Source organism: Nomascus leucogenys, chromosome 22a, assembly GCF_006542625.1.
Source record: "Nomascus leucogenys isolate Asia chromosome 22a, Asia_NLE_v1, whole genome shotgun sequence".
In the NCBI taxonomy this organism is placed as follows: Eukaryota; Metazoa; Chordata; class Mammalia; order Primates; family Hylobatidae; genus Nomascus; species Nomascus leucogenys.
The window spans coordinates 58,074,775-59,074,349 of record NC_044402.1 but is presented as its reverse complement, the minus strand read 5'-3'; the positions used below and the strand labels follow the sequence as shown (position 1 = coordinate 59,074,349).

The 999,575-nt window shown below is 38.4% G+C and overlaps 7 protein-coding genes and 5 pseudogenes across 42 annotated transcripts; 7 read left to right on the top strand and 5 right to left on the bottom strand.

Moving 5' to 3' along the window:
• Positions 1–191,640: 191,640 nt before the first annotated feature.
• On the bottom strand, positions 191,641–210,715 carry LOC100582190 (annotated as a pseudogene).
• Positions 210,716–218,100: 7,385 nt separating this feature from the next.
• DST (dystonin) lies at positions 218,101–710,247 on the bottom strand. Of its 25 annotated transcripts, none has more exons than XM_030802603.1 (104): positions 709,824–710,039; positions 709,198–709,232; positions 655,674–655,874; positions 602,558–602,765; positions 494,007–494,068; positions 458,713–458,802; positions 458,073–458,171; positions 456,316–456,393; positions 453,759–453,851; positions 424,644–424,810; positions 405,275–405,387; positions 405,069–405,175; positions 402,724–402,843; positions 400,196–400,291; positions 399,975–400,102; positions 396,521–396,614; positions 396,059–396,213; positions 394,266–394,728; positions 394,052–394,180; positions 393,819–393,896; positions 393,571–393,732; positions 393,380–393,484; positions 390,688–390,783; positions 389,747–389,872; positions 388,967–389,119; positions 388,630–388,784; positions 388,300–388,426; positions 387,025–387,208; positions 386,065–386,222; positions 385,397–385,575; positions 384,425–384,563; positions 383,430–383,623; positions 382,172–382,334; positions 381,055–381,138; positions 379,005–379,112; positions 378,396–378,494; positions 368,098–368,226; positions 365,227–365,315; positions 364,141–364,276; positions 357,554–363,055; positions 357,281–357,430; positions 356,922–357,137; positions 356,599–356,748; positions 355,165–355,398; positions 353,795–353,947; positions 352,989–353,222; positions 352,244–352,510; positions 348,184–348,714; positions 346,703–346,879; positions 338,875–338,998; positions 333,767–333,975; positions 332,838–333,155; positions 332,131–332,297; positions 329,921–330,077; positions 328,528–328,654; positions 322,180–322,242; positions 321,355–321,596; positions 320,344–320,473; positions 317,364–317,563; positions 315,388–315,883; positions 312,152–313,623; positions 296,772–296,933; positions 295,093–295,263; positions 292,322–292,488; positions 289,704–289,863; positions 289,179–289,505; positions 288,559–288,643; positions 287,211–287,452; positions 286,089–286,295; positions 277,276–277,395; positions 276,973–277,080; positions 275,260–275,478; positions 271,031–271,234; positions 269,472–269,703; positions 268,350–268,576; positions 266,209–266,331; positions 265,985–266,086; positions 263,549–263,650; positions 261,101–261,274; positions 260,660–260,815; positions 257,437–257,634; positions 256,964–257,092; positions 254,059–254,229; positions 252,964–253,119; positions 252,256–252,462; positions 249,525–249,644; positions 247,155–247,324; positions 245,687–245,846; positions 243,075–243,269; positions 242,444–242,572; positions 237,727–237,870; positions 236,518–236,706; positions 234,247–234,376; positions 232,441–232,604; positions 231,476–231,638; positions 230,505–230,659; positions 230,260–230,334; positions 229,371–229,388; positions 226,478–226,595; positions 225,073–225,144; positions 223,953–224,152; positions 223,435–223,545; positions 220,233–220,356; positions 218,101–219,371 (listed from the first exon to the last, which is right to left on the bottom strand). In XM_030802603.1, exons 1-104 carry the CDS (start codon positions 710,002–710,004, stop codon positions 219,109–219,111), a joined length of 23,451 nt encoding a protein of 7,816 aa, XP_030658463.1. In that variant the 5' UTR covers positions 710,005–710,039; the 3' UTR covers positions 218,101–219,108. The 25 variants fall into 25 exon arrangements, with proteins under 25 accessions (XP_030658463.1, XP_030658462.1, XP_030658467.1 ...); XM_030802602.1 differs by having other exon boundaries at positions 709,171–709,232; positions 709,824–710,023; XM_030802607.1 differs by lacking the exon at positions 458,073–458,171.
• On the bottom strand, positions 445,757–447,511 carry LOC105738465. Its single transcript, XM_012500676.2, has one exon. It carries the CDS (start codon positions 447,214–447,216, stop codon positions 446,419–446,421), a length of 798 nt encoding a protein of 265 aa, XP_012356130.1. The 5' UTR covers positions 447,217–447,511; the 3' UTR covers positions 445,757–446,418.
• On the top strand, positions 622,324–622,878 carry LOC105739046 (annotated as a pseudogene).
• On the top strand, positions 701,175–701,287 carry LOC115832539 (annotated as a pseudogene).
• A 144-nt stretch (positions 710,248–710,391) lies between the features above and the next one.
• Positions 710,392–788,862, top strand: BEND6 (BEN domain containing 6). 6 transcript variants are annotated; one of them, XR_004027786.1, is made up of 8 exons: positions 710,397–710,877; positions 737,007–737,226; positions 747,671–747,848; positions 776,419–776,639; positions 778,489–778,681; positions 779,697–779,833; positions 786,617–786,891; positions 787,285–788,862. XR_004027786.1 is itself a non-coding variant. In XM_003254117.4 (7 exons), the coding sequence occupies exons 2-6, from the start codon at positions 737,107–737,109 to the stop codon at positions 779,822–779,824; spliced, it is 840 nt and encodes a 279-aa protein (XP_003254165.1). In that variant the 5' UTR covers positions 710,397–710,877; positions 737,007–737,106; the 3' UTR covers positions 779,825–779,833; positions 787,285–788,862. The 6 variants fall into 6 exon arrangements, 4 of the variants coding, with proteins under 4 accessions (XP_030658487.1, XP_030658488.1, XP_030658486.1 ...); XM_003254117.4 differs by lacking the exon at positions 786,617–786,891; XR_004027787.1 differs by lacking the exons at positions 779,697–779,833; positions 786,617–786,891; positions 787,285–788,862 and adding an exon at positions 775,845–775,908 and having other exon boundaries at positions 710,631–710,877; positions 778,489–778,661.
• On the bottom strand, positions 730,772–731,760 carry LOC105739895 (annotated as a pseudogene).
• LOC101178851 lies at positions 782,255–791,797 on the top strand (annotated as a pseudogene).
• A 15,085-nt stretch (positions 791,798–806,882) lies between these two features.
• KIAA1586 (KIAA1586 ortholog) lies at positions 806,883–815,621 on the top strand. 2 transcript variants are annotated; one of them, XM_003254115.4, is made up of 4 exons: positions 806,883–807,153; positions 807,674–807,757; positions 811,160–811,240; positions 813,072–815,621. In XM_003254115.4, the coding sequence occupies exons 1-4, from the start codon at positions 807,133–807,135 to the stop codon at positions 815,247–815,249; spliced, it is 2,364 nt and encodes a 787-aa protein (XP_003254163.1). In that variant the 5' UTR covers positions 806,883–807,132; the 3' UTR covers positions 815,250–815,621. The 2 variants fall into 2 exon arrangements, with proteins under 2 accessions (XP_003254163.1, XP_003254164.1); XM_003254116.4 differs by lacking the exon at positions 811,160–811,240.
• A 36,150-nt stretch (positions 815,622–851,771) lies between these two features.
• On the top strand, positions 851,772–932,285 carry ZNF451 (zinc finger protein 451). 4 transcript variants are annotated; one of them, XM_030803642.1, is made up of 16 exons: positions 851,772–851,828; positions 851,892–851,967; positions 852,488–852,571; positions 860,741–860,821; positions 886,763–886,888; positions 891,064–891,175; positions 895,388–895,538; positions 897,082–897,208; positions 903,579–903,732; positions 904,349–904,496; positions 909,500–911,103; positions 913,133–913,276; positions 914,633–914,763; positions 916,268–916,454; positions 923,435–923,503; positions 930,421–932,196. In XM_030803642.1, the coding sequence occupies exons 2-16, from the start codon at positions 851,947–851,949 to the stop codon at positions 930,465–930,467; spliced, it is 3,186 nt and encodes a 1,061-aa protein (XP_030659502.1). In that variant the 5' UTR covers positions 851,772–851,828; positions 851,892–851,946; the 3' UTR covers positions 930,468–932,196. The 4 variants fall into 4 exon arrangements, with proteins under 4 accessions (XP_030659502.1, XP_012355878.1, XP_030659503.1 ...); XM_012500424.2 differs by lacking the exon at positions 851,772–851,828 and having other exon boundaries at positions 851,857–851,967; positions 930,421–932,285; XM_030803643.1 differs by lacking the exons at positions 851,772–851,828; positions 852,488–852,571 and having other exon boundaries at positions 851,857–851,967.
• A 2,022-nt stretch (positions 932,286–934,307) lies between these two features.
• On the top strand, positions 934,308–945,919 carry BAG2 (BCL2 associated athanogene 2). The gene is made up of 3 exons (XM_003254110.4): positions 934,308–934,766; positions 942,762–942,871; positions 944,486–945,919. Exons 1-3 carry the CDS (start codon positions 934,654–934,656, stop codon positions 944,896–944,898), a joined length of 636 nt encoding a protein of 211 aa, XP_003254158.1. The 5' UTR covers positions 934,308–934,653; the 3' UTR covers positions 944,899–945,919.
• Positions 945,920–947,707: 1,788 nt separating this feature from the next.
• On the bottom strand, positions 947,708–982,805 carry RAB23 (RAB23, member RAS oncogene family). 3 transcript variants are annotated; one of them, XM_012500479.2, is made up of 7 exons: positions 982,514–982,805; positions 970,732–970,951; positions 968,125–968,210; positions 957,082–957,238; positions 955,409–955,491; positions 954,498–954,590; positions 947,708–951,259 (listed from the first exon to the last, which is right to left on the bottom strand). In XM_012500479.2, the coding sequence occupies exons 2-7, from the start codon at positions 970,884–970,886 to the stop codon at positions 951,120–951,122; spliced, it is 714 nt and encodes a 237-aa protein (XP_012355933.1). In that variant the 5' UTR covers positions 970,887–970,951; positions 982,514–982,805; the 3' UTR covers positions 947,708–951,119. The 3 variants fall into 3 exon arrangements, with proteins under 3 accessions (XP_012355933.1, XP_030659500.1, XP_030659499.1); XM_030803640.1 differs by having other exon boundaries at positions 957,082–957,202; positions 982,514–982,800; XM_030803639.1 differs by lacking the exon at positions 982,514–982,805 and adding an exon at positions 971,258–971,564.
• Between the last annotated feature and the right edge of the window lie 16,770 nt (positions 982,806–999,575).

Sequence of the window (999,575 nt, the reverse complement as noted above, 5' to 3'; positions counted from 1 at the left end):
ATGAAAATATGATAGGAGAACATTGCTTTGGATTTGGTAACATCTTCTTAGATATGACACCAAAAGCACAAGCAATTCCAGAACAAATAAGTTAGACTCCATCAAAATTTAAAATGTTGTGCTTCAAACCACACTATCTAGAAAGTAAACAGCCCACAGACTAAGAAAATATTTGCATACCATCTATACAATTAGATTCTTGTGTCCAGATATATAAAAATCTTACAACTCAAGAGTAAAAAGACAGTTTAAAAATGCACAAAGTATTTAGACGTTTCTCCAAAGAAGATCTACTAATGGCCAATGAGAACATGAATGAATGCTAAACATAATTAGCCATTGGGGAAATGAAAATTAAAACCACAAGCAGATACACTTTATACCACTAGGATGGCTAAAATAAGAAAGACAAACAATAAGTGTTAGGGAGGATATGGAGAAATTGGAACACTCATATATTCCTAGTGGGCTTGTAAAAATGATTAAGCCACTTTGGAAAACAGTTTGCCATTCTCTAAAATGTTCAATGTAGAGTTAACATATGACCTGACAAATTCATTCTTCAGTAGATAGCCAAGAAAATCAAAAACGTATATCCACATCAACACTTCTATATGAATACTCATAGGAATGTTACTCATAAAGCCAAAGGCGGTAACAAGCCAAATGTCTATCAGTGGATGAATGGATAAGAAAAGTGTTATATCCCTACAATGGAATATTATTCTGACATAAAAAGGAATGAAACGCTACATGCTAAAGCATGGTTGAACCTGAGCATGTTAGCTAAAAGAAGCCAGTCACACACACACAAAAACACTTATTGTATGATTCTGTCAATATAAAATGTTCAGAATAAGCATATCCATAGCTACTTGAAGTATGTAGTAAATCCATACCTATAATACATGAAGTGCTGGTAGAAGGAAGAAATGGGACTGAGTGTTAATGGGAATGGGGTTTGCTTTGGGGTGATAAAAATGCTCTGGAATTCGTGCTGATAGTGACAATTTTGAATATACTAAAAACTACTGAATTGTTGACTTTAGAATGGTCAATTTTACCGTATGTGAATTATATATCAGTTTTAAAACACTGATTTGTACTCTTTTAGTGGGTAAATTTTATGATGCATGAATTGTAGGTCAATAAAGATGTTATTAAAAATAAGAAATAAAATGCACTGGTTTTAACTGAACTGTAAAATATTCCTCTAAATTTTGTCATGGCTCTCTGGAGAACTATTCTTGTCCTAAGTGAATTCACAATTTTTTAAAACATGTCTGCACAATCATTGCTTGATTTCATCATCCCCATTCCCAAAATATGCCATGTGGCACATATATACTTAGGGAAATATTCATAGGGTTCCTTTAAGACAACTGCTTTAAATGAAAAGAAGGAGAAGAAGAAAAAACTAGCCTAAACTAGGAAACTGTTGTGACCGCATTTTGCAGATATAACCAAGGTTTTAAATGAATTAACATTAAGACAGAGAAACTGTATGGATGGGTTTGATCTGATCACCTGAACCCTTTAAAGCAGAGAGGTTTCCTCACAGAAGAGGAAGTTAGAGAGGCATGCTTTGGCTGGCCTCAGAGAAAGCTATCATCCATGTAATGAACTGCCTGCGGAGGTCACATGGTAAGGAACAGTGAGCAGCCTCTAGGATCTGAGAACCATCCCAGGCTGACAGCTTGAAGAATAACAGAGACTTCAGTTGTACAGCCACAAGGAAATGAATTTTGTCAGCAACCAGTGAGCCTAGAAGATGACCCTGAGCCTAGATGAGAGCCTCAGCCCTAGCCAACACTTTGATTTCAGCCCACTGAGACTCTCAGCAGACAATCCAGCATCACCATACTCAGACTTCTAACCCATCGAAACTGTGATATGAACTATTTGTGATGTTTTAAGCTGCTAAATTTGTGGTAATTTGTTATGCAACAACAGAAAACAAATGCAATTACCATAAACCCGTATATTCTAGCAAGGTCTAAATTTCTTGAGCTATTCATTTTAGTAAGGAGAGTATCTTTTTATATCTGATTAATATTATTTAATTACTAAATACTTGTATGGCTTTAAATGTTTAAATTCACAAACTAGGAAAAAGAATATACTTGCCAAGTTAAACTTCCCAATGTTTGTTTTAGAACATTATTGTGCCCAAATTCACAATATTGCTTCTTCCTCCTCAGTAATAGATATTTGAGTCATAGACCCCCAAAACTAGAACACAAGGGATCAAAAGAGCCCTTCACTTCCCTTACAGTCCTCTGTCGCACCTCTGCCTCATCCAAATGCAGGCTATCAAGACAGAAGATGCTGTTACATAAAGATTGGCTGTAATTGATACATTGCTCTCTTAGAAATACCTCTATCCTGATTCTTCAGGGCTCCTCAATTCTCTGCTAAGGTAATACTTCTTCCTCTTCGTCAAAAGAATAAGCCTAAATGACTACTATATTATGGCATCGTAAGTCTCAAATTCTCAACTAAATTATATTTAATCAATCTCCCACAGTGAACCTAAGCCACACAGCACCACTAAGAGCAGGTGTCATATCTACATCATTTCTCATTATATTCCCATGGGAACAGTAAACAACTATTTATCGAATGAATACCTAATATGACAAGTCCAAGGGAGAAAAACGTCAATGTATGAAATATTGAATAAATTGATGTTATTTATTCCAGGCACCAGGCTAGACTTTTGGGATGTAGCTATGAGCAAAAGCTCATTGTTCATAAAGCTCTTTTGATTGGATGTGTGTGAGTGTGTATGTGAAAAAATGGGAAATAGTTGAGAATATTAAAGTTATTTGGCATAGTTTTTCTGAAACCTATAAACAGGACTAGCCCCTGTCCTCCCTCATGAAATGTCTAGTCTAGTGACATTTCATGTGTCTAGTCTAGTGACATAGACATCTTTCTAGTGTCTAGTCTAGTGACATAGTGACATTTCATGTTTCTAGTCTAGTGACATAGACATCTTTCTAGTGTCTAGTCTAGTGACACAGGCCAGGACATTAATAGCTAACTCTAAAATAGTAGCCATTCACAAAGACAAGCAGTTCTCAAATGCTCTCTCTAGGTTTGCAGGAAGGGTTATCCCAAGAAAATCTAATCATGTCCTCACTTTTTCCTCTAGCAATCCTCTGTAAATGCAAAACTTAAACCAAGGATATATGTGCAGGGAGTGAGAAGTAACAGAGGACTGTGCCGTCTTATTTCCTTCTGTAGTTTCCACTGTGCTACTTTTGATCACACTAACTTCCTCAGGAGACAGAGAATTTGGCTTTTCTAACTATCCAAGTCTCCATAGTATCAGTCTTTAAGACATCTTGTTTTGCAGGTTGCAGAATATCTCTAGAAAGGCCTTATTTCTTCTTTCTCTCCTTTCAGAATGAGCTTCAGCTTAAATGTATCAATTTCTTCTAGGATCCTACTGAAGATTACAAGATGTAGCCAAGAAACTTCAATGTCTTCACATTTTCCTTTTGCATCTCTGAAAGATTCAAGTGGTCTGAGTTCCCAATTACTACAAGCTACAGCTTAACAAGCTTTTCCCTTATTGCATAACAATAATGGCCAACTTTCCAGGCTTGGATGGAGGAGTCTTTTCTGCCTTCTATCTTCCTTTGACTAGGTAATTTCGCATGTTAAGCTCCGTAACTTGCAGTACCCTGCTTCTAGCCCTAACTTCTACATTGGTTAGTGCTCTCCGGTTGCAAGCACAGAAGCTGTTTATGTGTAATTTATTTTTAAAAAAATGAATCCTTCGGAAATATATGAGTAGCTCCCAGAAGGGCTGGAAAATTAAGTTTTGAAAAAGAGGCATCAGACAAAGCTGCAGAGACCAGGTATCAGGAACTACTTAGCATCTTTAAAGGATACCAACAAAGGTATAAATATGCTACATTTTTCTTTTCATATATTAATCTACTAGATGTATAAAGACAGCGAGTTCCATTGGTTTAGCTTGGGTCACCTATCGACCCCTTAGATTAGGAGAGAGTAGGGCATGTAATTCTACTGCCCTACTAAAATTGCCCACAATGGGGAAGAAAATATCCTCAAAGAAAATCAGGATGCTGTTACCATAAAAAGGAGGAATGAATGCTGGGTGGACAAAATGAAACAAAACAGCCACTGCATGGAGAGAAAAGATATACCATTTCCCTGGGGCTTTTTAGAACCAATGACAGGGGCCACCTCTATCTCCTTTCAACAACGATATCCTTGGATTATAAACACCTTCAGTTTGATGGATAAATCAAAGAGCCTAATACACAATAGCTGTATTCTATCTAAGAAGATATGACCTATGTATTCTATCTAAGAAAATAGAACAATCCCAGTTTCCAGACTTCTCTTAAAACTGATATGTTCATTACAACAATCATTCTCTTAGCAACCTCTGATATTTCTTTAAGTGCTGCACAGGTCATGAATTCATAGCCCTACCCTGAAAATAATTGGGAAATATTTCAGAGGCTCACTGCTGAACTATAGACCTTGGGCTGCTGTTTCCAGAAACACCACAGCCCAGAGGCCCATGATTTTACGGGAGTGATTGTAGTAGACCTTGGTTTGGGTTCATATGATAACATCACTGGGACATTCAACCTGCCAGTGTCCACATGGATTGGTTTACAAATGAACATTTGACCCAAATGGAGCCAGTTAGAGGTCTCTCCAGGACTTTGGAAGAAAAGAGAGTTAGCTGTTTTCTTAGACTGTGAACTCCAAGTACCATGTAAGCCTAGCTCTTCCTAGGAGAGACACTGACTTAGAAGGAAGCCAACACAGAGAAAAGCAGAACTCCAGAAAGACAGAAAACAAGCTACTGACATCGTTAGAGTAGCTACATCCAGCCGTTACTGAAACTAGGCCTACTTCTGTATTTTTCCCTATGTGAGCCTTTTTTGTTTAAGCTCATTTGAATTGAGTCTCTGTTGCTCTCAACCAGAAGAGCTCTAAATTGAACATCCGAAAGCAATTCAGATACTGAAAGACTCTTAAGAAAACAGAATGTCCATATAAAATCCTTTTGTATCTTAAATTCTGCTCAAATATTTTGCTTTAAATGCTAAATATAAATGCTTAAAAGAGCTTGGCAACAATAATAACTATTTTAATAAGTTCTCTTAAAAGTCCAAAACCCCAAGGAAATTTGACTGATTCTAATTTGGTTAGGTAACCTGCAAGTCTTACTTCGGAAAGCATGTTCTTAGATCCAGATGTAACACCCCAAATTGACAGGTAAAGATGAAAAAAATCACAAATACACACTGAAGTGTAGTCAGAGACTACTTGGAGATAATTATTCTATTTTATCATCCTCAATTTCAGAGTCCCAAATTCTTCTGGCCAAGAGAACATTGAGTGAAATCATATTTCCTAGGGCTTAGCTCACATTTCTCATATTTTTATCTTAGGGCTGAAAGTCCAATTCAACTTTCCTCACATTAAACCACAGGTAAAAATAAGAAACTACCTTATTTCTAACTAGCTAAGAGATGATTTCCTGTTAGGCTTCTTCTTACAGAAACTCTTCAAGAGATGCTTCTTTGTGGTAACCCAGTTAAGAGGGAGGACAAGAGGTGGTTGGCCTCTGTGTTGAAATCATTTATATACAGGCATCCTCAAAGCAGAGGGAAGATACATTATTTGTTAGTTAATTTATTTTGATTGAAATGTATCTAAAGTGAAAGCACATAGTAAGTACTGGTTTCCCCTTGAACTGTGGTTAAAACTTGAAAATAGAGGTTTATCAACAAGGATTCTATAAGTACTTGAATTCTTTACAGATGTGGTTAGTAACAGGCTGGGATCAATAACAGAATTAAATTTCTATTAATTTTGAAGTTAACTTTTCAATACATAACAAAGTAATTGTTTATAAAGCTCCCTTGGTTGGATGTGTATGAGCGTGTGTGAAAAAATGGGAAATATTTGAGAATATTGAAGTTATTTGGTGTGTTTTTCTAAAAGCTATAAAAATCCCAGCTCCTTCACTTTTCTTAAAGGTCATATTTTTATGACTCCAGCCATTCTCTTAGCAAAGTCCTCGATTTCTTCAAGTGCTGCAAAGGTCTCCGGGTAATTTTGCATGAAGACTACTTGGAGAAGACATCCCACAGTATGCTGCTTGCTTTAAAAAAGAAAAAGAATCCTGTACTATTTAGTTTCATAAATTCTCATTAATTATCCCTAGATTTTTTTTTCTGTCATGATAAGCCATTTATGATCCAACTCGCATTATTTTCCTCAGGTAAATGACTCAGCACTCATTCCCTTACATTTCAATTCTGTTTAATTTCAAATACTCTACAGGTCACTTTGATTAAATTTAAGAGAGATTTCATTATATGTCATATGAAAAATTAGGATGATGGATGAAATGATGTCTGTGGCTCTTTCCAGCTCTAACTGCTGTGGGTCGGTCAAGTCATTATCATAATCATACATTACAACCTGCATTTTCTTATTTCTCATGTTCTATAAACCATAGGTAATTGAATAAATGGTCTTCTAAATTCATAACTTTCTTTTTCAATTCTGGGTATAAAATCTTTTTTTCCTAACCTTCTAGAGCGATCACTGTTGTTAAGAGGGTGTGTGTGTGTGTGTGTATGTGTCTATGTGTGTGTTTAGTGTTTGTATGGATTTCGCCCCAGTCTAATTGCATAGAGCGCTGTGAAGCGAGTCTTTTCTTAATGATATGCATGCCTTTTTTATCAGATGCTATCTCTAGAACTTGTCTTCAGAAATTAGGCCAGCTGCCTGCATTACATATTGTTGTAAGGAACAGGGAGGGAAATATCTCCTTCCTGCTCTGCCAACGTTCTTCTCTGGCTACAAGCATACTTAGGAAGCCTTATGTAGCAGCAATGGGTGGGCATGAATGCCTTGGCTCTCTGTGTGTCGTACTTACAAGGATGACAAGTTATTAAAACAGAGCAGTCCCTCTGCTGTGGCAGAGTCGTCTTCTGGAACCTGTGTATCTGAAAGATGTGGCTTCACCCTCAATGCTTCTAAAAGCTCATGTCTGATGAGCCTTTGGGGGCTGAATTCAAGAAAGCTGCGATGTACCTGGTAAGGTATGAAAGGGACCCAGCCCTGCTTCTCACCGCAGCCACTGTCTGAGAGGAGGGGACGGCACAGGATGGGCTCCATAGGGTTCTTCTGAACCTGAACCGCAACAATTCTAGGAGGTCTGCTTGGCTTAGCTGGAAGAAAGGCCCTCACCCAAGGTTCTCGGTGATTGCTGAAGTCTAAGGATATAAGAGGATACTTCTAGAGTCTCCCTATGAATTATTCTGATGTTTTCCTAGAGAAAAGTTAAGAAGCTTTTGAATACTTTTAGTTGAGATGTTAGCCCATTAAACAGTTGCTGAACAAAGAAATAAGGTTCTCTAGATGACAACGAGGTTAAAGACCAGGCTAAAATTACTAATTACTAAATTCGATGGTCTCATAACACTTCTCAGCTCCAGCTACTCTCACTGTGTTCTTTACAAATCTGGAAAACTTAATCTGAAGATGATCTTATAGGGCTTCTGACGCAACACTTTTATTTCTGGTGGATACAGGTGGTGAACACAGATGAAAAATACTCATCTCATAAGCAACACTGTATTTTCCTTTCAAATCCTAACAGAATGTATCTTAATTCCAGCATTTTCATTCTAGGTGAAAATTTGTTTTGTGATAGTTTCTTAATTTTTAAAAAAAGTTCCCCATGGATGGAAAAAAAAATTAATTCGCATCAAATTAGATCGTTGAAAACTTGATAAGCAAATGCTCAAAATCAGCATAACTTATGTGCAGTATCGAAAGTAAAGCTCCCAATAAGAAGAGATTCAAAGCTGTACTCTATACGATATAGTTCACATTAAAGAGGGTAAAATATAGACTTAACATTTTGAAGCCTAATTATCTGTTCTCTCCCTTCTCTGGCCAAATAATATTTTTTTAAAAAGGGTTATGAGGCCCCTTTCATGGCCACTGCTATACTCTTCGCAGTCCCACATGTGAGTGAAACTAACATGTTCAATGTTAGTTGAACAATGCTTCATTGTTCGAGAGGCCAATAAATTTATCAGTTAAAGGAGAAATGAGCATGGGCAGGTTCAGTTAGAATTTATCCATAATCGATCATTCAAAATACAAGTAAATTCATGTCATTGCACAGAGGAGCTCTAAATTTAAATTTATACAAAATCAGATACAGACTCTGATGAATCTTATATTTCCCATAATATAAAGAAAGATTTCTCCATTAAACACTGATTTACAATGTCTGGGGAGTAAGCAAGTTCTGTGAGGTCTCACAACAGGATGTGTCAAAAGCAGAAGCTGAATAAATGTAGCACTGTGTTAAAAAAAAAAAATCATAAAGCATGTGAATCTTATTCCCCCAGAAAATTCCCATTACTAGCAAGTTTGGACATGATTAACACTTTGTTTTACTATTGAACTTAAAATAGTTTAAGGCAGGGTACTATAGAGCTTATTTTGCCAAAGGAAAAATATCTGTAGCTCTCATGTGGTTCTGGTGAGAGTATAACTTAGTTTGAGCTTTTTGGAAAATAATTTGGCATTATGCAGCAGGAGCCTTAAAATATTCATACCCTTTAACAAAATAATTCTGTTTTTGGGAAAATACCCAATAGAATAATCACAAAAGTAGGCAAATATTTATATGCAAGATATAAATGTATTAACACATAAATATAATATTAACACATTCTTTATAATGGGCAAGAAAAAATGAAGAAAAAACCCCCAAAAGCCCCCAAATTCTGGATTGGTTAAATCAGGGGTTAGCAAACATTTTCTGTAAAGACCCAAATAGTAAATATTGTGGGCTATGCTGTCAATTTTACAACCACTACTCTGTCATTGTCCTGTGAAAGCAGCCACAGAAAATCATAAATAAGTGGGTATCACCATATTCCAATAAAACTTTATTAATGAACAGTGAAATTTAAATTCATGTAATTTTCAAATATCATAAAATATTCTTTTAATTTTTTTCAACAATTTAAAAATGTAAAAACCATTTTTAGCTTATGGGCTTTACAAAAACAGGTGGCCGGTCAGATCTGTCAACCCCTGCATTAAATTATAGTATTTTCATTAAATTTTATGTTCATTATTTAATCTGTCAGAATTATACAGTGAGACAAAGGGAAAGTAGAAGATAATATACAGGCATTTATGGATTGAGATTATGGATAATATGGGTAATTTTTCTTTTATTCTTTATGTTTTATATTCTTGAAGTTTTTTACAATAAGTACATCTTATTTTATGATAAAAATGATATTCTCCAGGGGTGCCTTTTTGACTAAAAACATTCATTTCTTTCTCATTCTTTAAACATTACTCAGAAACTTTGGAGTTTCTGAAATTCTTGACAACATTCACAATGTATTTTTAGCAATAACTTTTAAACAACACCATTTTTTTAAGCAGGAGCTAATAATTTATTTATTTTTAGGAGTACATACTTCTTAAAATTAAATACTTAGACTTTAGCCCCAAAGTCAGAGTCTGCCCTGTGCTCTTTTTTTAGGTACCCTTCAGCCTCTGCCCAGCTACTTAGCAAACGCATGCTGCCAAGCTCCCCTGAACTTGCACTATAACACCTCCAACTACTCCACTCCACTGCATCCAGTGGAGGACCTCAAATGCATCCTTCTAACCTTAGGTGCTCACCAGACAAAACCCACACACACGCACTCTATTACAAGGGAAGCCTCGGAATAAGGTGACAGCCTTATGACAAAGATACTGTCTGCTCTGCCCCTCTAACCTTAAGTGCTCACCAGTCAAAGCCCACACACATGCACTCTATTTGCGCATCTCTACACCTGTTATTGGCTCACAGGGAACAAGCTACCTGTCACTTGTTGAGTCACTGCTGGCAAGTTTTTAACTGATAAGGGCTCACTTTGTAGGACCTCCAGAAATATGTTTATATTTATTTTAAAGAAGCTTTGGAATCTTCATATCTTAACTCAGTTGAATAATTAGCTGATAGGCAATTTTCAGGTGTCCAAGCCAGCATTCCTCAAATGTGTTTCACAAACATATATCCTATGAGATATTTCAAGAAAAAAAAAACATCTGTATTCGGATTATTTTGAGAGCTGCTGCATACAATATCCCATCTCCTAAGGTTCACAATTCATTATTAACATATTAAGGGCTCTGCAAAATCCAAAACTAAAAATACCCATTTAACTTTTATTCCTTGTATCCCAAACTTATTTGCACTCTCCCTTTGTTTTAATAGGAGTGTATAGACATTCAGCAGAAGCAGTGTCCTCAAGGAACACTCTTGGAGATACCCTGACTTGGCCAGTAGAAGAGCAGATTTGGGAAGGGGAGAATAGAGTAATGAGTTCTAGCATCCCTCAAAGCATTCTGCATTGGATTGTGATGGTCTCAGACACTGAGACAGAACCATCCTGGCCTGGAGTTTACTGCATTCCCCCACTGCTTCTTCAATGCTGCCATTTGCATTTCTACTTAGACTACTGAGTGCCTTCCACTCCCTCCATCTCCATTTGTTGCTTTTCCTTCCATCCATCTCTCTGACTCCACACCACCGGTGCTATCATTCTAGTACATTCCCATCATTGCTGAGCGCTCACTCACTAATTATGTATTTAAATTTGAATTAAAATCACCATAGCTTCCCTTGGCTGCTTCCAAATATTAGGATATGTTTTCAGTATTTATGAGACATACACAGCTGACATTTTTAGAAAATTACATTCTGTCTGCAAAAACATATGTATCCAACTGTGATGAGATTAGATGTTCTGGCATTTATTTTTCTAAGAATTGGGCACATCCAATATAGTCTTCTCTGAATGCATCTCATTGTTTCTCTTTTGGCAGTATCTTTCAAATGTCCTATCACTTGGGAGAGTTATGCATTATACTTTAATTGAATTAATAGCTTCTTAGAAAAACATGCAGTTTTCCCAAAAGCAAAATGCTACAGTCAGTCTGCAAAGGACATACAATATTGCTGCTACTTAGGATATTTTTTATAAAACCAATTATTACAGACTCAAATATGTGCTCTTTATAACTAGAGCTTAAAGAAACACATGGCACACAGCCAGTTCAGCCTTTGCTTTCTATGCTGTAATATGATATCCTGGAGTCATTCTGGGCATTTTCAGATGTCTCCTTATTGAGGAAAGAAAGCATGGCATACTTTCTCACATTAACCTTTAGATTCTAACCCAGAGTGTAGGTGTGACCCACTACCTCCCCACCACACATAGCATGTTTTAAACTCAATAAAATGAGAGAGTTGGAACCAATGAGTCCAATTTAACAGGAGAATATTACTTGAGATTGTAGATTTAAGCTATATTATTTTTTATCCTCCCTCAAGACACAACTCTAAATGACTCTGTAACCATGGACTTAACTTACAAGAAAGGCTTGGATAAAAATAATTAAACAAAAGATGTGAGGTACTATTATATTATTACAGAAAACATGGAATCTGGCCAGGTGCAGTGGCTCACGCCTGTAATCCCAACACTTTGGGAGGCCAAGGCAGGTAGATCACCTGAGGTCAGGAGTTTGGGACCAGCCTGCTGAAACCCTGTCTCTACAAAAAATACAAAAATTAGCCAGGCTTGGTGGCATGCACCTGTAATCCCAGCTACTTGGGAGGCTGAGGCAGGAGAATTGCTTGAACCCAGGAGGTGGAGGTTGCAGTGAGCCAAGACTAAGCATCTGCACTCCAGCCTGGGTGACAGAACAAGACTCTATCCAAAAAAAAAAAGAAGAAGAAAAAAGAAAGAGAGAGAGAGGGAGGAAGGAAGGAAGGAAGGAAGGAAGGAAGGAAGGAAGGAAGGAATCAATCTCGGGGGAAGATTTTTTAGAAAGTAAAGTGGAAGACAATTTTGTATTCAAAGAAGCCACATTTTGGAGCACAGTTTGCTTTAATTCACCGTGTGTGTGTGTGTGTGTGTGTGTGTGTGTGTGTGTGTGTGTGTGTGTGTGTGTCTGTGTACCTTTTATAGCTATAGCTATACATTTAAAAAACCCTTAAAAGTAAATCACAAACTTCTTGATTCTTTTCTTACATATTCAAGTCTAATGAATATATTTATTTGAAAGACAAGTTTCAATGTCTTAATGAATCCCTCTGGTTCTTAGTTTTCTTGACACTTCTTTGCCTTCACTTTTTATAGAAAATAAGGAGTTGACTATAATTCTACTACAAATCCAAAGATCTTTCAACGGTCTGTGAAGCCGTGACCTCTCAGATCTCATGCCCCACCCTCTCCCTCTCCCTCACTCTGCTTTGGTCATCCTGGCACTCACTAGCACAGCCCTGAGAAGGAGCGCCTCCCTCAATTTTGCACCCTAGGCACCTCTCTTGCCTGCCTCCCCCCAATCATGCTCCTGGTCCAGAAGCTAGCATTATAGTCAGATTACAAGATTAATCATTGTATTAGTTAGGATAAGTCAGTGCTGAATGTTTGTATCCCTCCCAAATTCACATGTTAAAATCTTAACCTCTATGGTTATGGTATTAGGAGATAGGGTCTTTGGGGGGATATTAGGTCGTAAGGGCAGAGCCCTCATGAATGGGATTAGTGCCCACCTAAAAGAGACCCAAGAGACCTGTTCTTCTTTGTGAGGATACAGCAAGAAGGCATCGTCTGTGGATCGGAGAGCAAGCCCTCACCAGACACTGCATCTACAGGCACCTTGGTCATCGATTTCCCAGCCTCTGGAACTGTAAAAAGATACTGTTTATTGTATTTAAGGTGCCCAGTCTAAGGGTTTTTTTTGTGATAGTATCCTGAATGGACAAATACAGTCAGGTAATATTGCAATAACAAATCAGTCCCAAAATTATGGTGGGCTTAAATCAACAAGGGATTATTTCTTGTTCTCACTACAGGTAGTTCAGCCGGAACCTCTGCCCTACCTGGGGAATTGGGTGGTGGGAGCTTTACCATGTTGTCTGCCATTCATGTGGAAGATGTGGTCTCTGATCACTGCAGCAGAGGAAGAATATGGACTGTACCTGCCTCAGCTCTGAAGTGACACCTGTCACTTTCTCCACATTTTATTATCCAAAACTGCAAGAGGATTAGGAAATATGGAAAAGAAAATGGAATCTTTGATAAGCTTACTGTCTCTGCAAAACTCATATATAAATAAGAATTGAATAGAAGAGATAGAAATTTTAGTTATTAATGCATTCGATTTCTCAAAGCTAGGGTCTTTCTTATCCCTAGGCTTTCAAATATGTTTCCTTTGCCTGACATAGTCACCATAAATGTGTCCCACCCTAAATCCCACACCTGCAAAATCCTACCCAACCTTAAGGTTTTTGGCTTAAATAGCATTTCTTTGAAATTCTTAAATAATCTTTCTTCTCTCAACTTAAACCATCCTCTGTACTCTCATTTACTATTCCCACAATAACAGTAGCTAGCTAGTAAATACTGTAAGTATCTACTCCATGGCAGGCACTGTTCTGAGCACTTTATATTTCTATTTAATCCTCACAATAAGCCAATGACATGGTATCTTAGTCTGAGCTCCCTAGAAAACAGAGCCTAAGCCAAAAGCATAATGCTACCCCTGTAGAAAGTGGACAATCCCCAGGAAGCAGGAGGGCAAGAAGACAGCAATGTGTCAGGAAAGAAGGGGAACGTATTTTAATTAGATTTGAGTCTGTTTTTCCTCTGTAGATCTAAAATTGCATTTTATTCATCAAAGTTATACTAAAATATAAAATATCCTAGTATATTTTGTACTAGAATAGGGACTGGGATACAGAGCTGGCTGCAGCTTTGTGACAAGCTACAAATTTACAGGAAATCAAGAGATTTGGGGAGGTAGAAAAGCACTACAATTAGTCTAAAAATCCAACCTCTCTCTAATTATACCAGAAGCAGCCACTATGCAGCTCCCAGGACTGTAGTAGTGGCAGCAGCCTGGTTCTATTCCCAATGGAAGATGTTATAAGGACTACTCCAGCTAGAAAGCAAGGTGAGGCCACAGATCTGGTGTGCTACAGCAACCAAATTCAGAATAATTTGGTTCAGGTTCTTGTAATTTATTTCCAGTTTTCAGATGAAGAAACTAATGCATAAAAATATATAATCTTGAACAAAGTTACACAGCTAGAAGGTGACATGGGATGCAAACCCAAAAATACTAGCCCTAAACCATACAATCCTAACCACTCCACTCCTGCAAGAATGCAGACTCCACAAAAGCAATAACTGCTTTATTCCTAGCACCTATCACAAATACAGAGTCTAACACATAGTATGCTTAATAGATACTTGTTTAATGAATTAAATAATAAGTGAATGAAGGAATAAGTTTTTAAATCAGTGGTATTTCATAAAGGGCCAAAGAAATTAATATGAAGGCGAGGTTACATTTTGTTAGGATACTCTGGAAGGGTCTACATCAGAAGTAACATATGAGCTAGAACTTCCAAAGATTTAGAGAAAGGTCTGACCCAATGACACAAAGGCCATATTTGGAGATTGTGGTTTTACTACGGGGAGTATTGAAATACTCTACGGAGTAGTGAATGGAGAATGGAAATAAGGGTGTGGTGGGAAATAAGACTTAAAACGCACACTTGGTATCAAGCGTTGGAAGCTTGCCATCTTCAAGGTGAACAAGATGCTTAAGCTGAAGAGAACTCAAAAACTGTTCATTACAAAAGAAAGTCCCACTCAAAACAATGCCCACAGTCAGGGAAGCTAAGCACATGTCCCCAGAATATTCCCAAATCATAGCTCACTTAAGCTGTGTTTTATTCTGTATTCTAGGAACCCACAATTCTGTTTGAGGCAAAAGTTCTATTTTGTTGTTACCCAAGACTCTATGGCTTAATGTGAAGCTATGTTCTTGTTTTCTATCAAGAGAAGTGGAAAACAGCTGTTTAACATTCTTGCTATAATAAGCTTCATACAATTCATGTGGTTATTTAACCATTTTCCTGATATTTGATCATTAATCCTGCATACAACATAAAAAGACACCACAAGAAAATCATAAAAGAAAGAACAAATGATATTAGCTTCAGAAAGAGAACCACTCTCATACACAAACACACACACACACACAAACACACAAAGATGAAAATATCTATAAACAATGAAATTATGTTCCTTTATAGGACAATTCCTCTGTTTATAATGTTTTCCTTATGATACGTAGCACATAAGACATATTTATCATATGTCTTTATGATGAATGAAGTCTCCTTGGAACTATTTATATCACACATGGGAAGCAAATTGCTGGAATAAGTGTTTATTTAGCAACATACACATTTCAAATAAATCCACAAGAAAAAGGTTTCATAACACGTCCATTGCCATTTGCATTTTGATTTGGTTAATGTCTTCATACATCAGTAGGAGCAACATAAATAGAATAACCACAAATCACCCTCCAGAAACCTACTGTCATCCCACCACTTCTCTCAGACTTAAGCATCTTGTCCACCTTGGATACTATCCCCTGGCTTTCCTTCTACTTCTGTGGTGGCTCATTCTCATTCCTTTTGGGATCTTTATTCCTATTTACCCAACAATTAAATGTCAGAATCCTAGACACTCAAAAATCAATCCTAAACAATCTCCTCCTTTCATCCTATACTGTCTCACTAGAAGATTTTATTTACATGACTCACAAATTTATGTCTACTTGAGGACCTGGCCTCTAAAGTTGGGACCCATTTAACTAACTGCCAGTGTGATATTTCCAATAAAATGCCTACAAGCCACCTATAATTCAACGTATCAAAAACTGAATTTATTATGCACGTACCTAAATCCGTTACTAGTCTGATGTTCTTCTGTTTCATACCATTCTCCTGTACACCCTAAATTTAATCCATATCATCTAAACTCCAAGTTCTGTAAATGTTATCTTCTAAATATTTCTACTCTATACACTTCTATCCTTCACCATCACCATCAACTAAGTCCAACATACTGAAGTGGTGTGTTGAGTGAGACTTTCCTGTTGTTCAGGAGTCATCATAGTTCTTGATGAAGGGCATTTTCTTTCTTCTACCAATAGCAAAGAGAAGGTGCCTCTCCCAAACAATTGTGAAAAAGACTATAAGAAAGTAGAGGTTCCTACAAGGAGATACCAAGATCTCATTTCACAGTAGATGCCTGCTTACACGGAGATCTTTTGGATTTTCTCACTGTGCTTATTTGAGCAGGAGGAGAGGACAGTTGAAAGGAGATGGCAAGGCTAAGACAGGGGCCGGAAGTGGAAGTCTTCAAGCTACTTGGAAAATTAAGACTGTGTGAGTTTGCCATGGGTCAAGTGGCTGTCCCACAAATCTTGATGAGGATCCTAGGCACAAGAAGCTCTGGGGTGGATTGTCCAGAACAGATGCTAAGTGGGGAGTGGAACAGGCAATGGAATACATACAAGTTCATCATGAGGAGCCAGAATTTGCAGGCCTTTTACACTTGAATCACTAGGGTCTGGTCAGTGTTAGTCCAAAAACCATGGGAAACAATAGCCCAGGGGCTACAACAGAGCCAACTAAGGAGACAACTGTCCCCTTCCCATCCTTCCTCCTATTCCACTTACCAGAAGGGCCTGATTCAAGGGCAGACAAAGAAAGATACTCCCCATCCCCACTGCAAAGTGAGTCTAAAGTCTATTTCAAAAACACAGTGCATAAGCAAATGCTGCAGGTGTCATCATTCAAAATCCCTTTACCTAAAGAACACTCCATATCCCATGGTTCCCACTGGTGACAGATCACACCATCTTAATTCAGTGGACAATAGACCTCCCTCCACCTACATCTTTTAGTTAGATCTTTTTATTTGCTTCTTCCATGTTCAAAAGGTTTTTTTGTTTGTTTGGGAGGATTTAACACTACTTGTTGACAGAAACATTTTAGGAAAAAATATCTTCCTAGATAGTTTGAAAACATTAAATAATGAATAAAATGACTGATGCTACCTGGAGTCTTTTAGAGCAAAAGCTTTAGAAGTAAGAAAATTACATTCCATCTATCTATGAGAAGAAAAATTAAGTAAATACACATTCACAACTAAAGTTTATTAAATATTAAGTTTAACTTAAAAAGGCCCATGAACCTTGCCTCAGCAGTTGTTAAAGCCTCTGTCCCAGTGCTTTTAATGAGGCAATTTTACTCTGGGTAACCAGTAGCCTTTATAGGCCTGCAATCTAACAAATCATGCTAACACAATTATGATTTACAGCTTAATTAATGCTGATGACAAAAGACAGTGAATTAGTGTTATCTTAGGCCATGTTCATTCTTCCCACCATAAATCAAAGCAAAAGTAAAATTCGAAACTCTGGAGATAAATCAGCTTCATGAATGTCATAAACATCTAATATAAAATTAGAAAATATAAAAGTACTGAACATTCTAGACAAGGAGCTGGCAAACTACAGCCTTTGGACCAAATCTGGGCTGGTACCTGTGTTTATAAATAAAGTTTCATTGGAACACAGCCATGATTTTTTTGTTTGTTTGTTTTTTGAGGTTTGTCTGCATATTGTCTACAGTTGCTTTCACACTGTAGTAGCATAGTTGGGTAGTTGTGACAGACACTGTATGGAAACCGAGACTGTATGAGCGACAAAGCTTAAAATATTTACTACTTGGTATTTTACAGAAAATGTTTACTGACTCCTGCTAGATGCAATGCAAAATCTCCAGCTCTGCTAGAATGACTACTTTTCTTTGAAAGAAAAGTACATAAGTACATACCTTTTCTGGTAAGATTCGTTTAGATGGATTGATAGAACAAATAGATCTGTAGATAGACAGATAAACTCTCCACTTCAGTGATATTTTCATTCTCAGTGTCTGAAGGAGATGAATAAAGGATATTAAAGGTGCTCTTCTAATCTTATTTTAAGAATCACTTTGTTCTTTAAAGAATGTATTGAATGAAGATTACTGACCTCAAATTATGTTCAAGAAAAGAAATAATTTTACTATTCATTTCCTTTGTGCAGTTAACTATTAATAGCTCATATTGACTCAGTCACATCTATATATTATTCCCAGCAAACAGCTCAGGGCAGAATGTACATATTGATTTTTAAAATCCTGGTAACTTAAGCTTGACTTTAGCCTAATGAAGAGACAATGAGCATCCTCTTCAACTCCTCTTCCACAGAGAAATCTAGATGATTAATCTTAATTCTCTATATGGCAGACATTCACCAAAATATGTTATATGCTTCACATTTCTTAAAATACATAAGGTGTCATGACAGTTGTAAGTTGATATTCAATATGATAATAATAATAGTCAACATACATTGAGAGCCAACAAAGTACCAGGCACTGTTCTAAGAGAGTACAGCACAGTCTGTCCTGCTCTTCATCAAACCTGCTTCCTCTTCCTAGGAACATTGCCTGAATTCTGGCCAATGGAATGTTCCTGATGCATAAAAACTTTTTCTGCATAATCCTCCATGCTTTCTCCTTTTCACTGATTTGACAGAGATGAGCCCAGCAACTTGAGAAATCACTGTTGAAGATAAGTACGCCCCAAGATGGAAAAAACCTGGGTCCCCAAACACAGTTTAGAAGAGAGCCTCCTGGCCAGGCACGGTGACTCACGCCTGTAATCCCAGCACTTTGGAAGGCAGAGGTGGGCGGATCATATGAGGTCAGAAAGTTCGAGACCAGCCTGGCCAACATGGTGAAACCCCATCTCTACTAAAAATACAAAACAGCCAGGCGTGGTGGCAGGCGCCTGTAATCCCAGCTACTCAGGAGGCTGAGGCAGGGAGAATCGTTTGAACCCAGGAGGCAGAGGTTGCAGTGAGCCAACATCATGCCATTGCACTCCAGCCTGGGCAACAGAGCGAGACTCTGCCAAAAAAGAAAAAAAAAAAGAAGACGAAGAAGAAGAGAGCCTCCTATCTGAGATTTCTTATTTGCGAGGAGGGGATAAGATGACCAACTAGATGCAGCCAGAAAGCACCATTTCCACTGAAAGAGACCAAAATATACAGTAAGAAAACATACTTTGAGCAGACCTGAGAGCACAGCCTCCACTGCCCAGCCTTTGTGCTTTGCTCCACCTGAGTACTTTCCCAGTGGCCTGAAAGCACTTTGGATCCCCCAGCACAACTGGAGCTAGATCCCAAGGGTCTGGAAGATGGAACCAGAGGCCGTTCCCAGTATCTCAAAGCTACAGTGCTGAGCTGCAAGTACCAAGCAGAGATGTGTGGTAAGAACTAAAGCAGGGGAGGAGCCCCCACTCTCAGAGCACTAAGAAGGGTGAAATGCATGGGTTCATGGGCCGACATGGGAGCAGGGCATGCTTCCATTCATAGGTCCAGTCCAGAAAGAATGTAAGCTATCACCCTGCCATGGCCTCTACTCAAAGTAGCCCCACAGCCCAGAACATCTAATAAAGGAAACATGGGTGCGGTTCCAGGGATCAGAATGAGCTTTCCCAAGACCCAGGAACAGACCTAATGAGGGAATCATGTCTCTCTAACCCCCACTACAGAGCATGGTTGTGAACACGAGGAAATACAAAAGAGCCATGTGGCTAAGTAAGAGCCAATCTTCCCACCACTACTCTTAATCACCACCTAATGAATCGCAACTCAAACCACAACACCAAAAATATTCTGTCAATATACATCCCTGTGAAACCAAGGGCAAGAATCCAGACACAAATAAAGATCCTGTACTGAGCCTTGGCCCTCTGAAAGTACTCAGAAATGAAGCCAATTGACTATACTCCACTTACACCACAGATAAAGGAACATCAGCCCTCTCAGATGAGAAAGAATTAGCATAAGAACTCTGGCAATTCAAAAAGGCAAAGTGTTCCCTTACCTCCAAACAAGCCCAGTAGCCACCCAGCAGTGGTTCTTAATCAGAATGATATGATAGACATAGAATTCAGAATCTGGATGGCAAGGAAGCTCACTGAGATGCAGGAGAAAGTTGAAACTCAATACAAGGAATCCAGTAAGATGATCCAAGAGCTGAAAGATGAAACAGCCATTTTAAGAAAGAATAAAACTGAATTTCTGAACTGAAAAATTTACTACAAGAATTTCATAATACAACTGGAACTATTAACAGCAGAATAGACCAAGCTGAGGAAAGAATCTGAGCTCAAAGACCAGTTCTCCAAATCAACTCAGATAAAAATAAATCAAAAACTTCTAAAATGAACAAAACATCTGAGAAATATGAGATTATGTAAGGAGAACAAACCTACAACTATTGACACTCATGAGAGAGAAGGAGAGAGAATAAGCAACTTGGAAAATATATTTGAGAACATAGTCCACAAGAATATCTGCTAAATACTATACAAGATAACTGTCCCCAAGACACTTAGTCATCAGATTCACCAGAGTCAACATGAAAGAAAAAAATCTTACAGGCAGATAGAAAGAAGTGACAGGTCACTAACAAAGGGAACCCCATCAGGCTAGCAGTGGACCTCTCAGCAGAAACCATAAAAGCCAGAAGAGGTTGCAGGTCTATTTTCAGCATCCTTAAAGGAAAGAAATTCCAACCAAGAATCTCAAATCCTATCAAACCAAGTTTCATAAGCAAAGGAGAAATAAAATCCTTCTCAGACAAGCAAACACTGATGGAATTCATTACAACCAAATCAGACTTACAAGAGGTTCTTAAGAGAGTGCTAACAAAAGAATGACACCTGCTACCACAAAAGCACACTTAAATGCATAGCCCAGAAACACTATAAAGCAACTACACAATCAAGTCTACAAAACAACTAGCTAGCAATAAAATGACAAAATAAAATTTCACATATCAATACTACCCCTTAAGGTCCCTGTCCCACTTAAAAGACATAGAGTGGCAAGCTAAATAAAAAGACAAGATCCAAACATCCTCTGGCTTCAAGATACTCATCTCACATGTAATGATACCCACAGGCTCAATGTAAATAGAGAAAGATCCACCCTGCAAATGGAAAACAAAAACGGAGCAGAGATTGCTATTCTTATATCAGCTAAAATAGACTTTAAACTGACAACAATTAATAAGGATGAGGAAGAGCATTACATGATATAAAAGATCCAATTCAACAGGAAGACTTAACTGTTGTAAATATACATGCACCTGACATCGGAGCACCCAGATTCATAAAACAAGTTCTTCTTGACTGGTGAAAAGGCTTAGACAGCCATACAATAATAATGGGAGACTTCTACATCCCACTGACAGTATTAGACAGACCAATGAGGCAGAAAACTAACAAAGGAATTCTGGAATTAAATTCAACACTCAACTAATTAGACCAAGTAGACATCGAGAGAACACTCCACCCACCAGTCACAGAATATACAAGAAACATTCTGATATGTTTCTCTCACCCTAATCTCATCTCAAATTGTAATCCCCACGTGTCCTGAAAGACATCTGGTAAGAGGTGACTGAACCATTGGGGTGGTTTCCCCAGTGCTGTTCTCATGATAGTGAAGGAGTTCTCATGAAATCTGATGGTTTAAGACTGTGGCACTTCCTCCCTCATGCTATCTCTCCTGTCACCTCATGAAGAAGGTGCCTGCTTCCCCTTCATCTTCTGCCACAATTGTAAGTTTCCTGAGGCCTCCACATCCAGGCAGAACTGTGAGTCAATTAAACCTCTTTTGTTTATAAATTACCCAGTCTCAGGTGATATTCTTCATAGCAGTATGAAAACAGACTAATACAGGAAATTTGTACCAGGAGTGGGGCACTGCTATAAAGATAACCTGAAAATGTGGAAGCAACTTTAGAACTGGGTAACAGGCAGAGGTTGGAACAGTTTGGATGGCGCAGAAGAAGACAGAAAGATGAGGGAAAGTTTGGAACTTCCTAGAGACTGTTGAATGGTTTTGATCAAAATGCTGATAGTGACATAGACAATGAAGTCCAGGCTGAGATGGTCTCAGATGGAGATGAGGAACTTATTGGGAACTGTAGAGCAAAGGTCACTCTTGTTATGCGTTAGCAAACAGACTGACAGAATTTTGCCCCTGCCCTAGAGATCTGTGGAATTTTGAACTTGAGAGAGGGTATCTGGCAGAAGAAATTTCTAAACAGCAAACCAGACTTAGGGTATCTGGCAAAGAAATTTCTAAGCAGCAAAGTGTTCAAGAGGTGACCTAGCTTATTATGAAAGCATTCAGTTATATGCATTCACAAAGAGATGACTTAAAATTGGAACTTATGTTTAAAAGTGAAGCAGAGCATAAAGATTTGGAAAATTTGCAGCCTGACCATGTGGTAGAAAATAAAAACCCATTTTATAGGGAGGAATTCAAGCCAGCTGCAGAAATGTGCATAAGTAACTAGGTGCTGAATATTAAGAGTCAAGAAAATGGGTAAAATGTCTCCAGAGCATGTCAGAGACCTTCACAGCAGCCCTTCCAAACACAAGTCCAAAGGTCTAGGAGGAAAAAATTGCTCTGTGGGCTTGGCCCAGGGCACCACTCCTCTGTGCAGCTTCAGGACTTGGTGTCCTGTGTCCCAGCCACTCCAGCTCCAGCCATGCCTCAAAGGAGCCAAGGTACAGCTTAGGCCATTGCTTCAGAGGGTGCAAGCCCCACGCCTTGGTGGCTTCCATGTGGTGTTGGGACTGTGGGTGTATAAGATACAAGAGTTGAGCTTTGGGAGCCTCCACTTTCATATTGGAGGATGTATGGAAATGACTGGATGTCCAGGCAGAAGTCTGCTGCAGAGGCAGAGCCCTCAAGGAGAACCTCTACTAGGGCAGTGCAGAAGGGAAATGTGGGGTTGGAACCCCCATGCAGAGTCCCCACTAGGGAACTGCCTAGTGGAGCTGTGAGAAGAGGGCCACCATCTTCCAGATCAGAGAAAGGCAGATCCACTGACAGCTTGAACCAAGTATCTGGAAAGGCTGCAGGCACTCAACACCAGCCCAAGAAAGCAGTCGCAGAAGCAGAGCTGACCATGGTCTTGGGAGCTCATCCCTTGCATCAGCATTCCCTGGATGTGAGACCTGGAGTGATAGGAGATTATTTTGGAGCTTTAAGATTTAATGAGTGCCCTGTCAGGTTTTGGACTTGAATGGAGCCTGTGGCCCTTTTGTTTCGGAGTGGAAACATTTACCCAATGCCTGCACCCCCATTGTATCTTGGGAGTAACTAACTCGATTTTCATTTTACAGGCTCATAGGCAGAAGGGACTAGCTTTGTCTCAAATGAGACTTTGGACTTTCAGGTTAATGCTGGAATGAGTTTAGACTTTGTAGGACTGTTACAAAGGCATAATTGGTTTTGAAATGTGAAAAGGACATGAGATTTGGGAGGGGTCAGGGGTGTAATGATGTGGATTGGCTCTGTGTCCCCACCCAAATCTCATCTCCAATTGTAATCCCCATGTGTTGAGGGAGGGGCCTGATGGGAAGTGATTGTATCATGGGGGTGGTTTCCCATGCTGTCCTCATGATAATGAGGGAGTTCTCATGAGATCTGATGGTTTAAAAATGGCAGTTTCCCCTGAACTCTCTCTCTCTCCTACTGCCTTGTGATGAAGGTACTTGCTTCTCCTTCACCTTCTGCCACAATTTTAAGTTTCCTGAGGCTCCCCAAGCCATGTGGAACTGTGTGTCAATTAAACCTTTTTTCTTCAAAAATTACCCAGTCTCAGGCAGTATCTTTATAGCAGTGTGAAAATGGACTAACACACATTCTAAGATCAAACACATGCTTGGTCATAAAGCAAATCTCAACAGATTTAAAAAAATCAAAATCATACCAACCACTTCCTTGGACCACAGCACAACAAAAATATAATTCAATATCAAGAAGATCTTTCAAAACTACACAAATACATTGCAAATAAACAACTTGCTCCTGAATAATTTCTGGGTGAACATCAAAATTAAGGCAGAAATTAAAAAGTTATTGGAAATTAATTAAAATAGGGACACAACTTACCAAAATCTCTGGGATTCAGCCAAAGCAGTGTTAAGAGGAAACTTCATAGTGCTAAACACCTTCATCAAGAAGTTAGAAACATCTCAAATTAACAACCTAACTTTGCACTTAGAAGAACTAGAAAAAAAGAACAAACTAACCCTAAAGATAGCAGAAGAAATAACTAAAATTAGAGAAGAAATGAATGAAATTGAGATGCATGCATTCACATAAAAGATCAATGAAACCAAAAGTTAGTACTTCAAAAGAATAAACAAAATTGATAGACTGCTAGCTACATCAACAAAGAAAACAGAGAAGATCCAAATAAGCACAACAGGAATGACAGAAATGACATTACAACAGATTAAACATAAATACAAAGGACCCTCAGAGACTATTAGAGACAACTCCATGCACACAAATTAGGAAACCTAAAGGATATGGATAAATTCCCAGAAACATACAACCTCCTAAGATTGAATCAGGGAGAAAGTTAAAACTTGAACAAACAAATAACAAGTTCCAAAATTGAATTAGTAATAATAAACCAAAAACAATCCTGGCCCAGATAGATTCCTGGCCAAATTCTACCAGGCATGCAAAGAAGAACTGGTACCAATCATACTGAAACTATTCCAAAAATGGAATTCTATTCAAGGAGGAGGGTCTCCTCCCTAACTCATTCTATGATGCCAGAATCAGCATGATAACAAAAATTTGACAGAGACACAATGAAAAAAGAAAAACTTCACACCAATAACCTTGATGAACACACATGCAAAAATCCTCAAAAAAATACTATCAAACCCAACCCCAGTAGCACATCAAAAACATAATATACCACAAACAAGTAGGCTTTATTCTTGGGATGCAAGGCTGATTGATAAATGTGATTCACCACATAAATATAATTAAAAACAAAAACCTTATGACCATCTTATTAGACACAGAAACAGCTTTCAATAAAATCCAACATCCCTTCATGATAAAAGTCCTTAACAGAGTAGGCATTGAAGGAACTTGTGTCAAAGTAATAGGAGCCATCTATGACAAACCCACAGGCAACATCATACAGAATGGGCCAAAGCTGGAAGCATTCCCCTTGAGAAGTGGAACAAGACAAGAATGCTTACTCTCATCACTCCTATTCAACATAGTACTGGAAGTCCTAACTAAAGCAATAAGACAATAGAAAGAAATAAAAGGCATCAAAATAGGAAAAGAAGAAATGAAACTATCTCTCCTTGCTGATGACATGATTCTATACATAGAAAACTCTAAAGACTTTGTCAAAAGGCCTAGAACTGACAAATGACTTCAGAAAAGTTTCAAGATACAAAATCAATGTACAAATTTCAGTAGCATTTCTATACACCAATTACATTTAAGCTAAGAGTAAAACCAAGAGAACAACATCATTTACAATAGCTACACACACAAAAGAAAAATGAAATATCTAGGAATACAGCTAACAATAGGGGTGACAGATCTCTACAAGGAGAACTACAAAATACTGCTGAAGGAAATCAGAGATGAAACAAAAAAATGGAAAAATATTCCATTCCTATGGATTAAAAAAATCAGTATTATTAAAATGGCCATACTATCCAAAGCAAATCATAAATTTAATGCTATTCCTATCTATGTCATTTTTCACAGATTTAGAAAAAACTATTCTAAAATTCATATGGAACCAAAAAAAAAAAGCCCAAAGAGCCAAAGCAATGCTAAGCAAAGAGAATAAATCTAGAGGCATCACAGCACTTGACTTAAAACAATACTATAAAGCTACAGTAACCAAAACAGTATGGTACTGGCACAAAAACAGTCACTTAGACAAATGGAACAGAATAGAGAACCCAGAAATAAAGTCTCACACTGCAACCATCTGATCTTTGTCTAAGCTGACAAAAACAAGCAATTAGGAAAGGACTCCCTATTCAGTAAATGGTGCTCAGATAACTAACTAGCCATATGCAGAAGACTGAAACTGGACCCCTGCCTTTCATCATATATGAAAATTAACCCAAGATAGATTAAAGATTTAAATATAAGACCTCAAACTATAAAAATCCTAGAAGAAAACAGGAGATACCCTTCTCTACATTGCCCTTGACAAAGAATTTTTGGCTAAGTCCCAAAAGCAATTGTAACACAAACAAAAATTGACAAGTGGGACCTAATTAAATTAAAGAGCTTCTGCATGGCAAAATAAATAATCAATAGAATAAACAACCTACAAACTGGGAGAAAATATTCACAAACTGTGCATCTGACAAAGGTCTAATATCCAGAATTTATAAGGATCTAAAACAAATCAACAAGAAAAAAACAAATAATCCCATTAAAAATGGATAAGACATGAACAGATACTTCTCCAAGGATGAAATTGTATAAGCAGCCAAGAACCGTATGAAAAAAAATGCTCAACATCACTAATCATCAGAGAAATGCAAATCAAAACGACAGTGAGATAGATACCATCTCACACCAGTCAGAATGGCTATTATTAAAAAGTAAAAAAATGACAGATTCTGGCAATGCTACGGGAAAACGGTATGCTTATACATTGTTGGTGGGAATACAAATTACTTCAGCAACTGTAGAAAGGAGTTTGGAGATTTGTCAAAGAATTTAAAACAGAGCTACCATTTGACCCAGCAATCTCATTATTGGGTACATGAAGAAAGAAAAATAAATCATTCTACCAAAAATACACATGTATGTGTATGTTCATCCCTGCACTATTCACAATAGCAAAGACATGGAATCAATCTAGTGCCCATTAACAGTGAATTGGATAAATCAAATGTGGTACATACACACCATAGAATCCTATGCAGCCATAAAAAACAGTGAAATGTCCTTTCCAGCAACATGGAGGCAGCTAGAGACCATAATCAGAGGCAAATTAACACAGTAACAGAAAGCTAAATACCACATGTTCTCACTTATAAGTGGGAGCCAAACATTGTGTACACATGGTAAAGATGGGGACAATAGACACTGTGGATTACCAGAGGGGAGAAGGAGGAACAGGAGTACGGGTTGAAAAACTGTTTATTGGGTACTATACTCAGTACTTGGGTGACAGGTTCAATCATACCGCAAACCTCAGCATCATGCAATAGAGCTTCAATATACCCCTGCAACAAACCTGGACATGTACCCCTGCATCTCAAATAAAAGTTGAAATAATTTTTTAAAAGGTTTCCTGTTTTGATCTTTTTTTTTAAAGTCAACAAAAGTCTTTCTTTCTAATGTAAAAATACACACTTTTTTCAGAGGGAGGGGGGACAACTTAAAATAAACCAGAAAACACCTTCATATTAATCATTCTTCTCATATACTTCAAATTTGTACTTTATGCCTTTCTCCTCCTGGACATCAGAGAGAACACCTGGGTATTCTGGCAGAAGTTTATATTTCTCCAAATCAATTTCTGGAAAATACGTGTCACTTTCAAAGTCCTGCATGATCCTTGTCACAAATAGTTTAAGATGGCCTGGGTGATTCATGGCTTCCTTATAAACAGAACTGCCACCAACTATCCAAATCATCTCTACTTTATTTGCTAATTCTGGTTGTTCAGTAAGTTTTTTTGTTTTTTTTTTGTTTTTTTGTTTTTTTGTTTTTTTGAGACGGAGTCTCGCTCTGTCACCCAGGCTGGAGTGCAGCGACATGGTCTGGCTCACTGCAAGCTCCGCCTCCTGGGTTCACGCCATTCTCCTGCCTCAGCCTCCCGAGTAGCTGGGACTACAGGTGCATGCCGCCACGCCTGGCTAATTTATTTTTATTTTTATTTTTAGTGGAGATGGGTTTTCATAGTGTTAGCCAGGATGGTCTCCATCTCCTGACCTTGTGATCCGCCTGCCTCGGCCTCCCAAAGTGCTGGGATTACAGGTGTGAGCCACCACGCCCGGCCGGTTCTTCAGTAAGTTTTGTTTTTTTGTTTTGTTTTGTTTCGTTTTATAGTTTAAGTTCTGGGGTACATGTGCACAACGTGCAGCTTTGTTACATATGTGTCCATGTGCCATGTTGGTGTGCTGCACCCATTAACTCATCATTTACATTAGGTATATCTCCTAATGCTATCCCTCCCCACTCCCCCCACAACAGGCCACGGTGTGTGATGTTTCCCTTCCTGTGTCCAAGTGTTCTCATTGTTCAATTCCCACTTATGGGTGAGAATATGTGGTGCTTTGATCTTTATGTGAGAAATTAAATTATTTAATACTTGAACCATTATACATTTGGAGACTCGTTTGTTACTGCAGCTAGCATACATCACTCTAGCAGGCATTGTCATTTAATCAAGAGGTATTTTCATCAGCACTACTATGTATGCATAATAACTACCAAATACACTAAATAGTCATTCCTGTTAAGAATGGCACCATAATTTATAAAAATATACCAACTCATGTAGATATTTTACAACCGTGCAGCAGATTTTTTAAATGTCCTTAACTCCTTGATCTTAGAAATCCACATATTTTTATCACATTTTGGGTAAGTCATTCAGATATTAAAAATTCTCAGTGAAATTTACAAATACTAAATAAATTACAGATAAGCACATGAACTATAAACATGTTAGTAATAGTTGGTGAATTCACGTGAGACAGAAAAGTGGTTATTAAGATACAGACTTACATGTATATTTCTGACAAAGGAACAATATTTGTGCTAATTACACAAATGCATGGGAATCCTACTTAAATCATAATTTGTTAATTCTCATATGTTTTTATATAATTTTGGTCAACATTAAAGACTCCTGGAACATCTTTCATTTGTTGAAGCATAAAATAATAATATTGTTCAAAGTGGCAAGTTTTTTCCTGCAAATCTAGTCTTTATTTCAAAACAACTTTGGATATTTTGTGCCACTTAGATTGGAATTGTTTCTGTATATTTTCTCTCTGGCAAACACAGAAGTAAACAAGTGCCAGAAACGCTCATCTTTCCTTTCCCATAAGAATTCTTACCACCATTATCCAGACCCTTGAGCATTAGACCCGCTTTATTCAGTTTATGTGAATAGGCTAAAATAAATGGTGGGATGTTTAAACAACTGTGAGATAACTGCCTGGGGGTTACACTTAATGATCTCCAAAAGCATTCCAGCTAACACATCCCTGTGTACAAGCCAGAAGGGAGCAAAAGGTTTGACAGTAGGGGGTTGAAGAGGAGAGAAAAAACAGCTCTTTTGTATAAGTGCTTCATTCTTTGTCCTCTCATTCTCTCATTCTGTGTTGCCTGTGGAGGGGCCTATAAACACTGCATACCCCACCATTCCCCAAATGAGCTAAACTGCTCATATGGCCCAAGAGGCTTCTTTCTCCCCATTCCCCTTCTTCCTTTCCTTCAGATATGCACTTTATAAAATAAGCATATTTGTGCATTCATGCAGCATGGTATATTTTACAAAGCTCTTTCACATCTGTTTTCACTGATCTCTTGAACAATTCTTTGGCTGAACAGATCATGGTCACAATCAGATGAAGAAAATGAGGCTCATGGCAGCAATATCCCCATGTCACACCCACTGGTGGTGAATGATTGAATCTGTGTTGGAAACTCCACATACCTCATTGAACACCCCACTAAATATGCAAATATCTTCACCTCTCTAAACACCTTCCTTCTTGAAAGAGTAATGAGATATTCTAATTTCCTTGTCCTTAGATAAATTATGCTCATGCATGAGAATGAAGTTGCTTAGGCTGAGCTAGGGATTAGTGAGGGTAGAATGAGGCTGAGATAGATTCAATGGCTTGTGATATGGTTTGGATCTGTGTCCCCACCCAAAGCTCATGTTGAATTGTGACCCCCAATGTTGGAGGTGGGGCCTGGTGGGAGGTGACTGGATCACAGAGATGTTTCTCATGAATGGGTTAGCACCATCCTCTTGGTGCTGATCTCCTTATAGTGAGTGAGTTCTCACAAGATCTGGGTGTTTAAAAGTGTGTAGCACCACCCACCTCACTCTTGTTCTTGCCACACCTGCCATATTTGACATCTTGCTCCCCCTTTGTCTTCTGCAATGATTGTAAGTTTTCTGAGGCCTCCCCAGAAGTCAATCAGATGCCAGCATAATTTTTCCTGTACAGCCTGTGGAACTGTGAGCCAATTAAATATTTTATTTATAAATTACCCAGTCTCAGGTATTTATTTACAGCAATGTGAGAACTGACTAATACAGTTTGTGGTGAAGTTGGCTGCTAGGCATCTTTGCCTGGGACTCCTGTAGTTCCTGGAATTGCTGATAGCAACAGCAGGGGCCAGAATGTCTTTCTCTTGGCAATCAAGCAGCAGCCTCTCCTTTCCAGTGCAGCTCTCATGAGGCCCATTCCATTCCAATTGTCAGATTTGATAACTCAAGGATTGTGCAGGAAAAATTCTGGAAATACTTAAGGGTGACTCAGAAACCTCAGGTGCAAAATAAAAGCTGCATTCATTTAATCACTTAAAACATCAAGTGAGGTGCTTAAATGAGTCTTTGTGTATGTTGATTAACAACATTGTCTGTCAGCAGGTGAACCAGAAAGATACACTAGTGAGAACATCGAGATGCCATCTCCTCTTCTGACTACCAGTGTCAGATAGCTTTGCATCTCGACTACGTGAGTCAGACGATAACTTTCTCTTTATCTGTAAGACTACCAACCTCCTTCAGTAATCTAGGTTAATGTTTAATAGCAATGCAACGAAGTTACGCCTGATAAGTCACCTAGTACCTCAGTGACTCATCTGAATGCACTTCCTCCCCTCCTCTACCCTCCTCTTCCTCACTGTCATAAATACACACATACAGACACACAGAACACAAAAAGCTACCATCTTTCACTATATACGTTACCTTCCAAATAATGTTTTACTTACCTACAATCCACAAGTTGTACATCTCCTATTTATTTAATCATTTTTTTCATTGATTCAATGAATATTTATTGTATTCAGTTCATACCAAGGACTCATCTAGGACACCTAATTTCAGTTCCACAAGCTTTTCCTGTGGGATTCCTTTACAAATATTCTTGCTAATATCATTCCTTCAACAAGTATTGACTAAGTCCTGAACGATAAAGAAATAAGTTTGGATAGATGGCACAGGACCAGGCTTTTATTGCTCGATTCTGCTTCCTTCCAAGTTTTTCAACGCTTCTCCAAATTCCTGACATTATGATGGATTCTTTGCACAACTGAATACAGCTCAGTGTAACTGTCACTCATGGAGCCTCCACTCTCAGCCAAGCACTGACCTGGCCCACTGGAGATGAAAAGTGAACAAGACACTATTCCTGCCCTCGAGGGGCTCACCTGTCTTTACAGTGAGTAAAGTGCTACCAGAAAAGCCCAATCATGGACTCTGAGCATATAAGAAAGGAAGAAAGATGGAAACACTGGTGGCTTGCATACTGCTTGACCAGGCCAGGAATGCAGCACACTATCTTTTGTATGAAAGAGATTTATTCTCATCACTTTACAGATGAGGAAACTGAGCCTTACAGGGTCGAAACAATTTACCCTGGCTGGGCACAGTGGCTCACGACTATAATCCTCCCACTTTGGGAGGTCAGTGTGGGTGGATTACTTGAGCCAGGAGTTCAAGACCACCCTGGGCAACATGGTGAAACCTCGTCTCTACAAAAAATAAACACACGCACGCAAAATAGCTGGGTTTGGCGGCACATACTAGAGGGGCTGAGGTAGGAGGATCACTGGAGCCCAAGAGGTTAAGGCTGCAGTGGGCCATGATTGTGCCACTGCACCCCAGCCTGGGCGAAAAAGAGAGACCCAGTCTCAAAAAATAAAGATTAAAACAAGTAATTTACCCAAATCTGCCTGACTATAAAGCCACTGTCCATCCTACTACACCACACTTTCCTATGATCCTCACAGCTCAGCATCTCAAACCCCTGTCTTCCCTCCAGCTTTCATATCCCAAGTATTTCTATTCCTAATTCCTAATGGGAAAGACATCAGAAACAGGACCACAGCCTAGCATGTTTGGGCTGACAGAATAAAAGAAAATTAGAGCTTTCATATGTCTTTGAAGATCATTGCCTTTCAATGAACAATGATAATATCAAATAACAGTTATAAAGTTAGAGTTTACAATGCCATTTCACATTTAAGTCATGAATAGTAAAAACTGTGAGAGGGTACTAAGAACATGTTTTGTCCTTTTTACATATAGTTAGCATGGTAGTGAGGAAAAGCAAAGAGATAACAGTCAGTGGGCATCACCCCAACCACCACTATTATCATTATCATCAACCTCAACAAGCAGAAAATGTTCCATGAGATTTAGATGCCAAGAATACTTCCAGAATTTTATAATTTTACCTACAAAATAAAATATCAAATTCTGCTGATATTCTTCCTCCTTGCATAGTGGATGAATGTTTTATCATTACGGTATGGATTTGTCTATCTCTTTCTTTATCCCCATTAGCTTTGTGCTGCTAATCTGAAGCAGCACTTCCATGGCCTGTGAGTTGAGTGGTTGCCTCTAGATTTCAGTTTGAGAAATTAAGAAATAATAGAAATACCTGATCCTCGTATTAATTGAGGATGGACTAGGTAGAAGACTGAGTACAGACATATATTAGATGGCATCTGGTCACAAGAGATAAAGCCTATAATTAAATAACTCATCACCACAAGAAAAAGTTGTGTCATAAGAAAGATATAGAAAAATACATTCCAAAAAGCTTGAAAAGGAGAAACAGTAAATTCCAGAAAAACTTAGGAAATTTTTGTCAATACCAAATAACTTTGCTGTGAGACAATGTGTCAAGAGTGGGTTTTTTAGAATTGCTATTTTCTACATGGTAAGTTTTCATTCTAAACATGGTTGGAGGAATATTAAAAGCACTGGTGCCTTCAAATTTCAGGTATGTCAAATAAGCAACTGTTGGTTGGGGTCATATATAAAAGTCTGTATTTCTAGACTAGAAAAGCACCTCAGGAAGCCTTTCTATTAATTACCATCAAAATTTTGTTACAATTGTAGGTATCATGAGGATTTCAATAGAATTCTAAAGAATTTTAAAAATGGGAAAATTCAAGCTGGAGAGGGTAAACAAGAAATTTGTTCCTGTTGAGGAATGGTAGTAAATTTCTTCCTGTACGTAAGATTTTTTTTCTCATGTGCATGGTTTTTCATAATAACAAAAAATAATTTTATAGCAAATATTCCCAGAAAAAAACTAAAATTACAAAGGTACAAAGACTAGAGCCACACATACTATTGTTCTATTATTATGAAATAAGTTCAGTCAGATGAAGAGGCCTGGATGCCAGATACACCATATAAATAATCCAAAGTTTGTCTATCATATGTTTACCATGGGAAAGCTCCTCTGTGGTCAGAATAGCATGCAGAACATTGCACAGCCTGAAAACTTCTGCCAGATGCATTGTTTGAGGGTTTTATTAAATAAATCAAATCCAGACACCTCTGTCTTACACAATTTTCAATATGGAAAGGCTTCCCAAGAAATGTATAAGTCAATTGTAATCATCTTGCAAAGACACATATTATCTACACACATGTTACCTGGATGATAGATTGTCCCCCAACAAGAGCTATCATTTCTTATCCAGTATGTAAGATTCCCCACTACTGAAAATCACATTCAAACCTATTGTATGGCCACTTGACTTAATGAACTCCTGTTTGTAAAAAATTGTGTCAATAGTCTACTGAATTACTATTAAGTTTCAATGGCCTTCTCATCACAGATGTACTTATTTGAAGTAATCCTTCACATTTAAAGAAACGTTGAAGGAACTTCTATTACAATAATGAGATGTTATAGAAATAAGTATGCAAAATACAGTCTAACACAATAAATATGTTCAAAAAAATTTTAAGTAACTTAGCAATCTGTATAAAAAGACTTTCTAAAGTAAGGACACTTTAACCCAGTAATTCCACTTTTAACTGTCTATCTTAAGGGAATCAAGACTTGCATAAAGATTTATGTGCAAGGTTCTCAGTGTAGCATTCTTTGTAAAAGCAAAAAAAAATGTCCAACAAGGAAGTGTGGCCAAAAAATTATTATAAATAAATGTATTAGAATAATATATAGTCATTAAAATGGTTTTTTGACAAATATTTAACCATGTAGAAAAAAATCTCATAATAAAGGTTAAGAGAAAAAAAGGAAAAGAATAAATATTCAGCACAAAGCCATCTCCAAACTTAACAAATAAATTTAGGCATGGAACAAAAGCATACTTAAAATATAGCAAGTTAACAGCACAAGAGAGTACTATTATGAATAATTCTTATTCTCTTCTTCAACTTTCCTACATTCTTAAAATAATTACAATGAATATGTACTATTTTTTAAAGGAAGACATATACCAAAAGCAAATCATTTCTGTAACCGGTGCTCAGTGACAAAAAATATAGCAATGATGGCTGGTGATAAATGAAAGAACCACAAACAAGAAAATGAGACCATTTTCCAAGAGATGAATGAATGAAAACCATGTGCAAACTTCATGAAGCTATGAGTAGCCATTTGGAGGAGGAACCAAATTTTTAAATAAACCTTGTGAAAGAGTATGTCGTAACTCAAAAATTCCAATACAAAAGGGATGCAGTCTCAGAGGGAATGGCAGAGATGAGGGGTAGCATCGTATCTGTAGACACACACTCTCTCTCTCTCTCTCTCTCTCTCTCTCTCTCTCTTTTTCTCTCTCCAGCAGTAGAGCAATCAAACAGTAAACATAACAGGGGTGGCCAACCTGGGGCAAGCCAACCAATTATTTGGGGTGAGGTGATTTCCTCAATTAATAGATACTAAAACTGTAATTATGAGGATGTGGATGTTTGTAGTTTTGTTTTGTTTTGTTGTTTTTTGAGACAGGGTCTGGCTCTGTCACCCAGGCTGGAATGCAGTGACACCATCTCAGTTCATTGCAACCTCCACCTCCTGGGTTCAAGCGATCCTCCCACTTCAGCCTTCCAAGTAGCTGGGACTACAGATACACGCCACCACACCCAGCTAATTTTTGTATTTTCTACTTTTGGTAGAGTTGGGATTCGCCATGTTGCCCAGGCTGGTCTCTAACGTCTGAGCTCAAGTGATCCGCCTACCTCAGCCTCCCAAAGTGCTGGTTTTACAGGTGTGAGCCACAGCACCTGGCCTGTAGTTTTTAAATTAATGTTAAAAAGTGATCTTCACACTTGAAAGCACAATCTGGAAAACTTACTGTTATCTTGGTATCCTGTTGTTGTTGTTTCTTCTGTCATCAACCTACCACATTTGATTAGCAAGACTGTGTGAGTCTATCCCAGCAGTGGCTACTGACTATGGCTTTTCCTCTCCATCCCCAATGTGGTTATTCACCTGGACTAGTGCAATAGCCTCCTAACAGCAGTGTCTTCCCCTTCCCATCCATGCCCTCCACCCATGCCAGAATTACCATTCTAAGACACAGATTTTATCATACCCTTCCTTACCATTCTTTCTTAGCTCCCACATGGCTACAGAATAAAATCAATCTCATTATGCTGGCAATGAGATGAACTTCATTGACCTACCCATTTCCTGTCTAGAAGGTTCATCTTCCAGCTATGATTAGTTCACCCTACACTTCACCCACTCCAAATAACTTACCCTTCTCCAAAACGTGCTTTGCTTTTCTCACTTCCTGGGTCCATGGGCATGCTTTTCTCTCCTCTGTTTTCTTTGCCTTTGAACCAACTAAATTAGATTCAATTTAGGATGGCATTTGGGCATTAGTACTTTTTAAGCCCCCAGGTGATTCAAATGTGCAGCTAAATGTTAAGAGCCACTTATCTAGTCTCTATTCAAGCATTTCCCTCCCTATACTCAATTGATTTTGGTGTCTATGTCCCCAGTACTTCTTCCTACCCCTCCCAGAAAACTGAATCAATCAATAGCAGGGACTTGACCATTCATACATTCCTTCATCCAACGGATGCTATGTGCCAGGCATTATTCATCTTTATATCTGAGCTCCTTCTTCTTTCCTTCCACCTAGCTACCATATAACTGGGCACGGAATAAGACTCAGTGACAAAGTGTTATATTTCAATGAAACCATCACTAGGCTTTTCAAGCATTTCATCAATATCTTAAATAGCTTTTTCTTAAAGAGCAATCAGTTAGTAAAGGTGATAGGTTCTTCTTTTTTATTACATTAACTTCATATAATTTAGGGCTGGAAAGGGTCTTAGAATTGTCCTTAGAATAAAACACTAGGAGTAGAATTTGTCCTGAGCAATTTACCTTAAACAACGAAAAATGGTTTTCTTCTTGGTAAATGTAGGTAAAACAATTCCCTCACAGAAGAATAAATATATTTTAAAGGGGTTCATTTCTCATTTCTCCTCTCATTTCTTTTTTGTTAGGACAAGAAGAAGAAAATATGCCCAAAAGATGACATTTATTATATTAAATTGGTATAGTCTTCTCAAGTACTCATGTAATGTAATACTTCACTGAAAATTTTCTCAGCCACTACCCTCCTAAGGCTCCCTCATCTCTATGGAGCAAATCAAAGTCCTCTTCCCACTCATTAAAACCTTCCTCCAGGACGCGGCTAACCCCTCCCCCACCCTCCCTTGTTAGCCCACTGTCTCACTATCCTGAAGGCAGAGTCTTTGCAATAAATTTTGCTAATCTCCCAAACACGGCTTGCTTACTCTTTTCTTCCTGCCACAAATGATTCCCTTTTTGACTCTCACATGGAAAGGGAACAGTAATGCTGATTTTATTTACTTTTTTTTTTTTTTGCCTCTCCCTAAGCTTTTTATACTGGCAGTTAATTAAATTTGGATTTCATTAGCTCAATCTGTTTCAGGAAACAGAAAAATCAAAACAGGCAAAATATTTAAAGCCTCCCTTGATAAGTCTTAAAAACTGGCCAATCGGATACCATCTTAGTGTTTGGGCTACAAACTAGGCCATGATATAGTTTATGCAAGGTTTAAACAGGGCATATTCAAAACAAGTCTGTTAGAGAAGAGACCATCCATAAAATGAATTGAGGAAAGGTCAGTTTGATACTAAGCTGCATGCACTGAGCACTGTGCTATCACTGACATTCAGTTACAAATACACATGCACACACACTAATTTGTACACATACAAACACATGTGAACACACTCACACATGCAGCCATGCATACATGCACACATACCAATACCCATGTATACACAAATACACTCATATACAGATACACGTACACATACAAATACCCATGCATACACACGTACACTCATATATGCACACATGTATACATGCACACTTAAGCACATTTGCATTTTATTTCCCAAATAAAATTCTAAGTTCCATGAGGCTGATACCATGTAAGCTACTTTTTTTATATTGCCATAGCATTTAGCACGGGGCTGAGCACGTAGTAAGTACTGAACAAATACAAGTTAACTCAAAATGTTTACACAGTTTTGTGAATTGGTATGCCTCAATTTCTAATTATTTTGTCTTACTTACATTAAATTAACATCTTGTTTTTTCCAACTGAAAACTGTGGATAATAACCTCTACTTACCTCACAGGGTTATAGTGATACTCAAAGCAGATAATCCTCGACCATATACACTATAAAGTGATATACAAGTATGAGAAGGTGCCATAATCTCCTAACATTCTATAGAAATAAGGCTGGAGATGAAAAGAATGTTCCTAGAGAGAGATGAAACTATCTCAAGGCAGAATTTCCATTTTCTCTTCTGAAAAGAGTAGCTTTATTTTGATACCATCTTGGCTTTTATTTGAAGATAACACTCATTTGACTTTAATCTTTCACTTATCATTTAATTGTTCGTAGGAAAACAATAAATAAAAGGTGGAAGAATCATGGCTGACTTTCAGATCTATGAGTAGGTTTCCATATTAATAGAAATCAAAAATGATCAATCCTCATATGAGGCTAAAAGATACGAAAGACATGATGTTGAACTTGATCTGCCACTAAATGGAAGTGCTTCAAGACTACTTGACATATTTGAAGCAGGATATTTTATCACAAGATTGTATTTTTCAAACTCTTTTACATTGTGGCCCTGCGGTGGAAAAAATAACGGCTCCCCAAAAATGTCCATGTCCTAATCTTCAGAACCTGTGAATATGTTAGGTTACACAGCAAACAGGATGATATGTTTGGCTCTGTGTCCCCAACCAAATCTCATGTTGAATTGTAATCCTTAGTGTTGGAGGAGGGGCCCAATAGGAGGTGACTGGATCATGGGAGAAGACTTTCCCCTTGCTGTTCTCATGATATTGAGTGAGTTCTCATGAGATCTGGTTATTTACAAGTGTGTAGCACCTCCCCCTTCTCTCTTTCTCTCCTGATTTGCCAGGTGAAGAAGACGTGCTTCCTTCGTCTTCACCTTTACCATGATTGTAAGTTTCCTGAGGCCTCCTCAGCCATGCTTCCTGTACAGCCTGCAGAACTGTGAGCCAATTAAACCTCTTTTCTTCATAAATTACCCAGTCTCAGGTAGTTCTTTATAGCAATGTGAGAATGGACTAATACAGAGGAAATAAGATTTCTAATAAACTGACTTTGAGACATGGAGACTATACTGGATTATCCAAATGGGCCGTAAGTAATCACAAGGGTTCTTACAAGTAGAAGAGGGAGAGAGCAGAGGAGGTCAGAGTGATGTGACGTGAGAAGGATTCAGCCTATCATTGCTGCCTTTGAAGATGGAGGAGAGGTCACAAGCCAAGGAATGCAGGTAGCCTCTAGAAACTAAACAAGGCAAGGACAAGGATTCTTCCCTAGGGCCACCAGAAGGAGTACAGCCCAGTTAACATCTTGATTTTAGCCCAGTGGGACCCGTGAGTGAGTTCTAATCTATGCAGCCAAAAAACACATGAAAAAATGCTCATCATCACTGGCCATCAGAGAAATGCAAATCAAAACCACAATGAGATACCATCTCACACCAGTTAGAATGGCCATCATTAAAAAGTCAGGAAACAACAGGTGCTGGAGAGGATGTGGAGAAATAGGAACACTTTTATACTGTTGGTGGGACTGTAAACTAGTTCAACCACTGTGGAAGTCAGTGTGGCGATTCTTTAGGGATCTAGAACTAGAAATACCATTTGACCCAGCCATCCCATTACTGGGCATATACCCAAAGGACTATAAATCATGCTGCTATAAAGACACATGCACACGTATATTTATTGTGGCACTATTCACAATAGCAAAGACTTGGAACCAACCCAAAAGTCCAACAATGATAGACTGGATTAAGAAAATGTGGCACATATACACCATGGAATACTATGCAGCCATAAAAAATGATGAGTTCATGTCCTTTGTAGGGACATGGATGAAACTGGAAACCATCATTCTCAGTAAACTATCGCAAAGACAAAAAACCAAACACCGCATGTTCTCACTCATAGGTGGGAATTGAACAATGAGAACACATGGACACAGGAAAGGCAACATCACACTCCGGGGACTGTTGTGGGGTTGGGGAAGGGGGGAGGGACAGCATTAGGAGATATACCTAATGCTAAATGATGAGTTAATGGGTGTAGCACACCAACATGGCACATGGATACATATGTAACAAACCTGCACATTGTGCACATGTACCCTAAAACTTAAAGTATAATAATAATAATAATAAAAATAAAAAAATTAAGGTAACATATTTGTTTGTTTTAAACCACTAAATGTTTGGCAAGTTGTTCCAGCAGCAATAGGAAGCTAATACAGGTCCCTGTACAAACATTCATGCAGCAAAAGTTACATGAAATAACACTTATCTTTCTGCATGGAATGCTGATAGTTTCTATTCTACTCCGGCTTATTACATTTAAGAAAAAAAAAAGGAAACGCTGGCTATTTGACTGCATGACCCACTAAAGGGTTTCACAGCACTCTGGTATGGAAAACACTCCCCTAGGGAATATAGGTTAGGATTGCTGTGGTACACTTTAAATATGAATAAAGAAGAAAATTAGTTACAATTATAGTGAAATCATAAAAATGATTCCTGCAATTATGCTCAAGAGATGAATAAATTTTAAAATGACTCAGTGTTTGCTGACTTTGAAGTCACACTCCCTGTTTTCACACTACACTTACCTCCTAAGAGCCAGCCAAGACACAAGAGCCAGTGAAAGAGCAGAAAGAGTAGCTAAAAAGGCAGGTGCTTATGACAGTCACTTAGTGTCTGTTTGGGGGTTCAGAGTATACAAGCCAAAATCAAGGAAGCCTGAGGGCCAGCTATCTGAGAACCAGTTAGCACTTTAATGATCAGCTGCCACTCACAGTTCCTGAAACCTGGGGATGCACAGGAATAGAGAATACTGTGCAGTGATGAAAGAGGATTATCAATACTCATTAGCAATGATTTTAAAGTTCTGACCTGTATATCACAGCGTCTGTGCCCCTGTAAATTACACAAATTCCCTATTGGGATGAAAAGTTTTAGTATTCTTAAAGGGATATCACTTTCTAAAATGATACAAACTCTGAGTCCTAAGCTATGTAAAACTGCCATATTACTCAAACTCTCCAAGTCTTGGTCACATTAACTTTAAAATGGAGACAAATTTTCCCCTTTAGAGACTAAAAGCAACATAGATAAAGTGTCCCTAACAAAGCTCCTGACACGGTGTAGGCCCACTTGGTTGCAATTATTCATTACTGTGTTCACTCATTCATTCTTACTCGTATTAACCAATTTCTCAATTCTTAAGGATATGCATTGAGCACCATGCTAGCAGCTAAAAGAAAGTTTCGATAAACATGTCAGCTTTCTCTCCACTTTGGGACTGTCCTTCTTGTGACACCAGAGTTCCTTCGAGCAATATACAATGAGACAAAGTACATAACATCTAAGGGTTCTGAGAGAATCCTTGCAGCTTGTACCTATGTTGGCAAGCACTGAACCACAGTTAATTTCCAGCACCTATAATAAGTAGCAAACAAACAGAGCATGCATCTTCACCTAAAATGCACATTATGGGACTATTTCCTCTCTGCTAAGGTTTTATGATAATACCTGGCTCTAGAACTTTATGTAGTCTCCAGCATCTAGAAAAGCCCGTAGTAAATGCTCAGTAGATATATGTGTGTAGGGTAAGCGCCCTTGATAGTAGTAACTTCACCATACTCTTAGAATGACCCTGTATAGCCAGATGCACCTGAATATGTGTTCTGAGCTAGGGAATCCAGGAATCCCAACCTGGAGAGTCATTGATTATCTGACAGGAACATCTTAGCCCCTGGCCCCTTTCTTGGAACACAGGCTGTACAGGGGATTGAGGTCTTGAGTTTTGGTTAAATGAAGCTTGCCAGATGGAGGTTGTTAAGGGGAGGATATTATGTGAAAACGCTATATAAACTGCATGATGTTTGCAACCAGTTGTGGTTTTGGTTTTCTGGCCAGCCTACAGCCACTGGGCTGGGCAGTTATCTTGTGTAGCCCACCACCATTGGACTGTAGGAAGGCTGATACCTTGTCCAGCACACTGCCACTGAATGTAAGGCAGTTCCTAATCCAGCCCTCTGCCTCTGGACTCTCTTCCTTGTAAGTAACCCCCTATTAAAACCCCATGTCGGTGGAGCCAAGATGGCCGAATAGGAACAGCTCTGGTCTCCAGCTCCCAGCCCGAGCGACACAGAAGACGGGTGATTTCTGCATTTCTGCTTGAGGTACCGGTTTCATCTCACTAGGGAGTGCCAAACAGTGGGTGCAGGACAGTCGGTGAAGCGCACTGTGCGCGAGCCGAAGCAGGGCGAGGCATTGCCTCACTCGGGAAGCGCAAGGGGTCAGGGAGTTCCCTTTCCTAGTCAAAGAAAGGGGTAACAGACGGCACCTGGAATATCGGGTCAGTCCCATCCTAATACTGCACTTTTCCAACAGGCCTGGAAAACGGCACACTAGGAGATTGTGTCCCGCACCTGGCTCGGAGGGTCCTATGCCCACGGAGTCTCGCTAATTGCTAGCACAGCAGTCTGAGACAAGCTGCAAGGCAGCAGCGAGGCTGGGGGAGGGGCGCCCGCCATTGCCCAGGCTTGCTTAGGTAAACAAAGCAGCCAGGAAGCTCGAACTGGGTGGAACCCACCACAGCTCAAGGAGGCCTGCCCACCTCTGTAGGCTCCACCTCTGGGGGCAGGGCACAGACAAACAAAAACTCAGCAGGAACCTCCACAGTCTTAAATGTCCCTGTCTGACTGATAGCTTTGAAGAGAGTAGTGGTTCTCCCAGCACACAGCTGGAGATCTGAGAAGGGACAGACTGCCTCCTAAAGTGGGTCCCTCACCCCTGAGCAGCCTAACTGGGAGGCACCCCCCCAGTAGGGACAGACTGACACCTCATTTGGCCAGGTACTCCTCTGAGACAAAACTTGCAGAGGAACTATCAGACAGCTGAATTTGTGGTCTCACAAAAATCCGCTGTTCTGCAGCCACCGCTGCTGACACCCAGCCAAACAGGGTCTGGAGTGGACCTCTAGTAAACTCCAACAGACCTGCAGCTGAGGGTCCTGTCTGGTAGAAGGAAAACTAACAAACAGAAAGGACATCCACACCAAAAACCCATCTGTACATCGCCATCATCAAAGACAAAAAGTAGATAAAACCACAAAGATGGGGAAAAAACACAGCAGAAAAACTGGAAACTCTAAAAAGCAGAGCACCTCTCCTCCTCCAAAGGAACGCAGTTCCTCACCAGCAACGGAACAAAGCTGGATGGAGGATGACTTTGACGAGTTGAGAGAAGAAGGCTTCAGACGATCAAACTCTGAGCTATGAGAGGAAATTCAAAACAATAGAAAGAAGTTAAAAACTTTGAAAAAAAATTAGAAGAATGGATAACTAGAATAACCAATGGAGAGAAGGGCTTAAAGGAGCTGATGGAGCTGAAAGCCAAGTTTCGAGAACTACGCGAAGATTGCAGAAGCCTCAGTAGCAGATGCGATCAACTGGAAGAAAGGGTATCACTGATGGAAGATGAAATGAATGAAATGAAGAGAGAAGGGAAGTTTAGAGAAAAAAGAATGAAAAGAAATGAACAAAGCCTCCAAGAAATTTGGGACTATGTGAAAAGACCAAACCTACGTCTGATTGGTGTACCTGAAAATGACGGGGAGAATGGAACCAAGTTGGAAAACACTCTGCAAGATATTAGCCAGGAGAACTTCCCCAATCGAGCAAGGCAGGCCAACATTCAGATTCAGGAAATACAGAGAACGCCACAAAGATACTCCTCGAGAAGAGCAACTCCAAGACACATAATTGTCAGATTCACCAAAGTTGAAATGAAGGAAAAAATGTTAAGGGCAGCCAGAGAGAAAGGTCAGGTTACCCACAAAGGGAAGCCCATCAGACTAACAGCTGATCTCTCGGCAGAAACTCTACAAGCCAGAAGAGAGTGGGGGCTGATATTCAACATTCTTAAAGAAAAGAATTTTCAACCCAGAATTTCACATCCAGCCAAACTAAGCTTCATAAGTGAAGGAGAAATAAAATACTTTACAGACAAGCAAATGCTGAGTGATTTTGTCACCACCAGGCCTGCCCTAAAAGAGCTCCTGAAGGAAGCACTAAACATGGAAAGGAACAACCGGTACCAGCCACTGCAAAAACACGCCAAATTGTAAAGACCATCGAGGCTAGGAAGAAACTGCAGCAACTAATGAGCAAAATAAGCAACTAACATCGTAATGACAGGATCAGATTCACACATAACAATATTAATGTTAAATGTAAATGGGCTAAATGCTCCAATTAAAAGACACAGACTGGCAAACTGGATAAGGAGTCAGGACCCATCAGTGTGCTGTATTCAGGAAACCCATCTCACGTGCAGAGACACACATAGACTCAAAATAAAGGGATGGAGGAAGATTTATCAAGCAACTGGAAAACAAAAAAAGGCAGGGGTTGCAATCCTAGTCTCTGATAAAATAGACTTTAAACCAACAAAGATCAAAAGAGACAAAGAAGGCCATTACATAATGGTAAAGGGATCAATTCAACAAGAAGAGCTAACTATCCTAAATATATATGCACCCAACACAGGAGCACCCAGATTCATAAAGCAAGTCCTGAGTGACCTACAAAGGGACTTAAACTCCCACACAATAATAATGGGAGATTTTAACACCCCACTGTCAACATTAGACAGATCAACAAGACAGAAAGTTAACAAGGATATCCAGGAATTGAACTCAGCTCTACATAAAGTGGACCTAATAGACATCTACAGAACTCTCCACCCCAAATCAACAGAATATACATTTTTTTCAGCACCACACCACACCTATTCCAAAATTGACCACATAGTTGGAAGTAAAGCTCTCCTCAGCAAATGTAAAAGAACAGAAATTATAACAAACTGTCTCTCAGACCACAGTGCAATCAAACTAGAACTCAGGATTAAGAAACTCACTCAAAACCGCTCACTACATGGAAACTAAACAACCTGCTCCTGAATGACTATTGGGTACATAATGAAATGAAGGCAGAAATAAAGATGTTCTTTGAAACCAACGAGAACAAAGACACAGCATACCAGTGTCTCTGGGACACGTTCAAAGCAGTGTGTAGAGGGAAATTTATAGCACTAAATGCCCACAAAAGAAAGCAGGAAAGATCCAAAATCGACGCCCTAACATCACAATGAAAAGAACTAGAAAAGCAAGAGCAAACACATTCAAAAGCTAGCAGAAGGCTAGAAATAACTAAAATCAGAGCAGAACTGAAGGAAATAGAGACACAAAAAACCCTTAAAAAATTAATGAATCCAGGAGCTGGTTTTTTGAAAAGATCAACAAAATTGATAGACTGCTAGCAAGACTAATAAAGAAGAAAAGAGAGAAGAATCAAATAGATGCAATAAAAAATGAAAAAGGGGATATCACCACTGATCCCACAGAAATACAATCTACCATCAGAGAATACTACAAACACCTCTATGCAAATAAACTAGAAAATCTAGAAGAAATGGATAAATTCCTCAACAAATACACCCTCCCAAGACTAAATCAGGAAGAAGTTGAATCTCTGAATAGATCAACAGGTTCTGAAATTGTGGCAATAATCAATAGCTTACCAACCAAAAAGAGTCCAGGACCTGATGGATTCACAGCTGAATTCTACCAGAGGTACAAGGAGGAACTGGTACCATTCCTTCTGAAACTATTCCGATCGATAGAAAAAGAGGGGATCCTCCCTAACACATTTTATGAAGCCAGCATCGTCCTGATACCAAAGCCTGGCAGAGACATAACCAAAAAAGAGAATTTCAGACCAATATCCTTGATGAACATTGATGCAAAAATCCTCAATAAAATACTGGCAAACCGAATCCAGCAGCACATCAAAAAGCTTATCCACCATAATCAAGTGGGCTTCATCCCTGGGATGCAAGGCTGGTTCAACATACGCAAATCAATAAATGTAATCCAGCATATAAACAGAACCAAAGACAAAAACCACATGATTATCTCAATAGATGCAGAAAAGGCCTTTGACAAAATTCAACAACCCTTCATGCTAAAAGCTCTCAATAAATTAGGTATTGATGGGACGTATCTCAAAATAATAAGAGCTATCTACGACAAACCCACAGCCAATATCATACTGAATGGGCAAAAACTGGAAGCATTCCCTCTGAAAACTGGCACAAGACAGGGATGCCCTCTCTCACTGCTCCTATTCAACATAGTGCAGGAAGTTCTGGCCAGAGCAATCAGGCAGGAGAAGGAAATAAATGGTATTCAATTAGGAAAAGAGGAAGTCAAATTGTCCCTGTTTGCAGATGACATTATTGTATATCTAGAAAACCCCATTGTCTCAGCCCAAAATCTCCTTAAGCTGATAGGCAACTTCAGCAAAGTCTCAGGATACAAAATCAATGTACAAAAATCACAAGCATTCTTGTACACCAATCACAGACAAACAGAGAGCCAAATCATGAGTGAACTCCCATTCACAATTGCTTCAAAGAGAATAAAATACCCAGGAATCCAACTTACAAGGGATGTGAAGGACCTCTTCAAGGAGAACTACAAACCACTGCTCAATGAAATAAAAGAGGATACAAACAAATGGAAGAACATTCCATGCTCATGGGTTGGAAGAATCAATATCGTGAAAATGGCCATACTGCCCAAGGTAATTTATAGATTCAATGCCATCCCCATCAAGCTACCAATGACTTTCTTCACAGAATTGGAAAAAACTACTTTAAGGTTCATATGGAACCAAAAACGAGCCCGCATCGCCAAGTCAATCCTAAGCCAAAAGAACAAAGCTGGAGGCATCACGCTACCTGACTTCAAACTATACTACAAGGCTACAGTAACCAAAACAGCATGGTACTGGTACCACAACAGAGACATAGATCAATGGAACAGAACAGAGCCCTCAGAAATGATGCCCATATCTACAACTATCTGATCTTTGACAAACCTGACAAAAACAAGAAATGGGGAAAGGATTCCCTGTTTAATAAATGGTGCTGGGAAAACTGGCTAGCCATATGTAGAAAGCTGAAACTGGATCCCTTCCTTACACCTTATACAAAAATTAATTCAAGATGGATTAAAGACTTAAATGTTAGACCTAAAACCATTAAAATCCTACAAGAAAACCTAGGCAATACCATTCAGGACATAGGCGTGGGCAAGGACTTCATGTCTAAAACACCAAAAGCAATGGCAACAAAAGGCAAAATTGACAAATGGGATCTAATTAAACTAAAGAGCTTCTGCACAGCAAAAGAAACTACCATCAGAGTGAACAGGCAACCTACAGAATGGGAGAAAATTTTTGCAACCTACTCATCTGACAAAGGGCTAATATCCAGAATCTACAATGAACTCAAACAAATTTACAAGAAAAAAACAAACAACCCCATCAAAAAGTGGGCAAAGGACATGAACAGACACTTCTCAAAAGAAGACATTTATGCAGCCAAAAAACACATGAAGAAATGCTCATCATCACTGGCCATCAGCGAAATGCAAATCAAAACCACAGTGAGATACCATCTCACACCAGTTAGAATGGCCATCATTAAAAAAGCAGGAAACAACAGGTGCTGGAGAGAATGTGGAGAAATAGGAACACTTTTACACTGTTGGTGGGACTGTAAACTAGTTCAACCATTGTGGAAGTCAGTGTGGCGATTCCTCAGGGATCTAGAACTAGAAATACCATTTGACCCAGCCATCCCATTACTGGGTATATACCCAAAGGACTATAAATCATGCTGCTATAAAGACACATGCACACGTATGCTTATTGCGGCACTATTCACAATAGCAAAGAGTTGGAACCAACCCAAATGTCCAACAACAATAGACTGGATTAAGAAAATGTGGCACATATACACCATGGAATACTATGCAGCCATAAAAAATGATGAGTTCATGTCCTTTGTAGGGACATGGATGAAACTAGAAAACATCATTATCAGTAAACTATCGCAAGGACAAAAAACCAAACACCGCATGTTCTCACTCATAGGTGGGAATTGAACAATGAGAACTCATGGACACAGGAAGGGGAACATCACACTCTGGGGACTGTTGTGGGGTGGGGGGAGGGGGGAGGGACAGCATTAGGAGATATACCTAATGCTAAATGATGAGTTAATGGGTGCAGGAAATCAACATGGCACATGGATACATATGTAACAAACCTGCACATTGTGCACATGTATCCTAAAACCTAAAGTATAATAAAAATAAAAAATAAAATAAAATAAAATACAAAAAAAAAAAAAACCCCATGTCTCACTTGCCAGCTCTAGGTCCCTTCTTCAGCCTCTTGAATGTGGTGCCTTCCCTATTGAGATTAACAGAGGTTTGGCACAACAGAATGAATAAATAAATGAATTAGCAAACAGATAAAGAGATGAGCTGGGTTGACCCTGCCACATATTCTAGATCAGGGTTTCTCAGCCTTAGCACTACTGATATTTTGGTTAGAATCATCCTTTGTCGTGGAGGACTGTCCTGTGTATTACAGGATGCATAGCAGCACCCCTGGCCCCTTCCCACTTGATATTAGTAGCATCCCCCAGCTAATTCTGACAACCAAAAACGTCTCCAGACATTGCCAAGTGTCCCCTCAGGAGGACAAATTTGCCCCCAGATTGACAGCCATTGCTCTAGAACAAAGATTCTCAATTCTAGATGCATATTAGAATCACTTAGGAGATTTTTTTTTTTTTTGAGACAAAGTCTCTCTCTGTTGCCCAGGTTAGAGTGCAGTGGCGTGATCTCGGCTCACTGCAACCTCCGCTTCCCAGGTTCAAGTGATTCTCCTGCCTCAGCCTCCTGAGTAGCTGGGACTACAAGCACATGCCACCATGCCCAGTTAACTTTTTTGTATTTTTAGTAGAGACAGGGTTTCACCATGTTGGCCAGGATGGTCTCGATCTCTTGACCTCGTGATCCGCCTGCCTCAGCCTCCAAAAGTGCTGGGATTACAGGCCTGAGCCACCACGCCCGGCTAGGAAGATTTTAACAACCCACTGACAACCCAATGCTTAGGCAACACCTCAAACCAACTAAATCAAGCTCACTTGAGGTGACATATGGCCATTCCTATTTGCCTAAAGCGCCCAGGTGATTCAAATGTGCAGCCAAATATCGAGAACCACTTCTCCACACCTTTGAGTAGCACTTCTGCTTTGCCACTAAAAATGTGATCCATGGACCAGCAACTGGGCATTACCTGGGAGCTTGTCAGAAACGCAGAATCTTGGGCCCCACCTCAGACCTACTGCATCACTCAGGGTCAAGGGAAGGGAAAGAAACCACAGCAGTTATCTGAACAGTGAGAATTTTATATAAAGAACTGTTAACTAGGGATAAAGTTAACTAGGTAATTGAAAGAGTAAAAGTAAAACTCTAACAATATATTATGGCAGTAACAATTGCAGAAAGCAGTTCCAACTCTAGAGTTAGGGGAACAAAAAGAAAGAGATTGGATCCCTGAGAAAGGGATAGTTTCTTGGCCAGTGCTGGGGTGTTTGAAGGGGCAAGGTGAAGTTCATTCTGAGAGCGTTGGAAAAAAAATTGCAAACTGGAAGCTGCTACCACAGAAAGGAACTGCTGCTGCCAGACTGAAGTGGCATTGCTGGGATGATACAGAAGCTGCAAACAGGCAGGTGCCTTCTCCCACTTCTGGCCTTGCAGTCTCACCCTGGCACCCACTACTGCAAAAGCTGAGCACAAAGTACTGGGTGCTAGAGGGAGACTAAAAGCCAAAATGCGGGTCGCAGAGTCTAGCTCCAACACCACAAAGCAGAGCTTAGGAGGGTGGGTTTGGAGTTGAGAGGCAATAGCTGTAACTGGCACAGCTACTGAATCAGACTCTGCATTGTAGCAAGAACCCCAAGGGATTCTTACATGCACTATACTGTGAAAAGACCTGTGTTAGAGGATGTCACTCTATCTTGACTTCTAAAATAAGTTACCTCCCATTAGTCAGTAGCTTGGCAGCAACCCCCATTTTAAAATAATCACAATTCGTTCCCTAATGCTGAAGATACAAACCACTACTTCACTATGGTTTATCATCTTACATGTACAGAGTATTTTCAGGCCAGGTGTGATGCCTGTAATCCCAGCACTTTGGGAGGCCAAGGTGGGCAGATCACCTGAGGTTTAGGAGTTCGAGACCAGCCTGGCCAACGTAGTGAAACCCTGTCTCTGCTAAAAACACAAAAATTATCCGGGTGTGGTGGCACATGCCTGTAATCTGAGCTACTTGGGAGGCTGAGGCAAGAGAATAGCTTGAACCCGGGAGGTGGAGGTTGCAGTGAGCTGAGGTCACACTACTGCACTCCAGCCTGGGCTGCAGAGTGAGACTCTGTCTCAAAAAAATAAAAATTAAAAATAAAGAGTATTTTCAATGGGATGAAGAAATGAGTTCAGTCAAGGCGTTATCTCTAAAGTTAGATATTTTCTTGCCTGTTACTCTGCTTTTGTTTAAAATTATTACAAACATCTTTTTCTTAGTCCTTCCTTAATCGCCTGAGTAAAATTCAAAAACTTCACTTTGAATTTATACATAGTGTAATTAATATCAACAAAACAGGGACCCCTCCTCAAAGAGAGTCTGGGTTCTTGAACTCACCAGGGAAATAGTAAGTCCAGGCATTAAGTTTTTGTTTTTTGTTTTGTTTTGCTTTCTGTTTTTCCCCCATGCAGGTGCCTCAGCCTCTCACAGAGAAAGCCCTGTTAGCCAGAGCTTGGAGTATCTCCCTCTACCAGGCATCTGGCAAATGTGTCTGGTTCACCACAAGGGATACCAGGTGGGAGAACATAGTAGCTCAGTGCCAACACATGGACACAGCTGAGGAAATAACCGGTCAGTGCATGACCTTCTTAGGGGCATCAGCATATTCTCCTAGGTAACATCCACACACTGACAACACATTCCCTGAGCCAGGGTCTATTTGTGACTATTCCTGGTACGCTTCTGCCACCCAGTGGAGGATCTTTAACTCAAGCTTAGATTGTAATTGTAAAGTCTAGTATTTTGAATTTAAAGCTTAAGCATAATTATTCCTGAAAATTGTCAATCCTTTTAACAATTGTATTAAAACGTCATTTAAAGTAGGATGCATTCATGTATGTGTTAATATAAAGTATATATACATATGTATTCAATTTTATGCTTCAAAATTTATAGTATGCTTTTATCATTAGACTAGCTTATATCAAAGTGCAAATAAAAAGAGATATTTTTCAAATCTAGGAAGATTCTGCATAATTTTAAAATACACTAAGAAGATTGGGCTTGCACTGAATCTGCAGTCAAAGCAGAAGTTTCCATATATTTGTGCATGTTCAGTTTTTAGTTTTAAACATATTATTAATTCTCTTTCAACTTTTACATGAAATAAAATTAAGTAATGTAAAAAGTGTCAATAATTTTGATTCAAAAGTTCTCGTCTGTGTTCCAGATTGGCCAAAACAATGTAATTTTATACGATCGTTGTCTTGTATATAGGATTCTTTTTCTCACATGTTTTATGAGTCATGTATTCTGAAATTTTCAGGTTTTTTAAAGTTTCCATGACATATGACATTAAGGATTCTTTTAGTGTAGATGAATAAGCTGATGAATAAATGTGAAGATAAAGATATTATGACAGCCTTCAGACAACAACAAAAAAGGTGTAACTCACCATACTCATATTTACTATGTAGAAACTAGAAGACCTAGTGTCCAATATTAAAAGAAAAACACAATGTTAAATTGTCTTATAAATGTATTAATTTTAATCATTAATGAAATAAAACATGAGATTATAGATAAAAATCTCTTCCAACTTTCACATTTCCTTAGGCAGCTTTGACTTGGTTGCCAAAAATATCTTATGGAAATCCTGATTTTAAATGAAAATTATCAAATAAATCTAAGAATTACTATGAAAAATTTATGATGAAGACACATGAAAGCTGATAATGATTTGGATTTTGAAATTTAACTAAAATAAATGAAAAAGTCACATGAAAATTTCCAAACAGTTGGCTAATTATACAAAATGCATTCAGCCATGAGAAACTTTTATGAAAGGAAGAAAGGTTTCTATTGTATTAAGTTGCAACTGAACTTGAACTATAACAGCTGAGATGCGCTAGCGCCTTTGGGAATTTATCCTGGTTTATTGCAAAGTGCATATGGTGAAAACTGCATGTGGCGAGTCAAATGTAATTAAAATAAAACCACAAAATTGATTTGAAATGGCAATTTAGTTGAACCAGAACTGAACTCAAATTGTTACGTTACTCTACCAATCATAATCACACTAAACTCCTATCTTTACTATATTAAATGGAACTGTCACTTACAATTATATTTTGATTCTGAATCAAACAAAAAGGCAAGATTGAATTAAGTAGCAAATCTCTACTCCCTCTGTGAATTTATTGCATTGTGTGAGGGCTTAACTTTGCCATTTTCAATGAAAACTGAAAATCAATCAATACATTCCATAGATTAAAAACTTTCAAAGGGTCAAGAAATAATGCATAATGCTCTATGCTGCATATAAAATACATTGCATATTTCTACAATGTATGTTCAAGTGAAAAGCAATTTCACATTTTTTTTGTTTATAATGTTAGGCTTTAGGTTTATAGAAAACTGATCAGAGAATATTGAGAATTCCTGTCTATTCCCTTTGCCCATATACACACATACATTTTCACCTGTTTTTAACATCTTGCTTTAGTGTGGTATATCTGTTACAACTGATGCACTACTGATACGGCAATACTAACGATAGCCCATAGTCTACATTAGGGGTCACTCTTTGTGTTACACGTTCTATGGGCTTTGACAAGTGTATAATGTGTATAGTGGTATCTCACTGTTTTAATGCACAGTTCTCTAAATGACAAATGATGCTGAATATCTTCTGTATGTTTATTTTTTGGTGAGGCGTCTGTTCAGATCTTTTGTTCATATTTTAGTTGGGTCATTTGCTTTTGTATTTTTGAGTTTTGAAAGGAGTTCTTTGTATATTTTGGATACTAGCCCTTTATCAGATATGGTGGCAGAAATTTTTTTCCCAGTCAGTGACTGTTTCTTCCTTCTCTTAAAAGTGTCTTTCACAAAGCAGAAGTTTTTAATTTTAATAAAGTCCAACTTCTCAATTTTCTTCCATGAATAGTGTTTTTGGTATTGTATATTAAAAAGTCAAAGTCACTTAGAGTTTCTCCTATGTTCTCTTCTAGCAGTTCTATAGTTTTGCATTTTGCATGTATGTCTATGATCCATTTTGAGTTAATTTTTGTGAAGGGTGCAAGGTCTGTGTTTGGAATCTTTTTTATTTTTTTTACTCGTGGGTATTCAATTATTCCAGTCGCATTTGTTGAAAAGATTGGGTTTTTTTTCCATTGAATTGCCTTTGTCCTTCGTCAAAGATCAGTTGACTATATTCATGTGAGTCTATTTCTGGGCTCCCTATTCCATTCCATTGGTCTGTTTGCCTGTTCTTTCACCAGTACCACACTGTTTTGAATACTGTAGCTTCATAGTAAGTTTTGAAGTCCAGTTATGTCGACCTGCTGACTTTGCTTTTCTCCTTCAATATGTTTTTATTCTGGGTCTTTTGACTTTTCAAATAAACTTTAGAATCAGTTTGTCAACATCCACAAAGTAAGTTGTTGAGATTTTAACTAGGATTCCATTGAATCCATAGATGAAGTTAGGAGGAAATGACAACTTAATACTGAGTCTTCCTTTCCTTGTATATGGAGTATCTTTTCATTTATTGAGATTTTCTTTGATTTCTTTCATCAGAGTTTTGTACTTTTCCTCATATAGATTTTGGACATATTCTGTAAAATTTATACCTATTTATTTCTTTTTGGAGCTAATCTGAATGGTATTATATTTTTAATTTTAAATTTCAATTGTTCATTGCTGGTATATAGTGAAAAATTGACTTTTTATTAACCTTATATCCTGCAACTTTGCTATGAGTAAGGTTGCTTATTAGTATTAAGATTTTTTTGTTGATTCCTTGGGATTTTCCACATAGAAAATCATGTCATATGAAAACAATTTTATTTCTTCCCTTCCAATTGGTATACCTTTGATTTACTTTTCATGTCTTTTTACATTATCTAGGACTTACAGTATGATATTGAATAGGGGTAGTGAGAGGAGACATCCTTGCCTTATCCCTGATCTTAGTGAGAAAGCATCTAGTTTCTCATCATTAAGTACGATGTTAGCTATAAGTTTTTTACAGATGTTCTTTATCAAGTTGAGGAAGTTCCCTCCATTCTTAGTTTGTTGAGACATTGGTTTATTTTCATGTAAATATTAGTATATTTCAGCATTAAAATAATCAAAATCTGTCTTAAAACATGGTAGGTAATCTTTTCTTGTCTAACATAAAATTTTTAAGTAACAACATATCCAATATATATCATATATTTAAATGAAGATAAGAAATGGACAATCCAAATAACTTGCAATGGGTATAGTTAAACAGCAAGGGCATTTTCCAGTCTTCAGTGAAAACTATATTTAAGCAAAATGATTCTCCAATCTTCCTGGTCACAATCACTTCTTTAAACTATTGTATCTACTAATGACTTTAAAATTTGGTCCATGATACTTAGCTGTATCTCCAATTACCTCATATCTATAATGATACCTTTAAAGTATTACGTTCCCTCTCATTTTCTCTTGATACACAGATAGGTACCACCTATAAGTAACATCCAAAGGCAATTTTGTAATTTGTTTCATTCACTCTGGGTTGTTAACATATACACTGTATGTTATCCCAGGCTTCTTCCTATGACAATATTTAGGCTGTGTCTTGAATTATAGTGAACCAACATTTCAGAAGGAATATACAAATTCAGGGATGGTGAGATTGAAGGGGTTCATGTAAAATTCCCATAATACTAACCACCAACAAGAGTTTTCAGGAACAAAAGACTATTTTACATTTTGTTTCGAGAAAAGTACCCACAAGTGTCCATAAAACACTTGAGAAATCATGTACTCTAGGCACTAAATATATGGAATGGATTACAGGAATGGAAATATGCCACATTTTATCAAAGATGGGTTTCCAATATGATTTTCTAACCTCATATTCTTCATCATTGACACGACTAGCAAACTGAATAAGGCTCAACCTAGGCTATTGCCATCCATGAGCTATCTGAAGGCCCTTCAACTCTTTACCCACTTATTTAAATTTTAGTCAGCAGAACTTTTGTTGTAGCTTTATAATAATAGTCTTCTGCTATATTAAATTGCCAATCTCCCATAGAGATCCAATACAGACCCCAAACTTTTTTTCATTTTTAAAGAAGGGGAATTAAATGCAGGCCAAAATGACAACATACTTCAATAGAAGAAAGACTCAACACAGATTAAGTTGCCATGCGCATGAGTTACTCAGCATGAATAAAAGCCTGGACAAGTGAAAACTGGTTTCTATATTCCCTGTCCTTTGAAGTCATCTCAGTAAATTCCTCCCCAAAAAAACCTGCAAATCTCAGAATTCCCTTTAAATTACTTCATTGTTTGTTTATTCTCTTCAGCTTAAATCAGGTGAAACTTGAGGTTACTTGTCACTACCTTAAAATTTAATCAGTAGTCCTCTGGACTTACAAACACAGACAGGTCCCTTTATGTGGGCCAGCATACTCATTTTTACTTTGCTTAATGTTCTGGCATATTGTGAAACAATTCCAAGTGTGTAAAGGGTACTTAAAAATAGTTAAGAATATTTACTATACTTTTTTACTGACTGTAACTTATTTGACTTCATGAGCAACTGGCTGTTCTAACTCTGATCAAAGAATCGCTTGGTTTTTTATTGATGGCAATGTGAAAACTAAAATCCCTAAAAAACAAGCATGTTTTACGATGATAATAAAATGAGATATTGGAAAGTAGAAACAAGTTATACACAATGAAGTTATGGTTCTCAAAAGGTCACAACACTCTGGACTGATGGCATCTAAATGCCATTATTATGACTCAGAATTTTGCCTTCAAGCCACTGAACATTATGTTACAGTTAGGGTTTAAAAGCTGGTAGCCGTCTATCATTTTTATCCTTTGGTTGGGGCCTCAATTCTGCACTGTTCATTCTTTTGGGGTGCACACTTCTCTAGACCTTAGAAGGGGCATCTGGAAGATGACAAAATCCTGGAACCAGAATATCTGGCTCTAACACTTAAGAGTTGTGTTAGTGTGAGCAAGCTTTTCGGTTTTCCTGGAGTTCAATTTCTTTTATGAAAGTAATATAGTAATACAGATGCTAAATTAAAAAAAAAAATTGCACACATGGTTGTCACCAAGCAAGTGAACAGATTGGAAGGGGCCAAGTCCAATGGTGAAGGGAATACTTCGGAAGATGTGGCCACAGTTCTTGAGAGGTGATGTTGACTAGAATTAATGTGAGCCAATAAGTTTGCAGAACAAAAAACAATTTTAGATATATTTAACTATTAAAATCAATAGAATTTGACTTAAATGGAATGCGGTTAAGTCAGGGTGGTGTCGAGTATCATTCTCAGATGTCTGTCTCAGACAGTTGCAAAGTTGGGGTGCCTTTCGCTGAAACAGTAAGAGCGGGGAGTAGACTTGACAGCGGGATGGTTGAGGATGGGAATCAGAAACAGTTGAGTTTGTTGTCTCTGTAACCTATAATGTGCAATTGGGAGCCAGACATATGGTCTGAGGATGAAGGAGAAATGATCTAAAAATAGTAATGAGGAGTGAAAAGGACACCACCCCACTCTCAGCCCCAAGGTCTACAGAGTTGGTGGTAAGGGATGGTATATTCAGTATAGAGCCAGTTCTAATTAAGGTGAGGAGTTGGAAGGAGTCTTCAGAGAAACAGGTGACTTATGGGAAGATTGCTGCAAGTATTCTTGCTCAGCACAGCTATAAACATACTGCCAGCCCCATCAACAGCAACAGCAACAGAGACCAGATCCAGAGTTCCAATTTCCTTTCCCTCTATTTAATCTTTTTGAAGTTTCTTATTCAATTTAAGAAATGCAAGTTAGTGCCTAATATTACAAATACATCATCATCCTCTTAGAGCTTAAGGGAACCTTAAAAGTCATATAACTCCTTGAAACAACTTATATTCAGTCATAGTATCAAAGTACAAATTTCTACACAATCACAGTAAACAGAATCAAATAATTTTCTTCATGTGTCACTTGTAACAAAAACCTCATCTTTTGTAATGAGAGACAGCAGGGACACAAACCTGGAAGGCAGGAAAGTCAGCTTCTTGTCTCCAAACTGTTGCTTTTTAGATGCGTGGCCTTTAGCAATACATTTAATCCAGAGACGTCAGGGTTCAAACATGGAGCTGAATTAGATCACTTCATATATTCTATCCAGCTAAAAATTCTTATGAGTCTGTGAATGGAATGGCTACATAGAACCTTTCTGCTTTGGGGAAAAGTGGCATAACAGAGAGCTTCAGCTTAATGAATTTTCAAATGCCAAATTGGATTTGAAAAATTGATTTTACTTGTTCCCTCAAAACTTTCAAGTCATATCTTTAAGAACAAAGCATTGTGATTCAGGTCCATTGCATGGACAAATTAGCTGTGGTTCTTGGTAGTTAAAAGTGGCAGAAAGACAGAAACAACTATTTGATAACATTACGTAATTTTACAATAAGGTAATTCTCCAGCCCAACCACCTTAATAATATGCACTTTTGTTAATATATTTTATATATTGAGAAAAGTCATTTACAATCACTGTATACAGACTCATATGAAAAAAAGACATTTTCATGCCCATAAGAAATATTTTATATGAAATCACATTTTATGGCCTCATATTTTCTGATCAGACTTCCATCTTCATCAATATCTTATTTCTCAGTTAAAATTCTGGTTTCCCCTAATTACTATTCTGAGAAATTCTCCCTCAGAACATTCCCTAATCCCAGAAGGTCTCTATGTTCCTTCTACAACTGAATGATATGTCTTACCTCAACATTATTTAATATGTTCCTAAAATAAAAGGGAGTAGAACTTGGATATTTTTACTCATATTTCCCCTGTGGTTAAGAGCTCCCCTTTCTCACAATAAATAAAAATGTAAATATTGTTTTAACTCTACTTGCAATCTCATATAGTTCCACTTTGTAAGCTGTTTTCTAAAATATGAATTGAAGTCATAGGAAAATTAAACAAGGCTAGCCAGCTTGGTGTTTTCTATATTTAGTTGTTGTGTCTTTCCTTCAGTACAAAATTCCACATAAGGTAAAGAAAAGACAATAAATACCAGAAAGGTTATGGAGTAGCCAAAATGTGCCGGAAGCCAACATGAATATGAGGAAATTCATTAACAGATCCTTATAAATGTGTGTATAATGATTAAATGTACAGATAAAATGATCTTTTTTATGGGATTTACTTTGAAATAATCAGAGTAGAGGCTGGAAGTGGGGATAAGGAGTGGAGAGTGGAATTAGATTAAAACAAGACAGTCATGGGGTGATAGTTGCTTGTTCAAGCTGAGTAACAGGTACCTGAGTTTGTTATATAATCCTCTTTGCTTTTCTATATGTTTAAATTTTGAAAAATAAGCTTTTATTAAGTGCTAAATTTATTTTAAAAATTTAAATTAGACATTTTTTGTCCCGGAAAGTCTTCTAAAAAACTGGGTAAATTGCACATTCATTGGATATAAATGTTTAATATATTTTTTCATATATTAACTTCTTTCATCAAATAATGTTTTAATCCTAAAATGTCATAGTGGCCTTGTGAAATGTTTTCTTGAGACATAATCCATTAACTGTCATTCTACCATTATTTGTTCTTGACTTAATTTCCAAAGAACCACACAAACAGGCTTTGGCTTCCATTGCTTTCATTAGCCCAAGACACATAATTAGCCAAAATAAATAGAACAGGGTACAATTATTCAGTCTCTATTCAATTGGTGATTGATAAATACTGCTCTAAAATCTATTTTATTGATTGCTTGGTTGATTGGTGAAGATTTCTATCCATGAAAATGATCAAAATCAATTTCCTACACCAGGACCCACCTTAAGGGGCTTTATTTACCCAATCTAAATCTATCAAGTAGTCTTTTTATTTATCTTATTTCATTCCGACAAACATATTTTGAGCATCTGTGGTATGAAGGCCACAGTTTTAACCTAGGAATTGAAAATCGTTCAGACCCAATTGTTACTCTCAAGGAGGTGGATAGAAAAGCACACGGGAAACTGTAAGGCAAGGCAGAAGAGCTACAACGGTTTGGGAAGCACAATAATGCTTTCCCAAAGATGCCCACACCCTAATCTCTGGAACCTGCGAATATGTTGCCTTACATGGCAAAAGAGACTCTAAAGATGTGTCTAAATTAAGGATCTTGAGATGAGATTACCCTGGATTATCCAAGTGGGCCCAGTGGAATCAAAAAGATCATTGTAAGGAGGCACAATGTCTGAGTTAGAAAGAAATTTGAAGGTGCTATGCTGCTGGCATTGAAGATGGAAGAAGGCGCCACAAGCCAAGGAATGCAGGCATTCTCTAGAAGCTGAAAAGGCAAGGAAATGGATTCCTCTGGAGCCTCCAGACGTGAACACATTTCTACCAATACCTTGGTCTTAGCCCATATGACCTATTTCAGACTCTGACATACAGAAGATAATAAATTTCTGTTCTTTTGAGCCACTAAGTTTGTGATAGTTTTTTAGAGCAGGAACAAGAAACATAAAGATAGGAACAAGATTACTTCTAACTAGAGACATCAGAAATAGTTTCCTCAAAGGGAAGAACTGGAAATATGACAGAGATTACCACTTCATCCTTTAGATATGTACTGTCCAACACAATAGCCACTAACCACATGTGGCTATTTTAATTTTAATTTTTTTCTTTTTTTTTCATTATACTTTAAGTTTTAGGGTACATGTGCACAATGTGCAGGTTAGTTACATATGTACACATGTGCCATGTTGGTGTGCTGCACCCAATAACTCATCATTTAACATTAGGTATATCTCCAAATGCTATCCTTCCCCCCTCCCCCAACCCCACAACAGGCCTCGGTGTGTGATGTTCCCCTTCCTGTGTCCATGGGTTCTCATTGTTCAATTCCCACCTATGAGTGAGAACATACAGTGTTTGCTTTTTTGTCCTTGCGATAGTTTGCTGAGAATGATGGTTTCCAGCTTCATCCATGTCTCTACAAAGGACATGAACTCATCATTTTTTATGGCTGCATAGTATTCCATGGTGTATATGTGCCACATTTTCTTAATCCAGTCTATCATTGTTGGACTTTTGGCTTGGTTCCAAGTCTTTGCTATTGTGAATAGTGCCACAATAAACATACGTGTGCATGTGTCTTTATAGCAGCATGATTTATAATCCTTTGGGTATGTACCCAGTAATGGGATGGCTGGGTCAAATGGTATTTCTAGTTCTAGATCCCTGAGGAATCGCCACACTGACTTCCACAATGGTTGAACTAGTTTACAGTCCCACCAACAGTGTAAAAGTGTTCCTATTTCTCCACATCCTCTCCAGCACCTGTTGTTTCCTGACTTTTTAATGATGGCCATTCTAACTGGTGTGAGATGGTATCTCATTGTGGTTTTGATTTGCATTTCTCTGATGGCCAGTGATGATGAGCATTTTTTCATGTGTCTGTTGGCTGCAAAAATGTCTTCTTTTGAGAAGTGTCTGTTCATATCCTTCGCCTACTTTTTGATGGGGTTGTTTGTTTTTTTCTGGTAAATTTGTTTGAGTTCATTGTAGATTCTGGATATTAGCCCTTTGTCAGATGAGTAGATTGTGAAAATTTTCTCCCATTCTCTAGGTTGCCTGTTCACTCTGATGGTAGTTTCTTTTGCTGTGCAGAAGCTCTTTAGTTTAATTAGATCCCATTTGTCAATTTTGGCTTTTGTTGCCATTGCTTTTGGTGTTTTAGACATGAAGTCCTTGCCCATGCCTATGTCCTGAATGGTATTGCCTAGGTTTTCTTCTAGGGTTTTTATGGTTTTAGGTCTAACATTTAAGTCGTTAATTCATCTTGAATTAATTTTTGTATAAGGTGTAAGGAAGGGATCCAATTTCAGCTTTCTATGTATGGCTAGCCAGTTTTCCCAGCACCATTTATTAAATAAGGAATCATTTCCCCATTTCTTGTTTTTGTCAGGTTTGTCAAAGATCAGATAGTTGTAGATATGCGGCATTATTTCTGAGGGCTCTGTTCTGTTCCAATGGTCTATATCTCTGTTTTGGTACCAGTACCATGCTGTTTTGGTTACTGTAGCCTTGTAGTCTAGTTTGAAGTCAGGTAGCGTGATGCCTCCAGCTTTGTTCTTTTGGCTTAGGATTGACTTGGTAATGTGGGCTCTTTTTTGGGTCCTTATGAACTTTAAAGTAGTATTTTCCAATTCTGTGAAGAAAGTCATTGGTAGCTTGATGGGGATGGCATTGAATCTATAAATTACCTTGGGCAGTATGGCCATTTTCAAGATACTGATTCTTCCTACCCATGAGCATGGAACGTTCTTCCATTTGTTTGTATCCTCTTTTATTTCATTGAGCAGTGGTTTGTAGTTCTCCTTGAAGAGGTCCTTCACATCCCTTGTAAGTTGGATTCCTAGGTATTTTATTCTCTTTGAAGCAATTGTGAATGAGAGTTCACTCATGATTTGGCTCTCTGTTTGTCTGTGATTGGTGTATAAGAATGCTTGTGATTTTTGCACATTGATTTTGTATCCTGAGACTTTGCTGAAGTTGCCTATCAGTTTAAGGAGATTTGGGGCTGAGACGATGGGGTTTTCTAGATATACAACCATGTCATCTGCAAACAGGAACAATCTGACTTCCTCTTTTCCTAATTGAATACCCTTTATTTCCTTCTCCTGCCTGATTGCCCTGGCCAGAACTTCCAACACTATGTTGAATAGGAGTGGTGAGAGAGGGCATCCCTGTCTTGTGCCAGTTTTCAAAGGGAATGCTTCCAGTTTTTGCCCATTCAGTATCATAATGGCTGTGGGTTTGTCATAGATAGCTCTTATTATTTTGAGATATGTCCCATCAATACCTAATTTATTGAGAGTTTTTAGCATGAAGCGTTGTTGAATTTTTTCAAAGGCCTTTTCTGCATCTATTGAGATAATCATGTGGCTTTTGTCATTGGTTCTGTTTATATGCTGGATTACATTTATTGATTTGCATATGTTGAACCAGCCTTGCATCCCAGGGATGAGGCCCACTTCATCATGGTGGATAAGCTTTTTGATGTGCTGCTGGATTCCATTTGCCAGTATTTTATTGAGGATTTTTGCATCAATGTCCATCAAGGATATTGGTCTAAAATTCTCTTTTTTGGTTGTGTCTCTGCCAGGCTTTGGTATCAGGACGATGCTGGCCTCATAAAATGAGTTAGGGAGGATTCCCCCTTTCTGTATTGATTGGAATAGTTTCAGAAGGAATGGTACCAGCTCCTCTTTCTACCTCTGGTAGAATTCGGCTGTGAATCCATCAGGTCCTGGGCTTTTTTTGGTTGGTAAGCTATTAATTATTGCCTCAATTTCAGAGCCTGTTATTGGTCTATTCAGAGATTCATCTTCTTCCTGGTTTAGTCTTGGGAGGGTGTATGTTTGTTAATCACGCTCAGTCCTCAATTATCTTTTTTGTTTTTCCCCCAAGACAGCCTTGCTCTGTCGCCTGGCTGGAGTACAGTGGTGTGATCTCAGCTCACTGCAACCTCTGCCTCCTGGGTTAAGCGATTCCCCTGCCTCAGCCTCCTGAGTAGCTGGGACTACAGACACGTGCCACCACACCCAGCAATTTTTTGTATTTTAGTAGAGACGGGGTTTCACCATATTGGCTAGGATGGTCTTGATCTCCTGACCTCGTGATCTGCCCGCCTCGGCCTCCCAAAGTGCTGGGATTACAAGCATGAGCCACCACGCCCAGCCAATAATACTGGGCTTCGTCAGATCACCCTTATTGCAGGCTGAGTTCTTCAGAAGCAGACTCTGAGATGGCACTTCTCGTGTAGAATGTTCATGAGAGAGTTTAGGGAGAGTGTCTTTGAACAGTATGGGTCCAACATTTTTCAGACAACCCCAGAGGTAGCTCTGGAATAAAATAGCCATCACATGTCTTATGTTGAGCTCTAATAGCAGGATTTTTATATTTCTGCCTCTATTGTTGGATGTAAGGTACTCCCAGGGGGGCAGTGACTATGAGCCAGGTAGCTCTCATAGCTTAGGCAATGTCTGTAAAGGGCTGATAGTGGAAAGATGTCTACTGACGGTACTCCCAACCGTTGAGTCAAAAAGTCTCCTCTGAAGGAACCTGGGCAGTTCATCACCTTATCCTATCATAATGGTCTTTAGAACATATAAGCCTACAAATGCATGGACTTTTGTCTACTTTGTTCATTCGACATCCCTAGCACCTAGAACATTGCTAACATATATTATAGTAAGCACTCAATTATTACTTCTTCAATGAATGGACAGATCAATGCAGGGATGTATGGATGCACTGATTAATTATAACAATAGATAAGGGTAAAACAAGGTCATTAATAGGGAGACTGTAGTCATAATTCAGTGGTGAATTTTTCCAAGACAAAAGGCTGTATTTTATTCTTCTTTGTACTCAGGCTCTAAAAGTCCAAGATTGATAAATGAGTGAAAGGGTAAAGTCAAGTATCAAAATCCAGGATCAGTTAGGTGGAGGATAAACTAGGCACAGCAAGAGTTAGGGAAGAAGACACCAAACATCTGTAATCAGAAAGGCAAAAAGAAATGGAAGACATAAGACAGAAAATTGAGCTAATGAGACTTGATTCCTGTAGATACAGCCTGGCTACTTTGGACTACTTTGGAAGACCTGGGTGCCTCTCTTTTTGCTGCCACTGGAAGAAGTTTCAAAGCTGAGGGTCTCAATACCAGCCGCACATTGTAATCTACTACGGAGTTTTTAAAAACACTAATGCCAAACTCCTCAGCCAAATCAGTTGAGTTAGAATCTCTAGGAGAAGAGTTTGAGTATCAGTGTTTTTAACACTCCCCAGATGACGCTAATATCCAAGATTGAGAACCACTGTCTTAAAGGCATACTGATGCCTGAAAAGTGGGGAGGTCTACAAAGTAAAAATAAATTCACCACTCCTGATATTGTATACCATAGTATTTAATAGGACTATTACTGACCCATAATTTCATTTAAATGAGATATTCTGATATTAAATCTTTTTATTTTTATAAAAATTACTTAGAGGCCACTTACAAATACGTGATTGCAGCCCAAATAACCTGTCTGACTAGTGAAGTAAGTCTTACCCAAAAGCTTTACCATCCAATGCTAAGGAATATATACAGACCAAATGAAGAAATACATATTAATATATGTACGTATATCCATAATATTGTTATATAATATTTAGAACATATTATATAAACATATATTACATTAATAGATACATTGATAGATTTTTTTTCCTTCTACCAGAAATCTATTTGACTACTTGACCCATAAGCATACTTGAGGAGTAGACATGTAAACCACGGATTTTAGTCCCTGGCACAGATGTAGCAAATTAACAGATACTTAGCTCACAAAAGCCAGGAATAATATACAGCTATTCGTTTTTAAAAGATATGACAAGTATTTAGCAGTGCGATACCAATGTATTTTAAATGCACCATTTTCATAAAGAGAAAACTTTCAAAACTCTTAATATTAGCCCATCAAATGCTAGTTCTACAGAATACAATGACCCTTTTCCTGGCCAAAATGAATACACAAAGATGGTGAGTAAATAGCATAAACCAGAGATTACAATTCTTGGATTAGTGTGTAGAAACTAGTTCCAGGATATGAGTTGCTACATCACAGCATTTGTTTGAAAACATGTGTTCCTAGTATAATGAGGGAGTGGTCCAGATCAGAGCCCCTTGGCAGAGAGTCACTCGGGCTCAGGCAGTACCGCCCTAATTATTGTAATGTGTGCTCCAGTTCCTTTTCAGATAAGCAGTGAAAAGGAGGAAGAACATTGAGAAGAAAGCTAGTGGAACGCTTTATAATTATATTTTTATGAGGGGGTTGCACCGTGACAAAGTAACTTTTCTTTAAACAGACCTGTAGTACCACTCCAGATTTTTATAACAGGCAAACGGGGTTTTACTTTTGAAGAGAACAGCTACTTAAGGTGGTTATAGTTGTGCGTGTAAATATATGTGTGTGTACATATATTTCTGTAAAAATAAATAGTTACCCACAAGATGTTGAAGCTGAAGGCTTCCATTAGGCCCTGGGCTTAGCCGTGACATGGTCACTCCCTTTGAGGAATGACTGAGGAAGGCAGACACACATGAAACTACAGAATGATCCTTGCAATGGCAGAGGGATGTTCAAGATTCTATGTTAGCACAAAGAGGAAACACTTATCCTAATGCAATATTGGGAAGGCTTTCTGGAGGAGGGGATGCCTCAACTGAGTCTTGAGAAAATCACAGCGAGGATGAGGACTGAAGGTTTGCGGTAGTAAGTCATAAACAGAGGAAAAGAGCATAATGAACTGAAAACAGAATTGTGTGAGCAGGGAACTATAAAACTATTCAGCAAATCTGGAATGTGACATGCTGAAAAGGTGACGGGTGATGAGGCTGGAAGGAAAGGGAGTGACTAGAGTATAAGGACCATATGCGCCTTGTTTTGGAGACAGCTCTGTCATTTGCAACCAGTCACATCTGATCTTAAGATTGTTTGATCTAGCTGTAGTATAAAAGATTTAAGTGGGTCAACAATGGAAGCCGATTGTTGACTTAGAAGGTTAATGCAAGCAAGCAAGGAAGAAAGTGTGAACTAGAGAAACAGCAGCAGAGAAGGAGAGGAGGGATGGGGTTTGTGATTACTTAGGTGATAACAGAATTTGATGATTGATTGGCTATGGGAGAAGGTGTGAAAGAATTGAGACTGACTCCCAGCTTTCAGGCACATGTGACTGGGAACGTTGGTGTTTCTGAGTTAGGGAATGACGAGGTTTGAGTAGGAACATTCAGTAAATGAAAACTGTAAGTTCAGATACTGAAGTTGTTTGGTTTGAGATATCTCTCAGACAGTCAGATAAAAATATCCAGCAGGTACTTAGATACTTAGCTCACAAAAGCCAGGAATAATATACAGCTATTAGTTTGGATACATGAATTGAAGGCTAGAAGAGATTTTAGGACAGGAATGAAAGAAAAAAGCTATTTTGGAAGGCCGAAAAATATGAATGGTAGTGAAAAAGAAAAACATTATAAGACACAAGGTTGCCAAAAGAGAAAGCATTTAGAATGAGAACAACAGACTGACATTGTCTGGGGCACCTCAGTACCACTGAGACCACTGAGGTGCATACAGAGTAAACGGTGCCCTTGAGGGGAAAAGGAGGGAAGGGTTGGAAAGGAAGCAAGAGAGCCAGTAGAAATTGATGTCTTTTACAAGGTGGGTATAGTCCACAGTAGCAAAAGTTTCAGAGATGTCAGTAAGGAAGTTGAATCCATAGCCTTCCACACTAGGAAGACTGGCCGCATAGCACATATCTTTAATTGTTGTGACTACTTATCCATGCTTGGCAAATCCCCCTGGTTTCTAGGGATCATTCAAGGTGGGGCAGGGGAGAAGGATGCAGTTTAGAGATAGCTAGTAAGGAATTCAAATGGCCAAAGTACAGGGCAAGTGGAATGATCTAGGGTATCTGGAGATTCTAGTAGGGGAGCACAATTCCTCATACATACACTGCACAAAACAGTCCTCCCTTATTTGTGAGCGTTACCCAGAAAAAGATAGGGATGGAGCAGTCAGAGAACAGACTAGTTGTTTTCCAGTGGGAACAGCTCACTATTCTCTAGACTAGTGAACACATTACCTAGCTGTAACCTATCTCAGCTTGGGCTGTCATAACAATATACCATAGGATGCATGCCAAAACAGTAGAAATTTATTTTCTCATGGTTCTGGAAGCTGGAAGTGCAAGATCAGGGTGCCAGCATGGTTGGGTTCTGGTAAGAGCTCTTCCTCTGGATCAGACAGTTCTTTCTCACTGCCTTCACAAATCAGAGAGAGATCTATTGTCTCCCTTTCCCTTCTTATAAGGCCACAGTGTTATCAGATTAGGACTCCACCCTTATGACCTCCCTTAACCTTATTAGCTTTTTATAGGCCCTGTCTCCAAATATGGTTACACTGGAGGTTTGAGTTCAAGATACAACCATTAGGAAAACACAATTCAGTCCATAGCATAGCCATTTGGATCCTTGATAGAAAGGGAACAGATGCCCCAGCCAAATCAGCCTAGTGACCTATTATTTAACTAAGGGAGAGCACATGAGGTCAGAAACATGGAAGATTCCTGTAGTTCCTCTTCACTTGCATCTGCTCCATTCAGTCTGTTTTCTGCTCTCTTCTGCTTTGCCAAGAAATAATACTCTGGAATCAATAAAGAAGGTATATATATATATAGAGAGAGAGAGAGAGAGACATAGTCTCACTCTGTCACCAGGCTGCGATGAAGTGGGGTGATCTCAGCTCACTGCAACCTCCACCTCCTGGGTTCAAGTGATTCCCTTGCCTCAGCCTCCCAAGTAGCTGGGACTACAGGCACGCACCACCACGCGCCTGGCTCATTTTTTGTATTTTAGTAGAGACAGGGTTTCACCATGTTGGTCAGGATGATCTCCACCTCCTGACTTCGTGATCTGCCCACCTTGGCCTCCCAAAGTGCGGGGATTACAGGCGTGAGCCACCATGCCTGGCTAGAAGTTATCCTTTTAAATTGTATTATTTTCCCAACAAAGAAAGGGTATATATCTTCTCCTTCCTTCAAACAAAAGAGAGATTCATTTTCCTGTTGGAGATGTCACACTTTTTTTCTCGATAGCAGCCTGGACCTTGAGCCCTCTTCCCATTGAGTAAGTCTAATTGTAAGATGTGGATTGTATAAAAGAAAGATTCCTAGAATGAGGAAATCCAGATTCTAGGCTCAGTTCTAATGTAAATTGTCTGCAACACCTCGGCCAAGATATTTAAATCTTGGAGCGTGATTGGGTTGAATTCAGTGATCTTAAACTTTATTCCATTCCTAACATTATATAATTTTAACAACACGAAAAGCTTCTAAAGTTCAAAACACTCAGTTTCCATAGTCTCCAACTTTGGATTTTCTATCAGAGTTTTATGTACCATTTGTGATTTTCCCACGAGAAGAAACAGAAACATATTGTGATATTATGGTTCTTAGTGCATTCTCCAAATGGAACAATAACACAGTTTCCCTTGTAATTTTGAATTAGCGTAGAAAGTTGCAGTGCAGTAACTGTAAACCCAAGCAAAAACCACTAGAGGGCAGGACAGCAACACAGATTCTTTGGTTCCTTGTCATTTGAGCACCTGTAGACAAGAATCGCTGGAACCTCTGAGCACAAGCAGTATTATGGGGTGTTACCGCAAACGCAGACTACATAACTTTACAAAAATCAATGCAACCGATAATTATTTAAAGCCAGTGTAATAAATGCTATAAACATTTTGACAGTCTAGAAACAAGGTAAATATATGAATGTAAACTCAAATAACTAATTGACTTTTTCTTTTCGTCCAGATGTCTGATTGCAAAACACAGGACAGCTATATTCTGTTTCCTTTGAAGGAATATCTCCTCATGGAGGGGCCCTGAGTGGGGTGACTGTATTCTCCACCCGTGAGAGCCTCCGTGCCCCTCAGGCCTACACGCCTGCCTTTTGATTGATCCCACAGGGCAGATGAACACATAGGCTGACCTGTAAGGCAGCTTGAAGAGTTCTCTACAAACATGGCCAAGGACCACAGCTACACCGATAAGATCATCTCATTATGAAAATTAAATTTAGAAATATGGAGAGAATTAGTCATTTAATTGCAGGAAGAAATATGTAAAAAGAACAGAAAGAGTGATGATCTCTTATTCCTTCTGAAGGACCAACAGAAAGGCCCATCTTTAGATCTGGGTTGAATCTTGAATCTCCCATTTCCAAACTACAGTTTCTATTCTTCCCTAGAAGCTGTTCTTAGCTTCCTTTGAGACTTTTCTCTCCTTCTCTCCTGCCATCCCTCCCTCTTCTTCCCTCTTCCTTCCTCCTCTCCCTCTTCCTCCTCCCTCTACCCCTCCTCCCTCTACCCCTCCTCTATCTGTTTTTGCACATAGATCTTTGCAATGCCTGAGTTAGGTCAATCAAGTTCTTCTGTATTCCCCATGAAAAGGAACTTAAAAGCATACCATCGTTAATAATAATGTATCATATAATCAAAATTTGCTGAGAGGGATCTCAAGTAATTTCACCACAAAAAAAAGATAAGTATGTGAGGTGATAGATATGTAAAATTAGCTTGACTGTAGTAATCATTTCACAAAGTATGTGTCTATTGAAACATCACAGTGAATACCTTAAATATATACAATTTTTATTTGTCAGACATACCTCAATGGATCTGGGAGAAGAAAACACACCTATGCTAATTGCTATGCCATTGCTAACCAAGTTTCTCTTTTTAATTTATTTTTAATCAACAAGTAAGAATTGTATATATTTATGGTATACAATATGATGTTTTGATATATGTATACACTGTGAAATGGCTAAATCAAACTACTTAACATATGTGTTGCCTCCCATTCTTAACATTTTTTTGTGATGAAAATAATTAAAATCTACTCTCTTGGCAATTTTCAAGTATGCAATATGTTGTTTTTACTGTAATCATTATGATGTACAATAGATCTCTTGCTTGAACTTAATGCTAACCAGTATTTTTGCACATGGTACTTAATGCGTTGTTTTTACTGTAATCATTATGATGTACAATAGATCTCTTGCTTGAACTTAATGCTAACCAGTATTTTTGCACATGGTACTTAATGCATTATTATATTGCAATTGTGCGAACATATCCTTGCACTGCCATGGAGTCAAATTGTAATTTTATTACATGCCTGCTAAGAAAAACTACAATTAAAAGCACACCTTTTAAAATTCTAAATAGACTTTTTTTTTTTTTTTTGAGACAGAGTCTGTCTGTCACCCAGGCTGGAGTGCAGTTGCGTCATCTCGGCTCACTGCAACCTCTGTCTCTCAGGTTCAAGCGATTCTTGTGCCTCCGCCTCCCAAGTAGCCGGGACGACAGGCATGTGCCACCACACCTGGCTAATTTGTGTATTTTTAGTAGAGATGAGGTTTTGTCATGTTGCCCAGGCTGGTCTTGAACTCCTGGCCTCAAGTGATCCACCCACTTCAGCCTCTCAAAGTGCCCTCAGTTCACAGGAATGAGTTACTGCACAAGGCCAATTATTCTTATTTTTTAAAAAAAGGAAATATAGTTTTATAAAAATACTTCAAGAGATGAAGTGGTTTGACATTTAAAATTCTGAACAGCAGGCTGGGTTAGGGTGTACAAAATTTCAAGCCCAGTCTAGTCACTGGGGCATATTTCTTCTGCTTCAGAAGTGTCATTTAGTATACAAAGCCTGCAGCCCCAAGGAGTTTCTCACTTTTAGATTACTTCACATTCAAATTCAAGCAATGAATCAAAATTATCGTGTAAATGTTCCTACCAGTTTATGGCTCCAGCACCTTCTGTTCCAGGTAAGCAGATCTCAGCTGTGACTGCCTGCACTCACCTCTCTCTCCAGATGTCAGGGTGGCAGTCTCTCCCTCAACCTTGGTTTGCTTATGGACCAAGAACAGTCACTGGTTTTCAATTTGTTCAGCTTTTTCTTGTAGTAAAGGTAAGAGTGATGAGTTCTGAGCTCTTTACTGCTGAAACTAAAACTAGAATCTCAAAAATGATATACTGAGCACTTACTACATGCCTGGCACCATGCAAAATGTTTTACAAGCTTCTATGCCTTTATTTTCTCAGTAACACTGTGGCTCTCTGCTGCAATCCCCCATACTGTCACAATGCCTCTTATATTGCAGTCATCTTCAGACCCCTAGGTGATTCCTCCTCAGTATGTGAAGATTTTAGTTCCTTATTCACTTGTGACTCCTCTCATAACTTTTAAAAATCTCAAAATCATGTAGATGACTCTTCCAATACCCCAGCCTCTTAATTCATTGACCACCTTCCTCTCTTCAGTAAATCCTGTCCTTCATCCTGGCTCAACCCCCAACTCTATGGTCATACCAATGGCATTGGTCACTACAAATAAATGAATCCCTTCATAATCTCAATTTTAAACATATCGCCTTCTGACTACCACCTCATATATCTCCCGCTCAATTTCTCTAGTACTGCTATCCCACAGGTTTTCAGTGACAGTAGATATGTGACCGTTCATTCTACTTTTCACCATCACTTGCCACTCTCATGATCCACCTTCCTTCACCTACTTCATCTCTTGGAGTATTTTTACAAAACTATATTTCCTTTTCTTAAAAAATAAGAATAGTCTATTTACAATTTTTAAGCATGTTTTTGATTGTAGTTTTTCCTAGCAGGCATGTAGCAAAGTTATAATTTGAGTCCATGGCAGTTCAAGGATATGCTCACATAATTACACTATAGTAACACATTAGGTACCACGTGCAAAAAGAAAATCGGTTAGCAATAAGTTCAAGAGATCTATTGTACCTTATAATGACTACAGTAAAAACAATATATTACAGATTTGAAAATTGCCAAGACAGATTTTAATTATTTTCATCACAAAAAAAAGTTAATGACCATGGTCCATCATTATTTTTCCCTTGCATACAACCTCAAACCCCTTTCTTCTTCTTTATATTCTCTTAGTATGACTCCCACTCTGGCAAAATCTAACTCTACTTACTCCTATCCCTGTACCTGTGAAAGTGAACATGGCTGAAAAATATTCAACCATCCTGACTGGTCTTAAGTTAAATATGTGTCCAGTAACCCTTAGTGCTACCTAGAAGTCCAATTGGACTTCCTAGTGCACTCACTCTCCCATTCCCCTAAATCCCTTTTCAGATTTTTTCTCTCCTCATTCCTTCAACATCTTCACCACCCTTCTAACTCTCAGCTGATGGCCACATTTCCTTTTTCTATTGCAGGGGGAAATAAAATAAGCCATCAGGAGAAAACTTCCAGGCCCTCCCCTGAGTACCTCTACCCACTTATCCTCCATCTCTGTCCATCTTCTCTGCCTTCATTCCTGCTATACTTCATGAGTGGTTCTTTTATGTAACTAAGTTCAATCTTACCTCTTGTGCACTGGATCCTCTTCCTCTTACCTTCTCAATCACACCTCTCCTGACTTCATTAATAGATTTTTCCTTCTCTAATAGATTATTCCCATCCAAAATATGCTATAAATTTTCCCATCTTAAAGAAGTATATGTCTAGTATTGAGCTCACTAGCTACTAATCTATTTCTTTGAATCCGTTTTTTCAGTAAAACTTCTTGAAACTGTACCTATTGTCCAAAATTCCTTCCTACCCCACACCTCCCCCCAAACACACACACACACACACACTCACACACACACACACTCTTAAACCCACTTCATTGAAGCTTTTGCCTCATCTCCAAAACTGCTCTTGCCATGGTAACCAACCACAATGTTTGATCAAATAGTCAATTCTCAGTCTTCACCTCCCTTGACTTTCCAGCAGCACTTGACACAGTTGATCCCACCCTCCCTCTCAACACTTTCTTCGGTTTCTGGGACATCGCCCTCCTTTACTTTTCCTAACCTGTTTTGGTGGTTCTTTTTATCTCTCCATCATCAAGAAGTAACTCAGAGACATTTAGATAGTTGTTTGGCACTGTGTTTAGTTATTTTACATGCAGAAGTTTTCACACGTGTCTGGTAGGCAGAGTCAAGAGGGAAAGGAAAGGTGGAAAAAAACTGCAGGTGGCCTGGAACAGAGATCTTTTGTACTGTTTGTTTATTTGTTTGTGATGGAGTCTCACTCTGTCTCCCAGGCTGGAGTGCAGTGGTGTACTCTCTGCTCATTGCAACCTCCACCTCCCGGATTCAAGAAATTCTCTTGCCTCAGCCTCCTGAGTAGCTGGGACTACAGGCACTTTCCACCAAGCCTGGCTAATTTTTGCATTTTTAGTAGAGACAAGGTTTCACCATGTTGTCCAGGCTGGTCTCAAACTCCTGACCTCAGGTGATCTGCCTACCCTGGCCCCCCCAAAATGCTGGCATTATAGGCATGAGTCACCAGCCCGGCCTTTTTGTACATTTTTGAGTAAATTGATTAGTTGGCAGACAAAGAGATCAGCCTGAGCATTATGTTCTTGAATAAGCTGATTAGACTAGCAAATTTAAACATCTCTGTTTTTTATGGATTCTCCAAGAAAGCTTAGTTTAGCCATGGAATATACCTGACAGGCTGTCTTAGGTCATGTCTGGCAGGATCCTCAACACCTCTACCTTAATTAGACCAGGTCTGTACTAGTTCCTCCATTTGAATTTTTCCCTAAACTTAAACTTTGTGGCCTCACAGAGATCAATAGTTAGACATGTTATCTTTTTTATCTGGTTACCTGTGGCTTCCTCCAGCTCACCTCTTTAAATACCATCTAGATATTGACAACTCCAGACTCCTGGGTGTCTAACTACCTACTTGACACCTCTACTTGGATACTTAATAAGCCTCTCAAAGCAACACATATCTTAAACTGGTATCTTACCTTCTGCCAACCCCCAAATTATGTCTCACATAATCTTACATGTTACAATAAATAGCAACTCCATCCTTCGAAGGTCCAAAACCCTAAAGTCATCCTTGACTCCTTTCTTCCCCTAATACCCTACATCTAATCGTGCAGCAAATCTTGTTGGTTCTGCCTTCAAAATATATCTAAAACTTGGTATCTTTACTTGTTCCAAATAGCCATCAGCTCGCTTACATCAGTGTGAAGCCTCCTCAGAGCCCTCTCTGCTTCTTTCCTTGTGCTTCTCCACCAGGTTATCTTCAACTCAAGATTGTATTTTAAAGTCAAACCAGGCCACTTCCAAACTCAAAGCCCTACAATATCTTCCTATCTTATCCAGGGTCAATTTCAAAGTCCCTATGATAACCCCCAAGGTCCTACACAATCTGAACACACACACACACACACCCCTCCCACTGTCATTTTCTTCTTCTCTCTCCTACAGCCTCCACTCCAGCTATACAGCCTTCTTGCTAATTCTCCAACTCACCAATCAGGGTCTGCCTCATAATTTCACATTTTCTGCTTCCCCTGCCTAGAAATCTCTTTCCATTGATATTCATGTGGCTTGTACCTTCACATCTTTCAGATTTCTGTTCAATGTTCACCTTATCAAAAACCCTAATACCTTTCTAAAATAAAACACACTCTACTCAGGACTATCTTCCTTTCTTTTCTGCTTTACTTTTTCCAAAGCAATTATATCTTCAACTCACTATATACTTTTGATTTTTTTATGACCAATATGTACTCATTAAAATATAAACTCCATAAGAGTGACTTTTGTCTGCTTTACTTACTACTTTATTTTAAATGCCTAGAACTGTGCCTGGACACAGTGGGGATTCAATATATATTAATTGAAAAAATACTAGATTTCACTGACAAAAAAACAAATTTTAGACATGGAAAATAATAAGTAGCTCATCCACTAGGAGTGCAGAAGTGCTAGAAATTGCAGAGCTTCTAATTAAACACAGATCTTCCTCACAATATGTTTGCGAATCAGTTCCCCATGGGTCTCTCATGTTTCTGCACATCTTATGAGTCAAGGCATTGATTGCCATTTGTTTTAGACTATGTTTTCAAGAATTTTTGTATACTGATCAGTCCTAGAAATTAAGAGATAGTATCTGCCTCCCAGACAAAGGTGTGCTTGTTGCCCATTGTAAAAAAATTGGGTTCCCTAGGTTCAGAGTTCCTCTCCTAAAATGAAGCCTATTACACATTAGTTTGGTGCAAAAGTCATTGAGATTTTTGCATTGGCATTTGCCATTTGATATTGGAATACATTCTTAAACAAATGTGGTTATGTTATACATCACTTTAGTGGGCATTTCTCACTTTATGTTTTTTTGCTGATGATTTCTTACTTGCTGTTTATATTATGTTTATTTTAGACCATGTAAATGATGTTAGACAGAAAGTAAATTTGAGCAATTGTCTTATTCGAGTTCAAACTGGGTCGTAAAGCAATGGAGACAACTCACCACATCAACAACACATTTGGCCCAGGAACTGCTAACGAAGGTACAGTGCAGTGGTGGTTCAAGAAGTTTTGCAACGGAGAGGAGAGTTTTGAAGTTGAGGAGCATAGTGGCCAGCCATCAGAAGTTGACAATGATCAACCGAGAGAATCATCGAAGTTGAATCCTCTTACATCTACACGAGAAGTTGCCAAAGATCTCAACATCACCTATTCTATGGTCGTTCAGCATTTGAAGCAAATTGGAAAGGTGAAAAAGCTCAATAAGTGGGTGTCTCATGAGCTGAGCGAAACATTTTTAAAATCGTTTTGAAGCGTCATCTTCTCTTATTCTATGCAACAACAACCAACCATTTCTAAATCAGCATGCAGTGAAAAGTGGATTTTATACGACAACCGGCAACAACCAGCTAAGTGGTTGGACTGAGAAAAAGCTCCAAAGCATTTCCCAAAGCCAAACTTGCACCAAAAAAAGGTCATGGTCACTGGTGGTCTGCTGCCAGTCTGATCCTCTAAGGCTTTCTGAATCCAGGTGAAACCACTGCATCTGAGAGGTATGCTCAGCAAATCAATGAGATGCACTGAAAACTGCAATGCCTGCAGCCAGCATTGGTCAAGAGAAAGGGCCCAATTCTTCTCCACAACAATGCCCAACTACATGTCTCGCAACCAACTCTTCAAAAGTTGAAGAAATTGGGCTACGAAGTTTTGCCTAATCCACCATATTCACCTGAACTCTCATCAACCAACTACCACTTCTTCAAGCATCTCAACAACTTTTTGCAGGGAAAACACTTCCACAACCAGGGGAATGCAGAAAATGCTTTCCAGGAGATTGTCAAATCCCGAAGCACGGATTTTTATGCTACAGGAATAAGCAAACTTATTTCTCATTGGCAAAAATGTATTGATTGTAATGACTCCTATTTTTATTAATAAAGATGTGTTTGAAAGTAAGTAAAATCTCACAGCATTCATAGTTCTTGACAAACACTACACTACTATTCCCAGGTGTACTAAGTGAATACTAGCCATTTCTATCCCTGATTCTTATAAACCTTAAACTTATTAAAGATATTCCATTTGGTTGACCCTCATTTTATTCTCTGTATAACTTATACAGTTGACTGTTGAGGACAGGTTTAATCCTTTATTTATGTTAATATTTAATCCAAAATGCCAGGTAAATCCTTTGAAATCAAAGTTTTCAATAATCTGATAACCAGAGGTCGATGGATCAAAACCATCCTCTGCTACCAAAAAAAAAAAAAAAGTCAAGTCATCAAAGAATATGTTTTGATTGATGAAAAAAAATTTTTCAAGTTTTTTTTTTATTAATAAGAGCTAAGTAACATGTACACACAGACATAGAGAGTGGAATAATAGACATTGGAGGCTCAGAAAGGTGGGAGGATAGGAGGTGGGGGTGAAGGATGATATATTACCTATTGGGTACAGTGGACACTATTTGCGTGATAGTTACACTAAAAATGAGACTTTACCACTACACAATATATCCATGCAACATGTATCCTTTGAATTTACAAAAATAAAAACTAAAAATAAATTCTAAAAAATTCTCAAGTATTTTTAAAGCTTATACTCATTAGTGTATGATTAAGAAACATTTAAGCAGAGAATTACAGATATGGCATGAACATCAAAGTTTTTCATATTGTTTTCTTGAAAAATCACTTGTTAATAGCTAATTGGAAACAAACTCAAAGATAATTCACATTGTTTTTCCTTAGGTATGCTTCAAATGATGTTTCGTTTGTTTATTTGTTTGTTTTGAGAACGAGTCTCGCTCTGTTACCCAGGCTGGAGTGCAATGGCACGATCTCGGCTCTCTGCAACCTCTGCTTCCTGGGTTCAAGCCGTTCTCCTGCCTCAGCCTCCCCAGTAGCTGGGATTACAGGTGCACACCACTACACCCAGATAATTTTTGTATTTTTAGTAGAGACAGTGTTTCACCATGTTGGCCAGGCTGGTCTCGAACTCCTGAACTCGTGATCCACCCACCTCGGCCTCCCAAAGTGCTGGGATTACAGTGATGTCATAATTTTAAGATAAATGTTGCCTCTTTGAAGGAATAGCCCTTTTTTAAGTGTTCAATCTAAAATAGCAGAAAATACTCAGCTTACTGGTCAATAGTACATTGTTAGTACACTATAGTTAATAAGTATTTACTTAAGCATTCGGTGACTTTAATAATTATTACTATGATGTAGCCTGAAGCAAAAATGTTAGAAAACACTTTCTAAAACTATATAAGGAGCTACACAGATGGGGAGAGGGTTCAGAGCAGCCTGACTAAAGCTTGGTCAAGCAAAGAATCTTGGTCAGTGTGTTCTGGTATTTTATTAAATACATCATTTTATGGGATATTATAAAGGCTGGTAGTATTGTCTTATAAAAATAATGGTTTGTGCTCTTGGGTTGGAGATAATCCTCACAGAAACACAGATGTAGGAAGTAAAAGTGCGGCACAGAGATCAACATTAATTTAATGTAGTAAGACAGTAATCCAAAGCATTTCTTTATGGTCTTCCCCACCCCTGAGTCCATGATCCTTCAAACTGAGGATTTTCTCCTTTAACTCAAACAGCCTTCAATGCCCACTTCTTGAGTTCTAAGCATAACATGGCACAGGGACTCAGATAGAAACTTGCAGAGCAAGCCTTTCCTTCCCTTAGACTAAATAAAAGACACCACAACCATCTAGAAAGGAGCAGAGTAAGGACAAGAGTTCTCCAGCCACCACAGGCACAAGCACCAAATCAGTGTCCATTTGCCCTTCTTTCTATGGTCCAGTGAGCAGCCTGTGTGTTGCCTTGAATTGTCAGCAGGAATGACAGTCATCTCTGCCTCAATACGTTGCCTAACATCCCCCTCTGACCCTCTCATGGAGGCAATCTCTCCATTTACCAACCTGAATATGAGGTGGAACGGGGTCCTGGATACCTGGCTGGGAATAGTACCCACCCTGCACACATCTGATCATGGTGAAACTAGACAGAACCAGACGTCCTACCTCATCTGAACAGCCATGGACCCCCACGTATATTACATTAATATAATAACTTGGACACTCTATACGAATATCTAACTGATGGGGTTCAAAACATACTACCCAAATCATTGAAACTTGGCACATTGATAACCTGAAGGTATTTGAAAAACAGCATGTGCAGGAAGGTCTCTCTGACCTTCTCCTCACCATCTATCTTAAAGCAGGTCAGTACACCTAGGAAGGATGTTCTTATCTTGCCCCAAAGCAGATCAAGAGACCCTCATGTGAAAGATGCCTTCTTATATACAGAGTACTTTTATCTCTGAAGATGAAGGATCACAAAGAATATGAACAAACAGACCTTGCCATGTTTCTCCTAGTTTATTACCATTAGATCATATCCTTTTTGCCCTATCCTGTTTCTCCATGACTCTTCATTCTTCATCAAGCCTAGCATATAATACTCAGGTTTACCTGTTTCTCAGGGTCTTTATTCTATATGAAGCCTCCTATGTTGCATAAAACTTATCAAATAAATTTGCATGCTTTTCTCTTGTTAGTCTGTCTTTTGTTATAGGAGCCTTGGCCATGAACATAAGATGAGAAAAAGATATTTTTTTCTCCCTTAGATAATATTATGTATATTAATACATAACATTAATTATGATAACTGATTAAGAATTTTAACACAAAACTGGGAAACACATGGTTCTAATTTAATATCATATTTGATTAGATATGTTGTCTTTAATTATCAAAGTTCTTTATACATTTTAATTAAGTGCACATATACAAAATTTAAAAGATAATTAAGTTTTAAAAACCTTTTGAACATACTGAAAGTAATCAATGGAGGTTATTTTGAATAACTGAATTATTCAGTTGGCTAAAATTTACTATATTAAAAATGCAATCTGTAATTCACATATATTAATTTAAATAACCTGGAAAATTATAAAAATGTATTGAGTTAGAAGCAAAAGATAATAATGATCCCCCACTTCAGAAAGTAGCTGCAGCATGGGCTACAGCATACCCATTGTTTCTCTCTTACCTAAAATTATCTTCTTTCCAATTTTGTTAGACTCTCAAATCTTGCCAGAGGGACAAAAACGAATCTACTTGTAATTTAGTGATATTGTATCACACTAACGTGAGATAGCGTGACAAATCAAAATAACAGCCATGTTTTTCTCTCTGATTGACAGTTTTACAATCTTACCTGGTGATTAGTTGAAACAATTTTTGGAATTCTTCAAAACATTTATTTTTAGCAAAGTGACCATTTTGATTAGGTTAGGAAGGAAACTGTGGAAACCTTTAATAAAATAACTTAGTTCAATAAACAACTCATCTGTTCAGTTAAAAACACATATTCATTTCTATCTTGACTAGATTAGGAACAATGGTGGGCAACACAGGAATGATTTAGTTTTAAATAAGACTAGACATTCACACCTAAGTCTGGCTTTAAAAATTACTTCCACTGGATAGCTGGACTCAATGAAAGGGAAATCTTAACAGAAAAGGGGGAATTCTTACATATCAATTATATATTTAGGAAATGACTTGTAGAGACACATACATCTTCAGAATGGACTTTTTTCCTTTTTATGTAAACCAGTATGATCAAGTTAACATTCTAATTTGTAGTAGATGATGTAAAACTTTACTACTTTGATTTGGTCCTTTTATTACTTTGATTTAGCCCTTTTTTGCAACTATTAATATTATATACTGTCAAATGCTGTAAAACTGTAATTATTTTTTAAATTCAACAACTTGGTTTTAGATGAGCTTTAGATTTCAGAAATTTGTTTTTATGTGTGAGTAAAAATAAATATTATCTCATTAAATAAAATATTTAAAATGTTAAAAAAATAAAAATGTTAAAAAATACTTCATGAAATAAAGATAAATTACTAAATAATCAAAATATCAAAATTAGAAATAAAATATTATTCACTTAAACAAAAGTAAATAAAAATGTAAACCTCGTACCACATGGTCTATAGTGAATTTTGACAGCAGAATAAAAGTGTTTGGCCTGGGGAATGGAAGACACTAAGGTGATGGATTCAGAAACAAACAGGTGGCATTTTTCCCGATGCCTACATGTGGTGTAGGGGAACATGAAGCAAAAGGAGAAATATCAGGTATCAGGTTAGAGGCCAGAAGCCCCAGGTAGAGGAATCCAAGGCAAGACAGTAGTCTGGAGCCAAGGAGGCACTTAGAAAACTGCATAGAACCATACCCACTTTGGAATCATGGTCGAGATTTGAACTCAACAAATCAAGCAGGCCTGAGCTCAAATCCTGGCTCCATCAGTTAGATACTCCTAGGCAACTCATTGTCCTGTCTAAGCTTAGGTTTCTTCAAAATGTAGATGGAAATTATCACAGTACCTACCGGCTAGGGTTGCTATGAGGAATAATGAGACAATCATCCACAGAATGCCTGGCTAGGAAACCATCTCACAATGGGACTAACTCAGCACCTGCAGCTGAGAAAAGTCACTCTGAGAAATGGTTAAGTTTGGAATCAGGCTAACATAATAGCCTGATTAGAAGTAGCTTTTTTGTGGATATAAGACAGATTACAAACGCATAAATATGGGGTCAGGCTGCCCATCATACATTTGGGAGTTGGGTCATTTTAAATGTTTGTTTTAAGGGGCTCACAATTTACCCCTAAAAATTCTTGAACTATTTCTCAGATCCTTAATTATGTGAGTCAAAATAAATTAATAGTTATATAAACCAAGTATGTAAACTTGTCTTTTCACAGTGACAGCTTCAAATACTTTTAAGGTCAACTATTTTTAAAATATGAGTTCTTTCCCATTAAAAACTCTTAAATATATTTTAATAGTCTGTCCTATCTCAAATTTGATAATACAATATGCATACTGAAATTCAGGTACAACACAGAACAGCTTTCGCACTACCAAAGCTAGAGTATAATTGTCTCTTCAATTGCCATTGGTTATAAGACATACTTCCCCATCACACTAGTGGTATGGCATAAAACAGTACTTCACCTATACTAAATAACTGAAAGGTGTTACAATTCATCAACTATTCACTGATTATATATCTGTCTTCTATTATACACAGAAAAAAATAAAGCAGAGACCCTGCCTGTCACATTTTCCACAAAATCCTCAAAGTCCAGGAAAGACCTGAATAAAAAACAAGTTATAATGAAGCATTAATATGAGTCACAGAAACAAAACTTCTAATTTGATGAAAGCTATACATTCACAAACATATCCAAAACAAAAAGGAGTTACTTTGTAAATATTGAACTTTACTATTATAGTATGTCTTCCCACCTACTATCTTAGAATATATAACAGAAAAACATGCCTCCAAATAGCAGACAGGGAGAAAAATACTAACGGGCAAACTCTGCTAATTGGGCTCACAGACGGTCATTTTGGGGGTGCAGCTCCTAACACCATGACCACTTAACCAGCTGAATCTAAATACTCCAGTAGCAGCAAGGCTCCTGTATCATCTGGACAATTCCAAAGGAAGAGTTGTGTAGTTCAGAGCCTTCAGAGCCCAGGTTTAGGGTCAGAACAAGCCTGGATTCAAATCCCAACTTGGCACACGGGTTGTGTGACCAGAGGGCAAGCAATGTATGGCTTTCTCGTTTCAGTTTTGTCATCTTTAAAATGAAAAAAGCAGTATCTATTTATAAATTGCTTTAAACAGTGTAAGGCATATAGTACAGGCTCAAAAATTATAGCTAGTATCACTATCATTATTACATGACGTGTCTACTGCCACGTCAAACTTGTTTCTTTAACTTTGACTACCTTATTTTGTGTGTACATATAATCATACACAGATGCACACACGTTTAATAATTATGAGGACTATCCTTTTATCACTGGTTCCCTGGTTCTTTGAGCTTTGCCCCGGTTGCAGGGCTGTGGGGGAGGAAAGAGATGGATGGAGAAAGTCAGGGGTGGAGGAAGTCAGGGAAATGTATTTCACATTCGAAAGCCAAATCTGTATAACCACATTGGACCATTTCCTATCTTGATTTTTATGTTGCTGCCTGGATAATGTAGGGCAGCTGCGTTTTCTCCCCTCTTTACAACAGTTTAGTTCAGAGGTGAGAGGAAATGAAAAGGATTGTTTGTCAGGAAATGTTACTGTTTTTCAGCTGAGAACATGCACGGAACAACAGCTGTTTGTGTAGCAATATGCCGAGATGGTTCCACAAACTCCGGTCATAGGTTTAAATAAGGCTGCCACGAACTTGGAAGGCACCAAACTGTCAGAGAAGGTTCAAAAAAGTCCCCTAGGACTTACCACAGGTGTAGCATGTAGTCTCCAATTTCTGAACTAAGTTTAATAAAGGCTTCACATATCAGCATGTGATTCTTAGCATAGTCTAGACCACTGTAATTTCAGCATGGAAAAGATATGACATAGACACATAGAGAATGCAGTCATAACCACAAGGTTAATTTTCTCCAAGGATAGAACTTTTGAAGACTCTTACTAATTAAGTTTTCTGTAGCTGATTTGACCATGAAGTATCACACCACAAACTAATTTCATAAAAACTAAAATTATCTGCTCTTCTAAAAGTTTTCTATTCAATATAACCTCTATTAGATCTTAAAATCAGTGGAAGTCTACAAGCACATTTGGTTTGCTATATTGTGAAACACACATTGATTTTCTTTGAATATAAATGTACATTAATCTCCAAATATACTGGGCATGTTTAAGAAAATATAATTCATTTATTTAAATATTAAATTTTTGAATTATTTGGAAATAATTTGAAAATTTGGAAATTATTAAGATGAATTTTTGGTATAAACCAAATTAACTGCTATATCAGGAGGGTAAAGCAAAAATAAAATAGTTGTAAATAAACACAGAGAGAATACATTTTTAAACACTAAAAACACATTGGTTAATATTAACTATGTTCTTTAATTATGTAAATCATCAATAAAAATATTCGGATAGCAATTACTCCTTTATTTTTATTTTTCTGCTAGGAAAACTGGACTATCAGGTAGAGAAACATTCCTTTAGTCCTCTGATATAAAGCCAAATACAAATGTTTTAGTTATATTTTTATGGATTTAGGGGTGCAAGGGCAGTGTTACATGAACATATTGCACAGTGGTGATGTCTGGGCTTTTAATGTACCCATCACATGGATAATAAACATTGTACCCAATAAGTAATTATTTCATCCCTCGCCTCCCTCCCACAATCACGGTTTGGAGTCTCCTGTATTATCCAATCATCCATTGATGGACACTTAGCTTGATTCCATGGTTTTGCTATTGTGAATAGAGCTGTGATGAACACGTGAGTGCAGGTGACTTTTTGATGTCAAGTTTTATTTTTCTTTGGGTAGATACCCAGTAATGGGATTGCTGAATCAAAGAGTAGTTATATTTTTAGATCTTCGAGAAATCTCCGTACTGTTTTCCATAGAGGCTGTACTAATTCACATTCCCACAAACAGTTTATAAGCATTCCCTTTTCTCCATGCCAACATCTGTTGTCTTCTGACTTTTTAATAATAGCCATTCTGAATTGTGTAGGATGGTATCTCATTGTAATTTTAATTTGCATTTATCTGATGATTAGTCATCTGGAGCATTTTTTCATATGCTTGTTGACCATTTGTGTGGGTTCTTTTGAAAAATGTCTGTTCCTGTCCTTTGCCCACTTTTTAACAGAGTTATTTGTTTTTTTCTTGTTGGATTGTTTGAGTTATTTATAGATTCTGAATATTAGTCCATTGTTGGATGCATAGTTTGTCAATATTTTCGTCCATTCTGCAGGTTGTCTTTTTTTTCTGCATAGAAGCTTTTTAGTTTAAGTTCCATTTGTCAATTTTTGTTTTTGTTGCATTTCTTTTTTAGGTCTTTGTCATAAATTCTTTCTTAGGCCAATGTCCAGAAGAGTTGTTCCTAGGTTTTCTTCCAGCAATTTAATAGTACAGGTCTTATATTTAAGTCTTTAATCCATCTTGAGTTAATCTTTTATATGGTGAAAGATAGGGGACCAGTTTCACGCTTCTGTATATGACAGTGCAGTTTTCCCAGCATCATTTATTGAAAAGGGTGTCCTTTCCCCAGTGTATATTTTTGTCAACTTTGTCAAAGATCAGTTGGTTGTATGTATGTGGCTTTATTTCTGCATTCTCTATTCTGTCCCATTTATCTATGTGTCTATTTTTATACCAGTACCCATGCTGTTTTGGTTACTAAAGCCTGTTACTATAATTTGAAATCAGGTAAGGTGATGCTTCCAGCTTTATTCTTTTTGTTTAGCACTGCTTTGGCTAATTGAACTCTTTTTTGGTTCCCAAAATGTGAACATAAATATGAACTATCTGTATCCATCTGCAGGTCTAACTCAGAACTAAGGTACATAAAATCGAAAGCAAAACTGAATGTTTTAAGAATAAAAATAAAAGCTAGGACTGAACACTGCAATAAATCAGAAGTACAGCCTCATGTACATACTTAACTATTATTTACAGATAAAAACAGGCATTACCGGCCGGGCGCGGTGGCTCACGCTTGTAATCCCAGCACTTTGGCAGGCCGAGGCGGGCGGATCACGAGGTCAGGAGAGCGAGACCACGGTGAAACCCCGTCTCTACTAAAAATGCAAAAAATTAGCCGGGCGTGGTGGCGGGCGCCTGTAGTCCCAGCTACTCGGAGAGGCTGAGGCAGGAGAATGGCGTGAACCCGGGAGGCGGAGCTCGCAGTGAGCCGAGATTGCGCCACTGCACTCCAGCCTGGGTGACAGAGCGAGACTCCGTCTCAAAAAAAAAAAAAAAAAAAAAAAAAACAGGCATTACCACAACACTAACTATACTCATTTATATATAAAAAACACAAGTTTCATACATCACAAAAAACCTTCCATTATAACACAGAACTGATATTACCAGACAAGCATCAGTGAAGTATACTGCCTTTTCTAGTTGTTATTGTACAATGCTGTAGGTATTAATTTAGAATTAATTAATTCTATTAATTTTAGAATTCTTTTTTCTAATTCTGTGAAGAATAACTTTGGTCATTTGATGAGAGTTGTGTTGAATATGTAGATTGCCTTGTGCAGTATAGTTATTTTGATGATACCGATTATCCCAATCCATGGGCATGGGCTGTCTTTCCATTTTTGTTTCAACTATGATTTCTTTAATCAGTGTTTTGTAGTTCTCCTTTAGTTTTAGAACGCAAATTCTTAGCTGGTAAGGACTATATTAGAGGATCACTAATGTGATATAGCCAGAAGAATATTCAGAAGTGTGGTCAAAAAATCATTTAGCTGTGGTTGAATCTAGCTGCAAATTGGGTAAAACATTTTTTTGCTACATTAGTAATATTTTCTTTGAATAGATTACTATGGTATGGAATTTATGTCTCAAAGGATTGGGGTTTTTAATACATGTCACCAAATGCCCCCCCCCAAAAAAAGGGTTACATGTTTGCCCTTCCATTAGCAGAGTAAGGTAGGAGACTGTTCATTCCCTTGTCACCATTTTCAACACTAGGTTACATGGTTTTTTTTTTTTTTTTTATTTTTATTTATTTATTTTCTTAAAGCAACTTTATTGAGAAATAATTTACAAAATGATTACATTCACCTATTTTGAGTGTACAATGGTTTTTAGTGTATTTAGAGTTGTGCTGCAGCCATCACCACTGTCTAATTTTAGACCCTTGGAGAGGTTTTGACTTCACTCTTCTTTTCTTCTTTTTTTTTTTTAATTTTTTTTTATCATACTTTAGGTTTTAGGGTACAAAAGAGTTGGAACCAACCCAAATGTCCAACAACGATAGACTGGATTAAGAAAATGTGGCACATATACACCATGGAATACTATGCAGCCATAAAAAAAATGATGAGTTCATGTCCTTTGTAGGGACATGGATGAAACTGGAAAACATCATTCTCAGTAAACTATCACAAGGGCAAAAAACCAAACACCGCATGTTCTCACTCATAGGTGGGAACTGAACAATGAGAATTCATGGACACAGGAAGGGGAACATCACACTCTAGGGACAGTTGTGGGGTGGGGGGAGGGAGGAGGGACAGCATTAGGAGACATACCTAATGCTAAATGACGAGTTAATGGGTGCAGCAAAACAACATGGCACATGGATACATATGTAATATTTTTTTTTAATCCGTGTCAATTAACTAGATAAAGAGTGCCATCTTTCTACTCAGTTATAATTTGCTTTTGTGTGATTTGTTTAAAAAATAAAAACTTCTAAATGTTTCTTAACCATTTGTATTTCTCCTTTTACAAGCCGCCTCTTAAATGTTCCCTGCCCATTATTCAGTGGGTATGTTCTCATACCAACTACTTTGTAAAAACTCTTTAGGTGTTAAAATTATAAGCAGATATGTCTGGACATATTACTCAATATTTTACCAACTTGTCATTTTTCATTTAGTTTTCCGTGTTGTTTAATTTTAAATTTTCATTTCGTTAAATCTATTAACCTTTTCTCTTTTTATCCTGCACTTATGCTTCAGAAGCTCTTTCCACTCTGAGATCAGAAAGTGCCATATTTTCTAATTTTTTGAAACAGTTCTATTGAGGTATAATTGACATACAATAAACTACACATGTTTAAAGAATGCAATTTGATAAGTTTTGACAAATATACATACTTGTGAAACAATCACCACATCAACATAATAAATGTGTCTATCACCTGCAAAAGTTTCCTGTGTTCCTTTCAATCCTTCATTTCCAATTCTCTCTGTTCCCTCCTGCCCTTCCCTTCCTAGGCATCTGCTAATATACTTCCTGTCATCATAGATTACTTTGCAGTGTTTGAGAAATTTATACAGATAAACTCATACAGTATGTACCCTTATCTGGATTCCTCTGATAAACATAATTATTTTGAGATTTATCCATATTGTAATGTATATCAATAGTTTATTAATTGCTTATTTCTTAGTGGTTCATAGTATAAATATATCACAATCATTTTATTCATTCACTTGATGTACATTGGGGTTGTTCTAGTTTTGGGCTATTACAAATAAAGCTGCTATGAACATTCACATGTTAAGTCTTTATATGGATGTATGCTTTCTCTTCTCTTGGGAAGTATCTAGTAATTGAATGGCTGGATCATGTATGTTAAGTTTCTTAAGAAACTATCAACCTATATTCCAAAGTATCATTTTACTTTCCAAACAGTAGCATATGAGAGTTTCAGTTCCTCCATACCCTTGCCATCACTTGGTGTGGTGAATCTTTCATGCAGCCCTTGTAATAGATGAGTGGTGGTATCTACTGCTGCTTTAATTTACATTTCCTTAATAGTTAATGGTGTTGAGGATCTCTTCATGGGATTATTTTCCTGTTGTACGTCTTCTTTGATCCAAACTGTGTTTAAATCTTTTGCCCATTTCTGATTCTGTTGTTTTGAGGGTTCTATATATGTTCTGGTTACAAGTCCTTTATCAGATAGAGACAGTATATGCTTTGCATATGATAGTATGGAGTTTCAGTAATGATAGTATGGAGTTTCAGTAATTACAGTATGGAGTTTCAGTAAAGAGTCATCAGATAGCTAAGAGCCATAGAAAGAGGGAGTAGATAAAAAGTCTCTTATTCAGAGAAGCCTTCCATGACTACTCAATAGAATTTGGGCCCTTTCTGTTATTTGTAAAATTCATCACAATTTCTAATCATGTATATACTTGTCCATCTGCCCTCCAGAAACATGGTGTCAAAGTAGGACCCCCAAGATTAGTAGCACCAGCATGAACTGGGAACATAGAAACCCAAGTTCTTAGGCTGTCCAATCCCAGACCTGCTGAATTTGAAACTCATTAGTACAATAATGATACTACCCACCTTAGAGCACTTCTGTGGAGATTAAGTGACATACGTAAAGCACTTTTGCACACTTTAGCTTAGTATACAAGGAAAACACAACAATTTTGATTTATAATTGGCATTATTACTTCTGGCCCTGGTTTGGTGGCATAAAGAAGCTGTACAAATAAATATAATCATAAGTTAATTGTAAACTACAATGAGATTAGTTTGTTTCCCATAGAAAGATGGCTGCATGGCCAGCAAGAGGCTTGTCACAAAGCGTTAGCTTATAATTCAGTAAATTATAGGATCTGTTCCTTGGTTTTGGTTGGCTCAGAGTCTTGACTTGTGCTGTGGTTTGAATATTCCCTCCAAAATTCATGTTGAAATGTAATTGCCAGTATAACACTATTGGAAGGTGGGGCCTTTAACGAGTGATTAGGTCATGAGGGCTCTGCCATCATGAATGGATAAAGCATTATTGTGAAAATGGGTTAGTTATCACAGGAGAGGGCTCCTGATAAAAGAATGAGTTCAAACCAATTTCCCCTTTTTGTCTTGAGTGCATGTTTGCCCTTCTACCATCAAATATAGCAGCACAAAAGTCCCCATCAAATGCTGGCACCATGTTCTTGAACTTCCAGGCCTTCAGAACTGTGAGAAATAAATTTATCTTCTTTGTATATTACCCAGTCTCTGGTATTGTTATAGCAGCAGAAAACAAAGACAACTTGCCAGTGTGCCAAGAATGGACTGTTTTCTTTGGATAGACTAATACTAACCGGGCTAACGATAGATGATGCAAAAATGAGTCAATCTGTGAGCTGTCATAAGGGCTATAAGTACCACATGAGTTGGACCACTGGTTGGTGCAGTCAGAACTTCCTGTCTCTATAGATGATCTCTGCACTGTGAAAGACTAAATATACAAATGGACAATGGCCAGGCTAGATATAAAAATTAAACTGTCACGGCCGGGTGTGGTGGCTTACACCTGTAATCACAGCATTTTGGGAGGCCGAGGCGGGTGGATCACAAGGTCAGGAGATCGAGACCATCCTGGCTAACACAGTGAAACCCCGTCTCTACTAAAAATACAAAAATTAGCCGGGTGTGGTGGCGGGTGCCTGTAGTCCCAGCTACTTGGGAGGCTGAGGCAGGAGAATGGCGTGAACCTGGGAGGCAGAGCTTGCAGTGAGCCGAGATCGCACCACTGCAAGACCAGCCTGGGCGACAGAGTGAGACTCCGTCTCAAAAAAAAAAAAAAATTAAACTGTCACTCACAACATGTAGCACGCTTCCCAGGAACCAACCCCCTTACCTATAATGAATAGCCCAGATCAGCCTGCTACAAGTCAAACTTGCAGGAAATCAGATTGCTATCTCTAGTGACAATCCCAGAAACTAAGCCACAGCTCCTGTAACAATCAGCCCGAAATAGCCAGGATTTAATTTATAACTGACAGCTTCTCTAATCTTTGTCCCCTCTTTCAACTTAGGACCAACCAGAGAAAACCAAATTTGCATCTCTAACCAAGCACATAGGATGCCCCACTTCTAATTAGCTTTCTTACAGCCCAACTATGGGAACAGTCTCCAACTGGGGCATACCTAAACTCTTCGTTTTTTCCACTTTAAAGTTTTCCCACTCCTCTGCCTGCCTTTGTGTCCTTGCCAAAACACAAGTGACAATGGCCAATTCCCTTGCTATAGCAACTTCAGAATAAATGGCTCTGCTTTTCTCATTTGTTTGGGCTTTATTTATTCCCACAACTGTATGGGGAAGCCAGGCTGAGCTGCCTACAGGGAGGCCTGCCCATGGATACCTAGTTGAATTCCTTCCATGGTAATTGCCAAGGAATGCTGATACAGTCTCCACTTTGTGTTACTGCATTATTTTAACCGTGAGAGTTTGGGGACTCTCTGCTATTGACTCATTGCATTATCATCTATTCCATGATGTTGATGATGATGACTAAGAGAATTGCAACAATAATGAGGACAACAGACAAGGCTAATAACAGCTAACATTTACAAAACACTTGCTGTGTGCTAAGTTCTTTGAGAAGCACTTTAGTCACATACATTAACTCACTGAAGACCCCCAGATTTCTCAAAGTACATCAGCCTCAGCTGGGGACTTGTTAGATATGCAGATTCTCTAACCACTTCCCCACTGACCAAATCAAGACCTCTGGGGCTGGGGCACAGTTATCTGTTTTAAGTGGTCCTTCAGGTGATTCTGATTCAGCTTAAGTTTGAGAACCACTGGAATACCCTGTGAATTCTAATTCCTATATAATTTAGGTTTAGAACATTGAAGCATACCTAGGGCAGTTAAGTAACTTAACTGAAGATATGGAGTATCCTGTTTTATTTTTAATCTAATTAGTCTATGTGGATACTATTCACTTTAGGAGATTTTAACTAATTAATATGATAGAACAAAAACAGATTATAAGAAAATATTCTGATATTAAAAATGTTTTACCCAGATCCCTGAAAATGGGGGAGTATAAGCCAGCCTTAGAGATTGTATGAGTTCCTTCAAAACCACCAAGATTAACTATTTTTCCCTGCAGCCATGTTTTCCTCAAGGATATGTAACAGTGAATTACTGAAAAACACAAACTGAAATCAGCTTCAACCAAATGAGATCATTTATGTGAAAACAGTTTTTTTTAAGGAGTTATACAAATTCAAGTTACTGTCATTATCGTTAGGACCAATAGCAGCATCTGTAAAATTATCCTCCTGGTATTCTCACTGCTCTGTGATTTAGGTTGTGTCTGCTCAACCAAAATTTTGGTCAGTGCAGTGGGAAAAAGAAATACGTCAAACCAGTTATTTGGTACCGTCTAGCCCAAAACAATGGGTGGATCATTTTTCATCCAGTTATTTTGGCAAAACCAATATGGGCACTGTTGCTTTGTTTTGACTAAGTAAATACTCTCCATGCCTTTTTTCACATTTAAATGTCCACAAATCTTCCCCTGCCACCCTTAATTGTTTCATGGAACTGCTCTTAGCTCAGACCTTAGCTCACTCTTCCAAGAGATTTGTCTCATATCTATTTCTTTTACAAATGTGCTCTACGAACTCACTTTTCCTGAATGCTCTTCTCGATCCAGCAAAATAACAACTATGAGTGGACATGACAATGTTGGACACCCCTATTTCTAAACATTTTCTGGACAATGAACCTTTTTAATTTAGAATGGGTATCTGAAGGGTTCCACCACATAATAATAAAAATTGCTATATCAATAGCAACTTCTACCATTTACTGAAGGCCTGCAATGTTCTAAAATCTTCCAGCCACATTCCTACTCTGCAAGGCTGGAGAATGAAAGGATATATTCCTCTGAGAATAAATTATTTCTTCAAGGGGTCTGCCTATAAATAGCCATTAGGCCTATATGAAAGTGTTACACCACACTAAAAACTATCAGGATCAAAATGCTTTACCTTTGTGGTTCTTAATTCTTATTCTCAACCACCAATCCAGGTTTCTGGTTTAGGGCTTCAGCTGTGGAGTCAGACATCCCTCTCCCTGGCCATCTTGAGGCCCATCTTGGGCCTCCCTCAGTGCCTCAGTCTTAACATCTGTGGAGATAACAGAATTCTAGTGAAGGTAAAATGGGATAATCTATGTGTAACTGTGTCTAAACTCAGTGGAATACAAACATGAAAAGCTTTCTTTTCTCCTCATAGGCTGTCTTCCTTGTGTGCTATATCAAACTTTTCTTTTACTGTATTTTGGAGCGATCCCATTGATTTGGGATCATTTGCAGATATTCAAATTTAAAAGCCTTACCTAGACCAGATCGATTTTAAAAACACAGTTTTACATTCACTGTAATGCTCATCTCTTCCCTTAGCTTATGGCACTCAAAGTGAGGAGATGGAGTCTCATTCTGTCACCCAGGCTGGAGTGCAGTGGAGCAATCTCGGCTCACTGCAACCTCTGCCTCCCAGGTTCAAGGGATTCTCCTGCCTCATCCTCCCAAGTAGCTGGGACTACAGGTGTGTGCCACCATGCCTGACTAATTTTTGTACTTTTTTAGTAGAGATGGGGGTTTCACCATATTGGTCAGGCTGGTCTTGAACTCCTGTCCTCATGATCTGCCCGCCTCAGCCTCCCAAAGCACTGGGATTACAGGCGTGAGGGATTTTTTCTTTTATGCCACCCCACTTTATTTCTTTTCCAGTGCTTTGGAGAAGAGGCACTTTTCTCTAACCCAGCTGGTAGTGCTCCATACCTATTGGCTGTCATACTCTCTAGAAGGCAGCATACTTCCCAGAGCACTGGAGCTTCCTGATTGCACAGTTCTCTGATAATGGAGATAGGCTCCACCCTGACCCTTTCTGAGCCCTGCCCCCTCTCACCCTGGCCATCTACCCCTCAGCATCTTGCTTTTGGGGTGGGGTCCCTGCAAGGTGGCCTAAGCCCAGGTACCTTCAACAGTGTCCAATGGACCAAGTGAAAACTCATTCACCTTTGCCAGCCAAGCCATCTCGCTCTCTATCTCTTCTCCCTTTGATCAAAGATTTAGGCGGAAGACCAGCCAGCCTGCTACATAAGCAGTTGTATAACAGGCCATGGCTCCATCTTAGTGGCTTCTCTAATAACTTTAAGAGATTCTCGGCTGGGCGCGGTGGCTCACGCCTGTAATCCCAGCACTTTGGGAGGCCGAGGCGGGCGGATCACGAGGTCAGGAGATCGAGACCATCCTGGCTAACACAGTGAAACCCCGTCTCTACTAAAAATACAAAAAATTAGCCGAGCGTGGTGGCGGCCGCCTGTAGTCCCAGCTACTCGGGAGGCTGAGGCAGGAGAATGGCGTGAACCCCAGGGGGCGGAGCCTGCAGTGAGCCGAGATCGTGCCACTGCACTCCAGCCCAGGTGACAGCGAGACTCTGTCTCAAAAAAAAAAAAAAAAGAGATTCTCTTGGAGCCTCCACTTGTCTGTGGGAGAAGACACATTCACAGTAAGGGAGAAAGTAATGGCTCACTATAAATACTGGATTCTCAACTCCTCTCTTGAATGAGTCCCTGGATCTTCTTGTCTCCTGCTTATATAGACTTCTGGGGAGAAAGGTGGTCCCATGATGGTTGGGGTGGCAGAGCCAGCTCACATGCTTCTTTATGATCCCTAAAAAGGTTGCTTAGCAGCTCTCTTTTTGTAATTATCTTTACAAAAGGGAGTATTTCTTGTCTCTAGCAGCCATTTCCCAAGCCAATAGGAACTACTCTGTAGCATGTACGAAGCACAGCATATTACATATTAGCCATCATTATCATCCTCTCAGATGGAAACTGGACTTAGAGAAGCTGCATCACTTCCCCCCAGGAACCACAGTTATCAAGTGGCAGAGGTGTGGATGGAACCCAGGCCTGGCTCCAAAGCCCTCTTCCTTCATCAGGTTGCTTTCCCTGCAGGCTATGGGAACCTGTTTGGTGGTCAGAGGGCCTTGTTTTTATTTCAAAGGCTGGTTTCCTAAAATTAGTAAAGGTTTATTAGATGGTAATGTCTATGTTTTATTATCCAACATAAATTTTATTACTGCATTTAATAAAAACCTCCTACAGTGTCTGAAAAGTAGTACTACCCTTATTATTTTGCTAGTGGTCTTTCAGAATTATTTTGTAGTTGTGGTTCTTGTTGGTAGAATGAGGATTCATATTGTTTTCCACCCCTGAAATAGTCTTAAAAACAAAAGAGTTCCGAATTACTGAGCTAGAATATGAATTTATGTTGTTGATAGTCAATATTACCAAATCTTTGGTTTTCTCTCTGTTAATGAAGGAAAAACTCTAGGTAGCACACACTTCATTAAAGCGACTCAGTTCACTTTTGAAAGCCACATTCTTTTGAACTTTATAGTAGATTTCCAGACATTTATATTCACCAGTGTTTAGTTAAAGTGAGAACTAAAGCTTGTGCAGACACCATGAGTGGAATCTAAACCAGCTTTGGCTACTTCCAGAATCATAAGAAAAATATTTCCCTTTAACTCAACTGAAAGAATACTTTCCAAATCTAGTTTTGTCATCATTCTTTAATGTTTTCTGTATGATGGATATTTTTATAGGCAGAATACCAGAAAAAATATATAAATGCAAGCAGCTAGTCACAAATGAAAAACCTCCAAAAGATAATATGATGCAGTCAGTATCACACTTTTGGAAAAAATGGGATTACTTATGCTAGTAGTTTGGACATATAAGTCAGGATTGGAGAGGCTCAATTTCCTAGCATTGGATAATACCCCAGAGAGGAAAAAACGTCAGCTCAGAACTATACATGCCAAACGCATCTTAATTAAAAATATTTTTCTTTAGAGATACATTGTTTTTCCTCTTTATTTGATCTAGATTTATTTTTCCTGAGCCCCACCTCACCCCTCTCGCTTCAGTGGCCTGTTCATCAGTCACCTGGGAGCAATTCTGGGTTTCCTCCATTCCATTCTCAGCACAAGGCTGTGGTCTTTCCCCTTGAGGACTACAGAGATCATGGGGCTGAAATGAGCTATCAAGCCATGAAAAGACATGGAGGAAACTTGAAGGAGAGGTTGCGGTGGGGCAGGGACTTGGGGCAAGGCACACAGGGAGGAGGAGACAAAAGAGATACAGAGGTTGGAGAGGGAGACTTTGTGCCCTGCCACAAAGTCATATAGCTGGGGAAGGACAGCAGCTTTTCAAGGCCAAGTTTAATGCTTTCACCACTTCTCCTGGTTGATGCGGAGAGGAGGACCAGCTAGGTCTAAGGACTAGTGGAATATTTCATATATAATTATTTGAAGACACTTATTTGATCAATTTCCCACTAGACCTTTAAATTCATAGATTCTCTGTTGGCTGTGTTTATTTTCAAGTAGCAATTTGGCTTTCCCTAGTGTTAATACCTTATTGAACACCTTTCTAACAATGAACGAAGTTTTCCAATACTTTTCTCACACTGGAGTCATTTGAAAATCATGATAAATTAGTTAATATCCACAAGTGATTTTAGATTGGGTTGGATTCCAGTCTAAAATTACCTGCATATTTTTCCATGAGGAGTTGTTAACTCATGGAGCAAGTAATCTACGTTCTCTGGCAGCCCAAGGTGTCGGCAAGTGGAAAGAAATCAGACCCCTTTGTTGACTGAACACACAAAATCAGCACTCATGTCTCCTTATGCCTACAGTACTAGGGACTCTAGGCACTTTCATGGGTGTGTGAAACATACTTCCAGGACATGATAGAGTCATAACGTTTGTGGTATGTACAATGGTCACCACTTCAAAACTCATCTCCAAGGAGCTACATTGCTCTCTTTACAGACAGGAAGCTGGATCCCAATATTAGACTTCCATGCTCCAGAAGAGAAGAGAGGAGACATTTGGAAATAAGAAATTTAAAACTGAATGAAAGAAAAGAATATCAGTATATAAGAAAAATCATGATAATACATTTGTGGGAAACAGAAAATCCAAGAAATTTTTCTCAGCACATTTGAAAATTTTGATAAGGTATGATGGAATTTATTTTCACATAATGTCAATAAACTCCATTATTCAAGGATGGAATAATAATTACATTTGTTGTGGTAAATCCATACAATGGAACATCATGCATTGATAAAAAGAAATGAACTGCCAAGCCAGGAAAAGACATAGAGGAAATATAAATGGAAGTAAAGAAGCCAGTCAGAAGACCAGAAGACCACACGCTCTATGATTCCTACCATATGATATTGTGGAAAAGGCACAACTATGGAGACAGTAAAAAGATCAGTGGTTGTCAGGGCTTAGGAGAAAGGAAGGGATGAATAGGTGGGGCACAGAGGATTTAATGGCAGTGAAACTACCTTGTATGCTATTACAATGATGGATACGTGTCATTATACATTTGTCTAAACCCATAGAATGTGCAACACCAAGAGTGAACCCCACGGACTTTGGAGGATAATGATGTGTCAGTGTAGGTTCATGGCTTGTAACAAATGGACGACTCTGGTGCAAGCAGTTGATAGTGAGGGAGCCTGTGCATACATGGTGGCAGGGCATATATGAGAGGCCGCTGGCACGTTCCTCTCAATTTTGCTATGAATGTTAAACTGCTCTCAAAGATAAAGTCTATATTTTTAAATCTAAAAATCACAAAAAAAATGATAAAAATATTTTTGAAATTTAAAAAATTACACTTGTAAAAAATGATACTGAAATGTCATTAATAGTCACTGGATTTAAAAATGATCATTTTCCCTCCCCTGTTCCAAATAGCATGTGACTGGGTTCCAGTGTTTGTATTTCATGCTAAACAAAGTTTGTATGTGGTGCTGGTTTGGAAGTTCTGCTTATACATTCTAATTTGTGGTTCTAGCTTTTGCAAATAAAAACTGCAGAAAAGGAATAACGTGGTTTCTGCTGTACCTTGGGGAAAGGGCGGGTAAGTCAGAAGCAGCCAAACTTCTGGAAAACAGAAGTTTGATTCTGGACATGTATATACATGGTTTCTATTACAAAAACTCCTCTAAACATTCTGGATTATTATGACTGCACCACTGGGTTCCAAACAGACCATCTAAGTGATTGTTGTTTTAATGCGGTTCATCCTGACTGCCATATTATTTCTTCTTGCAAAAATCCCACTGACCTAAGGATGAAACTTAGCCATTAATGCTCTTCAGGAGTGGGCAAAGGGATTGCAGAGGAGGACAACTGAATTGTGTGCTGGCCTCACTGATGCTACACTAAGAAGACAAAATCAATGCCTTGCTTTATGCTTTATATAACATGTTCACATATATCAGAATTCTACCATCGACTATATATGCCATTTCTACTTCCATTTTTCAGATGAGAAACACTCACATGTGATTTGCACAAAATGGCTTGGCTAGTAAACACTGTGGCTGGAAAAAGAAATTCAAAATTAATCTTGTTATCTCCTTTTAATGGAAAAGGAAATGAAGGCATGGATGCTTTGTAAAGCCCAACTCTGCAAATTAAAGAGACTGAGAGAACCACGATCTAAATCTTCTTTCCTCCATGCTCATACTTTTGCCAGCACACCACTCTGAAAGGTCTGTGCACTTGTGGGGCAGGAATCCAGCAGAATATGTTCAGCTAGAACTTTCCTGGGAACCCAGTCACTTTCTCAGTAGGTAAGAGACTCTCCTGTGACTTGGTACTGTGGGACCACTGCAGACAACTCATAGCTGATCAATTCAAATAAAATTTCATGCTAGAAATTGCCTTTATGTGAGCAGAATCCTTGCCTTTATCAAGTAGAACCTCAGATTATGTCTCAAGACAGTCCCAGGAAAATGATGTTTGCATTCCTGGGGACCCATCTGTAAAATACCCCAAGGTTTAGAGGAAAGATTTCCTTTAAAAGTAATCACCATAGGGACCACCCAGAGAGACATGTGGGCCTTTTAGCAAGCAACTAAATGTCTGTATCTGGTCTTTGAAAAGATCCACGAAAGAGCTTACAATTCTTTGAGTTACATTTTACCTTCTGCTTTAAGGAGTAGCAGTTTACCTGAGCAAGGTAAGGCTTTTCAGTCTAGCTTCATTGCCTGAGAAGCCTTCCTAGTCTGTCCTTGTAAAAACTTCCAGAACCTGCAATAATAATTATTACCAAGCTTTTAAAAATTGCATGCTTCTCACATATGGAAGCAATAACTGTCAACTTCCATCATAATTTAAATGCTGAAACTTTATTTTGACCACATGTGGCTCTTTCTTGCTGGGTGAATGACTATCTGTTTTTGTTTGTGGCTCTTTACTCATTTGCTGGGATAGAGCTAGAAGTTACTTCAGCTTGTCTCAGATGCCTCTTTCTGATTTAGAAGCAAAGTCAACTTCACAATAATAATTGATTGTAGGCCAGGCACAGTGGCTTATGTCTGTAATCCCAGTACTTTGGGAAGCCCAGGCAGGAGGATCACTTGAGGCCAGGAGTTGCAGACCAAACCGGGCCACATAGCAAGATCCTGTTTGTACAAAAAAAATTTAAAAATTAGCCAGGCGTGGTGGCATGCACCTGTAGTCCCAGCTACTCAATGGTGGGGGAGCTGAGGTGAGAGGATTGAGCCCAGGAGGCCAAGGCTGTAGTGAGCCATAATTGTACGACTGCACTCCAGCCTGGATGACAAAGAAAGGCGCTGTCTCACACACAAAAAAATGTAAACCAATGGGAAGTTGAGACAGTGACAGATAATAATATTTGACTATTTCGGCCAGTTTTCACTGTGAAGAGTGACTCCAATTTCAAAATTCAAATTTGCCTTCAAAATTTTTCTACATTTTATTTTTGTGGCTAATGTTACTCAAATGAAATGCATTCCTAGATAGCATAGGGAATCAAAGAAAGGATTATTTTTCCTATAATCACTAACATAAAGCAACTGAATTTTTGTTATATTTCACCAAGGACATTTACCCACAGTATGCCTGCCATCATATAATACTAACGATCTCTTAAAACTTACTCTTATAATCAAAATACCAAAAACTCTACTTCCAGAATTAATGTTTCCGAAAGAATTGCAGTTGTCCTATTTTCTTTCATGACAATGCTATACAAATAAGAAAAAGAGATGTTTTACAAATAAATATCATATAAAAAATTCCATGAAACTAAATTTTTCAGATATTCAAGTAAAAATTAAAGTAACATTTGTCTAACTACAAAACAACTTTTTTCTGTACATTAATGATAAACAATGTATTATCATGTGTATATTTACATAACAGATTTAAGATTCATGTCATTTGTTTATAATAAGTTGGATGAGAGTTCAGTTAATAATAGCAGATTTCACATTCATTCATTATTTCATTTACCCCATATTTGTGTCCCAGCTCAAATCTTACGTCAAATTATTAGCACCAATGTTGGAGGACAGGCCTGGCGGGGAGGTAACTGGGTCATGGGGGCAGATTTCCCCCTTGCTGTTCTCGTGATAGTGGGTGAGTTCTCACAAGATCTGGTTGTTTAAAAGTGTGTAGCACCTCCCCCTTCTCTTTCTTTTCCTCCTGCTCCAGCTATGTAGGACGTGCCTGCTTCCCCTTTGCCTTCCATCGTGATTATAAGTTTCCTGAGGCCTCCCTAACCATATTTCCTGTACAGCCCGTGGAACCATGAGCCAATTAAATCTCTTTTCTTTATAAATTACCCAGTCTCAGGTAGTTCTTTATAGCAATGCAAGAATGGACGCATAAAAGTATCCTTCAAATTACACAAACATTAGGTGCTTACCTACATGAAACACTGCTGAACCTCTGTGGGATGCACAGGTGAACAAGGAATTTACCCTGTAAGACCTTACCAGGTAACAAGGGTGACAAAAGGCAGAATCTGGTTTATCCTGATGCTGGTTATAATCCATATCTTACCAAAGAGCAACATGGATTACTTCTGGGTGGGAACAATAGGAAACATTTGAGTTAGGAGTAGAAAGACACTCCCAAAAGAATGCAACTGTGAAATAAGGTGCATGACTGCTGGGGGGAGATATTTGACTAGGTGGATTTGTGCAGTCCTTTAAGAACAATAACAATAAATACCCATTTGTTGAGGGTCTATCATATGCCAAGTGCCCATATATGATCTAATTTTATATTCATAGTACTATCCGTACAAGAATTATCTCCTTTTTATAGATGAAGAAACAAAGGTTCTGAAAAATCAAGTGGCTTCTCTAAGATCACCCAGATAGGAAATGGAGAAGTCAGTGGCTGAACTCAGATGTTTTTGATGTTGAAACCAATGCTCTTCCCACTACATGACAATGAAACAAAGCAGCTTTCCCAAGGACTCAGAACATACACACGCCTGATCCCTACATCTTCCTGGGCCCCTTATGTCACCATTCTTTCTTCCTCCAAAATGCCATTAGGATGTGTTGACAGCTAAGTTTTTATTTTAAAGGAGCCAGTGTGTCTTTCAACAAATCAATTCCAGGAGGAGAGTTTTGGAAATATGCTGTGGTAATATAATGGGATCTAAAAATTTCCAAGAGAGAGAATGAAGTTGTCAGAGGAGGCCCAGGGGCCTTCTGGTAAAACACATTTTCCTCATTGATCATGTCTAAACTTTCTATCCTCTCTCTCTGCTACTCGGGGGCCAGACTGAGTCAACCCTCGGTGGTTTTAAGCATCACGTATATTTCTATCTGTCACCATTCGCTTTTCAACACTTGGCTTTATACTCTGACAATTTAGCCCAAGTCTTTGGGTGAAAAATGAGTAGAACTGTTTTCTTCATTTACCTCCTACCTTTTTTAGTATTTTTGAATTATAATTTATATACAGTAAAATATACAATTTCAAATAGGACAACTCAATGACATTTCACATATGTACACATCTACATGGCCACTGCGCAGGTCAAAATATAGAACTTACTCATCACCCTAGAAAGTTTCCTCAAGGACCATTCACTCAATAACAACACCCCCACCAGCAGCAATTGCTGATACTCTGACTTCTAATCCTGTACATTGGTTTGTCTATTGACCATAGATTGGTTTGCCTATTCCTCAAATGTATTTGGTGGATTGATACAACATGTACTCTTTTGGGTCTAGCTGCTTTTGTTCATTGTTTGTGCATTCCACTCATATTGTTGCAGGTATAACAATAAGCAGTCTCTTTTTTACTACTGAATATCATTCTGTTGTACTAAAAGCTACTTTATGTGAAATAGTACTGAGAAATTATTTGGCTCTACCTTGTCAATATTTAAACTCATCTCTTATATTCTTTGTAGCATATCACAAATTCACATACCACAATCCAAACACACAAGAAGCATAGCTTTCTTTACTGTAAGAAGCCCTCTTATTCCTACTTTCAATGATAGCAGAAGAAAAACACATTAAAAAAATAAAAAGCAGTTCAGTATGGTGTAAAACAGTGTGTACTGGCCTAAGTTGATTTGGAATGAATATTAATTCCACTCAAAATTCCACCTCCCAGTGAGAGCTGTACCGCTCCTCTCAGGTTCATGCCTGAATGCAGAGGGAGGCATTCCTATTCTCAGGGTAGCAGCAGATGGAGTTTCAGGCAAAAAACAACATTCAGGTTTTTTTCTGGTCTCCAGTGGGTGAGCCTCTGTCCTCTGTGAGGGTCTGGGCCCTCCTGGTCTCTTGGGTGTCACGATGCCACTCGCTGTAGCACTCAGCAGTCCCTGCCACAGCCTCTTGCAGGAGGCCCCTGCACTCAGCAGTCTCCCCATCTCAACTCCAGGTCTATCCAGTTAACAGTCTACCACAACTTCTGTATCGCCTTTGGGTCCCAGGAACATTCGGCTGCCTTTACTGCATCAAATTGAAGAATGATGCGCTCTGTTGGGCTGCCTTCTGGTCCACCTACTTAGTCACATTCCTGAGACATTCCCGGCAGCCCTATGCTCAGCACCATGTTGAATTCATGGCTTTCGTATGTGGCTTAGGAGTCTCCTGTGAAAAACCTGAGAAGCCATGCCCAAGACCCACACCCCACACCAGGAATCCCCCAACCTTTCTGGGTGTTCCTACTGGCCCTTTCCCACGCCCTCACCAGGATTCAACTCTCACAAGGGAATCAAATCATTCCTGTCTGATCTCCTTGCCCTGGTCTTCTATTATCCTTCTTGCATGCAATGGGTCTTACCAAAAGTCATTTCATCCAGCCTCCAAACAATACAGTTTACAGAAGTGTCCTCCTGTTGGGCTGCACATTAGAATAACCAAGGAAAGATTTGAAAAAAAAAAAAAAAAGCAGTATTACCTGAACTCCATCTCAGACCAGATAATTGAATCAGAGTCTCTAGAAGTAAGACCTAAGCATTAGTATTTTTTAAGTCTCCCCAGGTAATTCTGATACACAACCAGGGTCAGAACCCACTCATTGCAATTAAACTCTGATTTGAATCAGGCTGACTCTTGATGAGTAAAGGGAAACTTCTGGAATTTAGAAAATCTCTTTCTGATGATAAGACATTGTATTACTAAAGACTCAAGAATGTCAGCTCTGAGAACCAAAACCAAAAAATAACCTCTTCTCTGGAGCAGGAGTATCTATTATTTTTCAGAAATAACAAAACCCATTGATTCTATGTACAGGTAGCTGAGAGGTATTATAAGTTAAAGAAATATAAAAACATATCAACTTAATATTTTTAAAATATTATCATTTCATATTCTATTTTGTGCATTCATTTATGCACTCACTATGGTTCACATTTCTACATACGGGAGTAGGCAGGACCAGCATATACAGAGGAGGAATACGCAGTCACATGATTGTTGTGATTGGAGCAGCAAGAGAGGGCCCTCTTCATTCATTCATTTATTGAACAAATATGTCGTTTCTGAGTGCTTACATGGGGTCATGTGCTTTAGCATGTAGGAAGGGCACAATGGAGAAACCTGCTTTCTTTCCATAAGAAGCTAAGAGTCCAGAGCGGGAGGTGATCATATTGAAGTAGAGACATAAGGGCATATAGCTGTGGCTCGGTGAGTTGAGAAAGGATTTTCAGTGAAGTGAGAACTCCAGGATATGTGGGGACCAACTCAGGGCACACCTCTGACTTGCCCTTTCCTCTTTCTCATTTCGCTTTCTCCAATATCCCAACTTTTGTCCCCTGGGAACACTTTCCACATAAGCTACTGCACAGGAGTCTTAGGGGAAACACAGGCCAAGCTCCACCCGGCTATCATCTGAAATTTTTCCAACAGAAGTAAGATTTCTGGTAGAATGAGAACAAGGAGGGAGAGGTTCTTTTGTAGCATGGGAAGGTGGCTGGGAAGAATTCTAGGACAACGAAAGAGGCCAAGGGGAGAGAACAACTCGCTGGGAGACCAGAAAGAGCCAATAACAGAAGTCAGCAAAGAATCCTAGTCCAAAAGATGAGGGGAAGAAGGGGAAGCAAATTTGTCTCCTTTTCTGTTCAAGCTGGGGCCAGCCTCTCTCAAAACACTGGGATTAGATAACAGGGCAATTGTCCTCCTTTGTGAAGACAGCAAGTGGGATCTTTCCCAATTCTATATAAGTGGACTTTCTTGTTTTAGCCAGAATGTATCATAAGAATCCTCACATCATTTTTCTTTGAAATCAAAAAAGCAAAAGGGATAGGCATATCCACTTAATTTGCAGCAGATGGACCAAGATGGGGTAAAAATTCAATGTGAAAGTTTAGACAGGTTAAACTGAGTGATGAAGATGCTAAACATGTCTCTGTCACTTAGGACAGAACACTGACCTTCCTTTTAGAGAGTGCTCCTAAAGGGGAAAAATGTCCTTAAAATGGAGAAAAGAGCAAAGAATAGCTTCTGAAGAAGAGAAATTTAAAATACCCTCTTTCTAGCCTTGGCTAGGGCACTAGGAAAGTGAACCTTGAAAATAATCCACTACACTGATAAAATAAATTTAGTGAGATAGGAAATTTATGGTTGGACAACTTAACACTGAACAACCCAAATGAAGTAAAACGGATTGAGGTAAGAAATGAAACCACATTTCTTTTAATTGTATGTTTTTAAAAAAGAAAGCTTGGCTAATCCATAAAGACTCGCCCCCCTGAAAAAAAAAAAAAGTCAACCACATAGACTGAGATGTTGAGTCATCATAAATCAAAATAACTCTTAAAAAGCAAACTCAGAGTGCAAAGCCATAATTATCTGAAGTTGCATTCTTGCCAGAAAGTGGTTTTTGACCAAAAAAATGAAAGATGTTAAGAGCTATCACAAAGTAGCAATAGGTATATTTCTACATGTTTAAATTCATTAAAATCACCAATCAGAAATAAAATAATTTAAAATTGCAGGACACTGATTTTTAATTTTTATTCTTAGAAATATAAGAAGAGGCACAGCAATGAGTTAGAAGTGGTATAAAACGAACATGCCTGTCTTTTGAACTAACCCATCAAAATTATTTCTATTTCTTCTTTTGCATTATTGCTTATACTTGTATTTAGGTTGCATTACCTTCTGTTTTGTCATTTTAATGAAAGACCATTTTGTTGTTAAAAGAAAGCAAACAACCTAGAAATCTCCTCAAGTTGCCACTACTGGGAGTTTTATCATAAAGAATCCAAGAGCAGGAGGACAGCAGCCTGATGGGGGCCTCGGACATCATTAGGAACCAAGCAGGATTCTCTCTCCATCTCTCTTGGGGGCTGATGTGAACTCTGTTGGGATCCTCTCTGCATTCTGTTTTCCTTGTCTTTCTGTAGCAGACAGAGCAGTGCACTTCCCTTACTAATTAGCCACCACCTCCCAAAAGTCTGCTCAAAATGGCAGCTTCTGTGTCTGAATGCACATCAGCATGTTAGCCTAGCCAGTTCAGAACATGGCCCCCAGTCAAAATTATCAGAAGGAATCTAATTGACCAGCTAGGATTCAGTATACACTTGTGGTCCACTCCAAACTGGGGAGCAGGGGCAGGTGTCCTCAAGGTCACATGGCCTGCCACTAACTTAGCAGGGGCAAGACTGCACAAGATGATGGCATGGGCAGGTGAGAAGGGTGACGTGAAGGAGCAACAGAGAGGATGATAGAGGATTGGTGACCTCTCAGGCACTTGTACTACATGGGAGGTTACAGGTTTTGGCCTCCAGAAGAATGTTAGCTGGGGGAGAAGCAGTGAGGACAGGGCAGTGATTATATCTTTTTCAATAGGTCCTTTTTTTTCATGCCTCCAAAGGGTATTAAATATTGCTGCTCACAAAACAGACTTTAAGCAGTGTTTACTAAATGAATAAACAAAAGGTAAACTAAAATACATTTCAGGGAAAATATACTCAACAAGAACACTGCTAACTTTTCAGTTAAGTTTGTTTTCTAGACCTTCCACAAGGGGCCTTGAGTGTTAGTAGCTCTCTCCTGGATGACTTGGGGATCTATTAATAGAAGAAGAAGATATAAGCATTGCCCGATGTGTACCAGAATTGGTTCTGAGACTCACCACCAGTTGGGTCTACTTTCTATAAGTTAGTAACCTAGGGCCTTGGACTAGAGAGGAACAGCACAGAGCCAAGTAACGGCGTTAGTGCAAAATGCCCACACCCTAGGACTCAGCCCATTTCTGCAGCAACCCAGCTACCGGAGGTCCCCGTTTCTGTCATGACAAATAGAGACATTTGCATAATGTAATATTAGCTTATTACTGAATACTTAAAACTTGGAAATATAATTTGCTGTAGTCAAGCTTTAAATGGCTATGGTGATGGAGTCTGTCTCTCTAACATTTAGCAAATATTTGCTTCGTGCCTACTCTGTGCCCAGCCTTCTGCCATGCATTAGAGACACAGCCATGACAACACAGGCATGAAGCTCACAGCCTAGCAAGGACTCTAGGCTCTAAACAAATAATAAGCTGCCCACATTGATGCAAAGAACCCATGCTTTGTATGACTTTAGCAGCACTGCTAAACTCTCTTTGGGTTCTTGGTTGTATTCCTTGAAGGCCACTGCCAAAGAAAGTGATACACTTAACAAATATTTTTGTAGTGCAATGAACAATGCTGAGAGGGATACAGAAAAGGGGGTCCCCATTGTGAAAAGAGTATGGGGAGGGGGAATTTCTGCTGTTTCCTTTCTCTTATCTCTCCCAACTTCTCCTAAGGGCAGGCCCTGTCACATGTAACTGCACACCAGCACATGAAGCTAAAACTGTAAGAAAATTCATCTTTCTGGACAGAGAACCAGTAAATGGGGGACCTGGAAGCTAGAGAGTCTTGCTGAAATCTCAGAGAGGAGAGACTTCGGAGAGGGAAATCCTAAATCTGCATGTGAACCAACCCAAGTCCTGGGATCAGCCCAAGCTGCGCATGTGTATAACGCACCCAAAGAAGCAGAGCAAAGGCCTCAAGAACTGAACCGTACAACATATTCCATGCTCACATCCCAAACTAATCCTGGGTGGCCAGAGGCAGGCCTCTTTGAAGCCTGTACTGACACTGGAACCACTGCTGGAAGAAGGTGAAATAGATCTTGCAGCCTAATGGGGCTGATTGCTCGATAAAACAAAAATAAAACAGACGAACAAAAATCAACATTCTCCAGATGATTTTAACAAGACATAGAGTCTTACAGCATGATATGTTAAATGTCAGGGCTGGGACTAGGGTGAGGTGAATGAAGCACTCACTTTGGACACAAAATTTAAAAGATAAGGGGACCATAAAACTTAGTAATCAATATAAAAGATATTTTAATGGCCAGGTGCAGTTGTGCACACCTGTAGTCCCAGCTACTCAGGAGGCTGAGGCAGAAAGATCATTGGAGCTCAGGAGTTCAAGACAGCCTGGGAAACATGGTGAGACCTTATCTCAAAAAAGAAAAGATATTTTACTGCATTATTTTTTTAAAATCAAAATTGATGCAAAAAAATCCATGATGAGCAAAATATCACAATTTTAAATAAGGGCAGGATCACTATGAATTATTTTTCCTTTTTCCTCAGGCTCCATTATGGCTCAGCACAGCACTGTTACTAATCCTGAAAGCCAGAACATAAGGGAGGCCCATGGTGTAGTCCACATAGTCGGTCTTCCAAGGCCCAGAACAAGGGGGAGAAGAATGGAGAGTAAATTTAGAGTGGCAAAGGAAGTTTCCCAGAACACCCAGAAAGACTCATGGTTCGCAGGCACCAAGTATCAAAAAGTCAAACAGGTGTATGTCTGAAAATGGAGATCGGTTGGAACAGTTAAACACCCTGGCTCCACGCAGCAAAAGACCAGAGCTCCCAGGGAATCTGAATTCAAAGAATGCAACTAAGGAAAAAAAAAAAAATGCAGTTGAAGAAGGGAAGATTAAATGAAAATTTGTATAGTAAATCATGAGACACTGTCCTAAGCAAACTGTAATCTCCTTCCTTCCTCCATTAAGTATACTAGCAGACAACTATTCAACTCTGACCTGCCTCCTATCCTCACTAGTATAATGGAGAATTTATTTTAGGAAGAACTCAAGAGTCTTAAAGAAAAGATCTTCAGGCCAGGTGCAGTGGTTCACACCTGTAATCCCAGCACTTTGGGAGGCCAAGGCGGGCAAATCGGCTAAGGTCAGGAGTTTGAGATCAACCTGGGCCAACGTGGCAAAACCCTATCTCTACTAAAAATACAAAAATTAGCTGGGCGTGGTGACACAAGTCTGTAGTCCCTGCTACTCGGGAGGCTGAGGCAGGAGAATCACTTGAATTGGGGAAGTGGAGGTTGCAGTGAGCCAAAATCGACCACTGCACTCCATCCTGGGCCACAGAGCGAGACTCTGTTTCAAAGAAAACAATAGAAGAAGAAAAGATCTTCAGATCATGACTCTAGTGGTTTTATAGCATGCCTACAAATTATTTGGAATTTATCCCATCATGAAGTGGAGTCCAATTTTGCTCCCTATGAACATGGGCTGGCTTTAGTAGCTCACTTCTAACTGACTACAGTGCTATATAGAAAGTGATGCTGCATGATTTCTGAAGCTAGATAAGAAGAGGCCATTCCTACAGCTTCTGTCTATCTCAAGACACATGCTTTTGGAACCCTGAGCTACCATGTAAAAAGTCTACCCATTCCACAGCTGCCAGACTGGAGAGGCCACAGAGAGACAGAGATATGCCTGAAGAACCCCACCTCTTCCAGCGTCCAGCTATTTGAGTCTTCCTGGCCCAGGAGCCAGAAGCTTCCAGAAGCTTCTGTTAGAGCAGAAGCTTCCAGATGACCCAGTCCCAGACATTCCTACAGCAACCACATGAGAGACCCTGAATGGGAACCACCTTAGCTTAGTTCATTCAACCATTGGCATCATGCGAGATAATAACAACTAGTGTTGTCTTATAACACTAAGCCTGGAGTGGTTTATTATGAACCAATTAGGTAAAACTTGGTTCTTCATCCAGTCATCCAATAGTTGCTTCCAGATGGCTGTTTAGCCCTAATATCGAAATGTGAATAACCAGTTAGAAATTACCTAAGAATTCCAATAGAATAAAAGACAAAGACCAAAACCATCAGGAAAAAAAACAAAAAGGAAAAACAAAGCAAACACCCTACAGGGAACAGAAGAATACTTAAACATAAAGCTGAGAAAGTCATCAAAAGGTAGAACGAAAAAAATTAAAACATGAGAAATACAAGAGAACATAATTTTTAAATTTAAATATCACACTCTACCCCATAGATATGTATAATTATTATATGTCAATTTAAAACAAAATATAAAACATAACCTAAATGCTTTTAAAAGATGTTTGAAAGTAGGGAATCTGTCCAAGAGGTGTGACATCTGATAACAGAGAATGAACTATTGCTACACACAAGAACATGGATGAATTTCACAAACATAAAGTTGAGTAAAAGAAAACAGACATTAAAAAGAACAAACTGTGTGATCTTATTTACATAAAGTCAAAAACAGGCAAAATGAATCTATGGAGCTAAAAGTCAGGTAGTGGTTATTTTTGAAGGGGTAATGACAAGAAAGGGCAAACAGTGTGTTGATAATAAAACCTGTCTCTTGATACAGTTGTTATACAGGTGTGGTTGTCCCATGCATATTCAAGGTATACTTTCATAAATTGTGCTTTTTTGAATATATGCTGTATTTCAATTAAAAACGTATCTTAAAAATTAAAGGAGAAAATTAACCCACGCATTTATATTGCTAGGTAAAACTAAATGACAAAAAGAGTATCCATTTTAGAAATAAAATCATAAAGCTGCTGAAATTAGAAAAGCAAACAAAAAAAAAAGGCGCAGGAGCTGACATGACTAGATTCCCATTGGCCACAGACAGGATAATTTAACTTGAGCATTAATGATAATAAAAATAATAAATACAATGGCTGGGCATGGCGGCTCATGCCTGTAATCCCAGCACTTTGGAAGGCCAAAGTGGGAGGACTGCTTGAGTCCAGGAGTTTGAGACCAGCCTGGGCAACATAGCAAGATCCTGACTCAAAAAATGGTGTGGTATGGTGGTGCATGCCTGCAGCCCCATCTACTGTGAGGAGGATCTCTTGATCCTGGGAGGTCAAGTCTGCAGTGAACTGTGATCGCACCACTGCACTCAACCTGGGTGATGGAGTGAGACTTGCACAAATAAATAAATAAGATGATAAATACAATGGAATAAAACATATCCAACAAGTTCAAGTCTATGAAGAAAAGTAATCCTTATTGGTCACCACTGGACAGTGATAAAAAGTTCAACTTACTATTTTAAGAAAACAATTGGGCCTTTATTCTGCCATTCCTATACAAATTAAACCTCAGAGGGACTTAAGAGTTGACACAGGGGGTTCTCGTTGTGGATTATACCGGCTAATTAACTAAGAAGGAATGATAGGATTAGAATATCACCACTTTGCAATCTCTAATGAAGTATAGGTAAATGGTTACTAATATCACAAAAAGAGACAGTCATTACAAAGCTTAAGATAGAAGTACTGACACCCGCTATGGAATAGTGCTGCCAAGGGGATTGAATCTGAATCTGATCAAACTTCTAAATGTAACTGCCAATTTCTAGAAACACAGTGGACAGAGAAGCTCATTAATCAACACCGCACCAAGGGGGTGCAATCAACAAGATTCAGACTGCGGGAAACACTAGAGCACAAATAACCAGTTTTTCAGTGAGGAAATTACAAGGAAAAAAAAAGGGAGAGATGGGATGTGGTGTAAGCCTGTAGATTAAAAAGAGACGTAAGAGATCTATCGACCAATGGTAACACATAAATCTTATTTGAATCCTGCCTCCAAAAAACCTGTAAATTATAAATGGATGAATGGATGAATTTTAAAAATCATAGAAACGTAAACATTGCTGGATATTTCATGTTATTAAGGAAATATTGCTCGTTTTTAAGGTATGATAATGGTATTGTGATTTTTAAGAGTCCTGTCTTTCAGAAACAAGTTTTTATAGATAAAAGTTTCTCCAGGGGCTTGGGAAGGATGGAGGAAGCAGGTGGCGATATGAATAATGCAGGATTAACCATGAGTTGAGGGTTGTTGGAGCCAGCTGATGGATCCAAAGATGTTCTTACACTATTCGCTATTCTTGTTGGCAATTCCCTATAACAATACAAAGAATTTTTCTCATCTTGTATGTTGTAATTATAAAAGAAATTACAACAAATAAAAGAAATTACTGTCCTAAACACATATGCCCTAAACTGAGGCTCTGCCATCAAACTGAAGCTCCTAAAAAAGTGGAAGACTAGGATGCAGAAGCTGAGGAGGAAATGGATTCTGGCCTTGCTGAAGGTGGGTTTTTCAATATTTTCTGAGATGCCTTATTTTGCCTAAGCTAGTTCTAATTAAATGTCTGTCATTCATTTGTAACCAATGTAATGCATTCAAGCACAATGCCAGTTTCTAAGGACATAATAGAGACCAAGAACAGAATAAAGAGTTCTGTGAAGGCAGTGAGCATAGGATGCCAGGCAGCTCATGGAAGAGGCACCCAAAAGGCTTTCCAGAAGAGATGCTATTTTGTAGGAGCTGAAGTACTGTAAGGGGTTAGACTGAGATGTCTCAATCTCAGCACTATTGACATTTTGGGCCTGACCATTCCTTATTGGGAGCGGGGACAGAGGGGCAGTGATTGTCTTGTGAACTGTGACATACTTAGCAACATCCTTGGCCTCTACCCACTATATGCCAGGGGTACCCACTCCCCTCTGCCCCCCAAAGAGACAAAAAGATATTACTTCTACCCAATGTCTTTGCATTAACAACAGAGGGTTGAGTTGCATGAAACGTGGCCAACATAAAATGACTGCCTCATGGAATAACAACATGATTTTCTCGTGAAAGGTATCCTTTGTGGCCAGATGGTGACAACTTGCAGGCGGCTTAAATTCCTTAGGCAGTTCCTTGGCACACGCCTGGGAAAATTTGTTGACACATTCTTGTTTCGATAGGATGAATCTCTTAGCCACCATTTCCTGCTGTGAAGCACTTCTGTCTGAAGAAGCTTTTGGATCTTTGCTGAAAATAATTAAAATTTCTCCATGGAGGAGCCCTGCTGCCCAATTACAAAAATAACAACAAAAGTTCAGTCTCCACAATCCTGAAGCAATCATGGCAGCTTCGAAGATTTTGGTACAGGAGACAATGAAAAAATGTTATGAAATGCATCTCTGTTTGTTTTTCAGAAATCAAAACTAGAGGTCGGTTACATTTTATCAGTACTTTTACACATTCTGCAGTATTCTGTGCATTTTTTTTCTGGGCCCTCTAAAGACAATATATATGATAAATTGACTTCTTTGTAAATAAGATACGTACCTGATACCAGGTCCCATGAACTGAAACAATCACTCCTCGTTTCTTCTAATTGCTTAGAAAGGGCTAACTCTACGCAACCATTCCTCTTGCAAAGTCTGTTCTCTGTATTCTTAAATCTTCCTTTAGTGCTATAGTTTCACTGAATAATCCGTAAGTTAGAGAAAACAGTATCTACCTCCCAAGGTTATAATAGAAATTAAAGAGTAACACATCATACTTCACTGATTCTAAAAATTGTGTCTCCCCATGTCTGAGCATCTCCAAAATGGAAGTGTATCTTACAATCTACAGCATCTTACAATTGCCATCGGTAAGAGCGTAGCCACATGTAGCTATCATCGCCTGTCCATGCACAAACTCGCTCACGCTGGCAGCATGACTGGAACTCAACTTCCAGTGGAGGTGAAAGAAATACACAAGACACTGCACAATGTGCAAAAGTACTCATAAAATGTAAGTGGGCTCTGATTGTGATTTCCGAAAAACAAATAAAGATGAATTCCATAACATTTTTCACCACATCCTGTACCAAAATCATCAAAGCTGCCGTGATTGCTTCCGGATTGTGGAGATTGATCTGTTGATGTTATTTTTGTAATTGGGCAGCAGGGCTCTGCCACGGAGAAATTTTAATTATCTTCAGCACGACAGAAAACAATAACAAAGTTCTCAGAACCATTTGAGGAAGGAGTTTGGATCCTGGTTATTCTCTGGAAACCTTCTGCTGACACCTCAACAATGCATCACGGCATGCCAAGCCTTGCAGAAGAGGTATCAGTGGCATGGGAGATAATCGGCATCTTCTAAAAAATTCTGTGCTACCCACAGAAGACAATATTGGTAGTGAAACAAGAACCTCAACAATTCTGAGTCAGAGTGATTCAGTGAAGATAGACTGAATGCAAAAAACATTTAGAAATACCTCCATTTCTTCGTACTTACCTTTTTATACACGCACAAAAGTGATATATGATGAAAGAATCAATGTCTAGCTAAGCCTAATACAGCTCTTTCAATATATATACAATGACATTCTATGTGATATTAAAGCATTTAGCAATATTTCGGTTGCACTTTTTTTCTAAGGGATATATAAAATGATGATGTGTGTCACTTTTGATATGGTTTTAGGTTTCAGAGAATGCAATATAGAGAAGGCCAAGTGCAGTGGCTCACACCTAGCCCATTCTCAACAAGATGTAGATGTTCTTGCTGTTGTTGTTACGACTTTTTAGTTGCCAAATCTGATTGAATCAAATCAAGCAACATTTGAAGATAATCTGAAATTTTAATAAGTAAAAAAAAAACCCCAAACCAAGTTTGAGACAGATGATGCTATATTACAATTTAAACATAAATATCTTCTCTAAACTATTGATTTCATGTCTGAATTTGAATCTTCAAATGATGATTGCAAAGTGTAATTTGATTTATATCTTCCCTTCTCCTCTTTCCCTAGATCTCTTGTCTACGTGATAAAATTCAACAGCCTAAGGAGGCAGAAAGAGAAAGAAAAATAGAAATTAAAACAACTCCAACCCACTGGTATACACATCCATAATTCAATTCTGTATGTTTTTAAGCTTCTAGTAGTTTTGATTAAATCTTGCTGGAATTTAAATTGTATCAGAAGAAAAGTTTAGCATTAAAATATGGAATTCTACCAAACATGTTCCCAAGTCAGGAGAGATACTCAAAGAATATAAATTAAATAAGAAAGAAAAAAGCCTAAAATCTCCAAATATTCTGGAAAAGTCACATTTATTAATATTTTTGCATGAAATTATTAATATAATTGCATGAAAATGCACATTATGGTCAAATGGATAGAGCTATAAGAATATGTGTAGAAGTTTTGTCTTATACAACAGTATAATGTGGTGTATTTTCCCTTCCCAATGGTTAAAAAAAAAATCCATTCAACAGATGTTTGGTTAAAGCATGGCAATTTTTCTATTTTATCAATGTTACATTTTCTATCTATAATATAGTGAATAATTTTTCTCAAAACTTTCATAGAATTTAGTAAGAATTTAAACTGACTACAATTCACTTCTAAAATATAATTTCATTGTCTTAAAGTTACCATAAAATACGTCAGATCATTCCACACCAAAATTACTCTGTGGAAGAATTTTTCTGATAATATTTTCTGAAAACAATTTCAAATATACGATAATTATATACTTATCCAGTAACCTTAACAAGAATGCTTCAAGTTAGACTGACACAGGATTACGATTTCCTGGAACTCTGCGCCAGTCACTGGGCCCCATGGGCTCTGTTTTCTCTCCTATAGTTTGGGGATCGGAACAGATTTCCAAGGCCCCTTCAAAACGAACCATGACTAAAACACGTCTGTGTTGTTCAGATGATTACCCGCCAGAGGGCACCAAAGCACCTCACAATACCTTTCTTCAGCTCGGTTCCCCGAATCAGATCATGGAAGTAGGTGGGGGTTGGTTGGTTTGGGTTTTTTTCTGTTTATGTCTTGTAATTCGTTATTACATTAATAAAGTCACATTTTAAACCTGAAAATATGAGGCAATCGGACATCTGTTATTGATTATTCTAAAGGAGACATTTCTGAGCACATCCACAAATTTATCTTTATGAGTAATGTACCCATTTTTCAGTCATGCTTAAGATTGATATATTAATGGAGGATGGAAGATAAAGACTTCCAGTCTTAACCAAGTAGTCCATTAAATTAAACTCAGTGGTTTTGGCAGAGAGATCCTTTGCAAGATTGATGTTCTATTATGTAAGTCTGAAAAGCAAGACAAAGGAGAATTGCTGGAGTCTCTGAAGTCCTATCCGTGTCCTAGATCAAAGGAAATGAAACATATTCCTTAATCTAATTTGTGATCTTCCTTCTGCAAAGAGTCATTGCAAACTGTGGAATAATAAACTAGCAAGATACGATGTGCTCAAAACATCACTGAATAATTTTATTTGCACTGCAAATAAGCACATAAATGAACATTTCTATTGACCTAAAAAGAATGACAGAGAGAGGTTTTGAAGCGCTGATTCTTTTTCACAGGATTTTAAATCATTCTCCTGGAATTGGAAGTCCTTGAAGATACAATGGCGATGAGAAAGCAGAAGGCTTAGACTACTAAAAGTGACGAGGAGTGGAGGGAGGGTTGTGTCACATCTACCACATAATAGGTTGAGCACATAAAGAGATTACAGCCAGTTGCATTGTGCCATGGCATCTGTTCCACTTCACACTGATGTGATGTGGACCACTTTGAAGGTTACAAGTTACAATAGCGGAATTCAAAATTGCAAAGTCAGGGAGAACAGATGCTAGACTCAGGGATGTGCATGATACTGAGATTATTGCAAACCCGATGAAAGATATGAACAGGCCCTTTTATTAAATATGAAAAGAGTCTAAGCCATAATAAACACTGTGAACCTGAGGACTCAGAGTGATGATGTGGAGGCAGGAGTTCACAGAAATAGAAACCAAAATGGAAGGGGACGGAATAACGCAACAGCAACAGGTAAAAACGTTTTTGCGAAAAGTTGCCAGCATGAATTTAAAAAGGCATTGAAAAGATTTAAAACCAAAATCTTGTAGATTGACAACGCCAAATACACACGGTATCTTTCCAGGGCACCATCCCTAAAATAAGTGGAAATATATCTGAATAACAGAAATAAGATTCTATAAGTCTCAGAAAGGATGCTGGAATTATTATCAGCAACAACCCCCACCTTTTTTCTTATTTATATTTTTAGATCTAAGAATATTGGATTTAAATATTAACCATATAGGCTGGGCACGGTAGCTCACGCCTGTAATCACAGCACTTTGGGAGGCCAAGGTGGGCAGATCACCTGAGGTCAGGAGTTCGAGACCAGCCTGGCCAACATGGGGAAACTCCATCTCTACTAAAAATACAAAAATAAGCCAGGCGTGGTGACACATGCCTGTAATCCCAGCTACTTGGGAGGCTGACGCAGGAGAATCACTCAAACCTGGGAGGTGGAGGTTGCAGTGAGCCGAGATTGTGCCACTGCACTCCAGCCTGAGTGACAGAGCAAGACTCCATCTCAATCAATCAATCAATCAATATTAACCAAATAAAGGGCATAAGACAGCAAGTCAGAGACTTTCGGGTTTTATGATTTGCTTGTTCTGTGGTTGGGAGAGGTAGTTCAGGTTTGTTGACTCCCAGTTCCCTTCAGTGTAAAACAAGAGGATGAGACTAAACTACATCCTCAAAAGCAGAGCCAGTGGCATGTCCGTCTCCTGAGTTTCTTCCATGTCATGCTCTGCCTCATAAAAGAATAACCAGGGTATTCACTGATCATGATTTTGTTTGCAGGTTGCACAATTATTTGCTTAATTTTATTTTTAATATTATAAACATTATTGGAAAACAAGCCTAAAGTTGGAAATAACCTAAATGCTCAGTGACAAAGGATTATTTTTCATCCTTATAATCCATTCAATGGACTATCAGGTACCTGTTTGAAATGATGTAGAAGATTATCCAGTGGCTTAAGGAAAACACTTGGTTACTATAGGAAGAAAAAGAAGCTGCAAATCAGAATAACTACAATTTTGTTTTTAAAAATAATAACACCAAAATGGTAATAATGGGAATCTCTGGTTGGTAGAATTATTTTAAATTAAGAATGAAAGATCCAAGCATTAAAAAAATCAAAAAGTCAAAGCAGTTATCTCTGTGGGGTTATGAGTGATGGGTACATGTGTGCGTGTGTGTGTGGTGTGCGTGTGTGTTCTTTTCTACAACATAAACAACACAAAGGCAACCAATATCTCTTTAAGTCGCATTTCTACTGAAGCCTGTGTAAGGAAGCACAGCTCGAAGTGTCCATGGTTCATCCACAAGGATATCAAGCATTGTTTTCAAACAGACGTAACCTTTTCCTTTGGCTCACTGGCTGTTTGGCCTTCCATCAGGAACAGTCACCTTCCTGGTCACTAAGAGGATATGAATCAGGTCTCCAGGTTAACTGAACACAATGAGCACTTGCCCCTGGAAACCCTTGCCCAATCCACCCCCGACCCGTCCACCACCTCCTACTACCACAGGGGCACCCTGAAATTGCCAGACGACAAACCACTGACAAGTAGCAAGTTCAGCCAAGCTAGAGAGATACTAGCAGTATAGCAAGTGAAAAAAGTTATATAAAGTATGATCTCATTTATTTTATTTTAAATGTATAATAGTGTCTGAAGAAAACTCACCAAAATGTTAACCATTGTTATCTCTGTGTGGTGGGACTATGAGTGCCTTAAGTTTTCTTATTTTTGCTTAGCTCTATTTTCTAAATTTTCTACAATAAGTATGTATTATTTTCTAATTTTAAATAAAATAAGTAATTTTGCCAATTTGATCAAGCCAATAATTTGGGATCCCTGATTTATAAATAGACCAGTAGGTAAAGTACTCAATGGTTTAAAATATTGAGACTTTTACTAAATTTGTTCAAATACATTTTACTAAATTTCCTCAAAGTAGCAGTGGCCCCATGTTTAAGAAACGCTGATTTTGGCTCTCCCTCTGACATCTCCTTCTGGGCCTTTCCTTGAAAGATATGCTCCTCCCCCAGTCCACTCACCAGGAAGACATCTCTCTCTATTTCCACATGGGCACAACCCCTCTCATTCCTGAATTCCTGCCAGCATTTATACACAGTCTGCCTGGATCAGCCCTCCCCACTTCCACCACCTCCACCACCTGGGCCCCTCTGTTAAGAACCTCAGCAGCCTTCTCTTGCTGCTGTGCAAGTCCCTAGCTGTTTGTGTTTGATCCCAGGTCTCGGGACAGTGCATATTTGAAAACTTTATTAATTCTTCCACTTGGCAGCAAACCCTACCCCCCACACCCACATTGCCCCTTACATTTCCAGTGCTTATCACAACGATGCCTTTCTCCCACCTTCTTTGCAACATCTCTGCCCTGAATCTCCATCAAGGCCAGGCACTACCAAAAGCCAGAAGAGACAATCAGTGGCTCAGTAACTTCTTTGGGGCATTCTTCCTAGAAACATGGATGTCTGACATGTGCTATGCACAGCCTTCAAAACGAGTGTCCTACATATGTTCCCAAGAAACAGAGAGACAAATTGTTCTCTCTCAACTCATAAATGAATGCGTGATTTTGGAGAGCAAAGCTCACTTCCTTAGCCTTCTGGGAACCAGGCTCAGGCCTCGTTCTCCTAAGTGTCCCAGACAGCAGAAGCAGCAGGTCATATACACGTAATAGGTATTATGTGTATGGAGCTTTTTATTTGCAAAGTGATTGCACACTTACCGGCTATTTTAATCTGCACAGCCCTGTGAGGTATGTTTTCAGACCTTCATTTTTCTGATCTGGAAACTGAGGCTTACAGAGGTTAAGTCACTCAGCAGAGGCCACACCATTAGGAAATGAGAGAATGAGACTTGGATCCAGGTCTGTGGGCTCAATTAGGTGGTCCCGTTGTGCCACAGATCACTGTGGGAGCCGTTTTGAGATCAGTCACCCTGTGGCGTTACCAGTTGATTGTGTGTTTCAGAAGATTTGCTTCATGCAGAGATAAGTGAATTTCCTAGGAGGGGCCATCAGGACTGAGAGGGAGGTATTGGTTAATATTTGTCCATTTAAACTCATCTTGGACATTTGGGGTGAGGAGATCTTATACTGAACAGGTTTGTCCTGTGTATTTCAGGAAGCTTAGCATCACTGCTCTCTGCCTGATAAAATCTGACTGGACAACCCAAAATACCCCCCACACATTCCCAAACAACCCCCAAGGGGCCTGTGCCTTCCTTGGAAGAGAACTACTTCAGAAATCTAAGAACCTCTGATTTAAAAGCAAGAATGCCTATATTGCTAATAGGTGACAAGTCAGAACAACAAATAGATCAACGGGCAGGTAATTACTGGGACAGACGGACCTGGACAAACTCAGAGTTTGCACTGGACAGCAAATTTGATGGCTGACATAATCAGCAAGTGTTCAATAGGTTGGAAAGCTGCCAAGATAGGTGCATTATGAGCATAATGAGTGTTGTGTGATTTCATTAGAATAGAAAAAACAAACATCTACATCTTTGACGGAGTGTCTGCCTCTCCCAGTTGTCCCTTGAGTTGCTGATGATGAGCTCTTTAGTGCCCCAGCCCCTCATTAATGTTAAATTCTCTGTAATTGGCAGAGGGAACCATCGAGACAGTACTAATGGATCCTGGCAGAAGTAGCAGTGTCAGGTGCTGTAAATGAGAAAACCTAGGCAGCGACCTTTCAGAAAGGAGGCAGGCAAGAATTAAAACCCTCAATGATTCCTCTACCTCCATGGAAACAAATAGTTTCTTTGACTAGCACACAATGCTTTTTCACAGATATCATCTTCAAGGGCCATTTTCTCCTGGATGCTGTTAACAGATGAATAAGGTTTCCCGTTTGTCTAGAAGAGAGGATTGTGTGCTAGACCCTTTGGGGAGACCCTCTCCCATAAATCCAACTTATCTCCATCCATAGCAAACCATCTAAATGGCACAGGCAGCTGGTGAAAGGGGCTTTGTGCTGTGCTGCTTTTCCCATCACAAGCCTTGCCTGCTTCTCAGACAGCTGAGCTTCGTGCCCTTCATTTTATCTTGCTGGCTTTAGGGCAACAATTTACTTCTCCCTCAGTAAAGACTACAAAGAGCAGCTATGATTTTTTTCTACCCAATTTGCTAGATGTTATCTCTCTGTAAAGAGCCCAGAAAAAAAAAAAAAAGATTCAGAATTTTAAGCAGTCTATTTTCTCACGCAGAGGACACAGTCTCTTTTACCATAGCTATTATTGGGCACCATTTAAGGCTTATACAAGAGGGATTATATGAGTTTCAAGAAAGTATTTTGATTCCCTTTTTGTTTCTGAGTCACTGGTGAGTTGAATACTCTGTAAACCCTGTGAGCATGTGTAAAATCCTTTCCCCAAGAGACGATTCTGGGATGCGCATGTTATCTCCCCAGAACTTTGCTTCATACATAACATGTCCAGGAAACATACTTCTTGGGGTTCCTAAAATGAATTAAGGTAACCCCTTTAATCTCAGGAATCCTAAACCACCAGGAATCAAATTTATCAGAAAAAAAAACAATTACAGCTCACCACAAACCTCTCCCCCACATTTTGAAATCTCTATTAATCTTAAATAGCTATCTACACTTGACCAAAATGACTCACAGGAATAAATCATCTTATCCTCTGTATTGTTGAATATTCCCCCACATAAAAACTTGCATAATGGATTATTTCCTAAATTGAGGACTAGAATTCTTCTACTCTCTTAATGGCTAGACAAGGAAGAAAAGCAGACCTGTGTACCTTTCAACTCCTTGATTCTAAGTTCAGCACTAACTTATATGCTGCAAAGAATAGTTTAATATAATTTTCTGGTATAATCCTACCCTTACCATTTAACTTCTTTGTTCTTGAATCTTTTTTTTTTTTGTGGTTTTGCTATTTTATTGCTTAGGATGTCTTAATGTAAGCTGCCTCCCCTCCCCTTTAGCTATAGGTAGGACATAAATTGTTTATAATTTTCTAAAATATTCCTATCTCAATTCTATTCCCAATAGTCTAATGCACTAAAGTTACCAGGCCTCCCAAAGTTATAAAACTGTGGGTTCCAATGTGGTAACAAAATGCTCCCACCATTCTTATATGTGAATGCCTCACAGATTGGGAGGGTGGCGAGTGGGTATGACATTGAGCAGTTTCATTGATCTGATGGGTTTAACTCTGAATCTTTACACCATCTATAACAACCACTTCTTTCCAAGCCTGTTTTCCTTTCACTATAGCCCCTTATAGATTAAGAAGCCGCCTCAGTATATGGAAGGAATTTTTTAGGACTGCAAGAAGAATTCTAATCCCTGAAAAAGAATAAAAAGACAACCTTTCTTCCTGGCTTTTATGGAAAACTCAAATGTCACAATTAGAAATGCAGCCTTTGACTTAGAGATTTGTCTTACTTGAAAATTCAAGGAAAAGGTTAATGCAAATGTGTCTCTCACCTTATAGCATTTACCCTTGTATGTTATGGAGTTTACTGGATTCCTTTTCTGCAATTAGATTTGATAGAGGGAAAGAGATAAAAAGGATGTAGACACTGAAGCCACAGCAGCAGGGAACGTGCAAAAAAGAACTAAAAGGTGAGAGAGTCTCGCTCAACATACAAAACCCTGATTACAACACAGCCTCGCCAAGCCTGAGCCTGAGCAGTGCTCTCCTTCCTCCCATAACAACCCTCTCTGCAAGTCAGAAATCACTGGGCTTATACTAGGACTGACTTTTAGCTTTGACAGCCAAGTACCGCAGCAGGAAAATCTGACGAGTGTCTGGTTGGGATCATGTCAATTCTCAGAAGCTGAGAATCAGGAGTGAGAATGGGCTACTCCCATTTGAAAATAAATATGTTTTTAGAATGCAGAAAAATCCCAATGTACAACTAAGTCGTGCCAAAAAAGCAACTAGCTGGGAGGAGGATGTCATGTAAAGTCATATTTCTCTCTTCTCTTGCAAGCAATATATCTTGTGGAGCTCTGCCCCCTCTGTCAGGTTACAAAGGGAGCATTCTCTACTCTTGAGGCCTTGTGGAAGGAGCAATTAGGTTGATGGGATTTGGTCTGAACTGCAGGCCAACACCTCTCAAAAGGATAAATTCAAGTTTCTTCCAGATGAGTGTTTCCACAGTTCCGCGAGTGGAAAACTGTTTCGCGGCAAGAAAAAGAGCACAACACTTTTAGCAACCATTGCAGCAATAGCATGTAAAATGGTTTCATTCCCACTGGGCCAGTTTGCGTGCTTAGCAGAACTGTTCAACCATGTAAGTATAACTGTACTTCTAAGATTTTAGGGTGTCCTTTGTACTATTAAAAACACATCCATCTAAACCTTACCTCAATTTACTTAACAAAAAATAGAATCTTTTCAGAGTTAGACCTTTACTAGAATGGAAGTATTTTAAGACTATGTAAGGTCTCTGTGATCTTACAAATAAATACAAGTTTTAATGGCTCATCAGAAACATGTTAATTTAGTAGCTTTTCCATTTTAGTTAAAATCAACTTTAAAATATTTAGAACTGATTTAAAATGCCATTATTCACTGATTACTGTTCATATATAATATATGGGAAATCACTTTCAAATGCTGGTTGTTGTTTACACAATAGGCTCTCTCCTCCTCCTGGCTGGTAGAATCTCAATACTGTTTGCTTTCTTGTTCACGCCTTCCCTATGTGATCCAAGTCTAAATTGATTGGTCCAAACCAACTACAGTCAGTTTATTTCCTTTGCCAGTGATTAGTTTGGGAGTGAGCAATTGGTTTAGATCTGGCCAATGAGCTGTGAAGGACAGTCTTCTGAGGACTACTAGAAAAAATTTCCTCCCTCTCAAGAGAAACAAGAGAAAACACCCCCACTCTTCTACAGTATAATTCTGTGTCTACAAAGGACACTTTGAGACAATAAGGGGAGATAACCAATCCTTCTCAGACCCTGAGAATGGCAGAGCAGCAGAAAGTAGGAACCTAAATGACCAAGCCAATGAATTCATCTTCTCTGGAACATTAACCTCTGAATTCCTTGTTATGTAAGCTAGTAAATATCCTCATTGTTTAAGCTAATTCATCTAGAGTTTTCTATTACTTGGAACTGAGACAATTTTTTGTGGGTTTTTTTTGTCTTTCTTTGTCACCCAGGCTGGAGTACAGCGGAGGAATCACAGCTCACTGCAGCCTCGAACCCCTGAGCACAAGAGATCCTCCCACCTCAGCCTCACGAGTAGCTGGGACTACAGGCATACGCCTCTGTGCCTAGCTATTTTTTAATTTTTTGTAGAGATGGAATTTCCTTATGTTGCCCAGGTTGGTCTTGAATTCCTGGACTAAAGCAATCTGCCCACCTTGGCCTCCCAAAGTGCTGGGGTAACAGGAATGAGCCACTGCGTCTGGAAGAAACAATTCTTAAAGGTATATCATAAACACCCAAAAACATTTGCGCACAATTGTTTCAATTACACTACTGTGAAAAAAAAATTTAACCTTTTCTAATTTGTGCTAATCTCAGCACTCTAACCAGAAATTATTCGACAAGCTGTCCTTTGGCCCAACTAAGCAGGGGGGTATTTGCAGAATATTTGTAATTTTTTATTTCATAAATAATTCTAAACATTAAAATAAGTTATTCTAGGACAACCTAACCATTTTAAATTATTCTCTCATTTGTTGAGCTATAATTTTTATATACTAGACAAATATAAAATTTTAAATCTCTGCACCTATACACATCAAAAGTGTGTTCTTCATAGATGTGGACAAATCAAAAAGAATTGAAATGACACTTCTTTCATAAGATAATTTTAGGTGGATGATTACACAGCTTCATGCATTGCAGAGGAAAAACTCAATGTGAAACGGCTTGATTTGTCTACAGTTAGAAGAAAACCTCGGTTAAGAGCACAACAGTGGCTCTCCAGGGCAGTGACCACTTTGTTATCTGATTAAAATTCCAGTTGGTCATGGTTGGAACCAGGTTCTTACTCCACAATCTCTTCTCCTCACCCCCCTTAAAATTCACTTACATTCCTTTTGTTTCAGAGTTATCTGCCATTGGCTGCCAGGGAAAGTTTGTTTATATTTCTTGGAAACGAAGCTTCAAGGTCACTTCCTATCATTAATTCTCTGTGAGCAAGTGTCGCTTGGGACATTTCCTGTTCCTATTCTCAGTGGTGCTGAGGAAGAGAAATTTTCAATGGTTTCTAATTTTTAATCTTCCACAGCAGTCTTCAAATATATGCTGGATGATGGTATACCATTCATTTTATTTAACTGTGACTATTTCAGTAGAAAAATGTCCACATAATTTCTCCATTAAAAATGTAATATGCTCACTGCTGAGACTCTATCTGTAGGATGGGAAGCACGGTATTTTCTGCCATCTTTGGAAACAAGCTAGGTGGAGTACAGATTGCTTAGAAATCAATGCAAATAAATACTAAGTATGAATCCAGAGTATCTACTATGAGCTGAATATCGAGAACTAATTGTTTTGATCATCTTTCCTAACTATAGCCAAAAGACAAAATTCAATTCAAAACACTTAAGTAAAAGTGTTATTTTAATCATTGGTGGAGTTTTAAAGAAGGAAGTAAAAGTAAAAAGAGGGAGGACTTACCCTAGAAGATAATGAAGGCATACTATAAAGTTATAATAGTTCAAGCAGTCTGATAACAGGGTAAGAATAGCCATAAGTCAATTCAAAACAAAATGAATACTAGATAAATGCAGGACCCATCAAAAACCATCCTACATACCACACAGCAAAAGAAATCCAAGATGTGAGACGGTGTTATGTAAAATTGTGTCCATGAAAGAATGAAAATATTGATAAAAAGTGTCTCATGTTGAGACCCAGAGGCTTTTCTGGACATAAAGGTAGAAAAAAAAGTAAAGAAAAAAAACTGATGTATGTGACTGCACAGGAATGTAAATCTTCCTATCTTAAAAGAATCCTGAACAAGATAAGAAAGGAAACAATTGTGAAAACTTTTTTTATAAGATATGATAAAAGGAGTTAATGTGTTCAACAGAGAGAGATCTTTTAAATCAATTAGAATTAATTCAATGTCTCCATCATAGAAATATGGGCAAAGGATGTAAATAGGCAATTCACCAAAGAAGAATCACATAAATGGCCATAAATATGAAAAAATTGCTCAACCTCAATGATAGTCAAACAGAAACTAATTAGAACAGCCACAGTAAATATTTATACAAAACCAATTGATATTCAGAGTGAATGTACAGCTATTAAAGGTAATCGCACTCAGCTACTAAAACTTCTTTCCTTTGAATTAAAAGCACGGGAAATGCTCATGATATATTTTAATTGGAAAAGTATCATACAAAACAATTTATGTTGAATGGTTGTAATTATTCAAAAATATATGCTTATGTGTAAACATAAGCTAGAAAACAACTTGAAGCCATATAGGCGTTATCTCTAGGTGGTGAGATATTAGGCTACTTTAAATTTCTTGTTATGCTTTTCTGTATTTGTCTTTTTCTTTATTAATCAAAAAACAGAAAAGGTCAATGGCCCACGTGGAGTCTGATCTCCAGGTCCTCGCCTACATTCACGTTCCCAGCCGTGGCCGCTTGAGGACACCAGGCTCCTGGTTTGCCTGATTCAGATCCCGATCTGGAAAAACCCGTCTCCGTTCCCAGCCTTCCTCACAGAGTTCAACTTCCACCGGCTTCACGTCCCTCTCTGAGCACACACCGTGAGAATTAATCAGAGCCTCTCTGTAAAATGTGAGATTTGTCAAATATATGAAAAACTAAGCAGTAAAATTTGACACACCAACTAAATATAGGTAGAGTTAACATGCAGTTTAAAATAACTGCGGTCCCTCTGATGAGGGCACTGCGCATGATTAACACAGAACTCTACCCTATAGCTGGTGTTATTCCTGCATTTTTCAAATGCTTTTACTTGGACCTTTTCAAAATAAACCGTACAATTGGGCTTTATGTGCTTATATGGCAAAGCTGCTCCCTATGATACCATCACAAGGCAAAAGCATAAAATCTAGTTAAGAGTTCTTGCCAAAACATGAATCAGTTGTAGCATAATATTCTGAACTCTGGTCTTCTTTTTTTCCATTCTCTAATATTTCTTCACATCACAGCCCAAACAATTGCTCATAATTAAACTGAGTGCAGGAACAGGCCCTGGCAGGAAATGTACTTGGCAAAGATCCAATAGCTCTTCATTGTCCTCCACACAGAACAATTACATCAGTTCCTTCCATTCCCAGAGAAAGAATGGATTTTGCAGAGCAACAGATGAAAATAAAAGGAAGGATGCAGCTTATTTACATATTTCTAATCAGATTAATATATAATCTTTTTATGGAAAAAGGAAATGCCTTGAAGAATTGAATGATCATCTTAAAAACCTGCTTTCACTTCCTCTAGGATCTGCACCACATGCTGACCACAACTTCTGCTCACCAGTTACTCATGTCTGCTGAAAACCCTCCAGGTTCAAAGGGAAATTCAGCCAATAAGTGTGATATATTCCAGAGTCTGGAAGCTTCAAGAGAAGTTAAATGCCATCAAGTTGCTGTTTGAAAACTTAAAAATGTATCATCACTCAGTTCTTCAGCATCTGCTATTTATTCAGTAGATTCACTGAAAATCCTAATGCAGAAAGAGGATTTAGGGTCTAAATTTGTACACTGAGATAGGGTAAGATAAGAGACATCTTATGAGTTGTTTGGCTTCAGCTCATCTAAATGACAAGGAATCACAGCCCAATCTGCTGCATTCTGATGACCAATGCTTTATCAGCTTAGGGGCATGCCAGGAGAGTCAGGTGCCCATCCCCACCTCAGGGGCACCCAAGGTGAAGAGATAATCAGCCTTCAACCCAAGTTCCCCCCATTCACCTGGACCATCCCAGGCCTTTCCTCTTCTGCCTGCTCACCAGCTCCTAGGTAGCCTGGAACTTCTCAGGGTTCCCCAGGAAAGGGCAGTTTGAGTAGAGGGGCCCATCCTCATAAACCCAAGAAGTGCCAGAGACATGCAGAATCTGCAGTTCAGCCTCTCAGTGACATCAGATGAAAGAACACTGTATCCACAGGAGTGTCTGAGCCATTCAGGAGAAATTGGTACCATTTTGGGTGCCAAGAAGACCTTAGACTTTCCATTCATATGTATTTGAATTCCTTGACCTCTCCTCTATTTCTCCTGGGCTAAACCCCTAAAGGCCTCAGCTTCCTGGGCCATCAGAGAAGTGAAGATGATCAGACAAGCAGAAAGGAGTTTCCAGAATCCATACCCAAGTCCCTGCTCCACGGAGCTGGGGTGAGTCCCCTTGTGACTGGGTTGGACCCAAGAAACAGGGAGGCCAGAGGTGCTTAGGAAAGTGAAGGGGGACAAGGCAACACATATTTTGCCCCAGAAAATGAGGGGACAGCTCCAAGATGTTTATTCCCCCAGAGAATAAATCCTTGAGGTGTGTCCTACACCAGAACACTAATTCAACGGGGCCAGAGCTATGCCAACTCCTGGAAAGGAAGGAGCCAGCCTCTAATCAAATGTTTACAAATGGATTCCTATACAAATCCACAAACCTTAGAGACCGTCAAAGCAGACACTTTGACCCTGCAACTGGACATAGAGCATGGATTTCATGCTCTGTTTAGCTGAGAACAGTATTCCTTGAAATACAGGAGACAGGAGCAAAATTAGAGAAAATCTGGATAATTTGATCTGAGAAAGCATTTACACAGGACAAGGAGAGACTGGCCAAGCTACCAGGCTGGCTGACAGGCATGGTGGTTCTCTCCCTCCTCACTCAGGCTTGTCCACGTGTCAACGCATCAAGAGTATTCAGAAAGTATTGGCAGGGAGAACTCTGTAAAAATGCCCCAATAAAGAAGCAAGAATATGATTTCTACACTAATAATGAATGCAGCACCATATAAGGCAGGAATTTCTTGTTTACAAGTGACAGATGCTCAACTCATAAGGGAGTATGTAACTAAAGCCAAAAAGGGAATTTATCAGCTTATGTAAGGCTGGAGTGGGGGGAAAAAAGCTTCAGGCACATCTAGATTCAGAGGCTTCAATAATGTCATCTGGGCTTTGTCTGTCTCTCCATCTCTTGGCTTTTCTCCCTCCTTTATGTTGGCTTAATTCTGCAGACCAGTTCTCCCGTGATAGGGAAGGTGGCTGTTGTAATGGTATTGGTCATTCTTTTGTTCTGTAGCATCTGGAACTCCTCTCTCTGTTTAGGGAATTTCCTGCCTCATAACTCTTGGTGGGGCATGTGCCCTCACAGTATAAAAACTGAAAATGTCAGATGTTTGATTTCCCATACGCCTTTGCAGCTGGGGATCTGGCATATAACCCAGACTACCCCTAAATTTGGAGCTAGAAAGCAAATTAAAAAAAAGAAACTTTGAGGCCCTCTCCCTGTTGAACTCACATTTTGGGGGTAACAGCAGCAGCTGCTGCACTAATGTGATGTCTAGCATCCCAGGCTCAGTGTCAGGTCTGTGGGCTGGACAGCTTAGGGCTCAGCCATGATGGCAATGGTGTCCTCACTGGACCAGGCCTGAGGCATAATTTAGAGCCATATTCCAGTTCGTGAACATAGTACCTGATTCTCTGGCCATCGCAGGGATTCCTTCTGCTACTTAGTAATAAGCTATTTTAAAAATTAATTTTTTTATTTAAAAATGTTTAGGCCAGGTACGGTGGCTCATGCCTGTAATCCCAACACTTTGGGAGGCCAAGACGGGCAGATAACTTGAGGTCAGGAGTTCAAGACCAGCCTGGCCAATATGGTGAAAGCCCATCTCTACTAAAAATACAAAAATTAGCCAGGTGTGGTGGCACATGCCTGTAGTCCCAGCTACTCGGGAGGCTGAGGCAGAAGAATCACTTGAACCCAGGAGGCAGAGGTTTCAGTGAGCTGAGATCAGGCCACTGCACTCCATCCTGGGTGACAGAGCGAGACTCTGTCTCAAAAAACAAAAAAAGAAGTTTAATTGACATATAAAATTATACCTATTTATCTTGTATAACATGTTTTGAAATACGTATACATAGTGGAATGACTAAATCAAGACAATTAACATATGCATTACCTCACATACTTTTTTTTGTAATGAAAACACTCCAAATCTACTGTCTTAGCAATTTTCAAGAATATAATACATTGTTATTAACCAGTGAGGGTATTTTAAAATAGGTTTCTTGAACTTACTGTTTCTATGTAACTGAAATTGTGTATCCTTTGACCAACATCTCCTCAACAGGCTTTTAATAAATTTATTTTCTGCTTAAATCATCCAGAGTGGATTTCTACAGCTTCCAAATAAGAACCTGACTACAAATAGCTGCCCCAGATTCACACCTTCCCAACTTAGCCACCCTACTTTAAAAGGAGCGTGTCTCTTCCAGTGTGTACATCAATCCAGGAAAAGATTTTTATTGATCTCTTAAGGGTCACATGCTCACTTCTACCCCAAACATGTTGCTAGAGGAAGGATACTTTCTTTTTGGCGCGACTTGTATGAAATATCCATTTCTATGGCTAAGGACGATGGAGCTCACGGAAGACCACCTTACAAAGGCCTTATGGAATGGATGAAGTGACATTTCCCCAAGAAAATTGGCATCCATGATAAGCATTTTCCTCTTACATAAAATTGTTTTTCTATTTACCAGCCTTTTGACAGCCACAAATGCCAAGCTGCAAATAATTGAAGATGTCTTGTTTGCTAATTATACCTCCCCAGTAGAACAAAATAGGATATTTTAAAGTGAAAGAACCAAGAAATATGATAAGTAAAAGGGATCTTGTGTGTAGGATTTCTCAAACTAAGATATATTACATTGGGAGGCCCAGGCCAGCAGATCACAAGGTCAAGAGATTGAGACCATTCTGGCCAACATGGTGAAACCCCATCTCTACTAAAACTACAAAATTAGCTGGGCATGGTGGCGCATACCTGTAGTCCCAGCTACTCGGGAAGCTGAGGCAGGAGAATCGCTTGAACCCAGGAAGCGGAGTTTGCAGTAAGCCAAGATCGCATCACTGCAATCCAGCCTGGTGACAGAGTGAGACTCCATCTCAAAAAAATAAAAAAAAAGATATTATATTTTCATGTCTCCAAACCTTGGAATGTTTGTAAAAAAGACATTCAGTAACATCTAGGCATTATTAGGAAATCACTGCTTCTAAACAAAATCCCTCCCTCCCTCCCATCTAACTACCCATTTCTGGTCACCTAGAACTTGGTGAGATTCTTTAGACTCTCATGAACAGATGATTCTCCAGGTGGAAGTCTGCCAGGAAACTTTGCTGAGGGAAATAAACAGTTTCAACCCTCATCTAGTGTCGCTGTCCCAGAGAACAGGAATCCCACCACATGCCTGAGTAGAGCCTTACATGATGCCAGAACTCTTGGGACATATGGACTCAGCCAGAGGCAGAAAGCCAGTTTGAAAGAAAAGTGGGAGAACTCCAGAGCCAAACGGGAAAAAGAGAAAGAATGTTAGAGACTGAGAAAGGAAACGTATGAAATTGCATCAAGGTCAGCAAAACCCTAGTATAAATAGTAACAGCTGTCTGCTGGTTCCCCGCAGGAGTCTGTCCTGGATATTTTCCACTTGGCCCTCCAGATCCACTCTCCTCACTTCTCCACCCAGTTCTCTAACTGAGGAGGCTGGGCCGTATGGAGTGACTCCATCAGCTCCTTGTCCACTCGTTTCCAGTTGAGTTCAGCCAGTGGTAGGCACCCGTGGAAGAAGGATAGGAGGAAAGTGAGTCTGAGATTATTTTCCCTGCCTCCTTCCTGGCCAGATGACAGCTCTCACCAGGCAGTCTTCTCTGGAGAGGCACAGCCTCCAGGTTCTGGTCACCTCCCCTTCCTCTTGCCCTGTCAGGATGAGGGTGGTGGGCACTCTCTGCTGTTCTAGTCCAGTGCATGGTGCCATTCTTTTATGGTTTCCCTAAACCCTGCCCACACTTTGTAACAAGTCCCTTTACACAGTGGTTTTCACATTCCTTAGTCACATCATTTGTTCATGCCATCAGATTCCTGCCAGGACCATGACTGATGCAAAATCAAATCAAAATATTTCCTGAAAGACTTCATTATTGAGCACATGTGGCTTGGGGTGGGTGTGGGGGAGAGCACATGGGGAAATTAAAGGCAGGAAGAAAGCAAGTTGAATGAGAATGAGGGTAGCAGACATGTTGCATTCAGTTTAGACATGTTCCTATGCGGCCTCCAGGTGGAGTTGTCAAATATGTTCATAGCTGGAGGGTTCACTTTTAGAGATGGAAGTTTAGTGATTCACATGTTGGAAGTAAATAAAACTAGTGGATTTGGTTGTTTAGGAAACAATGATAGGGTAAGAAGAGCTGCGGGTAGCTGACATATTCTCCAGAACGTAGATGTTTAATGGGTAAAAGGAAGACTCGCTTCTGACAAGGAGCGCTCAAGAAGTGGGATACAACAAGTAGAGTGATGTCACCCAAGCCACAGGAGTAGAGGGTTTTAAGAGGAAAAACTAGCTAGCTAACACTGTATATCCAATAAGAGGTCTCTTAAGATAAGGATTAAAACCTCTCCACTGGCTGCAACATTTGAGAAGACAAGTATAACCTTTGGCATAACAGTGTCCAAGGAGTGGGACTGTGGACACCAGCTTACTGTGAAACCCACAGTGAAGAGAAAACGGAGGAAGAGGAGGCAGGATGAGAAGACATGTTTTTCAGAAGCTTGGCTGAGAAAAGAAGCATGAGTAAGAAATACCAGTAACCAGAGTCGTAACAAGGTAAAGAAAGTATTTATTTTTTAATGGAATGTGAGAATCTTTATACTCAGAGGAGAATAAATCAGTAGAGAGGGAGAGTTTCAACCTGCCAGAGAACAAAGAGAGGCAGCCTCTAGCAAGTTGAACTTGGATTCAAGAAACTTCATCCTTCATCTAGAAGGGGGAAAAGTAAGGCTAAGTAGATATCTAGACAAATCTTTTAGAGATAGGGGAGAAGTCAAGACATTTTTATACTTTATGGCTTCAGTTTTCTCTATAAGTTAAGAGCTATGAAAATTCGATGTGAAGGGTTGAAATAGGATAGGGGTCTTGAGATTTTGAATAGTTACAGAAAATAAAAAGGAGGAGACAGAGCAAAATGGTAGAATAGAAGGCTCCACCAATCGACACCCCCCCCCCCCACAAACAAGGACACCAATTTAACAACTGTCTATAGAAACAAAGCACCTTCATAAGAACCAAAAATCAGGTGGGCACCCACAGTACTTGGTTTTAACTTCATATTACTAAAAGAGTCACACGAGAGGTAGAAAAAAGTCTTTTTATTTTTTTTTTTTTTGAGACAGAGTCTCGCGCTGTCTCTCAGGCTGGAGTGCAATGGTGCAATCTCAGCTCACTGCAACCTCCACCTACCAGGTTCAAACAATTCTCCTGCCTCAGCCTCCCGAGTAGCTGGGACTACAGGCATGTGCCACCATGCCTCAGCCTCCCAAGTAGCTGAGACTCAGCCTCCCGAGTAGCTGGGACTACAGGCATGTGCCACCATGATCAGCTAACTTATTTATTTATTTTTTTGTATTTTTAGTAGAGACGAGGTTTCACCATGCTGGCCAGGCTGGTCTCAAACTCCTGAGCTTGTGATCCACCCACCTCGGCCTCCCAAAGTGCTGGGATTACAGGCGTGAGCCACCGTGCCCGGCCCGGAAGAACAGTCTTAAATCACAGATGTCATCCCTCCCCAATCCCTCATTCCCCACTCCCCCCTCCCCCATTTGCCCCCTTCCTCCAGCAGTGATGGTGTGAGTGGAGAGAAGGGCGTTTCAGTGCTCTCAGAGAGGGAAAGTGCAGCAATCGTGACCCATTGAAGTCAGTGCTGTCCTATTACAGCAGAAAGGAAAACCAGACCAAACTCAGCTGACACTCACCTATAGAGAGAGCATTTAAACTAGCCCTAGCCAGAGGGGAATCAGCATTTCCAGTGGTGGGAACTTGAGTTCTTGCAAGCCTCGCCACAGCAGGCTAAAGCACTCTGGGGGTCTAAATAAACTTGAAAGGCAGTCCAGGCTGCAACTCCTAGACAAGTCCTAGGGCTGCACTGGGCCCAGAGACAGTGGATTGAGGAGGCACACAACCTACTAAGACACCAGCCGCAGCAACTAAGAGAGTACTGGAATCACCCTTCTCCTAATTCCAGGCTGCACAGTTCGCAGCTCCAAAAGAGATATGTTCCTTCCACTGAAGGAAAGGAGAGGGAAGAGTGGGGAGGACTTTGTCTTGCATCCTGGATAGCAGCTCAGCCACAGCAGGATAGGGCACTGGTCAGAGTCATGAGGTCCCCGTTCCAGGCCCTGGCTCCTGGACAACATTCCTAGATACACACTGGGCCAGAAGGGAACCTGCTTCCTTAAAGGGAAGGACCCAGTCCTAGCAGCATTCATCACCTGCTAACTAAAGAGCCTTTGGGCCCCAAATAACCAGCAGCGATACCCAGGTACTATGTGGAGGGCCATAGGTGAGACTCTGAGACTTACTGGCTTCAGGTGAGACTCAGCACAGGCCCAGCTGTGGCAGCTATAAGGCAAGACTCCTTCCGCTTGAGGAAAGCAGAGGGAAAAGAAAAGCGGACTTTGACATGCACCTTAGGTACTAGCTTGGCCACAGTGGGGCCCCAAGAACCAAGCAGGCTCTTGGGTCCCCGATTCCAGGACTCAGCTCTTGGATGACATTTCTGGACCTGCCCTGAGATAGAGCAGAGCCCATTCCCCTGAAGATGAGTCCCAGGCCAGAGAGCATCCACCACAAGCTGATAGAAGGAGCCCTTGCTTGGGCTTTAAGGGTACTTTGGAGGTAGTCTGGCAGTACTCCCTGTGGGCCTGCAGAGGTAGTGGCCACAGGTGAAGCTGTCTGCCTTTTGAAAGAGGAAGGAAGAGTGGGAAGGGCTATGTCTTGTGATTTCAGTGCCAGCTCAACTGCAGTACAATAGAACACCAGGTAGACTTCCAAGGTTTCGACTCTAGTCTCTGGCTCCTGGATAGCACCTCTGGACACACCTGGGGCCTGTGGGAACTTTCTGCCCTTAGGGGAAGGACATGGGCCTAGCTGGCGTTGCTACTTGCTGATTATAGAGCCCCAGGGCCTTGAGCGAACATACACAATAGCCAGGGAGTGGTTACAGGAGGCCTTGGGCAAGACCCAGTGCTGTGCTGGCTTCAGGTCTGACCCAGCACAGTCATAGTGGTGGTGGCCACAGGGGTGCTTGTGTCACTCCACCCCCAGCTTCAGGTGGCTCAGAACACAGAAAGAGACTCTGTTTGTCTGGGAGAAAGTAAGAAAATAGAACAAGAGTCTCTGGGTAATCCAGAGAATTCTCTTGGATCTTGTCCAAGACCATCAAGGCAGTACCTCTACAAGTCTGCAAGAACCACACAGCGTTACTGGGCTTGGGAGGCCACCTAAAGCAGATACAACTTAGATCACAATGCCTAAGTCTTTTCAGAAATCTAGACAGCCTTCCCAAGAAGGGCGGGTACAAACAAGCCCAGACGGCGAAGACTACAATAAATACCTCACTCTTCAATGCCCAGACACAGATGAACATCTACAAGTATCAAGACCATCCAGGAAAACATGACCTCACCAAATGCAATAAGGCACCAGGGACCAATCCTGGAGAAACAGAGATATGTGACCTTTCAGACAGAGAATCCAAAAAAGCTGTTTTCAGGAAGCTCAAAGAAATTAAAGATAACACAGAGAAGGAATTCAGAATTCTATCAGATAAATTTAACAGCAGAAAAAAAGGAGAGGCATCTGAAAATAGCCTGAGGCTGATCTGAAATGGGGAGAATGCAAGACCTAGATTTTTATCATTAAAGACCCAGGGCAGGAATGCTTGGTGTCCACTAGTAGGAAGATATAATTAAATATAAATAAGATATAGATGAATATAGAGAAGTAGGATAAAGAAATACTACATACTCTCTTCTACCTTCTCCTCATCCTACGTTCCTGCCTAGAAACATATGTACATAAAAATCAAAAACTGTAATTTTAAAGGGGTCAGGGGTAGGCAAAAGAGTACTCTGGTATCCCCAAGTACCAGACGTGGTCATGGGAAAGGGCATAGGATGTAGTATTTAATATTGTATCATTTTATACACACATAGGCAAAGTATGAGAGTGCCTATTTCCTCACTATCTCTTCAACACAATAGTTTATTAAAATTCTTTATCTTTGATAATCTGATAGGTTTAAAAATGGCATCTCAATATAATTTTAACTTAATGTGATAATTTTTCTTATTATGAGGGAGGTTGAGCATCTGTTCATATATTTAGGAGTCATTTGTCTTTCCTATTTTGAGATCTGTCTATTCATTACTGATATAGTTTGAGTGTTTGTCCCCTCCAAATCTCCTGTTGAAATGCAATCCCCAGTGTTGGAGGCAGGGCCTAGTAGAAGACGTTTGGATCATAGGGTAGATCCCTCATGAATGGCTTGATGCCATCCACTTGGTGATGAATTGGTGCAATCCCCTCTAGTTTACACGAGAGCTGGTTGTTTACAAGACCCTAGCACCTCTTCCCCTCTCTCTTGCTCCCTCTCTTGCCATGTGACACAGCAGCTCCCCTTTCTTTCCACATGACTATAAGCTTCCTTAGGCCTCACTAGAAACTGAGCAGATGCTGGCACCATGCTTCCTATACAACCTGCAGAACTGTGAGCCAAACAAACCTCTTTTCTTTGTAAATTACTCAGTCTCAGGTATTCTTTTATAGCAATGCAAAATGGACTACTATGATTTTCTTTGCCCATTTTTCTAATGGGCAGGTGGTCTTTTTCATATTGCTTTTTGTAAACCCTTTAAATATAAAATTGATCCTCATTCATGAATCCCTTTTTTGCAAATCTACTCAAAATTATCTGTAATCTTCAAATCAATACTCACAGGGCCTTCCTGGTCACTCACAGACAGGCACAGAGCAGCGAAACATTTGTTAGCTGGGGTCAAACAAGGTGACTCTCTGCCTTCCTGTTCCGGCTCTCATACTGTAAACAAGTGTCTTTTTCATGGTCTATTTAGTGCCATATTTTCCACATTTTCCACATTTTTTGTGCTTTTTACTGGTGATTTTGCTGTTGAAAATGGCCCCCACATGTAGGGCTGCAGAGCTGTCTAGTGTTCCTAAGGGTGAGAAGGCTGTGGTGTGACTACGGAGAAAATCCAGGTGTTAGATAAGCTTCTTTAAGGCATGAGTTATAGCACTGTTGGCCATGAGTTCAATGTTAATGAACATTATATACTAAAAAATATATAACAATAATATGTATTCAATAAGGTGTCTTTAAACAGAAATACATACAGAACAAGGTTACATATTGATTGGTTGAGGAAAATCTTGTGACCAAAGGCTCTCACAGGGAACTAAACCTTTATTTCCCATAGGAGCAATACTTCAGTAGTCGCTAATTCAGCTTTCTCAGTGACTTTATAGAACATAACTATGTTATGTTCTATAAATGATGCCAATCTACTATATTTAGGAAATTAACTGTTTGTTTATACCATGAAATTATCTTGTCCAGCTTGTCATTTGTCATTTAATTTTGCTTATTTGGGGGGCAAGAATTTTTTTAATTTTTATGTGGTCGAGTTTACAAATTTCTATTTACTATATGCCTCTGGTTGTTGTGATTTAGTTAGAAAGGGAAAAAAATGAATGAGTGGAATAGACACCTAAATTCAGATATTACCTGCCATCTGGTTTGTGGACCTCTGCCCAGCAGAAACAAGCTATCTCTCCATCCGCTCAAATAAAACCCACCTGGTAGAGAGGCAAAGAGAGATTATATGACTGTTACTTCAAAGGAGCACAATTAGACTCTCTGGGGTACTATTTCACTTTATCCTTGAAATATTTATTTGATGATGGCATAAGCCCATGGCCTCAGTTACAAAGAAATGCCTGAAAGCTTTCATGATTCCTTTTACAAAACATGCAGCAAGGGTATTATTATATTTTGGGTGTCACATTAAACTTCACCGAACATAAGCTGCAAAAGTTGCTTTTAACAATTATATAAAACCTTCCCTTTAATCAAGTTTGACTGGGAGCATCCCTAAAAGAATGAGAACCAACCTTCTAGCAAAATAAGGAATGTTTTGTCAATTATCAGCTAAGATTGTCCACAGTTGTATTTTAATGAAGCTGAAAGTGACAAACTGACTCCAAATTGGAAGTCACACTTCCAGCACCTCAACTTGTCAAATCCCAGGTGAAGGCTGATTTTCAGACTCTGATAGCAACACTCTTGCACAATGCCACCATGCAAAAGCCTCTCCTTACCCACAATCTTCCTCACCAGTAATTTGACTTCAGCAACAGATATGAATCTGTGACCTAGATGCAAATTATTCCTGATGACATGGATACTAAACTGTAAAAAGGAACTAACAAAAGCATCCTGTTTGACAAGGGTTCGATTTTACCACCACTAGGGCAGTAAACAGGTCACACCTGTCAGGACTGGTGAGCTTTATTATGTGTAATCTACACAATAGTACCATTGAATTTTCAGTGTCTGGTGATTAATCCCACGTTTGTGAGTTCTGGTGCCCTAGAAATGTGTTGGAATGCTCAAGGCCTCCCTTCTAGTTCACCATTGGTTATTACAAAACATTTGTCTTTTGTGTAAAACAAAAGCACTGTACTCTCTATATTCTCATAATTCTATTAGAAAAATGAAGTGGATTGGTTGTTCTTTAAAGAGGAAAGCATTATGAAGAAACAAATATCACTGGAGGTGAAGTTAGGAGATAGGTTCTCTGTTCCTCCCACCTCCTTCTTTCTCTGTCTGCTATGAACTAAATTGTGTCCCCCTTAGCCCACTCCACAAATTCATAGGTTGAAGCCCTAGCCTTCAAAGGGACTGTGTTTGGAGATAGGGCTTTTAGGAGGTAATTGTGGCTAAATGAAGTCCTAGGGGAGAGGCAGTAATCTGATAGGAATGGTGGTTTTATAAGAAGAGGAAGAGAGGAAGATCCTTTCCTCTACCTCACCCTCTAGGCTCAGGAACCAAGAAAGGGCTTGTGAGGTCACTGCAAAAAACAGCGGGAAGCCAGGAAGAGGGCCCTCACCAGAAACAAACCATGCTGGTGCCCTGATGTCAAATGTCCAGCCTTCATAATTCTAAGAAAATTAATTTCTATTGCTTAAGCCACCCATCCTATGGTATTTTGTTATGGCAGCCCAAACCAAGGCACTGCCTCTCCTTAGCCCAGAGGCTCTGGTGCTTCTGCCATATTGGTTGTGAACAGTCTACTGTGCAGCCACACATTTCCTCACATAGTCCCCCGACCCATACCTCGACAGTACTGACAGTCCTAACCTTTGCTAATAACTTCCTCCTCTTCCCAAGTAATCAGAATTTCTCCTTTCTAACCACTGTTCCCTTGAAACATTGTCAATACAGGATGCTAGAACAGATTGCCATAGACTAGGTGACTTAAACAATAAGAATTTACTTTCTCACAGTTCTGGAGGCTGGAAGTCTGAGATTAGGGTGCCAGCATGGTTGGGTTCTGATAGGGGCCCTCTTCTAGATTCCAGACAGCTGCCTTCTCCTTGGATCCTCACGTGGCAGATAGAACACTAGCTAGCTTTCTGGCCCCTTCTTATAAGGGCATTAATCACATTTATGAGGGCTCCACCCTCATGACCTAATTACCTCCCCCAAGCCCCACTGCTAAGCACTATCATATTGAGATTAAGGTTTCAACATATGAATTTGGGGAGACACAAATATTCATTCCATCGCAAGAATTGTTTTCTTAGGTGACTGGATGATCTGATAAACTTTTCCACACTACAGTGTTGATGTCTGGTAATGATTTTATGTGTCACATTCATTTCTTCTCCTTCTCCTAATCCAGGTAGGTACCTGAAGACAGAGTAGGTCTCCTGAAACTTTCCCAGGTTATTCTCACAGATTTTGATAAGGAAAGAAAAGGCCTGAAAACACAGCTTACTCTGGAGATGGACAGAGGAAGTGGGCAGAAGCACCACCCGGAGGGCTAACATCAAAGGCAAACTACTTCCCTCACAGTCTGGTTCAATGCATTAGGAATTGACCCAGGTCTTTGGCTTTCTATTCAATAGTCCTTGCAACATATACTCTTGCCTCCTTCAGTGACTTTATTAAAATAAGGTTTTAAAAAAAACCAAAATGTGATAATTTCAGGCAATAAAGCAGGTCTCGAGAAATTTGAGGGTGAGGGGTTCATTTTGATCCCCCTTTCCTCTATAGCTTGATGCTTTCATCCATTTATCAATATTTAAGTGTGTATTAATCTTAGTTCACAAATTCAAAGATGTGAGAAATATAGATTAATTTTTTTCCTTAGATTAAACTAGGTACAATTCTTAGCCCCCTTCGCACTAATTTGTGGGGCATCCATCCCTCCAAAGTCCCTTCTCAGCATACAGTCACACCAGAGTCCAAGAGGCTAGGCAGTGCATGGAAATTGGGGGAAAGACACTTAATGATTGGTGTCTCCCTAGTGCCCCGTCATCCTCATTAGCCAAACCCAGAGTGCTTCCTTGAACAGGCATTTCTTTGCTTCTGCACCATGAGTGGGGTACAGTACCTACGATATAAATACCACTCTCACACCCTCCCTGTCAGGTCTTTCCAATTGCATGGCCTTGACCATGCAATAGGGCATGGGTTTTCCTTCTCCCCTTTCATCTACTTCAAATACTTACATGTCTTTGACCTTTTATTTTGATCTGTGGGAAAAAAAATCTATCCCCTTCTAATTGTCCTTAAAATGCTTTGCATGAACTTGTCAAAGCTGAGGCTTTAGGAAAAGAAAAGCCAGGAAGAGAAATTCTTACTGACAACTTCTGCTTCTGGTCCATAACAAAAACTTTTTCTAAGCCAAAAGAACACCAAAGGGTTTGGTTACATTCGGGGAACTGGGAAGGGAAAAGTATAAGCAGAAAGGGTAATATTTTCTTAAGTATTCTGGCCCACAAACAACAGATCCTGCGTAGAAATATCTGATAACATTACAGGGCAAATTTTTTTTTTTTCTGAATATTTTTAGGCAGCTGGTAAGAGCACTAGCCTGGGGAGAAGACTCAACCCCACTTCTGCTAATAACACTTATAAGCCACTTTTCCTCTGTGGACTATATTCTGTACACTTGTTCATTCAACAAACTTTTATAAGCACTATTCTCTGCAGGAATTGAGGGAGGGCGTGGTGTAGGTCCTGAGGCTTCAAGGATATATGTTGACCTCCAGGAGCACATAATCAGCACATAAGCCAAAGGTCACAACTGCAAGGAGAGAGACACTTCCAAGATGCTATGGAGCACTGAGGAAGGAAACTTAACACAGCCTGGAGAGGAGCAGTCTCAACTGAGTCCTGCAGGAGCAGATGAAAATCAGGCCAAGGGTGATGGAAAGGAAGCACTAGAAAGGGTAGCACTGCCAATAGGAGTGACGTGTGAGACTTGTGCAGAGGTTAGTAAGGATCAAATCTGAGTGTGGCTTTCATGGTGCATTGTCTTTTAGCAGCAATGAAGTATCTTGGAAAAGTTTTGGTGGGAGGTGATGTCATATGCTAAGAATTACAGGTCTTTTGCTTTGCTTCGTTTTGTTTGGGCAGCTGAAACGACATCAACTTATCTCACATTTCTGTAAGTCAGAAGTCTGAAACAGGTCTCACTAGCTTAAAATCAAAGTGTTGGCAGAGCTGCATTCCTTTCTGGAAGCTTGAGGGGATAATCCATTTTCTTGCCTTTTCCAGCTTCCAGAGCATGGCCGCAGTCCTTAGCTCATGCCCCCTTCCACCTTCAAAGTTATTAGCAAAGGCAATTCGAGTCCTTCTCACATTGTATCACTTTGACCCTTTTTTTTTTATGTCTTCCTCCTCCACTTTTTCTGACATTTTTAAAAACTTGAGATAAAATCCACATAACATAAAATTAACTGCTTAAAGTGTATAATTCAGTGTCATATCCACAGTGTTGTGCAGCCACCATCTATATCAAGTTCCAAAACATTTTTAACACCCCAAAAGAAAGCCTGTACCCATTAAGTAGCCACTCCCCCTCCCCTCCTCCAAGCTCCTGACAACCCTCAATCTGCTTTCTATCTCTGTGAATTTACCTATTCTGAATATTTCTTATAAAAGGAACTACACTATATGTGACCTTTTGTGTTTGGCTTCTTCCACTTAGCATAATGCTTTTGAGGTTCTTCCATGTTGCAGCATGTGTCAGTACTTCATTCTTTTTTGTTTGAGATGGAATTTCGCTCTTGCCACCTAGGCTGGAGTGCAGTGGTGCAATCTCAGCTCACTGCAACCTCCGCCTCCCGGGTTCAAGCAATACTCCTGCCTCAGCTTCCCTGTTATGTAAAACAGGAAGCTGTTTTACATAACATTCCATAAGTCAATCCCATGGCTGGGATTACAGGCGCCTGCCACCATGCCCAGCTAATTTATGTATTTTTAGTAGAGACGGAGTTTCACCATGTTAGCCTGGCTGGTCTCAAACTCCTGACCTCAGGGGATCTGCCTGCCTCGGCCTCTCAAATTGCTGGGATTACAGGCGTGAGCCACTGCACCTGGCCTCATTCCTTTTTATGGCTGAATAATACCCCATTGTAGGGCTATGAAACATTATGTTTATCCATTCATTCGTTGATGCACATTTGGGTTGTTTCCACCTTTTGGCTAATGTGAATAGTGCCGCTATACATAGTGTTTGGGTGCCTCCTTTCAGTTTCTTTTATGTACAAGTGTTTGATGTCTGTTTTCAGATTCTTTTACTATACCTAGGAGTGGAATTGCTGGGTCATGTAGTAGTTCTTTTTAAGAAACCACCAAACTGTTTCCCACAGCAGCTTCACCATTTTACATTCCTACCAACAAGGTATGAGGGTTCCAATTTCTTCGCATTCTTGATAAAACTTGTTGTTGTTGTTGTTTTTTAAGTTATATTGTAGCTAGCCTAAGGGGTGTGAAGTGATCTCTTGTTATGGCTTTGATTTGCACTTCCCTAGTGATTAATGATTCTGAGCATCTTTTTATGATTTTCTTTTTAAATAACTGAATTTGAAGGTTGTATGTAAGACGGATTTTAAAGGAAGTAAAAAGAAAGTAGAAAAGCCAGTTTTCCAGATTAAATCTGATGACCTCATTGAACAAACAGTAGGGAAAGGGAAAAAAAGATGAATTGGAGAAATATTTAGAAAGTAAAACTGTAAGAATTTGGAGCCAGCTGAATGTGGTGGTTTGAAAGAAAGGGAGAAGTGAAAGCCCTTCCATTTCCCTCATTCCTAAAATGAAAGGGTTGGGCCAGATGGCTTAGAATGCTTCCCAGCTCAAACATTCCCTGTTAAAAGTGAACTCACCTTGCAAATGTCAAAAGGGTTTATCAAGTGAAATTTACTCAAGGCTCCTTAAACTGATGTTGCATGCATTAACTGCTTCTAAGGATATGCTCCTCTGATTTCAGGGACAGCTGAGACAGGACAAAATTTAAATGAAAACAATTCAATCTCATTATTTACAAATTAATTGTTAATAACTTAATTAATTTAAACCATGTTAGCCTCTAAATATTCATCACTGTTTTACATAACATTCCATAAGTCAAGCACCAGGGATTTATCATGCTGTTTGGGAATATGGATTCCAATGAGAATTATTTTTTAAAGTCTGTGCAAGAGGAGGACAGAACAAGATGGCCAAATAGAACCCTTCAGCAATTGTCCCCCTGAAAGAACATCTAATTGAACAACTATCCATGCAAGAAAGCACCTTCTAAACACCAAAAAAAATCAGGTGAGCAATCATAGTACCTGGTTTTAACATAAAATATTAAGGATAGAGGCATTGAATAGTGTTGGAAAGACAGTCTTGCATTGCCTACACCACCCCTCTCCCAGCCCTCCTCAGTGCTAGACATGTGGAAGGAGGATCTGTGTGCTTGGGAGAAAGAGACCTAAGTGAGTGTGTGGGACTTTGCACTGGAACTCCCTGTAGCCCTGTCACAGTGTTGTGAAACACAATCCAAAACAGATTTCTGCTGGTACCCATGGAGGGAGCATTTAGATAAGCCCTGGACCAGAGGGAAATTATCCCCAGCAGAAGTCCTGGCTGGCTCCACCTTTAGCTGACTCATGGACCTGTGGCCCAGAATAAATTTGAATGGCAGTCAGGCCACAAAAACTACAGTCCTTGGGCAAGCCTTAGTGCTGAGCTGTTCTCATAAGCAGTGGACCTGGGGTACAAATGACCCAGTGCAATACCAGCTGTGGAGGCCAAGGGAGTGCCTACATCATCCCTCCCCCAGCTCCAGGCAGTTCAGCTCCAAGAGAGACTACCTCCACTTGGGGAAAGGAGAGGGAAGAGTACAGAGGACTTTGTCTTGCAACTTGGGTACCAGCTCAGCCAAGGTAAAATAAAGCACCAAGCAGATTCCCGAAGCCCCTGATTGCAAGCCTTAATTCCTGGATTGTATTTCTAAACCCACCTTGGGCCAGAAGGAAATATACTGCCCTGAAGGAAAGGATCTAGTCCTAGCAGGATTTACCACCTGCTGACTAAAGAGCCCTTGAGTCTTGAATAAACATCAGTGGTAGTCAGGCAGTAGTTGCTATGGGCCTTGGGCGAGGCCTAGTACTGCACTGGCTTCAGGTGTGACCCAGCACAGTGCCAGCTGTGGTGGACATGGGAGTGCTTACATCCCCTCTGCCAATTCCAGGCAGCCCAGCGTGGTCAGAGACTCCTGCTGATTGGAGGAATGAGAAAGAAAAAAGCAAGAGACTTTTCAGAGTAACCTAGGAATTCTCCCTTATTTTACCTAAGTCAACCAATGCTGTCCAATGCTATGCCTCTAGGAATTGGCAAGAGTGACAGTGCTTCTGGATTTGGGGAACTCCCTGTCCTCTACTGCCCCCAGTGCTGATACAGCTGCGGCTGCAGTGACTACAGGCTTAAATCACAACACTCAATCTTCTTTGAATACATCCTTCTCACCAAGGGTGAGTACAAACAAGCCCAGACTGCAAAGATAGAAATAAATAAATCTTCAGTGCCCAGATATTGACAAATGTCCACAAGCATGAAGAACATTCAGGAAAATTTGACATCAGAAAACAAACTAAATAAGGCACTAGTGACCAATCTCAGAGCAATAGACTATGTGACCTTTCAGACAGAATTCAAAACAGTTGTCTTGAGGAAGCTCAGCGAATTTCAAGATAACACAGAGAAGGAATTCAGAATTCTATCAGAAAAAAATTTACCAAGAGAAATACAAACAACAAGAAATCCTGGAGCTGAAAAATTCAATTGACAAACTGAAAAATGTGTCAGAGTCTCCCAAGAGCAGAATTGATCAAGCAGAAAAAGTAAGTAATGAGCCTGAAGACAGGCTACATCAAAATATGCAAAGCAGGCTGGGCGTGGTGGCTCATGCCTATAATCCCAGCACTTTGGGAGGCTGAGGCAGTGGATCACCTGAGGTCAGGAATTTGAGACCAGCCTGACCAATATGGTGAAGCCCCGTCTCTACTAAAAATACAAAAATTAGCTGGGTGTGGTGGTGTGCACCTGTAGTCCCAGCTACTTGGGAGGCTGAAACAGAATTACTTGAACGCGGGAGGTGGAGGTTGCAGTGGGCCAAGATCACGCCACTGCACTCCAGCCTGGGCAACAGAGCAAGACTCCATTTCAAAAAACAAAACAAAACAAACAAAACAAAAAATATACAAAGGAGAAAAAATTTAAAAAAAAAAACAAAGCATGCCTACAACATCAAGAAAATAGACTTAAAATGACAGATCTAAGAGTTACTGGCCTTAAAGAGGATGTAGAGAGAGATACTGGGGTAGGAAGTTTATTCAAAAAAATAACACATAACCCTCTAGACTTAGAGAAAGATGTGAACTTCTAGGTACAAAAAGGTTATATAATACCAAGTGGATTCAACCCAAATAAGACTGCCTCAAGGCATATAATAATCAAACTCTCGAAGGTCAAGGATAAAAGATCCTAAAAGCAACAACAGAATATAAGTAAATAACATATAAAGGAGCTTTGATACATCTCACAGCAGACTTTTCAATGGAACCTTACAGGGCAACAGAGAATGGGATGACATATTCAACATCTGAAGGAAAAATCTTCCAACCTATAATATTATATCAGCAAAATTATCCTTCAAACATGAAGGAGAAATAGACTTCCCCAGACAAACAAAAGTTGAGGGATTTCATCAACATCAGACCTGTCTTATAAGAAATGCTAAAGGGAGTTCCTCAATCTTAAAGAAAAGGACATTGATAAACAACAATAAATCATCTGTAGGTATAAAACTCACTGGTAATAGTAAATACACAGACAAATACAGAATACTCTAACACTACAATTAGTGTGTAAACCACTCATATATTTAGTAGAAAGACTAGAAGACAAAACCATCAAACAATAACCACAACAACTTTTTCAGAGATAGACAATACAAAAAGATAAATAGAGACAACAAAAAGTCAACAGGTAGGAGACAAAGTTAAAGTGTAGAGTTTTTTTAGTTTTCTCTGCTATGTGTTTGTTTGTTTATTTGTTTTGCAATCATCAACATTGTCATCAGTTTAAAATATTGGTTATAAGATGTTATTTGCAAGCCTCATGAAACCACAGAATGAAAACATATAACAGAGACACACACACAAAAATGCAAGAAATTAAAACATACTACCAGAGAAAATCACTTTTACACAAATTACAAAATGGCAGTAGTAAGTCCTTACCTATCGATAATAACATTGACTGTAACTGGACTAAATTCCTTAATCAAATACATAGAGTGGCTGAATGGACACACACACACACACACACACATACACACACACACACACGACCCTACTATATGCTGCCTACGAGAAATTCAATCTATAAAGATACAAACAGCCTGATAATAAAGGAAAGGAAAAAATATCCAATGCAAATGGAAACTAAAAACAAGCAGGAGTACCTACACTTGTACTATCAGATAAAATAGATTTCATGACAAAAACTGTGAAAAAAAGAAAAAAGAAGACAAACAAGGTCATTATATAATGATAAAGGGGTCAATTCAGCAAGAAGATATTACACTTGTAAATATATATGCACCCAATACTGAAGCATACAGATATGTAAAGCAAATATTAGAGGTATATAGAGCGATATACCCCAATACAATAATTGTTGGGAACTTCAACAACCTACTTTTAGCATTGGACAAATCATTCAGACAAAAAAGCAACAAAGAAACATCAGACAATCTGCACTATGGACCAAATGGATCTAATAGACATTTACAGAGCATTTGATCCAGTACCTGCCAAATACACATTCTTCTCCTCTGCTTATGGAACATTCTCAAGGATAGACCATATGGTAGGTCACAAAACAAGTCCCAAAAATTCAGAAAAACTGAAATCATATCAAGTAACTTTTCCAACCACCATGGAATAAAATTAGAAATCAGTAACAAAGAAACTTTGGAAACTATACAAACACATGGAAATTAAACATTATACTCCTGAATGGCCATTGGGTCAATGAAGAAATTAAAAAGGAAATTTTAAAATTTTGTGAAACATACCAAAACTTACGAGATACAGCAAAAGCAGTGCCAAGAGGGAATTGTATAACAATAGACATTTCCATCAAAAAAGAAGAAAAACTCCAAACAAATAACAATGCATCGTAAAGTACTAGAAAAGCAAGAGCAAATCAAATTCAAAATTAAAAGAAGAAATAATAAAGGTCAGAGTAGACATAAATGTAATCGAGACTAAGAAAACACAAAGTATCAATAAAATGAAAAGTTTTTTAAAAAGCTTTTTAAATGAACAAAATTGACAAACCTTTAGCCAGACTAAGAAAAAAGAGAGAAGACCCAAATAGATAAAATCAGAGATTAAAAAAGGAGATATTACAACTGATACTATAGAAATTCAAAGGATTATTAGAGACCATTATGAGCAATCATATGCCAATAAGTTGGAAAACCTAGAACAAATGGATACATTTATAGATGTATAAATGTATTGGATAAATTGGATACATTTATAGATGTTATAGAACAACTGGATACATTATACAATTTTATACATACAACCTACTAACATGGAACCATGAAGAAATACAAAACCTCAATAGACCAACAACATGTAACAAGACAGAAACTGTAATTAAAAAGTCTCCCACCAAAGAAAAGCCCAGGACCTGATGGTTTTACTGCTGAATTCTACCAGACACTTAAAGAAGAACTAATACTAATCCTAGTCAAACTATTCCCCAAAATCAGGAAGGGAATACTTCTAAATTTGTTCTGTGAGGCCAATATTACCCTCATATCAAAACCAGACAAAGACACAACAAAAGAAGAAAACTACAGGCCAATAACTGATGAACATAGACACAACAAAATATTGGCAAACAAAATTCAACAACACATTAAAAGGATCGTGCATCATGATCAAGTGGGATTCATCCCATGGATGCCAGGATAATTCAACATACACAAATCAATCAATGTGATATATCATACCAACAGAACAAAGGACAAAACCCATATGATCATTTCAATTGATGACAAAAAAGCATTTGATAAAATTTAACATCCCCTCATGACAAAAACCCTCAGAAATGGGTATAGAAGGAACATATCTCAACAATATAAAAGCCATATATGACAAACTCATAGCTAGTATCATATTGAAGGGGGAAAAAACTGAAAGCCTTTTCTCTAAGATCTGGAACAAGACACGGATGCCCATTTTCACTACTGTTTTTTCAACATGTTCTAGAAGTCCTAGCAAGAGCAATCAGACAAGAGAACAAAATAAAGAGCATCCAAATTGGAAAGAAGGAAGTCAACCTATCCATATTTGCAGATGATATGATTTTATATTTGAAAAACCCTAAAGATGACACCAAAACACTATTAGAACTCATTCAGTAAACAAATTCAGTAAATTTGCAGGATACAAAATAAACACACAAAACTCAGTAGCACTTCTAGTGAATAATCTGAAAAAGAAACCAAGAAAGTAATCTCATTTATAATAGCTACAAATAAAATTAAATGCCTAGAAATAATCTTACTCAATGAAGTAAGAGATCTCTGCAATGAAAACTATAAAACATTGATAAAAGAAATTGAAGAGGACACACAAAAAATGGAAATATATTCCCATGTTCATAGACAGGAAGAATCAATATTGTTAAAAATGTTCATACTACCCAAAAAAATCTACAGATTCAATGCAAACTCTGTCAAAATACAAATAACATTCTTCACAGAAAAAGAAAGAAGTCCTAATATTTATATGACACCACAAAAGACCCAGGATAACTAAAGCAATCCTTAGCAAAAAGAAAACTGAAGGAATCACATTATCTGACTTCACATTATACCACAGAGCTATAGTAACCAAAACAACATGGTATTGGCAAAAACAGACAAACAGACCAATGGAACAGAAGAGAGAACACAGAATAAATGCACAGATTTATAGTCAATTCATTTTCAACAAAAATGCCAAGAATATAATTGGGGAAAGGACAGTCTCTTCAATAAATGGTACTGGAAAAACTGGATATCCATGTGCAGAAGAATGAAACTTGACCCCATCTCGATGTACAAAAATCAACTCAAAATAGATTAAAGACTTAAATCTAAGACCTTGAACTATGAAACAACACAAAGAAAAAATTGGGGAAACTCTCCAGAATGTTGGTCTGGGCAAAGATTTTTGGAGTAAGACCTCAAAAGCACAGGCAACCAAAGCAAAAATGGATAAATGGAGTCACATCAAGCTCAAAATCTTTTGCACAGCAAAGGAAACAATCAACAAAGTGGAAGACGGTGAATTGGTGGAATTGTTAGCATGCGTCTCCCACTTGGAAAGACAAAATAGTGTATACAGATTCATGCTGCGAACATTTTACCAAGGAGCAACACAAACTTAACAGGAAAACTGAAAGAAACCACAGGCCCTTTGAAATAAGCGGCAGGCTGCAGCCTACACCATGAGGCAGGTAGAAAACTGCTAGTCCCCGGAGTGTGCTAGTCCCCAGAAGGATAAACTGCCTCCAGGACTCACGCTCCTACCAGCGGACCTGGCCATACAGGCCACAGGAGAAGGCCTGAACCCTACCCAGTGATGGAACTGACTTAGAGCGCGGTGGGAAATACAAAAGCAGAAAGGGCGAGAAGAGCCTCACATGCATGCCCAATCTCCAACCCATATGAACCGAAGCCATTCTTGATCCTACCTCACTGGGAACCTCACAGAGGTCGGCCAGCTAACTCATGTGGTGGCTGCAGGTTGAGAGAAGCTCCCATCTGAAATTCATAATATAATCTTTGAGTGGGTATGAACGACCTTGGCCAGAACCAGGGGTGTGAGTGGGAAGTGTGCTGCAGCCACAATGCAGGAGCTGGGTGCCCTCGCCTCATAGGTGGAGTGGGAGGGGCGTGGCCTGAAAGCTATGGTTACTATCTCCACCGGGAAAGCTTATGGCCTGTGGCAGTTTTGAGTCCTGCGCACAGACTGCCTGGAACTTAGCTAGCTGCTGCTAGTGGAACCCTGCGGATGTGAGGCCTGCCTTGCCAAGTGTGTGGGAGCTGAGTGTGGCTAACTTCTACCTGCTACTCCCCACTACGGGTGTAAACTTCTGTGCAACAGAGACAGCTGTGCTACTTCCTGGAATATAACCCCAGAGGCCAGAGAGCTGGCCACAGACCTCCACTGGGGTTTCTGCTTGTCTTACACATGCAGAGCTAGTAAGCCCGACCCAGCACCTACCTGGCTTTACCCCTCTACCTGCTTTTGCAGCTCAACACAAAGGACAGAAATTTGGGGAGCTCTATGGGGTAGCCCATTGCCTGAAACACCAAAGTACCTCTCCTGGGTAACGTAAGGCAAGCACAGATCCCACCACTACCACCTCAGCTGGTGTTCTCTTGCAAGCATCACCTCCCGTTTGTAGGCCAACTGACACAATCCATTGCAGCATCTCCAGGTAGCATAATGAAGTGCCCAGAAAGGAGAAAACTTGTACATGACCTCAGCTATCGCCATTGCCTGTAACACTCGGGCTGATTAGGAAGTTCTGAGTGTCCATTTGACCAGTTCATCATGACTACAACTGGCATTTGAGAAAGCCAACATACTAACGTTATTTATAACCAAGGAATCGCACAGAGTCTATGTCACCCCCTGCCACCTCCACCAGTGCTGCTGGTGGTACCTGCTACTGAGAGACTTGAGGATAGGTCACATCATTAGACCCCTTGCAGACATTCCCCAGTACTAGCCTTGAGTGTGGCAACTCCACTGGGTGGCTAGACCCAGAGGAGCAGCAGCATTCACAGTAGTCTGGTTCTCAGGGACTCCTACTCCTAGGGGAAGGGGGAGTGCACCACATTAAGGGAACACCCCATGGGACAAAAGAATCCAGGTGGCAGGCCTTGAGTCCCAAAACTTTTCTGCTTGTGGAAAATCTCTTTCAGCAGAGGCACAGGTGGAGTGCTGGGCTAAGGAGGTTGAGAAGAAGCCTGTGACTCTACAACGGTCAGGCAGCCCTGGTGCTCATGAAGTGTCTTGAAGAAGGGGAATTATTTTCCCCCTTATCCACCACTACAGACACAGCTGGGGCTTCTCCCACAGGAGGTTGGCATGGGTGTACCTATAGACAGCCTTTCTGGAAAACTTCAGGATAACGGCATCCCCACAGGTGAAGTGCCCCCCAGGTTCAGGTTTGCACAGGGGTAGAGCCACAGTCCCTGTCTACTTGGAACACCAACATACCTGCAGATGAAAACAGATGCCTGTCTGATTGGAATAGCTGGAACACTGGATTAGGAGTGAGTCTCAGAGCTGGATCACTTCCCTGCTGGTCCAGTAGGGGAGTTGAAGTAGCTCCCACCCTTCCCCTTGATGAGACCTCAGTATGTTTTACTGAGCCCCCAGCCACCTCTGACAAGGCTGGGACCTCTGCCCACCACTGAGCATTGCATTTATCTATCTGCTTTAGCCACAACAAGTTTCTACCCAGGGGCACCTTATGTACTGGCCTGAAACCTGAATTATTCAACTCAGTAAATAAAATACTGGGGAAAAATTAAATAGATAAATCTCATGGGGAATGAGATAAACTTCAGGAAACCTCTACCATTCCAACTCCATAGGAGACAGTGCACTTGCGCACACACTGAGCACGTTGCTACTAAAATCAACATCTGAGAAAGCCATAATACAAAGATTCATACAAAAAACCAAGGAACTCATACAAATTCTTCACCTCTGAAAGCACCAAAAGCCAAATTAGGTTACAAAGAACTATAAACATTAAAGTAATATCCTAAAGGGAAAAGGGAAATTTTAAAAATAAACACAGTTAAATCACATATAAACCAAGAACAATTAGAAGAAGTAGTCTACCCAAATGAAAAGGAACCAGAAAAATAATTCTGACAATATGACAAAACAAGGTTCTATAACACACCCAAAAGATCACATTATTCCCCAGCACTGGATCCAAACCAAGATGAAATCTTTGAAATAACAGATCATAAATTCAAAAGACTGATGATGAAGCTACTCAAGGAGATACAAGTGAAAGGTGAAAACCAACATAAACCAACATAAAAAAGTGTTCAAGAAATATGGGATTATGTAAAATGAACAAACCTAAGAATAATTGGTGTTCCTGAGGGAGAAAAGAAAGCAAAAAGTTTGGAAAACTAGAAAACTGCCTTGGCCTTGCTAGAGAATTAGCTATCCAAATAGAAGAAGCTCAAAGAACATCTGGGAGCTTCACTGCAAAAAGGACATCACCAAGGTATATAGCCATCAGGCTATCTAAAGTTAATGTAGAAAAGAATTCCAAGAGCAGTGAGACTAAAGCATCCACTAACCTATAAGATTAACAGCAGACTTCTCAGCAGAAACTTTACAAGCCAAAAGGGATTGAGGTCATATTTGCAACCTCCTTAAACAGAACAACTGTCCGCTAAGAATTTTTTATTTCACAAAACTAAGTTTCATAAATCAAGGGGAAATAAAGTCTTTTCCAGACAAACAAATGCTGAGACAATTGTCACTACCAGACAAGCCCTACAAGAAATGCTAAAAAGAGTTATTAATCCTGAAATAAAAGGTCCATATGTGCCAGAATAGAACCTCTTGAAGCCATAAAACACACAGGGCCTATATAACAAAAACACAATGAAGAAAAGAAAGTATCTAGGTAACAATCCACATGATGACTGGAGCAGTACCTCACATCTCAATATTAATATTGAACATAAATGGCCTACTTAAAAGATACAGATTGGCAGAATGGATAAAAATCATAAACCAAATATCTATTGTTTTTAAGAGACTTGCCTAACATGTAAGGATTCATAGAAACTCAAGGTAAAGTGATGGAAAAAGATATCCCATGCAAATAGAAGCCAAAAGCAAGCAGTAGTAGCTATTCTTATATCAGATAAAACAGACTTTAAAAAAACAACAGTAAAAAAATAGACAAAGTCATTGTATATAATAGAAGGATCAATCCAAAAAGAAGATATTACAACCTTAAATATATTCACACCTAACTCTAAAGCTGCCAGATTCATAAAACAATTACTACTAAACTTAAGAAATGAGATAAAAAGCAATACAATAATACTAGGGGACTTCAACACTCCACTGACAACTCTAGACAGATCATCAAGTCAAAAGGCCAACAAAGAAATAATAGACTTAAACTATACCCTAGAACAAATGAACCTAACAGATATTTACAATTCTACCCAAGACCTGCAGAATATACATTTTTCTCATCAGCATGTGTAACATTTCTCAAGACAGACCATATGATAGGCCACAAAACAAGTTTAATAATTTTTTAAAACTCAAAATCACATCAGGTATCTTCTCAGGCCACAGTGAATAAAATTATAAATCATCTTTAAAAGGAACCTTAAAAACTATACAAATACATGGAAATCAAACAATCTGCTCCCAAATGATTTGGGGCTTAACAATAAAATGAAGATGAAAATTTAAAAATTATTTGAAGTAAGTGATAATAGCAACATAAATTATCAATAACCCTGGGATACAGCAAAAGCAGTGCTAACAGGAAAGTTTATAGTGCTAAATGCCAACATCAAAAAGCCTGAAAAATCACAAATTGACAACCTAACATCACACCTTAAGGAACCAGAGAAACAAGAACAAACAAAACCCAAAGCTAGTGGAAGAAAAGAAACAACAAAGATCAGAGAAGAACTGAATGAAATTAAAACAAAAAAATTCAAAAGATCAATGAAACAAAAAATTGATTCTTTGAAAAGATAAACAAAATTGATAGAACATTAGCTAGATTAACCAAGAAAAGAAGAGAGAAGATTTAAATAGGCTCAATTAGAAATAAAAATGGAGACATAACCAAAACCATAGAAATACAAGAGACCATTCATGACTAGTATGAACACCTCTATAAACACAAACTAGAAAATCTAGAGGAAATGGATAAATTCCTGAAAACATAAAACTCTTCTAGATTAAATCAGGAAGAAACAGAAATCTTGAACAGAATAATAACAATCAGTGAGATTGAATCAATAAAAAAAATTGCCAACAAAAATAAAGCCCAGGGCCACATGGATTCACAGTAGAAATCACGCCTCTGCACTCCAACCTGGGTGACAGGGTAAGACCCCATCTCACAAAAAAAAAAAAAAAAGGAATGAATCTAATTCACCAAATGAAAGTAAATGATATGATCCCAATAAGCACCTACTTTTTAAAATTAAAAGTGATAATTTTATTATGTGTGTTGGTCCTGATTAAATGCAATTTGATAGTGCTGTGGTGACGTATGATTATAAAACTACTTTGTTTTTTGAAAGACTGATGAATCCTTTGGTTTTATTAACATTGTCATTAAAATAGCAAAATAATTGAAACATTTTGCCTTTCATAGCTAAAACACCTTTCATTTTCTTGAGTGCTTTTTTCCCCTTCATTCATAATTGTTCATCATTTCTTTTTCTTAGCTTCATCTTCGAGGCACACATTCCATTCAACCATTAAATGGAATTACCATCCTACCAAATCATTTCTGTGCTCTCAATCTTGTTCTTAACAAGATATAAATGTACATTTTTCTAGAACGCAAACTGATCATGAGATCATTTCTACTGAGGGCTCACAGGAAGGTCGTAGTAAAGGCCAATTAAAGGTTGATCTATGAGGTTTGTGGGGAAAGGGATTCCAAGTTACGTCTTCTTCCACCTGACTTTGTTTCTCCTGGCTCATATTCCTACGACATTTTTTATTCTAATGGGCCTCGTCCTGTTGATGTCTTCCCCAGTTCCTAAACCAATCATAAAGGAGCAAGCAAACATTGTAGGTTCAGATTCTCCCCTTCTTTCCACTCACCAATTCCTCCTTCCAGGATATTAGGGAATTGTAAAATGTTCCTCTCTGTCTCTAGCAACATTTTTTGCTTAAAGTCTATTTCATTTCATCTTTGTATAGATACTTGACATCTCTTATGATACTTCAGCTTTTATGTTTGCACGGTGTGTGTGTGTGTGTATTTATCTGTAGTATAATAAAAATAAATACTTGGTCTTTGATCCTCTATTCTTGGCACAAATCTCCTAAAACCTTTGGAATTTGCTGGCTTTGCATCTGGATAAGATGACTCATGGTAGTGGGCAGCAGTGGGCTGCATAGATACTTCAGGATAGGGGCCGGTCACCAGATAAACCAATCATGTAATTAGAGGGTTGCAACTTGCAGCCCCACCCCCTGACCTCTAGTGTTGGGATTCATTCAGGATGCTGGCAGAAATATTAAAGGGAAATACTAGGGAAAGTTATAGGGAATATTCACAAACCTTTTTGGAAGGCTGAAAGGTTACATAGCTTGTAATAACTGAACAGGCTGAAGGCAGCCAGTTCTTACCTTAGAGCATTACGTCATAAGGTAAATACTAGAGATAATAGAGGCTTCCCCAGTTAATTCTGTATACCCTACCTCCATTAACTAACCTTTGAGCCAGATAGCCCTCTCAGGGTGGCGGGGGAGGTCGACTGGGGATATTGCCCCCAGTGGTATTTACTTTAGACTGCGGTACCTGAACTTTAATCATTCATAAAACTACTCTCTTAACCATGTTAATTATCCACAAGTGTGTTGACTCAGAGCTTCTGTTGTTAATTCTATACTAAATAAATGCCTGGAGTGCAAGCTGCTCAGGGCCAGCCGCAGTGACAAACCTCTCTTGGTGTGCAGGCAGTCGGACACTCAGCAGGACTGGCAAAGCAGAATATCTGTGTGTCAGTGTACATTTTATTTATCCGTCGTTGGGTCAGGGTCTGAGGGCAGACCCCCGCAGCTAATGCCCTCTTTTGAGGAGCGATACCTCACTCCAGGGAAGGCAGAGGGACTAGAGACTGAATTCAATCACCGATGGCCAATGATTTCATCAATCATGACTATGAATGAAAGCTCCAAAAAAGAAAAAAAAACTTAGACGATGAAGTTCAGAGAGCTTCCAAGTTTCAATACATCTGCATGCTAGAAGGGTGATGCACCCTGACTCCATGAGGGCAGTGGCTCCTGTGCAGGGATATTGTCCTGAAGTACCTAGGCAGCCCACTCCTGCCCACTACCATGAGTCATCTTATTGGGACACAAAGCCAGTGATAGTAACTAGAGTGGTTTTCTGAGTCCTGAGGGCTGTTCTAGCAAGTAATTGAATCTGAGATACGGTGGGAAGCCCCAAACTTGTTGTCAACTGGGCAAGAGTTTGAGTGACCTGAGAACCCCACTCGCAGCTGGCATCTAAACCGAAAGTGATCTTGTGCGACTAAGTCCTTTAACTTGTGGGATCTGACACTAACTCCAGGTAGATAGCATCAGAATAGGATCGAATTTTGGGGCACCCAGTTGGCGTCAGAGAGTTGGAGAATTGATGTGGGGAAATGATACATATGCAGTGCTGGGGAAAAAAAAAACTATACACCATCCTTTTATTTTCAACCTATTTTTAGATTGGAATCTAAAGTGTTTCTTAGAGACAGCAAATAGTTGGATCTTGTTTTTTTGTCATTATGACAATCTCTCCCTTTGATTGGATTGTTTCATTCCTTCCCATTTAATATTATTATTGATATAGTTGGATTTGAATCCCATTTTGCTTTTTAGTTTGTCTCATGTCTTTTTTGTTTCTCTATTTTTTATTTACTGTGTTCTTTTTGTATTAAGTGGGTAATTTTTCTGGTGTATTATTTTAATTTCTTTAATGACTTTTAGATGATATTTTTGAGTTATTTTATTAGCATTCACTAGAGGAATTACAATATATACCTTAATTTATTAGCTTCTACTTTAGATTATTACCGTCCTCTTCTTTTCCTTCTCTGGATTTGAGTTACCATACTGCCATTTTCTTACTCCAGTATAGTTTCTTTCTCTCCTTGTGTCAAATATATTGTCAAATATATTATGCTTCTATATGTCATAGGCCCAACAATATAATGTCATACATCTTATGAAATTATATTGCAACTTTTAAATCAGAGAAAAAAAGAATATGTAATTATCCTTTTTTATAGCTACCTATATAATTACATCTACCAGTCCTCCCTGAGTTTTTCACCTGAATTCAAATTACTTTCCAGTTTAATCTTCTTTCAGCCTCAAAAACTTCCTTGTAGGTCTTGGAAGTATTTCTGCTATAAATAAATTTTCTCTGTTTCTATTAATCTGGGGATTTTTTTCATTTTTAAAAGATAGTTTTGGTTTTTTTTCTTCAGCAGATTGAATATGTTGCCCTGTTCTCTTCTGAAATTCACTGTTTCTGACAAAAGTCAGCTGTTAATCTTATCACTTGTACATGATAAGTCATTTTTCTTTTTTTTATTATTATACTTTAAGTTTTAGGGTACATGTGCACAACGTGCAGGTTTGTTACATATGTACACATGTGCCATGTTGGTGTGCTGCACCCATTAACTCATCATTTAGCATTAGGTATATCTCCTAATGCTATCCCTCCCCTCTCTCCCCACCCCACAACAGTCCCCAGAGTGTGATGTTCCCCTTCCTGTGTCCATGTGTTCTCATTGTTCAATTCCCACCTATGAGTGAGAACATGCAGTGTTTGGTTTTTTGTCCTTGCGATAGTTTGCTGAGAATGATGGTTTCCAGTTTCATCCATGTCCCTACAAAGGACATGAACTCATCCTTTTTTATGGCTGCATAGTATTCCATGGTGTATATGTGCCACATTTTCTTAATCCAGTCTATCATTGTTGGATATTTAGGTTGGTTCCAAGTCTTTGCTATTGTGAATAGTGCTGCAATAAACATACGTGTGCATGTGTCTTTATAGCAGCATGATTTATAGTCCTTTGGGTATATACCCAGTAATGGGATGGCTGGGTCAAATGGTATTTCGAGTTCTAGATCCCTGAGGAACCACCACACTGACTTCCACAATGGTTGAACTAGTTTACAGTCCCACCAACAGTGTAAAAGTTTTCCTATTTCTCCACATCTTCTCCAGCACCTGTTGTTTCCTGACTTTTTAATGATGGCCATTCTAACTGGTGTGAGATGGTATCTCATTGTGGTTTTGATTTGCATTTCTCTGATGGCCAGTGATGATGAGCATTTTTTCATGTGTCTGTTGCCTGCATAAATGTCTTCTTTTGAGAAGTGTCTGTTCATATCCTTTGCCCACTTTTTGATGGGGTTGTTTTTTTCTTGTAAATTTGTTTGAGTTCATTGTAGATTCTGGATATTAGCCCTTTGTCAGATGAATAGGTTGCAAAAATTTTCTCCCATTCTGTAGGTTGCCTGTTCACTCTGATGGTAGTTTCTTTTGCTGTGCAGAAGCTCTTTAGTTTAATTAGATCCCATTTGTCAATTTTGGCTTTTGTTGCCATTGCTTTTGGTGTTTTAGACATGAAGTCCTTGCCCATGCCTATGTCCTGAATGGTATTGCCTAGGTGTTCTTCTAGGGTTTTTATGGTTTTAGGTCTAACATGTAAGTCTTTAATCCATCTTGAATTAATTTTTGTATAAGGTATAAGGAAGGGATCCAGTTTCAGCTTTCTACATATGGCTAACCAGTTTTCCCAGCACCATTTATTAAATAAGGAATCCTTTCCCCATTGCTTGTTTTTGTCAGGTTTGTCAAAGATCAGATAGTTGTAGATATGCGGCATTATTTCTGAGGGCTCTGTTCTCTTCCATTGGTCTATATCTCTGTTTTGGTACCAGTACCATGCTGTTTTGGTTACTGTAGCCTTGTAGTATAGTTTGAAGTCAGGTAGCGTGATGCCTCCAGCTTTGTTCTTTTGGCTTAGGATTGACTTGGTGATGTGGGCTGTTTTTTGGTTCTGTATGAACTTTAAAGTAGTATTTTCCAATTCTGTGAAGAAAGTCATTAGTAGCTTGATGGGGATGGCATTGAATCTATAAATTACCTTGGGCAGTATGGCCATTTTCACGATATTGATTCTTCCTACCCATGAGCATGGAATGTTCTTCCATTTGTTTGTATCCTCTTTTATTTCATTGAGCAGTGGTTTGTAGTTCTCCTTGAAGAGGTCCTTCACATCCCTTGTAAGTTGGATTCCTAGGTATTTTATTCTCTTTAAAGCAATTGTGAATGGGAGTTCACTCATGATTTGGCTCTCTGTTTGTCTGTTATTGACGTATAAGAATGCTTGTGATTTTTATACATTGATTTTGTATCCTGAGACTTTGCTGAAGTTGCTTATCAGCTTGAGGAGATTTGGGGCTGAGACAATGGGGTTTTCTAGATATACAATCATGTCATCTGCAAACAGGGACAATTTGACTTCCTCTTTTCCTAATTGAATACCCTTTATTTCTTTCTCCTGCCTGATTGCCCTGGCCAGAACTTCCAGCACTATGTTGAATAGGAGTGGTGAGAGAGGGCATCCCTGTCTTGTGCCCATGTTCAAAGGGAATGCTTCCAGTTTTTGCCCATTCAGTATGATATTGGCAGTGGCTTTGTCACAGATAGCTCTTATTATTTTGAGATATGTCCCATCAATACCTAATTTATTGAGAGGTTTTAGCATGAAGTGTTGTTGAATTTTGTCAAAGGCCTTTTCTGCATCTATTGAGATAATCATGTGGTTGTTGTCTTTGGTGCTGTTTATATGTTGGATTACATTTATTGATTTGCACATGTTGAACCAGCCTTGCATCCCAGGGATGAAGCCCACTTGATCATGGTGGATAAGCTTTTTGATGTGCTACTGGATTCAGTTTGCCAGTATTTTATTGAGGATTTTTGCATCGATGTTCATCCAGGATATTGGTCTAAAATTCTCTTTTTTGGTTGTGTCTCTGCCAGGCTTTGGTATCAGGATGATGCTGGCCTCATAAAATGAGTTAGGGAGGATTCCCTCTTTTTCTATTGATTGGAATAGTTTCAGAAGGAATGGCAACAGCTCCTCTTTCTACCTCTGGTAGAATTCGGCTGTGAATCTATCTGGTCCTGGACTTTTTTTGGTTGGTAAGCTATTGTTTCAGAGCCTGTTATTGGTCTATTCAGAGATTTAAATTCTTCCCGGTTTAGTCTTGGGAGGATGTATGTGTCGAGGAATTTATCCATTTCTTCTAGATTTTCTAGTTTATTTGCATAGAGGTGTTTATACTATTTTCTGATGGTAGTTTGTATTTCTGTGGGATCGGTGGTGATATCCCCTTTATCATTTTTTATTGCATCTATTTGATTCTTCTCTCTTTTCATCTTTATTAGTCTTGCTAGCAGTCTATCAATTTTGTTGATCTTTTCAAAAAAACAGCTCCTGGATTCGTTGATTTTTTTGAAGGGTTTTTTGTGTCTCTATTTCCTTCAGTTCTGCTCTTAGTTATTTCTTGCCTTCTGCTAGCTTTTGAATGTGTTTGCTCTGCTTTTCTAGTTCTTTTAATTGTGATGTTAGGGTGTCAATTCTAGATCTTTCCTGCTTTCTCTTGTGGGCATTTAGTGCTATAAATTTCCCTCTACACACTGCTTTGAATGTGTCCCAGAGATTCTGGTATGTTGTGTCTTTGTTCTCGTTGGTTTCTTAGAACATCTTTATCTCTGCCTTCATTTCATTATTTACCCAGTAGTCATTCAGGAGCAGGTTGTTCAGTTTCCATGTAGTTGAGTGGTTTTGAGTGAGTTTCTTAATCCTGAGTTCTAGTTTGATTGCACTGTGGTCTGAGAGACAGTTTGTTATAATTTCTGTTCTTTTACATCTGCTGAGGAGAGCTTTACTTCCAACTATGTGGTCAGTTTTGGAGTAGGCGTGGTGTGGTGCTGAAAAGAATGTATATTCTGTAGATTTGGGGTGGAGAGTTCTGTAGATGTCTATTAGGTCCGCTTGGTGCAGAGCTGAGTTCAATTCCTGGGTATCCTTGTTAACTTTCTGTCTCGTTGATCTGTCTAATGTTGACAGTGGGGTGTTAAAGTCTCCCATTATTATTGTATGGGAGTCTAAGTCTCTTTGTAGGTCACTAAGGACTTGCTTTATGAATCTGGGTGCTCCTGTATTGGATGCATATATATTTAGGATAGTTAGCTCTTCTTGTTGAATTGATCCCTTTACCATTATGTAATGGCCTTCTTTGTCTCTTTTGATCTTTGTTGGTTTAAAGTCTGTTTTATCAGAGACTAAGATTGCAACCCCTCCCTTTTTTTGTTTTCCATTTGCTTGGTAGATCTTCCTCCATCCCTTTATTTTGAGCCTATCTGTGTCTCTGCACGTGAGATGGGTTTCCTGAATGCAGCACACTGATGGGTCTTGACTCTTTATCCAATTTGCCAGTCTGTGTCTCTTAATTGGAGCATTTACCCCATTTACATTTAAAGTTAATATTGCTATGTGTGAATCTGATCCTGCCATTATGATGTTAGCTGGTTATTTTGATCATTAGTTGATGCGGTTTCTTCCTAGCCTTGACAGTGTTTACAATTTGGCATGTTTTTGCAGTGGCTGGTACCGGTTGTTCCTTTCCATGTTTAGTGCTTCCTTCAGGAGCTCTTTTAGGGCAGGCCTGGTGGTGACAAAATCTCTCAGCATTTGCTTGTCTGTAAAGTATTTTATTTCTCCTTCACTTATGAAGCTTAGTTTGGCTGGATATGAGATTCTGGGTTGAAAATTATTTTCTTTAAGAATGTTGAATATTGGCCCCCACTTTCTTCTAGCCTGTAGAGTTTCTGCGGAGAGATCAGCTGTTAGTCTGATGGGCTTCCCTTTGTGGGTAACCCGACCTTTCTCTCTGGCTGCCCTTAACATTTTTTCCTTCATTTCAACTTTGGCGAATCCGACAATTATGTGTCTTGGAGTTGCTCTTCTTGAGGAGTATCTTTGTGGCGTTCTCTGTATTTCCTGAATCTGAATGTTGGCCTGCCTTGCTAGATTGGGGAAATTCTCCTGGATAATATCCTGCAGAGTGTTTTCCAAGTTGGTTCCATTCTCCCCGTCACTTTCAGGTACACCAATCGGATGTAGATTTGGTCTTTTCACATAGTCTCATATTTCTTGGAGGCTTTGTTCGTTTCTTTTTATTCTTTTTTCTCTAAACTTCTCTTCTCACTTCATTTCATTCATTTCATCTTCCATCACTGATATCCTTTCTTCCAGTTGATTGCATCAGCTACTGAGGCTTCTGCATTCGTCACGTAGCTCTTGTGCCTTGGTTTTCAGCTCCATCAGGTCCTTTAGGGACTTCTCTGCATTGGTTATTCTAGTTATCCATTCATCTAATTTTTTTTGAAAGCTTTTAACTTCTTTGCCATTGGTTCGAATTTCCTCCTGTAGCTCAGAGTAGTTTGATCGTCTGAAGCCTTCTTCTCTCAACTCGTCAAAGTCATTCTCCATCCAGCTTTGTTCTGTTGCTGGTGAGGAGCTGCGTTCCTTTGGAGGAGGAGAGGTGCACTGATTTTTAGAGTTTCCAGTTTTTCTTCTGTTTTTTTCCCATCTTTGTGGTTTTATCTACCTTTGGTCTTTGATGATGGTGACGTACAGATGGGTTTTTGGTGTGGATGTCCTTTCTGTTTGTCAGTTTTCCTTCTAACAGACAGGACCCTCAGCTGCAGGTCTGTTGGAGTTTGCTGGAGGTCCACTCCAGACCCTGTTTGCCTGGGTATCAGCAGCGGTGGCTGGAGAACAGCAGATATTGGTGAACCCCAGATGCTGCTGCCTGATCATTCCTCTGGAAGTTTTGTCTCAGAGGAGTACCCGGCAGTGTGAGGTGTCAGTCCACCCCTACAGGGGGGTGCCTCCCAGTTAGGCTGCTTGGGGGTCAGGGACCCACTTGAGGAGGCAGTCTGTCCATTCTCAGATCTCCAGCTACATGCTGGGAGAACCACTACTCTCTTCAAAGCTGTCAGAGAGGGACATTTAAGTCTGCAGAGGTTACTGCTGTCTTTTTGTTTGTCTGTGCCCTGTCCCCAGAGTTGGAGCCTACAGAGGCAGGCAGGCCTCCTTGAGCTGTGGTGGGCTCCACCCAGTTTGAGCTTCCCAGCCGCTTTGTTTACCTAATCAAACAACTAACTTGGCAATGGCAGGCACCCCTCCCCCAGCCTCCCTGCTGCCTTGCAGTTTGATCTCGGACTGTTGTGCTAGCAATGAGTGAGACTCTGTGGGCATAGGACCCTCCGAGCCAGGTGCGGGATATAATCTCCTAGTGTGTCGGTTTTTAAGCCCAGTTGAAAAGCGCAGTATTAGGGTGGGAGTGACCCAATTTTCCAGGTGCCATCTGTCACCACTTTCTTTGACTAGAAAAGGGAATTCCCTGACTCCTTGTGCTTCCCGGGTGAGGCAATGCCTCGCCCTGCTTTGGCTCGCACATGGTGTGCTGCACCCACTGGCCTGCACCTACTGTCTGGCACTCCCCAGTGAGATGAACCCGGTACCTCAGTTGGAAATGCAGAAATCACCCGTCTTCTGTGTCGCTCACGCTGGGAGCTGTAGACCCGAGCTATTCCTATTTGGCCATCTTGGCTCCTCCCCCTCGATAAGTCATTTTTCTTTTGCTACTTTTAAGGTTATCTCTTTCTCTTTGTTTCACTATGATGTGTCAGAATGTGAATCTCTTTGTGTTTATCCTTCTTGGGGTTCATTGAGCTTCTTAAAGGATAGTTTAATGTTTTTTCATTAGATTTGGAAAGTTTCCAGCCATTACTTCTTTGAGTACAGATGCTCCTAAACTTACAATTGGGTTTCATCCTGAAAAACCCATTGTAAGTTGAAAATCTAGGTTGAAAATGCACTTAATACACCTAACCTACTGAACATCATAGCTTAGCGTCATCTACCTTAAACATGCTTGGAACATTTACATTAGCCTACAGTTGGGCAAAATCATCTAACACAAAGCTTATACTATAATGAAGTCATTATAAAGAATTTTAAAACTCAAAGTACAATTTCTACTGAATGTGTATTGCTTTCTCTACATTGTAAAGTCCAAAAGTTGTTAAGTTAAACCATCGTATACTGGGGACTGCCTGCATTTTTTTTTTTTTTTTTTTTTTTTTGCCTCCTCTCTCTTCTCCTTCTGGCACTCCCATTACACACATTTTGGTGCACTTAAGGCTGCTCCACATTTCTCTGAGGCCCTTCATTTTTCTTCATTATTTTCTATTCTTCAAATTGTGTGATCTCTATTGAGCTATCTTTAAGTCTGCTGATCCTTTCTTCTGCCAGAAAAAGTACCCATTTGAATCCTTCTAGTGGATTCCCATAGAAGTACCTCTTGGCATTTCTTCTGGGTAATTCCTTTTTCTAAACCCACTAATTCCATTCTGCCTTGCAGAGATGATGCAAGCCTTACCCCCAATTACTCCCTCTTGGGGGATTTCTAGACCTTGTCTCTGCCAACTTGCATGGCAGATTGGTCAGTATTATCAGATATCAGATTCTTGCTACAGTCCTCTATTCTCTGCAAGGCAACTATCATCACTCCTGTTTTAAATAAACGAGTGTTGGTGTTTGGTGTCCCTGTAAGAGGAGCGCTGCTGCAAATGAGAAATTTTTTTTTTTTTTTTAAAGAGACGGAGTCTTTCTCTGTCGCCCAGGCTGGAGTGCAGTGGCACGATCTCGGCTCACTGCAACCCCCGCCTCCCGGGTTCAATCAATTCTCCTGCTTCAGCCTCCCAAGTAGCTGGGACTACAGGCGCATGCCACCACACCCAGCTAAGTTTTTGTATTTTAGCAGAGACAGAGTTTCACCGTGTGAAAATGTAAACCCAGAATTGAGTAGTAATTTGTCCAGAAATTGAAGGACTAGAACGCGGATCTCTGAAATTTTAACCAGAGTAGTTATTGCATATAAGAATCACCTGAGATTTATTTAAAAGATGTGATGATTATCCAAACCTATAGTGAACATGCAACAAAGAGTTATTTAACTTATTAATGAGGAAATCAGCTGGATAGCAATGGCAATTCAAGGGAGTACGGGAGAGACCGACACCCACAATAAATGAAAGAAAGTGCTGGAAGAAGAATGCCAAATTATTTGCAAAGGTGCCAAATATCCTGTAGAGTAATAAAACTTAACATGTGTAATTACCTTTTCTATAACAATTATTTGGATGTCTATCATCCAAAAATTATTTTAAATACATTAATCTCCTACAAGTTACCATCTAATGTCATAGAATCTGGGTCTGAATCAATAGTAAATAGAAAGTCAAACAAAGACACAGTCACAGAAAATTAGATAAACCTTGGATGGACCTGCTAGACAATGCTTCATCATAAAAAGACATGCAGTCATCATTTCGTGTTATTTCCAAGTTTGGGATTTTTAAAAAATACACATAAAGTGTTTGGCCCAGATCCTGCCACATAATAAATACTTGACATATTATAGCATCTTTGTTATTTCTATCTTTGTAATCCTGGCTCAGTCACAACTAGTTGGGTGATGTTGGTCAGTGTACTCTCTTTGTTTTCCTTTTCTCATCTGTATAATGGTGATAATGATGGCTTCTATCTTACTATTATGAAGACTAAGGATTTAATATACACAAAGCACTTAGCATCTGGTACAGAATGATCATGAATTAAGTAAAAGTGAATGTTGTCATTCCTCACAGCATTTGGTGTCTCACTACAGTTGACATTTTTACAATATAAGGAAATGAAGCGGTGGGAGGCAACCATTGCTGCCATGGCAAGAGGGTGTGTACAGCTAGTCAACGGATGCCTGAAGAACTTTTGCAGCTTGTACTCAAACTGAAGAGCAAGCTATTTATAGCTGGGCTGGGAAACTAGCTCAGTGTTGCCTCAAATATTATTAAAATGGACATATTCCAGGGTTCTGAAAGCAAAGATAAATTTTATACTCTTGTCTGCTTTTTGCCTTCATCCTGACACAGTAATAACATGCAACACACTTTCACAGATTACTACAAGAACTGCCTGAGGTTTTTCAACCAAATCCAGGCCTATCATGTCCGTCACATATTTCCCTGGGGATGAAAATGTTAACTATTTTCTACTAAGAACAGCTTCCTTAACATGTTTGACTGCCTTATTTGATGTGGAAATAGAAGGCAAACGTCATTACCAACCAACCTCTCCATATAATCGCAGCACAAATAGCCTACAAGATATTGCTATTTTCATAATCCCATTTTCTCCTACATACAAGGAACATCTGAAATGTGTATAGAGAAAACTAATAACTATCTTTCCAGCAATGTTCTCTTGGCATTGGTATATTGGGAAACACATTTTAGATCAATGGTCAGCTTATGCTGGCATTAATAAGACATTCTTTTGAGCTTTGTAGAAATCTCTTTTCAATGACTCATTATATGAAGGACATGGAAGATAATTATAAAGACTCAAAACTCAGAGACAGCCCAGTAATTTTTTTTCAAAACACAATTAGTATTGGTGAAAATAGGTTTGATGACAATTCCGGTAGAGATGAGTTACTGGGCAGCCATCTGGGGTCGTGACTCTTTCTTCTCAGGTTGTGTCTCCTAAGTTGAGAATGCAGCTTCTATGAAACCAGAGAACTTAGCACACTGTCACAGAAGGTGCATTTGCTGTAATAGATATATTTCAAGAATGAGATGGGCTATAATGTGTCACCTGTATAAACAGGTGATCAGTGTTGAAAGGCTTTCATGACCTTTCTCAGAAGTGATTCATCCTTCCCTATTTATTCAGCTCTTCATTTATTTATTTCTCCTTTAATGATAGAAGTAATAAATGTATTACCAATTGCAGATAATGCATATGTCATTTAAAAAAGCACAAAGGAATAGACAAAAATTCTCCATAATTTGTAGGTAGCAGTAATCCTATCTACACATTTTGTTTTGTGTACTTCTAGTGTCTTTTCATGATTTACAGATAGAGGGAGCAGGGGGAGAGAGAGATCATACATATGGTTTGTAACTTGCCTGGCAGATAAGGGCTTGTTTGAGTTACTTAAGTGTGCATAAGAAAGTACCTCAAAATTTAGTGGCCTTAAAAACAACAACATTGATTTCACTCAATAATCTGCAATCTGAGCAGGGCTTGATGGGGAAGCTTATGTTTGTTGCACTTCATGTCCGGTGAGGTGGCTCAAGAACTGGGGCTGGCGTTATCTGAGGGCTCTCTCACTTGCCTGCCTGATGCCTAGGCTGGGAGACCCAAACAGCTGGGGCTGGAACAACTGTGCTTCCTCGGGCATCCTTTGCTCTCTGTGTAGCCTCTTCTCGTGGTGTATCCAGTGTGGAAGCTTCAGAAGATTCAGACTTCTTATATGTGAACTTAAGGTTCCCAAGGCTTGTGACTGGCAAAGAGCAGGGATGGGGAGGGAGAGAGGAAACTGTATCACCTTTCATGGCAGCCTTAGAAGTACACGGAGTCACTAGCCAGTCCATTTTTACAGGGGGTAGCGGAGGACCTTGTTGGAGGGGGTATCAAAGAGGTTCTGAACATTTTTTTAAAACTACCAGGGGACCTAACAAACTAAACAGCAACTGAATAGTTGAATAAATAAATAGGGAAGGGCAAATCTCTCTGAGAAAGGTCATAAAAATCTATTAATACTAATCACTTGTCTCCACAGTGTCACATTATAGACCTATCTCATTCTTGAAATATGCCTAGTAAAGAAAATGCATACCTTCTGTGTGTTCCATAAATGTTTATTGGCTGAATGAGTTTAGCAAGTCATGAATATTTTCCTATATCCATGAATATTCTACAGCATATATTTAAAGGATTGCATTGGGCATATATAATTATTTATTTAACCAATCTCTAGTTACTCATTATTAGATATTTAGATTATTAATTTTGCTGTGTAGATAATTCTAAGATTAACATCCTAGAACAGAAGTCTCTATTTTCTGTCAATCAATTTGGACATAAAATTTCTGGATGAAAGGGCTATATATTTTTAAGGTTTTTGGATAGCTACTGCAGAAATGCCCTAGATTTTTTATGTCCTTGTTGCCTGCTGCAAAAACATCTGCCAATTAGCCTGGTAAGCCGAGCTATAAATACAGGGTGGAATATCAATATAAGTCTGGAAGCAAATACATAATAAATTGTTATTGATGTTATATTACATGATAGAATAATATTACTGATTTTTCAGATTTTATAGGCATCCTGTTCATTTAGAGGAAAAAAATGGAAGCAGAAATAGAACTCATTCAAGAAAAGAAAGCCATGAAATCCTATTTTCTTATTAGTGTTGGGCTACCAAGTTGACTCAATATTTCCAGGCAGGGTGACAACTAAAAGAGAAAATAACAAGTAATAACAGAATTGAAATGTATTTAAGGTAAAAGCAAACTGGTTGCTCACCAGAAGCATGGTTATTTTTGCTCCTAATTCTAGTGAGAAACTTCTTTGAGAAAGGGCACTGTAAAAGTAATGCAGGGAATCCTCACTGGCTCTTACTTAGCCACTCGTGTCTTATCTGTAAAACTGGGGTGATAGCAAGACTGTGATAAAAACTACATGCATTAGTACATGTAAGGTGATTGGAACAATTCGGGGCACATAAATTATCTCTATATGCTAGCTGTTGCATCAAGAACTGACAGTAGAGCAGCAGTTAAGAAACCAGGTCTGTAGTTAGACCACCTGGGTTCAAATCCTAGATCCACCACGTACTAGCTGGTCATTGGTGTTCATGAAATATTAGCTATGGCGATTATTAAAAGTCCTATAGTAAACCTGTTAGCAGGTTACCCCAGGGCCACCTTGTAACAGATTCCTGATGTAAACAGACACCACACCAAGTTTCAATTCAGTAAAATCAATTACGCAGAAGATACAACTGTGTGGCTCAGTTACAGAGCTCTCTGTAACTTTAAGAATAAAGGGGTTAAAAGTTGTAAGAATTGCCCACACATTATTTTTTCAATCAAGCATTAAACTGAAACCCATACCTAATTTGCTTATGACCACAATACTATTATTTTTAGCTGCTAAAAGTACAAATTTAACCACTGAAGGACTTCTATCATAGAATCCAAAACAAGGCTACTGTGTTTCAAAAGAGAGATTCTGGTTCTGCTTCTCAACATGCTGTTGGGTGAGACTTAAATTTTTAATTATTGTTTTCTGAAACACCAGTTCACAGTAGTGAATTCACCATGTCACTTTTTCTCAAGTAATGTTAATTTTAATAGCTTCAGCATACTTCTTAATATAAAAAAGAAAGAGAAAAAAGGCACTGTGAACCTTGTATATATCTGAAAATATTAAACATATAATATATATAAATATAATATAAATAATATGTAGAATTCTGCAGCATTTTGAATAGACATAATTAAATATCTAGAATATATTAAAAGATAGACTCTACAACAATGAAGTCCCTGCCTTCATATGTCCAATAGGAGCAATTCAGTCTACACAGTTTCAGCTCTTCATCTAGGAAGTCAAAAACATGTTCATATTCACTTGTTTTCTTGAATAATGATTCAAAGCTGATATCCAATGCAAAGGCTACTGAAAATGTGGCTAAAAAATAACATAGAAGCACAGAACCATATAAAACAAAATGATATTTGTTTGGATAGTGTTTCATATCAGTTGTGCATCTCGATCTAGCATTATTTAATTCCTTTCCCTAGTAACTGCTTTGCTATGGCCATTTTTTAAAATTTGCATAATAATTTCTCTTAAACTAGAATGATTAACAAATATATAGGATTTTATTGTCTCTTAATCTATTTCTATTCTTTGAAATGAATTCCTTTCTATTGATCTATTTCTGAATTTCTTTAAAATTATGGCCTATGCTTCATAGGCTGTGTAAATATTTTTCTTGTTGGAACTGGAAATTGTGCTACCCAATCCCAGCTTTCCTCTAGCTCTGCTTTTAATTAAAGTTCAATTCTACCCTGTTGTCAGCCATATTATGAGAGGCATTATATAAAATCCAATTTGCATATACTGAAACATTAGAAGCATACCAGAGGCACTTTTTAGTTATTTAAATTCTAAAATTATTCCCTTATCCCACATCTGGTGAAATCATGTAATGTTCACTTTTCCCATCCTTTGAAACTCCCCTGTGAGCTGTTAGCATTAGATGAAATCATCCTCAAAGGCTCTGAAAAGAACTTAACTAAATATTTGTACCTCTCACATCATGCGTTCTTGTTTTATTCACATATAAAAACTACAAATTCACCTTAACAATTTAGTTTTACTTATTTCTAAAAGCACAATGGCATTATATTCATACTTAGGAAAATAAGCAAAATTGATTATTTCTTTGGAATTCTTTCTCCCACACACACCTCTACACACACATTCTAGACCTTGTATATACTCATAACCTTGGTTATGACCCCTGTGGTTTTATATAGCAGAAACCCAACACAACTAATTTAAACAAGAAAAAACTATTTAAAAATTCATATTACCCAAAAGTGCAAGTGTACATTTTTCAGACTTTGATATACCCAGGGGCTTTAGCAGCAAGCAACATCATCAGGCCTTAATCTCAATCTCGCTCTCTCTCTCTTCCCCCTCCCCCTCCTACCCCCCCCCACCCCCGCTTTTCTTTATTCTTACATAGACATTTACCTACATGCCTATAGAGCATTTACCAGTAGCTTTGGCTTACAGCCTGCCATCTCAGTGACCACAGTGAAAAATATCATTTCTTCTTGCAGAGTTCCAACAACAGTCTCAGACTGTGCTGCCTTGAATTGAACTGATTTGTATCAGGTGCTCATGCCTGAACCAAGCACTGTGGCCAGAGGGTGAAACCTACTCATTGAACAGGCCAGGTCCTGTGTATCCCCTAAATCCAGGAGTAGAGTCAGGCCCACCCAAAACACTTGCACAGAGAGTGGACATAGAGAGTGGTTCCCAGTAAAAGAAATAAAACCTATTGCCAGAAAATGGTGGACTATTCTGGGAAGGTACATAAAGTAAGTGTCCAATACCCTTCCTGGATAGTTTGAGAAATCCAGTATCCCTCCAACCTGGATCTGACACTTGGCCTTCTCACTCAACTACTGTGCTTAAACAAACCAAACAGTCTGTAAATCAGGTCACTGAAAAACATCTGAAAACACGTAATGTGTTGAAATACAGACTTCAAGTATTTCTCTTCTCAAACAGTTGTGTTATCCCCCTATACACATAGCCCCTGATAACCAATGCAGTAGCTTGTTATAGTCAACAGAAACTCACCACCTGTAAAAAATAAGAAACTCACCACCAGTAAAAAAGAGGGGTAAATAATTCAAGTTAAAATAACATTTATATCACCTATACTCCAAAAACTCATTCAAATTATAGTAAAAATAATTCTTTACATAATCCCATGGCACAAAGTATCGTAGAAGAGATGACAGTAAAAATATTTTGGAAGCTGAAAATAGATGGAAAAGAACTGTGAAAGCTGAAAACTAAGCCAGTATGGAATCTGAGTCCCAGAAACAAGCCAGATGAAAGAAGAAGGGCCTAAGAGTTAGGGCATCAAGTAGAATTCAGGTGAGTCTGAAAACAGGAGAATTAGAAGGAGAGTAGATAGATATCCAGACCTGCTTCCTGATCCAGAGAAGCCTGGGACTGGCATCACAGCACTCAGGTATAGTCTCTGGGGAGGTTGGATGAGGGAGACTGTGTATGGCACACCATGCATGCTTGAGTGTAAAGACACAATTCTGAAAACACAATTCTGAAAAGTGGTGTTAGAGCATATACCTGAAAAGCGAGTCCCAAGCCCTCTTTCTCTCTCAGGAGTCTGAGAATTCTAAATTTCAGTATGGCTTTCCAAGTGATTATAAAGGTGTAGTCCTCTTGGTAGAAGGATAGAACATATGTAAAAGTTGTGACTTATCATTTTTGTGTCTTTATCATTCTTGGCCCTCTGCAAGAACACCAACTTTGTAAGAGATTCCACGTGCTGTCATTGGCATCACCTTCCACAGTCTCCAGAAAGTAGGACTGAAGAGGGTCCCATGGAGCCGTGTGCTCATGGCAGGACCTCTCAGCCTTGCACCTTAGTGGCTAGAGAAGATCAAGACCAGAATCTCAGCCTGATGGTTCAATATACCCTTAAACGGCCCAGTCATATTCTGTTCCCTAGCCCTAAATCACCACTGTGACCTCTGGAATATAGGGTCAGACACAAACTCAAGCACTGACAAAACCCCTACATCCTCATCTTCTTTTCCAGAAATTCCCTTCACTTATGGTCCTCAAAGAGACATGGCTTCTCCTGAAGCTACAGTTTTCTGTGTTCCCTATTCAAGTAGTGTCTGTGTATCTCCCAATCCCACACACCAGAGGGCCTGGAAGAAAGGAAGGCCAACCCTCTGCTCCTCATTGCCATTGCCATCTATCCCTCCCCCCTCACCCCGCTCAGTTCTTCTGAAGCTCAGGTATTCACAGTCTATTATCCACCTCTGTTTATTAGATTCTTCTCCACCTCTGGGTCACTTCTCATACCATGAAGATTTTAGCTCCCAGCTTATGGTCACTTTCTCCAACTCTACCCCAGTCATAACACTTCGTTATTTCAATTTGTACCTGATCTATCCCATCCTCTGGCTGCTCAGCTCCTTGAGCTCTTCCCGTCCAGTGATCCTTTCTTCAGCTCACCTACCCTCAGAATCCTTCTTTATTCCCTTGCATCCATGCTCAGCTCTCTCACTTTGTTATACTCTCTTAGCCAAACACCAACTCTGCCTGCTCCCCACTCACCCCTCCACACACCTATGCAGCTGAATGTGGCTGGAAAAACATCAGGCCACCGTGCTGACTGGCCTTACTCTAAGTTTGTGCTCAATAACTCCACCTTGGCCTTTAGGACTGATCTCTAGCATCATAACACTTCCTTGTTTTGTTTTCAGCCCCATTTTTCTAGATTAACATTTCATATCTTCTCCTTGCTCCTCAACCTCCAACATTTCCATGCCCATTCCCATCCTTCTCCTCAAATGATACCCTTCCTTCTTATTTCATCAAGTCAACAGACACAGTCAGAAGAGAGGCTCTACGCACTACTACCACCAAATTTCCTAACCTACCTGCATCTGTATCCTCATACTCTGCCTTTATTATCATTAAAAATGGATGAGTGGGCCAAGCATGGTGGCTCACGCCTGTAATCCCAGCACTTTGGGAGGCCGAGGTGGGTTGATCACTTGAGGTCAGGAGTTTGAGACCGCCTGGCCAACATGGCGAAAACCCCATCTCTACTAAAAATACAAAAATTAGCCAGGCATGGTGATGTACATCTGTAATCCTAGCTACTTGGGAGGCTGAGGCAGGAGAATCACCTGAACCTGGAAGGCAGAGGCTGCAGTGAGATTGGATTGTGCCACTGCACTCCAGCCTGGGCGACAGAGCCTGACTCTGCCTCAAAAAGAAAAAAAAAAAGGGTCCCAGCTCCAATCTAAGGCCAACTCCTTCAACACTTACTGGATTCCACACATCCTCCACCCAAACCTACTCAAGAACAAGGGGTCCAGCAGTTGTCTTGTCCCTGTACTGAATTATCCATTTTCTCCTCTCAACTAGATTATCACTGTTGGCACTCCCATTAAAAAAGGAGGAGAAGGGCCAGGTGCTGTGGCTCACGCCCATAATCCCAGCACTTTGGGAGGCCAAGGCGGGCAGTTCCCTTAAGACCAGAAGTTTGAGACCAGCCTAGCCAACATGGTGAAACCCTGTCTCTACTAAAAATACAAAAATTAGCCAGGTGTGGCAGTGCATGCCTGTAGTCCCAGCTACTCGGGAGGCTGAGGCACAAGAATCACTTGAACTCCAGAGGCAGAGGTTGCAGTGAGCCAAGATTGCACCACTGCACTCCCACATGGGCAACAGAGCGAGACTGTCTCAAAACCAAGAAAGGCGGTGAGAGGGGAGAAGGAGGAAGAAACAGGGAGGAAGAGAAGGAAAAAGAGACACCGTTAAATTCATATTCATCCAGCTCTCACTGCATCATTCTGCCACCCTTTCAGCAAAAGCCTCAAAAGATTATCCAACTGTTTGTATCAAATTTTTTGCCTTTATTCCTTCTTTAATCCACAGCAGTTAGACTTCGGCCCTTGTCAATCAGAACAGATTTTTCTCTTGTCAGTAAAATGATTAATCCTCAGTCCTCATTTTATTCAATCTGGCAGCCATATTTGATAGTTATTCAGTCTCTTTCTCCTAAAACACTCCCTTCTCTTGGTTTCTAAGATACCACTCTCTGTTTTCCTTCCACCTTGCTGAGCATTCCTCAACTGCCTTCCTGGCTGGTTTCTCCTCACCTTCCCAGTCTCTGACTTGGGACTGACATTAGGACATTCCTTAGCATGCAGTCCTTCTGCAAGTCTTCTGCTTCCTTGTTTTTGCTGTGTATGTTAAATATAACCCTTGAAAAAGATTTGTGGATACCACTCAATACTGAAAATTATGCATTTATCTGCTTACCAAATAAAATAGTGGAAAACAGTATGAGGTATATGGTCATACTTAAAAGGCTTTAATAAAATGAGAGACTGGTAAGAGGTCATTTTAAGAAGTCCTCCGGATTCTGATACTAGGTAATTTTAAAACCATAATTACAACAAACTCATTAAATCCATTTTTATTTAATAATCTTTTTCTAAAATGTTTATTTCTAGAAAGTTAATATTGGTTACACTGTGCTACAGAGAAAACTCAAAATAGCCTGTTTGATCCAATTTTTGGATTTCAAATAAAACTTTTACCCACAAAATGAGAGTCAGTAAGACTATATTTTATTAATTAAATTTGAAAATAATGTTCTCTCTTTTTAAAGACAATTTTAAAAGCCTTAATAGACTGTTCAAAAACCATTTTAAGGATCAGCCTCAGTAATACACGTCAGGTTCATTTGGGGATGGGGTCTTTGAGATGCCAGACCTGGGTTCCCCTGCGGCTTTACCCGAATGGGAGCCCTAGAACCTCCCTGAACTTTCTGACTCTAACCATCTCTTTATTGGATAGTTTTCTGATGGAATGTCATTAGTAATCACAGCTGTGTTGTGTTTAGATTTTATCCACTGTCATCCATTGTGATTACCTTCATTTTGAGTAATACAAACTTTTCAACAATTTGTACAAGAATAAAATGTATTTTAAATCAATGCCAGATGAAACTAATGATAAATCTGTGCCAAAGGTCAAAGCTATTCTTTGTCACCCGTTGTGTGCAAAATTTGGCCTTTATACTCACTTTTGCTTTTTCAATGTCTCTTACTTTAATACATTAATATGAAATTGATGTTCCAACTGTTTGCTTTTATGGACACTTTGAAGTTTAGACTCCAAATATTAATCTATTAAAGAGAACTGATGGGAGTAAAGACAGCAGAAAGTGTTGGAGTATTTGTATTTTGATTTTCCTCAGTGGAAGGTATAGAAGTTGAAAAGAAGATTAAGGAGGAGGTGGGGTTTCTATTTGGCCAAAACCAAAAAATAATAAAATAACAAATTAAAAATATTACTTATAAAGATGTAATACTTCAAAAAATACTTAAGCTTCTCACTAATACTGCACCTTACCATAGAATAACTACTAATGGTTACATGTTATATGGTTTGCTTTTAAAGTACTTTTTAAATTATTTACCTTTAATAACTCTATTAATGTGTTACAGTTGAGTTATTATGCACATTTTTATCAAGAGAAAGTGTTCTATATTTCAGTGCATTATATAGAAGTTCTGTTATTTTAATTACTTGGGCACTTGTGAATTATACTAGAGAAAACTGTTTTTAAAAATCTATCTGTGGCCAGGCACGGTGGCTCATGCCTATAATCCCAGCACTTTGGGAGGTTGAGGTGGACAGATTACGAGGTCAAGAGATCAAGACCATGCTGGCCAACATGGTTAAACCCCGTCTCTACTAAAAATACAAAAATTAGCTGGGCATGGTGGCACGCACCTGTAGTCCCAGCTACTTGGGAGGCTGAGGCAGGAGAATCACTTGAACCCGGGAGGCAGAGGTTGAAGTGAGCCAAGACCACGCCACTGCACTCCAGCCTGGCGACAGAGCAAGACTCCGTCTAAGAAAATAAAAATAAATAAAAATAAAAATCTACTTGTAAATTACCACTACAAACTAATCCCTGTGGTGTTTGAGTAAAATTATCACTTGGCAGAAGTTAACATTTAATAATATTTATGTGATATGCTTTTTATGTCACTTTTTGTTTTGCTGCCCAGATTTGACAGTATGCTTTTGCTAATAATATTTTATTTTGCCAAGAGATAATTAATCTCTACTTTTAAAAATGTATTTTGAAAACACTTATTTTACACAACAATTTTATAAGCACAAAACTTTTTATCAATAAAATGCTATTGTTTGGATATTTTCAAAACTTCTGAGAGAAAATAATTTTCAATCCACAATTCTATAAGAAGCCAAACTCTCAAACAATTGTGAGGGTAGGAGTAAGACATTTTCAAACATGCAGACTTTCAAAATGTCTGTTACCCATGCAGCCTTCCTTTGGACGTTTTCAGAGAATATATTCTGATAAAATGAATGTGCAAACCAAGACAGAGGAAGGCATAAATCCATCAAGCAGGGGATCCAATCACAGGGGTGATGATAAAAGCAAATCCAGGGACAACAGGCACAGGCAACAGCCACAGGGACAGAAGTCTCCAGAAGCTATTCTCCAAGAAATAATGCTGGTGATGGACAGCCTGGTAGAGCAGAACATTATATATATATATATATACACACATATACGGAGGAGAGTTGGGGGGATAAATTTAAAAAAAACACCAAAAATTATTTCGGGTTGTCATTTTAGGACACCAAAAAAAATATTAGATTATTGGATCCTAAAGAAACAAAGTTATATAAAATAAATCTATTCATAGTACACTATGTGATCTAACTACAAATAAAATTTACACAGGAATAATAATGTAAACAGTGAAGGTTGAGCTAGCCAAATATTATTTAAATATGTTAGAAAAATGGAGGAAGGAAAATTGTGTGAGTGTGTGTACATGCTTGCATAAATATCTGCAATATCTTAGGCCTTTATGGGAGGAAATGAAGAGAGCTGTACTCTCACTTTCCTTAAATGGTACATCAGTGGATAAAAGCTAACACTGCAAAAGCCAACAGTAGCAAAATAATCATGTTATTTAGAAATAATGGCAGTAAAGTCCAAAAGAAATAGTTATAAAAGTTGAAACTGGTCACTTACGTGAAGCAGAAATGAGATGTGGGAGTGCTATACTTTTACAGTAAACAAAAAGAAACTGTTTAACTATGAAAATATGTACAACTTTAATTTAAAAAATAAAACTTTCTTAAAGGAGAGAAATATCAGAAAAAATACATTCAGAACTCACTTACTCCTCCTCACTATTTAGTATTCAGCTCTACACAGGAGAGAGAAATCTTACAAAAGGAGTTCAAAATATCTTGAATATATAAGTCTTTAGGAAGTGGTAATGAAGTTTTGTGGATGATCATCAATGACTCTTCAGAATCAGATGCAGATTGAGGTGTCTTTCCAAGAAAAATGGATTCAGAATTCCACAGTGTTCCACAGACTTCCCAAAACCCATTCACAGATGCTTTGGACATCCACATATCATAATTTAAAAACCCTTGTTTTGGAGAAGATAATAAATATGCAGACAAAATGTGAAAGCCTTGACGTGGCCCACCTGAAAAGGGTTTCTTGACTCACCTGAGTGAGGTTCATAAAGCTGACTCTGATCATGTAGCAAAAGGATGAGCCATGACATCTTTTCCTACAAGTCTACTGTTCCCAGTAGATCTCAAATAAAGCCAGATATCTGAATTCTGAAATTATTTCCTGCTCTCAGTGGTATTAAGACCAGAGGACAGTGTTTCCCTCAAGTATTAAATAGATCTCCGTGCCAAGAGTTAAAGAAGGCAAACATTGGAAATTTGATGGTACAGGGTCTCCACACATTTTCTCTCCATTGGCAATACTTTGTTTAGTTAGAAAATGTAGGTCCACAGTTTCATCTGCTGGACCCAATTTGGCCATAAAAGATTAAAGAAACCAAAACCAGATTCTTTTCACATTAAAAATGATGAAGGCCCCATGGAATTTGGTGTACAAATGTTTGCAGTTAACATAGAAAGTCTTCAAAACACTACTGAGGCAAACCAGAATTGGCCAGGAAAACATACTTTCCAGATTTTGAGTCATTTGTGGGGGTCCATTTTGAGGTTTTTGAGACATATTATAAAAGACATGCAAAGAAAAGAACTATATTAAGAAGCATTAGGTAAAGTGCTGGTTTGGAGTGGCTTTGAACCAGTGAGCTTTCACAGTTGTACAATGACTATCTGTTGAGTAAGACTTTATACCAATCACTCCCTTCAGTAATCTGTAATTCATATACAGCCTGCTGCCAGATTAAAGCATGCCAAATAACATTAGTTACAAAAAGCAGAAGAAAATTTATCTATCTTTTTGTTATACTGGCAGCCCTCCCTATCTAAAAGAAAAAAAAAATTAAGATTTTGCCAGACACATAAAAGGAAAGAAACTTCATTTATTTTTCAGCCTTTTAAGAACTGGTCAATTACAAAGCTATCCTTCCTCCAAATGACTTTTGTAAATATAAAAAGCTACAAAAGTACCAATTTTCCATATTTGGGCCTGTATTCAATTGAATTTCACTATAACCCCCCTTAGTTCCTTGGCTGTTTCCAAAAAAGGCCCTTGTGAACAGGAATATTTAATGAAATGATTTTTCACTACCAGTTTAGAGGCTTCCCACACTAAACAAAACAAAAAAAGAATCCCAAAGGAATTTAATAAGAAGAATTAAGAATAAACTCTGACAAATTATATATTGATTAATCGCATGTAATGAAATAGTAGGGATATAATAAAAAAAAAAAAAGCCAAATTTCTTACCACTTAAAGAGGTACCTCCTCTAATAGCAGTGCAGCGGAGAGGGCTTTCAACCAGTCTCCACAACTGTACTCTCTATGCCCTTCAGAATTATGGGATAGTACCCAGTCATTCCATCTCTCTGGCCCACCTCTCCAGCCCACTTCCCTGTAATCAGAGGCCAAACTGCTTTGGATATCCATTTTAAATTCTATCAGCTACCTTTTAACTAATCTACCTCAGTACCCATAATAGGAAAATTTGAAAGTGGGTGTTTAACAGTACTTTTAAATAGTGGGGAATGGTGACAGGAACAATAAATGAACTCTTTGTAACTCAGAAGCTCTGTTTTCACTGAGGTCATTAGTGCCCCCTAACCACCAAAGCTTTTCCCCTGCTTTCTTATTTACTGCTTGCTAACTGTAAGGTGGATAAGGGCTGTCAAACCTTTTAGAGTTAGAACTCTCTCCAGCATGGCATGATCAAGAATACAAATTTATTTTAGCTCTGTAACCCCAATGCTTTAGTGTCTTGCCTAATTCCTCTTTACTTCAAGTATTTGAAAGATTGCTTTGTGCTTCTGGACCCATCCACAGACACTTGGAACAAGTCAAAAACCCAGTCTACATTTCTTGTTTTTCCAAAATCTCCCCTCGATCATCCTCCAAGAGTACAGCTGAAGCTCTTGGTTGCCTACACTAAAGCCATTGCTCTTGCTGTCCCTGATTTCATCTAGATAACCTGCTCCCTCAAAAAGCAGCAAATGTCACCAACGTATCACACCAATCCAATCCAGCTGGCTATTGACTGGTTTGGGAATAGTCCTGGCTGCAAATTTGCCACTCACTCATCAAGAAAGGTCTGGTAGGAGTTACAGAGGAAAGACATGCCCTTAAAAACAAAGGATTGGAAAGCCACCTACTGGGTATTATGTTCACTATTTGTGTGACAGTTTCACTAGAAGCCCAAATCTCATCATGTAAAACATCCATGTAATGAACTTGGACATGTACCCCCTGAATCTAAAATTTTTAACAAAGACACACACTTTCTCTGGGGACACTGTCATGTCTGGGGATGATGCCTGGGATTGTTGCAGCCTCTCATTACCAGCCCAAGGATAAAGCCAATACTCAGAGGATTACTGGGCCAAGGAATCACACAGAAGGACAAACAGAGTCTGACACATTGTGCCTAGAACCTGCTCTGCTTCAAGATGTCTGACAATGTGAAATAATGAATCCCCTTATTGTCCAAGATAGTTTGGGCTGAGTTTTCTAAGCCTTTTTGCAGACAGAGGGTAAATCGCTAGGACCTTCTCTTTGGTCTCTGCTCTCTTCCTTGTTAGCATTCTCACAATCCCCATCCCAGAGTGCCAATAGCAGTGAAATAAACCAAAGGGGAAAGACCCATAGGCCAGAACATTCATAACATTTCCCATAATGTCATCTGAAAGAGGCCAGATTTCTTGAAACATCTCAAGATACATCTTCAGAAAATTCTTGGAAACTAAGTCATAGTAATAACTAATGAAACAGAGTAGCACCTCTATAGAGTGAGTATAGAGTGAACTTGTGGGCAATAACCAGTCGATCAATTATCGTCATTTGTGTTGGAGGGTTTAAAGAAAAAAAGTGACAATTTATAAAACAAACAAAAAGAACTCTTCCTAAATCATAGAGATAAGCATAAAGTAGGGGGCTATAAATTGAAAAAGAAAAGAAAAGGAATTATAACACAAAGATAATTCTCCCCAGTCAAGGGACCTTAATGTAGTTTTCTTGAGAGATTTCACTTCTAAGTCAATCATATATTAAAATCACCAATATATAAGGGTAATAAATAGCTTTCTTACCAGCAGTATATTCTCAGCATTAAAGCCTACAATTCATATGCCTGTAAAAGGGGACTACTGCACATTGTAGGGGTGTCTACAGAGGGCTAGGTTTCCTCAACTTACATTAAAACAAGGTTTCTAACATGAACTAAATACACAGTAGGGGCCCAGCAGTCAGAGGCAGTGTTGGGTTGCTGTGGGCTTTAGCTCTTTGCTAGAATAATCCTCAACACAAGTTAGGAGTAGAGGACAGTGATCCCACCAGCTCCCTACACTTTGCCTGGAGCATCTGAGGGGATGTTATTCTGCTTCCTCCTTTCTTTCCAACAGACAAAATTGACTCTTCAGATGGAATTGATAGAAAGTGAACCACTGAGTCTAATGTGGTAAGGAGCTGTAGAAAGATTAGTAATGGCTTTTGGTGGAAAAACAATTATGCTGAATTACAAACACATCTGCCACACACTCAGCAAACTATCAGAGAAGCCAGATTTTCCTCACATTTTACTTCTGGGACCATTTTCAATTTTCAAATAGAAGATAGTGCTCTAGTTATTGCTAACATGCATTTTCTTTAAATAAATTCAGAATAAAAGTTAGAAAGCCTGATACTATTTCCTATAGAACTTGTTTTTTTTCCCCTCCACTTACCTAACAGGAAATAAAAATAACATACTCTATTTCTATAGTACTTAACAATTTCAAAATTCTTTTATGGGCATTCATTTGATAAAGAACATTCAGTAATCCATTTGCATTAATTCATCTGATAAAGAACCATAAACTTACGCTCTTTGTAGCTCTGCTTAGAGTAATTCCATAAAGATATAAGAGTGTGCACTCATGCCTGCTGCCTCATTCATTCAATAAATACTTACGGCCTAATCTGAGGCAGGCACAGTTCTAAACTCTGAGAATACAGCAGTGGGAAAAAGAAACAGACAAAATCCTGTCCTCATGGTGCTTACGTCCTCAGGAACACAATAGAATTGTCTGACATATATCAATTTAGTCATGGGTCCATCAATACCAAATAGCTTACTTTTTCTGTACTGTGTTAAGTAGGGAAGGAGGTTTAAATAATTATTATAAGCAGGAAGACCCAAAAATGAATAAACTGAGGTAGGTTACTGCTTAATAGTATGGGGAAAGTTTATTAATTCACCATAAGAAAAAACACACTCCTTTGAAGTATTTCTCAAGTAAGAAAATGGATCTTTCCATTTACCATAAATCCAGCACAGAATAATGAACAGCATGGTACTTCTCACATCCATTCATCACTCACAGATTCATTATCAGTGGAGCATATTACATTTGTTTTCACTTGAATGCTTGCATCAACTCTCAGGAGATAGCAAAATTATCCAAATTTTCCAGATTAAAACACACACACACACACACACACACACACACACACAACTCAGAGAGGTAAGGTAATGAGCCCAGAGTCACAAATTTTTGGCCTCTATAGTCTCAGACCCAGATTTTTCCACTTGATCTTTCTATTTCTGAGGACCCATGACTCATATGAACTTAAACTTCTCATTTTGAAGAGATTCCAGGACGAATGCCTTTTCCATTAAACTTCCAAAACATGTTTTCTGTGTACCTCTTGCGACATTTATCATCCCAATTGTCTATTAGGTTTATTGCATTCTTGTCCTACACCTTCCTTTGGACTAGAAGGACTTTATGGTCATGCAGTCTGGTTGGCTAAATGAATATGTGACTGTGTTTGCTTGTTTGTTTATTAAATAGAACAGTGGATTCTACTATGCAGCTCCTCTCATCAAAGGGGAGCTGAAATTGCCCAAGCAATAGATTATCAGAGCAGAACCTTCAGTGGGGCAGGTCTTTCAGGAAGACAGGTCAACAATATTATTATTGAGTACCCACTGCACATCAGGCATAGTTTTGGGTGTTTTTCATGTATTACATGGCAGAAGGTCAGCATTGAGGATTGGTATGTGTAGCAGTCAAGCACATGAGTTCCGGAACTAGATCACCTTTGTTTGATGACCAGCTCTGCCACCTGCTAGCTGAGTGGCTTTTGGCAAGTATGTAACCTTTCTGTGCCTCAGTTACCTTTTCTCATTAAGTGTATTGTGAGGCTTCAGTAAATTAATTAATATGACATGCTTAAAACAGTGCCTGGTTTCATTCTTCTACCTGTGGCTTGCACATGGTGCTGGTGGTTTCCCAGCACCATTTATTGAAAAGGGCATCCTTTTCCCAATTTATGTTTTTATATGTTTTGTCAAAACTCAATTGGCTGTAAGTATTTGGCTTTATTTTTGGATTCTCTATTCTGTTCCATTAGTCTACATGCCTATTTTTATACCAGTCCCATGCTGTTCTGGTAACTGCAGACTTGTAGTATAATTTGAAGTTGGGTAATGTGATGCCTCCAGATTTGTTCTTTTTGCTTAGGGCTTTGGTTCTGTGCTTATTGCTTATGGCTTGGTGCTTATTGCTTTGGTTATGTGGGCTCTTTTTTGGTACAATATGAATTTTAGGATTTTTTTTCTAGTTCTGTGAAGAATGATGATGATAGTTTGATGGGAATTGCATTGAATCTGCAGATTGCTTTGAATAGCACGGTCATTTTCGCAATATTGATTCTTCCCATTCATGAGCATGGGCTGTGTCTCCAGTTGTTTGTGTCATCTATGATTTCTTTAGGCAGTGTTTCATAGTTTTCCTTTTAGCAGTCTTTCACCTCCTTGGTTATCTCTCACTATACAAAAATCAACTCAAGATATAGCAAAGACTTAAATCTAAAACCTAAAACCACACAAATACTAGAAGGTAACATCAGAAAAAGTCTTCTGGACATTGGTTTTGGCAAAGAATTCATGATTAAGACCCCAAAAGCAAATGCAACAAAAACAAAAATAAATAAATAAATGGGTCCTAACTAAACTAAAAAGCTTCTGCACAGCAAAAGCAATAATCAACAAAGTAAACAGACAACCCATAGAGTGGGAGAAAATATTTGCAAACTATGCACCTGATAAAGGACTAATATCCAGAATCTACAAGGAACTCAAACTAATCAGCAAGAAAACAAAAAATCCCATTAAAAAGTGGGCAAAGGACATGAATAGATATTTCCCAAAAGAAGATATACAAATAGCCAACAAACATATGAAAAAATGCTCAACATAAGTAATCATCAGAAAAATACAAATTAAAGCCACAGTGAGGTACCACCTTACTCCTGTAAAAATTGCCATTATTAAAAAGTCAAAAAACAATAGGTGTTTGCATGGATGTAGTGAAAAAGGAACACTTTTACACTGCTGGTGGGAATGTAAATTAGTACAACCACTATGGAAAACAGTGTAGAGATTCCTTAAAGAACTAAAACTAGATCTACCATTCAATTCAGTAATCCCACTACTGGGTACCTACTCACAGGAAAAGAAGTCATTATATGAAAAACACATGCACACACACTTATAGCAGCACAATTCACAATTGCAAAGATATGGAACCAACCTAAGTGCCCACCAACCAACCAGTGGATAAAAAAAATGGAACACTACTCAGCCATGGAACACTACTCAGCCATAAAAAGGAATGAGATAATATCCTTTGCAGCAACTTGGATGGACCAGGAGTCCATTATTCTAAGTGAAGTAAATTCAGGAATGGAAAACAAAAAAACCATATGTTTTCACTTATAACTGGGAGCAAAGCTATGGAAACGCAAAGGTATAGAGAGTGGTATAATGGACTTTGGGGACTCGGGGGTGGGAAACATTGGGAGGGAGTTGAGGGATAAAAGACTACATATTGGGTACGGTGTACACTGCTCAGGTGACAGATGCACTAAAATCTCAGAAATCATCACTATAGATCTCAACCATGTAACCAAAAACCACCTGTACCCCAAAACCTATTGAAATTAAAAAATTTTAAAAAAAGTCTAGAAAATAAGCATTCAATAAATGCTATGTGTTACTATTATTTCACCAAATTTGAAGATGAGAAAACAGAAGCTGGTAGAGGTAACTTGTGCAAGATTACCAAGCTAGTGAGTAACTATCCTCAGAGGGACCGAAGAGAGACCTGGGCCTGATCTTCCCCCTCTAGAACTCTGTCATATCCAGCCTATCCTGCATATGATGGAATTAGCCACTGCTAGAGTACTGTCTACATAACACGTTAAAGTACACTTAACTTGGGTGACAAAAATGAGTAGGTGGCCGAGCACCCACTAGTTATAAGCCTATCTACTTGCTACTTTAGAAATGGGTAAAAAGGGTTTTAAAAATATTAGACACTGAATGTTTCCCTTATGAGGAAGGGACAAGGTATCAGTGACAGACAGGCCTGGGTAGGGTGAAATTCCACCCACGCCCCATCAGGACAAGGCTTAGGGCACCAGGGGTTAGGAAACACCAAAGATAAATATGCCAATTTTGTCATTTTCCTGGGTTTTTGCTCTTCATCACTTACCAGACATACTTCTGGGGCAACAGAGACAAGGACAAGGACAGGGAAAACCTTGGAGCTGCATAACTCCTGATGGTTCTGTCCCCTTCCTTGGGCACAGTTCATTGAAACTTACTTGTGGGGAGGTCTATGGTGATGGGGCACAGTTGAGGCAGAGAGAGTAAAGAAGCGAAATAAGAGTCCTCCCTTCGAGAGGAAAAATTGTCCCTATCCAAGTCAGTTCAAATTAGCAATCTTAAAAAAAAAGAAAACTAATTGAGTTTAACACTCTCATCGCTTCTCATATGCCTCTACAGGGCAAAACTGTCTTGTCAAAATTTTTGTGTGGTTTTCATTCTCTGAGGTTTGCTTTAATTATTAAAACATTTGCCCAATTAAATAGCATCCTGAGTAGCTGGCATTAAGGTCTTTATTTCTTTAGACTGGACCTGTTAAATAACATAAGGAAGCTTTCTTGGATGATTTGAGTCTAAAGGCATCTGTATCAAGACTCAGTGCTAGGGTTTTCCTGGGATACTCTGGAGCAGAGCATGTTCACCTTTGCAGAAGCCCTCTGTGCTACCCCATCCCTCCAAAAGTCCTGGCAGAAGAGTGCTCTCCTGTTCTGTTTGTAGCTGGCTGGGGTTACAGATGGAAATGAGCAGAACTGAGCAGTGACTTGCTACCTCCTGGGAGGCTGTCAGAATCCCTTCACGCTAGAGGGGCTGTTGGAGCCATCCTCCTCAGAACACTAAAGGCTCAGGCCCTTTCCTACTTTTGGGGCCTGTAGACTGTTTTCCATTTCCCCATGAAAGCTGGAATGCTAGATAAGTGCTGGCTTTAGTTACAAAACCCAAGGGATCCTAGAAAGCTAAGTACGTGTTCCAAGCAGCTCTGACCTGCAGTATCCATCAAGGACCTTGTTGCAACTGCAGTTCATACAGTTTTAGAAGGGAGTCCCGCTCAGAGGCCAGAAAGAATCATTTGGTGTCACACAGGATCAATTTATTGGTTTTAAAAAAAGGCCAATGGTAACCGAAGAATTGTGAAATTTTCTTAGTTGTTATTTAAAAAATGCAAGTATTTGGCATCCTTCAACTGATAAAAGCATGTAGCAAAGTTTAAAAGACTATTGTCCTTTGTAAGCCTATCCTCAAGGCCAAGAAGGCCTTTGAACTCTTGAGAGGACTGTGCTTGGCTGATAATTCTTTGGAGATATGAGGTGATGGATGTGCTGAAACCTCCTCAAGAACCATTTCCCTCCACCAGCCAGGAGTCAGGGAATAGTAGAGCTGAGCAAGGCAACCTTGGCAAAGATTGGAAAGTCACCCTGGATGCTCAGTTCAAGAGGAGGTCAAGAGCTGTGCAGCAAACACCACTCCATTATAATCTATTTGTGGAAAGCATAATGTGTATTTTTGTTAAAGGACAATCACACACTGAGGAGAATTAAGTTGGCAGTCTGGTGTTTAAAGGATCAGTATGACAGACAAATAAAGTAAGTGTAAGAGGAAATTTTCAACAACAACAAAAAAAACGACTTGAGAGAAGATGTGCTGAGATGACAGCTACTATATGAACCATTTACTTAGGTCAAAGTGCCCGAGATGACAGAAAAGTCACTTAGCTTTCTTAAACAGACAAGTCCTGAAAAACGGGACCCTGCTCAAGCAGTTCATTTACTACCCAGTCAACCACAGATTTACCCAGGAGGGCATGAAATTGTGTCAGGAGCAAACTGTGGCTAAGCCCATGAAGACAAATCATTACTTTCTGGAGTGGCTTTTAAAAATTAAAAATAGGAAAGATATTCCATGAAAAACTAGATCCTTTATTGGATAAGTCTAACTGGACTAAGAAAATAGCACGTTTAACTCTCTATTTAAAGGGCAAGAATCAAAATGAGGATAATTTTAAAGGACCTCTGAAAATAAATGAGTTAAGACTATCTTTTACCTTATGTTTTCAGATTGTGGCAGCAAGGGGTTAGCTTGGTAAGTGGGTGAAGCATTGTGAGGTTATGTTTCTGTGCTTCCTAAAGAAGAATTATTAATATCACCAATCATAGAATTACCTCTGCTTCCTCACAGCATCTAATCCAGAATAAAATCCTACTTCCTTGAACTCTTACCAAAATCACCCAAATCCTATAATAAGTCCTTTCTAAGACCCCCTTTTCAAGACACCCCACAATTTCCCATGGAGTGAGATTACCTTCATTGCAACAAATGGATAAACCCAAACTTTCTTACATTTACAGGCAGATTCATGATTGTCTTTGACCAGAGAGCACTGACAATGTAATAATAGACAGAAGTGTTGGTAAAATTCTGCAGTTCAAACTGAGACAGCTCCCTTAGGCTGTGTCCACATGCATTAAAAAAGCTTGTCATTCAGTGAATTCAGTCAGACTCTTGCAAGAACCACTTCTATTCATTCATGAAAACAGGGTCCAAAATCATTAGTCAATGTGTATTTGTAGCCTCTTTCCCTGTTTCTGCGTTTAATAAGACTCCTAGGTCGTTCTTCCTCACTCCCTACCCCATATTCTCAAGGAGGAAAGATCCTGACGGGCTTAGTCAACCCTGGGCCATTGATTGTACAAAATCTAGGGACTGAGAGAACCAGTAGTAACTGAGAGACAGGAAAGGTGAACTCAATCCATGTAATAAAGAATTGAGCTAGGGTGAGTGGGGAGAAAAAAGAAAGTCTGCAGCATCGGGTTTAGAGGAGCCAAATTGGAGATGAGGTGGGAATCTGGAAAGAGAGACACTAAAGCACCTGCAGGAGTTGAGAGAGTGGATGTGAAATACAATGAGGAAAAAGAATTTTAAAGAAGTTTTCCTGTGCTTTATGAAAGTGCCATATACCCCCAAGCCCTCTCTCATGTTCACAGCCTTCTTTACATAAAAGCAAAAACAAAATAACTTGGTATTTTGGAGATTGATTTAAGGCTTAAATGCAAAACCTGAAACCTTAAAAATTCTTGAAGAAAACCTAGGAAAAACTTTTCTGAACATTGGCCTAGGAAAAGAATTCATGATTCAGACTTCAAAAGTAAATGCAACAAAAACAAAAATAGGCAAATGGGAATTAATTAAACTAAAAAGCTTCTGCACAGCAAAAGGAATAATCAATGGGATGAAAGACAATCTACAGAATGGGAGAAAATATTGGCAAACTCTGCATCCAACAAAGGACTAATATCTAGAATCCACAGGGAACTCAAACAATTCAACAAGAGAAAAACCAAATAACTCCATTACACAGTAGGCAAAAGACATGAACAGACATTGTTCAAAAGAAGACATACAAATGGCCAATAAGTATAAGAAAAAAATGTTCAATGCCACTGATCATCAGAGAAGTGCAAATTAAAACCACAATGAGATACTATATTATACCAGTCAGAATGGCTATTATTAAAAAGTCAAAAAATAACAGACGTTGGTGAGGATGCAGAGAAAAGAGAATGCTTATACACTGTTGGTGGAAATGTAAATTTGTACAATCTTTATGGAAAACAGTGTGGAGCTTTCTCAAAGCACTACAAATAGAACCACCCTTTAATCCAGAAATCCCACTACTGGGTATCTACCCAAAGGAAAAAATTATTATATCAAAAAGATACCTGCACTCATATGTTTAGCACAACACTGTTTACCATAGCAAATCATGAAATTAACCTGTGTCCATAAATGAATAATTAAAGCAAATGTGATATATATATGTACATATATATATATATGCATACATATATACACACACACACACACATACGTACACCATGGAATACTACTTAGTCATGAAAAATAATGAAATCATGTGGTTTTTTGCAGCAACATGGATGGAACTGGATGCCATGATCTTAAGTGAAATAACTCAGAAAGTCAAATACTCCATGTTCTCACTTATAAGTATGGACTAGATCCTACTTGTTTTATCCTCTGTATGCAACACAGTGCCTGGCATGGGGCAGTTACTTGGCATACTTTGTTTTATCAAATAAGTGTTATCTGGCTTCTTGTTATAGTCATCACCACCATGTTTTGTCACTGGCAAAGCATTGTAAGGTACCTGTCTCTGTTCAACCAGCATAGACAAATATCCAAGTACTTCTGCTTTTTCCCTCCTTTTCTTTCCCAATTCAGGCTGTCTTTCAGGATAATAATAATGATAAATCCTGTGTATGGGCATTGTACTAAACTCTTCCTTTTCATTATTTCTACTAATCCTCACAACAATTCTGGAGGTAAACATTGCCCATTTTAAGGTTAGAAATCTGAGGCTTGGAGAGGTTTCATAACATGTCTAGGACATAGCTACTAAGTAAGGAAACAGCATTCCACAGCCCAGGCCCACCAAGTTTCAGACTTTACAAAACCTTTCAGTCAATCCCTAACTTGTGTCATCAGACCTATTTCTCATCATCTCCCTAAATTCCAGCTCAATAGGACCACCAGAAATTCTCTTCATGTATCCTCACAACTTTGCTTCTGTTATTGCCTCCTCCAGATGCCCCCCTCACATGCCCTGTGCAAAGCCCAACTCAAACATCTCCTCTGTCATGAGGCTGTCTCTGCTTTCTCTATCCCTCCATTGGCTACGACCTTGCTTCTTTGTCATATTTAGCTTGAACTTCCCTTACAACAGGTATTATATTCTGCCCCGAATTAGAGCTATTCTGATGCACATCTTTTACTTTATCCTTCTTTACCTTCTCAACTAGGTCTAATAATAGCAAACACATATACTGCTTACTAGGTGTCAGAGAACAGTCTAAGCACTTAACATATATTAAGTTACTGAATTCTTATAACTCTCTAAGGTATGTACAATGCATATGCATCCTCTCTGTTTTGCCAATGAGGAAACTAAGGCACAGAAAGGTCAGTAAACTTGCCTGGGGTCATAAAACCGATGAGTAGCAATAACAGAGCTTGCACCCAGGTAATACGGCACCAGCACCCATGCCATGAACCATTAGGCCAGGTTGCTCACATGTAGCAAGATCTGCTGAGCCAAAGAATAAATGAATATATGAATGAATGAATGTAAGCCAGCAAATTCAGTGTAAAATTAAACAAGCCAGGCACATTATTTGGTTTATTTGACATCCAGTTACCCTAAATTTGTGGCATTAGAAAGAATTTTTATGTTATCATTCACTTTAAAAAATTCCTTCAATAAATATTTTCTGAAGACATTATGCCTGGCCCAGGGCTAGAAGCTGGTTAAGTTTGTGCTGTCAAGATCTCACAATCATCTAGGGTGGAGCTTGCAGGTGTCTGCCATTTGCACTGGAGTTGGTGGTGTAGAAATTTAATAACTGGGACTTTATGACTGTACTTAATTTTCTTCCTATTATGAACCATGAACTAAAGCAGTGGTTCTTCCCTCCTCATTTGACATTGTCTGAAGACATTTTTGGTGTCACAACTGAAGGTGCAGGTGTTACTGGTATCAGGTGGTTAAAATCCAAGAATGCCACCAAGCATTCCAAAATGCACAGGACAGCCACCATGACAAAGATATATATGGCCCAAAATGTCAATAGTGCCCAGGCTGAGAAACTCTACAGCAAAAATATAAAGAAAAATTCCTATGCCAAAAACCAAAGATGAATAAGCTCTCATTGAGAGGGAACCTCTCAGACTCCTTGGAGGAAAGGCCAGTGTAAAATTGAGAAAAAATAATTAAACCATGGCAGTAATAAAGAAATAAACAAAGCATACACAGCAAAATAAAATCAAGTCTAAAATACTCCTTGAATCTGCAGTGGCATTTAGCAAATTAATCTAATTACTGGGATTTTTGCAAATGCTGCCAGTGGTACTGATGTTCTGGAAAGAGGAAGATTCAATTGCCAGCCTCCCCAGAAATTCACTTAGGAAAATTTATTAGTTAGCTATCCTTGTATGCTACAGGGTTGAGGTTCTAGAATGAGCAATTGCTTCATCTAAGACAAAACATCTAAACTCAGTGTATGCAGATGCCTGGCTCAGGAATACCCCCTCTACTTTAGAGGTTAAATATGCACCCAGAGACCACATCCTGCAGATCAGCCCTCAGAGCGGAGGGTAAGATGGCTACTCCTTTACTGACTACATAGGAAAATTTGGGCTTCCTTGAAGCTCCAAACAGGAGTCCCTAAGGGATCCTGAGGGGAAAATCTCCCCATTCTCCTTTTCCCAAATTACTTTTTTTTTTTTTGGTAGACAATGATGTCGTTTATTTAAAATGTTTACTCCAAGAAATATATATGTATTTATGTATGTATATGACAATGACAGCATTAAACCAGGCACCTTCGACCAAATCACAACCTCCTCTTTGATTCCCCTTCACTCTAAGCCTCTTTCAAATTCTTTTTCCTGAGCTGGGAGACCAGTCAGTTGCCTGCGGAGTCAGCGCCAAACACGTTCACAGCAGGGCAACTGTGTACCTCTCTCTAGGAGTGCACGACGCCCTTCTTCCCAGCTCCTTGTTTTAAAGGATTTAACCCATTAGGAAGTTCGTTTTTCAGTCTAAGCCAAAAGGAGGTGTGGGACAAGGCAGTCTTCACTTCGAAGGCCCCTTTCCTGCTCCAGACCCTGGCTAGGGTTCTAGAATGGGCTGGCCACCGGAAGATCTAAGTCCAGCTCCGCCCAGGGCGGCTTCTGCAAAGGCTGGGACCTCGACTGCTGCTTCCTCAACCCTCTCGGTGACCACGACTCAAAGGGAGACCTCAAGGGTGCCAGAAGCACAGGTGCCTGGGCTGCGTTCCAGGAAAGAACTGTCCAGGGAACGGATCAGGTTATCGCATAAAAGCCTGAGGCAGAGATGGTGGTTTTGGGGTGACTTGGACAAATTAGGTTAGTTTAGCAAAGCTCTGAAGTGGCAGAAGCTTCTCCCCTGGACTACTGATTGAACACAGAACAAGAGATGCGAGGGGCCTCAGACTAACTCTTAGAGAGATGAAGGCCAGTCTCCTCCCACAGGACCTTGAGACTGGTGCAACAGACACTGCTATGTGGCCTCCAAGGGCAGGAGTCACGGTAAGGAGAGACTGGGGTGGAGCAACAACAACTAGATCATTTTTGGCATTTTAACATGGAGACAGTGACAAGTGGTAACAATAGCAAAGCAAAAAAAAAAAAACACTTGAAGGGACCAATATTTAACTTTCCCATCCACCCAAGTCTCACACTCGCTTGAGTTCTATTCTCATCTCCCCCATAAGCACCACTGAACTAAATATCTAATTTAAAGCGCCCAAACCAGTCCAGACCCTCTGGAAACCAAGAGCCCCAGCCAGAGCTGTCGCCTCTTTTGGGTCCAGGCGAGAGAAGCGTTCGGGGAAAGGCACCTCATAACTCACTCAGCACAGCGCACATGGCAGCAAGCTCGGGCACTTGACGGGGACACGGGTGGCAGCCACAGCATCTGTGCAGACATGCGAGGAAGGGAACTCTTCAGTAATCCCAACTATTTGGTACCAGAGCCAACCAAACATGACTGAAGGGAGCTGAGTCAGCAGAACGGTACCCCGAGCCTCAGCAACAGGATGGCCAGCGCGAGGCAGGATGCAGGCGGGGTGGAAAAGGAGACCAAAGCACAAGGTGATCAAGGTTGGTATGGAAAGGGCTGATCCTTCTTGCAAGTACCGGAGAATCCACTTGACTGCTGGCTGATCAATCTCTAATTGGCGAGTGCGTGTTAAAAAGGCTCAGCCAGGGCTCCACGGGAAGCCACGACACCAACTCAGCTGATACAAATGTTCCCACCTCTGCCCCACCCCCAAGTCCCCATGGTTCCACCACCACCTGATTTTCATTTGGACTTCTTTAACAGCTGAGGTAGATATAAATGGCTAAACACAGACCCCCTATCCCCCATCAGGGGGGCCAGGGCAGATTCTCTAATGTTGCAGCCAGAAGGCTGTGGGCGTACAGGCCGCCAAGGGGAGAACCAGAACCGACGCCGGCCTAGGCGGATCTGCAAGAAAAAGCAGGAAAGTAGTGTCCCCTATGCTTCCGAAGCAGGCGAGCGTGATTTTGGATGGAGGCGGGCCGGCAGGGACTGACTCTGCCTAGCTGCTGCGGGTTCCTGTAAAGGACTATTTTTTTCTGAGTAAATGGCGATTCCTCTTCCATGCAGCATCTGCTTGGATCACGGATGCTAATTATAACTGGAAAGGGGGTGTTTTAGGGAGTGTATTCAGGAGAGGAAAAAAGAAAAAACTTAAAAAATCCTAGATTGTTCAGTTTCTGCCTCTTTTGTAGGAATGGTAAGTCAACTATGAGCAAGTATTTTAATTCGACATTAAGGGGGAAAACGTACTTTGGAAAGCATGCAGAAAAAAAAGGTGGTTAACGTTGGATCACTTGTAAAACGGAACCTCAAGGAGTCTAAACAAAAATGCACCTTCGATCAACTTTCGCTTTTTTAAATTCCTCATTTGACTTCTCGAAGTCCCAGTGCACATGGAAATGACAGCTGCCGCCAGAGGTATGGATGGAGTCGGAGGAGTCTCCGGAAGCATGGGAGGGTTCGGGGTTGTATTCTGGCAGTTTCTTGATCTCTTTCTCGGTCTCACTTTCGTCTCTTGCTATCACCAAAGAGTCTGAGTAGCCCATGGCGACCTTCTCTGAGAAAATGAAGACTGTGGATGCAGAGTCTTCACCTCCTGGGCTGCAGTGGAAGACTTGGGCTTGTGGTCCCCCTAGCCCAGTTCCCCGATTGGTAATGGGCCCCAGCTGATGGTCCTCTCGTCGGCGGCCACAATGATACTGCTCTTCCCACAAGCCAGGCTCTGGATTCTCCAGCCACAGAGGTCCTGCACTGCTTTCGGGTACATGGCAGATTCACGGGAGGTGTTGGTGGCCCCCCAGAAAAACAGACCACCCACTTCACCGACGGCCAAGGAGCAGGTGTAACCAGCATAGATCTGGGACGCCCCGCGCCCAGGGAAGTCAAACAGCTTCACCAGGCGGCGGACCATCTCGTCCTTCTGCTCCGCGTGGCCGAGCCGGCCATAGCCACCGAAGCCCCAGGAGAAGACTCGCTTCTGGGAGTCCAGGACTACGTGTGGTTAGCACCACACCACAGGCCACGTCTCCCACAACCACGTTTGGTACAGGCAGAATCTGTCCGTCTTTCATCTTCTCAATGAATATGGCCAGTCGCGGGGGGACCAGTTCGCAGTCGTACTCTATCCGCTGTGCGCCGAAGATGAACTTCCCACCCGAGTTGTGTCCCAGCTGACCATACTCAGGGCACCCAAAGGAATAGAGGTTTCCTTTTCAGTCATTATCATACTGAATTCAGCCCCACAGGCCATTTTGGTAATTGGCTGGCCGTTATACATTATCTGCGTGGGGCTGCACAGCGTCTGTCTGGTTGGCAAGGCCCAGCTGCCCCATCTTCTTCTCCCCAAACGCAAACACAGAGCCGGTTTCCATCAAGGCCAAGGTGTGGTTCCACCCACATGCTGCAGACATGATCACTTCATGGCAGAGACCCTCGATGAGTCTGGGGGCCTCTACTCTCTTGGTGTCGCCATGTCCCAGCTGCCCCTTCTCGTTTTGACCCCAACCCCACAGCTTCCCTTCCATGGTGATGAGGAGGCTGTGTGCAGCACAGGAACCCGAGACCACAGTCCGTATCCGGACCCCCGCCAGACAGCCATACCTGTGGGGACCCCACAAATTCTGACCGAGATTGAGGTAAGCAGCTTGCTGTTTAGGCACTTCTTTTCGACCAATCATGTCCCAGTTGGTTGCCCCCAAAATCAAAACTACCCATTGCACTTTGACCCTTCAAGTTTGACGCGCTCCTTGGCGCCCAGCGCGCTCCCCGCAGGGGTCCCTGTTGAGCTCCACGCGGTCCTAGTCACTACTGCAGCCGCAGCCGCGGCGGCTACTGCAGCGCTCGGGCCGCTGGCCCTTCCTGCCGGCCGGGCCGCCGCGCTTCCTGGGCCCGGCGCGGGCAGTTCCATTGCCCGAGCTCAGCTCCTCGCAGGCTGCCGCCGCCTTCTTCCTGGGCTAGTTGGAGTGATGAGAAATCGGAGAGAAAAAAACGAAGAGAAGCAATTAAAAGACAGATCGGAGGGCTTTTTTTTTTTTTTTTTTTGCGGCCCAGAGAGGGCTCCAGCCCACTCACCAGATACACTTCCCAAAGTACTTCTATCCAACCCTAAATCCTAGTAAGAAAAGAAGTGCACGCTCTCAAAGAGGGCTAAAGGAAATAAGAACATGGGATAGCGCCAGAACCCTGGGTTCAAATCCCAGCTCCAGCACTTATTAGCTGGGTTGACCTTTGATAAAGTGATAGGCTTCTCAGTGCCTTGGTTTTGTCGTCTGTAAAATGGGAGATAATAACTCACCTTACTGGGTTCTTGGGGGAATTAATACAAATAAAGCATTTGAAATAGTTCCTCACACACAAAAAGTGCTGTGTAAACCCTGGTTATCATTATTATTAAAGTATGAGTTCATTGAAGGAAAAGGCTGCATCTCATTTTTATGGATTTCCCTAGGCTTAACATAGTGCCTATGTTACTCCCAGAATATATTATCATAATTCAATTTTCAGGTGACTATATTTTGGTTTAATATCAATACTTTAGTCAAAGTGCCCTCTCATCATCTAAGGCTGATATAATTTTGGAGTTTTGCCAGGTCTGATTAAAAAAGAATATATGCTGCTGTTTTGGGATACTGCCTTTTTGTCTTCTTATTTTATCAGTTACAGAGAGAGGTATTTTTAAATCTACATGTATGATTTTGAAGTTTTCTGGTTTAAACAATTTTTGTTTTATATATTTTAAAGACATATTATTAGATGCATATACATTTAGAATTGTGTTTTCCTGCTGAATTGACCCTTTTTATCATGAAATGTCACTCTTTATATGTCTAGTATTATTTTTTGTCTTTTTTTTTTTTTTTTTTTTGAGACGGAGTCTCTCTCTGTCGCCCAGGCTGGAGTGCAGTGGCGCAATCTCGGCTCACTGCAAGCTCCGCCTCCCGGGTTCACGCCATTCTCCTGCCTCAGCCTCTCCGAGTAGCTGGGACTACAGGTGCCCGCCACCACGCCTGGCTAATTTTTTTTGTATTTTTAGTAGAGATGGGGTTTCACCATGGTCTCGATCTCCTGACCTCATGATCTGGCCACCTCGGCCTCCCAAAGTGCTGGGATTATATTTTTTGTCTTGAAGTATACTTTGTCTGTTTGTAACATAGCTGTGCCAGCTTTCCTTTGGTTAGTGTTTGCATGATACATTTACCATCCTTTGACTTTCACCCTATCTGCGTCCTTGTATTTAATGTGTATCTTACAAACAGGAATTATCTGGGATAATTAAAAATTATTCTTTCAACCCAGAGAACTTACTTCAGTAATTCTTATATTGCAGGTCTGCTAATGACAGCTTTGCTCAACTTTTAATTGACTGAAAATGTCTGGTTTACTATAATTTTTGAAAATTATTTTAGAATATAGAATTCTAAACTAGCAGTTTTTTTTTCTGTTAGCACTTAAAAATATCATTCCATTGACTTCTGCTTTCATAATTTTTGTTGAAAAGTTTGCTATTTATCTTAGGGTTGCTCTTTGAAGAAGATTAGTCTGAAGCACATGTTTCTTATATGTCTATATTTTACAACTCCCTCCATCATGTAATGTAAGCTACTTAGTGGCAGGGATCATGTATAACTTGTTCATCAGCAGCATCTGGAATTGTGCCTGGCACATCTATATTCAAGGCATTTTTTTAAAGCATTTATAAATAAATGAATGAATTGTACATCATGAGCACAAGGCAATGAGCACAAAGTAGCCACTCACCAAAGAGTGAATAAATTAAGTCATTGTTACTGGACAAGATCTCTACTGTTATTTCTAAATTCACAATACCATTCAGACTGTTGCATAGACCTCTAGCTTAAATTAAATTTGAGCACTGCATAAACATTTTCTTGACCACTTATAGTAGTTTTGAAAAATTCTACTTATATATTACATATTTTGATAACATCTGAAAATATGACATTAGTGATTCTTTTTAGGTTATCTATTACATTGAAGATGAGCCAAGCCAAAATGTGTTCTTTTGGAATTAGCTTTCAAATAAATTTACTTCATAATGTAATCTCCAAAGAATGAAACTCTTTTAGACACAGATATTAAAAGAAGTTTCAGGTGATTTTAATGAAATAAATATGGTGGTCATCCCCACATCAATTTTAACAACCGTAAGAGCCAGATTTACAGAGAGATGACATTTCCTCTCCTTGTCAAAGGGAAGGAAGACCCTGTATTTTAAAACAGATCAGTCTTGCAGTTTACTCTCAGCTACTTTTTGCAGCCTCAGGACATTTCATCATCTTATTGGTTTATAAATGGTACAGAATAATCTTAAGTTGCACCTAAGTGGTTACTTTACAATGCAAGAAGCAAGCCATTGAAATTCAAATGTTTATCCAACCTCTAGTTATTTGATGACATTATAAAAAAGAGATAGGCTATGCATTCGTTGGAGAGGACTACTGATGTGCCATATCTGATAAAGGGTGTAGAAAATTACGGAGAAATGAAAAACCTGACCACTTCTTTCTGAGTCATAATTTAAAATGTAGCTTCATCTTTTGAATTCCTAAAACAGCAACCATTTTCAAACATAAGCATGAAGGGTGCTATAGAGTTCACCACATAGTCTTTAGATAATCCACATCCTGGAACTTATCTAACACTGAAAAGACCTGAGACTTGGCTATCTTAGTATTCTGAAGCATTCATCTGAAACCAAGTTGTCTTAAAAGCAGAAACAGCAATGAATACTTTATTTGCTTATTCAGCAAATATTTGTTGGTCACCTGTTATGTGCTTAGGTACTTGGGATGGAGTGGTGAATAAAATGGTCAAAATCAAAATGGTCAAGCAACTCACATTCACTGGGAGAGCCTGAGAAGAGGGACAGAGCGTAGGCAGTGTGCCATGGTCAGGAAAGTGCCCTGAACAGGAAAGGGCAAGTTACAAAGCTGGCAAGAATGGAATGTACAGGAGTCAGCCAGATGATGGTAGGGCAGAGACTGTGGGGTAGAGATGGAGAAGGTGGGGTGGAGATGAGGAACATTCACAATGAGGCAAGTGATTTTCTAGGAACTAGGAGCATGGGGATAGCAAAACTTTCTCACTATGGACACATTCCCTACTGTAATGGATGCCATCTGAGGCAGACAAGAACCTATAAAGAGAATGGTTCTAGCTCTGCGGAAATTCCTGTCTGTGGAAATTCCCATGGACCTGTTGTTACTGATACTTATTTCTTAAAAGTATCTATTGATACGGTAATACCAGCAACTATTTGTTGCATGCTTGCTGTATCAAGACATTACCCTGAGGGTTGTGGAGGTCAACTCATCTCATCCTCTACTAACCTAATGAGGTGAGCACTTTTTTTCCATATAATAGATATGGCCAAAAAGCCTTAGGAAGGGTAATTTGCTCAAGTTCACAGAACTAATAAATTGTGGAGCCAAGGTATTAACCTGGGTCTGCCAGATAGCAGAACTATTGTATTTGGTAGAGGTCAAAATATGTGACTAAGTATACAGAATTATTCAACAATTATTTATCCAGTATCTACCATGGCCAGGAACTACACTAAAATCATAGATCCAAGGAAATCTTAATTTCTGGTCCAATCCTCTCATTTTAGGTGTGAGAAAACTGAGGCTCACAGAAGCTGGACTTAATAATATGCCATACTATCTGTGTCAACTATGAATGGGAGAGAAAATATAAAAAGAACAGAGGAAATAATGGAACTGTGGATTTTAATTTTAAAACATTTAAGAGATTGAGGGTGTAAATATTCCCTCAATGTTGCCCCTCTTTTCTTCAGTTAGTCACCCAGAATGAAAATGCATTAGAGGAAAGTTTAAATCAAAATCAGTTAAATGACATCAACTTTTTTCTCCAAAAATGCTTTTAAGGTGAAGATCGTAGCTTGTATGTCTTTGTGTGTTTGCATTTTTACAATATGCTCTTAGGTACCCTTCCTGGAGTAATCCTTCGATGTGTTTGTAATGACTTCTATAGACTGGCTGGAGATTGGTCTACTTAAAAGTGGCAACCAAAAGAAGTAAGACCTTCCCAACAAATGACTCTTGGCTTTTAACTGGAGTCAGGAAGACTTTAAACATTCCCCACACTGGTCCACCAAACACTGGAATTTGCCATTGCCATGGCATCACATGAGATGCATTCGCTAAATTAACATCTGGGTATGGTTATCAGTTTCTTTTCATCTGGAGTATTCATTTTTAAAGTTTGGCCCATACTTCCCATTTATTTTCCAGAAGGTAAATAAGATTCCAAATGTTTTAAGCAATCCATGGCACAGGCACCAACCTGGCTCCATTCTTGGAAACCACGCACAAGAGAAAAACCTCTATAAGCTAAGTCACACCCGAGTAATTTGGGCAAATTGCAGTGGGGAAGGAGATCAGGGCATATTAATTACTTGGCAAGGGTGTTCTTTATATAAACCACAAAGGTAAACCTTAATCCAGTTCCAGGAATGTCTGACTAATAGACCATGATTTATGGGAAGTTCCTGGCCATGATCATTCTTGTCTTTGGCCAGTAAGAAATCAATGATCCAGAGCAACCATTTTCAAAGTATGTTCCCTAGAGAGTTGATAGAAAATTAATGTGGGAAAAAAAATAACCTTAAACAAATGTGTTGCAAGCAAATAGGTTTGGTTAAATCTAAGGCCAAGGAGTTTTTCTACTGACAATAGTTTAGAATGGTCAAACTATGGTTTGGTGTATTGAACCTCTCCAAACTTATTTAAAGACAGCCTTTCTTTTGTAGGGTAATCTCACCTTTATCTTTTCCTTGCTGTGTGTCCTCACGTCCTAGGCCCAGTGCCTAACCACTCTAACATTTACCTCTCTCCTTTGAAAAATAGAATAACACTTCATATCATGGGGTTAATATGAGGATTAAGTGTAATTTATATACATCTATAGTTGCCCTGTAAATGATAAAGTATTAGACAAATGTCTGTGTTTTTAGGCAGGGCCATAACCCTGGTGTTGAATTAAAATACATGACTCTTCACACTTTTTAGCTCTATTTAGACATATATACAGTCCTTTATGGCTTAAAACTTTGTCTTTCTTGAGCAACTTCATCCCTGCTTAAGCTACTTTGGCCTCTGTTTCTTAAAATTCTGCCCATGGCCTCACTGTTGCATTTGCCCTGCCTGTTGCAGTACACACATGTACACAGCATTTTCCAAGGTGTAAAATTTTGAGGAAAAATGGGATTAAACAATATTCAACAAATGTCACATGTTTTGGTTCAGCTGGACGTCTCAGAGTGTTCATTACACATAGCATTATGAGACTCTAACAGGGAAACATAACTTGCAGCATATACTTGCATCACTTGCAGGGAAATATAACTTGTAGCATCTTTTCCAAATTTATTTTACAATGGAATTCCTTTTGTCCTGGAATATCTATGAGTACCAGTGGTTTGCAGAACACACCTTTGGAAAAGCTGCTGTATGGGCTTGGTAGAAATCAAATGGCTTCACTGACAAGGAACATCTCAGAGACTGTATCTCCAATAATCTCACATTATTCCTTGATATTGATCTATAGTTTAAGTATGACACTTAAACCTAAGTATGAAATTATGGAATTAAAATGTACAAATTGCAACCAGTTTAATTACATATCATAAAAAGGTTTTGACAATGTCATAGCTAAACAACTTCACAGATAACAGCTTGGGTAACTTAAGTTTGCAGAGTATAAAGTAACTGAATAAGTTGAGTTTTCTGATTAATTTAGATAAAATATTGGGCTAGACATGTCTGTAAAATTCTATAAGTACACTTTTTAGGATTTGTCAACTCAGTAAATAAACATATTTGAAGCATATTTTGATGATTCAGGATCTTTATCTGTGCAGGATGTTCATTTTATTCAGTGACTATTAGGTAGTCCTACAGAAGTAGAGGGTTCTGGGGGTTTGCCTAGAATATGTACTGATCCACAACATATGTTAGAAGCTTTTAAAAAAAAATTAACAAAAGCTTATTTTCTATGTATTGTATAATATAACATCTCATGGGTTTAGGCAAGCCAGTAATGATTATCCCTTCTATATCCTACTATCAGTGAACCTATGACACTGATAGTCTTTGGCTGGTACAGCTCTCTGCACCACGTGACTTGCCTCCTCCCTACTCAACCCCAAAACCCCAGTTATTTTCAGTTATAGATGATTAGACCAGGCTAGATACTTGACCTGAGCTTGGCCAATCAGATTCCTTCTCATCAGAATTTGGAAATGAAAACTAAATGTTTGGGTCAGTTGGACAATGATGACTGTTTGTGATATTGATTTGGAGCCAAGAGAGGACAAAGCTACACAAGCCCCTGAGAGTAAATGATTCATCTGTTAGGACACAGATTCAACCACTGTATTAAAGACAAAATAAAATGCCTCAAAAAAGGTAGGAGATATTGCTTTTCTCAAACCCAGACTTGAGATAGCAATTTCCCATTGCTGGGAACCTAGGCTTCTGGCCTACTCATTGTTAGGGTGGCACAGTCCAAAATAGCTTACTACTAATGTTGCAGTCAAACGGACGCAGAAACAAGGCTGCCCTTTCCTATGATGACAAAGTTACATACACCACGTGTACATGAATCCGGAACTTGATTGAGTGGTCACACCTAGCTGCAAGGGAGTCCAGAAAATGTAATGTTTACCAAGCAGGCCATGTGTCCAACTAAACAAAAGGGCTCTATTGTTAAAGGAAGAAAAAAAGAATGGATATTGGAGAACAACTAGCAGTCTACCACAGGATGTGAATAAGCTGAGAAAAAAGGTACTCAGAGAATCAGTAGAGAGAAGTCAACAGGCAGCAAGAAGCAGAAATGACAGACAGACAGAGTCAGAATCAGCGAGTCAGGGAGTGGTTGTCTGTGACTTCCCATTTCCTGGACATCCATCTGTCCTTACTACATAGAAACTGGCTTCTGTGAAATTTCTCTGTAGCCTTTCAGCAAGCCCCACTGTTTCTTGAACTAAACCGAGTTGGTTTATGTTTCTTGCAACTGAAATAATGCAGATAATATGTATTGTATTTATTGAGCACTTACAATATGTTAGGCATTGCGCTAAATGCTTTCCATGGACTGTTTCATTTAAACCTCACAGCAATTCCGTGAGGTAATTACTGTTCATTCTCAATTTTTGTGCCTGAGGAAAATGAGGCTTGGAAAAGCCTCACTGTTAGCAGGTAGCAGAGCATAATTTGAACCTGAACTCTAAAGTCTTGCTCCACACTGATGATCTTTACCACCACTGAAGTCAGGCATGAGCTTGTAGACCTATGGTAGGATGAGGCCAGGCAAGGCTGGGGCCTGAGACCAGGCTGACTCGTTAAAATGATGTAGGTACTGAGGAACAACACACAGTGATATGTTCTGGGAAGAAGCCCAGTTGGAGGCAGGAACTCAATGTCTGGGGCCATACAGGTAAGCTCTTGGGTGTATCTAACCTGCAGAGTTGGGGTTGTCCATTAGGCATAGTGATGATCAATTCATGAGTAGACAGGAAGGCTGGCAGGTGGACATCAGTGGATAAACTTATCAACGGGATTCTTGGAAAACTACTCAATATGTTGTTGAAAGTCATCCAATTATTCTACTATGAAGAGTTAAACAGTAAACTGATAAGGTTAGGTAACTAACAGGTTAGGGCACTAAGAAAAGCCTCACAAAGGCATGGCAGGGTCTGTGAACTAGGCAGGTTATGATAGTCCTTTGCTCCTTCCAGGAAGTTGAAGGGCTCCTGTTATAGCAGGTTAATTGCACTTGAATAATTGCAGTTTATAGCAAATCGTGTTGACTTCTGACTCCTTGGTAAGGTCTAGCCCTATGACTTCTTGCTTAGAGGTTTGTCTGTTACCACACCTCCTGTCTTTGTATGATCCAAACAACATGAAGCAGTCCCACTGTTGGAACTTAAGACAATTTTCACCAAGCAGCTCATAGGACTACAGATTGAAGTCACTGGAGAAAATATATTTCTCCTAAGCAGATCTACACAAACCCTAACTGGTATCAAGGGAAAATGTTTACTATATTTACGTCTTCATAGTAGAATAATTGGCTGACTTTCAATAGCACCTTGAGTTTAAGGAATGAGAATTCCACCAGTCACAGATTCTAGAAGTGGTACATAATGAGAGTGATTCCATAAGTTGTCCTAAGAGCAAAGGGTTCTGAAGTTTCCAAGGAGAGATAAATTGACGTAGTTTCTACGCATTTTAAATTGCTAATCTTCTCCACTATTGTTTCTACTCATTTTGCTGCTAGTCTCCTAATTATCTTGCCTCTCCAGCTGCATATGTATCTTTAACAAAGCATTCACCGGCTGGCATATCTTCAGATAATTTTTAGTAGAATTCGAGAATTACAGAAATCAGCCTCCAAAGGTTTTCCAACAAGGATTGAACCAAATATTTGCCAATATGTCCTGCTTGTAGAAGGCGTTTGAGGGTGAAGTAGGAAAGATATTTTCTTCTACCCTGTTCCTGACAGGCTAGAGAAATATTAAGGGTAAAAAGAGAGACACACTGCTTTCACAGCTGTAATAAGGAAAGGGGATTTGTGATTGGATCAGAGAGCCTGAAGTGCAAACAATAATTAACAGAGGATAAAACCTTAGCGAACTAACTGTGGTGATTACCCCAGAGATAGCTCAATCTAGGATACTGTTGAGACAAGCCTTTTAAGTTATAATAGAGAGTGAACAAGATTTATTAATAACATTCATTAATAAGATTAATTTTTCCAAAAATTTAGGTCAGTAGTTCTCAACACTGGCTGCACATTAGAATCCCCATGCTCTGGCTACAATTAAATCAATTAAGTAAAAGCCTCTGGGGGTGAGGCCTAGACATCAGTCTTTTAAAAAATCTACCCAGCCAATGCCAACCTACAGCCAAAGTTGAGAACCACTGATTTAGGGATATTGGGAAAGGAAGATAGAAAAGATTAGCACAAATTATCTGGAGCCTGATTAGGTAGTTTCAGAATGCAAGAGTTGGCAAAAGTGGAAGTATTTATCATCTACAAGGGAATATCCAATAAACCTCCAGTGGAAGATGCAGGTGAAGGCTGGCAGAGGAGAAGCAGAAAGATAACAAAAGATATAGGCCTGATTAGCGAAGCTTTCATTGACAGGGTTTGTTTAAACAATGGATGTCTTCAGGAGACCCAGAACGTACTGACTTGTCTTTCCCTCTCTAGGGTGCCCACATAATGCAGAATCTGGAGGAGTGTGTCAGACAGAAAGTAAAGAGAGTTAAGGTAGTAAAGACACCATGATTCAGCAGTGTCTTTACAGCTTGTAGAAATGGCAAGAACTAACCTCAGAAGCAGATGAAGATTTTACACATTTAGCAGAAAGAAGCAGGAAATGAAATATTACTGGTATATTCCCCTACTACAAATAGACATGTGGCCTAAAGAAGGGGGCCCAAATGTTTCTGTTACTGCTGAAGCTGGCAAGTTATTCAAGGTCTGTAATAGGCAAAGGCTAAGGACAAAATGGTGAACAAGCACATGAAAAGATTCTTAATATCAGCCATCTCTAGAGAAACGCAAATCAAACCCACAATGAAACCTCACACCCATAGGATGGCTACTATCAAAAATGAAACAAACCAAACAAAAAATCCAGAAAATAACTACTGCTATTTTTTAAAACTTGTGCACCATTGGCAGGAATATAAAATGATACAGCCACCACTATGGAAAACAGTGTGGAGGTTCTTCAAAACATTTAAAAAAGATTTATCGTATATGCCAACAATTCTACTTCTGAGTAGATATCCAAAAGAACTCAAAGAAATGTTTCAGAAATATTTGTGTACCCATGTTTATATCAGCATTATTCATAATAGCCAAGAGGTGGAAGCAATCCAAATATCTACTGATAGATGAATGGATAAAGAAAGTGTGGCCTTATACATACAACAGAATATTCAACCTTAAAGAGGAAGAAAATTCTGACAGATGCTGTAACATAGATGAGTCTCAAATACTTTATGCTAAGCCAATCACAAAAAGACAAATACTGTATGATCCTACTTATCTATGTACTTACAGGAGTCAAATTGATAGAGATAGAAAGTAAATGGTGGTTCTCCAATGTTCTCACATGTGGAGTTGTTGTTTAATGGGTACAGAGTTTCAGTTTTGCCAGATGGAAGAGTTACAAAGACAAATGGTGATGATGGTTGCACAACCACGTGGATGGATGTAATACCACCGAGCTGTACCTTTAAAAATGATTAATTTGGTAAATTTTATGTTCTGTGTATTTACCACAATTAAAATTTTAAAAATATATATGACCAGATATTTTTAAGTGCAAAAAACCGAGGTGGAGTATAGTTTATATCATATTCAAACATTCTGGGGGTAAGAAAGGGGGATAAAATTTAGCATAATCTGTGTTATGACTTACTTTTATTTGTATGTATACACACATTCATATCAAGAACCATTAGAACAGAAAATGAATAAAATGAGAGAGGTGGAACTAAGACTTCTCAGGTACACATTACTTACAGTATTGACTTTTGAATCATGTAAATGAATTGCTCATTAACAATAATATTAAGGCATTTTTAAAAAGTTGAGAAGAGGCAACGTTCGAGGAGAAGTTGGTGAAGCAAGAGCCTCCCTGGACCTCTTGGGGGCCTTAGGATTTAATGGACGTATAAACAGTGGCTTCATTCCAGGTGTTTGCAGCTCCCATTTGTATCCAGCTGAGACGAATGTGAACTAAAAAGGAAAACACTCCTGGGCAAGAGGGTGCCAGGGCCTAAGAATTCTCGAGCGGGAGGGAGTGGAGCAGCTATCTTGGTATAGGACTAACAGGGCCCAGCATCTTGCTGAGGATGGAAGCGTACAGAGGACTGGAGGGGTGGGAGTGTGCTTGGAGAACTGCCTGCCATATATGAAGGAAGCCATGGTCCCAAGAGGGAGTGAAGGCCACATCATCCAGGAGGAGCAGGGAACATGGGGCTCAAAGGGGAAAGAGTAAAACATAAAGGAAGAATCCTAGAGTGTCACAAACACCACTGTTTCCAAGAGGATTCAGTGTGATAGGGATCCCCTCCCTCTATATGGAAATACGGTGTCCCCTGTAATCCCAGCACTTTGGGAGGCCAAGGTGGGCGGATCACGAGGTCAGGAGATCGAGACCATCCTGGCTAACATGGTGAAACCCTGTCTCTACTAAAAATACAAAAAATTAGCTGGGCATGGTGGCGGACACCTGTAGTCCCAGCTACCTGGGAGGCTGAGGCAGGAGAATGGCGTGAACCCAGGAGGCAGAGCTTGCAGTGAGCTGAGATTATGCCACTGCATTCCAGCCTGGGCAACAGAGTGAGACTCCGTCTCAAAAAAAAAAAGAAAAGAAAAAGAAAAAGGAAATACAGTGTCCCAAGTAACTTCTAGACCAGCTCTCTGTATGGAATTAAGTTCACAAACTGCATATTTGCTCTAGACTCCAGCTCAGCTTGACCAGCGACCTCGCTGGCTTGAAACCAAGGACATCGTCCTTGTGCTCTGCATTTCCCTCTATTTCTTCCCCAAGGCAATGCTATTTTACCACTTGGGGCTTTGGTTGTCAAAGCAACGTGGGTCGGATGAAGGGAATATATTTTTCCAGGAAAATTGTTCTAGGTTAGCATACATTCTTGTTGGGTACATTTCCAGAAGCAGTATTGCCAGGTCAAAAGATATGTGCACTTAAAGCTCTGATAAACATTGTCAAATTGTCTCCTAAAAAGGCCACTTCAACTTGCACTCCTGGCAACAGCATAGGAGGCCTGCACCCGCTTGTTCTCACCAATATGATGTGTACAGCCAAACTTTTCTACATTTGCCAAACTACTAGGGGAGAAATGTGGTCTTGTAACTCTTAAATTTCAGTAGCGAGAGCCATTTATACTACTTAAAGTAAATTGTATTTTTGTGTCAATTAGGAAAATTTTTCTCTTTGCTATTATAATGCAACTATTTCCCCCAGTTTGTCTTTTGACTTTGTGGCATTTTTGGTGGGCAGACATTTATCCATCTTTCCTTCATGGTTCCTGGATTTTGCATCTTGCTTAGAAAAGCTTTCCCTGCTGGCCAGATGGGGTGGCTCAGGCCTGTAATCCCAACACTTTGGGAGGCTGAGGCAGGTGGATTGCCTGAGCTCAGGAGTTCAAACCAGCATGGGCAACATGGCAAAACCATGTCTCTACTAAAAATACAAAAAATTAGCCGAGCATGGTGGTGCATGCCTGTAGTTCCAGCTACTTGGGAGGCTGAGGCACGAGAATCACTTGAGCCCGGGAGGCAGAGGTTGCAGTGAGCTGAGATTGTACCACTGCACTCCAGCCTGGGTGACAGGGTAAGACCCTGTCTCAAAAAAACAAAAGAAAAGCTTTCTCCACTGTAAGACTGTATTTTTAAAAATTCTCTCTTGTATTGTCAGACTCTTTCAGTTACAGTCTTATTTTGAGGGAAGGCAGGTTTCCACCAGTTAAAATAACGAAAGCATTTCATAAAATCGGGTATTCTACTTACATATTGGTTTTGCAAAAATACCATAGTTTTGGTCTCCGCTTCTACTGGAACGTTTTCAAGCATTTCTCACAATTGTAACCTAGAAATATGTCTACAGACACATAATTACATGGAACACATGTGGGACTGATTCTTCAGGCCTTGGGCAGCCTGTGTTCTGTTCCGGCACCCAGACAGGAATTGTATTTACAGTCTTCACAACAGTCTCCAGTGAACAGATCACACTGTGTGGAAGAACCACATTTGAAAGGGGCCTCAGTTGAATTTTCATTATTTGTCAATTTTCAGCATGAAGCCACTTCTTATGAATTTCATGGGACAGGTCGTTAATACCATATGCTATAAGATATCCACTAAAGAAGAATTTTCCTAAAGTGTTTTATTCAGAAACTTTAAGAAATGTTTCCAGAGCGATGGTTTTATCAACTTCAAAATAGGGCCAACTTTTAACTTGTCTTGTGTGAGTTGGAGGATCTTGCAGAAGCTGTCATAAATCCCATCTCTAAGAAAAATACTCCCAATGCCTTATTTTTTTGGGACAAAACGCAAAATATATTTAACATGCTGCATCTTGGGTGTTAAAAATTCTAGAATTCTTGACAGAAACACAATCCTTTATAGAGATGTGTTTCCAAGGATCCCCACCAACAAAGTTCAAGAAACCTTCATAAGGAGCAATTTGTTGTTCTCTTTTGTACCCTCCACTGTCCCATGTACCTACCAGAAGCTGGTGAGCAGTGAGGTGGTCCTGCCAAAGGATTAAAAAACAAGGAATGGAAAGAAGACTTTAAAGAGCTGCTGTTCCTTAAAGCGAAGAACTGTAGAGTCATTCATTTTCCCCCCGACACCTAGACCAGCTCTGGACTCAAAGGAGACAGCCATGAAGATGATGAAATCACAACCCCTCTCAGATCCTCAATACCACGTCTCCATGGGAGCACTGATGTTTTCAATTACCAGCACCTGGAAATACAATCTTTCTCAAGTAGGATTGATTGACAGATTTAGCAAATAAAAATACAAATTGACTGGGTATGGTGGTTCCCGCCTGTAATCCCAGCACTTTGGGAGGCCGAGGCAGGTGGATCATTTGAGGTCAAGGGTTTGATGCCATTCTGGCCAACATGGTGAAACCTCCATCTCTACTAAAAATACAAAAATTAGCTGGACGTGAGGGCATGTGCCTGTAATCCCAGCTACTCGAGAAGCTGAGGCAGGAGAATTGTTTGAATCCGGGAGGTGGAGGTTGCAGTGAGCTGAGATCGGCCACTGCACTCCAGTCTGGGTGGAAGGGCAAGACACTGTCTCCAAAAAAAAAAAAAAAAAAAAAAGCAGAATGTCTAAACTTAAATTTCACATAAGCAATGAATAATGTATAGCATAAGAATTCCCTATGCAGTATGTGGGACACATACTTTAAAAGTTTTTTTAATGTTTATCTGAAATTCAAATTTACCTGGGTGTCCTGTACATTATCTGGCAAGGCAGATACTTTCAAGGCAGCCATCTTAAGGACAGATGTAATGAATAAAAAATTCTTCCTTATGATGAAATAAAAACTTGTCTTCTACCCATTGGTGGTCCTTCAAATATCCAGAAAGCTACAGAGTCATTAAAGTCAGAGAGACTTGGGTTTGGTTCTGTTGCTATGTGACCTTGGGCAGTTTATTTAACCTCTCTTTTTTCTGGTCTCTAAAATGGGCTATAATACCTGCATTACAGGAAAACCATGATTACTATAAGCTCCAAATGATCTTATTCAGCCCAGGTAAAATAATTGTAATCAGTCACAATTGTGAATGTTAATCGAAATCGAGAAAAGACTGCTCTCTTAAGGGTGAACCACTGAGCCGACCATTATCCCTTTCTTGGGGAATGGGGAGAAATATGAGAGAAATAGAGAATGGCTACCCTCTGATTACCATGGAATTTAAGTTAACTCTGTACATATTCTGTATCTGGTTATTGTCAGGTTCCTAAATCTGTTGCCTAAAAAGTACAAAGAGTGTTCCTACAATACATGGAGGTTTTAGTATTTTCCAAGTATACTAACAATACTTTTGAGACTATGTTTGTTTGTTATAAAAAATGAATATTAGTTGTAAAGTAATTCTTGTTGACTCACTTAAAGGTTAAATAAATTTATTCACCGAAGTTGTGATAATTAACGCATTAACTGGATTTCCCTGATCTGTTATAATTAAAGTGTGCAGTATATAAACTTTGTAGATTCCTTTGCAAAACAGATTTCCTTGCAATAAATTGCAGTTGTTTATATTAAAAATTACATAAAATCTTATTTTTCCACTTTATGTCCATTTCCAATATGGTTTTGAGTTGCTTCCTGGTCCCTTGCCTGTAGAAGCTGGCCAGTTGCCCATATCTTCTAGTGAGGTACCACTGTGGAACAGAACTTCCTTCCCCACACCCCTGCTGAGCACTGTATTTCCATTAACGCAGCTCAAAATCATTTGATAGCCACATCACCAACTCACTTCACTTAGCTCTCAACTCCTTTTTTTTTCTTACCTATGCTGTGGATAAATTTGTCTTATATCCTGCATTTCACTTTCCTATTCCCAAATGTATAAGACTTAGTAATTTTACTTTTAATTTGTGGGTTAACAATCTAGCATGTCCAGATCATTTTTGCATGTTTCTAAATCTTCATCTGTCATCTGATTGTTTTAAAAACACTTCTTAATATAGAAACTCAAGCTTTGAGACAGGATGACTGAGGAATCTTAGGTTTAAAAACTAAAAGACAGCACTGTGTAGAGTTGCATTGGGATAAAGTGGTTTTTCTTACCAGCAACTGTTTGGTAACCATCATTTGGGTCCATTAACAAACAACAGGAGTGACCAGGTGTGTAGTCAATCGCTGTAGTGCATCTGCTTCCCAGGGAGGCCATAGAGGGAAGACAATTGACAAAGATGATAGGAGGTTTCTGCAGTATTGTGAGCCCAGCAGAAAAATAGATAAGATTTATTTACATTGTCAAACATATGTTCAAGAATGTGAACTATAATCAGATAATCATTCTTCCCTACTATTTTTCCACCAGCCTGTTGGTAAGTGAACATCATATACTGTTAAAGCTCTGACATTTATAGTCATCAATATGGTTTTGGAACAGCTTTCTAACTGGCAGCCGGGAAGAAAAAGGCATTTTCCTCCAAAGGCCATCCTTGGTCTTAAGAGACTCAAGTACCACATATCAGAGAGATAAGAGGCAACTATCAGCCAACATCATCAAGTCCTGGCACCGAGGATGGACACTCCTCCATCCTGTTGAAAACATAATTCAGCCTAATCCTAAACAGTGTTTTCATATTATCCTCTAAAGCCAAACATTTTCCTGCAAAGCCGAGCATAAATCAATTGTGCGTTTTGAATTTACATCATGTCAAAGACCCACATTTCTTGTTGCTTCCCGGTGGCTATTTTAAATCCTTCTAGCTTTCTCTTTTTCTTTTCAAAAGAATTTTTTCTGCTTTTCTCTTTCTAATCTTTCCCCACATTTAGCTGTCAGGGAGGTACTCTTTGCATAAACTAGGTGAATTCCATGTTTAAAAAATATGTGCTGGGCCAGGTGCGGTGGCTCATGCCTGTAATCCCAGCACTTTGGGAGGCCGAGGCAGGCGGATCACGAGGTAAGGAGTTCGAGACCAGCCTGACCAATATGGTGAAACCCCGTCTCTAATAAAAATACCAAAAATTAGCCGGGCGTGGTGGCGGGCACCTGTAGGCCCAGCTACTCGGTAGGCTGAGGCAGGAGAATGGCGGGAACCCGGGAGGCGGAGCTTGCAGTGAGCCGAGATTGAGCCACTGCACTCCAGCCTGGGTGGCAGTGCCAGACTCTGTCTCAAAAAAAATAAAAAATAAAAAACATGTGCTTTGTTGCTTTCCTTTTGTTGTTGTTGTTGTTGTTGGTGTTGGGGAAGCAGGATAAGGAAGAATATATTTTTAGTGTCTGTTAAATTGCTAAAGCACTCACATTAGGAACAAGTAAGGCAAGAAACTAATCAATAAGATACGGGCCAGGACAGAAAACAAATCTAAAAAATAACCACTCGGAAAGTAGCATGGTACAGTAGAAAGACTGGGGGCTTTCCGTTCAGCCAGAAACATGGAGTCCTCTACTTCTTGTGTAGCCTTCGGCGTGTAATTCTCAAAGCCTTTTTCCTTACCAGCAATTTGGGGTAACTCTTAAAAGTGTCGATTGAGAATTAAGAAAACATAGGTCCTACCACAGAAAGACCTGCAAAATCCTAATTCCTTTCAGTACCTACCAATAGTATGTGTAGGTGAGGGGAAGCAGGGAAGGTAGGGAGGAAGGAGTCGATCTGTCCAAAATGGCTTCGGAAGGATTCTTTTGGCTTTTCTCCAGAAGCAGTAACAACTGGAAATTAGCTCTGTCCCCTAAAAGCTGGTGTATGTATATGGTATGAAAATCACTATCTCCATTGTTCATAGATTAACAATAATTCATAGGCAAGTTGGCTGATGACTCCTGCAAAATCTCTAAGCAGTGTGGCTTCATTATACATAAAATCTCGTGGATAAACTTCATTTTGAGGGTCCTGCTCATGAGGTGTTTTGTGCAGTTCAGTTTTTTTAAGAGAACATTGTGAAGCAGTCCCTTTGAATATAAAAGGAATCTCACTGGCACAAACCAAATGTCCAACCATGATGAAACATGCAGACAGGAGGGAGAGGCCACAGGGGCGTGTTTTATCTGCTGCCATACTTATTTCCTTTGCTTCACGAAGGAGTATGGATCTTTTAAGATGCATGTGCGGCAAATGTGGGATTCCTTGGAGGAAAATTTGAATTAGATATTAACCCTGACCAGCTAGTTAATTCCTGGGAGCTCCTAGGCCAGCAGAGAAGTACTTAGGTGCCAATGACAGTAAGCATATATTCCCGACTGTGGGCATTACATATTCCCCGTGGAGAGAATCTACTATCTCCAAGTGACAGCAACCTAGAGCCTCCAGGGTAATAAAAGAAGGGTGTTAAGAGAAGGGGAATGAGGTAAAACAACATTTCACCAAGGATGAGGTGGCATCCACTGAGTTCCAACCTAAACAGTATTTATCCCATCAATCCTCACAACCATATTTGAAGAATGTTCAGTAACTTCCCAGTGCCTCTCTCCCCACTGACCCTGTTAGGGAGTTACTGATGCCCGTTTGGACTCTAACCTTGTTTGTTGTTCTCAATGACAGACAAACTCCTGTGGCTTGGGACAGATAATCTTTGCTTGGATGTTTGTGCTGCTCATTTCCAAACATTTTAAGTAAACTTCTTTGGTAAAGTGAAGTTTTTAAGAAACACTCCTCTTCTAATCTAGATTGTGTTAAACCAGAAATGGAATTTTGATGTGTCATGCTTTAAACCATATAATGATGGAAAGAACTATAGAAATTTTTCAAAAGCGATTTTTAAACCAGTCTCTTCATTACATAAAGAATTCAAGGGATTAGAGTCCAGCTTTTCTGGTTTAGCACTGTGGCAGACAGTTCTCAAAGACAGCCCTCAATGATCCCTACCTCCTGGTAATCAGGCCCTTCGGTAATCCCCTGCCCTTGAATGTGGACAGACCTAGTAATTTGCTTCTAATAGAACATGGCAAAAGTGATAAGAGGCCACTTCTATACTTAGGTTATGAAAAACTTCATCCTGCCTTCGTGGTTTGCACACTTTGATGAAACAAGCTTCCCTGTTGAAGGGCCCCATATGGCAAAGAACTGAGGATGGCCTCCAGCCAGCAGCCAGCAGGAACTGGGCCCTTACTCCAACAGCCTATGAGAAACAAAATCTTGGCACCAACCAACCAACGAGCTCAAAAATGGATCTGGCTCCAGATAAGCCTTGGGACGACTGCAGCCTCATAAGAGACCCTGAAGCAGAGGACCCAGTTAAGTGCTGCTCAGATACCACACCACAGAAAACTGTGAGATAACTGGTTCAAAGTCAGTTTTATGATAATTTGTTGTCCAGCAACAGATCACAAGTATCACCTTATTTCCAACTCTAAATAGTAATTACCAATAACTTATAGTGTCTTTGGTCTATTTTAGTTTAAAAACATAATTGGGAATACCAAAATGGAAGTACAGTATGACATAAAATACTTAAAATAACAATCACCCCACAAATTTATCTGTGATTAATTCTGAGTATTGGGGTGATCCATGTTTTTATTGTCTTCTTAGTACTTTTATGTATTTTCTAAATTGTCTACAATTAACAGGCATACTTTTAGAATCAAAAACTGACAGTAAATGTATCACTGAATGTATAAGACATCCCACTCTCAAAATGCAGTCAATAAATATCAAATATATGCACTAAATACAAATTCTTCACAGAATTAACTACCTTTCAAACATGGTTTCACAAAAGCTAATGATCCTTCTAATACTGATATATTAAACTGATACTTAAAAGATACACTTCTAGAGGTGAGAGTGAGCAAAAGAACACACACATGAAAGTACTAACATAATCTGAAATATATTTGAGTGACAGAATCAGGATAAATGGCCAGGACTACCTTATCTTAAAGCACTGTAAAGCTGACTACAAATGAAGTAAGAAAAAATCTGAGTGTACATCACTCTTTATATCTTTTGATTAGAATCTTTTTTTGTTAGGTTACATTGTATATATCTCCACACTTCAAATATATTTTTGGAGAATAACTTGATTTAAAAATGACACACCAAGCTGGGCGCAGCAGCTCACGCCTGTAATCCCAGCACTTTGGGAGGCCAAGGTGGGCGGATCACAAGGTCAGGAGTTCGAGACCAGCCTGGCCAACATGGTGAAACCCTGTCTCCACTAAAAATACAAAAATTAGCCAGGTGTCATGGTGGGTGCCTGTAGTCCCAGCTACTCAGGAGGCTGAGGCAGGAGAATCATTTGAACCGGGGAGGCGGAGGTTGCAGTGAGCCGAAATCGCGCCACTGCACTCCAGCCTGGGCGACAGAGCGAGACTCTGTCTCAAAAAAGAAGAAAAAAAAAAGACACACCAAAATATAGTCAAAATATAGTCAATGAAGAGTTCCAACACTTATTTATATACATTGTCAATGAACTTAAGCAGAAGGTAGAATATTCAAAAGTCTGACTCAAGTAGGTCATTTGGGATGCCTATTTGGCAAAGGGAGGAATCGGGACTCTGGTCACTAAATGATGAAACAACTTTGCAGGGGAACTCATCATGCATTTTGTTATTGTTGAAGTAGAAAAGGATATTAGATATTTAGCTACCTCAAATCAGACCTGAGTTAGCAAATCAGTTTTACTGACTTGTTTGGAACCAGATCAGGTTGAGACATGAAACAATGGAAAATCTGTCTAGTTATGGAACATAAGACATTTCCAATGCTCCAAAGAAGAGCTTACAACTATCTTAATATGAACTTTGCTACTCTAGAAAATCCAGATGTGGTATAGCTTCCTGAAAGAGACCATGATCATGTCTTCCTTACGAAGTTACCATCTTTTTAGAAAAGAATACATAAGCCCTGGTATAATGGTGAGGGGCAGTGGAATGATCATTGGTCTCAGCCTGAAAAGATCTATCTACTCAGTCATTTTCTAGCTGTGTGATCCTGGACAAATAAAAACCTCTCTAGCTTCATTTAAATTATTTATACAATTCAAGTGATATTTATTTACTATTTCAATGGCTGGCTGAAAACCTTATATGAGATATTAGAGCTTTATAAACCAAAATTGACACATAAACGTAGGACTTCAAAAAATCACTATGAGCATAATGAAGTAGCTAAGACATAAAAGGTTCCCCAAGAGAAACAATTCAAAATTAATCCATGATCAGATATGGCACTGTAAAGTTTAAGAAAACATTGCTCCAAACCTATTACATTCCTCTGAATTCACTGGTCCATTCTCAAGCAAGTATGCTGTGATGAGACTACTGACCAGGACATATGTCCATTGGCTGGTTATTTTTGAAACAAACTTTCCTACACTGGATAATTAAAAACACGGCTATGTACATTTCTCTTCCTGGTTGGCCCTCCTTTCAGAAATGCAGTCTTTATGTTAATTCATTTTTAACTCATGCCCAGAGACATTTCTGAAAGTGCATACCAAAACACTATACTTCTGCCTCCTTGAAAAGCCAGAGCTACACACACACATACCGCTAAGCCTACTTGGGGCTTTGAAGCACAGCCAACTGCAGCTGAAAGGCAGGCTCTTCTACTCTCTCCCTCACTCTAGGGACTATTATTGCTTTCTCCATAGAGATTCTGCTATAAGCACAATAAAAATCAATGAAGACTTGGAACAGCTAAGACTAATATTTAAAAAAACGCTGAGGCTCCCGAAGTTCACATTCTTGCAAATTTCAGATAATGCCCCAAATATAAGTCACTCTTGGTCATATACACACTGTTGTGTGTGCATGCATAGTGTTCTAGCTTTCTACCACTCTGACCCAGATATTCACGCACGGTGTGCCTTTCTCCCAAGTCCTTTCCTCTGGGTACCCTAAAACCTGCTTCTGAGGTAGAAGCCCATCCTAGAGCCCCTGCTTCCTTCCATTGCTCTACCTGTTGAGCCTGACTGAAGAAACCAACTGTACATTAATGAACTTTCTGTCACCTCTCTCCCTAAACTATGCTGTACACTGGAGATCAGGGTAACTATCAGTCCAGGGCCTTGGCTACCTCTAACCTTCTCTGGTCAAGTCAAAAACCTGCCTTCCAATTTACTGAGATAAAGAAAGAGTGCAGGGTAACTCCCTCAATGTCTCTTATCCCATTTCAATGTCCATTTCTTCCAGTCCTTCATATCAAAAGGCATGTCCTTCCCCATAAGACCAGTTCCTCCAACCTGATGTCTAGAGGAGAAGACATTGAAAATGAGGAAATCAATAGATGGTCGCTGTAGTAATACAAGGGAGAGGTAACAAGGGCTGGAACTAGAACTGAGGCTTCAAGAATGTTAGTAAGTCCCCTCAGCCTCCCTCAACTGGAATTTTCAGAGAACCGGCTATCAGGGATATAACCGCTAGCACAGGGGTGCATGCCCTTGCAAAACTAGTATCAGAAGAGAAAGGAAGAAACTTTACAGCATACTTCCATTCTCTGGAAGAAGATGGTTGAGAAGAGGTAGAAAGAAGAAACTAGTATAGAACAATGATCCCTAAAATTAGATTATGTAAAGTAACTTCATAGAATGTCGGAAGAAAATGTCTATTTATATTTACATTTCATCTTAAAAGAGGAGGAAATTACCTTTACTAACATTTACTACAGACTGACACTGCTACCATCTCTCCAGTGACATCCACATCGTTTGCATCTTCTCAGGACCTGTAGCTTAGGTGACCGAAGGGCAGAGTGGAAGTCCCAACAGTTCCCACACTCTTTGGTTTGCTTTTAGCATGCAGCAAACTGAAGTTTATTTATGTCAAGTTGGGTGAATGTACAGATTTTTATTAACTCTTCTGAATTAAATAATCTTCACAAAAAAAAAAAAGGCTTAAACAGATCCCTGCAACAGAACCGTGGATTTAAGATGCTTATAATGCAAGAAACAAACAAGCAATAAGAAAAATGGCAGAGACAATGCTTCTCCTAGAACAAAGGAGTTAAATATCAGGTGTTAAACCAGAGAGAATTTCATTTGATTTGGCAAAACTCAGCCATACCAGGAGTTAAACCAGAAAGAGTCTCATCTGATTTGGCAAAAACTTGGCAAAAATAATTATCAAGACTATTTGAACTAAGGATGTATACCAATGTTGTTAGGATAAATTTTAAGATTAGAGTGAGCCCTGAGAAATTAGCTAATGATAAAATATGTGCAAATAATATCTTGGAATACATTAATATACATATATTGGAGGTGTTTGCACAAAAAAACTTTTAACCGATAAGAAGATGCCAACCAAGAAGTCTAGAGGCCATTGGCATAGAAATTGGAGTCTAAGGCTGTGGGAACTATATTTCCCAGTCTTTGTGCTGGGGCAAAAATAACTGTACTTTAAGATTAGTAACATTCTAAAAGAATGTTTTATTTTTATTTGGGGGAAACTGTTGAAAACTTCTTAACCTCTATTTTATTTTCTTCTCTGTTGAAGTCTTTTAATTTGCAATAATGAAGTATGATAAAAATGTGGGTAAACTATTATTCCCTTAACACACTTTGCTTTACATATATTCTTAACTTAGCACATGAGAAGTAGTAGCAAGAAAAAAAGAAACCTATTTTTGTTATGCTTCACCCTAGCTAGACACTCAACATCTACATAGACGTTGTTACATAAAATCAACCAAAGTTGCAGAGTTTGGTAGGTTAAGTCAGATATTTCAAATGGTCATACAAACTATTTCCTGCCCAAACACCTTGTCCCTGACTCTACTGACTTCCAAGCAGATTTTGGTAACTGACAAGTCAATCCCCAACATGACTGAAAGGACCTTAGTTACTGAAGTATTATACTAAAAGACAAAGCTCAAGTGTCTTTGCCTTCTTCATGGGACCCCAGTGGCAGTGGCATCAGACATACACAGAGAAGCAGGCATGACAAATGTACTGTTGGGTGGTATCAGATCACCATTTAACAATAAAAACACACATTTCAAAGCACCTTGTCAAAAAGTAATAGATAACTGTATCTCATTACAATTTCCCTTACTACAAATACGGAAAGTAAGTTTTAAAATGATCCAAAAAACGAAACAAGATCCTCTCTTCTCCTCCCCCTCCTTTTCATTCTACAGGTCAATCCTGGACAGCCATGGGGGCACTTCCCAAACTCTCCCACCTACATCCGAGACTTGGCCAGGCCCATCTACTTCTGCACGGATGTCAAAGAGGACAGTCCACTATTTCCAAAGAAGGTAGCAGTGCATGAGAATTAGGAGCTTTGATTTTATTTTTATTTTTAAAACAAAAAAAGTCCACGATTCAACTTCCCTAATGCTTAAGATCCAATTTTTCCAATTAAGATTTTTAGAGTTGAGATTCACTCTAGTGTTCTGTTTTTTAAAGAAAAAAAAAAAAACGAAAAAAAGAGAAAGAGAAAAAGAAAAGAGAAGGAATGTGTGTAGGGTGGGGAAGAGGTTTCTGTTACATTAACTGAAACTTACGGGACAATAGAGAAGTCAGCCTGAGGCTCTAGGACTATTAGCACAAGAGGAAAGAAATGAGCAGGCATCATGTCAAAGTTTGAAAAGCTCACCTGGGGCAAATACTGACAACTGGGAGCAGTTCCTTAAGACTTCTCTTATTTTAAACCACTTATCTTTTTCAAAAAGCTTATTTTACTACTTAAAAAGAAAAATCCCTAGCTCTTTCAGAGGGGTAGCATAGAAACAGACTGAGATAAAAATCATTGCCTTAAATTTGTCTTTGAAGTGGAAATGTGATCATATGCAAAGCACTAAAGGAATAAAAATTTCAATTGCCTTCTAAGATGACATGTCAATAATCAAATGCATGAACTAAATAGCATGTGATCTCATAGGTTAGAATTACCCTTTCCATCAAGGCCTCCCACATGAGACCCAAGCCTGGACAAAGAAGGGATTACTATTGCTTAAAAATGGCATCTAATTCATGCCAATAGAAACTCCAGGCTCTTCAGTGTTGGCCTCCACTAAAAAGGCCAAGAAGGAAAAACGTAATACTGTTCCCTTGAATCCGAACACCATCAATGACACTTGCTAAAGCAAATTCATAAAGTTATGCAGAACGTTGGGACCCTTATGCCTAAAGTAACAATCTGCCATCCTTCTGAGGATATCTGATACTATTTTCATATTGAGGAAAATTTTACAATTTGACTTTTAAATGTACACAGGCCAGAAGAATACTACTATATTACCTTAATTAAATCTGTAATCCTGCCACACATCCCTTGCATTTTAGTGATTTATTAACTGATTCCCTCTCTAAGAGGGGAGGACAGGAACCTTATAGTCTCATGTCACTTACAATGGCTGGTGCATGGCTAATACTTATTAGAAATATTTGTTGAATGAGTGGTTAACATTATTAAAACTCCCTGTTTTTGATGTCCCCCAAATTTACCCTATTTGTTTCTTAGTAAACATATATCATACATATAACCTTTATTTAAAACAAATAATAGAAGAAGTTCACTTTAAATAATCAGGTATTCCATATATTCAAGTGAATATGTTTTATTAAATGCATACTAATATCCTTCTATAGTATGTGAGTATACATAATAAATTAAAATGTATATATTTATTAAATATAGATAGATATAATACCAGAACATGATTATTTCAGATGAGAAATCAAAATAAACCCATTTTTAAGTATCTTTTGGTCACTCCAAATTGATATTGCTCATAAAAAAATACACTAATTTTCCCTGGGGAAAAAAAATTAATTCCATAGCAATGCAGTTAAGGGACGTGTTTTATTTCATAGCTTTCTGCAAGCAAAATTGCTCTGATACAAAATGAGTTCAATGATACAGGTGCTACTGTCCACTCAAGCAAAAGAAAACCTCACATGTATATGAATGCACTTTATACTTATATTCTTACAGTATAATAGGTCTAATATCCAGGACGCCTCTGGCCTCACTGAAAGCAATGGCACAGAAATGCTGCAAGGTACTTGAATATCATAGTACTGGCAAGTGCTTGAAGTAACTTCCTGTGAGTTCTCTGTCAGATACTGCAAAGACTGTGTGTGGGTGTGTTTGTCTTTCTGTCTTCCATCTTTTGGTTTACATTTAAATCATCTCAAAAAATATCCCCTGCACGTATCATTCAGCTTCTCAGAGTTTCCATAAAAACAGGAAAATGTCATGAGGTATCCCTGACGTCAGGGATTGATGTAGTGCCGTGGCTGTCAGAGAGGATGTAGACTTACCTGTAGGTACAGTAACTGAGTTTAGTGTGTGCCCTGCACGTTACAGTGCAGAAATGTTAGTTCATGTTAAACTTTTCCTCCTCACATATGATGTGACTTTAACCCCAGAATATCTGACAAAAAAATTATACAGATAAAATAAAAAGACAAATACACAAATAAGGCCATCTGCAGAATTTTAAACTCGCCTCTTGCAATATTTCACAAGAATTTCTACACCATATTTTACATCGTTCAAACTTAAATAATAAATGCTCAAGGAAGGGCCTTGGTAGAACCAATTGCACTATCTCTTTGAGGACTTGTCCAATTTGCTGGCAGGTGATTTCCTCTGGGGCGTGGGGATTTTTGAAGGCTTCGCTGTGGATGGCCGAGAACCTGCTCGGGGTGTAGGTCTGTGTGTCTGGGGGACAGTTTCCACATCTGAGCACACAGACTGGATTTCTGAAATGTCAAAGTCTGATGCATCACTGCCTCGGCGGCTGCTGGCCCTGCTGCCAGCTTTGCTTCCGGCTCGACTTCCTGGTCGGCTGGGAGTCTTCTTGGAATCTGAGGAAAGAAGGTAGAGACAGCTCACCCTTATTATTGGGTCCATCTGCAACCAATTTTTGAAACCTGATGCCACCTTTAATCTTAACTTCTTTTCCTGGTGTGTAGTAGGCACTCAGAAAACACTTGTGGATTCACAGCCTTTCCCTATTACACAAGGGTATGCAGGCTTACTCTAAGTAGATATAATATAGAAAAGGCTAGATTTCTATCTAAAAGGTAAGTTTCGGCTTCCCCTACTTACAACAGGATTCCATTTATTGCAAACAGACATAAGGCATATATCTATCCTGTAAGATTCTGCTTTCTAAAGTTTAAATTATGCATCCAGGGATGCGTGTGATGCAAACATAGAACAAACAAGGCAGGTTTAAGTCTTGCCCAAGAATAGGTAACTCCAAGCACGTAGGAATTCAACAGATGAGAATGGAAACTTTAAAGAGGCTTCTTGCTTGCTGAGCTCAGAACCCAGAGATTAGTAGGTTCACTGTTTTGCAAAGCAATGTGAGCTGTACCGGCGTGAGGCTCAGTGTGGCTGGGTTTTTCCAACCACCCCAAAGCAGGGCCCTGTGCAATCTCTGAGCTGGTAGAAGAGCCAAAATCTTTCAGCTTGAAGGGGTAGAATACCACTGTATTTTCTTCCGTTGTACGGTAATTCTTTCATCTTTCTTGGACACTTTTAGACACGTGCACCCATGACTCACTTTATCCCCAACTTTTGGAGGACTGGGGCTACATATCATTTTAAGACTACCTCAGGGTCAATTTGTAATTTCTTCCCCAATGAGGAGGAAAAGGGACTTTAATCCTCAGATGACCATGCTGCAAAAGCCATTGAAAAAAGAAAGGCACCACACTCACCAGCAAACTGTGTTCGGACTCTGGCAGCTGCAGTTGTTATCAAGCCACTGTCCTCCCCAGAGTGGAAGCCTTTCCCTGATAAATATCCTGGAAGTCGAAGCTTGCTTCCTTGTATTGGCGTTCCCTGTATTCAACCAGCAATAAGACATTTCAAAATATTGCTCCTGTACCACGATATTCCACTGACACCACTTCTTTACATATGGGTGGAAACTCTCTACTATTCCTCTTTAGGAGGTGGAGGGGAGAAACTCTTCAATTAAATAAGGCATGGGGTTCTCCCTTGATTTTCTCTTCTAATTTCTCATTCTCTCTCAGAATTCAAAGAAACTTTCTACACAATACGAATTCATGGTTGAAGAGAAAACAAAATGGAGACCCCCAACTGAGCACAAAAGTGATGGCAAGGAGAAATAAATGGTGAGTATGTTAGTATCTTTCAGACTGTCAGTGAATACTACAGAGTTAATGGTGTATTGCTAAAAAGATGGTGACTGCATGCGTACAGGGGGCATGGAGCAGAGAAAAGCTGTGCCTGGATATTCTGCTGCCTCCATTGCTTTTAGGGAGCTAGGCAGAGACAGAGACAGAATGATAAGTAAATAAATAATGGATACAGACATCATTTAAATAAACAACTGCAAAAAGAAAAAAAGTGGTTTTTAAATAACTTGCTACCACATCACTTCACTTCCTGGCTCTATCACTTCTACAGTCTTTACAGACAAAATACATAGGCAACATTTGGAGAAATTTTTTTTTACAACATTTATATGAGTTTGTAGAGAATGTCTAAAACAATCAGAACTATGAGATTTTATTATACAATCATTGCACCTTTTCCAGATCGCAACATTTAAAAAATTCTCCCAAAGTTAAAAAAAATAAACAAGTATCTTGAGGAACATAAGGAATGTAATATAATATTCCTCAATGAAAACACAGCCAGAGAACTATTTGGAGGAAATGCATTGAAACAAATTACATGTATTTTTTAAACAACTGATTTTCCCTTTATTAGCTTAAAATGTTATAACCAGCTGATACATGAGTTACTTTTATTAATATTAATAGTCATTTATCTACATATGTGTATACTATACATACACTTAAGTGTAGTATCTATATGTGATTTGTATACATAGAATGTTCAAGTTTTCAAAATACTTTTACACACATAACCACAATTAATCCTCACACTCACCTAATCATAACCTTGAAAATGTGAAAAATCAGAGCCTGAGGAGGGACTTGATTTGCCCAAGATCTGACAATGCTGATCTAGCTAAATTCCTAACTTAAACAGAATCTCAACAACACGAGGGAGTGAGAACCCACAAATTATGAAACATATCACTCAAGGTGGCAGAATTCATAACTGCAGAAGACCAAAATCATTCTTCTCAGAATGCCTTGATTGTTTTGATTTTATTTCACAGTCCCTCCCATAGAAACATGTTGTTTTTTGTTTCATCAGGTTATTTGAAATGAAACACAGTTTTGCACTAGTCAAAATAACTACTTAGACTTTGAGAGAGTTTCCATTTAAAAAAATTTTTGAACACAGCATCATAGCCTTCAATATTTAAAGCAAATGTTAATATGTCCCCTTGAGGTTGTTTGAATCTTTCTCAGTTTTTGCTGCAATAGATCCATAATAATTGACAAGACATCTCTAGAGGTAATATATAATACTAACATCACCCACTTGGTGGGAAGGGGTGGAAATGAGGGGCTTGGGAAAATGAAGAGGAAGAAATGAGGAAACGCTAAAGAATGTGTTGTTTCTGTTCCAATTCTCCCACTTCTCAGCAATGCGGTTTCCGTGGAGTCATGAAGGTAACACATTTTTTCTCTGCCTGTCACTTATTATTAATGTGAGCATTAAGTAACAGACAAGAAAGTGTTTTGAAAAGCATAAGAGGGCTTTTAAAAGTTATCATATCACTTTTTTTTTTTTTTTGAGACGGAGTCTCACTGTCGCCCAAGCTGGAGTGCAGTGGCGCGATCTCGGCTCACTGCAGTCTCCGCCCCCGGGGTTCACGCCATTCTCCTGCCTCAGCCTCCTAAGTAGCTGGGACTACAGGCGCCCGCCACCTCGCCCGGCTAATTTTTTGTATTTTTAGTAGAGACGGGGTTTCACTGTGTTAGCCAGGATGGTCTCGATCTCCTGACCTCGTGATCCACCTGCCTCGGCCTCCCAAATTGTTGGGATTACAGGCGTGAGCGCCCGGCAAAAGTTATTATATTACTTTTATTTGAGGATCCTGGCCTTTAAGTTACGTCTTTTATCATTAAGGTGAAATACTTTCTTCAATTTCAAGAAAAGGTATTTAGGGATTTTTCCCCACTAATTACTGGGATTCCAATAAAATATCTGATTATTTTGTATCTATGTCTGTTGTTTCACAGTGAAATTTCTTAAAAAGATATACAGTTGATTTTCAATTGAAAGTAAATGACCTGCTACATGAGTTAATCTTGGCAAATTTTGTATCACCGAAATATCTTCTCCCCATATATCATGCCATATTAAAAAGTTAGAGCATGCTTAAATTAGTTATTAAAATCTTAAAAAAACCCATACATTTATTACCTGTTGAAAATCACAGATAACTTTCTGCATACCTAAGCCTACCCACTCTGACCCCCTGCACTGATACTGAGAGCTTACGTCACACCTGCCCGAAGTTTTGGGGCAGGTATAAATGGAACAGACATTCAGAAGGACCATGCCCACAGTGAACATTCAGTAAACATTCTTTTCAGTGATTCTCTTGCAAATGATACTGCCTTTTACTCCCATTTGAAGGGAATGTGTTGCACTTCTTGCCCATATTATATCTAGTATATTTAGTAGCTTTAAAAGAAATTTTACTGAAGTCTGGATATAATCTATATATGTTACTCTCCCAAGAGATAACAGTGGAACTAAGTGTGAATGAGAACAAAAAGGAGGTAGTCTGCAGGAGCGACTGGGTCAAACCGACCCTGTTTAAAGAGCTGCAGACTATCTTTTCTGTTAACCCCTTACTCTCACATCTTCCAAGAACTGCTGGGTTGATACTTATTTTATGGAAGTGTATAAAAAGACATAGGGTTAGCAAAGTACATATATTGAGGGAGTGGTGCAACAATGTTAGTGGGTGATAGTTTCAGTTAAAGGAGAATGTTAAGACTGGACTCTGGGGCCTTACAATACCTCTGCAGATGGCACGGGAAAGTCTGAGCACTCTGCTGCTTTACAAGGAGTTGACATTTTGCTGTTTGTCAACCATGGTTTACCATAATTGCGTGTTAAAGGATGGAGAATCTGTATGGAACAATGGCAAATCAAATGAAAAGGATAGCAGATAAAAAAACAAAACCACAGAAAGAGATATTCATAGCAAAGAGTCACATTTCACAGTAAGAATAATAATTTAAAATAAGTGGAAAGATCCAATGGCAAATCATACACACCAAAAAAATGAATGAAGCTTTAAAAAGAAAAATCAATCTGGAAGATCACAAAGGCTCCCTAAATAGACCATCTCTATGTGGGCCACTAGGCAAAAGCATATATTAAAAAAAAAAAACCTGTATTTCCCATAGTGTGAGAAGGCGCACAAATGGAGATAGCTGGTCCTACAAATTCTAGGGCCCTAAATAGAACATTCAAAAGTCTAGTTGGGACACTGATTGCAAAGGCGGAGGAAAAGTCTTCATCCTGAGTCTTACCTTGGGTGTGGTGGTGGCAGGGACCTGTGGGGAGGCCGCCTGCGCAGCCTGACTGGACACAGAGGTGGACCTGTTGGGTGAAGCGCCTCGTGATGATGGCCGGGATCTTCGGCCTCGGGGTCGGAAAGCAGCCATACCCTGGCTGGCACCGTCTGCTAAAATGAACTTCTCACGCAGTTCCATGTTTGTTCTTCCTTTGGCTGGGTTACACACACACAACAATGCACACAAAGAAAAGAAGGAGAAGAAGAGGCGCTCAATCGTTTATGGGAAGAATGGCCACCTGGCACCAGAGATCACGTTGAGAATTTCAAGAACATCTTTTTGCCATGCCAACTCCAACTCAGCATAACAAAAAGTTAAATGCATTCCTTTACAATGCATTCCTTTTGGATACAGGTGAGTTTGGGGAGGAAAAAATAAAGTGTGCTTATTCTAACACTAGACACCAGCAAGAATAACCACTATTAAAGAAAGTGTCAGCATGAAAATGGAAAGCTCATGCTAAAATATCATTAATCCACCAGCTACAGACGCCCACATGGTTTCATTACCCTCTCATCACACTGAGAAGACAGACCAGTAAGGCAGGGACTGTGTCTTTTGCATGTACCATTGAGGTAAAGAGAATGCCAGTATTTCAACATTGGGATAAATTAAACAATATAATTACACAGAATGAGTGATGGCTTGTTAGTCATGATGACAACATATAAACTTCTGGATTTTTCACTTAAATGAGGCAGCTAGTATTTTTATTTTATGCCTTGAAAAACTGTTTTACCAACATGCAATAACAAACACCAGACCCAAGGATCTGTGAGGTAGTCAGTGATATAGCACTCATACAAACACATATGCACACGGAGAACACTCCACAAGAACCCGGTGAGCAACGTGTTAGCATGTGTTTGATCACTTATAACACCTGCATTTGTAACACAACCAAAGTCATCAAATTTTCAGAATTTAAATTTGGAAGCACCAGCTCAGCTGGATATGAGTTAAGCCATACGCGATGGATGAAGCATGTTATTTTAAAACAAATGACTGAAGCAAGAATGGAAAAGTAGGAAAGAGAAAAGGAAAGAGGGGAGAGGCAAAGAGAGAGGTTGCCAACCTATAGTAGGCTGAGTAGTAGTAATTGAAGAGTTTGATTCCGAACGTAACATTTTACTCCCATGATGATGAACTAGAAAAAATGACACAGGATACCAATCACATTAAAGAATACTGTTAGCAGAAGAAGAAAACAAAGTACAGTAGTTGAATATGCAAAGGGTGCTCAGATCTGGCCTTTAGCACACATTTTAGAAGAAAAGTTGCATCAGGAAAAGAAGCACTCAAAGGATTGGCTCAATAAGAAAAATGTATTTGGAAGACTGTGCCACAGCCATGCTAACCTTCCTAAGCAGCCCAACAGAACACTATGTATTCTGATTTCTTCATAAACGGAGTTGCATTTCACCTTAGGCTACATTATTTTCAAAATATAAAACAAACAGGAGCTTTTGTTCTTGTTTTACTTCTCTCACAGGTGTGTCTTTGGCCAGGAGAGAGCAGGGCTACTGCACATGATTGTATAACAATCCATGGTGGCCTTGGCAGAGAAGCCTGATGACTGATATGTCTATGTGTACCAGATGGTGACACCATCACCAAAACCAAGAGGCCCTACAGGAAGAAACCTGGGATCCCACTTGGTAGCTGAAGGAGACAGCACTGATGTGAACATTTGTTGTTTGCTAAAAAGGATTACAGTGAGCTCACAGGTAAAAGAAAATTATAACGATTTTATTGTTTTTTTCTTGGGGGGGAAGAAAAATGGGCCTACTGAGTAATTGGTACCTAATTAGAAATGGCAATCAAATGACCACGTGTAACACAAATTGGTTAAGAACTTAAAAATTGACAGAAGGACCTGAAAACAGAAAAATTAAAAGCTAACTTAGGACTTGGGCTGGAAGATATGTAGGGAGCTATAGTATTATATGTTTATATTTTTAATGTTCTAATCTGCAACTTCAAAGAGTCAAGTTAGCATTGGATTATTATTTAAAAATTTTTTAATTATGGCTTTCCTCACCTGCCCTTCATTTCATAAAAACTTTGACCTTTAAACTTTTATTGTCCAGTATTTTCAGTCTTTACCACCTCAATTTTCTTTTCTCTTACTTTGCTATGTCATAACAGACAAAATCCTTTCCTTGGTTGGTATAATTGTTTGGAAAATCATAGATGTAAAAGTTTTCTAAAGAAAATGGATTCTAGTATTTCCCGCCCACCATATTTATCCAGAAGAAGTAAAAAAAAAAAAAAAAAAGAAAAAAAGAAAAAGAAAAAAATGAGAAGAACATGGTTTACATGACTGCCACGGGTTCTTTGGGAACTTTAGGCTGACAGACCAATGTGAAACATTCACTATTGGAAAAAATGACCAAAATTATGCCCAGTATGTTTTGGTGCTGGATATAATATAAAATCGAAACACTTTCATGATGTTATCATGATAAGCATCTCCTTACCCCTGCAAGGATCATTTTTCACTAAGAACTCATCAAGTGCCATCCATCCACCTCCAACACGAACCATCACAGTACTCCGCAAGATCCGGACCAGTCGCAGTTGCTGGGAGTCTCCAAACTGTTCAGTGAAGAAAGAAAGAACCTCTAGTTGTCAATAATAATTCTAAACTACAGGATGATGTGCAATTTGCAGTAGCTAAAGCAACCAACTTTAATTTCTTGCTTAGTTCATAGCGATTAGTAAAATTCAGAAAAGGGGGTTTGTAATGATTTGCGTTAGACGGCTGCATGCTGATCTAGCCCAAAGGAAACAGTTTGAAAAAAAAAAAGATTACAAAGGTTATTAAGTATACTATCAAAGCTTTGGTCTAAAAATTATTTTTCTTTCTTATGACAGAAACAATATTAGTAAGGCAGTAATTTTAACATGTTTCTAGGAATTAGACATAGCCATGAAAGTAAGCACTGGCCCACTTGCCCAGGGCTTATCCAAAATAAAATGATTCTAAGAAAAATTTAATAAGCTTTGATTCTTCTTCATTAAACTCTCTCTTACAGTAAAACTGTTTTCCACTGAACTCTGTGAGAAATCTTGATAAACTCATTTTGTTTTCTCTAAGAGCAGTTTTGACTTAAGAAGAATAAAGTAAATGAGTATGACTCATACAAATTTCACAGTCAACTAAAATTTCTGCATCCCTAATGATCTGGTAAACCAATTTGTTAAAGGCTGGATTAATATGCCATTTTAGATTACTGTAATATTAGAACAGCCAAATGACACATTATTAATGATACAGCTGCCAAATCTAAAAGGTTTCTCTCATAGTTGTCTGTACCATAACTGTTGATACAAACAGGCAATCATCTTTTTCTTGCCCTTTCAAGAGATCTCCAATAATGTAGATATGCTACAAATTCTGCAAGTCCTGATAAATTTCTAGATTCCCGGTTTCTGATCCTAGGTTTATGTTTTGAAAGCCTGTGAGAAATGATTTTATACTTTAAATCATTTCTAATAGGTTCATGTCCAACTCATAAAAACTACCAGACTGAATTTCACAGTTGTCATCCCAGCAGACAAGAAAGCAAAATGAACAGTCAATTAAACATAAATGGCTTCTTTGTAAAGCAGGTAACATACAATTGTGACCTTATTTGGGCTCATTATGGATAAACAGAAAACTCTAAGTAGAAAAAAATCTGCTACTTTTCAGTGTTTTAATACTGAGTTTCAAGAAGAAAACCCAAAAACAATACCAACCAAATCCCTCAGGATCCTAAAACTCAGAAGGATCTAGAAAGCATGTAAAATGCACCAGCAGGAACTCGTGTGTTTTTCCATCGAACTTTTAAAAACCACTATTTCTAAATCTTTTTTCCTTAAACATTGAGACTTAAACTTTCCTATAATTCTTCCTGAAATGTTAATTAAAATTTTAAAACGAAAGTGTAAATTTATTTTGTTAGAAAAAAATTGGTGCCGCTAATAAGCAAAGGGAAAGGAGGGGATTTAAAGAAAATTACCCTTAAGGAACCAGATAATGGGACTAGATGATTTTGGTTCAAGATTATACTCAAAACAAAAGTTATAAGGAAATAACTAAAAGTCCCTTATAGAGATGATATTTCAAGTGGAATGAATACAGATAATTTTCTGTTTTAATTAGGCATTCTCCAGACAACTAACATTGTCTTCAGAATTTCTCTAAATTTTCCCAATAACCAAATTACAAGACAAGAGAAAATAGACTAATGTTGCTGACTGTGCTCTCAGTGAGTAAAACCTTTTGAGGTATTCTCTCATCCTCTCTGCAAATAAAAGATTCTCTCCCATTTGCTGACTCCAAAAATAGCAAGAATGGAAAAGTAACATTTTAGTATTATAGTAAAACTAACAGAAGTTTTAAAAATCTATCCAAAGTAACTATTTCTATTTTAAATAAATTATTTGCTTGCAATAAATGAAGGTAATAGATAATTTGAAGCTTGAGATGTAATATGGCTTTAAAATGGAGTGGCAGAGTCATATCTAATGTAATATGGTCAGATACTATAGATAGCATGGTTCTTTCCAAAGTAAAAAAAAAAAAAAAAAAGCTTCATGAACATGTTTAAATCAAAACAGAGTATCTCTTTAGTTTCAAAATTCTGATCATGATGTAGTGCCACTACACAGTTTATACTGACTTAAATGTCAACATAAACATTTTATATTGACTTAAGTGCCAATATAAACATTCGATCAAGATGGCATAAAATGTGACTTTAAGATTCTGCATATATTACAGCGATAACTTTCCTCAAAAGGAATGATATTACTTAAAGCCTACTGAGTTAACATTTCTACACAGAGATGCCAAGCCCCAAAATCAGTGATTTTGAACAAATGGCAAATGGCTTCTTTGGAGAGAACTTGTTACTTGTGGCTGAGTGCCAAGGAGACCTCTTGGCTCTCTGTCTTCCTGTGTCACTGCCTGAGGCTGATCCTTCTCGGCTACTGTAGACTGTATGTCCTAAATAGTTAAACATCAATGAGCCTAACACAGATGTGTGGAGAATCAAATTTGTGTTCCAATGAGTACTAGCATAAAATATATGCTCATATTATAAAAAATGGGAATTAAAAATTGCATTTGTAACACTGTAGCAAGCCAAGCTACAATTCATTATCTGGTTTGCTTAAAAGTAATCTCCTCATCTGAGACACAAGGCAAAAAGGAATCCTAGATCAAGGACCCTTATAGCGCTTACAGAAACACCACGCCAACCAACAATGTAGTAGCTAGGGAGACAGCATGGGAAAGATTGGCCATGGCAAGCTTTAATGACTATGAATTAAAGTTAAAAAAAAATCATCAGGAACTTGAGAATACATTCCACTGGTTTATACCTGATTTCCCAGGAAGAACTGATAAAAATGAAAAATGGAAGAAAGACACAATTAGTTCAACAGGAAACTTTCTGTATGACTCTAGAACATACACACATACTCACACTCTGTGCTTCTGGATGTAGTATCTAGTTTAGAGATGTGCAGGCACCCAGTTGTCCCAATTTCAAACCAAATAATCAGACTATTTTCTGTACACATATTTTTGAAAATCTTAGGATTTCAAATTTAAGTTAAAATTTTGAATACATTGATGATTATTTTTTTAAGTATAAAAATAATGTTTCATTTATAAGTAACACACTGTATTGGGGAAACTCAGCACATTTCCTATCTAGCTACTACATATAAGAGATGTTCCGAAAAAAAAAAAAAAATTGAGAAAGAGTAATGAAGTCACACTGTTCTTCTGTTTTGAAGAGAGTGAACCAAGTTAATTGAGATTTTGAATAAAAGCAAAAATTACTGCACAAGTAGACATTATCCTCTTTTTCCATATTTATTAAAATGAGTCCATATTTTTAACTTTGTGGTTCTGGATTAGAGTAGCTTTCTTGTTTGAAATCTGAAAACTTACCTCGAATCATAGTAAAATATAAAATAATATGAAGCAACCTAAATATATGAGATTTGAGTATTTTCTTGTGAATAACTTTTCTTTAAAGGCAATGTGCATGATGTAGATGTCAAAGATACCTCCTAATATGCAAAATGCAGGCTACAATTATACGAATTAAAATGTTAAACGTAAGAGTTTCATATACCATTAAATTTTGATATGAGGTAAAAAAAAATAAATAAGACTCCTGGAAAACAATGGAGATCAAATTGTATACAGATTTCAATTTATGTCCTTTAAAGGAACTACAACATTACTTTGAAAACTTACCCTGTATTTATTATCACCAATCTGCTCAACTTGAAATCGCTTTGCACATTTACACTTAGCTACCTGCCTTGTCACCTGCCAAAAACAATGATGAAATATTTACTTTAATGTCAATATTACATAGTACAATCCTTAAAACTTTGACACAACAATTAAAGTGAAAATAAAATGGTTGTATGAATTGTGCATGATATTGTGGCAGAACATACTATCAGTGTTGCACACAATGGAAAGATAATGAGTACCTCATCTTCGATTTTGTCGGCATCTGTGATAGGTTTATATGCATCTTTATTTGGGTGAAGGGCTGCTACAAATTCATAGTAGTCAATATATCCATCACCATCCCTGTCAAAGATGTCTGCAACTGCGCTCATCTCCAAGCGACTGGTTGGAAACTCTAAAATTTGGAAAACAATGGTAAGTAGTGACTTGTTAGTTCTTTCTCAAGACATTCTCAATTGCACATTTTAATCTCAATGTGGCTGGTTAAGTCATCAGTGATCAAATATGTTAAAATCCTTTTTTAAAAAACTGATTTACCTCATAGCAAATGAAGAGCTATATATAATCTTAATTTATCTTTAATTACTATTTAGGTGAATCATATAAAATGCTGTTTTTTCAGGTTGAAAATGTTTAACACTGGCAATTTTATATGGTTCAATTGCTAGTCAAAGAATAATTTATATGAAATTTACCTTAAGAATGACATCTAGTAACATCTGTCAGGGAAATCACATACAAATGATTGGGCCATCAAACAAGACGATAAGTATCTTAAGAAGTTTTATAGAGTTCTAATTTCCTACTAATGACAAAGTTAGATCAGAATGTGAATTAGAATGAAAAAGAGACTTGAATTTATTGACTTCCTATTACACATACGCCAGGCAACACACACACACACACACACACACACACACACACACACAAACACCTTAAGAATCATATATTATTAACTTTATTATTCTAACAAGTTCTCAGCCTCAATGGAGTGAGGGAACAACATATCTGTGATCACACAGTTAGTGAGTGTTCCTGACTCCAGAGCCACAAATTTTACCAAAAAACATTTTTTTAAGGGTCGTGACTTCCTAGGCAACTTACAAGGCAATGCTTTACTGTAACACAAGTTTACTGGACCCACAATTTTAAAATGTGCTTATTTCCTTTAAAAATTGTATCAGTTACAGTCATCTGTCTTGGAACTTACTTGAGGAAAGAATTCCATCAATAAATTCCTGCCGTGTTATTTTCCCATCCTGATCTTTATCAATTCTCCTGAAGAAGTCCATCACTCGAGATTTCTTGTGATTCATCCATCGCATGTATTTTTTGCGCCAGATATCAAAATCAAAGTTAGCAAATTCCCTCAGCTAAAAAGGACAAAAGGTATTTTGGTTGAGTTAATGCTGTACTAAAATTGTAGACTATACTATATGAATAACTTTTTAAATGATTCTCTAGGTAGTACACATATTCTTCCCATTTCAAAAAGAGGTATGATCTTGCAAAGGGGACTTAGAAACATTTTGCCTTTAAAATGTATTCCATTGCTGTCACTGATTTTTCTTTACAAATAAAATTCCTAAAAACTTAAGCTGTAAATTTCTGATTAATGCCAAAGTCATAAAGGTGGTCTGGCTCTAAGTACCAGCACTAGTCATGCTTACTGGGATAGCAGGTCCAGCTCAATAGCACTTACCTAACCCTTCGCTCTCTCTCCCTCTGCACTATCAGCCACTCTCTTAACTCCCCAGGGCTTCTAAAAATTTCCCAATTGCAGAATCTAAAACTTGAAATCTCAGGTAATCAAATACACACAATCAAAAGATCTGAAATATAAATGATTATATTTTCCAGGCAGCATCACTAGCAAACATTATGTCAAGTTAGATTTTATTCTTAAGGAATCAGCTTCTGATTGTTAGAACATAATCTTTTTTTTTTTACTTTATTGATCCCTAAATCCAAATCCCATATATCAATGTTTCACAAAATCACACATACTCGTGGTATTTATTTTGGAAATTTAAAAATGTACTCAAATAGCAAGAGTTTGCTTATTATCAGAAAAGTTAAAAAATACCAAGATTTTGGCAACGGCCATGTGTTGTGTTACAAGGAATGACAATATGACAAATGACAATATGGTGTTGAGAGTATGAATTTCCAAACCTCCTCTAGTCTGTCCAAGGCATCATTGAGTTTCCTCCTTCTTTCCAACGCCAGGAGCCAGACTTGCTGCCATTTGCTCACCAGTAAGTTTACCCTAGGATTTTTGGTTTCAATTTGTGTCTGTGACCCAGAGGGATACAAGCTTGATGCTGGAAAGCGTTTTCCTGTGAAGATATAACTTTAGTTAGGATGGCAGTTTCCAGGGTGCTGAAATGTGTTAAGGCTTGACCTTTTTTGCTTCTAGCTAAGACTGCATCAACTTAATTATGTGTTTGTGCAAGTAAAAGTATCCTAATTTAGATGATGTATAATGTCAAGGTCCAAATCTGTTTTCCTTATTAAGGATCACACACTGTTCATGCAATTTAAAGAAATATCTCTGGACAGGGGCATTTAAATACCGGAAACCTCTCTCAATAAATTATGCTTAAAACATCTTCCAGCTTAAAATTCATGCCATTTTAATGGCAACGAAGCATGCTGTGATCCTCTTTGTTAAAGGAAATCTCCCAGGCCAGTGAGACTATCTTACAATGAGTTACATCAAACCCAGCTGCCTTTCCTAGAGAATAAGGCAGAAAGGGAGAGCAGATGAGGGCAGCAGACACTGGGCAGTCACAAGAGTCAAAGCAAGACACTTTACAAACGCCAATAAAATATGGCAGCATGTGTATGGGACCCCAGCCTTCGCCCACGTCCATTTTCCACTGAGATTGCATGTTTCCTGTGCATAGTCTCAAACCCAAGTTTACTGCCTTACTAAAGTTTCCTCCTGCTTTCTGGCTGTTTTCCGCAAGTCTCAACAACTTCACAAAACAATGACCTTAACAAATTTTTCTCATCTTACTAAATGGCTAAATACGGCCTGGAAAAATTACTAGCCTAGGGTCATATAGAATGTTAAGTGTCCCAGGTAGGATTTATAGTACAACAAATACTTGAGCATTTAACTATATGCCTGGAAGTATGTTAAGCATTTTGTATGTACTAGCTCATTTAATTCTCACTGCAGTCCAATGAAGTTATAATTATCCCCTTTTACAGATGAGGAAACTGAGGTTCAGAATGAGTTTAAGTAACTTGTCCAGGGTTATGTTTCTCAGTTTGGTAAGTGTTGGAGACAGCCAAGGAGTCTGGCTATAGGGCTCTTAATAGTTTACCTTGTCTCCTTGTGTAGTAAGTAATTACAACAGCTCCGACATCATTTCTTTTTAATTAAAAAATTAAGTAATATGCAAAATGCATTTCCATTCAGAAATGCATAAAACATATAACACAAATTGTGTTTCTTTTAAATCTTCTCCAAGCTAACTATGATTGTTTTTAATGTCATGTTATGTTGTTAAAGTAGCTCAAGAAGTAAATAGAGCCTGAAGTCACATGAACATGGGCAAAAGCTATCAGATTGCTGGTCACCAATGAACAACTAAGTCATGAAGATTATCCACGTCATGGTCATTTTTGTTATGTTCAGTTTTAATGTTATATATATAATGGAAGAAAAATGAGACAATGCAAAGGGGGTGATGGTTTCCATTCTTATTGTAAATTTTTTCAATTTTCTTCTAGCTAATATGAAAGATACACTTCATGACAATAAAGTTACATATAGAAACCTGGGTATATATTTTTTTTAATTTTTAAATAAGTTTCTACAATACTTGAGCACATGTATTCCTTCTAGAAAGTATTTCATGATATCAAGTGCTCATGTAAAATCACCTATTGCCCCCAAATTTCAAATAACTCAAAAGAAAATTAGCTCCCTTATTTATTGACATTTTAAAGAAATTGATCACTGCTTACTTCCTGCTCGTCCCTTATCCAAGACTGGAATATGGGATTGTAATGAAGAAGGATCAGCAGCTCTCCTCTTATAGGTCTTCGTTACTTTATCAACATCAGGCTGTTTTCTAGTCATTTCCTCCATGAAGGTCTGAAATGAAAGAAATGATGTCAATCAAATAAAGAGTTACTACAGAAAATCATCTTTAGAAATGAACTAAAAACAGGAGGATAAAAGAACCATTTTATTAATTCTGAAGAAGCATAAATCATCATGCTTTATTTTCAGGGTAAAAAAAATCTAAACCATCATACTGCAGGCATTTACTAATTTCTAAAGAATATAAAATGTGGCCGGGTGCAGTGGCTCATGCCTGTAATCCCAGCACTTTGGGAGGCCAAGGCAGGTGGATCACCTGAGGTCAGGAGTTTGAGACCAGCCTGACCAATATGGTGAAACCCCATTTCTACTAAAATTACAAAAATTGGCAAGGGATGGTGGTGCGCGCCTGTAGTCCCAGCTACTTGGGAGGCTAAGGCAGGAGAATCGCTTGAACCTGGGAGGCAGAGGTTGCAGTGAGCCGAGATTGTGCCACTGCACTCCAGCCTACGCAACAGAGTGAGACTCTGCTCTGTCTCAAAAATAAATAAATAAATTAAATAAATAAATAAATAAATGTTATTGCTTGTAAAGAGAGTAAATTGAAAATAAAAATAATTTGTTTTAGTTGAATAACATGCATGGACACGTGGAGAAGTCATGTGAATAAAATAACCTGTCTGTGCATCAACCAAACTCAAGCTTCCAAGCTCCTCAGAAGAATCTTTAGTGAGCATCTGTCTACAAACAAACTAGTTAGCTGGGATGTTTCCAAGAACTTTTCTGTGGCACATTTCACCTACATATTTGAAATACTTAAGATGGCTTTGATTAGGCAACACAGTGAAACCCTGTCTCTACAAAAAATTCAAAAATTAGGCCAGGTGGCATGTGCCTGTAGTCCCAGCTACATAGGAGGCTCAGGTGGGAGGATCATTTGAGCCCAGGAGGTTGAGGCTGCAGTGAGCCGTGACTATGCCATTGCATTCCAGCCTGGGCAACAGAGTGAGACCCCGCCTCTCAAAACAAACAAACAAACAAAAAGATGGCTCTTTGATATATTATGACATAATGCATCCACATTTAATGTGGACACATCAAAATATTCATAAATAGGCTATTCCAAGGATGGTAAAAACTATTCGGGTTAAAGTAGTTAAAGTATACTACCATTGTATTTAAAAGGTTTAACTATCTTGCCACTGCTTATCTCATCTCCTTGGGCTTATTATTATTATTTACTAGGTATCCCTCTATTTGGAATATGCAACAAAGTCTGAGGAAAGGCAGAGACTGTGAAAAGTGATGGGGAAAAGGAGACCCAGACAAAAGGGAAAACTGAAGTAACACCTTTCTGGAATATTTGTCACAATGAAGAACTCTAATACCTCTGATTACAGGGAACATGACCGGGTACACTTAGGGCCATTATAGATGTTAATGTCTTAGGCTTTTAAAACACACACACACACACACACACAATAATGGCAACATTAATTGCTTAACCAACTGAGCTGACACTTAATATTTCTCTTTGTAAATGCATATTAAACAAACTGCGAGCAATCAAGTAAATCAAAGTGAGTGTGACACCCATCATTTGAGTTTATAACAAGGAGGATATATAGGAAGACTGCTTTTTCTAAGAAAGACAACACGTTCCCTTTTTCATACGACGTATTTCAAGTGATGACAGTCATCTTCGCAGACATAAAAATGCAGAGCAATCAAACCTTGTTTGATTAACTCAATGTGAACATAATGCATCCACATTTAATGTGGATACCTTAATGTGGGTACCTTGTACCCACTGAAGCCAGGGAGGTGGAGGCGGGTGAGATCACCAAAAGAGGGAACAGAGTGAGAGAAATAGAGAGCTGAGGATAACACATAAGGAGTAAGGAGAGCTGACATTTAGAAGGCAAAAGGGAGGGCAGGAGTGAACGTGAGACAATACCATGAGTGTAACCCCACAGAGGACAAAGAAGGAAAGTTCTGCAAAGGTCACAGAGGGTTCCTGTAAAGAGAGGTTTTAGGGCAGTTGCAGAATTGGAAACACAGTTGTAAGGAGCTGAGGAGTCTGAAGAGGTGAAAATAACAAGAGCAAAGCAATGTTTTGAGAAGTACAGCAGTGAAAGAAAGAAAATATCTGAGATAATGGTTAACAGGAGTTAGGATTATATTTATTTTACCTGGTGTTCTGCAATGAGTGCTTTCACCTCTTCGATCTCCTGGGGGATGACTTCTTTATCCTTATCAGTAAGTGTAGTTTCAGCCCATTGCAACCAAGCCAGCAAAGCTTCCAACAATTCCTGTTTGGCAATAAGCCCAGCCAGAGCACTTGCTAATCTCTGCTGATGTTGCTTTGCCCAGGCCAGCACCTGTCAGAGAAACAGAAATTTCTCTGAATTTCCTCCAACTTAGTAAAATAATTGCAGTGATGTAAAATAAATAAATTTTAAATGAAAATTAGGATCATCCTGAGCTAGACCCATAATGCTTCTGGTCTTTTTAGATTCCATTAGTGGCATCAAGATCTGGCTTGAGGAGGACATGAGAGCCCACGATGATGTTCATCATCTTCAGAATTTAAAGATGCATGTCAATCACTCAGGCTTCCTTTTGCTTTCTAATTTGAGTTCAAATATGCATTCTCTGAAGGATCAGGTAAGCTTACTCCATGTGGCACAGAGTAGACATGTAAAAAGCTAAGATATTGGCAGGGCGCGGTGGCTCACGCCTGTAATCCCAGCACCTTGGGAGGCTGAGGTGGGCGGATCACGAGGTCAGGACTTCAAGACCAGCCTGACCAACCTGGTGAAACCATCTCTACTAAAAATACAAAAAAATTAGCTGGGCATGGTGACACGTGCCTATAATCCCAGCTACTCGGGAGGCTGAGGCAGAGGAACTGCTTGAACCTGGGAGGCAGAGGTTGCAGTGAGCCGAGATCACGCTACTGCACTCCAGCCTGGGCAATACATCGAGACTCCGTCAAAAAAAAAAAAAAAAAAAAAAAAAAAAAGCTACGATATTAAATACAGAATTAATTCACTTTATGTATATCAATTCACTCCACCAGTATATACTGCTCTGAAACACCATCCAACTGCTGGATTATTCAACAGAAACAATGTGGAAGGAGGCCAAAATGTTATACAGTGTACTAAATATTTGCCTTCTAATTTTCCAGGGACATAGCTGCAAAATTTCTTTGAGCTTTTAAAGAAAAGCAAATTTCAGAGATTGTAATGCATACAAGAAGCATATTTAAAAGAACATTTTCTATGTAGAGGTCTCATTTTCCCATGGCCATAAGTGCATCTTAATTCCTGAAATTTCCCACACCCCTCAACTCTCAAAGCTATTGCTACTCTGAAGATTATCTGAGACACACTGACCTCCTCAAACCTCGCCCGGATGATTGTTATCCAGTGCTTAATGGTAGTGATGGAGTCGGGGTGGCAGATAGCCAAAACGGTGTCGCCCATAGTGGTGGCTTTATTTAGTTCAGCTCTCTTTTCTTCCAGTTTCTTCATGAATTCCTACAGCAGAAACAAAGACTTCAATTAACTGTTGGCATTGGCTGAAAACAAAACTCTGGTGACATTTGTTTGACTGCCAGAATTAAACAAATAAACAAAAACTTCAATTGGTTTATTCACAGTGAAAATCATCTACTAATTGGGGAGGAAAAGGGGACAAAACAGAAAACAAAGTACTTTCTAATATGTACTTCAAAATACAAGTACAGTCATCTCTTGGAATCCAAGGGGAGTTGGTTCCAGGATACCGTGCATAATAAAATCCAATGACGCTCAAGTCCCTGATATAAAATGATGTAGTATTTGCATATGACCTAAGTACATCCTCCCCATATGCTTCATATCATCTCTAGATTACTACTAATACCTAATACAATGGAAATCATTGTAAAAAGTTGTTATACTGTATTGTTTAGGGAATAATGACAAGGAAAAAAGTGTGTATATCTTCAGTACAGATGCAACCATCCATTTTATTTTTGAATATTTTTAACCATTTTATTTTTGAATATATGGATACAGAGGGCCAACTTTATAGGATATTTCATGCTTTAAAAACTGTATTATACAAAAAATAACTCTCCCAAATTTAGATATAATTATATTATTAATGGAGAATAGCATTGGGAGAGACAGTATTACTAGAGATAGAAACAATATTGATTGACCAAAAATAAGTTCTAATAAATAAGATAAGGAGGTTAATATTTAAAATAGCATTAACTATGCCAGGAAATATAGGAGCATGAATAAAAAAGTACAAAGTAGACAGAAGCCTGGGTAAGGAAAGATAAATGTTTGGGAGTATGGGAGAGAGGGCCCAAAGTGTCTATGCAGTAAAAAGTGAAGGGGAGGTTGGAGAGAGTGAGCCTGACAGCACGTCAGCCCATGTGAGAACTGTCCCTTTAAAATGCCAGTAAGAGCCACTCTCCTCTGTTCTGGCAGTTCTAGCCAGTCTCTGTGAGCAAGCAGAATGAACAAAGCCTTGACATCCTCAAGGATGATCTTTCAAATAAATGTTTTACAAATGTCGCACATACTGAATTGTACTTTCTACCATCGGAACTATATCCATAGATACACAGACCACAGAACTCTGAAAATGTGATTACAAAATGAGAATCTTTGCCCTTAAAAATGTGACACGCTTCCAAAATCTCATATAGAATGTTAGAGATCTGCAAACACCCCAGTCTCTCTGGACACCTGCACCAAGAGCGATTACTTGATTATACAGTGAGTGCCAGAGGCCACAGACATCGATGATGCCCATGCTACTCACACTATGTGAACGGGGGTGTTCACTTTGAAATATAGGTGTTTTACTATAAAAGTACTACAAGAAAACCTAGAAAAAACTCTTCTGGACATCGGCCTAGGCAAAGAGTTTATGACAAAGATACCAAAAGCAAATGTGACAAAAACAAATATAGACAAATGGGACTTAATTAAATAAAAAAGCTTCTGCACAGCAAAAGATGGAATCAACAGAGTAAACAGTTAACCTACAGAATGGGAGAAAATATTTGCAAATCATGCCTCTGAAAAAAGACTAATATCCAAAATCTGCAAGGAACTCAAACAACTCACAAGAAAACAACAAACAACTCCATTGAAAACTGGGAAAAAGACATGAACAGACATTTCTCAAAAGAAGAAATACAAGCATACAAGCAGCCAACAAACACATGAAAAGTGTTCAACATCACTAATTATCAGAGATTCACAAATTAAAGCCACCCTGAGATATCATATTACACAAGTCAGAATGACTATTATTAAAAAGTGAAAAAACAACAAATGATGTGGATGCTGAGAAAAGGGAGTGCTTATACACTGTTGGTGGGAATATAAATTAGTTCAACGTCTATGAAAAACAGTATGAAAATATTTCAAAAAACTAAAATTAGAACTACCATTTGACCCAGCAATTCCACTACTCGGTATCTACCCAAAGGAAAAGAAATCATTATATCAAAAAGACAACAGCACTCATATGTTCATTCCAGCACTATTCACAACACCAAAGTCACAGAACCAACCTAAGTGTCCATCAACAGCTGATTGGATTAAAAAAATGTGGTACATATATACCATGGAATACTATGCAGCCATAAAAAAGAATGAAATCATGTACTTTGCAGCAACATGCATGGAGTGGGAAGGCATTATCCTAAGTGAAGTAACTCAAACAGAAAATCAAATATCACATGTTCTCATGTATAAATGGGAGCCAAACAACGGGCGCACATGGACATAAAGATGGAAATAATAGACACTGAGGACTCCAAAAAGCACAGAGGGTACAAGGGGCCTGAGAGTTGAAACATTACCTATTGGGTACAGTGTTTAACATTTGGATGACTGGTACAAAACAAGTCCAGTCCCTACTATTACTCAATATACTCATGTAGCAAACATGTACATGTACTCTCTGAATTTAAATTTATATGATATGTTTGTATGTTTTACTCTAATATAAGTGGCCTTTTGTTTTAACCTCTGTGAAGCAGCTCTGTGTCATACCTCCTACTCTGGCATTTTGCTATATTAAGACTGTTCGGTCCACAAGATTAAAAGACTGTGTTTTATTCATTTTTGTGTTTCTGGTAATTGGTTCAAAAGAGTTGTGATTTACTGAATAAATGCTTTTTAGACCTTTTATTTACAAGTTTACTATAATGGAGTCAACGTTCAATTGACAGCACACTCTGATAACACCTACTTTTTAAATATCATAACTTAAAAAAATTTTCATTTTCCCAATACAGGATCCTCCTAAATGAAAAAAATTAAAAACTCCAACATTGTAAGGAAGATAAAAAAAATAGGTTAATCTAACATCTGTGTTTCCCCCAGAGAACAGTTGATACAAATAATGCACTTTCAATCACTTCTACACCTAGAGGAGCCAAGGTTATACCTAGAATTTGGTGGACTGGACTGTCAACATTCCACTGAATTCTATGCCCTTCCAACTTAGTCTGAACCTTACCTTACCGGTTTGTTCTCATGTGGGAAAGCTTGACATTTTTAGAAACTGGATATACTAAGAATAAGAAGTCTCTAGTCCTGGTGTTAAGAAATTAAATATTCTGTTTTTCTTTGATTGGTGAATGGTGAATGTATGAAGGGAAGCAGAGGAGATGGAAAAGAATGAATAGTGTTACTGCAAAATATTATTAAGAAATGTTTTATAAAATTACAGGTAATTTTATGCTATTTAAAAATAATTTGTTGTAAAAGCCACTACCCCTGCTCTGGATACTTGCCTTCTGGAGGTTTCCTGGTCCTGCTATGAGAGTGGTGATACCACAAATAGGCTCCTTTCTGTAGGGTGTTAGATATGCACAATGGGCTTTAAAGTGGTGTCCAGCAAACATTTATTGCTACTCTGAGACCCAAACCTAAGTATGTTAATGGAACTCAATGCTGGCTGATGGTAAGCCCACAGTAATATAATATAAACTACATTTTCAAAATACTGAACTGACTCAAAAATTTATAATAAATTTGATGTAATTGTCTTCTTCTTATATTCTAGCTTCAAATTTAAACGGTGTATATAATATATAGCATTTCATTCTTCCAGAAAATGCTATGCAAGCTTGTACCACTTTTTAAATGACATGGCAGTATTTCACTCCTATAGATTCAGCAACCCATCTTTGATAGAGGGTATTAACATAACAAGTCTCTACACATGATGTAATCCATGCTACACTAGAATTAATGATGTATTTCCAGCCTGACCTCAAAAGACAAAGTTATTTACTGGTGTTTAAAATATCCTTTAAAGTTAATAGGAAATACTGACGTCAACACTACATTGAGCGTTACCATTTCAAATTCTTGACTTTTTGAGGCAAAGGTTAAAAAACATCTGTTAAGAGATATTTGGATCACTCTCTGAAGGGTTTTGGCAAGTTTCATGCATTGCCGCAGGAAAGATCTTGATCTGAAAACTCAATAGCCAGATTTAGACTTGGTTAGTTATTCAATAGAATATTGGCTTATGGAATTCATTTTTAAAATTTTTAATGTATACTATAGGTTACTTCTAAAAAGGATTTAAAAGGCTCTTGATTAAAAACAGAAGCAGCAGAGGCTTAAAAATAGATTTAAAGATGAGTTATTAAATTACCTGTGTGTCTTGTTTACAAAGGGCAAAATTACTAATTTACCATCCTACGGGTATAATTTTATAAATGCCAAACTGCTCATTAAAGAAGTTTTATTTTTGAAACCCACATAATAACTGCAACAATCTTGACCAATTTTGGTCAAAAGCCAAAAAGCCTAGATAAGTCAATATGCTTCCTTGAGATAGGAAACAGAGTAACTACCTTCCCTAAAAAGGAAACATAAAAAGACAGGTACACATACGTGTGTGGGTGCACAGGGACATACACATGTAAGCAATGTGGACAGAAGTACACTCTCAAATGTACCAGGTGTTTAAGTATTTCTCAGGAAGGAAAATATTCATGCAGTTGATATTTGTAATCACGAGTCTATTTTCCCTGCTTTAATTTTCTAATTTAGCTTTACTTAGCATTTATATATTACTCACTTTATGCTGATCAATGAGAGTCCGGAGAGCATCCTCATCATCTGGGAGGACACCATGGAAACGCAGGGTTTGCTCCGCCTCAGCCAGCCACTCCAAGAGGGCATGTACCACCGAGTGGAATTCCTCTGCCTAAGAGTTCACACACACACACACACACACCCCAAACAAAATTCCCAAATATGCCTGTTAGCACAATTTACAAAACTGTATAGTGGATTCATCCCTTCAATGAAAAAAAAAAGTTTTAAATTTAAATTGCTTCATTACTCCCATTAAGAAGAGATATACATATTTTATAAGAAAACACTTAATACATAAAAAAGCCTATATGAAGAAAACTTTACCACTTTAACAACTTGATTTTAGATGAATGGCAGTCCATCATACTTCCAAGCTGAGACATTAATCAAGCAGCACTTCTGTGTGAAGATTAGAATGCCTCCCTCTAGCAGTAATTTAACTTCATGGGGGAGGGTGGGAGAAGGATCAAGGCAATGATGCTACTAGAACTTCCTTCTTCAGACTGTCCTGACTGAGACACGAGGGCCTCACAATTTTTTACTAGAATAGTTCTTGTTGAGGTTTCAATACTTTTCCCATTACACCCAGCTCTCATTTACATGGTTTTTACCTGACGCAGGGCTGCTTCTAACCGTGTTTGCTTTGATATGGAAAGTGCACACACGGTCTCCCAGCGTGTGCTTAATTCCTGCATCTGGACCTTGACCCAGGAAGAGTCATCCCGACTGCCTTCTATGAGTTCTCGGGCTGAGCGCTTCAGGGCCTGCACACTGCTGGTCCTCTTCCCCAACTCTTTTTGGAAGGCCTAAGAAGACCATATTTTGAAAAATTAATTTTATTTACAAAACCAAAACAGCAACACATACTGTTTGAGATATATATGTGCACATAACATCATGTACAGATATCTAAGACCTACAGTTTAATAACCATATTTCTGGCAGCATCTTCATAAGATAAATGACACACTGCTCCTATTTGAGCACCATCAAGAACAGTCTTGTATAAATTTGTTCAGTCCTGTCACATTCTCATGAGAAAACAAGGTAAGATTACCTTATTTTAAAATGACATATTGGATTTAAATAATGGCAGCCAGCCTTCTTTATTTCAATTTCATAAAACAACACATCAAATTCCTTTTTTTAATGATTCTTTAATATGGTGTCCCAATTCCTCTCAGATCACCAGTGTGAATGTCAAGTGGATGCTGGCTTTGGCACTACTCTAAGAGATGTATCTAAGAAGCCAACAGAGGACTAAGCAATCTTGATGTGTGTACCACGGATGTCTTAGAGATAATGGCAGGGAATTCCACAGGAGTTGGCAGATGGTCTTTTATTCCTATAACACTCCTTGGTCTTTCATAATAACTTAGGTACTAACTCATAATGTCAAATTTTAGAGGCTTAAATCCTTGTCTTTCACCTTAGAGGAAAAGCTTCTGGGTTTTTTTTTGTTTTTTTTTTTTCCTGCCTAATTTTGACAAACTTTGATGTGCCAGGAATTAAATTCATTTATTTTGGCCACAGACTGATCTAAGAAGTGAGCCCAGTGCTCTTTATTTTTGATCCAAGAGTCTGTGTATGCAACTAGATGTTTCAAACATTAATAACCAACATTCTGTCACAATAAAATTAATGTGTTTTAAAAAAAATCATCATAAATGAATATTACCATTTGGCCATATCTACAGGTTTCTATTCTGATACTCAGATCATTCACAAAAGTGAGCCTATCACAAAAGTGGTTATTTGACTGATTCAACTCTAACAGTTATAAATGAGATGTGCCTGCAGAAAGATACAAACACACACGTATACACCAATACACACATTCACACACACGTAAACACACATGCAAATGGTATAGTATCTAAATATCCCATTTATGATAGGACTAGTCCAATAGTTTTCAGAAGACTTTCCAAAGCATTTTGCATACTTGAACTTCTTGAGCCTTCCAGTTGTATTACTAATGCCAAATGATTAATTCATTCTTGATGACCTTTAATATATAAAAGATCTGGCAATTACCTAGAGTAGTAAATATTTAGACAGTGAGCTTACAGAAATGGCATTTATGTAAAAAGTAACATTACGCTATTCATTACTCATTGAATAAATGCAGAAAATAGAGAAGTCTGTATTAACCATACACAAAACATTTATTTCAATATAAGCAAAGCCATCTGATTTTTAAATTTTTAACTTTTGTAGACCTGACCAATGTTCTTTATTTATTCTTTTATTTTAATTTAGTTTGTTTCACTTTTCAGGTGTAACAAACTCTCTTATGGGTATAATGATAGAATAGAAAGAAAAAGGGGAAAATAAATATGCAATAAGACTTTTAAAAAGAATGGTAAGATCAAAATAGCATAACCAATATAAAGAGAACATTATAAATGGAATAAGTTTTCTGAACTCAAATACTAGAGAGAAGAAATACAAGATGAATTCAAGTAGAGTGAGGTAAGATATTTTTGTATAAAGTCAACTCTGATACAACTATTCTACATTAGTACTATGCTTCATATTGTTTCCAAGGCTAAGTTGCTTTATATCATTTGATCATAATTTCGGACCTTACACTTAGTTGGACACCTTGAATATTACCTTTGATTTACATGACATGACAGTTTTACATATATATCAGGAGATTTCAAGGAAGCCAGTTTTCTTGAAGTAAATAATAATCAAATCCCTTATAGCACAAGCTGCTGACTCATAAATTGCTATAATTCAAGGGGCAAGGTTAAAACAGTTTTGGTTTGGTATTTTTAAAAGCAGTTGGTCATGACCACCATGGATCATGTCACAAATCTACACACTTATGCAATGACTTAGTGTCAGGTCACTGAATGAATGATTTTAAATTTTATTACATAATTGTTTAAGTGCATAACTAAAGATAGTAAAACATTCTTGAAATCTGTTTTAAAGCACCAGAGAATGAAATCACTTTCCAAATTCTAAAAAGGTTTTAGATCTGGTAATTAAAAACAAAAGTATTTCACTGACACTAAATAATATTTCCCCATCACTTTTAAAGTTTGCTTCCAGGTTCTGCTCAAACGGATACATATTTCAACAATAAAGACTATTATGTAGTATGACCTATAGTCTTCAGATTTTAAAAGGCTAATTTAAATGGTTTACATTTCCTTGTACACTCAGAATAATCAAACAAGATAAAATAAAATGTCCCAGATAACAATACCTTGTGATTATCGATCAGATTCATCACTAAATCAATGTCTCCATGAACAGGCTGGTCTTCTGCCAGCTGGGGTTCAACTCTATATAACCAATCAATGAGAGCCTGTAGGGCATCTGTGAATTGTCCAGAAAATAACAGGGCTTCCTCCAATTTGTTTTGTCTAGGGAAAAAGGTAGAAAAATTGATCCTTGCAACAAAAAACGTCACTCATATATCTGAACATCTAAAATTAATTGATGAAGGTTGAGTGGTACTCAAGAGGAAGAGCAGTATATTGGTATTCACTGTTGTTTCTTTGCTCTTCTTAGGAAAAAGACAAAACTTTTCTAAACTTTCTTTCTTATTCCTTAAATACATGGCATCTGTTCCAGGAAAATTCCCACCTTTGGAAACCATGGACCCTTCATGTTTCTTCATAAAAATAAGCCTTTTAAACTGTTCAAATATTTTTAAAATTTTGTTTTAGATTATCAGGCAGTAAACTTGACATTTTTTGGTATACACTTCTATACATTTTAACACATGTATAGATTCACGGAACCATCACCACAATCAAGATCCAGAATAGTTCAACCATCCCAAAAATCTTCCTTGTGCTGTCTCTTTATAGACACGCCCTTCCCCCATCTTCAAACCCCTAGCATTCATTGATCCGTTTGTCAGGACTTTATTTTTTTGTCTTTTCAAAAAATCTTGTAAATAAAACCATGCAAATAACACTGGAAAAGGTATGTAACATTTTGTGGCTGAGGAATTTAAGATTTTTTCAAAACTAATGTGACAAAAACTTACTGTGAGTTCCCTAGAACTGAATATAATCTATTTAATCTTGATACTGACAAAAATCATTAAGATTAAGGATCAACGGGAAAATTTGGAAACATGTACAATATATTTGAACTCTACTACTATTGTACCCAATTAAATACTTAAAATTTTTGAAATATGTCTTGGGTTTTCGTGGAAATGTAATGAGAAAGAGGGAGATCAGAAAGGGGTAGATGGAGTTGGAAAGAAATGCTGGGGCCAGATCAGTGGTACCTTGCATGTCACATTAAGAAGCCTGTGTTTCAATGCATGCCCAGTAGCAAGTCACCAAATATGGAGGAGGGGAATGACAAGATTCCATTTACATTTTTAAAAGACTATCCAGTAGTTATGTAGAAATTAAGTCAAAGAAGTGATAAAAGTGGACATGGGAAGACGAGTCAGAAGCAGTGGGTGTAGTCAAGTCTGAGATGGCAGAAGCTTGGACAATGATATCACTTCTTATTGTAATGAGTAGTTAAAAATAATGAATAGCAAAGCCTTCTCAATGCAAGTGCTATGTGTGTGGGATACTTCGGACAAGCAGAAGTTCCTCAGGCAAAGGAAACATTTAAGGTTCCTGAAATGTCCCCGCAAAGCACCATTACTGTATTTGAAAGAGGTCTACAGAGTAACCAAACTATCTTAAAGAACATTTTACCTTTCCACAGATTTTCCACATATGGTATCCCATTTGTCTCTGAGTTCACTCAGCATGTCATCCAGTTTCAGGTTGTCATCAGCCAGGGAGGTTTTCTCCTTGAGAGAACGTCCAGTCCTGTTGGTGGTGTCATAGACAGCATGCTTGGCTCCCAGTGATTTTTGAAACTCCTGAATATTTAACAAGAAAAGAATGTGAATTTCTTCTTGGGACTAATAAATAGGTAAGAGGCATTAACAGAGGCATCCCTAACAAATGGAGATGAATTATAGATGCTTCCTGACTTATAATGACTTGACTTGGGATTTTTTGACTTTACCATGGTACGAAAGCCATAGGGATTCAGTAGAAACCATACTTCAGTCACCTATTCAATAAAGTACCTAAGATATTCAATACTTTATTATAGAAACAGGTTTTGTGTTAGATGATCTTGTCCTATTGTAAGCTAATGTTAGGTGTATTAAATGCATTTTTTAATTTACCATATTTTCAACTTACAGAGGGTTATGGGATAAAAACCCATCGTAAGTTGAGGAGCATCTGTATGGTCTTTCTACATAACTCAATCGTAAGCTTTTATAGAGCAGGGACGTTGTCTTTGTAGGCCTCTCATTATCATCTTACACCTAGTAGATGTTTATAAATATTCAATAGGAAGAGTAGAAAGAATAACTGCTACTGAATATACAATAGCAGGAATGAGAACAAAGAAAGGTCAACTTAATGGGAAGCCTACAAACTCACAAAATATAATGGAAACATTAATACAGTGATTCTCAATCCTTGTAGCAAATCTAAAATTACCCTAGATAGTAAAATACTATGCAAATGTACACTTTTCTAAAACAATCTCAAGGTTATAATTACCTAAGAAGTTTTTACTGCCTTTAAAAGCTACATACTTTAAAATGTTTTAATATGACTAAATTATTTAATTTGTCATGGGTAATAGGCAACTACATCTGGAAATTTCTAAGTAATAGACAACACAATTACAATCACATTATTTCTACAGTTATCCATAAACTTTGTTTTCATATTATTCTAAACAGAATGCCAGTGTTATAGAATCATGGTATTGACAGAGATTTTCTTCACAAAGCAGATATACAAAAAATATTATGGTTGAATACAGGTCACTGTTGCCAAATAGAGACTCTAAAAAGGTAGATATTTATAGGACTCTCTAACTTTAATATGTAATATACTTTCATAAGACTACACGATACAACATCCACGTTCAAGTTCAAATAAAGCATTCCGTTTTGAGAAGGAAGCTCTCATTTCGCCATCAGAGGGGAAGGAAGGAAGGTGCTGTTCACTGTCACTGTGCTCCCAATATTGAATGTGGCAGCTCACAGGCAAAGGGTGCCAGCAGAGCAAGCCATTCATTAGCCCTCATCTGGCCAGGGAACAGATGCTCAATATGTTTCCTCCCATCCTTCTAATCATGACCTCCTAAGGTTAGACCCACTGATGGAAGCAGCCAACCTGTGTGAAGATGATGGCCAGGATTTCCTCCTGATGATGACAAATTTTATATCACCCCAATTTTTCCAGCCTTTTAAAATTATGTTTCAAGAGATAATTTATATGTACATGCCTAAAATTGTAAAACCCTTTGCGAGAATCACTCTCCTTTTACTCACATCCTCATCCTGATGGCTGGTGGGGTCACTTTATAAATAGAATTACATAAAAATCCAAATTCAAAAGAGCTGGGAAGGGTGGGAGGGAATGCTCTTTGAATGTCATGTGGAAGATATAAAATATGATAGGCATAGAAAAGGTAGAAAATATTTAAAAAACAATGTTTCTACATGCTTTTCTAATCTATATAAACATGTCTTTGGGTACCTTTGAGGTTGGGTGGAATTTTATATATGCACAAACACAATAAAATATTAATTTACAATTTAGGTACAGGCAACCAATTTCTTTCATTCTATTGTTTAAAAGAATCTGTATCGCAAAATATCTATTAATTTTTACTACAGAATTACCGTCAAGGTGCTATTTTGTCTGTCAAAGAAAGTACAGGAAAAGACAGCTATCAGGAAAAACTGAAATGCCAAAAACCACTACAAATCCTTTATATGTTTTAGATTGTAGAGGACTTCCATTTTTATTTTGTATGTTTTTCTTTTTAACAATTAACCTGGGAATCATTAGTGAAATGGTCACTGAAGAGTAAAGATATTGCAACATGACCAACAGGAAGAGCAATCGCTTTTAAATTTAATATAGGTTCACATTGGACCTATTATTTTTTCTTTAGTGATGAATAAACACGTGATGAAGTAAGGATTTTAAAGTGATCTTGAACTATATAATGAGACAATATGCTCATCCTAATTACAGACCCACCTTATGTTGTGCAAGTTGTGTTTTTATTTTGTCTGGATCATTTGCGATTTCCAGTTCAGAATCCAAAGACTTTTCTGACTCTTCTAGCCACTCCATAAGTTTACTCCAAGCTTCATGGAACTGGAAAGAAATTCACACCTTTGTCTGAAAACTTTTCAAGCATATTATACTTGAGATCTAGTACAGTTTTAAGACAGAGATTAATAGTAATGAAAATGCTGAAAATTATTATTTCAAAATTTCCACTGAAGAAGAAAAAAGTAATGCTTTCATCAGCAAATTACAAAAAAAGTCTTGATAATGCTTAGCATTTGTGGCTGTGCTCCACTGTCACTTTGTTTTAATTTATTCAACATATCAGCTCTAAAAGAGCCTAGAAAAAAGTTACGAAGCTCCAGAAAGAACTTCTTCCTAATACTTTCTTCTTGTTCAATAATTAACATAAACTCTCAGAAAATGTTTTGTATTTTTGTTGTTGCTGTTGTTTACTGCTGTCTGTTGACAGATCTGGGTTTACTTCTAGGGAATTTAATCCCTATGTTAAGAAAAAGGAACAAAAATGGGGAGGGGTAAGTATAAAGCTTGTAAATTGATTTTTTAAAGTAGCAAAAACAAGAGGCCATTGCATTCCTATTTAATGCAAAGATAGGTCAACATCATTATTGTTGCTATCAAAATCCTCAAACCAATGCCTATGCCTCACATATGGGTTTTATATGACTGAGCAGCCACAATATTTGGGTTCTAACAAAATGTTATATTCTCTTTGGCATCCATAACCTTGCAAACATTCTGGTACTATATCTATTTGATTTTGAGCACAGTTTCTTTTCTGTTTGTCATAAAGAACGAGCAGGTACTATTTTCTGATACAATTGTGAAACTGGTTATAAATTATTTGTCACAATAAGCTTAAGTGAACAGATACCTAACAAAAAATTTAGTAATCAAAATTAAATCTATTGTATACCAAAGCACATGAATAATGAAATAACAACAAGATATTTAACAATAAGAGCAGATTAAGGACACAGACTCACAAAACTGTAAGGGCTCTCTGGAGATCATCTCATTACAAACCTTCATATCCCTCTCACAACTTTAATCAATTTAAACATGGAAAAATGGAAACTAGAATAGATACATGAATTGTGAAAGTCAGAGAGGTATGATCAATATCTGAGCCAAAAACTGAGATACTAGAATAAGAAGAAATAAACAGTAGAAACAGCTAGTCAAGGTGTCAGGTAGTTTGACTCCAAATAATACCAGCTATAACAGTTGGATGGTAAGGTCAATGATACAAATGCACAAGTTCTGAGGCTGGTTCTGCTTTCAAAACTATTTTTAAGCCATATAAATAGAGGAAATGCTACACATTTGCACTAAAAACAGCAGCAAATATTTATAAAGTTAATTAGATAAAATGAGAAAATAAAATTGATTAAATCGAGAAAGGAGGAAAAAGATGAGCAACTGGCTACTGATATCCAAGAAACATTTATAAACTGATGTTCATAACTCAAGAAATGCCGGCGCTACACATGCTATTGCACCACATAATGTGGAGAGAAAACTGTCAGGCTGAGAATTAATACTGTCTTAAAGAAACATTAGAGACTGAGTCTATCCCAGTGACTCATTTGTAACACTGAACATTTCACGCCTCCCATTCAAAATGGGGTCTATGGTGTGTAATGCTATAACAATGCAATTTGTCATTTCTAAAGCCTTTAAACATTTGTACTGTTAGCATTAAACATTGAAACACTTGACTGCCATGACATCTTTTTGCATCACCCAACTGAGCCTAACTCCCCAAACAATGGGGTACAACACTAAGGCTAGAAAATTGTAGCTGACTGAAGCAAAAAGTAACTGTAAAATCCTCCTACAGTATTACACTAAATTTCTAGTAAAAATCAAAGATTTAAAAATATATACATTTGTCAAGCAAGATAGGTACATCTCTCTCTTCCATGGAGTACAAAGACACACAGAGACGCATAACTTTACCTGTTTGTGTTTAGTCTAGAATGGAATGTTAATAACAGGTAAAGGGAGTAAGGAGAGTTCTCCGTGAAATTTGTGAAATTCTCTAGATTAAAATTTTAAAGTGGCCCCAAAAGATTCAAAAAAATTAATTTCAAAGTGAGATGGAGCTCTATTATCTGCTCAAAATATTAGAGAAGAAATGAAGGTCTGTCAACAAGCGTTCAAAGAGGTGGGGAGTGTCGACCAACTCAGACAGAGAATCTGCCCCTTCAGAAAGCTGTTGGGAGGGCTCCATGTCTGGCTCTCAGCACTGATAGCTTGTGAAGAAAGTCTGGCTTAGGAACTAAACAAAAGGTAGCAATACAATGAAGTATGATGTCTCACTCTGATTATGAGAATGGAGGTCAAAAGGACAAAAGAAAAAGAAAACAAACCCAATAAAAAAAAAATTCTGAGCTTCTTTCTGGGCCTCGATGATAACAGCCTGTCTATGAAGGCAAGCTATAATCAGTCTTCTTAAGATTAGTCCCCAGGGGCTGAAATTGCTGCCAGGTCAAAAAGTGATGTCAGCATCCAAACTGAGGCCACAGCCCTTTTAGGAAAGAACCACCATGGCACCATGCCATGATTGTTAGGCCTAATACAGCCTGTGATAAAAGTACATCCATACCATATATTTCAACAGCTAGAAGTGATTCATTGACAAGTTCAGAGACTTTTTCTAAAGGGTTATTACCTGCTTGGCTCTCTTCCTCGCATCATCCAAAGATCTTCCTCTCTCTACCAGCCGCTGAACCACTTTTTCCCATCGACTTTGTACACTGATAAGTAGATTCTTGATTAGAACAACATCTTGTTTCTGACTAAAATATTTTAGGTGGGTTCCAGTTTTGTCCAGCTCTATTATCTGCTCGCGATGAGAATTTACTTCATTGGCAAAAACCTTTCCCAGAAAAAAAGGACATAAGTAGAAACAAATGAAAATCAGATCAATCTTAAAAATGCTTCTGGTGTCATAAACCTGAAATTGTTTTAAAGGACAAACGAAAGCTTTCAAAATACCAAATGCATGCTTTTGACTTTAAAAAGGCCTGCTGTCAGCCGGGTGCAGTGGCTCACGCCTCTGATCAGCACTTTTGGAGGCTGAGGCGGGCGGATCACTTGAGGTCAGGAGTTCAAGACTAGCCTGGCAAACATGGTGAAACTCCATCTCTACTAAAAATACAAAAATTAGCCAGGCATGCTGGTGGGCGCCTATAATCCCAGCTACCTGTGGGGAGGCTGAGGCACAAGAATCGCTTGAACCGGGAGGCAGAGGTTGTAGTGAGCCAAGATCACACCACTACAGTCCTGGACGACAGAGGAGTGAGACTCAGTCTCAAAAAAAAAAAAAAAAAGCCTGGTGTCTGAAAGGAGAATCCTATCTATTTGACTCACTACATACCTTGTGTTCATCAATTTGAAATAAGACTGTGTCCAAGATAAGACTTGGCCGAGAAGCTACATTCAGGGTCTGTTCAGCCTGAGTAAGCCAGTTGATGAAGTCTTGGAGAGAATTGTGGAACTCCATTGCCAAGTTGAGAGCCTCTTCCAGTTTAGTCTGCAAGGACAGATTGTTTAGTATGTGATGTTTAAGGGCCTTGGTTATTTTGTTTGTTTCAGTTTAAACATTCTCTGGCAGATTCCTTTCCTATCCCCACTTTATTTATGCATATCTATTAATATATTAACTAAATATCTTATAAATGTAATGGGCCTTACTAAAATACTGGCAAACCAAAACCCTTTAAGCCTAGTAAGCAGCATCTCACTGTAACTAAAAAAAAAAAAAAATTAATATATACTAAAGCATGTTTTTTGGAAATTAACCAAAGAACACAATTACTAAATTTAATCTGTGAAAAGAAAAGTTGACATTCATACAATTAATTTGGGGACTCAAAATATTATGAAATACATACTTTATGCTCCATCAGTGATGGCATATAATCTTGTATTTCTAGCCTATTGTTTTTTTCATGCATTAAATAGCAATATTGAGATTTCTTAGATTGTCATTTTTGTGGTTTTAAAAAAGTAACAAAAACATATTCATAATTTAATATACGTTTTAATCCATTCTCATGAATTTTTAAATGTAAGTACTTAAAAGAATATACACAATCATCTCACTCTCTTGCTTTTCCCTCTCTCCCTCCCCCATATATATACAGTCTTTTGTTTAATTAGATTAAAATAGAATTAATTATTTAATGACCCAGAATTTGAGTAGTTCTTAACATTTAAAAATATAACTAAGTAACATTCAATCTATATATTTCTCTATTTTTGAATATATCCCACCCCTTTAAATCTGTTCTCATGTTAAAATAGAATATTATTTTCAACTACCCCATGAAATCTCCAAATATATACAAAAAATGTTTAAACATAAATCATTGAAAGTTCTACTCCTGATAGCTCTACTCAGAAATAAGGCAAAGTCCAAGACATGAAACAACTAAAACACTGATTCTATTATATTAATCAAAGCACATACTTTCCTTTCATTGAGTTTGGTTTCCACCGATTCCCATTTTTCTTTCAAGTTATTTATGTCTTGGTCAATATTTGTCTCTGCAGATTTTGGGCATCTTGCAAGCATCTGCTGGCCTTTCTGCATCAGACTCTTATATGTTTCTTCTTTAGCTTCAAAGGCAGCACAGACTTCCTAAATTGAGATACCCTCAAGTTATATCACTTTAAGAAAGTAAAATTTAAGAGTTCTATTTTTCTAGGTCATCAGTCCCAAGCTCCTCATCATATATTCATCTGTGTTTGCTCTCTCAGAGCAACCCTGACACATTTATACTTTTCCCTACATTGAAACAACAACTAAACCTACAGTCATAACCTGTCTACTGGGAAATCTAAAAAATGGTGTTATCATTATCAGCCCATTCTGGCATGCTAAGATTTGAAGCAATAGTTTAAATGCTGTCAAGAAAGCTTTCACTGTACAGTAACTAATTAGTTCTGTGAGTTTGGGCAAGTAATTTCACCTCTCTGAGCCTCAATTCCTGCCTCTGTAAAATGAGAGGCTCTCGTAGAGCCCTCCTTGTACTATGATACAATGAATGTAGTATTTCATTGGTACGATTTAATTCTGCACTCAGAAAACATGCAATGGATAGAAAGTAAATAACCAGCACAGTAATATATTCAAGTTGATTATTCAGACTCTGGAATTATAAGAATCAAACTTGTGGTACTATGAATATTATTCTCATTTAGAATATTTCTAAAGCTTGTAACTAGAATGTTGTATGTATCTTCTATACAGGACATAAAATATTGCTTAAACAAATTCAAACTTTAAGACCAACAACAGTTACTTCTTATTTAAAAAACTAAGACCAGTTCTATTTTATTTATTCAACTATAATGTGGGTTAAATCATAGCTCTCACTGAAAGATTATATATTTTATGTCTCACATTTTCAACTTTATACATTTTAAAACTTGTGATACAACTCATATAATACAAAATTCACTATTATAAGTATACAATTCAGTGTTTTTAAAATTATATTCACAAGGTTTTGTAATCACCACTAACTCCAGAACATTTTCATCACCTCAAAAATTTATTTCTTAAGCTTTAAAAAAAGCCCTATCTAAATATATTTACAATCTCATCTACTAAAACCTTTAAATCCTAAAGCAAAACTTTTAGATATAGCTAAAAACTCAGGAAACTAATATTGTAAGTTTTGTACTTTTCTTCATTTCTAGCACAACAAAATCAAAAGAACTTTATTGAAATGATATTACAAATATCAACAACTCTTTAGAATGCTTTAAATCACAAATTTAAACTTATTTAAACAGATTTCTATAATTTATTATATAGGGTTACAAAAGATGCATTTTAAATACTCCGCCCAAACTCAGTTCACTGAAATGGAATATTTTTCTAAAAGTAAACTATTCTAAAGGTAAGTTCTTCACTTTCAAGTTCTTATATTCTTCTAAATTAACATTTTAAAAATATTTATATTATTAGAAACTAATCCCAAGCATCTATCTGTTCATGAGTTCATTAAACTTACAATTAATGGACACTGTCAAAGCTGTGCAAGTACCTTCCAGGAAAGTAGGGAGCTATCTGGAAGTCTCTCAGGTTTTTTTTAAAAAAGGAAGATAGGCACTTACAAATTTAGTCTATTACTTTTCCAGTGAAACAAATAGGTCTCCTGTGGCACTAAAAACCAGTAACGACAACAACAAAACCACACACATAACTTTCTAAAACAGTAAGTACACCATAAAGATTTCTAGAAAATTCTACACCGGATTAGTAGGACTTACTTAAACTACTGATGGTGATTGTGAAATAAATATGATGCTACCTACTGTCATAATCTGTTTTATTTCTTTACAACATCTACATGATGGTTACGTCCTCTTCAAATCACCAAATTCGAAATTATTTCCAAATAAGAGCAGTTTTATTAAGATCTTACATTATACCTCTATTAAAGAGTGTAGATATTGATGTACACTGATCTATTTCTTTTGCCAAATTTCTAAGTACTTCTACTTTTATCTCCCAAGATAATAATCATCAGTATTTGAATATTTTTTAAAATTTCTGATGTAAATTCACAAATGTAAAAAATTAGGGGACTCTTTCAAAATATGAAACACTGTTTCCTCTCAGAACTTCTAGTGCTGAATTATAATGGAATATGAATTTAAAATGTCAATAAATCCAAAGTAGCCTAAATTTAATTTGTCAGTCCCCATTTCTATGAAAGAAAGCCCACATTTGAAGTCTCATCATTTTTTTCCTCATCTTTCTTAGGAGCCAACTGTGTCACATGATCTAGGTAGGAACAGCTCACAGGTACAACACTCCAGACTGGACAGTTAAACAGAAGCCTCCTCTTTGTGTCTGTACTTGGTGTAATATGAAGTTGAAGATAAAGCTCTATCACCATTAAAACAAACAAGGAAGTTTTTTTTTTTTTTTTTAACAGAACAAGAGTATATTTGCCAAACTTCTATGAAACCATATGAGACAATCATGCTTATAACAATAATTTTAAGTCATTCTGATTATTTTGGAGGTTTTTCTTTACACTTCAAGCCACAATAATTTAATAATTTACACTATGTTATATTACTACCCATACAAGCTTATTTTGTGGGGGAAGATTTGTGTCTAAAAAGTGTCTAGAATTCTAAAACATACTGACACACTAACCTTTGAAATAAAGAATGGGTTCCAACTTTAAAATTTTAATCAATAAATGGTGTGTTTCTAGCATGTATACACAGTGATTTCTGCCATAAACTATATCCTTTAAAGCCTTCTCCCATGATTTATGTATTGCCAGGGCCCATATAAAATGGTCGGTTTGTTATTCTGAGGCTAAAGCTGTAGGAAATACTTTGCTTACCATATGGACATTAAGCTGCTCCTTGGCTGTTTCCGGTAAACCTCCTAGCGGTTTAGATGCCAACAGATGACGCTCTGTGTCATTCAGCCACTGCTGCAAATCCTCAATTTCACCATGGAACCCTTTGGCCTGAAGTAATAGGGAGTTTTAAGTTGGGGCCATAAACACTGTCAGTTTCAAGCAGGAAATAAGCTTCAAACAATCCCTGCCTGCTAAGCCTCTCTATGCATTCTTAAGAACAGCCAGGTACCATTAGATTTGCCTTTCTTCATCAGGAGAGCTCTAGTAGATAAGAGTATTACGCTAAGAACTAGAAAGCTGTGTTCTCTTCTGCTGTTCTGTTATTTCACTTATTTTTACTCCTCTCCTTAAGGTATAAAAATTAAACAAGAGTCTGTGAACTAATAAAAGAATTCCATGCTATTTTGGTCTTGAATGCTATAGAAACTTTCAGAATTTATTCTCTTACTCACCTGGCGCAAGGCACCATCCAGCTGCTGCTTCCTTTGTTCTGTTTTTTCCAAAACATTTTGCCAGCGTTGATTTAAAACCTCTAGCTTGTTCTGAAGGTTGCTTGCTTCTTCTCCTGCACTTGATTCAATTAGATCATTTCCTGCCTTATTAACGGCTTCCACTGTGGACTGGTGGGCTAATACATCATTTTGGAGCACCTGAAAATATTAAGATAACACCACATTAATATCATCTTTAATGCAATTGTTTTCCTTTCTGGTTATGAAACATACTGAAACAAAAACATTATATGTGTAGAATTTTAATTTTTTTTAAAAGAGATGGGGTCTTACTCTGTCGCCCAGGCTGCAGTACAGTGGTTCTATTAGAGCTCACTGCAACCCCAACACCTGGGCTCAAGCAATCATCCCATCTCAGCCTCTCAAGTAGCTGGGACTACAGGCACACACTGCCATGGTTGGCTGATTTTGTTTTATTTTTTTATACAGATGTGGGCTCACTCTGTTGCCCAGGCTGGCTAATATTAAGTTTTTAAATGATGAACTTCCTTTCCCCTAAATTTGCAACCTTCCTGGATATACCTTTATTCTATCAATGTCCCCTGAAATGACTGTGTGAGAACACTTTGCTAGTTATTCCCACTGGAATGACCTTGCAATTGATGACACTAAATATCTAGAGATTATAATTAAAAGGTTCTAAAATTTCTCACTTGGTTCAAGCTAATTTTAGTTTAATTCTCATGTCAAGCAACCAAAATATATATTTTACTCCTATATATTCATTTTCAAATATAAAATTATCACGTCTAAGGTATACAGTACCATATTTTACAATCAGCATTCTGAAAGAGAAAAAAAAATTCCAGAATATTCCTTTATCTTCTCTCATACGAGGGGTCCTGGAATTGACTGCTAAGTTGAAATATTGGAAGGCCCTAAAACTAACACTCTGTATCAGAGATACTTAAACCCAGAATTCCAAAATTCAGTTGTTCTTCAAGTAGAAAACATATATAATGAAATGCTTACTACAGAACCCAGCAAACAATGCCTTCCTTTTATACAGTGGAAATATATGAATAGGTTAATAATGCTTAAATTCACTAAAATGGGGTAAGTGCAGAAAGCAACCCTAAGGTTTAAAAAAATCAATTTCTTTCACTGAATGAGTACAGCCTTAGTAATATTAATAGTTTCCTTTCAAGGAAGCTATGCTTACATTTTTGGAAAGCAGAAGAAACCTCCCTCTAATGTTGGTAAAAGCTGATCCTACTCTGTACTCATTGACTCAGGGCTGGCAACAGTAAAGAAAAAGAACATCATCTCCCATCCTATGTAACACACCACACATCTGGAAGGAAATTCAGACCAGGGAGGATTTTCAGTGCAGATCAGTAACCCTCTGATATCACTGTTTCTCTGACTGTTTTCACTCATCTTCTGAGGCATCTGGTTAGGGAGTGTTTTTCAAAGGCAACAAAAGCAACTGAGTAAGAAGTTATCTTTATAGAAAGCATTCACTTTGGTATGTTAAGAGTAGGATCACTCTCAAAATCAAAAGGTTAAATGTTTTCATGGCCAAAATATAAAAGAGAATTCTATAAAATTCATTCTTCTGAATGGTCCGAGTCCTGCTACAAATTCAGAGCTTAGGAGTAGGAGAAGAAAGCAGGAAAGGAATGGAAACATTTGTCCTTTCCTCCCGCAATTCTGCTGGGAATTTTATGTCCTCTAATTTTGATCTTTGAGGAATGGAAAGAAAAGAGAAAAGAGAAAAGGAGCCATTTCAAAGTACTTAAAATTAGACAAACAGAAGTAAGAGGTCTTTACCTATCCCCCACCAAAATAACTGGATCAGGGTGCCTCATTTTTCCACCTCTACCATATCATACAAAGTTCCTATCCTGATGTATGTTACCTTTAAGACAATCGATAGGTTTATAAAAATGTAAATGCAGCTATAAACTCACACCATGAGAATAAACATATTTTGTTGCTAGGCAGTTGGTCTCACCAGTCGTTAGGGCTCTAAGCAAATGTATAATGTAGACATTAAATAATGAAACAAGCTTCTATTTCAACATTAAGTATGCAAAATAAATCCAAATTGTTTAATCAAATGTGGCTGGGCAATGACTATCAATGTAGATAGACAAGGTAAGAGAAAAATAAAATTTTAAACTAGGAAACAATTACTGTGGGGAAGTATGAAAGAAGGAGAACAAAAGCAAGAATAGTCAAAAACTGTACAGCATAAAGTGCTAAAAACCTACCTTTTTAAAAAATGTGAATCAATATGTAAAATAACCAAACATTTCCTATTTGATAATTAAGGAAAATTTATTTTAGTTTAGGATTTAGGACTCCGAAGATACCACTATTAACGTGAATGTCAAAGTCTATGAAAGATTGTTGAATGCCAGGATAAACTCTACTGTGCATAATCTTTTATCCATTAAGTCTAGTGACTGAAGGGATAGGAAATGATCTATTAAGAAGTGTCACAAAGGTGACAACAATATAAGATTGCTTTGCATATATCTCTTAAGACAAAATTTTTTCAACTTACTAGCTTTAAATCAAGTACTAGCTTTAAATCAAGTACAACAACTTTTTAAAATGTAATAAATATTGTTAAAAATTCAGAAAGAAAAGGAGTAAGATACAAAAATCCAGTCAAAGACAAGAGTGACACGGAGACAAAGGGATAAGCCCCAACATAAGAAGAGATGTACAGACAGATAAAAATATGTCAGAAATGACAAACAAGCTGCAAATGAAAGAGACATGGAAATATGGATGACCAGAGTGAAAACATACATAAAGCCTGCAGTAGGACATTTTCAGCCTATGATTTTTTAGGCTATCCCTAAAAACTATAAAAAATAGGTGACATTATCACAATGACAGGTATAATTAAGGATTTAAATCTTTAGTGTTTGCCATGCAGCTCTAATAAAACTTTAGTACAAATTGCTCATCCTTGTTTTGTTTGATAATAATTGCCTTGAATGAGAAAAATATTTTGACCATAATCTTTAAATAAAAATATTTTGACTATAATGTTTTAAGTAGTTAACCTCTAGTTATAAATGTCAAATATGAACTTGTGTCAAAATCATAAACTTGAAACACACATAAAGAAGAAACACATCTGAGAAATCTGATGACACTAGAAATGGACAGAGAAGAAACATAACATGCATTAACAGCTACATACATGATGCTTGGCAAGTTCAATTTCAATGGCTTTAGGGTCTCCTCCAACAGGTTTCTGCTCACTTAGCAAGCCCTCAGTGTGTGTCAGCCATGTCAGGAGCTCATCCAGGGCATGTTGGAACTGACCCAACGCTAATAGAGCACCCTCCAGTTTATGCTACAGAAAAAGTGGAAAGAAAATCCATTTATAAATTTGATATAATGAATGACATGTCTATAAAACAAGGGCAAAAAATAATTGTTTCATGCTGTGTTAAGTCCATAAACATATCCAATAAAGCCTAATCATCATATCCTTCTATGTTTTAAGTTTGATGCTCCTCGTGGTTAAAAAAGAATATATGAGAAGCAGAAATAATTCTAATTTATCTTTAATAATTATTTCACATTAATATCTGAAATTGAAAATTTATAATTTCTTAAGAAAAGTCTTGGTATTTACCTGTCTGTTGATGATTCTCTCCTCCAGGCTATCCCATATCAATTTCAGTTCCATTAATGGGTCTTGAACAGTGTGTTTGTCACTCTCTTCTGTTACTTTCTTTAGCAAAAGCTCTGCTTGATGGTTCAGTCTTTCCATTTCTATCTGCTGTTGATAGGCCTCAGACTTAAATTGCTATTTTAAAAGAGATATACAAAGAAAATACTGTTAAAAATCACTACCTCCAAACAAAGAAATCCATTGGTTATATCATTATTCTAATTCACACTACTTACTGAGGGGAGGTGACGCAAAGTAAAAATCTCACATGAGGCTTACCAATGGAAGAATTATAGGCAAAAAAATAAGGAAAATATTTTCTCTTTATTCAATATTTTTGGATGGATAGATGTTTCTATTTATAATTTTGACATTTCATTTTATTCTCTACAATAAAAAATAAATTTCAAGGCTGAACTTATTCCAATATATGCATTTGAAAAATGAGTTTTAAAATTATAGAAAAGAAAATGAAATGTATGTTGACACATATGAAAGCCAAAAAAGTCTTAAGAAACTCAAATTAGTATTTCCTGCTCTGAAACATACACACATCTTGTATCCCCTGATACTTTTATGTTTTCTGTAGCTGTGCTGTGTTCATTAATATTCCTATGCCTCACCCACTGCTCACACAGAATGTTATTCTCTCTCCTTCTACTTTCTAAGTCACTGACATAGTTAATCATCTTGGCTTTGCCAACCAACAGGTTAGCAAACAGTTGCTTGTAATAGGTAACTGTCCTTTCATAAAATATTTATTTTAATATGTAATAGTACAAAATTCATGGCTAGCAGTCCCTTAACTTTGTTCAAAAAATACATGAATAATAATTTGAAAATAATAACAAAGGTATATTAAGCCCTTGGTATGTTCAAGTTACTTTCAACCAACTTATTGGTGAAATAATTTTATGCTTAATGTAAGCTAAAGACATAGGAGTAAAACCAGTTAGTAAGACCAGTAAGACCACTGAGGCCATATGCCCTAAGTGGATGAACTTGGACCTAAACTCAGATAACCTGATTTCAGAGTGAGCACTTCTAACCAGGCTGCTATATAAAAACCACTGAGCTATATGCAAGTATCCAAAATAAATTATTCACACCCATAATTGTATATAAAGTATATCATATGTTTGCCACATGAGCAAATTAAAGTTAAAAAAAATCTCAATTTAGTGATAAGGATAAAATTCTCAAAAAGAAAATTTGTTTCTAAATGAAATATTCTATGTCACACTTAGATATGAAAATGCTACAATTTTAAAGCCAGGTAATATTTTCACATAAAATCTAGCAAAGTTCATTGCAAATGGTGTGATGTCTCTGCATATGGAGAGTTAAAATTGGGAAGGAAATAGCTGATCCCATTTTGATAAATCATTATTGGTATAGAGGAATTCAAAGAGGAAACAGTTCAGTCATTTTCACATCTGCAGACCAAGAATTACAAAAGCAAAAATTACAGAGAACAGCTATGGAAAACAACACACATTTACAAAACAAACATTTTGGGAAACATTCTTATATCACTGATGTGTTTTTAACCTGTTAGACTAAATGAATTACTCAGAACATTCTAAAGAAAATAAAAACGCTGGGTTAATGGGTATAAAAAAATAGAAAGAATGAATAAGACCTTGTATTTGCTAGCACACCAAGGTCACTATAGTCAAAAATAATTTTTGTACAATTAAAAATAACTAAAAGAGTATAATTGGATTATTTGCAACACAAAGGATAAATGCTTGAGGTGAGGGGTACCTCCATTTTCCCTGATGTAGTTATTATATATTACATGCCTGTATCAAAATATGTCATGTAACCCATAGATATATACCCCTACTATGTACCCACGAAAATTAAAAATTAAAATTAAAAATATGTCTCAGGAACAGAAAAATGATGGTGTAGTGTATTGACAACATACTAGTGTAGTGACAACAATATAATACTGAATAAACAAGTTAAACAAGTTATAAAAATCCTTACAGTATTATCTAAATACATCTTTCTCTCTCTACCTACACACACACCCCATGTTCCTAACATGAAGATATCAGAAAGGCTATAAATCAAATCTAAGAAAGGTAATCTCTAGGTACATAACATTTTGGGTGACTTCAAATAATTTGTTTTTCTCCTTTTTATTTGTATTTTCTGATTTTTCTATATGGACAGTTATTAATTTACTATAAAAAGAAAACTATTAATAGCATTTTCTTTCCTTTATTTAAAGAACACTTATATATTGCTTAGTATGTGAAAGCACTATGTACATTAAACTAGCTTTATAATTAAGCTGTCATACTTACATTAGGTAAAATAAATTTATGTAAAAAATTACATGAATCATGAACTCAAAATTGCAAGGGAGTCTTCGATAAATTAGCCCCCCACACATACCTTTAGCTCTTCAATCTGCTGCTTGACAGTTTCGAGATCTGTTCCGATTGGAGACATTGAAGCTAATTTACCACCTGCAATATCTACCCAGTCAAATACCGCCTGAAAGACACATTAGTCCATGTGTTGTTACAACAGTACATTTGAAATTGCTACAGTATTTCGAGTACTACAGAAAAATACAATCATAAATCTAAAAGATATTATGGAATTAGACTGTTTTATAAAAAATTAACATGGTTCACCTAAATTAGTAAAAGCAGTAATATACCAAAATAGTTGTCCCAAATATGAAATAGATACATACAAGTTTGCAAAAGAAATTGTTTATTCAATAGATTCTTGAAATATTATGAACTTCTAAAAAAATCATTTGAAAACATTTATAGAATCTAATCACATGAAATTCTTCATTACATGTGCTTCAAAGGCAGCTTGTATAAATATACTGAAAGAAAAAGATTCAAATCTATTTGTTCATTCAAATAAGCAAGAAATTGCTGTTTAGAACTTAAGCAAAATATTTGACTCAAACCCTTAAATATTATTTAGATTAGCATTAAGATCCTGGACATATAAATTATTAGCATTAAGATCATTATTCTGAATTATAACAGGTTTCAGACTCTCCTGTTTTTCTTATTTATTTAGGTAATAAAAATAGTCTGAAAAGGCTCAAGTCACATTTTTTTTTAGGTACTGAATACAAAATAAAATCATTTTGCCATTACTCTGTCACCCAAGCTGGAGTGCAGTGGCACAATCAAATAGCTCACTGTAACCTCAAACTCCTGGGCTCAAGCAATCCTCCTACCTCAGCCTTCCAAGTAGCTCAGACTATAGGCACATGCCACCACGGCTGGCTAATAAAAAAACAAAAAAAATTGTAGATGGGGTACTTCAGCTCTTGTTTTAACAGGATCTTGCTATGTTTCCCAGGCTGGTCTTGCACTCCTGGCCTCAAGTGATCCTCCCACCTCAGCCTCCCAAAGCACTGGGATATTTTGCACTTTAATGAAGTTTACAAACCATATAGTAGGGCGATAAATCTTGGATTTTTAAGTTATCATTAGCCAACCCTGACTAAGTACTTAAGCAGCAACCTGGGAAATAAAACATATTTTACTTTACAATCAAATCTTGAAAATTAGCATCCAGAGCTTTGACATCTAGCTACAGCTAGCTGTGCTGTAGCTACTTAATAAATCAGTCGGCCCTTTGCTAGCACAGGTGATGCTACTAATACATGATCAACAGGACTTATGACGGGCCTTACTTTTCTGGTAGTGATAAAGAGACTATACAAGCCATGGTGGCTTGCGTGTGACCTCCTAAATGGTTGCATGTGGTGGCATTGCCACCTCTAGCCATGGAAGAGATCACAACTCAATGATTTAACAATGACCTAGCCTCACAGGCTGGAGCCCGAATTAGTTACTTGTCATTGATACCTAATGGAGTAAATTATCACTTAGGTTACAAAAGAAAAAAAAAAAGAAGAGGGAGGGAGAATTATAATAAAGTGTTATTTGTAGTAAAATTTTTCATATATTTCCAAAGTTCAAAAAACTTCTCAGCTGGCATAAAGCCTAGCTGTGACATTTATTTTTACAAATATAGAAATGGAATGGCATAATGAAAAAGGAAAAGATGTTCTCATCTGGGCTTTAAAAATAATATTCACTTAATGTTATGGAAATACTTAAGCTTTTTCCATATGGTAAGAAGGATGAAAGATTAAACTCCTGCCAGCCTGTTAGGAAATGGAGCAAGGTTAAGGGAGGTAGGGAGAGAAACATACCCAAGTTGGCCTCAACTGACAAGATAATTTTTAATATAAAAAACTTATAAATGGTTAATGAACTGAATGAAAACCCTTAAGTGAAAAACAACTAAAGAAATTATATACATGGAAAAGAAGATAACACTTTTTACACACCAGATTATGACCTAATAGAAATCTATTTTTGTACATACAGAACACTGGCTTCAAATCAAATTTCTTTACTTCTGACTTTAGTTAAACTTGGTGATATTTTTAGATAGTGTTTACTCCTTTCATCTTATTCCACTCAGAACAGAATTCAGATTTAGTTCCATTTCACTGTCTGGTGCTGAGCCATTTATAAAAAATACTGTGTGGGAACATTTGCTTTCACTTAAAAAAAATCAAAATATTTCTTTTCAAAGTAAATTTCACTGAATGTGTATACAGAAATGTGTTTAGATGTGTATATAAATCTACATATATCTGAAAGGTCAGAAATATCTTCTAAAGGACAAAACATGAACTGAGATACATAGGCAACTGCAGGAATAATTTGCCCACAATTGCATATGCACTGGCAGATCTTGAGGTGGTGCCAATATGTAGGCACCAGTTAGTATGATTCCTCTTTCCAGCTAAGACCAGCACATACACTGTAATCCCCTTACCTGCAGTCCATCCTGGTACTGAACGGCAGCCTGCATTGCCTCCTCAAGTTTGTCAATCCGGTCTCTCCAAGCTTTATTTAGAGAATCCCATGCTGAATTTAACTACAAGATGTATGTTAGAATTCTTTCAGTGCCATATTTTAAATTTTCAACTACTGTTAACAAAATATATTAGTTAACTAAAAACTTTTTAAAAGCCATTCTGATAAGTAAGCCAGTTGTACCTCATCTATACTCTTCTTGACAATGGGTTTATCAGGCTCCCCACATGCCGCAATGAGTTCAGAACCCAGGTTAATAACTATATCCAGCTCCTCCTGTAGTCCATCTATTTCTTCCCTTATGGCCTAGAATAAGAAAATGACAGCCTTAGAATTTTAAGCAAAACCACATCAAAACTTTAAAAAGTATCCAAACACCGCATGTTCTCACTCATAGGTGGGAATTGAACAATGAGAACTCATGGACACAGGAAGGGGAACATCACACTCCGGGGACTGTTGTGGGGTTGGGGGAGGGGGGAGGGACAGCATTAGGAGATATACCTAATGCTAAATGACGAGTTAATGGGTGCAGGAAATCAACATGGCACATGGATACATATGTAACAAACCTGCACATTGTGCACATGTACCCTAAAACCTAAAGTATAATAATAATAATAAACTTTAAAAAGTACACAACAATATCAATGGTAGTTATTTCTAGAAGGTGGCATTCTGATCATTTTTATTTCTTTCTGTTTTCTAAGTTTCTGCAATAAATTTTTTCAACAAGAAATATTTTAAAAGAAAAACAGCACCCTTTTAGTAACAAATGCCAAATGTTTATTATAAAGATAATATTTAAGAAATGATAAATAAGAAATACCTTAACAAATATCAAAACAAATTATTTTTTAAAATATCAACAATACTGTAAGGCTTAGAAAGACATTTTGGTTTCCAAACCAATATACATTTAACATAGACAAGTAAAATATGAATCCAAAAACTATACAAATTAATGTATTTGTTAGTAGATTTAGAATAATCTAGCTTTGGATTTACATTTTATGTCATTACCCTAGGCAGGACCAGGTAGGACCTGTAAGGTACAAAAATACCACAACAGAAAGGCAGTATCCTACTTTTGCTTTCATCTTCTTGGTGAAATATATTCATTCATTCAACAAACACTGAATAACCATAAACGAAGCCCTAAACCAGGCACTGGGGATACAAAGAAAAATAGATATGGCTATTCCCCTCAAGGGGCCCACACTACAGCAGGAAAGACAGAGGCATAAGTAACAGTAAATCATACTATGTGCAGAGCCCTTTGCATGAATAAAGTATTACGGGAACAAAGATGCACTAACTCTGCTAAGTATACAAGAAAAGGTTTTACATGGGGGTAATGATCCAACTGAACCCTGAGTGGACTTTGCCAGTAGAGTGGCAGGAAGGACATTCTAGAGTGAGGAAATAAGATGCGCAAAGGCACTGACACTAGAAAGAGCAAAACAGTTTGTTTTGGGAAATGCCCTTTCTAATCAGTAGCAGGGAGGGAGCTTGGTAAAGGAGCAAAAGAAAAACATACTTTGGAAACATAGGCATGAGCTAGGCTGGAATGCAAAAAGCTGCATGCCCTGCTCTAGGGAGTTTGGGCTTTACCCAGATGGCAGGGGATGCCTCTGAGGGGGTTTAGGCAGCAACACAGTAAGAGCAGATCTAGAGAGAAGACTGGCAGCAAGGTCAGAGGCCTAGCAAGGAAAAAACAGTCTTCACTTTGGATTACTTTGGAAGCCAAAAAGAAAGAGAGATAATGAGGCCCTGAAATAAGGCAAAAACAGTGAGGATGAAGAGAAATTTTTTGTTGTTGCTGTTTTGTGTTTTTATTTGTCTTCTGAGACAGAGTCTCACTCTGTTGCCCAGGTTAGAGTATAGTGGCACGATCTTGGCTCACTGCAACCTCCACCTCCCAGGTTCAAGTGATTCTCATGCTTCACCCTCAAAGTAGCTGGTACTACAGGTGTGTACCATCACACTTGACTAATTTTTGTACTTTTAGTAGAGACAGGGTTTCGTCATGTTGGCCAAGCTGGTCTCAAACTCCTGGCCTCAAGTGATCCGCCCACCTAGGCCTCCCAAAGTTCTGGGAATACAGGCATGAGCCAGCATGCAGGCCTGAGAAATTGTTTTGAACATACAATCTCAAAGTGAAATTTGTGGGTATACTCTATCTCCTACTGTATCACTGCACATTCCATTTTCAGAACCAAATATAAATGTTAACAGAGTAACTCCTAATATTTACCCAAGGAATCTGGATTTCATTATGCCACAACTTATTTTTCTAACTTTAAATGAGATTTTCTGCTTACCTCTGCTGCTTCTTGCTGTTGTTTTACTACTGAAGGATCAATTCCAGGATCTTCCAGGTCCCGGATGAAATCTTGAGTATCTTTAATGGTAACTACCAATGACATGTGATCACACCAGAACTTTTCTGCTAGCTCCATCACATCCAGTAGTTTGGCTTCCCTCTCTTCCACCAGTGTGTGTATGTTCTCCCAAATGAAAACCATTTGGTCAAGCTTATCCTGAACAGCTATGAAGCAAAACAGTATCCACAATGCGATTGGTTAGCCCCACATAACCAACAAAGCAGAATGTTATATAGTTCACGCAGGAAGTAGTGATCCAATTTGCTAAGTATCTAAAACTGGACCAAGTTTTGAATGACCCCAGTCCAGTGGATATCAGTGGGTCCAAGAATCTATGCCAAATAACACAATATCTCTGGGTCTCCTATTCTTGCCAAACCAAGGTTCTTCCTAACAAAAGTGAGCTCAGAGTAGAACCAAGTTTATCAAGTTTCAAGTTCATTAAGGCTATCCTTAATCCCAAAGGGAGTGAAATAATCACCTAGGTACACTTTTATGCTCCCCAAATCAAGAGTAAAATTGTCTGTTCAGTCCCAGGAACGTTAACAATGTATGGTATGTATTTTGGGCTTGCTTCTAGAGTACTCTCATTGTGAATTTCCACTACACACATGTTCTCCCTTTTGACCCTCAGCTCATATCTCAAAGATGGCTGGCTGTCGTAGTGGTTCCCATTTTTGTGGCTATGTGATGCAGGATGCATGCTACGTAAGGTAGCAGAGTCAGTAATGAGGAAAAAAACCCAGATATGGCCTTATTAGCAATATGCCTCAACCTACTGATTTAAAAGGCCTGAATACACATGGTCTTTGAACATATGGTCTTTATACATGGTCTATGTATAATGGCACGCTTTGTATTCAACTGATTGATTTCACAAACACAGGAAGACATTAACAAGGGATTTGCATACACAGCCCTTCAACCCTAAACACATCACATTTGTAATACCTGTTTTAAGATGCAGCATTTTGTTATCCAATTGGACGGTGAGTAAAAAGCATAAACATTTAGAATGCTTTAAAAATAAAGTTTGTTTCCCTATTCCAAAAGTATTACCTTTGGCAGATATGTCTTTATCAGTCCCCCCAGATCTAGCGATCATTTCCTCTCCCCTCTGTTTAAGAGTTTCATACAACGGCTGTAGCTTTTCCATGTCTACTGACACATTCTTATTTTCACTGATCTGTTCCTTGATCTTCTCGACCTCTGCAGAGATAGAGGGTGGCTGCCTCAGACGTTCCACGATGCGCTCCAGGCTCTCAAGGATCTGATCTATCTTGTCATGGAACTAGGGGCAAAACAAAGAGATCTTTTATGGAAAAAAGATCTGTAATACCAAGTGTGAAATTTAAATGAAAAAAACATTTTTTACAATTTAATGTCAGAATTAAGAATAAATCTTAGCCTCTTTATCAACAGACCCATTCAAAAGTTACATCCACCTGGTGTGTGAAGACATGCCTAAACTCATGATGTATATGCACCTCTGTGTCACACTACCTATGTACAATAGATTTAGTTTCTTATGAATATTTGAGTGTATCCATTAAGAAATGGTATATGTTAACATGTAATTGGACCAGGACGACATGGCAGCAGCAATTCTTTACCTGCTGCTTCATCCTGTTATCATAATTCAAATTAATTTTAAAAATCAAGTTCAATAACCTGAGTATTTGTCTATTACAATGGATTGTTTACTTCATTTTTAATGAACTATTTTGGCATCCTGAAAAGTTATATTATTTAATGTGAAATTCATGGAAAGTTTTGATTAGATTCCAGGGAATCCTTAACTTATGCATTTCCTGAACTGAAAAATGTTAAAAAAAAATTTAAACAAAAAAACCTCCCCAATGTTGTAACTTCTGATATAACAGAAGTTACAAGTTTCAGAAGTTTTTATTTACTTCATGGTTAAACACATAATCAGACACATGACAGAATTTAAAATTTTTATTTGCAAAGGTTCCATAGACAATTAAGCAAAGCTATAAAAACTTGTTCATTCACATCTATGAATGAACTTTGTTCTATACTATCTCAAAGTTAAAGGAACAATCACACAGGATTGTGACATTGGCCCACTCTAATGTGCCATATCTAATAATAAAAACCAAATCTTGAAACTGGAAAATCTTTGGGTATTTCAAAATTCAACTTCTTGAAAAAAGATATTTTCAGAAAAGAAAAAACCATCAATATCCAACTTTATATTCTTTTTCTTTTCATTTAGCCTATCATTCTTTCTTCTCATTGCCTTCTTGAGAGTATTTTATTAATAATTATAACACTTTCCTTTATCTCTCCCAATGGCAAATATTGCATTCTACTCAGGATGGACACTGAATTAAATATTTGGACAATGATGACAACTGCATGTTTCTTAAGACATTGAAAATTATTTGTATTATATCTATAAGCAGGCAGAGAAAGATAAGGAGATAAAGGCTGGATGCAAGCAAACATCACCTCTGAGGGACACAGACATCAATACTCAGAGTTAATGTAGTGAAATAATTTTAGTTAAAATTTAATCAGGAAATCCAGGAAAATGTCTTTCTGTGCTCTGTTGTCTGCAAGAACCCAATTATATTTCTAGTGTAAACAATTACCTGAGTTGATTGAGAAATGGCTTCATCCAGTGCCACAGCTCGCTTTTTGACATCTTCCTTAATTTGACTGTAAAGGGTGTCGGCCGCCACATACTTCTCTTGGATAGAAAAGCCTTCCCCAGGGCTCAATTCCAGTAACTGTGGCCCAGTTTTGTTCATCTTATCTATATGAGGCTTGTGTTCAGCTATCAACTCACGCAGTTGCTATAACAAACCAAACAGCTTTTCAGTATCTCAGGGTCACACCTCCATATTACAGCTGTCTACACCTGCAATGCATCCAGCTGGCAAGAAACTCCAAACAAACCCCTCCCCATCACAAGGCATTTAACACATGATGGCTCATACAGCTCTTTGCCAGGAAGAGAAGGCCCTGACACAAAGATTAAACAACAGTCCGGTCACACCGAAGCCCCTTTAGGGTACAAAGATGCTGGTTCAGTGAAATAATGAATCCCAGTTTATTATGCATCTCATACCAAGAGCAGCACATTTTGACAAGAGCATTAGCCAAGGGTCATATTATATAAAAGTATTCTGAACTCACTATGTCCTCAACCTACAGACATCAAGTCATATCTCATGGTGTTCCTTTCTGCACACTCATGATATATACAAAAATAGAAGAAAGAAAAAGAGAGAGAGAGACAAGATGGGGGGAAGGAGGGAGAAGGGAAGGAAGAAAAAAGAATAGAAAGAAGCTCAATAGAAGTTAGATGCAATGCTGAGACAAAACCTCAAGATAAGGAATGTTAGGGTGATGTAAGCCCACAAGGCATTGCATTTATATATGCGGACTGATATAAAATGAATGAACATGTATTACATTTTATATTTATGTATGAATCTATTCTATATATATATATATGATATAAAGACATACATATGAATGAATCTATATTCATTATTTTAAAATATTAAAGGCTGCAAGGGCAGTCTATCAATATACAGCTATATACTGAGCATTGTTTGTAAGGTATATTTAAGGAAAAACATGTCATATGAATGTGCATAATTTTGTTAGCTAATCAAGAAATACAATGATATTTATACTAGCGCGTGGGTGTAGAATTCAAGTGGATCCCCATTCCCTTTAATAGAGAAGATGTGCTGGAAGCCTGAATAAAGCTAGAATACATACACTTCATGGATCCCATGGATTTCAATGAGCAGTTTTTCATGGGTCAAAACCAAAGCCACCCCCAGGGGGAAGATCTGCTTTTGCTTGCAGGTTTTTTTGAGGATGGCCTCTGTGCAGCATTGAGGGGGTCTTTCATTTGTACCACATTATTGATTAGGTTCCCTCATCAGCAGCTCTTTGTCCTCACCAGAATGTGTACCTCCAAACTCCAGCCCCTCACAAAAGCTTCTCTGGGGAATCTTACTTTCAGGAAAGATAGTCTAGAGACAAACTACCAATCTTTTCCTGCAAACTCTAATTTCTATCAGTCACCAGGATGGCCACATACCTAGATTTTTATTGAAAGTGTCTACTAAAATCAATTATGAGCATTATTTTGAGAACTTGTTGAGGAATTACATCATTAACTATCACCAATGTAATAAACTGTTTTTGAAGGTTTTCAAAAGACTGACTCAAAATAGTTTTAGAAAGGGCTAAATAAAGATGAATTCGATTTTAAAAGAAGGAAGAGTCTAATGTAGCATGCTGCACATAAGAATGTGGGAGGGCCATGTTTGCAATCTAGCTCCTGGGGGTCCCAAGCCAAGGTTTTCTTATTTTTATTTTGCATAATTAGATATCTTCATCCTGCTTTACTGAATGGAGGTGGTGATGGTATATCAGCTATAGATAGTCTCATGGAAAAGGAAAACTGAAGATGTTACATACGTTCTCCCGTCAATGTTCTTTCAGGAATGCTTGGAAAACAAGCTTTCACTCAAGAGTTATCAAGAGACTCTCAAATAAAATGCTACATCTCTGCTGATATTTTTTGAGTTCCTTTGAGTCTTGGTAGATCTCACCTGTATAGCACCACTATAAGGCAACTTGGCTTGGCAAGTAGTGAGGGGACCCTTTTTTTTTTTAAGACAGAGTTTTGCTCTTGTTGCCAAGGCTGGAGTGCCGTGGCGCGATCTTGGCTCACCACAACCTCCGCCTCCCAGGTTCAAGCAATTCTCCTGCCTTAGCATCCCAAGTAGCTGGGATTATAGGCATCCACCACCATGCCCAGCTAATTTTGTATTTTTAGTAGAGATGGGGTTTCTCCATGTTGGTCAGGCTGGTCTCGAATTCCTGACCTCAGGTGATCCGCCTGCCTTGGCCTCCCAAAGTGCCAGGATTACAGGCGTGAGCCACCACATCTGACTAATTTTGTATTTTTAGTAGAGGCAGGGTTTCTCCATGTTGGTCAGGCTGGTCTCGAACTCCCAACCTCAGGTGATCCACCTGCCTCGGCCTTCCAAAGTGCTGGGATTACAGGCATGAGCCACTGCGCCTGGCCGAGGAGCCTTTTTTTAAACCGTTCTTAAACCGTTCCATGACAGGCAAGAGAACACCTACCAGCCATTTACTCAGGTATGTGTGTGTATCAGAAAAGGGCCCAAAAGGAGATGCCTTTTGCCTTATATGTGACAAAATGATTCTTGGCAACATGCTGTCATAGGAGTCCAGTCAGGCTGGAGCTATCCGGTGTGACTTTAAGATATCTATCATGTGGTAACATGGCCCTTGGAGCCACTTTTCATTCCTGGCGAGAATGAACTAGATTTTCCCCCAAAATACATGGAGAGGATGCTGTAGAGCTGGAGAAGAAATGCCATCCTAGGAGGCTACAAATATTCTGCAACAGCAAAGCTTTTAGTTTAAACAATTTGAAGATGTCGCTACAAAGTTTTCTACCTCCCTTTATATAGACAATCACAAATTTGTTTTGAGAGCTTAAAGATTATGCAAAATGGCAAAAAACTCAATTTTTAAAATTTCAGCTCAATAATGAGCCTTTCCATACTATCTGATGCTATGCTAAAAATGTGGCTATTCAAATCACCTCAGCATAGAAATGCATGAAACATGTTTTATTTAAAATAATTCAGTGAGTAGATATCAGATTTCTGCCACAAATAAGTCTTTATACAAAAATTCAATTCTACATACTTGTCTTTCTCCTGCTGAATCATTTAGATAGAACTCTACTATATTAAATAAAGTTAAAATGTGGTCGCTAAAACTCTCTTTTAAATAAATACTTCAGTATAGTCTTCAATGCCAATTCATTAAAAAGGTAAACAAACAAGATTAACAAGATGTCACATATTCCAAACAATGATGTAATAAACCCTGAATTGAACTTTTCCCTCCCTTTCTCTCTCTCCCCCTCCTTCTCTCTTGGGCACAGGCATACACACACACACACACACATACCCTCATGCACATACACACACACACATGCACACCATGATTAGTCTCAGAGTACATTCTGTACAGATCTGGAAGAGCAACTAGGTTCACGACACGAGTCCATAAATAGCAAGAAATCTAGTTTTTTTCTGACAGTCTGGAATGCTCTCTCACATAAACCCTTACAAAATTTTAAGCCATATTAACAATTAAGTGACTGCTGAAAAGAGGGCTTTATGTGCCATTTCATACATGTTTAAAATGTGACATAACTGTAGTTGTAAATGTGCTCCTCCTACTTTACCCATTTACACTTACAGGAACAAGAACTTCAAAGGAGTTCCATGTACAGGAGGTGAACAAAATAATCTGTCTTTATACTTCATCATTTTCCCTTTTCATAGCTTTCATAATATTGCTATTTTGACACATTCATTATATTACACATTTTCTCCCAGCTCAATGGCCTTGTCTGTATAATGGTTCTCCCATATATTTCCACTCTGCATTTACATTCTAAATGTATAAATTTAAAACAATTCAACGTGTGTAAATTGAAAGCACTTCAAAAGCTTATTTCTATAACATTTTTAAATGGGAATTTTTTTCTATCTAGATGATTTATACTGCATATTTTATAAAAGTTGTGATGTAATTAATGACATATACAGTAAGTATATCCACATGAGTCTTCTCGCTATAACCCTGTATAAGAAGCAATTATGAGGTAAGCAAATTACACAGCCCAGAACACAATATTATAAAATGCCTTAATCATGTAAGTGGTTTAACTGTACTAAAAACCACCATAAAAATCATGATTCTCTTTTAATGGGGAATACAATATTCTCTTTCACACCAGGCTTACCCGATGTTCTTCTTGCTGCTGCCTTAGAGTTTCATATTCAAGGGCTGGGGCGGGAAGCTGAGAGATGATTGATTGTGTTTCTGTCAGCCATGGCCAAAGTTCTTCATATGTTTCCCAGAATTGGTTAACCAGGGACTGCGCCCGCTCCAGCTGCAGATACCTTTCTGAATTAATCTGGCAGATGGTATCATAGTTCTTCAGTACCTTGTCCAGTTTTTTCTAGAAAATAAAAGGATGAAATGTTTAACTGGTCAGGCCAACGAGCACACACACTCCAGAGTGCTCTGTCCAGCACAGTACACCCGGACAGAGTGGGCATTTGACAAATATGTGTTAAATGAATACATCAGTAAAAGCTATTCAGATTTTAATGGTTTATACGTACAAAAGTTCACTTTAAATTAAAGTGCCTCAAGTTTTTATGAATAAGACACTGAGATCTCCAAAAACAATATGCACAGTTCTCCAGTCATTTTTACAATGGCTTCAAGATTAGAAAACAAGTCGCATGTGATTCTGGCAACATATATTTTGCAGAAAAAAAATAAAGACTACTTTTTGCAAATGAAATTGTCAAAATTTTTAGTTAACAAAATTAATGATATATATATACACACATATATATGTGTATAAGTGTATATATACGTGTGTGTGTGTATATATATATAGAGAGAGAGAGGTGGCGAGGGGAGAGAGAAAGAGAAAGAGAAAGAGGAAGAGAAGGAGAGGAATCAAAGCAGAACATTTGCCATTGTGCTATACCCGGATTTAACGGGGCAGTCACAGTGATCTAGATTATGGTATAAACTCATAGCAAAAACTAATAGCAGAAGATAAACCACAATCATAACCCAATAAACCACAGAATAACAAAGAAATTATTTCATGACAATCTGTATTTTTCACATCAGAGTCTTTACGAAAATAATGAAGATTCAATTATAAACAAGCAAATTGCCATTGTAGAGTATACATAAATAAAAGAGTGCATATCATTACATTGTGCATTCTATTATTTTATCTGTGGTCTACCTTAAAAGCAATGCATACTCTTTAAAATATGATTTTAGGCATAGAGATTCCTATTTTTTTTGCCACGCATGGGATATCTTTCCTACCAGAAGCATGAATATACATCAATTTCTTCAGGCTGCTTAGATGTCTGAATATGAATTGAACATTTTTATTTGTGGCTGGTTTTCTGCCAAATTAAAGGATAATTAAAACTACACAGACTGAATGCTTCCTTAATTACCCAGACCATATTTTCCCTATATAGCTTACTGTAACTTTATACAAAATGGATTGCAGCATTAGAGAGAGCCACATATTTTGGTTTTTATTAAGAGGCCCAAATGTCTCTGAAGCACATAAACAATAGTTGATACATACAAAAAACAATAATTTCTACTGATAATAATGGTAATAATACAGCTAACATTAACTGAATGCTTAATGCGTGCCAGTTAACCAAAGTCTCAAACCTTAATAGCCTTTGTGCCTATTCAAAAAGATTGTCCTCATAGTGATTCTCTTAAGAGATATTCCTTTCACTGTTATTCTATAAACTTGAAATATGCCTTATTTAAACTAATTATTTTTGCTGCTCAAATGGCAGCTGTGGATAACGGAGAAGTGTTTTTCTAGGACTGAAAGCTCAACACCTGCTGTTTTTTCAAGAGCCCCACTACCAGTCCACAGACAAGATTATACCTTCATTGATTGCTTTTCCTCTTCACTGCATGTGGTCATGATTTTATGCCCGGATTTAACAAGTTCATCAATAATATCCTTGTGTCTCAAAATCTCCATGGTGAATGTCTGTGATTTACCAAAATAAAGACAAAAAATAAAACAAGAAATTGTATGACTAAAATGAAAACAATTAGGCTAAGTAGTTAAAAATACCAGGTTACACTAGAGGAGTCTTAAAAAGTAAATCATACAGGCACATTTTATAGAGTAGGAGCAGACCAACAGATAATTTATATGGCAATTGGAAATGTATTTCTTCACCTTTTGAACTTGAAGCTGAGCAGAAGTCTGGTCTTGCTCAAGCCTGATGTCACCCAGAGACATCAATTTTTTTTCTGTTTCAGTAATCCAGGATAACTCAGCATCAGCTGCTTGGTCAAACTAAACAAAAGATAAATAATTAGGTCAGCACGTTCCTGTTCCTGGTGCCAGAAAATACCTATCTACAGTTCTTTGAAATATCCTTATCACACAAGTGGAAAATCCGAGCTTGTCTCCTCATGGCATCCTAAAATAATTTGTGATAATGACTAAATTTTAAAGAAAGGAGAACTTTCCACAGAGTAATTAAACACAAGCTCTTAAAACATGTTGGATTTATAGCACTGCATTAACGATTTTAGGACAGCTAGCACTATTGCCTTCTTTTCAGGCAGTCTTAATAATTTGCACCTTAGGAGTACTGTCCAAATGTAACAGTTATGAAAGCCAATAGCCAGGAACCATCTTTTAATCATTTCACCCATCACTCAACTGCTATGATATGCAACTAACATTCTGCTATCAAAGTACATAGTTCCTAGCTAAAAGAATAGAATATCCCCATTTATTATACTATTATGTTTATAAATGCATGTGTCAATATACATCTCTATATATGCAGAGTATACCCCTAAATGATTCATGTATAATTTTTAAGCATCCCATTTAATAATGGCAGAAAACATTTTTAAGAGCATTCTCAAATATTTTAAGAAATGTTATTTTCCTGATCATAACAGTAATTAAAACAGTAATTTATAAGCACAGTACAAATTCATAAAGCAGAGAAAAACATATAGAAGAAAATTAAAACCTAGAGTTAACACTGCTGGTATTGTAGTGAATTTTCTTCCACAAATCAAGAGAGAAAGATTTGTATAAAAATGTCTGGGATGACACTGTATAAACAGCTTTATATCCTGCTTTTTCATTTACTATGAACATTTCCCATGTCATACTCCTTTAAATGTGATTTTCAAACAATACCATTATATTCTAGCATACCTGGATTTTCATTTCAGCTTTCTGCATTTTTGCTATTATACAAACAACTCTACAATGAATATATTTGCATATAAATTTCTGTTGGCATCTCTAATTAGTTCCTTAGTGTAGATTCCTAGAAGTGGCTATCAAGTCAAAGAGCACGAACATTTTCAATGTCTTCCATCGGATAAACCCCAGTGGCTCCCATGAATAAAATGGGCCTGTGACACCACAGTACCAACCATAAATGATCACTGAAATGACCTCAGTTGGAAGAATTAATGAGGAATGAACATTTTGGCTATTCAAGTCCAGCACTGCCAGATCTTCTAACTTTTCAAAGGATTCTGGAAATCCAGATGGGGTGGGAAAACAGGTAGGTGGGGAGAAAGATGGGTGGAGATAAGAAACTAGATTTTTAAAAATTCGTACTTTAAAAACTCTGCAACACTATGTCAACTCATGGGAAGATGGAGTACATTAGCTTTTCTCTGTTCCTCATGATAAGCATACTTACAAATCCCAGGCATTATATATAAAACATATAAAGAAGATTCCACAAAGGGGAGAGAAGAGGACAGAACTACCACGGACCTTGGGCCACAAGGAAGAACACAGTGGTGAATTCTCTGGGATTTTCTTTTTGCCTCATGTATCTAAGACTAGATACTGGAGAAACTGGCAACCACACAACACTAATGGGTACAAAGTCCCAAAACAAGCCTGCTCTCTCTAGCCAAAGGACCAGGAAAGGAGTAGTCTAGCAAAACAGACAACTTTTAAACAATAACCACTCTATTCCAACCAAACACTACAGAACACTACAGAAAAAATGGTTGCTCCACTCACACTCATGCCAAGAAAGGACAAATGGGGGGCCTACACTTCTATCCTTGCAATGCCATGACAAGGTCCCCAACACTCTTGCTGGGAGATGTTAGAGAATGCCAAGTAGGGAGCCAGAATTTTCATCCCCAGATCATCGTGCCAGTTGAGACCATGTGGGGAGGCTGGGCTTCCACCCCCACTAAGCAGTAACGAACTGCTCCTCCCTCCACTCCTCTGGGGTGATATCAGAGAAGGCCTAGTGGAGAGTCAGGATCTTCATCATCACTCAGTGTGTCACCATCACAGCAACCTGCACTGTGGTACTAGTAGAGACCACATAGGGAGCTGGAACTCCCACTCCCACCCAGCAGAAATGACGAGCCATCTCCTAGGTGTCAACAGAGGTTGAATTGGGAACCTGGACTTCTACCTTCACCTGGTAGCAGCCCCACCTTCTGCCAGAGTGGTTACAGAGGAAGGCAGTTAAAACAGAAAGCTTAAGCTCTAACACTCATAACATCATATAAGAGCCAGGAAAATCTCAAACTGAATTAAAGAAGATAATCAAATAGATGCCAATACCCAGATGGCAGACATGTTAGAATTATCTGACAATGATTTTAAAGCAGCCATGATAAAAATGCTTCAGTGAGTACTTCTGAATGTTCATAGCTGAAACAAATTAGAAATTAGAAGGCTTTATCAACAACATAGAACATCTCAGCAAAGAAAAGGAATATACAGTATAAAGAAGAACCAAATGAAAATGTAGAACTGAAAAATGTAACTGAAATAAAAATCTCAGTGGATGAGCTCAATGAAGGGGACAGAAGAAAGAATCAGTGAAGGAAAAGAAATTACCACTTAGAAATAGAAATGGAAAGTACCCAAACTGAATAATAGAAAATAACTTAAAAAATAATCAGAACTGCAGGTACCTGTGGAACTACAACAAAAGTCCTAATATTCATGTTATCAGAGTCCCAGAAGGAGAAGAGAAAGAGATTGGGACTGAAAAAATACTTGAACATTCTTGAAATAACATTATAGAAATGGAGAACAGCTTTGTGGTTGACAGAAGTTAGGGAGAGTAGGGTGGGATGGAATGGGTATGGCTCACAGAGCAGCATGAAGGATTCTTGCAGTGAGGGGAATATTCTGTATCTTGACTGTATCAATGTCAATATGCTGCTTGTGATATTTTACTATAAAGATGTTACCACTGGGGAAAACTGAGTAGAGGATACAATGGGATCTCTCTGTATTGTTTCTACAGCTGCAGGTGAACTTACAATTATCTTAAAACAAGTTTAATTTTAATAAGACACTGTATGCCTGTATCAAAATAACTTATGTACCTCATAAATATACACATCTACTATGTCCATAAAAATTAAAAATTAAAAGAAAATAAATTAAAAAAATTTTAAAAGAAAGAAAAACAACTCTGTGGGTAACGTCTCACCTATAAGTTCCTATTTGTGTTTTCTCCCTTCGATATAATACTGCCCAATTGCCCTTCAGGTAGAATGTGCTAACGTACACTCCCACAAGCAGTGTTTTGCTATAACCTCATCAACGTGGGGTATAATTTATTTTTTGATATTGAAAATTTAATATCATCAAGCTTATAGGTAGACTTTCTGTAATTATAAGGAGACCAAGAAATCACTTAAAATAATCTATCTTAAGCTGGTTCAATAATTTCTGTGATATTATTTAATTTCAAATGAAGTTATTCATGAGCAATTATTGATCAATATGAAAACAAAAGAAAAACATTTCATCAACTAATTCAGCAGCTTCAGGTGTGGAGAAAGAATCCCCATGAAAAAGAAGTGAAAGAGTCTTCTATGTGGATTCTTACTTTTCAAGGCATATATAATAAAGCTATAGGTAAAAACTGATTATGTGATTCACTTAAAGGATATAAGACTGAGAAAAACAGTTCATCAGGCCTTTCTACCTGAATGTAAATACTGCAAGATATCTGAATAAAATTTAACAGTTATAAATTCTTTTTTTCTACTGGTTCCTGAAAAAAAAAAATAAAGTGACACCCTACCCCTCTTGTTTGTGTTCAGCCTGACAGTATTTAAATGAGTGTCCTCATAAAGACAGTCAGGCTGTGAAATATTAATATTAGTTTAACACTATGTCTCCCCTATTTAAAAAAAAAAAAAACTTTCCAGCAATAAACAGTATGGTGATGCCATCTAAGGTGCCAAAAAAGGAAAGCTGAAATCCAAACAATGTTTCTTTGATCAAGTCAAACATTTGCTCTGCTAAGGAAAAAAAAACAAAAAAAGACTTCAAACAGGTATCTCCCTCCTGTCATTTGAGAAACTTTTAAAAATTATCAAATATTGTTAAGCAACAAAGGGAGTAGCTACAAGATCTACATTAAGTAATTTATAGTAAGGCGAGGCATTTTAGGTCTATGACTCACTCAAATGACTGGTTAACATGTATATTTCTAATGGACCATAAAAATGGCTCACTTTACATGTAAGCAACATGGAGAGAAATACACTAGGCCAAATTTTAGTAAATTTGTTTACTATTCATACAAGTAGTAAAATTTGACTTAACATAAAATGTTGAGAATCTTGGCATCCATAATTGTATTTGGGGAAATACTTTAATAGCATCAGAGGAGCTGAACCACCAACTCTAGCTACTATAACTTCTGTTTATGGTTGAATTAGCATTTCAGGAATTTTCTAAAAGTTAGTGCAAGACATTTTAAGTAGCTACATCTAAATATGCCTGAAAAACACTCTCTAAAACAGTAACAGCCAGCACCCTACTGAGCACACTGTTCTAAGTGCTTAACATGCAATCCTCCTTTAATCCTGACAGCTGTATCATGTATTACCATTAACTCCATTTCCAGCTTAGCAAAATGAGGTAAAGGGAAGTTAACTAACTTACCAAAGACTACTCAGGTAGTAAATGCTGAGCCTGAGATTCTAACAAAGGTGGTCTGACTTCTGGACTGCCAGATACCACAACGGTCAATATGTAATAGGTTTTCATAGAGGTTTAAGGCAAAGTGATAAGCAAACCTTAACCTCAAGGACATCCTTTTTACTCCCTTCCCCTGACTGGGGATCTTATCACTTTCTTTTGATTAGCATTTCCTTCCACTTTGCTTCTCATTATTTATAACACAGCCCATATTTTCCCATCCACAACACCTGGAGGGTCTAAACAAATCTCATTTCCGTAGGAGATGTTTCCTTCTGGTCCTTTAAAAGAAATAAACAGGTGATATTTTTCTCCAGGTTGATTCCTAATGACCCAATGAGTTGTTTGCATTAACTGCACCCAAACCACCAATCCAAGGGCCTTTCTAACAGGGTTATTATGGGGCCCGCTTACATAAGCCAAGCAATTAGAACTGCTGAAGAAAGCTCGGGATTCCCAGACCCGCTAAGATATACATATTTTAGCAACTACTGACAGTTGTACATTATAAGAAGCAAAGGATGATGAATTGCTCTGAGGCTTAAAGAATCAAGGTAGTCTGAATTCAGAACCCAAGTTTGTACATTTTTCAAGCAAAAGTGCCTTTCTCCATTTCCACAAAGCTTGTAGAAAGAAAGCAACAAAGATATGCTACTCTGTGTAGGTTTAAAATGCAAAAGTACGTACAGTTTATAACTCAGATAATGGCATGTATTGTAAAAGGGAGGCAGTTCAGCTCAACATCATTATTTACTAAGCTGCCTTGTCCCATTCAATTTCTTCCTAAAAGTAATGAATGGGCCCAACTACTTTAAGAAATAATATCCTTTTTAGAATATCAATGCCCGCAAATCTAGAGTCAGATTTGGGGGACTGGTGGGTGGTATCAGTGAATGTACAAGTTCTTACTCATTCACCTATTACTGAGGTTTTTCAATTATTTCTCAGATAATAACAAATAGGGCCTTCACACCTATGTTATGAAAGTTCAATTGCGTATCTTTTCAAAACTGTTATTGTGATATAGGGTTAACAAGAAAATCTAACCCTGTCAAATCAAAACTTTTTAAAAACCTAAATTTATACAAAGTGGTTACAAAGTATGTGCGAATGAGAAGGTGTCTGTATGTTCCCTTCTGTTCTCCCTTCAAACTTTTAAGTCTTTTCCATGTTTTTCTTGACATCTTCCATGCTGATGTTTAGAAGTCAATACATTCTGTGATTGTGGCTTGACAGTTCACAAGGTGCTTATGCTTTTGTTAAATTTCAAAAAGCAGGTTGACATTATAAAGGAGGTATATCTGGTATATATGCAACCTTAAAACTGGGAAAAATATGAAGTATCTTAAGAGATATTTCTGCTCAGAAAACAGAACACCTAGTCATTGAAAATCTAATTTAACTCCCCCTGATTTAACTGGGACAAATCATTACATCTATAAATTTTAAAATCGTGAAGTATCATTCAAGACATGTCCTTACCCCATCACATGTGGCTGTTGGTAGGCTGGGGGCAGGGGTCTGGGGGAAGAGTCACTGTTAATAAAACAAATTGCATATGACTAAAGGTGTCTCTAAAAAGATGAGCTCAGGTCATATCATGTCCCTATTTCATATGGAGAAGGGACTCAAAATGGTAATTTGTTTAAACAATGTAAAACAGATAGTCCAAAATATGTGGCTAATGTCCAGGTCTAAAGATATGCTTTTTTTCATCACTCCTTTTTATATTTCATGGATGTAGTTATTGGGTAAAACAGAAAACAAACATTTTTATCAAACTATACTCTGGTCCTAATTCCAAACATCTATAAGTAGGCAACGTTATAAAATATTTCGGGGATATATTAGCTTCTTTATAAACTTGAAAATTATGAGTTTAGAAACTTGTCTTTTAAGTGCAAAATCTCTGCCACACCAGGAAGACAGGTACCTACTACTCTATTCTTACGTTTCCCTACACGGTAATGTTTTATGATCCTTTTAGTGTTGTATTCTCATCCTCCACAGTCTTTATAGCTGGAAATATTCTCATTATACACCTCCACTTTGTTGTAATAATGGAACCTTCAGATTATTGAAGAAGTTTAGAAAAAAGTGGTTTCCCACCCTCGAGGGTTTTTTTCTATATATAATTTATGAGGAGGCCCAGCAGTGAGGGAGAATGAGATATGGATTAAATTTTAGTTGCTACTCTGCCACTTACTGCTTGTGAGATCACATGCAAGTCACTTTGCCCCATGCATGCTGGGCTTGTTCCTCCCAGCTCTAAACATCTGTGTGTCTATGTAGCCTTATTGGAGGTATTTTCATTGGACAGACTTGCAGGCAAAGGAATGAAGATAAAAACACACACATGAAGAACCAGAAGATATCAGTGGCATTATGTGTAATCTATTGGTAGTAAGACTTTTACTATATACATTATCTTTCTCTTTCAAGAGGATTTTACTATATAAATTCTCCTTCTCTTTCAAGAGGAAGACTGGAAGGATACAGACCGAATTGCTTACATATGCTTTCTTTCATGAATTTTTCTATATTCTTTGAGAAAATCTTGAAATTTTAAATAAGGACTGATTCTATCAGAAAAAAAAAAAAAAATCATTATTTTCCTAAAGGATTCCGGAAGACTCACGCTGACTTCCTTTCCAAACCCATGCCTTTGGAAAACATATGCAAAACCTTGAAGAACCTGGCCACAATTAATGACCTTGGCACATATCAGAGATTACTAACCAATGAAAACTCAATCTGTGACTGTGCCCTTATTACTGTCTCGCTTTACTGAACCAGCCAACCATAGTCAACTTCTCAAGAAAATCTTACTCCCAAGAGTACAGAATAATTTTCTTGCTGTTTAGAGAAGCCTTCAGTGCCAGTTCGGAAACGTTCAAATTCATTTCAGTGAAAAAAATATATTTTTCAATAGTTGAATAAACTTCACAAATAAACACCCTCATTTTCCTATAATAATGAGGCATACAAACTCCTCTGTTTAGAAAGAGTCACACAAATACATTCCTCAAGCATGAATGCCCTCCTTCACTAAAATTTCTTAGGCAGGGCTTTTGCTACCACTGCATTTCATCAGCTGTTGTGATCCCAGAGCACAGCACTAAAATGAGGAGCGGAACATTATGCTTTAGAACTAACTATAAATTCCATTTCTACGGCAACATTAGAAAATTAATTTTGGATGCTCCCACAGAATCAGCTTGATTTATGCCTCTTGCTTTTGGCTCATACTAGTAAAAGCTTAGTCGTACACCATCACAAGCTCTGCTCTCAAGTACAGTGCAATATCATACTACCCCCACACATAAACTTTGTAGTAACTCTGATGACTTAATATAAATATTCACAGAAATTTCAACTGAAGTTAATCAACACATGTATTACAAACTTCTATTTCCAGGACCCCACTCATTGCCCACAGTCTTCCCAGGGAGCTGTGGCTAAGGGCCGAATGCCTATAAAACTCTTGGAGTATACATTCTGCAGGAGTTACAGACAAATTGGAACCTATCATCTTTTCCCCCGTCTGTCATCTTCAGAAAAAAACTTCACATTACCAACAAAGCTGCTTCATTTTTAAAAAGAAAACATTCTCTTTGCCCCAGCTTTCTGTAAATGAACAGTTATACTGACTTACAAAACAATTCACATTATTTACTCACATACAGATTAGACTTAGTCAATACATAAAAATTAATATCAGCAATATGCATATGTGTAGACAAAAGCATTTTGTTTGGAAAGCTGGGCTGATCTTCGCAGTGTCTGACTTGGTAAGGATAAATCTGTGAAACAATGAGGCAGATGGCTGTGAACAATGTACAGATTAGCCTTGCCCTGGTGCTCAGACATCGAAGAAGCCCAGTCAACTTCTTTTCAAATCCACCCTTTCATTTTGGAAGCACAGCGAATGAATGGAAACAGTATTAACAGGCATCTTTGTTCAGGTAAAGGCTCTGGGAACAGCTGGAGAAAATTTATTGCCTAAACAACAAACCATTTCCCCCTACCTGCTGTGATCGCAGAATGGCAGCATCGATCTCCTCCACCTTCTGAGTGATGGTGTCGCTCACTAATCGGTAGCGCTCATTGTCCTCGGCTACCATTTTCTCAAGTCCTTCTCTTGCCCTCCATGGTACCAGTTCCAGCAAAGCACTGCTCACTTCATTAAGGGAGTCCAGTAAGGCTTTGTTGTTCTTAGCTTCCTTCTTCAGTTCCTGAAAACATACACATAAGTAACACTTAAGAGCTTCAACAGACTTTTCCTTTAACTGTTCTTGGAGCTCAAGTCCTTTGCAGGCGAATAATGTGATGCTTTGCCCCACTCCCCCCCTCCCTTAGTTTCAGTTGAGTTAAATAAACCTTTTTAATCTAAAGCTATTTTGCAAAAAGAAAAATGTTTCCTGAGAAGTTCAAAGAACAATTCATTTGTCGACGTGGCAAGATTTTATCTTTGAAATTTAATATAAATAAAATTTCAGAAGCAAAAACAAGCAAGCTAACATGTGTTATTCTTTGCTTTCTGGGAACCTCTAAGTAATCAGGTAACAGAAAAGTAAAATGAAGAGGATATTCCAAGCCAGAATTAAGTGACCCTCAAAATGATGACAAACTGGCTTTAAATCATGACAAGAGAATCATTACAGGCTCAGTGAGCCTGACCTCACCAACTCCCTTTCACCCACATGTGATCATACTTCAAGGAAGATAAAGACAGAGGCTGATGTCTTGGAAAAGAGGAAGGATTATAATGCAGTATACTACTTTTGTGATATAATTAGAAAACCCACCCCATGTTATCTTATAGAAATATTGGTATTCCAACCAAATTATGTGTGTCTCTGAAACAATGATCATTTTCCCTTTTTTTTTTCTGTTTTCATCATTCTGTCCCTTGGGTAATAAACTATACTCCCAAATATACTCTTGCAACAATTATTATATACTGTTTTCATCTCTGGGCTCCTAAAACTTTAAACAGTTGATCTGCTGCCAATTTCTATTGGGTCTCCACCCACCAAGGCATCCTTCAGCATATGTAATGACATAAGACAAATATAATTTTATTTTTGTGTGAATAAGACTGCCTAAAAGATAAAAGACTAATCCAAAATGCAGAAATCAGAGCTTACCTTTTGTCTCATTTGTGCTTGACTTGCTTCTTCTCCTTTCAGAACCTGAGTTTCATATGAAAGTAATTCCACCTCCACTTTGTCCAGCCAGGTACACAGCTCTTCGTGTGTGGAGTGCAGCTGCCTTGCAAGCTGCAGCGCCTGTTCCAGAGTCTTGGCCACATCAGTGCTCAATTTAGTAATGTCTTTGTACCTTGCTTTAATGGCTTCCAATTTATCTTGAATTATTAAAACTTCATCACCTAAAATTTCAAAGTCACGTTATTTCTTATGAAAGAAAAAAAGGCAGGGGGAGGGTTTCTTCAGATATTATGGAACACTGATGAAATTTCTACAGAACAAAGGGAGACATTTTTCTAAAGATAATCTTACTCAAGAGAAGCCCTTTTCTAAATTTTAATCTTTCCCAAGATTTCCGGCAAATCTAAATCACTCTGAAAATACAAATGTAGAAACTGGAAAAGGCTAAGTGTCTTTAGCTATGTGGAAAGCAGTACTTTTGTATCTATCTGTATGAGACTTTGTTTTCAAAGAAGAGGGGTTAAAAACTGCTTGAGTTCAAATACTGACTTCATGCATGGCTTAAAAGCTGGGTTACTTTGGGCAAGATACTTAGCCTCTCTGCTCTTAGTTACTCAGCATCACTCATCTGCACTATTCCAACAGATCTTTACTTGCCTCTAACTCATTTTTTGACACACAGAAAAAATTGTGTCCTGGGCTTCAGACTTCCAGCTCAAGGCTCTTGATTCTACATTTAATTTCTTCAATACATAATGAACGATACTTGCCCCCAAAATACACATATTGCTGAACTGGATATAGGTATAGTGAAATTCCTATGGCCAAAGGAATCACTAAAACTAGTTTCCCTGAGTTGTCCTAAAAATCTCATCTAGATACTAAACTGTGTATCAGTTTTCTTAGTGATTCAGACATGAAGAAATGAAGCCCGTGTATAGCTATGCACATAGCCATACTGTGTGTCACTGCAATGCAATCTATCTTAAAAAGAAATTGTCTACAACCTATGTGTTCATTTGCCTTCCACAAGTGGAAAAGTAATGTGACTCTGTCCTGGGCTTCTCTGATGAGCTCCCGTGCCAAAGTGCTTTATGTTATGAGTAATACACACAACCTCCATCAAGAACTCAAGTGAGATCATGAGAAAAAAGTGAGATCATATCCTAACCACCCCCTTGATTGGTCTTCAAAGCATTCTCCAGAATAAAAGTCTTGGAATGGACCAAAAATCATAAAGTGTTTTGGTTTTCTCCCATCTCTAAAATATTTTGAAAACAATATAAAATGCTGACCACATGATGATTTGATTTGAAAGATATCTCACCTGTGGTTTGTTTAAGTAGTTCTAAACCATTTAGTAAAGCCTGATCTACATTTTGTTTCCTGAGTAAGATGTCCTCTTGCAGAACCTGAAAACACAGGTACCATTTTTATGTGGGGGGAAAAACATTTAAGTTAGCATTAACATTAGTTAATCTCAGAGAACTGTAATTAGATTTCACAGAGACATATTTGAGTAAATATCTCACATTTTCAAATGTTCTTATTGTTCCCATGTTTAGACCTCTTCTTTTCACCACTGTGCCCCATGTCCATCTACCATAATTCACAGCATATTCCTTTTCAGAAAATACTTAGGGCCCTGTGAAAATGGGTTTTGTGGATGTACTGAAGTACTGGTTAATATAGGTCTTTGTATACAACAATAAAATAACAAAATGAAAAGTGAAATATCCAGCTAATTGGATAGAGTCACTCTTTGCTTTAAAATGACTTCAGTCACTCTTTGCTTTAAAATGACTTCATTAAAAGTAATCTGTATAACAGTCTTTTTTTGAGTACAGCAATTCATCGAAATCATCATAAACATAAAATTGCACAGAAATAAGGACTAATGACAATTGAAATGAAAAAATAAGATAAAAATAAAATAAATCAAAATACCCGAAGTTCAGACTGCTGCTTCCATAGCCCCTCAGTGCTGTAATCCTGGACTGAGAGCTTGCTCAGTTTGTCATGCACTTCATTCAGCCAGTTCATCAGTTCAACTTCATCTTCCCCAAAAATCTTAGCATTACATAAGGCCTGCTGGAGGAGCTCAGACCTGCTGTGACTTTTCTCTTGAATCTCAATGTACCATACTTGAGAGAAGTCTAATTTACTCTGCACCATATCTTTATCCTCCCTGGAGCTCAAAACCTTTAAGGACTGGCCAATGCTAACAGCCTGGTGTAAATGTTTATTGTGATTGATGATGTCATCTTCTAAGGCCTAAGCAAAGTTTAAAAAAATAAAGAAGAAAACAAAAAGAATGGACAAATAAAAATGAAAACATAAATAAAACTAAAGCATGACATGTGAAATGGATTTAGTTTGCAATTAAACAAAACAATAGTACATAACTCAAATTTATGTCACAAAACCACACAATAAAAACTGAACCTCGCTAATGTGTGATTTATATCTTACTTTGTGCTGTGCAATTTGTTCCTCAAGTTTAGATGCTTGGGTTCCTATGGGTTCACAATTCACCAGCCTCTTTTCTATGGTTGTAAGCCACTCGTTCAGTGGTTCTAAGGTTTCATGAAATTGCTGTGCTACCACCGAGATACCTTCCAACTGACGATTCCTACAAATGTGCCAAAAGGTCATTTAGGGATGAAGAATGTGTGAAATATTCAACAAAAATCTTCAGTCATGCTCCTGCAATCTATTCTAAACATTTTCTGTAGAAACTATCTAAGGTTAAAATTTAAATCTCTTAACATTTAAAGAACATATTAAAACAATTCTTCTGTTAAAAAAATTAAAGTTGAACAACAGGTCATCCTCAAGTTCCTGAATCTCATGAAAGTCTGAAGTAATCTTCTGTAACAATACTTCCCATAATTACAGTTCTAATAATGACAGCAATGTTATAATAATAACAGCAGTAATAGTAACGACAACAGGTAAAATTCATTGAACACATATTCTGTGCCATGCCCCATTTTAAGTGCTTTATATATTAATTTCAATTGGAGCAACAGTTACTGAGATTGCTCTTAATCAAATGGTCAAAACTGGTTTGAAGAGCACACATAGCTTCTTCCTCCTGTGCATAGTGGAATTAATAGTGATTCCTATTTTATAAAAGCGCAGGGTTAGGTTTACTTCCCAAAAGCAATATTAATATTTTATGGATTAAAATATCATGAACAGGGGAGAAGTATTCATTGGACTTTTACTGGTACTTTAAAATACCTTTGGAAATACGTATCCTCAGTTGCAGAGGACTAAAGCTAAAACCTGTTTCCGGCCGGGCGCGGTGGCTCACGCTTGTAATCCCAGCACTTTGGGAGGCCGAGACGGGCGGATCATGAGGTCAGGAGATCGAGACCATGGTGAAATCCCGTCTCTACTAAAAATACAAAAAATTAGCCGGGCATGGTGGCGGGTGCCTGTAGTCCCAGCTACTCGGAGAGGCTGAAGCAGGAGAATGGCGTGAACCCGGGAGGCGGAGCTTGCAGTGAGCAGAGAGCAGAGATCGCGCCACTGCACTCCAGCCTGGGTGACAGAGCGAGACTCCGTCTCAAAAAAAAAAAAAAAAAAAACAAAACAAAACAAAACAAAAAAACCTGTTTCCGCTGTCCTCAGTATTTATCTAGAGCAAACTATTGTTCTGGTTTGTATACAGAGTACCTGATTCAGTATCAAATCCTGTATACATAATTTCTGCTGGGATCAAGAGATATTACTGCCTTAACTTCTTATCATGTTTAATTTTCAGGGAATTACATGTTTTGAAAAATTAGCTATGAGGAAGAAGGGAATTACAGAAAATTGGCACAAGCTATTAAAAATAATTTCTATAACATATCACAATACACACATATTTTTAAAAACTTTCAGTTGATACATTTGATCCTAAAAATGAATAAAATTACTATATTCATAATTACCTCTGGATTATCACTATCTGTGACCTTTTCTTCTAAATTCAAATATCCAATCATCTAAAATCAGTGGAAATAACTATGCTGTGATGGGATTTCACTTACTAGGATTTAAACTGTCCACAATAAATCTGGACATGAATCATAACCATTACCGATATCCCTCAATTTAATATCTCTGTGAAGAAAGTTTTAGGAAAAGAAGACTAGTTATGGTAGTAAAGCAGAGATCTAGACATTCACTCATTTATTATTTTAAAATTACTGAGAGTATCTCCCATGGCAGCCAGGGCACAGCACCCAGGGCATTACGCAGAACGGTTAATCTGTTGACACATATCGGAAGACAACATGAGATTTTTCACCTCTTTGGGAGCCCTTCATTCTATGGCCCTAAAGCTATAATTAATTATACTCTGTATGTGAAGTTTAGACAAATCCTTCTCTTCACTATTCTGGTTCCAAAGAAGGTGGGAATTTATATAACACACTCATTCAGGTCAGTGATTCTTCTATTTTCATCTATTTTCAACCCAACCAGCCTAGGTGACTACTCTTCAATGTAGCTACAACTATGGCTAGTCAATGTGGCATCAATGCAGATACTGAAATATGGGTTGGGGTTTTGTAATAAAATTGTTGAGAACAAACACCCAGTGGAGCCAGGCTCTAGGCTTCCTAGCCTTCATGAAGTTAGAGCACCCTTCTACCTTCTTTGTTTCCTAGCTCCCATTCCCCTCTAAAACTTAGCTTAACTGTCATTTCCCTGCCCCTAGGATAGGTTCTTCCTGTCATATGCTCCCACAGCAACCTGTGTTTCTACTTTGAGACATCACATTTATCATTACTTCTCAATGGCTATAAACCCTCTTAGACTGTACCCTATCTGACGGCAGAGATGATCTGCCCAGCTCACCCCTATAACACAAGACCTAACTCTGTGCCTGATGCATGGTAAGCAGGCGGTGACAAGCCATTACCATTAGAGGAATGAGGAAAGAGGCGCTACAATCTTTGCTATCTCTGTTCACATACATGATAAACATAGGAAAATCATGATTTGAAGAAAAGTATTACCAAAATACAAAATGTCAGTTTTGTAGACAGAGGCCACTGCTACTCTTTCAAAAGAACTGGAAGTATATAAGTTACCTTGTTTCAGCTTTATTAAGCAATGCCTCCCATCTACTATCCAAAAGACTGAGCTGTTTCAAAATCTTCACTTTATCTGCGGGCTCTGCTGTTGTAGCAATTTTTTCTCCTTCTCGTTTGATTACCTCCACCGTAGATTTTCGGTCATCCAACAATCTCTGGAGAAGCTTGAGACAAAACATTAAATATAAAAAAGCAAGGGAATAATTGTATGAATATAAAGTAAAATGTATTCTAAGTGCATTTGAAATATGACAAAAATGTATTTTGTATGTATGCACATATGAAAGGATCTGAAAAGCGGGATTTTAAAGGTAACTCATTTGTTTAATGATTTATTACTATTGGGTCAGACACTGTGGCAGGGGCTTTTCATAGCAGACAAAACTAATATTGGTAAGGCCACTAAACTCATTATTAATTTTTTAATATAGAATAATACAGTAGAAGGTGTCGCTTAGGATAACCCCAATGAATCATGAAAAAAGTGCAAAATCTCCATTATTGTAATGAAATAAGAATGCCTTAAACATTCAACAACTATCTGCCCTGTCAAGATACAAAAGGTTCCTATAAATCATTACTGTTTTCAAAACCCTTTCCCACGTTAAACAATCCATTATAGACAAGGAAGTTAAGACTCAGCCCAAGTTCACAAGTTAACAAGGCTAAAACGAGAGGCTCTTGGCTCCTTTTACTAGGTGGGACTGGCTCCTAAAATCTGTGTGAGGCTACAAACTAAAACAGCTTTTACACATCATTGCCAACAGGAAGAGAGGGCAGAAGATGTCAGAAATCTCCAAAGCTGGCTAAACAAGACTAATATTTCAGGATTTAGCACCAGAAACAAAATTCAATTTGATTCTAATTAAACATTTCAAAGCACCTGAAACGAAATGTTTGCTGTAAGAAGACTTTTACCTTGCTCTAATCTAATCAAACAAATGGCTCATGAGCAACTGCTGTGCACAGGCACTGTGCTACCAGCAATGAGGAAGGCGTACGTGTATAAAACACTATGCTTCACTGCTTCCTTAATGATCCTGATTGATAATTAAGGATTAAAGATTTGACAGTTACCTAGAAGTAAAAAGCTGAAAGAGTATTTTGAGATCAGGACCACCAAGGCAGAAGGTAAGAGGAACTTGTTTAAAGAGAAGGGTAAGACATACAAACTGTGTTGGCACAGGTTTTTATATACTAAAGTCATGATATAATCAAAGTACAACAGGTGCTTTGGCAGCAAGGAGAACTAATTACTTTGATATATTTTAATAATAAAGTTTCTAGCAATTAAAAAAGCAAAATCAATTAATAGGTTTTGTTGGCTAAGCATCATGACTCTGGGAGTTCACTTTAAATTGTGAATGGTAGACGCCGTATTATGCAAAAATCGCACAAATGCAATGTGTTTCCAGTTATGTGTCCTTAATCCTTACCTCTAAACCTATTTCTAATTGGTATAATTTCCCAACATGCTGAAGTTTTCAAAAACTTCTAGGGAGATAGTATTAAATGTAGAAATAAAAGTAAGCAGTAAGTCTTAAATACAAAAAAAATTGAGGGTAAATGTGGAATTTTTTGTTTTTTTCCATTTTTAATTGATGAATAATAATTGAATTTATGGGGTACAATTCAATGCTTTGATATATGTATACACCGTGGAATGATTAAATCAATCTGATTGACATATCCATCACCTCACCTACTCATCATTTTTTTGTGGTGAGGACCTTTAAAATCTATTCTTTTAGCAACTTTGAAACATACAGTACATTATTATTAGCCATGCTAAGTGAAATAAGCCAGGCACAGAAAGGGAAATTTAAAATGTATCTTTTTTATAAATTAAAAAAAATTAACGTAAAATTTTAAAAAATTTCTTTGAGTTTTAACATAAAGTAATTAACATAATCCACTCCCTTCTTTTTAAAGTTCCAGAGGGGAGAAACCTTAACAGTACGCCATGCTCTAGGATCCTTCCCACATGTCATCTCAAGTCATGGCTGGCTGATTACTACTCAAAGTGGTATTAAATACTTCATACCTGACCATTGCCATCAGGGGCACAAAAACTATCATGTGGTCAGTCTCAGGTACGTATCAACCCTCTGAAGACCCTATTTTTCCAAACTGGCCCCATTTTAGTAGTGTCAAAAGACACAATGGCACATTCCTCAGCATATATGAATCAAATATTTGTCTCTTTAGTAATAGGTTGAACCAAAAGAAACTGTCAATATTTAATATATAAAAAGACAATTTCATAGGGATCAATCTAATATATAAGGGAACAATGATATTTCCATACAAATGCCATCTTGTCAGTGACCTTCCTTCATGATCATATTTAAAATTACACACACCTCCTCCCTCCATTCCAGCACTTTGGGTCCCTCATCTTTGCTGTATTACTTCCTGATGCCTCTCCCCGATCCCTGCTTTATTCATCACTTGCTAACTTATCACCATTCATTTATTTACTTTACTTATTGTCTCTCAATCCTGCCACACTCTTCCCACTTGGCTTTGAACTCAATGAGAAATTTTCATCTTTTTTATTCAAGGATATATTCCCAGCATCTGGAACAAGGCCTGGCCCATGGTAGATGTTCAATAAATATTTGTCGAATGACTAACAAAATAATGTCTACAGCAGCAATAACCGGTTAACTAGGTTATCCTATTAATTAAAAGAGTCACAAGGTGCACTTTTTCTCTTGTTATTCAGATTTAATACGAAACACAATACAAAAGCATGACTAACTTACCTTTTGTTCTTGTATCTGGGCCTTTACCACTTTGAACTCAGCCGACGGGGGCTTCTGATTGGCCACAAGCTCCTCAGTGTCCACCATCCAGCTGAGCAGGGACTCCAGGGCATCCTGGAATCTCCCACAGTGCAGCAAGGCCTCCTGTAGCTGGGCTGCTCGCTGAGCCACCTGCACAGTGCCAATTGTTTCTACTTACTTATTTGTTTCACAAAATAATGCAATCTGAGCACAGATCAGTACTTTACATGTTTATTTTCCCATGTGGTCACAAATTTTCTTTTCCTTTTCACTTAAAATTTACCCAAAGTATCGATAGTGGGCAGGATAGGAGTGAAAACGAGACAAACTTTAAGCAAGTAGGCATGAAAATAAGGTTACCATCACAAACAGTCAACGCAGAGCACTCAATCTTGGAGATTTTTGGATTGTCTAATACGTTTATGATTAGCAATGAATGATTCAAATATTTTAGAGTTATCATAAGAAACAACACATTAGTCATTTTTATCAATATTGCATTTTATTTCCTTCTGATAAATATCAGAGATAATGATTTTTAAAGACTAAGAATAAATGGAACTATTATAGCAGAGAGGATCAGAATTATATTTTGCTAGGCAAGAATAACAAAAGTATCCAATTAAGTTCTGCTAGCTCCAAGCTCTGGAGTCTTTTTTCAACAAACCAGGCCCTTTGTCTTCCAGTAAATGGAGTCCCTGTGTCCTACATAGAGATATCTTATTGCTTGTCTCACAGATATTTTCCTTTTGGACTGAATAAAGTAGCTGGAAAGATATTGTAAGTGTTATGGATTATATTTACACCTGATACAGCATTCCAACTGTGTTTAAGGTGCACTACAAATATGTATCAGACTTTAAAGAATGAATAATATAGTTTCAAGACCTGGCACCTGCTTAAGATGTCAATGGAAAGAAAACAACAATTCCATTACATGTCAACGGAAAGTAACCACCACTGCCACAACCAGATATGCACTGCCATCCCATAATAATTTTCTGATAATTTATGTCTCGTAAGAGCTGCCTGCCATCGTATGTCAGCGTTATCTCCCTAAGATATCATAGCATTATTTCTAGTGTTTTCTCTCATGGGAATTTAGAAAAAGGTTGGATCTACATCTTACAAGTAATTGAGGGTTGATGGTCTATAGTGAGGGTGGCAGGACTTAGTCCAGGAACGACATAAAGACATAACTTTGTTTGCACAGTGTGAAATTAGTTGCTAATATTTGAAAATAGGAAGGTTTCACATAGAAAGTGAGATTTCCAGGTTATTTTGAAAGTAAACAGAATATCTGGCAACAGCGGGCCTACGTCCCTACATGTCAATGATCTTCTGGAACTAAGCAGTGACCTGTACCCTTACAGATGCATGTGCCCATCATACCTGCACTGTTGTATCTGTGACCCTGTCTTGATCAAAGGCGAGATAACAGCAGGAAGAGGCTCTGTCTTACCCAGTTTGTTTCCTTTCATTTAGATTCCCTACCTAGCTCCAGTAGGCATCTGAGTTTGAGCCATCCAGTTTATAGTAATATAAAACAGTAGACATATTTAGAAAAGTTTGGCTACCACAGATATGATTCACGGTCACCACAAATGCCCATGAATAATAATCAGCAAAAATAGCAATGAAGGGGGTGAGAAAATTACCTTCTTATTGAGAGTCTTCCACCGTGCATTGACATCATCCAGGTCATGCTCCAAGCCCTGAGTGCTAGTGCTTTTGGCAGCACTCTGAATAAGGCCTTGACCTAACCAGTTTACATCTTGCTGTTTACCTTGCAAGGGTTCAATCTCTTCCTTCTGGAATACCTGCCATTAAAAGAGTAATAATTACATGAGTTATATTACCTATCAACTGCCAAATATATAATAAGCTTTTCTTTAGGCATCAGGTTGTGGAAACCATCAATTATTACAGAGGTAAAGATAATTTTTATTGTCTAGCCATAGGTCATAGCTACCTTCTGAAGAACAGAAAGAAACTAAATATAAATTAGTAGCACATCAAAAACATTTGAGAATACTAAAGAATGATATTCTGAGTACACTTAATCAAGTTACTTATAAAACCAAGAAGACGGTACATGTCTCCTCTTTTTATTGCTTCATTATCATAGGATGAGAATGTTTCTATTGTCCCAGTTTAACTGTAGCAACAGATTTACAGAAAATGCTAAAGAGCAAAAACATAAAATAAGTACAAAATGAGCCTTCGTGGGCAAGGCAATCCTAATAGGCTCTCCTAAGAATGGCTGCTGCTAGCTGGCAACTGAAGCTTGAGACTCACATTGGAAATGGAAAATCAGGGACAGGATGAGGTGAGCCAAGTGGCCAAAACATGGCTTGGCAGGAGGGCCAAAATACAGAGATAGGAAAATGAAAAATACATAGGCATGTGCTGCAATAGTATGGATCCCTACACAAATAGCCTCCTCAATGTCTACAAAGATGCCAGTGGACTCTCAAGAAATACAATGACCTCACCCCATGGATCTGATCACATACGTTACTAGCACAGCAACTCTGGTTACTCTGTAGTCATTGTCACCCATACCTGTACTGACAGTGGATTCCTAGCAATCTCTCCCTTACTGTCTATCCCATCCAACTTACAGTTCCCCAGTTGCCAGTGACTGGCAAAGGATTTAATGTGCTAGATTAAAATACAAGTGCCATGAAAGCAAAAATTTCTGTTTTCCTTACAGTAGTTCTATGACCTGGGCCTACCATGGTACCTAGCATGTACTATGTGCCAGTATTTATTTGCCAAATTAATACCAGTACAGAAATTTATATTTCTGTCTTAGGTGGATGACATCAACCCCTTAACAGATAATACTGGGAGTAGATACATCAATATTATGATTTTTTTTTTTTTGAGACAGGGCCTCACTCTGTCACCCGTGCTGGAGGGCAGTAGCGCAATCACGGCTCACTGCAACCTCTGTCTCCTAGGCTCAAGCCATCCTCCCACCTTTGCCTCCCCAGTAGCTGGGACCCCAGGTGCATGTCACCATGCCCAGCTAATTAAAAGAAATACTTTTTTTGGTAGAGACAGGGTCCCATTATGTTGTCCAGGCTGGTCTCAAACTCCTGGGCTCAAGTAACCTTCTCACCTCAGCCTTGCAAAGTGTTAGGATTACAGGTATGAGCCAACTCTTTCATAGATAATATGTTTTTAATATAGGGCTTGAAGGATGCCATGAGGAAAATAAATTATTGGAACTAAGGAAGGAAAGTTTCACATAGATATTAAGGTAAAACATAGTTTGAGATTCTGAGTCATTATCCTGAAGGGCACTATATAAATATACCAATGATTGGACAGTTAATCAGAATACATGGAAACATAATAAAGGCACATATTAAAATAGCACTTAAGGAAAAAAAATACAGACGCAGTCTGAAAAACAACTTTGAAAGATGTAGAGGCTACAGGAGACAAATCCTCCAGACTCTGGTCTAAGGCCTAGCATACAGGATACTCCTGTGTTACTCTATATGAGTAAATTAGAGAACAGCAAACAAATTAATGATCATTTTCTCTAAAATCTCCTCCTAGCTAAAAACTTAAACTGCCTTTTCCACAGAAAATATAGACAATTTCCATACTGGCAGTTTATATATAACAATAATAAATATTTAAAAATCAATTACACATAATCAAATAAATTATAAGATTCGCCCAAATTATTGAGGAAAAACTTAGGAAGTCTCCATAATTTTGCAAAAAGGTAAAATTTATCAAATATGTAAACAGAAACTTGGCAACAAAGTGTTAAAGACAGAATTTGGCATTATAATTCAATTTCATTTCTATACCACTTTCTAAGTTATAACTTCTAGGACTAATAGCTTTGGATATGTTTTACTACTTACCAAAAAGTGGGGGCGGAGGGTGGGGGTGTACAAAAACTGCTACCTTTTAAATTCCAGGAACTTGTAAATAAGCATTCAAGGAAACATTTTATTTTCCCTCTTATATAGTTTTCAGGACAAAAGGATAACAATAATGTTCTATTAAATTGTCTTAACCTCTGATCTTGGTTTTAAATTAATTTCAGGGGTATATATCAGAGCAGATCTAGGTAAATCTGATAATTTTCTAAAGTGCCCCCAAAAATATACTAAGGATTTAAAAAGATAACTACTAAAGAGTATATACTCCCCTAAGATTTAATTGTTTTCTACAAATAAACTGAAATATCCTTTACAGAAAAAAATTAATTTGCTAAGCTTTTAAATTAGCATGACATTTACTGCATGTCTAAGAAAACGGCATAACTAACAACAACAATTATTTCACAGACTGAGAAGAGGAATTGTTCTGATATTGTCTAAGTTCCTTATCTCTCAATGTTAACAAAATACCTATGAAGAGAGCCTTTCCCCCTAATCTAACCCACAGCACACAAGCATGAAGAGAAGTTTAAAATAAAATAAAATTACCTCTGAGGCAAAGTTTACCAGAAGAGTTTAGTAAAAGTACCAAAATAGCTGAACTTCAATCTGAGTGGGAAGAAAAAAATTACAGGCTTGACAAGCAACCTCTACTTATTACAAGGCTGCACCCTTTACTTTCTTACTTCATTCACCACTCACAAAAAGTTGGGAGCTATAATGCCTGCAAAGTACAGCATAATAACTCTACTCTCATAGGCAGAGCTCCTGAGATATTAGACATATTTTAAAAAGTCCTTAATGTGGATAGAGTACTTTGCAGGCCATAACAATATAATACTGTTTGTACCTTCATGACTAAGCCTGTTCAAGCTTAATAAATCCAATATAATGGCCCTTAAATGGCAATGTCTTTACCACAATTTGTGTAAAAGCCTAACATTAACATATATTCACAGTGGAGGCCTTCTAAATGAAGGGGAATGGCCACCATCTGTACAATCAATAACAGGACCCTGAACAGCTGGGAATAACAATTCTTCTCCAAAACAGTCCCTATTAATTTGTTATAATTATCCATTTATCAATATGTGGCATCTTGCAGGGTGCTAGTTAAACCCCCAAAACAAAATGTGGATTTGATTATTATTAGAAACACTAGTGACCACTCTGAAACAGAACCACAAACTTTTACCAGAACCACAAACTTTTGACACTGCAGAGTTTCATATTTCCATGAATTACCTGAACCAACTGAAAGCCATTGCAGACTGTGTCCAATATTCCTGCCTGGGCCCCCGTTTTTCTGGGTGCTGCTTTCTTTCTTGCTGATATGAATTTCAGGGAGTACTTCTTATAGAGCATTTCGCTCTCCTGGGCAGAAAGAGGAGCCTCCACTTCCTCTTTAGATGCAATGTTGCATTCTCCTGAATCATACTGTGTCAAAAGTGTCACATTTTCTACTAAGCTGGTGCTACCACAATCGACATCACTCTCCCCTAGATCTGTGTGAGAGAGATCTAAATCTTGAGGGGAATCCTTCAAGAGTTCCCTACTTTGCGCTGTGATTTGGGATTCTCCAGGTCCGTATGTTTTGTTCTCTTCTCCAAGGTTAAAAATATGCTCATTTTCTCTATTTCTTGGCATAATTAATGGGTCACACTTCACAGGGCTCTCTTTCAAATTATTCTGCAGCCAACAATTTTCATCGTGGATTTCCCTTTGATCATTTACACGTTTTGCTTCCTCTAGTGGAGAAACATCATGTAAAATCATTTTGAAATTTTCATCAGGGTGGGCACTTTGACAAGAAAGCAGTGGGATTTTCTGTTCGCTAATGGAATTAACAGAAAAAAATGGTCTGTATTGGTCTGTTACAAGAATATCTTCAGCAGAAGACAAACTTTTAATTCGTGACTGGTCTCCAGTTAAAATGCCCTGTTTTTCTTCCCTCTCTGCTGGAGGGCTACATAAACCAGAGTCATCCTCCTCCGAAGTGAGAGAATTAGTACCCCATCTGCACTTGCTGGCCTTGGTAACAGCATCTGACATATCAGTAGGTTCAACAAAAGAGCTTTCACTTTTGTTTGCATAATCCATAAAATTGGCCGGGACAAACATTCGCCATGACCGTCTATGCTCTTTCTTTTCTGCATGAGATTTGGCTTTAGGTAATCCTGTGGTTCGAATGATATCACTATTTAGTTTGAGTGCATCAAAGATCATCTTTTCATCTAGTTTGTTAGCTTCCCGACCTCTCAGCTCAAATACACTGGAAGAAGTAAGGGCACCATTAGAGCATAAAGAACTAACCTCCAGTGTTCTGTGACTGTAGGGTAAAGTTCGATCTGTAAAATGCCTGGAAGATAGACTACCTTTTGAACCAGAGTCTATCTGTTCATTTAGTCTAACAGTATCATAGATTGACCGCTGTGGGACGTAACAGTCTTCGATATTTAGGTCCTCCTCTTCTTCACCCTTCCCTACACATGGGGGATTCTGACGTAAACAGTCTGGTCTGCTGAGTGGCTTCCCCATTTTGCAGATAGTTAAAACAAATATTGCAGCTCTTGACACAGATAAGAAATAAGATAAAGCATCTTTCAAGAAAGTATACTTCTGAACAGAGCTATGGGGTGTCTTTACCATAAAGACACACGCTCAAATAACATATGTCATAATACATGAGGTGTTTAAGGTCATCAGCAGTGCATCAGTATAAATGCAACTTATCCTTTTACCTGGTTGATTTTAGGATGATTCTAAACAATAAAGTGCATCAATAACAGAGAACAAAAATCTCCTTTGTCCACCTTTCCCAGCTCCCAGAGTTCCTGTTCACATACTCCAAAACACAGAAAATAAACAAACACACACTTAACAGTGGCTCAAACACTCAGAACATTCCATTGTCAGTCCATTTCCCTTTTTAGTCTGATATTTCCAGATTAAAATTTCCAAATGAGCAAGCATTTTAACAGCCTGAATGTTAATTTCGGCAGAGCTCTGGTTAACTGTAATCCACTTAAAGATGGCTTGCAGAACTCTACCATTCTAGTAAATAAACCATGCTCCAGAAATTTAAAAGACAAACACAGGGACCTGGTATTGTTCACATCAAGGCACAGAACAAATCTTCAGAGAAAAATAAGTTAAGTCTAACGTTATGAGAAAGTTACATTTTTCTTTTACTTTTTTTTTTTTTGGAGGGGGGAGTAGCTATAAATAAACTTGATTGAAAAGGCAGGTTTTCTTCCTGTTTTAAGCTTCTTCAATGCTATTCAGAACTACTCAAAGGAAGAAAGAAAAAACACCAGACTTTTAGATACCCAGGGCAGTACAATCCAGCAACCGTTTAAAGTAAACAGAAAGCATGGTGTACTAAGCTTCTTAAAAAAAAAAAAAAAAAAAAAAAAAAAAAAAAAAGCCATTTCCAAAGAATCTTATCTGGTCCTCCTTAGGAAGGCTTATTCCACCTGAGGCAATTGCAGCAACGAAGAGCTCCGCGGCTTCCTCTAAGGCACAGGCAGCGTAATTCACATTCAGCAGAAAACCCAGGGACTACATTAGCCTTTGAAACTGAACCAAGTTCTGTGGCCGCGGTGTGGCCTTCATTTCAGCTGGGGCTAGAGAGAGACGGTGGCGGTGGAGACAGCAGAAAGAGAACTCCGGCAGGGAGCTCCGGCGCTGTCCGCGGCTCCTCAGGGCAGCACGGCGCCGGGCAGGCATCCTCTCCGGCCAGGGCGCTTGCAGCAACGCCCTCTCTCTCCAGGCACCATCTGCTGCGTCCCTGGGCCTGCCGGGCGTTCCGGAGCCGCAGCTCTCTACCACTTCGGTGCTACGCCCTCCCGTGACTTAACTTCGCAGTCATCTTTCTTCTGACTCTTCGCTTCTTCCCGGGAGTCGGCGAGCGGTTTCAGTGGGAGGTACCTCGAAGCCGAGAGGCTGCAATGTAACAGCTTGCGGTGACATCAGCGCAAAGCAGGCCGAGTCCGGCCACGGGGGAGAGGGGCAGCTCAGGTTCAAAGACCGCGGAAACCCCGCCGACTACTTCAAACTGGGACGGGATCCGTAGGGCTTGCGGAGGCAGAACCTGGCACCGGGAGATCCGCGAAGAAATTATTTTGTGAAGGTCCGGAGACCGCACTTACTTGAATACTAAATGGGAAAAGGGGGGCTACCTAGGTCCCTATCCTTCAGTGGAAACCACACTTTTACACTGAGGAATCTGATGCTTCAGCAGTATCTGCGATGCAAAGTGCAGATCACTTCGAAGTCGAGAGTGTTTTGCAGTTCCCTTTTGAAGCCCAAGTTCAAATCTAACTGTTCTCCAGAGTAAAGTATTCCTACCAGTGAGGGGCTCTCAGCACTGTTGACATGAATATTAGTAGTTACTAATAACCGTACAGTACTCTCGAGGTTAACACAAGGCCCAAGAGTGGTACTCACTGACTCCAGATATTTAATAAACAAAATCACCTCCACAGATTTTTATCTACTGAACACCTTTTAAGAATACTGTTTGAAAATAAATTCAGCAAGCCAACTCTTAGTCTTTGTAGGAAATTTAATAGTTTTATTTAAATTAAAATCTAAACGTTCTCTATTTTACAAAATAAGAAACATCGTCAGAGTATCAGAGTTACAAATGAAGTGGTCTTTCTTCAATCTCACAGAATAATCATTTGAACATGAACAAAACTGTGCTCACTCCAAATGTAGAAGGCAGTTCTAGTAAAAACAACTTTATACTTTCTTTGTTAATTTTACAGAAAAGATGTGGGAGGAAACTTTTGTGCCTTTAATGAGAAAACATTATCTCAATATTCATTCTATAAACCTAAGAGTTGAATCTTTTTTAAAAAAATCTTTTCATAATGAAAACTCTATCGGTAACTCATCCATTCAACAATCATTAGATTATTAGATGCAACTCAGTATGTGGCCATCATTAAGTTGACTAGATATATGACTATCTATAAAGAAAAAGAGATTTAAAAATATCCATCAACATCACAATATCAATGCCAATTTTTCATGTTCAAGACGTGAAATATTTCAACAAGCACCTGATTCTGTGGTGTTCAAGCACACAGGCTGTAATAAGGCACTGATAAGAGAAAGAAAAATGGTCTCATACTTACCACGCTTGAACAGTGGATTGGGCACTAGGCTGGGAAATAGTAGAGACCAAGAGTCTTACTCCCAGCTGCAGCTCTCTTGATATGTAAGCCTAGAAAACTACTTATTCATGGCAATATGAATAATAAAGTTTCCTTGAGATCTGTGAGTGCCTTTCTCTAAACACTCTTAAGATCCTTACAGAACTTTTCATAATAAAGAATGGCTCTAATTCAGTTCACCTTAGACTCTAACTCTGAATCATTAGCACAATATTATTCTAGGCTTATGAAAAGCTAAGAGGAGCAACACATAACCTCACATTTGAGGTGGGTAGTACATTTTTAAAACTGCACAAATAATTCATTCATAAATTAAATGATTCAAAAAAATAGCGCTCACTGTCTGCCAAACAACATGTAAGCACTGGAAAAATGATGTTGTAAAGACATAGCCACCACTGTCCTTACACCACTTATACTACAGTGGGAATGTGAATGAGAAAATGGCCATGACACAGTTCAGAAGTAAACAGTGCTATGGGAAAATATTCCCTAGTTAATTATGTTCAAGTATATACCATTTATTTAATAACTAAATTCCTTTTTTATTGAACTGATTTTTATACTGATTCACATTAAGATTTGTACTACTATATTAAAATTTGTCACAATAATTTACATATATCTTTGTTACTTGAAATCACATTCCAAAGTCTTACCTGGATGACAGGTAAGAGCTCATACATAGAGCAGAACCAGACTGGTTTATTTTTCCCCCAAAATTTGGTTTAGACAGCTATTATAAATGTTATAGTCTCTAATGTTAATAAAATCAAGATATATTAAACCATGTTAAATATTAATCATGATATCTAGATCCCTCACATTTTCTTTTTTTCTGAGACAGGGTCTTGCTCTGTCGCCCAGACTGAAATGCAGTGGCACGATCACAGGTCACTGCAGCCTTGACCTCTCGGGCTCATGCGATCCTCCTGTCTCAGCCTCCCAAGTACAGGTGCGCACCACTACACCTGGCTAATTTTAAAAATTTTTTGTGGAGATGTGGTCTCACTCTGTTGCCCAGGATGGTCTTGAACACCTGGGCTCAAGCAGTCCTCCTGCCTCAGTCTCCCAAAGTGCTGGGATTACAGGCATGAGCCACTGTGCCCAGCCCCCTCACATTTTCATAATGAGAGAAATACATAATAAGGTAAGTAAAGTTTTCCTGAAAAATAGCCAACACTATTATTTCATAATACAGAAATCATAATGCTATTTTCAAAATGTAGCTTTACTTACTTTATGTAGCCTACTAGAGATAATCCAGCTAAACTATCTACTAAAGCAGATGATTTCAGAAAAGTACGCAACTACTAATTGAATTATAAGCAAAACAGTAACATTTTCTCATTTTATATTCCTAAAGTTCAATTAAATCTTTTAAAAGGAAAGTCCCTGAAAAGTCTTCCCACTAAGTGCAACAATGTACATCATAGAAAAGTTTTATCATTCACATTTATTATTATTTATATATTATTTACTCATAGAAAAGAGCAATTTTATCAGCTGAAGCATGGAGGTTTTAGGGTTGAAGGACTGGAGGTATTAAGTTCAATGTGCAGTTAAGTGAAAAATGTCTACGTAAGTAAACGCACTATTACCAATGAATAACTCTTGGCCTGATAGCTCTTGAAATCAGGATTAGAAGTCAAACAAGGGATATGCGTTCTGTGCTGCAAGCACATAAACAGGCATTAAGAGCAACAATTGTTCTTTCTAAAACAAATAAGCCATTAGCTAATGAAAACCGAAAGCATACTATATTTTTAGTTTTCAAACTATTAAATTTCTTCACATAAATGGCTAAACGTTTCCAAAGATATACATCATATGAATATGCAATAACTATTTATTTCATGGGAATATAGTTTATATTTAGAAGAAAGTAGAATATTCTGACCCTAAAGTAAACCAATTTAGAAACAAGAGATTCACCAACTGATCTTGACAGGAGTTTATCTTGATGTGAACCTTAGTTAACATCTTTAATGAGCACTTGCTCTTCTTCCCGTAAGTTACTACAATACTAAGACTATGCCTTTCTCACATCTTCAATGAGGTTTTCTGGTGACAGCGAAAAAAAATTCTATGTAACAGAAGATGATTCTATATATAAATCTTATTAATTGAAATATATACATATTTCACATATATATATATATAAAATGTCAAAAAGTTCATTTAAAGAAAAGCTATCCAGCAAGCAGAAGCAACTCACATGTTAATGGCCCTATTCAATTTTCTTCAGAGAAACAAAAACCAAACAAAATCTGGAAATACTTTTCATATTAAAATACTGACAAAAGAAATTAAGCTTGAAATGAAGACAACTGGAGATATGTGAGAAAAGGATCTGTGAGCACAGACATTTTCTTGTTGTATCCAGTTCTTGGGCAGCTCCAGACGCTTTTCACTTAATTTAAAATCATAGCATTTCCTTATCCCACATTGTTATTAATGAATGATTAGAGACCTAGATAAACATTTACCAGTCAAATGTTCTTTTCAAGAAACCAATGTATAATTTCATAACAAGGCAAATTCTTCTCTGTCTCTCTTTTGCACACACCTTTAAGCAACTTTCCATATTAATAAAATACATTATGAAGGTTTCCTTTGATCGAAGGCGGGCCTATAATAATGACAGCAGATACCACAGTTTGGCTCTTTTGTTGGATCACTCTAAAATGGTGATATAGGTTTATCAAGGTAAAAGCAAAACAAAATAACAACTACCAAAAAATCCTACATTATAAAATCTCTGGCTGGAACTGCCTTCAGAACAACCAACTTTAATTCCTCAATCTCAAAGGAAGGAATAAAACATAAGAGGAGCTCTGTGACAGAAAGGGCCGTAGCATTAGTTAGCAGCAAAACTGGAAAGAGAACACATGCTGCAAAGCTCCCTTTTGACAGCCCTTTCCGAGAAGTATGGTATATTCCTTGTATCACGTGAAAAAGAGGGTATCCACCTGTTACGCCTAGTTTGTGTGGATAAGAATATGAGGTGTTAATAATACCACACAGCAGATCAGCCCCACCTCTTCATAGCTAGGTGTGGTCTCTGCCTCAGTAGGGCTTCTCTCTTGACCAGCATATGGAGTATTCTTTCTTCCTAAAATTGTTAAATGCCGCTTTGCTCTGGGTTTATTAAATAATGTGATCTTCCTATAAAAGCCATGCATCTAGTTACAGTGTCTATAGTGGAAATATTTTCACCATTAAAAATACCAGAGGAAGGGAACATGCAACCCCTTTGCTAATGTAGCTTCATTAACAAAAATCCAATCTATTAAGGAATTTTCCCTAACAAAAACCTCTTCTGCAACAGTTTTATCTAATTTCCCCATTCTTAATAAAAATGGAGAATAATTTGCCATTGACCTCTATGTAACAATATGAACACTTTAAAAGTACTATTAAAGCAGTTTTTGGACAGTTTGATTTTCAATATGGTGACATCAGAGGTTGTTTTTAGATCATTTGATAAACACCATAATAAGAATTTGTGCTCAAACTGCCTGTCTTCCTTAGCCCCATGCTACTTGGCATTTTAGTTTACCGAATATTAAAATAATGATGCCTGGGTTAAACAATGCCTTCACCTGGACAGAGAAAATTTATTACAGTATAATTAGGCATATGTTCTGCTCTTTGTCTCTGGTTTCAACTTGGCTTAAAAATCCTCTGCTCAATGTAATTCGATGTCCATTTTAAAATTAAAAGAAATCTTCAGAGAGACTGTAGTGGAGATGTATTCATTCGTGGGGACAAAATGAATTACAATTGGGGCAGCAACAGAGTGGCCCGAAATAAACTGTAAGCAGGTTCTGAGGTAAGGCATTTTTTCACAATGGTCTAGATCAGGGGTGTCCAATTTTTTGGCTTCCCTGGGCCACACTGGAAGAAGAGTTGTCTTAGGCCACCATAAAATACACTAACAGCAATGACAGCTGATGAGCTTTTAAAAATGGCAAAAAAATCTCATAATGTTATTTAAGAAAGTTTATGAATTTGTGTTGGGCCACATTCAAAGCCATCTTGGGCCACAGGTGGGCCTTGGGCCATGGGTGGGACAAGCTTGGCCTAGATAGAGGTGGAGAGGGTACAGATTTAGCTAGGACTCATTAAAGCATCAAGTTTCTTTGATTTCCATTGAAATTAAATCATTCAATATGGTGATAATGGTTATTTCATAATGATCAGAAGACCTGATTGGCTGTTAATCACATAATAGGAATTACTGGGATGCATTCCTTGTATATAGTCAGTTACATATGTCTTTGATAAATAATAATGTGTTAATATTAATGTTACTTAATAATGTGGTTTAGATTTGAAGATAATCTTGAGCTAGGCGTCTTCAGATAGGAGTAGGGATAGAGGGAACACCAAAGGGGTTTCTTTCTTCCTGCCTAGAGACAAACAGAATCGCCCTGCTATTCATTCCACCAATTTATAACAGTGTGCATAGAATTTAACTGTAATCATAAATAAGTGTAAGTGGAAAATGGTACTCTAACTCACCAACAGTATAGAAAACACCTCACCCTTCAGACATGTTAGTCCAATTACTAGTATTTAGAAGTAGAAAAACTTATGTACAACAGTACTTATATATAATCAAAATAGTTTTAAAACGTCAAGCTAACTAACACAAAAGATAACACCAATCTACTTTCAAAATCTCAGGATAGTTTTCACTGAGTGAGTTAGGACATTTGGTTTAGAATAGCATTTGCTTTAAGTATTATGTTTGAATTGGTATCTTAAAATGAATGAATGAATTTTGTCCTTGTCTTTACAAGAAAACCTCAAGTAACGATTAACAGCTATTTCTTAAACTATAGAAAGAAAAACAGAATCGGGGAAGTCTATCAAACCTGCTTTAAATCCTCTATTATGGGTCCAGTGAATATAAGGCACCCCTGCTGAGTAATTGGGTAATAGCTATTATTCTCAGTTCTGCTCAGAAGGCAGTTTATTTTGTATTAAGAAAAACTATTATAGGATTTTATCTGTAACATTAGGTTAAACTAAAGCTACCAGATAGATTAATGTCAAACTAGATTATATTTCAAAGTCGATAAGTAAGACAGACTCAGTCCTTCACTACTTTTCTGTTTCACTTTCAGGAATTATAACTAGCTTTTCACTCAATACAAATCATTCCATTTAAAAAATTTAAAAAACTTTCCAAAAATTATGTTAAAACTAATGTCTAACAAAAGTCTAAGGCCCAACAGAAACTAAATTAAGTACTGAACTGTAAACAAGTCAATTTACTACTTTAACCAAGAAAGATAGAATCACTAAAACAATGAAATGTTTGGCTCCATCTCAGTAGCAGCAGTAGTGGTGATCACTGGAATCACCACCATCAACATCATCATCATCATCATCACCCTTATCATATCACGGCACCTACATAACATCAATTTCTAAGACTGCTTTATGTTCATCTCATATTTCTCATAGCAGCTAGTTTTATAGAACATGTTCCTTAACTGGGTGTTCTTGGTATTTTAGATTAAAATGAACAATGGCTGGCTATTCAGGCTGTCTAAATTAGGCTACAGCAAAGATGATTAGAAAATTCCCCAGAAAAAATACCAGATGTGAAACATGGGTGACAAATAAAGTTTACACAAAGCAGTGCATCATTTCCATCAAAAGAATCAGGTTCTGACACTATCTGTGTGACCTTGGACAAGTCACTTAACCTCCTTGAGCCTAGGCTTCTTTATAATAAGATGCAGAATAGTAATAGCACCTACCTCTCATGACTGTTAACAGGATTAAAGATAAATTAAAATAGTGCTTGACACATAGTAAGCCCATAATAAATTGATTTGTTGATTATTGTAATTACTATTTTTAAGGAATACACACACACATACACAGATAAATGGAATTAGTGGTTGTGTGAGCTACCATAATCATATTCTTGTCCTTTTGTACCTATGCACTGGAATATACTAAATGCAGAGTATTTGTCTACTTGAAAACTTTTTTTTCAAGTCACTGGGTTTCAACATACTGAAAGTATGCCATGATGTTCTTTATTGCTGAATTTCAATAAAATCAATCAACTCTTTCCAAATAATCTGAAAGCAAACAAACACAGCATGCTAAATGGTTTATTTTAGGAGAAATTATCACTCTATATTTCTTCACAATCAAATAAAACAATCTCTGTAGCTATTAATGGCAATGTTACTTATTTGGGGCTTTTCAGTTTGCAAAACACTTTCAGTGCAATGGTGAGAAAGCTCCTCCTATCTCTTGCTTTTTCTTACTTTCACTTCTCCACATGAACAGCCACATTTTTCACTGTACTTGGGAACACCAAATGGGAGATACCCGCAAAGTAGCAGCACCGTTATTATTACTTTGTCCATTGTCTTACAAGTAGTTAGAAACAGCAAAGAGAAATGAAGGTCTTTTTTCTAAACAAATGCACAGGAAACCGAAAGAAATCACAATGTTTCACAATTTAACCACTTAATGTGGTTAAATTTCATTAGTATAAACAGTGCTTGGTTACTGTCATTTAATCTTTAAGGTGCTGACAAGGTTCTAGAGAGAATTCCAAACTTTACTGACGAAGGAAGAGTTGCTCCCAAGATCTCTCCCAGTCTTTGATGCAGCAATTGCCACAGAACTACGTTTTTCTAATAGAGGATTCTCTCATATGAAATCTTTATTTTGCAAATCGGAAATACAAAAATTTGACAGAGCAATGAAGGAGGTCAAGTCACCAATAAGGATGTTTCCTTCACCTTCAAGAATCAAGAACTAAATACAGAATCACAGATTTGTGAGCCTTGAAGGAACTGAGCTTCAAAGGCGTTTAATAAACTGCAAATAATCGTAACAGTAATAACAATACAAAGAAAAAGAAGGTATTTTTCAAGATTCAGTCATCTAAATAATGTTATTAAAGACAAGCAAATGAAAGAGTTTATCAAATATAACTGCACAGAATTTGGAAGTCCATTTGATTCATATTCATTTCTCAAAGAAAATAATTTATGGTTTTATAAACCGTTTTGATTTGGTCTTAGTTTATTCTTTATGCATTAATGGTGCAATATATCTTTGCCAGTAAAACACACCTCATAAATATAACAGGAGCTGTGAAACGCGAAAGGTTTATATCAGCCCCATATAGAAAATTGCTTGCTATTTAGGACCCTTTGTTTCCAGGGATAAACCTATCTTTGTCCCCTATACAGATGTGACTTCTGTTCTCACTATCATAAATAAGGCCAAATCCAATGACACAGGAACTGGCCCACCATTTTTATCAAATGTTTCATTCATTAAGTGTCATTGATCACTGTTGAGTGGCAGTCATTTCTTGGCACTGAGGAGCTTATATCATGCAATAAAAAAAATTCACCTCTAATCCTCTGGGGCATGAGCCTAAGCTCTTTGTTTAATGAAACAGATTACAACATGGAACTCCATATTACCTTTAAAAATATGAGCTTTTAGAAGAAAAATGTCTGCGGAAGAAATTAAATTAAGAAGGATGAGAAGATAGTTATAAAAAGAAAGGGCAGAAAAGACGATAATTCACCATTGAAGAAAATGCTGGGAGATAAACATCTGCAATAGAGTTCAAACCACAGCCACGGTCACCACGGATGGCAATTGTGAATAACTCCAGAAATGGACCCTATGATGTCAGTTTCTGGTTTGCCTGGAACTTTGCCAAGCACCCTTTGGTCTGATTTTATCCCACAAAGGCCCAAATCCCCAGTGACCTTGTAACTGCCCCACCTGCCTGGGTGTTACCCCCATATATGCTCATTCCGGCTCAAATATTGTATGACAATCATTATTAGAAGGTTCTACGAAATAGGGAATCTCCTTTCTAAACAAATTAGAAACTTCATTGACAATAAAAACACTTGGTAAAAATGAAGAGTTCCCTACCTTGAACACGTTAAGCTGCTGATTAATTGTCTCCGTTTCCATACCAACAGGACCTTGTGACTCTTCATGTTCTTCGGCTTTCTGGAGCAGAATAGAAAATTCTTTCAATTTGCTGTAAAATTCTTCAAGACGCTTAATTGTCCCTTCAACCTGCTCTTCTCTGGCTTGGGCTCGGTCCAGTAACTTGTTGCATTGTTTGCTTAAGGCCTCCAAGTCCCTTTTGATTCCAACAAGGTCAGGAGATGTTTCTTCTGTGGCTAACATCATCTTGCAGGTTTTATTGGCATTGTCGTTGCTTGCTATGAGGGCTTCTAGTTTCTTTAGAAAGGCTTTTATAGTTTCCTTTTGCTTTTGCAATGTTTCTGCATCTCTCCCCACTGGAGCCATGCTATCCAGTTCATCATCAAACTCTGCAAACTGAGAAAACATTTCTCGAATGGTGTTCTGGAAATGCCCAATGCCCTGAAGCTTGGTTTCTAAGAAAGAACACTTTTCATCAACCTGCTGACTTAGTGTACTATGCTCTTGAGCTATGGTTTCCGCTTGTAATAAAACATCAGAGGTTCCCTTTGAGTCTGAGGCCTCTACCACAAGGTCCTGTGCAAGTCTTTTAGCCAAATCTACCTGATGCTTCAAGGCCTGAAGTGATTTCTGCTGAGTCTGCAACATGGTCAGGTATTTGTTACTGTAAGCCTGGGATCCCAGGGAATCATGGATATCTAGCTGCTCCTTTGCACACTGAAGCTGCCTTTTAGATTCTTTGGAAACTTCTTGAAATTCTTTAAACTTCTGAGTCATGCTCTCCAGAGAGAATTTCTTACTGTGAAGTTGTTCAGTGACCATGTCCACCTTCTGGATCAGTGACTTATTCTCATCTGTAACAACTTCTTTATCTATCTCGCAGACACTGAGCAAGCTATTGGCTGTGTTGTTCAGTAATTCTACCATACCAAAGTGTTGGTCCATTTCCTTCTGCAGAGACTTTAACTTGGCAATAGAATTCTCTCCTTCGGCAGGATCCAAACAAAATTTTATTTCCTCCAGGTTGTTTTGGCATTTGTCTATCCATGGCCGGAGAGTCTCTACTTGCTCTTTATACTTAAGGGCTTTTTCCAATGAATCTTTTAACTTGTTTTCTCTTTCTTTCACCTGCTTATTAAATGTATCCCAATTGGTTTTAATTGTATTAAGCTGTAACTGTAAGGCTGCCTTCTCAGACCCTTGTGTTTTTAATAACAGATTTTCACCTTCTGCAATGGTTTTTTCATAAATATGAGACTGAGCAGTCAAAGTTTTACTAAAGTCTTTATGATCTTTAATTAATGACTCTAAGACATCGAGTTTGGCAGATATTGGATGAGATTTGTTTTGCTCTTCTTTCTTTGTATCCAGCCAAGCCTGAAAATCTCTAGACATTTGCTGAAATTGATGAGAGCTTGCACAGGCTGACTGAAGGTGCTGGACATGATTCTCTAGAAATAAAATTACAAGATACGTTTATTTTACATCAAAATATTAATTTAATCTATGAAAAGCCAAAATAAAAATCTCTGAATGAATACATAGAATTGTTGAAAAGCAGGGGCTTTTAGCATTGACTGTAAGAACTACAAGTGAACTTAAGTTATTGACAGAGGGGAAAAGAAGCAAGAGGTAGGCACAAGAAAATACACAATCAAGAAAAGATGCAGGAGACAGATGAGAGGGGAAAACAAAGAATAAGGAAATAAGTAAAAATGCATCAAGGTGCAGGGAGTGGCCACGCCACACATCACCTGCTGTGCTGGTGTCTTCTCTATTCCAGTATGGAGAAGTGATGATGGCAAAGTTCTCAATTATGTTGATAAATAATCCACCTCTTATTAAATATGACTTTTTTGCGTCTATGACTTTTTTTTTTTTTTTTTTTGAGGCAGAGTCTCACTCTGTCACCCAGGCTGGAGTGCAGTGGCGCTATCTCGGCTCACTGCAAGCTCCTCCTCCTGGGTTCACGCCATTCTCCTGCCTCAGCCTCCTGAGTAGCTGGGACTACAGGCGCCCGCCACCACGCCTGGCTAATTTTTTGTATTTTTAGTAGAGACGGGGTTTCACCATATTAGCCAGGATGGTCTCGATCTCCTGACCTCGTGATCCACCCGCCTCAGCCTCCCAAAGTGCTGGGATTACAGGCGTGAGCCACCACTCCTGGCCACGTCTATGACTTTTACATATTATGGAGGCAACATAATGTAGCACATAAAAACTACATGAGTTTCTATCTTGGTTTAACCTCTTCAGAGTTGGAAGACCCCAGGCAAATGATTAAACCTCTAAGCCTAATTTCTCCCACTGTAAATTCACAATATTAATAGTAGGCATTGTACAGATTAAATTATAGTACATGTAAAGTTCTTAGTTTAATACCTATCACATAACAGTGTTCATACCATTAAGAATAATAATGATAATAGCTGATATTTACTATTGTTAATATCATGTCAAATAAAGGAATAAGTCTGAAACAGTTGCTGTGATCAGTAAATCCAATCAATTAAAAAGCATAACTTGAATATCTACTAGGTGCAAGAAACTAGAAACTTTTCAAACAGAACAAACTTAACAACAAAATGTGTCTTTCTTCATCAGGGCTTTCTGAATTCTAATAATCCACTGCTACCTCTGACAAATATCAACACATCTGCCACAAAATTATAGCCACAGTGAGAGAGGAAAATAGTGACAAATGCCTCTCTTTTGCACATTTCTCTAGAAAAGTTTTCTGTGACAGAATAGATAAAGTAACAGCAGATGAGAAGATGATGCAAAGCCTTTTACTAACTATTCATGTTTTTTTCTGGCAAAGTAAGACTTTCATACAGCAAAAAAACATTTACATCTTTTAAATACCAGTTTGGGGTACCTGAGATTTTAATAGGCCTTCAGGAAGTCAATTTTGCCAACAGATTACATGTGTAGAATGACCCTAATATTCCACGTGCCTATGAACACAAAACTGCTCTCTGAGCTCCTGCAGTCAATTTTGCCAACAGATTATGTGTGTAGAGTGACCCTAACATTCCATGTGCCTATGAACACAAAACTGCCCTCTGAGCTCCTGTACTCATCCTCCTCTTCACTGATGTTAACAGTGGGGCAGAGTCTCTTTGAGGTCCTGGATTATTGGCAACATCTTGGAAATAGGCAATATATGACATCTATTTCTGACCAGGAAATATATGTATTAAAAGTAGACAAACCTGCTTTCTGTTCAATATCCTTAAATGATTTTAAGATGCCTTCTAGTTGCCGACTAAGTTCTGCTTTCAAGTACTCTTCTTTAACCAGTGCTGACAAATCCTCACAGAGTGCCTGGGCCACTTTTATCTGCTTCTTTTCCTGCTGTATTTCCTGCTTCATTTTTTGGGCTGTTTCCAACTGTTGGTTCATAGCATCAGGGTGCGTGCTCACAGCCAGACTGCTGCTGAGTTTATTATCCAAGTCACTCAGTTTATCAGAAAGGCTTCTCAGCAGGCTTTGATACTGTGTGCTTTTAACAATGGCTTGGTCAATCCAGTCACATCTGTCACTCAATTGCCCTGTTAGGCTATCCCATTTTTGGGTCACAGCTGCCAGTTGCTCTTTCACAATCCCATGTAAAGAAGGGTCTTCTCCAGGCCTGCTCAGAATGCCCTGACCAGCTGCTGTGAGCTGTTCATATTGAGGTTTCCGAGTGGCGAATTCTTGCAGCAAAATCTAAGGTAACAAGGGTAAATAAACACAAATTATTATATAATTGACTGTAGAAAACACAGATTTGGTGTCCAGACAGACAGAAATGGTAATTATTTCTCCAGTTTTTGTTTTTTAGTTATCACTTTCTTACTTTTTACTTAAAGGGCAGTACAATTCTCTTAAATCCAAAGAGCTATGGTGCTTCACAGAGATTATCCTGTCTAAACTAATCCCATCCCCCTAAAGGAAAAATCTGGACAAAATGAACAAAAATTCACGTGTAAATTTTCATATAAAAAGAGAAACACTGCTGTTAGACAAGTTCACACTGCACTTACACCAAATTTGTTTTTACCCATTCATGTTTTTGTCTTTGTAGGATTTTTGGAATACCCTATAGAATTTTATATTAAAGAAAACGCACAGTGACAAAGGTGTTAGAATATATTAACTCATGATGCATTGAGTTGCAAAGGTTTTTGTAACATAAAATTTATTGATGTTTACAGTCTTTATTATAAAGGTTTTAGTCAACAAATTATGCTGCTCAGAATGTATAGGCTCAACTTGACTCATAAAATTAATGATCCAAAAATCTCATTCTTTTAGTATCGTATTTTATCTCTCTTTTATACTTTTATCTATATTTTATTTATCTATCTATCTCTGGGAGACTACCAAGACTAGAGGCAATTATTTCTCCCCAGATATTTACTTTTATCTTTTGTTTTTGTTGTCTTTGGATTATGAACAGATATGAACTCAAACATCTGACTTTTACAAAAACGTATTTGAATTTTCAGCTTATAAAACAGCCTCCCTGCTCTAAAGCCAGTACTCATACATAAAAAAACTAACTGAAATCACCACAGAGCTTCTGCTATTATGCCTGACTGTAAAACATTAAACATTAAAAAATAAAACTCATTTTTTTGGATTTTTTTCCCTTGTGGATTTATCTGCTTTGTAACCAGACTAGTCTAACTAGCACCCTGGGTTTCATGGTTCCCTCTCTGCTTCCCTTATTCTTTGTCCTCTTCTTATTCTCTCTCTCCCCCATCAGGACTCACATGCATGAGTTTTACAAGTTTCATTATCTACTACCACAATCAAAATAAATAAAACCTCAAAGAAGTAATTTCTAAACAGCAAAAAGTATATACTAGCCTCTCATAAAGATATTACTTAATTGCATTAATACTTCAAAGAAGACCCTTTTAACTGGATCTGTACCACCCACAATATGACTGAAATAATCAGGAGACTTGGCCAATTCATGGGCTTCAAGGAGGCCTCTAAGATGCCTTATAGCTTTAGTTCTCTGGGGGATTCCCACTAATATCAGGACAGTATCTTATGGGCATCCGAAACATTACATATATACTTCAAAGCAGTTAAATAAAACACCTACTGGCCAAAGTTTATATATTTATAATGAAAACATTGGTCTCAGTAAGTCAAATTGCTGTGCACGAGAGACAGGTTATTAGGTAATACTCACCTGCACCTGCTGCCTTTGTGTGTTTAGCATATTTGGGTCAATTGACAACGGCCCAAGAACACTGACCATAAGTTCTTTTTCCACAAGCCACTGTTTCAGTTGGGCCTCTACAGTCTGGAATTGGGTTAGATTATTGGAGGATTCTTCCAGTTTTTGTTGTCTATCAATTGTTAATTGATTGAGTTCTTGCCACTTAGAATCTAAAAGAAAAAAAAAATGAAACTGGTGTTTGACTTTTTCTGCATTTAACATGACTATGTCTATGGGGACTGTATGATATGATTCAAAATGATATATAATGGCTACAATCCCATTTTTATGATTCTTGTTACATAGTTACTTAAAGGGCTAACCTACGATTTTATAGGTCTGATGGTTGTATGTCAACTGAAGTATAGGGAAAAAATTTTGAATCTGATTTTAGAAGATATCGTAGAATATGGAATATTCATTAAAGCAGACAGCATTCTGGGATCTCTCATTCCTTCTATAAGTCCTATAGAGTGTGTTATTAAACTATGACTTACTAGAACAACGAACAATAATCCTTTTAATATCAAATCTTCACTTATCTATTCTAGGCAAATTGCTCCCAAATTTGTATATCTATCCCCAATTATTCTTTCCCATTCAAATTACACATTAACAACCAGCTGCTAGAAAGTTCCAGTAGGAAGTCTCACCAATTAAACTCAACATTAAAAAATAAAACTCATTATATTCCTCTCAAAACTGGTGGACTTTTATGACTTTTAGATTTCTTTCAAAGGTTATCTTTTCTCCCATGTCATAAAGATGCAATAATTCAGAAAATTCTTTTATAAGCTTCCTAACTCTATTATATCCTCAATCATAAAACCTTAAAGCCTTCCTTTACATTCTCAATGCCATAACTCCATTTTGGCCTTCATCATGTGTTTTTAAAAATTATTTGTATTTTTTACATTGATATATAATAGATACGTATGTTTAGAGTGCATGTGATAATTTAACACAATCCATCCAGGTGATGAGCTAACATCACCATGTTTTACCTTGACCAGTAGTTCTCACACTTGAGCTGCATTAAGAATCACCTGAAGGCATCTTTAACACAGATTTCTGGGCTCCAACCTGAGTTTTTGATTCAGTAGGTCTGGAGTAGTATCTGAAATTCTGCATTTCTAAATAATTCCCAGATGATGCTGTTGCTGCTGATCCCAGGAGCACACTTGGAGAACTAATGACCTAGTCTAGCAGTCTTCTAACTAGTATCCCTGCTATTAATGTTTCTCAGCTGCAAGCCACTTGTTTCTAATACAATTTCCCTAAAAAATGTCACTTTTAAAACTGTCACTTCGCTGCTCAAATCCTTCAATAACTAACTCCTCGTCACCTAGACAATAAAATCTGAAGACCACTGCCTGACATTCAAGGCCTCCCACAATCTTTGAAGGTTTGTACTCTGAGATGATCCTCTAATCTATCCCTGCTGATTTCACCCTTATAATCCAAACAGGCTTTTGCTCACACAGGTCCTGTGCCTGAGATGCTATACCTCCTCTCCATATATATCCCAACCCTATCCTTCCTTTACATTCCATTGGATTCACCCTCTGCTAGGAAGCCTTTTCTGTTTTCTCCATCCTCAAGACAGTATGCTCCCTGCAGTCAAGGGTTACTGATCAGAGCACTTCTTTCAGCACTTCAACACAGTCACTCGATAAATATTCATTGATAGTGTGATCAGTTGATTTGAGAGACTTTTCATTTAGCATAACACACTAAAAGGATGACTTTAATAGAACACAATCACTGAAACCTTATCTAATAACATCATTCTATATGACATTTTCCGGTCAAACACAATCTGGCAACAAAATAATGCCATTAAAGCAATAAATCAGGAAGGAAAAATATAAAAACTCATCCAGAAGGTTTTTTGAACTACATATTCCTCATTCCCACTCCTATTCTAAAATGTCTTGCTAATACTCTCCCCAAGTAATTCTGAGATCCTAGAAGAGAGACACTGAATTAGGGGCAAATTAATTACAACTTGATAGGAATCTCTGTAGTTGGATTAAATATATCTTTGAACATGAAGATCCCTTAGGGTAACCTTTTTCAAACTAAAATATACTTAGAGATTTCTACATTTATCATAGCACACCTGACTCTAAAGGAAGGACAATATTTAGTAATGGAACAATTGAAAGTAAAATAATTGTTATAATCATAGTATATACTTATATAGCACTTAATATGTGCCAGGTACTATTTGTTTGAGCCATATACACATTAACTTATTGGGTTCTCTAAATGAAACTATGAAGTGGGGAAAATTATTACCATTCTCTTACACTCATTTTCTTTTTTTTCTACCCTTTTTACACTCATTTTCTACATCACTATAGTAATAAAAATTGGTAAGACAATAGGGCTTGTAAAGAAAATTCTGTACCTCCGAGGAGCAGTGTATACTCCTCTGTTTACACAGGGACAGGATGTGGGTAGGAGGATAACTTTGGATAAAAAATTGATTGGGGAAGAGCAGAAGAGCATAAAGTATGGAGCAGGAGGGGTCCCAGAAGTAACTCCATGAAGGAGAAGGGAGCACACCTTTTCCAGTTGAATGAAATATTTAAAATATAATACAGCTTAAAAATATATAAAGCATAATAAAGCACCAAAAGCTAGTAAAAAGTAAAGAAACATTAATGAAAACTGGTACTCCATGCACAGCACTTCATTAACTAGTATCTATCTTCTCCATAAAAATAGATTTAATTACTGTGTTTACCATAAAAAACATAAGATATGCCAATTTTCTGCACAATATAATTTGAAATGACACTTTATGCAAAAAATAGATTCTGAAACATTAAAGCAAATCCAAAAATAAGTGACTCTGTTGAATGTTTTCTGATAAAGATCATGATAAACATGAAAAATGATTGCACTTTTCTTCATAGGCATTCATCTAAGTAATGCAACATACCTATTTCTGTCAACATCTGTTTCCATCTGGGGGCCTCAGGAGTGTCTGGGTTCTCCTCCAACAGCTCTGTCAATTTGTCTTTCAACTCCTGTACTTTGTTTACATTCTGCTTCAGTTCTGCCTCAAACGACTAACAAGGGAAAAATAATAATAAATTATGCGTACAGCAAAAGACAAAAATACAATAATGATAGAGCATTATTTTTCTCTAGAATGATGAAAAGAGGAAAAAATCTGTTGAATGTTGTGGTGGGTGAGGGCCTGGATTTTGCAATTAATTATTTTCCTTTCCTCTTCTTAGCTAGTGTTCAACTGTGTGATAAAGGAATCCCCACAGAGGAACACTATGACTATGGAGATAATGACTCTTGTCCCCATTAGTGAGAAAGAATTTCATATTTTCAAACAAGCCACTCTGGAATAAAGCAAGGTGACATCAGTCAAATTATAATAAATAAGAAAATCAGTCTTAATAAAGGCTGCCAGAAGTGGAGAATCTACATGTGAATAAACACTTTTTTAGGCAACACATTATAGAATTTAAATGTAGGTTGGTAATTTGTAGAAATTTTGCCATCACTGCCACCATATAAAGCCATTTTCCCAACCTTGGCAGCTGTAGAAAGAAATACCCTCTATTAAAGAAAAGGAAGGCATTAGCTACCCTATTTTTATACTACAGAGAACAGATCCTTCATACATTTAGCCCTTAAAGAAATCTTTTCCAATAGTTGACTGGTTAACATCCTAGACTTAAACTGATTTAAAGGTGGCAAAGTGGCTTACACCCAACAGTTTGCTAATCTCTAACATGGCTGTGCCAAAAATTAAAAAAAAAAAGTAACTATTATTATCAATCTCTACAGAAAGGCACATTAAACAAAACTGTCAATTATGTGCTAAAGGTTACAGAGCTAGAAAACAGAGCAGAGCTTCTGACTACCAGAGCTCCGTTCCAACTGCTAATCCATTCTCTTTCATGTCTTCCATAGGTGCACCCACAGAATATACCTTATTCTGCTCAACTTGAGTCTTCACAGCTTCAGTATCTGTAGGTGCAGGTGTCTGATGCCATTTTGTTGCAGTTTTGTTCATTTTCTGTAACCACTGCATCATTGCACTTGATTCTTCCTGAGCCTTTTGCAATTTGGAGAGTTTAGTGTTCAGTTCTGCTATTTTGTCCTTGAGTAAGAGGCCAAGATCTTCATAACCATGACTTATGTCAGTCATGTCCTTTTTAATGGATGTTAAACCTAGGAGTAAGAAAAACAACTATACTGACACATTTTCAGGACATTCGGAGCAGAGGTCTAGAAATAAAAGTTTGTTTTACATGGTATTTTGTCGCTTCTAGTTTGTCATTATTAAGCCTAGTAGATAAAGTCATAAGCTTTTCAGAAATAAAAGGTTGGATCATCTTATAATGCTATTATTTAATCACAAATAATTCAAGAAAATTGCATAACAAGTAAAATAAAAAAGACGTTTTAAATGTAATAAAAAACAAAGCATAAAATGTTACTTAGCAATATCTCACGCACCAAACTCAATAAATTAGGTCAAATAACATTATCCCAAGTGACAAAATATCTCAAATTAACCAAAAAGAAAGCAACAAAACCAAGTGTCAAACTGAACAACTTGATTTTACTTATTTCAGATACACAAAACTGAAAAAAAGTTATATAATTTTTATGGAGATTGTGACTATTAGATTAAATACCATTGTAATTCAGGCTTGAAATTTCAATATAACTACTGTTTGTCCCTAAGATTTTCTCTTATTAAAAAAAACCAAATTACATTAATCAATAACAAATTAAAATTAATATTCACCTTTATTTGCCCAAAATTCCTCAGTATTTGTGGCTGTTCCTTCACCATTTAATACTGCTCCACCTGCAAAAATAGTAACACTAAAATAATCATAGAGTTTCATAGTATTTCTATACATTAACAGTAGATGGCACTAAATCAAACCCCATCAACAGTAATCATTTTTAAAATGTTACTGCTATTTGAAAACATAAAATACTGACTCAACTTCAAAATCAAATGAAGGTCCAAAATTTAAATATCAAAGAATATCCTCTCTTCTATGTAAAATTTATTCTTAAAGTATTGTCTTAAACACTACCATTTCAGTATGTTTATATTATATAATCATTAAATATTAATTCATAAAAATTTTTGTGATGAAGTTGCTTTGTGTTTTATCATAATAAATTCCTTTATTCTAGGAAGAATCATATTTATTAAATTGTATTTTAGAGCAGTAAGTGGAGCTTTAGTGTTTTCAATTTGTATTTATTTTTATTTATTTATTTTATTATACTTTAAGTTCTGGGATACATGTGCAGAATGTACAGGTTTGTTACATAGGTATACACATGCCATGGAGGTTTGCTGCACCCATCAACCCATTATCTACATTATTTCTCCTAATGCTATCCACCCCCCAGACCCCCACCCTCTGACAGGCCCCGGTGTGTGATGTTCCCATCCCTGTATCTGTGTGTTCTCATTGTTTAACTCCCACTTATGAGTGAGAACATGCAATGTTTGGTTTTCTGTTCCTCTGTTGGTTTACTGAGAATGATGGTTTCCAGCTTCATCCATATCCCAGGAAAGGACATGAACTTATCCTTTTTTATGGCTGCATAGTATTCCATGGTATATATGTACCACATTTTCTTTATCCAGTCTATCATTGATGGGCATTTGGGTGGGTTCCAAGTCTTTGCTATTGTGAATAGTGCTGCGATAAACATAGGTGTGCGTGCGTCTTTATAGTAGAATGATTTATAGTCCTTTGGATATATACCCAGTAATGGGATTGCTAGGTCAAATGGTATTTCTGGTTGTAGATCCTTGAGGAATTGCCACAGTCTTCCACAATGGTTGAACTACTTTACACCCCCACCAACAGTGTAAAATTGTTCCTGTTTCTCCACATCCTCTCCAGCATCTGTTGTTTCCTGACTTTTTAACGATCGCCATTCTAACTAGTGTGAGATGGTACCTCATTGTGGTTTTGATCTGCATTTCTCTAATGACCAGTGATGATGAGCATTTTTTCATATGTCTGTTGGCTGCATAAATGTCTTCTTTTGAGAAGTGTCTGTTCACATCTTTTGCCCACTTTTTGATGGGGTTGTTTTGTTTTTTTCTTGTAAATTTGTATAAGTTCCTTGTAGATTCTGGATATTAGCTGTTTGTCAGGTGGATAGGTTGCAAAATTTGTCTCCCATTCTGTAGGTTGCCTGTTCACTCTGATGATAGTTTCTTATGCTGTGCAGAAGCTCTTTAGTTTAATTAGATCCCATTTGTCAATTTTGGCTTTTGTTGCCAATTGCTTTTGGTGTTTTAGTCATGCAGTCTTTGCTCATGCCTATGTCCTGAATGGTATTTGCCTAGGTTTCCTTCTAGGATTTTTATGGTTTTAGGCCTTATGTTTAAGTCTTTAATCCATCTTGAATTAGTTGTTGTATAAGGTGTAAGGAAGGGGTCCAGTTTCAGTTTTCTGCATACAGCTAGCTAGTTTTCCTAACACCATTTATTAAATAGGGAATCCTTCCCCCATTGCTTTTGTCAGGTTTGTCAAAGATCAGATAGTTGCGGATGTGTGGTGTTATTTCTGAGGCCTCTGTTCTGTTCTGTTGGTCTATATGTCTGTTTTGGTACCAGTACCAAGCTGTTTTGGTTACTGTAGCCTTGTAGTATAGTTTGAAGTCAGGTAGCATGATGCCTCCAGCTTTGTTTTTTTTTGCTTAGGATTGTCTTGGCTATACGGGCTCTTTTTTGGTTCCACATGAAATTTAAAGTAGTTTTTTCTAATTCTGTGAAGAAAGTCAATGGTAGCTTGATGGGGATAGCACTGAAACTATAAATTACTTTGGGTAGTATGACCATTTTCACGATATTGATTCTTCCTACCCATGAGCATGGAATGTTTTTCCATTTGTTTGTATCCTCTTATTTCCTTGAGCAGTGGTTTGTAGTTCTCCTTGAAGAGGTCCTTCGCATCCCTTGTAAGTTATATCCCTAGGTATTTTATTCTCTTTGTAGTGATTGTGAATGGGAGTTCACTCATGGTTTGGCTGTTTGTCTATTATTTGTGTATAGGAATGCTTGTGATTTTTGCACATTGGTTTTGTATGAGACTTTGCTGAAGTTGCTTAACAGCTTAAGGAGATTTTGAGCTGAGACAGTGGGGTTTTCTAAATATATAATTATGTCATCTTCAAACAGAGACAATTTGACTTCCTCTCTTCCTATCTGAATATCCTTTATTACTTTCTCTTGCCTGATTGCCTGGTCAGAACTTCCAATACTATGCTGAACAGGAGTGGTGACAGAGGGCATCCTTGTCTTGTGCCGGTTTTCAAAGGGAATGCTTCCAGCTTTTGCCCATTCACTATGATATTGGCTGTGGGTTTGTCACAAATAGCTCTTATTGTTTTGAGATATGTTCCATTGACACCTAGTTTATTAAGAGTTTTTAGCACGAAGGGCTGAATTTTATTGAAGGCCTTTTCTGCATCTATGAGATAATCATGTGGGTTTTGTCGTTGGTTCTGTTTATGTGATGGATTACATTTATTGATTGGGTACAAACCAGCCTTGCTTCCCAGGGATGAAGCCGATTTTATCGTGGTGGATAAGCTTTTTGATGTGCTGCTGGATTCGGTTTGCCAGTATTTTACTGAGGATTTTCGCATCGATGTTCATCAGGGATCTTGGCCTGAAATTTCCTGTTTTTGTGTCTCTGCCAGGTTTTGGTATCAGAATGATGCTGGCCTCATAGAATGAGATAGGGAGGAGTCCCTCTTTCTCTTTTTTTTTTTTTTTTTTGTGACAGAGTCTTGCTCTGTCACCCAGGCTGGAGTGCAGTGGCACAATCTCGGCTCACTGCAGGCTCCACCTCCCGGGTTCACGCCATTCTCCCACATCAACCTCCTGAGTAGCTGGGACTACAGGCACCCACCACCAAGCCCAGTTAATTTTTGTATTTTTAGTAGAGACGGGGTTTCACCGTGTTAACCAGGATGGTCTCAATCTCCTGACCTTGTGATCCGCCCGCCTTGGCCTCCAAAACTGCTGGGATTACAGGCATCAGCCACCATGCCTGACTAAGAGTCCCTCTTTTTCTATTGTTTGGAATAGTTTGAGAAGGAATGATACCAGCTCCTCTTTGTACCTCTGCTAGAATTCAGCTGTGAATCTGTCTGGTCCTGGGCTTTTTTTGGTTGATAGGCTATTAATTACTACCTCAATTTCAGAACTTATTGGTCTATTCAGGCACCCGCCAGATGCCAGCCAGAGCTCTCCTGTATGAGATGCCTGTTGACCCCTGCTGGGAGGTGTCTCCCCATCAGGAGGCATGGGGGTCAGGGATCCACTTGAGATGGCAGTCTGTTCCTCAGCAGAGCTTGAGCGCTGTGCTGGGAGATCCGCTGCTCTCTTCAGAGCCAGCAGGCAGGGATGTTTAAGTCTGCTGAAGCTGCACCCACAGCCGCCCCTTCCCCCAGGTGCTCTGTCCCAGGGAGATGGGGGTTTCATGTATAAGACCCTGATTGGGGCTGCTGCCTTTTCAGAGATGCCCTGCCCAAAGAGGAGGAATCTAGAGAGGCAGTCTGGCTACAGCAGCTTTATTGAGCTGTGGTGGGCTCTGCCCAGTTCGAACTTCCCTGGTAGTTTGTTTACACTGTAAGGGGAAAACCACCTACTCAAGCCTCAGTAAGGGTGGACGCCCCTCCTCTCACCAAGCTTGAGCATCCCAGGTCAACTTCAGACTGCTGTGCTGGCAGCAAGAATTTCAAGCCAGTGGATCCTAGCGTGCTGGGCTCCGTAGGGGCGGGATCTGCCGAGGTAGACCACTTAGCTCCGTGGCTTCAGCCCCCTTTCCAGGGGAGTGAATGGTTCTGTCTCACTGGTGTTCCAGGTGCCACTGCAGTATGGAAAAAAAACTCCTGCAGCTAGCTTGGTGTCTGCCCAAATGGCCACCCAGTTTTGTGCTTGAAACCCAGGGCCCTGGTGGTGTAGGCACCCGAGGGAATCTCCTGGTCTGTGAGTTGCGAAGACCATAGGAAAAGTGTAGTATCTGGGCCAGAATGCACCATTCCTCATGGCACAGTCCCTCACAGCTTCCCTTGGCTAGAGGAGGGAGTTTCTCAACCCCTTGCGCTTCTGAGGTGAGGTAACACCCCACCCTGCTTCTGCTCGCCCTCCGTGGGCTGCACCCACTGTCTAACCAGTCCCAATGAGATGAGCTGGGTACCTCAGTTAGAAATGCAGAAATCACCCACCTTCTGCATTGATTTCACTGGGAGCTGCAGACTGGAGCTGTTCCTATTCAGCCATCTTGCCAGCCACCTCTCATTTTACTGTTAAAATTATCTTAATGATAAAGGTCCTGAAGCTCAGAAGGTGCTCAGTATATAAGTGTGTTGAACAATGCATACATGACTGACAAAAGAGCCCGCCTTACTTAAAGACTGAAAATTATCTGGTGCAGTTACACGGTGTTATCATGGGCTTAATGGAGGCAGAATAATTTTTTTAAATACATAAAAAAGAAGTTGAAAGTGAAAAAGAAAATAAATCAATTATTAAACCCATATTACATCAACACTAAGAGAGAGTGTGGTGGTTAGGAGTACCTAGGTCTTGCTGTATAACTTACCTGAAGTTAAGCCCCAGCCTCATTAATTACTAGCCAGGTGACTGGACAAATGAATCAGCCAAACTGATGGGAATAATAATACCTAACTGTGGGAACCAAACACCACTGTGGGAACCAAAGGTCCATTGCTTAGCAAGTAGAAACTAGTCAGTTAGCAGTAAACTAATAGTTCACTTTTATTACATAACAATCTAGCATTGGTGCTTTTTCATAATCAGAATATTAAAATATCAGTTAGACTCTCCATACTAATATCTATAGGCTATGTATCCAAAACACAAAGACATTTCTCAGATCAACAACATAGTAACGAGTCTAAACAGAAACATTAAAATATCTGAATCTTAACTTTGTCCCTTTAAAAAAAATTAAACATGATGGGATTTCAGATGGAAGTGAAAATATCTTTTAGATGCTCAGTACTAATTCCTACCATGCTTGGTAATTACCAAGAGTCAAAAAAAAAAAAAATCCCAAAACAACAGCGACAATAACAGAAAAAAACACTTGATATTTATGGCAAATATAAAGGGGTCATGAAGAGCTAAAATAAATAAAGCACAGTAGAATTCCTCTTCTTAAAAAAAAAAAAAAAACAAACAAAACTTGACATTTCAGGAAACCTGATTAGAAGAAAAAGGAGAAATCATCACACCATTATAATATGGGTAGTCCCTGAAATAGGATTAATAGAGTGGAATAAATGGTTGGCTGAGAAGGGCCCAGTTGGAACATCAGTATCACAATAGGGACAGCTGGGGAGCTGGTCAAACTAGATACCCCACAGAGGATACTCAGAACTCTCAGAAGAAAGATATCACAGCTGCCTTCTGCTTATTATTTTTTTAAAAAACTTGTTACTGTATGTTTCAAACTAAAAACTATACCCATAACTTGATTAAATTAATTTTAGAATCAATATTTACACATGACTCTCCCATTTTATTGGGAAAAGTGGCTCAACCATGACTTAGATTGCGATACAGATATGCTGGCTCACATACTGCATAATTGTTTTCTTTGGGAATGATGTACAGAATAAAATACACGGGAATAAAATAACAGAGTGTCCACTCTATAGAAAAGGGCCTATTTCCCTCCCTCACTTCTTTCCCAGCTGCCCAGACTCATTTCTTTATCAAATATTATAATTAGATATTTTAAATAGAATTTCAATATCTCCATTTAATTAAGGTAAAAAGCAAACAAATTTGAATATGATCTGTTCCCTTCCCCAATATAACATTCCTTATTCTTACATATTAATTTAGCTACATTTTAAATACAGTCTAATAAAATAAAACATAAGAAGGATTTGAAATTTGATTAGTACAGATACATTCCCAGCACAGTGTGCTAACAGATGCCATGTTTCTTGTCACTTTCACTTTGTATTTCTGAGGTTATTTTATGCATTAATTTAAAAAATAACATACACAAAATTGACATGAGTAAACCTGATTCTTAGTTTTTGCCATAAATGTAAATAAAGCTCATACCTGATTTAACTGCTGCTATTGCCTTTGCAGGGGTGGTCACAGCACTTATTAAGTTACATAGTGAGATCCCACTGTTGTTTACTTTCTGAATCTCTGGTGTTTTTAAACTCCACTTTTCTTGTAATTTCTTGAGATATAAAAACACATTATTTTTCCATCTTAATATTTTCAGAGTTGCACATTATAATTCAGTTTCTTAAACATATCTTAAAGTAGTAATAATTGTAGACCTGATTTGTGAGGGAGTCGATGAAAGAAAAAGGCACCTATTTGTTCCCACAGCCCAGGTGACTGTTATCTCAGTTAATGGTTGGATATGTATGGCCCATTCTGCCTTCAAAGGTTTCATAAGTGGCAAGTAAAATCCTAGCCACAGTGGGAGTCAGGCTATTCCTGGCTGCTATGGGTTCCAAAATAACTGTCAACTGTAAGTCTGTAAAACTGTACTAGGTAACAGACCAGTTACAAGATAAAAGGTACTAGGAACAATAAAAATAAATAGGACTTCAGAACTTCATTTTATAGCATATTTTAGTCCTACAAATTTCAATTACTTTTAAAAACACACACACGGTCAGGCACAGTGGCTCACGCCTGTAATCCCAGCACTTTGGAAGGCCAAGGCAGGTGGATCACGAGGTCAGGAGATCGAGACCATCCTGGCTAACACAATGAAACCCTGTCTCTACTAAAAAAAATACAAAAAATTAGCTGGGCATGGTGGCGGCCACCTGTAGTCCCAGCTACTAGGGAGGCTGAGGCAGGAGAATGGCGTGAACCTAGGAGGCGGAGCTTGCAGTGAGCCGAGATCACACCACTGCACTCCAGCCTGGGCAAAAGAGCGAGACTCTGTCTCAAAAAAAAAAAAAAAAAAAAAAACAAACCACACACACATACATCCACAAATTTGGAGTGGGGAAAAAAATGCCATATTGGTCAAGGCGTAAGCCTTGAGTCAGAAGACAAAAGACTTGTGCACTATTTATGCAGGAGATTCAAATAACTTCTCTTTCCAAATACTCGTTAGAGTAATATATACAAGCTAGAGAAAATGCTGGGTGAAGAGGATATTTTGCTTAATATTATGAGAAATGATATAAAAAATTACTGAAACTAAGTAGAGATTTGGTAGGAAAGGAAACTTGATTACTAGAATAGTCAGCAACTCATTAATACATCTTTTTTTAAAAAAGCAAATCAACTGAAAGTTTATGTCCTTTTCCAAAAGAATTAGTTAAGCCCCATGCCATGATTTCCAAAGGTCAACAAAATATACAGTACATATATGAGGATCAGACTTAGATGATATTAGATCAAAGAAAACTACCAGTAGTCTTTTAATCTTTCATTACCGACACAAATGGAAATTTAGTATTAGATAACAATGATTCACCTTAGCGTCTTCCAAAGATTTTCCTAAATCCTCTGCACCAAAAGAAGGCTGCACAATGGGAACTTTTTTTGTTGTTTCTTTTATCCATGACTTCAATGATTTAACAAGAACTTGGAAAGCATCCAACTGTTCTTGACAAGAAATTACAGCTTCTTTTCTACATAACAAAAAAGAATAAATAAATTATTATTCTCATGTCACACAATGTTAAGAAACCATCTTCCATGTACTCTAACCCTTTGGTACAGCAGGAAAGGTTTCATAGGTGACAAGTGAAATCAGCTAAATCAGTAGTCCCCAGCCTTTTAGGCACCGGGGACCAGTTTTGTAGAAGATAATTTTTTCCACGGGCCAGGTAGCGGGGACGGTTTTGGGATGATTAAAGCGCATTACATTTATTGTGTGCTTTATTTCTATTATTTTTACATTGTAATATGTATTAAAATAATTATGCAACTCACCATAATGTAGTATCAATGGGAGCCCTGAGCTTGTTTTCCTGAAACTAGGCAGTCCCATCTGGGGGTGATGGGAGACAGTGGCAGATCATCAGGCATTAGATTCTCATAAGGAGCATGCACCCTAGATCCTTTGCATGCAGTTCACAATAGGGTTCGTGGTCCTCTGAGAATCTAATGCCTCTGACGATCTGACAGGAGGCAGAGCTCAGGCAGCAATACGAAAGATGGAGAGCAGCTGTAAATACAGATGAAGCTTTGCTGCCACCACTCACCTCCTACTGTGCAGCCCAGTTCATAATAGGCCATAGACCAGTAGATACCTCAGGGGTTAGGGGACCCCTGAGCTAAATAACTATTGGTCTATTTCTCAGGCAAGGTTCATTGATAAATATAGGAGTATTCAAGAAATCTGTAGCCCATATGTAATGGCACTCTCTATAATGCTACATAAACTCTAAGAATACACAAACAGTTTGAACATTATTTACATTCAATGAGCTTTGATCTGTCCCCTTTATGTGATGCTGAATGCCGGCAGGCACAGAACCAGAAGGGAAAGGTTGACAATCACTGACATGAGGAAAACACAATGCCACCTAGTGGTTTCCACACTATACTACAGTCACGTTTACGGATGGATAAACTGCTGCAGGTAGTCCAGATTTAAGTCTCCCAAAATGAGATGAAACCTAGTGACTAGAGAATTTTCATGTGTGCCTCCCCTACAGAGACTCAGGAAACTCCCTGGTGAACTGTATGGGTCGTTCTGTATGCTCGGCACCATGGAGGCAGTGCACATGCCCAGCACAGGAACAACTGTGAGGACAGTTACATCTGGCATGTGGATGACACGTACACATATGCAAGCGTGCAGAACACTGGCAGATAAGAATGCACCGCAGCTGGACTAATACTGATGACTACATTATTTAAAGTTGGACCCATTTGAAAGAAGAAACAACCTAGAGATCACCTAAGAAAACCAAGAACATTTCTTCTGTGCAATGTGAATTAAATACCATATGACAGGATGGAACATATAGCTCTGTGAGAAGTAAAGGCAGCACTCAAACATTTTAGGTAGAGAATTCTGAAGAAATAAAGAAGAGCAGTTGGAAGAGAAATGACTTTTCTATGTTCTGAGGCTTTTCTATATAAACTTTAGCAAAATCCGATGTATATTCTAAACTAACATGAGATCAGAAACACAAAAGCTCAATCACAAGGCCCTGTACAGCTTTTTAGCTCAACTTCGGTTCATTCACTTGTTTCTAATTGTGTTTTTTCACAGGTTCATATCTCATCTACTGCTCTTTAAAAAGTAAACTATTATATTAAAAAGGCCATATTGAAATTGCACATCATTTCTGAGTTGAGCTCAGAAAGCAAAGAACCACGAGCTGTTGTTCAAGGTTATTTCTGCCTTTGCAAATAAAAATGTGATATTTGCCCTAGGCTTCAGAGACTACAGCAAGTTTAGATCATTTTCAGTAATATACTACCACCATCATTTTTCTTATGCAACATTTTCCACTTTTATGTAAGAAATATTGAATTTTCCTCCTAAATGTTAAACCAAATAATGCAGTTAATTTTAATAGCAAAAAATGATCAAAATATAGACATTTATAAAGTAGCCCTATGCTTATTCTCAAGTTTTCAAAATTGTTTCAGTTATCTATATAATATAAGTATCTCACTCTAATTAATATAAATAGAATAAAATATAATTTTTAAAGTGGTACTTACTTTTCTTTGATGGTATCCTCCATTTCCTTGAATTTCTTTGACAAATTATTTGTTTTTTCCAAGACCAAAGCCTTATCACTTGGTAAGCCATGGCTGGATATCTCCTTCAAGAGACTATGCAAAACTTCAAGATCTTTCTTGTGTTCTAAAAATTCAGAAGTTGATTCCTACAAAGCATTAAGATATTCAGTCAATACAAATATTGGTAGATCTTCAAATGGCATTCCACCCAGAGGTCTGTGTGGGATCAGAATGGCTCTACTCATAATTTCACATAAGAATGAGTCTGCCTATGGCCAGTATTCTAAATATAATAAACATGCAAATAGGCTATTTGAAAGAGAACACAGTAAACCTTATTTAATTTAAAATGCATTCTATATTTTGTGGCTTCTGGTACGTAAGATGGTACTTATACTACCTATGATATGTGTGATAAATGATATTTATTTCCAATCAATCAGCAAAGGCTTCAAGGAAAAGATAAGGTTTGAGATTTTTAAAGGAGAAAAACATAGACCTTTACTAATCTATAAGCAATTAAAATGACTGCCAATTATAATTCTGGCAATAAGTATACGAGTTTGCCCTAACTATTAATCTAATGATTAGCCTCCCGAGTAGGAAGGGAGACATACCTGCATATACGAGTTTGCCCTAACTATTAATCTATCTGATTAGCCTCCTGAGGAGTAAGGGAGACATACCTGCATATACTGAGACAATTCGGTAACATCTTTTCCTGGCACATCTACTTCAGTAAGAGCCTGAGTTTTTGTTTCTAAAAATGTCTGGAGCTTTTCTGAGAGGTTCTCAAACAGTTCTACTTTGGTTTTTAGCTCCTCCATTTTGGCAAGAGTTTCTTTGTGTTTATGACTTGCTTCTGAAAACCGAGCAGACAAGTCTTTCATTTTGGCTTGCAGTGAGGATGCAGTGGATGGATCTGTTGTTTCCGTAAATTTCTTCACTTTTTCATTCATGGCATTTATACTGCTCTGACGACCTGCAATATCCTGTTCCAACATCTAAAATAAACCAAATATTGCATATGTTTTATTATGATGTTTATAAATAATGTGACAGCATTTTTTTAAATGACTATTCCTAACAACATAAGCTTGCACAACCTGTGCCTAGGAAGGTTAACAGTTGAAACTGAATGACAAGTTTGGTCTGTCCCTTGAGGAATGCCATCTTAAATCTCAGAGAGTGACGAACAGCTGGCTAGTTGCTCGAATGAGGCAGGAGGCCGCTGCTACTCAGCAACCCCTAGAATCTAATGGAGCCTGGGGATTAGCCATGGTCCTAATTCTTAAAAGACTAGACAAGACTGATCTGATTAACCTCATGTGCAGCTGGCTGAAACAATGATAAACAAGGTAAGACTCAACGTATGCATAAGCCCTCTATAATGAATAATATTCAAGAAAAAGTACACAAAGCCCTTCCTACACTTCTTCACAGATAAACCATTTTACACACTTGATGTTGCACGAGCATTACCTTCCACACTCATATTCAGTAGCTGTCTCATTTTTGTGTCCTTAAGTTTATCTTAAATCTAACTACACTTTGAGCTTATAAAACTGTTTTTTTAAAAAAACTGAAAATGGGACTTTTTTTTAAAGTCACTTACAATGTTTTTGCTGATGATATCCTGAAGAGCAGCAGAGTTTAAAGGCACTTGACCTTGTTCTTTCAGAGAACTTTCCACACTTCCCATCCAGTCCAGCATTTCATCCAAGCCATCCTGCACACTCAGTGAACGGGTCAAAGTTATCTGCAGTTTCTCATTTCGTTCATTAACAGACTTGGACAGATCCTCGTATCTCCCAACAATGTCATCTACTCCAAACAGATCAGGAAATATTAACCACAAAGTTCTCTTTGCCCTATCTCTTTTCAAAAACACATGAAGGTGAATCATACAATTTCCACACAAAAAATTTTAAAAATAAAAAGTTCAATGATAAATTCCTAATGCATAATCAGAACACCACCTAAAATGTTAAAATATAAAGAAAGAAAAGAGCCTAATGGAAACTGAAAATTGAAATCTTTTTTTAAAAGCTAATATATATCCCATCTGCATTTGAAAAGAGATTTTTTTGGATGCATAAACATTTGAATTGTCTCAGAGAGATAAAAGAGTGGTCCGAACAGCAAATCTTTGAAATAAATACTGGTTCTCAATCTGACATTTCACATTAGCCGTACTTATTGTTAATTACTTAAGGGGGAAAAAAGGTGAGTCACACACAGCTATCCTCAAGACAATACACAGTTACAAAGATTTCTAAAGAATTAACTTTTACATATAAAAATTATCACCCTCTCCCTCCTTCATACACACACATGCTAAGCTTTTGTCATACTTCACAACTTAAGCAAATCACTCAAATGCACAGAAACTGGCAGATGCAAGTAATTAAGAAAATAGGCAACAATGAAAATCCATTTAAAGTTGAGATTATGCTTCTAAAATATACACTAACTGAATTTATTTAAAAGTTTAACAGCAGACAAAAGAGAAAAATAAACTTAACAGGCTAACCTATCTCATATGAGGATAAACTTTACCTTCAATTCTAAAGATTCAAGATGCTAAAAAAAAAACCCTTTCTGGTCTAGTTTTCACTTGACTAAAGCCCTACATGTTAACATCCTACATTCTATATTGTACACCAATGAAAACTTTGAACAACAATGGTTTCTAATGTATTCATCTCTTTCTCTCTGGAAAACGATGTTTTAAATTTATTTATCACTTATTGCCCGAGAATTTGAAAAATATTTTAATTATTTCTGAATGCTTTAGTCTTATACATTGTAGAATGCTTCAGTAGGGAAAAGCTGTGTCCTGAAACATCTCTAACATCTTACTGGCTTGTGTTTGGCCCATGAAACATAATCTATATAACAAAATAATATAATTGTTCTAATGCTACATCATGAGAAAACATCTTGAAAATTTTCACTGGAGTGAGAGGTTAAGTTTGGATGATTTAAAATCATGCTCGTCTTACTAAAACACAATGAAGCCCATCAGCTTACTGAGTGGGGAGGGAGACAGCATTTAATATGCACGAAAATGCCATCAGCAGAGGAAACAAGCAGTGGGTTCAGAAATAAGCTCTAAACAATAGACGCTGGAGACTACTAGTTGGGGGAGAGGGGTGGGAAGGTAAGGGCTGAAAAACCACCTATTGGAGACTATGCTCATTGCCTGGGTGATGGGTTCGATCATATGCCAAACCTCAGCATCACACAATATACCTTTCTAACAAACCTGCATGTGTACCCTGATTTTAAAATAAACGTTGAAGAAAAAAATGAGCTCTAATTTGGAAACTCACAAGAGCACATGCTCTGAATGGCAGCTTGAAGTTGGCAGGTTAGCGACTTCTCAATTGAGCAACTGCATCAACAGGGTAAGTAAAATCAGTGATCTGTTCAGCCATAATCAGTGACTTCCCAAGGAAAGCCAGCTATTTTCATATAATTAACAGATTTGAGTGTTACTGTTTGCTATAGACTAAATGTGTCCCCCAACATTCATATACTGGGGCCAAAGTCCCAATGTGATAGTGTTGGGTGCTGGGGCCTTTGGAAGATGTGATATTATCATATAATAAGAAATATTTGGTGTCTGACCATAGCTTTTGACACAGAGTTCCTAAAACCCTTCTGATTTCCTCAGTCATACAGACACTAAGAGGATCTTTTGTTCTGATATTTGGTCGTTGACCTCCGTTCCTGACATAGAGTTCCTATGACCTTTGTGATTTCCTGAGTGATAGGAGTGTATGGCAGAGCTCCTAAGACCCTTGGAATTCCTTCGTGAGGGGCATCTTTTGTTTGAATGAGGTGATTCCTGGTGGCCTCCTGGATAGTCTTAGGGTAGGGGGAGCAGGGGACAGTGGCAGATGTTGCCAGGGAACCAACCATGTGATTAGACAGTTGGAACTGTCACCCCGTCAACCTCTGAGGAGGGAAGAGGGGCTGAAGATTGAGCCGCTACCAATGGCCAATGATGTAATCAATCATGCTTATGTAATGAAGCTGCCATAAAAACCCAATAGGATTGGTTCAGGGGGCTCCTGAATAGCTGAACACATGGAGCCCTGGGCGTGGCATGCCCATAGAGGGCATAGAAATTCTGCTCCCCTTCTCCCATACCTCACCCTGTGTATCTCCTCCATCTGGCTGTTCATCTGTATCCTTTGTAATATTCTTTATAGTAAGTGGGTAAATGTAAGTAAAGTCTTTCTCTGAGTTCTGTGAGTCACTCTAGCAAATTAATTAAACCTGAGGAGGGTCATGGGTACCCTAATTTATAGCTGATCAGTCTGAAATATGGATCACAATTTGGGACTTGTGATTGGTATCTGAAGTGGGGGCAGCATTATGAGACTGACCCCTTAACCTGTGGGGTCTGAAGCTAATTCCAGGTAGACAGTGTCAGAATTGAACTGAATTCAATTGAATTAAATTATAGGACATCCAGCTGGCATCTGTTGGAGAACTGTTTGGTGTATGGGGAGAAATACACACACATCTGGTCACAGAAGTGTTCTGTGTCATGATCAATGGTGTATGAGAGTGAGTAGCAAAAACACTCAGGTTTTCTCTCTCTCTGAGGAGGTAATTAGGTCATGAGGGTAGAGCCCATGTGAATGAGATTAGCGCCCTTAGAAGAAGAAACAGGAGAGAAATGATGTCTCTCCACCACTCTCTACCAGCAAGACAGTGGCCATCTGTAAGCCAGGAAAAGGGCCCTCACCAGAACCTGACCATACTGGCACCCCGATCTCTGATTTCCAGCCTCCAGAACTACGGGAAATAAATGTATGTTGTTTAAGCTACCCAGCTGATGGTATTTTTGTCATAGTAGCCTCAACGAAGACACTGGTTAGTTTGTACTTCTTAGTGATAAAATATTGTCACTGAAGTAAATTCTTGATTTTAGTAAACTAAAAGTTATTTTAGAAAAAGGTACAAAAATCTACTGTAAGAATTTTTTTTTAAATAATTGGTTTTCTTAAAAGTCAGAAAGATCTTAGAGAAACTCCTCTATACCTTAGTTTCACATATTTCCTAGAAAATTATGCCAGAAGTTTTAGTTTTAAAATAATGTAACAAATGAATTTTAAGCAACTAAAGGTGAAACTATGTACACTTAACAATAAGAAAAAAATGTCAAAATGCTTCTTCGAGTAACAGAAATACAAATAAGATAGTCTTTCTTTCTTCTTCATATCCTTATACCCAAGTCCTCATAGCAATGGTATCTAATGTGGATATATGAGATGCTGCATTGGGACAGAGGAACAAAATGTTAGAACTTCCATTCATATTTTCATTTTATACTTTAGAACTCTATACTTTTGTGTTTTATAATTATAACACATATAATAATATAGTAATATGTTCATATGACTTATACATATATCTGCATATATGGGGATGCAGGCTGAACATCATTTTTGACAGGGGTACATAATAAAAAACATCTGGATATGTGTAAGAACGAAAGACAGGGTTTCCCTTCTACACAGTGATCTTAAAAGAGCTAAGTTCCATTCTTCTCTTCAAATAAAATTTTGACTCAGATTTTAATTCATGCTCTATTTAGGGTAAAACATATGTCTAATCATCTGTTGGGGAATATTTTTACTTCACATATTCACACATAGAAATATACAATAACATTAAATATTATGAAAGCAGGGCAGTGAAAACAAAAAATACATATGTAAGACAGTAAAAAATATGTATTGATAATCCACTGCACATTTGGTATAAACTAAATACTGTAGGTAGACAGAAAGATAATATACAATAGCTCTTTTCTCAAGAAACACATGAATCACAAACTCTTGGGCTTAAATGATCCTCCCCAAATGCTGGGATTACAGGTGTGAGCTTTTGCACCCGGCCTGAGAGATGTGTTTTGAGAAGTCTTCCCACTTCTCTGTGTTCTAGAAGTTTTTTAGTGGCCTCACTCAAATTGAGAGCTCAGTTACCCCAATTCTTTAGTGATACTAGAAACTTGATTACAGCTGTAGTTGTACTTTTGTGCACAAAACATTTGGGGGGGATCATTTAAGCCCAAGAGTTTGAGACTAGCCTGGACAATATAGTGAGATCCCATCTCTACAAAAAAATTAAAAATATTAGCTGGGCATGACAGAGCATTCCTGTAGTCCTCACTTCTCAGGAGGCTGAGATGAGGAAGACTGCAGTGAGACATGATTGTGCCACTGCACTCAGCCTGGGCAATAAAGTAATCCCTGTCTCTAAAAATAAATCAATTCAATTCAATTCAATTAAGCCCATTTCTCAACCTCTTAAACCCATTTTCCCACTATTGATAAAGACCCTCAGAGATTCTACTTTGGCCTTAAGCTGAAAGCCTAACTCTGCCCAATCCCATCGACCAAGAGAATTTTGTGAAGTTCTACTTCCTGTGGTGGACATTACATAGTGAGTTTCTGTTACGTTTTCTAAATATCATATTTATATTTAAATACACTCTTTCAAGACACACAGCCCCCGCCTCTAAGATTCTAATATACCTGCCAAAGAAGGCATGCCTTTTCCCAGATGCAGGAACACCATTTCACAGAGAAAGAGCACATAGAACACAGTCTATAACTAGTGAACATTTTTCTCCATATCTATTAGGACACCTTTCTTTAGAATTTACCTGTGAGACAGGAAGCAAGGACATGAATATCTTACCAAGTGTTTTCTGGATATCATTCTTGGCTGGAAGTAAAGATCCCCTGGCATCTAAAAGCACTTCAGCCGTTTTCTTCAGTTTCTCTACAGCAACCTGCTGACTTGATATCTGTCCTTGCAGAGCCTGTAGGATTAAACGCTTTTCAATTATACTCAGTAGGACTAAATAATAGATTTCTAATGTGGACAAAATTATTTCTAATAAGATAAAGTAAAATTGGACAGAATAAACTTTTCATTATACCAACTTTCATCATCGACTTACTCCAGAGTTCTTCGAATAAGGCCAGTTATAACGCAGCATTAGCAAAAGCATCTGCCAGTCTGGATAATACAAACTAAGTTTTGAAATAAACCTTTGAGCATATGTTCATAATAATTTCCCTGGTTCCTGATCATACAACCCTCTAACTTTATACCCCTAACCCCTACTTCTAGGCTTTGTACAATGCCCCAACTACTACTAAAACAAACAACAACCAAAAATTTGAGACCACTTCTGACTCCAGGTAAGGAGATAAATAAGCTCGCCCAAATCAGTAGATCCTGACTCGATACTGAGTCATGTTTATTTCTGTTAATTCAATAAAAGTTACTGAACATCTAACAAATTCAAAAAGCCTTGCTACATTTTGTGAATATACAAAAATAAAAACAGACACGAAGCTTACTTTCAGGGATTTTATGGTTTGAGGCAGGAAGTGGTAAGTGCCACAGGTGAGTCTGAAAAAACGCGGCTGGAAGTTAACAGGAAAAAAAAAATGGGAGGGAAATGAGGGCCACCTCAATGGTAGTGACACTGAGACGGCTCCTTAAGAAAGTGTATTTGGGAGAACAACTCCCTGCAGAACAAACAGAAGACACAAAGATGAGGACAGAAGAATCACAGGAGAAGGGGAGAGTCCCATCCAGCTTGACAATGCTTATGGGTGAGTAAATAGAAATAGGCCTGGAAAGGCTTCAAACATCAGGCTAAGGAGTTTACATTTTATCCCATAGCAATGGGGAGTTGTGCAGGGCTTTTGGGGAAGGGGTTGAGATGCTCAGGGCTGTCCTATAGGAAGGCTGAATTTGTAGCACTGCATGGGAAAAGTCCAATGGAAACGAAATAAAGCAGAGATACCAGTTGGGGACAACTTCAGCAGTAACAAAGCAGTGAGGACTACTGAAGGCCGAGGGCTGAAGACAATTCCACCGTTTGGTCTGTTTGGACTGAGAAGGTGGAATTAGTTACAGAGTTGAGAAGAGTCCAAAGGACTTGGTAATAATATGTAAAGCTGTGCTGCCACTATGGTAGCTACCAACTACGTGTAGCTTTTAAAATTTAAATTAATTGAAATTTTAAACAATTAAAAATTCCATTCCTCGGTTACAGTAGCCACATTTCAAGTGCCAAGTAGTCACTGTGGCTAGTGGCTACCAGTTGAACAGAGCAAAATATAAATAAAGTATTTCCAGCTGGTGCGGTGGTTCACTTGTAATCCCAATGCTTTATAGGAGGTCAACTTGGGAGGATCACTTGAGGCCAGGAGTTCAAGATCAGCCTGGGTAATAAAGCGAGACCTTGTCTTTACAAAAAAAGTTTAAAAATTAGCCAGGCATGGTAGTCGGTGCCTGTAGTCTCAATTACTCAGGAGCTGAGGCAGGAAGATTGCATGAGCCCAGGAATTTGAGGCTGCAGTGGGCTATGATCATGCTACTGTGAATTTCAGCCTGGGTGACAGAATGATATTCCCACTTCCTTAAAATAAATAAATAAAAATTTAAAAAAATAAAAAATTTCATCATCACAGAATGTTCTATTAGACAGCACTGCGGGAGAGGGCAGGAACGAAGGACAAGAGGAGACAAGAGTAGAAGTGTCCAAAGATTTTGAGCCTAGGTAATTAGCGGAATTTACTTTTTCTTTCTTTCTTTTTTTTTTTTTTTTTTTTTTTTGGTGAGGGGGACAGCGTCTCACTCTGTTGCCCAGGCTGGAGTACACTGGTACAATCTCGGCTCACTGAAGCCTCGACCTCTCAAGCTCAGGTGATCCTCCCACCTGAGCCTCCCAAGTCACTAAAACCACAGGTGCATGCCACCATGCCCAGCTAATATTTTTGTATTTTTTTGTAGAGCCAGGGTTTTGCCACATTGCCTAGGCTGGTCTCAAACTCCTGGGCTCAAGCAATCCTCCCGCCTCGGCCGTCCAAAGTGCTGGGATTACAGGAATGAGCCAATGCTCCCAGCCAATTAGTGGAATTTATTTAAAACAAAAAAAAAGTGAGAGCAAGCTAAGAGTAAAGGAATGCCTGTTTTGAAATTCGTGATTTCAAAGTGCTTTTGGGACCCTCCTCCAGAAGGAAACAGCAAAACTGGAAATGGAAGAGACTTGGAACCCAAACTGGAAACAGACATAGAGAATTGGAAGTCAAGATACATGATGTGACTCCTAAACAAGAAAGCACAGGAATGCCAGAGAAGGAGATTCCAAAGAATCATGGAGAATATTTATATATAAGTGATGGGGAGAGAAAAAAAAAAGAACACATGTAATTGATGGGGTAGAAATGGGCCCAGAATAACTCTGTCCCCAAAGATTAAAGGAAGAGAGAAGTGGAAAAGGTTAACAGTGTCAATTGCTTCGGAAAGGATAATGTAAACTGAAAGACTAATGAGTCCTTGAATTTAATGAATAGCGGTCCCTGCGTATCTCTGAGTGAACAGTTGTGGCTCAACAATGGGAAGGACGAAAAAAAAGATGGAAGCAGGAGCCATAGATACGTCTTCCAGAAGTTTGACCCTGCATTTCTAACAGCTCTTACAGATTTCTGCAAAAGTGGGCTGCCTGGCCACACAGGCCTATTCCCAGCTTTAATTTATCTTAAGCGACTCACGCTCCTCTTCTACTCCTGCATTTGGATTTCAAAGCCCCCAATGTCCAGTTGTAGATGTGAACTCATCCTTGGCCATGGGCCTAGCTTTCCAACTGCCTCTTGAGTATTTCCATCTGGATGTATGCAGTCACCTCCAACTCAAAAAAGCTGAATCTGAACTTACCATCTCATTCTCTGTACCTACACTTTCTCCTGGGGTGTATCTAACTACCCAAGTAGTCAACCTGAAGTTCCTCCTAGATTCTGTCCTAAGGCTTATTTTCCACATGCAAATCAACCATTTAAATCTTTTTTTTCCACACATGCAAATCAATCAACAATTTTACCTGCTTAATATTTTTTAAAAGTCAACTTTTGCTCCATATTTCTGGATCATTCCAGGATAATCTCTCTCTTGGATTGTTGAAAAAAGAATCCTAACTGTGTTAGATCCTGCCTCCAATCACTTCTATAATATAGCTCCTAATGCGTTCTATCTAAAATATATATATCTGACCACATATCACCCCTGATATAGTTTGGATATTTGTCCCCACCCAAATCTCACATTGAAATGCAATCCTCAATGTTCAAGGTAGAACCTGGTGGGAGATGATTTCTCATGAATGGTTTACCATCATCATCTTGGTGCTGCCCTCGACAGTGAGTGAATTCTAGCAAGATCTGGTCATTTAAAAGTATGTAGCACTTCCCCACCGCCCCACCTCTCTCTCTCTCTCTCTCTCTCCCTCTCTCTCACTTGCTTCTGCTTTTGCCATGTCACATGCCTGCTCCTGCTTTGCCTTGCACCATGAGTAAAAGTTCCCTGAGGCCTCCCCAGAAGCTGAGCGATGTCAGTGCCATGCTTGTACAGCCTGTAGAATCGTGAGCCAACTAAACTTCTTTTCTTTATAAATTACCCAGTCTCAAGTATTTCTTTATAGCAACACAAGAACAGCCAAATATAACCCCGTTAAAATCTCTTAGTAGTCTCCCTTCACAAAAAGGCCAAGACTTGAGCATGCTATAAAATGTCCAATGAAATCTATTCCCTAATTCTACCTTCAATCTCAACTTTGTTTCAGAAATGTCCAGCACAGCTATTTCTTAGCTATTTATTCATGCTGGAACCAATGTCTTAGCAACTCTACATACCAACTTTTTCATGCAACCTACCCGTCATCCTGAACTTGGCTCTTCTTCGCCTTTTAATACTCAGCTGGAAAACCTTCCCTAAGTCTCTCCGCACTCCGAGTTTTAGTAAGTACTCCTTACAGGAACTCCCATAAATACCCTGTGACTCTTATTGGATTTATCTGTGTCTCCTATCAAACTATAGCCTTCTTGAGAACTAAGAAGTCATCCCTTTCGGCTTTCTATTACTAGTGCCTAGATCAGTGCTTGACACATAGCAGGCTCCAAAAAATTTTTTCTGGAATAAATGAGCAACTAAGTAAATAAATGAACATATCAGATGTAAGACCTAAAAAGGTTTTCTTCTATTTCGGCATTATTTATTATCATTATTTAAATGCCTAAAGCTAATGGCAAAAATTTCCTCAACTAATCTTCATAATCCAAGAAACTGAGATGACATACGGGCAGTCAGTGCATATGTCAAAAGGCCCACCAAACCATGACCAACATAGGATGTAGAATACCAGAACCTACAGTTTCAAGATGCCAAAGAATCCTCATCAGAGTGGATCTGTTTGAAAAATTCTCCTAGCAGTTTAATTACGGGAAGTGTAAAAAAAATCCCTCAAGACATGAACTTTTTACCTGTGACCAGACTGAATCTAGACCACAGGGACAGCTTATTCATATAACATGGTTATTTAGGAAATGAAGTAAGTGAAGGGAACCCTCCGAAAATTTTTTTTTAGAATGTGAGTTCAGCAAGGGCAGAGACAGGGTTTTAACATCTTTGTGCCTTCATGAAACTCAGCATACAAATGTTTACTGAATGAATAAATACATCTAAAAGTGATCATCGTTCTATTAGAATATCCAATACCAAAGATGGCCCTGACTACCAGCTTAAAACTGAGAAGTGAATTATAAAAGAAGCATGTCTTCTTCACCTCTTCTTCTCAAAACATCACATGCCTTTACTCTTGACAATTATATTCAAGAGAGTTAATCATTTTTAATTCCTAGCAAGTATCAAGGTCCTAATTTAACAATAATAGTTTATAGTGCTATTTTGGAAAAAAACTGTTAATTATGGTATTCAAATGGGTACCTTATATTGTTTTGAATGGATTTCAAGGAAATTAAGACATGAAAGAAGGATCTGTGACAAGAGAATACCTGTTGGGACGAGAAGACAGCGAAGTCCATACACTTCCAGGCATTTGTACAATTCATAAAAGTTTCCTGACTTAACACCACCCCAGAGATCAGTGCAAGTCTGGAAGGCTGACACTGTCAGTCAGTGCAATCCCCATTGCTGGTTCCACACCCAGGCCTTGAGACTGGTCCCAAAATCCAGTTTTCTGCACCTCTTATGGGGCTAAAATCTTGTTTTATCCACTAATTTCCCTGGAAGGGGATCTTGAGGAGTGTTATTATAGCCTAGTAGTATCAGACTGTTGACAACACAGTTAACAGTTCTTTGAATAATAATGCTAATAACAATATGCTATTGGCCAAAAATATTTCAAATGAAATGAACAAATTGAGTGCCCCAAAAATTACATTTATGATTCATCAGAATATAAGGAGAAGACAGTATGTTACATGTAGAAAGACTGATTTTTTTGTAGTAGTCTCATGGGTTTATATTATTGTTAAAAGTAATTGTAAAATGTTAGTAAACATGAAAGAAATGGAGACCACCTAATCCTCATAAAAATTTATCCTTGATACATTCTGAAATCTTCTGAAACAAAAATATGTGCATTATCAGCAACAACTTTAATTGTATATTTAATTTTTAAAATTACACTGTGACTTAATTAGAATTCATTCTCCTTTGAGATCTCTTTCTTTTTCACATTTCTTTAACTGTTTTAGGACTGTAAGAGTCTTCTGCAGCAATTACTAAATAGGTTTTTCCATTTTAAAATTTATCCATGTATCTGTTTAATTAAAAAACCATCACATTCTTTGGGTTTTATTCTTTTTCTGCTCTAGTAATATAAAAATTACTTTTATATGGAATATAATCTGTTTACTAATATAGATCTAACTTAAAATGTGTTATTTCTATTTTATGCATTTTCTATACTTAAAATAACTTCCTAATTAAATGTAATATATGCAATCAACAATTATTTTAAATGATATGTATTTCCTACTAAAATAATGACCTTAATGTCACAGTATCTCCTCTACCCCCACCACCTATCTTGTCCTTGAATATACAATACATTGGGAACTAAAAACTTAATTAAGATAGATTTCTTCTTGTACCTGTGGAAAGGAGAAAGAAAAAAAAAAACAGGACTGAAAATGCACATTGGAAAAAAGGAAGCAACCCTGAAGAGGCTGCATGGATCTGTGGATGCTGACCTGGTCCACAACCTCTCCCTAGTGTCCAGTGAAGGGCTAGATAAACTCTTCAGCCCGGGAAAGAAGCAGTGCCCTCTACCCTCTTGACCTCCCAGCTTGACCTCCTTCCCTGCTCTCATCCTATGCTTCCCACCCCTTCACAGGCCTTCTCTCTGCCTGACATTAACCTGCCACATTTCACCCGGGTATAACTTAGCTTTCCAGAGTTGTCAATCTCAGGCAATACCTAACTTTAAGCTTGCCCATCAGGGTACCTGTTTCCCGTGTTAACAGCACAGTTTTTTGACTCTGTAAATAATATGCAATTAACTTCTGAAAGACAGTTGTCTCACTGGCAATCCTGTGTTTATTTTCTAGCGATAGCAGTAATAACCTACTATTATTAACCTGTGAAATGGAATCATATAATAGATTTATGAAATGAAACTTTTAAACTCAAAATTACTGGTCACATTAGTTCTCATCCTTTACTTTAGAATTTTAAAATAAGTTTTACATTATAAAAATAGATTAAAAACTCTCCACCACTGCATGACTGAGAATCCCACTGTTATGCAGTTTTGACACCAAGCCTGTATTTCTGAAAGAGCAGGTAGACTTTTTGAGAACTGTACTGAGTAATTATTCAAGTTTGTATCTCTATGAATCATGAAGATATTCAGTAAAAACCCTAATCCTGGTCCTTAGAACCGCTGAATATGATGGTAGCATCCCTTCTTCCCTTCCAACTGTCCATTCCTTAACAAATATTTATTGAGTACCAACTTTGGGCCAGGTAATATTCTAGGTGCTGTGAATACAGCAATGAATAAAGTGGACAAAAACACCTGTTCTTGTGGAGCTTAATTCTAATGGAGGAAAAGACAGTGAACAAGATAAGTATAAAGATAAATAAGTGGCCAGGAAAATACTGAGTTTTGTTTGGGGATGGAGGGGCAGGTCACAAGCCATAACAGCAATGTCAAACCTGTTAAAAAAACATCAGGAAGGCTGGGTGCGGTGGCTCACACCTGTAATCTCGGCACTTTGGGAGGGTGGGGCAGGTGGATCACCTGAGGTCAGGAGTTCAAGACCAGCCTGGCCAACATGGCGAAACCCCGTCTCAAATATAAAAATTAGCGCCTGCAGTCCCAGCTGGTGGCGGGTGCCTGTAGTCCCAGCTACTTGGGAGGCTGAGGCAGGAGAATCACTTGAATCCAGGAGGCGGCAGTTGCAGTGAGCCGAGATCACACTGCTGCACTCCAGCCTACGCGATGGAGTGAGACTCCATCTCAAAAAAAAAAAAAAATTTTTTGGAAAAAAAAAGAATGTACTGTGGAAAAATAGAGTCAAAACTACCTCTGGAGGCAGAAGTATACTTTTCACATCATTTGTTCCCCTCTCTTAGCCGAAACTATCACAAAAGTGTGAGAAATTGGAAGCCTTTCTGGAAATTTGATCTTTCTCTCGCTTTTTACCTTGGTCTCTTCTAATTGCCTTTGAAGATTTTTGGGGTCCACCGCAATAGGTTCAGATAAGTGTTTGCTCGCTGTGGCCTCACAGGCCTGGAGTCCAGCAAGAAGTCCACATGAAGCATCTTCATAGTGTTGATATTTATCCACCAGATCTTTAAGATTATTTCCAAGAACATTGCACTAACAATCAAAAGAGAAAAGGGGTAGGAGATTAAAACCCACTATTTTCATATGCATCAAATAATCTTAGGACCTATAAAATATGTAACTTGGAAAAAAAACAGACTTCCACCGAAGTTAATAAAAACTCTGTAGGGCTAAAACTGTCTCCTTTATATGAAGAGGTACCCTGTAAGAAGCCAAAAAGTAACCATAAAATAGAGAGTTCCGGATTTATACCAATTCAAACACATATTTACAAGAGCTGAGTCTTAATAGAATAAAAGATAAAGACATCAATCATCAGAGGAAGGAGATTTTGATACACCATGTATATAGATATGGATTTGATGGAAGGGTTTTAAAGGTGCTTAATAAATGTCTCTATGTTGCAAAAGTTAATTAACAAAAGGAAGACAAAGAGTCTATATTAGAATGGAGCAAAGTCCAAGAGCCAGTGATGATCTTTAAATCATTTATGCAACTTGGCAAGTCTGTTCAGATTATATTACAAACCAGTAAATATTTTCTTAGATTTTTTTTCAAAAAAAAACCTTTTACTTGACCACAGAAGTAAAACAAGCAAAACGGTCTTTTATTCATTAAGTATTAAAATAACATACTGATCAAATATACAAGACAAACACCTGCAGTGTTTGTGAAGAGGATAATCTGAGATGAAACCAGTTCCCAAGCTTGAGAGGCTGCAAGCATCTGTTTTTGCTTAGAGTCAATGCACAACCGCCATCTTGTGGTCACATTGGATATTAGAGCATTTGAGAGCTGGGACTTCTGGAAATCATGCTCTCAAAACTAAAGTAATCTTAAGTTTCTCATCTTTAAATACATTGTTCAGAAGTAAAGCAGGTGAATAAGATAGAGAGAAGGCTGCGCACGTTGGCTCACGCCTGTAATCCCAGCACTTTGGGAAGCTGAGGTGAGCGGATCACGAGGTCAGGAGATCGAGACCATCCTGGCTAACACGGTGAAACCCCATGTCTACTAAAAATAGAAAAAAAATTAGCCAGGTATGGGGGTACATGCCTGTAGTCCCAGCTAGTCGGGAGGCTGAGGAAGGAGAATTGCTTGAACCTGGGAGGCAGAGGTTGCAGTGAGCCGAGATCATGCCACTGCACTCCAGCCTGGGCGACAGAGTGAGACTCCTTCTCAAAAAAACAAACAAACAAACAAAAAAATAGAAGTAGGCTAAAGCTACCTTGTCTTCCTGTTTTGGGTTTTAGGTTTCTTGCCTCTTGTTCCAAAACTATAATTGAAAACTATAATTGCAGATTTACTTTTCCCTTAAAAAATCAAAATAACATTACCTTAGAGTAGAGAGACCTGAACCGATCAGTAGCATGATCCAACTTGCGCTGCACTTCTCTGTGGGTTGCAGAAGTATCAACCTTGCCACCGTCTCTCTTGCTGCAAGATTTGGCAGCTTCCAACACTCTGTTTCCAGAAATTGTAATGTATCTCAGGTCACCCTTGTGAGAAATAACGTCTTCTGAGAAACTCTTCTGCCTCTTCAATTTGGTCATTAAACCATTGACGTCATCTGCACCTGCCTCCAGGTTTTCAAGTTCTTGTTCTGACTGCTGTAGCCAGTGCTCAAACTCGGTATAGTCAGCATCAAACTTTTCTAATTCTTCCTGCAGTGAGTGAGTTAACTTCATTTTCTTCTCTGACTCAGCCAGTGCAGTTTCATAATGTGCTTTCAGTTCCTTCATGTTCTTTTGCAGTTTCTCTTTTTCTTCAGGAGAAAGATACTGACCCTGTTTCTCAAGCAACACTTGTGCAGACTGAGTGGCTATGATGACTGCTTGGTGCTGAGAGATGATCTTCTCGTGTTGGGCCTATGTGAAAACAAATTGATCGTAATCTTCAAGCAGTAACAGGGTTACACCTGTAGGGAGCTCCTTGCCGCCTCAAGACTGACAGGTTTCAATGATCTACAGGGCTACAACTTGCTTCTCATTCCCCTTTTCAAGCTATACCATACTCCCTTTTATTGGTGAATTTCAGAATAACAAGGCATTTTGAGCATGCTAATCTCATTTTAAAGAAAATTTCCAATCTTCTCTATGTACTTAATCAGGTAGGACAGACACCATTTTTCAGAAGTTTGGAAAAGCCAATTTCTATTCCAATTCTAAAATAAGTGTCTATAATCTGATCTCATTTTATTCTCTGCTTTCTCACAACTACCCAAAAAAGAATGTCTTTACCTAATTTTTGGGCAAACAAGTACAATATTTTTTATTACAAAATGATCCTGGAAAAACTTTTAAATAGGGAAAAAGAATCTGTAACTTTAAGCTTTAAAAAGGTTTCAAAAATAACTAAGCAAGAACACTGTACATTCAGAGAAGCCCAATGGACATTAGAGAAGTAGATATAATAAATAAAAGAGAATCCTGGAGCTACTCAGCTTCACTGGGCCTCAGTTTCCTGCATGTGAAAAATGGAGACAATAACTCCTGCACATCACAGGTTGCTGTTAAGGAGTACATGAGATCACATATGTAGAGCACTTCCTGCAGAGCTGGGCATGTGCCAGAAATTCAAATCCACTCTGAAGGCAGGAAGGCAGGGCGCCCAGGCAGGTGTGCTGCAGGCAAGTCGCAGGTATACAGAGCTACTGATCCCCTGTCTTCAGGGAAGCAGGGAGGCATCAGGCAGGTGAAGTCCCTTTCCCTCCAGCCATAAGCATCTTCTTCCATTCACCCCAATTTGCCATACAAGTGTGGCAAAAAGGATACTAATCCTTCTGGGCAATTTCCCACATTTCTTGTAACAGCTTCCATGGAGCCAAATGACTCACTCCCATTACCTCAGAACCCCTTTTATTACCTCCAGATTCTTTGCTGCTCCCACCCTTACCTCCATCCCCACCCTGGTAAACACTTTAGGAGCTTTTTCTCCTGTTGTTCTTTGTCTAGTTACAGCTCTTTCATCAGATATCTGCTTGGCTAATTGCACCCATCTCCACTGAGTCCTGTTTAAATGCTGAAAACTGGTCCCCCACCCCACACTCAACCACTCTTACCTAACTCCTTTTCTCCCTTAGTACTCACTGCCTTCTAACCTGCCATATAACTTATTGTCTGCTGTAACATTCTCACTAACTAGTGTGCAAGGGGGGTGCAGGGAATTTATTTTGCTCACTGTGGAATCCCAAGTACTGAAAACAGTGCTGGCACACAGGAGCTGAGTGAGAATAACTCTATGCTGTGAAAAGGACTACCTCAGAAGCACTGCTATGGGGCAGCCGTTCACTTGAAAGTCTGATCCCAATTAGTCAGCTCAGAACTGGCTCATTAATTAACACTGGTATCCTCATTGTCTATAACAGTGCCCACCTAGTGGGCACATAGTAAGTATTTTTAACTAACTTCTTTCCCATAGACTTGTGTTTTTGGTATTTGAAATACATTCATATGCTACCCCCCCGCCCGAAGGGCTTTGCACAAAATAGGATGGACAGACACATGCAACACCATATAAATGATCAGATCCACCCCCTTCCTCTTACAGATAAGGACTCTTAAGCTGAAGGAGGAGAATGGCTTGGCCCAGGACATACGGGACAACTACTGAAAGCTAGAAGTTCCTGGCTCAGGTGCTTTGGCCCTCTCTCCATGCTACCAGATTAGGACATTCATTCATTCATTCATTCATTCATTCATTTATTTATTTTGAGACGGAGTCTCGCTCTGTCACCAGGCCAGAGTGCAGTGGCACGATCTTGGCTCATTGCAACCTCCGTTTCCTGGGTTCCAGCGATTCTCCTGCCTCAGCCTCCCGAGTAGCTGGGATTACAGGCACGCACCACCACACCCAGCTAATTTTTGTATTTTTAGTAGAGACAGGGCTTCACCATGTTGGCCAGGATGGTCTTGATCTCCTGACCTTGTGATCCACCCGACTCAGCCTCCCAAAGTGCTAGGATTACAGGCATGAGCCATCAAGCCTGGCCCAGATTAGGATTTTCTAAAGCACAGATTCCCATATTCTTTGAGGTAAAATGATCAGATGGGAAATGCCACACTGTGCCTAAAACCAAGGGCTTTCCTGTGTGATATCTTTATGTTTAAGTCTACCCACCAGTATTTCTCACTACTTTGGTCAACTTACTAACCTTTCCTGACTTCTTTGTAACTGACTCATAATGTTCCTTTAGGAATTCACTAGATTTTTCATTTTAAGAGACTTTATTTTTCATAATAAGGTCCTATAATAGCCCGTTAAAATTGTGAGCAGTAAATACTCCCATTCTTCTTCTGGTTTAATTTGTATTTTCTATAAGAACCTCACAGGGAGTATCCTATTCCAAAGATTCCAAATATGAAGAGTAGGAAGAAAATAGATACACCTGCAAAAGTTTCTGAGGTCCAGAAACCGTCTGTCAAAAGGCAAATATTGAAATAAAATGATTGACACTTTAAAAGTGGTTCTACAGAAGTCGCCTTTGCTCCTATAGTAGCATTAATGTTAGCTTTAATTTATGTCATGGAGTAAATTGGTAGAAGGGCTTTTATATCTCTTCTCAACAATAGCCTTAACTGAATAGATGAGCTGAGCTCAGAAAGAACTTAAGTGAGCTCAACTTAGGCTGGACACAGTGGCTCATGCCTGTAATCTCACCACTTTGGGAGGACATGGGTGGAATGCTTGAGCCCAGGACTTCGAGAGCAGCCTGGGTAACATAGAGAGATGTCGTCACTACAAAATTACAAAAATTAGCCAGGCATGGCAGCACAGACCTGTAGTCCCAGCTACTCAGGAGGCTGAGGTGAGAGGATCAATTGGGCCAGGGAGTTTGAGGCTGCAGTGACCCATGCTGGTTTCATTGCACTCTAACCTGGGCGACAGGGTGATACCTTGTCTCAAAAAAAAAAAAAAGATTGTTCTCTTAGAACACAGATTCAGATTTAGCAGAGTGAACATATGGCCTAGTTTTAAGTCCAAATTCCAGCCCTTTCTAGATATGTATAAAGCTACTTTAATACTGTCAGTTACAGTTTCCTCATCTGTAAGATGAAAATAAAAACCCCAAAGAGTAATTGGGAAGACGAAATGAGTTAAAATGGAAAGAATTTAGAAGAGTGCCCACTTTAATTGTTCTATAAATGTTAACTATTATTATTAAATCTTTATAATAATTCTACTTCACTTACATGGAGAATGCCAACTCTACAATTTATTTCTCATTATTTTTTGACTTGCTTAGAACTCTCATAATAATTTATATCTGACATGATGAACACAGAAAAAAACCTCTTTTGTCAGTAAGGTTTGAAAAGAACTCATGTGCTAGGTTATTTCTCTCTTTACCGACCTGGAAATAGAATTGAACAATATCATATGTTTACAACAACACACCTTAACTTTCTGATATTGCTGATTCAGATTCTCCTGAGTGGTTCCAACTTGCCCATCAACATCAGTCTCCAACAGGTTACCATTAACTTCATCCTCTTCTCCAATTGCTGACTTGCCATCACCTTCTTGAAAATGGGTCCCGTTCTGTTCGATTACCTGTTTGTGTTTTGTCCCTGCCCTTTCTGAGTCTTTGTCAACATTTGACAACCAGTCCAAAAGGTTTTCTATTTTGGTTTTGCTCTCTTCCAGCTGCTTCACCGCTGCAACCTGGGAAGAGAAAGTTCACAGGAGGAATTCAGAATGTGGGTCAAGGCATAGTTTTAAGACATTCCAAAAGTAAATACTTAGAACATTTTAAATTAGAATGAGGGTGCTAAAAACTGACACACATTGAAAACTTAACAACTGAAATTAAACCTTAGAGCAACAGGCAGTTACTTTGAAGTTTCCCCTGTTCTTAAAAATACATTCCAAAATTTTAACTGTAATTGATGAGTGATCACACATTTCACAAGAAGAGAGTTTCACAACCTCACTTAAATATTAAGAGAAAGTTAAGCAAAGCCAACTAACTCTTCAAACCTTTTGTAGTACTTGGTCAATTATGTACCTGGAAACCCAGAATCCCATAATAATCCTTAGTGATAATCCTTATTTACTACCACTGGATATTACTTAATAATAAATCAAGTAGCTGTTAAGCTTTTTGACATAGCAATAGTGCACCACATATTTGAATAAGGACCTTTTCAGTTTCTTCCTTGATTGCTGTTGTCACGACTTTATCCAGCTCCTTTTTAGACTGTTCTGCTTTTAAATTAAGCTGTTCACACTTTATCTTAGCTTCATTAAGTTTCTGTTCAATCAAAGCCTTATCTTCCCGTGACAGCTTTTCACCATTCTCTTTTAAGAAGTTCTCTGTGTTTTTCACTACTTCAGCCAATGCCTGTGCACTTCCTTGCATATCTTTCTGTAATTCCTTATAACACAAAAGGAAAAAATATATTTTATTAAATTTTTACCTATTTAGTTCTTCCAGAGTTGTAATTCTAAAAGACAGGGTGAGTAGAGAAAGGGAGTCTAGTATATGTAGCTTGAATAAACATATTCAGTATGTTAATTTGAGTTGACTTATTTCAATCACAATACTTAATATAATTTGAAACTCAAACAATATTAAAGAAAAGCATGAATTTTCACGTTTAACGAAAGAATGCAGTCAGTGAAACACTGAAAACACATAAGTATTCAGTACACGATCTATACAAATTTGCACACACCAGATTTTTTTATATTATATAAGCACATGTACAAAGGCTTGTAAATATATGCTAAAATTTATTGTTTCTAAACTTTTATTTTTTAATGTGGTTATCACTCAGGATAAAAATGAAGTATAAAGTTTAAAGCTCAAGCCCAGGGCGTCTTGGGTATGCCTTGCTTCTAAAGAGCTAAAATTACTGGTATTTTCAATAATCTTCACTGACTTCCAAATGATAGTAATCGAACATAACATCAACATAGATCTGCTGATAGAAAACCAAATTCTACCTCTTGCTTGGACTGATATTTCTTTAACTCAACTGTGCCATCTCCAATCATGAAGGCTTCTTGGTGACCAATTAGGCGGTTTTCAGTTTGGGTAAGAAGATCACATATCCCTTGGAGTTTCTCTTTATACTCCTGCTGACGCTCTGCTACAATCTAAAGTGAAGAAAACCCAAAACATCTTAAATGTGTGGTGGTCACAAAATCGCTATTGTGATAGCTTCTTATTAGAACACATTTTCCAAGTTTTGTCTAATAAGCTTTTATAAGTATGCTGTAAACATGATAGCAGTAGGGTACAAACTGAGCAAGGCGAGACAGAAAATATGAGCATATCCCATATACAAAGAAAGTGATCATGTTTAGATGAAACTGCTCAAGAGAATACTGGCCATGCATATTTGTAAGAGATGGAACTTCTGACCAACAGGAAGAAACATCCCATTTTCTTAAGCTGTTGAAACCTGCGACACATAGAATTAATTCTGCAAAAGGACATCAAAAGAGAAGTTAGTTGTGATTTGTAGGTTAACATATTTGATATGTGTATATAGGTTATCATGCTAGAGACAATGTCTGGTGCTTCAAGAAATAATAAAAGGAACATTGCATGCAATATTTTTACTTAATCACTATGTCTAAGTGCATTCTCACCTCTCTGCTCATTATTGCTATTAGATATAGCACTCGTATAATTCATTAAATCTTCTAAAAGATTAGGAAGTCAACACTAATTACTTGCACCTTTCATTTTCCTACTACATATACACTAATTATTCATCTTATAGCCATAGATCATGTTTACTAAGAGCCTAACACATGCTAGGCAAGGTATTGTTTTACATACATTCTTTTTATCAGTGCTCACAACACTAGCAGGTAAGCGCTATTGTTATTTCCAGTCTACCAATGATTAAACTGAGGTTAAGTCACTTGCCCTAGTTCACAGAATGAATGAGTAGTGAAGCTGGGATATGAAATCAGGCAATCTAGCTCCAGAGCCCATGTTCTGAATTGCTGTGCTGTATTGCTTCCCAGAGGAAAACGAAACTCTTAACCTTCTTTAGTCAGATGTTCCTCAATGTGTTAAATTTCTAAGTGCATTCAAATCTCCTAGTCTTGGGGTGAGGGGCAATCAAGACTCTCACTTGAAGTTAAGTATTTTTGGGAGTCACAAAAATTCAAATCAACTAAATTATAGCATCATTAGTGAAAACAATATTGTTATGCACTGTAGGATTTGTATGTACACTGTATCTTATCCATTCATGACTTTCCAGAAAATCTTTCCTGTCACACTATACTCCTTGGGTATCTACATTATGGTTTCACACTAAAAACAAAGAATGCCAACTCCACGAAGAAAGGCAAACCTTCTGATCATCAAGATCTTGTTCTAGATGTAACTGAGTCTCTAAATGTTCCACTTGGGTAGTTACTGACTCCTGTACATCAAGAAAACACTTCTGAGTTGTATTTAAGAGCCTCAGCAGTTGTTTGCTTTGGTTGGGAGACAGATCCTGTGCATATTCAGAAATGAAGAACTGCACATCGAAGGCAGTAGTCTCCAGCTGCATTTTGGTATGTCCAAGGTCTTTTAATACATTCTGTTAAAAAAGTAGTACAAGTTATCAGTAGAAAGTTAAGCCATGATAAAATTTATATTAACAATAATATTTATGTTTTGTAAATACATTTCTCACATCAGGGAATGCAAGTTTTATGAATTTTTTTGCTATTCATCAAAAATCTATTTATCATCTAGTAATAAATGATAAATTAATTATTTAAATACCATGGTAGTTAGTATTATATAAAAAGATAAATAATCCTCCTAAAAATGTTTTATCTTTACCTGTCACATTGCACTTAAAATATAACTCTGACAAAAGGCAAAGACCTAACTTAGGTATATTTAGCACACTGAAGAGAAACATCTACCTTAAAATATGACTTGCTAACATTTACAACATTCATGTAATTGTGGTAAGATATAAATAATACTTTGGGGGATTTGAAATATGAATGAAATATGCCAGAATTTCAGTTTTCTGACTCTCAGGCCAGGAACCTAATCTTTGTTCATGAGGAATGCTGTTCAAATTAAGAACTTGGAAAAAAAAAAAAGAATGCCAAAAGTGACAACATATAAACACAGTCAGGAGCCACATATGACAGGTCACATATAAAATGGCGGTCCCATAAGATTACAATGCCTTATTTTTCCTGTACTTTTCTATGTTTAGATACACAAATACCACTGTATCACAATTGCCTACAGTAGTCAGTACAGTAACATGCTGTAGAGATTTGTAGCCTAGGAGCAACAGGTATATCATACAGCCTAGGTGTGTAGTAAAGGATGCCATCTAGGTCTGTGTAAGTACACTCTTTGTTGTTTGCAAAACACAAAATCACCTAACAATGCATTTCTCAGAATGTATCTCCATCATTAAGTGATGCATGACTGTACTACATATATTATTATGTATTTACGTGATGATTTTTATATGGCTAATTCATACTATTATATATTTATGTGACTAACATAAATAAATATATAAATAAAAATCTCAACATGTCAGTGGTGTAAGAGTATGATAAGGCATTTGGGATAGCATCAGAATGGTACTCTTAAAGTTGTGATTATTTTATAGTTGTGTCAACTATGAATAAAGACATCTCTAGAGACAAAGAAAGGAAATAATCCTTTATAGCCTTAGTAAAGTCATATTTTCTAAACACTTGTTATATATTAAAGTCATAGTTTTTGAAATATATTTTGTCATCTTTGTTTTGATACTTGCCTTGAGAAACTCCAAACGTTTCTTTACATATTCAGAATCTTGAACATTCACAATCTCAACATCCTTTACAGATTTGCTCTTCTCTGATATCCAATCTGAGAATGACTTAAGTTTATGCAGAAATTCTTCATGGGAAACTGCTAGTTTAGACTAGAAAAGAAAATTGTGCATTCAGTTGTCTTTCCCCAAAATGTCAAATTCTTACAAATAATGACTCTGTTTAAGGGTTTAACACTCTAAAACTAAAATACTCCATCTTATGACTAAATGCTCAAATAATAAAATTTTCTTCATAAATCAAAATTTTGACATTTTGTACCTACCATTTCAGAGTCAATCGCAAGCATGATCTGTTTCGTTCTTTCGGAAGACACGTTGCTGAGGGAAGAGAAGGCGGTCTTCAAACTCTGGTGGCTAATACTCAGTTCTTCAAGATGTCCTCTGGGAAAGTCACTGGGAAGAGACTTTAAAAACTCTTCTGCCAACTTCATATCTTTTCTTAAAATAACAGCAATTGGAGCTAATCCCAATTCAAATGTCTGCAAAGAAATATATCCCGGACCTATTTACTATTTAGTGAAAAACACAAATATAAACATGAAACATAAAAGTGTTCTGCTTCTTTTTCCCAGTCATACATCAGCTGACTACCATCCATAAAGAGGCAGTAGACAATTCTTACCTCCAACTGTCTAAGTTGATTCTTCAAAGCTTCCAAGTTGTTATCCAGAGATTCCTGGTTGTCTAAGGGGGGTTTCATATCTTGAAGCAATGTCAAATACTCATGCATTTTTTCAGTGTGCTGTAAACACTGCTGTAATTCACTGGAAAACTAAAAACAAAGTTGGACATTTTAATTCAATAACCTTTATGCAGATGTTTAAAGCAAATGTGTGGGATTATTCTCACATGGTTCATGCAGCTATTTCTGTATAAAATGTGTAAGTCAACTTACTTGTTCAGTTGAGCTATCTCCAGAAGCCATTTCTTTTGACCCTGAAGTACATTCCAAATGACTTGGGAAATCATTACACAGATCCTTGAGCTTCTCATCTCTTGGCAATGTTGATGCACACACAGCAGAGCTTTCTAGTCCAATTTCTTTTACAGTTTCTAAATTAGGAGAATACTGGTTTCCTTCTTTCCTTTTAACATCACCAAGAATGTGTGGCTTTTCTTCCATCATCTCAGATGTAGAACATGCTTTTTGATTAAAGTCTCCAACATATTCTATTTTTTCTGAATATCCATCAGCAAGCAGTTTGTAGAAAATATTTTCAAGTTGCAGTGGAAGTACTTTAGATGTAATGCCTCTTTTCTCTAGGTCATACTCCATATGAGTTAATTCTCTCATCAATTCAAATACTCCTGTAATTTTTTGGCTATGTTGATCTTGCTTCAATATATTAAGGAGAAGCTCAGACTTAAGACCTCCAATACAGAAAGGATCATCTCTACTTTCTGCCTTTAGTTCTGATGAGTTATTCATGGGGGAAACTCCAGAAGAGTCACTCATTTGAGAGTCGCTGGGCACAGTAGAGGCTTCATTTACCAACTGTGATGTGGTAATCCTTTTAATTAAATTTTGAATTAAAATTTTAGTGTCTGCACAGGCTGAAGGTTCTTCAACCTCTTGAGGGTTCATATGATCTTCTTTCAAACTGCTTTTTAAGATATCCTTTACATCCTCCACAAATACCTGAGACAATTCAGGAATCTGAACCTCCTTTTCTTGGGATCTTGGAGACAAGGCTTGTTCTTTTGGTAGCTGTCGCTCAATTCTTTCTTTCTTAATTTCTAAGAATGAATAGTCAGCATTTAATGTGTTACTGGAGTTATCATTTCCTAATCCATTTGCACACCACTCCGACTGCAGAAAATCATTTTTCCCAACATCTTCTACATGTTTACGAGATAATACTGAAAGTGTGGCTTCGATACTTTCTGGTGTAAACTGAGAAATTTCTGTTCCTCCTCCTGAGATGCTTTCTTTACTACAAAGATCATTACTTTGGATCATCTCATTAAGAGGTGAGTCTTTTTGAGTACTAATGGACTTCTCTTTTGTATTATTAACTCCTAATTGTAAATGTTCTTTCATGGGAGGGGCAGTTATTAAAACATGGCTTGGGACATCTTCATTTGGTTTGGCTACATCTTTTGCTTTTATATTTTTAGCACAATGTTTTAAATAAGTAAACAGATCAAGTTCTTTCTCAGGTCCATCAGTGAATGACTCCTTCTCAAAATGTGTATTCCCTTCCCACGATGTAATGTCTGAAGTGAGGTCATCACTAATCTCTTTGGAAACTGATGTGTCAAAAATTTCTTCAAGATTCTCAAACTGAACAGGACTTTTACTAACTATTATTTGTAGATTATTTGGTTCATCTTTAAGAGTTACAGTTGCTTTTTTAAGGCTTCCTTTCTGACTAAGTTCTTCACTGTTTGTGATTTGTGGAAATGGAAACTGACTATTAATTAACTTGAAACCATCCCTTGTATTTTTACCAGGCAAAAGTTTGAGATGCCTATTTTCTTCTTCTACTAGACCTTCTACAAGCACTTCTCCTTCACCCAAGTACATTTTCTGAATTGACATTTCATCTTCTATTAGAATATCACTTTTGCCATCTCTCCCTTTAATGAGATCACTTCCATTCCCTTGAGGATCTTTGTCAGTTACAGAGGCTATCGATGACAAATGGCTTTCCTCAGCAGGTTTTCCTATTAAATCAGGCTCAGTACAAATGATGTGATCAAGAGATGAGTCAACTTTTGGTGTCATGTTCTTAAAATATTCATCTTTACCTTTCACAGAATCAGTCAATTCTGGCAATTCTGACCCTCGAATCAACTTAACCTTTGTGTTTGCTAGATCATTACCTAATTCAGAAGTTGAACTGATATTATTATTATGTGAAATACTTGCAGGGCCAAAAGTTTTTTCAGATTCAGTGTCTTTAATGATAGGCAGCAATACATCCTTAAGTACCATCTCATGATTCAACAGATTTTCTTTGCTTTTTCCAACAGTCTCAGTTGTATATTCTGGAAGGTTGCTTTTTTCAGTAACTAAGCTATTTTCACTAGGTGATGCTAGCTGTACAACATTTACCCTTTGCTGTTTTTCTAAAGAGCTACAACTGTGCATTTTATCCAGAAGAATCATTGAATTAGTATTTTCATTTTCATCACTGTTTTCATTTACAATAGAGGCACACAACTGGATATCCGTATCTTCAGCCACATCTTGGCACCTGGGCTTTCCATTCTCATCTCTTATACCTCTTCCTTCTTCATCAATGCCATCATCATCATCGTCATCCTGATCATTACTGTTATATATATAATCCCCATAACTTTCTTCACTTTGCATAGAATCTAAATGATCAGTATCACAGTGAAATTCCTGTCCAGTTACATACTCTTCCTTTCTTCCTCTCCAACTGCCACTGTCATCAAATTTTAATGATGCAATGAAGCTCTCTTTTCCTCCTACAATATCATAATCAGTCAATGAGTCAGATTCATCACCTTCAAGGATATTTGTGCATTCCCTTTCTGATCCAGTTTCCAGTGACTGTCCATTCACCGTATCTGAGCCAATGGGATTTGAATGTATTTTTTCACCAGAATCTAATTCATCTTTCTCAACATCCATGAGGAAATCCTGAAGACACTGTGCTTTGTCCTTCACACTTAAGCTACCAGCTAGTGCCCCCTGGGGAACCATGGAATTTTCATTCTCTTTTAAGACATCATAAAAAACATCAGCAGGAGAAGCTGTCTCATCGTTTTCCTCTTGCAGTGTGTCGTAGTCCTCAGGGTGCAGGCAATCACGATCGTCACCATCAAGAAGCAGAGAATCATGATCATCATCTTCAAACAAGGGAGTATCATAAAAATCATCATCACTATCAGTGTCTGTTCCTGTGTCATTCTGCTGATCATTCAGCAGTGACGTTTCATAGTCACTAGCACTGATGGTTTCATCAAGCAATGGTGTAGCACAAGTAAGAGACACAACGGCATTATCAGTATCACCCCCTGGAGTCACAGCACAGGAATACTCTTCTATTTCAGACTCATTTTCCTCGTCTTCAGGCGTCTGCTGAAAACCAGGATGTGTTTTCTCATCCTCACCGGAAGTATTTGAAATGTATTTATCATTGTGATATTGTACTTGAGGATTACTAGAAATCATATTTAAAGATTTCTGTCCATACTGCTCTCCCGGTAAACTGATGTTAATAGCTGCAATTCCCAGAAACTGGTCTTGAAATTTTTCTCCTATTCTTTGACCTGATAACGTGGTTTTGTCGCTGAATGATAAGGTTGGGGCTTCACACTTATTTCCATTGCTCTCTGGGGTGTGTGTATCATTAAAACTTCCCTGACTGTGCATCAATTTATCATGACTTAACAAGGCACTTAGCCTCGGGGAATAGTCAAACATAGGTGAATCCCTGTTTGTATTATCTTCATTCTCTGTTTCATTCACACCACAGAATTTACTCATTTTTGATTTCATAATAGGATTTTCTATTAAATAACTTGGAAAGTTTTGAATGTTTTTAGAATGACTACATTCATTTGCACGTTCATTTGTTTCCACTCGGCTTTGATTTTCATAGTTTGTAAGTATGTTTTCGGAGTCACTTCTAAGCATGCTAATGTCTGCAAGTTCAGTCTGCGTTAAATGCGATATGGGACTGGGAACACACACACTGGGTGAACTGTTAACTCTAGGATCAATTGATATTGTACTTGCCAGTTTTCCTGACTGAGAAAATTCACTGTTGATAACATTATTTCTCATTTCATTAAATTCTTCATCTATAGCACACTTTCTATTTTCAGGAGTCTCTTCATGTTCAGGTTCTCCACAGTGACATTTATTGAAACTACTTGGTGTAGCTGTACATTCATCCTTTTCTCTACCTGAAACATTATTAAGAAATACACCAGATGAGCTTAAGACATCAAAACATTCTTTTATGGCTGTGTCTTCATCAAATTCTGCATGACAGCCTTCCAGTAGCATGCCAACAGCCTCATCCAAGTCTCCATCGTACAGCAAAAGCCTTTGCCCTGTGTTTGCATCCATATAGCTATTTATCATTAAATAAGATAGAAATAATTTTTTAGTTTGTCCTGAGGTCTGAGTAGTGACAGGTTCTTCTCCATCAAAAACATCCTCTTCTTGTCTGTAATCATGAACTGTGGAGGGTTGAAATTTACAAAAAGAGAGCCATCTTCTGGCATTTTTACAAGCTTCTAAATCTCCTAAATCTGGCATTTTATCAGGCAGTATTATATTTTTTAAAATTGATGCTGTGTTATTGTCTATAATTCCTAGCTGTTTAGCAGCATCCAAACCAATAACTTGAGAACTTTCTGGAATATAAAGAGCAGCTATTTTTTGCCTGCCATTCAGGATTTTGTAGGCCAATTCATTTGTAATCAATTCTTGCTGCAAGGAAGATGATGTGGGAAATATTTCACCAGAATGGGGCCAAATGAGTCCAACATAGCCTCGCTGAGCTTCCAGTACCAGAAGAGCACTGCTGGAAGTTATTAAATCACACTGTACTGCTTCGTCTACAGTTAAACGCTTGGCAGGGTTTGACTGGATGATTCCACCAGTTTGAACCTGATACGTGAGGATACTGCTAGCGGTGTCCCTGTCAATCACCCCTTCTCTGACAGCTTCTTCAACAGTCATTCTTTGGCCAGAGTTGGAATTGATCAGACCTCCAGAAAGAAGCTGTGCACTTAACAACCTAAACATGGTTTCACGGTCTATGAGACCTTCATGAGCTGCTCTTAAAATGCTTATGTTTCTTCCACATTTTAATGTTATTCTACCTCCTTCTTGTGGTCTCACAGGTAGAAGCCACATCCCTGTGTTTTCCTGTAAAGTACTTCTTTGTACCATATCTATTAAAGAAACCTTCTCAGAGGTGCAGGGGTCAATCAGGTCTTTGCACATATTTTGCCTTTCCAGAACTTTAGAAAATAATGCTGAGGAAACCAAGTTCTGTTGGAAAGCCTTCTGTAGGGTCAACTGTTCTCCTGTGGCTGGAATAACCAGAGAGCCTGTAGAAAGTAGTATCTCAAGAACTTTGATGGCCATGGATTCTGATATCATGCTTTGAGCTAGAGCATCCAGTACTGGAATTGTGGTAGGTGACGCAGCAGAAATAATCTCCTTAGCTTTATTTAGTTCTTTGAGTTGGCACAGAATGTGTTCATCAATAAGTCCATGACTTTTGGCATCTTTAAGGTCAAAGCATTTTCTTAATTCTGGTGAAACCAGACCAGATATCATTAGCTGTGTCTCAAGCAACCTAATTCCTGTGTCATAGTCAATGAGGCCTCTTAAAACTGCTTGAAAGACTGAAAGGACTTCTCCAGTTGTCTGATCAATGGTGCCTGCAATCACTTTATCCAGCTGAAAGGAAAATGCAAAAATCTCAGGTCACTCTGTTACACAAGGGTGGGCGGATTTTCATGAAACTTAGGTTTTTTAAAAAATAAATAATACATTTCAACATAAAAATCCTCTACTTACCAAGGCGCAGCAATGCTGTGAATGTTAGGCAGTTCAAATGCACAAGTGATCTATGTCAGTGATCTATTCAACAGCACAGGATGTGATAAAAGCTTTGAAAACAACATGCATCTGTGAATTGAAAACTTGATATCGTGTATATTGACAAGGTTAGTGAGACACAACAGAGTAGATGATGATAGTGAGAAAACAGAACACATATCTAGAAGGCAAACCATGCTTTCTGCATTTAGGTGAGATTAGAGTCTAGTGGCATGAAAGAGAGTATCAAACCCCATGCTACTGATGTTTACAGCATACAGACTTCTTCAAAGATAGTCAAAAACTAAGAAACTAGAAAAATTGTTACATACCCCCAAAATGTGACAAATTATGTGGAAAGTATTCCCAGGAGTAATGGAATTAAATATAAAAACTTTTTGAATATTGAATATTATGTTAGGCCTGTTGATATACACTGTCAAGTTTTAAAAGTTTAAGTACCAGCCAAATTTTAAATGATTCATACTTTAAGAAGATGCTAGGGCATCCTCACTATAATGTATGGCCTTGTATTACTCAAATATCTCTGGCTATCTCTGGATATCTCTGAAAGTCAAACAATCTCTATAACACATCAATGCCACCTTTAGAGATGACCCACAGGCTCTCTTATAGCCTATCATATAATAAAATACCTACTATACTAGAATGGCTTTTAAAGAGAAGAGTTAGAAGAATGAATGATACTTTTCTTTTACCATGCAAGGCAGAGATTAAGATGTCACAGAAACTGATGATCAGCACGTGTAAGACTGCATTTAATAAACAACACTGGAATCTCCAAACATTTAAATAAACTCAATCCATGTTTTAACTATGTACAAAATTCAAGGTCATTTCTTTATTATTGACATAGATTTCCAGAGCCATGCAATCAAACTAAGCTTCCTGAAACAGCCTAATGTTTAAATAAATAATATTACCTTCTCCTCTACCTTTACATCTCCTGAGGTTTGTGATTCTTGTAGCTGTTTCAGAGATTCACTGAATAATAAATTATAACTTTCTTGAAGAGTTTTCACTTGTTTTTCCAATTCATTTCTTTCTTCATCTGTCATCCTAAAATAACCAGAAATGATAAAAAGACTAATGCAAGTCGTCCTCAAGAGATAAAAATGTACTAGGTTCAATAATTTTGTCACATGATAGTAAAATAAAATATAGCCTCACATACCTACTGCTCAGGTCTCAGTATGACTGTAATGAAAATTAAGAATGGCCTGAAAAATATCTAAGGATCTTTCCCTTGCCTGAGAAAAGCACTGAAGGAAAGGGTGCAAACTAATGTATTGACCCTTATTTAACATACAAAATTCCAAAATAATAATTGCTGCTATCTGACAGAGAGTGAGGTCTCATTGTTAATCCCAACATGGAAAAGGGACAATAAGGTACCATTTCTCAAGATGAAACTTGTTTAGACTAAAGCACAAAAAGAGGAAATTTATAAGGGGATTAACCTAATTTGCTTAGGTATACTATAAAGTCATTATGAAATAATCCTAAGGAGGACATCCAGAAAGGATTTAAGAAAAGGTGGATTCCTTCCCTGAGTGAAACACTGACTGAAATATATAAAGTGCTTTGTTGCAAAAAGTAGGGACAAAATATGAGAAATGAGGCTGCCATAGGTCTCAGCTAAGAAAATGAAGACCGTATTTATACATATTTTCCAAAGAATAAGTCTCACAGAGCACTACTTAGATTTAAGACTTGACTTGGAGTCTGCACTCTACCTCTCACTTGCTATTAATTCTTAACCTCTCTGAGCCTGTTTCTTTATCAGTAATACATGGGGATAATAAGAATATTTCAAAGTTGTAATAAAGACTAAAAGTGACAATTAAATTACTAAGCTGATACTCTTTACATTACTATATTAAGTAAATTGTGATTAGTTTGAGTCCCATATTTAACATTGCAATTAAAATTTACCACCTCTGTTTTGCTGAAAGCTTTTAAGAACACTTCCCCACTTAGAATAAAAGAGCTAACGACAACCAACATACTTGTCTCCATGTTTTGCCAAAAAAAGCTGCATAGTTTGAAGTGCTTCCGATAATTGTTCCTTCTTGGTTGATATTTCCTCACTGGAAATCTGTAAGGTAAAGAAGGCACATTCAAACTCTTCCTCCAAAAGGAGTAAACAACAGCATTTAAAAAAAAAAAAAAGAAATTAATCAAGCTTTAATCAAGACCCAAGTCTATTTTCTGGGTGACCCAAGTGAATAACCTATCAGTTATTAGCAGTCTATAGGGCTAGGTAAGAGTATTTAGAATCCATAAGGAAAGCTCCTCTCTCTATCCTTAATGTCGTCATTTTCAAAAGAAAATAATACATTATATGTTTCCTGCATCTGTCCTAGTCCAGCCGTGGATAAAGGTGGCCTCCACCCACAGGTGGGCACTCAGCACTGGCCCAGTGTCATCCTTGCGCACTGCAGTACTCAAAAAGACACATGACTGTGGGACACTACTTCCAAAGGGCATCTTCCTTCTGCCAAGCTCCTAGACGCAATGATCCTTTTGAAAAAATTATGGTGAAAGTAATAATCTGTAGGTATGCAGACGCAGAATAAAGAATTTCTAGCTGAGAGCAGTGGCTCATGCCTGTAATCCCAGCACATGGGGAGGCCAGAGCAGGCAGACTGTTTTGAGCTCAGGCATTTGAGACCAGCCTGGGCAACATGGTGAAATCTTGTCTCTATGAAAAATACAAAAAGTATCCAAGTATTGGTGGCTCATGCCTGTAGTCCAAGCTACTTGGGAGGCTGAGGCAGAATTGCTTGAGTGTGGGAAGGGGAGGTTATAGTGAGCTGAGGTTGTGCCACTGCACTCCCACATGGGCGACAGAGTAAGATCCTATCTAAAAAAAAATTTTTAACTATTAAAAAAAAAGAACAAACAATTTCTAATGCTAAGACCCACTTTGTAAAAGTCATCTGTGACTGTCATCTGTCAGAGAAATAAAATTGATCTGTTTGGAGAAAAGCAAGAGGTCACACACTTTTTCCTAATTCCTCAGTGTGTCATTTCCAAATCCCTTATTTCAGAAATTAATTGCCATTCTTTTAAACAAGCAGAAATAAGAGGAAATAATGGGCCAATGAAAAGATATATTTTCCCCCATGAAGTCTATTAGAGTCAATTTCAAGTTTATTTTTCATGACTATAATCATGAGGCTGCATTGATTTTTGAAGGACATACTTATATTAACTAAAATTTCCTTTAACAGAACGACCATCAGCTGTTCTTAGACAGTTATAATTAACGCCATTATCTGCATTAAGAATGTGTCTAGGGTACTAGGTCTAAATCTGACTTAGTAATGTTTTAGAAAATTTAAAACTAAAGAATGTCTACAAAAAAATTTTTTTTTAATTAGCCAGGTGTGGTGGCATGTGTCTGCAGTCCAGCTACTCAGGAGGCTGAGGCGGGAGGATCACTTGAGCTTGGGAGGTTGCGGCTCCAGTGAGCTGTGATCATGCCACTACACTCCAGCCTGGGTGACAGAGCAAGACCCTGTCTCAAAAATATATATATATACACATGAAACTACAGAATATAAAAATACCAAGGGTTTATAATCCAAATTTCTCAAAAGAAACTTATTCTCCCAAGGAATCTTTGTTAAGCTTTATGTCCCCATTTTAGTTGTCTTCCTATTTAATGAGGGGGGAAAAGGATATTTTACATGAAATATATATATATATTAAAATTACTTGAAGCTTTTTGATATAAAGCACCAAATGCAAGTGCTTTCCCACATCTCCCACATATCTCCCACATCCCACATATATAGTACGTAAGACTATGAGTGAATACTTTATTTCAACTGAGCAATGTTTCAAGTATATACTCTGGTCTGTAAACTTCTCCAAGAAAGAACCTCAAATAAGGAACACTTGCTTCATATCACAGCCAAAGTAAGACAAGGCACTGGTGTTTTCCCGTATTTAGTCATGTCAACAATGTCTATTTTAATAGATGACGAGTGAGTACTGACGCAGAGCTAGAAGTGGGAGCTAAATATTAAGATTGGATGATAGTCTTGAAATTTCTAAATGTCAGACAAGAGCAGGAGGGCAGTGTAGGAAAGTATTCCTTGAGAAAAAATGCTTCTTATCTTAGAGGAAATTTATTTTTTTAATACAGCAGCAATCCCACTGCTATCACCAGTGACAGCAATATTAAAATTTACACCCCAACTACCAACATCCTAAGAGCTTCAAGTGGTGCAGTCCAATAGATACCAGGGACATCTCCCAAGCTGCGGCCATCCAACTGATGCTAAGCAGTTGGGATACAGAAGATAGCCCGTTAAGACTAAAGAATTCACTAGGATAAGGGATAGTATCTAGAATTTCCAGTGATTGACTGTAGACACTTCCTTATGAGATAGAAAAGACCCAGAAAAGCACAACTAAAGTCAATAATCAAGAATGTTAATATCCTGGTTTGTATCTTCATTGTTCTTGAAACTTTTTATGTTTACATCTGTATAAGACGGCATATCTTTATGACATGGAGTGCATGGATCTACTCTAGACATAAAACAGAATGACTCTGCTCTTCAGCTATTCTTATTGTAATAATCAGGAAGCAGACCTAATTATTAGGAAAAGCAGTATACTGTATTCGTTTACTAAAAATAAGAACTATATATAACATTCAGGCTTTGGAATTAAACAGCTTCTTCTGCCACACACTAACTTTGATTCTTTGGGCAAGTTATTTAATCTTTCTGATTTGCATTATAGTGGCCTATAACAATGGGAAAATTAAGGTAAAAATCAAACATTATGCTAGGTAAACTGTGTCAACTCAGTTAACGTCCCTGCTATTATTATTATTATTAAACCAAGACTTCTGTGAATACCTTTTGCTTAGAGAAGGGAGGTTTTCCAGCCTTCTCTGCATCTTTCAATGTCTTGCTGATATTTGATACCCATTTTTGCAATTCTTTGGCTTTTTCAACATGCTCTTTCTTTTCTTCTTCCAGTGACTTCTGACAGTTGTGAGCGGTGAGAAAAATATACACTCCATTAAATGACTTAGCTATTAAACTGACCTCTCCATAGCAAACAAGAATGTAAAAATGTTTTTTTCATCACACACAGGTTACTAAAACATTTTATTCATTCACTTAACCATATTTACCATGTCACATAGCAGATGCACCTCCAAAATGTTTATGGTAGCAAAGAAAGCTATGGCATACATTCCTTAATGATTGGTCTAACCTCCTAGCTGTTCCATCAATGTCACAAATTTTAAATCTCAACTTTATTCATGAGGCACTAGAAGATCTTTGAATTGCTGCCTTTGCATTAGCATTACAATCATAATTGTCCTGACAAAAAGGTATCATAGAAGGCTGACAGAATAGAGAACGTCTACTATACACGTAAGAAAAATACACAGAATGAAGAAAAATCCTTCCCCTCCTCCAACACACAATATTCATAATGTTAGCTTTCAAGTGCAAAGACTTAACTAGAAATGGGACATTGTGGTAAACATTTCAATATGCAAAGAAGGTCACTATATACAGAAAAAGGCAAAACTTTTTCATTTTTTGAAGCAATCTAAAACACTGCAGCTTGAAGGCTGTGGGAATGAATTTATATCTTTCTCTTTGATTCCACGGTGCTTCATGACGTGCTCTTTCAGTGAGTGCAATGTATCATTTAATAAATGATCACTGTTCAATGAAGGGGAGCTCTGAAAAAATGACACTGTGAACTTGGAGTTCATCAAGTTTATCCCATATTCTACGTAAAAAAAAAAAAATAAATAAATAAAAAACATTTTAGTGCAGCCAAGTTTCAAAAAACCATTCTCAAGGCTAAATGAAACCATTTGAAGGGCATTAAATCTTATGTAATTTTCAATTTAAAACTGGTGGCGGGCGCCTGTAGTCCCAGCTACTCGGAGAGGCTGAGGCAGGAGAATGGCGTGAACCCAGGAGGCGGAGCTTGCAGTGAGCCGAGATTGCGCCACTGCACTCCAGCCTGGGCGACAGAGCGAGACTCCGTCTCAAAAAGAAAAAGAAAAAAAAAAAACAACTTACTCTATTTTGAGCACTCAGCAATTTGCAGCCCTCAAGAAACAGAGTATGTTACATAATTCACAGACTACATATGTAGCTGATATCATCATACTCTGAAAAAGTGGCATGAACCAGTCAGCATCACCCCTTGCACGGTTATTTAAACATGTCCTGTTAGGAAGAATAGTAGAGGCTAGAAATTCCTGTCATCAAGGGCTCAGATACTTCTAACAGTTTAAGTCCTGTGTGGAAATCAAAATCAGCTTTTTCTAAGGCTTCTTTATATGTCAACTTTCTTTTTGTCTGAGGGCATATTATATTTCTGACATACGACTTTTGATCTTTGAGTTTTGTGGCAATGAGGACATCTATAATACCTACTTGGAGAGCCTCTTCTATTGATAACCGAGAGTGAACCTGTGGCTCTATCAACCCTCCTGTCAAGTATTGAAATTCCAAACATCGGATTCCCATTTCCTTATTTATAATATTTGCATTCACAGCTTCCACCACTGACATCATTTTGTTAGTGATGGGATGGCCAATCCCTGTGATTACTAATTCACACTGTCGCAGCTGCTGGGCAAACCCCTCATCAACCAGGCCTCTATGCAAAGCTTCAGCCACCCGGTACTTTTTGCCAGTAAGAGGATCAATTATGCCCCCTGTACTGACTTGGGCTTCAAGGCATCTGAGGGCAGTAATCCGATCAACCAAATTTCTACGGGAGGCTTTTAGTACAGAGATCCTTTCCCCACTAGCAGTCAGCCAATACCCTGCAATAGGACTGTGCAAATCTTTCTTGGGGACTAACCGGCTCAGCAAAGAATCAGCAAGTTCTGTAAGTGTGATGAGGCCTTCCTGATACTTTTTGACCAAGGCTTTGTCAATTGTTCCCTGCTCTATAGCCTCATTAATATTGAAGTGTAATCCTGTTTTAGTATCAGTCAGCATATGAGAAGAATGCCCATAGGATTCAAAAAACGTAGCTTCCTTCCACTGATACTGCTGCCCTGAAAGTTCAAGATATACACTTTTCTCAATCAGGTTTCTCTGGAAAGCCTCATACACAGTCAATTCTGACCCTGTTTTAGTATCTACTACAGAAATTCTATGTGTTTTCTTGACATTGAGATTGGAAATGTTCCTCTCCCCAAGTGGAAACAGAAAGCATTGGGACTCTACGTCAAATACACACATTCGCAGTAATTCTGAGTAATACAGAGCTTGCTTGTTATTGGGATTAGGGAAAACTCTCGTGTTGCTGGATGGCTCATGTAAAAACTGTAAGATGGCATTATTCAACAACCCCTGCTGCAGAGCAATTTCTGGAGGAACACGAATGCCTCTCACGGGGTCAATGACGCCCCCACTGGCAATCTGGGCTTCCAAGATATGTTTGCCTTTTTGTCTGTCAAGCATTCTATTTTCCATAGCTTGAAACACTGACAGTGTCTTAGAAGAATATGAATATCCCACAGCTGCCTTCTCTGCCTCAAGAAGCCTAATTCTGAATTCGGGGTCAACAACTCCTTTAAGAACTGCATCTTCAACAGAATATGTCTGACCTGAAATGGGATCAATTATAAAACCTGTTGCAGCCTGAGCTTCTAAAAATGCCAAAGCCATCATTTTGTCTATTATGATTCTCTTGGCTGCTGAGGCAAACGAAATCTTTTCTTTTGTAGATTCTAGGTAAAGCCCTGCAATTGAGGTGGCTTTTGTCAGAAACTTGTTAAGAGTTTTCTGAACTTCTTCAACAGTCTTAAGACCGAGTCGCAGCTGCTCAATTGTTCTCATGTCCAGAAGCTTAGCTTCCACCAACTGCCTGGCAGTCACAGTGTGCCTAAGCCCTTGGAATTTAAATTCATCATCCCTGACTGAACATGAATGATCACCATCAAAGTTCTGGAAGGTCTCTGGTTCTAAGCCCTTCTTAAGGAAATCCCCTTTCTTGAGTCCACCAGATGCTCTGCACCCTTCAAGCATCCATTCTTCAGCACTGGGAACTGGGTTCTTTTCTTGTTTTAATGTTGTGACTTCTGTATGCATATCATACTGCTTGTTCTTAGCTATCTGTAACAGGAATTTATAAAATGTTAAAAGTTACCTCAAGAACATTATGTCACTTTACCCATTCTCAAACCAAACATAATTCTTTGAATTACAAAGACGAGATTAGTGAAAAGAAGAAAAATTTCAAACCAATGAGGGTTCAGGAATAAGTATTATTTTCAGTCTGAATTTTATCTTAGATGACAATTAAAGGTCTTTAAAAAAGACTAAGACAAAATCTAGCCACAGAATATGTTAGAAGTTAAAGCTAACTGCTTGGTTCTTCTAGCTTTTTTGACAGTCACATTTTTCAAAATGTATCTCCACAGATATAACAGTATATCTATTACATCTATATGTTTAACCTCGAACATTCAAAAATTAAAGTGTTAATTTATAATAAAGATTCAAGTAAGTTACCAGAAAAAGTATAGCATTATTTTCCTGTCAGAACTACAAAGAGCCAATCACATTCAAAATTGTTTTAAAAATTTAGTCTAGGAGAGAAAGGAAACAAATGAGAAAACTTGACATTAGGTAGCTGATAAGGTCTCAGAACACAGAGTATAGCTCTAAGGGTGTCAAAAGCTTCACCAGTTCCATTTCACATGCGTTATCTTGATACCTAACAGGTGGTCTAGAATTGTTCAGGGCTTGGTCTCTTACCTTCTCAATTTCAGACAGTCTTGTAATAGGGTTTGTCTCATCAAAAGTTATCTGTAACTCAGTGCTTGTCTGAGAAAAGTACTCAGAGTAACACTGCTGGCTTGTCTCTTTCTCGAGTGGAGCCCCTGGTGGCCGGAACTGGACTTCTTTGGGTATCTGTTCAACAACCCGATGCTGCCACTTTTCTTCCAACGGCTGTGGTTCTTGAGTCCATCTCAACAGAGGGGATCTGGGTGTTGGGTGAAGGTGTCCAGTGTTTCTAGAGGACAGCTCTCCAGAGTGCTGGCACTCCTTCACCGTCATCTCAAAATCTGGTTTGAAGGTACAGTCTTTGGCCATGCTCTTTTTTTGAATTTCACACTGGAGCAAAACTAATTGATGTTCATGCTCTTTGATCTGCTGGTCCATTTTTTGCTTCAGGTTTTCAACCTCACGCTTCTGGGCTATCAGCTCATCCTCAAGTTTCCGACATTTTTGGTAATGATTTGCTTCCACGTGCTGCCCTTGCTGCATTTGTTCACGATACTGTTGAAGCTGTCTTTCAAGTTCTTTAATGTTTGTTTCACAAAGCTTAGCATTTTCTTGGGCTCTAGAGTTTTCTTGTTGAAGAGACACAAAGTCAAGCTTAATGCCTGAAATATCATTTTCAGTGATGACTTTGGACTCCATTAATTTTTCCATCTTCTTCCGAAACTCCTCTGCTGACTGTTTGAATTTATCAGATTCTTCCTGAAACAGAACCATCTTTCTGTGGGTCATTTGCTCCTCTATGGTCTTTAAGTGTAATTCGTCTTGTACTTTTTTCAACCTGTTATTTAACTCTTGCACCTGAGCTTGTTGTAGCTGAACTTTCTGCTCCCCACGTCGCTTCTCTTCCTTGGAAGCATTCAGTTCCGCGTTCAGATTTCTAACTTCTTTCTCAGTATTCTGGATGATAATGTTCTGTTGGTCACACTTTTGCTTAAATTCACTTACTAAATTTTGACTTTTTGCCAGGTCTTCTTCTAGGCATTTAATTTTTCTTTGAAAATCCTGCTCTGTTTTTGTCTGTTTATGCAAGTGTTCATTTGTGCTGCGCAGCTGATCTTTAAAACCATCTGCCTGAATTTTCAGTGCTTCACATCTTTGCTGGATAGTTTGTTTCTCTAAAACTATATTCTCTGATTCTGCCTGAATTCTCTGCATCATTAATTTGGTTTCATTATTCTGCCTAGTAAGCTCCTCTACTTTTTGTTTTAGCATCTCTGCACACTCATTACTTTTCTCCAATTCTTCATTGAGCCTTTGGATTTTATCATTATTTTCTTTCTCAGCTTTGATATTTTGAAGCAACTGCTCATGGCTTTTCTCAAATTGTTCTTTTAGATGATCTGATTTTCTCTGGCAGATTCGTAGTCTTTCTAATTCTTTCTCATCTCGAAAAGAATGAATTTGTGAATTTAAATGCTGAATATTCTTCTCAGCTACAGCATGTGCCCTTGTGATTCTGTCTACTTCTCTTTGTAGTTTCCCTTTTTCATGATGAAGAGATTCTAATTCTAACTGATAATTGTGCTTTATTTTCTTGAGATCGTTAGCTTCTTGCATGGCTTCTTCAGCTTTACCTGTGGTTTGGTTCAATTGCCTACCAAGCTCTCTGAGTTGTTGAGAATATCCTTTCTCCGCCTGATCCTTCCTTTCCAACTCCAACTTAAGGCACCTGAGTGTATTATTTGTTTCATCTAGTTTATCTTTTAGCAAACGAGCCTTTTCCTCAGATGACATTTTTTCAAGCTGGAGGGCATTAAGTTCATATGTCAGCTCTCTCATGTCTTGTTCAGCCTTTCTATTGGCAGCTGTTAGTTCATCTACCTGCTGTTTGAGTTCTTCTGCTTTCTGTTTGTCATGTTCTTGCTGGAGACCCATTACTGCCCTGCATGATGTAGCCTGTGTGATCGCACACACTGGCAATGCATTTTCTCTACATGTATACTGAATTTCAGTTATTTTTCTTCTTGCTTCCAATTCAATTTTCTGCTTTTCTTTCAACTGTTTCTCTGCTACCTGTTTCTGAAATGCAAGGTCTTTGTCCATCTGCTTTATCAGCTTCAAGAGTTCTTCCTCATTGTCTCTCTTTCTTCTTAATTCTTCCATTAATTTATTTTTTTGTTGCTCCAAATCATTGAGACTTAAATCTTTTCTTTTAAGATGATCTTCCAGTGTTCTTCTGGTAAAGGTGTTTTCCTCCAACTGATTCCGAAAATTCAGGAGGTTCTCTTCCACGGCAGCTCTTTTGGCCTCGGCCTCTATGGTGAGCTGCCTCACCCACTCCAGTTCTCTTTCAGCGGCTTCCTTCTCTCTCACAATGGTTTCAAGTTCCCTGCGGTACTGCTTGGCTTCACTTTCAGCCCTTACCTTCTGCAGAGAGATATCTTCTACATTTCTCTGCTGCTTTCTCAATTCATTTTCTGCAGCCTCCCTGACCTTCGGAAGTTCTTCCTCTACTCGGGACTTTTGTTTCTTTAGTTCAGCTACCATTCTTTCCAACTCACTTATCTTTCCTGTAAGTTTGCTATTCTCAAGCATTGTTGCCTTCTGACGCTGAAGCAGATCTGAATATGCCCCATGTTCAGAAGTCTCCTTACACCTTTTAATCTACAAAAGACGTTTTGAAAGTGTCAAGCCTGTTCTGTTCAAAATATCTTACAACGTATGAATCAATGTTCATAAAAGTACTTACAAAACCAAGTGAACTCAAATGCAGAACAAGCGCTATCACCACCACCAGCAGCATCACCTTCTTCAGAGAGGAAGCTTCAGAAAGTCAGCAGAAGAGGACAAAAAACCCTTCACGACAGGTTTTCTGAAGAATATCTTTTTGTCCCTCAGGAATAATTTTATTTTAAAAATTAGCTAGCTTAGAATTTTATAGCAAGAAGGGAATTTACAAGAGATGAGGAAAAGGAGAAATGAGGAGGATAGGTATTTTCGCAAACTCACATTGGGTGAGTGACAAAGTGGGAAATAAAACTCTCACGACGGTGCCCTTTCTTCTCTTGCATGCAACATAATCCTAAGAGGTAGGAAGAACACCCAACAAATAGGAACCAAATGATTCTAAAGAATTTAGTTTTCTAGACTGATAGAAATTAAAAATGATACTTATATTCCCATGTCTTATGGTTAAAAAAGCAAAGCACAGAACTTTAGAACAGAGAGCCAAATTAGGAAATAACATGGGGAAGAAGGAAAATTATACAAAAACTTGAAATTTCTAAAGTCAGATCCCTTGTTTATACTTGCCATATTATGACAATTACAATAATCAGAATTGCTAATGCAAAGGCAGCTACAGTCCTGATGGCTCTGGAAAAGATGCGCTTCATATACTCACAGATTTTGTTGCCATTGTTAATAACATGCCTCATATGAATCACTTTGACAAGTACCTTTAAATACTCCATAAATATAAAGATATTTGTTAAGTATAATAGCTTTTAAATATATACTTAGGGATTCAGCTCCAATGTACAGAAAAAATTATAAGAAAAAATTTTTACTCTACTAGGGACAGAATCAATGTCAGCTGGGAGGTGTATGCTTTACATTGATTACAGAACTACATGATCAGGATTAGTTTATAATTATAATTTAATTTCTCTTTATTAATACTCTAGTGCTGTTAGTTTTGTATCATCAACTCAAGATCACCATAAAATAATTTAAACAGGAATAGAGAAATGATTTTAGACAGATTTGTTTTCATTGAGAAGCTTTGGTGAATTTCAAGAATTTAATTTCTATTGCAGACCATACATCTTATTTTGCTTCCTCTAATTTCTTGATCTCCAATAATTTTGATGAGAATTTCAGTTGTTTTCTTTGCTAACCTAAATAATAACCTAATAATAATTCATACAGAAACAAATCTCATAATCTGTTATCTTCAGCACTCTATTTTCTTTATTTTAGTATCAGGGTCAATCCTGTGACATGTGAGCATTTTATCTATTTAAATACTAAGTTTTCAATATTTCTTGAGGAGGTTATTTCTAAGACAGTCTCAGTTCCTTACCAAACCTCCTTTAAAACTTAGCTATTGCTGAGAAATTCTGAGCTATTTCTCATGCTCAGACTTAGAAAAACTAAAAATTGCCTCAGAAAAAAGTATCTGTTGTTGAACCCTCAATGTCTTAGTCAATGCAGTGATTTGTTAAGAATCTCGGCTGGGCGTGGTGCCTCCTGCCTGTAATCCCAGCACTTTGAGAACCCAAGGTGGGTGGATCATGAGGTCAGGAGTTCAAGACCAGCCTGGCCAACATGGTGAAACCCCGCCTCTACTAAAAATACAAAAATTAGCCCAGCGTGGTGGCAGGCACCTGTAATCCCAGCTACTCGGAAGGCTGAGGCAGTGAATTACTTGAACCCAGGAGGCGGAGGTTGCAGTGAGCCGAGATCACGCCACTGCAATCCAGCCTGGGCAACAGAGCTCCGTCTCAAAAAAAAAAAAAAAAAAAAGCATCATGTTGTCTGGATAACTCTTGACTTTTTTAGCAAATGTGAGAAAAATTACCAGAAATAATTTAGTCCAATTGCTGACTTGCTTTCTTGTGGATCTCAAACTTATTTGCATAAAAATAACTTCCTTAACTTTTCTCTAAATCTTCCTCAATCTTGCCCTTTAATCACGGTGATTAATACTTAGCATATTTTGTTCTCAGCACAGACTGAAGAATCTCTCTCTAATATCTAATGTCTATTACAGATATTTTAGTAACATTTCTTTTAACTAAATCAGTATAACTTCTGAAATTAACTTGCATCCATCTTTGATTTTATGTTTATTATGGAAAATGCTGCTTTAGACCAAGGTTTTTCATGTGGCTCTTCAAACCTCAGTTGCAGAAACACCAATCTTTTGAGTCTAAAAATTGAGCTATGTATCTATTACACGACATTCCATTAATGTAATGTTAAGTGGTAGTTTTTTTTAACCTATTTTAAATTATAGCCTTCGCTTGTTCTTCCATAACCATATTTGCTGGTTTCAATTAACTATAAATCTTTGACATTTTTAAGGACAACAATAATAACTTGCATTCAATTAAGGCCTTCTAAAATATTTTTTGTTTCTATCAATTGCTAGCATTCTGCCTCATCAGATAAATCAAGTAAGTGGCCCATATATGTATAATCAGACACATACTATAAGAAAAGAACTTGTTATTTTATTTTATATTTAACTACTGCATATACAATTTAAAAGATCTGTATACCATTTAAAATGGAATAAGATCTCTGAAAAACTAAAAATATAAAAAAATTATCATAGATGAGAGATGCATGCAATTAAGATGGTCACAAATATCCTGGTTCTCCTTCTAAGCACAAAGGAAGAGGGTTATAAAGTCTTGCAATTAGCTACGTTAGTGATTTAGCTGCAGAAAACTGTTAACTTTGAACAGACTAAAATAGTTTATAAAAGTGGTCACATTTTTAGGAAATTGAGAAAGTAACTTCCAATAGATGTTTACTGCTGTTTCAGCTCTCATATGGAGTTACATTAAGCATAATCACCTTTAGAATTTCAACAACAGTCCAATTTAAAATGGCTAATGTCCCACAATTTATTTATTTCAACATTCATTCTACTATTTTTGTCTGTTCTGGGGAATAGAAAGTACATCAAGATAATAAAGCATAGCACACTCCCTTTTAGATTAGATACAAGAGCCTTTGGCGACCACTGATCTTTATAAGTCCTTACTCTTCCTATTTCTGAATATAATTTTTAAATGCAGAATCAAAGCTGCAGAAGTTCTCCAAATCAGAATGGCATTTAAATAGTCTTTTTAAATGCCATGTGCTACATGTTTTTGCAAAAAAAAAAAACCAAAAACTCCAAAATTCTTAAAAAGTATCATCATTTTGTAAAAACGTCTACTACTTCTAAGTTAGCATCTTTACATTATGTATAATACTTTTAACTTCTTGAGATACAAATTAATTTAAAATGCATAAGACAAATGTGTTCGTGTGGTATTCCTGTAGACATCATACCAGCAGTAACTATATTTCAAAGAAGTATACCTCTCAGCTGTCAGAAAGCTGAAAAATATTCTGCCAAACTGCCAAAATTTCATAATTTATTTAAGACATTAACCCCACCATATTAGAGTCCTGAAGTGAAAATGTAAAGTCATGAAGTGAAATGACTTTCTATTTGAATGAATCTTAAAGACAAACAAAAATCCTAGGCCTTCAGTCATTTTCACTGTAATTTTATAATTCAATATTTATTTGTACATCTGCTACCAACCACATAAATTTATCATGAAACACATTTTGCTTTCCCAAACTACACTGTAGTTACTGCTCATCTCTAGCTCCTTTATATTTACAGGGTGCTCACTGTTAATGATTACCTCCTCCTCTTCCAGCCTCTTCAATGAATCACCAGCAAATTTAATATATTGTGTCATGAGAGTGACCAGGGCAGTATACCGAGTCCTTAGGTCCATGAACTGCAAGTAAGGAAAAAATAATAAAAGCATTACCTCCAGTTACTCTTACTAAGTTGAATGAATTTTGAATAATAATTACATTAACTAGGCCTTCAGGCAGCAAAGCACGCAACTATCTCCTAATACGTGATAAGAATGAGCTTATTACTATTGTGCAAATCATAGCAAATGATAATTCTCTTCTAAAATTCACCATGAAGTACATTTATTTATCTCTATAGTTAATAATTAATCTTGAATAAAAATTTTTAAAGGGTTTTTAAAAACCCTTAATAGAATGTATTGTTCTGGGTGTAGACTTTCTGTTTGGGATGATGAAAAGGTTCTGGAAATAAACAGTGGTACCAGTTGCACAATATTGTGATATACTGCAATGTCATTAAACTGTACATTTAAAATTGTTAAGATAGTAAGTTTTATACTATGTATATTTTACCACAACAAAATATAAAATTTCAAAAGAAAGTGTTTTTTATGCCCCTTTCCCTCTTTCTCTCATACTTTTATTACCTCTTGAATAATGAGATCTGCTGAACTCTGCATTCTTCGGCGTTTCACTGGAGATTTTTGTTGTGAATCTACCATGGCCCGGTAGGTCATTGTTTGTAATTCATAGTCCTGTATAAAGGAGTCAATGAGATAAAATGAATCGAAGCAAGGTACTAGAGTTTCATTCTACAATAATTTAACACAGATAATTAGAACCCAGATTCACTAAAATAACTTTAGTGATTTGACACAGATCATTAGAACCTAGATTCATTAAAATAAGTTTAAATAAAGAAAATATAGTCGTGTTTCACATGACAACATTTCTGTCAAAGACAGACCATATACATGGTGGTAGCCCCATAAAATTATAATGGAGCTGGAAAATACCTATCGCCTAGTGATGTCATGGCACAATGCATTACTCACGTTTGTGGTGATGCTGGTGTAAACAAACTTACTGTGCTGCCCGTCACACAAAAGTATAGCACACACAATTATGTTCAGTACGTAATACTTGGTAATAAATGACTATGTTACTGGTCTATATATTTACCACACTATACTTTTAGTTGTTGTTTTAGAGCGTACTCCTACTTATTAAAAAAAAAAAAAAGTTAACTGTAAAACAGTTTCAGATAGGTCCTTCAGAAAGTATTCCAGAAGAAGGCATTGTTATCATAGGAGAAGACAGCTCCATACATGTGATTGCCCCGAAGACCTTCCCATGGGATCTAGAGGTATAAGACAATGATATTGATGATCCTGACTCTATATAGGCCTAAGTTAATGTGTATGTTTGTGTCTTAGGCTTTAACAAAGAAGTTTAAAAAGTAAAAAAAAAAAAAAAAAAAAAAAAAAAAAATTAAAAATAGAAAAAAGCTTACAGAATAAAGATATAAAGAAATAAAATACTTTCGTATGGCTGTACAATGTGTTCATTGTTTTAAGCTAAGTGCTATGAGAAAAGAGTCAAAAGGTTAAAAAAATTACAAGTTTATAATGTAAAAAAAGTAAGTTAATGTTATTATTGAAGAAATTTTTTTATAAGCTAGTGTAGTCTAAGTGTACAGTGTTTATAAATTCTACAGAGGTGTACAGTAATGTCCTAGGCCTCTACCTTCACTCAGAACTCACTCACTAACTCACCAAAGCAACTTCTCGTCCTGCAAGCTCCATTCATGGTAGGTGCTCTATACAGGGGTACCATTTTTTATATTTTATTCCCTATTTTTATTATACCTTTTCTATGTTTAGATACACAAATAGATACCATTATGTTACAGTTGCCTACACTATTCAGTACAGTAACATGCTGTACAGGTTTATAGTCTAGGAGCAAGAGGCTGTACCATATAGCCTAAGTGTGTAGAAAGCTATAACATCTAGGTTTATGTGAGTACACTCTACAATGTAGGCACAATGAAAAAATCACCTAACAACGCATTTCTTGGAATACATCCCCTTTGTTAAACAACACATGACTGTACCACAAAATTACATTTTTAGGAATCTATCCAATCCTGGAGATGCTCCCAAGATGGGGACAAAATCAGAAACATGTAGGGTGGTCAGGTAATTTCCCAAGTCGGTTTGGAAGCTCATGAAAATATATGTAACAATAGTGTAGTCCTATGCAGCCCCCCTTTCCTCCAGCTAAGCAATGGAACTACGGATCTGGAGGGCTAAAACTGAAAAGTTGTCAATGACAACTTGAAAAGCATGAAAAGTGTCCCCCTAAGTGAGAAAGTTAGAAGCTCTCCCGTGAAATACCCTAACAATGTTAAAGAAAAAAGAAAGAAAAGTGATAAGAAACCAACTACAGAGCTATGTATTCTGGTGGCTGGGAGTGGCAGGGGTGTACACATGTGAGAGAGAAGAAGATGAATGAATTGGGGGGCTGTCATGTGACTAATTTCACAAAGAATTATTAGATAAGTGTCAAAAAAGTTCAAATGAAGATTCTTTTAACTTTTTAACACTGCGTGAAATGACTTGCATGGCTTTAACAGTACATGTAGAATCACAAACCTGAATATTAAATTTTACTAAAGTTAATGAATCTTCCTACCTTCACTGTAGCTGAGTACTGTTCTGCATATTTTTGACACTCATCCATTTTGCTCTGTTTCATTTCTATTTCAGACACCAGCATCTATAAATATATACAGTTTAGAAGAAAAATGACAAGGAACTCACCTATTCTACTACATAAGATGCTCATTAACTAAGACGTATCTACACCACTTCACAGTATAGCTCCTTAGCCCTTTGCACTTAATACACAACTTGCCTTATGGGTAAATTACAAACTTTCAGATTAAGCCATAGAAGTGACCCACCCCATGCGGCTTTCAAAGCAGAAATTACTAAACTCCTTAGGAATTATCCAAAAGCAGACTTGATGCCCTTGGCCACCACCTATTCCTGAAGAAAACAGAGCTAGAAATGACTGGCCCCAGCTGGGCGCAGGGGCTCACGCTTGTAATCTCAGCACTTTGGGAGGCCGAGGCGGGCGGATCATGAGGTCAGGAGATCGAGACCATGGTGAAACCCCATCTCTACTAAAAATATAAAAAATTAGCCAGGCATGGTGGTGGGCGCCTATAATCCCAGCTACTTGGAGAGGCTGAGGCAGGAGAATGGCATGAACCCGGGAGGCGGAGCTTGCAGTGAGCTGAGATCGCGCCACTGCACTCCAGCACTCCAGCCTGGGTGACAGAGCGAGACTCCGTCTCAAAAAAAAGATAAAAAAAAAAAAAAAAAGAAATGACTGGCCCCTAAAGATAGAACAAAAATCTCAAAGTATTCAACTTTCTGTCAAATGTGGTATTTAATTTTCCATTGCTAGCCATTTTTACTTATTTAGGAACCCAGAAAACTATTGTGGCCAGCAAAGTGTCAAAGAGATTTCTATACCTATGATTAAATAAATTATCATTAGGAATTTGAAAACTATCCCAACACTCTCCACTTTCTGATTACCCACGCTTTCAAAAATTACTCCCAAGAAATAAAAATAAGTCATGTATGTAGGTTTGGGTTGCAAGATTTTAATATTTTTTATATACTGTCCACCTTCCTCTAAAGAGTTGGTGACTTTTTCATTTAACATAGGAAAGGAAGATGAGCAGCATGACTGACCAAATGCAGACATAACCTCAGTAGAGGGAATTATTTTTACATACCTTCTGTTGATTCAACTGTGTGGCTAGGGTTTTACTATTTTCAGGCTGATTTTCCTGAATCTTTCTCTGAGTAGTTTCAACCTGCTGGATCCAATCATCTAAAGGATGGTAAGTATCTCTGTAGTACTTCAGTGATTTGCCAATGCCCTCTAAGTCCCGTAACCTAAGAGAATAGTAACAGAATAGTCACAGTGTCCAACGATATCCACCAGGAGGGTGGAAGATGTAGAGATGGGAGAGACAAAATAACTGGACCGCAATGAACTAAGCACAAGAGGGGTATGTATAAAGAACTCAAGGCTGCAGCACCCTGAGGCACACCGCCAAGGGCATTCCTTATTGGGTTGAATATAAACATTCTGCTCCTTGAGTTGTGCAATTTAGTGACAGTGATTATTCTAGGGACAAGCCCAAGAAGCTAAACCTAAAAAGCAAGAAAAGTGGAAGCTTAACCATAATTATTATCAATTACAGTGTCTTGAATAGTAAGGCTTGCATCAAATGGCAGTTCAGTTTTGAAATAACGATAAGGTATTCCAATGACTGGTTCAACATGGTCTCAGAGAGTATTTTCCAGGAGCTGTGATTACATACCTGTCTCTATGATTTAAAAAACCACCACATTAAACCTATGTATCATGTTTGTTACAGAGATAACACATACTTGAACATAATTTTACTTTTGGAGAATGGCACTGTATCATAAAAGCATTTTATTTGCATCAATATAAGCACGAAAATGAATGAGAAAGGACACGAATTCATTTATTTTAAGATGAACCCTAAAACCTTTTTTAATTCTGTAATTGAGCAAATGATTTTGACTTTCTTTTATCTTCAATTAAAATCAACATCAGGGCATTTCCATTTATTTACATTCTTAAGTCCAGTATAGAAGCTACACACAGCCCTATCACATGCATGCTTCATGCTCTTACTAAGTCATGGTTATTTGAATATTATAAGTTGTTAATAATTAGAGAACTACATTGTTTTTTCCTTCAGAAAAGGCAAGCAGATTAACTATATAAATGCTAGAATACATGAATAGTAACAGAGTTGAAAAACTGCTTATTTTGAAGTTAAATGTCTTACTAAAGTCCTCCAAGTAAGAAAGAAATATGACTAAGTAGAGGTATTGTAATTAACAAATTAACTATGGAAGTAAAAAAAAATAGCCTCATATGTTTAGATTTTACTCATTTACCATAGATAGACATTAAATCTGTGCTAAAACTGAACAAAAAAGGATACTAACCTGTTGTCAATCTGCACATGAACATTTTGCCATCTTTCGACTAATTGATCTGCTTTTTCTTTGTGCCAGTCAAAATCAAGGTCCCGTTCTTTATACGTTTTAAACATTTCATCACTGATGGCTTTAGCTTTCTGCAACTCATCCTCTAATGCATGGAATACCTGTCTCTTTTCATCTACTTCAGATCTCCATTGCTAAAATACATTAATTGGTAAAAGTTATAAAAATGTTAATCACTGGGTAGATACATTATTTACCTAATTTTACAATTTATTTACAAATGACAGGTAGAAAATAAGATAAAGGAAAGAATGTCTTTCATATACACAATGTTATATTAGTTCAAGCCTTACGAAATTTTCAGTATTTGTACTCTGATTTTTTAATGACAATTTTATAAAGTTCAACCCAATAAAATTTGCATATCAACAAAATAAAATATATTCCATAAGCAAGTTTGCTACCTCCATTAATAAAATATGTCGTTTTCATTGTCTGCTTTTAAGTGCCTACTAATCCCACTGTTAAAAAGGAATACATGCATTAGAAATCACTGAGATAACTTTTAAAAATTGCTTTGCAATAGTTTCACCACTTGCTAAAGAAATACATATAGATGAGTTGAACTACAAGTCTTTTTCCTTTCTCAGATTAACTTCTCTATTTACCTCCTTGATATCTTAAATTAACTTCTTTTTCAGCAAGTTAATCTATTACAAATAATTTAATTTTTAGCTTTGACTCCTCTTGCTGCCAACATGAATTGACTATCAAAAGCTACTGTCAAAAGGGTTCAAACTTCAAATGAGAACTCTCCTCAAACTAAAATGACTGAACATACTTATTTAAAGTAAGCTGTGAGATCACAGAGACACAAATGGAATAAATCCATTCAAAAATCCAAGATATTTAACGCTTGATGTTTGCAGATCTAAGTGCTAGAGAAATGCCTGTAGAATATGATATTTAAAAATAGCCAAAAGTGAGTCTCATACCTTTAAAGTACTTATTAGATTCTCGATATTATTCTTGTCAGCTATAACTGCTTCTTCTTCACACAGTTTAGTTTCATAGAGTTTCACAAGGGCTTCTGCAGCTTGAGTGTTTTTTAACACCAAGTTAACAGTTTTCAACCTTAAAAAGGAAATTAAACAATAGCCACCTATGGTTAAATGTTTATTTTTGCACAATGTAGTCCTGAAGCACCATTATGACACATGACATAACATGTTCTTCACCTTGGAACACTGATACATTTACTATGAAACTGACACTTTTCTGGCTTTCTTCTTAATAGACAGTATGTGCTCCAACCCATCCGCTGCCCCACAAGTGGTATTCGGCAAGAGACTGCAACATCAGATTGTTTCTTCCTAACTTTGTTTAAGTATGAGATGAAAATTCATTGGCTACAACTGCCGAGCTACCCAAATTACATGCAAAATGTGGGAGGACCATACATTACACGCTCATCTCTGAAGCACATCCACTATCAACATAGAGAAGTGTCATCGATCCAAAAAAATAATGTATTTCTTTTCTTTTTTTCGTTTTTTTGAAAGGGAGTCTTGCTCTGTCACCCAGGCTGGAGTGCAATGGTGCGATCTCAGCTCACTGCAACCTCCACCTCCCGGGTTCAAGTGATTCTCCTGCCTCAGCTTCCTGAGTAGCTGGGACTACAGGCGCCTACCACCATGCCTGGCTAACTTTTGTATTTTTAATAGAGATGGGGTTTCACCATGTTGGCCAAGCTGGTCCCGAACTCCTGACCTCAGGTGATTCACCCGCCTTGGCCTCCCAAAGTGCTGGGATTACAGGCATGAGCCACCACGCCTAGCCAATAATGTGTTTCTTAAGACAAAATAAAAGTTAATATTTATATTAATAAAAGTAAAATTTTAAATTAATAGTAAATAAAAATGAGAGTTGTATGAAGCAATTTATGTATTGAGATAGCAGTTACATACTTATCTATGTAAGTGGAAGACATAGAATAGACTTGGTTCATGTTCTGAAGGACAACATTAAGCTCTGATCGTAGGGTAGGGACTGATGAAGAGGCTGCTGCTTGACTGAAAAATTCCTCACACTTATTTGTGATTGTTCCCAAATCATCTTTAAGTCGTTCCAGCTCTTTCTTTAGTTTCTATAAAACAGAGAACAAACAAAGGTATCAGGCCATCACCTGTGATGAGGTGTTTTTCTTAAACTAGTTTAAAAACACACATTCCACATTAAGAACCAATGACTTAGAAATCTACATATTCTTTGTTTTTTATCAAAGAAACTACACCATGGCATTCAAGTTTTACAATCAATAATTCCCTTACTGTTCATCTCCTTAGCCTCAACATCTAACTTAGTACTTTTGCACACAGCAGGTATATAATGACTTTTATTGCAAGTCCTTATATCCTTCATCACAATGAAGGTGAGCGTGTACATATTCTCATGTTTACCTGAGTCAGAGGTAGACTGAATTCTAGTTTATAATCAGCAATAATTACATAATCAGACCTCACCTCACACTAGACTGGCTAGTGTGAGTGTGCAAAACGGAACATTAAGAAGTCACAAGAGTTGATACGTAGGGTCATGAAGAGAGTTTTTTTCCCAACATATTTATAGCTCTCACCTCCTGTTCTGTGATTCTGAACACACTTTCATGCAAATCATCTCTTTCCAGGGGAGTTCGAATCTGTCTAATCAGCCGATCTTCACAGTTCTCTAACCGAAGTCTAATGTTTCGAACTTCAGAGATGTAGAGATTATAAACTGATTCCTCTTGCTCCTCTGTGAAAATAAATATAATGTTTAGAAAATACCTTGTTTTCTATCTCTTAGAAGCTTCTGTTTATGTTTTAATATGACAATTTTATATTACTGGGACATAGCTAGTCAAGCAAATGGTTCCTGTTTTCATCACAAACCCATTCTAAGGATATAACTCTTAAAACATAAATCTTAAAATTTAAGAAGAATTAATAAAATTTCTCAAATGCCATTTGAAGTACCAATTTCCGATTAAATGCTGTCCAAAGTAACACGTTGCTATTTTATGTTCACAAAAATGTGAATTATATTAGCTGCAAAAATTAATTACAAAAATCAAATAAAAATCCTTAAAAAGTAGGTAAATAATAATGTTTAAGATTTTACAAAAATAGAATATTGCTAATAAAATTGTCTCTAAAATTTAAAAAGTTCAGAATAAAATCTATATTTAACAAAAGTTAACTAGGCAAAAACCTTTTGCTTCAATCCTTGTATAAAATCCAAGTTTGGTAAATGGGAAAATAATTGAATCTTTTCTGAAACTGAAGGATTGCAAAATAGTGAAAACGTTGAAAAGTAATAATTCGTTGTTTGTCCAACCAGTTGGTTGGCATCTTTTATTAATTCATCATTTGGAAACAAATTAATCCCTTCTTGAGTCTTCCTACCTCAAACATGCTTTTACCGTTCCAGCAATTGTGTCTACATATCACAGGCTGAGTGATACAATATACGTAAGATTGAGATTCCCATTGAGAGCAAAACATAGCCAGAACTAAACACCTATGGGGAAAAAAAGACAGGGATCCCCATGCTTTACCTCTTTCTGCAGATTTAAGAAGTTCTTGATAATACTGCTTACATACATTAACCTCCTTTTCCAGTTGTGTTATATCTGAGCCTGAAAAGACTTGGGATTCCTGGCTATCTTCCAGAAAATCTTCAAAACGAGATTGCAGATTACTTAGAACTTGCTGATGTTCACCAGGTAGCATTGTCTTTATCTAAAGAAGACCAAAGACCCATGTAATTCATTCTATTACTCATAGATTTGAATGGGATACACTTCAAACTGGTCATATGGTATATGCCAATCTAAATGAATAATCATCAATAGGAACATTTGAAATTAACTGTCTTTTTCATTAACAATTTTAGGTGTGTGTTTGTTTTTTTTGTTTTTGAGACGGAGTTTCACTCTTATTGCCCAGGCTGGAGCATGATCTCAGCGCACTGCAACCTCCGCCTCCCAGGTTCAAGCAATTCTCCTGCCTCAGCCTCTGGAGTAGCTAAGATTACAGGCATGTGCCACCACACCTGGCTAATTTTGTATTTTCAGTAGAGACAGGGTTTCTCTACGTTGGTCAGGCTGGTCTCGAACTCCAGACCTCTTAGGTGATCCACCCACCTTGGCCTCCCAAAGTCCTGGGATTACGGGCATCAGCCACCGCGCCCAGCCAACAATTTTAGGTTTTAACAACAAAGAAAAACAAGTCTACAAAACTCAAATGAAATCAACTGTACCCATCATCATATATCCAACAACTACGGTCTGCCTCCCTATCTCACAGTAAGTTCTGAATGAAATTTGTGATCTTCTGGCCGGGCGCCGTGGCTCACGCTTGTAATCCCAGCACTTTGGGAGGTCGAGGCAGGAGGATCACGAGGTCAGGAGATCGAGACCACAGTGAAACCCCGTCTCTACTAAAAATACAAAAAATTAGCCGGGCGTGGTGGCGGGCACCTGTAGTCCCAGCTACTCGGAGAGGCTGAGGCAGGAGAATGGCGTGAACCCAGGAGGCGGAGCTTGCAGTGAGCCGAGATTGCGCCACCGCACTCCAGCCTGGGCGACAGAGCAAGACTGCGTCTCAAAAAAAAAAAAAAAGAAAGAAATTTGTGATCTCCAGATTTCCTCAATTCTTAAAAAGTGCCTTACATGCTATGCGCATGTAACAAATATTCATTGAATAAATGAACATTAGCATGGATTTGCTGGACTCCATCCTATTCTAAAGCAAATACAAACTCTACCACACATATGAAAAGGCACGCACATTTTTGGACATACTGAGTTGACATACAGATTCATACTTACTGAAGCCACATTGCTAGCTCGAATTCTATCAATTTCATTGATGAGATAATGCCAGGATACTACACTCTTCATGTTTATGTGAGACTCATGCCAAAGAGTCAGGACATTCTGATACTGTTGCTCAATTCTGAAATACATGAAAGAGAACTCAGATTAATGTTTTTATTCCCTCTGAAAACACACTGCAATTTTTATTTTTGTGTGAAATATTCCACGGATGAGTTCTAGAGACTTTTGATCCTGTGGGGCCTTGACAAAGTACTGATTGTTTCTTCAACCTTCAGAGAGCCCCCAAAACTAGCTCAATATTTTTAGCTAATATATACGAACCTGTTGGCAAAGTCCACCGCTTCTTTGTTTGGTGGAGGAACGGTGAAGCACACAGATGGGACCATAGCCTCATTCCCAGTAGGACTAATGACCTTCCATTTAGCACGATGAGAGTTATTCGCCAAAACACATTCATCGTCTTTGTAAATGGTTATCTGGTTTTAAATAAAGAGAAGAATAACTCAATGAGGTCACTGTTAACTGTTTTCCATCTCAATCCTGGGATTGTTTCGTTTTATGAGGGGGGAAATCTTGATCACTAGTTAGCAAGATGATCTCAGTTACAAAATTTATGAATAATGACAGAAACTGGTCTGTTTCTAGGAGTTACAAGTACCTCAATTTGTCTGTAGTCACAGATAGCTTTGATTGGAATAGAAGTTTTGAGTGGACACTCAGAATTCCTTGGCTTCAGTTGAATTATTGTTTTTGCTTTTCCCATTAGGCTTGCTATAGTGCTTTTGTACTGCAGAAGTTCTTCTTTCTCTTCCTAAGTAATAAATACAGTGAATTTTAAGAAGTAAAAGACTTGTACTCTCCATGCCTTCAGCACTTTACACAAATTAAACTTCATCAGGAAAGTCTTCTCTGACTACCTAGTCTAAATTTTCAATCCCTCCCCCTCCACCCCATCTTGTATCCCTCTTCCTTTCTTTGGTTTGTTTGGTTTTCTTTTTCCTCTTTGGCAGTTATGTTACCTAACATACTATATAAATTTTACTTATTTATTGTTTATTGTCTAACTCCCTCTCTAGCATGTAAGCACCACAAAGGTAGAGATTCTTGTCTGCTTTGTTCACTGCTGTAGCTCTAGAACCTAAAACAGTGCCCAGGATATATTAAGAACTTAAAAAGTATTTGCAAAAGAACGACTAAACACACACGTGCACACACACACACACGACACTAAAAACCATCTTAAAATATCAAAGCTATCACATAAAAAAACTTTTGTTGTATTTGTTGCCAAAAGAATACTAAAACTGAATGTGCAAACGTGTAATTGAATTAGTGGGAAATATCAGGAGTGCCAATAAAATACAAAGTTCTGCTCATATGAAACACTAATCTAATCACTTATGCATACTTATAAAATGCATAGGTTTTGTGTTAGTACCATTGATTCCTGAACAAGGTCTTCTAGCTTGTGAATGCTGCTTGATCTATCACAGCTGTACTTCCGCTGAATGGCATCTTTTAGATTCCTTAAGTAATCAGTAGCTTCTTTGGCATCATTGAAAAACTAAGGAAAGATGAAACCTGGCAGTTAAAGTATGTTAAATACCAGCAAAGCACACAGTTGTCACACTCCAATACCAAGGTCCTATGTGTACCCCTCAGAAGTGAGAACAGAATAAAAGCACAAGATAGCTTAATAGTCACATCCTTCCTTGGACCAAAGAATAACCGAATAAAAGCACAAGATAGCTTAATAGTCACATCCTTCCTTGGACCAAAGAATAACCCTTGAAGTTGAATAGTTAAGAATGAACATACTACGTGTCCAAAGCTTATATGATGTTTTGGCTCTCTATTATTTTGGCTGAAGGTCCATTTTAAACTAGGATTTAAACAATTTTTAAGTAGGAGTGAAATTCCAAGAATACTTAAAGACTTCTATGGTTTTAGAAGTTTAATGGTTATAGACGGTTGATTCTCTACATGAAAACAGTTCCTAAATAAGAGACACATTTGTAGAATAGAATAAAGATTCTATGATATCTTAATAATTTTTAAAGGATTCCTGCATTAACAGAATACTTCAATCTATCTCATAGGACATAAAACCAATTCTTCTGGCCTACAAAGAAAACAATTCACACATATATATATACACACATACACACACACACACACACACACACACATATATACATATATATACACATATATAACAATGTGTGTGTGTATATACGTGTATATACGTATATGTATGTGTATATGTGTATATATATACACACACACATTGTTATCCTAACAATAAATTTTGAAAAAGATTCCGGCAAGTTAGCCAAAATCACAATACCATCTATTGAAGTTATGATTCTACTCACATACCTCGAAATATGCTGTGTTCTCCTTTATGTGCTGCTCCACACACTGGCAGAGCTGTAAGATCCAGCTCCACTGCGTCTGCATTGCTGCTCTGTAGGCCTTAAAGATAAAACAGAGCCATCATAACTGACTGGAGAGAAATAATGCACACATACCTTTTGATAGCGATGCTTCTAAATGCTAACTCTACTATCTAAATAGATGACCAATTGTTTTGGCAGAATAAGACTTGAAAATCAGGGCAGTGGCTGGGCATGATGGCTCACGCCTGTAGTCCCAACACTTTAGGAGGCCGCGGCAGGTGGATAACCTGAGGTCAGGAGTTCAAGACCAGCCTGTCCAACATGGTGAAACCCTGTCTCTACTAAAAATACAAAAATTAGCCAGGTATGGTGGCACGCGCCTGTGTTCCCAGCTACTCGAGAGGCCAAGGCAGGAGAATTGCTTGAACCCAGGAGGTGGAGGTTACAGTGAGCCAAAATTGTGCCATTGCACTCCAGCCTGGGGAACAAGAGTGAAACTCCATCTCAAAAAAAAAAAAAAACAAAAAACCCAAACAAGAAAATCAGGGCAGTAAAATTTTCCTCTTATCTAAGACCTCTCACTTGTACAAAGTCAGTCCTAAAGTTTAAATACAAATTTTTAAACCACTCCAGTTGATTTATTTTCAATTTTAAACTTCTTGAAATTTCTTCTTAAAATATAAGAAAAAAATTAACTCTGGCTACAGGAAAAAAATATTTAAAAACTAAAATAAATGCAAGCTATCCCTCCTATTTACAAAACCAACACTTGACTCCTTTGCCACAAACTCTTACATCTGCTTTGTGGAATCCTCCGATATGTTTTCTTTCATGGCACATTCATCTCTCCTTTCTCTGAATTTTTATGGTGCTAGATCATAAAATATACCTTCTAACACAGAAATATATGGTTATGTCGGTTTCTCTTTGTTTTTGCTGGGGTGAGGTTTGGGGAGGGTGGAAAAGAAAATGTGTGTACTCCCAAATCAGTGTAATTCTGGAATTATAATGATGATAATACTAGGAATTTTTATTTTAAAAATGTGTTTCTTGAACTTTTAATTTAATACAGAGTGCATCTTTCATGAGGGTAAACAATATTACAGAAAGGATACCTACTTCCTTAAGGAAACATGAAATACTCTTTTCTATTTAAGGTGCAATTCACTGATTTCCAGAAGAGGGCACTCGAGATGCTTTAATGACTATTTTAAGTAAGCCTGTCATTTTCCCTCCTTTTGGAAAAGTTCATTCCTGCTGAGCTATACTTAGGCAGGCCCTCCGAATGGAATGTATGATGCAGCACTGAATATCTGGCAACATATCATGATCATATTCTACCTCAAATTAAGCTACTTTCAGTAAATTGGCTATAAAAGATGTATCATATATTCTTTTTTCATAGAAAATATTAAACAGTATTGATAATTAACTAAATATTATCCATGTACCCAAACAAGACACAGGACAGGCCAATGGGATCATAAAGATGACTAAGGTTTCATTTTACTTCTTAAGAAATTTTTTATTAAATTATAATTTCTACATAAAAGTAATCAGAGTGACATTCACATGTTCTACTCCCATCAAAATTCTTGCCCCATAATCGTATTTCCTAACAGTTTTCCTCTCTCCACCCTAAGAAATACTCTTTTTAGCGTATTAGTGTACAAAACCACATCCCAGGCCCTCCATTACTCTACTTTCCTTTCCCTAAAGGTTCCCTACTCTTCTACGTTTTTAACATTCATATGTGACATCTCATGTAGACACAAAACCGTATTTTATATAAAAGATCATACATAACATCCCTAAAACTTCCTGATGAGCCTAGAATTGTACTAATCTTTTGAGTTATTATGATTTCAGTGAATCTATCAGATTCCTTTCCTCAATTGTGAGTATGAAGCATGACAACTTTCAGGACAAGCATCATTTTTTTTCCTCTGGCAAAATATCACATCTGACTGCCCATGTGTGACAATCCCTACTTTCTTACATAATCCCCCCATCCTCCATTCAGAAAGTCACTAACTCTGTCAAATATACAATTTAAAACATTGTCCCAGCTGCACAGACAACCTGATAAATCCCATCTCAATTTTCCACTTCTGAATTTGAAAAGTTCACTACACATTATAAAGCCTTGTCAGGATGCTGTCCCAATACACCTCACAAAACCAGAGCATAAATAAAAGTATTAAATTGAATCATAACAGCTGGTATTTTTTTGAGAACAAATAATGTACCAAAAACAATACTAAGCAGTAAGAGTAAATTATTTCCTTCTTATTCTCATCACAGCTCTATGGATTAGAGGTAATCTCTCCCATTCTTGGTAGGAAAATGAGGCTTGGCAATACTATGTCACTTGTGCAGTGTTACACAATCAGAAATAAATAATATGGCAATGCTTGTACAGAGAAGGTACTTTATATTTACAGCAATACATCTTCTCAGCCACAGAGGCTGACAAGGGTACTTTTATTCTAAGTGATGGGTGACATACTTAGAGCCAGAGAACTGAAGGCAATCGGTACAGAAACATTTGTGAGCCAGGTTTTAATAAAAGTTAGATGGCTTGTAATTTTCAACTTCTCAGCAATAAAAGAATCTGAAAGGGAATAATCATATCAATATTCAACCAACACCATTACACTTTCCAGCTTTACCTCAATAGTTAACCGGGCTGGATGATTTTCTAGAAGTAGCTGCTCTGCTATCTCCTGAACTGATTTAATATTTTCTTCCTTTTGATCAAGTTCTCTCATTAATTCCTTCAAGAAATAATTAAGAAGTGAGTTAGAAAAATATATAAACCTAAAACGCAACCCTAGTATGCAAGTACAAAGGGTGTACTTACAGCATGATAATCTTTTTTCCTAGCTATGCTGGTGTTTCTCTCACTCCAGTCATAAGCAACTTCCTCCTCTTCTTTTTCATTCAACCAAATAAGTTCATTAGTCGCACGACTTACAAAATTATGGAGTGTATCAAGGTGCCGTTCTTGATTCCTGGATGTATTCTTTAGTAAGGAAAATCATCATAAGAACCATGTTTTTGCCAAATATAGATAAGGGAAACAGAAGGTTTAAAAAAAAAAAAACTTACCAAGAGTTTTGCATACTGACTCTCTAATCTGTGCAACTTTTCTGCATAAGTCAGTTTAAGAGGTGCTGTCATTTGAATCTATAACATGAGATTAAAAAGACACTCCAGTCAGGAATCTGAAGGTATTCTGACTCACACTTAATGTATCTATTATTGATTTACAGGGTCTTCATGTAACAAGCAAAACAAGAGTAAACTAAAATGAAATACATACAAATTTTAAATTCACATACCTCACTGATTTTAGCTTCTTTGAGGCTAGATTCAAATTCTTCAATAGCTCTATGAACATTTTTATGATTTTCTAAATGGCTTTCAACACTTGGCAAATCTGAGCCCCACTCAGTGCGCTCCAGTTGTACCTTCAAACAGTAAAATACTAAGTTTAAAAAAGAAATTGATAACAATAAAGACTGAAACACTCAGGTAAAGTAAACATTTTTTTACCTGCATCTCATCAACCCAATTCAAAAGATCCTGAACAAATTTCATGTTGATTTCCTCTTCTGTTAAATTTTGATCCAGCAAAGAAGACTTCAGAAGGGGTTTTCGGATCTGCATCAACTTCAGAGTTTGCAATGAATTTGGCTCTACTCCTGAACTGAAATTTGGAACTAATCCTGATGGGAAACCAGGTGTATAAGCTGGAGTGACAGATGGAGTCAGGTGGGAAGTCATCCCTGATGACAGGCCAGAAGTCATACTAGAAGAGGTTAAGGAAGGTGTTAAACTCTGGGTCAGCCCTGAGGTCAGACTAGGGTGTAAGGTCTGTGCAAATCCTGAGTTTAAACTTTGAGTGATTCCTGATATCATGAGCTTTGTCTGTTCTGTTGTCAGCATGCGTCCTTTGCTGTACACAGAAGAACATTTGTTCCTTAAGGCCATAATTTCGTCACGCAGTTTTGCAACCCTGAAAAGAAAATCCAAAGGGATAAGGTGAAATATAAAAGGCACTTGTCACAAAGAGTGAACTCTAATGTTAATTATAGGCTTTAGTTAATAATGATGTATCAATATTGGCTAATCAGTTTTAGCAAATGTGCCACACTAATGCAAGATGTAAATAACAGGGGAAGAGGGAGGTATAAGGGAGCATATGGGAACTCTGTATTTTTCACTCAATTTTTCAGTATGCCTAAACTGCTCAAAAATATAAACAAGAAAAACGAGTAGGTAATTGTAATCACATTGGTAAAATTTTGCATCATAATTTTTTTCAATGAGCATTGTACTATGAGGACTTTCAATCTTATTTGTCTTTATAACTATGATTTATAATGAATACAATTACTATAGCATAATACGATCATTTTTACATTTATGTATATATTTTTCATATTTAGAATTACTATAGATTCCTAAAGGTGAAATTACTGAGTCAAAGGATTATTTAAAATTTTTGCATTTACATATTCATACACACACAGAGAGAGAGAGAGAGAGAAACTATAGCCTGAAATATTCCATACCTACCCCCATACACACACTTCTCAGTACTAAGGGTTTTTATACACATATTTTCTTTCAAGATTTTGTTACGAACATTTTCATAATAGGATAAACAGAAAACTGAAAAGCTGAATTAAATATGACACTTTTTGGCCAGGCACGGTGGCTCCTGCCTATAATCCCAGCATTTTGGGAGGCTGAGGCAGGTGGATCACTTAAGGTCAGGAGTACAAGACCAGCCTGGCAAACATGGCGAAACCCTGTCTCTACTAAAAACACAAAAAATTAGCCAGGCGTGGTGGCAGGTGCCTGTGATCCCAGCTACTAGGGAGGCTGAGACATGAGAATCGCCTGAACCCAGGAGGCAGAGGTTGCAGTGAGCCAACATCGCACCACTGCACTCCAGCCTGGGTGAGACAGCAAAACTGCATCTCAAAAAACAAAAAACAGACACTTTTCTTAGATTTTTTTCTCTTTCAAACATCCCATGAATACTTTAAATGTATGTAAATGTATGCATGTAACATACATACATCTAGGGTATTCATTTTAACGAGTTAGTTACTGCAGCAGTATTATACGCACCATAAAATATTTTTTCTATTGCTAATCTTTAAAAGACAAATATCTACTTAAACACCAAAATATATAAAAATGTGACACACATTTTCAACTAAAAAAGAGCAAAGAAATATATTTCATAAAATTTTCATACTCTACATTCCTATTTCAAATGCCCATGAAACAGTTATACAAAAAAAGGGCAGAGAAAGAGTAAGTAGCACTCTTACCTCTGTACCAATTGATCTGCCTGGTAGTATTTTCCATCAATAAGAATCTGTACGTCAATTACATGCTGGCGTAAAAGGTTCTCACATTCAAGTATATACCCAGCAATTTCTGCTTCATTCTGAAACTGGACTCCTGATTCTAATCTTTTAGAATCCTGTATTTTAAAAGAACTCAATATTAATTCTGTGAAACAAGTTTCAAAACAACCTGAAATATAAAACAGCAAATATTGGAACAGAAGCCTACTTGGGCTTTCTTTAGTTTTCCTTGTTGGTTCAAAAATATGTTTTCCCTCTTCTTGTCTCTCAGAGAGCAAACACCAATCATAATCTTTAACAAACTTTAAGTTTCAGTGGAGAGTATTACTAAGAATCAACCAAACATTATGCAAAAGCTTTAGTTCATCCAAACGCACAGTGACTCCTCTACCACAACCCCAATGGCTCCTAAAATTAACTTACAGACTGAAGAGCATTCCGAGCAAGAATTAGTTTGTCTTCACAGATGACACTGTCCCTCTGAACTCGGTTGGCAATCTGTTGCAACATTTCTAACCTAAAAGATGAGACAAAATAAAATAAAGCTTCTCCCTTTGAAGTCAAAGAGCTCGCCATTCCTGAAAAGTGCTGCCCATCAAAAAGTAAAACACAATCCCACACCAATGATTCAATACCTGTGTCCATCAAAGGATTCACTGCCGAAGCTAATGCAAGAGTTGATCAGTGTTGGACCACAATGAACCGAGAGAAGATTTTCATTTGAATCAAGACTGGTTCGAGTGCTGGTAGTGTTACTAAACACAGAATCGCTGCTACGGTAACTATAACTACTACTGTGCATTTTTATTCCTGAAACGATGTTCTTTCTTTGACCTTTCAAAGTAGACTAAAAGGTAGGAGGTCTGGTAAAAGCTCTACTTCTAACGGTGAAAAGTGGCAGCTGAATATTACAGCTTTTAGTGGCTCCTTTAATATGCTTCAACATGCATATGCAACACACAGCAAATAATATGCTGATAACTATTCAAAAGAATCTAGCCTAAGGCCATTCGTTTGCTAGCTGAGGTTTGCCTTTCATAGCTTGTATTAAAACCCTACAAGTATGAACAAAGCGGGCAGATTGGGCGTCACTGGAAAGGATATGCCAAATATTTTCACTAAGAGTCATCCAACTGCAACCACCTAAAAAACAACTCAGATGCCTCACAGATGTCCAGGACAACTAGTAAAGATTATTCTGGCAATACCAATCATTAGCTAAAAGAACACAAATATCCAATCATAGTCTGACTTCTGCAAAAGACCAGGTCTGTGCTGAATAATGTAAGGAAGGCAAACAGCTAGAAATTATGAAGTACCTATAAACAAATGAATTTGATGAGAAGCAAAGTACACTTCCATTTTAACCACCATGTCATTTATTAGGTTAAATTAATGGAAAAAGTATCCATTTACCTTTCTTTATATGACATGCTCCCAGTAATGTTACTTCTAAACCTATTATAAAGTGCCAAGTAGAATACTTATGCAATGCTTACAAATTTAATTTGTCTGTGCATGTTTCTCCATTCTATAGGATATTACATGGCATAAGAACACTGGCTCTTTCCCATTTGTTTTTCATACACTTCTATGCCACATAGCTATTATTCGCAATACATAGACAATGCCAAAAAATTCGCATGAAGAAACATGAAGGCATTTATCCAACCAGCCTCCTAAATATTTTCCTACCTCCAATAATACTGTTACTTCTCCACTCTAAGAATAGATATTTTTCTTTTCAGGGGTCAAGAAAGGGGAAAATTGAGAGTGCCACACCAATTGCTTCTTGGCCTTTTGGCTAAGATCAAGTGTGAGAGTGCCACATCAAATATAGTGAGTGAACAGAATAGCTCAAAACAATAACAGTGGCGCCTGGCATTTATTAAGTAATTATTATGTGCAAGAAATTAATCATTTTAGATACATAATTCATCTCATACTCATAACCACCCAATGTAGTAGGCACTATTACATCCTGCTTACAAATGAGGAAACTGAGGCTTAGACAGTTAAAGAACTTGTCTAAGATCATACGACTTTGCAGGCTGAGCTAATAATCTAATTTAAAATTGAGTGGCTTCTAGGCCCTGAACTCTCAACCACTCTCTGCTTTCTTTTATGAACCTATCTTAAAATTCAGCTACTGTTCTGATGACTAAAAATCTACTCTCTATCCTCTGGAATACTTTTCCACTATTTCAAATGATTAACATAGTGTCTCATTTCAATCACTCAGAATTACCTTTTCCATAAAAGCTGCATCCTGTATATTTCTGGCTTGTTTTGGTTTTAATAATCCAGTTATGTACACATATTATTACACTTTAACATAAATGTAATCAGTAACTTAATAAAGGACTGGCAGGTTAGACATGCTCTCATATATTTATTTTATGCATTATTTCACAATGTTGAATCTTGAAGTCAATGTGTAAGGCACAGGGAACATGACAATACTGAACACCTCTAATGTGTGTCAGGCGCTGTGTAAAGCATTGGCAACGCAAGGGACGGAAAAAAAAACAAGGGTTTCTCTCCACATTCTTGGAGCTCATTTCTGTGGAATAGGCAAGACTTAAGCAATCACAGAAATAAATATAAAAATACAACCAAGATAAGCACTATGAAGGAGCAATACATGTAAACATGAGAGTTCTAAGCAAGATATCTGAACTAGCCTAGGAAACCATGGGAAGTTTCTCGAGAAAATAATGTTGGAGCTGAGATCTGAGAATGTTTAGGTGTAAGGCAGCCAGTGTGGCTGCTGTGCAGAGAGCAAGGGGGCTGGAGAGGTGTGTCTGACCACACAGGCCTTACCCTGTAATATGGTTTGCCTGTGTCCCCACCCAAATCTCATCTTGAATTGTAATAATCCTCATGTGTCAAGGGTGGGGCCAGGTGGAGATAATTGAATCATGGGGGCGATTTCCCCCATACTGTTCTCATGGTAGTGAGTAAGTCTCAAGAGAGCTGATGGTTTTATAAATGGGAGTTCCCCTGCACAAGCTCTTGCCTGCTGACATGTAAGATGTGACTTTGCTCCTCATTCGCCTTCCACCATGATGGTGAGGCCTCTCCAGCCATATGTGACTGTGAGTTAATTAAACCTCTTTCCTTTATAAATTACCCAGTCTCAGATATGTCTTTATTAGCAGTGTGAGAATGGATTAATACACCCTGCCAGGTCTAGGTCCTATAGACCTCATGGCTAATGAGGAACACAGATCGCAATTCCCAGATACCAGGTGAAGACTGTAACGGAGACAAATTCATCCAACAAACTTTTCCTGAAGACTAAATGGTACCTTCCTGGACAACTGGGTGTAGTGAGAGACAAAATGACAAAGAGCTAGTGATGATTTCATGGAGTAAATGCACTTGTAGAAGTGTGGCAGAAAGGGAACCTGAACTAACATTTACTGAGTGTGTTCTAGACGCCATCCAACACCCTTTAAATAAAGGCAAGCTAGATTTTGGTTTCCACTGCCCCTTGGAAAGAGAACTATAGCAAAAAAATGTAGTAAGAAATAAAATCAGTTGTTGACCTATAAGCTTTTAGATCCAGGCCCTGGTGACTTAAGGTCAATATGAGAAATTACAAGTAATTTTGACTGGTTTTAAAACTGTAAAGCCTTATTAGATGAGACTTCACATACGAATCCAGCCTAGCCGGTCGTTTATATACATTACTTCACTGATCAACTCCTTAAAATCTCTTAGAAGAGTCTCTAGATAAGAAAATGGAGGATCAAATGGATGAAGTGACTTATCCAAGGCCAAGTAAACAGAGGTTTAACTTAAGTTCTTTCAGAAGAACACAGAGGCCCCCCTCCCCACTTGATATTCATGGCAGAAAACACCTCTGGCCTACCTTTCTACTTCTGGACGAAGGGCCTTCTCTCTCTCAAGCATGGCAATAATGAGTTTCCCCCACTCTTTTTCTATGTCATTTGGATGATAACCTTGAAGGAGCTTGATGCGTCCAAATTCTATCCAAATCTTGAGAAAACAAAAAACTTTAATGTGAAGCAAAAATGAAAACAAAACAAAACAAAGATTATGCTTGACAATACAAAGCAAATTTGAGCTTACCTCTAATAATTTATATAGACGTTTAATTTTTGATTTTTCTGTCTCCTTTGGTGGAATTTCTGTTTCTTTAAACTGTAAATACTGATTATAAAGTGCCTAAAATAAAAAGGACAAGAAATTAAGGACCAAACTTAAAAGATCTGTTTTCATTATCTCACTAAGCCACCACTTCAAGTGTTATGTACTGTATCATATGCAGTCAGTGGAATTCCTTTGTTAAACTGACACCCAAAGACAATACCAATTTCCAGCCAGTTGGTGACGTGGGTTATCTAAAATTTGATGAGGGTGTAATTATTGATGTGAGCCATGATTTAGCGCCACAGGGGGATCTGGATAATAATAAACCATGCAGTGTTTACTAGTGCTCTACTAAAAATCTCTCATCCTCCAAACAAGAAAATACACCCTTTAAAAGATGCACTTCCGAAATGCTGCACTTTAGCTTTCAGTCTTTGGAAAAATAATTTGAAGCAATTCACATAAAGAAAGGAATAAAAAAACTCTCTTCTATTGCATGGCTCTATCCTTCAAAAAAAAAAAAACTTCTTAGCAGAAAGGGCTAAAATTTGGTTTCAATGTCCTATTGGCCAATTTAAACAGATTTTTTAAACAAATGAAGGTAGATGCTATTACTTGATGGGGCTATTATTACAGAAGTTTCAACCGTGTAATTAAATTACTATCTAGTTTGTATATATTAACTTGGGAACCTCTTAAATACAGTGTATTTATTAAAAGGGACCTTCATAAAAATTATGTAGATAATGTATCTCCATATTTAATAAGTATGTACTAATTACTTCATTCTAATTCATGCAGTTATAAAAAAAGACCCTGTAAATTTTTAGGATGACATATTTCTGAAGGATTCCATTCAAAGTTCTGCTAATGCAATTATCTGGCATTTCCCCATGATGTATTTTCTTTCCTAATCTATGTCTTGTTCTAGTCATCAGCAAGTACTCTGATCACTTCTTCTATAACTAAGAATCTACACTAATCAGAAGCCAGTACAATTCATCCAAGGGTCTGGACGACAGAAATCCATTTGGAAATAAGTGTATTTGAACATGAAATCTGAAAATTGTTTTGAAATCAGAATGCAATGTTTCAGGACGTCTATTGGTCATTAAGCACCGAATATTCCTGTGTGCTAAACACTGTTCATGGCACCACATGGCTGTTGTAGGGAAAAGTTTTCCTGCTCTGGAAAATTAACGTCCATGTAGGGAAACATCACACAAACAGCCTGAGAACACTTAAAAAGTATCATATCATCAGATGCCAAGTAATGTCGTGCCAAGGACAAACTCCCCGTGGCAATGAGAATGAAAGCTGTTCCACAGATGTTTTGTACGGATGCAGGAGCACAATGAATAACTCTAATGGAGCTCACTCTGGGTTATTACAGTTTTTCTACCCCAGTTTGATCACAAAAATAAAGCTTACAAACCAAAGAATTAAGGCTTTGTAGGCAATATTCGCATTATCAGCTTCTAGAAATAAAGTAGACCACTTTACTATTATAAAACCAAATATACAAATGAGACAACGTACCCTTTAATAAGTTTACATATTTATAATGGCTTTTTATAACAGTTTTTTTTTTTTTTTTTTTTGAGATGGAGTCTTGCTCTCTCGCCCAGGATGGAGTGCAGTGATGTGATCTCAGCTTACTGCAACCTCCACCTCCCAGTGATGCGATCTTGGCTTACTGCAACCTCCACCTCCCAGGTTCAAGCAATTCTCCTGCCTCAGCCTCCTGAGTAACTGGGATTACAACTGTGTGCCACCACGCCAGGCTGATTTTTGTATTTTTAATAGAGATGGGATTTTACCATGTTAGCCAGGCTGGTCTCAAACTCCTGACCTCAGGTGATCCACCCACCTTGGCCTCCCAACGTGCTGGGATTACAGGTGTGACCCACCGTACCCGGCCTATAATGGCTTTTATATCTGCAATGTCTTTGCCTCAAAAGCTTGCCCTAAGTTTTTCAGTATTAGCAAATGTTTTACTAAATCATGAATTCACTTATACTGGAAGTCAGACATGTATTTTCAAATTCATGGTGAAATACAGTGTGTACCTCTTCCTGCACAAAAGATGCTTCCTGCACAAAAGAAGCAGTTTTTAACAGGGCTCAACCACAGGCACACCACCAATCCAGTGCCACACTTGTATGTACTTCCCAGGGGCCCTTCTACCTCAAGCCATCTTGGGGGCTCCAAGCCTTTCCCATGTACTAAAATCAATTTGACAATGTCAGTTTCAGAGACTCTCTCAAATTAAACCTTTAACCTCTCAACCAAAGCTGAGTGACTACAGCTAATCTCTTTTAATTGTTAATGTATTACCTCCATTTTCTCTATATAATAAGAGAAATGAGTAATAAAAATTTTGCCTACTTATTAATGGCTTTCCAAGGGCAACTTTTGTTGAACTTCTAAAATTACAGAATTATTATAGCATTACTTAAGGGTTTACAATTGAATCAATCCTATGTAATTTCTCCAGTGACACTGACCTTCAGTTCTACAGGATTATTAGGAAATGTTCTCTCAGACATTGTGGTCACATGGTGTCTAATCCATTGGATGAGGTAGTTCACCATATTCTGGTATTCAATCCATTTGACTTCAACATCCTAGAACAATCAAATGATAGAAAAGGTTCACATCTGTAGATAATAACATTCATATCTAAGACAATTTAGTCAGAAGTCATTCTGTAAATGTACGTATTTGAAGCCTGACAGACAGAACCAGCTAAATGTTTTCTTACTTTCACCCAGCCCCAATCCCTGTCACATAAACACCTTTAACATTTGCTATCAACATTTGGCCACTAACACTAGCCTTTTGAGTGCCAATTCTGATCCAAAGAAAGTGGCTGCCTGGGGTATTGTATTTAGAAGGCTTTTGAGGCTCAATCTAAGCACAGCAGAAAAAATCCAAAGTCAATTTGGGGTGTTTACCAGGGCTCAAGATGGGGCAGTAACAACTTGCATAAGCCAAGTTAGTTGCCATCTTTGCCAACTATTTTAGATCTAAATCTACTATGTATCTGAAACTCAAGAGACTTACCCAATATGTAGGAAACCAGATATGTAGGCAAACTACAGGAAATGTATACGGTGGGATTATCCAAGTACTCAGTAGGCAAACTCTTTAAAAATGGAGGAAACTGGAAGGCTGCCAACTGCTCTGTTTAAGTATTTGATGAATGCTTATTATTATGTTCAAAGGTTGTGTTGAGTGTTATAATAAAAAAAATACTTTAAGATATAATACCTATTGTCAAGGAGTTACTGTCTAAATGCAGAGGCAAGAGAGATACATAATATAAACAGGCAAAATGAAGAGCAGTATTTAATTAAGTGTTGAAATGTTGAAATAGCTGAAACGGGTAGTACATGCTAGTTGAGGTAAGAATCAGGCAAGCATATCTGTGCCTTAAAATAGTTTCTAAAGGCTTCTTGGGAAAGGCAGTATCTGAGATGTTGTGCAATGACCAGTAGGTAGTTATTGGCGGGGGGAGGTGAGTGGGGGCGCTGAAAGAGTGTTAAAATGGGAGTCCCAAGTGAGTCAGGACATTGACATGGAAATGCCCTGCCTACCAGTAAACAGTTACATTGGGAAATCATAGCTAAAACATGTAGGTAAACAGAATAAATATTTGCAGTTTTAAATGTCAGAATATCTAGATTGCATTTAACTTTGCAAGGAATATGTAGACACTGAAAATTTTCAAGCTAAAGACATCAGGTTTTAGACAGATTAATTTGGCAACAGTGTGTAGAGGCAGTGGGAAGAAGAACAAAATGGAGACAGAAAGCTGTAAGAAAGCTATCAGCCTAGTTCTGCAGTAATAGGCAGCAGGATCAGCATGGAGGTGGTGAGAAGCAGCAGCAAGAGATGGCCAAAAGAAACATTCTGAAGCAACGCTCAACATTGAATCACCGGGGTGAGCATGGGAACAGGCTACTCAGGGACCCAAAGAGCATGAAGCCTTTGGAAAGAAGAACCTGAGGAAGAATATGGAAACAGGTCTAGAAACAGCACAGAGAACTGACAGAAGCAATCAGAAAAGGGAGCTCCTAATGCAAGGGAGCTAATCCAAGATGAGCTCCTAAATCTTCAAAGTAATGTAGGGGGAAAAAGGTATCTGCAAAGAGGAAGGCAGAAATCCAAGTGAAGGGGATCATCCCCAAATATGTGACACATACAGGGCTTCCTGTTCTCTTCCAGAAATGCATAAGCACTTGTTAGCATAACCACCAGAGGAAAAAAAAAAAAAGCATCACTGAAGTGAGTTACACAAATCTTTAAGAAATAGTGACTAACGAAGAGCCCAAAGCTATGTGTCAGAGACCTTTCCCTGCTTACTAACTGGCTCTGCTAATTTGGCCAAATCCAATAATTTTCCTCTGGAGTCCTTTAAATCACAAAAATGTTACCTAGCCAACTTATTTCATAGAATCGTATGAGGTAACGAATTTGAAATTGTTTTCAAAAGTGAGATATTCTATACATACAAAAGAATAGCAAATACAGCAATGTAAAACAGCACCCAGCTAAAAATGGAAAACTCTAAATTTCAGAAAGTTAAACCTTTTATTTATAAGATGATCAGTAACTATAAATAGCCTCTTTTATTTATGACACAAAAGTTTTAATGAGTTATACTTTAAATTTAATGGTAGAATAATGTCATGAAATACATAGAATATCAATTCATCAAACAGCATATTAACTCAAATTCTTTAAAATATATTCAACATTCAAAAACTGCAAAAACCATTATCAATAAATGCAGTCAATTGGTCATTACTGAATCAACAGCTTCCGGTGTGAAAAAATCAACACTCACATTTGCACCAATGCCTTCCCCACCTTCAGGGACTTTAGGAAATGCATCATAGAGAGATGACACATAAGTTATTACTGATTTTTCATCAGGTGAGGAGACATCGACATCTAAAAACAGCAACATAAATTAATTATTTCACAACGTTGATAAATTACTTTTGATCAGACTTTCATGCCAGTCCACATATAATCAAGAAAACAACTCACCTTCAGGATCCAGAAGTCTTATAACACCAATTTTTTCTGCTACGTAAAAAGCATGCTCTAAATTTGCAAGGTTGCTTTGAACAGCAACAGTATTCATATCTATCAGGTCCGGCCTAGGAAAAAATTCACTGTGTTAATTAGGTTTTCTCATGTGCCAATTCAACATTACATTTATATAGGTTTCCATTTACATAACAACATCTGCTAATATTAACACCAAGCCTGCGTTAAAATGCAGAGACTTTCACCAAACATTTAACATTGCTCACTTATCTCAGAAACTTCTGTATCGAAAGCAAATGTAACAATGAAAATATAACAATTTGAACATATATAAATTTCAACAGTCTACAAATATATCATAGTCAGAATATACATGAGTATTTGTCCTATTCAACTGATTCAAGCTACTCCAACAGCACCTTTCCAATCCAACCAGCATCCTGTCAGTGTTTTTCCTCAAAGACAAAAAGCTTGTAGCTTAATTCAATACTGTGTCCATGGCCTCCCCATTGCACCACACCCTTTCACATCATCTTTGTCTTCTATAATCCTAGTCATTCTTCCAAGGAGAGATCAAGCTCCACCTCCTCTGTGGGGCCTGGCTGATCTTCCTAGCCCTTATTTCTGTCTCTGTTCCCTGAACTCATACTTCCAGCCTGCACCCCATGATATGGCACTTAGGATAATCTTAGACTTCCTTGCCCTCTTCATTCACTGGTTCGTGTACATGTACATGTTGTTTCTCCCAAACCGTCAACTCCAAGATAGCAAGTACTATGTATTAAGAAAATTTTGTATTTTATCCTTCTGTAATAAAGAACGATATATAGTACACCCTCAACAAATATCTACTGATAAGTTGGTAAGTAGGTTGGTTCCTTAGTAATCTGAATCATAAATGAATGTCTAAAATAAGCAATAGTTTATGTTTTCACGAGCACACACGTGTGCATGTGACCCCCACACACACACACAGTCACACATCCCAGACTTCATATCTTTCTAATTTGTGAGATTTACGTAACACCCTAAACCATGCAGAAACTTTAAAGCTAGCTCTATCTACATGAGAGAGGAAAAGACTCCTCAAATGCTTCTTGTAGAGAAAGTGGCAAAATATGGACATTGGAGACTTCACTCAAGGCTAGAAGCCAGTCAGGAAACTTGGATCTCAAAAACAAAGCATTGAAAGACTACCGGAACAATGTGGAAACAGGAAAGCCTTCAAAAAGAGTGGTACTCACCACCCAAAAAAATCACTGAGTAAGAACCCATTGATAACTTACAAAGAAAGGCTCTCTACAAGCTCCAGAAGCATTCCTGTTTGCTCAAAATAATCATCTGGGGAACCACAGAAAGAGTGGGAGGGCTCCAAGGTAGTGTGGGAGAAATGAAATGCAAATTATTTTGTATACTACTTGGCAGGCTGCTTATATGAAAAGCTGTTTGAAAATATATCATTAATATTAGAAAGGTAAGTGGCAATTTGTACTCTTTTTTATGGTGAGAAAACAGACCTTTCAAGAAAATCTTTTACTTTCATATCACTTTGCACTGTTCATAACCTGGGAATGTGGTTACCATCACCTACATGCTCATATTCCAGGAAATTATTAGGAAATCCTTTAATGTTTTCAACCTGCCACCAATATGATCACTCAAAAGTGACCCTACGATTATTATAGGAACAATAAATCCACTGACAACTATGGAAGTAAATGACAGACCTCTAAAAATAACATTTTTTATTCACATAGAAACATACTGAAGAATCTGCCAACCTCAAGATTATTAAACAGGTATGTATAGCAGTCTAGACAAAAACAAATACCTGAAGTTCTTTCATTAAAAAATTGTTTTGTTTCTGTAAAATTTGCACCTTTTGGGGAAATAAAAAACAGACTTTCTAAGTCTGCCAAATCTCAGAACAAGACATGGCATGTTATTATGAGAACCCTGCCATTAGCAAACAAAGTAAACACTGAGTAATCCCAGAGGGAATGAATAAAGTCATTGAAGAATCAAGTTTTTCAACTAAGAGAATAAAACATAAAACTTCCTTCAGAATGACACAGTCATTTCAACACAAAAGCAGCTGTAGAATACAATGAGTCTGAGTAAGTCATCTTTTTATCATGATGTTTAACACTTGAATGGAACAAAAACTGAAATGGTTTTCCTCCACTAAAAGACAGCAGATAAAGAAATTTAGTTAAACAAAAATGGGAAAAGGGAAAACTTTTAAAACCACTACAAAGCTGGGTGTGGTGGCTCATACCTGTAATCCCAGCATTTGGGAGGCTGAAGAGGGCAGATCACCTGAGGTCTGGAGTTTGACACCAACCTGACCAACATGGCGAAACCCTGTCTCTACCAAAAATGCAAAAATTAGCCAGGCATGATGGCAGGCGCCTGTAATCCCAGCTACTGGGGAGGCTGAGGCAGGAGGATCGCTTGAACCCAGGAGGCAGAGGGTGCAGTGAGCGGAGATCATGCCACTGCACTCCAGCCTGGACAACAAGAGCGAAACTCCATCTCAAAAAAACACAAAAAACCACTATGAAAAAGTAATAGCCTATAAAATTTAAAATGCTATTCCTCCCTTAGCTCATATCCTAACAGAGTGGTGGTCCCTTTGACTTTCAAATCTGTCTTTCCTCTACCTGCCTGAAGCATCCAGAAGACGCCTGTGCTGTGCGTGTCCTGTCCACCACCTTCTTTCTTCATAGTCTCACTGGGATAACACAACCTTTAAAAACTTCATTTATTTTTCACACATAGAAGATACTTACTTTCATTCTAAAGGTTTCATTTCTTTGTAACATCCTTTTGTGGAATGTTAACAGGAAATGTCATTTCCATCTTAGGTTTGACTAACCAAAGAGCATTAGACTATATTATAGTGACCATGTTCTCATGTTATATTGTATATAGTTGAACATTAACTATTGTAACTTGCCTGTTTTATGGAAACTTTTCAAAATCATATAATGTGATCCTTTGCCACTTAAAGTAATAAATGCTAGTCTTTTTATGGAAAAAAAGGCCATTCTCTTACTTTTTTATTATTCTATGATAATGTTAATGTTTCAAAATGACCCAATCATCACACATTATAATCTTTAAACATGTTTATATCCCAGATTTTCTTTCATAAGCAATTAAAAGTAGCTTACAAAGAAAATACAAGATAGCATAAACTTTAAATTAGTATAAAACCAAGAAAAGGCCTTAAAATGAAATTGGAAGTGAGACTAAAAATTGCAAATCACTTATATGCAAGATTGGTGCCCTGAATTTGTTTAAAAATATAGGGCAGGGAGGTATAAAAAAATGCTATTGTCATAATACAAAATAATTTTGGATAAAAGTAATGGTTATCTTTCATACAACACCCATCTTAAAAGAGCAATCTCCGCTAGCCTATATATATATATATCCACATGCATATATACTTATACAAGTATGTTGGCATTTATGTATAGATAGGTGTATATATATGGATATAGTATAAGGATATCACTACCTACATTAACAGGTAGCCAAAGCCAGCTGAACATAAAAATTGTATGAGAGATTTTTTTGGCATAGATACCTCCAAGGTAACATTTCAGTACTCCAAAACTTTATTAATACATTAGCTCACATGAGAATTAGATAGGATTCTGCAGGAACATATGACTCCTACAGTGTTATAAATGGCTAAAGATTAGCACAACAGGCTGGGCGCAGTGGCTCATGCCTGCAATCCCAGCACTTTTGGAGGCCGAGACAGGCGGATCACCTGAGGTCAGGAATTCCAGACCAGCCTGGCCAACATGGTGAAACCCCGCCTCTACCAAAAATACAAAAATTAGCCGGGCATGGTGGCGGGTGCCTGTAACCCCAGCTACTCGGGAGGCTGAGCAGAAGAATCACTGGAACCCGGGAGGCGGAGGTTGCAGTGAGCCGAGATCGCGCCATTGCACCCCAGCCTGGGCAACAGAGCGAGACTTTACCTCAAAAAAAAAAAAAAAAAAAAAAAAAAAAAAAAAAAAGATTAGCACAACAGACTATTGAAGGCTTCCACAATATATCATGGCAAACACCAATACAGTCAACTGCAAGGAGCATGAAACAACATCAAAGTACTTGGAAAGGAAGTACTTAGAAACATGGCAGAGGGAACACTAATTAAAGTTAACTAAGAGAAAGAGAAAAATGCCAGCTAAGAGAAGAGTGCTTTAGTGCAGACACAACTTTACCAAATCCTGAACCAAAAATGTGACAATAGCTGAAAAGACACATATGGGAAATATCAATGGCCACAGTCCAAATCGGGATTTTTTTTAAGGATGAAAAAATAAAGTGACTTAAATTCATAGAGTCTGTTAGGTTGTGCTGGCTTTCAGCTGGCACTCCATAATTATTCATGTGGATACACACAGTAAGGTTCTGGCTACCCTGCATCTGCTTTCCCATGTTTGAGAAATTTCCCTTTCATAAGTCTTGGGGGTAAGGAGAGGAGCAAAGCCCATTTCCCAGGACAAAAGCAGAAACATGTCAGGTTTTTCCTGACTCTTTTATTTGCTCAAGAAATGTCTACTGCATATCTCACCCCCATACATGACATTACCTGGCCAACTCGAATTCTTTCAGCAGACTCGGTTCCACCATCATTTCCTCCAGGAAGTACTTTCCTCTGTTCCCAAATGCCGTCTGTTATCTTCATTTCTGTATTTACCACATTTTTCATAACTATATATCTGCCTATGGGCTTCCTGAAGGCAGAGCCTGTGTTTTGTCTATGTTTACATCCTCAATATCTAACATAATGCTTAAAACATGAACTTTTGAGGATTAAATAATAAAGAAAAACACGAGCTATGGGGACTGGGACATATCCGTGTTTCAAATTCCTGGAGATATTTTCCATCCTAGCCTTGTTCCTTTTCTTTTCACTAATTTCTACTGACAAAACCACCATCTATGGCTTCCAGCCAAGTTTTGGAATCCTTATCAAAATCCACATGGACCAGGGTACAATGTCATAGCTTCCCCAATATCCTAAACAAGCACACACCCTTTCGAGGTGTCCTAAAGGCTTTGTCTCTCCTAAAAAACAATTTGGAAAGTGGGCACGAAGTGAGGACAACAAACAGCAGTGAAGTATAAAAGTTTCAAATTCCAGGTTCTCCTCCCTTCTTATGCTCTCATGTGCCCTGAGCTTCAGCTTCTGATAATGTTGCCAGCTGGGATACCTTATAAAGTAATAACAATCACAAAACAACAACAGGACTAATAAATACTGATAGCCACTATGTGGCAGGCAATGCATTAAAGGACTTAAAGCATTATCTCACTTAATCATCTCAATGATCCTATGCAGTAGGTTGTGTTATTATCCTGAATTTACAGACGGAAAAACACCAAAGCCTAAGGAAGTTATATAACTTGACCAAGAACACAAATCTGGTAAGTGGCAATCAGGGTTTCAACCCAGGTCGGTCTGACTACACAGCCTGATTTCTTCTCTGCAATAGCCTGGTATCATAAACTGAGAACTAACTAAACAGTAACATCCAATATGAAGCTGAGAATACATAATAAAGAAAATACAGAACAAATTATACTTCTACTACTGGGCGAAATGATAATGATATTGGTAACCCCCATAAAGAAACACAATAATGTGTATGTATATGTATGTGTGTGTATTGACATACTCAGAAAAAATAAATCCTAAGAAACATGCTGAAGTTCCAGATTATTACCAAAACAGAACTCATCCATGCATCCTATACCAATGTTTCCCACACTTGGGTCCTAATGCAGATTAAGAATAGAAAGGCCTGGTTATTTGCATTTTAACAAGTTTCTCCCCCCTCCCTCAGGTGATTCTTATCAGGCAAGCCTGATAACTAAACCATGTTAAAAACCCTTGTTTCTAATAATTATTTAATTTCCTTTCAAAATTATAAGCATTTTGTATTGGGGAAAAACATCCACAATGTCATCAGGCAATTATATAACGACACAAACAAAAGCACCCACAAGCAGAAACATGCTACTGCCTGATGCCCTCAGCAGGAGACAGTGAACCTTTTAACTCTTTTTCAGTGTTTATTTTTATTAAATATACAAGAAAAGAACACATTTAAATGTTAGCAAGGAGGGAGGGTGGGCATGTCATTTTATGTCTGCCCAACTCTGGAGTACACTGTAAAATAATGAAGCCTGGAAAAGATAGCATTTGGTCACATATTTTTTTTTTAATCAGAATAAAAAACCCACCTAAACTTTGTGACTTGAGATATTTGATCACATGAAAAAACACTGGACCACAGTTTCGTTCCTCAGTTTAAAAAGGAAAGACAAGACAGAAAGAAGAATGGTGGTTGTCAACGAGTGGGGGGAGACAGAAATAGGGAATTAGAGTTTCATGGGTACAGAGCTTCAGTTACACTGGATGAAAAGAGCTCTGGAGATGGATGGCGGTGATGGTTGTACAACAAAGTAAATGTACTTAATGCCACTTAACTATCAACTTAAAATTGATTAAGATGGTAAATTTTATGCACCTTATCACAATCCAATTTTTTTATTTTTTATTTTATTTTTTTTTTGAGACAAGAGCCTCACTCTGTCACCCAGGCTGGAGTGCAGTGGTGCAATCTCAGCTCATTGCAACCTCAGCTTCCTGGGTTCTAGCGATTCTCCTGCCTCAGCCTCCCAAGTAGCTGGGATTACAGGCACCCACCACCATGCCCAGCTAATTTTTGTATTTTTAGTAGAGATGGGGTTTTGCCATGTTGGCCAGGCTGGTCTCGAACCCCGGACCTCAAGTGATCCACTCGCCTGGGCCTCCTCAACTGCTGGTATTATAGGCATGAGCTGCTGCGCCTGGCCATAATTCTTTTTTTTTGAGATGGAGTCTCACTCTGTCACCAGGCTGGAGTGCAGTGGCGCAATCTCGGCTCACTGCAACCCCTGCCTCCTGGGTTCAAGTGATTCTCCTGCCTCAGCCCAGCCTCCCGAGTAGCTAGGAATTATTTAAATTTTTAAAAAACAGTTTTTACACATTTGAGAGAAAAGCCTAAATTGAGGTGTAACACACACACAAAGCACAGAGCTGTGAGTCAGGTGTCCTGTGATTTAGTCCTAATTTGCTCTCTGACTTTGGACACACATCCTGCAACCTGTGTCTCAGTTCTTTCTGCAGAAAATGAGTATCAAGAATGACAAAAGTTAGAACAAAAATCACGTACAGAGCATCTGGAAATGTGTATGAGTATGGGAGGGGGGACGTTTTGGGCTTGTTGTAGCATAAGGTTCAACAAAGAACTCAACTGATTTACCCAAGATCTCAAGAGATTTACGTGAAAGTAGTTGTGAAACTTAGTATAAAGGGCAATGTGCACAGGTTACCAAAACGTATCTATCAGCATAAAAACAACACCATAAAAGGGTAATTGGAGAAGACAACCTGACGCTTTGGTATGCTACATAGAAATAATTCTTCCCAGTCAAAAAGCTAGCAAGTTCATTCATTTATTCATTCACCCAATATTTAATATGCATTTACCATGTGCCAGGAAGTAAGGCACTGAGAACAGCCACCGTGCATATGGAAAGCTCAGAGCTCCAAAGGGAGCTCAGGAGTAAACCAGGAGAAAACCTGGTGGAAGAGCACTCAGGTGATGAAAAAAGGCATGCATAGGTCTGTGGTTGAAGGGCACAGGACTACAAGGAGACCAGTGCATGAGTGGGGAGCCAGCAGCCAGGGGAACATGGTGAGACATGGGGCTGGATGTGCGGCAAAGGGCCAAGACAATGCAGACTCTCAGGAACATCTTAAAGGATTGTAAACTTTTTTCCCAAGAGCTATGAAAAGCCATCAAAATGCATTAAGGAGGATTAGAAGAGATTAAGTGATCAGATCTGGGGGTGGACAGAGAAAAAAATTTAAATGGTCAAAGAACTCCCACAGCATCCAGTTAAGTGGCCTTGGTGGCTTGCAGAAGAATGTGGCAGCAGTGGATAAAAAGTGGTCAAGTCAGGAGATATTTAGAAAGTCAAATCTATAGAACCCAGTTATATGACAATGGTTATAGTAATTAGGGCTGTAAGCATGGATGAGAGACAACACAGAGAGAAAACAAAAAGTCCAACACTCAATCTTGAAAAACTCCAGTGTTTACTGGCCTTGTGAAAGAGGCCAAGTTTACAGAGGGAACTGAGCAGGACCAGACAAGAAGTGGGAGAAAAACCAGGAGTACAGTGTCATAAAAGCTAAAGGAAAGAGTATTTCAAGAAGAAAAGAGTGGCCAATAGGGTGAACTACTAAAATGTAAGGAAGATGAGGCCTGAAAAATATCCACTGGATTTAGCTATACAGAAGTCACCCATGACCCAAGAATAAGCATTTTACTGAATTATGGGGTAAGAGACTAGATTAGTGTGTGATGAAGAATGAGCATGAAGTGAAAAAATGATGGAGGATATTGCCACCTCTTCTGAGGACTTTGGCCTTGAAGGAAAGGAATGATATAAGGTAGTAGCTGGAATAAAGCATGCAGTTAAGGGAGAGTGTTTTTGTTGATTGTTGTTTTATTAACAGAAGAGGCTGCAGTATGCTTAAAATCCAATAAGAAAGATCTATTGAAGGAAAAAATGAATATATACAAGAAAGGTTTCTAAGGCAATGACAGAGATAAGATCCAGGGCACAGCAGGAGGGGACAGGCTTTGGGTAGGTGGAGAGAGGACTCCTGTGTTGAACAGCAGCAGCGGGGGTGAGGATGGATGCAGATGAAGACAGGTTTGTGTCTTCGGTAGCAAAAAAGACTTTCTACTTGTTGGCTTCAATTTTCTCTGAGAGTAAGAGTCTAGATCACCTGTTAACACTGAGAAAAGGTGGTGGGAGGAGGTGCTGTGAGGAAGAGAAGGGTTAATCATACAGATAGAAAAAGACTGTTGGCCAGAACCATTTGAGGCTGGTGATGATGAAGTTCTAATGAAATCAATCTACCCCAAAGTATCTCTTTCTCTGGTGTGCTTCCTGTGTGGGGACATGCACAGACAAAGCACATGGCTGGGCTCATACAGGCTCAGCCTTTGCTGGCGAAATAGTACATACTCAGCAGTTCGCAAGGAATTGAAAAGGGATTGTGTGGAAGTGTAAAACAAAACAAAAACAAAAACGAGCCTCACTCCATTTACCTAGAGATCATTTTTAGAACACCCCTCTATACTACAGAACAACCCACACAGAGGTGACTGAAGACACTATGCCACTTAACATCTGCTTTTCAAAAGATCATATGCCTCACTTTTCCGATGACAGCAGAGAAGTTACCATAACAAATTCCTGAAGATGACTGTTTCAATTAAATCATGCCCAGACTTAGCATGTCCTTACTGTTCTTATTGGTGCAAAAAGCACTTCACCTTGCAATCGCCAAAAAAAAAAAAAAAGAAAAAAAAAAGGCTTGCATAACTCAGTGTAGACATCCCTTCATGCTCATATTTGGGCACAGATTAACAACAAGCTAAGAAGGTAATTTTCCCTTGTTCTCAAAACTAGGTGCCTGAGTTTTTTCAAACATTCTTTTTTTTCCTACAAAGTGACTCTCCATTAACAACAAGGTAGACAGCAAAGATGAGAAACAGTATATTTATAGCAAGCTTAGTTAGTACTTCGAGGTTAGAGTCTAACAAATTCAATAATTAAACGATATCTAATGAATTATGACTTTCTCACTTCACAAAGAACAATAAATCCCATAACAGCCTAAATTTTAATGAATACAGAGAATGGTATTGACGTTGATAGAGAAGTAACTCCTCCAGTACCTATATTTTAGTGAACTAATAAAAGGAAAATTTCAGTAAACTTTCGTCACTAATAAGGATAAATACACCCTCCCCAAAAAGGGGGCAGTGGGAATCAATTTATTTTTATTATGGTAGAAAACTAAATCTCAAACTACTTCATATCACAGGCTAAGATGAGAATGTGAATAATCAAGTCAAAATACAAGAAGTGTTAAAACAAATAGATGAACCTATCAAAGAAAAACAGATAGAGTTACACATACGGGCTGCTCCTGTAATGTAAAAGAAATCTCCATGTGAGAGAAAGGTAAGAGAATGCTAAAGGGAAACATGACAAAGGCAGGACTTGTCAAGTTTCCAAGCAAGGAGAGTTTTGATCAAAACCCATCTTCCCTCAAGCTTTACAGCCCTATTGTTAGTGGATCAGTGGCAGCATGCGGGGGGAGGGGGAACTCATGTTGATTACATACTTCCTAAATCTCTAGGAGAGTGATAGGCACTCTCATAGGTAGTCAAGACAGCCCCACTCTAAGATTTTTTTTTTTTTTTTTTTTTTTTTTTTTTGAGGCTGAGTTTCACTCTTGTTGCCCAGGCTGGAGTGCAATGGTGCAGCTCACTGCAACCTCCGCCTGCCTCCAAGGTTCAAGCAATTCCCCTGCCTCAGCCTCCCGAGTAGCTGGGATTACAGGCACCTGCCACCAGGCCTGGCTAACTTTTTGTATTTTTAGTAATGCCGCCGTTTCTCCATGTTGGCCAGGATGGTCTTGAACTCCTGACCTCAGGTGATCTGCCGCCTTGGCCTCCCGAAGTGCTGGGATTACAGGTGTGAGTCACCACGCCTGGCCGACCCTCTAATGTTTTCAATGATCACATCACTGAAATTTGTCAACTTATTTAGTCATTTTTCCCCCTAAACTCGTAACACATGCATGCTTAGACTAACAGCTTGCACATCAAACTGAGTGAAACATAGGCCTTCAATTTCATCACTGGCACATCTTTAAAAGCTGAAAAGAAATAATTTTATGAATGAAAGGGCAAAGTAAAAGAATAGAAAAAAAAAGAGTGGGGCTTAGACCTGCTAAAAGGTAATTAAGAAGTTAAGAAGTGTTTCTTTCTCAAAGGCATCATGGAGGGGAAACAGTGCAGAAGGGGTATGCATCAGTACAACTCTTTTGGCAGACAATTCAGAAGTATGTCTCAAAATTTTAAATGTAATACCCTTTGTCCCAGCAATTCCACTTCCAGGACCTTATCCTACGGATATATTCACACGCCTCACAAAGACACATACAAAGTTCAGTACAAGAGTTTTAAAAGCAAAAAACAACATAATATCCATCAATAAGGCACCCTAAACAAAATGTTATATGCATACAATAAAATACCATATGGCATTTTTTAAAAATCACAGATACAAGAAAAAGTAGGACTGTGGTAACAAGTGCCTGCTGTAGAAATTGCAACTAGGTCTGCCAGGCTCCCATGAAGAGGACAACCAGATGAGCTATCTTCCTACTGTGGCTGTGTCACTTTTTCAGTTTTCTGCCTCAAAAATGGAAGTAGGAGAATGTGGGCTACACCTTACATCACATCTATAAAGATCTTTTTTGGCCGGGCGAGGTGGCTCATGCCTGTACTCCCAGCACTTTGGGAGGCCAAGGCAGGTGGATCATTTGAGGTCAGGAGTTTGAGAACAGCCCAACCAAAATGGTGAAACCCCATCTCTACTAAAAATACAAAAAAATTAGCCGGGCATGGTGGTGCATGCCTGTAGTCCCAACTACTCGGGAGGCTGAGGCAGGAGAATCACTTGAACCCGGGAGGTGCAGGTTGCAGTGAGCCAAGATCGCGCCACTGCACTCCAGCCTGGGTGACAGAGCAAGACTCCATCTCAAAACAAAACAAAACAGAACAAAACAAAACAAAACAAAACACACAGTCATGGGAGGCTTCATATTACAGAGAATTTCTGTAAATTAATCTAGGCAAGAAGGCCAGGAACATAAAAAGAAAGTAATATATTCAGATATTTCTTCCAAATATTTACATGCCAAATTACATCTCCCAAACTGTATGTAAAACCATATAGACACAATAAAAATGGTCACCAGATGTAGACACTAACTCTTACACCTCACTTGGATGCAGATGCATTACATTATAAGCAGTGTATATTAGTTCTTTAAGAATTTTAAAATGTGATAATGGTTAGAAGTCATCCATTTCTGTTCTCAAAGTTCAATCATTTTGAGTTCATTTGGCAAGGTAAATAAGCAATTTAATTTTTTCTACACAAGCTGAAGTACTGTTAACTGCTTTTTAATTGATAACTTTCAGGCTCTGTGTGTGTCTGGTTTGTGGCCAAACTACAGCCCATGGCCGTGTGTATGCACATACATACGTACACCCTCATACCTCTGGATTCTGCAGCCTGAAGGCTAAGTCAACACTAAGCCAACTTCCTATGGGAACATTTCAAACCCTAAAGGGCCTCCTCCCAGTATTAAACCAGTCCAGTCCAGTTTAGCTTCTAAGGTGTGACTGAATTCACACATGTGACTGAATCACCGGCCTCCAGGTCATGCTATTAAACAAGATGACTCTGACCACAGCTTTACAATCTAACCTTCACAATTACAGCATCTTTAAACTTTAATATAATGAAATATGATGACCCTATTATATTCTCACTCAAAATGCAAACAATGGACAAAATAATTGCTATCCAACTACATACTCAGACAAGTGAAAAGTTCCTGGCTGCTTAATTAGAAAACATTTAACTGCTTTGCTCCTGCATACAACCTATTCCCAAAATTTTGAGTCTTAGTTGGTTAACATATTTAAAACAAACCTATGAAAAGACTGCCAGGGGCATTAAAAGGAAAATTATTATTTATTTATGTTTAGCTTTTTTATTTTTATTTTTTAAAGGCAATTTTAATAAACGAATGAGATAAATTAAAAACAAGCATAAGACAGGCAGAAACTAGTAAGCAAAAATAATCTCTTCAAACACACACACCCCTGGTTTTAGTCTTGACATACTTAGTGTCTTTCCATAGAGCCACCTCAGATTTGTAAAGCCCTCCTGCACATTCTGCACTGTTCTCTCTGGCCTTCAGGTACATATTCATGTTCATGCCTGCTCAGGCAGACTTGTTTGCACACAGAGCAATGTTAGGCACTGTTGTTTTGGAATTTGGCTTTCATTAATGTTCTAGGGCAGATATCTACTTGGAGAGAATGAGAGAAGCCAGACAAGTCAGAGGCTAAATTTCAAGCTGGAAGTCAGAGCTTTACCTCTCTCAAAAAGAAACAAGTCAATTTTACTGTGATGCCTCGGCAAACCCTTAAATAAGAGGAGAGTTGAACCCTCTGCTTGTAACACCTACCTCTGAGGAACAAACACTACTGTCTGGGATTTCACTCCTCTATATCAACCCTAACTCTTGGTGACTTATTAATCCACTAGTGTTTAAAGGATACTCCTAGGATCCCTCGCCTATTGGCTCTTGGTTAATTCTACTTTATCCTCTTTTGCTTTTAATCTACTTACACACCAGATGTTTTTGCGACATCCTTTTGATCTAAGTTCATCAAATCCAGTATTCTTTGTTGGTCTTTTGATTGAAAATTAAGGTAAGGTTAGGGGCAATAGTAAGGCTTATTTATCCAAGATCTCTTACCAGTTGTGGTTTTTAGCAAAAAGGTTGCATTATATTCTAAAAAAAATTAAAGTATACAAACAGAACAAGCAGAAACTAGTACAGGTATGTAGTATTTTTATTATTTAAAACTTTTCCACTGAAAACTGAACATAACACACAGAAGTTCCTAGAAGGAATTATGAACAGAATTTCCTAACACAGATTTAATGGAAAGACATAATGTATTTATCAGTGACCTATTTAAATAGAAGCTATAGAACTACCCCTTGCAATCTCTTCCACTAAATCATATAACTTTATCATTCTTATTATCCCATTGCATAATTCAGGCTCTTCATCCTCTTTAGGATAATGTGACATACTAAAACTGCTTAATTTCACTGTGATTTTGCTCTTACTCATTCTAAAAATCTTAATGTTCTTTTATTATCCATAATTTTCCTGAAGTTGTTATGAGTTGTTGCTGATGCTATTTTCATAGATAGTTAACTCCAAGTTAAACTCTAAGGCTAACTCTAAGTTAAACAACTTCATTAAACCCTCATTAATTAAGGTTAAACAACTTTGGTAACTAATTAGTTAAACAACTAAATTAAACCCTCATTAATTTCTTACAAGGGGCAAAGACTTTAGTTGTCAGTTGTATATGGTACTATTCATTTAGTCATTTCTTAAGTTCATCGATAGTTTTCATATATCTTTGCTGAAAATATCATCGATCTTCAAGAATGCACTATCACAGTTTTTCTGGTCAACAGTTCCACTTCTTTAAGTCTAGTTTGCCTAAAGGAAGTTATGTAAGTAGTTACATGGAAGTATATGAAGATGAGAATTCAGAGCAATCACCTCCGTTATGTAAAAGGTATGTGATGTCAAAAATATGAGTTACTCTTCGAGCCTCAGTTTCTTTATTGATAAAAATGAAGTCATGCCATAAAGACAGCAACAACCAGATACTGGGGACTACTATGGGGTGGGGGCAAGGTGTGATGCTCACTACCTGGGTGACAGGATCAGTTGTACCCTAAACCACAGCATCATGCAATATACCCAAGTAACAAACCTGCACATATACCCCTAGAATCTAAAATAAAAGTTGAAATTGTTTTAAAAATGGAGTCACAATCTATTTCACAGGATCGTGGTAATTTTAAAAGCTAACACATTAAAAAACAGCTAGGACAGAAACTGCCACATGGCCAACATTATACATCTATTTCTTAGGTAACTACTTTGTGACTGTTACTTTTTAACTTCATGGATCATTTTTATTCTATAACATCTATAAATTACACTCACTATAAAAATTTCTCTTCATTGTTATTCCACATATTAATTCTTTCAAGAAACATGAAAATTAGAAAATTATATTTTCTATGGAAAATTTTAGGATACTGAATTGTTAGTAAAACAAATACTCTTTATGGGGCTAACAAACATTCTTTTTATTTTTAAGAGTCATATTCTCTATGGAAACACTAATAAAAATGTGCTGGACAATCCAAATTAATATATTTGATTAATAACATAACAGTATAATTTATATTAATACAAAATGTGAAGGATGCTATTGCTCTGTTCCTATTTCAGATCAATATTTCTAAATCTTTAGAAGATATGCACCAAAAATCTTACTAAGTCACCTATCACAAATAATACTGGTTTGCTTTTAAGTAAAAAATATATTTCCCTTCTAATCTCTGGAGAAAAATTTCCTATTCTATCTTGACTATGCAAATTTGCTGCATAAGGATAACCACATCCCTCTTTCCATCCACTACAGCAACCAACAGAAAGCAAACCCACTGTGCCACCTCAGATAATTTTTATTGCCAAAGCCAAGTACAATCCATATAAATGTTTGATCTAGATACAAAAAATAAAGCCCAATAAAATTCCACAACAAATCCAAATACAGCACAAAACTTATGGGAATAATTATCAAGTAAAAACAATTATTAAGTAAAAAACTACGCTTTTTTTTTTTTTTTTTTTTTTTTTGAGACAGGGTCTTGCTCTGTCACCTACCCTGGACTGCAGTGACACAGTCACAACTCACTGCAGCCTCGACCTCCTGGACTCAAGCTACCCACCCACCTCAGACTCCCAAGAAGAAAATGAGGCGGAGGCAGAAGCAGGTAACATTTAGGGCCCTTTTTAGTCTAAAGCTGTACTAACAGACTATAAATACAACACAGAAGCCAGAGGTCACAATAGGCAGAGTCAAGCAACTGAAAGGAGAGAATTAAAAAAAAAAAAAAAAAACTCCAAAGAAAATTCTAAATTCTAATTCTAAAATCTCTACAGGTGCATGCCACCATGCCTGGCTAATTTTTAAATTTTTTGTAGAGATGGGGTCTTGGTGTGTTGCCCAGGCTGGTCTCCAACTCCTGAGCTCCAGCAATCCTCCTGCCTCAGCCTCCCAAAGTGCTGGGATTATAGGCATGAGCCAGGGCACCCAGCTAAGACATTACTCTCTAAATGCGATTATTATTGTCCAATACCAAAAAAATTGCTCATGGTGAAATTTTGATTGTTTATAATTTTGTCTCTTTTTCCTTTTAGAATAAATCAAGGCATTCAACAGTGAGAAATATATACAATTCAACTCTCTTCATTTAATTCTTTCACATGCTGGAAGAAAAGTACCTAATTTTCTTTTTAAGTAAAGAAAGGCTCAATGACTTCAACTGAAAACGAAGTTCTACAGATGAAAGGTTTCTTCTAGTGAAAGAAACCACAATAGTATTTTATAAGCCACAGAACAACAACAGAATTTCAGCAACAAAGAAATCTTGTAAGCATTTAAAACTGACACATGGTATTTTAACCATGAATCTTAACAAAGGAAAATAAAGCAAACTAGGAAAACCAAAGTTCTAAGTTAAGGCTAAACATTGTTCTAAAAAGGTATTTCTGCCAAAATAAAAGTTCAAAACAAATAACTAATTCAAAGACTCAAATTCTCACCTAAAGCAGTAAGAGCTCTGTGACATCAAACTTTCATAGGAAATTTTAGGATCTCTGACACACACAATGAAATATTTAAGTACTTAGGAGAAAAATGCATTTTTTATATATATATATACACACACACACACACACACACACACACACCAATTTGTACTTATAATTATTCATGAGTACCACAGAGACAATGTCCAGAGGCCACTGTTTTTAAAAGTAGGGGTTTTTCTAATCTATTTTATTTTTTTACAGATGGGGTCTTGCTATATTGTCCAGGTTGGTCTCAAACTCCTGGCCTCAAGCAATCCTCTGGCCTCATCCTCCCTGCCAAAAGTAGGTTATTTTAGAAGAATAGCTGGCTCCTATATTTTGCTTCTGCCTAAAAAACTTCAAAGGAGAGAGCAGAACACACCCTCAAAGATGCACTGTTACAAATACTTTAGGTATCACAACTGAAATATTTTAATTCAAAGGCCACAAAGATTCTATCATTCCAAGTATAGAATGTGTCCAGCTGCACAGCCTTCTCATGGCCTCTCATTCTAAGTCACCTGGAAAGTGCAGTATGATGATGGCTGTGTCTGAAGCCACTAAACCTTCACTCAAGAAGATCTGGTGCTTTAAACAAGTGTAGGCAATTTGATCCTGGTTTTTCTTTTCGATTCAGCAACCTATACCCACCTCTATTTAAATGTTGTTCCACAAAGGAAGGATACAATTATAGTATTTAAAAATAGGGGCCGGGCATGGTGGCTCACGCGGCCGGGCACGGTGGCTCACGCCTGTAATCCTAGCACACTGGGAGGCTGAGGTGGGTGGATCACCTGAGGTCAGGAGTTCGAGACCAGCCTGGCCAACATGGTGAAATCCTGTCTCTACTAAAAAAAAAAAAAAAAAAAAAAAAAAAAAAATTAGCCGGGAGTGGTGGCAGGCGCCTGTAATCCCAGCTACCTGAGAGGCTGAGGCAGGAGAATCACTTGAACCTGGGAGGCAGAGGTTGCAGTGAGCTGAGATCATGCCATTGCACTCTAGCCTGGGCAACAAGAACAAAACTCTGTCTCAAAAAAATAAATTAATAAATTAATTAAAATAAAAATAAGGGCTCCTGAGTGTGCATATGTGGAGGATTCATTACAGGTTTTAGACGTTGAAATTTCCAAAAGAAAAGGGGAGAGAAAAGAGAAGTGAAAGGAAGGAAGAAAGAGGAAAGAGAGGAAGAGAACGGGATGTCAAAAAGAGCTGGTTTTGAGTCTTAGTTCTCTAACTTATAACCAGTATAAACTTGGTAAACCTAAGGTTCCTTATCTGTAAAATTGGATAATAACAATTCCTGCTTTATGAGATTGTTAGGAAATTTGAATGAGATAACATGAGTATAGCATTTAAGAGAACATAGGAAGTTATCAAACCATTAACTATCCTATATAATTATTTTTATTGTAATCAAATAAATTGGTTAGTTTAACGACTTTATAGTTTATATATAGTTTATAATTTAATGTCTTCATAGCTTTAGGAATATAGCTAGTTATTCAACAACATGACATAATATTTGTAAAACCAAAAAAAAAATAATAACTGAGGTCAAGAAATATATAGTTTTCAGCCTGTAATCCTAGCACTTTGGGAGGCCAAGGTGAGGGGATCACCTGAGGTCAGGAGTTCAAGACCAGCCTGGCCAAAATGGTGAAATCCCATCTCTACTAAAAATACAAAAATTAGCCGGGTGTGGTGGCATACGCCTGTAGTCCCAGCTTCTCAGGAGGCTGAGGCAGGAGAATCGCTTGAACCTGGGAGGTGGAGGCTGCAGTGAGCCGAGATCATGCCATTGCACTCCAGCCTGGGTGACAGTGGAAGACTTTGTCTCAAAAAAAAAAAAAAAAAAGAAATATATAACTTTCAATAAACACTTTCTGGGGATTTAGCTTCTTATAAAGCAATAAGAACATGAACTCAAGAGCCAGACTGCCTAGGTTTGAGTTCCAAGTCTGCCACTCGCTGGTTGTATGACTGCAAGCCAAGTATTTACTGTGTGTCTCAGTTTGTGTCTGTTTACTGGGATGACAATAGGGATGTTGCGAGAAGAAAATGAATTAATATATGTAAACTGCTTAGAACAGTGTCTGGCACTTAGTAAGTGCTATGTAAGTATTAGCGTGGATTTAGTTGTTAATAATTCTCACCAGGAAACTATTTACCACCCCAAAACTGGCAATTGTTAAGCCCACTCACTAGAGCAGTTAGACTAGGAGATATCAACTGGAAACTTGTGGGCTACAAGTCCGAACTAAACTCTAACCTTCATACTCAGCAGTTCTTTAGAGGCAAAATCAAAGTCTGCTATCTGCAAAGTTACTGCCAACATCCGAAGACATATTACAGTTGTGTGTGAGAGCACCCGTGTGTGTGTGTGTGTGTGTGTGTGTGTGTGTGTGTGTGTGTGTACGCTACCATTCAGAACAATGGCCTCTAAGTAGTGGAAATGTGATTTTTAAATTTTTTATTTTATTTTCTTAAGCCAGAGTCTCACCCTGTCACTCAGGCTGTAGTGCAGTCACAGGATCACAGCTCACTGCAGCCTTGGCCTCCGGAGTAGCTGGAAATACAGGTGCTTGCCACCATGCCAAGCTAATTTTTTGTATTTTTTTGTAGAGAGAGGGTTTTACCCTTTTGCCAAGGCTGTTCTCGAACTCCCAGGCTCAAGCAATCTACCTACTTTGCCTTCCCTAAGTCCTGAGATTACAGGCATGGGCCACTGCACCCGGCCAATTTTTTTATTTTAATTTTTCTGTATTTTCTAATTTTTTGCCATGCTTTTGCTTCTATAATAAAAAAAGATAATTTTAAAATTCAGAGATGAAAGAAATTTGTCTTACAGTTGTATAAGGAAAAAATCCACAAATTCCATACCTGTATTTATGAATGATGGCATTAAATAATTTTCCATCTCTCCAGCAGGTAGTGAAATTTTCACACCGAATTCCAGCATAACCCTCTGTTGCCTGCTGCGTCCATAGTAGCAATCTCTCTTTTGCAGACATATCCTCTGACTCTCCAGTAACATGGATATCAGATATCTAGATATAACAGAAAGTGTTCAACCTTTAGGAAGGAAGGAAGCTAACTCAGATTAAGAACCTACTATGTGCCAAGCACTTTCCAAAATGTAAGATTAGGATAATAACAATTCCCGCTTTATGAGATTGTTAAGAGATTTGAATGAGATAACATGTGTATAGCACTTAAGAGAATGCCCCACATGTAGAAAGTTATCAAACCATTAGCTATTCTATATAATTATTTTTATTTAGCCCTCATATCTCTCCCTTATAAATTTTCCCCATTTTACACATAGGAAATAAATAAATTTTATCCATTTTACATATAGGAAATCTGAGTTTCAAAGAGGTTAACAACAGATTGAAAAAGTCAGATTTAACTCATTTGTGTCCAATTTAAAAGCACTTATTCTCTTTTTACTAAACCAAAACTCTACAGTATTGAAAATTCTACGTTCTTCTTTCCTAATCAGATTTGTTAAAACAATTTAAGGAGGTGTTTTTCCAAGTTCAAGTGGATCAGAAGTAAAACCTATAAATTACTCTACACCACCACCTGCAGAGCAGAATTTGATCCAACAGGTATTCTGTGTAAAGAACAATGAAAGAAATAGTATTCTCTCCTATTAACTATATTATATAACAATTTGGCCAGAAGTTCTAATTTTCTCATGAGTCCTTGCTTGGCTTGCTCAACCTGAAACCTTTATCAACTGATTTTTTTCTCCTGTATTTTGTTTTCATGAAGTTTTCTAAAAGTCTCTTCCACTGAATAATGATAAAACAGGTCACAAGTTTCCATGATTTACATTCTCCCAAAAGCACCTCTTTGATAAGGGTCCTACTTAATCTGCTGATAATTATGTTAAGGCACAAAGTGACTTTACCAGGGGTCACACAGTAATTCCAAAGCTGAGATTAACACCACCAACAACTGTTCCCTCAATCAGTGCAAGACGCAAAGCCAAGGGATCAACAAGACAGGCTGCACGCCAGAATCAGGATGAGCAAGTCAGAGATGGGAAGCAAGACATAGGAAGAACAAATCATTCTGTAACAGGAAAAATATCACTAGACCAGAGTCATGAGACAGGCTTCTAGACCTGGTTTCTAGTCTCATAGGTTTGAATAACTCATTTCATGTTTGTGAGTCAACTTCCTTATCTATAAAATGAGGAGGAGGCAGAAGCAGATAACGTTTAGGACCCTTTTCAGTCTAAAGTTTTACTAACAGACTATAAACACAGAAGTCAGAGGACACAATAGTCAAGCAACTGAAAGTAGAGAATTAAAAAAAAAAACTCCAAAGAAAACCTGTTACATGTGGTAGTGCCAGGCTCAGACAGGAAGCCCTTTATTCCTCCCAGCTGCCACAGAGCCAGAGGCACAGCAGCCAATCCAGGGACCCGGGGCAGGAAGGCTGTGGCAGTGAAAGCCTTTGCCAGGCCTGGCAGCCCCTGACAACTTCACTTGTTGGAAATGACAGGGGGCCTCACACACTCCTTCTCCAGTGTTCAGCAGAGGCTGCCATGCCCCATGGAGCTTCACTCTCAGCCATGGTCTGAGACACTCTGCTTGACAAATGGTCAGGATTTAAAAGTGGAACAAACTGTCTCAATTTTAATAATCTTTGCCAGGAATCTGTGCCAAACTCCAGAGCATGGAAAAGAACTCTGTACATGAACACATCATATAGGACACATAGAAGAAATTTCTTTTTTTTTATGTGATTAAAAAAAACAGCATAAAATTTACCAATATTCTTTGGCCCAAGTTCCAATGACATTCTGGTCTAAAATTATGCTACAGTACCTTTCTGGCACATCCCAAGAGTTTAAGTCCCATGTCTACCATTTACATGCTCAAGTTACTTAACTGCTTTAAGCCCATTCCCTTACTTGTAAAATGATGATGATAACTATACTATGTTGTGAGAATTCAACAACAGCACAGTGTAATGCCTGGCCCATAGTCCGCACATGCACAATACAGGTGAGCTATGTTATTGTTGTAATTATTGTTATTCTTTCTGAAAAAGGGAGAAGTAAAACCTTGACTTTATTATTTTCTTAACTCTATTCCCCATAAAGAGGAATAAAAGAGTAAGTTTTTTAAATTTGCTGCCTTAAACTAATGAAAATCTATGATCACAACGGTTCAGAGAAGCTAATCTAGGAAATGTGAATGAAAAAGTTGAGGCCAGGCGTGGTGGCTCACGCTTGTAATCCCAGCACACTGAGAGGCCAAAATGAGAGCATCACTTGAGCCCAGGTGTTCGAGACCAGGCTGGGCAACATAGTGAGACCCTGTCTCTATTAAAAAAAAATTAGCCTGGCATAATAGCATGTGCCCATAGTCCCAGCTACTAGCCGAGGCAGATCGCTTGAGTTTAGGAGGTCAAGGCTGTAGTGAGCCATGATCACGCCACTGTGCTCCAGCCTGGACAACAGAGTGAGGCCCTTAAAAACAAAAACAAAACAAAACAAAACAAAAAACAAGAAATAAAAGAAAAGAAAAAGTTGAGCCTCTTGGTCTCTATAACCCTTTAAAAATTATAAAATCAACTGTTTTAGGGAATTCAAGAGCCACCTAGATAGTATGTATAATGACAGATAGAAATGGTAGATAGCTGGGGATGTGTGGGACTGTTTTCTGCTAATTCCATGCCAGTCAGTTACAAAAGCATTACCTGTTAACCAGGGAAGTCAGTAAAGTTCAACTACAAGGTACCAGCTTAATAAGTTCAAGTGCTACGCAGTAGTTTTACCAGAGGAAGGATGTTAAAGGAGTATAGAGGTCTGAAAATGGCCTAAATGTCAAGAGAAAATAATGTATTCTTGTTAAATAAGTTTCCAATAGATGAATTTCAGATTGTTACAAACACAATTTCAGACTGTTATACATACACACACTATTAAAAAGCGATAATTTTAAAATGCATATTCAAAAGTATATTCATATAATTTTACAATGCATATTCAAATGTTATGAACCAAGCTTTACAATATCAAAGATTGAGCCAAGTTCCAGACTCCACTAGGCCCACAAGCAGGGCAGGTGAATTCTAACTCCTCCATTTTCAGCTTTTCCTGCTACTTCCAATAAACTGAACATCACCCTCTTATAGCAATTTAAGGTATTTTTTAAAATACTGTTACCATTAGCCACTAGTATATCAGACTTCATGATACTATGCAACCAAAATTAAAATGAAAAATAAGTTAAATGCTAAAAATTGGTTAAGTCTTCAGTTGTCATTCATAAGCCCTGATCTGAAATCTGTGTGTTCAGCAGAACAGCCTGAATCTTCCACCAATGACAGGTTAATGGTTTCACGTTCAGGTCAGATTCTAAAAAGTAATCAAGCTACCTCCCTTCAAAACCTGGAGGCAATGTAGTGATAATCAGAGAGGGTTTCAATTCATGCTGCCTCAGTCTAAATCTTAATTCCAACAGTTAATGAAATGAATGACCCAGACCACTCACATAATCTCCTAAAATCCATTTTCTTTCTTTTTTTTTTTTTTTTTTTAGACAGAGTCTTACTCTGTCACTCAGCATGGAGTGCAGTGGCACCATCTCGGCTCACTGCAACCTCCACCTCCCCGGTTCAAGTGATTCTCCTGCCTCAGCCTCCCAAGTAGCTGGGACTACAGGCGTGTGCTAACATATCCGGCAATTTTTGTATTTTTTAGTAGAGACAGTGTTTCACCATGTTGGCCAGGCTGGTCTTGAACTCCTGACCTCGGGTGATTCACCCGCCTCGGCCTCCCAAACTGCTGGGATTACAGGCGTGAGCCACTGCACCTGGCCTCACTTTCTTCATCTTTAAAACTTAAATAATAACAACAACCTATCCAAAACAGAAATCAAGAAAGCAATCCCATTAACAATAGCTTAAAAAAAAGACTTAGTAATAAATTTAACCAAGGAGATAAAAGACCTTTATACTGAAAACACTGATGAAAGAAATTAGTCATGAATAAATGGAAAGATGTCCCATGTTCATTCATGAATTTGAAAAATTAACACTGTTAAAATGTCCATACTAGCCAAAGCAATCTACAGATTCAATGCAATACCTATCAAAATTCTCATGACACTTTGCACAGAAATAGAAGAAACAATCCTTCAATTTGAATGGAACCACAAAAGACCCCAAATAGTCAAAGCGATCTTGAGCAAAATGAACAAACCTGGAAGCATCACAGTCTACCTGACTTCAAAATATACTACAAACCTATAGTAATAAAAACAGCATGGTATTGACATGAAAACAGACAGATAGCCCAGTGGAATAACAGAGAGCCCAGAAATAAACCATGCATTTATGGTCAATTGGTATTTGACAAAGATGCCAATAACATACAATGGAGAAAGAACAGTCTCTTCAATAAATGATGTCTGAAAAACTGGATATCCACATGAAGAAGAATGATATTAGGCCCTTATCTCATACCATATACAAAAATCAACTCAAACTGGATAAAGACATTTCTCAAAACATGTAAGACCTAATATTATAAAGCTACTAAAGAAAACATAAGGAAAAGTTTCTTGACTTTAGACTGGGCAATGATTTTTTGGATATGACTCCAAAAGCACAAGTAAGAAAAGCAAAGACAGAAAAATGAGATTACAGCAAACTAAAAAGCTTCTGCACAGCCAAAGAAACAATAAACAAAGAGACATATTGCAGAATGGGAGAAAATATGTGCAAACCATTCATCTTATAACGAGTTAATATCCAAAATACGTAAGAAACTAAAACTCGGTAATAAGAAAACAAAAAACTTGGCCAGATGTGGTGGCTCATACCTGTAATCCTAGCACTTTGGGAGGCCAAGGCAGGCAGATCACGAGGTCAGGAGATCGAGACCATCCTGGCCAACATGGGGAAACCCCACCTCTACTAAAATACAAAACATTAGCTGGGCATGGTGGCACGTGCCTGTAATCCCAGCTACTTGGGAGGCTGAGGCAGGGGAATCACTTGAACCCAGGAGGCAGAGGTTGCAGTGAGCTGAGATCGCACCACTGCACTCCAGCCTGGCAAGAGAGCAATGCTCCATCTCAATAAATAAATAAATAGAAATAAAAGAAATTCAATTTAAAATAAAGGATATCATAATAGACATTTCTCAAAACAAGGCATACAAATGGCCAATAGGTATATGAAAAAATGATCAATATCACTAAGCAGCGAAGAAATGCAAATTAAAACCACAATGAGGTATCACCTCACACCTCTTAGAATGGCTAGTCTCAAAAAAAAAGAAAGGAAAGATAACAAGTGGTTTTTGTTTGTTTGTTTGAGACGGAGTCTCGCTCTGTCACCCAGGCTGGAGTGCAGTGGGGCAATCTCAGCTCACTGCAATCTCCACCTCCTGGGTTCAAGCAATGCCTTAGCCTCCCGAGTAACTGGCACTACAGGTGCCCACCACCACACCTGGGTAATTTTTTGTATTTTTAGTAAAAACGGGGTTTTGCCATATTGGCCAGGCTGGTCTTGAACTCCTGACCTCAGGTGATCTACCCACCTCAGCTGCCCAAAGTGCTGGGATTACAGGCGTGAGCCACTGCACCCAGCTGATATCAAGTTTTGTTTAGAATGTGGAGAATAGGGAACTTTTGCACTGTTGGTGGGAATGTAAGTTAGTAAAACCATTATGGAAAACAGTATAGAGGTGCCCAAAAAATTAAAAATAGAACTACCATATAATCCAGCAATCCCATTACTAGGTATATATCCAAGGGAAATCTGTATATCAAAGACATACACTCCCATGTATAATGCAGCATTATTCACAATGGCCAAGATAAGGAATCAACCTAGGTGTCCATCAACTGAAGAATGAATTTTAAAAATGTGATATATACAAACAATACAGTACTGTTCAGCCTTAAAAAAAAAAAAAAAAAAAAAGGAGGGAATGTAGTTATTAACAACAACATGGATGAACCTGGAGGGAATGTTAAGCAAAATAAATCAGGCACATAAAGACAAATACTGAATGATCTCACTTCTATGTGGAATCTAAAAAAGTTGAACTCACAGAAGTGGGCAGAGTAGAACGGTGGTTACCAGAGGCTGTGGTGGTTGGGGTGGAAGTGATTGGGGCGGTATCGGTCAAAGGATGCAAAATTTCAGTTAAGAGGAATAAATTTCTCTTATACAACATAGTGACTATGGTTAGTAACAATGTACCGCGTTCTTTAAAATTGCTAAAAGAGTAGATTTTAAGTGTTTTCACCTCAAAAATGTAAGTACTGAAGTAATGTATATGTTAATTACTTGAATTTCATAAGATGTTGTACATGATAAATATATGTAATTTTTATTTGTCAATTTAAAAAAACAAATATAATAACGTCTTCCTTTGGTGGTTCTAAAGATTAAATAAAAACAGTCATATCAAGTGCTTATCACAGCGCTGCCACATAGAAAATTCTACAAATGTTAGCTTCTCCCACCATTACTTATCTATCCATTTTCTCCCACCACTACTTATCTACCATCCACCCATCCATCCATCCATCCATCCATCCATCCATCCATCCATCCGTCTATCCATCTATCTGAGATGGGGTCTCACTCTGTTGCCAGGCTGAAGTGCAGTGGCAAGATCATAGCTCACTGCAGCCTCAAACTCCTGGGCTCAACTGATCCTCCCACCTCAGCCTCCCAAACAGCTAGGACCACCACCATGTGTCACTATGTCTGGCTAATTCTTTTAAATTTTCTGTGAGACAGGGGTCTCTTTTTGTTGTCCACGAACTCCTGGCTTCAAGTGATCCCCCCACATTGGCCTCCCAAAGTGCTGGGATTATAGGCATGAACCACAGCACCTAGCCCCACCACAATTTTATTACCTGCAGTAGCATTGCTTCTTAAAGCTTTTCACCAATCTGTCAGCTAGCACCAAAACAAACAAAATACTTTATACCAGAGTTCCTTTCAGAAACTTGAAGCCTTCATGCCTCACATCCTGGTCATTGCTGACTACTGCCCAAATTCAAGTTCTTCCTGTCACTGAGCCTCTCCTGCCCATATTTGATCTGGGCTTCATCTCTCCTGACCCAGCTTGCTACCATTCCCAAACTTCCAAAAATATCTACCCCATGGTAAACAAAGTCTCATGTCTTTAATACCTTAAACTGCTTTTATCTTTTTACTGAACCCCAAGTATCCCCCCATGACAATAACTAAAATTCAGCCAAGTCCCAGGCTCCACTAGGCCCACAGGCGGGGCAGGTGAATTCTAACTCCTCCAGTGATGCAAAACCAGTGGTTTTCAAATCATTATCTGTAAGTACAAAAAAAAATCATTTTTACATTGTAGGCCAGTCTTGCTCTCTAGCTCTCCTCCTTCCTCTCCTTAAACACGATGCTCGCATCCCTCAAAGATGTGGCACCTGGCTGTGTGCCTGGACACCCAAACGCCATGTCCACGTAACACCCACCATCAGTGCTTTGTCTCTTCATTTCAGCCAGTCATACAGCTACATCCTGGATCTCATCATCTTGAACCAGAACTAGTCTACCTCAGGTATTTAACTTCTAAAAGCAGTTTCCTACTCTTCCAGCACTTTCCTTTGCTAATTCTAGCTAAACCAATTATCTGGCTTCATCAACATCTCATATTCCTTGACATGCCCAATTTTCTTCCTATCTATGAACGGTAGAGGAAGAAACATAATTTTTTCTTCAACTCTCATAAATTCTTAATTGGAGCAGATCCCTGTAACAAAATATACATTAACTAGAGAAAAACGAAGAGTAGTTTATTATTATAATATGTATATTTCATATATACTTGGGGGACAGGGTGGGCTGTGGGAGACCAGAAGATGCCATGTCAAAATAAAAGGTTGTTGAGTTAAAGACAATTAAGTAGCAGCAGATGCAGGAAAGCTCTCTGCTCTCCATTTGCCTAAAAGCAGGACACAGATTTACAAAGACAAAAGGTATCCTATCCCCCTCTACCAGAGAGAAAAACATTAACCAATAAAGATAACTTTAGACTGTTATGGGCCTGGAAAGGGGACCAAAATTATCTACATGAACAAGCTTTACTAACTGGCCTTTGTCTGCCATTTCTTTCCCTTCCCACAAATTGCTGCCCCCAGAGACTCAAAGTTTTTTTCTTTTGTCTTGTCATTTCTCTAAAAATGTACTGCCCTTTGTTGAAGACGCTATATAAAATGGAATTCAAAGCTGCCTCTGAGAACTGCTCATTCTCTGGGCTCTCCCATGTATGTATGAAACATACATATTAATAAACTGTCTTTCTCTTACCCATCTGTCTTCTGTTGTAGGCATCCATTCCAGCTAACTTACGAGGGTTGAAGAAAATTATTTTTCTTCCTCTACAGATGCCCCTTCTATCTTTACATCCTTCTCTGTTTGTCCTGTACTATATTATTTATCATTTCCACCACTTCCTTGCTAATATCCATAAGTCCCTCACATCTTTGTCCTTACTCTGCAACCACTCCACCACCAAACCTTAATCCTGATCAATCCAGCTGCATGTCTTCTCTGCTTTCACCCTAAGCTATAAACTTCTACCAGAGAAAAGCATACCACCATGTGGACTCCTGCCACCACAAATTCCAGGTCTGCAACCTCAGCTAGGTACTCAAAGAAATGTGGCAATTCTTCTTGGTGTCCTAACTGGCCAGCTCTTTCACCCCTTACAATATTACTTTTAATTATTTACTATTTGGCTGGGCGTGGTGGCTCACACCTGTAATCCCAACACTTTGGGAGGCCAAGGCAAGAGGATCACTTGAGCCCAGGAGTTCAAGACCAGCCTGGGCAACATAGGAAGACTATGTCTCTATTAAAAAAAAAAAAAAATTAGCTGGGTACAGTGCCACATGCCTGCAGTCCAAGCTTCCTCAGGCCCCTGAGGTGAGAGGATCATCTGGGCCCAGGAGGTCAAGGTTGCAGTGAGCCATGATTATGCCACTACACTCCAGCCTGGGTGAAAGTAAAACTCCATCTCCAGAAATAAAAATTCTTCACTATTTGTCTAAAACTACCTACCCTACCACATCTACTTTTATGTTTTTATGTTTAGCAAACAAATTTCATCTCCTCCTTTATTGAGAAAATAGCCACATAAGTAAGAACCCCTTTCTGTCCTGCTACCCACAAACTTTGCTCCCACATGACCTCCTTTTCTCTTGGAGTTTAAATCCTTTCACCTCCAACTTCCTAGCGATCTCATTCTATCAATAATCCCCCCTCATGTGGGTCTCTCAGTATTTAAAATATCCAAATCTCTTCCATCCTAAAATAAATAAAAATAATTTTCATGAACTCAATTCCCTCTTTACTTAACACCACCTCTCTCCCATTCTCTTCTTAGGAAAGCTACCTAAAAAAGTATTCTGTATTTTCTTGTCTCTATTATCTTCACACCTCTACCTGTTTTGATTTGGCCTCTTTCTTACCATTCCACTAAAACTAAGTAAAGGTGACCAGACAAAGTGATGGAGTTCTTGTTCATAACTCTATTTTTCCAATAAAGAAGAAAATTAGATTGTTAACATAATAGAAGTGATGGGTGGGGGATGCTGATGAGTTGAAAGATATTGTGAGAGATCATCTATCACCTCTTCCTTCACAGTCTCACTCATTCAGCAAACACTCATTAATATCCACTTGTACTAATATCCACTTGTACCATTAATAGGCATTGGTTATACAACCATCCTGATGGAGCTTACAGTCTAATGACAGAAACACCATGGAGAAGAGCTCAAGGGTTGTTTTCCCATCCTTCCATTTTCTAATCCTGATCTCACTGAGGCATCTGTCACTGGCAATCTTTCTTCTTTGGCTTCCATGATGTCACCCCTTCCAGGCTTTCCTCCGGCCTCTCTAGCCATTCCTTCTCAGTCTTCATTAGAGGCTCCTCTATTACCCAACCTTTAACGTTATTCCCCAGGGCATAGGCCTCGGGCCTCTTTCCTCCACTCTCCTTACTCTCCCTGGATCATCTCTACCACAATGGCTTTAACTGCCACCTTGACAGGGTTGACTCCCACATCCCTATATCCCATCCCAAACCTTACCCCTAAACCCAACTCCCTATCATACACTTCTATTGCAACAGTAAAACTAACCATGTATTGACCACTTAAATGAGCCAGACACTGTGCTTAAGCTCTTCATAAAAATTACCTCTTATAATCTTTACAATATACAATATCATTTTACAAATGACAAAGAGACATAAAGTAATAATATCACCTGCTCAAGTTCACCCAAATTACTAATAGGTAGAAGTCAGATTTGAACTTGAATCTGTCTGGCTACAAAGCTGATACTCTTAACCACTGTGCTATATCTCACAGCCCCTTCAAACTCAATGTATTGAGAACTTAATTTCTCATTTTCCTTCCTGTACTTCCTCCTGCATTCCTAGCTCAGAGAATGGCCCCACCATTTACTCAGTTGCCCCCAAATAAAAGAAGCTGCTGGAGTCATCCTTGATGCCTTTTCAACCTCTGTGCCCACATCCAATTGGTAACACAGTCCTATGCAGCCTCATCTCTCCTCCCTGCCCTCTGACACCCACCCCAAACACTTCTCGTGCTCCAGCCACAGTGAACTACTTCTACTTCCTCAATAAGAATGCATTTCCACAAGATACTATGCATTTATATGTACCACTCTCTACCCAGAGAAAGCCCTCACCAATTCCCATCCCGTACTACTCCTCCACTCACCCTTCTCCTTGAGGAAGCCCCAGCTGATTCTGCCTCAGGGGTCTATGTAAGGGACCTGACCATCTTCTGTGCTTTTAAAAGTACTCCACTCATACTGGTATAATAGCAGTACCTCTTGTGTGTCATTATTGTCTCTTGTTAGATCTTCTAGCCCTCTAATATGTGAGCAGTATATCCTGAAAGATAATGTCTTATTTGCCTTAGTGTTACAATGCCTAGCTAGGGCAGTGCTTGGCACATTACAGATACTCAGTAAATATCCAATGGACAAATGACTTTATGATTGAGTTGGACACCTTGAGAATCTGCATTAATTCATTAAGGAGACCAGGATTCTCTTGGTCACTTCTGCTTTATCATATATTTCAAGGTCCCACTGGGAAGAAGAGACTTTATTACCTACAGTGGACATGCAGTCCCCAACCAATCCACCTATAAAAATGTCACTAAACCAAATGGGTTTTGTTTGCTTATTATTTACAAAATACAAAACACATGTCTGACAACATTTTTCAAAAAACCTATTTTGGCACTGTGTAAAAACAACCAAAACCTAGTGTTTGTCCTACAAGTTCAAAGAGAGTGTAATGGGGAGGTCAACATGCCTACATAAAACATCTTATGTCATAAATCCAAGTGAACTCATTCTGGACCTTGGCAATCAAAAAGTCATCACTTCTGTTTTACTTTCTCGTTTGTTTGTTTTTGAGACAGAGTCTCACTGTGCCACCCAGACTGGAGTGCAATGGCACCATCATGGCTCACCACAGTGTTGATCTCCCAGGCTCAAGCAATCCTCCCACCTCGGCCTCCTAGAGTGCTGGGATTACAGGCATGAGGCACCGTACCTGGCCTATTTTACCTTTTCACTTCACATAAGTAAGCTCAAAAACTGAAATAAAAATATTGAAAACTAAGCTCAGCCTAAAAAAAACATCACTACCAACGACCAAAAACCCCTCATACTCTTTCTTACATCCCCTTCTCTTTTTCCCTCATTACCTCTACTCTTACACACAACACTGATACTTTACCCTGTGTTTTCCCTTCTCCCTCTGAAGAGAGCTGAGACAACAGTCAATGACTGAAACACCAATAACTGGAACTAAAAGAAGGTGCAGAGGACTGCGGTTGAGAATCTGCAAGGAGGGAATTTGGACAGGCAAAGTTCAAACCAAAGAAGAAAGCTTGACCCCATTTCACATAGTTCCAAAAGTGCTGTCACCAGACATATGCCTGCTCATGGTCAGTCAGGGATGTAAAACAACGTAAGTTTTGTTTCACTGTGCAAGTCTGACCAAGTGCCTCATGGAGCATGGTCAGGCAATGTGAGCCACAGTCTCAAAAAGCAGCTGAAGGACACAATAAATACAAGAGAACAAGCAGAATATGTTGCTCTGCAGTTTGGGAACCAAAGCAACCAGTACTGGAACTCTCAAAGGATAAAAGGATGAGTTAACCCAACTTTTCTGAATCTTCCTTATGTTTGTTAGCTCATTCTACAAAACACTCAACTGCTAGTTTCTCACGCCCCTAAGGAAGATATTAAGCTAGTACGAAAGTATTTGCAGTTCTTGCCATTACTTTTAATGGCAATTTATTCACACACCTAATAATATGGATATATTAACTGTTCTAAGATTGATTTTTGTAGGAAGAAGGGGGTTTTATATCCCCATTTTCTCTCTTCCCACTATCAACTTGAGTCAAGGCAACTATTATCTCTAGTCTAGATTGTTACCACCAGTCTTGAATGTCAATACCAACAACATGTTTTGAAACACATTCGTGATACACCTCGAATAATATTGGGTTTCTACCTTCTTCTGGAACTAAACCTCCGTGTCCGGATTAGTAACAGCCTCCTAACTAGTCTCACTGTACCAAATATTATTGTACTCTCATTTCCAAAACGGTGTGTTCTTTACTCTGCAGGTGCGGTAATCCAGATTCAAGCAATTCTCCTCTTCTCTTCTATGATCAAATCATATTAATATCAAGTTATATGAACCATATGTTCCCTCTCTCCTACGGTAGTTTGTTCAAGCTACTTCTACCTTGGAACATTCTCCCCATACTCAACATGACATGGCACATATCAGGTGCTCAATAACTATCTACTGAATAAATGGAGAGGAGACTTAAGAGAGCAGGAACAAAGGAAGTATTAAAGACAGAAAAAGTATGAAAGATCAGAAACACACGTTTCCTGTTTTCATTTTGTATGAATGAGTTTTAACCCTGCCATGTAAACTTTGTCATTTCAGAAAATTAAAAGGTTTCCAATTAACCTCACTTTCCGATAATAACAGAATACCCTTACCAATGCACAAAAGTGTCCAATGGGGAACACAAGCCTCGAGACCACTCAGTGAGAAACTAGTGTCAAGTAAGAAAGCTAAGCTTCATCTGAATCACTTATCTAAAAAAAATGTCATGAACTTGACATCGTATATAGCTTCAAAATGTCTTTTCAATAAAAGAAAACAAGCCAACCTATCTCATCTTATAGCACACTGATTTCATTCACAGCTTATTACTAAATGACCCACTTACTGCTAAATGAATTGCAACAGTCTCACCCATGTTAGTCAGCTGAATCTGTAAACGTGAAAGTCCTATGAGCAAAGTCAATGCCACCAGACAACTGGGCAACAGAAGCACCCTATTTTTACAGATGCTGTCATGGTTATGGCATGCACTGAGTACACAGGAACTGCCAACTCCAAAGTTGACTTAGATATTCCCCGAGAGCTTATTCACTTTTTTAAAAAGTATGTATTTTATTATTCCATACAAAGAAAATAATGCAATTTTTATTTTTAAACATTTTTAAATAACTACATAATTTATTTTAAAGTATTATCAAATTATCTAAATAATTTATGTCAATAGTAGAAAAAGCAACATCTCTGAAGTTAAGAAAACAGAGATATTTAATATACAGAAAGTTACATAATGAAGATAAGAAATCACGGGGATTCAAACTGAAGGAAAGCAGAGATATTTGGTGGATGTCCTCCTCTCACTACTGAACAAGCTTAGACTAAAAGAGGTGATGTCATTTGCATAGGGTCTCACAGCATGCTGGTAGGAGACCTAGGATATGAGCCCACGTCTCCTACATTCAGGTACAGAATTTACAAGAGAGTGGCATTTCTCCTTCATGTTTAGAAAAGAAATCTATCCTTACAAGTCAGACTAATTTTTCTTCTGTTTCAGTAGCCACAGTAATCCAGCTTCCTCTCAGTGCACCTACTGCCAGGAAAATGGCTGCACATAGATAGGTCATGAAAGGGAATCCCTTGGCTTTGCCTCACTCCTAAAGGCAGACCCTTTTCACTGGAGCTTCTCGGCTTCTATATTGGCAAAGGAGCTGATACACAGAATACGATACATTTTCAGAGGAAGATACAGCCCTGGATCTCTCACATGAACTGGATGTCAGGGTCCATAAGAATTTTCCTCACTAGACCAGTTGTACCTCCTTAACCAACAGCCCCCACCCACCCCCAACCCCACATAGAAGAGCAGATTTGCCTCTGGCATTATGTTCTCTTCCTCTCTCGTATCAGAGTTACTCTCAATAACGCCTTTGAAATGGATATGTACCAGTGAAGTGTAAATAACCAAAACGAGCTTCAAAAATTGGTTCCAGACCTAAGTAAACTAAAGAGCTTCTGCACAGCCAAAGAAACTATCAACAGAGTAAACAACCTACTTTTAACACGGAATAAATATTTGCAGACTATGCATCTGAAAAAGAACTAATACCCAGAATCTATAAGGACCTTAAACAAATCAACAAGGAAAAAACAAATGACACTTCTGTTCATGTCCATTGCCCACTTTTTAATGATGTTGACACTTCTTAAAAGAAGTCATACAAGCGGCCAACAAACATATGAAAAAATGCTCAATATCACTGATCATTAAAGAGATGCAAATCAGAACCACAATGAGATACCATCTCACACCAGTCAGAATGGTCATTATTAAAAAGTCAAGGCTGGGTGGCTTATGCCTGTAAACCCAGCACTTAGGGAGGGCAAGGCAGGTGGATCACCGATCACCTGAGGTCAGGGGTTGGAGAACAGCCTGGCCAACATGGTGAAACCTTGTCTCTACTAAAAACACAAAAAATAGCCAGGCGTAGTGGTGGATGCCTGTAATCCCAGCTACTCAGGAGGCTGAGGCAGGAGAATTGCTTGAAGAGCAGAGATCATGCCACTGAACATGTTGCCTGGGCAACAGAGTGAGACTCTGTCTCAAAAAAATAAAAATTAAAATTAAAAAAAGTCAAAAAAATAACAGACATTGGTGCGGTTGCAGAGAAAAAGAGATGCTTATACACTGTTAGTGGAAATGCAAATAGTTCAGCCCCTGTAGAATGCAGTTTGGAGATTTCTCAAAGGACTAAAAGCAGAACTATCATTCAACCCAGTAGTCCCATTACTGGGTATATAACCAAATGAAAACATACCATTCTCCTAAAGAGACATCTGCACCTGTATGTTTATCACAGCACTAGTCACAATAGCAAAGACATGGGAATCAACCTAGGTGTCTGTCAACAATGGACTGGATAAAGAAAATGTGGTACACACAGCCATACATAGAATACGACACAGCCATAAAAAAAAGCAAAATCATGTCCTTTGCAAAAACACGGATGCGGCTGGAAGCCATTATACTAAGTGAATTAACACAGGAACAGAATACCAAAAACCACATGTTCTGACTTATCAGTGACAGCTAAACATTGAGTACACACAGATACAGAGATGGGAACAAAAAACACTGGGTATTCCAAAAGTGGGGATGGTAAGAGTGGGAGAAGGGTTGAAAAACTACCTATCAAGTATTACATGACAGGATCATTGGAAGCTCTAACCTCAGGATCATGCAATATACCCATGCAGCAAACCTGCACAGGTACCCACTGAATCTTAGATACCTTTTTAAATGGTTCCTTCCAAGGTATTTCCATTCCAACAAATTGACAGGGTCTTCATTGTTGTTTTTTTGTTTTTTATTTTTATTTTAGTTTCATGCTACCTTATCTAAGAGGGCTGACAAAGTTTTAAGCTAACAATGGAATTTGAAGAATATAGTCAGCACACTGTATGACACATAATAGATACTTAGGAAATATTTGCTAAAGAAATGAGAGGATGAATGAAGGCGGGATCACAGGGGGAGGGAAGGTGGCAGCCTACTCTGGTTATACAGAATGCTCTGTGTCTAAAGGAGAGAAAGAAGTGTCCCGTTAAAAGTTTTGAAAACTTACAGAATTCTTTCTATTTAAAGGATGATCACAAAGTATTTCCTCTTTTCTCCAGAAACAGAAGACAAAAGGATATAAGTTATAAAGCACTTTACAGTCTCCTAAGTCTTTTTCACATATGTGACCTCGTTTAATCCTCAAAACAAGAAACCACCCCAATTTTAAGGATGGGAATAATAAGACCTGCATTGAATGTAAGCCTTCTCACTCAACATCTTGTAAGTTCTCCTCCCCTACTCTGCCCAGCTAAGTGACTCCCCATAACACTGCTGAGGGAGCTTTACCTACCCATGGACCACCTCCTTCTGCAGAAGCAGAAACTGACTTGTGGGACACACAGTGGATGTAGAAATGATAGTCAAATGTTCTTCTGTGCAGAACACAAATCCCTATTGATTTAGAGGTTTAGATACAAAAACATTAACAAATGAAAATTCAATCCCTTCATGTGTTTCTATTAAGATAAAAATAAGGATTATATTCTATTTGAGACAGTGTAGCTATTAGTAAGAACGAAAGCAGCAAGTCGGAAAAGGTGAAGCTCAGGATTCTTCTCCTACCTGATGAGTTTCATTATTGCAAGAGTAAAAGCTTAACATCGGGAGGAAGATTGGTGCAAAGCTGTGGATGGCAGCAACTGGAATTCAGTTCCTGTCCCCACTATTTTCTAGCCCTGTGACTTCTCTGGGCCTCAGTTTCTTCTTTTGTAAAATGAGTATAATAATAGAACCTTCTTAGTGTGAGAGACTAAGAGGTACACACACACGGCTGAGAACGGTGCCTGCCCCACAGTGAATGGAGGCGTGTAAGAGGGTATTATATTTCTAAAACTCTTTTATTCACATCACTTGACACTATAGTCAAGCAAAAGCAAATTCCATATTGAATTTGTCAACACAGGCAAATATTTCCAAGCCAAGATGTTTGTTTCCAAGGACAATTTCTTTAAAAATGTTTAAACTATTTTGGCAGAAACAAATGTAATCAACACATTTTTAGCATCTGCTTCCAAGTTAAAAAAAAAGTGTGAAAATGCTTCACAAAATATTTTTAACTGTAAAGATAGCACAAACATTTTTAAAATTTTAACTGGTACAAACTGCCTATATAAGGAAAGGGTGAAATGGAGAACAAAAGTAATTAAAAAGTTGATAAAGTCCAAGTGCTAATGCTCTAAATTGATAACTACTTTGAACAAATTATCATTTACTTATTTAAACGGGGGGGAAAAAAGCTACTTTTTTTTGTAAAGCCAAGGATTTAAACTGTGCATGTCCCTCATTTAACTTAAAAGGCAGAGAAAGGCATCATGATGATAGAGACCCAAATTCTATACAATTATTCTAAAACTACATTTTCACAAACTGGTTATGAAATCTAAATGACTAGAAATAGTCAAGAGAAATCAATGTGAATGTTCATTTTTAAAGAAAGAGATAAAATGGTTCAGCAAGAAATGAGTTAGTCAATTACAGAATGAGTGCCCTTCGTCTTCAAGATCCGTGGAGCAAGGCTAAACACATTCAGATTTTATCCTGGTCCTTGAATTCCAATCACAAATTTTATAGTCTAAGCTTCATAAAAGAGTTGGTGAGAGAAAAAAATAATGAATAAATATATTTCAGGTAGGTTGAATGTAATTCCTCTCACATTCTGAGATAGTTCTTAATTTTTTTTCAAAGTTTTTTAAATACAAAAGCCAAGGTAATAAAAATATTCAATTCTTCATTATTCAGAGACTGAAAATATATTGTGTACAACAGCCACACTCATTTCTTAACCTTCTCTCTTCGGCTTCTTTACTTTAGGCCACTGCACTATTCACTAGTAATTCACCAAAGGATGGAAAGGAACAGAAATGCAGTTCAATTTTCATTACTTAATAGAGTCACCACATGGTTTGCTGAGAAGTTAAACTTATTCCTGATCGTCACGCCAAGTGACTAATTCTCAGGTGACTAATTTTATAGCCATGGTCCCTGTCATTTATTATGAACAAACAGTGAGATATAATGCACAAGGAAAAGAGCTACGTTTTACTTATCTCTGAGTGCCTAGTTTGGGTTCAATACATAATACATGTCTGATAAAGAAATAAAGGAAGAGAGGGAAAGAGAGAGGAGTAATAACACTGGACAAACAAAAAGGCATACACTTATGCACATGAATTCACAGAAAGTTAAAACTGGAAGAGAGGTATGTAGGAAAAGGGGGGTAAATTGCATCAGGTAAGAGTTCAGCCTGGCAGACAATTTTGGGTTAGATCAAAGCTATACCACTCATTGTTAAGTGAGTTGAGTAAGCTACTTAACTCCTGAGACTCAGTTTCCTCATCTGTAAAGATGGAGCTCATAACAGAACACTTCAGAAACTTGCTCTGAAGATTAATGTAGCTGTGGAGTGCTTGCAGTATAGTAGGACTCAACAAATAGCATTATTATTAGCAGTAGAATCATGATCTAGTCCAGTATCCTCCTTTTATAGAAAATGAAACTGAGACCTAGAGAAATAAAGAAGACTGCCTAAGTCACGCAGCTCTCTGGTGGCAAAGCCTGACTAGAAGAACTTCGATCTTCTGCCTGCCAGGCCCATAGTCCGCATTGCTTATCAGAAAACCTACATTAAGAAGAAAATGAGATGGCAACTGCTAAGCTAAGGTGATGCTGATTCTCTAAATCTGGTGTGTTTTTAAAAACACATGAGCAGGTGCCGAAAACATATACAATACTGTCTCATGACAGAAGATATTCTGATTAAATTAAATCTCAAGCAAGGTGTTTTTCAATAAGCAATCTAGAGGATTCTCCTGCAGGGACCCTGGGGCCAGGCTTTGAGAAGTACTGCTGCAGAATAAGAATAGTAAAAAGCTCCCTATCCAATGTCCTGACCCTTAGAATCACCTACAGAGCACCCACCCTTATCTATTACATTAGAATAACTGTAGGTGACATCCAGGCATCTATCTTTTTGGAAATATCTTCAGATGACTCTTGCATGTATATGGCCAGGTTAGAGAACCCACAGTCTATAGATAACGAAAACAACTATCTTTGCTAATATCAACTTAACAAAACTGGGAAGAAGTGGGATTTGTGAAACTAAAGAAAAAAGAATGTTTTCTGGAAAGAGCTCAAGGACAAAGGTAGGAAACCTTGTCACAAGGTACAAGGTGAGTCTTCGACAAACAGAAGATCCTTGAAAAAGGTACAAACACTGAGCTCATTACTCCTTGTCTCCCAAAACGATCTACCTTCTGCCACCTGTTTATAACATATCCTTCACAGATGACACTATTAACATCAATTCCTGCTCTAACTTTTTAGCAATCCCCCTTAAATTTCATTGACAAGTAAAACAAGTGGAATGCCGTGCCATAATTTAACTCAGGTAATCTTATTTACCATGTTGCCTTAAGGATTTATTTAACCTCTTTGAGCTTCCATTTTTTCATTCTGTATATGAGGTATAGTCTATTTTGCCTATTTCATAGAGTTGTTTGGATGATCAAATGACATGATGTGTCTGAAACCATTATTCCAATTCCAAAGCAGTATACGAATCTAATATACTCCTTTTGTACCTACTTATCCTAATAAAAATATAACATGTTGATAGCATTTATATGCAGCAGGAAGGGCTGGATGAGTGGCCTCCACAGAGCCCCTTGAGCCAGGAAGACCACTCTAGGTCAGCGTGTCATTGCAACGACTCAAAAAGGAAGTAGGCTGAGAATGATGAATATCACAGGACTAGGGGAGATCAAGTCAGGTTAAGATAAGCTCAAAAAATTGTACACTATTCTACTTAGAAGTTAACTCAAAAGTTGAGTCCAACCCTACATGCAACTCAGAGCAAAAAACGATCACATAGGGAAGCTATGAAAAAGAACAAACAAAAGGAATGTTGGTTAATCGGCCATTTCCAGGATGAAATGTCAATGAAGTGGCTGGAAGCTCTCATTTGCAACTAATTCTCCAATGAAAAATGTAGACTCCAATGCAAGACAAAGAGTTCTGTGGAAGTTTCCAACCAAAGATGTTAAGAAACAGAGTCAAACACTTCCAAGGTAACAGGAAGAATGTCCTAAGAGGAATAGCTAAACTCTTGATTTGGACTCTTTGTGTGCCACAGAATAAATAAATAGTCTTTATCTGAACTACAGGGACATGAGATGTCAAACCCTTCAGATAAAATAATGACTACCCATTCAGCCTTGACCTAGAAGATGTCAGGCTTTATATACATTGCATCACAGTTATTTCACAAATCTGACTGGTCAGTTTATGACTTATTTCCACATATATTTTCCATTGAAGGAAAGGCTAATGTACCACTAAGGAAACAGATTATAAAAATTTCCATTAATGCAAAAATGTACAGCTTACTTGAAGCCAAATTATGCAAGAAAACAGTTGGAAAACATACATGAAATTAAACCAAGTGCTTATATTCATAAACATATAGTAGTCAAGCAGTTTTCTTTTGCACTAGCCTTTATGACAGAGCTACATAGATAATGACACAGACTGAATGCTTTCTTTTTAGAATATAACCACTATAAAATATAAACAGAACTGATGACATATTATTGGCAAGGTATAGCAGTGTATATAAACAGGACACCTTCAGGAGAACTCAGCAACCAAGGTCAGTGATGATGGCACACACTAACCCTCATAAAACCTCATTCTATCATTATGCAAATGGTCTCTGCTCACTGACACAATGACCTTGCCAAGAATGTTTAACATCACAAATATTCTTTAAGTTCAGATTTTTTATTAAAAGATAAAGTTAGGAATAGCTTAAAGACAAAGCCGTCAACTCCTGAGTAGTAACATGTAGAAGTTATCTGGATAATACATTTTTTGAGCAATTAAATAAATACCTATCTAATTATATTTTAAAGACAAGTAAAAACCCCAGATAAGTAACTTGTCTAAAGCTAAATATCAGTGTTAGGAATAAAGATCTCAACTTCCCGGTAGTCTGTGTCATTTTCAAATTCCTATGGCATGCTACCCTAACAATTTCTGATTTTAGACTGGGGCTGGGGAATAACATAAAGGAAGAGAAAAGATGTACCCCTAGCCCTCAAAACATACACACAGAATTGACAGCAATTATGTGAATGTTTCTGCACATGAAAATCAACAGAGAACCAGAATCTGGCTTTTCAAACTCATGAATCAGCAAGTCGGTATTGACTGATAATTTTACAGTATCCTATTATCTGTTACAAAGCTATTGTCTTCTCATGACTATTTTCTAATTGAACTTTTACCTACAGTCCAACTAAGCTTCCACAGGCTATTCCACAGGCAAAGTCAAGAATCATGAACCAGAAAAATTCAAAAGACATGCACTCTCTTACTGTAGTGCTTTTTAAAGTCTTCCACCAATAATGAAAATGTACAGGATTTTTAGATTAAAGTGTGATCAAAGAATGTGCACCGCACAAAAATAAAATCATAATAATCAAACCTGAGGCTACAAACAAAACGCAACAGAAACTCTTTGGCTTTTACATACACTAATATGAAAATAACTATAAAAGACAAATTAGATGTGAGTCTGATGTGAGCACCTGGAATACTTATTTACTTGAACTCAGACTCCACATTTCACTTACCTCATTTCCAGCTGTGTCCTTAGAAACAGAGGACACACTAGTATAAAGGGAATGGCATCTCTTTTTTTTAAACTGAAAATGCTGTGCTGCATGAGGGCAAAATCTCTCAGTGTTTTGCTTTTCTTGAGTACTGCTATAACTTTTTGGTGGGTCTTCAGCAAACCCACTTTTTTCGAGTGATCTTTCTATACCCAAGAGAACAGAGCTTAAGCTGGCTGCCTTTCGAAAAGAAAAAACATCAGTTTTTTCCTGGAATGTTATTTCGCTTGTGTTGACATCATCTAAATGTTTCTTCCTCTTTGCGCAATATGGAGTGCTGTCTTTTTCTGAAATCCCTTCATCCAGTTCACTAACTTTTACTTCTGTTTCACTGTCTTTAGCAGGAGAAGGGTTCACATGGTCAGAACAACTGCTTACAGCACTCGGCAGAAGTTTCTGTTTAACACTGTCAGCTACAACTTCTGTCTTCTTTTGCTGAATACCATCTCCCAGTGCAGAGTTTAGGGTAACAGATTCCTGCTGTACCAGTTCCCTGGATAAAGGAGCTGGCTGTTCTTTTGAAGGCTGACTGCTGCTCTTCTTCTTGCCTTCATTTTCATTGTTTGCCTCGACTGACTCCTTGTCACCTGCAGTTTTCTTGATCGGTTTTCTTCTGAAATATTTTCTTCCAGGAGAGTATTTTTCAGGGTTCAAAGGAGTTTTGGCAGGATCTACATATTGTTCTTCTTTCTCAGCTCTTACACATCCACAGACATTCCCCATTTGATTTGTAGGAGATCACAGCTCCACAGATTCACTCATTTCAAAATCCAGAGCTTACTTAGATCCTCTCCATTAAGTCTGAAAATTCCGCTCTGACGTCTGTTCCACACAGACTTCATGACCATCCTCTTCAGTCTGAGGCCATTTTGCTTATGAGAAAGGCACACACAAGAAATGCCGTGGCATCCTGCCCAGCCGGTCCGTGTCTCATTAGACACTGTGGCTTATTTCTGGCCACCAATCCTCTTAGACAAACATTACTGCTCACTGTCAAATTACAACACTGATGAGCTCTCAAGGCAAACCCTTAGCTTCACTGTATGAGATTATGACTGTTTTTAACTTTCAGTTTTCTGAAATGCAGATACACTAACGAAGTTTGCACTTAACCTTTGAAACTATTTGGTGGTTCAACGAATGAGAGCAAACAGAAAGCAAACACCAGTCAGGACAGATTTAGGAAAGTGCCCTTCAAATTTGGTTTCAAAGTGCCTTTCAAACTGAATTTCAGAGACTCTCTACCCTCTACCATATAATTCTTTTTCTTAAGAAATATCAACTAATTTTGGTACTTGCACACAAGAAAACCAAAAGCCCAAAAATCTCTGTAAATTATATTAGGACTCTTATTCAAAACAAGTCATAAAAAATAATAAGCTGATTCAATAGCTAGCAGGAGAGATAAGTGCTAAATGCTTATAATTCTCTAATAAAATTGTTTCTAAAAAAATCAATCTTTTAAAATAGTTTATAATACTTTTCAAATAATACAAATTTCCAAGCCATCACCTTATCTAATTATTAGGACTTTAATGTGATACCAAATAGATAAATTATATAATTTAAAGCATGAAACACTTAGCAAAAGGAAACATATGTGCATTCATATATATATATATATATATATATATATACACACATATATATGCAGTTAAACTTTATATGTAACTTTTATAATCATACCCTAGTTAAATATTATACAGTTTTTATGAGGGCCTTGCTGGAAAAATAATGAATCAGTATGAAGCTTTATTATCTAAGGTGTGCATATTTCTAACACTGAGTCATAGACATGGTAAAAAAAAAATTAGAATAGCGTGAAATGGATTTACACGTAAGCAGAAATCATTTCACTACTAAAAAAATTAATAATTGCCTTTCACTAGGTAGTCTGTAGACGGATCAAAAGATGGAACTCATTATATTTTACTAAGTAAGAATATTCAATTAGCAATGATACTGCAGATGTTTGTGAATAACAGATCCTGCATTGTAAAATTTTCCTTAATCATTTAAAAACATTCTCCGGTCGCAAAAACTGAATATTCCAGAAGACAAGCTGATAAAAATAAGATCTCAGATTTTTTTTTGTTTTTAACTTGATTTTCAATGTATTCAAAGGCAATGAGTGGTACATTATTCAACAGACTATAAATGTATAATGGCTGATATTTGTACTAACATGATGGACGGGCAACCAGTGATCTGCACTCCCCCAATCCTTCCCTCCATCTCTGCTGATGAAGTTTAGATATTTGTCCCCTCCAAAGCTCATGTTGAAAATGTGACTCACAATGTTGGAGATGGGCCTAGTGGGGGGTGTCTGGGTCACGGGGGCGGCTCTCTCATGAACGGCTTTGGGCCATCCCCACAGTAATGAGTTCTTACCCACTTAAGAGTTAGTTGTTTGAGGCCAGCAATGGTAGTTCATGCCTGTAATCCCAGCACTTTGGGAGGCCAAGGCAGGTGGATCACTTGAGGTCAGGAGTTCAAGACCAGCCTGGCCAACATGGTAAAACCCTGCCTCTAATAAAAATAGAAAAATTAGCCAGACGTGGTGGTGCGTGCCCATAATCCCAGCTACTTGGGAGGCTGAGGCAGGAGAATCACTTGAACCCAGGAGGTGGAGGTTGCAGTGAGCCAAGATTGCACGGCTGCACTCCAGCCTAGGCGACAGAGCGAGACTCCCTCTCAAAAAAAAAAAAAGAGTTAGTTGTTTCAAACAGCCTGGTACCTCCTACCCCTCCTCCTCCTTCTCTCTTTCTCTTACCATGTGACAATCCTGCTTCCCCTTTGCCTTCCACCATGACTGAAAAATTTCCTGAGACCTTACCAGAAGCAGATGCCAGGTCTATGTCTCTTGTATAACCTGCAGAACCATGATGATCCAAATAAACCTCTTTTCTGTTCTTTATAAACTACTCAGCCTCAGGTATGCCTTTACAGCAACACAAAATGAACTAATACACCTGCCAAACTAAGCAGCTGTCCATTTCTAGGCCATATACACTGCTACGTCTCCCAGAAATGGCCCAACTTAGTCTGCCTGGTGACTGGCATTCATCTTTCAAAGCCTATCTCTAATATCTGTGAAAATTTCCCACATTCTCTAAAGCCATCCCGATCCCACTACAATGCTCCTTTCCCATACATTTCTATTTTCATTTATATCACCAATAATATTCATCACCCTATGTCATAGTTAATTTCATGTACACTCTCCCAATAAACAGAACAATACACTTCATTACCTTAGTATCTCTGGATCTGGCATGTGGTGGCTAATGATATAGGACTACTGTAATGATAATGCTTACCTTCAGAAAGCCTGACAGAAAAATAGATTCCATTTATTATGCTATAACAAATATTGTTAAAATAAAACAAATTGGTCTTTTGAAAGTGCTTCCATTATTTATGTAAACTATAGAGAAAAAGGCTGAGGCACTGTGAGTGAGGATGATTACCACTGTTATAAATCTTTATATCTTGGCATAACCAAAAAACAATTCTAATCTCAAGTTATTGTTGTACTAAAAAAAGTTATTTCATTTAAATAAGAGAGAACATTTCCATTTAACCAAAACATAGATATGTTCCATTCCAAATAGATTTTGGTCTAATTTATGAATATTGGTAATAATTTGTTACATCATCTTATAATTAAAGCCCTAAAATACAACGGATTCTAGAACATTATGCCACAGTATATTAGAAGCAAAACTTTTTTTTTTTTTTTTGAGACAGAATTTCATTCCTGTTGCCCAGACTGGAGTGCAATGGCGTGATCTCAGCTCACCACAACCTCTGCTTCCTGAGTTCAAGTGATTCTCCTGCCTCAGCCTCCCGAGTGATTGGAATTACAGGCATGCGCCACAATGCCCGACGAATTTTGTATTTTTAGTAGAGACCGGGTTTCTCCATGTTGGTCAGGCTGGTCTTGAACTCCCAACCTCAGGTAATCTGCCCGTCTCGGCCTCCTGAAGTGCTGGGATTACAGGTGTGAGCCACCATGTGTGGTCCGCAAAACTTCTTTTCGTACTTCTGTGACTAGTCTTCCTCTCTCCTCCAAAGGCAGCTGAACCCCAAAGGGCTCTCTTAGTATATAATTCCTTTTTGAAGACTTTTGCTTTAAATTTTCTCAAACTTGACCTCTAAATACACTGCTTCTACCTCCCAACCCTTCTGCACATTTTGGCTTGTTATTTTCTAGTCTCTGCTCCTAGGAGTTTGGGTCTCCAATGTCTTCTTTCTAGAACAAACTATTGACTTCTTCTCCATCTTAATTTTCTTGTGGTCTCTAGTGGCATTTCATACTGCTCACCACTCTTTCTACTTGAAATTCTCTTCCCTTGGTTTCATCAGTACATTTTCCTATTACTTCATCCATCTCTCCAAATGCTCCTTTTCTCTTTCCTCAGCAGAATCTTTTCCTGCGGGCCTTCTCCAAATTTTTATACTTAGCACTCCATCGCTTCTCCATCTGTGCTCTTCTCTTGGGTCCCCTGAAGATCCTTTCTTTCTGATAAAATCAGTGATCACTTGTGTAGTGATAACTTCCCCAAGTTTGTGTCTCTACCTCTGGCTTCTCAGCTCCACTCATGTCTCCAACTGCTCAGCATATAGATGCACGGGGTATCCCACCATCCCATCAAGCCCACCCAGAAAGTCAATGCTTTTCCCCTTAGCATCACCCCCATGTCTCTCAGTAGTCTATTGTTTCTTAATCTCTCAGGCTAAAAAATTTTGTTATCTTTAACAAATCTCTTTCCTTCACCCTCTATGCCCTGTGTCCAAGTCCCTTTCTTTCTTCCTGCAAAGTGTGATCTCTTCTACTCAATTTTGCATCCCCAACTGAGTCCTGACCTTTATCGCTACCCCAGCTTCACAGCTTATCTCTCTCACTATGGACTCTGCTCATTTCTATTATTTTACATAGAATTAATGGATGTTGTTTCCTAAAACACATTTTTTAAAATTTAGCAAAATTTAATTGAGCAAAAAACGATTTGAGAATCAGGCAGCCCCCAAACCAGAATGGATTCAGAGAGACTCCAGCACAGGTCCTGTCACTGAAAAAGATTTATGGACAGAAAAAGGAAAGTGACGGACAGAAAAAGGAAAGTGATGAACAGAAACACATTTTTTTTTTAAGCTCAAAGTAGTAACATGACTTACCCACTGGCATCACAACAGTAAGTAAAAGAGCCAAGAACGAAACTTAATTCTACCTCCCTCCAAAGCCTGAATGCTTTCCATTGCCCCAGTGATCCTTGGTCTAACATTCAAAATTCAGACACAGCCTACCTCACCAGCTGGTGATGAAGTGATTGATTCTCTCCAATAGACCTCTGACTTTCCCATCTGGGGTTCTTGCAGTTTCAACTCTGCTAAAAGCTCTAGGATCTGATCCACTTAGGGCTGATTAAATGATCCCCGACAAAGCCACTGAGGAATTCTGTATGAAAGCAACTTTTTGGCCAGTTCTACTTAGACTTTACCCAATTCTGATAACAAGGTCTGGTTCTGTGATTCACGCCAAATTATTGCCTTCATTTAGGTTCACTATCTTTGATCCCCTAAGGATAGAGTCTTCCAGTAATGCCCTCAGTCCTTTGGGGTCCTGGCTTCCAGTTCTGGTTACTGGCTCTCCTTGACATTAACAGCTCAGCTAAGTGGCTATTCACCTGTATTAGCTGCCCTGTAGTCTGGCTGGCTAACACCTTTTCCTTCAATTACCTGGATCTCCATGAACGTCCTTCTGCTGAAACTATTCAGCTGCCTGTTCAGGTCCTAGACCTACCTAGACTCTGATTCCTGTAGCTCTCCATACCTGTCAAATCTATCCTGTTCCCAACAAGCCCCCCAGGTACATTATTCTCCACCATTTGTCTACATAACCTGTATTTCAGCCAACTTTAAAAAAAAGGTTTTTTTTTTTTTTTTTTTGAGACGGAGTCTCGCTCTGTTGCCCAGGCTGGAGTGCAGTGGCGCAATCTCAGCTCACTGCAACCTCTGCCTCCTGGGTTCAAGCGATTCTCCCACCTCAGCCTTCCAAGTAGCTGGGACTACAGGCACATGCCACCACACCTGGCTAAATTTTTGTATTTTTTAGTAGAGACGGGGTTTCACCCATGTTAGCTAGGATGGTCTCGATCTCCTGACCTCATGATCCATCCGCCTCATCCTCCCAAAGTGTTGGGATTATAGGCATGAGCCACCGTGCCCAGCCTTAAAAAAAGTCTTATTCCTCACCAGATTTGTTTCAAAACCCCAGGTCCTTTTTGAAGCTGGTAAAGGATCACTTCCTCCTTCAAGATCCAACTATACAGTAATCAATCGGTAAGATGTACTGAGTGCCTACTGTGGGTCAGGCTCTGCGCTGTACACAGAACATTTCTGGGTTTTTTTTATAATTTAAACTTTTATTTTAGATTCAGGGGGTACAAGTGCAGATTTGTTACATGGGTATATTGCGTGATGTTGAGGTTTGAGGTACAGATGATCCCATCACCCAGATAGTGAGCACAGAACCCAATAGGTAGTTTTTCAGCCCATGCCCTTTTCCCCCTCCTTCCCACCTCTAGTAGCAGAACATTTCTGGAGCAGACCAGCAGTTAGTAAACTAAAGCAAGTTCTAAAGTTAGGAATCTCCTTAAATCAAATGAAGATTCTTTTTAATGTATCACTTCCCCAAAACTACATCAAAATTGGTCCTCAATTGGCTCAGGTTTATTAGATAATAATTCATAGTCAATACATTTGCACTTTCCTCAAATCTAAAGAGAGAAAGCACAGCTCTGCATAAAACATGAATACTTTTCTTCTTCACATCTCTTTATAATTATACCGCCATCTAGTGTCTATCAAAGGAGGAAATAGTTGACAGAGCTAAGAAACTGTATTAACAAAAAACATTCTAAATAAGGACTAATCATAAAACATTTAAGTATCTAAAACAGGTAATACTTTCCAATGAGCAAAAAAAGTGTGTCTCCAGTCAATAAAAAGAAATATGTCTTCCAACTCTGAGATAACAGACATTGTCTTTAAAACTGCATTTAAGTTTATCAAGAACAGGAAACTAGTTGCCAGATTCACAAGCAGCATGTTGCTTAAAAGAACAATTCAAATATATTACTTAAAGAAAGAAGCTTGAAATTTATTTTTCTTCCACAGAACATGAATGCGTCATTCACCCGTCATATGAACCACCTGAAAACTAGCAATTAGATGCTGAAATTAAGAAAATTTGGGCTTACCTGAAAGTGCAAAATTATTGTCCAGATTAATCCCAAAGTCAATTTGGGATTTCCATCTGTTATGTCATCATTTCTAATATTCACTAATTTCACCTGTTTTGTATGTGAAGAAGAGATAAAACCAACTGTTTATCAAACCTGAATCAGTCATCTTTACCTACATAAAAGCAATTCTAAATTATACAAAGAAAAAATGGAATAATTTAAATACCAGTAGTCAACTAAATACTGTTTTACCCTTATTCTCAATCATTTTATATTACAAATCATATGGTAACAACAAAGAAAGAGCAAGTATTATTGCATTCTTGTCTTCCACAGCAGGGATCCCCAACCTAACCCCCAAACCTGTACCAAAGGGACTGGGCTGCATGGCAGCAGGTGAGTGGCGGCCCAGGAAGCATTACCACCTGAGCTCCACCTCCTGTCAGATCAGCCACTGCATTAGATTCCTATGGGGTGAGAACCCTATTTGTGAACTGTGCACTCGAGGGATCTAGGTTGCACACTCCTTATGAAAATCTAACGCCTGATGATCTGAGGTGAAACAGTTTCATGCTGAAACAACCCCCACTCCTCCCACCACCCAGTTCATGGAAAAATAGTCTTCCATGAAACCAGTCCCTGTTGCCAAAAAGGTTGGGGACTGCTGTTCTAGAGCAAGTACTAAAAGCATTCACTTGTCAATACAAAAATACAGCTCCTCAAGTGAGAAGTCCTAAATACTTGAGATATTAAAATTAGAAATCATTTTGTCTTTTAAAAATAAATTTTATTTTACTTTTACCATTAAGTATGAAACTATCCTAACAATTCTAACAATTTTCTCAAATTTCCATTACAAGGTTTTAAAATAACTAGCATTATTTTGCTATCAATATGCCATAAATATATAAGTCACTGGACATTTGGAAGGCTGTTCAAATATTTTAAAATAATATAATACTCAGACTTAAAGCTTGTCAAACTGTACATTCAGGTAAATAAATCAAATGATGATCCCTAACATTTACTTCCTGGACGAAATCATTTAATACCATGAATTTAAATACTGAGAATTATACACTATGATATTTAACATTTTACTTCTTGGACAAAATACTGCCAGAAAACATTTCAGAAGTATCCATGTGGAAACTTTCACTAGAATGATGAATAACAAGCAAACAACAATAACATTTAAAATATTTAAGCACTGAGGATTTACTAGTATTTAACAGGGAAAAGCATTTTAATGTTCATAATATTGAAGAATAATAATGAAGAAATAATAAAAGCTAGTGTTTACCTCTCCCTCTCCCCCTTTTTCTATTGCCTTTTTTTTTTTTTTTTTTTTTTTTTTTTGAGACAGGGTCTCATTGTGTTACCCAGGCTGGAGTGCCAATATTGCAATCATGGCTCACCACACCCTCAATTTCCTGGGCTCAAGTGACCCTCCCGCCTCAGCCTCCCAAAGTGCTGAGATTACCAGCATGAGCCACCACACCCAGCCTCTTCCTTTTTTTCAAACTATTTTAAAAAAAAATTGCCGCCCCCTCTGACTCTCACTGTCTTCAACAATTTTCAACTCTCCTGCATTTTTTTGTACTAATTGAAAAATTACTAATATTTTGGCCTATGACACCATAATACGTAATGCCACCAAATCAAGATCATATCCAATATATTATTAATTCTTTTCCATGATTTCTCCTGATACCTCAAGCAAGTTGGGGGCTATTGTCAGAAATGTTGTTATATCTTTACTCATAAATTATCCAATATTATCTACTTATAAAAAACAAAATATTGCCTTATCACTACTAAGTATGAAAAACGCTTATACTAAATTAAAAGTATTATATAAAGTATTTTTATAAAAATTATTTTTATATACTAAGTGTAAAAAATAAAGTATTGCTTCCCCACAATTAAGAACTGTTCATAGGCATTCTTAACATTCTATTGCTACTAAAATGTCATTAACTTCCTAGGCAAATGTAGGCCGGGCGCGGTGGCTCACGCTTGTAATCCCAGCACTTTGGGAGGCCAAGGCGGGCAGATCATGAGGTCAGGAGATCGAGACCACAGTGAAACCCCGTCTCTACTAAAAATACAAAAAAATTAGCCGGGCGTAGTGGCGGGCGCCTGTAGTCCCAGCTACTTGGAGAGGCTGAGGCAGGAGAATGGCGTGAACCCGGGAGGCGGAGCTTGCAGTGAGCCGAGATTACGCCACTACACTCCAGCCTGGGCGACAGAGCGAGACTCCGTCTCAAAAAAAAAAAAAAAAACAACTTCCTAGGCAAATGCAATCCAATTCAAACAGAAAAAAAATCAGAAGTTCTTATATAGATGGAAATGTAGTCACTTATAATTCCTCTGGGCTTATTCCTACTATTAACTTCTTTTCTTGGGAGCAAATGTTTAAAAACATTTTTAAATATTTGCTTCACCAAAGCACAAGCTTACTGGTTACAATTCACAGGCAAATTTAACCTTGTCATTCCTTGACATGTTTCTACACAGATGTATTAGTAACATATGTTTATATGATTACAGTATTTTCAAAACATCATACCTGGCGTCTTTTCAAATAGTCAAGTGCAATTTGTACATTCTGTAGTCTGTGAAAACGCATCCGACCTTTTTCTCTGGGCTAAAACAGAAAAATGCAGGGATAAAAAAGAGTTTCTGTTATCACAGACCATGCTAATTTAAATATACTTTCTGTTCATCTTAATATATCAAAACAGTATTTACCATTTAGGTAAGGCCATAAGATTTTCTAAGAAGGTTTCAATTTCTTTATATTGTCTGAGATTGAATGTAAACTATTAGGGATTTTTTTCCAAGTATGTTTTATTTAAACATATACTTTATGACGAATTTTTTGTTTAAACAAAAGGAAAAGAGAAAATGTTACAGAATATACAGACTTTTAATATTTGGTAATAAAACAACACTAGCCTACAATTACTTAGCTATGGAGGCACAAAAATAATTAAATATCATTCATCGTTTTACCTTCTTATTGAACACTATTAGCAAGAGGGTTTTTATAACTGTATATACACACACACACATATATATATATACATATGGCATATTAATGAAAATGAGATAAAGTAGCATGCAGTTAGTATAAAAATCACCAAGAAGGAGAAAGACAGAGAAGGTTTACTTAGCCATGATAGAGAAAGAGAGAAAACCAATTAAAACCATATATTTCCTCTTTATTTTATTTTAGCTTTTTCACAAAAGTGGACACTACAATAATTAGAAAGGACTCTATACTCGTTTTACACTACTTGGGGATGGACACAATTATTTTCTCAGTCTCAGGAAAAGTGACAGACGAGAATTATTTTCCTTAATGCCGTTTCCCTTAAGAAACGTTACACGTTAGCATGAAGGAAAACATAAGCAAACAGAGCTGAGAAATGCTTAGCAAAAATACAAAGAATGGAGCTGAAATTTATCACATAAAATCTTCCAAAGGGAAAAAAGAAAAAAGACAATTGACAGCTTGGCTTCTTCAATATGTATAGGTTGCTGAAGCCAAAGGCGCCATAATAAAACAGACAGCACACCACAGAAGGAAAAGTAAGTTCTGCATAACAAGTAGAAACGATGTTGATAAATTTACCCACTGGATCCAACAAAAGCACAATTTCCAGTAAAATCAAGGGGCACTAGGCATGTAGAAGACAAAAGAAGAAGCACGTCTGTCTTGCAAAGGTAGGCTGCAGTCAACTAAGAGTCATGAAGATTAAACAGCTCTGCGAGTTCTACTGGAATACTGGATTTTTAAATCTCCCTTTTAAATACATGAGATATATTAGACAGGTAAAACATGTCCATCAAATACCTATTGCCAAGAGGTGTGGTTTAAAGCAGAAACTTAAATACTAAAAAAAATTTCCCTAAGTTCTTTCATAAAAAGCAATAAATAGTTGCCATGTTTGAAATATCACTTCCAGAAACTGAATGAATTTGCACAAAAATTAGCAGACTTGTAAAATTTCCACGTTTATATACAATGTATATAAAATTGTTTAATAAAATGTCATCATGTACTTTAAGTCTGTTTAATTACCATGCAGTGCACAGTAATGTATAAATAATTCAATCATTTTAGCTCTCTGAAGATAATTTAAAGAGAAAATATTTCCTTTATCCAATTTTTTGGTACACACACATCTACCTCAATGTGGGTTTCGGCCCTTTCTATGCTTTTCTAAAAAGGAGCCTGAACCCAGGAGTTACTTCTCTATCAGGTTAGCGCTCACCACATGGGAACGGCTAGGTTAGTCAAGTTATGGGGGCGACACCTACCCCCTTATCCTCATCCTCCACATCCTCATGCTGTTCATATTCGCATGCTTCTGTTGCACTCACCAATCGTAAGGTCTTCAAAAAATCTCGCTCCCTTGGCTAATGAATATAACAGACAGAAGATAGAACAGCAAAGACACAAGACAGACCAGAAATGAAAAGAGCATGAACAGAACATAATGAAGGAGAACAGGTAACAAGAAGGGGAAGTAATGTTCACAAAAAAAAAAAAAAAAAAAAAAAAAAAATGACACCTGCGGAATGGGTTAGATCATTTTTCAGAAAGCAATGTTTATTTTCTTGCTATTTGTAAGTCTTTTAATATGTGGTTATATTATGCATCCAACTTTTGCTAAGCAAAAAAACCCAAAGGTAAAAAAGAAGCAAAAACAAAAATAGTATTTTAATTATAGAACTGATTATATAAGTGAAGTAATTAAAGTGCTTCAATCTCTCAAATTCACATCATTTGAAGTTTGAAAATGCTTAGGAATCTAACCAAAACTTCTTTTTCAGGCAGAATTCATAGCTCAAAAGATGAATGTTGCAAAAATCTGAATAGTCTGTACTGAAAACACACTGGTCCTATGCAGAAAAGATTACAAGTTCTTCAAAATAAAATAAGAAAGTTAAAACTTACCAAGGTATCTCCTGAAAGAACCTCTAAAAGAGAAATCAAATTGTGTCCATCCCTTAAGTCTTCATAGAGATCATTCACATGTTTTCGAACCTATGAAGAGAAAAGCAAAATTTGGGGTCCTAGAACTCAGAATCATCCTTAACATTCTTAAACATAAAAAGGAGACAAGTAGAAAACATTCCTCACATGGTATTCATTCATGCACCTATTTTTAAATTTTTAAAATGCTTATTACTTAAAAACTAAATTTAATTTAAAAACTTAAAAAAGTGAATTTCAGATTAATAATTCAAAAAGACAATTCAAATTATTACATTTTTAAGACACTAGAACAAACATAAGCCTGGACTACCACATGGGGTTACAATTCTTCAAACACGGGCAATGCCCTGACTTTATTCATGATTCCCGATACAGTGACCAGTGCCACCTTAACGAGAGGGTAAAGTTTTCACCCCCGCAGTTGACCTTCTTGTAGCCCAAAACAGGATCAAGGATGCAGAGGAACATTTTTAGAAATCCATAGACGTGAGCTGGGTGAAGAGTACGAGACTCCACATATTATTTTGTCAATATCCTGTGAGCCTGTAATTATTTCAAAAAATTTTTTTGAAATCCGTATGTGTCAGGTTAGAAGGCCTCTGTCCAAACCCTTCCCTCTGCACAACGTTAAGTCTTCTTGTAACGGAAGATTTTCAAAACTAAGTAACACTAGCACAAAATCAACACTCAACCTACAACAGCTTTCCCCGTTCCACAGGCCTGATTCAGAAGTCTGTGATTTTAGAACCCAAACCATCAAAGATTTCCCAAAAGCTTTGTTCAGCCTGCCAAGTAGGGACAGCTCTAGTAACCACATGGCCCACTACAAGGTTTGTGTTGGACAGACAAATGTCAAAGCAGGCTATTAAGATGGCTGTTCCAAGTGGGCTGGCACATTTCCATTTTCTTGCCTTTCAGTGATTCTGGGCTGCTCCCATGAAATGAGCCGAAGAAGTGGGCCAGAAAGAGGCAGGAACCAGAATTCCACCTACTTCACCCATGGCACAAGCCCTGTATACAAATGAATCCAACTCCTTTGCACTTCCAAAATGTCAAGTGAGTATATAGCACAAAATAATGAAAAGATCCAAACTTATGATCAAAACTATATAACTACACAAACACAAACACAAGAGGCCTAATGTAAACTGGAAGCAAACTTTTATGGTAAGTCTCTCAGTCCCCAAAAATAGTTTAAATCCCATAAAACTTTATTACCTTAGCTGACTCTCTCTATATATATGTTTTACAATGTCTTTTGTTAGTGTCAGAAAATGTTTTTGACTGATGAAGAAAAAGTTCCCTTAGGAATTTCTTATCAAATTTCCCAGCTTTTACATCCAGTGTTCTGGCACTGTTTACATAAGTCACAGAACCTTTTAATATTCAATTACCCATCTAGGCATAATTAACTACAAATAATATAAATACTAAGCTTAGGCTCAATAGCTCTACCACAAAGTAACTGTTCATGTCAATAGTACCTTTGAAATGACAGCAAAACTGAAGGCGAATCAAATTACTTTTAACCAAGTTTCCATCTTTACAAATTGACATTTTATTTTGATTTCCTAATTCCCAAGGAATATCAGTTGAATCTCTGATGTCATAATACCAAAGTAAGACAAAGTTTAAAAATACTTTATTTCCCCCCCAAAAATGTTATAACACATTTTAAGCAATCCTTGTTTAGAAAAACCTGTAACTACGGCCAGGCGCAGTGGCTCACGCCTGTACTCCCAGCACTTTGGGAGGCCAAGGCAGGTGGATCAATCACCTGAGGTCAGGAGTTCGAGACCAGCCTGGCCAACGTGGTGAAACCCCGTCTCAACTAAAAATACAAAAATCAGCTGCGCATGGTGGCAGCCGCCTGTAATCCCAGCTACTTGGGAGGCTGAGACAGGAGAATCACTTGAACCCAGGAGGCGGAGGTTGCAGTGGGTCGAGATCAAGCCATTGCACTCCAGCCTGGATCACAGTGTGAGACTCCATCTCAAAAAAAAAAAGAAAGAAAGAAAGAAAAACCTGTAAATAACCAAGTAAGTTACAAAGGAATTATCCATTCAATTAGAATATTTACCTTGAGATACCATGAAATGACAACTCTCTCAACTTCTCAACTGTATTTCAGAGATGAATCAATTTTCAAGGGCCTCTTCAGGAACATATCTATTACATGCATGATATGTACGCGAACAGATAAGCACTTGGGGAAATGAGTACTAATACTGCAATTTCCTACTCATGGACTGGTTTCATGGGAGACAGTTTTTCCACAGATGCAGGGGAAGGTGGTTTTGGGATTAAACTGTTCCACCTCAGATCATTAGACATTGGATTCTCATAAGGAGAGCACAACCTAGATCCCTCACATGCACAGTTCCCAACAGGGTTCACAGCCATGTGGTGGCTCATACCTGTAATCCCCAGCACTTCGGGAGGCCGAGGTGGGCGGATCACTTGAGGTCAGGAGTTCGAGACCAGCCTAGCCAACATGGCAAAACCCATCTCTACTAAAAATACAAAAAAAAAATTAGCCGGGCAATGTGGCATATGCCTGTAATCCCAGCTACTTGGGAGGCTGAGGCAGGAGAATCACTTGAACCCATGAGGCGGAGGTTGCAGTGAGCCGACATCATGCCACTGCACTCCAGCCTGGGCAACACAGTGAGATTCTGTCTCAAAAAAACAAACAAACAAAACAATAGGGTTCACACTCCTATGAGAATCTAACGCCATCACTGATTTGACAGGAGGCAGAGCTCAGGTGGTTAAGGCTGGCTGGCCCAGTGCTCGCCTCCTGCTGTGCAGGCCACTTCCTAACAGGCCACAGACCGGACCAGTACCTGTCTGTGGCCTGGGGGTTCGGGACTCTTGTATTAGAGCACTGTAAGAATTCACCCAGTCCCGTTCTAAGGCACAAGCTTGAATTTATAAGGCTAAGGCCTACTTAAAAACAAGGCAGAAAAGCTAAGCTTGTGAATGTCATGCACATTAACGCATCTAAATCTATGTACTTCTCAGTGTATCTTCAATATAACCAGAAAGCAGCCAAACTCTAAAAGAGCCTGACTGGGAACACTAAAAGATGATATTTATATAAAAAATATCATACAGCTCCTGATCCTCAGCCAGCTGCTTCGTCTCTCAAAATAAATGGCTTTATTGTGCAGGTCTGATATCCTCAGTACACAGAAGGACAGTAGAACCCAAGCACATGATTGCGTTGGGGCCTTCCAGGACTGTAATAGTGCTGAGAATTCTGTGCTCTCTGGTCCACTATGCCTACACCCTACCAGACTCACATTTCACTCTATATTCCACTTCTTGTGTCTTTCTCACTCCAGGACAGTTAAAGATGGGGTGTGATTCTGAACACTTATCTCATAGGAAGGCAATTTCACAACTTGACTTGCTAGACTGAACAAAACCCTCTACATAAGGGAAACTTTCCAAAACCAGGTGTCATTTGCTACCATCGTATTTATGTGACAACAAAGAAAAATTAAAACAGACATGTTTCGAGAAGGAAAATAGTAATATTAAGCCATGCAAATCTAAATTAGGAAAAGAGGGCCGGGTGTGGTGGCTCACGCCTGTAATCCTAGCACTTTGGGAGGCCGAGGTGGGTGGATCATGAGGTCAGGAGTCCAAGACCAACCTGGCTAAGATGGTAAAACCCCATCTCTATTAAAAATGCAAAAAGTTAGCTGGGCATGGTGGCAGTGAGCTGTGATCATGCCACCGCACTCCAGCCTGGGCAAAAGAGCAAGACTCCCTCTAAATTAGGAAAAGAGAAAATCTGTGATAAGGGAAAAGCCATTTTAGTCCTGCTTCTGCCCCTGGCCTTATGAATTTGTACCAACAGCCTAAACTCTCTAGGCTTCAGTTTTTTTTATCTTTAAGATAAAGATTGGAAAACAGAAAACTCCTAATTCAACCTAGAGAACAAAAAGTCTGTAATCTTTAAATCAAATTATCATCATTTAAAAAAATCAGTGACCTGTCAATTTAGAAAATGTATAAAATAAAAGCTACTCTTAAGACTTATGGCTTAATTTCTTAAGAATTTTAGAAGAAAATGCAGAAATAAATTAATTTAATTTCTATATGCTTGACAAAAATCCAAAGGCACTGGCTATCCCCAATACTACCTGCTTTTCCTGTCTCAGCTGATTATTCTGAGGGTCCACAGAAATACTGTATATGGAAAATGTCCTACAAAATATAAGATATCATTTTCCAAAAAGCAAATGTCACCAACAATAATAAACAAAAACACACACACCATGAGTTACTACTAGATGCCTAACCTTGTGCTAAGTACTTTATAATACTGGGTCAGTTTCCTCAGCACAAATGAATGGAATAAAAGGATGCTATTAAAAATTAAAAATCAACATTATGGGTAAAGGGTGGTCGGGAATGAACCGAGGGGAAAGAATTGGGGTTCCAATCTGATCTAGCAAGAAATTTAAGGGAAAGAAAAGAAAGGAAAGTAGACAGCTAAGCCTACATAGAAAAGCTTTTATTTTACCCCAGGAGTGAGTCATAGGCATTGGGCCTGGTAACTGTCCTTCACAGATGACTATACTAACTGCCACTATCCCTAACATTCCATTTTCAGTATTTAATAAAGCATTCCTTCTTCTCTTTTTGGATACGTTCTCCCTATGGGACAAAAAACTGTCTGGATCAATAGTGCTAGAGGAAGTGATGAGCAAAGTAAAAGCACTATGAAATACTCTGGGATTAACTTACATAACTTGAATTACATAACAAGGGTGATACAGCATTTTCTGTATTTCACAGAATTCTCGTAGAATTTTGCAGTACTTTAAAAAAATATGTATACAGCATTGCACCTACAGTTTACCTCTAGGGGGCACTAATCTTTTACTTAAAAGAATATCCCAAGAAAGAAAAATAGACTAGAAAACATGCTATGGGCAACAAAAATTCTAAACAAGATGCTGGTGATGACATGGACAATATTTCAAATTTATCTGGGAGTGAGAACACATTAGATCATGCCAGGTCTGTATTACCTAAATGGCTTAACTGAGCAAAAATACTACACTGAAAATTTCCTTTTGTTAACCTATAATTGTTTGGTTTTATATAGGCTACATCAAATTCACCTTTGAAGAAAAGAGAATCATTATATAGCTGTTTGCTGAATGTTTAAACTTCCTTTTTTAAAAGTCTAACATTATAGTGGTTGATGTTAATCTAGACAAATTTCACAAAAATTTGACTTCCCATTATTTAAACATATTACTATTGTTTAGCTGCAATTCAATTCAGGTCACAAACTATTTATTGAGCATTCATCCATCATATGCCAGAGTATCCTTTAACTTCTATGGGTACAAAGATGAATAATAAGAGTGCCACCTCTTGAAGCCTGTAATCTGAGATGAAAGAAATTTAGGCAAGAAATTGCAGTACAAAATAAATGTATTCAGAGCACACTCAGGAAGCTATGAGGAGCTTAACCCAATCTGGGGTCTTCCCAGCAAAGAAGATGGGAATGTTCCAGGTGGAGGGAGGAGCAAGAACAAAGGAAAAAGGCAAGGACACACAAAACTACATATGAGTTGCAAGGAAGGAAAGCAGTGGTGAAGTCAATGAAGCATGAGGTGGAAGATGAGGCTGGAACGATGCGCCGGTGGACACAGAGGCTTTATATCCCAGGTTAAGAAGCTTGAACTTTTCCTACACAAAGAAAACTACAAATTTTAAACAGAATGAGGCCATAACATCTCTGACCAATATAAAAGCTTCCCTGTAAACTATTATCTTAAGCAAAAACAAATCAGTCACAGGTAAAATCAAGAGCCCAATCTGTACACAACAATAGAGGTAAGGTCCCTCAGGAAAAAAAGGAAACTGGAAGAGACATTCCATTAATGAACCTTGGGTAAAACGCAGGCGTCCTAGTGTGCTCTGCAGCAGGGAGCAAAACATCAGCCACATAAAGGGTTCACAGTCCGCTCTTAAAGAAGTTCTATATCTAGAGGATACAGTATTCTGGAAAACAATCAGCTATCTTTAGAAAGAAACATAAATAATAAAACAAGGCTTGCCCCAAATGAGATCGCCTCACTGGCTTATACTAATTGGGTGACGAGAAGGATAGTTTGCTTTAATGAAAACTATAAATTAAAATATTTTTCAATGCAATTTTTTTACATCAAACAAGTACGTTCATAAAAAATAAGCTGTCAGGTTCTCCTGGGAGAGTTCCTTAGACAGCCTACTTGAAAAAATAGAGGTAACAAAAATATCAATATATTAACATATTAATTATTGATAAGAAAATTAACGCTTTTAAAATACACAAAAAAATGCTCAAAAACATTGTATTATCTTAGGTAGCTGCCTTATCTAAAGTTGTTTTTTCATTACAAATTTATTTCAGTACTACTTCTTCAGGAGTTGTGAAAGAATAAAACTACAATTCATATTCTACCTAAACTATTATAAATTTGAAATTGGTGCAGTTAAGTAGAATAGGAAAATATCCTTATTTGGCATGATAAAAAGGTGGTTATGGTTTTTTAAGGTACTACATTAAGTCAACATTAAGACCACATAGAATTCATCTCCTTTAGGTTATTTTTAAACTATGAAACAAAGGTATTAGTTACACATCTTAAGGTATTAATGGATAAAATAATAGAGAGTTTTTTTTTTTAAATCCACATTGGCACTAGGCGGTACAAATAATGTGTCTACTTCTTTGGACCTGATTCACTCCTTGACAAAGAAGGCTTCTCTTTTTAGCTTTTGGGTAGACAATCTATACTCAATTAAAATGCAAAAACTGAATGGCCTTTCCCAGTCTTTCACCACAAGGTGGAACTAAGTAGTTAAATAAAATAAAAACATTTATTAATATATTACAGATAAACACTTTAAGGTTTGGGGTATTTTAGTCACCGTTTCAGCTAGGTATTTTTTATTCTCTTCTATACAGTTTGCAGTAACCTTTTTAAAAGGCTATTTCAATTTTTAAATATTTTTAAATAGGTAACTTTTCTGTAACAGTCTGAGGTTAGGGTTGGTTGGTTCTGGTTTGGTTTGGGTTTAGGTCTCTATCTTTCCTATCTTCCCTTTTATTATCAAGAAAACAGATAAAAAATCTATTTTTGCTCACATTTGCCCCTGAACCTGTGGATTTTTCATCTCTTGCATAGCTGTACAGATCTTGGTGTGGGGCAATTATAATGTAACTGAAAGGGAGAAATAAATTCAGAAATCAATATACTCTGCATAGTATATCTTTTTTGGTATCTGTCCAGTTCCTTGGACAGATTATTAAAGACGTATTCTAGACAAACTCCATACTACAATGTCTAACAAATGAGCATTGGCTTGTAAAGGCATCAGCATTACCCATTCCACATATGAGAGAGAGAAGAACAGCTAATAAATACTATTGTGCAATCTTTTAAAAATAGGAGGAGGTATTTTAGATAAGACTAAGGATGCTTCTTTCCAGTATTCTGTCTGTTTGGCAGGAGAATATGGGCATTACCTTTTACATGTTTTTCAAATATCCTCCTAGCTCATTACTTATATAAATCTTTCTTTAAACTCTTTTTCACCTCAAAAAAATCATGGTTAAGTACTACTGTGTTAAGAGCAATTTTTAACACCAGCATAAGGAAAAGAGGAGAAACCAATCCATATCCTTATTATGCTCACCTTTTTCCTACTCCTCCTACTTTCTCATAATTTGGGCAAAAGAAAGAAAAAGCTGGGAAAGCAAGGGTCATAATCACTTAACATGTCTAACGAGAAAACCTAATCAAGGAAACAAAATTTTGATGGAAATAAGTGAAAAATGTGTGGTTGTAATATACAGACAAATAATGACAATGAAGTAGAATGATATTATAATACTAATAGTTTATTAGACATAGTTCATCTGTGTGCCACGACTTAAAAAATATAACTAGGTGTAACAAAGCCTGCTTGACACAGGTAGTCTATAATGACACCATTACAGTCTTATCCTTTACCACCACTGTTTTAAAGTGATTCCACTATATTTTTAAATTCCAGCTTTTACTGAAAAGCTTTTAAAACAGAATTGTAAATACTTTAAAATAAAAATCATGCAAAGGTTATTTTAAATAATTTTACATTAGTTTTATTTAAATTTGTATCCATGATCAAAATTCACACTAGTTCAAAAAATGTGTATTTCCTCATCAAATCCTCCCAGCTAATGACTCTCTTGTAATGTTATACCAAATTCATAAATCAGATTCAAATTGATCATTATAAATTTAGAGATGTATTCAAGTAAAAGCATTCTGTCTTTGAAACAACAACAAAAAAAGAGAGCTCCTGGGACAGATACAGCAACTTCTCAAGTCATCTGCTTCTAACACAAGGTCACTTTACCAGACTGACTTTCTCTTTATACCTACCTATCACTGGTTTCAAAGAAATCTTAATCATGGTTGGTGATAAGATGGAATAACATGTAGGGGAGTAGCACTGCAGTGCAGGGCATGGTATGATTCCAGGTAAAAGGCAGTCTGAAGACCCTGGGCAGCTGGTGAGTGGGGAGAGAAGCATCAGAAAAGGAATATAAGGATGTGACAAATAAAAATTTCAACTACTTTGCAATTCTGATTAAAGTGCTGGTTGTGGCAACTGCCCTGAATACTTCTGAGCTGAATCATCTCTTTTGGGGCTTTTGTCAAATGAGCTATAGGTTGTCAATGCCTGACCTATAATCTCAAAACACACACACACACACACACACACACACACAATCAAAGAACTACCTGAACCTCAAAAATTAACCTCGTCCACTTCCTGGATAACATCTCTGTCCTTAACCGAACAGTGAGCCACTTGCTGTAATGGTTACAATATGAGTCAGGCTGCAGACTCGAGAGCAAGGTCCTCATAGAGCCGGGTTAGTGCTGGGCAAGTAACAGAATCCACCGGTAGATACAGCTCCAGGAAAGGTGCAGCCAGCCAGGAGTGCAGACACCTTCTGGTCATGCCATCATGGGCACTTCCTGGTGTCCCTTTCAGAGCATTATTTCCTAAGGTGAGAGATTAGGATAGGCATGACACAAGTGGTTGCTTCATCTCTTTTTTTCAAGTCTCAAGGACTGGAAAATCTAGGGGTCTCTTCATAGCATATTTTACAGTTTTAAGGCTTTGACGATACTCTGATACTTTCAGATACTTTATATGCAAACTAATTCACTCCTCTTTAAACATAAGCTCATTTCCTTGGGTCCTTGCAAATAAACAACTGAGAACAACTGGTTGCATCCTCTTCATTAAACCTTTGAAATAACCCAGGATTATGATCAAGACAACTGACACAAGGAGAGGAACACTAAAACTATTTTTAAAGACACCCCCAGATGATGAGATACCACTGCCACTGCTATAATCCGTTCTGATGCTTAACACCTCTTCCCTGTCAAAGAATGTTTCCTTAAATCCAGATGACACTCCAGGTCCCCAGTACCACGATTCATATTTTTCTAAAATAAAACCACCCAAAATCATATCTGGGGAACTGATATGTTTGGAATGGAATTATAAATACAGGTTTATTCTTTTAATTACTTAATTAAAAATGTGACAGATGCTATATACACTCTTGTTAAATTAATCTCTGCAACAGAAATATACTTTCTGTAGGAGGATTAAAAGTTTCAAAGTGATCACTTCCTAAATGACATCATAAGTCTGCCAAACTTTCAGATTCTAGTCTACTCAACAGAGATCTCCAGACCACAGATGCTCAAAAACTAGTTTTCCCAGTTGTACAAGCCCAGTGTCACAGAAGAGGTACTGCACTGATGTCTCTTACTAAAGCTTAAATCTAAGTGGAAGTTATTTTCTCTCCAGCCCCTGTCTGAGCACCCTCCCTTTTAAAGTGACAAGTTTCACCAAGAGCAGGCTAGAGCCAGGTAACACCTAGCAAATCAGAGGCCACACTTCTGAAAGTGAACCACATAACAGCTATGGGTTTACTGGAAGATGCTCAGGTCCCATTGCCCTAACTAGAGCTTCATGTCCATTCCTGAAGGCCAAGAGAGATTTTGAAACAAAATGTCTGCTGAATATTTGAGGTCACATTCTAAAACCTCTGCTGTGATATTTCTCTATTGATAACTCAGTATTCCTTCTACCTGAAATGCCTTCCTGCACCCACTCCTCCTCTAGTTACTGAAATCTTACTTTTCCTACCAGGTCAAATTCTAACGTCATCCAGGCAGTGATGGTTTCCCTCTTCTGCACTCCCATATTCTCTGGATTATACCAGTACACCAATCATCATTTTACTTATAGGATAGTTTCGTGTAGACAATATACATAAATGCATTAATAATTTCCTTAAGAAGAAAGGGCCCTGTCTTGGGTCCTCACTGCAAATGCTTAATGTCTGACACACTGCCTTTCACATAGTAGATATTCAAAGAACTTCTGTTGAATAAATAAAAGACTAGTCACCTACACTTTGCATTTGACCTTAGCCATGCACTCAGCTGTGGGCTCTTGAATGCCTGCCGGATCATGGGGGAAAAAAACAGAAACTCAGGAAATGGATTCACAAATCCCATCAAATGACTTCCTAGCAGGGGATTTGTGTTTGCCCCAAGGCCCATCATGGCATCTATCGGAGTTAGTGCCTGGCATCATGTTCTGCCACACAGTTGGAGTTAAGTAAATTGCTTCTGAATGACTAACACATTGAAAAGAAATGTACACTTCTGCATGCCAAGCCTCCTAAGTATTTCCCCTATTAGGGAGCACAGAATGACACCTCCAAAGTATGGTGCTTTGGCATGCTGAGCACTTTGAATAGAGGAAATTGGAAGTCTTTAGAAGTTGCCTAACTTTCTAACCTTCTCTTGTTTCTCTCCCACTCCTCACCAAGGGCAAGGAGGGAGGATCTCTAGAATTTCCTTAGCTGACTAGGGAAATTTCTGTCCAAAAGAAATGCAATTGCCTTAAGACCTCTCTCTAGCAGTTACATCAAATAACCAGGAAAGATTAACCACAGAAAAAAAGAAGAGATTAAAAGTCATCACCATGCCCAGACAGACTTTTTATCTATTCTTCTGAAGGCAGCTCAGAGAGATTACCTAAAAGACTTTATCTGAATAATAAGACAAATGAAGTTCTGCCCCTCACCTTCCCAGCAGCTTCCCTAGAGCTCAGAGGAACTTTGTACCCAGGCCATTGTTCTTTAGGCTCATTCATTTCCCCTGAAAATCATTTACTGCCCCTCTAAAATTTCCTATACCCCCCCACTTCCCTCTCCCCTGTGAAGAGGGTACATAAGCCCCAACCATCTGGCCCTTCTTTGAGTCTCATATTTGAAGGACTTCCAAGTCTACGCATTTGTAAATAAATCTGTATGCCTTTTTCTCCAATGAATCTGTCTGTCGTCAGCATTTCAGTGAAACTTCAAAGAGGGCAAAAAGGAAGCTTGCCCTCCTCCCCTAAAACCCTTATCCATCTAAATTAGTCTGGTAAATGACTGGCTGGAAAGTGTCTAGCTAAATCAAATTTCAAGACCTAATAATGAATCATAAAACAAAACACTTTCAATAAAAATAGACATATAGATCAATGGAACAGAACACAGAGTCCAGAAATGGACCTGTACATTTATGGACAACTGGTGTTTGACAAAAGAACAAAGGCAATTCAGTGGAGAAAAGATAGCCTTTTCAACAAATGATGCTGGGAAACTGAATATTCTTATGCAAAATCATTTGTTTGAACCTTTTCCACAAGATGAATCACAGATTTAGATGTAACAGCTAAAACTACACAAGTGTTAGATAAAATCATGGCAGTACATCTTTATGACCTTGGGTCAGGCAAAGACTTCTTATATATGATACCAAAAGCATACATTATTTTTAAAAAACTTAACAATAAGAGTATTTAAACCCAATCTAAAAATAGGCAAAGAGAACTGGGGGCAATGGCTCACAACGGTAATCCCAGCTACTCATGAAACTGCCTTTGTGAAAATTACTTGAGTAAGAAAATTATGGTAGTGAAAGAGATCAGATCTAACCAACCCCACCAAACTGGGCAGTGCAGCCTTCAAACTGCCCTTAATTATTGGGAGACATTTAGTTTATAATTTAAATCAGTGGCCTCCTACATTTTTGGCACCAGGGACTGGTTTCATGGGAGACAATTTTTCCACAGACCAGGGTCAGGGTGGTGGGGATGGTTTCAGGATGAAACTGTTTCACCTCAGATCATCAGGTGTTAGATTCTTATAAGAAGCATACAACCGGCCGGGTGCGGTGGCTCACGCCTGTAATCCCAGCACTTTGGGAGGCCGAGGCGGGCGGATCACGAGGTCAGGAGATCCAGACCATCCTGGCTAACACGGTGAAACCCCGTCTCTACTAAAAAAATACAAAACATTAGCCGGGCGTGGTGGCAGGCGCCTATAGTCCCAGCTATTCGGGAGGCTGAGGCAGAAGAATGGCATGAACCCGGGAGGCGGAGCTTGCAGTGAGCCGAGATCGTGCCACTGCACTCCAGCCTGGGCAACAGAGCAAGACTCCGTAATTAATTAATTAATTAATAAGCATGCAACCTAGATCCCTGGCAAGCACAGTTCACAATAGGGTTCACACTCTTATGAGAATCTAATGGCACTGCTGATCTGACAGGAGGTGGAGCTCAGGTGATAATGCTTGTTCACTCGCCACTCACCTCCTGCTGTAACAGGCCACAGACGAAACTGGTCTGTGGCCCAGGGGTTGGGAACCCCTGGTTTAAATGATAATAGCCATTCCCCCGAATTCAACTAACTGCCTTTGTAAAGCTAATGAGAGACCACCAGACTAAGGGATGAGAGGAGTCTAAATTCTGCTAAGGTACAGACATAAATGATTACCCATCATTATTCCAGAGGTTGTAAGATCTGCAGCTTCCCCAATTACTCCTGCAGATAGCATCACTATTGCAGAAGCTAAGATGGCCTTTTGAGATGTCTTTTCAGGTCTTTTGCATATCTGACAACTGCTGGCTCCACCTGAACCCACCAATTACTATTTTGGCTCCACCCAGAAGTGACACAGGTTCATAAGGACCATTTGCAACAGCCCTATGATAGTACTCTCAACCAATCAGCAGCAAGCACCCATTGTCTAGCCAACTCCCTCTCTTTCCCCAAGCTATCCTTGAAAACCCCAAGCTATCCTTGAAAACCCCAAGCCTCCGAATTCTGGGGAAGACTGATTTGAGCAATAATAAAACACCAGTCTCCTGTTTTGCTGGCTCTACATGTATAAAACTCTTCTATTGCAATTCCCCTGCCTTGATAAATCAGCTCTATCTAGGCAGCAGGCAAGAAGAGTCCACTGGGCAGTTACACTCAGGAGGCTTAGGTGGGAGAATTATTTGAGACGAGTTTGAGACCAGCCTGGGCAACATAGTGAAACCTTGTCTTAAATAAATAAATAAATAAATAATAAATAAATAAATAGGTGTGATGGTATGTGCCTGTAGTTCCAGCTACTTGGGAGGATGTGGTGGAAGTTTGAGGCTGCAATGAGCTATGATCATGCCACTGTACCCTATCCTAGGTGACAGAGCAAGACCTCATCTCAAAAAATAAAAAACAAAAATAGGCAAAGATCTGAACAGACATCTCACCAAAGAATGTACACAAATGGCCAATAAGCACATGAAAAGATGCTCAACATTATTAGTCATTAGCAAAATTAAAATTACAATGAGCTAGCACTTCATACCTTCTAGGATTGCTAAAATCAAAGACAATGACAAGTGTTAACAAGAATGCAGAAAAACTGGAATACTTAAACACTGCTAGTGGAAAGGTGAAATGTGAAATGATGCAACCATTTTGGAAAATAGTTTGGTGGTTTCTTGAAATGTTAAACTAGATCTACCATATGAACCAACAATTCCATTTCTAGGGAAATGTGCAAAAGAAATAAAAACATGTCTACACAAAGTCTTGCACATTTATGTTTATAGCAGCATTGTTCACAAGAGTCAAAAAGTGGCAAAAAACCCAGATGTCCATCAACTGTTAGGTGGACACATAAAATGCGATCTATCTATAGAATGGAATACTACTCGTCAATAAAAGGGAATGAAGGAAGATACATACCACAACATGGGTGAACCTCAAAAATATTATGCTAACTAAATGAAACCAGACAGAAAACAACATATATGATTCGGTTTATGTGAAATATCCAGAAAAGACAAATCCATTGATACAGAAACTTTATCAGGGTTGTCTACGGCTGGAGGCAGGGGAGAAACAGGACAAATGGGCACAAGATTTCTTTCTGGGGTGAGGAAAATGTTCTAAAATTAGGCTATGGTAATAGTTGCATAATTCTATAAATTTACTAAAAATTGTTCAATTAAACACAAATGAATTTTATAATATGTAAATTATCTCAATAAAGCTGAGATTTAAAAAAAATTTTAGTCACACTCGTTTTGAAAAAATGGAGTGGCAGCAGTGTTCGCACATGAAAAATGTTTGTATCTGTCAAAATTCAACAAGAATTAATAATGGTTCCCAGAATGTAAGACAGAATGTTAGACTATTCTAATATGGGTCAGTACATACAACTGAAATACACTTAAAGGGATGTGTAATTTGTATGTATTGAAAAATAGTTCCAAAGATTATCAATAAATAAGTTAAAGGACTGATCATAATACTAATAAATAACGAAAATCTGTCAGTGTCAACCACTATAAAACCCTTAATCTAGACCAAAGCAGGGGTTATATATTAAGAGGGCAAAAAGCAAATGTAAAGTCATGTACAAAAGGTTACCAAGTGGTCTAGTTAGGAAACAGATTAATCTGAGTGATAAAGGAAACATTTCCTCAGTTTCACATTAGCATAGGCTTTAACCTTGACACACACATAACTGAACAGTTATTTGAAAGTCACATTTGCAATGAGATCATCACTCATGACCACATCTTTCCTCAAAGAGAATTATCGGAAGAAATTCAGCCAGATATCGGGCAAAATTCACCCCCGATATTTCACGTAGTTTCTTTTCTATTTTCCCTAAGCGTCAGCCGGTTTGAGAAATAAAGGGACAGAGTACAAAAGAGAGAAATTTTAAAGCTGGGCATCTGGGGGAGACACCACATGTCGGTAGGTTCCGTGATGCCCCACAAGCCGCAAAACCAGCAAGTTTTTATTAGGGATTTTCAAAAGGGGAGGGAGTGTACGATAGGGTGTGGGTCACAAAGATCACGTACGCCACAAGGTAATAGAATATCACAAGGCAAATGGAGGCAGGGCGAGGTCACAGGACCACAGGACCAGGGCAAAATTAAAATTGCTAATGAAGTTTCAGGCACCATTGTAATTGATAACATCTTATCAGGAGACAGGGTTTGAGAGCAACCAGTCTGACCAAAATTTATTAGGTGGGAATTTCCTCTTCCTAATAAGCCTGGGAGCGCTATGGGAGACTGGGGTTTATTTCATCCCTACAGTTTCGACCACAGAAGACGGCCACACCCAAGGGGGCCATTTTAGAGACCCACCCTCAGGGGCGCATTCTCTTTCTCAGGGATGTTCCTTGCTGAGAAAAAGAATTCAGTGATATTTCTCCCATTTGCTTTTGAAAGAAGAGAAATATGGCTCTGTTCTGCCTGGCTCACTGGCGGTCAGAGTTTAAGGTTATCTCTCTTATTCCCTGAACAATTGCTGTTATCCTGTTCTTTTTTCAAGGTGCCCAGATTTCATATTGTTCAAACACACATGCTCTACAATTTGTGCAGTTAACGCAATTATCACAGGGTCCTGAGGTGACATACATCCTCCTCAGCTGACAGGATTAAGAGATTAAAGTAAAGACAGGCCTAGGAAATCACAAGGGTATTGACTGGGGAAGTGATAAGTGTCCATGAAATCTTCACAATTTGTGTTTAGAGATTGCAGTAAAGACAGGCATAAGAAATTATAAAAGTATTAATTTGGGGAACTAATAAATGTCCACGAAATCTTCACAATCCATGTTCTTCTGCCATGGCTTCAGCCGGTCCCTCTGTTTGGGGTCCCTCACTTCCCGCAACAGAGAATTATCACAGAAATAAAATTCTGCCTAAGTAGTAAAGCAATATACTGAACTGGCCTATTCAAATACCATTTTGTTAAATAAATCAAAGAGGAAAGCTCGTTCAGAAAAGCAGTTATGGTGGAAAATCACATTCATAGAACCACAGCTGGATGTACATACAGGAAAGGAAAGCCACCTTCATAAACGGATTTAGGGAAAATACAGAAGACCATCCTGTCTTCACCATTCAAGTGAATATACACAAAACTTTCCCTTAAATATATACAAAACCTCACCCTAAGGCAGAGGTCAGCAAACTTTTTCAATACAGGGCCAGACACTATTTTTGGCTTTGAGGGCCATATAGTATATAACCACACATAAATGAATGGGTGTGGCTGGGTTCAATACAATTTTATTTATGAACAATTAATTTTAGATTTCATATAATTTTCATGCGGTACAAAGTATTCTTCTTCTTTTGTTTTCAATTATGTAAAAATATAAAACATATTCTTAGCTCAAGGACAGTACCAAACAAAAAAAAGGCCATGACTGGATTTGGCCCACAGGCCATAGTCTGTAGACCCCTGTCCAAAGTCTCCTCGGTTAGAATGCAAATACACTTAGGAGGAACTAGCACATTCGTCATTATCAGCCCTTAACTCCTTTAAAGGAGATGAATTGTCCAATTGCCTTGCCCTGGCAAATTAAGAGTGGGAATGACTAACTTTTTACAAAGTAACATTACCTTGTTCTTTTTTGACAATAAAAGTATACATGTTCTTTATTTATTTATTTATTTATTTATGAGATGAAGTCTCACTCTTTCACCCAGGCTGGAGTGCAGTGGTGCGATCTCGGCTCACTGCAACCTCTGCCTCCCAGGTTCAAGCGATTCTCCTGCCTCAGCCTCCTGAGTAGCTGGGATTACAGGTTCACGCCACCACACCTGGCTAATTTTTGTATTTTTAGTAGAGACAGGGTTTCACCATGTTGGTCAGGCTGGTCTCGAACTCCTAACCTCGTGATCCACCTACTTTGGCCTCCCAAAGTGCTGGGATTACAGGCATGAGCCACTGCGCCTGGCCTAAAAGCAGTACATGTTCCTTTTAGAAAAACTTTAAAGTAGTTAAGACTAAAGGAATTATCCTACATTGTAGAATCAAAAAGTGGCTGTAAAGGTAAGTAAATACGTAAATAGCTGAACATGTACAAAGGTAGGGAGGTGAAAGGTAGAAGACAGTATAAACATAGTTGAGATCGTAACATAGATAACTTCTGTGCATGCTCTGGCATCATATAGCTCTGATTACATGGTAGACTTTCCTTCAACTCATTTTCTGTCTTCAACTCAGTAGCCTTAATAATTTCAAATATAAAAACTGAAAGAGAATATGTTAGAAATGTATGACAGAAAATCTTATCACATGAGAATAAAATAAAAGAAATGGAACTATCTGGTTGACAAGTAAAAACTTGGTGAAGGAGGACAAAATAGTTTCTTCAGGTATTCAAGAGCTGCCATATACATCTTATATCATTCGGCAGGGGCTGGCCCAAGATAAGTAGGTGGAAGTTAGGGTATGAGAATTTTAGATAATTAAAGAAATAGCTCAGTTATAATTCAAGAGAACCAAAAGGGTAAGTCATCCATAAATTAGAAAATAATTGACCTATAAGAAGGGCTGTGAGGGCTGGGCATGGTGGCTTACGCCTGTAATCCCAGCACTTTGGGAGGCTGAGGCAGGCAGACCACCTGAGGTCAGGGGTTCGAGACCAGCCTGAACAACATGGTGAAATCCTGTCTCTACTAAAAATACAAAATTAGCCAGGCGTGTTGGTGCATGCTTGTAATGCCAGCTACTCGGGAGGCTGAGGCAGGAGAATCGCTTAACCCGGGGAGGCAGAGGTTATGGTGAGCCAAGATCACACCATTGCACTCCAACCTGGGCAACAAGAGCAAAACTCTGTCTCAAAAAAATTTAAAAAAGAAGGGCTGTGAGAAAACATTTCTGCAATGACCACCAAATTAACTAGGCCCCATCCAGATCTGTAACTCAAATTAATACAAATTAAATTAAATACAACTTAAATCTGTAACTCCAATTAACTCAAATTAATACAAAATTAATTAAATTTGCTTGAAAGCACTCACTTTAAAACTCAGGATTTCCCAAAGGAAGGTTAATAGATACTCTTTGACAAAAGATTCCAAGACCAAATGAATTAGGAAACATTGGATTAAACAGGGTTCTCTCCCACAGAATTTTTCTCTTTTTAGTATGCTAATGTGTACCATAAATCTCTTCAACCAGAAAATGCTACTTTCCAAACTCTTTGGCAAATGAAACTTCCTCCGCTGCTCCCCCAACCCAGGGTATCCCACAACACCGGTGTTCCTGGGAACCTGATTTGAAAACTGCTGTTTCTCTTCCAAAAAACATGTTTTTATTTAATCTTGTCAACACTGGAAAATTAATTTTAAAATTCAGCAAGAAAGTATTAATCGGAAATTAAATTTGAATTCTATTTAGCAACCTGGAAGACATGTTAAAACTGTTCTATTGTATATACTGCTCAGTAAAATCAAAGTGTCCATAAGTGTGTTTCTTAAGTTCTTTAAATTAACATAAAATTAAAGCTAGATGTTTAAGATTTGGGATCAATAACAAACTATGAGGTAAAAGAAAGGATAATATTAAAACTCATTAACTAGGACAACAGCTCTATAGGAATCATTCCTACTTTTAGAATATGCATGGATACTGATGCTATGTCCTTCTGGTGTAACTGTACTTAAATCTAAGATAAGAAATTTTTACACTATTCTCCAAGAATTCAGTAAGTAGTATTGGTGTTTGGAGATTCCAAGTGTTGAGTTTGTTGGTTTAAAAAATAATAATAATAACACGGGAAGGCTGCTGATGCTCTTGTAGAAAACCTAAGTGCTAGAATCTCTGCTCAGGCAGGAGGCTGAAATGTTATGTTGTGGCTATGACTACTGGGCTACTGCTCTGCAAATTATCTCATCTGAGCTAAACTCAACTAGTGATATGATAGCTCACAAATAATCCAAACAGTTGTCTGCCATGCACTCACAGCATCTCACCTCACACTGTCATATCCATGTGAGGGGGAAAAACTGGTGTTAGAGTAGTTCTTGGCCAGACCACAGAAAACGCATTCCTTATTTAGAGCTCACTGTTTAACTGGCATTCATCACTGTAATACTATTATAAAACCACTACAGTTGCATATTGCAGGCATTCTTCCCTTTTCAATATATAGGCAATATTATGACTCAAATACATAAAAAAGCAATCAGGACCACAAGCCACTGTTAGAGAAGACAGGCGGACAAATCTGAAGCTTTCTGACAATCTTAAGGGTCTATAGATATAAAGATATATAACAGTCTGTTTTACACACACACACACACACACACACTAACAGGCACTGTGTTCAAAATTCTATGTACATTATTTCGTGTAATATAATCCCAGTAAGAGGGCACTATTCTTATCTGTTTTACAAATGAGAAAACTAAGGCCTAGAAAGGTTCAAAGTCATACTACTAGAAAATAGTTGAGGAGAGATGTGAGTCTAAGCAGCTCAGTCCAGAGCCTGTGCTTTTCCCCACCACATTGTGCCACCTACCCTGGGTCCCAAAGTACAATGAGAGAATATGTTGCAAAAAGTAGGAATATCTTAGAACAACTAACCACTGAGGCAGACTCCAGGTACGACTAGCTTACTACCCTGTTGACCTTCCAATGCATAGCTGACTTTTCTTCCTGAATCTATTTGACATTCCACTGGAGATTTATTTTCCAGTGGGATAGCTAATGTGCTCTATCATTCACAGACTACAGTGAGTGAGGTTCCCATCAGTCTTTCTTCATGACCCTGGCTGAAACCAGCTGCTCTGGGAGTCCAAGATGAAACATGAACACTCTGGAAGAGAGTGCCTCGGGAGGACACACACATGCACTGGGCCCCTGGGTAGAAGAGGGTGATTCTGAGGAATGGACAAAGAAAAGGAGTTAGGTAGTTTGAAATTTAAATCTATTTGGGAATGAGAGGAGGAAACCACTCTTTCTCCTCTAGTATATGGCTTCTGGAGCACTTAACATCTGTACAACAGGATATGCATTAACTAAGATCTAGAGGCCTAGCCTGAGAACAAGACCAGTTCTTGTTCTATATTGTAACAAGTTTCACCCATTTAAGGAAATGCAATTTCAGGCTCCTAAAAATGACGTATGAAAGCTCCCATTCCATATGTTAAGAACTCTATACATATGTAGCAGCAAAAACTGACATATTAATGAATGCCATGGGTTCCTTAAATTTTAAACCTAGTGGATTTTCCAGGAGAGTTTTTTTTTAATCACAAACAAGATTACTTGAAATGTTTTGATAAAAATATATTTAAGCAAACAACAGCATCAGAATATACTAACACTGTACATCAACAGCACTGTGCCATCCAGTCAGGTATGAATTTCAACACTTTCAGAAGTATGCAATAGCCTTCCCAGCTTCAACAGCTTCCCTTTGAAGTCAGCCCTCTTTTAAATGTTCACAACACAGTAATTTCTTCTATATTATATTAGGTTCAAATGACTCAGTTTCCAAACTCCTCAGCAAGTCCAATTCCTTCCCTGGAAGGAATGGCCTTCTATCTCTCTGATTACAGGCTTCATTTCCTTTGCTATTTGTCTTCCTCTGTCAGTCCCTCTGTCAGACTAAAACTAGTCTCTGAATTCTCCCTCAGGTTTGCAATATGGTAAACCCTCACTAGAGCCTGGAAATGGGGTTTTCTATTTGATTCTATGGAAAAGAATATCTTAGACCTTCAAAAAAACCTGGCTACATCTACAATAAGACAACAGTGGTTAAGAACAGCAAAGCTAATTAGTAACTTTGGACAAATAAATTAATCTCACCTATGAATATGAGTAAACTTCCTACTACCTAGCGATACATGGAGAAACTGGTTTATCCAGTGGACAGAACATAGAAAGCAGTCAGAAGAATGAATCCTAACTGGGACCCCACTGGTCAACCTGTTGGACTTGGGGCCTCAGTTTCTATACCTAGAATTAAATAGACCTTTTCAGCTTTATAAGAAGAAAGTCACCATAAGTTTATTTTTCTTTTCCTGCAGACTAACGTTTACCTCACTCCTACCAAAGCAAGCCTTTCACTTCTCCATCATAGAAGTAATATATTATACTAGTGGGAAAAAAAGCTTTATTTAGTTTCATATTCATTCATTACACATCAAATTCCCTACTACGGTCTGAGGAAAACAGCAGTGTATCAGACAATATGCCAGAGGCCACAGATGCGTTGTTTCTTATAACAGATGTAACCTGTCCTTATGCAGCTTAGAGTCTGGTTTTGAATAACAAACCAAGTCTAGTGCTTTAATCCTCCTACTACAGAACTGTAAAAGGAAAATAAATCTTGGGGCCCCAAAATCACTAAGCTAAAGGGAAAAGTCAAGCTGGGAACTGCTTAGGGCAAACCTGCCTCCCATTCTATTCAAAGTCACCCTCTGCTCACTGAGATAAATGCATATCTCATTGCCTCCTTTGGAAAGGCTAATCAGAACTCAAAAGAATGCAATCATTTGTCTCTTACCTACCTGTGACCTGCAAGCCACCTCCCTACTTTGAGTTGTCCCACCTTTCTGGACTGAACCAATGTACATCTTACACATATTGATTTATGTCTCATGTCTCCCTAAAATGCATAAAACCTAGCTGTGCCCTGACCACCTTGGGCACATGTCGTCAGGACCTCCTGAGGCTATGTCATGGGCACACGTCCTCAACCTTGGAAAAATAAACATCCTAAATTAACTGAGACCTGTCTCAGATTTTCAGGGTTCACAGAACGCATACACTTCCAATGTGAAGATCTGTACAGCATGATTTAGAATATGTTGGCACCACTGAACAAAGTGTAATTTTTTTCTTCTTTGAAAACGCCTTAGAAATTACCCTTTTCCAGCTAAAACAATTACCCTCAGGAATGCTGCTTGGCTTCTCTGCATACTTTTATCTGTATCTCTAAACTCTTATCTAGTGTGTTGATTGAAGAAGAATGCAAATAGAAATTTATGGCTACATAACAAGGCCAGGGCATACCAGCCAAGATAGAGTATTTGAGGGAATGCTGAAAGAAATTACAACACATCAAAGAGGCCATGCACCCTGGCATATTGCTTTCTTTCTACTTCTCTGTCTCCATTTCTTCTTCATGATTCAAGATTCTGTGTCTTTATATTGTGGCATAATGCAATGGCATGATGTAGTTCTGTGGAGCCAGGAATGACAAAGGACTAAATCTCAGCTCTGCCAACATTTTAGCTACTTCATGTTGGGCAGATAACTTATCCTCCCTGAGCCTCAGTTTTCTCACTGATAAAATAAGGATTAAATCAGATAATGTATGTAATGTATCTAGTGCAGGGTCAAGCACATAATAAGTACTCAATAAATGGCATTGATAGTGGTGGTAGTAATAATGATAATAAGGAATAAGAAAGTCAAGAAGAAGAAAAACTATAAATTGACCACAAGATAGAACTAAAGTTATTTGAGGGAATTACTGAATAAAATTTTGGTGTTCTTAATTTGAAAAGATAGTTCACAATTTTATCAACAAACACTAAAGTGACTTATAATTGCTTAAATGACCCTCATAAGAAAAAAGAAAAAGTTTGTCTTCTTGTCATGAAATAACTTTAGGTTCAAAAGATATTTTGCTATTAATCCATTTTTCCATTCTATATAAATAAATCCTTGTTCTGTATTCTTCAAAAATGTCAATTTCATACAAGTCTCCAAAAAGGCTATAGAAACTGTTTCCAATTAAAGCAGGTTGGCAGGGCATGGTGGCTCACACCTATAATCCCAACACCTAGGGAGACAAAGGCAGCAGGATCATTTGAGAACAGGAATTCTCAAATGATCAGTATGGCAAACATATTGAAACCTCGTCTCTATTAAAAAATACTAAAAATTAGCTGGGCATGGTGGCTCATGCCTGTAATCTCAGCTGCTCAGGAGGCTGAGGCACAAGAATCACCTGAATCTAGGAGGGAGAGGTTGCAGTGAGCCGAGATCACGCCACTGCACTCCAGCACGGGTGACAGAGCCAGACTGTGTGAAAGAGAAAAGAAAGAAAGAAAGAAAGAAAGAAAGAAAGAAAGAAAGAAAGAAAGAAAGAAAGAAAGAAAGAAAGAAAGAAAGAAAGAAAGAAAGAAAGAAAGGAAGAAGAAGGAAGGAGAAAGGAAGGAAGGAAGGAAGGAAGAGAGAAAGGAAAGAGAGAAAGAAAGAGAGAAAGAGAGAAAGAAAGAGAGAAAGAAAGAGAGAAAGAGAGAAGAAAGAGAAAGAGAGAAAGAAAGAGAGAAGAAGAGAAGAAGAAGAAGAAGAAGAAGAAGAAGAAGAAGAAGAAGAAGAAGAAGAAGAAGAAGGAAGGGAAGGAAGGAAGGAAGGAAGGAAGGAAGGAAGGAAGGAAGGAAGGAAGGAAGGGAAGGAAGGAAGGAAAGGAAGGAAAGGAAGGAAGGAAGGCAGGCAGGCAGGCAGGCAGGCAGGCAGAAAGACAGACAGAAAGAAAAGAAAAGAAAGAAAGAAAGAAAGAAAGAAAGAAAGAAAGAAAGAAAGAAAGAAAGAAAGAAAGAAAGCAAGCAAGCAAGCAAGCAAGCAAGCAAGCAAGCAAGCAAGCAAGCAAGCAAGCAGGTTAAAGAGACATGACACCTAAAGGCAATACCTGATCCTGAACTGGTCCTTGCCCTCAGGGAAGAGAGGACGATGTAAAAGATCAACAAACAAGACTGAAATACAGACATTAAAATATTACACCAATATAAATTTATGAAGTTGCTAACTGTGTGGTCCAAAACAGCATAACCCTATTCTTAGGAAATACATACTGAAGTATTTAGAGGTAAAGGATCATGGTATATATAACTTACCCTCAAATGGTTCAGATAAAAAAGTACACACACACGTGGTTGGGGAAGGGAGAATAATAAAGCAAACTGGGTAAAACATTAAAAAGAGCTCAATCTGGGTAAACAGTATATCAGTGTTCCTTGTACTACTTTATTTTTGCAACTTTTTAAAGTTTAAAATATTTCCAAATAGTTCAAAATACAAAAATAAATCTCTGGTCCATCCCTACTTAGCAGTCTTTCATATATCTTGTCATCCAAAATTGTCATTTGATTATATAATCTTGCTCTCGGAAAGTGTATTAGACACCACCTAGTTCACCTTCCTAACAATACACCAATCATTTCTTTTCCATTTCTGATAGATTATAACTCAAGGTCCACATGATTTGGTGGAAATTCCATGATAACTAGGGAGTGCCCTGTCCCATGAAGCTATTGGTGAGGGTTTTATATCAGGCAGTTGTAACTATTCATACATGTAGTAGGCTGAATGGCAGCCAAACATATCAAGTCCTAATCCCTGGACACTATGAATGTTACCTTACTTGAAAAAGATTACAAGTTTGTGTAATTTGTCACAGCAGTCATAAGAAACTAATACTAACACTGTCCCTCAGTATCTGTGGGGAACTGGTTCCAGGACCCCCCAAGGATATCAAAATCAACAGATGATCAAGTCCTTAATATAAAATGGCATCATAATTACATATAACCTACATATATCCTCCTGTATACTTCAAATCATTTCTAGATTTCTTGTAATATCTCATACAATGTAAATGTTATATAAACAGTTGTTATACTGTATTGGTTTTTTATTTGTATTTTTTAAAATTTTGTTTGTTATTTTTTATTTCTGATATTTTAGATTCATAGTTGGTTGAATCTTCACAAGTGAATCCTCCAGTATATGGAGGCCCAACTGTATACCTTTAGATCAAAAAACACTTACTGGGCACTGAGGATGTATCAGGGTATTTTTTACATTGATCTTAAATCTTCATTCCTGAAACTATCCAGTAATATCCTCTTGGGATTAAATAAGTTGAACACTGCACCCTTTCTTATATGACTGCCCAATCAACCTCTGAAAGCATTCTGATCACCCTTCCCCTTAATCCCCTCTTCTCAAGGCCACTTTCCAAGTGTTTCCATCCTTCATCATCATAGATGCCTCCTTGTAGACACTTCCTCTTAAAATGCATTGTCATGAACTGTACAAAACAGTTTGGTTGTGACCTCCCCAGGGAAGAGTACAAAAGGGCTATGAACCCTCAGCTCTATTAAGACAGCCTGAGACGGCATTCAGCAGCACCACTGTTGTAAATCTGAGGTCAACAAATCCCTAGTCTTACCACGTGGATTACTGCTATGACAGCCCTTCTGCATCCTACAGGTGGATATTTCAACCTTTGAGCAGAACTTCACATTTTTCATTGTTAAATGTTGTCCTTTTGGTGAGACCAGAGGCCCAACTTTTAAAATTACTCTGAGGATAGATTTCATTCATCTATTACAAAGGGTTTTGTTTCTGTCTGTAGATCTCATTAAGTGTGCCTTCCCTGACTTCATCCAAGTGTCTGCTACAAAGCAGAGGGAAGAACAAGAGAGAGTTCCCTGGGCTAAGCCAGTAGTCACCTCCCTACAGATTCTCATCCAGCGAGGACTTACTGAGCTCCCATGTCCATGAAGACAGTCAGACATGTCACGGAATTCACAATACACTTTAGTTCCCTAATGCCTGTGTATGAAATGTAGGATTCTTCCTAAAATGCCAGTATGTCATGCTTGTTCTCAAAAACTTCCAACAGCTTCCTTGGCTAACCAATTATATCTGTTTCTTACCTGGCTTCATCTTTTTCTGTCCAACCTGATCGCCTTCTAGCAAGCCTCAGCAGTCCAGCACACCAGCCTCCCTGTGACCCCCACCCTCCTCTGCATCTAGCTTAAGTCAAACTCCCTGCCCTGGCACAGTCCCAAACTACTCAAAGTCACCCCAAATCTCCAGGCTCTGACCTCTTAAAACCCTTACTGTTTGCCTACTCATTCTGGTATTTTATCGTATGCTGCTGTACATGACTGTTTAATAATTTCACACATATATATTTAATATCTCCAACAATGGCAAGCTATATAAAAACAGAGAACTTCTCAAACTGTATTTCAAATACAGCCCTGGTTATACCAGAAGTTCAAAATACAGGCCTATTGAAAGTAAGCATAGTGTTATTGAGAGAAGAGAGACAGACCCTCTCATATTGTTTTATACTCAGAAAAAGAAAGAGAAGCAAAATTAAAGGCATGTAGCCCAGCACCTAGGAACCAGACCCGAAACCAAGGAACCAGACCTGAAACCAAGGAACCAGACCTGAAACCAGGCCTGGGCCTACCTGACCTAAGCCTGGTAGTTAAAGATCGACCCCTGACCTAACCGGTTATGTTACCTATAGATTCCAGACATTGTATGGAAATGCATTGTAAAAATCCCTGTCCTGTTCTGTTTCATTCTGATTACCGATGCATGCAGCCCCCAGTCACGTACCCCCTGCTTGCTCAAATTGATCATGACCCTCTCACGCGGACCCCCTTAGAGTTGTGAGCCCTTAAAAAGGGACAGGAATTGCTCACTCAGGGAGCTCAGCTCTTGAGACAGGAGTCTTGCCCATGCTCCCGGCCAAATAAACCACTTCCTTCTTTAACTCAGTGTCTGAGGAGTTTCGTCTGTGGCTCGTCCTGCTACATTATTCTGGATTTTTTTAATTGATTAAGGAATCTATCACCAATAAATCATTATTCTTCATGACAACAAAAAAATTCATAATTTCTTAATCCCAATCTACTTACCTAAAAAAGAGTCTTTCATACTCTTCCATATATCTCTTATAATCTTGAAACTGTCAACTATTTTTTCACATTTATAAAAACGTGATTTGCAAGATTTGCTCCTAAATTCTATACTTTGGGGCATTAATCAGACATTTCTCCAAAAACCAACTCTTTCTTAACTACATACACTGTTATCTCTTACAGTATAACAGACATAACTTAAATGTGAAGTCCTGTTTGTAAAGGAATCAGATCAATGTCCAAATGTCAAGTTCAGCTTCAGACTTTTTATCTTTAATCACTCAACTAAAAATTATTCTCAAGAATTCAGTATAACAGAAAGAGCAAAGAATCTGGAGTCAGGGAGAGTGAGGTATAATTTTAACTTTCTCCTTAGACTTCTGTGTAGCATATAGGAAGTTAGGTAATCTCAGTCTTATTTTCCATAGCAGCCTTGAGAATTACTAGCTGTATGCCCTTGGGAAATTATGGAATCTGGGTATCAGTTTCATCATCAGTCACACAGGGGTAACAATAATCAGGACCTGTCCGCAGGATTATTGTGAAAATTAAATATATTAAGACATGAAAGTGACAGATCCTGGTCAGCTCGAAAACAACATTAGCTGTACTGTAAAGTACTGAGCATACAGTAGGGGATCAATGAAAGATAGCTACTATTAGTCTCTACACTATATTAGAATACTTATTGGTTATGCTAAATGGAAGAGATGGTTATTTATATGTTTATATCCATTTATCTATGACAGGATTCTCAAAATATAGCCCCAGGTCAACAGCATCAGCATTTTGTTAGAAATACAAATTCCTGAAATTTGTTAGAAATGCCAGTTTTCAGGCCTTACCCCAGACCTAGTGAATCAGAAGCTCCTGGGATGGGGCCCAGCAATCTTAACAAGCCGTCCAAGTGAGTTTGATAAGGCTAAAGTTTAGGAACTACTAACATAAATCTAAGGTCTGGGGAAAAAAGTCTTATTTGTAGGTTTTAAGAACCCAAAGCAATACACTCTACTAAGCAGTATTTTTCATTAGTCCTTTATAAAGTTGATGCTTCAAAAATTCCCCTATTTTGGCTGGGGGCAGTGGCTCACACCTGTAATCCCAGCACTTTGGGAGGCTGAGGCGGGCAGACCACCTCAGGTTAGGAGTTCGAGACCAGCCTGACGAACATGAAGAAACCCCGTCTCTACTAAAAATACAAAATTAGCTGGGCGTGGTGGCACAAGCCTGTAATCCCAGCTACTCGGGAGGCTGAGGCAGGAGAATCACTTGAACCCAGGAGGCGGAGGTTGTGGTGAGCCGAGATCGCACCATTGCACTCCAGCCTGGGCAACAAGAGCAAAACTCCATCTCAAAAAAAAAAAAAAAAAAAAAAAAAAAATCCCCTATTTAATCTGAGCCCACAGATATAAAATTATTCTTGATAACTTTGCAATGGTCAAAACCACAGAGGAAATAGAGCTTTTTTTTCCGTTCTCTAAAAGATACCACTGTGTTCTCAGCTTGAGGATTTATATTTTCTTCCCGTCACCAAATCAGAAAATAAAGAATAGTGTGATTGATTTGGTGGAGTCATGAAGTCACTGACTTCACTATGTGGGCAAAGAATATCTGTGCCATGAGTAAATTAAGCTTTCCAAAATCATGATGGAACAGTGATAAAATCTGTGATAGTTGGGTGTCTCCCATGTAGTAACCAAATAGATGACTAACAAACAGGGTGTGCCCAACAATGGCATCCAGGGCCTCTTCCTCTCCAAATGCATTTATGTGTCAATAAATTAAAGTTTACAAAAAGAAAAAATATTTAGACCAAATATCCTCTTTCAAATGTGAAGGAATAAATTTAAAATATAGCTGATAAGTATTGAAGAATATATTTCCACCATAAATTGCCAATTAGATGGATCCTATGCAAGGAAACCACATTATATAGACTTCTCTGGACTCCAATCTTCCCCTAAAAATTATGTATCCCCTTAAATTACTCCTCCTAAACACAGTCTCTCATGGCTCAAGTTCTAATTCCAGGCCCAAGTAAGTGATTAAAGGGAGTCTTCTAATGATAGCTGTTAATGTGCTTCAGAAAATAAAGTCCTTCCTTCTTTCTCTGTCCCCCACCCCATTACCCGAGAAAAGCAAAAGCTAAATCAGTACTTAACTCATAGGTGCCATTTCTCATATTGTTGTCCTATGAATTTCTAGACAGCAAATTGCACGTGATGAGTAACAACAAGCAGTTATATAAAACCCTCTAATATAAAGAGGGAGTACCTAGTGTCATAGGTAGAATAGGCAGAAATAAATGCTGTAAATGACAAAAGAATGTCATCAATTTTATATATTGGAACAATTCTCCAGGTAAAATTTAGCTACCTGAAGATACAGGTATTTCTGAGAGGTGACAGCGTGCTGGCAGTCCTTACAGCCCTCGCTTGCTCTTGGCGCCTCCTCTGCCTGGGCTCCCACTTTGGCGGCACTTGAGGAGCCCTTCAGCCCACCGCTGCACTGTGGGAGCCCCTTTCTGGGTTGGCCAAGGCGGAAGCCGGCTCCCTCGGCTTGCAGGGAGGTGTGGAGGGAGAGGCGCCAGCGGGAACCGGGGCTGCACGTGGTGCTTGCGGGCCGGCTGGAGTTCCGGGTGGGCGTGGGCTTGGCGGGCCCCCCCCCCACTCGGAGCAGCCGGCAGGCCCTGCCTACCCCGGGCAATGAGGGGCTTAGCACCCAGGCCAGCGGCTGCGCAGGTGTACTGGGTCCCCCAGGAGTGCCGACCCACTGGCACTGCGATCGATTCTCAATGGACCTTAGCTGCCTTCCCGCGGGGCAAGGCTCGACACCTGCAGCCCGCCATGCCTGAGCCTCCCACCCCCTCCACGGGCTCCTGTCCGGCCGGAGCCTCCCGAACGAGCGCCGCCCCCTGCTCCACGGCGCCCAGACCCATTGACCACCCAAGGGCTGAGGAGTGCGAGTGCGTGGCGCGGGACTGGCAGGCAGCTCCACCTGCAGCCCCAGTGCGGAATCCACTGGGTGAAGCCAGCTGGGCTCCTGAGTCTGGTGGAGATGTGGAGAACCTTTATGTCTAGCTCAGGGATTGTAAACACACCAATCAGCACCCTGTGTCTAGCTCAAGGTTTGTGGATGCACCAATCGACACTCTGTGTCTGACTGCTCTGGTGGGGCCTTGGAGAACCTTTGTGTCTATACCCTGTATCTAACTGATCTGATGGGGAGGTGGAGAACCTTTGTGTCTAGCTCAGGGATGGTAAACGCACCAATCGGTGCCCTGTCAGAACAGACCACTGGGCTCTACCAATCAGCAGGATGTGGGTGGGGCCAGATAAGAGAATAAAAGCAGGCTGCCTGAGCCAGCAGTGGCAACCTGCTCGGGTCCCCTTCCACACTGTGGAAGCTTTGTTCTTTCACTCTTTGCAATAAATCTTGCTGCTGCTCACTCTTTGGGTCCACACTGCTTTTATGAGCTGTAACACTCACCGCGAAGGTCTGCAGCTTCACTCCTGAAGCCAGCGAGACCACGAGCCCACTGGGAGGAATGAACAACTCCGGACATGCCGCCTTAAGAGCTATAACACTCACTGTGAAGGTCTGCAGCTTCACTCCTGAGCCAGCGAGACCACGAACCCACCAGAAGGAAGAAACTCCGAACACATCCAAACATCAGAAGGAACAAACTCCAGACGTGCCACCTTAAGAGCTGTAACACTCACCGCGAGGGTCCGTGGCTTCATTCTTGAAGTCAGTGAGACCAAGAACCCACTAATTCCGGACACATTTCCAATAACAACCAGCTCTTACTCTAGTTCTGCAGTTTAAATTATGCTAAAGAATAATACATAAATGTTCCTGACACCAGTAATTTTCCTAGAAACCATGATTTGCAAGGTAAATAATCTGTGTGTTAACTGCGCTTTATTCTCGAAAGTATTCTGAAGAATGATGAATCAAAAGGAAAACATTCTTAACAGAACAATCAGTTTCAAGGGCAGGCTTAGTCATACAACTGAACTACTGGAACACTAAAATTTAAATACATCTGGAAAAAAGCCACAGATGTCTGCTCACCAACAAATACAAGTTTTAATTAATTAGCCGATTTGCTTTAAACAAATGTGATTTTAGCTCTGAAAAATACAAAATAAGGCCGTATTAATTTTTTTCTGGAGAAAGGGTTACATTTTAAAAGTCCTCAGGGCCCATCCTCAAGCAGCCTTGGCCCAGGGCTGGGGTGTGCAGGGCACCAGGACGCGAGTGGGAAAGCGAGATGGAGCAGCAGTGGTTGAAGGCCAGGCTGAGGCCTTGGCGTCATCCACTGAGACTAAACAGAGTTTAGTGTTATCTGCTGGACTGTTGAGTGAAAAATATTCTCTGACCTGATCCTGGATTTTCCTTGACTATCAAAAGATTAAGAAACAGGGTCACACCATGTTACCCAGACTGGACTCAAGAGACTCTCCCACTTCAGTCTTCCAAGTAACCGGGACTAGAGGTGTACATCACTGTGCCTGGCCCAGAATTGTTGTCTTCATTTCATTTTTGGATTGTTCTTTGCAAGTGTATAGAAACACAATAGTTTGTTAAATATTGATATTGTATGCTTCAACCTTACTGAACTCATTTATTCATTCTGGTAGTTATTATGCTAGGTTCCTTGAGATTTTCTTTAAACAAGATGCTATCATCTGCAAATAGAGATGGTTTTACCTCTTCCTACTCAGTAAAACCATCAGTAAGAGATTGATGTGTTTCATTTCATTTTCTGGCCTAATGCTCCTGATTCTTTCTACTGTTGTATTTCACTGTTTGGATGCATCATAATTATTTTTACCAATCTCTTATTGATGAACATGTAGGTCATTTCCAGCCTCTTGCAGTTAGTGCTGCAATAGATAACCTATTACACAGAGTCATAGAGTAATATTTCTCAAACTTTTTGGTCTCAGGATTACTTTACCTTTTTATATATAAGTTGCAAGTTTGGGCTTAAAAAGAATTTAATAATCATGAAAATTTTGTTTTCTTATAAAGTTGCTTTAATATTTGACATTGCTACCCTATCTAGATATTTTAAATGATATAATAAAACAAATGATGTCACAAATCAAATATTTAACTTTTTAAACAATATTTTTAGAGATTGCTTTTTTCTGGATAAACAAGGACTTTTAAAACAAAGAACTAAAAATCTTGAAATTTTTAATCAGGTTCCATGTTCCTAATTTTAATGGGTTCTAGTTCACAAGTGCTAGTTAATTCTTCACTGATAAGCCAGATGAAAGTGGAGATCCAAAAGGACCCTCTTCTAAGGAAGCAGCATATGCAAAGCTTAAAGATAAATGAGACCATGGTTTCAAAATATAGAATGGCATACACTTGGCTAAAAACAATTTGATCATCACAACCATTTGGCCTAAACAGCCATTTGGTTGAAAAGGAATATCCCCCAGTTATGGCTTTTTTTCAAGTATCGCTAATTTTGGGACATCATGGGTTGTTTTTCAAGCTTCTGTGCCAGAGTTTTCAGGAAAACTTTTTCTAATAATTGCTTTTGTGTTTCTAACTGATTTTCCAAAGACATTTATGATTTTGACTTTTTCCCTTTTAATGAGCATGCTTTTGAAATAAGCAAAAAACAATAAAAGAAACTGTATCAAAGAGCAAAAAAATCCTCACCAAATATTTTAAGAATATTTATGCATATAAATGTAACAGTAACTTATGCAATCATTTAAAAGCTCCACAATGTTTACTTTTGCCAGTTATATAAACTTTTAAAAATTGACCACGCCAGTATCAACCCTGAGCACTGTGTATATGCTTTTTTATAGCTACATAAATCACAACTTCCTAAGTCACAAAAATTAGCAAATAGTTGAAACAATAAGGTAAGAAAAGGAAACACAACCCCACAACCAAGGGGGACCTGCTGGGATCTGCAACCTATTGAAGTGCTCAAAGAAGTCAAACACTGGACACAGCATCTCATTCGAATTCATATTCTCATTTCACGACTTCTAGTGCAGCTCTACCAGTAGTAGCTGTGGCAAGTTTCCCCTACTTTTAAATGAGGGAACTGAATCAGAAGATTCTGAAGATGCCCTCCAAGTGTGACTCTAAGTAAAACTAACTTTGAGGTCCAAAAGCTGCCAACCTTTCAGAAGTATGATGAGTGTTCATTGACTCCCTTTCTGTGAGAAGAATGTGTGGGAGAAGAAGAAAAGGAGATTTAAAAAGGACTGCAGGCCCCCAAATCAACCTGTAAAAATCAGTGGAGGGGTAGGCAGGGGGCAAGGAGAGCACAGCTGCAGGATTACCACAGGTAAGCCATTCTTCAGTGTCCCAGCAGGACTCTGAGGTAAAGAGGCAACACACCTATCAGTCTCCTCAAAAAGAGTCTGAACCCCAAACTGTAGCTTTTTCTAAAATAAATAAACTAAAAGGAAAAGTACTTGATGTAATAAAAAGAGACACAGATAAGGGAAGCAGATGGGCACCAAAATCAACTTACACTTTAACTTCACAATTTTGTCTGACACCATCCAAGTCAATCCACCCTTCTATACCATAAGCTCTCATTTATAGAATGCCTAACAATATGCCAAGTAATATGCTTTATGCTTATTTAGACTATCTCATTTAAATCCTCACACCAAGCTGGCATTACCACCATTTTACAGATGAGGGCATAAAGAGATTAAGTTCACACAAATAATGAACTGCAAAGCCTGGACACACCACCGTTTACCTGACCTTAAAGGTGAGGCTTCTTCTGCTCCTCTGTTTGATGTACATGTCACAGACTGATAACCTTGCAAAAGATGTTTTCGTTTCAAAGATAATTTGTTCAAAATTAACACAATATACCTTTTACAAAAATGAAAAAAAAAATCCAGTAAAGAAAGGCCTGTCTGGAGACTAACCTCTCAAGCACCTCACTGTCCAAAGGAATAGAACAAACAAGAATAGTTCTCAGAGTCACGACAAGGGTGAAAAAAACAGGGGGACATAAGTGAATAATATTAAATTTAAATTAACAAGATAAAAATTTAGAAAAGGCAAAACTTTTATGAATTATTTAAAAGATAGGGAACACGTCCCTAGCCTGAGTCAGCACTCCAGGCAACTTATTACAGTATCCACACCCCAAACTTTACAGAGGTGTCCTAGCCTGTAAGGAAGAGATCCTCTCCCATAAAGTATGTGTAGAATGAAAGAAAAGCTTGGGAGAGGACAGATGAACTGCCACATGCTGCATCAGAATTCACAATATATTTCCTCAAAGCACAGGGTTTCAACCTTTTATCGCTTGTGATTCTCAACCAGAGAGTGCGTGATGTGCCCTCCCTGAGGGATATTATCAGAATTTGAGAAAAAGGTTCTGTCAAGTGGTGAGAGACAAGACTGACACACCTCTAAGGTAATTCTGATATGCCCCTGAAATAAAAATCACTTTTATAGAAGATGACTAAACGCTATTTACATTACTGGTACCACTCTTAAGCTACATGATAGTTTAAATGAGATTTGTGGGCTAGCTTAAGAATATATAACCACATTTAAAATAATGTTTCTATGTGAGAAAACTCCAAATAGAAACATGCCCTATTTCAACTTTAGGACTCTCCTTAAAAGGTGGGAGAAAGGGGAAGTGACCAATAGTTTACTGTGAAATCCTAAGGGTTCCTTACACAAGATTTACAGAAGGGCTTCAATGGGGTCCAATAACTCCATGAAATTATATGCAAATTTTGTGTGTATCTATTTTCTGGATAGTTTATATTCTCAAAATTACCCATGGTACACAAGTAAATACTACTTCATAGAGAAAGTTAGACATAAGCGCCAACCACTGGATTCAATTAAGTATAAGAATAAAATTAGTCTAGACTTCTGTCCCTATAATATCTTTATTCTCATCTAACCTTCTGCCATCCACATAAACTTGATGCCAGAAGTTGGTCTGAATATTGAGAGAGAAAAAAATCTTACTAAGAAATGTAGCTTTTCCATGCACTAACATATAAATATTTACAGATTTCTGAAACTCCTGAGATTTTATAGATTCCAATAATAACAGGTTTTACTAATGTCACAGAATGCACTGAAATCACTGGGTACTTACCCTTTCTACCTCCATCATTACCCACCATCCACACACCAAATAATTATAGATGCCTAAAATGCATGCAAAATTCTCTAGAATTTAAACTTTCAAGATGATTTTCAAAAGTTGTGCTTCAGAGCTATATCATCAATTACTGCAAAATAAACTGAAATATTCAAAACAATTCCAGGAAGTGAACGAAATAAAAACTGACCTTCATGAGATGCTGATTTATCCATTTTGTAAATGTTTTTTTCTGAACTTTGTCCCGTTCATCTGAAAGGAAAAAAATATATATAAAGATAAGGTTGGTAAAATCTATGAATAAATGACTTTGTGATCATGAATATAAACAAAAATGAGATATTTAAAAGGTATGCTTCAGTGTATTCAAAGTTTCTTGTTAAATTTTGGCAACTTCAGGCTATCTGTAAGAAAGTGTTTAAAGAGCTGCTTGTCAGGTTGGTCTCTTCCCAGTACTGCATTTACCAATATTCCTCCATTAAACAAATGCCCTCTGCCCCTCTGTCCCATAACCCCTCATCACCACCACCACCACCACAAAGTTGTCTAACGTAAGCCTTGTCCTTGCACTGAATTTCCAAAAGCACTTTACCATATGTACATCCCATTTGCTCTTCACAGCCATAAGAGGAAGGGTTACTCCCATTTTGTAGAATAAGAAACCAAGACTTAACAAGGATAAAAGACTTGTTCGTGATTACCCAGCAAATAGTTTAAAGTCTTGACAAAAGGCAAGGCCTAAATTGAGACTTTTTGGCTTGAAGTAGACTCTGGCTGAACATTAATTATGCTGCTTAATATTAAGTAGTAATTTATTATTATTATTATTTGATATGGAATCTCACTCTGTCACCCAGGCTGGAGTGCAGTGGCATGATCTCTGCTCACTGCAACCTCCGCCTCTGCCTCCTGGGCTCAAGCAATTCTCCTGCTTCAGCCCCCAGAGTAGGTGGGACTACAGGTATGCGCCACCACGCCCAGCTAATTTTTTTTTTTTTTTTTTTTTTTTTGTATTTTTAGTAGAGACAGGGTTTCACCATGTTGGCCAGGCTGGTCTCGAACTCCTGACTTCAGGTGATCCGCCCACCTTGGCTTTCCAAAGTGCTGGGATTACAGACGTGAGCCACCATGCCTGGCCTATGCTATTTCTTTCCTAGATTCCCGTGTTGAACTGTATAACAAAGAAATGCCCCAACTAGATCTTCACTGTGGACAATGATCCTGCCCTGGTTCCTACAGACAGCACAAAGAAGAGTGAGGAAAGTTTTCTTCTGATTTAAGGAGAAAGAGCAATCAGAATGCTGTGGTTCATCAAGTTATTATTTCAAAGGAGAATGATAATCATCCAACACCTAGAGCTAGCATTCAAAACTGTATTACGCTATCTTCTTCCTCCCTACTTCTAGACAGCAATTCCTTACTTTCTTATTTTGTCTTCTCTCCTTTCTGCCTCCAGGGCTACCTCTTTCTCCTTCCCTGGTGGTCTTTTTTCCTCTTCTACCATGATTCAGATGTTCTCCATCCTTTCCCGGGGGGTAAGATATGTTTCGGTCTCTTTCTTCATCTCTTTTTCTCCTCATTCTTCATTCCTAACCCCCTTTAAACTATTGTAATATAACTAAAGTTTCTTTGAAAATGTTTGTCCTATTTATTAAAAGTATTTATGTTCTCTAGAATAACTTGAACGTAAACAAAAGTATATCAACTGGGGAAAATATACACAATATGAGACAAATGTTACTATTACGAAAAAACAGCAAGAAGAAAAAGATTAACATTTTAATACATAAGTGGGCAAAAACAGACAGTTAATCAATTTTTTAAAAAGTAATGCCCAAGGGTCAGGTGTGGTGGCTTACCCCTGTAATCCCAGCCCTTTGGGAGGCCAATGCAGGCAAACTGTTTGAGCCCAGGAGTTGGAGACTAGCCTGGGCAACATGACGAAATCCGTGTTTACAAAAAAATACAAACATTAGCCAGACATGGTGGCATGCACCTGTAGTCCCAGCTACTTGGGAGGCTGAGGTGGGTGGGTCATTTGAGCCCAGGAGCTCAAGGCTGCAGTGAGCCATGATGGCGCCACTGTACTCCAGCCTGGGTGACACAGCAAGACCTTGTCTCAAAAAAATAATAAAATAAAAATAAAAATGTAATGCACACAGGTACTCAATCTCACTAACAAAAAATAATAATATAAAGTAGCATAGATAAAACTTTTCTAACTTATCAAATTGCCAAGATTTTATTTTTTAAAAAATTTCATCTTCAAAAGGACACAGGAAACAGACACACATATTGCTGATGAAAATGTAATTTAATTTAAACTCTCTAGACCTGCATTGTTCAGTACTGTAGCCACTGGTCACATACACCTATTTAAGTTTAAACCAAAGTTAATTAAAGCAAAATAAAATTAACAATTCAGTTTCTTTGTTGCACTAATCACAATTTAAGTGCTCGACAGTCACATGTAGCTAATGGCTAACATATTGAAAAGCACAGAAATAGGACATTCTAATCATCATGGAAATTCCTATCAGACAGCACTGCTCTAGAACAAAGCTCTACTGGACAGCACCACTTTAGAATAATTTGATATAGAATAATCCCATCATCACAGAAGTTTCTGTCAGACAGCACTGCTCTAAAACAAAGCTCTACTGGACAACATTGCTCTACAACAATTTGTCAATATACATAAAAAGCCCTAAAAATATCTATGACCTTTCCCGGCAAATCTACTTCTAAAATAGATTCTGAAGTTATAATCATAGTACGTACAAAATGTAACTATGAGAATATAAATCAGAGTGCTTACAATAGGAAAATAAAAATTCTGAAAAAACACAAATGTTCAAGAAAAGGAAATAAAGAAATTTTAGTAAAGTGATACAATGGTCTGTTCAAATTCAACTTGTTGTAAAACTACTCAGTGATAGCATTATCATTTAGAGTTCTCCTACTTTAATGCCAATAAGAATGGGCGGGAGGAACATATAACGTAGTTTTTATTTCATAAGCATTTCTTCTCCAAAGTACCTCATTGAAACACCTTCCATTTCCTATCACTGTCAGGGAGAAACGAAAGGTACTTATATACAGCCCATTTTTTGATTCTGCCTATAATACCTTTTCAGTGCCCCAAACTTCTAATCTACTTCTTGAGTATTTAAAAATTAGAGAAAGGGGTGCAGAAAGCATTCCCAGAGAGTAGAAGTAGTTTGCTAATTCTGAGTATAAATGCTCTGAATTTATACTAAATTTTTTTTTTTGAGACAAAGTCTCACTCTGTTGCCCAGGCTGGAGTGCAATGGCGTGATCTCAGCTCACAACAACCTCCGCCTCCCAGGTGCAAGCGATTCTCCTGCCTCAGCCTCCCGAGTAGCCGGGACTACAGACATGTGCCACCACGTCTGGCTAATTTTTTGTATTTTTAGTACAGATGGGGTTTCACCGTGTTAGCCAGGATGGTCTCAATCTCCTGACCTCGTGATCCACCCGCCTCAGCCTCCCAAAGGGCTGGGATTACAGGCATGAGCCACCGAGTCTGGCCTGGTTTTATCTTTGTTTTGTTTGAGACAGTCTCGCTCTGTTGCCCAGGCTGGACTGCAGTGGCACAATCTTGGCTCACTGCAACCTCCACCTCCCTGGACTCAAATGATCCTCTCACCTCAGCCTCCCAAGGAGTTGGGACTACAGGTACATGTCACCACGCTTGGTGAATTTTTGCATTTTTTGCAGAGATGGGGTTTCGTCATGTTGCCCAGGCTGGTCTCGAACACCTAAGCTCACGCCACCCACCTGCTTCAGCCTCCTAGAGTGCTGGAACTGTAGGCGTGAACCACTGTGCCTGACCCTAAAATTATTGTATTTGCCTGATTCCAAATGTAAAACCCCCAGGCACTTTGCTTAAAACTGCTATCAAAAGCAATGATACTAATAATTATGAACCAATAATATTATCCACAAAATGTTTATTAATTCCTCTATTGGCCCCCTAGGGGCATCATTTATACCTCATTCATCTTTGTCTACCACATACTAGATGCCACAAAGCCTCTATGCCGCAATGCCTCTATGCACTCAACAGATAGATGCCCATTGTGTGAAATAATTTTATTTCAGGAAGGACAATCCAACTGAGGAAAACAATGTAGAATTACTTGTATACATATATACAGTAGTATATACAACTATATCTCTTAAAGCAATAATGGTGTCTTAAATGTCTTTCGGCCTTGCTATTCCTAAACAGTTCAAAATGAACCTAAATTACCAATTTGTATGTAAAGCAAGAACAAGGAAACAGAAACAATTTACTAGTTCTCTTCACTGATAAGTGCAGATTCTGTACTTACTTCATTTACTCACTCTTCATCCTAGCATCTATCTGGTCATTTAACGAGTCCAGTGCTATGGTGGTGCTGGTGTCAGAGGGGTGTGAACCAGAGCAACTCCATCTTGAATAGGAGCTAGGTAAAAGAAAGCTGAGACCTACTGGGCTGCATTCCCAGATGGTTAAGGCATTCTAAGTCACTGGTTGAGATAGGAGGTCAGCACAAGATACAGGTCATAAAGACCTTGCTAATAAAACAGATTGTAGTAAAGATGCTGACTAAAACCCACCAAAACCAAAATGGCGACGAGCGTGACCTCTGGTTGTCCTCACTATGACACTCCCACCAGCGCCATGACAGTTTACAAATGCCATGGCAATGTCAGGAAGTTACCCTATATGGTCTACAAGGAGGAGGCATGAATAATCCACCCCTTGTTTAGCATATCATCAAGAAATAACCACAAAAATGAGCAACCAGCAGCCCCCAAGGCTGCTATGTCTATGGAGTAGCCATTCTTTATTCTCAGCTCGCTGCAACCTCCGCCTCCCAGGTTCAAGGGATTCTCTTGTCTCAGCCTCCTGAGTAGCTGGGATCACAGGCATGCACCAACACACCTGGCTAATGTTTGTATTTTAGACAGGGTTTTGCCATGTTAGCCAGGTTCGTTCCGAAGTCCTGACCTCAGGTGATCCTCCCGCCTCGGCCTCCCAAAATGTTGGGATTACAGGCGTGAGCCACCGCACCTGGCCTACTTTCTTAATAAACTTGCTTTCACTTTATTCTGTGGACTCTCCCTGAATTCTCTCTGGCAAGAGATCCAAGAACCCTCTCTTGGGGTTTGGATCCGGGTCCCTGTCCTGTAACACTGAGACCACCAGGCTGCAGAGAAAGCACTAGTCTTGGTTTCTGAAGCTCATGACCTTGAGAGGACACCTGACAGAAAGGCAGTGTGGTAAGCACACCAATTGAGAGAAGTACATGGCACTCACCATGTATGCAAGCACAAAAGAGAGAAGGACCAACCTCATCCAGGGTAGTCAGGTGGGGCATAAAGGACAGGAAGTAGGGTACCGAGACAGAAGCCAGCCATGTGTCAATTTCTCCACTAAAAAGAAACTCCAACTTAATCATTTAACATTGAAAGAGCCTTGGTTAGGACCCAACTCTTATGATTCCCTACAAGGTTGCTTCCACTATCCCCAAGATACTGTCATTTTTCAAATGGAAGTGCTGACCACATCTCAGTCACAGACAGGGAACTGGGGAATCTGGCTCTGTGAAGTGATGTGAACTTTGGACAAGTGATTGCAAACAATGGAAGTTCTGTGCCAAAGTCTAGCACTCATATCACATTTTCAGCAGTGATGTTCTAAGCATCCAGCAGAAAGAAAACAGAGTAAATGAAAAAAATTACTTCCTAGGTAATATCCATAGTATTCCCATTAAATAACAACCAAGGCCCCGATGCTAAATCCTCAAGAAAAAAAAATTTAATAATATATTAAAAATCTTTATAATTCAAGAATAGAGTTTCCATATAAGTCACAAAATAAATTTAATGTATTATGTGTATTATATAAACTATTTTCTTCTTGGGTACAAAAGGGTTAACAAAATAGATTTCTTCTTTTCTAAGTGAATAAAAACTGGTCCTATAGTTCAAGGAACATGAGGTAAAACAGATTCTATAGATAAATTGGCTAATTACTTACCCAAGCAGTATATTAAGAAAGCTGATTTAATCAAATAATTTACCTCTAAGTACAGAGGATAGGTTCATAACTATACAAAGGTTCTTTTGATCAATGAGGTTTTGTTGTTGTTGTGCTAGATGCTCAAAAGCACTGGTAATAACATGATATTTCGTAGGTACTGCTGAGGTAATATCTAGGAATTACGATCCGTAACTAAAGTACATAAGACACAAAGACTAAAGTTAACTAAATAACACACATAATTCATAAATTCTGATGCTGTTTTCTAACAGGAACAACCTAAACCTTTTCTTTTAAACCATGATCAACTTAAATGAGTCCCATTCAAATAACAAAATATGCTCTTTAACATGAGAAGGTTTCCATAATGCTACAGTAATGAGAAAAGAGTTAATGTGAATTTTAAAGGCTTCATCTTTCTTCAAGCACCTAGAGTCAGAGAATAATTTAAGTCTGGGAAGACTTTGTAAATCACACCACTTTCCATACACTTTATTTCAAAAGGGAGTTATTTCAAAAGGGAGTATTCCAGATTACACCATCTAATTTTCCAATTACAAGTCTCATAATGGTTCTTTATTTCATTTCAGTTAGAGATGTCTAACACTGAGATTTATATTGAGAGCAATGTTGCTACGGCAACAAAAAGGGAAAGTCATTCCTGTGATTTTAAACAATTGAACTTTTATAACATTCCTCTATTTGAAAATTATTTCATTTATAGATTAAGTTTTCAATAAAAATATACATTTATATCCCCCTTAAAAGTGTAACAGCTGAAAATATGTAACGACAATGATGACAAAGTATAACAGAATTGGGGGGAACAAATAAATGCAAAAAGAGTACTGATTATTACAATCTATATTGACTGGTTTTCAGTGAAATCCAAACAAAGCTAAACTCACTCAGTACCACACACACAGTAAGTACTGAGATTATATAAATACATATTCTGTGGACAACAATGGGCAGCGGAGTTCTCTCCAGGGAGCCTCAGAAGTTGTCCTGATTTCAGTACAGGTTTTTGAAAGATGCCCGACAATCAGCTGAACTATCGCCATGCAAACCGAAGCACGTAGTGCAACTTTCCCTTCCCAGTTCTGAAAACATGAAAGTGATAGTATACGTGATACTACTAACCCATACAGCACATCAGTCCCACCAGCTTTGCGTTCCAATCTTGACCATTTTTCATGAGCTGCCCCATCATTCTGCAGGAAATCTGTGCAGCAGTTCCCTAAACTCTCTCCGTACAAACTCTGATGTGTCAGAGTCCTGTTAACTTTCTATGTAGAAAAGAAAACACTGACTAGACACTCCTACTTGCAAGCTGAAAACTAGTCAACACCTCCTTTTAAACAAATATTAACAAAGCCAGACTCCTCTACTATTTTTGTAGGGGATATATGCAACTGTTACTAAAAAGAAACCAAATTGTCTATTTCTCCTTTTCATTTTAAAGTTGTTCTTAAGAAGTCCTTAAAAAAAAGTTTTAATTCCCTTGTTTTGTTTTGCAATGAGGCGAACCAATAGGATGTTAGATTTCACAGCTGAACTAACTCATCACATTCTCTCTTCTAACACCCCAGGCAGAATTCCCCTGCAATAAAAAGAAAAAAAATCCGGCCTAACTTGTTTAACTTATCCCTGATATGTGTGCCAGGAACATGATTTGGAAGGATCACCTTTATAGGCTAGACATACATCCTTCTGGGAAAAAAATACTTTTGGGTATTTCTTTATGTATGCCTTATAGATAAATTTTCATTTGGATTTCACAATAATTCTGAGTTGGGTAGTACTGTCCTCGGTTTAAAGCTGTGAAAATTAAAGTTGTAGAGATTAAGAATCTAGCCTAAAATTCCACAGCCAAAGTGGGATCTTAAGAAGTCTGATTCTAAACTTTTATGTCATCAAACAATGGAACCCCTAATCTAATAATGCAGGAAAAGCGAGGTGCCTGGAATTTAGGAGCACTTCACTTCTAAGTATGAATAAATGAATAATGAAAAGTCAAGACATAAGAACCCTTGTTCTAAACAAGCAAAAGACAAACTATCTTCGACATTCTTATGCTTGTCTGAAACATTAGACCAACAGACCTTCCTGAATAGAAACTGTATGTATACACAGTTACTTCCAAAAAAAAAAAACAAACAAAAATGATCACTACTTACTTCAGCAATAGAGAACCAGCATTCAATCATACCACAATACTGCTGGATTAACAGTTGCCAAGATGCTTTGAAACATCTTTATATGATTTTCTAACCCTATTCTAAATATACTATAAATGAATAAATTGTACCAGCTCCTGTTGAGAAGTTCAAAGTATCTGCTTAGTAAACAGCCGTTCTCTTCCTATCTCTCCTTTTCCAGTTATCTTTAGAGCCCTTGCCTCCGCCACACGAAAGCCTGAGCCTGTCTATTTCACTGAAACCAGGATGATAATAATAATAGCAAACACTTAGAGAGCACTTATTATTTGCCAGATGTCGTTCTCAATTTCACACACATATATAACACACACACACACACTGCACATTATACTCATAACAATCAGTGAGATAACTTTCATTTACAGATGAAGAAACTGAGGCACTTACAGGTTAAACAACTTGCCCAGGATCATGAAGCTACCAAGAGCAGAGAGTGCAGTTTGTAAAAGCCTACTCAACATTATAATTTCATACTTAGGAAATAAAATTCTAACTTTTAAAAAATGAGTTAAAAATAAAAAGTAAAGCTTGGGCTGGGAATGATGGCTCACGCCTGTAATCCCAGCACTTTGGGAGGCTGAGGCAGGTGGATCACCTGAGGTCAGGAGTTCGAGACCACCTGCATGGTGAAACCCCGTCTCTACTAAAAATACAAAAAATTAGCAGGGCATGGTGACAGGCACCTGTAATCCCAGCTACTCGGGAGACTGAGGCAAGAGAATTGCTTGAGCCCAGAAGGCGGAGTTTGCAGCGAGCCGAGATCACAGCACTGCACTCCAGCCTGGACAACAAGAGCGAAATTCTGTCTCAAAAAAAATAAAAAAGTAAAGCTTGGCCCAATTGTCAATGGTGGGAATCCACAGAAGATGGAATTTACCTTCTGTAGCTTAATGACTCTAAAGAGTGGAGGGAGGGGAGCCGCAATGCTTTACTGAGAAGTTACATCAGAATTTAAGGCAGGGATGAGATTTCTGAGTTTAAGGATCAGATGTGAATTTTAAAAGATGGAGAAACACTTTGAAAAAGGCTGTATCTCAAAAAAAAAAAAAAAGGTAAACATTAAGTGTTAGAGTTGTGTAGAAGTAATATGGAGGGAGAAGAAAGGACGCTAGTCAGTTTCCCCGTTACTGCCTGGAAATAGCTCTGTGGTACAACACAGTAAAAATATTGCAAGTAAACAGCTGTAAGATTGTTGGTATTATAGAAGAAAGAAGGAAGGAATCGTTGGGATCGTTGAAAAGATCAGTTCCTGAAAAAGATGGACAATGGATGGTTGGTGAACAGGGAGCTGGGTGAGAACAAATCAAAGAGGCTGCACATCACCACCCCATCCCCTGTAGAATCCCATCTCAAACCACCTGTGAGCTATCAGCTCACACCCAATCATCAGCTGACAGCACTGCCTCACTCTAGTGACACCTCACTTGCCTAACTGATTTGACCTTCAACCACAGAAATCTCAGCCAACATTACTTGGTGACTGGAGGTTGTGGCTGCCACATAGTTGAAATGGGTAATAGGAAAAAGTTCCGACTCTCATTTTAATTGAAAAATCTTACCAAATGTTCATTCCCACAGGAACATCATTATGGTTTATTTCTATTAGTATAGAATTACAACTGATGTTCACGTTCTAGTCAATCCAACTTTCATCCACTTGTCTGTGACTCACCTCTGTGGAAGGACAGACTTAGAGGAAGCTACTTAATAACTCTGAGCCTTAGCCACAGTCCACTCCCCAGCCACTCGCCCCTCCACCCTACTTTTGTTAAAAGGAAGGTCCTTACCAGGAAAATTCTACCCAAGTTATCACATAAAATTATTCATCATTAAGAAAAAGTTTCCAAAATACTTTAGGACTCCATAGGTGAAAGTATACAAATGCTGTTATTTCCCCGTAATTTCTTAGCTTAGTCACTACTGCAAAGTCCCATATACATAAAGCCTACAGTTGGTCTCACAGTAATAAATATTGTCTGCCTCTGTTTTGGCAACAAAAGATTCTCATGTTGCTGCATGTACAAAGAAATACTGTAAGGCGTTAAGAAAAGCTTTCTTCTTGCACATTTCAAGAGAAGTGTGGAAATAACAAGTCCAACACACAGCTACAGTAAAAGCTTTGGATTTATACTACCTGGCAGTAATGAAGAAATTATACAATATTAGAAATAAGACAATTCTTAAAACAAATGAAACCATTTAAAAATATAGAAAATAATGCTTTTAAAATAGTTGGGTGGGAAGAATATTTCAAAACAAGTTATGAACCAAAAAAAACTAAACAAATAAAACTATCAATTTTGACAAACCACTGATATAACAGCAGACACTGTAGACAAAGTTTAAAAACTCACTAGAAGAAAACATCTGCTATATACGTAAAATATAAATCAATAATATCCAAATAGAGTAATAACTCCTATTAATTAGTAAGAAAAAAGAACAGATCTTCCTAAATTACAAATGATGTGAGCATACAATTCATAGAAGAAATGCAAATGGCCAACAAAAATATGGGGTAATACTAAAGCATCTTTCTAATCAGGAAATGCAGATAAAATGATTTCATATTGGCACAAATTTCTAACAACGATAATGCCGAAGGCAGAGAAATAGGTAGTCCCAAGCTACTGTAATGTGGGTGTGTAAAATGGCAGACTTTTTTATTTTTGATTTTTTTAACAGACAGGGTTTCCCTCCGTCATTCAGGCTAGAGTACAGTGGCATGATCATAGCTCACTGCAAACTCAACCTCCTGGGCTCAAGCAATCCACTCAACTCAGCCTCCTGAGTAGCTGGGTCTACAGGCACACCCCAGCACCCCCAGCTAATTTTTAAAATTTTTTGTAGAGATAGGATCTCCGTTTTTTGTCCAGACCGTTCTCCAACTCCTGGCCTCAAGCAATCTTTTAGCCTTGGCTTCCCAAAGTGCTGGGATTAGAGGTATGAGCCACCTCTCTCGGCCACAAAGACTCTTTTGAGAGCAATTTAGTAATGTCCATTGTAACTTAAAATCCATATACTTTCTGAACCAATAACTCTACCTGTACGAAACAAATACTTTGCTTATATATGATTAGCATACTAAGATGTTTACCACAGCAAAATATTTGAAACAATTTGAATATCAGTCACCAGGAGACTAAATGAATGAATTATAGTTCAGCTTTCACCTATCCTATAAAATTTTAATAAAGGAAAATCTGCACATAGTAACATAAAAGAGGTTTACAAGATCAGTGAAAAAAAAAGAAAAATAATAAATATATATAAAAGATGTATATCATGAGGAAGAGGAGTTTCATCAGTAGAAGAGAGTGGAAGCTATAAGGAGAGAGGCTGGTACATGGTGTCTTTCATATCTCATTCTACATATTTCTAGATTGAGTGCCTGATCATTTTACAAAGAGGGTGTATTTGTTTATTACTATTAATAATAACTGTGAGGGGAAAATGTGTTTCAAGTTATTTTATTCATTTATGTATTACATATTCTGGTGGACTCTACGGAACATATAAAAAAAAATACTGAGACACATGCCAGAGTACCCCATTCTGGTCTGAAGACAGAGTTAAGCACTCCAGGTATGACTGGACTTGCTCTTAGGCTGATGGCTGCAGGAGGGAAGGCAAAGGGGAGAAGACAGGGGAGGGGTGAGAGTTGGCGAGCAGAGGTGGAGGTGCAACTGGTGATACCTTTTTCAGAGAATGACTGCCCAGTCTGAGATACAAAACAGTGAAGGCACAGGAGGTCTTTGAAAGGAGAATCAGTTACTGAGAATATAGTCAGAAATTATACTGCGTGAAGAGTCTGTCTCCTTGTTCAAAGTTTAATTGCCACAGAACAAAATAAATGGTTTTGTCAGCATTTGTCATGAATCCAGACACAGGACAAGAGTAGAATGGTAGAATGTGCTAGGTAAGCTGAGATGTAAACTACAGATGCCATAAATCTCTCCATGCAAATGCTTTTTTGTGTATCTCCTCCTCTACCAGTATCTGCTCTCCCCGTCATCAGATCTCCTGCCTTCCTGTAAGTGCAGTTGTTGAGCAGCTGAGATTCAATCTTATTGTTGGCTGGGATCTAGGGGATCAGGTTCTGCTCTGACAAGGAATTTACTGGCATCTGTTCTCACAATTGGCTAAGAATTGAATATAAAACTCCTAGAATCTACCTTCTCCTACCTGAGCATCCTAAAAACATATAAACATAAAGAGATTTCTAATTATAGTTATACTGCTACAATATTTAAGTATTATATATAATCTAACTTCTGCTGATCTGAGTCACTGTTTAAGAACAGAAAGCTTCTGCAACTCTTAATCTGTAACATGCTAACCTTAAGAAATTACACTTTTTAAAAAGGTTTTCACTATCAGCCTTTCTTTCTAGATTCAGAGCTCTCGATAAGAATATACCCCAAAGCACAGAGATATGTAACTTGATGAAAATAAATTAAATAAGCATCATTTCTACATTATTTATATGTAAGGTAAATCCATTATATTATGAAGACCTTAAGTAATTTGGTGTTTTAAAGTATTCAGTTTTGAAAACTTTTATAATTACTACATATATGTAAGGACATAAACAGAACAGTTCACTTTAAAAATCAAATTCATACAAGATACCTTCAAAATTTATTAAAGCAGGACCTCCAGTAACTCAGATAAAAATAAAATCAACAAATTATAAGGAATAAATACAGTTTTTCAAGTTTCTTTGAAATTTTATGACTTGTTGGTTTCTGAAAGAATCCTATTTCTTCTTACCTTTATGCTATTTTCTGTCCCAACCAATAGCCTACCTGGACAACATATGCCTACATAAGTTCATTAAATAAGTAGGTGCCTTTAGACTTCAAAATATAAAAGAATATATCTTCCTATATATGGTTTCATATACGGTTATAGTTGTATATGGTTGTATACCCTGTATATGGTTTCACTAGATTGTATTTGGTAGGCTTTGGTAGGCAGCTACGGTAAGGACAAAAAACAAGACTTAGGAATCAGTAGGATGCAACGAATCTACATAAACCTGGGTTCAAATATTAGCATCAAAACTGGCTAGCAATTTCAGCCTGGGAAAATGATTTAACTTCTGTGCAACTCAAGTTTTCTCATTTATAAGACAGAATCATAGGTATTACTAGACACCTATTCACACAGTATTCTTACAAGCACTAAATACGATAATAGAGTATAATTAAGATTATGTAGTAGGCTCTCAAGAAATATACTGGCTTCCTAGACACTTCAATTAAATCAGCAAATTCTTATCAAGCACCTGCAATAAACGTCAAAATCACAACACTATGCACTACAGAATTTCACATCATCTCACAACAATCTTACTGCTGTTTTTATGGATCATCATCCTCTTCTTACTGATTTTTTAAAAACAAATTTCAAAGAACATAACCTAGTCCAAGATTTCTGTAAGCAAGGAAACAGCAGAGCTGGAATTTGGCCAAGATATTCTAATACCTTTTCTACTATACAAAATTAAGAGGTAAGGGTGAATCAAACCCATACAGTCTCCAACATCAAGCAACTAGGACAGGACATAAGATAAACAGAAGTGATTTCTTACTGTATCGATTCCAGAAAAAGAAAAACCAAAATAAAATGTCCTTGGCTGTTTAGGATCAAGCGCTTCACTAAATAAACTGCATAAAAGTCCCCTATATTGTAAATTAGAAAAAGGTACAGAGAAATTTTCATTCTTCTCAAGTTGAATTGTAAATCAATACAGGGTCAAAAATAAGAGCTTGGGCCAGGTGCAGTGGCTCAGGCCTGTAATCCCAGCACTTTGGGAGGCTGAGGCGGGCAGATCACCTCAGGTCAGGAATTTGAGGCTGGCCAACACAGTGAAACCTCGTCTCTACTAAAAATACAAAAAATTGGCCAGGCGTGGTGGCGTGCACCTGTGGTCCCAGGTACTCAGGAGGCTGAGGCAGGAGAGTCGCTTGAACCCGGGAGGCAGAGGTTGCAGTGAGCCGAGATTGGGCCACTGCACTCCAGCCTGGGTGACAGAGTATGACTGTGTCTCAAAAAAATAAAAAATAAGAGCTTGAGAGCTCTTGTCTTTCTCTGATACTGTAGGTTACTACAGAGTGGAATGCTCTAATTCCGTTTACCCTGAACATAATCAGTCTTTCTTGATAAGTATGGACTGGTACCATGAATATGGCCTAAGGAATAAAATCAGATATACCTTAATACATGGCCTAATGTTCATATAAGAAGTTCCATTTTTCATGAAAAAAAGTGATCTAGAATTCTTAGTAACTACTTTCATATCACTGTGGTCTCTTTAATTTGACCAGGGAGTTTAAGCGTATTTTTTCAGGTTGTGAGGCCACATTTTTTAAGGCAATGGAAATTACAGGTATGATTCACATGTGTAACACTTTTCACTCCTATAATAGAACAGGGCCAGTCACAGAGTTGAGTCATCAGCAGGAATAAACGGGTGGAGAACACCAAAGACAACTGCTCTGAACCACTGGAAAAAATTTTCATTCTGGGTTTGTTCATAATCACATGGCCTCCCACTTAAAGTTGCTTATTGAACTGTAGTTTACAGCTGGTATGGACAACTGCTTTAGTTCCAGGATCGCCATGCATGCCCCAGTGGGCTTTAGGAACCACACTCAACACAACCACACTAACCCAACACCATCCCAGAAGGGCTCTGCCGCTACCACCACCATCGCCGCACCCCTCTCCCTGCAGCCACACCCAGGAGTACAGATGAGCAAAAGGAAAGGCACACATTAAATGTTAAGTGTGTGGGGTGCCCGCAGACTTCTCTCTGAGGCTTAATTCCTCTTGGGAAAAAGATCTTCAAACCTGTTTTAGCTAAGGACTCATTCTCCCAGTGAATACCCAAAACACAACATGTAAAACAGACAGAGATAAAGTAGCTCTGACGAGTCAGAGGAGAAGAGTTTACCCACTAGAGAATATCACCTTGGGCTGATCATCTCCACACCTCAACTTTCTGTATCGTTCTAATTTTAGTGGATGTGCTGCCAAAGCGAGCACCATACCTTAACCTTCTAGTGAACGCTCACCTTGTCCACTTGCTTGTCCTGAAAACCAAAGGCAAACTTTGAAGAACTGGACACTTTTCTGAGATCTCCTTACAGACATTTTAAAAATAATATATGCTTCTTTATTACCTACTATGAGAAGAGTGGTCTCAAACTTTCAAATTCCACAGTCCCCCCTATCTATCTTCATGAGAAAGTAACATAGTCACCTTCTAGTCCCTAAGACAAAAAAAAAAAAGAAAATATGCAAAAGAAAAGAAGAGGAAATGCATTTTTCTTTGTTTCCACACTTTTATTAAGAAGTAGATAAATTATCTAACAAAAATCAGGGCTAGTAAAGAAGAAAGACTGAATGATGTGCCAATAACAACAGACGCATACTGAGGAAGTTTTGCTAATAGCTAATTCTGTGTGGTAAAAATAATCACCCTGAGATAGCACTGATGGGAGACTCCACTGGTATAACCTTTCCAGAATTTGGCAATACTGAGCAAAAGCTTTAAAAGTGTTCACAATGTTTTGTGTTCTATAAGCCAATGTCTCATACTTATATAGCACTTACTATATGCCAGGCCCTGTCCCAAGCATTTACATTTTTCACAACAGCAGATGGTTATTATTCCTTTGTTACAGATTTTAAAAAGAGGCATTGAGAAGTTAAGTACTGTGTTCAAGGCCCCAGAATCCATGCTCTTAACCCCCAGTGCTTCAGGCTCTGGAATCTAAAAAAAAAAACCAAACTTCAGATGAAGATCAAAACAAGAAAATATTTATTTTAACATTAAATGCAAGTCATGCCTGTTAATAGTCAATATTTTTTAGCTATTATTATTAGCTACTAGTAGAAAAACATCCTAAACATCCAAGAATAGAAAAATTATCAAGTCAGTTATGATAGAGCCACAAAAAAAGATTATGCATTGATTAAATAGACGTCACCAACAGGGAAAAAAATGCTTGGAAGTGCTTAGGAAAAAAGATTATAAGGAAATATGCCAATATAACGTTAGTAATTAAATACAGGTGGTAAGATAATCAGTAATTTTTATTTTCATCTCTTTTCTTCCAATTTTTCTTCAAAGAATATCTATTTTTTAACAATTATTTATTTTTTTACAGCAGGCATTCTTGTGATATTTTGGCTTTGAGAATCTCTCAATCTGTACAATACTTTTTAAAATGTGTGACACTACTACTGGTGTCATCTTGAACATACGGGGTTAATGCTGAAATCCCAGGTTCAGGCAGCCATTTAAAATGCTATGGAATTTTTCCCAAGAGATAATAAGCCACTGGGTTCCCTCAGAGAATAGAGAACCACCATGTGGCCCATTACCTACAGACCAAGTAAGCATTTAGCAGCTTCTGTCTAACTATGAAATTAAACTTAGAAACTAAAATTTATTTCCATAATGAAGTACTTTCAAGACTCCTAAAGCCACAGGTGTGACTCAGGGATGTGCTCCAGGACAAAATTATTCCAAAATAAAAGAGGAGAGAGGAGGGTAGAATAGGGAAATTATGGAATTTTAAACTTCAGGCATCACCTGACACCTGACTAGAAAAGCTCAAAGCAAATTACTAAAAATGTAGAAACTCAGTCTACACTTTTTGTATACAAATCTCTATAAGTTAATAATGACTTGAATCACAACTCTTATGAAGCTTAGATTTCCATGCTTCTAAAGATTGTATCAAGCACACAAGTGGGTCTCCAGTATTCCCAAACTATTCTTTTTTTTTTAATGGGCCAGGCTTTTTAACAAGGTAGCATTCCATTCAGTCAACAAGCATCTCTTAAAAACCCACTAAGCACCATGCAAGTGCTAAGCACTGGCAATACAAAAAGGCATCATGAGTCATCCTGTCTTAGTCCAATGGGAGACAGACTAGGAAGCCAGAATTTGCAAAACTGGATGGTAAGTGCTATGACAGAACTATGCAAAAAGAGCTTGGCTTGATTTTATGTTGTTTTTTTAAAATCAATGTACAACTAACATAGAATAAGTAAATTTTAAGTGTTCTGTTCAAAGTTTTGACAATTGTTTGCATCCTGTAACCCGCACCCTAAACAAGATAAAGAACATTTTCATCCCCCAACAAAGTTCTCTTGTGCCTCTTTGCCATTAATACCCACCCCCACTCCCACAGGCAACCTGATTTCTGACACTGTAGATTAGCTCTGGTTGTTCTATGTTCCACATAAATATATGCATGCAGTCATTTGAATCTAGCTTCTTTCACTCAGCATAATACATTTGGGACTCATCCACACTGTTACATGTACCAGTGATTTGTTCCTTGTGATTACGGAGAGGTATTTGACTGTATGGACTTACCAGTTTGCTTATTCAATCACCTACTAAGGCTGTTTGGACACTTTCCAATACAATAGCGGTTTGTATTACTATAAACAAGACTGAGTTTTTTTGTTTTTTTTGTTTTTGAGACGGAGTTTTGCTCTTATTGCCCAGGCTGGAGGGCAATGGCGCAATCTCAGCTCACTGCAACCTCTGCCTCCCGGGTTCAAGCAATTCTCCTGCCTCAGCCTCCTGAGTAGCTGGGATTACAGACATGCACCACCACACCTGGCGAATTTTGTATTTTTAGTAGAGATGGGGTTTCTCCATGTTGGTCAGGCTGGTCTCGAACTCCTGACCTCAGGTGGTCCGCCCACCTTGGCCTCCCAAAGTGCTGGGATTACAGGCGTGAGCTACCACAAGACTGAGTTTATCTATCTGTTTCATCTCTTTGATTTGTATCTGTGTGGTTTTACGTAGGAGGCAGTGATATGGCGAGTATAAGGCAGAAGAAGGCATAACTGTGAGAGTGGATATGGTATGCAATGCATACAGAAGAGTCATGAATGGCTACACTAGAATAAAACACCTACAAAGATATGCCATGCTAAAAACCTGGGAGTCTATCAGGAAGGCAACAGAGAACAGTGAACAGAACATTCAAATGGCTGCATAGAAGCATTTTCCTCTCAGTTTAGAGAGTACCAACTTCAAAGGCAGAAATACCAGACCTCAAATCCCCACTCTGCTACTAACTCTGTTGGCTACAGCGACAGTCTTATTGAAGACTCCCTAAGATTTATTTACATCATCTGTAAAATAGGGATAACAGCACCCATTTCAAACACTTGCATAGAAGCTAAAAAGAAATAATGAATGTTATGCACCTAAGAGAATGCTTAAATAAAACTACTAGTTCTTCTTAGCGCTATTTGATGGACTTAAATGCATTATCTCAAATATTTCCTGGAATCTAAGTAATGGCAACATCAGAAGCATCCTTCTGGCTTCTGCTAATCTCTATCTACTTCAGTAACCACAGAATTATCAAATGGGACTCCAAGAAACCTATTGTTTTAAATTAAGTTAACCAAAGTTCTCTGGAGGAAATGTTTAGGAAAAAAATGAAATGAGTAAGCACAAGTTAACAAAATGAGGTTTGGAAGTGGCAACAGGGCATGGAGGCATATTCATTAACTAGACACTTGTTCATAGTTATTTGTACCCTTAAAACACAACTGATTGTCCAGTTAGAGTAATAGCATAATAGCATAGCCAGTGAAATGCCCATAGTTCCGAAATGCAGCCTAGAACAAAGAACACAGTAATGCTTCTTAAAATGGAGCTTTTTGTTTACATGAGCCATTTTGGAAATTCACTTCATACCACTGATAATGAAATTTTCAATTACAAAAGAAATGACTTTCGGTTTCTTTTAGCAATAGGAATAAGAAAGAAACTGAAGAATATACAGTGATAGACACCATTCCAAGTGATCTCTGGTAAGAGTAAAGTAACTTATTTATAAAGTACAACTTCTAAAAGGAAATCAATTAATTCAACAAAAGAAATACGTAACTTATTTGTACATGCTAACCTTTTAAAAAGTGTAAACAAAATAAGTAACATTCATAATAAAGGCAGATTTCTGTCTGAATTTATACAATTTTTCTATGAAATTTTATTTCTGTGATGGGGTCTGTGTGACTGATTCTTTTTAAGTTCTATGCTCTTAACTGAGAGATCCAGATTTAATTTAATCTACTTTAGCATGTCATCTATCACAGGTCCTTGAGAGTAAATGTGCTCAATTGCTTCTAAATACAGACCATTCTCATTATCACTAGTTTCTCCCACATGGCAACCTCATAAATATGTATTAGCAAAATATAGACAAGATTTGCTTAATTACAGAAACTGAAGATATAGCCCCTGAAAAGATCCAAGAGCTACATAAACACGGCCACTAAAAGAAAAATGTTACATATATTAGAGCTGGATTCAAACAAACCAACTATTAAAAAAATTTTAAAAGTTAAGTCTTTGACCCATGAATATTTTAGTGTGGTAAAATAAATGACTTCATGGTTCCAAGATAAATTTGTAAAACCTAAAAATATTTTCTAACAGTCAAAACTAGATATGGATAAAGTATTTAAATTAAACATATGTTATTTAGTTCATAAGTCCTGAATAATTTCAGTTAGTACAAGTTATTCAGAAGTTAGGTACTCTTCAGAATCAGAAAGGAATGAGATAAACAACAGGATTATAGAGAAAATATAATTGGATTACCCCTTCTATTTCACTAGCTTATAGTAATACCAAGTAATGTCTATTTTTTTCAGCTCCAAAGTACGCTCCAGGACTATAAAAAAAAAACAGAAAATGTATGAAATGTATAAAACATATATAAAGTATATATTCCTTGCCATCAAGTCATTTCAAATCTAATGAAGAAAATAAAAAAAAAAAACAAGATACTAGACACTAAATAGGAAACTGGTTGACTATATGCAGAATAGGGACTGAGAGAAGAGTTACCAGTGTAACCCTGAGTACTTGTAACAGACCTGTGGGCACATAGGAGGAGTTGTACAGGAGTTGCACAGTTGTGGGTAGCTGGAAGCTGAGAGACTGGCTTTGATTATGTAAAATTTAAGAAGACAACTGTAGGTGGCAGTAGCAGAAATACACAAATGGAAATGAGCATAATGTGAGACAAGGAAACTAGTATTAATAAAATCACACTGCAGTGGCAGAATACTTTCATGTAATTACCCCACTTTACATTCACATATACTCTGTGAGTAAGGCAGATACTTACATTTAAAGATGAAGAAACTGAGGTTCTACTCAATGAGAGCAGCTTATCCTCATCACTGATCTCGTAATCGAGGCTTGATCACAGGTCTTCAGATTACCAGATCCCCTGTTCTTGCTAAACACTACTAGCTCAGAGACAGACTTTGATGATGTAAAGTTTAAGAAGACAAAAATTTTGGTAGACTTTAAGGCAAGTATTATAAAATAATATTTTGAAATTTATTCCCATTTTCTCTTTTGCCTTTTGACATGAAATGTTTATCAGCCTAAAAAAGAGATTATAGAAATTATACAAAAAGACAGGAATAACCATTTCTGGTTTATAAAATAGGATTATTCAGCAAGACACATAGCCTTGCTAGCCATACTACTGCCTGGAAAGATTTTTCCAAATTGCTTTTATTTCTGTCTCCCCTCCCTGCCTCCTTTTAATCAGGGGCCTAATCTAGCTCTTCTCCAGGGTAGAAAAGACACCCCACTTCCAGCGATGACAGCAGAGCCATAGGGCTAGCTAAAAGGAGGATATGATATAGTATATGTAGGAGAAAGATGACGAAGTCAAGAGGGGAGTCAAGACTAATTTTTCCTGTTCAGGCTTTGGCCCTAAGAGGAGGAGGTGCATTCAGTGAATAAGGAGTGATGTGGAAGGCACGGGGGCTCTTGACCCACTCCTTATCTGGTGCCGTATCAAGGAGGCTACCCTTGGTTCTGCTTGGTACAGACCAGACACAGAAGTGTCTGTGTGTCTGGCTGGGACACCTCCCAGAGGGGTCATCCTAGCAGGGAGAAGGGGCTCTCTACCAAGGGATACAGAGAAGATCACATGGGCCAGGAACAATCAAGCATCCCAGAAAGACTGCAGATGGGTGTGCAGCACTAGTGGAAAGCCAAGGGGAAGTCAAATCAACGTGGGACATGGCCTGAGTCACAAGAATGGGCCAGAGTTCACTGGTGGCTGACTTAAGAATCAGTGGCCCAGAAGGTGCCAGGCATCCAAGACAGAAAAGGGGTACAAATCACCAGGAAGCAGGGGTCCTAAAAGCCAGGATAAAGACGCTGGCAGGAATGAGCACAGTGTTTTCCCCAGAAATGCAAGGTTGCAGAAGCCACATCTCTCCCTCAAGATACGCAGAGAAAAAGAGCGGGAGAGGAAGCTGCCTTCAACAGCCAAGCATTTTTATCTAAGACAGAACAAAGATCAGAGGAGACTGTTCGATTTGCCACATCAGACTATGCTTTAAAACAGAATCAATTTTAGTACATTTTCTCACTAATCAGAAGGTGAAACTCATAAAGATGACTAGATCAGCCATAAAAGAAAGTATTTTCTCTGCATTTCCAAGTTCAGTCATGAATTAAATCTTTCAAGCCTAGTACACAGGGCAGAAAAGTTGGTTTTATACAGAGAACAACAAAGAGTCATGGTCTTTTCTCAAGAGAAGTATTAGTAAGACAAAAGCTCTCAGCAACTGTATGTGATACTGGATGAATCAAGGCCTTGCAGCAAGCTCAGTCTCATTCCAGAAAGGGCTAAAATACTCATTCAGACTATTTTCATTTTAAAGCAAAGGAACAGAGATGGTTCCAGGAAGAAAAAAAAATACACTTTTAGAAAAGCAGGACTTTAAACAATGCAACTTTAAACAACTGAGAAACAGTGACAGATGGCCCTATTATGTATATACTAGAAATGGGATTTATTTTTTTCAGGAAAGCCTTTGAGAGTTGAGGTTAAAACAGTGACAGTCTGTACACGGCATGTCGTCTGCCAGTAAACATCAGATGTCCCTACAAACCCAAGTATTTATAATAATGGGGAAAGAATGGCTGAAGTTTTATGTGAACACAAACGTAAATCACAACACTCTGAAATGCACAGTTTCTAACCATTCTGTTTATGGTGCAATATACAGTGTGGCCCAAGTTCTGGCAAACCACATAGCTCTTTTCAAATTGACAGTATAAGGAGTATGATGTGAGCTGTGGACTCACAGCTGTGAGCTGTGCTACATTTCCTAGTAAGAGAAACCCTGATTCTGATGGGGGCACATGGTAGCCTGGAATAAAACTACACCTCCCAAGTCTTACTTTCAATAACAAAGTTCCAGTAAATGAAATAAAAGCTAATGTGTTATATGGCAGCTTCTACAAATTTTCTTTGTAAGACATCTGGCATAAGCCCCTTGCCCCTTCTTCCTTCCCTCCTCCTTTCTACTGGCTGGGGACACAGACCCGATGAATATGGCTCAAGCAGCCATCTAGGACCACAAAGCAGCAGCCTAAGTCTGCAGGAACAAGAAGTAAGGAGCCTCTGTGGATGGTGGCTATAACCATGCCAGTCCTGGACTGCCTCCTGTTGGACTTCTCTCAAGTAAGAGAAAAGTAAACTTCCTTCTCTTAAAGTTACTATTGTTTCATTTTCATCTGCAAAATAGAACCAATATTAGTCAACCTAATCCTACCCACAAATACAATGCTTTCCAGCAAACCTACTACTAAGAGCTCTTTGAAATGGGAAATTTCCCAGGAGAGAAACAACTACCATTAATACAGCACAAAGTAAAGAACCTGGTATAATCAAGCACATACAACTGTAGCAGAAACTTTTCCCCATATCCTTGTATCCTTCTTTCTCAAAGAAACAAATTCTCTAATTATTAGCTAGGTGCAAATACACAAGGAATAAATACACATTTCCCAGCCTTCCTTGAGCTAGATGTGGCTATGTTCCAGTTCAGCTGTGGCCATTGAGATGAGAACAGAAGTGACTGTTCTACTTCGGAGGAGGGCCCTTGAAGAGGAGGAATACAGTGACTTTTTTTGTACTTCTTCAATCCAGATGGCTGGAATGCAGATGTGGTGATGAAACATCTAAAAAAACATGTAAGAGTAACAACCTAGATGGCAAAGCAATGTGACAAAACGAACCTGGGTCCCTTTTCCAGTTACTATTGCTATGTGACAAACTACCCTGGAATTCAACGATGAAAACCAACCATTTTTTTCTGTTCAAGAATTCTGTAGGTCAGAAATTCAAACCAGGTACAAGGGGGACAGCTTGCCGCTGTTCCATGATGTCTGGGCCTCAGCTAGTAACACTCAACAGCTGGGTTGCTTGACCACTGGGGATGGAATCATCTGGAGGCATCCTCACTCACATGGCTGGTGGCTGATGTTAACTATTGGCTGGAACCTCATTTGAAGCAGTCAGTGAGAACAGCCACAGGTGTCATCTACACGTGGCCTGACTTTCTCACTGAATGGCAGCTTCGAGGTAGTCCAACTACTTTTGTGGTAATTCAAGGTTCTAAAAGCAACGGATCCAGCAACAAGGCAGAGGCTGCATCACCTTTCCTGACCTAACCATGAAAGTCATGTGGTATTCTACTGGTTACAAGAGAGCCAGGTGCCCAACCAGATTCAACCAGAGTGCACAATGGGAAAAGCAGCAAAGAAATTGCACACGTTTTAAAACCCATACAGCGCCTCACCCTGAGCGTCATACCGGCTGACCTCATGAAGCTGAGCTGCATATCATCCTGCACTCCCCACCTCTGGACTGCTACATAAGTGGAAATACAAATGATCATTTAAAGCCACTATTATTGTGGGTCACTGTAGCAAATTTATACAGAATACTTATGTACCCCAGTATTTAAAAATAAATCAGGCCAGGCGCAGTGGCTCACGCCTGTAATCCCAGCACTCTGGGAGGCTGAGGTGGGCGGATCACTTGAGGTCAGGAGTTGGAGAGCCTGGCCAACATGGTGAAACCCTGTCTCTACTAAAAAGACAAAAAAAATTAGCCAGGCATGGTGGCACATGCCTGTAGTCTCAGCTACTCAGGAGGCCGAGGAAGAAGAATTGCTTTAATCGGGGAGGCAGAGGTTGCAGTGAGCCAAGGTCGCACCACTGCACTCCAGCCTGGGTGACAGAGTGAGAGACTCCATCCCAATGAATATATAAATAAATAAAAAACCACAAGTAGCAAAAATGTCTATCTCAGGAAACTAATTTTACAACTACAGGAATGACTTTGTAGTTTTAATTTATTTGATATTATTAACTGCTGGCATATTTTTTTCCATTCGAAATTTTTAATGACTATCAGAGACCTCTAATATATTACAATCCCTTTGTCAGTCATTTGCATGCTGCCAGTTTCCCTTCCTGGTTTGGTGCACTAAGGGATTTCTAAGCTCAGACAATAAAGATGCTGACACAGCCAAGGAACTGCAGCCTGAAAACAAAGAGTTCCAGAGGCACGTGTGACTCTGACTGGATGTGTCCTAAAGCCTCTCATTAAACAGCTACTCCCCATCAAAGACACTAGGCAAGGCAAAGAGCACTCCTTCCACCTGCCATTCTTGTCCTCTAAGCAAAGTGAGTCCTTGAAGAATCTAATAGTTTCACAGAATCATTCTGTGGCCCAACCATAGAGTATGCACTGCATATGTCAAAATCCTTTTATTTTTTAAATTAACAAATAATAGGATTTCTATCTCCTTATACTCACTCAAAAAAAAAAGCATATAAAGGATACTTTGGTTCTTCCATGTCCCCCCAAAGCAAATAAGAAAATAACTTTGAGAGAACACAAATTTAAAAGAAAATTGTGTAAGTCTGAACATTTCTAAATATATTCAAAGACACATATCTAACTTTGAAATATGTACCTAGAGGCAAATAATTTAATAGCAAATCCACAGAATGAACTGTTAAGAAACGCCACAGGATTAAGCCATGTTTTGGGGTAATATGGGTAAGGACATTAAACAACTTTGAGAATGAATTATTAAAACACACCTTTTAATATATCTTATTTAAAACTTATTTAAAATTAGTTTCCAGCATCTCTTAATCCTACTTTATTTTTTGTATGTCTCTCCATCTGTATCAGCCACTAAACCCCAGTAAGACCCACTGTGTAATTATGCTTAATCTTCTTCCTTTTTAAACTCTAATGTATATCAGCTTTCAGATATTTATGAGCTCAAATCTTTTGGCCAGAATTTGGTTAAGTAAAAAGCAAGCTGATCAGGCCATAGATAAAGGCATTTGGTGCCAGGGTAATTATAAATACAAGCAAGTATTATATTTGCCCCCAGCTCTTGCCCATAAGGTAGCTGAAAACGCATCCTTGATTTTCCCTTATTCTGTCAATATAGGAATTACTACCTTGAATACTACTAAACATATCTTTAAGTAATAAAAGGTAGCATTTGCTGAGCACTTATTATATGCCAGGAATTGTTTTGAGTACTTTTCATGTATTAAAGTCATCAGATCCTTCAATAACAACATAAAGTGGATAGTATAATTAAATCTCCCTTTTATGGATGAGACTGAGATTAAACAAAAAAGTGTAGTGAAACTGCACAGACAACTCATGTGGTGGTTTTAAAACATGTCCACACATGGAAACTTCTCCCTTCAAGAGCTAATTCCAATCACTGTGCATGTAGTGACACTAACTAATGGAATATAACTAAAGTAATTGTGTTAAAGTTCTGAGACTAGGTCATAAAAAGCAATGTGGTTTCTTTCTTGCTTTCTAGATCACTTACCCTGGGGGAAGCCAGTTGCCATGTCTCGAAGACACTTAAACAGCACTGTGGAGAGGCCCACGTGGCAAGGGAGGCCCTCCTGCCCTCTGCCAGTGAGTGAGCCATCTTGGAAGCAGATCTTCCAGCCCCAGTCAAGCCTTCAGACAGCAGCTCTGGGCAACATCTTAACTTTAACCTTACTCTCACTTAAGCCACTCCCAAATTCCTGGCCCACAGAAAGAGTTATTAAATGTTTACTGATTTAGCTGCCAAGTGGGGGGCAAATTGTTAAAGGGCTAGAAATAACTAGCCCAGCTAACAAGTGACTGAGCCAGGATCAAACCCAAGCAGTCCAGTACTGAAAGCTGCTACTGGTCAGACAAATGCACACCATATGTTATCTTGGTGCAAAAGTAATTGTGGTTTTTATCATTGATAATAGGAATTTAACCAAGCTATAATTTTGCTAAACACCACAAATGTTTTCAAATTCCAACTACACAAATTAAACAGCATAGTAGAGTGGTTCTCAGCCCTTCTCAACATTAAAATCATTTGTACAACTTTTTACAGATGCCCGGGTTTCATCCTCAAAGAGTAAACAGGCCTAGGGTTGGGTCCTAGCATCTTAACCCCAGGTTAGGAACCTATTAAAAAAAATAATAAGCTTGACTTTTCACAGTTGTGCTCAAATTTCCTTCTGACAACTAAGATAAAGATTAATCGGTTCTACTCACTTGATACTTCAAGTCAAAAAAGAAGAACTTACATTACAATCACTTTTTACCAAATAATTATATATAGAAACTTGATTTATGAATCTGAATACAGCTTTTGCTTTCAGTACACATTAGTAGTTATTTAGTGCACCTTACAGCTGAGTATCCAAAACCCCAAAAGCAATTTCTATTAGTTAACCAATCTTCTGCCTCATCATGACACAGATGTCAACTTTAAACAAGACTCCAGAAATTTTTTTTTTTTTTTGAGACAGAGTTTTGCTCTTGTTGTCTAGGCTGGAGTGCAATGGTGAAATCTCAACTCACTGCAACCTCCACCTCCCAGGCTCAAGCAATTCTCTTGTTTCAGCCTCCCGAGTAGCTGGGATTACAGGTATGCGCCACCACGCCTGGCTAATTTTTTGTATTTTTAGTAGAAACAGGGTTTCTCCATGTTGGTCGGCTGGTCTCGAACTCCTGACCTCAGGTGATCCACCCGCCTTGGCCTCCCAAAGTGCTGGCATGCCCGGCAAGACTCTAGAAATTTTAACAGTTTCACATAACTTGAAAGTGAGAAGGGGCTTTAGAAATCATCTCAGAATGGCCTACTTGCCTTCACCCAGGCCCAATAAAAATTTACAAAGCAGAAGTGGGCTTCAAAAGCAGCTCCTCCGGAGTCCAGCCCCAGTGTTGCTATCTGGAAATTGTGAATGGCTGCCTGCACTCACAATTAGTACTGCATCCCTTGATATTATCTGTGCACTTCTGCCTCCCTTTCTTTTTTTTTTTTTTTTTTTTTTTTTTTTTTTTTTTTATTATACTTCAGGGTTTTAGGGTACATGTGCACAATGTGCAGGTTTGTTACATATGTATCCGTGTGCCATGTTGATTTCCTGCACCCATTAACTCGTCATTTAGCATTAGGTGTATCTCCTAATGCTGTCTCTCCCCCCTCCCCCCACCCCACAACAGTCCCCGGAGTGTGATGTTCCCCTTCCTGTGTCCATGAGTTCTCATTGTTCAATTCCCACCTATGAGTGAGAACATGCGGTGTTTGGTTTTTTGTCCTTGCGATAGTTTACTGAGAATGATGTTTTCCAGTTTCATCCATGTCCCTACAAAGGACACGAACTCATCATTTTTTATGGCTGCATAGTATTCCATGGTGTATATGTGCCACATTTTCTTAATCCAGTCTATCGTTGTTGGACATTTGGGTTGGTTCCAACTCTTTGCTATTGTGAATAGTGCCGCAATAAACATACGTGTGCATGTGTCTTTATAGCAGCATGATTTATAGTCCTTTGGGTATATACCCAGTAATGGGATGGCTGGGTCAAATGGTATTTCTAGTTCGAGATCCCTGAGGAATCGCCACACTGACTTCCACAATGGTTGAACTAGTTTACAGTCCCACCAACAGTGTAAAAGTGTTCCTATTTCTCCACATCCTCTCCAGCACCTGTTGTACTTCTGCCTCCCTTTCTTAACTATACACTTCTTTAAAGACAAGAATGCTATCATAACTCTTTTGTAGTCCCCTTCTTTCGCTATCACAGTTTCATTTAAGAGTCACCCAATAACTGTTTGCTTAACAGAACAATGTAAAATACCTGCACAACTACTTTCCCTTCATCTCTTTCTTTACCTCTACACATATTTTTGGATTTTGAAATGTGAGATATTTTTGCTTGATTAGTTTATTGCACTCATTCAATAAGAACTTATTTTAACAACCACTTTGTACCATACCATAGGTAAAACAAATTTACGAGAACACCACCTTTTTATTTTTTTGCGACAGAGTTTCACTCTTGTTGCCCAGGCTGGAATGCAATGGCATGATCTCAGCTCACTACAACCTGTGCCTCCCCGGTTCAAGCGATTCTCCTACCTCAGCCTCCCGAGTAGCTGGGATTAAAGCCATATGCCACTAAACCCAGCTAATTTTGTATTTTTAGTAGCGATGGGGTTTCACCATGGTGGTCAGGCTGGTCTCGAACTCCTGACCTCAGGTGATCCGCCCATCTCAGCCTCCCAAAGTGCTGGGATTACAGGGGTGAGCCATAGCACCCAGCCGAGAACACTACCTTTATAGAAAGCATTTTCTCCTTGTTTACCTCAGGGATTTGGCATACATGACCATGTGTCCTAGTTTTCTCCTTACGTATTTCAGGCAGGTCCACATAAGCATTAATTTATGCCTTGTCTTCCTGATCACTTACCTAAAAAGTCAAAGCGCTGCTTCTTTATGCCTGGATCAAGTCCAACATGTCCTAGCTTTTCTCTATGATTAATTAATTTAAAAATATAGGGATGGGCCAGGCATGGTGGCTCACGCCTGTAATGCCAGCCCTTTGGGATGCCAAGGTGGAAAGATCACCTGAGGTCAGGAGTTCGAAACCAGCCTGGACAACATGGTGAAACCCCATCTCTACTAAATGTACAAAAATTAGCCAGGCATGGTGGCATGCACCTGTAGTCCCAGCTACTCAGGAGGCTGAGGAACAAGAATCACTTGAACCTGGGAGGTGGATGTTGCAGTGAGCTGAGACCACACCACTGCGCTCCAGCCGACAGAACGAGACTCCTCTTAAAAAAAAAAAAAAATATATATATATATATATACACATATATATATACACATATATATATACACATATATATACACACATATATATATACATATATATACACACATATATATATACATATATATACACACACACACACACACACAGACACAGACACACACACACACACACACACACACACACACACACATACATATAGGGATGGGTGGGGGTGTGGGGGGAGAAAACCAAAGGATGTGCCTAGCAAATTACCATTCGTCTTAAGGAATGCTGGTCCAATCCCATGAGGAACTCTAGTCCTACATCACCTCCAGTTTTCAGTTTGAGAATGTATTTAGACTAAGTACACAATGACCTAAGGTTTGAAAATATTTCTGTTCTCCAGTTTGGAGAGCTCCCTCTAGTGAAACTAAGTCCAATAATCAAGTATAGTATTGAGTCTGCAGTGAAAATTCATCTACCTGTTCCTGAGCACCCTTCCCCACAGTCAAAGCCTTTTCCCAGGGTGCACATGCGCACACACACACACCCCAACGTGCACATGCGCGCACACACACACCCCAACGTGCACATGCGCGCACACACACACCCCAACGTGCACACGCACACACACCCCAACGTGCACACGCACACACACCCCAACGTGCACACGCACACACACACACACAGCCTCAGATGCCTCTGGAAGAGACACCAACCCTGGTCTGACCACTTCTGCCTAGACAAGGGCCTCTATGAACCTCTCTTCCCAGTTTTCCTATGCTCCCCAGTGGCTAAACTGAAAAATGCAAGTCACCAACAAGCAAAGCAACAAGTACATTCTCCAAAACGTTTTCTCTTCAAACCACTATAAGAGCAAATACCATTTACTATTCTGCTTGGCTGGTAGCCTTTTCTTTCACTTCCTTTGGTCACTTTCAATATTCTGCAATTTCTGGAGCCCCACAACATGCTGCTTGATTTTCTACATTCCCTTTGCACTAGTAGCCTAGCATCCCCTGGCTGCAGGGTCAGGTCTGTTTACTCATCTAGCTCCCTAACTTCACTCATCTAGCTTTGCCTAATGGCAAAACTTGAGAACAATGACCTTGTTTCATATCTCTTTGTAGTAAACACACTGCCTAGCCGACAGAAGACATTCAAATATTTATGGGAAGAAAGAAGAAAATTTAAAAAAGGAGTGGGAAGAACACTAGAAAGAAGGATGTTAGTTAGGCTGGGCGTGGTGGCTCATGCCTGTAATCCCAGCACTTTGGGAGGCCAAGGTGGATGGATCACCTGAGGTCAGGAGGTCAAGACCAGCCTGGCCAACATGGTGAGACACCATCTCTACAAAAATACAAAAATTAGCCAGGCATGATGACGGATGCCTGTAATCCCAGCTACTCAGGAGGCTGAGGCAGGAGAATCGCTTGAACCCGGGAGGCAGAGGTTGCAGTGAGCCGAGATCATGCCATTGCACTGCAGCCTGGGCGACAGAGTGAGACTCCATCAAGGAAGGAAGGAAGGAAGAAAGAAAGGGAGAGAGAGAGAGAGAGAGGGAGGGAGGGAGGGAGGGAGGGAGGGAGGGAGGGAGGGAGGGAGGGAGGGGAAGCAGCAATAGGCACTAACTTCAGGCTCAGGAAATCTGTGTATGATTGCCTGCTACTTGCTAGCCGTAAGAGTAGGAATAACTTATTCAGTGGTTCCAGTTTCTTATCTGTAAGATTACTGGACAATAGTCTATAATCTCTGAGACCCCATAACCTGTAGATTCTAACATCCTATTGTTTTATACAAAGTCCACCATGTTTGTGAAAGTCACCATGACAAACACCCATTTTCAATGACATTTTCAAAAGCAAAGCCTTGACCTTCTTTACCAGTTTCTGCAGATATCATTTGCCCCCAATTTTATGTTTTGAGATATTTTGAGTTTCATAACAAATACTGAAATGCAGTAACAGAACTTGCAAGTGTTATAAAATTACTATTCTAGAATCATAAGAAGTCACTAAAGGAAGAAGTCAGGCAGAAACTAGAACTGCCAATGAAGAGAATGAATTCCAAACAACCATAGTAGAAATAATGCAGGAAACATATGCATGCCAGGATATCATAAAGGAGAAGACTGTAAAATAAACATACAGTGCAGAGGTGAGACATGCAAGAGGTTTCTGGTCTGTCTTGAGGCAGAGGTGATGAGAGGCAGCAAAAAGCAATCTGTGCTTAGAGAACAGAGATGTTAAGATGAATGGAGAAGTATGAGTTATGAAATAGAACAGAGATCTTGAGGTAGTGCCAGACAGACTCAAGTTAAAGCAATTACTAGCATCTGGAAGAAGTCTCCAAAGATTTTACTGAGACTTCAGTTATTGGTCCCTGACAACTATCAGGAATGGAGCTATGACAGCCTTTTATTCAACTTCCCTAAGCAGGAAAACAAAGGCATCTCTACCTCCCAAAAACTCAAAAATTTTAAACATTCTAAAAACACCTAAATAACATTTCCTCTAAGGCCTTAGCAAATTTGGTTTTGGGTTCATTGTGTTTATTTGAACTATATGTGGGCAAAGAGAATCTGAGCAAAAGGATTTGCCCTACTTAGCTAGTCACACGCACAACTTAGTATTCTTACACTACGGCCTCATGGGACCAAAACCCAATCCACCCACTCTAACTGTGAAAGTTGAGCCTTATCTCTCAAAGATTGATTAATTGAAGCATGGATTCACATTTTGTAGAAAGCTTACATGCCTGAGACTTTAAGTCAAAGTCAATTTGCTTAATACAATTTCTACGATACAGTATAAAAAGCATGTTCTTATAAAACAAGAACACATGAGTATAATCTCTCCCATGTCCATGACATTTCCAGATCATGAATGTGACCACTGTTCACTGACAATGCATTCTTTCAACAAGTAGTTTCTAAGCACCTACTGCATGCCAAGTACTAACCAGGCTAGATGCTGAGATACAAAGATGGGTAAAAGAAATCTGGCTTTGACATGCTAGCTATCATGTTGTTTGGGAAGATAGCACTGCTGTCTTTCTAAAGCTTGCAGTTTCTCACCAGACATATAAGGTCTTTCTCTGCAATTGCTGCGGTATCTTTTTTTTTTTTTCCCTTTTTGAGACTCAGTCTCACTCTGCCACCCATGCTGGTGTGCAGTGGCGTGATCTCGACTCACTGCAACCTCTGCCTCCCAGGTTCGAGCGATTCTCCCGCTTCAGCTTCCCAAGTAGCCGGGATTACAGGCACGCGCCACCATGCGCAGCTAATTTTTGCACTTTTAGTAGAGTCGGGGTTTCACCATGTTGGTCAGGCTGGTCTTGAACTCCTGACCTCAGGTGATCCACCTGCCTCAACCTCCCAAAGTGCTGGGATTACAGGCGTGAGCCACCACACACAGCCTTGCAGTACCTTTAATAGTTCTGATTATACAGGAAACCCCAATTCTCTTAACCTAGAAACACAAGTGGACAACTCATGCTTTAAAAATCTAATGAGTCAGTGCTTTTTTTCTGTTTTGGCTTGGCTCATGCCCTTAAGCTACTCTTAAATAACACAGTAAGGAAACCTATTTATACCACCACAAGCAGCTGCAGCTTGTCAAAAAATCAATGAATTTTCTAAAAACATTTCCTTGGCTTGGTTTCAGTTTTCCGTTCATCTTAGAAGGTCATCAGCTAAAGATCAGGAAAGATCTAATGAATCAGCATTCTTGCACACAGCTAATGCTCTATCAGTCTCAACTTATACATTCATACATTTTTTAAAACTAATATTGATTGAAAACCTACTATGCTTTATGAATTGAAGATACACTGGTAAACAAAACAAAGAGCCCTGCCAATGTGGAATTAAATTGTAACAAAAAGAGAAACAGCAAGCAATAATAATAAAAATAACCAAGTAGGCAGGGAGTGGTGGCTTACATCTGTAATCCCAACACTTTGGGAGGCCAAAGTGGGCAGATCACTTGAGGTCAGGCATTCAAGACCAGCCTGACCAACATGGCGAAATCCCGTCTCTACTAAAAATACAAAAATTGGCATGGCATGGTGTTGCACATCTGTAATCCTAGCTACTCGGGAAGCTGAGGTACGAGAATTGCTTGAACCCAAGAGGCGGAAGTTGCAGTGAGCTGATATCGCACGACTGTACTCCAGCCTGGGTGACAGAGTGAGACCCTGTCTCAAATAAATAAATAAACAAATAAAACAAATAAGTATTAGAGGATGTTCAAAGTAATGATGGCTGTGAAATAAAACAGAGCAGGTTAAGAGAAATTGAGGGTGTGGAGGTTGAGGGATAAGTGAGAGGCAAGATGGAATTTTAAATAAAATGAAAAGAGAGTCCCCATTGAGAAGGGGGCATTTGAATAAGACTTAAAAGAGACGAAGGAGTTAGCCATACAGGTATCTGGAAGAAAGCCATTCAGATAAAGCCAACAGCCACCACTACAGACCTAAGACAGGATATGCCTGGTGTACTCAAACAAGAGCAAGGAGGCCATTAGGTATGAAATAAAGAGACCAAGACAAAAAGTATTAAAAGTTGAAGCTAAAGAGGTAACAGAAGAGCCAGGTACCACGGGACCATATAAGCCATTTCAAAGACCTTCAATTTGATTCTCACTAAAACAGGAAGCCACTGGAGGGACTTGAGGCAGAAGAATAACAGACCTGACTTGTGTTTAAAAAGGTAACCATTGTGTACTAAGAAAAAGTTTCTCAACACAGAATATTTACCAAATGCTTATTTCTAAGGTATAAAAAATTATTCCAACCTAGAATAGACAACACAATCCCAGAAAATAACAAGTTGAATGACTAATACTACCCAATTTCAATGCCTATTATAAAGCTACAGTTGTCGAGACAGTGTGGTTTTGGCAAAAGAAAAGTCAAGTCGACCAAAGGAACATAACAGAGGGCCCAGAAATAGACCCACACAAATTTAGTAAAGTGATCTTTGACAAAAAAGAAAAAGCAATTCAACAGAGAATGGATAATCTTTTCAACAAATGGTGCTGGAACAACTGGACATCCATATGCAAAAAAATATACAAATTTAGGCACAGACCTTACACCTTTCACAAAATTTAACTCAAAATGAATCATAGACTAAATGTAAAATTTAAAACTATAAAACTTTAGGAAGATAACATAAGAGAAAATCTAGATGACCCTGGATTTGGTGATGAATTTTTAAATACAATACAACATCATGATCCATAAAAGAAAAAACAAAGGTTGGATTCATTAAAATTAAAAACCTCTACTCTGCAAAAGACACTGTTAAGAAAATGAAAAGATAAGCCACAGACTGAGAGAAAATATTTGCAAATCATGGCTGGGCACGGTGGCTCACGCCTGTAATCCCAGCACTCTGGGAGGCCAAGGCAGGCGGATCAAGAGGTCAGGAGATCAAGACCATCCCGGCCAACATGGTGAAACCCCGTCTCTACTAAAAATATAAAACTTAGCAGGGCATAGTGGAACCAGACAGTCAGAGGTTGCAGTGAGCCAAGATCACACCACTGCACTCCAGCCTGGCGACAGAGTGAGACTCCATCTCAACATATATATATATATTTGGAAATCACATATATGATAAAGAACTAGTATCCAAAATATACAAAGAAATCTTAAAAAATCAATCATAAGAAAGCAAACAACTCAGTTTAAAAGTGGGCAAAATATCTGAACAGACAGTTTACTATAGGAAATATACAGTTGGCAAATAAGCATATAAAAAGATACTCAACACCATATTAGAGAACTGCAAATTAAAACAACATGAGACACCACTATACACATCTATTGGAATGGCTAAAATCTAAAAAGATTACAACACCAGATGCTGGCAAGGAGGTGGAGCAACAGAAACTCTCTTTAACTGATGGCGGAAATGCAAAACAATACAGCCACTTTGAGTAGTTTCTTATAAAGCTAAACATAGTCTTACCATATAATTCAGCAATTACACTTCTAGGCATTAACCCAAATGATGTGAGAAAAGGAAGGATACGGGAACTCTGTACTTTCTGCCTAATTTTTCTGTAAACTTAAACTGTTCTAAAAGTCTATTTAAAAAAATTGGTCAGGCACGGTGGCTCATGTCTGTAATCCTCACACTTTGAGAGGCCAAAGCGGGTGGATTGAGTCCAGAATTCGGGACCAGCCTGGGCAACATGGCAAAACCCCATCTCTACAAAAAAATACAAAAACTAGCCATGTGCAGTGGCGGGGACCTGTAGTCCCAGCTACTCGGGAGGCTGAGGCAGGAGAATCACCTGAGCCAAGTTGAGACCCCATTTCACAAAGAAGGAAAAAAAATGTATTCCTGTTCTCAAAAAGCTTATTCTCTTATTACTTTATTATCCATAATCTGCCCACTTCCAACATGGAGTTAAGATAACACATACAAAAAGGATACTAGAAGTAGAAATAAAATATCAAAAATCATGTGTAAGGAAATCAATACAGTTACATCAAAATTTTGGCTATTTATTGATGTTCCTTTGCTGACTTCCTTCAGTCAAGCCTCACTATATGCTCTCATTACATATGAATCTGCCCTTCAGAGCATCCATTCCAGTGTTATAACTTAATCAGTGTCTGCCCCCACATTAGACTCCTAAAGAGCAGATAAGAGAGTTTAATGATGCAATAGTAACCAGGAAACCATTAATTTGGTAAAGAAACTGAGGTACAGAGAAGTTAGACAAATCATGAAAAGTCCCACTTAAAAATGGTATAGCCAGGATTTCAACATTTGGTCTGTTTGACTCCCAGGCCTGTTTGACTGCCAGGCCTCATGGTATTGGTGTTACGCCATAAAGTATGATATAATTTTTGGACCTAATGTTATCTTCAAGTTGTAAAAGGCAGTGACTCAATAAAAATAATTTAGTTAAGCTGAAAATCAGCTGAACTTAATTTATAAAGATCATAATTTCTCCTAATTTCAAACCCTGCTAATACAATAAAACCCAGAGTGTGGGATGCCCTATTTTATTCCATGCATCCACATAGAGTTGGGGGCTCACGTTCACTACTGGATAAACCAAAAGTTGGCATACTCAGTCAATTTACCTGAGGGCTGCAACATAATAAGGGTTTGAAATGATGAACCAGGATTTTTCCCAGACTAGTTTTTGCTACACCTGTAAAATGGGACCATTACAGTAAAAACTGCTGCCTTTAAAAATGAAAACAGGCCGGGCGCGGCGGCTCACGCTTGTAATCCCAGCACTTTGGGAGGCCGAGGTGGGCGGATCACAAGGTCAGGAGATCGAGACCACGGTGAAACCCCGTCTCTACTAAAAATACAAAAAATTTGCCGCGCGTGGTGGCGGGCGCCTGTAGTCCCAGCTACTCGGAGAGGCTGAGGCAGGAGAATGGCGTGAACTCGGGAGGCGGAGCTTGCAGTGAGCCGAGATTGCGCCACTGCACTCCAGCCTGGGCGACAGAGCGAGACTCCGTCTCAAAAAAAAAAAAAAAATGAAAACAAAGAGGCTGGGCACGGTGGCCCATGCCTGTAGTCCCAGCACTTTGGGAGGCCGAGGTGGGTGGATCGCCCGAGGTCGGGAGTTTGAGACCAGCCTGACCAACACGGAGAAACCCCGTCTCTACTAAAAATCCAAAACTACCTGTGCATGGTGGCGCATGCCTGTAATCCCAGCTACTCGGGAGGCTGAGGCAGGAGAATAGCTCGAACCCGGGAGGCAGAGGTTGCGTGAGCCATGATCGTGCCATTGCACTCCACTCCAGCCTGGGCAACAAGAGCGAAACTGCATCTCAAAAAAAAAAAAAAAAGAAAAAAGAAAAAGAAAAATCCAGCAAGGAGCCTAAATTATCAAGGAGTAAGGTAGGAGTTTGAGAAAAGAAAAGCTCTATTTATAAACATAGCTCTTCTGGTCAATATAAACACAGCCTTAGAGAGCTACCACATCCCACAATAATTTATCTTTAAAAAAAAAAAACTCTGATTATACAATTACTAGGAGGAATCTTAACTATATTCCATTTATATAAGAGTCTCTTTAAAAGGGAATGGAATCATAAATATTACCTTAGAAATCTGAGTATTACTTCAGAAGTTCATAAATTCTTTAACACAGGGCCCCCAATTTAGGCTAATGATAATCCTCACACTAGTATGTGACTAAAATTGTCTGCAAAGAGCAGTTGTCCAACTGACATTCTGGATCTGTCTGTAATATAATAGGTAAAGAATGTGGTGTCATTTAAGGAGACACCATAATTTCCTGTACTGAATGCAGGGTATTAAAATATTGATGTAATATTATTTTTTCTAACATTTCTAAATGTATAAATCATCATCAAATAAACACAAAAGCCTTGGATCAAAATATTTAGGTATATATTTTATTACTGACTATTTATGGACAAGATGTTGAGGCTCCATTTTCCTATCTAAAAAACTGGAAATACCTGGACATTATTTGCCATGAATACAAAATGCACACATGTGAGAGCAAAATCAATCACAACTACAGGGAAAAAACTGCATCAAACACTAGAAATCATTAACAGTTTTTGGCTCATAGCTCTCTGCAAGAATCTGATGAACCTGTGGACTTTTCTTCTAAATGCACATATACATGTATACAAAACTGTACCTACAAACTTAGAAAGTAACTGACCTTTTACCTCAGCCCAAAAACTTCTAACCGGGAGAAAAATCCCATTATAACATTGCACTGAAGAGTCACTAGACATGTACTTTGGCCTCTAAGACACGGGCAGAATGACTTATATGTAAAGTATTAATACTCCAGCGAGAAAATAAAAGAATACCAGTATTAGTTATAAACGGTTCTCCAAAAGGGAAACTGAAGTAAAAGTAGGGAAGAGTAACACCCTAGAGCATGTGGAGTCCAGGTTATTTTAGACATGAGGATTGAGTAATGCCAAGAAAGCTGACATGTCAAAATCTCAACTTTTAAAATAGGTATATTTTTAGGCTTCTTTAGCAGGCTTCGGTTATGTAAGTGCTTAATCATTTGGTAAAGCCGAATGTCAAATTTACATATAAAAACACATAAATTTTCAATATAACATCTAAATTATTTCATGCGATGGAAAATAAGAATTAAAAATACATGTTACTTATTAGCTGAATCATAGGTAGAAGTTTCTTAAAGTGATGTTTTTATGTGATGATACTGCCCGTACTAGAGGAGCGTGGGGCAGGAGACTGCATGGCAGAGCAGAAACGGCACTCACTGCAAGCTAACTCTCTTCGATCTGCTCCTAGAACTGCAACTGATTAGCCATGTGACTCCGATCAAGTCACTATCTTTCGGGATCCCAATTTTTAAAACCTATGAAGTTAAAGGAATGCACTATATGACCTTTAAAACTGCTCATTATTTTATTCTAAAGTTATCTAAGAGTATATTCAAAAGTAAACAAGAATCAGGGTCAATTAGTGGAGCAGAACAATTAAAATCACAAGTAGTTTTCATTAGCGGATACCCCAAAACAACCTTTCATACACAAGTGAAAATTCCTCAGGAATGTTGCTGCCACAAATATTTTGGTCCTTCAGAATCATTGTGGTAGCCAGCCTCCAGGAGGACTCCCAGTAATCCCCACCTCTGTTATGCACATCCTTACACAGTCTCCTCTCACAGTGCACTAGGGTTGTCATTGTGACCAACTGTATACAGCAAAAATGGTATGTTACTTCCAAGATTGGGTTATACAAGACAAAATCTTCAGCTTGGGTGCCTACTCTCCCTCACTCTTGGTTTCTTGTTCTAGGGAAAGCATGCTGTTACATGGTGAGCATGCTGTGGATTCTGGCCAACAGCAAGCAAGGAACTGAGGTGGACCAACAAGCATGTGAGTAAGCCTGGAAACAGATCCACTAACTCAGCTGAGCCTTGAGATGACTACAACATCTTGACTGTCACCTGATGGGAGACCCTGAGCCCAAAACACACAGCTGAGCAATTCCTAGATTCCTGTCCCTCAGAAACTGTGATACAGTAAATATTTCTTGTTTTAATCTAGTAGGTTTTGGGGTAATTTGTTATATAGCAATAGGTAATGGATACAGTCATCTTTTATTCTTTTTTTTAACCTCTTGGACCTTATAAGTTATTGGTCCAGATTTATTTAGTTATTCCTTCACCCTGTGTCTTATATAACCACTGCCTATATATATACTTTTTTCATTTCCTTTGCAACCACCCAGATTTGGGTCCCCTGAATCTTACTATTACAAATACCACAAAAGTCTATACACTATACCTCTAAGTCAAGAATCCCAAATTCAAGTATATATGAGATATTCAAGCAATGTCAAGTGGACTAAGCATAAGGTAATGGGGAGGCGGGGGACAGTGGTGAACATCAGGATGAATGTGCCTTCTTAGGGTGCTGTCTTCTGCTCAACCCCAACCGATTGCTGCCATGTGAGTATGTGGGCCCAGTGTTGCCAGACCACCTGCTTTTATACAAAGACCCTAGACTCTCTATTTTGATGATATTTCTCAATTTTTGAATATTGGCCTAAAATTGTTACAGTGTATAGAACAAAATATATCTACTATCTGGACTCAGTCTGTGAGCCACCAATTTCCAGCCTCTACTCTAGATCAATCTTCCTAGAATTTCTCTCGTGCTGGGCGCGGTGGCTCACACCTGTAATCCCAGCACTTTGGGAGGCCGAGGCGGGTGGATCATTTGAGGTCAGGAGTTCAAGACCAGTTTGGCCAACATGGTGAGATCCTGTCTCTACTAAAAACACAAAAAATAGTCAGGCATGGTGGTATGCCCCTATAATCCCAGCTATCTGGGAGGCTGAGGCAGGAGAATCGCTTGAACCTGGGAGGTGGAAGCTGCAGTGAGGTGAGATGGCACCACTGCACTCCAGCCTGGGCGACAGAGTGAGATTCTGTCTCAAAAAAAAAAAAAAAAAAAAAAAAAAAATTTTTCTCAGATCTTGATTCCCCTGCTCAAAACATTTAATAGTTATCCATGACTATCCACGGTTCTCTAACTGAAAAAGCTGACATTCACATACCTCTTCAATCTACCTGACCCAAACTTACCTCTCCAGCCTTATAGTCTCTATTGAAATGTTCTGTTACGGCAGACAGGCCTATCCAACACTCTCTAAAAAAGTCATTTCCCACCCACAATATTCCAGTCAATTTGCCCCATCCATGCCCTACCCATAGCTTAAAACCAAACCAAATATCACTTCCTCAGATAAGACTTCCCTGACAGCCCGTCATCCTCTAAAGTCCTGAAACAAACAACAGTCAAGATATTCATTTAGCCATTCACCACATATCAGTTCAATGGCTCTTTTACTGCCATCTTGAACTTTTCTTTGAACCTGGTATGTTTATCTTTTCAGACATTTATATTGTTCACTAACTATGATGAAATATGCTATCTACAACACTGAATTCAGTTCCCTTCAAACCATAATTACAGAACACTCTGAAGTCATCACCTACTAAATTCTGTGCTAAGGATTATACAAAGAAGAAATACAAGGCCAGGCATGATGGCTCACGCCTCTAATCCCAGCACTTTGGGAGGCCAAGATGGGCGGATCACCTGAGGTAGGGAGTTCCAGACCAGCCTGACCAACATGGAGAAACCCTATCTCTACTAAAAATACAAAATTAGCCCGGCGTGGTAGTGCATGCCTGTAATCCCAGCTACTTGGAAGGCTGAGGCAGGAGAATCACTGGAACCCGGGAGGCAGAGGTTGTGCTGAGCCGAGATGGCGCCATTGCATTCCAGCCTGGGCAACAAGAGCGAAACTCCGTCTCAAAAAAAAAGGAAAAGAAATACAAATCCCTGACATCCAGGATCTACAGATTCTTGCGAAAGCAAGATGCTAACAGCTTCAATAGTACAGTGTAATAAGTTTTGAGGGGAATTTTAGTTACAAGAGTAACTAAATTCTCCCAGGAAGAACAGAAAGAACAAGGAAGAGATTACAGTTGATCTGGGACAGGAAGAACGGTTTACTAAAATAAGCCTCCCCTCATCCTCTTCAGCCAAGAGGCATCCTCTAAACAACCCTAGCAGTCTTGGTTAAACCCAGGCACACCTGCATCCATAGCCAATATCATTACTATCCACAAACTTTTAGGCTGCTTTGTTTATTTAACCTTGAATATCTCCTTTTTATCTCTAAATGGAACTGTGGCCATCCTAATTATATAAACAATGGGTACCAAAAAGTATTTCACTTACTAACTAAAATAGGTCTCAAGTTTTATAAGATATGATTTCAAAATAGCAGTATTGCTCTTAAAGATAGATGGCAAAACATTTCAAAGGCCCAGTGCTTAGATATTGGTTTCTAATATCAGCTTCCAATAAAAGGAACCAGGGCTCCTTAGAGAAAAGGTTGATTTCAGGGCTAGGGCAGGAAATACACAAGATGAGCCTGAAGCACCTTGGAATGTCAGAAAAGGAAGGAAGTGCTCAAAAAACAAAGCAAAGGAGCATAGCGAAAGCGCACAGGAGCAAACCTGAAAGAGCTCCCAATGGCCAAAGCTGGAATAATCTGAGCAACAAAACAAGTAGCATAACATTGGATTATAATCCAAAGTATAAATATCTACAAGTCCATATTGACGCAAATCAAGTGACTGAATGAATTAAAAAATTAGAGAAAAAAGAAGTTTCCTTCACACAAAAATCCAAATAATTTATGTATGTAGATAATTATAATTAATTAATTATGTATGTAGATATTCTCCTCTCAAGGATGTGAAGCTTAATTCCCCATCCCCTGTTGTGGGCTGCACTTATAGTACTTTGCTTCCAAAGAATAATGTTAAGTAAGGATGGGGGAGGAAAGAAACTTGGCAAACTTTACCACAGTCAGGTAATCAAGGATAATAACATCACAGTGACAAGTCATGTGGGTAGCACCTACCCTTGATAAGATATGTGAATTGATATGTTAATAATGGCACTTCACCTCTGTGGTCTTCCTTGCAAAGACCCATAACCTCAATCTAACCATAGGAAAAACATCAGATAAACCCAAATTGAAGGACATTCTACAAAATACCTAACCACTACTCCTCAAAACTGTCAAGATCATCATAAACAAAGAAAGTCTAAGAAAATGTCACAGACCAGAGAAGACTACAGAGACATGACAATGAAATGTAATGTGGTATCCCAGATAGGATGCCAGAAGGCAAAAAAAAAAAAAAGACATTAGGGAAACACTAATGATACTCATACCAAGTATGGAATTTAATTAAAGATTATGTACCAGTGTTGGCCCATTAGTTATGATACATGTACATACTAATTTAAGATGCTAACAACAGGGGAAGTTGGACACAGGGTGTTCAGGACCTATCTGTAATATTTTTGCAACTTTTCTGTTGCCAAGATCTATCCTAAATCTAAATATCCTAAATCTATCCTAAATCTAAATCCATTACTATTTAATACTATTGTAAAATCTAAAGTATTCTAAAATTAAAAGTTTATTAAAATTTTTTTTAATTTCAAAAGGGTCACATATTTTGAAACCTTTCACGAGTGAAAAAGAGGACTCCAGACTTAAGATTCACAATAAAAAATATTGTTTAAAAGGCAAACTCTACACCTAAATTATTTATTTTTATTTTCAAAATATTTTTTAAAAACTTACTGGCACTAAATGACCTTTATCACATCCAGAGATTTTATTTTGAATAGCATTACCAAAGCAAATTGTTTAAACATCACAATCAAATCAAGACTCGAATCTCATCAACATACCAGGGAAAAGTCAGTTTTGAGGAGACAGGCATTGTGACAGCTTAATTTGAAATTTTAACAATTATAGTAATGGAATACACACACACAAATACTGTTTGGTCATCCTAACATGGTCCATTATGTTTTATAGATTAATTGGCTAGAAATTAAGAATGAATACTGCTCATCTTCATGCAGACAAAAATGCTTATCTTACTGCTGATTATTCTTTACTTGGCAGTGGCTCCTAACACTTGACTTGAATTAACCCTGGTTTATCTAACGAAGTACAAGACATTTATGTTTAAGGTGATCCAACAAACAGGAAACCCTGTTTCTGAATAAACTCTGAATCAACTGAGAAGTGAGATAAAACAGGTAAGAAGTAAGAGAAATAAGTCAGATAGAAGGATAAGAGAAATACGAAGGCAAAAGGAGTAAAATATTACCTTTACTACCAATATAACCTAGCTTAAAGAATATTACTTACTACAGGCAAGTAGATGGTTTCCAAACACTAAGTCCCATAATTGAAGACTTATCCTCCCAGTCACAGGCAACGTAGTGTCATGCAAGTGAGACAGCCTGACCCTGTAAAACTTACAGCATGATGGAACAGGCTAAATCACAGATAGCTTGCTCATAAAAGAAATAGGAAAAAGTGAGTGGTCCAAATAAACCCACTTTCTAATTTCAAACTCACCAATCACATTCAGTCACTTCCAAAAGGCAAAAGAAGGCATAAATATTACACTAATGGGGTCTTTGTCATATGAAGCGAATCATTAGAAATAGGAAAGAAGCATTTCCCGCACAGGATTTTTTTTTTTTAAGATACGGTCTTGATTTGTTGCCCAGGCTGGAGTACAATGGCATGATCGCAGCTCACTGCAGCCTTGACCTCCTGGGCCCAAACCATCCTCCCACCTCACTTCCCAAGTAGCTGGACTACAGGCATACGCCACCACACCTGGATAATTTGGGGGCATTTCTGTTTTTGTAGAGATGGGGTTTCACCCTGTTGCCCAGGCTGGTCTCAAACTCCTGAGCTCAAGCAATTCCCCCACCTCAGCCTCCCAAAGTGCTAGGATTACAGGCATGAGCCACTGCGCCCGGCCTGTAAGGAATATTTTTAAATGCAAAAGAAGGTCTAAGAAAACTTAAATGTAAATATTCCTTGGTTCAGTTATTCCAGTTACAAATTTATTATATAATGTATAAGCACAAAAATTGAGTAAATCCAAGGAGTGCTTCTACTAGCGTAGTTCTTTAAGTCAGCAGTATAAACGAAATCAAGGAATTGGGAGCCTTTCATTCATCTCTATCTCCCTAAGCAACACCATCAATTAGGATAAAAACAAACCAAAATTGTCCAGGTTATCATGGTACAGAACTGAGGCAGAAATATTACAAGAGGATTACAGGTCTGAGGGCCTACTGGTGCCCAGAGTCTTCCTTATTCTTTTTTTTTTCTTTTTTTTTTTCAAATCTGTTAGTTTTTTTTTTTTTAATTATACTTTAAGATTTAGGGTACATGTGCACAACGTGCAGGTTAGTTACATATGTATACATGTGCCATGTTGGTGTGCTGCACCCAGTAACTCATCATTTAACATTAGGTATATCTCCAAATGCTATCCCTCCCCCCTCCCCCCTCCCCCCATCCCACAACAGGCCCCGGTGTGTGATGTTCCCCTTCCTGTGTCCATGTGTTCTCATTGTTCAATTCCCACCTATGAGTGAGAACATGCAGTGTTTGTTTTTTTGTCCTTGCAACAGTTTGCTGAGAATGATGGTTTCCAGCTTCATCCATGTCCCTACAAAGGACATGAACTCATTATTTTTATGGCTGCACAGTATTCCATGGTGTATATGTGCCACATTTTCTTAATCCAGTCTATCGTTGTTGGACATTTGGGTTGGTTCCAAGTCTTTGCTATTGTGAATTATGCCGCAATAAACATACGTGTGCATGTGTCTTTATAGCAGCATGATTTATAATCCTTTGGGTATATACCCAGTAATGGGATGGCTGGGTCAAATGGTATCTCTAGTTCTAGATCCCTGAGGAATCGCCACACTGACTTCCACAATGGTTGAAATAGTTTACAGTCCCACCAACAGTGTAAAAGTGTTCCTATTTCTCCACATCCTCTCCAGCACCTGCTGTTTCCTGACTTTTTAATGATCGCCATTCTAACTGATGTGAGATGGTATCTCATTGTGGTTTTGATTTGCATTTCTCTGATGGCCAGTGATGATGACCATTTTTTCATGTGTCTTTTGGCTGCATAAATGTCTTCTTTTGAGAAGTGTCTGTTCATATCCTTTGCCCACTTTTTGATGGGGTTGTTTTTTTCTTGTAAACTTGGAGTTCATTGTAGATTCTGGATATTAGCCCTTTGTCAGATGAGTAGATGGCAAAAATTTTCTCCCATTTTGTAGGTTGCCTGTTCACTCTGATGGTAGTTTCTTTTGCTGTGCAGAAGCTCTTTAGTTTAATTAGATCCCATTTGTCAATTTTGGCTTTTGTTGCCATTGCTTTTGGTGTTTTAGACATGAAGTCCTTGCCCATGCCTATGTCCTGAATGGTATTGCCTAGGTTTTCTTCTAGGGTTTTTATGGTTTTAGGTCTAACATTTAAGTCTTTAATCCATCTTGAATTAATTTTTGTATAAGGTGTAAGGAAGGGATCCAGTTTCAGCTTTCTACATATAGCTAGCCAGTTTTCCCAGCACTATTTATTAAATAGGGAATCATTTCCCCATTTCTTCTTTTTGTCAGGTTTGTCAAAGATCAGATGGTTGTAGATATGTGGCATTAGTCTTCCTTATTCTTGATCTTGTTTGTAACTGTTTCCTCACACTTGAGGGAAGCTGAGCAGCTATCTATATTCACATATTGACATTATCACATCTATATTCACACATCAGTATTATCATTCTATTAAACTTTCATTGTATGATAGTTAACTCTCTGAGGACTCATTTTCATGTCCCCAGCACCTAACTCAGAAGCTGTCATTAATGAGTAAGACTGGGTGCATTTGTGTGTGCATGCACATATGTGCACATGTGTGTATATGAGTGTGTCTTTAATTTGGGTGGGGGAGAAAAACAATTAAAGAGTCTACTTCCAGCAACGATTCATTCCCCCATCTCCAAGTCTTGAATTGTTACAAGATGTAGTCTTTATTGCTTTCAGGTTCACCCATTTCTTAGACAGATATCCTTGTATTTGACAGATGTGTGTTTGTTCTATTAGCAGATAGCCTGCATTCTTCAGAATTTAACACTAATCTTGTCTGGTCATTTACAATATCTGACTTCCTGATCACCTCATGATAACAATACCCTGAGACCTACTTGCTGTTTCCTATGTGTCTATCACCAAGCCCTATGGTTGCTGATTATTTCCTTTGGTATCATGCCCCTAACATCCCAGTCCCAGTACCTTTTGGTTTGGTTTTGTTCTGTTTGTTTTTGAGACGGAGTCTCGCTCTGTCACCCAGGCTACAGTGCAGTGGCACAATCTGGGCTAACTGCAACCTCCACCTCCTGGGTTCAAGTGATTCTCTTGCCTCAGCCTCCCAAGTAGCTGGGATTATAGGCACCCGCCACCACACCCAGCTAGTTTTTGTATTTTTAGAAGAAACAAGGTTTCACATGTTGGTCACGAACTCCTGACCTCAAGTCATCTGCCTGCCTCAGCCTCCCAAAGTGCTGGGATTACGTGTGAGCCACCGCATCCAACCCCAATACCTTTTTAACCCAAGAAGAACCTAGGAAGTGCCAAGTAAAGGATACTGAGAGTCCATCAATGAGGGGATAAAAAGATCATCCATCACCTGAATGTGGGCCATGTGGTTCCTTTTTAAAATTAATGCATTACATACTCTGAACCAAGGTAATAGCGATAACTAATATTCACTGGATTATTAGTCACCATGTGCCAGGCACTGTTTCAACAAATTTACAAGCAACAAATAATTTCATTTCACAATAACCCTATGAAGTAGGTACAATCAATGTTCTCATTTTATACATGAGGAACTGGAGGCACAAAAAATGGTCAAACTATCAGAGGATGCGAGAACTGAGAACCACTGAGGGAATGGGAATTCTTAGGCTCTCTCGGGAGGATGAGTTAGTAGGATAGATTCTGCATGCTGAGCACATATAGTGAAATGCACTATAATGGAATGAATAATATTCTATTCACAAAAAATAAGGATGTGTCTATTTATTATCATCTCTTCTTTTATGTCAGATGAGTAAAGTGAAGCTCAAAGAGATGAAGTAATTTAGCCAGGGCCGCTCGAACAGAAACTTGACTTCACTTGGAAGTACAGGATTGAGTCTAACAAACTAGACTAAATAGTCTACATTCCTAGACACCATACAAAATGATACAAAATAGCTTGACGTATTTTATGGGCTGAAGTACTTCAACAGCTAAGACAGGCTGCAATTCTCACCAGGATTGGCATGGACAAATATGAAATTGTAACACAAACCACAAAAAATAATACATAGACTTCTATCCTTTAGAATTAATACCAAAACTTACAGAGAAACACAGTAATTAACTATAGTAATTAATTATGTTTGAGTGATTAATAACCAAATAAATGCCAAACTTTGTTTTAAAACAATCATGTTATCAGATTCTAACATGAAAGTGTTTAATAACTTCTTCTATGAAAGTACTATAATGTTAACTTGATTAAATGAATATTAGGTGAGAAAAATGCAACTTTATGAAGCATAGATTCTCTTAAAAATCAGACTTTGAGGCTGGGTGTGGTGGCTCACACCTGTAATCCCAGCACTTTGGGAGGCCAACACAGGTGGATCACCTGAGGTCAGAAGTTCGAGACCAGCCTGGCCTCTACTAAAAATACAAAAATTAGCCGGGCATGGTGGCGGGCACCTATAATCCCAGCAATCCTAGCTACTCGTGAGGCTGAGGCGGGAAAATCACTTGAACCTGGGAGGGGGAGGTTGCAGTGAGCCGAGATCATGCCATTGCATTCCAGCCTGGGTGACAGAGCAAGACTCCGCCTCAAAAAAAAGAAGAAAAAAATCAGACTCTGAAAACATTTAAATTTAATTATAGCAAGTATCAAGAAAGTATTAAGTTCTCTTTTTTTTTTTTTTTGAGACCGAGTCTTGCTCTGTCACTCAGGCTAGAGTGCAGTGGCACGATCTCTGCTCACTGCAGCCTCCGCCTCCCAGTTCAAGCAATTATCCTGCCTCAGCCTCCCAAGTAGTTGGGACTACAGGTGTGCACCACCACACCCAGCTACTTTTTGTATTTGTTTTAGTAGAGTTGGGTTTTCACCATGCTGGTCAGGTTGGTCTTGAACTCCTGAACTCAAGTGATCTGCCCACCTTGGCCTCCCAAAGTGCTTGGATTACAGACGTGAGCCATCGCACCCAGCCTAAGTATTATGTTCTTTATCATCAGGTACTCCGAAGATCAAAAGCTTATAAAATACCAAATTATGTAAGTAATAAAATTGTGTAAATAATAAAAATAGCACAAGAGAAACATTTTGTTATAGTGGCTATAGCACAATATGTAGAATTAAGAAATGAGTTCTGTTATTTATACACACAAACTACTTTTTTCCCAAGTATTAACAGTCTAGATATTTTTCAATGTCAAGATACATTTCTGCAATACTCCATTCCAAAGAGTTGATAAATGTACCATAACCTACTTAACGAATTCTTCAGTACTGAGCAATTATGATTGCTTCCAACTTTTTGCTATTACTACAAATAGTACTGTGAATCATGTTAAACTTTTGTAAGCATACTTTTATTAAACTTATTAAACTTTTTTACACATGCTTCCTTATAATTCCTGAAAGTGGAATTTCAGAGTCAACATGAATCTGTACCTTGTCCTGCAGAAAGGTTGTATGATTTTTAGTCTTAGTAGAAACATTGTTTTAAATGGTACAATATGAAATACATATGATTGTTAAATATTTGTATTTTATAACCATTAATATATAGTGGTACAGTGGTTCACACCTATAATCCCAGCACTTTGGAAGGCCAAGGATGGAGGATCCCTTCAGACTAGCCTCGGCAACACAGTGAGACCCTGTTTCTATAAAAAAATTTTTTTTTAATTAGCCAGGCATTGTCATGCACACTTGTATCCTCCCTACGTAGGAGGCTGAGGCAGAAGGATCATTTGAGCCCAGGAGTTCAAGGTGACAGTAAACTATAATCGCACTACTGCACTCCAACCTGGGCAACACAGTGAAACCCTGCACCTAAAAAATTAAATAAAATTGAAAAAAATATATAGTTATATATGCATATGTACACACCTCTATTATACAAATGATACCTTTTAAAATGCTGTGCTTACTTTTTTTAATTGCAGTAAAACAACCATAACATAAAATTTACCATCTTAACCATTTCTAAGTATAGTTTATTAGCATTAAGTATATTTATAATATTCACATTATTGTGCAATCAATCTCTAGAAGTTTTACATCTTGTAAAACTAAAACCCTATACTCGTTAAACAACTCTCAGTTTCCTTCTCCCCCAGCCCCTGGGAACTACCACTTTAACTTTCTGCTTCTATGAATATGACTACTCTAGATGCTTCATGTAAGTGGAATCATACAATATTTGTCTTTTTGTGACTGGCTTATTTCACTTAGCATAATGTCCTCAAGGTTCATCCACACTTTAGCATGTGTCCGAATTTCCTTCCTTTTTAAGGCTGAAGATAGTCCATTGTATGTACATACGACATTTTGTTTATCCATTTACCCATCAATGGACACTTAGCTTCCACCTATTGGCCATTGTAAATAACGCTGCTATGTACAATATCTGTGCTTATTTACAAATATTCATACATAGCAGGAACTCTTCCTAGCTTGACCTCATGATATTTCAGACTCCAGTCTCTACCATGGATGCTGTCTTCTTTTATTTCAGATGAGTAAAGTGAAGCTCAAAGGGATGAGCTCATTTATCTTCATGCATAGACTGCTCCCAGGTTTTCAGGTCATACTTCTCCTTCTGTTACCCTTCCTGGATATGCTTTCCTTCGCTGACACTGGGAACTTTCCCATTATTTCTCCAGAGCTGGAATTTGTCTTGCCAGAAAGCAAAAAAAAAATTTTTAACTGTCCAATCATCTGTGATTTCTCATTTATATAGTTACTATCTACTATGATAGATAGTAAGTTTTATCATGCCCATTTTACAAAAGAGGAGACTGAGGCTCAGAGTACATTGGTAATTTGCCCAGTGTCACAGAGTTTGAATGAGCCAAGCCAAATGTGGACCTTAAGTCTGTCATATTTGAAAGCTTGTGTTCTTTTCACTATGCATGCTACATTTTAAAAACTGTCTTATTAATTCTCAGTCACTAACACCTACCCCAGATAAAGCCTATTATTATTCACAGAATATCAGATTTATGTACTTTGGATAATTACTTTATCTTCTCATTCACAGCCCAGGGGGAAAACATACCTTCTTCCTCCTTTCAGGCTTCCTCTAAGAATATGTCATTAATCACTAAATATGTCTGTGTACTGAGTTTCATTTGTTCATAAATAGACTACAATTTTCTGGCTGGCAGCTGGAAATTAAATATATTTTACTACCTTATTTTCAAAACTACTCATGAACTTTAAACACGCCAGGGTAAAGGTAATCTATCACTGTACTAAGAAAAATGAAAACCAGTTTGTACTGGACCATAAAACCTAAAAGTGCCCAGTGATTATACTGACCAAATACAAGAAAGCTTTCCATTGTTTTTAACAGAAGAAGTCCCCATTGCCCACACTTTGGCCAACAAGACCAAGATACCTGGATCAGCAGCTGTCCAACAGAAATGCTACTTAGAGGGTGAATAATCAACTTAACAAATTCCTTCTCACTTAGGAAGGCTGAAGATGAGAGACAAGACGCAGAGACACATGGAATGAGAAAGAGAGGCTAACAAAGAAGGCCAAGAGAGTGGGTGAATGAGAGTAGCTGATGCCAGAAGCTACCTTTTAGATCCATGCTACTATGTATCCTTACATGAATCCTTTACCCTTTATCATTTTCCAGTAGCCTGAATTAATCTCTGTACTTTGAATCCAAATAAGACTGGTAAGGCAGTGAGCCGAGATGGCACCACTGCACTCCAGCCTGGGTGACAGAGCGAGATTCTGTCTCAAAAAACAAACAAACAAACAAGTAAGACTGGTAAAGGTATAGGTATAGTAACTGAGACACTGTATTGTGTATATTGTAGGTGAGAGCAATTAGATAAATACAGTAATGTTGTGAACCAGAGTTCTCACTGCTGGGAACCAGGGATATAAAAGTGGGAGAAGGTTTAAAAAAAAGAAACCTACGGTATCAAATTTGAATAGCGAATATCAGTAATAAATGTATGATTTAAAAATTAGCTATCCAGCCAGGTGCCGTGGTTCATACCTGTAATCCCCACACATTGGGAGGCCAAGGTGGGAGGATCACTGAGCCCAGAAGTTCGAGACCAGCCTAGGCAACACAGGAAGATCCCGTCTCTACAAATAATTTAAAATTAGCCAAGTGTGGTGGCACATGCCTGTGGTCCCAGCTACTCAGGAGGCTGAGGTAGGAGGATCACCTGAGCCCAGGATGTCGAGACTGCAGCAGTGAGCCATGATCACACCACTACACTGCAGTTTGGGCAACAGAGTGAGACCCTGTCTCAAAATAAAAAAAGAAAAGAAAGCTATCTATTTCCTAGATATTCCTATTGAAAGGGTTTGGATGTAATCATAATCAGCAGCAATAAACATATCTAGTGCCCAAATCTTGATTTATAAATACGAAGAACCACTGAAACAAACTGAATTCTTAGAGAAATCATCTATTCCAGCTCTGGGGCAGGGAAAGCACAAAGTGAGCCTGAAACATCTCCTTGTGCCAAAAAGCAAAGGAAATGCTTAAAGATTACTGAGAATATGGTAAAAGGACACAGAAGCCAGCTTCAAAAGGCTGCCACTAGCCAAACTTGGGACAATTTAATCATCAAAAATAATCACAATGATAATGAATTCTAACACACTGAGGTTTTTTTTTTTTTTTTTTTTTTTTTTAGGAGACAACAATGACATTAAAGAAGAGAAAAGGAGGAGTGAGGGAAAGCTCTTTTTGTGGAAGAATGCCAGCTAATAAACAAGAAATGATCACCATTTTTACAATTTAATATTAATAACTCATTCAGGTAAGGATCAAGGAATACTATTAGGTAAAAGGCTTTGGGGGAATATGACATGTACAAATTTCCCAATTTATCCATTAATTACAAGAGAGAAAAAGTAGTAAAACAGGTTCTTTTACAATGAAGAGATCTAGCAGATCTCAACTAAATGATCGATTTTTTTTTAAGAGATAGGGTCTCACTATGTTGCCCAGGCTGGCCTGTAACTCCTGGGCTCAAGCAATCCTCCCATCTCAATATCCCTAGTAGCTGGGAACGCAGGGGTATACCACCACACCTGATTAAGTGATCAAATTCAATACCACCATTAATGGAATACACTGATATGTGCTTCCTGATATGCTGCAATAAGAAGTAAACACTATCACTGCTATAATAATTTTGCCACAAATGTTCTAACCTGAATCCAATCATAAGGAAATAATAAGACAAACCCAGATTGTGGGACATTATATAAGACAAATGGTTGGCTGGGCATGGTAGCTCACGCCTCTAGTCCCATCACTTTGGGAGGCCAAAGCAGGTGGACTGCTTGAGCTCAGGTGAGACCAGCCTAGACAACATGGCGAAATTCCATCTCTACAAAAAATACAAAAATGTAGCTAGGCATGGTGGCATGCACCTGTAGTCCAGCTACTCAGAGGCTGAGGAGGGAGACTCACTTGAGCCCCGGAGGTCAAGGCTGCAGTGAGCCCCTGATCGCACCACTGCACTCCAGCCTGGACAACAGTGAGACCCTGTCTCAAAAAAAAAAAAAAAAAAAAAAAAAGCGAAAGGTTAGGAGAGGGCACTGTTCTAGCAATCCTTATTTGCATCTTGGAGTCCTGGAGGTGGGGAAGAGCTAGCAGTTAAAGGTTGGGGAAAATCCAGGAGGGATGCATACTGTATGTTAGATGGTATCATAGAATTGTTTCTTAGAGTTGAAAATGGTATTATGATTATGTAAAGAGGATGTCCTTATTCTGACAACACAAATACTCAATTATTTAGAAACAAAAATGTCATGATGTCTAAACTTAAATTTTAATGGTTCGGTAAAAAAAATTGAGAAAGCACAAATTCAGCAAAATGTTAACACTCAGTGAACTAAGGTGACAGGTATACACAGGGTTTATATAACTATTCTTTCAACTTTTCTGTAGACTTTAAGTTTTTCAAAATAAAATGTTGTTCTCTTAAACTACCCACAGAGAATTCTAACAAAGGAGGTCCTAAGATAGACAAGAACACTATGCTTTTGAAAAGAAAAACAGGATTTTTTTAAAGGTTGCTTTTGGTAGTATGAAAAGTTTTAATCTGGCTTTTTCTTAGTGCAGCAAATTTCAGACTGGCTTTCTAAATTTACATGAACATGCAGTAAAGAATGTACTTATTGTCTCAGATAATAATACAATCAGTTTACCAAAAAACAGTATTTTTATTAAAAGTTCCTTAAAGTGCTATGTTATCAATTCCCTTAAGGAAGAAAAAGATCTTAAAATGAAACATTACATTATAGAGTTTACGTTTTAAATGCACAATAAAAGAACGAAAATGAGTTATAATTTCTCATTTTTCTATGTGACGTCGCTGAGGTATAAATGGTACCAAGAAAATGGTATTTTAAATGTTAATACAGTCATGACTGATTTAAGGAGAAAAGTCAAGCTTTTTTGGTTGAAACCAACACAGTGTTTTTAGGGTTTCTAAACCAAACATTTTATTTTAATACAGGCTGTCAATCTGCATTGCAACAGAAGAGTTTAAATAACTTTTTCAAATTTAACTTTCAGTCCAACTGATTGCAGCATGATCTGCCAACAACCAAAGAACACCAAGTATGAGTTACTGCTGTGTTTCTGCAGACATTATACACACCAAGTATTTCGACTGAACCTCAGAGTTGACATGCAAAATAGAATCATTATGACAATCTGAGGCCTTTTACCATCTCTTTATTTTTCATTTACCACAATCGTATTATTCAGTTCTGATTATACAGAGCAGATGACCTTTAGCTTACCTCCACTCTCTCCTGAAAACACATTACACTGACAGTAATGGAATCTGTGTTTAGGATACACACTTACCAACAAGCAGAAAGGAAAAGGAGTTGAGAAGAACAACATTCGGTAGCTGGAAAGCCCAAGAACAAGTTGTACCTGACTCAACAGAGAGGTGACCACTAAGCCAGCAGCCAGGAAAGCTGAGAGAAGCAATCTGATTCACACCTTGAAACCCCACAAAAACCCCACCAGAAAAGGATAGCAGCAGGTAGCCACGAAGCTGGGGTGGGGTGGGCCTTGACACAGAAAGGAAAAGTGTAAGACAGAGATTCCTCTCCCTTGTCCAACCCCCAGGAGGCTGGAGGTTTATTCTCTGGAGAGAGTAAAAGAGAGAGGGGCTCTAATCAGCATGACAAGAGACATAAATGAGAAAGGCAAATTAAGCATGCCTTCACATCCTAAAAGTTATCCTCCAGCCATCTTCTGCCAAATCAGCTTCCAAAAGTGGAGTTGAAAAGAGTCCTCTCTAAGGAATATGACCAGCCCAAGAGAAAAGATCCCAAGACTCTGATCCCAGGAGTTCCCCCACTGCAATGACCCAGCCAGATCCTATGGTAAAGGCTAAGGTTGAGAAGTCCACCACACAGATACGCGTCCATAATTAGCTTTTAAACATAAATAGGTGCATAGCCAAGGAAGGCTTCTGAGCAAAGCCCCTTATAGGAAAAACCAGGAGGCCAAAACAAGAAATAGATTTTCAAAAAGTAATTTAGAGGAAACAGAGCAAGGAAGGGAGATAAAAAGTTAACAAAAAATTATCAATATCCTTAGAAAGGAGGGAAGATACTGCATCCTTAAATACAAACAGGAGTCCATAAAAGCAGAATAGAGTACAAAAAAATGAATTCTCAGAAAAATTAAAATAGGATCACAGAAAAGGAAAACTCAATGAAAGGGGTGGAAGATCAAACTGAGGAAATCACTCTGTAAACAAAAGGAAAAAGTTACAGAAAATCAGAGGAGAGACAAGCAGAGGAACTACAAATAACAAGATTTTTAAAATAATAGATTAGAAGAACGGGAGAAAATAAAATTTTTAATTACCAAAATTAACATAAACTTCCAGATTAATGGAACGATCAAGTACCTGGCACAATGGATGGAAAGGGACCCACATCATAGCATATCATCAAAAAATTTCAGCAATTAGAGACAGAGAAAAGACACTAAAACAGTAGTTCTCAACTCTGGCTACATCTTAGAATTACCTAGGGAGCTTTTCAGAAATATCTATGTTTGGGCTCCACTCCAGACCAATTACTTCAAAATCTCTCATACTAGGATTTGGTCAAAGTCCCCAGATAATTCTAAAGTGAAGCCAGGGTTAAGAATCACAATCCTATAATGTCAAGAAAGAGTGGGGGAGGGAGAGAGAAGGGAGGATGATCTTCAGATTTTGTAATAGCAATAATGAAAGCCCAGAAGACAACAGATCAATCAGCGCTTTCAAAATTCTAAAGGAAAAATTATTTCCAATCTAGATGGTACCAATTAAGTGCAAGAGCCATCAATAAAAAATTTTTCCAGGACACACAAAATTTCTCTTCCATGCATCTTTCCTCATGGTACTACTAGAGAAGACAGTTTGTCAAAACAAGGTTGTAATCAAGAGTCTCGAGACCACAGGATCCAGCAGAAAGGGATCTCACACAGAAAGAGGCAAAAACAGCACCCCCGGAGTGATGGTTACCTGTGCCCCAGGGATATGGGGCAACAATACAGAACGAAACAGAACAGCTCACAAGGTTCTGTGCAAGTAAGACCCAAAAAGATGCAATACCTGATGTGTCTGAATATTTGGAGAAAATAATGTTAACAACTGGGGATGAATTTATGATAAATACATAGAAAACTAAGCAGAGAAGCAAGACAATTATTAAGTACAGAGCACAAACAAGGAAAGTCATGCAAGAAAGAAACAGTCATAATGTACTCATGACTCAGCTGCGAATAGCATTTACTAAATCACAACAATGTGACAAAGAATAGTGATCTAGACAAATGAATATGGAAACTACATTGGGAGGACAGAGAATGCAGAGTATGACCTGTCTAGTGGTAGAAACGGTGAGAGTGAGCTAAATGTTCTCCTTCCAGAGAGGAAATCCAATACATAGGGCACAAAACAGAAAATCAAGAAGTAGATCCAGAAATATGTTATCTAGTGATATGATTTAAATATCAAAAGAAACAGCCTACAGTGTGAAATGCTTGTCTCTAGGATGCAGACAATGGTTGGGAGTGGTGGGGGTGAGTGGCTACAGAAGCAACTGCAGATTTTCATAATAAGATTTATAGAATTATTTCACTTTTAAACTATCTAAACAATCTGATTAAAAAACTAAATTTTTAAAAAGTAAATATTGTTATATCCTATAGTAATATAACAAGGAAGGAGGGAGGGAAGGAGGGACGAAGGAAGGAAGGAGAGAAAAAGGGAGGGAGGGGACTATAGGCAGAGTAAATCCTCATCTATTTTAACAGGAATTAAGAGCAAATGTCTGCAGTTTGCATATTTTTCTAAAAATCACAGCGTAAGCACTTTATTTAGAGATACAGAAGTACAGGCATATCACATTTTACTGCACTTGGCTTTATTGTGCTTTTTTACATACTGTGGCAACCCTGAGTCAAGCAAGTTTACTGGCATTATTTTTCCAACAGCATGGGCTCACTTCCTGTCTCTGTGTTGTATTTTGGTAGTTCTCACAATATTCAAACTTTTTCATTATCATTACATCTGTTATGATGATGTGTGATCACTGATCTTTAAGGTTACTCTTTAAATTCTTTTGGGGCACCACAAGCCACACTCATATAAGACAGTAAACTTAATCAAGAAATGTGTGTTCTTACTGCTCCAACAACCGGCCACCATACCTCTGGCCTCTCTCCCTTTCCTCAGGCCCCCTTATTCCCTGAGACACAACAGTATTAAGATTAGGCCAATTAATAACCCTACAACAGCCTCTATGGTTCAAGTGAAAGGAAGAGTCACACATCTCTCATTTTACTCAAAAGCTAGGAATCATTAAGCTTAGTGAGGAAGGCATGTTGAAAGCCAAAACAGGCCAAAAGCAAGGCCTCTTGCTCCAAATAACTAGCCAAATTGTGAATTCAAATAAGTTCTTGGAGGAAATCAAAAGTGCTACTCCAGGCTGGGCGCGGTGGCTCACACCTGTAATCCTAGCACTTTGGGAGGCTGAGGCAGGCGAATCACCTGAGGTCAGGAGGCCAACATGGCAAAACCCTATCTCTACTAAAAATACAAAAATTAGCTGGGCATGGTGGCAGGCACCTGTAATCCCAGCTACACAGGAGGCTGCGGCAGGAGAATCGCTTGAACCTGGGAGCAGAGGTTACAGTGAACCGAGATTGCACCATTGCACTCCAGCCTGGGTGACAAGAGTGAAACTCCGTCTCAAAAAAAAAAAGTGCTACTCCAGTGAATACATGAAATGATAAGAAACAGCCTTACTGCTGACATGGAGAAAGTTTCAGTGATCTAGACAGAGGAATTCCCTTAACCAAAGCCTAATCCAGAGCAAGGTCGTAACTCTTCAATTCTATGAAGGCTGAGAGAGGTGAGAAAGCTGCAGAAGAAAGATTTGAAGCTAGCAGGAGTAGGTTCGTAAGATTTAAGGAAAGAAACCATCTCCACAACATAGTTCAAGGCAAAGCAACAATTGCTGATAGAGAAACTGCAGCAAGTTATCCAGAAAATCTGGCTAAAATCATTGATGAAGGTGAATCTAAGCAACAGTTTATCAATGTGGACAAAACAGTCTTCTAAGATGTCTCTTTATTGGAGATGCCACATAGGACTTTCATAGTTGGAGAGAAGGCAAAGCCTGGCTTTAAAGCTTCAAAAATCAGGATGACTCACTTATTAGGGACTAATACAGCTGAAGTTGAAGTTGATGCTCATTTGCCATTCTGAAAATTTTATGGCCCTTAAGAATTAGGCTAAACTACTCTGCTCATGCTCTATAAATAGAACAACATGCCTGGATGACAGCATATCTGTTTACAGAAGGGTTTAATAACTATTTTAAGCTCACTATTGAGATTGCTCAGAAAAAAAAGATTTCTTTCAAAATATTACTGCTATTGACAATGTACCTAGTCCAAGAGCTCTGATGGAGAGGTACAAGGAAATTAATGTTTTTTTCATTCCTAATAGCATAACATCCATTCTGTAGCCCATGGAACAAGGAGTAACTTCAACTTTCAAGTATTATTACTTAAGAAATACATTTTGTAAGGCTACAGCTACCATCAACAGTGATTCCTCTAATGGATCTGGGTAAATTCAATTGAAAATATTCTGGAAATAATTCACCATTCTAGATACCATTAAGAACATTCATGATTCACGGGAGGAGGTCAAAATATCAACATTAACAGGAGTTTGGAAGAAGGTGATTCCAAACCCTCATGGATGACTTTGAAGGGTTGAGGACTTCAGTCGAGGAAGTAACTGCAGATGTGGTGGAAATAGCAAGAGAATTAGAAGTGAAGCCTGAAGATGGGACTCAATTGCTGCAATCTCATGAGCAAACTGGAATGAATGAGGAGTTGCTTCTTATGGATCAGCAAAGAAAGTGGTTTCTTGAGACAGAATCTACTCCTGGTGAAGACACTGTGAACACTATTGAAATGCCAACAAAGATTTAGAATATACATAGACTTAGTGGATAAAGCAGCAGCAGGGCTTGAAAAGATTAACTCCAATTTTGAAAGAAGTTCTACTGTGGGTAAAATGCTATCAAACAGCATCACAGGCTGGCTCCAGTGGCTTGCACTTATAATCCTAGCTGCTCAAGAGGCTGCGGCAGAAGGACTGCTTGAGTTCAGGAGTTCTGAGCGGTAGTGAACTATGATTGTGCCACTGCACTCCAGCCCACGCAACAGAGCAAGAAATCATCTCTTTTTTTTTATTATTATACTTGAAGTTTTAGGGTACATGTGCACAACATGCAGGTTTGTTACATATGTATACATGTGCCATGTTGGTGTGCTGCACCCATTAACTCGTCATTTAGCATTACGTGTATCTCCTAATGCTATCCTATAGCTAAATCTTTCAAGAAAAGAAATGAATTGATAAGGCAAACTTCACTGTTGTTTTATTTTAAGAAATTGCCACAGCTACCCAAATCTTCAGCAACCACCACCCTGATCAGTCAACAGCCATGAACATCAAGGCAAGACCCTCCATTAGCATAAAGATTATGATTCACTGAAGGCTCAGATGACCTTCAGCATTTTTTTTTTTTAGCAATAAGGACATTTTTGTGTTTTTCTTTGTTTGGTTTTGTTTTTTTTTGAGACACAGTCTTGCCCTGTTGCCCAACTGGAGTGTAGTGGCACAATCCTAGCTCACTGCAACCTCCACCGCTTGGGCTCAAGCAATTCTCCTGCCTCGGCCTCCCAAGTAGCTGGGATAACAGGCACGCACCACCATGCCCAGCTAATTTTTGTATTTTTTTAGTAGAGATGGGGTTTCACCATCTTGGCCAAGCTGGTCTCGAACTTCTGACCTCAAGTGATCCACCCCACCTCGGCCTCCCAACGTGCTGGGATTACAGGCATGAGCCACCACGTCCGGCCAATACAACCTTTTTTAATTAAGGTGTATACATTGTTCTTTTAGACATAATGCTATTACACACTTAATAGACTACAGTATAATACAAGCATAACTTTTATATGCACTAAGAAGCCAAAAAATTTCTCTGACTTGACTTATTGCAATACCTGCTTTATTGTGGAGGTTTGGAACTGAACCTACAGTATCTCCAAGGTATGCCTGTAACCACCAGACACATTTAAACATGATTCCAAATAGACTGTGGGAACCGAGTAGAGAAAGGAAAGAAGGGGAACTGAAACACTTCATTTTCATTATAAATCCTTCTGTACTGTTTGATTTTGTAATCATGTGCATATAGCATAGTTTTTTGAAAATTATTCAAAGCTTTGTTTTTAATTGGCGACCTGCTTTATTTACTAACAATTTCTTTAGAGTTAACTCTATTGATATAATTCTAGTTCATTTTCTTAACTGTATATAGTAATAATTGTCCAACTATACAATCACTAACTTATCCATTATAATATTGATAAGCATTTAGGTTGTTTCTGAAGTTTCTCTATTAAAAGCAATAGTACAATGAAAAACTCCTATCCCCAATCTCCATGGTGCCTCTGATATCCTAGGATGAGAACACCCCCAGCGAAAAAGAATCTGCCTCTCTCTAGAACAGAAAATTAGGTTTTGTCTGGTGGAAGAGTCAAGAAACTCAACAAGTTTCAAAAAGTTGTAGAGAAGCATTTTCAGAGGTGTAATAGTTACAAGGCCATGTATATAGCAACAACCTAACAAAAACAAAAAAAAAAAACTCCTATCTAAGGCTGGGCATGGTGGCTCACGCCTGTAATCCCAGCACTTTGGGAGGCTGAGGTGGGAGGACTGCTTGAGCCCAGGAGTTCGAGACCAGCCTGGGCAACATGGTGGAACCCCATCTCTCCAAAAAATACGAAAAATTAGCCAGGCATGGTGGCACACACCTGTAGCCCCTGGTACTCAGGAGGCTGAAGTGGGAGGATCACCTGACCCCAGGAAGTCAAGGCTGCAGTGAGCCATGATCACACCAATGCACTCCAGCCGGGGCAACAGAGTAAAACATTGTCTCAGGGGGGAAAAAAAAAAAAAACCTCCTATCTACTCACACATGTGCAAAATTTTAATCTGTTCGGTTGTCTTCAAACTTTTTACATTATGTTCCCCCAAAGAATTTTTCACCTTTTCCACATTTTTTAAAAGATAAACTCCAGACTTTATATGGATTTCATTGGTTTTTCATTAATATCCTCTTTTTTTTCTAGGATCTCATCCAGGATGACAATGCATTTAGTTGTCTTATCTCCCCAGTCTCAAAGGCTGTTTTTCACTTACACTCAGGAGACACTTGTTTAAGCACGGTCATTTGTATAAACTTAACCAAAACATTTAACTTCCCTGATCTCAGGTCTGTTTGCTGTAGAATGAGGAAATACCACTATCTGAGAATATCTAATAAGATAATAATAAGAAAGGGCCCTATAAACTGTTTTCATACTGGGAGTGTATATTTGCTTAATATGTATTATTCACAAGCTAGTCAAGGATCTAAAATGTCTTCTCTTATAAAATGTCCAGAGAGAATTAAAATTCTCTTCCCCACCCCAACCCGCCAAATATATAACTTCATCTTTATAATTACATGGAGAACCCAAAGACTCTTGACATGTTCATAAAGGACTTACATATAATAAGATGTTTGAGAAGCCCCAAGGAAAAAAATCATAATGTAAGCCTAAAGAAGTGATAATATAAAATGTATTTAATGTTCTAATCTCACTAATACAAGTCACACAATATTTTTTTTTTCTTTTTTTTTTTGAGATGGAGTCTTGCTCTGTCACCCAGGCCGGAGTGCAATGGTATGATCTCAGCTCACTGCAACCTCCACCTCGCAGGTTCAAGCGATTCTCCTGACTCAGCCTCCTGAGGAGCTGGGAGTACAGGCATGTTGCCACCACACCTGGCTAATTTTTGTATTTTTAGTATAGGAGGGGTTTTGACATGTTGGCCAGGCTGGTCTTGAATGCCTGACCTCAGGTGATCGGCCCACCTCAGCCTCCCAAAGTGCTGGGATTACAGGTGTGAGCCACCACACCCAGCCGTCCACATAATAATTATTAAGAGAGAAACTAAAGCCAATTTCTAGTTCCTTAATATCTACTACCATTTCTACTTCTTGTGTTTTCATTCAGCTATTTAATTTTTATATTTAAGGAATAATCTGACTGAGCAGTATTAGCAGAATGAATGATGACATGGAATTAACAACATGAATACCCTATTAAAATTTTTATAATTCTATAAACAATCAAAATTATATTTTCTGATATCCATGGACAATGAGCAACAATTTTCTTAGCTCTATGAATTTAAGTACCACTTTTCTTAAAACTCTTAGGAAAAAATGTAAGTCAACCTTTTAAATTTGGTAACAGGAAACTCAGCCAATAACACTTTAACAAAGTGTAGCATGTAAGATTTTAATAAATATTTTTGTTTGGGCTTTAATACTACTAGTGTATATATACATATAGACACACACAAACTACGAACATCCTAGTAGGATTCAACCACTGAGAATTATATCAAATACTGACTCCTAACTGCTAGCTAGACTCTAACAGGACATTAAGACAAAGACATCTTTTAGGACAAAGCATGAGCTCATGGGAACGTACTAATTTATCTGATATAGCACAGTGCCCTACTTTTTAGTAGCAAGACCTTTCCTTGCTCTACACACATTACACCCATTGATATCCATGGGAGCCTGATGCAGGAAAGGAGCACCATGTGGCCTCTTGGAAGGGAAAAATTTATGTCTGCTTTTGAATGTTGTTTGCCACCTGGAAGCCAGCCAATCCAATATAAACATCCCCATTCATCAAGCACTGGATAATTCCTTGTCTTCAGTAAATTCCAGACTTTTGAAAAGGTCAAATTCAATTTGAGAAAAGGGAAATCATTATACTTTAAGAAGGCCCAGAACATAGAAAGAATATCATACATTAAAAGATAGTACAGTACTGACAAATAATCCAAAATACTGTAGCTGAGATGAAAATCTGCAATAATAGCTGCCATTTGGGGGCTGTTTTTAATGTGTTAAGCATTGAGCTAAACGCTTTACATAAATCATCCCATTTGATTCTCACAAAAATCAGGGAAGTGGATGTTATCCATATTTTGCAGGAGAGGAAAGTCAATCTTAGGTTAACTGGCAGAACCAAAACTGTAAAACCCTTGTGCTCCTAAAATACTATAGCATACCTACCATTAACTCTAGAACAAGGGCAATAACATTAGCCAAGTGTCTGGATATAGCTTATTCCTTGGGAAATCACTTTTAAAATTCATGCTGCAATCTTACTTGGTAACTTTGCTTAGTTTTCCATGGGCGTTGTTTTTTTTCTTTCTTAATATCTATCATAGTGACACTATTGATTAAATACACCTTCAGTTTCTTAAATGTTAAGGAGACTGCAAAATATGAAAAAGAACAATAGAATAGCCTTTAATGGGACCATGTGAGTACAAGCATCTTCCATTTAACCTAACTACCACCATTTTCTTTTGATATAATTATCAAACTTTTCATGCAATCATTTTCTACACTGCCAGAGGCAGAGCTCCCTTTCAATAAAAAGGATATGAGGAGATGCCTTTCCAACTCCCACAACCCGTGATACGAATCTTACAGGCAGACCAGGCTGGCCAACAAAGTCAACTCCCATCCTGACAGACCAAGAGTTCAAATACTTTAATACTGTGGTAACCCTGACCTTTTTACATTATTCTAAGATGCCTTCTGTTAAAGCTTAAAACAATTCCCTAGGAAGCAGTGCCACAGGAATTTCTGTAGTTCATGGAAAAATCTGAAAAGCACAGATACAATTTCTTTGTAACCCAATCTCCAAAAATGGGAGATTTGAAGTGAAGGGAAGATTTGTGTTAGAAATGAAGGCAGCTTTCCCACCACATAAATGAAAGCAAAGAACAAAGGTCAAGGGTCACCACCCCATTTCACCGAATCTAAAGTCCTCAATACCAAACATGTGACCAAATTCAGTCTTCCAAATTGTTACAATTTCGCTGGCTATCTTTACTGCGTAAATTTGAATGTGCTGTTTAAATCATAGATTTCATTTACAAAATCAAACTACCAAGACGCAGGATACACTAAGGTGTATATATTGCATAATTAAGTAGCAAAACATCCCAAGGGCTCCAACCACAATTAGATTTTTACCCTAAGGATTGAATGCATGGTAATCAGACAGATCATCTGTGACTCTGCAATGAGAAGGATTTAGACAATTTCCAAATTCTGAAAACCAGGTTATTGCAACGCCTCTGAAATACAGTTCTAGGAAAAGCTGTCATTAAGTAAGATTAAAAATAAATATTAAAAAAATTTAAGGTAATTATGACCCTAGTTTCACAGAGATAAGTGTTTTGGTATTACTAAAATTTATTATTGATACTATATACTGATTTAAAGAGAAAGAAATAACAAGAAATATTATATTGCTTGCTCCAAAGAAATCTTAATATATCTTAGCCTCTTTTGACAATTAAAATCTGCTGAGGCTCAATACAGGTTTACCTAAAATTCCACTGCAATAGTACATTTTTTTAAGACCACATCATAGAAGACACAATGCTCTAACGACCACGCTAAAGAAGTTCCATTAAATACATATGCACAGAGGAAATGAACGTTAACTGTATTAAGCCAAATTGTAATCCTCCCCAGATCTTGTTAGAGTAAGCCTTTATTCTGTTGATAATAATTATCAGTAATCCCTTACAAACAAGAACACTCCTCGCCCATGACTGATTCATAAAAAGTAGAATCAGCAAGTTTTGCTACTGTAGTGTCATTTCAAGCTGAGGTTGCTTAACTGATTTTGAACTCACTTTACAAGATGTAAAAATTATATCCCTTTTAATTCTAAATTCTTCATTACATTTCATTTAGGGTACAAAATTGTGAGTGTTTTGATTATATAAAGATCATTTCCATATTTTTAATTTCATATTTAATTTTAAACATTTAAATAAATATATACTTATTCTACAAATCATCATTTATTCATTAAAATTACTCAGATTACTTTTGTCTTTAAAACAAGGTCTAAACAACTGACAGAGTTCTCAAGATAAGTTGATACATAATTCATAAATCATGTGCATCATGCAGTTTCTAAGGAAATTGAATCATCTGGGACTGGGGAAACAAACGAGGCAGCCAAGAGTTTTGATTTCCTATGTGGCTGTCAGCAAATCAAATACCTTCCTTATGACTGAGTTAGTTTATATAGAAACAAGGTAAAAATACAAGGTCTTTGGAAAATCACATTCACTACTGGAAGACAAAATTTCCATGTTATCTTAAAAAATAAAACTGAACTTACTATTAACTGAAATTTGAAATTAATATCACCATGGAGTCAAAATACTATCCCTGAACTACTACAGTAGTTATACCAGCTGTTAAGTAAAAACAAACAGATTCATATTAAAAACAAACAAACAAACAAAAAAAACACCTTCAGTATTTCCTAGTTAAGCAGAATGATTAAAGAGCAAAACAACTGGTTAAACTATCAGTTTGGTTAAATGATTTTTATTGAATAAGGCAAGCATGGGATGTCACTCTTCAAAGAACTACAATAAGCTGCTAACATTTATTGTCTACCATGTGCCTACTGGCACTATTCTAAGAGTGTTACTTAAATTAATCCTCAAAACAGGCAGGTACTAGTATCATTCCCATTTCAGAGAAAAGGAAACTGATACACAGATGGGATACATGCATTGCCCAGATTTAAACAGTTGGGAAGTGGCATATTTTGTTCTAAAACCAATACTGAATACGATGTAATGATTATTTGATGATTCAGAAAGGAATAGAATATTTAGTCCCAAATACAAATATTCTTTTTTACAAACTCTTTCTGAAGTTAAATCATGACCGTACAAAAATGTAGACATCACATAGACACAGATATCCCAAATCTCCCCATAAGAAATTGCTTTGCATTTCCCTGAAGGACGCTGACAGTGCTGACATGCAAACCTCATCAGGATGGGGGTAAGTGACAAGGTTCTGATTTCAAAACAATGGATTTTCTGAATTCATAAGACTGAGAATAACAGTGTAACAAGTTGATTTAGTCACTATCAAATTATTTTCACATCTCATCTTCTAAAAAGTTTTAAATAAAAAATATCCTGTTTTCTCCCCCACTTTCCCATAAATGAGGCAAAATTTAAAAATATATATTCTGTGTAAACACTTAAAATACGTTATTCTAGTAAACTTAAGTTATTGCTCAATCTACAAAATACTCAAGTGGAAAATGGGGTGATAGTGAGCTAGCCCCAAACTCTGAAAATTAAACCCATAAACACATAGTAGGAAAGATTAAGACAGTGACACACAAAAAGAGCAAAATCTTCCAAGCAAAAGCAGAAAGCAGTATCGGAAAATCAAAGGAAGACTGAACTAAATGCAAGGAAAGCTGTGGCCTAATCAATGGTATTAACATAATCCAAAGGAAGAATGTGTAAACAGCTACAGCTGGAGAATGGTAGTGTGGAGTAGAGAAAAGAGAGGCCCTAAAAGCAGGCGTTTGGCAGTGTTCATCAGCCATGCTGACCATAAAGGGAGCCCTGAGCAGCTGCTACTAACCATCTGGTTGCTGGGCAAGAATAACTATTTGGCAGAGGTGGATCCAACAGGCCATCATTACTTGATGGTAAAAATGACAATGATGATAATAACGACAACAACTTGTATTGTGCAGTAAACTTTTTGCCAGGCATAACATTAGGCCTTTAACATACATCAATTCACTTAACCCTTAGACAAAACCAATGACATATTATCCCTATTTTACAGACAAGGAAGATGACGCTCACAGAAGCTAAGAAACTTGCCCAAGGTCACTTCATAAGTGACAGAGCCATGATTTGAACCCAGATATGAGTCTACATAATATACCTATAGCTCTATATACCTATAAAGATGGCTGAGAGAAATTAAAGGAGATCTAAATATATACTACGTTCATAGATCAAATGACTCAATATTGTTATTTGTGAATTTCTCCCCAACTGATCTTTTTTTTTGAGACAGGGTCTCGCTCTGTCCCCCAGGCTGGAGTGCAGTGGCACAATCTCAGCTCACTGCAACCTCCACTTTCCAGGCTCAAGCAGTCCCCCCATGTCAGCCTCCCAAGTAGCCTGGCCTAGAGGTGTGTGTTTTTTGTAGAGACAGGGTTTTGCCATGTTGTCCAGATTGGTCTTAAACTCCTGGGCTCAAGCAATCCACCCACCTTGGCTTCCCAAAGTGCTGGGATTACAGGTGTGAGCCACTGCATCCAGCCTCCCAACTGATCTTTAGACTCAACACAATTACAATCAAAATCATGGCAAACATTTTTATAGAAACTGATAAACTGATTTAAAAATTTACATGGAAATATAAAGGAACAGACTAGCCAAAACAATTATGTAAAAGGACAAACTGGGACTCACATTACCTGATTGCAACATTTAAAGCTATCATCATCAAGATGGTGTGGTAATGGCATAAAATTAAACACATGGGTCAATGGAACTGAACAGGGTACAGACAGACCCAGTAATATAGGGTCAACAGATTCTTAACAGAGGTGCCAAGGTAATTCAATTGAAGAAAGGCCAGTTTTTTCAACAAATAGTGCTGGAACAACTAGACATTCATGCATAACTAGCATATTACCTGGCATCATACACAAAAGTTAATTCAAAACAGACCACAGTCCTAAATGTAAGGGACAAGACTATAAAACTTCTAGAAAAAAATGTAGCTGTATACTTTATAATCTTGAGTTAGGCAACAACTTCTTAGACATGTCATCAAAAGCATGAACCACAAAAGAAAAAAATTGGTAAGCTGGACTTCATCCCAATAAAAATTTTTTGCTGGTCAAAACATAATTCCTATTACTCCCAACTCCAGGCACACTATGGCTTCTCATACAGCTTTTCTGATAGAAAAAAATGTACTAGTCTTCTATCCAACATGAATGTCCAGTCCACTTGGCTGTTGAATTCTTTTCACTATATGTTAATAAACTGAAGTTCTGGTTTAAACATCAGGCACCTCGGAGTTTGTTTACCTAGAAAGGGTGAGTCTCCCTGGGCTAAGAACCAGACCCTGAGCTATGACTTCATCTAAGTAACACCTCAATGACTTCTGGCCCACCTACCCAAGCCCTAACAAAGTCCCACAACTGTTTGTTATAGTTTCTTTTGAAAAACAGTACTTTGTTTAAAAAAAAAAAAATCAACTGAGATTGTCCATGCTGCTATATTTTTCTCAAAAATACAAGTCTATAGGAATCGTTAATATTTGCTATTAAATACTCCAGCAAAAAAGTTTGAGGACAAAAAGGGTTGAGAGACATAAAACATGAAAAGTTTGAAATAAAAGCAAACCACAGTAATAAAAAAAAAAATGCAGTGGGAAAAAAATGTGAAATTCATGTTTTCCATTCTTATTTTTAAAATCATGGAGAAGAAAGGCTAAAAAAAAGATTTACCATTTATCTAATATGTTGTAATTGTTTCCTAAATGAAAATAATAAAATTATCCACAATTGAGCTAACCCAACATTCCTTTAATAAAGAAAACTATGGATGTGGCTACTTAGATTCAGCATAAAATATTATTCTATTTACTTTTTGCTATTCAAATTAAATTTGATTTCCCACAACTAGTAAGATGTATTCTACAATTTGTTTTCCTGCAGTAAGATTCAATTGAGAGGTTAAAATAAATGAACCAGTGAAACTTTTATAATCAGCAGATGGAGCACAAGCTAATAATAGAAACTACACAACATTTCCTCTCACCTGCTGGTATTGTGTGTTTATCAGTCAGTGATAACTTCAGTAATTTGTGAATAATGGCTAGTGGGCAAATTTGTTGCATGAGTCTAGTGTAAGTCTGGTTTATACTGGACTGCCTAATGTGAATCCCACAGTGCTGTGCAGCCTCCCTCATCACCCACACTGCCCTCCATGGTCATCTGTAATGTCAAAGCACTCAGCATCTGATGGCAAAGGGAACAGCTGAGAGGCAGGATTGTGTGAGGACTCTACACTATTGACTCACTCCTCCCAAACCTCTCCACCCTCTCTTGAAAGGCACTCATCCCTCTTCTGCCCTGTGATCTGCTTCTTGGTGCTCTCCCTTAAGCCTCCAAGATACTACCGCACCCCAAATTCTTTCTCTGTCTCCCACTCCAAAGTCAATCTCATCAGTCACAAAGTATTCAAGGAATGGGTCTCGTATCAGGGAACAAATCTCAACTGCCCCTCCCCAAGTGAGGCATAACTTCTGAATGCTCCAATCTTCTTTTTCTGTCAGGGCATCAGTCAGGGTGCTAGCTAGAGTCTCAGGGGTATACAAATCTTTCAAACACTATTAAACAACCTTATTTCACAACCTAACCATTTGAGTGGTAGCATAAATTAAATTTCATAATGAATATTGCCATCTTATGATGATTATATTTTTATATAGTCAAACATTAGAAACCAAAGAAATTAGAGCCTGCAATATACTACCTCTCATAGTTCTACTTGAAAGAAAAAATGTAAAGCATTAAAATACTTAATAAATTTTTGGCTGGTACCTGCACACATTTAATTTAATCTCCCACCTTCCACATAGATCATTGATAAAATCATAGTAAACATAACCATTCATGATTCATTCTGTGGCAAGATACTCAACAAAGCTTAATTATGTTTACCACCTTGAACTAGAACAAGAAAAGAGACTGAAATATTTTAGACAGATTTTCAATCACTGGAGTATAACTTTTAAATAATCTTTCTGCTTCATTTTCCCCTAAGAAATTATATGAACAACTTAAATTTTGATATGCGAATTTTTAGGAATTCTAAATACAGCATTTTTACCTATCGGTATTACTTTATTATTTTTGTCTCCTAGTAGCACTAAATGTGTTATCCTATAGAAAATAAAAGGATGATAACCTGTACTTTCAGTAAACAGATAAAGAGTACATTTTAGTTATATTTATGGGCCAGGTGCAGTGGCTCACACCTGTAATCCCAGCACTTTGGGAGGCCAAGGCAGAAGGACTGCTTGAAGCCAGAAGTTTGAGACCAGCTTGGACAACATAGCAAGACTCCACCTCTATAAAAAATCAGCCAGGCATGGTGGCATGTTCTAGTTACTTGGAAGGCTGAGATGAAAAGATCGCTTGAGCCCAGGAGTTCAAAGCTGCAGTGAGCTCTGACTGTGCCACTGCATTCCAGCTTGGGTGACAGACCAAGACTCCCATCTCTTAAAAATATATGTATTCTATCTACACACAACACAATAACACCCCTTCCAGAAATGGTGGCATTTTATAATAACACACTGAGACTATGTCGGTTATTCATAACACACCCAAACTATAAACATCTGAATTCTAAGGAGTTTCTTGTTTCAACCACGCGTAAAAGTTTGTAAATTCTATGTAAAAAGTCTTATGTTCCTACCTTTTAAGAACCTAATAATTTGCAAATCCCCTTCTGAAATATGTGGTATATAATGTTAAAGCAGTAAGGGACATCAGATGTAACATAATGCAAACTACACACCACATACACTAAACACCCACCACCCCTACCAAAATTAAAAGGCAAATTATTTGCTCAAGGTCTCACAGGGCAAAAAAAAAAAAAGGCAGTATCAGGGTAACTCCAGGTATCCTGACTCCAAATGTGTTTTATTCCTCCTGCTACATCATGTTGTCTTCATTAAAAAGAACAAGATACAGCCTCCTTTCGGGCTGGAACACCTCAGGTTTTCAAGGAGTTCTGACCAGCAAAAAAAACCTGAGAGAAAAAAGTAGAATGGGAAGCTGAGTATGGTGACTCTTGCTTGAAATCCCAGCACTTTGGGAGGCAGAGGCAGGAGGATCGTTTGAGCCCAGGAGTTCAAGACCAGCCTGGGCAACATAGTGAGACCTCCATCTCTACAAAAACTACAAAATTTAGCCAGGCATGGTGGCATGCACCTGTAGTCCCAGCTACTTGGGAGGCTGAGGTGGGAGGATCACTTGAGCCTGGGAGGTAGAAGCTGCAGTGACCTGTGATTGTTCCACTGCACTCCGGCCTGGGCGACAGAGCAAGACCCTGTCTCAAAAAAAAAAAAAAAAAAAAAAAAAAAAAAGGTAGGATGGGGAGCATGTTCCCAGCCCCAACCTGAGAGACGAAGCAGGAAGTACTGGGTCTCTGACAGTAGAGAAAGGAATAAGGAAAGTCTCTCAGCTGACACCAGGGAGGGATCCAGAGAAAAGCCAGGTCCTCTCCCCCTGCTACCAGAAGGAAATGAGCCATGGATCCAGCTCTGGATTTTCTGAATGGAATGAATAAAACCTCAGGATGCTATAGCATCATCAATATTATGCCTTGGTTTCCTAACAGAACATGTTAAGGAAATGTGCTATTATGAGGTCCATTTAAGTCAATTTAAAGAGAAACTGTGAAGCAAATCCATCTGTAAATTGGATACTATCTTTCATTTAAAATGGAGAAGAAAAAAACAAAGCTTAAAGTTAACTACCAGCTGATGATGAAACTGTGTCAGCCTTATTTTCCCATTCGCCTGGTAAACGCAAGGTGACCTGCCAAAGGTCTTTCTCATTTTCACCAACCACAATCTTATATATCAATGTCAAGGCCACTTTGAAAACAAGAGAAAGCACTCACTTCTTTACTAATAGATAATGTGATTAGAAATATAAGTTCCTTGATAAGACAAAAGCAGGCCAGGCACAGTGGTTCACACCTGTAATCCCAGCACTTTGGGAGGCCAAGGCAGGTATATCACTTGAGGCCAGGAGTTTGAGACCAGCCTGGCCAATATGGTGAAACCCCATCTCTACCGAAAATACGAAAAAAAAAAAACATCAGCCAGGCGTGGTGGAGCACACCTGTAGTCCCAGCTACTCAGGAGGCTGAGGCATGAGAACTGCTTGAACCCAGAAGGTGGAGACTGCAGTGAGCTGAGATCACACCACTGCACTCCAGCCTGGGCGACAGAAACAGACTCTGACTCACAAAAAAAAAAAAAAAAAAAAAAAAAGAAAAGAAAATATTCTGTGGTAACTGATACAAATCTGACAAAAATAATTCTTCACAGTTCTATAATATGGATAGCATGTTTTTTAAACAGCTTAATTTTATATCAGGCTTTTCTTGTTGTTTGTTTGAAACTGGAATTACTCCCTTAAAAATAAATTCAAATGTTTTTCTACCTGCTAAAAAAAGAAGTGAAACAAATGTCTCAATCAGGTCATAACTCATTCTAATTAAGATGAAAATTTACTAATAAATCTAAAATAAATTTTTTCAGAAAAACATCTAAAAATAGTAAACCCGAAACATAAACTGTATTCTATAGGAGGAGAAAACATTCTGAGGTAAATCTTACAAGGGATGAAATATTTCAAATGAGAGATCTAAGCTAAGATTTACTTGCCAATAAAACAGCTTTTAATATTCTGAAACATGTGTGCTAAATAAAGTAGACAAACGTTTTAAATGTGGGACATTATAGAAAATCTCAAACTCTGCCGTAAAACATTGGAATGAAACAGTCTTGAATATCAAACCTCAGAATATGCTACCATATTACAACCCTAGATGCAAATATTCTCATTTAATTTAAAATGTCCACTTACGAAGCAAATACTTTTTAAAATTCCATGTTAATATACTTAATTCTTATGCTATTTCTTAAGAAATACAAATTTGCCTAAAGAAACTACAAAGAAATACTAAAAATATTCCAGTTCTTTTACCTACCAACAGTTACTCTTTTATAATACGAATAAAACACGTATAAATAATAAAACTAGTTTCCTACTATTTAAAAAGCAATTGAACTATAAATTTGAGATACATTTTTCAGAAAAACATTCTTTTAAGCCAGCTGAATTTCAGAAAAACAGTTCTTAATGGATGATTGCTATAGCAAAGGAGGGGAAACGAGAATTCAGAAATGAGATGGCGTTTCTGTGGCTGCTCCTTAATATTTTACTATTTGTTTTTACAGGTCTATTCCTTCTGTGGAAATTTTTCTAATCCATTATACTAGAGTTTCATTATGATGCTGTTCTTTGGAATCCAAGATTATATGCCCCAAGAGATTAAAACTTCAATCATTAAGAACCTTGTAGGTATTAAAACAGACCTATCTTATTTTAAGCATGAGAAAAAGAAAAGTTACCATGTAGTCAAATAAAATAAAAATCTGTATCTTTCATTACTCATGTAAAGAAATTACTAAGTCTATACATGCTTTTTATATTACTAACTCAAAAATACATTGATTCTCAAAGAGAAAATAAAAACAAGAAAGCAGTAATTGTGATGGTCTCAATATATAGACAAAACTACACATTATTTATTATATAAACAAATATAGGTTCGCATAATGAAGGCATATTTCTAAATTATTTCATTTTTAAAATGCAAAATTCATGTATGTGGAAAATGAGCAAAGAAAACTATTTCACTTTGTTAAGTTTTACTTTTACCATTATACAAGGTATTTTTGTACGAAATATGATGCTATTGCTCACTAAATAAATAAAAAGCAAAAACACTCTTTGATCACAATCCTTCCACAAATGGAAGGACTGAGAGAATGACAGAATGCTTCTATTTGGGGATGTTGCTGCATTAAAAATTAGCAGAGACCGTCCTGGTGACAGAAATAGCACCTGCCACTAACAGTCCTGCAGAGCAGGATTTAACCTCCTCATAAGTCTATGACAGACCAAAGAAAACACTTAATTTGAGGCATCTCTTTTTCCACCCTGTTCACAATGCAGCAGTTTCCTTCAACAGCATTTGTCACAGCAAGTTACAGCTGTGCTTTCAGAAAAGAAAAGCCTAATTGCACCATGCCACAGAACTATTAAAAGCAAACCCTGAAAAATGAAAATGAACTGTCTACTCTTAAGATATTTGGCAGAAGACTCCAAAGGTAACTCTAGCGGTATATTTGGTCAAAAATAACTAATGATATATTTAAAGTTTAATTGCTGAATCAAAATATTACTGAACAAAAAGAGTTAGAGGCAAAATATACACTGAAAGCTTTTATCTGTTTGTTCAGTGGTACTCCCACCATGTTCCAAAAATGATTTGAAGTCACTTACAGAATTACAGCAAGATAAATGAGAGGCAGGACGGTGGCAGAGACAGCACAGTGTAGGTGAGACACGAGGGGGCAAAGGCTGCAGAGCCACACAGCCGAGGTTAGAATCACCGCTCTGCCACTTACTATAATCCTGGTGTGGCCTTGGGCAAGTCGCTTATTCTCTGTGCACCCATTTCCTCATCCATAAAATAAAAATTATAATGTTTACTGCACTATGCAGATTAATTTAACATATATAAAGCATTTAGAACAGTATCTGGCAAGCAGAAAGTTTTATAGAAACATTAGCCTGAAAGGGAAAAGTAGGGAGGAGAACAGGGTATGAATAGAAAATGGAGCTATAAATAAAGCCAATGCACACAGCTTGCTATAATGTGCAGTATATATAAGACTTGTTTTTCTTTTATTCATAGTTGCCTGTCACACCAAGGTATACAAACACAAGTTTTAAATTTGAGGCATTTATAACCACTTTATTTTTACAGGGCAGGACAGCTTTAGTATATCATATCTACACTGAGTAAATTAATTAAGCACTGTATTTATCCAGCTTGAGTTTGTCATCTCTTTCCAAAAAGGATTATGACCAATTCAAGCAATTTTTAAATCACAGAAGTACTCCGCTTTTAGAACTGGGTGAAAGGTCTGTGCACACGTCCTTTAAAGATGATCCTCACAAAGAGATATGGAAGATGCCTCTGAAGCCCAAGTCCCAGCACCTCTGCCTCCCCTAAGTTCAGAGCTTGAGCCATTTCAGAGGACACCAGGAGGGCAACTAAGGTTAAACTAGCACAGCTGACCCTGAAAGTAGGTTATAAAATAATGTAAACATCTGGTTTCCCACTCTAATTTAAATATTTTAGCCAATAATTACCCAAACAATATCAACTATATTAAATGAAAAACACTGCAAGACTATTAAATAAAATGTGTTTAAATCTACAATTAGCAAATATTTGCTAGCATCTAAATAGACATCAGGCATTCAGGACACAAAGATGATTTCATACAATTTGGGTATTTGATAACAAAATGATGAAAGATCATGGTCTCATTCCCTGGCTCTGAAAAAAAGTAAGATTGAGTAATTTATTCTGCTTTTCTTTCTTCCTCCACTCTCCATGAGATTTTAGGGTTCTAGCAATAAATGTCCGTACAGAGCATCTCTGATCAAAGGGGCAACTTTAGGGTAGAAAAATAAACACCCTGAAGGGAGTACTCCCTCGATCTCATTAATATCACAATCTCTCCCCTAAAACTTCCTGCTGACTTAATTCCAATTTTATATCCCCCTTTACTGAAGTCGGTTCAATAACATGAGGTAAACCCAAATTCACAGGGGTTAATCAGCTGATGAAAATTTAAGAACCTTGACAAACTGCTTACCTGATATTTTTTTTTGCTTTCTGTAGCACCAAACTAATGCAAAAAGTACTTCAATACTCTTTGAGGAGAATAGTGAGACCTGTTTCTAGAGCCCCTTTAATATGCCCTCTTTTGCACACAGAAGAGGCTTCATCCACTTCATGCAGATTCAGCCAATAAAGAGATTTAGCAGAGCACCCAAAAGCTGTGGCATGTGTAAGCACACTTATCTTTGTCCCTAATGTATTATTATAGGCCTATGGTTCAATTGCATAGCAATAGCACTCTTTTGTAATTGTTCTGGTTGCTCATTATAAGCATCCTGGCAGTTTATTAACAAGCCTTATCTATGAAATAAACAGTACCAAAGGAATCCCCTATCACGTGCAGGACTGAGGTGATATTAGTTAGCAGGAGACACTCGACAAGCCTCAAAGTTCGCAGTTGGGTTGGTCTATGTTTCCCTTAATTTCAAATTTCCTATGTTCGTAAATACATTCTAAGTAGAAGGAGAAAGCTATTTTAAATAGGCTGATTTTTTTTTGCTTTTTGTATGCTCTTCAGAATATTCCTACCATATATGAAGTACAGCTTGTTAGCAATAATGTTCATATTTATTTTTAAAATTCTCTCCTGAAGATCTTTGTAGTCTCTGCTTGATTATAATTTCACAATGTTCCAAAAACCAAGTACAAATGCAGCCTCTGTGAAACCCTGCTCAGAGAACTCACCTACCAAGGAATGCCCAGACTCCTGACCCATGGAAATAGTGAGATAATAAATGGGTGTAGCTTTAAGCCACTTACACACACACACATACACACACAAAATAAATTAAATATTTTTTTTAATGAGGAGGGAAAAAGGACTAAAAATACTTATAAAAAAAAAACTAACAAGGACTACTACTTTTCACTCTGGCATCTTCCTTTCTAACGATAGCGTCTCTTCAGGTAACCTTACTGATCTAACATTATAATTTTCTTAAATGAACAAGAATAGAAATAGTTCTATTAATAAAAGCAACTTCACGACTTAAACCAACTAAGAAAATAACATAGCCTTTCTAAAAGAATCTAAGGGCCATATGACTTTATCTTACTTTTCAGATGAAGAAGACAAAAGATGTTCATTAGACATGCAGGTTGGATGTTTGGAAAGCAATTTATGAAAATAAAACTTTGATGGGATACTGTGGGAAAAAAATGTTTTCTTTTGTTTGTTTTGTTTCAATAACCTTAGCATTTTATTACAAAACTCTACAGCAAAATATCAAGTCATATTTCCTTTGAGTATTTCCCCCTTCTTATTCAAAACAGTATATAATTAGCCAAGTTTGTCATACTTCATTTTTCATGAAATCATATTTTTATGTGTTAAAGGAAATCGTGATGATTTCTCTAAAGGTTGCAGACACCATCTCTGGTCTCCATTATGATAAACCAATACGGGAATGGTTGTGCTACCTGGTATTTTACCTTAAAGTTCTAAAAATTTCTGTGGCAAGCAGAATAATAGTTCCCCAAAGATGTTCATATCCTAATCTCAGAACCCATGAATACGTTACCCTAAGTGGCAAATGGGACTTTGCAAATACCATTAAGTTAAGGATCTTGAGATGGGGAGACTAGCCCGGATTATCCAGGTGGACTCAATGTAATCATAAGGGTTATCAAAAGAGGGAGGTGGAGAATCAGAGTGACAGAAGATGGGAAAATGAAGCAGTGGTGGAAGTAACGTAGTCATTAGCCAAGGAATGAAGCCCGTCTCTAGAAACCTGAAAATGCAAGGAAATGAACGTTCCCCAACAATGTCCAGAAGGAACACAATTTTGCTGATACCTGTAAGGTCCATTTTGAACTAATGACCTCCAGAAGTGTAAGGTAATACATTTGTGTTGTTTCAGCTACTAAGTTTGTGATTATTTGTTATAGCAACAATAGGAAACTAATACAATTTCCTTCTGGGGAAATTGCCAATTTTTTTAAAAAAACAAGGACCACTGCTATCATGAAGGGAAGGAGGGAAAGCAGGGGGGAAACTAAGGTTCAGAAGGAAACGTTTCTGCCTCCTGGAGGCTCAGCAAAGGAAACACGGGTGTATATATAACACGGGTAATACATACTGTTTGTATTTTTTATTATAATAGATTGATCTGTGATGGCATGAGAAGTCATAAGACAAACCAAATGGAGCAACAATCATTAACCTTTTCCATAGTAAACACCCTTTTTACTGCATCTTATGCTCCATCCTTCATAGCCCCAATGATTTGAAGAGTGTGTCATCTCCCAAATGAACTAAACATAATAATCATTGATTTTCCTTTTTAATAAGTATAAGACATACTGCATTGTCAGTCAGATATATGCTGATCAACATAAAATTCAGAGTACTATAACTTCAGCCAAAAACTTAATATTCTGGCCAACTTTATTTGGGATGTTTCTGGAATACAGAAAAGGGTTCTGATCCCAAAGGTTTCAAAGTACTCTGATATGTAACCAATGTCATAGAGCAATACTATTTACCTTTTAGTGAACTGCATACTTTCCATAGGAACTGGTTTCCTACCACCCCCGCCAACTGCTTTTTCCGAATTGCTGAATAAGAAAGCTTTTACTTTGATGAATAACGCACGTATACACTTAGCACTGGGTCTGACCCTGGGTCGTCATTCAATCAATGTTTGTCCATTTTTCCCACCTTTACCCTTACTGACTTTTCCATCTTCAGAAAAAAATGCTACAGCAAGGTCTTACTTATGTATACCAAGGACGACAAGTCTAGTAATGCAACTAAAACACTTCTTTCAAGCCATTTCAGAAATTTCAAATTCCTAAACTCCAAAATGCAGCTGTCAGCACCAGAAATATTGTTCTGATACATTTTATTATTTCTCAAAATAATTCACAACATTCATCAGAAGTATATTTGAGCTCTGACATGGCTAAAACATTTACCAGAGAGGAGAAAGAGATGGCAAACTGGGAAAAGCCGCAAAGGAAAAACATCAGTCTCTGAACTTCCAGGGTACACTGTTCCTCAACAAGGTTTGTAGATAAAACAGCTCAATGCATTAAAACATCACTACTTGTAACTTAAAGGTTCTAGAAATTACACAGAGATTTCTCATAATTTCAGTAGGTCTCTTAAGTTTAAGAACCTCCATTTTACTTAGTGAAATTATATGCAATGGCATACATTGATTATAATTAAGAAAAAAGTAATTTATTAGGCCTCTTCATCCTTGTTTGAACTTAGGGAGTTTTAATAACAAAATGTCTCTAACTACATAATCAGAAACACTTTCTTTAAAAATTCAATTATTTAAACACAACATTAGAAAATAGCTTAGTATAAGCAAAAGGACAAGAAATATTTATGTACTTTATTAAAATGTATAAAAAGTTAACAGGTACTAAAATAACATTTATAGAGCCCTGCTACGTGTCAGACACTCTGCAAGGGTTGGGTTAATATTGCAATGAACAAAATGGACACTGTCCGTGCCTTCAATGTTTACTGGCCATTGTTAGTTCTTTTCTTATGAACTGCCTATTGAAGTCTCTGGTCTGTTTTTCTACTGAAGAGAGAATAGCTTTTCTTGTTGATTTATATAAGCATTCATATATTAAGGATAGTAACATTTTGTCATAAACAAAACTCAAATAAAATCCAAACAATTATTGAAACAAGTCATAAAATAATTCCGAACCATGAGTAATTTACTTAAAATTTATCATAGCTACTACTGCCTCACATTCAAGAACATCTGTAACCTCAACAGGCAGTATGGCAAGGTGCTTAAGAACACAGGCTCTAGAAACAGATGGCCTGTTTAGAATCCCAGCTCTGCTGTTTTCAAACTGTAACCTCAGGTAAGTTATTTAACCACTATGTGATTCAATTATAGGAACTGCAAAATAAGGATACTTTAAGTACCTACTTCAAGTCATTGCTTTGAGGATGACATAATTCACAGAAAACACTTATACTATGCTTGGAAGGCAGTGTACACTTTCTGTAAGGGTTACCTGTTTTCAGTAGTATGTTAGAGCCAACTCATAACAACTTGAGAGTGGATTGTTGAATTTTCACAATTGTGTTAGCCAATTGTTAAGCAAAGCCATCATTAAAAATTAAATTACATCAGCCTTCAATTAAATAAATTACACCAACAACAAAGATAATAAATATTCAAAACCCATTACTTAACTAATTTCTTTACATTTACTATTATCTTTACACGAGTTTATTTACATCTAGTCCATCTGCATAGTGGAAATACTATATGATATAGATATGCTACTGCATATCTCTTCCCAACTCTGCACTCAGTGACATCAACTTGGTCACCCGAAATCAGCCATAGTAAAAGTATTCACACCAGAAAATGAACAAATGCTATATAAATCAAGACTTTTTCCCCAAATAGCTGGTTGCCAAATACTTACCAGTACATTACTGCCTATTATTATAGTGATTATTACAACAAATTATCTCTAATTTCTTTCACTTTTAGTTTCTTTTTCACAGAAAAACAAAAGATGACAAATCTAAATGTTAGTTATCTTTACTTCTTCTCCCTATATGTTGCTGTGTATACAAATTTGACTGCCAAGCTGAGGTTCCCTTTCAAAACTGTGTCCCTAAAGGACCACATACCTTTGCCTACAATTACACCAGACAGAGGCCTTGCCTTTTCCAAACTGCCAAGGCCCAACAGATTCAGTATTCTTTTTAAAATAACAAGGCTAATCTGCCATGGTTCAATATGGAGGCCACCTTAAGGAGATAAAAGTGCCAAACTGTCATCAGATACAGTCCATACACCTCTTAAAATTGTTTTGACCTTCTGACATTACTTAGCAACTCAAGTCAATATCAAACAGGACCACAGTTACTCTAGCTGAAACACAAATATTAACTTTCAAAATAATGGTCAGGTACTCCAATTGCTCACTGCATGTCTTCTGTTGGGATCTAGTGCAATACATGGCATAAATAATGTGTTCAAAAGGATCAGCTAAGTACTTCGATTCATGTCAAATGTGTGGTAATGTTTACACAGCACAGACTGAAGCTTGCAAGGAAGCAAGCTGGCTGGGCCCTCAAGACTCACCCTATGTGTTCAGGATCAGGAGGTAGAAGTATACTGCATATGTCTGGGGGCTTAAAGAGTACAAGGACTTTCTCTGGGCAGCATGATTAAGTGGAAAAAGCATTAAACCAGAAATGAGAATACCTGGGCTCCAGCTCCAACTCTACTACTAACTAGTTCTATGAGCTGAATATCTCTGAACCTAATTCTTCTCAGAAATAAAATGCAGGAGCTAAATTATACAATCTTGGCATTATGATTCTGCCCTATTATTATTCAGAATAAATGTACTGTCACTACAAAAAGAATCTTTCCTCTCTTACTGCCCTATGAAAACAGTTTTATTAAACTGATCCAAATTTAAATATCACATAGGAACATTCACATTAGTAGGCAAATATAGAAATCTGACCTATCATGTCTTAATTCTCCAGCTACGACCCAACTTTAATATTTTTAGGGTTAGCTTAACACAAAGGCAAATACATGAACTCAGACTATACTTTTTTCCCTGCTATACCATCACCAAGCTCAGTCCAGAGCTTCCATCCAAGTTTTCCATCAAAGACTTTCATCAAAGTCTTTAATATACACTTTATCCACATGTTTATTAAGAGAGATGTGGATAGAGTATATTAAAGACTGCGGATTATAAGCCCACAACATTTCTATAGTCTATCTAATTCTAAAGAAAATTCATGCAAATCTTATGTACATGTGAGTTTTATTTAAAGAGAAAAGGAGGACATTCTGCCTCTGGGCATGATACAGAGACGGGATTTATTCTCCACTTTAGTAAATAACTAAATATACAGACACAAATTTATGAAATCACAGTTCTGGGGCAATAAACAACACGCAGCACAGGGGAGTGTCATCTCTGAGAAAAGAGAAATAGACAAGGTGAGTCCTACTATTACCCTCAGCTTACTGCCTGGAGAGCTTCCAGGATATGGTACAGGAAGAAGAAACCAGGGAGGGGATGGGACGCAAGGGGAGGCAGCAGTTCTCCCTCAGGTGAAGAGACAGTTCATCTGAGGAGGTCAAGACAACTAGAATTTGCAGAGCAGAGAACCAAAAGAGACTGCACAAAAGCAAACCCCAGAGATCTGCAAGGGGTTGCATTCTTACCTGAGTACTATGTATATGCGTGTAGGGAAACTGTAGGAAGCCAGGTGAAGAACCATCAGAAAGGAGTAGGCAGAATCAAGAGTATTGCCTCTGAAGTAAAAAGTAAAAGTTCATAGCAACAAAACTTTCCCAGATCCTCAAAAAAATCATTAAAATGGTAGAATAGGTAACATTAAATTTCCTGTTACCTGAAGTTGCTATATATGTGCTGGCCCTAGCAGTATACCTCTAGACCTTTTATATTTAGAGGTTCTAGAACTATATACAGCCACTTTTTAAAAAATGCTACACTATTATTTATTATTTTATTTATTTATTTATTGAGAAGGAGTCTCGTTCTGTCACCCAGGCTGGAGTGCAGTGGCGCAATCTTGGCTCACTGCAACCTCCGAATCCCGAGTTCAAGGAGAATCCTCCTGCCTCAGCCTCCCGAGTAGCTGGGACTACAGGTGCCCGCTACCACGCCTGGCTAATTTTTTTTTGTATTTTTAGTAGAGACATGATTTCACCATGTTGGCCAGGCTGGTGTCCAACTCCTGGCCTCAAGTGATCCACCTGCCTCGACATCCCAAAGTGCTGGGATTACAGGTGGTGAGCCTACACTATCTCTAAAGTAAACAAAGAACACCCTGGGACAACACTATTCTCTGAGTTCCCAACAAATTTCTAAGTAAGTCTGTCCGTGAATTTTGCCATTGTTGTCTAAAGGCACACTCCTATTCTGAGCCTCCCCTCAGTATTTTTGTTCCACATGTTCCAGCACTATGTTACTTTTATCTAAATTGAATCTTTTCTCCCTAGAATTTTTGTCCTTAACTGTGGCAACAGTTCATTTTGCCTATCTTCCACATAAAGAAATTATGTAGCATGAAATAAGGTAATGTGTATAATTTTTTTTGTTTTTTTTTTGTCATGGAGTCTCGCTCTATTGGCAGGCTGGAGTGCAGTGCTGCGATCTCAGCTCACTGCAACCTCCACCTCCTGGATTCAAGCAATTCTCCTGCTTCAGCCTCCCTAGTAGCTGGGACTACAGGTACACGCCACCACACCCAGCTCATTTTTGTATTTTTATTAGAGACGGGGTTTCACCATGTTGGCCAGGATGATCTCGATCTCTGGACCTCGTGATCCGCCCACCTCGGCCTTCCAAAGCGCTGGGATTACAGGGGTGAGCCACCACGCCTGGCCTGTATAATTCTTGAAAATTACAAAACTTACTTCAAACTTCATCTGCTTGGCAATTTTTAAATTGCTGGGAGAAAATTAGTGAAGGTAGTGGACTTGACTGGAACTATTATCTAGAGTTAGCTTGGTTAAGAAACTGAATTCAGAAAATCTTAAGAGCCCAAAACCCTCAGTAGAAATTCATTCAACCTTTTTAGAAAAAATAATTATTGAGTATTTACAATATGCCAAGCACCATGATAAGCAGCAGAAGTATTAAAAAGACTTACATAAAAAATATTTTCTGTAGTTTTCTAACTTGCTTTTGCAAACATCAAAAGTATTCTATCTTCTGTTTTTATAAACAAATATGCAACTTGCTTTTCTCTAATCTCCCTACTATTTCCATATCATCTCTTAGTATCAGGTGTTTCCTTACAACTGTGGGGTTAATTTCTATTACAATTCGCAGAAATAGAAGTTGCACTGCATAGGACTCTACTAAAATTTCTTTATCCCTACTGTTGGAGAATTAAAACTATGAAACAAGATAATGGGTACAGAACACACTAGGCTCACCAGGTAAAGGGTTCAAGAAAGTGGCTCTTAAGAGTACTTCATTTGTACTGCATATACAGCACCTTAATTGTCCCGTGACAAATCGTGCTGGTTTTCCCCAACAGACTGAGATCTCCTAAAGGAAAGCACCATCATCTTTTTTCATCTTTGTATATGTCATGGCACTCAATAACACTATATATAATTTATTAAATAAATGAATGAAAAAAGTAAAGTTAGATAAGAAACAAAACAAACAGATCCTTTAGCTTAGGACGGCCCTTCTTAGGGACCAATATTACACGTCTGACTTATACAAGGCAGTGTCTTCTCATCCCACCGTACTTTGCCTAGAAAGACAGCCTGCAAGTGTATGATCAAATCAGACACTGAAAATAATAGCTAGGGCCATAATGGCCCACCTCAGCCATAAATGACCACACAAACAATAAGTCTGTAAATTGTTTATGAAAGTACCAGATGGTCTACTAAGTCAATGTCACTTAATACCCACAATGTTGCTTATAAATTATACCTGTCAGAATCACATGGAAGAAGCTTTTCTCAAAAACTGGCAATATTTTATATGCATGAAAATATTTAATAATTTTATTATTTTTAAATTTCTACTTTATTTGTGGTGGTATTTATATTTATTATAGAAGTAATAAATATCTGTTTTAAAATGTCAAATTCAGAGATGAAAAGAAAACTTGTTCTTGGGAGCTAACCACTCTTAAGTTTGGTTTCTCTATTTTCATAGCTCTCTCTGTTTGTATATAGAATTTTTTTCTTTTTTTTACAAGAATGCCAAACACATAATCATCTGCCTTTTAATTTTCCTTTAAACTATATGGCAGAGATATTAAAAGTCAATACTTAGAGATTTAACTCATATTACTTATTAGTTGCTTAACATTTGAATATCAAAATTTATTCAACTATTCCCTATTCCTGGTCATTCAGGATGTTTCCAGTATTCTGCTATTACAAACAATGTCACAATAAATATCTTTGCGCTTAAATTCTACCCGCAGGAAAGATTCTGAAATACTGCCGGGTCAAGGAGTAGATGTGTCTTCAGCGGCATCCTTTCTCCAAAGACAGTAACAAGTCACACTCTCAAAAGCAGTGCAGGAGAGCACTGTTTCCCCATGTTCTTGCCAGTGCTGGATGTTATAATAAGGGCTTTTAGAAGACTGTAACAAGAAAAGTAGTTTCTAACTTTAAAAAAACTATTCCTAGTTTTTTTAAATCCTTTAAATCTCTCTTTAGACTTGCCCACTGTCAAAAATGTATCTCCAATTAACTAATGGTCTGTGCTATAGAAATTCACTTGTCAGTTCCAAACGACCAACTTATAACATATTTTCTCTTAAAAATGCTGTTTAAGTAAAGGTTAGATCATCCAGGCTAATGTACAACTACATTTTTAATTTTAAAAAATGGTAAAACAGGGCCGGGCGCGGTGGCTCTCGCCTGTAATCCCAGCACTTTGGGAGGCCGTGGCGGGTGGATCACGAGGTCAGGAGTTTGAGACCAGCCTGACCAACATAGTGAAACCCCGTCTCTACTAAAAATACAAAAATTAGCCAGGTGTGGTGGTGTGTGCCTGTAATCCCAGCTACTCAGGAAGCTGAGAATCACTTGAACCCAGAAGGCGGGGGTTGCAGTCACCTGAGATCGTGCCACTGCACTCCAGCCTGGGCAACAGAGCAAGACTCTGTCCCCAAAAAAAAAAAAAAAAAGGTAAAACAATAGCAACAATATTATCAATGTAAAACATATATTGACATTCTGTAGTCAATCTAGAATAAAAATTGAATATAGAACGGTGGAGCCATAAAAAGTATATTTAATAAACTGTAGGCATGTTTATATTAGAATCACACTTTCCAAATCACATCCTTCCCAACCATGCATTTACCTGCTGTTAGCACAGAGGGAACTGAGGACACCAGGATAGCCAGAAGAAACAGAACTGCGCAGCGACGGAAGAGTTGGGGGGATGTAAAATATATGTGTGGAGACCCAAATGATAAGAAATGGAGTTGGGCTACCATTCATCTAAAAGCTTCTGTCTCCCAAACTCTCAGAAACAGGAAGAGATACATTCCCTTTCCCTTTTTTACTTTACTTTTCCTTCTTTGTACCCCACCCCCAACACACATACACAGAGACCTACCATATGCCCATTTGAGGTGAGAGCAAATCAAACCTTTCATGCCTTCCACTGATACTCCTACTGTCTAGCTGTGTTAGAACTGATGCACGTAGCATCACATTCTCCTTTATTCACTCCTGATCCAGAGCAGATGGGAAGGATCCAGTTCCAGCATAGTCTCAAAATGCAGGCCATGGGGAGGGGTGATGGCTGAGGTGGTCAGTGGCCTAGATCTGCCTGCCCGGAGCCTGGATCTTCTAGTTAACTAGGAAACAGCCAGAGAGCAACACACTAATCCAAGAGCTGCAGCCAAATTTTCATCCAACTCTTCAAGGTGGGGAAGTTCCATGTTATAATGCCAATTTATATTAGTCTCAATCTATTTCTTAAAGCCCCAGAACAATGATAGCCTGCTGCATGCAATGTACCATCACCAACATAATGCAAGGCCCTAAAATACAGAAACATCAATGGTAACACTGAAACCTCAGCATTCCTCTTATTGCATGTAAAGAATAACACTGATATCACTACTTCTGTCTTTGCTATTGCTTCACTTTTTCCATTCATTTCTTCTAGATTCTTGCCCTTACTTTTCATTGACTTGGATATAGCCAGTGAAAGCAGCTTCTATACACCAGTAAGAAACAAAGGAGACTGAACAATGTGAAGAACTAATCATCAGGAGACCTCAGTTTAGAGCTTGCTTTTTCCTTTACTGACACTCCTTTTCTGGACTTTAGTTTGCTTGAGGATAAAATGAAATAAGTGAAAATCAACATACTCAATGTTTACATCTTTTCCCTACAGGCAATGGTAATTCTCAAAGGCTGGGCAGGTGGGAGAGCAGAATCAGGGTTAGAAACAGAACTACCCAAGAGTAGTTCTATAGTTCTGTACCCTATAGTGTCCTATAGTTCTGTTAATGGGGAGGAGGGGAAGGGTAGAATAAGAGAAGGGAAACACAAATCTAGAAAGCTTCACTAATCCCCCAGAATGAAGCCACTTCAAAGCTGAAGACCACAATCCCTAGTCTTGAAGCTGTAGTTCCCCCAAGACTCAGAACACTGGTTTAAAAATCTTGGAGAAAGAAATGGCCAACCAGAAATAGCTTGTTCAAGTTCACTGCTAAAGTGGAATTAAAAGTACTATGAAAAAAATCTTCCATTAACTGGAGATGGAAATAGGAGCCTTGGAGGGGACAACATTTAGGCCTTTCCTGAAAACTGCATGTATATGGTGATCACTTAGCCAAACACAAAAGAAACACTGACCTAGACATGCAAGAACAACACATAGCGACAAAATAGGTAACTTTAAAACTTCCCAAAAGAGGCCATTTGCACACACTCAACGTTTACATATCATTAATACATGTAATGAGAGTAAAAACACTTTTAAAAGTGTGAGTTTCTTCCAAAGTTTGACTTCAATGTTACAGATAAATCTAATGCCCCAAAGTACTCCTTGATTGAATACCATTAATAAATAATACAGTCTTGAAGCCTAGTACAAGTAGTGAAATACAAATGCAATAAATGATTGCAAACTATATCAAAAGGCTGGAAGACATTTTAAAAGGGTTTTCAAATGGAATCAATAATAAGTTTCTACAAAAAATTAAAACCATGAATGTGGTGATCATTTCCAAAATAAAAAATGAGATGTACGCCATAAACAATGGAAAGTATGTCAGAAAATGATGTCAAAAGTAACCAGATCGTATCAGTATGAAGTGATACATTCATAACTCAATAAAAAAAAAAGACCACTAATTTTTTATGTCTAGCACCCCAAGGACCTAAAATAGCTGCTGGCACATAACAAACACTCAAGAAATAAATAATGAAGTAATTAATTAAGGCAGGTATAACAGGATGATAAAGAACCTTGGCAATCATTCATTTTCATGTATAAGCCATCCAAAACTAGCTATGTAGCATGAGTCAGGAATGAAAATCAGATCTCCTGAGTACTAGCAGTTGCTTCCTTTATTGTTGAATTTCTAAAATTCAGAGTGATAGAATTTCTTAATTGGATATATAACTCAAGAATCTACTCAATCATGAATTAGGCACTATCTTATAAATATTTAATTGCTAATTGGCTTATATCATCCATATGACTTCTTTCTTATCTTGAAAAACTGTGTTTCTGAAGCTTGTAATTACATGGAAAAATACCAATGTAATAATATTAACCAAAAACTATCAGGATACAAAACTGCTTAAATGTTTCATCAGACTGTTTACCACACATTGTGCATTGTCATGAAAATGGTTTGAAATGATATTTCATGGCATTAAAAAATGCTGTGATATATTAAGTGCATCTGCAGGATACAGAACTGTACATGCAGTAGTCCCAATTTTTAAATGTTATATATTATGGAGAAAAAAAAATGGAAAAGGACATATGTCATAAAATTAACGTATATAGGTAATTGAATTACAGATTTTTACTCATTTCGTCTACTTTTGTCCACTTCTTTATTTTCCAAAAATGTTACCAAGTATATGTCGTAAGTTTTCTTTCCATATTTTCCCCAAGTACTTACATGGTTCCTCTTTTGTCACTGAGTACTACAGAAATTACATCTTTAGTCAACGGGATAGTTTTTCTGTCTAAATGTACAACCCTCTAATTTTAAGAGCCACTTCAATTAACAATGAAAGCAAGAGATAATAATGGAGTTTTTCCCTCAAGTAACTAAATCCTCTACAGTCAGCAATAGAACTTTTCACCAAAGTTTATGGACGTGGTAGCCCAAAACCACATTAAACAAATGGTAAGCCATACTTCTTCCTAAATATGGACTGTAATTCCAGAACAACAGCAATATTCAACTGCTGTTTACTTAAACAGAGATTATTTACCTCTCACCACATATATTACCTATAGTCCACATTATTAATGATAACTTTGACTGCATATAAGGATGAGCCACAATTACCTACAGTACAGTGTTCTTTAGACTGGCTATCAGAAGACCAGAATTCTAGCACCAGTCTACCACCTACTCAATGCAATCATGGAAGCCTGATTTCCTTGCCTATAAAATAAGGGCACTGGCACTTATGTTACCTGTCTCAGAGAATTGTTATAAGAATCAAATTGTATCATATATGTAAAAAAAAGTATAAAGTGCTAAAATTATTATGATCATCAATCTAATTGAGAGTTCCTACACCATATTAAGAGTGTCACATCCAATCTTTACATTTGCTGAGCCATGGCTAAAACTTATTTCTCATTACTAAACCCTCAGGTTTCATAACATATGTATGATAAAGCAGAGTTCTTAAAAATGGAGGATAAAATCTTCAACTCAACACCAGTTACCTATAAGCAAAATCTATCTTGTTTATATTAAAGTAGTAATTCAATTTTGTGATAATACTTTTCCTACAATGCAAAAGGTGAAATGCAAGGTCAGATTGTCCAAATGACATGGTAAGACCAAGAAAAATCTCTGTCTACACCATCCACCCACATATAACACAAAGCCTCTCCCTTCCCCAGCTCCCACTGAAATTCTGCCTTCCTTCAAATGCCAGCCCTGCTTGTGAAACCCCTGGATGCTCGCATCACTCCTGTTTTGTAGCACTCACACATAATGAGTGTAGCTGGTCCACTTTCGTCACCAAACTCTGCTCTTTGAGAGGCTACAAACCTGTGTTCCTCTTCCTTCTGTAGGCCCTGATTCCTTAGCATATTTTAATGTATAGGATCAATAAGTATTTGGAATTAAACCACATGTTCCAAACTGGTGAAGATCTGCTTCTCCTGGTTCTAAACACTTCATCTCTTCCCAGTTTTTCCAGGGAAAGACTGAGTACAAAATACGATGGGGATGAGGGAACAGAGAATATACTAGATAGTAATATGTTCACTTGAAGCATATGATCAATTAATTTCTGACTAGAAATATGAGAAAGGTTGGGAACAATGCTGCTTGAATGCTTTCAAAAAATGCTAATTATGAAAGTATTTCATTCCATTTATAGTATTTTACTTCTACTGAAGCACAAATTTAAATTTCTATATAGTTTTCTAAATGGAAAGGGATATATAAGTACATGTCTTTTTCCACAAGAAAACTAAAGCATCCTTGCATCTTGCTTTCTGTAATTTAGAATCCTTCAGGCCTGCTTTAGACCTTCCAAAAAGGGTCAAAGAAAAAGTATAAAGACTACACATTATCTATAGCAGTTAAATTGTTAGAGCTTCTGAGATTGTTTAAAGGACACTGACATATTTTGGCCAAATCCCATCTTGAATTTCCAGGTGTTGTGGGAGGGATCCAGTGGGAGGTAATCAAATCATAGGGGCAAGTCTTTCCCATGTTGTTCTTGTGACAGTGAGTAAGTCTCACCAGATCTGATGGTTTTAAAAAGAGGAGTTTCCCTGCACAAGTTCTCTCTCTTTGTCTGCTGCCATCCATGTTAGATGTGACTTGCCCCTCCTTGCCTTCCACCATGATTGTGGGGCTTCCCCAGCCATGTGGAACTGTAGAAACTGTAAGTCCAACCTCTTTATTTTGTAAATTGCCCAGTCTCGGGTATGTCTTTCATCAGCAGCGTGAAAACAGACTAATGCAGAGATATTCAAATAACACTGAAAAAAAAAAAAAAAAAACGCCTCTATAGCACAAACTATTGCTTCAAGAGGTATAAAATTCATATTATATGCAAAGTCAAACTCTTAATTTGAATCACTGCACTTTTTATCTACTAAGTATTTTCAATATTCTTTTTTTGTTTTGAGACAGAGTTTTGCTCTTATCGCCCAGGCTGGAGTGCAATGGCATGATCTCAGCTCACTGCAACCTCTGCCTCCCAGGTTCAAGTGATTCTCCTGCCTCAGCCTCCTGAGTAGCTGGGATTACAGGCGTCCACCACCACATCCACCTAATTTTTGTATTTTTAGCAAAGATGGGGTTTCACATGTTGGCCAAGCTGGTCTCAAACTACTGACCTCGGGAGATCCACCTGTCTTGGCCTCCCAAAGTGCTGAGATTACAGGCATGAGCCACCATGCCCTGACTTACTTTCAACATTATCTAGTTTCTGTTATACAAATAAGGTTATCACAAGATCACAAGATGAACAACCAAGTACCTCTTTAATCACTCTCTTTTTTCTAGCAAAGGCAGTCAATAGTGTTCCAGAATTCTAAACATTTAGGAACTGTGACTCTTCTAAAATATGCTAACAGAAAAAAAGCAAATAATCTTGCTGTAACTCAACTCATATTTTTAAAATCACATGTAATCATTTACATGAAAGCACTGTCTTAACTCTAAGAGGCAACAATGTGAAACTCTGTGTTTATGGATATTGTATACATACAGCACTACATCCAGGCCATAATCACATTATCACAACAAAACTTTCTTACTAACTACTTTCTTACTTACAAACTTTCTATCCAACTCTACTTCTGATTACATTTTAAAAGAAGTAATTCGATATCCTAAGAGTCTTTAACTTTCACATGTTTTACAGGACATGGACTACTAATTTCAGTGTACGCTTAAAATAGAACAGTTCGACTAATTTTAGACTCAAGTGTTATAAAGCATCATAGCTGCCAACCAACTGGATACCTGAATTGCAGCTACAACAGCATATTAGATACACCAAAGCAAACTGTCAAATTGCTGAACTCAGAGTCACCACATACAACTCTATGAAGCAGATACAATAAATAACACACGTAGCTAAAACAAAATAGTACTTAAGAATGCTATGACCATATAAAAGGAAATAATCAGGTCCTTATTTACTTAAATAATACCTATAATATGCAGTGGCTCAAAGGTGTCAAAAGGAGGTAATGGTATAAAAAGGTTACTGATCATTTGCAAAACATATTTGATAAAGGACTGGTATCCAAAATATACAAAAAACTCCAAAACTCAACAATAAAAAAAAAAAAAATTTAAAGTGGGCAAAAGGGCCAGACATGATGGCTCACACCTATAAATCCCAGAACTTTAGAAAGCCAAGGCAGGAGGATCACTAGAGCCCAGGAATTCAAGACCAGCCTGGGCAACATAGCAAGACCCTGTCTCTATATAACATAAAAATATTAGCCCAACATGGTGGCACATGCCTGTAGTCCCAGATACTTGCGAGGCTGAGGCAGGAGGATCTGCTGAGACACAAGTTCGTGGTTACAGTGAGTTATGATTTTATCACTGCATCCAGTCTGGGTGACAGAGTGAGACCATGTCTCAAAATAAAAAATGCTTAAAAAGCGGGCAACAGATCTGAACAGACACCTCACGAAAGGAAATACACAGATGACAAGCATATAAAAAGATACCAGCCAGGCGCGGTGGCTCATGCCTGTAATCCCAGCACTTTGGGAGGCCGAGGCGGGCAGATCACAAGGTCAGGAGTTTGAAACCAGCCTAACCAATATGGTGAAACCCCATCTCTACTAAAAATACAAAAATTAGCCAGGCGTGGTGGTGGACGCCTGTAATCCCAGCTACTCAGGAGGCTGAGGCAGGAGAATTGCTTGAACCCAGGAGGCAGAGGTTGCAGTGAGCCAAGATCGTGCCTCTGCACTCCAGCCTGAGTGACAGAGTGAGACTCCATCTCCAAAAAAAAAAGATACTTACCATGATATGTCATTTAGGGAACTGCAAATTAAAACAATAATGAAATACCACTATGCACCTATCTGAAAGGCTAAAATACAAAACAGTGACAATACCAAATGCTAACAGGATGTGGAGCAACAGGAACTCTCATTCATTACTGGTGGAAATGAAAAACAGTACACCCACTTTAGAAGTCAAGTTAGACAAGTTTCTCACAAAACTAAATGTACCATACAATCTAGCAATCATACTCCTTTACACAAATGACTTGAAAACATATCCACACAAAAATCTGCACTCAACTGTTCAGAGCAGTTGTATTCATAACTGTCAACCCTTAGGAGCAACCAAGATGTCCTTAAGTAGGTGAATGGATAAGTAAACTTGGTACTTCCAGACAATGAACTTAGCAATAAAAAGAGATGAGCGATCAAGCTATGAAAAGACATGGAGGAACTTTAAATGCATATTGCTAAGTGAAAGAAGCTAGTCAGAAAAGTCTATATACTGTAGGATTCCAACTATATGACATTCTATAAAAACATAAAATACAGAAAGAGCAAAAAGATCAGTGGTTGTCAGGGGTTCTGGAGCTGGAGAGAAACAAACAGGTCAAACACAGGATTTGGGAGCAGTAAAACTCTTCTGTATGATATTATAATAATAGACACATGATATTATACATTTGTCAAAACCTATAGAACTGTACAACAAAGGAAACCCTAATGTAAACTATTAATCTTGTAATCAACTATGTAATTGATGAATCAATTTATCAATATTGGTTCATCAATTGCAACAAATGTGCCACACCAGTACCAGATATAAATAGGAGAAACTATGGGGGAGGAAGAGGGGGTATATGGGAACTATGTAGTTTCTGCTCAATTTTGGTATAAACCCAAAACTGCTCTAAAAAATAATGCATGCATTTTTTAAAAGACTACTGGTGTAGGAAGAGCCACAGTACTTGAGTTCTTAGGTCTACCTAATTCACCGACTATCTACATGATCTCTACTGCTCAGAATATTCCATATGCCCTATTTTATCCTGCCTTTATTAACCCAGTGTCTACCTCACTAGACAAGTAGTATTATTTCACACCAAAATCAAGAAAACACATCATTACATGGGCATGGCCAGCACGGAGAACCATAACACTGAATATAGGGGCACTAGAACAATAGTATGTTTGTATAATATCTTTAATACCAGGGTTCACTGGGAAATATTTTCATCCACTAGAGTAAAATAAAGACTTTGTCAACTCTCTTTGACAATTCTTTCCAGGAAACATGTCAGGCATGTATCAAAGCATCACATTCACTGGTAACATTTACAAAAAGTTCTTTTCCAAATCTTCTCGACCCAAATACACACCGGAAACGCTCATATTAAAATTTTATTGTCTTTTTATAACTAATCATTAGAATTGATAATACAACTAAGACACAACAGTCTGACTTCCAAAATCTAATATTTGAATAAAATATCTATAAATGTATAAACTATTAACTTTAATTTCATGCATTTATTTAACATATCTCAGAAAGTTGTAGTATTAATCAAAATCAGAATCTTAATATATTTTCATAACTATTTCTGTAATATCTCCCAGTCAATATAATGACACTAAAAATATATACTTCAGGCCAAATATACATTTGATGTTCAAATGCCATTTCTACCACTATAGCTATGTGATTCTTTAAACTTACATATATACATAACATACATGTATTTCACATGCAATACCCAGCATCATGCCAGGCATATGAGTAGGTTGACACATAAATGGTAGTTATTGTTTTGCAATTTTAAATTACAAATTTAAGGCTTAATGCTCAAATTGTAGGGTAGCCAAGAACTTAAATGAACATAAAACCACTTAACTTTTTATACACCAAACCAAACTAACGCTACACATTTGCTGAAGTTTATGTAGAAAATAAACAAAGAATAAATTAAGATTTTTGAAATAAAAATATGAAAAATTAGTGAAATATATTGAAAGTTTTTTCATCGTATATATTTACCTTTTAAAAGGATATGTATTCAATTATTTTATTTGCTTATGGAAAACAGATCCACTGCTCTAAGATGCTACTAATCATGCTCAGAGGATTCCCAACAAACAGACTGATAAGGTATTACTTAAACAGCTCTACATTAAATAGAGCATTCCAGTTTTCTAGGGCACACTACTTGCTGTATTTCCAAGGTCAAGCAAAATAGCTTTTGTTCCATTTAACTACCAGGAAAGGTCTAATTGTGATTAATAATAAAAATGTTTTAAAAACACCTTTTCTAATAAATACATAATGCAAATTTTTAAAAAACTTAAAAAGGAAACATTTCAAACTTTTTTGGACATAACTTCAACAACAAAAGTTGCTGCACCCGCCTCCTGTCCCCACATGCAGAACCAACTAATCAGCCATCCTGACAATTTCTGAAATTTCTCTTGAATCAGCCTTCCATTCCAACCACTATAATTTTACAGTACCCACCTAACCTGTCTCCCTGCCTGAGTCTTCCCTTCCACTCAGTCTTCCACACTGCTGCGAGAGTGCTCTTTCTAATATCTATCTAACTTCCTGCTGGGGATCATAAAGGGTCACCCTCACTGCCTAAAGAATAAAGCCCAAACTCAGTCCTGGGCATGCCACTCAAGACTGCTTTCAATCTGGTACAGCATAACCCTCCATCATTCATCCATTTCCATCTTCCTATAAATTCTAACCAATCCTTTCCCTGAAACCTACGGTGCACTTCAGCCAATGATCAAAATGATTTTGGCAATTATGTCAATGAAATGGAACAGTCATGCTAGTTTCTCCTCTTGGAGTTTTCCTCCCTGGTACTTTTCACCTTCTCACAGGGTGAAATCCCATTTGACCCCAAATACAAAGCTTTTCCCCAACCTAAGCAGAATTATTTGCTTCTTTCGGGAGAGATGAAGCAGGTCAGAAAACAAAAGCAAACAAAATTGCATTAAAGGACAAGCAAAAAAAAAAAAAATGAGTAAGAAGGGGTCTCATTTGATCACTTACAGAAACAATGACATACTTCAGCAAATAATTACCTGAAATTCCTCCTTGGACGGAGCTAGAACGTAATCCCTGAAATATTAAGAGCTAAGAAATGGACAGGGAAGTCTTTCCTGTTTTTTATTCAAAGCCATTACAGAGAGACTTCCATGAAACAGAAGCATCTGTGTTTAGTTAATATGAAATAACAAACATTCGAAACTACAAATCATCTTCTTTTCCCAATTAGTCCACCAGGTCACATGATTTGGGTATGTTCTTGTGCACTTTCATACTCAGTTGTGGAACTAAAACAGAAATGAACATGACAGCCTAGATATTCCATCTTGTTATCACCTCTATAGCTTCAGATATTTTCATAATCTCCAGTTGCATGAAGATGCTTTGGTCAAATATTCCAGCTCCCCACAGAGTCAGGATCCTGAAGCACTTATGACCCAAAGGCAGAAATACAAGCACTTCTTTGTCAGACTACAAGATAGCAGTAAGACAATAAATTGTTTTCACTACCTGTCCTTACACTGATTACCTAAAACAGTTATTGAGCCAGAAAACAAGCATCTCCAAATTGTTCAAATACAAAACAAACAAACGAACAAAACCTAGAAGTTTTAAAAAGCATAAGCCTTCTTTTTAAAGTCTCTGGGCTAAATAAATGTTGAGATAACTCTCTAAGAACAAAAGAAACTGAAAAGAGCATCAGTAGAAGTTTAAAATTAAATTCACTAACAATACCTAATAATTTCCCACATTTCTGAACTCATATACACTCCTTATTATGTGAGGCAATAAACACAATTTAATCCTAATTATTTGGTGAGAATGACTTTTCAAACCCATGTTGTAACATAAAACATTCAATTGTGTCATTTTGAAAATACTCAGAAACCTCATGGAGCCCTCAGATCTTCTTCAAACTTTAGTGAAGTCAAATATATTGTGTGATGATTGTTAATATGTATCCAAATTTTAAGTTGCCAATTTTAGCACACTTTGCCCTCCATGTGCCAGACACTGCTGATTGCAAAACCAGTTGCCATTCTTTCCTTATTCTTTACAAACAAAACTTCAATTTTATTCAGGGAACTAAATGAAGCCAGCTTAAAAATCTACACTTCCTAGTCTACCTGCAGATAGAGATGGCCCCTGGAACAGCTGTCCCCTGGAATGGAGATACAAGGGCTGGAAGAGGAGCAGCCATCTTGTGATCACAAAACGACTGCAAGATACACTATAAATAGCCACACAGAAATAGAGGAGTCTGAGTCCCTACTGGCAAATGGGGGTACCCTACAACCCAGTTTTGCCTATTTAGGACTTCTCAGTACCTAAGAAAAAGAAAACATCTATTTGGCTAAGCACTATCACTTGTTTTCTGTTACAAACAGTCAAACATAATCTTAACTAACACTCAGCAAATTCAACCTGTTTCACTTTTAAAAGAAAACAAAAATCCCAGACTTACACTATTACAACTAGCTATAATATTATCATGATGCAGCACAGTTAAAGTTCACTTATTATATAACTATTAACCTATGAACAGAGCATGAGTAGAAGAAATTTGAAATCAAGTTTTTGCAGAATCCTAGAAGCCAAATGAAAACCACTGAGCTAGATCACTACACGCTGCAAAGAAATTCCCTGAAACCTGTATCCTCCAATTTTCAATTCAAGGGAGTGTCAGAGCCGATTTACAGAGTAAAATGACAGAATTTTTACTAATCACCTATCAATAAAGGCAATAAACCCGAACTGAAAATGAAAATTATGGTAGTCTTCGTTCCTTTTGTCGCCATGCACATAAGCAGATTTTATAGCCCTAATGAGAGAAGAAACTAAAGCAATTATACAAGGTATTTGTAAAACGCAGAGAAAACTTTGCCTATTGCCTAAACAGCAGTTTGCAGGGGGTGATGGGGTGGAGTGGGGTTAGTAATATTACAGATAAGTAACCAAAACGACCATTCCATTCGGCTTTCACAGAGAATGATAAATGCAACATTTTCATTACGGTTGTCTAGGTACAACGGATTTACTTCCAGATCAATAGAAAAATAACCATTTTGGTGGACCAAAATAATGTAACATTTTAAAATTACATCTATAAAGTATAGAATAAAATGTATTGAATTCACATTATCTCATTTTCTCACTTAACATCATAATACAAAGTAACAATGTGTTGGGAAAACAAGTATTCCAATGATACACTCAAAAAGCAGAATTTCATGAGAACTAATTAATCATTTATAATAACAGCATATGGGTTAGTTTCCTTACACTTTAGAAGAAAAATAAGATAGTACTGTACCTTTTAAGCTAAGCTACTAAGAACGTTTTGTATTACACGGTATATACACTGGATAATTTACTATAGATATAAAAGAAAGCCACTCTGATGTAGACAATTTCTAGCACAAACAATAATAAAGAATTATGTTTTACTCAAAAATTAATGCCTTTATTCAGCCGAAGTTTGGTATCAGCTGAAGAAATATGTTTTTTTAATCAGATGGCCCTGAATATTCCATGAATATATTTTACAAGTAACGGGACTCGAATATGAATCAGAACACTGCACCCTTCTTTGTAGCAAATAGCTCTTTCTGTGTTATTCTAATTCAGCAAACAGTTGCCTATTTTTGCCCAGAAGTAATGGACCAAAGCAAGATACAAGAATAGACTGACTACACCATAAATAATTAGAGTTCACTCCCCACTATTCTTGTTTTTCTACAGAGTCTGATTTGAAGTCCTCTCAAGGCTGACGACTAGACCTAACAAAACTCTCGACTTCTAAATCTAATGCTCATAATTCCTAACATTATAGATTATTACAATTCTACATTTCTGACAACAGGCAGATTTTGAATTGGTTCCAGCTGACTCCACCACTTACACTACTCAACAGCTGAGGCATATGATAACTTGGCAACCTGATAATATTCTAGATGAATGCAAACTCATTCTGTAACCAAAGAACTCTGTCAGAAATAAAAATCGAAATGACTTCTCTTTAAGTTTAAGTGATAACATAAAATGTTTTGAACAATGCATGATTTCAGAAAGTGAGCAACCGTACTCTGAACGTTTAGTGAACTGACACTCCCTATTCAAAGCCTACAATTCTTTTCTGATTAGATCAGTCCCCACAGCAAGTCATCAGGATAATAAGCACTGTAGTGAAGTCATCATACTGGATACTGATGGGAAATCATAACTGGCTTCAAAACACATCGGGAAACAATGAGTTTTCCAGGTCTCCAGCTTTTCATGGAATACACTGCCCAATACTCTTACTTTCCTTTCCATGACTAAATGAAACATAGCACAGCTATAAAGCCCAAGTACAAATTGATGAACTAAGCATTTTAAAAACCATAAGTAAAAATGAGGAAAACTCCCATCATTTTTTCAGTGACGTCTGAACAATATGTTTGAAAATGTGTATGTTTAAGGGCAATACTGATTGCTGTACACTGGCCTTCAGATCTTTAATTTCCTTTTATTTCCAAAGGCAAAGACAAGCTTTTAAACAATGCCTGCTTCTTTTAGACGAAGTCAAATAAGCACTTGTTTTCAGTCACCTGAAATCACCCACGTGTCACTTAGGTAAAACTTCATGTGACAAAAATTCATTCAGCTATAATTTTTTTCAAAAGTGTAAAATGTATCTACTTTAGAACTTTCAGGTTTTTTTGTTTCTGACTGTATAGAGCACAGATGTATTTCTTCAACAAGGTTTGTTGGTCTATATTGCAATATTTCTCTTTTTTAAAGCTCTGGAAACAAATAATTAGAAACCTTACTTTAAAATGGAGTGATGGAGGTAAACATGAGTATATTACCCCACACACACACACACAAATGTCACAAATGTGCTTTAGCCTAAAATATCACTGCACTTGCTCTGTGGCGGTATTATACACAATAAGAGTCTCGGCACAAAGGAATTCTCATTGTACTGTCTACAAAATTCTACATGGATTGCAAGAATTTCGGTTATAAAACATATTCTACAAAGGGAGAGAACAATTGTGAGTGTATTTGGGCTTTTTGGGGATTTGGAATTTTATTGTTTAGTTCAATTTTTTTTATTTCTACTTTCTACTAATAGAAAACTACATGCATTGTTAACCATATAATACCACTAAATTTACTGACATTTGAGTTACCAAACCCAAAGCAAATATTCAAAAGATATAAAACCATCTGAATCCTACCTATGAAATGGGTCACTATTCACTATAAATACATTAAACGTCTGTGAGCTGCTCTTGAGTTCGGCGTGTTTTGGGAGTCACAATAAAAAGATGGTATATACACACTTAAAAATACATTTCCAGAGACAAAAACACTTAAAAAATGGGCAGCTGCAATTTATATTTCGTCATTATATTTAACTAGGAAGTCAAAGTAAACATTATACTAAAACATAAATATCAAATTGGCATAGAATTTCCTGAACATAAAGGATGAGCAGAAAAAAATCTCAAAATATACTCTTTAAATTTAAATTTACAACAAACTCACTAAAGTCTTTTATCCATCATGCTATAATTTTTACAATATATCAGAGTAAGTATATAGTCACAAACTTTTTCAAATAAGTAAGATCATTTTAAGGAAAATGATCTAGTGATGCTGAACCTTTTTTACAGGGCTAACCAATACCCTAGCCAAGCAGCAGCAGCAATGCGTTAGTAATCCCATAGAGAATAATCGGTATCCACCCTCCCAGGAAGAATTATGATTACGCGCAGTGCTTAAGAGCTTTCACAAGGGAGAGAAAGCGCAATGTGCTTCTTGGAAACCAAACCCCCTTCCCCCCTCTCTACCGCTCATCTAAGGGCGTCTCCGGACTGTCGCCCACCCCACCATCCTCCCTGCGCTGGGGGTACTAAATCCCATGCAAAAAGACCTGGTCCATTCCCAAGACTGGTCCAGACACCTGTTTACTCGTGCCCAAGCAGTGGTGGCTCTGATTAAGGAAAGGCAGCGGTTGCCTCTCTGATCCGAGCCAAGCTCCGCAGCCCCAGGGCAGGGACCACATACCTTTGTACCTCTCCAGGACATCCTCGTAGGCCTGGAGGTACTCCTGCTCCTCCACGTACAGGTAAGCAGCAGGGGAGAGGTAACCCGCCATGCCGAAGTTTATCTAAGCGATGACTGACCAATTCCCCTCTCCCCCTCGTAACCCCCGGACAGTATCGCAGTCAGCAAGACACAGCCTTGGGAACTGGAAAAGAGGAAGGAGCAGCACGCTGGGGAGCAGCACGGAAGCCGAAGACGCAGAGCGGGGGCGCAAGGGGCTGCGGGCGCCGGGGCCGGCAAAGGAAACGCCCAGGCCTCCGGGCAGGCCGATGGTGGGCCGCCCCGCTCCGGGAGCCCGAGTCCCTCTCGGGTTTCAGCAGCGGCAAATCTCGGCGAGCCCAGGGGCGGCGACGAGCAGCGCCACGCCAAGCGGAGGAGCCGGGAGTGCGGCGAGGGCGGGCGGGGGCCGGCGGGCGCCCGGACCCTCTGCGGCCGCGCTGACCGCTCTGCTGGCCCTGCACGGGGCGCGTGCTCCGGGCAGGGCCGAGGCCGCGGCGGCGGTGCGGGAGGACCGGCGCGCTGCCTCCACCGGGGATGCTGCGCGGCGCATCTGCGGCATTTCCTGGCCGCCGCGCTGCAGACACTCGCCCGCGCCGGGGAGAGAGGGAGGGAGGAGGGTGGAGGGCGGAGGGCGGAAGGGAGGGGGCGAGCGCGGCGGTCAGCGCCCCGGCTGGCTCAGCTCCGGCCCCGGCGCCGCTCGGCCCCTCCCTCCCAGGCAGAGCCACGCGCCCCGGGCCCCCTCCCCAGGCCCGCCCACCCGGGTGGACCGTGCGGCCAAGCACGCCCACCCCCGGACACTGGCTGCCCGGTCCCGGATCCCCAAGGGCGACGTTTCTATTTGGGATCCACAACAGGTGCCTGAGAAAGCCGCAGATCGCTCCACCGCCGTGCGCAGCCCCCTGCTGAGGGGCCAGCGGCTCTCCCTGGGTAAGGGATGATCGGGGGGAGGGTTGGAAATACTTTCTTCCACCCATCTTTTTGGCGTGGGAGGATTCAGGTCACTCTGTGACAGCACAGGGCAAAGAGGGCACGGGGGTCCGCGTCTAGGGGACATCCCAGGGACGGGGTGAGGAGGCCTCTGCAGGTGGCCCCGCGCATCAGCGCCTGACAGCCGGGCCGCGCCTGCGCCTGAGGGCCCGGCCGCCGCGAGGCTGCGAGGAACAGCCTCCGGTCCCTCCCTTCTGCCCCCCAGAGCCCGCAGGCGCATCTGCTGCTGGGCTCCGCGGCGGGCCTATTGGTTCACAACAGCCCCATATTTATCACCTCCCTCCTGCTCTCTCCTTATTATTCATTCTACATAGTACTAGTATCCATTAAACTGAGTAAAATGGATACAGTTCCCTTAAATTAGATATATGTGTATTATATACTAAAGTGGGTGAGTTTAAGGGTCAATTGGAGGAACCAACTGATACCCAGGCATGTAAATGGATGTGTTTAAGCGTAATGAATGGCCGGGCGTGGTGTCTCACGCCTGTAATCCCAGCACTTTGGGAGGCTGAGGCAGGTGGATCACGATGTCAGGAGTTCAAGACCAGCCTGGCCAAGATGGTGAAATCCCATCTCTACTAAAAATACAAAATTTAGCCAGGCGTGGTGGTGGGTACCTGTAATCCCAGCTACTCGGGAGGTTGAGGCAGAGAACTGCTTGAACCCGGGAGGTGGAGGATGCAGTGAGCCAAGATCACGCCACTGTATTCCAGCCTGGGCGACAGAGCAAGACTCCATCTCAAAAAAAAAAAAAAAAAAAAAACAGTGAAGTCAGGCTGCTGTAGATAGAATCTTCACTCCTTACTGTGTCACATGGGCAAGTTACTTATCCTCTCTGAGCCTCTCTTCATGAGTAAAACAGCGATAATAGTGCCTAACTCATAAAATTGTATAGTAAATGAAGTTTAGAATAATGTCTGGTGTTATATAAGGATTAGCTGCTGCATCTACTACTTTATTTAGGAGGTGGGGTCTCACTCTGTCATCCAGGCTGGAGTACAGTGACAGGATGATACCTCATTGCTACTACTATTATTAGACAAATCAGCTGATTGTTGACGGTCTGATCTATGTCAACTTCACCTCTTGTCTAAATCTTCCTTCCCTATTTCCTCCTTTCACATATACTAATGTTTTGCCCTCCGTGATTTTTTATTTCTTTGTTAGCGTTGGGTGTTGTGAACTATGGACCATTTTCCATTAATGCTTACATAGGGATGAGTTCCTCTTGAAAGAAAAAATTGTGTACTCGTGGAAAAAAAAAACTGACTTGAGATAGAACTGGAGCACTCCTCCTCAGCAATTGGCCTCCTTTTGTTCCTCCAAACAAAGCAAGACCACATCTCTTTTTTCTATCCTGACCACTGGTTTATAATCTGAGTTTGAACCATTGTCCCAGTAAGTCTTTAAGGTTACTAGAGTTTTCTTACAGCTCGATATGCATTTGTGTGCACATTAGTTCATGGAGTAACAACCAGGCATCACATGGGACACCTTCTTGAAATAAAAGGGTTAGCAATTAAGTCCCTGAGAGTCATTCATTTACAGAACACACATGTATAGACATAGGTCTCTCAAAAATGTCTCCTTTACAATGAGTAAGGTCACTGAAGGCACGTCTGAGCCTTCATCAGAGACTGACACCCAGTAGCACCCAATTTTATGAATATAGTCAGCACACACTTAATAATTTTAATCATCCATTTAAGGAACCAGTCAAAATGAGCAGAAGCAGCATTTGGGATTTTTTAAAAAACAGCCTTTACCCCATGCATTCTTGGAAGGGTAACATTGGGTCAATATGCTAATAATAATAGTGTATTCCATAGAGAAGAAGCAAAAGCATAGCAGTAAATAGCTTGGACTTTGGAGTAAAGACTGCCTGAATTCAGATCCTAGCTCTACTGCTTCTTGACACTAGGACCTTGGCAAAGTTTCTCTTCCTTTCTCAGCAGATTCTGAACTGAAAATGAAGAAAATCATAGTACGTACTTCATGGAGTTCTTGGGAGGTCTAAATAGGATACCAGATTAAGTGTTTAGAAGAACATCTAGCCATGGGTAAACTATCATTTATAGAGCATTTGATGTGCCAAGGAGTCAGCAGAATTGTTTGCATTCACTATTATATTTAATCACCACAACCATGACCCTTTGATAAAGAAACTGAGGCTAAGTTTGGTAAATTGTCCAAGTAAACACAACTAGTCATAGACAGAGAAGTAATTAAAACTCAAGTCTGCCTGAGTTCAAAGTCTGATTCGCCTTTGATCCTTCAATTCCAACTTCAAAGAATTTGGATAGGACAAAAATCCTTTTCTTAAAATAGCATTATCACTGACAAACCATGTAACTTTATAGGTAGTTTATCACTGAAAAACCCAACTTACAATATCCTGTAGCTAACAACAGCAGATCTGTATTGCTTATATGTAAAAAGCATTTATACAATGGGTGTTTAAAAGCCCCTTTCCTTATATTTCATTGTTTTATGCTCACATTGACCCTAGGAGATAAGAAGTAAACATACTATAGTCTCAGATTTTAATATGATGAAACCACAACACATACAAAAGCACTAAAAACTAAAAATGTGAAGTTGGGCCAGGCACAGTGACTCACGCCTGTAATACTAGTAATTTGGGAGGCCAAGGTGGGCAGATTGCTTGAACCCAGGAGTTCGAGACTAGCCTGCACAACATGGTGGAAGCCTGTCTCTACAAAAATACAAAAATTAGCCAGGCATGGTGGCACACACCTTTAGTCCCAGCTACCTGGGAGGCTATGGTGGGAGGATCGCTTGAGCCCAGGAGGTAGAGGTTGCAGTGAGCTGAGATCACACCACTGCAATCCAGCTTGAGAAACAGAGGAAGACCCTGTCTCAAAAAAAAAAAAAAAGTGAAGTTGGCCAGGCCCTGTGGCTCACTCCTATAATCCCAGCACTTTGGGAGGCCCAGGTGGAAAAGATCACTTGAGCCCAGGAGTTCGAGTCCAGCCTGGGCAACACAATGAGAACCCATCTCTATAAAAAAAAAATTTTAATAAGCCAAGCATGGTGGTACACACCTGTAGTCCTAGCTACTTGGGAGGCTGAAGTGGGAGGATCCCTTGAGTCCAGCACTTAGAGGTGGCAGTGAGCTGTGATCGTGCTAGTGCACTCCACCCTGGGCAACAGAACAAACCCTCAACTCATAAATAAATTTTTAAATAAATAAATAATAAGAAGTGTTAGACATGTGACACCATCACTAATATGACTTTCCAAACCGTAAACCTGATTATGCCACTCCATTGCTTAAAAATCTTTCAGCGGTTCCCTAGCACTTACAACATAAATAGTCCAGTTGCCTCAGGATTGTACACAAACATCTTTACAGTTTCTGCCTTTCCCTTCCAAATCCCACACTTACCAACACACATTACTTGCAGTTCCCATTTAAACCCATCTCCCTACCTTTGTTCTTGTAGTTCCATCCCTCTAAAGTGGGCTTCCCTTTCACCCTAATTCCATCAAGCTCTTTAAATCTCAGTTCAAGTGGCACTTCCTCTCAGAAACCTTTCAGGAACCTCCCATGCCTCCCTTCTCCCCACAAGTTAATTACACTCTCCTCTGGGTTCTTTTAATTTTAGGTGCTTATAGCCATCACAACTAATCCCTGTAACAACTAATAATTACCACGTTGTAACTATTTAACAACACATCCATTTATCATATTAGACTATGACCTTTCTTTTCCAGCTTATTCTTTTTTATTTTACTGATACATGATATTTTATATATTAATGAGGGTACCATACTGCAAGTATTTTTTACATGCATAGAATGTGTAACGATCAAGTCAGAGTATCTCAGGTATCCATCACCTTAAGCATTTATCATTTCTCTGTATTGGTAATATTTCAAGTCCTTCCTTCTAGCTATTTTGAAATATACAATATATTATTGCTAACTATAGATATCCTACTCTGCTATGGAATATTAGGACTCATTTCTTTTAACTGTAAGTTTGTATCCATTCACCAATCTCTCTTGAAACTATGACTTTTTAAAGGCAGAACTGTGTGCCAATCTTCATTTTATTGCAGGGGCTCAATAAGTAGTTACTAAATGTGGGTGAATTAAGGTATCCCCCAGACCACATAGTCTTTTTGACTCAATAGACATTTTCACAATCCTATTTTTAGGACCTTAAAAACAAATAAAAATACTAAACTCTCAGCTCTTTTATTACTAAGTAATGACCACTATAGACATCCTCACACCATTTCTGAACTTCACCTCATTTCCTAAAAAGGGTGAATTTCAGGGAGGGGGTAAGTTTCAGGAAGAGTATGCAAAGATATAACAAAATTAGAAGTTGAAATTTCAATTGTATGTTTTCATAGTATCCACAGCACCAAGTTCCATTAGATAACCTGTACTCTCATCCTCACACTGGGTGATCAGTGGCCAGTTTAACACATAATATATCTAAATTTCATAATTTAGCCACTTTATAAGTTAAACAGATATTTGTGGACTGACCTCCCAAGCCTATCCTCCATGTATGATTATTGTTTATGACTTGTGTAGCAAAAAGCTAATTTACCAATATTTATTTAAAATACAATCATAGGCCAGGTGTGGTGGCTCACGCCTGTAATCCTAGCACTTTGGGAGGCTGAGGTGGGCGGATCACTTGAGGTCAGGAGTTCAAGACCAGCCTGGCCAACATGGTGAAACCCCATCTCTACTAAAAATACAAAAAAAAAAAAATTAGCTGGGCATGGTGGTGCATGCGTGTGGTCCCAGCTACTTGGGAGGCTGAGGCAGGAGAAACACTTGAACCCATGAGGTGGAGGTTGCAGTGAGCCGAGGTTATGCCACTGCACTCCAGTCTGGGTGACAAAGAGAGAATCTGTCTCAAAATAAATAAATTAATTAAATTAAATCATATGCTTCCCTGCTGTTTGTTGTTTCATTTTATTTTTTTCTGCTTTTGAAGAATTCATGTAATTTTTTTTTTTTTTTTTTTTTTGAGACAGGGTCTTGCTCTGCCACCAGGCTGGAGTGCAGTGGCAAGATCTCAGCTCACTGCAACCTCTGCCTCCTGGGTTCAAGCAATTCTCCTGCCTCAGCCTCCAGAGTAGCTGGGACTACAGGCACATGCCACCGTGCCCAGCTAATTTTTGTATTTTTAGTAGAGATGGGGTTTCACCATATTGGCCAGGATGGTCTCAATCTCTTGACCTCATGATCCGCCCACCGGGGCCTCCTAAAGTGCTGGGATTACAGGCATGAGCCACCACGCCTGGCCTGTAAGTTTTAAAGAATGGAATTTTGAGATCCCCAGTGCATCACCTGCCACCAACTTCACAGCTATCCCTACAAACTCAGTGAACATTTTACAATTAAGAAGCAATGGACCCTGCATCAATGACTCCACAGTCTACTAATAGCATCAGCACCTTCATGTACCCTGCATCCCATTAGAACATAGAGTTCTTCAATGTCTTCCCCACCTGCAGTGTACAATGATGGTTAGTACTACCAATTTTTCATGACTTCCTGCCCAGTAGAGTTTTTCCCAATTTATATAATTTCATTCCCCTTAACAAACACCTGCCCTATCCTTCTGTCATAACTCCCTCCCTCATTACTGAAAGCAAAATATCCATCTCTGCCACTACCATCAAAACCCTCAGCCCAGAAGCACCTTCTACCTTCCAAAAAATACATAGAACACGCATCCTATTTTGATACCCTAAGTGGGCCATCAGCCCCCAGTAACTTCTCACTCACACTCTCCTTTCATCTATCTTCCCTTTCTGCTGAGTCAAACATCTGGTATGGGCAGTGTCATCTGTACAGGCATTCGTTTCGCTGGAGCCTCAGACCTGCGGGAAAGTTCTCAACAGGGCAAGGAGGCAGGCCTCAGTGACTAAACATTTTCTGGTCTGCCTTGACTCTCCAAGTCTACCCCTGCTCACTCTCAGTCTCCATCCTCCCTCCACCTCCCCTTTCTCACTCCACCCCTTGCTCTTCAAAGGCCTGGGTGAGACCAGCCAGCATCTCACAGCGGAAGCCAGAAGAAGCTCAAGGCTGTTGCCCCAGAAACCCTGACTAGAGAATGGCTGGCTAGGCACTGTTTGTTTTTCCCGTAATCAGAAAATCCCACTGGGGGGACAAAAAGGGGGTTCTCAGCTGCCTTGATGGCTGGTCCCCTCCAGCCCCCTTGGAGGAAGAGAAAGTACCACCTTTGCAATATAGTATAGGAGGCAAAAAAAAAAAAAAAAACCTGTGGAAAGGGACCCCCAGAGTTAAGAGTGGAAGACAGGGAAGGAAAGGAAGCCTGAACCACTGAATGCAGAAACAAACTTAAAGAACAACTGGCCTTCTGCCTTTGCAAGAAAGTCCCCAAGGACACATTCCATCCTGCCCTGTTACCATTTCCAAGAAGGAAAAAAAAAAAAAAAACTATTGAGGGAAGAAAGGAACAACACCCCTGGAAGCACCTCTCATGCACAGGACACATACACACAAACCATGCAGGGGTTGGAAGGTTGATTTCCACAGTGTTCTCAGCTTTCAGCTGGGTAAAACAAGCCATCACTTCTGGTTCAGCTTTTAGGGCCAATGCAAGGGAACACCGGGTAACACAGAACAGAAACACTGGCACGTCTCATGTATTAATTAATCAGGAAGGCGTGATGGCCAAACCCTCAAAAGCACTAAGGACAGAAAGCTGCTATGGATACGATGATGCAGACAGAGATGCTACATTTAAAGAAAAACAATATGCAAGTTGCTGGAATATGCTTTGCAATCTTGGGTACCAAAAACCATGAATCTTCTCAATCTGCGTAGCTCAGTGCCCCTGGGCAAAAATGAAAATAAAGGCTGCTCACTTCCAGCTTCCCGCAAATATACTAGCAATCACTGGAGCTAATACTTTCAGAACGTTATGGTAACTAATGCAGTAAATAGGAAAGTTTAGTGCAAATGTCTGTAAATATTTCCTTGCATTTCAAAGGAATCGATTCATCCAACCAGAAGGCAGGGCCAAACAGCTTAGTCACCAGCAGGCAGGGCAAATGGCTCTATCGGTAAAACAAGGCATAAAGTAAACATGGTCATCATCCTTCCCCACCTTGAGCACAGATTCCTGCCCAGTGCATCAGCTCCCGCTATGGCCCCCCAGGAGGTAGATGGGCGAATTTCCACAACTCTCTTCCCCCACTCCATCCCCTTCCCCAGATGCTCTTACCTGCTATCCGAAGCACTGCCCTCTCAGCAGGGTCCAGCACTGAGCCCCCTTGAATCTTTCTTTTCGATCTCTCATGTTTAGGCAAATTCCAGGGTAAGGTGTCTCCCGGAGCTGGGGATGCGGAGCCAGATTTCTGGCTGAAATCATCCTCATCGGAAAAATCCGCAGAGGAAGACATAGAGCAGCGATAGGACGCGTTCCCGGAACTCTACAGAGAATGACACAGAAAAAGCATTAACAGCAAAATACTCACATATGCTCATCGATTTAAACATCCCCCCCACTGACCACCACCGCCCTCCCTGCCCCCAAACTGGGTCTGGCATATCCTGCACCATCCTCAGAGCTGAAGGAATATACAGAAACCAAAAAAACGAAACACGGGGCTCACCATCTTTTCTTAGCCAAGTCTCCAATCGTAAAAACAATACACAGGCAGTTCCAATACATGAAGATTTGCACGGAAGAAGTGTGTGGCCTGTGGTCCGGCCACCAGCTCACAAATGACTGGCCCAACAATGAAGCCAGTATCAACAGCCTTCCTGTTACAAATCTATAGTATTTGGCTCCCCCACCAGGACAGTAGAAACATTTTCCATTACTAGCCTGCTGCTTAATTCATTAATGCAACTAACGCGAAGTTTCGAAAACAAAGCACAAATGCAGGATGTTAAGTTCCAACTCCTTTCCGCTTCAAGTCACCTCACCACTGGAGACTCCGTTCTGACCAGTTTTAAGCCCCTGTCCTCTTTATTTAATTTTCTTCATGAGACTGAAGCAGGTTCCCAGAAAAGAGCAAGGAGGGAGGAAGGGCTGATTCTGAGAAAAGCCTTTTCTTAAGACTGGGAGAACACAAAAGACTGTTTTCAGAAGCCTATGGCAGCACCAATAAACAAACATCTGAACTCAGTTTAGAGTTCTCGAGATAATTTAAACTTCCAGCAAAGTAATAGCTGCCAATAATGTAAATGAGAATGATGCAGCGCAGTGACAGGAAACAGAGCTCTTCTCAGCTCCTGGTCATTACACAGTGAAATGAGAAACAGGATGCTTTTACAAAGCACTTTGCCTGAAAGTTAGTCCTCCCTTCATCTAGCTGGAGCAAATCTGTAGGTCATGTCTTGCATAAAAGTGTTATATCTTCCACAGAGGGAAAAGGCACAAGATGTTATTCCTTCCTTCTTTGTTGGATTGTGTTTGTGATTATTTACAGAGCCACTGGCTTACTAATGAAACAAGGATGTTGACTATCTCTGCTGCAAAATTATAAACATAATGACACATCAAAAGGAAGTCTTGACTTTCCTACTGAGAATTCGACTTCGCTGAGACTCATGGTAAAGATGCAAAACTGGTATAACTCGAATTCCTGAAATGTAACTTGCAGCCATGGATTCCTAAGAAGCAAGTTACAGGCAGAAATCAGTGAGGCGTGCTCCAATTTGAGCAAAAACACTGGGCTTCCCACAAAAGCAGTGGCAACTGCAGCACAAACAGGCTGTGTGAGCCACATCCCAAAACACTCACCCAAGGTACGTGAAATAAACTCTCATTGCATCAGGACTACTAACCTTATCTCAATCTGTTTAGGCCTGTGGCTATGCATGGTCAAAACCATTATTTTATTTTATTTATTTTTCTTTTTTGTGGGCACATAGTAGGTGTAAACCCCATTATTTTAGAAGTTCATGTAATATTTCCCACAAAGTGAGGTATGTAAGATGTAGCTCTCTATTCTTTCCACCCAAAAAAGCTGTCTTCCATTTTATTTTACATAAAATTTCATCATCTTGGCTAATTTATTTATTTAGAGTCTTTATATTTTTGTAATGACAATAAGGTATTAGGCAAACTTGAGGCAAAAAGTAAATAAAATTGATTTTCTGTATTGTAGCTACAATCCATAGGGAGTTGTGAGTGGCATTAGGTCAGTCACAGCATGCTATTATCAACCCAGTTTATTTTCCATGCTTTTCTGAAAATCCATCTTGAGCTTTCTGAGATTTTGCTTTTGGCTGGCTCTGTATAAAAGGGTGACATTCTTAAAGACTTTTAAGAGGGTATTGGGTTTCTTTGGCTGCTTTCTATCTTCCTAAAAATGGCTTCCTATCTGTCCTTACTTAAGGTCATCCTTTATCTTACTTAAGGTCATTTTTATTCTTGTTACCTGTACTATTTTAGTGAGTACAGTAATTTGATTATTTATCTTTACAGACAGACTTGGAGAATAACTATTAAAGAACTGCTCCTTTCCAAAAACCACTGGCTATTGATTTTTGTAGAGTAAATTTTTTTAATGGACTGAGTCTCAGCTGATTGAACAACGAAATGTGATTTATGCCATGACATAAACACCATTAATCACTCATAGCCAGATGAGAACAGTTACCACCCCTGGACCCATGGGTGTTGAATGGTGCAGCCTCTAATCTGGTAGTGTCATTGGTAAACAGATAAGACAGAAAAAGAGGAAAAGACAATCAACAACACTTCTTTCAACAATATATCATAGGAAAATATGGACCCCACACACACACACAAACTGAGGGAAATCATACATATTTATATGTGGTAAAGTCTCTCCCAGGCTACATGATCCAAGTGTTTTAACAATTAAAGTATTGGATTTTTTCCCACAAAAATTTTCATGAATACTTTTTAAAAATATAAGGTAAACTATATAAATGTAGGCCCATTTGAACCCTGAAAATTGGGAACAGATTTAAATGGAGCTGCTTTAAAGTGGATTGATCCTAAAGAAAACCTATTGTATTCTTTACTGATTTGAAATGACTTGCCAAATCATGTTACTATCTTGGGGGCTAGAGAAGAGTGCGGAACTACACTTCCCTTTTGTTTTAAGAAAAGCAAATATGTTCTCTCACCCAAAGGCCAGAGCCTAACCTTTGATGTGGGGCTTAGAAAGGTAGGACAAAGGAAGAGGGCTCCTGTAATCAACAAAAGCCCCAGGTTCCTATCTAGTATTCTGCTATTGTTGCCTAAGGTTTGATTCCTATTAAAGTACAAATACGGTAGCTATGTCCATCAATGGGAGACTGTTTAAATATAGTTTTATGGATACCATAGTCTATAGCAATTAAACAAAAATGTTATTGATCTACATTTAGTAAAGAAGAAATAATTCATAAAGAATGATTTCTTAAAATATGTGCATGTGCATGTACATGTAATAGTTACCCATATGTAAGTAGCGATTATCTTTGGGTGATGACTAAGATTCTGAATGAATTTAATTTTATTCCTTATAATATTTTAATCCAATACAAGTACATAAAAAGATTACCAAAAGTAAAAAGATTTTATGTCAAGGGTCAGAGAAAATATGGACAACTCTATGAAGAAGTAACTAAGTCAGTGTTTTTAACATTTCTGGGCTCATGGGCACCCCTGAAAAGTTAATGAAATCTATGAAAACCTCTTTCCAGAATAAAGTACAAGAGTAAATACACGCAAACTTTGCATATCATTTTATGGGATTAACTGACCCACTGACCCCAGGTTAAGACCCCAATTCACACCATCATTTGTCATTTGCATTTGGCATGTATGCTGAAAACGAGATACACGAAAGAGCTGTGGAGTAACCATACCAACAAGGGGCCAGAGTAATTAGGGTAGTGAAAATAAAGCTGTCCTACGTCATAATACTTTTTAACAGTTGGCCTTTTTCATAAATGACCATGAGCCACTTCTGGACTGATACTGAATCTTGGCAAACAAAAAAGCACTAGATAGTTACAAGCCAAAAACCCTGTACAGTAAATCCTCTCTTAAAATCATCAATAGGTTCTTGGAAACTGCTGCTTTAAGTCAAAGGACATATAATAAAACCAATTTTACATAGACTAATTGATATAAATGAGAGTTAAGTTCCTACAGCAAATAATATTTCTGGGCATAAAAATATCACCAAACTTCTAAATAAAGACCAAAACACTTCTAATATTAAACACTGCAATAAATGTGAGCTATACATACATTTACAGAAGATTAATAAAAACAAATAAGATAATTATTTACCCAATTTTTGGTGAATCAGTAAATGACGGCAGTCATCGGGGTGGGGGGTTAAATCAAGGAATAAATGTTTGCAAAGTGAAAATATAAGGAGTACCTCCTACCGCCATGCAGTTCAGAGCCAATCACAAATATGGCAGACCCCGTGAGCACTTTCATACCACATTGTTTATTGTCATGCATTTGTAGGATTATTGTAGACCTTACAAATTTTTATTTTCTAATAATTTGCATTTATTCATGCATTCCTTTTCCAACCTGCTTATTACAGTTCAGGATCAAGGGTGGCCAGAACCCATCCCAGCAGCTCAAGGCACAAGGCAGGAACCACACCTGGACAGGACAGCATCCCATGGCAGGGTGCACTCATAATCTATGCCCACAGTCACTCAGAATGGGACCAATTAACCTCACGTGCACTTCCTTGGAATGTGGGAGCAAACTGCAGCATCCAGAGAAAACCCACACTGGCATGGGGAGAAAGTGTGAACTCCACTGACAGTGGCCCCAGCCAGGAATTCATTTTTTTTTCTCATCAACATTATGACAAAAAGACATTGAACAAAACAACATTATTCAAGGACCTGCTATATTGTGTCTTCTACAACCTAGTTATTAAAGCAGTTTTAACAATTGAATTAGATCACCAAAAGCTTTAAAATGAATTTCCTGATAGCCAATTCATTCACATGGTATAAAGACAACCCAAATCTCCTAAAGGCAGGATAATTACATAATGCAACATTTTTAGAAGGGGAACTGAACAATAACTTCTTTAACTGAAACCCCGGTGGGGGATCTGAGATAAGTACAATGGAACTGCCTAAATTGGATGCCGCCCAGCCTTACCACCCTGATCTATAGGAAAGTGCCAGGAAATTGTCTTGGCAATAGGCATTCTCTACAGGCAATGGAGAAAGAAGTACAGAGACAAGGGTTTGCAAAGTAGCCAAAAGTTTAAAATCCCAGAGGCTGAAAAGTAAACTTTCACAAACCCACATACCCACATATTTATAACTTAAGCACATTTCTGTATGTGCATTTCAAAATATTCACCAAAAAAAAACCCAAAAATAGAAAGCACACAAGGAAACAGACAAATCCTGATTGTGAAGCATTCTACAAGACAACTGTCCTAGATCCTTCAAAAAGGTCAGTGACATGAAACATACACACCCAAAAGGGAGGAATTGTTCTAGATTTAAAAGGACAAAAGAGACACAACCAATTCATGAACCTAGGTTGGATTCTGGGTTGATTCTTTTTTAAAAGCTAAAAAGACATTTTGGGGCAATTGGGGAAATCTGAACATGGAACATGGGTTGTTTATTAGACAATATTAGGAAATTATTGTTAGTTTTCTAAGGTGCAATAATAGTATTGTGGTTATGCAGGAAAGTGTCCTTATCCATAGAAGATGCAGGCTGAGGAAACCCAAGATGTCTGCACTTATTTTTATTGTTTCAATAAAAACAAGGAAAAGTATTAAATGTGATAATAGGCTAACAATAAGTATTCATTGGTCTATTCTTTCAACTTTTCTATAAATCTGAATATTTTCAAAATGAAGAATTGAGGGGAAATAGCAAAGTCTTTTTTTTTTTTTAAGAGACAAGGTCTTGCTCCATTGCCCAGGCTGGAGTGCAGAGACATGATCATAGCTCACTGCAGCCTCGAACTCCTGGGCTCAAGAGATCCTCCCACCTCAACCTCTTGAGTAGCTGGGTCTACAGGCACATGCTACCACACCAGGCTAATTTTATTTTTTAACATTTTTATAGAGATGGGGTCTCACTATGTTGACCAGGCTGCTCTCAAACTCCTGGCCTCAAGCCATCTTTCTGCCTTGGCCTCTCAAAGTACTGTGATAACAAGCATGAGCCATTGCACACAGCCCATAGCAAGGTCTTTTGCGGTGTGTTTAAGTGTTGCTTAGTTTATTCCTGTGCTCACAAGATCAACATGTACAGGTTGCAAGGACAAAGTGATAGTTTTGATCTAAGAAATTTCTCGTAACATTCCTTCATAAACACTTAGAGAAGCACTAGAAGCAGTGGCCTGTGTAAAGAAGTCACCAAAGAAAGATGACCTGCTTGCCTTAGTCCTAAGCATAATTTTAGACAGAAAAATATAAAAGAAATTCCTCTGCTATTCATTTATTAATAATGTACAATACAGTGAACACAAGATAGGTTCAGCATCACATAATTTTGATATTTTATATAAACAGAAACAGAAAATTTTTTCTCCAAAATTAGGAAAATCAAAGATACAATTTTCTTTAAAATTCCCTTAGGTAGGTAGGTATAAATATTAACTTCCTTGATGTTGTATCAAAATATATGGTATGGCCCAAGACTATCCTTATATGACTAGTTTTTTATTTAGAAATAAGTTTAGAAGCAAGAGCACATTATCTGATTTTAGAGATCCCAAGGAAAACCAGCTCTACCACAAATAAATAGATGTAGAAGAAAACAGTTAAGGAAAATGTGCTTAACTCCTTGAAGAAAAAATGAGATATGGTAAATTTGGGGTACCTTGTGCTTGCTTTAGTTATAATTTTCAAAACTTGTTGAACAATTAAGGTATGAAATCTTTTATCAAATAAATAGCTCTCAGTTAAGTCTTACCTGGAAACCACCTTTAGGTAGTAAGTGCGGAAGAGGGGGTCTAGTGGTGAGGCCATTAGCTGGCTCTCACTCTCTTCTGTTAGGGGAGATATGCAGGAACCCTTAACTCTAAGAGGCAGAAGAGCCTGGGTGGAAGTGAGAGGAAGGCGGATCAGAGGGAGAGGAAGCAGGAAGGTTACTGCTAAGTTCTGACTCAAGGGAAGCAGTTTCAGGCAGTTAAGGAAGTCAAAGGTTTCTTTCTAGGTAGAGAAGCCCAGTTCATCAGCCTATGAAAGAACACTGGAATTTAGAACACAAACTCTTTCTAGGGTACAATGATTGTACACTTGCTAGTGTTACTTAGTACTGTATTTCTAAGGAAACCGAGCTTGCTGATGGGACAGAGGAGCGAGACAATTTTCAACGTCATTTTCCTCTAACTGTGTGGTCTCTCTCACAGGTATACAAGGTAAGTATCAAACATTTGTTTCCTTCTGTTTTTAAGACTGAATAGTATTCCATTGTGTATATATGCCACATTTTCTTTATTCATTCAACTGCTAATGAACACTAAGGTTGATTCCGTATCTTGACTATCATGAATAATGCTGCAATGACTATGGGAGTGCAGAGATCTCTTCGACATATTAATTTCAGTTCCCAATAGGGATATCACTTTGAATCCTAGACAATCAAGGCTCAGCACTAAGACATTCTGCAAGACTTCTTCCTTTCTTTCAGTTTAGTATATTCCATCCAGATGCCTCATTTATTGGGTGATTATAATTTAAGCATTTTCACTGACTATCTTATTTAATACTCACTGAAATCCAATAAGAAAAAGGATGTTTAGGGATATTAAGTAACTTGTCCACGGTCATTCTGTCAGTACAAGGTGCAACCAGGATTTCCATATAGGTCCTTTTGACACGAAAGCCCATGCTCTTGACCACATGGTACTAAGTGCCCTAAAATGTGGTCCTTGGCACTAGGGGAACATAATATATAGTCACAGCCCTAAAGATTACCATATATTTGGGGATCCCAAAAAGACTAGACTTGTTCTGGGTTCAGTACTAGGCCCAAAGCATGGAAATGACAGGTATCAGTTCACAACGAAGAAAAACCATTCAAAATGTACAACTACAGTACTCCCAGACTGCTTGGTGTATGGTGAGCACTCTCCTATTCCAAGGGACCAAGCCTTCACTTACTCTGTGGTCTCTTTCCACTCAAAGATTCTTTGGTCCTATGTGTTCCCACACCTCCATAAATCTCCCCAAACAGATTACAAATAAAATAAGAACTATGCAAAGTATCAAAATACAAAATTTTTCTAAAAAATGTAAAAAAAACACTGTCAAAAAATTTCAGATATCTTTTTTTTGCAAGTCCACCTAAACGCAATCATATGAAAATTATAGAAATAGAGACATCAGAACTAGTTTACATTTGAGTATCTACAAATAGTCTTTCCAACCAAAGGAAGAACATTTTAAATAACTTGCCTAAAAGAAAAGCAAACATATCTCTAAAAATAGCCCCACAAAACAAATGCATTAGGAAGACAAACTCAAATACCGAAAACATACATTTAACTAGAAAATACTTAATCTTATATTTTAAATGGATTTTTGTTTATGTCGGTTAATTAAAAATATGTCTTAAGTACCCATAGGCTTCTTTCTTAGAAGGGCCTGAAATCTAACTGGGAGAGCAGAAGTGACAAAATCGCCAATTTATAATTAAATATCAATCATCTTATTGTCACTTATTAGGCTTAAAAATATGTCTTTTAGTGGAATGGTATAAATACATACATAAAAATATGGCTTATAGTAGAAAGTTGATAAGGAGAGAGAGGCTAAATCAAGTCGAGCCTCCGCAGTCCCTTCAGAAGCCAGGTTGGAGATGCAGTTCCCCAGCTCCCTCACTTCACTCTTCCAAGAGTATCCTATCCAAAACTATTCACTGCTGATCGCACCGTCGTTGTAGATGCACTGTGGCTGGCCTACTCATTTTTAAAAACAAATTAACAGCAAACACGTCAATATTGGAAAATTTCACATGAAAATTCAGATGTGGAATACCGGCCCTAGTGGTTTCCCCTTTAAAGAAAGGACACGTAAAGGACCTGTGCTTTCCAGTCTGACACAGTCCTTGCATGTATGATACCTGGCCCCTGGTGACATATGACTTTGGAGCCCCTGGCATGAAGTAAGTGATGGATGACACTGCTGTATTCAGAGAGTAAAGGAAAAGATAGAGGAGGAGAGGTAAGGATTGTGGTAATCGATAGACTGGGGATGAAATTTTTACAAATAAGAAAACTGGAGAAGAGGGGATAAAACAAAATAAACAGAAAACTTTCAAAATATTTCAGTTAAATGGACAACAAACAAAAATAGATAATTCCATGTTTCTACTGACATCCAAGTGTTCACTTCATTCTGCTGTATCCCCAAACACCCTGGTTAACATTTCCAATGCCCAGGAAATGGAAGAAAGCTGTATGACTCATGTAAATGCTGGCTCAGGATCCCCACGAATCTAGCTGGACCCACCCACCCATCACTACTGCTGATGACTCCCTGCTGGTTTCTGCTCCCGTACCTACCCTTGGTCAACAGGTAGGAAGCATTAGTAAATTTTAGATATTAGGTGATGTTGTCTATTCACACTTGTTTGATCCAGGGGCAGATGACTAAGCCAATATAATTGTCACTTCAAGAAACATGAAACAACAGAGACGCAGAAACTAGAAGTTATTGCAACTGGGTCACCTTAATAACAGTTCTCAGGATACAAAGTCCATGAGATCTGTATCTATCCTTCCCACGCTTGGTTGTTAAACCTCCTTTGAGATGTCCCTGTACCTTTCCAATACATACCTTTCTGTAATTCAGAAGGTTTTTTTTCTTTTAAATTCATTGTCTCCATTACTGGAGACAACAAAAACTTAGATAAACATGTTAGTGTTTAAAAAAAAGCAATTATAGATATTCAGTTCTTCTCTATTGACACATAAGCAAAGTTATGTCTTTATACCTTCTTTATGCTTCCATTTTCATTACCTGTCTTCATTAATGAGACTTCAGAAAATTGCTTTTGATAATAGCTTTTACACACTTACTCTCTCACTTCAAACAGTAGATACTTAAGTGAAATAATTACTTTTTCATTAAAAACAAAACCTTTTATTACTGCACAGAAGCAAAGTCTATGAAACTTTAAGTGCCTGGCACTCCCACTGCCCTCTTCTGAGGAAAGCAGGGCTGTTCCATGTACATTCAGTGAAAACAATTCTGCTGCTACCTTAAGCCGCACCGAATCGGAACCAGGGATCAATGCCTGATCCCTCTGAGCTGGCTTGGTGGAAAACTCTGCTCAGGTGGGATGCTTCATATTGCACGGTAGCAAGCCAATCCAACCACAGCCTCCTCTCAAGAATAAATGCTAAGTTCATTCCAAATGTCCTTAACAATATTTGGGTTTTCCCTGACATTTGTTGCACATCCTCCTCTTAGAACACCTGAGATCCATCTGGAACAACTGTGTGGCTCAAAGCCCCCGTATCTGCACTAAAGGCCCCAGTAGATTTCATTTTATCTCTCTTTCCTGAGGTGATCTGGACCTGTCCCTTCCTTGCTTTACCCCTAGAGGAAGCTATATGGCAGGAAGGGAAGCAGAAACAGCCTGCAAGAATACCTGACTTTTATTTTCCACAAGCCTGAATCTTTTGAGGTGGGCATAAGCTGGAGGCACAAATGTTCCCTCCCATTCCCTGACACTGTGGCATGCATCTTACAGGACCCCAGAACCTTAACACAATTCTGAGGTGAAAGAAATGGGGAGCACCAGGCTGGCCTCATGGAGACTGGGGAGTCAGAACCTGAGGTGAATTGAAAAAAAGGCAAAGAGACACCTCTTATCCCAGAGTGTACAGACTGAGATTCAAACGCACCGTGTGAGTAGCAGCTGTTTCTTATGTACTTCAGAATCCCAGGTCTTAGGAGGGGGCCCCTGATGAATGTCTGTTGGGTGAATTTATTGGCTTGGCAGCTTGGCTTCAGCAGCTTGGTCCAATGTGAGTAGAAATTCAGAAAGAAAGCTCTGCCACAACCAAGGCTAAAAATGCCCCAAGTGTCTATCTGTCTGTCTCTCTCTCACACACACACATACACAGAGCCCACCAACGGGATCAGCACAGCAGCTACTTCCTTCCTCCAGCATCATTTCTCATTTTAAGGCTGCTTTGAATTATTCTAGATCCAGGGAAGAAGGGAATGTATTTCCTTTCTTGCTTGTTACCACCTTATTCCAAATCAGGTAAGAAACGAAGAAGATAGTGTTTGAGGGGGGCAGATGTTAGGAACTTTGAGTTATCCAACCAGTCTCCCAGAATGAGAAGTGAGAAAAGCACAAGGTGCTTTGAGAGCATCAAGTGGAAGTGGCAGCAGAGGCGGCTGGAAAGCAGGTGGTGGATGAAGATCACAGCAGGGCTTGCATGTGACACTGGGGCCCAGACTTCATCTCATCTTCATCCAGTAGGAGCTGGATTGTTGCTGAAGGCTTATAAGTAGTTTGCCCGCATAGCTGCATGACTCATGGACTGAAGAGGGATCACACTCAGACAAGATGAGTGAGCAGTTACTGTAACGGTCCAGCAATAAATGAGGAGAGCCTGAACGAAATCATTGAAACTGGGGGTGGAAAGGAGAGGATGAATTTGAGAAACATTTAGAGACTGGAAAAAAGAAGGCTAGAGGAAGGTACGGCTGAGGCTGCTAGGGTAAGAAGTGAAACTAGCTTACTATGCAGGAATGAGAAGAAGGGCAGAAGTCAAGCAAAACTATAATAGTGGGGAGACAGAGCATAGCAGTAGGAAAATCAGTGGGTCCCAGTCAAGTCACACAAGGAGAGCTCGAGATGATGAGGTTCTTTTTGATAAGCCTCCTAGTTTGTGGTGACTCAAACTGGTTTAAGATTCAAGGCTGGCTAGACACCAATTTCCAAGAGACCTGCATTTTCTTCCAACTATAGCTGTGGCTCCTGGAGCTGCTGTGAGTGAGCGGTGGAAGCCTGCCCCTTAGAGAAGCTGCAGCTGATCAGCATCATGCAAGGGACTGCTGACATGGTAGCATGCTGGTAATGAAGTGTTATGGAGCCACTCCATCCTTTATTCATCCTTTTCCTCATACACACAGAGAGCAAAGGTGTATAAACCATCTTGTTCACTGTCCCCTTTCACACAGGAGTTGTTTTGGGGAACATAATAGTCACACCATTTACACATATTTCTTATAACATTTTAAGAGCCACGATATTCTACTTAAAAACACAAAAATAACAATATCCCTATTTCTTCTGACTTCCAATTGTCTGTAAGTAATCATTGTTCCCACTGCATTTAGGAAGTAAATTCATTCATTCTTTCACAGTGCCCATCACAGGGTAGTTAGAATCCTGTGCTACAGCTGTGCAGCCCACACCCCTCTCCTCCTTAGTCATCATGTACACTTAGGATCTGTGTGAATTCCAACGCCCTGACCTTCCTCCCCTTTGCAGCTGCCCTCCTGACCCTGAAATATTGCTTGGGTGTTTTTTCTCCTCCCTTTCTCAACCGGGGATTTCCAAGCCAGCCTAATAGCTTCTTCCAACAATAATAAAGCAAAGAAGAATTTTTAAAAATGTATATCTGTGTCCATAAAACAATATGATGAATTCTATCACAAAAAACAAGCACACCATAGAACATATGACTATATGTTCCTTTGTGCCATCCTTCATTCTCTTCCTAAACTGGCCTTGTGTTTGTGTCCACAGCACAGGAACCAGCTACAGAATTTGCAAGTGGAGAATCCAGGTACCTTTAAAAGTCTATTCAGTGAAAATCTCTGGCTATTGATGTGATGGTTAATTTTATGTGCCAACTTGGCTAGGCCATGGTACCCAGTTTTTCACAAAAGATCAGTCTAGATGTTGTGAAGGTATATTTTTAAATGTGATTAACATTTTATTCAGTGGACTTCAAGTAAAACAGATTATCCTCCATATAGTGGGTGGGCCTTCTCCAATCAGGCCTTAAGAGCAAAGACCATGGTTTCTCAAAGAAAGAATTTTCCTCAAGACTGCAGTATAGAGACCTTGCCTGAGTTTCCAGCCTGATACCCTGCAGAATTTGGACTCAAGACTGCACTATCAGCTCTTTCCTGAATTTCTAGCCTGCTGGCCTGCCCTACAGATTTTAGATCTCCCAGTCCAATTGCATGAGCTAATTCCTTAAAATAAATAAATCTCTGTGTGTGTAAGTGTGCTGTAACTAATATGTCCTATTGGTCTGTTTCTCTGGAGAACCCTAACTAACACAATTGTCTACCATATTACTGCATAAAAGACTTATGACTCACCTTTACTACATTTCAGGGAAGTAGAAACACCTGCCATAATTCACATTTTACAGTTTTATGGGAAGTATGCAGGACTTTCACCAAGCTGAGTTAGGAAGCCAGAGTGCTTCACCCAGCCCCATAATTAACTACCCATACTACTACACAGGAAAATCACTTAACATCTTTAACTTGCTCATATATTCTAAACATGAATAATCATACCTACTTCACTAGATATTAGTATTAAAATGAAATAATGTAAATCCTGTAATATACTGCCTGCTCAGCACATACTACTCAATATATTTCCATAGCATTTTATTATAAAATAAAAAGATAAAACAAAAACTAGATATCGAGTACTTAGAATTGCAGTGATTATAGCTATATGACCAAAAATATATCATTTTGAGGACTTGATAAAAATAATCTACCTCCCTTCACATCACCTGCATGCTGTCGCCTAAATTTCCAGTAACAGATACATTCTTTTGGTTTAAAGCTTTTTATTTCTAATCAAACTACCCATGGATGAAAAATATTAAGTGGCACAGTATCAGTCATTTATACTTCAGTATGAATAAGGCCACTAGACTATGTCCTGCAGAAGTGTTTTGATAAAACGAAAAGGGAACACTGAGGCTCCTAGAAGTAGATAAGCTGCCTAGATCACGATTTTTCCTGGAGCCATTTCTGACAATCACAGAGACAGAGACTCAAGGAGTCAAAAGAGTCTGTCCTAACAGAAACAGCCTAGCCCAATTCAGAACACCACTCAAAAGAAATATGGCCTGGAACACTTTAATTGTGACAGTCCACCTCTCTGCTTCCCTAGTTTTCTCTCTGTGTGTGTGTGTGTGTGTGTGTGTATGTGTATGAGAGACAGAGAGAGAGAGCATCTTGCTCTGTCATCTAGGCTGAAGTGTGGTGGTAAGATCACAGCTCACTGTGTGGTGGTGAGATTCCAGCTCATGCCAGCCTTGACCTTCCAGGCTCAAGCAATCCTCCCACCTCAGCCTCCCAAGTGGCTGGACTGCAGGTGTGCCACCACGCCTGGCTAATTTTTTTATTTGTTGAAGAGATGGGGGAAGAGTGGCCAGGGGATTGTCTCACTGTGTTGCTCAGGCTGGTCTGGAACTCCTGGGCTCAAGCAATCCTCCCACCTCAGCCTTCCAAAGTGCTGGGATTACAGGCATGAGCCACCATGCTCAGCCTTGCTTCCCTAGTTGAAAGTAAAAGCTCATTACCACTCTGTTGGGTCATAGGGACAGATGGCGTTACCTTCTCACCTGTCTTCCTGATTCTCTAGGTAGAATACAATCTTTGATGTGATCTGATGGAGTCTGAAAATCTGCTACCAAAAACTGCTGCCACAATGTCTGAAATGTTCCCATTAGAGCATTTCTAAGCCACTGGGAGATTTTGAGTTTTATCATCTTCTAAAACACAAGGATAGCTAAATTCAACTGGATTACTAAAATGATATACATAAAGTACATACAGGCATTCAATAAATTAGAGCTATGTTTGTTTGTTTGTTTGTTTGTTTTGAGATGGAGTCTCATTCTGTTGCCCAGGCTGGAGTGCAGAGTGCAGTGGCGCGATCTCGGCTCACTGCAACCTGTGCCTCCTGGGTTCAAGCAATTCTCCTGCCTCAGCCTCCCGAGTAGCTGGGGCTACAGGTGCATGCCACCACACCCGGCTAATTTTTTTGTATTTTAGTAGAGATGGGCCAACTCACTATGTTGGCCAGGCTAGTCTCGAACTCCTGACCGCAGATGATCCACCCACTGGGGCCTCCCAAAGTGCTCGGATTACAGGCATGAGCCACCATGCCCAGCCAGAGCTATGTTGTTCTTATTCCAAGTCACATTCACGTCTTGCCTGAACAATTATTGGAAAATATCTTCCAACTGATCTTGCTTGCCTCCTTGTCCTCAATGATCTATTCTCCATACAGAAGCTAGATCCAGTCTTCAAAGACCTAAGTCAGAATACATCATGCCTGTGCTCAAAACCCTCCTGTGGCTTTCCACTTCACTCAGGATAAAATCCAAAGCCTGTACCATGACCTACAAGGCCTCCTGATGTGCTGTTAGGTCTCTGCTCAAATGTCACCCTTTTAAAGAAAGTTCTTCCCCTAAAAGCCTTATGTAACTTTACCCTCCTCACCAATTACTCTATGCCCCTTATCCGGCTTCACTTTCCCCCACGGCACTTATTACCATCTGACACATTATGTATTTACTTGTTAATCTGCTTGTTGTCTGTCTCCTCCACTGGAAAGTGGGCTGTTTGTTTCATTCATGCTGTGTCCCCAGTTCCTAGCATGGTGGCAAACCCATAGAAGGTACTTAGAAAATATTTGTGAAATGGGAAAATGAACAGTAAAAGAATTTTGCAAAAGCACCCGTGCTAACTAGCACACAGTATGTATGTACTCAACAAGTACCAATTTCCTGCAATAAATATTAGTTTTTTCTTACTTATCTTTATTTCTTATTTATCTTATTTATCATCGCCTGCAATACTTGCCCTGAAGCTTGTTATAGAACAACAGATTTAAAGCACAACATAGTCTCACAACCCACAGTTAAACCCTCCTAACCGTAAATCAGAAATGGGATTGCTCTCAGCAAGCTAACTAGGGAGATAACAGAGAACCGAGGCTAGACCCGGCCCTGTAGTCTGGCAGAGCTCTGTGCCTCCTGACCCAGCTTCACTACTTATTAGCTATATGACTTTGGACAAACTACTTAAACTTTCTGAGCTTTGGCTTTCTTATTTATAAAGAATATCTACCTCTTAGGGTTGCTGTTAGGATTAAATGACCTAATGCCCATTGCCAGGCACAGAGCCTGACTCATAGGAAGTGCTTAAGAAATGCCCACTACTGTTAATATTGTTGGTCAGCATCAATAAAAATGCTGTTGATATGAAATGCCTGTCTTTACAACTTCATTTCTTTTACAGTCTCATTTATGGTTATCTCTGGAGTTATAGGGAGCTGATAAAGTTCCAAAACAGTTTTTAAAAGATTTAAAAATAGGAAATAATGATAGTCATTTATTCATAAAAAGCAGGGCTTGGCTGGATGCCGAGGCTCATGCCTGTAATCCCAGCACTTTGGGAGGCCAAGGGGGGCGGATCACGAGGTCAGGAGATAAAGACCATCCTGGCCAACGTGATGAAACCCCCTCTCTACTAAAAATACAAAAATCAGTGTATTTTGTGGTATGGTGGTGCACACCCGTAATACCAGCTACTCGGGAGGCTGAGGCTGAGGCAGGAGAATCGCTTGAACCCGGGAGGCAGAGGTTGCAGTGAGCCGAGACCGCGCCACTGCACTCCAGTCTGGTGACAGAGCGAGACTCTGTCTCAAAAAAAAAAAAACAGTAGGGCTCTCATTTCAGAAAAAACTATTTTTCACTTCCCTAGTATCCTGAAACGTCTGCATCTCAAACTTCCCGATTCTTTTGCTTTAATAAACAGACGGGTGTGCCTGGAGTCATGGTGATTACCCGTGTTCTAGAAATAAACTTCAGAAAGCTGTGTTGCCTGCTTAATACTCCCATAAATTCCAAATATTATTATGTAGTTTTTTTAAAAAACATTAAATGTCTGGGTTTTCTAAATCAATTTTAAACATGGGGGGTGTCAGTTCATTTTACAAAACATGCAAGTAGAAATAATTTTTTTTAATTTGTAAGTATAAAAAATTTTAAATGCTTAGCTAAACACGGCATATAAACAGGAAAACAATGTAGCGTTGAAGAGAGTGTTCTCAACTATGAGGTCTTGCTTCCAATCGTGGTTCTGATAGTTCAGCATCTCAGGTCACTGTTCTGGGCCTTATTTCCTCAAAAGGACAACTCAGGCTGGATGACTTTTGATGTTCCTAAATTGTCCACAAATCCATTATCTCTAAAGCTTTTTTGATATACAAATTCCACACCTTTAATGTTTCATTTTCAAACTTCTGAAGAGCCTCTTTATTAGTTACCCTGAACTAAGTTTAAATGCTAATGAGTCAGAGATATTGTGTACTGAGCACATGTTAAGAAAATGGAAAATACCCTCTCCCAATGCCACAACTCACCGTCCTCTCAAAAACAAAAGAAGTGTATTTTGGACTACAACATTTTTTTAGAATGTTGTTAACTACCAAAAACAAAAATAAAAACCAATGATAAAATAAATCAACAATAAAATAAAATAGTTTGACAATCACAGCTGCTATTTAACAATTTATCTGATTTTATCACAAAAATATTCCAAGAACATTTTCTCTACTGGAGGTTTTAGGTTCAACTCCAAATTATAACAAAACATTGTGCAATTAGGAAGTTGATTTGGCCTAACAGAAATGACAAATATGTACTGAAATTTGAGACTTGAAATAAGTGAGTCACTACAGCACTTCTCAATACCCTATGTAAACATGAATTATCCCTCTGTGGGAAAGAAGGTCCTGTGTCATCTGCTTTAAGACCAAGAGATAAGAAACAATTGACTAAATGTACTGCACAGCCCTACATAGAAATGAAATTATACTAAAAATAAGGACTAAAAGCTATGTCTTGGCAGATAATGGCTAGTGTACTTTGATAAGGATGTACAGATTTTTTTAAAAGACTTTTGATGGCTCTAGGGATGGCTGCTAGAACTTTGGGGTACATATGGCTCTGATCTGAGGGGGCCTGTTTTGGGGAGTCTCTTTAGTCATACAAAAACAAGGCAAGGGTTTCTCAGATATATTGCAGACTTGACTTCCTAACAAACCTTCCTGCTGTACAGTAGCTAAAAATGCTGGATAAAATATTTTTAAATGAATCAGCAAAGGGGCAGGACAATAAGAAAAATTCTTAGAGGCTAGAGCAATAGAAAAGCAAAAGCACAAATACAGAAATGTTAGGCTGACTCCCTCTCCTCTAAAATTTCACTTGACGACCAGGGCACAGAAGAGCAGGACGACCTGCTCAGGGGACAGAAGACAAAGCCAAAGGAGTCTCAGTAAAAAAAACAAAAACAGAAACAGAAACAAATAAAGCCAGGGAAGCATGAACTAGGAAAACCAAACAAAAATACTCTGAGATTGCAAGGACACTTGCCCATGTCAAGCTTGTGGCTGGACACAGTAGAAAAAAAAAAAAAAATTCCTAACCACAAGCTGATTCTCATGTGCATTTTATGGCCCAAGTTCACACAATCTATGCAGTATGAAAAACTCTGAAACTGAGATTTTATTTTTATTTATTTTTTTGAGACAGGGAATCGCTCTGTCACCAAGGCTGAAGTGCAGTGGCACAATCTCAGCCTCAACCTCCCAGGCTGAAATGAGCCTCCCACCTCAGCCTCCTGAGTAGTCGAGACTACAGGCAGGCGTCACCATGCCCAGTTAATTTTTTTGATTTTTAGTAGAGACAATGTCTTGTTATGTTGCCCAGGCTAGTCTTGAACTCCTGAGCTCAAGCAATCCACCTGCCTCGGCCTCCTAAAGTGCTGGGATTACAGGCATGAGCCACCCGCACCCAGCAGAGATTTTTTTTTAGATTTCCCTGGCAAAACTAAGAGAATATCCTCTCTGGAGAAATGTACTTTCAATCCTAGCCTCTAAAATTACCACAGATACAGTTTAGTCAGAAATGAGCTCGTGGTGAGACAGGACTAGCTGGATTTCCTAGGCAGAATAAGAATCCCTAAGCCTAGCTGGGAAGGTGACCGCATCCACCTTTAAACACGGGGCTTGCAACTTAGCTCACACCCAACCAATCAGGTAGTAAAGAGAGCTCACTAAAATGCTAATTAGGCAAAAACAGGAGGTAAGGAAATAGCCAATCATCTATCGCCTGAGAGCACAAGGGGAGGGACAATGATCGGGATATAAACCCAGGCATTCGAGTCAGCAAAGGCAACCCCCTTTGGGTTCCCTCCCATTTTATAGGAGCTCTATTTTCACTCTATTAAATCTTGTAACTGCAAAAAAAAAGCTCGTGGTAAAAAGTCACAAAGCAGCCAGGCACAGTGGCTCATGCCTGTAATCCCAGCACTTTGGGAGACCGAGGTAGGCAGATCACCTGAGGTCAGGCATTCAAGATCAGCCTGGTCAACATGGTGAAACCCTGTCTCTACTAAAAATACAAAAATTAGTCGGGCGTGGTGGCAAGCACCTGTAATCCCAGCTACTCGGGAGGCTGAGGCAGGAGAATTGCTTGAAACTGGGAGGTAGAGGTTGCAGTGAGCCGAGATCATGCCATTGCACTCCAGCCTGGGCAACAAGAAAGTCACAAAGCATACAATGAAACAAGGCCCCACTGGTGAAACTACAGAAACAACAGACACAAACCCATAGGCAAAAACTTCAGGTATGTTAATTATCAGATATTACATATAAAATAAACATATTTTAGATATTTAAATAAAGGGAAAAGAGTATCAAAAGTAGGAGTTAGGAATAAGAGACTGTCAAAAATACCAAGCAATGAAAATATAATAATATAAATTAAAATTCGGTGAACAAAGAATATATATATATAAAGAACCCACTCAAATCAGTAAAAAAACATACAAACGACCAAAGAAGAAAAATAGCAAATGAAATGGACAGACATTTTGCAGAAGAGGAAACATATATGGCTAATAAACATACAAAAAGATATAAACATATGAAAAAATGTGTGGGGCTCTTCCTCTTCCCCTAAGTGGCCTGAGGTAATCTGTGAAAATGGTTCACTATTCACTTGACCCAGAGAACCCCACAAAGTCATGCAAATCAAGAGGTTCAAATCTTCGTGTTCACTTTAAGAACACTCGTGAAACTGCCCAGGACACCAAGGGTATGCATATACGAAAAGCCACGAAGTATCTGAAAGATGTCACTTTACAGAAACAATGTGTACCATTCCAACATTACAATGCTGGAGGTGGCAGGTGTGCCCAGGCCAAGCAGTGAGGCTGGATACAAGGTTGGTGGCCCAAAAAGAGTGCTGAATTTTTGCTGCACATGCTTAAAAATGCAGAGAGTAATGCTGAACTTAAGGGCTTAGAGGTAGATTCTCTGGTCATTGAGCATATCCAAATGAACAAAGCACCTAAGATGTGCCGCTGGACCTACAGAGCTCATGGTTGGATTAACCCATACATGAGCTCTCCCTGCCACATCAAGATGATCCTTACTGAAAAGGAACAAATTGTTCCTAAACCAGAAGAGGGCGTTGCCTAGAAGAAAAAGACATCCCAGAAGAAACTGAAGAAACAAAAACTTACAGCATGGGAATAAATTCAGCGTTAAAACAAATACAATTAAAAGTAAAAAAAGAAAAAGAAAAAGACAAGAGGTGTGGCATCATTAACAACCAGGGTAAAGCAAATCAAGCCCACAATGAGATTAACAGATTGCATGTATTCAACTGGAAAAAAAATTTAAGTCTAATATTACTATGTGTTGAAAAGAACATGGCCCCTCATGATCGCTTAGACGTGACTGAGGAAAGTATAAATGGGTGCAGGTATTTTTAAAAAGAGTTTGGCATTATCTCCTGAAGCTGAACTTTCATGTATATCCAGCGATTCTACTAAGAATTGATCCAGTAATTCCACTAAGCATATACACAAGAAAAACTGCACATGAACAGTAAGAGGCATGTACAAGAAAACACACAGTGGCACTCATACAGCAAAGGCCTGAAAACAAATGTCCCACTTACAAGAGAGCAAATGAGCAAATGGTGGCATAGTCATACAAAAGTCAAAACAAATAAACTATAGTGAACAATATTATTAGCAATATTATTAGCAATAGCATATTAAGTGAAAAAAGTTAGTTTCAAATAATTACATAAAGTATGATAACATTTTTTATTAAAAGTAACTAAAATTTTAAAATTTAAATTTTTTAAGCTAGGCACAGTGGCTCATACCTGTAGTCCCAGCTACTCAAGAGGATGAGGTGGAGGAATCACTTGAGCCCAGGAGTTTGAGGCTGCAGTGAGCTATGATGGCACCACTGCACTCTAGCCTGGGCAACAGAGTGAGACTCCACCTCTAAGAAAACAAATAAATAAAATAAAAAATTTAAATTTTTTAGGAATAAATAGACTAGCAATAAAACTCTATGAACAAGGGAAACAAGAGAATGATGAAATGTGTTTCAGAATGATGATTATCTTGAGTAAGAACACTCAGGCCAATGGAAAAAGAGACCATATCATTAGACATAGGTTACTACCAAGATCTTAGCTTTTGTTTTGAGTGGGGGTGTATAGGTACTTATCAGATAGATAGAAAGATAGAGTAATTTAAAAATAAATAGGTATGGAAGTGCAGAACCTCTTTAATACACTGATTTCCCCTTTTTTTTTTTGTTTTTGATATATACCCAGCAGTGGGAACTACTATATGCTAGAACATACAGTAGTTCTATTTTTAGTTTTTTGAGGAACCTCCATATTTTGTTTTCCATAATGGCTGTACTAAACTTACATTTCTACCAACGAGCATTCTCCTTTCCCTGAATACCTGCTAGCATCTGTTATTTTCTTTTTGATAACAGACATCTTAACCAGGGTGTGATGATATCCCATTGTAGTTTTATCTTTTTTTTTATTTTTTATTATTATACTTTAGGTTTTAGGGTACATGTGCACAATGTGCAGGTTTGTTACATATGTAGCCATGTGCCACGTTGGTGTGCTGCACCCATTAACTCGTCATTTAGCATTAGGTATATCTCCTAATGCTGTCCCTCCCACCTCCCCCCACCCCACAACAGTCCCCGGAGTGTGATGTTCCCCTTCCTGTGCCCATGGGTTCTCATTGTTCAATTCTCACCTATGAGTGAGAACATGCGGTGTTTGGTTTTTTGTCCTTGCGATAGTTTACTGAGAATGATGTTTTCCAGTTTCATCCATGTCCCTACAAAGGACATGAACTCATCATTTTTTATGGCTGCATAGTATTCCATGGTGTATATGTGCCACATTTTCTTAATCCAGTCTATCGTTGTTGGACATTTGGGTTGGTTCCAAGTCTTTGCTATTGTGAATAGTGCCGCAATAAACGTACGTGTGCATGTGTCTTTATAGCAGCATGATTTATAGTCCTTTGGGTATATACCCAGTAATGGGATGGCTGGGTCAAATGGTATTTCTAGTTCTAGATCCCTGAGGAATCGCCACACTGACTTCCACAATGGTTGAACTAGTTTACAGTCCCACCAACAGTGTAAAAGTGTTCCTATTTCTCCATATCCTATTCAGCACCTGTTGTTACCTGACATTTTAATGATGGCCATTCTAACTGGTGTGAGATGGTACCTCATTGTGGTTTTGATTTGCATTTTTCTGATGGCCAGTGATGATGAGCATTTTTGCATGTGTTTTTTGGCTGCATAAATGTCTTCTTTTGAGAAGTGTCTGTTCATGTCCTTTGCCCACTTTTTGATGGAGTTGTTTGTTTTTTTCTTGTAAATTTATTTGAGTTCATTGTAGATTCTGGATATTAGCCCTTTGTCAGATGAGTAGGTTGCGAAAATTTTCTCCCATTCTGTACGTTGCCTGTTCACTCTGATGGTAGTTTCTTTTGCTGTGCAGAAGCTCTTTAGTTTAATTAGATCCCATTTGTCAATTTTGGCTTTTGTTGCCATTGCTTTTGGTGTTTTAAACATGAAGTCCTTGCCCACGCCTATGTCCTGAATGGTATTGCCTAGGCTTTCTTCTAGGGTTTTTATGGTTTTAGGTCTAACATGTAAGTCTTTAATCCATCTTGAATTAATTTTTGTATAAGGTGTAAGGAAGGCATCCAGTTTCAGCTTTCTACATATGGCTAGCCAGTTTTCCCAGCACCATTTATTAAATAGGGAATCCTTTCCCCATTGCTTGTTTTTGTCAGGTTTGTCAAAGATCAGATAGTTGTTGACATGTGGCACTATTTCTGAGGGCTCTGTTCTGTTCCATTGATCTATGTCTCTGTTGTGGTACCAGTACCATGCTGTTTTGGTTACTGTAGACTTGTAGTATAGTTCGAAGTCAGGTAGCGTGATGCCTCCAGCTTTGTTCTTTTGGCTTAGGATTGACTTGGCGATGCGGGCTCTTTTTTGGTTCCATATGAACTTTAAAGTAGTTTTTTCCAATTCTGTGAAGAAAGTCATTGGTAGCTTGATGGGGATGGCATTGAATCTGTAAATTACCTTGGGCAATATGGCCATTTTCACAATATTGATTCTTCCAACCCATGAGCATGGAATGTTCTTCCATTTGTTTGTATCCTCTTTTATTTCATTGAGCAGTGGTTTGTAGTTCTCCTTGAAGAGGTCCTTCACATCCCTTGTAAGTTGGATTCCTAGGTATTTTATTCTCTTTGAAGCAATTGTGAATGGGAGTTCACTCATGATTTGGCTCTCTGTTTGTCTGTGATTGGTGTACAAGAATGCTTGTGATTTTTGTACATTGATTTTGTATCCTGAGACTTTGCTGAAGTTGCTAATCAGCTTAAGGAGATTTGGGGCTGAGACAATGGGGTTTTCTAGATATACAATCATGTCATCTGCAAACAGGGACAATTTGACTTCCTCTTTTCCTAATTGAATACCCTTTATTTCCTTCTCCTGCCTGATTGCCCTGGCCAGAACTTCCAGCACTATGTTGAATAGGAGTGGTGAGAGAGAACATCCCTGTCTTGTGCCAGTTTTCAAAGGGAATGCTTCCAGTTTTTGCCCATTCAGTATGATATTGGCTGTGGGTTTGTCATAGATAGCTCTTATTATTTTGAGATACGTCCCATCAATACCTAATTTATTGAGAGTTTTTAGCATGAAGGGTTGTTGAATTTTGTCAAAGGCCTTTTCTGCATCTATTGAGATAATCATGTGGTTTTTGTCTTTGGTTCTGTTTATATGCTGGATTACCTTTACTGATTTGCGTATGTTGAACCAGCCTTGCATCCCAGGGATGAAGCCCACTTGATCATGGTGGATAAGCTTTTTGATGTGCTGCTGGATTCGGTTCGCCAGTATTTCATTGAGGATTTCTGCATCAATGTTCATCAAGGATATTGGTCTGAAATTCTCTTTTTTGGTTATGTCTCTGCCAAGCTTTGGTATCAGGATGATGCTGGCCTCATAAAATGTGTTAGGGAGGATTCCCTCTTTTTCTATTGATTGGAATAGTTTCAGAAGGAATGGTACCAGTTCCTCCTTGTACCTCTGGTAGAATTTGGTTGTGAATCCATCAGGTCCTGGACTCTTTTTGGTTGGTAAGCTATTGATTATTGCCACAATTTCAGAACCTGTTATTGGTCTATTCAGAGATTCAACTTCTTCCTGATTTAGTCTTAGGAGGGTGTATTTGTTGAGAAATTTATCCATTTCTTCTAGATTTTCTAGTTTATTTGCATAGAGGTGTTTGCAGTATTCTCTGATGGTAGATTGTATTTCTGTGGGATCGGTGGTGATATCCCCTTTTTCATTTTTTATTGCATCTATTTGATTCTTCTCTCTTTTCTTCTTTATTAGTCTTGCTAGCGGTCTATCAATTTTGTTGATCTTTTCAAAATACCAGCTCCTGGATTCATTAATTTTTTGAAGGGTTTTTTGTGTCTCTATTTCCTTCAGTTCTGCTCTGATTTTAGTTATTTCTAGCCTTCTGCTAGCTTTTGAATGTGTTTGCTCTTGCTTTTCTAGTTCTTTTAATTGTGATGTTAGGGTGTCAATTTTGGATCTTTCCTGCTTTCTCTTGTGGGCATTTAGTGCTATAAATTTCCCTCTACACACAGCTTTGAATGTGTCCCAGAGATTCTGGTATGTTGTGTCTTTGTTCTCGTTGGTTTCAAAGAACATCTTTATTTCTGCCTTCATTTCATTATGTACCCAGTAGTCATTCAGGAGCAGGTTGTTCAGTTTCCATGTAGTTGAGCAGTTTTGAGTGAGTTTCTTAATCCTGAGTTCTAGTTTGATTGCACTGTGGTCTGAGAGACAGTTTGTTATAATTTCTGTTCTTTTACATTTGCTGAGGAGAGCTTTACTTCCAACTATGTGGTCAATTTTGGAATAGGTGTGGTGTGGTGCTGAAAAAATGTATATTCTGTTGATTTGGGGTGGAGGGTTCTGTAGATGTCTATTAGGTCCACTTTGTGCAGAGCTGAGTTCAATTTCTGGATATCCTTGTTAACTTTCTGTCTCGTTGATCTGTCTAATGTTGACAGTGGGTGTTAAAATCTCCCATTATTATTATGTGGGAGTTTAAGTCCCTTTGTAGGTCACTCAGGACTTGCTTTATGAATCTGGGTGCTCCTGTGTTGGGTGCATATATATTTAGGATAGTTAGCTCTTCTTGTTGAATTGATCCCTTTACCATTATGTAATGGCCTTCTTTGTCTCTTTTGATCTTTGTTGGTTTAAAGTCTATTTTATCAGAGACTAGGATTGCAACCCCTGCCTTTTTTTGTTTTCCATTTGCTTGATAGATCTTCCTCCATCCCTTTATTTTGAGTCTATGTGTGTCTCTGCACATGAGATGGGTTTCCTGAATACAGCACACTGGTGGCTCTTGACTCCTTATCCAGTTTGCCAGTCTGTGTCTTTTAATTGGAGCATTTAGCCCATTTACATTTAAAGTTAATATTGTTATGTGTGAATTTGATCCTGTCATTATGATGTTAGTTGCTTATTTTGCTCATTAGTTGATGCAGTTTCTTCCTAGCCTCGATGGTCTTTACAATTTGGCATGTTTTTGCAGTGGCTGGTACCAGTTGTTCCTTTCCATGTTTAGTGCTTCCTTCAGGAGCTGTTTTAGGGCAGGCCTGGTGGTGACAAAATCACTCAGCATTTGCTTGTCTGTAAAGTATTTTATTTCTCCTTCACTTATGAAGCTTAGTTTGGCTGGATAGGAAATTCTGGGTTGAAAACTCTTTTCTTTAAGAATGTTGAATATCGGCCCCCACTCTCTTCTGGCTTGTAGAGTTTCTGCGGAGAGATCAGCTGTTAGTCTGATGGGCTTCCCTTTGTGGGTAACCCGACCTTTCTCTCTGGCTGCCCTTAACATTTTTTCCTTCATTTCAACTTTGGTGAATCTGACAATTATGTGTCTTGGAGTTGCTCTTCTCGAGGAGTATCTTTGTGGCATTCTCTGTATTTACTGAATCTGAATGTTGGCCTGCCTTGCTAGATTGGGGAAGTTCTCCTGGATAATACCTTGCAGAGTGTTTTCCAACTGGGTTCCATTCTCCCCGTCATTTTCAGGTACACCAATCAGACGTAGGTTTGGTCTTTTCACATAGTCCCAAATTTCTTGGAGGCTTTGTTCGTTTCTTTTTATTCTTTTTTCTCTAAACTTCCCTTCTCACTTCATTTCATTCATTTCATCTTCCATCACTGATACTCTTTCTTCCAGTTGATCGCATCGGCTCCCGAGGCTTCTGCAATCTTCACGTAGTTCTCAAAACTTGGCTTTCAGCTCCATCAGCTCCTTTAAGCCCTTCTCTCCATTGGTTATTCTAGTTATCCATTTGTCTAATTTTTTTTCAAAGTTTTTAACTTCTTTGCTATTGTTTTGAATTTCCTCCCATAGCTCGGAGTAGTTTGATCGTCTGAAGCCTTCTTCTCTCAACTTGTCAAAGTCATTCTCCATCCAGCTTTGTTCCATTGCTGGTGAGAAACTGTGTTCCTTTGGAGGAGCAGAGGTGCTCTGCTTTTTAGAGTTTCCAGTTTTTCTGCTCTGTTTTTTCCCCATCTTTGTGGTTTTATCTACTTTTCATCTTTGATGATGGTGATGTACAGATGGGTTTTAGGTGTGGATGTCCTTTGTGTTTGTTAGTTTTCCTTCTACCAGACAGGACCCTCAGCTGCAGGTCTGTTGGAGTTTGCTAGATGTCCACTCCAGACCCTGTTTGGCTGAGTGTCAGCAGCGGTGGCTGCAGAACAGTGGATTTTCGTGAGACCACAAATTCAGCTGTCTGATAGTTCCTCTGGAAGTTTTGTCTCAGAGGAGTACCTGGCCGAGTGAGGTGTCAGTCTGTCCCTACTGGGGGGTGCCTCCCAGTTAGGCTGCTCGGGGGTCAGGGACCCACTTTAGGAGGCAGTCTATCCGTTCTCAGATCTCCAGCTGTGTTCTGGGAGAACCACTACTCTCTTCAAAGCTGTCAGACAGGGACATTCAAGTCTGCAGAGGTTCCTGCTGAATTTTTGTTTGTCTGTGCCCTGCCCCCAGAGGTGGAGCCTACAGAGGCAGGCAGGCCTCCTTGAGCTGTGGTGGGCTCCACCAGTTCGAGCTTCCTGGCTGCTTTGTTTACCTAAGCAAGCCTGGGCAATGGCAGGCGCCCCTCCCCCAGCCTCGCTGCCGCCTTGCAGTTTGATCTCAGACTGCTGTGCTAGCAATCAGCGAGATTCCGTGGGCATAGGAACCTCCGAGCCAGGTGCGGGACACAATCTCCTGGTGTGCCATTTTCCAAGCCCATTGGAAAAGCGCAGTATTAGGGTGGGACTGACCCGATTTTCCAGGTGCCATCTGTTACCCCTTTCTTTGACTAGGAAAGGGAACTCCCTGACCCCTTGCGCTTCCCGAGTGAGGCAATGCCTCGCCCTGCTTTGGCTCGCGCACAGTGCACTGTACCGACTGTCCTGCACCCACTGTTTGGCACCCCCTAGTGAGATGAACCCAGTACCTCAAACGGAAATGCAGAAATCACCAGTCTTCTGTGCCGCTCACGCTGGGAGCTGTAGACCGGAGCTGTTCCTATTCGGCCATCTTGGCTCCACCCCCCTCATTGTAGTTTTAATTTGCATTTCCTTGACAATTAGTGATGTTGAGCATCTTTTCCTATACCTGTTGGTCATTTGTATGTCTTCTTTAGGGAAATATCTACTTAGATCTTTTGCCCATTTTTTAATCAGATTATTTGTTTTTTTGCTCTTGAGTTGTTTGAGTTCCTCACATATTCTGGTTATTAATCACTTGTCAGATGAATAGCTAGCAAATATTTTTTCCCCATTCTGTGGGCTGTCTCTTCTCTTTGTTGATTGTTTCCTCTGAAGCTTTTTAGCTTGATGTTATCCCACTTGTCAATTTGCTTTGGTTTCCTGTGCTTTTGAGGTCTTACTGAAGAAATCTTTGCCTAGACCAATGTACTGAGGCATTTCAATAGCAAGATATGAAATCAACCTCAGTGTCCATCAATGGATGAAATTATAAGGAAATTGTGATATATATATATATATATACACACAATGGAATATTATTCAGTATAAAGAAGAATGAAATTCTGTCATTTACAGCAACATAGATGGAACTGGAAGGCATTATGTTAAGTGAAGTAAGCCAAGCACAAAGAGAAAAATGTTGCCTGTTCTCACTCATGTTGGAGTTAAAATAGTGGATTTCATGAAGACAGAAAATTGAAAGGTGTTTACCAGAAGCTGGGAAGGTTGGGTGGAGAGGGGAGATGAAGAGAGGTTGGTTAATGAGCACAAAAATACACTCAGAAGGAACAAGATCTAGTGTTTGGCAGCAATATAGGATAGCTGTGGTTAATACTTTATTGTATAGTTCTAAATAGAAGAGGTTTGGAATGTCTCCCAGCACAAAGGAATGATAAATGTTTGAGGTGATGAATATCCCAATTGTGATTTGACCATGACACACTATGCTTGTATCAAAATACCACATGTAAGCCAGCCTCAGTGGTGCATAACTATAGTCCTACTACTTGGGAGACTGAGGTGGGAGGATCACTACCTGTGAATAACCACTGCACTCCAGCCTGGGCAACACAGAGAGACCCTGTCTCTTAAAAAACACAAAACAAAAAAAACATGTACCCCATAAATATGTACAACTGTTAGTATCCATAAAAATTAAAAACAGGCTGGGTGTGGTGGCTCACGCTTGTAATCCCAGCACTTTGGGAGGCCAAGGCAGGAGAATCACGAGGTCAGGAGATCGAGACCATGGTGAAACTCCGTCTCTACTAAAAATACAAAAAAAATTAGCCGGGCGTGGTGGCAGGCGCCTGTAGTCCCAGCTACTCGGAGAGGCTGAGGCAGGAGAATGGTGTGAACCCAGGAGGCAGAGCTTGCAGTGAGCCGAGATCACGCCACTGCACTCCAGCCTGGGCGACAGAGCAAGACTCCGTCTCAAAAAAAAAAAAAAATTAAAAACAAAGTTGCATCTGGTGGGTCACACCTGTAATCCCAGCACTTTGGGAGGCCAGGGTGAGAAGATCACTTGAGCCCAGGAGTTCAAGGCTGCAGAGAGCTATGAGTGCACCACTTCACTCCTGCCTGGGCATCACAGCAAGATCCCATCTCTTAAAAAAAATCAATAAAGAAAACTTAAAATAAATTTATATAAATTAAATAAACAAATGAAAGTGGCACATGAACCAATGGGTGTCATGAATTCACCATCTTACTTTCTTTTCATCCCTCTTATCACCACCTAAAACCACTGTCAATCATAGCTACATTTGTAGTTCGTTTAATAGCTCATAAAACTTGTCAAAAATATTATCTCATTTAATCCCTGCAACAATCTTATGAAAGGTTCATTGCTATCATTCTCATTCTACGTAAGGGAAAACTATTCTCATTCTACGTAAGGGAAAAGAGATAAGTGACTGTTCCAGTTTAAATCCATTTCTTAAACTCCAAATTCTGCATTCTTTCCCACATGAGCCTGAAAAATATCTATCCGTTCTAATTGTTTCACGTGCATCTCAAATTATGTGATATTTAAGAGATCTTGAAGAAATAATAAAATTGGCACCAAATCACCAAAAGTAGATGCCAAAACTAACACCCTTGAAAGGTGAGATTCCTCAGAATAATGGATCCCTTTCTCAGCCACCTAAACAAGGTCATATTAAAGGCCTGGTTATCTTTGCTAATACCATCTTCAATTGCACACAAACACATAACCTTCTGAACACCTCCTGACTGAGCTTCTATTTGGAACCTAAGCCAGAGATGTTCTTTGTTTTTTTGTTTGTTTTTTTGTTTGTTTTGAGGTGGAGTCTCACTCTGTCGCCCAGGCTGAAGTGCAGTGGCGCAATCTCCGCTCACTGCAAGCTCCGCCTCCCAGGTTCACTCCATTCTCCTGCCTCAGCCTCCCGAGTAGCTGAGACTATAGGCGCCCACCACCACGCCCAGCTAATTTTTTTTATTTTTAGTAGAGACAGGGTTTCACTGTGTTAGCCAGGATGGTCTCTATCTCCTGACCTTGTGATCCGCCCGCCTCAGCCTCCCAAAGTGCTGGGATTACAGGCGTGAGCCACCACGCCCCACCTGCCAGAGATGTTTTTAAGATGCTCATGGGGCCCTGAGCCACTCTTTTACAGGTCTCATCACATTAGACATATACTCAGACATTAAATGTTTGAAAGGGCTTTTATTATTTGAAAAATATATTTTGTTAAAAGTTATTTTTGTGTAATTTTAAATTTCACTTACACACAATTATACAAAAGTTGAATTGCAACTGGGCAGTTGAAATTATGACTAGTCATTTAATTAAAGATTGTTTTTAAAGTTAAGTTCCAAGCTTCTTATTTTGGAACCAATAATACATATTTAGGTCCCAGTGATCTCAAAAAGCCTTTGAAGAGCTCATGGACCCTAAGGACAGACCAGAGTGTCTAATGGACACACCATCGGGCCAGGAGCAAAGGCTACAGATTATTGGTGTCAACGGCAGAGGGCTGTCTGTGGCTACCCCTGGCTCCATCCCTAGAGCTGCTGGAATCTTAGCACAGGTGAACTTATCCACCACACCACTTCTCCCTACTATACTTGTATACTACCCCAAATTCAAGCCCCATGGGCAACTCTTTTCTCAAAAACTATCATCCTTTTGCTACTCTGTAGCTGCTCCATGGCTGCCCTCCTAGTCAACTCTTTTCTGGGTGCCCTTTGAAACCTTCATTTAATTGTTAGGAAGCTCTAACTCCTCACGAAAGTGCCATCTCCACTGCTTGCCTTACCTTAATCATTCCACGTGTATTTGTTAAGTGCCTGCTCTCTATACCTCTGCACCTCTCCAGCAGAGGCTTCTGCTTCTCCTGCATGTCTCATCGAAATCCCGGAGGGAACCATCATCCAACGCCACTCTCTTCCTTTCCCTGAATTGTCACTGTCTGACCTCTGGCCACACCCCCTCATTTGCTGAGGACTTTGGAACCTGACTCATTGCTTCTTCTTCACTTTGAGTGTAGTCATCTGGGAAGATTTCCACATTCATGTGGATGGGCCAGCCAACACCTCAGCCACAAAAGTTCCTATCCTCCTGAGTTCAAATAATCTTTATCTTCTCTCCTCTTCTCCCAGCATGCCATGGCCCCATTCTAGATGGTGACATCACCTGGTACTGAACCAACTCTGAGACCTCTCATTGTAATCCAACAATGTGACTTCCAATTTTTGGCTCTCCAGTTCTCTCACTCCTCTTCAAGCTAATCCAGACCTCTAATGCTCTGTTCCTGGACTGCTGTTAAGATTTCCTGTTCTTCCTCATCAAGCCTCATGATGCATCATTTCAAGCATTCTCTTGACATCAATATCCCAGCTGCTTCCTTTAGAGCTATCAATTCCACCCTCTATCTTGGATCAGTTGAAACCTTCCCCTTAACTCCCAATTCTAAATGGCTGAAATGTGCTTTGAAAACACTACTCAATGAAGCAGCTTAATCCCTCGACAAATGTCCAACCATCTAACATCAACTGGGTTCTCAGCACTGTTTTTCTTTAACAACTTCTAGCTATCCCCAAATGTATCCATTTCTACTCTTACCCTCACCTGCACTCTGTCCAGGCCCAGGAAAGGCCCCCTTTCGTCTCCCTAAAATATCTCAAATGTCTCCCATCTTATGAAAGACCTTTCTGAATCCTATATCCTCCCTAGCTTACTGCCTAAATTCCTCCGTCTCTTCTTAGGCAAACTCCTTTAAAGGGTAATTTATAAAGGCTCTTTCCATGTCTGTATCTCCTAGTCATTTTTCCCCATTCATTTTTAAATGGACTTGTATTTGTATCAAAGTAAAACGTGCCTATAAGTTAAGAAGCAAATAAAGCTAAAAAACATTTGGCCTAAAAGGCTCTTACCTAGATACCTGGCTCTGATCAAATGTCACCTTATCAAAGAATGTTCCCTGACTGTGCAATGTAAACCCATCATCCCACCCCAACACTATCTTCCCCCTTACCTGAAGCATTTTTCTTCATACCATTTACCACCTCCTAGCATAATATAAATTTAGTTATTTGGCCAGGCTCAGTGGCTCACGCCTGTAATCCCAGCACCTTGTGGGGGCCGAGGTGGGCAGATCACTTGAGGTCAGGAGTTCAAGACAAGCCTGACCAACATGGTGAAACCCTGTCTTTTCTAAAAAATACAAAAAATTAGCTGCGCATGGTGGCAGGCACCTGTAATCCCAGCTACCTGGGAGGCAGAGGCAGGAGAATCACTTGAACCCAGGAGGCGGAAGTTGCAGTGAGCAAAGATTGCGCCGCTGCACTCCGGCCTGGGTGACAGAGTGAGGCTCCATCTCAAAATAAATAAATAAATAAATTTAGTTATTTGTTTTTATTTTTATGGGATCTGTGGCACAGAGCAAACAATAAATATGTGTGGAATTAATGAAAATCTATTCTAACAGGATATCAAGTTGGAACATTTTTAGTTAGTTTCAACTGATATCCCATAGGCTGGGAACAACACAATAAATGCCACTATCCCCCAGTCCTAAAGGAAAGTGTTGGAACAGTGCAACTCAAAATATGCCCATGGACAAATGCCAGTCTGAGAACTGTTTTTATTGGTTTGCTATAAGATAAATACAGAAATTGGAAGTATTTAGAGACTTTTAGAATAATTTGACATTGCTTTGGAAGTACAACTGGTCAATAGACTTGTCTTGTTGAACAGACTATTTCAGGTGCTGTTGAACTCACATAATACATCACCAGTGTGATGTGAACTGAAGACCAGTCATGCAATAAAGGGCCAGGTATAGACCTGTAATGAATTGGAAGTTAAAAAAAAAAAATCTTTCCCACAAATGTACGCAATGCCCTGTGCTAAACCATCTGTGACGACCATGTTAGGAGAGTGTGACACAGATTAGAGCAACATGAGCCCATCGCCACTCTAAGAGAGGTAGACAAAGCCAGAAACCAAGAGGAGAGATTGTTTTGTAGAAAGCTATTTATGCCTTGAGCATTTCCTCCTAGAAGAGAGGCTGGTGTGCATATCCTATGCCTTAAACCAAGGGAGAGGGCTTCAAGGAGACACCTTGAAGGGTAAAACATGTCTCCGCTGGAGTTTAAGGAACATGTGACTAGAATATGACTCTCACCAAAAGACTCCAAAGGTGAAGACTGTGGCTGGAATAAAAGGCATGCTTGGCACTGAGCTGCCCCTCCGTGGCACATGCTTTTGGGAGGTCTGTCATGGACCCAGGGACAGAGGGAGCTAGTTTAAGCTCCTATTCAAAGGGATCCTATCCAAGAGGAATTTATGGATGGAAGGAGGGACCAAACAGAGGAGGTGAAGCATCAGAAGCTCAGAGGACCAAGGCAGGAATACACAAGCAAAGAAAAATCTTTTCCCAGATGAAAAGAAATACAACACATTCAGAGGACACCAACTGCCAGGTTATAACTATAAGGGCTGTGCAAAACTAGGCCCCTGTCCCCTAATCCCCTCTCTCCTTGGCCAATCCTAGAGCAGTCAGAAACAACAACAGGAGAAAATGAGGAGAGAAGAGAGGAAAAAAACCAACCATGTCCTTTGCCACTGCAGCCTGAATCTCTGTCAATCTGAGAGAAGGGAAAAAATATTAATGTTGAATATGAAGTTGTAATAATTCATGAGGCTAGACTGGAATTATATTATTATTAGATGAAGTGAAAATCTTTAATGCTTGACAGTGAGCCAAGGGCTTTCCATTATCTAAGAATCACCAGTAAAGTTGTGGCACCTGCCTTGAGTTTTTCCTTAGGAGTAGAGAGTAAGTTAAATGGTGATTAGTGAGAAAGAATAAATTTGATTTCTCTTTGCACTCGAATCAATAAATAGATTATACACAAAAAAATGTGGTCCCCTGGCTCTTCTTCCCACCTTCTCAGACACAACCACTTTCAACTTTCTACATATCTTACCACATTTATCTTAATAGTTCCAGCCAGGCGCGGTGGCTCACGCCTGTAATCCCAGCACTTTGGGAGGCAGAGGCAGGTGGATCACGAGGTCAGGAGATCAAGACCATCCTGGCTAATACGGTGAAACCCCGTCTCTACTAAAAAATACAAAAAAATTAGCCAGACGTGGTGGCGGGCGCCTGTAGTCCCAGCTACTCGGGAGGCTGAGGCAGGAGAATGGCAGGAACCCGGAAGGCGGGGTTTGCAGTGAGCAGAGATCGCGCCACTGCACTCCAGCCTGGGAGACAGAGCAAGACTCCATCTCGAAAAAAAGAAAAATAGTTCCAAGTAACATGCATATAGTGGTATGTCTAGGTTTATTAATTATAGTTTTTATCTATTCGGTCCCTATTAACATAAAGAATTATACCTTTCTTACAGAATTTTTGCATAAATCCATATTCGGTGATATTATGGTTAATTCCATCTTATATTATTCACTCCTTAATTAAGTAGTGTACCATGATTAAATTTTCTTGCTTATTCAAATCTATAAATAAATTAATCCACACAATAACACTATAAAGTTATGACCCCCATTCTAAACTGGAGGAACCTGAGCCACAGAGAAACTAAGTAACTCACTTGCCCAAAGGCACTGAGCTGGTAAGCGCTGAAACCAGAATTTAAGCTCACATTAGGCTGTAGAGTTCCAGAATGCACACTCTTAGCCCCTCCGTGATAGTGCTTATGTTTGCTAAAAGGTTTAAGTCATAGCTCAAGCAAAATTAAACTGGGCCTAGCCCATTACTAAAGTAGGTGCTATTGTAGCATATAAAAAAGACATTTTTTAAATTTCTATTCCCACGATGAATAGGTAACTTTCAAAAGAGTATCCAGAAAGGTACTTTGGATATGTAACATACAACCCAACTTGTTAATTCATCACAATAACTGAATGTATGATTTTCCTTTTATCCATTCTTCACCCTGACTTCTCACCTTACAATTTTCTCTTAGTTAAAGTTAAGTGATAACTCTTCAGAAAAACAGTCTAGAGATTCATTATTAAAAATATATTGAAATCTTACAATTCCCTGGTGCTAAGGTTTAGAACACAAAGCACAGTCTCTTTCCTCTAAAATGATGTAATTCTTCTCATTACTAAAGTCAGAATAAGAGATAGAACCACAATGAAGAAATTACTTTGGAGAAACCATTTTAGTATATTTCTTAGAAAGCAGTATATTAGGCCAGGCGCAGTGGCTCATGCCTGTAATCCCAGCACTTCGGGGAGCCAAGGCGGGCAGATTGCTTGAGGCCAGGAGTTGGAGACCAGCCTGGCCAACATGGTAAAACCCTGTCTCTACTAAAAATACAAAAATTAGCCGGGCGTGGTGAGACACACCTGTTATCCCAGCTACTTGGGAGCCTGAGGCAGGAGAATTGCATGAACCCAGGAGGCGGAGGTTGCAGTGAGCCAAGATCACACCACTGCACTCCAGCCTGGATGACAGAGTGAGACTGTCTCAAAAAAAAAAAAAGAAAAAAGAAAAAAAAAAAAGAAAGCAGTGCTGTTTTGTTTTTCAACTTATCTGGTTCCATAATTAGTGAAAGAGATATTTTAAAATATTGATTAATGAAATACTTAATATAGTCCCTAGTAATATAAAATACTTTCTTTCTTTTTTTTTTTTTTGAGACAGAGTCTCTGCTCTGTTGCCAGGCTGGAGTGCAGTGGCATGATCTCAGCTCACTGAAAGCTCCGCCTCCTGGGTTCATGCCATTCTCCTGGCTCAGCCTCCCGAGTAGCTGGGACTACAGGCGCCCACCACCACACCCCGCTAATGTTTTGTAGTTTTTTAGTAGAGACGGGGTTTCACCATGTTAGCCAGGATGGTCTCGATCTCCTGACCTCATGATCCACCCACCTTGGCCTCCCGAAGTGCTGGGATTACAGGCATGAGCCACAACGCCCAGCATAAAATACCATCTTTCTCAAAGTTATATATACCTAAAGAAATAAGGCCGGGCACGGTGGCTCACATCTGTAATCCCAGCACTTTGGGAGGCCGATGGCGGCAGATCACAAGGTCAGGATTTCAAGACCAACCTGGCCAACATAGTGAAACCGCATCTCTACTAAAAACACAAAAATTAGCCGGGTGTGGTGGGACATGCCTGTAGTCCCAGCTACTCAAGAGGCTGACGCAAGAGAATCACTTGAACCCGGGAGACAGAGGTTGCAGTGAGCCAAGGCCACGCCATTACACTCCAGCCTGGGTGACAGAGTGAGACTCATTTCAAAAAACAACAACAACAACAACAAAGAAAAGAACAAGTGAAAATTAGAATATAAAACAAGTAACTGATAAAAGAATCAGACAATGCCTGACATCCAGCTGACTGATCTTCCCACCCCATTTCCCATCTTCAAACTCAAAAGTTTATTTTTATGTTTTTAAAAAAACCCAAGTTTTTAAGAGCAAGCCATAGAATTTTTGCGTAATTCTAAAACTCCACAGAATTCTAAAACTCTCCAACCACATTCAGCCTTTTACTCCTAAAAACAGGAAATAGTACAACTCAAAAGATCAACAATCTGCAAATTTAATCCAAGTGGTTTCCCTTTATTGGTAAAAAAAAAAAAAAAAAAAAATCACAATTTCCATAATTTGCCATCAGTGGAAGAATTCAAGCCTGACTAACTCATTCACATTTTATTAAATGGGTGGCTAATATTTAATTTCACAGAGACCAAAAAAAGCACCAAACAAAGGGAGGGGGCGGTGCGTGCACAAGAAACTTGGCTAATGATTTTTCAGACACCTCTCAGTTAAAACTCCAAGAGCTGAATGAACACAGAAATCCACTTTAAAGTATATGTTCAGGTTGAATGTATAATTTTTGCCCTTCTGAACTCCTGGGACAAAGGTTTATGCTCAATAATGTTTAACCTTCTTGAAATGCAGAAGGAGAACAGGCTCAAAGCAATACACCAGAACTCATTATCATAGTTCAAGGGAAATGGTTATTCTGATGGCCAAGAAAAATGGGCTCATTTTCAATATGAATGCTGGCCACTTAAAAATAATTATTTTTCTGTGGCTGCAAATTATGAAAATTAGTAGCATGAAAGCACATGTCCTGTAAGAACCCCATTGCTTCTGAAGGATATCCACATCCAGCTATCCAGTTTTGGAGAAAGTAAATGGGGAATTTTTATTGTGTTTGGCAAAGTAGCTAAAAATTAAACTCCATTCTCAATTAACAATGCCTATTTCTAATAGGGCTAATATATAAATAAAATTCACAGATAATTCTAAAGTATCCTAACTAATGATAGTTTCAAACTTTCTTAATTAAGCTATGAACAGGGTTAGAAATGTATAAATCACTGGCTTGCCTCCCTATTTAGAAACAGAAAATTAAAACTATAAGCAGCAAAATGAAAGCAAATAATCTACCACTGAAAAGCTATCTCCTGAGCAGAGAGTCACATAATGGCATGTAATAGCAATATTAAAGATTAACTCAAATCGATTAAGCAACTCAATATCTTACATTTTAGCCATCATCAAAATTTCATGAGCTCTGTGAAAAGATATATGTGTAATTTGCTGGAATAAAATCATACTAAAATGGAAGAATTCTACTTACTGAGAAAAAATTGTTAGACCAGCTATCATTTAAATTTCAGCAAGACAAAGTCAAGCAATGTGATAGCATGTTGCTTTTTTCTCCCCCCTCGAGACAGAGTCTCGCTCTGTCACCCAGGCTGGAATGAGGTGGCACGATCTCGGCTCACTGCAACCTCTGCCTCCCAGGTTCAAGCTGATCCTCCTGCCTCAACCTCCCTAGTAGCTGGAATTACAGGTGTGTACGACCACATCCAGCTGATTTTTATATTTTTAGTAGAGATGGGGTTTCACCATGTTGGCCAGGCTGGTCTCAAACTCCTGACCTCAGGTGATCCACCCACTTTGGCCTCCCAAAGTGCTGGGACTACAGGTGTGAGCCACTACGCCCGGCACATGTTGCCTTTAACGTCAGTTTTGTTTCAACGATGATTCTAGTCTCAGATCAATAAATCAGCAAAGAACAAAAACAGCAGTCTTGGGGGAAAAAATCAGTTCTAGATTTTAAAACAGAAGAATATGCCTATATAATTCCTTGTCTATTTTATATTATTTGTTTAAGTTTTAAATAATAAGCACATTTTATACACCATTCACTAATATGGTCTGTCAAATGTTCTAAGTAAAAAGCCAACAAATAAGCAAACAGTTCTTTGTTAAAAGAAAACAAGAAGTAAAAAGAAATCAGGAGATGGCCATAGGAACAATATTTCCACCTTCTGCCTTTCTAAAAACCTTTTAATAATAAATATCTAAAATCTCAAAATGCTATTAACAAAAATTTAGCCTTACTCTATGGAAAACAAAAGCGTTGATGATGCAAACTTCAAGTAAAGGTTTGTTTCTTTTTCTAATGTCTTAAACCTTTCATTATGGAAAATTTTATGCTTATACAACAAAGGAAAACTATAGAGAACTGCCATTTACACACCCAGCTTTAACAATCACCATCTCCTGGTCAGTGCTATTTCAACTATACCCCATCCACATTTTCTCCCCTACCCCACCGGACGATTTTAAAGCCAATCTGAGGGATTTTATTTCATTATTAAATATTTTAGTATGCATCTCTAAAAGATAATGATTATTTTTAATAAAATCAAAATACCATTATCGATCTAAAAATTTTTTTTTTTTGAGATGGAGTCTCACTCTGTCACCCAGGCTGGAGTGCAGTGGCGCAATCTCGGCTCACTGCAAGCTCCGCCTCCCGGGTTCACACCATTCTCCTGCCTCAGCCTCTCCGAGTAGCTGGTACTACAGGCGCCCGCCACCACGCCCGGCTAATTTTTTTGCATTTTTAGTAGAGACGGGGTTTCACCGTGGTCTCGATCTCCTGACCTCGTGATCCGCCCGCCTCGGCCTCCCAAAGTGCTGGGATTACAAGCGTGAGCTGCCGCGCCCGGCCTAAAATATTTTTATAAGTGTCTTAATATCATTAAATATCCAAGCCTGGGCAACAGAGCAAGACCATGTTTCTTCAAAAAAATTAAAAAATTAGCCAGGCTTGGTGGCACACACCTGTAGTCCCACCTTCTCAGGAGACTGAGGCAGGAGGATTGCCTGAGTTCAGGAGGTTGACGATGCAGCGAGCTGTGATTGTGCCACTGCACTCGAGCCTGGGTGGCAGAGTGAGAACTTGTCTCAAAAAAAAAAAAAAAATGCATTGTTCAAATTTCCCCCACTTTCTCTTTTTTTTTATATTCAGTTTATTCACCCAAATAAGGCATACATGTTACATTTGGTTGGTAGGTCTTTTAAGTCTCTTTTCTTGTATAGACTATCACTCCCACATTTTTTCTTATAATTTGTCAAAGAAACTGGGGGTATTTGTTCTAGAGTTTCCCACACCTCAACTTAGCTAAATCCTAAATGTATCTTCACTATCTTCACCTTATCATTTAACATATTCCTCTGTCACCTGTATTTTATGTAAATCTATAATTAGAACTAGCAGTTTGATCTGATTTAGGTTCAATTTTTTAGCAAGAATACTTTATAAGTATTTTTGTATACTTTCATCAGGAGACGCGTATGTGTGGTTGTCTCTCATGTATTAGCAGTCACTGATGATCAGTGTCTACGTTCGTTATTTTATTAGGGCTTGCAAGATGGTAAAATTGTAATTTCATCATTCATTCTTCCTTCAACAGCAGTAGGAGCCTCTCCAAGTTTACTCCTGGTGCTGACATGATCCCAGTAGTCTTTGATGCTTCCTTGCTTTCTGGTTTGACAAGATGTGCCAAGCTCATTTTTTTTTTTTTTTTTTTGAGATGGAGTCTCACTCTGTTGCCCAGGCTGGAGTGCAGTGGCGTGATCTCGGTTCAATGCAAGCTCCGCCTCCTGGGTTCACGCCATTCTCCTGCCTCAGCCTCCCGAGTAGCTGAGACTACAGGCATGTGCCACCATGCTGGGCTAATTTTTTTGTATATTTAGTAGAGACGGGGTTTCACCATGTTAGCCAGGATGGTCTCGACCTCCTGACCTCGTGATCCGCCCACCTCGGCCTCCCAAAGTTCTGGGATTACAGGCGTGCGCCACCACGCCCGGCTGCCAAGCTCATTCTATATTTTCTGTTTCAGGTCTGGAATCAGCCACTTCTCCAACAAGTTTGTGATTGATGGTTTCTGTGAGTGTCCTGCCTGCATCCCTTCTACCTCGCCAATGGACTCACATACAGGCTACTGTGAGTGTTGGCTGCTAATGGCTCATAGCTGCCCTCTTCTTCAGGGACTCCCCTAACCTAAAGCTTCCTCACAACCGCAGCCCTAGCAGCCCATAACCAATGACTGACCGAGGTGAGGGACAAAAGGCTTGACTTCCAAGTTGAGACTAACTCTGCAGTACAATTTATGTGCCAGGGTTCAATATTTAGACGTGGAATAGTTGGCTCATATGATAATGCTATTTTTTAATTTTTGAAGACCTACCATACTGTTTTCTATAGCAGTTGAACCATTTTACATTCCCACCAAGAGTGCACAAGGGTATATAAACTTAATTTTAACACCATATTAGCTTAGGTATCTGCTTTGGTTTGAATGTTGCATCCCACCCAAAATTGATGTGTTGAAATTTAATCCCCAATGTGACAGTATTAAGAGGAGAGCCTTTTTGGAAGTGATTATGTCATGGGGGTTCACCATCATGAATGGGTTAATGCCACTACAAAAAAGGCTTCAAAGAGCTCCCTTGCTCTCTCTTGCTGTCTTTGCCTTCCGCCTTCCACCAGGTGAGGATGCAGAAACAAGGTGTCATCATTGAGGAACAACACCTCACCAAATACCAAACGTGCTGATGCCTTGGTCTTGAACTTTCTAGGTTCCAGAAGAGTGAGAAAACAAATTTCTATTGTTTATAAATTACCCAGTCTCAGGTATTCTCTTATAGCAACACAGATGGACTAAGACAGTATCTGATCCTCATCGATCTTAGTAATACTGAGCTGCATGTAGCAAGGGTCAACGTAGATTAGCCAGTGGTATTCCCCAGTTTCAGAGTTGATTATCTACTTTACCAACTCCTAAGTGAATAGGGTGTGTGGAGGAGCAGCATGGGCTTGATAGTATTAGACCAAGGTGGACTTGCCAATACATTGGCACCCTAGGGTGGCCAACACAGACAATGCAGGCTGTGAGCAGACTCTCAAAGATGTAAAGCTACTCCCTAGGAACGAGCCACATTGGGATAATGAATAATTCCTCCAGTCAAATGGAATCTATATTCTTCTCCCTGGAAGTTCTCACCCAATTCTCTAAGCATTGTCAGAGATAAAGGCTAAATAAACATAGGATAAACACAGGAGACAACAGACTGCAAGGATGAGAGAGGTCTGCCTCTATCTGACATTATGAACTTAGGCCAATCACTTACTCACTGAGATTTAGTTTTGTCAAACTGGATCAATAATATATGCCATACCCAACATACAGGGTGTCTGTTCAGGAGATAATGAATATGAACATTCTTTGAAAGTATGAAGTGCTACTTAACTACAAAGTACTACTCCAAAGCTATAATTTTCCTGAAACAGCCGGGCACAGTGGCTCACGCCTGTAATCTCAGCACTTTGGAAGGCCAAGGCGGGCAGAATATCTGAGGTTGGGAGTTCGAGACCACCCTGACCAACATGGAGAAACCCCATCTCTACTAAAAATACAAAATTAGCTGGGTGTGGTGGCACATGCCTGTAATCCCAGCTGCTGGGGAGGCTGAGGCAGGAAAATTGCTTGAGCCCAGGAGGTGGAGTTTGCGGTGAGCCGGAGATCGCACCATTGCACTCCAGCCTGGGCAACAAGAGCGAAACTCGGTCTCAAAAAAAAAAAAAAAATTTTTCCTGAAACATTACTGTCATTTCTAGAACTGAACTCTCCTCTCCCAAAGCACAAACTAAATTCTGTTCAATTTCCATAGATTGATTTTTTTTTGAACCACACTCATCATCGCAGAACTAAAATAAATAAAAAAAGAGAGAGAGAGAGAAAATATTGAGAGAAATCAGACCCTTATCACTCACTTGGAGGTGGTTTAGAAGAGTAAAACAAAAATGATGTTTGGAAAAATTAAGAATTAGACTTAGGAGAAAAGGTTCAGAGAGATAGAACCATGAGCCTAGAAAAGAAACAATTTATTGATTTTCAAGTACAATTAACTTGCTGCTAATTAGAACTATTTAATGGTAGGAGATTGTATCACTAAAAGTACTGAAGCAGAGAGGAATCTAGCATTACAAAAACTGTTAAGTCAGATAGGTTCTAAGATCCCCTCAAGCTTTAACATTCTTTGATTCACAAAGACTGAGAGTGACACGGTAGCAGGTGGCTATGCTTCATCCTCTCCACAGAGGATACCACAATAAGAAATGGTCTTAAATTGTAAGCCATGGGATTTAGGGCAAAGATCAAGGAGTTGTTTCAGGTAGAGATGGCTGTTAAATTCCAAACAGAATTCTGAGGTAAGCTATGGCTGTGTCCTTTAAAATAAAGGAAGCTATACCCATCTTATCAGAGCAATTTAAGGATTACTCTGGTTAGAGGTGAAATAATAAACTAGACCATCTTTGAAGGGGCTTTCTTTTCAGTCCTTTGATCCATAGTTGTCCATGAAAATTTTCAAAGTATAAGTGACTATCTAAATGTTTTCTTTAAGTTTCCTTGGTTTGGAGACTAAAGAATTTAAGGTTTTTTTTTTTTTTTTTTAAGACAACAGGTTGTCATCACATACAAGAAAGACATAGAAAGAATGGCAAGAGGTCTTGCTTCAGTCAAAATACTGACCTCAAAATAGAATCATGAGTTATAAAGGCATGCTTATTTTTCTCCAAGCAGAACACATGAATTCCTTTACCAAGTTAATCTTGGTTTCATGAGTTGTTTATAGAGACTAAACTGTTCATTCAATACAGTCTACCTACCTTGCACATTCCTGTGCCCCGTGCATTAATTATTCCTATACCTTACTATAATTTATTATAGCAAGCCTATAATAAATGAAATCTTTTTTTTTTTTTTTTTTTTTTGAGATGGAGTCTCGCTCTGTCACCAGGCTGGAGTGCAGCAGTGCGATCTCAGCTCACTGCAACCTCTGCCTCCCGGGTTCAAGCGATTCTCCTGCCTCAGCCTCCCAGTAGCTGGGACTACAGGCACATGCCACCATGCCCAGCTAAGTTATGTATTTTTAGTAGAGATGGGTTTCACCATGTTGGCTGGGATGGTTTCAATCTCTTGACCTCATGATGCGCCCACCTCAGCCTCCCAATGTGCTGGGATTACAGACATGAACCACCACACCTGGCCATAAATGAAATCTTTTATAAAATTCTATTAATTATGAACTAAAAAGGGAGGTACAGCAATGTGTAGCAAAGACAGTACATTGAATGGGTGTCATTCAAAAAAATTCTTTTCAGATAATTAGCAAAAGAAATTTGACTTTATTAATCAATTCATTCTCTAGAATTCCAAAGGGGAAAAGGAAACAAATGTTTCCTCTAAGAGCTTTGGATTTGCTAGTTAATTAGCCAAAGTAAGGTATGAGTTGTACAGTTATGCCTTCCACAGAAGGAGAAATGTCCTGAGGTTATGCACATAGAGCTGCCTGGTCCTACATATTTGAAAAGGAAGACCATTTTAATAATCTAAGCAGGAAAGGAACACAGAAACACCCTGCTATATTTTCAAGAGATCGAGGATATATGCTTAAGTCTTTCCTATACTCCAAAAAGTTCCCAACTACAAAGATGACAAAATCTGGTTAATATTAATTATTACAAATTAAAGCTATATAATGTTCTAAAATATACTGCAGCCTTACAAAAACTTAAGCTGTAATCAGAAAAACAGAAAATTTCCCCAAGACTGAAAAACAGAAACCCATAACAGAAGGAAAAGAAGGGTGAGGTCAAGGAAGTGGTGGTTTAGTTGGGGAGAATTCAGGGAAGGGAAAATCTAGTGCGTACATCTGGGAATTCATTTCCTGCTATTTTCTCTAGTCTCTACCTGAGTGGCCTTTTCTTGCCCTAAAATGAATAGCCTTAAATGAAAGGCAAGAGCTACCTAGACCCATCTCTGCTTAAGGCATTTATATTTCTGAGAGAAGAGTTGCAAGTTATAGGGGATCCTCAGTCCTCTTCCCAAACTCTCATCACTGGCAGACTCCAAGGTTCAGACCTCAACTGTCTTCTCTTCTCTATCAAATTCATTTTCGGAGTCATCCGACCCAGTCTTATAGATTTAATAATATCTATGTACAAATAATTCCCACATCTTCCATGAAATCAAGACACAAGAATATCTAATAGTTATTTCAAACTTCACATATCCAAATCAGAAATTTTTCTTTCCAATCCTCAATCCAAACCTGATTCTTCCTTTGTGCCTACCATTTCAGAAAAGAGGATCACCCAATCACCTGTGATAGGCCCATATGTCCTCCAACTCCTCAGTCAAAACTGTCAGGCTCAAAAATCCCATTGCTTGATGGTGGTGGGAGCCCACAAGTAAGAAAACAGGTGCTCAGAGGCTAAGATTTTGCCAGCAGGGAGAACAAGCTTCAGCTTGGGCAATAACCTGGGAATACTAGCAATTTTTAATTAGGCTTTTTCAGCTCAGTGAGAAAGTCTCAGAGATTCTAAGTCACCAGGAAATGCAGGCAATGCTGTTGCAGTGTGCAAAAAACTGGAATCAGTGAAATATAACAGGAGTAGAGTCAGTATGTTTGATTATTTCCTAATGCTCTAAAACTGTTATTTCCCCATACTCACCCCCAATCTCAAACACATAAATACTTCTTGGGTCTGAAAGTTGCACATTAACAGGTTCATGTGAGTAGGCAGTAGGGCAAAATTACTCTTGCTTACTTCTTGCTACCTCCTAGGTGCTCTGCCACAGAAAGAGGGGGCCAATAAAATGATGGCAAAAATGATCTTTGAGGTTTACCTACGGTTTTCAATACCACTTTAAAGATAGGTTTTAATTGATGTAATGGTTTAAAAACACAAAGATTTCATCCATATCTACCATCTATGCAGTTAGAAAAATGAGACTCGAAGTAATTAAAATACTTCAGGAAGGCTGACGAGGATAAACGTCTAGCACTAGAATTGTAATCATGGGGAATTCTCCATTCCTTACTCAAAAACGGCTCAAGCCAAGAGTGCCTAAGTTTAAATGTTAACTCCATGATCTACCAGCTGTACGACCTTGACACGTTTTCTCCCTGGAAAGTGAGCACCGACTCCAGAGAATCGCTGAGAAGATAAAATGAGAGAAAAACAGAGAAGAGTGCAGAGAACAATGCCCATGTATTGTCAATGAGGTAAACATGCAGTAATGCAGGAGTTCTTATTATGATGATGATGTTTAAAAATCCTGGGATTCAGAAACAAAACAAAACGCTTTGTAATGTGAAAATACTAAGGAATAAATGGAGATCTGGATCTAATTATCTTTTCCGTTTCAAGGTGGTAAAAAAAATTCCTAAGCATCCTAGTGACATATCTTAATATACAGTATACATCCAAATACATATGTACTGAGAGGAAATCAGGATAAATTTTTAGTTTATTCACTTCTAGAAACATCTAAAACAAGGAGTAAAATAAAAAATCTAGATATTATTAAGTTTTTATTAGTGATCCCCATTACAAATTCTTATAGGTGTATTTGCATATAGCTTACAAATTCAGAATAAGTAAATAGGTTAAAACAGCTAAGGATGCTAAAGTATTTGCATTTCACATAACACTTCAAGAGGATGGTCTGACTGAAAGTAGCTAAAACTGCACAGTCACGCTTTCTGACTCATCTCCTTTGCAGTTACTTCTGTTTTCAGTCTTTCTCACTCATGGGCCTATTTCTTATTTAGATTGCCACTAGAAATGCCTTGAGTGCTTCATATAAAGTCATTCAAGTAATCCTGAATCACCATAACTGGTTTATTTTTACTCCATCTCCAAGCTATAATCAGAGTTGCTTTCATGGCAACACGTCGTAACACTGATTTTCTCCAAGTGTGTAAGTTTAGAAAAGACACAGGCTTTAGACGCATGTTGAATAGGGTGGCTGTAGCAGGCACTACTGGCTGCACCTAACCAAAACCAGAAGGGAACACAAAGCCTCAGTTCAAGCTCATATATGGCATTAAAAGCAGGGAAATGTCGGCAGAGGCCATAAGGTTCTAGAAGCCTGCACAGGAATCATGTGAGACAAGGAGCCAACAGCCTTCTCAGTACCAACTCTGACAACGTCCAGTCTCTCAGACAACTGACAGGAGATGCAGTAAGATGCCCTGATGAACTCTCCCAGCTGGATGTGGTGGCTCATGCCTATAATCCCAGCACTTTGGGAGGCCGAGGTGTTCTCTTGAGCCCAGGAGTTCAAGACCACCCAGGACAACACAGACAGACTCCACCTCTACAAAAAAAAGTTAAAATTAGCCAGGAATGGGGCGTGGTAGCGGGCGCCTGTAGTCCCAGCTACTTGGAAGGCTGAGGCAGGAGAATGGCGTGAACCCGGGAGGTGGAGTTTGCAGTGAGCCGAGATTGCGCCACTGCACTCCAGCCTGGGCGACAGAGTGAGACTCCGCCTCAAAAAAAAAAAAAAAAAAAAAAATTAGCCAGGCATGCTGGCACCTGCCTGTAGTCTAAGCTACTCAGGAGGCTGAGATGGGAAGGGTGAGCCCAAGAGGTTGAGGCTACAGTGAGCCGTGATTGCGCGACTGCACTCCAGCCTGGGCTAGAGAGCGAGATTCCGTCTCAAAAAAAACAAAACACTCCTCAGAATGGTTTTTTGCCCAAGCAACTGAGTAACCTCCACTGCTATTTGCTGCCCTCTAATCTCCCTCTCTTCCAACAGATCCTTCAGGAGAGAGGGTGAGGCCATCCTCAGATTCCCCACCAGCAGTCATCAGCAGATGTCAGCAGAACGCCATGGGTTAGGCCCAAATTCAGGCCCTAATCACCTCACTGCTAGGCTGCCGCAGCTACCTAACTGTCCTGCTCTCCTGATGTACCCTGCACATGTTTAATCTTCCTGAAATCATGCTATGATCACACTACTCACCTATTACAGTGTCTTCAGAAGCACAGAAAAGAAAGCTTAAACCAGTGGTTGTCTGAAATGTATGTTGGCCCCTATCTATTTTTTCCAGCTTTATCTTGTATTTCTCTCATATAAATCCCCACATCCAGTCAGTTCTCAGCACTTTTGCTTAACTCCACTTCCCAGCCCCAGCATCTACTACCCAGCCAATTCCTACCCTTTTTTTTTTTTTTTTTTTTCAGACAGTGTCTTGCTCTGTCACTCAGGCTGGAGTACAGCAGCATGATCATAGCTTACTGCAGCCTGGAACTCCAGGCTCAAGCGATTCTCCCACCTCAGCCTCTCAAGTAGCTGGGACTACAGGCGTGCACCACCATGACTGGTTAATTTGTTTTTAATTTTTAGTAGAGATAGGGTCTCCCTATGTTGCCCAGGCTGGTCTCAAACTCTTGAGCTCAAGTGATCCTCCCACCTTGGCCTCCTAAAGTACTGAGATTACAGGTGTGAGCCACCACGCCCAGCACTACCCATATTTTAAAGCCCAACTCAATCCCAACTTTTCCATAAAGTAATTATGCCTTAACCAACCTATTTAGGGGTGGGGGTCCCCTCTTTGTTCTCTGAATTCCTATAATGCTTACTAGTTGTACCACTCATCATAAGCTATCTTTCATATATCATTCACTCACTTAGTCAATAGTATTCACTCAGATGCCAAATGCCAAATGCCAAATGCCAGATGCCAGGAGATATTCTAGACCCCTTGATATGGGCCTCAAAGAATTCATAGTCTAGGAGAAGAGGAATCAAAGGAAGAAACTACTATTTATTGTTTATTCTATGCAGGTCATCACCATGAAATCTCTTTCCATATGTCAGCTCAGTTCATCCTCACAACTCTATATGGTAGCTATTGTTATCACTTTATTTATTTTTTATTTTTCCATAAGTTATTGCGGTACAGGTGGTATTTGGTTACATGAGTAAGTTCTTTAGTGGTGATTTGTGAGATTTTGGTGCACCCATCACCCAAGCAGTATGCATTGTACCATACTGTTGGCTTTTATCCCTCGCCCTCCTCATATTCTTCCTCCCAAGTCCCCACAGTCCATTGTATCATTCTTACGACTTTGCATCCTCATAGCTTAGCTCCCACATGTCAGTGAGAACATATGATGTTTGGTTTTCCATTCCTGAGTTACTTCACTTAGAATAATAGTCTCCAATCTCATCCAGGTCACTGCAAATTCTGTTAATTCATTCCTTTTTATGGCTGAGTAGTATTCCATCGTATATATACACCACAGTTTCTTTATCCACTCGTTGATTGATGGGCATTTGGGTTGGTCCCACGATTTTGGAATTGTGAATTGTACTGCTATAAACACACGTGTACAAGTATATTTTTTGTATAATGACTTCTTTTCCTCTGGGTAGATACCCAGTAGTGGGATTGCTGGATCAAATGGTAGTCCTACTTTTAGTTCTTTAAGGAATCTCCACACTGTTTTCCACAGTGGCTGATATGGTTTGGCTGTGTCCCCACCCAAATCTCAACTTGAAGTGTATCTCCCAGAATTCCCACGTGTTGTGGGAGGGACCCAGTGGGAGGTAATTCAATCACGGGGGTTGGTCTTCCCCATGCTATTCTCATGATAGTGAATAAGTCTCATGAGATCTGATGGGTTTATCAGGGGTTTCTGCTTTTGCTTCTTCCTCATTTTCTCTTGCCGCCACCATGTAAGAAGTATCTTTCACCTCCCACAATTCTGAGGCCTCCCCGGCCATGTGGAACTGTAAGTCCAATTAAACCTCTTTTTCTTCCCAGTCTCAGATATGTCTTTATCAGCAGCATGAAAACAAACTAATACAGTGGCTGTACTAGTTTACATTCCCACCAGCAGTGTAGAAGTGTTCCCTGATCACCACATCCACGCCAACATCTACTGTTTTTTGATATTTTGATTATGGCCATTCTTGCAGGAGTGAGGTGGTATCACCTTGTGGTTTCGATTTGCATTTCCCTGATCATTAGTGATGTTGAGCATTTTTTCCTATGTCTGGTGGCCATTTGTATATCATCATCTTTTGAGAATTGTCTATTCATGTCCTTAGCCCACTTTTTGATGGGATTTTTTTTCTTTTTTTTTTTTTTTGCTGATTTGTTTGAGTTCATTGTAGATTCTGGATATTAGTCCTTTGTCAGATGTATAGATTGTGAAGATTTTCTCCCACTCTGTGGGTTGTCTCTTTACTCTGCTGACTGTTCCTTTTGCCATGCAAAAGCTCTTTAGTTTAATTAAGCCCCAACTATTTATCTTTGTTTTTACTGCATTTGCTTTTGGGTTCTCAGTCATGAAATCTTTGCCTAAGCCAATGTCTAGAAGGGTTTTTCCAATGTTATCTTCTAGAATTTTTATAGTTTCAGGTCTTAGATTTAAGTCCTTAATCCATCTTGAGTTGATTTTTGTATAAGGTGAGAGATGAGGATCCAGTTTCATTCTCCTACATGTGGCTAGCCCAAACTTTTCTATTTGTTGAGAAGGGTGTCCTTTCCCTTATTATCACTTTATAATAAGGAAACTGATTCTCAGAGAATTGAAATATCTTGGCAAAGAATACCAAGTGGTTTTTTTGGGAGGGTTTTGTTTTTATTTATTTATTTATTTATTTTTGAGACGTAGTCTCACTCTATTGCCAAGGCTGGAGTGCAATGGCAAGATCTTGGCTCCCTGCAACCTCCGCCTCCTGGTTCAAGTGATTCTCCTGCTTCCGCCTCCCGAGTAGCTGGGATTACAGGCATGTGCCACCACACCTGGCTAATTTTTGTATTTTTAGTAGAGAAGAGGTTTTGTCATGTTGGCTAGGCTGGTCTCAAACTCCTGGCCTCAAGTGTTTTGCCCACCTTGGTATCCCAAGGTGCTGGGATTACAAGAGTGAGCCACCATGCTCGGCCACCAGGTAGGTATGTTTTTATTCTCTGCTGTCACTCTCACCCTCTCAGATTGTCTGTCCATCTCTTCCTTGCTCAGTCCCTGGGAGACTAATGGCTGTGATCTGCATCACCCAAGTTCCTTTGCCCTCTGGCTTCTACGTAGGTTGGGTCAACGGGAGGTACCACTGGGAGCAGGAACTAAGAGAGCAGTATATTTATTCACCCTGCTCCCTCCTGACTCACTAGGTTCTGGCAGTAGCTGCATCCCTCAGGCACCATCCTTGTGGAAGGGCTCTTCCATGGCTCCAGCTCTTCCTACCAGGATCCATTAAGACCGCTGCCCTCTGCTGCCCCTTAGACCAGGAGTTGAAGGTAAGTAGGCTCCACCTATAGGCTGATGAAGCACATTAGCCCTGCCCACATTTCTGTAAATAGTGCCTTCAGTAAACTCTCCTCAGTTAAACCCTTTTAATGTGCTGTTTCCTGCAGATACACAGAGCAGGATTTGAACCCACGTGAGGGTTCTTACTGCAGGGACCACGTGAGGTCTCTTACTGCAGAGACCTCCTTTTTTGCTGGGGTAACTGCTATGTTGGAGGTTTGTACCTAGTGCTGAGAATCAAAACTAAGGGCACCTCACTCTGATAGGAAGGATCAGAAAAGACTTCACCTGACCTATCCGAGCATGAGTCAGTCTCAAAAGATGAACTGAAGTTTACCAGGCAAACAAAGAATAAGGATAAACATTCAAGGGCAAAGTAGACAGCAGGTTCAAAGTCACAGAGGCATAAAGACTATGTCTTTTTAACCAAGGCAGTTATGTAGAGGGATTGTGAGAGAATAATGATGGTTGAGAGTTTCTAAACTTTAATGATAGTCACTTACTTCTCAATCCTGATCCACATGGGGAGATTAGAAGAAGCAAAGAATTAGCTAGACTCCGGGCAAGAGAAACAATTCACCTGTTCCCTACCTTCAACTGATCCCTATTACAGAAAATAAGTTCAAATGTTTAGCATAATGTACAAGCCCTTTCTAATCTGGCCTCTACCCAACCCACCAGTCTCATGTGCCAGCACCACCTCAAGCTGTTCACTGAGAATGCCATACCCTCCCACATCTCTGTGCTTTTATATATGTTTTTCTCATGCAGAAGATACCTACTTCTACTTTGTACTTGGTAAATTCCTCCTTATCTCTCAGGGCTCATCTCAGGTGTCTGCTTATCTGTAAATATTTCTGGAGATCCAAGATGATTCCATAATGCCTTGTGTATAACTCTAGAACAGTACTTTCAAAGCACAGAACATGCATTATAATTGCTTGTTTTCATGTCTGTTGATTGACTCGACTATGACTTCCTGGTGACCAGGTACTACAGGAAAGTAACAGATGGTAGAGGTACATGCTTGGGTTCTGGAGGCAGGCCACCTAGATCCAAATCCTAAACTCTACCCCAAACAACTAGGTAACCTAAGGCAAGTTATATATCCTCTCTGGGGCTCAGTTTCATTATCCATAAAATAGGACTCATAACATCTACCTCATAGAATTGTTAAATGAGTGACATAAAATAATGCCTGTTACACACTAAGCCCTCAGTAACTGTTAGTTAACACGTATCTGTATGTCCCTTATTTTCTACATAAAATGCATGTTTGTTGAATGAGTAAATATTCCTACCATTTCATATTTCTCTGCATAGATACCAAATTCTACTTAGCCTTTGTTTTATTGAATTATGAAAAATAAACCCTCATTTCTAAATATGTACTTTTTTTCAGTTGGTTATGATAAACAGATCCTTTTCTGTAAAGGAATTTAACTTCTTTCCATTGTTGTTGGCCTGGTTACTGAGTCAGACATTCTCTTGGCCTTTGCACAGTCTCCACATGTGCCTGCCACAGAGTTACCCCCACAGAAGGGCAGTTCTGTTTCAATAATTTACAAAGACATTTTCAAGCCAAATCTTGATGGCTCCCCTATGTTGGCACAAGAAACAACAACAGGCTCCCCACAGCATAGAGATGAGCCATACAGACACTTTTTTCTAATGCCAAAGCAACATAAAATCATTGCAGTCATAAAATAACTTTACAAGTTTTAAGATGGCATTTTCTAAGCCCCAGCCTTGGTAAAAAGCCCATGAGCCAGAACCAAGGAAAGAAAAATCAGAGCACACAGAACAACGTGCTCAGGATGTGAGAAGGAGATGAAGACCAGCTCCCAGCTGAGCCCTGAGTTTCTGAGGAAAGGTGGCATTGTGGCCAACAGGACACCACGTTAGAAAAGGACAATGGTGCTGCCTTATAACAATATAAAGGCCACACCTGAGAAGGCCAGGACACTTACAGAGCTACCCTAGGCTGGGTGTGGAGGGATGCACAGGCCTTACTGGCTCAAGAGCCTCCATGAGGAGTTCAGCCACTGCTACTGCCCAAGACTCCAGCCCCACCTTCCTTCACTGCTTCTCCTATCCTGACACTGGTTTTGTTGTCACCCTCTTCACCAGTTGTCTCATTACCACACCTGGATTTGTTGACTCTATGTCCCCATCTTCATTCTAGAACCCCAGCTTCAGCAGGGCTGGGAGTTCACCAGCTTTCATATCAGCTGCCTGACAGTGACTAACTCTTGCTTTTTTGTCAACTATCTACCCACCCTAGAATATTCTATGAAACCATATTCCTTGCTGGAACTTATGTGAGTACGCTGCCATTTGTTGGAATAACAACAACCTAATTATTCCAAGTTAATCTGATAACGTTTCTAAACTAAAAGAACAACCACATGATTTGACAGTGAATTTAATATTTTTATAAAAGACAGTTCTCTACTTACAGGCCTCCTGATCGAAGCACCTTGAACAGAGTGATAAAATTCTGGCTGGACTCGGCTGCTCTTCTTGATTCTTCGTTTCCTCACTGAAGTTTCCTGCTCACTCTGATGGGGAACTTCCACCACGGGCTTCACTTCTTCCAGACGGGCAGCTGCGGCCGCTGCAACTCGTCTTCTAAGATGCCGAGGGCTTGCTCTGAATCCCTGTGGCAGAAAACACAACCAAGCAAATCCAGATTTGTATTGAGTTAGTTTGGAAGTTCTCCAGGGCTAGTTATACAAAGAGCTCCAAAAGTCACTATATTCAGTGAAATCATGTGCACCCCCAAAGTGAGCATGGAGGAGGCTTAACATGCAAATAAGTTTTCCCCACAAGTGTTCTTTAAAGCACCCCAGTATTTCAGGGCCCAGAGTTATTCTACATTAAGAAATGTTCTTAATTCAGTAAAGCCAGTCCAAAAAAAAAGAGGGAAAAAAAGCAGGTGGGCACACTGCTTGACTGAAGCATCAGGGAGACTGTGAGTGAAGAAGGGCGTTTCTGCTTTGGCCTGAAGTAGAGTGTAGGGAGCGGGACAGGATATCATTCCAGGGTAAAGTGCCACTTTACATTCCTGAGAGAGACTCTTTCTGAGGGAGGAAAGAGCAGGAATGCAAAGCATCACTGCAAAACACCACAAAGTGAGGGTTCCAAACTCAAATGGAAGCAATGAGGTGGCACAAAGGGTACAGGTTTGGGCGTCAGATGGGCCTGGGTCCAAATGCTGACTTCTTAATTATAGCTACACAATGTATTAAATATTTCTGAGTCCAACTGTTCTAACCTACAAAATGTATAACATTCCACTCACAGGGCTTTTAAGTTTTAAATAACATAAATATAAGTAAAATGCCAGCCGGGCGCAATGGCTCACGCCTGTAATCCCAGCACTTTGGGAGGCCAAGGCAGGTGGATCACCTGAGGTCAGGAGTTCGAGACCAGCCTGGCCAACATGGCGAAACCCTGTCTCTACTAAAAATCAAAAATTAGCTGGTCATGGTGGTGGGCGCCAATAATCCCAGCTACTTGGGAGGCTGAGGCAGGAGAACTGCTTGAACCTGGGAGGCAGAGGTTGCAGTGAGCCAAGATCATGCCACTGCACTCCAGCCCAGGTGACAGAGTGAGGCTCCATCTAAAAAATAAAATAAAATAGACTAAAAAATATATATATGGATATATGTATGTGTGTGTCTGTGTATATATATATATATGTAAAATTCCAAGCATGGTATCTGACACATAGGAAGTGCTTAATAAAATTGTCATTTTCCTCTTCTTTTAGAGCAAGATGAGTGACAATGGAAACATGTCAGCTAAGTCATATTATGCAGCTGAGAACATGCAATTTTGGAAAATATCAATAATTACATAAAATAGTCTTGGTCCTCATGGCTTACAATTTACTGGAGAGCAGAAGGAGAAATCTAACACAGAGTTCATAAACACATGGGAATGTGTAATGAAGGGTTAAAGTGGTTAAAGTAGTAGACTCTCAGCGCTAGCAGATCTCAGAGAAGGAAATCAATGAATGAAGCTGAGAATAGTTACATTTGGCTTAGTTGAGTGGGTGGCATTTGAAGAATGAATTGAATTTATATTGAAGACAAAGGAAACAACATAAGAAATGAATGAATAATACATAGATGATAGACAGATGGGTGGAGTATTTACAACAATAAGAAACATTATTTGATAATGTGCTGGCATGAGGGTACAAGCTAAATATAGTGGGAAACTAGTAAGAGATAAACAGTAAATGATCCAAGAAGGGCTTCTTTGAGTTTGTGTGTCTTCTGAATTTTTAAAGATATATAAAAGGCTTAAAGTCTGCAGTAAATGCATAAAAAATGAGGAGTAAGAATTTCACAGGGATAAGCAGTATGAGAAAAGGCCTAATAATGATTCTGTGGGATTCTGAAAGATAAATGTGTACAGTGGGATTCTCACTGAGGGAGCCGGAAGATGGGCTACTGTCCAATTATAGAGAGCCTGTACACCAGGCTGAAGGATATGAAGAAGGAGAGAATTTTTAAAAAAGGAGGGGGTTACCCCCAGAGTCAAAAGTAGCAATGAGGTCAACAGATATCGGTAAGGAGAAAATGCAAATGGATTTGGCAAAACCAAGGTCATTGTTTGGGCTCTCCTAATCCATCCGCAAATACATTAGTCTTGTTCCCATCCCGCCCCTGCATGCAAGCTCAGCTGGTTCTCTTCAACCGAAAATAGTCCCAGAACATCCCCACCACTCCCACGTAACTCAGGAGGTACTACAGCAGCTGCTGGAGAAGAGGATTAAGGAGAAGAGGGAACTGGGCCAAATGCTGAACCAAATTCTAGGGCAGTTTAGACCACACACATCAAAACCAACAACCATACAGGCTGCTTTTTATGCAGCTTCCTGGACATTCCCCATCCACCCGCCCGCCCCCTCCACCCTCTACACACACACATTCATTCTCTCTCTGTCTCTCTCTCTGTCTTTCCTTCTGAATCTCATTTTTTAACAAGCTTCTCTGATAATTTTTCTACACTTTGAAGACTAAGAACCTCTAGGAACCAGAGTTTAGTTTGACCACTAGATGGCATTATCTCCTATAGCCCCTGCATTCTAATTCAGAAATTTGGTGTTCCGGTACAATGAACAAAATATTTGATGATATAGTAGCCTCTGTAATAGTGGAGTAAGTTCAGTACATTTCTCTGGTAAGAATGTAGATTCTCTTATGAGTAATAAGCAACCAGATTTTGCTTAACTGGTATTATTACCAGTAGTCCTCAGTGGACTACAAATTCTAGAAACAGGGAGAAAAACTGCATAAAACTTTGCTAAAGTAACCAAATGACAGAGATCAAAACATGTTGGCACAGCCATTCTGCAAAACAATAACTCAGTAAATTCACATCCCTGTATCTACCCTAGAGAAATTCTACCAAGAGTGCCCAGGAAGATATTCAATGCAGAATTATTTATGATATAAAAACATTTTTTTGAGACAGAATCTTGCTCTGTCACCCAGGCTGGAGTGCAGTGGCATGATCTCGGCTCACTGCAACGTCTGCCTCCTGGGTTCAAGCGATTCTCCGGCCTCAGCCTCCTGAGTAGCTGGGATTACAGGTGTGTGCCACCATGCCCGGCTAATTTTTGTATTGTTAGTACAGATGGGGTTTCACCATGTTGGCCAGGCTGGTCTCAAATTACAGCTCAGCTTCCCAAAGTGCTGGGATTACAGGTGTAAGCCATCGCACGTGGCCAAATATTCTAAACCACTTAAATCAGTCTTTCCTAAACTTCAGGCATCTTCATTCCACCTTAACATTTTTTCTCCAGATCTGAGCACTGCCTCAGTTATACCCAAATTTACTTGTACTATTTTAAAATAACTTTTTATAAGCACTGTAGTATACTACACAGACTCTGCAGCCACTATCTGGGTTCTAATACTGCCTTTGTCACTTCCTAGTTGTGTGATCTTGAATAGTTACTTAATGATTTCCTCACCTATAAAATAAGGATTAAAATAGTAATTCATAGGGTTGCTGAAAAGAATAAAGTAATGTAGGTAAAGTACTTCAAAGAGTGCCTGGCACGTAGTAGCACAGAAACATTCACTATAATTACTATGGATATTACTTGTGTGAATAAAATACAGTCTTGAACACAATAGTGTATTATTCGTACTATCTAAAAAAGAAATCAGGTGGAAATAGGAAAATGAGTCACACTGCTGGTGTGCCTTGAAGACAGACACATGTGAGGTACTGATCATTAGGAGAGAGTTCTTTGTTACTCTCCAGTGAGTCAAACTACCTGGGTTCAAATATAATACCAGCTCTATTACTTACTAGGTGTGTGGTCTTGGCTAAATTACCTCTCTGTGACTTGCTTCTTCTTTAATTTGTCAAATGCATATAACAATATGTCTCTCTTGTACAGTAATGGTGGTGTTTAAATGAGATAATCCACATTACGTACTCAGAACAGTACACAGCATAGAAAAAATACTTAATACATTATTATCATTATTATTACTGCTTCACTTCCTGGATCTGGCAGCAGTAATTTACACATCAGCAGTTCACAGCTATGATTACAAACACTATAAACAACGATGACCGTTCACCTTTATTTCCCTAAATAACTGCAAGGAGTTACAGCGCCTTGATTTATGACACTTTCCTAAGTAATATAAGAAAAAAAAAAACGTCTTTTAACAGAGGAATTTTTAATTTGAAACAGTAGGTGGTGCTATAAGTTCTTCCAGGTGTTAATAAGAGTTACTCTTTCTCTTTTGAGACGGAGTCTAGCTCTGTCGCTAGGCTGGAGTGCAATGGCGCAATATCGGCTCACTGCAACCGCCGCCTCCCGGGTTCAAGTGACTCTCCTGCCTCAGCCTCCTGAGTAGCTGGGATTACAAGCATGTGCCACCATGCCCAGCTAATCTTTGTATTTTTAGTAGAGATGGGGTTTCACCACATTGGCCAGTATGGTCTTGATCTCCCGACCTCGTGATCTGCCCACCTCGGCCTCCCAAAGTCCTGGGATTACAGGCGTGAGCCACCATGCCCGGCCAATAAGAGTTATTCTTTAACCATTAGGTGATGGACACTTGGAACCCTGTCAGTAGTGGACTTCTATCATTTTTAGGCCACCCCAAATTATCAGCACCTTTTGGATAATCATTTCCCAAGATGTGCAGTCGTGTGTGTGTGTGTGTGTGCGTGGTGTGTATGTGCATGTGTGAGGAACATTTATCATGAGATCTGCTCTCTTCAACCTTTAAGTGCACAACACAGTATTGTTAACTCTAGGTACAATGTTGTATAGCAGATCTTTAGAACTCATTCAGCTGGCATAATGGAAACTTTATACCCATTGAACAGCAACTTCCTATCTCTCCTTCCCTCCAGCCCCTGGCAACTACCATTCTACTCTTTGATTTTATTAATTCAACTAATTTAGATACTTTATATAAATGGAATTGTTCAGTATTTGTCTTTCTGTGACTGAGTTATTGCACCTAACATAATGTTCTCCAGGTTCATCCATACTGTTGCATATGCCAGGATTTCCTTCATTTTTTAACGCTGAGTACTATTCCATTGCATGCATATATTGCATTTTCTTTTTCTCTACTTTTTTTTTTTTAGACAGAGTCTTGCTTTGTCACCCAGGCTGAAGTGCAATGGCACAATCTTGGCTCACTGCAACCTCCACCTCCCGGGCTCAAGCAATTCTCTTGCCTCAGCCTCCCAAGTAGATGGGATTACAGACACGGGCCACCGCACCCAGCTAATTTTTATATTTTTAATAGAGATGGGGTTTCACCTTGTTGCCCAGGCAGGTCTTGAACTCCTGACCTCAGGTGATCCACCCGTCTCAGCCTTCCAAAGTGCTGGGATTACAGGCGTGAGCCACCACACCCAGCCTATATTGCATTTTCTTTATCCACTCATCTCTCCACGGACATTTAGATTGTTTCCATATCTTGGCTACTGTGAAAAACACTGCAATGAACATAGAAGCATGTATAACTCTTCAAGATCCTGATTTCAACTCCTTTGTACATATAGCCAGAAGTGCGATTGTTGGATTATATGGTAATTCTAGTTTTAACTTTTTGAGAAACCACCATACTGTTTTGCGTAGCGGCTACACCAGTTTACATTCCCACCTACAGTGTACAAGGGCTCCAATTTCTCCATAGCCTTCTGATACCAGAGTTAAGAAGAAATTACTGAGCAGATAGTCAGGGTACAAAAGTCCTCAGTCAGGTTTTCCCTTTAACGAAAAGCAGCCCCAAATCATTTTCTAACAAAGAACAGCCTGTAAAGTCAAGCTGCAGACATAGACAAGCAAGCTGAGAGCTTTCACAGGTGGATGCCTGCAGGAAAGAACTACCTGGGACTAGATGTGTTCAAAATGATGGCTCCATCTTCCCCTTCTCTGCCAGCCACATGTACGGTACGGAGAAGACAAAATGGCGCTGGCCAAGGGAAGCGCTCATTAGCATAATAATATTAGTGTGGGGTAACCAGCCCTCCAGGCCCGCTATGTAGACGTCACACCTGATCAAATCAATCTGTGAGCCCTACAAAAATCAGATACCACCTCCTCAAGCCGGACTATAAAATTCGGGGTGTCCACTGCCTGCCAGCCTTTTCCTCTCAGAAGTCCCCTCTCTCTCACTAGAGAGAGAGATATTTTTCTTTCTCTTTCTTTTGCCTATTAAACCTCTGCCCCTAAACTCCTCAAGTGTGTCCCTGTCCTAAATTTTCTTGGTGCAAGACAACGAACCCTGGGTATTTACCCCAGATAATGTAGCCGCTTCATTTCCTCATCAACAAACACTTTTTATCTTGTGGCTTATTGATGACAACCATCCTAACAGATGTGAGGTGATATCTCACTGTAGCTTTTATTTGCATTTCCCAATGATAAGTAATGTCTTCATACATAGTTACACCAAGATGTTCCAGAGCCCACTCTAGATCTTCCCTCTTAATAACCCAGTACCTCTCATGGGTAGGCACATAACCAAGACTTAGTGAATTCAAATTTCTCTGCTTGGACTGTGAATATTACATGGGGGCAGGTAAAGACCAAAAAAAATCAGGACCTCATTAGTTGCAATGGCTACACCAAAGACCTTCTGAAGCTGCCTGGTTTTGTTTGTTCTAACCAGACATCCAGTCTTGATTGTGAGTTCCACAGTCTAGTTGTATTAAATTCTCTATTGGCTTAGTCAGACAGTCAGGTCCTGTTACCTACAAACAAAAATCTCTAATGCATACACTTTTTGTTAAAACTTGCAAGTGGTTAGCTATTTTCCTTGGAGGTTGAATTCTCAGACAACCAGGCTGTTTGGCTGTGTATGTGTAGATGGGCATAAAAAGGGGGGAAATATTAATAGCAATAATTTACTAAGCGCCATTTAGGCACTAAGCCTATATACACCCTGCAGAAACAAGCAAACAGGCTTTTCAGGGTTAAGTAATCTGCTTAAAGGCAGAAAGTTGCAATTAGAAAAGCCCAGATTAGAACCCAGGTTTATCTAACTCCAACCAGTGCCCTTCAACATTCTGCTCTTATGTAAAGAGATTATAAGGCAGTAATACATTCAGAATTAATCTTCTCCATGTATCCACAGGACTGGAAGTGCTCAGGAATATATGTTGACTGATTAAAACAAGAAAAGATCTATTAACAATTTAGATGAATGAGGCAGAAATTGGAAAAAAAAACACTTTTAGGTAAGCATTATTGTTTTGTAAGGTCAAACTACTGTCAAGTTTACTGATTACGCATCTGAAAAGAGGAAAATTAACACATTGACACATTGAGCATTAATATAGAATTACTTTTCAGCCTGGGCAACATGGTCAAACTCTGTCTCCACCAGCCGGGCGTGGTGGCATGCGCCTATAATCCCAGCTATTTGGAAGGCTGAGGCACAAGAATTGCTTGAGCCCAGGGGCGGAGGTTGCAGTGAACCAAGATTGCACCACTGCACTCCAGCCTGGGAGACAGAGTGAGACTTCGTCAAAACAAAAAAAGAAAATACATACATATATGTGTGTGTGTGTATTACACACACACACATATATGTATGTATACACACATATGTATATATAATGTTACTTCTGTGTTATACAAGACATAAATTTACCATATGTAAATATTATAAAGCTCAATAAGCTGCTGCTTATAAAGCCTATAATGCTCCATTAAAAAAATCAAAAGATTCCCCTCATCCCAGGCTAGAAATAAAGTGTATCATAGAAGCTCTTTGATCCATGGATAAAATTTGAGAGAGATGAAGCGGGCAGTCAACGAACTTGGATGCACAAAATATATGCCTTGATTTTCAATAACTTATAATTGACATTTAAAATATGGTTCAATTATGAATGTAGGCCATAAACCTGGTATCATTAACAGTACCTGTGACTTTTGCCACCAAAAGTCATCATAGATCTAAATATTAAGCTGCAGTGGCTGCAGATCTCTTGAAATACTATTTATACTTGTTACTTCAAAATCACAGTAGTTAGTAAATGTGCCACTGTCAGAGGCGTTGGAACCAGAGCAACCCCGCCTTAAATAGGAGCTGGGTAAAATGAGGCTGAGACCTACTGGGCTGCATTCCCAGACGGTTAAGGCATTCTAAGTCACAGGATGAGACAGGAGGTCGGCACAAGATACGGGTCATAAAGACCTTCCTGATAAAACAGGTTGCAGCAAAGAAGCTAGCTAAAACCCACCAAAACCAAGATGGCAATGAGAGTGACCTACGGTCGTCCTCACTGCTACACTCCCCCCACCGCCATGACAGTTTACAGATCCCATGGCAAGGTCAGAAAGTTACCCTATATGGTCTAAAAGTGGGATGCATGAATAATCCACCCCTTGTTTAGCATATAATCAAGAAATAAGCATAAAAATGTGTAACCAGTAGCCCTCGGGGCTGCCCTGTCTATGGAATAGCCATTCTTTTATTCCTTTACTTTCTTAATAAACTTACTTTCATTTTACTCTATGGACTCACCGTGAATTCTTTCTTGTGGGAGATCCAAGAACCCTCTCTGGGGGTCTCAATCACGACTCCTTTCTTGTAACACCACTAGATCTTGTTATTCAGTGCATTAATTAAAAAGTACCTATACTGCTGTCAAAAATATTTCTAATAACTTACATTTCAATGTAATTGGTTTCTTTTATAGTTCTGTCTTTTATCCATGTTTGCCTTTTTTTCTTGGTCACAAGCTAGGCCTCCCTGCAGTTACACAAGGCCCTGTGACTGAGCTCTAGCCAAAGAAATGTGTATATATGTAAGCCATTTCTGGACCTAGCATATAAACACTTCCCACAGCCACTTCTCCATGCTCTTCTCCTCTTTTGGCCAGCATGACCTTTGAAGCAACCGTGCCTCCAGCAGCCCAAGGCCCTGAATAACTACATGAAAGAGGCCACTCTACCAACCTGTTTACCCACACCTGTACCTTTAAATAAACAACAAATACATTTGTATTTTGTTTGAGCCAATGAGTATATATTTGCTACAGGAGTTTGCACTACCCTGACTCATTGGTTCTCAAACTTTATCAAGCATCAGAACCACCTTGAAGGCTCATTAAAATACAGACTTCTGGGCCACACCCTCGGAGTTTCTGATTCAGTAAGTCTGGGATAGGGCTAAGAATCTGCATTCCTAACAAATCCTCCAGTGATGTTGATGCCACCATCACGTGAGTACGGTCTGAGAAACCAAAGGTCTTGCCCCTTACTGTGTGCTGAGTGAGTAGTTTTGGCCTTAATAATACTGTATCCCATTGTGCGATATGCAGGGGGACCCTCAGGATTAGAGCAATTTAACTGTTTGTAGTTTTAATAACCCTACATTAAAAGATTGGTCCCGGAAGTCACTTTGTCAGCGAGGAAAAAAAATAATGTATCTAGAAGATACCTTTCTGTTTTCAGAGAGAATGTATTCCCTGGCAAATAAAGGAAAGTGGGGCAAAATATTACCTTTTTAAAATCTTTTCTAATAACTAGTCATTGTTTGGTATAGAACGTTGGTCCCTGGAGGTATGATGACAACAAAGAGTCGGTTTTGGACAAGTCCAAGGAACTGCACATTTCTTTTTATTTATTATTTTATAGTGATGAGGTCTCAGTCAGTTGCCCAGGCTAGAGAACAGTGGTGTGATCATAGTTCCCTGTAGCCTAGAACTCCTGGGCTCAAGTGATCCCCCCTCTTCAGCCTCCTGAGCAGCTGGGAATACTGGTATGCACCACTACATCCACTTAATATTTTAAAGAGACAAGGTCTCACATGTTGCCCAGGCTGGTCTCAAACTCCTGGACTCAAGAAATCCTCCCACCTGAGTCTCCCAACGTGCTGGGATTATAGGCATGAGCCACTGTGCCTAGCTGAATTGTACATTTATTTTATTTATTTATTTTGGGATGGAGTCTCACTCCAGCACCCAGGCTGGAGTACAGTGGCATGCTGTCAGCTCACTGCAACCTCCACCTCCTGGGTTCAAGCAATTCTTCTGCCTCAGCCTCCCAAGGGATTATAGGCATATACCACCACGCCTGGCTAATTTTTGTATTTTTAGTAGAGACGGGGTTTCACCATGTTGGCCAGGCTGGTCTTGAACTCGTGACCTCAAATGATCCACCCACCTCGGCCTCCCAAAGTGCTGGGATTACAAGCGTGAGCCACCATGCTCGGCCTGTACATTTATTTTAGATAAACTTTCACAGGTTAGTAATACAGGGTTTCTTTCATATTGACTGGTATTATATCAACTGCTTATTAGTTTCTGCTGGTAAGAAGCTCTGATTTAAACAATCGGAGAGCCTTAATGTTTTCTAAATTGCAAATGAACTACAATTTAGGTGAAGTTTTGTAAATGAAAATATTTTAAAATTTCTTAATAATGTCAAACTTTCCCTTCTTAAACAAAAGGCTCCACCCACAGTCCCTGCTGCCTGAGGAAGCATGTTTTGTACTGTAGCCTCACACCCCTCCAGTTATGGTTGCTGGTTCTTGACACTTAGGCTGTGTCTATGAGAGTTTTTCCTCTGAGAGTCTGAGAAAAACTGAGAGCCTGGGCTGCTTAGCATAGAGGCTGCAAGGGAGGAAGGGAAGGAGGAAGGGAAGGAATTAATTCTATAGATCAGTGCTTCTCAAACTTTAATATGTACGTGGATCACCTGGAAATCCTATTAAAATGCAGATTCTAATGCAGTGGGTCTGAGTGGGGCCTGAGAGTCTGCTTTTCTAACAGGCTTTTCTAACAGACCAGATGCTGCTGGTCTGCAGACCAAACTTTGAGTAACAAGGATGTAGAAGGATTCATGGAAACTGTGTGCCCCTGGTATAGGCTGAGGCTATCAGGGGCCAGAAATCATAAGTGAAAAGGGCAAAAGGAAAAGAAGCAGCTAGTGGAGTAGAACGGAGTCATTCCTATGGCATCTCACTACTGCAAGGAGTGAGGCCTTTAATCCATAACCAAATTCCAGTTCTATCCATGTAAAGCCAGACCCTCGTATGGATCTTTTTCTTTGATTTCCATTAAATTATACATACAACATGCCTTAAAATATAGTATGATTCTGCATCCAAATGAGCCTAAGACACTAAACACAGTCTTGGATGCGGGTGGGGAAAAGACTAAACGAAGACTACGAGGTAGAAGCTACTTGAGATACAGCATCTTCTCCTTTAAAGAGCTTAAAGTGCTTTTTAATTATAAATGTTAGATTAGCCCAAGCAGGGATCATAGTGTACACTCAGACACAAACTACATTTTCTTTCCTGGTTGACCTCTGAAATCCACAATGAGAGGTTCCTTTTCTCTCAATACCACATAAGATTTTGTGTAGATCCTATAATTTTTCTGGTCATTCTCAGATAATTAAAAAGTTTCCCAACCACTTCAAGTCACAAAAGCGTACCATTCCAATGAGGTCACATCACTCCTTTTGGTTTCCTCCTAGACGGGGTTTAAAGTGACTCTAGGCTCCTTCTCCCAAGACAGCCGTAAGAAATATTCATGTATCCTTTGCCCCAGCAAATTCTGGGAGAGCAGGCTGTTTCCAGTGCAGCCCTTTCTGCTCATTCCACCATTAGAACAGTGGTCCAGCCACAGTCTCTGGCCCTTTGGAATTATTATGGAGGCTTAGGGTGGGGTGCAGCACACTGCTAAGACATTTCCCAGTCTCTAATCCTGACCTGTCTAACAGAGTAGCTACTAGCCACATATTTTTATTTAAATTTTAATTAATTAAAATTAAATTAAAATTTCAACTTCTCAGGCATGCTAGCCATATTCTAAGTACTCAATATCATATGTGTCTAGTAGAGACCCTACTGGATAATACAGATAAAACATTTGTGTTCTCACAGAAAGTTCTACAGAACAAGACTTCTTTACCCTTTCACAGCTGAAACCTTAGCCTTTATCCATATACCTAAAATCGGTGATGGCTGACTATAACTATCAGCATAGACTAACGGCTATAGCGAGCAACACCAAAACCTCAGAAGCTTAACACAATAAAAGTTTATGCCTCGCTCATGTCACGCACAGATCAGCAAGTGGGGGTGGTGCTCTGCTCCACAGAGTCATTTAGAACACCAGGCACCTTCCGTCTATGGCTTTTTAGGTCCTCAATATCCTCCCCACTCTGCTGGATTATGGAAACTAGGGCCAGGATTGTGTGCGTGGTTTCAGTACACCAGACCTGTAAATGGCACACATCATTTCTTACATTTCATTAACTAGAACCCAGTTATAAGGTCATCACCAAGTTGCAAGGGAAGCTAAAAAATTAGTTATGTGCCAAGAATAAGAGAACACAGACATTGGTGAGCAAAACACAGTCTACCACAGAGCTGGTGGCAAAATCAAATTTATAGCTACCTCCTACATAGGGCTCTACTCCTCTCTCTGGCAATGTGAGCCTTTCTGACTACAACTATTGGGGCCTCAAACAAAACTAAGACAAAAAGAGCTCCATTTACACATCTTATTACATAGCCAAACAGAATCTGAGTCCCATTTATCTAACACTTTTCCAGCATTGTTGAGCTCCTAACTACATTCAACTCTCTTTAATTCTTTACAGTTCCATAAACAACAATTATTTCTACTTATCAAGCATTTCCTATGTGCCAAATACTACGCATGCATTATTTCACTATTTCTTGTAATATTCCTAGTAGGTAAATACTATTTCAATGCCCATTTTACAGATAAGGAAATGGACACTTAGAAGTTTGCCTAACACTTTGTAAGTATCTGCTCGAGGACTGAAACTCAGCAACCTGATATGTGCTCTCCACCAAAGGTCAGCAAACTATCACTCTTCGGACAAACTGACCCACCATCTGTTTTTGCGAAGTTTCATTGGAACACAACCATGTCCATTTATTTACATATTGTCTATGGCTACTTCTCTGCCACAAACACAGAGTTAAGTAGCTGCAACAGAGTTCATATGACCTGCAAAGTCAAAAATACTGTACTTATTATCTGGCCCTTTACAGAAAAATGTTGCCAACCCCTGCTCTATAGCATCCTGTAGGGCCTTGAGCACTCTGTTTCTAACACAGACTGAAAAATAATTTTGACTTGATGTTTTGGTCTGCTGATCTGTACTCTCAGTCAACAACCTAGTCTATGAAATATAAGGTCAGCCTGATTTCCCTCTGGCAGCCATGTCTACTCCATCTGTTTGTAGTTTCTAGGCAGATCAAACGGCATCTGTTATGTTATTTCATCAAACACATAGATGATGCAGTTGGATTTTTTTCTAATCTGATGATTTTTTTTTATATTTAGACTGCAACTACCAGGCAAAAGTCTGCACAAATTTTATGAACCCTACTGCTTTTGGTACAATAGGTTTCAATCCTTTATCCTTCCCATCTCCAGCTTTGGTTTTTAGGGATAAAGGCATTAGCCACTGAATGACAGCAGACTTTTATGAACAGTGGCTGTTCAGTAGGGCAGGGTTTATTCTGTTGAAATTGGCCTACACTCTTATTTTTTCTTAGACTGAATTCATCAACTTCATGTTTTGTACCAAAATGAACCATAAAAAGAAAATAAATATGCTTGGCTTTCAGGCATATTTATGGAACCAACAATGCATCCATATTAAGTATGGAACCAACAATGCACCCATATTAAGCATGGAACCAACACTGCATCCATATTAAAATTAAAGGAGGGTAGAAATTGCACTATATTCAAAACTATGACAAGTCTGGATAATGTGGGGCATACCCCACATTTTCCCCCATTCCTTGGGCCAGTTGCTGAGAGGGTGGCAGCATGGCTTTTAGCTGGGAATTGCCCTCCAGCCTAAAAGCTAGCTGTCACATCCTGTCCCCCAGGCCAATGCTGGTCGACATGGAAGGGCTAGTGATTGCTTCAACTAGGGATAACTCTGAAACTTCCTGTGGGATCTTGGGGCCATCTGCATATGCAACATAATTCAACTTCTCCCTGGCCCAATCCTGCTTCCCTCACTATTTTAGGGTGTTTTTCCTGAGGGCACTCTCCAATAAATCTCCTGCATAGAGTCTCCATCTCAAAGTCTATTTTCCTGGGAAGCTGACCTGAAACAAACACAGTCTGATTTCCTGAACAGTGCCATCAATAACTTATGAACCATATTTAACATTCAATGACAAGAAAGATCCAGCAACAAACAGCTTCTAGAGGACAGGAAATTCATCAATACAAAAAATGAGAATAATGGCAAAACACTGGGCAATATACACATCAAAAACAGGTAACAGTAACCACATGAAAAAGCAAAGTGGGAATAGACAAGAGTTCTAGAGAGAAACAAGCTCCATTCAAAGCTAAGGAAGGCAAATGAGGAAGGCTGACTGAGAAACAGGAGCAGCAGTCAGTGCAATCTGCTCTTGCGGCAGCCAGAGCTCAGTTCCTCTCAGCAACGGGCCCACAGCCCCGGGCACAGACAGTCATGCGCAATGACAGACTCTATAAATAGCTGTGCCACCAGCAAATCATAACCCAGCCTTCATAATTATAGACCAAGGGATTTTATAGATGATTCTTTAAATGTGAGCACAATCTGTTTGCATGCAGCCTTTTCTGAGATACTACTCGCAGGCATTATCACTAGTGACCATGTCTACAAATAAAAAGAGTCACGGCTTAAAAATATGTATACCTAAGATAACGTCCTTCTCAAGACAAGAAGCTAGGAAATATAAAATAAAAAAGCATGTTTTATAGGGCACTTACAACTTCCCAACTGCAAATTCTGAGAAGCCAAATAGCACCCAAACAGCAAGATTTCTTTTTTTTTTTTTTTTTTTTGTATTTTTTTTTTTAGTAGAGACGGGGTTTCACCGTGGTCTCGATCTCCTGACCTCGTGATCCGCCCGCCTCGGCCTCCCAAAGTGCTGGGATTACAAGCGTGAGCCACTGCGCCCGGCCGCAAGATTTCTTAAGTGGTAAATGTTCACACTAAGCAAAGGCCAGGAACACTAATCATAAGAAGACAGCCTAGAGGGGTGTGGTGAGAAAAGAAAACGGGCCACAAAAAGAGCACAGCAAGGAAAGTCAACTGAGATAGATGAGGCTGTGCAGCCCATTGAGTGTGCAGCACAAAATACGGGGGTGGAGAGTGAAGACAGGGACAGAAAAAAAGGTAAGAAACAAGATGAGAAAAAGAAAGGAAAAAAACATGTGCTAATGTGCAATAAGTCACAGCAAAGTCCTAAGTGAGTCTATTTCAAGGGCATCCTTAAGTGACTTTTAATACCACTACAAAATCAGTCTTTGGAGACAAAAGTCAATGTATCAGGCAGTATATCAGAAACCACTCAAGACACAAGAGAGGACAAGAAGACAGAACAAAGACCTAAATGTATATGCAAACTGAACTGTTAATACTTTACGCAAGGGAAGAATGAGTGGTTAAACTAATCTTACAACGAAAGCTCTATCAATAGCAACCCCAACAAACTATTCTCCAGTAATATCTTTGTCTTCAGGTACAATGTAATCCTAACACTGTTTCTCTGAGAATTTCCTGCATTGAAGCCAACCCTATCATGACTGAGGCAGGCTAAGCCATAAGGCAGATGGGAAGATGGCAGATAGTTTAGACGGTTCAGATAGTTCAGATAGTTCAGACTAGTTCAGATGGCAGATAGATGATAGGGAGGAGTAACAAGACAAGTCGGCTAAGCGTCATGAATATGTACAGGCAAGAGCTCATACATCAGCACAGTCATGAGAGGATCCATGAAGCAAATCCTCAAAGCCAGGCAGAGAAGAGCCATAGGACACTAGGTGATTAGTTCAAGCACAGCAGGACCTGGACAGCCATAAGGGGTAGAAGCCCTAAGACCCCTGAGTGTCCTCCTGTTGCACACACCCTCCCCAGAGTTCCTGAACCTCCCCCAGGATCTAGAAATTACAAAGTATTGGACCTTCAGTTGGCATCTCTTTTGACTGCTCAGTGCCCACTTTCTACTGGTTGTTAAATATTTTGAGCATCACTCCTGCCAGTGCCTGAACTTAACAAAAGCTATTCAAGGCCTGGGTGCAGTGGTTCATGCCTGTAACCCCAGCACTTTGGGAGGCCAAGGCGAGCAGATCGCTTGAGCCCAGGAGTTCGAGACTAGCCTAGGCAACATAGTGAGACCCTGTCTCTACCAAAAATACAAAAAATTAGCTGGGTATGGTGGCGCACACCTGTAGTCCCAGCTACCTGGGAGGCTGAGGTGGGGAGATCTCCTGAGCCTGGGGGTCGAGCTGTAGTAAGCCATGATGGGGCCACTGTACTCCAGCCCTGAGACAAGATCCTCTCTCTCTCTCTCTCTCTCTCTCTCTCACACACACACACACACACACACACAGAGAGAGAGAGAGAGAGAGAGAGAGAAAAGCTATTCAGGCTTTCGGGCTGGAGTTCCAGCAGGCAGGATTTCAAGTCCCAAAGGTGAGCTACATTACTAAGGTAGGGAAGTAGCATTCACTGGGCCCCCATGAAATGGATGCTTGCCAAGACTCACCATCAAGCCCCAGGTATGCTAAAAAAAAAAAAAAAAAAAAAACAGGCAGAGGCTCCTAGCACACACTGCTCAGAACAGGTATTTCTCAGAAACAGCAACAGCCCACTGAGGACTGACCACTCCTGCCCACTGTCTGGGGGTTGAACCTTTGCCCTCGCATAGATCAAATGTGTATTTGGTCTGTGTTCAAGTCTTAAATGCTTTTTCTGGCAGCACATTCTCTCTCAAAAATCTGCTTACTCTGAAGACACACTTAGCAATAAAGGAGAAAAAATATTTTCATGACCTAAAATCTTCTGACAATTTATGCTGAGTAAAGACAGAAAAAGCAGAAGGGGAAGCCAACAGGAGCAGGTTTTAAACAAAGATGGTTAATCAAAGGTTTGTGAGAAATGCTTGTGGCTGGTCCATTTTGTGGTGGCTACAGCATTTTTTACCGTTCATTTCTGCTCTGTCTTTGACAATGCATTACATGGATATCTGCATAAACTGTGCATAAGAAGTCACCTTGTATTGACTCCTTTTCCTAAGATGATGTTACTGAATCTAGATCAGTAGCTAAAAGCTTTGAAGAGATTTTTGTTACCTTCTCTTGCCCCTCCTGCAGTTATTTAGGCAAGAGCTATGAACTTTTTAACCTGAATCATATGATTCCTGTTGACTTTTCCCAGTAGACTGATTTAAAAGAAGTTTATTTCAATGTGGCTTTTTTTATAGCACTTATCACAGTTTGACTTATCATGGATATGAAGGGGAGGGACAGCTTCTTTTTCATCTTTGTGTCCTTCATTGCTCCTACTTATGTCTGGGCACAAAATAGATTCTCAATATGCTTTGGGTTTGATTTTTCCTTTTTAAAGATCTACTTGTGTGAAAATTTCAGAAAAAACAAATTAGAAACTTAAATTCAGCTAAAATTGCAACCAATTTTTGAACCCCATAAATAAGTGTGAATGTCCCTGTTTTGTACCTTCAAATACATCCCTCTAGAGTAATCACTGTGATATTAGTTCCTATCATCTTGACTTCTCCTATAAAAATAATTCAACAAAAATGGGATCTTGTTTTATATATATGTTTTCTACGTTGCTCTTTTTATGACATTTCTGGTGTACATTCTTTTTTTTTTTTTGAGACAGAGTCTTGCTCTGTCGCCCAAGCTGGAATGCAGTGGCATGATCTCGGCTCACTGCAACCTCCACCTCCCGGGTTCAAGTGATTCTCCTGCCTCAACCTCCTGAGTAGTTGGGATAACAGGCACGTGCCACCACTTCCAGCTAATTTTTGTATTTTTAGTAGAGACAGGGTTTCGCCATGTTGGTCAGGCTAGTCCCAAACTCCCGACCTCAAGTGATCCACCCACCTCGGCCTCCCAAAATGCTGGGATTACAGGCATGAGCCACCGCACCCTCTTTTTTACAACTGAATAATTTTCTAGTTTATGCACGTACCATACTTAACTATTCTCCTACTGACTAGAATTCGGACATTTTAATTTTTTTCCAGTATAAACAGTGGCATAAACAAAATATCTTCAACAAAATCTTCTTTACTTAGAAGTGGTATTTCCAGTCCATAGGAAAAAGTTTGAGAGATACTACAGGTACCAAGTTTGTCTCTAAAAATGTACCAAATTACATTTCTAGCAACACTATGAAAGTGCCTTTTTAATTCTGTTATCTCCGTCGACACTGGATAATATAAATCTTTGTATCTGTTGCCTATGTGATGGACAAAAGGCATTTTGGCATGCACCTGTAATCCCAGCTACTTGGGAGACTGAGGCAGGAGAATTGCTTAACCCGGGCGACAGAGGTTGCAGTGAGCTGAGATCGCGCACTCCTGCACTCCAGCCTGGGTGACGGAGTGAGTTTTAATTTGCATTATTTATTAGTAAAGTTAAAAATCTTTGTATATTTTTATAAGCCATTTTTTTCTCTGAATTGTCTGAATTTTTAAATTATTTTTTATATTTTTATAAGCCATTTTTTTCTCCGAATTGTTTTCTTCTCTGAATTGTCTGTTCACATGCTTTGCTCGTTTTTGTACAACTTATATGTATTTCTTATTGATTTGAGAGGTTTTTATATAATATGAATAAAATAATTTACTATATATGCAGCTAGTATTTTTGCCTAGGTTGCAATCTGTCTTTTCATTTTGTTGTACATAAGTTTAGAATTCTTTTATTCAAAACTGCCAATCTTTTCCTTTATGACTTTTAAATGTTTGTCCTAGAAAGCTTTTCCCCACTGCAAAATTATAAAACATTCTCCTATACCTTCTATTTTTTTAAATCCTGTAAATGTACACTTATAATCCATCTGGAATTAATCATATGTACATTTTAATCCATCTGAAATTAATTTTTAAGTATAGTGTGAGAGACACAACTAATTTTATTTCCTGCCAAGTGGGTAACATCATCTACTTAACTATACTTTCTCCAATGAATTTATTTTATTCATTTTTTAATTTCCTAAATGTGTTAACTTTTTATTACATAAAATTCCAAAATATAAAAAGATGTAAAAAAAAAACCCTAAGTACCTATCACCCAACTTTAACAACCATTAGTGCCTCTCTATTGATTTCAAATGCTCATCTTTATCACTTAGTAAACTCCTACATATATTTGGATATATATATTTGGGCCAGGCAAGGTGGCTTATACCTGTAATCCCAGCACTTTGGGAGGCCAAGGCAGGCAGATCACTTGAGCCCAGGAGTTCGAGGGCAGCCTGGCCAACATGGTGAAACCCCATCTCTACTGAAAATACAATAATTAGCCAGGCATTTTGGCATGAACCTGTAATCCCAGCTACTTGGGAGACTGAGGCAGGAGAATTGCTTAACCCGGGAGACAGAGGTTGCAGTGAGTTGAGATCGCACCATTGCACTCCTGCACTCCAGCCTGGGTGATGCAGTGAGACTCTGTCTCCGGGAAAAAAAAAAAAAAGGATATATATATCTAAACACTCTGCTCTGCACCACTTCAATCAATGTGGTTATTTTTACAGCAATTCTATAAACACATAAAAATTTTGATTAAAACAACAAAAATATAGACTGTTTACACTGCATTGTAATGAGATAAAAAGTGTAGTAAGATACAGGCTAGCTACTGTAACAAAGAGATCCAAAAGTACAGCTATTAAAATAAGATCCCAGTAACCAAGGGATCTAAGAACCCAAGATCCTACTCTATCACTGCTCAGCCTTCCCCTCCAATATTACTTGCGCACAGGGTTGAGGCTAGCCTACCACCACAATTCCTTCCCAGGCATGAGAAGGAAGGGGCTATGGGAGGCAAGCTGATTCTTTTAAGGGCTTGCCCTGGAATGTGTATATATCACCTCTACTTATATCCAATTGGCCACAACTTAGCCATAGAGTCACACACATCTGCATGAAAGGCTGGGAAATGAAGTCTCTAGCTCGCTCACCATGCGCCCAGCTACAACCAGGACATTTCTATTACAAAAGAAGAGAAGAATAATTCTTGGTAGAAATTCAATCTCTACTACAGTGAGCAACCGTTAAAAATTTTTTGGATCACGGAGTTGGTTGTCTATAAAAAGTACTTCAAAGCATTGCCAAATTTAAAAGCGAATTATGCAGCTTTATTTTATAGAAAGACAAGAGTTCCAAAATTACTAACTTTCAGTAACAGCAAGATGCCATCAGCAGCAGTTTTTCTTTTTCTTTCTTTCTTCTTTTTTTTTTTTTTTTTTGAGGCAGGGTCTTGCTGTGTCACCCAGGCTGGGGTGCAGTAGCACTATCACCGCTCACTGCAGACTCGACCTCCTGGGATCAAGTGATTCTCCTGCCTCAGCCTCCAGAGTAGCTGTGACCACAGGAACACACAACCAAGCCCAGCTAATTTTTTTTTTTTTTTTTTTTTTTTTTTTCACAGAGACAGGGTTTCCCTACGTTGCCCAGGTTGATCTGGAACTCCTAGCTCAAGAGAACTTCTCACCTTGACCTCCCAAAGTGCTGGGATTACAGGCATGAGCCACCATGCCCAGCAGAGCAGCAGACATTTTTAAACAAATAAATCAAACAAATAAAGGTGACATTTGAACAATGAATGAGAAAGTGACTGCTCTTTTAAATTTGTGGAACAGAAAGAGCATTTCAAAAATATGAATTTGAATATATTCCTACTAACATGTGATTCTATTCCTCCCAAAGAATATAGGTTTATTATCTAGAAAAGCTCTAATTTTGCAGATTTTAAAATTTGAAAATAGAGTTTTCTAATATGTTTTAAAGCCAACCAAATGCAGATCTTCAGTGAGTTCTGTAATCATTTGTTAAAAGTAGAAATATCAACACCTTCAGATTATAAGAAAATCAGTTGACATCAAGAAAGATGAAAATTTGCTAGTAAATTTTATTTTTAAATAACTTTGCATAATCAATAGATGACCTTGAAAAACAAATATAGTGATTAGTAAGAGCAGTTATCAATGCATTTCTTCCATTTGAATCTTTTTTTGAGATAGCAATGTCTAAAATCAAATATCAAAATAAACTGACTTTAAAACCAGACATTGAATTACTAATTCACATAGTGTTAAAGATTTTTTAAGATAATGAAGCACATTTAACTGCATTTTTCTCATGTTGAAATCTGTTTTATATAATATATTAGAATAGATGTATATGTATATAATTGATACAAAAATACATATACATATTTAGTGTGCATGCTCAAATTTATTTCACTGGTGGGGGTGCAATCAAAACTATGAAGACTATCGGCAGAAAAGGATCCTTTTGTTATTTCGTATATTTATCTTCAACATATAAAAGAGGAAGAAAAATCTAAATGGACTATAATCATAGAAGATACGAAAGAGGATAGGAGAAAGATCTAACATGAAAAAAGGTTCTAGGCACAAAGACTTGCACACATAGCCCCCATTAAATGCTAAACACACAGCACTGAATTATTATTATATTGCTGTTTAAGAAATTATTTCCTTAAATACATACATATATACATATGTATCCTTTCTCCATATATATATGTATATCATTAAAGTATATAAGTTCCCATTCCCATTGACTATTAAAATCTCTGTTTTCCCATGCACTGATTCAGTTAGCACTCCCATTTCCAGAAGCATACTGCTTATGTTAAAAAGGGCTATGTGTGTACAGTCAAGTTCTATCTAACCTACAACAGGTCATTCCTATATTTTTCAAATTATTCTAAGAAACAGAAAAAGATAAAAATTTTCTCATCAGGCCAGCCCATGGAGCTGCAGCAGCCCTTCGTGCTTCCTCACCTTCCCTACCAACATCATGGTCCAGGTCCTGCTTTGATTTACTTTGGGCAATGTGGTTGGAATGTATCTGGCTCAGAACTATGGCATACTATACCAAACCTGGCTAAAAAACTTGAAATTAAAAAGGACTTGGATGCCAAGAATGTTGGAGCCTAGTTCATGAGGCACTGTCTTATAGATACATTGATTCTACTGCTCTTGAGGGTCTCCTTTACCATCTGAACCAAAAGCTTTTGTTTGCATCTCTAGCCTCAGTGACTTTCTTCTTTGCTAAACCCTCTGTTTTTTTTGCCTTAGAGCAAGCAAAATGGGGCCCCAATTTGAGAACTACTCTTACATTTCCAGTATTCTCACCTCTTCCATATCCTCCTTCCAGCTGCCTGGGTGGTTCTAAGACTGGAATTATGGTGCTAGATTAGTAAATATGACTTTTAATGAGTAGTTTCTTCTTTATTGTTTGGAATTTCTACTACCTTTTGTCAAAAGAAAAATGGATGAGTTTTGTACAGCTGGTCAGATACAAATAATGCTGACTTCACAGTTTAGCAATTATAATGGGTGCTTGTTAAACATTTACTAAATTTTATTGTTTCAAAGTAATTAAAATTAATATCAAGAAGCTAAAAATAACTCTAGATTCATGTTAAGATCCTAGCACAATCTAAAAACAAAAGTTGATAAACTCAAGGAAATAAACTATACATCAATCTAACATATAAGTTTTAAAGTCCTAAATAAAATCTTGCCAAAACTATCAAAGTTGAGTTAAAATAATAATATTCCAAGACTAAATAAAGTTGATTCCAAGAAATCATGGCTGATTCAATAGGGAACTCATTACTGTAATTCATTACAGTTATAAATTAAAGGAGAAATAATTATATCAATAGGTACATCAAAAATTCCCTTAAATTTTTAAAATTCAATTAAGTTCAGGAGAAATTATTGATTTTAAAATTGAGTAAAATAAGAATAGAAGGAAACAGCCTGAATATTAAAAAGATTACCTACCAGGAAGTTTTATTTGGGACTTGTTGATTTTTTTCCTTAGCTTAGACAGAGACAGTGATCAGAAAGTACTTATTTGGGAATTTTGATTTTTTCCCTAGATTAGATGGAGAGAGTGGATGCTGGTAAACCGGCTGACTGGAAAAAAAAAAAAAAAATCCTGATGTAGGGTGTATTAGTCTGAGTTCCCCAGAGAAACAATACAGATAAGGAACTGGCTCAGGCAATTTGGAGGCTGGTTAATTCAAATCTACAGGATGGGCCAGTGGTTCAGGAGATGCAAGTGGAGCCAATGTTTTAGTCCAAAAGCCATTGAGCAGGAAGATCCAATGTTGCAGTTGAAGTCTGAAGGCACTCAAGTGTAAAATTCTCTCTTACTCAGGGGAAGGTCAGTCTTTTTGTTTTACTAAGGCCTTTATCTGATTGGATGAGGCCCACCCACATTATGGAAGGCAGTCTACTCAAGTCCACCAATTTAAATGTTAATCTCATCCAAAAACACCTTCGCTATGGCCAGGCGTGGTGGCTCATGCGTGTAATCCCAACATTTTGGGAGGCTGAGGTGGGAGGATCACTTTAGGTCAGGAGTTCGAGACCAGCCAGGCCTACATGGCAAAATCCTATCTCTACTAAAGATACAAAAATTCGCAGAGTATGGTGGTACATGCCTGTAGTCACAGCTACTTAGGAGGCTGAGGCAATTGAATCGCTTGAGCCCGGGAGGCGGAGGTTGCAGTGAGCCGAGATCGCGCCACTGCGCTCCAGCCCTGGCGACAGAGCAAGCCACCATCTCAAAAAAAAAAACCCTCCCAGAAACACCTAGAATAAATGTCTGACCAAGTATCTGGGTACCCCATGTCCCAGACAAGTTGACACATAAAATTAACCATCACACAGTGCTTGCCAAAATTCATGGTATAAACACTCCCATCATGGCCATGATATCACTGAATGCAGAATTGGAACAATAAACATATAACTGGCTCTCCCTAGCTGATACAGCTCTCTATCAGATAGCTCTCCCTGGAGAGCCAGTTATATGCATATCGATCCCCAGCTCCAGCTCACCAATAGATGGAGACTGAGGTTATATATTTTTTAATATTTATATTTGTGTTTATCTGTATGTAGACACATACACACACAGTTCAGCTTTTCCGTGTTCAAAGATAGCCTGAGGACAGTTTTAATATGCTTAAACAAGAAAATCTGAGGGCATGGTGTCTTGCCGATACAAGCAATTATATTGGTTTCTTCTCAGCTTTGGTCATCTTCGATTTCTACTAATATTCTCTTACGGTGAAGGAAATTTTACTAAGGCAATAAATTAAACAGAGAGAGCGAGCTAGTTTTTTTTTGGTACTGAAAACATACAAAGCCATCATTTCTAATTTTCAAACATATATGTCACTTATTTTAACTTAATCACAAGAAGCCCATACTTCTTATGATTAAGTTAAAATAAGTGACATATATGTTTGAATAAGTGACTCTCCATCCACAGTGCAGGAGAGATCTCTCATTTCACCCTATCTTGTGTCCCCTAAAGTGTTCCTAAGTAACTTCTCATTCACAGTAAAAATTCAAAATAGGCTTAATTAGAGGCCACTTTCCTGTGCTATGGAAATGGACTTAATCCAGCTTACTCCTTTTATAATTAGAACACCTGTAACAAAGGACTGAAAACTACATTACCAACAGCATAGTAAGAAAGAGATGGGGAGGAGGGGGACACCGAGTTCTATATGTGGTCATTTGAGTTTAAAGAAAAATCCATATCACAAATGCTTGCTTTAATAAAAGTATTTCTTTAATTTAATAAGATACGAGGAGGAGGATCAGGACATTCCATCTCATGTCAAACTTTGATGGAATTGGCTAACATCACACTAGTGTTGTTTTTTTCATAGGAATTAAAAATCATCTATTTAAGCTACTCCATGGTCAGTCCATTTAAAAAGCTTTCTTAGCATAATAATGCTAGACCAATCAATTATTTTTAAAAAACATATGGTCCAAATAACATTAATAGGGAGCATATGACTTTTCTCACCTAGACCCTATGGAGATTGGCAAAGCCAGTAGTCAGGAGTTAAAGCACACTCTGCCCCTGGCAGAGATGGCAGAAACAGGGAAAAGAGATAGGCACCCACATCGACTTACAGGTAAAAATTGGCCTTCTTACATATCTACATTTTGAGTGGGAAAAGGATCACAATGTTTATACAGTTCAGAATAATTTTGGTGGCTAAAGCAGTTCCAAAGAATTCTAAATTCCTCTCTTTGTCTTCCAAACACAGCTTGCCAATTAGAATTTTTCCAGCAGCTTAAGATGGGAAAACATTCAAGCTAAACATAATCCCAAGCTCTCTTTATATTTATACTTTCCAAGTGGAAGCATCATGGAAATAGGTTTTATTTCCCTCAACCCCCTCAATTTAATCCTCTGCTTTCAGGTCATCTTAGCTCCCAGTGAATCTATTTTTAGCATCCCTTATTAATCCCTTTGATTCCCTTATCTCTACTATCATCATTTCCTGAAGCAGGACATAATTTCCTGATGCAGGAAAAATAAACCCAAATTTCCTGACCCAAAAGCTAAATTACTATAAAGCTACCGGAGGATTTTAGACTTTCATAGTCTTGAAACTGTCTTTCTGACTTATTCTGATATATGCCTTCGAGTAAGCAGATGTAGAGAGTGTGTTGCCAGAAAAGCATCCACAATGTGAACATAAATCAAGTATAAATTAAGTTCACTCTGAATGAAACACTATGTTTACTTTTCATATAGTACAGGTGGATTAAAAAAAAAACCTTTTTAGCATCTGGAACATGTCTGGAGCATGGTACTAAAAGTCCCTACAGAGTCCATTTATCCATTTGCCACTCATCTTTCTTTCTCTCCACTTTTTGTTGGGTCTCATTTATTCAGTAATTCAACTAATGTACTTTGAAACCTACTATATATACAGCAGTGAGCTAAGCATTGGAAACAAAAGAGAATAAACATGGAATGCACCCTCAGCAGCAACCAGCCTGGTGAAGGAGACAGACTTATAAGTAAATAATGTAATGATGGTAACATGATAGAAGTAAGCTCAGGAGACAGTAAGGGGAAATTGAGGAGGGGCTCAGTTCGTGAGGGGAAGGAGGAACCACTGCGTGAGGGAAGCCAAGGCCATCGCTTCAAAAACCAGTGAGGATTCAATAGGGACAAAGTCAAGGAAAGACCTGCTGGCCAGAGAGAGGAGGATGCATGAAGGCACTGAAAAAAATGATGAGCCAGGCAGCTAGCGATGAGTTCACAATAACAGGTGTTATTCCACCTTTTCCTTTACTCACGCTAAAGGTAGTTAAGTGGCGACCCTCTTTTTATTAAGAGGAAGACTGGAGGCTCTCTAAGGTTCCTGAGTGTAGAGCTTATTAAATCTGTGTAACTAAGTCAATGGGAGGATACGCTCTCCTCAAGCTGCTACGCTTATGCTTCACCTCAGGAATACATGTACTTGAATAACTTAGAAGGAAGAAGGGACACAAAACATACAGCACCAGGACCCAAGATTCTGCCAAGAGCATATTCATAATTCTATGAAAATGCAAATATTTATTTGCAGAGTCATACCTCCAAAAACAGTATCAGTAGGTAACTTCAGCAGACTGGCAACAGAATAGGAGGGAAAAGAGCAGGTAAGAGGGAGAATTAATTAGATGCATATGTACAATAATTAAAGGATAAAAAGGGCACCAGAGACATGCTGCCTACTTCACAGTTTGGTCTAAACTAATGCTGATAGCCAAAAAAGCTTTTTTTTTTAACTAGCCCAGCTATTGCAGAACACACAAACATCATTTTATCTATTAGTCATTTCTGGATTCATTTAATGAAATAACTTTCCCATTATATGATACCAAACTAGTACCCAACCCAGAGTCTCATAAAGCAATGCTACCAAATCTTAAAAAATAAAAACAACACAAAACAAAAACAAAAGCCTGGAAATGTTAATGTTAAATGCTATCTGAATTTTTCCAGAGATTAGCAAAAATATGGGAGATCCAAAGGTTTTATAAAGCAAATATAACATTGAAATAAAAACCTGACATGGATTTCCCTAAAAGAGAAAAATTAAGACCAATCTCAGATATAAATATTAATACAAAAATCCTAATTACAATATCAGCAAGTAGAATCAGTAGTGCATTAAAAGAATACAATATGATGAAGGGAGATTTGTTATAGAAATTCTAGAAGTGTCTAGGGTTAGAAAAGTTCCTATTATATTTCACAGGTCTAAAAAGAAAAACCATACAATCACCCCCTTTGACACAGAAAAAAAAATTAGAAAAAAATGAGCAACTGATCTTGACAAAAATGTTCAATAAAATAGGAATGCATGAGTCATTCAGGATTGGGTCCTTTCAGGAAAACAGAAAGCACATTAGATATTTCAACAGAGGGGATTTAATAAAGGGAATTGTTTAAACAGGTACTAGAGGACTAGAACAGCAAAACTAGGACACTGAGCAACCTGCAGACAATAAATGCAAGGAAGCAGCTACCACCTCCAGTTTGAGGGGTTCCAAAGGATGAGATTAAGTTACAAGATCATGGGAGCTCAAAGGAAGGGCTCCACAAAGCTGGGGCTCAGACCTGTGAGAAGGGGGCACTGCTCAGCTGCTCAGCTGCTGTTAGTTCTTTAGGAGCTCAGAGGAGGGAAGTGCGTCTGAGTTGGGGCTCATACCTCTGAGGTAGGGGCACTGCCTAGCTGCTGCTGGTACCTACAAGGCGGAGTGATGAGGCTGGCTCTGGCAATCTAGAAAAATAAATACATAAAGCTGAGGTGAGATACCCCTACTGGGGCACCTCTGACAGGAAGAGCAAGAGAGACAGGAAGTGCTTCTCCCTCCTTCCCCTTTCCAAGCTCCCTTTAGTACCTCATATTGGCAGAGCCCACCAGAAAGTGCTATCACTTTCCAAACTCCCTCCAGTGCCCCCTATTGACGGAGCCCACTGTGCTATCAAAGGAGTCCCAGCCCCAACACCAGAGAGTATAGAATAGAAGGGTGAGGTGAAGCCGGAAGACCAAGAGTAAATGACCAGCAAAGATTTATCTCAACCCAAAAGCCCACTTACGCTAATTAAGGAAACATCAGAGCCTTTCCCAATAAAGTCAGGAACAAGAAAAAGGTACTCACTCTTATTTCTATTATTTAACATTTTGCTGGATGTCCTAGCCAATACAATTATACAAGAGAAATAAATAAAATGCAAAAGTTGGAAAGGAGGATATACAATAATCACTATTTGCAGATGATATGTTAGTACACTTGGAAAACCCAAGAGATTCTACTATAACAAAATCCACTACAAACAGTAAGATAAGTTAGCAGATTATAAGATTAAGAAAATGAAACCAATAGCTTCACTTATAGAAACTATACACGGAAGACATAATGTAAAAAAGACCTGTTTTTAATCACAACCAAAATAAAATACTAGATACAATTTTACAAGAAATATGGAAGAAATACATGAAAAAAACTCTGCCAAAAAAGAAGAGTTGAAATAACAGAAAAGTATACCTACTGATAGGAAAACTCAAAATCATAAATATTCCATTTATCCTTTAATAAAATTCACATTTAACATGTTCAACAAAAATACTGATTTTTTTTCCTTTGGAATTAGACAACCCAATTCTAATATTCACATAGGAATAAAAAGAATACAACTAAAAGAGTATACCAATAAGGGAGGACTACAGCATATTATGAAGCTTTGATAATTAAAATAAACCGTTGTAAATGGCCATGTGATCATATTTACCAAAATCAAAATATGTAAATATTTGATTCCACAATTCTCCTTCTGGGAATTTATCCCACAGATAACATTTGCACACATGTAAAAGGCTAAGGTTTTACATTTCAGCATTGATTGTAATACTGAAAGATTAGAAAAATCCCAAATACATTAATAGGTGGATGATTAGCTAAATTATGTTCATGCATCCAATAGAATACTATGCACCTATAAAAAGAAGTATTTCTCTATGGAAAGCTCTTCAAGATACATTGAGTGAATAAAACAAGATGCAAAGCAGTGTATACAATATACTACTATCCATATAAAATGGGTAAAATAAAATATATTTTTATTTCCTTGTGTATGGAAAAATAATGAAAGGATTTAAGAGAAACTAAGAATAGTCATTACTTAGAAGATTTCCTCTTCCAGAAATAAAAAACAAGAATTCTCACTGATATACTTTTATATGCTTTGATTTTTGAATCACGTAAATGTTCTACCTTCTCAAAAATCAAACAAATAAAAACAAGAACAGCAAAGGCTGCCACACTAAATTTTTAATCCCCCAATTTACCCTTTAATTCTATATAAAACATATATAAAATGTTAATAAACCCAATTTACATTTTATTCTATATAAAACGTATAGAAAACTCTCAGATAAATGCAGGCATAGCCAAAGAAGAGAAGAAAAGAAGCATCAAGAGAAGAAAAGAAGCATCAACACTAAATTCAATGAATGATTCATTTCTTATCTGACCACCCATCACTGCAAGATAAAGGAAATGAAAAGAGAACTCCTCAAAGGTAGAGACAAGTCTTATTCAACTTGATTGTATTCCATTTAAGTTTCTGACAGAAGCTCCTCTCAGTTGGGTTAATAAGACCAAGCCCTTCAGAACTAATGGCACAAAGTGAGCTGGCCTCCAGGATCTGGTAATTGTGTATGGGTAAGGACACCAAAAGGTAAGGAAGGTGATGATGGTTTGCAGACCTCTGGCCTCATCTTGTAGCACTCAGTGCCTAGCCAACAAGCCTATGCCATATCTTGGTTTTTCAGGGCCCTAACTTTGGGATCTACTAAAGTAATTGCAGCAAAGCTATTACCTAGATTCCAGTTGTTGAAAAGATCTAAGGCAAGAATTAATAACTTCGAAGAAGGGACAGCTTGAAGGAAACCCAGGCATTTTTCCTAACCTTTTACCAGCAGCCTGTCTTGTGCGTAAAATGTTTTCTAGAAAACACACAAAAAAATGAAATGTGTAGGAATCTCATGAGAAACTGGATTTCAGGGCCCAAAAACTAAAATATAGGATTAAAAATCTTTAGTTATATCTTCCTTTTTGTATACAATATTCAATGATAGAGTTCCAGAATTCCATACAGTTCCTTGCTTTTGCTTCTTTTCCTACCAATAAAACAGATTCTAGACAGGCTTTAATTCAGGGAGTATCCACTTGAAGCTAAGAATTTCTTCCTTCTGGCTCACCTGATTTTTTATATCTTTATCTGAAGTGAATTGCTATATGAGACCTAATTTCCCATCACCAGCATTATCAGTAATTTTTCTAGTGTTCATTCATTTATATAAGAAAGATATGAAAAAGCAATAAAATATTCAAATAATTGCACAAATGCTGCTGAACAAAGACAGCAATGTTGCTGAAACTGGTTACAGGCAGGCAGCTCTCAGAATATTCCTTTGTCACGATTGCATGACATAATCCAAAACTCTTGCATGAAAACATGTTTAGGATGGCATTAATATACTATGTGAAAGAGAAGGTTATACACACAGTCAGAAATTTGACACCAAATCAATCACTTATATTGTGGAATTCAAAATCCAAACACTTCCTGCTGCCTCACTGTCAGTCATTTATAGCCTGGCATAAATTAGGTTGATATGATAATCTCCTAATTATATCTAGCTGCATTCCTCAATATAGAAATGGCATTTTGATTGGAGTTGAGGGTAGAAGTTTGGGAAAGAAAGGCAAAGGGTATTTTGGAAGCTCAGGGGCTGATATGGTTTGGCTCTGTGTCCCCAAAGAGTGCTGTGGCTTCAGAGGGTTCAAGTCCCAAGACTTGGCAGCTTCCATGTGGTATTGAGCCTGCAAGTGCACAGAAGTCAAGAATTGGGCTTTGGGAATCTCCGCTTAGATTTCAGAAGATGTATGGAAATGCCTGGATGCCCAGGCAGAAGTTTGTTGCAGGGGCAGGGCACTCATGGAGAACCTCTGCTAGGGCAGTGCAGAAGGGAAATGTGGGGTCAGAGCCCCCACACAGAGTCCCTACTGGGGCACTGCCTAGTGGAGCTGTGAGAAGAGGGCCACCGACCTCCAGACCCCAGAATGGTAGATCCACCAACCGCTTACACTGTTGGCCTGGAAAAGCCACAGACACTCAACACTAGCCTGTGAAAGCAGCCAGGAGGGAGGCTATACCCTTCAAAGCCACAAGGGCGGGGCTGCCCAAGAACATGGGAACCCACCTCTTGCATCAGTGTGACCTGGATGTGAGACCTGGAGTCACAGAAGATCATTTCAGAGCTTTAAAATTTGACTGCCCTGCTGGATTTTGGACTTGCATGGGCCTTTGTAACCACTTTGTTTTGGCCAATTCCTCCCGTTTGGATCTGCTGTATTTACCCAATACCTGTAACTAGCTTGCTTTTGATTTTACAGGCTCATAGGCAGAAGAGATTTGCCTTGTCTCAGATGAGACTTTGGACTTTTGGGTTAATGCCGAAATGAGTTAAGACTTTGGGGGACTGCTGGGAAGGCATGACTGGTTTTGAAATGTGAGGACATGATTGGTTTTGAAACGTGAGGACATGAGATTAGGAGGGGCCAGGGGCTGAATGATATGGTTTGGCTCTGTGTCCCCACCCAAATCTCATCTTGAATTGTACTCCCATAATTCCCATGTGTTGTGGGAAGGATCCAGTGGGAGATAATTTGAATCATGAGGGTGGTTTCCCCCAGACTGTTCTCATGGTAGTAAATAAGCCTCACGAGATCTGATGGTTTTATCGGGGGGTTCTGCTTTTGCTTCTCCCTCATTTTCTCTTGCCACCAACATGTAAGAAGTGCCTTTTGCTTCCTGCCATGATTCTGAGGCCTCCCCAGCCATGTGAACTTTAAATCCAATTAAACCTCTTTTTCTTCCAGAAAAAGTCTTCCAAACCTAGTCTCAAGTTTGTCTTTATCAGCAGAATGGAAGTGAACTAATAGAGGGGCATTTAAGGGAAGAGCAATTCCTTGACCAGGGTATTCTGGAAAGCCACAGAACAGGCATAGGAGGAACAGGCAGCCGGGAGACAAGAGAAGGGTGGGAGAGAAGGAGGAGGGAAAACAGCAGAACTGAAGTTCAACTACTCTGTGTTTTCTCAAATATGCCTGGTAACTCTAGTTTACTCACTTAACTCCATTCCTGTATACATCAAATATTTAGCCAACGTCAAATATTCAACAAATAGTAAGTGCCTATTCCATGCCAGATGCCACACAAGGCTATGGAAACAAGATAAAAATTACATACCACCTGCCTTGGTGTGTAAATCCCCATATCTGGTGCCCTCATCCAGTCCCAGAGTGAGATGGAGCAGGGACACTTCTTAGGGGTCTGTGGGTCCCAAGCATAGAAATAATGGAAAATCCTGAATTCCTTCAAGGGAATTTCCAGGTACCTAGCTCTCCCTGAGAAATAAATGAGCAACTAGATAAGCAAGAAGGTAATAGTAGCTTAAAACAATATCCAAGGAAGTTAAAATAATACAATGTTTGGTTCTCCATAGAAAGTAAAGATAAAATCTTAACATATGTTCCTGAGTTGTTTTTCAGAAACCCAGACCCCCACCGAACAGCATGTAGACCTCAGATAGGAGGAACTGAGGACTGATCTCTGACCACTTCTCTTTGCTGTAAGTTTCTTCCTGATGGGCTTGAAAGAAGTCAAACCACAAACCAGAGCTAACAATCTTTTCTGCTGACTCAGATCTTAAACAAAGCTTCCCTTCCTTAACCAATTACAAACCAGAAAATCTTTGAATCTACTTATGACCTGCCCCCACTTCAAGATATCCCATCCTTTGTAGGCCAAACCAATGTGTAACCTCCACATATTGATTTATGATTTTGTCTGTAACTTCTGCTTTCCTAAGACTTAACCATGCCTTTAAGAACTTGACTTGCAAGCCATTGAGGAGATCGGGTCTTTCAGCATAAGCTGCCCTATTCTCCTTGCTTGGCACCCTGCAAATAAATGCCCTCCTTTCTTCCACTGCAAACCTCAGTGTGGATGTTTGGCCTTACCACGCCAGGTGAGCAGGCCCCAGTTAGTTCAGTTCGATAACAAGAGGGGAGAATGTCCAGGAAGACGAAGGGAAGAATGTGAGATAAAGAAAGGAAGAAAATGATGTTTAATCCTCATTTTTAAGTAGAAATGGGAGTTTGCAACAACAACAAAAAAGTAGAATAGAGGGATTCCAGCATGAGCAATGGCATGAAAACAGACTGGGGCAAGGAACCAAGCAGCTGGGTCTTGTTTGAGTTTAAGGTGTGCATTAGAGGTATGTGGGAGCTGATACCAAGAAAGGGTGTGCTTATCCTGTAAGCAACGGGAAGCCATTAAGCAAAGAAAAGCCATTAAGCAAAAGGAGTGGAAGATCAGATCTTATTTTAGATAGCTTACTCTGCCAACAGTATCATAAAAAGTGAACTGAAACCCAAAGCCAAGGAAACCAGATAACAGGCTTTTGTCAGAGCCAATTCCTACATTGTCTCTGGCTTAGGGGCTTTTACATTTGTCACTATTACATTTTGTTTTATTTTATATATAGATATTTATTTTTTAGAGATGGGGGTCTCACTATGTTGCTCAGGCTGGTCACAAACTCCTGGCTCCTAAAAATTTTCCCGTCTCAGCCTCCCAAGTAGAACATTTTATTTAATCAGATGCCACTCATCTTTCCAGCTATTGCCTTCACCAGGTGACTGCAATTTATCCTCAAACAGGGACACTTTTTAAGATGGGATGCTAAAACAACAGACATAAACTCAAATTCTCCCCCTCCTCAGCCCCCACCAAAGGGATAATAGAATCTGCCCATCACTGGGGGTTGTTAGCATAACACATACTTGATGCTCAAAAAATGACAACTCTTGCTTTTCTACTTAGTTTTTATTTTTTTAATTTGGAAAGCTAAGAATGATAAATTACTTTTTGTTATGGTCTGGGCTTATAAATTCCAGCACACTGTCTGTAAATGCGTTAGCTCAAGAGGGGGACAGTTTACTAATTTGTCAATCATCAGCCCACTAGTGCACTTTTATATACATGTAAAATATATATATTATATATTATATATATAGTGAGAGAGAGAAAGTGGGGAAGAGAGAGAGAGAGAATATGACATGGAGAGAGAGAATGAAGGCACACTAATGTCTCCATCACCAAAATGGAGAAATCATTGGTTTTGTGGACTATTTCAGATTGGCTGCCCTCTGACATTAAGGATGCCTCTAGGCTGACCCTTCCAATAACTTCCAACTCTCAGTTTAACATATACTCAGAAAACACAAAATAATTTTAATATTATTCTTAAAAAAATTAAAAGGTATATATGCTTTAAAAAATATCGTAACATATTCCAAAGCCAAATATTGATGTCCACTAAGAGTTTACTAGTGTTTCTTTGAACAACTTAGGTAAAAAAGAGTTAACTATATCTAAAAAGAAATTTCTTTTTACTTCATGGATAATTCCCATACTGTCACCCTATCAATTGGCAGTATCTCTGTTTTCCTAAGCTACACACACTACTTCAGCTTTAATTAAAAGGCCCGTTGCCATAGTTTCTCAGCGAACAGCTCAAGACATGCTTGAGTCCATTATTAACTGAGGTTTCTAGAGAAATTGTAATATAGCAGTAGCCAGCCAAAATTTCCCAATTTTATCTCCCACCCAGAACAGCTGATGATTCAGACATACAGCTAGGTAATCCAAATATTTCAAGAGAGTCTAAACAATTAAGAATGTATTTGGGATTCACTTTGGGATGCCCCACAACTGTTTTTAAAACAAGAGGCAGTCACACTCTAGATCAGTCTGAAATGCTCGAAACTGCCTGCTGCCTGGTGCGTGCAGCTCACTGCAGAGTGGGCAGTAGCAGGAATATACTTATTTAATGTTCTTTTAATGATTCTTCAAAGTTGGTCTGTTAGTTATTTAAAACTTGTTAATGGTCTACTGCTTAATTACTTCTTAATGTGAAATTTCTACTCTTTGTAAACTCATCAGTAAACATGAAGAGATACATATTGTTTTCTTTAAAATCTGCAAGTAGTTCTTTAATCTCAATCTATTTTATGTATAGAAGTTGGAGAGAAATGCAGAAAATATAAAGAATAATGAGATTGCCGGGCATGGTAGCTCACACCTGTAATCCCAGCACTTTGGGAGGCCAAAGCGGGCGGATCACAAGGTCAAGAGATCGAGACTATCCTGGCCAACGTGGTGAAAACCCGTCTCTACTAAAATACAAAAATTAGCTGGGCATGGTGGTGCATGCCTGTAGTCCCAGCTACTCGGGAGGCTGAGGCAGGAGAATTGCTTGAACCCGGGAGGCAGAGGTTGCAGGGAGCCAAGATCACACCACTGCACTCCAGCCTGGTGACAGAATGAGACTCTGTCTCAAAAAAAGAAAAAAGAAAAAAAAAAGAATAATGAGATTGGACCAAAAAAATAAGAAAAGAAACTTTTCCAAAATGAAAGATCTATTGATGTTTGATTCCTAAAAAATTTGTATAATGGTAAAATAAATGGAATCTTCAGTATTTCATGAGTTATATGTAGCAATACACATCTCTACCAGCATCATCTTACCAACGGTCAAAATCCTACAAGACTTTCTAAAGGGTAAATAAATAAAAAGAGAAAAGTAACAGGCTTGAAGTGGATGGAGGACAGACTAGTTAAAGTCAGTTCGTGTTCCCAATTACAATAAAGTAGAATAAGCACGTCTCTCATTGAACACAGCTGTAAAACTGAATAGAATGCATTGAGCAGCTACTTGAGGATTCTGAAACGTAAACAGCAGCAGGCCAATTGAAGTAAAAAGGCCCAAATTCAAAGTATATGAAAACCAGTTGTGAGTTTGCCATTTTTGACCTCCATTATTCCCCAGACTGAATGCAACGCAGCAGTGCAGCCTGAAACCCAGAAATGGGTACTGAGGTTCAGATACAGAGCTCCAGAAAAAGTGCCCTAATTCTGGGTAGCGAGGTGAGAAGGAGAAGTCTTAAGACTCAGAGAAAGTACAGAAATCACTCATTTTTTTTCTTTTCTCACAGCCCCTCAACAATACCACAGGCAGGGCAAACTCCTATTCCTTTATGTTTGATTTTTATCTTCCTTCCTGGATGCAAGTGCGGTCACAGAAGTGTGCAACAGGACAGGACAACAAAAGCCCCAACTTTTTGGCTAGACAAACAAAAAGGGAATCCGAAAGTACTATCAACCATACAGAATTAAAAAGAGCAAAAGAGAATACCATAAACAACTTTAGGCCAACAAACTAGATAACTTAGATGAAATGAACCATTTAGAAAGGCAAAAATTACCAAAGTGAGTCAAGAAGAAAAGTAATCTGAATAGGCACACAAAAGTAAAGAAGTGGAATTAACAACTTAAAATTATCTTCCCACAGAGAAAACACCAGCCCCAAATGGGTCACTGGTGAAATCTTTCAAATATTTTTAAAAAACTAATACCAGCAATTTACAAACTCAAAAAACAGAGAAAAACCCAAACTATATGTAAGAACCAAAACTAAATTGCCTTGAAAAAAAAAGCAGCAGGAAACTTATTTTATTATCTTGGATGAGGCAAACAATTCCTAGAAATGACACCAAAGTATAATCCATAAAGAGAAATAATTGATAAATTGGACTTACTAAAATTTTTTAACTTTGCACTTAAAAAGACACCATTAAGTAAATGAAAAGACAAACCACAGACCATAAAAATATGCAAACTATATATCTATTAAAGAATTTGTATCCAGAATGTATAAAGAGCTCTTAAAATTCAATAAGAAAAAAAATCAATTTTACAATGGACAAAAGATTTGAACACTTCATCAGAGAAGATATATGAATAGCTAAAAAGCATGTGAAAAGATGCTCAACATCATTAGTCTTTAGGGAAACGCAAATCAAAACTCGGAGCTATCACTACATATCCAATAAAATAGCTTTAGTAAAAAAGACAGACAGTAACAAGTATTGCCAAGGATGTCAAGATACTGGACCCCACATACACTGCTGATGAGAATATTAAATTGTACAGCCATTTAAAAAAACAACTGGAGAATTTCTTTAAAAATTAAACTTACAATACAACCTAGCAATTTTACTCCTAGGTTTCTGCCCAAGAGAAATGAAAATATATGTCCACACAATGGTTTTAAGCACATATTCATAGCGGTGCTATTTGTAATAGCTAATCATTAGGGAGAAACGCCAATGTCCATCAACTGGTGAACGGATAAATCAAGTATGGTATATTCATGGAACGAAATACTATTCAGCAATAAAAATGAACGAACTACGGATACATACTACAACATGGACAAACCTCAAAAACATTAAGCTACATGAAAGAAGCCAGATGTGAAAGACTACATATTATATGATTCTACTTATATGCCATGTCCAGGAAAGGCACTATCTACAGATACTGAAAGCAGCATGGGTTTAGGGATTGGAACAGAGACTGACTGCAAACAGGCATGAGAAATCTTTTGGGGATGATGAAAAATATTCTAAAACTAGAAATTACACCTCTCTCTCTCTCTCTCTCTCTCTCTCTGTGTATATATATATATATATATATATATATATATACATGTTTAAAAAAATTTTTTTTGAGACAGATTCTTGCTCTGTTGCCTATGCTGGAATGCAGTGGCATGATCATAGTTCACTGCAGCCTCAAACTCCTGGGCTTAAGTGATCCTCCTTATCTCAGCTTCCTGAGTAACTGGGACAACAGGTGCATACCACCATGCCCAGCTAATTTTTTTATTTTTTGTTTCACTATGTTGCCCAGACTGGTCTTGAACTCCTGTCCTCAAGCAACCCTCCCGTCTCAGCCTCCCAAAGCACTGGGATTACAAGTATGAGCCACAGCACCCAGTCTGAAATTTTTGAAAAACTAAGTTGGGCCTAAAAACGTCTAGTAGAAGTAATTTCCATACATATGAAAGCCAAGAAATTGGAAAAGACTGTCCAGGGAAAAGAACAGAAAAAGCTTACCATGAGTACTTTAGGGATAGCAGACAGTAGCAAACCAAAAATAAATCAAAAGATTACCTATGGTAGATTGCAAAAATGGCCACAATACAATGTAACTCCTCCTATCAGGACTCTTCTCTACCCGCTATGACTTGCTTTGGCCAAAACAATGTGTCAGCAGAGGCACTGTACAAGCCCAGAGTCCAGACTTCAAGAGGCCTCATGCACTTCCACTCTTGCTGCTTTTGGAACCCAAATCTAACCACATGTGAACCAACCTGTGTTGGCTTACTGGAAGAGGAGAGACCATGCAAAGGAAAACCGTGAGTCAGCCAGAGCTCATCAAAGACACCTGGGTGACTTCCAGCTGTGATGAGCCAAGCCTGACTCAGACCAGACCAAGTGCCCAACTGGGCACAGCCCAGATCACCAACCCACGGAATTGTGAGCTAAATGATTAATGTCTAAGCTACCAAGTTTTAAATGGTTTGTTACAAAGAAGCAGCTAATTGATACACTACAAAAGGGCAGTGATGACTGCTAGACAGCATAATGAATCAAATGGTTGAGTTTTGTGAAGCTGTCCAATAAGGATATGCCTCCCAGGCACAAGAATAGAAAAGCAGTCACCAAGTCTGGGAGTTGGCAAAGTCACTGTGGCAGAAGGACTAATTAATGGCACGAGTGAAGTGAGAATAACAAAGTTTCTCAAAACTGTTGGTCCAAGGGTGAGCAGACTGCCAAGTGACATTAAATAAGAAGGTAATGACAGGCTGACCCCCAGAGAAGACTTCGGTCCTGACGAAGGTAAGAAGGGAACTCATTAAGAGCTCACAATAAGGCCGGGCGTGGTGGCTCACGCTTGTAATCCCAGCACTTTGGGAGGCCGAGGCGGGCGGATCACGAGGTCAGGAGATCGAGACCACGGTGAAACCCCGTCTCTACTAAAAATACAAAAAAAAATTAGCCGGGCGTGGTGGCGGGCGCCTGTAGTCCCAGCTACTCGGGAGGCTGAGGCAGGACAATGGCGTGAACCCGGGAGGCGGAGCTTGCAGTGAGCGGAGATCGCGCCACTGCACTCCAGCCTGGGCGACAGAGCGAGACTCTGTCTCAAAAATAAAAAAGAGCTCACAATAAGGTCCAGAGACAGAAAGGGGTATGATCAGAGAAGGACATGTCCGAATTCAAGAACTTGGTATGAGAGTAGTTCTAAGGCATGACACAATATGCACAAGGAGGAAGGATGATTGGATGAATAGATGGATACGTGAATGAATGGATGGGGGGATAGGTAAATAAAGAGCTACAGATAAACATAAATTGATAAGAAAAATTACTTACATAAAGATTAGAAAGTTCCCCTTATATCTAGGCTTTCCTTATAAATTTTCTGCTGTCCTTATAAGTTGGTCAAACCATTTTCACTGTTTTTGCATTTTGTTTTTACTTCTTTTTTATATTTTATTTTTATAGATGTCTATAGATTACTCTTCCAATAAAAATTATATAAATAAGCAGCCGGGCATGGTGGCTCACGCCTGTAATCCCAGCACTTTGGGAGGCCGAGGTGGCTGGATCACTTGAGGTCAGGAGTTCAAGACCAGCCTGGCCAACATGGTGAAACCCTGTCTCTACTAAAACTACAAAAAATTAGCCGGGTGTGGTGGCGGGCACCTGTAATCCCAGCTACTCAGGAGGCTCAGGCAGGAGAATCGCTTGAACCAGGGAGGTGGAGGTTGCAGTGAGCTGAGATCGTGCCACTGCACTCCAGCCTGGGCGACAGAGCAAGACTCCATCTCAAAAAAAAAAAAAAAATTATATAAATAAGTCTAGCAGAAATGGAATAAAAAAAGTTTCAATCATACTATCAAAAATGTCATAGTCTTAAATACACTGTCAGTCAGTGTTTTATACACTCAAAATGACAGAAACTTCTTAAAGTAAAACAAATTCCAGATTACCCCCACATGCACACACACACACATACACACATATATACATATATACACACACACATTTTTATGCAATATATTTTTATGCGTATATACAAAAATATGTACATATATATTTCTTAACCAACTTCACTGAGATACAAGGTACATATAATAAACTACACCCATCTAAAGCAGCAATTCTCAAAATGTGGTCCATAAACCTCTGGGGTCCACAAGACTCTTTTAGGAATCCACAAAGTAAAGAACGATTTTCATAATAATAAGCCATCTTAGTTTTACATTTTTGTATCAATGTTAACGTCATATTTTTCAAAAAAAATCCATTTAATCTAATTTGTCGCTTCTGTGGGCATCAAGTTGTATAGTATATTCTCTTATCCTTTTTTTTCTTTTTATTTACTTTATTTTGAAACAGGGTCTCGCTGTCACCCAGGGCGGAGTGCAGTGGTGCAGTCACAGCTCACTACAACCTTGACCTCCTGGGCTCAAGAGATCCTCCCACCTCAACCTCTGGAGTAACTGGGACTGCAGGCGCAAGCCACTATGCCCAGCTTTTTTTTTTTTTTTTTTTTTTTTCCTTTTTTGGAGAGTTGGGATTTCATTGTGTTGCCAAGACTGGTCTTGAACTCCTGGGCTCAAGTGATCCTCCCACCTCAGCCTCCCAAAATGCTGAGATTAGAGGCATGAGCCACTGCAACCAGTTTTCTTAGCCTTCTAATGTCTGTGGGTTCCATAGTTATACCCTCTCTTTCATTTGTCATACCAGTGATTTGATCAGTCTAGCTAGAAGTTTATAAACTTTGTTGATCTAAGAGTCTAACTTGGTTTTCTCTTCTCAATTATATCCATGTTTGCTCCTACCTTTATTATGTCCTTCTTTCTACTTATTTTGTGTTTAGTTTGCTCTTCCCCCCAATACCTTCTCCAACTTCTTAAGGTTGAAGCTTTGTTAATTGATTTGAGACTTTCCTTCTTTTCTAAGATAAGCAGTTAAAACTATATGTTTCCCTCCGAGCACTGCTTTGGCTGCACCCCACAATTTTGAGATACTGTGTTTTCATTATCATTTAGTTTAAAATATTTTTAAATTTCCTTTATGGTTTCCTTTTTGATACATGAATTATTTAGAAGAATGTTATTTAATTTATAAATATTTGAGGTTTTCTTGGAGATATTACTGATTCCTGTATAATCTGTATTATTTCAATCCTTTAAATTAATTGTGACTTGTATTCTGACCCAGAATATAGTCTGTCTTCGTGAATGAGTCATGTAAGTATGGTGTTTCTTTACAAATATTTATTTATTCATTTTAAGACCAGGTCTCGCTCTGTTACCCAGGCTGCAGTGCAATGGTGCTATCATGGTTCACCACCACTTCACCCACCTAGACTTAATCAATCATCCCACCTCAGCCTCCCGAGTAGTTGGGACTACAGTGCATGCCACTAAGCTTGGCTAATTTTTGTATTTTTGGAGAGACAGGGTTTTGTCATGTTGCCCAGGCTGGTCTCAAACTCCTGGGCTCAAATGATCCTACTACCTCGGCCTCCCAAAATGTTAGGATTATAGGCATGAGCCACCGCACCTGGCCAATGAGTGTGGTATTTCTAGAAGTATCGGTTAGGTCAAGATAGTTGGTAGCATTGTTTAGATCTCTACCTACATTTTTACTGATTTTCTGTGTGGATGTTCTATCAATTGCTGAAAGTCGTATGCTTATAAACTCTGTTGATCACCAACTATGATTACAGCATTGTCTAATTCTGCCTTTACTTTTGAAATGTTTATGTCATACCTTTTGAGGTTAGGTTTATATTAGTTAGATACACACTTATGATAATGTCTTCCAGAATGATTGGTCCTTTCATCATTGTGGAACATCCTCTTTGTCTCTGTTAATACCATTTGCCTTGATTATCTACTTTACCTAATATTAATATAGCCACTCTAATCTTATGATTATTGTTTGCATCATTTATATTTTTTCCATCCATTCACTTTCAGTCTGTGTCTTTATACTTAAAGTAAATTTCTTGTAAATAGCATATACTTAGGCCCTGCTATTTATTGATTCTGGTCATCTATGTCTCATAATTGGAGTGTTTGGCCCATTAATATTTAATGTAATTATTGATATTATTAGATTTAGGTCTATTATTTTATTATTTATTTTCAATCTGTCTCTTCTGGTTTTTTGTTCCTGTGTTCCCTTTTTCTTGCCTTCTTCAGGTCATTTGGATATGTTTTAGAAGTTCTAGTTGGGTTTATCTCTTGGGTTTGCTTTTTTTAATTAGTTGCTCTGAGAGTTAAAATATGCATCCTGAACTTTTCATTTTACCTAAGTTAATATGCTACTTCACATAAAATGTAGAAACTTTGCAAATGTATAGGAATTCCATTACTCCCCTGCCATTCTTTACACTAAAAGTGTCAAACATCTATATATTTTATACACCCCACAAGACAATGTTATAATTTGTGCTCTATATTTACTCTAATATTTGCCATTTCTCTTTTTTTTTTTTTTTAAAGAGATAGGGCCTTGCTCTGCTGCCCAGGCTAGAGTGCAGTGGTATGATCATGGCTCACTGTAGCCTCAAACTCCTGGGCTTAAGCAGTCAACCGCCTCAGCCTCCCAGGTAGTTAGGACTATAGGAGCACATCACCATGCCCGACAAAATTTTTAAATAATTTTTTATATAGACAAGGTTTTGCTATATTGCCCAGGCTGGTCTGGAATTCCTAAGCTCAAGCAATTCCCCCGCCTCTGCCTCTCAAAGTGCTGGGATTACAGGCATGAGCTACCATATCCGGTCCAATATTTGCCATTTCTGATGCTCTTTATTCAAATATACCACCACATTTCTCAAAATTAGTTAAACAGATTACCAAAGCACAGCATTTGGCTCTCATTTGGCATGAATGCATAAATTATACATAAAAATTGCCTCAAATCTTTCCTTTTAAGCTTATGACAGTTAAAGCAATACCACTTGGCACTAATGTGACTGTAAGTAAAACACAAATTCAGGAACTGGAATTGGATGACAGTACTGGTTATAAGGTAAAATGGTTACAGAATAATTCAGAATTATTTTTAGATTACAAATTGAAATACAAACATTAAATATCAAACTTTGATTTAAAACTCTCAAAGGATGAAAGTCCCTTCAATTAAAAAAAAAAAAAAAAGTCAGGGATATTTTCAACTCATTTTCTTTTTTTTTTTTTTTTTTTTTGAGATGGATTTTCACTCTTGTTGCCCGGGCTGGAGTGCAATGGCACAATCTCAGCTCAGCTCACCGTAACCTCCACCTCCCAGGCTCAAGCGACTCTCCCACCTCAGTCTCCCGAGTAGCTAGGATCACAGGGGCCCGCCACCACTCCTGGCTAATTTTGTACTTTTAGTAGAGACGAGGTTTCTCTATGTTGGTCAGGCTGATCTCGAACTCCCAACCTCAGGTGATTTGCCCGCCTCGGCCTCCCAAAGTGCTGGGATTACAGCATAAGCCACCACGCCTGGCCAATTTCAACTCATTTTCTAAAGTGTCTGATCTGTGTATCCGTGAAGTAAACACAGGGTAAGACATAAGTAAGGTATAACTATATGTCTAAAATAAAATACGGGGCCAGGCAGAGTGGCTCATGCATGTAATCCCAGCACTTTGGGAGACCAAAGCGGGTGGATCACATGAGGTCAGGAGTTCGAGACCAACATGGTGAAATCTTGTCTCTACTAAAAATATAAAAATAAGCCGGGCATGGTGGTGAGCGCCTGTAATCCCAGCTACTCGGGCAGCTGAGGCAGGAGAATCATTTGAACCCAGGAAGCAGAGGTTGCAGTGAGCTGAGATCACGCCACTGTACTCCAGCCTGGGCAACAGAGAGAGACCCTGTCTCAAATAAATAAATAAAAATAAGATACAATGTGAAAAGCATCTGTCTCTTTCCCCTTAAGGAAAAGAGGGATACAGGATATTTGGGGAAGTTAGCAAATTCATGAGAATTGAGAATGAAACCGACTTGTAGAAAACTTCAAATATTCATTCATTCATCCAATATTTACTGAGCTTCACTACCTGTCAGATTCTAAACTAAGAACCGGAGTTTTAGACTGCCTTTAAGAGTCTCACAATAACAACAACAACAAAAAACTAAATTGTTACTATGAGGCGGGAGTCATGAAAGTTTCCTTAAGGAGATAACTTATGAACTGGACTTTCAAGAAAGAGCACGAGTTACCCTTTTTTTTTGTTTTGAGTATTTTTGTTTTTGTTGGAGGTGTATGAGAAAAGAGAGGAAAGAAATAGAAAGAGGCTTTCTTAGCTGGAAATAACATGGACAAAAACAGTAATCCTAAAAGATCATGGTCCGTTTGAAGAATTGTAAGAAGTGTGGACAAATGGTAGACTCGACCTATCACAGGACATCAGTACGAGGAACCCTTTGGCATTAGACTAAGAATGAACTTCATGATCTTGAAAGAAGTGGGAAGCTACTGAAGGATTTTAAGTAGGGGAGAAATATGCATTACCCAACTCTTTCTCCCTTGCCTACCTCTACTACAGACACTAGGAAAGATAAAACCTCACATCCCAAGCCTGCTTTATAGTGACAGATGGCCTGTGACAGTTCTGGCCAGTGAAGGGCAAGCAGAAATCTAACTGAAAAGTCTTCTGGCAAATATTCAGATTTTCTGATAAATAACCATGGCTGGCTCTGCCCCTTCCCTTCCTTCCTTCCTTGAATTTAGACACCATATCTGTAACTGTGCCAACCATTCTCCAACCACAAGGGAATGACCAGATTATCCCAAATATGCTGAAAATGACATGGTAGAACTGCTCAAACAAAGCCTGTGGCCATCTCTAGCCTTCTTGTTATGAGAGAATAGAAATCCCTGTTTATTAATAACCCATCTTAAGTTGGGTTTTCTATTACTTAAATCTGAATGCCTCCATAACTTAAAGAAGTTTTAATAATTAATTTGTATTTTCTAATGATCTTTATTAAACTGGTGTGGATGGGTTGGGGAAGGGGATGCAGAGAGACTTGTCCAGAGGCTTATTATAGGGCTTGAACCAAAGAAACAGCAATGGGAATACAACAAAAGGCAGAGTCCAGAGAAATTTAAAAGAGAAGACAGATGGGGCAGGATGGATGAGGGAGCCGTCTATTCTATCTTCTATATTCCTAGTTTGAAAAACTGCAAAGGTTTGGGGACTGGATGTGAGAATATTGCCATTCTCCAAAATAGATGCATAAGATGTGGTAAAGGACTGATGAGTTCAGTTTTGGACATGTTCAGTTTGAGATGCCAATGGGACATCTATGGGAAATGAGGAAAAAGTAGGTGACTCTGAACCTAGAGATCAAAAGTGAGGTCTAAATTTGATAGGCAGATTTCAGAGTAACCATGATATGGGGGTAAACTAAAATAGTGAGTATGGTGAGATCCCACAAGTAAAATCTAAATAGGCAAAAATGAGGCCCAGCAAATCTATTGCCAGAAAGTAGTGCTCAGTTGGGCAGCACATATATTAAAATTGGAAAGATACAGAGAAGATTAGCATGGCCCCTGCACAAAGATGAAACACTGAAACATAAATTTGTGAAGCATTCCATATTTAAAAAAAAAAAAAGAAAGAAGATTAGTGGCTGCCTATAGTTAAAGGATGAAGGAAGGAGGGGAATAGGGAATAATTGCTAATGGGTGTAGGTTTATTTTGGGGGTGATGAAAATGTTCTAAAATTAAATTGTGATGATAGTTGCACAACCTTGTGAATATGCCAAAAACTTATACACTTAAATGGGTAAACTGTATGGTATGTAAATTATATCTCAATAAAGCTGTTTTCTTCTTTTAAGTAGGCCCAAGACAGGGAATATCAAGTTATAAGTAGGAAGAGGATTCAGTGCAGAAATAGAGAGAGCCAGGGCCAGAAAGGGGCAGGGGATTAAGAGGTGTTGTCTAGAAACCAGAAAGGAAATATCAAGAAGGAATCAGTGGCCAATAGTATCAAATACTGGATAGATCAACTAAATTAAAGACTGAAACAATCAATATATCAATTTGGAAATCACTGGTGAGCTAAGTGTGAGTGGTTATAAATAGTAGCAGCAGAGCCAGATTATATTGAGGAATAAATGAAAGGTGAGGAATAGAAGGTAACAAGAAGCTTTTTCAGGAAACTTTTCTTGTCAAGAGAAGAGTTGGTAGCATAGGGAGGTTCTGTGCTGTTGCTGTTATTTCCAATAGGAAGCACGTATGATGTTTATAGGTAAGGGAAAGGAGCCAACAGAGAAGGAGCGATTGAGGATAAAGAAGGAGGGGATGACTAATAGAATATCCCCCAAGATGGGAAGAAAAGAATTCACAACATAAGTATAAAATACCAGTGTGGACGACAGATGAATTTTTCATTGGACTGGGAAGGAAGGCTAAGATGCCAGTTAGTTCGTAGGTGCAATAAGTTTAAGGAGCTATTACTTGATGCACTAATTGTGAGTCAGGAGATAAAAGGCCACTGGCTGAAGGTGAGGGAGTAGGCTTGAGGACTTCATAGGAGGGTAAACATTTAGGAATAATTATTATAGGAGAGAAATTTTAAAGGAAGAAGTTGAAAAGTTGCTACATACATTTCAAATACTTTTAAAAACTTTAATGTATTTCAGTCAATAAAAAGGTCTTTTACATAATGAATTACCTGCAAATTTATTATACTTCATATTAAAATTTGTAATGACCACGCTAAACACATGAGCAGGTTGCCATAAATCCCTGGAGAGATGGTGTCTGCAGTCAGAATATGACCCAATGATGCTGATCCTTGGACCTCAAAAACACGGTACCCTTCAAAAGCTCAGCCTCAGGGTCACCAGAAAGGCCCCCAATTGGCCATTTTCCAAGGCCCTCTGCAGCAGAGGCCATAACTCTTTGTTCTCCCTGGGTGAAAGAAGAGTGATTGGGCGGTTTTGTTATAGTTACTGGAAAAGAAATCAAAAGGTGATTTTTTGCTTCTCTCTTTTTTTTTTTTTCTGAGACAGAATCTTGCTCTTTCACCAGGCTGGAGTGCAGTGGCACGATCTTGGCTCACTGCAACCTCCACCTCCCAGATTCAAGCGATTCCCCTGCCTCAGCCTCCCGAGTAGCTAGGACTACAGGCATGCGCCACCATGCCCAGCTAATTTTTGTATTTTAGTAGAGACGGGGTTTCACCATGTTGACGAGGATGTTCTCCATCTCCTGATCTTGTGATCCACCCGCCTCAGCCTCCCAAAGTTCTGGGATTACAGGTGTGAGCCACCGCACCCAGCCTGCTTCTCTTAAGAGTACTCACAGCAGATGCCCTCCTAAAGTGTTCAAATAAAATAATGTTATGTCAAAGCCTTTTGTCAACGGTCATGTAGTATACACAAATCATTTTTATTGTAGCTGACACCTACGTCTACTTCCAGCACTATATTCCTTTATGCAATCTCAAGAGTCCCTCTCTCTAACCATACTGGTGTACACCAGTATGTGCTTTCCTAAATCTTGTCTATCCTCATGCCCTTATACCAACCTGGGATTTTGCTCTCATTTCTCTGAATCTACTCAGGTATAGTAGACCCCACTTATCCACCACAGATCCATTCCAAGACCCCAGTGGATGCCTTAAACCATGAATAGTACTAAACCCTCTACATAGTATGTTTTTTTCCTATACATACATACCTATGATAAAGTGTAATTTAATTAGGTAAATCTGATGCAACGCATTGCCATCAATCAGAATATGTTTTCTATTCACGTCTTCCACCCGCATATTTAATGTCTTTTCCATCCTAACTAAGCACTCATCATGCCCTGTGGCCATAACTTTTACAGCTTAAAGTGTGACAGCAAAACTATCATGAATTTCTTTTTCCTTCTTCACAATTTCACAGATGGAGGATTCATTCTTGTGGTATATTTTAGAAGCTTCAGCATACAATTTCTTTTTCCTTTCCTTACTAAGTCAAGAAGTTTTACCTTTTCACTTTAAGGAAGCATTTTGTGGCTTCTCTTTGGCATATCTGAATTGCCAGCCATCACTACTCTTGCACTATGGGGCCATTATTAAGTAAAATAAGGGTGACTTGAACACAAGCGTGGCAATACAGTTGACAGTAAACCTGATAACTGAGATGGCCAGAGTATAAAGTATGGATTTGCTAGACAAAGGGATGATTCACATGTTGGGCAGGACAAAGTGGGATTGGAACAGGGCAGCTCAGGGTTCCATCGGGCTACTCAGAGTCGCACGCAATTTCAAACTTATGAATCCTTTATTTCTGTAATTTTCCACTTAATATTTTCAGACCACAGTTGGCCACAGGTAACTGAAGCCACGGTAAGCAAAATCACAGACAAGAGGGGACTACTGTACTTACCATACAACCTTCAGGCTTCTGCATAAATATCACTCCTCTTGGAAGGCTTCTCTAATCACTTGAGCTAGAAGCAACCATTTCACCAGAACTATTCCAACCATTCCTTTTCTACACATAATTTGTTACTTGGTATTTATGCTAATGATGTTTTTTTCTTTACCTGCCTTAAGCACCTAGAAGACAGAAATCATGTTTTCATGGTGCCTCTACAGCATGACACTTTGTATGTAATAGATACTTGGCCTATTACTTCTGGAAGAGGCTCAGAGATCATTCTCACATTACCAGTCATAATACAAAATCTAAGTATCAGTGACAAAAGAGACTTGACCAAGGTGACACAGTTAGTTCATGGCAGAGCTAGAACCCAAAACCAGAATTTTGAACTCGTATTCTTATAATCCTTACATTATGCCAATAATTATTGTTATTACCCTAGTTCCATTTTGCCATCCAGATCTCAAAGAGAGTCATTTTTGAGCCTTAAGATTACATAAAGATGCAAACTTCTCTGGAAAACATTTTGTTTCAGTTCTAATCTAGATGAATTTAACTGGCTTGGATGCATGAAAAAAAGTGGGAGTTTTTTTGTTTGTTTGTTTTTGTTGTTTTGTTTTTCTGTTTTGTCACCATGTAGCTAAAGTCAGGGTTAATTATATGGTAGTGTTGACTCTGGTATGATAAACTCTGTGAATAGGATTAATTTGTCTTTTTTACATATGTATTGGCTGTACACTTTTACACAGCAGCCTCCGATGCTCTCATTGCATTTGTGATTCATAGTTGGAAACGGCGCAGCAGTTCAGTTAGCATAACAGAAAAAACCAGTAAGTATAAAATTTCAGCACTGACATTGGGAGTGACCTAGAAGGAACTGTCAAGGGCAGGGGCTCCATCTCCAACCCTTTGTTAGCCCTATTGTCTAACACAGTACTTTGGACAGAAAGAGAAAACAAATGTTTATTTGAAAAATAATTGGGTGACACTCAATGAATACTACATCATGTGCACACTTACAACTTACGCCTGACTTAATTAGTATAAATTAATTTAGACCTAACACGTAACTCTAGACAAATTATTTATTTATAAAGATAACCTAATTATAAGGGATTGCTCAGTAATAAACTATCACTTTCCCTAATCCACTAAATTAGGTAATTCTTAATGAAAGATGAAAATTTAATGAGATGCTGTGAAATGTGGTTATTTTGCTGGCCATTCTCCAGTGATTTGGTACAGGGACACTTGAGGAACATAATGAGGACAACAGGGCTTAGGTGGACCATTGTTTCATTTAGGATAACTTACATAATCACTGGAAAAAAACTAAACGATTTGCCAGTTCAGTATTATAAGAAATGTCAACTAAAAACTCAATTTCCTTCAGTGAAAATTTTGGGTATATTATTCGCTGGGCTGTGAGCGACACGATTCAACACCAGAGGATAGACAATAAGTAGCCAGATAATTCTTGGGTTACTCAGTCCTTATCTTGTTATGTGACTCTTTGGGAACTGCTTAACTCTTTTGGTTCCTTTGCCTGAAACAGGAAATGGAGAGATTTCCTCAAAAATTGGTAGATATACAACACACTCTTCTCCCTCCTTATGTCAGACAAGGCTTCCCTTATTCCACTGAGCTCATGAATAGGGATTATTTACCACTATTCACTCTGGATATTCTCAAAGGGCATTATAATAGTCTCCATTCTACTGAAGTACTCCCAAGACCCTCTCTTACAATCTAATGGTACCTCAATTACCCATATCACTTTCTGAAATTTCCTTAAAATCAGGATTGTCACAGCCTGACTTTCACCACAGGAATCTAGGGTAACAGTTTACCATTGTTTAAAGTCACAGCATTAAAAGCATTATAAATCCTCAGGAAAAGTACACTTCTTAGATAATAGGATTCTAGAAACCAGAATGAACACTTGGTTTCTAGACTGTCTTACTACATCAGTGTGAAATCACTTCTCTTCATTAGCTGTTTAGAATAACAAGAACAAAAACACTGATAAGTGTTTAATATGCATACATAAAACACATATTTCTGTCTATTACTGAAATGAAGTTACACTGTTCAGGCCTTGCTAGCTGCATTAATTATTTCACATTCTCATATGCTATTTATGAACATTTAGAAGACTACTAAAAAGCTAGTAAAGTTTGCAAGTAAGTGAAAATAAAAAGGGTTGGCAGTTACGGTTCCAAAACATATTATAAAAATCTATATTATTTATTTCTAGCTTCATGAGGAAGAAACTGAAAAAATGTGTTTATTATATACTTAGTGAGGAGAAAATAGCTAGAGATCCTCAGATGAGGAAGGTGGCTTTTTTTCCCTACTACACAACTTTCCCAAAGCAAACTGAGTCCTGGTGCCATGATTTTTTCTCTAGGAGTATTTCTCTGACTACCTGAAAAGGAACCGGCTAAAACTTCCTGTGCAATTGGACTCCTTCCTGGGCGTGTGCGTACCAGAAGCAATACATTCTGCCAAGTAAAGCATCAAAGTGCTCAATGAACTTCTTCATTTGTATAAGGGCTAGCCCAAAGCTTTTTCGTGGTTCAAAGTGAGTCAGCAGATCCTAAACTCATTTTCCTCCTTTGACCATGGTAGAAATGCTGAAAGTCAGTTATCTACTTACTGAGAATGGAAGGAGAAACAGAAAGTACTAAATTCTTAGTTCAATATGACTATGATTTGTCAGAAATCAAAATTTTTTCTTGGATAATTATTTTGCAGCAGCCGCTACTAAAAAGCAACAAGAATATTCATTATGCTACACAAATTCTATTTTTTAAAATATGTTTAAAACCAAGTAAATTCAGAGGTATTTCTCAAAGAGAAAATCTTGCAGAAAATGGCATCTTGATAGAAAAAAGAAAAATATTCCCTATGTTTTCCTTAAGGGAAAATATTTCATTTATGTAAGCAAAGTAGTGATGAAATACGACATTCTTTTGCAACACAGTCCCATAATTTTTACTTATAAAATAGCATTCTTTGAGTGGTTTATCAAAACAGCTTGCTGATGGGTAGCCCATCAACAAATTAAACTAATATTGCACTTAAATTTTTCAGAAAAAAAATTCAAACCAAATCCATTTTGTTTCAATTTGTGATTTACATTTTTAGCACAAACTCCAGGGCAATTTTTAAAAGCCTGGAAAGATCCAGTAAGAGTTGAGATTTAGCAAATGTTGAATTCTGAGCAATGTCCTGAGAATGTGCATTTTTCTTTTCCGCCCAACTCTGAGCTCTATTTGCCCAGTTTCAGGAACTAGCACCCACTAGGATATTTTTTTTTCATTCATTCATTCAATAAATATTTATTAATAACCCACTGTATACAAGGCACTGAGCCAAATAGTGCGGATACAGCCCTAAACAAGAAAGATATGGTCCTGCCCTCAAGGAGCTCACAGTCTAGTAGACAAGGCAAATACCACACAAAGATGTCAAACTGTACCAGGAATCTTATGAAGTGAGTTAAGGCATTAAACAACTACTCCCAGCTTTCCTAACCAAATGCAAGCTCAGGACAAAAACATTCAACTGAGAGATAACTAAATAAGACATATTTGTATCTCATTTTTTGTTTGTGCTTTAGCTGAAATATCTGATGGCTAGTATAATAATCCAAAACAGGATTATTATTCTGGTTCTATCATTTATGTGTGTGGAACTGGGTATCTCTTTTTAAAATCGAAATCTTATATGTTGGTGTTTGCACTCTGTCAAATTATTTACTTCTCATCACATCTGAATGGGCTGTTCTATTGAATTAATCTCATATTCAAAAATTGTTGCTTTACAATAGTCCCGGTTTTTGATGTTTTCCATAAACTTTAAGTAATTTAATAAAGACTTGAAAATTTGCAAACATTATCGTTTATTTTTATACATTTTAAAATTCAATTTTACAAAATATAATGATAGCTACCAAATACTGAATACTTATTATGAAGTAAGTGGGATTTTTCTTTACACAACTTCTTGTAATTTCCTCCACTCTCCCATAACCCTGCAAGGTACTAATGGCCCTATCTTACAGATGGGTAAACAGAGGCACCGAGATGTATCACACAGCTAGTTAATGTAAAGCCAGGAATGGAACCTCTGATTACCTGACTGGTTAACTTATCCTCCCAAGAACCCTAAATTGAATAGAGTTCTCACCCTCCAGGGCTACATACAGTAGAATTACTCTTTGTGCAACATTTTAATGATATTGCAGTAATAAAGTTTTTAAGCAACTAGAACCCAATAAAACATCTAGGGTGGCATAAAATATCTGATTAACTAATGAAATGAAAGGCAAGATAACTTCAGGTAAATGGAGGGCGTTGAACTATGAAGTCTTTGCCAACATGAGTAAACTGCACCAAGCAGCAACCTCCAAGCCTGGCGGCGTGCAACTTTCCTAAAAAGAGGGGAAATTATCTTAGGATAAGTGGAGGTTGGCCTGAAAACTCCTAAAGAAATCCTAGGTCAGGGAGCGCTTGTGTTTCTTCAGTGGAGCTGGTTCCTGGGTGCAGTGATTAGGAGTTAATTGCCCTAGGCGGATGGTCCACGTTTTGAGAGTGGAGACTAGCACGAGCATTTAAGCACACACTACCATCATCGCTTTGCAAAAATCATCAGATGGTCCCCAATAAAACACGGAGAGTTTTATGAGAGAACAGAAATGTAAACTTGAAAATCTAAAATGAAATGCCCATGGATCAAATTGTTCTGCACTAACCTCTTCGTTTATCCAAGTGAACAACCAGAGTCAACTGACAGCACCCAGAAAACACTTCCACCAGCAAAATACAAACTGTAAACTCAAGTGACATCCACCCCGTGGCTAAGTTTTTTAAGGTCTGCAGCACTTTTAGGGTTTGCCTTTTCCCCTCTTGTACAACAGCTCCACTACACAAGAAATTTGCTAACACCGTTCGCTGGGCACTAATATGAAATCACTTAAAAAGAAACATGCCACTTTCGGCTAGGGGACAGCATGTTCGTCATTCAGTGTCCTACTGGTTTCTTAACACGCATATAATTAATATTGGTACTCAGGAAAGAGAACTTCTTCTGACCTTGAGCGTGCGCGCTAAATAAATTACCTCAGAACGAAAGTGGTGCGATCTCAAAACAGCATCTGGGGAGAAAAGAGAGAAATGAGACTTCATTTAACTCCTTGTTCTTCACCTACCGAGTGACTCATGACTTACCTGGGAGACCAGGGTCAGGAAAGCACATCGCAGACGCCTGGAATTCGGTGGGACATCCTGGGGGAGGGAGGAGGAGTCCTGGGGCCATTGGTCTCTACGTGATTTCTCCGCGAGAAGTTTGCATGAAAGTTCTGGGGGAGTTAGGGAGCCCCGAACTTTCCATGTCTTACTTTCTTACCCCTACGCTCCAGCGAAGGATGCGTGAAGGCGAGGCTGGCGCAGCCCCGGACTACGCTCAAATTACCCTTAAGGCTTTAGCAAACTGACTAAAAATTTGAGTTCGTTCCTCCCCTCCCTGCCCTCGGCATCGCCGTGGTTATTAAAACCTGGGAGACTGGAGGGCGGAGGTGAGGGCAAAAAGGGCAAGGGGTGTTAAATAAAGAAACGCACTCAGCCTGGGGAGTGGGCAATGATGGGGCTAGGGGCAGCCGAGGAGAAAGGAGGGAGCCGCGTTTCACTCTCTAAATCGGCTTAAATGTTCCTGGTAGCCCGCAGAAACCCGTCGCGGCGTGTCTTACCTCGGCTTCTTGAACGACCCGAAAAGACCGATTTCATCGGATGCCTCCCTTTCTGGAGCTTGCGGTGCCAGCAGCAGAAGAAGACGATGGTGGCGATGGTGCCCAGCAGAAGCAACAAGAGGAAGAGGGCACATTGGATGCTGTAGGGTCTCAGCAAGACGAGGAAAGCCGCGGCGATCATGGTGCGGGCGAGGCGAGGGCGACTTGACGGCGGGGCTGGAGGGCGGCGGCACAGGCACCCGCGCGGGGCGCACGCCGGGACGGCGGGCACGGGTGAGCGCGGCTCAGCGCGTCATGCCCGGCGCTCGCGGCCCCGCGCCCAGCCCAATGGCTGCGCACCCCGCGCCAGCCGCGCTACGCGAGTGATCCAGGGCTGCGGGGAGCGCTTGCCATGACTCAGCAGACAGCGACGAGGCTGCGACTCGGCAGCTGGGATCCTCTCCCCTCCCTCCCCAGGCGCCCCCGCCCCCGTCCGTGCGCAGCCCCCGGGCGCAGCCCCGCCGGGGACGCGGCGAGTGGGGAGGAGCAGCGCCGCCGCCGCGGCCGCCCGGGCCCCGCGCATCGTCCTGCGGCCGCCGCCGACCTCAGCATCCCAGAAGCCGGGCGCACGTGGGTCGGGGCGGGGACGCGGCGCTCAGGCTGCAGCCGCGGCAGCCTGCGGGGGGCGGGAATGGGGCGCCGCGGCGGGGGCTCGGCTGATGACATCACGGCCAGGCTGCGGCAGCGCGGGCGCGCGGACATGGCTGCAGCGGTTTCGGCGGCGGCCGCGGGCTGCGCCCGGGCCTGAGAGCCCAGCGCCCTCCCGCGGGGCCGCCCGCCAGTCCGCGCCGTGCGCGGGTGCATTGGCCGGGCGCCTCTAGCTTCCCGGACACCCGGGGCTTCCGCCTATCCAGCCTCCCTCGGCCAAATTGCTGCGGAGTCCGTCGTCAGGGGGCGCCAAGGAGCCAGGGGGAAAACCGTGAGGCGCTGACAGGAGCCTCCCGGCGGTGCTACCCCCCACCTCCCACCTCCCTGCGCCCCGCCCCGAGGTTGGGGCTTTGAAGGATGCAGCCGGGTGAGCTATTGCTTGTGGGGGGGGTTCCTCGCACGCTGAAGCGCGAGCGCCGGGTAGGGCCTTCCCTGGGAATTGGGATACTCCAGGAACGGGAGGCCCACTCCTCTCCAAGCCTCTCTAAACTAGGAGCGCTCCGGGGTAGTAAGCTCTGGTCTGCAGAGGTGAACTCTTCCACCCCAAACTTGGTGCTTATTTCGCAGCTAAGAATTGGGCACTTTCGATCTTCTTGTATCCCTGGGTTTGCCCTAAAACCCTGACTCATTTAGTGCATTTGAAGGGCAAGGCGATTTCAGATTTAGGGACCTGGCAGATGAAGTAAGTTGGTATTTGGCTTATAAATATTTGGGGGAGAAATTTTTTAGGGAGTGTGAGGCAATAGTGATCTCTCACACTTGCAGGCACACTCTGTCTGCCCTTTGTCCCCTCCCCACGTTTCTTCATAACCAGCAAAAAGTATACGGCAGTTGGTGGCCAGGGGATTTAACACTGATGCAGTGCCAGCACGGAAGGTATAGCGAGAGCGCTGCAGTGTGCCTTTCTGCGGACCGCCACGGCCACCTGGCCAGGAAGCGGCTGCTGCAGCAGTCAGTCTGCGGCATCTTGCGGCCTTGGCAGGCGATGCTGTGCCGCGTTCTGCTGCCCCCAAGGCAATGCTGGCTTTCCCTGTGTGGGGCTGGATTGTTTGTTTCATTTGCTCGCGTAAGAAAACTTTAATTATAGTGACAAGGTAGCACTTGACTGCATTTGCGGACTTTCTTATAACGACCGTATTAGCCTCTTTTTTGGAATATTTAATAGACTGAAGAAATTGTGTCATAAAAATTTATAAAATTTTGAAAAGCAGGTAAATAATTGGGAGGAATAAAAGTTTTATTTGCTTGTAGTGATCTCAAAATCAGTGTTGTTTTCCAACTATACAAAACCGTACAGCTCTGCATAAAAGCTTAATCATTGATGTCCTTAAAGCCAGTAACATATTACCGTGTGTTAGTATTAAACCTAAAAAGGCATTGGTTAATGCAGTCTCTTAGTGCCAGATTCATAAGCATGGAAAACAACAGATACGTTTTGTTTACAGCTGGTTTCCTAAAATAAACATTTGCATTGTTGACATGTTGCATCTCATTCATTCAGTTGTTTTGGATTGAACTCAGAAGGGACCTTACTTGGAGACACTGCATAAGGTGGGAATTTTGAATGGCAGCATGTAGGCTGCACTGAATTCCAGGATAGGCTTCATGGGTCTCTAGCACTCAGAGTGGGTGACAGGTAGCACTACATCATGTGCATATGGCTAAAGGTTTCCTGATACCGCAGCCCACTGCAGTGAGAAACTGTATTCAACAATTATGCAGAGGTTATTGAAGAAAATCCTGAGAGCTTGCAATGTGTGGCACATCAGGAAAGGAAGAATTCTCCACCGCATTGACTCAACAATGGCATGGTGGAGTAATTTAAAACAACAAAACTGAACTAACCATGTGCAGACATTGGGGGAAATAACTAACAGAATTTTGGAAGGTCATCTTTATGCTTCTCATTGACTGAAATTTGTAAGTGAGCTGAAGTAGCCTACATATCCTTGAACAGAAACATGTCAAAGACACACAGAATAGTATTCAAATTGCCCCAAATGCTATATTTTTTAACAACAAAAAGCAACTAAATAGCTATTATGGTTTTCTAATCTATGACTTTAGCACAACTGTTATCATCCTGCATCTTGCTGCGGCCATTTATAAGTTTCAAGTGCACACAAGAACATCATTTATCTCTCTTGGCAGGCAAATGCTTAACTGCCATGCAATAGGATTATAGATATTTATTTTTAGGTGCATTCATTTCTGTTCTTTCCATCAGTTGTCTTAAAGATACTAGTAATAAACAAACCAAATCCTTGAAAGAATTTAGTATTTAGTTCCATTGTTATTTTCTGATTTGTTTGTTGCTAATTTATCATTTTTTCCAAATAATAGCATACATAGTATTAATTGCTTCTGTCTGTGTGTTTATGTGGTGCCTAATGCATTGTGGAATTCAATAAATACTAAATCAGCCAGGCAGTGCTTTTTGGAAGTCAATTTAGTAGAAATTATACCTTGCCTTCCTGGTAGGTTTTTGCTTTAAAAAAAGAATAATTGACATTGTGTAAAAGTCACACCAAAAAAAAATTGTTAAGTTTGAGGATAGGGATGGAGGGGGAGAGCCATGGCCCAAATCTTTCATACAAAAAAATGAAAATTCATAATGGAAAAGTATGTATAATTTGTTGACTTTTTTATGAGAGTAAGTCATCATTGTCACCCAGAAGAAGACAAAAGAGTTGGGAAAGATAGCTAAGAGAGTTTGATACCACGTATGTAGAAGATGGTCCATTATACAGCCCTTCTTCCCTTTAGATTCTCAACCAAATTGGGAATAGACACAAGGAACCATAAGGAAATTAAAATATTGTGTTAACTCTATTCAAGATAAAGTCAGATTGAAGAACACAGCTTAGCCTCAAGGCCAAAATGGGGCATCTTATTCTTTTTTCCTTACTTGGCATGCCCACCCAGTCCACAGCTGAAAAATGACAGGCCTCCCCAACATTAGGGCAGGAAGGAACCCAACCTGTTCAAATTCCGGCATAAACACCAAAGGCAAAGGGAAGCCTGACACTTTACAATCCATATGGCGTTCAGCATGTGTGAGCAAGAGACAGGCCCATGTGTGAGAAGGGAATTTTATATATCACTCCTGCCCACTAATGGCTAGTAGGCCCTCCTGAGTTTTTCCATCACTAAGTCTTTTCATTCCCAAAAGATAGCAGTGAGTAATGTGCTTTGAAAAGGTGGCAGAAACATCTTCCTCGGTACTTTCTTAGAGGCAGAAAGTTGTGGCACAAGTTCCTTATGTATGGATTAAGAAGAAACATCAGAAAGAAGAAAAGTTTCCACCCTAAGCTGTGTAACAACCAGTTGAGAAAAAGGGAGGAACTGAAGATTAACTCAGGTTTTGAGCTAGGGTAGAGGAATAATTTGGAAGAAGATAACAAACTGCATGTTAGACCCACTGAGGTGGAAGTGTCAGAAGGACATCATTGTGAAAATATCCAGCAAGCCCATGGAAATGTGGAGAGGTCAGAACCCAAAACAGATAGGGACTCATCAACATTGTAGTTGGAGCAATGGAAATAGAGGAAATGACTAAGGAATAGATGCCAAAGAGCATCCCGGAATCAGAACTTTGGAGACGGCTTCCATTTGTGGCCTGGAGGATAGCAAAGTGGTCGAAGCCAGGTAGGGAGTGTTCCAATTTAGCGGCTTTCTGGAACAGATGCACAAATGAGAGGCTAAGGAGGGCAAGGACTGAGGACTGGTGACTAGGAGACCTCCGGAAACCTTTCATCGAACTGATTCATCATGGCAGGAGAGGCTAAAACCAGACATTAATGAGTTGAAGGGGGAATGAAGATGAAAAAGAGGAGAGGGTTGTTGTCTACAATCTTTGCAGAAATTTAACTCTAAAGGGGATGAGTAGAAAAGCAATTAAATCCTGAATAAAGGCCAATGGTGATTATTTTGTCAGGCTAGGGATATTTGAACAAGTTTCTAGGGAATTTGGGAGATGGAGCCAGAAGAGGGAGAGAAATAATTAAAGAGAAGGGAGAAGAGGACGTTCTCCTGGGGATTTGTGATTTAGCAATTTTGAGTCCCCGCAACAGACTAGCTCTTTCTAGTCTCAGGTTGCTTTGGACTCTGCAGAGTGAAAATTGAGCCTGACTAGTTAGGATGGCTCCGTGCCCATGGTTTCTTCCCCATCTAATCTGGCTACTAGTATTCAGACTTGAATAATGACTTTTAGGGAAAGATAAGGAATGTCTTGGAATGTAGCCTAGGTTGTCTGTGATTATTACCAATTTATATGGAAGTGAGTAAATTACCCAGTTGGTAATCACACAAGGACATTACATTGAAATGTTACCCCCTTGAAAACAAGAAGTTTAGGTAAGAATGGCTCTAGCAATAAATTATTAGAAATAAAGCATATTGACCTTGGCCTGGTAACTTCCTTGTTTCTAGGTGAAGTGTTTTACATATGCTTGTATTAAAAGGTAAAGGAGCTATATCATCTGGAAGGACCTACTCCATCTAAAATAAATTTGGAGGTGATTTCCAGCCACCAGAACCAGGGAAACCATCATGTGGATAGATTACTATTTTGTTTTTAATATTTGAGTTTTTGAAAGGAAAATAATTGTAACTTGCAGTAACATCAAATATTATTTTCAGCAAATATTCCCTGGTAAAGGGCTTTATTTTACCATAATAAAAACGTTTAAAATAACTTAAAAGTATACTGAGAAAATACTGCAAATGGAATTTATTTCAGATTGTTGTTTTAAAATTTTAGCTATTGTAGAGCCTAATTAGGTTTTGTTGTTCTATGGGTTACCACACTGCAGAAGCCATGATAATTCCAGGGGTGTGTGAGGGGAGTTCTTTTTGGGTGTGTGAGCATTACAGACTTTTCAAAAAAGTCAGCTGAGTTTAGGAGCTTAAAAACATCAATATAATTGGATTCATCGACTATGTAATGCTTTGCAGACAGTTTTTGGAAAGTAATCGTTTATTATCCACAAGCAAATAGAATTCATTTATATAGTTTCCACATTGAGTGTGGGATTAGTCATGCGGCAAAATACTGAGTCATTTGGCCAGGAAATTTACTCATAGTTGTATGAACTGCCAATGGAAAATTTGAGAGCTGTTCATAAATCAAATTATAAAGCTCTTAGAGTTATAAATCACTGAGAAATATTGTTCATTATTATTCAGATGGTATAAAATATTTCCACCATTTCTAAGAATGGGCAATTTACAAAGCAAGTTTGAAAGCTGAAGGTATTGCCTTCTAGATCCAAGATGAAACTTGCCATATAAGTTATAAACATTCTACATCTGAAACTTCTACACTTCTTAAGTAAAAAGATAAAAAATAAGGTGGGAGCTTTATCATTGCATAGCAAATGTTACAAGATGAATAAAATTTTGGTTATTATTTACAAATTAAGTTCTAGGTTGTGATGATAATAAAACTACAGCAACATTGAATAGCTAGAGTTCCCCTATTTCTTACAATAATTCTTTGTCATTTAGGACTTTTGCATTAAATATTTTGTGCTAATAGAGTTGTATGCAAATGCATCAATGCACTCGTAGCCTGAAAAAATATTGTCACTAGGAGAGCAGAGGTACTAAATGTACCAAGGAGAGCAGAAAATTGTGATGAGCAACTGATGATTAGTAAAAGATGTATTAATAATATATAGTTCCAGAGGTTATTGATACCTCAGTGTAAGGACATCCCATGAATCTAGGAACAGGAAGAAAAGTACATCTTAAAAATGTCTTTGTAGCCACAAATACTTTATGGAGTAAAACAGGGCAACAAACAGAAAACACACTAAATTGGAATATAGTAGAGTTTCTATTTCAAAGAAGAAAGCCATTAACCTAAAGCCTGTTCTTGCCAGTCCTATCTCTACTGTAGAAGTTCAAACTGGAATTCATGAGTAGGTTCCTAGAGACCTGAAATTACATGTAAAAACTTGTGTCTCATTTTGAGGACATGATCCATACCTTTCATTAGATTCTTAATGAGCTCTCCCCCAACTCCCCCAGTGAGAATCATCAGAATCATACAAATCCACATAGGTACTGAGGCTTCTGAATGCATATAAGTCATTTGATCCGTCAACAGTGGCAGCACCTGGGTACCCCTGAAACTGTAAGAAGTGTCTTGGGGACTATCCGTCCATGGTTAGCAAGGAAACTTTCTGTTCTAAACTACAAAAGTTTAGATAAGTCTCCCAAGTGCAGGTGAGTGCTGCCACCCAAAGACTAAATGGAGATGATTTGCTGGGAGTTAATTCGTCCTCTAGCATCTTTAAACTTATTGGGAGAGAGACAAATGAGTCCCCTAAGGTAACTCCCACTGGGATGTCAGTTGTAACCCTAAGAGAAGAAAAGACTGTTAACAATCTAGGACCACTTCCATAGACTTCTGTTATGGAAAGAAGGGATAAATTGATTCCTAAGCTGCCTTCATGCCAATTAACTACCCGATTTATAGCTAGATGTTTGAATGGACAAGCCCATTCCAAGCCAATAGGACTAGTCTTAAAAGCTAGTCTTGGGTTCACAGTCTGCAAAAATTGCTATAGTCTTAAGGCCTAAAAGAGGGACAAAAGGAATTCGTATTAGGTTCCCAGAAACAACTCATAGACATTCTGGTAAATATAGCCACCACTCTTCCTAAATCCTTCCCCAAGCCCACATTCAACATGCTGTGGAGTCTGCAGACCTGGTAATTGGTGCCCTCAATCCCACCACGGTGATTCTGCACTCCGGTGGGAAGACTGCCCATCCAGCTGTTCAGTTTCACCTACTCGTTGTTTCTAGCGTCCCACCAGGAGTGGAATGCTATGGTTTAAATTTTTACCTCTGCAAAAACTCATGTAGAAATTAGATTTTTTTTTGTGACAGTATTGGCAGGTGGGACCTTTGAGACATGATTAGACCATGAGGGCTCTGCCCTCATGAATGGATTAATGCTGTTACTGTAGGAGTGGATTTGTTATAAAAGAGCTAGTTCAGCCTCCTCTCTCTCTCTCTCTCTCTCATCTTCATCTTCCACCATGTGATGACACAGCAAAACAGCAAGCCACTCACCAGATGCCAGCACCTTGATATTGGACTTCCCAGCCTCCAGTACTGCAAGCCAATAAATTTCTGTTCATTATGAATTACTAAGCCTGTGGTATTCTGTTTTAACAGCACAAAACAGACTAAGATACCACTTTTGCCATATTTGTGGGCCTCAACTCCCTCCCCACCACCATATTTCCAGGATACTAGGTCTCGATGTCACATCATCATGATCACATATTGTTACAGTATGAAGCTGGTTATTTCATTATGTGACTGTCTGACTCCAGTGGGCAAGTCCAGTTTCCTGAGGTATCCCGATCTGTCAGTCTGGCTAGTTCCTTTTGCTCCAAGTTCTCTTCTGATCCTCTAGGGTTTGGTGACATAACATTCATGCATTCCACACAGAAACAGACCTTGGATCAATATGATTTCCTGGGTGCCTCAGACCCCCTCTGGGCCTAGTGAGCACTGTTCTTTGCACACTTTCAGTCTGTGGTCATTTGTAATGAGGCAGGAATCTACCCAGAGAAGACATTGCAGGATTACAGTTAATGTATCAGACTTCCTGGTGGTTTGCTGTCTGGTGAGCTGTTAAAAGTCTAGGTCTTAGTGCCTAGATTAAGGGGCACCAACAGCACCCTGGGAGTTGATTGGTGTGATCATTATTCACCTGTGCCACTTCCCCAAAAGGCATGGAATCACATGTACTGGTCATCCTCATTACTGAATGGCTACCTTGATGTGGACCACCTAGTTATCTGTAGTAACAGCTAGCACTTACTGAGTATCTACTCTCTGCTAAATGCTTTACGTGCATTTATTCATTCAATCCTCACAGCAGCCCTGAGTAGGTATTACTCTTACTCCAATTTTATAGATGGGAATTCCAGGGCTTAGAGGTGTAAGGAATTGCCTAAAGACCACACACCTAGCAAGTGGCATCAAAATTCTTCAGCACTTCACAAACCACACAAACCATTCCTGTTGCATGTTTTCCATTTGCATTGCCTCCCTGCTTCATTTGCACTGCAGCTCTTCCCCTAAAGGAAATCCTCTTAGTTAGAGCTTGCTGAGCAGCTACTCTTCCTCTCTTCTGACTCTCCTTAGGCTACTCCTACCCAGATTAATGAAGGCCATCCTGACACTCCAGCAGAATGTCAGATGTTTCCTTGTACACGAGAGATGCGGTCCTCTCCTTTAGCCTGTGAGGAATTTACCTAGGCCACACCTCGTAATCCAGCAACTTCACAAGACTCTTTGTATTAAAAAATTATAGTTTCACCCTTACCATTTCATTGCCGTGTCTCCATCATTATCACTTGGGTAAATTTGACTCAGCATCTCCAGAAAACTGAAGAAGCTTAAAGGGGCCAAGCTGACTCCTACTTTGGAAAAAGGGCTCTATGGGAGACCACCTGGCTGTCCTTTATAAAAGAGAAAGCTATAATAATTTTTTTCTTTATATTTTTACAAAAGATTGAGGTTTGTCTAATATAGACTCATAGGCATCAAGGTTAATTAGCTATGTTTATTGAAGCCCTCCCCTGTCCTCAGTGCTATAAACTCCCCTCCTACTCTCACATGTTTGACCTAAGCTTGTATGGGGGTAATCTGGTTCAATTTGCTTCAATTAATAATAAAAGTATTACTATTAATAAATTAACATAATTTATTACTATTAATAAATTAATATAATATAATTAATACAATACTAGTAGTGGTATAATAAAATACTACTATTAATACATTAATATTATAGTTACAATATTAATATACTTAGTTATAAAATATAATATTTTTATAATGATAATATTGATATATATTGTTAATAATATAAATAATTGTTATAAAATAAATAAGAATGTAGTAATTATATTATTACAATTAATATTATAATTAATAATTAATTTATATTATTATATGCCTAACATATCAACTCATAATGGGGTATTTTATTATTCCCATTTCACAGATGGAGAGACAGAAGCACAGAAAGATTACATGGGTAGTAAGTATTGGAGCTAGGGTTATGGATCACAGTTTGGCTTTAGAGCCTATGATTGTAAATACTTATGTGACCTGCTTCACCATCTAATACATTTGTAAGGGTTTCAGACTGGAAGACTATCTTGAACTAACTACATAGCAAAACTGTACCTCTACTAATAAAAAAGTATCTCACAAAGCTTTCTATCTTTTCATAGAAGGACAAGTTTAGTCTTTCCCTCTTTCTGTGAACAGGATGTACATTTGCCCAAGGTTCTGTGTCCTGCTGACTGTTCTAACAACTTCTCCACCATAAAATCAAGGACTGACAACACAGTCCCCAAATGCCATCCCTGCTAAATCCCCTGTTCCTCTGTCTTTTTGTCTTTTTTTTTTTTTTTTGAGATGAGGGCTTGCCCTGTTGCCCACGCTGGAGTGCAGTGGCCTGATCATAGCTTACTGTAGCCTCCATCTCCTAGGCTCAAGCAGTCCTCCTGGCGTAACCTCCCAAGTAGCTGAGACTACAAGCAGGCACCACCATACCTGGCTAATTTTTTTTTTATTTTTAGTAGAAGAAGTCTCATTATGTTACTCAGGCTGGTAATTCTTGGCTTCAAGCAGTCCTCCCACCTCTGTCTCCCAAGTATTGGGATTACAGGTGTGAGCCTCCTCACCTGGCCTCCTCTCAGTCTTTGACACTTCTGAACCTCGAGGTTGGGTTGCATACTTTGATCTCACTCTACCCATCTATCCATCCTTGCTTTAGTATAGCTTCCTGGGCCTCAGCTGGCTTAAAGAGATTCATTCCATTTCCTTGAGCTTTCCTCTTTGATCAACACTTGCATCCTCCATCCTTAACTGGTTTCTTAGTTCTGACTTGCCCTATGGCTAACCACACCCAGATTTGCCAATACACTGAGAGAAGATGGCCTTTCACATTCCTTTTCATTTTGATTACGAGTTTATTGATAGCACTTTCACTCATAAATATATAATAAATGTATTTTTCTAAATGACCTTCATAGGGATAGGGAAATAACTTGATAAAATGTGTAATGTAGTTGATCATTTGTTTTTTTAAAATTTTAATGTTGCTTCAAGGTGGTAAGAAAAAATATCAGAGTAAGGAGAGAAATGATTGGTAACAGGTAAGAGGGGAACTCCACTTAAGATGATTTATTAAGTAAATTATCTAAAATATGTGACTCAGCACATTAATTATATTTAGACCTAAACTTTTGGTAGTATAAAATTACAAAGTTAATGGAGATAATGGTGAATGGTAACCAGTTATTTCGTTAATATATGGTATTAGGCCAGGCATGATGGCTCATACCTGTAACACCAGGACTTGTGTCAAAAAACTGCTTAGAAATATTATTTAGCAAATAGATATGTTGATGTTGTTAGGAGCTAGGATTTTCAGTGAGAGAGAAAAATGCATTATAAAATCAGAGGATCTCTTGAGCCTAGAAGTTCAAGGTTGCAGTGAGCCTTGATAGCGCCGCTGCACTCCAGTCTCTGTGACAAAGTGAGATCCTGTCACACACACAGAAAAATTTATATATATACATATGTGATATTAACATAGTGTATAATGGGATAGATATTTCAAAAAGAAATGATCTCATCTTTTCACATTATAATTGATTAGATTAATATTTGAGAGTTAAATCACTCCTGATTTTTATGCATAAGCATTGATTCTTGGATCAGAATTACATATTACATTTTGTGAATTTACAAAATTGGTCTAAAAGTTATTAATGTTGTAGAATACATTTACTTAAAGCAAAAAGCATAATAATCTCATTTTGCTCTCAACTTTCAAGATGAACAGAAAGTTCCACATTAATAAAAAAATGTGAAATAGAAAACAGTTCACATGACTTACAGTCCTCCTAAAATAGAACTTGTAATTGATTTTACTCCTCTCTAGGCTTAACTCTGAACCTGTGGTTTGTTTTTTGTTTGTTTGTTTTTTGAGACTGAGTCTTGCTCTGTCACCCAGGCTGGAGTGCAATGGCATGATCTCGGCTCACTGCAACCTCCACCTTCCAGGTTCAGGCAATTCTCCTGCCTCAGCCTCCAGAGTAGCTGGGGTTACAGGCACTTGCCACCACACCTGGATAATTTTTGTGTATTTAGTAGAGATGAAGTTTCACCATGTTGGCCAGGCTGGTCTCGAACTCCTGACCTAAGATGATCCTCCTGCCTCGGCCTCCCAAGTGCTGGGATTACAGGCGTGAGCCACTGCGCCTGGCCTGTTTTTTTTATAAATATGAGGGAAGGCACGTAATTATTGGGGGGACAAGTAGTAACACAATAATAGCCAAGAAGAAAATGTTCAGAGGCCCTAGAACCACAGGAAAATTGTAGAGTCCCTCTGAATTTTGCATTTACTTTCTTGTGCAAATTTTCAGATAGTTCTGCCTGTGCCTGCAGGCTTTTTATTGACAATTGATTGGGATAAGTGACACTGTGGAGCAGGTGAAGATTGCTTTCCACTTTTCCCAGCCTCTTATTTCTGTGCTATTACCTCTGTGCTATAGTCTTCTTCATGAACACATCAAGATGAGAGTAAGCCAGCCACACTGTTTAATTTCCGATAAGACAAAGGCTGGGTCATTTAGCACTTGGTTCTCTTGCCAGGTCAGGAGCAACAGAGGGACTCTGGTACAGATGATGAAGCTAACATGTGGAGCCAGTGATACCAGCAATACTAGGGGTATTGATCCAGTAATACAGATATGAGCATGCATGAAGAAAAGAGCAAAAAAATAAACCCCTTTGCCACTGGGAATAGAGCTTGATCAGTGGTAGGATGGGTCATGTCAGAACATGGAAATTAGAAATACAAGCCATATCCAATAGAACAGTAACAACCCAGCAAACAAATAGTGTAGATCAGGTACATTGTCAGTATCAGATGTCCGTAGGGAGGTAACAGGTGGAAGTATTGGCAACGGAAGGAATATACTGGCTGGCAACAAATAGACACACAGGCAATCAGGAGGTATGAGGAGCCCTGCCATGTTGTATCAGTCAGAGTTCTGGCAAGAAATATATGGCCCACTAAAATTAGGATGATTTGAAAAGGCTTTAACTAAGGGACTATTTAAGAAAGTGTGGGCTGGGTATAGGGAAACCATGAGGGATCATGCTGTACCTCAGGGCTAGTCATAGTGGAAATGTTACCAGCCCTGGACCAAAGGGAGAGGAAAGGCATGGTTATTGCAACCTGAAAGGAGAGGGGCACATGAAATCTGAAGTGACCCCACAGGAAGGGAGCCGGGAGGATAAATTCTCCTGATTCGCTGTCCTCCCTCCCTCTGATCTCATGCCTGGACACTCACTGGCTGAACTCAGCTGAAAAGAGAGTACGGGAGCCCAAACAGGTCAAACTCCAGATTCAGAGAGTGAAATAGAGACAGCTAGGGAAAGGATCTGGAGGGCCAAAGAAAGGATCTCCTTCTCTAGCATCTAACCAGGACTATAGTCCTAGTAAACACTGATGAGCAAGCCCAGACTCCAGTCTCTGTGGGAATGGTACTACAGGGCAAACTTAGGCAAGGAGGGCCCTGTGACGGACTACTTGAAGTGAAAAAAGCAAGAATCTCATTATTGGAATTGACAACCTGTTACAAAGCTGACTTGATGATTAGTTTCTAAGTTCTGGCTTGAGCCCTTCTTCAGCCTGCTTATGGATTACCAACTAGGAATGGTTGCCAGATTCCACTGGGGACCTCAGCTCCCACATCTGTAAAGTGTGATAATATTTGTTCCTACCACAGAGGGTGTCTGTGAGGATTAAATGAGTTAGTAGAGGTTAAATGCATAGAATAGCACCTTATATATGCTAAATATTCAGTAAATGTTAGCTATGTTTTTATTCTTAGTAAGTGAAAGGCAGAATTGGAGAGATCCGAGGATGTCATATAGGGCAGTATAGGGAACTGAATTAATTTCTTTTCTAGATAATGGTTACACATATGAAAACACATGATATCACTGCTTATTCATTCAATTAGCTTCAGTAAAAGTACGTCCACAAACTCCAGAAAAATAAGAATGTTTTTCTTTCCTTTCCCTTCATGGAAAATACAAAATGATTCAGGTCTATAGCCCCCCCAAGCGTAATGCTTCTTTTCTTTTCTTTCTTTCTTTCTTTTCTTTTTTTTTTTTTTTTTTTTTTTTTTTTGAGACAGGGTCTCACTCTGTCACCCAGGCTGGAGTGCAGCAGTAGGAACACAGCTCACTGCAGCCTCAAACTGCTGGGCTCTCATGATCCTCCCACCTCAGCCTCCCCAGTAGCTGGGACTATAGGTGTGCCCCACCATGCCTGGCTAATTTTTTTTTTTATTTTTTGTAGAAATGGATTCTCACCATGTTGCTCAGGCTGGTCTTAAATTCCTGGGCTCAAGCAATCCTCCCACCTCAGCCTCCCAAAGTCACAGTGGTGTGAGCCACTGCACTTGGCCCAAACATAATGTTTCTTAGGCTCCTGCATAATCTCTAATCCAGTCAGTCCAAGTTATGCCATAATAGTTTGGCAGCACATCCTGAAGCACACTGACCATCTTTTTAATCGTGATATTGCCAGAACAACTTGGAAATTGAAAATATTTACGTCATTTGAAAATGAAGGAAGTGGCCGGGTGCGGTGGCTCACGCCTGTAATCCCAGCACTTTGGGAGGCTGAGGTGGGCAGATCACGAGGTCAGGAGCTCGAGACCAGTTTATTAGAGACAACCCCGTCTCTAATAAAAATACAAAAAATTAGTCGGCCGTGGTGGCAGGCATCTGTAATCCTAGCTACTCAGGAGGCTGAGGCAGGAGAATCACTTGAACACAGGAGGCTGAGGTTGTATGAGCAGAGATGGCGCCACTGCACTCCAGCCTGGGAGACAGAGTCAGACTCTGTCTCAAAAAAAAAAAAGAAAAGAAAATGAAGGAAGTAAAAACATACAGTAAGTTGAAATGCTGCCTAATGGACATAGTAAAACCCAGTAGTTTTCCCTCTAGAAGTCAGAACACTTTGGTGAGAAAGCCATGTATTTGTTTCGCTCAGTAGAGTGCTGTCTGAGGGTTGGAGTGCTCAGAATGCACCCAATCGTTTACAGCCATTTCAATCTTGATTTGTCTTCCTCTAGAACATATATAACTAAAAATAAATACTATAGGCATCTCCTTCCTCCATGCCCTGTCTTGCTATGCAGCTGGACTCAAACTAGTAGTCCGTTTTATAGAAATCATTAAGCCAGCCACTGGCTATTTAGAATTATATTGGCACTAGTTTCCTGCCACTTTTGAATTTATTTAGAGGGGATTCTTCAGTTCATATTCTGACCTGAGTACTACAAGGGGTCTTTTATGTCTATACATATCAAAACTGATATATGTGTAAAGCAATCCAAAACTTTTGAAACCTATGAAAGGGTACTTAGGTTTTATTGTAGTGCTGTACTTGCCTTTCAAAATTTTAATTGAATTCATAATAGAGAACTTATATTTAAATACAAAGGCAGATGAGACACCCGTATGATATTTTGATATTAATTTAGTTTCCTTAGGTTTGGTGACTTTTTTTTTTTTAGAATTTCAGAGGTGGCTTTTGAATTCCTGCATTAGGTGTGTCATTGATTTGTTAAAATTAAACATAAATGCATTGAGAATTTATGTTTTGATTTGCTTCCATTAATTACAAAACTCCCCTTTTTCTAGGTTTTAATTCTGAGACACCGTGTTTTTCATAATTTGGATGTTGCTTAGGACATTGTTTTTCAAACTATGGATTATAATCCATTAATGGGTTGTGAAATCAGTTTAATGTGCTACGACCAGCACTTTTTTTAAATGAAATAAAATAGAGCAGACAGAATAGAAACTGAGACAGTGCATTGCATGTAGTAACGGTAAATATGTTTCTTAAAATTTTGTTTTACTTGTATGTGTGTGTGTGTTTTCTAGATCAAAATGTATTTTTTACTGTAACAGTCAAAAAAAATTTAAAGCCCTTGGCTTATATTATTCCTCCAACCACATTTTTTTTTCTTTTTTTGAGACAGAGTCTCACTCTGTCACCCAGGCTGGAGTGCAGTGGCATGATCTCGGCTCTTTACAACCTCCGCCTCCCGGGTTCAAGCGATTCTCGTGCCTCAGCCTCCCCAGTAGCTGGGATTACAGGCACACGCCACCATGCCTATCTAATTTTTGTTTCGCCATGTTGGCCAGGCTTGTTGAAAACTCCTGAACTCCGGTGATCTGCCAACCTTGGCCTCCCAAAGTGCTAGGATTACAGGCATGAACCACCGCACCCCGCCCCAACCACATATTGTAAGTGTTATCATGGCTGTGTTCATGTTTCATCTCATCTCCTGCAACTATTAGAGAATTAATAAGATGCATTCTTTCAGTAAATAAATAAATAAATAAATTGGGGGCAGATAGCCACATAGTGAATTTTTTTACTACATGTCAGAAACTGGTAGTATTTAATATGTAGCCATATTCATAATGTACCTTCTGAATTTGCTAATTGGTAGCTAATACAAACATTGAGTCACCTGTTTATGGAATTTATAACATAATATTGACCTGAAATCTACTGGAAAGTAGACATTCTAAATAAGGTCTGATATGTCTATATCTGGTTGGTCTTGAGTGAATTGTGTGTTTGTGAAGAAACTTGAGGATTTGCTCTTTAACCAAAGCATATCTGCAGGAGAAAAGTTTAATATTAATACAACTTGGAATAATACCAAAACTGTGTTTTTGTAAACTAATTTGTTTTTCTCCAAGTTTTTTGTTGTGGTAAAACACACATAACATAAAATTTACCAACTTAATCATTTTTAACTGTTTGGTTCAGTAACATTAAGTACCTTCGTATTATTGTGCAACCATCACTACCATCCATCTCCAGGATACTTTTCATCTTACAAAACTGAACCTCTGTGCTCATTAAACAATAGTTCCTATTCCCTCACTTCCCCCAGCCCCTGGCAATCACCATTCTACTTTCTGTCTCTATGAATTTGACTATTCTGGTACCTCATGTAAATGGAATCATACAATGTTGGTATTTTTGGAACTGGCATATTTCACTTAACATAATGTTCTCAAGGTAAATCCATGTTATAGAACATCAGAATTTCCTTCCTTTTAAAGGTTGAATACTATTACATTATATGTATGTGCCCATTTTGCTTATTTATTCATCTTTCGATGGACATGGATTGCTTTCCCCTTTTAGCTATTGTGAATAATGCTGCTATGAACATGGTATGCAAGTATCTCTTCAAGACTATGCTTTAATTCTTTTTAGTATATACCCAGGAGTAGAATTGCTGGATCATACGGTAATTTTATTTTTAATTTTTCTAGAAGGTTCCATACTGTTTTCCATCAGTGGCTGCACCATCTTACATTACCACCAATAGTGCACAGGGTTACAGTTCCTCTATATCCTTACCAATACTTATGATTTTGTTTTTTTGTTTGTAGTCATCCTAATGGCTATGAGGTAGTTTCTCCTTGTAGTTTTGATTTGCATTTCCTAATGATTAGTGATGCTGAGCACCTTTTCATGTGATATTGGCCATTTGTATATCTTCTATGGAAAAAAGTCTATTCAAGCCCTTTACTCATTTTTGAATCTTTTTTTTGTTAAGTTTTAAGAATTCTGTGCGTTCTGGATATTAATCTCATTAAATTCATGATTTGAAAATATTTTCTCACATTCTATGGGTTGCCTTTTTAACTCTGTTAATAGTGACTTTTGATGCACAAAACTTTAATTTGCATGAAGTCCAATACTCCTATTTTTATTTTTTGTTTTATTGCCTATGCCCTTTGGTATCATACCCAAGAAATCTTTGAAAAATCCACTTGCATAAAGCTTTTGCCATATGTTTTCTTTTTACTTTACTTTTCTTTCTTTCTTTCTTTCTTTCTTTCTTTTTTTTTTTTTTTTTGAGACAGAGTCTTACTCTGTCACCCAGACTGGAGTGCAGTGACATGATCTCAGCTCACTGCAACCTCCCCTTCCTGGGTTCAAGCAGTTCAAGCAATTCTCCTGCCTCAGCTTGCTGAGTAGCTGCGACTAAAGACATGTGCCACCAGGCCTGACTAATTTTTGTATTTTTAGTAGAGATGGAGTTTCCCCACTTTGGCCAGGCTGGTCTCGAACCTCTGAGCTCAAGTTGTCTACGCATCTCGGCCTCCCAAAGTGCTGGGATTACAGGTGTGAACCACCGGGCCCAGCCACCGTATGTTTCCTTATAAGAATTTTATAACGAATTTGTTTTTAATGATTTTGCAAGCCTAAATTAATTTTAGCAGGAATTAATAAAGTTTAAAGTAAGAAAGTGTAACTCTTGAAAACTAATTATATACTTTAAAAGGAAAAAGGATTGAAAGGAAGACTTTTACACTTTTATTTCATACACTGTCTATGTGTGATCTTTCACTTTTATAATGAGCATTACTGCCTTTCAGATAAAAAGAAGATGTATTTCTCAATTATGTCACTTTCTACAGTACTCTAAGCACTTCAGTTCTCAGTAGAAAACTGACACCCCATTTTCCAATAGAAATGTATTAGTAAGTTCAGGCTGCTATAACAAATACTACAGACTGGGTGGCTTAAACAACAAAAATTTGTTTCTCACAATTCCGTAAGTTAGAAAGTACAAGAACAGGCCCAGCAAGGTTCAGTTTCTGGTGAAGGCTCTATTTCTGGCTTACAGGTGGCAGCCTCCTTGCTGTGTCCTCACATGACAAAGAAAGAGAGAGATGTGATAGGATTAGTGGCCCTATGAGATAGATATCTCTCTCTCTCTTCCTCTTCTTATAGGGCCACTAATCCTATCCCATTAGGGCCCCAACCTTACAATCTCAATTAACCTTAACTGCCTGCTAAAGGTCCTATCTCTAAACACAGTCACATTGGGGGTTAAGTCTTCAACATATGAATTTGGAGGATGGTGAGACATAATCAGTCCATAGGAAAAATATTTTATTTCTTCTGAACAGGGAAACTTCTGTGGTTGAGAAGAGGAGAAATCATATAAAAGACTTGGGATTACCATATAGTTTTACTGCTAAAATTGATTTTCCTGTGGAGCATTGATCTACTGTACAAAGAAATGAAAAATAAAGAACAATCAGAAGGTCTCTACTTTATTGCCCTGGATTTACTGAAAGTGTGGTGATGATGCATTTGACAAAACATAAAACCAAAAAGGAGACAGTGGGATATATGTTGAGAGAACCCTTCCTGGTGTAGACAATCTTTTCTCTTGACTGTGGAGAAAAGAGCTCTCCACACATTCTGAATTATCAGCAACCCCAGATTCTGACATCTGTTACCATCACTAAATAGTACTTAACAGGTCCGTGTCAGTTAAACCTGGTGAAACTTAGTTTTATCAAATAATAAATCTGCTGTAGGACCTTAGAGGGTGCATACTGTGTCTCTCAAGTACAAGTAGTGCTCCCTTATCCACGGAGGATGCATTCTAATACCCCAGTGGATGCCTGAAACAGTGGGTTGTACCGAACTCTATATATACTACATTTTTTTCTATACATACCTATGATAATGTTTAATTTATTAATTAGGCACAGTAAAACATTAATAACAATAACTAATAGTAATATAAAACAATTATAATGATATACTGTAATAAAAGTTAGGTGAATGTGGTCTTCCTCTCAAAATATCTTACTGTACTAAGTACGGTAATGATGTGAGATGATAACTGAGAAGACTACTCTAGTGTATACAGTGTGGATACGCTGCACAAAGGGATGGCTCACATGCTGGGTAAGTGGTATGGCACAAGATCTCATCATGCTACTCGGGATGGCATTCTTTTTAAACTTACAATTTTTTTCTTTTTTTGAGACAGGGTCTCATTCTGCCACCCAGGCTGGAGTGCAGTGGCACAATTAGGGCTCTCCACACCCTCAGCTTCCCAGCTCAGGTGATCCTCCCACCTCAGCCTCCTGAGTAGCTGGGACTACAGGCGCACCACCATGCCCAGCTAGCTTTTTGTATTTTCTGTAGAGATGTGCTTTTGCCATGTTGTCCAGACTGATCTTGCACTCCTGGCCTCAAGTGATCCGCCCACCTCAGCCTCCCAAAGTGCTGGGATTACAGGCATAAGCCATTGCACCCGGCCTAAACTTACAGATTATTTATTTCTGGAATTTCCCATTTAATGTTTTCAGACTGTAGTTCACTGCAGGTAACTGAAACTGAGGAAAGCAAAACAGTAAGGGGAGAGTAGAGTACTGTTTTTAATTTGTCAGTAATATGTGCAGTAATGTAAGTCAATGGAGAAAAAGGAATTAAAGCAGATAGCCTGCCTCCCAGAAAAAGAAATGAAGGTGAAATAAAAGAAGGCAGGTGATACCATCTAAACTCCATTTAAATATGATAAATATATAGATCTTTAGGTCAGGTTTTCACAAATTATGGTTCATCTGCCTGCCATCTATTGTTGTACAGCCTTAAGGTAAGAATGTTTTTTACAGATTTAAGAAGTTTTTAAAAATCAACATAACATTTTATTACATATAAAACTATATAAACTTGAAGTATCAGTGTTCATAAACAAAGTTTAATTGGAACATCGCCACACTTAATGTGTTTATGTATTGCCTATGCTTGTTTTCATACTATGAGAGCAGAGTTAAGTAGTAGTGACAGAGACCGTATGGGACAACTTCATTGCTTTAAAGTACTGCTAAGTGGACCACAAATCACAGTGATGCAGCTTTAATAATTGACAGCATTTTGAGTGGCATTTTATTTTATTTTATTTTTAATTAGAAAAATTATTTATTTCTGCTCCTTTCGTATATCTTACTTTTCAGGAAACAGTTTACATACATATCTCAAGTAATCTACCATCACATACTCTATTTAAAGGCAAAGCAGGCTGGGCACAGTGGCTCACACCTATAATCCCAGCACTTTGGGAGGCCAAGGCAGGCAGATCACCTGAGGTCAGGAGTTCAAGACCAGCCTGGCCAACCTGGTGAAACCCCATCTCTACAAAAATACAAAATTAGCCGGGCATGATGGCGGGTGCCTGTAATCCCAGCTACTTGGGAGGCTGAGGTGGGAGAATCACTTGAACCTGGGAGGTGGAGGTTGCAGGAGCTGAGATCAAGCCATTGCATTCCAGCCTGGGCAACAAAAGTGAAACTCTGTCTCAAAAAATAATAATAAAACAAAATTAAAAAAACAAAGGCAAAGCACCTTAGGTAAAGCTGATCAGCTGTCCAGAGTTCTCAGCCTATGGAATCTTGCTTCCTGATTTTATGTTAATTTCTGAAAATCAGAAATGCCATCTCCAAAAAATGTTAAGGGGGTTGTAAAAAATAATCACTTCATTCAATATTATAGTTGTAGATATGGAGTATATTTTCTTTAAAAAATTGGAAAACTGAGAAGAAAATGCCTCTCAACATCGTTAGTATATCAGTAGGTCAGCAGGGAAGAAGAAATACTGTGATAAACTTGTCTCTTTGATACCAGGAAGAAATTCTAGTCCAAGCTTCAATATACTTCCTGTTTTTTCACTAGGTATTTCTTTTGCTGCTGCTCTTCATTCTTTTCCACATTTCATATTAGAGGATTGGTACAGCCTTTAAAACTTCATTGACAGGAGCAAATCCAGTATCCACTGATTTCTTCTCAAAAGCGCTCTAACCCTTCAGATAGCCCAGCACTTTCATTCTCATGAAAACTCTAGCCATGAAAAAACTCAATAGGACACAGATGAATTTAATGAATAGAAAAAGAAATCTATTGAGTTTTGGGATATTTGGTGCATTCAATTGGTCCAGGATTATGAAACGTAAACCTCCCATTGTAAACAGGAAGCTGGATGCAAGTCCTTCCATAATATATTGTCCATTTACTCTGTAGGCCAAGAAAGCTACTGGCCTCTAATGCCTATGTTCATCAGTCATAGAGCCAACACTTGCAGGTTCAACAATAACATCATAAATTATTCCTCCAGTGGTGAGGAAGTAAGACACCACCACCAGAGCATACACAGTCATGGCCAATGCCATGTGCAGTCATGGTGGCTTCTTCAGCTTCAGGTTGGGACATTCAGGGACATTCAAGCACTAAGAACAGGACACAATACAAGGTCTCTATGTTGGTGACAGCAAGGGCCATTCTCAGCCTCAAGCCCCACACACCACCTGGAAACAATTTTTTAATTTATTTTTTATTATCAGTGCATGCCAATCATGCCAAACAAGAAAAAAAGATAAAATTAGTGTTAGTGCTTTTGTTTTTGAGACGCAGTCTTGCTCTGTCACCCAGGCTGGAGTGCAGTGGCTCAATCTTGGCTCACTGCAACCTCTGCCTCCTGGGTTCAAGCGATTCTCCTGCCTCAGCCTACTGAGTAGCTGGGATTACAGGTGCACGTCACCACACCTGGCTAATTTTTGTATTTTTAATACAGATGGGGTTTCACCATGTTGGCCAGGCTGGCCTTGAATTACTGGCCTTAAGTGATCTGCCTGCCTCACCTTCCCAAAGTGCTGGGATTACAGGCATGAGCACTGCGACTGGTAGATTGTGTTTATTATACAACGACATTATAGTTGTGCTGAAAGAATATCATATATATTAACATTAGCCAACTAAGCACTCATCACAATATTTCCAACTCACAGGAAAATAGCAGTCAGAAAAATTAGGAAATTTAAAATGGAATACCTCATTTTTCATCACAGCAGAATTTCTTCACAAAAATTAAAAAATGAAAATTAGTGCAACCAAAATAAATTTCTTATGGCTCATTTGTTAGCCAAGAAGGAAAACCATTTACAGATAGTGAAATTATAATAATTGAATTATACTTGACTGCAGTAGTTTACAACTATTAGCCTTTCCGCAAAGATTGTTGCTCAAAGGGTTGGGGACATTGAGAGTGGCACAATAATCAATTAAATAACAAGCAAGTGACTGTCAGTTTTTATTGTTTCTTAATGCGTCAACAGGTTACTGCTCAGTTGTTTTTTATTTAAGAAACAAATGCTGAGTTTAGAGTGACTAACAAATTAGTTTCTATAAATAGCCTTTGTGAAAAAAAACTGTGGACAAAAATAGTTTCAAAGAAACTGAGAAAATACTAATTGAGTACAACCTGAAGTGGAATCTACTAAGATGTGTTACAAATATATGTAGAGAAGAAAAATAACTAGACAAATTTACAGGACTTATGAAAATGTAAAGTGTTTAAAGCCTATGGTTATTCATTTTATTAGTCATCAACAGGTGCCTTGCAGAAAATAGTTGAACTATTATGTGTATTTTTTAAAAATAGCTTTATTGAAATAACATTCACAAACCAAGCAATTGACCCATTTAAAGTGTATGATTCAGCCAGACACAATGGATCATGCCTGTAATCCCAGCATTTGGAAGGCCAGCGCAGGAAGGTCACTTGAAGCCAGAAGTTTGAAATCAACCTAGACAATAACAGTGAGACCCCATCTCTACAAAAAATAAAAAAATTAGCTGGGCATAGTGGCACACGCCTGTAGTCCCAGCTATTAGGGAAGCCAAGACGGGAGGATCACCTGAGTCCAGGAGGTCAAGGCTGAAGTGAGCCAAGATTGCACCACTACACTCCAGCCTGAGTGACAGAGCAAGACCCTATCTCAAAAAAGAAAAAAAGAAAAAGGTGTACAATTCAACCAAGTATGGTGGCTCATGCCTGTAATCCTAATGTTTTGGGAGGCCAAAGCAGAAGAATTACTTGAGGCCAGGAGTTCAAGACCAGCCTGGGCAACATACTGAGATCCTGTCTCTACATTAAAAAAAAAAAAGACCTAAAAATTAGACAGGTGTCACGGTGCATGCCTGTAGTCCCAGCTACTCTGGAGGCTGAGGCAAGAGGATCCCTTGAGCCCAGGAGTTCAAGGCTGCAGTGACTTAGGATTGTGCCACTGCTCTCCAGCCTGGGTGAGAGAGAAAGACCCTATCTAAAATAAAATAAAATAAAGTATACAATTAAATGTGGAGGGTTTTTTTGTATACTCACAGTATTTTGCAACCATCACCACAATTCAATTTTTAAAACATTTTTCCCCTCTAAAAGAAACCCTATACCAATTTCCTCTCCCCAACCTACTCCTCACCCATAAGAAATCACTTACCTACTTTCTGCCTCTATAAATTTGACTACCCTTCTTCTTCAAGATGTTTTGGCCATTCTAAGTCTCTTACATTTCCATACAAATTTTAAGATCACCTTGGCAATTTCTGAAAATATCATTTATTATTGAACCAATAATGCCAACAGTGAACATTCATTCTTATAGACTTGACTATCATCAGTTCCATGAATCTTTTCATGGAACTTCAAATAGACGTTGAATATTCTGACTTGCCCTACTACCCAGCATTTTGATAGCTTAGCAGTGGCAAAGTTTTACTGCAAATATTTGCACTGGGGCCAAGATTAAAATTTTTGTGAATGAGACTGTTGTTCCATACGCCTATGGAGCACTGAATGGCTTTTGAAATAAGCTTTTGCTGTAGACTTAATAATGTTTCTTAACTGAATTAAGAAATTATAAGACAAAATTATATACAAGACAAGCACTTATAGCAAAACTTACACTGAAGTAAAGTCATTTTAACAACAACTAATTTATGATGCATAAGTAATGTCAAACTGCTTTATTTACTTCCCCTATTGTCAAAAGTTAAAACAAAATGTGAGACCTTCATCCCCACTCAGATTTGCAATGGATATATTTTTAAGTTCAAATTACAGTTCCAGCACTGCCTTTCAGATCTCAATGCAAATGCAAGATAAATTTCCATATTTCAAAATCCATTTTATTGTGCAATTTGAGGCACTTCCACCTAACCTTTAATTGGGAGTAATTAGTCTTCAAAGTATGACATGCTAAAAGGCAAATATCAAGAGAAGAATCTAATAAAATTCTATGAAAGCCTCCTAAGAAATTAATATGCTCAACTAAAATTATAAGCTCATTTTAGGATGTATGGAGTTTCTTGGTGATGGTTATGCAATACGATAAACATACTAAAAATCATTGAATTGTACACTTTAAATGGATGTACACACTTTTAAATGGTTAAAACAGTGAATTTATATGTTGTGTAAACTTTATCTCAATTAAGAAAATTGTAACTTCATGGATTAATATCAATATATGCCAGTACCTATCAATGTAAGAGACATTTTCAAAGAGGAAATACGTAAAATCTCCTTACAGGTCAGATGAACATTTGCAATTGATTTTGATGATAGGGAACACTAACTCTGAACCCCAATTAAGATGGTTTTGTTAATTCCATTCTTTTCATTAGTAAATTTGGCTTACAAAAAGTTGTACTCAGTTATTAGATTTTGAAGTTTTGAAAATTTGTCTTCTCTCTTGCTATGTAAATACCTGTATAATATCCTACATTTGGCCTATTGGCTTGCAGTATCTAAAATATTTACTATCCATCCCTTTGCAGAAAAAGTTTGTCAACCCTGTTCTCACAAATAGACTTATGTATTTACTAGGAGGACAGTTTGTAGCTATGGAATGCTGTTAACAGTATATCCTTGGTTAGGGATTGCTTATTGCAAACATACCTAGAATCTGCATTTACAACTTCCTAGAGAATGTCATGCAAGCTACACAGCTCTGAAATATAAAATGGAGATGCATCACAACTTAAACATTCTCCACTGTGTGAGGTAACCCTCTAAATTAATTTAGAGACCTCACCTATTATTGTGGACCACAGAGTGCATGATGTGAGAAGGAAGGAGCTAGGAAGCCAGCAGGGATTCCCTGGATCTCTTCCTACTTTGTCTATTCCTCTTGATTGCTTTTTATTTTGCTTTTGTGGATTTTTGTCTTTTTTGGAGACAGAGGCTCCCTCTGTCGCCTGGGCTGGGGTGCAGTGGCATGATCTCACTTCACTACAACCTCCACCTCCCAGGTTCAAGCAATTCTCATGCCTCAGCCTCCAGAGTAGCTGGAACTACAAGCGTGAGCCACCACGCCTGGCTAATTTTTGGTATTTTAGTAGAGATGGGGTTTCACCATGTTGCCTAGGCTGGTCTTGAATTTCTGAGCTCAAGCAATCTGCCTGCCTGGGACTCTCAAAGTGCTAGGGTTACAGGTGTGAGCCACTGCACGTGACTTGATTGTGCTTCTATCTTTGAAATTATTAGTAAAGATTGATATTAGGCAAGCTGTCTGGTATTTGTGAGTCAGATTTGACAGTACAGTCCTGTGTTAGCACAAGCACTATTCGTGTATTTGAAAGGCTAAAGTAAGTTTTCAAAGAAGAGTCGCAACAAGCCTTTTTGGCAAGACCATCCAAATATTATTTTATGCTTAGAGTAGATCATAATGGCTTTCACTTAAAATAGGCAAAGAATTATATTTTCTAAAATAGTGACTTAATGTAATTTGGTAAGAAGCATATGTTACTTTCTGTTCAACAGTCCACGTATTTCTTGAAGACATCTAAGCTCAGTCCTTTCTATAAAGTTTTATTTTTATAATTAAATATTTTTTCATGAAAACAAACCAATATATGCAAGTAGTAAGGATGCTAAGACTTAACATGCTGCATCATTTGTAAATAGCAAAAGTTAAATTTCATCATTTAACATCACTCACCACACCCAGCAACTTTTTTGTATTTTTTGTAGCAATGAGGTTTTACCATATTTCCCAGGCTGGTCTTGAATCCCTGGGATCAAGCAATCCTCCCACCTCGGCCTGCCAAAGTGCTGGGATTACAGGTGTGAGCCATCATGTCCAGCCTACTTTATCAGATTTTGATAAATGATTATTCCTTAAAATCTTTATGAAAGTACTATTGCCCTTGAGATTTTTCCCCCATTTTTTATGGCACAATTCTTCAGTTTGAAAGAAGGAAAATCTTGCATTTCAAGACTTAAGAACTTTTAGGGGAAAAAAAACCTTTTAAGAAATTCTTACTGATTTCCCTGGAATATTTTAGTCTTTGGTTCTTGTGAAATCTATTATTAACGTCTTTTTCCTAAAGATATATAAGGTCAGTCCTCTGAGATACTGTTTTTATAAATTTGTAATGTTTCTAGTTTTTTAGACTCCTCATAATATAACTGTTTGACAAGAAAAAAACTTATAAATATGGAAAAGTGTTACAATGTTTGATTTTGTAAATTACAACTCACTGCATATCACATCATGAAAATACGAAAATATTTGTGATGATGATGAAATTAGAAGACTTTTGCATCAAATGAAAATGTGTACTAAATTCACCAGAGGAAGAAAGAATAGGAAACATTAATAAAAGTGGTTTATCTGAGTGGCTAGTACCATTATGCAACATGCAGTTGTGAATATGTTATGTGTCATGTTTTTGTTTTTGTTTTTAAGGGAAAGCATTAACTTTTGAGCTACGTCCAGAATAGCATCATCTTCATGGGTATTCCCTACTCCTAGGATTTCAGAAAACCTTTGATAACTAATTGAGAAAATGCAGAAGATCTTGCAGACAGATGAAATTACCAATACACAAGCTTTTAGAAAAGGAAAGAGGAAAAGGACAGAGACAATGGACTCAGAAAATGCAAATAGTGACATGGATAAAGGACAGGTTGGTTTTTTGTTACTTTGATTCAACTTTGTTATCTAGCTCAATCATAATTTCATGATTTCTTTCATAATTTATTAGTGCTTCTCCCTCTTCTATTATTTGATTCTTTTCATTTCTTTATTCAATGGAGAAAATATAATCTTATGTTCTTTTTCTTTTTAAAAACGTTTTATAGAGACAGGGTCTCCCTGTGTTGCCCAGGCTGGTCTCAAATTCCTAGGCTTAAGTGATCCTCCCACGTCAGCCTCTCAAAGTGCTGGGATTACAGGTGTAAGCCACTGCACCATCTTATGTTCTCTTTTTAATGTTGAACAGTTGAGTTAGAAACATACTCAACAATTGACCTGCTTCTATTGTTCAAACTTTCCTTAATAGTCTGAGTAATTAAAGATTAGCAAACTGTCAGAAAATATTTTTTCCTCTCCCCAAATACTGAAGAAATTGGAATGCCTCATCTTTAAGACATACTGTTTGTTTTTCTTTTTAGACCCCAGTTTGTGGCTCATCCTTATCACTGGTTTGGTCAAGGTGCCTTTCCTATTTTTATTTATTCATTTGTTCCTTTTAAATCTGAATTCCCCACTCCCATTCCCCTCCTATACTTTGGACAACCAATAATATGTTTATTTCTGTATCTTCTTATTTGTGTGTTTTTGTAATACATGTATTTGTGTATGTCGCTGTAATGTAGTGTTTTATTTCATATATTCTTAATTATTTAAATAAATATTACATTCTTATGGTTTAAAATATTTTTTAAAGGTAAACGGTGAAAAGTCTCCCTCACGTCCCTGTCTCTCACCTACCGTGTTCCTGCCACCAGCCTCCCAATATAAGTAATTACATTTATTGCTTTCTTGTTTATCTTTCCAGTGTTTCTTCGTTCAAATAAATCAAATATGAATATACATTCTTATCCCTGTCTTTGGCACAAAACTAACCATATATATTGCTTTATACTTTCCTTTTTTACTTAATATATTTTGAAGGTATTTCCATTATTATATAGAGAACTTTGTATTTTTTACAGCTCCATGTTATTGCACTGTGTGTATTCACCATCCTTTATTTAACCGGTTTCCTATGATAAATATCAGTTGTTTCCAATCCTTTTCTTACTATTTAATACAAACCACACAACACTGTACCACCTTATGTGTACATCATTTGATAGTACACTGGTATTAAAATATAGACATTAATCTGTTTCTGATTTTCAATCAGCACTGTTTTTTTAAAATAAATTTTATTGTGTATATTTCAGGTACATAACGTCACGTTATAGGAAACATATAGATAGTAAGAAGGTTACTATACTGAAGCAAATTAACATATCCATCACTCACAGTTACCCATTTTTTAAGTTTTTGTGACAAGAGCAGATAAAATCTACACATGTTGCATGAATCCCAAACACAAAACAATTTTATTACCTATGGTCCTCGTGTGGTACATTAGATCTCTGAACTTGTTTGTTCTGTGTATCTGCTGCTTCATATCCTCTGACTTACATCTCCTCATTTTCTCTCCTCTAAGCCCCATCTGCCCTGGTAACCACTGTTTTGTTCTCTGTCTCTGAATATTCGAAAGTTTTTTTTAGATTCCAGATATAAGTGAGATCATGCAATAATTTTCTTCCTGTGTCTGGTTTACTTCACCTAACATAACATCCTCCAGGCTCATCTGCATTGTGGCAAATAGCATGATCTCGTTCTTTTTTAGAGCTCAATGATATTCCATTTATAAATATATTAATTCTACAGTTTTTTAATCCATCCATTCATTGATGGACACTTTGCTTGTTTCCACACAATTAGCACTGTTTTTAATACCTATCTATATTGCTATATATACATCTGATCCATTGCTTCTAGCTGCTGCATAGCACCGTGTTTTATTTATCCTTTCCTCAGTGGTGAATACCTAGATTGCCTCCAGCATCTTGCTACCACAAACAATGACAAAGTAAATATCCTTATACATGTCCTTTTAAGAAACTTTGTGAGGCTGGATGCAGTGGCTCACACCTATAATCCCAGCACTTTGGAAGGCTGAGGCAGGAGGATCACTTGAGCCCAGGAGTTTGTGACCAGCCTGGGCAACACAGGGAGACCCTCTCTCTACCAAAAAAAAATTAAAATTAATCGGGTGCAACTGCATACACCTGTAGTCCTAGCTGCTTGGGAGGTTGAGGTGGGAGGATCACTTGAGTCTAGGAGTTTCAGGCTGCAGTGAGCTGTGTTCCCATCACTGCACTTCACACTGGGTGACAGAGCCAGACCTTGTCTCAAAAAAAAAAAAAAAAGAAAAGAAAAAGGAAAAAAAAAAACTGTGTGACAATTTATCTGGGATAAATACATAGGAGGGTGATTTATACCTTATAAGTTATATGTTTGTTTCTAGTTCATTTGACTAGATATTATAAAATTACTTTTCGAGAGTGTTCACATCAGTGTATGTGCCCAGCATCAGTGTTTAAGAGGTTCCTATATTTGTACTTCCCTACAACCATTAGCATTAATATCCAAATTTCTAGTTTTTGCCAAATTGATGGGAGAAAATGACATCTCGTTGTTTTAATCTGCTGATGCAGGTTTGGGGAAACTCAAGGATTGCTTGAGAGGTAAAAACAGTCATATGCTCTTGTAGGCCGGTATTGTGGCTTCTTTAGCAAAAACTTAATAGCTTTCTAAACCACTTATTTCTTTTTTGTTCCTTTGAAATTCACTATTGCCAGAGATTTTATTTGATCAAAGATTGTAAGCATGAAAACTGTTCTCTTCAATTATGGCATCTGTGTTCAGCCTCTTTTCTCTCCAATTTATGACAGTTATCTTAACACCATACAAAACAAAAAGCTTGAAGGAAACACCCTGCATCTGAAGCTTACCACTGGGCTGGATCTTTTTATCTGGCAAGAACACTTAAAGGAAAGCTCTTGAGAAAGCCTTGAGGATACAGTCTTACCCTCTGCTATTTAGATACAAAAGTAATTGGCTTTTTCAAAACTTGAAGATTGAATATTACTGGACTCTCAGTTAATTTAAATTACATGCTGCACTCAGAGAGCCTTCCATGTCTGCTTGCACACTGACCAGCACTGACAAGGAGTAGCTGATACGTACCAGCATTGTTTTTCCAAGCTCACTAAACTTGTGGTCTGCCTTCAGAGGTATTCCAGGTGTACCAAATATGCCCCAAGGTCTAACAAGAATCAATGGCTGTCCAGCATGCCGTGCCTGTGCGCTACCACCTGACCTCTCAGTAATTCAAATATATTTCAGGTTTTAGGTATTTGTACTTCTGGGTACTCAGTTTTGGACTAGTTATGATATATGTTGCAAAGGCTGTAAAATAGGCCCAAATAACACAATAATGGCTTATACAGGATGAAGTTTATTTCCCTCTTACCTAATAGTAAGAGCAGTTTAGGGGTGCTATGGCAGCTCCACATGTTGAGGGTCCCTCTTACCTTGTTGATATACCTTCCTCAATACACAGCCTCTATCGCTGGGTCTAAGATGACTACCCTCCCCTCGCTCTCCCATCATGCCTTCCCCTCTGCTAATAGAAGAAGGAGAATACAGGCAGAAGAAGGCATGCTTGTTCTTTTAAAGTTATCAACAAGTCAGTGGTCCAAAATAGTCCTGCTCATATCCTATTGGAGGGAACTTAGTCATATAGTCACACTGAGCTGCGTGGGAGTCAGGGAAATGAAGCCTTTAGCTGACAACTATGAGCCCAGCAAAACCTTTATTGTACTATACAAGAATGGTAGAACAGACACCTGGAGATAGCTAGCAGTCTCTGCACTGTCCATTTTTCTATTAGGTTTTTGTTTTCTGTTCATTTTCTTGGTTTATTCTGACGGATTTCCTGTTCTGTCAATTCTTACTGATTTGCACAAATACCTTATCTATTGTAGAAATTAGTCTTTTATGGTTTGAGATATTACAAATACATTCTCCCAGTCTAATATGTCTCTGTTAACTTCATTTCCTTCCACTGATGCTTACAAATGGATTGCTTTTGCCTGATGTCCTTTCCCTCTTGTAGCAACTTGCTAAAACTTGCTAACAAGAACTAGAACATAGATACTAATTACTACTAATAGAATTATGGTATCAATAGGCTATCTTCAGTTTTTAAAAATTTCTTATTTCTATTTAATTAATACATAACTTTCTTTAAGATTTATACATTTAATGTGGGTATAGCTATTTGCCTACTTATGATATTAGTAATTTTCATCACTATAATATGTATTACATATGTATATATATACAAACACATATATAACAATGAAATATACAAACATATACATATATTTGCACACTTATAAAATAAAGGTGAGGGCCAAGCATGGTGACTCGCACCTATAATCCCAGCTACTCAGGAGGCTGAGGCGGGAGGACTGCTTGAGCCCAGGGGTTCGAGGCTGCAGTGAGCTAAAATTGTGTCACTGCACTCCAGCCCGGGCAAAAGAGCAAGACCCATTTCCAGAAAATAATAATAATAATTAATAAATAAACAAAATAAAATAAAGTTTGAATGTAAATGCTACAAATCATATAAAAATGTAGTTGTATTTTCTATAACTGATCTCATCTGGCTTTCAAGTCTCTATTCTTGATTGATAAGACAATAAAAAGCTTAAAGTTGTTTACTCATTTTCTAGTCTAAAACAGTCTTTTTGAGCTATTATTATTTAAGTCACTTCAGGATTTAAGCCTCAGTGAATTCTAAATTCTTCCCTCCTCCACCTTCTTTTCTTGGGAAGTGAACCCAGTTTTTCAAAGTCTGACACTCAGCCTCTGGGGAAAGATATCTGATGTTTTACTGAGGTTTTAACTTTCCTGCCTTGTTTCAGGGTGTCCCTTGGTGTTACTGTTGAGCCAATCCTTACAGGTCCATTGGGGATTCTATTGGTAGCTGCTGCTGAAGTTTGCCATCCTGGCACACACTGCCATCTTCTATAATGTTCTGGCACCTTGTGGCCTCTCTGTCTAGATATTAAGTTGTTTGTGTTTCTTTTCTTTTTTTTTTTTTTTTTGAGACGGAGTCTTGCTCTATCACCCAGGCTGGAGTGCAGTGGCACGATCTCTGCTCACTTCAACCTTCACCTCCTGGGTTTTCAAACAATTCTCGTGCCTCGACCTCCCGAGTAGCTGGAGTTACAGGCCTGAGCCACCACGCCTGGCTAATTTTTTTGTATTTTTAGTGGAGACGAGGTTTCACTACATTGGCCAGGCTGGTCTTGAACTCCTGACCTCAACTGATCTGCCCACCTCCGCCTCCCAAAGTACTAGGATTACAGGCGTGAGCCACTGTGCCCAGCCAGCTGTTTATATTTCATTAGTTCCTCCAGAACTTACCTATTCCCTAACTAGGATACAAGCACATGGATCGTCCAGCTGTTTCGCATGAGCTCTGGGAAATCTGGATGTTGTCTCTGGCCCGTTTATCCGGACACCAATTTGGCCATTTCCAATCTATGGCCCAGAGAGACACCACGTTACCCTAATGCTGAACATGAGGACTCTTCAGGGAAGAACGCGCTAAGCAAGGAGCCAGCCTGCTGTTCTGGGATTGCCCCCATTTATCTGTATGTCTCTATCATATACCCCCGCCCAGAGATTCATCCCCTTTCCCCTTAAAGGGCAGGGGCAAGAAGAGCAAAGACATTTAAATCAGATTTCATGCTAATCAAGTTCTTACTGCCCAGGCTCCTCCTCCACGCACCAGAATGTCTTTTCTTTTCCTGGGCAGTAGAGGCTTTCTTTATGTTATACCTTTGCTTCTTCTACTCTCAGGTTAATTCTTTAACATTTTATACAACAAACTTCAAGGTTTGTATCCTTATAAATTCCACTCTCTACTCCAATTTTCCAGATTTGGAGATATATATATATATATATATATATATATATATATATATATGCCAGTTTGGTAGTTTGAGAAAATCCTTGTATCTCAACACAGCTTGAATGTTACAACTTATAAGCATATGTTTTCAAATAATTGTCTTGCTATTGACCTTTAAAACTATTTTTTAAACTAAAAGGTAAATGTGAATGCTTTTTTCCTTTTTTCGAGACAGAGTCTTGCTCTGTTGCCCAGACTGGAGTGCAGTGGTGTAATCTCAGCTCATTGCAACCTCCGCCTCCTGGGTTCAAGGGATCCTTCTGCCTGAGCCTCCCAGGTAGCTGGGACTACAGGTGCATGCCATCAGGCCCGGCTAATTTTTTGTATTTTTAGTTGAGATGGGGTTTCACCGTGTTAGCCAGGATGGTCTTGATTTCCTGACCTTGTGATCCGCCAGCCTTGGCCTCCCAAAGTGCTGAGATTACAGGCGTGAGCCACCGCACCCAGCCGTGAATGCTGTTTTTCAACTGAATCTGCTCTCTACCTTCTCTGATGCAATAAGCCCCAAAATTGACCTAATAGCATAGTTTCAATCAGAAGGTTGTGAATGGGAAATATGAAGAGAAATGAAGAAAGGAGAATTACAAAAAAGGAAACCATGTATACTAACATGATAAAAATGATTATTGAATATTTACTATGTGCAATGCAATATGATAGATGTTCTCCATATATTGCCTCATGTCAACTTTTATTCTTTACTTAAAAAATACAGTGATCTCCAATAAAGCTGCTGCCCATCCCAAGACCTAAAACATTACTAAAACTTGTAACTTCCTATAGACTCCTCACCTACCCCATTCCCTGCCTGCCTCATTCTAGAGGTAATCATATTCAGTTTTGTTTAATTTACTTGTGTTTTAATAGTTTTGTAGGCTGAGCGTGGTGGCTCATGCCTGTAATCCCAGCACTTTGGGAGTCCGAGGTGGGCAGATGACTTGAGGTCAGGAGTTTGAAACCAGCCTGGGCAATATGGCAGAACCTTGTCTCTACTAAATGTACAAAAAAATTAGCTGGGCACGCTGGTGCGTGCCTGAAATCCCAGCTATTCAGGAGGCTGAGGCAAGAGAATCACTTGAACCCGGGAGGTGGAGGTTGCAGTGAGCCGAGATCGCGCCACTGCACGCCATCCTGGGAGACAGAGTGAGATTCCATCTCAAAAAGTAAATAAATAAATAATAACAATAATAGTTTTATAAAAATATATACACAACTATAATGTCGTCTCATTATACATTTCTATATAAATATATTATATATTATGGATTATATATCATGTGATATATAATCTATATTTATCTAGATAATGTATCATTAGTTTTATCTGTTCTTAAACTTTACATAAAGTATACCATATTGTTTACTTCTGGAACTTGCATTTCTCACTCAATATTTTACTGAAATTAACTCATTTTGGCTATAATTTATTCACTATCAATGCTGTATAATATCCCAACTTGTAACTAACACAACTCATTTACCCATTGTCCTATCAATGGGAATTTGGGCTGTTTTCAGGTTTTCGCCATTATGAACAACAGTGTTATGGAAAGTCTTAGACTACAAATACTGAAAGTTTCTCTTATGTATAGACCTAGAAATCAATTGCAAGATCAGAGGGTAGGTGAATGGTAAACTTTACAAGATAATGTCAAATGTTTTCCAGAGTAGTTCTGTCAATTTACATTCCCACCAGAAATATGAGGAAATTCCACTGATCTACATCTACTCCATGCTTTTGTCAAGCTCATTCATATTTTTGCCCCAAATAATATCTTGTTATCATCTTGATCTTCTTTTCCCTGGTTGTTAATGAGGTTGAGCGTTCCGTTGTGTATTTATAAGCCCTATGGGTTTTCTGTTCTATAAAATGTTTGTTCATGTCTTCTGCCTATTTTCTATTGAATTGCTGGCTTCTTTTTCCTTACGGATTTGTCACTTAACAGTATTGCAAATATCCACCAGTTGTGATGTGTCTTTTCACTTTCTTTAATGTGCCTTAATGAAGAAAATTTCTTAATTTTAATTTAGCTGAATTTATTAGTCTTTTTTATTATGATCAATGATTTTATGCCTAAGAAATTCTTTCCTGCCCCAAGTTCAAAATACCTGCACTTATATTTTCTTGCAAAACTTAAACTTTTGTTTTTGATGTTTAAATTCTTAATCCATCTGAAGTTGTGTGTGTGCATGTGTGTGTGTGTGTATGTGTGTGTGTAATAAGAGATCCATTTCCTTTAATTTTTTTTCCAAATGGTTAACCAATTTTTTCAAGATTTATTTGTTGAACAGATCCCATTTCTGCAGTAAGCTGCCATGCCATCTCTACCATGTCAAAGTTCTTCATCTGCCATCTGCATGCATCTATTTTGGGCCACTCTCTTCTTTTTTTTTTTTTTTTTTTTTTTTTAGACAGGGTCTCGCTCTGTCTTCCAGGCTGTGAGGTGATCATGGCTCACCACAGCCTCAACCTACCAAGCTCAAGCAATCCTCCCATCTCAGCCTCCCAAGTAACCAGGACTACAGGTGTGCACCACCATGACTGGATAATTTTTGTATTTTTTGTAGAAACAGGGTTTTGCTACGTTCCTCAGGCTAGTCTTGAACTTCTGTGCTGAAGAGATCTGCCTGCCTCAGCCTCCCAAAGTGCTGGGATTACAGGCATGAGCCACCATACCTGGCCTCAGGCCACTGTCTTCTATTTCCTGGTCATGTTGTCTATCCCTGAACCAGCACCCTATGGTTTTCTAGATTTTTAATAAGCCTTTGTATTTGTGAGGAAACACCCTGCTTCTTATACTTCTTTAGCATTGCTTTGGATATTCTTGGCCTTTTGTTCTTCCATATAAATTTTAAAACCAATTTATTAGGTTACCGAAATGTCTTCTGAGATTTTTATTGAATTCATATTAATTCCATGGCTCAATTTTGGGATAAGCAATTTTTTAAAAAAATTAAGGATCCTACAGGAGTCAGACAATCTTGAGATCTCTTCCAAGCTCCAGCGTTTACTGGATGCATGACCTTTAACAAATGACAGTATCTCTGAATCTATTCTCTTCATTTGTAAAGTGGGCATTTCATATGAAGGTACAGGTAACGTACCTACAACACCACTAAATACCTGGTGGACACTCAACAAATAATTTTTATCATTTTCACCAATAATGTTACAATCTACTGAAAACAACATTACTTGTAAATAATGAACCATGATTATGGTTACACAATAAATTGATAATTGAAAAAATTGCAAACATTTAAAAATAAATTAATTAAGCCTTCTTATCTCTGAACATGACATGATGTCTCTCTACATTAATTTAGATTATCTTTGGTAGCTTTCAGTCAAGTTTGTTTTTTGCTTCCTTCATAAAGCTCTTGCAAATCTTTTGTTGTGTGTCAATGACATCTGTTCTCAGGATTTAAACATAAATACAGAATATTTAGGCTCTAGGGATTGAAAACTGTCAAGAAAATCTATACAAATTTACTTTCTGGAGTTTTTTTTTTTCTTTTTTTTTACTTTGTTTTTGAGACAAGGTATCCCTCTGTCACCCAGGGTGGAGTGCAGTGGTACCATCTCGGCTTACTGCAACCTTGACCTCCCTTCAATCAGGTGATCATCCAGAATAGCTGGACAACAGGCATGTGCCACCACGCCCGGCTAGTTTTTATATTTTTTGTAGAGACAGGGTTTCACCACATTGCCCAGGCTGTCTTGAACCCCTGGGCTCAAGTGATCCACCCTCCTTGGTCTCCCAAAGTGCTGGGATTACAGGTGTGAGCCACTGCACCCAGCCACTTTCTGGAGATTTTTAAGAAACATTTTAGGGAAGTGTAATATATATACAGAAGAGTGCACATATAAAAAATGTATAGCTTGATTATCACACAATGAACATACCCGTATAAAAAATAAAACCTCACCAGCAGCCCAAAGATTCCCTCATGTCCCCTGTCAGCTACTACCCCACACTCCCCTCCACAGGTACTTCTTGTCCTTCTAATAAATAGTAACCTTTTGAACACTATGTGATGAATTGTTTGTAGCTGGCACATAGAAGCACTAACTCTGGTATACCCTGCCATCTTGTTAAGCTTTTCTATTTATTAAATCATTTGTCTGTGTGTATTCACAGGCGAAAGAAATAAGGTTCATATGGTGAGGCATTCTGCTCAAATCTGGGCTGTATATCAGAGAAAACCAGATTTGAATGGTGGTCTTGTTGATTTTATTCTGTTTTGCTAATTTTCTACTTTGTATTTTTCACTGAAGTTAGGCAGAAATTCAAATCCTGGTTTCTGTTTCTCAAGAGGCATATGTGCATGAAACTTTGTCCTGCCCTTATTTTGAGTTCCTCTGCCTGCTGGAGGACAAAGCTGGGGCTAGATCAGCAGCAGGAAGTGCCTGTGAGAACAAGAAATTTGTAGTACCAACAACGTGCAATGGTTAACCAGAGATAAACCATTAAAGATGCTATGAGGCTTCTTTTATTGTGCCTGCCTTCTATTTTAGAGAGACCCATATTCGGGAAATGCCTTTCTGCCTGGTGAAAGCTCCAGTGAGGATGAAGAGCCTTTAGCAGAATTGTCAAAGGAAGAATTGTGCGCCAAAATAAAAAGCCTGAAAGAAAAACTAACAAACACCCGGAAAGAAAACAGCCGACTTCGACAGTCTTTGGTCATGCTTCAAGGTAAACTTTGAGAAAATTGACATTTTAGATAAAAGGGAAAGTATATGATCAGTGGAAGGTATTGCAAATTAGCTGTCAAGAATGAAGAAGAAAATCCACACCACTGGGAGCTCAAAAAATCACAGTTTTAGAAAAAATCACTGATTATATAATTTAAATACAGAAGCACTCTATTGAAGGATCTAGTTTATGGCTTGAAAAATTTTAGATTCTCCTACAAAATACTAAATATTATATTCATCTAATAGTTTTTAAGAGATTATTTATTGAGCATTTAATATACACCACTCACACTGCTAAGCCCTAAAGACAAAAGATTATTAAGACAGAGCAAATATGTTAAGGTGCTCATGATGTACTTAGGTCACCCTCTCTGCTAGGGAAATCTCCAGAAAATGGAGCTTATTGTGATTCTTCATGAAATCACTGGAATTAGAGTCCATATAGTACATTTTCATTTTTTTCTGTTGGGAAGAATGACTTGGGAAACTAATAAAAATAATAGCATTCCACTGGAAACATATAAAGAAGAAAGATCATCACAAGATACTCCAGTGGCTGGAAAAAAAATGAAAAAAGGAGAAAGACAGCACAAGCAAATTAAAAACTACTTGGCTTAATGCCTTTTTGTAGGATCCTATGTGATGTTCATGTGTTTATTTTTTCAAGAATTATGCTTTCCATTTGTAGTTAAGCACTATACATTTTTTATACAGCTGAATATTTTATAATTAGGATACTATGTTGGCAGCACTCAGTTGTAAAACGGTAAATACACAGAACATTTTGAAAATAAGTCCTTCCAGTTGCTGTGTACAGAATGAGTACAAGTGGTACAAGAAAGTGAGGCAGAACCACCAGAAAGGCCATACAATCGTCCAGTATCACATGGTAGCAGCCTACCCTAGAACAATGGCTTATGAAAATAAAGAGTGGTTCACAATGCATTTGGAGACAGAATAGTAATAAGAGACAGAACACGGTGATGAATGAGGTTGAGAGTAATGATTCACATCCTTTCCTAAGAATATTTGTTAAATTAAAGGCTTCATACTTTTAAGTAGAAATAGCCACATGTAAGTAGAAAGATGTTATTCAATTGACAAGCCATTATCTCTTTATTTCTTCACTTCATTTTTTTATTTGTTTGTTTTATAGAGACAGGGTCTCGCTCTGTTGCCCAGGATGGAGTGCAGTGGTGAGATCATAGCTTACTGCAACCTTAAACTCCTAAGCCTAAGCAACCCTCCTGCCTCAGCCTCCTGAGTAGCTAGGACTATAGGCATGCACCACCACACCCGACTAATTGTTTTAATTTTTCATAGAGATGGGGGTCGCGCTGTGTTACCCAGGCTAGTTTCGAACTCCTGGCCTCAAGCCATCCTCCTGCTTTGGCCTCCCAAAGTGCTGGGATTACAGGTGTGAGCCGCCGTACCTGGCCTTGTTTCTTCATTTTAAATATTATGTTTTTAAAACTGATGTTTTCTTTTGACTGGTTTTTTGTGATTTCCAAAGAATACATAATTCCCGTTTTTATATAATCTCTTCCAGAACTTAGCATAGGATGAAAAGCTAGTTTATAAAATTAGCATGAATTGCTAGTTAAAAGCATTAATCTTGGCCAGGCGTGGTGGCTCACTCCTGTAATTCCAGCACTTTGGGAGGCCGACGTGGGCGGATCAAGAGGTCAGGAGATCGAGACCATCCTGGCTAACACTGTGAAACCCCGTCTCTACTAAAAATAGAAAAAATTAGCCAGGCATGGTGGCAGGCACCTGTAGTCCCAGCTACCGGAAGGCTGAGGCAGGAGAATGGCATGAACCTGGGAGGCAGAGCTTGCAGTGAGCCTAGATCGCACCACTGCACACCAGCCTGGGAGACACAGCGAGACTCTGTCTCAAAATCTTGGAGCTATAGACCTTGGTGTGAAGCCCGACTTTGCTGTAAAACTTTGGCCATATTATTTCACTGTGCCCTTACCCCCCACTAAGGTTTCCTCATCCAAAAAGCAGAGGAAGGCAATATATGATTTCCTTGTTGCTATGAGAATTGAATGAGCTAATTAGTAGAAATGCTTTATCTAGTACCTGGCACAAAAGAAGAACTCAGTAATGGTAGTTATTATTGTTATTATACATTTTTATTGACACCTGACACATAATCCATCCCCCAAAAAACTGTAGGCTAAATTTCATTATAAATATAGAAGAGAAATTTTTAAATAAAGAGTGCCAATCAGCTTCAATAGCATATAAAAAAATCACTTACTATGACCAGTTTCTTCTCTCTCCCACGCTCCAAACTGCCATTTCATTTTCTTATCTTTCTGCCAATTCCCAGTCTTCTTAATTCTCAGTTGATGGCTTTACTTCTTACTTCTCTGAGAGGTGGGAGGATATGAAGCCACTGCCAACACCCTGCACCTGTGCTTCTGTGCCCCCTTTACTTCCTGTTATTCATGAATAACCTATCCTTGTGAGTCTCAATCTCCTTCAGTGCACCAGATCCCATCCCCTTTTTTGTAATCAGTATATTGCTCCAGAGAGTCTGCCCTGTCTCCTGCAAGATCATATTTTCCTTCTCTAATGAATCATTCCCATTAGTATCAAACATACTGTTATTTCTCCCATTAAAAAAAAAACAAAAACCTCACTTTCAGACCATTTGCTTCTCTACCTTCCATTTTTCTCCTTCCTCTTATGGAAAAACTCCTCAAAAGTCTTGACTATACACACTCTATTCAGTTTCCTCCCTGTTATTCTTTCTGGATCCCACTCCAATTAGATCCTTTAATTTCATTGTAATTTCTCTTCTCATGATCATCAGTCATCTCCATGTATTAGCTTGCTAGGGCTGCAGTGACAAAGTACCACAAACTAGGTGGCTTAAACCACAGAAATTTATTGTCACCTGTCTGGAGTTTGGAATTGCAAAATCAAGGTGTCAGCAGGGCCATACTCCCTCTGCAGGTGCTAAAAATAATCTGTTCAGGCTTCTTTCCTAGCTTCTGATTGTTCCTTGGATAAGTCAGCTTAACCCCAGTCTTCACAGGATGTTCTCCTTGTGTGCTTCTCTCTGTGTGTCTAAACCTCTCCCTTTTTATAAGAACACCAGTCGTATTATATTAGGGCCCACCCTAATGACCTCATTTCAACTCGATTACATCTGTAAAATCCCTATGTCCAAATAAGTTCACATTCTGAGGTAACAGGGGTTAGTCTTCCGACACATCTTTTTGGGTGACACAGTTCAATCATGATATCCTGCATTGCTAACCACAATAGTCATTTATCAATTGTCATCTTAAGTGCCCTGTTACCAGCATTTTGACACATTTGGACAACTCTCCATCCTTGAAAAAGGTTCTTTGTTGCTTTCCAGGATACCAAATTCACCAGCCTTCCTCCTATATTGCTGGTCTTTCCATCTTATTCCATTTAGCTGATTCATTATCTCATCTTCTAAATATTTTATGATTCCCCTGGCTCAGTACTTGGACTTTTTTCTTTTCTATCTGCATTCATTCTCCAGATGACCGTCTCCAATAATAGGGTGTAAATATCCATCAATGAGGCTGGGCACAGTGGCTCACACCTGTAATCCGGCTCTTTGGGAGGCCAAAGCGGGTGGATCACTTGAGACCGGGACTTTGAGACCAACCTGGGCAACGTGACAAAACTCCATCTCTACTCAAAATACAAAAATTAGCCAGGCATGGTGTTGTGCACCTATAGTCCCAGCTACCCGGGAGGCTGAGGCACGAGAATTGCTTGAACCCAGGAGGTTGAGGTGACAGTGAGCTGAGATTACACCACTGCAGTTCAGCCTGAGCGACATAGCGAGACTCTGTCAAAACAAACAAACAAACAAACAAAACGCAAAAATCAATGAGCTATGATTGTCAGAGTTCTAGTTCCTGCCTGGGCCTCTCTAACTCATTGTCTAACTGCATGCTTAACATGACTGACAGGCTAACATGTTTCAAACCACATTCCTCACCTCCTTCAACCTGTTTCTTTCTTCCTCATCTTAGCTAATGTTAACTTCATTGTTCAAGTTCCTTAAACCAGAAACTATGATGTTATCTTCATGTTATCTTCTATTTCTGTATTTATTTTACACCCCACACTCAGTCCATTAGCAAATCCCACTAGCTTTGCCTTCAAAATATTTCTGAAACTCAATCCCTTTTTCCACTCCTACTGCTACTACTCTGGTCCTAGCCACCATTACCTCTCATCTATATAATTAAGGTGGCGTTGTAACTTGCATCCCTACTTCTGTTCTTGTTCCTATGAGGTCTATTCTCAACACAGCAGTGAGAACGATTCTGTTAAATGTTAATCAGTTCCTGTCCTCCTGTGCTTAAAACTCTCCAGTGGATTCGTACCTCACTCAGTATAAAAACTAAGGTCTTTTTATGATCTTTGGTTCCTTACATGATCTGGCCACCTCCCCTCCACTTTTCTTCTTTTGCCTTCTTTTCTACTCCTCATCCTCTCCTTCTCTGTGATCCAGACACACTGGACCACTTACTTTCCCTCCGAAGACATCAGGCATGATCTTGTCTTTCGTGTCTTTGTGCTTTCCATCACCTCTGCCTAGAATGTTCTTCCTCCAGTTATCCATATGCCTTGAACCCCCATTTCTTTCAGATCGTCACTGCTAATTCATCTTTTCTGTGATCTTCCTCCTATCTAAAATTTCAACCTTTCATCTCCCAGTTTTTATTCTCCTCCCCTGTTTTGTTTCCTTTTTGGCACTTGCAACTCTGTGTAATCTATTATGTATTTAATATTGTCCATCTCCCCATCTCCCCACCACATACACACACACTAGAATTTAACCCTAGAAATGAAGTAGTAAAGTTGGCAATTGACTAGACTTCTGGCAACAGAAGTCAGGAACTGCCTACTGCCACTGCAGTGTTCATTTCTGCATTTATTCGTTTTATTTATTTATTTTTTGAGATGGAGTCTCACTCTGTCGCCCAGACTGCAGTGCAGTGGCACGATCTTGGCTCACTGCAAGCTCCGCCTCCCAGGTTCACGCCATTCTCCTGCCTCAGCCTCCTGAGTAGCTGGGACTACAGGTACCCGCCACCACGCCTCGCTAATTTTTTGTATTTTTAGTAGAGACGAGGTTTCACGCATTAGCCAGGATGGTCTTGATCTCCTGATCTCGTGATCCACCCACCTCGGCTTCCCAAAGTGCTGGGATTACAGGCGTGAGCCACCACGCCCGGCCCATTTGTTCACTTAGTAAATATTTATAAAGTCCCTACTATGTGAAAGGGACTACTCTAAATACCGAGAAAACTCAATGAACAAAACAGTCAAAGGTTCCTGCTTTCATGGAGCGTGTGTGTGAGGGTAGGGGGGCGGCAAGAGGCATCTGGATGGTTAAAAAACATACAAAAGATAATTCAGTAAATTATATAATATGTTGGATGGTGAAAGATGCTATGGAAAAAATACAGGCTGCAAAAAAAGATTATGGTTTGAGGGAGAGGGAGTGGTTTACAATGTTAACGGCATGTTCATAGCAGGCCTTCTTGTAAAGCTGCAGTTGGGAACTAGGAAGATAACAGAAAGTTGAAATCTCTTGTATAATACTATTAAGAAAAGGGTCTAAGGGAAGACTATATGCTGATTATTTACTTTGTTTGCAATAATGTTGCTAATTCTTTAAGGATCAGGGCTGTTTCTGTATTTATAAAGCCTGCTAACTAAGAAAAATGGCAGAATGAATATGCCATTCTAGACATTCAGGATGGCAAACATGTGTGTGTGCTATGTGTGTGTGTGTTAAGCATTTAATACATATCTTGTGCACTATAACTGACCAGCACAATAGAATGTGAAAGAAAATAAGTGATATATCTGTTGTATAGAAAGGTATTAAATTGTCAGTATTTATCATGTGTACACCTAGGAAAAACAAAGCATCAGCCAAAAACTTGACTCTTCTAAGTAATGAGATTTTAGCAAAGAATGAAAAATCAATGTTTTTAGACTCCAAAAATCAACTGAAAATGGATTAAGACCAGAAACTATGGAACTTCTAGAAGAAAACATTGGTAAATGCTTCATGACATTGGTCTGGGAAAGGATTTTTTTAATAAGACCCCAAAAGCATAGGCAACAAAAGCAAAAAAAAAAAAAAAAAAAAAAAAGACAAATAGAATCACATCAAACCAAAAGCTTCTACACAACAAAGGAAATAATCAACAGAGTGAAGAGACAACCTCCGAAATGGAGAAAAGGTTTGCAAACTCTGCATCTGACATGGGGTTAATATCCAGAAAATATAGGGAACTCAAACAACCCAACAGCAAAAAATCAAATAATTCTGTTTAAAAATGGGCAAGAAAATTGCTGGGTTCATCAGCCCACTCTGCTGAAGCCATGGTGCAGCAGCTTCCTCTCTGCTTCACTCACAGTACCCAGGCAGGTGTCCAGGCATTAGGAGCACCCCCTCACCTGGTTCAGCAGCCTGAGTTGCTCCTCACCCTTCTTGGGCGTAAATCTTGATGCAGTGGGACTCTCTCCACTCCATGCCCAGGCAGAGCTCCAGGTATTCAGAGCACCTGCTCATGTGGATCAGGAGCTTGATTCACTCCACCCTTTCTGGACAGAGATTCATGGAGATTCTGTACAGTGATGGCATGGAGGCCATCTCTGCTTCATGCCCAGGCAGATCTCCAGGCATTTGGGGCACTTGCTCAGCTGGTTCAGCAGCCTGAGCTGCCCCACCCTTCTTGTGCAGAGAACCAGATGCAGGGGGGTCCTCACTGCTCCGCATTCAAGCAGATCTCCAGGCATCTATTGCACTCACTCTCCTGGATTAGTTTAGGCCACATTCCTCATGCCTGTGCAAAGAGCTTGGGGGTAAGGAGATTTCCAAGCTCCACATCTAGGCACACCTCTGGGCACTTGGTGGCCACCCACTGGATTCCCCCTCAGTGCTGATGCTTGTGCCTGCTATCAGGGGACCTGTAGGTGGACCTGTCCATCCAGCCCTGCCCATTTTGGTCCCTCCTTCCCCTGCGGCTAAGCAGAGAGCACAGACCACTGTGTACTCCACCAATCAGCCCATTGACTGAGACCACAGAGAACTTCTCTCAGTAAAACAAGGATCAAGTCTATACCCAGCCACTTTGGTTGCAGCCAGCTCTTACCTATAAGTGCCATGTACTAGCCTGTAGGTCAAACTGCATGGCCCAATATAAAACCTGCCAACAGACGTGCATAGACCTATAGAAACGAAGCCAAAAGACCCTACCCAGTATTCACTATAGCCATACTCCCTAGGGAGGGAGAAAAGGGAAAGAAAAAGAAAAAACATTTTAGGGAAAGAAAAAAAAAATCATACCTACACGAAAAAGAAAAAGAAATCCAGAGGACACCGGTTACATCCTATACAAAATGAACATCACCAAGACATATAGTCACCAGACCCTCCAGGGTCAATGCTAAAGAAAAAATCTTTTTTTTTTTTTTTTTTTTTGGAGACAGGGTCTCAGGGTCTTGCTCTGTTGCCCAGGTTGGAGTGTAGTGATGCCATCACTGCTCACTGCAACCTCTACCTCCCAAGCTTAAGTGATCCTTCCACCTCACTCTCCCAAGTAACTGAGACTACAGGATGCACCACAATGCCTGGCCAATTTTTCTATCTTTTGAAGAGATGGGGTTTTGCCAGGTTGTCCAGGCTGATCTTGAACTCCTGGGCTCAACTGATCCACTACCTTGGGCTCTCAAAGTGCTGGGATTACAGGCATAAGCCACTGAAACTGGCAAGAAAAAAATCTTAAAAGCCACTGGAGAAAAATGTCAAATCACATTCAAAGGGAACCCCATCAGGTGAATGGTGGACTTCTCAACAGAAACCTTGCAAGGCAGGAGAGGTTAGGGGCCTATTTTCAGCATTCTTGAAAACAAGAAATTCCGACCAAGAAGTACATATCCTGAGAAACTAAGCTTCATCAGTGAAGGAGAAACAAAATATTTTCCAGATAAGCAAGCGCTAAGAGAATGAGTTAATACTAGACCAGCCTTACAAGAGATTCTTAAGGGAGTTCTAAACATGTAAACAAAATAATGATACCTACTACCACAAAAACACACTTAAGTACATTGCCCACAGATACTGTAAAATAACCACATGATAGAAACTAGAAAGCAGGCAGTTAACAACTTTACAATAAGATCGAAACTTCACATATCAGTATTAACTTTGAATGTTAATGGTCTAAATGCCCCACTTAAAAGGCACAGAGTGGCATGTTGGATTAAAAAAAACAAGTGGACCTCATATGTAATGATACCCATAGGCTCAAAGTAAAGGGCTAGAGAAATATCGCAAATTGAAAATATTTGAAATTGAAAAAAGAGCAAGGGTCGTGATTCTTATATCAGATAAAACAGACTTTAAGCCAACAATAGAAAAAGAAAAGGCAAAGTGGAGCATTACATAATGATAAAAGGTTCAATTAAATAAGAAGACTTAACTGTCCTAAGTATATATGCACCCAACATTGGAGCACCCAGATAAATAAAACAAGTACTTCCAGACCTATAAGAAGACTTCGACAGCCATACAATAATAGTGGGGGACTTGAGAACACCCCACTGACAACATTAGGCAGATCATCCATGCAGAAAACTAACACAGGAATTCTGGAATTAAATTGGACATTTGACAAAATGGACCTAAGAGACATATACAGAATATTCCATCAACCACAGAAGATACATTCTTCTCATCTGCTCATGGAAAATATTGCAAGATTGAACACATGCTTGGCCACAGAGCAAGTCTCAATAAATTCAAAAAAATTGAAATTATATGAACCATACTCTCAGACCACAGTGGAATAAAAATAGTAATCAATATCAAGAAGATCTCTCAAAACCACACAATTACATGAAAATTAAACAACTTGCTCCTGAATGACTTTGGGTAAACAATGAAATTAAGGCAGAAGTTTTAAAACTTCTTTGAAATTAATGAAAATAGAAATACAACATACCAAAATTTCTGGGATACAGCAAAACTAGTGTTAAGAGAAAAGTTTATAGTACTAAACGTTTACCTCAAAAAGTTAGAAATACCTCCGTGATCTAACATTACACCTAGAGAAACTAGAAAATCAAGAAAAACAAACCCCAAAGCTAGCAGAAGAAAAGAAATCACTAAAATCAAAGAACTAAACAAAATTGAGACCCAAAAATCCGTACAAAGAATCAATGAAACTAAAAGTTTGTTCTTTGAAAGGATAAACAAGATCGTCAGACTGCTAGCAAAATTAACAAAGAAAAAAACAGAGAAAATCCAAACAAGCACAATCAGAAACAACAAATGTTACATTACAACTGACGCCACAGAAATACAAAAGATCCTCAGAGACTATTATGAACACCTCTACACATACAAACTAGAAAATCTAGAGGAAATCGATGCATTCTTAGAAACACACACTCTCCTAAGGTTGAACCAGAAAGAAATTGAAACCCTAAACAGACTAATATCGAGTTCTAAAATTGGGCCAATAATAAAAAATCTGCTGGGCACAGTGGCCTATGCCTATAATCACACCACTTTGAAAGCCCAAGGCAGGAGGATTGCTTGATCTCAGAGTTCAAGATTGGCTGGGGCAACAACCCAAAACCTTATCTCTATTACAAATAAAAAGAATTAGCCAAGTGTGACACATGCCAGTAGTCCCAGCTACTCAGGAGTCTGAAGCAGGGGGATTGCTTGAGCCCGAGAGATGGAGGCTGCAATGTGCTGTGATTGCACCACTGCACTATAGCCTGGGTGACAGAGTGAGACCCTGTCTCAAAAACAAACAGCAACAACAACAACAACAACAAAAACTACCAATCAAAAAAAACCAAGACCAGATGGATTCATAGCCAAATTCTACCAGACATGCAAAGAGCTGCCACCCATTCTACTGAAACTATTCCAAAAAATTGAGGAGGGAAGGACTCCTCTCCAGCTCATTCTACAAAGAGAATGATACCAAAACAATGATACCAAAACCATCACTCTGATACCAAAACTTTGCAAAGACACAATGAAAAAAGAAAACTACAGGCCAATATCCCTGATGAACATAGATGCAAAAATTCTCAACAAAATACTAGCAATTCAAATCAAACAGCACATCAAAAAGTTAATTCACCACTATCAAGTAGGCATCATTCCTGGAATAGAAGGTTGGTTCAACATACACAAATCAATAAATGTGATTTACCACATAAACAAAATTAAAAACAAAAACCTCATGATCATCTCAATAGATGTGGAAAAAGCTTTAAATAAAATCCAACATCCTTTCTTGATAAAAACCCTCAAGAAAATACGCATCGAAGGAACACACCTAAAAATAATGAGCCACCTATGACAAACCCACAGCCAACATAATACTGAACAGGTAAAACCAGAAGCATTGCTCTTGAGAACTGGAACAAGACAAGGATGACCAGTGTCATCACTCTTATTCAACCTAGTACTAGAATTGGTAGCCAGAGCAATGAAGCAAGAGAAAGAAATAAAAGGCATCCAAATAGGAAAAGAAATCAAGCTATCTCTCTTTGCTGACAATATGAGTCTATACTAGAAAACCTTGAAGATTCTGCCAAACATCTCCTTGAAATGATAACGACTCTAGTAAAGTTTCAGGATACAAAATAAATGTAGGCCAGATGTTCTTCACCGTGGGTCCCCAAGGTTTCCTGCTTCAACAGTGCTTGGACAGAACCCAGCTCTCGTCCCCCCACCCCGGCTGGCCGCTCATATCCAGACCTCCGCTGCCTCCTCACCATGCCCTGGGACCGTCCCACGGCCTCTGCTGCTCCAGCTCTACATAGCCACCGCCACCACCGTGACTACCACGTCCCCCTCACAGGTGCGCCAGAACTACCACAAGGACTCAGAGGCTGACCTCAACCTCCAGATCAACCTAGAGCTCTACACCTCCTACGCGGGCTGAATGCAATGGAGTGGGCACTACATTTGGAAAAAAAAAATGTGAATCAGTCACTACTGGAACTGCACGAAATGGCCACTGACAAAAATGACCCCCATTTGTGTGACTTCATTGAGACACATCACCTGAATGAGCAGGTGAAATCCATCAAAGAATTGGGTGACCACGTGACCAACTTGCACAAGATGGGAGCACCCGAATCTGGCTTGGCAGAGTATCTCTTTGACAAGCATACCCTGGGAGACAGTGATAATGAAAGCTAAGCCTTAAGCTAATTTCCCCATATCCATGGAGTGACTTCCCTGGTCACCAAGGCAGTCCATGCATATTGGGGTTTCCTTTAGCTTTTCTGTAAGTTGTACCAAAACATTCACTTAAGTCCTTGATTTGTACCATTCCTTCAAATAAAGAAATTTGGTACCAATAATAATAATAATAAATGTACAAAAATGAGTAACATTTCTCCACACCAATAACATTCAAGCCAAGAGCCAAATCAAGAACACAATCCCATTTAAACTAGTCAAATAAATAGATAAATAAAATACCTAGGAATACATCTATCCAAGGAGGTGAAAGATCTCTACAAGGAAAACTACAAAACACTGCTGAAAGAAATCACAAATGACACAAAAAATTGGAAAAATATTCTATGCTCATGGATTGGAAAAATCGATACCATTAAAATGGACATATTGCTTAAAGTAATCTACCAATTCAACATTATTCCTGTCAAACTACCAATGTCATGAACTGGAAAGAAACTATTCTAAAATTCATATGAGACCAAAAAAGAGCCTGAATAACTAAAGCAATCCTAAGAAAATAGAACAAAGCCAGAGGCATCACATTATCTGGCTCCAAACTATACTATCAGTATACAGTAACTAAAACAGCATGGTACTTGTACAAAAACAGACATGTAGACTAATGGAACAGAAGAGATAAGACAGAAATAAAGCCATACACCTGCAGCCATCTAATCATCAACAAAGTTGACAAAAATAAGCAATGGAGGAAGGACTTCTTATTCAATAAATGGTGCTGGAATAACTGGCTAGCCATATGCAGAAAAATAAAACTGGATCCTTACCTTTTACCATATACAAAAATTAACTCAAGATGGATTAGAGATTTAAATGTAAGACCTCAAACTATAAGAATCCAGGAAGAAAACCTAGGAAACACCATTCTGGACATCAGTCTTTGAAAATAATTTATGACTAAGTTCTCAAAAGCAATTGCAACAAAGCAAAAAATTGACATGTAGGACCTAATTAAACTAAAGAGCTTCTGCACATCAAAAGAAAACGTCTACAGAGTAAGCAGAAAACCTGCAGAATGGGAGAAAATATTTGCAAGCTACGCATTCAACAAAGGTTTAACATCCAGACTCTATAAGGAACTTTAAAAATTGAACAAGCAAAAAACGAATAATCCTATTTAAAAACGGGCAAAAGACATCAACAGACACTTCTCAAAAGAAGACATACAAGTGGCCAACAAACATATGAAAAAGTGCTGCACATCACTAATCATCAGAAAAATGAAATCAAAACCACACTGAGGTACCATCTCACACCAGTTAGAATGGCTACTATTAGAAAGCCAAAAAACAACAGATGCTGGCAAGGCTGTGGAGAAAAAGAATGCTTATACACTTTGGTGGAAATGCAAATTAGTTTGGTCACTAAGGAAAGCAATTTGAAGATTTCTCAAAAAACTGAAAACAGAACTACTATTCAATCCAAGCAATCCCATTACTGGGTATATATTCAAAGGAAATAGATCATTCCACCAAAAGACACAGACACTCTCATGTTCATCACAGCACAATTCACAATAGCAAAGACATGAATCAACCTAGGTGCCCATCATTGGTTAATTGGATGAAGAAAATGTGTTACATATACACCATGGAATACTATGCAGTCATAAAAAAGAATGAAGCCATGTTCTTTGCAGCAACATGGTTGGAGCTGGAGGCCATTCTCCTAAGTGAATTGACACAGGAACAGAAAACTAAATACCACTGATTCTCACTTATAAGTGGGAGCTTAACATTGCATACTCATGGAAAAAAAGATGGCAATAATAGAAACGGGAGACTACCAGACAGGGAAGGGAGGGAGGGGGCACAGGATTGAAAAACTATTTGGTACTATGCTCAGTACCTGGGTGACGGGATCAATCACACCCCAACCTCAGCATCGTGCAATATACCCAGGTAACAAACCTGCACATGTACCCCCTGAATCTAAAATGAAAGCTGACATTACTTAAAAAAATAAGTGGGCAAACAATCTGAATAAACACTTCTCAAAAGAAGACACAGAAGGCCAGGTGCAGTGGCTCACGCCTGTAATCCCAACACTTGGGGAGGCTGAGGCGGGCAGATCACCTGAGGTCAGGAGTTTGAGAACAGCCTAGCCAACATGGCAAAACCGCATCTCTACTAAAAATACAAATGAATTAGCCAGACATGGTGGCATGCGCCTGTAGTCCCAGCTACTCAGGATAATGAGGCAAGAGAATTGCTTGAACCCAGATGGCGGAGGTTGGCAGTGAGCTGACATCATGCCACTGCACTCTAGCCTGGGCAACAGAGCAAGACTCCATCTCTATTTAAAAAAAAAGAAAAAGACACAGAACTGGCCAAGAAGTATATTTTAAAGTGCTCAACATCACCAATCATTAGGGAAATGCAAATGAAAACCATAGTAAGATATCACCTTACCCCAGTTAGAATGACTGTTACTAAAAAGACAAAAAATAAATGCGGGCAAGGGTGTGGAGAAAGGGGAACTCATATGCTTGATGGGAATATAAATTAGTACAGCCATTATGGACAACAGTATGTCCATAAATATACTGACAACAGTATATTTAGTATTTTTAAATATTAAATACAGGGCTAGGCATGGTAGCTTATGACTGTAATACCAGCACTTTAGGAAGCCAAGGCAGGGGGATTGCCTGAGCTCAGGACTTGAGACCAGCCTGGGCAACAAGGTGAGACCTCATCTCCATTATAAATAATTTAAAAATTAGCTGGACACGGTGGCTCATTCTTATTGTCCTCAGCTATTCGAGAGGCTGAGGCAGGAGGATTGCTTGAGTCTGGGAGGTTGAGGCTGCAGTGAGCTATGATCATGACACTGCACTCCAGCCTGGGTGACAGAGCATGACTCTCTCTCAAAAAAAAAAAAAAAATTTAAATAGCACTGCCATATGATCTAGCAAACTCACTACTGGGAATTTATGCAAGGTGAAGGAAATCATTATGTGTAAGAGATATCTGCACCCCCATGTTTGATGCAGCACTTTTCACAATAGCCAAGATGTAGAATCCAAGTGTCCATAAGTGGATGAATGGATGGAGAAAATGTGGTATATATACATAGTGGGATACTATTCAGCCATAAGAAAGAATGAAATCCTGACATTTGCAGCAACATGGATGAACCTCAAAGACATTATGTTAAGCAAACTAAGCCAACCACAGAAAGACGAATACTGCATGATCTCACTTATATATGGAATCTAAAAAGGTTGATCCAGAAATAGTAGAATAGTGGTTACCAGAGGCTAGGAGCAGTAAGGGAGAGGGAGATAGGCAGAGGTTGGTCAACAGGTACAAAGTTACAGTTAGTTAGGAGAAATAAGTAGTAAAATCCATAAAACCACAAGAACCAAGAAAACTCAAGAGAAGACCACACCAGATAAAAGATGCCAGTAAAATTTTAGAAGCTGAAAAGCAGATGGATGAGTGGTGACTGACTTAAAAATCTGAAAAAAGCTGAACAGTCAGTATCTGTGATGGAGGTGGGCAGAAGACAGGGAGAGAAGTTAAAAAGAAGTAGGCTAAATCACATCAAGAGCAAAAGCTTTCAGGAATTGAACCTGTGAAAGGAATTACGGTAGTACTGGTGGTGTGAAAACTGGAAAACTCATTGAAAAACCTATAGGAAGACACTTTCAGGCCAGGCACAGTGGCTCAATCTTGTGATCCTGGCACTTTGGGAGGCCAAGGAGGGAGGTGTGCTTGAGGCCAGGAGTTTGAGACCAGCCTGGGCAATATAGTGAGACTCTTGTCTCTACAGAAAGTAAAAACTGTAGAGAATCGGTCTCTATTGTTCTTGGAAGGCTGAGGTGGGAGGATTGCCTGAGCCCAGGAGGTCGAGGCTGCAGTGAGCCGTGATTACACCACTGCACTCCAGCCTAGGTGACAAGAGTGAGACCATATCTCAAAAAAAAAAAAAAAAAAAAAGACTCTTTCAGTTCACAAATTCACAGATACGTTCTTCCAATATATCCTGCAATTGTCACTCCTTCATCACAGCAGAAGCCAGAGGTTTCCTCTTAGGAGAGGTTGAATCAAAGCTATGAACTCAGGGACACTAGAAACAGCTGAGGGAAGGGGTGTGATTATTTGAGAAAATTCCCTAACATGGAAAACAGAGATCAAAACAAACAAACAGAAAAAAAAAAAACTCAGAAGAAACAGAGATAAGTCAGGGAGGAGAAGAGAACTCCACTGAGAAAAGATACTGCATTCTTGAAAAAAAGAATGGGGTAGTTTTAAAAAGAAATATTCAGCTGGACGTGCTGGCTCACGCCGGTCATCTCAACACTTTGGGAGGCCAAGGCGGGGAGATCACTTGAGGTCAGGAGTTTGAGACAAGCCTGGCCAACATGGTGAAACCCCATCTCTACTAAAAATACAAAAATTAGCCAGACATGGTGGAGCGTGCCTGTAGTCCCAGCTACTTGGGAGGCTGAGGCAGGAGAATCGCTTGAGCCTGGGAGGCAGAGGTTGCAATGAACTGAGATTGTGCCACTGCACTCTAGCCTGGGTGACAGAGTGAGACTCTGTCTCAAAAATAAGTAAATAAATAAAAATAAAAATTAATACAATAAATTTCTAGAACTGAAGGACACAAATTTCTAGATTGAAAGATACCATTAAAATGCAGATAAATTCATTTGCTAAGTGTTTAAAACTTTTACCTATTTTTTATTTTTTTATTATTATACTTTAAGTTCTAGGGTACATGTGCACAACGTGCAGGTTTGTTACATATGTATACATGTGGCGTTTTGGTGTGCTGCACCCATTGTTGTAGAGGTTCCATAGCATAGTGGTTATCACGTCTGCTTCAAATTTACAAGAAAAGATCAAACAACCCCATCGAAAAGTGGGCAAAGGATATGAACAGACACTTCTCAAAAGAAGACATTTATGCCGCCAACAGACACATGAAAAAATGCTCATCATCACTGGTCATCAGAGAAATGCAAATCAAAACCACAATGAGATATCATCTCACACCAGTTAGAACGGCCATCATTAAAAAGTCAGGAAACAACACTTGCTGGAGAGGATGTGGAGAAATAGGAACACTTTTACACTGTTGGTTGGACTGTAAACTAGTTCAACCATTGTGGAAGACAGTGTGGTGATTCCTCAAGGATCTAGAACTAGAAATACCATTTGACCCAGCCATCCCATTACTGGGTATATACCTAAAGGATTATAAATCATGCTACTATAAAGACACATGCACACGTGTGTTTATTGCGGCACTATTCACAATAGCAAAGACTTGGAACCAACCCAAATGTCCATCAGTGATAGACTGGATTAAGAAAATGTGACACATATACACCATGGAATACTATGCAGCCATGAAAAAGGATGAGTTCATGTCCTTTGTAGGGACATGGATGAAGCTGGAAACCATCATTCTGAGCAAACTATCACAAGGACAGAAAACCAAACGCTGCATGTTCTCACTCATAGGTGGAAATTGAACAATGAGAACACATGGACACAAGGCGGGGAACATCACACACCAGGGCCTGTTGTGGGGTGGGGGGAGGGGGGAGGGATAGCATTAGGAGAAATACTTAATGTAAAACTTTTAAATGAATTTTATTGTATATATTTAAGGTATACTATACAATATGTTTTGAAATACATATAGATAGTGGAATGGTTACCATAGTCAAGCAAATTAACGTATCCATCATCTCACATAGTTACCCACTTTTTTCTTTCTCTTTTTGAGGCAAGAGCTTAGCATGAAAGCAATCAGTTGAGACAGGAAAACAATGTAAATACCTTACTTTCAGATAAACATCGCCTTGTTTTCCCACAATAAATGAGACTTTTTTTTTTTTTTTTTTGAGATGGAGTTTCGCTCTTGTTGCCCAGGCTGGAGTGCAATGGTGTGATCTCGGCCCACTGCAACCTCCACCTCCTGGGTTCAAGCGATTCTCCTGCCTCAGCCTCCCGAGTAGCTGGGATTACAGGTGCCTGCCACCATGGCTGGCTAATTTTTTGTATTTTTATAGAAACGGGGTTTCACTGTGTTGGCCAGGCTGGTCTCGAACTCCTGACCTCAGGTGATCCACCCGCCTTGGCCTCCCAAAGTGCTGGGATTACAGGCATGAGCCACTGCATCTGGCCAAATTAAACTTTTTATTATAAATAGTTATTAGATACTATAAATATTAGCGATAATTAGGTATAGTGGATCAGCCTTTATATCTAAATGTGTCCGATATACTGTCAAAAGTTTCTTTTTTTTTTTTTTTTTTAAAGATACTGCCAAAAGCCCAGGAGAATGAATGAAAAATGACTTGTCCAAGGCATAACATTGTGAAATTTCAGAACTGCAGAAGCAGAGGAAAGATCCAATAGCTTTCAGGAAAACAAGCATGCCACATGATAAGGATTAGGATCAGAATGGCATGAGACTTTTCACCTGCAATGCTCAAAGCGCCAAGATAATTAGCAATCCCTCCAATTGTGGAGGGAAATGATTTAAACCTAGAATTCTATACCCAGTGAAATTATCAACCAAGTGTAAGGGTAGAATAATAGTATTTCACCCTTACAAAGTCTCAAAAATGTTCTTCCCATGCTTTCTTTTTCAAAAGTGAATGGAGGATGTGCTCCTCCAAAATGAGAAAATAAACCTTTAAAGAGAAAGACATAGCACCCAGAAAACAGGTGATCCATTTCAGCAGAGTGACAAGAGGGATCCATGAAACGATAGTGAAGGGAAGCCCCAGAATGACAAGTATACAGTACTTGGGAGAAGCTAGTCCAAGTATGGAGGGTGCCGGGAGAGAGATCTTTAAGAAAAATATGAAATTGACAGATGAGATGCTATATCAAAACATACTGAAAATAGATTTTATACCTCTGGCAGGAAGTTTAGAGATATGTTATTGAAAGAAAGTTTAAAAAAAGTAATAAATTTTAAAAATGATACAATTATTAACTCCAAGAAAAATATGTTTTAAAGGAAAGGAATTGTGAATAATATTTACATCCCTATAATAATATAACCACAATATTTCTTGAACTAGCAATTCTGTTACAATATAGTGGGATGGTGGAAAAGGAGAAAAGTGTGTATATGTTTACATGTGAGCTCTGTGTGTGTTTCTGAGTGATTGCAAAAGGAGCTGAAAGAGAGCTACATTGTCAGATTATATAGTCGAAAGTCAATAATTATCTGAATATGAAAAGAATTAAGAAGTAATTGTATATTGCACATTATTGTTTAAAACAGTAAGATAAATACCAGAAGAAACAGGTAAATGAATTGGAAGTGGAGGCCTCTAGGATAGGTAATCGGGGTGGCAAGAAATAGGACAGAGGACTGCTGCTTTTCTTTATAAGCCTTATTTGTTTTCATAAAACAATAAATCACTGGCTCATAATAGGTGTCCAATATCTAGTAGCTACCAATTTTTAAAAATCAGTAATTTCTTTATGCATCAGAAATCACCGTTATATTCCTGAAAGAAAAAAATTCATTCGCATTAATTACAATTATAAAATATCTGCTAATTCCCCTAATAAAAAATGTGTACTCTCTGTGAAGAAAGTATGAAACTCAACTGAGAAATTTACAAACCTAAATAAATAGAAAGACTTGTGGGCCAGGCGCAGTGGTTCACGCCTGTAATCCCAGCACTTTGGGAGGCCGAGGCGGGTGGACCACCTGAGGTCAAGAGTTGGAGACCAGGCTGGCCAACATTGTGAAACTCCATCTCTACTAAAAATACAAAAAAAAATTAGCCAGCCATTGTCTGTAATCCCATCTGCTTGGGAGGCTGAGGCAGGAGAATCTCTTGAACCCGGGAGGCGGAGGTTGCAGGGAGGCGGAGGTTGCAGTGAGCCACCCTGGGCGACAGAGCGAGACTCCGTTAAAAAAAAAAACAAAAAACAAAGACTTGTTATACTTACAAATGGGAAGAGAAGAGGCCAACTCATCCCCAAAATAATCAATAATTTTAATGTAATCCCAATTAAAATACCAGTGGTCCTTTTGTTTTTGCTTTTCTAATAAGTTGACAAAAAATATTCCAAAATTAACCTGAAAGAATAAACAGGCAAGATAATTAAGAACATTCTGAAAAAGAAGAATATGAGTGCCAAACCTGTCAATATTTAATCATATATCAAGTTCCAATAATTTAAAGTGCCTGGCTAATGCAAGAATCAACAGATCAATGGAACAGAATGCATATCCTCCAAACAGAACCTAATATATGATTAAGAAACTATCCTAAAAGCAGTGTGGCATAGGAGCAAAGAGGTAAAAATATGAGGAAGCAAACCACCTGAGTTCAAGCCCTGCTCTGCCACCTAGTATCTGTGTAACCTTGTGCAAGTTGTTTAACCACTCTGTGCCTCCATTTTTTCATCTCTAAAATGGAAATAATAAATGTACTCACCTGAATGACAGGTAAAGCATTCAGAACAGAGCCTGGCACATAGCAAGTATTTGCTGTTACAATGTTTGCTATCACAAGTCAACATGGCCAGCTTTGTAGATGTGTGATGTGCAGTTACACAAGGCCCTGCTCTTAGAAGGGCCCACATACTGATTAAAGGCTCTGCTGTCACCATCTTAAAATTCTTTAGACGTTTTGAACAATGAGCCCTGAATTTTTAGTTTGTGTTGGACCTTGCAAACTATGTAGTCATGTAGCGAGTCCTGCAAGTCAATCAGGAAAAGGATGAATTACTCAACAACGTGTTGGGAAAATTGATATTCCAAGCTACCGTCTCATTTCACACCAGGTGGTTCACTAAGAACGTAACTATACAGTTTAAATTAAAACTCCATGTTCTGATTTTGAATGGGAAGTACTGGTTTGAACACATAATAAATTTTGTCTTTAAAAAGTTATAGTTTACCCAAAGCAATGTACAAATTGAGTGCAATTCCTATCAAAATACCAATGATATTTTTCACAGAAATAGAAAAAACATTTTTTATAATTTGTATGGATTCATGAAAGACCCTGAATAGCCAAAGCAATTCTGAGCAAAAAGAACAAAGCTGCAGGTATCATTCAAATATACTACAAAGCTGTAATAGCCAAAGCTGCATGGTATTGGCTTAAAAACAGACACATTAGACCAACAGAACAGAACAGAGAACTCAGAAATTAATCCACATACTGATAACCAATTGATTTTTGACAAAGACACCAAGAACATTCACTGGGGAAATAACAGTCTCTTTAATAAATGGTGCTGGAGCCAGGCACGGTGGCTTACACCTGTAATCCTAACACTTTGGGAGGCCGAGGTGGGAAAATCACTTGAGCCTAGGAGTTCGAGACCACCCTGGGCAACACAGGGAGACCCATCTCTGCAAAAACTGTTAAAATGAGCCTGGTGTGGTGGCACGCACCTGTGGTCTCAACTACTCAGGAGGCTGGGTGGGAGGATTGCTTGAGTCCAGGAAGTTGAGGCTCCAGTGAGCCGTGATCACATCACTACACTCCAGCCTGGAAGATGGAGTGAGACCATGTCTCAAATTAAAAAAAAAATCGTTCTGGGAAAACTGGATAATTATTTGCAGAATGAAACTAGACCCCCACCTCTCGTCCTATGCAAAAATCAATTTGAAATGAATCAAAGACCTAAATTTAAGACCCCAAACAATGAAACTACTAGAAGAAAACATAGGGGAAACACTCCAGGACATTGGTCTGGGAAAAGATTTTGTGAATAGGACCTTAGAAGCACAGGCAACAAAAGCAAAACTAAACAATCTGATTTAAAAATGGCCAAGACTAGAGGATCACTTGAGGCAAGGAGTATGAGACCAGCATGGGCAACATAGCAAGACCCTATCTCTACAAAAAAAAAAATTTTTTTTTTAATGAGCTGGGTATGGTGTCTTATGCCTTTAATCCCAGCTACTCAGGAGGCTGAGGCGCGAAGATAGCTTGGGTCCAGGAGTTTGGGACGTTTACAGTGCACTTTGATTATGCCACTTTGTTCCCGGAACCAAGCTGGGTCCAGCTGTGTTTTCTGGAGGCCCAGTAACAGGAAGCAGACAAACTAGGAAAGAAGGGAATTTATTGCTATAACCGGATACAGGGAGAAGGCCAGAGATAATTCCACCAGACCAACTCAAAGTGTTGCACTTTTCTTAGTGCTTATATAGGTTAGGGTTATGTGCCTACGTACAGTATAGCATTGGCCTAAGTCTACTGGTAACTAATTTTGTTTCAACTAGAAGGTCAGAGACAAAAATGCTTGCTAAGTCTGATTAAAAGGGCCCCAGCACCTTCAAGGCCTGTCTACTGTGGTACCGGAGTGATTATTTCTATCTTATCTCCTTTACAGCTTGGTCCAGAGAGCTGCCTTAGACTCTCCAATGAATGTGTTCAAACAGCTGCCTCTGTTACCTTGACTCATCTCAGATACGGGTCCTGGCGCTAGGAATCAAAGACTGTCTCTATTATTTTGGCTTGTTCCAGGTTGGGGAGAAGCCCATGCAAGGCTACTACTGATCATGTTTCATTTCTAGCTTTGATGTCTGGCCACTGATTTCCCCAGGTTTAACTATTTGCTCAATGTCAAGGCAGTGCTGTGGAAATTTGTCTATGTAACTGGAGTGCTATGCAGACCTGTCTGTGTGACTGTCATGTGGGCCTGTCTGTGTGATTGTCAGGGAGAATTGGCCTGCCACAACTTCACTACAGCCTGGGTGACAGATACAGACACCATCTCTTAAAAAAAGAAAAAAGAAAAAAAAAATAGGCAAATGATCTGAACAGATATTTCTCAATAAGACATACAAATGGCCAACAGGTATACGAAAAAGATGCTCACCATCACTGATCACCAGGGAAATGCATATCAAAACCACAGTGAGGTAGCAGCTCACCCCAGGAAGTATGGCTATTATCAAAAAGACAAAAAAAAAAATTCTGGTGAAGATGTGGAGAAAAGCGAACTCTAATACACTGTGGGTATGACTGTAAACCAGTGCAGCCACTATGGAGACAGCATTGTTCACAATAGATAACATAGGGAATCAACTTAAGTGTCCAACAACAGATGAATTGATAAAGAAAATGTGGCATATATACACAATGGAATATTATTCATCCGTAAAGCAGAATGAAATCCTGTCATTTTTGGCAACAGGGATGATCATTATGTTAAGTGAAATAAGCCAGGAATAGAAAGTTAAACACTGCATGTTCTCATTTGTATACGGAAGCCAAAAAAAAAAAAGGTTAATCTCGTAAAAGTAAAAAGTAGAACAGAGGATACGAGAGGCTGGAAAGGGTAGGGGGAAGGGAAAGGAAGAGAGAGATTTATTAAAGGATACAAAATTACAGCTAGATAGGAAGAATAAGTTCTAATGTTCAATACCCCTGTGGGATTACTATAGTTAACAATAGTATATATTTTCAAATAGCTAGAAGGAGGATTTTGAATGTTCCCAACATAAAGAAATGATAAATGTTTGCAGTAATAGATATGCTAATTACCCTGATCTGATCATTATACATTATATGTATCAAAACATCATTATTTGCCCTATGAATATGTATAATTAAAATATTAAATAAAATCAAATTTTTAAAAAGTACTTTCTAATATGGTTCCCTGAGTAGTCCTAGAAACAGGAACTCAATAGCCAAGAGCGCTCCTAAAAATTAGATGTGCCCTTGTAATATCATTAACCATTAAAGGGAACGATGACTCCTTGGATAAATGGCTGATTCCATGTCTTCCATACAAAATATACAAAATGAGACTTGTGAAGAAGCTTGAGCAGGAAATATGCAGGAACATCTCGTCATATCAGAAAGCAAGGAAGTTAGACCATGCAGATGTGTCAACTAGAAGAGCTTCCCACAAGCCAAAGATGGGACAGTTTGAGCATCAATAAGAATGACAGCCACAATAGATAGACACATATTGTATTAATATATGTTTAATGCATGAGTTCACAGTGGTATTCAAAAAAGAAGAAAACATAATGGTCATCTGAAAACAACCAACTCGTAATTTTGAAAATTGGCAGATACAAAGCAAAATCAAGCATGTATCCTGCCATTACTATATGAAATGAACTTCTGGGTAACCAAACAGTTGATAAGAGGAAGTTTCCCTTTGTAGAACTCCAGCTAATAAATGAAGAAGAAAATAATTAGAATATCACTATTTTACAAGCCATTGTGACATAACGAATCTGTGCAGTGATCATCTGTAGCTGCTAAGATCACAAAAAAGCTAACCAGGCATTAAATACCACCTGATGGAAGTTAAAACACTACCTGAATCTGATCAACCCTTCAGATCTAACTACCAATCTACATCAAATACAGGGAACAGGAGAATATGTCAAATACCACCTAAAGGTGCAATCGCAGCAAAATCCGACTGTAGGAAATTCTCCAGGACAAATGACCCAGTTTCTACAATTAATAAATTGCAAGGGAAAAAACTAGGAAGGGAGAGGAAACCTATAGTTTACATGGAAGAGACAGCAACCAATTGTAATGTATAGTCCTTACTGGATCTTGATTCGAACGAACTGTTAAAAAATAAGACCATCAGAGAAGTTTGAAGATTGACTAGGGTTTTTTTTTAATGATATTAAAAAACTATTGTTAACTATTTCTGGCTGCAGTAGTGGTGTTAACAGTTATAATTTTAAATACACCTTTTAGAGATGCCTATAGAAACATTTACAGATAAAAATGAGATGATGCCTGTGCTTTGCATCAAATAATTTGGGGGAGAAAGGGGATCAGGGTATAAGTGGATTGAGACTTGCCATGAATTGAAATGGGAGAATTTGCTATTTTTGTTTCTGTTTAACATTTTCCGTTAAAAGTTTAAAGAATATATCCAGGAAAACAGCTTACTTATGAAAAGATATTTAAACTCTACAAAATTATTGGTGAATATTTAACTAATCTGAGTGATGAATGACTTTCTAAGTATAAAATAAACGGATAATATACTAAGAAAAGACTGCTACTTTCAACTAAAATGAAAATTTAAATTGTGTGTGTTTAAAGGGTTATAAAATTAAAAGATAAACACTTTGAGAAAAATATTTGCAACTCAAGAAAAATAAAAGGTTAAAATGCTTAATATATAAGGGAGTTAATAATAAAGCTAATACGTTCTGCTTATAATGTACTAGGCACTCTTGTAACCACTTTACAAAAACCATTTAAGTTCTTATAAAACAGAAAAAGTACCTATATCCCATGCTCCAATAGATAATTGATAGAAGAAATTCTAATAATCAATAAACAAATTATATTTAACTTCACAGTAATTAAATAATTGTAATTTAAAATGTACTAAGATTTTAACCTATCAAAAAAATGAAGATTGTTGTTACTGATTAACACCACTTGTTGGTGGCACAGTGAAATGGCCAATTTCTTGTATTGCTAGTGGGAGTGTAAGTTGGAAAAATCTTTCTAGAGAGCAATTCAGCAATATGAATGGAATCTCGAAAGCATTTATACCTCTTAATACTATTATGCTCTCAGGAATTTATAGCATTGACATGATCAGAGGTGCGTATGAAAATGTAGATGCAAGAAGGTTTATCAAAGCTTTGCTTGTAATAAAGAAAAATTGGGCCTAGCAAAGTGGCTCCCCACTGTAATCCCAGCGCTTTGGGAGGATCACTTGAGCCCAGGAGTTTGAGACTAGCCTGGGCAACATAGGGAGACTCCATTTCTACAAAAAATAAAAATATTAGCCGGGCACAGTGGTGCACACCTGTAGACCCAGCTACTTGGGAGACTGCGGTGGGAGGCTTGTTTGAGCCCGGGAAGTCAAGGCTGCAGTAAGCTGTGATCATGCCACTCTACTCCAGCCTGGGTAACAGCAGGGCCCTGTCTCAAAAAAAAAAAAAAAGAAAAGAAAAAGAAAAAAAAAGAAAAGAGAAAGAAAGAAAGAAGAAAGAAAGAAAGAAAGAAAGAAAGAAAAAAAGAAAAGAAAAGAAAGAAAAGAAAAGAAAAAGAAACATTGGAAGCAACCTAATTTCCAAGTGAGAAAAGAAGCATTTAAAGAAGTTACAGGACTGGGCGTGGTGGCTCACGCCTATAATCCCAGCACTTTGGGAGGCTGAGGTGGGCAGATCACCTGAGGTGAGGAGTTCAAGACCAGCCTGGCCAACATGGTGAAAGCCCATCTCTACTAAAAATACAAAAATTAGCTGGCATGGTAGTGCACACCTGTAGTCCCAGCTACTTGGGAGGCTGAGGCCAAAGGATCGCTTGAACCTGGGAGGCGGAGGTTGCAGTGAGCCGAGATCATGCCACTGCACTCCAGCCTGGGTGACAGAATGAGACTCTGTCTCAAAATAAGTAAATAAGTAAAGTTACAGAACATGAATATATTGGATATTAGGGAAAATAGCCCATCGACAGGGAATGGATACATTAATTATGAAGTAATGAAATGTTAGCAATAAAAAGGAATGAATTATGGTACACACAACATGAATGTCTTAAAATATTATGCAGAGAAAAAAAGACAAAAAAAAGAATATACTGTTTGAGTTAATTTATATGGAATTCTAGAACAAGTAAAATTTATCTACAGCTAAAGAAGTCAGATTAGTGGTTGCTTCTGAGCTAAGTCCAAGGATTGATTTAGACAGGATGTAAAGGAACATTCTGGGAGGATGGAAATGTTCTGTATCTTGATTAGGTGTGTTTTAAATGGGTGCACCCATTTGTCAAACTCATCCCCTTTACCTATGTAATTTCTGCTCAGACTTCATGTAAGGTTTTGCCTTTAACTGTATGTAAATTAGGCCTTAAAAACTCGTATTTTCCAAGAAGATTTAATAAAACAGGCAAAATATTCACCTTACTATTTTAATTGGAAAAAAAGAGCCATGATACAATGCAATGTATACAGCATGGTTCTAATTATGTAAAAGAAAATACATTAATAAAAATAGAGATACACAGGCAGAAATGACAAGAATGATGTATGCCAGTGAACATGTACAAACACAATTTGAAAAAAATAGTAAATATTCTTATAGTCCCACTTCATACCAAATTCCCTTTTTCTTCTTACGTTCTAGATTTGGCCTTCATTCAGTTCCTCATATGAAGAAGGTGCTATTCCTATGCCTCTAATGACCCCTCATTCTCTACAGCAATTTAATCCCTGCTCAGCCTTAAGTTGTCAGATGAATCCTGACTTCCTCAGAGAAGCCCTGCTTGCCCCACCCAAGTCAAGCCCTCCCATTCCCCAGGCTGAGTCAAGCACCTTATGCTTCTTCTTTGTGGCGTTTAAGAATTGTGATTTTTTATTTTTTGCATATACCTCAAGTAAACCAAACTGCAAAGTTAAGGGCAGTGTCCTCCACACTGCCAAGAGTGCCTAATACTTCTGATACCAACTACATGTTCAGGAGTTTCCCAAAACCACCCTCATATTCAATAATTTGCTATAATAGAAAAACGCACGGAACATTTGTTACAAGGAAAGGATACAAATTAGAATCAGCCTAAGAAAGAGGGCAGACTCTGGGAGGTTTCCACATGTGTGAGGCTTTGGTTGTCTCAGGATGCCTTATGCCCATAGCATCTATATGTGACAATACACATAAAGTATGGTCTATCCAGGAAGCTCACCAGAGCTCTACTGTCCAAACTTTTTATTGGAGCTTCATAATGTAGGCATGATTGATCGGTTGATTGACTGCCCATGTGGTTGAACTCAGTCTCTAAATCATATGGTTGGTCTTTCTGGATTTCAAGCTGTGGCCAGCTGCCACCTTAAGGCTATTGCATGTGACTTGGCCCCACCATGAGTCAGCTCATTAGCATAAACTATCAGGCATGGTCCCAGGAGCTCATGATGAGTGGCGAAGACACTCCTGTCAGTCAAGAAATTCCAAGGATTTAACAGTTACTTCCCAGGAACTGGGACAAAGGCCAGATCATTCTTTGAGCAGGGCAAAATTCTTGCTACACAGCCTGGTTTGTAAATAAGTCTCCCCTTCACCCTTCAGACTGTAAGCTCCAAAACGACATGGATCACATCTGGTTTTGCTCCCAGTTTTATCCCTCACACCTAGCGTAGTGGTTGGCAAATACTGAGAATCTGTATAACATGGACTTGGGAGGCAGCCAATCTGAATTTGAATCTTGGCTCTTCTCTTCACTGTGTTTGACTCTGGACAAATTAATTAACTTCTTGTTGCCTAATTTACTTCATCTGGAAATGAGAGGTAAAGATAATACCTATCTCAGAGAGTTGCAATGAGTATTGGATGAAAGAATATCAGTTAAGATCTCAGAATAGCGCCTGGCACAGAGAAAAAAAACTAGATAAATGTTTAATATTATTAAATGCTCAATAAGTAATTACTGATGGAATAAGTATCTGGTACATGAGAGGTGCTTAATAAATGTTTTTGAAAGAACAGAAAATAAGATTTTCTTCTTTAGTAGATTTTCCTTTAGTATAGTACCAGTATACTGATTTGCACATCATTAATTATCCTAAAATTGTAGCTCCATAATATGCTTAAGAAAAGTACAAAAAAAGTTTCAGAGTTTTTTCACCTCTCCAGCAGGCTGTGCCCTCAACCATATAGTGAGGAACTGAATTAGACAAGGTTCAAGATCTCTTCCAACTCCAACAACATGTTATTTGTCCTTAGGAAACAAACTAGATATAACAACAGAGAAGAACATTTTACATGGAGGCATGAAAACTTTGAATGTGTAAGTTTCCATTTGAAAAAAGGAACAAAGAAAATATTCCATTGATTATCAAAATTCATCTTTAATATATCACAACACAGGTTTGAATTGTGGCAGTGCATTTTTAATAATTTGATGAAATTTGACTCCCTTGTAAACCATACACGAAGGTCATAGAAAATTTATTTTCATCTTTGAGAAATGGCTAGTTTTATCTTGGCACATAAACAGGCCTAATGTGAGCTTCTAGAAGGTGATTGATAATAGAATCAGTAATAGCTCCAAACAAGAGATTCAACTCAACACCTTCAGATAAAACCCCTAGCAACTAGAAAAAAAAGAATCAACTTTTAAAACATTCTTTTTAGTTACAAAGTAATGCATATACATTTAACTGCAATGACCAAATGTTTTTTAATTGCTTTATTATTATTAAGCAATTACTAAATTATTTAATAATAAAGGTAAATATGTTCCAAACACCTTGGAACATGTGGTATTTGTAAAGCGTACCTTTTCTTGCCATTTTAGTGTTACCACAAGCAGTCACCCAGTTTGAAGAATTGGTTGGCATGGCCGAGGCTCTGCTTAAGGGTGGGGGAACCATGTCTACATCTGCATCCACCCTCTGGAGAGCAACAAACAACTCCTCGCCAGATTCATTTGCCTCAACATGCAGTAATTCTAATTCTAACTCCAGTTCACCAGTTTCCTTAAAGCCTGAGGAAGAGCATCAGACTGATGAGAAACAGGTCAGTTGTAATACCCGCCTTACTGTTCTTTGGAATATGGTTAAATAAAAAATTTAAATAAGCGTAGAAAATGATCATTGTTTTATCAGATAACTATTGGATAAAATAGTTTTATTCAATAGGAATATTACAATTCTTAAGTACCACAAAGAAGAGGCATAAGGTGGCCAGGCATGGTGGCTCACCCCTGTAATCCCAGCACTTTGGGAGCCTGAGGCGGGCAGATGATGAGGTCAGATCGAGACCATCCTGGCTAACACAGTGAAATCCCCTCTCTACTAAAAATACAAAAAAAAAAAAAATTAACCGGGTGTGGTGACGGGCACCTGTAGTCCCAGCTACTTGGGAGGCTGAGGCAGGGGAATGGCATGAACCCAGGAGGTGGAGCTTGCAGTGAGCCGAGATCGAGATAGCGCCACTGCACTCCAGCCTGGGTGACAGAGCGACACTCCGTCTCAAAAAAAAAGAAGAAAAAGAAGAGGCATAAGGTGCTTGACCTAGCCTAAGGAAAGGGAAGGCAGGGCTTGACTTAGGAGGGGCAAGAAGGTCTTCTCTGAGGAAGTCAAGATCAATCTGAGAACCAAAGGCATAAAACTGTTGTCCTTTTATTAATAAAAACTAATATTTTTGAAACAAATACCCAGTTTAGAAAATTAAAGTAAATTGGGTACAAAGATAAAGTTATTAAACTTTAAAATTCTTATACCAGTGACAGAAGGATACCTATGCATTCAGGGTTATACAATTTTATATCATTGAGAGGTAAATTTCAGCCTCAGCATGCTGGCTGAACACAATTCTTTTTCTGTTTTTGTTCTTAATCAAGACACAGATGCTAAAAAGACATGAGTTTTGTTAGAATCAGGTAGCCTCAGTAAGTATACCATCAAAAATGATAAATATTAACTAACAATCTGACATTCAAAATATTTGAATCTTAGTGTATCAGTTACCTATTGCTATATAACACATTATCACAAATTTAGTGATTTCAAATGACCCAAATTTATTATCTTAGAGTTCTATAGATCAGAAGTCTGGTACAGGTCTCACTAGACTGAAGTCAAGGTGTTAGCAGGTGCATTTCTTTCTGAAAGCTCTAGGGCAGAATCTGTTTCCTGCTCATCCAGGCTGTGGTAGAATTCATTTTCTTGTGGTTGTAAAACTGAATTCCCCATTTTCTTGCTGGTTGTAAACTGAAGGCCATTCCCACTTCTAGAAGCAATCACATTCCTTGGTTCACAGCCCACTTCCGCCATCTTCAAAGCCAGCAACAGCAAGTGAAGTCCCTCTCACACTTCAGATCTTTCCTCCCTCTTCTGTCTCTTTTTCCTGATCTACTCTTCTGCTTCCTTCTTCTGCTTTTAAGAACTCATGTGATTAGATTGAGCCCACCTAGGTAATCCAGGATAATCTCCCATCTCAAGGTACTTAACTTTAATCACCTCTACAGAATTGTTGTTGCCCTGTGAGGCAACATGTTACAGGTTTCAGGGATTAGGATGCGACCTTTCAGAGGGCCATTATTCTGCCTACTACATTTACGATGAAGCACTGAGTATGGGACTAAGCCTGAAAGGACCAAATCCAGTTTACATGACAAGAATTTGTATACGCCCTGTAACAAATACCTCATAAATATTGAAGAGTATCACAAAGATAACACTTAAATCTAATCCCTGACATGTAAAATATATATTAAATTAAAATGTAAAATATATATTAAAATATATATAATACCTTACCTTAAAAAATGTTGACATTGTTTTCTTTTATGCCTTAACTCAATTAGTAACGTATTTCTCCATATAGCACTTTTTCCAACTTTAACTCTTTCTTATCTTTTTAGTTCCAGATTGAAAAATGGCAGATTGCCCGTTGTAACAAGAGCAAGCCTCAGAAGTTTATTAATGATTTAATGCAAGTACTTTACACAAATGAATACATGGCCACTCACAGCCTGACAGGGGCAAAATCCTCTACTTCAAGGGACAAAGCTGTAAAACCAGCTATGAATCAGAATGAAGTCCAAGAAATCATAGGTGATAATATGATTGCATTATATTGTCATATGAATTTTAAATCATGTTATCAGTTAAGGTCAAGATAGTCTTTCATGGTCCTTTTATTTTTTAAAGTTTATTTTTCTAGGAAAGAAAAATCTCAGGATAGTCTAAAGCTCTCATTAAATATGGGAAATTTTGTAGGAAAACTTTACATTAACAATGGTTATTAAAATAAAACTAAGTTTTATATCACCAAAAAGTTTGAATTCATACAATTTATAGCTTTGGAAATGTAAATTTTCATAATCTTTTGAAGTAAAATTTCAATAACAATTTCTTCCTTGCTTTTGTTATATTTGTCTTTCATTCTAGAAAGATAAAGGCTAATTTGACCATCCTATTTATGGTTTCTAAATTAATGAATCTCCTTAAATATAATCTAGATTATCCAATTAATTTTTTGGCAACATCTGACAAATTTAAGGATTCTCTGAATCCCAGCTCTATATATGTGATTTCTTAACATACAACGTCTGTCTTCCTGAAACAAAAAACTACTACTTGTAACAACTGCAGTGAAATTCTTTCCCTTGGCTCACGCATGCTGTTAGACTGACTTTAAAAGTTAGAGAACATGGCTAGGCGTGGTGACTCGTGCCTGTAATCCCAGTGGTTTGGGAGGCTGAGGCAGACAGATACAGAAAAAGATCAGTCAGAGTTTAGTTGTTTCAATTAATGTTGGGAATGGATAAAAATACATTCCTAACATTTTAGAGCAAGAGGACTTAGAGTTTAAAGCAAGTGGGAGGATTAAAGTTAATTGCTGTCATAGGATCTCAGTTGATAATAGAGACCTTCTGATATCTCTTGCTTTACTTAGAAAAACCTGCCTATATATTCATCTATTTAAATAGCTCATGGGTGTTTGGGCTACTTTTGTAAAATGGAAACAAAATTATAATGTAGAATACTTGATGTTTTACCTCAGTTCATACCCTAAGATGCAAAGGACTCATGAAGTTTCTCGTGTGTCACTATTGGTTTTTTACAGGAGTAACAAAACAATTATTTCCCAATACGGATGATGTTTCAATTAGAAGAATGATAGGGCAAAAGCTAAACAACTGTACCAAGAAGCCAAATTTAAGCAAAAATCTTAACTCTCAGGATATTAAATAGATCCTTTTGGTAAGTCTTTTAAATCTTCAGTCTTTTCAATGTGGCAAGAAAATGTTGTAATACTTTTATTTTATTGGAATAGCATTTTCCAATCACTCTACTAGAAAATACTAGTGACCTGTGAAAGGCTAATAGGTATTCCTGGCGGCAAAAAGGGGAGAACTGAGAGCAGGGTTTGAATTTGGAAAATGCTGGGTTCAGTTTTTCTTCCTCAGAACCTCTCAGATATTTTGATACCCTTTTAACATGCTCATGGGCACCAGCAATCTCCAAGAAAGGGATATAGTATGTAGTGTTTTCCAAATGTGTTTCACTGAGGAAATTTTTTCACAGAAATCCTGTTAACTTGGTGGGGATAGAAAGGAGCCAAAGGAAGGACACATGACAATTTAAGAAGTATTTCTCTCTAGGACAGAGGAGATTTAGACCCTTGGGAAATCTGAGGTACATCGATGAGACTGAACTCACAGCTCTAACAGTGGTCTGACATTTGCACAAACTATTGGCTGAAGTGTGCAGCGTTCTTCTCCACCATCCTACATGTTGCTTCTCATGGTCTTTAAATTTTTAAATTAGTTGTTATTGTTTAATAAGGATTTTTACCAAGATGCATGTCCTATACTAAGAAAAAGAATAATTTTTTAGTGAGAGTTCTAAAGTAAACAGACTTTCTAATCAGGCCTTGACCCAGGCAAAACTGTGAAGTGGAATTTTGCCACCCACTATCCTGGCCAGCTCACTTTTACTTACCTCTCCTCTCTCTCTACTATTTTGATGGAAAATATGTGAAACCATGTGTATGATTGTGTTAACATTTTCATTGATTAATAGAGGCGTGTGGGTAACACATGAGGGTAAGGCCCACCACGGATATTCCCTTTTTTCCTTCCATTTTCCTTCCACTTCTATCTTTGACTTATACTTTGCCTGTCTTCTGCCTAATACCAGCCACTTTTGAGACCATTTTACTTGACTTCATTTCTTCTCACCATGTTTTAAATGAGATGTAGAGCTGAATGTAATGCAGTAATCCCCTGCCCCAAACTCCCTACACATTACTACCACTCCCATCCTCTGCAAGAGTCCCTTATCTATTTTGCTACACAACCAAGACCAGCTCTGCCGAGAGTCAACAATGTCTGTCTTCCTGAAACAAAAACATAAACAAATCAAAAAACTACTACTTCTAACAACTGCAGTGAAATTTCTTTCCCTTGGCTCACACATACGGTTAGGCTGACTTTAAAAGTTAGAGAACATGGCTGGGCGCGGTGGCTCACGCCTGTAGTCCCAATGGTTTGGGAGGCTAAGGCAGACAGATACCTGAGCCCAGGAGTTCGAGACCAGCCTGGCCAACATGGCAAGACCCCGTCTTTATAAAATACGGAAACAAAAAAGTTAGCCCAGCGTGGTAGTGCACACCTGTAGTCCCAGTAACCCAGGAGGCTGAGGTGGGAGGATAGTGAGGTGGAGGCTACAGTGAGCTGTGATGGTGCCACTGCACTCCAGCCTGGGGGACAGAGTGAGACCTTGTTTCCAAAAAAAGAAGTTATAAAAGATAAGGTTACCTGTATCTTTTTTCTCCAAGTGCTTATAAATTTCAGTAGACTGTGACCTCACAACTTTTCAATTATTAGATAATTGCTTAAATATGCCCTTAGTACTTCCCATTTTGACATGAGGTTACCCACCCAGTTACCTTGATGTATAATGACCAAGTTCTCTATTTTTTTTTTTTTTTTTTGAAACAGGGTTCTCACTTTGTTGCCCAGGCTGGTTTTGAACTCATGGGCTCAAGCAATCCTCCCACCTTGAACTCCTCAAGTGTCAGAAAGCACTCCACCCAGCAACTAAGTTCCTTGTCTTTTCTTATTTTTTAGTTTTGAAACGGAGTCTTGCTTTGTAGCCCAGGCTGTAGTGCAGTGGTGCGATCTCTGCTCACTGCAACCTCTACCACCTGGGTTCAAACAATCCTCCCGCCTCAGCTTCCCGAGTAACTGGGACTACAGGCCCGCGCCACCACACACAGCTAATTTGTGTATTTTTAGTACAGACGGGGTTTCACCATGTTGGCCAGGCTGGTCTCGAACTCCTGACCTCAAGTGATCTGCCCACCTCGGCCTCCCAAAGTGCTGGGATTGCAGGCGTGAGCCACTGTGACCGGCAAGTTCCTTTTCTAAATGGTATGTTACCAGACCTCCAAGTCAAGTGGCTATCTTTTGGGGCACACTGTTATATTTCAGAGGTCTGTAAAGCATTTTAGTATCCTAAACTCTTGGTTTTTTTTAATATTTCTGACTTCCAAGGATAGGCACAAAACTCATCTCTGACTATATCAGCCAGCAGAATGTTAAAGAAGTGAAAGTTAAGAGATTTTTATATGAGTTTTGCTTGTACTTAACAATAGAAGTGTTATTAAATCCGCTAGCTATGGCATTAATTAAAATTGAAACAAGCAACAGACGTTTTGCTATGAACCTTGTGCTTTTTGGACCTGAGCCTGGCTTAATAGTGCCAAGTTTAGACTGGAAATGCATGTATTTTGAATCAGTAATGGAGATTAGCTAGAATGGAATTTTTTAAATTTGCAAATATCTTTCATTTTAAGTATGGTTGAATTCAAATTATTGCAAAAAGACTGAGGAAAATATGCTGGAAAAGACAGGGTCATGTAAGACCTAATTTGGACATGCTTGATGAATTAATCAGATATAGCACCATCTAGTGGAATACTGTTATATTTTTCTGTTCTCAGTCATTTAACTCACAGGAGCCTATGGCCCTGCTGCCACCAAAAATATTCTTTGGAAAAATTACTTTTCTAGCATGGTCCCTGTGGTAGACCGTGCCCTCCACTCAGTCCTGAGCTCAGGTTGTCACTGGTGGCTTAGATTCAACAGGGTAACAATTTCCCAGCTATGGCTCAGGTCTGTGAGGGTAAGACCTAAATTCCTCCATTTTTTTCATCTATTCTTTCTTATTCCTGTGGCTGCCCTAAAGTTGCCTGTAGCTCTCACATGCCAAGAGCTTGATTTTTTCCAGCCTGTCTCCATTTTTTACTTCTTTCTTGCAGGCATTGAAGAAAAATGTATTTATCAGATTTACAGAATATTAGGCTATAACCTCTATAATCCAACTAAGTGACAAAACAGCCTTCTCCTGAAATTTCCAAAGCAGCCTCAGGGTATATAATCTCTGGCGTAATGTTACATAACATATATTATAACTTATAGGTGATCTAATACAGTGGTGCTCAAATGGTGGGGGGCGGCGGAGATCGAGGTGTGATTTAGCCATCTTCCTCCAACACAGGGTATTTCGGAATGTCTGGAGGTATTTTTGATTGTCAAAACTGGTGGTACTTCTGGCATCTAGTGGTCAGAGGCCAGGGATGCTGCTAAACATCGTTGTTGAATTTGGTTTGCTAGTATTTTGTTGAAGATTTTTGTATCTGGTTCATCAGTGATGTTGGCCTGTAGTTTTGTGTTTTTTTTGTTGTGCCCTTCTCTGGTTTTGGTGTCATGGAAATACTACTTTGTAGAATGAGTTTGGAAGTATTCCCTCCTCTTCAATTTTTCTTTTTCTTTTTTTTTTTTTTTTTAAGAATTAGAGCAGAATTGATATTACTGTCTCTTCAAATGTTTGTAGATTCAGGAGTGAAGCCATCAGGTACTGGGCTTTTCTTTGATGGAAGACTTTTTATTGTAATTTTGATCTTGTTACTCCCTACTGATTTGTTGAGGTTTTCTATTTCTTCATGGTTCAATCTTGCTAGGTTGTATGTGTCCAGGAATTTAACCATTTCTTCTAGGTTTTCCAATTTGTTGGCAAAGAGTTTTTCATAATACTCTCTAATGAGTCTTTGTGTGGTCTCAGTTATTATGTTTCCTTTTCCATTTCTCATTTTATTTATTTGGCCTTCTCTTTGTTATTTCTTAGTCTGGCTAATGGTTTGCTGATTTTCTTTGCCTTCTAAAAACACCAGCTTTTTCTTTCATTGATCTGGTTTTTTAAATCTTTTTTTTTTTTTTTTTTTGGCTCTGATCTTTCTTATCTCTTTCCTTCTACTAAGTTTAGGTTCCATTTTTTCCTGCTTTTCTAGTTCTTTGAAGTACACTATTAGGTTGTTTATTTGAAGTCTTTCTACTTTTTTGATATAGGTGTTTATTGCTACAAACTTCCATCTTAGTACTGCTTTTGCTGTATGGTATAGATTTGGGAATGTTGTATTTCCATTTACATTTGTTTCAAGAAATTTTATACTTTCCTTCTTAATTACTTCATTGGTCATTCACGAGCGTGTTATTTAATTTCCATATGTTTATGTGTTTTCTGAGACCCTCAGGTTATCAGTTTCTAGTGTCATTCCATTGTGGTCATAAAAAATACTTGATATGATTTCTACTGTTTTGAATTTATTGAGACTTGTTTTGTGGCCTAGATATAGCCTATTCTGAAGAACGTGCCATGTGCTAATGAAAACAATGTGTATTTTATAACAGTTGGGTGAAATATTCTGTGAATATCAGTTTGGCCTATGTGATCTATTGTGTACCTTAACTCGTGTTTCCTTGTCAATTTTCTGTCTGGAGGATCTGTCCATTATTGAGAGTGAGGTGTTGAAATTCCTCAGTATTATTATAGTGCAGTCTGTCTCTCCCTTTAGATCTAGTAATGCTTGCTTTATATACTTGGGAGCTCTTGTGTTGTGTGCATAGACATTTTTAACTGTTATAGCCTCTTGCTGAAATGACTCCCTTATTATTATAAGTGACCTCCCGTGTCTCTTTTTATAGTCTTTGACTTGTACCTGTTTTACCTGATATAACTACTTCTGCTCTTTTTTGGTTCCCAGTTGCATAGCATATCTATTTCTACACCTTCACTTTCAATCGATGTGTGTCTTTATAGGTGAAGTGGCTTTCTCATAGGCAACATGTAGTTGGGTCTTGTTTCTTTGCCATTCAGCCATCCTATACCTTTTAATTGGAAAATTGAGTCCACTTACATTCAATGTTACTATTTTTCTTTGAGGCAAGGTCTCACTCTTGTCCAGGCAGTGGTGTGATCATGGCTCACTGCAGCCTCAACTTCTTGGGCTCCAGCGATCTTCCTACCACATCCTTCTGAGTAGCTAGGACTATAGGCACATGCCACCACACCTGGCTAGTGAGCTAGGATCTCACTATGTTGCCTAGGCTCAGTGTTATTATTGATCAGGACTTACTACTGCTATTTTGTAGCTTGTATATTTTCTAATTCCTCTCTTCCTTTCTTCCTTTTGTACTGTCTTCCTTTGTGGTTAAATGATTTTCTCTGGTAATATGCTGTAATTTGTTGCTTTTTATTTTTAGTGAATCTATTAAAGGTTTTTGCATTGTGGTTACTATGAAGCTTATAAAAATATACACATAAGTTATTTTTAAAAGACGATTTTTATTACAAAGAAGTTTTAAAAAAAACTTTATAAAGGGGTTTTTTAGGTCTACAGTTTAATTGCATTCACCCCACATTTTGACTTTATGTTGTCTCATTGACATGTTTTTATATTGCTTATCTCTTAATAGGTTGCTGTAGATATTAGTGTTTTGATAGATTTGTCTTTTGAGCTTCGTAGTGGTGTTATGAGTGGATTGTAAACAACAATTACAGTTTTAGATAATTTTAGGTTTGTTTGTATACTTAATTTTACCAGTGGGTTTTATACCTTCAGATGTTTTGTTCTTGCACATTAACATTTTTGTCTTTCAGACTAAAGAGCTCTCTTTAGATTTCTTGTAAGATGAGACTGTTGGTGGTGAATTCTCTCAGCTTTTGTTTCTCTGGGAAAGATTTTATATATCCTTCACATTTGAAAGATAACTCTGTTGGATACAGTATTTTTGGGTAACAGTTTTTTTTTCCTTTGAGCACTTTGAAAATGTTGTTTCACTCCTTTCTGGCCCGTGTGGTTTCTGTTGAGAAGTCTATTGCCAGGTGAATTTGAATTCCTTTTTGTGTTAGTTGCTTCTTTTCTCTGGCTGCTCTTAGAATCCTGCTTTGTCCCTGATGTTTGAGAATTTGTTACATGCTTTTGGGTAGTCTTATTTGGGTTGAATGTGTTTGGTGTTCTCTGATCTTCCTGTACCTGGATATTTAGCTCTTCCTCAAGTTTTGGAAAGTTTTCTGTTACTATTTTTTAAAAAGCGCTTTCTACTCCTTGCTTTTGTGTGATTACCTCTTGAATAATAATAATTCTTAGATTTGGTCTTTTGAGTTAATTGTCTGTATCTTGGAGGTGACCTTCATTCCTCTCATTCTTGTTTCTTTTTGCTCCTCTGACTGTATATTTTCAAAAAGCCTGTCTTTGATTTCGCAGGTTATTTTCTCCACTTAATCCATTCTGCTATTGAGAGCCTCTAATGAATTTTTCAGTTCAGCAAATGTATTTCTCAATTCCAAGATTTCTGTTTGATTTTTTAAATTATTGCTATCTCTTTGTTAAATGTGTCTGATAAATTTATGAATTGTTTTTCTGTTTTCTGGGAGGTCACATAGTTTCCCTAAAACTGCTATTTTGAATTCTTGGTCAGAGAGTTCACATATCACCATCTCACTGATTTCTTGCTTTGTCTGTATGAAGAGGTCATTGTTTCCTGTTCACTATTATTTCTCGTGGATCTACATCTATGACTTTGCATTGAAAGATTAGCTATTTATTTCTGTCTTTTTGGTCTGACTTGTTTTTGTTTTTATTGAATATGTTTGCTTATTTGTAATATACCAGTTGATTTTCTCTTTTTTCCCAACTAGGTCACTGCCTCCTTTTTGGCACTAACTGGTGCGTTAAGCCCAAGTTTGCCTCAGTTCTAACCAACAATCGGAGTGCTGCCTGACCTGAATGGGGGATGCCCCAAAGAGGATATCCTGGTTATGTGAAAAGGCTGGCTAGGGATCCATGCTCAGGGGACCTGTGGAACACACCTCTTACAGTGTAGTGCTGCTGGACAGGCACTCTGATTTGGTGCCTCAAGATGATGAGGAAGCTCACTGTCCACTTTGATCTCACTTTTTGCAGTGTAGAAACTGTGAGTCAGAAAGAAATTTTCCTTGTGATTGATGCTGGGGATATTAGGGGAGAGGATTATTATGGATAAGGAAGCCTGAATCTCTTACCACCTGCTTGGAGCTTTTTATTGTTATTTTTTAACTTCTCTGTGGCCTGGGAAACTGTTTCTTATTTGAGTTCTGGGATATTGCTGGTGAAAATCTTGGCACTGTATGTTTGTTTTTGGTTTTCTCTGATAGGGAGTGAAGCCAGCTTGCTTCTACACTGCTATTTTGGAACCAGAGTCTCTCAACAATTTGTATTTTTAATACAAATTTGTAGTAGATACAAAAACAAATAACTCATACAACTGTTAAAATACTATGAGAATGTTAACATAAATTTGTATTTCTTTGAAATTTGCTTCTTATAGGTATTACAGGTATCTGAAACAAAGCACCTTCAATTCTAAATCTAGCACTGGATTTTGTTGGAGAATCTGCAGCCTTCCTGGCAGTGAGAAAGACAGACATGTGCAGTGACAGGCTGTAAGACATATGTAACATTGCTGAACTCTCCTAAGGGACCAACAAGCTTGCTGAAGAAGCTGCATGTAGATTCCACCCTCAGTACTAGTGATGCATCAAACCAGAGAATTTCTGCCAGTCAAATAAGCATGCAATATGGTTTCTTTGGAAATAAGCATTTCCCAATCCCCAAATACCCCTCTGTACAGTTAATCTAACAGGATAGTCAGAGCTCTTATCATAGCAGCCAAAACTTCAGCCCAAAAGATTAGTCATTGTCCTAACCAATCATTGTACATTGATTATTACCAATGACTTCCCATTATAGTTTTTGGATCTTTAGCATAAGCACATGCTTGCAAAAGTAAACAGTGAAATAATTAATGTTGGCAAATATGAGAACAACAAAGTCAGCCCAAAATCTGATAATCATGTCTAACCAAGTAATAATGTTTTAGCAATAAAATTATAAGATTATTCTGTTATCTAAAAATGTATAAAATAGGAATATGAAAAAAATGACAACAGAAACATGTTTTATTTTAATATTAAACAATTCCACCACACTTCTGAAGAATAAACCTAAGTGTTCGTGATTGTTAAAACAATGCATCAATTTTCAGGGAAATCTTTTTGTTTGTTTATTTACCAGACATGTTCTAACTTTGTATTGCCCAAAGTATATTAAATACAGATGTGTAATATAAAGCATCAATATCACCTAACACATCGTATATAAGATATAACATGATAGATAGTTGGTCGATTACATTGCTATACTGCTTAGTTTTAACTGGTTTATTTTTATTGTAGCAGAAGAAAAATGAACTGAAAAAAAAATATGGGTTTGATAATCACACACATGCAAGTACCATTTTGTAACTCAACAAAAGATAAAACATTCTTCATCAAAAGCCTTCTCGCTTGGTGTCAGGTTGTCACATGTGACCACTCTGCAATGCAAAGCCATACTTCTTCAGTGCACAAAGTCATGTTTAAACTTGGAAAAGAGGATGCTACAGTAGTTTCAAGGTTCAGTGTTGTGGACCCAGGAAACTTTCCATAAGTCTTGCTTGATAACAATGTGATTGTACAAAATAAATGTTCTTAAGGAAACAACTTCTGTAACATTTGTTACCTTTACGTAAACATAAATAAATCACATTGAAAAGGTAAAAGTTATTTTCTTGTTTCTTTATTAATGCATAAAAATTAGGGAAATTTTTTTTTCTAGGCTGACAGCTTTTTCACTCATCCATTAAGGCATTACCATTGCAATTTGACTATGTAGCTCTGACTCATTTTTCTTGTAAAGAGCCATGCTATGTAGGATATATAGACAGTGTCCAGGAAAGTAAATACATTTAATATTTATATTGAAAAAGGATAATCTTACTAAGATGTATGCTATTTGCTTTATTAAAAATGCTACTTGATAATGTGAATTTTGCCTACTAAAGGTAAATAAAATTACTTTTGCAAAACATAACTGTATTATTCAACTGGAACTTGTATGGTCTTATGTATTTTGAAATATGTTGATATCTTTATAGATAATAGAATAAATGTATTTTTTATTCATCTTTGTAAATTGGTTCTAAATGAGTTACAAAATAAGAAAACTAATAAAACTGAAGAGAGTGCCCAGCAAGCAATTCATATACATATATGCGTCTATATATACAAATATTATGTATTCACATGTATAATACTTAAGAAAATGCACTTTGGGAGGCCGAGGCGGCCGGATCACGAGGTCAGGAGATCGAGACCACAGTGAAACCCCGTCTCTACTAAAAATACAAAAAATTAGCTGGGCGTGGTGGCGGGCGCCTGTAGTCCCAGCTACTCGGAGAGGCTGAGGCAGGAGAATGGCGTGAACCCGGGAGGCAGAGCTTGCAGTGAGCCGAGATCGCGCCACTGCACTCCAGCCTGGGTGACAGCACGAGACTCTGTCTAAAAAAAAAAAAAAAAAAAAGGAAAATGGTTAAAGCAGAATCTTTAATAAGTAGGGAAAGGAAGGTTTATTCAATGATACTGAGACAACTAATAAATGGAAAACGTTATATTCCTACTTCAAATCATATTACATAGAAACTTTCAGATGAATGAAAAGCAAAAAATGGACTCAGATGAAAAAACTTTTAAATACAAGAATATTTTTATGTTCTCTGAATAAGAAATACATTTTAAATCCAAAGGTAGTTCAGCCAAAATGCCAAAGAAAAAACTTACTAACACAAGTTCCTACGTGTGTGTTCTGTGATTTTCCTACACAGAGGTGATCATTTCACTAAAAACTTTACCCTGTGGTGGATATATGACATGGTCAGCATTCTCGCTAGTTCTGTGACATCATCCTTCTTGTGAATGTTTTCATGCATTTATCCATTTTTCCAGCTTTATCGAATTGTTTCTTATAAAATCTTTGTATTGATGCTGTGCTATAGTCTTTCTTGAACACTTATTGTTTAATGACATAGGTTTTCCTGGACCCGCAATTTATAGGCAGTTTCATGGATGGTAGGAGATTCCAGGGTTTTCTTTTGGGCTTTAAACCTTGCAAAGGCCCTTTCTTTGCTGTCACAGAGACCAGTGATCCTGACAGGTATGGCTTTTCTGGGAAATTTTTTTGTGCGTCCTTGCTTCCTCTAGTTCTCTATTCTAAGCTGAATTTGAAAGGGTTTCTGTCACCAGCCCTGCACTTCCCAGGCCCTTCAGGACCTGTAAACAAAGAGCAAAGCCCTTGGCCGGGCAAAACCTGTCTTTACTAAAAAAAAAAAAAAAAAAAGAAAGAAAGAAGAAAGAAAGAAAGAAAGAGAGAAAAAGAAAGAAGAAAGAAAAAAAGAAGAAAGAGAAGAAAGAAAGAAAGAAGAAAGAAAAGAAAGAAAGAAGAAAGAAAGAAAGAAGAAAAGAAAGAAAGAAAGAAGAAAGAAGAAAAGAAAGAAGAAAGAAAGAAAGAAGAAAGAAAGAAAAAAAAAGAAAGAAAAAGAAAGAAAGAAGAAAGAAAGAAAAAAAAAGAAAGAAAAAGAAAGAAAGAAGAAGAAAGAAAGAAAGAAAGAAAGAATAGCTGGGCATTGTAGCCTGTGCCTGTAGTCCCAGCTACTTGGGAAGCTGAGGTGGGAGGATCACTTGAGCCCAGGAGGTCAAGGCTGCAGTGAGTTATTGTGGATGTCATGGGCTCTTGACCCCCATAAAGATTTGCTAAAAATCACTGAAACCGCCTTTGCAAAAATCGTAACTGAGGAAATTATGACAGTGAAAGAGATCAGACCTAACTGACCCCATCTTCCTTCTAACCTCTAAACTGTCTGTTCATTCCTGGGCATAGGCCGAACTAACCTTGGGAAATAATTTATAGTTTAAACTCTGAAACAAAATTGATAATAGCCTTTTCCCAAAAATCCCCTTCTTGCTTGGCCACCAGTCTGCTTTTGTAGGACTAACAAATTAGCTACAAGATTAGAAATTATGGTTTAGGGGCCATGCAGCCTCTGGCTGCAAGAGTCTGAACCTCCCCAAATTCCTCTTGAGAATAACATCACTGTTGCAAAACCTAAGATCAGTACTTGAGATATTTTGCAGACCCTGATCACGATGCAGCAGATGACACCACCCAGACCAACAATCTGGCTCAACCAGTTCTGCAGTCCCACTCAGGAACAGAAGTCAGCAAGAACTCACTTTGACCCCCTGATTTCATCTGCAATCTGACCAGTCAGTACTCCCCACTTTCTGAGCCCATACCCGCCAAATTATCCTTAAAAACTCTGATCTTGCCCTTCGGTGGAAAAGTTCAGTCTAAACGTTTAGCAAGTGCTGCCTCTAAAGAGAGCAATCACTACACTTATGGCTGAGATTTTTGCGCTTAGTAGTTCAGAGGCCCCCCAGGCAGACTACAGACCGTGACAAAAGGTGTGGACTCTCATTTGTACAGATTGGATTCGTCACAAATTCACCAGATCAAGAATTCCAGATAAAGTGTTTCAGGCCTCACCTGAAGAGCATGAAAAATATGGTGGGGATCCACAGAACCCTCATAAACTGCATATTGTTACCAGAATAAAAAGTACAAAATATGTCCATATTGGGAAAAAGATATAATAAATATGCTTGGATTGGAAAAATCACATATCCCTCAAGTTCACCAGAATATCCCTTTAGTGAATGCAAAATTGAAAGTGGTTAAGCGTTTGATAAGAATCAAGCCCTTGAAGTTGCCACAAGGACTTCCAACAGAGGAGAACATGTCTCACACATGCCTCAAAAGCCCTGGGGAGTTAGTAGTGCGGTGGCATCTGAAACCTGGGGAGCAGAAAGCACCTGAGTCCTAGTGCTCCAGCAGCTTCCGATTGGAAAATGCAAATTGTTTTTATTTAAAGATAGTGAGAAAGTGTTTTCATTAAAATATGTTTTAAAACCATTTTCAGGCTGGGCACGATGGCTCACCTGTGGTCCCAGCACTTTGGGAGGCTGAGGCGGGCGGATCACCTGAGGTCAGGAGTTCGAGACCAGCCTGACCAACATGGAGCAATCCCCGTCTCCACTGAAAATACAAAATTGGCCGGGCGTGGTGGCGCATGTCTGTGGTCCCAGCTGCTCAGGAGGCTGAGGCGGGATGATCGCTTGAGCCAGGGAGGCGGAGGTTGCAGTGAGCTGAGATGGTGCCACTGCACTCCAGCCTGGGCAACAGGACAACACTCCGTCTCAGGGGAAAAACAAAATTTCACTGACTAAACCTGCTGCAGTTCTTTTTTACTACAGACTTGGAGATTGTAGTTTAATTTGGTTTAATTCTCTGTCCTATCCCTTTCACTGTTTCACTCCAAAATGGGTAAGAATGGCATTGTTTGAACATCTACGTTTGGGTCTAATGCCACCTTAGCAAGCCTCATTAACTGTTTTATAAAAATTGCATTATTGTTCTTGTTGTTTTTGAGACGGGGTCTTGCTCTGTCACCCAAGCTGGAGTGCAGTGGCATGATTTCAGTTCACTGCAGCCTCAACATCCTGGACTCAAGTGATCCTCCTGCCTCAGCCTCCAGAGTAGCTGGGACTACAGGCAGTGTGCCACCACACCCAGCTAATTTTTAAAAGTTTTTTCATAGAGACGGGGACTCACTATGTTGTCCGAGCTGGTCTCTAATCCTGGGTTCAGGCCATCCTCCCACTTCGGCCTCCCAAAATGCTGGGATTACACACATGAACCACGGTACTCAGCCAAAATTCTTTTCTTTTTTGAGTGAATTCAACAATTTCTGTGAGTGGCTCTTTGCATGAACCCTGTGCAATGTGTTGAAGAAATCCAAAGCTGACCAAAATGTGGTCCCCACCTTTTGGAGCTTACAGTCTGTTCTGGGGAACAGAGATTCAGCCAAAGTCAAGAAACACTGGATGGCAGCTAGATTATCTGTTTTGTGCTTTAGTGTCTATAAGTACCTATGTGAATATGGGTTCATTTTATCCCTAAATTTAGTACCAAACCAGCATTTGTTTCCTAATTCTAAATCTAATTTGGCCTAAACTTTATTATTGCACACTGCCTGAACAAAACATATTCGTCACTATGTAAATTTTTTCCTCATGGAACAAGGGTGTGAAATGAAAATATTTTAGGATTTATTCAAAAACAGACTATTCTGTTTTCAGCTTCAAAATTTTTCTTTGAATCCTAAGGAAGCTCTGTCAACAGTTGAAGTTGCTATTGAAAAGAAAAAAGAAGGAGGCAGAAGTCTCTCAGGGGGAATTATTTCCTTTTTTTTTCTATTTCAGATACCTGGTGGGGTGAGGAGAAGTAAGAATTGTAAGGGGGGTTCAATAGTGGGAAATTCTGTGACAGCTGACTGAAGATGATGATGAAGAACCTCTGCATTCTAGTTACCCTTTGCCTCTTGTAAAATTTGGCTTGGCAACAATGACATTGCCATGCTTATTGTCCCAATATCCATCCTGTCATAGATCTTAATGTTTTTGATCATTGCATTAAAGTGGAAGTGCCACCCACAGTGAAACCAGATCCCATAAATAAATAAGCTTAAAGGCAAAAAAAAAAAAAACAACTCTGATTCCGAATGCTCGGGGAGACTGATTTGAATAATAATAAAACTCTGGTCTCCCACACAGCAGGATCTCCGTGAACTACTCTTTGGCCATTGCAATTCCCCTGTCTTGATAAATCAGCTCTGTCTAGGCAGCAGGCAAGGTGAACTCTTTGGGCAGTTACATCACTAACATGAGGCAGATTGATCAATAGTAGAAACAGCATACAAATTTATTTAACTTGTATACACAGGAGTCTTCAGGATTGCTACCGGCGAATCCATAGGGGTCTGCAGCAACCTCAATTTTTGCCTCCTCAGGAGAAAGAATTCAACTGAAGGGCATAAAGTAGAAGGAGAGACCGAGGCAAGTTTCAGAGCAGGAGTGCAAGTTTATTAAAAAGCTTTATTTAGAACAGGAAGGAAAGGAAAGAAAAGAAGGAAAGTACAACTTGGAAGAGGGTCAAGTGGGCGATTTGAGAAACCAAGTTCAACTCTTCACACCTTTAATATTGCGACAACGTATCTGATCCTATCTTTTGGCACTTACCTCTTTTTCACTAGTATTAAGTAGTATTATGTGTATATCAATTCCTCTGATACAGTTTGACTGCCTGTGTTCATGTCTGCATGAGTGTGTATTTATACTTGTTTATTTACATACCATTGATTTCCAAAAGAAGAAATATTGGCAGCAGTTTGCAAAGGAACTACTATACTGGTTAATATAGATGTTGTGACTGAGTTAAATTTGAGTTTCTGAGGTAAAAGTTATGTTACATAGTTTATTTTTATTTTTATTTTTTGAGACGGAGTCTCATTCTGTCACACAGGCTGGAGTGCAGTGGCGCGATCTCAGCTCACTGCAACCTCTGCCTTTCGGGTTCAGGCAATTCTCCTGCCTCAGCCTCCCCAGTAGCTGGGATTACAGATGCCTGCCACCACGCCCAGCTAACTTGGGTATTTTTAGTAGAGACAGGGTTTCACCATGTTGGACAGGCTGGCTCAAACTCCTGACCTCAAGCAATCCACCTGCCGCGGTCTCCCAAAGTGCTGGGATTACAGGCATGAGCCACCGCACCCAGGCAAATTACATATTTTATTAAAGAAACAAGGATGCAAGAAGTTGCTCAGCGAAATAAAGGTTTTATTGCATTAAATTCTGGAGGAAATTTTAATAAGGAGTATCATGTAAAATTTTACAATGGACAATCATATCTGTTTTGCAGCAAATGTAGAAGATGTTGACTATTGTTCTAGACTAAAAATAGCATAGACTTGGGTTTTACTTCTGTTTCTGACATGTCCAAACACCATACCTTTGGACAAAATACCATTTTATTTGTCTCAGTTTAGTTAATTATAAAATAGGGATGATACCACTTACTCACAAAGTTTAGATTTGAATGAGGCAATGTCTATCAGGTATCTGTCAAATGGTGGGTTTAAGCATATCTTAATTCACATAAATCTCTCCTTACAATGATTTTCAGTGAAAACTCAAGGGCATACCACTAGGTTTACCCGCAATGAAAGTAATTTTACAAGGGGCAAGCAAATACCTGCAAGGTTCATACCCTTCTCGGAGTTTGGTATAAACCAAAAGAAACAAGTAGCTGGCGGGGTAGATGGAAGACATGTGTCTTGAAATATTTTTCTTGAACTTTGGTCAGGAATGAGCAAGGGCAGCTTGAAGGTTAGAAGCAAAATGGAGTTGGTTAGGTCAGATCCCCTCCACTGTCAAAATTTTCTCACTGTTATAACTTTTGCAAAGGTGGTTTCATTTTCAGGAAGTATACTTTTATTGATGCTCTCTGAGATCTACCATTCATGAAGTACCTTGACCTTCTGTTTGCATTTGTGCCCAATTTAACTTCTAACAGCAACTTTTGAAAGTCTTTGGATTCTGTAGAGATTTTTGGTCACTTACATCGCTAAAAATACCAGACCTTGTATTTTGTTTTTACTGCTGTTGTCCTGTTTTTATTTCTCTGTGTTGTTTTTTCTTATTTCTTAGAGGAGCAAAAAGGTAAGAAAGTCCACTTTCATAATCATGCGTAAGAGTTAGATCCAGTGCTGCTACTGCAGGATTGCTGGTAAAGATGGCTGCTCAGTTAAATTTGAATCAGATGAAAAATGAATATTTCTCTCTATAAGTATATCTCATGTAATATTTGGCATAACCTTACACTAAATCGTTACTCAATCATATGAAATTCAAATTTAACTGTGTGTCCTGTATTTTTATCTACTAAATCTGGAAACCCTATGTTACAATGAAGACTAACATCATTCTAATTCTCATTCTTTTATTCAGAAAATGTTTCTCCATTCTCTCCGAGGCTCCTTTAATTTTCTCTTTCCCCAATATAGTAGAATTTTATGGAAATGTGCTTTGTTGCATATCGTTTTTTATTAATTGCACTGGGCACATGATGGACCCTTTCAAACTGGATACTTCCGTCCTTTAATTCTGGGGACATACAGAGATATAGATAGATATTTCCAGTATTCCAATTAATTTGTCAATTTGATGATAATATATTGATTCTGTTGACTTCTTATCTTTATAATTTGTTAATCTCCTTGCTTCTTTCTTTTTTCTGCTTTCTGGAAGATTTTATTATATATTTTAAACTAATCTATTAAATTATTTATTTTTCCATCAAAATTCTAATTTCCAAGAGTTTTTTCTTGTTCAGTGATTACTCCTTTTTCATTAAATTATAGGCTTATATGTGCACGCTGTATTGCTATAGACTGGATGTTTGTGTTCCACTCCCCATCCCTCTGCAAATTTATATTTTAAAATCTAATCCTAAATTGAGGGTATTTGGAGGTGGGATATTTGGGAGGCTCTGCCCTCATGAATGGAATTAGTGCTCTTACAAAAGAGGCCCCAGAGATGTCCCTCACCTTTTCTGCCATGGAGAACACAGCAAAAAAACAGCAGTCTATGAACCAGGAAGCAGGCCCTCACCAGACACTGAATCTGCTGGCACCTTGACCTTGGACTTCTTAGCCTCCAGGACAATGAAAGATAAATTTCTGTTGTTTATATGCCATCCAGTCTATGATATTCGGTTATAGTAGCTCAAGCAGACCAAGAAAACTACCTGTATCTCTCTGACAATTTTTATTACTGCTGTCCTTCTTTTTGAAATATTTTTCCACACAAAATCTCTGTTTCACCCAAGATTTCTTCTTATGATTATCATTTTGGTGTCTTTTTCCTTATGATATTCTTACTATAATATCTATAATTTTTGTTTTTTTCTTTTGTCTGATGGGTCATTAGATAGGAACCCAGCTGTTTTGTTGAGCTATTCATACATATAAGCTTATACTGACAATTATTTATTGGGAATGAATATTTCTCCCAAATGATTCCGTGGGTTTTCTGCTTGCTCATATTTTTCATAGAGGACCAAGAAAGGGGCCTAGAAGTGACAATATTCCAAAACCAGACTGAAGTGTCTGCAGCTCCCCCATTCCCAGAAACACACCTAGAGTCATGGGCCTTGGGCATCTCCTATGACATTCATATAGGGAATGTCCTGTGAGTAGATGCCTTCCATAAGTCTTCTCCCTTTCCACCTGAACTTGTATTGGTGACAATAAAGGTATAATCTCCACTTAAATCTAGGGAGAGTAGATTTTGAATCAGGCCAAATGCAGATTTGAGAGTCATATTTAAAGAATTTCTAAACCTTCAGGAGAATAAGATACATTTAAGAAGGAATTTTGAATAGTCCTCAGTACTAAAAGTCTCAGTTTCCCTGATTTAAGCCAATTCGTGCATTTATTAGTATGTCCCTCAGAAACAAGCACTTGATTATAAAAAATGAACCAGAGAAGGCCAGAAAATGATGTAAGCTCTCTAGAGAATGATACATCTGAAGAACACAGGCATACCTCAGAGATATTGCAGGTTTGGTTCCAGACCCCTGCAATACAGTAAATATCACAACAAGCAAGTCACATGAATGTTTTGGCTTCCCAGTGCAAATAAAATTTATGTTTACACTATACTGTAGTGCAATAAATTATGTCTTTTAAAAGTACGTATCTTAACTTAAAAATACTTTATTGCAGCTGGGTGCAGTGGCTTATACCTATAATCTCAACACTTTGGGAGGCCAAGGTAGGAGGATCACTTGAAGCCAGGAGTTAGAGACCAACCTAGACAACAAAGCAAGACCCCAACCTTGTTTCTACAAAAAAACAAAGCAAAGAAACAAAAAAGTTTATTGCTTAAAAGTGATAACAATCATCAGAGCTTTCCATGAGTTGTAATCTTCTTGCTGGTGGGCGGTCTTATCTCCATGTCGATGGCTGCTGACTGATCAAAATGTTGGTTAGTGAAGGTTAAGGTATCCGTGGCAATTTTTCAAAATAAGACAGCAATGAAGTTTGCCATATTGATTATTTCATGAAAGATTTCCTTATGGCATGTGATGTTGTTTGATAGTATTTTAATGACAGTGGGACTTATTTTGAAATCAGTCAATCCTCTTAAACTCTGACATGGCTTTATTAGCTAAGTTTATGTAATATTCTAAATCCTTTGTTGTCATTTCAACAATGTGTACAGCATCTTCACCAGGAGTAGATTCCATCTCAAAAAACTACTTTCTTTGCTTATCCATAAGAAGCAACTCCTCATCTGTTCAAGTTTTATCATGAGATTGTAGCAATTCAGTCCCATCTCCAGGCTCCATATCTAATTCTAACTAAGATTAGAATTAGAATTAGAATTAACTCTAGAATTAATTTAACTCTTGCTATTTCCTCCACATCTTCAATGACTTCCTTCGCTGAAGTCCCAAACCCTAAAAGTCACCCATGAGGGTTGGAGTCAACTTTTTCCAAACTCTTGTTGATGTTGATATTTTGACCTCCTCCTGTAAATCACATATATTAATGGTATCTAGAATAGTTAATGCTTTCCAGAAGGTTTACAATTTACTTTGCCCAGATCCATCAGAGGAATCACTCTCAATGGCAGCTATAGTCTTATGAAGTGTATTTTTTTTTTTTCCCTGAGGCTGAGTTTTGCTCTTGTCACCCAGGCTAGAGTGCAGTGGCACAATCTCGGCTCACTAAAACCTCCACCTCCCAGGTTCAAGTGATTATCCTGCCTCAGCCTCCTGAGCAGCTGGGATTACAGGCCCCTGCCACCTTGCCCAGCTAATTATTGTATTTTTAGTAGAGATGGGGGTTTCACCATGTTGGCCAGGCTGGTCTTGAACTCCTGACTTCAGGTGATCCACCCGCCTAGGCCTTCCAAAGTGCTGGGATTACAGGCGTGAGCCACTGCACCCAGCCTGAAATGTATTTCTTAAATAATAAGACTCGAAAGTCAAAATTACTCCTTGATCCATGAGCTAAAGAATGGATGCTGTTTTAGCAGGCATGAAAACAACATTAATCTCTTTGTATATCTTTATAAGAGCTCTTAGATTACCAGCTGCATTGTCAATGAGCAGTAATATTTTGTAAGAAATCTTCGTATCTGAGCAATATGTCTCAACAGTGGACTTAAAATATTTAGTAAATGCTTCTGTAAACAAATGTACTGTCATCCAGGCTGTGTTGTTCTTCCTTTCCTTTTTTTTTTTTTTCTCCTGAGACTGAGTATTTCGCTCTTGTCACCCAGACTGGAGTGCAATGGCACGATCTTGGCTCACTGCAACCTCCACCTGGGGTTCAAGTGATTCTCCTGCCTCAGCCTCCCGAGTAGCTGGGACTACAGGCGTGTGCCACCATGCCCAGCTAATTTTTGTATTTTTAGTAGAGACGGGGTTTCACCATGTTGGCCAGGATGATCTCAATCTCTTGACCTCGTGATCTGCCTCCCAAAGTGCTGGGATTACAGGCATGAGCCACCACACCCAGCTTGTTTTTCCTTTTCTTGGAGGCAGTGACGGTGCTGAGAAAGCATCTCTTATGGAGCAGATGGGGTGGAGCGGGAGAGTGGTGGAGAAGGTTGGGGGAAGGAGAGAACAGAAGCTGCTGTAGAAAAGGAAAGAAGACCTCTTCCCTGTATCTCTATGAGACACATCTTCAGCTGCTGGAAAAAGGGCATGGAACTCAGTCACCCTTCAGAGCCCTGGTGAAGCCCCATTGCAAGAAAGAGAGAGAAAAAGAAAAAACAATTAGCCTGTAGGGAAATAGAACATTTATTGGGCTCATACCAACAGCTGGGAGAAAACTGGATCACTGGAAAGTCCCCACCCTGAGACTCAGGGGCACATTGCCTGAGATAGTCTTAATTAGAATAGAGAATGCCACCTGTCAGCCATGTGTGGTGGCTCATGCCTGTAATCCCAGTACTTTGGGAGGTGGGCAGATCCTTGAGCTCAAGAGTTCAAGACCAGCCTGGGCAATGTGGTAAAACCCTGTCTCTGTAGAAAAAAATACAAAAATTAGCCAGGCATGATGACATGTGTCTGTGGTCCCAGCTACTCGAAAGGCTGAGGTGGGGGAATTAATTGAGCATGGGTGGTTGAGGCTGCAGTCAGCCGTGATGCCACTGCACTCCATCCTAGGTGACAGAGCAAAACCCTGTCTCAATGACAAAAAAAAAGCATCAAATAACAGGTAAGGGCAATCTACCCCTGGACTGCTGGGAGAGGGGCAAGAGCTTGGGGGGGAGTGGCCTTTTCTAAGGAATACCAAAAAGAGAAGACCTAAAGTTTGAGGTTGCAGTAGACGCTGAAATAAATCCTCTAGTAAGGCAGCCCCCAGACTAAGCACAGAGCAATCTGAAGCCTGATGCGCAGTGAGAGAAGCATGACAACAATAAATTCCACACCTCACCCACCTCCTAATTAGACTGGTTCAACTCCACACACTAAAGGACTACCAGAAGGAAAGAAGTATTCATTTCGAGGCAGAAAACTATTAAACTGAGAGTTTTGATTTGGATCAAAATGAAGTATTGAGGACTGGATTTACTCTTCCAACTAAAACACTATATAAAATATATGAAACAGCAGCCCTCAACATATTGCATGTCAAACATTGAAGGACAGTGATCCTCAGAAGACAGAAAACCTTAAAATTGACCTAGCTTTTTCTTGGAGGAAGTTTCTAGGCCAAGAAGCAAGGAAGAGAAATCCAGGAATAGCCTGTTGGTCTCCCTAAGTTGAGTAGATAGACTTGAGAGTCCAGGGAAGTCAAGGTAGCTACAGCACACAGAGAAGACCACCAGAGAGGAGACAGTCAAAGAACTCCAGAGATCTGCAGAGGGTCTGCCTTGCAACTGAGTCTCATCAGCACATGTATGTGAGGAAAATATCCAATCAAGAGCAAACGCTGCACAGATTTCAGAGGATACTGCCTGCCAGATTTATGATTCCTGCTGAAAGCTTCAGGTGGGGAAGGACACATGGCTTGGAGTCCTTCCCTACCTCTGCCATCTGTTTCCATTTTCCACTGACTGAAAATCATCAGACTTTCAATCACCTCTTGAAGATACATTATTGCTATTGAATTTTTGCATTTGGCTTTCTAGACTATGCAGTCTGACAATTTGTACCTTTAATGGCAGAAGTTTCTCAACAATGAGCTGATCACATGACTCTATTAATCTTACTTTTTCCTGTTATATACTCCTCAGCAGTTTGATTGTTGTCCCCACAATGTGATTATAATGGGGTGTCCTCATAATGGGATTATCTTTATTAGGCTGCTACTGAATATGATTGGAACAAGAGGTGTGGGAAGTTATACAAATCTATTTTGAAAATTTTGAACATTCAGAATTTTGCTTTGACCTGGCTTCTTGCACTGTTCTTCTTCCATTATTCTTTTTCCTACAGCCTGGCTTAAGGGAGCCTAGGAGATATCAGACTTAATCCTGGTTAAGTTGTATAAAAATGCTTTTCTATGAAAGTATTTTTCTCCCTCTTACACCCAAATCCTCTTGACAAAAGCTCTGAGTGAAAGTAGGAAATAATTGGGAAAAAAAACATGAGGTTATAGTTAGTGAGATGAGACACACAGAGTGTGTAATAATCAAGGAAGAGCAAAAACTTTGGTACCCAAAGAGGTAAATTTTAGACTCCAGAAAAAGTGTGGGGGTGGGGGTTGAGGGGGGAAGAAATAATGATTTGTTTTTATTTTTAAGAACTCCCTGTGGAAGCCTTCTCCTCCTGAAAAAACAAAAATACTCTGTGAGCGGGTGGAGCAAGGTGGCAAGTAGAAGCCTCCACCGATCTTCCTTCCTGCAGGAATATCAAATTTTACAGCTATCTATACAAAAAAGCACTTTCATAAGAACCAAAAATGAGGTGGATGATCACAGTAACTGGTTTTACCTTCACAACACTGGAAGAGGCACTGAAGTGGATAGAAAAGACAGTCTCGAATTGCTGACACCACCCCTTCCCCATCCACCAGCAGTGGCCACATGGCATAGAGAATTGTGCACTTAGGGGAGGGAAAGCACAGCAATTGGAGGACTTTACATTGGAACTCAGTGCTGCCAACATGTAGCAGAACTCAGCCTGTGCCCACAGAGGGAGAATTTTAAAGAGCCCTAGCAAGAGGGTATTCACCTATCCCAGCAGTTGGAACTGAGTCTTGGCTAGCCTCGCAATCGCAGGCTACAGTGCTCTGCGATCCTAAATAAACGTGATAGGCTGTCTAGGCCACAAAGACTGCACCTTCTAGGTAAATTGTGGAGATACGCTGGGATTGGAGCCAGTGGATTTAAGGGACACATGACCAAGTCAGAGAGCAGTTGGTGCAGCTAAGGGAGTGCTTGCATCACCCCTGCCCCAACCCCAGGCAGCACAGCTTACAGGTCCAAAAGAGACCCCTTCCTTCTGTTTGAGGAAAAGAGAGGGAAAAGTAAAGAGGACTTTGCCTTGCAACTTGGATACCAGCTCAGCCACAGCAGGATTGGGTACTGGGTATCGGTCATGAGGCCCCTTTTCCAGGCCCTAGCTCCTGGACAGCATTTCTAGACACACCCTGGTCCAGAAGGGAACCCACTGCCTTGAAAGGAAGGACTCAGTCCTGGCAAGATTCATCACCTGCTGACTAAAGAGCTCTTGGGGCCTGAATTATCAGTAGTGGTAACCAAGTAGTACACGCTGTGGGCCTTGGGTGAGACTCTGAGAGGGGCTGGCTTCAGGTGTGACCCAGCCTATTCACAGCTGTGATGGCTACAGTGAGAAACTTCTTCTGCCTGAGAAAAGGAGAGGGAAGTATACAGGGTACTTTGTCTTGCAGCATAGGTACCAGCTTGACTACAGTGAGGAAGAGCACCAAGTGGGCTTGTGGGGTCCCAATCTCCAGGCCTTGGCTTGTGGATGGTATATCTAGCCCAGGGATGGACCGGCCCTGGGCTAGAGGGGAGTCCAGTGCCCTAAAGGGAGGACGGGTAGCATTCACCACAAGCTGACTAAAGAGCCCTTGTACATTAAGGGACCACTGGCGGTACTCAGGCAGTAATCCCTGTGGGCATGTGGTGGTAGTGTACACAGGGGGAGGCTCCTCTGCCTGGGAAAAAGGGAGCGAAGAGTGGGAAAGACTTAATCTTGTGGTTTCAGTGCCAGTGTAGCTGCAGTAGAATAGAGCCACCAGGTATATTTCTAAGGTTTCTGAATCTAGTCCCTGGGTCCTGGACATCATCTCTAGACCCACCTGGAGCTCAGGGGAACTTGCCACCCTGAAGGGAAGGAAATAAGACTGGCTGGCTTCACTACTTGTTGATTGCAGAGCTCTGGAGACTTCAGCAAACATAGGAGGCAGCCAGGTAGTGGTTACAGCAGGCCGTAGGTAAGACTCAGTACTACGCTCACTTCAGGTTTGACCCAGTCCAGTCCCAGTAGTGGTGGCCACAGCAATGCTTATGTCACCCCTCATCTAGCTTCAGGAAGCTCAGCACAGAGGGAGGGACTCTGTTTGGGAGAAAATAAGGGAAGAGAGCAAGAGTCTTTGTCTGGTAATCCAGATAATTTTTCCGGATCTAATTCAAGACCCCCAAGGTGGTACCTCTATGAGTCTGCAAGAACTACAGTGTTAGTGGGCTTCAGGTGCCCTTAATGTAGTGCATCCAAACTGGTAAAGAGGAAGTCAAACTGTTGCTGTTTGCTGATGATATGATCATATACCTAGAAAACCCTAAAGACCCATCCAAAAAGCTCCTGGAACTGGTAAATGAATTCAGTAAAGTTTCAGGATACAAAATTAATGTCCACAAATCAGTAGCTCTGCTATACACCAACAGCAACCAAGCTGAGAATCAAATCAAGAACTCAACCCCTTTTACAACAGCTATAAAAATTAAATAAATAAATAAAATAAGGTACTTAAGAACATACCTAACCAAGGAGGTGAAAGACCTCTACAAGGAAAACTACGAAACACTGCTGAAAGAAATTATAGACGACACAAACAAATGGAAACACATCCCATGCTCATGGATGGATAGAATCAATATTGTGAAAATGATCATACTGCCAAAAGCAATCTACAAACTCAAGGCAATTCCCATCAAAATACTACCATCTTTTTTCACAGAACTAGGAAAAACAATCCTAAAATTCATATGGAACCAAAAAAAGCCCACATAGCCAAAGCAAGACTAAGCACAAACAAGAAATCTAGAGGCATCACATTACCCAACTTCAAACTATATACAAAGCCATAGTCATCAAAACAGTGTAGTGCTGGTATAAAAATAGGCACATAGACCAACAGAACAGAATAGAAACCCAGAAATAAAGCCAAATACTTGTGGCCAACTGATCTTCGGCAAAGCAAACAAAAACATAAAGTGGGGAAAGGACACCCTTTTCAACAAATGATGCTGGGATAATTGGTGACCCACATGTAGAAGAATTAAACTGGATCCTCATCTCTCACCTTATACAAAAATCAACTCAAGATGCATCGAAGACTTAAATCTAAGACCTGAAACCATAAAAATTGTACAAGATAACACCGGAAAAAACCTAGACATTGGCTTAGGCAAAGATTTCATGACCAAGAACCCAAAAGCAAATGCAACAGAAACAAAGATAAACAGGACTTAATTAAACTAAAAAGCTTCTGCACAGCAAAGAAATAATCAGCAGAGTTAACAGACGACCCACAGAGTGGGAAAAAATCTTCACAATCTATACATCTGACAAAGGACTAATATCCAGAATCTACAAAGAACTCAAACAAATCAGCAAGAAAAAAAACAACCCCATCAAAAAGTGGGCTTAGGACATGAATAGACAACTCTCAAAAGAAGATATGCAAATGGCCAACAAACATGTGGAAAAAGTGCTCAACACGGCTAATTGTCAGGAAAATGTAAATCAAAACTACAGTGCGATTCCACCTTACTCCTGCAAGAATGGCCATAATCAAAAAATCAAAAAATAATAGATGTTGGCATGGATGTGGTGAAAACACTTTTACACTGTTAGTGGAAATGTAAACTAGTACAACCATTATGGAAAACAGTGTGGATATTCCTTAAAGAACTAAAAGTAGATCTACCATTTAATCCAGCAATCTTACTATTAGGAAAAGCAATAATCACAGAAAAATAAGTCATTATACAAAAAAGATTCTTGCACACACATATTTATAGCAGCATAATTTGTAATTGCAAAAATATAGAACCAGGCTAAATGCCCATCAATCAACAAGAGGATAAAGAAAATGGTGTATATACACATACACACACACACACCCCATGGAATAGTACTCAGCCATAAAAAGGAGCAAATAACGGTATTCACAGCAACCTGGATGGAACTGGAGACTATTATTCTAAGTGATGTAACTCAGGAATGGAAAATCAAATGTTGTATGTTCTCACTCATAAGTGGAAGCTAAGCTATGAAGACACAAAGGCATAAGAATGACACATAGGACTTTGGGGACTCAGGAAAGGGTGGGAGGGGGTGAGGGATTAAAGACATTGGGTACAGGGTACACTGCTTGGGTTATGGGTGCACCAAAATCTCAGAAACCACCACTAAAGAACTTATGCATGTAACCGAACACCACCTGCTTCCTAAAAACCTATTGAAATAAAAAATATATTTTTATAAAAAAGAAAAAAATGCCCATACTACCCATACTACCCAAAACAATCTACAGATTGAATCCAATCCCCATCAAAATACCAATGACATTCTTCACAGAAACAGAATAAACAATTCTAAAATTTATGTGGAACTACAAAAGACTGAGAATAATAGCAAAAGCTAACCTGAGCAAAAAGAACAAAACTGGAGGAATCACATTACCTGACTTCAAATTCTACTACAGAGCTATAGTAACCAAAACAGCATGGTACTGGTATAAAAACAGACACATAGACAAATGGAACAGAATACAGTACCCAGAAATAAATCCACACACTTAGGGCATGGCTACACATAGGAAGGGGTTTCTGAGCACAATACTCTGTATGTGTTAACTTTGTAGTTTTGAAGTTAACAAGACCCTGGGCTCGCTCTGCAGTCCATATGCGATGTTGAACCCTTTACACACAGCACTAGACGGTTTTGAACCTATCAAAACACCGCTTCACTTAAATTTCACCAACTCCTTAAAATCCTAGTAAGTCTATGTTTTCCTTTGTTCCTATGTTTTCCTTTTTTCCCACTTTGTGGGTTGTCTGTTTACTCTGCTGATTATTTCTTTTGTTGTGCAGAAGCTTTTTAGTTTAATTAAGTTCAGTCTATTTATCTTTGTTTCTGTTGCATTTGCTTTTGGGTTCTTCATCGCGAAGTCTTTGCCTAAGCCAATGTCTAGAAGGTACTTTCCGGTGTTATCTTGAACAATTTTTATGACTTCAGGTCTTAGATTTAAGTCTTCAATGCATCTTGTGTTGATTTTTGTGTAAGGTGAGAGATGAGGATCCAGTTTAATTCTTCTACATGTGGGTCACCAATTATCCCAGCACCATTTGTTGAAAAGGGTGTCCTTTCCCCACTTTATATTTTTGTTTGCTTTGCTGAAGATCAGTTGGCTAATCAGATACCTCACAGCTCCTCTCTTGTATAATTTTGTGCATTGTAGGTCAGGGTCAAAATGATAGAGGTGATTTTCTGGGACTACAGACTTGTCAATAACAGGTGGTCCTAGGCTGATAGAGGTAAAAAAATAAAAGCTTTAAAAGAATGTTCTCTGTTAAAATTTGCTTTCATACATGTCATGTTTAAAATCATTTGTGAATAAATGTTAAAATAAAAAGGTGAGCCACGATTTTGGTAAGACAATTTCTGAGCAAATCACACACAATTTTTTTTCATTCCCATTGATCTATTACATAGACCAATATTTGGTTGTGAAAAAGTGAGAGAAAGAATTCGGCTATTTTATTTTAGTAGAGCAACAGCGAAGGCAGTCCTTTTCCATTCTTCACCCACGCGCGGGGCAGTCGCGCGGCGCGGTCGCCCGGCGGGTAGGAATTACCATCCCAGCATCCTGCGCGGCGCGGGGAAGGAAGCCCGGGAATGAGAGAAAGCGACTCCGGGGGCATAGCGGGCCAGTGAGGGCCGCCCCTCTTTTGAAGCGGTTTTCGTCTCTTTCCGCCGGTGGCCTCCGAGCTCACGCAGGGGCGGGTCCCGGTAGCGCGAGGCGGTGCAGGGCGGGAAGGGGATTCGTGGCGGCGGAGGCGGCAGGGACAACAGCGACGGCGGCGGCAGGGACAGCAGGAGCAGTGGTGCTGTCAGCGCGGCGGTCGGAGACATGGGAGACCCGGGGTCGGAGGTGAGTAGTCGAGTGAGGGTCCTGGCGTTCTCAGAGGCGAACCGCGAAGGGTTTGTGTTTTCTGCGGTCTGAGGCCTGGTGCTCCGTCGCAGCCTCGGGGCGATACCTCTTCAGTGTCTTGGGCCGAGGCCAGTTCTGGGGCCTGGTGCGTGTCTGAGTGAGGAACCCGCAGCAGCAATGGCCGCCCGCCCCCCGCGGCATGGGCCCCGGCTGGGCCAGTGAGAGCGACGTTTTAAGGCAGGATTGCCCTTCGGTATTGAGCTTGCGTTCCTCCTTCTGGAGTAGATAAGGGGAATTCTGAGAGGCTGGTAACGCGTTTTCAGCGTTGGGTCCCTGCAGCTCCGCACACGCTGTGGCAGGAGCCAACTGCTCGAGTTCTGTTCCTAGTCGGGTTTCCGTGCAGTTGTGCTCAGTTCGTTTTCCTCAAGCGCTCTCTGTTTTTAATTGTTCCTTTCGGAAACGCTCTCTTCCTACAAGAATGTGGCTGAACAGATAAGCATGTTTTGGCTTGTTTTTATAGATAATAGAATCTGTCCCTCCAGCTGGCCCTGAGGCATCTGAGTCAACAACGGATGAAAATGAAGACGACATTCAGTTTGTCAGTGTAAGTAGCCGTGATGATTGGGTTTTTCCCAGAGTAAAAGACTATGGTGGGCCATTATGTAATTTTACCTCACCTGGTCATTTAATGTTTATGAGTGTCTAATACATACTGGACACCGTGGAGCATGGCACAGGATTGGGAGATTTACCAAAAGAGCTATCTGAGCCACCCCCGTAGCCATCACAAAGAGCATTTCCTAAAGAACGTGCTGTACACTTAATCTCGCCCCCTGCCTTTGGTTTAGACTTAGATAAAACGCTGGTGTCTAAAACGCTGTATTGAAATGGAGCAAGAGTAACTTCTAAAGGCGACACGGAGGAAGGAGCTGCTAATGATGAGCAAGGATGTAGAAAACAGGAAGGGTTGTGAGAGCCCAGAATCTTAGCGTTATGGTGCTTCTAACATGAAGGCAAATAGCTTGAAGATTTCTCTAACCTCTGAGATCATCATGTTACAGCATAGTACAGTTGATGCTCATAATGAAGAATCCTACATCACTGGGAACATGCTCTATTTTTCTGAGTTTCTTCCCTTTGGGACAGTAGTTTTCAAGCCTTAGTAAGTATAAACAGGCAGATTCCTGGGCCCCACTGCAGACCTACGGAATCAGAATTTCAAGGCGGGAGCCTAGGAATCTTCATTTTCAGACAAGTGCAGGGACATAAGGATTTCTGAGCACACTTTGTACAGCATGGGTTTCCAAAGCAGAAGGGAGTGTTTTATGATGTATTTTGGGGTGATTTTCATCCATAATTGTTGGAGTTTTAGAAAGGCTTTGTGTAAAGTGGTATCTCAGCTAGCTAGGCAGAAAACAGTTCTGTCCCAAACTCCTCTTTTGGAATGCCGTAGTTAGTTGCAGTTTGGTATTCAAGCTGTAGAATTTTTCTTTAATGGAGTGTCTGTCTAATGTTTCTATGTTTTTTAGTTTTTGTAGGTTTAGGGCGACTTTGTAAGTCACTTGTTTTTTAAATTAAAATTCCCTCCCTAAACATTGTTTTGTTAACATCGTTGTTTGTTTTTCGTGTTTTGTGTAGAAGTTCTTTACCCTGTCACTTTCTGGACCTATTTCCCAATTAATAGTGTGTGTATGTTTTGTTCCTGACATTTGGAACCTTTCTAAATATTGATGGTACCAAGGGAGATTGTATGCTGACTCTGCCTTCACTGTTGTTATGGAGTAAGCAACGTAACTTGAAATCGAAGAGCAATGGTTTCTGTTTTTGTATCGAAAAACATTTGGGAAGAGGATTTCATGGGTCTTTAGGAAAAATAATTTTGGTTTCTCTTAACTGGTATAAAAACAGGAATGATTGGGACAGATGATGAGTTTTTTGTGCATCTGTATGTAGAAGTGACACATGTCTGATTGATGATCTATGTGCCATTGAGAAAGTATGTAGAAGTGACACACGTCTGATTCATGATCCATGTACTGTTGAGAAACACAGATGGGATGTACAAAATTATGTTTGGAAAAGTAAATAGGTATAGATTTGTGTAATATCCTGAGGAATAAATCATTATATTTTAAATTCTGAGTTAATATATAGGCTGTGTTTAGCTGAGGTTTAAAACTCTTACTTTAAATTTTATTTTAAATATAAAAATCCTTCTACATCTTTTCATACAATATTTTGTATATCCAGCGTGATAGAACCCTTTATATTTAACCCTGTTCAAAATAGAAGATCAAAGGTTTGACAGCTCTTATATGGAGAAGTGAATTACATGCTGTCAGTGTAATTGCAGTACCAGGAAGAATGTAGTAAAACATCCCTGTTGCATTTCAGTGGTGCCACGTAAAAGACAATGATAACTTAATTCCACTTTGAAATACACTCAGAGACAACTTTCCTTTGTAACCCCATCCTATACTGGGCTCTACCAGGATATGCTTATTTCTCTGTGTTTTTTATAGTACCATCCAGTAAAGATGCAATGCTGCTGGGTATAGTTCTCCGCTTGTGGGTTCTTCAGATTAAAAGAAAAAAAAGTTTGTTACTTCTTGATATACTCTAGTTTGGATTCCTTAGTCTTTTCATATAAATGTTGATTATCCAGCCTTCATTCTGCGTTGTGGCACAGAATCCTCTTTGTGTTCTGTCATGTACCTAGCCTCCAAAATAAACAATATGCTGAAAGAAAGGAATGATAAAAGATTTGGGGATACAAAAAGAGTCCTTATCTTAATGTAAATTTTATTGAAATATAGTACATATACAGGGAAGTTTACTTCCTCCTTGCCATCACTGTTTTTGTACCACATTACCATTTGTCTAGATTGATTATCTTGTTTGTATTCTTTCCACATACTCCCCTATGTGGTTAACCTTCTTGAAACAGCTCTAATAATGTTCCCATCTTGATGTTATTTATTGATTCCTTTGCCTACAGAATAAAATCTAGGCTTTTGACTAGGGCATTTATGGCCTGGTCTATGATGAGGGTAGTGTATATGTAAAGAAAGGATCAAGAAGACTCAGAGTTTGATGTTTGGCTGTATAGTGATGTGGAGGATAAAGCAGGATTATCAAAGAACTGCGTTATTTTGAACTTAGCTACCTAAGGGATTACTGATAATCATTTCAGTTAAAAAAAAATTGTACTATGAAATCTGTATCTTTTTTTTTTAATGAGGTAGGGCCAGGGGGTGGGTTTTTCACTATGTTGCCCAGGCTGGACTTGAACTCCTGGGCTCAAGTGATCCTCCTGCCTCAGCCTCCTGAGCAGCTGAGACTGGCACTGTGCCTAGCTGAAATCTGTATCTTTTTAAATCAATGTCTGTGCTATTTCCCATTTTGAAAGGAATCTACATGGCTTTATTCCTCTATATAGATTTAGGCTCTTTGGGTTTTGTCATTATTACGTTTTTGTTTTTCCTTTTTACTAGCAGGAACATTATTACAAATTCATGTACTCTGACTCTTTTCCCGTGCCTCTTTTTTCTTTTTTTTTTTTATTAAGACAGTGTCTTGCTCTAAATTGTATCTAGGCTAGAATGTGATGGCATAATTATAGCTCACTGTAGCCCCAACTTCCTGGGCTCCAGTGATCCTCTCACCTCAGCCTCCCAAGTAGCTGGGATTACAGGTGTGAGCCACCGCACCCATCTGATTTTTTATTTTTGTAGAGTTGGGGTCTCACTGTGTTGCCCAGGCTGGTCTTGAATTTCTGGGCTCAAGTGATCCTCCTGTCTTGGCCTCCCAGTGTGCCAGGATTACAGATGTGAGCCACTGCTCCCAGCCCCTTTGTCCCTTTTGTTTCTAATTATTCTGTGCCACTTGCAAGATTTTCTCAAGAATCTTTGCCAATTCCAACTAAAAAATCTCCCACTGATTGTTAAATTTAAGTTTAATTTGAATGATTGTTCATGACTTATAAATTTGCCCACTTCCTTTTTAGGAAGGACCATCGAGACCTGTTCTTGAATACATCGATCTGGTCTGTGGTGATGATGAAAACCCTAGCACCTATTATAGTGATGTAAGCACATTATATTTGTGTTTGTTCAGTTTTCTTATTAAGTGCAATAGTGTGTTGGAGGTGGCTTGAACTGGATCATAAGAACTAATTGTTGGCCAGGCATGGTGGCTCTTGCCTGTAATCCCAGCACTTTGGGAGGCCGAGGCGGTTGGATCACTTGAGGCCAGGAGTTCGAGACCAGCCTGGCCAATAAGGTGAAACCCCTGTCTCTACTAAAAATACAAAAAATTAGCTGGGCATGGTGGCACGTGCCTGTAATCCCAGCTACTTGGGAGGCTGAGGCAGGAGAACCTGGGAGGTGAAGGTTGCAGTGAGCCGAGATCATGCCATTGTGCTCCACCCTGGGCAACAGGGCAAGACTCCGTCTCAAAATAAAGAAAAATCTAATTGTTAAACTTTCAGGAATTTTGTGAGCTGATTGTAAACATTAACAGTTATTACAAATTAAAGTATATAAATGCACAAGTACATAAATGATCATTATATTTAATACATCATTTCCTACTTAATACATCATTTCCTACTATCTGTACACTTGAGGTTGTTTGCATCTATTGGTAGAAATACTATTAATACATAATAATTTCCTGCTGCAGTATTGATAGAACATTACCCCATTGTAATCAGTAAAATACAAACTAGAGTTTGATTTATTATTTGTTGATTAAACTTAAGAAAGTGAAGGATAGAATGTTAATGCAGATTAAATTTCAAAGTGTGATGTGTCTCTCCTAGACTAAATGCAATACAAAAAAATTGAGGAAGTTGCTTTGCAATATTCCAAAACTCGGCCAGGCATGGTGGCTCACACCTGTAATCCCAGCACTTTGGGAGGCCAAGGCTGGCAGATCACTTGAGGTCAGGAGTTTGAGACCAGCCTGCCCTGTAGTGAAACCTTATCTCTACCAAAGATCAAAAACTAGCCGGGCATGGTGGTGCATGCCTATAGTCCCAATTAATTAGCCGGGTGTTGTGGTGTGTGCCTGTAATTTCAGCTACTTGGGAGGCGGAGACATGAGAATTGCTTGAACCTGGGAGGTGGAGGTTATGGTGAGCTGAGATCATGCCACTGCACTCCAGCTTGGGTGACAGAGCGAGACTCTGTCTCAAAAAAAAAAATTGTTTTTTAAACTCTTCACTAGTTCAGAAAGATGTTGATGTCATTGATGAATGAGTGAAACTCTAATATATGTCTTTATTGTTTCACTTTCATCTTATTCATTAATGTAATTGAAAATATTATCCACCCTTCATGTTGCTACTACAGTCAGCCCTTCATATACTGTGGGTTCCACTTCCGTGGATTCAGCCAACTGTAGATGGAAAATATTTTTTAAAATAATAAATAAAAATACAATAATAGACACATTAAAAAGTAATACATTATCAAAACTATTTTATGGCATTGATATTATATTAGGTATTAAAAATAATCCAGAAATGACTTCAAGTATAGAGGAGGATATGCAAAGGTTGAGTGCAAATACTTCATTTTATGTAAGGGACTTGAGCATGGGAGGATTTTGGTATGGGGAGATGCAAATAGCCTACTCATTTGCAAATCATATGACCAACCTTTTTGCTAATTGAATGATAATAATTCATAGTCAAATTTTGTGAAACTTGTTGGTTGTAGAATTTTAAAAACTAATAGTGGGTTTTTCAAGAAATAGCAAGTCATATTGATATTATAGATATAAACTGAAAATCAGGTTAAATATTTAAGTTTAAAATGTATTTCCAAAATTAGATAAAGAATCACTAAGAGAACTTTTACATTGACCCTTAAAGTGTTATGAATTTTACTTACATATGTAAAATTATTTTTCAGATTCTGTTTCCTAAAATGCCAAAACGACAGGGTGGTTTTTTGCATTTTTTAAATATGAAGAAGGTGAAAACAGACACAGAAAATAAGGAAGTGAGCAAAAATCATTGTGGATTGTCTAAGGCAAAGGAACCACATTTCAAGTATATTGAACAACCAATCATTGAAGAAAAGCCATCACGTTCATCAAAGAAAGAAATAGATAATCTTGTGCTTCCAGATTGTTGGAATGAAAAACAAGCATTTATGTTTACAGAACAATACAAATGGCTTGAAATAAAAGAAGGTAAATTAGGATGTAAGGATTGTTCGACAGTTCGGCATTTGGGATCGAAAGCAGAAAAGCATGTCCATGTGTCCAAGGAATGGATTGCATATTTAGTAACCCCTAATGGCAGTAATAAAATTACTAGGCAAGCTTCTCTACGAAAAAAAATTAGGGAACATGATGTTTCTAAAGCCCATGGTAAAATTCAGGATTTGTTAAAGGAATCAACTAATGATTCAATTTCTAATTTAGTGCATAAACAAAATAATAAAAATATTGATGCTACTGTAAAAGTTTTCAATACTGTTTACAGTTTAGTAAAACGTAACAGACCTTTATCTGATATTGAGGGGGCAAGAGAATTACAGGAAAAACATGGAGAGGTAAATTGTTTAAATACACGTTACAGTGCAACAAGAATAGCAGAACATATTGCAAAAGAAATGAAGATGAAGATATTTAAGAATATTATAGAAGAGAATGCCAAAATCTGTATCATAATTGATGAGGCATCTACAGTTTCAAAGAAAAGCACCCTAGTGATTTATCTCCAGTGCACAATTCAGTCAGCTCCTGCACCTGTTATGTTATTTGTGGCTTTAAAAGAATTGGTGTCAACTACAGCAGAGTGTATTGTCAATACATTATTGACTACTTTAAATGATTGTGGTTTTACAAATGAATATTTGAAAGCAAACTTAATTGCATTTTGTTCTGATGGTGCTAATACAATCCTGGGAAGAAAGTCTGGAGTAGCTACAAAATTGTTAGAAAATTTTCCCGAAATCATCATTTGGAACTGTTTAAATCATCGATTACAATTGTCACTTGATGATTCTATATCCGAAATAAAACAAATTAATCATTTAAAAATATTTCTTGATAAAATTTATTCTATTTATCATCAACCTAATAAAAATCAAACCAAGCTTCTAGGAACTGTAGCTAAAGAACTTGAAACTGAAATTATTAAAATTGGTCGGGTAATGGGACCAAGATGGGCGGCATGTAGTTTACAAGCTGCTACTGCTGTATGGCATGCATATCCTATATTATATACGCATTTTTCTCATTCTTACTCTGGTTTGGCAAAGAGATTAGCTAACATTAATTTCTTACAAGACCTTGCTTTAATGATTGACATTCTTGAAGAATTTTCAATACTTTCAACTGCGTTACAGTCAAAATCAACTAATATTCAGAAAGCACAAAAATTGATCAAACGTACCATAAGAGCTTTGGAAAATTTAAAAATTGGTACTGGAAAGTATGAATCTCAAATTGAAGATTTGATCAAGTCAGATAAGTTTAAAGATATTCCATTTAATAAAAACAATAAATTTAATGCTCTTCCTAGGAATATATTACTAGACAATATAATTCAGCACATGAACCTACGCCTTTTATCTGACAGAAACCATGAAAATATTTTTAATTACTTTGATCTGCTAGAACCTTCTACATGGCCTTATGAAGAAATAACTTCACCATGGATAGCTGGTGAAAAAACATTATTTCATTTGTGTAAAATCTTAAAATATGAAGTTGATTTGAATGATTTTCGGGAATTTGTAAATAATAATATAAAATCAAACAATGTTTCAATTCCTACAACTATATACAAAGCTAAAAAGATAGTTAGCACCGTTGCAATCAATAGTGCTGAAGCTGAAAGGGGTTTCAATTTAATGAACATAATTTGTACAAGAGTGAGAAATAGTTTAACAATAGATCATGTATCAGATTTAATGACAATAAATTTATTGGGGAAAGAATTAGCAGATTGGGATGCAACACCATTTGTAAAATCTTGGTCAAATTGCAACCACAGGTTGGCTACAGATACAAGAGTTCGGCAAAAGTCAACAAAAGTCTTCCATGAGAATCAATTGGCTATATGGAACTTACAATAGAATATTGTATATGTTTTTTATCATCTGTAAATTATGTACTACACATCCTTTATATACATAAAGGCTTTTTTTTTTTTTTTTTTTTTTTGGAAAGCCAGTTAAACTTTTATCAGCATGTTGCTGTTTAAAAGGCGTTCTTTAAGAAGATAACCTTGAAGATTGGTTTTAGGAGCTATGGTTTTTTAGAGATTGGCCCATGTTTGCTAGAGTGGGTCATAATACATATTCCATGAAGTTCTGTACAGAACAAACACTGTTTATAATTTTGTACTGTTTTACTTTAAGTAAGGTTGCAAAAAATAGCAGGACTCAGATAAGTTCTAAACCCTGGAGGTTATAGTAAATAAAAGAGAAATGGAATAAAAACTGTAAGCCTTTTGGCTCTTGTCTTTCTCATTTCCATATCTGTGCTATCTAGTATGGTAGCCACTAGCTACATGTGGCTGATCAGCTTAGGACTAAAAGTAAAATTTTAATTTATTTACTTTTACTTAAATATAAAAACTGAAACAATGTAAAATATTTTTCTGCTTAGCTTCACTGTTTTTCAGGAATACATTTTACTCTGTTACCTTGCATAAGATATGGTTGTTGCAGTGCGCCTGTCAAACTTGTGTGTCATTTCCAATATTGAATATAAACATATTGCTGATAGATATGATACTGCTGTCAGCAGATGGATTCAATGCAAGTTATTTTTTCTATGAATTGATGTAACATCATTATCTGAATATTTTATGCAGACAACAGGAATTACAGTGATTCCTGTGTAAATTGTAACTGGTAATTGAAATACTTATTTTAATCATGATTAAATTATTTTTCTAGTTTACACATGAATATGAGCAAATTTTTAAATTTAAAATGAAGGCATACTGAAAAAGAATCAAGTGGAGATGCAGAACCTAGTACAACAACTGGAACAGTAAACAGACTCAAAGAAGGTATGTTGCAGATTTGACAATGAATGGCAATTGCAATTTGCTGTGGCAGAGCGAAACAACCTGCTATTTAAGAAACAATTAAAGTAGGAAAATTGAGACTTCAGCAGATGCAAAATGAGTTGGGTAAATTATATTTCATATGCCAAAAAGAATCAATGGAATTTAGTCACCTAAAATCAGAATTAACCAGAATTTTTAAAAACAATTTTAGAAGGAACTAAGGTTGTAAGTTTGGCCAGATGTAAAATAGCTGAGATTCTTTTTTTTTTTTCCAAGAACAAGTTTCACTCTTGTTGCCCAGGCTGGAGTGCAATGGCGCAATCTTGGCTCACTGCAACCTCCGCCTCCTGGGTTCAAGCGATTCTCCTGCCTCAGCCTCCCGAGTAGCTAGGTTTACAGGAGTGTGCCACCACGCCTGGCAAATTTTTTTTTTTTTTGAGACAGAGTCTCATTGTGTCACCCAGGCTGGAGTGCAGTGGTGCAATCTCGGCTCACTGCAACTTCCACCTCCTGGGTTCAAGCGATTCTTCTGCCTCAGCCTCCCAAGTGGCTGGGATTACAGGCGTCTGCCACCAAGCCCAGCTAATTTTTTGTATTTTTAATAGAGACGGGGTTCCGCCTTGTTGGCCAGGTTGGTCTCAAACTCCTGACCTCAGGTGATCCTCCTGCCTCGGCCTCCCAAAGTACTGGGATTACAGGAGTGAGCCACCATGCTCAGCAAAATAGCTGAGATTCTTGAGTGAAAGAATTAGGTTGTTTTTTTTTTTTTTTTTGGATGGGAGAGGGGAGAGTCCTGCTATGTCACCCAGGCTGGACTGCAGCGGCTCACTGCAGCCTCTTCCTCCTGGGCTCAAGCAGTCCTCCCACCTCGGCCCCCTGAGTAGCTGGGAATACAGGTACGTGCCACCACACCCAGCTAGTTTTTATGTCTTTTTGTAGAGATGGGGTTTTGCCATGTTGCCCAGGCTGGTATTGGACTCCTGGGCTCAAGCAGCCTTCCTGCCTTGGCCTCCCAAAGTGCTGGGATTATAGGCATGAACCACCATGCCTGGCCAAGAACTAGTTTTAAATGGATAAATGAAATTATTTCAGTTGAAGAAATTGTTAGAAAATTAAGAATAAAAGCCTAAATAAGATGTTTTATTAAAAAGTACAAGGCCTTGCTGGGCACGGTGGCTCATGCCTATAATCCCAGCACTTTGGGAGGCTGAAGCAGGTGGATCACGAGGTTAGGAGATTGAAACCATCCTAGCTAATATGGTGAAACCCCATCTCTACTAAAAATACAAAAAATTATCCAGGTGTGATGGCACACACCTGTAGTCCCAGCTACTCGGGAGGCTGGGGCAGGAGAATCGCTTGAACCCAGGAGGCGGAGGTTGCAGTGAGCAGAGATCACACCACTGAACTCCAGCCTGGGCGACAGAGCAAGACTTTGTCTCAAAAAAAAAAAAAAAAAAAAAAGTACAAGGCCTTTAGTTCAGCACCAAACAATTGCTCTTAGAATATAGGACCTAGCAATATTAAAGATTAATTGATCCTAAATCTGAAAAATCATAAGTACATTTCTGTAGTTTTAGAACAGTTTCATAATTTGAGAAACTAGCCAACTAACACTACATTGTGTCTCATAGGACTTAATTATGAAGAAATAATTTCAATTTATGGCCCCAAAAGTCAAATTTATGGCCAGGTGCAGTGGCTCACACGTGTAATCCTAGCACTTTGGGAGGCCGAGGCAGGTGGATCACCTGAGGTCAGGAGTTTGAGACCAGCCTGACCAACAAGGTGAAACCCCGCCTCTACTAAAAATACAAAACTTAGCCAGGCATGGTGGCAGGTGCCTGTAGTCCCAGCTACTCAGGAGGCTGAGACTGGAGAATTGCTTGAACCTGGGAGGCAGAGGTTGCAGTGAGCTAAAATTGCACCACTGCACTCCTGCCTGAGCGACGGAGTGAGACTCCAAGTCAAAAAAAAAAAAAAAAAGGCAAATTTATGCAGCTGTTTTTTTATAATTAATTTTAATTATTATTATTATTATTTTTTGAGACAGGGTCTTTCTTTGTTGCCCAGGCAGTGGCATGATCATGGCTCACTGCAACCTCTGCTTTTAGGCTCAAGCAGTCCTCCCACCTCAGCTTCCCAAGTATTCGGGATTACAGGCACACACCACCACAATTGGCTAGTGTTTGTATTTTTGGTAGAGACAGGGTTTCCCCATGATGCCCAGGCTGGCCTCGAACTCCCTGGTTCAAGTGATCCACCCGCCTTAGCCTCCCAAAATGCCGATATTACAGGTGTGAGTCACCGCGCCCATCTCATGCAGCTTTTAAAATCTCTACGTATGTTATAGCAGTTTCAGCTAGATGAGGAAAAAAGCATTTTCTGTCACAATAAATGGCACTCCAGCTAAGTTAGGTTAAAAAAAATCAGATTTCATTAGAATTTTAAAACAAACTTGATGTTTCTGTTATTTCTTCATTCCACTAAATGATATGGTTTGAAAATATTTATGCTCAGATTTTTAAATGGTCTCTACAACAAACTCACTTGTTGGGTACAATTAAGTGCTCATTGTATAAGTGCACATGGTACAAATCAACACCAGCTTATAGGATTGTGGAAAGAATTAAGAGATGAATTTAGTGATCTTATATACCCTGTCAGTTGGTCATATTGTGGAAGAGCTCTACAAAACTTACTGTACTGTTAACTCCAAGATTTTCTTCCAGTAACAGGAATGCTAGCCAGATATTTAATAATCAAAGACCAAAAATGGCAGGTTAATTTTTCTACCCAATATCCTATGGCATATGAATGATCCAAATTTGAAGCTCCAAGGATAGGAAAAAGCTTACTTGTGCCTGTCCTAGACAAGTACTAGAGTTTATATTGAAATCAAAACTTCTAAAAATAAAAATCAGTAAGATTAATTTTACTCTTTTTTCTAACATGAGTCAGTATGCTTGAAGTTTTCATTGTATTTGATAATGTCATGTAAATTTACTGTAAAAATAAGAAATTTTTAAATGCTTTATTGATTAAATTTAGGGTTGCTTTTCAGTATACTCAGTAACTCTGAAGTCAGTGTAAACAGTACTGAGCTTACATAAGATTTATTGAATTTACCTAACTTAGGCAAATGTTTTCAAACTTAACATGCTTTTGGTCCAAAGTCAAATCAATTATTTTGAAAAAGATGAATGGGATTTTTTTCAGTGTGGATATGAAAAATAAAAGAAAATGATAGCTATGTTTGGAACAATTTGGGTTTGTGAGTCTACTTTGTCATCTGTGAATTTTATGAAATGTATCTACAAATCAGGTATGATGAAAACAGGAATTGAGATGTGCCTTAGGTGTGAAATACACATTAGATTTTAAAGACTTAACATGCAAATTATCACATTTAATAACTATGTTGATAATATGTTGAAATAATATTTTGGGTATATTGGGTTAAATAAAATAATCACTGTATTTCTATTTCAGAATTACATATGTGGGCCAGGCGCAGTGGCTCACGCCTGTAATCTCAGCACTTTGGGAGGCCGAGAAGGGCGGATCACAAGGTCAGGAGATAGAGACCATCCTGGCTAACACGGTGAAACCCTGTCTCTACTAAAAATACGAAAAATTAGCTGGTGTGGTGGCGGGCGCCTGTAGTCCCAGCTACTTGGGAGGCTGAGGCAGGAGAATGGCGTGAACCCGGGAGGTGGAGCTTACAGTGAGCCGAGATCACGCCACTGCACTCCAGCCTGGGCGAGAGCGAGACTCTGTCTGAAAAAAAAAAAATAGAATTACATATGTGGCTTGCAGTATAGTTGTATTAGACAGCACTACCCTATATGATAGTTACTCTCAAAACCAAGTTTCACCAATCTAGACCTTACTGTTGACTTCAGGATCCATAGTCAACTGTCTTTTTCATCAGTTTTACATTGTTGTTCCATAGGCATGTTAAACTGAATAGGTCCAAAGCTGAATTTATTCATCTCTCATCATACCTGTTTTGGAAAATGGCCCAACCATTTCCCTTGATGCTCAAACTAGAAATGTAGAAGATATTTGAAACCTTTTCTTCATCCACCTTGCCCTGTCTCTTCCACCTCTCCTACTGTAGTTATTTTGGTTCAAGTCATTATTTTTCTTGCTTAGAGTAATATAATAACTTTCTAACAAGTCTCTCTGCCTTCATTCTTGCCCCTTGTTAATACTAATATATCCTTCATACTAAGGATTGACTATTCTAAAGTTTACATTTATTTTTATATAACTTTTATTAGGAAGACATTCAGACAACAAGAAAGTCAAATCACTTAAACAGATTTATAATCTTGTGTAGCAAATCTAGAGATGGATACAGTCTTTGCTTGAGTAGCTCAATAGTGTCATTGTTGTGTTATCTGGGGTGGTTTTGGTCTTTTCCTCATAATTGCAGGATGCCTGGCACAGTTTTAGGGATTCTCGATTTAAGACAACATGGCAAGGCCTGGATCAAGCCCTTTGTATTCATCAGAAAGTCAAAAGCTTTGCCAGAAGATATTTCACTGGCCAGAACTGTGTCAGCATGGCCATACTCACTGCAAGGGAATGTTGGGATGTGAGCTTTTACCTTTCATAGCTTCTGTATTAGAAGTAGGCAAGGGAAAAAGAACTGGGAATGGGTGGTTGGTTAGCTGGTCTATGAAGTCTAACATATTTCTCCTCTACTGAAAAGCTTTTACTGGCTCCCCACTTTGTTCAGGGTAGTTTAAGGTTATAATGAGTCTGTGCCCTCCATCTGTTACTGAGCTCAAGGTAGCTGCCACTGGCCTGGTTATGAAAGGGCAATTTAAAGATGATCTAATAGGGTCTGTTTGTTTTGTAGGTAATAAAACTGACATTTCAAGAGGTTTAGTCAATTGCCAGGGTCACAGTTTGTTATGAACAGATAACCAAAATTATTATTGAATGTTTGGGAACTGAAAATGTGATTTATTTATTTATTTATTTTTAGTATAGAAACTGGCTCTTGCCATGTTGCCCAGTCTGGTCTTGAACTCCTGGCCTCAAGTGATCCTCCTGCTTTGGCCTCCCAAAGTTCTGGGATTACAGGCATGAACCACCGCATCTGGCCTGAAATATGTGATTTTAAATTATGTTCCACCTTTTTTCTTTTTTTGAAATGGAGTCTTTGCTCTGTCACCAGGCTGTAGTACAATGGCACGATCTCGGCTCACTGCAACCTTCAACTCCCTGGTTCAAGTGATTCTTCTGCCTCAGCTTCCTGAGTAGCTGGGATTACAGGCATGCGCCACCATGCCCAGCTAATTTTTGTATTTTTAGTAGAGATGGGGTTTCACCATGTTGGCCAGGCTGGTCTCAATCTCCTGACCTCGTGATCCGCCCGCCTTGGCCTCCCAAAGTGCTGGGATTACAGGCATGAGCCACCGTGCCCGGCCGTGTTCCACCTTTTAATATAAAGATGGCCTGGGAGAGTTGATTGCTGTCTCTGAGTATTATATTTATCTGTCTTTCAACAAGGATAATAATTGCATCTTGAACGGTTCTAGTTATTTATTTATTTATTTATCTATTGAGACCAGGTCTTACTCTGTTGCCCAGGCGGGAGTGCAGTGGCACAGTCATGGCTCACTGCAGCATTGAACTTCCAGACTTGGGCAATCCTCCTGCCTCAGCCTCCCAAGTAGCTGGGACTACAGGCATATGCCACCATGCCCAGCTAATTTTTAAATTATTTGCAGAGACGGGGTCGTCTTCTGTTGCCCAGGCTGCTCTCAAACTCCTAGGCTCAAGTGATCATCCTGCCTCAGCCTCCCAAAATACTGGGATTACAGGTGTGAGCCCCCACATTCAGCCTAGTTTCAGGTTTTATGGGGCCTGTTGATTATTGAATTTGGCACACTAAGAAGAATAATCCCATAAAATTGTGAATATACCATTAGAAATGATTTGAAATATTTATTTAGATTAAGAAAACAAATCATTACAATCTTCACAATATTTAAAAGTTAACAATATCACAAAACATAGAGGTGAAAAAGATGATATTTTTATTAATTATAGCTCTATAATTATTTTTAATTATTTTTTCCTAGGTTTTCTTTTTTTTTTTTTTTAGACAGTGTCTCACTGTGTTGCCTAGGCTAAAGTGCAATGGTGTGATCTAGGCTTACTGCAACCTCCACCACCTGGGCTCAAGAGATCCTCCCACCTCAGTCTCCTGAGTAGCTAGGACCACAGGCACGCGCCACCATGTTAGGCTAATTTATGTATGTTTTTATAGAGACAGGGTTTCACTATGTTGCCCAGGCTGGTCTCAAACTCCTGAGCTCAAGCAATCCACCGACCTTGGCCTCCAAAAGTTCTAGGATAACAGGCATAAGCCAGATTACTTTTGGTTTTATATGCATTGATTGTCTCCATTTGACAATTCTGTAATATCCTTTTCTATAGAGGTATAGTTTTCTTTTGGTTTTATATGCATTGATTGTCTCCATTTGACAATTCTGTAATATCCTTTTCTATAGAGGTATAGAAGGGTAATTGACAGTATCCTCTAGCATAGTTGATGGAAATTTGCTTTTTTATTTTTGACAGTTTACATAGGTTTCTTTCCAATTCTCAACTGTGACAAATCCATATAATTTTTAGGATTATTATCACATGTGGGGAAACTCCTATTAAGAGTCACATCTGAACTACAAGATTTCAGAGCATTTCAATTTTCTGTGGAGTGACTGCTCTTAAATATTGTTTGAATTGACCATTCAAAGTATTCCTAGAAGACTTCCCAACTGAGATGGCCAGCAATAGTTTAACTATACATGGAAGAAATTTCGAAGTACACAAATATCCCAGCCACTCCTTAACAAGAGCTCAGAAATGTCTACTGCCACTATATGGTTACAACAGGAAGGGAAAGTACACAGAAGGTGCAGATGAAATAGAAAGAGATGGTAGTCTTAACTGACTATGGTAAAAATATTTTTGTGGCTGGGCATGGTGGCTCACACCTGTAATCCTAGCACTTTGGGAGGCCAAGGTGGGCAGATTGCCTGAGCTCAGGAGTTTGAGACCAGCCTGGGCAACACGGTGAAATCCCATCTCTACTAAAATACAAAAAATTAGCTGGGCATGGCAGCGTGTGCCTGTAGTCCCATCTACTCGGGAGGCTGAGGCAGGAGAATCACTTGAACCCGGGAGGTGGAAGTTGCAGTGAGCCGAGATCGCGCTACTGCACTCCAGCCTGGGCGACAGAGCAAGACTCTATCTCCAAAAAAAAAAAAAAAAAAAAAAAAAATTGGAAATTTAACAAAAATATATAAATGTGAAGAGATATTTCTGTGGTTCCTTTTTTGGAAGGTACCCCTTCAATTAAGCTTCATAGTTATTCTGCCTCTGACCTAGCTCTTTTGATTTTTTGGATTCTTGAATGAGGTAAAGCAGACTTGGGAAATTGTTAGACACTTAATAAGTAATCAACAAATATTACCAGAAAAATGATAGAATTATGGATAATTTTTTAAGCTGGTTGTTGAGTATTTGTGTGTGGAAGGGAGGGGTTTGTTTTACTTTGTATTTAAAATTTTCCCAGTAAAAGTATTTTTAAAATCACATGAGATGAATGTAAAATAATTTTACTTTTTTCTATGCTGGAATCCTTTAAATAGATTATGTTATTTCTTTCTTTCTTTTTTTTTTTTTGAGATGGAATCTTGCTCTGTTCCCCAGGCTGGAGTGCAGTGGCACAATCTCAGCTCAGTGCAACCTCCTCCCACGCTTAGGCAACTCTCCTGTCTCAGCCTCCTGAGTAACTTGGATTACAGGTGCATGCCACCACACGTCTAATTTTTATATTTTTAGTTGAGACGGGGTTTCACCATGTTGGCCAGGCTGGTCTCAAACTTCCGACCTCAAGTGATCTGCCCACCTCAGCCTCCCAAAGTGCTGGGATTACAGGCGTGAGCCACCGTGCCCAGCAGATTATGTTATTTCTAAATAATAATAGCTATTATTAACAATTTTTATTTTTAAGCAAAAACACCTAGTAGATACAAAAACAACTTACAAATATTTCAAATACTATAAAACAATACTATGAATTGGCCCTTTTTTAAAAAAAATTGCTTTTTAAGTATTATATGTACCTGAAACAAAGCACCTTAGGTTCTAAATACAGCATTGGATTTTGTTGGAGAATCTGCAACCTCCCTGGTGGTGAGCACACAGAGACATGTGCCGTGTAAGCCCTCAGTAACACTGCTGGGCTTCCCTAAGGGAGCAACAGGCTTGCTGAAGAAACTGATGTAGATTCCACCCTGTGTAACAGTGGTGCATCAAACCCGAGAATTTCTACCAGTCAAATAAGCATGTATAATGGTTTCTTCGAAGATACATATTTCACCATTCCAAAATATATAGTTGGTGTATGAGAAAAATTTAAGTTGTATTCCTACCTCGAACAAAATTCTAGAAAAAATTAAAGATGGAATAAAGAATAAAAGTTGAGGTCATAAAATAAAAATAAACTGATGAATATTTTTGTGTTCTCTGAATAGGAAAGATATTTTCAATCCAAAGGTAGTGCAGCCAGAGTGCTCCAAAAAACCTTAACTAATTCATGAGTTCTGCCTGTGTGTTCTCTTATATAGAGGTGAACATTTCATTAAGAATTTTACTCTGTGGTAGATGTATGGCCAGCATTTTCATCTCTTCAATGACAACATTTTTCCTGTGAATGTTTTTCATGCGTTCGTCCAATTTTGCAGCTTTCTCACATTTTTTATTATAAAATCTTTGTATTGATGCTGTGCCACGGAATTTCTTGAACACATATTTTAGTGATGTGGAGTTTCCTGGACCAGGAGTTTGCAGGTGGATTCGTGGATGGTGGGAGGCCCGGGGGTTTTCCTCCAGGCTTTAAATGTTCCAAAAGCCTTCTATTTATTGTCATAGAGACCACTGATTCTGGCAGATGTGGCTTTTCTGGGAAATTTTTGTGTGTGTATCCCTGTTCTCTCTGGTTCTCTGATCCAAGATGAATCTGCAAGAGCTTCTGTCACCAGCCCTGCACTCCCCAGGCCCTTCAGCACCTGCATCTTCATGTGAGCCTTTCACCTCAGGGAGTATGTTTTTGCTGGACCTTTCTGAGATGTGCTGCTAAGAGCCCTCTAGATATTCTCTGTGCTTTTTCTCTCAGCATTCCATCCTCATGACTTCTGCTGAAGCTCAGCTTCCACAGCTCTGTGCTCACTCAGTTGTTAGATTTTTGGGTTGAAGATTTTGCATTTCCTGGTGAGTTCCTCCTTTTCAGGAAGTATCGTTTTGCTGATACTCAGATTTGCTGTTCATAAGGGACTTTGATATTCTCTTTGCATTTTCTTAATTTTAATTGCTTTTCCTTTTGACTCTGCAGGATTTATGTGACCTACTTGCTGAAAAAAAATGGGGCAATTTTTTTTTAATCTTCTATATTTTGTTTCTAATTTTTCCTTGTTGCATTGTTTGCTGTCTCAGAGGAGAAGGAGAAAGAGGGTAAGGCCACCTACCAATGTGCTCATATCAAAGAGGTATATCCGGTGTTGCTAATCAGAAGCCTAATGCAACTCTGATTGTCATTTTATTCAGAAGCTGTCTTCCCATACTCCTCGAGGCTGTTTTAATCTGATAGACTAGAATTTGATGAAAATGCCTGTTGTGTTGCTTTTTTTTTTTTTTTTTTTGAGTCAGAGTCTTGTTTTGTCACCCATGCTGGAGTGCAGTGGCATGATCACAGCTCACTGCAGCCTTGACCTCCTGGGCTCAAGCAATCCTCCCACCTCTACCTCCCAAGTAGCTGGGACTATAGGCTCACACCACCACACCTGGCTAATATTTTATTCTTTGGTAGAGATGGAGTCTCACTACATTGCCCAGGCTGGTTGTGCATCTTTTTCATTCATTGTGCTGAGTACACAATGGACCCTTTCGAACTGAATACCTGTATTCTTCAATTCAGAGAAATTTTATTTTTATGTAGTTTCTATATGATTTTCTCCTCTCTAGTTTTTATCTTTGAATTTCAGTTATTCTGGGAATTCAGTTGTGGACTGAATACATGTCCTATCTTTTCACTGCAATTAAAATCCATGCATATTTCTTTTTTCAGTGTCTGGGAAATTTCCTTAAATGTATAACTTCCAGCCTTTTAAAATTGCAGCTGTTACATTCTAATTTCTGGTTGGGTGCGGTGGCTCACGCCTGTAATCTCAGCACTTTGGGAGGCCGAGGTGGGCGCATCACTTGAGGTCAGGAGTTCAATACCAGCCTGGCCAACATGGTGAAAACCTGTCTCTACTAAAAAAAAAAAAAACAAAAAAACACAGCCATGCGTGGTGGTGCATACCTGTAATCCCAGCCACTCAGGAGGCTGAAGTGGGAGAATTGCTTGAACCCAGGAGATGGAGGTTGCAGTGACCCGAGATCTCAACTCTGCACTCCAGCCTGGGCAACAGTGAGACTCCATCTAAAAAAAAAAGAAAAAAATTCTAATTCCCAAGAGCTGTTTCTTGTTTTCTGATTGTTTCCTTTTTCATGTAATACTATGCTTATCTCTGGATGCCTTTGATTTATCCTCTGAAAATAATAGTTTTATTAAAAACTATTTTTTATTTAACCTGTTCCCTGGGAAGCTTCACTGGTAGTCATTGGGTAGAAGGGCATTTGTTTTGTTGGGATAGCTACATAACAGTCTGATACTGAGTCTTATGGTTTATGCTAAGTGGTTCTTCACAAGTTTCCTTGGTTTTCCTGGCTGATAATGTTTGCATAGAGGACAGACAAAAGGGGGCTGGAACTGACTGTTAAAAATAGACGTAAAATGAATTCTGTTTTTAGCTGTCACTGATGCTCGCAACTGCACATGATGTCCTGGGCCATGGGTGAATCCTTTGAACTTAATGCAGAGAATGTCTTGTGAGTAGATATGTGGAGATGTGCGTATGGAGTCTTTAAGCGTTTTTGTTAAGTGGTGCCTTACCTCCATCATTCACTGTATGTGGTGTCATAGTTCTGAGTGCTTCCTAGGTTCCCTGGGGCAGACTGGTTTGCTGCCTTTGCCCTCTGAAATAAATTACTACTTCTCCACCTACTTTTGTCTCCGAAAACTTTCTCAGCTGTCTAATGGATATAATACTAGATAATATCTTACAAAGCTGTTGCATAGATTAAATGAATTTATATATGTAATATGCATGGCACAGCACCTGGCATGGAGTAATCATTCTATAAATCGTAGTTATTAGTATTATACAACTTCTCAATATCCCAGACAGTCCTGGTCATATTAATTACCTGGATAGTGACGCCAAGAAAAATCTCTACTGCTGCCTTTGGGACTTACTAATTTATTTGTATTCATTTTAGCAAAATAAAAAATTGAGAGAAATGAAATAAATTCTTGCTTTAATCCTACCATTACACTGTCTTAATTACCAGAAATGTGTGATAAATTATAACATCTGATAGTTAATCATTATTCAGTATTCTTTTTCAAGAATATTTTGACTGTTTTCATACCTTAGTCCAGAAAAGTTTTACAGTCATTTTGACTGGTCTTCCCTAATTTCCTTCACCCTTAAAATACTCTTAATATTGGCCGGGTGCAGTGGCTCACGCCTGTAATCCCAGCACTTTGGGAGGCCGAAGCAGGCGGATCACCTGAGGTCAGGAGTTCAAGATCAGCCTGGGCAACACAGTGAAACCCCGTCTCTACTAAAAGTACAAAATTAGCCGGGCATGGTGGTACATGCCTGTAATCCCAGCTACTCAGGAGGCTGAGGCAGGAGAATCGCTTGAACCAGGGAGGCGGAGGATGCGATGAGCCGTGATCACGCCATTGCACTCCAGACTGGGCAACAAGAGTAAATCTCTGTCTCACAAAAAAACAAACAAACAAACAAAAAAAAAACAAACTCAAGATTTTGATTGGAATTATACTTAAGTAATTTTCAAATCTGGGGAGAAGTTATATGTTGACAAAACTTATTTTTTCAATCCAATAACAAGGTCAGCTTAACATATACTTTTTCTTTCTCCTCAGTAAATATTTGCATTTTTCATGTAGGCCCTACACACTTACTAATTTAATTTCTATGTATTTTATATGTTCTTATTTTACATGTTGCTACTATAAATGGGACATTATTTTATTTTTATAGTTGACTATTGCTATATAGAAAACATATATTTATGTATTCCTTTTTAAGTGTCCAAATTACTTTTTTGATTCAAGTGGGTTTTCTGGGTAGTGGAAAAAGTTTCTCTTTCAAATAATGATCATTTTACCTCCTCTAACATTTATGACTAGTATTCTTTTTCTTATCTCATAGCATTGCTTATGACTTCAGAAATAATAGTAGTGGTTACAAATATGTTTATCCTTCACTTGAATAGGAATGTCTTTAGGAATGTTATGACTGATATTTGTTGGCTGCACATAGACATTCTTTAAACAAGTGTCCCACTGACTTGTGTTTTGCTTTTGCTGCTTTAAGCTAGAATGTCCCAGGAAGTACACACACAATCTCTCTCACACACACAACTCATAATACACTCATGAAAAGAAAAGAGTTCTTTGAGATTCTAATATCTGGGACCTTTGTGGTAGATAATCAAGCTCTATCCTCAGAGGAAAAAAAATTGGACATTTTGATTTGAAAGTGGCAGGATCCAGAGGCAAAAAGAAGAGGAAAGGAAAAGAAAGAGATTCTGGATCTTTGGAATTATGTGACACACATTCCTGGTACCACTTCCAGGTTCATTTGCTTTCTACATGATTCCATTTTATGATCACAGTGAAGACTGTAAGCCATGATTAAAAAAAATCTACTTGGCATTATTTTATTCTATTAGTACGAATCAAGCTGAACTCGTGAACAGTAATTGCTGTATCATAAGTTCAAAAGTTATTGAATAGGTGGGACTGTTTTCTCCTATACCAAACAGTCCTGACTGTATTACTTCTTAGGTTCTTTAATCTATGTTTTAAATATTTGTTTTCTACCCTTCCTCTACGTTCTGATAACACGAAATGCCGGCAAGGATGTGGAGAGATTTGATCATTCATACGTTGCTGGCAGGAATGTAAAATGGTGCAGCAACTTTGGAAAACAGTTTGGCAGTTTCTTTAAAAAGTAAACATGTTAAACCCTATGACCCAGGAATTGCAGTCTTGGGTATTTCTCCCAGAGAAATGAAATCTTATGCTCACAGAAAAACCTGTACATGAAAGTTCATAGCAGCTTTGTAATAGTTAAAATCGGGAAACAACCTAGATGTCCTTCAACATGTAAATAGTTAAACTGTGGTACATCCATACCATGGAATGCTACTCAGCAATTAAAAAAAAAAAAAAACTATTGTTACATGGAATAACCTGGAAGAATCTCCAGAAAATTATTCTGAGTGAAAAAAGCCATCCCCAAAAGGTTACATACTGTATTATTGAAGTTATTGTGAGAAGCAGGCTCACCCATCCAAACCCAAAGAATGGACTCAGAGGCACAGAGAACAGTGAAAGTGAGACTTTTAATAGTGGTCTTGCAAGATTGGATGTCTGGTAGGCAGGCATACTCGGGGCAGCTTCAGCATGTAATTTATCTCCTAGCCTGCAAGTCCCTCCCCTAGTTCCTCATTGATCAAGTACTATGGGGTTACAATCTGCCCAGTCACCTAAGTTTCATTATCTGCCTTATAAGTTTATACCCTTGTCCCCTTCCCTGCTTAAGTTTCGATTTCACAGTAACGAAACTTTCTTCCCTTTGATGGGCTGACCCTTCCTCTACATTCTGTTCACTTACCATGACTTTCTAGGAGCATGAGCTGTGCAGTTTGTTACATCCACAGGCTGGCTGCCAGTGCATAGATTTATCATGCCTTGAAAATGGACCATTTAAGATGTTTTCTTACATATAACATTATTGAAATGACAAAAATAATAGTAATGGAAAACTCATTAGTGCTAGCTAATAATTAAGGAGGAAGCAGGGCTGGGAGAGAAGTTATGGCTATAAAAGGACAACAGAAGAGATCCTTGTGGTGATAGAAACATTCTGTATCTTTGTAGGAGATTGGCCAGGGTGGTGGGAAAAGTTACAAAAATTATAGGAAAAATGCAAATCTTCTTGGAAGGCCAGGAGTTTTTGCAAAAGCTTCGAAAGAAAATTTGGCTGAAGGCAGCTGAATTCACTCGGGGTAGACAACAAGGAAGTGTAAGAGAGTTTATCTAGGTAAGTTAGTTTACTTAGGCCTGGAACCTGGCCTTTAATCATCTGTATGCAGGACTGCTTTCTCCGTGGGGGGGCGACCATGTTAATTACCCCAAGCTGTGTTGACTCAAAGCCTTTGTCATTAAATCTGTACTAAATAAATGCCCACAGTGCAGGCTTGTTGGGGCTGCTGTGACTCTTTATGGCACCCTCCTTGGTGTCTATGAGCAGCCTGGTCTGCTAGCTGTGGGCCCAGGCAAAAAACCTGTGTCTGCATACATTTTTTCATCTGTAGTTCGGCCAGGGTCAGACCTGGCAGGTGGTGCCCCTTGTGAGGAACACTGCCACAGATGGCAATGGAACCCTTGAAAATGAAGGTGAAGAGACGGCGCAATCACAAAGTCACAAAGTCATTGATGCCCTCTCAGGATTTCGAAGTTTGAGGGAATTGTTCAGGCCAGGGTTTCATCACAGGACAATAGTTATCAGTTCAACAGCAACAGTATATAAAAGTACTGAAACAGCTGCTTAAAGCTAGTGGAGCCTCAGTTTTGCAGGCTCAGTTAAGGGACCTAATGCAAACTGTTGTTTCCCATAACCCATGGTTCCTGGAAGAAGGTACACTAGACGTAGAGCTCTGGGAACAAGTGGGGAGAAATCTTACACAACATCATGCACAAGGGCAGTGGGTCCCAGTAACATCTCTAACATTATGGGCTTTAGTTATGGCTGCTTTGGTCCCACTCTACACAGAAGAGCCTAAAAAGGGAAGGAAGGAGGAACCATCATCTACCTTACCGCCTCCTTCTCCCTCAGCCCCGCCATTAATGGGCAGAAATACCAAAGAGGAAACAGTTTTTTCCTGAGCCCACTCCTCCAATAAATTGGAAAAAAAGGCAAGGGATACGCTACAGCTATGGGACCCTGTCTTAGGCAAGCGGCATTAGAAGGGGAGCTCTCAGCCTGCCCGGTAATGCAAGATTAACAAGGCAATCAGGTGTATGAACCCATTACTTTTGACGCTTATAAAGAGATAAGAAAAAGCATTAGAAAAAACAGAGCCACTAGCCCATTTATGAAAGGGTTAATTGAGGTCACTCTGCAGACCTCTTTCTAATAATGGCCACTGTTATTCCTCCCCTACCCCTAACGTGGCTCTCTCAAAATCCTATTTGGGTAGAACAGTAGCCTTTAAAGGGAGAGAAATTACAAAGAGCTCATGAATTAGTTGAGGAGCAATTAAAAGCGGCCATATAGAACCAGCAAACAGCCCTTGGCAATCGCCCGTTTTCATCATTCCCAAAAGGTCTGGTAAATGGAGACTTTTTGTATGACTTACAGGCTATCATGCTAATTTGCAACCTATGGAGCCCCTTCAACAGGGCCTCCCTTCCCCTGCGGCAATTCCTCAAGATTAGCCTATAGTCGTTATTGACTCAAAAGACTGCTTTTATACTATTCCCCTTGCAGAACAGGACAGAGAAAAATTTGCATTTACAATACCAGCTATCAATAATGAAAGGCCAGCTTGCCGATTTCATTGGAAAGTACTTCCTCAAAGAATGCTGAACAGTTCTACCATGTGTCAGTATCATGTGAATCAGGCTTTGCTCCCCAGTAGAAAAGAATTTCCTAGTTGCAAGAGTATTCATTTATGGATATTTTACTAGCAGCCCCAACGGAACCAGTACTTTTCAGTTTATGTGCCTTTGTCATAAAGAATACACAGTTAAGAGGCTTAGTCATAGTACCTGAAAAAGTACAAATGTCCTCTCCTTGGAAATATCTTGGATACATACTAACTTCCCAGTCAGTAAGACCTCAAAAGGTTAAATTAAATACTAGCAACTTACACACCTTAAATGATTATCAAAAATTACTAGGTGATATTAATTAGCTTCACCCCACCTTGGGCATAACTACTGATAAGTTACAAAACCTGTTTTCTATCCTAAAGGACAACATAGCCCTAGACTCTGTCAGGTATTTAACTCCTGCAGCAAAAAGGGAAATTAAGGAAATAGAGCAAGCTCTTTCTCAGAGGCACGTAGATCACATAGACCCAAAATATTCAGTTCAATTGTTTGTTTTTCCTACTAAACATTCCCCAACAGTATTAATAGGACAGATGGCCCCAGGGCTGTGCTTCCTAGAATGGGTTTTTTGCTCACATACCGGAACTAAAATTCTATCTCCCTATATCCAGCTAGTTAGTAAAGTCATCTATTCTGGCTGCAGATGATACAGTCAGTTGCTAGGTTATGACCTTGATGTCATCAGAATTCCTTTGAGTAAAAAACAATTTGAAGCAGTATTGCCCCCAGCTCTAGATCTTCAAATAGCACTCTCTGATTACACCGGCCATATAGAGCATTCCCTTCCTGCTGACAAACTAATTCAGTTCTTATCTCATACTCCTGTAGTTGTGCCTACAAAAGTAGTTCACTCCCCCATACCCAATGCTTTTAACACTTCTTACTGACAGCTCTGGTAAAAATGGAGAAGCGGTAATTTGGTGGAAACCACATAATTCCCTCACTTGTTCTGGATTTACTAGCACTCAGCTAAGGTTGGAGCCTTAATATTGGCCCTGGAAACTTTTTCCACTCAGTCCATCAATACTGTTAGTGACTCTGCTTACTCTGTTTATTTACTGTAGAACCTTGAAACAGCCCTCATTAAGTCCACTCTCGAGCCCACCCTGTGTGCACTTTTTCTTCAACTTTAACAATCGCTAGGTCAAGTACACATCCTATTTTTATCACACCTATTCGAGCCCACAGCTCACTGCCTGGACCATTGGCTTATGGCAATGAACAAGCAGACCTGCAAGTTATGATGTCACTGCTTGACCAAGACACCCAATCGCAACAATTTTTCCACCAAAATTGGAGAAACTTAACTAAACAATTTAAACCTACCCAATGACTAGCTAAACAAATTATCCTGCAATGCCCAGATTGCCAATTCACAGGCATGGCCCCCTCCTTCAACAGGTGCTAACCCTAGAGGACTAGAACCTAATCAGTTATGGCAAAGAGATGTTACTCACATCCCTGAATTTGGAAAACTAAGAGAGGTACATGTATCTGTGGATACCATTTCTCAATTAGCATGCATGCTTTTCCTGGAGAGTCCACCCAATAAGTTATTAAACATCTTCTCTTAACTTTTGCATTTATGGGGCAGATTATTGTTAAATTTAATTTAACAAAATTAAAACTGATAATGGTCCAGTTTATGCCAGCTCACAATTTCAACAATTTTGTCACACGTGGACTATCCAAACTTCCACAGGCATCCCATATAACCCCCAAGGACAGGCCATAGTAGAATATGTCCACTCCAACCTTAAAAATATGCTCAGAAAACAAAAAAGAGGGAATATGAGTAAGGACCCTGCAACACTACTAGCACAAGCCTTATTTACCCTTAATTTCTTAAATTTAAATGATAAATTTCAATCAACTATAGAAAAGCACTTTTCTAAAACCTCTCAAGACATAAAACCTGCAGTTTTATGGAAAGATGTAAATAGTAATGTATGGTGTGGTCCAAATGAATTGCTAACATGTGGAAGAGGATATGCTTGTGTTCACACCCCCTCAGGTTCTCTTTGGATTCCAGCAAGACGCATCAAACCTTACCATAGCGTGGCTGGGACCCAACCTGGTACCAGAAATAAAGAAAATGACCCTACAGGACCCACAGCCCTGGACAATGTGGCTTCCTCAGATGACACAGGCCAACACAGGCCCCAAACATAATGCTGAAGAAGACAAGTCAGAAGACTGAGTGAATCCTGCTCCGGACACAGACACCATTCACTCCAGATAATTTGTTCCTTGCTATGCTTTATTAACCTTTTTTAATTCTCTCACTCTGCCTGCAACCAGTACCTGCTACACTCTATTGGGTCCATCTTCTAAATCTGCCTTTCTTCCACCCTGTTACCTGGGCAGACACCCACTTCCCAGCCTCTAGTAATGTAACTGCTTGGCTGGAAGGGGTTAACATACCCCCAGTGGGGTTCCTTAGTAATGGCACACATTGAACTGAGGTGCCAAGTAACACTACATGTCACTCCTTCATTGGAAAAGAATGTTACTGATTATACTCATGTTTGTCTTAGTTACTAATTCTAGGATGCAAAGCCAGAATACAAGCAGTGACCACTATGCCTAACAAGCCTGTTGCTGCACACATCTGTACTCTTCATTCAACAAAACCTGATGCAAAAAAAACAGGAAAAGGGGGAGATGTAGGAGATTGGTCAGGGTGGTGGGAAAAGTCATAAAAATTATAGGAGAACCACAAACCTTGTAAGGCTGGGAGGTTTTGCAAAAGCTTCTAAAGAAAATTTGGCTGAAGGCAGCTGAATTCTCTCAGGGGAGATAACAAGAAAGTATAAGAGAATTGATCTCGATAATTAGTTTACTTAGGCTTTGGAACCTGGCCTTTAATCATCTGCAGGCAGGACTGCTCTCTCGGTGGGGAGGGGGTGACCATGTTAATTACCCACAAGTTGTGTTGACTCAAAGCCTTTGTATTAAATCTGTACTAAATAAATGCCGGCAGCGCAGGCTTGTTGGGACTACGGCTGCTGTAACTATTTACAGCACCCTCCTCGGTGTCTATGAGCAGCCCAGTCCTCTAGCCGCAGACCCAATCAAAAAACCTGTGTCTACGTACATTTTTTTCATCTGTCACTTGGCCAGGATCTGTGGGTCAAACCTGGAATATCTTGACTGTAGCACTGTCAATGTCCTGGCTAGGATGTGGTACTATAGTTTTGTAAGGTGTCACCACTGGAAAAGTGATTCATGGAATCTCTAATTCTTTTTTTGAAACATTTATTATAATATAATTCACACACCATGCAATTCACTCATTTAAAGTGTACACTTCCATGATTTTTAGTATGTTCACAGATATGTACAACTATCACCACAATCAATTTTGGAATTTTTTTATCACCACAAAATGAAACCTTGTACACTTTAGCTATCATCCTCCTATCCTCATGTAACCCTCCACAACCATAAGCAACCACTAATCTCTTTTCTGTCTATGTAGATTTCCCTCTTCTGGATGCTTAATATGAATGGAATCATATAATATGTGGTATTTGTGACTGGTTTATTTCACTTACTATGTTTTGATGGTTCATCCATGTTGTAGTATGCATCAAGCATTTTATTCCTTTTTATGGCTGAATAATACTCCATTATGTATGAACATACCACATTTTATTTACCTATATTCATCAGTTAATGAACATTTGAGTTGTTTCCACCTACTGGCTATTATGAATAATGCTGTGATAAATATTCACAGACAAATTTTTGAGTGAACATGTTTGCACTTCTCTTGAGTATATATCTAGGAATGGAATTGCTGGGTCATATGGTAACTCTATGTTTAATCATTTGAGGAACTGCCAAATGGCATTCCACAATGGCTGCATCCTTTTATATTGCCACCATCAGTGTTTTAGATTTAGTATTTCTCCACATTCTTGTGAACTCCAGTTATTACCTGATTTTTAAATTCTAGCTATCCTTGTGGTTGTGAAGTGGTATTTCATCATGGTTTTTATTTGCATTTACCTGATGATGAATGATATTTAACATATTTCCACGTGCTTATTGGCTGTTTATATATCTTCCGTGCAGAAATCATTTGCCCATTTTTAAATTGGGTTGTCTTTTTATTATTGAGTTGTAAGAGCTCTTTATATTCTGGATACAAGTCTTTTACCACATATATAATTTGTAAATATTTTCTCCATTGTCTTCTCTTTATCAATGGTATTCTTTGAAGCAAAGAAGTTTTTTTTTATTTTTTGTTTTGTTTTGTTTTTGAGACAGGGTCTCACTCTGTCACCCAGGCTGGAGTGCAGTGGCATGATCATAGCTCATTACAGCCTTGACCTCCCCAGGCTCAGGTGATCCTCCCACTTCAGCTTCCTGAGTAGGTGGGACTACAGGTGTGCATCACCATGCCGGGCTAATTTTTGTATTTTTTTGTAGAAACAGGATTTCACCATGTTGCCCAGGCTGGTCTCAAATCCTGGGCTCAAGCAATCTGCCTGTGTTGGCCTCCCAAAGTGGGATTACAGGCATGAGCCACTGTGCCTGGTTAGCACAGAAGTTTTACATCTTGATGAAGTGCAATTTATTTCTTCTTTTGTTGCTTGTGCTTTTGGTGTCCTATCTAAAAATTATTTCCCAAATTCAATGTCATGAAGATGTACCTCTATGTTTTCTCCAAAGAGTTTTATAGTTTTCACCTCTTACATTTAGGTCCTTGACCCATTTTGAGATTTTTTTTTTTTTTTTTTTTTTTTTTTGCAATGGCATCTTGCTCTGTTGCCAGACTGGAGGGCAATGGCGCGATCTCGGCTCACTGCAACCTCCGACTCCTTGGTTCAAGTGACTCTCCTGCCTCAGCCTCCCAAGTAGCTGGGATTACAGGCATGCACCACCATGCCCAGCTAATTTTTGTATTTTTAGTAGAGACGGGGTTTCACTATGTTGGCCAGGATGGTCTCAATCTCCTGACCTTGTGACCCACCTGCCTTGGCCTCCCAAAGTGCTGGGGTGAGATAATTTTGTATATGGTGTGAGCTAAGTTCCAGCTTCATTCATTTGTATGTGGCTGTCCAGTTTTCCCAGCACCATTTGTTGAAAAGACTATTCTTTCCCATTGGACAGTCTTGGCACCCTTGCTAAAATGAGTTGACCATGGATGTATGGATTTATATCTGGACTCTCAGTTGTATTACACTGATGTGTATGTCTGTCCTTGTGCCAGTGCGACACTGTTTTGATTGCCATTGCTTTGTAGTAAGTTTTAAAACTGGTGAGTCCTCCTACTTGATGTTTTACAAGATCGTCTTGGCTATTCTGGGTCCCCTTCAGTTCCATATGAATTTTAGAACCCATTTGTCAATATCTACAAAGAAGTTATTCTGATAGGGATTTGGATAGGGATGACATTGAATTTGTAGATCAAGGTGGATAATTTTGTCATATAATGATGTTAAATCCTCTGACACATGAACATGGGATATTTTTCCAGTTATTTAGATCTTTAATTTCTTTCAACAATATTTTGTAGTTTTTCAGAGTATAAATTTAGCACTTCTTTTCTTAAATTTATTTTGATGCTATTATAAATGGAATTGTTTTCTTAATTTCACTTCTGGTTTATTCATTGTGTCTGTATAGAAATACATTTGATTTCATATATTAGTTTTTTTGTTTGTTTGTTTGACACATTGTCTTGCACTATCGCCCAGGCTGGAGTGCAGTGGCATGATCTTGGCTCACTGCAACCTCTGCCTCCAGGGTTCAAGCAGTTCTCTTGCCTCAGCCACCTGAGTAGCTGGGGTTACAGGCATGTGCCACCAGGCCTGGCTAATCTTTGTATTTTTAGTAGAGATGGGGTTTCGCCATGTTGGCCAGGATGGTCTCGAACTCTTGATCTCAAGTGATCCACCTGCCTTGGCCTCCCAAAGTGCTGGTATTACAGGCATGAGCCACTACGCCAGGCCAATTTTCATATATTAGTCTTGCATCCTGCAGCCTTGTGAAGCTTGTTTTTGGGTCTTAGTTTGTTTTTTTTTTTTTTTTTTTTTTTTTTCAGTTAATTCCCTGGGATTTTCTGTATACACTATTATGTCATGTATGAATAGTTTTACTTTTTCCTTTTCAATATGGATGCCTTTTATATCTTTTTGTTTGTTTGTTTTTGAGATGGAGTCTCACTCTTGTTGCCCAGGCTGGAGTGCAAGGGCATGATCTCAGCTCACTGCAACCTCCGTGTCTCCCAGGTTCAAGTGATTCTCCTGCCTCAGCCTCCCAAGTAGCTGGGATTACAGGCGCCCACCACCATGTCTGGCTAATTTTTTTGTATTTTTAGTAGAGACGGGGTTTTACCATGTTGGTCAGGCTGCTCTAAAATTCCTGACCTCAGATGATGTGTCCACCTCGACCTCCCAAAATGCTGGGATTACAGGCATGAGCCACCACACCTGGCTGCCTTTCATATCTTTTTATTGCCTAATTGCCCTGGCTAGAACCTCCAATTCATTGTTGAATAGAAGCCTCAAAGAGGACATCCTTGCCTTGTTCCTGATCCTGGGGGAAAGCATTTGGTCTTTAAATATGATGGTAGCTGTGGGTTTTTCATAGATGTCCTTTATCAGGTTGAGGAAGTTTCCTTCTCTTCTTGGTTTATTGACTGTTTTTATCACAAAATGGTGTTGGAGTTTGTCAAATACTTTATCTGCGTCTATTAAGATGATCATGCAATTTTAATTTGTTATTGATAGAATAGAATGTATTACATTAATAGATTTTTGTATGCTAAACCAGCCTTGCATTCCTGGGAGAAGTCTCACTTGGTCATGGTGTATAATGCTTTGTATATATTGCTGGATTTGATTTTGTAGTATTTTGCTGAGGATTTTCGTGTCTATATTTAGAAGAGACATTGGTCTGTAATTTTCTTTTTTTGTGGTATCCTTTTCTAGTTTTGTCATTAGTGTAATATTGACTTTATTTTATACATAAATTCATAAATTGCATGTATTTATGGTGATGTTTTGAAATATATTGACTTCATTAAAATGAGGTCAATATTACTAATCCCAAAACTAGAAAAGGATATCACAAGAAAAGAAAATGGGGAAATATTCCTGTTCTTCTGCTTTTTGGAAGAGCTTGTGAAAAATTTGTGTTAATTTTTTGTTACATGTCTGGTAGAATTCATTGGTGAAGAATTCATTGCACTTGGGCCTCAGCTTTCCTTCATGGGTAAGTTTTTGATTACTGATAGAATCTCTACTTGTGATAGCTCTATGAAAGTTTCTATTTCTTCTTGAGTCAGTTTTGGTAGCTTGTGTCTTTCTAGGAATTTGTCCATCTTGTCTAAGTTATCTAATATGTTGGTGTACAGTTGTTCATTTTGTATTTTGTAATCTTTTTTTATTTCTGCAAGGTTGGTAGAAATGAACCCTCTTTCATGTTTTATCTAGTAATTTCAGTCTTCTATTCTTCTTGGCCAATCTAAGATAAAGGTTTGTCTATTTGTTGATCTTTTTAAAGAACCAGCTTTTGGTGTCATTGATTTTCTCTATTACTTTCCTATTCTTTATTTTATTAATTTTTGCTCTATTCTCTACTGTTTCCTTCTGTTTGCTTTAGGTTTTGTTTGCTATTCCCCCCAGGGGTTAAGGGTGGAATGTTAGGTTATTGATTGGAGATCTTCTGTCTTTTGTTTAGGTATTTATTTATTTATTGAGACAGGGTCTCACTCTGTCGCCCAGGCTGGAGTGCAGTGGTGCAGTCTTGGCTAAATACAACCTCAACCTCTTGCACACATGTGATCCTCCCACCCCAGCCTCCTGAGTAGCTGGGACTACAGGCATGCACCATCATGCCTGGCTAATTTTTGTATTTTTTTGGTAGAGACAGGGTTTCACCATAATGCTCAAACTGCTTTTGAACTCCTGAGCTCAAGCATCCACCTACCTTGACCTCCCAAAATGCTGAGATTACAGGTTGGTGTAAACCACTGCACCCAGCGTCGGGATTTTTTTTTTTTTTTTGGGACAGAGTTTCACTCTTGTTGCCCAGGCCAGAGCGCGATGGCGCGATCTTGGCTCACTGCAACCTCTGCCTCCTGGGTTCAAGCGATTCTCCTGCCTCAGCCTCCTGAGTAGCTGGGATTACAGGCATGTGCCACCACACCTGGCTAATTTTGTATTTTTAGTAGAGACAGGGTTTCTCCATGTTGGTTGTTGGTCAGGCTAGTCTCAAACTCTGGACCTCAGGTGATCCACCAGCTTTGGCCTCCCAAAGTGCTGGGATGACAGGCATGAGCCACTGCGCCTGGCCATGAAATCTTTTGTCTTTTAAAAAAATGATTTTTTAAATTGACAAAGATTGCATATATTTATGGTGTACAATATGACATTTGAAATATATGTATGTTGTAAAATGACTTTTCCTCTAAGTGCTGCTTTAGCTGCATCCCATCAGCTTTGGTATTTTTTTTTTTTTAATTTTTTTTGCACACAAAAACAATAAACATTTTCTAAAAATACATACAAACAAAAAGATGCGTATCAAACATATTAGGAAGGTTGCACATGGGAAGTCGGGGAATAGAAATGGGGGGTGGGAATTAAAATAAATGAGAGAGGGACTTTATATGGATCAGTGATAATAACTCAATCCTCTATTTGACAAAGAAGAAGGAGAAGGAAGAGGAAGAAAAAGAAAGTGGGATAAAGGATCAGAAAGGGAGGAAAATAGAAAAAATTAGAGTATGACTCCAGGGTAGACCTGTTTTGTTGTCACTGAGTTGGTTGGTTGGTTTGTCTGTTGTATTTTTCATATGTTTCGCCATGTTGGCCAGACTGGTCTCGAACTCCTAGCCTGAAGTGATCAACCCGCCTCGGCCCCCCAGAGTGCCGGGACCACAGGCATGAGCCACCACATCCAGCCCCCACATTGCTTCTGGCCTCCGTGGTAGACCTCCCAGATTGGGCAGTCGGGCAGAGGCGCTCCCCACATCCCAGACGGGGCGGCCGGGCAGAGGCGCTTCTCACTTCCCAGACGGGGCGGCCGGGCAGAGACGCTCCTCACTTCTTCCCAGATGGGGCGGCCGGGCAGAGGTGCTCCTCATTTCTTCCCAGACGGGGTGGCCGGGCAGAGGCGCTCCTAACTTCCCCAGACGGGGCGGCCGGGCAGAGCGCTCCTAACTTCTTCCCAGACGGGGGGCCGGGCAGAGCGCTCCTCACTTCTTCCCAGACGGGGCGGCCGGGCAGAGGCGCTCCTAACTTCTTCCCAGACGGGGCGGCCGGGCAGAGGCGCTCCTCATTTCCCAGACGATGGGTGGCCGGGCAGAGGCGCTCCTCACTTCCCAGACGATGGGTGGCCGGGCAGAGGCGCTCCTCGCTTCCCCCCGGACGGGGCGGCCGGGCAGAGGCGCTCCTCGCTTCCCCCCGGACGGGGCGGCCGGGCAGAGGCGCTCCTCGCTTCCCCCGGACGGGGCGGCCGGGCAGAGGCGCTCCTCGCTTCCCCCCGGACGGGGCGGCCGGGCAGAGGCGCTCCTCACTTCCCAGACGATGGGTGGCCGGGCAGAGCGCTCCTCACTTCCCAGACGGGCGGCCGGCAGAGGCGCTCCCCCCGCCGGGCAGAGGCGCTCCTCACTTCCCAGACAATGGGTGGCCGGGCAGTTTTGGTATGTTGTGTCTATTTTCATTCATCTCAGAGTATTTTTTATTCTTTTGCTTTCTTCTTTGAACCATTGGTTATTTAGAAGTATGTTACTTAATTTCCACATATTTGTGAGTTTCCCAAACTCTTTCCTGTTATTGATTTTTAAGTTCATTCCATTTTGGTCAAATAATCTATTCTGTATGGTTTATTTTATGGCCTAGCATATGATCTATCCTGGAGAATGTTCCATGTGCATTTGAGGACAATGTATATTGTGTTGTTGGGTGGAGTGTTCCATAGATTTCTCTTGGTTCTAGTTAGTTTATTGTGTTGTTTTCTATTTCCTAGTTGATCTGCTATCTATGTTGAGAGTGAGTTATTAAAGTCTTCAACTATGATTGTTGAATTATCTATTTCTCCCTTAATTTCTGTCAGTCTTTGTGTCATGTATTTTAGTGCTCTGTTATTAAGTGCAAATTAGTGTATCTTCCTAATAAGTTAATTGTTTTATTATTACAGAATGACTCTCAACTAGGTATGGTGGCTCACACTTGTAATTCCTACATTTTGGGAGGCTAAGGTGGGCGGATTGCTTGAGCTCAGGAATTTGAAACTAGCCTGGGCAACATGGCGAAACCCCATAACTACCAAAAAATATTCAATTATTAGCTGGGCATGGTGGCATTTGCCCATAGTCCCAGTGACTCCAGAGACTGAGGTGGGAGGATTGCTTGAGCCCAGGAGGCAGCGATTGCAGTGAGCCAACATTGTGCCACTGCACTGCAGCAGAGTGAGAGACCCTGTTTCAAAATAAAATAAAATAAAAATTCTCATTTCTAGTAATGTTTTTTGTTTTAAAGTCTATTTTATCTCACATTAGTATAGTCACTCCAGCTTTCTTGTTGTTACTGTTCTCATGATATTATCTTTTTCCATTCTTTTACTTTCAATCTATTTATATCTTTGAATCTAAGTGAGCTTCCTCTAGACAGCCTATACTTTGGATCATTTTATTTGTGAAAGAAGCTTTGTTGGATATAGGATTATTGTTGGATATAGGAGTTTTGACTCACAGTTGTTGTTTTTTTTTTCTTTGAGCACTTTGAATACATTATCCCACTGTTTTCTTACCTCTATGGTTTCTGAGAAGCCAACTATTAATCTTATTGGGTTCCCTTATAAAATAATGTCATTTTTATGTTGCTGCTTTCATGATTTTGTCTTTGTCTTCAACTTTTAGCATTTTTTCTCTGATGTATCTGTTGTGGCTCTTTTCATATTTAACCTACTTGGAATTCATTGAGCTTCGTATATATGTAGATTTTTGCTTTTCAATAAACTTGAGAAGTTTTCAGTCATTATTTCTTTGAATATTTTTTCTGCTCCTTTTTCTCCTCTTTGGTACTCCCATTATGTCTGCATTGGTGTAAATGATGGTGTCCCACATTTCTCTGGGCTTTCCATTTTTCTTCTTTTTTCTCTTTGTTCTTTGGCTTACATAGTCTCTATGAATCTACAAGTTTGCTTATTCTTTCTTCTGACAATTCAAATCTACCATTAAGCCTCTGAGTTTTTAAAAATTATATTTATTATAACTTCTAAGTCCAAAATTTCCATTTGATTATTTTCTATAATTTCTTTTTCTTTATTGATATTCTCTATTTGATGTAACATTGTCATACCTTTCTTTACTTCTCAATCATGTTTTCCTTTAGTTCTGTGAATCTGTGGATAATGGCTAATTTGAAGTATCTTTTTTTTGTTATAAATCTGTTCTCACAGGGAGTTTCTGTTGTCTGCTTTTTTTCCTAGGGTATGGGTCATGCTGTTTCTTTGCATGCCTTGTAATTTTTTGTTGCAATCTGGACATAATAGGTAATATATTGTAGCAACTTTGTGTATAGGTACTCCCCTCCCTCCAGGACTTACTGTTATTTGCTCATTTATTTGTTTAGTGACTGGCTGGGTTATTTTAATGAAATGTATTCCTGCATCCTCCCTCCAGTGTAAAGCCTCTGTGTTGCTCCTCAGGGAGATGCAGCATCCTACAGTCACCATGGGGTAACATTGGTTTTGGTAGGGTTCTCTTCCTCTTCTTCCTTGACCACTCCCAGGTATTAAACTCCACTAATTCTTGCTGATTGCTGTATTGTTTTCAACAGTTCTGTGGTTTATAAATAGCTCTACAATGTAATCCAATCAAATTCTGGCTCTTTTGAAGGAATAGTTTCTGAGGTCAGTGTTTGGTATTTGTTCTGATCCCTAGAGGGCTCCTCTAAGCTGTTTTATTCCATGGTTTTCCTGAAAATTAGGCAGCCTTCAGTTTGTCCTGCATTCCAAATCCCAGTTGGACTGTCCTCCCAGTTGACTTCTGTCACAATCTCCAATGTTCTTGAGAGCACCCTTAGGGTTGAATGTCTCCACTGTCTGTTGCAGATGAAGTCAGCTCCTTTGTGAAAGGATTGAGAGTTTCCTGTTTTACAGATTGCTTCTCACATCAGGCAAAATCTCTAAGCCAAAGCTCTGGAGTTGCAAGTGGGAACGATGGCAAACTTCTCTTTTAGTGAGCTCTAGAAACTGAGTGCTTGGTAGAGGATTGAGAGCAGCAGACTGAGGTCCTCTTGTCTTGCCTGTCCTAGTAAGGCACGGAACCATCACCTTTCCAGATTGAGCAAGGGTGCTAAGGAGCCCAGTATTCTCAATGTGATGAGTTCAAGGTAGAGCCTCTGTCCCAATGGAAGAGGAAAGCCCCGACCTCTTAACTGCACTAGCCCAGTGCTTAGCTTCAACAATAGGTAGCTGAGGACAGGATGAGAAACAGTGATGTCTTGCTCTTTACAGGAAGGGGGCCCTCCAAGTGGAAGTTGAGGAAGAGGATAAGTTGGAGAGGGAGCCTGTGTTCTTGATTATAGCAGTCTGGAGTGAAGTCTGTCTTGCTGAGCTGGGAAGGGGGTGGGAGCAAGTGGTCTTGGTTTATATACCACAGACACTTTCCTTTCTTACAGAATTTTCAGATTTTCTTTGATATTTGTTTCTTCATTTGCTGTCGGCCCTTAGGACTATCTCCATAGGCTTTAAGTGATTTTTAAAAATATTTTTTTTATCCCAGCTACTCGGAGAGGCTGAGGCAGGAGAATGGCGTGAACCCGGGAGGCGGAGCTTGCAGTGAGCCGAGATTGTGCCACTGCACTCCAGCCTGGGTGACTGAGCGAGACTCCGTCTCAAAAAAAAAAAAATTTTTATCAGTTTCATATGAGAGCAGGCCAGTGGAGCTCCTCATACTGTCAAGCTAGAAGTACTATTCATTCTTTCTTTTTGGAGACACAGTCATGCTCTGTCGCCCAGGCTGAAGTGCAGTGGCACGATCTCGGCTCACTGCAACCTCCACCTCCCGGGTTCAAGCATTTCTCCTGTCTCAGCCTCCCGAGTAGCTGGGATTACAGGCGGGTACCACCATGCCCAGCTAATTTTTTGTATTTTTAGTAGAGATAGGGTTTCATCATGTTGGCCAGGCTGGTCTCCAACTCCTGACCTAAAGTGATCTGCCCACCTCGGCCTCCAAAGTGCTGGGATTACAGGCGTGAGCCACCATGCCTGGCCAGAAGTACTATTATTTCTTATAACTACATATGAATCTAAAATTATCACAAAAGGAAACTTCTTTTAAGAAAAAGAAAAGAATCAGAACATAAATATACAGCATGGCAAAACTACATCTAAAACAAGTATTATAGGTCTCATGGTGGAAAAATTGGACCCACAAGAAAAGTTGTTAATTATCACTGATATTCTGAATCACTGATACCTGCAAAATGATTACTATGTATGTGCAATGAAGGCTATTGATGTTACCCTGTATATCTGCACACTCTGTACAAATGCTGTTAAATGATGTAATAAAAAGTTAAAAAGGAAATTAATTAATTCATATTTAATAAATTTTAAAAATGGAGAAGGTAAGACTTTCTTACAGAAAAATGCCAACTGAAATCGTTGAGAAAACAGTAGTATTGGACAATTACCACTTGCAACCATCATAGTAAAAACTGATAACAGGCAAAAATCATCAGATCATATATTGAAGGGAAAAGTTTCATGAGGAACATGATGTTTGCATGGCCTGAAAGTATATCCTCACAGATTGCTTACTAGTTGTAAGGGGAAAAATAGCAACTACATAGTGGTCATACTAGATGACACCTTGACCAGTTGGCTATAATTAATATCCTCAGTGAGAGGCAGAGAGCCATCATGTGCCTCTACATGTAATAATCAAAAACAATTATGTCACTGATAGTATTTTGTCTGGTCTAACCTGCATCTAATCATGAGGAAACATCGGACAAACCAAAATTAAGGAACCTATTATAAAACAAGTGGCCTCGGTTCTTCAAAAACATCAATATCATAAAGACAATGGCTGAAAAACAATTCTAAATTAAAGAATAAAGGGACATAACATCTGAATGCATTATGTGATCCTAGACTGGATATTGAATTTGGACAATTGACAAAATGTGATAAGGACTGTAGATTTTTTAAAAAGTATTTTATTGTGGCCGGGTGCGGTGGCTCACGCCTGTAATCCCAGCACTTTGGGAGTCCGAGGCGGGCGGATCACCAGGTCAGGAGTTTGAGACCAGTCTGGCCAAAATAGTGAAACCCCATCTCTACTAAAAATACAAAAAATTAGGCGGGCGCTGGTAGTCCCAGCTACTTGGGGGGCTGAGGCAGAAGAACCGCTTGAACCTGGGAGGCAGAGGTTGCAGTGAGCCAGGATCATGCCATTGCACTCTAGCCTGGGCGACAGTGCGAGACTCCGTCTCAAAAAAAAAAAAAAAAAAAAGTATTTTATCAACATTAACTTCCAGATTTTGATAATAGTACTATTAATGCCAAAGAAAATTCTGGTTCTTAGGAAATATATACTGAAATATTGAGGGATAAGGAGGCATGATACATGCAACCTACTTGCCAATGATTCAGAAAAAATAATATGTAAACATATGTCTCAGACAGAGAATATGGTAAAACAAATATTATTCTTTCAATTTTTCTATAGGTGTGAAATCACACCGAGATGTCTTGCTTCTGTTTAGGATTTTTCGGTCTCCTTTAGCTTGTAGGAAGTAACAAATGTCAGTTATACTTGTCTTAAATTCCTCCTCAGTTGCTCTTAAATAATTCAATTTTGACAATGATTTTAACTGTAGATTATTGTAAAAGAGGTTACACGATATAACCTTCTAATAAGATTGTTACAATTATACCTACCTACTGCACTACAGACCAATTCCTTTAATGAATACAATTTGGTTCTAATATTTTTGGTTGTCTATGGTGTTTTCAAACCCCTTTTTAATCACCACAAGTTGAACCATCAGTAGTTTTGTTCAGTGGCCTGACATGGAATAATACTATTAATATGATCCAAATACACTGAACTGAACTGTAATTCTCCAAATCTTTCTAGAAAGAAAATAGGATGTGTAGCAAATTACTCACAATGTTTAGTAATAACACGAAAAACTACTGTCATCAGTGTACTCATAAGGCAAATGCATTTTGCTTGAAAGGGAGAATGTCCATATTCTAAACAAATTATGATAGCTTCCTCTAAATGAGTCAAGCAGCTTGTGCTTATGAACCAGTGACAGAAATGAGCCACCGTCTTTTGTCCTGTGCTCCAACAGGCTGCTTTTCCTTTTGGGCTAGTCCTTTATACTTTTTCAGAATCAAATGCTCTTTATTTTGCTCCTATAACTCCCAGGCAATGCCTATGACACCAAGTTGCTAAGAGCCATTTTCTTCCCTGAAGAATATTCTATTTTAAAATGCCTACAAATCTATTTCCTACTTCATCAGAAATTGTTAATGAGAATATTCCAGTTCCACATCTTTTTTTTTTTTTTGAGATGGAGTCTTGCTCTGTCCCTCAGGCTGGAGTGCAGTGGCGCGATCTCGGCTCACTGCAAGCTTTGCCTCCCGGGTTCATGCCATTCTCCCGCCTCAGCCTCTCTCTACAGGCCTCAGCCTCACTACAGGCCTCAGCCTCTCAGTACAGGCGCCCGCCACCAGGCCCGGCTAATTCTTTGTTTTTGTATTTTTAGTAGAGACGGGGTTTCACCGTGTTAGCCAGGATGGTCTCAATCTCCTGACCTTGTGATCTGCCCGCGTTGGCCTTCCTAAGTGCTGGGATTACAGGCGTGAGCCACTGCACCCGGCCCAGTTCCACATCTTAAAACCAGAGCATTTAATCCAAACCAAATATGGTTCTTAATAATAGAATTGCATTGGAAGTATCTGTGCTTTACTAAACCTTAATAAAATTTTGTGCTGTGTATACATGAACTCCTCTGCCCATGTTGAATATTCCTTAAATAAATTAGAGGCTCATGGTAGTCAGGATGAAAATATCAACACTGATACTTTCCCTTTTTTGAAATTTATGAGTATCAGATAATGTTTCTAAACAGGGGTTCCAAACTGATGCATTTAATTTGCCTCTTGGTGGCATACCCTTGGCCAAGAACACAGTCTGTAGAGTCTTAAATGCTGTTAGCAGCCAATGTTCAGATAGATGGTTCTATAAATTACCATTCAATACAAACAGTAAGACAGTCAATGGAGATCTGATGAAAAATTTTAGTTTTGAAAACAAAACTAGACTTCTTTGATACATAATGAGTTGAAGGAAGAATATCAACATAATGTCACTGATACGGATCTAGAATCTATTATGATGTCATTTGGGAAAAAGTCTAAAAGTATTAAATTCAGGGGGGTTGTCCACCCAATGATGGGCCCTCTTCAAGATCTTAACTTATAAGGCAAAATAATGGATTCCCAGCTGAGGTAAAACAACAACAAAAAAATTCCTCAATCACACAAAGAACATTTCCCCATAGTTTAAATTCTCCATTTTGAACCTTGAACCAGTCAGTAAACAACACTGCTTCTTCCAATTCTAACCAGTTCCTCACTTCCCAAGATTGGCTGAAAATCACCCAACCCAATTCTTTCTTAACTTTCTAAGATTGGGAGATTCCTAAATTTTGCCTATGGCTTTTTTTCTCTTTTGCTACACCAAGCTAAATAAACCTGGCTTTTGGGGACTACAAGCATGTCTCTAATCTCTTGGTGGGCTTCAAAGGATTTTCTTTTTTTTTTTGAGACAGAGTCTCCCTCTGTTGCCCAGGCTGGAGTGCAGTGGCGTGGTCTCGGCTCACTGCAACCGCCTCCCAGGTTCATGTCATTCTCCTGCCTCAGCCTCCCGTGTAGCTGGGACTACAGGTGCCCGCCACCACGCCTGGCTATTTTTTGTATTTTTAGTAGAGACAGAGTTTCACTGTGTTAGCCAGGATGGTCTCGATCTCCTGATCTCGTGATCCGCCTGCCTTGGCCTCCCAAAGTGCTGCGATTACAGGCGTGAGCCACCACACCTGGCCCAGGATTTTTTTTTATTTTCTTTTTTTGAGACAGGGTCTCGCTTTGTTACCCAGGTTGGAGTGCAGTGGTGAGATTAGGTTCACTGAAGCCTTGACCTCTTGGGCTCAAGCGATCCTCCCACTCCAGCCTCCTGAGCAGTTGAGACCACAAGCATGTACCACCACACCTGGCTAATTTTAAATTTTTTTGCAGAGACAGGGTCTCACTATGTTACCTAGGCTGGTCTTGAACCCCTGGGCTCAAGCAGTCCTCCTGCCTCTCAAAGTGCTGGGATTATAAGTGTGAACCACCACCCCCAGCCTGGATTTTCTTATAAACACATAGTCCAGCTGCCCAGAAAAAAAATAAATTGCTATTCCTATTTAAGTAGGTTTCCTCTTTCGGGGATGCTTTTCTTGATGGCTTGACATGTGATATGGCTTAGATTTGTGTCCTCACCCAAATCTCAGGTGGAATTGTAATCCCCAATGTTGCGGGGGGGGGGGGGGGGCTGGTGGCAGGTGATTGGATCATGGGGGTGGATTTCCCCCTTGCTGTTCTCTGATAGTGAGTTCTCACCAGATCTAGTTGTTAAAAAGTGTGTAGCACCTCCCAGCTTTGCTTTCTTCCTCATTTGGCCATGTAAAGAGGTTCCTCCTTCCTCTTCACCTTCTGCCACAATTTTAAGTTTCCCAAGGCCTCCCCAGCCATGCTTCCTGTACAGCCTGTGGAACTGTGAGCCAATTAAACCTCTTTTATAAATTACCCAGTTTCAGGTAGTTCTTTATAGCAGTGCAAGAACGAATACAACATGGTTCTAATTATCCTATATATTTCTTGAATTTTTGAAAAATATGCTTTGAGAAATGTTAGGTAAACATTTTCAGTGGAGATAAAACACTATAATGTTATCTTGATAGCGTACATACCAAAATTTAAACATTACATTCCCCAATTATTAGACATTTAGATATTTTCCAGTTTTTGCTGTTATAAACAAACCTGTGATGTATCTTCAGGATAATCCCTGCAACTACAGTTACTGAGTTGTATGGTGTGAGAAGTTTTTAGGTCTAACCACATACTGCTTGTTTTCCAAGACTTTTACCCATTAACTCTTGCCTCAACTGATTAAATATTAGAGGACACTTTCACCAGCCCACTAGGAAGATCTTTTAAATACAAGTTTAAATACAACGTTTTAAAAATATTTAACTTACATACAGCTTTTGAAGAACTCCCCATGAAGGTCTGTCATTCTCAATTGGCCTACACAAGTTTCAAGCTTACTAGGTAGAAAGTAACTAAAGTCATAAAGCACTTGGTGGAAATGCAGGAAATGTCAAATAGTAAACAATAATTACTACAGGCTTAGGCAATCAGATGGTAGTTTTGCATACAAACAAAAACAGGAATTTAAGATGTTAAATAATTTGTGTTTTTTGTTTTTGTTTTTTCTTTTTTGAGACAGTGTCTTGCTCTATCACCCAGGCTGCACTGCAGTGGCATGAATTTGGCTCCCTGCAGCCTGGATCTCAATCTCTTGGCCTCAAGCGATCCTCCTACCTAAACCTCCTGAGTAGCTGGGACTACAGGCAAGGACCACTACGCCTAGCTAATTTTTGTATTTTTTGTAGAGACGAGGTTCCCTCATGTTGCTCAGGCTGATCTCGAACTCCAGGGTTTAAGTGAACCGCCCGCCTCGGCCTCCCAGAGTGTGAGGACCCGCCTGGCCTAAAATAATGTTATCACTTAATTCTTTGCATAAACTTTATTGACAACGATTGGTGTGTTTTTTTAAAAAGGCTTTTTAAATTTTTGGTAAGATTAGATTGAGAAAGATTAAATGCATAGTTGAATATAAAAGATCTATTTTATAGACTGGTTTATGAATGTGAACACACAAAAGGTTAAAAGGTCAACCTTACAGCAGTCTATAAAATAGATCTCTCATATTCTCTCAGTATATCTGAGAATATTGAAAAAGTGCATTTCAAAATCACTGGCTAGGGTTTAGTGATAGGTAGACCTCGGTTCCCTTTCCTACTGGGCCCTGGACTTCCCATCCCTATTTTCTTCCTCAGGTGTATTAATACTGGCAGGGCCTGGGAGACTGACGCTAGGGAAGAGGTGTGTAATGTAAGGACACTTCAGATTCTTTCCTGATCTTAGAATTCAGCTAAACCTCCACATAGCCCCTCTCCTCAAAAATGAGTAAATACATAAATTTAAAAATGAAAGGAAAAAAAGAGAAATCCCTTCTCACCACCCACCTTCAGGGCTAAAACAGAAAAATAAATGCGCTGCGCTTCACAACCATACCAAAACCAAACAAATACCAACTCAAACCCTCCCTCACATCCGCCCACATCTTCCCAGTGCTTCGCTATCTCACAGGACCCAGCTGGCCCCTGGCTTCGCCCCACTGCAGCTGGCGTTTTTTTTAGGCGCAACGCATGCGCCTAACCTCGGGGTTCTTTTCCTCTCCGGCGAGGGGAGGTCTCGGGGCCGACCCGAACTACAATTCCCAGCATCCTGCGGGGCTCGGGGAAGGAAGCCCGGGAATGAGAGAAAGCGGCTCCGGGGGCATAGCGGGCCAGTAAGGGCCGTTCCTCCTTTGAAGAGGTTTTGCGTCTCTTTCCGCCGGTGGCGTCGGCGCTCACGCAGGGGCGGGTCCCGGTAGCGCGAGGCGGTGCAGGGCGGGAAGGGGATTCGTGGCGGGGTGGTGGGTGGCGGCGGGGGCGGCGGCGGTGGCGGCGGCGGCGGCGGCAGGGACAACAGCGACGGCGGCGGCAGGGACAGCAGGAGCAGTGGTGCTGTCAGCGCGGCGGTCGGAGACATGGGAGACCCGGGGTCGGAGGTGAGTAGTCGAGTGAGGGTCCTGGCGTTCTCAGAGGCGAACCGCGAAGGGTTTGTGTTTTCTGCGGTCTGAGGCCTGGTGCTCCGTCGCAGCCTCGGGGCGATACCTCTTCAGTGTCTTGGGCCGAGGCCAGCTCTGGGGCCTGGTGCGTGTCTGAGTGAGGAACCCGCAGCAGCAATGGCCGCCCGCCCCCCGCGGCATGGGCCCCGGCTGGGCCAGTGAGAGCGACGTTTTAAGGCAGGATTGCCCTTCGGTATTGAGCTTGCGTTCCTCCTTCTGGAGTAGATAAGGGGAATTCTGAGAGGCTGGTAACGCGTTTTCAGCGTTGGGTCCCTGCAGCTCCGCACACGCTGTGGCAAGAGCCAACTGCTCGAGTTCTGTTCCTAGTCGGGTTTCCGTGCAGTTGTGCTCAGTTCGTTTTCCTCAAGCGCTCTCTGTTTTTAATTGTTCCTTTCGGAAACGCTCTCTTCCTACAAGAATGTGGCTGAACAGATAAGCATGTTTTGGCTTGTTTTTATAGATAATAGAATCTGTCCCTCCAGCTGGCCCTGAGGCATCTGAGTCAACAACGGATGAAAATGAAGACGACATTCAGTTTGTCAGTGTAAGTAGCAGTGATGATTGGGTTTTTCCCAGAGTAAAAGACTATGGTGGGCCATTATGTAATTTTACCTCACCTGGTCATTTAATGTTTATGAGTGTCTAATACATACTGGACACCGTGGAGCATGGCACAGGATTGGGAGATTTACCAAAAGAGCTATCTGAGCCACCCCCGTAGCCATCACAAAGAGCATGTCCTAAAGAACGTGCTGTACACTTAATCTCGCCCCCTGCCTTTGGTTTAGACTTAAGATAAAACGCTGGTGTCTAAAACGCTGTATTGAAATGGAGCAAGAGTAACTTCTAAAGGCGACACGGAGGAAGGAGCTGCTAATGATGAGCAAGGATATAGAAAACAGGAAGGGTTGTGAGAGCCCAGAATCTTAGCGTTATGGTGCTTCTAACATGAAGGCAAATAGCTTGAAGATTTCTCTAACCTCTGAGATCATCATGTTACAGCATAGTACAGTTGATGCTCATAATGAAGAATCCTACATCACTGGGAACATGCTCTATTTTTCTGAGTTTCTTCCCTTTGGGACAGTAGTTTTCAAGCCTTAGTAAGTATAAACAGGCAGATTCCTGGGCCCCACTGCAGACCTACGGAATCAGAATTTCAAGGCGGGAGCCTAGGAATCTTCATTTTCAGACAAGTGCAGGGACATAAGGATTTCTGAGCACACTTTGTACAGCATGGGTTTCCAAAGCAGAAGGGAGTGTTTTATGATGTATTTTGGGGTGATTTTCATCCATAATTGTTGGAGTTTTAGAAAGGCTTTGTGTAAAGTGGTATCTCAGCTAGCTAGGCAGAAAACAGTTCTGTCCCAAACTCCTCTTTTGGAATGCCGTAGTTAGTTGCAGTTTGGTATTCAAGCTGTAGAATTTTTCGTTGAGTGTCTGATGTGCATTTATGGTGGATACTGGGAAACCCTGTAAAACTGGTTATTAAACAGTTTCTTCCCCAGCATTAGGGCCATTTTGGTAATTCATTTTTGTATGGTATTTTAATAGATTTGTTTAGGAGTCCTTCACAGGATTGTTTTATTGAATTTCTTTCCCTGTACCAGTGTATGTTGTACTCTCTCCTTTTCATTTTGAACTTCTACGGATTTGGAGTAGAGGATGGGGGTGAATTGTATCCTGCGCTTTCCTTTACCATGGGCTGAAGTATGTTTAATAACAGGATTCCATGGCTCTTGAGGACAGATATTTCAGGTTCTTCCTGAATCTTGGTATATTTGTGAACAGAATGTTTTTCTTATGGTGTTTAGTAGAAATAATACTAGGAATGACATAACTTCTTTATGAACTATGGCCCTTTGAGAAACACAAGTAGAATCTCTTAATATTTGAAAAATGTTTTGTGTAATGAATTACAGTGTAGCTTGTGACTAGTTAATGTAGGCTTGAGTTCACCTTTGGTTTAAAGGAGTCTTTAAATTTTATGTTGAATGTAGAGGATCACTTCCGTCTTTGCATCAAGAATAAAGAATGTACAATCATTGAATATCCAACATGATACAACTTCTTACTCTTGTTCCCAAATAAAGGTTCAGAGGTTTGACAGCTCCACATGGAGAAGTGAATTATATGTTGTAAGTGTAATTACAATACTAGAAGAAGCCTATTAAAAATTTTCCCTTTACATTTAAGTGGCACCACTTACATCACAATAATAGCATAATTATATTTCAAAATATACTCAGAGACAGAATTTTTACTTTTCTCTGGAATCCAATCCTATATGTGGCTCCTCCAGTCAGCAATGCTTATTCAGTAAAGATGAAAAAGTTTGAGTTCTTCAGATAAAAAATGAGTATCGTGATGTCACTTCTTCGTTTTTACGGTTTGGATTTCATAGCTCTTACTAACCTAATTTTCCCACTTTTAGTCCACTTGGTGGCACAGGAGTTATTCTGTGATTTGTAGAATACAGAATCTGAAACTAAACACAGCATGCTGAAGGAAAGGAGTGATATAGATATGGAGGGGAGGTGCAAAAATGGGCCCTCTCATTTAAGTTTTATTGAAATATACATAAAAGTGCACGATTCATAAGTATACTTGTTGGATAAATTTTTGCAAAGCCTCATACATCTATGTAAACAGTGCCTAAAGAAAGAGAATGCTGCCATAACAAAAACTTCTTATTTAGGTCTGTTGTTCTTATTTCTGTTTAGTAATATGATCCTTTATTCAACTACTGTTTTTATATCTTTCTTTGAAATTGCAGATTTTTTATGTGATTTACTTCTAAAAAACTAATAGCTCATGATGTGATAGTTCACAGTGCTGTTCTAGGTATGAAGGTATACAAACTGCTGAGGGAACCTATCGTAATCTTGCTAACAAAACAATCCAGTAGGTTCAGGTTTCAGCCAAGATTATTGATATGGTGTAGAATCATTGGAAATTTCAAAATAGTCAGTGAAATCAGGATATAATTTCCTAAATAGCTTCAGTACCCCATAGGTCAACTATTAATACTGTAGCTGCAGTAGAAGGGAGTCAGGCAGAAAATAGGATTATTTGGCCGGGTGTCTTGGGGCTGTGATTGATTCAATAAATAAAAAGTGTTGAAGCTCATAATACGCAAAGCCATGAGTTAAGTTCCTTAGTGCTACAAAGATTAATTTGAAATACATCCTACCCTTAAGGATCAGTATTTTAGTGTGAATGATGAGATAGGAGGTGAGAAGTATGTAAATAGTCCTTAGAGGTAGTAGAAAATTCTTTTACAGAAAGTACATAGTGCTGTTAAAGAAGGACATAAGACTTGCAGTTTATCATAGTAGTAGTAGTAGTAGTAATAAGTAGTAGTTAGTATTTATATGTGTTTGAAAGGGCATTTTGAGTAGAAGAAACTAGTAGTAGTAGTAGTAATCGTAGTAGTAGTAGTAGTAATAAGTAGTAGTTAGTAGTAATAAGTAGTAATAAGTACTGGGAAAGCAGAGAGGATTATGTATAGTTCTGAAAGATTTTTTGTTGTTTTTTTAAAGTGGGAGGAGGCGGCATGGGCCAGGTAGTATAGAACTTGAATGTTGGATTAAATTTGAACTATAAAATAGGTACAATTGGAAACTTTGAAATGTTGCCTCTCAGGACTGCACAAGTAACCTGTGTCCCTAACTTCTCTATATGGGGGGAAAAATGAATTATTTAGGGTTTTAGATTTATGCACAAATCCATATTCTTTGTTTTAGAGAAAACTTTGGTTGTAGTAAACTACCTCTTTAGTAGACCATATTTTGGTGTATTGACATCTCTTTTCAATTAGTAGGAAATTGGTGTTTTGGCTTAGAGAATCAGTTTTCTGATAACAGGAATGAAAGCTTTTTATTTCATGAAACATATTTTAAAACTTAGAATGTTAGTTTAACTGTTTTCCTAAACTGTTTTGCCATGCTTCTACATGTGCTTCTGCCCCTAAATTGTGTGGTATTGGAAATAGAATTCTTTAATTTTTAAATTTTATTTTTATTTAAATTTTTATTTCTATTTCAGAGACAGGGTCTCACTCTTGCCCAGGCTGGAGTGCAGTGGTATGATCGTATAGCTTACTGCAGTCTTAAACTTGTGGGTTCAAGCAGCCCTCCCGCCCCAGCGTCCCGAGTAGCTGGGACGACAGGTGCAGTCCACCATGCCCAGCTTAGAATCCTTTATTTTTTGTTAGTGGTGCAATAGGGCGTGAGAATGATGGTTTACTAGTTGATGGATAGAACAAATGCAAATAAAAATACCTTGTAATTATAGGACCATATGCAGTTATAGTTGTTAAAGATATAAGTAGTAATTATAAATATTGTAGCAAATTATTTTTCTTGATATTTTTATTATAAACATAACTTCTTTTGAGAAATTGGTAATTTATTTTTGGTCAGTGTTACAAAGTATTCACAGATGGGGTAATAGAGGTAGTCCATTTTCTCTTAAGGAAGAAAAAATGTGTTATTTCAGGAACTCAGGTAATAAACATTGATTTAAAAATAGTATTTATGTTTTGAACTACCTCACAATTATAGTGCCTGTACAGCCAGTTGTGTTTAGAGAACCAAGTGTACCTCACTCAGTTTTCCCATCTGTTAAATGGGATAATACTGATAATTCAATATCTCACCTTGTAAAGTAATTTGGGGGATTAAGTGAAATAATGTACATGAAAAGCTTTGCACAAGGCATGGTACAGGGCTCAATAAATGTTATTGATTCTTAGTGAAATAAATTGAGTACTAAATGTTTTACTTCCGTAAGCTCATTATCATGAAAGTTTTTCCATATTCACTGTGAAAATTAGCTAGTGTATACTATTTGTGTATAAGTAATCTTTTCCTTTGGGGTACATATCTGTCCTTATTTTTCCACTCAATCTCTTTGCCATTTTAGTGATTTTCAACATGATTCCCCTTCTCGTTCTACTCTATCACTTAAAGCTCAGTAATTATTTGTTGAATGTATAAATATTCTAAATGACTTCTGTTTTTTCTCAATTTTGGATTTTCTGTGATACTTTTTTTTTTTTTTTTTTAAAGAGATACGGTCTCACTCTTGCTCAGGCTGGAGTGCAGCGGCATAATTATAGCTCACTGCAGCCTTGAACTCCTAGGCTCAAGCAATTCTGCCGCCTCAGCCTCCCAAATAGCTAGGACTACAGGCTCGCACTACTGTGCCCAGCTAATTTATTTTATTTTTGTAAAGATGAGGTCTCACTATTCTGTCCAGGATGGTGTCAAACTCCTGGACTCAAGTAATCCTCCGTCATCGGCCTCCCAAAGTGCTGGGATTATAGGCATGATCTACCACGCTCGTCTGGATTTTCTATCCATATTTTCCTTTTTTTCTTTTCTCTTAGTGTGAATCATATAAAATTATTGTTCTTCAGTAGTTGAAAAATGTTTGCATATTGGTTTAATGGTTCACTGCAAGAATAAATTTCTGATAATCTTATTTGTCCTTACTCCTTCCCTTTAAATATTACTGCAGCTTTTTTTGTTTGTTTTTTTTTTTGAGACAAGAGTCCCTCTCTGTTGCCCAGGCTGGAGTGCACTGGTGTGATCTCAGCTCCCTGCAACTTCTGCCTCCTGGGCTAAAGCGATTCTTGGTCTTCGGCCTACTGAGTAGCTGGGATTACAGATGTGCACCACCACGCCCAGCTAATTTTTGTATTTTTAATAGAGACAGGGTTTTGCCATGTTGGCCCAGATGGTCTCGAACTCATGGCCTCATGTGATCCACCTACCTGCCTTGGCCTCCCAAAGTGCTGAGATTACAGGCATGAGCCATCCTGCCTGCAGCTACTTTTAAATTCTGTTTTTGATCATTTTCTTTCTTCTTTTTTTTTTTTTTTTTTTGTGATGGAGTTTCGCTCTTGTCACCCAGGCTGGAGTGCAATGGCACAGTCTTGGCTCACTGCAACCTCTGCCTCCCAGGTTCAAGCGATTCTCCTGCCTCAGTCTCCTGAGGAGTTGGAATTAGAGGCATCCACCACCATGCCTGGCTAATTTTTTGTATTTTTAGTGGAGACAGGGTTTCACCCTGTTGGCCAGGCTTGTCTCAAATTCCTGACCTCAGGCGATTCGCCCACCTTGGTCTCCCAAAGTGCTGGGATTACAGGCCTGAGCCACTGTGCCCAGCCTGTTTATCTTATTTTTTTTCTGGCCCATTTTACTTTTTACCTTGCATCCTGTCATCTTTCATCTTCTTCTTTACTTTCTCTGCATAGGAACTCTGCATCTGTGTATTTCTGGTTACCGGGGGGGCGGGGGGACGCTTTTGTGGTTTGCTATTTCTGTGGGCCTATAGTGAAGGTTCCTAATGCATATTTCTTGTAGGGAGCAAAGTAAGATGATTATATCAATGGGAAAAGTATCATATTTTAATTTTTCTTCTTGGATCGAACATACGATTTTCAGTCTTTTTTTTTTTTGTGACAGAGTCTTGCTCTGTTGCTCAGGCTGGAGTGCAGTGGCACCATCTCAGCTCACTGCAGCCTCTGCCTTCTGGGTTCAAGCGATTCATCTGCCTCAGCCTCCTGGGTAGCTGGGACTACAGGTGCCCGCCACCACACCTTATTCCTATTTTTAGTAGAGACAGGGTTTCACCATGTTGGCCAGGCTGGTCTTGAACTCCTGACCTCAAGTCATCTACCCACCTCTGCCTCCCAAGGTGCTGGAATTACAGGTGTGAGCCACCATGCATGGCCTACATTCTTCATACCAGATGTAGATTTTAAAGTAGGTGATTCAGCTCTGTTTACCATATATTGGAGAGTATTGCTTCCTCTGTTTCTTTATTTTTTACTTTCATGTTTATAGTTTGAGCAAAAATCTCAATTCCTTTGCTACAGATCCCTACCCAGTTTTGCCCTCTTGTTTTATCTTGGTATCTGAATTAGTACCCCAAAGATGGCAGTTCCTTGGTTGAGCAGAAGTCATAGCCTAGGGGAGAAAGAAGCTATCTTTGAGACTGGATGCCTATTCTAGGGAAGAAGATAATTACCTAGACCTCAGCCTCTGTCTCCAGCAGTCAACTTTCTACATCCTACAAAATCCTTTCGTCAGCTATTATTTCTTCTGTGTTCCTTTCTTTTGTTTCCAACATACTGGATTTCTCAAAAGAATATGGCCTTTTCTGCTGCTAGTGTTTTAGAGCCTGGCTTCTGTGCTCACTACTTTCTTGAAAGTTGCTCTCTCAAAGACATTTAAAAATGTCTGGTTGCCACATTCAGTGGCATTTTATTGTTGCTGTGTTTCTGGCCACATTTAACACTGACAGCTTTTTATTGAGGCAATATGATAGTTCAGTCTAGTTCTAGAGTTTAATAGTCTTCTAGGGTAGCAACTCTCAAGTCTTTATTTCCAGGTATGTTCATACTTCCCAGATTAGAGGCCTGCATTTCCAGCTGTCTGCTAGATACACCCTGTGTACCACTGTTACTTCAGCCCATAGGAATGTCAGCTTTCTGTTTCTGCTTTCCAAAGTTATACTAATGGCATTACTATTCTTATAGTCACCTGAGCTTAAAACCTTAGAGATCACTGACTCCTTGTTTTGTTTTTTTAAATAATCTTTTAAATTTATTTTTATTTATATATTTATTATTTATTATTATTATTATTATTATTGAGACAATCTTGCTCTGTTGCCCAGGCTGGAGTCCAGTGGCGTAATCTTGGCTCACTGCAACTTCTGCCTCCCAGGTTCAAGCAATTCTCCGGCCTCAGCCTCCTGAGTAGCTGGGACTACAGGCACGCACCACCATGCCTGGCTAATTTGTATATTTTTAGTAGAGATGGGGTTTTACCATGTTGGTCAGGCTGGCCTTGAACTCCAGCCTGGCCAACATGGTAAAACCCCATCTGTTAAAAGTACACAAATTAGCCAGGCATGGTTCTAACCTCAGGTGATCCCCCACCTTGGCCTCCCAGTGTGGTGGGATTACAGACATGAGCCACCACACCTGGCCTAATAATCAATCTCTTTTAGTTTTCCATTTTACTCTTGCCATCATCACCATTAGTTCTGCATTATCATGTGCCTATACTGATTATCTTGCTTTCCCTGCTCTCCATACTCCTCTATGTGATTGGTCTTCTTGAAGCACAGTTCTCATGTTATTGTCTTATTATTATTTTTTATTTTCTTTTGCCTATTGAATAAAATCTAGGCTTTTAAGCCTGACATTCAAGGCCTGGTTGTTGAAGAAATTGGCATGGATGGAAAGAAAGAATGGAGAAGAATTCAGGTTTGATGCTTGACTCTGCAGTGGTGGGTGATGAAGCTGAGCTATAAGTCAAATAATTCATTTTTGAACTTGGATATATTAACAGACTTTTGATACCAATTCTAGGTGTAAAGCACTGGGTTATAATATTTGTGTCTTTGTAGCACTGTTCTTATATTACAACTTTTCCTTTCCCAAGTAATTGACATGGCCCTAATATTCTACAGGGGTGTAGGTACTTCCTTTTAGGTCTTGTCATCATTTTACATTTATATATTTTTAATATTTTCCTCTGCTTCTTTTGTTCTGGTTATTTTCTGCTATCCACAAAGCTCCCTCTTCAGAGTAATTCTTGCCAGTCCCAACCAAAAAAAAAACACTGGTAGGTTTAAATGCTAATTTGGTTTGAATAACTGTTAATGACTTCTAAATTTGCTTGATTGTTTATAGGAAGGACCATTACGACCTGTTCTTGAATACATTGATCTGGTCAGCAGCGATGATGAAGAGCCTAGCACCTCTCATACTGATGTAAGTACATTACATTTGATTTGTGTTTCTTCACTTGTGTCTTTTAAGAGGTATTCTTTAAAGAGAATTACCAAATCAGTGAAGGCTGTGTTTAGAAATAGCCAGTTCTATTAGAATGGGATAAAATAGGTAGTCCAAGGAGTCCTTTGCCCAGATCTCCTACTTCCAGTTTTTTTCCTCTACTTTGAATGAGGAGATGAAAAAAATGATAATATGACTCTGGGAAATTCAAAGCCTTAGAGGTGATATCTGATAAAATGGAAATGAAATAAAAACTGCAAGCTTATTGATTCCTCTTTCCCTTCTCTTTTCCTGTACTCTCCTCAGATGCCCTATACAACAGGTTTCTTTTGTTCCAGAACCACATGACCACAGAAAATTTGTTTTCTCTTAGAAAAAAGGATATGTAGAGATCCTTTTAGGAATGGAAAGTGGGGGAAGGGTTTATAGGAGATGTATTACTTCAGTCATCGTCCCTTTAACCTTGTCTGTGCCCCACATATTTGGAGTTATTTATCTTACCTGTGATGTACTGGTTGTAGGTTTGACCCTTGGACCAATACTTCCCTTGCTCTGAGAATTGAACTAGTTGAGCCCTTTGTAACAGTCTTGCCTTTCATTTGTCCTTGCTTTAGCCCAAACTTCTGTTAATAGGCTGTTTTCATCTTGGATTAGAAAACTCTTAGTTATTGTTCAGAGTGGCCACAAACTTCTTGCGCTGTGATATAGGGGATTGAGACTTGGACTTGGAATCAGAATACCTGGGTTTGAGTCCCAGCTTTACTCTTTACAAATTCTGTGACTTTGGATAAATTAAGTAACCTTTTACCCTCCGTTTTTTAATCAAATAATACCTACCTCACAGGGTTGTTGTGAGGATGAAATGAGGTAACAAATTATAACTTCTTATAACTACAAACCATAAAGTAGGACTATACAACTGGAAAGTTTTGTTATTCGTGGAGTGTGAATGACAGAATTTTCAAAGGTGCTTAAAATGACTCTAATGGGGGAGTTTTAGATTTTTTTTTCTTCTCAGTGGAACTTTCCTTAAGTTCTCTTTGCCATCATTAGCTTCTTGCATATCTTGAGTAGAACTTAACATATCTTGAATGGAATACTTTTTTCTTTTATTCTTATGAGTGGTCTCACACAGGACCAAACAGCAGGCCAGGATAGCACCACGTGATCTGAGCTTGTTTTTACTCTCTCCTTTTTCATAAACAGAGTCCCAGATTAATGCCAGTAGTTGATATTGGGTCTTTGGGATAGTGAAGCTTGTGGATCTGACTTCTCTGATTCCTTTTGCTGACCTTGAGTGGATTGTATCTTTCATTGTTAATTATAATAATTTAAAAATTGAGTTCTACTTACTGGACATGAATCTCTGCACTTGAAAGTTAACATATTAAAAGCATATTTTTTTTCTTCCTTGGTTTTCTTGTTCATGTGGATAACCCAGAGAATGCCTGAATCTAAGGTGCCATCCTCTGAGAATCATCGCCCAGAAATGTGCTCTAGCTGCAATGTTCCTCTTCCCATTGGAGATAGCAGCTCCTTCTCTGGGAGTTGTTCCAGCAGTCCAGAAAGGATAGTTTCTCAAACTTCCTCTGTTGAGAACCCATTGGAGAACCAGAAAAATGATCAAAATAATTCAGATACTAAGATCTCTGAGACAGAGACCCTTAAAACATCACAGAATTTTCAGACTCTGCCTTCATCTCCACTTCTGGTTCCCCAAGAATCTTTGGCCTGTTCTGAGGTCAAAGAGAATTTACGTATAGATTCTTCTTCAGCTTCACAGCATGGACGGGATGCCATCCTCTATCTCCAGACACAAGTAGCTGAAATGTCCCGAGTGATACGTGATCTGCAGTCCAGGAGCTGTTTTAGATTTCATCATTCTAGGCCAAGTGAGAACTCCTCAGTTCCTTGGGACATCTCCACCTCTAAGGAGGAAAATTTATCCACAGTTGAAGAAGAAACTGATTACAAATCACCATCAGCTGATGACAAAGGGCAGCCATCTGACCCCAGCCAATCTAGTTTCACAGGTCTTTTGAAGAGAATGGAACAAAGAGGTGTTATAAAAAGGGTGACATTACAGTCTGAAGCAGAGTCATGTGAAGGGAAACCTGATTGTGTGACTTCTAAAAAACGTTTGGTTCCTCCATTACATCCTCTTCTGAGAATTGCAACCACTGAGGTTTTTAAAGACCCTGCTGATTGCCATCCTTCTTCCTTCATGGGACACAGGGTATATCCTGTGGCCAAGGATACCTCTCCTTTCCAACCAAACCCACCAGCTGAAGGCCCCATTGTAGAAGCATTAGAACACAGCAAAAGAGGAAATACAACATCCCCTCTAGATTCTACCTCAAAAGAAATGGAGGTCATGGGTTGTAGGTTTTACCATGCTGCCTCCATTGCAGCCCGAGCTGCTAGCTACATGGCCTATATGACTCAATATCAGCGTAAACTCTGGGAAGACATGGAAGATCTGGTTCATGACCCAGAGTTTGATCGTGGAAAAGCAAGATGTATAATATCTGATGGTATGGATGCAGGCCTTTGGCAACTTTGTACTACTAGGGACATAATGGACTCTGTAGTCAGAGTTATGGCCATGGCCATAGACTATAGAAGGCAGGCCTGGCTTCGACTTACATCTCTCACTAAGAAAACCCAGGAGAAGATCTCCCACTTGCCCTTTGATGGTACTTCCCTTTTTGGACAAGATGTGAAAGCTGTTGTTGCAGAAGAGAACAGTATAAAAGAAAATGACTATAAAGATCACAAATACTATACTCAGCATCGATACTTCTATAGTCATGATCAGAAAGCACATTATCACAATAGAGGATACTCCAAAGGGGATTGGTACAAACCTCGAAACCACCCCTATAGATATAGAAAGAAGGGAGACTCTCCAGAACGCCATGGGTACAAGAATTAATAACCTGATTTATGTTCAGCAGAATAGTCATTCAAAATCCTAACTATTTTACTTGTTCCTCCTCGTACAAATAGGATCTACAGGTAGGAGATCATCTCAAAAACTGAATGCATGTCTGGAATGATCACAGCTGACATTTGAATTCTAGACTTTTGAAATGAAGTATATAATAAACTCATGACTTACTGGCCAAGTGAGCAGTGGAGACTTTCTTGAAAGGGTTGGACAAATGTTTATCCTTTATTTCTGGTCCAAAAATAAGTTTGGAGGAGGACCACTCAGGAATCTGAATCCTCTTGTGATTAAAGAAAAATATAAAGATGTGTTCCTCAGGAAAATCTTATTTGTAAACTGAGGACTAGCACATTTTGAGTCTAGAAATAATACTAGATGTCTCTTTACTAAGACCAGAGGTAAATCCTTAACTTTTAGGTTATCAGTGCTTCCTTGTTCAGGCTTCAGTTTGACAGATCTTCACAAAATGACACATCTGTTAAAATGTCTTTATGTCAAGATGGTCAACTCACCAAGAGTTCATACTACTATCAAGCTCTGTGAGACTTCAGAATCAGCCGTGAAGCTTTGTGTCAACTGGAATTCAAATCAAATTTTGCCAAATCCAGTTTGCTTCCCCTTGGAATGGCTAGATGTCGCAGGTCTGTTATGGACACCAACTGGAAAAAGACTTCTACCTGTAACATCTCTGTAGAAATTGCACAGTAACTATCTTCATCAAGACTTTGATGGCCACCATACCATCACTATTCATAAAGCTACATGTGAGAGAATTCTTTGTTGTTATCAATCCTGATAGTCTTTGACCTATCAAGCTCTCATATCAAGCTGTAAGACTGAGTCATGGTAGTCTCTCACTATAAGCTGGGCCTTTCACCAAGATGACCTTCTTAAACAACCTACCTTCTAAACATTTAATTCTTTTGAGCTTGATAGTGCATCACACTCTAAATACAAAAAAGATACGCACATCAGTGCCCTGGAAATAAAGGATGTTACACAATCCAGGCATGCAAATCTGAACTCCTAAGACCAAGAATTCCAAACATGCCTGACAATCTTGTCCCCTTATTGTAATAAAGAGGGATACCATCAGTCTAGATTTTATTGAGAATCCTTAAGATTTAAAGCATAGCTGTGGATGTAGTGAAGAGAACAAGCCACACAGCTCTGTTTCTTGATATCTAAGTGATGATATCCATTGATGATTTGAAAGGCTGAAATCAAGCCTTAAGTGATACGTTCTTGGTTAATTGGTTACTTAATTTAGTCAGATTCTTAGCGTAAGAGACAGCTTATCTTTTTGCTCCCAATTGGTCCCAGTAATAGTTTTTCACCATACTGGAACTGGCAGCAGATACCTCAATTATATGTCCCACAGTATCTTCTCTTCAGACTCAAGGTAGTGGATGTATGGTATATCAGCCCTTAGATTCATGTCTTCACAGCATGACATCAGGAATGGAGAATATGTCAAGTTTGAGGGATCTGAATACATCACCTAGTATTATTTGCTTGGCAGCCAAAAACAGTTGTTTTTATTGACGGACTTAATTCTGTAACTTCTGCGTTTTTTCATCTGCTTGATCAAGGCATTTTGGATGTACTGCTAATGGAATATGGCACTGTTTTATGGTTTATGTGGCTTCTATTCTTGCCACAGTTGTTGCACAGTGGTAATTGACATTTTCTCTGGTGCCACACTTTTTAATAAGTTATTGAAAGCTCATTCCTCTTCCCCCATCATAACCATATTCAGCACCCATTTTTAAATCTACTTTTCTTCCTTTCCTTATTTGTGCTACAGAGGTTGATGGCGTAAATTTTCCTACTTGGAAGAAATTACTTTGTCAGTTAATTTCAGGGTACTGTATTGATCTTGTTTGTCCTATTTGTAGATTAATCTTGAACTAGTCTTAATAAAGGGGATATTGTTTTGCAAATTTAGCCCAGTCATATCAAGAGTTAATATTTATCTTATTTTTCTGTATTTTACTCAAAATTTTATTTCCATTTCTGTAGAAATAGGTCCATGCCAGTGTTCTCTACAAAGTGTCTTTCAAACTAAACCCTAGAAGAATATTGATTACCTGAACAGAAACAAAGGCCTAAGAAATCATACATTTTTGTAGCTTATGTGTATTGCACCAATCAAGCAATCCCATGTGCTCTTGATATTGGCACTGTAGTTTTATCTTAGAGGACTTGCCAGTGGAGAACTCAGTGGTGAGAGACCTTGGAAATGTTTTATGTGGCTGCACATAAGTGTTTCTGACTAGCTAAGGCTACTTCAGACTTTTCACTTTCCATTTCTCCCTTTTTCCTTCCCTGAATTAGATGCTATGTCATAAACTTGGTGGTTTTTGAAATACTCTTATTTCAAACCTTAAACTAAACCAGAATAAGTTACACCTGAAAATGTGTTTGTCTGAAACAATTGTGGCACTTCCCTTTAATATGCTTTCCCTCCCCTTTGGCTTTTAAATTGTGGTTAAAAAAAAGAAAAAAAAAGGCACATAAAGCTTAGCACCTTAACCATTTTTTAAGCATATGGTAGTGTTGACGACATTTGCATTGTTGTGCAGCTCCTCCATTCTTAAATAGTTGTAAGATGATGTTGCTGTTCTCTTTTCCTCCTGTGATATTTATGTTGCCCAGTAATAAGTAAAAGTATCCTTTCTTAGTTACTCTAACTGATATGCCCAAGTGTCTCCAGATACTCTGTTTTCCTGGAAGTGTAAAGGTATTGGGAAATCATCAAATTGGTGACCAAGTAGTTCTGAAAGGATTTGACCGTTTAATAGGGATGGGGACAGAATGCAGATCAGGAAGAGATTTTAGTTATAGTTTCTTGATTGCAAAAGAAATATCTTTAATGTGTTAATTTTTTATTATTTTAAAATCTCTGGCATACTTGAATGATAATGTTATAAAACTTAAAGTGAGGATTTGGTCTAGGGAGATTACCCCAATAGAATCAGAAACTCTTAGTCAGATAATAAATATTCATATTATGTCTGCTATGTTCAAAGCCTGCAACAAAATTCTCTACTAGGCCAACCTCTAATGTTTAAATACCTCTGGGTTTTCTAGGAGGCCTTGGAATAGTTGCAAATTTAATGATCTGGTATTCTCAAAAAGGATGTATCTAATGATCTCGATTCTTCAAAATGTTATTTCTTGATTAGATATACAATGTATACAGAGACAATGTGGTTTCTTGTAGTTACTGTGTATAGAGAAGTACTGTTTCCATTTTTATATGAAGTGCCTTTTTAAATTCTACACTTTTCTTTAAAACTTAAACTTTGATGTCTTGCATATATTGCTGGTGGTATTTATGTGAATTTTGTACAGTGATTTAATCTTGTAGTTTATTACTCTATCATTTGTACAATTGCACTATCTAAATGTACTCCCTTCTGAATGTTAATTTGTTTTCTTTATAGCACTGTTGATTCATTTCAGAAGGTTGTAGAGTATACCTCCCTCCCCCTTATTTAACTAACTAGACAGTAGTTCCTTTTTGTTACTAGTGAGTGGCCAATTTTGGGGGACCTTAAGGCAGCTTTGTTTTCTATAGATATGCTCTAGGTTTTCTGATTGTCTCATATCTAACCTTGCTCTTAACCATGATAACACAACTTATATTTGATAAGTGCATGTGTTTACTTGGTTAGAATAAGCAAGGACATTTTTAAAAAGCAGTACATTTGCTGACACTTTATCTTTTTTTAAAAGAATGAATGACAGCTTCGTTATCAGTATAATTACATTTAAACTTTTTTTTTAAACCGTGTGGCAGCTTCTTTATCAATCAGTGTAATTCCATTTATTTACTTAGCCCTCAAAATGACATTTTGAAGGGAGCATAAACTCTTTCAGGCTGCTTGGACAGTATTTAGTATTCTATATTAGTACTATACTAATAATTTACTGAGTGCTACCTAAGTGACCTGATTGATAATGTCCTTAAGGACCTGATACATCCAGGATAACCTCTCAGGTACTGTAAACAAGGAGGTTGAAAAAGACACATTCCAGAATCCCTTTGTCTGGTAAAATTGGATACTGATGTGGATGGACATGACATTCATTATTCTTGAAGATATAACTAGTTGACTGGGATTCTGATGAAGGTTTGAAATTATGGAGTAGATGTTTGTAGAAGTAGTTTAAAGATTGCAATAAGTGAAATCTTTTTTTTTTTTTTTTTTTTTTGAGACAGAGTTTCGCTCTTATTACCCAGGCTGGAGTGCAATGGCACGATCTTGGCTCACTGCAACCCCCCACCTCCTGGGTTCAAGCAATTCTCCTGTCTCAGCCTCCCGAGTAGCTGGGATTACAGGCATGCGTCACCATGCCCTGCTAATTTTGTATTTTTAGTAGGGACGGAGTCTCTCCATGTTGGTCAGGCTGGTCTCAAACTCCTGACCTCAAGTGATCCGCCCACCTTGGCCTCCCAAAGTGCTGGGATTATAGGCGTGAGCCACCGCGCCTGGCTGTGAGATTTTTTTTTTTTTTTTTTTTTATGTGAGGCATATTTTGCCACAGTCTCACACTGTTTAGGTTCTCTTGTCTTTTGGAATTTATCATTCTGTATTTAATGCTAGTCCAATAATTGATTGTCTCATCTGTATGCATCTTATGCATGTGATTCAATTGACTAGATCAATTCTGTATGGTTTATCATAGTAGATACACAAACCAGTCTTTATTTTTTACTTAAGAAAATATGTAAGTGGAAGTTATCAGTAAACTGGTGATTATTGTATTGAATGCAAATCTTTTTATTATTTTTCCAGATATATTGAGTTTTATAAACCCATTAAAATATTATTTTATGAAATTTCCCTTCCTGGATGAGCAGAATATTGTTTTATTAAATCTTCTCTTATTAGTGGAATATTTTTGTACTTCTTTGTCTTTTCATTTACTTGTTTTTTGTTATAATGAAAACTTTAGTAGTGTTTGGTACCATTGAGATATCTTATTACTGGAAATTTTGTTTGCTTCCTGTGGGATATATCTGGAAGTGGTCACAGTCCAACCATGTCCTTTTGATGTTGTTAGCATATCAGTTATTCTGTGTATTGATCTTTTTTTCTCCTGTATTCAACACCTGTTTCTGAAAGGATGTCTGATCTTCCCATAATCTCTTCGATGTAGATGATATTTTTTATTCTATCAGTGTATACTAGATAAGATTTTGATGTGGATTTGTATTTGTATATTTAAATACCATGTCTTTAAAGCATTATTAGAAGAGATATTCTAGTTTCTTCAATGTCCCTTTTAAAAAAAATATAGCCAGTCCAGTATCTCAAACTACTTTGATTTTTGAACTTAAGTCAACTTTTAGTGCTACCTGGCTTAATGGTAGTATTATTTTCTCATTTCTACATGTTCACACAAGTTTATTATATATAGTTTATGGTCAGATGTATCTTATAAAAATTTTGAAACCCATCCCCGTGGATTTATTATAATACAGCTCTGATATATCTTAAAGTTAACCCGTTTTCCGTAGATGTTAAGGGCTTTACTGGTTGAGGTAACCTATTTCAAATGGTCTATTGGGTTTTGTGATACCTTGTCAAGAATTCAATAAGAATTCTCAGGTTGTCTGTATTTTCTTTTAGGACTTTGGAGATCTCTCAAGTTGTATTGTTTTCTAGTATTCCTGAGTATATTCTTTTGGTAACATGAAAGTAAATAGTTTATATTTGATGATTTTTTTTTTTTTTTTTTTGAGACTGAGTCTCGCTCTGTCACCCAGGCTGGAGTACAGTGGTGAGATCACGGCTCACTGCAAGCTCTGCCTCCCAGGTTCACGCCATTCTCCCGCCTCAGCCTCCTGAGTAGCTTGGACTACAGGCGCCCGCCACTACACCCGGCGAATTTTTTGTATTTTTAGTAGAGATGGGATTTCACCGTGTTAGTCCGGGTGGTCTCGATCTCCTGACCTCATGATCCACCCATCTCGGTCTCGCAAAGTGCTGGGATTACAGGCGTGAGCCACAGTGCCCAGCCTGTATTTGGTGATATTTTTAAAAATTCTACTTTGACCTTAAGTGCTTCAAGAATTGTGTTCAGTTAGTAGTCCTTTTGTAAGACTAACTTTCATATGCTATCTTTGCTCCATGAGCTATCGTAGTACTGTTTTCTTTCATTACTCATAAGAGTGGCTCTATCACAGCATTCACTTTTAAGGGCTACAGTTAGACCTCTTGTTAACTCCTACTTTTATCTGTGATGGCTATGTTTCACACTACCTTGATTTATAAATGTAGTAATGTGTTAAATAACTATCATGTTGTGGTCCCTTAATACCTCTTTTGATTGGTGAGGTAACAGTGATGTGGATGATGAAATAAAAACGTTTCCCCAAGTCACTAAACACAGTTTTCAATTCTTTTTTTTTTACATATTTAATTTACATTTAACTACTGTTAGGTATGCAGCCCGTGCCTTTTTGCCTTCGGTAGAATATAGTTACATAAGTAGTTTCATTTAGATTCTTGGGACAGAACGGCCTGTGTATTGATCTTTCTTTAATGGCTTGGAACAGCTTCTATATATTCTGACAGGTCTTGGAAGCATGTTAATATCCGTGTGTCTCATTGTCATCTTCCTGCCTGGGAAGGCAGTAGAAGAAAGAATCTACATTTGTATAGTCTGTAGTACAGGCTCTGTGCTGGTTGCAAGGCACTCTTGAGAGAGAAATTCATTCTTAATTTTGCAGAAGAAGAACTGAAACTTCATTAAGTCGTTAAGCAACTTGCTCAGGTGGTGGAACTGAGCTTTAAATACGGACTTTTTCCAGTCTCAATTCAGCATTATACTAGGCTGCCTCCATGTGTTTTTCAAAGCCCCATTCAAGTTTCACTTCTATGGTAAACTAATTTTACATACACAAATCTTTTCATTTTCTGAACTTCCTTTATGGCTTTACTGTCACCCCACTAGTATTTGATGTCTTAGCTATTAACTAATTCCTGATTATTTCACTTGTCACATCAGGAACCCTATCCTCTTAGTTCTCCCATTGAGATTTCACTGTGCTGGACTAAGATTATTCTTGATTCATAGTCATTGGTTTCTGTTTCCATTCATTTTCAGCACTGATTATGTTAATCATATTGCTTGGGTTTTTTCTTTGTTCTGTGTTGCTTATTACATTCATTTTGTTTGATATACACAATTTTTTTTTTAACTGGCATTTTGAGGATATTGGTTTAAGGGAAGGAAAAAGGAATGGTGCAAAGCACATGGTATTTGAATTCCAAAGACCTTGACCCTCAGTATTAGCAAGTCACTTATTTTCTGAGCCTCAGTTTTCCTACTCTCAAATGAGGTAATATCCGAAAGTACTTTGAAAACACTAAAGCCTGATACAGATTACCTTTTTTAAGTAATTGCGCTGTTTCTGTTCATATTGGATATGGTATTCTATGTTATTGGCTATAGATACATATATTTTAACAGCATGTAAATGTCCATTTCATGCCATGTGATCATGTTCCCCCTTTTATGATTTTTTAAGGCTGTCTTACAAGCCTAACAGTGTACTAAGTCATTAAAAGATATATTTAAAGTAAAATAGTCTCTTTTCTCAAGTACAAGCTAAGAAATGCTCATAATAAACAATAAGAGAATGTAGAATGAAGAGTTAGAGTGTATATGTATGTGTATACAATTTTTGATAGATGGTATTTTGTTATTTTATATCTGTGTTGAAAACAGTCTTTTAGTTTGTCAGACATCTTTCTCAGTACCTGCTATGTGCAGGCAGGTATTGAGAAAGGTCTGAGAATACTGAGGGTTAATAAGAGATGGTATATTCTCAAGAGAAATAAATACCACTAAAGTATAAGAGCAGATGTCCTTTTTGGAAGAATGCCTGTGGTGATGGAACAAGAAAAGCCATATAGAGGGGTGAGGAAAAGCTTTTCATACCAAGTGTGTGAGCTGAGTTTTGGAGGATGATTAGGCAAGAGTTAGTTGGCCTGGTGGAGAAACAGGAGCCAGGCATTCAGGTGGAGGAACAGGAGTGTGGAACAGTGTGGGTAACATAATGGGGTGTGTCTGGTTTCAGAATTATAAGAAATAGTCTTTAGGGGGAACAGAAATGAAGGAGACTAAACAGAAGATGATAAATTATCTGTGAATATGTACTGGTTCCTACATATTCAAAGTGTGCTAAGTTTGTGTAGCCATTACTTGTAAGGTTCTAGGAGTTGTCTCTCTAGGGGTTGGTTTGTACCATAGTCCATTATGTACATCTAGAGCAATCCTTTCTTTCCCAGAACTGAGCCCAAGGTGGGCTTTCAACAGTGCACCTCTGGCTCTGGGGTAGTTCAAGCAATCAGAAAGAACTGAGGCACTGGTAGAAAACAACTCTGAGGATGAACAGGATAATGTTCCTGAAGTGGAATGTGGTATCCCTTCATGGTTAAATGGTTGCATACTTCAGGGTCACCTATGGAAAGGTGTCCTCAGGGTAGCTAAAAGTGGTTAATTTCCTTGTGTGTTGACTTACAGATCATTTCTAGGTGGACTTGGGGAAAATAAATATAAAAATACTGCTTCATTGGCATTTGGAGGTGTTGTATTGAAGGAGGAAGTGGGTTCCTATCACCAGAACCCTCTCTAGGTGATTCAGATAGGAAATTGGGTTGTTGACCTTGTCCCAGTAGTATCTCCAGCAGCTCCAACACATTTTGTCAACTTCGTGTTTGTTTTTAAGTTTTTTTCCTTGCTGTTGGCCACTTTACCTTTTTTTTTCTTCTTTTTTCTTTATTTTTTGAGACAGAGTCTCACTCTGGCGCCCAAGCTGGAGTACAGTGGGGTCATATTGGCTAACTGCAACCTCCACCTCCCAGGTTCAAGCGATTCTCCTGCCTCAGCCTCCTGAGTAGCTAGGATTACAGGCGCATGCCACCAATCCTGGCTAATTTTTTGTATTTTTAGTAGAGATGGGGTTTTGCCATGTTGGCCAGGCTGGTCTCGAACTCCTGACCTCAAGTTATCTGCCCACTTTGGCCTCCTGAAGTGCTGGGATTGCAGGCGTGAGCCACCGTACCAGGCCTCATTCCCACTTTTAGTTTCTCTACACTTCATCCTTTTTTTTTTCCCTTCTGTGCCAGAGGTGGAACGGTGGCACTCAGCGTTAAAAAATTGTAACTCCCTTTAGCTTTGTCACACTTCATATTCAGAGTTACTGTGTTTTGTTTTGTTTTGTTTTTGTTTTTGTTTTTTTTCTTGAGGCAGAGTCTCACTCTGTTGCTGAGGCTGGAGTGCAGTGGTGCGATCTTGGCTCACTGCAACCTCTGCCTCCTGGGTTCAAGCGATTCTCTTGCCTCAGCCTCCCGAGTAGCTGGAATTGCAGGCACCCGCCACCATGCTCAACTAATTTTTGTATTTTTAGTAGATACAAGATTTCACCATGTTGGCTAGGCTGGTCTTGAACTCCTGACCTCAGGTGATCCACCCGCCTCGGCCTCCCAAAGTGCTGGGATTATGGTTGTGAGCCACCACGCCTGGCCGTATATTTTAAAAATGTCTTAAGGTTCAGTTACTATTATATTTTGGTCCTTGTACTGAAGGAGGATGAAAGTCATTTTCCTAAAATGATTTTTATAGAGATAGATGTTGGCAGTTTACTCAAAAGAGAATATAGGAAAATCTTTTTTAACAGGTTTGGTGGGACTAGCCTTATTAACTGAATAAAGTACTTTACAGAATGGGGTATATCTATATGTATGTTTTAAGATTTGTTCATACAAAGCAGATGTTCTGTGTACTTCGTAAACAACTAATTGGGGGTGGGAAGGAGATTGCTTTGTAAAAAGAGGGTTTCCTGGTTCTAAAGCTTTGCTGCTGGAGATGGTAAGATGGTAAATAAATATTGTACTGTTATGCTGCGTTTATCTCTTCTGCTTTATCTGCATTTGCATATAAAATTCTTGAGAAAAACCATTGCTTTTCAAAGTGTTATTTGGGATACGGTTTGAGATATGTAAGTTGAGTAGAAGGGGCTTCTGGTAAACAGAACTTTGGGGGGTGGTGCAAACTTCAGACCAAACTATGGATTGAAGCTTTAGGATGGGCAATAATAAGCAGACTTTGAAATTGGGTTTCTATGAAGTAACCCATTTGTTGCAGGAATTCTGTTCAAACCAAATGCACTAGTCAGATACTGTGATGATGTGCAAAGTTAATTCTTTTGCAGTTGGTTGTTCCTTTGAGCTTTCTTTGAACTTGGAGTCCCTTACATATAAGATAGAAGCGATGAAAGAAATATTCTCCAGTTGGTACTCCTCTGGATCATCAGTGCCAGCTGATGTTCAGGGAGATATTATGACTGTAAATAAACCTGCCTTGGATTGTTTGTGTATATCCCGTCACCTTATTCTTTACCTTCTTCCCTCCTACAAATTGCATCTTTTTCTATTACTGGCTTTTTCAGTAGCCAGAAAGTGCCTATGATGAGTCAGATAGGAAACTGGGTTGTTGGTGATCACTTCTCTGGGTAGTAACTGTTCTTGCAGAGTGCTTTCTTCCTAGGTTATATCACCATGTGTGGTATATGGAGCAAAATCGTTCCATTTCACAGAGAGGTCTAGTGACTTCATGTTCATAATATATTCATATTTATATTAAAGTAATTTTATAGAAAATATAAAATGGAAGCTTTTTGGTTCATCAAGAACTAAAGTGCTTTTTGAAATTAGTAATAATGATTTACAAATATAAGTCATTTGTTTATCATTAAAAAGCCACAAAGTAGTATTGTAAAATAATTTATTCTGTGAAGCCCAGCTTTTTGTTCTTTTTTCTTTTTTTTAAGCCTTTCTTTTAGGTTCAGGGGTACATTTATTTACAGGTTTGTTTTATAGGTAAACTTGTATCACGGGGGTTTGGGGTACAAATTATTTTGTCACCCAGGTACTAAGCGTGGTAACCAATTGTTATTTTTCTGGTGCTCTCCCTCCTCCCACCCTCCTCCCTCATGCAGGCCCAATGTCTGCTGTTCCCCTATTTGTGCCCATTGGTTCTCATTATTTCATTATTTAGCTCCCGCTTATAAGTGAGAACATGCAGTATTTGGTTTTCTGTTCCTGTGTTAGTTCACTAAGCCCTCCAGCTCCATCCATGTTCCTGCAGGACGTGATGTCATTTTTTTTTGTTTTTTTTTTTTTTTTGGCTGTATGGTGGTCCGTCGTGTATATGTACTACCTTTTCTGTACCTAGTCCTGCTTTTTACTATTGTTTTCTAGAAATTGCTTTGCAAAAGTAAAATCACTCCATTAATTCCGCATTCCCTTTGAGTTGATATTTGCAAACATTTAAAGTAACTGATTTAGCTAGTTATCACAGTAAGTTACTCAGAGGCTCAACTTTTCGGTGAGTGATGTATGAAGAATAAAGTGAAAGATCTGCCTGAATTTAATATTTGTAAAAAATGTACTCATGGGTCTTTTAAGAATTTTTTTTTTTTTTTTTTTTTTGAGACGGAATCTGGCTCTGTCACCCAGGCTGGAGTGCAGTGGCACAATCTCGGCTCACTGCAAGCTCCCACTCCCGGGTTCACGCCATTCTCCTGCCTCAGCCTCCCGAGTAGCTGGGACTACAGGCACCTGCCACCACGCCCGGCTAATTTTTTGTGTTTTTAGTAGAGATGGGGTTTCACCTTGTTAGCCAGGATGGTCTCCATCTTCTGACCTCGTGAACCACCCACATTGGCCTCCCAAAGTGCTGGGATTACAGGCGTGAGCCATCGCGCCCGGCCGAAAAATTTTTTATAAAACAGTTTAGAGCCGGTTCTGTCTGGCATTTAGCTTCCTAAACCATACTACATTTTCAGGATCGAGAGTGAATTGTTCAAGAAATAGGCATTTGTAGATGAATTTTAACAGAAAGTTCATCTATGAAGTCATATGCATTCATCTGAAGTTACTTAAGTAGAAATATAGCTTCTACTAAGAATTTATTTTGGTGTTTAATTAGCTTCCTTTTGAGCACATTTGTTAAACTTACCTAAGAGAACTTATCTTTGTGATTGGAAAAACTAAGAATCCTGCTTTCTATATTTACATTCCAAAGAAGAATAGAGAAAGGTCAGGTCTAAGTGAGCTGAATAAGCATATATTTTTAAGTTTCAGCTTTTAATTTGACTAAGTGTACTTTCATCAGTCTTTTAAATACATTTTAAAATACAAAATCAGACATGCTTTTAGGAAAACCATATATGTAAAAAAAAACAAATTTGTGTTAGCTAAATGTTTTTTGCTTTAAGTGGTAACGGTGTTTGGCTTGAAATTTGTATAAAAATATTTTCCCAATAGCCATTAAGCTTGTTGAGCTGAAAGTGACTTTCCTTAATTCTTGATTATTGTTTCTGTTGAGTTTGGAAAATAATGTAACCCAATCATTATACATATAGGGACAAAAATCTGAGAAAAGTTACATACAATTTGCTAATAATGTTCCTTCTAGATGCAGCATTTCTGTCTATATTTGTGTAGGATAGATATTAAACGTATTTTTATAAGGCAAAATTCGTGATTTAAACCAAGTCCATTATGTTCCCAAACAAAAGACTAAGATCCTTAACATTTTTGTCTTTATGTAGTCTTCTTCATTAATAATTAAAATTTGTTAACAATTTTATTACATATGCTGATTGTAGAAAAATTAGAAAATAAATATAAAAAAGAAAAAGCTCTCCAGACAGAAATAACCACTATTTAACATTTTGATTTATATAGCTTTCTAGATTTTATTCATATATATATTTACAGGATCATTTTCACTTAAAGACTGCAAGTGTTGCTTGGCACAGTGGCTCATGCCTGTAATCCTAGCACTTTGGGAGGCCTAGATGGGAGGATTGCTTGAGGCCAGGAGTTCAAGACCAGCTTGGGCAATACTGCAGGACTCTGTCTTCACAAAAAATAAGAAAAACTTGCTGGGAGTGTTGGTACATACCTGTAGGCCCAGCTACTCAGGAGGCCGAAGTGAGCGGATTGCTTAAGTGAGCCCAGGAGGTTGAGGCTGCAGTGAGCTGTGGTCACACCATTGCACTCTAGCCTGGGTAACAAAGTGAGATCCTGTCAGAAAAAAAAAATTATCTATCTAATCGATTGATCTATTAGTAGTAATAGGGAAGAGATGTTGAAATGTAAGTTTAACATTATCATTTCATTGATCATGGGATTTTGTGTCAGGTTGTCATTTCTAGACTTGGACTTTTTGCTGTAACTCTACCAGGATACATTAAAAGATAAACATTGTTCTTTAGAAGTGTTGCTTTACCTGTATATGCTTAACTTTCATGGAGATGTTTCCTCAGGTGTAACCAGTATCCTGAATATGGCTGTCATTTCTAGGATACAACCGAAATTTGCTCTGTGCATGTTTTACCTAAAATTTTAGATTAAAATGTAATGAAGTATACTTGAGAATGTAAGAATTTCATAGTGACTGAACCAGAATCTGCCTTTAAGCTTCTTCTGGCTTTACATCCTCCTTAATTCTATGCAATTCTGGGTATGGAAGAAAACTGATGCAGAGATTGATCTGAAGTATTGGCAAATGGAAGACCTCCAATTTTCCCAATATTTTTCCTAAGGCTTTCCAGTGCTTCTCCTCAACACTGATTGGCTAGCATTGATAGCTTATTCACTGTCGGTATGGACCCTTTAATATTATGTGTTTTATTTAAAGACATTAGTCCAGGGTGACCATAGGAGGTACTTCAAGGAAGATAACCCTGAAGATCCTATAGCTGCTAATACTCAAAATGAAACTTAAAAAAAATGATGATTTTTGCCATGGATCAGAGCCAATTCAATTCTAGCTTGAGAAGTGAATTCAGATCATATCTGAAAGCCTTACCTTTCTTAGAAATTAGGTCCAAAGACCTAAGTGACAATTCAAGTTATGGGCTTTGTGGGAGATGGCAAATCCAGCCTAAGGAAAGCAGTTCTGGAATTTTACAATTTCACATTAAATTACATGTCAGCATTGTGGCATTAGGGGAATGGTAGAAATTCTCAGTGCTAAGAATTGAGTGGCCCCTTTAACCAGCTACCTTGACCCCCAGACTCAAGATTTATAATGGAAAAATATTGTATGGGCTGGGTGCTGTGGCTTACACCTGTAATCTCAGCACTTTGGAAGGCTAAGGCTGGCAGATCGCTGGACGTCAGGAGTTTGAAACCAGCCTGGCCAACGTGGCAAAACCCCATCTCTACTAAAAATACAAAAATTAGCCGGACATGGTGACACACACTTGTAGTCCCAGCTACTCAGGAGACTGAGGCAGGAGAATCGCCTGAATCCAGGAGGCAAGGGTTGCAGTGAGCTGAGATCACACCACTGTACTCTAGCCTGGGTGACAGAGCGAGACTGTCTGAAAAAAAACAAAATCATATGACTGATAGAGTCTGCCTCATATACCTAATCTTTTCCCAGTTTAAAACATCTTTCTTTAATACATCCGTTTTCTCAGTTTTAAAGTGCTAGCTTCAAAATTGGCAAAGATTTCAGAGTTGAAGCCCTTGCTTTCTCTACTACTATTCCTTTTCCTCTACTCCTAGCAGATTTCTCCCATATCTGTTTTCATATTGGTAGCCAGAGTTCCTTTTTTTCTTCCTTTTTAAGAAGAAAATAGAACCAGGCATGGTTGCATGTACCTATAGGCCCAGCTACTGTGTAGGATGAGGTGGGAGGATTGCTTGAGCCCAGGAGATTGAGTCCAGCCAGAGGACCTTATCTCTAAAGGAAAAAAAAAATGGAGAAACTTTCTCCTCAGAGGGAAGAAGAAAGCCCAAAGTCAATTCTAAGATGCCTTTTGTTTTCAGCATTAGGGCTTGTGGGTTTTTTCAGCCCTTCAGTGTTGTGAAAGAGAATAAACAGATCAGCAGAATTAGTAGGGAATAACAGAGGCAATTCATTGAGACATAACCTTATACCAAGTTGAGTGTCTTTTACCTGAAATGCTCGGAATCAGAAGTGTTTGGGTTTTAGATATTTTTGGATTTTGGAATATTTGTGTTACAGCTGTTGGTTGAGCATCCCTGATGTGAAAATCTGAAATCTGAAATGCTCCAAGGAATGTTTCCTTTGAGCTTCATACGGACACTCAAAAAGTTTTGGATTTTAGAGCATTTTTTTTTTTTTTTTTTTTTTTTTTTTTTTTTTTCCAGATTTTTGGATTAGGGAAGCTCAACTTGTACTTAAATAAAATATGTAGGCTACTAATAGCTAAATATAAGAAAAACAATTGTAGTAAATAATGACAATACCAACAGGTTTTAAGACCTCCAAGATGGTAGGCTAGTGATTAATTTTAGAGTGAAGTTGAAGAGATCTAAATGAATGTTTAAATGGCTAAACAACTTATCTTCCTAGTGTTGTATGTTTTGATAGCACGTGAGTATAATTCGAAGGGAGTAAAGTTTTAAGAATATATTTATGTGACTAGTGAATTACTGAAATTTTTTCCTACTGGATATATAATTGCTGTGTTTCTGAATTTAATTTTCATTGACCTTTGCATCAAGAGTATATGCAAAGGTCAGTGAAAAGTATTGCATCAGATTCATTAAGTATGCTTCGAAGTAAACATTAAGAAGAATAAATATTATGTAAAGCTTTTCTGAATGACTATAACTTCAAAAGTAACTTAAAATGGTTTTATTATGGCCTAGAACAAAGTAAAATGATAGTGGAAACATCAGTTCAAGGATAGTTCTTCCTGAGTTAGGATTACCTAAATTTATCCAAAACATGGCCTTCTTCCTGTCCCTAGAATATTCACATTGTTGTTGTGACACAGGAATTTCGGAGAGATGAAAAAATCTGTTGATTTCCTATCCTCACACCCACATGGCTGCATAAGTGACTTAATGTTTGATTAGGAAATATTTTGTTTGGTTTAAGGGTAGCAACTTGAAATATCTTGATAAATTTTCTGCAGCTTCTAGTCTCCAGACAAATTTAGGCATAAGATATACTTTCTATTTAGAAATGTCAGTCCTTCTCTCAACCTTATAGGAGAATTGTCATTACTGTCTTTTTTTTTTTTGGTAGGTAAACAGTAATTTATACCTTGTCCACTTTGCCTGTATGTTAATGTGACCTTGGTTTACCAGGACTTTCAAGCATGACTTTTGCTAAAGTTTAAAACCTAGAAAGTATTATCTCTGTTGAGAAAGTTAACACACTCTATACCTGTGTTTAAATTTTACCAGCATCTTTAAATTAAAATTTATATTTGTGATCTATGCTAAATTTCCTTCTCAAGGTAGTATCTACATTTTGTAGTTTTTGCAAGGAGTAAATTTAATTTGACCTTTTTTCCCGGTTTTTTAGAAGACAGAGTCTCACTTTGTTGTCACCCAGGCTGGATCATAGCTCTTTGGAGCCTCGATCTCCTGGGCTCAAGCAGTCCTCCTGCCTCAGCCTCCTGAATAACTAAGACTATAGGCACATGCCACCACGCCCAGCCAAGTTTTTAATTTTTTTGTAGAGACGAGGCCTTGCACTGTTAGCTAGGCTGGACTCCAACTCCTGGGCTCAAGTGAACCTCCTGCCTCAGCTCCCAAAGTGCTGGGATTACAAGTGTGAGCTACTACACTCGACCACTAATTTTTTTTTTTTTTTTTTTTTTTTTTTTTTTTGACATCTCTTGCAGTGAGATTCCTCAAGCTTTTCAGATCGAACAAATTTATTTGCTTTTAAGACAAATTTGCGTTTACTAAGGGATCAAAGTTTAGAAAAATAACTTCCTGTGACTACCATTTCTAAGGACCTGCATTGCCCTGTAACTTGTAAAAGGATATTTTGAAGTTAGTAGAATGTCACCTACTACCTGGGTGCGAGGCTGTACGCTGTCCAAGTAGTCAGAAAGTAAGCTGGGGTTACTTCTATGTAAAGTGGTCCTATAAACAGTCCCTACTGCAAAGGCGTAGCCTCATACTGAAAATACCAATTTGGCCTTTTTATATATGCCTACTTCAGTATAACTTCTGTCTACTTCTAGAAGTCATACCTGCTGTTTGACTTGGCCAGTGCACCACTATCCCACTTCAGATAAAAATTGGGTTGTACATATGTGACTGATTTGCCCAAAGAATGATATTTTATTTGTAACCAATCATTCTGGTAGAAAAAGCCAGGGAAGGCCGGGCGTGGTGGTGCATGCCTATAATCCCAGCACTTTGGGAGGCCAGGGTGGGCAGATCACCTTAGGTCAGGAGTTCGAGACCAGCCTGGCCAACATGGAGAAACCCCATCTCTACTAAAAATACAAAAATAGGTGGGTGGTGGCATGGGCTGCAATCTCAGCTACTCAGAGGCTGAGGCAGGAGAATCACTTGAACCTGGGAGGCAGAGGTTGCAGTGAGCCGAGATCGCGCCACTGCACTCCAGCCTGGGTGACAGAGCAAGATTCCATCTCAAAAGAAAAAAAAAGCCAGGGAAGATCTATTATTTTTCTTTTCTTAAAATAGACTTTTTTAAAAGAGCAGTTTTAGGTACACCGTAAAATTGAGCAGAAAGTACAGTCAGACAGTGTCCACTTACCTCCTCCCCTCCCACCCCTCCATGCAAAACCTCTAGTATCCTCATTGGAAACCACAGGATACATTTGTTTCAATCTATGAACCTCCATTAACACATTATGTGCTTCTAGTCTCTAGAAAAATTTAGGCATAAGATACACTTTCTGTTTAGGAATGTCAGCCCTTCTTTCAACCTTGTAGGAGGAGAATTGTCATTACTGTCTTTTTTTTTTTTTTTTTGGTAGGTAAACAGTAATTTGTAAGTTGTCCACTTTGCCTGTACGTTAATGTGACCTTGGTTTACATTAGGGTTTGTAGCTTACATTAGGGTTCACACTTGGTGTTATACATTCTCTAGGCTTTGACAAATGTGTAATGACATGTATCTGTCATTGTAGTATCACTGAAAATAGTTAGACTGCCCTAAAAATCTTGTGTGCCCTGCCAGTTTATCCCTCCTCCTTGACTGTCCCCTGTCAATCACTGATCTTACTATAGTTACTGTAGTTTTGCCTTTTCCAGAATGTGATATGTGGCCATACAGTATGTAGCCTTTTCAGATTGGCTTCTTTCACTTAGTAATCAGGTACTTTTAAGGTTCTTCCATGTCTTTTCACAGCTTGATAGCTCAATTCTTTTTAGCATTGAATAATGTTCTATTGTCTGAATATACCAAAGTTTATCCATTCACCGATTGAAGGACATCTTGGTTGCTTCCAAGTTTTGGCACTTATGATACAGTTGCCGTAAACAGCTGTGTGCAGGTTCTTGTGTGGACATAAGTTTTCAGTTCATTTGAGTAACAACCAAGAAATCCAATATGTTTAGTTTTGTAAGAAACTGCCAAACTGTTTTTCAAAGTGGCTATACCATTTTGCATTCCAAGCAGCAATGAAATGAGAGTTGGCTCTTGCTGCACATCCTTGCTAACATTTGATGTTGTCAGTGTTTTAGATGTGGCCATTCTAATAGATGTCTATTGGTATCTCATTGTTTTTAATATATACTTCCCTAATGACATATGTTGATCTTTTCATATGCTTAATTTGTCATCTGTATGTCTTCTTTGGTGAGGTGTCTGTTTGGCTATTTCCCCATTTTTAAGGCAGGCTGTTCATTTTCTTATTGTTTAGTGTTGAGTTCTTTGTATATATTGGATTACAGTCCTTTATCAGATGTGTCTTTTGCACATATTCTCCCAGTCTGTGGCTTGTGCTCTTATTTGTTTGACATTGTCTTTTGCAGAGAAGTTTTAAGTTCCAATGAAGTGCAGCTTATCAATTATTTTTTTCAAGGACCGTGCTTTTGCTCCTGTATCTAAAAAGTCATTGTCATGCACAAGGTCATTTAGATTTTCTCCTATGTTATCTTTTAGGAGTTTTGTAGTTTTGTATCTTGTATTTTGTTCTGTGATTCATTTTATGTTAATTTTTGTGAAGGATGTAAGGTCAGGGTCTAGATTCATTTTTTTTGCGTGTGGATATCTACTTGTTCAAACACCATTTGTTGGAAAGACTGTCTTTTCTCTGTTGTATTGTTTTTGCTCCTCTGTCATTGATCAGGTGACTTTATTTATGTGGGTCTATTTCTGGACTCTGTTGTTTCATTGATCTGTTTGTCCCTTCTTTTGACAGTACCACCCAGTCTTGATTACTGTAGCTTTATAATAAGTTTTGAAGTCAGTTAGTGTCAGTCCTATGACTTTGTTCTCCTTCAGTACTGAGTTGGCTAATAGGAGTTTTTTGCCTCTCCATATACACTTCAAAATGAGTTTGTTGTTATATACAAAATAATGTTAGGATTTTGATTGTGATTGCATTGAATATATAGATCAAGTTAGGAGAACTGACATCTTGACAATAGTGAGTCTTCTGTCTGTGAACATGAAATATCTCTCCACTTCTTGAGAGGTTCTTTGATACAAAATCAACTACAAAAGTCAGTATCATCTCTATATACCAATAACAGTTAAGCTGAAAACCAAATGAAGAATATAACCCCATTTACAATAGCCACACAAAAAAATTGAATACCTAGGAATACACCTAACCAAGATGTGAAAGATCTCTATGAGGAAAACTACAAAACACTGCTGAAAGAAATCATAAATGACAAGCAAGTGGAGAAACATTCCATGCTCATGGGTGGGAAGACTCAATATCATTAAAATGGCCATTCTGTCCAAAGCATTCTATATATTTAACACTGTTCTTATCAAACTACCAATGTCATTTTTCACAGAAGTAGAAAAAACTATTCTAAAGTGTACATGTAACCAAAAAGCCTGAATAGTCAAGGTATTCTTAAGCAAAAAGAACAAAGCCAGAGACATCACATTACCTAATGTTGAATTATACTAGAAGGCTACAGTAACCAAACCAGTATGGTACTGTTATAAAAATAGACACACAGACCAATGGAATAAGTTAGGGAACCCAGGAATAAAGCAGCACAGGCACAACCAACTCACCAACTCGTGTTCAACAAAGTCGACAAAAATATACAATCGAGAAAGGATACTCTATTCAATAAATGATGCTGGGAAAACTGGCTGACCATATGCAGAAGTATAAAATTAGACCTCTCACCATATATAAAAATTAACTCAATGGATTAAAGACTTCAATGTAAGACCTGAAACTATAAAAATTCTAGAAGAAAACCTAGGAAATACTCTTCTAGACATTGGCTTAGGCAAAGAATTTATGGTGAAGACCCTAAAAGCAAATAGAACAAAATCAAAAATAGAAAAATGGGACTTAATTAAATGAAAGAGCTTCTGCACAGCAAAAGAAACTATCAACAGAGCTAACAGACAACCTACAGAATGGGAGAAAATATTTGCAAAGTATGCACCTGACGAAGGACTAATATCCAGAATTTATAAGGACTTAAATGAATCAACAAGGAAAAAAACCAATTCCATTGAAAAGTGGGCAAAGGCCATGAACAGACACTTCTGAAAAGACAACATACAAGCAGCCAATAAACATGAAAAAATGCTCAATATCACTAATCATCAGAGAGATGCAAATCAAAATCACAATCAGATACCATCTCACAGCAGTCAAAATGGTTATTTCTAAAAAGTCAAAAAGTAACAGATATTGGCAAGGTTCTAGAGAAAAGGAAACATTTATACACTATTGGTGGAAATGCAAATTAGTTCATCTCCTGTGGAAAGCAGTTCAGAGATTTCTCAAAAAACTGAAAATAGAACTATGATTCTACCCAGCAATCCCATTACTGGGTATATTATCCAAAGGAAAATCCTGGACATAGTGGCTCACACCTGTAATCCCAGCATTTTGGGAGGCTGAGGTGGGAGGATCACTTGATCCTAGGAGTTTGAGACCAGCTTGAGCAACACAGCAAGCCTCCATCTCTACAAATAATTTAAGTTACCCAGGTGTGGTGGTGTACACCTGTAGTCCCAGCTAGTCAGGAGGCTGAGACAAAAGGATTGCTTGAGCCTGGCAGGTCAGGGCTGCAGTGAGTTGTGATTGTGTCACAGCACTCCAGGCTGAGTAATGAAATGAGACCCTGTTTCAAAAATAAATAAGTTATTTCACCAAAAAGACACATGTATGTTCACAGCAGCACTATTCACAGCAGCAAAGACATGTAATCTACCTATGTGCCCATCATCAGTGGATTGGATAAAGAAAATGTGGTATATGTACACTGTGGAATACTATACAGCCATAATAAAGAATGAAATCATTATGCAAAGGTGCAGCAACATGGATGCAGCTGGAAGCTGCTACCCTAAGCAAACTAATGCAGAAACAGAAAAACAAGTACCACATGTTCTCATTTATAAGTGGGAGCTAAATCTTGGGTTCACATGGAGAGTAAGTTGGGAACAAAAACACTGGGGACTCCAAAAGGAGAGAGAGAGGGTAGAGGGACAAGGGCTGAAAAACTTCCTGTTGGATACTATGTTCACTCTCTGGGTGATGGGATCAGTAGAAGGCCAAACTTCGGCACCATGCAGTATACCCTTGTAACAAACCTGCACATGTACCCTTGAATGTGAAATAAAAATGAAAAAAAAGTTTTATGCGTTATTTCATCATAGTTTTGTAGTTTTCTTCATAAAGATGTACACATTTTGTTATATTTATACCTAAGTATTTCATCTGGAGGGAGTACTAATGTACATGGTGATTTTTTAACTTCAAATTCCACTTGTTCATTACTGATATATATGAAATCAGTTGACTTGTGTATTAACCTTGTATCCTGCAACCTTGCTATAATTACTTATTAGTTCCAGGAATGATTTTGTTAATTATTTTGAATTTTCTTTTTTTTTTTTTGAGACGGAGTCTCGCTCTGTCGCCCAGGCTGGAGTGCAGTGGTGCAATCTCGGCTCACTGCAAGCTCCGCCTCCTGGGTTCACGCCATTCTCCTGCCTCAGCCTCTCCGAGTAGCTGGGACTACAGGCGCCCGCCACCACGCCCGGCTAATTTTTTGTATTTTTAGTAGAGACAGGGTTTCACCGTGGTCTCGATCTCCTGACCTCGTGATCCGCCGGCCTCGGCCTCCCAAAGTGCTGGGATTACAAGCGTGAGCCACCGCTCCCGGCCTTGAATTTTCTACGTGGATGCAAACAAAGAGTTTTATTTCTTCCTTCACAATCTGTATATCTTTTATTTCTTTTTCTCATCTTACTTCATTAGCTAGGACTTCTAGTACAATGTTGTGAGTGGCAAGAGGGGATGTCCTTGCCTTGTTCCTTATCTTACTGTGAAGACTTTCTGTTTCTCATCATTAAATGTGTTGTTAGCTGTAGGTTTTTTGTAGATGATCTTTATAAAGTGAAGAAAGTTCCCTTCTATTCTTACTTTGCTGAGAGTTTTTATCATGAGTGGGTGCTGGATTTTTTTAAATGCTTTTTCTGCATCTATTACTATAGGATCATATGTGAGGGCCCCTCTATGGCTGGCTCCCCCTGGAGTTTTTAACTCTCAGGCTCGTCCACGCTAAGCATCCATTAGAGTTTAGTTTCCTACGGAGGTTCCTGCTAGGTTTCTGCTTTAGTAAGTTGATGTTCTTTATTTACCTCTCTCTCTCCAATTTTAGGGGTCGGCGCTTTGCCTGATGACCCCACCTCTCTGACAGATCTAAGAGGAGTTTATTCTTCAGCTTTTAAGTGAATAAAGATGATAAATGTCCTAGCAGCTTGTTTGTCTAACTTCTTGAAAACCAAAGATGCTGGTGGATAATTGACAGACCTACAAAATACCACAGAAAACCTACAATACACAAAATAGGTTCTTATAACTCAAGTAAATGGTTCTTTAGTATAGTAGCTGTTTGATGAATGGATGCATGTTATCCAAATGCTAATTTTGTTAATTAAAAGGAATGAAAATTATTTTTCTGTTATAGGAGAATGTTAAACGTAAAGACCATATTGATCATCAAAAGGATAAAGTTGCTTTAACTCTGGCTCGTCTAGCCCGCCATGTTGAAGTGGAGAAACAGCAGAAAGAAGAGAAGAATAGAGCATTCAGAGTATGCGGCTATTTTAATTGGTATTTTATATAATTAAACAATTATAATAAAGTTGGTAAAGAGAAACCTTTAATCAAAAAAAGATATGATTTAATCAAAGCTCAGTATGTACCCTAGATAGCTCATGAATTTAGTAGTAATTCATAATAGCTTTTTACATCTATTTTTAGTTTGTTGGATTCTTATCTGTATATAGGAAAAGAAGAAAGAATAGAATTAACTGAGTGGACTTCATTTTTGAGAATTAAAAATCATGGATTTCTCAAAGCAGATGAACAATTAACAAGTTTCTGGTTATTTTATCATACAAGTGAAAAGAGTTTATCAGGGCTTTTATAGATATAAGCTGTTGAAAGATTATTTTCTACTGGATAGAACCAGATTGCTTTCTCAACTTTTAGCTTATCCTTCCAAATTAAATCCATTACTACTAAAAGGAAGAAATTTCAAGCAGGTTTGTAGATGAGCTGCTGTGTGGAAATGAAGCCCATTTTTAGAATCTTGTATGATATAAATTTTTTCCTTGACTGCTTTAGAAGGCCCCAAATGAAATTACTTAAAGAATTCCCTCAATGGTGACAAATGTCCTTCAGGAGCAGAATGTTGATACATTGGATAAAAAACTCCATACTGAAGTATAAAATTGGAAATTTAAATCCACCAGCTGTTTAGATTTCAGTAGATCACTAGTTTTATAGACTTCGGGTTTCATTCTGTGAATGGACAGTTTAGAGATTCTCTCAGGTCAGAATAAGCTCTGTGATTTTGTAATTTTTAACATGCATGTTTTTGATTCCTTATTCCATTGGTTATTATAAAGTAATTTGTGTATTTCTGTAGCATCCTAATCTGTTATAAAATGGTCTTTAAATTTAGAAATAAGCTAGCTTGGGGGCTTTTACTTTATGATGTAATATCAATTAAATTAGACTATGGTATTCTAATTGTATGTTTTAAATGCTTACTGCATATATACATATATACACACACACACACATAATGCAAACACAGACAATATTATTTTTATCCTGGCAGAAACATTATTCAATTTTAAGGAAGTTCTCCGCCTGCCCTAGAACTATAGGTATGTTGTTTGCTTTTTTTATGTGTCAAATCTCTTTGACAGAGGGATCATTTGCAAACTGTCTTACTTTCCCTCAGATTTCCTAAGTGATGCTAGCTTCTTTTCCCAGGCAGTCTTAATGGCTACATAGATAATAAAGTTTTTGTGATGAGCTCAGAATCTTGTATAGTCACTGTGACAACTAAGTTTTTTCTCCAGGGTAGTTTCAGCCTCCACCCATGTAAATGGTCATTCATTTTATTAAATAGTTTACATTGAAGAATTTTTTTGAAATTTTGAAATTTTTAATTTTTCGTTTAACCAGTTGGAAAGAATATATTAGTCTAGATTTCATTCTTCTTTAAGGAAGAAAATGACTCACATAGCAAGCTCATTGCTTGCTATCCAGCCATAATTTTGTTTTTCTTACTTGATTCCCTTTATGGATTACTTATTTTTTAAAAGTAGATGACAAAAAAAAAAACAACAACAACAAAAACCACCCAGAAAGGAAGATATTGAAACTGAAATATAAATAATTTTTGAAGAATTCTAGTGAATGATAATTCTGGCTAAAAATAGACACTATAGAAAATGTCTTTCAACTGTTGTAGGCTTTGTGAATTGTTGGTATCTTCATTATTAAAGGAAGTTATCTTACTTTTGTGCTGGAGAGGTTTCAAAGAAATAAAAGGAATATTCATTAAAATCTTCACTGGAGCCAGACCTGGTGGCTCATGCCTGTAATCCCAGCACTTTGGGAGGACAAGGCAGACAGATCACCTGGGGTCAATAGTTTGAGACAAGCTTGGCCAACATGGTGAAATCCCGTCTGTACTAAAAATTAAAAAAAAATTAGCCAGGTGTGGTGGCACATGCCTGCAATCCCAGCTACTTGGGAGGCTGAGGCAGGAGAATCACTTGAACCCAGGAGGCAGAGGTTGCAGTGAGCCAAGATCATGCCACTGCACTCCAGCCTGGTCGACAGAGTGAGACTCCGTCTCAAAAAAACAAAACAAAACAAAAACAAAAACAAAATCTTCACTGGATACTTTACTTTCAGAGATCACGTGTTGGGCTGATCATTTGACTGGCTACCAGCTTTGTGTATTGATATTCCAGGAGTTAAGGTGACTTGCAAGAAAAGTTTTTGAAAGTTGCTTTGTGTTAGAGAAAAAGGGTGGCTAATTTTAGGATGATTTCATTAAGTGTTTTTTGAGCACTGACTATGCATGTTCATAGAGTTCAAATTCTATTGTAAGAAATGCCAGAGAACTTGAAAAAAAACTGTTTAATTTTAATTATTGGAAATTGTTAAAATAAGTATGCTAGTAGTTGGTATGTAGTAATATTTAATCTCAGTTATATTACTTTAATTGAAGGGTTTTTATTGTAATGGATTCTTACAAGGAAATTTGATAAATGGTCTAATTTAATACATAAGATGTCTTAGGATATATCTATCAGGGGCTATTGCTTTCTTTGGATAGGCTAACTTTGATTTTACTATTGTTTGTTTCTTGCTGTATGTTATTCAGTATAGTGATCCTGTAGGATACGCTTTGAAAAAGTATTTGGTGATTTATGAAGTTGGGATACTGCATACTCTATGTATGAAAACTACAGTGCACATTAGCACTTTAGGGCTTTAGTAGTCCTACATGAAAGTAACCTTTTAAATTTTGTGTTAAAACCAGTGTTTCTATACTTAATTTGATTACAGAGAATTTTTAAAAATGTATATAATGCATATTAACATTCATGAGAAGTAGTATTCCATGGCTGTAATTTGAACAATGTTATGTAGATTTTCTTCAGATTAAAATCTTGATCCACTTTTTCGCCTCACTTATCCTTCCTGATAGAAAACCCTGTTACATTAATAACTAGGCCATACATTACTATGGTTTATATCTTACAAATCCAGTGTTTCTGACTCTGATTCCTTTTGAAGTACATGTAAATCTTTTTAAGAGGCAGTATGATTATACTCGTTAGTGCATGAATTCTAGAATCAGATTGCCAGAGTTTGAATTCTGACATTGTTATATATCCTTGGGCAATTTATTTGACCTCTCTGTACCTCAGGTTTTTCATCATAAAAGGGGAAACAATAATACCTAAAATTTAAAGTCTTTTTAAAACTGCCTCACACATGGTTAGTGGCCAATAAGTATTAATTTTAATACACATGATTGGAAAATACACAAATATTTTTATGGATAGTATGACTAGAAAGATTTAGGCTTTTAGCAATACAGAGCATCTGGTTCAGCATTGTCATTGGCCTGCTGCCTGCTGTAAACAAAGATTTATTGGAACACTGCTACACTCACTTGTTTACATATTGTTTGTGGCTGCTCTCCTGCTGCAATGGCAGAGTTGAGTAGTGGCAGTAAAGACTCTATGGCCTGCAAAGCCATAATGAAATATTAACTAGCCCTTTGTGGAAAAGTTTGTCAACCCTTGGTCTAGGTGGCAACAAATGTTTTATACTGGCACATATTAAGTGCTAATGAGTTATGTTATTAATATTACTCAGTGAACAAATACTTATTAGGCTCCTTCTGTATGTTTCAGATTAAATATGGAAAATTTGAAAAAATACATAAAACTTTAAAAATGAAAATAATCCTTTACATGGAAATTCCTAGAGGTAGCCTTAATAACTTTTAATACATCTATTTTCAGGCTTTTTTTTTCCTCTGCAGATATAGTTGCACGTGGATTGAAATTATTCTTTGTTTATATTTTGCCTCATTTGTTTAATAAAATTTGGCAACCTACTTGATATCCAAAGTATATTCCCACACCTTTGAAAAATTTGGTTAATGTTTTTAATGACGTCCATCAAATGTACATACCATAATTTACTTAAACCATACCCTGTTGTTAGGGGTGTAGGTTGTAGTAAATTTTGTGCAATAACACTGGTATACACATCTTAGAGCATGCATTTTTATTTTGATGTATTTCTTTGTCATAAATTTCTAGATGTGGAGTTCTGGGGATAAAAAGTAATCAGTATTTTCTGATCACTAATGTGTCAAAATCCTTTTCTCAAAGAAAACAGGGCAGTAATCTTAATTGAGTTTTCTCTTAATGTCTTCAGGAAAAAATTGATTTTCAGCATGCTCATGGGTTACAAGAATTGGAATTTATTCGAGGACATTCTGATACAGAAGCAGCAAGACTGTGTGTGGACCAGTGGCTAAAAATGCCAGGTATTCTTTAGAAATTACACTAAGGTTACCTAGCTTCCCCAAAGCCTTAAGGCAGAAAGTACGTTTGTTTTATGCTATTGCTAATAAGCATATAAGGTATTAGATTTTGTTTCAGTGATACTAATATCACCTCATAATGGCCTACTTTATAATGGCCTGCTTTGCCCATTGTCTTTCTTCTTTGGCACAAGTATATTTGAGTATAAGCAATATAGGTCGTACCTGAGCTCATTAGATACTACTCATTTATTCATTTATATATTTAATAGTTATTGCATGAAGTAGTACATACGTCTGTGAGAGGTGTGTAACAGATTATTTGAGGTCAGAAAAAGCTTCTCTAAGGAAATGGAATTTAAACTGAGATCTAGAGGATTCATGTTTACTTATTTATTCATCAGTGCAGCCTATGTAGAGATTTAATAAGGAAGCATCCTCATAGACTTGTCAAAACATTGGGTAGCTTCTTCATTACTAACTCTTTGCAGATCTGAGATTCCTTGAAGAGTTGCTGTGGAACATTTCTTACTCCACCAGATAATTTGGTGGAATTTTCAAGAGCCAGTAGGAGAGTCCCACCATGACAACTTTCCTGTCTTGTCTTGAAGAATATCTACTGAGCCTTTAAAGGGTTAGGATATCCACAGAAACCGTAGCTGTGGATTTAATCCAACAAAGTTTAATTACAAAAGGTCATAGAAATATCTATGCATGCAATGCTTAACTTTGTTGAACCTAGGTATCTTGGATTCTAAAGTTAGTTTTCAAGGGCTTTCCTTTGAATGGAATCAAATTGCCACTTATAAAAGAATTCTAATAACTTATATTTATTGGTATTTAGCAGTTCATTCCATTTGATACCTGACATAATTGATGTTTTAGACACTTGGCCACCCCCTGAAACTATATTTTCTCATTATCAACCTGCTTATGCCTCGCAAACTCCCCTCTTGCCCCCAAAAACCTTTTTCTTTGTTTTCTTCTTACTTGCCTGTGGGGTTTATACATGGCCAACAAATAATACAGTACTAGGGATTGCTGAGTGAATATGGTTATTGTATATCATGTGCAATTATGTGATAAGCTTATCTGGATTTATTCTATATAAGTTTGGTTGCTCAGCCATCTATGATCTCAATACTTTATTCATTTCACTAACACAGTATTTATTATGTTGGATTGATCCGTTTATATGTCTGTCTCTTCCACCCAGCTATATGCTTCTTGGGCACAAAGACCAAATCTTAGTAATACTTTTTAGTATCGCTTCCTTAAAAGAATGCTCAGCATAGAGATACTCAATAAATGTTGGTTGAATTTTTATAGAGGTAGGCTATAAATATTTGCATAATGAACACAGAAAGGAAGCCTAGAACTTGGGTTCCAAATCTGACTGTTATTAAACAAAAAAATTTTATGGCACTCCAGATCTACTTTGGCAAAAGACACATAGAAAATATGGTAAATGGTTTTGCCTCTTGGGGTGTTTTTTGAAAGCTTTTAGTTTTAAAAATCCCTCTTCATGTACGTTCAGTTCTCAGTGGAAGAAGTTAATGACTAGCTCAGGGGTGTCATCTTTGCTGCATCAGAATATTCTGGGACCTTTTAAACAGATGCCTACACCTCATTATCTCCAGAGATCTTTCTAGGGCATCTGTACTTTTGGGAAAGATCCCTAGGTGGGTAGGAAAATGGTCTAGAACTAGAAGACTTTATCATCTCTAGGTCTCTTCTAAAAATTATCTCATTAGTCTGACACTTTCAAGTCCTATATAGAATGGTAGTTGGGCCAGTAATAATGCCCTTCAAGCTTAATATCTGGCCTCCAGATTGTCAGAATATTGTAATGCATTGTAAATTGAATCTTGAGCATCTGTTTATGTATTTCCCTGAGCAGGTCAAGTGGGATCAAATGAGTTATTTAGCTGTGTCTTTATGGTACTTTCAAGATTAGTGTTTTCTCTGCCTTTCAGTACTGGCTTTTTGATGGCTGATAAGCTTAAGCCTGGAGTTAAGGTCTGTAGTTACGCTCTTTTTTGTGTGATGGGCTCAGCTTTTTGCTTGGTCTCTGAGGCAATGTAAAAATAAAGTTTGGAATCTGTTGCTTGAACAGCTATGTAGTATTGGGCTATATTTGGTATGGTGCTATTCCATAAATGGGCTTTAGAGAGTGCTGAGATCCTTTAAGAGCATATAGCTGGGGAAAAGAGAGGAATCACAGTTCTCTTTAATTATAGAGAGTGAGAGTCTACTTCTCAGTAGCATTAAAGGACTCATTCAATCTATTTCAAAATACAGTACTCAGCTGTTATAATTCAGTTCTTTCATTAGAAGTATTTTAAGTACCTTATTTATAATTATTCTAATGATGGACTATACATTCTTTATGGGTTTTTAGAGTTGGCCGGTTTGCATAAATTTGAATACTTGGTATTATAATTTTTAAAAATGCTGTCTGTACTATTTAAGAAAAAAGCTGTTTAAATCTCTGTATTTTGCCTTTCCATGGGGAAGCCTCCCCACCCCTCCACCCAGGAAGTGGCTTCTCCAACTTTATTTTTATCCAGAGCCACTATTTATAGCTAAATAAAGGTCCTGATAGGAAACATCTGGAATGTGGGTAGACAATTATAAAAGTTGTCATAATTCTTACTACATTAAGAATGTTAAAGATAAAGTATATTGCCATTTTAATGCCTTGTTAAGACTAAAATATGATTAATTCCACGCTCTCCGTTATTTGTTGTCAGAACACATTTATAAACATTTTGACAGTTTGATAGAGGTATTCCCCCAATAAAGACTAAAAGAGAGGAAAAGCAATTAAAACCTTAATCATATATAACCATTTTGGGATTTAAAAATCATATTGTCTTAAGGGAATAATTCTATTTAAATGCTTAGGGGCTTTGTAAAAAATTCAATAAAGATAAATATTTAGCTTTTTGTTGTATGAAATACTCAAAGCATTTGAGTGAAATAGTCCACAAGAGATAGTAATAAAAGAGAGAGTAATCAAACTGTCTGTGAATCAGAATACTTGTGGTTGTTTTGCAATGGTTTTTTATACAACCCAACTCTTTAAATTTTTCTTCATATATCATGTGTTGGGAGTTGCCCTGAGGACATTTGGCTGGGGGATTAATCTACAAGTTGTGTGACCTTAAGATCAAAATTATAAAGAAAGAAAGGGATGAAAAATGGACCAGGATAAAGGAGGATTAATTAATTAAGAGAAGAAAATGGTGGACAAACTGTTTCCTAATTGGCTTTTTAAAGGGAAAAAGAGAAGGGACAAAATAGGATAAGTGGAAAGGGGAGAGGTATCAACAATAAGTAAATCTCTGCTTTGTGTTCTATAAATGTGTTATCCCTTTCACTTGTATTACTTGATGTCTAGACTGGAGCTGATTGATCAGTGGCTTGATTCCTCAGAAAATAACACACGTATCCTCCTTGCCTCTCTGCTTTCTTCACTCCATCCTCTCTACCCCAGTTACATTGTGTAATATAATTTCCATAGAGCTCAGACCCTCTATAATAGCTAAATTTATAACACAGTTAAAATAGTTAAAAGAGAAAATAAGAATTAGAGGAAAAGATCTGGCTGGGCACAGTGTCTCATGCCTGTAATCCCAGCACTTTGGGAGGCCAAGGTGGGAGGATCACTTCAGGCCAGGAGTTCGAGACCAGCCTGGGCAACACTGAGAGACCCTGTCTCTACAAAAAATAAAAATATTAGCTGGGCATGGTGGCATGTGCCTATAGGCCCACCTGCTCAAAATGTAGGGAGTAGGGGCATAACCTTCTAATGCATTTGGTCTTTAACATTTTTTAGCTGTTGAGCTTAAAGAAAAGGATTTCTTTTTCCCTAAAGGGAATGCTACTTGGAGCTGGGCATGGTGGCATGCTCCTGTAGTTTGAGCAACAGCAGGAGAATTCATTGAGCCTGGGAAATACAGCAAGATGCCCATCTCAAAAAAAAAAGAGAGAGAGAATGCTACTTGGTGATATTAAGGGCTTTTTTTGGTCACAACTTATTTACTTTTAGGTTATTATATCTTTTATAAGAGAGGTTTTAAACAATTATAATTAGGATCATCCAGTTGATGCTACATCATAATTTTCATCGTTTTGTCCTAATTTTGATCACTAGCCCAAAGGATAAGTATCTGAAATAATAACCTAAGAATTCATATTCTGATGATGCAGGACTCAAAACAGGCACAATTAACTGTGGAACAAAAAGTTCATTCCGAAGAGGAGGCCAAACGCGGGTGTCTGGGAAACCAATTTTATGTCCTATCATGCACTGTAACAAGGAGTTTGACAATGGGCACCTTCTCTTAGGACATTTGAAAAGGTAAGTAGGATATTCAGAATAGTGAATGCTGAGGATCTAGTGAGCTACCAAGTGATTTCGTAAAATGAAAGCATAATGCGCCTTTGCCATTATGATTATATAGCTTTATATTCCAAACTCAAATTATTTTGTGCCATTATGATATAATTTTTTTCATAACTGGTGAAGTCGGATTCTTCTAGTGGGTGTAGCTCTTAGCTTTATGGGTATAGCTTTTAAATATTTATTTTCCCTGATATGGCTTATAAAGTTCTAAACAGACTTTTTCCATCGAAATCCAGATAGGTTAGTTTTAGAGAAATACAGCCCATAAATGTAAATTTCGAGACAAGGAGCATGTACAGACATTTGGTCTAGCCTGAAGAAAGGTAATAGGCATTACAAAATAAATGTTAAAAGCAAACTGACGTAAGCAAAATTAATAATAAAAATTCTATTTATTGAAACCCATTTTATCAATTTACTGAGTTTGGTGGTGTTTTTTGTTTTTTTTTTTTTTGAGACAGGGTCTCACTCTGTCGCCCAGGATGGAGTGCAGTGCAGCTTCCACCTCCTGGGCTCAAGGGATCCTCCCATCCTCCCACCTCAGCCTCCTGAGTGGCTGGGACTACAGGTGTGCGCCACCACACCCAGCTAATTTTTGTATTTTTTGCAGAGACGTGGCTTTGCCATGTTGCCCAGGCTGGTCTTGAACTCCTGAGCTCAAGCAGTCTGCCCACCTCAGCCTACCAAAGTGCTGGGATTACAGGCGTGAGCCACCGCGCCCAGCCAGTTTACTGAATTTTTGAATAGTGGAGCTTGAGAAAGTAGATATCAAGGGAAAGTTGTATTAAACATTCAACTCCCCATAGCCTCCCTTTCTAATAGTTGAAGAATGGGAAATTGAGAGTTTGGGGCTCTCAGCCGTTGTCTTTTCCATATGTCTCACCCCACTTATGCCTTACCTTATCAAGAGAAGCTTCTAGAGGGAGTTGTAGCATTCTATAAAAAACCAGGTAAAGTCAAAGCTGGACCTGGGGTCGGGGAGGGAACAAAATTTGATAGCATACTATATCTTAGCTAAAGTGCTCCAGGCAGTTTAAAATAATGCAGATTTATTAAATGGTAAAAATGAACATTAAAAGCCATTATGGGAAACAAGTGTACTAGAAATCTTAGCATGATATTATTATTGCAGTGATTTATTTAAAGTTAGTTGTGAGTCTTATGGTAACCAAGGCAAGAAGTAAAGGATGCTGGACTTACAATTTTCAAACGATAAGTTTACCAGTTTGGTAAGAAATGTCTAAATCTATTTTACCGGATATTTAGTACGTATGAAATCTTGCGCTAACTGTTGGTCACTATCTGAGGGAATTGCTGAGCATATGGGAACCACTTGATATTTACTGTATATGAAGCACATTACTTAATATTTCAGTAGAAAAGTGCAAAGTTCTGAATGTGTTTGTGTATGTGTTTAGCTTCACAAATGAAGCGACTTAGTTGTTTCCCTAGAATGTGGATTTATCTAATATTACCTCTTACCTCTTTTGCTGAGTAGGTTTGATCACTCTCCATGTGATCCAACAATTACACTGCATGGACCTTTCTTCAGCTCCTTTGCTTGTGTAGTATGTTATAAAAAATTTGTTTCTCAACAGCAATATAGAGATCACCTTTTTGATAAGGTAAGAGCATGTCCTAAATTAAAAGTATTATTTTTCTAGAGAGCCATGGAGTTAAGTGTAGGTTTTTTCATGCTGTTCTTAAGCTTGTGATTACCAGTGATACACATAAGTATCAAAACTGTAATTGTCAATTGAAAATAAAATGATTTGGGCCATTTAGTTATTATAGGCAGGTAAACTTGATCCCTTACAGTCAGCAGTCCTAGAGATTATCATCAAAATCCTTTCATGGAGTTGCTCTATGAAATTAAATTACCTCGTTCAAGATGCTCTGAGCGAGTCACTTGATGAGAACCAGAACCCTGTTCTTAAGTGCCCTATCTTTCACTGCTTGTTGAAATGTTGGAGCCATATAGTAAATGACAAGTTATTAATGCCAGTTTTAAGGAATATAACTAGTGTTTAAAAAGCTATGTTATATAATTCTAAGTCAGTGTTAAATCTTAAGAGACAGGAGTTGATTCATGGATATGCAAATCCATGTAATACAGAACTCTAATGGGTTTTTACCATATTTGATAGTAGATAACTTTAATGACTTATTAACATTGCAGAAGTAATGTATGTTCATTATGGAAAATTTTTAAAATATTAACAAAAAGACAAGAAATCATCCTTAATCTCACAGAGATAAGGACTGTGATTAAGATTTTGATATATGTGTTTTTAGTATTTGTCTATATATAGATAAATGTTTTTACATAAGATAAGATATCTAAATTGTTTTGTGATTTAAAGCAGTGTTGCAAATGTAAAAGCTTAAATATTCATGGAATCAATGCATACATTTCTACATTTTAAATCAATGAATAGTTTTCTTCTGTATGAATATAGTGTTAATAAATTTCCCATTGGATGTATTTTGTTTTCTATTATTAAAAACAATGCCATATTAAATATTCTGTTAACTAAAAACCTTTGAGAATATCCATATTTGGATATTTGAGTAAATATCAAATTGGATTTACCGAATAAATATTAGATTTTGAAATAGTAAAACATTTATTTAGTTATGTTTTCAGAATTTGCTTCTATCTAGAGCTGTACCTGGAAAGTAACATGGAGAATAGCTTGGATTCTGTGTAGGTTCACAGCAGAGAATTAAAGCTTGCATTCTAAGTATATCTAATTGAATTCTGCAGTCCTCCTCATCTCTGTCCTGGCACTAGAGAACATTTCCCAGAACAGATGTGCATCTTGAAGCAGATTTTATTTTACACTCACGCATTAGTTTTTGAGAGCCTGCGTCTTGTTCAACATTGACTAGGCACTGTAGTTGGGTAGTCTTGGGGATTCCTAACAAAAGTAAATAGTAACATGATCATAAAGGCACAGGATTTTAAACTTGATATTGGCAAGAAGAAACTATTATAGAACAGGGACATGATGAAAATAACACATTATTCTTTTAGAGTTAGAAGGACTTCTAATTCTAGAGCCCAATTCCTTCCTTTTTTTAGAGACACTGAAGAGACTGAGTGGCATTAGAATGGCAGTATTGTTCAGAATGGATTCAAAGATGTGGACAAAGAGACCAGTTTAGATGACTTTTACAGTAATTTAGCTCTGAGATGAGAGAATTGTTTGACTTGGGTAATAGCATTCAGAATGAAGACCTTAAAGTGAAACCCAAAGACATACTGAAGAAAGAAATGATAGGGTTATCCATTTCCATGACAAATGGAAGATTTGGGGAAAGAAGGGGAAAAGGGTGAAAGAGAACTGCATTCCATACTTTAGTGTTTGCAGTAGGTTATTGATGTTCGGCATTTTTCAGAACTGGAGTTCTTTCAGGACCTGTTTCCCTATTCCATGTACTGAGTGTTTTCTCTACTATAATGAGTATATATGTCTGTTTTCTTTAGTAAATTTGAGTAGGTAGTTTAAAATGAATTATTTTGCTTATTTTTTTCCCCAAATTTCATTAATTTGTTTTTTCTTTTTTCTCGGAATCACACATTCCATGCTGTTTTGCACTCCTTTTTGCCTTCTCTCTAGGAAGTAGATTTATGACCTTCAGCGTTCTGAAAAGCAGTATGGTAACATAGAAAGGGCAAAGGCTTTGGTGTCAGACAGACCTGGGTTCCACTGTTACTTTTATTTGCTTCATATTCTTAACAGGTTACTGAATCTGTGAGTGTAGTTTCTTCATCCCTAAAATGGTATTGTTATACTTATGTACGAGATTGTTAAGAGAAAATGTAATACTCTATTTCAGGCCTGACCTGTAACCTTCAATGATTGCTTATTCCTTGACATTTGTGTCACCACAAGGACTCTAAAGGAAACTAGTATGCATGGGGGGTTGTAATTGCCTCTTTTAAATCAACAAGAAGAGGTCACTAGAAGATTGTATAAGCCTCGCTGTTTTTTATAGGTATGAATTCTGTTTTGTAAAGATGGCAGTCCCCAATGAAAGAAAGTCAAATTATTCACAATTTGCATTGTTTTCCTTGCTTCCCTCCCCCATTTTCTTTCATCTTCAGTTTCTTCCCTCTAGACAAGGCCTTCTCAAACTTAAATGTACACACATATCACTTGGAAACTGTTAAAATGCAGATTCTGACGCAAGATGTCTCAGGTGGAGCCTTAGATTCACATTTCTAACAAGCTTTTAGGTGATGCCATTGCTGTCGTTCCTTGAGTCATACTTTGAGTAGCAAGTTTCTAGTGGCTTTTGACACCTAAACCTGTCCAATGGCTATTACATCACCAGATAGCACCCTGCTTTTCTCCCTGTTGTGTGATGGTGGTGGTAGATATACTGTAAGCTCCTTTGTACCTCAGTGTCATTTGTGAGTCCATTGAAGCTACCACTGGTTATTCTGTTTCTAGGGCTACTGTATCATCTAAGGTGACTCTTCTCCTTTGCTAACCCATCTTCCCCATCCCTAGGCAACCACTAAGCTACTTTGTGTCTCCATGGATTTATCTATTTTGGATATTTTATATAAAAAGAATCACACAATGTGCAGCCTTTGTGACTAGATTGTTTCACTTGCCATAATGTGTTTCAAGGCTTATTCATATTGTAGCATGTATCAGTACTTCATTTCTTTTCATTGCCAAATAGTATTTCATTGTAAGGACATATGCTGCATTTTATTTAACAGTTCATCAGTTGATGGACATTTGGGTTGTTTCTACTTTTTGGCTGTTAATGAACAATGCTTCTATAAACCAACATCCAAGTTTTGTGTAAACATACGTTTTAATTCCTCTAATGAGTTAAATTGCTAGGCCATATGGTACCTTTTTAATTTTTTTGAAGAAGTGCCAAACTGCTGTCTAGTGCACTGCACCATTTTACTTTCCCGCCAACAATGTTTGTGGGTTTCAGTTTTTAGCCATTCTAGTGGATGTGAAATGGTATTTTGATTCTGCCTTTTTTTTTTTTTTTTTTTTTTTTAAAGATGGAGTCTCGCTCTCTTGTGCAGGCTGGAGTGCAGTGGTGCAGTTTCGGCTCACTGCAACCTCTGCCTCCCAGGTTCAAACGATTCTCCTGCCTCAGCCTCCTGGGTAGCTGGGATTACAGGCGCCTGCCACCACACCTGGGTAGTTTTTTGTATTTTTAGTAGAGACGGTGTTTCACCATGTTGGCCAGGCTGGTCTCGAACTCCTGACCTTGTGATCTGTCCGCCTCAGCCTCCCAAAGTGCTGGGATTACAGGCATGAGCCATCGTGCCCAGCCCTACTTTTTTTATTCTACAAATTTATATGGTGTCTTTTAATGTAACCAGAAATATGGTAAAAAGGAATTGAGCACTTTAACTTACCAGATATCTTATTTCCCATTCCTTTTCCCAATTTGTAGAATGTATTTGTAGGTATGCCATACCTATACATGTATATAATTTTTTTTTTTTTTTTGAGAGAGAGAAATGGGGTCCTGCTATGTTACCCAGGGTGGTCTTGAATTCCTGGGCAAAGCAGTCCTCCCACCTCAGCCTCCCAAAGTGCTGGGATTACAGGTGTGAGCCACTGCTCCTGGCCAAGTATGCCATATTTTTGTAATAAGTATATTCTAATAAAATTTTATGTAGAATCACATTTTGGTTCTGTTGAGCAAATCACTTAAACAACTTTATGTGAGTTCATCTATAACTCACGATTAAACTAAAAACGATTTAATGAGTTTAGGGTTCTTCAAGTAGGAGAAATATGTATAAATTGGTGGTTACTAAATGCCTTTATTGCTCTTATCATTTAGAATCTTCAAATTGGAATGAAAATGTCCTCCTCGTTGTTATTTCTTCTGTGTGGCACTCATCAAATTAAAACAGGAGGGGAGTGTGGTGGGGAGGGAGTAGTGAAAGCAGCATAGAATTCATAACCAGGATTGTAAAGCTGGGTTTAAATGGAAGTTTGTCTTTTCTATGGAGGGGGACAACTTGGGAGGAGGGGTAAGTTGGTTGACTTATCAGAACTTCAATTTTCTCATCTCTAAATAATGAAAATGGTACCTCATGGGGTTATTATGAGGATTAAGTAGGTAAACATATTTAGAACCTCAGTGTGGTTCCTGACATGTGCCCAGTATAAATAAAAAATTTTTATCTCTCTCCTGGTTGCATCTAATAAGCACTACACAAACTATACTGATAGTTCTAGTGTTAATGATAGTAAATATGAGGCACAATACAATGTTTGAGGCTATTACTCTAAAGACCATTAACAAGAAGTTAAATTATATTTATAACAAGCACACACAAATACACATACACTTATAAATACACACTTTTTTAAATTTCCTATTTTAAGATAGAAGAGGCTCTTAACAAGGTTTAGAAACTTAGATGCTAGAAAAGACATACTTATTTGACTGTGTCAAATTTAAGTGACCATAGGCCGAGCACAGTGGCTTATGCCTGTAATCCCAGCACTTTGGGAGGCCAAGGCGAGAGAATTGCTAGAGTCCAGGAGTTAGAGACCAGCCTGGGCAACATGGAAAGACCTTGCCTTTACAAAAAATAAAAAAATTAGCCGGATGTATTGGTGTATGCTTGTGGTCCCAGCTACTTGGGAGGCTGGGATAGGAGGATTGCTTGATCCCAGGATGTCAAGGGTACTAGTGGGCCAGCCTGGGTGACAGAGTGAGCTCTTGTCTCAGAAATAAATAAAGAAGACTATAAACAAAGTAGATATTTGAAAAAATATTGCAAAATGGAAAATGAGACAGAGAATTAATTTCAGTAACAAAGGACTGATACAAATTGACCAGAAGGAGAAAAAACAATTGAGAAATAAAGCTAAATAATATGAATAAAAAATTCACATAAGAACACATCTCGGTAGCCAAAAAATGTATGAATAAATGCTCAAACTCACAGATAGGAAATGCAAATTAAAGTAGCAATGAAGGCCAGGCATGGTGGCTCATGCCTGTAATCCTAGCACTTTGGAAGGCCAAGGCGGGTGGATCACTTGAACCCAGAAGTTCGAGACCAGCCTGGGCAACGTGGGGAAACCCTGTCTCTACCAAAAATACAAAAATCTGCCTGACAAAAATGAAAAAGATCTGTAATATATATTACTGCCAGGCTCATTCACTACTAGGGGATATGTGAATTGGTAGAGCCTTTTTGAAAACCAGTCATACAGTGTCTTTTAATATTCAAATATATATACCCATTAGCCCTATAGGGCCACTCTTGAGAATAAGAAAAAAGCACCTACCAGTAAGGATATATATTCAAGGATGTTTACAAGATCATTATTTCTAGTGGGAAAAAAAAAATCAAAACTTAAAGAAAAAAACTGGAAATGTTGACTGAGTTGAATAGATTCACATCATGGCATAGTTTGCAACCATTAAGAAGTATTAATTAGAGATATACCGGCTGATTTTTAGGGATTTCCTTTAGGTACTATGGAATGAGAAATCTAATAGGCAGAAGAGCCTATAAAATAATATTTGATAAAACAATGACATTTCCCCTTATTTCTATGTGTCTTTGTAACTGAGTAAGCGTGGATAAATTTGTGGAAGAATAATAATGCAGGGTAGAGGGAATAAAGCAAACCATTAGGAAAAGTCTATGTGGTGTGATCACATTTATGCATTTATATATTACATGTGAATGTGTATGTAAAAATGAAAACTATATAGAAAGCAAATGTTCTTCTATATTTGTTACTACAACAGATGGCCATAATTTGGTTTTGAGGAAAAAAAACTAAAAATTTGACATTTGGGACCTCGGTTATGATAAAAGTTCCATAATTCACACTCAGGGAAGAACAGCTTTCATGTTAAAAATTGATACAGGATATTGCAAATAAATAACAAATGGGAAATTTTGAAAGTTTTTTTCAAGAACTTGAGTATTTATTTTAGTTTTCCATAATACAGCTTTGTCTTATATTTTAGGAAGCCACAGATGATGGACATAACAACAATCTTCTTCCTCAGATTATTCAGTGTTTTGCATGTCCAAATTGCTTCCTTCTTTTTAGCAGCAAGGATGAGTGTTCGAAGCATATGTCTGGAAAGAATCATTTCCATCAGAGTTTCAAACTGGGTGGTATGTTAATACTCTTTCCTGCTGAAAATTAAACTACTTTAATTTTTGCTGATTTATCATACTTCTCAGATCATTCTTGAGATTACATATCCTCATCTTAGTTTTAGAACTATAAAAGTAAAAGATTATCTCAATTCTTACTTAAAAACAAAGATTCTTAATATTTATTTGTACGTATGAGTAAGGCTTACTAACTTTGAAGAGTGAAGAAAAACTTGGGAAGCAAATATTCAGGATAATGTTATGTTATATCATGGTATCTTGGAAGTTTTCTGTTTCTCGGCATTTAAGACTCAAAATTTTTTTTTTTTTTTTAGTTTTTTTTTTTTTTATTATACTTTAGGTTTTAGGGTACATGTGCACAATGTGCAGGTTTGTTACATATGTATCCATGTGCCATGTTGATTTCCTGCACCCATTAACAATTTTAATTGGAGTATGAGTAAGGCATTCTTTGTATTTAAGGCTAGAAAGTGGCTTCCCTTAGATTTTTATTGCCAAAATAACTGTCTTCTTTTACCTACTCCAACTAATGTTGAGAAGGGCTAAGGGGAAGAAGGTTGGGTTGCTCTGTACTCAAATAACTTTGCAAATTATAGTTTATTTTGTCTTTCAGATAACAAAGGAATTGCACATCCAATATCTTTTCCATCTTTTGCAAAGAAACTTTTGATCTCTCTATGCAAAGATGTTCCATTTCAAGTTAAGTGTGTGGCCTGCCACCAGACACTGCGTTCCCACATGGAGCTCACTGCCCATTTCAGGTTTGTATTGGTCTGGAGCTGTAAAGGGAAACGGATGAGCTGTTTGCCAGTGAGAAGATTCAACAAATACATTTTCTATTCCATGTTTCTCTCCTTTTAAAATGAGAATATACAGTTGCCTGGAAATTAACCAAATTTAACATAGTGAGAAAAGTTAGAGATGTGGAAAACGTGGATATATTGATATTGCTGCAAGTGTAAAGCAAGCTAACAGTTCTAAGTTTTGTGTATGTTTTTCTGTGTGTGTTCTGTAAGTATGAGTAGGAGAGGAAAGGGTTAAAGCAGAACCTTGGCTTTAAGTCAACCGGAATGGAAAGTATCATATACATTTGAAAGATTAAATCTCAGTGAAAGGCCAAATTTATCAAGTAACCAAGAAAGAGTCCAGTATGATTTGTGATTGCCATAGTATCTGTGAGATTCATCTATATTGTTTAGTACATTGTTCCTTTTTATTGGTGAGTAGTATTGTGTGAATATAGTACAATTTGTTGATCCATTCCCGTGTTGATAGATATTTGGGTTGTTTACAATTTATAGCTTTTATGAATAAAGCTGCTTTGAATATTTTGTACAAGTCTTTTCATGGTCATATGTTTTCATTTCTCTTGGATGGACATTGAAAAGTGGAATTGTTGGTTCAGAAGTAGGTTTATATTTAACTTTATGAGAACCTACTAAATATCCAAAGTTGGTTGTACCAGTTTACATTCCTACAGGTAAGGTATGAAAGTTCTAGTTACTCTTCACCCTTGCAAACATTTGGTATTGCCACTCTTTTTCATTTTAGCTATTCTTGTGTCTCATTTTAGTTTATTATATGCATTTTCTTGATAAACAATGATGTTGGGCACATTTTCTTGTGCTTTTGGGCTATTTGTTTATCTTTGTGAAATCTCTGTTCAAGTTTTTTGCCAGTCTTCAAAATTGGATTGTTTACCTTCTTAATAGTGAGTTGGGGTTCTTTATATATTCTAGATACGAATCTTTTGTCAGATTCGTATCTAGAATATAGGAATTTCTAGAATATACAAATATTTATGAGTATATTTTCCTAGCTGTGATTTTGCATATTCATATTTTTAATGATACCTTTTGATGAACAGAAGCTTTTCTTTGCATTAGGTATATAATTTGTTGATTATTTTCTTCTTTTATAGTTATGCTTTCTGTGTCCTGAGAAACCGTTGCCTCTTCTTGCTTAAAGAATGTATTTTATTTCCCTGAATTCAGCTTTGATATTTTTAAATATTTATGTTTATTTCTATAATCTATTTCAAATTTTTGTTGATTTTTGCAACAACCATTGTCTGGTTTCCCTGGCAATTCTCTGTTGTTTGCCCATTTTCTAGTTCATTGATTTCTGCTCTTTGAACTTTGAGTTTAATTTGCTTATCTTTGTCTAGCTCTTAAAGGTAGAAGTTTAGATTGACTTTGGATCTTTGTTTTCAATATAAACATTTAAAAATATAAATTTCCCACTAAGCACTGCTTTGCCTGCATGCCACAGATTTTGATAAGTTGTGTTTTCATTTTTATTCAGTTAAAAATACATATCTCTTTTTTCCTCATTTAACCATAGAGCTACCATATGATCCAGCAGTTTCTACTTGTTGACAGCCAAGAGCAAAGTGAATGTATATCCACACAAAGACTTGTATGTTTGTTTATAGCAGCATTATTCATAATAGTAAAAAAGTGGGAACATCCCAAATGTCTATCAGCTGACAAATGGATTTTTTTAAATGGACATATCCATACAAGGGAATATTAATTCGGCCATGAAAAGGATTGAAATCCTGATTACATGTTATAGCCTCAATGAACTTTGAAAACATTATGCTAAATGAAATAAGCTAGTCACAAAAAGTCCATTTATATGATTCCATTCACATGAAATTCCAGAATAGGGAAATCTGTAGACACAGAAAGTAGTTGCTTAGGGCTCAGTGGTTGCTTGGAGTTGGGGAGCACAGCGAAAAGGGAGGTGGGGAGGTGATAGCTAAAGGGCATGGGTTTTCTTTTTGATATGACACAATGTTCTAAAATTAACTATTGATGGTTGCACATATCTTTATGTGAAAAATAGTTGAAATTATATACCCTAAATGGATGAATTATGTGGTATGTGAATTATATCCTTTTTTTTTTTTTTTTTTTTTTTAAAGGCAGGGTCTCTCTCTGTCACCCAGGCTGGAGTACAGTGGTGCAATCTCGGCTCACTGCAACCTCCACCTCCCAAGTTCAAGCGATTCTTGTGCCTCAGCCTCCCAGGTAGCTGGGACTATAGGTGTGTGCCACCATGCCTGGCTGAGTTTTGTATTTTTTGTAGAGATGGGGTTTCACCATGTTGGCCAGGATGGTCTTGAACTCCTGACCTCAAGTGATCTGCCCACCTCAGCCTCCCAAAGTGCTGGGATTACAGGCATGCCCCACCGTGCCTAGCCGTGAATTATATCTCAATAAAGCTGTTTAAAAATGTTTTGGAAAAATGTTATCTTTGCCCTTTTGATTTATTCTTTGACCTATAGGTTTATTAGAAATGTGTTGCTTGGCTGGGCGCGGTGGCTCACACCTGTAATCCTAACACTTTGGGAGGCTTAGGCAGGTGGATTGCCTGAGCTCAGGAGTTCGAGACCAGCCTGGCTAACATGGCGAAACCCTATCTCTATTAAAAATACAAAAAAATCAACCGGGTGTGGTGGTGAGCACCTGTAATCCCAGCTACTTGGTGGCTGAGGCAAGAGAATCACTTGAACCTGGGAGGCAGAGGTTGCAGTGATCCAAGATTGTGCCACTGCACTCCAGCCTGGGCGACAGAAAGATTTTCTGTCTCCAAACACACAAAAAAGATATGTGTTGCTTAACTTCTAAAGGTTTATAGATGTTACATTTAGGTATTTATAAACATTTAGGGATTTTTATTATTTCTTGTTTCCAATTTAATTCCACAATAATTAGAGAACATATTTTGTACAGTTTTTTTCTTTTAAAATATATTAAATGTATAAAATGGTAGCAGGTCTCTTCTCTCTGGAGTTTAGTAGTGAAGGGAAGACACAGTTGTTCTATTTTTTTATTTTCCTAGGGAAGTTAATTTATTTTGAGTTAATTTGTGGAATATTATGTGGCTTTATTGAGTCTAGTTCTTCAGTGCAAAAGCAACTATGGGCATGACATTTGTCTGACATAAAATTAATCAGTTCTTTATTTTTATTTCTTATAGATTTAGGGGGTACGAGTGCAGTTTTGTTACATGGGTATATTGTGAAGCTCAGATATCTGGGCTTCTAATGTACCTATCATCCAAATAGTGAACATTGTACCCAATAGGTTATTTTTCAACCCTCACCCATTTCCCAACCTCCCACCTTTTGGAGTTTTCAATGTCTATTTTATTATTCCAGTCTATATGTCCACGTGTACCCATTGTTTAACTCCCACTTAGAACTGAAAATTTGCAGTATTTGACATTCTGAGTTATTTCACTTAGGATAATGGCCTCCAGTTCCATACATGTAGCTTCGAAAGGCATGATTTCATTCTTTTTTTATGACTCAGTAGTATTCCATGGTATATATACCATATTTTCTTTATTCAATAATCCATTGATGGACACTTAGGTTGATTCCATTCATTATTGCTGTTGTCAATAGTGCTGTGGTAAATGTACAAGTGTAGGTGTCTTTTTGATATAATGCTTGCTTTTTCTTAAGGTAGATACCAGTAGTGGGACTGCTGGATCAAAGGGTGGTTCTATTTTTAGTTTTTTGAGAAATCTCCATATTGTTTTCCATAGAGGTTGTACTAATTTACATTCCCATCAACAGTGTATAAGTGTTCCCTTTTCTCTGTATACTTGCCAACATCAGTTGTTTTTTGACTTTTTAATAACAGCCATTTTGACTGGTGTAAGATGGTATCGCATTGTTGTTTTAATTTGAAGTTCTCTGATGATTAGTAATATTGAGTATTTATGGGCCACTTGTATGTCTTCTTTTGAAAAATGTCTGTTCATGTCCTTTGCCCACTTCTTAATGGGATTATTTGTGGGGTTTTTTCTTGTTAAGTTCCTAGTAGATTCTGAATATTAGTTGTTTGTCAGATGCATAGTTTGCAGATATTTTCTCCCATTCTGTAAGTTGTCTGTTTATTCTCTTGATTATTTCTTTTGCTATGCTTAAGCTTTTAAGTCCCATTTGTCTATTTTAGGGCTTTGTTGCATTTGCTTTTGAGGACTTAAGTCATAAATTTTTTGCCTAGGCCATTGTCCGGAAGGGGTTTTCCTAGGTTTTCTTCTAGAATTTTTATAGTTTCAGGTCTTTGCCTTTAATTCATCTTGAGTTATTTTTTGTATATGATGGAAGATATGGGTTCAGTTTTATTCTTCTGCATATGGCTGTCCAGTTTTATCAGCACCATTTATTAAATAGGGTGTCCTTTCCCCGGTGTATATTTTTGTCAATTTTGTCAAAGATCAGTAGTTTGTAGGTATGTGGCTTTGTTGCTGGGTTCTCTATTCTGTTCCATTGATCCGTGTGTCTATTTTTATACCAGTACATGTTTTTTTGGTTACCATAGCCTTATAGTATCAACATTAATCAGTTATTAAAGAATAGAAACTGGGTTGTCTAGAATCTTAACCATAGTGTTCTTTCATACAGTTTAATTACCATGGAGAGTCTAATAATTTGCCTGTTCAATAAGGTCCTCTGTCAGTGCTTTTGATACAGATTTTAATTTTCTAAAATTTGCCTGAATTTAAAAAATTTTGAATCTAGTTTTAGCCTGTTGTATTTTAACTAGAAATAGATAAAGTGCAGATAATACTCAAGTATTTTGAGATGATAGAACATCATTATGTCATTTGCATCTTTATTGAAAAGTATCTTTTAGTGCTTATTTATACGTTGGTTATTTTATAATTCCTGCAATAAAATGCAGCAATGATATATTTAGAAAATACTTCTGAAAGCGTTTCTATTTCTTTTTATCTAATTTAGAGTTCGTTGTCGAAATGCTGGGCCTGTAGCTGTAGCTGAGAAGAGCATTACCCAGGTTGCAGAGAAATTCATATTAAGAGGTTATTGTCCAGATTGCAATCAAGTCTTTGTGGATGAAACCAGCACCCAAAATCATAAGCAGAATTCAGGACACAAAGTCCGAGTCATTAACTCAGTGGAAGAATCAGTCTTACTCTATTGCCACAGCAGCGAAGGGAACAAGGATCCTTCTTCTGACTTGCATTTATTGTTGGATCAATCAAAATTTTCATCACTTAAAAGAACCATGTCTATTAAAGAATCTAGCTCACCGGAGTGCACTGCCATTCCAAAAAAGAAGATGAATTTAAAAGATAAAAGCCATGAAGGTGTTGCTTGTGTCCAGAAAGAAAAATCAGTAGTTAAAACCTGGTTCTGTGAATGCAATCAGCGATTCCCAAGTGAAGATGCAGTAGAAAAGCATGTTTTCTCAGCAAACACAATGGGTTATAAGTGTGTGGTCTGTGGAAAGGTATGTGATGATTCAGGGGTCATTCGTTTACACATGAGCCGGATTCACGGAGGGGCACATTTAAATAACTTTCTTTTCTGGTGTCGGACATGCAAAAAGGAGTTAACAAGGAAAGATACTATCATGGCACATGTGACTGAATTTCATAATGGACACAGATATTTTTATGAGATGGATGAGGTAGAAGGTGAAACTTTGCCATCATCCTCTACAACATTGGGTAATTTGACTGCTAACAAGCCTTCATCAGCTATTACTATTATTGATCATTCCCCGGCAAATAGTTCTCCAAGGGGTAAATGGCAATGTCGGATTTGTGAAGATATGTTTGATTCCCAGGAATATGTAAAACAGCACTGCATGTCTTTGGCAAGCCACAAGTTTCATAGATACAGCTGTGCTCACTGCAGAAAGCCTTTTCATAAGATAGAAACATTGTACCGACATTGCCAAGATGAGCATGACAATGAGATAAAGATTAAATACTTCTGTGGGCTTTGTGATCTTATCTTTAATGTGGAAGAAGCATTTTTGAGTCATTATGAGGAGCACCACAGCATAGATTATGTATTTGTGTCAGAAAAAACTGAAACTTCAATTAAAACCGAAGATGATTTTCCAGTAATAGAGACCAGTAACCAGTTAACCTGTGGTTGCCGTGAGAGTTACATCTGTAAAGTCAACAGAAAAGAAGATTATAGCAGATGTCTCCAAATCATGCTGGATAAAGGAAAACTGTGGTTTCGCTGCAGTTTATGTTCGGCAACAGCACAGAATTTAGCCGACATGAACACTCATATCCATCAAGTGCACCAAGAAAAGAGTGATGAGGAGGAGCAGCAGTATGTAATCAAGTGTGGCACCTGCACCAAAGCATTTCATGATCCTGAGAGTGCACAGCAGCATTTCCATAGAAAACATTGCTTCTTACAGAAACCCAGTGTGGCTCATTTTGGATCTGAAAAATCAAACCTGTACAAGTTTACTGCCAGTGCCTCACATACAGAGAGAAAACTGAAACAGGCAATAAACTATCCAAAAAGTTTAGACATAGAGAAAGGAGTTGAGAATGACCTAAGCTATCAGAATATAGGTATGGCTTTATAGCTCTGTGCAAATTTCATATACTAATATTGAAACTTACAATGTACTCACCTCGATTCAATTTTGAAGCAAGAAACAGGGTAACTTCTTGATGATATGTTAATTACTATGGTATATACATTTTAGGGGTTTGTATTCCTACTACTGCATTTATCCACTTTCTAAACTTACGGGGACAGAGTATATGTTGGCTTTAAATAATATATATTTTAGATATCATTTTATTTTACAAAAGATGTGGAGATTTTCAAGAAGGAGGAAGTTGATAGTTTTTCTGAAAGTTAGATTTCAAAGTTATCCTAGTATTAATATCATTTAGATTTTTCTGTAATATTTGGGTTAACTAAAAAGATAAATCACATGAATTCTTTTTGTTTCTATTTGGCCATATTCTTTAGTGTGAGACATTTTAAAGGTCATTTCAGCATTTGTATATTTTTGTTATAATTAACTTGGAAGAAAAGCTTTAACATACAATTAAAATAGCAATTAGAAGTAGAGTTAAAGTGGTAGCAGGAAACCAGGGGGAAAATTGAAATATGAATTCCTTGTTTGTACTTACTCCAGATTTTGTTTATTCCATATGATAGGATTAAGTAAGTCTAGGCAGGTGTTATGTTTTTATTTTGTTTAGAAGTATAATTTGTTTTGTTTAGAAGTATAATTTGTTTTGTTTAGAGTATAATTTTAAGTGTATATTCTTTTATTTTTAAAATTTTTTTGAGATGGGATTTTACTATGTTGCCCAGGCTGGTTTCGAACTCCTGGCCTCAAGCAATCCTCCCGTTTTAGCCTCCCCAAGTGTTGGGATTACAGGTGTGAGCCACCACACCTGACTTAAGTCTATATTCTTTTAAATAAATACTAATTCTTGGTGAGTTATACAGTGTAGCATATTTGGGTACAGTGAGAATATGTGAAAATTTTGGCCAGTAATGTATTTTTATGAACTATTGAATTTTTACAGTCTTGCTCTATAGCATATGTAGATCTCACCATCACCTTTAGTCATGGCATGTTTTCAGTGATAAAGAATTAAATCATGAGCTACCTTGTCAACTCTAAACAGTGAAACACTGGTTACACCATTTTTATGTTCTCTTAGGCCTTTCTTTTGCGCTTCTGTTTACTTTTTTTTTGGAATTTGTGTTAGTCTATGTTTGATAGAAAATGCAATATCTAAATCTAGAATTACTGAGAAGTTAGAGAAAAGACGTAAGGTGGCTTGGAAATGGAAGGGAATGGCAGTAGTATATTTGAAGGAACTATTAGAATAAAAGCTATTCATTTTTTAAATAATACAAGATTTTAAAGTTTGCATTGTTACCACAGGAAACTTTAAGGCCTTGTCAAAGTGGAAAAGTATGAAACAAGATAAAGGGGAGGGAGAACGAGAGTTGGGGCATGGGGGAAGGTGAAAGAAGAATCTGAGAGAACCAAGAAGATGTGTTTATAGGGGGAGGTGTCACTGTACCACGGGCACCTATTTCTAGCACTGCTTTATGGCAGCAGGATTCCAGGTTATCTTATTTCTGCTCTCTAGGGTGTTTAATCATAGAACTAGAGGGCTACTAATAAATCAGTCCAGACTGGGAAAAGAACCAAATTCTGGTGGTGAAAATGTTCTTAATAGGTAACCTTGGAATTTTATATGGGTGGTGTTAGTTTTTGCTTATTTAACCTTAAAACTTGGTTTTCTAGTTCTTCTAGTACATTAATTTTTTAAAAAAATTCCTTGTATAAATGACTTTTTAACAAGCTTTAGAGTTGATGGAAGAAAATATTTGCAAGAAGGATATATAATCAAAATTTGTGAAATGTTCAGATTATTTTTATCTGATTTAAGTGTAAATGGTGTCATGTACAGATTTGGATTTCACAAAAAGGTTTAAATAGAAATGAGTAACATTCAAGGTTAGTATTTTTGCATATTAGGGTTCTAATATTTTTTGGACTTGAAATCAGAATGATTTTAGCAAATTCTTACTGAACTCATGTTGATATTTCTCTCTTCTCAGAGGAAGAAATTGTTGAGCTTCCAGATTTGGATTATCTGCGAACCATGACTCATATAGTCTTTGTAGATTTTGATAACTGGTCAAACTTTTTTGGTCATCTACCAGGGCATCTAAACCAAGGAACATTTATTTGGGGCTTTCAAGGTACGGTTAATAAGAAAAACAAAAGAAAACCGTTTTTCCCACCTCTTAGAATATAGATCAGTTTAAAAGGCTCCTCTTAAACCTTCCTGGATAGAACATAGGAACATAATTGGAATATTGTTCTTTTGTATTATAGTTACTCTGCTAGAATCGTTTTCTTTACATGCCTCTGTGGTAAATGTTAGCTCTGTCTGATGACTCAAAGTTTATGGATCCTTTGGCCGGGCGCGGTGGCTCACGTCTGTAATCCCAGCACTTTGGAAGGCTGAGGCGGACGGATCACGAGGTCAGAAGATCAAGACCATCCTGGCTAACACGGTGAAACCCCGTCTCTACTAAAAAGAAAAAAAAAATACAAAAAATTAGCTGAGCGTGGTGGCAGGCGCCTGTAGTCCCAGCTCCTCGGGAGGCTGAGGCAGGAGAATGGTGTGAACGCAGGAGGCGAAGCTTGCAGTGAGCTGAGATCGCGCCACTGCACTCCAGCCTGGGCGACAGAGCGAGACTCCATCTGAAAAAAAAAAAAAAGTTTATGGATCTTTTGATACAGATTGAAAAAGCCTTTATTCAACACCTAAAATGTGTCAGGTGCTATGGCTTTGTACTAACATGGTTACTGATTATTACGGTTTTATTCCTTTTAAAATACAAAGAAGCAGATGTTTTGTTTTTGTTTTTTTCCCTCAAAGTTTTAAAACTAATAAATAGCAGAATTATTTGGCCTCTCAGCTACAGGACTAATGTTATTTTCAACATGCCATAACTGCCTTTTCGGTTCATCCTTTCTGTTCTTAAGTGTTCAGCTTCATCTAAACCTCTTTACAAATTGTTGACCAAACCTGGGGGAGAGGCTTCTTTGGTTTACAGAGGATTAGTATAGTGAGCATCTGCTATGGTTTGTGTTTGATAGGAAATAGCATGTAAAGAGAAAGATTGGGATTAAAGATAGAAATATACTGACCTGGATAAGTTAGCCAGTATAATTGCTTTAGTAAGTTGAACTTTGGTGATTGCCCATCATTTCTGCATTGAATGGTGGTGACATCTGTAAAAACCACTTATGCTTACACTTATAGAATAATGCCATTCAAAGAATTTTTACACACATTACTTTTGATTTTGCTTAATATCCATGTGAGTTTTAAGATGATTTGACAGATTCAGGGAAGTTGGTCCACTTTCTCAAGACTGTAAAGCAACAAGATGTTGATGCTTATGCTAGGATGGAGTTCTTCCACATTCTGATCTAGTACTTTGCCTCTAGAAAAGTTTTTTTCTAGTATGTGTTTTTTCTTGATAAAATTTTTGGCCTTTCCTCTCCTGTTTGATTATCATTTTTGCCTTTTCTAAAATTAATAGGAGGAAACACCAATTGGAAGCCTCCGCTCAACTGTAAGATTTATAATTACCTGAACAGGATTGGATGCTTCTTCCTTCATCCTCGCTGTAGTAAAAGAAAAGATGCTGCTGATTTTGCCATATGTATGCATGTGAGTCATTGTTTTATTCAAAATCTAATGTGAATCTCAGACCCACTTGCATTTTTTTTTCCACTTGAATTGTAATGAGAGTTATAGATCATTCTTCAGTACTTCAGGTTCTACCTACGACTATTATGAAGGCAGGACCCCATAGCATATTTTTATTGCTTTATCCTCAACTTTTAGCAAATCTTCACCTATCCATAGTAGACCCTCAACTATTTGTGGGATAAATGATCAAGAGCTGATACTGTTTTTTGGTTTTGTTTTTGAGACAGTCTCACTCTCGCCCAGGCTGGAGTGCAGTGGCACAGTCTTGGCTCACTGCAACCTCAGCCCCCTGGGCTGAAACGGTTCTCGTGCCTCAGCCTCCCAAGTAGCTGGGACTACAGGAGCATACCACCATGCCCAGCTAATACTTGTATTTTTAGTAGAGACGGGATTTCTCCATGTTAGCCAGGCTGGTCTCAAACTCCTGGCCTCAAGTGATCTGCCCGCCTAGGCCTCCCAAAGTGCTGGGATTACAGGTGTGAGCCACTGCGCCCTGCTGATGATACTGTATTTGATATATATTAAGACACTTTCATATTTTATTATCTCTAAAATTAAGAGGTACCTTAACAATCACTGTTGGCCTAGATAGAATTTGCATTTGCTTCTGTCTCTGCCGGGTACCTAGAGAAACTGCCAAACTGAGACCCACTTTAAATTTTCTGCTTGAGGACTTACATGTCACACTGATAATGTGAATTTACTCTGCAAACTTGTTGACTGCAGCTTATGGTTTAAACAACAAAAGATTTCTTTTTCCCTCTATCTAGTGCCAAGATTGAATCATGCAAATTGCCTTGCTTACCTTTTCTCTATGGCAGATTTATTTCTTATTTACCCTTATATTGAGTGTATAGCCCTTTGGCATTCCAACCTTATATGAGGTCTGTTGGACTTCCATTTTGGCTTTTTCTTTTCATGGCACATAAAATAGCTTATATAATTTAATGGCATCTTATGTTTGATTAAATGTGGGGTATTTCATTTATGAACGAGTTCTTTTCTTTCTCTCTTTTTTTTTTCTTTTTGAGACGGAGTCTCACTCTGTCACCCAGGCTGGAGTGCAGTGGCGCGATCTCAGCTGCAACTTCTGCCTCCCGAGTTCAAGCGATTCTCCAGCCTCAGCCTGGAGAATCCCAAGTAGTTGGGATTACAAGCGCATGCCACCACACCCAGCTAATTTTTGCATTTTTTAATAGAGACTGCGTTTCACCATGTTGGCCAGGCTGGTCTCGAACTCCTGACCTCAAGCGATCCACCTGCCTCAGCCTGCCAAAGTGTTGGGATTACAGGCGTGAGCCACTGCACCCAGCTGAAGGAGGTCTTTATGTCATACTTTGGTAGGGACTAGGGAACAAGCTTACTATACCTTCCTAGGTATGTGTTCATTCTGAAATAGATATAACTTGTTTTGAAACTCATGCTGATTTTTTATCAACCTGTGCCATTTGTTCTAACTTAGGCTGGCCGTCTAGATGAACAACTACCCAAGCAAATTCCTTTCACCATCCTCTCAGGAGATCAAGGTTTTCTGGAGCTAGAGAATCAATTTAAGAAGACTCAGAGGCCAGCTCATATACTAAACCCTCACCACTTAGAGGGAGATATGATGTGTGCCTTGTTAAATAGCATATCTGATACCACCAAAGGTATGCAGCTGCAGTCACAGTGCAAACCACCCAAGAGGAGGAGACTTCACTGCTGAGAGAAACCAATAAACTGCTGTCCGCTAGTGAACTGTTGCCTGCTTACTAAACCATCATGTTCTCTTACTTCTATCTTTCTTATCTTTTTTAAAAAAAATCTCACTTTCATTCTTTAGTGTTTTAGAAGGAGGATGAATTCATAATAATTTTCTGGAGCTTTTTTTGACCTAGTAGATAAAATCTATATTGATGTATATAAAATATATATTCATGCGTTATAGTATGTTACTACAATTTTAAAAGCTCAGAATTCAGATCTTCACTTTGTTTCTGAAATTCCAAATTGACCTTCAGTTTTTTAGAAAGCAGTGTGCTTACAGGTGAAAACCAGAAAGCAATAAAAAAGGCGATCATTTAAGAGGTTGACAGTGACAAAATAAAACGCTGACAGGCTTTTAGGTCCTTAGAGAATTGGGTACATCCTATCTTATTGCTGGGACTTGCACTTTCTTCTGTACCTTTGTGAGATTGTTCAATGAAAGGAGTGCTGATATCCAATTTCACTTCCTAGTGTATAAGAAAAGATGTAATTCTAAGGATTCAGAAGTTTTGTTTTTCATTTTTCATAATTTCTGCAGTCAAATGCTCTACCACTGAGCTATACACCCCTTTTTCATAATCTCTGAAGTAAAGAAATATGGATAGAATAATTAATGTTTAAATATCCTAATAATTTAAATTCATGAATAAGGTTTGAAGATATTAATGAATTACCTTAGTGAAAAATAGTGGCTTTTTGGCATTTTTATTGTGTGCCTTTAAAGTTTTCAAGTCTGCTTGCCTCCTAGATTTTTTTTTTCTTTCAATATATTTGGAAGCACATTTTGATTGAAAACTCATTCCGGAGAATTTTGCTCTAATCACTGATTAGAGTGGATCAATTCACTTCTGCAAAGTTAGGAATCAGTAATCTGTGCTCTTTAGACTCTAAAGCGGAGTAGTGATGGAAGATTATAGAAGAAAATGAACTCGTGTGTTTATGTCATGCCTTAGTTCTGAGTATTATCTTCCTATTCTGTAATTTTTGTTTTCGCTTGTTTTTCTATCTGTGGCTTTCTTTTTTCTTAAAAAAAAAAAAAAAAAAAAGGGGGGGGCCGGGTGCGGTGGCTCACACCTGTAATCCCAGCACTTTGGGAGGCTGAGGTGGGTGGATCACCTGAGGTCAGAAGTTCAAGACTAGCCTGGTCAACATGGTGAAACCCTGTCTCTACTAAATATACAAAAATTAGCTGGGCATGGTGGCGGTTGCCTGTAATCCCAGCTACTCGGCAGGCTGAGGCAGGAGAATCGCTTGAACCCAGGAGGCGGAGGTTGCAGTGAGCTGAGATCGCACCATTGCACTCCAGCCTGGGCAGTAAGAGCAAAACTTCGTCTCAAAAACAAACAAAAAACAAAACACCTCTTCTACTCTTTTGCCATCACTTTCCCAGTCCTCAACATCTACTTAATATCCTGTAAGATAAAGTTTTACCTTTGCCACACAAGGCCAACCTCCCTTTCCTTCTCTTATGCTTCTGCTTTTGGGAACATTTCTTTTATAATTTCAAATATGAAACCTGTTACGGTTTTGCAGAGGCAAAACCATATTCTGTTTGGAATGAGAGGTGAATATGAGTAGGCTTGCATGGGTATATTACGGTTGGAGGTAAGATATAGGTTATTATTATCTGCTGATTATGCCCTTCCAAATGACTCTTATGTTCTAGGTATTTTTTTTTTAATCACCCATACTCAGTACTCATTTGAACTAACTACTCTTTGGAGGCACATGTGTACTTTATTCTTAATTTTTGTGACATACAGAGATTGTGCACTGCATGAAGAAGGATATGGGCTTTGGTTCAAATGCTGACTTTGCTGTTTCCTAGCAGTGCGATTTCAGGCATGTTACTTTTTTGGAGCCTCATTTTTTTGTATTTATATGGTTGTAATAGTTAGTGATGTATGTAAAGTGTCTAGCACAGTATATAAAGCACTTTAGCTATTTAACAAATAATAGCTATTTTTATTATTACTACCATAAAAAGAAAATGTGATTCCTAGCCACTACATTTTTAATGTTACACTGAATCATAGTATGTTCAGGCTTAGTTATCTGATTTAAGACCAAATTTTTTCTTCATGGAAGACTTAAAACCATCAAATTGCCTGTAGTGAACTTTATAAGGAATCAAAGAAAAATCATTTTCTTGGATAACTTTTTATTCCGTTTCCTTTCCTAACAAATAGCTTTGTGAATAGTCGAGTAATAGTTTCTATTAAGGAATGGTATTTAATATATAATGGGACTCTAAACCTCTCAATGTCCATTAATAATATAATTTTTATTACTAAAGAATGCCAGGATAACTCCTTGCACATAGCTAAACATGGTGTTCCTTCTCGTTTTCAGATTTGACAGCCAGTCAGTTTCTTAAGGCAATGTGGTTTTTGGGGTGAAGGGGTCACTGGACCTTTTTGAGAATCTGATGAAAACTTTCTATACCCTCCTTCCCCCAAAATAAACATGTATATAGTACATTGCATACAATTTCAAGGAATTTGTGGTCTCAACGCTTCTAGTTGCCAATCAACAAACAAAATTGTCCTTTGGGGTGTAACCTAAGTTTATACTATAAGTCCACAGTCCCCAACCATTTTGGCACCAGGGACTGGTTTCATGGAAGACAATTTTTCCATGGATTGGGAGCAGGAGGTGGGGCATTAGATTCTCATAAGGAGTGTACAACCTAGATCCCTTGCACGTGCAGTTCACAATAGGGTTTGTGCTCCTATGAGAATCTAATGCCGCTGCTGATCTGACAGGAGGAGGAGCTCAGGTGGTAATGCTGGCTCACCTCCTGCTGTGCAGCCCAGTTCCTAACAGGCCACAGATTGGTACTGGTCCATGGCCCTGGGGTTGGGGACTCCTGCTGTAAGTAACATACAGTGATAAGTTCTCTCATATTTGTTATTATACAGCCAGGCTGGTGATTTTTCAGATTTTTGAATTTTTCACCAGAGCATAGAGAAGTGATACAAGTTTGAGTCTCTTATTCTTTATAAGTTTTCAGAAATTTACCCCAGCAGGACTAAAAAGTGGTTTTTATTAGACTAAAGATTGCTGTATAAATAGGAAGGATCTTTTGAATATTATTATCAGAATCAATGATTGTATGGTATCATACTAGAAGAAATTAGTCTTTGCTAATTCTCTGTTAATTGAAAGTCTTTCCAGAGGTACTTATTTCAGTAAAAATACAGATATTTGGAGTTGCTGGTTCTGTATATTGGTGTCCAGTCATTTGTTCCTAAGGCATTGTTTTTGCGTGGTGGGGAGGGGAAAAGTTAAGTAGCTTTATTACTGGTACATTTTTAGGTCTCTGACTTGGTTAGTTAGGGTAAAAGTTCTTTTCTCTCCTTGTAAGCATCAGGGTTTCAACGTGAACATTTTAATTACAGCTATGATATATGTATAAATTCTTGTAGAGACATTTAAAAAGTCTGTTTAATTTCTGCCCCCACCTTGGTCTTCTTATCCTTCATCATTTCTATTTTATATTGTACTTATCCTCACTTTCTTAACACTTAAGATATATGGATCCTTTCTGGTAATCCCAATCAGAGAAGCCAGGTAGACTTTCTTAGACCATTTATATTTTATTCCCAAATACTTCTTTATTCTAACTCAAGCCTCATGTTTCAGAGATGCAGATATAACGTGTCACTTAAATGTTGAAAGAAAAAAAAAGTGAACTTTTTTATTGAAAAAAGTTTATTGAAGTTTATTGTAGTTTATTGCAGACCTACTATGTGCCAGCCACCATGTTAACTGCTTTTTATGTTTGTAGTGTTTACAGATGTTTAAATATGTTTAAAGAACTTCTTCCACATGCTTTTTAATCCCCTTTGCAAGCTACGAAGTAGGTGTTGGGTTACCCCATTTTATAAGTGTGGAAGGAAGCAGAGGTTCAGAAAGGTTAAATAATCTACCTGCAGCCACAGAGCAAGTGCTTTGCTTTTCATTAGTATCAACGACTATGGGTGAGACTTTCACTGACACAAATACCTGATTCCATGATGTAGAGCTAGCCACCCAGTGTGAATTACTGGCTTTAACCATGTCCTTAAAGAATGAAGATAATGGGAGATATTCTGCCACAGTATAGTGACATTGCAGAGTTTATATAAAGATATCAAACAAGTTTTTTTCTTTTTAAATAACATTCAGGAGGAATGCGCTTTTTTTTTTTTATCAGAAGAAATGATTTGGTTGTGAGTTCTGGTGCTTTAAAAAGTAAAGTGATTATATGCTGAATATAGCCAAGGAAAGCAATTAGCATTCTAATTTCTCTAGGATCTTTTGTCTCATAATTAAATGAATAAGCACCATCTTTACAGGCCCCTCGAGATGTTGGCACTAGAACTACAAGCACTGCAGTGAGCTTATTGGAGTACTGCAACATGTGGTTTCAAAGAAATTCACTAGAAACCTGCCTCCTGTTGCTTCCTCTACCTCTCCCCTAATCGATGTAAATGTTCCAGGGCACACAGAAGTTAATATTTTCAGTGTTTTCTTATTTGGGCCGGTATCTGCTCCCTTGAGAATTACATATAATGAAATGTTACTACAAGTTAATTTTTGTTGAATCTGTATGCTCCTTAGATGGTCTTGTTTATAAGCCTGAGACTGTCATATCTATTTAGTTGTGGCTTCATTGTGGATGAGTGGGTTAGAAGCAGTAAGTATGGTTGACATATATACAGTCATACCAATTACACAGATTTTTAAATCCATCTTACGTGTAGAGCATAAACATTCACCTAGGTGCTATGGAAGTGTAGATGATTGAAGCAGCATCATGGCCTGTGGACTAGGCATTACCTAAAATAATTGTTGAACTTATTTCTTAAAGTCTGTCTGCCTGCTGTTTCCTCAGCCTGTTAATGAAAACTATAGGTTGTTTCTTTGGGCACCATTATAAAAATATGTTTGATAAGATTAATTCCATGCAAAGGTACTGAAAATAAGAAAGAATATTTACGATTTTCTCTGTTCTTCTGATGGGGTTGATTGAGGCAAAAGAAACCTTTTATGATATTAATATTTGCAACCCCTTGTCAAGTTAATCCTTGACAAATCAAGGATTTGTCATTATTCAAACCTGTAGTGTAGCCTTAGGCCTTGCATGCAATGATGAATTGTTTGGATGAGTTATAACATGCTGTTTTTGACTGACCTTGACCTTAAATTGTAATAACAGAAACCTGTGGGTATTTTCCTTTTGTTCTTAATGTTTAGAGCAAGCTTGTCTAACCTGCGGCCCACGGGCCACATGTGGCCCAATTCAGCTTTGAATGTGGCCCAACACAAATTCGTAAACTTTCTTAAAACATTATGAGGGTATTTTTTTTTATTGCGTTTTCTTATTTTGCTCATTGGCTATCATTAGTGTTAGTGTATTTTATGTGTGGCCCAAGACAATCTTCTTCGAATGTGGCCCAGGCAAGCCAAAGATTGGACACCCCAGTTTAGAGGTTTAATTTTGTTCTTTAATTTGTAAATGTAATGTCTTATTTACCTAAAACATTGCTTGAAATATTTGAAGTATTTTGCTGGAATTAATAGCAAAATGACTTGTAAAAACAAATTTCTGCAGCAAAAGAATATAGTGAAATATAGTGATTTAATTTTTATTTATAGACACTTAAAGGTCTTTTTAATGTATATTTTAAGTTTTTAAGTTTGCACAGAAACAAATATGTCTATATGATTTGTATTTAAGTGCTGATTCAAGTCACTGACATATATATCATATATAGATACATATCTGTTTATATTTGTATAATTATTATATCTTGATATAAATATATATTGATTTAAATGTAGTTAAAGTGATAAGCAAAATATTAGGTCATTGATAGTACAATGTTTCAAAATTTTAAAGATGAACTTTATTTTTCAGAATAGTTTTAGATTTACAAAAAAGTTGTGAAGATAGTACAGAGTGTTTCCATGTACCCATACTTAGTTTCCCTTATTAGTAACATCTTATATTAGAGTGATACATTTGTCATAATTCACAGAACAATATTAGGACATTATTACTAATTCCAGCCTTTAGTTTTCCCCAATGTCCTTTTTCTTTTCTCCCCTCCCCTCCTCTCTCTTTTCTTTCTTTTCTCGTCTCGTCTCATTTCATTTCTGGAGACAGGGTCCCACTCTGTCACTCAGGTTGGAGTGCAGTGGTGTGATCTCGGCTCACTGCAACCTCCGCCTCCCAGGTTCAAGCGATCTTCCTACCTCAGCCTCCCAAGTAGCTGGGACTATAGGTGCGCACCACCATACCTGGCTAATGTTTTGCATTTTTGGTAGAGACAGGGTTTTGCTATATTGCCCAGGCTGGTCTTGAACTCCTGAGCTCAGGCGATCCACCCACTTTGGCCTCCCAAAGTGCTGGAATTACAGGTGTGAACAACCATGCCCGGCCTCAATATCCTTTTTCTACCCCAGGACCTCTTGGGATCCCACAGGACATTTAAACATTAATCTCCTTAGGCTCCATGGTTCAAATTTTAAGTGAGTTTTGCAATGCCTTTTCAGTCATACCATATTATAAAGCCTTCGGTCTCTTAATATGAAAGCATCTAAGACATCAGGTAAGTAAGTTTGTGCTATGCAAGAGGCATTGTTAATTAAAACCTATGATGTTATCTCTATAGAGATGAATGCATGTGATTTTCAAAACATAGGAGAATTTAATCTGTCACCATTTTTAATATTATTTGGTAAGCATTGGAGAAAACCTAGTGTGGGAAAGTAGTGTAACACTAATGAACTGTACTATAACGAGTAAGCTTGGGTATGAGAAGTTATTGAAAATAATATTGAGAATACATAAATTTATGGCACAATAACTGCATGTGTTGATTCTTCTTTACAGAATGTGACAGTGATGATAACATGGGTGCCAAAAATACTTCAATAGGAGAAGAATTTATATCCACAGAAGGTAACCTAATAGAGTTAATCTCTTTTCTACTTGACTGTATCTGTATTTTTTTTTTAAATTTCTCTGTCTCTCACCCATTCACCCCTCTTATTTCCCCAGGTTAAAACATTTTCTCAGTTTGAAGGATAGCTTTGCATTTTTCATGTAAGATGACTTGGGGGTAATACTAATTTAGAAAGCTAGAATGGGTCAGCCAGTTATGGCCCTTGGGTCAAATCCAGTCCACTATCTTTAGGAACACAGCCATACATTTAAGTATTGTCTATGCTATTGCTTTTGTACCACAACTGCAAGGTTGAATAGGTGTGGCACAGACAGTAGAGCCCCTCCAACCCCGCCCCCCTCAAATAATTATTTTCTAACCCTTTAAAAAGAAAAAGTTTGCTAACCCCTGGGCTAGGAGATGATTTTGATTTCCTAATGGTTATTTATCTTGAGTAGTATTAAGAGTATTAAAAGACAGGCAGTGGAACTCTAAAAGCAAGCACTTACATCTAAATATAAATGGGCTTTTTAAAATAAATTTTAAAAGGCTTTTTTGTTTGTTTTTTGTTTTTTTAAGACAGAGTCTCGCTCTGTCACCCAGACTGGAATGCAGTGGTACAATCTTAGCTCACTGCAGCCTCTGCCTCCTGGGTTCAAGTGATTCTTGTGCCCCAGCCTCCACAATAGCTGGTATTACAGGCGTGTGCCACCAACACGCCCAGCTAAAAATTAAAATTCTCATTTACTCTTCTTAAAGGAAAAGCTATTTCCTTCCATGGGTTAAAGAGAACTTTTTATGTCACTTGGCATCAAATCGTTTGCTGGCTGTACCGTTATTTGGTTGTGTCTTGTAACCATTCTTTACTTTGGTTTTTCTATAACAGACTGCACTTTTTAATAACCGGGGGGAAATGAGATAATGGATCTTAGAAAATACTTTGAGCTTCACTGGAGAAGTTGAAAGTGTTATATCAGCATCTTTGACATTAAAGAAAAACAGTAGGAGTCTTCATGTACATTCCAGTATAATGTTTATTGTTGGAGATTGTAGGGTAGGAATGTGGAGGCTGGAAAGTAGGGATGGAAATGTGACTAAACACACACAAACAGAATGGCCTGACTGGTATGTTTTCTTTGCATTTCCTTGATCTCAGATAATACAACTAGTTTGACTAAGAGCATACGAGAGCTTTATGCTATTAGGAGTTTGGGAAATGGAGTCTGGCAGTGGAATCGATTCATCCATTAGATTAAGTAGATAGCTGTAATCTTTCTGCCTTATAGCCAAATTTCATTGGTTAAACAAAACTGGCAATAAATCTATATCTAATTGGAAGGAAGCAAGTGTTTTGACCAACTTGTTTTCCCAGCATGGTCTTTCAAGGTCTAGCTTAATGCTTAGCAGCCACATAATGATGAATTAAACAAATGAAAGAACTTTTGTGTGTTTTGAACAAAAACTGCCAATTAAGTTGTTTATCAAGGCCACTAAAAGATAAACAGTACTGAACATCTAAAGAGTTCAGATTTTGCAACTTTTATTTGACACCTCGTGACTCATCCCATGGAAAATGCCAGGCAAAATTATAACTTTTAAATAATTATAAGCTGTCACAGTTTTGTGGGCTCCCAGCTAACCTAGGAAATCTGAGATTTGTGTAACTGGATATGTACCACATATTATCTATGTAATGCATTTTATGGTTTGGAGGTGGAGATGTTACATTTTTGTGATTATTTGGTTTGGAAAAATAATTATTTTTATAGGATTCAAGAGAAGATACTTTAAACCTATAACTAGTTGTCATAGTTAAAATAGAGGTGGGGATAAAATCCTTAATTCCAAGAAAAACCAAAGGAATGTGTTTGTGTTTTGTATCCTGATGCTTTATATAAAATAAGTGTGAGAAGCACACGGTGTTTCACACAAGTTAAGGAATATGGGCTCCTTTGCACTTTTCTCTAACACCCTTCTTCTTTCCCCCTCCTCATCACCCCAAAAGAGCTAACTCGAATTTCATCTCTTAGGTTGAACCATATAGAATTGCCATTTTTGTAGGCACTGTCGTATGGTCAGTGCCTTTCCTAGATTGTCCATCTTTAGACACAGCCAACCACTCTCTATTCTGGGCTTCCTCTGTACCAGGCCAAGTGGATTTAAAATACTTCTGTCTACATCTTTCATCTCCACTGACTGTAAGCTCCTCAGGGAGTAGGATCATGTTTTATTTATCTTTACTTCAGCAGCACCTAGCACAGTGTTTGGCACAAAATGGTTGCTTGTTAAATGAATAAACTTTTAACAAACTTAAAACATGTTAGAGCCACCAGGACCCATTTCCCTATAACTGGATAAGGGAAATTAAGATAGAGGCTATTTTGTTATAGAATATTGGGTTATTTTGTTGACTCCAAACCACAGAAGCAAAATAATGTTCTAGTCTAGACCTGATAACAAAACTCAAAAAAAATTTTAAGCAACCTCTTAAGTCTGTTTTTATTCCTTCCTTTCCCAGTACAACTCTGTAAATGCCTGAGAAATAGTGGCAGAAGAGAGGATAAATCTGCTTATGGCTTTTTGCCTTAGGGTAATTCCCTCCTTCCGTGATTTGTCTTATTCTTTGTTGTTTCCCATAGACCAGTATCAAACTCTGACCATGCAGACCAGTCATAACAATCCCATATAATCTATTTCCTGTACTTGACAGAGGAAACAGATGCCGCATAATGTGGTGGTGAAAAGTACAGTCTTTGGATTCATACTGCCTAAGTTAAAACCCTGCTGCTTACAAGTTGTGTAATATTGGACAAGTCACTTCACTGTGCTTCAGCTTCCTCCTTTTAAATATGGGAATATTAGTATACCTACCTTACTAGAATAACATGACATATGGTAAATAGTATATATTGGTTGCTGCTACTGTTACTGGGATTATGATGATCATTATGCCATTATATATTCACCTAAGGTCTACTCTAGAGGTATGTCTATTAACTAGAGGTATTCTGACTCAAATTGCTGGAAGAGACAGAGGACAGCATTATATAGATAATTTTCTTTACAAAACCATCTTTCTGTAAGTGTTAGCAATATGCCTTATTCTGAGAATTCCTTCAATTAATAGCAGTCAAAGCTGCTCTTAATCTTAACAACTTGTGAGAGTCAGACTGTTCTCTTCATTTTATATGAAAACTGAGGCTTCTAAACATTCAGTAATTTGGCCTTACAGCCACAGTTTTAAAATGATTGGGGAACCATTTCTATATGTCTTTTACCTCCTACTACTGGTTGTTTTTGTTGTTTGCCATAATTACTGCTCTCAAAGTAAATGAAATTAAGGCCAAAAGGAGGGTAAGGGGAACACAGAGCTAGCCACAGAATAGAAAAACAAAGACAGATTTTTCACAAGTGCTCTTTATTTTTTCATGTGACTTCAAGTTACGGTCTGATGTCCTTTAGTTTCAATCTGAGAGATTCTCTTTAGCATTTCTTGTAGGGCAGGTCTACTAGTAAATTCTGTAGCTTTTGTTTATCTGAGAATTTCTTTAAGAATAGTTTTGTCAAATATAGAATTCTTGATCGACATTCTTATTTTCTGGTCTCCATGGTTTTTTATAAGAAATCAGCTAGTAATTTTATTAAGGCTCTCTTGTATGTGATGAGTTGTTTCTCTCTTGTTGTTTTCATTGTTTTTGGCTTTTGACAGTTTGACTATAACATGTCTCAGTGTGGGTCTTGTTAGAGTTCATTGAGCTTCTTGGATATGTAGATTCACCTCTTTCATCAAATTTGGGAGTTTTTCAACCATTATTTCTTCAAACATTCTTTCTGATCCTATTTTGCTTCCCCTCTTGAGACTCCTGTAATGCATATGTTAGTTCACTTGATGGTGTCCCACAGGTCTCTTGGACTCTGTTTACTTTTCTTCATTTTTCTTTCTGTTCCTCATACTGGATGATTGATTGATTGATTTAGACTGAACCCAAACCAAGACACACACTGGATAATTTAAATTGTCCTATCTTTAAATTTGCTGACTCTTTCTTCTTTGTACTCAAATTCATTAAGCCCCTCTAAAGATTTTTCATTTTAGTTATTGTACTTTTCAGTTCCTGAGTTTCTATTTGATGGGCTTTTAATAATTCTGCCTCATTATTGGTACTCTTAATTTTGTTCATACATTGTTTTCCTGGTTTCCTTTAGTTCTTTGAACATACATAAGACAGTTGGCTTAAAGTCTTTGTCACCCATGCTATATCATATAGCCTGTTGCTTCTAGTCTACAAACCTGTATAGCATGTTATTGTGCTGAATACTGTAGACATTGTAACATAATGGTAAATACTTGTGTATCTAAACATAGAGACATAAAAATACGTAAAAAATGGTATACCTGTATAAGGTACTTACCCTGAATGGAGCTTGCAGGATGGGGAGGTTGCTCTGGGTGAGTCAGTGAGTGAGTGGTGAGTGAATGTGAAGGTCTAAGATGTTACTGTATTCTACTGTAGATTTTATAAACACTGTACGATTAGGCTATACTACTTTTTTTTTTTTTTTTTTTTTTGAGACAGTCTTGCTCTGTTGCCCAGGCTGGAGTACAGTTGTGTGATCTCGGCTCACTGCAACCTCTGCCTCCTGGGTTTAAGTGATTCTCCCACCTCAGCCTCCCAAGTAGCTGGGATTATAGGCATGTGCAACCACGCCCAGCTAATTTTTGTATTTTTAGTAGAGACTGGGTTTCTCCATGTTGTCCAGGCTGGTCTCGAACTCCTGACCTCAGGTGATCCACCCACCTTGGCCTTCCAAAGTACTCACATTAAGACATGAGCCACTGTGCCTGGCCTATACTACATTAAAAAAATTTTTTTTCTTCAATAATCAGTTCACCTTAGCTTACTGTAATGTATAAACTTTAAAATTTTTAACTTTTTGTCTCTATTGTAATAACACTTAAAACACACTTTGTACAGCTATAGAGAAATATTTTCTTTATATCCTTATTCTATAAGCTTTCCCTACTTTTAAATTGTTTTATTACTTTTAAAACTTTTTTGTTAAAAACTAAGACACAAACACATATCTGTTAGCTTAGACCTACACAGAGTCAGGATCATCAATATCACTTTTATAAGTAGCAATACCCTCTAAAATAATAATAAAAAGTATAGTAAATACATAAAACAGTACCAGAGTTTATTATAATTTTCAAATGTTATGTACTGTACATAATTGTATGTGCTATACTTTTACACAACTGGCAACATAGTGTATTTGTTTACAGCAGCATCACCACAAACACATGAGTAATGTGTTGCACTGCAACATGAAGATGGCTATGACATCACTAGGCAATAGGAATTTTTCAGGTCTATTATAATCTTATGGGACCACTGTTGTATATGTGATCCCACTGTTTACCAAAAGTTGATATGCAGCATATGACCATACTTGCTTTTTGTTTTTTATAGTCTTTCAGCTGGCAAGCTTAATCCCTATAAGCTCACTGGAGGTATGATATCTTTGCATAGATGTTTCTGTACTTAACGATGGTTTGATTTATGATTTTTTTACTTTATAAGGATGTGAAAGCAATATGCATTTAGTATAAACCATACTTCAAATTTTGAATTTTAGTTCAAAGATTTTTATAACTTTAATTGTAAAACAGACATTGTGATTTCATATATATATACACACATATATATACATATACATACATATACATATAACCTACTATCATTTGTTAAAAAGACCTTTCCCTATCATTCTGCAGTGCTACCTTTGTTATAAATCCAATGTCCATATATGCATGGGTCTGTTTCTGAGCTGTCTATGCTGTTCCTTTGGTCTATTTATTCTTGCACTAGTACCACATTATTGATTACTGTAACTTTATAATAAGTGTTCATATCTTAGACAAGTCTTGTCCCCTTGTTTTTCTTTGGTAAGAGTGTCTTGGCTTTTCTTTGCATTTCCTCATCCCTTTTAATTCATCTTAAGGGCAACCAACTGATCCTAGAGTGTAGCTTTAACTTGATACATGGTTCATGCTAGTTTGTAGTACTTTAAATTAGACAACATAACACTAGTGCCCCCACTCAGAGGAACATGCGGTTGCATCTTAGGGAGATGACTGGTGCCTGTAGCCAAGTAGCCTCTGAGAGACTGTGGACCAGATGGGATAAGATAAATCTGGTGTGAGAAGCTAGTGAAGGCCAAGAAATTGACACCAAATTTCACCCTCCTGGATTTTAGCATCGTTCCCAAGGAGGAGCTGGAACCCAACTATTGTGAACCCAATAGTGTCTGTCTTCTTCACTATTACATTGCTGTTCCTGGTATATAATGGGCATTCAATAAATATTTGTCAAATGAGTTTACATACATCTGCATACAGCATATATTATATGCTTCCCAGATGACATTTATGTGGCCATGAGTTTCACTACCTTAGATGCTAGGATGCTTGAAGCTAATTTTTCCCCAGCTTTATTGAGGTATAATTAAAAATTAAACTAAATTTTTAATGGCCTGTGACATTTTGTCATTTCATGGAGTTGCCTTTCTGTTTAAAGTCTTGTATGTATCACCTCAAGTCTTTTAGCAAATAAGTGATTTTTTTTTAAATGTTGAAACAAGTGATTACCTGTCAGTGATTTTAAGTTTGTTGACTTTCTGCATCCCTAAGTGGAATTAACTTGCAAGTTCTAAGTTCATATATAAAATTCAATTCGAGATCATATCTGGATTTTCATATTTCAAAATACTCAATTTTTTAGTAGAGAAACTGCCAAGTTATCCTGTGTTTTTCCATTTTGATTTTACTTTCCTTCTTGAAAAGATGAATACAGTCGATGAAACTTAAATAAATACAGCACATGTTGAGTTTTCTGCCCTAAGTGTTAAAATTCTATGTTTTTTAATGCAGATGTGGAATTAGAAGAAGCTATTAGAAGAAGTCTTGAGGAAATGTAATTAAAGATATTACCACACAACATCAAGTGGCCTTGAAGAGACTCAGATAATGAATTCTTGAGTTTGTTTTCTAAAGGAGACCAGAAATCCACTATTGCAAATGTATTTGAAAACATGTTTTTGCTTTCATATGTTCAAAATCTGATCTTTGTTTTGTATTTTTGTGCTAATGTGCAAACATGTACAGAAGGAATAGAATACAAGTTCATTCAAATATAAAGTATGTATTCTAATATAGGTGTAACAGTTTCCCAGTTAACTTTGAATTTATATATTTAGATTTAAAGGATTAAAAAAAAAGGAAAGCTCTTGACAGTTGTTTCCCAAATAGCATTAGTTCTTTAATTTTATTTGTACTGTACAAATGATGCTAGTTTATTTTTTTAGGAGTGAAAATGAATATAAAAAAGGTGACATAGGTCAAGTTTTCCATAAATTCTACTTCTCATGTGGCACTATTATATAATACCTTTGAGATCTTTGTTTATGTTTATTAGAAGAGGGTAATGGAAACTGATCATGGAAACATTTAAAATTTTATCAGCAATGTTCTTTGTGGGTGCCATGCATATGTAGATTACTGCTTTAATTAGAGCAGCACGTTGCTAAAATAAAAACTACACCTTAATTTTTAAGAAATAATTTAAATGAAACAATTTCCATTCCTTTTACCTGCTTAGACTTTTATGTGACTTGTATGATCTCCTGTTTAAAGGGAATGGTGTCAAAATATTTGCATAAAATTATTTTTCATAACATTAGTCCTTTTTTATATATTTGTGGAAACATAATATTCTTCAAGAAATAATATTGAAAGCCTACTCAGGAATAATCTTCCTTAACTCTTTAAAATTTTTATTTCATATGGAGTGTTTTCAGTTTAGTTATTCACTGAATTGTCAGTTTCCTTCATTTGGTATTACATATTTAATTCTTAAATATTGAGGCCCCATTGTGAGTAATAAAAAATACGACATAAGTAGAAGACTAAGAAGGGCTTGTCATATTATCTTTGTGTATATGCTTCATGTTATTTGACCAGAAATGTCTTATCTTTAAAAATTTTTAGTATTATTTACCAAACTTAAAAACATTTCTATAAATATAAAGCTTTTCTTTATATTTAAGACAAAATATAAAGGCTAGAATTTTGTTCCTTCTCTGTAACACTAAATATTTTAGTGTGAAATTGAATTTTTTTATTACTATAGTCTTTTCAATCTACAATTTGTGTTTTTAATTTCTTGATATGTCACTTCTGTTCCTCCCTGCTTGCATTTTTTAAAAACTAGACATTGTGGCTTGAGAATTTATCAATCATCTTTCCAAAATGACCACATTGTGCTTTTAGTTTGTATGTTTAAGTGGTCAAGCAAGGCTCTAGGAGGTAGTCACTGAGCTGGACCTTAAACACATCTGCAGGAGCTCACAAAATAGTGAGGAGTAAAAGAGGCATTCCAGAAAGATGAGTAGTTAAGCAGATGTGGGGGCAGGGCAAGAGGAGACAGCACCTTGTTGCCAGAGATTCTAAAAGGTGTGAGGGACACTGATGCTCTATTAAGAAGCTTTTGTGGTGTGTGTGGTAGAGAATAATTAAGGCTTCTGATAAGACAGGAAAGGGATATTTCATCATGACTGTTAAGAAAAAAACTGGGTTGCTTAATGTTTTAATTGATAATTGTCACTGTATTTCTACTTGTTAAATAATTAAAAATCATCTTAAAATTCATACTTTGACTTTAATTTAGATACAAGGACGCTGTGTAACAGAGAAAGTTGTATGGATTATCAAAAGTAAATGTTTCTAACATTGACAAAGATGCTTATCTTTTCATTACATCATTCACTCATTAATTCATTCAGTCACAAAATATTGACTACCCACCATGTGCCAGCAACTGTTCTAAGCACTTGGAATATACCAGTAAGCAAAACAAAGCCCTTACCCCTCTGTGGAGCACATATTGGTGGAGAGGAGGGGATTATACAATGTTAGTAAGCAAGTAAATAAAGCTGCATATCTGATGGTGATACGTGTAAGGACGGAAAATAAAGAAGGGAAGGGAAAAAATAGTGCAGGGACAGGGAGTTGGGGGGAGGCTTGCTATTTTTGACAGGGTGGTTAGAAAAGACCTCACTGATAGGTAAACCTGAGCAAAGACCTGAAGAAGGTGAGGGAATGAGGATGAAAATACATATCGGGAAGAGAGTTCCAGGTGGAGGAGGGGAAGGTCCAGACAGGAGCTTAGTATATTCAAGGAAAAGCAGGAAGGCTAGTATGGCTGATGGGATGAGCTAGGAGAGTAATAGGAAATGAACTTATTGAGGTTTTTCTAATGACCTGTGCTTTTACTCTGAGGTGAGGAGCCATTGAAGGTTTCTGAGAATAAATGGTATGATCTACCTAAGGATTGCTGTAGTTGCTGCACTGAGATAACATGTACATGAAAGGCAAGAGTAGAAGCAGGGAGACCAGAGAGGAAGGTATTGTAGTATTCCAGGTGCAAACTTGCCAGGTAGCTTGAACCAGAATGGTGGCGGTAGAATTGGGAAGAATCTGGATATATTCTGAAGGTAAAATTGATGGGATTTACTAATGGGGTGGATCTAGGATATGAGAGAAAAAGAGTTCAGGATGATTCTAAAGTCACTTGATAGACTTTCAAACCACTCACAAAATGTGTTTTGTTTTCGTTTGTGTCATGATAAAGTTATTTTTAATAAGATCAAATAATCCCCTACCCCAAGAGTTAATTAGGATTTAGAATGAGTTCAGAGGGAATTGGGATGCAGCCTTAAGGGCTTCAACTCTGTTCAAGTATTTAAATGGCTTTGATCTCTGATTAAAGGTGGTGGTTCAGCTTTAAACTATTATTATCTATCATTTTCTGTGCCCTGTACATTGTCATCCTTGGAATGAGAGGCATAGAGCTATCAGGAGAGGGGACCAAAGCCTAACTTTTTAAGTAGACTAATCTTTGTATCCTCAGCTCTGTTCCATCTTTTACCGACAGCTGGTGCCTGACCTAGAGGCCTACTGCATCTTTTTGTTAACAGAGGATTTTTAAAAGTTGAGGACTTTTTAATGCCAATTATTTCATTCAGAATATTTATTTATTTATTTTTTGAGACAAGGTCTTGCTCTGTCGCCCAGGCTGGAGTGCAGTGGCGGGATCTCGGCTAGCTCAACAGGAATAATTTTAATAGCAAAAATTTAAAACCCCTTCATTAAGCCAGGCGTGGTGGTTCACACCTGTAATCCCAGCACTTTGGGAGGCTGAGGTGGGAGGACCGCTTGAACTCGGGAGGTCGAGGCTGCAGTAAGTCGTGATCGCGCCACTACACTCCAACGTGGGCGACAGACCCTATCTCAAAAACAAAAAAAATTAGAATGGTAAAAATGAAGTAAATTCACTTTGCTTCCCACATCTAGCTAGACAGGGAAAGATGGAGTAGCTTTTTCTTTTTTACTTCATAGCTTCAGTGTTGTCCGGTCTTTCATTACTCTCATCTCAGTATACAGTGGTAACCGGAAGGTCAGGTGAGTGTGGGCTGCCTAGGAGCTGTACTTACTGCCTGCTGTTTCACAAAAGGACGTTTTCTCCCCGTATCACAGGGCTCTTCATGTCGTTGTTCTTGCTTTGAATTATGGGTGCTGGGAGAAACTAAACACAGCCGTCACTGAGCAATACACCCACAGCCCATCGACCGATAGGAACCTTCGCGTGGGGGGAGTTGGTTACTTTTAGGTTCGCGAAGAGGCGGGGCCTCGCGGGGCGGAGCTGGGGGTGGTCTGTGGGTCCGCGCGGGCTTCGGGTAGTTCCTGGGTCGGGGGAGCGCACGATCCGCTGGCCACACTAGGCGGTCGGTCTCTGCGTCCGCCCCTCCCCGTGCCTCAGAGACTTGCGCTCCCCAGGCCCGAGCCCGTGGCCCGCGAACCTCTAACTCCAGCCGCTGCAGCCCCCACCCAGGTCCGGCTCCCCGAGCCCCGCGGGCGCCGCGCCTGCCCTTCTTTGGCCACGCGGCAGCCGCGGTGTTGGCGAGTCCTCCCGGGTTGCCCCCGCGGGCGTCAGAGGGAGGGCGGGCGCCCGCGTGGTGACGGCGACGCCTGCAGCCCGAGGAGCGCTCCACTCGCCGCCGCCGGAGGGGCCGGTGACCTCTCGGCTACCCCGCGTCGGAGGCTTAGATGGCTCAGGCGAAGATCAACGCTAAAGCCAACGAGGGGCGCTTCTGCCGCTCCTCCTCCATGGCTGACCGCTCCAGCCGCCTGCTGGAGAGCCTGGACCAGCTGGAGCTCAGGTGAGCGCCGCGCGGGCGGTCTCGGGCGTTCTGCTCGCCGCGCGGGCGGTTCGCGGGCGGTTCGCGGACGGAGGCCGCGTGTGGCGGGCCGGGGCCTGGGGCACAGTGAGGCTGCGGCAACAGAAGTTGCTTGTTGAGATTTGTTGTGGGTGGACGTGGTGTGGTTGTGTTTGTTTCTTGGATTTTCTCCCCTAGTCCGAGAGAAAACGCATTCGATTTAAGCTAAACCTGTGAGGGCGTTATCGGTGGCCACACTTTGATTAATTTACCTAGGTGTTAGGGAGCGGAAAAAGAGGAGATAAAAGTTACGGTGAGATTCCATGCGATTAAGGACAGTGGCAGCTTGGGTCTGCAGAACTTCTAGAACCTTCTGTGTGGCCCCAAACGTTTTAACTTATTCTTCTCCCGTTATGCATTTTTTAAGGGAGGCAGCAGTCTACAGTGGCCCTCCACGTGAAGTTAAGTTTCCTTGCTTCAGAACACTAAAGAGCAAAAATTAATAAAACAAAACCAACCCAGCAATCCACTGAGAGCAAAGATTAAAGAGGAGTGAGGGGTAGGCAGTAAGTTCCCGGGTGCTTCGTGCAGTAGAGACGTTGCCGCTTCTCTTTCTTCCCTAACCTCGCGGACGGGATTCAACGGTTCCGTTCGTCTCTCGGTATTTATTGGGCACCTCCCTACATAGAAGACTTAAGTGCTAGTCACTGGCCTGAAAGCATGAAAAGATAGTTTTCCCCTTTTCTTGTCCAAGATTTTATTAGGTAATACAGTAGTAGACTTGTATAGAATTTCTAAACAATTTAATGTGAATAGATTTTTGGAAAGACTTTAACGGTGTATTGAAAAGTTTTATGTACTTCCTGTGAACGTTAGTCTCAAGTTACTGTGTAAATTTTGTGAGCAGGTGTAGTTAAAAGAAAACCTTGTTAGGCACGTGCAATTCCGTGAAACTACACAGGAGTTGGTTACATAGTTTTCTCTAGGTTGTGCATGAGCAAAGAAGCATGTGAGCCAAAAAGTTCAGGAAACACTGCATGTGTGTCTTTATCTCCCTCCATTAATACGCCCAAACATGAAGTATCTGTTTGCTGAGAAAATACTTCAATAACCACGGTATCTCTTAACAAGTGAGGCATTATTATTGTTACTATTGGGAGAAAAGAGCCAGAGAGTGAGAGATTCTCCACTCAAAATAATTTCTGGGATTATTAAGCCCTACACCAGGTTCTGGGGTTCCACTTAGAATGAGGCAAGTGGAAGAGAGAAATAATGCTTCCTCATGGATTTTCACAATACTAGCAAACCTGACCGTTCCACTCCCAGAAAAAGTAGAGCGGAAGTAGAAATTGGTGGCCTCAGTTACTTGAAGTCCCTCTAACTGATAATGTTTCTTTTTAGGGAGCCACATAGCAAGTAACACACATCTCTCCATGTCTTCAGAACGTTGAGGGCATGTTCCCAACCACTTCACTCTCGCTCTCCCTTAGTCAGAAAGAAAAGTTGTCCTAAAGGAATGGGGAGGTTGTTACTCCACCCCGCCTTCCTTCAAGCTGAGTCATTGTCCTCCAACTTGAATTAATGCCTCACATGTGGTAGGTACAAAAGCACTCTGAAGTGCTCCTCTTTAAAAGAAAGCCTCAGGTTTTGAATATTATTATATTCTAATGTTTGATTAATGTAAAATGAATTCTGATTACTGCACATCAGTGATTAAATTACAACTTGCTTAATTAACATTTGAGCTGAGGAGAAAAGTGATTAATATGTGGCTGTTCATTTCAAGGACTTTTTTTTTTTAGTAATTCTAGACTTTTGTAGGCCTTTTCTTTTTAAAAAAGTAATACTAGCTGAAAAGGAAGGATTTCTGAAGGTAAGCAAAAATAGAGAAAAATGCTAATATAGATCCTATTAAAGTTTTTTTTGAAACCACATGGGCAATGGCACACACAGAACACACTATTAAAAACTAGAATCATGCGTAGAAGATCGATTTTTAAAAGAAAACATGAAACTCATATGTAATTTTGCTCTAATAGTTTGATTTTGTTGACTAATAAAGTAGTGTAACTGGGTAGAATAAAACCTTATCATTTGTACTTAGAAGTGTGCACTTAATGTTCCCTGACCACACTGATCCTGTCAATTGTGGAAGAAATTTCATACTTTATGACCTGGAGTATGAACTGATCTACATGTTTAAAATGTTTGGCAGCAGTTTTAAAAACTGTTAAAGGATTTCCATTTATCTCTAATGGAATTTATCAATACACTAGCCCTTTTTTTTGGACTGCATTTTGTCTTCTGTATTTCTTCCTTCTACAGAGGTGATTCCCTTTTCTCCCTGTTTTTATGATCAGTTCTAAATGGAGTCTGAGTTTTGCCTTCCTCAGTGGCTCAAACCATCTTGCTTACTATTGTTACTTTTTAACAATTACTGTAATTTATAAAAAATACTATGATACTACGATTTTATATATATATATATATATATATATATAATGTTTTCCTGGCTCATAACTCCCATAACCCTTATTACAGTCTTATGTTATAATGTTGGGGTGCTTTAGGCCTCAGGAAAAAGAATTTCTCTCTGACCTTCTTTCACCTGCCTTGCCTGTAGTCTGACTGTGGGTCAAAAGACCCTCATTCCAGAGAGGGTCCTGCCCTATGCCCTGGAGGAGGGCATTCAGCACCCAGAGGCCAAGAAGAACCTGAATAGACGGCCTTGCTGGGTCTCCCCATTCAGCCTGTTAGAGTGAGGGCATACTCTTTTTGTCCAGCCACTTTTCTACATGGTTGTCATTCATGCTTATATAAACGAAGCAAGCCTCCATAAGAACCCAAAAAGGACAGGGTTTGGAGAGCTTCCGGATAGCTGGACATGTGGAGGCTCCTGGAAGGTGGTGTGCCCCTTCCCCCTGTACCTCACCCTACACATCTCTTTATCCATGTCCTTTGTAATACCCTTTATAATAAATCGGTAAATATAAGTGTTTCCCTGAATTTTGTGAGCTGCTCCAGCAAGTTAAACCCAAAGAGGGGGACATGGGAACCCCAATTTGAAGCCAGTTGGTCAGAAGTTCTGGAGGCCTAGACTTGCAATAGTGGATGGTGGGGTCTTGGGGACTGAGCTTTCAACTTGTGGGATCGGACACTGTCTCCAGGTGTAGATAGTGTTGGAACTGAGTTGGGGGATACTTAGCTGCAAACCCCCCACATATCTGGTCACAGTAGCCTTCTGTGTTGTTACAGTGTGAGAGCAGAGGAAAAACACAGTGTGAGAGTTTTTTCTAGAACACAGGCTGATGTTTATTCATTTAACGTACACGGACTATGTGCCAGGCCCCATGTCGTTGTGGAAGTTACTATTATCACCCTTCTACAGATAGGGAAATTGAGGCTTAGAAGCTTAAATGACTTGTCCAAAGTCGCACAACTAGAGAGTAGTAAAGTCCAAATTTGAACCCAGGAAGACTGGCTCTCCAGGCTCTAATACTTTATGCCTGAATTTTCTTAAATATGTCACATTTCAAAATATAGGAATGACGTATGGATGAATAGATGAGTTTCCTCAAAGAGATAAAAATTCCATCTAAATTGGCCTTTAATTCAGTGGATATTGAACACCCACTATGTGGTAGGTATTGGGTAGCTCCTAGAAAGCTCAAGATGGTAATGAAGACGTCTGGGGGATGGGTTTTGGAGACTGGCAGAGGGGAAAATGATAGGACTGGGAGATTGGGTCTTCATGTGTTTCCCAAAACTTGTAACATACTGGCTCCTTCTGCCTTCCTGTCAGCCTTTCCCTGTGGCTTCACCTGCACCCAGGTAGTGAAGGGATGGGGTCGGGGGTGATAGGGATCATTCGTCTGGCTTAAAGTTTCATGTTAGGGTGTGCCAGTGTTCTAGGAGTCACAAAACAAGATGGCATCATAGTTAATATCGTATGACAGCCTGTAATTTAAAAGAACACTTCATATGTGTTATTTGAAACTTTAAAAACCCTTCAAGTTAGGTGGAGGGCACACACTCTCCTAGAAATGACGGAAGTGAGGTCCATAAGGATGAAGAGGCTTGCCTGAGGACATGCTACTGAAGAGTGGCTCTTCACACCAAAAACACCAGTCCCTTCTTTTACACCAAAATGTCTTGACAGTAAATGTAATTTAACATTTTGGTGATTAGGAAAACACTTCAGAATTTTACACTGCCTAAAAGTGATCATTATAGCATTCTTTTGATATAGGAGTATGGAATAAGAGACAGAACTATGAGTTTAAGAACCTGTTTTAGGCCCGGCGTGGTGGCTCACCCCTGTAATCCCAGCACTTTGGGAGGCTGAGGTGGGCAGATCACCTGAGGTCAGGAGTTCGAGACCAGCCTGTCCAACATGGTGAAAACCATCTCTAATAAAAAATTCAAAAGTTAGCCAGACGTGGTGGCGCATGTCTGTAGTCCTAGCCACTCGGGAGGCTGAGGCAGGAGACTCACTTGAACCCTGGAGGTGGAGGTTGCAGTGAGCTGAGATCACACCACTGCACTCCAGCCTGGACGACAGAGCGAGACTCCATCTCAAAAAAAAAAAACCTGTTTTAGAAATTATTTCTTTGAAATCACGGTATGAGCATTTGCCATTTTCCCTCCTTTTTATGAAAGCAGAAATTCTCATCATTAATAAATAAGCCCACATTCATAATGGTAAGAATATAATAGCTATTAATACTATAAATATATGCCAGTGCCAGTTCTAGACACATTATGCATATTGTGTGTGTGTGTAATTTTCTTAGTGCTGTCAGTCACTGTTAAACTCTACCTGCTTTACTTCATTTAGTCACAAGCACTGTTTCCTTATTATCCCTGTTTCATAGGCGACTGACGCATTTGCACAGCTAGTAGTGGCAGTGCTAGCGCCATTTTCACTGCCTACTCTATTAGCCGACATATTAATAGTAGCCACAGTTTGCGCAAAATTGCAGTTGTACTCCTCCTAAGTCTCCCAGCAGTTTGCCGTTTTGATACTGAGACTGCAGAGGTTTGTGAGGTGCCCAAGACCTGGGGACTGGCTGAGGATGCATGCGCTCTGGTTTTGTCTTCCTACTGAGTACTCTGACTAAAATTTCTTTTTGTCAAAGCCTACTTAGTTGTGACTTCATGCAGGGAGTTTTCCAGGAGCACAGCCCAGGCCAGCCTTGCTGTGAGGAAAAGTTCTTTCCCAATTTGGATGTGTAGCTGCTTCCGGGATCTGTTAGTAAAAACAGAACTGCCCCTCTCCGCCAAGAGAAGTGTTGTCAGATGAGACACTAAGAAACATGAAGGATAAAGTGAGATGGTCCAACATTTCTCTAACCAGAGTTCCAGAAGAAAATAATAGAAGGGGAGACAGGGAATATTCAAAGATACAACAGCCAAGAATTTTCTAGAACTAATGGAAAAATTGTAGACAAAAGACGTGTTTATGAGTTTAAGGATAGCAATAGCTGACAAACAGTACAAACGTTACTTAAATAAACCAGAGATCTAGGTTCAGGTTTTTAAAAGAAAAAATGTAAAATATGAGGTAGACATATTTTAGACTGTAGAGTAAATGGGATGTACCAGGGCCAAAAGGAGCATGAATTGCCTTAAGGGAGAGGAAGGGGGAAGCTAAGGAAACAATTCCTGCCGAAGCAGTTGGGTTTTGAAAAAGGATCACCCAGTAGACAAGGGTCAGGGAGAAAGAATGCCACCTGAAGAGGGACTAGGACACGAAAAGCCCATGTTGCCAAATAAACCCTGAGATCTTTACATTTTGAAGAATGACATTTTACCCTTGCATGAAATGAAAAAGGTATATATAAAAATGTATATGAGAAGTTCTATAAATGATGAAATCTGGTTTTCACAGGGATAATGCCCTGGTAATTCCTATTATGTATTAAAAACCTTGTGGGATGGGGGTGGGGGGTCCCTAAAACACAAAATGTAGCAGTTCCACCCAATTATTTGGTCTCATTTAATGATAAAATATTTTCTTCATATGACAGGCTTATTATATTTTTTCTAGAATGTCTTTTTTATCCATTTTGTTAAGAACATGAACTTACCGCTGTAACTCATAAATGAAACCTTCCTTTTCAGAATAGCATTGTTCTCTCTTATCATCTTACAATTGAATACAAACCAAAAAGGTGTTGAAAAATTAATCTCTTCCTTCAGCATCTTCTCGTTTATCAATCACATGATTCACCTGTGTCATTTGTCTAAATATTGGAGTCATGGTTTGTGCTTTTAGCATAAATATTTAGTGCCAACTCTGTCTCTTTCCTATGTTCTGGGCCCTCGTTTATCTTTCTGAGATATTGCTATGTAAAATGTTTAAGTAAATACTGAATGGTCCTGGAATAGGGCCTGATAACTTGCATTACTATTAGTTAGTAGAATATTGTATTTTGATTGAGTTCTCTAGCCAAATTTGTCACGAGATTCTTCCCAGTTCTTTGCTTTTACTGGCTCTTATAAACACAGACTTTGACATATATTTAATATCTTGAATAATAAAGATATCCTGTGATTTTACAGCCTGTCAGTACTATTTTGGGGTATAACAGGTGGGTAACTGAAGGGGAAAATGCAAGTGTGTGCTTAGGGTAGGGAGAGGATCCTTTTATGGAATTGAACATGTTAAAACATTGGTGAAGTTGTTTTTTCTGTGCACACTTAAGACAGCAGTTAGGATTAGATCTTTCATGAACTTGTATTTCTAAGACCATCCAAATACTGGGAATAGGTCTGTCACTTTCATTTTGCAAAAGTTGGCAACTTAGTTACTGTAATTCATAGTAACAACGTTCCATTGCAACCAACAAGAATCTCTTGAGTATACAAATCAACAAGGGAACAGTAACTCCTGTTTAAAAATAGAAAAACAAAATAGGAAAAGTCTATGAATAGGCTAACAAGGATACAAAGACATGTCTGAAATTTTTAGGAAAACGCAAGTTAACACTGACATCAGTGTATTTCTATTACACTGGCAGCAAATAGAAAGTTGGAAAATGCAGAGTGTTGGTAGGGATATGGGGCCCCCTGTGCTTTGCTGTGGAGAGTGGATAGGTACAGGTGTTCTGCAGAATAATCATAGTACTAAGTCAAAAGCGGAGTACACATACCCTTTGTCTTAGCAATTCTGTCCTGGTATATGTCCTAAGGAAATCCTCACTAAGGTCCAAAGGGGAGATGTATTCATGGAAGTGTTATTTGTAGTAATGAGAAGCTGGTAGACAACCTGAGTGTCCATCTCTGGGAGAATGGAGAGGGAAAATCAGGTAGGTATACACATGGAGTATTATACAGCAATTGGCAGCAACTGATTAGAAGAAAACATAGGGGGCCGGGTGTGGTGGCTCACACCTGTAATCCCAGCACTTTGGGAGGCTGTGGTGGGCAGATCACTTGAGGCCAGCAGTTTGAGACCAGCCTGGCCAACATGGTGAAACCCCAGAGTTTGAGACCAGCCTGGCCAACATGGCGAAACCCCATCTCTACTAAAACTACAAAAATTAGCCAGGCCTGGAGGCTGAGGCATGAGAATCACTTGAAAGCAGGAGGTGGAGGTTGCAGTGAGATCGTGCCACTGTGCTCCAGCCTAGGCGACAAAGCAAGACTGTCTCAAAAACAAAAAACAAACAAAAAAACCATCTAGGAACCTGGATGCTAAGTGAAAAAATAAAAACAGAATGAGATATAAATTCAAAATGTACAAATAATACAGATCTTGTAAAAACAAATAGTATTAATTAGATAAACACGAAAGAATGATTGCCTTATGAGCTGGGAGGAAAATGGGAGAAAGGCAAGTGGATAGAAAAATGAAAGAATTTTAAAGCAGAAATGAAGAATTTTTGAAAAGTTTGGTGATCTTTAAACTTGATTTGGGTTGAATGAGAGGTAAAGAAAATTAATAGGAAGAACATCCTGCATACAATAACCGTTTTGTTTTCCCAATTTCTATAGGGTTGAAGCTTTGAGAGAAGCAGCAACTGCTGTTGAGCAAGAGAAAGAAATCCTTCTGGAAATGATCCACAGTATCCAAAATAGCCAGGACATGAGGCAGATCAGTGACGGTGAGAGCCATCTCCACAGAAGGGGCTCGTCTTTTACACTCCTTTAAAGAGTTTATGATAAGTGTGGGTCAATTTTTGCTTGACTTTTGGTATGCGTACACTAGGCCTCAGCATTTAATGTGAGCCACAGAGACAGCTGCAGCTGTCAGTTCATGACAGCAGCCACTTACTCAGAGATTTCTTCCAGCATGCTCTCTACCCCAAGCCCCTGGCTGGGAGAGATAGGAAAAAGCCTGCAAGCTCAGAAGAGCTGGCCCCAAGCAGTAAGGCCATGTGTTTTATCCCAGCTTCACACTCCTAACTTCAGTTCCTCACAAGTTACTGGACTGCAAGAGATTAAAAAAGCAGAGGAAAAGGGTGAGAGACTGGAAGCAGAGAAGTAGAGACCAAAAAAAAAAGACGAATTGAGGTACAACATAAAGAGAAGGGACAAAATGCAGAGAAAATGAGGAAACTTGTAGGACCAATAAAAGGCATGAATGTAAAAATGTGCTGTCATTTTCTTTTTCCTTTTTTTGCGGTGGAGTTTTACTCTCATCACCCAGGCTGGAGTGCAACGGCGCGATCTTGGCTCACTGCAACCTCTGCCTCCTGGGTTCAAGTGATTCTCCTGCCTCAGCCTCCCGAGTAGCTGGGATTACAGGCACGTGCCACCACGCCTGTCTAATTTTTCTATTTTTAGTAAAGACAGTGTTTCACCATGTTGGCCAGGCTGGTCTCAAACTCCTGACCTCAGGTGATCCGCCTGCCTCAGCCTCCCAAAGTGCTGGGATTACAGGCGTGTGACATCCGCCTAGCCTGTGCTGTCATTTCATGTGAAGAACATGAAATAGGTAGGAATAGGTCACTTGTGATTTTCCCTTATTGGCACTGGACTTCCTACTTGGGTTCCTTTGGTGCCGCACAGGCCACGTTACTGGGCCAAGTGGCTGGTGAGGTAAGTAAGCAATCTAAATCCAGATCAAAACTGTTACACATCTATGGTAGGCCATGATCTAGTCTCTACACTATCCTGCCCAAAGATCAATGAATTAGGAAGTTACAGAAGCAGGAGATTGCTTTCTCATATAAATAATGAAATGTTGATAGAGCTCCTCGTGCTGGCCAAGACTTTAGACCACTGTCCTGCTTCTCTCTGGAGGATGAAGTCAGTGCCTAGTATTGACGCCAGCTTATCTTCTATCATGGCTACATTTTCTCAACCAAAATTTGGGGCAGTGTATTCTGATCAATGTACATGTCATTCTGGAGAGATCTGGGACATCTGATCTCTGGAGCTCTACCCAGCATAAACCCTGTATGTGCTTACTGCTCAGTGTGAAGACTTGATCTCCATCCCAGTTACAAATGCATACCTACCCAGACTTTTGCAAACATGCCAGTTTGAGAAGTCATCTGGTATCCCATATATAAAGATTGTCAGGAAGTGGTATTCTACACTCTTTCTGTAATCTAATACATTTCATCGGTTAATCTTACATGCTATAGTTTTAGCTTTTATCTTGAAAAAAATTTCATAGCAGAGGTAAAGAAAATAATAAATTTAGTCACAAACAAATGCCTTCATGTTCTTGACACAGATAAGTTTACATCTCATATTGATTGATATTTTAGGAGAAAGAGAAGAATTAAATCTGACTGCAAACCGTTTGATGGGAAGAACTCTCACTGTTGAAGTGTCAGTAGAAACAATTAGAAACCCCCAACAGCAAGAATCCCTAAAGCATGCCACAAGGATTATTGATGAGGTGGTCAGTAAGTTTCTGGATGATTTGGGAAACGCCAAGAGTCATTTGATGTCACTCTACAGTGCATGTTCATCTGAGGTGCCACATGGGCCAGTTGATCAGAAGTTTCAATCCATAGTAATTGGCTGTGCTCTTGAAGACCAGAAGAAAATTAAGAGAAGATTAGAGACTCTGCTTAGAAATATTGAAAACTCTGACAAGGCCATCAAGCTATTAGAGCATTCTAAAGGAGCTGGTTCCAAAACTCTGCAACAAAATGCTGAAAGCAGATTCAATTAGTCTTCAGACCCAAGAGCATTTACACAATACACAAGGTGTAAACATGATAAAGTACTATTTTAATTGATAACTAGTGCTTTATGTTAGGTATAACCACTTAGTTGACACTGACAGTTGTTTCAGATGAGGAAAATATTCCATCAAGTATCTTCAGTTTTGTGAAAACAAAACTAGCAATATTTTAATTATCTAATCCAGAGATTTTTTTAGATTGAATTCTTGTCTTGTACTAGGATCTAGTATATTTCACTATTCTGTGGTACATAGTTTGTGGAGAAAACGTGTTCAGCTAGGGGCAAAAGCATCACTGCTCTTTCCTGTGCTTTGGCATGGAATCACACAGTCACCTTGGGCATTTAGTTGACTAGAAATTCTTTACCTTAAGCAGCACATACATTTACTACACACACAGTGTTAACAAAGCACTGTGCTTAGAGGGATAAAAAGGAATCACAAAACAAGAATCTTTCCAAAGTTGTCTCATTCGGCAATGTTAAGGCATCTGTATCAAATTATTTTGGATGTAAAGATTCCTGTGTCTCATAATATGAATGTATTTTTTGATATACAAGAAACTATGACATTAAATGTGAGAAAACCACCTATATTTACCACTGTGAACAATTATATATCTGCTTCATCTTTTCTCAAATGCATCAATTCTCTAAAATTCCTATATTGTAACTTGCCTTTTTTTAAAAAAGTTAGATGCTGATATAAAGTCTGCTTAATTGTCAACTTAATGAGCTCTATTTTGTGTAGTTATATCTTTATTTATCCATTCCTCTCTTATGGACATTTAGGTTGTTTCCAACTTGTTGCTATTACTGCAACATATTTTTGTACACAGGACTTTTTCCTTCTTTCATTTTTGATTTTCTCTGTATAAAGGCACAGCAGTGAATTATATTGGGTCAGAGTATAGACGTTTTCATGGCCTCACACATTAAAATTTTTTTTGTACAAAGGTTATAGTAATTTATACTTTTTCAGTAATTAAAGTATAGCTATTTCACTGAAATCTTTCCAGCACTGAGCATTAATACTTTGTTTGCATTTTGTTTACTAAAAAGGTTGACCAGTGTGTTGATTCTTCTTTTATCTGTGATAAAGTGAAGCAACTAGAGAACACTTATTTGTTCAAACTAGTCCTATTGATATACAAAAACCACAACAACTTCCCTGGATACTATTTTGAAATGAACACATCAATTTTTATTTTTATGTAGGTATTCTTCACACTGAAAAACCAAATCAAGATCCAAACTGATTTTATGTATGTATCTCTCTCTCAATGCAAGCAATATCGAACTTCATTTTCTCTACAAAAATGCCAAGTTAGTCTCTTTATAAATATAAAGCAGTTACAATCTGAAGACATTCATGTTACTTCCTTTGCCAGCTCCAACTCTGCCTTATTTAAATCTTTGCATTTCATGGGAAACATTGATTCTATCTATGGCAAAGCCACTTGGTTTGTTAGCAGACTGATTTGCTGTCATCAGGCTGTGAGATGATTTTTTGTGTGCATCATTTTTTTCTTGACCAGCTTTTTCAAAATTAAGAAATGGATAGTCAAGTTTTCTTCAGGTTCTCAAGTATTGTCAGCATCCGTAAATCCCCTCCACTCTGGGAAATACTGCTGCTCCCTGCTTCCCATGGCTTCCACATCAGTCCAGGACTTTTTCTACACAAATTATTCTGGCTCTACCTCCTTGACCTTGGTATTCTTAGCATTATTTTTCCCATTTTTTTGCAATGGAGTTTTTAATGGAGGTCGTTAATTTCTGATCACAGAGTTGAAGAGCTATGATCCACATTTCCAAGCTGCTTGGGGTCCCTGGTTTACAGTGTCTCCAGCATTCTGTACTTAGAGCCACATCTAAAGGGCAGGGAATCTCCAGTGTGTGGTTTTTTGTTTTTTTTTTTTTTTTTTTTTTTTTTTTTGAGTCTCGCTCTGTCACCCAGGCTGTCTGACAAGTAGAAGACATATCCACTGTAGCAAGGAACACTATGGAGTATATGAGTTAGGGAAAAGAGGCTGTGAAGGGAAGGGAACAAACATTTTGTAGACGTTTGGTGTTGAATATATGCTATGGAGGCAGTTTCTATAGTTTCATTTACTTCATGAGGTTTCTTTTTTTTTTTTTTTGAGATGGAGTCTTGCTCTGTTGCCCAGGCTGGAGTGCAGTGGTGTGATCTCAGCTCACTGCAACCTCCACCTCCCGGGTTCAAGCGATTCTCCTGCCTCAGCCTCCCGAGTAGTTGGGATTACAGGCATGCACCACCACGCCCGGCTAAATTTTTGTATTTTTAGTAAAGACGGGGTTTCACCATATTGGCCAGGCTGGTCTCAAACTCCTGACCTTGTGATCCGCCTGCCTCGGCCTCCCAAAGTACACGGATTACAGGCATGAGCCACCACACTTGGCCAATGTGTTGATTCTTAACATGTATTTTTATTTATAAGAATGGCAGTATAATTTATTTTCAAATGATGATGAATCTCCTGAGTCACATTTTTACCCTCATTTAAACTGTTGTCTTTTATGTAGACTATAAGTGCATATAGAGTATGTTTTGCCGTATCTCAATTCTATACCATTCCTAGCATATAATAGATAATTTTAGGGTAGCCCTCCTGCCATTCCTTGTTAGCACTGCTTTCAATAAAATGAGGGTATTAAATATTGGCAGAGTATCTGAAATATGAAATAATTTTAGGTTGCTCTGATCTTTAAAGAAGTTGCATTATATATTTTACTATTTAGTTCCACACTGTTGATACAATCATACATATCACACAAAATTTTAGCTTTGAAATGCATTTATTTTTTGATTATTGGAATTCATCCTTCATGAAATTTTTATTGAGTAGTGTTTTAAATTAAGCTCCAGAGTATAACTGCAACCAAATGGCAATACATACAAGTGGTTTTCCATTCAAATTTACAAAAGCATTATTTATTAGTAATAAAAATACAGAAGGAATTGTTTTCCTTTTATCCCCAATTTTTTGTTTTTAAAAGACCATTTACTAACATCCTACTGTAGATATTTCGAGAGAGAGATGAAAAGAAGCACTACCTAATAAAGATTATTATAGCCAAATCATCCAGTTAGCCAGGAGTTTGATGACTGGATATTTCAGAGTCTATTGCGGGTTTTAAATATTTTGTTAGCAAATAAATTCATCTGTATGATGATAGACTTACGTGTTTTATAGCTGAAAACCTAAGGAGTGACAAAAGTACACGTGACATTCTTAACAGTTAAAACTAAGTCCTGTTCATTAGGTAGGTGCCATGTGGAACAAGCTTTCACCTCATCATCAGTTCATTTTGTTTTCAGAGAGACTAATGATAGATTAATGGGAACATTTTATCAGGTTACCAGTAACTATTTATTTCAAAGGTTTTGAAAAGTATAATTAACAGTATCTTATATTAAAAGGGTCCAACACTAAGTTGGGACATTAGGTCCTACGGCCAATTCCCTATTCTAAGGTCTTCAGAAAAGGTCCAGTTTCCTAAAACTCCAAGGAGTACATGTTATTGAGAGTTCTTTCTGAGCGCTGCACTGCCAACTTCTAAAGCAACCACCTAAAACTTCACTCCATAATGAGGAAAGTTTTTATCCTCTTTGTGGTAGTTTTAGCTTTATTTTGAAAAAGTACATGTGTGTTATCATCAACTTTGGGCAGATACAAAGGAAATCATTTAACCTGGTTTTATTTAACTATATTGCCTTATATGGGTTATTCTGTATACTATTTATTTAATTCATAGACAGAGACTGGAAAAGGAAAAGGAAACCTGAGGAACTCTGAAATATGGCAATTATTCCACAGCGATATGTCTATGCAAAAGATTAGCTGTAATGTTAAAAAAGTAGAGCACAAATGCACAATCACCTGGAATCTTGGAAAAGTTTTTCTTTAGTATACATGGTTTCATAAAATTAAAGTTATTTAAGAGAATGAAGGGTCTTAGAGGGAAAAAAATGTCAATTTTTGAAGGCTTTAAGAATTGATTAAATTAAGAAATTAACATGGCTTTCAGGCCTACTTAATTATTATTTTAAATGACTAATTATGGTTAGGTTTAAAATACAGCAGTGCAAATTAAAAATTCAAATATGTAACAAAGATCTCTCTTCAGTTCTTATTTAAAAAAGATAAAACTAAGTACATAAAATTATATTACAGGAACTGCAACTATCCTCAGAGATTACTTTTTTTTAATATAGAAAGGTAACACGCTTTTAGCCACACAACTAATATGAAAAAGAACTAGAACACATATAACAAGTGATTTTTCTGCCAATAAAGACAAAAGACTATTTGCTGCAAAATATTATTTTGTGCAAAAATTAGACTATTTGAAGAGAGTAGAAAAGATGACTCATTAGCAGTATCCACTGTTAGGAACTGAGTTTTGCCCCCAAAACCTATGTCGCTATCAGCAATGGGAGTGGTGACAACTGGTGACATAAAAATAAACATTTTACATTACTGTGAAATAGATAATGCCAGATCATTTCAATATAATGAAAAGCAAAAATTTACTCTTTTTAATTTTTTTTATTATTTTTCAATCTAAAATGGCAAAGAGAACATTTACTTTTGATCACTTAACAAGGACACACCCAGGAAATTTGATTTTCTCAACATTAGGAGGATGAGGGGAGTACAGATGGAAGACTTAAAAAACAAAAGGTAAAACACGAAAGGAGTATGTAAAACATTGTTTAGTACAAATAATGAAAAGACTTCATGACACATTTTCCAATAAAAGTTATTTTTACAGATTTTGCAATGCTGTAAAAACCAGGTATATTGAAAGCGGTTATTTATAGGTTAAAAATAAAGCCATTGATGAGTGATAATCAGTTTTAACAGAGTTCATGCAATTATCTTAGCTGGAAAGCTACTGTCCCAAGTGACAAAATTTATGTTCTGACACGATTACATATTAAATCATTTTGTAAAAGAAATGATTTTGTATGTGGGACTGACAGCTCTTGAGAAAGTGCTATACAAACTGAAGGTTATAGAAATGTTGAAGTGATAATCTTAAAATACCATACAAAAATGTGTAAACAAAAGGATGGTTTAGAGTTGCAGGGCATTATAAAATCTGTAATTTTAGTTAAGACTAATAATAATATTTTTGTGCACTTTAAAAATGGTTAGTATAATCTTGTAAGTTCAAAGCTGGGTTCTCAGTGAGCAGCAAAAGGTGTTAGATGCATCACCACACTTCACAGGACCTCCTGAATGATTGCAGATGTGCTGTGTACCTTCTTAAGGGGCTTTGGCTGACCTTATAACAGCAGGAGCTCACTATGCTTATGGGTGACTATATCAAAAAGATTTGCAATAAGGCTCACCTGGGAGATGCTCTAGCATTCAAATTCCTATACTCCTCTTTTATCTACGCTGTCAGATGAAAACTGCTTACTGCTTTTAAAAGATATAATAAACAATATAAATTCTGATAGTAAAGCACTATAAAAATTAGGTATGATATTTTTGGCACAAAGCACTTTTTAAACCCAAGCTCATTTTGCAGAATATATGTTGAGTTTCTCATTTGAAAACAAAAACATGTACACAATATGTAAATGGTTTTATAAGTGAATTAATTAGAATGTACATTTTCTTAAATACTGCACATACCTTCAGCTTACTCCAGTACCAGACATCTGCATGCACACCCCACATTCTACATTACACAGATATTGCACAAGTTTCAATGCCAAAGCAGTCTGGCAAGATTTAGGGTTTACCTTTCAGTATTCAGATTCAATACTATTTCGCAGAGAAGCTACATGACCAATTTCAGGAAAAGAATGCTTGCTATCTTTCCTTGATCCACAGTATTAAAATCTGTAACAATATATTTAGGCATTTCATTTGTTTTCCAGCATTTAAAATTCAGCAAAACCTGTGTTTGAAATTTCTTATAGCATTCCTTTAAAAACAGGAGAAGCTTCGTCTAATGTAACAAAAATTAAAGGAGTCCACAGGGCAATAATTTTTCCACCAGAGGTCTCACTCTACATTCTGAAAAGCACTGCAGAGCAATATTTAAGTCTGTCACTTTCAGACAGCCATTAGGTGCAAAGTCTGCTGAAAACCTTGTAACATAGCATGACGGCTGGATGGGTTTCTTAATGAATTGCACAATGTAATTCAATTGTTTTCCTCCCAAAACATCTTAGGGTATGCTACAGCTGCTAAAAGGATTTCTGTTTTTCTTGGTCCTTTGTTTGTTGGGTCTAAGATTGATGACATCTCCACCATTGAGGGTACTTGAATTCTGACCCGAGTGACTTCCACCAGATGTATTAAAGACACCTGTATAAATTGAGGGAAAACAGTGATTGCCACTGACATGCCTGAGTTACCTGTTGCATCCAGCTTGTTAGTAAAATTAGTAATATTTTCAAGTATTTACAGTTTCTCTAAAATTGTAGTAAAATCCAACAAAATTTAGCATCTTAACCATTTTTAGGCATACGGTTCAGTGGTATTAAATACATTTGTAATGTTGTGGAACAATCACCCCCATCCATCTCCATAACTCTTTTCATCTTTAAAACTGAAACTCCATACCCATTAAACAGTAACTCCCCATTCCCCCCCGCTGCAGACCTTAGCAACCACCATTCTGTCTCTTATGATTTTAACTACTGTACCTTATATAAATGGAATAATAGTGTCTTTGTGACTGACTTGTTTCATTTAGCATAATGTCTTCAAGGTTCATCCGATGTAGAACACTGAAGCATTTCCTTCCTTTTTAAGGGTGAATAATATTCCATTGTATGTATATACCACATTTTGCTTATCCTTTCATAATCAATGGACACAGATTTATGATTTTAAAGCTCTTGTTTTAGTTTTACTTTTAGTAGCTAATACACATGGTACAAAATTCCAAGGCTATAAAAGAGTTCACATTAGGGCTCTTTTTTACCCAGATTTTCACCCCTTGCCAGTTTTCCTCCCCTAAGGTACGCATGTTATTACTTTTCCTACTTATCCTTCCAGATATAGTTTATGCATATATAAGCTAAAATGCATATATATTCTCTTTTCTACCTAAGTTGTGGCATATTCTACACAATGTTCTGCATCTTTTGACTAACAATTTATCTTTGACATTTGGAATCAGTAAATACGATAATTTTATTTATTTATTTATTTTTTGAAGACAGAGTCTCGCTCTGTCGCCAGGCTGGAGTGCAGTCGTGCAATTTTGGCTCACTGCAACTTCCGCCTCTTGGATTCAATTGATTCTCCTGCCTCAGCCTCCCGAGTAGCTGGGACTACAGCTGCCCGCTGCCACACCCGGCTAATTTTTTGTATTTTAGTAGAGACGGGGTTTCACCGTGTTGCCCAGGCTGGTCTCAAACTCCTGAGCTCAAGCAATCCACCTGCCTGGGATTAGAGGTGTGCTAGGATTACAGGCATGAGCCACCGCGCCTAGCAACTACGATAATTTTAATAACTTATTAACTTCACATCATATCACTTCCTCAAGAATACCTTTTAGTTAACAACAGTAACAACAGTATTTCTGAGGGGTGTGTGTGTGTCTATGTGTGTGTGTTTTAAGAGACAGGGTCTTGCTCTGTCACCAGGCTAGAGTGCAGTGGTGCAATCATAGCTCATTGCAGCCTTGAACTCCTGGGCTCCAGCAGCCCTGCCTCAGCCTCCTGAGTAACTGGGACTACAGGCACAGGAATGTGCCATCAGCTAATTTTTCTGTTTTTTTAAGAGACAGGATATTGCTATGTTGTCTAAGTTGGTCTCAAACTCTCGGCCTCAAGCAATCCTCCTGCTTCAACCTCCCAAATAGCTGGGATTATAGGCACAAGCAACCACACCCAGCTATTGGTGAGATTCTGTGTTAATACTAGTAAGATACGTTTTTCCTACTTATACTAAAACAGTAAAAAAGTGGCCCACAGATAAAAGTGATGAGTAGCTAAAAGATAAAGAACTTTATAGTTTCCATTTTGAACTGTGCTATTCACAAAATGTAATCTCCAATTTATGATATAGCATCCATGACACACAAGATTCTGGGCCAAAGATACTGTCAGGGATACAGAGGTGACTAAGACCAATTCTCACCCACAAGAAGTTTATAATGTAATAAGACAAGACAGTAAACAAGTAATGCCATATGACATTTTATGTTAAGTGTCATAAAAGAGACACAAAATCTTACAGAAGTTTCAAAGGAAGGACAGATTGCATCTGACACATAAGAAAGGAAAAACTACATGAAGAAGGTAGAACTGGACACTTGGCAATGCCCTGGACTTGGATGTCTATTCTTTTAGAAGATGGAGGCTGGGCAGTGGCTCACACCTATAATCCCGACGCTTTGGGAAGCCGAGGCAGGAGGATCACTTGAGCCCAGGAGTTCAAGACCAGCCTGGACAACAAAGTGAGACTGTTTCTTTAAAAAAGAAAGAAAGAAAAAGAGTATGGAGGATGTGTCTTCAGGCAGGCAGATACACAACTGAGAACCTTCTAGAAAGTCCTTGAGGAATGAATTGTTCTTCAACAGAAGATGGGAAAGAGGTCATTCTCAATAGAAGAAAAAAAATGACCAGAAGTGAAGAAGAAAGCAAGCATGGGGCATACTCAGGAAAGATCAAGACCACTGAGAGAACCAGTAAATGGGTTACACATATGTAATGGTGTGGCAGGAGGCTACATAGAAGGAAGGACAAAACCGTCTTTAAATGTTGGATTGAAGAGAATCTGCATTTACTTTGTTCCACAATGAGTCTTATTAAAGCTTTAATCAGTAGATAGGAAGAAGACAAGAGGGGGGCCAAGGAGACCACACCAGGTAGAGGCTTATTGTAAGTGTCCTGTGTTCACAAAGCATTTGAGGTCTCTGATGGCAAGAAATTTTGCAATGAAAATGGCAAAGGCAGAAAGAAAAAAAACCAGAATCCAGGAAAAATCTAAGTTAAAATAGGTCCAGAAAATAATGTGTTTGTTTCTACACATGTAGTGAAGGGGGACGGACTACAGATATGAATTCCTTAAGAGACTATACAAGTATCAAGATTTAGAACCAGCAACTTTGGCTCTCATTTTCCTGGAATCCAAAACAAGAAGAGAGACATGGTCAGGCAGTTATTGTGAAAGAGAACACAACACACTTGTTCTTCAGGGAATGCTAAAGTTTTGCTGGCATTTAACATAAGAAAAAGCAAAATCAGTAATGGGTCATAAGCAAGATGGTAAGAAAGGGAAAAGGTAAGAGCCAGTGTAAGTACAGATTCAGACGAGTAACTGTTATAAAGTTCCTTTATATAAAGGACAGATCTTTACAAAAAGTCTTTATCTCTGCTGTGTTTAATCTATCAAATGGATTTATAAAATTCAATGGCAAAAAAACCCCCATTAACACAATATACCTTTTAACAAGAGACCTGATACTTAAATCACTGACTTAATAGTTTAATAATCACTTTTAAATCACATTTCTGAAAGAAATGAGCATATTATATGTGTTTTTTAACTTTACCAAGTAAACATGGGCTAAAATTTCCTATGTACTTACCAATTTTGTTACTACTTGAATGCGTTAGTTCTGGATCCTCAGCTATTTGTTGTTTGAGTTTCTGAAGGTATTTTTCAGCCAAATACTTAAAAACTAGAATAAAAAGAAAACACCCAGAACCAGGTCAATGATTTATGCATGTAAATCTGTTATTTCACATCATTTATAATATTTATACTTACTAAACAAACAATCTAGTTAAAAATTCAACTTTTAAAAATTATTTGGGCAGTATCTGAGTACAATGATAATATTAACAAATGTATAATGGTATTTTATTAGTAAATAAGTGAAATAATACTTGTAGTGATTGGCTCTTGGCTCTTCTAAGTATCTGAATAGTGATTAATACTAAGCAACACTGAACAGACTCAGTCTTGAAAAGATGTCTCCTTTATGTGAAGAAAAGTATCCAAAATAGACATCCAAGAGAATATCTAGTTGCAATCTAAGTAAGTGGCAAGTCTAGAATGAGAAAAATAACTTACCATCTTTCTCTAATTTCACTTTCTTAAACTAGGAAATACTATTAAATTAAAGTATTAAATTAAATACTATTAAATAAAGTAACTACCTCGTGGAATATCTGCTATCATGGAATTCTAAAACAACTGAGTTATTTTTAACAGGTATGCATCAAAACCACATATGCATATACTCTACATATATAGCTTACATTTTTCAAAGATAATAATAAAAATGGAAAACCTTACCAGGATGAAAGGTATTCAAGGGCATTAGTAAATAATTAAGCACTAACAAAAAGAAGTAGAAAGCCTTTAAATTCTACTTAATGTTAGGTGACAAAAAAATATTGTTCTCATTATAAATATAATTTCTAAACAACACAATTTTAAAAGCGTAAAAATAAAATTTATTTTTGCAATCTATATCCTTTAAAGGCAATTTACCTTCATTCACATTTAGATCTTCTTTCACTGATGTTCTGTAGAATCTTAACTTTAACCTTTTTGCCAGTGCCTCAGCTTCCTCACTGCACATCAATTTAAAAAAAAATGCTTTACAAAGGTGTCTTCTGATAGCTTGTTTTTTAAATCACTTTTAATTACATTTACTGAATACAGTTTGGCAGGGAAGGGAGGGAAGGTAGATCAGATCTTTCAGAAAATTTTCATATTTCTTTTTAAAAGAGCTTGATATCAATGCCCAGTTAAGTAAAATCAGTTGAAAGCTATGTTTTCACTTAGTGCCTGTACTGATTTTAGTTTTCACTACTCTTGAGAAATAAACACCAACTGTTACACCGTATGTGTACATAGAAGACTTTTCTATAAAGTCATTAATCTCTAGACCTAAAATAAGAAAATATCACTTTTCTTTATATAATATTTTAATTAATTTTATCTCTTCCTAAGAACACCTATAGTTAATTACACTCTGAAAATCTTACAGTGAATTACTTATTTTATTCTTACTGGCCATGAAACAACTTTGCTGCCTAAAGCCAAAGTCAGTATATTAATGACTACATCTCCAAATTGTACTCCTAATTTTAGTTTTATCAGGATTCCTGGTTGTGGACTCCTGATATTAATGTCATTAGAGACTGTTGTAACCATGCCCCATAGGCTCCCGCTATTCCTCTGGCTTCTGGTCTTCAGCCCCTTGTGTAGTCTCCTCCCACACTGTAATCAAGGTTGGTCTGGGTGTCCACTAATATACAATACAAGGGACAGTATAAGACTGGGTCATAAGAAACATTGTGGCTTCTGTCCTGCTCTCTCTTGGATCACCCACTCTGGCAGAAATAGCCGCCGTGTTGTGAGAACAGGAGAGGCCCATCTAACAAGGAACTAAGGCTTCCGGCCAAGTGAATAAGCCATCACAGAAATTGATAGTCCAGCACCAGTGAAGCCTTTCCGAGAGAACAGGCCTAGCCAACATCTCGACTGCAGCTTCATGAAAAACCACCAGCTAAGCCATTTCCAAACTCCTGACCTACAGAAACTGTGATATAATAGATGTTTGTTGTTTTAGGACACTAAGTTTTGGGCTAATTTGTTATATAGCAACAGATAACTAACATAAGAAGACTTAAAAAACAGGTAAAAACCAAGCAAATATTTTCAAAACTAGCAAAAATAATAAGTAAATATTTATAAACAGAAATTATCTGTTCACAAATTTGAGCATAAGAGTTCTGAATATACAAAACAATATGAATCTGAACCCTTAATTAAAATTCATCCACATAGGATAGCTACTTATTCTGGGTATTACAAAATCTAGGGATGCTTTTCTTAACATTCTTACCATATTAAGGTTTGACTTAACATGAAGAATTAGATTTCTTGTGCAAAGACCTGAGATTAGAATTCTAAAAGAGCCTTCAAATTTTAATCCTTTAATTTTATCTACTTAGGAATCAGAATGAATTTTTTAACCCAAACCAATCACATAGAATAGCTCACAGAAATTTTAGGCAAATTAAAATATTTAAGTCCTTAAAGCCTTCAAAATCAAAGTATAGAATTTTTCCTAGATCCCGTAAAACGATGAAAAATTAAGATGTCTTAACTTTATAGAATTACTGTCCTTCCTCCCCCAAAAGTAGCCATCTTACTTCTTTATACAAGAATCATCCAGGAGATCGATCTTGTTTTGCACAAGTACAGTTGGTATATCTCCCACTTCGGCTACTACTTTCTCTCTCCAGCTGGAAACTGCTTCGAAAGATTCCCTATCTGTGGTAGAGAACACGAGCACACAAGCCTGGGCTCCTGTAAGTTCACAATCAATCAATCAACCAATCCAGGCATTTACATTAACATATTACATTTCCATTAAGAAACAATCTCATGCAGAATGGGGGCAACATTTAGCCATTCCAAACAACTTTTATGTAAATAAACGTTGAACTCATCTTTGTACTACTCTTCTTTACTTTTGAACATATAAACTCTATTTATGCTGAACTCATCTTTGTACTACTCTTCTTTACTTTTCAACACATAAATTCTATTTTCATTTTTACCAAAAACAGTGGTTCTCAAATGTGTTCAACTGTCAAAGTACCCTCAAAACCATACACATTCTTTTTGGAATACCATAAAATACTGATTTAATTCCATTATAAAAGCTAGAGAGAATGGTAAACTAAAATTACAGGCTGTTGCCAAATTCTTCTTGTTAATTTGCTTCTTAATTTCTTTCAGCGCAGATTTAAGAAAAATGTCATTTGCTTAATTTCTTTCAGCGCAGATTTAAGAAAAATTTATGAGAAAAAAATCATAATTTGTTCATTCTATTCACTTTTTAAATAAATTGTATTACTTTATTTCAGTAGAATGCCAGTGACCCTAAGGAACATAATTGGAAAGCCAATGCCAAGAGTGTATATATATATAATAGAGGGGTGGGGGAAACTTAGTTTGCCCTGTTTCACTGCATACTTTTACCCACCCATATTGTATCCATTGACAATATTTTAACCATCAACTGTCATTTTAGGCTGATAATATCAAAGACTAAAATAAGCGGAAACCTCTTAGAAGAAGCAGTTTCATAAATTATTGGCTATTGATTCAGGTAGCAGGTGGTAAAAGCAGGCATGTAAGCAACAAGAGAAGATCATCCTGGGGGTCAAGATGATTTCCTGAAATCAAGGCACGTTTTCTTACCATTACCCCTTCCTTACAGATCCCTCTGGTCTAAGAGTTTTCTACCAAGACTCAAGATATGTCTGGGCTAAGACACTCTAGAGCCAAAAATAGTCTGTATATCTATCTATCACTGGGGGAATACTGTAGAAAGCAAAAGACCACAGAAAGAAAACAGCAGTTTGCTATTACTGTAAAAACAGAAGGTTCATTTGGAAAATCTTCCCTACCCTAAAAACAGGTTTTTTGTTTTCTGGTTTTTTTGAGACAAAGTCTCACTGTGTTGCCCAAACTGGAGTGCAGTGGCATGATCACGGCTCACTGCAGCCTCCACCTCCCAGACTCAATCAATCCTCTCACCTCAGCCTCCTGAGTAACTGGGACTTACAGGAGGAGCCTGCCATCGTGCACAGCTAATTCTTTGTATTTTTTTTTTTTTTTTTTTTGTAGAGATGGGGTCTCCCAATGTTGCCCAGGCTGGTCTCAAACTCCTGGGCTTCAGCAATCTGCCTGCCTCAGCCTCCCAAAGTGCTGGGATTACAGGTGTGAGTGACTGTGCCTGGCCTAAAAACAGGTTTTAATCCAAATAATAAATGAATAATGCAAAATACAGAAAGAGAGAGACAAACACACCCTGAGACCTTCTCAGAATTTAAGGGAAAATAAAACTGAAGAGATCACATTAGTATACTGATAAATAAACTTATATTCACTTGAGCTGTAATATTCACCTCAACTACAAATAAAAAAATTATGTAATCATATTTTAAGAAACTGTGGATCATGAGGTCAGGAGATCGAGACCATCCTGGCTAACACAGTGAAACCCCGTCTCTACTAAAAATACAAAAAATTAGCCGGGTGTGGTGGCGGGCTCCTGTAGTCCCAGCTACTCGGGAGGCTGAGGCAGGAGAATGGCGTGAACCCGGGAGGGAGAGCTTGCAGTGAGCCGAGATCGCGCCACTGCAAGACCAGCCTGGGCAACATGGCAAAACCCCATCTCTACAAAATATACAAAAGTCAGCCAGGCGTGGTGGTGCACACCTGTAGTCCCAGCTACTCAGGTGACTGAGGTGGGAGGATTGCTTGAGCCTGGAAGGTTGAGGCTGCAGTGAGCTGTGATTGTGCCACTGCACTCCAGCATGGGCAAAAGGGTGAGACTCTGTCTCAAAAAAAAAGAAAGAAAGAAAGAAAAAATTTGTTCTTTATCATAAAACTCAATGAATTACCTTTAAGCCTACAGCTTTATGTCCAGCTAACTGTCATTTAAATTTGAGGGCACAATAGGGTATTTCCAAGTGTTCAAGGTCTCAGACACTTAACCAAAAAAACCTCTTAGAGGAAGCATATATGATGGAAAAAAAAACCAAACAAACAGATAATAACAGAGATATGGGCAGTAAGCATGATTAAGAAAAGCTCAACATTATTTAAAAAATCAAAGACCAAAAGATAAAGTATGTCCATAACAACCCCAAAATTATTTAGCAGGGGAAGGAAAGAATGGGTAGAGACCAGAGAAATGTGGGAATGTGCCAAAGTGCTTGTGTGAAGAAAGGGAAGATGTTTACATAATCAGGGAGGTAAATAAACAACCCTGCAGCAGAGGCCTGTGGCTGCATGCGTGTCCCCTCAACCCGGCTTCAGCGCAGCTGTGGGGGACAGCTCCTGTCCCAGTTGCTCCTGCCTATGCTGCTGGGGGCTTTTCTGATGCATCCCCAAGGGGGAAGTGATGCCTCTGGGAGGGGGTGGAATTAACACCTCAGCCTCCCTTTGGTGGGCTCCTGAGGCCTCTCTTCATGGTTCCTCAGGGAGACTGAGCCCCAGTGGCCCACAGTGATACTTAGAACCCTTTACTGGTTTTTCTCCCTTCCTTGCCTCATTCTCCCTAGTCTTTCACTCCACTTCCTGGGATCATGTCCCAAATAAACCAGCCCCACCCATGTCGTGCAGTGGGAGGGCACAGAAAGGCTTAAACTAAGACAATAAGTGCCTTAAGTTACAGGCAATCACCTTAAGAATAAGAGAATGTATGACTATTAAACCACAGGAGAAAAATGGATTTGTGCAGTATAAAGAACAAAATCAAAAAACAAGAACTGCAGGAAATAAAAAATCTGAAATAAGATTGAAAAAATAATTCCTAAGAAGATAAATTACAATCTCTAGAAAGAATGGTACACAAATCTCCAAAGCAGGGTAGTTCACCTGATACCAAGCCTTTATATCAAATGCTGCACCACCCTGTCTGATTTAACCTAAATATATTACTAAAATGGAAAAAAAATCAACTGGATTACTTTTTATGGATTACTTTTATGGTTATAATAATTCTGACAAATGTTGGACAACCACTTGTTTCCATTTCCCCTAACTGAATATCATCTTCCATCTAGACAGATAAAATACTTTGTCAAGCTGTGATTCATCATGCTTCTTCTATGTCTGGAAAAATCCTAATGACCAGAAAGCCCTTTCTAATATTTAGTTTAAAAAGCTCAAAAGATGACCCCTTACCCTCCACCCTTTTTTTAAAAAAAAACTGACTGAGGTACCAGTAAAGCATGTAACAAATACAAGATTCCAAGATTTATGAGACAGATCATTATTTGCAGAATTTAGAAAGCAAATGGCTGATGATCCTGCTACACAACTCTGAACTCCCTCAAGCACTTCAAGAATTTTTTTTTTTTTTTAATGAGACGGGGGTTGGAAAGAAAAAGGATCTGTAAAGAATTTCTTGGCCGGGTGTGGTGGCTCACGCCTGTAATCCCAGCACTTTGGGAGGCTGCGGTGGGCGGATCATGAGGTCAGGAGTTCGAGACAAGCCTGGCCAACATAGTGAAACCTTGTCTCTACTAAAAATACAAAAATTAGCTGGGTGTGGTGGTGGGTGCCTATAGTCCCAGCTACTTGGGAGGCTGAGGCAGGAGAATCGCTTGAACCTGGGAGGCAGAGGTTGCAGTGAGCTGAGGCCATGCCATCGCACTCCAGCCTGGGTGACAGAGTGAGACTCTGTCTCCAAAAAAAAAAGAATTTTTGTAGAGGAAGTACTGTACTCCAAACCCTTTCTCCTGCAAAAAGGTGCAGTAGGACGGATGAGGGTGCTATCACCACCTCCTTCATCTCAAACCTTAAAGAATGGATGCTGACAAGACCAATTTAGGAGGCTGTTATGTATTTCCAGCAACTGGGGGACATTAGGGACTAATGATGCCTTGATTCAAGCCTGAGAAAAATGCAATGGGTGAGAGTGAGAGTGAAAAATCAAAACCAGCCGAAAAAAAGCAGAGAGCTATACTGGGAAGGAACTGTGCTTCCCCCAATGGCAGGGCAAAGAATGCACATGAATTTCATAGGGGCAGAGATGAACCACATCTAAGAGATACCAGTAATGGGGCTCTGGACATGCTAAACTAAAATATGGCACCTTGACGTACTGAATATTTTAAGCTGAAGGAATCTGAGAAAACAGCAGAAGCAGGAGAGTCACTTTGATCTCCCCCAGCCCCTTCTCCTCTGAAGCAGGTCATAAAATTCAGGAAGGATTTTCTTTTTTTTTTTTTTTTTTTTTTTGAGATGGAGTCTTGCTCTGTCACCCAGGCTGGAGTGCAGTGGCATGATCTTGGCTTACGGCAGCCTCTGCCTCCCGGGTTCAAGCAATTCTCCTGCCTCAGCCTACTGAGTAGCTGAGATTACAGGCACCCACCACCACGCCCAGCTAATTTTTCTATACTTTTAGCAGAGATGGGGTTTTGCCATGTTGGCCAGGCTGGTCTTGAACTCCTGACCTCAGGTGATCCGCCCACCTTGGCCTCCCAAAGGAAGGATTTTCTGACCCTCACCTGAAGGAGGTCATAAGCCCTTCAGGTGAGAGGTGACCTCCATATACCCAGAGGAAAGGAGAATCCTCATTTCTGAAGAGAGAGGGACACCAAAAGGAATCTGAATGAACCTCTGCTGATGAATCTTGCTAAGTTTCCTCCAGTTTACTGCTCTTAGCTCATGTGTCCTATCACATTCTTCAACGACTTTGCACTCTTCCTCAAACCTGGTATAAAAACGCTCAGGTTTAACTGTTTATTTGGGTTTTCATTTCCTTATGAAGGCTTCTTTGTCACATAAAACTTATATTAAATAAATTCATAAGTTTTTCTCTTGTTAATCTGTCTTTTGTTAGAGACCCAATCAAGGACCAAAAAGAGTAGAAGGAAAAGATATTTTTCCTCTCCTACAAACCAAAGTCACAGTAAAAAACTGTAACAAAAATCTATTTCATGTCGTCTGTATCTTTCTGTACTAACTAAAATCACTGGTTCCTACTGCCTGGAGTCGACTTTCTAAAAAGCTTTAGAGAAATCATCTGGGATCCCAGAGGCTTCCTAATTTGTGCTCTGTTGTAACCTATTTACAAGAAGGTCTTGTTTCAACATCTCTCACTATACAATTAAGCCAGCATTCCAAGTCCATAATAATACCTTTGAGCGATGGCTTTGATATAATGGGTCTTTTAAATGAATTATAATAAAATTGTTCTTTTTAAAATTTTAATTTGTTGATTTTTATGCATCATTAATAACACATTTCTAGGATTTAAATCAGCGAGTCATAACTATATATGGCATAGTGTCTCTATTTGCGGCACTAAATTTGTATCTTAATTCATTCTTTCTAGCCCTTACCTTCTCTTCTTACTTTTATTTCTATTTAATTTCATCACTATCTAAAGCTGTACTAGCAGCAGATATTGTCTGATTGCCTAGGTGGCATCTCTCCCTAAAAACACCTTTCCCCCACTGTATAGTAGCCATACGGTTCAGGTAGACTAAACCTATTCTCTGCTGGAGGTGGGAGTTGTGGTGGTGGCAAGGAGTACAATGTGATCCAAGTCAATTAATCACATTCCTCTCATTATCGCAATCAGGTCAAGGGTGGTCTAATCAGAGAAAAGCTCAGGACATCTGAACCACTGCTATGGGAAGTAACCCTCTCTCCCCAAGGATGTAAACAAAGCATCTGGCTGTCATTGCTCCTGGTGATAATCTTGCAACCCAAAAGGAAATCAACATGAGGAGGTACCAGTACCACACAGGAAGAGACAAAGCCAGGAGAATCAGTAAGGTTATAGGCTGAACAAACAACTAAAAGGGATGCTATTTCCAGACTTTTCTATCAAATTAGTAAATCTCTGTAGTTTTAAGCCAGTATGAAATTATTTTTATTTGGCAGCAACCAAAAGCATTCTAATGGAACCCCAAAGAGGTTTCCCAAAGGGAAAACATAAAATAATGTTCAATATACTGTTTTTCAGTTTTATGTATAATTGCTGTTTTTTCTTTAATTCATATTGTATTGTGATAAATGTTTACTTTTACCATTTAGAAAAAGAAGAAGCTGAAACTGAGGACCTATCTCAGTATCTCACCCTCTTTGCCATTTTAATATAGTCAGCTAAAAAAAAGTTAAATTACTAAGATAGGCTGTTTTTTTTTTTTTGTTTTTTTTTTTTGAGACAGAGTCTTGCTCTATCACCCAGGCTGGAGTGCAGTGGCATGATCTCGGCTCACTGCAACCTCTGCCTCCTGGGTTCAAGCTATTTTCATGCCTCAGCCTCCCCAGTACTGAGATTATAGGTGTGTGCCACCACACCTGGCTAACTTTTGTATTTTTAGTAGAGACGTGGTTTCATCATATTGGCCCGGCTGGTCTCAAACTCCTGACCTCAGGTGACCTGCTGGCCACAGCCTCCCAAAGTGCTGGGATTACAGGCGTGAGCCACTGCGCCCAGCCAGTTTTGCCTTTTTAAATTATAGAAACATAATGTCAAATATATTATCTAAAAATAACCCTATTGGTTAAAAAGTAATAACTGCCACATCAAACTGTCGAAAGCTTAAAAAGGAATAGGCCAGCCTATTTCCTCAAAAAAAAGAACAGACATTTCATGCAGAGAATTTAGAAGACAAAGTTCACTAGATAAAAATAAAATAATGAAAATCTCAAGTAATCCTACTTCTTTCTGGTGTTTCCACGTAGGTTTTATGTTTATTTTTTTCCTGAGTGTGTGGGGAAGGTAGTGGTAATAACTCCACTAAAAAATACAAATAACTTTTACTCAAGAATAAAACTGTACGTTTAGGACCTGTTAATCAATACTGTCGAGGCTGATGAAATTCGTAATTTGATAAAAATATCTACTTGAATGACAGAGCCTTGGTAGAAAAAACAATACCATCTACTCCGAGAACAGCTTGGGGTAGTAAAAACACAGTTCTCAACCTTACACCATGATACAGGTGCTCAGGATCCAAATTGGTAGCCACAGAGAACCACCAAAGCTGCTGTGGACGGGAAGCCTTAAAGTACACAGTAAATAGAGTGGTAAGTAGTGGTGGCAAGAAACCAAAATGTGTTTTAGAGCAGGCAGTGGAAGTCAAGTTTCCTTGGTACCAATTTAGAAAGGCAACTTCTTTGGTCATTTATATGTTAGTACAATTATTAAACCTTAGTTGTCATTATTACAATAAATCCTACATTTTCAAAAGTGAAAAAAATAAGCTATATATTCAAAAGTTAATTGAATTCACCCAATTTCTCAAGTATATCAATTTTATATAACTGGTATAAATTTGTAAATAAAGAAGCAAGCTACTTCAATAAAATCAATGGTAAATCCTGTCTAAAAGAAATTATGTGTTTATATGATACTGTACCTAAAAGTTCATTAACACTGTCACTTGAAACTTTCATATATATATAGATTTCTTCAAGAGACATATACTGGTATACTGCTATTCAATATACCTATTCTATTTTCAAGTACTGCTTCTCTGATAATCCAGGACACACAAACATAGGTTCCCTTTCAAGTTGGGTAAACTGACATATTAAAGAAGACTTCCATGAAGAAGTCAGAAGAATTTCCATTGTATACATAACTATTATTTCAGTTTCATTAAACCTGTATCTTCCAATATAGGATGTTTAAAGAGACTTTGAAAAAATAATTCATAACTGCTTCCATATCATCGGTTCTTGGGGACTGTTTAGTATTCAACTACTAGCATTCTATGTACTAAGATAGAATATATTTTAATTTTTATGATACCAAAGAGTAGATTTAAAAGCAGAAGACAAAAGGAGATTTAAGAAGTAAAAAAGATAATTAGCTTAAAGGAAACTTTTCAGATATATTTCTAAGCAATGTTATTACATGAATATAAATACAAGTTAAGACAAAGAAGCCAGGGCAAGCTTTACTATGCCTATTATATCCCTAGAACAATGGAGACACTTAATACACATTTTCTGAATAAAACTTCAAATCTAGAGAAAGAGTCATGGGGGCAACTATAAACAAGGTAGATCCTACTTTCCTGGGGCTTCTAGTTCAGACAGCAAATACCTTTAAGTGAAATCATTTATATTTATAAATATAGATATATGTATACATACACACACATACATGTATATGTGTACATACTACACAGACATGTTTACATACATACATATATGTATATGTGTATATATACATGTTTATATTTATAAATATGTGTATATGTACACATATACATATATCTGCATTTATAAATATACATACACTTTGTGTATATATACACATACATACACTAAATATATATGCACACATATATACACACTATATTAATTACATATATACATATTAACATATATACACATATATATTGTGTATATATATGTGTATGTATGTGTGTGTGTGTGTGTATAAATATATATATATAAAAATAAAATTTCATCCATTACTTAAGGTCAGAGTATAAAGTTATAGCATCTGATAAGTAAAATGAGACTGTGTGATGAACGAGCAGAATTTCACTTTATAAAAAAATTAACCAAAATGATACTGTCTCTTAAGGTCAACTGAATTCACTTGAGCCAACAGGTGCTACGCAACAGGGCTGGGGAGACAAAGACAAAAACCCTGCCACTCCATAAGCCAGAAGCTAAAGTAACTCATAATCTCTTAGGGAAAATAAATATGCAAATGCTACATAGAGTGATAAATGCAATAAACATATGAATTAGCTAAAAAAAATTATTAACTGTTCAGGGATGAGGGCCACAGAAAGTTTCACAGACTTCTGAGATGTTAAGCTTGAAGGCAGAAGGTCAAGTAAGACAAGAAAGCATTCCAGGCATAGTGTAAAAAGAAAAGAAAAAAATGGGGGATTTCTCAAGGGTGAAGTACAAGTGAGGAATCAGCAGACGACGCTGGACAGACAAGGAGAAACACAGTTGTAAAGTCCTGTGTATATGATGCTGAAGAGTTTTAACCACGAAAGTGATTTGGTAGTGGGAAGGATAAAATAGTTTTCACTGATTCCATCTATTTTCTCAAGGAAGACTGAGGTGAAGAAATCAGCAGAGTGGAGAGGAGGAAGGGATTCCCAAGGTTAAGGCAAGAGAAAACACAAAAGAGCTCTTTTGGAAAATGACAGAGACTTGAGTAAAGAACACTGAGAGTGCCTGGCAGCACTACGTCCTCATTAAGGTTATGTGATAGTAGCTTCAAAGTTCAGTCTCAATGGTTGGCTGATCTCTATATGGTTCAGGTGCTTGGATGCAGATTGGTAGATAGTCGGGTTTAACTGGGTTGGGCATTTTGCTGAGCAAGTATTATGCAGAGAGCGTAGGTCAGGGAGTTAAAGGTCCTACAGGACTAGAAAGCGTCTGGGTATTAAAGTTAGCAAGCCACAAACCACCAGTAGTGGTCAGAGAGTAGGAGACTACAGAGGTTTAGATTTTGGGGTAATGAAACAATTGTTGGCCTTGAAAACAAGGAAATGAGCAACAGGCTGAATTTTCAAAAAGTAACCCAAACAATTGTGGAGAAGAAACTGAGTCAGATGCCAGTGTTATCAGAAAGGAGGCTTATAAAGGAAGTTGATGGACCATAGCAAGCAGGGGGATTAGTGGTGGGTAAAAGTCTCGTGACCTGGACTTTCAAGGTGCTGAGGTTTTTGAAGGAGAAAAGAGGAGGAATGGTGTGGAAGGAGCAGTGAGAAACAAGACGCCCTCTGCCCAACAGCCTTTGAGTCTTGAAGAATGAGAGTATGCAGGGATATGGGTAAAAAGCCTCCCTTAGAGAAGGCAGCAGAGGAAGTTGTGTCTTTAGAAAACAAGTTTTAATTACAACACGGTGAAAAGTTCAGAAAAGAGGGACATCACAGATGGGATAATCAGTATATCAGTTGTGCCTTTTTATTTCCCACAGCATCTGCGAAATGCAGAGTATTAAATACCTGTCACTATGAATGATCAATTAATATTTACTTGGCATCAACAGGCTATAATGCTACATGGTATTCCACCAAGCTTTTGTTACTGTGTTCTCTCACTTTAATCACTATTGGCAGTTGAGTTACAGGAACACTGAAAATGGTGTTTTAAATTCCAAAAGAAAAGGGCAAAATTTTATAAGAAAACGTTAAAGGAAACTTTTAAGTTCCATTTGGAAGTTTAATTTAGCCTTTTAAGAAATTTTAGCCCACATTTTAGAGCCTTAAATTCTTTAGTCATGGTTCCTTCCTTTCACAGGTATCTCATACTTCTCTGAACTCCTACAGCAGTGAAAAGGCTTTACCGTGTGACTTCATGTGTCATAACAAATGTCATCTTATTTGCCAGGGCTTTACTTTTTCATATGTTAGCTTCCACTCTCTGACTATACAGTCATTTTCTTGGGGTCAAAGTAGGCGTTTAAGAGTTTCTTACTGATTTGGTCTGGGAATGCCTACATGAGTCATATAATTCTAAGGCAGAGACAAACTGTCTATAGTACCAGGTATTATTTGCTACTATAAAAGATCTTTAGAAGAATAATTAACTGGGGTTTTAAAAAATACTTTGAAATCATTTTAACTATTCTTCAAGAGAAGCCCTTATATGGGAAACAAAGAAAGCAAAATTATTAATTTAGCCAAAATAATGTGCCCAAACAAAATAAATAAATAAATCCTGTGTTTTACCTCGATAGTAGGCCTTTGTAATTGCATCAAATTCCTCCTGACCTGCAGTGTCCCATAACATTAGTCTGACATCTTCATCATTAACTCTAAAACAAGAGATGAATTTATTTCATATGTAAAGGAAAATGTTTTTGGTAATATAGCTTTGTGTATATTTTTCATTTTCAAATCCAAAAAACTACAAATGCTCCTTGACTTATGATGGGTTGTCCCAATAAACCTACCGGGGGTTACATCCTGGTAAGCCCATTGTAAGCTGAAAATTTCCTTAAGTCAAAACTGCATTTAACACCCCATTAAACCACTGTAAATTAAAAAAACTCATAAGCTGAACTATTATAAATCCTTATGCTCCTCAACTTATGATGGGGCTATGTCTCAAAAAACCCATGCTGAAGTTGAAAAACTGTAAGTCAAACCTTCTTGAGTCAGGGACCACATGTACACTGTCAGTTTCACCCTGAAAAACTCTGAGTACTTTCGGATGTTGATATCATTATCAACAGTGAAAGAGTGAAAAACGTTCCCCTAAAGCTATAGCTTCCCACATGATTTGGATTTATCTGCCATGTTTTTTTCCTTGACACAGTCACAGCGTAGTCTAAGATTAACGTTTTGGGAAGGGGAATTTCCTTAGGTCAGTGCCTGTTCTCCTTTCCTGACATCTTTCTAATGGGTTCTGGTGCTTTTGTGATAAAATGAGGATAAGAATGCAAAAAAGCAATTTACCGCCAGTCATGGTGGCTCATGCCTGTAATCCCAGCAATTTGTGAGGCCAAAGTGGGCGGATCACTTGAGGCCAGGAGTTCAGTACCAGCCTGGCCAACATGGCGAAACCCTGTCTCTACCAAAAATACAAAAATTAGCCGTGTGTGGTGGCGCATGCCTGTAATCCCAGCTACCCAGGAGGCTGAGATGGGAAAATCGCTTGAGCCTGGGAGGCGGAGCACCACTGCACTCCAGCCTGGGAGACAGAGTGAGACTCTGTCTCAAAAAAAAAAAAAAAAAAGCAATTTACCTCCCTGGCTCACTGGTTGCCCTTAAACTTAAAATTTACTCTATTTTGTCATGTAGTCAATTCTCATTATTCACAGTAGTTATGTTCCATAATGTCAATGTGAACACTGAATTAGCAAATACTGAATCACTGCTCCTAAGGGAAACACAGGGTTAGGTTCTTGAGAACCCCGGTTACATTTTCATCAACTGATCAATGAGTAACATTGTTTTACGTGTTTCTGTTTAAAGACACCTTACTGATATATATTGTTAATTCATTAACACTGAATTCACGACCAACAGCACTATAACTCATGCCTGAACAAAGCTTATTTATTTAAAAATAAACGTATTTATTTTTTCTGTAAGGCACATCATAGCCTTCCTATACTTAGGAATGCTAGACAGCACTTCAGCACTACACTTAGGAGCCTTCTTAAACAGCAAAATCACCAAGAAAAAGCACAAAATGTAAAAAATGCGGCATTAAACAGAACACAAAAAGGACACATGTTTACTGAATGAGGTGCTGAAACAAGAAAGCAGACTTATTTGATGACTTCAGCTGGGAAGTGCATGCTGGGCAACTTAAATTTTTTGCTGCTCTATGTATGTCCACAAACGACCACAAACGACCACAAATGCACTACACATACTGATTCTGGGGTTACAAATAAATATTACCAAGTGGGTGAATTTGCATATGCAGAACCTATAAATAATAAGGATTGACTGCATACTTAAATATTTATTTGGTTTCAGGTAAGAAGTATAAAAAGCAAACATCATCAAGACTTAAAATGCTTGCTCTTAAAATATGTTCTAAGAGAGGAAGCAAATATGGAAATACTTTTAAAAAGACAGTAATAGAATACAGACTAGAAATTAATCTTTAAAATCATAAAATTATCTTTGATGTTAAAGTTGGGCCAGTAACCAGGTTTGTAATATTTCAAATTACAATTTGAAATACAAACTAAAATGTATTTGGGTAATACATTTTAGTTTGTCTGCTACAATTTAAAATATCCTTAGAAGTTCTCAGGACTAATGACAAAAAATATTACTCTGATGTGCTTTAGAATCCAAATGAATTTCCTGAAGTAGGATTTCCTTTTCATAGGCAAATTTTGTCCTCCCAAATCTGTTTTATCTTATTTCTTTAGAGTAAAGCAAACTATTAATTCTCTAACTTCCATACAGTCTTGCCTAGTTTCAAAAAGAGAACAGACATTCTAATGAAAAGGAGCCCATAATATAACTTTCATTCCAAAGGAAATAGCAGTTGGAAATCTCACTGGGGTCAGCATCAGTTAGTGTTTAAGACGTGCCCAAGGTGTCACCAATAAATATAAAACAGCTATGAGACAGAAAAAAACGTGGGAAGGAGAGTAGAAAAAGAAAAAAAAATGAAAGAAGAAGGGAAGTGATGAAAGAAAAAAAAGGATAAAGTTACCTATGTAATGAAAACCACCATCACTGTTGCATGAGCATTGCCACTAGTTGCCACACCTCAAAATCCACTGCAATTAGTTAACTATTACTCCAATGAGTCTTGGATATAGTTCACAAATCAAAGCCAAAGGAATAAAATGGCCAAGTACTTACTGAATTTGTCGCTCCAAAAAATCAACTCCAATGGTTTTCTTGTAGTCTTTTGTAAAAATGCCTTTGCAATATCGCTGAATCATACTTGATTTTCCAACTGCTCCATTCCCTACAACCACCATCTTTATGGCAACTTCCATATCTTCCTCCAACATTTTTTGAGCTGAAATGGTTTCTGTACCAACTCTAATTCCAGGAGATCAGATCTTCCCTCTCAAATCTGTGGTTTAAAATGAAATTATTTTTTCATAACACAAAAATGTACAAAATAAACTAATTGTTTTATCAAGAAATTATCATATTGCATTGCAAGGATGTGTTTTCATAACTGAGGTCCCTCCCACTCTCTTTAGATAATGTAAATTCTTTGAAATGTACAGCAATAACAATTCATTTTTGAATGAATCCTCATCAGTAGCGCAATGCATGACATTCACATATCAATAAATACCTAGATCTACTTTCATAGAATGATGACTAGGGTCATTAGATTTGTGATGCCTGATTATTTAAAGGTGCCACTTACTAGTTCTGTGCTCTTAGTGAATACGTTGCTTCACTTCTTCAGGCTTCTGTTTCCTGGCAATAATATCCATCTCATATGGTTGTTGATCAATGATACACGTAAAGCACTTAGCATAGTGAAAGTTATGCATTCAAAATTTAGTTAAGCATTCCTGATCCAAAAATCTGAAGTCTGAAATGCGGCAAAATCTGTAATTTTTTAAGCACTGACATGATGCCATAAGGGAAAAATTCCATACCTGACATGTGATAGGTAACAGTCAAAACAGTCAAAACTTTGTTTCATGTACAAAAATACTGAAAGTACTGTATAAAATTACTTTGAGGCTATGTGTATAAGGCATATATGAAACATAAATGAATTTCCTGTTTAGACTTGGGTCCTGTCCCCAAGACATCTCATTATGTACATGCAAATAGGGCAGGTGTGGTGGCTCATGCCTATAATCCCAGCATTTTGGGAGGCTGAGGCAAGAGGATCACTTGAAGCCAGGAGTTTGAGACTAGCCTGGGCAACATATAGAGACCCAGTCGCCACTAAAAAAAAATAAAATAAAATAAATTAGCCGAGTGTAGTGGTGCATGCCTGTAGTCCCAGCTACACAGGAGGCTGAGGTGGGAGGATCCCTTGAGCCCAGGGGTTTGAAGCTGCAGTGAGCTATGGTCATGCCACTGTACTCTAGCCTAGGTGATAGAACAAGACGCTGTCTCTAAAACAAATTAAAATAAAAAAACATTGTAAATCCTCCATAGTGTATCACCAAATAGGCAACAAATTCAAAATCTGTGGAAATTGCTTTTCAACCTCACAGGTAATAATTTATGTCCCTAAAAAAGCACCCCGAAGAAGGTTTTGTATAATAGTGTACGACCACGTGTCAGCACTGGGCTCTTAGTTATAGTGATTTAGTGTTTGGTTTACAATGAATCCTGTACAAATAAATATCTTACACCACACATTCTTGCTTTAGTTTCAAACCTTTATAGTTACACATACAGTGAAAGCAATAGAATGGGCACTTTGCATTTTAAGAATGAAAAGAACAGAAAGTCAATTTCTTCATGTTTCTTCTTAAAATTACTAGTTAGGCTACTGCCCATTTAGCTATTATATTTCAACTACTTTAACTGAAAATCCATCTATACAACCACTATGCCAAGGGAGTCCAAAATGTGAACATTCCTTTCTTTGTCCCTAATAGTCTCAGCAATTGTCTCTGGTACTTTACAAACCTGAGTGATCGTAAGAATCACCTAAAAGTACTTGTTAAAGTACAGTTCTGGGTCTCTGCCTCAGACATAATTTATCAGAAATTTCACAGGAGGCCTTGGAATCTGGTTTATAAAACAAGCAGAAAAGGTGCTGCTTAGCTCTCCCTTCATGAGCTGCTAGCTGGCAGTCTCTGCTACCTCACCTTCAGGATCCACTGCACTGTCCACTCCTGTTGAGGCCACATTCTCCCCAGGTAAAGACTAAACAGGCAGTGCCACTTGAGTTGGGCCAATTCTGCACAACATGGATCCTCTTTGGTCTGGGGCTCCCCATCAGACTAGCTGAGATTTTTCAGAAATGCACTGCAGTCTGGGGCTCTTTCCACCCCATCTTTCTTTATCCTTTCACAAGTATAAAAACTAGCTTTGCAGCCTCTTTATCCTTCTCAGGCATTTCCCCCAATAAATCTCTTGCACTTCTAATTCCATCTTGATACTTGCTTCCTGGAGAACTCAAATGGATATACATCCCAAGTGATTTTACAATCAGGTAAATGTCAAAGCCAATATCCTATGCTAGTGATTCTCAATTTTGGCTATACACTGGAATCATCTGGATAACTTTTTAAAAATACTTGGCTGGGGGCAGTGGCTCACACCTGTAATCCCAGTGCTTTGGGAAGCTGAGGCAGGAGGATTGCCTGAGGCCAGGAGTTCAAGACCAGCCTGGGCACCATGTGAGTCCCTGTCTCTACCAAAAGAAAAAAAAATTGGCCAGGCATGGTGGCACGAGCCTGTAGTCCCAGCTACTCGGGAAGCTAAGGCAGGAGAATTGTTTGAGCCCAGGAGTTCAAGGCCACAGTGAGCTATGACTGTACCACTGCACTTCAGCTTGGGTGACAGAGCGAGGCGCTGTCTAAAAAACAAACAAACAAACAAAAAACCTGATGCCTGATGCCTGCATCTTGTCCTCTGAATATACGATCAGATGGTCTAGGGCAGTGGTTCCCAACCATTTTGGCACCAGGGACTTGCTTTGGTGGAAGACAGCTTCCACAGATGGGAGGTTGGTGGGGGGCAGTGGAGGGATGGTTTGGGGATAAAACTGTTCTACCTCAAATCATCAGGCATTAGTTAAGATTCTCATAAGGATATAAGGAGTGCTGCAACCTAGATCCCTCACATGTGCAGTTCTCAATAGAGTTTGGGCTCCTATGAGAATCTAATGCTGCTGCTGATTTGACAGGAGGTGGAGCTCAGGCAGTAATGCTCGCAGCCACTCACCTCCTGCTGTGTGGCCCAGTTCCTAACAGGCCACAGAACGGTACCAGTCCACGGCCTGGGGGTTGGGGACCCCGGTCTAGGGTACAATCTGGACATCAAGTATCACCATCCTATTACCCTACACAAGATGTAGTCTTTAGGACACAGGGTCAAATATAAAATTCTGACCAGGATCTGACCCTTGTTCATCCAACTGTATCTCACACTGGTTCAGTTCCTAGAAAGCAACTTCCTTTCTCTACCTAAACAATTCTTCACCCAAAAAAACTGTTACTTTCCAAAAAAGGCAACAACAAAAATCTTATCACATTTTATCCTTTTAAAGATACATACTTCGGACACTTTTGCTTCTGAACTGATACACATTTTTCCCTATTCCTTCCTCTAAGTATAACTAAAAATTTTGGATACTATATATAAACAAACATTAGACACTGAAAAGTGGAAAGGTACCACAGGACACAAAGCACAACATGGTTATGAGTTTTCCTTGAGTTCTTTTTACCTCATATATCCCAGACTGGATTACAGAGAAGCTAGTAACCAGGAAATATCACCACCACCAACAAAAAAAACATAAAAGCCTACTCTCTTGAGTCAAAGGACCAGGAAAGGGGCAGCCTAGCAAGCAGAAAGATAGAAAACACCTATACCCTTGTGAGGGCTATATTGATGCACCCCAACTCCCTCTATGGGGTGGTGTCAGAAAAGACCAACTGGGGAGGACTGGGGAGAACTTGCATCCTCACTGGAAGAAATGAAGGCACCCCCCACCCCTGCCCAACCACCACCAGGGCATCCCTGGAGACCATGAGGGAGCCTGAACTCCCACCCCACCCACCAATTCAGTCATCCCTACCCCTTTTCACCTCTACTTTTTTGCTGGGGTGGTGTCGGATGAAGCCGATTAGAAAGTCAGGACTTCCACTGTCTCTCACAGGTAGTAAGGCCATCTGCTGACTCCCTGCAGTGTCAGTGGGTCCACCTCTTCCCAGCCAGGGTGGCATCAGTGGCCCCCAGTAGACAGTCATCATGACCAGTGGTAAGAGGAGCTCTTCCCATTCTCAGTTTCTTTCTTTTTTTTTTTAGGCAGTGTCTCATTCTACACTCCAGGCAGGAGTGCAGTGGGGTGAACACAGCTCACTGCAGCCTCAACTTCCTGGGCTCAAGCAATCATCCCACCTCAGCTGGGACTACAGGCGCACACCACCACGCCTGGCTGGTTTTTGCATTTTTTTTTTGCAGAGACAGGGTTTTGCCATTTTGGCCAGGCTGGTCTCAAACTCCTGGGCTCAAGCGATCAGCCTGCCTTGGCCTCCCAAAGTGCTGGGATTACAGGCACGAGCCACCACGCCCAGCCCACTGTGTTTCAATGGAAGACAAGCAGGAAACCTGGAGTTTTATCCTCACCTGGTAGTAAAGAGGTAGTGCCCCACCCTTCCTGTTTTTGGAGCACATCAAAGGAAGAGAATCAAGCTAAAAGAGAATGTAATGAGACCAGAGAATCACAACATAACACTCCCAGTGTCCTGATTTCATCGAAAATCACTCGGCACACCAAGAACTAGGAAAATCTTAAATGCAAAAGACAATCAATAGACACTAGCAATGAGATGACAGACATTAGATTCATGTAATAAGGATTTTAAAAATAAAAAGTTAACTAGCAGTCAATGAGCAATTATGGATATACTTAAACGAATGTAAAAAATAAAGAGTCTCAAAAATAAACAGAAGATATAAAGAAGTACCAAATGGAAAGTAGAACTGAAAATTATAATAACCATAATTTAAAAAACTCAATGATACGTTCAACGGCAGAATAAAGAGGACAGAGGAAAGAATTAGTGAACTTGAACATACAATCTGAGCCATGCAAACAGGCTGAAATAAAGGACAGAGCCTTCAAGACCTGTGGAACTAAACCACAAAAAAATCGCATATTTCTGTCATTGGAGTTCCAGGAGGAGAGGAGAAAGAAGAAAGGGCTAAAAAAGGACTTGAAGAAATAATGACTGAAAATTTCCCAAATATGGAAAAAGACAAAGCTACAGATTCAAGAAGCTGAGTAAATCCCAAACAGGATAAACCAGTCAAAATCTAGACCTAAACAAATCAAAGTCAAACTTCTGAAAACTAAAGACAAAACATTTTGAAAGCAGCCAAAGAAAAAGGATGGGGAAAAGTAATTTGAATGACAGTGAATTTCTCCTCAGAAACCACGGAGGCCAGAAGGAAGTGGCACATCATTTTTTGAGTGTTGAAAGAAAAGAACTGTCAACTCAAAATTATATATCCAACAAAAATATCCTCTAGGAATGAAAAGGAAATCAAGGTAATCTCTGATGAGGGAAAACTAAGAGCATTTGTTGACAGTAGACCAATGCAAAAGAACAGCTAATGGAAGTTCTAAGTGGAAAAGAAATAATTTTTTAAAAGAAGAACTTGGAGTATCAGAACAAAAGAAAGAACATGGTAAGAGCAAAAATATTGTTAAATACAATAGACTTCCCTTCTCCTCTTGAGTGTTCTAAACTATGTTTGATAGTTGAAAAAAATTATAAAACTGTCCAATGTGGTGTTCAATATATGTAGGGAAAATATTTAAGACAATTATAAATGGGGAAGGATAAAGGACTATAAAGGGAGGTACGGGTTCTACACTTCACTTGAATTTGTAAAATATTGACTGCAATGATAAATTACGTTGATAAATCACATATACAGTCATGCACCACATAACATTTTGGTCAATGATGGATTGCATATACAACAGTGGTCCCTTAAAATTACAATGCCATATGTTTACTATGCCTTTTCTATGTTTAAATATGTTTAGATACACAAATATTTACCAATGTGTTACAAGTACCTACAGTATTCAATACAGTAACAGTGTACAGGTTTGTGGCTTAGGAGCAATAATCTATAGCATACAGCCTAGATGTGTAGTAGGCTATACCATCTAGGTCTGTGTAAGTACATTTTAGTATGTTCACACAATGACAAAACCATAATGTGCATCCCCATAGTTAAGCAATGCATGACTATATATATAATGTAATACCAATAACAACCACTAAAACAATAAATAATACAAGCAGGTACTCTCAAAAACAGATAAATCAAAATGGAATTCTAAAAACACAATAAAAACAGGATTTAATTGATATTTATAGAACTGTCTATACAACAGCACAATATACCTCCTTTCAAGTACCCAAAGAGAACATATTCTGGGCCATAAAACAAACATCAACATGTCACAGGGCAAACCCCAAAACTGGAGTTCAGCCCAGGAGGCCACGTGGGTTTTTGGCTTTGTGCAAAAGGAATTCAAGGGTGAGCCAACAGAGTGACGTGAAAGCAAGTTTATTAAGAAATTAAAGGAATAAAAGAGTGGCTGCTCCATAGACAGAGCGGCCCTGAGGGCTGGTGGTTGGTTATTTTTATGGGTTTTTTTTTTATTATATGCTATACAAGGGGTGGATTATTCTTGACTTTTCTGGGAAAGGGATGGGGGAATTCCCAGAACTGAGGGTTCCTCCCCGTTTCAGACAATATAAGGTAACTTCCAGACGTTGCCATGGCATTTATAAATTGTCATGGTGCTGATGGCAGTAACCTTTAGTATGCTAATATATTATAATTAGCATACAATGAGCAGTGAGGACAACCAGAGGTCACTTGCATGACCATCTTGGTTTTCGCCAGCTTCTTTACTCATCCTGTTTTGTCAGTGGGGATCTTTTCAGACCTGTATCTTGTGGAACCAGATCTACTGACCTCCTGTCTCAAACACACTTAAAATAATGGAAATCATACAGAATGTGTTCACTGATCACAATGGAATCAAACCAGAAATCAATAACAGAAAGATAAAACAGGGAAATCTCTAGACAGAAACTAAAAGCACACACTTTTCAAACAATCCAAGATTCAAAGTAGTAGTCATAAGTAAAAAAAAAAAAAAAACTTAAATGAAAGTGAAAATACATGTGAAACTTTGTGGGGCACAGCTAAATTAGTGCTGAAATGGGAAAATATATTTTATTTTATTATTATTATTTTTGAGACAAAGTCTCACTCAGTAGTCCAGGCTGGAGTGCAGTGGCCCGATCTCGGCTCACCGCAACCTCCCCCTCCCATGTTCAAGCAATACTGCCTCAGCCTCGCGAGTAGGTGGGACTACACGCATGCATCACCATGCTGGGCTAATTTTTGTATTTTTAGTAGAGACAGGATTTCACCATGTTGGCCAGGCAGGTCTCTAACTCCTGGCTCAAGTGATCCGCCCGCCATGGCCTCCCAAAGTGCTGGGACTACAGGCGTGAGCCACCGTGCCCAGCCTGAGATACGAAAATTTAGAGCACTACATGCTTACCTTAGAAAAGGAAAACAGTTTCAACTCAATAATCTAAGCACTCACTTCAAGAACTAGAAGAGCAAAATAAACCCAAAGCAAGCAAAAAAAGGAAGATACTAAAAAAGAAGAACAGAAATCATTGAAATTACAAACAGAAAAACTGATGAAACAAAAAGCTGGCTTTATGAGAAGATCAATAAATTTAACAAAACTTTAGTGAGACTAACACAAAAAAGATAGAGGACACAAATACCTAATACCGGGAATAAAATAGGGGATAGCAACATAGACTCTGCAGACTCAAAAGGATAATGTAACAACCCTACACACATAAATGTGACAACCCAGACAAAATGAACCCAATTCTTGAAAAAGCATAAACGACCATAATTCACCCAATATAATATAGGTCCATTTGAATACCCCTATAACTATGAAGGAAATTGAATTTGTAATGTAAAAACTCAGAAAGAAATCTATAGGATCAGGCAGTTTCACTGAAGAATTCTACTAAACATTTAAAAAAATTAACACCAATGTACACAATCTCCTCCAGAATAGAGACGAGGAAACACTTCCCAACTCTTTTTATGAAGCCAGCATTATCTTGATACCACAAAAAGACACTACAAAAAAGAAAATCAGACAAACTCTTCTGAACAAAGATGTAAAAATCTTCAACAAAGTATTAATGAATTGAATTCAGCAATATTTAAAAAACAATACATTGCAACCAAGTGGACTTTATTCTGGGAATGCAAGGCTAGTTAAACACGCAAAAAACAATCAATGTAGTCCACCATATTAATAAACTCAAGGAAAAAAACACAACATAATATCAACTGATGCAGAAGAAATACTTGACAAAATTCAACATTTGTGAGAAAACTCTGAGCAAACTAGAAATAGAATGGGACTTCTTCAACCTGGTAAAAGGCATCTATAGGCCGAGCACAGTGGCACATGTATGTAATCCTAGCACTTTGGGAGGCCAAGTCAGGCTGATCACCTGAGGTCAGGAGTTTGAGACCAGCTTGGACAACATGGTGAAACTGCATCTCTACTAAAAACACAAAAAATTAACTGGGTGTGGGGTCGCTCGCCTGTAATCCCAGCTACTCAGGAGACAGAGGCACAAGAATTGCTTGAACCCAGGAGGCAGAGGTTGCAGTGAGCTGAGATCGTGTGCCACTGCACTCCAGCCTGGGTGACAGAGTGAGATTCGGTCTTAAAAAAAAAAAAAAAAGCATCTATAACATAAAACAATTCTGGAAGACAAACTGCTTTCCCCTCAGATTGGGAACAAGGTAAGGATATCTATTCTCACTACTCCTATTCATCATATATGAAGTTCTAGTCATTGTAATAGGAAACAAAAGTAAAACACAAATTAGGAAAAAAATAAAACTTTCTCTATTCACAAATGACATGATTATCTTTGTAGAAAAACCCATGGAATCCACCAAAAATTTAAAAACCAAACCCTGAACTAATGAGTTTAGCAAAGTCAGAGGACATATGTACAACACACAAAATTCAATTGTATTTCTACGTACAAATAATGTACAATTTGAAACCAGTATTTTTTAGAATGAAATTTACAATAGCTCCAAAAACATTAAATACTTAGGTATAAATGTAACAAAACATGTACACAATTTGTATGCTGAAAACTACAAAACACTAAACAAATCAAAGACCTAAATAAATGGAAAGACATATCATGTTCATAGATTGGGAGACTCAACAAAGAAAACAGCAATTCTCCCTAAATTGATCTATGGGTGTACTACAATTTCAATCAAAGCACCAGCCAAATTTTTCTGTATCCACAAGCTGATTCTAAACTTTATACACAAAGGTAAAAGAATCAGAATAGCTAAAACAATTTTGAAAAAGAATAAAACTGGAGGAAATTATACTACCTGATTTTAAGACATTATAAGGCTAAATTAACAAAGTGTAATACTGGCAAAGGGAAAGCTAAGTAAATCAATGGAACAAAACAGGCCCAAAATAGACCCTCACAAATAAAGCCAATTGATTTTTAACAAAGGTGCAAAAGCAATTCAATGGAGAGAAGACCGTCTTTTCAACAAATGGTGATGGAAAAACTGGACATCCATATGCAAAAAAGTAAACCTTCACACCTTATACAATTAACTCAAATGGATCACAGATCTAAACGGAAAACTTTTATAAAACAATTTTTAGAAGGAGAAAATCTTGACCTGTTAGGCAGAGTTTTTAGACATGACACCAGATGACCCATAAAAGGAAAAACCGATACTGGACTTCACCAAAATTAAAAACATTGCTGTCTGAAAGACACTGTTAGAATGAAAAGACAAGACAGACTGGAAGAAAATACCTGAAAAACACGTATCTGACATATAATTTGTATCCAAAACATATAAAGAACCTTCAAAACTCAACGTAAGAAAACAGCCCAATTTAAAAATGGGCAAGAGACTTGGCCAGATACCTCACCAACGACTCCATGTGGCAAATGAACACATGAAAACATGTACAACATCTTTAGCCATTAGTTAAAGGCACATTAAAACCACAATGAGATACCACTACACACCTATTGGAATGGCTAAATTTAAAAAAACTGACACTACCAAATGCTGGAGTACGTGGAGCAACTAGAACTCTCACATGTTGTTTGTGGGAATGCAAAATGACACAGACACTCCAGAAAATAGTTTAACAGTTTTTTAAAAGTTAAACATACATTTACCATATGACCCTGCAATCCACTCCTAGCAATACCCTAGAGAAATGAAAACATGTCCATACAAAAACCTGTACATGGTATTCATAGCAGATCGATTCATAATCACAGAAAACTGAAAACCTCAAAGTCCTTCCATGGGCAGATGTAGAAACAAACTGTGGCATATCCACATAATAAAATAGTACTCAGCAATAAAAAAAGAAATTATCCATACAGGAAACAACTTGGAGAAATCTTAAAGGCATTATGCTGAGTGAAAAAAAGCTAATATTGAAAGATTACCAACTGTTATGATTCCATTTCTAGAAAAGATTAGTAATTGCCAGGGGTAAGGAGCATCATATAAAGGGATCACATTAGGTTTTTTTTCTGTGAGGAGGGAGTGATAGATTTGTTCTACATCCTTACTGTAGTGGTGGTAACATGAGTCTAAAATTCGCAGAACTGTACATCAAAAAAAGGATCAATTTTACCATATACTTTTTAAAATAATAAATTGATTTCCTTAAAATAAATTTAAAGAAAAAAGCCAAATTAAATTTTAACAGGCAGTCGGACTCTTGCTTTTCAGAAACTACTCTATAGACTTAAAGCACTAGATCAAAACAATTACGTTCTTAGAAATAAGCATAATTCTGAGTACAATTAAAAACCTTGACAATAATACCTTGTATAAACACCCTTTCCCCAAAACTTTTAACATTTTGCTAATGCGGTCTAATAAATTAGAAAAGCAAAGGGTGAATTAACTCACTAGTCAAAAGGTTGTTTTCTCATAACAGCCTTTATTTAAGTAGAAGTACAGTTATATTTGTAAAAATACTGAAAAACTTCTCAGGATCAATGAAATTACCTAGATGTTAGGAGATACATAAAAACCTAGAGAAGTTAACAGCCATTTTCAGACCCTACTGCCACTTCACTAGCTCCTGATAATGAAGATCTTACTCTCACACGCTCTCAGGTTCTTACTCCCGGGAACTGCCGATGGCTCCTCGGATCTCCGAGTAAAGTTAATTCTGCAGCAACCAGTGTCAATGGAATAGCACAATTTGGCTCATTCATATTCCAGCACTCTATGAACAAGAAACTAGGGAAGGGTGGGGTCGCGGGTAAAAAGTGGTCGCACTGCAGGGAGGAGTCTAAACGCCAGGGTGGAGCTGAGGACTCTCTTCGCCGTCAAACCTAACCTGGGCACTTCACGCCCTTACTGGTGTCTGGTCCAGCCCGGGTCGCCCCTTCCCCATTCGGGACTTGGGGCAGGCAAAAGGCCGAACGTTCGGCCAGACTGGGGACGCAGCACCGCCCTCGCTCCACCCCTCTTTCCCGCCCACCCGGCAATTCCAGGTACCGACCGCTGGGAGCTGGGAGGGGGCGCCGGGCTGGCGCTGCCGCCCACCTTCTCTAGCTGGAACTTGGGATGGGTGCTCAGGGACTGGAGAGCCGGCGCTCGGCGGTCCGAACCGGGAGATGGTGCAGCCGGGCCTGGAGGCCCCTGTCCTCGATACCCCTGCCCACTCCGGAGAGTAAGGCACAACCCGGGACCCCGGAGAGAAGCCGACTCTTCCCCAGTGGAGCCGGACGAATCCCCAGCCCCTGGAGAGGGCGAGTGAGTGCAGCGCGGCTGCACCGCAGCGCGAGCCGCTACTCACCGTCCCCCGCCGGCCGCGGACCCGCCGCCCGGCGCCGCCGGCTCCTCCTGGTCGCGGCGCAACCGCTGCCGCCGCTGCCTCCTTCCGACGCGCCAGCTCTCCCTGCGGGGCAGAACGGCTAGTTCGCACCCTCTTTCGCTCTCTTAAGAATGATTATGATTTTTAAACGAACTTTATTAGAAGCCAGGGCTCAGACTGAGTAGCTCAGCAGCAGCTCCGCCGGGGGTGGTGGGGCGCGGGAGTCTCGACTCCCCTCATCTGTGGACCCGCCGCGCTGCGGCGCATGCGCCGTGTTTCGTCTGCGCATGCTCTGTGCGGACCCGCGGCCCTGCCCGCCCCTGTTCTGGCGGGTGTCTGGCGGCGGCTCAGCTTTCCAGGCGCCTCCAAGGGATCCCGGGAGGGCAGTGGGGAGACCAGAGGCGAGCAGGATCTCCTAGATCGTGAACTCTAGAAAAGAGAAATCGGCCAATGGCGGTCCGCATGAGTTTCGCCTACAGAGTTATCACACTTCCAGAGTCCTCAAAGGGCTTGCCCCGCTTCGGACATATACCTTATTTTCTTGACCAGATGACATCTTAGGTGGCCGAGTGAGCAAAAAAATGTCGAGCAAAGTCGAAAACGCACTCACACAGCCTGCAGGATTTGGCTGGACAAAATAGAAGCCTGAGATGGTTAATTATTCAGAGAAGCGATCCAAAAACGAAAAAGTCCCGCAAAAGCAACCTCAAGTTTGCTTCAGTTGTTTTTGTATTTCAAAATAAAATAAAATAGAAAAAAAAGGTGGAAGATACCAAGTGTTGGCCAGGATGTAGAGTAACTGCATTCTTCTACTCTGCTGCTGGAATGTAAACTGGAACAACTCCTTTGAAAAACAGTTTGGGACTGTCTGCAAAAGGTGCATACCCTATGGCCCCGCAGTTCCACGCCTCCTTATAGAACAAAGAGAAACAAATACTTAGGGTGCACCGACAGGCAGGTATCAGAATGTTCGTAGCTGCATTTATTGTAATAATTCCTTAATGAGAATAACCCAAAAGACCATCAACAATAGAATAAATGAATGAAATTACACAGGGTTCATATAATGAAACACTATACAGCAACGCAAAAAAGCATCTGCAATTACGGGCAACAACGTGAATCAACTGCGGAAACCTAATGCCCAGCATAAAAAGACAACAAAAGTACACATGGCATAAGTCCATTTCTATAAAGTACAAAAACAGAAGAACTAAGAGGCTCAAAGTTAGCATAATGGTTACCTTGGTGGGCAGGGGATAGTGACTGGAAGGAGTTAGCGACTAGAAGAGGGGCTTCCAGTTAGCAACTGGAAGAGGCGCTTCCTTTTAGTAAGGTTCTCTCTGTTGATTTTGGCGCTAATTATAAATGCGTGTCCATTTGTGAAAATTCAAGCTGTACTCTTATGCACATTTTTCTGTGTGTGAATTTTAATTTTAAAAATTAGTGGAGATTATTTTACCTATAATAGCAATAGTATTTGTAAGAAATTTAATATCAAGTAGCTAACAGATTTATCTCTAGGATTTGGTTGGCAGTATCTCTTAAACTTGAGTAACGTGCTGATGCCCTTTCTGAGAAAAGAAAAAAAAAACAATTAAAAAGTTGGCAAATGACTTGAATAGACATTTCTCCAAAGAAGATATACAAATGGCCGATGAGCACATGAAAAGAGACTCATGGTCACTAATCATGAGGGAAATGCAACTCAAAATCATGAGATACAACTTCACACTCATTAGAATGATGATTATAAACACAGCAGAACAGAAAATAAATATGATTGTTGGCAAGGATGTGGAAAAATTATAACCTTTGTGTGCTGCTGGTGGGAATGTAAAATGGTACGGCCACTATGGAAAATTGTATGGTTCATCAGAACATTAAAAATAGAATTATCATATGATTAAATAATTCCACTTCTGACTATATATCCAAAAGAATTGAAAACAGGGACTCAAAAAAGACGTTTGTACAACCATGTTTATAGCAGCATTATTCACAATAGCCAAAGGGTGGAAGCAACCCAAGTGTCCATCAATGGATGAATGGATGAACAAAATGTAGTATATACATGCAATAAAATATTATTCAGCCTTGAAAAAGGAGGGACCCAGATGTGGCGATGTATCCCTGTAATCCCAGCTACTTAGGAGGCTGAGATGGGAGGATCACTTGAATCCAGGAGTTCAAGACCAGCCTGGGCAAATCCTGTCTCAAAAATAAAAGAGAGAGAGGGAAATTCTGACACGTTACAGCATGGATGAAGCTTGAAGACATTATGCCTAGTCACAAAAGGACAAATGCTGTATGATTCAACTTATATAAGGTACACAGAGTAGTCAAATTCATGAGACAGTTGGGGGGTGGGAAGTGGTTGTGGGGAAGGAAGGGCAGGTGGTGAATGGGGAGTTAATGTCTTATGCCTACAGTTTTAGCTTTGCAAGATGAAGAAAGTCTGGAGATAGATGGTGGTGATGGTTGCACAACGATGTGAATATACTTGATGCTCTTGAACTTTATATTTAAAAATGGCTAAAAATGGTAAATTTTATGTTTTATGTATACCTTGCCAAATTTCTTTTTAATGGGGGAAAAAAAAAAAAGAAAATCCTAGAGGGTCTCAGAGAGTACTTCTGGGATCCAAATTTGAGAAAAACTTACTGAAAGGGGGTTCCCCCCAAATCATTTCTTTCCTCCCCACTTTTCCATTTCCTTGGGATTGTTGGACATTGAAGGAGATCCAGAATATGCCACCCCAAAATATGCCACTTTGACACAAGCATTATTTGGAGTTGAAGGCAATTTAAAAACAGCAGAACAGAAGAAACACTCTGCTTTTCCCATTTCTGCCTAAAAGCAGGATATAAATTTCCCTTTGTGAAGTTGTTCCTCCCCGCCATCCCACACTAGGAGGAGGAGATTCCTATCACCAGAGCACCAACTTGAGTCGTATGGCAAACCTTGCAAAATAACACTTGTCTTCCAATAGTTTCCCTCATACAGTTTACTTGGCCACAGTTTACCACCTTCACAAGTCCCACCCCTTTTTCCTTTGTCTTATCACTTATCCACAATTTATCACCCTTTTAACAAATGGTATATAAGCTCTCAGGCCTAACTGCTTTTTGGGGTTTTCACTTCTTTTCTGTGAGGCCCCCCATGTGCATATGAAATAAACCTTTTCCTGTTTATCTGTCATTTGTCAATTTAATTTGCAGGCTTCTGCTACTGAACTTACGAGAGTAGAGAAAAAGTGTTTATCCTCCCTGCAGACATGCTCAGTGCAATTAAAGTCTACTTTTTATTTGACTTGAGGCTGCTCTCAAGGACACAGCAGAGATTCTCATGCTCTCACTGAAGGCAGTGAAATAATGAAAGCCTGCCTGGAAACCTGGCCTTTTAAATCATGTAGTTGTGCTATAGTAGAAATAGCAACAGAATTAACCTAAAAGGTTTTGAAAGAAATTTTACCTGCAGTGACTAGAAATGAGTTTCACAAAATTATTTTAAGGAAAACATTCTGAAAAGTTAGTTATTAAGTCATTAAATGATTGTTTGAATCTAGTACCTCCACTGACCCAACAAAAAATGTCCATTTGGTCCCTTGCTCATTCTTGCATTGTGTCTGACTCTAATGAACTGAATAGTGTCCAAGGATCATGAATTGTAGCTGAGTGGAAAGAAAAGCAGAAAAATCAGAAAATATTTTCTTCCAAGGAAGAAAGCTTTGAAAATTTTACCACTCAGAATATAAGTCTGCATATACATGTGAATGCATATGTGGCCATCTGGAAAAAGCTAGTAGAAATCACAGCATTCAGCTAGACAGTAATAATCTACTGTTCTTCAGATTCAAACAGACCACGCTGGACAAAAAATTTTTTCTAGTACTTTCTAGCCAGACATTAGAATACTGATCCAGTTTTTCTGTTGCTTAAGCTTGGATCTTAGTATCCTCATCTATAGTAAAGAGTTACCCACCTTACAAGGTCGTTTATCCATTCAAAAAAATACATATTGTGCCAAGTAATGTGCTGAACATTGGGTATTCAGTAATAGACAAAAGGCAGATGGTTTGTGTCCTCTGGGAGCTTATAATGTGTTAAGGGAGACCAAAAAAGAAAGTATACAAATATACACATATGCACACATATACACAAATAAGTGATTACATACCCTTAGACATTATGTGAAAGTAAATAACTGGTATGATGGAAGCATGTAAGAGGGAGCCCTAATTTATGTTGGAGAACCAAGGGAAGCCCTTTCTGATACAGTGAATTTTAAACTGTTATCTGAAAGATAAATGAGTTAGGTAAAGAATAGACAGAAAAAGACTTTAAGCAGAGACAGCAGGAAGTATGATGGCCTGAGGCAGCAAACAATTCACTGGGTTTGAATAATTGAAAGGGAGCCAGTATGCAGGACTGAGGTGGAAAGTGGTATGTGAAAAATAAAGAACAGTAGTGAGGGAAGCAGGGGCCAGATCATGAAGACCTTGCAGGTCACGTTTGGTAATTTTGATTATATCGCAAGTGTATTGGGAAGCCATTGGAGGATTTTTTAGTGCACAGACTAGGAGATCCACTGAACAGTTTTAAAAAATTCCTCTGACTGCTATCTAGGGAAAACACAGAGTAGTGGAAAATGGGAGAGCAATGGAGGGCCGGTTCAGGCAAGAGATGATGGAGGGTTAGACTGAGATGGTTACAGGGGTGATACAGAAACGTGCATTTGTTTTTAATCTTGGAAGTAGAACCTATAGGATTTGGCTATGGTGTAGGAAAAAGACGGAATGTCAAGAGTGACTCACAGGTTTCTTGAATGACTGCCTTGCTGAGATGGTCACTAAGGAACTAGTTATAACCCCTCACAGTGTGAGTCGGGGAATAATCTGTTCACTCTACATTCCTTTTTGTTTTGTCCTTGATAGTTCTTGTATCATGATCTAGTGTGTTCCAGCATATACACTTCTAGATTCAGGGCCCTTACTAACAAAGAATAATTAGAAAATAAAAATATTTTTTCTTTACTGCCCAAGTCTTTCTCATATATATATTTACTTTTGTTGAAATACTCTTAGTATACTGAGAGACCTCCTCTCTAATGGAAAGGGCTGGACTAGACAACTCTCTGACTTTTGAGAACTTCACTCATGGTAAATAAGGAAACGTCTGTGTGATATTCTTCCTCACACTTCTGTTAGAACATTTGTTCACTTCAGTGATCTGATGCATTTTCAAGAGCTTACTCACAATCAAGGCTTTGTCATCCATTCCATAATTTAAATTCTTCTCAGTAGGCCGGGCACAGTGGCTCACGCCTGTAATCCCAGCACTTTGGGAGGCCAAGGCAGGAGGATCACCTGAGGTCAGGAGTTCAAGACCAGCCTGGCCAACATGGTGAAACCCCATCTCTACTAAAAATACAAAAATTAGCTGGGCATTGTGGCACGTGCCTGTAATCTCAGCTACTCAGGAGGCTGAGACATGAGAATTGCTTGAACCCAGGAGATGGAGGTTGCAGTGAGCCAAGATCGTGCCACTGAACTCCAGCCTCAGCTTCTCAGTGCTCTCATAAAATAAGTAGAAGGACTATTTGATAATCCTTATTTGTACATATAAATAAAGTAGGTAAAGGTCACATACCCTGCAGGTAGTTTTGATACAAGAATCCAGTTCTCTTAATGGGCAGTTATGAATTCAAACTCATCCACTTGCCCATTCCCTGGATTTGCAATTATTAAGTCACAAAAAAGTGGTGAGGAAATGTCCTACTTGTGCTAATAATGAAATACTTGATGCTCATGACAGAATATTTTTTCCTCTTAAATATAATCTTTTCAACATTAATCAGTAATTGAGGTTTTGTGCTTAAAGTTATTTTGCAGCCAGGACTAATTCTTAATTTTTTAACCACTTCTACTCAACAAATATATAAAACACTTTAAATATTGATGCATCTCCTGGTTTTTGTTTTTTATTTCTTGACATCTTATAGAAGATCTACAAAACTAGAGTCAGAAGCCAGAAAGAAGCTTCAGATGGTGATAAATAAAAATGTTCTGTCTTAATGCTGATTTTTTCAGTAATGAAGTGGTATAAACTCATTACTTTCATGAAGCTTCCTAGATCATGAAAATAACATTGTCGTAGAGCTTCCATGTGCATCAGCTATGACTGAATAGTTTGATGCACTTGCAAATCACAAAGTGCCTTCCTTGAGATGCAGCTTCTTAGATGGATTTAGTCCCTCCTAGGACTAGATGTCTCCTTGTTGCAGCTGAATTCTCATTTTATTTACCCATAACTAGAAACACCTCATGAACACCTACTTCAAACATTGAGTTGCCATCAACCTGAGGGACCAAAGAAATGGATTGAGGGCAGGGAGTAGTTGGAAGAGCAGGGAATTGATTTAAAGATGAGACACGTATGATAATGAGGTACAGGCACTTTGTGGGGTATGGGAGGGCCCCAGGTAGACAGGAGCTGGCATATGGATTACAGTCATCCAGCCAACGTTATTGGGCTCTTACAACTCAGGCTTTGGAGCCAGAATCCCTGTATTTGAATTCCAGCTCTACCACTTACTAGCCGTGTTACCTTGGACAAGTTACTTAAATCTCTCAGCGCCTCAGTTTCCTCACTTGTAAAATGGAGATAATAGTAGTACTTCCTGGAGTTTTTAGAGGAATTTAATGAGTTACCATATGTAAAAGCACTTAGAAGAGTGTAAGCCCTCAAAAAAAAGTTAGTAGAAGTATTAGTAGTATTTGAAAGTTACTAGTTATATGGGAATGGAAGGGACAGAAATGTCTCCAAATGGACTCATCTCTAAGTGGTGAAATGCCAATGGCATTGCCAATGATGTATCTTTTTTTCCTCCTTGCTAGAGTTTTTCTTCAGCTTTACTGCTCTGCAGTGTCCAAGTATGGATTGTTTTTATTATATCTACAGTATTTAGTGTGCTACTTCAATAATGTCTTTCTTCAGTTCTGGAAAATTCTCAGCCTTATATCTTCAAATATTGCCTCTAACCCATTCTATTTTCTTTTTCTGGAACTCCTATTAAGAGAGGCTGATCCTAAACCCCTCTTATAGTTTTCATATCATTATCTTTCTGGTTTTATTATGTGAAATGGCCGATCTTCCAGTTTACTAATTTCTTCTCCATCTATTTCTATTCTACAGTTTAAATTTACCCATCGAGTTTATAATCTCAATGAACTACGTTTAAAATTTTCCACATGTTCTCTGTTTTGTTAAAATTTCTTTTCTCCTGTAGTCAAATTATTGTATTCATTAGGCTTTTAAATCTTTTTTACATTGCTTTAATTCTCTTTTTTTTAGTTTTTTTTTTTTTGAGACTGAATCTTGCTCTGTTGCCCAGGCTGGAGTGCAGTGGTGCGATCTTAGCTCACTGTAGCCTCTGCCTCCCAGGTTCAAGCGATTCTCTTGCCTTAGCCTCCTGAGTAGCTGGGATTACAGGCACATGCCACCGCCCATGCCCAGCTAATTTTTGTATTTTTAGTAGAGACAGGGTTTCACCATGTTGGCCAGGCTGATCTCGAACACCGGACCTCGTGATCCACGCACCTTGGCCTCCCAAAGTGCTGGGATTACAGGTGTGAGCCACTGCACCCAGCCTGCATTGCTTTAATTCTTTTGAACATAATTATTTTAGCCCCTTTGCTATTGTTCCATTATTTCCAATTCTTTTTTGTTGCACTCGATGACTCTCCCTCATCATGCCTCCTTTGGTGGTCTTTAATTTAGGAATGTGAAGTCACCTTCATGAGGGCTGCGTTTTCTATGGGACTGCTATATGCTTAGCCTCTGTACAATGGTTTGATATCTGCTTTTGATATTTGCTTTTGTCAAAGCCAGGGCTTCAGAATGTTCAAGGATGTGGGAACAGCATTTATGTTAAATTCTCAGCTTGGAATGCCCACATCACATAGGTAGCATAAATTCAGAAAACATGCACATCCATGGTGTAGGTTTTGGGTCTTGATTCCTCCCGGAAACATTTCCCCATTCAGGATCCTGGGGGATGGTAATCTTCCTTGTCGTTTCCCTGTTCCTTGACAAAAATTTTCTAGCTCCCTTTTCACTGAATTGGTGCGTATTCTAGTGCCTTGTTTTTATGTCTGCGTCTCACTTCCAGCCTTCTCTTTCATCTAGACCAGGACATCTCTTCAATCACTTGGGAGCATTCAACCTTCTGTTTTGGTCCTCAGGTGGGGCACTTTCTTGGCTTGTGAGGACCACTGGGGATTCCCCTTTCTTTGTTTCGATATAGGCTCTTGTATTCTTTGTTGTTGTTACAGTTTATCTTAGTGAATCTGTTTATCTAAGCTTATCAAGGTTGTGCACATCTAGTGGGAGGGTTGATATCAGTTCAGTTAGCATGGTTACAGGAATAGGAAGTCTTGCTTTATTTCTTATTGCAAATTAATTCTGATCTGAGATATCACTTGCCAGGGATCGTAAGATACCCAATATCAGTCTTTAAATTAAAGATTTCCTTCTCTTTTCCACAGTTGCACAAGACTTGTCAGAGGCTTGCACAGTTTGGAAAACTTAGGCAAAGACCCCTGGTGCTCAATTGTGATCATCACTGTGATGTGAATTGCCCATGTACATTGAGTCTATTTGAATAAATCTACATCCTTTGTGCCCAGTTTGGTCATAAGTATCTTTTACCTCAACTCCCAGGGTTATGGAGGTTGGTGTTCATGTCTCCACCACTGAGAAGCTGAAGCACCTTCAGAGGCTCTACTGTATCTCCTGGTAAAGCCAGGCACAGATACCTATAGTTTTTGGAAACTGCTACCTCCATCAATCTCTAGGAAACTAATTACATTTTTTCAGTCCTAAGGATCCACCTCTTGAGCAGAATGGTGAGGACATCTGAAATGTGTAGGTACGTTTTTTGGTTATCTTAATGACTAGGGTATACTATTGTTATTTAGTGCCTAGAAACCAGGGGTATCCAATGAAGCTTTCCAGAAAGTCCGCTGGAGACTTTTCTTTGAGAAACATTGTCTTTTCCATCTATACGTGAGATGGTCCAACTTAATCCTCTTGGAAAAACCATGCTTAAAAAAGTGTTTACTTTTCCCCTAGGGAAGGTGTAATGAGCTCAGACCTTTTTAAAAATACAATGTTAGGTTTCTCTTCCTGTGGTAGGGAGGGGAAAGGGATTACTTTATTCTACTTGGTAAATACTTATCTCAAAAACTCACCTTGAATTACAAATAATGATGCAAAAACAAATTACAAACTGAGAAAAAAATACTCTCAATATATGACAGATAAAGGGATAAATTTCTTTAATATACAAAGATCGCTTACAAGTCAATAAGCAACAAATAGGCAAAAACCACTCACATCCAGATACTGAAATGAAAGATAATAGCCTATTGACACATGAGTATATTTAATAACTTCACAATTTAGAAAATGCAAATTAAACAATAAGGATAGAATTTTCCTTGTCTCTGATTGACAAATTGAACAGGTTAATATTTAACATGGGGAAAGATGTGGGAAAACAGAAATATTTTGTTGGAACGTAAATGGAATTAACCCTTTTAGAGAGCAATTTGGCAAAATATATCAGAATTATAAATGTGTATTTCCATGTGTAACAATTTTATTTACACCATTTTCTATGAGTGCTTGAAAATATTAGTATATTCCAGGTAGAATCCCTAAGGAAAAAAAAAAAAAAAACCACTAGTAGAATGAACTTAATTATCCCAAACGCTAGGGAAAATGGATACGGAATTTATGGTCTGAGCAAAGCATTCAGTGCTTTTCTTCTTTTCATCCTAAGTTATAGTTGGTTCCTTCCAAATATAAAGGCTAAAGCTTGGCATTACCATGTTTTCAGAGATTCAGAAATTCTTCTATTAAAGAAGATAATCTGTCTTGAATTTCTTCCAAAGATTTCTTTTTTTCAAGAGACATTATTTAAGGAAGATAGAATGAATGCAAGACAAAACAAGTTCCGCAAAACAAAACAAGTGTTCCGTTGTTGCATTAATGATGGTTATAGACATCGAGTTTCAGAGCCACATTGATGAGTCCAGATTCTGGTCCTCAAATTTGTAAGCTTAAAAATTAAAATTTTAGGGACTGGGCATGGTGGCTCACGCCTGTAATCCCAGCCTGACCAATATGGTGAAACCCCGCCTCTACTACAAATACAAAAAATTAGCCAGGTGTGGTGGCACGTGCCTGTAATCCCAGCTGCTCGGGAGGCTGAGGCAGGAGAATCACTTGAACTGAGGCAGAGGTTGCAGCGAGCTGACATCGCGCCACTGCACTCCAGCCTGGGCGACAGAGCGAGACTCCGTCTAAAAAAAAAAAAAATTAAAATTTTACCAAGGGATGGTTAGGTACCAGGAAACCAATCATCTTTCAAGAGCCTTATATACGTAAATCAGAATGCTAGTTTGTTAACCTGTAATAGGATATACAGCAAGCATGATAACCAGATTTAAACTTGTCACAAAACACCTTCTCTTTCTTACAAATAGCAGAAGCCTCCTTCTTGCCCTCTCCCTATTCTTCTTCCCTGAATGTTTTCTGTTTGGTGTGCACATACAGTTAGGACACCAAATTGTAAGTCAGAAAGTTGTTGGGTGAGCACACAGTTAAAACAAATGGAATTGGATGCTTTTGGGATGGATTTCCAGCAAACTGAGTACTAGGGAATTGTCCTTCCACATTTTAGAGGTATTTCTTCCTAAAAAGCTGGCCACAGATCAAGAATCAGAATATTCTTTCTCTGGCTAGTGCAGGAGAAATACTAGAAAAGATATATTTTCTAATTCTTCTTTTTCTAGTTTCCATGCAAACCATCATATTCCTCTGTATGAAATCATATACTCACAGACATGTTGGAGTTTGGTCACAGCCTAGTTTGCATTTATGTTTTGAATTGATATCTCCAGCAAGAATTTCAGATATATTCTTGCCTTACTGAAATTTTGTCTCAGGGAAGTTTTCTGGGATGAGTTACCATAAATGGGGTAATGTCAAGTATTTTATGTTGCCTCTTTCCCATTCCTGAAAGTAAGAATTATATTTTCATTTATTCATCCATCATACATTGAGTGCCGTAATTTGTCAAGCATTATGAGTGATACAAAGATACATAAAACATTGTTCCTGAATATATTTAATCTTTGGGTTTTATCCAGACTACGTACTATTTTAAAAATTAAACTAGCTTTTATAATTCTAAAAGTTACAACTTGCAAATGGTAAAACTTCAACCTCTACACAAAATGGCATAAAATGAACACTAAATATCTACCCTCTCCGTATGCACTTACCTGATGCCTGTTCCACTCCTAGGGGTAACATCTTGTTAACAATGTCTTTCCTGCTTCCCTCCTCCCTCCTCCCCCTCTCTCCCTCCCTCCGTCTTTCCCTTTCCTCCCTCCCTCCCTTCCTTCCTCCCTCCCTCCCTTGACAGGGGCTCACTCCATTGCCCAAGCTAGAGTGCAGTTGTGTCATCATAGCTCACTGTAACCTTAAGCACATGGGCTCAAGTGATTCGATCCTTCTGCTTCAGCCTCCCTAGTAGCTAGGACCACAGGTGCACAGTACTACAGCACAACTAATTTTTAAAATTATTACTTTTTATACAGACAGGATCTCACAATGTTGCCCAGGCTGGTCTCAAACTCCTGGGCTCAAGTGATCCTCCCGCCTTGGCCTCCCAAAGTATTGGAATTACACATGTAAGCCGCCATGTCTGGCCCTCTGTTAACAATTTCTTATGTATTCTTCCAGAATTTTAGTGTGTACGAATAAATAGATACATGATTTTCTGCCAAATGCTACATACATCTATATGTGATAAGTAATTCTCAATTTGAAGGATAGACTAAATTTCTTTCAAACACAGCCTTAGATCTTTAGATGAAAAGTCATTAGGCAGGAATGGAGGTAAGGGCTGGTCTAAGATCTCTTGGGTGTGTGGATTCACTGAATTTTAGTGATGATACGGTAAAAAAAATTGTAAAAGAGCAAAAACAATTAAAAATAGATGTGTAGTTATATTTTTCTTCTTATATAGACCTAACTTATGAAACACAAAAGGGTATCTACTCCAAGTTGTGTTATTTTCAAATTTTCAAGTTTTCAATACTAGCTCAGTTAGTATTGTCATTGCACTAGCATCACTGTTGGTATTCTCCAGTGTGTGAGATATTAATTAAACTCCAGATTAGAAAAGTTGAAGATAACAGCTACTAACTGAGGATTATTAATTTTACGGCTTTAATAATAATTTTAGTAACTTGTGTCTGCTGTGTTTTATTTTTATTTTTATTTTATTTTATTTTTTGAGATGGAGTCTTGCTTTGTTGCCCAGGCTGGAGTGCAGTGGCGCAATCTTGGCTCACTGCAACCTCCGCCTCCCAGGTTTAAGCGATTCTCTTGCCTCAGCCTCCCACGTAGCTAGGACTACAAGTGCATACCACCACGCCGAGCCAATTTTTCATATTTTTAGTAGAGATGGGATTTCACTGTGTTAGCCAGGATGGTCTTGATCTCCTGATCTCACGTGATCTGCTTGCCTTGGCCTCCCAAAGTGCTGAGATTACAGGTGTGAGCCACCACGCCCAGCCCTGATGTGTTTTACTAATTTTTTGGAAATGACTGAAGTTTATCTGTAACAAATAGGTATTGATTTGAAGGCCAGTCACAGGGGTTTATGCCTGTAATCTCAGCACTTTGAAAGGCTGAGGCCAGAGGATCATCTGAGCCAAGGAGTTTGAGACCAGCCTGGGCAACATAGCCACCCCATCTCTAAAAGCAAAATAGCCGAGTGTGATGACACATGCTACTTGGGAGGCTGAGGTGGGAGGGTCACTTAAGCCCTGGAGGTCAAGGCTGCAGTGAAGAATGATAGTGCCATTGTACTCCAGCCTGGGTGACAGAATAAGACACTTCTCAAAAACAAAACAAAACAAAAACAAAGTGAAAGACCGGGCACGGTGGCTCATGGCTGTACTCCCCGCACTTTGGGAGGCCAAGGCAAGCAGATCACGTGAGATCAGGAGCTCGAGACCAGCCTGGTCAACATGGTGAAACACCATCTCTACTAAAAATGCAAAAAATTAGCCAGGTTTGCTGGCACATACCTGTAATTCCAGCTACTCAGGAGGCTGAGGCAGGAGAATCGCTTGAACCCAGGAGTGGGAGATTGCAGTGAGCTGAGATCGCGCCACTGCACTCCAGCCTGGGCAACAAGAGCAAAACTCCATTTCAAAAAAAAAAAAATGAAAAAAATGTTTAAATGTAGGACTGGATTAATGAAATTCAAAGACAATTGTGCTTCATGCATAGTGTCACTTTAGCATCTGTGATAGGTAAGATAATGCCCCAATCTCTTCTATCACCCCACAGTTGTCCACATCTTATCCTTGAAACCTGTGATTATGTATGTACCTTGCATGGCAAAAAGGACATTGCAGATGTGGTTAAGAATTGTGAGATGGGGAGACTGTGCTGGATTATGCAGGTGGGCCCAGTGTAAGCATAAGGAGTCTTTATAAGAGGGAAGCAAGAGGGTCAGAGCCAAAAAAGTAGATGTGACACAGAAGCAGAGGTCAGAAGGAGGGGTGGGGAAGAGAGAGGGATTTGAAGATGCTGTGCTGCTGGCTTTCAAGATGGAGAAGGGGGCTACAAGCTAAGGAATGCAAGTGGCCTCCAGAAGTTGGAAGAGCCAAGCACAAGGATTCTCCTCTAGAGCCTCCAGAAGGAACCAACCCTACTTCCATTTTGATTTTAGCCCAGAGAGACTGATTTTGGACTTCTGACCTCTAGAATGAAAAAGTAATTAATTTGTGTTGTCTTAGAGCACTATGTTTGTAGTAATAGTTATAGCAACAATAGGAGACTATATCGTTAGCTGAATTTAATATGTCTCCTACTATAAAATCTACCTTTTTCCTTGCTTCACTGACTTGGTGAGTCCAGCTAATTCTGATGCCTAAAGTCACATACCTGGGAGTCATTCATGGCACTACTGTCACCATTCATGTCCAAATCTGACCTGCCATTCTTCCTTCCCTGTAGCTCACTGGTCCATGTTCTCTTCACTGACCTAGACAAGTGTGTAATAGCTTCCCAATTCATTATTATTATTATTATTTGCCTCTAGCCTCCACCTTTTATTCATTCTACACTTTGCTGCCAGAATGATCTTTCTTTTTTTTTTCTTTTTATTGTTATTATACTTTAAGTTCTAGGGTACATGTGCACAATGTGCAGGTTTGTTACATATGTATACATGTGCCATGCTGGTGTGCTGCACCCATTTACATTTACATTAGGTATATCTCCTAATGCGGTCCCTCCCACCTCCCCCCACCCCACAACAGACCCCAGTGTGTGATGTTCCCCTTCCTGTGTCCAAGTGTTCTCATTGTTCAATTCCCACCTATGAGTGAGAACATGCAGTGTTTGGTTTTTTGTCCTTGCGGTAGTTTGCTGAGAATGATGGTTTCCAGCTTCATCCATGTCTCTACAAAGGACATGAACTCATCCTTTTTTATGGCTGCATAGTATTCCATGGTGTATATGTGCCACATTTTCTTAATCCAGTCTGTCATTGATGGACATTTGGGTTGGTTCCAAGTCTTTGCTATTGTGAATAGTGCTGCAATGAACATACGTGTGCATGTGTCCTTATAGCAGCAAGATTTATAATCCTTTGGGTATATACCAATGGGATGGCTGGGTGAAATTGTATTTCTAGTTCTAGATCCTTGAGGAATCACCACACTATCTTCCACAATGGTTGAACTAGTTTACAGTCCCACCAACAGTGTAAAAGTGTTCCTATTTCTCCACATCCTCTCCAGCACCTGTTGTTTCCTGACTTTTTAATGATCGCCATTCTAACCAGTGGGAGATGGTATCTCATTGTGGTTTTGATTTGCATTTCTCTGATGGCCAGTGATGATGAGCCTTTTTTCATGTGTCTGTTGGCTGCATAAATATCTTATTTTGAGAAGTGTCTGTTCATATCCTTTGCCCACTTTTTGATGGGGTTGTTTGTTTTTTTCTTGTAAATTTGTTTGAGTTCTTCGTAGATTCTGGATATTAGCCCTTTGTCAGATGGGTAGATTGCAAAAATTTTCTCCCATTCTGTAGGTTGCCTGTTCACTCTGATAGTAGTTTCTTTTGCTGTGCAGAAGCTCTTTAGTTTAATTAGATCCCATTTGTCAATTTTGGCTTTTGTTGCTCTTGCTTTTGGTGTTTTAGACATGAAGTCCTTGACCATGCCTATGTCCTGAATGGTATTGCCTAGGTTTTCTTCTAGGGTTTTTATGGTTTTAGGTCTAACATTTAAGTCCATCCATCTTGAATTAATTGTTGTATAAGGTGTAAGGAAGGGATCCAGTTTCAGCTTTCTACATATGGCTAGCCAGTTTTCCCAGCACCATTTATTAAATAGGGAATCCTTTCCCCATTTCTTGTTTTTGTCAGGTTTGTCAAAGATCAGACGGTTGCAGATGTGTGGTATTATTTCTGAGGGCTCTGTTCTGCTCCATTGGTCTATATCTCTGTTTTTGTACCAGTACCATGCTGTTTTGGTTACTGTAGCCTTGTGGTATAGTTTGAAGTCTGGTAGCGTGATGCCTCCAGCTTTGTTCTTTTGGCTTAGGATTGACTTGGCAATGCGGGCTCTTTTTTGTTTCCATATAAACTTTAAACAGACTTTAAACCAATGAAGATCAAAAGAGACAAAGAAGGCCATTACATAATGGTAAAGGGATCAATTCAACAAGAAGAGCTAACTATCCTGAATATACATGCACCCAATACGGGAGCACCCAGATTCATAAAGGAAGTCCTTAGAGACCTACAAAGAGACTTAGACTCCCACACAATAATCATGGGAGACTTTAACACCCCACTGTCAACATTAGACAGATCAACGAGACAGAAAGTTAACAAGGATATCCAGGAATGGAACTCAGCTCTGCACCAAGTGGACCTAATAGGCATCTACAGAACTCTCCACCCCAAATCAACAGAATATACATTCTTCTCAGCACCACACTGCACTTACTCCAAAATTGACCACATAGTTGGAAGTAAAGCACTCCTCAGCAAATGTAAAAGAACAGAAATTATAACAAACTGTCTCTCAGACCACAGTGCAAACAAACTAGAACTCAGGATTAAGAAACTCACTCAAAACCGCTCAACTACATGGAAACTGAACAACCTGCTCCTGAATGACTACTGGGTACATAACAAAATGAAGGCAGAAATAAAGATGTTCTTTGAAACCAACGAGAACAAAGACACAACATACCAGAATTTCTGGGACACATTTAAAGCAGTGTGTAGAGGGAAATTTATAGCACTAAATGCCCACAAGAGAAAGCAGGAAAGATCTAAAATTGACACCCTAACGTCACAATTAGAAGAACTAGAGAAGCAAGAGCAAATACATTCAAAAGCTAGCAGAAGGCAAGAAATAACTAAGATCAGAGCAGAACTGAAAGAGATAGAGACACAAAAAACCCTTCAAAAAATCAATGAATCCAGGAGCTGGTTTTTTGAAAAGATCAACAAAATTGATAGACCACTAGCAAGACTAATAAAGCAGAATGATATTTCTCAATTTTCTGCTTAAGAGCCTTGAATAACTCTTCTTTGACATATTATTGTCAAGCTCCTTAGTATGACCTTGCCTTTGTCATGCTGTCTAGTCACATGTCTCTCTATATCCCACAATGTGTTCCCTGTTATTCTTTTTTTTTTTTTTTTTTTTAAGATGAGGTCTCACTCTGTCGTCCAGGCTGGAGTACAGTGGCATGATCTCAGCCCACTGCAACTTCTGCCTCCCAAGTTCAAGCGATTCTCCTGCCTCCGCATTCTGAGTAGCTGGGACTACAGGCGCTCACCACCATACCCGGCTAATTTTTGTATTTTTAGTAGAGATGGGGTTTCACCATGTTGGCCAGGCTGGTCTCGAACTCCTGACCTCAGGTGAT

Excerpts from the sequence above, each read along its gene's own strand:
- KIAA1586 (XM_003254115.4), top strand. The coding sequence starts at position 807,133 with ATGGGAGACCCGGGGTCGGAG. Across the intron at positions 807,154-807,673 it reads TGGGAGACCCGGGGTCGGAG|ATAATAGAATCTGTCCCTCC; the intron begins GTGAGTAGTCGA and ends TTGTTTTTATAG. Across the intron at positions 811,241-813,071 it reads CTAGCACCTATTATAGTGAT|ATTCTGTTTCCTAAAATGCC; the intron begins GTAAGCACATTA and ends ATTATTTTTCAG.
- BAG2 (XM_003254110.4), top strand. The coding sequence starts at position 934,654 with ATGGCTCAGGCGAAGATCAACGCTAAAGCCAACGAGGGGCGCTTCTGC. Across the intron at positions 934,767-942,761 it reads CTGGACCAGCTGGAGCTCAG|GGTTGAAGCTTTGAGAGAAG; the intron begins GTGAGCGCCGCG and ends CAATTTCTATAG. Across the intron at positions 942,872-944,485 it reads CATGAGGCAGATCAGTGACG|GAGAAAGAGAAGAATTAAAT; the intron begins GTGAGAGCCATC and ends TTGATATTTTAG.
- RAB23 (XM_012500479.2), bottom strand. The coding sequence starts at position 970,886 with ATGTTGGAGGAAGATATGGAAGTTGCCATAAAGATGGTGGTTGTAGGG. Across the intron at positions 955,492-957,081 it reads GATGATTCTTGTATAAAGAA|TGAGGAAGCTGAGGCACTGG; the intron begins GTAAGATGGCTA and ends ATTGATGTGCAG. Across the intron at positions 951,260-954,497 it reads TTCAAGTAGTAACAAAATTG|GTGTCTTTAATACATCTGGT; the intron begins GTAAGTACATAG and ends CAATTTATACAG.
- LOC105738465 (XM_012500676.2), bottom strand. The coding sequence starts at position 447,216 with ATGGGGAATGTCTGTGGATGTGTAAGAGCTGAGAAAGAAGAACAATAT.
- BEND6 (XM_003254117.4), top strand. The coding sequence starts at position 737,107 with ATGCAGAAGATCTTGCAGACAGATGAAATTACCAATACACAAGCTTTT. Across the intron at positions 737,227-747,670 it reads GTGACATGGATAAAGGACAG|AGAGACCCATATTCGGGAAA; the intron begins GTTGGTTTTTTG and ends CTTCTATTTTAG. Across the intron at positions 776,640-778,488 it reads ATCAGACTGATGAGAAACAG|TTCCAGATTGAAAAATGGCA; the intron begins GTCAGTTGTAAT and ends TTATCTTTTTAG.
- ZNF451 (XM_012500424.2), top strand. The coding sequence starts at position 851,947 with ATGGGAGACCCGGGGTCGGAG. Across the intron at positions 886,889-891,063 it reads AGAAGAATAGAGCATTCAGA|GAAAAAATTGATTTTCAGCA; the intron begins GTATGCGGCTAT and ends TAATGTCTTCAG. Across the intron at positions 904,497-909,499 it reads GAGCTCACTGCCCATTTCAG|AGTTCGTTGTCGAAATGCTG; the intron begins GTTTGTATTGGT and ends TATCTAATTTAG.
- DST (XM_030802602.1), bottom strand. The coding sequence starts at position 710,004 with ATGATCGCCGCGGCTTTCCTCGTCTTGCTGAGACCCTACAGCATCCAA. Across the intron at positions 242,573-243,074 it reads TAGAAGCAGCCCTGCGTCAG|GCAGAGGAATTCCACTCGGT; the intron begins GTAAAAACCATG and ends GTGAACTCTTAG. Across the intron at positions 237,871-242,443 it reads CTCTCATTGATCAGCATAAA|GAATTCATGAAGAAACTGGA; the intron begins GTGAGTAATATA and ends TTTCTGCTGTAG.